Below are 1153433 nucleotides of genomic sequence, written 5' to 3' on the forward strand. Positions count from 1 at the left end.
AAGAGCATTTCTGACTAAGCGCTATAGCGAAAATATTGCTATGGGAAATTCTTCTGGCCCTCGCTCTTTCAGCATTTTGAAGATCAGCCTTTACCTGCTCCCAATCAGTAATATTAAAACCCCCTGCATGTAGAAACCAGGGACTAAACTCCAAAACCGTCTTAATGATCTCTTGTGCTGTCTCAACTTTAATACTTGTGCCTTTTTCTCCAAAAGAGCTAACAACTGGCCTGTCAACAGGCCCCTTAACATTAGAACAGAATTACTTGCACCCATAACCAATACACCCTGACCAGGAATCCCTACTTCCCAATCTCACAGATGGGTCTCCGACTGCAATTGCCGATGATCATCTCAGCGGTGCCTCCAATTCTGTGTTACACCCTCGGTACAGTTTGCGCACCACTGTACCGTTTGCGAGTCAGGCAAGGGCCTGGAGATTGAACTGCTGCACAAGGACCTCAGCCCAGGCAGGTGGAAAATTACCATACCAACAATGGACTCAATGCCCTTCAGCTAATCACCAGGTGGGACAGGAGGAGCACAGGAACAAACAGAATGCTTTGTCAGCTGACCAGAAACTGCCCTCAAGATGAACCCCACGAACAAGGGTACACCCAGGCCCTACATTTTATATGAAATTCTCAAATAAAGTAAATGTAAAAAGAGAAAATAAAATTTCAACAATAAAAAGGACTAATAAAACTATTGCTGTTGACATATTAAGATCCTGTTTCAAGAGAGAGGGGGGGAGAGAATATATTTGTCTCCTTGATTATTTGGTATTGTGCATTCTCAGGACATAATAGCATATAAAAAGAAAAAAATCCTGTATTTGCATATCATAGCACATTAAAAGAATAATTAATACTATCAATAACTATAGTTGTATAATAATTTAAGAATTTAAATTGTGAAGGAAATGATTCTTAATAAAAGTATTTTGTCTAAAATTCCTACCACAAAATACTCAGAAGTGCTGGTCTCTTTACTTACAAGTGGTACCCTTTATTTGAGGAAGAAAAGTACAAATGTGTGTTCCAGTTATTGAATATGACTAAAAATTAAAGAATATATTTCAACTCATTCTACGCAACTAGCATTCCATAGGTAATGTAGGCTGATATCAGACAAAAATTTATAAACTGAAGAATATCCCTCAAAAAATTCATGCCAAATTAAAATCAAAGGGCTTCATATTCAATTGTAAGAGTAAAACAAGAAAAAGTAAATTTAAACCTATGGAAGAAGGGGAGGAAAGACTGTAGGGGTGAGAGGGAATAGAGAACTTGGACCACTGAATCAAATAAGTAGGACTCATAGGGACTCACAGAGATTGAAGAAGCAAACACAGAGCCTTTATGGGTCAGCACCATGTCCTCTACATATATGTTATGGCTGTTTGCTTGGCATTATTATGGACCTCCTAACTGTAGGAGTAGGAGCAGGGCAGAGCTGTCACTATTTTGCCTGCTCTTAGGATTCTTCTTCATATTGGGTTGCCTTTTCCAGCCTCAATGTGAAGGTTTTTGCCTTTTCTTATTGTAACTTGTTTTGTCATGTTTGGTTGTTGTATCTTGGCGACCTGTTCCTTTCTAAAGGGATACAGAAGAGGAGTTAATCTAATGGATAAGGGAGGCAAGTTGGGGATACTGGAAGGGGTAGAACAAGGGGAAACTGTGGGTGAGATGAATTGTATGAAATAAGAATCTATTTTCAATAAAAAACAAAAAGGAGTACTAGACAGTAGAGGCTAACAAAAAGCCCAGTGCCGGGAAATGGGCTGTTTCTTTTGGAGTTCTTGGCCAGTGATGTCCTACAGGCATCCAAAAAGTATAGGTTACATTCCATAATTAATTGTTAAAATCCTATTCCTGTAGAAACTACATACCTGAGAAATCAAGCAGGTAATACCAAATTTACACTACCTTGTACCCCGTGAGCTACAATATTTACTGGACTGGAAGACATGCCCACTTGAGTAATAGTAACATAAATATCATGGGAGTAACCAAGCACTTTCTGATTTGATTTTAGTCCCATTTCATAAAATCATATATTTATGTTTTGTTGTGGGAACTCCTTTAGCCAATAGCCTTTAAGATACCAGAAAAAAAAGATACCTGTACACTTTGGGCATAGTCTCATGTACTATAACTGCAGACAAAAAGTGTGTGTGGCCCTCTTTTCTGTTGTATTCCGTTCCAGGTCCCAGCATACACAGAAGACTGCTGCTGGCGACACTTACTGTGAGTTTATCCCCACATAAACCTTTGCTATACTCCATTCCAGGCTATTGTGAAACTCTTTGGTACAGCTACAAAATGGAGTCCAGCATTGCCTGAGTCCATGTCACTGCTGGTCCCTGACATGACTCTCTTCATTTGCAACCTTTCACCTTTATCAGACCTGGGAAAGAACATACTACTTCTACTTTGGCAAATGGATAATCTGCTCCCATTTCATCCAATTTGTTGGATGAAAATTTCCTCTGAATATTTTGTTTGAATTTTTTAATTTTTCAGGTCAAATTTCAGAGATTCTTTGCTAAATTATTTCTCACATCTTGAATTTTTTCCATCATTTTATTTACCTCCGTATTTCTGTTTTTCTGGTCTTCATTCTAGCATTTGTTCATATCCTCTGCATTTTTTTTTTGAGACAGGGTTTCTCTGTAGCTTTGGAGACTATTCTGGAACTAGCCCTTGTAGACCAGGTTGGCTTTGAACTCACAGGGATCCACCTACCTCTGCCTCCCGAGTGCTGGGATTAAAGGCAAGTGCCACGACCGCCCGGCTCCATATCCTCTGCATTTTTAAAATCATGTTTGTTTCTTTGTATGCTTGTTTGTTTTTACAGATTTTTGTCTTGTATATAATTGTAATAACTTCATAGGTAACATTACTAGGGAAGTACTAATTTTTGGTGGAGATCTGTGATTTGGTTAGTCCTATTTGTGTATTTTTGACAAGACCTAGTCATCTAAAGTCACTGGTATTGTTTTGTGACACGGAAATCTTGTATTTTTGTTTTTGTTAAGTAGATGCTTGAAGGTATGTTTTCTGTTATCCCAACTTGCAGTGTAGACAGAATTTACTTGTACTGACCATCTGCTCCCAAATAACTGACACATAGGCTTAATGATGCTTATAAATTCTTGGCCAATAGTTCAAGCTTTTTACCAACTAACTCTTACATGTAACCCACATTTCTTACCTATTCTTCACCACATGGCTCTAGACTTGTTACCTCATTTTCTATATGTCCTGCTTCCTTAATGGCTAGCTAGTTTCTCTCCTGACTTCACTCTTCCTCCTCCTAGAGTCCTCTGTGTCTGAGTGTCCCACATATACTTCCTGCTCAACTACTGGAATGTCAGTTTTTTATTAACTAATGAGAGCAATATTCACAGTGTATAGAAGAATTAATTCACAGCATGTTGTGATCAACTGTATGTGGAATAATTGATGAGGTTGAAGCTGAGTTCTAAACATAGTCCCAGCTCATGGTGAACTAAGTGAGGTTTCTAAGTACAGGAGCAGACATGTTCTGTAAGATTAGAGGATTCTTATAACCAATACTGAGGAATTTGAGGGAGGTGCTCAGACAATACAGGATACAGATTGGGGTAAGATTGGTACTTCCAGGATGAAGTTGGTAATAAAATACAGGGATTTTCTGTCTAAAGAGAAGAACTAGGAGAGTGGGGGTAGAAGACAGGCACAGGAAATGAGAGAGCCTCATATGTTGCAGATGTAGGGAGGATTTGCTAGTATGGGTCTCTCTCATGAGAGGTGTGGTCATTGTGTCCAGTTGATGGTTGCAGTTGGTGTTGGGCATCTGGTGTCTGCTGTGAGAAGGGATCAACTGTGTGTAGCAAGAATAAATGGACTTGGCAGTGTTGCTGGAATTGAGTAGAGGGGCTTCTAGGTTCTCTTAGAGCCCTCCAGCAGGTGTTCATTGGTTTAGCAATGTGGCTTGGTCATTTCTGCCTGATGAGCATAAATGGAAAGGGGTGGAGAAAAATGTACACATTGCATACACAGTCCTTAGGCAGGTCAAAGGTTGTGAGGGATTAGTTTACTTAGCTTCGATAATTAAAATTTGTAGTGGTGAGAGTATATATTATGATGTTTGATATATAAAATATTGTGAAGTGATTATTGTAAAGTTATTCAATACATTTGTGAATATATGTAGCCATTATTTTCTCTCTGTAGTTAAAGCAATTAAAGTGTATTTTCTTGTTGTAATTTCTATAGTCATCAAGCTGTATAATAAATCTACAAAAGTCATTCATCTTATAATTGGAGGTTCACAAATTTTGGAACATACTTTTTCTTTGCTCCAAACCTCTCATGCTTTGGTAATCCTCATTCTATAGTATGATATTATGAGTTTTACTTTTTTAAGATTTTACATAACAATGAGCTTAATTGCAGTGTTATTTAAAATGATACCATCAATTTTTATCTATGTTGTTACAAATGATAATATTGCCTCTTCTTAATGGAGAAGCCACTTGTTCATTTCCTGATGCCCCATTATCTTTGACCCAAAATAATCACACAGAAACCGTATTAATTAAATCATTGCTTGGCCCATTAGCTTTAGCTTCTTATTAGCTAACTCTTACATTAATATAACCTATTTCTATTCATCTGTGTGTCAACACATGGCTTTGGCTTACTGGGTAAAGTTCACAGTGTCTATCTATGGCGGCTCCATGGCTTTTATCTGATTCCACCTTCCTCATCCCATGATAAAGGCCAAGTCAGTTCTTTCTTCATTAAGCAATAAAAGCAACACACAGACAGAAGGACTTCCCACACCATTTTCTATAATGTTTAGTATACACAGAGATATGCAACCATCATATATATATATATATATATATATATATATATATATATATATATATTACTCTATTAATTGATATTTAGGTTTTTATACATTCTTTGAGAGTTTCATACAATGTGTTTTTTTTATCATATTTATCCTCCCCCTCAAGTCTTCCTGAGGTCACCACTGTTGTGTACCTACTAAATTTTATATAATTTAAAAAATATTTTTCTAGATAAATTTGTGTTTCCCAAATATTCTTAGATATGTGATCTCCTCCTGGAACATAGCTGACTTATCAGAGGATACACTCTTAAAGAAAACTAAATTCCCCCCTGCTCACACCTAATAATTTCTAGGAGCTCCATGGTTTTGGTGGAATTATGTTCCCAGCTCTTTTCCCCTTGCTAGCATTTGGTATGGCTTAGGCTTGCAAATGTTTTAGTCATGCTGATTCAACAACTTTGAGTGCATATGTACAGCTTCCCTGCTGTACAGGAGATATTATTTCCTTCCAATCATTTACTGCCTTAGTCTTTTACACTGCTTCCTCTTCAGAAATGACCCCTGAGTCTTGGGAGCAGTTTTCAGGACATATGTTCCCTTTAGGCCTGAACATTCTGTAGTGTCTTATTCTCTGAAGCTTGAGCAGTTGTGGGTCGCTGTGTTTGTCATCACCTATTTTAAACAGAAGGTTCTCAGAAGAGTAATATATAATAATCTACGGATACAACAATAAGTTATTAAGAATCAGTTTAATACTACACCCATTTATCAGCATAATAGTTATAGGTTCTACCATAGTGTCTATGACCTTTCTAACTTTATGTTCTTAGCCTCATAATGCTTTCTGGTATGGGATCCATCATGTGTTTCAGTCCTTACATACAATCAGAAAATTGTTGGTCACTTCAGTGATGTTCATAACACTATTGCTAAAGTGGTCATATCTAGCCTGGCCAGTTATTATCACAAGGTTCATAGTTCAGTATGATTTAGATTCCTTTCTCTTCCATTAGCTTGCATAACAACTTCCTGCAGAATGAAGTTAGCCATTAGGGATTAATCTTCTAGGCCCATACCAGCTTGATCCGGCCATGTCTATGATTTGTTCATTTGATGTTTTCAGCAATAGGGTATTACCACAAAGTTCTGGAGAGTAAGCAAAAGCAATTGCATTAACCTGTTACTGTGTGGGGGACTATGGTACTTCACTACTCCAGAACTACAAAAGATGCATCTCATGCCTAAAATTGGGCAGTGAACTAAGGATTCACTTTTCTCTCCGTGATGTCCAATAAGGAATTTCTATTGGACATGTTTGTTTTTTTTGTATGATAGACATTTAAGCAGGTTCAATTAATAACTGAAGCAAATGTTTCAACTAGTACCCTAAATGTCTGGTAATATTGTTAGTTATAGACTTTCCTTTTCCTTCTAAATGAACCTCAAGTTTCAGTGATAATGGAAACAAAAAGTTATTTTCTTATGGTTCATGTGTAGTTATACTTGAGTGTTTATTTCTTTTTGTACTGATTGCCATTTCATAATTCTCACAGATGATACAAAACTCCCAAACTAAACCAACCAAGCAATCAAACAAAAAGCACATACAAAATATGTGTGTGTGTGTGTGTGTGTGTGTGTGTGTGTGTATGTTGGTCATCTACTTCTGAGCATGGGGCATCTGGGAAGTGTTTTTGATGTGCCCTGCATCATTTAATTGGGGAAAACTGATTTCTTTCCTCTCTTGGTGGGATCAATTGTAAATTCCTTCTTGGCTATGGGTGGTACTTTGTACCCACTTGTCTTCTTATGCTATAATTGTGTTTGGTTTGAACTTATGTAGCTCATGTGTGTGCCATTATACTCTTTGTTGGTTCACTTATTCAGCTGCTTTGTTGTCTCTGGAAGACACTGCTTTCTTAGAATCATTCACCACCTGTGGTTCTTACAATATTCTGATCTCCTCTTTCACATAGATGGTTTCATAAAGATATCCCATTTATGGCTGACTGCTTCAATGTTTCTTTTTCTCTCTTGGCACATTGTTCACTTGTGAGTCTCTGGGTCGGTTATCATCTATAGTAAAACCTACTCTAATGAGGGCTGAACAATGAACTGATTTCTGATGTGACAGTGCTTTGTTTTGTTTTTGTCAACTTTACAGAAGCTAGATTCATTTGAGAAGAGAGAATCTCAATAGAGAAAATGCCTCCATAATATCAATCTGTAGGAAAGTCTATGGGGGGTATTTTCATAATTTGTGCTTCATTTCTGTGATCCTAGTTTACTCTCAGTAGGAGGTAACACATCTGGTAATACTCAGTGTGGTAATAAAATAGTCTGACAATTATACTTCCATCATCAATGAAAGAAATTGTTTCTTTTCTCTTCAATCCTCAACAGGATCTGCTATTATTTATGTATTAATTCTGACTGAGGTAAGATACAATATTTTAAAAGTCTTTTTAGTTTGCTTTTTCTAATGCTTAAGGATATCAAATATATTTTTAAGTATGTGTATTACAGTTATTATTGTATGTTTTTGTTTTTATTTGATGGGTAAGGGTTATTACAAGATATCTTTAAGGCTTTTCTACAATATCATAGGCTATTTCCAAGACTACATGTTACCCTCTACAATGTGATTAAAAGGCTCTGATGCTGAAAACACCACTTGCTTATATCTTTGAACATTGACCTTACTGGTGCCTACCTAGAGGCACACCTACTGACTAGAGCTCATGGTTGTGGAAAGAACTATTCCACATCCAGAGAAGAAAAGTTATTTTCAATACCAGTAAGCTTCAAACCCTACAACCTACTAGAGTGTTATTCCTGTATTATATACTGGTACATTAGTGGCATAAATTCTAGAGGAGTGACCAACCACTGTTTTATTGTATTAAAGTCCTACTCTCTTAAATGCAGCCCATACCTATTATGGAAACCAGTTTGAAGGTTCTTCAAAAATCTATAAAATTGATCTCCCACAAAATCCATCTAAACTATTACTGGTTATACACCCAAAGAACTCTATATATTGCTAAAACGATATTTCATCATCAATGTTATTTGGACACTTTTCCTGAAGCCAAGTAAAACAGTCTATTAATCATAATTCCAGAGAAGCTAGACAACAAGGAGGACCCTAAGAGAGACATACATGGAACTAACCTACATGGAAAGTAGAAAAAGATAGTCTAGGTATCACTGATTAATGGATAATGGAAATATGGTACAATCAATAGAGTGTTGTTTAGTTGTTAAGAAAAATAAAATTTTCTGGTAAATGGATTAAGCTAGAAACAATCATTCTGAGTAAGGTAATCAAGATCCAGAAATATAAACATTTCACTATTTTCTTTTAGATTTGTATGTTAGACTTTAACATTAGATATAAGTGGTTCAATATGAATACCCATTAAGGTTAGGTGGCCAGTATGAGACCAAGAGAAAAGGGGGATCTTTCAATGAAAGAGAAATAGAATAAATACAATCCTATAAAGTGGAAACAAATCGGACTATTAAATGAGGAGGAGGATTGGAAAGCATGGTAATGGAGAGAATATGGGGAGGCACAACACACATTAAAGAACATTTAAAAAGCCATATTGGAAACCTACTACTGAAGAAACTTCCTTTTCACACACACTGTGTGTGTGTGTGTGTGTGTGTGTGTGTGTGTGTGTCAAAGGGACAGAAACAGAGTTACCATATGAGGGAGTAAATGCCCCAGGTTGATATCTTATGCTACCCAGTAAAATACTTGGTATCAGGAATAAGTTATATCTTGGTGAGTCATTGGACTTTTCTTTCACCATGTTACTTATGGTTTTTAAGTAGGCTGACAAGCAAACTGAGATGTTTATATTATTGATTTGTATCATTTTGCCAGAAAAAAAAAACACTGAAATTCTGCTGTTTACTGACATCACTGCTAAGTGTCTTCCATTTTATATTTTCTTAAAACATGTATGTATTTTTCCTTATATTAAAAAAAATCAGTATGAAGGACATGTGCTCAACTAGGCTCATAGCATCATTACTTGTCATAGCCAGAACCTGGAAACAACCAAAATAACCCTTGACCGAAGAATGGATAAGGAAAATGTGGTACATTTACACAATGGAGTACTACACATCAGAAAAAATTAAATACATCATGAATTTTGCAGAAAAATGGATGGAGCTAGAAAACATCATTTTGAATGAGGTAACCCAGACCAGAAAGACAATTATCACATGTACTCACTCATAAATGGTTTTAAACATAAGCAAAGAAAAACAGCCTACAAATCATAATCCCAGAGAACCTAGACAACAATGAGGACCGTAAGGAAGACATACATGAAACTAACCTACATGGAAAGTGGAAAAAAACAAGATCTTCTAAGTAAATTGGGAGCATGGGGACCGTGGGAGAGGGTTGAAGGGGAGGGGAGAGGCAGGAGAGGTAGAGAAAATGTAGAGCTCAATAAACATCAATTTAAAGAAAAGGATCAGTGCTTAATGTTGTTCTAGAAAATTGTAAGAGCCCTTATATCTGATTTCTAAATTGAAAGCTGTTGCTAGGGTGAAGCACTTCAACTAGGATTCAGAAAATTTGTTGTAATATCAGTTTTTTTTGTCATTCATATGAGATTTACCCAATGATGTAATCTCTAGGGACAAATGATTCTTTCTCTGAAAAAAATAGGAAAACATGAAAAAATATAAAAAATAAAGAAAACCATGTAGTCCATGTTTAAAATATGTTTTCATAAATTAACATACCATTAGTTACACATCTATTTACATAAATTTTGAGGTTAATATTTCATGTTCTACATAAAAAGAGAGGCAAATTAATTTGTATACAAATTGTCTTGGAAATAAAAATATGTAAGAATTATTACTACCTCAATATTTCAAGAACTATAACTCTACAGAATTACATATGAGATGTTTCTATAAATTGTTCCTGAAGATGAATGTATTAAATTATTTTATGATGTGTTCACTGTCATTTTATTTCCAATATATAATATTTTATCTAACATATGTAGAAGCATTTCATTCACATTTGCTAGTAAAATATGGATATGAATTTCTACCTTAGCAAGTATGTTTTGGCAACAGATGCATTTCAGAAAAGAAGAAACATTTACAATAGAAAAAGCATAAATTATATTTTCAGAAATATTTAATATTTTGGTTTGAAGAAATTAAGTCTACATACTTAAATATCAGAAACACTGGTACTCAATTGATACAACCCTTTTTTATATTTTTAAATCCTTGAAATGTCAAAATTTCATAAGAACTCCCCCATTTTGTTTTCATCCAAGGAATGTTCCAATCATTTAAATCTAGCAACTAGTTAATATTGAAAATGATAATTCACTGTCAGATTACTTTATAGTAGCCATCAATTTACTTATCTGACTGGATCATGACAGTAAAATTTGTGTACACTTATAAAGAGCAACAGTGTACTGATACAGGCATAAGTAACTATGGATTTGGCACTTTCAAAAATGGCCAAACAAAAAAAAAGTAGATGAAATCTATGGAAAAGTAGTTGTACTGGAAACTATCATCTGGATTTTATTCTGTATAAGAAAGCTCTTTCTTAATAATTATATAAGATTAAGAAAATAGAGTACCGAGATTATCATGAGAATTTATGAAAGCTACATTGTGATAAATTTCGTGCTTTTTAAAAGAAAGCTATTTCTTAGAAATAAATATATAAAATTAAAAACAAAGTCCTGGGATAATTGTGAGAAAATTAAAATAGAGATCTTGATCTGAAACTGCCAAAACTGTAATTCCCTACAATCTGCTATGGTTATTATGAGAAGAAAATATGATTGTGCATATGCCCACATATGTTTGCTTTCTGGTGTGTGGTGTCAATTGAATTTTTTGCTGCCATAGTTAATATGTTCAAGTTCTAATATCATTATAACTATATTCATAAGCATAAGTTTGTAATAATAATTAACTTTAAATTGATGCATAACAGTATGAGTATTAATCAGATGTGATGGGTGTCTTGATATGGATTTCTATCTGCATGAACTGAGGAAATGCCATGAAAGGAGGATAATGAAGATGCAGTCATTGGATAACCAATATAAACGCCCTCCCCCAAATTTGGTAATTTGAGCCTTATCTCAGACCTCTAGCCTTCAGAATGTTGAAAAACACAAATATATATTCTGTAGCAATTAATGGTATTTTTTATTGCAGTGGGAACTGCAAAAATATTGTATGATTTTAGAATGTTTATATTACTAAAGGAATAGGTATCATTGTACATAGCAGACATACATGACAATAGTCAATTTATGCTTTTGTTTCATTATTTCTGAATATATATTTACAAATATTTATATATATATATATATATATATGTGTGTGTGTGTGTGTGTGTGTTATATATATATTTGCAAATATATTCCACCTAAAAACATATTCTCATTCATGATAAATACAGTTGGTGGATTACAGTTTTAAAATGCATGGTAAAAAGAAGCATCAGTATACTTTCAGACAATAATAAACAAGCACAAAATTTGTACTAAAACAATTCAGTGATGGCTAAAGATATTGAATATATTTGAGAATGTTTATTGCCCTTTTATCTGTTATTTGAAAATCTCTGTTCAGAACCATGGTCAATTTTAATTGAGTTGTTCGGTTTCTGTTTTTGTATTTAGTTTTTGTGTATTATACATATTAACATTCTGTTAGACCTGGAAAATAATTTCTTCAATTATTTAGACTGCCTCTCTACTTAATTGACTATTTTATTGTACAAAAGCTTTTTTACTTTGTAAGGTCCCATTTGTAATTTGTCTTATTTCCTGAGTAGTCTGGGTTCTATTCACAAAGTCTTGTTTTTTCTTTATTGACATAATTGAGCTATAAATTTTTCTATTCTTTTCTCCCTGCCTCTCCCCTACCCTTTAATCCTCTTTCATGGTCCCTATGCTCCCAATTTACTCATGAGATCTTGTCTTTTTCTACTTCCCATGTAGATTAGATCCACATATGTCTCTCTTAGGGTCCTCATTGTAGTCTAGGTTCTCTGGGATTGTGAATTGCAGGTTGGCTTTCTTTGTTTTATGTATAAAAGAAATTTATGTGTGAGAACATATGATATTTGTCTTTCTGCATCTGGGTTACCTCACTCAATATGATATTTTCTAGATCTATCAATTTGTCTGCAAATTTTAAGGTGTCATTTTTTTTCTGCTGTGCAGTACTCCATTGTGTAAATATAACACATTTTCCTTATCCATTCTTTGGTCAAGGGTCATTTAGGTTGTTCCCATTTCTAGCTATAACAAACAATGCTTCTATGAACATAGTTGAGCACATACCCTTGTGGTTTGACTGCGTATCCTTTAGATATATACCAATATGTGGTATTACTGGGTCTTGTAGAAGGTTTTTCCCTAATTTTCTGAAAAATTGTCATATTGATATCCAAAGGGACTCTACCAGTTTGTGCTTATACCAGCAATACAGGAGTGTTCCCTTTACACCATATCCTCTGTAGCATAGGTTGGCATCAGTGTTTTGATATTTGCCATTCTTATAGGTATAAGATGGAAGCTCAGAGCTGCTTTGATTTGAATTTCTCTGATGGCTAAGAATGTTAAGCTTTTCATTGTCTTTCAGCCATTTTACATTCCTCTGTTTAGGTCTGTACTCCATTTTTTGATTATTTGTTCTTTGATGACCAATTTCTTGAGGGTTTTTTTTTTATGTATTTTGAGATCATCCCTCTATCCCATGTGGGGTTGGTGAAAATCTTTTCCCATTTTGTAGACTGCTGTCTTGTCTTGTTGACTGTGTCCTTTGCCTTACAGAAGATTCTCAGTTTCAGGAGGTCCCATTTAATAATTGTTTCTCTCTGTGCTACTGGAGTTCTATTTAGGAAGTGGTCTCCTGTGCCAATGTGTTCAAGTATACTTCCCACTTTCTCCTCTATGAGGTTCAGTGTGATTCGCTTTATGTTGAGGTCATTGATCCATTTGAACTTGAGTTTTGTGCATGGTGATAGATATGGACCTATTTTTATTCTTCTACATGTTGATATCCATGAGAGAACCATTTGTTGAATATGCTTTCTTTTTTCCATTTTATGGGAATTTTTTTGGCTTCTTTGTAAAAAATCGGGTGTTCGTAGTTGTGTGGAGTAATATATCTGGGTCTTCGATTCAGTTCCATTGGTCCTACTGTCTGTTTTTATGCAAATACTAGGCTGCTTTCAGTATTGTTGTTCTGTAATAGAGTTTGAAGTCAGGGATTGTGATGCTTTTAGAAGTGCCTTTATTGTAAAGGATTGTTTTTTTCTTTCCTTTTCTTTTCTTTTTTTTTATTATTAAAAATTTCTGCCTCCTCCCCACCTCCCTTTTCCCTCCTCCTCCTCCTCCCTCTCCCCTTCCCCTCCCTCTCCAATCCAAAGAGCAGTCAGTGTTCCCTGCCCTGTGGGCAGTCCAAGGTCCTCCCCACTCCATCCAGGTCTAGAAAGGTGTGCATCTAAACAGACTAGGCTCCCTCAAAGCCAGTACATCAATAGGATCAAAACCCAGTGCCATTGTTCTTGGCTTCGCAGTCAGCCCTCATTGACAGCCATGTTTAGAGAGTCTGGTTTGATCACATGTTCCATCAGTCCCAGTCCAACTGGCCTTGGTGAGCTTCCATTAGATCAGCCCCACTGTCTCAGTGGGTGGGCACACCCCTCACAGTCCTGACTTCCTTGCACATGTTCTCCCTCCTTCAGCTCCTCATTTGGGCCTTGGGAGCTCAGTCCAGTGCTCCAATGTAGGTCTCTGTCCCTATCTCCATCCATCGCCAGATGAACCCTCTATGGTGATATGCAAGATATTCATCAGTATGGCTATAGGAAAGGGCCATTTCAGGCACCTTCTCCTCAGCTGCCCAAGAAACTAGCTAAAGACATCTCCATGGATACCCGGGAACCCCTCTAGAGTCAAGTCTCTTGCCAACCCTAAAATGGCTCCCTTAATTAAGATGTCTTCTTCCCTGCTCCCATATCCACCCTCCCTTCATCCCAACAATCCCATTCCCCCAGGGTCTTCCCATCCTCCCCTCCTCACTTTTCTCTCCCCATCTCCCCTTACCCCCACCCCACACCCACCCCCAAGATCCCAATTTTTGCCTGGCAATCTAGTCTACTTCCAATATCCAGGAGGATAACTATATGTTTTTCTTTGGGTTCACCTTCTTATTTAGCTTCTCTAGGATCATCAATTATAGGCTCACTGACCTTTATTTATGTCTAGAATCCACTTATGAGTGAGTACATACCAAATTCATCTTTTTGGGTCTGGGTTACCTCACTCAGAATAGTGTTTTCTATTTCCATCCATTTGCATGCAAAGTTCAAAACAACTTTGAGATACCATCTTACATCTGTCAGAATGGCTAAAATCAAAAACGCTAATGATAGCCTTTGCTAGAGAGGATGTGGAGTAAGGGGTACACTCATCCACTGCTGGTGGGAATGCAAACTTGTGCAACCACTCTGGAAAGCAGTGTGGCGGTTTCTCAGGAAATTCAGGATCAGCCTACCCCAGGATCCAGCAATACCACTTTTGGGAATATACCCAAGAGATGCCCTATCATACTACAAAAGCATTTGTTCAACTATGTTCATAGCAGCATTATTTGTAATAGCCAGAACCTGGAAACAACCTAGATGCCCTTCAATGGAAGAATGGATGAAGAAAGTGTGGAATATATACACATTAGAGTACTACTAAGCTGTAAAAAACAATGACATCTTGAACTTTGCAGGATTGTTTTTTCTATCCTGGATTTTCTGCTTTTCCATATGAAGTTTGAGTACTTTTCATTCAAGGTTTGTAAAGAATTTTGATGGGCATTGCATTGAATCTGTAGATTGTTTTTGGTAAGCTTGCCTTTCTTACTATGTTAATTATACCTACCCAATATCATGAAAGACCTTTTTTTATTTTCTGATGTCTTCAATGTCTTTATTCGAAGATTGAAAAGTCTTGTCATACAGGTGTTATAGAAGCCTGCTTGTTGGTTTCCAGCTGCTCTGCCCCAAAATAACTACATGGAAACTGTATTAATTAAATCAATGCTTGGCCCTTTAGCCCTAGCTTCTTATTGGCTGTTACATCTTCATTTAACCCAGCTCCATTATTTTATATTTTACCATGAGGCTCATGGCCTACCAGCAAGGTTTCCACATATCTGTCTCTGGCAGCAACTTCATTCAGCTTAGTTTTCCCTGCCTAGCTAAGTTCTGCCCTGTGATAGGTCCAAAGCAGTTTCTTTATTCATTAATGGTAATCACAGGATACAAAGGAGAATCCCACATCATAGAGGTCTTCCACTAGTTTGGTTAGAGTTACCCTGAGTAATTTTATACTATTTGTAGATATGGTGAGGGTGATATTTCTCTGATTTTATTCTTAAACCTTTTATCATCTGTGTAAAGAAGGGCTACAGATGTTTTTGAGCTAATCTTGTATCCTGATACATTACTGAAAGTGTTTATGAGTTGTAGATGTTCATTGGTAGAATTTTTGGGTCACTTATGTAAATCATCATATCATCCACAAATAGTGAGTATTTGACTTCTTTTCCAATTTGTATCCCCTTGATCTCCTATTATTGTCTTATTGCTCTAGCTAAAACTGCAAGAACTGTATTGAATCAATATGGAGCGAATGGACATCATTATCTTTCTTTTTTATTTCAATGGGATTGTTTTGAGTTTCTCTCCATTTAGTTTGATGTTAGCTGTTGGCATGCTATATATTGCATTTATTATGTTTAGTTAAGTTCTTTGTATCCCTGCTTTCTCCACAACCTTTATTATGAAGAGATGTTATATTTTGTCAAAGACTTTTTCAGCATCTAATGAAATGATCATGTGTTCTGTTTTTTTTTTTTTTTTATTTTTCAGTTGGTTTATATGGTATGCTGCATTACATTGACAGATTTCCCTATGTTGAACCACGCCTGTACCTTTGACATGAAGCCAACATGGTCATGTTTGATGATTTTTCTGATGTGCTCTTGGTTTTGATTTGCCAGTATCTTACAGAATATGTTTGCATCAATGTTCATGAGAGAGATTGGTATGTAATTCTCTTTCTTAGTAATGTCTTTATATGGTTTGTATATCAGGGCAATTGCAGCCTTATAAAAAGAATTTGGTAGTGTTCCTTCTGTTTCTATTATGTGTAACAATTTGAAGAATATTGGTATTAGTTCTTCTTTGAAAGTCTTGCATAACTCTGAGCTGAAACCATCTGATTCTGGGCTTTTTGTGGTTGGGAAACTTTTGATGACTATTTCTATTTTTTTTTTTTAGCATTGATAGGTCTATGTAATTTACTTATCTGGTCTTGAGTTAACTTTGGTAGGTAATATTTATACAGAAAGTTTTCCATTTCCTTTCAGTTTTCTAATTTTGTGGAGTACAGGTTTTTGAAATACGACCAAATGATTCTCTGGATTTCCTTTGTGTCTGTTGTTATGCCTCCCTTTTCATTTCTGATTTTGTTAATTTAGATATTCTCTCTCTGCTTTTGGTTAGTTTGGATAAAGTTTTGTCGATTGTGTTGATTTTCTCAAAGAACCAACCCTTTGACTCATTGATTCTTTGTATTGTTTTCTTTGTTTTTATTTTGTTAATTCCAGCTGTCAATTTGATTAATTCCTGCTTTCTAGTTCTCCTGGGTGAGTTTGCTTGGTTTTGTTCTAGAGTTTTCAACTGTTCTGGTAATTCACTAGTGTGGGGTTTTTCCAGCTTCTTTTTTGTAGACATTTATTGCTATGAACTTTCCTCTTAACACTGCCTTCATTATGTCCCATAAATTTGTATATGTTGTGTGGTCATTTTCATTGAATTTTAGGAAGCCTTTAATTTCTCCCTTTATTTCTTCCTTGATGTATTGATGCTTCAGGTAAGCATTGTTTAACTTCCATGTGTTTGTGGGCTTTCTGAAATTAGTGTTGCTGTTGAATTCTAGTTTTGAGCCATGGTTATCTGATAAGATACATGGGGTTATTCCAAATTTTTGTACCTGTTGAGGTTTGCTTTGTTACCTGGTGCTAGCTTCTTTGAGCTTCCAGTTGCCAGGCTTCTTGAGCCTCCATATTCCCCTAGTCATTGCTAGGTTTCCTTATTCCCCTGGGAAAGGTGAGTGCACTATCTACCCATTCCGAAGCCCCATGACTTAGGATGCCCTTCTACAGCCTTGCAATGCAGGACCATCAAACACGATAGGGAGTCAAGTCAAGCAGGAACTCAGTTTATTACTGTGAGCATCAGCTTATATTGCTTAAGTGACCTGGTATGATATGGTGGTACCTCCATCCAATGAGAGGCATCCAAACCCTCATCTGACTGGAGGGGCTTCTACCTAATTTCTGCTGTCTCATCCTCACTCAAACTTGGAATAGGCTTTTTTCTGTCCTACAGACCTCAAAGTACTCAAGCTAGGCTTTTCTATGTCCTGTAGGCCTTGAGTTACAGGCCCTGAGACAATTTTGGCCCAACAACCTATTGTGTGGTCAATTTTTGAGAAGGTTCCTTGAGGTTCTGAGAAGAACATATATTTTTTTTTATGTTTGGACAGAATGTTCTATAGATGTCTGTTAAGTCCATTTGAGTCATAACATCTGTGATATCCCTTATTTCTCTGTTAATTTTGTTTGACTGCCCTGTCCTGTTGATGTGGGAGTCCCCTCTGTGTGCTGTGATTACCATTAATAAATAAAGAAACTGCTTCAGACCTATAGCAAGGCAAAACTTAGGTATGCAGGGAAAGCTAAGCAAAATGCTGAGAGAAATAAGGGAGGGGTCAGAGAGAAGCCATTGAGCCACCACAGGAGACATATGTGCTGAAATTTTGCTGGTAGGCCATGACCTCATGATGATGCACAGATTAATGGAAATGGGTTTAATTAAATTAAGAGTTAGACAATAAGAAGCTAGAGCTAATGGGCCAAGCAGTGATTTAATTGATACAGTTTCTGTGTGATTATTTTGGGTGTAAGATAGCCAGGCAGCCAGTGAGAATAGGGTATTGAAGTCTCCCACTATTAGTGTCTGGGGTTTAATGTGTTATTTAAGCTTTAGAAGTGTCTCTTTTACATATGAGGGTGCCCTTGTATTTGGGGCATAGATGTTCAGTATTGAGATTTCCTCTTGATGGATTTTTTCCTGTGACTAATATGAAATGTCCTTCTTTTTCTCTTTTGATTGACTTTAGTTTGAAGCCAGTTTTGTTAGATATTAGGATAGCTACATCAGCTTGTTTCTTAGGTCCATTTGTTTGAAAAATATTCCCTCAACCATTTACTCTGAAGTGATGTCTGTCTTTGAGGATGAAGTGTGTTTCTTGTATGCTTCAGAAGGATGGATTTTGTTTTCACATCCATTTGGTTAGCCTATGCCTTTTTATAGATGAATTGAGTCCATTTATATTAAGGGATATTAATGACCAGTGATTGCTATCTCCTGTTATTTTAGTTTTCATTGTTCTGATGCTATTGTGTGTATTTTTCCCTTTGCTGCTGTGAGATCATCTATTGCTTGTGTTTCTGTTGATGTAGCCAACTTCCTTGGCTTGGAGCTTTCCTTCTAGTACTTTGTGTAGGGCTGGGTTTGTGGCTAGGTCCTGGTTAAATCTGGCTCTCCCATGGCCTATTCACAAAGACTTACCTATACCTATGGATATATTTTATGATTTAGTCTTTACATTTTTCTCTAATAGTTTAAGAGCCTTAGATTTTAATTTAATGCCCTTGATACAATTTGTAGTTGTTGTTGTGTATAATCTGAGGTGTATACTTTCATTATTTTACATGTAGTTATGAAGTTCTACCATCACAATTTGTGGATGATTCTATTTTTTCTCCAGGCCATCATCAAGAAAACAAATGACAATGCGTGCTGACAAAAATATGGGGAAAAAGAATACTTATATACCATCAGAGGGAGTGACATCTGGTATATTACATTTGGTATATCTGGTATAGGTACATTAGAAATCAATGTAGAGGCTTCACAACAGAAATTGAGGTGCCATGAGATCCAGCTTTAATGATTCTGGTTATATACCTAGAGGACGTTATTCCTCATGACAGATATAACTACACAAAGTTCATTGCTATTCTACTTACAATAGCTAAGAGATGGGTCAGTAAGATCTCCATCAGCTTATAAATATAAACAAAAATCTAAATATTTACACATTAGAATTCTATTCAACACCAAAGAGAAACAAAATTTTAAAATTTCCAGGAAAATTGATGTAATTTGAAAATATAATATTGAATGAAACAACTTTGAATCATGATGACAAATACCATATCTTTCCTCACATATATAATTACTAGATTAAAATTTTTAGATTTCTTTATTCAAGTCAGAAGGAATATTTATAAAACAACAATTAAGAAATTATTCATGTGGTAAAGGTAGTAGTAGTAAGAATGATAGGGGTTGCATAAGAAAATATGTGCAATATCAGAGTAAAGAAAAATGCTAATGTTTAAAGAGTATAGAGATAGAATTATAGAAAAAGATGGGCATTGATAAGAGTGTCATCCAAAGAAGGATGTATGAAGAGGCCATATAGGAAAGTCTTTACAAACCAACTTAAAATATGATCTAAAGAAAACAAATGAAATTTGAGCAGATTTACTATGTACGGGTGAATAATGTTGACCAGAGAAGTTCTAAGTTTTCAAATCAAAAACCCAGTGCTAGAGTTATAAGTTTTCAAACCAAAATCCCAGTGCCAGATATGAGATGTCTTTCCCTCATAAGTTGCTGGCCATGGAGGTCCCATAAACTCCCAAAACATAGCGTATATTCTGTCTGTCCTTGATTGTTCACCAGACCTATAGAGTGTGTGCTGGAAAAAAGCACAACCATTTTAGAGACCAAACACAGAAAAATCAACCTAGAACTGAGCTTAAATATTTTTGACTAGGTTTACGGTATCAGAAATGCACTGCAACACATTCTGGAATATATCAAATGAAAAAAATGGGTTTTTGAGACAAGGTTTTACTGTGGTTTTGGAGTCTGTCCTGGAACTAGCTCTTGTAGACCAGAATGGCCTTGAACTCACAGAGATCCGCCTGCCTCTGCTTCCCCCAAGTGCTAGGATTAAAGTTTCTCCTTACTGTATATTACTTATGGTAATCTGAGAAGGTGCTATGAAAGTTGCTGAAGGATAAAAGTCATCAGCATTCTTACAGGGGTATAGACTATGTATAATACAATACTGACATTCCAGGAAAGATAGGTCCACTGCTACAATGGTGGCATGGTTGTTTTAGTGAAAACCAACGACTTACAATTTTTATTTGAGCTGGCTGGTAGTGGTGCATGCCTTTAATCCTAGCACTTGGGGGAAGCAGAGGCAGGTGGATCTCCATGAGTTCAAGGCCATTCTGGTCTACAAGAGCTAGTTCCAGGACAGACTCCAAAACTACAGTAAAACCTTGTCTCAAAAACACATTTTTTTTTTCATTTGATATATTCCAGAATGTGTTGGACTGCATTTCTGATACTGTAAACCTAGTCAAAAATATTTAACTAAGCAGCAGTTATATATGTAGTGATACTTCATTTATATGTACATTTTCTGTGAGTGTTATCAAAGTTTCTGTGAATTTGTATGTGTAGCAGTTTTCTTGTGTCTTGAGAATTCTGCAGGACTAAGTTCTGAGATTTTAAAGATAGATGCCACTCAAAATCCTTTCTCTGTTTACTGCTTGTGTTTCAAGATGTAATGCTCTCAACTTAACACACTAAATTAAATCTTGCCAGAGAGAAAGCACAGGTCAGGTAAAGCAAATTTTATTTCACGTATATGAAAGTATGTACAATCATTATGATAGAAATGTTTACATAATTAAGTGAAATAGCATGCCCTTAATTATCAGCCATTGTTGCCTTTGACATGAAAAACCGAAGATAGAAAGTTATCATATTTTTCCATACTTCTTTACCAAACTTTTGTAACTAAAATTATCATACCAAATCCATCCATTATTTGCATAAAATAGTTTAACATAATAGAAGTTTAGAAATTTACTTATAAACCGTCATTTCCCACCTTACATATTAAGCTCTGAATTGACTGTCATTGTCTTATTTTACTTAATTGAAAGGTAAAATGTGATACATGCGTGGCCAGAGGTTAAGTCTGATTACCTGTAAAGTAATGACTATCTTAGGTTTTTCTATCTCTGCTTCCCAAGTGTTGGGTATAAAGACATGCACTACCATGTCCTGCAAACATTTTAAATGGTGACTTTGAGGTGTTCCCATTTTTTCTCCCAGTGACAGATAATATTTCATTCTTTCATTGTTGAATTACACACACACACACACACACACACATATACATTTTATTCATTAATCTTTTCACCGTCACCTGGAGAGATTACTATGGGTACTGAATCGTGAGTAGTATGGTAGGACAATTGTACATTGACTTCATTTTAAAGAACATCTTCTGAAGTGTTATACCTGGATGTGATGGTAGAACAATTTTTACTATTAAGGAATCTCCATATTTTTAAAATATTAGAAAGACTAATTACAGTCTTGATAACAATCAACCTTTTCCCACATAACCACACCAACATTTGTGACTTTTCATTTGCTTTATTTTGTTTATAGCTGTACTGACAAGTATGAGATGGTATCTTGGCAAAGAATTGATTTTTTTCATCAGTGACAAAGGATGTTGAACATTTGTCTACATATTTATTGACCACCTGAGTTTACTCTATCAAAAGGAGGCTGTTTAGCTTATCATACCATATGCCAATTAGAATATATTTAAATTTATTTGAATTCTTCATATTTTGTAGTTATTAATCCTTTTTAAGTTGAATAGATGTCAAAGATTTTCTCCTAATGAATAGACTGTCTACCCATTCTGTAATTTATGTCCTTTGGTATGTAGAAATATTTATTTTGATGAATTTCACTAAAATTTTATCTATATGAACTGTTGTATTCATACTCAGGCAATCATTGCATATGCCAATATTGTGAGGTGCTTGCCTTATGTTCCCTCTTAGAAGTTTAATCTCTTTCTTACAGTAAGATCTGTGTCCATTTTGACTGAATATTAAGCAATGTAAGAGATACAGATACAGTTCAAATTTTCTACAAGTGCTTTTCCCAGTTTTCCAGGATCAGTCAGGGAAATCAGGTGCCAACAAATAGATTTTTACATGTTTTTGTTTTATAGATAATTATTCCACTGATATAAAAATTATTTTTCAGGTCAAATAAAAAATTTACCTGTTTCTTTTATCATTTTACTACTCTGACTTTTGAGTAGAGGACTATTGCTTGGCTTTATATTTATTATTTTCCTTCAAAATGCATATATTATACATTATATAAAACTACTTTTAGTAACTGTGCTATGATGTTCATTTGTCAGGTCCTTTCCATGAGGACATACCTTTGCTTGTTTAAATTGAACACTTGTATAAATACTTTTCACTTTGACATAGTTATGTTTGATAGCAGAGTACTACATTCCTGTATTCTATAACATAAGAAATATCTGTGATTTACCAAAGGATCTACTTACTGAACATCCTAACCTAATTAAGTTTTATAAGGCTGCCACTAAGTGGCAGTGCAACAACATTCTAATGCATGGTATTGGCACCTATCTTTGCAGTTCAGATATCATCTTTCCTTTAGAAGTCTCAAAGTTTTCTTTAACTATTAGTGCTAATAGGAAGCAAATGATATTTTTATTCTTAACTCATGTTAACTTTTGGTTTTAACTGCATTGAACAGCATGGAAATCATGCAATTAAAGTTCTACGCCAACTGCATACAGAAAAAGAACTAATATATATAGTTTGCCAACCTTATCAACATGAGCAAGAAAATGAAATATTTAATTTAAAACTGGCTTTTTCTTTGATTTAAAATCAGGTAACCATATTATTTCAGCTTTTAAAGCCCATATATGCCGCAGTCAAAAGGATGGTATGTTCTGTATTTAATCACATGGCAGAGCTTGGGGGCCTATGTTACTAAATGGAGTTTCTTTGCTAATGAATGACAAATCTGCTAGACAGTCTTCTCTTAGTATCAGAACTAACTTCAAAGATTGCATAATAGCCTGACTCTTCATTTTACATAGAAGGATATATCTTCTCAAAATACAGATTCTTAAAATATTTATGAGATTTACTGTTTCCTTAGCTTGTTTTTCACAAAGCTAAGACTAGAACTTAGCTGCTTTCATTCTCAATTCATATGTTTTTATAATTTTAATATTTGAAAATTAAGCTATGAGGGAAAATAACTTCATATTAAGAAAATACAATCAACTATCTGAGTTTGTACAGATAGCCACATATTTGGCAGACATGGTGAGTCTTAAATTTGTTTCTCCATTAGAATAATCAATGTTATGTAATAATAGGTAGAAAGATGCAATTTACCTGCCAAATTAAGTTTAATTTACTCTTAAGTAGTTCATAATGGAAGAGGTCGTCACCGAGTTTCAAAAAGGAATATTTGAAATGTGCTTAAATATTCCAATTATTATTAATGAAACTATAATTACTGTAAATTTAAATGTTGCTGGCCATGTTTCTATTAAAATAGGAATGATTCCTCCTTCTCAAAGCACACTGGATGTATATTCACACTCATATACAGTTGGATAATAGTATTTACATTTAGTCACATTATGGCTGCTGTCAACTTGTTCCAATTTTGTCTCAGGAAAAAATGTGTAGGGTGAGTTTTCAATTTTACTTTCTTAAAACCAGAGTAATCACAATAGATGTTTTAAATAGTAAATCATATTGTAATCTAGATGGTTTCAAACCTCCTTATGTAAATATTAGAAATAGGTATACCTTTACAAGATTGCTAAGGAAAAATAATAAAGAAGAACTTGTTGTTTATTAGTTGAAAGACAGAAATTTCAGTGAAGTGAAGCATGTGATTGCTCTTACAGTATACAGTTGTAATAACCATGTATCAAGAGGGAAAAAAATCACTTAAAAATCATAGTTTTGGTTTCCAATGTAATAATTACATAGATAACTTAATCTTTGAAAATGTAATGTATAATTATTTTAATGGTGGTAGTGTGCTATATATTACTCTGTAATAGGAGCAAGAGGGCTGCTTATCATCACAGCCGCCCTACTAGCTTACACCCAAAATAATCACATAGGAACTGTATTCATTTAAACACTGCCTGGCCCATTAGCTCTAACTTCTTATTGGCTAACTCTTATGTCTTGATTTAACACATTTCTATTAAACCTGTGTATTGCCACATGACTGGCTTACTGGCAAGATTCTAACTCCATGGTGTCTCCATGGCGGCTCTCTCACTCTGCTTTCTTTTTCCCAGTATTCAGTTCTGTCTCCCCAGGCCCAAAGCAGTTTCTTTATTAACCAATGAAAGCAAAAAAAAAGAGGGACCTCCTACACCATTACTCAAAGATTTGAAAGTTCACTATCCTCAGCTGCCCAAGGAACTAACTGGGGACCTCGTCTTGGGCACCTGGGAGCCACTCTAGGTTCAAGTCTCTTGCCAACCCTAAGGTGGCTCCCTTAACTAAGAATTGTGCTTCCGTGCTCCCCTATCCAACCTTCCTTTATCCCAATCCTCCTTTTCCCCCAAGTTCCCCCCATCCTCCCCTTCTCCCTTTTCTCTCCCCATCTCCCCTTACCCCCATCCCACCCCACCCTCAAGATCCCAATTTTGTCTACTTCCTATAGCCAAGAGGATAACTATATGTTTTTCCTTTGGTTCACCTTCTTACTTAGCTTCTTTAGGATCACCAATTGTAGACTCTGTGACCCTTATTTATGGCTAGAAGCCAATTATGAGTGAGTACATCCCATATTCATCTTTTTGGGTCTGGGTTACCTCACTCAGGATAGTGTTTTCTATTTCCATCCATTTGCAAAAAAAAAAAAAAGATTTGAAAGTTCAAAATTTTTAAAGTGTAAATAACCTTCTTTATCCCACCAGTGTTTATTTACCTGAAATCTGATTCATGTACTACATTAAGATCACCTTTCTTTACTTGAGTAGTAAACTGTTAATAGATAAAAAGCTATATAGCTTGCAAAAAAGTGATTGCCAACATATCATTATGAAAACAATTAATCTTGTATTAATGCTTTTTACATTATGGAGAATGTATTATATACTAAATAGAGGTTTTTTTTTAAAACCAATATCATACATTAGATTTACTGACAATAATGTGATTAAATAGAAAGACAATTATCACATGTATTCACTCATAAGTGAATTTTAAACATAAAGCAAAGAAAACCATCCCACAAATCACAATCCCAGAGAGCCTAGACAACAATAAGGGCCCTAAGAGAGAGATACATAGATTTAATCTACATGGGAAGTAGAAAAAGACAAGATCTCCTGAGTAAATTGGGAGCATGGGGACCTTGGGGGAGGGTGGAATGAGAGGTGAGAGGCAGGAAGGGGAGCAGAGAAAATGTAGAGCTCAATAAAAATCAATAAAAAATAGAATTTCATGTACACATGAAAATAATATGTCCTTAGCTATATCCAAGAATTAATAAAGTTATTATAAGATAGAATTTTCATGGCAGAAAAGTTCCCCATAGTTTTTTAGGTTGAAATTCTATTCTTATTCCTATCTACCCTTTAAATTCAACCTGGGTACTCATTCTTTTCTGTACTGCCTTTAATAACAGCTACTAACCAAAATATCTACTTAAAATTAGTTTTCATTAATTAAAAAAAGTTATATTACATATATAATCCTTTGATTTATAATGCTTATATTTCAATTTGTTTACAGCTGTATTTAATTAACAGCTTTTGTGTATGAAATATTCAAAGATATAAAAAATCTTTATCACAGAAATTACAAATAGATAATGATATTAATTGATCCACTTAGCTTAAAATTTTTTATCTACCTCATTACCATCCTAATATGGATCGAAACTCTCAAATAGCTACCTCTGTACATGAATTTTAACACATATTAATGAAGAATGATAAAACTACCTACATCATTGGGAGGATTATAGTTAGCAATACACATAACTACTGTAAAAGCACAGCAGATTAGGCCATCAATTTGTTTTAATAAAGAAAAATGTCTTCAGCACCAAGGTAGGAGTGCTACTCATATATATATATATATATATATATATATATATATATATATATATAGTCACTATACCTTTAAGAGGTCTTGAAATGATGATTATTCTTGTAGTTCATGGGTTTTGCAAATTGGTATTAGGACTATGAATTGTTTCCTGGTGGTGTCTTCAGCAATGGAGACTTTCTTTTTACCTCTGAGAGGGAACAAAAGATAACAAACAGTAATAGCTGAATGTTACTTGGATAATCTCTTAGACAGCCCTGACTCAAAACTCAAAAGGTGCTTTCAAATGCATGGTACTGTGGGTTTTCTTGTTAGTTTATGGCTCTTATAGCATTTTCAGCCTAAGTGACATAACCTCATCTCTAATTGGACAACAGCCTGCTCAACAGGTATGAAATAAGCATATCTAGTACTGAAAAACTAACCAACTAACCATGCTCATGAGGTCATGGGTCTTAGAGAACTTAACTACCACAAATTTATCAGGACAGCATAATTCCTGATTGTATCCTAAAGTTTATTTTTATTCCCACAGATAACTGTAGTACTCACTCCTCATCAAAGAAGCTTTTCTTTGCAACAGAGATGTTACAGAAAACCTCAACTGGTCAAATGCAGAGAACAAATAATCATGGGTGTCCACACCTAAATGGTATATTTACAGCACAAATCCTGAATCCAAGGTTTAGGGAATATCACAAAAGAGGAGACAAAAATTGGTAAGATCCAGAGAACCAGAAAAGTTGCTATGACATTATGTTTCCTAGAAATTACAGTGAAGCAATAACCATGATTCCCGACCCATATTGATGTCTAACAAGTCCTAAAAATGACAATCTCAATATTTACGCTAATATGGAAACTGGAAATATTGCTGAGTCCGACATCTAGACAAAGAACTATAAGCGACTAAAGAATTTTGAAAGTGGAAGACAGTATTTTCTCCAAGAACTCTCTAGTTAGTTATCCAATACCAAGTGCTATATGCAAGCAACAATTAACTGGCATATCAGGGTTAATTTATATATTTCTGTGTACCAGACACTGAGCTTCAGGATTTGAATTTCACTACTGGATTGTTTCGCTTTGCTTTGATTGTTTTTGATATTTGAGTTTTTTCTCTTTCTGAATAAGAAATTATATCGTCTTTTTTCTTAAATTGGCCTACAGTTAAGAGACTAAACATTTGAAGACATTTGGCTTCTAAAGTGTCAAAATTAGCCCGGGCAGTGGTGGTGCACACCTTTAATTCCAGCACTTGGGGGGCAGAGGCAGGCAATCTCTGTGAGTTTGAGGCCGGTTTCGTATACAAAAGCTAGTTCCAGGACAAGCCCCAAAAGCTACAGAGAAACCTTGTCTTGAAAAAAAATGTCAAAATTATTTAAAGACTGTAAGACTTTTAAAGTTGTGAGTGTCTTTATACTATAAAACTAATATGAAATTATGGAAATGCAGAATTGAAATCGTATTATTCAATAGTGGCATATTTGTGATATGAAGTGGTGAAGGAGTGGAGTGTCCAAGCTAGTATTAATTGTCAACATCTCACAGCCTAGATTCATCTGAATAGGAAAACTCAACTGATGATTTTCTAGATTAGATTGGCCTGTGAGCAAGTGGATTGCATTTCTTCAATGAAAGAGAATCCATTCTATTCCTTTATGCTGAGCATATTCTAGTTGTTCATGAACTAGAGAGAAAGCTACAAAGCAGTTTTCTATGATTTCTTCTTCAAGCTCCCCTTTGAGTTCCTGCTCTGGCTTCCCTCAATGGCAGAGTATAACCTGTAAAATACAATGAACTTTTTCCTCCCCTAAGTTCATTTTAGTCGTCTTTTTAAATCACAGAAATGTTTTTAAAAATGCTAGAATATAAATCTTACTTTTTCAAAGAAATGTGGTAATTTTACAGAAATACAGATCCACTAAATGGTGATCTTGTGCACAAATTCTCTAATTCAATAACATAACAAATGTTTCTTTGGATGTTAATCAGTATTCTACAAAGAAATAACTTCTAGGTCAGATATATTTGGAAATAATAGGATAATAAAAAATAAAAAATAGAATTTTTTATTATACCAATTCACAAAGACTTTACGTATTAATGTTAACTGAAATTTCTCAAGATGAAATAGCTTATAAAATGTATATTTCTGTATTACCCTGAAGGATAACTTCTTTTTCTTTTACTTACTTTAGGTGCTTATGATGTGAGCACATAAAATTTATTGATTGCTCTTTGATTTATCACCCCAATTGTTTGCTTTTTACAGACATTGAAATGATTTTATAACTATACATTGTATAAATATGTCAAGTTAGCATACCTCTTTAAGTCCTAAGGATGCATGAATATATCTCATTAAAAATGGTTCCATCTTTGTTTTCCAAATTAATTGTTGTCATTTTTGTAACTTTTATTGAAGTCTTCATAGAATGTATGCTGTATCTATATTCTCCTTTTTCAACTACTCAATGTTCCATTCTGCCTTCCCCCAGACACCCAAACTTGTGCTTCTCATATACCCCTGTATGTGTGGCCTTCTGTTGGAGCATGGTTGACATACCAGGGCCTTTTCTCTTAACCTTGATTATCCCTGTCCTAGAAAATTGTCAATAGTTCCCCAATTAGGGAGTGGAACTTCATGCCCACATTCCATCTCCTTGATGGGACTTTTTATCTGGCTTAAACTTCAACAGATAATGTTTTATGATGCTACAATCACTTTGAGTTCATATATTCAGCTAGCCTGCTATGTCAGGAATATAATTTTTCATTGGAATTGTCTACCATCTCCTGCTTGCTCTTGCAATCCTGTTGTCCTCTCTTCTGCAATGATCATTGAACTTATGGAGGAGATGGTTTGATGAAGATATACCAGTTAAAGATAAGCATTTTATAGCATCTTATTCTCTGAAATTGACCCGTTGTAAGTTTCTATGTTAATTGTGATCTACTAAAATCACAAATTTCTCTGAAGAGATTGAAAAGCAGATTAATATACAAGTATAATGAGGTTGAGCTGGTTTTATTCCATGTCAATTTGGCAAAATAACAGAGGTAGCTTCTATCCTAGGGCCTGTCTAGACATAGGTTCTTTGCCCAGAAGTTGTGAGAGGCTGGAGTTTCATCTTGTGCAGCTGGCTTAGACCTAGCCTGGGTGTGGTTGGTTTCTCCTATGATATTTATTCCACTATTATACCAGTGGTCATGCCTTGCAAATCTGGTCTTCTAGAATTCACAGCTGGTTAAGACTAATGATTACATTTCTTCTCTGGTAGTGTGCATAGCACTATGAACGCTGGTATACACAGATAAAGCTTTCAGGTGAGTAGCTTGATTTCTTCACATTTCAGGACTCAATTTGTTAGTATCTTCAGCAATAAGATCTTACTATCAATTTTTGGAAGGTAACCAAGATCAAGGGCAATAGCATATATTCTAGGTATCTATGGGATCTCACCAAGAAATAATAGTAAAAGAAGTAACCCATTTCTGGAATTAAGCTTACTAGATACTGCAGTATCTAGTAGAGACAGTCTCTCCACAAATAAAATCACTTCAATTTGACAATATATATATATATATATATATATATATATGTATATATGTGTGTATATATATATATATATATATATATATATATATATATATATACTATTTCATGTGGAGATCTACTACTGTTTATTACAATGACATTTTTGAAAAGTATTTAGTGATTCTACAATAATAAATTTCCACATGAGATTTTTGAAAAATATTTAGTGTTCTTTATACCTTTCCATATCACTATTTGCAACCCCTCCTCCCATGACAATTTAGCCATCCCTATTCCATTATGCCCAGTTAACTTTCCCTTTTTAAAATTACCACTTTCTATCTCTCCTCCAGAGAAAGCTCACTGTCTCCCATGGAACTTTACAAATTTTCAGACTTCCAGTGGCATTCCAAATAAAACACATATATCTGAACACTGAAATCTGAAACATCCACAAATGATAAAAAATGTATAATATTTGCCTTCCTGGCTTTTGTTTCCTCACTCAGAGTGAATGTTTCAAGTTCCATCCATTTGTGTACAAAATCTTGTAGTTTTCTTTTCCTGCATAATATACTACTTATAATTGTACCCAGAAATAAAGGGGTGGTTAAACAAAGACAAATCAATTATGATAATCTACCACACAAAAAGACTCAAGGACAGAAAACACATAATTTTCTCATTAGATGCAGGAAAGATCTCTGAAAAAGAAAGCCAATATCACCTCATCATAAAAAGACCCAGAAAATCAATAGCAACAGGAAACATACTTCCATTTAGTATAGATAATATCTAAAAAGTCCATAGCTAACACCTTGTTAAACATATTTTCACTAAAGTCAGAAACAAAGCAAAATGTCCATTCTTGGTTCTTCTCCTTTTCTGTTTAATAACGTACTTGAAGCCTTACAGTAGTGAGACAAATGAGAAACAGACAAATAGAAAAGGAAGGAGTCCAAGTATCCTTACTTACAAGAGATATAAATCTATACATAAAATAGTCTAATGACTCCATCAGAAAACCCCTACAGCTAATAAATACACTTAATACAATAGCAAGATAAAAAAATTAATACGCAGAATTTGGTAGCCTTCCAATATAAAATGACAATAATATTGAAAAATAAATCAGGGAACCGTACCATTCTCAACAGTTTCAACTGTGCCTATGTCTTGGAGTAAACGTAGCTCAGGAAGTAAAAGACTTGAGCATTAAAAATGTTACATCTATGGAAAAGTAAACTGAAGAAAATATAAGAAGAAAAGACCTCACATGTTTATGGATTGGTAAGATCAATATTGTTAAAATGTCCATGCTACCAAAATCTGTCTATAGATATGACATAATATCCATTTGAAATGATTTGTAGAAGCATACAGCTCACTTAATTTATACATAAGAGTATTGATTTGAAATGTGTCCTATTTATATTTCCTTTTCTACATATTCAGGGACAGAGAATGCCTAAAGAAAAATTATATGCATTAAAATTTTTATTTTTCTTCCATTGATTGTCCATAAGGTTACAGAATAATAATTAGGAAATCTCCCAGATATGAAAATTATTTAAGTACACTAAAGAAACCAGTCAACTGAACTATTTCTGTTCATAGGTTAACTGTTCTGATTGGGTTTCAGAAACTCTTTTCCAAAAAAATGTAAATTATAGAAAAAAGTCATCCAGGATGTGGTAGCAATTCTCTTGGTAATTAAATCTGATGGGATGAAATCACTATATTTTTCTCCAAGTTCACATTTTTGTAACCTGTTAAAAATCTTTGTTATAGGCAAAGTCTATGAGTGAATAGCAGCTGTTATAGTAAGTAAAATAATACTGATTCTAAAACTTAGTTGCTATGTGAAGATTAAAAATGATACTCACTCAAAATAGGATTTATTTCAGGAGTTATTATGGTTCTTTTCTTTGTGAATTTTTTTACTGAATATTAGGTCAGTTGGACAGAGCTGGAAAGCATACTGAGTGAGAAAACAGACTGAGAAAGACAAATATGACATGTTCTTACTCGTATATGAATCTTAGCATTGAAATTTGAGGTTTTCATACTTAATTTTGAGTACCCATAGAATCCAGAAAACTAGGAAAGGATTACTGATGCACGGGATAATAGAACACAGCACCATGCTAGGTGCTTTTGGGAGGTGATGAAAAGCAAATGTCTAGTGTCAAATGTTCTACTAATTAGGGTAACTTCCTCCCTTCTTTCTAACTTCCACTTTTTAGTGGAGAAGAAAACAGCTTTGACTGATAAATCCTTCAAATCACTATTGCTGTCTCTTTCTAGATTGGAAGTAATAGGCCAAAATCAACATCCAAAAAACACTGTAATAAATCCAAGTTGTCTCAAAGGAAGAGGAAACAACCTCTCTCACCATAATTTTCTTTCCATTCAGAAACAGACTGCACTATTTTGCTTTAATTAAGTATGCAAGAGAATATATTTTCTCATTTTAAATTTTATCCTTGTGTTATTTATCATTTATTTGCCACCCAACATCTGAAGTCAACAAATATTTACTAATTAGCCATAATTTTCCAAATTTTATTCAAATGACACTGTATATTAACAAAGCCTTCAAGAACTGGCTTATTGTGTTCAGTATAATATCTAGAATATAATTCCTATTGATTTTTTATAAGAGCTTCTTAATTAAATATCAAATATCATTTCTCAAAATAGATTAAATGAAATACCTCAATATATTTACTAATTTACTTATAAATTTTTTACAGCTGCATGCATGAGCATCACTCCCAAGTCCTCTGCCGCCAAATTCATACTCTCCAATTATTATTATTGTATGTATATACAATTGTTTTGAAATGCATCACATATTTTAAAGGTATTTTTTAGATTGAATAATAATAAGCCAATATTTTAGAAATAACAGAGCATTTAGAAAAGCATAAGGGTGCTTTCTAGTGGAAAAGCAAGTAAAGTCATGTAAATTCCAAAAGGATAGTTTGGATATTTGGAGGGTCTTGTGCTTTCAGTGAACTGCTAACTTTGTACAATTTGATATAACTTTAAAGATCTTATGAATGACATTGATTACTATCTCTTGGATATGTATTTTACCGATTACTAATACACCCAGAGAGTATGGAAGTCATCTAGAGTATTTCTTTGTCAACTCAAACATGTTTCCTTTTTTCTTATTCCTTTTTTTAAATTTATTTTTTAACATGATCTTTTCTCATGTTATATACCTATCCCAGTCTTACTCCCTCTCATCCTTCTGCTCTACCACTTTCCTCCCACCCTACCCTCCATTCACTCTCAGAAAGGGTAAGACTTGCCACAGGGAATCAAAAGTCTGACACATCACTTTGAGGCAGGATCAAGGCCCTCCCTGTTATATTTAGGGTGAGCAAAGTATCCCTCCCAAAAGAATGGACTCCAAAAAGCCAGTTCAAACACTTAGGGATAAATCCTGGTCCCTCTGTCAGTGGCCACTAAAACTGTCCCAGCCACACAAGTGTCATCCACATTCAGAGGGCCTAGTTTGATCCTATGCATGTTTCCCAACTATCAGTCCAGAGTGAATGAGTTCCCACTAGCTCAGGTCAGTTGTTTCTACAAGTATCCCCATCATGGTCTTGAACTCTCTGTTCATATTCTCACTCCTCCCTCTCTTGGACTGGTCTCCGGAAGGTCAGCCCAGTGCTTAGTTCTGATCTCTGCATCTGCTTCCATCAGTTGTTGGATGAAGGTTCTATGATGACAGTTAAGATAATCATTAATCTGATAACAGGGGAAGGCCAGTTCAGGCACCTTCTCCACTCATGTTTTGAGACTCACACTAGCTCCATAATTACTCCCTCAATCAAGATATCTATTTCCTTGTTCTCCCTCATTGTCATTACCCCAACTCAATCATCCTGTTCCTTCATGTTCTTCCCCTCCATCTCCTTCTCTCTTCCCTCTCCCTTTCCACCCTCCCTTCTTCCTCACTACACTCTCAGTTTTTTAAGGATATCTTGTGTATTTCCCATTCTCCAGGGTATCCCGTATCACATCTTCTTTACCCACTCATCCTCTGACGGCTGTGTCCAATTTCTCATTGTTATGAATAGAACAGTAATAAATATGTTTGAGTAAATATCTTTGCAGTAGGATAGTGTCCTTTTGGGAAATGCTCAAGAGCAGTACAGATGGATTTTGAGGTAGATCTATCCTCATATTTCTGAGGAAATGTCACACTGATTTTCATAGTATCTGAACAAGTTTGCACTCCCACCACCAATAGATGAGCATACTCCTTACTCCACACCCTGACCTTTATCATTTGTCACTTGTTTATCTTCTCAGTGTAAGATGAAATCTCAGAGTAATTTTTATTTGCATTTCCCAGATGACTAAGATGTTGAGCATTTCTTTAGGTGCTTCTTGGCCATCTCAATCCCTCTCTTCTTCTTCTTCTTCTTCTTCTTCTTCTTCTTCTTCTTCTTCTTCTTCTTCTTCTTCTTCTTCTTCTCTCTCTCTCTCTCTCTCTCTCTCTCTCTCTCTCTCTCTCTCTCTCTCTCTCTCTGTGTGTGTTTCTCTTTGGAATTTATGTTTGCATCTGTCCTCAATATATTATATTAACTGGGTTGTTTGTTTTCCTGATGCCCAACTTTTTGGGTTCGGTATATATTTTAGATACTAGTCCACTAACAGATATTCAGTTAGTAAAAGTATTTTTACATTCTCTAGCCTGCTGTTTCACCTGGATTATGACATTCTTTGCCATATAGAAGCTTTTCAGTTTCAGAATGTCCCATTTATCAAATGTTGTTCTTGGTATTTGTGGTACTGGTGTTCTTTTCAGAAAGACTTTCCCTGTAACAATGAATTCAAGACTATTTGCCACTTTCTTTTTCTATCACACTCAGTATATCTGCTCTGAAATTTAGGTCATTAATCAGCTTGATGTTTTTGTGCTGGCTGACAAGTGTATGTATTTGTACGTTTTTAAAAAAAATTATTAAAAATTTCCACCTCCTCCCCTCCTTCCATTTCCCTCCCCTTCCCCATACCGCCTTCCCCCTCCCTCTCCAGTCCAAAGAGCATTCAGAGTTCCCTGCCCTGTACGAAGTCCAAGGTCCCCCACTACTTCCATGTCAGGGAACGTGAGCATCCAAACAGACTAGGCTCCCACAAAGCCAGTACATGGTATAGGATCAAAATCCAGTGCCATTGTCCTTGCCTTCTCAGTCAGACCTCATTGACCACCACGTTCAGAGAGTCCAGTTTCATCACATGTTCCATCAGCCAGTCCAGCTGGCCTTAGTGAGCTCCCATTAGATCAGTCCCACCGTCTCAGTGGGTGGGCGCACCCCTCATGGTCGTGGTCCTGATTTCCCTGCTCATGTTCTCCCTCCTTCTGCTCCTCATTGGACCTTGGGAGCTCAGTCCAGTGCTCCAATGTGGGTCTCTGTCTCTATCTCCATCCATCACCAGATGAAGGTTCTATGGTGATATGCAAGATATTCATCAGTTTGGCTATAGGATAAGGCCATTTCATATGCCCTCTCCTCTGCTGTCCAAGGAACAAGCTGAAGACATCTCCTTGGGCACCTGGGAACCCCTCTTGTGTCAAGTCTCTTGCCAACTCTAAAATGGCTCCAGTAATTAAGATATATACTTCCCTGCTCCCATATCCACCCTTCCTCAATCCCAACCATCCCATTCCTCCAAGCTCTCCCCATCCTCCCCTTCTTACTTTTCTCTCCCCATCTCCGCTTACCCCTACCCTAACCCCACCCCCGAGCTCCCAATATGTGCCTGGCAATCGTGTCTACTGCCACTATGCAGGAGGATAACTATTTGTTTTTCTTCAGGTTCACCTTCTTATTTAGATTCTCTAGAATCACAAATTATAGGCTCAATGTCCTTTATTTATGGCTAGAATTCACTTATGAGTGAGGACATACCATATTCATCTTTTTGGGTCTGGGTTACCTCACTCAGGATAGTATTTTCTATTTTCATCCATTTGCATGCAAAATTCAAGATGTCATTGTTTTTTACCACAGAGTAGTACTCTAGTGCATATATATTCCACACTTTCTTTATCCATTCTTTGATTGAGGGGTAACTAGGTTGTTTCCAGATTCTGGCTATTACAAATAATGCTGCTATGAACATAGTTGAACAAATAATTTTGTAGAATGATAGGGATCTCTTGGGTATATTACCAAGAGTAGAATTGCTGGATCCTGGGGTAGGTTGATCCTGAATTTCCTGAGAAACAGCCACACTGATTTCCAAAATGGTTGCACAAGTTTGCATTCCCACCAGCAATGGATGAGTGTTCCCTTTAAACCACACTTTTTCCAGCAAAGGCTATCATAAGTTTTTGATTTTAGCCACTCTGATGGGTGTAAGATGGTATCTCAAAGTTGTTTTGATTTGCATTTCTCTGATGGCTAAGGAGGTTGAGCATGACCTTAAGTGTCTTTTGGCCATTCGAATTTCTTCTGTTGAGAATTCTCTGTTCAGTTCAGTGCCCCCATTTTTAATTGGGTAAATTAGGATTTTAAAGTCTAGTTTCTTGACTTCTTCATATATTTTGGAGATCAGACCTTTGCCTTTTGCAGGGTTGGTGAAGATCTTCTCCCAGTCAGTAGGTTGCCTTTTTGTCTTAGTGACAGTGTCCTTTGCTTTACAGAAGCTTCTCGGTTTTAGGAGGTCCCATTTATTCAATGGTGCCCTTAATGTCTGTGCTGCTGGGGTTATACGTAGGAAGTGGTCTGCTGTGCCCACTTGTTGTAGACTACATCCCACTTCCTTCCTCTTCTATCAGGTTCAGTGTGTTTTAGTTAATATTGAGGTCTTTAATCCATTTGGACTTGAGTTTTGTGCATGGTGATAGATATGGGTCTATTTTCATTCTTCTACAGGTTGATATCCACTTATGCCATCACAATTTGTTGAAGACGCTTTCTTTCTTCCATTGTATACTTTTAGCTCCTTTGTCGAAAATCAGGTGTTCATGGGTTTGTGGGTTAATATCCGGGTCTTCTATTCGATACCATTGGTCGACTTCTCTGTTTTTATGCCAATACCAAGCTGTTTTCAATACTGTAGCTCTGTAAAGAAGTTTGAAGTCAGGGATGGTAATGCCTCCAGAAGTTCCTTTATTGTATAAGATTATTTTGGCTATCCTGGGTTTTTTTGTTTTTCCATATAAAGTTCATTATTGTTCTCTCAAGGTCTGAGAAGAATTTTGTTGTGATTTTAATGGGGATTGCGTTGAATTTATAGATTGCCTTTGGTAGAATTGCCCTTTTTACTAGGTTGATCCTACCCATCCAAGAGCATGGGAGATCCTTCCATTTTCTGGTGTCCTCTTCAATTTCTTTCTTCAATGCCTTAAAGTTCATGTCAAATAGATATTTCACTTCCTTGGTTAGAGTTACCCAGGATAGCTAATTGTGACTATCGTAAAAGGTGAAGTTTCTCTGAATTTCCTCTCTGCGTCTCTATCCTTTGTGTATAGGAGGGCTACTGATTTTTTTTTTTTGAGTTGATCTTGTAACCTGCCACATCACTGAAGTTATTTACCAGCTATAGGAGTTCTTTGGTAGAGTTTTGTGTGTCACTAATGTACACTATCATATCATCTGCAAATAACGAAAGTTTGATTTCTTTTATTCTGATTCGAATCCTCTTGATCTCCTTACCTTGTCTTATTGCTATTGCTAGAACTTCAAGAACTATGTTGAAGAGATATGGTGAGAGTGGACAGCCATGTCTTGTTCCGGATTTTATTGGAATGGCTTTGAGTTTCTCTCCATTTAATTTGATATTAACTGTTGGCTTGCTATATATTGCTTTTATTTTATTTAGGTATGATCCATATATCCCTAACCTCTCCAAAACCTTTATCATAAAGGGGTGTTTAATTTTGTCGAATGCTTTTTCAGCATCTAATGAAATGATTATAGGTTTTTTTTTCTTTCAGTTTATTTATATGATGGATTACATTGATAGATTTTGGTATGTTGAACCAGAACTGCATCTCTGGGATGAAGCCTACTTGATAGTAATGGATTTTTTTCTGATGTGTTCTTGGATTCTGTTTGCCTGAATTTTATTGAGAATTTTTGCATCAATGTCCATGAGTGAGGTTGGTCTGTAATTCTCTTTCTTAGTTGCGTCTTTGTGTGGGTTTGGAATCAGGGTAACTGTAGCTTCATAAAAAGAGTTTGGCAATGACTCTTCTGATTCTATTATGTGAAACATATTAAGGAGTATAGGTATCAGTTCTTCTTGGAAGTTGTGATAAAATTCTGCATTAAAACCATCAGGTCCTGGGCTTTTTTTTTTTTTTTGAGGGGTTGGGAGGTTTTCTATGACAGCTTTTATTTCCTCAAGACTGATAGGTCTATTTAAATTGTTCAACTGGTCTTGATTTAATTTTGGTAAATGGTACTTATCTAAAAATAAGTCCGTTTCTTTTACATTTTCCAACTTTGTTGCATATAAGCTTTTGTAGTAAGATCTAATGATTCTCTGAATTTCCTCAGTGTCTGTTGTTCTGTCCCCTATTGCATTTATGATCTTGTTAATTTGCCTGTTTTCTCTCTACCTTTTGATTAGTTTAGATAAAGGTTTGTCAATCTTGCTGGCTTTCTCAAAGAACCAGCTCTTTGTTTCATTGATTCTTTGGATTGTTTTCTGTGTTTCTATTTTGTTTATTTCCGCCCTCAGTTTGATTATTTCCAGTCTTCTACTCCTCCTGGGTGAGTCTGCCTCTTTTTTTCTATAGATTTCAACTGTGCTGTTAAGTCTCATATGTGAGCTTTCTCCGTTTTTTTAATGTGGGCACTTAGTGCTATGAACTTTCCTCTTAGCACTGCATTCATAGTGTCCCATAGGTTTGGGTATGTTGTGTTGTTATTTTCATTGAATTTGAGGAAGATGTTAATTTTTTTCTTTATTTCTTCCCGGACCCAGGGGTAGTTCAGTAGTTGACTGTTAAGCTTCCAAGAATTTGTAGGCTTTCTGGGGGTAGAATTATTGTTAAATTCTAACTTTATTCCATGGTGATCCGATAAGACCCAGGGGGTTACTAATACTTTTTTGTATCTGTGGAAGTTTGCTTTGTTACCAAGTATATGGTCAATTTTCAAGAAGGTTCCATGAGCAGCAGAGAAGAAGGTATATTCTTTCCTATTTGGGTGGAATGTTCTCTAGATGTCTGTTAAGTCCATTTGATTCATTACCTCCATTAATTCTCTTATTTCTCTGTTAGGTTTCTTTTGAAATAGGAGTGGCAGGCTACTTTCCTGGCTAGCTTTATACCCGAAATAATTACATGGAAACTGTATTCTTTTAAACACTGCCTGGCCCATTAGTTCCAGCCTCTTATTGGCTAGCTCTTACATATTGATCTAACACATTTCTAATAATCGGTGTAACACCACAAGGTGGTAGCTTACCGGTAAGATCCTAACCTGCATCTGTGTCGGGTGGGAGAATCATGGCGACTGACTGACTCGGCTTCTTTCTCCCAGCATTCTGCTCTGTTTACTCCACCTACCTAATTTTCTTTCCTATCAAAGGCCAAGCAGTTTCTTATTAATTAACCAATGAAAGCAACAGATAGAAAGATGACCCTCCTCCATCAGGTTTCTGTCTGATTGACCTGTTCATTGGTGAGAGAGGCATGTGGAAGTCTCCTACTATTAGTGTGTGGGGTTTGATGACTGCCTTGAGTTCTAGTAACGTCTCTTTCACATAAGTGGGTGCTTTTATATTAGGGGCATAGATATTCAGGATTGAGACTTCATCCTGAAGGATTGTTCCTATTATGAGTATAAAGTGTCCATCTCTATCTCTTCTGATTGATTTTAGTTTGAAGTCAATTTTGGTAGAAATTAGAATGCTTGTTTCTTAGGTCCGTTTGATTGAAAAACCTTTTCACAACACTTTACTCTGAGTAGATGACTGTCTTTGTGGTTGAGGTGTGTTTCTTGTAAACAGCAGAGTGTTGATCCTGTTTTCATATCCAATCTCTTAGCCTGTGCCTTTTTCTAGGTGAATTGAGTCCATTGATATTAAGTGATGTTAATGACCAGTGGTTGTTAACTCCAGTAATTTCTTTTTTCCTTTTTGGTAGTAGAGTTATGTGTTTCCCTTCTTTGAGTTGTGCTGGTAAACAGTTGCTAGATGTCTGAGTTATTGTGGGCATTGTTGGATTCCTTGGTTTGTGATTTTCCTTCTATTACTTTCTGTAAGGCTGGACTTGTGGCTTCGTATTGTTTATATTTGTTTTTATCTTGGAATATTTTGTTTTCTCCATTTATAGTGAATGAAAGCTTCGCTGGTTATAGCAGTCTGGGCTTGCATCCATGGTCTCTTAGTTTCTGCAGCACATCTATCCAAGATCTTCTGGCTTTTATTGTTTCCAAAGAGAAGTCAGGTGTAAGTCTGATCGGTTTACCATTATAAGTTACTTGACCTTTTTCCTTCACAACTCTTAAGATTCTTTCTTTATTCTGTATGTTTTGTGTTTTGATTATTATATGGTGAGGGGATTTTTTTGATCCAGTCTATTAGGTGTTCTGTATGCTTCTTGAACCTTCATAGGAATATCCTTCTTTAGATTGGGAAAGTTTTCTTCAATAATTTTGTCGAATATATTTTCTGGGCCTTTGAGCTGTACTTCTCCTTCTTCTACCCCTATTATTCTTAGGGTTTGGTCTTTTTGTATCCCAGATTTCTTGGATGTTTTGAGATGAGAATTTGTGGGATTTGCTGTTTTCTTTGATCAGTGCGTTTATTTTCTCTATGGTATCTTCAGAATCTGAGATTCTTTTTTATATCTCTTGTATTTTGTTAGTTATGCTTGTTTCTGTAGTCTCTATTCGTTTGCCTAGATTTTCCATATCCAGCTGTCCCTCGGTTTGTGTTTTCTTCCTTGCCTCCATTTCAGTTTTCAAGTCTTGAACTGTTTCAATTATCTGTTTGATTGTTTTTCCTTTGTTTTCTAGGATATCATTTACGGATTTACTCAGTTCTTCAAACTTTTTGTTATTCTTCTCATCCATTTCTTTAACGGAGTTTTTCACCTCCTGTTTAAGGGCCTCTATAACTTTTATAAAGTCATTTTTTTTCTACTTCTTCTTGCGTAAGGTGTTCAAATCCTCCCGTTTTAAGTTCGCTGGGCTCTGGTGATTTCACGTTGTTTTTCAGATTGTTGGAGGAATTATTGCATTGGCTCCTGCCCATCTCTTCCTCCTAATGCTCCCCTATGGGTCTTCTTTTATAGGATCAGGTCTCCCTGCTGGCGAGGGAGCTTGCAAACGAAAGGCCTACCTTGCTGCGGGCAGGCTATTGAAACACTGGTACTCCCACCTGCCTGGTTGCACTCACGACTCGGTCCAGTGCCCAAACAGACTGAGCTGGGGGATGGTATGGGCCCCAAGAAGGGAGGCAGTAGGTAGGGGATTTCTGGATGCAAGCTGTGTGGGGAAGGAAGAGAGAGGCAGTATCTGGAGATAATAGCCCCTGCAGGAAGACTGGGAACTATAGGAGGATGACGAATGTCTGTGCTTTGTCTCCAGCTGCTGCTGAGGGTCAGGAACTCACTCACCCCCACTGATGTATTTTCTGGTAGCAAGATCAGATCTCCTTGCTGGCCAGGTAACTCACAAGCAAAAGCTCCAAAATATTTTTCTAGATTTATTCTTCTCTCATTCATTTTATCCTGAAACATTTTCCCTTCATTCCACTCCTCTCAATTCCCCTGCCTACCCCTTTCTTCCCCAGGTCCATTTCTCCATCTCCCTTTAGAAAGGTGCAGGCATCCCAAAGATACCAACCAAACACAGCATATCATGTTACAATATGACTAGCCACAAACCATATTTTTTAATCAATTCTATTGAGCTATATATTTTACTCTGTTCCCCTCCCTGCTTCTCCTCTCCCATTAAACTCACTCCCATGGTCCTCATGCTCCCAATTTACTCAGGAGATCTTGCCTTTTACTACTGCCCATGTAGATTAGGTCCATGTATGTCTCTCTTAGGGTCTTCATTGTAGTCCAGATTCTCTGAGATTGTAATTTGTAGGCTGGGTTTTTTTTGATTTATGTTTAAAAACCACTTATGAGTGAGAACATATGATAATTGTCTTTCTGGATCTGGGTGACATCACTTAATATGAAGTTTTCTAGTTCCATCCATTTGCCCACAAATTTCAGGATGTCATTATTTTTCTCTGCTGTGTTCTACAGAATGGGTAAAGATTTTGACCAACCCCACATCAGAAAGAGGTCTGTTTTCCAAAACATAAAAAGAACTCAAGAAACTAGTCATCAAAATAACAAATAACACAATTTAAAAAATGGAGTACAGACCTAAACAGAGAACTCTCAATGGAGGAATCTAAAATGGCTGAAAGACACGTAAGGAAATGCTCAACATCCTTAACCATCAGCAAAATTGAGAAAAAAAATAGAGATTCCATCTTATAACTTTCAGAATGGCAAAGATAAGAAACACAAGTGACAGTTTATACTGGAGAGGATATAGAACAAGGAGAACATTCCTCCATTGCTGGATGATATGGGAATGTCATATATCAATCTGTTGATTTCATTGGTTAAGTAATAAAGAAAACTGCTTGGCCTCATAGGTTAAAACATAGGTGGGAGGAGTAAACAGAACAGAATGCTGGGAGGAAGAGGAAGTGAGGTAAGACACCTCAGACAGACGCATGAAGCTCAGACCCAGGATGGACGTAGGCTAGAATCTTTCCGCGTAAGACTGATGCTGCACAGTTAATTAGAGATGGGTTGATCGGGTTATCAGAATTAGCCAGTAAGGGCTAGAGCTAATGGGCTGAGCAGTGTTTAAAAGAATACAGTGTCTGTGTAATTATTTCAGGGCATAAGCTAGCAGGCGGCCGGGGTGCTGGAGACGCAGCCCTGCCGCTCCTATTACAACAGCTGGAGGCAGTGTAAATGTGTCTATTCACTTTGGAAATCCATATGGTGTTTTTTAGAAAATTGTGAATCAATCTACCTCAAAACCCATCAGTACCATTTTTGGGTATATATCCAAAGGATGCTCATTATACCACAAGGACATGGGCTCAACTATGTTCACAGCAACCTTGTTTGTCCTGGCCAGAACCTGAAACAACCAAAGAATGGTTAAGAAAAATGTGGTACGTTTACATGATGGAGCACAAACCATCTTATCAAGACTAAACAAGACAACTCAGTAGGTGGAAAATGGTCCCAGGGCAGGAAAATTTTCAATTATAAACAAAATAGGGAAAACATTGTCATATGTTATTTTATGAATTTAAATTTATGTTTATAAATTTTATAGCATTTTAGTATGCTTAAATATTTTATTCTCATATTTATGGTTGACACAGTTTGCTTATTTTATAGTACACACTTATTTGCGTATCTATTAATTTGTGAGGTTATTTAATCTTTTGGTACATTGTTCAATTTCTTTCATCAGTGTTTTATAGTTTCAATTCTAAGATGTTTCACCTACTTGGTTATGTTTATTCCTAGGTATTTTATTTGCTAAGGATATGATAAATATGATTGCTTTCCTCATTTACTTCTCAGCATGTTTTTTATTGGCATTCATAAAAGCTATTCATATTTATTCTTAATTACGTATGTTTATATTTTGTTGAAAATACTAATCAGATTTGTAATATTTCTAATGCACTCCTTAATATTTCTTCCAATATTGGATCATGCCATCAGACTATGGGGATAATTTCATATTTTTCCTTTCCTATTGTATTCCATTTTCTTGTCTTAGTAATCTGGTTAAGACTGTAACAATTAACAATCCCAGACAACTTTGACAATAATGAGAATACTAAGAGAGATATTCATAGATCTAATCTACATGGGAAGTAGAAAAAGACAGGATCTCCTGAGTAAACTGGGAACATGGGGACCTTCAGACAAGGTTGAAGGGGAGGGGAGAGGCAGGGAGGGGAGCAGAGAAAAATGTAGAGCTCAATAAAAATCAATAAAAAAGACTGCAACAATTATATTAAATAATAATACTGAGAGTTGACACTTCTATATTATTCTTGATTTTAAAGAAAAAGAATAATTTTTTCTCATTTAGTGTAATGTATTTACAATATTGTCATATGTGTATTTCTATAATGATTTGCACCCTATCATTCTATTTTATTCAGTGATATTATCATTAATTGATGTCTAATTCTGACAAAATGTTTTCTACATCTATTAAGATGTTTATGTGGATTTCTGTTCTTGAATCTGTTTATGTGATGGAATTACATACACTGATTTGTAGTGAAGAATTGTGGGCAGGCCTGTTTTTCATCCTGCCCAGCTCCTGCAAAGCTAGCTTTATACCTGAAATAATTAAAAGAATCTGTATTCTTTTAAACACTGCCTGGCCCATTATCTCCAGTCTCTTATTGGCTAACTCTCATATCTTGATTAACCCATTTCTATTAATGTGTGTAGCACCATGAGGTGGTGGCTTACCAGGAAGATTCTAGCCTATGTCCGTCTTGGGTCAGAGCTTCATGACGTCTGCCTCACTTCCCTTCTTCCCAGCATTCTGTTCTGTCTTCTCCACCTATCTAAATCCTGCCCTACCAAAAAGCCAAAGCAGTTTCCTTATTAGCCAATGAAAGTAACAAATAGACAGACAGATGACCCTCCACCATCACTGATTATCATATATTGAGTTATCTTTTTATTCCATTAATGGAATCATCTTCAATATCAATTATGCTATTTTAAATATGCTGTTGACCCTCGTTTCTATTTGTTTTGCTTTCTGTGTATTGATTTATGAAGCCTAGTATGTAACTTTCTTTCAGTTGCTGTTGGGACCTTACATAGTATTGTTATTAAGATAATAATATCATCATATAATAGAATTTGGTAGCATTCCTTTTTTTCTATCTTATAGAAAAATTTTAGTACATTGATATTAGTACTTCTAGAAATTTCTTGTAGAACTCAGCAGTAACTATATCTGTTATTTGGCTCTCCTTTTCAATCTCTTCTTGCATTTCTGATCAAGTTATACTGATTTTATTAGTGTCACAATTTCTATTGCTGCAATGAAAGACCATGATCAAAAGGAAAGTTGAGGAAAAAGGGGGCTTATTTGGTTTAGACTCCATATTGCTGTTTAATATTGAAGGAAGTTAGGACAGAAACTCAAACAGGGCAGGAACCTAGAAGAAGGATCTGATGCCAAGGGCGTGCAAAGGTGCTAATTACTGACTTGATCCTCATAACTTGCTCTGCCTGCTTTCTTATAGAGCCCAGGGCCACCAGTCCAGGGATGGAATCACCCACAATGGACAGGGCACTCACATCAATCTCTAGTTAAGAAAATGACTTACAACTATATTATGTGAAGACATTTATTCTCTTTTTCTTCTTTTCTTTCCTCTCTTTCTCTTTTTTTAATTGTTTTATTTAATTTTTTATTGAGAAAAGGAAGAAACAAAAACAAGTTTCCACCTCCTCCCAGCCTCCCATTTCCCTCCCCCTCCTCCCACCCTTCTCCCCCTCCCCCCACTCCTCTCCCCCTCCCTCTCCAGTCCAAAGAGCAGTCAGGGTTCCCTGCCCTAGATCCTCCCCCCTCTGTCCATATCTAGGAAGGTGAACATCCAAACTGGCTAGGCTCCCACAAAGCCAGAACATGAAGTAGGATCAAAACCCCGTGCCATTGTCCTTGGCTTCTCATCAGCCCTCATTGTTCGCCGTCTTCAGAGAGTCCAGTTTTAACCTATGCTTTTTCAGTCACAGTCCAGCTGGCCTTGGTGAGCTCCCAATACATCAGCTCCACTGTTTCCGTGGGTGGGTGCACCCCTCGTGGTCCCGACTTCTTTGCTCTTGTTCTCCCTCCTTCTGCTCCTCATTGGGACCTTGGGAGCTCAGTCCAGTGCTCCAGTGTGGGTCTCTGTCTCTATCTCCATCCATCACCAGATGAAGGTTCTATGATTATATGCAAGATATTTGTCAGTATTGCTATAGGCTAGGGTCATTTCAGGTTCCCTATCCTCAGCTGCCCAAGGAACTAACTGGGGACCTCGGCTTGGGCTCCGGGGAGCCACTCTAGGTTCAAGTCTCTTGCCAACCCTAAGGTGGCTTTCTTAACTAAGAATTGTGCTTCTGTGCTCCCCTATCCAACCTTCCTTTATCCCAATCCTCCTTTTTCCCCTAGTTCCCCCCATCCTCCCCTTCTCCCTTTTCTCTCCCTGTCTCCCCTTACCCCCATCCCACCCCAGCCCCAAGATCCCAATTTTCTCCCCGGCAATTTTGTCTACTTCCCATAGCCAAGAGGATAACTATATGTTTTCCCTTGGGTTCACCTTCTTACTTAGCTTCTTTAGGTTCACCAATTGTAGATTCCATGACCCTTATTTATGGCTAGAAACCAATTATGAGTGAGTACATCCCATGTTCATCTTTTTGGTCTGGGTTACCTCACTCAGAATAGTGTTTTCTATTTCCATCCATTTGTATGCAAAATTCGAGAAGTCACTGTTTTTTACCGCAGCGTAGTACTCTAATGTGTAGATATTCCACACTTTCTTCATCCATTCTTCCATTGAGGGGCATCGAGGTTGTTTCCAGGTTCTGGCTATTACAAATAATACTGCTGTGAACATGGTTGAACAAATGCTCTTGTCAGATTGACATAAGACTATTCAGTACAGTTACACTGGTTCAATTTAAGTATGTCATGGTTTTAGATATTGCTTTATCCACCTTCTATCAATATATTTTTATAATATTCCATAAGGAACCCTTGGGGTATATTAATATTTGTAGTAATATTGTGCTTTCCACCTTTAATTTTTTACATGGGTATCTTATTTCTTTCTTTTTGTTAATGTGGTTACGTGCCTATCTGTTTGTGTTTTATTTTATTTTTTTGTGTTTTATTTTTATTTTATTTTTGAAATCATAATATAATTAGATCATATCTTCCTTCCTTTCCTCTATCCACACTCTCCTATGTAATCCTCTGTAGAATATTATTTTGCGTGTGTTACTTTTGTTTATGTTGTGCAACATTTGTGCTGTGATGTAAAGATGTGCTATTTCTGTTTATGGTGTATTTCTTTAACTCTGTGAAGCTGTGATTTCTTGCCTGTCTAAAACATCTGCTGGTCTAATAAAGAGATGAAAGGCTAATAGTGAAGCGATGGGAAGGATAGGTGTGGCAGGCAGTCAGAGAGTATAAATTGAGGGAGAAATGAGGAGAAAAGAGAGGAGCAAGAACAAGGAAAGGAGGAATAAGAGAAAAAGGAGAAGGGAAGGTGAGAGTACAAGGAGAGGAGGATGCCAGGGGCCAGTCACGAGACATGCAGCTAGCTATGAAGAAAAAGAGAAAGTAAGATATACTGAAGTAAGAAAAGGAAAAAAGCTGGAGACAAAATGAAGATGGGATAGTTTAAGATAAGAAAAGCTGGCTAGAAATAATCCAAGATAAGCCTGGGCATTTATAAGTAAGAATAAGCCTCAGTGTGTGATTGATTTGGGAGCTGGGTGGTAGCCCCCCCCCCAAGGAGGCAAAAAGTAAGAGCAAAGAGTCCAAGAATTCACAACATTTTGGCATACAAATGTGGGGCTAGAGTAAAAGAAAATTTAACAACACTCCTCCTTGCTCTTTGCTCTCCTTCAAATTCATGGAATCTTTTTTTTCATTAATTGTCATATATACATATTCATACACAAAACTGTTCAATCTGTACGTGTATTTCCTGGGTTGACAGTTTGCTATTGAATAATCAACTAGTATGCTCTTCCTGGGGAGAAGACTATTTCTCCTACTCTCAGCATTCCTTAGTTGCCTGTGTTTCTTTGTGTAGGATTGCGACATCACGGTACTCTCTGCCTACTTTAACATGTCTATTGTTATATTTGTTCAGCTCATGTACAGGCAGTCATGTTGGTGAAACTTTGTGGGTGTAGCTTATACAATTACTAGAGAGAAAGTATCACAAATGACTCTGATACCCTGGAACTTAAGTTTCTTCATCCATTTTGCTACAATAGTCCTAGATTCTTAACTCTTCTACAATAGTCCTAGATTCTTAGGTATGGAAGTTGCTTTTTAGAAGTATGTTTTGATATTTGTAGTAATATTTTTTTTACCTCTAAATTTCTAAATATGTCTCAACTGTCCTTATTTTGGTTGTTGGAACTAGGTGTTCATCAATTTTACTGTGTTTTCTTTGCTTTTATTTTTGTTTTGATTTTTAAATAAACAAGTTGTGACAAGTGTGGTTATGAACACATATAATCTCACATAGGAGGTAGAAACAAGAAGATAAGAAGATCAATGCCAGCTTTGAGTATAGCTTTGAGTGCATAGTGTATTTGAGGCCACCTTGGGCTACATAGTACCTTGTTCTAAATGTACCAACACACAAATAAAACTAGCCAGTTGGACTTCCAAGTAAGAAGATTGCTTAGGAGCTGAATCTACATAACTCAATGAAGAAGAAGAATCAGGACTAAAACATAGACATTATTCTTATAAGAGAAAAATTCAAGGAAACAGTAAAATAAATAAGCCAAGGTGAGACCTATGAAAGCTACCAAAGGAAATCCACAAAAATGGCTATAATCTGATAACTACCCAAATTAATAAAGTTAACCCACTATTTAAGTTGTGCTGTGTCAGCAGCAGCAGCTGGGATAGGTTTGCCATCTTCTGAGAAATGTGACCATATGAATAAATAAAAAACCAATCAAGTTGTAATGCCATCTCATAGTGCTATATGCATATAGTAGGTGGAAAGACACCCAGAATGGAGGGCTGGATGTGAAAACTGCAAAACAGCCCATTGCAGGAGCATAAACTTAGGTAACCAGAAGAATCCTAATGTGAATACTTAATAAATGCTCTACCTTAATGGATAGAAAATATAAATCTGAGGTCTAGTCAGGAAAAAAGCCTAGCAATTGAAGAAATTAAGAGCCTGTGCAAGGCTTCTCCAAGGGCTCAGGGATTTAGAGACAGATATCTCCAAGTAGAAGATATCCTTATCAGCATTCAGAGACACAGTTGGAACTGGCCGGCAGGAGAGCTGAGACCTGAGAATTTATGCAGAAACTGGCACTGCACACCATATTTCCTTCAAAAAGGAAGAAAATACCTAAATAACATGTGAATCTCTGAGGCTAGCAGCTGACCCTATCTCCCACTATCACAAGTCTTCAGAGTTTACTTCACAAAATATCCAAGAGTATGAGAAAAACCACAGTAATAAAAGGACAAGGAACAATGTTATAAGGTACAATGGGCCCTGGTCAAGAATTCATCGGTGCTTATGTCAGTGGGTCTGGATAGTTCTATGTAGCCATATTTTCTTTCCACTGATTGGGCTACCTGACAGCCAGTCATTCCCATTAATTGGGAATGCAGTAATGTTACTGGTATGTCGAACCTATCTGACAGTCTGTGTTTTCAGAAAATAAGTAATTTATCTCTGCTAAATTTTCCTTCTCTTTGTGTTGTTATTAGCAATGCCTCTATAAACAATTTTGCCCCCTGTTCTACCAATGCTTCTGCTATTGGATTTCATAATATATGGATGCCATTATATGATATGCACAATGCCACCTCTCATGAGGCTCCAGCCACTAAATGTTCACCCAGTCCTATAGTTTATAAATTTGTAGTACTAGCATTATGGCCAGAATGCATTACCAATACTCCCTATACTTTATACAATTCATTATGGTGGTGGGGAGTATTGGTAATGCAACAATTTCTCAAGAGTTTCATTTCCAAAATACAGCCCAATATGGGATAGTGCCTACCTTCACAGGGTGGAAGTCTAAATTTTGGGCCCTTGGCTGTGCAAGATTCTACCTTGTTTAATGACACAGCAAAATAAAATGCCACAAGTATCTTTAAAAGTATCTTACAGATAAAATAAAACCAAAGTAAGACTTTTCATACATCTGTCCGTATGTCAGGGCCATTTTGGTTTCTTTTAACTAACCACACCTTAAATGATTCTACTCGTAACTGCTCTCAAGTTTCATGTTATTTAAACAGCTGTTGGGCCAATGACACAGCCGCTGTTATACTTTATGTGCCAGGCCTGGTGTCCATGCCAGTAAACATCACCCACAATGATCAGCTGGTGCTGAGTCGCCTTCACCAAGACTTTGAAATCACTGCAGTTGTAGCGATCACTATTGTCACCTCTGTGGCCTCTGCTGCAGCAGCCAAAAATTGCCATCAGTCAGAGTGATGCTGTGGCTAGCACTGTCGATTCCCTAGCCAGACAGGTTGCCATTGCTGTAGAGACCCGAAATTCCCTTAATGTTTACCAGGACATTCTACAACTTAACTTACAGACTGCCCTTTTACAGTAACAGTTAGACTTTTTATGGGATTTACAAATGGCTAGTTGTTTTCCTTTTTTCCATCACATCTGTGTCACAACTGGGCCAGTCAAGAATCTTAGTACTACTCTCCTCCAGTTAAATTCCTATCTTAAGGGACCGTAAAACATGCAGTTTCTTAATTTTACTACATCCCTAGCTAGAGATATTCTCAAGATTACTATGAATTGTGTTCCTCCCACTACCATTGATTCTCTCACTAAGGGCATTCTTTATGGCCTAGGCTTGCTAAAGATCTGGTCTGGGCCTGTTGCCTTAGAAACTCTTGTACCTGGAGGGTCTCTATTTCTCTGCCTTTACAACAGGTGTCAGTGACAGCAACAACAGCAATTTAATATCACTACTAAATACTAATGCTTGCCTAATTAAGTGGGCTTCCTCTGAGAGCAGTATGGGTCAGCATGCTATGGAAAGTACAGTGATTCAAAGACATGCAAGACAGGATCCTTTTACAATCAACCTAAGACAGAGAACTTGTGTGTAAAGGCAAGTGTTCTGGTTGATGAGTAAGATGTAAATTTATCCTTCTACAACCTAAGACAAGCTTGTTCTAATTATATAGAAAAGTGGGTGCTATTGGGATCTGCAGACCCTCAGACCCTGAACTTTCTATGATCTTTTGCCTGCTGGAGTAAAAAACTTGTTTTTCTGTGCTTGTAGTTGTTCTGAGCACCGAATGTTTTGACCCTCATGAGTTTCTGAAAACAAGGAAGTGGTTTAGTAATATGATAGCTTGTGGGCATGCAGTGGAAATTTCTCAGAGCATGGCTACTAGTCAAGGAGAGTGCTATATAACCTGACTGTAAACAAATAAAATTGAAATTCTTGCTTCAAGAGTGAATCACATCTCTTGTGTGCTCTTTAATTCCCAGACCCTTGCTGGATTGCAGTTCCTGGTGGTGCAGACACCACAGATGTATAGCTTGATCTGCTTGTGGGACTCCTAACAGTGGAAACAGGAATTATCCCTAACACTTTGGCTGGCTTTTGGAAACCTATTCTTTATATTGAGTTGACTTGTCCAGGCTTAATACAAGGGGAGGTGCCTAGTCTTACTGCAACTTAATATGCCATGTTTTTTATATATATATATACATGAAAGACCAGCCTTTTTTGGAAAAAAATGGAGAAGCACTGGATAGGGTTGGCAGAAAAGAATAGGGGAGGGAATCGGAGGAGGGGAAGAAGGGTAAATGCGGTGATAAATTGAAAGGAAGAAAAGAAGAAGGGAAGGATGAAGGAAGGAAAGGAAGAAAGGAAGGAAGAAAAGAATATACATATGCAAACAGGGAACTAGAGATGATAATCCAAATATGATGTAGTTTTATTAGATCTAAGTTTAATAGTGTATTTTGAAAGTTTATTATACAGTCAGGCATATTAGCACATATATAACAAACCAGAATTTATGAAGTTGAGGTAAAAAGATTAGAATTTTTAAGCCAGCCAGAACTACATAACAAGGCCCTGCCGCAGTGAAATAAATCAAACTTTACTGAAGGTTGTCAGAATAATTAGTTCTTATTCATTATCAAAAGAAACAAGTTTCAAACACATAAACAGGTAAAATCAGTTTTCACTTTTTTTACTAGGGAAAACCTGTGCTGAATAAAGAGGTTCCCATGATGGAAACAAAAGGTTCTTAATCATCTAGTATTCTGAAAGATTTGGAATGGCCCTCCTTCAAAACACTTGGGTAGTGTTAATAGCATAAAAGATGCAAGGGGCCAAATTGCACTTTAAATCTTTTTTTGTCAAAAGAAAACATTGACTTCTTCTACTTATAAGACAGTTTTTAGAGTGATTACACATATATTTACACTTCATGGTAGAAATTCTGTGTAAATTATAATCATTTTAAAAATTCCTAATGTGAATTTCTATCACTATCCCAGTCTTTTTCATCTATACAAGACTAGAATTGCTTATTTTATCTTAAAAATATTCTGTAACGTTCATAAGTAATTCTCCAAAATGAAATACTATAATTCAATTTAGCACTTTCTCTAGCGAATTTTTTTTTTTTGATTTTTCGAGACAGGGTTTCTCTGTAGCTTTTGGTTCCTGTCCTGGAACTAGCTCTTGTAGACCAGGCTGGCCTCGAACTCACAGAGATCCGCCTGCCTCTGCCTCCCGAGTGCTGGGATTAAAGGCGTGCACCACCAACGCCCGGCTCTCTAGCGACTTTTAAGAGATATTTTACAAGTGGCTCTGATTTTGTCAAGGAATAAGATCCTATTGTGCACTTTTTTTTAAGATGGAACAGTTTTTTTATTTCTTTTTTTTTTCAGAGTTTCCAATTTCTTTTAATTGTCTTGTAAGATGTACATGCTTTTTTTTTTATTGAGAAAAGGAAAAAAAAAGTTTCCCCCTCCACCCAGCCTCCCATTTCCCTCCCCCTCCTCCCACCCTTTTCCCCCTCCCACCACTCCCCTCCCCCTCCCTCTCCAGTCCAAAGAGCACTCAGGGTTCCCTGCCCTGTGGAAAGTCCAAGGTCCTCCCCCCTCCATCCATGTCTAGGAAGGTGAACATCCAAACTGGCTAGGCTCCCACAAAGCCAGAACATGAAGTAGCCATTGTCCTTGGCTTCTCATCAACCCTCATTGTTCGCCATGTTCAGACAGTCCGGTTTTATCCCATGCTTTTTCAGTCATAGTCCAGCTGGCCTTGGTGAGCTCCCAGTAGATCAGCTCCACTGTCTCAGTGGGTTGGTGCACCCCTCGTGGTCCTGACTTCTTTGCTCATGTTCTCCCTCCTTATGCTCCTCATTGGGACCTTGGGAGCTCAGTCCAGTGCTCCAGTGTGGGTCTCTGTCTCTATCTCCATCCATCACCAGATGAAGGTTCTATGATTATATGCAAGATATTCGTCAGTATTGCTATAGGCTAGGGTCATTTCAGGTTCCCTATCCTCAGCTGCCCAAGGAACTAACTGGGGACCTTGGCTTGGGCTCCGCGGAGCCACTCTAGGTTCAAGTCTCTTGCCAACCCTAAGGTGGCTCCCTTAACTAAGAACTGTGCTTCCGTGCTCCCCTATCCAACCTTCCTTTATCCCAATTTTTTAATTGGATTATTTTGTATTTTGATGTCTACTTTCTCGAGTTCTTTATTATTTTGAAGATCAGCACTCTGTCAGAGGTGAGTTGATAAAGATCTTTTCCCATTCTGTAGGCAGTCATTTTGTCTATGTCCTTTGCCTTACAGAAGCTTCTCAGTTTCAGGTGATCCCATTTATTGATTGTTGCTCTCACTGTCTGATGGAGGAAGGTCATTGGTTAAAAAAATAAAGAAACTGCTTGGCTGGCCCTCATAGGTTAAAACATAGGTGGGAGGAGTAAACAGAACAGAATGCTGGGAGGAAGAGGAAGTGAGCTCAGACTCGACAGCTCTCCTCTTGGGGGCAGACGCCTCAGAGAGACGCCATGCTCCCAGCTCCTGGGAAGACAGACACGATTCAGCTCTGAACCAGGATGGATGTAGGCTAGAATCTTCCCGGTAAGCGCACCTTGGGGTGCAACACAGATGATTAGAAATGAGCTAAATTAATATGTGAGAATTAGCCTAGAAGAGGCTAGATAGATATGGGCCAAGCAGTGTTTAAATGAATACAGTTTGTGTGTTGTTATTTCGGGCATAAGCTAGCAGGCGGCCGGGGTGCTGGGGATGCAGCCCCACTGCTCTTATTACTACAACTGTCTGTGCTACTGGTGTTATATTTAGGAAAAGGTCTCCTCTACCAATGTGTTCAGGTTACTTCCTACTTTCTCTTCTATTATGTTCAATGTAACTCGATTTATGTCTAGGTTCTTTATCCACTTGGATTTGGGTTTTGTGCATGGCAATAGATATGTATTTATTTGCAGTCTTCTATATGTTGACATCCAGTTATGCCAGCACCATTTGTTAAAGATGTCTTCCTTTTTCCATTGTATAATTTTGGCTTCTTTGTCCAAAATCAGGTGTTCATAGGTGTGTGGATTAATGTCAGGGCCTTGATTCAATTACGTTGGTTTACATGTCTGTTTCATCCTGACACTAAACTGTTTTTATTACTATAGCTCTGTAGTAGAGTTTGAAGTCAGGGATGGTGATGCCTCTGGCAGTTCCTTCATTGTCCAGGATTGTTTTAGCTATTCATGATTTTTGTTTTTTCATATGATGTTGAGTATTGTTCCTTCATGGTCTGTGAAGAATTGTGTTGGGATTTTGATGGGAAATGCATTGAATCAGTAAACTGCTTTTGGTAAGATTACCATTTTTATTATGCTAATTTTATGGATCCAAGAGCATAGAAGACCTTTTCATTTTCTGATATCTTTCTCAATTTCTTTCTTTAGAGACTAAAATTTCTTGTCAGACAGGTGGTTCATTTGTTTGGTTAGAGTTACCCCAAGATATTTTGTATTTGTGGTATTATAAAGGGTGATTTCTTTCACAGTCCATTTATCCCTTGTGTATAGGAGGGCTACCGATTCTTTTTTCCTTTGAGTTAATCTTGTATCCCACCACATTACTGAAGGTGTTTTTCAGCTGTAGGCCTTCCCAGGTAGAGTTTTTGGTGTCACACATGTATGCTATCATATCATCTCTGGATAACAAAAGTTTGCCTTTTTCCTTTCTAATTTGTATCCCCATGATCTCCTTTTGTTGTCTTAATGCTCCAGGTAGAAGTTCCAGTACCATATTGAGTAGACAAGGAGGGAGTGGACAGCCTTGTCTTTTTCCTGATTTATGAAATCACTTTGAGTTTCTCACCATTTAATTTGATATTGGCTGTTGACTTCATTTAAATAGCTTGTTTTATGTTTAGTTATGTTCCTTGCATTCCTGGTCTCTCAAAGACCTTTATCATAAAGGGGTATTGGATTTTTTCAAAGGAATTTTCAGAATCTAATGAGATGTTCATGCATTTTTTTTCAGTTTCTTCATATGTTGGATTACATTGTCAGATTTTGGTATGTTGAACAAACCATTCATCTCTTAGATGAAGTCTACTTGAACACGGTGAATGATTTTAGTGTTGTGTTCTTGGATTTGCTTTGATAATATTTTATTGAGTATTTTTATATCAATATTTATGAGGGAGATTGCTCTGTAGTTCTCTTTTTTGTTGTATCTTTGTATGTTTGGGGTATCATGGTAACTATAGTCTGGTAAAAGGACTTTGGAAATGTTCCTTTTGTTTCTATTGTGTGGAACAATTTGAGGAGTATTTGAAGTAGTTTTTTCTTGAAATTCTGGTAGACTTCTGTGCTAAAATAATTTGGTCCTGGGCATTTTTTTGGTTTGAAGACTTTTAATGACTGTTTATATTTCCTTAAGGGTTATAGTTTATTTAAATTTTTTTATCTGGTTTTGATTTAGTTTTTGTATGTGGAACCTATCCATAAAATTGCTTTTTTAATAATTTTCCAATATTGTGAAGTATGGATTTTTGATATATGTTCCAATTATTCCCTGAATTTCCTAAATGTCTTTTATTATGTCCTCCTTTTCACTTCTGATTTGGTTAATTTGAAAATTCTGTCTGTCTTTTAGCTATTTGGATAGGGGTTTGACTATCTTGTTGATTTTCTTAAAGATCCAACTCTTTGTTTCCTTGATTCTTTCTATTATTTACTTTGTCTCTATTTTATTGACTTCAGCCCTCAATTTGATTATTTCCTGGCATCTACTCCTCCTGGGTGAGTTTGATTCTTTTCATGCTAGAGCTTTCAGGTATTCTGTTAATTCACTATTGGGGTATTTCTCCAACTTTTTTTATGTAGGTATTTAGTGCTATGAACTGTTCTCTTAGTACTGCTTTCCATAGTGTCCCATAAGCTTGTCTATGTTGTACATTCATTTTCCTTGAATTATAGGAGGTCTTTAATTTCTTTATTTTTTTCTTGAACCAGGGATGATGCAGTTGAGCATTATTCAGTTTCCACGGGTTGGTAACCTTTCTGTAATCTGTGTTGTAGTTGAATTCTAACTTTAAGTCATGGTGATCCGATAAGATACGTTTTTTTTTTTTTACCAAATATTTTGTATTTGTTAAGATTTGCTTTGTGAGAGAGTATGTGATTATTTATACAGAATGTTTCATGAAGTGCTGAGTAGAAGGTATATTCTTTTGTTTTTGGGTGCAATTTCCTGAAGCCCATTTGAGTCATAACATCTGTTAGTTAGTTTCCATGTATCTCTGTTAATTTTCTGTCTGGCAGACATGTCCATTGGTGAGAGTGGGATAGTGAAGTCTCCCACTATTAGTATGTGGTTTTGATGTGTGATTTAAGCTTTAGTAATGTTTCTTTTACAAATGTATGCCTTTTGTTGGGGCATACATGTTCAGATTTGAGACTTCATCTTGATAGATTTCTCCTGTGATAAGTGTGAAATATCATTTTTCATCTCTTTAAATTACCTTTAGTTTGGAGTTGTTTTGTTAGATATTTGGAAAGCTACACAAGCTTGCTTCTTATGCCCAATTGATTGGAAGCACTTTCCCCAACCCTTTACCCTGAAGAAATGTCTGTTTTTGAAGTTGAGGTGTGTTTTTTTTTATAAAGCATAAGGATGGATTCTTTTTTTAATCCATTCTGTTAGCCTATGTCTTTTTATAGGTGAGTTGAGTCTATTGATATTAAAGGATATTAATGACCAGGGATTGTTAATTCCTGGTTTTTGTTTTGTTTTCTTTTTTTTTTTTTTTGGTGATAATTTCCTTCTTAAGTGTCTCTATCATCTTTATAACATTATATAACATTTTTTGTAACTTTTTAAAAATTGATTTCTATTGAGCTCTATATTTTTCTCTGCTCCCCTCCATGGCTTTCCCCTCCCCTTAATCCTCTTCCATGGTCCCCATGCTCCCAATTTACTCAGGAGATCTTGTCTTTTTCTACTACCCATGTAGATTAGATCTATGTATGTCTCTCTTAGCATCCTCATTGTTGTCTAGATTCCCTGGGATTGTGATTTGTGGGATGGTTTTCTTTGCTTTATGTTTAAAAACAATCATGAGTGAGTACATTTGATAATTGTCTTACTGGGTCTGGGTTACCTCACTCAAAATAACGTTTTCTAGCTCCATCCATTTTCCTGCAAAATTCAAGATGTCATTATTTTCTCTGCTGTGTAGTACTCCGTTGTTTAAATATACCATTTTTTTATCCATTCTTTGATCGAAGGGCATTTAGGTTTTTTCCGGGTTCTGGCTATGACAAACAATGCTGCTATGAACATAGTTGAGCACATGTCCTTGTGACATGATTGAGCATCCTTTGGATATATACCCAAAAGTGGTATTACTGTGTCTTGAGGAGGTTGTTTCTTAATTTTCTGAGAAATCACCACACTGACTTCCAAAGGAGCTGTACTAGCTTACATTCCCACCAGCAATGCAGAAGTGTTCCCTTTACCTCACAACATCTCCAGCAGAAGTTGTCATCAGTGTTTTTGATCTTGGCCATTTTTACAGGTGTAATATGGAATCTCTTAGTTGTTTTGATTTGCATTTTTCTGATGATTACGGATGTTGAACATTTCCTTCTTTCAGCCATTTTAGATTCCTCTGTTGAGAGCTTTCTGTTTATATCTGTACTCCATTTTTTTTATTGGATTATTTGTTTTTTGATGACCACTTTCTTGAGTTTTTTGTATATTTTGGAGATCAGACCTTTGTCTGATGTGGGATTAGTGCAAAATTTTCCCATTCTGTAGGCTGTCATTTTGTTTTGTTGACCATGAACTCTGCTTTACAGAAACTTTTCAGTTTCAGGAGATCCCATTTATTAATTGTTTCTTAGTATTTGTGCTACCGTGGTTATATTTAGAAAGTGGTCTCCTGTGCCAATGCATTCAAATGTACTTTCCACTTTCTCTTCTGTGAGGTTCAGTGTGGCTGGCTTCATGTTGAAGTCATTGATCCATTTGGACTTGAGTTGTATGCATGATGATAGAGATGGATCTATTTTCATTCTCCTATATGTTGATATCCAGTTATGCCAGCACCATTTGTTAAATATGGTTTCTTTTTTCCACTTGATATATTTTTTTTTTGCTTCTTTGTCAAAAATCAGGGGTTTGAAGGTATGTGGATTACTATCCGGTCTTCAATTTAGTTCCATTGGTCCTCCTGTCGGTTTTTATGCTAATACCAGGCTGTTTTCAGTACTGTAGCTCTGTAGTAGAGTTTGAAGTCAGGGATTGTGGTGCTTTCAGAATTTTTTTTATTGTACAGGATTGTTTTGGCTATCCTGTTTTGTTGTTGTTGTTGTTGTTGTTGCTTTTTCTTTTTCCATATGATGTTGAGTACCATTCTTTTGAGGTCTGTGAAGAATTTTGCTGGGATTTTGACGGGCATTGCATTGAATCTGTTTATTTCTTTTTGTAAGATTGCCATTTTTACCATGTTAATTTTACCTACCCAAGAGCATGGGATATCTTTCCACTTTCTGGTGTTTTCTTCAATTTCTTTCTTCAAATATTTACAGTTCTTGTCATACAAGTCTTTCAGTTGTTTGGTTAGAATTACTCTGAGATATTTTATGCTGTTTGTCACTATTGTGAAAGGTGATGATTCTTTGATTTTTTCTCAGCCCTTTTATCATCTTTGTACAGGAGGGCTACTGATTTTTTTGAGTTAATCTTGTATCCTGCTACATTACTGAAAGTATTTATGAGTTGTAGAAGTTCCTTGGTAGAATTTTGGGATCGCTTATGTAAACTATCATATCATCAGCAAATAGAGTTTGACTTCTTTTTCTGATTTCTATCCCCGTGATCTCCTTTTGGTGTCTTATTGCTCTAGCTACAAGCTCAAGAACTATATTGAATAGATATGGAGAATGTGGACAACCTTGTCTTGTTCCTGATTTCAGTGGGATCTCTGTGAGTTTCTCTTCATTTATTTTGATGTTGGCTGTTGGCTTGCTGTATATTGCCTTTACTATATTTAGATATGTTCCTTGTATCCCTGCTCTCTCTAAGGCCATTATCATGAAGGGATGTTGTATTTTGTCAAAAGTTTTCTTGGCATCTAATGAGATGATCACGTGGTTTTTATTTTTCAGCTTGTTTATATGGTGGATTACATATGTTGAACCATCCCTGCATCTCTGGGATGAAGATGACTTGATCATTGTGGATGGTGGTTCTGACATGTTGTTGTATTTGAGTTGCTAGTATTTTATTTAGTATTTTTGCATCAATGTTCATGAGTGAAATTGGTCTGTAATTCTCCGTCTTAGTAATGCCTTTTTATGGTTTGGGTATTGGGGTAATTGTAGCATTATTTTTAGGTCATTTTTCCTCTGCTTCTTCTGGGTTGGGATGTTCAGGTCTTAATTTGTAGTCCACTAGTTTCTGTTGGTGCCATATTGCTCTTTAGGTTTTTGAATGTATTCTTGCAGTGGTGTCTTCCCATTTTTTGTCACCAATTGGTGCGGGCAGTCTTTGTCTCTTAGCCTTATAGTTGCAGTTAGTGTCTGTGTCTTAGGGATGTTATTTTTTAGAGCTATTAGTGCAGTTTCTGTCTGTATCTCTGTGTGTCACAGAGATCTTGGTGGATGGGTTTGGTCGTGGAGTGGGACTTATAGATTACAGCATCTGATGTTGGGTGGTGGAGCAGCCTGCCTGCAGGAGTCTTGCTTACTGTCTGACTACTATGGCTTAGATGGGTAGGGAAGGGGATGGGATTTTGGCCCTGAGCCATGGACCAAGCAACTGGGCTGTCCAGCAGGAAGTCATGGCACTTACCTCTTGGTCTGTTCTGTGTAGTAGCTATCTCTGTCTCGGGGAGCTATTGAGGTCATGGGGAATGGGTGAATTTGGGGGAAGAGTGCAACTTGTAGATTATAGTGTCTGATGTGGAGGTGATGGAGTAGCTTGCCTACAGAATTTTTGTCTGATGATCACCTAGTATGGCTAAGATCTATCAAGGAAAGATTTTGCCCTGATCTAGGGACTAGAGTCTGAGTTGCCAGCTAGGCAGCTGATCACTCAACCACTCAACTATTCATCTGTTCTATGTGGTCACTCAAATTTTTCTTGAAACCCCCCCCAAAAAGATTTTTTTTTTAAAGAAAAACTTTGTGGTACAGTAAATCCTTACAATTTGAATGTTCCTGACAAGCTTTGTTATTGCTGATTTTGTTAAAAAAGCATGTTAGTCAAGTTTTGTTAAGACACAGAGCTGAATCACTGTCCAAAAACATGACAATTTCCAAATACAAAAGATTGATAATTATTTCTGCAGGGGTTTAATGTTATTTGGTATGTACTGTACACTTTGGTACTATAATTTAATTTTTATATATGTTAACTCTCTTTTACTTTGGATTTCATAGAAGAAAATTAAACTAAAAGATTTTGTATTTTGCTCAGTTCTTAATATAATTGGAATGGTTTATTAGCTTGTATCCTATATGAAGTAGGAATCTGAGGCATTTTTTTTTAATGTAGGACATAAAATGTAGTAGCTTATAAGTAGTACATGCAGGTTCTGGAATTTCAGTTAAGGCTAAAATGGAACTTAACTTTCAAGCCATGGAAACATGTAAAATAAATTTACACCCATATTTCTAAGAGAAAGAACATATTTGAATAATTGTAAGGGAATGTTTCTCTTCTGCCTGCCATTTCCCAAATCCCTGGACCTGCTTCCCAAATTGCCACACAGAGACTTATATTAATACAAATGCTCAATCAATAGCTAGGGTTTGTTACTAGCTGTTATACTAAAATTAACCCATATTCCTATTTATTATTTGGCACATGACCCAGGACTTGCTAAGTTAATTTTTACATGTCCTACTTGTACATCAGCTGGCTAAAGTCTCTCTGATTCTGGCTTTTTTCCTTCCTAACTTTCTTTGTTTGGCCATCCCATCTATACTTCCTTCCTGGATACTGGCCAATCAGCATTTTATTAAAACAGTTCAAGTGACAAAATTTTATGGTGTACAAGAGGATTATTCCACAGCATTTACCCTGTTTAGTCTAATTAAAAAAGAAAGTTTTTAACTTTAACATAGTAAGATTTCATTTAACCAAAACAGTAATTAAGTATAAAGTTAAGTTCCAATATCCAATGTATTTGTATTTGGCAAAATTAGAGAAAATACTTTATTATATATCTTATCTTTTGATTCCTGTTTTGCACCTAATTTGTCTTTTATCTTAATTAAAGAAAACTATAACTGCCTACTTTTCAATCCATCAAAGACCTCAGAAGGGTGAACTGTTACCTAATGACAGGAACCTGAAGCTTCCTAGACAGGTATCCAAAGTTCTTTTGGAACATTGAGACATCCAACTCTGGTCTACAGGTCTAACATATCTGACAGAGTTTCATACGAAACAGGGAATTTAGAAGGATTGTCCTATCCTGTCTTGAAAAAGTTCAACAGTCGCCTTTCTTGCATCCTGCTAGTCCAGTTTTGATAGTAACTGTCAACAATTCAGATAAGGGCAGTTTCTTTGCCCACATGAATAGAATTTGACATAGAGGAAAAAAAACTCCATATGGAGATTTTTTGATGCCCATCATCCTCTTTGAAATAATTGGTACTTCAAGGAGCAGGCAGATATGTTTCAATGTCAAGAAAAGTCTAAGTTCTTAAAACATGTTAAATGCCACATTCTGCATGTCTTTGAAGTGTTTGATAATTGCCTATCTATCTGAAATGTATCTCTGTATGGTCTTGAAAACCTAACTACTGAATATAAGTTTTCTATTATAGATGATTATTAATCTGTATTTCTTTTTTAACTTTCTTTTTGTTTTATTGAGAAAAAACAATTTATGCCTCCTCCCAGCCTCCCACTCCTCCCCCCCCACTCCTCTCCCCGTCCCCCCCACTCCTCTCTCTCTCCCCCCACTCCTCTCCCCCTCCCTCTCCAGTCCAAAGAGCAGTCAGGGTTCCTTGCCCTGTGGAATGTCCAAAGTCCTCCCCCCTCCATCCTGGTCTAGGAAGGTGAACATTCAAACTGGCTAGGCTCCCACACAGCCAGAACATGAAGTAGGATCAAAACCCCATGCCATTGTCCTTGGCTTCTCATCAGCCCTCATTGTCCACCATATTCAGAGAGTCCGGTTTTATTCCCTGCTTTTTCAGTCTCAGTCCAGCTGGCCTTGGTGAGCTCCCAATAGATCAGCCCCACTGTGGTTAAGAGCATTGCCTGCTCTTCCAAAGGTCCTGAGTTCAATTCCCGGCAACCACATGGTGGCTCACAACCATCTGTAATGAGGTCTGGTGCCCTCTTGTGGCCTGCAGACATATATAATAATCTGTATTTCTTAATTATATATTGCATTTTAAATGAGCCACATAAACTTAATATCCTAAACAAAGTAGAAATATGCATACAATATAAAAAGCTAACTTTAAATTTGTGTCAATAAATCAAAATCCATAGTGATATGTTAAGAGACTGATAGTTTTTTAGTTAAATTTGATTCAATCATCTATTTTATTCTGTTTCTATATTCCTCCTTTTTCTTTCTAGGATTTAATTCCCAGATTTAATCTCTTTTGTTCAGCTTTTATCCTGACCATTTCCAATAACCCTTGTTACCAATCCCTGTAAATGGTGACAAACATTCATAATTTATTTTTGAAAACATGGGAATAGGTCTCTAGACTACTTCAGGTTGATTGGGGTGCTGGTAATCTTTGGGAGGCCCTGAGAAATCTGAGGATTATGTCCCTGAGTTCAGTATTCTGTGAGACTGGATCATTTCATCCCATCACCTAGAAGCTGTTTTGGATATAGAACTCAGAAGAAAGTGTAACATGGTTACTCTGGAATGTTGGTTTATCTGGGGCATCTGTTTTCATCTGAGATATTTTCAATGAATCTGATTTTTCTTAGCTCAGAATAAATCCACACCCTCTCATTTCCTGTGGGACAATGATCTTTTATCCTGTTACTTCCTTGTATTATTTTTAATAAAATGCTGATTGGCCAGTAGCCAAACAGGAAGTATAGGCGAGATGACCAGGCAGGAACTAGAGGCAGGGTAATGAGAACAGGAGAATTCTGAGAAGAGGATTCTGCAATCTGCAGTCATGATACAGACGCAGAGCAAGCAAGATGTGAATACCTCACTGACAAAGGTACCAAGCCACATGGCTAACACAGATAAGAATAATGGGCCAATTTAAGATGTAAAAATTAGTTAATAAGAAGCCTGAGCTAATGGGCCAATCAGTTAAAAAATAATGTAGACCTCTGTGTATTTCTTTGGGGCTGAATGGCTGTAGGACCAGGTGGGGTAGAAACCTCAGTCAACATGGGAATAAAAGCAAAACCTTTTTCCCAAAGTAGCATACTTATTGACTTAAATTTTGAATTCAAGATATTTTTAAAATATGTATGTTGGTTTAATCTAGAAGCTTCCATAATCCAAGGTGTTTTAGCAGCCAAAAATATTAAAGAAACCACAATAATATACATATTCCAGACTCTGTACATTTTCCAACTTTATGTGGCTTATTATAATTTTTATTTCTCTATTTTTTAAAAGACAATCATTACCCTTTTTATTTTCTCTCCCAAGCCTACATATATTTTTAAATACACTGTGACCCATGTAGAGGTCTCATTTGGTCTGAATCTGTTCTTACTGCATATCTCCATCTTTTGCTCACCATGTGAACCTTTAAACTGCTAAGTGGTGTGGCTAGGACCAAAGTGGCAGTTTTAGAAGCTGTCTTTACCCCATTCCTTGGGTCCTTGTGAGGCCAGTCTTATTGTGGAGGAAAGCTTGCAGTCAGCTCTCCAATTCTGGGAAGTCTCTGGTTCCACACTACCACTGTGCAGTGCCCCCCCTGCTGCTCATAAACCCAATTTAGGTGTTTAGCAGCAGGGTCTCTTAAAAGAACCATGCATTTTTTTGCCACTACTATTGAGACAGGAAGCCATTTCATAAGAATCCATGCCTCTGCTAGCAAACAGAGACTACCCAAGAAAAAACGATTACCAAGAAACTGCATTTCACTCTATTTTTGTGTGTTTATAGTCCCATTTTTAAACTTTCTCAGGTTTTATGTGAAAATTTTGGTCACATGTTGGAACACCATATGTAAATGGGCACGTTTTTCCACCTGCCCGTTCCCAAATACCCAGCAGCCATTTTTCATATTACCAAATGCTTGGCCTATAGCTCAGGCTTGTAACAAACTAAGTTTTACATTTAAATAAGCCCATATTTCTATTTATGCTTTCCCATGTGGTTCATGGTTTTTTACTCCAATTTTTACATATCCTTCTTGCCTGGCTGATGTCTCCTAATATCTGCTCTTCTTATTCCCTTCACCCTTAGTTTGGTCACCCTGCCTATACTTCCTGCCTGGCTACTTTAAATCAGCATTCTACTGAACCAATCTAAGTGACAAACCTTCACAGTGTATGAAAGAATTAATTCACAGCAAATAACATATGAGTTTAACCCTATAACTTTCTGGGAAAAGTCAAATTGGAAAAATAATAAAAAGGTGTTCAAGAGGAATTGAAAAGTAAATAAGGGTGAATAAATAGAACCTCAAAGAACTTTAAGGAAATAAAACTATCCTATATGATATTAAAATCATTTGATTAAAATAATTTTATATTTTCTCAGTTCGTACTGTGAGAGGTACATATAGAAAGAGGTTATGATGTAGAGAAAAACAATAACATAGTAGGTATTTGTCTTTTTGTTCAATTTTGCTTTGAATATTAAACTGTTTTAAAAATAAAAATGTATAAAGTTAGTAAGAGTAATAGGTACTTAAATGCAAACAACAGAATACTCTAATATAGTGTGTTTATATCATGGAAACATCTGGTTCTACTGGGCATTTTTACCTGTGGATTGCTATGAAGATGATTTCTTCTTTTGCTATACTGTCTAATTCATAATAGCAATGTTAGTTTAAATAGAGTTTTAATGACAAAATATAAACAAGGAAGTGTTACACAGCTAGAGTATGAGTTTCTGTTGAGAAGCCATATAGATTGTGGCTTACTTTAATGATTAAGAAAAACAAATGAGTCGCAGTAGCCCAGCTAGTTTAAATTCTTAATGTTGGGAGGTGTGTTCACAGGTTTCAGAGTATACAATCATTGAAACAATGCTGTGAAAATAACTTAAACTTAGATGATTTTGTTAAATACCTGAGGTTAAAATTAAAAAAAAAAGAACAATCTAAAGTTTTAAAAAGGCACATAGTTGAATGAAAAAAAATTTAAAGTCAGAGAGCAAGAACAAAGCAGTTCAATTATCATTAGCTGACATGCCTTTCTTGTTAGGATTTGTTGATGGCCAAAGGTGATGATTAATTCTTTATACCTATTTCTGCCTTCAATCTCCTGCTATAAGAAACTATTGTTGAGTGGGTATTTATCCTAAAGATTTAAAATAGACCTGACTGATTCTTTTTCATACATAATAGTTTAGGTTTGTGATTGCTTTAAGGTTCCTTATAAGATTACCTTTCAAGGTAAGTAACAATGTAAATGGCCCTTTCTTTGTAACTGCAAAATGCAGCCTGCCAGTAAAAGACCTGACTGAGAGGAACACCTTGCTTACTCACACCATTAATATATAACAAGTTACTTGGGTATGAATGTATGTGGGTTCTTGGAATAATTTGTTTTTTAACCTGTAATACATAAAATGTATAATCATGTAAGGAATATGGAAAACATGCTGCTTTATTGTTTTGTATTCATTGTAATCCTTCACTAGAAAAGCCAAATGTAACTGCATTGTAATTTTGATATTGCCTGAAAGATTTTGCTAGGGTATATAAGCTGTTAGGGTAAGAACAAAGATTTAAAATAGGCTAGAGGGAAAGTATGAAGAACAAGAGTGTTAAAATGAATAAGAAGCAGAACATTAAGAATGAGAGATTTAGAAAAACACCAAGACCAACCTCAGTGGAACTCTGAAACACAGCCAGCTGCTACACAGAGAGGACTAAGAGGTGAGTGACAACCCACCTGGCGGGACACCCCACTCACTCTCTAGACCATCCATTCTGGGGCAAAATCCCAGGTACCTCCCCACCTGCTTCAGCTTTTCTAACCAGCCAGCACGTAAGTTTCCTGCAAGTAGGCTACTCTAACAACCCCATTCCATAGATTGGACCCTGTGAGTTACAAGTCCCACTCCACATTCAAACCCTCCTATCCCCCATGACCTCGGAGGAATTCTGAAACTCAGGCTGTGAATACACAGAAAGGACCAAGAAGTGAGTGACCACCTACTCGGTGGGACACCCAACTTTCTAGTCTCTCCATACTGGGGCAAAATCCTTGGCCCCTCCCCCAACTGCCTCAGCTTCTCTAGCCAGCCAGCAGGAAATTTTCCTGCAGGTAGGCTGCTGCAATACCTCATTCCATCAATCATGCCCTGTAAGTTACAAGTCCCACTTCACACCCAAACTCTTATCCTCTGCAACCTCAGAAGAATTCTGAAACACAGGCTGCAAATAAACAGAGAAGACCAAGGGGTGAGTGACCACCCAACCTACGGTGCACCCTACTCTTTAGTCCCTCCATACTGGGGCAAAACCCCAGGCCCCTCTTCTACCTGCCTCAACTTCTCTATCCAGCCAACAAACAAACTTTCTCTAGGTAGGCAGCTCCAACACTAATTCACCATCAACTGGATCCTGCAACTACAAGTCTCATTCTACACCCAAACCCTCCTAGCCACTGCAACCTCTGAGGAACCCTGAAACACAAGCTGCAACTACATGGAGAGGACCAAGAGAGGAACTCTGAAGCACAAGTTGTGATGACACAGAGAGAACCAAGAGAGTGAACCAAGAGATCAGACGAAGGAAAAGGGCCAACGGAGTAGGACAAGAGAGACCACAGTGGCTCCCTGAGAAACAGACAGTAACAGTTCAGTGCAGACCAAGAATAGTTCCCAAAGACACAGACAACCACTGCAAGGATTGAAGCAGGAGCAATGAATCTACTGGCACCAGTTGGAAGAAGAGACTGGTAGGTGCCAATGCAAGAATTCATTCAATAATCTAAAAAGCAAAATGGTAACTCAAGAACTAAGTGGTCATACAACAGGAAGACTTGATCATCCTAACCCAGAAGAAGCAGAAGAAAATCATTTTAAACATAACTTTATGAGGATGATGGGGATCATTTTTTTTCAAATGAAAAATTCCCTTTACTATGGAGGAAAAGACTAAACAAAAAAATTGGGATAAATAAATATATCTCCAAAGAAACCCAAGGGGGAAAAAAACAATCAAAGAAGTGAAGCAAATATTTTAAGCCGTTCAGGACCTAAAAACTGAAATAGAGGCAATAAAGAAAACCAAAACCTAGAGAACTCTGGAAATGGAAAATCTGGGTTAAATGAATGGGAACTACAGAGGCAAGCATAACCAACAAAATACAAGAGATGGAATAGAGTATCTCGGGTGTTGAAGATACTACAGAGGAAATGGATTCATTTGTCAAGGAAAATATTAAATCCAATAAATTCTTAACACAAAATATCAGAACATCTGGGACACCATGAAAAGACAAACCTAAGAATAATAGCAACAGAAGAAAAAGAAGAATGTCAGATCAAAGGCACAGGAAATATATTTAAAAAAATCATAGCAGAAAACTTTCCCAACCTAAAGAACGATATCCCTATGAAGGTATAATAATCTTATAGAGGATGGAATAGACCAAACCAATAAAACATATTTCTCATCATGTAATAATCAAAATGCAAAACATATAGAATAAAGAAAGATCATTAAGAGCTGCAAAAGAAAAAGGTCAAGTAACATATGAAGGCAGACCTATCAGAATTACACCTGACTTCTCAATGGAAACCATGAAAGCCAAAAGGTCCTGGACAGATGTGTTACAGACATAAAGAGATCATGGATGCAAGCCCAGACTACAATACACAGCAAAGCTTTCACTCACCATTTATGGAGAAAACAAGATATTCCATGACAAAAATCAGATTTAAAGAATACATATCCACAAATCCAGCCTTACAGAAAGTACTAGAAAGAATTTTCCAACCCAAGGAAGCTTGCTACACCCACAAAAACACAGACAACAGATAACTTTACACCAGCAAACCCCAAATCAGGGAAATACACAAATACTACCACTAAAACATAACAGGAATTAACAACCACTGGTCATTAATATCTCTTAATATCAATGGACTCATTTTTACCTATAAAAAACATAGGCTAAGTGAATGGATACAAAAGAAGGATCCATTCTGCTGTTGTATACAAGAAACACACCTCAACTTAAAAAAAACAGACATTGCCTCAGAGTAAAGGGTTGCAAAAAAAAATTTCCAATCGAATGGACCTACGAAACAAGCAGGTTTATTTATCCTAATATCTAACAAAGTAGATTTCAAACTAAAATCAATCAGAAGAGATGGAAAACATCACTTTGTACTCATAACAGGAATAACCCATCAAGATGAAGTCTCAATTCTTAACATCTATGCCCCAGATGCAAGAGCACACACATATGCAAATAAAACATTACTAAAGCTTAAATCACACATCAAACCCAACACAGTAATAGTAGGAGATTCAACACAACATTCTCCCCAAAGGACAGATTAACTAGACAGAAACTTAACAGAGAAATAAGAGAACTAATAGATGTCATGATTCGAATAGACTTAAGAGATGTCTACAGAACATTCCACCCAAACCCAAAAGAATATACCTTCTTCTCAGCACCTCATGGAACCTTCTCTAAAATTAACCACGTACTTGGTAACAAAGAAAACCTCAACAGATATAAAAAATTGGAATAACCTCGTGTATCTTATCGGATCTCAGTGGTTTAAAGTTAGAATTTAACAACAACACTAATTTCAGAAAGCCTACAAACTTATGGAAATTGAGCAGTATTCACTTGAACCACCTCTGGGTCAAAGAAGAAATAAAGAAGAAAATTGAAGATATTCTAAAATTTAATGAAAATGAAGACACAATGTGCCCAAACCTATGGAACATTATGAAAGCAGTGCTAAGAGAAAATTTCATAGCACTAAAGTGCCTACATGAATAAAGTGAACAGAGAACTCTCAACAGAGGAATCTAAAATGGCTAAAAGACACTTAAGAAAATGCTCAACATCCTTAGTCATCAGAGAAATGCAAATCAAAACAACTATGAGATTCCATATTATACCTGTAATAATGGCCAAGATCAAAATCACTAATGACAACTTTTGCAGGAGAGGTTGTGGGGTAAAGGGAACACTTCTGCATTGCTAATGGGAATGCAAGATAGAACAGCCCCTTTGGATGTTAGTGTGGTGATTCCTCAAAAAATTAGGAAACAACTTTCTTCAAGACCCAGTAATACCACTTTCGGGCATATATCCAAAGGATGCTCAATCATACCACAAGGACATGTGCTCAACTATGTTTATAGCAGCATTCTTTGCCATGGTCAGAACCTGAAAAAAACTTAAATGCCTCTCAACCAAAGAATGAATAAGGAAAATGTGGTACATTTACACAATGGAGTACTATACAGCAGAAAAAAATGACATCTTGAATTTTTCAGGAAAATGGATGGAGCTAGAAAACATCCCATTTTGAGTGAGGTAACCCAGACCCAGAGAGACAATTATCACATGTACTCACTCATAAGTGTTTTTTAAACATAAAGCAAAGAAAACCAGCCCACAAATCATGATCCTAAAGAACCTGGACAACAATGAGGATCCTAAGAGAGACATATATAGATATAATCTACATGGGAAGTAGAAAAGGACAAGATCTCCTGAGGAAATTGGGAGCATGAAGACATTGGGAGAGGTTTGAAGGGGAGGGAAGAGGCATAGAGGGGAGCAGAGAAAAATGTAGAGCTCAATAAAAATCAATAAAAAATAAAAATAAATCAATAAAAAAGAAATAAAGTGGAGAAATCTCACACTAGTGACTTAAGAGCAATCCTGAAAGCTGTAGAACAAAAAGAAGCAGCCTCACTCAGGAGGAGTAGATGACAGAAAATAATTAAATTGAGTGCTGAAACCAATAAAACAGAAACAAAGAAAAAAACAAAAAGAATCAATGAAACAAGAGCTTTTTTTTGAGAAAATCAACAAAATAGACAATCCTTTATCCAAACTAAGCAAAAGGCAAAGAGAGAACATCTAAATTAAGAAATGAAAAGGGGGGACATTACAACAGACATACTACAAATCCCTGTAGTCCACAAAATTGGAAAATTTGAAAGAAATGGACAATTTTATGGATAGGTGCCACATACCAAAATTAAATCAAGACCAAGTAGCAAATTAAATAGACCTATAACATGCAAGGAAATAGAAGCAGTCATTAAAGGCTTCCCAACCAGAAAAAAAAGCGCCTAGGACTAGATGGTTTCAGTGTAGAATTCTACCAGAACTTCAAAGAAAAGCTAATACCTATACTCTTTAAAGTGTTCCACATAATAGAAACATAATGAACATTTCCAAATTCTTTTCATGAGGCTAGAGTTATCTTGATACTGAAACCACAAAAAGACTCAACCAAGAAAGAGAATTACAGACCAATCCCCCTCATGAAAATAGATGCAAAAATACTCAATAAAATACTGGCAAACCGAATCGAAGATTATCAAAAATATCATCCACCACGATCAAGTTGAGTTTATCCCAGAGATGCAGGGATGGTTCAACAAACAAAAATCTATCAATGTAATCTACCATATAAATAAGCTGAAGTAAACAACAACAACAACAACATATGATCATCTCATTAGATGCTAAAAAAAACATATGAGAAAACCAACATCCCTTCATGCAAAAGGTCTTGAAGGTTTCAGGGATATAAGGAACATATTTAAACATAATTAAAGCAATATACAGTAAGCTAACAGCCAACATCAAATTAAATGAAGAGAAACTCCCAGAGATTCCACTGAAATCAGGAACAAATCAGGTTGGCCACTCTCTCCATATCTATTCAACATAGTTCTTGAAATTGTCACTAAACAATAAGACAACAAAAGGAGACCAAGGGGATTCAAATTGGAAAGGAAGAAGTCAAAATTTCACTATTTGCAGATGATATGACCGTATACTTAAATGACCCCAAAAACTCTTCCATCGAAATCCTACAGCTGATAAATACCTTTAGTAATGTGGCAGGATATAAGATCAACTCAAAAACTTAGCAGCCCTCCTATATTCAAATTACAAGCTGAGTAAGAAATCAGAGAAACATCACACTTCATAATAGCCACAAATAATATAAAATATCTTGGGGTAACACCAACCAAAGAAGTAAAGACCTATTAGAGAAGAACTTTAAGTCTTTGACGAAAGAAGCTGAATATTGAGTGAGGTAACACAGACCCAGAAAGATGAACATGGTATGTGCTCACTCATAAGTGTATACTAGCTGCAAAGCAAAGAATATTGCATGTATAGTCCATGACGCTAGAGAAGCTAAGTAACGAGGTGAATCCTAAGAAAACATATATAGATCCACCTGGAAAGGAGAAATAGACAAGAATGACTGACAAAATTTGGAGTATGAGAGTGTGGGGAGAAGGGAGGGAAGAAGGGGAAGAAGAGGGAAGTTTGGGAGCAGGGAGGAAAACTTGAGGGAATGGGATACTCAAAATGGGGGAAGGACAAAGATGAGAGCAAGGAAAGAGATATTTTGATTGAAGGAGCCATTATGGGGCTAGCAAGAAACCTGGTACTAGAGAATATCCCCGGAATTCACAAGGATGACTCCAACTAAGACCCTAAGCAATAGAGGAGAGAGTGCCAGAACTGGCCTTGCCCTATAGTCAGACCCATGAATATCTTAAATGTCACCATAAAATCTTCATACAACAACTGATGGAAACAGGCAGAGACGTGCAGCAGAGCACCGAGCTGAGCCCTCAAAGTCTAGTTGAACAGTGGAAGGAGTGAGAATATGAGCAAAGAGGTCAGAACTATGATTGGGACACCTACTGAAACAGTTTATCTGAGCTAATGGGAGCTCATCAACTCCAGTCAGACAAGAAAGGAAGCAGCATAGGACCAAACTAGACCCTCTGGATGTTAGTTAGGTGAATGTGGATGTCAATTGTATGACGGGGGCAAACTGCAGGGCCACAAGCAGTGGCACCAGGATTTGTCCCTATTGCTTGTACTGGCCTTTTGCAAACCTATTTCCTTTGGATAGATACCTTGCTCAACCTAAATATAGTATGGAGGGCCTTGGACCTTCCCCAAAGCAATATGTCTTACCCTATCTGAGGAGTTGATGCGAGGTGGAGTGGGGGACTAGGTGGAGGGAATGGGAGTAGGAACTGGGATTGGTATGTAAAATAAAAAAGATAGTTTGTAGTAGGAGCTGACACTCCCACATCAATAGTTTGTTTTCTTTTTTAAAAAATAAAATATCCTCGTATTATAGTGGTGAAAAAATAAATCATAAAAATAGAAAAAGAAAAACACCAAGAATGAAATAGAAAGAACTCAAAGAGAAACATCAAGAATAAAGATAGAGTTAATGAAAACATGAAGAGTGAGAGAAGTGAATCATAAGAAAATATAAAGAATAGAGACTACAAAAGAAGAATAAAGAAAAGGTCTGAAGAAAGCTATCAAGAGAGTATATGAGTTTTTCCCTTAACCCCCTCAGAAATGTGTTAGTATATTCCCTCTCTGTTACTTCCCTTTGAGCCTTGCACTTTTGGAGGCTGATTACCCAGGCAGCAAAATTTAAATGAATCCCTAAGCAAAAGTTATTTGTTTTTCTACCTGTTTCCTTTATTATACATTGTATTTCCTTTATTATTTTTGTTACAACGAGGAAGAACCATCCCTTTGGCATCAAAATACCACTGTTTCATATCAGTGGTCTTGCAGATCAATTACAATATAAAAATATATAAAACTTATAATAACCTTCCAGTATTATATACACACATTAGTAGAAAATGGGGTAAATGAGTTGATACACAGTAAAGAAGGCTCACTGTATTTGAAAACAAATTCTTATTAGAAAACATGCATTGCATAGTATAATGATTCCTTCAAACTGATTTATATTCAAACAACTTTGTGTTTCACATAGAATTATTTTCATAAATTGACAAACAATGGAATGTACATTACTTTAAAATTATAAATGAAACAAGAAATGTACTTTGCTCATCTGTTTTCCTAATGCCATTTAGGTACAGTTTTATTTTCCTTTCCTTTCTGAATTCTTCTCCTTCTTGTCCATTTAGGTGGAGGGAGGCAAATAGACATACTGATGGAAGAACATTTCAGTTATTTAAAAATGATGAAGCTAGAAAAAAAATCATCCTGAGTGAAGTGTCCTAGACCCTAAATGACAAATATAGTATGTATTAGTTTATATGTGGATATTAGCTGTTAAATCAGTAATAAACCAGCTGCAATCCATAGAACTGCAGAGAGTAGGTATAGAGTAAGAGTCTAGAGGGCACAGATAGATCTTGCCAGGAAAAGGAAATAGAATATATATTTATGGGCAGACTGGGGACTGAAATGGGAGAACCAAGTGGGAAGGGGGAGGAAGTGGAAATACAGAGAGGGACCACTAAAAAAAGGGGGGCACTTAAAGGGCATTATGGAAACCTAATACAATAGAAACTTTTAAAATATATTCATATATGAAAATGATCTAAATGAAATCACCAAGTAATGGCAAAATCCTATCTGGCCATCTCTTGTAACCAAACAAAGCATCCAATGCAAGGATTCGATTGCATCTAATTCAGCTATTGACTTAAGGAGTCCCACACTAATCCACAAATAGCACATGCTATTGATAAGACTGTAAGATGTTCTCTACAAACTGATAGCAATGTCTCATTGCTGAAGCAATACATCTACAACTCATTCAATTAGGAGAGCTGGTGCCTACATAGTCGTTACCCATAGGTTCTAGTGTCTTTGCTACTCTACAAATTACCATAAGAGAAATGCTATCTCCAAGCCAGACAGAAACACTTTGGTCTACAATGTTTCCTGCAAGTATGGTAAAGCAATGGTGGTACAAAGGTTTTGGGAGTAACCAACCAACAACTGATTTGACTTCATGAGATGTAACCCATGCTTGGGACAGCCTGGAACCTGAGACTTAACAGCCTAGGGATTTAGGGTCTAAAAATGTAGTGATAAATTGACTCCTAATGTTATTCAGGTATACATATAGATCAGTTCCTTGCTATCTACCAGCAGAGAAGCTTCCTCCTGCATAAGCCTCACAAATATAGAGACCCACAGACAGACATTGCACCGAGAGTGATTGACCTTGGAACATTCAGTCCTGAATGAAATATCTCCAATAAAGGATTCCTATCAGAGATCAGAGAACACCTTGGAAGATGAGGCAGAAAGAGTTCAAAAGCTGGAGGGTATGCCTAATACCAAAAAAAGAAAAAAAAAAGAAAACCAACAATCCCCACCCCCGCAAAAAACCCAAGACTCTAAATCAACATGTATGCAAAGCTCTTCGAAATTAACAGAGATTTAAGCAGAAAGCACAGGGCCTCCTGGGATCTGCTCCAGACCTTCTCTGCCTATATTATGACTTTCAATTTAGTGCTTATATGTAATTCCTGAGTGTGCAAATGAGTGCTTCTCTGATTCTTGTGCCCTCTCATGGCCTCTATTCTTTGTGTCAGTTTGTCTTCTTTAAATGTGATGTAATAGTTTTTGTTTTATCTTATTTTATTTATTTTGTTCTATTATAATATTACCTCACAGAAGCCTGCTCTTTTCAATGAAAGACAAAAAAGGTATTAAGTTGGTATGGGCAGTCCCTGGGAGGAGGAGATATAAGGGAAACTGTACTCAGGATATATTATGTGAGAAAAGAATCTTTTTTCAATAAAAGAAAATATAAATGCTACCATAGGCTTTATAATGGTCACTAAACAGAGAATTTACTATAAAAAACAAACAAACAAAACCAAACTTGAAGAATAGAAAACATTTAGTTTCTTCGAGACAGACACATACACACACAAAAAAACTTAAATCACTTACAATTATTATTCCAAAAGGAAAAAATTAATTGTAAATAACTAGAAGTCAATTAAAGCTGAATTCTGCCAAGTCATGCTAATCTTTTATGTTTTGTTTCAGTTAACTGCCTCATTAATGATTTATAGATGTGTATACAGCTGTGGGAAATAACATTATCTAATGCACTCAGGAAATAATTGCATATGAGAAGAACTACGTAGCTCAAGGGAAAATGTCTGAAATTACTTATTGCCTTAACTTTAGCCATATTAAAATGCAAAACATTTAGAAATAGACACATATTTTGAGCTTACAATGTTGTCAATTTTTCAAAGAAAATTTTGTATTTTTCCATCATGTATTTGCATTCCTATCTAATGAACAACATTTGGAAGCATCAAGACTCATCTAAAAAGTAAAGAAACAATTTATTTATCATTTAATATCTCAATTCATAAATTTTATTTTTTGATATGTCTTTCATTTTTGAAAACAAATATTTTCACAGTAAATTAACATAAGCGAAATGTATAGTATTATTTCTTTCTTTCTTTTTTTTTTTTTTTGGTTTTTCAAGACAGGGTTTCTCTGTAGCTTTGGAGCCTGTCCTGGAACTAGCTCATGTAGACCAGGCTGGCCTCGAACTCACAGAGATCTGCCTGCCTCTGCCTTCCGAGTGCTGAGATTAAAGGCGTGCGCCACCACCGCCTGACATATAGTATTATTTCTACTATACTAGAATATGAACAATTCTAATATAAAATTTAGAGAATAATACCAGTTTTTTACAAGTTTGTGTTTAGTTCTGTAAACTACTATCACAACCTCACCATTTCCCTCCAGAAATAACTTCCAGTTCTCCTTTGATATCATGTCTTCTAATTCCCCATTCACTTTTCTTTAACTTTTTTGTTGACTTTAAGTATTTAATTGACATGTTATATTTTTATTTATCCTATGTGTCTTTTGTATCATGTGTCTTAATCCCATTCATTTCCCCATCCCTTTGAATCTTCCTTAAGCACCTGTACTCCACCCCAAAATAAAAATAAAATAGAGAAAAAAGGAAAAAAAGTTAAGAAAAAGGAAAAAAGTAAATCTCATAATGGAAGCTCCAGTGTGACTTAAGATCGCACTATAAACCCCTTCATCCATATATCTTTAGTTGCAAATGTTCATTACAAAGAGTTATTTGTCTGGTTCCAGGTCTCCGATTTCTATGATACTACCAATTTGGGGCCCTCACTAGGACTCTTCTTGGATATCCAGTTGTTTCCCTATGTTGTGAAGATCTCATAGCTTTGGACCTGTGGGTCAGGTTACTTCACATGCTCTAGCAGATTATAGATGGGGTGGATATTGGGGCAGGCCAAGACATAACTCTGGATTTGGGCCTGGGCATCTGTAGAGTTGTTCCACCAGCCACTTCTCTTCTGTCCTCACCAAAAGTTGAGCCCTTCAGCATTGCCGTGGCTATTTCACTTCTTGCAGCAATGAGCAAGGGGTGGACCCAGTTCTCCTGTTTTCGTGACTTCAAGGTCAGACCATACCTGTACCATTAGGGCCAGCTGTTGCCCAGGTGAGGTACAGTGGCCGCTCTCCTGATTACTAAAGTGAGTCAGAGGTAGTGACAACCCTCCCACACTTGTAAGCACAAGATCTGCTTCTCCACCAGTCTCAGACATTGATGGTTGATAGGAGAGGGGAGGACATCTCTCCATGCTACCACGTGTCAAACAATGGGATCAGCTCTCTTTTGCTCATTAGATCAGAGCTGGGTCTTCCTCACTTTCAAACACCAGGTAGCTCTTCTGTGCTGCCTATGTGAGGGACAGGGCCTATTTTCTTGGTGCTGCAGCTGATAAGGGGGGGGTCAACTCTCTTGTCTGTTGCAGGCAGTAACGTATTAGGGGTAAATGTGGGACTCTCTCACCTCCCATACTACACATTGCCAAATGATAGACACATATTTGGGACAGCTTTTCCATACTTATAAGTTTAGGGCTGGTTCACCCACATCTTTGCAACAAGATTGGTACTAATTTGTTGCTCAGGTGAGGTGCAGGGCCTGTTTTTCCCAATGTTGCATCTGGTGAGGGGCAGGGACAGCTCTCAAGCTCTTGTAACTCAGGTTCAGTTTTTACAGCTGCCTCAGTCATTGATAGACAGGGAACCAGGGAAGGAGGGCAATTCTCCCCTGCCCATGCCACAACAAGACAGATAAGTAATGAGAACAGTTCTTCCATGCTAACAATTGTGGGACCTTCTAACCAAAACCTGGACTAACAGAGGTAGCTCTATTCTGTTGCCCTGGAGAGGTACAGGGCCTGCTTTCCCATGCGTTGTAGCTGTCAGGGATAGCTGTCCAACACTAACTGATATTATGCATCATCAGTTTTACTTGGATGACTTTTACCTCTTATATTAATGTACATTTGAAAAATTAGATTCTTATTTTTGGCTTTATATGTATAAACTATACTTAAGATTTCATAGTTTAATAATTTTCTCAATGAAAATTCAGTGTTTGCTGATACTTAGTTTTCTGTAAATAGGGAAACAAAAGGTTAAATAACTAAAATAAATGAAAGGGAAATGAAGTAAAATAAAAATAATTGTACTGTCTTTTCATTTAATATACTGTTTTAAAATGTATATCTCAGAAAGCAGTTAAATGAAAAAATGGTAACTAGACATAAGAGTTGCAACAAATTAATGCAAGGCCCATTCTCTTCCTGTTATCACTTTTACTTTGTTCAGATTTACTTGGCATTAGGGTCACTTATAATTTATCCATAGCACTTTCTCATTGAAAGTGAGATACATACATGACTTTTAGGAAAAAAATGTAATAACTCATGAAATCAGGTAAAGATCATAGCTTAAAATGGGATTTTGTATTGTTTCAGTAGGGGTGAATCTTATTAAACCTTCAACATAAAACCAAATCAATGTGTGTTCAGTTTCACAGCAAAACCATGTCTCTCATTAAAATAAGATATATATTTAGAAATAACAGAAGCTGAGTGAGATGATCAATATTTCTTTTTCAAGTCTAATTTATATTATCACATCCTAGATCTTTTTCATCTGTTCACATTGTCATATTCGGTTATACAAAAATGAAGCATTATATAATATGAAATTTTAATACTATGATAGCAATACAGAACAAGGAACAAAATTAAATAATAATGAAAAATAAATATAAATGTTTCCAAAGAAGATACTATATTTCTTTTAGTCTGTAGCTTTAAATAAGATTTCTAACATTATTTATACATATGAAATATGCTCTGAGAAAAATCCTTTTATATAATTTTGTTTGATCAAGATTTGCATCATTTCTATGATAGTGAAATTCTCCAATAATGATAGTTTATACATCTTTAAAACAGTTCAGAAGATACTATTTACATTGATGCTTTCTTAACATCACTTTTCTCAGAAACAAATTATTATTTGTCTAATAATACAGCATTTGGACCACATAAAAGCACATAAATGATTACATTTTCAGTTTTTAGTGGAAGGGAAAAACAGCTAAACTCTATTTTTTTACCTTGTCATTCCTAATAAAAAGGAAAATTAAATTTTAAAAGGCAAAATTGATAAGAAAATACAGCAGGGATATTTAGCAAGTGGTATCAAGAACAGTAAAAAGACAAAACTTAGCAAAATTATTTTATTTTTTGAGTATGACTGTTTGCCTACATGTATGCATATGCACTATGTGTGCAGTGCCAGAAAATGTCAGAAGAAAGCACTGGGCCCCATGGAAATTTATAGATGGTTGTAAACTGCCATGTGGTTGTTAGGAATCAAGCCAGTGTCCTCTGCAAGAGCAGCAAGTGCTCTTAACCACGCAGACATCTTCGTAGCCCCAGGACAGAATAGTAAAGAAGCAGTGTGTTTCAATTTATGAACGATTGGTAAGGGAGTTAATGTTACCTATGGGGAACATGTAGAAAAGAAGACAGATCTGGCCTGGGTTGAGGTTTATGGCCTCAAAAGTGTAACCAAGCTAAAATAGATTTGCTATAGAAAACTATGTTCTGTGGCAATCAAAGCACAAATAACTACCAATATAAAGAACCAAGAAAGAAAAAAATACTAGAATTAAAGCATAATCCAAGAAGGACAATGTACATAATTGCTATGTAGGCTAAAATGGCAAAGGGTAAATAATTTTTTTTTACAAACCTAGTTGATGAGAGACAGAAATGAGATTTACTTGTGTTTACAATTAAGGGCCTGTACAATGTCATGAAATTAACAATTAAACTAGAAGAACAAGAATCAGAACACAGATAAAAATATAATGTTAGTAATGTGAAAATATGAAACAAAAAATAGGGATAATTACAGGGAATTAATATATAAAAGGCCAATTAATTTAAAAAATCACTACAGAAAGAAAAGATTATCTTCCATCTGAATAACTCATGTCTCCATACATGTGGTAAAACATTTTTATATACAATACACTACCTCAATGTTCCACTATGAAATGATATAGATTTGGGGGAAAGTTATATTGAATTAAGATATATCCCAAGTGAATAATCCCAAATTTTATATGTATGTATGCATATATGTGTGTGTGTGTGTGACACAAGAATTAATTAACAAAAATATAGAATCATGAAGGAAATAATTGTCTTAAGAATAGAATATATACAAAATATATTTTGAACATTTCCAAACTGCTTGGTGATGAAACTGGAAAATTAATGCCATTATAAGCTTGAGGAAAATCTACTAACAGAGTAGGACACCAATGCTGTATGTCTCAAAGTTGTGAAAACAACCACATATTGAGAGTTAGGGTAGCACCTCAGCTATGCTTAAAATGTACCTGTGTGTGAATAAGTACCCCTATAAAAGGTTAAAACAAACACCTTTGTAATGTATATATAGTATGAACTCGACAGATGAATAGAATGTTAAGAGCTGTGGAAGTAAATATTTATTTATTTAGATTTCATAAGATGAATGAACAATCCCCAGGGCCTAAAAAGAAAAGGCCCACAGGCTGAGATTATCACAAAGTATTTCAATGACAACTCCTAGTAGAGTTATGGGAATCAAGGCTACCACAGAGTGCCACCAATAGGGCTATGAGCTTTGGTGTCAGAGTCACTGTAGAGAAAATCTAGTTGAGATCTGTTTGAAGGAGGCATGAGAGCAGTACTAATCTTGACACTCTAGCACTACAAAGCCGTAAGCATGCAATGTTAGGTTGACAGAGTTGTAGATATATGACTACAATGCATAAGGCTTAAACAAATCAAAGATATTAGAGTAAGGTTCAATGAGGAATTTTTGATCCAGCTACAGTTCTGTGTATTCAGAAGTGGGACTTAATATTGAATAAGTTTATTTTTAATCCTTGAGACTCAGTATTTTCGGTCTTGTTGTGTTTAAGTCTCACATGGAAGCTATTTTCTTCTTTAAAAAAAACACTATCTAGTTTATACCTAACTAACTATTACATTTTAAAGAAATTTACCTTGTTTGATTTTTACAGGGTCGTGATACAAGAGAAATATATTTCAAAATGAATCATACCTTGAATATACCTTTATGTGTTTTAGGTAATGATTAAGTAACATTTTTGATTTAGAACTTAAAGTTGATAGTAGGATGAGTTGAACATTTGGGGTAATAGATCTGTAAAAAATATCTTCTTATGTGATAACAATATGTACTTTGTGTATCTAAAATTGCTATGAATATTTTTGTACCTTGCAATATTTATGATGAATCTTAAACATCAATGTGATATTTTTTCTATACTTGACTCTTTCTTCTTAGAAGATAGATTGATTACTCTCAAACTAATGTTTCAGTTTATGAATGAGGACTACAATGACTTATCTCTGTATTACTGTTTAATTGTACATATTTATTCAAAAACATATTTTAAGAAATTCCTACTTTTGTAATATATTTACATTATTTTCCTCCCTCTCCTACAAGTTCTGTTTTCCTAAATTCCTTTCATTCATCACTTCTTCTTAAATAATTATTATTCCACATACTTACATACCACTTATTCCATTTAGTGTTGCTCCTATGTACAGTTGTTTAAGGTGTATATGTGTTTATTCAGGTGGGTTTGAATAGTACATCAGTAGATTTATCCCTAAAGATGATTGATTCTCTTACTCTTAGCAGAAGCCATTAATTAACCACAGTTCTTTATCTAGGAGAAACATCCTGTGAGATTCCCCCATCAATATTGTCATTTAAATGATATGCTGTTGCTTTGCAGGTCTTGTTTAAATTATCATATTGTTGAAATTTTATGAATTTAATTTCCCTTCTGTGGTAATTTGAGTGAGAATGCCCCTCATTGGCTCAGATGGTGTGGGAGGTCCTTCTGTCTGTGTGTTACTTTTATTGGTTAATGAATAAAAAACTGTTTTGAGCCTCTGGCAAGGGCAGAACAGAACTATGCTGGAAAAGCTAGGCTGTATGCTGAGAGAAGAAAGGGTGGAGTCAGAGAGAGAGGCACCATGGAGCTACCAGAGTCAGACATGCCAAAATTTTGCTGGTAAGCCACTGCCACATGGCTATATACAGATTACTAGAAATGGGTTAAATTAAGATGTAAGAGTTAGTAAATAAGAAGATAGAGCAAATGAAACCAAACAATGATTTAGTTAATACACTTTCTGTGTGATTAATTCAGGTCTAAGCTAGCCAGGCAGCCAGGAACTAACAAGAAGCAGCCTCCCCCACTCAGATATTTGAATAATCAGTTTCAGTTGATGGAACTGTTGAAGAATATTCTCACTCCAAGAGTATATATACTAATTATATACATATATTAAGTAAAGAACATACATGTCTTTTTATGGCTTTTCAATCATTTTTGGTAAGTCTTACCATTTTCCCTTTTCCCTCTATATTATCATCTGATTCCCCCCAAGACAAAATACCTCCATTTTCCCATTTCATCATTGATGACATCTGTTTCCCACTATCCTGATTTCTAGACCTCTGTTTTACAACCTCTCTTGCTCTTTTGGTTTCTGTGGCTAATTTAGTTTATATATTCACATTTACAGACTCAGAGCAAGGATGCTCGAAGAAAAGAAGAAACAAAGCATTTGCCTTTTTGGCATTGTCTTACCTCACTCAATATAATATTTTCTAGCTATCTTAATTTGCCTGCAAATTTTATGATTTGCTTTTGCTTTACAGCTCACAAAAATTAGTTTGTCTGTATGTACCACATTTTCATTGTTCATCCATAAATTGAAGAGGATTTAGGTTTCCTCCATTTTCAAGTTATTATGAATAGAGCAGCAAAAGTCATGATTAAGTATCTAAAATAATTTGACAAGTCCTTTGGGCACATGCCAAGGAGTGGTACATCTATGTTATGTGGGAGACCAATAGTTAGTGTTTTGAGAAGTCTCATCATTAATTTCCAGATTGGATGCACCAGTTTGCAATCCCATCAAGAGTAAATGAGGCTTTTTATTTCCTTATATTACTAATAGCATTTGTTTTCAGGTATTCTCAATTTATTTTATTTCATTTGTTCATGTAAATGGTTTACACATGTATTACTTTTTTAATTTTTTAATTGATTTTTTAAATTTATTTTTGTTGATTATACATGTATTTATGTACCTGGTAATGAGAAATGACGGAAGAAAGTATTGGCTCCCATAAAACTGGAATTATAGACCGTTGTAAGCTACCATGTGGGTATTGGAGCTGGATCGATGTCCACTGCAAGATCAAACAGTGTTCTTAACCACTGAACAATCTAGCTAGCCCCTCAAATGTTTTCTTGATGCTAGTCATTATAACTATAATAAGATTAATCCTAATTGTAGTTCACAGCCAGGTACTGGTAGTGCACACTTTAATTCTAGCACCCAGGAGGCAAAAGCAGACTTATCTTTGTGAGTTCATCAATTGTCTGTGTTTTTGTTGGTGTAGCCAACTTCCTTGGGTTAGAGTTTTCCTTCTAGTATTTTGTGTATGGCTGGTTTTGTGGTTAAAGATATTGGTTAAATCTAGTTTTGTCATGGAATATCTTGTTTTGTCCTTCTATGGTGATTGAAAGTTTTGCTGGGTATAGTAGTCTGGGCTGGCATCCGTGGTCTCTTAATGTCTGCATAATGCTTGACCATGACCTTCTGGCTTTCATTGTCTCCAATGAGAAGTCCGGTGGACTTCTGATAGGTCTCCCTTTATATGTTACTTGGCCTTGTTTCTTTGCAGCTCTTAATATTCTTTCTTTTCTCTGTATGTTTAGTGTTTTGATTATTGTGTGGTGAGGACATTTTTTGGATCGAGTCTACTTGGATTTCTGTAAGCTTCTTGTATCTTCATATCTTCCTGGGGTTTTTGCTTTTCCATATGAAGTTGAGTATTGGCCTTTCGAGGTCTGTGAAGATTTTTGCTGGGATTTTGATGGGTATTGCATTGAATCCATAGATTGCTTTTGTTAAGATTACCACTATTACTATACTAATTCTACCTACCAAAGAGCATGGGAGAGCTTAGGACTTTCTGGTGTCTTCTTCAATTTCTTTCTTCAAAGATTTAAAGTTCTTGTCATACAAGTCTTCCACTTGTTTTGTTAGAGTTACTCCGAGAAATTTGAGACATCTCCAGTGACCGACACTGTGACTGCAGGGTGCTACATACATATAAGACATCGCCACCATTTCTTTCCTCTTCCTTCTCCTTTTTCTTCCCCCAACCCCGTTCCCTTCTTTCCTGAAGATTTTGCTAGAAGGAGGACTTCCCCTCTTGGAACCACTGTCCTCTGCTCATGGCCTTTGTGGGCCATGCCACACACAAACCTGACATAGAGACTATTCAGCCTGTCCCAGTGTCCTTGCTCTTTGCCTCTGGGCAGTGGCAGCCAGGCCAGATCCTCTGTGGAGCCTGGCATTCCTGAGCTGCCAGCTTCTTCAGCTCATAAGCACAGGCCTCTGATGCTCCTCAGTGGAACCACAGTGAGAGTGGGATTCCAGAGATGTTCCTGTCCCCTTTCAGGCAAGCCCTGCTTTGTCACACCATATTCTGATGCAGAGACCCACAGCTGGGGATTTTGGCTCCTGTATTCCCCTGTTCTGTGCTCAGTACAGCTGTGATCTAGGGTAAGCCAGAGGACTTTCTGTGAAGAATAGGGAAATTTTCAGGGGCATAGGAAATTGGCCTGTAACTTCACTGTGGCAGTGATGATTATATTTAGTAAAATTCTTCAAGTGATCACTTTAGAAGAATGCATTTTACATATCTATAAAACTGTGCAAAAATACATAATTTTAATAGGCTTTTATATAGATCACTTGGATATAAATTACAAATTTTAATCATTTTTCCTGTAAGCTTGAGTATGTGTGGTTAGAATAAGCATTTCAAGTTTACTTACATCTGTCTGGTGTAATAATTTTTTCTGCTTTAATGTTTATTTATTTTGGCTTTGGGGGAATGGTATTTCCTGGTACAGTTTTGAAAAGGGCTAAAGGAAGTTCTTACTGCCATATTCCTAGGATGTCCAGGAATTGTGCACTAGATATTTTGGAGGGGTTTCAGAAAATGCAGTATGACATTTTCATTAATGTCCCCCCCCCCCATTAGCATGGTGTTAGTGTGTAGTGAGGCATCAGGGTAGCATTTTTCAACCTGATGCATATCAGTGTGTGGCACACACACACACACACACACACACACATACACACACACACACACACACCCTGCATTAACTTGCCTCCTTGTTCCCCTCCTCCCTCGCTCTGTCCCCAGTCCCTGGGAAAGTCTGGGTCAAGCCTGCTGCTCTGATTATATTTGGCTGGAAAGTGACTATCGGTGCCTCCACAGGAAGTAAAGAGGGGCACTCTCTTGTGTGGTCTAGCTTTGGTCCAAATCTAAAACCTTAGAGTTCTCACTGGTGCCCTGGATGGGGGCTCTTGGAGATCAAATACATTTGGAAAATATTAGACAGGGTGACACAGAACTTCCAGTAAACTCTTCTCAAAGATTTGAGTTCAGGTTCATTAGGGGCCTTTAAAGGGTTGTGCCAGTCTTCACCCTGGGGTAGGGGGTTATCTTGTTGCCTTCGATTTCCCTTCTGTGCATGTGTGCGTATGTGCTTGTGTGCATGCTTGCATACACACATAATGCAGCAAACTGAGAGCTCAGAGGACAGTGTAGGGTCATGGAGTTGGAGTTGCTGAAGATGTGAGCTCTCCCATACCCTAGGTAGCTTTTAGGAACCAACCCAATCCATAAATTGGTCACTCTCTCAATCCATAAACTGGTCTTTTACTTTTTAAAGCATACATTTTACTGAGCCCACTTAGTGCTACCCATGAGTTTGTGGCTGTGGGGCCATCTACTTGAACAAGGACAACCTACTAGTAGCCACACGCCAAAGAAAAATGACTCTCCGTCCCCCAGTGGTCAGCCACCGCTAAGGCGTGTTGGATGACTCAGAGAATCTGGCACATCTGTTTGCCAGAGCCAGCTCCCTCACACACTGTCACTGCTGCTCATTGTCCCTGGGTCTCAGCCTAAGCCCCATCGATTACATGGTCTATGCTTGGGCTTTACTTGGGTGTGATACAGTTCCTGTTGTTCTAGATATGCCCGTGACTTCTTCGGCCACACCACCTCCACTTTTCATTCCCACCCAGACCCTTAGTCCACCGGTTACTCAGTGCCCACATCTTTCTGGGCATGTCAGCTTCTCAGAAGTAATCATGTGTTCTGAAGTATCCAGGAGATGGTCTTTGCATCACTAATTAGATTTTCCCTGTTCCCTCTCTCCTCTTCCTTATCAGAGTCTCTTGATTTCCTCCACGGATGCTCATCACATCAGGAGTTCACTTTGTTCTTTTAATTGATTCTATGTAGGTGTCTAGTTGTTTGTTTACACTTACTAATGAGGGTCTAAATCAGTTCCCGCAGCTCCCTAAGTGGAGGACTAATGGATGGGGTACCAACCTGGCCTTCTCTCTTCTTATACAGGCACAGTCCTAACAGATGAGGAAGGACCCCCACCTTCACGACCTCATGATTAGTTACCTCCAATTACTGTAAGTCAGTAGTTCTCTGATGGAGGAAGGTCATTGGTTAAGTAATAAAGAAACTGCTTGGCCTCATAGGTTAAAACATAGGTGAGAGGAGTAAACAGAACAGAATGCTGGGAGGAAGAGGAAATGAGGTAAGATGCCTCAGACAGACTCGATAGCTCTGCTCTCTGAGGCACACACGATAAAGCTCCGACCCTGTATGGACGTAGGCTAGAATCTTCCCAGTAAGCGCACCTTGGAGTGCTACACACATTATTAGAAATGGGCTAGTCCAGGTGCGAGAGTTAGCTGAGAAGAGGCTAGATATAATGGGCCAAGCAGTGTTTAAAAGAATACAGTGTCTGTGTAATTATTTCAGGGCATAAGCTAGCAGGCGGCCGGGGTGCTGGAGACGCAGCTACACCTCTCCTATTACAACAGTTCTCAGCCTTCCTAATGCTGTGACCCTGCAATACAGTCTCCCATGTTTTGGTGACTCCCAACCATAAAATTAATTTCATTGCTACTTCATAACTGTAATTTTGACACTGTTATGAATGTAAATATCTGATGTTTCCGAAGGTTGTAGATAAACCCCAAGAAAGCATCATTGACCTTTAAAGGGGTCGCAACCCACAGGTTGTTCTCAACATAACCATAAATGGATTAAACATTTCTCTTACTAACTCATGATAGAGATTCAATCTCAGCATGGGTCTTGGTAGGGAACAATAAGACCACAGCAATGCCTATGGAATTATATGTATGTGTTTTAAAAGTTTACCCAGGACCTGTAACAACATATTTTATAGTATCAGTGGAATTTGGTAGCAACCTCACACTAAGCATCGTTTTTTTAAAAAAAGAAAAAGATTTTTATTTTTATGTATACATGGTTCTACAGTACAGAAAAGGGCACCAGATCTTATTACAGATGGTTGTGAGCCACCATGTGGTTGCTGGGAATTGAACTCAGGACCTCTGGAAGAGTAGCCAGTGTTCTTTACCTCTGAGCCACCTCTCCAGCCACCACACTAAGCATCCTTAATCCCAGTGTCTTTCAGTCAGCACGGAGAAGGATGGTTTCTATTATAAGTGGCATTGGAGGACCATTGCTTTAAACTTCGAATGAAATTAGCCAAGGGTCAGGCCTTTCTCCTCGCCAAGAAGGAGACACAGCATCACCTCTGGAAGTTCTCATCTGAAAGGAGCTTGCAGATGACACCAAAGTGGAGAACTCTAACCTGGAGACAGTTGGTGCAGCTGACAGGTGATTACCATTTGCCCTGGAGTGGGAGGGAGACACTGCAGACAAAGCTCATTTGGAGCACCGCACTTGACATGGGGTGCTACAAGCAATAAGCGTGTAGCATTGAGCATATTTGCTCCTTGCATTAAAGCCTTCTATGTCTGGCACCTTTAGTTTGTACTTGTCCTAATATCAACATCATTTTCTAAGGCACACAGACACCAGCATCTTTGTCTATAATTTCCAAGATGCATGTACTTTTCCATTGCAAATCACCTGTGAACAAGAGCATTGTGAGCCTTTACCCCAATGCTGTACCAGCTATCATGGGATGCCTTGCCCAAACAGGAAGGACCTCAGAGCAGGACCACGAGGGAGCTTGGAGGCAAAGTTCAGAAGCCTCGGTCTGTGACACAGCAGCTGAGCATGTATCGGGAGTTCATCTTCTACTCACGCTATTCTTAAGGTTCCTGTTGAAGCTTCAGAGAAGTCCGTTCTGAAAGAGAAGAGGTTGACCTGAGAGTCTTTCAGGAAAGCTGCTCTTTTGTGGGTACTGATGTTCCCCCGTTTTAGAAAGTACCCGCACCTAGCTATAAGACTAGGTATGAAACCCACAGGGTGGGGAGAAAAATGAGCTTCTTCTCCTAAGGGTTGGGGCCTAACTGCTTCCTCTTTTAAATTCCCCTTAGTGATAAAATAATTTTCCCATTTACTTAAACCTAAAACCCAAGCTCTCCTGTCTCATTCCTCTCCCCAATCTCTCTTTCCATTCTTCTCCTTCAGGTACAATCCTTACACATCCATCCCTGTAATGTCTCAAGTTTATTTAGAACAAAAAGCTGTATTGTGGTGTGAACTTGTGCCACAGTGCACATCTGGAGATGAGAGGACAACTCTGTGCATCCCGTTCTCTCCCTCCACACTTACGTAGATGCTGGGGATTGAACTCAGGTTGCAAGACTTGCACAGAACGTGCCTTTACCCATTGTTCTCACTAGCACCCTATCTGTGATAACAGTTTAAGTATTATTGGGAGGCTCTGTCCAGGAATCACAGCAACTCGTGCCTTCTGCAGGTGTTACAGCTTAGAAAGAGAGTGCCCAGAGGTGCGTGTGGTGGGGGCACTGCCACAGCTGAGGTGGCTGAAAATGTCTCAAAGGGGTGCACAAACTGTGCCTTCTGTAAAGGCTTACTAGACTGGGGGCACAGGGAATTCTTTGCCTGCAGTTTATGTAAGGTAAAAGTGCCTTTGATGGGATCTGGGTTCAGGGCAGGGTTGGTTTCTTTGGCTGACTCTGGTTTCAACCTACCTTCCTACAAAAACCCACTAGGCCAAGTTTTTTAACTTTTGCCACCTCAGATTTTTTTCATCTTTTAAAATTGTTTTCATTGAGCTATATATTTTTATCTGCTCCTCTCCCTTCCTCCCCCTCCCCTTCTACCCTCTCCCATGGTCCCATGGTCCCAATTTACTCAGGAGATCTTGTCTTTTTTGACTTTCCATATAGATTAGGTCTTCATTGTTATTTAGGTTCTCTGGTGTTGTGAACTGCAGTCTGGTTTTTCTTTCTTTTATGTCTAAAAACCACTTATGAATGAGTGAATATTTTGTCTTTCTGGGTCTGGGTTACCTCACTCAATATAATGCTTTCTAGATCTATCCATTTGCCTAGGCTAAGATTCTTAAACCTCTGATCACCAAAAAACTTGGTCTGCCTTAAAATTCTCAGTTCATTTGCTTACGTGTAAGGTCTTCATGGGCACCTGCATCTCTGACTTTGTGCCTTGAAAACGTTTTCTGTTTGAACACCCAGATCTTTGGAAGCCATGTTGCCTAGTCCACATTTTTGCTACTGGATTTCCACTCCTTCCAGGACTCAAATCCACCACCCTTGGCCATTAGCATACCAGCTCTAGGAATCTCAGTGTCTTCTGCTTGCACTGTATATCCCTCTTCCAGTCTTTTGACTTGGACCTTTTCCCTTCCATTAAAAATTCCTTTGGAGTGAGCCAATCCCCTGCTTAGTTCTGAATGCATTTTCCTGAGGATCCTGTAAAAAAAAAAAAGACAGGACCAACCTGGCTCCTCTGTGAATTTACCACAAGCATCTGAGCCTCCCCATTATGGCTCTCATCCTTCCCAGTTAAAGAGGGGATTTATCAGGGGTAGAAGCAGAGGTAGGAAAATCTGGGTTCCTCTTTCAGATTCAGGAATCCATTAACCCTATACTATATTGAAGGGGCGGTGCATAATCACAGGGCCCTGAGATGACTCGTGTGGTTTCTAGATACACCCGTGGAAAAGTCTGGAAACACCTTCCAGGGAGGCCTTTTTCTTTTTGCTTCCTGATGAGCTATGTACATGGCACTCTCTTCCCGTGTAGCCCCCTTCAGGGACCAGAAGATCAGAATAGTGGGCACTTGCCTTGCTTCATGTTCTGCTTGAACAAAATTCCTTTGGTCTTCCCACAGGTCACAGGAAGTGTAGGAGAGAGAAAATCTAAAGTTTAATCCTTGGACATTCCTGGAAGTGAGAAAACAAACAGGCCTGGGTAAGTGAGACCAGCACTGAAAGACAATGTCTACTGTCATTACCTGCTATCACTTTACACTTTATAGGGCTCCTGTCTCCTCCTTTGCACACTGAAATAAACCAAAGGAAACAAAGAGCAAAAAAAATCTGGATGATTCTAGATGAATCTGTAAGTTGCACCTGGAGAGATCTGGCAGCTCAGAATCTCAGAACAGGGTTGTCAGGTTCAAAAGAAACAGTTGAGTTTCTAGTAGCTGCTGACAGTTGTGCTTCCTTTCCTACCCAGCCTTGCTGGGGGAAGAATTCATGCAGGGCTTTCTCCTGGGCACATAGAGAAGTGCTGTAACTGTTCATTTTGAGTGAGAGGCTAACAGTAAGGTAACAACATTGGGCCCAACTCTCTCTCGCCTCTAACATGTACTAAAAGAGTAAAAGAAAAATGTCTGTTTCCTTTTCCCATTATTGGGAAATGAAAAGAAGAGTGCTGATGTGAAGATGCTAATTATCATTAATTATTGCAGAAACATGGATACTGTGTTGCTGGAATCTTAGAAGAAACTTTGAATTTGGAAACTTTAGAATACTTTGGGAACCGTTAAGACTTTGGGGACTCCTTAAGCTACATGAATACATATTTTGCATGGTGTGATGCGCATGAGATGCTGGTATTCAGAAGCAGAATGCTACGGTTTACATGCAGAACATTCAACAGAGACTTAAGATTTGAGTGCTTATTGCCAGGCTTTGCCCTTTTCTGAGGGACGTAGAGACTTTAGGAGATGCCGACTAGTGGGTAGAAGTAGGCCACTATAAACGACACCAATATTTGACCTAGTTCACATGGACAGCCACTGAGTGTTAATATGGAAGTTGAGGATAGGTGGCATAAGGTCAACACAAAAAATTTTGACATCAGTATAGCACCTAAAGGATTGCATTCTACCAAAAGCATGGGTAGACAACCCTCTAAGGCACAGAGAAGAAGATATGGTATCCAATGACTTCAGAGCATCTCTGCGACATGCTATAAACTCAGATATGTCAAATCCCCTGAGCTATAGATGTTCTGACACAATGAATGCAGTTTGTGTTAGGATACCACATTTACATTGCTTCTCTTACACAGAAGAAAAGCATGTCACCGCCTCCCATCCAAACTACTGACATATCACCCATGATTAATCATGTCTGTTTGTGCTCCCATGTTCCCAATACAATTGTTTGTGGAAAATCTGGCCCTCATCCCAAGGATCCAGACCACTAACAGGAATGCATTACATTACCCTTAGAAGTGAGAGAGCTGATTCCAGAGAAGGCACAGTTGCATGGAAGAATGTTGACAACTCATCACTTTTATAGTCTGGAAAACAGTGCGGTGAGGACCACTGTAACAGTGGGAATGGCACATGAACTTAATGCCTTCTTCTCCTAAGGACAGGTGTGCTGTATACCAGGGGGATTCCAGTGTTCCCAACATAGCTGCGACTATGAAAATCCTTCTCATAGTCAACAGGGATCTGAGACAGGAATTCTGAAATGTGATTCCAGGGGTGTGCAATTGCACTCAGAGTTCACTCATCCCTCTAAATCCATTCACAGTGCCTTTTTCCCAACCTCTGTTTCTTGAACATTCCCACATAAAATCATGACAGAATTAAGGCAAATAGTGGATATTTTCAGAGAGTTTCATTGAAAACTATTTTTTCAGGATGAATAGAAGCAACATTAATGGAGCTGTGACCAGTGACCTCGCCATCAGAAGCAAAAACATTATGATTTCATTTGTAGGAATGGTGGCCAAGAATATTTCTGTCATGATTAATAAGGGTTCACTGGTTACAGTCTGATTCCATGGTATTTATTCTACACAGACTAGGTAAATCTTGAAGAATCAGGTTGAATGGCAAACTAAACTATTTTCTGGACACATTTTAAAAAATTTACTTAAGAGACGGTCTCACTGTGTATAGCTCTGGCTGGCTTGGAACTCACAGAGCTCTTTCAGCCACTGCCTTTGGATTGGAGACTTGGATCGGCAAAGATTTAGTTATGTGTATGTGAGGGTACCCTGGGAGGCCAGAAAAAAGTGTCAGATCCTTAGAAACTGGAGTCACAGTTGATTGTGAACAGATACGGATGCTGGGAATAGAATTTGAGGCTTCTGCGAGAGCAGTAAGCACTCTTAATTGTAAACTCCATCCTTCAGCTCCTTTTGCTGGTCATTCTTCTTCTTCCATAGCATCGCTCCTGCCCACCCTACTAATGTTTGATGAGGAGCAGAAGGGAAGTCTCCCTCCCCTTCAATTGTGTGAGCCATGGTTAGGGAGAGAGAGATGGGATGCCCTAGGGTCACAGGCTTCAGTGCTCGTGGTGGCTGCAGGTAGGACCATGCGAGGCCACAGAACTAAGCCAGGTATGCCAGGCTGCTCTGGGCTTTGTCGTACATTCTGGATATTTCCTAAAAGAATGCTGAGCAAGGAGTTTAGCTCTGTGGTTGAGCGCATGTCTAGAGTACTCAGGGTCTTGGGTTTGTTCCTCAGCAAGGCAAAACAGAACCACAAACCAGCCTCACTGCTGGATACACAAAGGAAAAGTCCAGACTTCAGCTGGCTTGGTATGGGCCTGTAATCCCAGCACTTGAGAAGCAGGAATAGTAGAGAGTTTGAAGTTCAGAGCCAGCCTGGTCTGCATACAGTTCCAGAACAGTCAAGACTACATAACAAGACCTTGTTTCAGAAAGGACAACAGAAAATGGATTTTATACCACCAAATACCAAAGAAAGGAAGCAAGATTCACAACAACCCAGGCAAAGGAATAACGTGCATCAGCCCAACAACCTCTGAGGGCTTTCCTTGCCTCAATACTTAGGTGAATCAGGGTAGAGGAAGTGAGGGTGTGCAAGGTTAGTAAGCTTGAGACAGGCCTGGCAGATTTTTAGCCTCAGGCCAGCAAAACTAGCAGTTCTAGGCAGCTTTGAAGTAGATCTTGGGGGAGTAGAGGCTGTCTCTTAGCAGGTCGGGCGGGTGCATTCCGGGATGGAGGAAGATCGTGAGGTTATGGGAAGGTTGTAACCCAGTGTGGGTCAACTTCAGGGGTGTGTGTGGGCTAAAGGGTTGGTCTGTCTTTGCGATAAGGTGCTTGGTTCAATGTGAGAAGGCATGATGGGTGTCGTGGTTTAGCAGATGTGGCTGCTGGTAGTGGACTGGGAGTAGGGGCGAGTGGGAGACAGACCTCCTGCCAGGTGCTGAACAGGGACATATGCAGGGGACACTCCCATGCTCTTGGTCAGCATCTGGCCCCTGCACACTTGGAGGCTCACAACTATCTGTGATGACATCTGGCGCCTTCTTCTGACATAAAGGTGTACATGCAAACAAATGAAGGTGTGTTTGGAGGGAGATGTCCCATGTTCATTTTCTCATTGGTGGGCGGTGAGTACTGACACTCAAGCCAGGCTCCGTTCCTGGTGTCAGCTTCCATTACCCCCTCCACCCCTTCCCCTCCAAGGAGACGACTCTGCCGGAAGGCCTTCTAGAACGTGGGTGAGAAAGTGTACTGTCAGGAGGACTTCCTGGTGAGTCTGCACTGTGTTGCTGGCCCAGCTGGGAGGGAGCAGGGGCGGGACCCTCCTTCGGACTCACATGCAGACCTGAGGCCAGCGACAGGGAGTGCCCCCTTGTCACGTGACATCCTGGATCCTGTGTTCCCTCTCAGTACTCCGGGTTCCAGCAAACTGCTGACAAGTGCAGCGTGTGCACACCTTATCATGGAGATGGTGAGAACCTCCCAGTGCCTGGAGTCCCCCATCCTCTGCTGCTCCAGACCATTGGTGGGGCCCTAAGCCATGGCCTCTGGGGGGCGGTGCTGTGCCTCCTGCCCATGCTAACCTTTTGGTGCTTCCCCCAGATCCTGCAGGCCCTTGGTAAGTCCTACTACTACCACCCTGGTTGCTTCATCTGCTCAGTATGTAACGAGTGTCTGGATGGCGTTCCCTTCACCGTGGACGTGGAGAACATCTACTGCGTTAGAGACTACCACACGTGAGTCTCCCTTGCTGAAGAAGCAGTGTGGGCCGCAGCATGGCCTCCCCAGCTCTCTTTCCTGCCTACCTCTGCCTCTTTGGTCCTGGCCTTTTTTTCTCTTTCTGCCCTCATGTTTTCTCTGCAGTTGGGGTAGGGACAGCTCTGATCTTGGTGACAGGAGCAGAAAGATGGGCCTCCTTATATTTTGGTGAGATACATCAGGAAAGAACCTGGAGGTGGTATCAATAACTATTATGTTTTCTGAATGTTTCCATATGTGTTCCAATTCATGGGCCTGGGGACGGTTCCAAGTGATGCCATAAGGGCAGGGCAGGGACATTTGTGATTCCTGGTCTCTCTTCTGGGCCCTTACCTGACTGTTCCCTGCCATTGGGCCTTTTCCTCCCAGGGAGAAAGCCCTGGTGCCACTTGGACAGATAGTTTGTTATGGTAGCTCCGGGCTTAGGCCTCAGAGCCTTGGGTCTCTGCTGCTGCTGCTGATTTTTGAGATTGGTGCCAGCATTTGTCCTTGGTACTCAGGGTGGAGCAGAGGTCTCCCTTAGGGATGGCTTCAGTCTGGACATCAGGGACTAGAGAATGCATAAGAGATGGCTGGAGGGAGCCTGAGGCTGTCCTGCAGGAGGAAGGAGGGAGGGAGGGCACAGATAAGAACTGTGTCAACCATTACTGCCAAGAAGGCAGAAGCTGCACCCCTGCGTGTCTACACAGGAGGCAGGCTATCTTAGAGCTGTTGTGGTAGCTCCACCCATGTCCCCTTGCCTCTAGCTTCTCACCTTCTCATGCCCACTTCCTTTATCCTTCCAGGGAGTTTGCTCCAAAATGTGCTTCCTGTGCCCACCCTATCCTCCCTGCCCAGGTAGGAACACTTAACCCAGAAGCAGAGGGTGCGTGACCCTGAGGCTTTGCCCGATCCTGCCTGCTTTGACTCAGGTCCTGGGCCATATGAGGAGTGGTCAAAGGTGGCCATGCTCTGCATTCCGCAGGGCTGAGGAGTATAGAGGACGTTCATGCAGGGGGTGGGGAAGGTGTACCCTGGATGCATTACAGAGAAGAGGTGGCCCTGATTCTCGTGACCCACTGTGGCACTCTGCTCCATTACTTGTAATGGGAGGGGCTGCTCACCCACCTCATTCAGTTCTGCAGTGGATGTTTGGTAGCCTAGGGCTAGAAGAGCAGATATGGAGGCCTTGGCCTGTGTAGCTCTCTGGGTCTTTCTGCCTGAACAATATCTATTGAAGTCAGCTTCCTGAGGAACATGGCTGGTAGTGGGAGTTCCTGCATGAGTCAACACCCATGTGACTTTCTTACTGTCACATGCCTATGTGTGACTCCAGTTGAGGAAGATGCCCAGGGCACATACACATTCCTCTTGGGCACGTGCTGAAGTACCCTGTCCTTGTCTGAAAGACATGTCTACTCAGGGTGGCACATTGTAGAGAGAGGTGCTTTAATGGACAGGACATAGTGCTTCAGGTCCAGGGAGCACACGTGTGAATCTGCCTCTTTTTCTAGGGCTGTGAAACAACCATTCATGTGATGTCCATGGACAGAGACTACCACGTGGAGAGTTACCACTGTGAGGTGAGCTCCTGCCTCACCCACCCTCCCCTGCAGACACTGTCACCCTCCACCCAGGATCCTCTCTCTGTAGCTTCTGCTCCATACTCCCCCAGTAGGCCTTTTCCTTTCTTCCCACCCATGCCCATTTTTCTTTCAGATAGTCTCATTTTCACTAAGTGGGTGTTGGTTTTAGTAGAATAGACAGGAATTTAGAATTGGCAATGTCCACATGAAGTAGTGTGTTGCTGTTGAAGGGAGTTGTCAGGACCTTGCAAAACTATGGAAGGTTTCCTGGGGTAGGCGACACCAGCCTAAACTTTGGAGGGTGATAGGAGAAAGGATGTGTATGTCAGAATTCTAGGGGAGGATGTGTATTCTGTCGCTTCATTTAGCAAATATAGGAAGTCACCAAATTACATAGAAAAGTTTATTTCAGTTTGGTTGTAGAGGTTTAATCCCATGATGGTTGGTTGACGCCATTGCTTTGGGCCTGTGGTGTTGCAGAGCTGCTCACCTCATAACTGGTAAAAGAACAAGAAAGAAGGTTTGGAGAGAACTTTGAGATGGCCCACTGTGTAAGGATACCTGCTGCTGAGTCTTAGGACCCACGTGGTGAAGGAGACAGCTGATTCTGCAAGTTGTCCTCATCTCCACAGGCATGCCATGGCACCCACTTCACATGAAAATAATAATGCAGCCAGCCTGGTCTACAGAGTGAGGTCTAGGCCATCCAGGGCTACACAGAGAAAGCCTGTCTTAAAACCAAAACAACAACAACAGCAACATCATCAGCAATAATAATAATACATGTATAAAAAAAGAGGTCAAGGTTCTGGCGTCCCCTTGACCAAAGAACCAAAGCCTCTTTGGCACTTCAGCCATCCCTTCCACAGACAAGGGACCAAGCTTCACCTCCCCCCCACACACACTTTGTTTGTGTGTTTTTTTTAAATATGGTCTTACTGTGTAGCCCTGTGTAGTAAGCTTTCTCGTTGGACTGTCTTGGACCACCAGCCTGCAAATAGAGACACAGACTTCTTAATAACGAAAGCTTGGCCTTTGGCTTAGGCTTTTCCCAATTAGCTCTAATAATTCAGATTAACCTGCTTTTATTAATCTACATTCTGCCATGTAGCTTTTACCTCTCTTCCATTCTGTGTATCTGGCTTGGTCTGTCTCTCATTAGCGTCTCTCTGCACCTAGATTCATCTTCCACTGACTCCCCAGAAATCCTGCCTGTCCTCCTGCCTAGCTGTTGGTCATTCGGTTCTCTATTAAACCAATAAGAAGACACCTAGGTGGGCTGGAGAGATGGCTCAGTGTTTAAGAGCACTGCTCCAGAGGACCTGGGTTCAATTCCCAGTACCCATATGACAGCTCACCACTATCACACCTTCAAAGAGACATACATGTAGGCAAAACACCAAAGCACATAAAATAAATCAAAAATAATGAAAAAGAAAGTGCCTTGGGAAAGATACATCTTCACAGTGTACAAAAAGATTATCCACAACATTTTCCCATTTTTTTTCTAAAATAAAGTTTTACTCTGTCTAACACAGTAAAACTATATATATTAAGAACAATTATCAGGCCAGGCAGTGGTTATGCACACCTATAATCCCAGCACTGGAGAGGCAGAAGCAAGTGGATTTCTGTGAGTTTGAGGCCAGCCTGGTCTACAAAAGCTAGTTCCAGGACAGGCACCAAAGCTACAGAGAAACATTGTCTCGAAACAAACAAACAAGAACAATTATCAGATAAGAATTAAAATTACAATGTTCAATCCATTTGTATTTGGCATATTCAGAGAAAATATTATCTGTCTTGATGAGTTCAAAGTTTTATACCTAAACCACTTTTTATCATAACATATTACCAACCTAAAATTTTTTTTAGACCTTAAAAGATTTTCTTAGATGAGCAACTTAAGCTTTTATGTCTCTCATCCTTCATAAACTTTACATCTCTTTTGCAAGTTTTTTTTAATGTGGTATAAAAGGCAGTATAACTTTTCTTCAACTCCCATCAGAGACCCAAGAGGGATAAAATAGTACCTGAGTAAGCAGGAAGTGCAGAGCAAACAACTTTCAAAACTATAGAAATGACAGAAACAGCTGACTGCCTGGACAGTCACCCAGGCTCCTCTGCAATGTTGGAACATCCATAATTGGTCTAAAGGCCCAGCATATCTGACAGAATTTTCTGTGGAGCAGGAATTTTGAAGGACTGTAATACCTTGTCTTGGCAAAGTTCGGCAGTCATCTTCTTTTGTGTCCTGTCCGTCCAATTTGGTCAGCATATTGTCAGCAGTCAAGGCAAGGGCTGTTTCTTCTCCAGTGGCTAACTTTGCCTCACACACACACACAAAAAAAAAAAAAAAAACTTATGGAGTTTCCTCAATGCCCATTGCCTTCTATGAAGTAGATAATGCTGCCAGGAGCAGATGTGTCTCACTGTCATAAAAAGGCTTATGTTATTAAAACATCTGGAATGTCATATTCTGGCCTCTGAAGTGTTTGACAATCATCTATGTATCTGAAATATCTCTTGGGCTGTGTGGTGGTGGTGCATGCTTTTAATCCCAGCACTTGGGAAACAGAGGCAGGTGGATCTCTGTGAGTTTGAGACCAGCCTGGTCTAAAAAGCAAGTTTCAGGACAGGTTCCAAAGCTGCACAGAGAAACCCTGTCTTGAAAAACAATAACAGCTGGGTGGTGGTGGCGTACACCTTTAATTTCAGCTCTCTGGAGGCAGAGGCAGGAGGATCTCTGTGAGTTCAAGGCCAGCCTGGTCTATAAGAGCTAGTTCCAGGGCAGGCAACAAAGTGACACAGAGAAACCCTCTCTTGAAGAAAAAAAAAACAAAAGAAAAACAACAACAAACAAAAAAATTATCTCTTGAAAACATATCTACATGACTATGAGTTTGATTGTTATAGATGATTAACTAGTAATCTACATTTTTAAAATTATCCTAAACAGTTTGTAATAATAGTTTAAAGGGCTAGAACTTTACATTTTAAAATGATCCGCAGTACAATACCTAAAACAACAGAAAATATATACAGTATGTTCTAACAAAAATAACTTTAAATTTGTATCAGTATACAAAGATGTATACCATTGTAAAATATTTAAGACAAGTAGTTGTGTTTTTTTTAGTTTAAAAGTAGATTCAATTAATTTACTGTTCTATTTTATCATTCCTATATCCTGCTCTTTTATTTTCAGAAAGAGATCCTTGAATCTAACCTGCTTTGTTTAGTTTTTCCCTGACTATGAAAAAGATATAACCTCTCCCCCAATGCAACATATTTCCTGATTTTCATTTTTAAGTTAAGACATTCTTAAAATATATATAGGTTGGTTTCATTTAGCGTTTTTTTTTTTTTGCTATAAACCAGTGTTTATCAGCAGTGTTATTTTTAGCTTATCAGTGTTCAAAGTCAACAAAGCAACATACAGTTTCCACGTGCCTTGTCTATTTTCCTCCTTATGTGGCTGTGTATGCAAACACACACACACACACACACACGTGCGCATCTATATATTTTTACTCTCTTTAAAAACTATTATTTTTAAACTATTTTATTTATATTTATTTATTTATTCATTTATTTATTTACTTATTATGTATATAGTGTTCTGGGTACCAGATCTCGTAGATTATGGTGTGAGCCATCATGTGGCTGCTGGGAATTGAACTCAGGACCTCTTTACCTGTGAGCGATCTCTCCAGCCCTAAACTATTTTCTATGACTGTCTATGCCCATTTTTTTTTTCTTTTTCTTTAGCATTTAAACACATCTTAAAGTATTTTGTACCTATTTAGAGTTTTTTTTTCTTTTGGACTAAACCTGGCTTTCCTAAACATCCACAGTGTTCTCTGACCAAGAGAACGAACGCCCCCATCTGTTTATTGAGAGCCCAGCCTCATGCTGGCAGGTAGCAGTGGGAGCCACGTTTACTACAGCAGCTCTGGGAAGTTGCTGAGCCCACTCTCCAGAATCCATGCAAGTGTCAGCCAATTGCTGTATGTGCTCCCGGGGAGTGCCAGGTGGCCACGGTTGAGGTGACGGTTGGCTGACATGACTTCTGTGTTCATGTGGTCATGACACATGTTACATGCCAAATATAACCGCTTCTTTTATTGTTTTATTAATAAATAAAGCTCAGGAGTCAGATATTAGGGTGTAAAGCTGATAGATCCACAGAGTGACGGGGGAAAGTGTCAGCTGACCCCTCCACCAGTGCAAAGTGTAGTAAGCTTTCTCATCGGACTTTCTTGGACCTCTAGCCCCCAAATAATGACACAGAGACTTCTTACTAATTATGAGAGCTTACCTTAGCTTAGCCTTTTCCCCAAATAGCTCTTATAACTTAGATGAACCTGCCTCTATTAATTTATGTTCTGCCATGTGGCTTTTTCCTTTGTTCCATCTGTATGTCCAACATGCTACGCCAGAGGCCTCGCTCTGGTGTCTATGCATGGCCAGTATTCATCTTCTCTCCTCAGAAATCCTGCCTATCTTCTCTTGCCTAGCTTTTGGTCATTAATTTCTTTATTAAACCAATCAGAAGACTCCTTGGCCAAGGCACATCTTCACAGTGTACAAAAAGATTATCCACAGCAGCTCTGGCTGTCCTAGAATTCGCTTTGTGTCTATACTGGGACACACGGTTAGAACTCTTGCTGAGCTAGATCTCCTGTCTTTGGAATTATTCTCATAGCCCAGGCTGTACTCAAGCCCAGTCTCCTACTAGGTTTAGTATGCTAAATGTGTTCAGAATTTTGTTCCCTTGTTTCTTTGAGACACGATCTTGCTATGTAGATCAGGATGGCCAGGACCTTGACTTTCTGCCTCTGCCTCTGGAATCCTGTGAATTATAGATATGGCTCCCGTACTTGGCTGTTGGCTGGTACTTTGTTGTTGTTGTTGAGTTTAAAGTTATATTTTTTTTGTGTGGGGGGTATTCATATCTCTGTGTGGAGTGCAGAGTTGGAAATGGAGTTAAGGGGAGTCTGTGGGAGTCTGGCTTGTTCTGTGGGTGCAGGGGTCTGAACTGTGGTCTCCATGGTCAAGCAGCAAGCTCTTAGCACTGAGCCTTCTCTAGCCCTGAGAAGGCAGGTGGTAGAGGCAGGTGGATCTCTGTGAGTTTGAGGCCAGCCTGGTCTACAGAGCAAGTTCCAGGACAGCTAGGGGTATAGAGAGACCCTGTCTCAAGCAACTAAAACTAGAAACAGCTGGGCAGTGGTGGCACATGCCTTTTATCCCAGCACTTGGGAGGCAGAGCCAGGCAGATCAGAGAAACCCCATCTCCAAAAACAACAACAACAACAAAATAAAACTACCAAACAACACCAAAAAGTCAGTGTAGCCTGTTAGGCCGAGCCCACATTTACTACCCATCCCTGTCCTTTTCCTGAGGCTGGCCTTAATTCCAAGTCCTTGGGTGTTTCTTTAAAGGTCCTCTGCCCGCCAGCATATCTACCCCAACCCCGATGTTTCTTTGGTGATGATGCCGTCTCCTGCTTACTGGGATTCAGGTTGTGTTTTATCTTCAGCAGGATTGCGGGCTCCAGCTGAGCGGGGAGGAAGGACTCCCCTGCTACCCCCTGGATAGGCATCTGCTCTGCTGCCTGGACAGGGCCTGCTCCCCTCGCTGGCTGTGCTTGTGACTGAGCTCTGAGAAGCAGCCACGCAGAGAGAAGGGTGACCCACCCACGCTCCTGTCTTCTCCCCTCCACCTAGCTGCTGTCTCTTCCACAGGGGCCGGACCCCCCGCGTCAAATAAGCGACTTCTATTTCTTCACCTTCCTTGCCTCAAGCCAATTCCCCTGCTGGGTTCCAGGACACCCACATCCTACAGCCTTGGGATAGGCCACCTTTCTCTGCCTGGCTTCAGCTCCCAGAGGCAGGGCTTGGAGGGCCTTGGTGCCATGGGGGAAGGGTGCCTTATTTGTGTGTGATCACAGCCAGGGCAGTGACACCTGGGAAACACCGGGTTTGGCCTTGATGAGTGTTTTCAGCCACAGGTGTCTCTGCCTCTCTGGATCCCAGCAGGGGTGGTGCCTTTCTAGCATCCTCAGCCTCAGAAGACCCTGAGCGAATCCCAGGCACAGAGAGTGAGCCCACCAGGGCTCCCTGCGACCCCGGGGAGCATCTGTGCACACTGTATCCGGCTCTACCACAAAACCATGTGATATGACTTAAATTAAGTTCGCCCCCCCCCCAGGATGTTTGCATTTTCTTTAAAAGAATATAGTTTTCTTCTAAAAACTTGGACCAAGTTGGTTGTTATCTTAGTCACAGCAGATTCGTGTACACCCACGGCCTGTACCATGTAGCTAGAGTCGCGGTGCTAAGGACATTTGTAGTTTTAACTGTTTTTCCGTGAATTCTAGAATATCGCCACATCTGCTTCAGATTTCAGTGTGGGGTGGAGTGTCAGAATCTTATGGAAAGGGACCCAGTGAGCTTCAGGCAGGGCAAATGTAAATTAGATTTTCTTTGGAGGGAGAGTACTTTCTGGGTACTGTGAAGTACTGGGAAGATTTTGAGGCTGGTTAATGAAGACATTGAACCTATGCTTGTGTGTGACCCTGGCCAGAATCCTTGGTTGTCAGTGCTGGGTGTGGCTTTGCTTTCGTTTTGTTAATTGTTTATTTCGAGTCAGGGTGTTCCTTTGTGGTAACCCAGGCTGGCTTTGAATCTTGGAGCACCCACAGAGCAGCCTCCTGAGGACCAGCATGAAATTACAAATGAACAGGAGTTCTGGGAAGTGGGCATTGGTCCCTTCCTGCTGAGTGCCATGGGTTTTTTTCCCCCAAGCCCAGCTCTCCAAGTACACCCAAAAAGGGAGTGGCCAGGGTCTCCTGAGTTTTAAATTCACATCCAGAACCTGGCTGGGGGTGAGCTGTGATGCAGGAACCAGGCAGCTGATGAGAAAGTACAAAGTTGAAGTGAAAAAAAGGGAAGTTCCCAGGGAAGCCATGGCAGGGACTTCCTGGATGATGGCTGTTGGGGTGTGGTGGCCATGGGATGGGGGGACCCACGTGCTTGAGGGTGCAGTGTTGCCAAGGCTGAAGGAAGAAGGTAAGCTCAGCAGGCCACAGGTTTCCTAGGCAGTCCCGGAGCTCACCTGGGGTCTAAGAGGAAAAGTAGTGATAGTGATGTCTGTCATACTGGAGAGCCAGTCTGGGGGACCACAGTCAGCTATGCTGTGGTCCAACCTGGGCCACAGGGAGATTAGACCATATCTGTTCTAGGTTACTTTATGTTGTCCCAACAGAGGCTTTCGGGTCATGCCTTTTTCTATGGTGAATGCTTTTATAAAGCAGCAGCTGGCACTACTTTGAGTGGTGACTTTACATGTTGTTTGTGCATGTAGGTATCACCACCTGTCCAGCTCCAACCATGACACATGAACCAGTAAATTCACAAAAGAACAAGGTAACCCAAAAACTTACTGAAGTAGACTCGGAACAGGTGGACCCATAGGTATAGTACAACCGTGTCAAGAATACAAAGACACAGCCTGCCAGGTTGCTCAGAGTGTAAGGATGTTTGCTGCCCAACCTGAGAACCCAAGCTCAGTCCCTGTACCTCACATGGTGGAAGGAGAGAAGCAATTCCTGCAAGCTATCCTATGGCCTCCACAGACATGCATGCCATGACACACGTGAACCAACACACATGCACAGAGACACACATTAAATAAATGTGGAAAAAGTGTTTTATCAAATACACAAGCCCAGCAGAGCATGTAACACCTTTCCTGAACCCTGTAAAAAGGACGCTAACCCTGTGGTGGCGGTGGTCTCACTGGTGTGCCATCTGATAAGCTGGCATGTGACAAGGAACCAGCAGTCAGTGGACTTCCAGCTGTCCCCAAGGACATTCAGCCAGTGGAATCCCTTGACCTGGCCCACTTCAACTGATTCCTGTTCATCCACCCATCTATCCATCTTTCGACCTATCCCTTCACTTCTAATGAATGCCCATGCCTCTGCTATCTGGGGCTGGCTCTTGGAGCCTCTGGGACCAAGCCCTTAACATCCTTCCTGCCAATCCAAACTGATGCCTAATCATTATTAACTCTCTGCCTCTTAATCTAATTGAGGTCTCATAAACTCTCTGAGTCTATAAGGTCATGAAGTCTATAAGAACTCTCCGGAAGTCTATAAGGTCATTTTGCAACCCACATATATGTACATATACAGATGTGTGTGTGTGTGTGTGTGTGTGTGTGTGTGTGTGTGTGTGTGTGTTTGTGTGTGCCTCTATGAACTCTAAAGTGTGAACTGAGAGCTAGTACTAGTATAAAGACTGGAATAGAACCTGTGGTTGCCAATCAAGAGGATGGAGCCAGGGTAAAGGTGCCAGCTGCCAGCTGCCAGGCTGAGCACCTAACTCCTTGAACCACATGGTGAGAAGAGAGCACCAATTCCCACTAGCTATCCTCTGACTTTAAGTGTTTGTGGGCTCCCTCTCCACAATAGCTACTGGAAAAATATCTCACTCCCAAGAGCCTAAGGTGACAGTGGCAGAAAGAGGCCACTGAAGACAAATTCTGCCCTGCAGATAGCCCAGGCGCTCCTGCTGGGTCCCCTTTGGGAAGGCCCATGTGATGGGTGTCTGGTCATAGCAGGAAAAAAGTTGTCCAAACTGAAATCTGAAAAAAGATTTCTGAGGGCCAGAGACGGGCGAGTCTCTGGAGATGGCAGCTGGGCCGGCTGGAGGTCGGAAAGCAGAAGCACACATTTGTCCCTTTCAGATCATTGCCACCAAAGAGCTATGCTCTTAGTCAAGGCTTTCCAGGGAAAGCCCCATCCCTAGCTCCCCTGGGGTTTCCGTCAGAATTCATAATTATTTTCTGCAGCTGTCTTCCAAGATGGCTCCTGTTAAACCTTAGTCTCCTCCATGTGGCCTCCTTTTGGGCCAAAGCTTCGGCTAAAAATAAAATGTACTCAACAACAAATACTTCAAGATTGACTTGCTTCCTGGGCATGCTGGGGAGCAGCTTGCACAGCCACGCACAGCGACATGCCATTGGTAATGAAGTATTAAATCCAATGACACTTGAGTACATGCACTCCTCCAGGCTGCTCTTCGTGTGTGAGACCTACCTACCGGCCTCTGATCATGAAGCATCTGCTCCCTGACAGCGAACACACAGATGCCCAGGCAGCTTGTGTCGTCCCTCCCAGACTAACCTCCCCAGACCAGAGGTCTCACTTTGGAGTCTACTGCTCTGATCAAACACCATGACTGGTTAGAACTTGGGGAGGACAGGGTTTCTTTGGCTTATGCATCCCAACCACAGTCCATTATGAAGAGAAGCCACGGCAGGACTCCAGGCTAGAACCTGGAAGCAGGAACTGAAGCAGAGGCCATGGAGGGATGCGGCTTATTGGCTTCTTCCCCATTGACTTTGCTCCTTTCTTATAAAGCCCAGGATCACCCACCTATGGGTGGCACCACCCTTCCCGGACTGAACCCCCCCCTCACCAATCATATTTTTTAAAATACCCCCACAGACTTGCCTACAGGTTGGTCTAAAGGAGGCAATCTTTTTTCAGTTGAGGTTCCCTCTCGCAGATAATCCTACTGTATTTCAAATTAACAAAGCAACCCTACCCTGATGGAGGTGGGTCTTTATCTATCCGTTGATTTCATTGGTTAATTAATAAAGAAACTGCTTGGCCCTGATAGGACAGAAAATTAGGTAGGCAGAGTAGACAAAACAGAATGCTGGGAGAAAGAAGCCAAGTCAGTCAGTCGCCATGATTCTCTCACTCCAGACAGACGCAGGTTAAGATCTTTCCTGGTAAGCCAGCTCGTAGTGCTACACAGAATATTAGAAATATTATCAATATGTAAGAGCTAGCCAATAAGAGGCTGGAACTAATGGGCCAGGCAGTGTTTAAAAGAATACAGTTTCTGTGTAATTATTTCGGGGCATAAGCTAGCTGGTGGCCAGGAGCCTGGCAGCAGGAACACGGCCCACAGCTCCTTACAACACTACCCAGCATGCCACAGTTCCCATACCACCTGCTTCCTGTGGGTCAGAATGACTAAAATCAAAAATACCAATGATAGCCTTTGCTGGAGAGGTTGTGGAGAAAGGGGTACACTCACCCATTGTCGGTGGGAATGCAAACTTGTGCAACTACTTTGGAAAGCAGTGTGGTGGTTTCTTAGGAAATTGGGAATCAACCTACCTCAGGATCAGCAATACCACTCTTGGGATTATACCTAAGAGATGTCCAATCATACTACCAAACATTTGTTCAACTATGTTCATAGCAGCATTATTTGTGATAGCCAGAACCTGGAAACAACCTAGATGCCCCTCAAATGAAGAATGGATAAAGAAAATGTGGAATATATACGCATTAGAGTACTACTCAGCGGTAATAAACAATGACATCTTGAATTTTGCAAATGAATGGAAATAGAAAACACTATTCTGAGTGAGATAACCCAGACACAAAAAGATGAATATGGTACATACTCAATCATTTGTGGACTCTAGCCATAAACCAAGGACATTAAGCCTATAGTTCACAAGCCTAGAGAAGCTAAATAACAAGGTGTACCCAAAGTAAAACATATATAGATCCTCTTGTAAATTGGAAGCAAACAAGATTGCTGGGCAAAAGTTGGGAACATGGGGATGGGGATGGGGTGGGCATGAGGTTTGGGGAAGGGGAGAGGGGGAGAGGGAAGGGAGAAGGGAAATAATGGTGGGAGCTTGAGGGAGTGGGAGGGTGGAGATGGAGGAAGGGTGGATATAGGAGCAGTGAAGAAGATATCTACATTAAGGGATCCATTTTTGGGTTCACAAGAGACTTGGCTCTAGAGGGGATCCCAGGTGTCCACGGGGATGTCCCCAGCTAGGTCCTTGAGCAGAAGAGGAGACATGCCTAAACTGTCTTTGCCCCACTATCACACTGGTGATTATCTCAAATATCACCATAGAATCTTTGTCAGGCGACTAATATAGATAGAGACAGAGACCCTCATCAGAGCAAGGGACTGAGCTCCCAAGGTCCGCAGATGGAGGGAGAAGATGAACAAAGAAGTCTGGACCACAAGGTATTGGTTCACCAACTGAGGCAAAGAGCCTGTTCTAATGGGGGCTCACCAAATCCAGCTGTACTGGGTCTTAAAGACCATGTGATTAAACTGGACTCTCTGATTGTGGCTGAGAATGGGGGCTGACTGAGAAGCCATTGATAAAGGCACTGGGACTTTTTTTACGGCATGTTCCAGCTTTTTGGGACACTATTCTATATGGATACATAGCTTCTTAGGCCTGTATGTAGTTGGGAGGGCCTTGGACTTCCCACAGGGCAGGGTTACCTGCCCTCTCTCAAGCAGGGAGGGGGAGGAAGAAGGGTGAGTGGGGAGCTGGAGTGGATTGGGAGGAGGGGAGGAAGTGTAAATATTTGAATAAAAAAATAAAAAAGAAGATAGAGCTAATGGGCCAAGCAGTTATTTAATTAATACAATTTTTGTGTGTTTATTTCTGGTCTAAATGGCCGGGAACCAACAAGCGGCTCTCTCCTCCTGCAATATTACATATTGTGGTTGTAAAATACAGAGAAATCAAGCTTTATGTTGGAACCTTCTTCACAGATAAATAGCTTTCATCATGACATAAAATGTATGCAATCTGCAGGGATGATGAAAGAATATGTGGTTTTATCTAGTTATGAAATCTACAACTTCAAGGCCAATCTGTTATGTAAGATATACTGATCTGTGAATCGTGGCATGGCAGGTAAAGGGGTAACAAATAAGTCTGAGTTTCAATTTGAGGACATTTCTATAGGAGGAAATACATGACTAGTACTTTAATCCTAATCAAATACCTGTGGCTGTGGAGGTCATTTCTTTTAGGTTGCAGCACACTATTATTGTTTTACTAAATTATATGTAACCAAAATGCATTCTAAATGCTTAAATTTATACCCATCAGAAAGTGATAAACTCAATCTTGCTCAGAGAAACTTCTTTCCACAGTGTACATTAGTAAATTTAGAGATACTTGCTTGCTCTAGGTATGAGAATAAATTGAGAATAGGATTAAGGGGAACATTTATACCATCTCCTTTAAGGTTCCTGAAATATCAAGTAATAGATATTAGAAAGAGAAGGATGAGGGACTGTTTCTGCACTTCAGAGCACTTGTGTGAGTGTTCTTCAGATTCAACTCCAGACCTTCAAATGACATCCCCCAACTGTTTGTAATTCCAATTCCTGAAGATCCAGCACCCAATTCTGACATCTGGCAATACCAGGCACACAAATATACATGCAAGTAAACACAGAACTGCCTGACTAACTAACTAAATAAATAAATAAATAAATAATAGAGAAAAAGTATGGTAAAAAGCTTTCAAATGTTATCCTCATGTACATATTGCAAACATGTTTTTACATTCACTTGAGTATCTCCCCTTTTCCTCAATCTATCCAGCATTTGGTAAACACTATTTTTTTTTTGTCTTTTTTATTTCTAAAACATCAAACTACCAAAATTCACTGGTGGATATGTCATAAAGAAACTGACTATTTTAATTAAAAATTAATGAATGTATGACATTTTTGCATTTCAGCAAGAAGAAAAGGTGTTTTCATGGTACACAGCTAACTTATCCGTCTTGCAAGTGAGTGTTTATGCAGCAAGATTTCCCCAAATGGCCAAATAATAATGATTTCTATCTTCATCTTCCAAATCTGCAAACCTGTAAAATAAAAGTAATTAACGAAAAATTTGATACTTATCACTAAATATAAACATTTAAAAGGAAGATCCTTTGAAATTTAATGTCAATGAACATTTAAGACAGAATGCTAAATGAAATAGCTAATTACAAATTTATAAATGTAATATAATTCTCCTCACATATGAAGACTTAAAATACTAAAACCCATTGAGAACGAAAGTAGAATAGTGGTATCCACAGGGTGCAGAAAATGATGAAGATTTATGTTGTCTGCTGGAAACTATGGGCCTGTAGGCAAGCAAGCGCTCTCATCTAAGAGAGGCTTCCTGACTCAGCTTTAGCTGCAAAACCCTGCAGCTCTTAAGAGGTCCTGCCACGAAACACTTAAATGGTGTTGATAAAAGCTGACTGAACGCTTGTTTGTTTTCAGCCGTAGCAGGAAAAAAGTTGTGCTATTTTAAAATGCCGGTTTTCTGGGCTGTCCTGCCAGGGCAAACTCTGACTCTTTCAAGCAGGCGGTCCTGACTATGGAGCTTTTGACTGTTGCTTAATACTGTTGAAGCTTGTTTTCTTGCAAGGACCTTGAAACGCCACAGAGTTGTGGCAGAAAAAATGGCTACAGCCTGTACCTCAGCCATGAGGCTGGAAAGCTAAGGAATGGGCTGGATCTAGCCAGCAAAGCCACGGCTTTAATCCCACCCATATTGCTCAGTAATTTAAAGGCTTGTGTGGTCAGAAAAAGAGAGATATACAGTAAAGAGAGATTCAAAGACAAAGAAAATTTCTAAATGGTTTACTGTGTGTTAAAAATATATGCAGGCTAAAAGTTGAAGTTCTTAAAGTAAAAAAAAAAGGAAGAGAGTTTTTGGGTGTGGTAGTACACACCTTTAATCCCAACTCTTGGGAGGCAGAGGGAGATTGACCTCTGTGACTTCAAGGTGTGGTAGCACACACCTTTAATCCCAATGCCTGGGAGGCAGAGACAGGTGGATCTCTGAGAATTCAATGACAGCCTGGTCTACAGAGTTATTCCAGGTCAAAGATACAGAGAACCTGTCTCAAAAAGCAAAAAATAAAAGTAAAAATAAACAAAATAGAGAATAAAATAAAGCGCACAAAGATGGAAAATACACAGAGAATTTTGATACTGTATGCTATTATGCTCTCTTTGAATTGTTTGAATGCTGAGGAAGGAGCAACAGCTGCCAAAAGATATTTGTTTATAAATGCTGCTGAACTAACCCAACATAGATATTTTGAAAATGCCTTGACTTTGAAATTTGGATCTAAGGACATGATGCTTTGGAAAGGAGTTTCTTATTTTGTTTTCACAGAGGGTGAGAGTCTGTGGATTGCTTCTATTCCAATTAGGTCTGATAGACCATGCCCTCCTGAAAGGTTGCTGTGAATGCCTTCAAAAAACTACTTCACTCAATTGACGAGTGAGATGACCCTGACACACAGGTTGTAACATGAAAGACATAATTAACGACGTCCCCATTCAGCAGGAAGCAGTTTGGAGAGAAATAACTACGTCCATATTCCCAAATATTGTTTATAAATGTTCTTTTACATTTAAAGGGGGGTATGATATAGGTATGAATAATTTACATTGATATGGATTTTGCGTTAGTGATTTAAATTTAAGGTCAGTTTTGTTATATGTATATGTGTTTCTGATCTTGATTAAGGTATTGTGATTGTGTGGTTCATTTAAAAATGTAATGTATATAGGTTGTTAATGGATAATCATTAATAATAGTCAAGTTTGTAGTCATATTAGATTTTCTAGATATATAGAGATATATTTCAGTTAGATCCGCATTCTTCATATCTTTCAAAGAGTATCGAATATGCTATTTAATGTTTTAATAACTTAGGACTTTTCATGACAATGAGACACTCTGCTCCTGGCAGCACCAATCTACTTCAAGAAAAAGATGGGCATCGAAGAGGATCCTTATGGAGTTTGATAGCCATTTGGGCAAGAAACTGCTCTTGTCTGGACTATTGTATAAACTGGACACAGAAAACCCGCAGAGAGGACTACTGAACTTGCTTAAAGGTGAGATGATCTTTCGGGGTTCCTGATTTATAAAAGAGTCTGTGAGACATTCTGCAGGACACAACAGATAGTGACTGAACTGCCTTTGAAATTTCCTGCTTCACCATTTAACATGAAAAATTAAAATATTCTGGAGTGAATAGTGGTGCTAATGATTATACAAAAATGTACATATGCCTACTGTCAATGAGCTTAAATATTTTAAATGGTGACTTTTTGCACTCATGTCAGTTCTTTAAATATTCCTTTTGTTAATATCACTGAATATGTTTTGCGTACATAATCTTCTTTTAATCTATCTGCTCTTACCAGTAATATGCTGAAATAAGCTCATATACAGTCTCAAGATCTGGTTATATAATAATCAGAGGACATGAGATAATTTTATAAAATCCAAAAATTGGTATTTGCCCTAAACCAAAGTTTTTATTGGATTACCTGATTAAGTCACACTTTTATTTTATTATCATTCTTTCCAATTATGCTATTTTCTAATTTTGTTTTTTGGAAACCCAGTTTCTCACTTTATTATTTATACTTCATCTCTGACTCATTCTCACTCTCTCTGCTCTCTCTGCTCTCTCTCTCTCTCTCTCTCTCTCTCTCTCTCTATATATATATATATATATATATATATATATATATATATACACAAATATATGTGTGTGTATATATAATATATATTTCACATGTATATGAATATTACAATTTTATCAAATACGTCACTATTTCACAAAAAGTTAAGCATTTCCAGCACTTTGGAAAATGTATTGTGTTGTTATTTTCACCATTTTATTACTAATTCATCACATTATTCTAAGACCCAATAAACAATATTGTTACAGAATATCTCAACCCTATATATAATTTGTGTTTATTAATATTTCCTATGATAATGCTGCACAAATGTCTTCACCAGACAAATCAGTCACTAAAATTAATTATATAGAGTCACTCAACTGTAGGTACATGGACTACCAATCAACATGTAATGTGTTACTAGTCTTCACTCCATGGCTAATATTGGTTTCAGATCTGCTACCTACCTCTCATCTCTTGTTCAAGAATCAGTCCTATGAAATTCATGATATGTTCTTTTTCATAGTTTTGGCATAAATTTAAGAAAACAAGTCCAACTATAAAAATATTTTAAGTTGGCTCTTGTGTCATATCTGATGATAACTTACTGAGATAATAAAGTCACACAGAAATTTTCACTATTAAGGAACATACATACAGTATGACAATCTAATATTAAAGAAAAAGTATATTGTGTAATCATGCAAGAGGGGAAAAGACTGGACATTTGGCAAGTGATAACATAAAATAAAACTTAGCCATTAAATTAATTTCTAAAAAAGGTGTTGGAATTGTAATTTCAGATAAATTTTTTGAAATGGTTGTAAAGATGAACAAAGAAACAAAGTCAGAGCTGATGGAGAAAATGTATTTACAGAAAAGTATTTTTTAATGCAAACTTATAGTATATATTTCCTAGTTTTAGAAAAATGGTAAAGACATTGTAAAGAAAGGATAGATTATTATGCAATAAAATAAATAAAAAAGTTTTGTTTTCAATTAGATATTTTTCTAAAATACATGAAATTATTATGGTAATGGAAATGATGGCTAATTATATAAAAACAATGTGAACATATTTTGTGTAAAAACAACCTGAGCTTAATAAACATTTAGTTTCTTCAATCTACATAATTCTATTCATGAAATATCTATAATTTCAGTCTATTGTTGAAGAAAATGACATAGGTGCTATGAAGTAGTAGAATATTTGTTTGAGTATAAGGTTCTGAATTTGATTTGACAAAAATGAATGTAACATCAAAAAAATCTCTCATCTGAGAGGCAGGGAACTAATGAAAATGCTAATTATTTTAAAATAACATGTTTTAAAATAGCTAGCTCACTGAGAAAAAAGTGCTTAATAGAGTCATGAGATGAATTTGTTTGCTTCATTAAAAGGTTACTTGAAGCATATGATCATGAATTTAAAATACATCCAATCTGTTTATAGAATGTTCAGCCATAAGTGAGCTATAGACTTAGCTGATGTTATCAGGTGTTCTCTAGATTTTATTAAAGTTAACCAAGTGAATTTTGTAAGAATAGATTGAAGATGTCAAACTATTTATATTTATATTGATAAATATAAACAATTCTGTGCTTTCATAAACACAAGCCATTAGCAACAGCTATATATAGTTGCATTATAAAACTGAAGAAAGGTCATGAAAATTTATATTTTTTCCTCACAAAATGTTAGGATTCTTACTTGTCCTAGGTCATGACCTCTCTGGGGATAGAAGCTTAACATAAACAGCCCACTTTTGACAATACTTTGAGTGACAAACTTCAAAAATAGTTTTTTTTCTCATTCTTAGTTAGGCTATGAGAGTCTTAAATAGTTATTTCACTCAATACATGAAAAATAACATATTACAGTGAGGAAAACTATCTAATCATAATCAGTGCATTCCCTGCAGTATTGACTAATTATATGAACTAAAAAGAAAAAATCTGAAATTTTTAAGATATTTAATTATTTTAATCATAACCAGTTTCCTTCTTCTCATCCAATTCCCCTCTGCCTCCTCCCTGCACCCCCATCTACTCCTCCTCAGTTTCTTAAAAAAAAAAAGAGCAGGTCTCCCATTGATCTGAACAAAACAAGGTATATCAAGCTGTAATAAGTAAAAGCACTTTTGTTTGTAAATTTTTAAAATTAATTACAAATAGCATTCCTGATAATCTGAAATTAAATGGTTAATAAATGTATATATTAAAAATAATTAAGTATATATGTAAGGGGGTTCCATAAGTATGATGCAATTTTGAAATAGGCATTTCTATTTCCATAGATAAAAGAAAAATGCATATTTAAGTAATAGAATCAATAATAAAATTTAGATAGAAATCATCTATTATAAAGTATAAAAAGAGTAATTTAAAACATAGAGGAAAAATTAATAAAACATGAAATATGTTTTGTTAATAGAGCTACATATCTCATTCTGAAGGCTTCATGATAATAAAAAACAAAAGCTTCCAAAAAGTGAATGGAAGAAAGAAAATAATATTAACAAATTAAATATTTTAGCTATCATTTACATGCATAGACATCAAAGAAAGGAATAGTAACTGATGAATTAAAAAGAGTATTAAGGAGAATAAATATAAACACCAAGTTTGTTTGCCTGGTAAAATCCCAGAAATACTAAAAAATTTCCCAAACACACATAAATTGTATAATATCTTTTGAAGATATAGGTGCAACTTTCTCACCCACACATTAAGAAATATTATAGCTGCATAATAAGTAAATGTAATTCAGAAAAGTTGAAATAGTTTTGGAGAAATACAATGTAAAATATAATAAAATCGTTCACCAAGCCAGTGTCTTAAATGAAGAATTATGATTATGCAGAAGGAAATATTATTCTATAAAGGCTTTCTTTTAATTGGTTTTATTTTTTATGATTCATTTATTTTACTTAATTTGTGTGAGAGTTTTGTGTGAACATGTATAAGTGTAATACATGTGTGTTTGGTATCTACAGAGGTCAGAAGATTGATTGGAGTCTCTGTAATTGAAGTTATGGATTATTGTGAGCCACCATGTGGGTGGTGAAAAACAAACACAGAATCAAATAATCTTAACACCTAAACACTCTCTCCCGCCCTGGTTTTATTGTTTTAAGTGAGGTTTTGTTAAATTATAAACAGGAGCACAATTATTTTCTGATACATTGTTTCTTTAGTAATTGTTATGCTTGAAGACAAAACATCATGATCTCTATCATATTTGCGGAGATTTGAATGAAAATGTCCTCCATTGACTCACATGCTTGATGCCTTGGTCCCTAGTTGAAGTTTCAGTTTGGTTAGGGTTAGGCCTTGCAGGATGAAGCATGTCACTGGGACAGGCAAGTTTCAAAAGCCATGAACCAGTGTCAATCTGTCAGCTTCCTGCTTGTGGTTCAAGAAGTGAGCGAGCGCTCAGCTTCCTGCTCCTGCTGCCACCTTCTCTTCACCATCATGGACTATAATCTCTGGAAGTGTAAGCCCAAATCAAATCTTATTTCTATAAGGCCTTGGTCATGGTGTGTTATCACAGCAATATAAATTTAACTAATATATTATTTAAGAAAAATAAATATTTTTATAACTAATATTTACTATTCATCTGGAAGTTGTAGCCAATGATAGAATAATAAAGATTCAGTAAGTGGATGTTTTCTAGAATGTTAACTTGTGTTTATATTGATGAAATTATTTTTAAAAAATCAAATATTTGAAGACTATGGAAATGTGCTGAGGTAAACTTAACCATGGTGAATGTTCTTTTTCTTTCCTTCATTCCCTGCAATCCTAACAGAATGTCAAGGGTTAGGAAGATCAATTTTCAGAGGTCACATTTGGAGAAGGACTTTTGCATTGTAGCATAATGGAAACTATAATTTGGCTATGTCACACAAAGGAGAAAAAATGAGATAGCACTCTCTCCTTTTTTTCTATAACCCACTGCTAAAATACTCACATCATTTATGATATTTGTGCTAATCACTTTCTATTCCTATGTACCCTATGTCTTATTCCTTAGTATCAAATAAACTTCAATGCAAATTTTGGAAGAGACATTTAGACTCCGACATTACTATACATTGAGAATTTCATATGTGAGTATTATATTTACATTATTTCCACAACTACTTCTCCCACCTCCAACTCCTTCTGTGCTCACTAATCTCAAGTTCATGATCTCTTCTTTTTTGATTGTTAGTGGAACATGGAGCTATTCATATATGTACACAAATCCACAACCTCTTGAATTAATTTAGAGGTGCTCCTATGTATATGTGTTTACATAATAGGTATTTTATTGCTATGGCTTGTTATCAATTTTCTTGATGTCTTCTTTTTATGAATGGTCATATATATATATATACATATATATATATATATATGGACAGACACACACACATATATATTCTTTCCAGGAGGGTAAGCATTGAGGAAATCTTAGATTGAGATTACAAGATTACATCATTCAGATGAGACACAATGGGAGTAAAACCAAAATGAAGAAATAAAAAAAAGAGGAAATTTTCTTGGTTTGTGGTCCCAGAATTGTGAATAGAGCATATACACAAATATTTGGGCTTACAGAGAAGAGAGAGAGGTAAGAGTAGAGGTAGTTATGGGATATGACATATTAGTAGACTTGTTCACACAATGATAGATTCTGAGGAGACTCATGATATACTATCAAGAAAAGGAGGGAACATGAATTTATGTGTACAGTGAGGTGTGGGTAGATCTGGGAGGAGTTAGGGAAGGAAGCAAATATGATTTAAATATATCATATAAAGTTCTCAAATAATTAAATGAGAAAGATAGTGCCTTAATCCATTAATATTTTCTGAGTTTAACGCCCCATGAAGCAACGTAGCTAATGGTGCGTCTCAAGGCAAAAGTCCAAGAAACTGTGAGGGATACTGATTAGAGCAAATCTCTGTTCTTGAAGACTTTACTACCAACAATTCCACCCCTTGATCTCCTTATGTTGTCATATTGCTATTGCTAGAACGTCAAGCTCTATGTTGAAGATATATGGAGAGAGTAGACAGCCTTGTCTTATTCCTGATTTTAGGGGAATTATTTTGAGTTTCTCTCCATTTAATCAAGGGGATTCAAATTGGTAAGGAAGAAGTCAAACTTTTGTTATTTGCAGATGATATGATAGTGTACATCAGTGACCCCAAAAACTCTACCAGAGAACTCCTACAGCTGATAAATACGTTCAGTGATGTGGCAGGATACAAGATCAACTCAAAAAAATCAGTAGCCTTCCTATACACAAAGGACAAAGAAGCAGAGAGGGAAATCAGAGAAACATCACCTTTCACTATAGCCATAATTAGTATAAAGTATCTTTGGGTAAAACTAACCAAAGAAGTGAAAGATCTGTTTGACAAGAACTTTAAGGCTTTGAAGAAAGAAATTGAAGAGGACACCAGAAAATGGAAGGATCTCCCATGCTCTTGGATGGGTAGGATCAACATAGTAAAAATGGCAATTCTACCAAAGGCAATCTATAGATTCAATGCAATCCCCATCAAAATCCCAACAAAATTCTTCACAGACCTTGAGAAAACAATAATCAACTTTATATGGAAAAACAAAAAACCCAGGATAGCCAAAACAATCCTATACAATAAAGGAACTACCAGAGGTGTTACCATCACAGACATCAAACACTATTACAGAGCTATAGTAATGAAAATAGTTTGGTATTGGCATAAAAACAGACATGTTGACCAAGAGAATCAAATTGAAGACCTGGATTTAATCCATAAACCTATGAACACCTTAATTTTGGAAAGAAGCTAAAATTACACAATGGAATAAAGAAAGCATCTTTAACAAATGGTGCTAGCATAACTCGATGTCAACCTGTAGAAGAATGAAAATAGGTCCATATCTATTATCATGCACAAAACTAAAGTCCAAATGGATTAAAGACCTCAATATAAGTCTGACCACAGTGAACCTGCTAGATGAGAAAGTGGGAAGTAGCATGCAATACATGGGCACAGGAGACCTCTTCCTACATATAACCCCAGTAGCACAGACAATAAGAGCAACAATGAATAAATGTGACCTCCTGAAACTGAGAAGCTTCTGTAAAGCAAAGGACAGAGTCATTAAGACAAATAGACAACCTCCTGAATGGGAGAAGATCTTCACCAACCCAGCATCAGACAAAGGTCTGATCTCCAAAATTTATAAAAAACTTGAGAAACTAGACATTAAAATTCTAAATAACTTAATTAAAAAATGGAGTACTAAACTGAACAAAGAATTCTCAACAAAAGAATTTCAAATGGCCATAAGATACTTAAGGACATTTTCAACTTCCTTAGCTATCAGGGAAATGCAAATCAAACTACTTTGAGATATCATCTTATACCTGTCAGAATGGCTAAAATCAAAAACATCAATGATAGTATATGCTTGAGAGGATGCGGAGTAATGAGAACACTCATCCATTGCTAGTGGGAATGCAAACTTGTCCAACCACATTGGAAATCAGTGTGGCAGTTATTTAGAATACTAGGAGTCAACCTAACTCAAGATCCAGCAATAGCACTCTTGGGAATATACCCAAAAGATGTTCAATCATATTACAAAAGCATTTATTCAACTATGTTCATAACAGCATTATTTGTAATAGCCAGAACCTGGAAACAGCCTAGATGCCCCTCAGGAAGAACAGATGAAGAAAGTGTGGCACATCTACAAATTAGAGTACTACTCAGCGGTAAAAAAACAATGACCTCTTGAATTTTACATGCAAAAGGATAGAAATAGAAAACACTATCCTGAGTGAGATAACCCAAAATGATGAATATGGTATGCACGTACTCATTAGTGGATTCTAGCCATAATCAAGTGACACTGAGTTTATAGTTTGTGAGCCTAGAGAAGCTAAGTAATAAGGTGAACATAAGAAAAACATATATAGATACTCCTGGAAACTGGAAGCAGACAAGATTGCCAGGCAAAAGTTGGGAGTGTGATGGTGGGGGTGAGGTAGGGAAAGGGGGGAGGATGAGAGAGAAGGGAGAAGGGGAGGGTTGGGGAGAGCTTGGGGAAGTGGGATTGTTGGGATGGAGGAAGGAAGGATATGAGAGCAGGGAAGGAGATATCTTAATTAAGGGTGCCATTTTGGAGTTGGCAAGAGATTTGTCTCTAGAGGGGTTCCCAGTAGGCCATGGGAATGTCCCATGCTAGGACAATGGGCAGTGGAGAAGAGGGTGCCTGGACTGCTCTTGTCCCATAGTCAGAGTGATGACTAACTTAAATATCACCATGAACTTTCGTCTCACGACAAATGGAGATAAAGACAGAGACCCACATGGGAGCACTTGACTGAGCTCACAAGGTCCAGTTGAAGTGCAGAAGGAGGGAGAATGTGAGGAAGGAAGTCAAGACCACAAGGGGTTGGTCCACCAACTGAGACAGGGTACCTGAGCTAATGGGAGATCACCAAATCCAGTTGGATTGGGACTGAAGGAGTATGGGATCAAACTGGACCCTCTGAATGTGGCTGACCATCAGGTTGGACTGAGAAGCCAATGATAATGGCACTGGGATTTGTCTCTACTACATGTACTGGCTTTTGGGAATCCTATTCTATTTGGATGCATAGCTTCCTAAACCTGGATGGAGGGGGGAGGGCCTTGGACTTCCCATAGGGCAAGGTACCCTTCCCTCTTTTAGGACTGGAGGGGAATGAGGGAGAGTGCGTGCGGGAGTGCAGGAGGAAAGTGGAAGAGGGTAGGAAGTGGAAATTTTGATTAGGATTATTTATAAAGTAATAAAAAATAATCTGCTGAAAAATGGAAAACAAATCATGAGCCAATGAATGAGTGAATAAATAAATGTTGCTTGGGAAAGAAGAAAATAAAGGGGAAAGAAAAAATAATTATCAGGTGAATGAGTAGACTATATGTTGTATTAGGACTGTCTAGCAATTCTCTTCCCATAGAAACATCATTTTAAGTAACAATCCATGCAAGAGGATCTTTATAAGAGTTAAGAAAATCAGGTATTGGGTCACCAAGTTCTTGCATAGTAGTAATAAAATGGCACATTATTGGCAACATAAAGGACGACATCCTATCTATATCACTTTTCCTCAATTCATTATCACAGTCAGGAAAGTTGACTTTTGCTTGAGAAAAGAAAGGAAAGTAGTCATACAACTATGCATCATCAACTTTGATTATATATATATATATATATATATATATATATATCACCAGGCAGGCCTTCAGGATTCCAGTCTTCAGATCAGGGCCTGCAGACTATGCTTCCAGTAGTATTCTGGTGCCAGATAGACTCCATAGTTCCAAACTTCAATTGTGTTTAGTACATGAAACTTCTATTCTTTATCACTACTGGGGTGAATTCAGTGGCCTCTAGCTAAAAAAAAAATGCCTCTTCAGTGAGCTTCTTCCAGTGACTGGGCATTGGAACTCTCACACTATTAAGTTAGCCATCAGATTCATGGCCGTTCCAGCATGAGGTAAGTTTTAAAGGCACCAGGCTTAAGATCTGCTTAAATGTTAGGGCAAGATCAACCCCTCCAGGCTTCAAGCTGGCTCTAAAAGTTGTTATGCATCTATATTAATTTCTGTTTTCTGTTGTGATAAAGCAACTTAGGGGAGAAACTATTTTAGGCAATAATTTCACGTTGTAACATGTCATGGTTGAGAAGTCAAAGCATCAGAGCCTTGAGGGAGTTGTCCTTGAGGGAGCTCCATAGTCAGGAAGAAAGAGGAACAAATGCATAAATGTTTGTGTTCAGTTCACTTTCTCTATGCTTATTCAGTTAAGGATGCCCTGGCTAGTAATTAGTACTACCCTTAATGGATGAATATTTGCACATCAACAAATATAATCAATATAATCCCACAAAGTTATGCCCACAAACTGGCCTGTTCTACATAATCCTTCTAATAATAATCTGTTCTACATAATACCTTCTTGCCAGGTAAATTTTTATTAGGTCAAGTTGATAATTAAAATTATTAAAACTCTACCCCTTGTCAACTTGGCATGCAAAAACATTTTAAAATGACAATCTACCCAAGATTCATGTGTTCCATAATGCAAAGTACAATGCAACTGAAAAGTCTCCAAAGCCTTTAAAAATTCCAATACTCTTAATTGTGATTACCTACAAAATCCAAACAAGTTATATACATTCAAGATATAATTGTGCAATATAAACATTCTTATTCCAAAAGAAGAGCTGAGGCTTAAAATAATCACATCTAAGCACAATTTACCAAGGAGGGGAATCACCAAAGAAAATAAACGAAAGAAAAAAGATATTACTAATCAGATGATGCTTACAGAGTTCTCAATACAATTTTAATCATTTCACCTTGGAGAAACAAACAACAACAAAAAACTAACACATAGAAAACATAGTACTGTCAAATTATGGTGTCAACCTGAGGTATAGCTAGCCTCCAGAGACCACAGTAATATCAGCTTCTGTGTGCTGATCCTGGAAAAACATTTTCTTAGTCCATTACTTTTGAGTAACAGAGATTTCCATCAACTTGGGGCTTTCTGCCTTTAAATGAATTCAAATCTGCACATGAGTGAAAAAACAGGAGTTGAAGTTCTCCCATCCCAACAGTCTCCATTTTGTTCCAGTACAGCATAGGATTTACTTCCAACGTGCCGATCCAATTAACAATAACTTTTGCTTTCTCAGAACCAGCTTGTATGAACTCCTATCCTTAAATTTGCTCTGTCAAGCAAACTAGCCCTTTTCTAAATTCAACTTTTTCCGGATACTCAAGGCTTGAGAAAAATGAAACCACATTCTTCACCAAAATATCACATAAATAGGCTCTAGCCTAATTCCTGACATAGTCTTGTTCCTCTCTGAAACCTCTTTAATTGGGTTTCCACCATTTACATTACTGTTAACAGTCTTATTATGCAATCTCCCCTTGAATGACCCATTAATCTCTACTTACAGTATATACCACCACAGTTTCCCCTCCCTTCTTCCGTCCTGTTCCCTCCGTCTCCCCCTCCTCTATCTCCCATCTACTCCTCCTCTTTCTCCATTCAGAAGCAGTAAAGTCTCCCATATGAGTCAACAAGTATGGTGTATCAACTTGAGGCAGGACCAAACTGCCCCCCTTGCCTCAAGGCTGGATAAGGAATCCCACTATAGGGAATAGGTTCCAGAGAGCTAGTTCACACATCAAAGTTCTGGTCCCACTTATAGAGACCCCACAAAAGACCAAGTACACAACTGTCTCCCACCTGAAGAGGACCTACTTTGATCCCATGCTGACTCTGGTGATTTAGGTCCAGAATCTGCAAGCTCCCACAAGCTCTGATCAGCTGTCTCTGTGAGTTTCCCCATCATGACCTTGACCCCGCTTATTCTTATAATCCCTCCTCCCTCTATTCAACTGGACTTCTGGAGGTTGGACCAGTGCTTGGGTGTGGATCTCTGCATCTTTTTCCATCAGTTCCTGGATGTAAACTCTCTGATGACATTAGGATAGTCACCAATGTGATTACAAGGGAAGGGAAGTTCCTGCAGCCTCTCCACTATTTCTAGGAGTCTTAGCTGGAGTCCTTATGGAATGACTTGTTCCTGGGAGTTTAATTGGTACCAGGTTTCTGTCTAACCCCATAATGGCTCTCTCTATCATGATATCTCTTTCATTATTCTTCCCCTTTGTCCCACTCCAACTCGACCATCCTGATCCCTAATGTTACTATCCACTCACTCCTTGCTCCGTACCTGCTTCCTCTAGTTTACCTAGATATCCAATCTATTTCCTCTTCCCATGAAGATCCATGCATCCCTCTTAGTATCCTCATTGTTACCTAAGGCATGTACTTGCTCAGAAATAGATATTAGATGTAAAGCAAAGAATAACTGGGCTATAATCCTCAGTGACATGAGCCTTTAAACTGCTATGCATCATGGCTAAGACCTCTGTTGTGGCTTTAGGAGCTGGCTCTAGCCATTTCATGAGTCCTTGAAAACTAAGCTTAAAGTTCGGGAATACTAGTTTTGACCTGCACTGTGGCAGGCATTTTTACTTTTGCTTTTTTGTTTGTTTCTGCTTAGTGTGAAAAATGATGTTTAAGTGCTCTGCTATACAGCAGGACTTCTTAAAAGGAGCTACATTCATTTTTTCCAGCATTCTCAGGCCCTAAGAAAATTTGAGCCTCTTGTTGAAATGCCAAATTGTAATAGTTTTTTTTTTCTCTTTGTGGACCTGCCTTCCAACTCCCAAATAAATATATGGAGAGTTATTATTTATAAATGCTTAGCCTCAGCTTGGCTTATTTCTAGCCAGCTTTTCTTAATTTAAATTATTCTGCCTACATTTGCCTCTGGTGTTTTACCTTTTCTATTCTATATATTATTCTTTCCTTCTTACTTCATGGCTGGTTGTGTGACTGGATGGCTGGCACCTAAAATCCTCCTCTCCTTTCCCTTTTCTCACTTCCTACCCTTCTTCTTTAGATTTATCCTCCTGTTTATTCTCTTTGAAGCCAGCCCAGTCACACATATTTCTGTCTCCTACCTCTCTATTGACGATTTAGCTGTTTATTAGACTAATCGGTATTTTTGACAGGCAAAAAACATAGCTTTACAGAGTTAAACAAATGCAAAATAAAATAATGCAACATATCTTTGCATCATTAAACAAATATTCCACAATATAAATGAACGTAATACATCTTAATCTAATATTTCACAACAATTTAGGCACTCAATAATTGGTTATGTCCACTTTTAAGTTCTGAATAGAACTGATGAATCTTTAAATTGCTCGTGGTATATACAAATTGTGTTAATTTAAGGCTTACTTATAAAGTATCTTTGAAAGGAACTGTGATAGTTCACATCAGTTGTGAAATTAATGTAAGTAGATAAAGAGGATGGCAAATGAGGAATTACTTCCATAACATTGGTTAGTGAGGCATTTCCTTAATTGGTAATTGATTTGTGAGTAGCCTCCAACATGGGAAGTACCATTACTGGTCACATGGGTTTGAGCTATATGTGAAAGATAGCTGAACAATCATGCAGTGCAAGCCAGTAAGCAGCATTTATCCATGACCACTTCTTCAGTTTATGATTTATGCTTCTACCTTGGTTTCTATAACTCATAGTCTAAAACATGTAAGCTAAATAAACCTTTCTTTTTTTCAAGTTTCTTGATACTCTGAGAGGATTGGGAAGAATATTAATGAAGTGTAGCCCCAGTTGCAGTAAAGATCCCAGGAATAAAGGGGTCATGGAGAATAGCTGACATTTGGCACAATGTGTCAGGATTGCAGTCTGTCAAGATAGGCAAGAATGACATTGCTGAAGGATCATATTCATATTCAGTTTGCAGTGGTGAATCCAAGATCCTGGAAATAAGAATGCCATGTACACTGGCGAGTTTTATGTCAACTTGACACAAGCTAGAGTTATCAAAGAGGAGAACACCTCACTTGAGAAAATGTATCTATAAGATATGGCTGTAGGTAAGCCTGTCAGGCATTTTCCTGGTTAGTAATTGATGGAATAGGGCCAAGATCTTTGTGGATGGTGCCACCTTTAGCACCAGTAGTCTTGGGTTCTATAAGAAAGCAGGGTGAGCAAGCCTTGGCAACAATCCAGTAAACACCACCCCTCTATGGTCTCTGCACTAGCTCCTGCCTCCAGATTCTAGCCCTGCTTAAGTTGATGTTATGATTTCTTTCGTTGATAGTCTGTGTTGTTGAACTGTAAGCCAAATAAATCCTTTTCTCTCCAACTTTCTTTTGGTGGTGTTTCATTATAGCCATAGTAACCCTAACTAGTACATCATCTAATGATTATGAAGGGGAGTTTCATGTATCAAAGGAAGCTGTCTGACCCTAGGAGACAAGCTGGGTATGCTATGTAATTGTTGTAGTCATTTGGAGCACAAAAGATTGGTAGAGAGCACCAGACACTGGGCAATGAACTACTTACTTACTGTTTGATTTTGGGTTTTGCTTATTTGATGGTAGTTGTACTCTAGTTATTCCCTCTTGGAGCAAGAATGTACATAATTTATTTTAAATTTTAGAGGATGTCATGGCTAAGAAACTTTGGAGTTTAAATGAGACATCAAATTTTAAAAATGTTGAAATTGTTCAGACAGTGTAATATTTAACGTAAGATATCTGAGGTAAACAGGAAAGAGAAGGTTATAATTTAAATTAATTTGTGTATCTAATTGGAGAAGTGATGGAATTTCATAGTTACAGTTGTTAAGTTGGCATTCTTGAGAAGAACAATCTCAACTGAGGAAATTGAGATTGTCTGTGATGTCGGTAGTGTGTTGTGAAGTATTATTTTTAAATGTATTATATTTATTTATGCTGTCGAATATTTATTTTACTGATGCAAAGATGTGCTGCATTTTTTAAATATTGCATTAGCTGAACTCTGTGAATCTGTGCTACTTTGCTATCTAAAACACCTGATTGGTCTAATAAAGAACTGAATGGCCAATAGCAAGGCAGGAGAAAGGGTACGTGGGTCTGGCAGGTAGAGAGAATAAATAGAAAGGGAAATCTGAGAGGAAAAAAGATCTAGAAGTGAGAAAAAAAGGAGGACTTGAGGGGCCAGACTCTCAACTACACAGTAAGGCACAGTGTAAGAATTAAAGAAAGGTATAGAGAATAGAGAAAGATAAAAGCCTAGAGACAAAAGACACATGAAATAATTTGGTTAAGAAAAGCTGACAAGAAATAAGCAAAGCTAAGACTGGGCATTTATAAGTAATGACAATTCTTAGTGTGTGATTTTTTGGGGGGAGGGAGGAGTTGTGTGGAGGGCCCCTGAAAGAGTAAAAGAGTAAAAAGATTTTAAAAACCAACAATACTGAGGAATTTTTTAAATTGCTAATTGATATAGGAGATCCCTGCACATAGTGGGTAGTATTGTCCCTGGTTAGGTGAGACTGGGCTATATAAGACAGGTAGCCAAAAAAGCCATCAAACCAGTGAAATAATAGTCTCTGCTATTCTCTTTAGTTTCTTCTCTCTCAAGCTATTCTTGTTCATTGCATTTATCCCAGCAACAGAAAGCAAACTAAAGCAAGAACAAGCCCAAAGAAATAGAGAAAAGGACTTGAGAACAAAAATGTGACATAAACAGGAACTCGGTTATAAAATGGTCTATAAAAACATATACAATCATAAATATTCAAACTTTAAAAGGACCAGATGTTTCATTGGGTAGAGATTCTTGCTGATAAGCCTAATAATGTGAGTTTAATCTCTAAGATCAACATTTTGGAAAGATAAAGTCAATTCATCCAAGTGATGTGACTTCTACACGTGTACACTGGAATGTACATGAAAGTGCATATACACACAAAGACATATATAAACAGACACAAATAAGTAAATAGGGGAAAAATTGAGAATGAAACTAATGTCAGAAATTTGCCTTCAAAAACTATGACATATTTTATTTCTTGTCTATATGTGCTTAAAATTTACAAAAAATTCAATGAATCCAAACTCGAAAACTATGTAGACTATGAATATATATATTCAAATGGGACAGATATTATAATATGTGGACCTCAGAAGTATATAGCTTAAAAAGAAAATGACGTTTAATTTGGAATTCACTATCAAGAAAAATTAATTCAAAGAATGAGGCAAGATAATTTTTCTCATAGGTATGAATCACTGAAATAATATAGAATGAGTATAATTGCATACGAAGAAATGTTTAAATTAGACTTCAGGGTGAGGTAATATGAAGGGAAAGGATGTGGAACTGGAAAAGAGAGGTTATGGGTGAAGCTGGGATAAGTGGAGGGAGGAAAAATTCTATGAGAGAACAACATATTTTGAGCAAAAAACATATATAAAGGGTCCTGTCCAAAGTTACCCTTCCTAAATGAATATAAAATATGTAATATTTTATAGATTTGAATACATGCATATAATACACACATAAAGAGTGTCAAGGTAAAATGTAATATTATGAACACACCAGAAAAAAGAAATTTGACCTTTTGTTTTTCTTATATTTTATCAGTTTTGAGAGCTTTTTTTTACAACATATTTTAACTAAATCAACATTCCCAACTCCTCTAAGTCTACACCCTTCCCTACATATATTCATCATTTAGGACTATTTTTGTTCCCAAATACTGCTGGATGTGTGATCTTCCACTGAAGAATGGCCAACTTAATTGGGACTACAATGTTAGACAATACTCTTTCTTCTCCCAGAAGCAAACAATGGTCAATTCCCATTATTCTAGGGGCAAGATTCTATACTCAATATTCTTCTTCATGCTTTGATTCATTCTGGATTCAGCTTTCACATGTTTTGTGCATTTTGACTCAACCATATGTGCAGTTGCCATGTTATATCTGCCCCCCAAATACACCAAAAGCAAAGCAAAACAGTTTCTTTGTAGTCTTCCACCAACATTCTTTGCAACCATCAGCAGTCCTCATTAAATAAAGAAGACAATGTGTTAAGAAACCATGTTCTGAGAATATTGTAGTAAAAAATGAAAAAAAAATTAAGTAAAATTTATAAATGAACTCCTCTGGAATAAATTTATTATAAAGTCGACCATTTTGTAAAGTAAAGGAACACAAATGGGCACATGATATTCTATGTGTCATTTTTTCTCATTTTTAAAATGAAGAAAGCAGACTACATTGATTCTGAAGTTTCAAAATCAACAGTCTCAAAATATCTCACCTAGATTCTTGACAATGGTACTTATATAAAAGAAAGAAAAATGAAGATGTTGCTAAAATGCTATGAAGAAGGAACAATCAGAGGGAAGAAAATAGATTGTCTTAGCTTTAATGGCAATGTAGCAATTTCTCCAGATAAACCACAAGAAAAGAAAAATATGACTGGTTTCAACAAACTACAGTATTATAAGCTCTATTTAATTCATTCTAGCAAGCATAATATATTTGATTTATCAATGGTTATTAAACAATATAATTAAATAATATAAGATTTCAAATTAAAATGTACATTTCTACTATTACCTGGGTAAGCTGAAGCTGTATATTCAGTGTCCAGTTGCTAGGTCAGGGACTTATAGCGTGGTGTTGTGCCAGGTTCTTTTCATCATTCAGCTTCTGCAACTTATCTTCATGAAGAATTAAGAACACCACTGGATACATTTTGACTTATTAATTAATTAGTTGTGTGTATCTTCATGTGTACATGTGCCAAAGGAATGTGTGTGACGGTCAGAGTCAGTTTTCCCTTTCCACCTTTTGATGTGGAAGAACAAAATTCATTTTATCAGGTTTGGCCACACAGCACCTTTACCTATTAAATTACCTTGATGACCCCATGATATAATATTAAGAGCACAAAATGCTGTGAGTTCTCTTGTATAAAAATCTCCCTTTCAAAGATAGGAAGATGACAGACTAATAAAGACAGCAGTCTGTAGCAACAAGAATTAAAGAGAAAATCTTATTGCAAGTAAACAAGACGCATATTTATTTAAATATCCTAATTTAAGACTTGTTTGGAAATTAAAACAATGCTTTAACACTGCTTCCACAGTAGCTGAAGGCATTTTCATATAACCTTATCTAATGGCTTATTTAATATAAAGCAACAACTATGCAGTACAATATGGAACATTTATATTAAAAATCCTGAAAAGATGACAACATAAAAAATAACAGTGTTTTCAAAAGAAATATTGAGGAATAGGTTAGGAGAAAACACAAAAAACATATCTTAAAACTCACAATTACTGACTTCTAAAAGTTATGAATGTATACTTTTCCTTAAGTTTTACCTGAATATAAAATAAAATTATGGCTTTTTGGTTTAGGAAATGAAGGGTTATTTACTTTGCTTATTTATTTTTTGAGAGCATCTCCTGTAGTACAGACTGGCCTCTTGAACTTCTTTCTCTGCTTCCCAGATGCTGGAATTACGGGCACATAATACAACACTCAGCCTTTACATTATGCATAATTTTGATCATACAAAAATATCACATATTTAAGTGTGGCAACATGTGTGTGGTTAAAACCCACTCAGATCAGATTTAATAAACAAGAAAGTAAAGATGAGGCTTAGTGATATATTAATAGTTATTATTGAAATTAAATTTGTTAATCTACTCATATGTGAACTACACATCAAAGATAGTAACTTTGGTTAAATGCTTAGAACAAGCTGGAGAGATGAAACTCAAATGTTAGGGTTCAAAAGGCATGCTGAACAGAATGACCTGAATGTTAAAGTTTTCACATTCTTCTAACTCTCTGAAATACTCTAAAGAATGTTAAATAAAAGGTGCGTTGAAAGACTGTAGTGGCATTTCAATAGTATTATAATAAATAAAGTTTCCCTGAAGATCTGAGAGTAAAACAGTCCCATTGGTCAGACTTATAGACCACGTTATGGTAACACTCACCTTTAATCCCAGTATTCACAATTACATGCACCGTTACTCTCAGTAGCCAGGTCACACACTTTTCATCTCAGTAGTCACACTAATTGCCATAGAAACTGGGTGGTGCATGCCTTTAATGACTATGATGTACATCTTTAATCCCAGCCCCAGAGAGGATTATAAAATGAGAGGAAACAGCTTTCAGCATGCAGTCTCCTTCTGAGATTCCAGGAGGCAGGACTGCCATTTCAGACTGAGGTCAAGGTAAGAGTCATTGGCTGGCTGTTTTGCTTTTTGGATCTTCAGTTTGAACCTCGATTTTTGACCCTGAGATTTTATTAATCATGCTTCAAAAAGACTTTTTTGGTTATTGACAAACATTTAGAATCCAAACTTTAAATTTTTTATTAATTAGTTATCAATACTACACAAAGATTGGGAACAATGCAGTACTCATTCTAAGGTTCAGAGAAAATATCAGAAGAGAGTGAATAAAGAATGTAAGAGCTAGGAGATAGGATAGATTACTGGGGATCATTGCCTTCTGGCTTTGATATGGCCTTGTTGTTCTTGAACATCTAGTGTGCAAAGCATCTGTGATTTTTCACAAGGCCAGACAGGAGCCATAATTATTACATCATAGATAGGTACCATAGGTTCCATCCCTTCCTGAATCACTGTAGGTAGGTAACAGTTGCTAGGGGAGAGAGAGACATTTTTAACTGGTACAGTTCTTTGCTTTTCATAATTGCTTCTCACCCTTGGGCCTGTAAGTAAACCTAGTGAAATTCATTGGGTTACCAAAAGGAAAAAAAGAACAGGGGCGGGAAGACATGAATATAGAAAGGATACTGCAATGATTGGGAAGAAGTATCAGTGGAATTTAAAGGAGAGCATAACTGAAGAGGTGAGTAGATTTTATGTTGTATATACAAATATCACAACAAATCCTTTTATGTTAAAATATATAAAGTGTTACAACACAAAAAATAAGGGAAAAGCATGTCACTAATCATTCGTTCTTAGATAAAAGTTATTCCTTTGGCAAGCATTCCATTGTAGATATTCATAGTAATACCAGGAATCTACATTTAAATAATTTTACTATTAGGAGAATTTGGGGGAAAATACCTGTACTATTAGTATCAGTTCAAATATAATAATTTTCTCTTTACTGAGGAAAAATTATCACTTATTTTCACATTTTAAATTAATTTTAGGGAGGCGGCCGGAACCCGGACGGTGGAGGCAGCTGGAATCCGGACGGTGGAGGTAGCCGGAGGATGCCCTCCACAGCAGGCGGGGACCGGCTGGGACCGGAGCAGCAGCAGAGGACACAGGCCGCAGGCGGCAGGAACCGTAGTGGCAGCAGAAGCAGGCTGCAGGGACCGCGCACAACACCCAGAGCAGATCGCCCCACTACAATTAAATCAAAGAGGTAGGCCTTTGATTGGGGAGATACCTGGCAAAGGAGGAGCCGGGTCCTATTCCTGAATACCCTTCTGAGGGGTGAGAGGGATCTTGGCACCCAGCAGGAACCAGGAAACAAAGCGAGGGCATTTTGTAAAAGGAGCCCCTGGCCAGCAGGGAAACCTGAACCAGTTTTAACAACCCCTTAGATAGCATTGATAGGAGGAGATGGGAAGGCGCCAAGGCAAGAATTCACCCAATAATCTGAAAAACACCATGAAAACACCAGAACCCAATGATCTTACAACAGAAGGTCTTCAACACCCTAACAAAGAAGAAGTGGAAAAAATTGATTTTATGAAATCAATAGAGTCCCTTAAACAACATGTGAAAAAAAGCCCTTATAGAAATGGATGAGAGGTATAACCAAAATTTTGAAGAAATGAGTAAATATGTACATAATAACCTGGGAAACCAAGAAAGAATGATCAAACAGGTAATAGAAACAGTTCAAGAATTGAAAACTAAAATGGAAGCAAGGAAGAAAACACAAAATGAGGACCCGGTGGATATGGAAAATCTAGGTCAATGAGCAGAGCCTACAGAAACAAGAATAATCAATAAAATACGAGAAATAGAAGAAAGAATCTCAGATTCTGAGGACACCATAGAGAAAATAAACGCTCTGATCAAAGAAAACTGCAAAGCCAACAAATTCTCATCACAAAACATTCAGGAATTATGGGACACAATAAAAAGATCAAACCTAAGAATAATAGGAATAGAAGAAGGAGAAGAGTCACAGCTCAAAGGCCCAGAAAATATTTTTAACAAAATTATGGAAGAAAACTTTCCCAACATAAAGAAAGATATTCCTTTGAATATTTGAGAAGCATACAGAACACCAAACAGACTGGATCAAAGAAAAACATCCCCTCGCCATATAATAATCAAAACACAAAATATACAGGTTAAAGAAAGAATACTAAGAGCTGCAAAGGAAAAAGGCCAAGTAACTTATAAAGGTAAACCGATCAGACTTACACCTGATTTCTCTATGGAAACAATGAAAGCCAGAAGGTCCTGGAGAGAAGTACTGCAGAAGCTAAGAGACCATGGATGCAAGCCCAGACTACTATACCCAGCCAAGCTTTCATTCACTATAAATGGAGAAAACAAGACATTCCAGGATAAGGACAAATTTAAACAATACATAGCCATGAATCCAGCCCTATAGAAAGTAATAGAAGGAAAATCGCAACCCAAGGAATCCAACATTGCCAACACTGCCTACAATAACTGAGGCATCTAGAAACCCTTCACTAGCACAACTCAAAGAAGGGAGACACACAAATTCTACTTCCAAAAACAATAAGAATATCCGGAGTAAACAACCACTGGTCATTAATATCACTTAATATTAATGGTCTCAATTCACCTATAAAAAGGCACAGGCTAAGAGATTGGATATGAAAACAGGATCCAACATTCTGCTCTGTGCAAGAAACATATCTCAACCACAAAGACAGGCATCTACTCAGAGTAAAGGGTTGGGAAAAGGTCTTTCAAGCAAATGGTCCTAAGAAAAAAGCAGGTGTGGCCGTATTAATTTCTAACAAAACTGACTTCAAACAAAAATCAATCAGAAGAGATCGAGATGGACACTTTATACTCATAACAGGAACAATTCATCAGGATGACGTCTCAATCCTGAATATTTATGCCCCTAATATAAAAGCACCCACTTATGTAAAAGAAATATTACTAAAATTCAAGGCAGACATCAAACCACACACACTAGTAGTAGGAGACTTCAATACACCTCTCTCAGCAATGGACAGGTCAATCAGACAGAAACCTAATAGAGAAGTAAGAGAACTACTGGAGGTAATGAAGCAAATGGACTTAACAGACATCTATAGAACATTCCACCCAAATAGGAAAGAATATACCTTCTTCTCTGCAGCTCATGGAACCTTCTCGAAAATTGACCACATACTCAGAAACAAAGGAAACCTCCACAGATATAAAAAAAATCACTGTCCACCTGTGTCTTATCAGATCACCACGGATTAAAGTTAGAATTCAACAACAATCCTACCTCCAGAAAGCCGACAAACTAATGGAAACTGAACAGTCAACTACTGAACCACACCTGGGTCAAGGAAGAAATCAAGAAAGAAATTAAAGTCTTCCTTGAATTTAATGAAAATAAAGGGACAACATACTCAAACCTATGGGTCACTATAAAAGCAGTGCTAAGAAGAAAGTTCATAGCACTAATTGCCCACTTAGAGAAAACAGAGAAAGCATACATCGGACACTTAACAGCACACCTGAAAGCTTTAGAAAAAAAGAAGCAGAGACGCCCAGGAGGAGTAGAAGACTGGAAATAATCAAACTGAGGGCGGAAATCAACAAAATAGAAACGCAGAAAACAGTCCAAAGAATCAATGAAACAAAAAGTTGGTTCTTGGAGAAAATCAACAAGATCGACAAACCTCTATCCAAACTAATTAAATGGCAGAGAGAGAATACGCAAATTAACAAGATCAGAAATGAAAAGGGAGACATAACCACAGACACAGAGGAAATTCAGAGACTCATTAGATCTTACTACAAAAGCCTGTATGCCAAAAAAAATAGAAAATGCAAAAGAAATGGACATTTTTTTAGATAAGTACCATATACCAAAGCTAAACCAAGACCAGGTGACTAATCTAAATAGACCTGTTAGTCACGAAGAACTATAAACCGTTATCAAAAATCTCCCTTCCAAAAAAAGCCCAGAACCAGATGGTTTCAATGCAGAATTCTACCAGAACTTCCAAGAAGACCTAATACTTATACTCCTTAATATATGTCACAATTTAGAAACAGAAGAGTCATTGCCAAATTCCTTTTATGAAGCTACAGTTACCCTGATACCACAAGCACACAAAAACCCAACCAAGAAAGAGAATTACAGGCCCATCTCACTCATGAATATCGACGCAAAAATTCTCAATAAAATACTGGCAAACCGAATCCAAGAACACATTAGAAAAATTATCCATCATGATCAAGTAGGCTTCATCCTAGAGATGCAGGGCTGGTTCAACCTATGAAAATCTATCAATGTAATCCACCATATAAATAAACTGAAAGAAAAAAACCATATGATCATTTCATTAGATGCTGAAAAAGCATTCTACAAAATTCAACACCCCTTTATGATAAAAGTCTTGGAGAGATTAGGGATACAAGGGTCATACCTAAATATAATAAAAGCTATTTACAGCAAGCCGACAGCTAACATTAAATTAAACGGAGAAAAACTCAAAGCCATCCTACTAAAATCAGGAACACGACAAGGATGTCCACTCTCTCCATACCTCTTCAATATAGTGCTTGAAGTGCTAGCAATAGCAATAAGACAACATAAGGGGATCAAGGGGATTCGTATCGGAAAAGAAAAAGTTAAGCTCTCGTTATTTGCAGATGATATGATAATATACATAAGCGACCCCAAAAACTCTACCAAAGAACTCCTACAGCTGTTAAATACCTTAAGTAATGTGGCAGGATACAAGATCAACTCCAAAAAAATCAGTGGCCTTCCTATACACTAAGGATAAGGAAACTGAGAGGGCAATTAGAAAAGCATCATCTTTCACGATATCCACAAATAGCATAAAATATCTTGAGGTAACTCTGACCAAGGATGTGAAAGATCTATTTGACAAGATCTTTAAGTCTTTGAAGAAAGAATTTCAAGAGGATACCAGAAAATGGAAGGATCTCCCTTGCTCCCGGATTGGGAGGATCAACATAGTAAAAATGGCAATTCTACCAAAAGCAATCTATAGATTCAATGCAATCCCCATCAAAATCCCATCAAAATTCTTCACAGATATGGAGAAGACAATAATCAACTTTATATGGAAAAACAAAAAACCCAGGATAGCCAAAACAATCTTATACAACAAAGGATCATCTGGAGGCAATACCATCCCTGACTTCAAACTCTACTACAGAGCTACAGTATTGAAAACAGCTTGGTATTGGCATAAAAACCGATAAGTCGACCAATGGAATTGAATAGAAGATCCTGACATTAACCCACAAACCTATGAACACCTGATTTTCGATAAAGGAGCTAAAAGTATACAATGGAAAAAAGAGAGCATCTTCAACAAATGGTGCTGGCAAAACTGGATGTCAACCTGCAGAAAAAATGAATATAGATCCATATCTATCACCATGCACAATACTCAAGTCCAAATGGATTAAAGACCTCAATATCAGTCTGAACACAATGAACCTGATATAAGAGAACCTGGGAAGTACTCTACAGCACATGGGCACAGGAGATCACTTCCTACGTATTATCCCAGCAGCACAGACATTAAGGACCTCATTGAATAAATGGGACCTCCTGAGACTGAGAAGCTTCTGTAAAGCAAAGGACACTGTCGCTAAGACACAAAGGCAACCCACTGACTGGGAGAAGATCTTCACCAATCCCGCAACTGACAAAGGTCTGATCTCCAAAATATATAAAGATCTCAAGAAACTAGACCGTAAAAGGCTAATCAACCCAATTATAAAATGGGGCACTGAGCTGGACAGAGAATTCTCAACAGAAGAAGTTCAAATGGCCAAAAGACACTTAAGGTCATGCTCAACCTCCTTAGCGATCAGGGAAATGCAAATCAAGACAACTTTAAGATACCATCTTACACCTGTCAGAATGGCTAAAATCAAAAACACCAATGATAGCCTTTGCTGGAGAGGTTGTGGAGAAAGAGGTACACTCATCTATTGCTGGTGGGAATGCAAACTTGTGCAACCACTTTGGAAAGAAGTGTGGCGGTTTCTAAGGAAATTCGGGATCAACTTACCCCTGGACCCAGCAATACCACTCTTGGGAATATACCCAAAAGAGGCCTCATCATACAACAAAAGTATATGCTCTACAATGTTCATAGCAGCATTGTTTGTAATAGCCAGAACCTGGAAACAACCTAGATGCTCTTCAATGGAAGAATGGATGAAGAAAGTATGGAATATATACATATTAGAGTACTACTCAGCAGTAAAAAACAAGGGCTTCTGGAATTTTGCATGCAAATGGATGGAAATAGAAAACACTATCCTGAGTGAGGTAAGCCAGACCCAAAAAGAGGAGCATGGGATGTACTCACTCATATTTGGTTTCTAGTCATAAACAAAGGACATTGAGCCTATAATTAGTGATCCTAGAGAAGCTAAATAAGGAGGAGAACCCAAAGGAAAACATATAGGCATCCTCCTGAATATTAACCTTCATCAGGCGATGAAAGGAGACAGAGACCCACATTGGAGCACCGGACATAAATCTCAAGGTCCAAATCAGGAGCAGAAGGAGAGAGAGCTCGAGCAAGAAACTCAGGACCGCAAGGGGTACACCCACACACTGAGACAATGGGGATGCTCTATTGGGGACTCACCAAGGCCAGCTGGCCTGGGTCTGAAAACGCCTGGTATAAAACCGGGCTCTCTGAACATAGTGGACAATGAGGACTACTGAGAACTCAAGAACAATGGCAATGAGTTTCTGATCCTACTGCACGTACTGGCTTTGTGGGAGCCTAGGCAGTTTGGATGCTCAACTTACTAGACCTGGATGGAGGTGGGGGTTCCTTGGACTTCCCACAGGGCAGGGGACCCTGATTGCTCTTCGGGCTGAGGGGGGGTGGGACTTTATTGGGGGAGGGGGAGAGAAATGGGAGGCGGTTGCGGGAAGAGACAGAAATCTTTAATAAATAAATAAATTTTAAAAAATTAATTTTAGTATTTACATTTATTTAAAGTTTAATTTAAAATGAGAAATCAAGAGCTGATTTGGGTTCAGTGATATGGCTTGGAGGATAATACTGTTTATGGCCAATCTTAATAGCCAGAATTTAATTCCTGGAATTCACAAGTTGGAGAGAGTGAAATAACTCCTGCAAGTTGTCTTCTCACTACTACATGAATAACATATCACAACATAACATATTCACATGTGAATTAAACCTAAATGGCGCATCTTCCTGGATTGTATGTGATGCATGAATAACTGTATCCCGTACTTTTATACTGAAGCAAATAAATCAGGTAAGGCAGATTACAAATCAGAAGAATTAAGTAATTTGGAACAAAGCCCTTATAATTCTGTCCAGAAGGCAGAATTATATGCTATTCTTATGGCACTAAGGGATTTTAAAGAACCTCTCAATACAGTTACCAATTCACAATATACAGAAAGAGTTGTCTTATAGATTGAAACTGCTGAATTTATACCAGATTATAAGAAAATGACTTCATTGTTCATCTAGGTGTAAGACATAATCAGAAATAGGCTTTGTCCTATATACATAACACACATCCAATCCCATACGGGTCTGACAGGTCCTCTAGCACAAGGTAACACAGAAATTGATTAAATATTGATTGGTATTGTGTTGCAGGCCTCTGAATTTCATTTAAAAAATCATGTGAATAGAGAAGGTTTAAAGAATGAGTTTTCTATTACATGGCAACAAGCTAAGGAGATTATAAAGAGGTGTTGTACTTGCTCTCTCTATAATCCAACACCGTTGCCTGCAGGGAGTAACCTTAAGGGTACTCAAAGGAATGAAATCTGGCAGATGGGTGTGATCCACTTTATGGAATTTTGTAAATTAAAATATGTACACCACACCATAGATATGTATTCAGGTTTTCAAGGGGCAACTGCCTTGAGCTCAGAAAAAACTGATTCAGTAATCACACATATTGGAAGTTATGGCCATCATGGGTATACCTGCACTTAATAATGACAGACCAAGGTCCAGCATACTTATCTAAGAAAATGAAATGGTTTTTTGCTTATAATATAAAGCAAATTACAGGTATAACAAATAATCCTACATGTCAGGCAGTTATAGAAAGGTCAAATCGTACTTTAAAGGATATGCTGAACAAACAGAAAGAGATGGAAAATACACCCAGAATAGATTGCATAATGCTTTATTAACCTTGAATTTTCTTAATGCTAATGAGAAAGGAACAACAGCAGCAGAGAAGCATTGGATAATGGAAAAAAGCTTCTGAATTGAGTCAACCAATGTATTTCAAGGATGTGTTGACCCCATAATAGAAACCAGGAGATGTGCTATGTTGGGGAAGGGGTTTCGCTCTTGTTTCCACAGAAGAAAAATTATGGATACCATCAAAATTAATAAAGATTTGCTTTGAAAAGGAGAAATCTATTGAAACAAAGAAATGACAGCTCATGCACAATGATGACAACCATACAGGTAGTAAGGAAAGACATATGGGATTGGGCCAGGGTTCTGCTCTTATCTTTGCAGAAAGATTACACGTCATCATAAATTTAAGAGACCCTGGATGTTTGAATGCTGACAGAAGGGAAAATAACTATCCACTAAAGATCATCTAGAAAACGGAATATGGATTATGTATAAAGGTACTAGCTATACTTATATTTACACACACAAACACACATATATTCAGCTGGTTTTGGAGTTGGACAATGGTTCTGTACTTCTATAAATCCAAGCATATTGTTAAAAGGAACATTCAGAGTTGCTGTCTCATATCAGGAGCCATATGGTATGGGACAGAAGGAAGACTTTGGGAAAAATTTTACTTTCTCCATGCTTATTTTGTCTATATCATATTCTTCATTGAATGTATGTTTATATGAATGATGTTTAAGTTTTCCACAATGAACAGTAGATTTTCCTACAGATCCTTTTCCTGCAGTAGTCTTTGATGTTTCCAGGAAGAAGATGGGGCTCCACAGCATCAACTCCACCTAGTTGAGATTACATCGTGATATAGACAGCACTACTATAAGATCACTGTTTTGGGGACCATAGCTGCTGAAATGGTCCACCTTCTCATGACCTTCTGGCCAGAACTCCAAATAAAAACAACAACAACCCCCGCCTATCGACTGCTCAGAAATTTTTTGCAACTATACTAGACAGTAATTTTGAAACATAACCATCAATTTACTTTTGCAGGATCCCATTAAGAGAACATCACCCCCATGACAGCAGTAAGCAATTCTAGAAGACGATGCCCCCATCCCCAAAAAAGTTTGTCCATAGGGTTGGGAACACTATTTAGGGCTTGCTGATTATTATTTGTACTAGATAGAGGGTTAGGGTGAAAACTATGTTTGTTCCAAAAAAGGGGGGATAGTAATAGTGGGTAATAGAGTGAATACTAGTGAGCTATTTTTATGGATAATTTACATTGCTATATTTTTTGTATATTATTATAAGCTCAAATTATATTTGTTAGTTTTGTTTACATTTCTACACTTACACGTTATTTTGTCACATTGTATATATGCATGTTTTTACCTTGTTTTAGGACATTTTGTATATTGATAAAACTTTTAATATATATTTTCATATTGCATTATATATTACTCCTACCTCAGATCAAGATACTTACAGATTGTTTACATTTTGAGGTCATTCTCCTCTTTTGTTGCACATTTGTTTACAGATTATTTAATATTCTTACATGAAGTTTTAGTCTTTAAGTTATACAGGTATTAATTATTATAGGTCAATAGTTGTTCATGTTTGTTGTACATACAGTCAGATCAATTAGGTTGTTTAGATACATAGAGATTGTATTCTGTCTAGATAGGTAATCTTCAACCACTTCAAAGATCTGTGGAACATGGTATTTAAAATAACTTAGAGTTGTGTTGACATGGGACATGATTGCTTCTGAAAGCACCAATCTGTTCCCAAGAGAATGTTGAGCACCGAAGACACTCCACTTGGAGCTTGCTTTCTTCTTGGCAAAACTGGTCTTTGGGCAAGGAACTGACAATGCCTCAACCACTGACAAATTACGTGATATCTGGAAATGGAAAAGAAGGACTGTCAAATCTTGCCAAGACAAGGTAAAACAGTTTTGAAAATTTTCCTCAGTCTGAAAATGATCTTTAAGTTATGCTAGGACTTATCCAAAGTTGGTTGCTTTGATGTTGAAAAATGAGACTTAGGTTGATTGATCAGGTAGCTAATTGTCTCTGTCATATATTTCTCACTTTTGAAGCTACTTGATTGTACTTGCTGTCTGCTCAAGTAATATTACCTCCCTTCTCAGGCCTTTGATTGGTTGATGGGGTTGAAGATTAGCTAGACATAGTTACTGTACTCTTATGATCTAGCCAAGCCCTTTCTTGTACAAGAAACATTTATTATTAAAACATTTAGCATATGTTCCTTGCTTAATAATACTGTTTATGCTGGTTGTAATTCTAGCTATAATTGATATCTGTTCGTAGTGTATATAGTTTTATATTGGGTTTGGAACTCTCTTACTTAAATAAAATTGGGAGGTGCTGTGGGAGCACATTTTGCTCCCTCAGCCAATAGACTTTAAGATACCAGCCCACTTGGGCATGGTCTCTTATACTGTAAAAAGCAGCGGTAAAAGTGTTCCCATTCTCTTGCTTTCGGCTCCTATTTCCAGTTGCTATACTCTATTCCTGTCACTCAGAGGACTGTTATCTAGAACAGTGATCTGTAAGTTTTCCCTTTAAATAAATAACCCTTTTATTATTCATAATTCTAAACTGGTGTGGGATTGTTTTGTGACTTACATCATCAGGTGCAGAAGATGGTTAAGTAATGGGAAGCTACTTGGCAAAGATGAAAATAAATATGGGAGAGATGGATGACTAAAAAAGCTGCAGGAGAAGATGATAGAGAATATGACTCAAACATAATGTGTTATATAAATCTTAGCCCATTAGTTATCTAAATGTTTATCCATGCTCACATTTTTTTTTCACCAAATCTTCTCTAGCACCTTTGGCACACACTGTTTATATCCTTGTTCTTTCCATATTTATTAGTTCACCCTCTCCATTGCTTAGGTTTATTCTTCTTTGATGCTCCTAGAACTTACTCCTACCATGCACGTATTGCTTTCAATTTTGATGTTCATTGTTTAATTATAAAACTATGTTTTAACCAACTCTTTGAAAAATCACCTTGTTATTTACACGAGTTGATGGGTTCCTTCACTGACAGCAAAGACAGTCTTAGAGCTGTACATGTAACACCCCACACTAGAATGCTGTGTGGAATGATTCAACACAAGTATAAAAACTTTTAATGTGAATAAGACATGGAAGGATAGAAGAAAATACTATCTGGATAGTAGGATGCTAGACACTTCTGTAAGGATATTATAATGTGGCATTTGATGTTCTAGTGGGATTTGAACAAGTTTCAAATTCCATTAAGAACTTGGCCTACTGCCAAGAATATATTTGTCCCCCTCATCTGCCACAGTATCATCTCTGTAAGAAAGCCTCACCTCACCTGTTCAAGCATAGCAGAACATTTTAACTGTTTTCATTTTATTATAAAAACATTTAAGATAAAAATATTTTATGCAGAAAAATATTAATCACAAATATGACTGATAAAGAAGGAAACACATATTCTACATTCCTTACACAAATTAATAAACAATAATTAATTTGGTGTCATTTATATTATTTCTATGTAATACATGACTCCTAAGTAGTCAGTGTACTTTATTTTGAGTAACTTACCAAAATTTTTTACACAATGTATATAAAATTTAAATAAAATCAATCCTTTATCTTATACTTATTTTGTACTAGCAAAAATTCTATTAGTGAGTGCGTTTTTCTATGTTATCCTCCAAACTTAGTGGTTTCTATTAAGAAAATGTTGATAAGCTGAAACCCTAGTTCCATTAGGCTCCTGAATATTAATCATGATAATTTGTAATATACCTGACCCGCATAATTTTTGTTTTAGTTTTCCTAAAATCTAGGTGTCTGATTAATTCTCAGGAGACTAGCTTATTTGGAAGCTGCAATAATATATGGGGATGAAAGTATAAATTTATTGATCATTTTACAATGAACATTTAGTAAAATGATAGTAGTTTTATTTCTGGGGCAACTTACCTCCCAGTTACCTCGGCTTTGGGTTATCTACAGGATTTGCAGTAACAGCTATGAATTCCTTCTTGTATAAGAGGACTTAAAACCAACTACTGGTTAGTGACCTTCTATCATAATACTCTTGCCTCATTGGATTTATCACACCAGGTGAGTCAATATAACTTGGAGGATTGACATCTGCTAAGACATTTAATGACTTTTTTCCACAATAATCTATATAGCACTTTCAGGAGCTAGCTATCATGGGAGAGAATTCTAGATCAGTACCAGTTTGATTTCTTCGTGTCCTTTGACCAGTGCATGTGGTGTCTTTAGCAAAAGAGTCATTATCAAGTCTGGTTTGTAAGCAATAGGAATGAAAATAGCCTTTATTGTTTGTACAACCTTTAATGTTCCCTTGAATGACAACTTGAAGGGGGGTGATATTTCACACCTAAAAGTGGACTTTTTGTTTGATAACCTATATTTTAGGAAGAACATTTACCCCTTTGCTAGGTAATGCATATTCAGTTAACTTTTTTACACATGCATATAATGTGTTTTGGTCAAATCCTCCCTCCTTTCCCTCTCCTCAAACTCCTTGCATGTTACCACTATCACTTTTATCTCTCAACACCATGCATAGTTTTAAAGCTAGTGAGTCTACTTAGTGATGCTAGTATGTATATAGGGTCATCCTCTAGATCATGTACAGATTTTATGGGGTGCCATTCCTGAAGCAAACTGAAACTCTTTTTTTTATATCCTACAGTTACCACTTGCCAATTGTTCTTCAGATACAGGTAGAATATCCTAAGCTCTTCCCCCATACACATTGAATGTTTGGTTGGCTTAGTCTAGTGAAGGTTTTCTGCATGCAGTCATAGCCTCTGTGAGTTTATGTATTAAAAAACAGTATAATGCCAAGAAAGCTATGTGCTATTCTGTTGTTTTTTGTTAGATGATGGGAAAACCATAGCCATAAACTACCTCTCATGTTTATCATCTTTCCAATCTTCTTCCAAAACATTTGAAAAAAGCCATATAAAAACCTATTTTATAAGCTTTCTAAAAGATATATATAAAAAGTTTCATTATGATTCCCCTATATGGAACAAAGGATGATGCCTCTCCAGCTACGATGATAAGCAGCCTAGTGATATATAACCATTGGCTCAATAGCACAAATGCTACTAGATTTAACCAAACACTTTCTGGCTGAATTTTAGGCCTGCTATTCAAGATAGAAACCCATTCTGCTACTGTTAACGGGAACAAGAACCTATGATTTAATTTATTATTCTGCTCAATAAACATAGGACCAAAGAGCCCCTAAATACATCTTTTTTTTCTTTTCATTTATTTATTAAAGATTTCTGTCTCTTCCCCGCCACCGCTCCCATTTCCTTCCCCCTCCCCCAATGAAGTCCCCCTCCCTTCTTCCCTTGTCAGCCCAAAGAGCAATCAGGATTCCCTGCCCTGTGGGAAGTCCAAGGACAACCCACCTCCATCCAGGTCTAGTAAGGTGAGCATCCAAACTGCCTAGGCTCCCTAAATACATCTTTACAACTATAGATGGGTGCAGTTTTCAACCTCATAAGTGAAACTTCCCTTTGAAATGAATACATATTTTAGGAGGTTTATAAAGTAGTCAGTTTCCACACAATTTTATGCCTTTTTCAACACTCAATATTATCAACCGTCCTTCCATCCCTTTCTATCTTAGCCTCCCATCATGTTCCACTTAAAAGTCTCAACATTATTTCTCTTTGCCTACATATAATCTCTGTTCTGCTCTCCCGATACATTTAACCCCTCTAATTGCCTCTTTCTAGTTTTCTTACTCTAAAATTAAACACATAAATCCACTTATGAGAGAGAATATTCCGTGTTTGTCTGAGTTTCAGTTTTCACACTTTTCCAGGCACGTCTATTTACTTCAAATTTCAGGATTTCATTTTTCATTACCTTGGAATAAAATTTCATTGTGTATATGTATACTCCATATTTATTACCAATTCATCAGTAACTATCCCATTTGTGTTTCAAGTTACAAGTGGACCAGTAGGTGTGGTCCAATTCTGGCTAATGAACTTGTTTTTCTTTTTATATTTTTTTCTATTTTCTATGTGTATATGTGGAGGGATGTAGTAAGCATTTGAAGGTCTAAGAAATACTTCCTGAAGTTAGTCTTCTCTTTCTATCTAAGGGATGTTTGAAATATGCAGCAAAGACCCTCACCTACTTAGATAATTTTTTCTGGCCTAGAGATAGTTGTAAATTTAAAACCCAACTTTTGTTTAATATTGAAATGTAATAATCATGTATGGTTGTGTACATGGTGATATATTAATAAATATGTAAAGCATATATAGACTAAGTCAGAGCAATTTTGCTAAGTCCGGCCATTTTTCTTTTTTGAAGAAGTATGTCACTTTTTAAGTTCTTTACCTTTGGAGCCTTCAAACCCTTCGAATTTGTAATAAAAGTGAAAGTATTTGTGAACCCTCACTCTTCCTACCATATTATAGGAAATAACAAATATTTTTTCTTAAATGATAGTGTCTAGTACCCTTTATAAATTGCCTCTATATCTCCTCAAGCCTTACTGGTTCTAGTAATCACCATCATATTTTAAGCACATATTGTATGTTCATTCATTAACTAAATGATTTTTTATTTAACTAGTTCTCATTATAGACATTTCCTTTTTATATAGGTTATCTTATCAATAAACCATGATGCTTTCCAATTTTTTCATATATTTATTCCTTTAATGTCTTTCACTTTAACAAATGTCCTGTCTAAACCTGTTAGTACAGTGAAATAAACTATTGTCATGTGAGAGGACCATTTTCTTCTTCCAGAATTTAGAGGAAATATTTTAAGGTTTTGATTACATTTTAGGATATTAGCAATAGTGTTTTCTATTTATGGAGTTTATTATTTTGAAATACATTTTGCATAGACCTAATTTGGTCTTTTTTGTTCCTGATTCTGCTTATGTGATGTTCTATACATTTGTATTTTAGAATTTGCATTATCTATATTGAGTTATCTTAGAATTCTTAAGTTTCAGTTGAAAATTGTTGATATTACAATTGATTTGTTAAAGTTGATTTGACTGTAATTTGTTGAGAATTTTTCAGCTATGCTTATCAATAATATTGGTCCCTAATTTTCTGTTTGGATTTTCAGAACTGTTATCTCTACAATTTGTGTGGATAGTTTGAAAAGGATTACATTATTTTTTTCCTATATCTGGTTGGAAAATTATACTGAAGACAAAATCCATAAAAAGAAAAGCTAATAGTTTATTATATCTATATCATATATTTTATGATATAGTAAGCTGACCTATGTAAGCAAACATTCTCTGAGTCCTGCATCTATTAGAAGAATCATTGAAACTTGGAAGCCAAATTTTAAGAAACAAATTTCTAAACATTGATTGCTATGAGTTGAAATTGTTTTGGAAATGGTAATACAAGGAAGAGTCTTTTCCTTAGGTCTCATATGCCCAAGTATAACAAGCAAATAGGAACACATTTATTATGGATCTCTTCCCAGAAAATCTCATCAAGTTGGGAAGATTAACTAAAATCATAGATGAGAAATTAGAGGCTGATCTATCATGCAGAGAGGCTACTACCATTATTCTGGTCAAGATAAACCACTGAATACCTATTCTAGTAGAATGACAAGACATCCTTAACTCACGAAACATTTGTCTTCTCATATTCACACAACTTTTGTTACTACCCCATCTTTTGATGACTAGAAACTCTAATTCATTTTTATAGATTGTGATTATATATGTTTCAAATTTCTGACCCTCCTTTTAGTCTCTTGCTTATATGATATTATATTCTTTGAATTTACTGTTTTATAGATTGCCCATAAAGTTATAATGAATTTCCTGAGTCAGCCTCCCAAATATTGAGATTATATCCACATATAAGTATATGAGAGTTCCTTCATGATTAAAAACACATACACATGAGTGTACATATAAATTGATTTTGCATTTCTGCATAACTAATTACTACAATTTTAGCTGCTTAGTAAAGCACATTATTATCTTATGTGAATCAGATGTCTATGCATGAACTATTTGGGGCCATTTTATTTGATCTGATTAGTAATCTTTGAGTTTTTGGAAAAAAAATTGTTGTTTTACCAAGTTATTGGAGCCCAATTCCAAGCTTCCTGGTTAATGGTAGTATTAAAGTTTTATAGTTACCGAGAATATTAGCACTTAGGGACACCTATTGTGCTCTCCCATATGACTTTCTCAAATTTGACATTGGTCTTCAAAGCATACAGAAAACATCTGCTGTTCCTTCTGTCTTTTATGGGCTCACCTGGCTAGGCCAGGCCTATTCACAATGATTTTTCATTTTATTTATTCAAAATCTACTCATTAGAGATCATTATAACACATTGTATTTGGTATAAAGTAGCTAAATTATTAAAATAACATTCCTTATTCATATTTTACCACAAGGTTAGAGGTAGGCATCCGGAGGTTTATCTTAAAATTCTTAAAATTCTGCATCAAAGAAAGTATTTGTTATTTGTTTGTGTGTGGGGGTGTGGGTGTCTGTGCATGTGCACATGTGTGTGTTTTCAGGAACTGATGTTTGGGGAATAGTCAAAGAATAGATTATGTTTACATTATTCTTTGCATATATTATAGGTTTTTGCCAGCTTGTTTGAGCTTTATTAGCACCAATTAATTTTTCAATCCAGTCACCAATTTTCCCCACACAGTGTTTTCACATTGGCACATGTTAATATTGCATAGTATAAAATTTGTGCAGAATGTTTGATACATTAATGCTCTGAAAGTATTAATCAGGAAAGGTTTACCTACAGTTATAATATTTTTTACATAATGATTCCCTTATATTCCTATTAGAAAATGCTATCTGTATATTACGGGACGAAAGCTCAGTTGTTACTGGCAAAACTCTGCATGACTAGGACATTGAATGTATCGGATAAAGAAATATGAAAAGCAGTTGTAAAACGATCGACATATGAACACATGTCACCCTCTTGATGTCTTTGGTGGTTATGATGATTAATAGCCTGTTGTAAAGTTCTCTTCCAAAGATTTGAGTTTGGACAGAGTAATATAGATCATTGAAAATTCATACAAAACTTGTTAATTGCCATTGATCAATAAACAGATATATCATCATAATTTTGGTTTGGTTTTCATCCTCTACTTTAATAAATGATGTGTGTTTAACTGGAAATTAAGGCATTTGAAAATACAAAAAGAAAGTACAATATCAGTTCAACTTTTACTTTACAAAACAATACAATAAAATGTTGTATGTGCAACATTTTATTATTTATATTGAAGGCAATGATGTGGTAAATAAAAGTATATATGGACTAGATATTTCAACTTGAATTTTTAAATTGTCATAGTAATAGTAAGATAACAGGAACTTTAAAATCTAGAGTTTCTCATATGATTCATTATATACACAATGATTGTAGCCTAATTTAAACAATTTTGTTCACAATTTTATAGCAGATGACCTTTAATTAGTGTGAAGATATTCTATCCATATTTCATTTGTTCACTTGTTGTTCTGGGCAGTAGACGTCTGCTGTGAAGCATAAAGGGATTTTTTGTCCTAATCCCTGTGATATGACATGATTAATGAGATAAAATTCCCATTTGGAGTTTCCTTCCAATCAATAGGCAGATGGGCAATAGTGGATGTCAAACAACAAGACAGCAGGAGATGCTTAAGCTCTTGTTTCTTTCATGAGTAAAAACATATTTTGAGAAATTTGATTTAAAGCTATAGTCAACATTTTCTGTACCATTTACTTAGATGCTTTTCCTCTTATTAAGTTTTGTGTCTCTGAACCATAACTATGTTAAACTTAATTTTTTAGTTTATATGTACCCATTTTTGCTGGAAAGAACAGTAAAGCAAAGAGGAGAATTTCCAATAATCTCTTTTGCTAATGATCGTATAGGTTTTAATATATTAGTGAAGTATGTAATGCATGCAATTCTTTATTATCTTCTTATATATCAAATGGACATTGGTAGGCTATAGCAGGTGTTCTTCTATTTGTAATATACATACAAATTAGGCCACACAATTTAGTTTGTGAAATTCTCTAGTATTGCTTCAAACTGCAAAACATGCAAGATGCAGATATATTTGAAAAACTCTTTATCACTTTTTATCTTACCCTTGACTTCATACGCCACAAATCTTTTTTCTTCTTGATGATATTTAATAAGTGACATAAAAAAAATCTGTGAGTCCTGTAAGTAAAAAGCAACTATAGTAAAAAAAAAAAAAAGTGCACAATTCTTCTTATTTCGGGATCCCTGGATTCTGTTGATGTCATGTTGCCTTTCAGGTTGTTGGAGGAATTGGTTTCTAGCCATAAATAAGGGTCACACAGTCTACAATTGGTGAACCTAAAGAAGCTAAATAAGAAGGTGAACCCAAGGAAAAACATATAGTTATCCTCTTGGCTATGGGAAGTAGACAAAATTGCCGGGGAGAAAAGTGGAATCTTGGGGGTGGGGTGGGATGGGGGTAAGGGAAGATGGGGAGAGAAAAGTGAGAAGGGGAGGATGGGGAGAACTTGGGGAAACAGGATGATTGGGATAAAGGAAGGCTGGATAGGGGAGCACGGAAGCACAATTCTTAGTTAAGGGAGCCACCTTAGGGTTGGCAAGAGACTTGAACTAGAGTGGCTCCCAGGAGCCCAAGGCAAGGTCCCCAGTTAGTTCCTTGGGCAGCTGAGGATAGGGAACCTGAAATGACCTTATCCTATAGCAATACTGACGAATATCTTGCATATCATCCTAGAACCTTCATCTGGCGATGGATGGAGATAGAGACAGAGACCCACACTGGAACAACAGACTAAGCTCCCAAGGTCCCAATGAGGAGCGGAAGGAGGGAGAAGATGAGCAAGGAATCAGGACCACGAGGGGTGCACCCACCCACTGAGACAGTGGGGCTGATCTATTGGGAGCTCACCAAGGCCAGCAAGACTATGACTGAAAAAGCATGGGATAAAACTGGACTCTCTGAACATGGCGAACAATGAGGGCTGATGAGAAGCCAAGGACAATGGCACTGGGTTTTGATCCTACTTCAAGTTCTGGCTTTGTGGGAGCCTAGCCAGTTTGGATGTTCACCTTCCTAGACTTGGACGGAGGGGGGGGGGACCTTGGACTTTCCACAGGGCAGGGAACCCTGACTGCTCTTTGGACTGGAGAGGGAGGGGGAGAGGAGTTGGGGGAGGGGAAGAAGTCTGGGAGGAGGGGGAGGGAAATGGGAGGCTGGGAGGAGGCAGAAACTTTTTTTTCCTTTTCTCAATAAAAAAAATGGGGTACAGAGCTCAACAGAAAATTCCTAGCAGAAGAATCTCAAATGGTTGAAAGATATTTAAGGAATTTGTCAACACCCATAATAATCAGAAAAATGTAAATCAAAATGACTCTGAGATACCATCTTATACCTATCAGAATGGCTAAGATCAAAAATACTGAAGACAGCTTATATTAGGGAGGATGCGGAGTCAGGAGAACCCACCTCCACTGCTAATGGGAGCACAAATGTGGCCAGTCACTTTGGAAATCAGTATGGCAGTTTCTCAGACATGTGGGAATAAATCTCCCTAAAGACCCAGCAATACTACTTTTTGGTTTATACCCAAATGATATTCCATACCATAAGGACATTTGCTCAACCATGTTCATAGCAGCATTTTTCACAATATGCAGAACCTGGAATCAACCTAGATGCCTCTCAACTGAAGAATTGATAAAGAAAATGTGATACATTTTACACAATGGAATAGTACTGAGCTGTAAAAACAAAACAAAACAATTACAACATGAAATTTGCAACAAATGGATGGAACTAGAAAAAACCATCCTGAGTAAGTTACCCAGACTCAGAAAGACAAATATGGTATGTACTCAATCATAACTGGATTTTAGATGTAAAGCAAAGGATAAGAAGAATACAATCCACAGATCCAGGAAAGCTAGGGAATAGAATTACCCTAAGAGGGACACAAGGATGACACTGTGAAGGGGTATTAGATGAGATCTCCTGGGTAAGCTGGGATCAAGGAGGCAGTAAAGGAGATGTGGAATGATAATATGAGGAAATGAGATGCTAAAAGGGGGACAAAGAGACAGAGAGGGAGAGCAATGAAAGAGAGATCTTGATAGAAAATGTCACTATAAGCGTAGGGAGAAATATGGTGCTAGGGAAATTCCCAAGAAACCAGAAGGATGACCCCAGATAAGGCTCCTCGCACTAGTGGTGAGGATGCCTGAACTGTTCTTCCTCTGTAATCAAATTGGTGATTATTCCAACTATCATCATAGAACCTTCATTCAGTAACTGATGGAACCAGGCACAGAGATCCATAACCAAGCACCAAGCCAAACCCCAGAAATCCAAAGAGAGGGAAGAAGGAATATATGAGCAAGGGAGGTCAAGTTCAAGATGGAGACATTGAAAGTGACAGCTCAACTAAGCTCATGGAAACTCATGAACAATATGTCAACAGCTGTAGATCCTCCATGGTACTTAACTATGCACTCTATATTTTGGAGACAGTGTTGAAACTTGGATTATCTGAAGGGTCCCTGGTAGTAGGACAAGGATCTATCCCTGGTGCACGAGCTAGTTTGTTGGAGCCCATTCCCTTCAGTGGGATGCCATGCCCAGCCTTAATACAGGGGAGGGGGAAGTGGTTTGGTTCTCCCAGTGGGAGCCCTTACCCATTGTAAAGAGGAAATTGGGGGTGTGCCTGGGTGGAAACGAGGTGGGTAGAAGGAGTGGTGGTAGGAAGAATTGTGGTTGGAATGTAAAATAAAGAAAAAAAACAAAAGGCTTATCTGTATAACCCTCTGTCCTGAAATGCCCAATTCCCTCTGTAGACCAGGCTGGCCTCGAACTCAGAAATCTGCCTGCCTCTGCTGTGATAATGAGATTAAAAGCATATGCTGCAACCATCTGGCAAGATTTGTATCTTAAGAAAATCTAACTGTTTATATAGTATATAGAAAATGCAAGAAAAAGATACATGTGGTTTGAATGAGAATGGTCCCTGTCCTTTCTATGTTAGAATCTTTTGTGCCCAGTTGGCAGAACTATTTAAGAGGAATCAGGATGTATGATCTTGTTGGAGGAAGTGCGTCCTTTTTGGTGAGGGTGTGTCATTGGAGGTTGACTCTGTGGTTACAAAAGCCTAGTCTCTCTCTCAGCCTACAACTTGCAAATCAGATGTGCTCAGCTACTGCTCCAGTACTATGACTGCCTATCTGCCACCATGCTTCTCACCATGGTGACCAGGGACTCATTCTCTGAAACTGAAAGCAAGTTTCTGATTAAATGCTTTGTTTTATAAGTTGTATTAGTCATGATTTTTTTTCAAAGCAATAGAACAGTAACTAAGAAAGACAATATTAGATACATATGAAATTCATTAACCTAAGCTAAGAAACAAAGTAATGAAATTGAGATGTAAAGTGTGACATCTGCATAGTTCAGGAACATAAAGTTCTTTGCTATATTTGAGTACTGACACAAAAAAGTTAACAGTGAAATGTGTATGTGTATGTGTGTGTGTGTGTTTTCACAAAGGTAACAAAAGAATTAATGGGATGCTGTTAGTCTTACTGTGAAGTGGTTTGTGCTAGGTGGTAATATTACAAAGACTGGTCTGGTTGAGGTCTGAGTGTTGTAAGTTGCCAAACAAATTTAAATTTCATTCAGAGTAAGATGGAAAAAGGTTTCTTGATTTGAGACAGATACATGATATGATCTGGCTTATATTTAAAAATATTATTTGGCAGACTTCTGCTGCCTATGTGCAGGCCACACCAGTCATAAAACAGTTGAGTGAACCACCTACCTGCAATACTTCCCTACTCCCTACATTCAGCTCTCAAAGACCCATTTCACTACCCTCCCACCATGCCCCACCACCTCCTGGCTACTGTGTCTTTTTCCCCAATGCAGGTAGACTTCTGCTGCCCAGGATTACATCATGCCTGTCAGAAGAAGAGGTTCAGAGTTTGGAAAACTTGTGCAGGTCAAGCAAACCAGAAAAACAGATAGGCAAACTCAGGCAGACTCCTACCTCCTTACTATCCAATTACTCATTATATTTATGCTTTCTAATTTAGCAGTAGCAATTCTCATTTTCACTTCAAACTTACACAGCAACCATAGTGATTCAATTTCTGAAAATCCAATCTAAAATCTAAGAAGTTATGTTTAAAATTAACTCCCTTGCTACTGCAGTAGCACTTGCTTACAGTCTCAGTTACTCAGGAAGCTAAGAAAGGAGAAGAGCTTCTGGCTTCACTTCCTCTACAATCATTCTCAGTACCAAAATTTATATTTGTATTAGTCATGAGCTTCCAAAGAATCAAAACAGGAAACTAATGCATTGTGAGCACATATGTGGAATTAATCAAGGCCCAGAGCTTCTGATCATGCTGTCAAGCTAACAATACCGGCAAGAATTTCCTTTGTAGTCTTAGTTCCAAAATTCATACTGAAACAGAACTCCTTCTTCTAGAGAAGTTCCCAGTATTTATAAGTGAAACAAGACATCAATATACACACACATACGCGCGCGCGCGCACACACACACACACACACACACACACACACACACACAGAGAGAGAGACAGAGAGAGAGAGAGAGAGAGAGAGAGAGAGAGAATTTGTATAGACCAGAAGTTGACATTGATGTCTTTATCAAGTGCTCTTTACCTTAACTTTTTTTTAGCAGAATTATATTTATTAATAAGTTAGAAAAGAAGTAGGAGTTGAGGGTAGGAAGGAAAGAATGGGAATAGACAGATCCTTCAAATGTAAATAATTGTGTGTCATTGATAGTTTTTATACTGTTGAGTGTAATTCTCCCATTAGCTTTACTGTGCCCCACCCAGGCATGAACTTTACTGAACTCTAAGGCCAATAGTATTTTTTATATTAGAATGAGCATAGGATTACGGTGATGCCTTGTTAGCAATCAGGTTTTCTTTGTTTAGGAGATGTGAACTCTAAGAATATGATGATGATACTGATGATGATGATAATGATGATGATGATGAAAGACAACATTTTGAGCGACAATACTTGAAATTCATATTAGTTTAACTGAAAGTCTTAAAATAGCATTTTTTTGTCCCACAAAGGATGGCAATCCTTTTTTTTTCTTTTATTTATTTATTAAGGATTTCTGCCTCCTCCCCGCATCCGCCTCCCATTTCCCTCCCCCTCCCCCGATCAAGTCACCCTCCCTCATCTGCTCGAAGAGCAATCAGGGTTCCCTGATCTGTGGGAAGCCCAAGGACCGCCCACCTCTATCCAGGTCTCCTAAGGTGAGCATCCAAACTGCCTAGGCTCCCACAAAGCCAGTACGTGCAGTAGGATCAAAAACCCACTGCGATTGTTCTTGAGTTCTCAGTATTCCTCATTGTCCTCTATGTTCAGCTAGTCCGGATTTATCCCATGCTTTTTCAGACCCAGGCCAGCTGGCCTTGGTGAGTTCCCGATAGAACATCCCCATTGTCTCAGTGTGTGGGTGTGCCCCTCGCGGTCCTGAGTTCCTTGCTTGTGCTCCGTCTCCTTCTGCTCCTGATTTGGACCTTGAGATTTCTATCCCGTGCTCCTCTGTCTCAGTCTCCTTTCATCGCCTGATGAAGGTTAATATTCATGAGGATGCCTATGTGTTTGTCTTTGGGTTCACCTTCTTACTTAGCTTCTCTAGGAACATGCATTATAAGCCCAATGTCCTTTATTTATGGCTAGAAACCAAATATGAGTGAGTACATCCCATGTTCCTCTTTTTGGGTCTGGCTTACCTCACTCAGGATAGTGTTTTCTATTTCCATCCATTTGTATGCAAAATTCAAGAAGTCCTTGTTTTTTACTGCTGAGTAATACTCTAATATGTATATATTCCATACTTTCTTCATCCATTCTTCCGTTGAAGGGCATCTAGGTAGTTTCCAGGTTCTGGCTATTACAAACAATGCTGCCATGAACATAGTTGAACATATATTTTGTTTTATGATAGGGCCTCTCGGGTATATTCCCAAGAGTGGCATCCCAGAGATGCAGGGCTGGTTCAACATATGAAAATCTATCATTGTAATCCACCATATAAATAAACTGAAAGAAAAAAATCATATGATCATTTCATTAGATGCTGAAAAAGCATTCGACAAAATTCAACACCCCTTTATGATAAAGGTCTTGGAGAGAATAGGGATACAAGGATCCTACCTAAATATAATAAAAGCTATTTACAGCAAGCCAACAGCTAACATTAAATTGAACGGAGAAAAACTCAAAGCCATCCTACTAAAATCAGGAACACGACAAGGATGTCCACTCTCTCCATACCTCTTCAATATAGTGCTTGAAGTTCTAGCAATAGCAATAAGACAACATAAGGAGATCAAGGGGATTTGTATTGGAAAGGAAGAAGTTAAGCTTTCGTTATTTGCAGATGATATGATAGTATACATAAGTGACCCCAAAAATTCTACCAAAGAACTCCTACAGCTGATAAACACCTTTAGTAATGTGGCAGGATACAAGATCAACTCCAAAAAATCAGTTGCCTTCCTTTACACTAAGGATAAGGAAGCAGAGAGGGAAATCAGAGAAGCATCACCTTTCACGATAGCCACAAATAGCATAAAATATCTTGGGGTAACCCTGACCAAGGAAGTGAAAGACCTATTCGACAAGAACTATAAGTCTTTGAAGAAAGAAATTGAAGAAGACACCAGAAAATTGAAGGACCTCCCTTGCTCTTGGATTGGGAGGATCAACATAGTAAAAATGGCAATCCTTTGAAAATGTGTTTTCTGCCTAGCTAAACTTCTGTTAGAAAGATATACTGCCAAAGAGTAAGATCTCTACCCTAAGCATATAATACCATCAAAGTGACCCATGTCAAAGTAGAACTAGGCTGTAGCAAGTTGTAGCCATGTTATCTTCAAGATAGATGAAGAGGGCGGTGGTGGCGCACGCCTTTAATCCCAGCACTCGGGAGGCAGAGGCAGGCAGATCTCTGTGAGTTCAAGGCCAGCCTGATCTACAAGAGCTAGTTCCAGGACAGGAACCAAAAGCTACAGAGAAACCCTGTCTCGAAAATCCAAGATATCTGAAGAGTTATGTGTTTGGTAACTTAAGAAGTATTTCTTGCAGTTCTTCTTTGAAAGTCTGGTAGATTTCTTCCATGAATTCATATGGATCTGGGATTTTTTTCAACCAGAAGGCTTTTATTGCTGTTCCAATCATCTTATTTCTAGTGTCTGTTTATATTGTTATATCTTCTAATCAAGAAGAAACTTAAGAAATGGAACAATTAGTAGATTTATTTTAACTTTTGAGACAGGGTCTCTTAATAGATCTGGAATTCACTAATTTAACTAAATTGGCTAGGCAGGATGCTCCAAGAATCTGCTTGTTTCCGCATTCCACATACCCAGAGTTGAGGTTACCATGGCAATCTTTTCACTCAGTTGCTAGGGACTCAGAATCTGATTATCATGGTTTGCCTACTCAACCATATCAATAGCCCTACAAAATTTACCAAAGATGAAAATATGTCCTTTTAAAATACATGATCCTAAGTTAAAATAGGCATAGTTAGTTAGGAAAGAGGGTAACAAATAAGACTAGCCATGTTTATTTTCCTGGATAAATATGAACAAATGTCTACTCACTACTAATAGGGTACCAATAATGGAACAAAGTATTGATTCCAATCAAATAAACTTGGTGAAGCCAAGAGTTTATTGGAATTTCATTACATGAGTTTGAGGAAGAGGTTACATATAGGAGCATGAGTAACTTAAACATGGCCATACATCAAAAGGTCCATCCCAGCAAGAATGTTGAATCACCAAACTTCATCTATAAAACTGCCTGAAAGTTGGATTGACACCTCTCTAGAAGACCTTACTGCTTGTATAAGCCTGGAGAAACACTTTTTGAGGCTAATAAGTTTCAGAAACCTGAAACTTGTTTTTTACTTACTCCCTGTGTCTTAGGAATATCCCTCAAGAATGGACTATCTCAATTAAGAGGAATTTCCTGCACAATGCCATTATTTAGTGACTTTGTCATTACATTTTAATAATACTTTAGTTCAATTAAGGTTTATACTTCATTTTGTTGTTTTTTTCTGGAATTTTTCATATTCGTGTCTCACCTGAACTAAAAATAACCAAAAAAATCTTTCCTGCTTTTCATTGTGTTTTGGCTTAAGATATCTTCTTAGAAACTGTTTCTGAAATCTCTAATAACATTTTATTTACATTATTAACCGTTAGTAATAATTTAAAGTTCAATATACATAATACATATCAGCACCTTTATAAAGCATTCTCTTACACTATTCTGTCAAGTGTGATGTCCAGTTCCTTGTTTGTTTGTTCATATGTTGGTGTTTTGAGACAGTTTCTCTATGTAGCCCTAGCTGTCCTGGAACTCACCCTGTAGAACAGGCTGGCATCAAACTTATAGAGATGCACCTGGCTTTGCCTTCCAATCCCCTGCTGGGGTTAAAAATGTATACCACCACCACTTAGCATTAACTATTTATTTGCATTTTCCCTTTTAAACTCTGTTTACTAAAACTCTGAGACAAAATTATGCTCCTTATTATCATGGTATAGAGTAAATTATGATACATTGTGATTACTCAAATTATTTTAAATAAAAATTGATACTTATTACAAATCTACTTCAATATAAATTATTTTCTGGTAAACTAAAAGAAGAGACAGAAAAATACTCACCTTTAATAAATTTACATGAAAGTTACTAATTCAACATACAGGACCAAATAAAAGTACATGATTATAATGAATTAGTTGTATTCTAATAAAAGGTAAGTTTTGGACTGTCTAGACAAGAAAAATCTATTGACATATCTACTAATCAGAAGTTAGATATATTCATATATAGTTATATATGTATGTTTATATGTATACATTATTTATTTATTGGAGTCTATATATTTCATCATCTGGACTGGCATTCTACATTATCATAATGAACAAATAAACAAGATAGTGCAGTTCTTTTGATGAAGTCTGATTAGTAACTGGAACATTTCAAAGCACAAAATACAGTTTCATGATTGTAGGTATGAGTGGAGCATTAGTATCTTGAACACCTGACTGTAGCCTAAGGAAATGGAGCCTTGAGGGTATAGCATTTATGAGAGTTAGTAGAAGAGGCCTTCTAAGGCAAAAAACAAAACTGTGACATATATAAATATTTTATTTACCATGTATACATCCTTTTTTACCTTTTTTCCTTATTCTAGGTCCTCCTTCCTCCTTTCAACACAATACTCAAAATTTTCCCATTTCTACCTCTGTAAGTGACCTATTACCATTACTCAAAGTATAAGCTGCACTTAGATAATAAAACCCTATAATAACAAAAGATTATTTTTCTTGGGCTGTATTTTGCCCATGTGCAAACATTGAATTCTAAATAATAATCCCATAACCTGAAATCACCTATAAAAGATACTGTGAATGCTTAAAATGCATACAATTAGAAACTAAAGGATACATTATCTTGTCAGCTTTCTTCTCATTTCAATTAGTAAATTGCTTATTTGTCAGCATATGGAAACACTGAAAACATACTTCACCTATACCATGTATTTAACTCAGGTTAAATCTGGTGTGAATAATTATGGGTGTAATTTTTGTCTTAGATTTTATATATTTTAATTCAGATATCTTAAAAGTTATAACATCATATTTTCTTTAGAAAGTGTTAAATACTTCCTCTATCGCATATACAGGAATATCTTGGTTAACGTGTCTAGATTTTTTGTCTGGGTGCAAAATTGAACTGGGTTGTTGGCAATAATTCTTCTCCAGAAATCTGCAAATCATCTTCAGGTACTATGAATGTCAGTCAGTGTGGGATGGATGGAGATTTCCAAAATATTCCAGCTCAAGTTTTTTCTGATTCATGTTCATAGCATGCAATGTCTTAAGTAATAGGGTTTTACCACCTAGTTCTGACATGCAAACAAAATTAGCTTTGGGATCTTCTGGGATCTCCATGGCCAGCTTCTCATGAGAGACCATCTCAGCCCTAGCACTAGGGTTTTCATTTTGAAATCATATCATTTCATGGAGGAATTTCTTCCACCTATGTATTCTTGTTTTAACAACCCATTTTTTTCCCAATTAGCCCTGCCATTTTATGATTTTAGGGGAGGTGTAAGTACCATTATACATTAGTGTCTCCAGTCTAAGTTTGCATATTAATGTTCCTGAAATGTGTTCCTCTGTCACTATCAATTGTACTTAGGTATCCATACATACCACTGAGTTGGGTAAGGTCCTTGATGGTAGCCTTATTTCTCTCTTGCAAGGAAAGGCCTGTTTAAGTCCTTTGACAAAATCTATACAGGAGCAAACATACTTAAAATCTTTCTAGATAGCAGGAACTATATATAATCCATATGTGAATTCCTTGTAGTGTATGCGTCTTTTGTACATGTCACATTTTAGTATCCATCTAACCATTCTGTTAATGGGCCAGGCCTCAAAGGACTAGACAGAATTGTGCATGAATAGAGTATCTTACTGGAATACTAGTAACTTTTTCTATTTTCTATCCATGCTAGTCCCCAGATTTTATTTGAATTCAGTGATCTGCTAGAAGTGTCACCTGGGGGCATCTGGCTTTCTCCTTTTTAAGGTTGTCAGTTTCATGATTTCCCACAGGACTCATACAGTTGTAAGCTGACACCTGAAAATTCACCTGTGGCTCGGGCTCCTGTTGAAACTTATGGTACATTTCTTTCTACAACTGTTACCCTGATGAGGTCTTCCCTCTTCTTCCCAATTTTTACTCTTCCATTGGGTCATCAACATAGTCAGACATTTACATACCACACAATTATCAGAACAGATCATCATGGTCTTATGCTAATACTAGCCATTCAGCTTTTAGTTGAACCCACTTTCAACTTCCTCCTTCCCTTTCTGGACACATAATGTTTGTGTTTATTTATGTCTTCACTACCACTCCTCCTTGTTTTAAGCCCTTGCTGGTACCATCCATATACCTGACATCAGTAAGAACTGGGTTTGTTCCTTCTAGAACTTGATAGGATGGCCAGTTATAGGAGGAACGTGGGGCTACTTGATGACTTGAAACAATACTGTCTCAGAACTGCTCGAATGTCATTGGTGATTGGGGTTTTTGACATTGCCTTCAGCTGCTGTAAGTATACATGCCACCTTTGTAGTATATGGCTTTTCAGCAACCTCCTAAGGCCTCTAATTCACCCTTTATGGAATATGCAGTTTTAATGTAAATTGGAGTATGTAATGGACTTCTCTTGTTTTGTTGTCATATGTAGTACAATTGCCATTCTAATGCTGTATGAGTGACTGCACCTTCCCATTACCAGGACGAAAACCCTTTTGGGAAATTTGCCAAAATCCCAGAGTCACAAACACAACCCACCAGCTTACTAGTGACTTATAGTAGGATGGGAAACCAGTAGATTTGGAGACATGGGTAATTAGCTTATTCTATAAGTATCTCATATTTCTGGAATGCTTCTTGAACCTTCCCACCCCAATACCATATATAGCATCTCTTTTAATCAAATTATACTGAAGCTTAATGACCTAGGTGAGGTGGGCTATGACAACTAACCAATATCCTAAAAGACTCAAAAACACCTGAAATTGTTTTGCACTGATGGTACAGGATGCTTCAAAATCTTTTCAATAGCCTTGTCGTGTATATCCTTCCCAACCACAGGACTCCCAAAATTTGCTTTAGTACTGGGGCCTTCTACATAATGGGGATTGATTTCTTATCAATGTTCCATCAGGTTCATTTGTAAGACTCCCAAATGGCTTTCAAAATCTGCAGAGCACTCCGACATTAGCATTACATCATCTATATATTGAAATCTCATTACAGAGCATACATAGGGTAATAAGATCAAATCCTAGGGCACCATTCCATGTTAAATGGTGGATCCATGGAGATTAACCTTCTTGAAGTACTCTGAAAATTTGATGTCATTCTGTGTCATGTGAATACAAATTAGTCTTGGGTAGTTAAGGGATACTGAAAACCATTGTCTATAAAAATCCATAGCCACATGGAACAACTCTATTACCTGCATCAACTGCTCAGATAAAAGAGGAATGTTGGAAACAGCTGCATGAATAGAAGAAACCAACTTTTTCAGCTACCTGTATGAACCCTTATTCTCCAGGTGCCATCTGGGTTCCTTATTTGCCCCACCATATTTTTGTGAATGGGTTTCAGGTTGAGTAGATGACAGTGATCATTTCTAGCTTTTAGGTAGTTTCTGTAATTTCATCTTGATTCCAGGAAGCCTACACTATTTGATATTTACTGTTCTTTGGGGGTAGGAAACTTTATGGCCTGCCAACTTACCCTCCCTTTACAGTTTCTTTTACCTTTCACACCCTAAGTTGACTTTTCTCCAAAAGTAATCAGGGTGTGTTTGAGTAAGGCATGTAACACCAAAACATTTTCTTATACAAACAAGGTACACACTGTATATTTCTGGGGATCATAATTGCCAACCCATATAATTAATTCAGTTTGAGTAACCCAAATGTTTTTCTCCATACCCATCTGCTACCACCCATTGGCCACAATGGTTACCTTGACTGTGGACCAAGTATTCTTCATAGTTGTGAGAAACCAGTATGCAAGGCCCTATCCCCCTTAAATGGACCCCATCTGTTGGCAACCTTTCCCACTCTATCAAAAAAGGAACTGGAGAGGCCTTCCTCTACAGCAAGTCTGGGTAGTAGGAATCACCTATACCTCCTGTTCCTCTTACGTTGGTGGTGAGTTGCAGGCCTGGCCTTATGGCTTCCAAAAGACTAACCAAAACAGTATTGGATTGCCCATCAATTTTGTCCCTAGAGACTTATGAGTAATAAAAAAATCAAGCCACATGCATGTGTGTGGTTGACATGGAAAGGACTTTTTGCTAGGTCACTTTCCTTCTGCCTCATTCAATCTTGGTTTCACATATTACACACCCAGTTTACATGCTGGTCTAGATGGGTAAAAGCCTCTCCTAACTTATACAGGTTTTGTCATACCATGGGTCCTAGCATTGCCTCCAATGCTCCATAATAGTCTTGTGGTCCTTACTGAATCAACTTCTTTCTTAGTTCTCCCATAAGCACAGTCTACTCTGGGCCTGAGAACTGAGCATCAGATATTGCTTGCCATATCCCCAGGTGCCCTAGGAGTTTCTGCCCTTCTATTGTTTTCCAGTTCTCAAAAATCATAGGTACCTCTCCTGAAGATAACCAGGTATTCCCCCTAATAATTCACATGAGCCAACCCATCAGTGACTAAGTCTCCATGTACTGGCTTAGATGTTAAAGCCTTTGTCTCAAGGAGGGATGGTTATATTGCTTCAGCTGATTCCATCTGTCCCACAAACTCACAAGTCAGGTTGCAAGGATCTCCTTTATTGTTTGTTTGAAAGTCTCGTTATTTGCAGATGATATGATAGTATACATAAGCGACCCCAAAAACTCTACCAAAGAACTCCTACAGTTCTATCTCTCGTATCTTAAATTAACTCATTTCTATTAATTTGTGTGTTGTCACGTGGCTGTAGTCCAGCCTCTGGTGTCTGTCTCCTGTGGTGGCTACATGGCTTCTCTTTGACTCCACCTACTCTCACCTCCTCTATCTGCTTGAAATCCCTGTCTATTATGAGTTTCAATGGGTCAAAGCAGCTGCTTTATTAACCAGTTGAATTCACAGCATACAGAGGGGATTCTCACATCAAAAAATGAGTAAATAGATATCTAAATTTTTTATTAACTAACATAAAGAAAACTAACAAAACATAAAAAGTAACTGTAACAACCTGACCCCTTTAAAAGCTATAAGTCATGTACCCCTTGAAAATATCTACAAATAAAGGAAATATTGTCACCATATTCCCTCTTGTAATGTGACAACATTGTGTAGTCAGAAAACATACTGGCCATTTCTCAAAAATGGAAGCCTGTCTTTTATGAAGAGAAAGAAGGAAAAGTGAATTTGAGGAAAGAGGAGATGTGGAAGCATGGGAAGAGAGGGAAGAGGGAAAACTGTTGTTGGGATGTAATATATGAAAGGAAAATAAATTAATTTTAAAAAGAAAAAATAAATTTCCTCCATAAGACCAGGCTGTAGGCAGGGAGAGGACCCAACCCTTGTGGGAGGTTCCATCCCTGGGCTGGGGGTCTCAGGTTCTATAAGAAAACAGGATGAGGAAACCAGGGTAAGTAAGCCAGTAAACACCACTCCTCCATGCCCTCTGTGTTTGCTCCTGCCTCCAGGTTTCTACCAGGTTTGAGTTCCTGTCCTGACTTCCTTTGCTGATGAGCTGTGATATGAAGTGTAAGCCAAATAAACCTGTTGCAGAATACAATACTTGTTTAACAAAGTAAAGTTGTATTATATTTGTTTATGTTGTAGAATAATTATTTAACTATTATTTATACTCATTTGTTTAACTATGTAAAGTTGTGTTGCTTTTGTTAGTGCTACATTTGTTTAACTATACAAAGATTTGTTGCTTTTTCACCTTGCCTACCTAAGAAACCCGATTGGTTTAATAATATCTGAACAGCTAATAGCTAGGTGGAGGATGGTTGGCAGGCAAAGAGAAAAGGAGCAGCCAGTCTTGGGCCAGACAGACAGACAGACAGGGGAAGAAGGAAAGCAGGATTGACAGTACATATATGAGGTAAATGAGCCTCATGGCAGCATATGTTTTAATAGAAATAGGTTAATTTAGGATACAAAAAAGCTAGTTAGCAGAAAGCCTAAGCTAAGGTCAGGCATTTATAATTAATAAAAAGTTTCTGTGTCATAATTTGCGGACTTGTATTCCAAGAAAGCCTGAAATATTTGGTGGCCAACATGGGGCCCAAATTTTCATATAGTGACATAGAAAGCTAAAAAAAATATGATTATGGCTCCTTTAGGAAATACTGCCATGTAGCAAAACATATGAACAGACAGCAGTTTTAGGAGAAACAATATGCTAAGTAAAACTGTCTGCCATAGTATAGGTACCAATGTCCTAGAGGTAGGGTCATTAAATGCAGATTATGGGTAAATGCAGCTCCCAGTTAATTACAGTTCTTGGCCTGTCCAAAGGTACATAAATCTTGGCTTGGAGCCAGCCACCAGCACAAAGTCACACAAAGTGTTTAAGGTTTGGCTCACAAGGTGAACAATAAAGCATGACCAAACCAAAATAATCTCTAAACAGATTATAGTGTGTTTTAAAATGTATGTAGGTGCTTAAGAAAGAAAAGAAAATGGGTATAGATCAACATAAAAAATAGTTCAAAACATAATTAACTCTTTAAAGAGAAAGTTGTAACTGGTGGTTTCCCTCCCTTTTGACAGTTCCCAAAAAACCGCTCTGAAGCTTAACATTGGTTACACACTGTTTGATCTATTTGCTCAAGCTTATCATTAACTTGCTCTTACAACTTAAATTAACCCATTTATTTTATTTTGTATTTTACCATGAGGCTCATGGCTTGTTACCTTTCATCTTGTCTCTCCAGTAGCTTTGGAGGTCTCTCAGACTTTTTGCTTGAATTTCCTGTCTGGCTCTATTCTGCCTGGCTATTGGCCAAATTAGCTTCATTATTAACCAAAGGTAATAAAGTACGTTTACTGCATACAGGGGGTATCCCACATCAGACAGTAAAGAAATATAAATGAAAAAGTAGTGTGATGATAAAAAAAATATACAGGGAGTCTGGATAACGCAGGATATTGTGGTGATTTTGAACTTTTTGAATGCTGATGAGTGAATGACAGATGTTGAGAGACATTGAATTAAACCAGATTAGATCTTTAGGGATGTCTTAACTTTAAAATGGAATTCAGAAAATGCATTGCATTGGGAAAGACGTTTTGATTTTGTTTTTACAAGAATTGAAGGGTTGTAAATTCCTGCAAGGAATTGATTAACAGACTTTTGATTTAATCAGGGAGACCTGCTCAACATTTTGACTACAAGCATAAGGAAGTAAATAATGAAAAAAAAAACAAGACAGGTGATATATAACAACAAATGTTACTAGTTTTCCTGCCCATATACACAAAAGGTAGGATGGGTGGATTTTGGACATTTTGTCAATTATGAACACTTGTTGATGTTTAGGATGGTTTATTCCAAATTCCCACAGTTCACTGTAATGTTGGAAACTAAGCAAGGAAGTAGGACTCAAGAATATCTTTATGAGAAAGAAGGATAATATGGAAATGGTAGGATAAAAGAGTAGATTATTGAATCTACTTTAAACTAAAAGCAACTATTGATCTCAAATATTTTACATTGGTATGAATTTTTGTATATTGATACAAATTCAATAATATTTTTGATAGATTATTGAGCCTACTTTCAACTAAAAAGGCAACTACTAGTCTCAAATAATTCACAATGGTATGGATTTTTGCATATTAATACAAGTTTAAGGTTATTTTTGTTATACTGTGTATATATTTCCATTCTTGTTTAAGGTATTTTACCTATGCAGTTCATTAATTAAGTAATGTATAATTAAGTTATACAGATTAGTAGTTAGTCATCTATAATGATCAAACTTATAGTCATATTAAGTATGTTTTCAAGGTTAAGCACAGATATATTAAGATCGATAAGTGGTCTTCACACATTTCAGAGACCTATGGAACATATTTAAGATGTTTAATAACCTAAGACTTTTCATGAAAGTAAGACTCATATGCTGCTAGCAGCCCCAATCTACTTTATAAAAGGACATTGGGCATTAAAGATCCTTCATATGGAGTTTGTTTTCACTTTGACAAAGCTAGCCATTTTGGAAAGTAACTGCCATTGCATCAACTGTTGACAGTATAGCATCCAATCTAGACAAGCAAGACACAATCTAAAAAGACTGCTGAATGTTGCCAGGAGAAGGTGGGAGGGTCCTTCAATATTCCTGCGTCCTTAAAAGGTCTACCAGATATGCTTGGCCTGTAAGCCAAAGATGGATGCCCCAATGTTGCAGAGGAAACTTGGGTGACTGTCTAAGAAGTCAGATGTGTCTGTCATTTCTATAGTTTTGGAACTGTCTTTCACTACACTTCCTATTTAATCAGGTAATATTATATCCTTTGGGATGTTTGATGGGGTTGAAGACTGGATAGTTATAGTTACAGTTTTCCTTAGATACGATAGGAAATAAATTAGGTACAAAACTTTAGACTCACCAAGATAGGGTAAATATGAAGGATTTTCTCTGAGTTTACCAAATACAAATGTATTGAATATTGTAAATGTAATTCTTACTTGATAATTGTTTGTATTGTATGTAGTTTTACTATGTTGAAGTTAAAACTTTTCCTTTTTATGATGGGGGAAGGTCATTGATTAATTAATAAAGAAACTGCTTGGCCCTGATAGGTTAAAACATAGGTGGGTGGAGTAAACAGAACAGAATGCTGGGAGGAAGAGGAAGTGAGCTCAGATGCCATTCTCCCCTCTCCCAGGCAGAGGCGATGAAGCAAGCCACCAGGTCAGACATGCTGAATCTTTCCCGGTAAGCGCACCCAGTGGTGCTACACAGATTATTAGAAATGGGCTAAATTAATAAGTGAGAATTAGCCTATAAGAGGCTAGATATAATGGGCCAGGGAGTGTTTAAAAGAATACAGTTTGTGTGTTGTTATTTTGGGGCATAAGCTAGCCAGGCAGCTGGGAGCTGGGTGGCAGAAAGCAGCCTGCAGCTCCTACAACATTTTTATTTAGACATAAAGGGAGAGATGTTGTGGAATATAATATTTGTTTAACTAAGATTTGTTACACTTTTGTGTTGCAGAATAATTATTTAGAAATGTAAAGGTGTGTTGTTTTTGTTTATGCTGCATTTGTTTAGCTATGTAAAGGGGTGTTGCTCTTTTGTCTGCTTAAGACATCTGATTAATTTTTTTAAAAAGCTGAATAATCAATAGCTAGGCAGAGGAAGGATATGAGAGCCTGTTGGGAAAAGAGAAAGGACCATAAGTTTGAGATCCAGTCAACTAAGGGTCATACAGACAGACAAAAAAGAAGGAGACTAGCAAGATGGGCAGTGTTTAGATGAGGTAAATGAGTCTTGGCACAGTACATATATTAACAGAAATGGGTTAAGTTTAAAAAGGCTAGTTAGAATCAAGCCTAAGCTAAGGCCAAGCAATCATATTTAATAATAAGTGTCTGTGTCATGATTTGTTAGCTGGCAGTCTAAGAAAGCATGCTATATAAACACTTTCCTCCTGAACTTTCTTTTGGCCATGGTGTTTCACTGAAACAATAAAAACCCTAACTAAGACACTTAAACTTCCATGATCAACCATTCCAAATGAATTTTCATGTGCCTAGTACTAGTAGAGTTGTGCAGATAGAATAAGGGTAATTCCTAGTATTTTCAATTTAAATTGTTACCCTGAGAAGAAATTTTTTTCTTCTAGAAAACTAAATTTAAATTCAGTCAGTAGCACTCCATTGTTACAGTGTGTCATTAGCCATGAAAAGACAGGTCACATTACAAAGTAATATATTGAACATTAAATTTCATGATGCATAATAACTGAGGATGGCAGTAGGTAGACTCATATCTTCTATGACATTCTATGACATGAAAATTGCTATAGTGCCGTAGGCCTCTACAAATGATAGTTTTAGACTGCAATCACTTTGTTTTCTACATTCATCACTGTGGGCTACTTCAAATAGGGAAGTATTTACCCTGTTTGAAAATTCCACCAAAAAGCATTTCTACTTCAATACTCCTTGGAATTCTTGAAATTGAATTGTTATTTATTGTTCAGAAATATTATAGCAACATGTTTTACATGGGAGCTATACAGAGACAATGTTTTGGTACTTATTAATTAATTTTAATGTCACAATTTGGAATTAGTGTCTGTTCTCATATACTCTTAACTTACTAAACTTGGCAGTATGTAGCAATTTAGCAATCAAAGCATTAGTTACACATTTCATTTGGTAAAACAAAGATAATTGAATTTCTTGGATTGTCAATATTTCTCAGAGGGAAGTTAATGCAAATTTATAAGCATATTTGTTCTGCAAATCTTATCTTTATTTTCCAGTAGGTTGACATCTAAAATTCATCTTTGAAAGGCCGATTAGAAATAAATGACATACATATCATACTTACTACAATTTTTGAAATGTGAAGCAGATTTGAGGAAAAAATAGGATGATAGTAGTTATTAAATGCAAACAAAATTTAAAATACTTGACTCAATGTTCTTTGTGAATGTTTGTTATCACAAAAGGCTAGCCTTTAGTATTTTCATAAGACAAGGTCTGCAAAGGATCAAATAAGGAGAGTTCACACATCAAGAGATTCTAATGGGCTTTGATTTGGACATTTAAAAATATTCTCTATTCTGATTCCTCCTGGTTTCCTACCTAGATCAAGTAACTCCAATAACACTTACCTTTATTTCTCTTTCACATCATTTCCTCCCTAAATCTAACAGTCATGAAAGTAAAATCACTGATATACTGGTATACTTAGACTTATTTTTGATAGCCCTCTTGAGGGGTACCGCAACTGCCACACCTGATGTACCCACTCATCTTAAGACTCCAGATCAGACACTGACTGAATTCTGTAATGGCCACAAGGTTCACTTCTTTACTGGAAAGAATGATGAAAAAGAAAAGGTAGAAATTAACTAGGTAGTGTAATTGCCCCAAAGAAAAGTGAACAGTTTCTATCTTGGCTAAAGGCCACAAGTATCCTTTTGGCAACATCTTTGACAGAGGTCAGAGAAATCAGAGGTACTTGAAAGTTCTCATTCCTGATATTATTCTTAAATGATTTACAGTTTTTTTACCTTAAGTGAGGAGGGGGCATTAGAATAGTAGTTTTGGTGATATTTTGTTTGTACTCTAACAAATAAAGATTATACAGAGATGAGAGTGTAGAGCTAGCCACTAGTTAACCATAGAGGCCAGCCAATCATGGCACACACATTTAATCCCAGTGCTTGGGTGAAGGAAATGAAATGATAAGGTTGAGTAGAAAAAGGAAGTTATAAGGCAGGGTGGAGACAGGAGTTTGGCCCCTTTTCAGCTGAAAAGTTGGCAAGGTAAGAAGTGATGTGGCTTGTTCCTTTGTACCTCTGAACTTTCAGCATTTACCCCAATATCGGACTCAGTTTTTTATTATTAAAACTTGTTGGGGACCAGCTTTGACAAAAATACCTTTCTTCTAGAGTGGAGGCTTGGGAATTTAGAAATATAGTAAAGAATACAAAGACTCCAATGAAAATAATAAAACGTAGAAACACATAGGATAGTATCAGGATGTAGTTTCAGTGAGTACTGAAAATTCGTCCATGTTTTATTTTCCAACACCTTAATGTACCCCCAATTTCAAAAAGTAGAGTAGAACAAAAGGACCGCATTAACATGCAAATTGAAAGTCATGGGTTATGTTCATTGCTCATGCCCTGTACTTATGCCCTAGACCAAACATTCTGTAGGCAAACCACTCCCTGGGTGGAATCCCAAGTTATTTCCATAAAGGGAACTAGAATTTAGTTGGATCCTTAGATTTTTGTTTTAGGTAGGAATCAACCCCTTCCCCCATTTCAGAAGCAAGAGGTCTGGCAACTAACTACGTCTGTCGATAATGGCCTTGAGAGAGCAGAACTCTGCTTTACAACTAAGTGGGAACTTTGTTTGAGTTAGGAGTGCAATAATCTTGAATGAACTAAAAACAAGTCCCAAACTCTCTGACCTGTGGCCTCTTTGGATCTCCACAATTCCTCTCTTTTTTATTAATTTTAATAAAGCCTCTGCTTCTGCAACATAACAGATGATTGCAGCTGCCTTGGGATGAACACTTCTCCATTTCCCAGTCTTACCCATCTTTGGAATGTGAATTCTAACTGTTGCAAGTCCACGTCATAGGTGCCTGGGGGAGGGAAAGGATCAAATCCCATCCTTGACTATGACCTCTGTAAACCAAGGGTTAGGGGAGAAAGTACTGGACTGTATCTTTGAGCCGTGTTTCTGTCAAGAGAATTCATTAGCAATGAGCTAATGGTAAACAAGCAATTAATACTTTGTGCTATGCATAATTCAATGGCTAATATAGCTCCTTATTAAAGTAATAGAAGATCACCAGGGTTGGAAATGCATACTTGTGAATTGTTCTAGAGGATTCACCTCTATCAAACTCTAAATTTGTCTTATCAAACATATAAGATTCAAGAATTCATTGCTAGTGTCAACCTTTTGTCAGACAATTTCTATACATTATCTAATCATTAACATATTTTTAATTGATTTTTATTGAGCTCTACATTTTTCTCTGTTCTCTCCCTGCCTTTGCCCTCCCCTTGAACCCTTCCCTAAAGTCCCCATGCTCCCAATTCACTCAGGAGATTTTGTCTTTTTCTACTTTCCATGTAGATTAGATCTATGTAAGTCTCTCTTAGGGTCCTCATTGTTGTCTAGATTGTCTGGGAATGTGATTTTTAGGCTGGGTTTTTTTTGTTTTATGTTTAGAAACCACATATGAGTGAGTACATGTGATAATTGTCTTTCTGGGTCTGGGTTATCTCACTCAAAATGATGTTTTCTAGCTCCATCCATTTTCCTGCAAAATTCAAGATGTCACTATTTTTTTCTGCTGTGTATTATTTCATTGTGTAAATATTCCACATTTTCCTTATCCATTCTTCAGTCGAGGGGGATTTAGGTTGTTTCCAGTTTCTGGCTATGACAAAAAAAACTGCTATAAACATAGTTGAGTACATGTCCTTGTGGCATGATTGAGCATCCTTTGGATATATACCGAAATGTGGTATTACTGGGTCTTGAGGAAGGTTGTTTCCTAATTTTCTGAGAAATCACCACCAGCAAGGCAGAAGTGTTCTGTTTATTCCACAACCTCTCCAGAATAAGTTGTCATCAGTGCTTTTTTTTATCTTCGCCATTCTTTTTATTTATTTATTAATTTATTAAAGATTTCTGTCTCTTCCCCACCACCGCCTCCCATCCCCTCCCCCTCCCCCAATCAAGTCCCCCTCCCTCATCAGCCCAAAGAGCAATCAGGGTTCCCTGCCCTGTGGAACGTCCAAGGACCACCCACCTCCATCCAGGTCTAGTAAGGTGAGCATCCAAACTGCCTAGGCTCCCACAAAGCCAATATGTGCAGTAGGATCAAAAACCCATTGCCATTGTTCTTGAGTTCTCAGTAGTCCTCATTGTCCGCTATGTTCAGTGAGTCCGGTTTTATCCCAGGCTTTTTCAGACCCAGGTCAGCTGGCCTTGGTGAGTTCCCGATAGAACATCCCCATTGTCTCAGTGTGTGGGTGCACCCCTCGCAGCCCTTGAGCTCCCGGCAACCCTTCGCAGTTTCTAGGGATGGGGGAACCTCAAACTGCGGGCTTTCAGGGCCTCGGTTTTTCCCTTCACTCGCATTCAATTCGGCTTGTCTCCTGCACTAAGCCTGTGCCTGAGACGGCTGGCCTTAGCCAGCCCCTCAACTCACCCATGCCTGGAGGCCCAGGGTCTCCAGTTATTCCTCTTTTTCTCTTTTCATTCCTTTTCTTCCTTCTTTTGTCGTAACTGCTGCTAAGGTGCAGCACGCCGCTACGGTGTGGCCTGATCTTGGCTGAATCCCTCCTGCCCAGGAATCCCTCTCCCGTTGGAGGTTTGAGTCAATTCAGCCAGGTTATAGCACCCCCCCCATGAAATCGGACACCTTTTCTTTCATTGTTATTCTTTTTTAAAAAATGCTGCATGATCCCCGCGGCAGTAAGCAGCAGAAATTATGTATGTAGGTCCTATTTGGTGGTAGCGGGCCATGTGGTAGCAGGCAGCGGGCCCTGGGAGCAGCCAGTCCCAGGCAGAGACGGCTGCTGGTCTCAGAGCAGTGGTGGTGGGCCATGTGGCAGCAGACAGTAGGCCCCAGGCAGAGACAGCTGCTGGTCCCTGAGCAATGGCTGGTCCCAGGCAGGGAGACACATGGCGGGCGGGCAGGCAGAAGACAGAAACATGGATAGACGCGACATGCAGGGTTAGCTTGAATGTTTATTCAGGGGGTTATGGAGGAAGAAGGGTGAAGGGGGGGACAGAGAGAGAGGGAGAGAGAGAGATAGAGGAGAAAGAGACAAAGAAGGGGGGAATCAGAGAAGTGGGGAGAGAGGCAGAAGTGAAGCTGCCTCTCCGAGAGGAAGATGGAAAAGAGAGCAAGCTCAGGCCAGAAGCTGAAGATCAGCCTGCCTCAGTGGATGGGGAGGGGAATGGGTGTGGCTTGTCTCTTAAAGGGACCAAAATCATAACATTCCCAGGTCTTCCTTATAATAAAAAGCACGCATGTCAAGGAAGCAGAAAAGGAAGGGCCCAAGATGGCAGCGGGCAGGTCAGAGGTAATGAAGGTGGGTGTGGCTTGTCCCTTAGTGACAGAAAAGCACAACACTGAGTTCCTTGCTTGTGCTCTTTCTCCGTCTGCTCCTGATTTGGACCTTGAGATTTATGTCCTGTGCTCCGATGTGGGTCTCTGTCTCTGTCTCCTTTCATCACCTGATGAAGGTTAATATTCAGGAGGATGCCTATATATTTTTCTTTGGGTTCTCCTTATTTAGCTTCTCTAGGATCACTAATTATAGGCTCAATGTCCTTTGTTTATGGCTAGAAACCAAATATGAGTGAGTACATCCCATGCTCCTCTTTTTGGGTCTGGCTTGCCACACTCAGGATAGTGTTTTCTATTTCCATCCATTTGCTTGCAAAATTCAAGAAGTCCCTGTTTTTTACTGCTGAGTAGTACTCTAATATATATATTCCATACTTTCTTCATCCATTCTTCCGTTGAAGGGCATCTACGTTGTTTCCAGGTTCTGGCTATTACAAACAATGCTGCTATGAACATAGTTGAGCATATACTTTTGTTGTATGATAGGGCATCTCTTGGGTATATTCCCAAGAGTGGTATTGCTGGGTCCAGGGTAGGTTGATGCCAAATTTCCCAAGAAACTGCCACACTACTTTCCAAAGTGGTTTATCTTGGCCATTCTTATGTAGAACTCTAAGACAACTCTGAAGCCACTTCTGACAACTCTGAGGCCATTTCTGAGGCCTCTCAGCCTTAGTGCTTTCCTCCCCTCCCCTGGGAAGCTAACAACTACACATGCATGTACTAGAATGTTGTAGACTCTCCATCTCCCTGTGTCCTTGTAGATATTCTCCAAATAGAGCTCCATTCCTAGAATTGGAACAAGATTGTCCACAGATGTCCACAGATGTTTTGACTCAGTCTAGGGAAAGGGGTCAATGTAACCCTCAGATGTTCCCTTTTACCTCACCTGATCTGTCAACTGCTTTCCAGCCCTGGTTCAGACCAATTATTGTTAGTAGTCCTTTGAATAAGCCAATCCTAATAGTTGAAAAACAACCCCTGAGTTTCTCCTCCCTTGTTTCTATGGCTTTTTACTTTAAAAGTAGCTGTTCCACTCATTCAGTGTCTTTTGTCTTCTGGAATGCTGAAGGACCCTGTCACTACAGAATTAAATCCTCTTGCTTTTGCATCAACTATGGTGTGAGAATGGTCTCTTGGGGCAACTCCTCCTCAGTAATTGGACTTTAGGGTCCAACACTTTACAGGTCTAATATGGAATCTCAGAGTTGTTTTGATTTGCATTTCTCTGATGACTAAGGATGTTGAACATTTCCTTAAGTGTCTTTCAGCCATTTTAAATTCCTCTGTTGAGAGTTCTCATTCTCTGTTCAGGTCTGTACTCCTTTTTTATTGGATTATTTGTTCTTTTGATGACCAATTTCTTGAGATCTTTGTATATTTTGGAAATCAGACCTCTGTCTTATGTGGGGTTAGTGAAGATATTTACCCATTCTGTAGGCTGTTTTTTTGTTTTGTTGACCATGTCCTTTGCTTCACAGAAGATTTTCAGTTTCAGGAGGTCCCAATTATTATTTGTTTCTCTCAGTGTCTGTGATGCTGGGCTTATGTTTAGGAAATTGTCTCATGTGCCAATGTGTTCAAGTGTACTTCCCACTTTCTCTTCTATAAAGATCAGTGTGGCTGGCTAAATGTTGACGTCTTTGATCCATTTGGACATGAGTTTTGTGCATGGTGGTAGATATCGGTCTATTTTCATTCTTCTACATGTTGATATCCAGTTATGACAGCACCATTTTTAAATATGCTTTCTTTTTTCCATTTTATATTTTTTTTGCTTCTTTGTTAAAAATCAGGAGTTCAAAGGTGTGTGGCTTAATATCTGGGCCTTGAATTGGTTCCATTGGTCTCCCAGTCTGTTCTTATGGCAATACCAGGCTGTTTTCAATACTGTAGCTCTGTAGTAGAGTTTGATGTCAGAGATTTTAATGCTTCCAGACGTTCTTTTATTGTACGGGATTGTTTTAGCTATCCTGTTTTTTTTTTTTTTTTTTTTTTTGCTTTTCCATATAAAGTTTTTTTTTTTTCCGTATAAAGTTGAGTACTGTCCTTTAAAGGTCTATGAAAAATTTTTGCTGAGATTTTGACGGGCATTGCATTGACTCTGTAGATTGCTTTTGGTAATATTGACATTTTTACTATGTTAATTCTACCTACCTACGAACATGTGAGATCTTTTCATTTGCTGGTGTCTTCTTCAATTTCTTTCCTTAAAGATTTAAAGTTCTTGTCATACAAGTCTTCCACTTGTTTGGTTAGAGTTACTCTGAGATATTTTATGATATTTGTGGCTACTGTGGCTATATGTTTCTCGGATTTCTTCCCCAGCCTTTTTATCATCTGTGTACAGGAGGGCTACTGATTTTTTTTAGTCAATCTTGTATCCTGCTACATTACTAAAAGTGTTTGTGAGTTCTAGAAGGTCCTTGGTAGAATTTTTGGGATCACTTATGTAAATTATCATATCATTAGCAAACAGTGGTGATGGAGGAAGGTCATTGGTTAAATTAAAAGAAACTGCTTGGTCCTCATTGGTCAGAAGATAGGTGGGAGGAGTAAACAGAACGGAATGTTGGGAAGAAGAGGAAGTGACCTCAGACTCCACAGCTCTCCTCTCGGGAGCAGATGCCTCAGAAAGACGCCATGCTTCCAGCTCCCGCGAAGATGCAGACGATGAAGCTCCGACCCAGGATGGACATAGGCTAGAATCTTCCCGGTAAGCGCACCTAGCTGTGCTACATAGAATATTAGAAATGGGCTTAGGTAATATTGTATTCTTCTGGGGTCTTTGATGGAGTTGAAGAATAGATAGATAGTTATAGTTTTCCATTGTTATGATAAAAGATAAAATAGTTATAAATGTTGTAACTGTAATTCTTGCTTGATAACTGTTTTTTATATGTAATTTTGCTATGTTAAAGTTAAAACCTTCCTTTTTTGTTTAAACAGAAAAAGGGGAAGTGATGTGGGAGTGTCATATATCAATCTGTTGATTTCATTGGTTAAGCAATAAAGAAACTGCTTGGCCCTGATAGGTCAAAACATAGGTGGGGGGAGTAAACAGAACAGAATGCTGGGAGGTAGAGGAAGTGAGCTCTGACTCTACAGCTCTGCTCTCTGGAGCAGATTCGCTATGCTCCCCTCTCCCGGACAGAGGTGATAGCTCTGCTCTCTGAGGCACACACGATGAAGCTCCGACCCAGGATGGATGTAGGCTAGAATCTTCACGGTAAGACCGGTGCTACACATTATTAGAAATGGGCTAAATTAATATGTGAGAATTAGCCTAGAAGAGGCTAGATAGAAATGGGCCAAGCAGTGTTTAAAAGAATACAGTGTCTGTGTAATTATTTCGAGGCATAAGCTAGCAGGTGCCCGGGGTGCTGGGGACACAGCCCTGCTGCTCCAATTACTACAACCAACTTAGAATGGAAAAAGATACTTGGGCCTTTAAACATTAGATCAACATCAATGGATGAATTTATCCTAAATACAATGAACATTGAGACATTTGACTATAATACTGAATCTTGGGTAGGATGAAACCATTTATAAAGAAATAAGGAGACATTAAAATGTCAAATGTCTTAATTGTGGTATAATGGGACATCTGAGAAGGAAATGCAGACAAGGAATTCCTAGGAATAATACCTCTTCTGGGAATGGCAAGAATAGGAGGACTCAGCCTTCAGATTTATGTAGAATGTGTGGCTATGGCCGACATTAGACCAATGAATGCACATCAACAAAAGACAGACAAGGCAACCCAATACCACTGAGAAAATACTTGAAGGGGGCTCTCGCAGGCCCCCAAGGCAAAAGTGGTCCAGTCACTCCCAGTCACTGTGAAGGACATGTCTCACCAGGAAAATTGACAAATCCAGAACTTTCTGTAAAAGACAATACATTTCTGGATGACGGAATAAACATGGAAGATAAATAAAAAATTCCAATATGAAACATATATTCTGGCAGACTGCTATAAATTATCAAAGACCGAAGCTAAGAGTGCATATAAATGACATTTTAATTATGGTTTGATAGACACAGATGCAGAGTTGAGTATCATTACTCCTGAATCTTGGCATCCAAATTAGTTTCTTCAAGAGGGAGATGTTCAATTACTAGGAGTTATAACCCTATCTCAAGTGAAAGAAAGCATGAGATGTGTTGAATGCATAAGGCCAGAAGGGCAGAGAGGAAGACTGAGGCTGTAGGTGGCTAAAACTCCAGTGAATTTATGGGGTTATGACCAATTGCAGCAATGGAATACCCAGATTAACATTTCTGCAGTCCCAGAAACTCATAATTCTGCGAAGGATATTGTAAGGTACTATACACAAAGGTCACCAGCCATTCACATTGTAAAAGAACACAGAGCAACTAGAAAACATTTAGAGGTAAAAACATCCCTACCTTTAAAATGGTTAACTGAGAAACCAATATGGGTTAAACAGTGGCTGTTAATAGAAGACAAACTGCAGGCTTTAGAGCAGCTGGCACAGAAGCAACTAGATGTTCACCATATTGAAGAATCAACCAGCCCTTGGTATTCTCCTGAATTTGTTGTTTAAAAAATCTGACTGCTCTTTGGACTGGAGAGGGAGAGGGAGGGGGAGTGGGGAGAGGGGTAGGGACATGGGAAGAGGTTGGAGGAGGGTCATCTGTCTATCTGTTGCTTTCATTGGTTAATTAATAAAAAAACTGTTTGGCCTGATATGTCAGAACATAGGTGGGTAGAGTAGACAGAACAGAATGCTGGGAAGAAGGGAAGTGAGGCAGACACTATGGAGCTAGCCGCCATGTCAGACATGCTGAATCTTTCCTGGTAAGCCACCACCTCATGGTGCTACACAGATTATTAGAAATGGGTTAATCATGATGTGAGAGTTAGCCAATAAGAGGCTAGAACTAACAGGCCAGGCAGTGTTTAAAAGAATACAGTTTGTGTGTTGTTATTTTGGATGTAAAGCTAACCATGAGGGAGCTGGGCGGGACGAAAAGCAGGCCTGCTCGTCTCATCACTACAGGAGGAGGGGAGGAGGTGGGAATTTTTAATAAAAAAAAAAGAAGAAGAAATCTGGTAAATGAAGAGTGGTGACAGATCTGAGAGCTGTCAACAAGGTAATTCAACCTATGGGCCCTCTACAATCTGGAATTCCTCTGCCTTCTCTATTACTAAAAGGATGGCATCATAGTTATTAATTTGAAAGATGGTTTCTTTACTATACCTTTATAAGAAAAGGACAGAGAAAAATTTGTCTTCACAGAGCATACTTATTCTTAAGCTAGTAGAAGATACCAGTGGACCATTCTTCCACAGGAAATGCTCAATAGACCTACCCTATGCCAATACTTGGTAAGCCAGCCATTGGAAATAACACATAAAAAATTTTCTACATCTATAAGTTACCATTACATGGGTGACATTTTGCTATCTGATTCAAACACAGAAACTTTAGAAATAATATTTGAAGAAATAAAGAAAGTTTTCCCAAAATGGAGATCACAAATTGCTCCTGAAAAAATACAGAGATGAGAGTCTGTCAAATACCTAGGTTATAAAATAAGTTTACAGAAAATTAGAACAGAAAAGGCACAAATTATGAGAGACTAATTGCGGATTCTAAATGACTTTCTAAGATTGTTAGGAGACGTTTCCAGTCTATGACCGACTGTTGGGATAACCCTTATCTAACAGTTCATTTAATCAAAATGATAGATGGTAACAAAGACTTAAATAGTCCCTGAAAATTAACGCCTGAAGCAGAAAAGGAATTGATAGTTGTTGAATAAAAATTACAAGAGGCACATGTGGATAGAGTGAATCCAAATTTTAATTGTATTTTAGTCATATTGCCTTCCAGAATTTGCCCCTACAGAAATTTTAATGCAAAGGGAAGATATTATCTTTGAATTTTTGACCATGTATACCAAGTAAAAAATTAAAACCTTATGTGGAAAAAGTCTCTGAATTAATTATAAAAGAAAATTAGAGACTTCATTAACTTGCAGGTATAGACCCAGCACAGATTATAGTGTCTTTTACTAATGATGAAATTTTTAAAAAAAATTATGGGAAAACAATGAACATTGGCAAACAGCTTGTGCTAATTTTTAAAGAGAGATTAATAGCAATTATCCCAAAAGTGGTAGAATTAACCTTATAAAGAGAACTTTTTGGATCCTTCACCACATTGTATGGGACACAGCAATAACTGGAGCCTGTACATTCTATACTGACACAAATAAATCAAGAAAGGCAGGCTACAAATGAGAAGATTTAAGTAAGGTGGAACAAAGCCTTTATAATTTTGTCCAAAAGGCAGAATTATATGCTATTCTCATGGTACTAAGGGACTTCAAAGAACCTATGATATAGTTACCAATTCACAATATGCAGAAAGATTTGTCTTGCATATTGAAACTACTGAATTTATACCAGATGATACAGAATTGACTTCATTATTCATATAGGTTCAAGATATAACCAGGAATAAGCTTTGTCCAATATACATAACAGACATCTGATCCCATATGGGTCTGCCAGGTCCTCTAGCACAGAGTAATGCAGAAATTGACTCATTACTAATTGGAATTGTGCTGCAGGCCTCAGAATTTCATAATAAACATCATGTCAATAGCAAAGGTTTTAAAAAAAAGTTTTCAGTTACATGGCGACAAGCTAAGGAGATTATAAAGAAATACCCTACTTGCTCTTTCTATAACCAAACACCACTACCTGCATGGAGTAACCCAAAGGCTACTCAAAAGAATGAAATCTGGCATATGGATGTGTTCTGCTTTGCAGAATTTGGAAAATTAAAATATGTAACCACACAACTGACACTTATTCACATTTTTAATGGGCAACTACTTTGAGCTCTGAAAAGGCTGATTCAGTAATCATGCGTTTATTAGACGTTATGCCATCATGGGTATACCTGCGCAAATAAAGACAGATAATGGTCCAGAATATGTCTCTAAGGAAAGTAAACAATTTTTGCTTATTATAATATAAAGCATATTACAGGTATACCACAGAATGCTACAGGTCAGGCAGTTATCGAGCCGGGCGGTGGTGGCGCACACCTTTAATCCCAGCACTCGGGAGGCAGAGGCAGGCGGATCTCTGTGAGTTCGAGGCCAGCCTGGTCTACAAAGGGATTTCCAGGACAGGCTCCAAAGCTACAGAGAAACTCTGTCTCAAAAAACCAAAAAAAAAAAAAAAAGAGCAAATCGAACTATAAAGGATATGTTAAATAAACAGAAATAAATGGAATATACCCCAAGAAATAGATTACATAATACTTTATTGACCTTGAATTTTTGTAATGCTAATGAGATAGGAACAATAGTAGAAGAGAGACATTGAATAATAGAAAAATCTTTTGAATTAAATCAGCCAGTGTATTTCAAGATTGTGTTGGTCTCACAATGGTAGCCTGGAGATATGCTATGTTGGGGTATGGGTATTGCTCTTGTTTGCACAGGATAAGAAAAGGTATTGATACAATCAAAATTAATAAAGATTCAGTTTGAGAAATTGAGGAAGAGACAGCTCATCCACAGAGGTGAAAACCAATCAGGTCATAAGGAAACCTCATAAAGGTTGCGGCAGGTTCAGGAAAATACTCATCTTCAAAAAGTCATGAGATCCTGGACATCTAGATACCTAAAGAGGAAAAGATAATTATCCCGATAGGATGACCAAGCAAAGAGAATTATTACTTGTGAGGACATGTAGTCTGAGCATAAGAGTCTCTGAATACTAAATAAAATATTTATCATGACTCACTTAAAAATCAAAGCTGGCTTTGGATTTGGACAATCGCTCTGTCCTTCTCTAAATCCAATCATGTTGGTAAAACAAAAATTCGGAAATTCTGTTTCATGTCAGGAGCCATGCATGGGACAGAAAGAAAAAACAATTCATAAAAAAATTACTTTTCTTCATACCTATTTTTGTCTCTATCATACCTTTTATTGGATATATATGTCTAAATAAATAATGTTTAAGTTCTCCACAATGAACAGTGAATTTTCCTGCAGTAATCTTTGAAGTTTCCAGGAAGAAGATGAGGCCCCACAACAACTCCACCTGGTTGATATGACATCATGATGCTGATCATGCTACTATAAGAACTGTTTTGGGTACCAGCTGCCCAAGATGGTTTCAACTTGGTTAGGTGAAATGGTGCACTTTTTTTTTTACAATGTTCTGGCCTGAACTCCAGATAGGAACCTCAGAAAATCCCTACTGAATACTCAAAGACTATTGCAATTATACCAGACATTAATCTTAGAACTTAACCATCACTTTACTTTCACAAGATCCCATAGAAAGAACAATACCCCCATGACAGCTGGAATTAATTGTAGAAGATAATGCCCCCTCTCCCAACAAAGTTTGTCCTCAGGGTTAGGGACATCATTTAATTGATTATAATTGTTATAGGTTTGGAGGTTGGGGGATATTATATAAACTCAGGGATCTCTTTCTAAAAAAGGAGGACATTGGATATGTATGGGATAATAGATTAGTTTAAGCTAATAATAATAATGAGTAATGGAGTGAATACTCATGAGCTATTATTGATAGGCAACTTATATTGGTATAGACACTTATATATTGATACAAAATTAAATTAAATTGAATATGTTTCTATTTTTGTCTACAATATGTTTATACATAGGCAAAGTTATTTTGTCATATTATATGCATGCATGCTTCTTCTTCTGCTTAAGACATTTTGTAAATTGATACAATTTTAGGATATATTTATTATATTGTAATATCTTTCTACCTCTGATCAAGATACTTATATATTGTTTACATTTTGAGGTCATTATCCTCATTTGTTGCACTGTTGTTTAAAGATTGTTTAATATTCTAATGTGAAATTTTAGTATTTAAGTTACAGAGGTTTTGAGAATTATAAGTCAATAGGCATCTATGTTTGTTATACTTACAGTTAGGCTCATCAGGTTCTATAGATACATAGAGATTGTATTCTGCATAGATAGGTAATCTTAAACCACTTAAAAGAGCTTTAGAATATGACATTTAAATAACTTAGGGTTCTGTTGAAGTGAGACCCAATTTCTCCACATAGCACCAATCTAATTTCAAGAGAATGTTGAGTACACGAAGACAGTCCATTTGGAGCTTGTTTTCTTCTCAACAAAACTGGCCTTTGGGCAAAGAACTTCCCATCCATAGACCACTGAAAGAATGCATGATGTCTAGACAGGACAAGCAGGATACAAGAAAAAAGACTGTCAAATATTGCCAAGACAGTGTAAGAAGGTACTGAAAAATTTCCTCCCTCTGCAAATGGTCTGTCAGTTACTCTAGGCCTTAGCCAAAGTGGGTTGCTCCAAAGTTGCAAATGAGACTTTGTGTGATTGCCCAGGTAGCTAGTTGTCTCTGTCATTTGTTGCACATTTTGGTGTAGGGATAAGTCCCGCCCCTTAGGAGGCGTGTTCGCTTCAGGCTAATGTTTGCCTATAAATTTGGTGAGCGTGCTCCCAGCCACTGCTTCTGCTTTCCTGGTCTCTGCGGGAACAGTGGTTCTGCAAGTCTATTTCTCCATTAAAGCTATATATATTTTTTTACAATCTGTCTGCATTTGTTTACGCTGTTACATTTTGGCGCCCAATGTGGGGCTCGAACCCACGACCCTGGGATTAAGAGTCCCATGCTCTACCGACTGAGCTAGCCGGGCGGTGGTGATGCACGCCTTTAATCCTAGCATTTGGGAAGCAGAGGCAGGTGGATCTCTGTGAGTTCGAGGCCGGCCAGGTGGTAGTGGCGCACGCCTTTAATCCCAGCACTCGGGAGGCAGAGGCAGGCGGATCTCTGTGAGTTCGAGGCCAGCCTGGTCTACAAGAACTAGTTCCAGGACAGGCTCCAAAAACACAGAGACCACCACTGGCAGGAACCTATCATTGCAGGTAAAAAATTTTCTTTTATAAATAAAATGTCTGAACACGTTACTATTCCAGAATTTAACAGTTTTTTTTTTAATTGTACGATGTGGGAGATTTAAAAGAGGTGTCTATCACCCCACATCTATGGATCCCTTCTGGGATTTGTAGTTTTCATTGCCACTAAATGGTTTGATAATAGAAATATGATAAAGTCTTTACAAGATGAATCCAGGATTCTTAAGGCAGAGATTGAACGCTTAAAAACAATTGAGAATGACAACAATCTTATCAAGAATCAGTTTGAAGTTCTCCAGGAAGAGAACAGATCTTTGTTTAACATGACTCGATCAAATGAGCAAAACTTAAAAAAGGTATAGGCTGATGTTAAGGAGAGATTCATTACTATGGAAGAGGGAACAGCTGATTTGGGTCGTAAGCTTCAGTCCCTTTCTGTAGGAACTGAAACATTAGTGGCTGATATTAAGGAGAAATTCATTACTATGGAAGAAGGAACAGCTGATTTGGATCCTAAGCTTCAGTCCCTTTCTTTAGGAAAGGAAACATTAACTGAGAAAATCAAAAATGCTAGAATTAACAGCTGAAGCAGAAAAGGAACTGACAATGATTGAGGAAAAATTACAACAGGCACATGTGGACAGGGTGAATCCAGAGCTCGATTGTATTCTCATCATACTACCATCAAAAATTTCTCCTACAGGAATTTTAATGCAGAGAGATGATATTATCTTGGAATGGAACTTTTTACTACATAAATCAAGTAAGATACTGAAAACTTATGTGGAAAAAGTCTCTGAGTTAATTATAAAAGGCAAGCTGAGACTTCGTCAACTAGCAGGCATAGACCCAGCAGAAATTATAGTGCCTTTCACTGCTGATGAACTAAAGAAATTATGGGAAGATAATGAACCATGGCAAAGAGCTTGTGCTAATTTTTTGGGAGACATTAATAAAAACTATCCAAAAAGCAAGAGGCTTAACTTCATAAAGAGAACTTCTTGGATTCTTCCTCGAATCGTCCGTGATGCTCCAATAACTGGAGGCTGTACATTCTATACTGATGCCAATAAATCAGGGAAGGCATTTTACAAATCAGAAGACTTGGGTAAGGTGGAACAAAGTCCTTATAATTCTGTCCAGAAGGGAGAATTATATGCCATTCTTATGGTGCTAAGGGATTTTAAAGAACCTATTAATACAGTCACTGATTCACAATACTCAGAAAGAGTTATTTTACATATTGAAACTGCTGAATTTATACCTAATGATACAGAACTAACCTCATTGTTTCCCCAGGTTCAAGATTTGATCAGGAACAGGCTTTGCCCTATGTACATAACACACATCCAATCCCATACGGGTCTGCCAGGTCCTCTAGCAGAAATTGATCAATTATTGATTGGTAGTGTGCTACAAGCCTCTGAATTTCATAAAAAACATCATGTTAATAGCAAAGGTTTGAAGAAAGAGTTTTCAATTACATGGCAACAAGCTAAGGAGATTGTAAAGAAATGCCCTACTTGCTCTTTCTATAACGGAACACCACTGCCTGCAGGGGCTAATCCAAAGGGCACCCAAAGGAATGAAATCTGGCAGATGGATGTGTTCCACTTTGCAGAATTTGGCAAATTAAAATATGTTCATCACACCATTGACACTTATTCAGGCTTTCAGTGATCAACTGCTTTAATTTTGGAAAATTTAAATTTAGAAGTCATGGCTATTATGGGTATACCTACACAAATAAAGATGGATAATGGTCCTGCTTATATCTCTATGAAAATGAAACGTTTTTTTTTTTGATTATTACAATATCAAGCATGTTACAGGTATACCAAACAATCCTACAGGTCGAGCAGTCATAGAAAGATAAAAGCGAACTATACAGGATATGTTGAACAAACAGAAAGTGGTAGAAGACACCCCCAGAAATAGGTTACATAATGCTTTGTTAACCTTGAATTTTCTCAATGCTAATGAGAAAGGAACAACTGCTGCTGAAAGTCATTGGATAATGGAAAAGTCTACTGAACTAAATCAACCAGTTTATTTCAAGGATGTGCTGACCTCACAATGGAAGCCAGGAGATGTGCTGCGTTGGAGAAGGGGTTTTGCTCTTGTCTCCACAGGTGAGGAAAAATTGTGGATACCGTCAAAATTAATAAAGGTTCGGTTTGAAGAAGAGAAGCCACTTGGAAAAGATAAATAACAATTCATTCACAAGGATGGTGAGCATACTGATGGTAAGAAATAAAGATAGGTTGGGGGCAGGGTTCTTTTCTTATCTCCACAGGAAAATACTCATCTTCAAAGTAATTAAAGGACCCTGAATATTTAATTACTGATGGATGGACACATTTTTGTAAATATTAATTATATATATATATGTCTTATTAAACATTTCTTTATAAATATGTAGAGCTGGTTTTGAAGTTGGACTCTGGCTCAGTCCCTCTCCAATTCCAAGCCTGTTAGTAAGAGAAAAAAACAGAGTTTCTGGAGTTTCTGTCTCATGTCAAGAGCCATGATATGGGACAGAAAGAAATATGAGTTTAGAAAACATCTTTGCTTTTCTTCATATCTATCATACTTTTCATTGAATATATCTATCATGCCTTTCATTGAATATATATATGTATGTCTATATATGTCTATATGATTAATGTTTAAGTTTTTCACAATGAACAATGAGTTTTTCCTGAAGTGACATTTGAAGTTTCCAGGAAGAAGATGGGGCCCCACAACAACAACTCTACCTGGTTGATATGACGTCATGATACTGATAGTGCTACTACAAGACCTGTTTTGGGTACCAGCTGCACAAGACGATCCCAACTTGCTTAGCTGAAATGGTGCACATCTCGTATAACATTCTGGCCAGACCTCCACAAAATACTCAGAGACTATTTGCAATTTTAAAAGATATTGATCCTTAAATTTCACCATCATTTTACTTTCACAGGATACCCCAGAAAGAAAGTCGCCCCCATGACAGCTGGAAGTAATTCTAGAGGACGATGTCCCCTCTCCCAGTAAAGTTTGCCCCTGGGTTTAGGGACATCATTTAGGGGTTGTGAGGTTGGGAGAGGAATTTTATAAGCTCAGGGATCATTTTGAAAAACAAAAGAGGAAATGATAGGATAATAGATTTATAATTGTTAGTTGCTGCATTTAGACAAATATATTGGTATCGATTCTTGTATATTGATACAAAGTGAAATTATATTGACTATTGTATGCATGCGTGTTTCTACCTCTGTTTAAAACATTTTTATGTATTAACACATATTGTATTGAGATATATACATATATATACATACATGTATATATATATATATATATATATATATTTACCATACTGCAATGTATATTTGTACAGTGTTTATATTTGGAGGTCATTATCCTCATTTGTTACACAGTTGTTTATTGTCTTAGCCTTTAAGTTAGATAGATATTGAGAATTATATAGATAAGTAGTCATCTAAGTTTGTCATTTATAATTAGACTAATCAGGTTCTTTAGATATATAGAGATTATACTCAGTATAGATAGATAATCTTCAACCTCTTCAAAGAGCTGTAGAAAATGGCCTTTAATCTAACTCAGAGTTTCATGATAGTGAGACATAATTGCTCCTGGCAACACCGCTCTATTCCCGAGAGAATGTTGAGCACCAAAGACACTCCACATGGAGCCTTTCTTTTTGGCAGAACTGGCCTTGAGGCAAAGAAATGCCCATACCTCAACCACTGACAGATATACAGAGCGTGCATCAATGGATAAAACAGGACTGTCATACCCTGCCAAGACAGGGTAAGATAGTTTTGAAAAGTTCCTTGCCTTTAATAATGGTATGTCAGTTATGTCAGGCCTTAGCCAAAGTTGGTTGACTCAACATTGCAAACGAGACTTTGGGTGATTGCCCAGGTAGTCAGTTGCCTCTTTCAATTGTTGCACATTTTGGATATATCTCATTTGTTAAGTAATATTTATTCCCTTCTCAGATCTTTGACTGAGTTGAAGATTATATAATTGTAGTTACTCTCTACATTATTTAGACTCCTTGAGACAGAATGTTTAGCAAAACTTTTGATTCTCAATATTGTTTGTTATATTTATTATTTGTTATTATTGTATATAGTTGTATTTGGTTTAGTTCTGTCTTCTTTAGACAAAAAGAGGAGGTGTAGGGATAAGTCCCACCCCTTAGGGGGTGTGTTCACCTCGGGCTAATGTTTGCCTATAAATTTGGCAAGCATGCTCCCAGCCACTGCTTCTGCTTTCCTGGTCTCTGTGGGAATGGTGGTTCTGTAAATCTATTTCTCCATTAAAGCTATATATATATTTTTACAATCTGTCTGCATTCGTTTATGCCGTTACATTTTGAAAGTTGTTTGATTGTTCTTCTTAAGTAATATTATTTCCCTTATTGGGTCTTCAATTGGGGCTAAAGACTAGATAGTTGTAGTTACTTTCTTCTCATGACTTGGCCTAGTTATTTATAATACAAGACATAAACTCCTTAGAATAGGATAATTATTAAAACATTTATCACATGTTTCTTGCTTGAATTATGCTGTTATAGTTTGAATTTTTATGCCTGATATTTGTTATTATTGTATATAATTTTATATTAGGCTTATAATTTTCTTATTTAAATAAAAGGGGGTGCTGCTGTAGGAATTCCTACCACCAGTAGACTTTAAGTTATCCGCCCATTATACTACAAATGCCAGTGTAATGCACACATCCGGCCTCTCTTATGGCTATGGGATTTGGTTGCTGTTCCCTGTTTGAGCAGAGGACTTTAATCTGTGAGTTTACCCCTAAATAAATAACCTTCTATTATACTCAATTCTGAACTAGTGTGGGTTTTCTTTTAAGCACCCATATTCAGGAATCTCCTATAGAAATATTAATGCAGAGGGAAGCTATTAACATGGTATAGAACATTTTATCACATAAATAGAGTAAAAAATTAAAAATTTATGTGGACGTAGTTGAACAAATATTCTTGTAGTGTGATTGAACATCTAAGAGTAGTATTGCTGGGTCCTGAGGTAGGTTGATTCCCAATTTTCTGAGAAATCACCATACTGATTTACAGAATGGTTGCACAAACTTGCATTTCCACCAGCAGTGGAATATTGCCCTTATTCTATATCCTTGACAGCATAAGTTATCATTGGAGTTTTTGATCTTAGTCTTTCTGACTGGTGTAAGATGATGTCTCAGAGTCATTTTGATTTGCACTTCTGTGACGGCTAAGGATGTTAAACATTTCCTCAAGTGTATTTTGGCCACTTGAGATTCTTCTGTTGAGAATTCTCTGTTTATTTCTGTACCACATTTTTAATGGATTATTTGGAATTTTGTTATCTAACTTCTTGAGTTCTTTATATATTTTGGAGATCAGTACTTTGTCTGATGTGGAGTTGGTGATAATCATTCCCTATTCAGTAGGCTGCCCTTTTGTCTTACTGACTATATCCTCTGCTTTACAGAAATTTCTCAGTTTCAAGAGGTCCCATTTATTTATTCTTGCTCTCAGTGTCTATACTATTGGTACTAATTACATTTAGGAAATAGTTTCCCATGTCCATGCATCAAGTACTATTTCCCACTTTCTCTTCAATCAGGTTCAGTATGTTCAGACTCATATTGAAGTTTTTAATCCATTTAGACTTTGTGCATGGGAATAGATATGGATCAATTTAAATTCTTCTACATGTTGACATTCAGTTATAGCAGCATTATTTGTAATAGCCAGAAACTGGAAACAGCATAGAAGCCCCTCAGTTGAAGAGTGGTAAAGAAAGTGTGGCACATTTAAACATTAGAGTACTACTCAGTGATAAAAACAATGACATCTTGAAATTTGCATGCAAATAGAACTAAAAAAAACATCCTGAGTGAGGTAACTCCTTCTGTACTTTCCCCCCCACTCCCATGATCCCAATTTTGTCAGAAGATCTTGGCCCAGACCCAGAAAGATGAACATGGTATGTACTCACTCATAAGTAGATAGTAGCTGTAAAGCCAAGGATATTGAAGCTATAGTTGATGATCCTAGAGAAGCTAAGTAAAAAGGTGAACCCCCCAAAAACATACATAGATCCACCTGGACAGGGGAAATAGACAAGATTTCCTGACAAACTTAGGAGCGTGGGGGCGGGGGAGAAGGGAGGATGGAAGGGGAAGAGGTAGGGAGATGGGGATGAGGATAGGCAAGAAGAGTTTGAGGAAATAGGATAGTCAAAATGGAGGAAAGAGAGAGATGAGAGCAAGGAAAGAGATATACTGATTGAGGGAGCCATTAAGGGGCTAGCAAGAAACCTGATCCTAAAGAAATTTCTAAGAATACACAAGGATAACTCCAGATATATCCCTAAGCAATAGAGGAGAGGGTGCTTTAACTGGTCTTGCCCTGTAGTCAGATTGATGCATATCTTAAAGGTCACCATAGAAACTTCATCCACTGGCTGACAGAAGTAGAGGCAGAGACCAGCAATAGAGCACTGGGCTGAGCTTCCAAAGTCCAGTTGAAAAGTAGAAGGAATGAGAATATGAGCAAAGAGGTCAAGACCATGATGGGGACACTCATTGAAACAATTTACTGAGCTAATGGGAGCTTACCAGCTCTAGCCATGCAGGAAAGAAACCAGCATAGGTCCAAACTAGATCTTCTGAATGTGACAATTTTATGACTGGAGCAGACCGCAGGACCAATGGCAGTGATACCAGGATTCATCCCTACTGCTTGTATTAGCTTTTTGGGAACATATTCTCTTTGGATGGAGTATGTAGGGCCTTGGACTTTCCCTAAGGCAATGTGAGAGTGGATGGGTGGTAGGTGCTAGATAGGGGAAATGGGAGGAGGAGAGGGAGTGGGAACTGGAATTGTATTAAAATAAGAAGATAATTTTTTTTAAAAAAAAGTAAATTCATTGTAACGTCCAAAAATATGTGGAAAAGGTCTCTGAGTTGATTCTAAAAGGAAAATTGAGACTTCATCATTTAGCAGGAAGGAACCAAGCAGAAATTGTAGTATCATTTATTAATGATGAAATTGACAAATTATGAGAATAAAGCACACCCTGGCAGAAAGCTTTCAGTAATTTTTCATGACAGATTAATAACAAATATCACAAAAGCAAGGGAATTCAATTTATAACGAGAACTAATTGGATTCTCCCTTTTATTGTATGAGGAACACCAATATCTGTAGACCCCCACATACTATACTGATGTAAATAAATTAAGAAAGGCAGGTTAAAAATAAGAAATTTTAAGTAGAGTGCTTAAAGTCCTTATTATTTTGTCCAAAAGTCCAAATTACATCTTATTCATATAGGACTAATGGATTTTATGGAACCTCTTAACATAGTTACTAATTCACAATATGTGGAAATAATTGTTTCCACATATTGTAACCATTGAAGTTATATTAGATGATATAGAATTGACTTTATTATTTATTTATTATTTATTCAATTAAAAGAAATAATCAGGAATAGGAGACAGACACACTGAAACTTTGCTGGTAGGCTGTGACCTCATGGTGATACACAGATTAATAGAGATAGGTTAAATTAAGATGTAAGAGTTTGCCAGAAATATGCTTACACTATTGGCCAAACAGTATTTCAAATAATATAGTTTCTATGTGATTATTTTGGGTCTGAGATACCAGACAGTTGGGAAATGAATTAGGAACCTACTACAACAAATTGGCACTCAATGTGGGTGACTAAGTCCAGTTAAAATCTGAGAGAGCTTGGAAAGTAGTTCTAGACAAAAAAAAAAAAAAAAACGAATATGATTAAGCATGGCTTCTTTTTTTTTTATCAGTGGTGGGTTCTGTTTGCTAGAGGCAAATGTGTCTCGTTTAAGAGAGACTTCCTGACTCAGATTTAGCTGCAAAAATCTGCAGCTCTTTTAAGAGACCCCACCACCAAACATTTAAGTGGTGTTGATGAATAGCCAATAGTATGCTTCTTGGGGTTGGCAGAGACCTTGAAACCCCATAGCATTGTGGTGCTAAACATTGCTCCAGCCAGTACCTCCACCATGAGTCTAGACTCTCAGAAAGCTAAGAAATGGGGTGGATCCAGCCATCAAAGTCACCGCTTTAATCCTAGCCATATCACTTAGCAAATTAAAGACTCATGTGATCAGAAAAAGAGAGATATACAGTAAAGATAGATTCAGATGAAGAAACTCTCTATATGGTTTACAGTGTGTTTAAAAAATATATGTAGGATTGGGAGAGAAAAAAGGATAAAGTCTTTAAAATAAAAAAGAAACAAAGAGAGTAGTTGGGTGTGGTGGCACACACCTTTAACCCCAACACTTGGGAGACAGAGGCAGACAGATTTCTGTGAGTTCAAAAACAACCTGGTCTACAGAGTGAGTACAAGGACAGCCAAAGACACACAGAGAAACCTAGTCTCCAAAAAACCAAAAATTAAAAAAAAAAAGAAAAAGAGTAGAGTTTAAAATAAAGCTGCATAAAGATGGAAAATTCACGAGAGTCTGGATACTCTATGTTACTGTGTAGTCTTTGAATTGTTTGAATGCTGAGGAAGGAGCAACAGATGCTAAAACATATTTTATTATAAATGCTGCTGGATTAATCCAACATATGTATTTTGAAAATGCCTTGATTTCAATATTTAAGTCCAAAGATATGTTATTTTAAAGAAGACGTTTTTTTGTTTCCAGAGGAAATGAGAAGTTGTCGATTCATTGTGAGTTAAGAAAAAATCAGGCTTAATCAAAGACTACCCCCTGAGATATCTCTGATAAGAGCAGATGGCCCAGATGTCTGAGTTCTACATTCAGAACAGCCTCAAGACTTCTGTCTGAGCTGATCCAGCCCTCACAGGATATTCCAGTCAGGACTTGAGCATAATTCAAAATTTTCTTTAGTTCCCCATAAGATTATCAGCAATCCCAATCAGCAGGAAGTAGCCTAGAGAACTATGCCCATATTACCAAAAAAGGGATTATGGATGTTTTTCTTTGTTTAGAGTGTTGGTTACAAGTTGTTATAGATAATAGTCAGGGGAAAAAAAGCTAAACAAAGAGATTAGATTCAGAGTTCTTGTTTTGAAAAAAATTGGGGGGTGGTGCTGTGGGACAATGATCTTGTACCCTTTAAAGATTTATCAGTTTTATTTTAATAAAACTCTGATTGGCCAGTAGCCAGGCATAAAATATAGGTGAGACAACAAGGCAGGAAGTATATGGGGCAACAAGAATATAAGTATTCTGGAAAGTGAAAAGGTTCAGGCTACAGACATCATCCACACACAGAGGAAGCAAGATGAGACTGCCTCGCTGATAAAAGGTACCAAGCTATGTGGCTAAAACAGACAAGAATTATGGGCTAATATGAATTATAATTGTCAATAAAAAGCCTGAGCCAATCAATTTCTTATTTATATAGACGTCTGTGGTACTGGATGGGACAGAAACCTTTCTCAACAAAATAGTCAGGCTTGTAGTCATGTTAGATTTTCTAGATATACAGAAATTTATTTCAGATGGATAGGCATTCTTCAAGCCTTTCAATGAATACAGAATATGGCATTTAAAATGTTTAAGAACTTAGGACTTTTCATGGCAGTGAGACACATCTGTTCCTAGCAGCACCAATTACTTCAAGAGGAAGATGGGCAACAAAGAGGCTCCATTTGCAGTTTGTTAGCCATTTTCACAAGCAACTGCTCTTGTCTAGACTGTTTGATGCTATGCTGTATGAACTGGGCATTCACAATGCTTTGTTAACTTTCAATTTTGTAAATGCTAATAAAAGCAGAACAACAGCTGTAAAGAGATATTGGATAATAGAAAAATCTATGGAACTAAATAAGCCTGTATATTTTATTTTTTTATTTATTATTTTTTTCTGATGGTTTCTCTTTATTTACTCGTGTTGAATTCCAGTTCTCCTTTTTCTTCACAGCTTTTAATAGACACAAAATCTATCAGGCGTTACATTTGAAAGTCATTCTTAAGTAAATGATAAAAACAGAGTCACCTTGACAACGCACATGAAATAAATCTAAATAACTTGTCACAGAGCAGGCAAGGAACATTTTTTTCCTTAGTCAACTCCCTAATTGGTGGGCTGTAACTTGCAGCTGCAAAGAAAGAACCAGTCATTTTTTATCTTATCTAGAGAGGTAGTCCCAATAAAGGATCTTTTTTTTTAATTTAATTTATTTATTTATTAAAGATTTCTGTCTCTTCCCCGCCACTGCCTCCCATATCCCTCCCCCTCCCCCAATCAACTCCCCCTCTCTCATCAGCCTGAAGGGCAGACCAGGTTCCCTGCCCTGTGGGAAGTCCAAGGACCTCCCACCTCCTATTGGTATATCACATTTCAAAATCTTCCAAAATGTTCATTTCTGCTACTGTCTACAAACATATAATTCAAATGGTCGTTTTGCAGTCCAGTGTAATTAAAGATTAAAGCTAGATTTGGAGTTGGAGTGTGACTCTCCCCTTCTCTAAACCCAGACATGCTTGTTAAAGCAAAATCTGAATCTCTGTGTCATCTCAGAAGAGCCTTCTGATCTGGGACAGAAGAAAAACCAAATTTAAGAGACTATTTTATTTCCACTAATACTGATTATTTTGACTCTTTAACAGCATTTTAAGGTATAAATATTATCTCAAAATTTATCAGATAATATATATATATATAATGTATTTAAACTTTTTGTCATGATATTATGATATTAGTGGTCATATAGAGTGCTAACTAATTCTAGAAAAATGCTTCATTTTGCTTCCTATACATGATTTCAGGTTTGAGTCTCTATCAGGAATTAGAAATTACTTTTTTTGTACTTGATGTACATAACAAAGTATAGTCCTTTACCTCTATGAGATCTGCTGTATATGACATTTTAAGTGTTACAGTTTTCTGCAGTGAACCAAGACTATGCCTAACAGTGGCTTTTGAAGTCTTCAAAAAAAGGATGGGGACCCACAACCTTGATTCCACTAAGACTTTGCTAAGACCACTAAGCTGACAAACATCACCTAAAGATCTGCTTTGGACTACAAACTTCTCACAATAATTTTGAGGTGGCTAGCTGAGATGACCAGCATCACAGATTATTCTAGCCAGGACTTGAGCCAAGCCCTGAACATTACATAAAGACTAGACAACAAATGATACAGCTAGCTCTCTCAGGACTTGACAACCCAAATTTTTCTTTTCATGATTCCCTGGAGCTGCCATCACCTCAAACAGCAGCAAGTAAATTTAAAAACATGATGCCCACATTCCCAAGAGATGGGGTGGCTAGTTTTTATCTTTAATTGGGTTATGGATATTTGCCATTGTTTAGAGGGGTCAGTTACAAGTTGTTATTGATAATGGTCAGGCAAAAAGTTAAACAAAGGAGAATAGATTCAGAGTTCTAAAAATGTTCAGAAAATCAGAACTTTAAGCATGGTAATCTGTAAGGATAATATTACAATTATCATCTTCAATTTTAAAACAAATATAAATTAGACAAAACACTATGGAGGTAGAGAAAATATGGTATATATATTTAGTTTATTTCTTAAATTCAAAGAGTACTTCTCCCAATATTTTAGCACTCCAAGGTATAGTTTTAACCATTTGAAAAATTTAGTTTTATGTCTCACCTTATTCCCTGTCAAAGATTAATTCAAATTGGAATGTGTTAAACAATTTCAATGTAAGTTTCATTGATTAGAATAAAGTATATTTGTATAATGTAAATTTTTTTATTTAAAGTGTTTACTTACACAAACAAGCAGAACTACCATTATACTCATAAAAATGTGTGCCTATACAAATATATGTGGTTTCAAGTTCCAACTATCAAACACAGAAATCTTGTCAATTAGAAAAATAACATCATTTTGAGTTCTCTATCTGACCCAAAAAATATGATAACCAATCAATCTTTGTGAATATGGGGTGTAATAATTTCTTCTTGATTTCAGTCTTCTAAGTTGTGGGAATAACTAATGTGTTGTTGTGTGACTATTTCAGGAACACTGATTTTCATGTTAGTAGGTGCAGAGAAGAGGAGTGAGGCTGTAAAGATTGGTTCAAGTGCTCTGAGACTCTGAGGACGAACTTACAGATCATAGGAAAGTTTATTTGGAGGAGAAAAGTTTAAGGTAGTATGCCATTCAACTTGTAGTATGGTTTTATTGGTGTTGGCTAGTGAAATTCACAGTGAAAATCAAAGGCACAGCAAGACATCATAATAGTTTGGAATATTTTCATTTTTTCAGATAAAGAACTAATAAATCATGTGTGTATATATATATATGTGTGTGTGTGTGTGTGTGTGTGTATTTTTAATGTATAAATACCACACACATATATATATTGCTTTATTTCAGATAGTTTTCACCTGAAAGTGAGTCTAAAAGAAGCTTTTGGAAATAGATATACAGAGATTTCCTGGTTCCTAGTTCTTCATTTATGGCATTTCTCTACTTCTTATTACAATCCTCTATCCTAGAAGTAGAATCATTAAACATACACATGCAGGAAGAGTAAATCTAGTGTAAGTCATTAACACAATTTAAAAGAAGTATATTGGCAATTTTATTTTATTTTAAATTTATTTATTTATTAAGGATTTCTGCCTCCTCCCCGCCACCGCCTCCCATGGCAATTTTAAACAAGTGAAATGGAAAAAGTGCTACAGTGTTATATTTTTGAACGTAACACTAAAGAAAGGCATACTAGCATCTTCATCCTTTCTAGATGTTGATTTTAATGTTTCTGCTATATTCTTCAATGACTGTAGTTCGCAATATGAAAATAAAAACTCAGTGATAACTGACAAAGTCAAAATGCTTTTATTTATACTTAAGTTTAGCAAGTACATTTTAAACAAAATTGTACTTTAACTTAACATACGGTAGAACAGAGAAACAATACATGTAAGTTTCTATTCTCTAAGACACTACTGTATTTTTTCTTTGAAGGACAAAAAGCCAAGCAGAAATTAGCATAAAAATGCATCAAATATAGTCAAGTTAACATTAGTCAGGGTTTAGTTCATGTTCTTAAATTGGTCAATCTAATGCACGGACAAAGTTTACATCACTGCTTTTAAAATATGCACATGTTCCTTCTTCCTTAATGTAACACAGAAATGATAATTCAGTAAACAAAACTTTCCTGATAAACATAAGTGAAATAACTCGATGATGAATATTTTCAGATATATACTGGAATCACAAGCATCTTCATTAATGTAAAGCCAGGAAGTTCAGGCTGAACACAACTGCTGTGCCATTTCTAAACAGTCATAGTTACCTCCTTTAAAGAAAAGAAAAAGTGTTAGTTCTTCTGTGGAATATTACTGAAACATAGGTATGAAAGTTCTAAAACATCTATCTTCAGGAATGTAAAATGCTTTGATGTAACAGGATTGATTTAATATTGGTAAAGTTTAACTTAACATCTCTTTATGTTAATACATCAGATTTCAAAGATCCATCAAGTAAACTTCATGCTACAGCTTCTTTTCTTTACATAGCATTGAAGACATGGAAAACTGATAAAGACTCTTTTCATAAACTAATTTATAATATAGATCCTATAGGGATCTATATTAGCTTTTCCTTTTGCACATAAAGTTACACTTGAAGCTCCTGTGCTTTACAAAACAGAAGGAAAGACATTACCTGGTTTGGCCCTAAAATAATTATAGCTTTGTACATTTCGAATTTTCTTTCATTCCCCATCTTAACTGTAAGACTATGTGTACCTTATAGAGACAAGTTCTTGATATCATTTGAACCTTAAGTGGTAAAATCAATATTCATTTAAATATTTGTAATATAGAGTCCATATCATCTGGTAGTTAGATATCATTTGATTGATATATGCAAAGTTTATTATTGAAAATGAAAAAGAAATTCTATTCTGCCTCTTTGGGCTTAAAATTGCTCTTTTGCATTGTAATGGCTTTTGACCTGCATGTTTAGCAACCTAAATAAATAGCCTTTGGTTACAAAAGAATGCATCTATAAATTAGCACAAATCCTGTGCTCAAGAAACACTTAAAATTACATCTTTTTAAAATCACATGTACCCTCTGTAGAAGGAAGCAAGCGTCACCACACTTGGCTGATACTGCCATTTGAAAATCATCTCATATTGGAAAAGATTTTAATTGTAAGGGGTAAAATATGGAAATCTCTAAAATATTTTTTCTGTGTATAAGTTTTCATGTTATTCAATGGGAAACATTTTACAACCAAAAATCAAGAAGATATAAGATAGCAAAATAAAATAATTGCATCTTATGTTAATAAGAAAATCTAGAGTGTTAGACTTCATTAGAAGGTAAATAGAAATTTGCCCAAGAAAGAAATGGAACTAACTTGAATGTTGCAGGGACTAGAAAATAAAACACCTATTCATAAAAATTGTTCTTTAATCTTTAATCTTAGAAAAGTGTTTAGGCTAGTCTTTTGGAGATAGATTCTGAGCACAGTAGTGAAATTCTTGTTTCTAGACTGTTCAAGCTGTGATAAAATTAGTTTCTCAGTTCTACAATCCACCTCATCCTCTGTACACACAGTCTCAATATTAATGGAAAGCTCATAAACATCCAGTCATTTTTACCAGGATTGGAATTTATACAATAATAAGACTTGAATCATGCAGTGCAAATTGTGAACATTATAAATTTTAAGCAAGATTAAAACAAACCATGTCATCTAAAGAGTTATATAAACACAGAAATGAATGGAAAAAACAATCACCATTGGTCTTTTGGAAAAATGCAGTTTTTGAAAAATCTTTCACCTTATTATGTTTAATTCTTATCTTCATTACAAGTGACAAACATATCTGTCAGTATCTTTCATTAAATGTGCCCACTTACAAAGAAAAGCCTATATGGAATAGTTTTCACATCAGCTTGCAAATCAGAAACACTAGACTACAAAGAAGACAATATTATTATGTAAATCGATTGGTTTAGCCAGAATGAAATAATTTGAGAGTCCAATAGTAAAACTTCTCCAAATTTAAGGATAGTAAGTTTTAAACAGTGTGACATATTCTATAATATTGAGACATCATCTACTACTTTTTTGAATATTCCAATACAGACTGACGAGAAGAAAGGAACAAGTATTGACCTGGTAATCAGCACTGCTCTTTGGAACAGTCTCAAAGTTTGCCACGTTTCAATTCAAAATGCATGTCAGCTATAATATGAGTGATTTATCATTTAGTAGTAGCTGTCAAAGTAAACTCCTAGATAAAACAAAAACATCTGGAAGCATAAACAGAAGAGACCTGCTGCTGAATTTTAATCCAAATTTGCCATGCTTACTTCATTAGAAATAGGCAACAGCTAATTAGTAGTTGACTGCTTCATGTTTTTAAGAGAGTTTACACTTGAACCTCAAACAGAGATGATCTTAGATTCATTCTATGTGTAAACATAATTATAGACTAAGAAAAGCAATCAAAATCCCTCCTCAGAGGAATGTTGGCTGCTTTGAAACTTGTAAGAAGGACACATACATTGGTACTTGGGGATAATTGGCAGTTAGTTTACTGCTTTAATATATATTCAATGGGTAAAATGAGGAATTACATGTATATACACATAGCAGTGCTTTAAGTAAAAATACAAGTTTGTGAAATCCTCCCCTTATTGTAGAAATGTGTCACTTGGATGGCACAGGAGGATGGTATGGTCTTCTCCATATAGGACCCTCTCTAATGATAGGTTGAATACCTCAAAATCCACATTTAGCTGTCCTAAATACAGTAAGTGTGACACTTCCTTCCCTCCTGTGTTATACATTTAAAGTTTATAGAAAGGAATAACTAACATAAGGCTTCATAAAGAGGGAAAACAAGTGGGAAATGCAAGTAAAAAAAGAAAAAGATTCATACCATTCACCTAAAATGGTTAAGAAGACACACTACTATATGTTTAACTGATCTAATTTGACAATAGTATTCAATTTTCAGTACCATTTGGTACATGTTCTTTGTCTATATGATGAAGAGATGATTCTGAATATTATACTTTTAGTCATTAATCATGGCTATTTAGATTATATATTTGATATTGCCAAAATATTTTACTTCATCCTTCATAAATAATTTCTAAGTTGGCATTACTTTTGATGCAGTTGGCTGAAACATTACAGATTGTATATAATTAGATCCTGGGTACATCACCAAAATCAAAATCTTTATAGCTTAGAAAATATTCTTCAGGATGTGAAATAACAACTACATCATATTGATATGGATTAATGTATTATTTTAAAAGTTATTTCAGTTTGTTGGTCATTCCAAAGGAAACTACATGTGTTACCACAAGAACTGAGTAACATAAATGAATAAAATCTCAGCTGGCAATTTACATGAGTAAAATTTTCATCATGACAGAATTTAGTTCTAGGGCAGATACTACACAATGAATAAGATTTTTACCTGTCTAGTAAGAACATTTGGTACTTGAGAAGTGTCATTAAATGTTTTTGATCACTTAAGTACTGATTATTAGATTCCTAGGAGGTGTAAAAATCGTAATAATTACAAATCACCAATTTGTGGCCTGGTCTTTAATAAGTAAATTTTTAAAAATATTTCAGGATATTTCCTGAGCAATGCAGGTCAAATGAACTATTTCTAAATCTCTTGAAAATGCTAGTTAATTACCGGATTATGCTTAGAACAGAGTATAAAGAGTGTAAATATTCATTATGTTAATGAGCTCATCATATTTGCCTTACTCCTTGGTTTTGTTTGTCATTTTTATTCTCAAAATTATTTCTGTTTTCTGTTGCTAGTATAATAAGGAATAATCAGTGTTTTGAATGAAAAGGGAAAAGAAAAGAATAAAGGAGGCTTATTTGGTATGCTGGGAATCATCTTTTATCATTGTCTTCCTTAAAGACAAGGGATGTGCTAGTAGCAAGGGAGTAAATAACTTGCTCCACCGCTCCACCATCATCAGTTCAAAGGAAAATGTAGGCATGTCATGATCTAGAAATTAAAGCTCTCTGTTATCTTAGAGAACAAATCAGGCACAATTTCTACTACGAAGTGAGCTCACAGGGCATAACAACAAATATTAATCATTTGTACCAATTAATCGTCTGCAAATATAGGTTCTATTAAATACCATATTGGAGAAATAGAAATCTATTTCATAATAAGCACAGCTCAAAGTAAGTATTTCTACATTTTATTTTCTCAATACATCTAGAAATAACATTTTATCCATCTTCAAAATTGTTCCACCTACTTAGCCTACCATAAACCTGCAGTGTGGATAAATGTGATAATGCTTGTGAAGCACTATGAGCTCATTTAAAGAAACTGGGCAAAGAAACTATGAAGCAATATGTTTGGTAATTTGATTGCCCCCTAAAAAGTTGGTTCAATCTTTAGTGAATTCTTCCTATGTCTTCAAGGTTCTATTCATCAATTATGAACAAATAGTAATTGAATGTTCCATATTTTAAAAGAATCAGAGTACAAATTCTAAAGAATCACAACACTAGATAAGCAGGTAACTGCTACAGCACCTATCCATGTCTTTGATCACTTGGAGTTCCGGCATCAGTGTTCAGGCTGCAAAGAAAAACAATAAGACCTGGTAAAAATGTCATTCCAACAAAGAATGCAAAATTTGCTACAAAATCAATTTATAGTATTTTATGTGATAGATATGCATATAAATTATTCAGCATTTGAATAATTATGTGTACAATCCATATTCTATTTTATCTTTATCTTTTAGTAGAAGCTTAATTTAAAAATAAAATTTATAAAATAATCAAAACTGTAATTTACAATAATTTTTAAAACTTAATTTTGTTCTCTGTGGGTGATATTAATAATATAAAAATGTTCTATTCTAAATGATAGTCCACAACTAAAACATACTCTACTACTTTATAACCTGTAGTGAAAGGCATGGTTAGCTTACTAAATAAGCATTTAGGAGGTTTTCTGCTTTCCTTCACTATTTAAAACACCTGTAAATATCCGTACCATTTTCTACTGTGGCAAAAAGTCTCTGAGAAAGGTTGCAGTATTCCTTTTAGATGACATTTCCTTCCCTGGCAGGATGCTTTCTTAAATGTAACTGCTCATGTTAAACGTTACAAAAGTGAGTGTCTGCAACGTTTTTAGAAGTTTATGTTTTGAGCAAAATGCATTTCTGACTTGTCCTACACAGCTCTGATGTTTGCTTTAAAGTATTTGCTTAGCACTTTCTGACTTATATAATGAAAAGACTCTCTAAGTACTAATAAGCTTCACCAGAGGAAAACTAGGTTATCAGATTTTCTTTTGTAGTGGCTACCTTATTTTGAAACTATTCAGATTATTTTTTAAATGAGTTCAAGTCCTAAGCCTAGTGTTTCTTTAAGTTGATGTATTATTGGTATATTTCTAAGTTTCAGATGAGAACTAAATTACTTGGTATCAGAAATACCACTGATGGGTCATGGCTCCCTAACCTAAATAAAAAGAAAGAAAAAATGTGGGGTTACTATCAACATAATTCTGTTTTAAGGTCATTTAATCCAAATGAATTATAAAATTAATTTGTATGAACCTCATTTCATTTGTAGAAAAAAATCTTAATATGTGTTATTGTCACTAAACAACAGTAGCCAAGTTATCTTGAACTGTAGTTAGTTTGTATAGATATAGCCCAACTTATTTGAGAGTATGAAAGTAGACCACAGCAAGTCAATTCAAATAAAAAAAATGCTGTAGGATCTGATTTATTCCATGTGTTTGGAGTAAAAGCACTTGACACCATATTTCCATATATATACATATATATGATTGTGTTTTAGGAACTTAACTTTTAAAACCAAATTTCTTAAAAATATTAATCACCTCACATTCTCATTTGTGAAAAAAAATGTTTTACTCAAACTTGAGATAAGATACAGTTCACCTTTTTCTCTGGAAATGATATGATACAGAATTTAAATATTTTTTCACTTTTAAAATAATTTCTCTTAAATTTTAAGCTTTTAATATAATTATGTCATTTCCCTATTTTATTTCTTTCTTCTAAACAATCCCTCAAAGTTATACCTTCTTGTGCTCATTCAAATTCATAGTCTCCTTTTTCAGTGTTTGCATTAATCATCTATTTATATACATATATATTTTTAAATATATAAATACTAATTGTTCAGTCCTGATAGTGTGTTTTATATGTATGTTTTCAAGTGTTCCTCTGACTTTGTGAAGTAATAATATACTATATACTTTCTCCATTTTAAAACTATAGTCCCTTGCATGATTTATCTTACACACAGTATATGAAAATTTTTCTGTCCTCACCGAGGGCAATGTACAGGGATCTGTGTGCTATAGCTACATAATAAAAAGCCCAATTTGACAGAATATTTTAAATGCTACTTATATGTCAAATAATTCTTCTCTACTCAAAGCTACATATGTAAGCCCAAATGCTTACTTCATGTATATTTAATAGAACATAGCAGTAATGACAATGTCTACTTGTCATTTGGTGTCAGAGTTTGAATCAGACATCTTGAAAGTCAAATGCAGAGAGGTAGAAAGACTTAATATTTGTATTAGTACTAGGTTGGGTAGATATTAACTGAGAAAACCTGGCTACTTTACCAGTGCTCTTTAAGCAACTTTATTTTACTTCCTACATGCATGTTTTAAAATGGCAATAAAAACATATATGATTAGGAAAGACTGGTAATTCTTGAATCTTATCAAGAAGTTTAAAAACACTTTAATTCTGCTTTCCAGCAGAGAAAGGGGAGGCTACTAAACTAGGTCAGGAGCCACTTGAAACATGCATGTCACTTGCTGAATGTCATACTCTTTTACAGTTCTCCTGTAGAGAGTAATTTTGAAATCCGATGCTCATTTTTTTTCTAGGACATTAATCTAAATAATCGATTATTTCACTTTCTATGACTATGTAAATCATAAAAGGTATAATGATTAAGTTTAATTTTAAATAGAAGACATAAGGAAGCATTTTAATATATTTAAAACTATAATTAATTTCGCTATTACTTTATTTGCCAAACTAATAGAAAAACATTAAGGAATTTTATTTGAAATAAATCAGAATATGGGCAAGAATGAAAAATTAAAGTAATGTAAAAAGATTAAACTATAACTTGTACAAATTTTCAAATGACAACATCAGATATCACTCATTGGAAAATTAAAATGCAATTAATAATGGGGTAACTGATTTTATCACTGTTTTAGGTTTTGCTTCACTCACTAAACAACTGTTCATAGTGTCTAAGATTCAAATCAAATCTAATTATTTTGATAATTTAAGAAAAATGAAAGTAGTCAAACATTTACTGAAAATTAAGTTAAGGAAGAAATACTTGTCAGGGAATTTATGTTCTGGAAAGTTATTTGAGGCATTGGAAAGATATTGTCTTGATAATTATTTACATTGATGACAAAAAGATTACAGCATTATTATAAGGTTGAATGTGAATGTTAATTTTCATATATTGAAAATATAAAATATAAGCTTAATGAAACAATGAGATGTGTATAAATTCTAAACTATATTTTATTTCAGTTTCCTTTCCAAAATATAATGTCATGTGACTATTATAAATGAGAAACAAGCTTGCTAGATCAAACAGATACAAATTTTATACTAAAACCCTGCAGTAAGGAAATCTCTGTACATAATTTCTCTTGACAGTGTAGACTGACTTTGATAATAAACAATCCTATTACTATTTCTGCTACTCTTCACAGATTTAAATAAAAATGTATAACATTTATATTTTTCTGCAACTAGTATCCTAGCATTTAAGCATTGAATTTGCAAATGTTTATTATTAAATTTGGTTTTAGGTAATCTTAACTATAGACTGAATAAAGCCAACAATGTGTTTCTATGAATAACTTAGTACTGGGGTACTACTAAATTTCCTAGCTAACTAGAAGACTACAGACATTGATTAATAGTGATGTAAAATGAGACCAATTAATTAGTCACAGGACCAGTGTTCATTCTCATTGTCTATAGCAATCTAACTAAGTTCTTTTGGGTTAGTTCCATACTTTTAAAATTAGCTAATCACAGATTTTTCAGCAACCACATAAGCATAATATTACTAGGGCAATTTAATGTCAGAATCTGATACAAAAGAGCATATTGGTACACATATACTATAATTTTATTTGTTCCACTACTCAAATTTTAAGGTATAAATTCCTTATTCAGAAATGAAAAAAAATGTTGGCACAGAAGCACTGTATAACCACGTGGCAGTTATATATCAATTCTAAAATTTGAAATTAATAAGAGGATGGTGGTATGACTAGAATTGTCTATGAAAACCTTATATATTTTGCTTATTAAGTTTCAAAAATGAAAACAGAAGTGAAACTTTTGTTCCAAGACTCTTTTTAACAGCTCTTCAGATGTGTATAGATTAAACACAAGGCAGGGTAAATTCCAGTTTTTTTAAAAAAATAGGGGCTGGAGACATTAGTAAGTGATTAAGAGCACTGCATGTTCTTCCAGTGAACCCAAGTACAGTCCCCAGAATTGAATTTTAGTAGTTCACAACTGTAGTTAACTCAGTCTCTGGAATATCTAAACCTTCTGGACTCTGCTGTCACCTACACTCATGTGTATATACACACACAGATATACACATACACACAGTTACAAAAGAATAAACATAAATCTTTAAAAACATTATGTGTTTGTAAACATGAGGCCTAAAATAGTAGTTACTAAAGAGAGAAGCTGAACAATTTTTCCTCTCTGGTAGTGAAAAAAGACCTGTTTATTAACAAACTACTATATAACTTGTGTAGACTCCAAATGCCAAGGACCAAAACAATATGTCTTGGTTTAAAACTCTCATTATCTTGCTATCACTGTAATTTCCTCTGTTGTATAAGAGAAATGTAGCTGAAATTAAAAGTGTGAAAGTCGTATATCTGTACAAAAGATTTCATAATATCAACATGATAATCACTGAAGTTGTTGGATCAGAACAAGTGATTTTGTTAACTCTGCAATGACACAGTGTAAGCTACCTATGACAACAAGGCCATAAATGAAGTAGTTCCGCATCCTTCTAAAGAAACATGACCTGTGTCATAGTAGAAGAGTTTTTCACAGCAGTGTGGCATGATATAATATGGGAGGCATGGCTGACCAAGGTGAAAATCCTGAATGCTTAAAATAATTAAAATGTATTCCTCCTGATGCTAAAAGCAGCAAAAGAAGCAACAGTAACAAAAGATTCAAGGCACTTATGAAACTAAAATAACATTCTTATTTGCTACTTTAGAGAAAGATACTCGGACTTTACAGGACTTTTGGTATAACCTTTCTTGATCTATGATGGCAGTTGCAGTGGTATTTCTGGTGATTTGAAGAAGAATTGCCATCAGAGTATCTTATATTTGAGTATTTAGTCACCAGGCACTGGAACTATTTGAAAGAATTAGGACGATTAGGAGGTGTGGCCTTGTTGGGGTATGTGTTGTCTTTTTGGAGGAAGTATGTTCACTTGGGCCGGGCTTTGAAGTTTCAAAAACACCAAACCAAGCCCAGGTGTTTCCCTCTCTCTCTCTCTCTCTCTGTGTGTGTGTCTCTCTCTCTCTGTGTCTCTCTCTCTCTCTCTGTCTCTCTCTCTCTCTCTCTGTCTCTGTCTCTCTCTCTCTGTCTGTCTCTGTCTGTCTCTCTCTGTCTCTGTCTCTGTCTCTCTCTCTCTGTAGCTCTAAGCTACTACTTTTTCATCATCTTCCTGTCTGCTGCCCTATATTTCCTGAATTATGATAATGGACTAGGCTTCTGAAACTAATCAAATCCTCAATTAAATGCTTTATTTTTAGAAGGGTTGCTTTGGTCATGGTATCTGTTCAGAGGATTGGAACACTGACTGAGATAGTAATACAGCACTCCTAATTTCAAAGAAAATATTTTATAGGAGTTCTTTAAGGTGACTCACATTTCTATAATCTCTTTAGTAGCTGGAGCGTTAAACCCCTCTATAAGAGAGTATATGTCCATTGTTTATAGACAGCATTAGAGAGATTGTGCACACCAACGCAGTAGAAGACATCACATGAAGGGAATTAATTGATGGGATTAAAGCAAGAAGCAGTTAGTAAAATTTCTAAAGAGATACTGAGAAGACACTGTGTTTGGGACTTATTAAAGACCTTTATTAGATAAATTCTTTGCTATTTTAAAAATCATACATGCATGATAAGAATTCATAAGAAATCTTTCTTGTCTTATCGTGTTTTATAGTCATACCATCAATTTTCTTACCATTGCACTAAATTGTGCAACCACAGTTCTACAATGAGGGGAATTTTTCTGGTAATTATCAGCATGTACCTTTAACCATTTGTAGGAATGGTTATATTTACTTATACTCTAAGTATATAAATAACAAACAGAAAATATAATAAGTTTCAGGAAAGATAAATACTGTTTAAGTTGAATTTGTGATTGGGTAAGAATATATATGATGCATATTTAGAAAAAAATACACATTTCTAAAAAGTTCATATTGAAGATATATTTTGATATATAATGTACAAGGTCTAAATATGTTGTAAGCAATGTTCTTTCAAGATGTAAAAGTTAAAATTGTACATTCCACTTTTTCTGTCAAATGTACTTTGCTTTTTAAGTTGTCATTGTCATCGTAGAGTACACTATTTAGGAGAAATCATAAATTTTGTATCATTCAGTGGTGAGTGCCTGTTCTGAAGAAAGTTCTAGGTTTCATGTTTTTGAGCTAAAACTACTTTGAAAAAATATAATAAGCTTATTTTTATCATAAAATTTTTAATTTTGGTAAATATTCTGAATTTAATATCTGTTAGTGGTGTTGGTCACAATCGAAAGGAAATTATTGAGAATTCCTTTGCATTAGAGACAAATATCAGAATAAAAATATTTTGCTGTTCAAACATCTTATACAATCCAATATGAAGTGAGCAAATGTGAAAATTATTCATAGGGACATCTCACTTAACAAACATCAGCCCTTAGCATATTCTGCTGTTTTCTTTTTATGCAAACTAATGAAGTGTCCAGCACAGACACAGTGGCCCACTATGCCCTTGCACATTCTTATGATCTCTTTTCTGAATTAATTTTTATTGCTTTATTTTATTACTAAAAAGTTCATATATACTACCTGCTTTTAACTAAAATTTAGTAGTTTCATATTATGTGTGTGTTTTTCTTATTATTATTAAGATGATAATGATATCATTGTTTTAAAATTTAAGAAACTTGCACCATCAACTCTACCAGTCACTCTTAACAATGAAATACGGTCATACAAAAGTTAACTAAAGTATAAACATGCAAAAGGAGAAGTCTCCCTGCGATCATAAAATGATGTTGTTTCCTGTTCAGCAGTTCATGTTACTGCTGTTCATGCTAATTAATTACAGGAACGGTTGCAGTAATGTGCAAACAGGGAATCTGAGAAACTGAGAGGGCTTTTAGGTCTCCAAGTGAAGTGAAGTCAATTTGGGCATGGGCAATCAAATATAATGAAATCACTTGTCAGTGCTAAGCTTGCAAAAACTGTGAAGTTTGACTGGGGAGTAAAAGGATTATAATTAGATTTCCAATAGGATAATAACTAAATGGCAGAATGCAGTAAAGAAAAAATATTACTTTGTTAGCTAATGGTACTGCTGTTCAGTTTTAGTTTTTATCAGCTCACTTGTACTTGTGCTAATTTAGTTTGCCTTTATCAGCAAAAATGCACCACACAAATGCCACTTAAAGGTCATTTGCAAAAATCATTGATCTGAAGGTACACTTAATGACACCTGGTATGTTTATTTTATGTGAAGTTGAGATTGACTGATAAGATGGTTGATATGCTGTCTTACAGGTCCCCAGCTGAGTTAGAAGATCTTGAATTGGACCACATTTGGTCATATGCTCCTCTCAAAAATTCAGCTCCTGAGACTGCGGACATAATCATCAAAGTGAGTACTTTACACATTGTTGAACACCTTGAAACCTTTAGGTGGAGGTATGATTACAGACTGCAGAAATACAAAATTCTAAATTCTGTTGACTGAGATTTTCTACGTGTGCTATCGTTTTTGTCAAACAACATTCAAAGTATTTTAGAAATAAAATAAGCTGATGAAACTTATAAAAGGTATAATTATCCTGAGTAGTTTGTCTTCATTCAAATTTATGTGGACACTACGGTAAAACCAGATATGATTTCTTTGCTTCTAACAATGGTTATACAATCTTTTTATCAAGTTCCCTTTATATCTTCTTAAGAAGATGTCATGGTGCAACTAATTGAATTTCAAAGAGAGAGCACTAGGTTAACGATAGATTTCTAACCAGCAGAGCTATCAACAATAGGAAGAGAAAGAACATCAATGAAGCCTGAGCTGTTTCCTGTGATGGAGATGTATTTTGGCAATGGCATTGCATTGGCATGAATGAATTGATTCTCACAAAGAGAGAAAGTGATCTTCCAACCTACAAAATTGAGTAGGGCAGGAATGTGAAAATATGTAAGCAGTTCAAGGCAAATAAAAAAGAAACTATAGCATACAAAAACCAAAACTATTAGCAAGACTAGAACATAATGGCTAAATTTACACTTCATGTTTTTTATGTAAAATATATGATGTATATTTAGAAAAAAATACATAGTTACAAAAAGTTCATATTGAACATATATTTAGTTATTATATAATATACAAGTACCTAATATGTTGTAAAAACTGTAAACAGGCATTAAAGAGTTTCTAAAGATTATTAATGAAAATAAAATTAATCTTTCAATTGTAAATACTTAAAATGATAGGCTAAATGATTAAGGATCTTATGCAATTATTACAGTTTACTTTGCTAACTATATTTTTGATTGATTCTGTTCATAATTTCAGGTATATATTCCTCTAAGAAAATTTTTTTTCTAACAAAGATTTTTGTTTTTGAAGATAGGATCTACCTATGTAGTGCTGGCTGCCCTGGGACTCACAATGGAGAGCAGCCTGGCCTGAAAGTCATAGATATTCACCTGCCTCTAATTCATGCATGCTAGAATTAAAGGTGTGTTCCACCATGCATGGTCTAAAATTCTCTGTTTGATATGTTGAAATTCTACTATAATTTTAACATAAGATATTCACTTTAGTTTTTCCTAAAGTAATAATGGGAATTTTATCATGTACAGTGCTTAAATGTGGGACTAAAAGATAAGAGAATGGATACTTTTCAACATTTTCACATATTTATTGTGAATGACATTTGATGTAGTTTAAAAGTCTATATTATATCTAATGAGTAATTATTAAATTACTATATTTTCTTATATATGTACAATGTTGATCACAGATACTAAGAAATTTTATTTTTTTATTTTTGAAATGATCAGTTTTCTTGTTTTAAAATAAACTACCACAATACTTACAATATTGCATCTGATTCTGCTATTTTTAATGAACTTAGTAAAAATATGTTTGGAAAAAAGTCAATATAAAATGTATGTTTCTTTAGACATAAATTAATATGAAAAAGCTATTTAATGAATATGGAATGAATTCATTTTTACTTATGTGACTACGTTGATCACACTTGAAAAACATAACTGTTGTTTGTTATGTGAAAATAAAATAAATTGATGAAAATTCAAAATCTACTTATCTCAGAGTAGGAAAAATGTTATTTCTGTCATCTAAAGGCATCATAAAAATAAAGAAACTATAATAAACAGGTCCACTTGTAGTGTTTACAAACACAAAAGCAGTGAAATATATGTCACATTTACATTATGCTTATGAAATGTTTCTTTTAGATGTAAATAACATCTAAATATGTATCCTGTCAGTAGTAAACCTGGGAGAACTTTGCTCACATTATATCTATGAAATTCCTAAGTAATTGCACTGTTAGGAGTTTTAAAGTCATATCATATGTTTTTCTCAAATGAAGATCATTGTAGATTGTTAATTAGGTCAGAGTATAAAGGATTATCTTTACTTTATCTGAATGAAATCTATTAACATAGAAAGTTTTGCCACCCTGCTTCCATGGAGCACACATTGCACACTTATAGTAAGGACAATGTTATTTATTGTACCTTGCATGGCAGCACTGTCATGAGGAGTCCCATTGTTTTCTATTTCAATATCTGGAATTCCCGTATCTGAAAGAATTGGCATTCAGGATTAAGGTACAATTCTTTGTTTTCTGTCTAAAAAGAAATTGCAGGAAGACAATATTTTGATACTATACATAACTATACATAACACAAGATTCTGAGCAGTATTATTTATTTCTGCAAACATTGTCTCTCTTATTTTTGTTATATATATATATATATATATATATATATATATATATATATATATATATATATTTGCTGCCTTCACATTCTGTCCTCCACATATACCCTTTCTTTGTTTCCTTCAAATTCAGTCTCCTTTTTCATTAATTATGATGTTGTTGTTGTATGTGAGTATATACATAGTTTTTGCTTTGTTTAGTTTTCCCCTTCCATTTCCTTTCTTTCTTTTGGCATTTCTATTGCTAATGCTAGGAAGGAAGTTTACATACTATAATTGAATTATGTAGTTAATAATGTATTTCCAAGTACATGGAAAAATATTTTTTTATCACTTGACAATCTAAAGATGTATTCTAGGAAAATAAATGTCTATATAAAAGGAGAAGCAAAGCCTCTAAAACTATTCAGATAGCACACTCTAATGACAAGACAACAAAAATTATGATAGATACAATTGACTAAATCAAAGCAATCCATTATTATAGTGTATTTCCCCTATGGAAGTTATGATAGTGAATGATATTGGCTTACGTTAAGTGCAAGTGAAACCAATATTCACATAGTGATTTGTAGTTTGATATGAGTGGATGAATAAATGTGTTATGATTGTGCTCAAATAATTTACAGATTCTAGTGATTATGCTGTAAAACGTTTATGTGGAGGAGGTTACTTGAAAATTTAATTCACATTGTGTCTGAATCAACTAAAGAAATCTTATGTGATTAACAAGAATCTTGACTCAAAACTGGAAAATTTTAAATTACCATCCCTTGATTCATGCACCACTTTACATCCCTTTAAGTAGAATCTTCAAGGATGCATTTAGAATTTCATTTCAAACTGATTCTCCTTGAGGACCTCATTATTGATACATTTGGCATTAAATCTCCACCTACATTTTTTTCTTCTACCTCCCAGAGAAAGGGTTATTTTGGTTTGTTTCATGACTTATAACGTGTGACCTAAAATTATATTTCTTGACAAAGCCATATTCTTCGTCTCTCTCTTAGTTCAGGTTTTCATTTGTGTGCCTTTCAAGTGAAAATCAGAAATTACCTTTCAACATCCTCAGACCACTGTCGCTAGCTGTAGCTTGTTTCAGTGCTTGCTCCACTTGCTCTCGGCGCTTTGATTCGAACTCCAAGGCTTCCTGAAGTTTCCTCTTAGCTTTTTTCTCCTTTTTCAGACGTTTTTGCATTGTATCTAAAATGTGGAAAAGTAGTTTACAAATGTGTGCTTAATGCAGTATTATTTCTGAGTTTCATAATACAAGTATACATTGGATATAGTTACAAGTACAAAATCAGAGAGCCATAAATATAGCAGCTAACATTCGATTAGCTTCTTTTGGTCCCAGTCTTCACCGGTGCATTTGGTGTTTTGTAGACTGTAGTTGAATAACACCACTTACTTATTGTTACTTTCACATTTCTAATATGTGTGCTATCTCGTACACATCCATCTATACAGTGTTGGCAATTTCCCTGGAGAATTATTGTTTAACGCCATACTACATCATTTAATACTATAACACATTTTATAATTCTCTGAAGAAATAAAATACTATTGTTAGTCATATTTCAAAATTCAAAAAAGTAAATATTTATGAATTATTGTTTTATTCTTTAAAACTGAAATGTTACCAATTAAAGAGACAAATGGCTATTCATTTAAATAATTATGTTTCTCTCCCTTGTTCCTTCCCTTCCTACACACAGACTCACAAACTCATATACATATTAGTGAGAATAACTTTCAGGAGTGACTATATGAGCAAGCTATAAACTGCATATGAAGCCTCTGGTAAGCAAGAAGGATCAAGAAGAGAGCACTAAGTTCCAGCTTAGTTCTCAGGCTTTTTATCTCAAAGAGAAACTTTATAGTCATAGTGTAAACATTAATTCTAATCTCTGAAAACTTACTATGATAGATCCTCAAACTGGATCATTGGTTTCCAAGAAGTGTTGGTTCACAATGAGATTCTAAGCAAATCAACCATCTTCCTATGCCATTTTAAAAGTACATTATAAAAGTAATGAATCTTACAACATTTAAAATGCTAAAAGAGTTTATATGTATATTATATTTTCAACTGAACCAAATGTTAGAATACGTTAGTATTTAGTTTTACTCATTTTACACATTAATGTGTTTTCAATAACTTGAAGAGAGTCAATTACTCAAATAATTTTTGTACACTTGAATTGAAAATTCAGCAATCTAACATGAAAAGTAAAATTTTTGAGACAATGACAGAAAATATTGTGTTTTTTGGATCTTATTAAAGATATCTGAGTATGTTTGAATATGAATTTATTTTGCTACTCTAATTGCATTCACATGATTATTAAAATGCAGCATTAACAAATTATTTCAATCAGAAAAGGTAGTCTATTAAAATCAGTGCTGAACTTATATTCCATAGTTAAAATAATTTTTAAGAAGATCCTATCTTTTGTTTCAGTGTAAAATTATTATTTCTTTTGTGGTGAGTAATAATATATAGTTTCTTGTATTTTCAAGAGGCTACATTTTAAACTACATAAATGAAAATGATTTATTTAAACCTATTATGTTAGCAATATTTTGTAATTATCAATCTACCAATATCTGTGAAAAGATAACACCTCTGCTGGGAAAATACTACAATCTCCACTGTATAGAAGGAAACTGTTTTTGAGATATGAAGGAATTTGTACTGGAATTTAAACCTACTAGCTGTTTTACAAAGTAGGACCACCATTTCAAAAGATGACTTCTCATGTCTGGTAGTATTTTTTTTCTTTGGCTCTTCAGAGAACACATAAACCTAGATAAGGAAAATTCATTTCTATTTTAATACATGGAATTATGAGTATTATAGACTTTCTTGGTAAATAATTGGAATGTGAAATATCCACATGAAATGTCTTTCTCCCACTTGTGTCTCCGTTTCCACAGTTCAACTCTACCACTCACTTTAGTGTTCTCTGGGAATGGTAAGAAACTGAAATTGGTGTTATATATTTTGCTACTCTTTTGTGTTTTATGGTAAATGTAAAGATTTGGGAATTATTTATAAAAGTTAATTTGAAAGTTTGTGTGGCATTCAAATAAACTATCCTAGTTTATGCACTTTGCTGTATACAACTTATACTTATAAAATTAATTCTATGTTGAATAATTAAGTATTCCTCTAATATCCTCTTTTTGTCTCCATATACTTCTGTTATGTTAGTTTAATCCTAATTAATACTGCTTGCACGAGATAAAGCTATTTGGAATATTTTCCTTGCTTTCAGTCTCACGTACATTTTAATCAGAGGATCAGAGAGTTTTCTGTGAGATTGTGTCTCCTAGTAATATCAAAAGCTACACCCTTAACATCTCATCAACTGACTGCCCAAAAGTGAGCTGAACAAGGACATTGGGCATGCCCAAAGTGAATGAGGAAAAACTCAGGAAGCTTCAAGTAAGTATGTAACTAAGAAAAGTTGGAAGTGTGAGAGGAAGTCTTACCCAAGGAAGAGCACATAAATTGGTTGTTCAGTGCCAACGAGTAACATGCAGATAGAACAGGGTATATTTAGGAATATATATGTATACACCTATACTTATATGTACACAATAACAATTAGGGAAAAATAAAGTCATGAATTAGAATGAAACTGTGGAGGGTTGGTTATAGGGGAGGCTTTAGAGAAATGTTGTAATTATATTAAATTCTCAATAATAAAATTGAAAAAGAATTACCCCATCTTTAGAGAGAACTATACAACAGAAATTAAACCAGATTTTTCCTTTGCATAACTTTTGATACATTCCATTGTTTTCAAGGTAAAAGTAAAGTTCATCATTTACACAGTTAAAACTCTTCATAATTTCACTCGTACTCCTATCTCTCTGCATCATTTCTCACCATGCAATTCATTAGAATCAACGGCACTCAAAAATCAAAGTGTATACTTTCGCTTGTGTATAAAGTTTTTTCTTTGTTTCCATCCCTATACTAATGAATACACAATGCTTCAAACTGAATGCTTGCATGCCCTTTTTATTTTTGAGTACTGATTCTTTAAGGCTCAGATTAAGGCATCAACTTCAAAAGATATTCTTTTAACAGTATACAATTTCAACAAGCTAAATTAATCTCTTTGATACCAAACAGATTTTGCACGATCACTCTTGTCACTTTGTTTTAGAATTGTCTGGCTGTGTTAGGCTTATACAATGTAAATTCTTCCAAGGGAGAGACTGAGTTTCATTTACTTTATAATTACAGAATACAGCACCCTGACTATGGAAGAGTAAATATTTTATACATAAGACCAGGTGACAATATCTATGCCTAGATATAATTTATCAGATTATGAGAATATCATAGCAATGTATGTTTTCAAATCTGTAACTAGTCTCAAATACAAATGTCGCTTATTATCTCTTAGAGAAAATCTTATTAGTATATGACTTAGTTACCGCTGTTTGTTAGGTATGTTATTCATTTTTAGCAATTATAAGCTATCCTAGGATATGTTTTTATAAGTAAGGAAATCAATTTCAATATAATATTCACCATTTAATTTAACTTGTTCGACTTACTTCTGCTTTGAAGCTCAACTGCAAGTTGTCTCTCCAGGTTTTCTCTAATTTCTCTTTCTCTGTAGAGTTCTATTCGAAGTTCCTTCTTTTCTTGCTGAATCTGCTTCTCCTGGATGCGAGCGTTATCCAAAGCCACTTTTAGTAGACCCTGTCATATACAGAAAATGGCATGCAGTTCATCTTATCTGTTTTAAAATCTCAAATAGGATATAATTTATGTAGGTGCTAATGTCTTCTATTACATTTATTTTGTTTATAGAAATATTGTTGACCTGAATGTTGGTCAACAGTGTCTCCACGGAGGATAGATTATCAGCAAAAATGAATGGTCCAGGGAATCCAGGGGACAATGCCTGTCCAGGAGCCAACTGGATCTTGTCCATGGGTGATTTCATCAGTGGAATTTGAGGTGGAACTTCTTCTGTAAGGATAAAATTAATGTCAGATGGTTCACAAACTGGCAATCCAAATATTTCACCAACTTATTTCTAATAGACATATATGTTGCGGGAGGTCCTCCCGCTCCTCCAACCTATAGCTGCTGAGATACCAGCCCATTGGGGCGTGGTCTCTCTCCCTTTAAAAAAGCGGCCACTTCCCTCTCCTCTCTCTCTTAACTTCCTGCTCCGCAGGCGACTAGACTCCCTTCCTGGTTGTGTAGAGGGCTGTTGTCTGGGACGGCGATCTGTAAGTTTTTTCCCCTTTAAATAAATACCACCCTATTAATCATAATTCCAAATTGGTGTGCCATTGTTTGTGACTTACGCCTTCACATATATAATGATTTTCTTTTTAAAACTAAATTATGAGTACTCAAATTATGTCATATCCATCAACTAGAGAACCAGATTGCTACCAACAGATGTATATGTTGATATCTATTTCTTTCAGCACTATGAATCTATCTATGAATACATTATCATTATTTTAAAGCCTTAATTGATGTGTAATTTGCAAGCAATAAAATTACTATATTTTAAATATAATTTTAATTTTTAGTAATTTTGTACAATTTTTTAAGCATGACAACAAATCCATTTTAAAACATCTCAATTTTTCCACAATATTCTTCACAAGTATTTGCAGACAGTCTCTATTTGCAGTCTGTTCCTTGGTAATGATTGTTCTACTCTGTCATTAAAGATTTCTCTTTTCTTGACATTTCACACAAATAGAATTATACAATATTTAGTATTTTTATTAAGGTAATTTTCCTTTAGCATCACATTTTTATATTTATACATGTGTAATGATTTTTACTTTTCAATGCTAGGTAAAAATTTGTTTACGTAAATATATCAACTTTTAAGAAGATATTATCTACTTGCTTGAAATTGGGCATTTTTCAGTGTTAATTCTATTTTTGAATATTATTTCCTGTAAGAAAACTGCAAATCCTATCTATTCTCACTTTTTATTTTTAAAGAATCTTCTTTTACATGTCCTGGGCACTTAACTGACATTATCTCTTAGTTTCAGATACTAAGACATTAATAGAATCTTAAATAAGGTATTTTAGAATTGTTTAAGACAGATATCTAGCAATAATAGAAATTTCTTTTTTCATGAGAGCCTAACAATTTGGCTATCAATATTAATTATGGTTAACAATTTCTTATATGACTTGCATGAACTATGTAGTGGTTTCCTCTATACTTGGGAATGGCAACTTTTTTATTTCAAGTAAATGTTCCCAGGGATATAACCTTGGGATTCAACAAAACTCAGTTACTAGTATTTTGGCATTAAAGTTTAGAAGAAGAATCATAAGAGCTCAGTTAATCTATGCATTGAAATTTCTGTATTTCAGTAATGAAATGAAGAAACTTTGAAAAATATGAATATCTTTGATTGTAAAAAAGTCTGCTAGTAAATATATTTGAAATAGATTCACTAAACAATAAAACAAACTAGTTATGAATTGAATCAGTCAACAACTCCACCACGCAACTTGGCCAACCATGGGAAGTCTTGCCTAGCTATAAAATATTTCGACTTAAGACTCCATATCCTCCATTTCGAAGCATCATTACTAGGGTCACCCTAATAGATTCCAGGAAATTTCCACTTCATGGTGTTTCTACACTGTCCCGAATTCCACCTGTCTTTCCTTGCACTCTCTTTCTATCTATGCCCACCATACCTGATACCTCCCATCCTATCCCCATATACCCCCAGTCCACCTGAAAAATCTCCATCAGTTGAGCCTGCATGAAGCCTTCAGCCCTATGTTCTAGTCTCTTTGGGATGGGAAGGTACTTTGCAGGATACAGAAGGAGAATCCTGGATACTAGCCCAGTCACAAATTATCGATCGGCAATCTGTCTTGACTACAGGATGAGCTGGGGCAATAGCGGTGCAGAATGTGTGGAAGCTAAACCATTTTTTGCTTTAACTAGAGGCTCATTTCATGAGAGGGAATCCATGCCCTATGCTGCCTGGATTGTTAAGAACTGAAGATTGCATAGACCATAGACTTAGGGTATAACCAAACAGAACTGGCAAAAATAAATAAATAATAAACTAAAAGTCAATAATTCCTAATGATATTCTGCTATACTCATACATCTGTAGATCTGTGCCTTTTCCAGTTGTCATCAGAGAGGCTTTCTCCAGCAGCAGAAGGGATCAGGTGCAGAGACACACAGTCAAAGGTGATGAAAGACACTAGGAGACCATAATCCACAAAATCACTAAGCAGGGCTCACATGGGCTCACAGAGTTTGAAGAGGCAAGCAAGCACAGGTGTGCATAGGTCTTCAACAGGTCCTCTGCATATATGTTATGACAGTTAGCTTTGTGTTTTGTGGAACTCATAAGAGTGGACGCAAGTGTGTCTAACTCTTTTGTTTGTTCTTCAGACTCTTTCTCCTGTCTGGTTACCTTGTCCGGTCTTGGTGTGAGGGATTTTGCTTTGTTTTGTTATATTTTCTTTTATGGTATTTAGTTGTCTCTTAGAGTCCTACTCTTTTCTCAAACAAACGGGAAGTTAAGTAGATCTGGGGCGAGGGGAGGTGGGGAGGAGCTGGGAAGAGTGGAGGCAGGGGAAACTGTGGTTGGGATGTATCGTATGAGAAAATAATCTATTAAAAAAAGTTACAAAAATGTTTCTCAAAATAAAGTAATGAAAGAATAACATTAATAAATTATAAAGTTTTCACTTATTTGAAATCTAATATAATAGCAAAGATTTTGATAAAATCCAAAGTAACCTATTAATATTTTTACCAAAAGTTATAACATTTATCTTTCCAGAGAGTGTTTTTTATTTAAAAAAAATTTTAAAAGGATCATTTTAATTATAGTTACATGATGCATGTTTTCTACAGCACCTTTTGTTTGTATTTCCATATGAATTATTAAAATTTCTGGGAGGTGGTAGCATATGCCTTTCATCCCAGCAGTTTGGAGGCAGATGCAAGCAGATCTCTGTGATGCTATTTTGGTCTACAAAGTGAGTTTCAGGACAGCCAGAACTGTTACACAGAGAAATCCTCTCTCAAAAAAAGAAAAATAAAAATAAAAACAAAGAAATAAATGGATAAAATTAACCCTAAGGTCTTTGTAGATTTTTAAGATAGGGCTTGCGTATGTAGTTCCAGAGGTTCTCCAGAGTCCCATCTTCCTGATTCAGATTCATGAGTCCTGAAGAGCTGTGACTGCAGGCATACACTACCATGTCCAAATAATCTAAACATCACATTGAATCTCAACCCCTCCCTCCTCTCTCTCTGTATTACTTTTCTCCTTTTCTCTCTTCTACCCCCTTCTTGTCTCCCAAATCCTTTGATGGTAGTTATGGAACTTGTAAACAATTATTCTTATTCAGGCAGTGATGAGCAAATTATTATGAATTATGTAATCTCCACTCACAAACATGTTACATTTGAAATAATTTCTGACAAAAATAAAATGCCTAAATCTTAAAACCCATCTCAGCAAGCATCATTAATGCATTTAACTAAACTGCAAAACTAGGTAAGAAATTTTCTTCATTTGTCTGTTTATCCATATATTTGTCTTCTTCACATGGGTACAGGAAGTGAGTGAAAGGAAGACTTCATAAATTTTCTCAGTATGTACAATAACTAGAGAATTTCTACATCTCTACATTGAAGATTATAAATCAAAGTCAAATTTATATACACCAGTTATTCTTTAAGAAGCAACTGCTGCACCCAGAGCTGATTCAGAGACAATATAATATTCCCTGAATAAATATTTTGTTAGTGACAGAGTTAACAATTAATGGATTTCTTGTCATATATCACTCAATGCAAACTGATAACTTCAGTAGTGAGAATCTGAGAGGCATTCTTTTTGAAAAGGAAAGCTATATATTCAACATGCATAAAACAAAATCATAAGTATGTTAAAAACTCACTAGACATCTTCTATTTGAAGATGAAAGAAATACCATTAAATTGGCTGAAAGGAAAATTGCTATTGATTATGAAGACAGGTTGCATGGTCTATAGTTTTTAATGTTACTGTGCAGTAGATTGAAGTTTCAAAATAGTATTACTCTTCTTTAAAGATATAGACACAGCTGAATTAGGTTCTGCTTGCTGCAGTGAAGATCAAATGCAAAAAGAATCATATTTCATCAGACCTAGTCAACTCCAGGAAAATAAATAGAAATATAAGAGGTATGCAGGCAATGATTCATTTTGATAATCTGGCCCAAGAGAGACACATAGAGACAGCACACAGATCTAAGCTTCTACCAAAAGCCAAATAGGACACAGAGGGTGGGAACTGGGTTGACAGTGTAGCAGAGGTCACATCGATTTTCAGCAGCAGTTTCCCCACAGATGAGATAACCCTGGACTCTATTTGGACCATTGTTCATATCCTACCTGTCCCACAAGCAATAAATTTTCTGGTCCAAGAAAAAAGGCAGTAAAGAAGAAGGATTCTACTTATGACTTCTTATGATTAAGTTTCTGGGCTAACCAAACATGCTTTACAGATCAAGGTCACATTGCATGTTAAGGTCTGTAATAGTCCAAATCTAGTAGAAGTATATTATGTTTTAGTGTACATGAGTGGAAACTGTCAAACTATTCTTTAGGATTTTTTCCCTGACTTCAATCGTGTGCTAAGAAAAATGACTAAGAGATGCATTGGAAGTTGATTTCAGTCATGCAATAGGCCTTGATAACTGAATGCCATCTATTTTTCTCTGTCTGAATAAATACACTGCTGTGTAGAAATGTACTAGATAAGCCTGTGTAAACCCAATTGACAATGAAATTAAAAATAGATAAGTGCTACAAACATAGATTGAAACTTAAGATCATCTCTCTGTAAGTCCTAGAAAGGGTTTTGTCGAATATTTTCATTTAAAAGGATTGCATGCAAAATGTTTAGATTAAAAAAAAAACTTCATCATCACTTATAAAAAGTGGTATAAAGTGAAAGTGTAAAGACAGAACAACAGCTTCTACCCAAGGACATGGGCAAACTCACCATTTATTGAAGCAAAGTGGGGGCAGCTTTTATTGAGCCTGTTTTTTGAACCTGCAATACTTTATAATAGCAGTTTGGAATCAACTTAGAGAACAAGCTGTTTATTTTATTTTTTTCTTTCAAGCCAAGATGAATAGAAGTAAAAGTTGAAAAGAAAGTTATGTATAGAATTAAAAGGATATATATGGCAAATGCTCCTAATAGAAATGTCCCTTTGAAATTTAAGTCAAGGCTGCTACAGCTGTTTTATATGACTGCTATGTTTATTCTCTGACTTTCATGGACTTAAGTGTTTCCTCTGGAAACTGACAATTGTGACACAGGAAAAAAAAAACCTGAACACAGCAGACTCACTGAACACTAGAAAAATGCAGGCACCAATAAATGCAGTTTTATTCCTTAACAAATAAATTATACTCCATTATTTGATTTGAGAGCTTTTCCCTAAATACAGCTGGCCCGTGGGACTCTCTTTTTTGATATCATTAGTGCTACAATCAGCACAAGCAAGACACCTGCTTCCCTTTTCCAAACTGAAGAACAATAACAGCAGCAAATGCTGAACTGCTTTGTAATGATGTGACCTGCATGAACATAAAGAAGCATTCATAGTCTCAGCTAAACAATAACTTCAAGTGCTGCCATTATGGAATGTGAAAAAGAAAAAAACTGATCTTCATATTGTTACATTTATTTATGTACAGTAAATAAAATGTTACAGAGAAATGGAAACAGAAATCCAGAGGCACAGGAAGGAAGGGCCAACAATCTGTGCAACAGAGATGTAACAAAATACAAACTAAGTATAATCCCTGTATGGTTTGGATCCTTAGTTTAGAAAATTGGCTTTCCAAACGAAGAATTATAATTAAATCCTCTTGCAAATAAAGCATCTTGTCAAGAACAGATACTATGCCTAATAAAAGTCTTGGAAAAATTATATTTAGTCCTTTTCATTAAGGAGCTAACATATATTTTGGAACGAATACAAACTATGTTACAGAATGAACAACTGAGCAGGAACAGTGCAGGATATATTGTTAACTGCCAATAGGAATGTTTAAAAAAGAGATCAGTAGCATTGAACAAATAAGAGAAATACCTATGTTTATTCTAATTGAAAAGTGTTCACACTGTCTCTCCTCAGAATTACATTCTACTGGAGATTAGGTGTGTGAAAACAATTCCTGATGCATATTGGTAAAACACTGGACTAAAGGATGGAAAACAGATTTCCTTAACATAAGGGCTGTGAGATGCACTGCAAAGTTTCTTTTGAAATAAGATTTTCAGATAACAAATTTTAATATGGATATGTCTAAAAATGTTTTATGAAACAACCTTTTACTAAAACCATGATTAGCCTTTTATGAATTCCTTCTTCATTTATTAAATGGTTTAAAACAGAACCATTCAGAGTCTTTAAAATAATAATCATTCTAATTTAATTGTTACAATTGCACAAATATTAAAATTTCAAATTGTACTTTATGGATATATACAGTAATTATGTGTTGGTTAATTTTTTTAAATGTAGTCCTAAATATTAACATATATTGCATGTTGACATAGGAAAGAGAGGACATACTGAAGAGGCAAAGACTGGGGGAAAATATTTCAGTGTTGAAAACTGTATGGCTTGAACCTTGCCTTATCATTTGAAAGATTCTGGGAAACTTATGTGTATGCCTCTGTTTCCTCAACGGTAATGTTAGGTAAATAGTGCAGACTGCCTATTATAATTGTTCTATGGGTAAATGAATTCCTACTTGTCAAGTTTTTGGCCAATGCTAGATTCTAAGTAAATAAAATCTAAATGCTTTTAAAAATAGATAATAGAATGATTAAATATTTCCAAAAGTGTTACAGGAGACGATAGTAATGTATTTGATCGCCTACAGATTTACAATTTCTCACATAGCCTATCTAGAAATAAATTTTCTAGACTGTAATTGTGTGAGATTGGCTTTGCTTCATCTTTCATGAAAGGTTGAGGGTACAGAGTTGATCCAGGGCCATTTTGCATCTTAGATGACATTTGGCAACAAGTGTGAAGACACATTAACTTGGAGACAAGGGAGTGAACATTAAGGAGATTGCTACTGTCATCTAGTGGTAAAGATCAAGAATACTGCAAAATGACCCATAAAGCACAGTGGATCACCCTTTTCCCTCTTCACACACACTATTGCAAACATGGTGTTACAAACAGAGTGGGGGAGTTGAATAGAACTCAAAGAGATAAAGAGGCTGTAATGGAATCCATTTCTTTACATGAAAATCAAAAAATAATAAATAAGAATAACAACACCAACCATCAATACTGGTTGAGAATATGTTCTAGATTTATACAGGGAAAACTCAATGAATGGGAATTAACTTCATCTTCTTTTCTTCCTCAAATATCTACTAGCATTTAATAAGCTTAATAAAAAAATTTCAAATTGATGACTTAACACTAACAAAGTCCTGTACAAAATATGTTTTTGAGTATGCATTTAAATTGTGGTGGTAGCCTTTATTCTTTGATCAACATCACCTTGCAAGTTAAAGGTATTATGTCCACTCTACTTAACATTCAAAACACTCTATCACTGTCCATTTAATATACTTCTCTTCCTGTACAGTTTGTTGTCACTTACTATACAATAAAATTCATCTCACCAAAATAATCTCTATGAGATCAGACCTCTTGCCAGTTTACTGCCAATGTTATTATTATTACTGTTATTATACTTTGACGACCATTGCCTCCCCTAGTTTGTAGATTAAAAATTATGCTGTATCCTTACAGTGACTAACTATGTTGAATGGTTATCTTAAAGCCATCAAGAGTTCAAGTCCACTTTAAAGGACAAGTTTGTACATGAATATATAATTTTATAAATGTTACACAGGTATGCGGTAAGAGGAAGGAAGAATGAATGGACATGGAATAATTCTGGTCTAGCCTCATCTTTTTAAAAAAAACAATTATTTTATAACTAAAGTGATAATTGGAGTTTTAAAAAAAAGCTTTCAAGGGTATCAGAATGTTTAGCATAAAGTTATTGAACTTGTGCTACATATTGCATTCTTTGAACAACAACCAAACAGAAAAAGAAGTAAAACATGTTTTTCTGACCCACAAATGTATTTTTTTATTGTCTCTTATATTATCTAGTATATTTCATAAACAAAAAACTTGACTAACTTGTTTTCAAATAGGTAATTTACAAAATGTAAAGTAGTCTCAAATAAAGACTACTATTTGGTCTGCAGTTTGAGAAAAGGCACACATTTTTTATATAACCAAGCAAGCAGAATGTTAAACATACATAAGGTCCTTTTCCAGAAAAAAAACCAGACTATCATGTGTAAAAGATTGCAAAGAAGAGACTATTTCATGAGCAAGGAAAAATAATACAAACACCTACATCATAAACTGGAAAATTTGAGAAAGAATTAGATTAAAGGTAAGATGTAAAAAGTCATTTTAAGAAATATATTTAGCCTAGGTTATGTGGATGATAAGTATTTTTATTATATATTATATAATATAGGTATATTATATTGTATTAGAATATTATTTTGGCATTTTGGCATATCTGTAAAATGAACTGAGGGCTGCAACATAGACTTGCTTTTAGCTTTACTGAGGTGAGGGTTCAATAATCTGTCTGCCTATAGAGGATGTAAAGCAGGTTTCCAATATTGCATCTCTACCAGGAGCTGTTTAGTCATTTCTTTAACTAGGGAAAATTTCCATTTTAATCTGTCACAAATTAAGAGGACCTTGTTTCTCCAACGCAGCATACAGATGTTGAGTTTAAAATCTTTGGGTTTTTTCCTTTCAGTGACTATATGTGTAGAGTGGCTCAGTGGAAGACACAAAGGAGTAGTAAGTTATAATCAAACATCTTACAGTAGTGGTTCTCGATCTTTATAGTGCATAAAAATACCATTGAGGTTTTTCAAAAGTTTATTCTTTAGACTATATGTATCTGATTTAATAAGTCTGGGGTTATTCCTGGAAAGATACATTTCTTATAAACATCAACTTGATATTAATGTATGAAAATCACAGTTTTACAAAATACTGAGCAGTAAAATGGACATATTTTCTTGGATATAACTCTACTACAGAGCTACAGTACTGAAAACAGCCTGGTATATGCATAAAACAGACAGGAGGATCAATGAAACATAATCGAAGACACAAATATCAATACGCACACCTACAAACACCTGATTTTTGACAAATAAGCAAAAAAAAATACAAAGTGGAAAAAAGAAAGCATATTCAACAAATGGTGCTGGCATACCTGGATATCAATATATAGAATGAAAATAGTGTCATATCTATCGCCATGCACAAAACTCAAGTCCAAATGAATCAAACACTTCAATATAAAGCCAATTGCACCAAACCTCATAGAAGAGAAAGTGGAAAGTACACTTGAATGCATTGGCACAGGAGACCACTTCCTAAATATAACTCCAGTAGCACAGACACTGAGAAAAATATTAACAAATGGGACTTCCCGAAACTGAAAATTTTCTGTAAAGCAAAGGACATGGTAAACAAGACAAAATGACAGTTTATAGAATGGGAAAAGATCTTTACCAACCCCACATTAGACAGAGGGCTGATCTCCAGAATATAAAAAGAACTCAAGAAAATGGCCATCAAGGGAACAAATCATCCAATTAAAAAATGGGGTGCATAGAAAAAAGGATCTCTCATGCTCTTGGATTGGGAGGATCAACATAGTAAAAATGGCAATTCTACCAAAAGCAATCTATAGATTCAATGCAATCACCATCAAAATACCAACAAAATTCTTCACAGACCTTGACAGAACAATAATCAACTTTATACGGAAAAACAAAAAACCCAGGATAGTGAAGGCGAAGGTGTGAGTCACAACAATTCCACACCAGTTTGGAATTATGATTAATAGAATGGTTATTTATTTAAAGGGGAAAAAACTTACAGATCACCGTCCCAGATAATAGCCCTCTGTGCAATCAGGAAGGGAGTCTAGTCGAAGGAAGCGGAGCAGGAAGTAAGAGAGGAGAGGGAAGTGGCCGCTTTTTTAAAGGGAGAGAGACCACGCCCCAATGGGCTGGTATCTCAGCGGCTATTGGCTGAATGAGTGGGAGGAGCTCCCACAACAGGATAACCAAAACAATCCTATACAATAAAAGTACTTCCGGAGGCATTACTATCCTGTCTTCAAACTCTATTACAGAGCTACAGTAATGAAAACAGCTTGGTACTGGAACAAAAACAGAGATGTTGACCAATGGGATTGAATCGAAGACCCAGATATTAATCCACAAACCTATGAACACCTCATTTTCGACAAAGGAGCCAAAATTATACAATGGAAGAAAGAAAGCATCTTTAACAAATGGTGCTGGCATCACTGGATGTCAACCTGTAGAAGAATGAAAATAGATCCATATCTATCACCTTGCACAAAACTCAAGTCCAAATGGATTAAGGACCTCAATATTAATCTGATCACACTGAACCTGACAGAAGAGAAAGTGGGAAGTAGTCTGCAACACATGGGCACAGGAGACCACTTCCTACGTAGAACCCCAATAGCACAGACAGAAGGAGCAACAATGAATAAATGGGACCTCCTGAAACTGAAAAGCTGCTGTAATGCAAAGGACGTTCTCACTAAGATAAAAAGGCAACCTACTGAATGGGAGAATATCTTCACCAACCCTGCATCAGACAAAGGGCTGATCTCCAAAATATATGAAGAACTCAAGAAACTAGGCATTAAAACTCTAATCAACCCAATTAAAAAATGGGGTAGTGAAGTGAACAGAGAATTCTCAACAGAAGAAGTTCAAATGGCCAAAAGACACTTAAGGTCATGCTCAACCTCCTTAGCCATCAGGGAAATGCAAATCAAAACAACTTTGAGATACCATCTTACACCTGTCAGAATAGCTAAAATCAAAAACACCATTGATAGCCTATGCTGGAGAGGATGTAGAGTAAGGGGAACACTCATCCATTTGCTGGTGGGAATGCAAACTTGTGCAACCACTTTGGAAATCAGTGTGGCCGTTTCACAGGTTTAAGAAGAATTTAGAAACAACTCATATTGTAAAACATTACTTATTATTGTTTTGTGACAGCGTGTTTTAAGACAAACTGTTGGCAAATCGAAGGCCTCACAAGATGCTATTTTTGTCTGGATACTGATGTTTGCTGTTCTACAGAATTAGTTCCAAATTCTGAGGAAGATACCTCCTTATCTGAACACAGGCATGTTTATAACCTTGTTCCATTTTCCTAGAAGTTATAGCCAATGAAAAAATTTTATTATTGCTATTTCACAGCTGCTGAAGACCTTCCAAAATTTGGAGTATATACAGACTATGAGTTTGGGACACAGTAGATTATTTATTTATTTTTTGCTTTTTATAAAAAATACGACATAAAGAAAAATATTAATGTTATTTCTTCCCACACTTTGATGGGTAGTTCTTTTTTTGAGGAATAACATTTATTTAAAGTGGCAGGTAAACTAATTATAAATACTAAGGATATGTGAAATAGTTCCTAGTTGATTCACTTAATTATAAAATTAACCAAAAGAATAAATTTTATATTAAAAAGTGAAACTGAGTATAATGAAACTCTCTGCAGAAATATATTCCATTTCCTGAACTAGTTTATAGTCATTTAGAAAATCAGCTAATTGCATAATATTTAAAGATATGTCATTTTGAGGATCATACTATACCTACATTTTATGTCATCTGTTAATGGTGATGTAAGTGAATCATTCTATGTTATTAATATTATTTTAAAGACTATCATAATTTCCATTAAAAGACACACAATTTATTTTTGATATCCTCTGGATGAAAATACCCATTATAAATAAGAGATATAAAATAGGAATAATTCTTTGTATCTATTCTAATAAAAAAGTGGTATTTAAACTCAATTGCATTTATAGTAATGACATCCTTTTGCTGGTTTGTGCATATGCATTGAAAATTGTATACCCTGTTTAGATGAGTAGTATCTTTTGTCAATAATGTTTGTATTTAAGTCTCTCCAAGGTGCATCTAAGGAGCCATAAAACTGGTAGGAAACATATTTCCTTATAGTATTTTAGTACTCTAGAACATTCAGTTGCAGAACAAAATGTTTCACCATGAACACCTTAAAATCTTTCTAAAAGCGATAACTTTCCACAGTAACAGTTTAAGCAATTTTTAGAATGAGAACAGTTTTTATATACCATTATTCATTAAAAAAAATCTTGAACTTTTGCAGGCGCTTAAAATTTTCTGTAAAGATTTAAGTACAATACAATCTATGTGCAATGACTATAATAATAAAATTTTTGAGGCAGGGTTTCATGTAGGCCAGGCTGGCCACAAATTCACTGTGAAGTACACAATCACCTTGAACCTGATCTTCCTTCTTCCACCTCCTAAAAATTGGAATAACAAGTAATGTACCACAATGCTCAACTTAGACACTGAGAAAGATAAAACTCAGGGCACCTTGTATGCTAGGCAAGATCTCTTCCAATTATGTTATGGCCTTAGGCCTTAACAACAAATAATCTTGCTACTACTGAATCATAAATATATGTATAAGTGGTACTGTGATGGTGTCTTGTATAAATTATTAATAAAAAATTCTTAAGTATTTGTGTTCACTCCCTTACCATTTAAGGTAGTATAAAATGGTCATTTGCATATATTTATTTATTCTAAAAAGTCATTTTATATATATATATATATATATATATTAGCAAACAATTTTACTCAGTAGACAGTGTTCAAAAACTTCATAACATTTTCCAATTACTGTTTAAAATAACAGTTACAATAATTAAGTAAAACTTCTAGCAGCTGCTTATGAAAAGACTTTTAAAAATTAGGTTACAAGTCTCTCAAAATATTTAAGTCTCTTTACCATTTGATAAACAGTAATTCTTAAATATATCTCTACTTAAGAAGGAATCCAATGTATAGCACATTCTTTTCATTTGGATATGTAAGACACATTACTTTGTAAAGTATAAGTACACCACATTGTTATTTTGAGCACTGGCATTAAACAAAGTACCTGATCTCAATGTCATCACATTTAAACAAATCAATAAATTCCAAAGAGCCTCTAGTTTTACCCATTTTGGAACTTTACATACTACAAAATTTTCAACTATTAAGTTTGACTCTCATTCACAAAACTTCTTCGTTTCTGCAGTCTTTGAAATAAATGTCTAAAACATAACTCAACTGTTTTGAAGATCTTAAATTAATGCTTCAGGGTTCTAAATTAATTCTTAATCCTTCTATATCAAATTATGTTCTAGATTAAACATTTTCACTACTTCTACACACAGCAACATACCATTCCCCCCTAAAATCCTGTACAGAATACAATATATACAGCATTTTGTATTATCTACTAACATATGTTTTATACATTATTACTTAACTCTTTTGTCCATAATTACTTTTCAGATGTTAATTACATGTCTCTCTAGACATTACACTGTATGAAGATAGAGACCATAATTTTTGCTTTTTTATGAATACTATTCTGCCCTCCATAGAAGATATTAAGTAAATATTTGTAATTTGCTTTCTAGATTACATAGAGTGGGAAGCCATACTAACATTTTAAAAGGCTACATCTGCCTACATATATATATATATATATATATATATATATATATATATATATATATATAAAGGCTTAGAATGCAAAACAATGGTAAGTAGGTCTTAGACTTCAAAATCTCCAAATGAGGCTATGGCCAAATCCATGGCCAATGAATGACCTTGCAGCTGGCACTATTTGCCAAGTCACGTGTACCTAATCTCTCCTTGAGAAAAGTGTGTGTGTGTGTGTGTGTGTGTGTGTGTGTGTGTGTGTGACTCACTTGAAAGCGTGTCCTTAAGCAATCCTTTATTTTGGAGTGAGCTAAAATATTATTCTTTAAGAGTCCATTTTCTGATGAAAGGGAAACTCCCACAAATCTACAAGGATGACTCCAGCTAAGACTCCAAGGAATAGTGAATACATAGCCTCAACTGGCTATCCTCAGTGATTACATTGGTGAATAACCCAATTGTCATCAGAGAGCCTTCATCCAGTAACTGATAAAAACAGATGCAAAGACCCACAGTCAAACATTGGGCTGAGCTCAGGCAATCCTGCTGAAGAGAGGAAGAATCGTAGAAGCCAAAGGGGTCAAGGACATCACAAGAAAAACCATAAAACAATTAACCTGGTGTTGTAGGAGATCTTTTGTTTGTTACTACAAATTGGCACTTCCACATGTGCTAGCTAAATCCACATGAAACCTGAGAAGGCTTGGAAAGGCATTCTAGACACTGAAAACCAAAGTTTAGATGGATTTTTTTTTTTTTTTGGATGGGCTATGTTTACTGGTGGCAGGCTGCAGATCCTTTAAGAAAGTTCTGATTCAGCGGTAGAAGAAAAAAAATTGTGGTTTTAAAAATGGTTTTCTGGGCACTGCTGCCAGCATGAACTCTGATTCTTTTGGGAGATCTGGGTATGGAGCATTTAAATGGGTTCTGTGAGCAGTGGTACAACTTGCTTAATGGCAACATAGACCTGTTTGTGCATAAAAATGGGGCAATGTACACGGCTCTCAGAGGCAGTGAACATGCCCCCACCATTCTGGACTTGGCATAGCCAGCATGCAGGGCCCTATTGTCCCTAGTCACGGCCACTCAGATTAAAAAAAAAGGCACTTCTGGTCAGAAAATAATTACAGATACACAATAAAGACAGATTCAGACAAAAAAGATTTCTAAATGTGTCACAGTTTTGTATAAATGTATGTAGGCTTGGGAGAGAAGAGAAAAGTATAGAAAGTAATAAAAAGAAATAATGAATTTTTAAAAAAAAATTAAAAAAGTTTTTAAAGAGACAGAGCACTAGCAGTCATAGACTAAAGAAATAAAGAAAAATAAGCCACATAAAGATGGAAAATACACATAGAGTTTGTATTATGTATATCATTGTGTTTTCTTTAAATTTTTTGACTGTGAAGGAGCTAATTACAGAGAGACACTTCATTGTATGGGCTGCTAAGCTAAACCAACATATTTATCTTAAAGGTTTTATTGACTTCAAAATCTGGGTCTAAGGATATGTTGCTTTGGAATAGAGGTTCTGCTTTTGTTTCCGTAAAGGATGAGAACCTGTGGAATCCTTCCAGACTAATGTGATTTGATGGACCAAGAGCCCCCAAAAGGTTGCCGTGGACACCCCCCAAAATTACTGTGCCCAACAAAAAGCAGGAAGCAGTTTGGAAAGAACTATACTCATATTCCTAAATATTTTCTATAAATGTTTGTTTATATTTAAGGGGGGATATGCTATAGAGATGGACACTTTGCATTGGTATGGATCATGGTCTATTGATACAAATTTAGGGTCAAATTTGTTCTATATGCATACACGTATATATCTTTGCTTTTGATTAAGGTGTTGTGTTTGTGCAGCTCATTCAAAAATGTAATGTATAATTAATAAATGTAGGTTAAAAGATAATCATCTATAATAGTCAAATGTATAGAATGCATAGTCATGTTAGTTAGGTTTTTCTAGATACATAGAAATATATTTCGTTTAGATTGGTATTTTTCAACTCTTTCAGAGACCTTCAGAATATGGCCTTTAAAATATTTTAAGAACTTAGGACTTTTCATTACTGTGAGACACATTTGCTCCTGGAAGCACTAATTACTTCAAGAGAAAGATGGGCATCAAAGAGGCTCCTTATGGAGTTTGTTAGCCATTTGGGCAAGCAACTGCTCTTGCCTGGACTGCTTGATGAACTGAACATGACAGACCCGTGAAGAAATGACTATATACTTGTCTAAAGGTGAGATGGTCTTTTGGGGTTCCTGCTGCATGAATGAGTCTGCCAGACATTCTGCAGGACATAGAAGAAAGTGACTGACAAACTGTCAATATAGGCGGAACTGTCTTTGAAATTTCGTGCTCTATGGAAAAGTCTTCTGGATAATATGGGCCTGTAGACTGAAGATGGATGCCCAAAGATGCAGAAGAACTTTGGGTGACTGTCCAGGCAGTAAGATGTCTCTGTCAATTTTAAAGTTTTGCAAGTTGCTTACAATGTACTTCCTGTTTACTTAGGTAATATTAAATCTTTCTGAAGTCATTGATGGAGTTGAAGAATAGATAATTATAGTTATAGCTTTCCTTAGTTATGATAAAAGATAAAGTAGATATAAATATTGCAACTGTAATTCTTGCTTGATAAGTGTTTTATTATATGTAGTTACTATGTTAAAGTTAAAACTTTCCTTTTTATTTAAACAGAAAGGGGGAAGTGATGTGGGATTTCCCTCTGTATACTGTGATTACCATTCATTAATAAAGAACTGCTTTGGGCCTATGGAAGGATATAGCAGAATTAGGTGGGGAAAGCTATGCTGAATGCTGGGATAAAGAGGACGGAGTCAAGAGATGTAGCCACCACCAGGAATAGATGAGCCAGAAACTTGCTGGGAAGCCACAGCCATGTGGCCATACACAGATTAATAGAAATGGGTTAAATTAAGATGTAAGAGTTAGCAACTTAGAAGCTAGTGCTAATGGGCCAAGTAGTGATTTAATTAATACAGTTTCTGTGTGGTTATTTTGGGGCTGAGCAGACAGGAACAAACAAAAGGCCACCTACATCAACTTGGCTTATAGGAACTCACAGAGTCTGAACCAACAACCAGGGAGCCTGCCTGTGACTGGCCTAGGCCCTCTACATGTATGGGACCTTTGTGCAGCTTAGTCTACTTATAGGACTCCTAACAGTGGGAGCAAGAACTATTCCTAAGATTCTGGCTAGCTCTTGAGATCCTCTTCCTCATACTGAATTGCCTTGCCCAGCCTTAATACAAGGGGAGGTGTTTAGTCTTACTGCAACTTGATATGCCATGCTTTGTTGATACCCTTTCTGATCAGAAACAGAGGATAGTGAATTGGTAGAGGGACAGAGAGGAGGTGGAGAGAAGAAATGGGAGGAGAATAGAGAGGGCAAACTCTGGTCAGGATGTGAAATAAATAATTGAAAAAAGTTCATTTCCTATGTATCTACCCTTAGCAACTACATACTAGATATGTCAAACTGAAGTATAAACTTATAGATTCAATTTATGTATGTTTTCCTATTATGAACAATGCATACAAGATAATCTTGAATAATCCACTTAAAGAAAAGACAACTCTTTTTTGAGCATGGTTTCATTTACTTGTTTTCACAGTACTGGGTAATTGAATGCTGGAGGATCATCAGTTTTAAGCAAGCATGCATGACATGAGTTTGAAGGCTGGCCTCTGAAAGCCTGTTTCAATAATACAAAATAAGGATGAATCACAGTAGTATCACACTGTGGATTGTACATACAAATGCATCTATGTATAAATTAAGTTACAAAGAAAACAAATCATCAATCTTACAAAGCTTATAGTTTAAGATTGAATTAATTGTGCAATTCAGTTTTAATGTCAAAATGCTGTGAGTTTGACTTCATGTGTTAAGCTCAAGCATGTATAAAATCTAAAAACACTTAATTATTTTTACCAAGCATTAGAGTAAATATGGATTTTTTCTTTGAAATACATTAAAGAATTTATATAAGACAGAAGTGTTAGATAAGATTAGCAGATTCAAGCATTCAGTTTTTGCTTTTCCTTACACCCTTTTATTATTGTCAATTTTTTATGATTTAGAAAATTTATGACATTTATTTCCTCTACCTTATGAAAAAACATAATTTGACTTCTTCGACATTATATATTACATGGATTAAAAAGATCTTCTGGTCACTACATAAAACAATGCATTTGCACATGAATGGATAGTAGTTTTCAGAATTTTATATTCGTTCAGTGTTGTTCATGTAGAAATATCTTTATCTTATAGAAAATTCACATAGAAGAAAAAGGATGAATCTGAATGTGGTTAAGTAAGATTAAATAGACATGATACAGAATTTTCACCTTTGGAAAATACAGTAATTTAAGCATTTAATTAAAGTAATTAAATCCAATAATATGTTTTTAAAATTGTATATAGCATGGTTGAAAAGACTGCACAGTCAGTAAAATGTCTACTTCCTAAATGTGAAGATACAAGTTCAAGTCCCTAGCAGACATATAAATGTCAGGCACAGCAATACCTCTCTGTAACTATAGTTCGGGGAGGTATTGAGAAGAGATTCCTTGACTGGCTTACCAGTCAAGCCAAACTGTTGATTTCAAGGTTTGGTGAAATACTCCATCTCAAAAAAAAAAAAGAAAGAAAGAAAGATTGAAAAAGTTATCTAATGCCAAACATTAGTTTCCATGCTCACATTCATAAATGCACACAAGTACTGACATGCACACACCATCCACATAAGTACATACATATACCACACACACAAACACACACACACACACACACACACACACACACACACACACACACTATGTTTAAATCAGTTCTATCGCTCTGATTTGGGTATACAGTGAATTATAAAATTCTCAAAGAATATAAAACACTTTTAAAAATTATTGATAACAAATGCAGTCTTCTGAGCTTCCACAGTTTTCAAGAGGTTGTTATAGCTTAAAATTAGAATTATATACCTTGATTAGCCATAAAAATAGAATACCATCTGAAGAGTCAATCATCTTTTAAAAACAACCTGTCATGAAATGCCCAAAGTTGTTAAACCTTCATGCCAGAGACAAAGGCAGTTCTCCGCTTTCATAAGAGAGATGAATAACAGCCAAAAATCTCACAGTAGTTATCATGCTTTTACATAATTAAAGCTACAGGGAAGCACTAAAATTTTACCACTTGAAATAGCAGTAACAAATTTGTTCTTGTTTTATGAACTATTAATCACAGTTATAACATATTTAGATTTATATGGTAAAATGATCTAAACTAACATAACAAGAATGAAGATTTATTATTTTTGGAAAAACAAAGTTAAAAAACAGATATGTCTGATTATTTCCCAAAAGATGAACAAATCTTGAAATACAAGCTACAAATGCAAAGGCAAATCAAAAGGGAAAAGTGAAATTATGAATTCATCCTAGAGCTGACCTGTGTTCTAAATCAAGTAAGTTCTGTATTCTTAGAGCCACATTAAAATTTAAGCAAAAAAAGATAACAATGTATGTTCCTCATGTACTTATAGATGCCTTCTCTGGAATATGAACACACGTGCTTTTCTTACTAAATAGTTAGATGTTTACATTCTAGAGCTATTGGTTTTTCCTCAGTTCTATAATTCAACCAAGGGTAGGTGAGGGGGCTTTCCAGCAATTACAGAGCAAAGGAAAGTTTACTACCATTTGAAATGTGTCCATCATCAACAAGAGAATGTAATTTGCCATGGATAAATGTCATGATTACAACTAATAGTTTACATGTCATTGTAGCTGAATATTTAAGACATACCACAATGTAACAGCACGTTAAATTCTAGAGTCAAGTGTCTTGCCAACTCTAAAATGGCTCCCTCAATTAAGATATCTTCTTCCCTGCTCCCATCCCAACCATCCCATTCCCCCAGCATCTCCCCATCCTCCCCTCCTCACTTTTCTGTCCCCATCTCCCCTCACCCCCCTCCCACCCCACCCCCAAGATTCCAATTTTTGCCTGGAAATCTAGTCTACTTCCAATATCCAGGAGTATAAGTATATGTTTTTCTTTGGGTTCACCTTCTTATTTAGTTTCTCTAGGATCACGCATTATAGGCTCACTGGCCTTTATTTATGTCTAGAATCCACTTATGAGTCAGTACATACCAAATTTATCTTTTTCGGTCTGGGTTACCTCACTCAAAATAGTGTTTTCTATTTCCATCCATTTGCATGCAAAGTTCAAGATGTCATTGTTTTTTATCGCTGAGTAGTACTCTAATGTGTATATATTCCACACTTTCTTCATCCATTCTTCCATTGAAGGGCATCTAGGTTGTTGCCAGGTTCTGGCTATTACAAATAATGCTGTGTTTTCAAATGTTTTAGTCTATGACAGAGATACAGGTTGGATCAACGGCAGCAACAACAAAAACCCCACACCATTGTTATGTTATCACATTGTATCATATGGACATTTCATGTATTTTTTTTACTATATAAACATTACATATTTTCTAGCCTTGATAGAGTGAACTGAATCTTTTAGATTTTACTCAAAGGTTTTATAACACAAACTTATATTTTCTGTTTAAGCCCTGAAGACTTTTGTCTCCCAGCACTAGATTTTAGTGGCATTGTTATATTTAGTTTTCTACTCCTCATTAAATGCAATGATGAAAGAAAATTGGTTTTGGAAGAAAATATTGTTTACTTCATTAGTCTTAAATTTGTTCACAGCTCCTGTTCATTAAATTTAAGACACCCACTCCAATAATCACAATGTCATATTAGGACAGGGCATATGAAATAGTAACATGAAAGTGTTTCTTTAAAGTGATTTATAAACCTTTGGTAGGCAGTACTGTGAATATTTGAAATCTCATGATTTCCTTTTCCTTTCATTAGAGAATCGGTAACAGTTTTCATCAGATCAATTTGGACATGGTGTTTCTATTTAGATCCTCATCCATCACTTAGAGTAATTAGTTTGGCTGCCTCCTTATTATGATGATAACCGTGACACTAGCTCTGACTGCTCATGGCTTGGTTCTTGCAGGTTGCAGATGCATTAGCTGTGATATAATCATGATCAAGCACTCAAGGCTTAATGGGAAGCATTTTACTTTTTAGGTCATCTGTGCATGTGCATCTCCATTGTCTTACTTAGCAATTTTAGGAACTTCTAGTACTGTTTTAGGTCCAATGTGCATATTGTGTTATTTCAATACTGTCATCATACTTTAAAATGCTTATGTGCCATTTTTTCAAGTTTGCTTTATTTCTCCAACCATTCCTCAGGAACATTTGGTAAGGGGAATGTTATGGAGCAGAAATGGTCTTGATTTGGTATTATGGATGAAAAGAGCAATATTTAAATTTCTTCTCTCTATAGATTCTTCTGTATATTCTGAGAGACCCTCCATATTCCTATTAATATTTGTATCTCTGATGTGATTACTAAATTTTGACGTAGAACCTAGTGTAATGCTTAAAAATTCATCATCTTAGTTATTTACATAGTTTTAGTTCATTCTCTAAATAATAAGTTAGAGAAGTATCTATAAAGTAGATATAGTATATAAATGGTTTGTATGAACAATGCTTTTGCCATTATTAGTATTTGCATTTCTATCATCAACATTCTGTTGTTCTCCAATTGTTCCTTTATGATTAAAATTTGTGAAATGTTTGCATATTAAAAATACATTCTTCTTGACCAAAACTTTCCATCTACTATGTCATTCTCTTTGCTACTTTTGTAGCCTAACATCTTGAAAGAGCTGTCTATAGCTGCTTAAATCTCTAGTGAACACTGCTCAGCAAACCTTTTGGCCCTTTCTTTCCAAATTACTCTTGTAAAAGTGGCTAAAGATAAATGATATAGTCATATTTAAGTCCCAATATTACTTACCTCTCAACATCCTCAAGTAGATCATGACTTCCTTCTTAAAATACTTGCTTTGTTTGAATTCTAGGACATCCCATTTTCTTAATTTTCTTTCTTCTTTATTTATTGTCCTTTTTGAACTTTTTTACAACTGTCCTTTCAGCTTTTAGAATGCATATAGGTTTAGTAATTGGGATTCCCCTTTCTCTTTAATGATATTTGCTGTGGGACAATGGTTTTACCCTGTAAACATTTGTTTCTTGTACTTGTTTAATAAAATGCTAATTGGCCGGTAACCTGGCAGGAAGTATAGGTTGGGTGACCATGCACAAGTAGAGGCAGGGCAATGATAACAGGAGAATTCTAGGAAGAGAGAGTCAGTCTGCCTTCCTTACTCAGACAGAGAGGAAGCCAGACACAGAGCAAGCAAGATGTGACTGCCTTGGCGAAAAAGATACTAAGCCACGTGGCTAACACAGACAAAATTTATGGGCTAATATAAGTTATAAGAGTTAATAAGAAGCCTGTGCTACTAGGCCAATTAGCTTATGATTAATGTAGGCCTTTGTGTATTTCTTTGGGACTGAATGGCTGCAGTGACCGGGTGGGACAGAAAACTCAGTTAACACATATCATTGATGCTTTTGTTCTTTCAAATCTTCAAGTACCGACAAGTCGTAATATTTTTCTGAAATCTGTATGTTCAATCAACACATTTCTACTAATTTCCAGAAAGTTTCCCTAATAGCTTCCTCAGTATTTTCAGTAGGATCTAGAACATGCCTCAGTATTTACATGGTCATCCCTTTTACCTGAACTTTCAGTACATACACATTTACAACATTCATTTAATAACTCAAATGCTTGCATATTTTTTTTCTATAATCATAAACAGTAGTTAAATTTTTGTTATTACTAAGTAATATTGCATTTTATTTATTTGAATAAGATATATATTAGATGGGAAGACACATTATACTTTTCTACATTATACATTCAGTTCCTTTGCATCACAATGACTTGAATCCATGTGTTTTGTTCTTATTCCTCTCATACCAAGCTTGAATTCTGAGTGGCATTTCTATATTCTTCTGTGGCATCCTTATAGATACTGTCCATCTATATTCATGGTAAAATAGGCATTATGGTCATTAAGGCTACTGAGCATAATCTGGCTACGCAATGGAATGTGGCAAGCACTGACAGCAGGAAGTAGTTTTGACAAGCTATTTATTACATAAATGAAAACTGGAAATTTCCTAAGTAACCCATTTAAATATGCCATTTCTGTTTTAGAAACAGGGCCCCCAAAATATTATAAAGGATTTTTTAAGTTACACATAATATACAAACATTACTACTAAGAATATAAATGTACAAAGTATCTATATTTATAATTTTTGTATGTCATTAAAACAATAATTAAGATATACTATGAAACAAACCAGTTTCTTAATATCAAAAATGATTTTCCCATATTTGTTGAAATGATTATCACCTAAGACAAGTATCAACATGCATTTCTATAATTTTTATAAGGTGAAATGACTGCTATAAACTCATTTTAAAGATCTTTTACCACAGATTTTCTCCTTTGGTATGCTTGTTCCTAGTAAAGCAGCCATGCAACATTCTCAGTTATCCTAAATTATATGTTGCATTACAGACTGAGTAGTTTCTCTCTACCAAACTCATAGGTTGAAGTATTAATCATCAATTGATAATTTAAAATGGATTTTCTAGAAAGGAAATAGGATAAGATGTAGAATCCCCATAATTGCACTTTACTTTTCTCTCTGTCTGTCTCTCTGTTTCCCTCCAAGCCCCTTATATTAGTGAAACAGAGAAAGTCAGATGTCTAGGTTCCAAAATGTGAAGTGAATTTAGGAAGTTTTATTTCATTTTACATGTATAGGAGGTTGGTCTGAACATATGTCTCTGAACCCCTTGCATGGTTATTGCCCATGGTGGCCAGAAGAGGGCACCGGATATTCTAGGAATGACATTACAGGTGGTTGTGACCTGGTGTGTGGGAAGTGCATCCAATGCTCCTAACTGTTGAAACATCTCTTCAGCACTACCTTAAGAAAGAATTTAATTGTGTGCCTCAATTATATAATCTGTAAAGTGAACATAAAATATAACTAGCTTATCAAGGTTGCTTTGAAATATAAAATAGTTAATATTTACAAAGCAAGTAGAGACATACTTGTTATGAGGTAAGATCTTACTAAATTATGATTGCTATGAATAATTTTTAAAATATTTTGGATATAATAATATATAAATGATAAAATCTAAACACAAGATGAGTATTTCTTTAGTAGAGGATCAATTTCATATGCAATTACATTTCATCTTTTCCATTGTGTTTTATAGCTATATAAACAGTACATAAATTAGTTTTTATATTTATTAATATTATATGGCATACATCAGTCATTAATCAAATGATACTTATTTTTAATGATCATTGCAAGTCTTTATAGCATTTGAAGACTGTACAACCCATTCCAGATACACCAACACACTCACTGCCTACATAATTTATCATATATTTTACCATTTTCTGATTCTCTTTTAAGACTTTATTGTTTATAAGTGAATTTTGTGTTTCCCAAAAGAAGAGCCTATTTACATCTTAATACTACCTAATAAATGCTTTTCAAGATGGTAGACTCACTATGATCATTTGTTCATTTTATTTTATTTCACTGACTTAATAATAAATAATAAGATGGATTTTAGGAGACTCATATGTATAAAGAAAAAAGACAACTGTCTCATGAGCTTATATTTATCATAGACAAAAACGCTCATGATTATGTGTGTGCCTATAAACATAAAAATGCACACACTTCAATATACCTGCTTCTTTCAATGAATTTGTATGAGATTGAAAGCCTCCCACCTAACATTTTTTCTGGAAATGTATTTTGCAACTCATTAGTGGGAAAGCACCATTTAAAAGATTCAAGTCACTATGCAGAAATTCCATTGATTGCCTTTATTGCTGGAATAACAATCCCCCCAAATATAATAACAAGTAATATGATCATTGCCTTTGGCAGCACCATTAAACTGGGCACTGAGCTACTTCAAATAGCTGTGAATGTTAAACATTAGTTCAGCCTTAAGCAGGCTGATTTTAACAACCAAATGTGCACTGCAGTCTATCTGAACATTAAAAGCACCTTTCAAACTTAATTTTACAGAAATGTTAATGAACAGAACAAACTATTGAAGGCAAAAAGAAAAGTAATTATTTCAACAGATGAAAGGAAGCAATAAATGAGGCTCACATTTTAAAAGGGCACTGTAAAGTATCTCTTTTGAAGGGAATGTTCTGAGCTTACAACACCACAAAGACATTTAAGCTGGTGTTTGTATAGGAATTATATTCATTCTCAAACACATACTTTTAGGAAGAAAATTAACATCTTTATAAACTTAAGGTTTAAGTAAATCTTCACGGGACTACTTGCTTTCAAAATGGATTTTATTTAATTTCAAAGTGCCTAGTGTAGTTAACCACTGTCGATTATGATGAGAAATAACGATAAATAATAGATATAAATGTGTATGACCACAAAGGGAAAAACCAATTACAAAAGCTTACACATCTAAAGTGTGTTGACTTGTGATGACCTGCTCATAAAGTTGCTATTTGTGAATTGTAGGCTCAATTACATTCATTGTTGATTTCCAATATGAACCAAGTACTGAAATATATATACTGAAACTTACAGTATACTGTAATTATTACTGTTATTTTGATATTACAGAATCAAGTTACAAATTCAAATGATAAAGGTGCCAAATAATCAATAATGAGAGTCTAAAGCAGGAGGATGACACATTCCTAGTCACCTCTGGCAGTGAGATTTTTCTTCGCACCCCCGATCCCATAATAAAATCATGACATTGAAAATACTTTGAGAAAATAGTTTCAGTGTAATAAAATGTCCCAAATTAGATTGGAAGTTACCCAAGCCTAAAGGAGATGTTCTATACATAAATGAAACAAGTCAGCATTTTGTCTTATTAAAACTTTTTTCCTCCAGTCTCTACATTTTACTTTTAAAATTTGATAAAGTATAAAAAGCAATGGAAAATTGGCAAACAAATGGGAAGTTTCCATCTTTAGGGCATTTATATCACTAAATAAATTTTAAATTCCTTTTTAAACAGGATGAGAAATTCTTTTGGGTCCTGCTAAGTTAACACTAAAGGAAAGAACATAATTGTTAAAGTACTATATTGTCTCCAGTAATATTAAAATAAAAACGAATTGAACTAACCCCAGCAGCAGTAGGTATCTGTATTTGAAAGAATCATTATAATAGTTAAAAAAATAATTAAAAGATAAATTTCTGGAAGAAGTTTAACTTTTCTCAGATTTTAATTTAGTGGACAGAATGATATGAATTTGAGTAGACCATGTATTTTCACACAGGCGTATGACAAAATGCTAAATGTCTAAGGACTTACTATGTATGTTATCTAAAACAATAGCACAAATATGACCACCATCCTGAATAAGGAAGATAATCTGTCTTAAATGGTTTAGAAATACTACAAATGTCTTTTGCTAATAATGTTGTGATTCCATGAAGGCAATCAGCTTAGGATTTCATTTCATACTGTATGTTTAGTGGAGCGATTTCAAAACCAAATTTTTCGCAATAGTAGAAGACATGTACACTGTCAAACTGTCATGTATCTGTCAATTAAAATGGTACAATAATAACACCGACAATGCCTTCTTCTTCCATTACTCCCATTCTTAAGTATTATATTGTATTGGTGTTACTCCCAGATGGATAGGAAATCAGCCATGACATATTTTAAGGAGTTAACAATTGCCATGTTTTATGAAATTATTAGTTATGTGTAATGATGATTAATAAATATTTTGCAGTATGTATTCATTACATGAATATGTCTATAGGGCTAGATTTAGGGAAAATAAAAAAAAAAAAACTCGGTCTATAAGCTCAGCCAAAGGTACTGATTTCTAACTTTTTGTTAGAAGGGGAATTGAAATGGCTTAAGACAGTTATTTGTTATGTTAATTAAGTCTTGAAGTGACTGTGTTTGTTTTGCTGTTAGGACTGATACTTCAATGGTCAGTGTCATAATAGCAATAGTTATCCAGTTACTAAATCAGTCTCCTGTAAGCACATTTCATTCATTATCTTATTTAGTTTTCATAGCAATCACAAAATAAATATAAGATAGGTATTATGAATACACCCCGCTCTCTGCACTCACTTTAGAAGGGGGAAATGGCCAAAACATCTTTGATCTCTTGATTCGTCTGCTTCTACCTATAAAATATGCTTTAAAGAAGTTAAATACTTTGCCCAAACCACACAATAAAACTCAGAAACAAACCCAGTTTTGTTTGACTTCAGATCCTGAGTTCTTAACAACAGTCTCCTAGTTTGTGTGACATCAGACTAATAAATCATTTTCAGTCATATTCTGGTAGATAATAAAGCTTCTAATTTTATGATTTGATACGAGAATTTTTAATGTGGTTTTCTAATAAGAATATATCTAAATTATGTGCATAAGGACATTAATAGATTTTAATAAGCCAGGAAAGAAATAAGTCAGGAATAAAAGAAAAAAAACAAACTTCATGTTTAGTTGAATTTATCAGTGTATACGTTTATTTCAAAACAGTATGAAATGCAGTCTTCCACAAAAGAAGCAGTGTCATGAGAAAACTTAAGCTTTTGGTTTTTGTAGACGCTGCATTTTCAATATCAGGGTGTCAGTCTTCATTCACTCTTTGACAAGGTTGTCAATCAAATAGCAATCTAGTTTTGTTAGACTTTAAACAAAGATCAAAGTGATGATACTGCTGAGTTAACATTATTGTCCCACTTAGACACTTTCATACTTTAACATCAATATTAACTTCAAGCTATTTTTTTTACAAAGCCAACAGAATAGTAGAAAATTTAGTATCTATGTGCTCACATAAACTGTAATATCTAGATCTATTTCAAGCATTTTTAAAACACTAGTTTAAATTTATATTTTCAAGTAATAATAGGGTAAAACATTTTGAGAGTCGATCATTAAATATTTTATACATTTGTTTAACAAGAAGGGGTATTGTAGTTAATGTGGGATATTATTAGTGTCATTATTACTGTTAGAACCATGGCTAAAAAAATAAATAAATAATATATTTTATTCAAGACATTAAGCAAATAAAATCAGCGTAAATACAACATTCATGGCTTTCTTATCAAGCTAACTTATAAGCAAAATGATGTGCAATTCATTGGTTCTATATCATCACAAACCTCACGTGACATTTCTTCGATATTCACCTCAAAACACTGAAATTTTTGTTCTGATTTCCCAAGTGTGATCTCCCAAATGTCATGAAAACATCACATTTATGAGAAAAATATGTAAAATATGGTAAATGAGGAGGCAGTGATGCAATCTAATAGGTTTTGTAAGAAATCATACACTGAGTGTTTTTGAAAAAGTTTCTCTGCATACTAGCTAGATTTACATGAATACTATAACTGAATGTGATATTATACTAAGAGTAACTGCACTGACTAAAAAGGACACATCTGCCAAGAAACTTGTTGCATTTTAATAGTTTCTTAAAAGGATATAAAAACATTTAAGAACTGAAAAGACAATGTTGGATTGGATTTTTCCTAGTACAGGCAACACATTCACAGAATGTTACCTTCCTATGGAAATAAAGGTATGTTCCAGAATTTATTCTTTTTGCCTGGTCAAGTGTTAGTAAAAGCTGGATATCTTAAAGTGAAATCATTGATAAATTTATAGTGTATTATTTATATTTTGAGAATTTTATTTTTATATACTATTGAAAAGTGTGAATTCAACATGGAGAAAAGCCAGAAATAAGTTTTATATTTTCAATTTACATGAGGGAAACAAAGGAAATACAAGTAAATCGTATAAAAATACTTTAGTTCTAATCACCCAAGTGTTCTCCGTGGATCTTCAGAAGATGTTCAGGAGCTCAGGGGCTCAAATTGAATATGGTTTAGCAGCTTGATTTTACAACTCTTCTCTGAGTACCACAGTTCCTTAGCAAAGAAGAGCTAAATACAATATTTTTGTTGTGAAACATATAGCTGCTTCTAGGAACATATAGGAACATCTGTGCATGAATGAAAATACAAGAAAGAAAAGTGGCTCAAATTTAGTCACTGAACATATGTGTTTTAGGGCTTTAAAATTCCTGATGACTTAACCAGGCTTTCTCCATATAAATGAGGGCAGACTACAGGGTCATTGCAATTATAATTTTCAGACATCAGAATAGCAGAGGAATCTCCAGGAGCTTCTGGTATCATTTTGCATGTCAAAGTCAATAAAAGCATCCTGTCATTAAAGTAATAAATATGACCTTTCAGGTGAAATGATTTCACCTCACACATTCTGATACCCTAACAATATGAGAATGCTTATGTCTTTGATTCCCAAATAATTATTAGACTAAACCCATGCTCCTAAAACGCAAAATATGATAGGGCAACAGTATAATATTCTAATTTATTTCAAGAAGCTAATAACAAAGCTCCCTCTTTTTAAAAACAGTTGGAAATATCCAAAATAATATGATTTTCAGATTTTTACCTTATCTCCCAATTCCATTTAATCATAAAGCTACTCAATCTTCAACTGCAACAATTCTTTAAGTTACAGTGAAAGGGTTCTGTATCCAATGTTTGCAATTTCACAAAGGAAATAGAGCTACAATTTTTTTGTAAAGTTGACATTAGTAGTCATAAAATTTTGCTGCATACAAGATATTGTGTTGATAATGTTGAGGTTCTTTAAAATAGTCATTATTTCCTTTTGAACCATTCAATGTGTTGAAAGAATTCATCCTTACTTTTCTCTGGAAACCATAAATTATCTCTTACTTAGGAATGTTATGCCATATGCTAATTTATAAAGAAGCTATTTTTTATGATACAAAGCCAATTTTTAATTATATGTATAAAGAAAATTTGAAAAAAGTCAACATAAGTAGAAAGTAAAGCGGTAAATTCTTTTGTTTGTGGTATGTACTATATGATTTTAAGAGAATCCTTTTTGACATTTCATTTTTTTCCATATAAAGCTGATTAATGTCTTCTCAAGATCTGTGAAGAATTTCGATGGGATTTTAATGGGGATTGCATTGAATCTATAAATTGCCCTTGGTAGAATTGCCATTTTTACTATGTTGATCCTCCCAATCCAAGAGCAAGGGAGATCCTTCCATTTTCTGATATCCTCCTCAATTTCTTTCTTCAAGGACTCAAAGTTCTTGTCAAATAGATCCTTCACATCCTTGGTTAGAGTTACCCCAAGATATTTTATGCTGTTTGTGGCTATCGTGAAAGGTGATGCTTCTCTGATTTCCCTCTCTGCTTCCTTATCCTTTGTGTATAGGAGGGCAACTGATTTTTTGGAATTGATCTTGTATCCTGCCATGCTACTAAAGGTGTTTATCAGCTGTAGGAGTTCTATGCTGGAGTTTTTGGGGTCGCTCATGTACACTATCATATCATCTGCAAATAATGAAAGTTTAACTTCTTCCTTTCCAATTCAAATCCCTTTGATCCCCTTATGTTGTCTTATTGCTATTGCTAAAACTTCAAGCACTATATTGAAAAGGTATGGAGAGAGTGGACAGCCTTGTCATGTTCCTGATTTTAGTGGGATGGCTTTGAGTTTCTCTCCATTTAATTTGATGTTAGCTGTCGGCTTGCTATAAATGGCTTTTATTATAGTTAGGTATGACCCTTGTATTCCTAATCTCTCTAAGACCTTTATCACAAAGGGATGTTGAATTTTGTCAAATGCTTTTTCAGCATCTAATAAAATGATCATATGTTTTTTTTCTTTCAGTTTATTTATATGGTGGTTTACATTGATAGATTTTCGTACGTTGAACCAGACCTGCATCCCTGGGATGAAGCCTACTTGATCATAATGGATAATTTTTCTAATGTGTTCTTGGATTCAGTTTGCCAGTATTTTATTTAGGATTTTCGCATCGATGTTCATGAGTGAGATTGGCCTGTAATTCTCTTTCTTGGTTGAGTCTTTGTGTGGTTTTGGTATCAGGGTAACTGTAGCTTCATAAAAGGAATTTGGCAATGACTTTTCTGTTTCTATATTGTGAAATACATTAAGGAGTATAGGTATTAGGTCTTCTTGGAAGTTCTGGTAGAATTTTGCAGTGAAACCATCTGGACCTGGGCTTTTTTTGGTAGGGAGGTTTTTTTTATAACAACTTCTAATTCTTTGCGACTAACAGGTCTATTTAGATTGTTCACCTTATCATTTTTTAAAAATGGAACATGCTTCCAAAACTTGACGTTTTGTGCAAACACAGACTTATCTTTACCCTTTCTTTTTCTGTCCCATAACCATCCAATGGATTCATACCACAAAAAGTCTGCTTGGCATATATTTCTATTAAGATTTACAATGTAAAATAGTAACCTTGAATATTAACTTATAGTTGAAACTTGAACTTTTCTGTCATTTTATTCATAAGACAATAAAGGATGGATTCTTTCAAATAATAAAAACAAAAAAAATACCACATTTTGCTGGGTGGTGCTTGAGTATGCGTTTAATCTCAGCTCTCAGGAAGCAGAGGCAGGTGAATCTCTGAGTTCAAGGCCAGCCTGTTCCACAGAGTAAGTTTTGGGAGATCCAGGACTATACAGAGAGACCCTGTCTTAAGGGAAAAAAGAACAGGCCTCCCAAGGATGTCAACAAACATGGCATATCAAGTTTTAATAAGACTATGGACAAACCCTCATATCATAGAAACGGCTGGACGTGGCAACCCAATATGATGTAAAGGGTCCCAAGCAGAGGCAAAAGAGTCAGAGACAGCCCTGCCCCCACTGTTAGGAGTCCCACAAGAACACCAACCTCCCCAACCTTGTAACATATGCAAAGGACCTAGCTTAGGTTCATACATGGTTTGTGATTGCCGCTTCAGTGTTTGTGAGCCTCTATGAATCTGCTTAGTTAATTCTGTGGTCTGTGTTCTTACGGTGTCCTCTCTTTAAAGAGGACCCACTATTTAATATTTTATAGGCATTTTGATTGCTAAATTCATTCGATGAAGAGAAAGATAACTTGGACCACCAAAATTGCCTGATAATTAAAATTTAAGAATAGCATTCATGGAGAGAAAAATAGCAAAAAAGGTCAAATTAAGAATTAGGATTGAGGACTGTAATTGGGGATAGAGGAAAGACATCAATATAGAAGAAGAGAGGGGGAATGTGGACAAATAATACCAAGAATGTTTAATAAAACTTCAAGGAATCATAGTATCATATATTTTACTAAAATTACATATAATAAATATAAGTATATGTATGTATATATACACATATGCATCTTAAATGAAGTTATGACACTTGAGTTTACATTGTTCCCCACAAAAGCCATAGACTATCTAACAAATCTCAGATACCAAGTGTGAGAAGCCTTGTTCAAGTTGATGATCAAGGTAATTCAAATGACTCTCAAAACAGTATAGACTGCTACTGCTGTCCTTGATTGTCTCACAGAGAATGAGGGTAACTCCCTATTTAAGATACTGAATGCTTAGGACACATAAATTGAAAGATATTGACTGCGTCTAATTCTAACATCTAACCTGGATCCTCTTTCCTAAAAATCATAATACTTTCAGGTTATAGTACTCTGTTTAGGGGTGAGTGAGGATATAAAATATACAGATGAGCTGCATCAGGATAAAGTGGAATTAGAAAGGCATTCATAGATGAGGAGGTGTAAAAAATTGGCTTAAATCCTATCAACAGAAGACCAACTCTTGAAAGAATGATCTCTATGAGAACAGGAAAAAAAGAAGTTGTAACCAATTCTCCTCATCCTTAGAACTTGCCCTCTTTTTTTCTCTTTTCACATGATTTCTTTATGTATCAGTCATGGGAGCCATAACACCACAATTCTTTACTTTAGAATCATATAGGTCTGGATGTTCCATCTACCACCTGACTTTGGGCAACCATTCAATCTTCCCAAGACTAATTCTTATCCACAAGAAAAAAGATAATAACAGTCTTTTATGATCAGAGTTGGTGATCAAATTCAGTCTGCATATATAAATCTCAACAAGGTGCTCAATGTCTAGCAAATAAAGTACTCTGTGTCTACTATGAATGCTACAGGAGAAGGAAACAATAACACTATCCATCTTTGATGCCTATGAGCTACAACAATGATGAGCATGGCAAGATTTTTATAAAGATGCAATATTAGGCAATGGTACTTTCCATATGTTGGCAGTAATGAAAAGCTGTCTCATTTGAAATAAGGACCACTCAATATGAGAGGAAAAACATGCCTGGTACTGTAAATCTAGTCAAGTTCTTGGAGGCAGTGAAAGCATGTATCTTAAAAGAGAACCTGGTATTTTCTCTTTGCTAGATCAGCATCCCTCATGAAAGAGTCCCTTTACAGCAAACAGAAATCATCACAGAAAACCACAGCCAGTCATCATTCAGATATCAACTGATAATGGAATGTCAAGTTCCAACAGATATATCTACAGCTCTACTCCTGTACCTACAACTCAAGGAACATCAAAGGAAATGGGTGGAAAGACTGTAAAAGTTAGAATATGAGGATATCTATTATGAGACTGTACCTCTTCGAAGTGACAGGGAAGCTCCACCCTTGATGCCTCAACAGTAATGCTATCTAAACAGGACACAAACAATAATACAAATAGACCTGCTATCCTGGGATGAGGAAATCTTCTGGGGTCCCACTTTTAGACAAAGAATTATAGGCAATTAATGAATGCTGAGAGAGAAAGAATTAGCCCTTTACGGGGACGGGTCCAGTAATAGACTATTCAATATAAGATAATTAACACCTAAGTCATATAGCACACAAGCCACACTAAATGGACTCAACAGGAGGTACCAATAGTAAAGCATCAATAATCAAGAAATATATACTATTTCTTAACTGTGTGTGTGTGTGTGTGTGTGTGTGTGTGTGCATCAGTAATAAAGTAAGGAGGTCATCAATCTAAGAAGAAATGAAGGAGTCACATAGGAAGGGTTCGAGGGAGGGGTTATGGGAGAGGTTGTGGGGAGAAATGGGCAAGGGGCAAAGTAATGTGGTTACATTTTAATTAAAAATTAAAACATAGTTAAAATAAGTGCATTACAATATAACTCAGTTCACAGTACCTTGAAGAAACATCCCTTAAAACACTTTCACACTATTTAAACAAGTAGACTATTTTTAAAGTTTTGTAATTTTATGTGTAGAGGTGTTTTGCATGCATGTATGTCTGTGCACCAAATGTGTGCTTGGTGACAATGGAGGGTAGTAGAGAGCAGCAGATACTCTGGAACCAGAGTTAGAAGTGGTTGTAAGCAGGTTTTTGGGTGCTGGGGATCAAACCCAGGTCATCTTGAAAAGTAGCCAGCACTGGAGCCATCTTTCCAATCACAACAAATAGATTCTAACAGTACCTTCACACCCATATTTCTACCAAGTACCCATTGCTGTTATCTTCTCCCCCTTTCTTAAAATTCCCCTTTCCTTCTCATTGTATCCTACTTTTCTGAGTCCTTTTCACACTCACACCAAGATATATAAAAATTAAAGGCATAGGATAAAAGGATCAACAAAGCCACATGTGTATAAAAATTTCCTAATGAAATCTATCACCTCATATCCCAATTTAAAAAGAGAAATAATGGACTTGAAAATAAACATATATCTCTCTCTATATATAAAACATACATACATATATAAGATTATTGCAGGTAAAAATAGAGAGGTTTGGAATTACTAAAATAAACTCATAAAATATTATTTTACCCAGTATTTTAGTATGAATACCGGGAAAACATAATCTAGTATGTGAATTTCAAAAACTGACATGATATCAAAAATAAACATGGATGTTTTTCAAATTAAAGACTGTCAAGAACAAAATAGTATTGTATAAAACATGATTAGTGCACAATTTTCTATGTAGATTGATGTAGAAAGAAAATATGACTTTGGAAGCACAGTAGTAAAGGTATCCGAATTGTCTTGAACCAGCTTTCAAGGGCTTACTCTTAGTATATTCCCATATGTATATTAAGTGACAGTTTGAAATTGGCAATGGAAAGAGAAATTAAAATAAAAAATTAAGCAAGTACTTCATAGAGATTTATGATTGTTTGGGGGGAGAAAAATCAGTTGATAAATATTATAAGGACACTAGTGTTCTTAAAAAATAAAGTGCAAGGTAAAAAAAAAAACTCAGATGTTGAGGAACTATACTAGAAAATTATATGATTGAGGAGACATCCAGCTAGAGCAAAAAGTTAAAAGGATAGAGTCTAAATAGGATTTCCAAGAGAAAAGTTACTTAGAGACAGAAGAGTTTTTAGGAAACAAATTTCAGAGTGAGCAGACTTGGAGAGGGAAGTGAAGAAACCAATCATTTAAATTAAAATTAAAATAATCATGAAGTAAGATAGAAGTACAAGGGATGCATGTCTATTCTAGTTTCTTTCTATTTTGATGAAACATGAACAAAGCAGTTTGAGGAGAAAATGGTTATTTGGCTGACACTCCTACCTCACAATCCATCACTGAGAGCAGTCAGGGCATGAACTCAAGCAGGAACTGAAGCAGAAATCACAGAGAAAAGCTGCTTACTGGCTCACTCTCTGGTCTATTCTTCATTTGTTTTCTTATACAAGCCCAGGCCACCTCCCTAGTGAGGGTACCACCCACAGTGGGTTTAGGCATCCTACCTCAATTATCAATCAAAACAATGCTTCAGCGACTAGACTGATCAAAGCAATTCTTCAATTGAGGTTGCTTCTTCCAAGGTGATTCTGAGTTGTGTCAAGCTGACAATAAGAACTAAGGAAGACAAAGCTATAGATCAATGAAAAAGTTTAAACAATAAAGTGCTAGTGATAAAACATTCCTTTTCAGGAAGCACTAATTGGGGAAGTTATAAACAAATGCTATGCTATGATCACAAAGCCTGCTTGGTTTATTTGCCGGTTTTGCTTTTTATATTTTTAGTACTGGAGTTTGAATCTAGGGTCTCTCATATGCTAGGTAAGTAAGTGCTTTCCCACTGAGCCATATGCCAAGCCTTCTTTTGACATTTTATTTTGACACATGATCTCACTACATTACTCCCCCAGCTGACATCTAATTAATTATGTAGCATAGGCAGATCCTGTTCTTATTGTCCATCTATTCTAGCATCCCTAGTAGCTGAGATTTTAGGTCTGTGTCACTGGGCCCAGCAAGCTCACATTCTCTTATATTCCTTTATATTCGGCTAGTATATAACATGTAATTGTTTATATCCTGGAAATAACTAATATGAATCAAGTGAAGTTTATAAAATGGATGATTCCAAACTGTGATTAATTTTATTTTAAGAAACAAATTACTTATAAAATATAAAATAATGAAAAAATGTTATCATAATGCTATATTCCATGCAATAGATATGGATGTCACCATAAATTGTTAGGAAACTTAAAGAAAATGATGCACCTGACAGTGCTTACACCACATATTCAGTATCATTTGTGCCCATGACCACTTGAAACTGTCCTTATAATTTGTATATATTAAAATGTTATTTTTTCCCTTAAATTGCACATGTAATGTTTGAATCAAAACAGCATGCATCTCAACATGTAACCCAGACTGGATTCAAAATCACTATCTTTCAGTCTGTGCTTTCTCAGTACATGGATTATAGGTGTGTCTTACTATGTTTCATTTGTTTTTTCCGTATATTTTTATTCCTTTCTTTTGAATGGAAGACACACTATTAGATACATTGATAAAGACAGAAGGTTATCAGATATAATGAAGATTTATTTATACTATGTATCTAAAATGCATACATATAATGTTTTCCTATAAACATCCTATATTTTCAAATGTAGAATTTTTTGAAAGTTGTGTTTTAAACTAGTTGACGTCTTCAGGAAGCATTCATTTATTAGGCTGCTAAGTGTTTTTCATGAAAAGAAGTGCACTCTGTCAAACAGAATATTGATGCTTAAATCCTGTCCAGACTAAAATAGCAAAGGAAGAAAACAAATTGATAGTGTTTCCAAAAGAGCCTGCCTGCTGTGTACAAATTGGATCAAAGAGCATGCTAGAGAAGTAGGACTTGCAACTGGCACTTTAGCTTCTCTCTTCAGGAGGTTTCTATTTCTACATTTTTCTCAGAAAGGTATTTTATTTTGGCCTTTCTCTCTGTATTGATCCTCTCTCTTCTGGTGATTTCAAGAAACATATTCAACTTAATAGAAGTCTAATAATATGTTTTTACAGAGGTATACCATTTGTTAAGTTAAAAAAATCCATCCATGGTAAGAGTTCTAAATTTATACTACAGTCAAACAACTTATAAGAAAGTATAGTATTTATACTTTATAAAAACCAATCAAGTTACATTAAAGAAAATTGTGGAACTTTTTTTTTCTATGTACTCTCTGAGTACAGCATGCACTTACTGGGAACAAGTGCATTCACTAAGTGCTGAAGTATTTCTGTACAAACATTTGTAACTCACAACATAAAAAGTTATCTTTTCCCAATCAAAAATAAATACAAAGCATTTTTGAGATGTAATAGTGCCTCATGTCATTTCTCATCTCTTCCCATAAACATCAAACATTCTGCTTCCACTTGCAAGCAATACCTTAGTTCAGACATGAGAGAAACAAAAATCTGAAAACATCAGCCTTTTTCTCTGTAAATAGTACTTTTCTTCATTATTCTTTATTTTCTTTTTATATCCCACTTACATATATGTTGGAACTTCTTGACCCATTCTAATTTATGCTTTTTTTGGTTCTAATTCTTGTTGATCTTGCACTATCAATTCTAAACATACTTTGAGCTTAGATAATTTATTTTGTATTCTAAATCCTAATTCACTATACCTTTTTATTTCTGTTCAATTGAGTATTTTATGTGCCCCTGAAGCCTTAAGTTACAAACCTTAGTTTGATTCTTGGAATTATATTTGGCACTTAAGAGACCAGTCTGAAAATTTTGATAACTCCCTCCATTATTCTTGCTTTTTCTTCCTTTTTTTTGTTTTTTCATTCATCCTTCTATCTATCTGATTGTTTTACTTGCTGTTTGAGACAAATCCACACATATACTACCCTTGCTTTGAAATCCATATGTACCATATAAAATTCATATCAAACTCTTGATCTATGTGTTCTTACCTTCTTAATTCTATGTTTTCTGTTATAGAATTTCTGAAATTTGCCATCATGTGAATCTAATCCTTGTTAGGTGTTCAGAAGTTTGAATTCTCTAAGCAACCCATATACTGTATAAAATAGTTCTGTATGTAAGGTACATAAAAGCCTAAATATGCAGTTTGTTGGTGTCTTGAATATCTTGTGGTTGTTGGAGTCCATTCTTGTTCAAAGATTCTTTTTTCTTGTGAAATGAAATCAATATAGGTAATATTTAATTTAACTGTGATCATGGCCAGTCCAAGATTTTAACATGGGCATACTTTTCTTTTGAAAAATGGAAAGACCGCACACATTCCTGTGTTGGTAGAATTAATGTTGTGAAGAAGACTATGCTACAGAAAGCTATTTAAAGATTCAATGCATTACCAATCAAAATACCCAGAACATTCTTCAAAGAAGTAAACAAAAAAAACCCCATAAATTTCATATGGAGCCAGAAATGGCCCTGGATTACCAAGGCCATCATGACCAGAAAGAACAATTATGGAAGGATTACCATCCTACCATTCAAGATATACTATACAGCAATATTAATAAAAAAAGTATCATACTATTAAGAAATGAACCTGTTGATCACTGGAACAAAGTTTAAGACCTAAGATGAGTACAAATAACTATAGCCATATGATATTTGGCAAATATGTCAAAAACATACATTGGACAAAGGACAGCATCTCCAACAAATGGTGAAAGGAAAACTGGATTGCCGCATGCAGAAGAAGAAAATTAGAACATCTCTATCACCATACACAAAACTTAACTCCAAGTGGAATGAAGACCTAAAGCTGAAACTTGAAATGATGAAACTGGTAAAAATAATAAAAAAATATCAAAAACAACAATAAAAAGCCAGTATCCTTCAAAATAAAGGTGTCAGAAATGACTTTCAAAGTGAGATTCCATTTGCCCTGAAATTAAGGCCAACAAAACTGACTTGAATAAAGAGGAAGGTCAGAGTAGGAGGTGATCTTGGCCAGCTATATATATCTGACTGAGGATTCGTATTCAAAATACAAAAAGTTTAGCTAAAAACCAGTTATAGGAACAAATGATCTCAAATTAAAATGGCCTGTGGATATGAACAGAGAGTTCTCAAGAGACATAAAAAGAGCTAAGAAACACAAATTTAAAAAAATAAAAACTTGAGATTTTATCTTGTATGGAGGAGGAGTTTCTAAAATCAACAAACAACCACCATCAAATGCTGGTGAGAATGTGTGGAAACAGGAATTTCCATTCATTGTCGGAAGGATAGGATACTGGGGCAACCACTATGGAAGTCAGTATGGAGAATCTTCCAAAAAGAAAAAGAAATCTACCATATGATCCTCTCATACTACTCCTTGATATATGTCCTAATTCATCAACCTATTCCACAGAAACTTGCTAAGTATTTTTAATTCTACTCTTTCCATAAAACCAGACAAACACTACATGGTCTCTCTCATCTATGGTTTATAGTTCCAAATCTTCAGATGTAGATATACAAATTAGAGCCAAAAAAGAAAGTGGAAAGTAAAAAGGGATGATGAGGGGGTGTTCCAGAGAGTGGAGTAACCACATTCAAAAAAATATGAGGGGATAAGTGGAAAAAATTAAAGGGGGTCCTTTACTGAGTAGGGATGAAGTAGGTAAATACAGAAGGAAAAGAAAGGATACAGAACACTAAGGATCTTTGATAAAGCCTTAAGTAAGTCTATTATTTTACATTTACCTAAAATTATATGTACATACATATAATAAAGATATATAATTATGTATACTATAAATAACTATATGCATATGCACACATACATATATTTTAATCTTAGAAGAAATTATGCCACTTTTATGCTACTTGGTTTGACAATGCTCCTTTTAGAAACATGTATCTTCTAGCAAAACCTCAATTACTAGGTATGAGAATTTTTTTTTCAATTTGTTCATCAGGGAAGTCCAAGAGACTCCCAAAACAATATAGTATATTAGTATTTCTTTTCATAGCAATCCAGAAGCTGAAGGTAAGTAATGCAGAGAACACTATGCACTTTGGACATAGAACTTAGAAGATTTGAGCTGGATCTAACCTGAAAGTTTCCTCTCTTGAGATCTAGTTTTCATAATATCTGATATTGCTATGCAATGTGCCAAGGGAGGGTATCACTTACAAAAGACAACAATGGCCGTTCTCGCAAGATATAGTAAAGGTGCAATAGTGGCACTCAAAGCTTAGCAGTAACCAGAAACTATCTAATTGGATTTGAGGCCCAATCAACAAACAGAAAATCATTACCTGTACCAGAAACCTAGTCACATACTTGGGACAAGTGAGAGCATATATTTTAGAAGGTCACATATCACTGCTACTTTACTAGATCTGCATAATCCCTTACTGCATTCATTCTAAATAATAATCCTCATATCCACAGGCAAGTGTCACTCTCAGATCTAATGTACTCTAAAGAGTACATTTTCTTTACAAGAGAGACCATTACAGAAAACAAAGCTGGCAAAACTGTTGAGAATAAATGATCATTAGGTGTCCAGCCCTAGTGGAAACATTTATAACACGACTCCTGTTCTTAAGGCTCAGAAAGAGTCAAGGAAGAGAGACTTGAAAAATTATAAAAGTCACAGAACCACAAAGTTTGATGTGAGGCTGTATTGCCTAGAAGACTGAAAAAGTACACACACATTTACCAACAATATAGTTGTTTAAACAAGACCTGAATTATGACAACAGCATCAAGTATGGTAGAGTGGTAAGGGAAAATCACATCAGGCCAACCCCCAAACAAAAAACTCTGGGCAAATAGTGACTGCTGAGAGGAGAATAAGTACCTCCAACTGGTTATTCTATGCTAAATGCTCAGCTCTGCAAATCATACATAAATAAACCACTAAGTGGACCAAGCATAAGGTCTTTTTATGCATATGTACATACAATAATAATCAACAAAAATACATATGAGTTTTTATGCACATATACATACAATAATAATCAACTAAAATACATATGAGAGTGAGTAAATATTCCTATAAATAGGAGAGTGAGTAAAGGGGAAAATATAAGAGGTTAAAGGAAGGAGACATGGTGTAGGTTGGAAGAAAAAATGGGAAGGGAAAAGAGGATGTAATTATATTTTAGTTTTCAGAAAATGTGTTGGTTTAGTCTGGGAGCCACATGTACTAATTTATGCAAAGTACATGGATTTAGTATTCTTGCTTTTGGGTCAAGGCTTTATCTCTTAATCTTCCTGCCACCAGGGCTGTATTTCCATTATTTCCATTCCATCATACCTTTCCTCCTATATTACTAAACATTTGACATCTTTGTTGACTGACAAAAAACAAATCCCTATTTGAAAAATATAATGATTTACTTTGGAATATTCTAAAATTGTCTGTGAGAATCCTGAGGAAAGGCACAATATCTTACATCATTATGCTCCCAGAACCTGAATATACAAGTCAAATAAACACAGCTTATTAAAATATTTATTATAATTCATAATAATCATCCAAGTTATTATCTTTTAAAAAATCATGTGAAAACTATACATTTATTTTAATTCTTATTTTATTATTCCCATATGAATTATTGATTTGTAGATTAAGCATTACTATATTATATTAGTTATATCATCTCTGATCTATTATCACATAGATTCTCTACTGATGGTAATCTAAACAATAAATGCATCTGTATTTTCATGCATAAAAATAACTTTAAATAGATTCCACTAATTTTCTTCTGGAACTTATATAGTTCTCATAAGAAATGAATTTATATTAAGTTAAAAATTAAAACTTAGAAACTTTTTCTTACAAGAACAAACATAAAATAGAATTTTAAGTTTAACATATACATGATTGATCATTTGTGATTCTATGACCTTAACAAAAACAAAAACATGAGAATAGAATGAAATTATAGAACTTGTCTAATACATATAACTATATTAATTATTCATTGGATGAAAAATGACCTTGAATAAATTTGCTAAACATTAACTATGGATAATTCTATGATGTCTATATTTCCAGATAGAAAAAAATGATAGTACAAGAAACATATGAAACTAGACTCATTATAAATATGTAAGAAAAGTGCCCAGTAAATAAGAATAATTAAACACAGTCAAAATATCAAAATTGATAAATATGTGAAATGATTATATATCATGACTAAAAGGTATTTTATCTAAGTAATGTAAAGTCAGTTCAAGGTATAAAGTAGTAAAAATGAATTGGGTGCATATAACTTAATTTTTATAGCGCAAACTCTCAAAGATCCCACAATAATATTGACAGAATTAATTGTAACTATAATTTTTGGCTGATACCTGTTTTGTTATATGTAATTTTATAATTCAAAAGTTAAAACCTTCCTTTTTATTTAGACAGAAAAGAAAAGATGATGTGGGATTCCCCTTTTTATGTTGCGAATATGTTTAATTATCCTTGATTAATAAAAAAAATTACTTTGGCCTATGGCAGGGTAGAAGATAGCCAGGTTGGAAGACATATATAGAGGGAGTAGGCAGAGTCAAGGAGATGCCAAGTAGCTGCTGAAGGAGAATGATGCCAGAACAGAACCTTACCCGGTAAGCTACAGCCTCATGCTGATGCATAGATTAATAGAAATGAGTTAATTAAAAATGTAAGAGTTAGATAATAAGAAGCCTGAGCTAATAGGTCATACAGTGTTGTAATTAATATAGTTTCTGTGTGATTATTTGGGTCTGGGCAGTCAGGAAATGAAAGAACAATCTCTGCCTACACAAAAAACAAATAAATTTAACACAGTTCTAAAATCAGTATGAACTCTCTGAACAGAGTAGCAAAAAAGTAATATCATTTACAATAGCATCAAAAAGAATTAAAAACTGAGAAATTGATCCAATGCAATAAAACATTTGGACATTGAAAGCTACAAAATTGATGAAAACTTAAACTCTTAAATAAGTGAAAAGATACCCTGTGTTAAGTGACTGGAAGGCTTAATGCTTTGATAATGCCCATATAACCTGCAAAGGTCTAGAGAGTCAATGAAACCTGCCTGCAAATTCTCATGGCAACTTTCTTAAAAAAAAAAAAAAAAGAAGTAAAAAAACCCACCATATTCACATACAACCACTAGGATATAAACAGCTAAGAGTAATACTGTGAAAAATATTGGAATATATTATCTTATATAATTTAAATCTAATAAAGGTACTACTACCATAGTAAATAACATATAGGTAAATGAAACTGAGTAGAGCACCAAGACAGTCATTGATAGGTAGATACTTAAGCAAGTGATCTTCAAAAGGATTTCATTATTCAATGGGAATTAAATATTCTTTCAATGGGAGGCATGACAAAACTGAATACCTACACACAAGAAAAGGACTCTTTTATGTATAAAAAAATTAGACTCAGGAGTCAAATATAAGGTCTATGAGTGTTCTTGAAGAAATATGGAGAAAATATCCATGATATCAGTCTTGGCAGAATTTCCCAGTATGACATCAAACATTTAATCAACAAACCAAAGATAGAGGAAATTACTAAAAACTGAAAAGTTTTTTAACAAATAAATAGCCAAGAAACAGAACTATGGAATAGGAGAATTTATGTTAAAAGCTTACAAAGCTCCAATTTTCAAAATATATTAGGTAAGGCAACTCAATAGAAAAATAAAACAAAGCAAAAATAAATTAAAAGTCAAGAAATCGAATAGAATTTCTGCAGAGAATATATAAATGACTAATGAATAAAATTATATTCTACATCACTAAACAAAAGTAAAAATCAAAAGTGAGCATATCATACCTACAAGAATATTTGCAATCAAAAAGTAGCAAATGTTAACAGGTCTTACTATTTGATTCAGGAATATATCACAGAAGCCCATGTTCAGAGTATTTGGAGCTCAGTTAGTGGCACAGTTCTGGGAGATTATAGAACTTTGAGGATACAGGGCCTAACTGGAAACCACAAGCATACAAGGCTGAATAAAACCCTAGTAAAGGCTATTCACTTATGGTTCTGGTCCCATCCTGTGCCTCCTAGTTGGTTGCCACTAGGTCAGTTGCTGACATAATATGGCAGACAGCCTGAAACCTTCTTCCTCTCTTGAATAATGGACTTCCATAATGGACTAAAATCTACTGGAACTCTGAGCTAAAATAATCCTTCCTCCCTTAAGCTGTTTCTATTAGGTATTTTGGTAATAGTGATGAGAAAAGCTACTGATGCAGAAATGACATAGAATAATCAAAAACTTTGTACACTGCTGGTGGGAATGTAAAGTTGTTAAGCCACTCTGAGGAACTGGTGTTTCACAAAATATTAAACATGGAATCTAGTATTTCTACATTTAATGCAAGCTTGAAAGAATAAAAGCAGGGAAATAGATTGGTATTTGTGTACCTTTGGTCATAGCTATATTAGTCAAAATGGACAAGACAAGGAAACTTTTGAAAAATGTCTACCAAGGGAAGAATGCATGAATAAAATATAGAGCACATAAATACAAATATAATTCATTTTAAATAAGTAAAGACACCCAGTCACATTCTACAACATATATGAACCTGGAAGAAAAGACATTTAATAAAATAAGCTAGACAGAGAATATAAGTATTTCATGCTTTTACCTACATGTGCAGTTTAAAGCATTAAAAATTATAGCATTAGAGAAAGTAGCTGATTTCATGAAATGGTGATATGATAAATGGGGAATTATAGTTTATTGAGTATAAAACTTTAGTTATATAAAAATTAAAAGTTCTATAAAGCTGCCATATACAATCATACAATATGAATAGATGTGCTAGTCTCAGAGACTTATTGGAAAAATAGGTCTCATTATTTTCTTACCATAAAATATAATAATTAAATTTGCTTGAAATGTTTTCAGTTAGTTCAGGATTTTAATAGATCCAACCAGAGAATCATCTCAATTGAATCAAAAAGTAATTGACCAAATCCAACACACTTGAATTAAATGAATATAAAACAAAGTAGATACAAAAGGAAACTGCCAACATTGTAAATAGAATCTTTTAAAAATCACTTTATAATTTAAGGTGTGAAAGAATGAAAGTTTTCCCTCAGAATGTTAGGAATAAAATAAAGATGGTAATTTCACTGCTTCACTTTATCAGTGAACTAGAAACCTCAGTCACAGAGAGCAATTAAAAAAGATAGCAATAGACAGATAAACTTGTCTATATTGTTACATACAGTGAGATATACATAAAAATCATGAGGACAATACAGCAAAGTAACTTCAAGTAATCTATAGATGACCACTGGGCATTTAATGTTTAAAAATATGAAGAAGACAAGATCAATATAGAAAATTAATATATTTCTATATAGTAACAGTGAACAATCTGAAATTTAAATTAACAAGTCATTCCATTTAGAGTTGGTTTAAAACTCATTTAATAGTTACAAATCAACTCCATTTATGTATAAAATGTGTGTTCTGAATCTAGAAAACACTACTAAAAGGAGATAAGGAGATCCTAAAGAGACATTTTATGTTCATGTATCACAATATATAATGTTAAGATGGAAAATTCTACCAAATTTGTTTCCAGTAACAGCATTATCCTCATCAAAATTTTAACAGGCCTTTGAGCAGAAGTTGGTACTGAAAGTGATTCTCGAATTCTCATGGAAATATATAGAACACAAAACAATCCTGGTTTAAAAATGGACTCGCATTTCCCAATTACAATCTTTCTTATAAAGATACAATGTTCAAAACATGCTAATACTAGCATAAGAATAGATATAGACCTTAGAATAGAATTCAGTCAAGAAATCAACCCTTATTTTGATGGTCAAGTGATTTTTTTGATAATAGTGCCAACTCAATTCAGTAGAGAAAATTGTTCAACAAATGGTACCGAGATAATTGGATATCTGAATGCAAAAGAATGAAACCAGTCGATTAGCCATCAGCAAATACAATAATTCGAAGAGGACCGTAAATCTAAGTGTAAGATCTAAAGTTAAAAGACTTAGAAAAAAGGGAATAATATATATTCTTGCATTGTATCTTGCAAAAGATTCTTTGATACTTCACCATAAGTGGTAACACAAAAGACAGAAATATTGATCTCTCCCAGCTTAAAATTTTTATCAAATAATATTGTGAAAGGTGAAAAAGTAATAGTTAATAAAGTGATGTGAGATATTTTAAAATTACATCTTAAAAGACTCTTATGATTTAGAACACACAAGTAAAATCTACAGCTGCAAAAACAAAATACAAACTTCCAAACTCACAAATAAATAAAAAATTTAGGCAGATATTTCTTCAAAGATATGTGGGTGAACCATAAGTACAAGAAAACATACTAAAACATCTTTATCAGGAAATTCAAGTCAAACATCCAATGAGATAAGCTCATATCCACAATCTGTTATTATTAAAATGACAGACAGTAGACAATAGTAAGAGTTCAGGAGAACAGCAAGAATTAAGAACATGTATAGACTTCAAATAAGGCAAAATATTGCAGATACTTTTGAAAACAATGTGACATTGTTCTAAGCAATTATCACATTGAGTTATAAGATCCATAAATTCAATTCCCAGTTGAATGTACAAGATAAAATAAAGCATAAGTCAAAAAATTCAACACTAAATATGATAGCTAAAATATGATGGATAGAGAAGCAAATATGGTATATCCATGCAATAGGTTAACATTCAGACAGTGCTAGTTTCAAAGAAGCACAGCATTTATACAGTAGCATGGTACAATGCTGATTGCTTTTAACCAAATTGATGCTGAGAACTTGGGAGCTGTGATCAGGATAGAATATATGGCAGAAGAATATATAAAATTGATTAACTAATTAAAATAAATAAAACACCAAAAAGAAATTGAACAAAAGGTACACTATAATGATTAATAAATCCTTTAAGCTTGGCCAGAAAGAAACAAGAAACATATATACAAATCATATATATGTATGTATGTATATATATATACATATACATATATATACATATATATATGGAGAGAGAGAAAAAAAAAGAGAATCTTGGGCTAAGTTGGGTGCAGTTGACTAAAAAATTAACACTATTAAAAATAAGTTTCGTTATAACAGAGAAATATTAAATATTCCTTGATGGCATCTCATAAAATAGGAAGGCCTCATCTATCAAAAGGTCAAATGTTTAAAACTGTGAAAATTTTAATCGTGAATATAGCTTGTACAGGCCAATTTGTAACAACAGCCCCAGAAATATTTTTGCCATGCTTAGCAGGATAGGAAATAAGCTACTGTAATCATATCCCATGGTGACCCAACTATTTCTATATCCAATGGCAGAACTCTACATTATTAACATGAAACTTGGTTTGCGGACATGCAGAATATAAGAATTGTAACTATGAGAAGTGTCTCTTTGTAAACTGAAAGAAAAATTAAGATGCCAGCCAATGTGTTTGCAGTGCACTAAGCTTTGAGTCTGAAGCCTAAGATTCAAGGTGGACTTAAGGTTCTAAAAAAAGAATAATCTACCAAAAAACTGCAAAGAGTATGTAAAAGCCACATAAGAGAGAAGCCAAGAAGGCTGCAATTAGCAAGCTCTAGGGATGACTATTCCAAGGTCTTTGGAGCTCACATCATTTTATCATGTTTCTAGGATACAGACATGGAGCTATAGGATTTAATCACTATATTGCTGAGTTTGGTCCAATTCACCAGTGCTGTTTTCCAATTATTCAGTTTTCTAATGGAGACTTTTGCCCCTTTTCATTGTATCTTAGAATTGTAGAACTTTCTTTTATTCTTTAGTCAGACTATGCTTTTTATTGAATATTAAATAAGGCTTTGATAGTGGACTACAAAATAAAGCTGAAACTTTAAGACTTTTGGAGTTTTGGGGGATGGACTAAATGCATTTTTGGCTTAGAGACGGACATTAGCCTCTGAGGGCAATAAGTAAAATGTAGTGGTTTAGAGCGTATGTGCCCTCTTAAAACTCATGTGTTAAATGCTTGCTACCTAACTGATATTATCAGTGGAAACTAACAGAAATTTTAAAAGGTAAAAGAAAATCAAGGTATGAGAAGCATACTTTTGAAGACAACCAAGAATCTTCATTCAGATTTCCCTCTGTCTATGCTTCCTGGACTCGATAAGGGGAGCACTTTACCACGTGTTCTTCATACAAATATTTGACCTATATATGGATCCAGGAGCAATATAAATAAGTGACCATGAACTTAAACCTCTTTTTGCCACAATACAAATTAAGTAATTAATTATGTCATGGTGTTTATTTCAATTATCATTGTCATGTCATTGCAAACTGACTCTAACACACTAAAATTCAGTGACACAATTCTGAGAAGAAAGAATTATTTATTAAATATGCATACAGGCTAATACAAAATTATAAGACCAGACATCTAAATTCCTACCATATGAAACTAAAATAAATTGGAATATCAAATCAAATCAAACAGAAAGAAAAAATAAGGATAAGTATAGAAATCAATGATTTTTTTAAATAAATACAAATCAAATGTACTTCTTTGAAAACAATCAATAAAATTTAAAAGCTTTTCTATATTGAGAAAACAAGAAAAAAAAACCTCCAACATCCAAACAGGAACATTACTAATGGTCCTTCATATACTAAGAGCATAGTGAGAATATTGGGAACACTATTAAAGCATGTAAAATATGAAAATTAATCTGAATATTTCTGTAATCAGTAAAAAATGAGTCTCCACTTTGAAAAGTTCCCTACAATAAAATATTTATACTTACACTGACATGTGAGTGTCATTTACTCTACTTTTATGCAATCTTGCCATGCTGGTAATTGTCATGGATCATAGGTGTTGCTGCTGGCTACGGACTGGATAAACAGCTTGCATAGAACCATAGAAGCTAGAACACAGTAAAGAGTCTTGCAAGTCAGATAGAGCTGGAGTTATTTGGGTCCTTTGTCCTAAACATCTGGTGTCTTCAGCAATAGGGGCCCAACTTCAACCCGTAAAAGGGAAATAATGGCTACATTGATAGTCTATATTGTTTTGGGAGTCATTTTGATTGCCCTAGCCAACACTTTGAATGAAGGTTTCTCATTCCAGGGATTTGGCTGGTCTATGGTTTCTGTGGGGGAGTATTGTCAGCCCAAGTAGCTTAACTTATTTTAACACACACACACACACACACACACACACACACTCACACACACACACGAATATATATTGTGTAAAAGTTAGGCAAATATAAAATAACTCCTTAAAACTTTAATAAACAACCATGGTGTTATTTGTTCCCTGTCATCTTTTCTCTGCTTCCTACTTCATATCACCTGTATCCTGCTATTCCCAACCCAAGACCACTTCTTTGGTCCCAACACTAGGCAAAGAATTATAGGCAAAAATTGACTGCTGGCCTCATCCAGGGATGATACTACTTATAAGTTTTTCTGAAGACATATACACATAAACAATAAAAATAGTCCCAACAGGTCATATTTATATATTTGTGCATACAAGCCATATATATATATATATATGTACATATATATAATAATCAAAATTATATATATATATATAATAAAAAAAATCTATGAACTTAAGAGTTGGTAAACATGTTAGGTTCAAGAGAAGGTCACTAGAAGGATCTTCAGGAATGAAAGGAAGGGAGAAAGCAATGTAAATCTATTTCAATTCAAAATTATTATTAAAATTAAAGATAAGAAAGCCATGACCCAAAGATTCCAAATGCAAACTTCCAAAAACAAATAGATTAAATTAAAAACCTATAAGCATAAAGGGTTTCAGTAAATAATTCTATCAATATGTTAAGAAAAAATTACAATTATATGTTTCCATACTGAAGCAGAAAATGGTACACATAAAATTTATTTTTGAAATGTGTCCCTTTATCTTCAAAATTTACTAAGAACTCAAGAAACTTGACATAAAAAGAACAAATAATCCAATAAAAATGGGGTACAGACCTAAACAGAGAACTCTCAATAGATGAATCTCAAATGGTTGAAAGACACCTAAGGAAATGCTCAAGATCCTTAGCCATCAGAGAAATGAAAGTGAAAACAATTATGAGATTCCATCTTACACCTGTCAGAAGGCAAAGATCAAAACACTGATGACAGTTTATGTGGGGTAAGGAAAATACTCTTCCATTGCTGCTGGGAGTGCAAATTTGTTCTTTGGAAATCAGTATTGCAATTTCTTAGAAAAGAATCTGCCTCAAGACCCAGAAATACCACTTTTGGGTATATACCCAAAGGAAGCTCAATTATACCAAAAGAACATGTGCTAAACTATGTTTATAGCACCATTATTTGTTATAGCCAGAACCTGGAAACAACCTAGATGTCCCTCAACCAAAGACTAGATAGGGAAAGTGTGGTACATTTACACAATGGAGTATTACACAGTGGTAAAAAAATAATGACATCTTAAAATTTTCAGACATGCTATAGCAAGAGATACACAGACAGATCTCAGTGGCTTACACTGCTACCCGATGCCATGGTAACATCCAGGCCAGAATTCCAGCAGAAAGCCACGGCCCTACTGCAGGTAGGATCTGTGTTCATATCCAAGGTTCCTCTTACCACTGAAGGTTGTGTGGATGCCCAAGATCTGGGACAATGTTAGTGTCTGAGGGCCATCCTCCCACGTGAGCCATGTCATTCCGAGTGGCCTGCATGGCTACCCGGGACAATGGTGTTACAAGTCATTAATACAAGCAAAAACAAACTAACACACAAAACCTAGGTTATGTCAAATTATTCTGTTTTACCATTTTAAGATTATAACTATGTTCTAAGTAAGAGAAGCTTATTTATGTATTGAGTCAAGGAAAATTTAACTTTGTAAAAAACATTAGTTAATAAAGAACAGCAAGTTGGGATAGGAGAAATCATGATCAGAATATCAACAAAAATATATAATAAAAACTAAAGACCAAGATGAGACATAATTTTCCTATTTTTTCACAAAATTTTTGTACATTTTTCAGCAGATTATTTTTATTATTTTACAAATAAAACCAATCAAAATTTTCACTTCCTCTCCTCCTCCCACTTCCCTTCTGCTCCCCAGCTCACTCTCCCCCTCCAGTCCTAAGAGAGGGCAGGTTACCCTGCCCTGTGGGAAGTTCAATGCCCTACCCACTCCATCCAGGCTGAGGAAGGTATGCATCCAAATAGAATAGGATCCCCAAAAGCCAGTACATGCAGTAGAGACAAATCCCAGTGCCATCATCATGGGCTTCTCAGTCTGCCCCAATTGTCAGCCACATTCAGAGGGTCCAGTTTGATCCCATTCTATTTTATACTTAGTAGTTCTAAACTAAAATAAACATAACATCCTGGACCTTGATTGCGTACCTCCCCTCTAAATATTTTTATATATAAGCAATATACATTTACAATATACCAATATTTCTGTCAAATATTCTCAATCTCAATAACCTCTGTACTATACCGATTCAATTAGAAAGTGGACAAAGTAAGAAACATTTAAAGAAAGTTAATAGATAGATAAGAGGTTCCATATTACTAATCTTCAGGGAAATGATATATGACATAAGAAATAACAGTAGAAATACTCATGAAGTTATTAAAAAACATTGTATTTAATCATGACAGTGCTCCACAAACTTACATGTAATAATTCCATAAAATAATAAAAGAATAAAAGTAAATCTGCAAGATTCTGAGAAAGACCTGTGAAACAAAGCTTACTAAGTTTCCTCAATTGAATACTGTGGTCCTAGTTTTCTTTACTGAGGGATCTTAGAGGTAAAAAGATGATGAAGTCACCATCAAAGGAACTGTGTGACACAAAGTCATAATAAATAGTTAACTTGGTTACTTTACTTAGCAAAATCTACAGAAAAATAAAATCAAACACTCAATTTCAATGACTCGTCAGTTTAGTTATACCATTTAATTCAAATAAAATTGTCAGTTTGGTAAGTCATTTTGGATGCAGTCTGAATGGACTTTACTGTCAGGAAATCCTAGAATGCATAAACTTTTACACGCTCACTTATTAAAATCCCATGCAAAAATTTATCATTTGAGACATGTATTATAATAGTAACAACAGTTTTGCCATGTGCAAAAAAAACAGTAGGTTATATGAAAAAAAATAGCATTTCTTCATTTTTTGAATTTTGGTAATAATGGTAGTATTTGCATTTTATAATTTCCAGAGCTATAAATCATCTTTAAAATCATTATGATATTATTCAAAGCAGATGTGAAAGCATATGTTTGCTACAGTTGTATAAACTGCTTACTTGTCATACTTAATAAATGATAAGAGTTACACAGTAACTTGTTCCCTTTCAATAACTGAAGCCTATTTGAGTAAAATACATTTTGCCTTACTATCTCAAGTACAATGGGTAGAAGTGGATAGGAAAAATCATTTTTTAAGGAAAACATTCCATTATAACTTGAATGTAGTTTAACATGCTAGCTACTGTCTACTAATGTCCTCATCAGTATATGACCAAACTTGCCATTTGAAAGCAATTGAAAAGGAAATACATTCAACTATGTGTTTTATGGAAAAAAAATGTAATGTGTGTATATCCTCATGTTCCAGCAGTGTTTAAAGTGTTCTGCCTTCCAAAATAAAATTGGTCTCAGGAACAAATTGTTGGATTATGAGTGAAGTTTTATTCTTAACTAGAATTTCATTACCTGCCTAAGAGTTTAAGCTCTAATATACCGAACCTGACTTGCTCCTTTCTGACAACTATTCCGCAATCAATCATATGCACAGTGCAGTCCCAAAGGGTATAGTCTTTCCGTGTCTGGCTAAGAAAATACTAAACATGTGGCAAGGAAACCAACCATGCATCAGTGAAATTACAATCATACACTTTACTAAATTACAGCTAAAATGCTCATCTAGGTAATAATGAAGCAAGTTAAGCCTCCAGAAGAAAGACGCAATTTTTCATTAATTATGCATCAAAGTGAATCTTGTGTCCTGAATAATATGGAAATTTTATTAGAGAAAGAAAATATATCCTTCTATAAAGTAAAAGTAGATCATTTAGTGAACTGATGCAAAAGTATAAGTTACTATCCAACTCAGTGTAGCAGCAATAATGCATAGCTTATAACAAATGATTATATATCCTCCTGTATTTTCATGTCTTTAGCTTTCAGTTCAAGGGAGAATCACTTGAAAATGTTCTACTCCCTATTCTTTACAAAGACATACTTTAAGTTATATGCTTCAGCAGATCATAAACCAGGTTGAGGGCATAACCATCTATACCCCAAAATAAGTACTCAATAAAGTATCTTGGTAAAGTTTAAATTGAAATGTCCAAATTTATATTTTTTAGAAAATGACAGTATTAATCTACTCTAACTTGACTACACAACAATGTGGCATTTACTGTATGTGGCATTTACTCATACATATATCAAATAAGCCAAAATCATTTTACCTTTATTATCCCTTTGGAATATTTTTATGGTTTGTCCATTATCTTGGTCAACAATAAGTTCTTCTCTATTGTTGGGTATCATAACTAAAAATGAAAAAGGGAACTGGGTATACTTTCATGCAAAATAGGCATAGAAATTCTCAGAAGCACATAAATAGCTAACATAATCCAACAATTTATATATATTTTAAATAGTCCTATAACAAAAGAAATATTTGGGTGATATCCAGGTATCTTGCAAATAAGTAAGATGATTAATCAAGTGGTTTTTAAAGTATCATTTACATTTAGTATTAGCACTGTTGGTAATACATACTATTTAAATCATGTATGTATTTTTTCTTTTAAAATGAATGCACAAATTAGTATTTAGCTCCATAACTAATGCTTTATTCAAAATATTTCAGGATATCTATAATTTTTATATTTATGCATTTATGTTTATTTATGGATTTATAGAAGAATTAATATACTATGAGATTAAAATAATTTTGCCTTTAACTTACTGTGAAATTTTTCCAAATATATTTTAAATTGACAGCAAAATATAATTTTCTGGCACTTATTGTGAGTCTTTGCAAAACACTTATACTCAAGGAAGCAGAACATACTAATTTGCAATTTATCATTTCATTCTATGTAGATATGTCATTGAAACATTACAGCTCTATAAATAAGATACAGTCACTTTACAGCTAAAATCTATTAAATGTTTCCATTCAATTGTAGATAACATTTCTATCATGCTTGGGCAGCTGTGAAATGTGCTTACAGTAACCAATCACTGTCATTTGAATTACATATACACTATTTTCCAATAATTTTCTAAGATATTAAGTTGCTTACAAAATATTTATTTTTACTTTGGAGTGTATGTTATACTTTCTCTTAGGCCATATGATTTAGTAAATATATTTACCTATGTGTTCAACTTTTATCCTGCACTCAATAATTGATTTTCTTTCTCCTTCAGAGATATAAATTATATAGATACCTTTCCCATTTTCTTTCAGTATCCTAGTACCAAATTATCTCAATAGCATAATATATGCTTTAGTTTCTTGATTTATTAAAATTATTCAGTTATAGCTTCTTCTCTTGCTTAGATTTCCTGTAACAATATTCCTCAAGTTAGTAACAACTAGTTAGTCTGTGTCCATAAACTAGAGGAAAGATTAAATACCTCTTTTTGTAATAAAAATTAGTTAACTAAAGACCAGGAACTTCAAGCATACTGGTCATTAGAATCTCCCAAGGAGATACTGAAAATAAAAACATGTTTCTTCTCAAGCTATGTTCAAGATCAAGTGAATTAAATTCATAGTGTACTGAAAAAAGTCCACAAGTGCTTATAATATAGATCTTTCTTTAAGACTCACTGAGCTAACTATTGACCTAGAAAGAAAGACAATATATAACACTGAAACACATAGATTTGGATGAAGTTCCATCAAGGAGAAATGATCTTTATCCTTTCATAGCACAGTTCTAGAATGGAACACATATCCTAATCTCTGAAATTCCTTTCCTCCTTCAAATTTTAGTGTTTTGAGAGATCCTAAAATAAGTACTACTATGAGCTATAGTAATCTAGAGGACATAAAACATTACCAAAGACAGGCTGTTGACAAAAAAGCAGAAATCATTTTCCTTCAAGGAAATATATACATTGGATACTGAATTGTGTAGACATTAAAGAGTTATGTCCATTTTAACAAACAAAAACAATCCATAATTATTTAAACTGAGAATTTATTATAGCTGATTGCTCCTGACAATAAAAATTTGTATAGATAAGTAAAATCACAGAGAATAAAATATTAAGCAAAGTAAAAAAGCAAAAACATATGTATCACCTTATATATTTCTCAGTCCTTTTACTTTATAAAGTGATGTTTTTCCCACAGAGTCAATGTTATATGATCTCACAATAATTCGGTGCAACAGGCAAGGAATTAAATATTTCCATATTATAGGCAAAAGAACAAATAATGTTTAAATGGTCTACCAAAACAAATTTAAAGATAGCTACTATAAAAGTCCTGTGGACAAATTCAAGTTTCACATAGTCCCTATCCCAATTAATCTATAAGATCTAAAACTTAAGAATCAAAAATGTAGAGGAAAACTATTCTTCAACATTATGGCATAGTGTATATTGATTTTCTTTTTAGCTATTTTTAAATGACTGTCTGAAGGATATCTTATCTCAAATATCACAGAGATGCTGTGCATGTTGTAACTGTAGAAGATGGTACATATCAACATATTCATCTGAGATTTATATTGTATCAAACAATCTCATGGTATTTATCAGTCCCATGAAATTGAGGGTCACAATAAAGGAAGGCCTTTCAGGGAAAACATATTCTGATATGTTCCACTATTGCCTGTATTACTTCAAAAGCCATTTATATGAAAGAAGTGCCAGTTCCTCCAGGATCTTCCTCTTGTCAGAGTTGTGGTGTATGAAATTGCCTGAAACACTGACTCCCAATTGCTTGTTTCCGGCCAAACACTCACCCATTCTCTCTGAATGATGATCCATCTGGGATGGAGAGCTGGACACACTGCTGCTTGGGTGGGAGGAAGTCTGACTCCCAGGGCAATGATTCTCTTCCAGAGAGGGAGCAGGAGAAGGACTTTCTGGGATCCGCTCCTGATACAAAATGAAACACAAAATAATTCAGTTCACATATTCACTGATATTATCCAGATGGTTTTGGCAATATCATTGGAAATATTCACCTCTCACTTATCCTGGAAGTGTACACAGAACAAGAAATGGACTTAAATACTTAAAACATATTTTTTGAGAAATTAATGCCATGTAATTAGAGTTAAATAACAGATGGTGGTGTTTTCTATTTCCATCCATTTGTATGCAAAATTCAAGATGTCATTGTTTTTTACCGCTGAGTAGTACTCTAATATGTATATATTCCACACTTTCTTCATCCGCTCTTCCATTGAAGGGCATCTAGGCTGTTTCCAGGTTCTGGCTATTACAAACAATGTTGCTATGAACATAGTTGAACAAATGCTTTTGTAATATGATAGGGCATCTCTTGGGTATATTCCCAAGAGTGGTATTGCTGGGTCCAGGGGTAGGTTGATCCCGAATTTCCCGAGAAATCACCACATTGATTTCCAAAGTGGTTGCACAAGTTTGCATTCCCACCAGCAATGGATGAGTGTACCCCTTCCTCCACAACCTCTCCAGCAAAGGCTATCATTGGTGTTTTTGATTTTAGCCATTCTGACATGTGTAAGATGGTATCTCAAAGTTGTTTTGATTTGCATTTCCCTGATTGCTAAGGAAGTTGAGCATGACCTTAAGTGTCTTTTGGCCATTTGAACTTCTTCTGTTGAGAATTCTCTGCCCCATTTTGTAATTGGGTTAATTAGCATTTTAAAGTCTAGTTTCTTGAGTTCTTTATATATTTTGGAGATCAGACCTTTGTTGCGGGATTGGTGAAGATCTTCTCCCAGTCAGTGGGTTGCCTTTTTGTCTTAGTGACAGTGTCCTTTGCTTTACAGAAACTTCTCAGTGAGGTAAGCCAGACCCCAAAAGATGAACATGGGATCTACTCACTCATAATTGGTTTCTAGCCAAAAAGGACATTGAGCCTATAATTCGTGATCCTAGAGAAGCTAAATAAGAAGGTGAACCCAAAGAAGAACATATAGTTATCCTCCTGGATATTGGAAGTAGACAAGATTGCAGGGCAAAAACTGGGAATTGGGGGTGGAGTGGGATGGGGGAAAGGGTAGATGGGAGAGAAAAATGAAAGGGGTAGCATGGGAAGAACTTGGGGGAATGGGATGGTTGGGATAAAGGAAGGGTAGATATGGGAGCAGGGAAGTATATATCTTAATTAAGGGAGCCAATTTTAGAGTTGGCAAGAGACTTGACCCTAGAGGGGTTCCCAGGTGTCCAGGGAGATGTCCCCAGCTAGTTCCTTGGGCAGCTGAGGAGAGGGAGCCTGAAATGGCCCTACGCTATAGTCATACTGATGAATATCTTGCATATCATCATAGAACCTTCATCTGGCGATGGAAGGAGATAGAGACAGAGATATACATTGCAGAACCGGACTGCGCTTCCATGGTCTAAATGAAGAGCAGAAGGAGGGAGAACATGAGCAAGGAAGTCAGGACCGCAAGGGGTGCACCCACACACGGAGACAATGGGGCTGATCTATTGGGAACTCACCAAGGCCAGCTGGACTGGGTCTAAAAAAGCGTGGGATAAAACCAGAGTCTCTGAACATGGTGGACAATGAGGGCTGCTGAGAAGCCAAGAACAATGGCACTGGGTTTTGATCCTACTGCACATACTGGCTTTGTGGGAGCCTAGGCTGTTTGGGTGCTCACCCTCCTAGACCTGGATGGAGGGGGGAGAACCTTGGACTTCCCACAGGGCAGGGAACCCTGACTGCTCTTGGGACTGGAGAGGGAGGGGAGAGGAGCAGGGGAGGGGGAGGGAAATGGGAGGCGGAGGCGGGGAGGAGGCAGAGATTTTTAATTAAAAAAAATAAATTAAAAAAAAAGAAAAAAAAGAAGGTGGTGAGTGGATCTAAGGAATGTAGGTTCAGTTTTCATCCTTAAAATTGCATAAATAGGAACATAGAGAAATACCTCAGTGTGTCAAATTATGATTAAGGACCTGAGATCAAATACAAAACTCCATATAAAAGAATCTGGCATGTCAACATGAATCATGCCAAGAATACCAAGGACAGAGACTGGAGGTCACTGATCAGTGAATTCTAATTTCAATGAGAGATTCTGACTAAGAAAAATTAGAAAAGAAAAAAGCAGTTGAGATACACATTCAATGCAATGTAAACATCTGGTATCAAAAGGAGTACATGTACAGGTGGGGAGAGAGAGAGAAGTCATAAATAATTGTAAATATAGGTATGGTGTGATAGTTATTTTTATCACAAATGTCTATACTGATAAAGATTCATGCCAAGGTCTGAAGAGTAACATTATTTCCAATTAAGTATCAATTACAAGTACATATCCCTAAGAACTCTGGAAAAAGTGCTACATGGTGCACCTGATACAACATGCGTAGCTGGTCTGAATGTGGGAATATTTGGAAACTATAGGCTTCAAGGTATCAGAATTAAGAGCTGACGTATGTTGATTTCTTTCAACAAAATATTTTAACAATCACAAACTGCAATACTGTGTTTTATAAACTGACAAAAGTGTCCACTAATGTCAATTCTTTAGTATTGCTTAGCTTTTCATGTTTTAAATAAAAAAATCTTAATAAAAACCAAATCATTTATAAGCTCTAATGGTATCTGGTATGACGTGTAGGATTCATTATTATAAAATTTTATAAAACACTGAGGCTATTTAATGTTTATGAATTTTATATTTTCAGTTCAATCTGAACACTAAGTTAATATGAATAATACAACAACTAAATTGTACTGTTTATGCACATATAGAATAAATATGATTCATCAATATACATGTAGATGTTCTATAAAGTACTTACTTCATCCATAATAAATTCCTTACACTACATACTCTAATTTTATATAATTACATCAACAAGATTCAAATCTTCATAATGTTAAGAAATAGATTATCAAGTTTGTGCTTGTTTATTTTCATATTGATATTGCATGACATCCCCAAAATTTCTAAACTCCTGAAGAAAAACTTTTTTAAATTAAGATAATGAAATGGCCATTAGAAGTTATTACTATATTAGTAGTAGTTAATATTTTACAATATCTGTCATTTCAGCAGGCATAATAATGCCACTTTCCTTTCAAAGATGTCTATGTTATTTCTCAATTGCCAGGAACCTGATTAAATATTATATATTATATTACATAGTCAAAGGGAGATTGCAGATATGACTGAGAATATTATGTTAGGCTTATCATGGCTGAAATGGGAGGGCTGATTGAGAAGCCATTGATAAGGAACCTTCATCTGGCAGTGGATGGAGATAGAGACAGAGACAAACATTAGAGCATTGGACTGAGCTCCCAAGGCCCAGATGAAGAGCAGAAGAAGGGAGAACATGAGCAAGAAAGTCAGGACCACAAGGGGTGAGTCCACCCAGTGAGATGGTGGGACTGATCTAATAGGAGCTCACCAAGGCCAACTGGACTGGGACTGAATGAGCATGTGATCAAATCAGACTCTCTGAATGTGGCCGACAATGAGTGCTGACTGAGAAGCCAATGATAATGACACTGGATTTTGATTCTACTGCATGTACTGGCTTTTTAGGAGCCTAGTCTGTTTGGATGCATACCTTGCTAGACCTGGATGGAGAGGGGGGGGCCTGGATTTTCCACAGGGCAGGGCACCCTGACTTCTCTGAGGACTGGAAAGCGAGGGGGAGGGGAAGTGGGGGGAGGGGGAGGGAAATGGGAGGATGGGAGGAGGTGGAAATTTATAATAAATAAATAAAAATTAAAAAGAAATAAAGTTGCATTTTAATTATTACTTAGCATTTAGGTAAAATTAAATAATTTTACTGAAATGAGTTGTAGATACTTAGTATACACCTAAATTATTTGCACTAAAAATATTGTAAATAGTACATTTTCAATACATTTCTCTAGTTTGTAAGTCTTAAAACAAGATTCTAAAATGTATAATATACAGCCAAATCTATAGCTTTACCAGTAAAACTTAGGCACAATCCAAAGAAATGTATAGAGCAAAACAGATAGAAACATTTACCAAAGAAAAACATTTCCATAGTTTAGAGGGATATATGGGGAAACTTAGAAGATCTATAGAGCTTTTAGACCACAAATTCTTACAGCATTGGAGAGACTGGAAGTTCATAAGACAAAAATTCAATCTTGCTTGTCATATTTGGTAATACATGTTTTCCACATAGTAGTTATGTATGAACACACACTTGTGCACACATCCATTAATGAAAACAATTTTGTATGTGAGGATTGAGAGATGTCTTAGTAATTAAGAGTACAGGCTGTCCCTCCAGAGGATGTGGAATGAATCCAGCACCCACATTATGGGTCACAACTGTTTATAACTCCAGTCACAGGGAGTCCAACAATCTCTTTGGGCCTCCATTGACACCAGGCATAGACATTATATACAGACATTCATACAGGAAAAACATCAATACACAAAAATAAAAATAAATAAAATATTAAAATAATAGTAACTGAATATGTGAGACCAAAATTTTGACTTTATTGTATTATAATATTAATAGTCTTAGGACAGAATATGCACTGAAAATACAAATAATTTATTGTCTTTTATCTCTAATATTGAAAATTTGCATAAATGTATATAATTTAATTATATCTATTTTCAATGGACATCGAAGTGAATAGACAAAAATAGAATATAGCAGCTGCTGTGAAAATTATAACTGAAGAAGCAACATCAGTGTGTTGTTATGTAAGGAAACACACACACAAACACACCATTATTATCCTACTATAATACTAGTGGAATGATTTTAATGGTTAATATTGTTGATTGTTTGGAAAAACAGGATAATCCAACTGACAATGAAAGATATTAAACTTCTTCAATGCTTTGTAAAAAATTACAACATCACGAATAAAAGAACACTGGAGAAGCATCCATACAAATACTGTAGTGAGAAAATACATAATGCTATATGAGGGATAATAAGGCTCAATATTGATGTGAGAGTCCCCTCTGTATGCTATGAATACATTTTATTACCATGGGTTATTAAAGAAGCTGTTTCATCTAATCACCTTAGAGTAAAGCGAGGCAGAAAATCTGAACAGAGATATAGAAAGTAGGCAGAATTAGAGCTATGCCATGGAGCTGCCCAAGAAGACAGTCACAGGAACTTTACCCAGTAATCCACAGCCTTGTGGTGATACACAGAATAATAGAAATGGGTTATTTTAAGATATAAGAGACAATAAGAATCCTGAGTTTATATGCCAAGCAGTGTTACAATTTATATAGCTTCTGTTTGATTATTTGTGTCCAGGTGGCCGGTGAAATGAACAAGCAGTCTCCACCTATAAAATGGCATGCCAATGAGGGGAAACTACATCCACATAAAAACTGAGAGAGCTTGGGAAGGAATTCTAGACATAAAAGAACAGAGTTAAGTACAGCTTCTTGGTAGTCACAATTTTTCAGATAGACTCTGCTGGCAGCAAGTAGAAGCATGGCTCCTTTAAGAGAAGTCTTTATGACTCAGTGGTAACGGCAAAAAATTGCATGACTTCTTTTAAGATCTGACATTCTGGTTCATGCTGGAAAAACAAACTGTCTCTTTCAGGAGGTCCTGCATTTAAATGGGGTCTGTGAGCAGTATTTTACAAACTGCTTAATGCATGACAAAGGCCTGCTGAGTCCCTGGAGCTGGGACAATGTGCACAGCTCACAGAGGTGGTAAACATGTCTCTACCATGTTGGTCAGGGCAGAACAAACATTGGTCCTAACCATGCCCACTTGACACTTTAAAAAAATTAGTGTTTCTTGTCAGAAAATGTTTACAGATATACAATAAAGGCAGATTCAGATAAAAAAAAGGTCTCTGAATGGGTCACAGTGTTTGATAAATGTACATAGGCTTGAGAGAAAGAAGAAAAAAAGTATAGACAGTTAAAAAATAAAATGAAGTCTTTAACGAGACAGTAAAAGTAATATAAAGTATACAAACAGACATAGATTAAAGGAGAAACAGTAATAATATAAAAGCCACATAAAGATGAAAAATACACATAGAGTCTGGATTATGTACACTATTGTGTGTTCTTTAAAGTTTTTGACTTCAGAGAGACATTTGATTGTGGGAACTACTAAGGTAAACCAACATATATTTTAAAGGTATCTTGACTTCAAAATTTAGGTCTAAGGATATAGTGCTTTGTAAATAAGAATCTGCTTTTGTTTCCATAGAAGATGAGAATCTGGAGATTCCTTTGAGGCTAATGTGGCTTGATGAACCGAGACACCCTGAAAGGATTCCACAAGCCCCCAAAATACTTCACCCAATAAAAATTAGGAAGCATCTTGGAGAATTCTATACCCAAATTCCCAAATATTGTTTATAAACATTTGTTTTCACTTGAAGGGTAATATGTTATAGAGATGAATACTTTGCATTGGTATAGATCTTGGTCTACTAATACAAATTTATGGTTGACTTTGGTACACTGTGTATATGTATTTCTGCTCTTGTTTAAGGTATTATGATTGTGCAACTCATTTAAAAGTGTAATGTATAATTAAAATTACAGATGAATAGTCATCTATAATGTAGTCATATTAGTTGGGTTCTCTAGATGTAGAGATATATTTCAGTTAGACAGACTTCAGCACTCCAAAGACTTACAGAATATGGCATTTAAAATGTTTTAAGAAGTTAGACTTCTCAACAATGAGACTTGTCTGCTTCTGGCCACAGAAATTACTTCAGAGATGTTGATGGGCACTGAAGAAACTCATTATGGAATTTGCCTTCAATGTTATAAGGCTAGTTATTTGAGCAAGAAACTGTTATTGCCTGGACTGCTTAATGGTATGCCGTATGACCTGGACATCCAAAATTCACAGAAAAAAATGACCGCTGAACTTGCCTAAAGGTGAGACAGTCTTTCAGGGTTCCTGTTTCACGAAAAAGTCTTCCAGACATTCTGCAGGATACAGATAAAAGTGACTGATAAACTGCCAATATAAACAGATCTGTCTTTAAGTTCCTATTCCATGGAAAAGTCTGCTGGATATTATGGGCCTTTAGGCTGCCCCAATGTTATAGAAGAACTTTGGGTGACTGTCCAGACAGAAAGATGTCTCTATCAATTCTGTAGATTTGGAAGTTGCATACAATGTACTTCCTGTTAACATAGGTAACATATCCTTCTGGTGTCTTTGATGGAGTTGAAGAATAGTTATTTATAATTATATTTTTCTTAGTTATGATAAAAGATAAAGTAGATAGAAAGGGGGAGCCTAGGCAGTTTGGATACTCACCTTACGAGACCTGGATAGAGGTGGGTGGTCCTTGGGCTTCCCACAGGTCAGGGAACCCTGATTGCTCTTTGAGCAGATGAGGGAGGGTGACTTGATCGGGGGAGGGGGAGGGAAATGGGAAGCAGTGGCGGGGAGGAGGCAGAAATCCTTAATAAATAAATAAATTTTTAAAAAAAGAAATATTATAACTAATTCTTACATGATACCTGTCTTGTTATATTTAATTTTACTATGTTAAAATTAAAACCTTCCTTTTATTTAGACAGAAAAGGAGAAATGATGTGGGATTCCCCTCTGTATGCTACGAATATGTTTTATTACCATTGGTTATTAAAGAAGCTGTTTTGCCCAATGGCTTAGTAGAGCCAGGCAGAAAACCCAAACAAAGATATAGAGAAAATGTAGGCAGAGTCAGAGCTATGCCATGCAGCTGCCAAAGGAGACAGTCGTCAGAACTTTACCTGGTAAACCACAGTCTCATGGTGATACACAGAATAATAGAAATGGGTTATTTTAGGATATAAAAGCAAGCCAGTAAGAAGCCTGAGCTAAATGCCTAACAGTGTTGTAATTAATATATGTTCTGTGTGATTATTCAGGTCTGGGTGGCTGTGAATGAAAGACCAGGCTCCGCTTATACAATATATTTAAAATTAGCATTTGTTAAGAAGTCTTCCACTTGATTTATAAACAGTTGGCAAAGTTTCTTTTCCATTTTAGGTGCTTTCTCTTTAATTGTTTGAAAGTTTTCTGTACAGATTTTTACATCTGTGAAATGCCATATATTGATTGTTTATCTTATGTCCTGCCAGAGTCCAATTCACAAAGTTCTTTTCTACGCCTCCTCTATTTTGAAGTATTCTCCCTAATTATTCTCTAAGAGGTTCACAGTATCAATTATTATGTTAAAGTTCTTGATATATTTGAAGTTGAGTGTTGTGCAGGATAAAAGACAAGGATCTAGTTTCATTGATCTGTATGTATACAAACCTCACAAGCTCAGAGATCAACAATGAACAGGGGGTAGAGAGAACATAAGAATCAGAACACAAGAAGATCTGTGAAATGTCATCTTTGTGTATGTTGCAGCCATTGCCAACACAAACTCACAGAAGCTTGCAGCTGCCTTCACTGGTTCAGCAGAAGACTGGTGCTGTAAACAATCAGTCATGAATCTGGCAGAAGGATCATGGTACAATATCCTGTCCTAATAACTATCGTTTACTGGGCAATCCTGAAAGAGGAGTCATTATCTTTAACTGTATACGCTTTGGTGAACCACTGTGCCCAGCTCTGATAGAAAGTTCCAAACCCAAAGTCGTACAGAGTACTTTGTATAAATTTAGTGAAGCCACAAAACAAACAAAAGAGAAATGAATTTGGTAAAGTGATTGGTAAGGAGTGAGGAGAAGGATAGTGGATGAGAGTGATTAGGGTGTTTTTTTTTTACATATGTATGAAGATGTCAAACAAAAAATTCAATTAGTAAAATACAGAGGGAAGTATAAGCCATCCCACTAACTAGATTTGAATATTGATAATAATATCTAAAATGTTAGGATATAACAATAACAACAGAAATAAAACTTGCCGAAAATAGTTTATGTTTTTTCCCCAAAATGTTTATTGGAAGGATATAATTTTGTCAAGGTTTTTTGTTTTGGCATTATGAACTTTTATTGATAGGTCTTACTTAAAGAAAATATCTCATGAGCAACTACAAATATCCTTGCATGGTTATAATTGTAAACATTTGTTAACATATAAGGAAAACAAATTTTAGACTTTCACTATTTATGTTTGTTGTGGAACAATTCTGTATTCTGTCTATTATGTTTTAAATAAATGCTGATTGGTCAGTAGCCAGGCAGGAAGTATAGGCAGGAAAACCAGAGAGGGAGTAGAGGTGGGGCAATGGGAACAGGAGAATTCTGGAAAGGAGGAACCCCATTCCTCCCAAGTCTGGTCCAGATACCAAAGAAGCAAGATGTGACCTGCCCTGTTGAAAAAGGTACTGAGTCATGTGGCTAACATAGATAAGAATAATGGGTTAATATAAATTATACGAGTTCATAAAAAGCCTGAGCTAATGGGCCAATCAGTTTATAACTTATGTAGACTCTCTGTGTGATTTCTTTGAGACAAACAGCTGTGAGAACTGGGCACGACAGAAACCCCAACAAGCAGGCCCTCATGTGGATAACTGCATCCACATAAAACCCGAGAGAGCTTTGGAAGTAATTCTAGACAGAAAAGAATAGAGCCTGGATGTCTGAGTTCTACATCCAGAACAGATTCAAGACTGCTGCCTGAGACGATCGAGACTCACAGTATATTCCAGTCAGGACTTGATCATAATTCTAAATTTTCTTTAGGTCCCCATAAGATTATCAGCACTTCCAACTAGCAGAAAGTAGCCTGGAATACTATGCCCACATTCCCAATAAATGGACTATGGATATTTTCCTTTGTTTAAACCAAAGGTGTGTGTGTGAGGAAAAGTGGTGTGAGACAATTCTGTTTTCTGTCAATTAAGTTTTAAATAAATGCTGACTGGCCAAGTAGCCAGGCAGGAAGTATAGGTGGGACAACCAGACAGGAAGTAGAGGTGGGGTAATGGGAACAGGAGAATTCTGTGAAGGAGGAAGTCCATTCCTCCCCAGTCCTGTCCAGACACCAAAGAAGCAGGATGTGACCTGCCCCATTGTAAAAGGTACTGAGCCATGTGGCTAACATAGATAAGAATAATGGGTGAATATAAGTTATGAGTTCATAAGAAGCCTGAGCTAATGGGCCAATCAGTTTATAACTTATGTAGACTCTCTGTGTGATTTCTTTGGGGCAAACAGCTGTGAGAACTGGGCAGAACAGAAACCCAAACAAGCAGACCCTCGTGTTACATATGTTTGCTATGTTAACTTTTCATTATGATATGTATATAAATATGGTTTTGTGGAGTGCTGTTCATCCCACAGGATATATTTTTTAAAATTGTTTTTTATAATTTTTAGGTGATTTCCAAAATCTGTAAGATATTCAAAGCTTAAGGGCAGGGAACCCTGACTGCTCTTTGGGCTGGAGAAGGAGGGGGAGAGGAGTGGGGGGAGGGGGAGAAGGGTGGGAGGAGGGGGAGGGAAATGGGAGGCTGGGAGGAGGCGGAAACTTTTTTTTCTTTTTCTCAATAAAAAATTTTAAAAAAAGAATATATTTCTCACAGAAGGAAAATTTTAACGGAGAGTGGGCAGAATCTCTAATGGCTCATCATCATGTATTCCAAGTATCAGTTCATGTCAGGTGTAAACAACTAAGGGAATTCTAAAGTAAAATGCTAGGAAAAAATGATGCAGCACAAAAGTATTTCAGCCATCACTTGTATCAATTGTATCTCCTATCTGTGCATTATCAAGGCATCTTCCCGTACACTGAGTCAACTCTTTCCTTTGTATCAAAGGTCTCACTTGGAGTCTTTCTTCTCTTCTACTTTCTTTTCACTCTCTGACTCTTCAAATAGTTTCCATATTTAGGGAGCTAGCTCAGCAGGGCCTCATTATCACAGAGCTAATTTGAACTCCCTTTCTCTTTAGAATCATCAGGTGTAAGAAATGGCAAGCCAGAACCTCCATCTTATTCTGTTATCCAATTTACCGTCCAAATCAGAGAATAAGTGGAGGATGCTAGTTTCATCCTGCACCCACCTGCTACTTTGTAATACTTCTGCAATAAATGACTCAATATTGGAAGACATGATATGTATAACAGGAACTTTGCAACTTCTGTAAAGACTTGCAAACAATCTCTTCTCATTTGAGCTATTCTCAAGGATTTCGATGATTCATTTTCTAATTCTTCAAGTATTTTCGGGATATCCTCACACTGATATTGTAGAGGCCATTCATCAAATAGACATACCACCCCATACCACATGGAAGAAGATGGTGTCGTGGGGATACTCCATCTCATGATGGTACAACCTCAGTTGTCTCTGTGCCCAGAGCAAAACTCCCACTGTAGCAAGAAGGTGCATTACCATATATCATAAGAGGATGATTGCCCACATGAATTACATCACCCCCACACAATACAGCCTCCAGGCAAGGGGCACAAGCCACACCTTCCAAGTTCATATTTCCTTACGTAATAATCTACATTGGGTGCCAATTTGTTATTTTAACTTTTCCCAGTATGATACAAACATCTATTCTCTGCAGATAGGGAACAGGTGACAAAACAAAGGGAAATTCCTCCAAAGTCCAGTGTAGTGAACCAATGAGATTACTGGGTTTTCTTACAGATAGTTGGAAAGGGGTTATTTACAGAAGTATGGGTGACCCTCAAACAGTTGCATCATTGCAACGTACCAACCCATAATGGATACTGACATCACAGAAGCTGTATCATACTATTATGAAACCTTCATTTAACCTTTTGCCTTATATGTACTCTAATATCTCTCATGATCATTTGTATCTGTGCTAAGTAAAAAGTTTTAACAGGCAAATGTTTGTGACATGTAGTTGTATTTTCTTTTACTAAAGAATGTCACTATCTCCATTATCATCATGATGGACCCTGCTACAAAAGTATTGCCTTGCTAATTAGTGCCCATGGCTGACTGGCCAATGTACTCACTAGTTCAACATGTCCTACCAGGCTTTACTCTATAGTAATACCCATATTGATATTGGGTAAGTTCAAAGAGTCACAAACAGCAAAAATATGCAAATATGTGAAAGGGATGATAAGGGAAGAAGGAACTAGTCAACATGAGAGGTAAATAAAAAGGGATAGTCTGAGAGTAATCAAAATGCAATATCCAAATATATGAATTTGTTTAAAAAATTTAATAAGAGTTACAAAGGAATAGTAAGAACTTTTCTAAAGCATTCGGAAAGTCAGATTTTTTTTATTGCAAATCACTTTAGAGAAGTCCAGTTCATATATCATTTTACAGTTAGGAGTGTTTAAAAAAATCTTTATGGAACTAGAAGGTTAATTTCCCCCAAATAATGATAGCTCTATGAACAATTTCTTCTTTGCAAGTAAACACAACCATTTTTCAGCCCTATAATCAGTATGCATCTATTTAGATACTTAACTGCAATGTGCTCTGGTTCATTAGGTGGCTACTGTTGTGTCTCAGTCTAGTTAAAATTTCACAGCAAGTTAAACTGTTTTATTACAAATGAGAATGCAAGTGATAATGCCCTTACCATTTGCCAAATACAGGGTTAACAGTACTTGCAACAAATCAATAAGGACATTTAAAAAGAAATTGTAATTCTAAAACCCAATCATTTTTACTCATTGATGACTTCATTTTATGTGTCATTTATGACTCATACAACCCTGTTCCTCTTTTTGTGTTTCATTCACATCCCATCAAAACCAGCTGTAGCTGCTGAAAAGCACTGCAGAACTGTCCAGATTCACAATAGCAAAGGAGAATTTCTGAAATCAGCATATGAACACACAATTAAATCCTTATTTTTCCTATAATTAGTAAAATTATCTTTAAACATAACTCCAATTCTAACAAGTATTTATATAGTCCAATGGTTAGAAATAAACAACGAGCCGGGCGGTGGTGGCGCACGCCTTTAATCCCAGCACTTGGACTTGGGAGGCAGAGGCAGGTGGATCTCTGTGAGTTCGAGACCAGCCTGGTCTACAAGAGCTAGTTCCAGGACAGGCTCCAAAAGCACAGAGAAACCCTGTCTCGGAAAACCAAAAAAAAAAAAAAAAACACAAAAAAAACAACGAAAGCACCACTATGAGAAATAACTTACCATTTCCTTATTTAGAGGTGAATCACAAATGGTTAAAGAAGACATACATCATCTTAAATAATTTTCAATTATATTGATTATTCAGACAGATAGTAGAAATTCTTAGAAGATTTAGTTTTTACAGGGTTTAACAAAGGAAGAATTTGTAAAATTTGCATGGTTAACATTAAAGTATCAATAATTTTATGAAGATCATGTACTTCATCTCCATATACTTTTACTTCTTTGAGTGTGGTAGTATACCCAGAATATTTCTGTCATTTGATTATATGCAAGTGCACATGTGATTCATTGCCTTTTAATTATGACTACCACATTTTGACATTTTTATTCTGATACTTTATTATATTGATTGTTTCAAGCATACAATGGAATAACGTAATGTATAACTTGCCTTTTTACTTTGATTTTGTTTGAGTTAATGTTAATCTACGAATGATTTTCTAAAGGATTAAATGGCATTTCACTATTTAGGAGTAGTGTTTGGACGTTTATCTGAATGCTAGTCATTCTATTCATGTATTTGTCCTGATATTTTATATGTGGTTGATATGATCTTTCTCTGTTTTCATCAACGTTCGACAGAAACAGAACAGCTTGAAACTTGACACGTTAAATAAAATAAAGAAGGGGAGATAAAAGGTTTGTTCATTGTTTCTGCTCACTTAGATTACTACTAATTCTAGGGTATAATTTGATATCTAGACAATTGATAGTTAAAGTAATAAAATCAGTATATTTTATTGATCTTCATAAATCCATGTTAACATTCAGAATACATCTCACAATCATAAATTATCTCCTTTATTTAAGTTTAATAAATGAGCATATCATTTTTGACAAACTTAGAAGAAAATAGCATAGGAGTCTATTGGGTAAAAATAGAAAAAAAGGGCCAATTGGTAATTGTGAATATCCCTATTCTAGGATTGGACTTATGAATATGTATGTATGTATATGTATTTAATAATTTATGAAACAATAACTCTTATCTTTTACCTCTGCAGGTGGCTTAGTAATCTACAACTAAGAAGCATACTTTAGATATTAGAGGATTTCATTTCTTAGTTTTGGAGTGATAATATCAATTCTAAATTGGAAAAGACAACATAATATTGTGCATCAGAAATAATGCCAGAATTGGAGTGTAGCTGGAACATACCATCATGAAAAATCTAAAATGTTCTGCATCTCTAAATGTGTAACTTATGTGAGGCTTGGATAAAGGGCCCTCTCACCTCTCCTGTGTGATCAACTTATCCCGGAAGAGGATGACAGATTAAGGGAATCAACTGCAATATCTATTCACGGCATATAAATGGGCTCAAGTTGCAGAATGCATATTCAGTGGAAAATGCATGCCTTCTAAATTATGTTGTGGACTTGGAACTCTGCCACCCACCCAAACAAATAAACAAAGACAAACAACTCTCCTCTTGGATACAGTGTATCTTTATCTCATGTCCTAAAAGATAGTAATAGCTTTGTTTTTGTATAGAACATTTGAAATAAGATTTAAGTAGTGATTTTCAGTAAAAAAAAAAATCACTAAAAACCCTGTGTTGACTAATTTTAATGCCAGATGTTCACATGCTAATGCCACTGCCTTATGACCATTTCCTATCAATTCATTAATTGCCAGCTGCTCGGCCAAACTAGAAACACAGCTAAGCAGATGATATTGGTAAACAGCCAGATAACTGCTTCCTACTTAAATTCCTTAGATTTATCAGAGAAAACTATGGCACAAAGACATTGCAAAGCTTCTGACAACTGCAGAAAATAATATAGAAGACACCAGGGTCTCAAACTGGTATGTACCTACATATGGGTCATGATTTTTGCCTTCAGAATTTTGCCACATATAGTAATATATAACACCTGCCAAGCTAATGATCATAATACAATTTCCAATTCATGTTATGGTTACATTACTTATTAGCTACAGATGCTAATAGCTAAGCTGACACTAAAAGGATCTGAGCCAGAAATAAAATGTACTATGTGTTTGGCATAGCAACATTTCCAAACTAGTTTCTGACAAAATAACAAGAACAGCTATGGCAATCATTTGATTGAAACTATTATCTTTTCCACTTGTGGAATTGAAGCATATATTGCCGATTATTTACACTGAAAACAATTGCCCAAGCTTAATAAACATTAAATTCTTAACCTTAATACAAATACTTTTTGAGTTGCTCACAACTCGTATTTCTGAGAGATGGAAGGCCAGTCGTTGTTATATGGCACACAGATACCTAACCTCAAAACAAAAGACTAAATAGCACAAATGAAAACATTTAATGATTATTTAAGGTAAATTAGCACTGATGTCAATTTTTTTTTATTTTTTGATTGACCTTTTCAAACATCTATATAATGAATTTTAGTAGTTTTTAACCCATGTTCTCTGGGAAAGGTGCAGATCTACTTTCATATTGGTATGTGCACCTTTGGACTGGGGAAATGGATCAACAGTTAAAAGCCTATACTTCTTTTTTAGAAGATCCAAGTTTTGGTCGAAGTTCCTAGATCAGATAGAATACAACTGCCTGTAACTCCAGTTTCTGCTCTTTTTAGGCAGCTGTCTGCATATACTTACACAGACAGACAGACAGACAGACAGACAGACAGACACACACACACACACAACTATAATGAAATCTTAAAAAGTATTGTGTGTATCCTTTTCTAGTTCCCAACTACATAGAACCCACTTATTTTTTAATCAAAGCACAAGCAACCACCAAGGTACGAGAGAAGGACCCATCAATGAAAATAAGCCTAATGGATGAGCAATTTGTAACCACATACTTACTAATAAGGGATCTCTCATAAGAACCTCTTCAAAGAGAAGTTATTCTCTTCTAGTCTAGTTATAGATCATATTAGTCATAACTATTTGATGTGGGAGGTCCTTCTGTCTATGTGTTGCTTTTATTGGTTAATGAATAAAGAAACTGCCTTGGCCTGTTGGTAGAGCAGAGCATAGGTGGGCAGGGAAAACTAATTGGCATGCTGGGAGAAAGGAGGCAGAGGCAGAGAGAAACACTATGGAGCCACCAGAGACAGATGCTGGGAATTTTACCCGGTAAGCCATTGCCATGTGGCAATACACAGATTAATAGAAATGGGATAAATTAAAATAAGAGTTAGCCAATAAAAAGCTATAGCTAATGGGCTAAGCAGTGATTTAATTAATACAGTTTCTGTGTGATTATTTTGGGGCTAAGCTAGCTGTGTAGCCAGTATCAACAAGCAAACTCCTTACAACAGCTATTACCATATGGCTTATAAAACATAATAAATTAACATTACCTAATACACACTAAACACTATATACCAAGCATTGTTTCAAGCATATTTACAAATTTCGTATCATTTAACATTATGTTAATGCTCCAAAGTAGGTATAGTTACCCTCTTCATTTTATTGCAAACTAAGATACAAGGAGATTGACTAATTTGACAAGAGTCACATGATAAAGATTGACAATAGCAATGTTCATATTCCCACAAATAGCTATTATGTTATACAGTCTTGTAAAAAACCTATTTATGATTAAGTCTTATTTAAAAGCAAAGTACAATGACTAAACTCCTAAATGGTATTAAAATATTCAAGTCAGGTTTTGGTCCTATATCTATTTTATTTTCATATTTTTTCAAGTTTTATGTAGCTCTTATCCCTGAGGTGAAACAGTCCATCCTGGAGTATTAAGGCTTTAAAGACTCATGAAAGAAAGAAAACTCATGAAGTTCCTAATGTAAGATTAGAAAAGCTCCTTCCAAAGGATACATAAGTAGTAATGACACTGTTGAGAACAGATTCTTTGATGAACTTGTCTGTTTGATAAATTGTGAAGGGGCTTCATAGTTAGAGCTTTCTTGAATTGTCACTAATGCTGTGGTATATATGTCAGTAACAAGACTGACTTTAAATCACCTGTGCTCCTAATAAGTAACTCCTCAAGTGCACTTCTATAAATCAACCCAATAAATGTAATGGTTCCTTAAGCAAGATTTTGCAGATAATTTGATAATTTATTTGGTTCTTTGTGGGTGACCACCCTATCTGAGATAAATAAACATTTTTTTTGCATCACCTGAGGAGGAACATCACACAACACAGATGGTGCCCAAAGACAACCTAACAGAACCAAAGATTAAATTTGCTAAGAATGGCTACATGCCAACCCCCAAAAAATAGGTGTTGGTGTATCCAACTGGTGGTGATCATTCTTAGGGGGTAGTGTCTCCCTGGACCATCTCAACATGTCTACCTTTCCCCACATGGTATAGGATAATGTGCTTCCTTGTTGCAATGGTTGCTGTATTCTCTGGCTTGATTAACCACATTAGAGGGCCATGTGGTCTTCAACGGAACCCCTAGATAACACCTTCTTCTTTATGATTGGAGTTATACACCTCCTTGTAGTATAGTTTAACACATTATTATTAGGAAGCCTTGAAAATGAACAGACTGATAATTAGAGAATATTCTGCAGTCCTTAAGAGTAGTACAAGTTAGACAAAATTTCAGGTAAACACTGCAGCAGTTTTGACTGTATGGCCACTGTACTGCATAATAAATAATGTGTGTAATTGGGGTTAATATTACAGCCTGCTGGCACTTACTCACTGTATTAGGAAGAGATTATAAAGGGGAAAAGTAATATGAGTAGCATACTAAAGTGTTAATCCTCAGGTCCTAAAACTTGAAACTTATAGGAAGAGTTGGATAGTAAATAAGGAGAGAGAAAAAGGTAAAAATGTTGGACAATTCTTCTCACATATGGCCTATGTAATAGAAGGAAGGGCAACCTATGTTTGAACATACAGAGGGGTGCCTTAATAATGGCACAGTAATACCAGGAGTGTTCCACATCTGAAGTGTTTAAATTGAGAAGAACTTTTAAATAGAAAATGAAAGAGTCTCTCATGAACTTGGATATAAAGGCAGACAAAATCAATCTGAGAAAAGAAAATAAATAATGAAAATACTCATTCCTCACTGAAGACAAAGGCTTCATAATCTAAGGCAATGCAAGGGGAAAAAGGTTTCTGAATGACTGGCTGATATGAGTCATTAGAAACATTTGATTTTTATTTTCTGAAAATTAGAGACTAGAAGACAAAGGAGATAGATTAAAATTATAAAAAGATCTGGACGTGAGGTTCCTGAGCCTCATGGGTATTTGTAAACAAGAGTTAAGAATTAAGTTAATTCAACAGGATACTTGGCACTATAAGTTTTAGTGGTTGTCTTGATCCCAATGATAGAATATCATCATCATCATCATCATCGTTATTATTATATTATTATTATTATTATTATTATTGGTGAGGCTTTGGTAAATATGAGTGATTTAGTCTTTTGTGAAATTTGGCACGATCAGGAAAAAGATAAGAAAATAGAAAGCCAAGCAACAAGGTTTGTCTGGATCTCTAGAAAGCAAATATGGCATGACCTGCACTGAGATGGATTTAAAGGAAATATTACCGAAAGAAAAATCTGTTCTTTTTAACTTAAGACTTTATATGTAAATAACAGTGCAAATTTAAAGGATTAACCTTGTCCCAGTAAGCTTTGTTCATCTTCCTACTTCAGAAAGATATATTGAAATTGTTCATTTAGTAGATGAATCTCTCAGAAATTTTGTCTAAGGAAGAGGTTCCAGTGAAAGTCACTGCAGAATTCCACACTCTGTCAGATCCAAGATTCCACCAGAGTGACAGTCACAGCAGGCAAGAGAATTAGCTCATTGTGTCTAGGCTCTGTGCCAAGTCAAGCAGCTTGAACAGGGCCCAATATGTTCATCAGGATTGGACATAGGCATCTAAAAGAGGCCCAAAGCAGCACCCCAGGATAAGGAAGCTGGATGGCTCACAAAAAATGATTTGAGATTATAGAAAGTTTAATATGATAAGAGCTGTCATTCATACTGCTATACCTAATATTGTTCTTTTAATGAACAATTCATACAAGTCATGGAATCTTTCTCATGATGTTTCATGCTGTATTAAACTATGTTGATGTGTTTGTTTAATATCTCCTTAGTTGCTGACCCCTGGTATCAACTGAAATCTAATTGGATTGGATGGTGGTCACCTTTCTTAAGGCTTGCCCATACCTCCTGTGAAAATTTTTATTTCATGGAAAGTAAAATTTTACCTTAAAGGTGTTACAGATTTGAAAAAGCATCTGGCCTAATAGTAGAAGCAGAAACAGAAACTTGAAGAGTTTGAGATAATATATTCCATGAGGGTGAGAAAAGGAACATGGAGAAGCCACCGTGCTTTGAAATTAAACTAGGGATGAATCACATCCTTAATAATAACTCTTATTTTGCTTGATGGATATAATACTAGACTGTGTTCTCAATATATACCTTTGCATCCATAAATCAGTACAGCTCCCAGTCCTTACCAGAGACATGTCTTCTTGAAGCAGATAGTGGTTAATATTGAGACTCAACACAACTGGTTAATGAACAGAAAATATGTGTATTTGGGATGCTTGGCCAAAATTTGACATATTTTACAAACATCACCACCAAAGACTCATGAAACATCATTGAATATGAGGCAGAAAGACTGAAAGTGCCAGAAGTTGGAAAAGTTGCTGAATAACAGTTGTCTTCTGGATATTGCAAGATTGTTGCCTCATGAACTCACAGCAGTGGTAGGTGCCTTCATAAGATGGAGAATATCAAAATTTCATCAAAGAGAGGAGAGTCTTTTGAAGGCCCAAAGCCTAGGTACAAAGATATTGGGAACTAATGGCTACTGGGGGAAGGAGAGACAGTTTTCTTTATGAATGTCATCTGTGGTAGGTTATCCATGCTTTAATAGCTAGTCCTACTCCCGTGCAAATACAAAGAACTAATAAGACTCAGTATATTTAAAAAAAAAGAGGACATGAAGTTGGAAGAGAATATGGTTGTCTTAGAGGAATTGGAGAAATAGAAGGTAGATATGCTCAATACACACTATATATGCATGAAATTCTAAAACACTTAAAATAATTATTTAAAAAACACTACTGGTCAAGGAAAGTTAATTAAGGTTATTATCACTGCTACGTTTTGAATTCATAACAGTTAGTATGTAAGTGACTCTTGCTCATGATAAAATATCCTTTGGATATAGAACATGGGGACATCAAGCTTCCTCCCTACTGGCTAACTTCCAAAGTACTGAGAGATTTCTTCAATGTTGTTCTTCTAGAATCATTGTCAATAGTTCTAATGCAAACTCTGTGCGATACACTGCTATAATGTCAAATAAGATGTGCCTGTTGGTATAACAATGGCTGGAACTTCATGAATTGTAAGAAACTTTAAGAAAATCTTTCTAAATAGATTCATAGTCCATTTCACACTACATAACTCTAGTCTTTCACTATAAGTTAGAACAAAAGCTTGTGAGTAGGGTAGTCAGTCATAGGTCCCTATGAAGAAAGAGCTGCTATTAAGTTACATATCTGTCAAATTTCCTTCTAGGCATTTGAATTTGCACCACAAAATTACTATTTCTATCAGCTTCAATCAGTTTTGGGGACCAAGTACTTTTACAGTGAGTGGTATACTGCAGACACCCTAAGAACATATGACTTGCTGTGACATGGCGGTTAATAGTGAGGAAGAAGGTATAGGTAGGATGCCCATGCAGAGAGCAGGAAGGTGGAGGAATTTGGGGCCAGGAAGTAAAAGAGATATCAGGGAGACACCAGGGCCCAGTCAGCCAGACACAGAAGAAGAAGGAAAGTAGGGGATACAAAATGAAAGAAAGGTAAAAATCCTCATAGCAAAATGTAGCTGACTAGAAACAGGTTCATTTACAAGAGCTAGCGGGACAAGCTGAAGCTAAGGTCGGCCAACATAATTAATAATAAGTTACTGTGTCTTTATTTACTAAATTATGTTTACTCTCTGTTCAAATTGACAATAACAAAGGCAATAATAATCAGCAAACTCTCCTTTCTGAACAATCACAAGGCTAACTGAAGTACACAGGTTGATATGTGCTTCTTTTTTAACCATTTATTTGTTCATTAATATGTTGAATGGTGCTTGTGTGTCTGTCTATGTGTCTGTGTGTGTGTGTGTGCGCGCGCGCGCATGCACGTGTGTGTCACAGAACATGCATAGAGGTCAGAAGAGAACTAAAGAGAGTTGGTTCTCTCCTTCCAACATGCAGGTTTTAGTCACTGAATTTAGGTAATCTGGTTTGGCATAAAAAAATCCAACTCACTTAGCCATCTTATTAGGCTACCAGTTTTGTTCTTAAATAGACTTACTGTTCATTTTTGAAAGATAACTGATGATTTTGAACTTTTTATCTACACTGGTTAATGCAGTTCAAGCTAATAAGCATTTCTGTAATGATTGAAATCTTGTTTGTTTTTACTTCCTAATATATTAGCCACAAATGAAATGTAGTTGTTGACTAATTAAACTGAGACTAATTGCAACTGAGGAATTTTGGAATTCATCATGATTAATTGAAATAGCAACATGGAGCAAGTGTCCACTATGTCAGTTATCTGAGATATAGTTGGAATATTCTGTGAAGCTAAAATTTATTAAAAATAATAAGCCCATAGAACTGAAGAAATCGATTCAGAACAATAAAAAAATTCTTTTCACAAGCCCAAGACTTCAAAACACATCTATAACTTCTTTTCCCTTTTGGGAGGAAGGAAACTTTTTCACACTGTGGTGGCCATATTTATATAAATTGAAGCAAATGGTTCAAATCCTATTGTATCCAACCATCTGAGGTCATTCTTTGTTAGAGGACTAGGTATAAATTAAATTCAGAATCAAATTGCATATTCCTTTTTGAAGATTTTACAAAATTTTAATATTATGTTTTCCTACAAATGGATAGGCAAACAGATTGGAAATGTTTGTTTCTGTTTAGCTTAAGGAACATTCAGGAATTAACCTAGAAGGGTTAGTTTGCAAAAGATTTCATATTTTTAAAGCTTTAAGACAAATGTGTTCTGTTGAAGCCTATTTTTCCAAAGTCAATGTTAAATATTTTGTCATTTTGTGATTTAATTGCTTTACTTTTAGAGAGCATGGAATCAATCATGATGAGAATATTTGTGTCATGGAAATTGACTTAAGTCAAGGTGTGTGTTTGTGTGTGTGTGTGTGTGTGTGTGTGTGTGTGTGTGTGGTCAGTAGAACAGGTTTTGCTCTTAAGAGATGGTTTCCAGGTGTGCCATTGAATAATAGCTCAAATATTAGAGCTAGAAACCTGAACTTGTAAATCAATGATAGGAATCAAGGCTCTCTTATTTGTATAAAATATTCAATGTAATTTGACTAAGCACATAGAACATTCATAATTAAGTACACTTAATGTCATGGTCAATTCAATTTTTGAGTATTCAAAAAGCCAAACATGCATTGTAACAAGATGAAAATAATGTATGTGTGTGTGTATATGTATATATGTATATATATGTATATATATATATTCTGGAAATCACACTTGTCTCTACCCCATAACATTCAATGCTCTATTTTTGAGATTATAAAATATTACAATATTTTTCCTTTCCCTTCATCCTTCCCAGAACTCTCATACACACTCATTGCTATCAAATTCATGGTTTCTCTTTTTATAAATTGTCACTACATTCATACGTGTATTCATTTTAAGAAACTTGAAAATTGGAGACAATTACAGCATATTAACTTATTATCAGTTTGTAAACATAGAGATAAGAATAAACTGAAAATTAATATATACAGTTTGGCAAATATTTTGTGAATTTTCATGAATTGAGTAAAATTAAGTTCACTGGCTTTTTGAAACTTATTCCCTCATTTTACATATCAAATGTTGATATTTATCTGTATTTTAAATTGATTCTATTAATTAATAAACCCAAAGGTTTTTATGAAGGAAGCCACTGATACATTACTGAAAATAAGGTAAATTTGTTATAAAGACGCCAAATTTCATACTTAAGACATTTATTTCCATATATTAAATGTTAATGTATATGATTATGTATAATTTGGACCAATGTTGAATTTAATTTAGACATTTTGTAAAACAATGAGGAACATTTATTTAAGGATATTTGGTTAAACTTCTAGCAGAATTTATTCTATGAATATAAATGAAGAAATGTGGCTTTATTCTAATAGTTTCTACATCCTCAAGTATTATTATAATAAAACTTTTCAATATGTATGCTTGCCCAATGCCCCCAACAATATAACAGATTGAACTTTAAGTGTGTGTTTCAAAAAACAAGTTCATTTTAAGCAATTTCTTTTAAAATAAAGATGAACGTTCAAAATGTACCTTCTTGTACTTTAGTATCATTTTACTAACTTTCTATATTTTAATAGCATTTCCTAACTTTTTGTGATGTTGTTTCTTATTAGTAGCTATACAGTTTCAAAATAATAGATGTTTATTCAATTGTTTTTAAGTAATGTATTTGGGCATTTTGTTTACAAAAGCAACTGTAATTCTCAGATAAAACTATGTGAAAAATTCAAACAAATAAGACAATCAACACATTCAGAGCTATATACAGTAAACAGACTTCCATTTGACTGAAATATATAAGACTTTATAAAAATGATCACTTTCCAAGTTGAAGTCCATCAACTGTAATGATTTCCTAACATTCTATCACCTCTTCTCCAAGTTTGATCTCATCTATGTCTCCTCTGAATTCCTCTATTTTATTTGGCTATTTTCATATATTATACATTAGTTTGTCTTAATAAAAGTTAACTTGAGAACTCATTTACCTCATATTTAGGCTGTGAATTCTTGTATGTCTGAAAGCATATCTTATCCCTTTCCTTTACTGATCAATATATTTGGGGTACAATATTTGTTAAATAAATGAAGAGAAGGAACTAACTAATGGGATTGACTGTTTGACTCATCTCTGAACATCCTGTAAACTCTTATATCATCTCCTCATCAAAAGAAAATACATATTGGAAGGTAAGGTTTATTTGCTATTTGAAATAGAAGATCAAAAGATGAGTCAAAATAATAAGAAACAGCAGTAATTATAACGTATGATTTGTTTCTCATTATGTAGTTACCGCAAAATTTTGAAAAATTATGACATGTGATTTTGACTGTTTAACAAAGTATTATAACTTCCTAATGTTTGTTGGGCTTTGTATTTTATGTATGCATGTATACATAGACATATACATATATAGTCTTCTTGCACAATTGTGTATGCATTTGTACATGTGCATGCACAGGTGTGCATTTGCCTGTGTAGAACAGGGCATGTGATCAATTGTCTTTCACCGTTTCTTTCCTCTTACACTCTATAACAGTGTCTCACAGAATAAGGTGCTCACTTATAGTCTAGAATGATTAGACACCATGCTCCTTAGATATGGCTATCTTTACCCTGTCAGAGCTTGGTTGACAAAGCTACATGACAATGGCTGGCTATTTTATGTGATGTTAGTTATCTGAACTAAGGTCTTCATGCTTGGTGGGGGGGGGGGTAGCACATTATCAACTGAGCCATTTACCCAGCCATACTGTATTGATTTTAACAAATATTTTTTTCATGTTATCTCTAGCTATCCAATGGATAGATACAAAATTACTGTGATTTTCACTTACAATTGAAGTAATACATTTAGGAGTGTGAAGTATTGTAATTCAGGTCATTCAATCAATCAGTAGCAAACTAGAATTGGGACCAAAGCCTGCCTGAATATAACTAAAGTACAGTGAAAAATACCTTACAATTTTTCTCAGATTTAAAAAAATGTACAGTGGTTTTGCATAGCCTCATCCCACAAATGAGAATGTGTATTATATAATCCTTCACCCTGTGTTTGCTTTGGCTGCACATCCTATACGCTGTGCATTTGATTTCAAAACACAAGACTTGAATAAAAGAGAGATCTGTGGCAGTAGAAAGAAAACAAACCCAAACAATAGCAAAACATGACAGGCCTATTAAAAAACCAAATTAAAAATCACTGCACAGTAGTGGATTCAATAATCTATGTGTTATAGCTGACAATTTAGTGGTACTGCTGATACTTATCAAAGCTTGTATATAATCAATACCTTTGCTTTCTTCAGAATAATGATTCCTACCTTTATAACAGAGGCACCAGCTCTGGAGAGTGGACTGTGAATCTGAGCTGCAGCAGCCATGTTGGCAATAGTATTGAGATGATTCATCTGATTCATTGCCATGGCAACTGATGCAGGAGGTAAGCTGACTGGAAGTAGGGGATGAGGCATCATCATAAATGGCAGATCCAGACCTAAAAGAGACAGTGTTCATTAAAGTTGTTACATTGTGACACTAAGGAGGTTTTCTAAAGCATCTTTATCCACTATTAGCATTTTATAGTTGTTTTAGTATACAGTAGTAACATTTTGTGCCATCAATTGTATCAGTAGGATTTTACAATGTTTAAAACATATAAAAAATCTCTCTATGTTCACATATTTCCTATTATTTCACTTCCTTTAACAGATTTATTAGGTGAGTTAATAAGGCAAGATACATATTACCCACGGTTCATATTATTAAAGAAAATAATGCTTTAAAAAAAGGAATGCTTATAATTGCAATTTGAAATCTTTGTTAATAAAGAATAAATATCATGCTAAAATAAAAAACTCCTTTCCATTTTAATAGTAAATGTCAATGCTTTTTAATATTAGCAGGATTTCAATGCTTTCTACTGTAAATTGAAATTATGTTCATATGTTTTAGATATCTTAAATAATAACTCAATATTATGAATTCTACTTTTGATAGTCATACATGTCATTAGGTAAAATGTTACAAACTAAAATAGTTGTTTATGGACTGCTTCTCATGTTGGCAGAGTTTAAAACCATCATTAAACAGATGCAAGATATAGTCAGACTAGCTATGTGGATGTTAGCATTTTACTTGCAAAAAAATGTATTTACAAATTGTTTTGCTACAGTACTCTTCCTATTTTGGATAAAGCTCAGAAAACAATATTGTTAACATATGTTCTAATATATGTTAACCTTTTAAAACAACTATAAGCTATGGATTATTATGGACAGAACTCATACTGATCCTACTTACTATAACAAAATACTAACATCTAGTTTTTCCTCTCTGACACCCCTTTTTTTTCTTCTCATTTCATAACAAAAAGGGAGCAAGAAAAAGTGTTTTCAGAAGACCCTGATATCTAATTTATCAAAATACTACTAGTGATAATACTATCATTCAAACATGTGATTTAGGAAGCCATTTCATCCCACTGTGTATACGTACATTTAACCTAAAATTTTAAAATTAAATGCAACTTAATTAGAGGCTATGAGCAAGAAGTGGTGAGTTATTTGAGGTCTCTCTTCTGAATCTGAGTCTAATGGTTGATTTCAACCTATTAGAAAGTACACTGAAAGCATACAGCAGCAAAACAACCAAATTTAGGCCCTTGCAATACTTAAATGAATATTGTAATTTTAAAGACTTCATAAATAATAAATACAGCTGGCACCCAGTATTTCTGTTGAAGACAGCCAGAAAATGCAGTTATTAGAGCTGCTCAAGGGCTAAAAGAAGCCTAGAAATCTAAATTATACTTAAAAGTCAAAAGAAAAGAAAAAAAAAAACAGATCGTTGTGACTATAAGATAAGAGACATTAACAGTTCCTAGCAGTATTGACTTACAACATTCAACATTTAAATATATGTTAGAAAGAATTTAGTAGATGAATATATCAGGTATAGAAGATTTTTCTTAGGATTATTATATTATCAGAGAAGTCTCAGCATTAAACTAACAACATTTACTTCAAAACGGCTTTGGTAAGATTAAGTCTTTATTTCAATTCATAATTACTTTCTAATATATTTCTAGTAATCTACAAGAATATTTGGAAGTTATTGTTTCTGCAATTCCTTTTTAAGCATTTTAATATAGATTTATATATAAACATTTATATAATTATGGATACAAAGTCAAATTACAATGATGTATTTAATGTGGACAACACACAATATATTCATTTCCTCAAATACTTATAATTCTGGAGAGTATTATGTTCAGTGAAATAAACTAAATATATAAAGATCACATGATCTCTCTTATATGTGGAAATTCTTAAAGTAGAATTTTACAATCAGTCACACAAAATTACTTGCCTATTTCTCCTTCCCAGGGGGATCTATATGTTTCTCTTAGGGTTCACCTTGTTACTTAGCTTATCTAGGGTTGTGGATATAGGGTCCTTATCCTTTCCTGTACAGCTAGTATCCACTTATGAGTGAGTATATACCGTGTTTACCTTTCTGGGTCTGGGACAAGCTCTTCTGACAAAATTGGGGTCACAGGGCTGGGGGGAAAATGAAGGCAGAATGAGAGAAGGAGCGGATAAGGTGACGGGGGAGAACTTGAGGGAATGAGATTGTCAAGATGGGAAAAGGACAGAGATGGAGAATAAGGAAAAAGATATCTTGATTGAGGGAGCCATTATGGGGCTAGTAAGAAACCTGGCACTAGAGAAATGCCCAGGAATCCACAAGGATGATCACAGATAAGATCCTAAGCAATAGTGGATAGGGTGCCTGAACTGGCCTTGCCCTGTCATCAGATTGATAACTATCTTAAATGTCATTGTAGAGTCTTCATCCAGCACCTGAGGAAACAGAGGAAGGGACCTACAGTGGAGCACTGGACTGAGCTCCCAAAGTCTAGTCGAAGAGAGGGATGAATGAGAATATGAGCAAAGAGGTCAAGACCATGATGGGGACATCTACTGAAACAGCTTACCTGAGCTGATGGGAGATCATTAACTCTGGCCAGACAGGGAAGGAACCAGCATATGACTAAACTAGACCCTCTGAATGTGGGTGACAGTTGTCTGGCTGGTACAGACTTCTGGGCCACTGGCAATGGAACCAGGATTTATTCCTACTGCTTGTACTGGCTTTTTGGAACCCATTCTCCCTGGATGGATAAATTGCTCAGTATAGATATAGAGAGCTTTGGTCCTTCCTCAAAGCAATGTGCCTTACCCTCTCTGAGGAGTGGATGAGGGGTAGGGTAGGGGGTAAATTCGAGGGAATGGGAGGAGGGAAGAAAGTGGGAACTGGGATTGGTATGTAACATGAAAAAAGACAGTTTAGGAAAAGAACAGACAGGAAAAATGAAAACCTTTTTACTCCAAAAAATATCTGAAGGGAAGTTAACATGATTGTCTCATTTTAAATCTTATCTAAAGAATTATAAAGTGAGGGGACAAATGACTTTTCATTAACAAGAAATATTTGCATATACATGTGTTTATATATTCTACTAATCATATATTTCAAGCTATCATGACAAAGTATTTAATAACATGATAATTAATTAGGATTCACCTTTATCCTAAAAACCTTTACCTAATATTCCATATAACAAGCATCAATAACCTTCAAAGACATTCTCCACAAATCCAAAATCACTTTAGAATTTGACTCCTGTTTATGTGCACAGTGCTTTAGTCACAAATTAAACTGTAGATTAAAAGCTGTCCTCAATGTCTTCCTTTATTATTGAAAAGCTTTAATATGCTTAAATTTATACTTCCCTTAAGAGTATAATAATCTTTTCTCATTTTCAAATGCTATCCGAGCATCACCCAGACACCATCTGGACACATTAAGAAATATGCTTACTTAAAGTTCAATCGACATGTAAACTAAATACAAACTGCAAACAGAATTTAACAGTCAATTAACAGTTTTAAAATACCATTCAACAAATATTTCAAATAACCACGAAGGATTTACAAGACACACTTTTAGATCCCGATCTGCAATAATTAATTATCAATTGACTGTAGTTCCTTGAACTCTAAGCTAATATTTACATTACAGGCCAGTTACAAGTGCAAAGCATATTTAAATATTGAATGATTTAAGGTAATCCTTTGCTAAAGCTAGAAACATTAAATTAAAATCCAATAGTATACAACACTATAGCAATGTGGTTCATTAAATTCATGGGCAAGATATGCATATATGGTAATAAAAATAAATCTGATTTAAAAATCATGAAAATGAATTTTCTCATTCCTGTTACCAAGGACATAATACAAGCTATAATAAGCATCATTTCTATTATACCTTAATATGCTAGCAACTACCACCATTTTTATTAAAAGACATGCATTACCTGCTCCTAGCCATGAAGGGTGTACATTTCAGTAAAACTTCAATGTCCTTCTAAATATGACATCAATTTGTCCCAAGTCATGTTTGCTTATTTCTGTAGAATCTATTTCTATAATGATATCAGACAGCATTCCCTTCAATAACAGTTACAATGTTTCTGGCTATTATTCCTACGTCATTTCAGTTATCCCTCCACTCCAATTTCTAGACTTCCAATGACTCCTTACTACCGCTAAAATAAAGGACACCTTCCATAAATTTGATTATTGCATTTCTTGTTTTGTGATTTCATTATGTTTTTGCATGTATTCTTCACTTTAGCCTCACGGTACAATTTGTATTTCTCTGAAGAAATGACTAACCATAATATTGCCCCACATAAATGAATTTCTCTGGAATTGTCTCTCTAACACAACACAACACAACACAACAGAAATTAATGACTTTTTACAACAAGCTTTGTGGTAGGTTTTATTATCCCGATTTTATACGAGGAACACATAACAATTTTTTAAAATGAGATTAATTCATTAAAAGATAATTTGCTTCTCTTAATGGTGAACACATGTTTGTTTTTCCAATGTAGAGCAGTCATACACACCACCAACCAAAAACAGACTAAACATATTATATTTATGTTTTTATGTATTTATGTTTTTATACACATATATAGAGAAGGGGAAAAGTGATGAATTCTATCTCAATTCAAAACATTAAAAGGCTACTTTAGAACAGTTTTAGGTTTATAGAAAAGATAAGCAAAACTTTGCTATACAGTACTCCTTTTTATGCTTACACAAATGGCTAAACTTAGCAGTATCTTACATTACTATATTATATTATTAATATCAGCTTGTCATTACTTATAAAATATTATTCATCAAATTCCACAGTTTATACTAGAATTCACTTTTTGAACTATATCTCACCAGATATTCAAACTGCATAATATCTTGTATCTATGGTTTTAATAACATACAAAATAAGTCCAATACATCAAGAAGTGTACTGTGCTTTCTCTTAAGCTTTCTATTGTACACAACCTCTGGTAACTACTGATCTTTGTTCTGTCTCTCTAGTTTTGCTTTTTTCCCAATGTCATATAGTCATGTTCATGCATTATTTAGTCTTTTTAGATGCTTCGTTTTTCACTTACAATTGTGCACATAAAGCTCAATCAAGTCTATTTAAGGAAAGCTAGGTCATGTAATTTTACTTATAGTATTCCAGAACATTCATCATCATAGTTGTTTCACACATTTACTTATTTCAGTATATCTTGGTTGGTTTCAATATTTAGTAATTATAAATAAATTTATCATAAGTTTTAAATATGTTGGTTTTTGTGTTCGTAGATGTTTCATATTGACTGGTACAAATATGAATAATTTTATTTGGTTTGTAAGATGTTCCAAAATGACATCTAAAGTTATTGTGCTGATTTCCATTCTCCAGTAATGAAGTCTTTTTGTTGTCTCATAATTCTGTAAGCAGGTTATGTTTTGGATTTTGCATATTCTAATGGTAGCATAAGAACATCACATTTTTACTTAGAAGTCTCTAATGACATATAACAAAAAACTACTTTCATAAGTTAATTTTGCACCTGTATAGTTTCTTAGATAAAGTTTCTTTTCAGGTCTCTGTCTATGTTTTAATTGTTTTTTAAATGTAGAGTTATGGAGTTTTGTATATATTCTATCAGTTTTTAGTATATATATATATATGGGAAGAGAATATCTCAACTCTATGGCTTTTCTTCACGATTCCCTTAATTGTGTTCAAGGGCAGTTATGTGTTTTATAAACCCCGATTGATCAAGTATTTTTATTTTAGTCATCATATCTTTGTTATTGTATCTAAAATATATTGCTCGATCCAAACACTCCTAATTTTTTTTGTTCTTTCGAGACAGGGTTTCTTTGTAGCTTTGGAGCCTGTTCTGAAACTAGCTTTTGTAGAACAGGCTGGTCTCGAACTCACAGAGATCCGTCTGCCTCTGCCTCCTGAGTGCTGGGATTAAAGGTGTGTGCCACTGCTGCCTGGCGACTCCTAAAAATTTGTGATTTTATATTCTTTTATTTTCATGGTTTTGGCATTTATGTTTATAACTGTGATCCATCCTGGGTTAGCTTTTGTAAAGATTGGATAGCCTTAGAGAGAATGATTTATTTTTGTATGGGGATTTCCACTTGTTCAGTGTCGTTTGCTAAAAGAACTACTCTTTGCATTACTTTGTTTCTTCCTTCAATAAATAATAACTGATGAAACTTATGTACATTTCTGAGTACTCTTCTATATTTCTGATCTATTTGCCAAATAAACCACAAGGAATGACAATCTCAGTTCACTGACTATTTTAGTCTTTTTATTTCATTGGCTAATTTTGACAACTGATTTTCATGTAAATAATTAAAATCAGTTTGTGAATATGCACAAAATAATTTACTTATATTTCATGATTATATTGAATCTGCACTTTAATTTAGGAAGAAATGACATTAAAATGCAATGTTTTGCTAACCGGTATTTTTACTTTTGTTTTTATATTTTCATTTTGTCTTAGTCATTTGATAGATATTCTATCAGAAGTCATTTTCTGCTATTGTTTGTACTTTAATTCCATTATGAATGATGAATTTTGTAACATTTTATTTATTTAAATTTGTTAATGTGGTTTTCTGGTCCATAATGTGTTAATTTTGATAATGTACCAAGCGAACTGAAGAGTATGTATTATTCTGTTATTGGATAAAGTAATTTAAAATGTCTATTACATTTACTTCTTTAATTGCTCTGCTTAGTTCAATTATGCCCTTCTTCTAGTGTGTCAATTACAGCTAGGTAGGTGATAAAGTCCCCAAGAGTAGATTCATCCATTTTCTTTACATATATAATAGTTTTTTCCCTCACATAATTTAATGCTGTTTTTTGGCAAGTACTTGATAAGTTATGTCATTATGAAGGAAACTGATGATTTTATATTTTGTTCATTCGAAGATGGCTTTTGGAAATTAATATACTTACTCCACCTCCTTTGTATTACCACAGAACTATAGTCATTATTCCTTCCCGTGTTATTACTAAATATATCTATATTAGTATTTTTAATGAGGTTCTTTAAGGAAACATTTATTATTTCTTTTTTTTTTCAAGACATGTTCTCTCTGTGTAGCCTTGGTTGTTCTGGAACTCTCTCTACAGAACACGCTGGCCTGGAACTCAAATAGATCCACCTGCCTCTGACTTGTAAGTGATGAGTTAAAGGTGTGCGTCAACACCACTCAGCTAGATGATGATGTCCCTAGTAATAGATTGGTTGGCATAGTATGGGGCCTGAAAGTTAATATTAATTATTTCTTTTATGACTCTTTATTATTTTCTTTGCTTTTTATAACCTTCTCTTGTGACTGCCATTAGTTTTGTTGTATTTTGTTCACTCAGTAGATGATTTCAAAGGAAGCAAATTCTCAATAAATGAAAGCAAAAAGCACTCGTGTCTGATACCATTAAAATAGATGAAGTAGTTCCTATCATTTAATTGGCCAATTTAAAACATTTCCATGAAAAGTGGTTATTAACCCAATTTAAGTACCTTCTACATCTATTTTAATTTGTTATTTTAATGTATTCCTAATTTCCTTTAACCCATCCTCCATTTTTGTTCCATTCTCTTGTTTTAATGGAACAATTTAGTCTCTCCTCTCCCTCTCATGTCAATTATAGTTAATTTTAGTATTTGGCTTAAGCTATTTTAAATTGAATGAATTTTGGGACATTTTGATATATAAGTTCCATATTTACAACATTTCTACTCCTGTTTCTTCCTTTTAAACTCTCCCATATCCCCCCATTTGTGCTCTCAAATCCATTATCTCTACCTCTTTAATTACACAATATACACACAAGCACACATCTATAAATATAGTCTGCTGAGTACATTTACTGTTACTCACATGTGGATGTGTTTATGGCCAACGGCTTGGGTTTGAATAAACTGTCAGGGGGCCCATTTATGGAGAGGTTTCCATGTAGATTTAGAACTCATTTAAATGTGGTTGAAAAAAACTTTACTACATAAATATATGGATAGTACAAGTGCCATATAAAAAGAATATTTTCAAGTCTTCTCTCCTAGTGTAATTGATTTCACTTATCTACAAGGAATAATCACAAAACTGGTTATTTTTTATGACCAGACTATTATGTTAAATTCAGAATAAGAAAAATATTGATGTTATTTTATTGATTTCAGAATGTTCCAGTTGTATCAATTTCCTTCTTTCTGAATTAGTCTACCCCAAATATCCTGAATGCCAGATCGGTGGCCATAGCTTTACATTCTTTCAGTTTCATTAGTGTTAGAGAACTATGATTTGTCCTTTCCTGAATTTTACAGTATAGCTTTCTTCTTCAAATACTTGACTAGATCATGGAATTTCATGTTTACATAGTTTCTACACAGTACTACATTGTATTTCTTAGCTTCTTTTCTATGAAAGGAAATATTTTCATTTCTTCCACTATTACCTTCTGGCGTTTCCTATGTCTTGATTTTCTGCAGTTTAAATTTTAAGCAGACTTGGAGATTTCTTTGATATTTTACATATTAGAACACTTTTATATACTGTGACATTTTTCCTTATTGTTCATTGATTTTAGGAAAAAAATCATTTGTCAGAGCATGGTTTATGAAGAAGCTGTGTGAGGAGAATTTTGAGAGCTTGTGAGATAACTCCAATTAAACAAGGAAACAAGAGGTCTTCTAAACTCTGTTCCTCTATAACATGGATTATTCTTTAAATGTACCTTTGTGCCCATCCCAATAGTAATAAATAGGAGTGGGTTTACTCTAGATTACCCATTATCTTATCCATTATTCTTAAGAAAGATATGGGAAGTCTGAACCACATGCTGCAAATGCATTAGCAAACCAAGAGGAGAGTGACCAGCCAGCCTGCTGGATACCCCACTCTCTAGGCCCTCAGTACCAGGGCAGTATTTCTTGCCCCTCCCCCACCTGCCTCAGCTTGAGTAGCCAGCCAGCAGGCAAGCTTCTTCCTGGTAGGCTGCTCCAACACCCCCCACCCCATCAATCAGACCATGTAAGCTACAAGGCTCACTCTGTCCCCAAATCCACCCATCCCCAGCGACCTCAGAGGAACTCTGAATCACAGGCTGCAACTGCACACAGCAGACTAAGATGTGAGTGATCAGCAAGCCAGCTGGGCATCCCAGTCTCTAGAGACTCAGTACCTGGGCAAAACCCCGGGGGTCCCTCTACCATCTGCCTCAGCTTCAATAGCTTCTTGCAGGTAGGCTACCCCAACACCTACCCCACAATCGATTGGACCCTGTAAACTACAAGGCCCAATCCACACCCAAACCTACCCACCCCCTGAGACCTTGGAGAAACTCTGAAGCACAGGCTTGAACTGCGTACTGCTGACCAAGAGAGGAACTCTGAACCACAGGCTAAAACTGCACAGAGAGACCTCAGTGGCTCCCTGAGACTCAGATAGCAACTGCACATAGTAGACTAAGAGTAGCTCTCTAAGACATGGATAGCAACTGCAAAGATTGGGCCAAGAGTCAAAGACACTGCCAGCCTCATATGAAGGAAGAGATAGGTAGGTGCCAATGTAAGAATTCCTCCAACAACCTAAAAAGCAACATGGCAACACCAGAACCCAGTGGTCATACAACAGGAAGACCTGATCATCCTAAACAAGAAAAAGCAGAGGAAAACTATCTTAAATATAGCTTTATGAAGATCATAGAGACTCTTAAAGAGAAAATGAGAAATTCCCTTAAAGAAATGGAGGAAAAGATAAACAAAAAACTAGAAGAAATCAATAAATCTCTTAAGGAAAATCAAAAGAAAACCAAGAAAAAACAATCAAATAGGTGAAGGAAACAGTTCAAATCATGAAAACTGAAATAAAGGCAATAAAGAAAACAGAAACCAAGGGAATTCTGGAAGTGGAAAATCTGAGTAAAGAAACAGGAACTACCAATGCAAACCTAATGAACAGAATATAAGAGATAAAGGAGAGAAACTCAAATGTTGAAGATACTATAGATGAAACTGATTCGTCAGTCAAAGAAAATGATAAATCCAACAAATTCTTAACACAAAGTATTCAGGAACTCTGGGACATCATGAAAAGACAAATCTAAGAATAATAGGGTAGAAGAAAGAGAACTCCAACTCAAAGGCACAGAAAATACATTCAACAAAATCACAGAAGAAAACTTTCCAAACCTAAAGAAAGATATGCCTATGAAGGCACAAGCAGCTTACAGAACACCAAATAGATTGAACCAAAAAAGTTTCCTCCCATATAATAATCAAAACATAAAACATACAGAATAAAAAAGGACTATTAAGAATTGCAAAGGAAAAAGGTCAAGTAACATATAAAGGTAGAACTATCAGAATTACACCTGACTTCTCAATGGAAAAGATGAAAGCCAAAAGGTCCTGGACAGATGTGCTGCAGATATTAAAAGGCCATGGATGCAAGCCATATTGTACCCAGCAAAGCTTTCAATCACCATCTATAGAGAAAACAAGCTATTCCATGACAAAAACAAATTCAAACAATACCTATTCACAGAAAGTGCTAGAAGGAAAATCTCCAACCTAAGAAGGCTAATTGCACCCGTAGAAACACAAGTAACAGTTAACCTCACACCAGAAACCCAAAGAAAGAAAACAGATAAACACTACCACCAAAAAATAGCAAGAATTAACAATCACTGGTCATTAATATTTCTTAATAACAATGGACTCAATTCACCTATAAAGAGACACAGGCTAACAGAATTGATATAAAAGTAGATGCATCCTTCTGCTTTATACAAGAAATGCAACTCAACTTTGAAAACAGGTATTACCTCAGAGTAAAGGCATGGGAAAAGATTTTCCAATCAAATGGACCCAATTTTTTTTTAAAAAAAGCCTGTGCAGCTATCCTAATTTCTAACAAAATAGTCTTCAAACTAAAATCAAACAGAAGAGATGAAGAAGAACACTTCATACTCATCACAAGAAAAATCCATCAAGAAAAAGTCTCAATCCTGAACATTTATGCCCCAAATACAAGAGCACACTCATAAGTAAAAGACACATTATTAAAGCTTAAATCACACATCAACACCCCCACACTAATAGACTTCAACACCCCACTATCCACAATGGACAGGTCAACCAGACAGAAATTTAGCATAGAAATAAGAAAAAAAAAACTCACACTAGCAATTTAACAGCATACTGGAAGCTCTAGAACGAAAAGAAGCAGGATGAATAGATGATAGGAAATAATCAAATTGAGGGCTGAAATCAGGAAAATAGAAACAAAGAATACAAAGAATCAATGAAACAAAGAGGCGATTTTTTAAGAAAAAAATCAACAAGATAGACAAACCCTTATCCAAACTAATCAAAAGGCAGACAAAGAACATGCAAATGATTATTACTCAGCAGTCAAAAACAAAGACTTCTTGAATTTTGCATACAAATGGATGGAAATAGAAAACACTATCCTGAGTGAGGTAAGCCAGACCCAAAAAGAGGAACATGGGATGTACTCACTCATATTTGGTTTCTAGACATAAATAAAGGACATTGAGCCTATAATTACAGATCCTAGAGAAGCAAAATAAGAAGGACAACCCAAAGAAAACCATATAGGCATCCTCCTGAATATTAACCTTCATCAGGCGATGAAAGGAGACAGAGACAGAGACCCATATTGGAGCACCGGACTGAAATCTCAAGGTCCAAATCAGGAGCAAAAGGAGAGAGAGCATGAGCAAGGAACTCAGGACTGCGAGGGGTGCACCCACACACTGAGACAATGGGGATGTTCTATCAGGAACTCACCAAGGCCAGCTGGCCTTGGTCTGAAAAAGCCTGGGATAAAACCGGACTCACTGAACATAGTGGACAGTGAGGACTACTGAGAACTCAAGAACAATGGCAATGGGATTTTGATCCTACTGTACATACTGGCTTTGTGGGAGCCTAGGCAGTTTGGATGCTCACCTTACTAGACCTGGATGGAGGTGGGTGGTCCTTGGACTTCCCACAGGGCAGGGAACCCTGATTGCTCTTTGGGCTGACAAGGGAGGGGGACTTGAGCGGGGGAGGGGGACGGAAATGGGAGGCGGTGGCAGGGAAGAGAGAGAAATCTTTAATAAATAAATAAATAAACAAACAAACAAACAAATAAATAAATAAATAAATAAATAAAAGAAATGAAAAGGAGGACATAACAATAGACAAAGAGGAGATCCAGAGAATCATCAGGTTATACTACAAAAACTTCTACTCCACAAAATTAGAAAATGTAAAAGAAATGGAAAATTTTCTGGATAGGTACCACATACCAAAATTAAATCAAGACCAGGTGAATAAATTAAATAGACCTATAACTGCAAGGAAATAGAAGCTGTCATCAAAAGCCTCTCAACCAAAAAAAGCCCAAGGCCTGATGGTGTTAGTGCAGAATTCTACCAAAACAGCAAAGAAGAGCTAATACCCCTCAAATTGTTCCACTGCTGTGGGACAATGATCTGTAACCTGTCACTGGTATTGTAATAAAACGCCAGGAAGGAAGCATAGGCAGGACATCCAGGCAGGAAGTAGAGGTGGGTCGACAAGAACAGGAGAATTCTGAGAAGAGGAAAGATTCAGTCTGCAGCTCTCACCCAGATGCAGAGGAAACATGGTGAACTGCCTCACTGGAAAAGGTACCAAGCCACGTGGCTAACACAGACAAGAATTATGAGCTAATATCAGTTATGAGTTAATAAGAATCCTGAGCTAATAGGCAAGCCAGTTTATGATTAATGTAGACCCCTGTATGTTTCTTTGGGGTTGAATGGTTGTGGGATCAGGCAAGACGAGGCAGGACCTGTTGGGACAGAAATATTGGTCAACATTCCACATAATAGAAACAGAAGAAACACTGCCAAAATCTTTCCATGAAGCTACAGTTACCCTGATTCTGAAACCACATAAAGATTCAACCAAGAAAGAGAATTGCAGACCAATCTTCCTCATGAATATTGATGCAAAATACTTGATAAAATACTGACACATAGAATTCAAGAACACAACAAAAAATCATCCAAAATGATCAAGTCAAACAACTCTGAGATATTATTATTATTATATAATATTATATATTATACCTGTCAGAATGGCTAAGACCAAAAATTCCAAGAATAGTTTATGCTGTAGAGGATGTGGGGTAAGAGGGTGACTCCTCCATTGCTGGTGGGAATCCAAACTTGTACAACTACTCTGGAAATCAGTGTGGTGGGTTCTCAGAAAATTGGGAATCAACCTACTCCAATACCTAGCAATACCCCTCTTGGGCATTTACCCAAAAGGTGCTCAACAATACTACAACAGCATTTGTTCATCTCTATTCACAGCAACATTATTTGTAATAGCAAGAACCTGGAAAAAAACCTAGATGACCCTCAACTGAAGAATGGATAAAGAAAATGTGACACATTTACACAATGGAGTATTATACAGTGGTAAAAAACCAATGACATCATGCAATTTGCATGCAAATGGATGGAACTAGAAGAAACCATCCTGAGTGATGTAATTCAGACCCAAAAATATAAGCATGGTAAATACCCACTCATAGGTGAATACTAGCTGTAAAGCAAAGAATAAGGAGCCTACAGTCCATGACCCCAGAGAAGATAAGTAACAAGGAGAACCCTAAGAGAAGCATCCATAGATCTCCTTAGAAAGGGAAAATAGACAAGATCTCTTGAGAAAATTGGGCGTGTAGGGGGAGAATGGAAGGCAGAAGGAGAGTAGGAGGAGAAAAGAGGAGGGGGAGGAGAACTAGAGGGACTGGGATGGTCAAGATGGAGAAAGAATAGAGATGGAGAACAAGGAAAGAGATATGTTGATTGAGGGAGCCATTATGGGGCTAACAAAAAACCTAGCACTAGAGAAATTCCCAGGAATCTACAAGGATAAAACCAGCTTTGAACCTAAGCAATAGTAGAGAGGGTGCCTGAACTGGCCTTGTCCTGTAGTCTGATGGATGACTGTCTTAAATGTCATCATAGAACCTTCATGTAGCAACTGATGGAAGGAGATGCAGAGAACTACAGTCGAACATTCGGCTGAGCTCCCCATGTCTAGTCGAAGAGACGGAGGAGTGAGAATATGAGCAGAGGTCAAGTCCATGATGGGGATACTCACTGAAACAGCCTACTTGATCTAAAGGAAAACTTCCAGCTCCAGCCTGACAGTGAGGATACCAGCATAGGAACAAACTTGGCCTTGTGAATGCAGGTAAAAGTTGTATGGCTGGGGCAGACTGTGGGTCCACTGGCAGTGAGACCAAGATTTATCCCTACTGCTTGTTCTGGCTTTTTTGAATCCATTATCCCTGGAGGGATACCTTGCTCAGCCTAGCTATATGTGGTAGACTTGGTTGACTCCCCAATGAAAGTCATATTCTCTCTGAGGAGTGCAATGTGGGGTTTAGGGGGGAAAAGTGGAGAAAGCAGGAGGAGGAGAGGGAGTGGGAAATGAATTTGGCATGTAAAATGAGAAAAGATAGTTTTTAGAATAAATTTAAAAAATAGTAATACATAAAAAAATGATGTGTCTAAGCATAATTTGTACTAGTGACTGTACACAGTCTTGACTCAAAGTGCCTTGCCCTTGACAGTGACTGTAGACAGCTGTAACTCAAGTGAACTTTTTGCTCATATGAATTTTCCTAACTCTCTAAACACTGTCAGAGTATAAATTTTCTGGTGCCCTGAATAAAGGTGGCTATTTCATGGACCTTATTCCACCTTATTTTTGGGCTGCATTCTCCCACGTTCATGCTTCCAATTAGAGTAATAATAATTACAGACAATTCAAATAGTTTTCCATTTTTGTTTCTGCTTACTTGTTTCTATATATTCCCAAATATAGAATACCACATATTTTGTAACTAGCCCATGCTTTTTTTTTTTAATTTGGGAATTTTTTTAAATCATAAAATAAAATTAAAAATATAAGATAGATCAAAACTAATGCATCACAATAGGATGAAACAAACAAACAGAAGGAAAGGATCCCTAGAAAATGCACTAGAAATAGTTACATATGCAGAGTTCCACGCTTTAATACTCTCTGGAAACTCATAAAAGCACGAAACTGGAAACCAGAATAAATGTGCAAAGGAAACTCTTTCTGCCTGCACATGGTTCCCTGAGCCCTGAAGGGAAGAAATTTGATGGAGATACCAGATAGGTATTCCAAGGTTTCTCATTTTCTGTATAATGTCGCAGGTGGGTCTGTGTTTGCTCCTACCTGCTATAGAAGGAAGCTTCTCTGATAATGGCTAAACAAAGCACTGATTTTTGAGTACAACAGATTGTCATTAGGAGTCATTTTATTGCTATGTATTTTGCTTGTTTGTTTAGACCAGTAGTATTTGTTTTACCCTAGGTCCCCAGGCTAGCTAATTTCAGATTTTTGGTTATTCAAGTAGTGTCAGGTATTGCTTCCATCTCATGGACTAGATCATAAGTAAAATCAGATATGGGGTGATGGTTAGTTACTTCCACAAGTTTTGTGCCACCCTGTCCTAGCATATGTTTCAGGCCACTCACCATTTTAAATTAAAAAAAATTGTGGACAGGTTGGTATTTATATTTCTCCTTTGGTAGAGTTCAGAGTACTTTCTTATACCAAAGATGCCAGCACATAGGATGAAGGCTTTCTGTAGGTACCAGCTCAATTTCATCATGTTCAATGAGTAGTATGAGTGCTGTCTTCAGTAGTAAGGATCTCTCATCAGTTTTTGGTGAGCAATTTATAGTCTTGGCAACAAACTGGATTGTTTTGGGTTTCTCATGAAAACATTTGGCCTACAACTCAATTAGATGCAACTCACACCCGGTCCTGGAAGTATTATTTGATGACAAGAGCTATCCACAGCTGTCTTCCCTGTGATTTGGCAATTTGATTTAGATCACTTTCATATATGTATGTATTTTAGGGAGCATCTACTATATTAGGTTTTCATAGCTCCTTTTAAATGGTCCTTAACTTGAGTTGTCTCTCCACAATTCCCTTCCTCATATCTTCTTCCCTTTTCATCCCCAGTTCATCCTCCCATTCCATCCCCCTCCCCACATTCCACTTGTAACTATTTATTTTATTTCCCTTTCCTAAGGAGATCTATCTGGGCCTTCTTCTATCCCACCTCTGCCCAAGTCCATTACTCTATATTTAACTTTTATTACTATATGTACTGTAGATCAATTACCATTGACTTAACAGCTAATATCCACATATAATCAAATATATATCATGACTGTCTTTCTGGGTTTGAGTTACCTCACAAGCAAAGATTTTTCTAGTTCTATTTATTTTTCAGTTTAATGATTTCACTGTTAAAAATGGGTAAGTATATTTCCACTGTGTAGTATATCACATTTTCTTTGTTCATTTATCTATTTTTCTGACAAGCAATTTGGTCAGGATAGTACACTTACGATTGCTTAGCAGGTGATTCTGCTGAAGTGGATTGAGGGTAGGCGCACTCCCAAGGCTGGGCTGGCCAGTCAGTGCTGCATGAGCAATTCCATGTTGAGGTCCAGGAGCAGCAAGTGGAGACTGTATCTTATCTTTATCCCAGGAGGATTCGCTTCCACCTAAAAACAATATTGAAATAAAAAATTTCAGTTGAAAGATTTTTCCTTGAAAACCTTTAAAATTTTTCATTGTAGACCTGCAATCAATTGTACTTCTTAGAAATTCTTTATTGATCTGCAAACTCACAATCCTAGTTCCAGACCCATGAAGGCCCACAAACAATTTTTGTAAGGGGCTACCTATCTTGGATAAGTTGCATTCCACGTTTCTCTTCTTCCCCATTTGCCATTTGCAAACACACAAGCCTAATTCCAAACCTATGGCCTACAAACCTCCCTTGGTGTGTGGCCACCTTTTCTGGGCAAGTAGCTTCTTTGTGTTGCCTTTGCTTTATCTAACCCACTGAAATGTGCAAACATACCAGCTTAGATCCAGACATATAGCCCTTAAATCTATTCATTTGTGCACCCTCTTTGAATGGCTCAGCTCATGCATCAGCTTATCCTAACTCAGCTCAGGTTTTTTTTCACATTTCTTGCACTGTCCCAGTCTAAGGAAGAGTAGATTACCATATCAGACACAAAAAAAGAAAGAAGTCCACATGACTGTCCAAATCAGAAGAAAACAACAAAAACCATAGCTTCAGTACAAAAAGCAAAAGCAGCAACAACAATAAAAAGCACAAATGACCAAAACAGCATGTCTCTCACAAAACCCACCAGGATCATGTCAGTGTTCTCTAATGGAAGCTACTTCAACAAATGCAGGAACACACAATATTTAAAGAATAATCATAAACTTATAAATGAATTCAAGAAATTTAATGAAGACATGAAGAAACACTTCACTGGGTGAGTTTCTGGCCCGCGGCGCCAGCCAGGGACAGGGATCTCGGGGGTCCCTTGGCCTCCTGTCTTTCTTGGGCTCTCTGCAGGACCTATATTCCCTGGGTACTGCCTCTTTCTTCCTGGCCCACCCAGCTTCCGTCCAGAGCCCTCCCCACTTGCCCCCCCCCCCCCCGCCCTCTTTTGGCGCATGGCATTGGGAGCTGGGTCCCAGTCCTCGGGGCGGCCGGGCAGGCTGCACTTCCTTTGTTTCGGTGGCCTGCCTGCACCAAGGAGGGTAGGCGCTTTGTATGCGAGCTGCCCAACCAGCACGGAGGCCTGATCTCTCGACCCCAGGAGAACCAGCGTTGGGGTGAGTTTCTGGCCCGCGGCGCCAGCCAGGGACAGGGATCTCGGGGGTCCCTTGGCCTTCTGTCTTTCTTGGGCTCTCTGCAGGACCTCTATTCCCTGGTTACTGCCTCTTTCTTCCTGGCCCACCCAGCTTCCGTCCAGAGCCCTCCCCACTTGGCCCCCCCCTGCCCTCTTTTGGCGCGTGGCATTGGGAGCTGGGTCCCAGTCCTCGGGGCGGCCGGGCGGGCTGCACTTCCTTTGTTTCGGTGGCCTGCCTGCACCAAGGAGGGTAGGCGCTTTGTATGCGAGCTGCCCAACCAGCACGGAGGCCTGATCTCTCGACCCCAGGAGAACCAGCGTTGGGGTGAGTTTCTGGCCCGCGGCGCCAGCCAGGGACAGGGATCTCGGGGGTCCCTTGGCCTTCTGTCTTTCTTGGGCTCTCTGCAGGACCTCTATTCCCTGGTTACTGCCTCTTTCTTCCTGGCCCACCCAGCTTACGTCCAGAGCCCTCCCCACTTGGCCCCCCCCTGCCCTCTTTTGGCGCGTGGCATTGGGAGCTGGGCCCCAGTCCTCGGGGCGGCCGGGCAGGCTGCACTTCCTTTGTTTCTGTGGCCTGCCTGCACCAAGGAGGGTAGGCGCTTTGTTTGCGAGCTGCCCAACCAGCACGGAGGCCTGATCTCTCGGCCCCAGGAGAACCAGCGTTGGGGTGAGTTTCTGGCCCGCAGCGCCAGCCAGGGACAGGGATCTCGGGGGTCCCTTGGCTTCCTGTCTTTCTTGGGCTCTCTGCAGGACCTCTATTCCCTGGGTACTGCCTCTTTCTTCCTGGCCCACCCAGCTTCCGTCCAGAGCCCCCCCCTAGCCCCCCCCCTCTTTTGCATCCAGGCGGGCTGCAGTTCCTTTGCTTCTGTGGCCTGCCTGCACCCAGCAGGGTAGGCGCTTTGTTTGCGAGCTGCCCAACCAGCACGGAGGCCTGATCTCTCGGCCCCAGGAGAACCAGCAGTGGGGAGAATCAGCATTGGGACGAGCCAGGGTTGGGCACGGAGACCTGATCCCTTGGTGCCAGGAGAGCCAACATTGGGGAGGCCGCGTTGGGTAGGCAAGGAGACCTGATCTGGTAAAAGAAGATCCATAAGGGAGTATTTGGAAGAAGAGATGGGCAGACGCCAAAGCAAGAATTCGCCCAACAAACTGAAAAGCAACATGAAGCCACCAGAAACCAGCGACCTCACAACGGAAGGACATGAACACCTTAATCAAGAAGGAGAAAAGATTGACTTCATGAAAGTTATTGACGCCCTTAAACAGCATGTAAAAAACGCCCTTATAGAAATGGATGAGAAATATAACAGAAAGTTTGAAGAATTGAATAAATCAGTGAATGATACCCTAGAAAACCAAGGAAAAACAATCAAACAGATAATGGAAACAGTTCAAGACTTGAAAACTGAAATAGAGGCAAAGAAGAAAACACAAACAGAGGGCCGGCTGGACATGGAAAATCTAGGTAAACGAATAAAGACTACAGAAACAAGCATAACCAGCAGAATACAAGAGATAGAAGAAAGACTCTCAGATTCTGAAGATACCATAGAGAAAATAAACACACTGATCAAAGAAAACAGCAAGTCCAACAAACTCTCATCACAAAACATTCAGGAAATATGGGACACAATAAAAAGACCAAACCTAAGAATAATAGGAGTAGAAGAAGGAGAAGAAGTGCAGCTCAATGGTCCAGAAAATATATTTAATAAAATTATAGAAGAAAACTTTCCCAACCTAAAGAAAGATATACCTATGAAGGTGCAAGAAGCATACAGAACACCAAATAGGCTGGATCAAAAAAAAACATCCCCTCGCCATATAATTATCAAAACACAAAGCATTCAGAATAAGGAAAAAATATTAAGAGCGGCAAAGGAAAAAGGCCAAATTACTTACAAAGGTAAACCTATCAGACTTACACCTGACTTTTCCATGGAAACCATGAAAGCCAGAAGGTCCTGGATAGATGTACTGCAGAAACTGAGAGACCATGGATGCAAGCCCAGATTACTATACCCAGCCAAGCTTTCGTTCACTATAAATGGAGAAAATAAAATTTTCCAGGATAAAAACAAATTCAAACAATATGCAGCCACAAATCCAGCCTTACAGAAAGTAATAGAAGGAAAATCACTAACCAAGGAGTCCAATAATGACCACAATAACTCAGGCATCTAGAAACCCTTCATCAACACAAACCAAAGAAGGGATACACACAAACTCTACGACTAAAAAAAAAATGACCGGAGTTAACAACCACTGGTCATTAATATCACTTAATGTCAATGGTCTCAACTCACCTATAAAAAGGCACAGGCTAAGAGATTGGATAAGAAAACAGGATCCAACATTCTGCTGTTTACAAGAAACACACCTCAACCACAAAGACAGGCACCTACTCAGAGTAAAGGGTTGGGAAAAGGCCTATCAAGCAAATGGACCTAAGAAACAAGCAGGTGTGGCCATACTAATCTCTAACAAAGTTGACTTCAAACTTAAATCAATCAGAAGAGATGGAGAGGGGCATTTTATATTCATAACAGGAACAGTTCATCAGGATGAAGTCTCAATCCTGAACATCTATGCCCCTAATATAAAAGCACCCACGTACATAAAAGAAACATTGCTAAAATTCAAGGCAGCCATCAAACCGCACACACTAATAGTAGGAGACTTCAACACTCCTCTCTCACCAATGGACAGGTCAATCAGACAGAAACCTAGCAGAGAAATAAGACAATTAATGGAGGTAATGAAACAAATGGACTTAACAGACATCTATAGAACATTCCACCCAAATAGGAAAGAATACACCTTCTTCTCTGCAGCTCATGGAACCTTCTCGAAAATTGACCACATAGTCGGTAACAAAGCAAACATCCACAGTTACAAAAAAGTATTACTAACCACCTGCGTCTTATCAGATCACCATGGATTAAAGTTAGAATTCAACAACAAGGCTACCCCCGGAAAGCCCACAAAGTCATGGAAACTGAACAGCCAACTACTGAACCATACCTGGATTAAGGAAGAAATAAAGAAAGAAATTAAAGTCTTCCTGGAATTCAATGAAAATAAAGAAACAACATACTCAAATTTATGGGACACTATGAAAGCAGTCCTAAGAGGAAAGTTCATAGCACTTAGTGCCCACTTAAAGAAAACAGAGAAAGCTCACATTGGAGACTTAACAGCCCACCTGAAAGCTCTAGAAAAAAAAGAAGCAGACTCACCTAGGAGGAGTAGGAGACTGGAAATAATCAAACTGAGGGCTGAAATCAATAAAATAGAAACACAGAGAACAATCCAAAGAATCAATGAAACAAAAAGCTGGTTCCTGGAGAAAATCAATAAGATTGACAAACCCCTATCCAAACTAATCAAACGGCAGAGAGAGAATTTGCAAATTAATAAGATCAGAAATGAAAAGGGGGACATAACCACAGACATAGAGGAAATTCAGAGAATCATTAGATCTTACTACAAAAGCCTATATGCCACAAAGCTGGAAAATGTAAAGGAAATGGATACTTTCTTAGATAAATATCATTTACCAAAGTTAAATCAGGACCAGGTGAACAATCTAAATAGACCTGTTAGTCGCGAAGAATTAGAAGAGGTTATCAAAAACCTCCCTACCAAAAAAAGCCCAGGACCAGATGGTTTCAACGCGGAATTCTACCAGAACTTCCAAGAAGACCTAATACCTATACTCCTTAATGTATTTCACAATATAGAAACAGAAGGATCATTACCAAATTCCTTTTATGAAGCTACAGTTACTCTGATACCAAAACCACACAAAGACTCAACCAGGAAAGAGAATTACAGGCCGATCTCACTCATGAATATCGATGCAAAAATCCTCAACAAAATACTGGCAAACCGAATCCAAGAACACATCCGAAAAATTATCCACTATGATCAAGTAGGCTTCATTCCTGAGATGCAGGGCTGGTTCAACATACGAAAATCTATCAATGTAATCCAGCATATAAATAAACTGAAAGAAAAAAACCATATGATCATTTCATTAGATGCTGAAAAAGCATTCGACAAAATTCAACATCCATTTATGTTAAAAGTCTTGGAGAGATTAGGGATACAAGGGTCATACCTAAATATAATAAAAGCTATATACAGCAAGCCGACAGCTAACATCAAATTAAACGGGGAGAAACTCAAAGCCATCCCGCTTAACTCAGGAACACGACAAGGCTGTCCACTTTCGCCATACCTCTTCAATATAGTGCTGGAAGTTCTAGCAATAGCAATAAGACAACATAATGGGATCAAAGGGATTCGAATTGGAAAGGAAGAAGTGAAACTTTCGTTATTCGCAGATGATATGATAGTGTACATAAGCGACCCCCAAAACTCCACCAAAGAACTTTTACAGCTGATAAACAGCTTTAGTCATGTGGCAGGATACAAGATCAACTCCAAAAAATCAGTCGCCCTCTTATACACAAAGGATATGGAAGCAGAGAGGGAAATCAGAGAAGCTTCTCCATTCACGATAGCCACAAACAGCATAAAATATCTTGGGGTAAACCTAACCAAAGAAGTGAAAGATCTATTTGACAAGAACTTTAAGGCATTGAAGAAAGAAATTGATGAGGATACCAAAAAATGGATGGACATCCCTTGCTCTTGGATTGGGAGGATCAACATAGTAAAAATGGCAATTCTACCTAAGGCAATTTATAGATTCAATGCAATCCGCATCAAGATCCCATCAAAATTCTTTACAGATCTGGAGAGGACAATAATCAACTTTATATGGAAAAACAAAAAACCCAGGATAGCCAAAACAATCCTATACAATAAAGGATCTTCTGGAGGCATTACCATCCCTGACTTCAAACTCTATTACAGAGCTACAGTAATGAAAACCTGGTGGTACTGGCATAAAAACAGAGAAGTCGACCAATGGAATCGTATAGAAGACCCGGATTTTACCCCACAAACCTATGAGCACCTCATTTTCGATAAAGGAGCTAAAAGTATACAATGGAAGAAAGAAAGCATCTTCAACAAATGGTGCTGGCACAACTGGATGTCAACCTGTAGAAGAATGAAAATAGACCCATATCTATCACCGTGCACAAAACTCAAGTCCAAATGGATTAAAGACCTCATTATCAGCCCGAAAACACTGAACCTGATAGAAGAGAAAGTGGGAAATACCCTACAACAGATGGGCACAGGTGATTGCTTCTTAGGTATAACCCCAGAAGCACAGGCATTAAGGGCAACATTGAATAAATGGGACCTACTAAAACTGAGAAGCTTCTGTAAAGCAAAGGACACTGTCATTAAGACACAAAGGGAACCTACTGACTGGGAGAAGATCTTCACCAACCCCGCAACAGACAAAGGTCTGATTTCCAAAATATATAGAGAACTCAAGAAACTAGACTTTAAAATGCTAATTAACCCAATTAAAAAATGGGGCACTGAACTGAACAGAGAATTCTCAACAGAAGAACTTCAAATGGCCAAAAGATACTTAAGGTTGTGCTCAATTTCCTTAGCAATCAGGGAAATGCAAATCAAAACAACTTTGAGATACCATCTTACACCTGTCAGAATGGCTAAAGTCAAAAACAACAAGGATAGCCTTTGCTGGAGAGGCTGTGGAGGAAGGGGTACCCTCATCCATTGCTGGTGGGAATGCAATCTTGTGCAACCACTGTGGAAGTCAGTGTTTCGGTTTCTCAGGAAATTCGGGATCAACCTACCCCTGGACCCAGCAATACCACTCTTGGGAATTTACCCAAGAGATGCTCTATCACATGTCAAAAGCATTTGTTCAACTATGTTCATAGCAGTATTATTTGTAATAGCCAGAACCTGGAAACAACCTAGATGCCCTTCAATGGAAGAATGGATGAAGAAAGTATGGAATATATACACACTAGAGTACTACGCTGCGGTAAAAAACAATGACTTCTCGAATTTTGCATGCAAATGGATGGAAATAGAAAACACTATCCTGAGTGAGGTATCCCAGACCCAAAAAGAAGAACATGGGATGTACTCACTCATAATTGGTTTCTAGCCATAAATAGGGGTCACAGAATCTACAATTGGCGAACCTAAAGAAGCTAAGTAAGAAGGTGAACACAAGGAAAAACATATCGTTATCCTCTTGGATAAGGGAAGTAGACAAAATTGCCGGGGAGAAAAGTGGGATCTTGGGGGTGGGGTGGGAAGGGGGTAAGGGGAGATGGGGAGAGAAAAGGTAGAAGGGAAGGAGGGGGGACTTGGGGAAATAGGAGGATCGGGATAAAGGAAGGTTGGATAGGGGAGCACGGAACCACAATCCTTAGTTAAGGGACCCACTTTAGGGTGGGCAGGAGAATTGACCCTAGAGGGGCTCCCAGGAGCCCAAGCTGAGGTCCCCAGTTAGTTCCTTGGGCAGCTGAGGATAGGGAACCTGAAATGACCCCATCCTAGCGCAATACTGACGAATATCTTGCATATCATCTTAGAACTTTCATCTGGCGAGGGATGGAGATAGAGACAGAGACCCACACTGGAGCACTGGACTGAGCTCCCAAGGTCCCAATGAGGAGCAGAAGGAGGGAGAACATGAGCAAAGAAGTCGGGACCACGAGGGGTGCACCCACCCACTGAGACAGTGGAGCTGATCTACTGGGAGCTCACCAAGGCCAGCTGGACTATTACCAAAAAAAGCATGGGATAAAACTGAACTCTCTGATCATGACGAACAATGATGGCTGATGAGACGCCAAGGACAATGGCATGCAGTTTTGATCCTACGCAATCTGCTGGCTTGGTGGGAGCCTAGCCAGTCTGGATGTTCACCTTCCTAGATATGGACGGAGGGGGGAGGACCTAGGACTTACCACAGGGCAGGGAACCCTGACTGCTCTTTGGACTGGAGAGAGAGGGGGAGAGGAGTGGGGGGAAGGGGAGAAGAGTGGGAGGAGGGGGAGAAGAGTGGGAGGAGAGGGAGAAGAGTGGGAGGAGGGGGAGGGAAAGGGGAGGCTGGGAGGAGGTGGAAATTTGTTTTTTTTTCTTTATTCTTCTTCTATCAATAAAAAAATGTTAACAAAAAAAAAAGAAACACTTCACTGAACTTCTGTAGCATAATAGTAAATGCTATAGTGGTGCTGAAGAAAACACAATTTCACACCTGAATGAGATAATGAAGATAAATCATAATTTAAATCTGAATTCAATAAAGAGACCAAAACAACTAAGGGAACACAACGCTGAATAGGAGATTGAATTGAAAAGCTTTATACCCTATTAGAAAATTCAGGAGAAATTTACAAATACAATGAAGGGAGTAAGTTTTCAGAACGAGAGGCAGACAGGATCTTCCACCACAACTCAAGAAGCTTTCTGAGTTGACAGTCACATGCAAAAAAAAAAAGTTTCTTCAAAGAGAGTCTCACTAGGTATTTTAACCATACTTTTTATAGGTCCTAATTCTAGGAGTAGCTGACCAACACAAAAGGAGCACAATGGTATTTTTGTAGAGTTTTTGTTTCATATTGCTTTGTTTGAGCATTTTTCCTTATGCTTGAATAATCTGATTTCTGGTTTTAGTATTTTTGTGGTGATATTATTGTGTATGAGTTTTTTTGTTTGTATATTTGTTTAAGAGAGATAAAGGTAAGTCATGGGAGGGTAAATGGGTGGAGAGTTTCTGGGAGGCGATGGGGAGGGGAAAAGCATTATCACAATTTATTTAGAAGAATGAAAATAGACCCATATCTATCACAATGCACAAATGTACAAATAGTAGATCCAAGTAGATTAAAGACCACAATTTGAATCCTAAAAAATAAAATTGCTAGAAGAAAAACATAGGCAGTACAGTAGGTGTAGGAAAGTACTTACTAAAAGGAATTCTTTTGCCAAGGAAATAAGGCCGACAACTAAAAATTAAAAATCTGTATAGCTAAGGAAATAATCCAGTCAAAAAGAACTCTATAGAATGGGAGAAAAACTGTCGGGTACAATCTTTTCCAGGTATATCTGACAGAGGAATAATATCTGAAATATATAAAGAATTCAAAATATAAAGAGTCAAATTATCAAACCAACCAATTAAAAAAAATGGGCTAGTAATCTTTTTTTAAAACAAAGTTTTCTCATTAGAAGAAATAAAAACCGATGTAAAGTACCTCAAAAAGTACTCATCATCCTTAAAATGGAGAACAATAGACAAACAAAAACCACAGTGTCACGAAAAAAAAGAATAGCATGTCAGTTTAATCCACGTGATTACCAAACCAACAGAGCCTATTGAATTAGCTTTTGTTTGTATCTCATTGTTTAAGGGTGAGCACCTAGGTCTGAGTATGGCATATACCACACAACACTCAGTTGATTCAAGCTGGATCTGAAGAGAAATATTCTTTCCTGTGGTCTATCTTCCAAGGTTTTAGAAAATTCTATGTGAACAAAAAGAGAGATGCAATTAACCAGTTTTTCTAAAACACTTCACCAAAACCTCTCTTTATTACAAATGAAGACCATCGCAGAAAGCCACAGTGGGACACAATGCAGAGATCAAAAGATCATGGGTAACAAGATACATTTGCATCACAAGTCCCACATCTTGAGCTCAGAAAACCTCAAAAAAGAGGAAGTCTAAAATATTTTAGGGGCCAGAAAGTCTCCTATGAAAGAGTCTGTCATAGAAAAGGTTGTTTGTGAGTTTTTAATATGTTCCATGGTTTGGGGTATTTAAACACTTAAGGGAAGACTAAACAATTCTCCATAATACTGGAGATCTGCTAACCACAGTGACGATCTCAAACATACCTTACATAATAATAAATAGATTTTGAAAGTACTTATATATTAAAAGCTTTAAAATAAATGCTACAGACTTAGATTTCAATCTTGGCATATCATTTGCTTATTTAAAAGCATGGATGTTATTTACACAAAAACATAATTAAAGGAACAATAGAATATAAAATACTTAAGAATCAACAGTATCATCCATTCTTCCATTGAAGGGCATCTAGGTTGTTTCCAGGTTCTGGCTATTACAAATAATGCTGCTATGAACATAGTTGAACAAATGCTTTTGTCATATGATAGGGCATCTCTTCGGTATATTCCCAAGAGTGGTATTGCTGGGTCCTGGGGTAGGTTGATCCTGAATTTCCTGAGAAACCACCATACTGCTTTCCAAAGTGGTTGCACAAGTTTGCATTCCCATCAGCAATGGATGAGTGTACCCCTTACTCTACAACCTCTCCAGCAAAGGCTGTCATTGGTGTTTTAGCCATTCTGACAGGTGTAAGATGGTATCTCAAAGATGTTTTGATTTGCATTTCCCTGATTGCTAAGGAGGTTGAGCATGACCTTAAGTGTCTTTTGGCCATTTGAACTTCTGTTGAGAATTCTCTGTTCAGTTCAGTGCCCCATTTTAATTGGATTAATTAGCATTTTAAATTCTAGTTTCTTGAGTTCTTCATATACTTTGGAGATCAGACCTTTGTCTGTTGCGGGGTTGGTGAAGATCTTCTCCCAGTCAGTAGGTTGCCTTTTTGAAGAAAGTGTGGAACATATACATATTAGAGTAATACTCAGCGGTAAATAAAAATAATTGACATTTTGAATTTTGCATGCAAATAGATGGAAATAGAAAACACTATCCTGAGTGAGGTAACCCAGACCCAAAAAGATGAACATGGGATGTACTCACTCATAATTGGTTTCTAGCCATAAATAAAGGACATTGAGCCTATATTTTGTGATCCTAGAGAAGCTAAATAAGAAGGTGAACCCAAAGGAAAACATATAGTTATCCTCCTGGATATTGGAAGTAGTAGACAAGATTGCCGGGCAAAAATTGGGAACTTGGGGGTGGAGTGGGATGGGAGTAAGGGGAAATGGGGAGAGAAAAGTGAGAAGGGGAGGGTGGGGAGAGCTTGGGGGAATGGGATATTTGGGATAAAGGAAGGGTAGATATGGGAGCAGGGAAGTATATATCTTAATTAAGCAGCCATCTTAGGTTTGGCAAGAGACTTGACTCTAGAGGGGCTCCCAGGTGTCCAGGGAGATGTCCCCAGTTAGTTCCTTGGACAGCTGAGGAGAGGGAACCTGAAATGGCCCTATCCTATACCCACACTGATGAATATCTTGCATATCACCATAGAACCTTCATCTGGCGATGGATGGAGATAGAGACAGAGACCCACATTGGAGCACCAGACTGAGCTCCTAAGGTCCAAATGAGGAGCAGAAGGAGGGAGAACATGAGCAAGGATGTCAGGATCGTGAGGGGTGCACCCACCCACTGAAACAGTGGGGCTGAACTATTGGTAGCTCACCAAGGCCAGCTGGACTGGGACTGAAAAAGCATGTGATCAAACCGGACTCTCTGAACATGGCGGACAATGAGGGCTGATGAGTAGCCAAGGACAATGGCACTGGGTTTTGATCCTACTGCATGTACTGGCTCTGTGGGAGCCTAGCCTGTTTGGATGCTCACCTTCCTAGACCTGGATGGAGGGGGGAGGTCCTAGGACTTCCCGCAGGGCAGGGAACCCTGAATGCTCTTGGGACTGTAGAGGGAGGGGGGAAAGGAGTGGGGGGATGATGGGGAGAGGAGTGGTGGGAGGGGGAGGGAAATGGGAGGCGGGGAGGAGGCAGAAATTTTTTTAATAATAATAAAAAAAAAATAAAAGAAGAGTTAAAAAACATTCAGAATTCAAAGGGAAAAAAAAGAATCAACAGTATCGATATTTTTAGGTTTATCTGTCCGGGTAGCAAATATTTTCATAGATAACAGGTATGTTTACACATAAAACATGCTGAGTAATATATGAAAGTATAGATTACAACTGGAATCTCTACATTCTACTTTGATCACCCATGCTAAAGAATGTATCAAGATGTATACTTACTGTACATCTCTAAATTGTCAGAGTCCTTAGTGCTCTAGCTATTTTGCCTGGCATTTAATATATTTTGAGAACAGAACCATTAGAAAAAAAATCTCAGAAAGCTATTCAAAACATTTTGAGGTTTCATGGGTATTTCTTCTTTAAAACCCAAACTTTTTTTCTTTTTTTCTTTCCTTCCTTCCTTCTATCTTTTATTCATTTTTTTCCTTTTTCCTTCCTTCCTTCCTTCCTTCCTTCCTTCCTTCCTTCCTTCCTTCCTTCCTTCCTTCCTTCCTTCCTTCTTTCCTTTCTATTTTATCTTTGTAAGTAAATTGCCTATTTCTATTTCTGAGACAAGACTATCAGTAGTTTAACTTCTGATCCACACTTAACACATATCTAGAATTTTTTTCTTTTGAGGGATCCTTTCAAACTTTTTGTGGCCAAAATAAATATCTGATCCAATTGCAACAGTTTGATTTCAGTTTGATTTCATCTCTGACATAATTATCTAAGACAAGAAAACATATTTTCATAATATGCATAAGCACAGAGGATTTTCTGGGTATGCATACATTAACAAAGTTTTTTAATCAAATGAGAAGCAAAAAAAGTATCTGATAGTTCACAACCAAGTATAAATATTCAGTTAACCTATTTTGAGGTTGTATATGATAGGGATTTGGTTTAATTTATTGCACTTGATTAATAAACCATAAATCATTCCTTTAATCATGTTGAGGTGTGATCTGCTCACTTAGGAGATTCAAAACTTCTGTGACTTCACCAATTGTTCTCTTTTTATCTAGATGTTTAATGCAGCACAGTTGCTATCTAAGAGCAGGGGAATAATTTATGGTTTGGTGAAATCACTTAATTTAGCATTCACAAATTTAAAATTCCAATTAAATCAATAGGAAATTGTTATGTGGTAATTTAGAGGGGTGGTATGGGAGGGTAATTCTTAATAAATCATGAAAATAATCAAACCACAACACTGAAGATTCTTTATAGTAAATTTGGGTCTATAAATTTTGATGTGGGAGTGTCATATATCAATCTATTGATTTCATTGGCTAAGTAATAAACAAACTGCTTGGGCTCATAGCTTAGAACATAGGTGGGTGGAGTAAACAGAACAGAATGCTGGGAGGAAGAGGAAGTGAGCTCAGAGATGCCATCCTCTCCTCTCCTGGGCAGACACACGCGATGAAGCTCCGACCCAGGATGGACATAGGCTAGAATCTTCCCGGTAAGCACACCTTGGGGTGCTACACACAGATGATTAGAAATGGGCTAAATTAATATGGGAGAATTAGCCTAGAAGAGAATGGGCCAAGCAGTGTTTAAAAGAATACAGTTTCCGTGTAATTATTTCGGGTAAAGCTAGCCGTGGGGGTGGCCGGGTGCCAGGGACACAGCCCCGCTGCCCTTATTTCAACAGATGGCACCCAGTCGTGATGGACTAAATCCACTTAAAAACCTGAGAAGGCTTAAAAATAAGGAAGAGAGAGTTTAACACAGATTTTTGCTGTTTGTTGGTGGCGTGCGCGGCTTCCTGGGGCTGTGCTGCCAGTGTGAACTCTGGCTTTAAAGCATTTCAAAGGCTTTTTAGGGGACTGGATGTTTCTGTTCCCGCTTGGGATCAGAAGGAAAGTGCTCTGAGACACTGTGGATGGATGGCTCAGCACTCCCCGCCTGCATCTGGGCAGCCGGCCGAATCAGGCTTAGGCAGGCGGAAGAGCATGGCGGATTCCAGCTCTGCGTGTCAGATTTGGCTGTAACTTGGATGAAAAGAATTTCTGTGCTGCATGCTCAGTCTCAGAATTAAAGTGCTGAGTGCCGCTCCTACCTGGCGGCCCCAGAACTAGCACAAAATGGTACGTCCTTCATTTTGAGATTTTCCTGACTCAGCAGCAGGAAAAAACTGGCTGTTTTAAAATGCTGGCTTTCTGGGCTGTGCCACCATTGCAATCTCTGTCTGGCTCCTGCGGGAGACAGAACTTTTGAATGGAGCATTTGGAGTAAAGTGCTACGATTTGTTTGATGGCAACTAGACTGCTGTGTGCCTAAAAGGGGGACATTGCATGCTGCAGCTCAGAGGCACAAGCAGCTCTGCCATGCTAGTGGTGCAATGTGCAAGGATCAGAGGCACAAGCGGCTCTGCCATGTTGGACTGGGCGGGGCCAGCAGGCAGTACCTGTTTTTGACCTAGGAATGTCACAGCTTAGATTCTTAAGGGCCTAGTGATTTAAAGGCGCAAATCAAAAGTGCTCCTGGATAGTAAAAAATTGCAGAATCACAATAGGACAGATTCAGACCACTAAATGAGTCATACTGTTTGATGAATGTACGTAGGCTTGGGAGAGAGAAGAAAAATAATATAGAGAATAAAGTTAATGGTTTTTTTTAAAGGTAAAGTCTTTAAAGAGACAGAGTACAGATAGTTAAGAGATTAAAAGAAAAAGAAAAATAAGACATGTAAAAATGGAAAATTCACAGAGAGTCTGGATTATGTACATTGTGTTTTCATTAAAATTTTTGACTGTGAAGGAGCTAATTACAGAGAGACATTTCATTATATGGATTGCCAAGTGTAACCAGAACAGATATCATGAGGGTATGACTTCAGAATTTGGGTCTAAGGATATGATGCTTTGGAGAGGGTCTTCTTTTGTTTTCACAGAGGACCAGACCCTGAGGATTGCGTCTATCCCGATATGGTATGATAGACCACAACCTCCCGAAAATTTTCTGTGAACACCCTCAAAAAATTACTTCACTCAACTGCCAACTGAGATAAACCTGGCACACAGGTTACACCCTAAACGATCTAATTAATGCCGCCCCCATTCAGCAAGAAGCAGTTTGGAGAGAAAAAACTGCGCCCATGTTCCCAAAATATTGTTTATAAACGTTCTTTTACATTTAAAGGGGGATATGATATAGGTATGAATAATTTGCATTCACATGGATTTTACTTTAGTGATATAAATTTAAGATCAATATTGTTTTATGTATATGTGTTTCTGATCTTGATTAAGGTACTGTGATTGTGTAGTTCATTTAAAAATGTAATGTATAATTAGAAATATAGATTGTTAATAGATAATCATAATAGTCAAGTTTGTAGTTATGTTAGTTAATATTTTCTAGATGTACATAGATATATTTTAAATAGGCATTCTTCATATCTTTCAAAACTTATAGAATATGGCATTTTAAATGTTTTAATAACTTAGGTTTTTTCATGACAATGAGACATGTCTGCTGCTGGCAGCACCAATCTACTTCAAGAAGAAGATGGGCATCGAAGAGGATCCTTATGGAGTTTGATAGCCATTTGGGCAAGAAACTGTTCTTGCCTGGACTATTGCATAAATTGGACACAGAGAACCCTCAGAGAGAGGACTGCTAAACTTGCCTAAAGGTGAGATGATCTTTCAAGGTTCCTGATTCATGAAAGAGTCTGCAAGATTCTTCAGGACAAGCAGATAGTGATGCCTTTGAAATTTTCTGCTTTGTGGAAATGTCTGCTGGAAACTATGGGCCTGTAGGCCGAAGATGTATGCCCCAATGGTACAGAGGAACTTTGGGTGACTGTCCAGGCAGCGAGATGTCTCTGTCATTTCTAGAGTTTGTAAGTTGCTTACTTCTTATTTGCTTAGGTAATATTGTATTCTTCTGGAGTCTTTGATGGAGTTAAGAATAGTTCTAGCTTTCCATTGTTATGATAAAAGATAACATAGATATAAATACTGTAACTGTAATTTTTACTTGATAACTGTTTTGTTATATGTTATTTTGCTATATTAAGGTTAAAGCCTTCCTTTTTTTGTTTAAACAGAAAAACGGGAAGTGACGTGGGAGTGTCATATATCAATCTGTTGATTTCATTGGCTAAGTAATAAACAAACTGCTTGGGCTCATTGCTTAGAACACAGGTGGGTGGAGTAAACAGAACAGAATGCTGGGAGGAAGAGGAAGTGAGCTCAGAGACGCCATCCTCTCCTCTCCTGGGCAGACACACGCGATGAAGCTCCAACCCAGGATGGACATAGGCTAGAATCTTCCCGGTAAGCACACCTTGGGGTGCTACACACAGATGATTAGAAATGGGCTAAATTAATATGGGAGAATTAGCCTAGAAGAGAATGGGCCAAGCAGTGTTTAAAAGAATACAGTTTCCGTGTAATTATTTCAGGTAAAGCTAGCCATGGGGGTGGCCGGGTGCCGGGGACGAAGCCCAACTGCCCTTATTTCAATAAAATTTGATTAATGCAAGAAAATGTCAACATTTGAAAGATCAATTATTAAGCAAAAATGTAACCATTCCATCTCATTAGCACTGTGTGCAAAATATGAATTCTCTTATAATTACAGAATTCTAATTTGTAAAATTGTGAACTAAACAGTGTCAAAAAAGATAACTTTAGAAGGCACTAAATTATAGCACTTGATATTAATATGGTATTGCAGTATGACAGCAGCAACACAGCAACTGTATGCCCAAGAAATGTCAATATTTATTTTGTGAATTAACAATAGTTTAGCCCACATCAAACATTAAGTAATGCATTAGATATTCAGCTTGGACCAGGCTGGCCTTGAACTCACAGAGATCCACCTACCTTGGTCTCCAGAGTGCTGGAATTAAAGGCATGCACCAACATGCCCCGCTCCTTAAGATATTCTAAATTTTATTAATATAATCTCTGCTGAGCCACTATATAGTCATTTCTTCATCCACATACCCATTTAATATTCATACCCATTTACTTAACCACTCAAATAACATGGGCAGGATTTCATACATATCAAAACATTATTTCACAGCTCTGAAAGTTTTGTCATGTTTGGTTTATCCAGCTACCTCTTTGGAGATGGCTGAACTTTTTCCTTTATAATGGAAATTTCATGCTTCTGTATCAGCTCACCCATGATACCATGCCAATCTGTGTTTTACTTTTTTTATGGAAGGACTGCAGTCAGAATGTAAATATTTTAGAACTCACCCTGGGCTTTCTTTTAACTTAACTTAGTTATACTTTTAAAGGAACTATTTACAAACAAAATGCCATTTGATATTTAGAACTTTAATATTTATTAATATGAAATTTATTATGATAAGCCATAGAGGACAAAATGATTAATGCACAAATACTTCAGTTGATTGAGTAATTCAATCATAACCTTACCAGTCACACAGCTACCATAAACTGAAAATTTAGTAAGATCCTACTTAGAAGAAATACACATCTTTAGAATCAGGCTAAATTATAAAGCAATGAACTGTAGGAACATAATTTGTAAAAGGAACTCACAAATTCTTATTGGATTAGATTAAACTTAAGTTTACAACTTTTAAATTTTCTTTTAAAATGTTAGAGTTCCCAGAAGGTCATAAATTGTGAAATAAATGAGCAGAAGGCTTTCAAAGCACAGAACCTTTTTAAACAGGTGCATAAGATTTTAGAAATGCATAGGATGTTTAACACTTATTTACAGTAATACTGTTAATCACAATTCCATATATGAATAACATGTAGATTCATCAAATTCAATCAAGTGTTGTACCTTTTCTGCTCCTGATATTTCCCAATACCTTGTAATTCCATTTAAAGATTTCAAGTTGACTTTTACATTTTATTTAATCATTCTCGGGAAGAGGGACCATACCACAGACAATTTTAGATGTTAAATAATAAGAAGAAGGGGTAAGTGTTCTCATTCATTGTAGGTGATAAGTATTGAATTCAAGTTTGGCAGTAAGTTGCTTTACGTGTTAAACAATCTTACTGGACCCAAAGTATATCCTTAAAAAATCTTAATAGTGTGTTTATCCACACATGTAAAGGTCAATATACATCTTTAAAAGGGCTTTAGTGGCCACCCTTCCCTGCCGTGTTTATTTTAAAATAATTTTTACATGCTAAGACATATCAATGGCTAAGTTGATTTTAACAACACCAAAAGTAGTATGTGAGAAATAGCATGTATATGCATTCTGCCTTGGCTTATTTTACTCCAATTACAAACATTTTGCCACAAACTTCTTTCATTAATTTCTGTGGATTCATAAAATTCACATACATAATTATATGTATGTACATATATTACATATGTATATATTCATATATATTTATTTGTTCATAGTCACCTTGATTAACTCTATTTTGCCAGTATTGTGAATAGTGTGAAAATAAACAGGGCTATGCAGGTATTCATTTGGTGTACTGGTTTCATTTAACATGTATATGTACCCAAAATATATCATATAGTAGATCTAATTTGAGGAGATTTGTATTCCATATGACTATTGTAACTTACATTACTTAAATAAGTAGTACTCCTCCTACTCCTGAACATCTCAACAATCTAATGCAAGAATGCTTTTGTAATCAACATGTGACAAGTAAATGTGAGTAATTATGTATTTTGAACAAATTTTTATAATTCTTTATCTGAATTTGCTTTCTATTTCTGTGACAAAAATTCTAAATCAAAGAAATGTAGGAGAAAAATGGTTAATTTGGCTTTACATATCCCAATTGCAGTCCATCATGAAAATAACTGACGGAAAGAAATCATGACAGGAATGTGAAGCTCAAAATTGAAGGTGAACCCATGAAAGAACATTAATTTACTGGCTTGTTTGCTTCCCATGGTTCACTCAACTTTCTTTTTGTACCATAGACGATGACCTGCCTGGGGAGACATTGCCCACATCAAGCATTAACCAAGAAAATGGCTCATATACTTATAGGCCAGTGTGAGGTAGGCATTTTCTCAATTGAGATTTCCTCTTTCTGTATGACTCTAATTTGCATCAAGTCAACAAAAAGCCTAACCAAAATTTTGCATGGAAAAAACCTTGACACAATCCAATTAAAATTAGAAATGTGAGAAGGATGTTCATGAACTGATTCATTTTCAATATAGAGCTTGAAGTGCTAGCTAGAACAGTAAGAGAATGAAATAAAGGTATACAAAAAGAAGAAAAAGTCAAATTATCCCTATTTATACATAATATGATATGCATGAGACCCAAAAATTCTACCACACAATTTCTAGAAATAATAAACAACCTCAGCAAAACAAAAAGATAAAATATCAATTTACATAAAATCACTAATTATAATCTCAAAAAATTTAAGCATTTTTAACACCTCAGGGTCCTTTTTTTCTGTTTTACCATTTTATTCTTGATATTTATTTTTTCATTCAAAAAAATTTACACTTCCTCCCCTCCTCCCATTCCCCTCTTGCTCCTCAACTCACCATCCTCCCTCCCCCTCCCTCCTAAGAGAGGGCAGGGAACCCTGCCCTGTGGGAAGTCCACCCCCTGCCACATCCAGTCCTAGGAAGCTTTGCATCCAAATAGACAAATAGACTAGGGTCCCCAAGGCCAGTACTTGCATTAGAAGCAAGTCCCAGTGCCTTTATCAATGGCTTCTCAGTCAGCCTCCATTTACAGCCACATTCAGAGAGTCAGAGAGTCCAGTTTGATCACATGCTCCCTTCAGGGCTTTTCTATATACCAACAACGAACACACTGACACAAGCCCTATTTATAATAGCCTCAAAAAGTAAAATAGTCAGGATTTAATCTAAACAAGGTAGTATTAAGTTCTCTACAATGAATATTTTAGTGATCTAAACAATGAGACTGACAAACACTACATAAAGGGACAGATCTACCATTTCACAGATTGCTAGAAGTAATATTGGGAAAATAAAAATTCTACCAAAAAATGAACAGATTCAATACAATAGTGGTCAAATTCTCCACGACATTCTCATGAAGACAGAAAATAAGTTTGTAAAACGATCTTATGGAGCTATAAAAAAAGAAACCACAGGTAGCCAAATACAATCATGAGGAAATGAATATTCTTGGAAGGAATACCATTTCATATATGAAGAATTATTGCTGAGCTCTCATATTAAAATATTAAATTAAACTAACTAGTACAAAACAGACCCAAATCTGAACACACAAAATTATAGTCATCTGATGTTTGATAAAAATGCCAAAATATACACTGGAAAAAAGTAACATCTTCAACAAATGATAGTTGCAAAACTGAATGCTCAAATGTGAAAGAATGAACTAGACACACATTTATCATCTTATACCAAAATAAACTCTAAATGGATCAAAAATTGAAAGTAAAACCAGAAACTCTGAAACATCTGGAAGAAAACAAAAGTAATACCCTACGATATATAGGTGTTGGAAAGGAGTTTCTAAATAGAACATCAATTTCCCAGGAATTAATGTTGATAGTTGACAAACGGGGCTTAAAAACTTAATGGCTTTTGTACAGCAAAGAAACAATGAGTCACATGAAAGCTAAAGGTGTAGGGCAAAAACCTTTGTGAGCTATGTGTCTGATAGAGGATTGGTATTCCAGTTATATAAATAGACTTAAGGACAGAAAATATATGATCACATTATTATGTACAGAAAAGGCCTTTGATTAAGCATATTTCATGACAAAAGACCCAGAGAGCCTAAAGATATGAGGGACATATTCAACATAATAAAAGCATTATGTAGAAAGCCCACAATTAGTATAAACCCAAACAGAAAAAAATAAAATAATTTGGCTAAGGTATTAGCTAAAATAAACAAGATAAGTGAAAATGAGGATAAAATAGGAAAGAAGTCTAAGTATCAAAGACTCCACCAGAAAACCATAGATGATAAACATGTTGAGCAAAGTAGCAGAATTTAAAACTAACATAAAGCAATCAGTAGCCTTCCTACAATCAACAACAAAGATACAAAGGAAGAAATCAGGGAAATGGCCCCTTTCAAAATAAGCTCAAAAGCAAAAAAAAAAAAAAAAAAAAAAAAAGAAACTTTAAATTTTTAAATTTTCAGGCAATTGGATGGAGCTAGAAAACATCATATTGAGTGAGGTAACCCAGAACCAGAAAGACAATTATCACATGTACTCATTCATAAGACATAAATCAAAGAAGACCAGCCTACAGCCTAAAGCTCACAATCCCAGAGAACCTAGACAACAATGAGAACACTAAGAGAGACATACATGGATCTAATCTACATGGGAAGTAGAAAAACACAAGATCTGAGTAAATTGGGAGTTTGGGAACTATGGGAGAGGGTTGAAGGGGAGGGGAGAGGAAAAAAGGAAGGGGAACAGAGAAAAAAATCAATTAAAAATATACATTGAAACAACCTGACTGAGGGAGTGAGAGACTTTACAAAAAAAATCATTAAGATATCCAAGAACAAAATTGATGGAGATATCAGAAAATGGAAGGGAATCTTATGTTTGTAGCATCCTGGGGTTAATTTTTGTTAAAATAATCATCCTATCAAGAGCAATCCACATAGTCAATACAATCTCCTTTAAAATTCCAACAAAATTCACCGGGCAGAGGTAGTGCAAATCTTTAATCCCAGCACTCAGAAGGCAGAGGCAGGTGGATCTCTGTGAGTTCGAGGCCAATCTGATCTACAAGAGCTAGTACCAGGACAGGCCCCAAAGCTACAGAGAAATGCTGTCTTGAAAAACCAAAAAATTAAATTAAATTCCTACAAAATTATTCACAGAAATTGAAAAATCCTAAATTTTATATAGACACACATACAAATAGAATAGTAGAAAACTTCTGATCAATGAAAGAACTGTTGGCAGTATTAGCATTCATGACTTTAAGTTATACTACAGAGTTAGACTAATAAGATCAACATAGCACTGGCATAAAGACAGACAGCTTCATCAATGGAATAGAACTGAGGACCTGGATATAAGTCCACATGCCTACAGGCACCTAAGTTTTGAGAAAGGAAAAAAGTATACACTAGAGAGAAGTCATTTTTGTTAACCAGCAGTCTTGGTCAAAATGGGAGAATACATGAAAAAAAATGAAATTAGAGCCTTGCCTCTCATCCTGCAGAAAACACAACATCAAATGGATCAAGTACCACGACATAAGACCTTATACTTCAAATCACACAATAGACATTAGAGGATATAACTGAACTCAATGGCACAGGAAAGAATTTTCTGAACAGTATCCTTACTAGGATATCCTTACACAGTCATTAAGAAAAACAGTTGAAAATTAACACAAACAGTTCTCTAATTTGACTTAAGACCCCCTCAAAAACAAGTGATATAATATAGAGTGGTCAGGTTGTATATATGTAAATATTTAGAAGTATATAGTAACTAATTATATATAATTATAGAAAAAGAGGCCATGGATTTGAAAGAGAGCAAGGAGGTTATGTATATGGGAGGATTTAGAGGGAGGAAAGGGAAAGGAGAAATGATATACTTGCATTATAATCTTTTTTTTAATTATTTATTAAAGATTTCTGCCTCCTCCCTGCCACCGCCTCCCATTTCCTTCCCCCTCCCCCGATCAAGTCCCCCTCCCTCATCAGCCCAAAGAGCAATCAGGGTTCTCTGACCTGTGGGAAGTCCTAGGACCACCCACCTCCATCCAGGTCTAGTAAGGTGAGCATCCAAACTGCCTAGGCTCCCACAAAGCCAGTACGTTCAGTAGGATCAAAAACCCACTGCCATTGTTCTTGAGTTTTCAGTAGTCCTCACTGTCCACTATGTTCAGTGATTCCGGTTTTATCCCATGCTTTTTCATACCCAGGCCAGCTGACCTTGGTGAGTTCCCAATAGATCATCCCCATTGTCTCAGTGTGTGGGTGTACCCCTTGCAGTCATGAGTTCCTTGCTCATGCTCTCTCTCCTTCTGCTCCTGATTTGGACCTTGAGATTTCAGTCCTGTGCTCCAATGTGGGTCTCTGTCTCTGATTCCTTTCATCGCCTGATGAAGGTTAATATTCAGGAGGATGCCTATATGTTTTTCTTTGGGTTCACCTTCTTATTTAGCTTCTCTAGGATCACGAATTATAGGCTCAATGTCCTTTATTTATGTCTAGAAACCAAATATGAGAGAGTACATCCCATGTTCCTCTTTTTGGGTCTGGCTTACCTCACTCAGGATAGTGTTTTCTATTTCCATCCATTTGTATGAAAAATTCAAGAAGTCCTTGTTTTTTATTGCTGAGTAGTACTCTAATATGTATATATTCCATACACTCTTCATCCATTCTTCCATTGAAGGACATCTAGGTTGTTTCCAGGTTCTGGCTATTACAAACAATGCTGCTATGAACATAGTTGAACAAATGCTTTTGTCATATGATAGGGCCTTTCTTGGGTATATTACCAAGAGTGGTATTGCTGGGTCCAGGGGTAGGTTGATCCTGAATTTCCTGAGAAACCACCACACTGCTTTCCAGAGTGGTTGCACAAGTTTGCATTCCCACCAGCAATGGTTGAGTGTATCCCTTTCTCCACAACCTCTCCAGCAAAGGCTATCATTGGTGTTTTTGATTTTAGCCATTCTGACAGGTGTAAGATGGTATCTTAAAGTTGTCTTGATTTGCATTTTCCTGATTGCTAAGGAAGTTGAGCATGACCTTAAGTGTCTTTTGGCCATTTGCACTTCTTCTGTTGAGAATTCTCTGTTCAGCTCAGTGCCCCATTTCATAATTGGGTTTATTAGCCTTTTACGGTTTAGTTTCTTGAGTTCTTTATATATTTTGGAGATCAGACCTTTGTCTGTTGCGGGGTTGGTGAAGATCTTCTCCCAGTCAGTGGGTTGCCTTTTTGTCTTAGTGACAGTGTCCTTTGCTTTACAGAAGCTTCTTAGTCTCAGGAGGTCCCATTTATTCAATGAGGCCCTTAATGTCTGTGCTGCCAGGGTTACTTGCATTATAATCTTAAAAAATAAATTTAAAATACAGCAAAATGTCCAAAGGAAAATTTTATTCGAATCATACTGATTTAGTACAACAAAAACTTAAACAAAAAGTAGTAAACTTGGATAACAAAAAAAAAAAAAAAAAAAAGAAAGAAAACCCTTCTGCCACAGTGTTACAGGTACACCATCATTCAAGTGAAGAAGTAGCTTCTTGAATGGTAAAAATGTTTCTCAGTTCCTTCTCTGACAGAGTAGCAACTTACTTATACAAAGAAGATAAAAATAAGAATCCTAAATGTCAAAAATGTACAACCCAAATTGTAAAAATGGGAAGGAAATAATAGAGAGTTCACAAAAATATAAAAATCAAATTGCTGAAGAATACATTTTAAAATGTTAAACATCCTTAGCAATTGGGGAAATGCAAGTCAAAACTGTTTTGAAATTTTATCTTACCTTAATCAAAATTGGTAAGTTTTTTTAATAATATTATCATGGGTGTGGACAAAAATGCTTATTCACTGTTGGTGGGAGCATACACAGGTTCAATTATTAAATCGGTGTGGACAATTCATCAAAAAGTTAGAAATAGATCTCCCTTATGATCCAACTATACAAGTCTAGGGCAAATATCCAAAGGATTCTATATTCACCAAGTAGATTGCTGCTCTATTCACATGCTTACAAAATCCAGTAAATAGGAATATACTAGATTTCCAAGAGCTGATGAATGGACAATTAAAAATATGGTACATATATACAATAGAATAGGATTCATATTTTTAAAAAAACAACAACTAACGTTTGGAAGTTAGTTTGAAAGGCAAATAGATGGACCTAGAAAAATTAATCCTGAGTAAATGTAAGCCAGCCCTATAAGGACAAATACCACATGTTTTCACTCATATGTAGACAATTGCTTTTACTCTTTAGACACGAGTGTTTCATTTAGAATAACCATAAAGACATTAAAACTAGTAAGTGTTCACTAGGTTGAAACTTCAAAGGATAAGTGAAATATAGAGATAAATGGGGGAAGCAAAATCAAGCCAAAGGGGGTATGGGATGAGAAGGCAAGGTAGAAGAAATCATAATAAGGAAGGTAATTAACACTAAAGACCGATTAAAAATCCATGTGGAAACCTACTAGTGTAAAACCTTCCTAAAATGTAGAGGTATACATACATAAGAAGGGTTATAAGGCACTTACTTTGTAATTGGGCAGGAGAGGGTGCATGCGCCACTATTAGATACCACAGGCTATCAAGTAAAAAGACAAATGCCAGGAGTGAATTACCTCTTTGGGAGTTGTTGGCTAGGAGGATCTTATAGAAGCCCAAAACATTACAAGCTGTTGCAATTTCTCTCAGTTGTACTCCAGAACTAGAATTTTTGCAAAGGATACCACCCATATATTTGAGCCATAAAACATGGAAAAATCAAGTTGATACTAATCTGAAAGCTTCATACAAACTGAAGAGCTACCATAGTGCTGGAAAGTGCTATGTACAATAAATACCTAAGGAGTAAAACTAAGTACTGATTTTTTAAATTATGCCCACCAGTGCAATAAAAATGAATATTATGGTAGGGAACATATAATTTATGGGATTCATGGTCCACACATGTTGTAATCTATATGGGATAGAACATTTGACTAGGTATGTTAGAATCCATAGGGGAGAATCTACTATTGTTATTTTGCTAAATGGACATCAGATTAAATCAATTTCTAAGGACTTATCTTTATATACACAGATTAGTTTATTTCTTAAGAAAAACTAGAGAAGCTTTTTTTCTAATAGGTTATGATTAACACAGACACATTACTGGACAATCAAAAAAATTAAGATATTTTAGAGTGCTCAGCACTAAAAGGAATACCTAAAATAATCCCCTCTTTTCTCAATTCTAGGTGATGATTGCAGAAGGAAAGTAAATATTTTAGGAGTCAGATGTGACAGATGACTATAATAAAATAGTGTTTTTCAAATACAAATGGATATTTTCACAGATGAACTCACAGCAGCAAGTACAATACCTGTGCAAATTGAACCATGATAAAATGAAAGCATGGGGAGTTGATGTAGGCACTGAATTCTGCAAATATAAGAGGAGTCGATGGGACATCATAGCTTCATGGAGAGGAAGAGTCACTTTTCCTTAAGGGTGTGATGTCTGGCAGTTCTGCCACGCTCCAGGGGTTAGCAGTGTACCCAGTAGTATTTTGGTAGTATAAACTGGACTTGATGTGTTAAAAATGTTGGTAAGGTGTAAAGGTAGGATCTGTGAGGAGTTAAGGGACTTGATATGATCAAAAATAAGTTGTAAGAAATTATCAATGAGGTAATAAAATATTATTTATGAATTAATTAAGCAAAAATACTGCCCAAAAGAAGTTTTTTAGAATCAAGTCAAAAAAATTGAAAATTCTATTGGATGAATAAGTTTGATCAAGGAACCAATAAGACCTCCTTGCCTACAAGTATACTTATGATTAAAAAATATGTATTCAGCCCAGGCTTGCTACAAAATATGTAATTGTTTCAGACATCTAAGACTTATGCTGATATACATTACTAAATAAATACAGAATACAAAGTCCCAGTGCATTTGTTTCTAAATTAAAATGCTGTAAAATTTAAATATACCCTGTGAACCATTTGAGGAACAATGACTAAAACTTTAACATTCAATTATTGAGTTTCAAAGATATAACATATAGAGGGTATGAAATCACATATAATAGAGACACAGTAATACAGTGACCTCCTAAATGACCAACTGAATGTTGAGACAGGGTTGGAAAGACTCTTCCTAGCAACTTGAATAATGTGATGATTTCCGTACTAGCAACTGAAAAAAATATGGTTTTTTTTTTGCTATTTTTAAAATGCAAATGAAAAACTTATTTTAATATTCTCATTTGACCCTCACAGACTTTACTTATTTACATATGTCCTCGAAAGGGTTTCCTGGAGCAGAATTACTTTTCAAATGCCATTTAATTCTATATAAACTATGCTATGAGACTAATAATGAACATTTCTATAATAGAACATAATTTTAAAAATTGAATCCTTTTCTTGATATTCTAAACATTGCAGGCTGAAAGATGCTTGAGAAGTAATAAAAGTTCAAAACAGTGGCAGTATTTTCTTATTTGAATTCAAGTTCCTTCCGTCATCTTTAAAAGCATGTGATCTTGTTCTCCCTCCTTCTGCTCCTCCTTGGGAGAACATGAGCAAAGAAGTCGGGACCACGAGGGGTGCTCCCACCCACTGAGACAGTGGAGCTGATCTACTGGGAGCTCACCAAAGCCAGCTGGACTGTTACCAAAAAAAGCATGGGATAAAACTGGATTCTCTGAACATGACGAACAATGAGGGCTGATGAGACGCCAAGGACAATGGCACGTGGTTTTGATCCAACGCAATGTACTGGCTTGGTGGGATCCTAGCCAGTTTGGATGTTCACCTTCCTAGATATGGACGGAGGGGGGGGACCTAGGACTTACCACAGGGCAGGGAACCCTGACTGCTCTTTGGACTGGAGAGGGAGGGGGAGAAAAGTGGGGGGAAAGGGAGAGGGGTGGGAGGAGGGGGAGAAGAATGGGAGGAGGGGGAGGGAAATGGGAGGCTGGAAGGAGGTGGAAATTTGTTTTCTTTTTCTTTCTTTTCTTTATTCTCCTTTTATCAATAAAAAAATTAAAAAAAAAAGAATATGGAATTTAAAAAAAAAGCATGTGATCTGTCTAAATAGCAAGCATATTATAGTCATTTTGCAGTAAATAATCATATAGTACCACATCTGTCTTTTTTCCTTTTGTTATAGTTCTGAAGTACTGAACATCAACTGCACAGAATACAAGCTTAAGATTTATTCTAAAGAGATATTTCCTAGAATTTATTTATTTATTTATTTTGGATTTTTCGAGACAGTGTTTCTCTGTAGTTTTTGGTTCCTGTCCTGGAACTAGCTCTTGTAGACCAGGCTGGCCTGGAACTCACAGAGATCCGCCTGCCTCTGCCTCCCGAGTGCTGGGATTTCCTAGAATTTATAAGTGGGGCCATATGTGTTTGTGATGTATATGTTAAAACTCAGATATATGAAATTTGGTATGTATATCTAAAATATAAAAGTTGACCCATAAAGACAAAACAAAGTATTATAGCACCTTTTTTTTTTTAATTTTAAGTAATAGAGTGACTGGTTGCCATTCAGTTCTACTGACAGTAATACCCAGCAGTCAAAGAGTTCTCTCTGGCCATCAGTAACATTGCCTTTCATTTAGACTTTGTAACTGTAATGCTTTTTAGTGCATAATAGACTAGTACAGTATTTCATTATTTTTCTATTAAATTTTCTCTTGAGAATAATATAGCACAGCCTTAAATAGAAGATATTAATCCATGCACAGAAGTTGAGGAAAAGAATATTAAAATGATATATTTGAGGTTTCACAAAGTTACCTTGAATTTTAAAATGTAAAATTAGATATTTATATCTCCAAATTTTTATTTTACTAGATTTATTATAGAGAAATATATCAATAACATAATTTAATAATTTATTACCTTGTTAATTTAATTAACTAGGCTATAATATTAAGCTAATGAGTTAGACTAAGTAGCAAAAAACAAGAATGTCCACATAATTCACCTTTTCGTCTTTCTGTCTCCTAAGGAGACCAATGCATGTATATCAATGTCATGCCTAAAACCATAATATTTTTGTGTTACTAACCTTTTAAATTTGGAGAAATTATTTCATGGAAAAACAAAGTGTTTTCCCAACAGCAAAATGAATTTTATTCAATAAAACCAAATAAAGCCATTTGAATTTTTATATTCACTATCAAGAATTAATTATTGTCCAGAATTAATTACTCTAACTTTTCTTGAGTTCCCCATCTATATACTTGTCTTTGAATAATGGTGTTAGAGTAGTATTATTTGATTGGTAGTTGATAAAAGGCTATAGTCTACAAAACAAAGTAGCACATAAAGTTTGATTAAAAAATAGAGCACATATATTTCACCAATTAAAACAGTAAAATCAAAAGTAAATAGAAGTACAGTAACAGGTCCAACGCTAGATGGTGGCATATATATATATATATGGTTCTTGGAAAGAGTATGAAATCTCTCTGAAGCTTATCATACACATATGAGGGCAAAAATGTTTGACTATTCTGCTATTATTGGAATAATGAAATAAGAGAGCATATAAAATATATATACCCACAACTAGAGAGGATAAGAGCCAAATACCTTCAAATATGAAATACAAACCAATATTCTCCAATTAATTCTAATGGTACATGAACAGGATTAATATTTTTAAAAAGTACTAAGAACATAATTTGATTGAGTTACTAGAGATGCCAGGAATTAAATAAATTCACATAAGACATTTTTTATTTGGTACTTTTATGTGCATGGCCATATGCATGTTAACATAGTGCACTTAAAGAAAATTATGTGATCAAGTGTGTTAAAGCACTGAAAGTTAAGAACTTCAGATATGACTTTACTGGGCTACTGCCAACAATTTTTCAATTGATTCAACAGATGTAATTATAGCTAAGCCTTGCCAAAGAATCAATATATGGTCATTAAATCAGCAGTTCCCAATCTGTCCATCAGTTGTCATACTTTAAAAAGTAGACCTGTCACAATGGAGGTGAAAGAGTCTACTGATAGTTATACAATAAAATGTTTGAGATGATGAAAATATGTAAACATTTTTTCAAAAATCCTATAAACTATACTAAAATGTCTCAGAAACAAATGTTTAAAAAGTCATTAAATTAAAATAAAGGATAGACTCTTGATAGTTAGGTTTGAGAACAGTTCATACTTACACATTGACCCAAATTACCTACATTCTGCTAACCTAGGCGTGAACAGTTTACACATTTCAATTAAGAAGTCTTAAAAGTAAGTTTGGAACAAAAGATAAAAAGTATTTTCCTGTACTGACTATGGATTTAATTCATACATAATCTCTTCATAAAATCAAGATAAGTTTATGATTGTTTCATAAAAAGAATCAATTTTCTTAAATTATTCTAAAATGTTAGCTAGGAAAGAACATTCGAAGTGTAACTTAGGTATGATTGTAGAAGATGAATAATGATATGAGATAGAGTTGCCCAGAAGCCCAAGAAGAAGAAGAGACTGGACCCTCGGATGCCAAGGGAACAGACAAATCCATGTTGTATCATTGAGCAAAAGCATCTAATAATGCAACTGAATTCAGCACTTAGAACATACACACAACCCACAAAGCAGAATTCTCTCTACTACACAAATGGCAAAATAGAAACCCACTAGCTTGCCCAAAATCATTATTTTTTCTTTTTTTTTCTTTTTAAAAAACTAACTTTTCTCACTTTACATACCAATCCCATTTCCCACACCCTCTCCTCCTCCCTTTTCCTCCGACTTTTCCCCCACCCCACCCTACCCCCATCCACTCCCCAAAGAGAGTAAGACTTCCCATGTGAAGTCAAAAAGTCTAGCACACTGCTTTGAGGCAGGATCAAGACCCTCCCACTGTATCTAGGCTGAGCAAGGTATCCATCCCTTCAAAGAGAATGGATGCCAAAATGCAGGTAGAAGCACTAGGGATAAATCCTGGTCTCACTGCCCCAGTCTGCCCCAGCCATACAACTGTCACCCACATTCAGAGAACCTAGGCTGGTCCTATGTTGGAATGTTCCCCTGCTGTCAGGCTGGAGCTGATGGACTCTCATTAGCTCAAGTAAGTTGTTTCAGTGGGTAGCCTCATCATCATGGTCTTGACCTCTTTGCTCATGTTCTCACTCATCCCACTCTTCAACTGGATTTTTGGAGCTCAGCCCAGTTGCTCTACTGTGGATCTCTGCTCCTGCATCTATCATTTGCTGGATGAAGGTTCTATGGTGACATTTAAGATAGTCATCAATCTGATGACAGGGCAAGGCCAGTTCAGGCACCCTATCCACTACTGCTTAGGGTCTTAGGTGGGGTCATTCTTGTGAATTCCTGGGAATTTCACTAGTGCCAGGTGTCTTGCTATCCCCACAATAGCTCCCTCAGTCAAGATAGTTTTTTCCTTGCTCTGCATCTCTGTCCTTCCCACATCCTAATCTATTCCATTCCTTCAAGTTCTCCTCCTCGCTACCCTTATTCCTACCTCCTCCCTTCTCCCTCCCCCCATGCTCCCAATCTTCTCATGAGATATTTTCTATTTCCCCTTTCCAGGATGATCTATATATGTTTCTCTTGGGGTTCTCCTTGTTACTTAGCTTCTCTAAAGTCATGGACTATAGGTCCTTTATCCTTTGCTTTATAGCTAGTGTCCAAATATGTGTGAGTACATACCATGCTCATCTTTCTGGGTCCAGATTACCTCTCACAGGATAATATTTTTTAGTTCCATCCATTTGCATCCAAATTTCAAGATGTCATTTTTTTTTACAGCTGAGTAGTACTCCATTGTGTAAATGTACTACATTTTCATTATTCATTCTTCAGTTGAGGGATATCTAGGTTGTTTCCACGTTCTGGCTATTACAAATAAAGGCAATCCTACCAAAAACAATCTAGTGATTCAATGCAATCCCCATCAAAATCCCAACACAATTCTTCACTGACCTTGAAAGAACAATACTCAATATCATATAGAAAAACAAAAACTCAGGATAGCCAAAACAATCCTGAATAATAAATGAACTTGCAGAGGTATCACCATCCCTGACATCAAGCTCTATTATAGAGTTACAGTAATGAAAACAGCTTGGTACTGACATAAAACCAGACAGAGTGACCAATGGAATTGAATCAAAGACAGATATTCATCCACACACCTATGAACACCTGATTTTTGACAAAGAATCTAAAATTATACAATGGTAAATGTGAAGCATCTTCAACAAATGGTGCTGGCATAACTGGATGTCAACATGTAGGAGAAAGAAAACAGATCCTTACATATCCCCATGCACAAAACTCAAGTCCACGTGGATTAAAGATATCACTATAAATCCTACCACACTGATACTGATAGAAGAGAAAGTGGGAAGTAGTCTTCAATGATGGGCACAGGAGACCACTTCCTAAATATAACTTCAATATCACAGACACTGAGAACATCAATAAATAAATGGGTACTGAGAAGCTTCTGTAAAGCAAAAAACACAGTCAGTAAGACAAAATGGCAGTCTACTGAATCGGAAAAGATCTTCACAAACCCCACATCAGACAGAGGACTGATCTCCAAAATATATAAAGAACTCAAGAAATTAGACATAAAAAATGTCAAATAATCTAATTAAGAAACAGGGTACAGATCTAAACAGCAAATTCTCAACAGAAGAATCTCAAAGGGCCAAAAGACAATTAAGGAAATGTTCAACATCCTTAGCCTTCAGGGAAATGCAAATCAAAATGACTCTGAGATACACCATATCAGAGATACACCAACCAGAATGGCTAAGATCACCAGTGTCAGCTTATGCTGGAGAGGATGCAGAGTAAGAGAATCACTTCTCAATTGCTGGAGGGAATCAAAACTTGAAAAACCACTTTGGAAATCAGTATGGTGGCTTTTTCAGAAAACTGGGAATCAAGACCCAGCAATACCACTATTGAGCATATACCCAAAGGATGCTCAATCATACTACAAGGACATTTGTTCAACTATGTTCATACCAAAATCATCCTTAACTTGATAATAAAATATACTAATGTGCTTTCTTTTTTATTTTTGAGTCTTTTTAAAGGTTGTTGTTGTTTATTTCACATATTGTTCTTAAGTAAACACAGCTGTTGACCATATTCTTCTAAAATTCAAATTAATATTAAACTTAAGTTATTTCTGCAAAATTATCAAATGTTTTAATCACCTAACATTTTATCACTGATATCTGATGAAATGATTTTAAACAAATAATTGTTCTGTCTTGTTCTCACAAAGAAAAGACCTACTATTTTTAAATGTTTTCAAGTTATGTTTTCTCAAAATATGTTTTCTTTTTCTATTTGGTTTGTTTTCTAATTTTGACATATTTCCAATTTGGCCATAGAAATAACAAATATTGCACAACTTGGCATTTTATTGAAGAGAAAAAAATTGATATATTTTCTTTAAGCACAGAAAACGTGTACCTTGCTCCAAATCAAATAGCCTACTGATTATCATAAAACACCATGATCTGAAAGATTCCATGCTATGGTATCATTGAGAATACATTATCTAAAAATGTATTAATCTTTGCACTGATAAGAACAGCTGCAACTTTGCATATTTTCTTTAACGTATGAGCTACCCTTTTACCATGTACCACCTTATCTTTAAAAAAAATTATTAACAGCTTGCCTCCTCATACCAATGCCCAGTAACAAATTCCAAATGTTTTGTCACATTTCTTGTGATCAACGCCATCTGCCAGAGGTGGCATTTCATGGCTGTTTACCCTGACTCCCTCCAAGAATTCATCTGCCACTATCTAATGCTGCCTGAATAAAAGGGATTAAGACTCTGATGCAACAGAGACTATTGATAATTTGGTATAATTGGGAAGAAATGAAGATAAATGAGGTTGAGGATGGAGAAGCAATTAGTTGAGCTGCCTGTACAGCTGTGTTCTCGGCCTAGCTCCCCTGGCCTTTTCTTCAGTGAGGTATGTGCAAATTAACCATAATGACAAATACACACTTCCCAAAGCTCTAGTACTTTGTAAAAGTTGAGAATTTACTTTTCATTTCTGATAACTGACTTCCTTGTTTGGTAAAGTGATTCCTTCCCCATACTTTCCTAAGAGTCCTTATGGCACAGGGCTGAAGCACCTGCTCTAATTCAGGGATAATTCTATGCTCCCCCCTCACTCCACAGTCCACTGGTATACTTTCAGTTAATGGCAGGTTACTGTTTGCAATATTAGTATCCTGATGAGCCAAAATCTCTTTTTACACTTAATTGTAGCTCAATGTCCAAGAAAGATGGGCAATGTTTTCATTCTTACATGATTAAAAGCAAAGAACCATTTCATTTAACTTTGTAAAGTGCAGTCTTTTATAGAGTTTGCAAAATTGATAGCATCAATTTTATAAACAAACTCTCACTTTTCTTTAAGATTGGTAAAATCAGAATTTTCAAGGAAAATGTACAAATTAATATTAAAGTTATGATTATTATTATTATACTTCCTTAAAGAAAATGACAAATCAGTGACTGTTCACTTATTACTATTTTTTCCTAGAGGCAAACTTAGTCTAAGATTACTTTTCTAACCATATGGATATCATGTTAGCACTTAAGATATTTTTAGGTTTAGTAACTCTATGGGCAGCTTTTCCTCTACTTAGCCATCTGCAAGCTGTTCAGACTATTGTTGTGTATAACAACAACAATTTCATTGTGTGCCTCACTTAATGCTTGTGAGTAAAGATAACAATATATTGATTAATTTAGAATATTTAACTGTTCTGTTGACTGAAGAAGGTCTTTGGTCACTCTATGAACATTGACATGCCAAAAGACAAATTATTTTTCCCAATATAAAATTAAAGTTTGAAACAAACAGTAAGCTAATTACAAATGCATATCAACTTAGTCAGACATGCCCACTAGGATGACTTTATGGTTACACTTTTATTTCTTGAAAATTAGTAAATTAACATTTTAATAGTATTTTAACTGAACTCTTCAATACGGTAGCCATGAGACATGTGTGGGTATTTAAATTTCAATTAAATCAAATTATGAATTCACTTTTCCAATTATACTAGCCACATTGCAATTGGTGTATAGACATATGTGGCCAGTGACTACTTTTTTGTATGGCAAAGAGAAACATTCCTGTCATCTTAGAATTTTCTGTTAGCATAATAAATCTGTATTTTAAAGCTTATTTCTCTATTATTACAAATTAGTAAACTTGAACTATGAGTAAACTATGAAATTAAGAATAGATAATGAAAAACTAAATTTTCCTTTAGCAAATAATTTAAAATTATTTTGATTTTCTCAGTAGGAAGGTAACAAGTTTCAGTTTTAAAGACTTCATGTAGTAAATAACTAAAAACAAACATGCATATGTTTAAGAAGGACAAACATATTATTCAGCAAAATTCCTGTAATTTTACCTATGATTACACTTAAATAAATCAGCAGCCAATGTATGGGGCATAGTAATATCAAGTAGTATGTCCTAGGTTATTGTTTGTATAAGGACATGACATAACTGTCAATTCAAAGGAATAATATACTACATTTTAAGGTATGATTTTAGAAATTATATAGTGAAAATATTGCGTATACACAGATACAAATGCACACTATTGAACTTAACAAATTAATTCTGTAGCTTAAATACTATTTTATTATATGAAGCAAAATCTCTAGAGAAAACAATTTTTCAATGAGATGGTACTTTAAAAACATTAATGTATGTTTTTAAGTTTTATATTTTTCAGTGATATCATGTCTCAGGATTTCTATAACAGTACAAGGCTTAATATATATCACACACAAATTTAGTAACTGGATATTTTGTAAATATATTCTTATACAAATTTATATATATTTAAATTTTTAAATTATAAATATTTATAAATCAAAACTTACAGCCAAGTTTTATTTTAAACATGTCAATATCATAAGTATGTAGTAGTATCAGACAGTGAGTAGTAGAATCATGAGATACTGGTAACTTGCCAATCCTCAAATGATGATTAACTTCTTCATTTTGTCTTCTGTTTCTTTTCATGTGTCTTGATGGAGTTGGACTGGTTAACTAAATAATGTCTTCTACTTCTGGCATTCCAGGGTTCTGCAAGTCAAATCTACACATAGTTTCTTAAAACAAGCAGTATAAACTCCTAATAAGATGGTAAATGCAAAATTGTGTAGTCTATTTACCTCTGACAGAGGCAGACAGATAGGAAATTAAATACAAATGTAAGAAATTATGAGCTTTGAACAATTTTTTTGTTTTTTAATTTTGTGCTGAATTATTAATGTTTATACTATGCTCTACAGTTTGTATATGTTGCATATTGTTTTCTTTTAAATATGTTGAATGTCAGATAAGAGAATTTATACACAATAGCCTCTGGCTGCCTCCTTTAGATCTACAAATTAGATCATTCCATGTTTGTAAGTATTATAGCAAAATGTAAGACAAGAATTATTGTAAGCAAAGACTGGTCTAAGAAAATAATTAATGTATCCAAATATGTTTTCCTGAGAGTAGAAAACTACCTTGAAATATCTGGTATTTCCTTTTAAAGTATAAATTCTGATTTTATGAGTTCTCAAATATAAGAAACAAAAGTGCAGAGTTGCAACTGATTTTTAATTAGTTCAATAAATCATTTTGTAAGCCAGAACATATAAAGACAGATACCTAAGAAATTTGTATTCACAATGATGTTACTTATCTACAAAAAAATTCAACAGCTTAGCAAGCCACAGTTTACAGTTCTATTCTTCTCTTCTGGCTATTGAACATAGCCAATTAGAGAATCAAAATCAGCTGTATGTACACAGTGGCAAAAATAAACTCAAGCTAGATCAAACTTGGCAGTGGAGCCTTAAGAGACTTCTTCGCTGGTAGAACATTTGAACATTAACTGTATCTCAACTTCTAATCACTGTATGCTACCTAGACACAGTGGCAATTCAAGTCCAACTAACTGTGACTTTCAAAACTTTTAAATGAAAGACTATGGTGATTTCTCTGCTCCCGTGTCTACCCTTTCTTTATCCCATCCTAATTAAGGGAGCCACCTTAGGGTTGGCAAGAGACTTGACTCTAGAGGGGCTTGCAGTGTCCAGGGAGATGTCCCCAGATAGTACCTTGGGCAACTGAGGAGAGGGAACCTGAAATGACCCTATCCTATAGCCATACTGATGAATATCTTGCATATCACCATAGAACCTTCATCTGGCGATGGATGGAGATAGAGACAGAGACCCACACTGGAGCAATGGACTGAGCTCCCAAGGTCCAAATGAGGAACAGTAGGAGGGAGAACATGAGCAAGGAAGTCAAGACCACGAGGCGGGCACCAACCCACTGAGACGGTGGGGTCGATCTATTGGGAGCTCACCAAGGCCAGCAGGACTGGGACTGAAAAAGCATGACATAAAACCAGACTCTCTGAATATGGTGGACAATGAAGGCTGATGAGAAGCCAAGGACAATGGCACTAGGTTTCGATCCTAATACATGGACTGGCTTTGTGGGAGCCTAGCCTGTTTGGATGCTCACCTTCCTAGACCTGGATGGAGGGGGGAGGACCTTGGACTTCCCGCAGGGCAGGGAATCTGAACTGCTCTTCATTCTTGAGAGGGAGGAGGAATGGAGTAGGGGGGAGGGGGAGAGGGAGAGGGGAGTGGGGGAGGGGGCGGAGGGAAATGGGAAATGGGGAGGAGGCGGAAATTTTTTTCAACAACTGAAAAAAATAAACAAAAAAAGAAAAAAAAGAGAGACTATGGTAATGTAGGGGCTAGACATTTCCTTTAGGAGAAAACTAAAGTAAATTAAACTAATAAAATTTAATTTAAAAGTAACTCCTGGTAGAAATTAATAAATGATGTCCTTTTTGTGTATAGGCAAAAATACACCAAAAATACATTTTGGAATTAGTAAAAAGTTATGAAATAGAAAGAAAAACTGAGAGTTTTAAAAAGTCTTTAGACCTCTATGAGCTATGTAGGGAAAAATCATTCATAGGTTCTGTTTCTATACTACTTTAGTGTGAAGGTTGATGAACTAGGATTACTTACATTGGTAGCAACTGACTATATTCTGGCTTATTATATACTCATTTTATACTCATACAGAAGTTATGAAATGCATAATTTTGTAACTATTCCAAATATGATTCATCTGTTAAACCACCAAGATAAACAATTCAAATAAAAACTAATATACATAAAGAATTTGGTTGTTAGCCTAGTCTTTAATGGCTGAGACATTTGAACTCCTAGGAATCCACAAGGATGACCCCAGCTAAGACTCTAAGCAATAGTGGAGACGGTGCCTAAACTGGCCTTCCCATGTAATCAGATTAGTGACTACCTTAATTGATATCATAGATCCTTTATCCAGTAACTGATTGAAGCATATGCAGAAATTCACAGTTAAGTACCAGGCCAAGCTTCAGGAATCCAGTTGAAGAGAGGGAGGAGCGATAATATGAACAAAGAGGTCAAGACAAGGATGGGGAAACCCACAGAAACAGCTGACATCAGACAGTGGGAGCTCACTGACTCTGGAATGACAGCTGGGGAACTGGCATAGGATTGAATGTGGGTGACAGTTGTGTGTCTTGGGCAGTGTGTGCAACCACTGGCAGTGGAATCATAATTTATCCCTAGTGCATGAACAGGTTTTTTGGAGCCCATTCCCTATGGAGGAATGTCTTGCTCAACCTAGATATGGGGGTAGAGCCTTGGTCCTGCCTCAAGTGATGAGACAGACTTTGTTGAACTCCCCAGGGAAGGCCTTACCCTTTCTGAGGAGTGGATGGGGGTGGGGTAGGTAGAAAATTGGGGAGCTGGAGGACAGGAGAGAGGAGGAACTGGGATAGGTATGAAAAAAAGATTGTTTAAAAAAATATAAAACTTTCCAGGACAGCCAGGGCTGTTACACAGAGAAAGCCTGTCTCAAAAGGCCAATAAAATAAAATAAAAAAGCAACCCCTCCAAAAAGAATTTGGATAGTGAAATATCTTATTAAAATATCTTGTCCCATAATGAATGCCAACAACTTTTCTAAGTGTCCCAAATTGGTACACTGCAATAAATAAATAAAATAAAAAACAAAGATAGTGATAAATCAGAATACAAGAGGCATTAAATTATTAGTCAGTTTATTAGCTATAATATCATCTATATCTTATTTCTTCATGTTATACATAAACAAGTGTTCATAAGTTACACACTTAGAGTATCAAAATATATTTCAGCTGGAAAGAATTTGACACTGCCGTTCTAAAAATAAAGAAAACCGAATTGAACGTCACACGGTTGAAAGTCAAAATCATACTATGCACTAGTAGATAAGTAATTTCTGATGAAAAATTTTCCTGGTCATCACTCAAAATGATAGGGAAGTTTTAGGCCTTCCCTGGGATGGACAAGAGGCTTGGAGGAAAATATAAACAATGAATCTGGATCAAATTCCGCAGGGATTATGAAGTTTTCCTCTATGAATAAAAACCCAATTTTATACTCTAAATATCAATATGAATATGAAATAAAATATAAATTATAATATCAAATATTCAACTTTAAAATTATAATACACATAATTTTGGGTACAAATACACATATAGTATTAATCAACATTTTTCATATGAGCTGATGGTGCTTCCTTCAAGAGTCAAAAACAAACTAACAAAACTCTAACACCAGGCATGAATAGCATTCTTTTAAGTTGTTGATCAGGGATGTCCAAAAGACTCCCAAAACTTGTGGCTTCCTAGGAATTCACAAGGATGACCCCAGCTAAGACCTAAACAATAGAGAAGAGGGTGCCCAAACTGGCCTTGCCCTGTAGTCAAATTGATGAATATCTTAAATGTCACCATAGAACCTTCATCCAGCTACTATGGAAACAGAGGCAGAGACCAACAGCGGAACACTGGGCTGAGCTTCCAAATTCCAGTAGAAGAGTGGGAAGAGTGAAACTATGAGCAAAGACTCAAGACCATGATGGGGACACCCACTGAAACAGTTGACCTATGCTAATGGGAGCTCACCAACTCCCCAGCTGGACAAGAAAGGAACTATCATGGGACCAACCTGGACCATCTGAATGTGGGTGACAATTGTATGGCTGGGGCAGACTGCAGGGCCACTGGCAGTGGCACCAAATTTTATCCCTACTGCTTGTACTGGCTTTGTGGGAACCCATTCTCTTTGGATGGAACCTTACTCAGCCTAGATATAGAGGGAAGGACCTTGGATCTTCCCCAAAGCAATGTACCTTACCCTCTCTGTGGAGTGGATGGGGATGTGCTAGGGGGAAGGTGGAGGGAATGGGAGGAGTGCAAGGAGTGGGAACTGGGATTGGTATGTAAAATGAAAAAAGATAGTTTGTTTTCTTAAAAAAAATAAAATAAAACACTAAAGAGAGGGGGAAACGACTCTCAAAACTGAGTGTTGTTAGTCCCTCATCAAGGAAACTTATCTTTGCAACAGATGGAGACCACTACAGAAAATTCACACTCAATTAAAATGTAGAGTTGTGGATTCCAGTTCAAAGGATATATCTATTCCAGCTCTTAAGGCTTAGGGAATATTGCAGAGGAGGAGGTAGAATGGTCGTAAAATGCATCAGATTATCAAGTTTGCTGTGAGATTATGTCTCTTAGCAATGTCAGCAGCTACACTCATAACATCTCAACCAGATGACTTCGTGAACATGAGCTGAACATGGACAATACCAATAGTCATGCTAAAATAGATTGGAATAAGAGAAAAAGACCTCAACTCCACACAGACAACAGACAACTAAAGAATACTGAGACAGAGAAATATAGTTTCCCCAAGGTTGTACAATATCAAATTGGCAGGCCTGACAACATACATAAAAGTAACATTATAGAGACTAAGAAGATTTTATTTATATATATATATATATATATATATATATATATATATATATATATATAAACGTGTATGTATAGAGAAGGCATGCAACAACAATTAATAGAAAAGAGGTCATGAATTTAAAAAATAGCAAGCAAGGATATATGAGAGAATTTGGAGTGAGGAAGAAAGAAAGGATGTAATTACAATATCAAAAAAAAGTCAAAATGTCACAGCACTGTTCTAATAAGGTTGCTTATTTGTTCCCAACTGCTCTGCCTTGAACGAACCATGCAGAAACTATATTATTTGCAATACGGTTTGGCCAATAGCTTAAGCATATTTCAGGCTAACTCTTATATCTTAATTTAACCCATTTCCTTTGATCAGTGTATCACCATGAGGCTGTGACTTACCGGCAAAGTTTCAGCATGCCTGTCTCTGGCAGTGGCTTATATTATTCCAGTTTCTTCTGGCTTTGTATCTCTTGTCCATGGCTTCTCCCTGACTCTGCCTCATTTCTCTCAGCATTCAATTTAGTTTTCCCCAATTAGCTCTACTCTACCATATCAGGACAAAGCCAGTTTCTTTATTAACCAATGGTATTCACAGCATACAGAGGGGAATCCTACGTCACAGCATAGTTTTCAAATTCATGGATTCTTTTTATATTAATTACTATTGCTTTCATATATTTATTTACATATAGATTTCTATATATAGCCCACAATTGACCAAGATATAGAAATAAGGTATTGAAAATAAAAGACTTCATAATTCTAAACCTTAAAGAGAATATATATTACATAAGGAACATATATTATATAACACATATGTGCATGCATGTACATGGGTGCGTGCACATGCACACACACACACACACACACACACACACACACACACACACACATATATGCACACACACATATATGTGTGTGAGTGTGTGTGTATATATCTCCACTCTCTTCCCAAGGCTCAGGGGATCATTGTACAAGAGGGGGTGGAAAGAGTGTAAGAGATATAGGTGGTGGATGACTATAAGAAAACTCTTTTCAGGATGCAGCAGGGTGGCTGCATATATGAACCTTCTGCAAATTGGTACTGCGTGCAAAAGACTCATAAAAGATCAAACAAGACCAAACTCTGGCATGGACAGTGTAAGTGCACACAAAGTACCAGTCATAAACAAGAAGTTATTGGTGATTTATAGGTGCTGAAATTCAGTCCTTCTGGGAAATGGAAAGTCAATTTTGTCATTTATTTTAATGTATGGTCTCTGGTCAGTGGAGCATTCTCCAGTGGAAGACCACATACTCTAGAAAATATAAGGAGCAAACACATGACCTTATGAGTGGAAAAAAGGAGGACACGCGGCTAGGAAATATGAGATGTATCTGGGAACAGTAAGGAAGAAGATAACTATGATGAAATACATTGCACAAAATTCTCAAAGATTTAACATACAATAAAAAAAACAAGATGAAAATAGACATCTTAATATACATTTAAATAAAACAGTTAGGTGCTACATATTTCTTTGGGTAATTTGAGCAATATAGCAAAAATGGCATGTCAATGCAGATCTTTATTTGTAATGTTATTTTAAATCACTAGGTTGAAAACAGCCCATATTCTTCTTTGTTACTATAAATTTAGGTCTAATTCCTTTTTAACCTACATTTCATTGTCATTAATTTATAGCAATTTAGGATTTTCATGTGATTAAATTCTACTAAGAAATAATATTTTCTGAGTGCTTAAACAAATGGATGGAGAGCACAATTATGTGTCCAATTGCTCATTATTTTACTTTGCCCAATATGTTTGCTATTATTTCTGAATGTTTCCTAATTTTAACTAAGTCTCTTTCATATACAATGCCAGGACTTTAGACAGATTTCAAATAGCATTGCATCAACCATAACTTCAGTTTTGAACTTGTAGTTTCTTGATTTGGCTTATGTTATTCCAGCTTCTTCTGGCTTTGTATCTCTTGTACATGTACCTATAATTACCTTCTTTTTTTATTCGCTGATATTTGTTACCAAAACTAGCAGTGGTATATCAAAATTTCGTACTCTTTCATGGTGTCAAGTGTTTAGAATATCTCCAAATAATGTTTGATCCCCTAAACTTTTTGTGACTACCTAATTTCTCTACTAATAGTCCCTTCATGGACACAGAGTTTACCATTCAAGTTCAAAGTAATCAGATTTATAAAAACTGTTGTGACTTACTTTACAGTACAATCATAGTAACATACAGAATACTTTTCCTAATTTCTAACGTAAAACTTTAGTTATATATTTGATTATCATAAATCTTTACCACTATGTATAATCTCCTATGAGATATTTAGAAAACAACACATTTTGAACTTAAAATTTTTTTTCTTTTAATATTTGTGCATTATCAAGACGGTAAAAATTGCAGTATGTTATGTAACACGGTAAATGAAATTACTGTCTGCATAGTACACAAAATGCAATGGCACACAACACAAATAGCATTCAACAAAATTCCAATGGTAAGTATTCTGTGCCAGTGCCAGATGCATCTGTGGACAATGACATACATCTGTATCATCTACATATTTATCATGATGATTTGATGAAAAACACTCTTCTAAACCAATTATTATCTGCAGGAATTTTTAAAAACTACCTTATGATTTTTAAATTATTAATGTCCTTCTAGCATTTCATAATGAATCAGCACTTAACTTAGTTCATTTTGTTAGTCCTTAATGCTAGGTAACTGGGAATACAAATATGAAAGGTGTTTATTAGAGGTAATGAAATACTCCACAATAAACATTTTGATATTTGAAATACACTGTAACAGGGAAGATAAATTACGATATGTGCCTTGTTTGAACTTTATGAAACAAAATATTAAAAATATTATTTTATTAGAAATAAGATTTTATTAATTTTACAAGGAAAAATAGAGAAATTACAGGGCCTTATTTTTCATTAAAAAGAATGCTGGTTATCACTGCAAATAAATAACCTATTCACTACCATCTAATTGAAATCCACCCTATGGACATTTCAAAGTAAACAGTCTCACAAACCAACAGTTGGACACATTTATAATCTAATTATATTGTGTTCTTACCCCTTATAATGTTAGTAAAATCTACTAACCTATGTATTGAAAAAAACATGTGGTCTCAATTTAATTCCTTCTCAATGAGTCATTTTTAAATGTAAGGATGCAGGCTTTGTAGTTAAAAGCATTGCATTTGACTATGTACTCATTTTCTTCTATAACCCCACCAATTACTGAAACATATTGGAAATCAAAGTAAAAACCAAATCTGAGATCCCAAGATAATAAGCAACAAATTTGGCCAAGTCTTCTGTCTACTAAGACCAGCCAAGTATGTTGCTTAGAAAAAAAAGGAATGCATTAAATACTAAATACTTGGCTGGAAAGTTGCTCCACATGCTGTTCTTCCAGAGTATCCAGGTTCAACACCCAGCACCTACATTGACTCTCACAGCTGTGTGTAACTCTATTTTCAAGAGCGTGGTGCTTTCTTCTAGCTTCTATCAGTACCAGGGTACATGATGCATAAACATATAGGCAGACAAAACATCTAGACACATTGTTAAAAAAAATAACTCTAAAATGAATACTGTTAAGTACATATTATCATAATATTCTCACAGGGACTGTCCAAACGTGCAAACATTAGTTCTATGATTAAGGTATCAACACATATGTTTGAAAAGAAGAGTAATACTTATCCATGAGATACATATATTCTTTAAATTCTAATTTTTGTTTGGCCCCTGGAGTCTATCAGTAGCCAAAGGAAAAATATTTGGGGCCTACAACGACTGCAAATCCTTATTCAGAAGAATTATTTGTGACAGTATCATTTATTAACAATGGAGAACATAGAAAACGATGTACTGAGCAGTTGTTGCATTTGGCTAGTCCACTCCTTAAACTCTTTGCTTGAACAGAAACTATTTATTTAAAAGACAGTATTAATTATTTTGTATAACCATACTAAGATGTTTTAATGATATGATCTCTGTCACATAATTAAATGTCTCTACGTAGTCTTTGCAATAATATTCAAAGATCATTATCAAAAAAGCAACAAAATTAAAATCCTTGTTTCCTAAAATTAAAAACAAAGTTCATGCTCTTTCTCTTACAATATATTTGAAGTAATACTAAAATATTTGGATTGGAAGTTCTTTTTTATTAGATCTTATTTTCTTTCTTTTAAAAATCAATTTCTTTGTTCTTTCCACACATCTCCTGTCAATAAAATGAAAAATGATATAGATTTAGGAGGATAGTGGTCTCAGTGTAGCATCTCTCATATTATTATTCCAGTATCATCTGTTACAAAGTAAGACCAATTCCCACATCTAATTACAAACAGGATTTCAGAGTCATTAAACAAAATACATTTCCATTAGTGCTGCTGTAAGAAGAGAGGAGGGAAATGAAGATTAGTTCATGCTGCACCTATATCTTTTAAGCTTTGAAGATTTATACCTCTGTACTCAGAGACTATAATTTTCAAAAGATCAGCAAAGTGATAGACATGTAAAAGTGTTCATTCTACATGGTTCAGATTCTGTTACTTGTGCTTTGTCATTCTTTCTGTTATGTTGCATTTAGTTCTTATATAAACATAACTGGAAACTTCAAAGTTCCTTTCTATTATTTGGTTGTGCTATACAAAATAATGCTTTTTATACTTCAAATTAAATTGGCACAACAAAACTTACATACAAAATATAGATAATTTGCAAATTGGTAGTTCTGACTCAGTGAGACAATGCTATATTTTTGTCATTCAAATGCACTGGTAGCTTTAGAATACAAGGAAGGTTGCAAACTAGATAAATCAGGTAAACTGGCTCATGTGGTATGTCTAAATGACTGATAAACATATATAGCCTTCAATGAATATGTGCATTCCTTTTTAACATTAATGCATTTGGTCAACAGCATACTCTGAAGTGTTGCTGAATGACCGAACTACAGAAATTCTCTTATGCTATAGTTTCTTCATTACTTATTATTCATATTTTGCTTATGTAATGTAAGATTAATGTAATCCAAAGAAAGTTTTAAAATTTCTACATACAGTACCTTAATCCATGTAACTCAAAGAAAAAAATCACTTGTCAACTGAAGAAAGGTAAATCGTGAATATAAATAAATATAATTCATCCTATAAGCAAAAGAGTGAGGTGGCTACTAAGTTAAGTTTTAACTACTTCATAAATTTTGTCATATTCAATATATTATATTAATTTAAGAAAATAGACCCATTTCTTTAATGTTTACCCTTCAGAAGCAAAAAAGTATCAATTAAGTGTTTCCTATTATAAATGTATTCAAATTTCTATAAACTTTGAGAATAAAATGAATAATTGACAATAAAATCATACAAGAATTGCTACTTCTTATTTATTTATAGGCAATCTCCAAAGCAAATGCTGAACTTTATCTTCATATTTACATATACCCCCTTATGAATTAGAGTAATAGGGATGACCACTGACCCTACACACAAAAGAACACTTTCTATACCATTAATTGTTCTTAAACATGTTCTACTAAAGTGGTATTTTACACATGGAAATATTTAAGTTAGGATATAGTACTACCACTGGAAAAAGTCTCATAGCTATGTTTGCTTGAGGTGGTTCTTGAACCCAGATCTCCTAACACCCATATCCTGTTTCCTGCTTCAACAACTTCCTGATTGAATTTGAAAGGTATTTCATGATATTTCTTTTCTCATCAATTCATCCTAGAAACTCTTGCTTCTTCTTTGAGGGAAGTACTTCTACCTAGTCCATTATCTATAATCAGTTATCTGTAATCAACATAAGTACTACATAAAGTTAAATGCATAATACCAGCTAAAAGAAGAACTAATCAGGAAGGCTCTATCAAAGGAAAAAAGAAATATGTGCATGATTATGACTGTAAGGATATTTATGAGGGTAAAATGCATTTGAACTCAAAGATATATGTGAGCTCTCTTTCGCCCTCTCTCACTCTGTGCATGTGTCCCCCTCTTTTCCTATCTTCATAAATATCATAAATACTACTTAAGTATATGAAATTGAATATTAATTTATCATTTTTAATTGAATTGATAAGTCTAATAAAAGGCATATCCCATGAAGAAATGAAAGGAGGCTGATAGAAAGGAAAAGAAGAATACATATTTGGAAAACTTCATATAACTATAAAAATATACCTTTAATAATTAATTTCATTATTAAACATGTATAATCAGATTTCAACTCCAAGTTGAGTATAATCTGTGATATACCATACACAAGAACTTAACAAAGGAAAGTTCAAACCTTTACATGTCAAATGACATTTGTTCTATAATTTTCTCTTTTTCATTATTTACGGTGGGTATCACAGAAGAATATTTTAAGTTTTCCTTTAAAGTTACTCTTAATTGGATTCAGTTCTTCAGCAATTAAACTTCTGTAACCCATTTCAGTAATAGAGATGACACCTGAAATCTAAATTTGTCATACTTATTCTAATTCCTATTGATTTGTCGATTGCCTTGTTATATGACTTTTTGCTCATTGTCCATAATATGAATTAAAATTCAGCAAAAGACTTTTTGCTAAGTTCTCTGGAAATTCATAAATGTAGTAATACTCAAAACATTTGGAGACATAAGTAGAGCATGGAGCACACTAGACTCAGACTCAATAGTCTAAAAAAAAATTACTTTGCCACATTTTGGCCTAAAATTTTATTGTCAAAATATGTTAAGAATGATATTGAATGTTTGTATCCCTTTGTTTCTTGTTTGATACTGTCTCACAGTAGCAACATGAAGGTATGAGGCAGTCATTTGACATGATGTAATAGAGATATGTTTCCCTCATGGATTCAATAGAATGTTTAAAAATATTTGCATATTAGTCCCTTGATTTTATGTCATATCAGTATCAAAAAACTTTCTATATTCAGAAATAATAGTATGCCTAACATAATACTGCCAAAAGATTCATTATGTTTGTTAAAGGCAGGATGGTTAAGAAAATACTTTGATGGTAGTTTAAATGTTTAAAGATAATATCGACTCCAAAACACTTCTGAAAAACATGTATAACACTAGCAAGAATGAAAATCAGTTTTTTCTCATCTTATTATCATTACACTAACACTAAAATAACAGCTTTGATATTTTTTTTTTTTAGAATAAAAGATCTACTGCGTTTGGCTTTCCGTACACTTGAAATTTAAAAGAGAAAACTGACAAATGCTGACCTCATAATACCTAACTATTCATGGTGGGCATGGAGCATGAGAGGTGACCATAGGAATTGGTGCCTACACATGTCTTTTCAACTAGAGCAGCATCCTCCTGCTTCTGCTAATTTTAGAAAAGAATGAATAATCTTTAAAAAAGCAAAACTTTTGTATGGGTCTCTTTTTCAGTGCTCTGTTCTCTTGTCTTGAGTTTTCCCCGGGGAACTCTATTCTCACCAGAATTATTCCTCATACATTCTTTCACACTAAGATATAAACATATGATAAGTTTGAAATTTATGTTACCCTGAGGATGGTCTAAATTATCTTTATATTTTCACTAAACTCATTAAAAGTAAGTTGGGAAAAACATAAAAAGTGAAAATTCCTAACGTCCATGAAATTATCTTATAGATAAGACAGCTCTGAGGAAATGCCTTATAGTACTGGATTACTAGATCCAACTCTGGTAAGAAACATGATATTTGAGAATCTGTATCTAATCAAATTTCCTTAGAATCTTAAGAGCCAAAACTTCAATACACTATGTTCCCCATAGCAAGTGCCATATTATATCTTTATAATTAATTTTCACACCAAGAGACAGTGGACTAGTGTCTCCTACAAAGATTATTCAATGGTTTTCTAAGAAAGCTAGTGATTTTTTTTACTAGTATACTAGGCCTATTTTTCTTCTTTAATGTACATCTTAGTGCATAATTAGTCTACTAATATAGATGAGGCAGAATTCACTAAGAGTACAACGAATTAATACTCAGATTGAGTTATGGCAAATAGATGTGTAATAGCTATCCTTTTATTGTTATATAACATGTCATTCACATAAAGTATATAGTTAAAATTCATACATATTATAAATATATGAAAATATCTAGTAAAACTGAATTTAAATTGCATCTTATTTTAGTAAAAATTAAGAGTCAAACCTCATTCTTCTTGGTAGGCCAAGAGACAATTATCCTAAAAAGATACAGTAACTCCTTTGAAGACTTTTTCTGAATTAACGCTTCAGTAAAAATACCTTCCTCTAATTCACTTCTCCAAGTGTCTCTATTCATACTGTTTCTTCAGGAAAAGAAAACTAACATAAGTTCTACCTCTCAACCCTTGTGGTCAAATACACATAACTTTGTTTGAGCCTTTCTACCCTTCTGTTCTTCCCTGTAAACAATCTTACTCCTTCCACCCCTTTTCATTATCAGTTAGGGGTTAGAAAGCCAGACTAACTTTAAAACGGTTTTATCTATATTTTACTGATTTGGTTGCCAATATTTTTAGGATTTAACACTTTTGTGATTTATTTGATAAGTTTACGAATATACTGTAAGTTTTATAGAAGTGAGAGGTCACATGTCTTCTCCCTACATCAATTCAGTTATCAAATTTCTTTAAAGTTACAGCCTTAATGATTCTTATTACTAGGGACATTGGTTTTGCTGCATATCAATATTAGTTTATACTTATACAAACCAACTATAATGTTAAAGTATCAAAAAATTTGCACAGCCAAATTCATAGTTTATAATATTTAGGAAATGCATGATGAATCTAAATCTTGAAATCAGTCTATGAATATATAATCCACAAAAGTCAATCAACAAACATTAGAATGGCATATCACTTCATAGAAGCTACTTGGTATTTTCTCTATGTAAGACAGAAACTTATTGTTTGGCCCAGAGATTCTGGGTATCTGCCTAAAAGAAATAAATACATGTGTTCTACATAAAATCATATACATGCACATAGATGTTAGTAGCAGCATTACTGACAATAGTCATGTTAAATGTGGTACTTTTATATAGCAGATTATTGCTTAAGAGAGGAACAGGTGAGAATTAAGATTTGATACATATTATAATAAGAATGAACTATTAAAAAACGTTATTCCAGTGAAAGAAAACATGCACTAGAGGTCCCATGTTAAAAGATTTCAGATACACAAAATATATAGAATAAACAAATTTACCAGTAAATGCAATGCAATGTAATGCTTAGGGAGAATATATCTGTAATTAAATCATAACAGATGTCTAATTCTGTAAACATACTAAAGACACTGACTCTAATTATCAAGGAATTGTAATTTATTCTATATGAATCATACCATAGTAAAATTCATAAAATTTTCTAGATGTCTGATACCTTTCACATATATTTTGAGGTACCCCTATTTATTAACTGCCATTCCAAGTCAATTCATATATAACATATTCCTAACAATAGTGCTGATGATACCCAACTATGAATGATACTAACAGAATAAGAATTTATAAAATATAACTATTTGTAAATTCCTTATATGTATGTCTGTCATAAAGAAGCCACTCAATATGGAAGAATGATGTTCACATATCCACCTAAAAGGCTTTTCCAAAGTAAATAGCAATAATCATGAATTATTAATATATCACAGCTATTATTTTAATTTGTTGACATATGCATACCCTTAGAGAACAAATACTCAAAAATTATGCTACAGATCCTAGGTTGTTAAACTGTGGATCATAACTCAATATGAGGTCAAGTAAGTGAATGCAGTGTTCACAAATTATTTGCTTACACTTAAGAGGTTTCTGCATGTACAACTTCCAAGAAATTAATTAAAATAAAATGTGTAGTTCAGGTAAGTTGTTTGTGGTAGCACTAACTTATGCTATATCACCTAACTTCACTGCAGCCTTTTTGTCATGTGGAATATATGAATGTTCCACTGTGTATGTTAGCATGCCAAGAAGTGTCAAAGAACAATGCCTAAAATATCTTAGCTAATATGATTCCAGTATATCATACACAGCTTAATTACAGTGTTTAACTGAAAATAAAGACAAATACAAACACGACTATTTAGTTACTTAAAAGAGTCAGTGTGCAATAATCACAAATAGTACAACTTTTACAAGACTAGTTCACAAAAGAAAACAAAAGAAAAATGAACATGAAAACATATTTTTAGGTAAGAGGGGAAGCTAACAGGAATGAAAGGTGATAGAAGTTCATGAGTATAAGACTAATCAGAGTGCATAATATACATCTAAGAAACCGTCCACCACACATGGGCAGAATAAATCAGTCTTAGTAAATTATAAAAATGAAAACAAAGTAGGAAGGAAAATGGAAGATATATTGTCAGGTGTGGCAGGTGCTGGATAGAGGGAGTATGTGTGGACATGACCAAGATATACTGTACACACATATATATGGACACACGTATATATGCATATACATGTATGCATATATATGTGTATACATGTATGCATGTGTATATATAGTATATGTGTATACAAACACATTGTACATATGTATATAGACATGTGTGTATGTATATACATACTGTATATAGGTACACTGTGTATACATATATAATGTTTATAATAGATAAATAAATAAAAATTAAATAAAATATACTTAATAAAACCTCATTAATTGTATTTTTGTTTGATACTACATCAAAACTTCCAACAAATTTAGAAATGGCTCTATACATATTTTTATTTTGTGCTATAATATTTTATGTAAAGCAAAATTCTTAGCATTGCAAAATATAAAAGCAAAACTGTAGCTCACTCTAAAAACACTAAAAATGCCCTGTCTTTTCACTAATAAATGTCCACCAAAAATGAGTTTATTCATGTGGAAACAAATGAGCAAATACATCTCAGTAAAATATAAATTTGATTTTGCAATTAAGTTATAAAATTAAATATATAATAGCAAATCTTCTTTAAATACATTTTTAAAAAATATTAATGGTAAACATTTGATTTGCATACCTTTTTATATACTTCTATACTTAGGGTTGCAAAAAATTTCTCAGTCAACAGAAATTGTCATGAATACTGCATTTACATCATTTATACCTCTCTTTCCCCGCTTTATCTCCTCCCTTTCCCACTCCTCCATCTCAAATGTGTGAATTCCCCAAAAAATTACAAAAAATTATGACCTTCTTTATATAAAAACAAAAGGGGGTTCCAATGAGAAAAGTTGCTCTGCAATTTGAAATTTCTAATAAGAAAATTGCTCTGCAATTTGTAATTTCTAATAAAAAATCATTTTGAACATTTTGTCAAGTGACAATTCATGGAATGTTTTGAAATGATCAAACAACCTGGTACTGACGTGGGAAGTTCTTCTGTATATTTGTTGCTTTTATTGGTTAATGAATAAAGAAGTTGCTTTGGCCTATGATAAGGCAGAGTAGAGCTAGACAGGAAAACTAAACTGAATTCTGGGTAAAAGAAGGCTTAGTAGTGGGAAGCCATGTATCTACCACAGGAGACAGATGCCTCCTCCTGGGGCTCTGAAACGTTGCCTTTAGGCCACAAACTTGTGATGATGCACAGATTAATGGAGATGGGTTAGTTTAAGATATAAGAGCTAGCAAGAAATACGCTTAAGCTATTGGCCAAACAGTATTGCAAATAATATAGTTTCTGTGTGATTATTTCGGGTCTGAGCAACCGTAAATGAACGAGCAGTTTCTAACAACACTGGTACTTACTATAAACTCTATTTATGAAGACAATCTACAATTATCATCAATATGATAACTGGATTACAATAATCTCCTGAGGGGGTTTAGAGAAAAAATTAAAATTGTCTACTATTTGTCTCAGTTTTAAGAAATTTTGCTTTAACTTTATTATACTCATCAAATTAAGTACATTTCAGAAAGACTAATATCATATTTTCTCTTATTGATGATCCCTATCTAGATTTCATATAAAAACATTAACACACACATACAACACAAACAAAAACACTCACACACACATCATGAAAGTAATAGTGAAACTGTCTAAGGAAATAAACAGAACTAATGGGAAGAAAGAAAGGCAGAAGGGGATTCAGAGAATACCTTTAAAGGACAATGATATGCTTGAATTAAAATGTCCCTAGGAAACATAGTACCATGTAAAGGGGATATGCATTTTTTTTTAAAAAAAAGAACTATTACTTACATTTTTTTTTCTCATCTGGCATTTTTCATCTTTTGAAAATTTAGTTTGAAAGGATAGCACAGGCATCCTGGACGGCACTAAAAACTCAATTTCCAAATGCCTTGAGGAGAATAGTATACTAGGTAAAATTCAGCCTGGCTTACTAAAGATCAAGTCCTGTCTGGCCAATCTAATCTCCCTTCTGTGACAGAATGACAGCTTGAGAAATAGAAGAGCAACATTAGATGCAATTTATGTTGACTTTATCAAGGTTTTTAGAACAGTCTAAACAATTGACTCATCAATAAACTGAAAATCAAGGCAAGTCACATACCTATAGAGAGTTCACAAAAATAAAAAATGGTGCATTCAAAGATGATCACAATAGATCAATGTCTATTTTGGCTGTGATGATAAAAATGAAGACTTTCTGAGTTATCCAGAACAGGATAAATATTTCTGTCAGTGTCCTGAACATTTGCAGAGGCAAATTTTATAAAACAACCTAAATATAAAACTTATGAGACTAAGTTCAGAATTGGGTGGCAGCACTATACATAATATCTTGTAAGAAATTAATAATATGGACTACCAGAACATCAGATTGAAAATAGTGTTCAATTATTAAGGAAAACCAAGAGAACTGAGAAAGGATCATTGATGTTAAAAAACAAAAGTAAAAAATGAAATTTATACTTAAAATGTTATCTATAAAATGTTACAGTTTAAATAAAGCAAAGAGAGGGTAACATGTTCAAAATAATAAAATAAAACTTTATTGAAACAACATACATACATGTTAAACATGCAGGGACACTTAAGACATAAATTGTAAGAATGCAGATTCTTACAAGGATTCTTTCTTCCCTTAAAAGTGTAGTTTTGCATTTTATAATAATATCCAGTAGGTGACAAAAGAAAAGTAAACAGTTGGGAAGAAATGGTGGAAAGTCTCCAGACTGGAAAAAATGTAAAGAAAGATGACATTAATGTCAATTAATCAGACTGATAAAAAGATGGTGTTTAGAATTTGCAAATCAATACTACTTTGAGATTCCATTTTACATCTGTCAGAATGACTAAGATTAATAACACAAGTGACAGCTCATTCTGGAGAAGATGTGGTGCAAGGAGAGCACTTCTCCATTGTTGGTGGGAGTGCAAACTAGTACAAGCCCCTATGGAAATCAATATGGTGGTTGTTCAGAAAATTGGGAATTGATCTACCTAAAAACACAGCTATACCAGTCTTGGGCATATACCCTAATGACCCTCCATCTTACAACAAGGATATATTCTCAACTATATACATAGCAGCTTTATTCAAAACAGCTAAAAAACTGGAAACAACATAGGCGCCCTCAACCAAAGAATAGATAAAAAAAAGTGGTACTTGTACATAATAAAATATTACTCAGCTCTTAAAAATATTAACATCATGAAATTTGCAAGTGAATGGATGTAACTTGAAAAAAACATCATTCCTGAGGCCACTCAGACTCAGAAAGACAAATATTACCTGTACTCACTTATAAGTGCATATTAGCTGTTAAGTAAAAGATAATCATGCTACAATTCACAGACCCAGAGAGGTTAGGTAACAAGGAGGGTTCTAGGTGGGGACTCATGAATCTCCCTGGGGAAGGGAAAAAGAATAGATTATGCAGGTCTATTGGGGAAACTGGAGATGGGAACAGGAATAATCTGGTGAGGGTTGGAAAGAGAGAGAGAGAGAGAGAGAGAGAGAGAGAGAGAGAGAGAGAGAGAGAGAGAGAGAGAGAGAGAGAGAGAGAGAAAATTCTGGGAAAGACAATTAGAATTAGGTGATATAGGAGGTGGGGACCAGAAAAAAATTAGTGTAATAAAAATCTCCTAGAACCTGTGAGAGTGAGTGACCCTAGTGAGGATTCCTAGTAATGCATGATATACAGCCTGAACTGGCCACCTTCTGTAATTAGGAAAGGCATTCAGTTTTAGATTAGGATGCCAACCCAGCCACAAAAACTTTGACTTACAACCTGTCCTGACTGCAAGATGTTTTGGGGGAATGACGGCTCACTGCTTGTGGAGTGCATCAATGACTGTTCTAAATTGAGGCCCATCACAAAAGTAAGCCCATATCAGACACTGCCTAGATGGCTAGGATCTGGAAGCTGGATGCCCTGAGACCTAGGGTAAAACCAAACATGACTGACAAAAAAAGTCATGAAATGATTCTGCTATGCTCATAGATACATGCCTAGCCCAATTGTTATCAGAACTGCTTCCTTTAGCAAATGTTGTGGGCAGATTCAGTGACCTACAGTCAAGCATTAGGTGGAACTCCAGTTACCCAACAGAAGAGCTGTAGAAAGGAGTGTAGGTCCTCTACATATATGTTATGATTATTTAGAGTCCGGAGTTTTTTTTTTGTTTGTTTGTTTGTTTTGGGTTTTTTTTTTTGTTTTTTGTTTTTTGTTTTTGGAATCCTAACAGTAGAAGTAATGTTATTCTTCTGCCTTCTCTTGGGTCCCTTTTGCTTCTACTTCATTCAGTCTTGATATGCAGGTTTGTACCTGGTATCATTGCACCTTATTTTGCCCTGTTCAGTAGATAGCAGAGGGAGGCCTGGATTTTTCTGAAGCTAAAAAGAAGGGCAATGTATCTCAGAGAGAGCAGAGTTGTGTGGGCTACTGTGAAAAGTAGAGCATGGGGAACAAAAAGTCAGGATGTATTGCATGAGAGAATAAATAAAAAGAAAGAATTAACTTTTATAAAAAATGAACCTTAAAACTACTTACACAGAAAGGAAGCCCCAATTTCCTATTGAGGTATTAAGAATAGGCATAATATTATACTAGCATAGAGATGTGTAAATAGTATGTTATTTTTTATATTCATAATTTGACCAGCCCTGGGTAGTTGCCTAGGTTTGCAGTACCAGGCAAGAATTTCCTCTAATTGTGTAATCCTAGAGAAGTACAATTACAAAGAAGATAAATGTAGCTCTTAGCCCTCATAAAAATGCTTCTTTTTATAAAAGATTGTAATTATTAAAGAGATCCATCACTAGTCAAAATGAAGAGAACAATTCACCCCCAATTGATACATAACCAATTGAATCATCTATAACACGACCCCTACATTTCATGTTTAAGGAACTTGAGGGTATTGGGCTCAGAAAATTGAAAGCTAGACTAGGACACCTGTAGGTACAAGACATCTTCTAAACAACATAGAGGGTTTATAATTTGAAAATATTAACAATACGATTGCCAAAAAGCACTTCATAATAAGATCAATTTACATGTCAATGCGGGTGGAGGAAATTTGACTAGGCTAAAGCATTCCTATAGAGATAGCTATAGTTAAATCATTACTACTAAAACAGGTAAAATCAATTTTTTGAGAACATGATTCCTGCTAAGTTAGCCAATCAAGTGGCCAGCCTTAAATATAGAGACAGACAGACAGACAGACAGACAGACAGACACACACACACACACACTTGCACACAGGCATAAATGCACTCATGCATGCATGCACACTCAGGGGGGCACATGGGCAAAACACTAAATGTGCGCAGTAGGGTGTATAAGCATAACAATACTTAAAGAAAAACAGTCATGAAATTGAGAAGGAATGTAGGAGAGTTGAGATGAGAAGGTTACTGGAGATGGAGAGAGAGAAATTCTCGAAACTTAAAAACATTAAATTAAAAAAAGAATAAACACTGTAACTTTCTCCAGCAGCAATATATGCCAACTTACATTGCTTTTAAAATAATATCAACTTATAAGAAATGTTTATAGAGGAGGAAAAGATAATAATTCCAAAAAAATCCTTCCATAAATAGTCATTTGGACTCATGGTAAAGTAAAAACAACTAGAATTCACGTGACTCTCTAGAAACCTCTTTTCCATATCTAATAAAATGTTTGAAAAACATAAAGAAAGAACACACTTATGGGATGTTCTAGTTAAGCACTGCAATATAATCATTTTTACATGATTCAACTTTTCTCCTAAAAACCTATACTTTATAAGATGTAGAATCTTCAACAACTGCTCCATGAAATTTAAACCTGTACAAAAATCAGAACAAGCAGGGACTTAGAGGATAAAGTTTTCTGTGCTCTTCATCTTAGATCCTTCAGAGGAAATCATGGTGTACAGACCTTCCCTCCAAAAGCAAGAGAGTTAAAAATAACTAGTAAATAGAAATAGAAGAAAGGTTTTCTTAGAGTCATTAAAAGACCCACTGCTGTATAACTAGACGTCTTATTTGATAGCTATAATTATGATCACTCAGGCATCTCTTTCCCACAAACACCACAGCCACAACCTTTAATGATTAATTGCAAAGCTCCAGGCGCAATAATACACAGACTAAGTTCCTAAAACAATAAAAGATAGGATTTCTCATTTGAAACCAACGAAACACAGATTGTTATTTATGCTGAAACCTTAATGCAGAGTCATGTTGCTGCTATTACAGAATCTATTAAATGCCATGAATCTTCCTGTCTCCACAAGATAAAATACTACATATTAAGAACCTTCAAGAATTATAGTTGCTGTTCCTTTTAAAGACTAATTTTATCAATTTTAATTCCCCTTCTTGCCTCTAGCTTTACAGAATTATTCAAAAGTGTTAACTAAACTAAGAAGGCATGTTACAGCTTCTAGAATGAGAATGTAAATATTTTTTTTCCCACAGTAATTAAAGTCTTTCAACTAACTGTAGACTGATGGAGGAAGGTCATTGGCTAATAAAGGAACTGCCTTGGCCCATTTTATTGGTTAGGACATAGGTAGGTGGAGTAAACAGAACAGAACGCTGGGAGGAAAAGGAAGTGAGCTCAGACTCGACAACTCTCCTCTCCAGAGCAGACGCCTCAGAGAGACGCCATGCTCCCAGCTCCTGGGCAGACACGCGATGAAGCTCCAACCCAGGATGGACATAGGCTAGAATCTTCCCGGTAAGACCAGTGCTCACAGATTATTAGAGATGGGTTGATCGGGATATCAGAATTAGCCAGTAAGGGCTAGAGTTAGAGGGCCAAGCGGTGATTAAATGAATACAGTTTGTGTGTTGTTATTTCGAGGCAAAAGCTAGCCGAGCAGGTGGCTGGGGTGTTGGGGACGCAGCCCCGCTGCCGCTCCTTATTACTACAAAGTAGACTGTATATATTTTATGTTTCTGTTCTTTACATTTTTGAATGAGTCAAAAGATTTAGAAATTTCTTAAAGTCATGGAATATGAACTCTGATATTGCCAAGGTGATTTGTATGAAAAGAAAAATTCAGAGTGTATGACCAAATTCAGAATGGGTAACCTCATACTATCTAGGAATATACTAATTTTCAATATACTATTCTGTGTTTAAATGTAGAAAAGATAATATTCCAAATCATATTTTGATAAAAATTATTATAATTAAATATAGTCCAGAAGTTACACAATTAAATGACAAGGGTCAATGAAATGTGGAGGTTACAAAATCAAAAGTATAAGCAATGGATGCTTTTCAGTCTGGATCGCTGAATATAAAAGCATGCAAATAGATTAATACTTATCAAGCTCCACAAAAATGAACTCCAAACGGTGGATTAAAGGCCTCAAAATAAAATTAGGTACACTGAGCCTGAGAGACGAGAAAGTGGAGAATAGCCTAGAATACATTGGTTTGGGAGACAGCTTCTTGAACAGAAAGAACACCAATAGCACAGGCACTAAGATCAACAATTAATAAACTAAGCAGTTTCTATAAATCAAATGACACCATCATTTGGACAAAGTAACAGGATACAGAATGGAAAAGATTTTTTTTACCAACTATACATCTGATAGAGGACTAATTTCTAAAATATAAAAAGAAACCAAATAATTGAAGATCAAGAAAACAAAGAATCCAATCCCCTTTTTAGGGGATGCAGGTCTAAACAGAGAAATCTCAGAAGAGAAAAAACATGAACATTTCAGAAGCACTCAAAAAAGTGTTCAACATCTTTAGTCATCAGGGAAATACAAGTAAAAACTTTGAGATTTCATTTTTCTCCTGCCAGAATGGATAATATCAATTAATCAAATGACAGCTCATGCTAACTAAGACATGGGGTAAGGAAAAGACTCATTTATTGCTAGTAGGAGTTCAAAGCTGTACAACACTATGGAAATTAGTGTTGTGGTTCCTCAGGAAAATGGGAATAGATCATCAAGATCCAGCTATAATACTCTTGGGCATACACCCAGTGAATATTTCAAACTACCATAGAGACACTTGCTCAAAAATATTCACTGTTCCTTTATTCATAATAGTTGAAACCTGGAATCCACCTAGATGTATGTCAACAGGTGAATCTATGATGAAAATATGATAATTTATGCAATAGGATATTACTCAGCTGTTTAAAAAATGCTATTCACAGGTAAATGGATGGAGGTAAAGAAAAAAATCACCCTGCGTTAGGGAACCCAAACCCAAAAGGACAAGTATCATTTATATTTTCTTATTTGTGGATGATGAAAGTTAATTCTTAAATATAAGTAAGTTACAACCTGTATAAAAGCAGTTTAGGTAAGGGACTAGTGGGGAAGGTGGGATCATCTTAGGAAGGGGAAATCGAATGAATAATTACAAATGGACAGTGTGGGGAGGGGACTGGCAGCAGGAAGATAAATAAGGAAGGGTGGAAAGAGGAGATTAAGGGACAGAATACAGGAAAGGACAACAAAACCTAAGGGTTATTTGGAGTGTCATAGGGAAACCTAATATACTAGAAGCTTTATAAAATATATACATATATAAAGGTGATCTAAATAAAATCATTGAAAAATAGAAGAGATATAGCACCCACTGGATACCTCTTATCACCAAATAAAACTTCCAGTATCAGGAATGAGGTGCATCTAATCCAGTTTTTGACCAAAGTGGCCTCATGGGAATACCCAAATAATGCATGCTGTTTCCTAGGCTATTGGATGTTCTAAACAAACTGATAGCATGGTCCTGGTTCTGAAGACACTACCTACAGGACTCATTGAACAAATAAATATCAATCCAGGTTCTACCAAGGGCCTTAAGCACTAAAGAATAGTGTTCATGGTCCTGGAATGTACAAAGCATGCTACCAAAAAAAAAACAAAACAAAAAAACAGCAAAAAAAAAGGTGAACATCCACCAATCTACAAAGTGTTCAATCTACATCATCATGCAAGATATGCTAGCACAATAGTGGTACATTGCTTGTGGGAATAAACAACCAATATATGCTTAGACTTAAGAATCAGTTCATGATATAGAACTTATCTCTGACACTTCTTGGTTGGCAAACAACTAGAGACTAGATAGAACAAGGACTGAAGGGAAAACCAAGTATTACAGTTCTTCTAAGAGAACATAGCAATAAATGACTTCTAACAACATTCTAATATGTTCATAGAACAGTATCTTGCTCAGCTACCATCATAGGAGCTTCCTCCTACAGTCAATTGGAATACAGAAACCCATAGCTAATATGGAGAAAGTGAGAGACCCTGAATGAGTTAACCTCTAAAGGAAATGACTCCATAAAATATCCCCCATCAGAGATCTGTATAGAAAAGGAGGCATGGAGATTGTAAGAGCCAAAAAGGTAGGAGTATACCCAAAAGAAGTGTAGGGCCCGGGTCTGCCCTTTTTCCTGGGGTGCATCTCCAGGAGAGTTTCTGGTCAGCTGACAAAGCATTCTGTTTGTTCCTATACTTCCCCTGCTCCACCTGGTGATGAGCTGTAGGGCATTGACTCTATTGTTGATATGGTAATTTCCCACCTGCCTGGGCGGAGGTCCTTTTGCAGCAGTTAGGTAGATAAGGACTTCCCCAAGTCTAAATAAACCTGCATTTGGCTGATCTCCTTTCGAATGACCCAGGTCTCTTTGTGTGTTCTTTCAATCTCCAGGCCCTTGCCAGACTTGCTTATGGTACAGTGGAGCGCGAACTGTACCAAGGGTGACCAAGGGTGTAGCACAGAATCGGGTGTTACAAAGAAGTTCTCTAAATGCCGCATAACTGAAACATGAATGAACTCACAGAGACCATGGTAGCATGTACAGGGCCAGCATAAGTCAGTACCAGGATGAACTTGAAATTATAGGAGGAGTAGAAACAAATCTCATTCATAAACTGAAAGCTATCTCCAACTGATAACTACTCATAAATGTAATAATTAGTTATCTCCAAAGGAGTCTCATCAAGTATACAAAGCATCCATAAGGACAATCCCCAAGAACAGCACTAGATAACCAACACAAAACAGACTCAATGGCATAGTTAGAGGTTGTTTGTTTCATAATGTTTTATCATGGCTTTCTTAATCATTACAGGACATTTGAGTATATATTATGGCTTCCAGTATTGTGTTTCTATGGTCTTCCTATTTGTACAAACATGTGTCTGTTTCTATGTGTGCTTCTTGTGCCTTTTCTTTAGATTTTTTTCTGTTTGGTTTTATTTTATTTTAATTTAGTATTATTATTCAAATGCCTGTTTTCTAAAAAGAGACAGAAAGTATGTGGTGGTGTGGGAGGTCCTTCTGTCTGTGTGTTGCTTTTCTTTGTTAATGAATAAAGGAACTGCCTTGTCTGTTGATATGGCAGAACTTAGGTAGGCAGGGAAGACAGAACTGAATTCTGGAAGAAGGAAGGTGGAGAGAGAGATGCCATGTATCTGCCACCAGAGGTGGACGTGCTGGAATTTTGCTGGTAGGCCATGACCTCATGGTGATACACATATTAATAGAAATATGTTAAATGAAGATGTAAGAATTAGTCAATAAGAATCTAGAGCTAATGGGCAAAGCCAGTGTTTTAAATAGTATAGTTTTTGTGTGATATTTTGGGTGTAAGCTAGCTGGGTAGCTGGGAAGAATAAGCGGCCTCTCCCCCTACAATGTGGATTTGGATGGGAGGGGAGGTGTGAGGATCTTGGAGAAGTTGGTGGCTATTGTATGAAAAAGGGATATTTTCTTTATATTTATTTTAAATAGAAACCACATGTCCCTCTCACCCCTCCTCCCTCTTTCTCACCTACTTCCCCACTTCCTATTCCCCATCTACTCTTGCAAAAGGATAAGGCTTCCTATAGGGAATCAAGAAAGCCTGGCATACTAAGTTTAGGCAGGACCAAGCTCCTCTCCCCTGCATTAAGGTTTACCAAGGCATCTTACCCTACGGAATGGGATTCAAAAAGCCAGCTAAAGCACTAGGAATAGATCCTGGCTCTACTATCAGGGACCCCTCAAATAGACCAAAGCTTCACAAAGGTTGCCCACATGCAGAGGGCCTAGTTCTGTCCAATATAGGCTCCACAGTTGTCAGTCCAGAGTCATTGAGATGCCACTAGCTTCAGAAAGCTGTCTCTGTGGGTTTCTCCATCATGATTTTGAACTCCCTTGCTCATATAGTCCATTCTCCTTCTCTTCAATTGGACTCCCAGAGCTCAGCCCAGTGCTTGGATATGGCTCTCTGTATGTGCTTTCATCAGTTACTAGATGAAGGCTTTATGATAACAATTAGGATTATAAGGGAATAATAGAGCAAGTAGAGTTAAACTGTGCTGGGGAATATAGAGGAGGATAAAAGAGGGAATATGGGGGAATGAATAACATTAAAAACCTTTCAAAACAGACACATGGAAATCTATGACATTAAAGTCTTCCAAATATATAGATCAAGATAAAGAAAAATATACACATATACATAAAAAGTTAGTGGAGTTATTCTATCATAGGGTAGCAATGACTATTAGATAATTATAAAACATGATGAAAACAGGCTGGTTCAAACCTAGATGCTTCATTTTCTTTTATAATGCTGGAAGATATCATATAGCTACTGAAGGAGAAAATAATCATCAATTATACCTATTAATGAAACCTGTGAGTTATAATAATTACTGGCTTGGCAAGACACACCTACTGGTGCAATAGTAGCATTAACATCATAAGAGTTACCAATCACAAAATCAGTGGATTTAATTATCACTCAAAAAGATGAAACCTGTAACTGGCACCATTATTAGTCTAATAACTTAAAGCTAGGCAAGTAATATGCTGGAAGAAATAACTACTATTATTCTGATAAATGAACAAAATATTTTATATAGACTCCAATGATTTAGTATAATACTTATAGACCAATGCATTTTAACACCAATCAAGAAGCTTTAATTTGCAGTAGATACTGAGTGTGGTTATTGGAACAGGTACAGCCCCCATAGACTTATATATTAGAATACTTTATCAACACTTGGTGGAACTATTTGAGAAGGATTAGGAGGTGTGGCATTGTTGGAGGAGGTGTGTCACTGGGGGCTTGTTTTGAAATTAAAATAATTCACCCAATTCTCAGTTTGCTCTCTTGGCCAGCTATTTGTGAAATAAGATGTGAGTCTTCAAATGTTCCTACTGTCATGTCTTTGATCAGCTATCATAAACTCTAACCCTCTGAAAGTGTAAACATGATTAAATGGTTCATTTATTAGTTGTGTTGGCCATGGTGTTTTTGTACAGTAATAGAAAAGCAACCAAGACAGTGATAAACACAGAGACACATAGTTGGTCAAGTTGAGAGATTAAGATACTAGAGAAACCTCCTGCCTAAAGTAACATGTATACCTCACCACTCCTCACAAGGCTAGAGATCAATACACAATACAGGGGGAGGGGGAATGAGAGCCAGAGACAGTGGATGATCTGCACAAATGAACTCACAGTGGTTGCAATCGCATGCAGAAAACCTTTACAAGCTGAAAACAAGAAATCACAGCATAGAGGGGGAAATTTAGCATACAATCCCACCCCCCGAAATGAAGCTATTGGCAATTGGTGGCTGATGGGAAAGGGAGAATCAATCTCTGGGAATTGGACCACAATTCAATGAAAGAAGACGCATCCAAGAATATGTGGGCATCACAAATTGGTCTAATGAGTAAAAAAAAAATAAGACACAAACCTAAGTGGGTAGGAAAAGAGGACTAGCACAGGAAAGAGTTGGGTCAGAGAGGTGAATATGATCAAAACCTGTTATTTGGCATCCTTAAAAAATGAGAATAATTTTATAGTTAAAATATGGTATTTTGTCCATCTTTTAAGTACAACTCTCACCCAACATATGAACATGACCTGAAGGCTCTGGGAACCAGTTTTTTGTAAACAACTACTCATGGAGATAGTGCATTCACCATAACAAATTTGAAACACCAATTTAAATGTTACATCTTTACTGGAATCTTTGTATGAGTGTATTAATCAAATAAATTTCTTCTTCTTTCTATATTTTTCATAGTACTTTATTTTCCTGCTTCCTTACTGCCATATACTTCAGATTAGAGTCACTTGTATACTGATTTGTCTTTTCTATACCTTCTATTTTAAACCATAATGAAATTCAGGGATTTTTAATTCCTCTTTTTAGAGACAAAAACATTGACCTTTCATTGCTAAAATATCATGCATTGTTAAGTCAATATCAAAACTATAATCTCAAAGAATTAATTAAATAAAAAGTATACTAGTGATACTTGTTTATGAAAAGCCTGTTATTTGCTAGGTGCTTCAAGTCATTAGAAATCTATGTATCAAAATACCAAATGACTATTAGCTTAATTTTTTATTACTAACTCTGACTTTATGCTATCAAGTAAAAGAAAATTTAGTGAATATTCCTTACATAACCCACATAGTGAATATTATTACTGAACTAAGTATATTTTGTTTGTCTGATAGTATCTAGTACATAAATAGTACTATAAATAGTAAATAAAATAAAAAATAAAAGCTTAATTATTCTCTAAGACCAAACTTTCCTTTGGGTTATATATTCCATTTCCCAGTTCTATTTAAACCATGAACATTCAGGAAGACCATGACCATAACTAGTAATTAGGCCATAAATTTTGCTGAGTCTGATCTCCCTTGTCAAGACCATGTACTATTTTTCGTCTTGGAAGGCACTAAAATAAACTAAAGTAGAAAAATGAGAAATCTGGCCTAGTCTTTGATCTCATTTCAAACCCTGAGATAGCAAACCTAAAGACATAAAAAACAAATTGGTCACTCAGAATAGAACAATATGTCACATAAAATTCTTAAAATAAATTTATATTTGTAATGTAAACTTTTAAAACTGTAATTTATTAATTTGTAGTTTATCAAGCATTTTAGTTATGCAGGTTATAAAAACTCAAAAACTTATTACTTGATATTTATTGTTTCAAATTCTTCCTTTATAACATTAAATTTCAAAAGTATTTTTTTCTTAAACTGATCACATTTAAGATAGTTTATGTCTGAATTTCAGCATGAACTTTTAGGCCCTAAAACACAGAAGCTCATAGCTCTTTCTTTATATCTTCATTTTAATATAATTTAGTATAATGACAAGATCAAGACAAAGTCTTTTTATAGCACGGTGTTGATGAGAAAACAAAATCCTAAAAAGATCAACTCTTTGGACTAAGTCAAATATAAGAGCAAACTTTAAGGCATATATTCAATAGTACTATGATTTGGGAAAATAAACTTTTCTATACTCCCACTTCTTTATTTTTAAATATTAGAACAACTTTCCTACTGTATTTTGATAAGAATTCTAAGACCCAGCATTCTAGATAATTTGAATGAATAAAATATGAATTTTCAAATTATTTCCTGTTAAACTGCAACAATGTTAAATAGAAGGAAAATACCACTTGCTGAAAGAAGTCTATAATTCACCAAGAAATTGAAAGTTTGTGAGAAAAATCAGACTTATTTTGCATACTATTATAATAAATCCTTTCCCACCTTGAGACAATTTTCCATTTCCCTTGAAAATTAAATCATAACATTCTGTTTATACCTGCGCTTCATTATTTTGAGTTTAAATGTAGAGTTGGCTTTGGAGCCCTAGTTCCTGGAACCAACACTGGTTGCCTCAATTGTTATTTTTCTCTAAACTAAATCTTAGTCATTAATTTTTTCATCTATTTATCAACATATGCTGATAGTTACCATCACATACTTTGAAGCTGTCAGAGTACTATATCATATGATAATGGCTAAGATACAGTTATCATAGGATAAATGATAAAAAAAACAAACATTATGAGATGAGAAGACATGTGACTATACAAGCATATCTCTCTCTCTCTCTCTCCCTCTCTCTCTCTCTCTCTCTCTCTCTCTCTCTCTCTCTCTCTCTCTTCTGTCTTTCCTTCTTTTCCAGCTCTCTGTTGTACTTCTTTTCAACTTGGCATGGTCAACAATTCTTTGAGTTCATCAGAACCACCTTTATTCAGCTAAGCAAATGGTTTTACAATTCTTAAAAAGACTGGTTCAAGAAACCTGGAGTATGGACTGTGACTTTAGTTTTTAGAATGAAAGAGCAAGAAGTGCGGTTTGCATCAGGAATAGGGCACAGATTTTAAGACAAGGAGGGCAACAACTAATATAAGAATTAGAACTAAATTGCATCACAGAAAAACAGTAGAAAGATGGCAGGCAGGATGGATAAAGGAGAAGAATGGAGTGTATTTAAGGTCAACCTGGGCTGTGTAGGGAAAGCTTGTCTCACAAACAGAAACAGAAATTTCTAAATGTTTATGAAATGTGAATCTGAGGTTATAATCTGCAATAGTTTTCTAGCTTGAGTATACGCATTACACTTAAGCTAAAGGTTCTTTCCAAACTATTTATAATCAAAGCACAGATAATATTCTTGGTTCACTGTTTCTCCTCTGTTACATTCTGTAATAAAAGAGTAAGTGTTGTCTTTTGGTAACTGCTGAAAGATTTCACCTGTGTTAGAATTAAGGTCATCTGGCTCTGACTCAGTCCCATTTTGGCTTCCATTTCCCTGAAGAGTATTCATCGCCATAAGCTTCATCTTCTGGAGCTTCATTGCCTCAGCCATTGCTGCAGCTGTTATACCTAAATCAGAACCATCAATTTAAAAATGGGAATTATTTCTTAATGACAGAAAAATATGTGCATAGTTATTTAACAAGAATATGCTGCATGATGCAAGCAGAAAAGTAAATCACAAGTAAGCAATGAAAAATAAATATTCAAAAATGCATTTTCAACTCATAATGACTTATAACAAAGAGCATGAAAATATAAAGAGATTAAAATATAGGTCTGATTTGTGATAAAAAATAACTAAATAGGTCAAATATTGCTATTATTAACTTGATTTTAAGTAAATAATTATTAACTACAAGAAGGGAAAGCAATCCAAGACTTAATATATATGTGTGCAAAAATGAAATTAAGAATATTTATGAACAAGACTCTTCACATATTTTTAATTTGTTGACACAATGAAAAGTTTCAATATTTATGTGCCTGTCTAATCAAATACCATCTGTATGCTGTGCAAAGTAATATCAGAGAACAGACTCTAAATGTACTACTATTAACCTGGTGAATAATCATGTCATAATAGTCTTAGAAGGAAATTGAGAAGGCCACTTGTTGGTTCCCGGCTGCCCAGCTAGCTTAGACCTGAAACAATCACAAAGAAACTGTATTATTTAAATCACTGTTTGGCCTACTAGCTCTAGACTTTTAATGGCTAACTCTTACATATAAACCCATCTCCATTAATCTGTGTATCGCCACGTGGCAGTGGTTTACCGACAAAGTTTTGTCATGTCTGACTCTGGCTTCTCTCTGACTCTGCCCTTTTTTCTTCCAGCATTCAGCTTAGCTTTCCCTGCCTAAGTTCTGCCTTGCTATAGGTCCAAAGCAGTTTCTTTATTAATGGTAATCACAGTACACGGAGGGGATATCATGTTCAATTTCTTCATTTAACAAAAAGAAAAGAATAAACCTTTATAGTTCAGTTTTATACATAAATATAGGTGACAAAGGACCACATTTCTTAGTGGAATGTACAGATATTAAAGTTCTAAAACAGCTCTAATGTAAATGAATGAAAACCATTAAGGGTAAGTTCCTTTTGCCACAGTCACTCATACATTGCTGATTCCTATTTTAGAGCTTCTTTCATTTGACTCAAAGTTTAGAGATATAACCTATATCTCCTATGCTCTTACTAGCTTATGATCTTCATTACAATAACATTATACTCATAAATCATGAAATCTTGTTGAGTCTCTAGAAAAGGTGGCATCCTCAAGTGTCAACTTAGTTTTTTTCAACAAGTTGTTTATAACAGGGTACATTTAATAAAAGAGAACACCCTTACATAGATTTTCTTTTTTTTTTTTTTGGTTTTTTTTTTTTTTTTTTTTTTTTGGTTTTTCGAGACAGGGTTTCTCTGTGGCTTTGGAGCCTGTCCTGGAACTCGCTCTTGGAGACCAGGCTGGTCTCTAACTCACAGAGATCCGCCTGCCTCTGCCTCCCGAGTGCTGGGATTAAAGGCGTGCGCCACCATCGCCCGGCCCATAACATAGATTTTCCCCAGTGTAGCCTTGAAGACAAAATTCAGATGAAGTAGTAACAAAGTTAATTTGAGAATAATAAATTTTACTTAGATATAAGAATTTCAGCATATATCAGATAACTAGAAAAGAAAATAATGAAAGAAAGATCATTTTAAAGGTGAAAGCGCTATAATTACAGTTAACTACACAGACATATTTCTTTGACGAACTTTGTTGTTTTAGACATGGATTCTCAGATCAGTTCTGTTACGGGGTTTCATATATGTATATGTAAAATTGTATATAGTAGGTGGACTATTGATCTGAAGAGAAAGTTCACAAAAGAAAATATAAAATGACTAAGAAATTTCTCAGAATATGTTCATCATCTTTAGCGATTAGGGAAATGCAAGCTCAAGCAACTTTGAGAATTCATGTTACCCTTATAAAACAGAAGTTCTAGCCAAAACAATCTTATACAACAAAGGAGCGTCTGGAGGCATTACCATCCCTGACTTCAAACTCTACTACAGAGCTACAGTATTGAAAACAGCTTGGTATTGGCATAAAAACAGAGAAGTCGACCAATGGAATCGAATAGAAGACCCTGACATTAACCCACAAACCTATGAACACCTGATTTTCGATAAAGGAGCTAAAAGTATACAATGGAAAAAAGAGAGCATCTTCAACAAATTGTGCTGGCAAAACTGGATGTCAACCTGTAGAAGAATGAAAATAGATCCATATCTATCACCATGCACAAAACTCAAGTCCAAATGGATTAAAGACCTCAATATCAGTCTGAACACACTGAACCTGATAGAAGAGAAAGTGGGAAGTACTCTACAACACATGGGCACAGGAGACCACTTCTTACGTATAACCCCAGCAGCACAGACATTAAGGACCTCATTGAATAAATGGGACCTCCTGAGACTGAGAAGCTTCTGTAAAGCAAAGGACACTGTCGCTAAGACACAAAGGCAACCCACCAACTGGGTGAAGATCTTCACCAACCCCGCAACTGACAAAGGTCTGATATCCAAAATATATAAAGAACTCAAGAAACTAGACCGTAAAAGGCTAATCAACCCAATTAGAAAATGGGGCATTGAGCTGAACAGAGAATTCTCAACAGAAGAAGTTCAAATGGCCAAAAGACACTTAAGGTCATGCTCAACTTCCTTAGTGATCAGGGAAATGCAAATCAAGACAACTTTAAGATACCATCTTACACCTGTCAGAATGGCTAAAATAAAAAACACCAATGATAGCCTTTGTTGGAGAGGTTGTGGAGAAAGGGGTACACTCATCCATTGCTGGTGGGAATGCAAACTTGTGCAACCACTTTGGAAGGCAGTATGGCGGTTTCTCAGGAAATTCGGGATCAACTTACCCCTGGACCCAGCAATACCACTCTTGGGAATTTACCCAAGAGAGGCCTTATCATACAACAAAAGTATATGCTCTACAATGTTCATAGCAGCATTGTTTGTGATAGCCAGAACCTGGAAACAACCTAGATGCCCTTCAATGGAAGAATGGATGAAGAAAGTATGGAATTTATACATATTAGAGTACTACTCAGCAATAAAAAACAAGGACTTCATGAATTTTGCATACAAATGGATGGAAATAGAAAACACTATCCTGAGTGAGGTAAGCCAGACCCAAAAAGAGGAACATGGGATGTACTCATTCATATTTGGTTTCTAGCCATAAACCAAGGACATTGAGCTTATAATTAGTGATCCTAGAGAAGCTAAATAAGGAGAACCCAAAGAAAAACATATAGGCATCCTCCTGAATATTAACCTTCAGCAAGCGATGAAAGGAGACAGAGACAGAGACCCAAATTGGAGCACAGGACTGAAATCTCAAGGTCCAAATCAGGAGCAGAGGGAGAGAGAGCACGAGCATGGAACTCAGGACCGCGAGGGGTGCACCCACACACTGAGACAATGGGGATGTTCTATTGGGAACTCAGCAAGGCCAGCTGGCCTGGGTCTGGAAAAGCCTGGGATAAAACCGGACTCTCTGAACATAGTGGACAATGAGGACTACTGAGAACTCAAGAACAATGGCAATGGGTTTCTGATCCTACTGCACGCACTGGCTTTGTGGGAGCCTAGGCAGTTTGGATGCTCACCATACTAGACCTGGATGGAGGTGGGGGTTCCTTGGACTTCCCACAGGACAGGGAACCCTGATTGCTTTTCGGGCTGGGGGGAGACTTAATTGGGGGAGGGGGAGGGAAATGGGAGGCGGTGGCGGGGAAGAGACAGAAATCTTTAATAATAAATTAATAAAAAAAACAAAACAGAAGTTCTTGGGTTTGTGGTAGCTACAAACTCAATCTTCATAAAATGTTGAAATTCTACTTACTTCCTAACTGAAAGCTCCCTTTTGCTTTTCCTTCTTTCCTTCTTTCCTTCCACCCTTTCTTCCTCCCACCCTTCACTTAATTAATTTATTTATTTATATCCCAACTTTATTTTCCTCTCCCTCCTCTCTTCCCACTAACCCCCAAACTCCCTTCTTCCCCCCCTCCATCTTTTTCTCCTCCGTTATTATTAAGAAATCATTAAGCCTCCCAAATATTAAAAGAGACTACTGGAAAGTGGGGAGGGGATTTCAGGGGAAAGGTAGAAACCTGGTAAAAGGAAAACTCCCAGGAATTTACAAGGATGACCCCAGTGATGACGCCAAGCAATAGGAATACAAGCCTTAAGGGGACATCTCCTGTGAGCAGGCAAGACTTCCTGTGAAGAGACTGGGACACTAACCAAACCATATAACATTGAACATATAGTCTATCTTGCCTCTGGGATGTGCTGGGATAAGGGTGGTACATAGATGTGAGAGTGACCAACCAATGACTATTCCAGTATCAGATCTATTCTGAGAGTGCAAGCCAACTTCTTAGACTGCCTAGAGCACCAAGGCCCAGAGTCTGGATGACCCAGAGACCTAGGAGAGAACCAAAGTTGACTGGAGAAAAAAAAAGTCAAGGTGATGGTAACTAATGATATTCTGCTGTAAACCTGCATTGGTTCCTAAACCAGTTGTCACCAGAGAGACTTCAACAACTGTTGGAAACAGATACAGAGACCCACAGCAAAGCATTAGGCCAAGTTCAGGTAATCCTGCTGAAGAGAGATAGGATGGATGGTAGAAGACCGAGGGGTCAATAATATTATAAGAAAACACACAATATCAACTAGCCTGGGCTCACAGAGATTGAACCAAAAACCTCAAAGCCTACTTACCTAGGCCCTATGAAAACCTGTGACAGATGTATTTCTTGGTCTTCTTGTGAGACTCCTAACAGTGGGAGCAGGAACTGTCTTTGACTACTTTTTTTGATTTTGAGATTTAGCTTTGATAATAAAAATAATACCAGAAGACACTGACCATATTGCTACCAAGGGAGTCCTATCCAGTTGTATGGCCTATTAACCACAACGGTGTCCTTCTTGGCAATATATTTCTAAAAGCATAATGGTTGTCATACATGAGCAATCTATCTACTTGGGCTTAAAGCCTGCTCAATGCATTGGAAATTTTAACCGGTACTGGAATATACCAAAGTATCCAGGACTAGTGAGATCTTGGATATTAGAAGAGATCCTTCTACCACTTTACTCAACCATAATTTGTAACTGCACTTTAAATATGTATCATTATACCTATAGATAAGTATAGCTCTAATCCTTCATCAAGCATATCTTTATATGAAGAAGATATGCTTACAGAAAAGCACAACTGGTCAATATTCATAGACCAACTCATCTCATACCCATTCCCCAGACTCAATAAATACATCTACAATACAACATCTGTACCTAATGCTCACGAACACAGTGCAAGAGAACGTGGAATGATTATAAAAGTCAGAGGCCAGGAAGTCAGTTCTGTGACATATATATCAAAAGACTATTGCTTTGCCCGACGACACATAGACTTCTGGTACATACAATCTTTCTGTATCTTCTAGTAAAAAAGCCCAGTGCTAGGAATGTGTTATGTCTCAAGACTGCTAGCCTGGAAGTCTTAGAGACATCCTAAAAGTAGTGTTTGGTGTCATTGTTCTTGGTTGCTCAAAAGAATTTATAGCAAGATCCTACTGCTGAAGGCATTACACATTTGAGACCTAGGAAGGTAAATCAAGCTCTTTCTGATCTAGAAGCTATGACTTTTGGCAAGCTTACATAGTTCCAGAGTTGCAATGTATTCTGCTGAGGGAAAACAGTAATCAACAGTCTTGCCCAGTTGTGAACCCTGGGGACTACAATATCGACAAGCCTGGCAAGACAATGGCCACAAACACAAAAGTGACCTGACTGCGATGAGGGAAAAATGATGATCTCTGAGTGAATTTATGGCACTCCTCACAAGAGGAAACTGCTTTCTGGTGATGTAAAACTAACCAGGAAGCCCTGGTAAGGAAGGTCATACATCTTAGAGGAAAATCTATTATTCTGATTTTGCTAAATGCATATATGTCCAAAGTGTTTCTAAATACATATCACTACAACCATATATTACCTTGGCTCTCATTCCTCATCAAAAAGGCTTATTTATGTAGAGGATAACAGAGAATATTGAAAATTACGATTAGTCAAAGTGAAAAAAAATAATTTTTGTTAAGTTCTCAGTTACAAATGGCATATATATATATATATATATATATATATACATACATAGATACATATATGCATATATCACACCCTATTCCCAGGTTTCGGGAACAGCAGACAGAAAAGAAAGACTAGTCATTCCAATTACTGATGAAATGATAATATGTGCATGTACAATAATCTATATCTTTATCTTTTGTAATTACAAACATTTATTGAATTTTTTTTCATTCTGAAAATAATACTTTGATATTTTATAAAAGTTCAGGAAAGTCCTTGGGATGTTGTTACTAAAATAGCTAGGACCTCAATCACTATATTGAATATATATGGAGAAAGTGGACAACCTTGTCTTTTTCCTGATTTCAGTGGGATTGCTGGGAGTTTCTATCCATTTAGTTTGATTTTGGCTGTTGGCTTGCTGTATATTGCCATTATTATGTTTAGGTATGTTCCTTGTGTCCCTGCTCTCTCCAAGACTATTTTTTTGACTAGTTGCTTTCTAAAGAGATACCAAGATGGTTTGGAATTAAATAAATGCGGAGAATGAGTAAGGGGAAATTATGATCAGAATATGTTGTATGAAAAATATCTTCAATATACAAAATGAAAAAAATCTGTTCTCCGAAGAAAACCTTAAATATCCAAATTATGTATTTTCCAAACAATTTTGTTCCTTTGACTGTGTCCCTTTTTCTGGCACTGATGACCCTATATGCAATTTTACTCTGCTACTAGAACTGTAAGAAATTTTATATCCATCATGGAATATATACCTTATAATATTTTCCTGTGTCTAGCTTTTTTAACCTTAGAATAACAACCTTGATATTTATCCACTGTCATAATAATATAACAAAATCATATTTTAAGTTGAGAAATATTCCAGAGTATATACTATTGATACAGAAAAATGTCTTTATGTGTTCATATCTTTATAAAAACATAAGTTGTATGTTTTGGATATCACAAGTAGTGAAATTAAAAAATAAGGTATTTGTGATACTGATTTTGAATTTCATACATGTATTAACTAATATATATGTATATATAATGGTGATTGTGTTTTTCTCAGTGTTATTGAGCTTTAAAACTTCTGCACACATTTAAGTCATTTGGATATTAACTTTTTTCTTGGATAATAGGTCTGAAATTATTTTCTTCCACTTCATCAGTTGTCCTCTTTCTGTTTAGACTGTTTTCTTTGTTGGTCAGATGCTTTTGAGTATGATGTAGTCACACTTGTCCATTTTGCTTTTGTTTCCTTTGCTTCTGTTGTCATTTTCAAAAAATCACTACCAAGGCAAATGTCAAAAAGATTTTTCCTATGCTTTCTTCTAGAAGTTGTGTAGTATCACATTATATGTTTTAAGTTTTCAATTCATTTAGCAAACATCTCATTTTCTCATTTCTGCTTGTTGATATCCAATTTTGCAAAGTTATTGAAGTGGGTTTAACTGACATATTTTATATTTTTCACACTTTATTCTTAACTAAAATTCAACATCTGAATGTGATAAAGTCTATATTCCCCTGAAGTATATGTGATCATACTTTAGGCTTAAAATGTCTGGGAATATTCTTCATGAGAAGTCCAATAAACACCTAAAATGGTCTATTAATCCTCCAATTTTATAAATAAAAATCTCTGAAACCTTGAGAGAAAGTTTGAGGTTGAGACTTAAGTTAGTAACCTGTCATTAGTTCAGGAAGTATTCCAATCTCCTGCTTTTTCAATTAACGCTTCCAGTACTGATACTGTATTCATGATCCTTATTTCAACTCAGAGAATTCTACAATTGATTTGTGTCATCAGAGTCACTGAACAGACGATGGGAATAAGTGTATCATATAATTTTCTCTGCTTTAATTTATTCATATTCATAAAGAATACATTAGACTGGATTATCTCAGGATGACCTTTTAAAACAATTATCCCCTTGACATTTTCTTTCTACTGTATGCATGTAGTTTCTTTGATTATTTTTATCCAAGTGCTTACCTAAATAAAAATTTCCTTGAAATATTTTCACTAGAAAAAGAATGCTCGATTTACAAATATACTAGATATATAGTCATTGAACTACAAGTTTAATGTCAGGGTATCTGTCACTTGTAGTAAAATGTAAAAACACAAAACTGCATTTGTTTTTGTTGTTGTTTTGGGAGACAGAAATCTTAAAGCTGGTTAGTTAGCATGATTTGAGTGATCTAGGAAGAGTTGGATAAGAAAAGAACATGATCAAAATATATTTAAAAAATGAAAAATTTAGAAAGGTAAAACATGTAAAAAACACAAAATAAACAAAACAACAAAGCCATATATATGAGTGCACAAAAGTGTTTTCTTCTTTTTTCTGTTTTTTCCCTTTTTTGACAGTGATGTTTGGTTCTATTCCTGTGTCTCTGGGCTGTCCACCCTCTTGTTCCTGGCCAACCACGCAGTGTCAGGCGTGGGCTCCCTCTTATGGCATGGGGCTAAATTTGGACCAGTCATTGGTTGACCACTCCCACAAGTTCTGTGCCACCATCACATCAGCACATCTTACAAGCAGGAGAAATTATAGGTTGAAGTTTTTGTGGTTGTGCTGATGTCCCAGTCCCACTGTTGTGAGCCTTGCTGGTTATACAAGATAACAAGTTCAGACTCTGTATCCTCTATTACTGGGAGAATTCTCTAGGGTTACTCATAAATTCCAGGAAGTTTCCACTGCACTATTGCTCCCCAAATGTCCCCCAGTTCTAACTGTCTTTCCCAGTAATCTCTTCCTCCATTACACAGTTGATTCCTCCTGTTCCCATCCCATCCAGCCCACAGTTCACTTACAAAATCTATTCTATTTCCACTTCCCAGAGAGATCTACTCTCTATCCTCCCAAAGCCCTGCATGTTGCTCAGCATCTCTAAGTCTGTGGATTGTAAAATTAGCCTTTAATGGCTAATATCCACATATAAGTTAGTACCATGGTTTTTTTCTTTCTGGATATGGGTGAAGATGATTTTTTTTCTAGTTCCATCCATTTGCCTGCAAATTTCATTGATGTCATTGTTTTTTTACAGCTGAGTAATACTCTATTGTGAAATTTACCACATTTTCTTTATCAATTTTTCAATTGAGGGACATCTAGACAATTTGCAGTTTCTGGATATTATAAATAAAGCTTCTCTGAACATACTGGTGTAAATGTCCTTGTGGTAGGATGAATGATCTTTAGAGTATATGCCTAAGAGTGGTACAGTTAGTTAGATATTGAGAGTTTTAAATTTCTAAGGAACTACCATATTGATTTCCATAGTGACTGCACAAGTTTGTATTCCCATCAGCAATGAAGGTATGTTCCTCTTCCTCCACATCCTCTCCAGCATGAGATGCCATTTGTGTTATTGAACTTGGCCTTTTGACTGGTGTAAGATTGAATCTCAGAGTTCCCAATAGAACATCCCCATTGTCTCAGTGTGTGGGTGCACCCCTCGCGGTCCTGAGTTCCATGCTCGTGCTCTCTCTCCTTCTGCTCCTGATTTGGACCTTGAGATTTCAGTCCTGTGCTCCAATTTGGGTCTCTGTCTCTGTCTCCTAAGGCCAGCTGGCCTGGGTCTGGAAAAGCCTGGGATAAAACCGGACTCTCTGAACATAGCGGACAGTGAGGACTACTGAGAACTCAAGAACAATGGCAATGGGTTTCTGATCCTACTGCAAGCACTGGCTTTGTGGGAGCCTAGGCAGTTTGGATGCTCAACTTACTAGACCTGGAAGGAGGTGGGGGTTCCTTGGACTTCCCACAGGACAGGGAACCCTGATTGCTTTTCGGGCTGGGGGGAGACTTAATTGGGGGAGGGGGAGGGAAATGGGAGGCGGTGGCGGGGAAGAGACAGAAATCTTTAATAAATAAATAAATTAAAAAAAAAGATTGAATCTCAGAGTCATTTTGGTTCATATTTCTCTGATGGTTAATCATGATGAACATTTCTTTAAGTGTATTTTGGCCATTTGAGATTCCTCTGTTGAGAATTCTCTGTTCAAATTGGAACTCTATTTTTTTCTTATAATGGAAACATTTAATTAAGAGAGCTTGATTACTATTTCATATGTTCAGGCCGTCGTCATCATGGTGAAGAACATGACAACAAGCAGGAAGATATGGTGCTGGAGGAGTAGCCAAGCCATATCTTGCAGGCAACAGGAAGTTGACTGAGTGTCACACTGAGCGAAGCTTAAACAAAAGAGACCTCAAAGTCCATGTCCATAGTGACACCCTTCCAAAAACAAGGATATACCTACTCCAACAAAGCCACAACTCTTAACAGTGCCACTCCCAATGGGAGCCAATTACATTCAAACTACCACTGTAATGTAAATCGTTTCTATATGTTCCTTTCACATGGTTTTAGTTTTGTCATGGTATTTTTTATTTCTTTTTATATTACTTTATAAATAATACCTATCAAAATTTCATTTCCTCCCCTCCTCCCATTTCCTTCCTGCTCCTCCATACACCCTCTCCCTCCAGTCCTGAGAGAGGGCAAGGTACCCTGCCCTGTGGGAAGTCCAAGGCCCTCCCCCCTCCGTCCAGGCTTAGGAAGGTATGAATACAATTAGAATAGGATCCCCAAAATGCATGCAGTAGAGACAAATCTCAGTGCCATTATTATTGACTGCTCAGTCTGCCCCAATTGTCAGCCACATTCAGAGGGTCCAGTTTGATCCCATGCTCGTTCAGTCCCAGTCCAGCTGGATTTGTTGAGCTCCCATTAGCTCAGGCACACTGTCTCAGTGGGAATACCAACCCCTCGAGGCCCTGACTTCCTTGCTCATATTCCCCGTCTCCCTCCTTCCGCTTTTCAACCGGACCTTGGGAGCTCAGTCCAGTGCTCTGATGTGGGTCTCTGTCTCTATCTCCATCTGTCAGATGAAGGTTCTATAGTGATATTCAAGATAGTCATCAGTATGACTACTGGACAAGGCCAGTTCAGATACCCTCTCCTCCACTGCCCAGGGTCCTCGCTGGGGTCATTCCCATAGACTCCTGGGAACCCCTCCAGATCCAAGCCTTTTGCCAAAATGGCTCCCTCAATTAAGAAATCTCCTTCCCTGCTCCCATATCCATCCTTCCTCCATCTCAACCATTCCACTCCCCCAAGCTCTCCCCAACCCTCCCATTCTCCCCTCTCTCTTCCCCTTTCTCCTACCCTCCATCCCACCCTCACTCCTATGCTCCAAATTTTTGCCTGGCCATCTTGTCTGCTTCCAATTTTCAGGAAGATCTATATATGTTTTTTCTTTAGGTCGGAACCTCATTTTAAATTGAACTGTTTGGTTTTTTGATGCCTAGTTTCTTGAATTCTTTATATATTTCAGATATGAGTACTCTGTCAGATGTGGAGTTAATGAAAATGTTTTTCTACCCTATAGGATGTCATTTGAAATGATTCTTAGTGATATCATACTCATATATCTGTGTCTAGTATAATCATCATCAGAGAGGCAACTGATGGTATCAGATGCAGATACCAATAGAGAAATACTAGGCTGAGCCAGGGGAACCCAAAAGAGGAGAGGGATGAAGGATTGTAGGAGCCAGAGGGGTGGAGAACACCAGGAGTATAACAGGAGAACATGGCTCACAAATTCAATTAAGCAGGGCTCACAGGGTCTGAAGTGACAATCAGGGACCCTTTATGGGTCTGAGATAGGTTTGCTGCATATACATTATGGTTGTGTAGCTTGATCTTCATGTGAGATTCCTAAGAGTTGGAGTGGAGGAGGGCTAACTTTTATCCTTTAGCCTGTGCTTAGAACGCTTTTACTCCTACTGTTGTCTCTTCCTGCCTTAATATGAGGGTTTGTGCTAGTTTTATTCTAATTTGTTATGCCATATTTGGTTGATATCCCTAAGAGGACTGACTACTGTTTTAATTTTTTTTATTTGTTTGTTTGTTTGTAAAAGGGAAATGGAGAACTAGATCTCGGGGAGGGGTGGAGAGTAAAGAAAGGGGGAAAGTATGGTCAGCATATAATGTATGAGATAAAAATAAAAAAAAATCATAGTGATTTGAAAAGAACCAAGGAAATATAAACTTCCTAATCAGTTATACTTTGACCATCAATTAAGATTAGTTTACAAGCTTTCACACCTAATCTATGAACAAGTAAATTATCTGAAGTTGATCCATGAATAATGAAATCTTCAAATGTACACTTAATTAAAGGAAATGGTGAGTCAGTTCATAGAAATATGTTTTATATTTGAAAACAATATTTAATTTGAAAACAATAATTAACAGTCAAGGTATTCTAATTAATAATGTATTTGCCAAAAGAAAAACAGTTTAGATCATCACATGATTTCAATCTACTTTTCAAGTTCTGTGTGATGACTTGTGTGTTATTTGCAAAGTTGCTTTGAGTAAACTATGGTGTACTAAAACACCTATGAAATTCTCTTTTAATAAATGATGAAGATATAAATCTTCTAGGCATATATTTTATTTAGGTTTATTTTTATGAGATGCTCCAAACTCTGTGTAGGAAAACAAAACAGAAACCCCACACCACTTGGACCTTAAAACATCAGAATACAGTAAATGGAAACCTGTAAGTATCAAAAAGCATAAACCATTACAGAAACACAAACTTTAAAAAATGTCAAAAACAAGTAATCTAAAAGCATTTGACTATGTATGAGTTATCCAAACCAATTTGATACATGAACAATACAATCCCTGCACTTAATGTTCAGGAAATATCATAGAATAGGAGATGGAAAGATTATAAGAGTCAGAGGATTGGTGGTGATGCTGTAAAATAGTATATTTCTGTGTGCCAGGGAAACTGCACCTATGAAATTTTAACAATATAATTGCCTAAAGAAAGCCTGTATCGTGATAGCAATACTTGACATGCAAGTGTAGATGGACAAAATCTTACAAAATCTCATCCTTAGATGAAGATGGACAGAAAGGAACAGTCTTCTCCAGTTAAGTGTCTTCTGCCATGTTACAAAATAGCAAGTTGTTGGTCATCCTAAACATATATACATATAAATAAAACTAAAGAATGTCAGCAGGATAGATATATGGATGCATAGACAGACAGACAGATTGATATAGTTTCTGTGTGTGGATGGAAAGATAGAGATAGATTTATCTATGTAAGAGCCGTAAAGCAAAGGTGGCTGTGAAATTCAGAGTGTGGGTGGAGGAAAGGAAGTAGAATGGAGGAGGGAAGAGAGAAAATAATGTAAATATAGTACTCATGTATGAAACTGTCAAAAATCAAGAGTAAAAATATACATAAGCAAGTAACTAAATAAATAAAATAGTCACTAAAAATAAACTAAGTGAAAAGAATGAAAGTGAAGAGAAGGCACTTGCAAGGGATTATAGATCAACATTGCAGTAAATCTTCTGGACACCATTCAGTTATAAACACAATACTGATTTTCAATATTGAGAAAAAACTTGACAAACTATAACCAGAGGTAGACTAAATAGTAGATATAACCAGATAAAACTTACATTTAACCTTGAAATGGCATTGGCAATAGATATCATATATGTATACAAATATATCACATATATGTATAAATACATAAAACTTTTGCAGACTTAGTTGATATGCAGATAGATATTAAGAAAGGATACAGTCAGTATGTATTCACATTCAACTTACCCTTCAAAGATGACAGATTAGACGATGTATAATAATACAGTGAATTTTAATTTCAGAATGGAGCCAGAAAGGAAAATGACAATTAATAAAGGTTGGCAAAGCATTGTAGAGTGCAACCAAAACATAGCTTAGAAGGCTGGCTGCAATTTTGAACAAATTACTGTGGCCTTAAATGCATAACAAAATTCCCAGTTGCTAAGCAACTATGTATTTACTTTGTACAGCTTTGTCCAAGCAAAATAATAAGGATGAAACAATATGAAAGTCTAAAATCTTCTCAAATACTCCTATTACATCTGCTCTTAAACACTTATAAGAAGCAATGTATCAATCCTATTTTTATAAGCATTTTAAATCTGTGTTGTATTGAATATTCATTCTACAAAATGTGCAAATGACTGTTTCTTTTTAAATAAACAATGTTTAGATTGGAAATAATGGTGTCCAAAGGCCAATGTAATCTGTACTAGGTTCATAAAGAGAAAACTGTATCCGACATTACCTAAACAAATATTTGCTCAAATTCTTTATACTCCATCACTGTATATGCATCATAGCCTCAGAAGTGACACTGGTCAAGGCATAGACACTGAGTTGTGGAATTTTAAAAAGCAACTATTATTGCAATTTGGGTTTTCATCCAGGTGCACTAGATCTCATTTATCTTCTTTGCTTTATTTAGTTTTTGTTTTTGTTTTTGTTATCATTATTGATTTTTCTTTTGACACTGGGTCTTATCCTGCAGTTTAGGCTAAACTGGAATCCCTATGAACTCAAAACAGTCGTCCTGCCTCAGCCTTTCAAGGGATGTGGTAACTGCTAGCTATTATTCCTGGCTTCTATGTTTCTTAGTGTAGAATATTTCAAAGCACCTTAAATGCAATATTTATCATCTTAGAATAGAATTGCTCTAAATACAGTAGCATTATAAGGAATCACAATTTGAAACGTATTACACTAATTAGACTTCTTACATGGATACAAAGTCAGTCAAACTCAACTTCTTGGATACTTTTGTTCCTTGTATTTGAATATTTTCTGAGTAACAATCATTTACACTTGTTACTTCCATTACCATGTTAAAATAAAAATATTCCAGATTTCTATACTTAATCCTTAAAAAATTATCAATTAATTTGTTGATAGCAATTAAAGGCTATTTTATTTTAAGAAAAATTGAACCATATTAACTTTTGAACAGCAGAATGAATACTTTTTATGGTATTATATACCTTCCAAGGCAATCCATTAGACATTCTTCTACAGATTTACAAGATGAAATAAATTTTTCTTTAAAAAGCAAGCATAGAAAAAACGCTATTTATTTCCTGCTAGAAATAGAATGAATTGAAAAATTAGCCTCAAATTAAAAATATGTCTTTAGTCTAAAATGAAAGAAGTTTTAGCTTCTATGTAGCAGCTAAAAAGAATTCAAATGTTCTTTGTGTTTGTCAAAAAGTATCAGACCACCACTATGAAAATAATTAAAATCAGTAATGATCCACATTCTAGAAAGGCAATTGGCTTCCTGAAGATTACTACCTCTTGTACATTTTAGGAAGCAGTCTTTCCTTAGCCATATCCAAAAAGTACCAGAGAATCAATCATGTAGTCAGTTCTCCATTTGCCAGAATACTTGCTCTCTAGCATGTTGGCTGCCCTGAAAAAAACTCCTACTACTTCAATATTTTGCTATTTTAATTCAACACTGTAACACTTTTTCTTTAAGTATTTATATTATACTTAAAACAGAAAATAGGAGATACAGAAAAGTTTAAGTACATGTCATGTACACCACACATATATTACATAGATGAAGTATAAATATGAATATGTGTTCTATACTCACATCAAATAATATGGTAATGCACAGACAGATATCTGAAATAGCCACATGATTAAACGCACATGAATTCTTTGGAAAAGTAAACAAGTATCATAAAAAATATTAATCTGGTCTTGAGTCTTTCATGAACATAAGAGCATTTTTCAAAGCCTATTTTAACCTGCCAATTAATTATAATGCCAATTCATTATATATTGTAACTTTTAAAATTTCTCTTACTTTAATAGCTATATATAAAAAATTAGACATTGCTACTTTGGTATTAAAATTGTCCACTAAGTTTCTATAAGCAGAAAAATAAGTCTTATAGAATTTGATTACTAAGTAGTATATATCATACCAGTATTTCTTTAAGCAGAGTTATCACTATTCTAAGAGTAGTAACATTTCTAGAAGAGTTGGAGTTTGGCACATTAGTAGCTATTGTCTCAAAAAATATGAAATCATAATCACTTTTTACTGCAATTTCTGTGGAAATTATCCACATCAATTAAGGCAAAAATATAACCTGTTTGAACTGTAGGCATCTAGTATTTCATTATTTCATATTAAAATGAATAGGTGCAAAGAGTATACTGATCTCTCCCCTTGATTCTCAAAAATGAGTAATGAAAATTAATTTACTCTTGAGAATAATAGAAAAATAGGAATAAAAATATAATTAGGCCAGATCATTAATAAACAAAAGAACCAGAATTCCCTCTCACGCACTTATATTCACATGCAGTAAGGGTACTCAGTAGAACTAGTGAAGACTACGTGATTTATAATGTCACACATTCTTTTGGCTCACCACAATTCTGTCATAGTCTTATTAACAATAAATTCAGAAAGAGATACAAACCATTTTTCTCTTGCAACCAATAGCTTCAGGTTGCTAAAGGGGCACAGTAACTCAAAGAGATCAAATGAAAGAAAGGCCATAAAGAAATTTATCTTTTTTTTTCCTAACTCTATTTTTTTAGTCTGAATTCCAAACATTTTAGTGATAATATATTTGACCTCAATACTGCCATAGCAAGAAATGAACAAACAATACACAACTGGGAGATGGATGAGGATGAAATGGCCTAACAAAATGAAAGAAACACTAAACATTTTTGATGTGGGAGTGTCATATATCAATCTGTTGATTTCATTGTTTAAGCAATAAAGAAACTGCTAGGCCCATTTGATAGGCCCACCCTTAGGTGGGTGGAGTAAACAGAAGGGAAGGCTGGGAGGAAGAGGAAGTGAGGTCAGACTCGACAGCTCTCCTCTCCAGAGCAGACGCCTTCAGAGAGACGCCATGCTACCTGCTCCAGGGAAGACGCACACCATGCCCCAGCTCCGACCCAGGATGGACTTAGGCTAGAATCTTCCCGGTAAGCGCACCTAGGGGCGCTACACAGATGATTAGAAATGGGCCAGAGCAGTGATGAAAAGAATACAGTATCTGTGTAATTATTTGGGGCATAAGCTAGCCGGAGCCGGGCGGCTGGGGTATTGGGGACACAACCCTGCCGCCGCCGCATCCTTATTACTACACATTTTGATGCTGATTAAGGAGTTCATTCTTTTGTGGATTTCCAAATTTCTGTAACTATTTCACATCAATTCATTTATGTCCAGAACCTATTTATTACAGGAAAACGTTATAATTAACCAAACATTGTTTTGTTAGTTTCTTTCATTTAATTTGTGCCCTCTGCCATTTTGTCTTGGGTCTTTGATGTTGTTTAAAGGACATGCTTTAAGAAAGATTATAGCAACTTGTTCAAACAGTGGACGTAAATAATGGGCTGTCCAGAGTCAAATGCATATTTTCAAGGTGAGCTATCCCATCACTCCTTCTGTTGAAGGTCCCAGTAATAAAAAGCATTTAGCTCAGTAGAATTATATTAAAAATTTATATTTAATATTTTTAAAATGTTGTATATCACAGATAACGTTAACATTTTCTAAAAGTATGTTTTCATTTTGTCTGGTTCATAGCAAAGTATAGGATTGCTAAAAATGCCACATAAAATAACAGTGATACACAAGATACATTTGGCTTTTTTGTTCCAATTGTGGCTACCAATAATTACACTCCAACATTATATTTCCAAAGCTGATTGTAAGCAGCTTTACTCAACATTGTTCTACTACCAGTACAAATAGGATATACAAGAGCAGTTTTATTCCAATGAACTACATTCTTCTCAACAAGGCTATTGGAAAACTTCTTTCTGAATAATCTTCTGTCTAATTTTTCTTCAGTATAGGTTGTGTGCTTTTATTAGCAGTGTTCTCACAAAGAAATGTTTTCACATTCCTTAAAGCTATCAAGCCCTTCTTGTAATCTACACAATGAATTTCTAAATTAGAATCTGGTATTTAAAAACGCCTCAAATCTGACTATGCCCATTTTTATGCAGAATTTCAACTCCTTTCCTCCACATATTCAGCACTCTAGCTAGTCTTAACCCTTTTGCCCACATGAACTTGGATTTATCTTTATATTTCTGTTGATTTGTCATTTTGCCCCAGAATATTTTAATCTCTAAGATGCATTTTTAGCCTAACCAGTCTTTAAAATATTACTTTAGATATTAAATTGAAATTTTGCTTTATTCTAACAACTAGAAATAATGTTTCATTATTTTGAATTTTTCTAGAGTACTCTATAAAGACATATGAATATTTATCACTCTTCTGATTTTTATTAAGATTATATTTATGCTTCACCTCAAAGAAAACAAAGTCTGCAATAACTACTATTGCATACTTACTGAAAGCTACTCAATTTTATGCTTTCAGGGTGATCTAGAATGCTTTTTTAGGGACAAAGCATTGTTGAAATAATAATAAATTACTATTCCATAAAACTAAATGTCTAAAAAGAAGACATAGAGTCCTACAATATTCAGACAGTAGACATACACATGGATAAAATGTATTTACAAATGTAATTTATTTTTTAATTTAATTATCATTTGTTGTTATATTTCCATTGTTTTTAATCAAACATGACCATTTCTTTATGCTCTATTTATTCAATTACATAAGGAGTAAAATGTATCACCTTTCCAAAGTTTATTACTGTTTTAAACAAAATTTCATTTTTAATATATAAGTTTAAAGAAGTATTTGCCCCACTAACCACAGAGTGGCTCTAACTGGTGAGAAGAAAATTGCATTACAAATGAGCAGCTACCTGTTATCAAATTACAAGGCATTTTCTTCAAAGACCTAAAGAGCTAGCAGACTGACCAGTTAACATGTTTCAACTGACCTACGGGGAATTTTTTTCTCCAGTTAATAGCATCTGAAGAATGCTTCCTTTGATTCTTGTCTCTGACACAAAAATGATTGTCCCATTTAACTACTCTTCTATCACATATATCAGAGAATCCTATTTACTCACACACTACTGGAACATTAAAACACAATAGAATGATTGTCTCTAGAAGAAAAATTTAAAGATAGAATTTTTTTTAACCCTGAAAGGGGGTTGAGATCAAAAGCTAACTTTAATAGATGCTTGACTAAGGTCATAGTCCTAGGAAATGGAACACTGAAGATGAAAGAAAAGAAATAGGTTTGGCTTTTGATCTCAGCCAAATCCATTTGGCATTGTTTAGCTTTTATATAATACTTCAGTTTTAGGTGATATTATGACTGAAATGAATTGGCTTTCTTCTTGAAGCCTTAATAGCTATGTATTACTTTGGCAGTTAGCAGTTTAGTAAAACAGTTCTCACTCTGTGATCTGCAAGTGCAATGTTAGTGGTAAACAGACTTTTTTAAAATTTCATTTCAACATCCCAATAAGATACTTTGGTATATTTACAAAAGTGTAAAGTGAAATATAAAATTAATTTAAAAATTAAATTCTATGAAATGTTTTTTCCACAGAAGACCAAGACTGGAGTCATTAATATTTATAATGCCAAAGGTCCCACTCTAACAGCCATTATTTGAATGCACATTTTTCATGAGCAAGCAGGTTTGATTGCTATGTTACAGTTTCCATGGGATGGAGCCAATGTATGGGAGAGAAAAAAATCTGCAATTGTATGTCAAGCATTTTTATATAAAAATGTACAAAATTCTGTGAAAATGCAAGTTCAGTTGTAACACTTTTAAAATTAGAAAAGTTAAAGTGGTATAGATTGAACAAATCACCCTTAAACTTTAAAATTCTGTTCCAAGTTCTGTTTTAAATATTAGAATTCTAGAACAGAGAAAAATGGTTAGTTCTGTGAATTGGTTAATTCACAAAACTGAAGCAAACATTTAGTGAGGTTTCTAAATCTATTATGCAGCATTTTTAAGATGTTTGAAAAGAATTATAATGTTAAATTTATGGAATGCTTGTCCCAAAATCAAATTTCTCCTGAAATTATGTTTTTTCCCTAAAGTTCAGATAATTACTATAAAAGATTAGGGTACCGTGTCTTATCTCTGAAGCACAAAGCCCAATTTAAATGAAAATGTAGAATCTCCAATTAATAAATTAGCAAATTTTTAAAAAGAAATAGAATAGTCAAAAACTATCATAAATATATCAATTTTATTAAAAAGATAGATCGATGGTTATTATGTCTGACTAGCCTCCAAAAAATAGGTTGTCAATCAAAATCATTAAACATTCTTTGCATTGAAAAATGACTGCAACTGTCATCATCCAGCAACGGATGGGATATGATACAAAGATGCACAACCAAACATTAGGCAGAGCCAGGGGAGCACCTACAGAAGACAGGGAGGGAGTATTATAAGAGCCAGAGGGGTTGAGGACACCAAGAGAGCATGGCCCACAAAATCCACTAACCAGGGCTCATTGGGCTCGCAGAGACTGAAGTGACAAACATGGACTCAATATAGCTCTGAGTTATGTTCTCTGCATACATGCTGTGGTTACTTAGCTTTGATTTCTTGATAGAATGCCAACAGTGGGAGTGAGGGTATCTCTAACTCTTTTACCTGTATTTGGGACCCTTTTCCTCCTACTGGGTTGCCTCATCCAATCTTGGTATGAGAGTTTGTGCATATCCTTATTGTAACATTATACCATTTTTTTAATATTCCTGGAAGGCTTGCTTTATTTTGGGAGGGTGAAGGAGAGGGTTTGGGGAAAAGGGAAAATGGAAAGTGGGTGCAGAAATGGGAGAAGTAGAGGGAGGGGAATCTGTGTGTGGTATGCAATGTATAAAAGAATAAAAATTTAAAAAGAAAAAAAGAATTTCTAAGAAACTTGCTAAATTATAATAGAAATCAGTAAGTTACCACACTCTTTACTACACTCTTTCATAACACTTGAGTTCACTAATAAAACACTAAACATAAGGAAATAATACATAGTTTTATTTTTATCAGCTTCCTTGATTCAATCTTGTCTTTATATCTTTATGTATGTTTGTGAAATCTTTACATATTTATGTGAATCCAGGTTATCTGAGGGCAAACTCTGGGTCTAACTTATTCATTCTTTATCAAACATGTAAATAAATGAATTGAGAGTACACACAAAAGAAAAAAGAAAGAAAAATGAAAGCTACCCAGAATTAGCAATCCCTTCAAATCTAGTTGTCTTTGAAAACCATAAATTAGGGTATCCTCTTTCTCTTTTTTCTCTTACTCTCTGTCCTTGTCAAGAGATTATTTAGCATCATTAGCTAGGCTGTCAAGGTTCCCACTTCTCAGTCCCCAAATCTAACCCTCATGAAGGCCTTTCCAGCTGGAAACAGGAGGCAGCGTTGAGAAACAAAGGAGAAAATGTATTAACTATTCTATGGAATAAATCAAAATTTAAATGTCCTGAGGATAGAAGGCTCAGAACAGAACACTTTTGAAACTCAAAGAATTTACAATATACTTGGCATTCCAGTTTCCAAGAGAAAACAAAGCAATATTTCAGGAGACTATTGAGGGTACTTTTCTGTCCTTCAAGATAAAAAGCTCTGTAAGGGGAAACATAAAATATAGAAAGATTAAAGATTTTATGAATCTTTTACATGATGGCAAGTGGAAAAAAAGCTAGAAAAGGCTGCTTATGAACTTGCTTAGAGCTAAGAAAAAAAGAAACAAACAAACAAAGATTGTCAATTTTGGGGAAAGGGTCCATTCCAATGCTGCAAGTTAACAGAACTAAGTGCAGCTAAGAGTCTCAGTAATTGCCTGGTTGTAGAGAAGACTCCATCATTTATTTTTATTTTATGTCTTTGTCCATTACACTTTAGAGATAGCAGCTTTCCACTAAGATTTAATGAACTGGAATAATTTTACCTTTGCTACCAAAGTCTGTATGTAGTTTAAGTAAAGTAGTTGGTTGCAGGAAGAGGAAAAGGCACCACACTTCAAGTTTGCTGTAATGTTTCCCAACAGATGTGATTTAAAAGTCCAGGAACTATATATATATATATATATATATATATATATATATATATATATGTATGTATGTATGTATGTATATATGAAAGCCAGAGTAAATTTTCATTGGTTTAATATATTTCTTAATTTTAAAATTAAGAAGTAAAATTTGTGATTAAAAATCAATTACTTAAATATACACACTAGATTTAATTTTTTTTATTTCTACCTCTACAGACTTAAAAAAGAAGACATAGTTTGCTCTCATTTAAATATACCAACTGAATTTTGACTTGTTTAAAATGAATTGATATTTTCACATTTCAACAAATGTAATTCAAAGCAATTTTAGCTTTACAGTATGTAGATAAATATGAACTAATACATTATATTTGTGTATGAAATTATCTTGCTTATAAAATTGTGAGCTAAGTCTACAATTTAATTCACATAGGATATTTTTCAATGACTCATCAAAATTTATATAACTAACAAATTCTATAAGTCCGTTCTCCAATAGGCAGAAAGTAACTGAAAGCCATCTTATCTCATAGATAATAAAAAGTGGGACAGAGAAAAATTAATTTTCTTGTCTCATTTATACCAATAAGATTGGTATTTAATTTAATGCAGAATTTAATGCAATGACTTTACTGTAAACTACAATATCAATGCATGAGTCAGTTTCAGAATATGCTAGCTTTAATTAAAATACACTGCTTGAAATTTTCATATAGGTGCCCTAGTGTCTATCAGGTGATGGTGTGTGTGAGGGAGATTAGCCCCTAACCACCTACAATAGGCACGAAAAGCTGTTCCCAGGGTAAGGGCATTAGAAGAGCTGACCCTGCCCTCATTGGCTGCAGCACTCAGAAGAGCAGGCCTGGCCTCTCCCAGGCAGCAAAATATAGTTGACCCTGTTGGACAGGGGTGCAGATGATCCAGCCCCAAGAATGTGTAAGTGAGATCTGGCCACACCCTTCATCTGCCATATTGTGCAGTGGGCAAGAAAGATAAGGTCTCCCCCTTCCCTCGCACCTGGCTGCCTGTGGCAGATGGGAGGGCTGGCCCTGGGGTCATGACAGTGGGAGAATCTGCACTGCACTTTAGGTGGGCAACTAAGTAGACTGATCCTTTTTTATCAGGGGTGCAGGAAAGGCTTCATGGAGGGCATGAGAGTAGGAGACCTGATCCCACCCATGTTTGTTAGACATGTAGCCGCATGGGTTAGGGAAAGATGCCCTCCCCAAATACTCCTTTCTACCTATGGTTGTCAGGAGAACTGGCCCCAGGATCAAGGAAGCAGTATAGCTGTCTCTCTCCACTGGCTGCAGCACAAGGAAGAACCGGCCCTGCACCTCACCTGGAGAACACAATAGAGCTGACCCTATTGGAAAGGGGCACAGGTGAACCAGTCCTGTGGACACGAAAGCAGGAGAATGGCACCTACCTCCTCCCTTTGTATACCATTTGGTGGGATGTGTGGGGGAAATATGCCCATGCCCCCTTGCCAACTGCAGCAGATGGAAAAATCAGCACCTCCGGAGCATGAGAATAAAAGGTTGGTCCTGCAACTCACCAACTGCAGTAATGGGAGAGCAGGCCATATACCTTATATGGCAAAACAGTAGAGTGTAGGTGGTGTGAGTACAGGAAAGCCAGACCTTAAGGCATGAGGGAAGGAGAATTGGCCTTGCTCCTTAATGCCTACTGCATTGATTGAGCTAGCTGGGGCAGGTCTGAAGAGTTCACCCTGGTGGTGATAAAGAGCGAAAGCTGGTGGGCTCACCGACCAAACTACCGTTCAGGCCCAGAAGCCGGGCTATGAGTTTGACCACCCCAATAAATAAACTAAGAGCTAGAAAAATTTCCCTAACTGATAAAGGTACTCACCAAAGCCAAGCATTGCGACCTGGGTTCAATGCTTGTGGTGTAAATATTAAAGAAGAGGAATAAACTTCTAAAAGTTGTCTTATGACTTCCCTAAGTCAGTCATGAGACATACACATGCACATATGATATACACATACACAAAAATCCAAATCAATATAATTTTAAATAAAATTAAAAAGTTGTGCTTTATGTTAAGAAATATGAAAATTAAAATATAATTTTAGTAGTTTCAGTCCCAAAAACAATGGGTACAATTGTATTAAACTGTAAAAAGAATGGATAAAATGCTTTGTACCTTTAAAAATCTGCTTCATCCACAAACTCTTAGATCATGTGAAGGGGATGGGCCTGCATATCCAAAGTTATGGGATCTCCATGACACAGGACAACAGAATATCCAGGAAGAATCCCATGAGGACCCATTATTGATAGGGTAGAAGAAGCCAGAGACCTTGAGCCAGATCAATGAATGAGCCATTACAAAAAAACACTTACAATTAAAGATGTATGGATTATGGGTATACTGTGTGATTTACCAGCCCCACTACAGCTTCCATGTTTCTTTTCTTTGTTGCTATTTCTTTTTGCTATACTTTTAAATTTGCTTTATTTTAGGACAGAGGGTGGAGGTGAGGTGATGGGGAAATGAGGAGGTTCAGAATGTATGATGTGAAATCCAGAAAGAAAACTAAAATAACAGGAACTAGCAATCACTGGCCACACTGTTCTTGAAGGGGACCTGAGTTCTATTCCCAGTAACTATATCCAGTAACTAGCAACTCTAGTTCAGGAAATCCATTGTCCTCATCTGACTTCTTTTCAACAAACATTCATATATTCATACACAGTTCATCATACAAACATAAAATTGAAAACAAAATAAATACTTTAAAAAGATTTGCAGAACAGTATCAAGTTCAAACTATGACAATTAACGTTAACATAATTATATCTTAATAGTGATTGATACTCACTTAACTATTTGAGTCAGTTTAAAATAAACTGTGAAATAAAATGTTTTTTTCTTTCTCACAGATCTGGTTTCACATTTGGCAAAATTCAGACATTTCTTGAAATAATTGTTATTCCTATCCCTCAGATTTTCTCTAAGCAAACTGACAAACTGTGTAATATAGTTAATTCATCTTTTATATTTGTACATGTGCGTAGTAATTTAACAATAATAGCAACATTAATTTATACCAAAAATGTATTCTGAACTTCTACTTCAAGAACTATAGGGGAGTTATATAGAATAACCTCAATAATATCTTGGGAATTAGAACAAAAGTATGAAAATGGAAGGATTTTCTCCATCTGCTATAACAGGCCATGTGACTGATTTATGCCACAGGTCCTGAATTATTGGTACTGATGCATATGTATTATATTTTATATGAGGTATCAAGAGATCACACCATCTGTTGAAAAGCCATCAATGATAGTACTTTATTCTAGTAAAAACCAGAATTCAAATAACTCAGTGATTCAAACATTTTTATGAAAAAAAAATATGAAGTTCTGCCAAGATGGTCAAAATAGAAAATTTGATATTATATTTCTAATACTCTCTGGCCAAATAAGGCAGTCACTGGACAGTTGGTGGTATATTTCTTTGAGATGTCATTGGCCTTTATGACCCCTAACGAGATGCTATATTGTCAATAACTTTTATTACAAGAAGATACTCATCTAAGAAGAAATGATATAATAAGAAAGTAAATATTGCATAAACGATGAACCAGAAAAGTGGCAGATGCAGTCGTCAGCCTAGAAGAGTGATAGGAAATATGCAGACAGACAAGAAAAAGAAACATGAAAAAAACAGTCCAGCATTAAGAGAAAACAATATGTTTAAACATACTGGAAAGTCTTTCATCTAAAAGGCAAACATGACTTTGTACCACAAATATATTACAGATTATTTAAAACAAAATAGAGAACCACAGAAAGGAAGAAACTTATCATTTTAAGTGACAAATTAGTTTAAAATATGTTCTAATAATTGAAGAGGCCGAAAAGTAAAATGCTTTTTATAACAAGCTACTCATTCCACTCCCTAGTCATATTAAAATGCACTTAACTTCAGAAAAACAAATATAGATGTATAACTACAGATAAAACATAATGACAAATTTAGAATATTTTGAAACATGAATTTCCTTCCTTGACTTGGTGATAAAGGTCTGTAATTCTAGCATTTCAGAGTCTGAGCCAGAAGGAACAGGAGTCCTAGGCCAGGTTGGTATATATAGAGAATCTATGGCTAGATTGTACTACAGAAGGACATCAAATAAATTAAGAGCTAGAAAATTTCCTTAACTAATAAAGGTACTCACCAAAGCCAAGCATTGCGACCTGAGTTCAATGCCTGTGGTGTACATAATGAAGAAGAGGAATAAACTTCTAAAAGTTGTCTTATAACTTCCATAAGTCATTTATGAGACTTACACATGCACATATGAACATACACAAAAACCAAATAAATATAATTTTAAATAAAATTAAAAAGTTGTGTTTTATGTTAAGAAATATGAAAAAATTAAAATTTTATAATTTTAGTAATTTCAGCCTCAAGAACAATGGGTACAATTGTATTCAATTGTAAAAGCAATGAATAAAATGCCTTGTACCTTTGAAAATAAACTATAAAAGTTCTGACATTGCTAAGGCACAGATTGACACAGGATGCTCTATCCCTGATTTTCTTCTATTTTTCTTAGTTATAGAAAATATAAATAGTGAACTTAAAATAATAAACTAATGCTCTTCTCCTAGGTGTATCTACACCAATTAGTTGTAAATTATTTCTATAAAGACCAAAGAGAACTGGATTGCTTCAAGACATTCTAAAAAACACAGGTAGTGGGAAATTTGGGCATTTCCTGTGATAAAGAAATTCTCTAGCTCACCCTCTGTAACTTGACAATAAGACCTTTGTGTTGGCCAGAATAAGAAAGGAAGTCTCTCATAGTCTCATGCATTTTCATACTTTGGCCCCAATTGGTGACAATTTGTGAAGGGGATTAGGAGGTGTGGTCCTCTAGGAGTAAATATGTCACTGGAGGCTGAAGCTGAGAGTTCAAATACTCACACCATTCTAGTTTTTTTTCTCTCTTTCCCTGCTTCCTGCTCTAGTCACAATGCCTTCCTGCTGCCTCAACCCTGAACTTAGGCACTCTCTAACATTCAGCCAAAAATAATTTCAATCTTGTGTAAATTGCCTTCATCATGTTTTATTTAATCACAGCAACAAAAAAGTACCTAATGAAAAAGTTAGTGTTATATACTGCATTATGGTTGTGAAGAACTGAGAAGACTGGGGATTTTTTTCTATTGTTTCGTTGGTTTTGGTTTTTTGGGGGGAGGGGTTAGGGAGCTAGTTGTAATACTGTGGAACTTCAGAACAGACAAACAATTGAAAACTGTAAACAGAGCTTAAGGAGCTTTCTATGTAAGAGCAGGGCAGTAGTGTTTTGAGCACAACTTTCACAGTTCTGGAAAATTCTATGCATGTTACAGGAAGACAAACTATCATAAATCTTATCCATCTGTAAACACTGTGAACTACAATAACAACTAGCCTGACAAGTCATGCCTACTGGGGCAATAGTAGCTTGAATGTTATGAGAGTAATCAACCACTTATGGATTCCATTTGAGTTCTGCTCCACAAGATGAAACTTGGAGCTCTCACATTCCTAAGGTTAGACAGGTCATAGCCTCTAGGAGAGAATGTACTATTATTATTCTGCTAAATGGATATAGTATTACTGTGACTTCTAATGATTTAACATTATTCCCATAGATTAATACCGTTCTCAAACCCCATCAGAGAAGCTTCTTTTTGCAGTAGACAGTGATTAAAAACTTATCAAAACAGAAAGAATAACGACTAAAAATATGTACATCCCTAAGTGGGGCATCTGTATCACATTTCCTCCTTCAACAATGCTCAAAAATCACTGGGGAGGAGAGTAGAAAAGATTCTAAGTAAAAGCCAGAAGAGGTAGACGACTACAAAGAAGAAAACAGTGTTTTGTAGACAAAGAAGGTATATGAATTCACAGTGGTTGTGACAGCTGGCACAACCCCTACATAAGCTCAGGTCACACAAAATCCAGTATTCCTACAAGGTACTTTTTGCTTTTTCTTTATTTTAACTTTACAAGTCCCTTGCATATATATTATGGTTTCTGGTTTTGTGTTTTTGTAGCCCACCTGCCCCTGAGGAGCTACTGGGAACTGTTAGCTGCTGAGAGAAAGAGTAGTAAGTGCATATTAGTCATGCTCCAGTAGGAGGCCACACATCCAAGAAAACATGGTCAGCACACATGGGACTGGATGGATTTTTTTAAACGCCCAAGGTTGCATGAGTAGGGAAAAGGGATAGATCTCAGAGGAACTGGGAAAGGGAAATAAGTATGAGCAAAAAGACAGAATAAGACATTTTCAAACACTTAACTAAAAAATGAAGTTGGGATGGGGAATGTTGGGGCACATGGACAAAATGGGAGTATTAGAGAAAATAAATGGGGGAAATATAATGATATGTCATAGATGATAATCAACTACACTGCATGAAATTTTCAAATAACTAATAAAATGGGAGAAATTTAAAAATAAGTCATTTAATAATTATTTCAAGAATAATAATTTTGAATTAAAAAAAACAGAAAAAGAAAGATTTTAAGAGTCAGAAGGAATGGAGAACACCAAAGAAACGAAACCTTCAAAAACACACAGGAACAACACACGTAAGAACTGAAAGAGACTGTGACATTATACAAAGGGCCTGCACAGAACTGCACCAGATGGAATCCTAGAGCTCAAAGGGGGAAGTAGACACACTCTCCATCCTTAAACCAGAAGCTAGCTCCAACTGATAACCACTCACAAAGGAGAAATAACTTTTCCCCAACAGTCATACTTACTATAGAAACTACTCTCAAGGCCAGGCCCCATGCCCAGTAGTACATGGCAGACACAAAACAAACTCAGTGTCATTTTTTAGGAGATTCTTATTCCTACAAGGTACTTTTTGCTTTTTCTTTATTTTAACTTTACAAGTCCTTTGCATATATATTATGGTTTCTGGTTTTGTGTTTTTGTAGGATTTCTATGTGTGCAAATGTCTTTGCCTCTGTATCTCTCTTTCCTGAACTTATTCTTGACTTTTCCTGTTATTTGGTTTATTTAATCCCATTCTCGTTTCTTTTCTTTTTTATCCAATTTTATTTTGTGGTTATTAAATTTTTCGGATGCCCGTTTGAATTCTAATGAGTAAGAGAATGAGGGAATGTGGATTTGCGTGGATGGAGAAATAGGAAGGATCTGAGAGGAGTTGGGGGAGAGAAAAACATAATCAAAATATATGGAAAAGCTGTTGTCAAAAATAATAAAGATTTCAAAGAAAACAAGAGAAATAAATGTTTTCCCAACAAGAGTGCTCTGAGACATAACTTTTATCTGATAATCAGAATCTCTGAATGTTAGTCCTTGATTTGCTGCTGTCTAAATTGTCTAAACTTGGACAAAGCCCAGTTTTTAACATGGCTTTGATGATCTGAAGAAAAATAAAAGCTAGTTGAAACCAGTGATCTCAATTTTATGTCTAGCTCTAACACATTTCATCCATTTGTGAGCATTTGATCACTCAACCACATTTCAAGTCTTCTAAAATAGCCAGGACTATCACAGCAATATGCCCGTCCCTGGTACCAACTTCTATCTTAGTTACTCTTCTATTGCTATAAAGAAACAGGACAGCCAAGGCAACTCCCAGAGGAAGAATTTAACAGAGGGCTTGCTCACAGATTTAGAGACTTAGTCTATGAACATCTTGGCAGGGAGCAGGAGAGCAGTCAAGCATGACACTGGATCAGTTTCTGAGAGCTCACATCTGATCCACAAGTTGTAGACAGACAGGGAGCAGGAAACTGGACCAGGCATGCCAGTGACACACTTTCTAAAACAAGGCCACACCTCCTAATCTTACCAGTGCACCTACTGGGTACCAAACATTCAAGTACATGAATCTATGGAGGCAACTCTCTTTCAAACCATCGTATGAAATGATTGCTTTTGTGTGTGTGTGTGTGTGTGTGTGTGTTTGTATTTCAAAAACTAAGGAATCATGGAGATTTTCTTATTACAAACTAAAAGTGTGAGGACTAAGCACTAGCACTACAGTAAATATTATGTATGTTTTAGAATAGAGATAAAAATATATAACTGCATATAACAAAAACCTATAAAATAGAAATAGCTAAAAATTAAAGTGCATTGATTTTATATTGTCAATATATCAAGTTGTAACAAATTTAGCAGATTAAATGAACACTAATTCATTATCTCATAGTTTCCTTAGCTGGGAAATCTGGGACAGATTTAGTGCACTACAATAAAGATAGAAGAGTCTTACTCATAGACAAAGGGGAGACTAGATTTTGAGATAATTTAGGTTAACATTTGAATTAAGTTTCATGTAACTACAGAACATTCAGTTTTATATTACAATATTATTTAGGCACTGAAATGAACAACATTCTACATTAATTTACTGATCTTGAATTGTACATTTAAAACTGGACAAAAATATTCACTTTTAGTTAAGTGTTACTTTATGACAATAATAACTGGATGCAGCTAGGGCAATGATTCAGCAAGTCAAGTGCTTGTGCAAGTGTGAGAACAAGAGTTTATATGCACAGATCCCATTTAGAATGTGCACCAGCATGACAGCCCACCTACAGATTCGCACATGGGAAGCAGGGCCAGTGAATCCCTAGAGCAAACTGGCTAATTAGAGTATCAAAATGGAGAGGGGATTTCCGTGATGCACTCTGCCTCAATATGTAAGGTGGAGAGTGATTGAGAAGGATATCTGGTGCCAAATTTAGGCCTTCACATATATATATGTGTGTGTGCGCGCACACACACACATACTTGCACATGGCATTGTGTTCCCACACACATGAAGACACACATACATACACACAAAAACACATACACAATACATCCATAGAGGAAAAATTAATATTTCAAAATAATAGCCAAACTACCTATCTGATGAAAGTAGAAAGTAGGAAAAACATATAAAACTGAGAGTCTATTACTGTCATCTTTATTCAGCACACATTTAAGCAGTCATGTTGGTGAGATTATGCATATAGCTTCTGATATTACTGGGACTAACAATATCACAGCTAACTCCCTGATCCTCTGGCTCTTACAAAATTTTCCTCCCTCCCTTCTGCAATGATCCCTGAGCATTAGGCATAGAAGTCAATTTATAGATGTATCTTTTGGTACTGGGCCCCTCAACTCAGCATTTTAATGATAAATGAAAACATGCCTACTTATATATTATTCCAAAAAGAAGAATACATTTCAACTCATTTTATGATGCCGTTATCCTTTTATCAAAACCATAAATACGGTAGGCACAGAAAAAAACATATTTTAGAAATCTAGATAAAAAATTCTAAACACAAAGCCAACTAACTCCAGAAACATAAAAAAAGATAGTAAACCATGACCAAATGAGATTAATCTCATAAATGTAAGAGTGAATTAATAACTAAAAGTTAATACAACACACCACTGAAATGAATATAAAAATCTACATTATCATCTCAATAGCAACAGAATATTTCAAAGAAAGAAAAAACCTCCATAAATAGTAAGCAAAATTGAGAAAGGTAGAGAACACGTAAAAAAAAATCACAGAGTTTTACAGTGGGAAATATTTGAATGCTTTCTCCTTAAAAATGAGGCAAGAAAAAAGACTTCACTCATTTTCTATTAAAATATGTAGTAGTCTATAACTACAGAAATTGTTCTAAGTAAAGTAAAATGAAATCAAATCAGAAAAGAAAAGGTAAAATGACATGATTTTGTTTTTGATAGATGACTTTAAGATGCTGAGGATGAAGCTTAATACCCAGGTCCAGTTCCTTGTACTATTTAAAAATTACAAAGAATATCCCAAGTAATCCAATTAATAAGATGCAGAGAGATATACACTGAAAATGTTAGACAATAAAGATATCAGCACAGAAATAATTTTACTATCTGTATAGCCTTCAAATATAAGAATATAAAATGTACGTAGAGAAACTATCCACTTACATTAGCATACAAAAGTCAAACACTTAGAAATACATTCAACAAACTAAGAGATAAACCTAATGTGATGTTGTAATCATTAAAACAAAATAATTAAAATACTAACAGTTCAATTTTAGAAATAAACAAAGGATGTAAATAAACCTCACTCAAAGAGAACAATACAAATGGTCAGAAAAAAATAAAAACATGTTTTATATTTTTAAATGTAAGCAGAATGCAAATCAAAAACATAATAGAAGATTACTGGAAATTTGAAGTTCATTATTTCGTTTTCAATAACAAGGAAAAACTTAGAGATCTTAAAAATTAAGATTTTATTTTAGGGTCATCAGCAAATTAAACTTACAAAGCGAGGTTCCACATTCAATATTGAAAATGCAAGTAACCTGAAAATGACAAATCATTGCTTAGTGGAGTATAAGCCTAAGACTAGAACCAAGTACTAAAAGCTACTATCTGCTTAAAAAATTTATAACTGACAAGTTGTTGAGTGCTCAATATGTAATTAGTTTGAAAGTTAAATTATTTAGGGTGAAAGAAAATAGTAGAACTCCCAAACTTTCAGAATTTTTGCCTTTAGGGAAACTAAAAGGGTCGCAATAAGAAAAATAAGAAAAAAATAACGATGTCATTGGTAAAGGAAAAAAGAAAAGAAAGTGCTGGAAAATATATTTTAACAAAGAGTATTAGGGAACACTACCAAGCAAAAGAAACTGCTACGGTCTAGTTTTTTTTTTTTTTCCTGTTGTGATACAGTATCACTGACCAAAATCAATTTGGGGAGGAAAGAATTTATTTCATTTCTTTACACTTCCAGGTACCAGTCCAATACTGAAATCAGGGTAAGAACTCAAGACAGAACCCGGGATGTAATAACCGAAACTGAGAATATAGAAAAATGGCTGCTTATTGTCTTGTATTCCATGGCTTGCTCAGTTTGCTTTCTTTTACTACCCAGTATCAATCGCCCAGTTGTGGGACTGCCCATAGTAAGATATTATATATTTATCAGGAAAAAGTCCCCCAGACATGTCTACAGGAGAATATCATACAGGCAATTCCTCAACAGGACTTTGTTTTTCTTTCCATGTGGCTCTAATTTGTCTCAAGTTGACAAAATTAATTAGCACAATGAACACCTTGTCAACATGACTTATAATTCCATCACTATTCAAGCATCCTTTCCTTTCTGGTTTATCCCTAAGACATCAGGTTAATATCAGTATCATAATATAAAACATATTCTAACTCATAGACATCACAAAATCTTTAAAATTTTCAACACTTTAGAAGTCCAAGGTCTCTATAAGTTATTGCAGAAACAAAACCAAATTAAATACTTTCTTTATCTAAGAAGGAAAAACCAGGACACAGACACAATCATGTCAATTCAAAACTCCAGTCCAAAAGTGAAAATAACTCAATGTCTGATGTCTAGGGCTCACAATCGCTTTGCCTTTGAAGGACTGGCACAGCTCCACTTCTCAAACTCTACCTGCCACAGTATGTACACCTTCTCTGCTCTGAACAGGCAAGCTCTACTCCATATCCGCTACTGTCTTTGGCAGTTATCCCGTGGTCCTGGCCTCTCCAATATTCTGTGGCTGTATTATCATGAGAAACTCCAGTGTTATAGTATGGTGACAAAATTCAGCTTTTCTCCATGAGTTTTTTGAATGTGAATTGCTATTTCAACTAAGAATGCACCTTCACCCCTGGCGTCGCACAATGCCAGACCTCAGCTGCCCTCCATGACTCATTTAAATATGTAGTTTTCATAGTGCCAAAATGATTATCACCTAGGAGATCCTAATATATAACCAAGCTTAGCTACTAGATAAAGATGTGGTCTTGTAATGCACCTCAGGACCATAAATTCTGTATGCTGACCCAGAGGGAATATTTTTTAGATTTTGGTTCAATAATACTTATCTCATCGTATTCACAGCTGACTTCTTAGCTTCAGCTTACCTACATCAATTGTCATGGTAAAAGAAATGTTTCATGACAGTGGTAGCAGTCTCTAAGAATGACAGCTAATTCTTCACCCCCAGATCACCTGAAAACACAGACTCTTAGCTCAAAGTGTCACGTGAATGGCCCTGATAGAGTCTTCGTTTTCTTCTTAAACTTCACATGCCATTTCTATTAAAATTCACATTGGCTAAGCTCATTTCATTAAGATCACCAAGGCCAGCTAGACTGGGACTGAAAATCAATGGGATAAAACCGGACTCTCTGAATATGGTGGACAATGAGGGCTGCTGAGAAGCCAAGGGCAATGGCACTGGATTTTGATCCTACTGCATGTACTGGCTTTGTGGGAGCCTAGTCTGTTTGGATGCTCACCTTCCTAGACCAAGGGAGGAGGACCTTGGACTTTCCACAGGGCAGGGAACCTTGAGTGCTCTTTGGACTGAAGAGGGAGGGGGAGGGCAGTGGGGCATGGGGAGTGGGGGGAAGGGGAGGGAAAAGGGAGGCGGGAAGGAGGCAGAAAGTTTTAATTAAAAAAAATTAACAAAAAAACCTAACATACCTCAGGGCAAGATTCCACCCAGCTAAATTTCCAAACCCAGGATAGCCAAAACAATTTCATGCAATAAAGGATCTTCTGGAGGCATTACCATCCCTGACTTCAAATTCTATTACAGAGCTACAGTAATGAAAAAAGTGTGGTACTGGCATAAAAACAGAGAAGTTGACCAATGGAATCGTATAGAAGACCCGGATTTTAACCCACAAACATATGAACGCCTCATTTTCAATAAAGGAGCTAAAAGTATACAATGGAAGAAAGAAAGCATCTTCAACAAATGGTGCTGGCACAAGTGGATGTCAACCTGTAGAAGAATGAAAATAGACCCATATCTATCACCACGCACAAAACTCAAGTCCAAATGGATTAAAGACCTCAATATCAGTCCGAACACACTGAACCTGATAGAAGAGAAAGTGGGAAGTACCCTACAACAGATGGGCACAGGAGATCGCTTCCTAGCAGCACAGACATTAAGGGCAACATTGAATAAATGGGACCTACTAAAACTGAGAAGCTTCTGTAAAGCAAAGGACACTGTCACTAAGACACAAAGGCAACCTACTGACTGGGAGAAGATCTTCACCAACCCCACAACAGACAAAGGTCTGATCTCCAAAACATATAGAGAACTCAAGAAACTAGACTTTAAAATGCTAATTAACCCAATTAAAACGGGGCACTGAACTGAACAGAGAACTTCTCAACAGAAGAAGTTCAAATGGCCAAAAGACACTTAAGGTCATGCTCAACCTCCTTAGCTATCAGGGAAATGCAAATCAAAACAACTTTGAGATATCATCTTACACCTGTCAGAATGGCTAAAATCAAAAACACCAATGATAGCCTTTGCTGGAGAGGTTGTGGAGGAAGGGGTACTCTCCATCCATTGCTGGTGGGAATGCAATCTTGTGCAACCACTTTGGAAAGCAGTGTGGTGGTTTCTCAGGAAATTCGGGATCAACCTACCCCTGGATCCAGCAATACCACTCTTGGGAATATACCCAAGAGATGCCCTATCGACAAAGCATTTGTTCAACTATGTTCATAGCAGCATTATTTGTAACAGCCAGAACCTTGAAACAACCTAGATGTCCTTCAATGGAAGAAAGGATGAAGAAAGTGTGAAATATATACACATTAGAGTACTACGCTGTGGTAAAAAACAATGTGAAAAGGAATTAAAGAAAAAGCTTAGATACAAAAAAAAATCATTGAGGAATCAATGACATTTCCAGCTACAAATTCCAAACATTTCCACAATTCTCCAAACACAACAGGGGCATATCTGTTGAGAACAACCATGGAAGTTTACAGTAGGTGACAACTAGTTTTTTAGAAGGTCAGGCCACTAGACAAATGATTCTCTGTTGGGGAGCTTGACTAGTAAAAACCCATGGGGTCACTGGCTATCAAAACCAGTGACTCCTGTCTACAATTTCTCTCATGTGCCACTTCATTTCTTTCCTAAGCACTGCATTTCTTCCACCAAGAACTGCCATGGGGATTTTCCTGCTGCTTGTATGTTTATCTCATGTATATGTTTCATCTATTGGGCACACATATAGCTGTGAATGGTCAAGAAGATGATTTCTGATTAATCTGTATATTTTTTGCTGACTACAAATAGTACTAAGATATCTTTCATTGTTGAGACTGACATAGGAAAGTGAGTTTTGTCAGTCCCAGAGACAGCTAATTTTAGACTTCAGAGCAGACTGGTTGCACTAGGAGATGAATATCTGATGGCCCCAGAGACAAATGCACAGTGTCACTTTCCCAGAGGTTTGTTTGTTGCTGTTTCAAGGTCAGAGCTTGAAACTAGTAGACATGACTTTCTCAGCAATTGACTTTTTGCACATAGTCCGAGCCTCAGTTTATATTATAGTCTCAGGGTTCAGCCAAGTACCTGTTTAATTTCTGTTTAAGAGTCCCAATCAACTTAGACTTATGAGCATGGCCAAACATTACTCACTGGCTGGTCAATGTGACCTACCTACCTTAAGAGAAAAACTGTGTGACTTCTTTTGGGTTATAAGAATGGGTTGGGCCCTGAAAATGTAACATACAACTGTTCAGAGTTTGGCTGTGAGTAGAATGGTATGTAGAGCTATGCACTAGAAGGCTGTTGTTGGAGAGAGAAATGTGAGAGAGGAAGAAGAAGCATGAAAGAGGTGTGATTTAATGAGAGAGAGAGAGAGAGAGAGAGAGAGAGAGAGAGAGAGAGAGAGAGAGAGAGAGAGAGAGAGAGGTTGAAGAAGTATATGTGTGAGAGAGAAAGAATGAGCAGTGTGAAAGAACTGCTGCTACACAGAGCAAGCATGTCTAAGTACTGTGCAAAGTGTTGTATGGGGAGATAGGCAAATAAGATGCACAGCTGTCGCTGTGCAGAGTTGCAACTGTGTGGAGGCAAGGAAGATGAAGCTGTATAGTAAAGAGATGTAGAAGACAAATGCTTGTCAAAGAAAGTTGTATAGGGATGTGAAATTAGATGTAACTGTGTATAGAGGTATAGTATCATGTAGGATAGAGATGTATGTGTCTAAAGAGAGATAGGTAGCGGTATGTAAAGAATGTTACTGTGTGGACACAGATTTTCAGAGAGGATTATTTAAGATGAAGTCAAAGAGAAAAGTTACCATCAGAAAGCATGTGTGTTTCCTTATTATTCACCTCAGATTAAAAAAGTATAACTCTCAGATAGATAAGAACTTGCTATTTGGAGACCTTCTTTTTGCTACCCTGCTGCTGACTTGAGGCCAATTAAGTGATACACATCTGTCACAGTGATAGCCCAATCTGATAGCCATTTCTGCCATAGTTTTCTTTCTCCTATTTGATATACCACTCAGTCATATACCCAAAAGATTCTACAAAAATAGTTGCTCATCCATGTTCACTGCTGTTTTATTCATGATAGCCAGAAATTAGAAACAGTCTAGATGTACATCAACTGATTAATAAAGAAAATTAATGAGTTGTTAAGAAAAATGAAATTCACAGGTAAATTGATGGAGTTAGAAATAAATCATTCCAAATGAAGTAACCCAAATACCATATGTTTTCTTAAACATGTGGATGCTATAAAGTATCTCAGGTAACTCTAACCAAACAAGTAGAAGACTTGTATGACAAGAACTTTAAATTTTTGAAGAAATTGAGAAGACACCAAAAAGTGGAAAGATCTCTCATGCTCTTGGTATGTAGAATTAAAATAGTAAAATGGTAATCTTACCAAAAGCAATATACAGATTCAATGCAATGCCCATCAAAATCCCAGCAAAATTCTTCACAGACCTCAAAAGAATGGTATGCAACTTCATAAGGAAAAGCAAAAAACCCAGGATAGCCAAAACAATCCTGTACAATAAAAAAAACTTCTGGAGGCATCACATTCCCTGACTTCACACTCTACTACAGAGCTACAGTGCTGAAAATGACCTGGTGTTGGCATAAAAACAGACTGGAAGATCAAAGGAACTGAATTGAAGACCCAGATATTAACCCACACACCTAAAAACACATGATTTTTGACAAAGAAGCAAAAAATATAAAATGAAAAAAGAAAGCATATTAAGCAAATGGTGCTGCCACAACTGGATATCAACAGGTAGAAGAATAAAAATAGTTCCATATCTATCACCATGAACAAAACTCAAGTCCAAATGGATAAAAGGCCTCAACATAAAGCCAGCCACACTGAACCTCATAGAAGAGAAAGCGGGAAGTACAGGAACACGCTGGCACAGGAGACTACTTCCTAAATATAAACCCAGTAGTACAGACACTGAGAGAAACAATTTATAAATGGGACCTCCTGAAACTGAAAAGCTTCTGTAAAGCAAAGGACATGGTCAACAAGACAAAACGGCAGACTACAGACTGGGAAAAAAATCTTCACCAACCCCACATCAGACAGAGGGCTGACCCGCCAAATATACAAAGAATTCAAGAAACTGGTCATCAAAAGAACAAATAATCCAATAAAAATGAAGTACAGAACTAAACAGAGAACTCTCAATAGAGGAATCTAAAATGGTTGAAAGACATTTAAGGAAAAGCTCTACATCCTTAGTCATCAAAGAAATGCAAATCAAAACAACTCTGAGATTCCATCTTACACCTGTAAGAATGGCCAAGATCAAAAACACTGATGACAACTTATGCTGGAGAGGTTGTGGGGTAAAAGGAACATTCCTGCATTCCTGGTGGCAGTGCAAGCCGGTACAGCCCCTTCAGATATTGGTATGGCAATTTCTCAGAAAATTAAGAAACATCCTTCCTCAAGACCCAGCAACACCACTTTTGGGCATATATCCAAAGGATGCTCAATTGTGCCACAAGGACATGTGCTCAACTATGTTCATAGCAGCATTGTTTATCATAGCCAGAACCTGGAAACAACCTAAATGCCCCTCAACCGAAGAATGGATAGGAAAATGTGGTACATTTACACAATGGAGTACTACACAGCAAAGAAAAAAGACAACTTGAAATTTGCAGGCAAATAGATGGAGCTAGAAAACATCATATTGAGTAAGGTAACCCAGATACAGAAAGACAATTATATGTATGCACTCATACGTGGTTTTTAAACATAAAACAATGAAAAACAGCCTACAAATAATAATCCCAGAGAACCTACATAACAATGAGGACCCTAAGAGAGACTTACATGGATCTATCTACATGGGAAGTAGTGAAAGACAAGATATATTGAGTAAATTGTGACCATGGGGACTATAGGAGAGGGTTGATAGGGAGAGGAGAGGCAAGGAGGGATGCAGAAAAAAAATGTATAGCTCAATCAAAATCAATGAAAAATATGTGGATGCTAGCCTTAAGCCTTTTATGTGCATGCTACAATCCATTGAACCACAGAATTTATGTATCTAGGAAGGGATTAGAGAGGAGAGAATAAAATTCCAAGGAAGAAGAAATAGATTATATTATGCTGGAGAGATGGAAGGGGGTGGACTAGAGTGAGAGGATTAAATGGAGAAGGTTATGAACAGAATGGTGAGAGGATATGGTGAGGGACAATGAACACTCAGAGACATCTGAGAGGCCATATGTAAACATATTATAGGAGGTTCCTCAAATATATACATTTATGAAAGGAATCTAAATGAAATCACCAAGTAATGCAGCTGTCAATGCCCCAAATAATCATATTATGTCACCATGTAAAACCTTTAGTGACAGAAATGGGTTACATCTTGTTGAGTCATTGCCTAAATGAGCCCCACAGAAATCACCAAACATCACAGACTATTGCCAAAATTAGTGGTTACTGTCCTCAACATGAAGACAAACCCCTATTTCTGAATACAGCACTAATATATGTCATCAAGCTGATGTATAACTAGAAGCTTCACCCCTACTGACTACCATTCTTGATACTGGAAAGAACTCTGTACACTACTGGTGAATAAAGGTAACCATCAGTATCACCCAGCAACAAACCTGTGACTTACTGCAGTGTGATCTCTCTGCAAGACATACTGGTGCAATAATGGCACTAATGTTCTGGAAGTAACAAACTACTTTCTAATTGGAATTAAGAGCCTACTTCATGAAATGGTACCTATGCTATGCTTGACACTCCAGGAGTAGTCAAGAACCTGAGACTAGCTAGTTCATGAACCTACACAAAAACGTAATACTATTATTCTGCTATTGGAGTATAGCAATAAAAAGACTCTTAATGACATACTGCTATACCCAGAGATTGGTACCTTGTTCAACACTCATGAGAGATTATCCTTTTAGTAGATGGGAATAAAGTCAGAGAACTCCAACTGCACAATGTGCTGAGAGTAAGAGACTTTGGAATACTCAGTCAGTTCCAAATATGTTGTATTCATCAAAGTCATACCCTGAAGACTCAGGAAGAGGAGATGGAAAGATCATAAGAAAAAGAGGTAATGGTTGACTCCATTGAAACACACTGTCTTTCAGACACAATAGTACTGATGCATTTATGAACTCACAGAGACTATGAAAGATCACAAAAAGCCTTCACAGGATCAGAACAGTTAGGGTCCCAGAACTGAAAGGGGTTATGGGCTCCCACCTCTAATCAAAAAGCTATCTGAAATTGATAAACACTGTCAAAGGAAAAACAAATTTTCTCTAATGAATTTCAACAGGTATATTAACCACACTCCAGGGCAGGCCTCATGATAACTAGTAGTTTTCCAGCACAAAACAAACTCAGCAGAATTTTTTAGACTTTAAATCTCATTTTGCTTTGTTTGGGAATCTTGTCTCATTGATATCCCGCTTCTTTATTCTGATTTCTGGTTTTTTGTGGGAGTTTGTATGTGTTTCTGTTTTATTTCTTTTGGTTTGGCTTTTTTTTAAGGGAGAGAAATATAATATTGGTACAGTAGAAAGGTGTGAAGAATCTATGAGAGGAAAAACATAATAAAGTACATTGTTTAACATTTCTTTCAAAAAAGTATCAAAATATGAATATATTGAAAGTACACAGTGTTCTTGTTCATGTGAATGTATATCCAACAGATTTTGGAAACATAAAAGATTTTTTTTAATTTTTATTTTTTCATCTATCTTGTATAGGGAAAACAGTGGTCAATAGCAACAGAAATAAGTACTCTTAACCTCATATAACCTGTTGTAAAATGTGATTTTATCTTATTTTGCAAATTCTAGCTGAAACAACTAGCTATTCCACAGTGAAATTCCATGCAGATTCTGTTTCACAATATAATGCCTTACTTTAAACGTTTCTATGAATATTCTTATATTCCTATTGTACTGTAATATGATTTTATTACACCTACTTCTACTCATGACTTCCTATATATAATGTAGATTTTTCTTTTTTACTGAAGTTTGCCCTGATGAACTATCATGTTATAAAGAATTTCTAGAAATTTCTGAAAAGATTAAGAGCACCTCACAAATTTCATTTGAAAATTGGGTAGAGAAATTTTCAAGGTTAAATGTTCTACCTTATGCCTCTTCTATTAAATGGCACACACAATCCAACTAAAACTCTGAACTAATCACTTGCCAACTGTTATTGAAATCATAGTCATTGTTTAGAGATTTTTTAAGCCCTTAAATTGCAGCTGAACATAATTAACAATTTGTTCCAATTCACGGTAGCTCAAAAGCAAGCCAGATCAATTTTTTGGTCATTAAAATTTGTAAGGAAAAAAATTGCTCTCAAGTGCCAAATCTATTATAGAAAGAGTTTAAAGTTGGCACCTATCTTTATAGGTTATATTTTTAAACTCTCTAAAATGGTGTTTATAATGGAAACAATTTTTTACACTAAAGTGTTCAACATGGCACATCAGTAAACCAATGACCCACATTTGCATAAAGGCTTCCATTAAAATTTTGCTTACCTGACTTGCATGTTGATACACTAACACATATGAAATATTAATCATAATATATCAGTGAACAAATATATCTGTAGTATTTTGTTACATTATTAAAGTTTTATTAACATGGGATTGATTGTACTTCTATTATCTACTAAAAAAGACATGATGGTAGAGAAAAAAAACAACATCCATCTCTATTACCTCCTTGATAACCTACAATAATCAATACCTTACATTCTTTCATATTTCAAAGTAAATTATTCTTTTAAAATTTTGACAACTAATACAATTCTAAGTATTTAGTTGATAGTTACAATAAGAAATGGTAAAAATGTCATATTCTAACTGAGTTAAAAGTAAATACCAGAAAGGAAACAGTGATTTGAATATTTGCTCAAAATTTGTCCTTTAAATATTTTTGCATCCTTTGGGAAGAATGAGCAATATTTTTACACTTACACATAAAATTTTACTTGTTGTGTTTCCCCCAAATAATGGACTCTCACAAAGTAACTATAATATAGGAAAATAAACTATAATTTTTCTTGCAGCTTTGAAAATGAGCAACAGTATAGATAACCATCGGATTTTAGTTTGTCTCTGCTCTGTAAAGCTCCAACATGTACAGTTTACTATATCACTACTTGATGTCTTTCTAACAAGAAAGACATGTTTGAGAAATGAATCTAAAATGTGCAAAAATACTGCTACAGAAAAAGAGCATAATAAAACATATTTCTTTACATAAGAAGAAAAGTCATTTAATCAAACATAATTTTTATTTTTCTATCTAAAATAGTGACTGCATTTTAAAAATGTACAGTGTATGTGAATATAGTTTTCAATGCCCACAAAGGGAAAATAAATATTTTGTACATAAAAAATAAGAGATGCTGCACATCAGAAGCAAATATCAAGTGGGTAGGAGAAGTTGCTCAGTGATTAAGGGTGCTTACCTGAACCCAAATGATGCCTCACAACCACCTGTAATTCTAATGTCAGGGGAACAATACATTCTTCTAATATACATGAGTCACATGAACATACAAAGCATATTAGCTGAAGGAAAAGAATTTCATTTTCTCGTGTTGTATTCATTTTTATTTCTATTTCAAAAATGTTTTATTCATTCTTTGATAATTTAGTAACCGTATAAAATACATTCTAGTTATTACATTTGGTTTTTTGAGATTATAATGTAATTCCATCAGTCACTCCCTCTCTTTCCTCCTTCCAAATCCTTCCACGGACCTCTCCTTCATTCCTTGAAACACGTGCTTTTAGCATTAACTGTTCTATCATAGAGTGGCTTTTTTCTTTGTTTGTTTTTTATCACATCTACCTCTTACTACATCCCTGAAACATCCTCACAGAACCACCAACAATTCTTGCTCTCCCTATTTTATGTTCTCTTTAATACTATATTTATACTATTTAAATGTGCTCTCCATTCCATCTTGTTTAGGATATGATCAATTGTGTCCTGGCTTTTAACTGTAAATATATTTTTTTAATTTAATTTTATTTTATTAACTTTTTTCATATTTTATACATATCAACCACAATTTCCCCTCCCTCCTTTCCTGCCTTTTTCCCTGACTCCAATCTACCCCTTCCCCATCCACTCTTCCTTCATCTCCATTCAGAAAGAAGCAGACCATCCTTGGGCTTGAACAGAGCCAGATTCATCTTTAAACACTTGAAAATTTCATAGAGCTGCCTAGTTCCCAAGATGTGTTGAGAGCCACACTGAGTAAAACTCGATACTTACCAACTCTCTGTGTGATATATAGGAATTTGCTATAGCACCATTTCCTTTTGTTACTCTCCAGTCTTCTCCTCCAGCTGAAATCACCAATTCCTAAATGTGAGACATTCCTAACTTTCACCTCTCTAATAAAAATACTTTTAGAACTTCCAGAAAGAAAATCTACCTAAAATTCCAACACCAGCCACTCTTATATATAAAGTGTTACTGGCTTCATACAATACAGAATCAAGTCTAAATTCAAATTTGGAAAGGACATTCTAGTTGCCAAACTGATATTACAATTTTTTTTAGTACACATTCCTCAACATACTGTGGCTTAGGAAACCATATATTTTTTTTTACGGTTATCTTCAATTCTATTTAGTAACTATACAAATAGTATCCATACTTCATACTCCCTATCACACTTTGGAGTACATAACAAAAAAGATCATTTAACTATAACTTGGCCAATTAAATAAAAGAGGTTAAAATAGTGCAATCATTAACATTTAACTACGATAGGTTATAATTTCATCTTCATTATTTTGGTTATTGTTTCTTCATCTGTAGAATAAGGATAATGCTGGTTCTTACTAATATTAAATTTTAGTGATGAAATTGGAAACAGGAAATTCAATGTGAAATGATTTTAAAACATATAAGTATTTTATGAATTGAAGACAATGTGTACAATAATACATATATGATAAAAACAAAAAGAGTATCATAAAGAATGTCGACCCTCAACAGAGGGCATATAGATAAGTAAAGAAACTGTCTGCAAAAGAAAAATGAGTCATCTTAATTTATCTTCAAGTTAATAAATAAGATTTGGATAGGCTATTTTAGCTAAAACATGAAAGTATTTGAATGATTGTTATGATAAGGAGTCTCAACTTCATACTTTAGAAGATATGCAATAAATAAGTTTTGTATCCATGCAGGTTTGTGTATCCGACTACATATTTGGTCAACTATAGCAAGGAAGGAAAAGCAAAGACATAGATTTGTACAAGGGAAGAGATGATAGCTGTTGGATGCAACATCTATCTTCCCTGAGCTTCTCCATATGAGGCCGATGAAATGCTTACTTGTCACTTGTCACACCTGTTTTCTAGAACTAGATAGGGCAATTAAATGCACTTTAAATCTAAACTGCATCTCTTGCTTGGGTAGCAATATACATAGCTGCTGCTGCTGCTGGAAGATCTCATATTATATCTTTAAGTGTGGGCATTTAACAGACAGCCTCATATTATTAAGATACTGCTGACTTTTATTGTCAATGTGGCCACAGGACAAAGCTAATAATTACTAGCACCAGAAGCAGCTTGTGGTTTTATATTACATTGAGGTAAATTACACTGGAATTAGAGTGGATTACTTTTATCAAATGGGGAATAAGCTGTTAATTAACTCCCCGCTGTAGCAATCTTTTTCTGAGCTTGCAACTGTTATTAGGTCTAGATTAAACTGTTGAATTAATTTCCCACTTACTTACTATTTCAAGAGTTTTTAATTTACCTGGCAGCAGTTTTAATGGGAAATTGTATTAGTGAGCATAAATTGTTTTGGGGAAGGGTAAACAGTTTGTGATAATGTTTATTAAGTCGTTTTGTTTGAGCAAAAATATAATTGCAGTTTTAATTAGTGCATGGTTGTTGAAGTATTAGGTTTGAGATTACATTACAGCTTTCTGAGAAAACAATCACTCAGGTAATCTCAGCATTTATAACTGATAGCAAACAGAAAAGCTATGTCAATACAGCACTGGCTTGGATGTTGTGCCATATTTAAGGAAAGAAAGTGGGAAAGCATGTAAGTGCTCCTCCGTCAACTTAGGTTTTTTGACTATTCTAAATATCACTGTCTGCCATGACAGGCAAGTTTTCGCAAAATACTTATGGAGATTGTTTTACATGATTAAATTTCAAGTAGTACAGATTCATTTAAAGTAATAAAAAGATGAAAATGGGAAGATTTTACTTATATAATTTATTTAGTTACTTGCTAAGAGTCATAATGTCAATGGACTACTCATATTATGATAACAATAATAAGATATCAATATATTATGATATCAATAATAAGATAATATGGTATTCATATTGTGTTATCAATAATAAGCATATACTACACATAACGAGTCTTTTACAGAGGTGAGCCAAAGGCTACTAGAGAGGTGAGAGATGGCAGCGAGCAATCCATCTTGAAGTTGGATTGAAGTACAAGGACTTAGAACTGAAATAATACAAAACAAGGAACTGTTTTGTATGAATATGAATTTCAAATATGAATGCTGAAATATGCATATATTCACAAATATACATGAAATATATATCTACACTAAGACAAACCTACTTGATTAAACCAGTATGAATAGAGTGGATGTGTGTGCATTATATAACCTTAAATAAACATTTTGTATATGAAATATAATAAATTTTTGTTAATACGTTTAAAAACATTGGTATTGTTTTTACTGTTCCATTGTAATATGAAAAGATTTTACTCTTCCAAATTTTCATAATCCACTTGAGAACCAAGAATTATGCATAATAATCACAAAACACACATACATACAAGGAACACTAAAGGACATTCAAAACACAGTATGTTCTACACACACATTATAATTATGAAATACATCATGAATTTGATAAAAGCACAGGAAGAGTTAGAGAGAGGAATGGTAGGGGAAGAAATTATGTAAATACAATTCTCATTTACAAAATTTTCCAAAAATCCTTTCATTAAAAAAAAAATCATCCGGAATTCCTTCTTACATAGCAACTGTCTTTTTAAAGGAAATATACAGACACATTGGCACAGAAAAATGTGGAATGGTGGACTAAAAATGAGCAGAAAATAAATTTTAAAAATTAACCATCCTGTTAGGGAGCAATATAATAAATATGATTACCTGCCCATCATCATGTGAGGAAAATAATAAAATAATATCTTCTTCCCAAATACTGAAACATAAGGAAAATTAAGGAAGTACATATTAAGGGAATGACTTTCATTCAGAATATAAATTTCAGGGTACTTGCACAGTATCTTGAAAATATATTTTCAAACTATACTCATATATTTTAATGGCTAATATTAGCTGTTTGTATGACTACATTCAGGGCCAGCCTGATAAATTTGGAAAACATTTTTTTCTGGGTATACCTGCGAAGATATTTACAGAATTGATTAGCATTATGATTAGTAGATGTAGAGTAAGGGGTACCCTCATCCAGTGCTGGTGGGAATGCAAACTTGTGCAACCACTTTGAAAATCAGTGTGGCGGTTTCCCAGGAAACTGGGAGTCAACCTACCTCAGGATCCAGCAAGTCCACTCTTGGGAATATACCCAAGAGATGCCCAATCATACTACAAAAGCATTTGTTCAACTATGTTCTTAACAGCACTATTTGTAATAGCCAGAACCTGGAAACAACCCAGGTGCCCCTCAATAGAAGAGTGGATAAAGAAGGTGTGACACATACACACATTATAGTTCTACTCAGCGGTAAAAAACAATGACATCTTGAATTTTGCATGCAAATGGATGGAAATAGAAAACACTCTCCTGAGTGAGGTAACCCAGACCCAAAAAGATGAATATGGTATGTACTCACTCATTAGTGGATTCTAGCCATAAACAAAGGGCATTGAGCCTATAATTCAGGATCCTAGAGAAGCTAAATAAGAAGGTGAACCCAAAGAAAAACATATTTACCCTCATAGATATTGGAAGTATACAAGATCGCCAGGCAAAAGTTGGGAGCAGGGGGTTGGGGGTGGGTTGGAGGGAAGGGGAGATGGGGAGAGAGAAGGGCGAAGGGGAGGATTGGGGAAAGCTTAGGGGAATGGGATGGTTGAGATGGAGGAAGAGTGGATATGGGAGCAGGGAAGAAGATATCTTAATTAAGGGAGCCATTTTAGGGTTGACAAGAGACTTGGCTCTAGAGCGGTTCCCAGGTGTCCAAGGAGATGCCCCCAGCTAGGCCCTTGGGCAGCAGAAGAGAGGGTGCCTGAACTGGCCTTCTCCCATAGCCACACTGAAGAATATCTTTCATATCACCATAGAACCTTCATCTGGCGATGGATGGAGATAGAGACAGAGACCCACATTGGAGCACTGGACTGAGCCCCCAAGGTCCAGATGAAGAGCAGAAGGAGCAAGAACATGAGAAAGTAAGTCAGGACAGCGAGGGGTGCGTCCACCCACTGAGACAGTGCTACTGATCTAATGGAGCTCACCAAGGCCAGGTGGACTGGGACTGAACGAGCATGTGATCAGAAAGGACTCCCTGAATGTGGCTGACAATGAGGGCTAACAGAGAAGCCAATGACAATGGCACTGGGTTTTTATTCTACAGCATGTACTTTTTTTTGCGGGGGGGGGGGAGCCTAGTCTGTTTGGATGCACACCTTCCTAGACCTGGATGGAGGGGGTAGGCCTTGGACTTCCCACAGGGCAGGGCACCCTGACTTCTCTTAGGACTTGAGGGGGAGGGGTAGTGGGAGGAGTGGGAGGGAAATTGGAGGAGGGGAGGAAGTGGAAATTTTTAATAAATAAATAAATTTTTAAAAACGAGGGTCCACCCTTACCAGTGGTGATGGACATGTAAGCTGATAAGGACTGAGAAGAGAGCAGAAAGTCAGCACACAGGTGAATTTGCTTCTGTGTAAGTTAGAAGATCCATTTTTTGCCTTCAGACATCCAAGTTATTTTGGATTTTTAGGCTTTTGTCTCTATTGTGGTTAGGCTTCATCCACATTCTGAGTTACAGTATCAGTTCCTATTCTTCAGATCCTGGGAATAAAACTGGGATTCCTGATTGCAGGCAGATTTTGTGCGATTTATTGATCATCACGCTTCTTTGAGTCAGTTCTCATAATAAATTCCCTATGGTTTTTACCTCTAACAATTGTAATGACTCTGACTCCCTAGGAAAGCTTAACTAATACAAATCTGTTATGTACTCTTATTTTCCCAGAAAATTTTAACTAGAGAATGTCATCTTCAGATGATGGGAAAAGTTTGTCCAATGAAGTTAAGCAACTTACAGCAATTCATGAAGGCAAATAGAATTGGTGGTTTTTCACTGGACATATGACTTCTCTGAAGTTTTGTTTACTATATCACAAAGATCTAATAGTATTGAGTAACACATCAGGCATAAATGACCTAACATCATTTTTGCCATATTTCAAGTACATGTTTCAGTTTCTATTATTATGATATGGCTAGGATAATATATTTTAAATTTTAAAATGTCTACTCTAACTCCAGGAAAGGTAACAATTTTCTTTCAAGGCCATAAATGAGAGTTAGTATCCCCTTCAGCATATTTCTGTATTGAGTGATTTTTTTTGTGTGTGTAAAGCAATAGTTATTGGCTTCTATCACTTTGTTCTTCTCCACTGCTAGACTATGGCTTTCTCTTGAAAACTGAAGCCACATGGTACTTGTGAACAACTTACCTTCTAAACTTTTGATAATTCTATTATTCAGACAAATATGGGCTTCCTAAACTTATAGAAAGAAATCCTTTAAATTGACAAATGCCTCTCTTTTTTAAAATTCATTATCACGTAAGGTATTTTAGGAGACTGAGACAAAATAGCTACTATACAAATCACAGTTTCTGTATTGGTTGGAAAATAATTCTAGTCGAATCTAATTTAGATATCATAGATACTATCGTTAAAGTGTATATTAAATTAGTAAACATATTGAGTTTAAAAACAGAAAATAAATGGTGCTTCACACAACATCAGCATTATTTTCTCTTGCATTGCATTAAAATCGAAAGAGATGGACATGTTAGCCACTGTCACTAGCTCTGAAAAGTTTACAATGCACTCTTCAAAATTCACATAAAAACATAAGAACATTCTATTGAAGTTTATTCAATTAATTTTAGTTTCTAATTTGCAATGTTTTTTACTATTCAAGCAAAGGGGAATGAGGATTAAAGAGTGTTTGAAGACATAATGTGCTGACACCCAGCACAATTTTACAGCTTTTTTAATACAGAAGTAATTTTAAAAATAATAGGTTTATAATAGTAAAAAAGCAAAATTAACAGTTTTTGCTAAATTACACTTTTATTACATAGATTCAATTACCATTTTTCTTCTCAGTGATACAAATTATGCTTTAAGTTTTACTACAATAAATTATAGGGTGGTAGAAATAAAAAGACTTTCTTCCAATTGTGGTTGTTTGCCCAACTGGTAGCATTTAGAATGTCACTGTGATTTGTTGTGGTAAATATTAAGAACATTAATTTCTGAAAACAGGTGTGAGCCTTGAAACTTATTTCATATATAGGAAAAGATATATCTTTGTATAAAATTCATTAATTTTTTTTACTTTTAATAAATATAAACTCTAAACTTATAAATAAAATCTTTCAGCATGCACGTGATTTGGGATAGCACTGCAGTTTTTAGAACTATGCTTCATTCTGACAGGTGTAAGATGGTATCTTAAAGTTGTCTTGATTTGCATTTCCCTGATCGCTAGGGAAGTTGAGCATGACCTTAAGTGTCTTTTGGCCATTTGAACTTCTTCTGTTGAGAATTCTCTGTTCAGCTCAGTGCCCCATTTTATAATTGGATTGATTAGCCTTTTACGGTCTAGTTTCTTGATTTCTTTATATATTTTGGAGATCAGACCTTTGTCAGTTGCGGGGTTGGTGAAAATCTTCTCCCAGTTGCCTTTTTGTCTTAGTGACAGTGTCCTTTGCTTTACAGAAGCTTCTCAGCCTCAGGAGGTCCCATTTATTCAATGATGCCCTTAGTGTCTGTGCTGCTGGGGTTATACGTAGGATGTACTCACTCATATTTGGTTTCTAGCCATAAATAAAAGACATTGGGCTTATAATGCATGTTCCTAGAGAAGCTAAGTAAGAAGGTGAACCCAAAGACAAACACATAGGCATCCTTATGAATATTAACCTTCATCAGGCGATGAAAGGAGACAGAGACGGAGGAGCAAGGGACAGAAATCTCAAGGTCCAAATCAGGAGCAGAAGGAGACGGAGCACGAGCAAGGAACTCAGGACCACAAGGGGCGCACCCACACACTGAGACAATGGGGATGTTCTATCGGGAACTCACCAAGGCCAGCTGGCCTGGGTCTGAAAAAGCATGGGATAAATCCGGACTAGCTAAACATAGAGGACAATGAGGACTACTGAGAACTCAGGAACAATCGCAGTGGATTTTTGATCCTACTGCACGTACTGGCTTTGGGGGAGCCTAGGCAGTTTGGATGCTCACCTTAGGAGACCTGGATAGAGGTGGGCGGTACTTGGGCTTCCAACAGGTCAGGGAACCCAGATTGCTCTTCGAGCAGATGAGGGAGGGTGACTTGATCGGGGGAGGGGGAGGGAAATGGGAGGCGGTTGCGGGGAGGAGGCAGAAATCCTTAATAAATAAATAAATTAAAAAAAAAGAACTATGCTTCAGTGCACATAAGATGTATGCCTCAGGTATGTGGATTTATTTCATGTTATTAACCACTTGAGATAGAAACAGTGAATGGATAATATTTTGAGATAATTAAATATATTTCACTTGTTAGGAAAAAACTCTAATGTCCACAAAATCATATTTCCATCATTTTATATGTGTTTCTATTCCATAATGAAACCTACACCACTAAGAAAGTAGTAACTGAGACAAAAACAAATAAATCCAAATTATTATAAGTGTAGTATCAACTACAGTATTTCTCATCATTCAAAGTACATATAATTTACATTTTCACCTAAAACATAAAATAATGTTAAAACAGGGCAAGTGAGACTAAAATATATTTCTTAGAGAATTTAAAAGGCTTATCAGAAAATCAAAATTACATTAAATTACATAAAAATCTAATTTAATCCTTTTTATAATGATATCATGATGGCATAACAAAGTGAGAAGATAAAAAATACTGTCAAAAAGTTACAACATAAACTAACTTCATAGCTTTCTCTGATTCAATTATCTCTCAATTTGTACTTTATAATCACCTGCGACTGATTTTAGAAAATACATGTTATTGCATGCTATATGTATTTCTATACAAATCTGTAGTAGTACTCTTCATTTGACACACTGTTTCTAATTTCAGTACATTCTTGTATAACAACTTTCTAATAAACTCAATTAAGCATGTAATGCCTAGGAATAAGATAGAAATCCTATTTCTAAAGAAGAAAACCTGTAATTAATATAATGCAGCTTTATGAAGGATGCTTGCTTTTGTTGTATGCAGAGTGATGATGGTGCTGGTGATGTTGCTGCTGCTACTGTGTTTTGTTGTACTTCATAAAAAAATAGTTGTATTAAGTTCTCACTAAAATATCCAAAGTCTCTAAATACTACAAAATACATTCAATTATTTCTAAAGTAGCCTCAGTAGAAATCAGAATACCATACACATATTTAGAGAACATTATTTGGCTGCAGAGGTAGTTCATTTTCATTCTCCCAGCTTGCACAGATTCTGTGCTCAATTTTTACCACACTAAGATTATTTTAAAAACTTATGCTGCTCAAATTGTTCTCCAGAGTTACTAAGGTGTCTACATTCCAGTACTCACATGTATGTTGTATCTACAACTATATATCAGCAAGAATCATTTTATTTGATAAACAGGATTAGTGGTTTGTAATTGATATTTAGTAAAATATATTATCCAAAGGTAATAATACTTAAGTAATTCAGAAATAGGAATCAGTAATTTACTATATTTGCCCTTATATTATTCTGTATAAAATCAATGATATCCAATTCATTTCACTGCTTGACTTACAAATCGATATTTTGAAATTTCCTACTTACTTTAAACCCACTAAACATTTTTAGTACTAAGATTTCCTACCTACTTATATTTACTAAATATCTAAATTGACTTGTTCATCTATTATTATGTGAATTTTATCTTTAAATTGAATTCTGTTTCAAAATTGTGACTGCTGCTTGATCCCTGATCATATATTACACTGTGTAATAACTGATATATGTATAATGTGTATATATGTGCATATATACATACAATAAAGTATACATCATAAAAAAGCAATAAACATTATTGATTTGGGAACATTTCTCTTTTTCTTTAGACTGAATTGTCACACAACTACCATGTGGAGGCTGTGAGTGTCTATTATAAAAATTGGATAAGGTTAGATTCACAATAGTTTTAGATCCTATATATGGGAAATCTTGATATAATTTTTTTTCTTATTAACTCTTTTTTTTTAATTTCTTTATTTATTAAAGATTTCTGTCTCTTCCCCGCCACCGCCTCCCATTTCCCTCCCCCTCCCCCAATTAAGTCCCCCCACTCCTCAGTCCGAAAAGCAATCAGGGTTCCCTGTCCTATGGGAAGTCCAAGGAACCCCTACCCCCTTATAATTTCAATCAAAACCTTTCTCAACCAAATTATAGTATATTTTATTCTATATGCAGCTATAGTCAAGTATATTATGCCTTTTGAAAATGAATTGCACTCCTATTTACAATTTTTAAATAGCCAAAATTTCTGTTTAAAGCAATTCAAAGTGTTTTGCATTTTAATATTTCCTTTGCAAAAAGGCACATCCTTACCTCCCTCATTAGTTGTGCTGCCTAGGGTGTTTTTCAATAATGTCACTGCCTAATACAGTGAAAAGAAATATATCATTAAATATGTTATATTGCTTTATATTATAATGATATGGAGAAAGAAAGGGGTACATGAAGTGCTAGTTTACAACTATTTTAGCTAAGGTGAAGATCAGTGGTTGGTCCAATGCTTTCAATTTCAGATGCAACTTAGCATTACAATTTCCTAAAGATAAGTATGTCTGAAATGAAAAAGACTGCTATGTAGTATACATCTCCATTTCTGAGTCAGAAAAGTATTGAGTTGAAATGTCTGCCATGCGGAATAATGGAAAAAGTCATTTTTACATGTGTTAAACAAAAAAAAAAAAAACATTCACCGATCACTTTGGGCACATTAAGGTTAGGTTGCTTTAGCAACTAAGGTGATTGTATACCTTAATCTCTCAAACAATATACACTGGAAGTAATAAAACATTAAACTTACAATGTATACTATAAGCATAAATAAAGAATTTTAAAAGAAAAATCCTAACACATAAAGTTTCTCCTAAAATTAAATTGATTAGGTTCAGGAAACAATTAGAGCCAGTATTGCTAGTTGTAAGATTCAAGTTTTCACACAACTAATATAAAACACACACATCATATTTTCCATTGAGCACTTATTTTAGCCATTCTCACAAGATAAAAAAAAACAATAAACAGGCTGCATTTAACTCGTCGTCAAAATATTTCGAAATAGAAAAGGAAATGCCAATAGAAACACAATTTACCTATCTGATAAAACAGTAAAATTGTTTTGTTACAGAAAAATGTATTTGTAGCCACCTGCATATAAGACATGGCATCTCATAGCATCCATCTGTAATGTAACTTAAAGGAGGGAAGCAAAGTTGTTACATGCAACATATCGACTAAAACTCACCCCCAGCTCAATAATTAGCAATGTTAGAAACCGTTAAAGAGACATTGTGACTACTATGTCCCCTGTAAATTCCATGAATTCAACTGACTGTTTCTACCCACTTTCTGAAGTTAGTCACAAAGAAATAGTCAATACCACAGGGCAAAAGCTGTGACCTATAACTCAGAATCAGCAAGATTCTATAAGTTACATACACTGTAACATTTCAGTGATGCCTTAAATTCTAATAGTTTCAAGCTGCCCTAAACTCCTAGAGCAATCAAAAATAATCTGTCATGGGACCAAGGGCTATGAACATCATGTCATAGCCACTCTGCTATTAGATTTATTGGAGGGTAAAGCATGTCATTTATGCCTCAACTCACAGGAGAAAAAAGCAATCCCGATGAAGTTAATCTAATAATAGACTGGAAAGCAATGATTACTGTTTCATGTACACTAGCTATTTGTAGCAGTGGTTGGCCTAATTCTGCTGGCCGCGCTTGTCAGAGCTAAGGGATTAACAAGTGTTTAGCTGAAAATCTATTGAGAAACATCAAGAAATGGTTTAATGAGGAACAAATCTTTTATTTATTGCTACTAAGGGGACACTCAAAGCACATTTCCCTCCTCCTCCCTTCCCGATTCATTTTGAGAGCTTGTTATAAGTCATATTTCCCATATAAAACTTACCTTTAGGCATTGAATTTAGCAACTCCATAATAACTATACCATTTTCTGTATTGTTCTCAGTAGTTTCTATCATAGTGTTCTTAGTGTTAATGCACTTACTGCAGAACCCAAACATTTGATGATGATATTTACCACTGACTATCTTGTCAAACGCTTTATTCTCTTTTTTACTCAGATAAAGTGCTGGTATACAGCTATAATCACAGCCTGACATTTAATCATGGAAATGTCTGGGAAGAATGATTTTTACCTCCTGTAAGGTCAACAATATTTCACTGGTACAACCTGATATAGATAAATCATAACATTGGAAAACATAAAAAAAAATAAAAGACTCTTCCTGAACTTGTCAATCAATAGAATTTTTATTGTTAACTTAAACTACAAAAATAGTCAATTATTCTACACATTAGTTAATTGTAACCTCCTTGAGTACAATTTGGGAGGGAGTGGTGCTCTTCCTCCCAAAGGCTCAGGGATAATTGTGGAAGAGGGTGTGGAAAGAGAGTAAGAAATAGGCTACTAGAGCACAGTGTCTTCTAGACACAGTAGGGCAGTTACACATACAAACACACAGCAGTTATAAAAGCCTGAACAAGAACTGTACAAACCCAAGCCTGACCAAATTCCAGCACAGAGACAGGAGATGGGAAAACAAAACAACCACAAGCCACGGAGCTATTAGCAACTGTTAGCTGCTGGGAAAAGGAGATAACCATTTTCTCTAAGAGTGTACCCAATGGTATGTCAACCAAACTTCAGTGGAAGATCACACAGAGTAAAGATTTTTCTTGATGGGTTTTAAAAAAGAAATACACAAGCTCGGCATAATAGCACATTGCCTTCAATTCTAGCACCTGATATGGGATTCCCCTCTGTATACTGTGAATATGTTTTATTGCCATTGGTTAATAAAGAAGCTTCTTTGACCTATGACAGGGCAGAATATAGCAAGGGGAGAAATCCAAGTAGAGATAGAAGAGGAAAGAAGGTAGAGTCAAACAGATGACATAAAGCTGGCCAAGAAGCAAGAGGTAACACACCACGAGTCTCGTGATAAAATATAAAATGATAGAAATACACTGACTTAAGATGTAAAAGCTAACTAGGAATATGCCTAAGACATTGGCCAAACAGCATTGTAATTGATATAGTTTTTTGTGATTGTTCAGGTCTGGGTGGCCAGAAAATAAAAGAAATCTCTGTTTACAAATAATGCCCAAATATTTGGCCAGAATTTCTACATAGAGCCTGAGATAGCTTTTAAAAAAAAAAGAAAAAGTAAAATCGATTCTAGACTGATAGGAGCAGAGGCAAGCATGGATTCTTGTTAGCAGCATTTTTTTCAAGTAGACTTTATTTGCTGGGGGCAAGCAGAGGTACAGTTTCTTTAAGAGATGCCGTCTTGCTTCATACTGGTAGCTCCACAGCTCTGGTCCTTTTGGGAGGTCCTGCTACAGAGCACTTAAATGTGGTTTATGAGCAGAGTGCTACAAGTTGCTTAATGGTGACATAGACTTGCTGCATTCCTGGACTGGGATTGTGGGCATGGCTCACGGAGCTGGCAGTGAACATACATCTGCTATAGGAGGAGGGCCCACTTGTTCGTCTCGGCCGCCCAGTTAGCTTAGCCCCGAAATAACCACACACAAACTGTATCAATTAATCACTGCTTTTCCCATTAGCTTTAGCTTCTTACTGGATAACTCTTACATCTTAATTTAATCCATTTCTCTTAATCTGTATATCATGACGAGGTCTTGACCTACCAGCAAAGTTTCAGCACATCTATCTCCAACGGTGGATCCATGGCATTTCCCTAACTCTGCTTTCTTCTTCCCAGAACTCAGTTCCATCTTCCCTGCCTACCTAAGTTCCGCCTTATCAACAGGCCAAGGCACTTTCTTCATTCATTAATGAAAGCAACACATAGACAGAAGGATTTCCTACAGCAATCTTCCATGTTGGCCTATGTGGAGGCAAAAAGCTAAGCCTCAGCCTTAGGCACACTGTTTAGCATTATAAGAAGCTCTTCTGGTCAGAAAGTGATTACAGATACACAATAACGACAGATTTAGACAAAAATAAACCTCTGTGTGTTTTTAAACCATAGTGTGTTTAAAAATTTTATGTAGGCTTAAGTAAAAAAAGAAATTGCTATAAGCATTTGTAGAAAGAAAAAAAACAAAGCCTTTAAAGAAACAGCAAAGTAATATTTAAAAAGCCACATAAAGATGGAAAATACACAGAGTCTAAATTATGTATATTAGTGTGTTTTCTCTGAATTTTCTGACTGCAGAGAGATATTTGATTCCGGAGGCTGCTAAGCTATATTAACATATACATTTTAAACATATCTTGCCTTCACAATCTGAGTCAAAGATATCTTACCTTGGAAAAGATGTTCTGCTTTTGTTTTCACAGAAGATGAGAACCTGTACATTTCTTCCAAGCTAATATGATTTAATAGAATAAGACCCCCTAAAAGGTATCTTTAAACCCTGAGAATATTTTGCCCAACAAATACCAGGAGGCAGTATTTGGGAAAACTACAACAAAATTCCCAAAATAGTTATTTATAAATGTTTATTTTCATTTTAAAATGGTTATTAGTGGTTAACGGTCAGAGTCTATCTCTTTCACACACACACACGTGTGTGTGTGTGCGTGTGTGTGTGTGTGTGTGTGTATGCACATACATATATCTCACAAGCACCTGAGAGGCAGAGGCAAGTGGATCTCTGTGAATCTGAGGCCAGCCTGGTCAACATAGTGCATTCCAGGACAGGCATACCTACATAGTGAGACCCTACCTTTAAAGCAACAATAAAAGACAGAAAATTGGGTAGAAAGAGAAGTGGCTTGGATATGGGAAAAGTGGGGATAAAGGATGAATATGACGAAAACACACTGTACAACATTCCAAATGAATGTATATGTGTATGATGTGTGTATGTAATTATTATATATATACATATATGTGTGTGTGTGTAGTAAATCTATATTTTACATTACTGGCATATCTTGTGAATAATTAATTGAAATAAAATTGGTTTGTTCATTAATATGTTCATTTACTTTCACAGTTTTCTTTTTAAACTTAATTTCTGTAAATAATATTTGTGGTCAAAGAATACATTAAGCATATTAGTTATGAACCCAGTAATACTTGTTATTTATAAATTACTAGATTTATGCTGATAATATAAATCACCTTCAACCATCAGTTTACTTAAAAATGATAATGATTTGACAGATATTGCTAAGAATTTTTAATACTTAAAAATATCTTCATAGAGCATATAATTTTGTATTTAGAGGCAACATTAATTATCATCTGAAGACTGCAACCATCAAAGATGGTTACAATCAAATTTATAAATATAAACATACAAGAACCAGAAAAATGAGTTTCATATTTGTTGATAGATGTAAACATTTAACATGGATTTTTGTTCCAAGTGTTCCTAAGAAATGCTTACTTATATCTGATATATAAGCTACATTATAGCTCATCTACTTTTAAATTATAATTTAATTTTATTACACTAGTATATGAAAATATATATATATATATATATATATAATTTAATTTCCATTCTATTTTTTAAAATATAAAAGAAAATCTATGTAGTACAAATTTTTACAAACTTTATCATACCACTAATAGTGGTATGATACACACAAATATTCTAAACTTTTGTATTTTTTCTGAAGTTCAAATTGTCAGTTATACTGGAATATTTGCATACTCAATAAGCAGAATGAGGTATATAATTGAAACTAACACAAATTCTTTGTGAAATATTTTATGATTCTTGGCCTAACTTTTTCTAATTCAACTGACAGCTAAAAGATGCTACCATGTATATAAAGATTCTATTGTACTCCTTAAATATCCACAAATATATGCTACAAACATAAACAGGAAATCAGTAGTCCAACTCTGCTGTAAAGCCTATGAATCAGAACAATGATCAGCCTGGAAAGATATCTGCAAGAGTACAATAGTGGCACTTATATCTCAGGGATAATCAATAGCAGTCTAATTAGACTAAAGCACACACAATAGGAAGAAATTCATACCAGGCATTATAAACAGATCTGTAGGTAGATATGTCATAAACTCTGGAGAACCTACAATTGCCTCTTTCCTAAACCCGCATCAGTTTTAGAGGCATTCTCAAAATGGGTCCTATATTCAGTGATCGATGTAATGCTTACTACACATCAAAATATTTATTTTTTGCAGCAGAGACAACTATAGTAAGAAACAACTTATCAAAATTTAGAGAATAACTGCCTGTGCATTGTCCAACACAATATATATATAATAAAAATAAGGCTAAGGGGGAAGTAAAAAGATTGTAAAGGATAGAGATTCATGACATCTGTTGATAGATCATGTTACCTTGAACCCATGAAAACACTAAAATAGAGTCACATAAACATGACCTGAAAAATTACAACACCAGCTGACATGCCAATGTTGATGTGAGAAACCACACAGAGCCCTACCCATAGATGAAGAGCTACAGACAATTAATGGCTGATGAGAAAGAGAGTGCCAGTTTTCCCCAAGGACATGTCCCATGATAGGCTTCGCAATCTTAAGTAGTCAGCCCTAAACACATACATATATATATATATATATATATATATATATATATATATATATATATATATACATATATATATATATACACTCAAATATATATATATGGGAAACATTGAATAGACTACGCAACTTTTATTTGTAAGCACACACACAATAATTATTAAAGAATAGGTCATGAATTTGAGAGAAACATGAATTTATGGAAAGAATGGAAGGAAGAAAGAGGAGAATAAATTATGTAAATTCAGAATTCAGGTATGATGAAGCTATCAAAAATTAATGATAAAATATTTAAGCACAAGTAGATAATCAGGTTGACTGTTTGAAACTAAACACATCACTAATTCATATACTTAAGTGAATTAGCTCAAATAAACATCATGTGAAAGATAATAAAACAAACTAATTTCACACTAAGTGAAGGCTTGACTTACAGAAAGTGGCATTTCTGATGGCCAAATGCATAGAATTAGTTTTCCTATGCCGTAATTTTACTGATTCACTTGAATGGCCAGAAGAGGACATTTTCTGCCTGATTTCAGTCTAATCAAGTCACCTGCTCAGCAAATGATAGGGCCAAGTTAATAGTACTCTACTGAGCACTGTGTGCAGGGAGTAACAACAGCCTCCTGAATGAATGTGAAGAACTACTGAGCGTTGGTGACAGCAGGAATTAACAATTCCTAATGTTTGATTGTCCTTTCCTTACCAGTTAGGATATAATGTCAATAGATTTACATTTCTTATGTCCTCAAGTTACCTCCCAGTTCAATTACTTCTAATAGTGTGCTCTCTACTTTTTCTAACAGATTTCAAAATTTATATGTAAAATATACACTAATTGTGTATCTTTCAAAATCGTATCATATATATGCATATATGCACAGAGAGCTATATATAGAAAGAGAGAGGGCTTCATTCTTAGTGTCAGGAGTGGGTGTTCATGCATTGCAGCAATTTAAGTATCATTTCTCCTAAAACTTAGATGAAATACTTTCATTCAAACACATATCGAGCAAAACAACACAGTAACAAAGGTCAAGACTGAAGTAAAGTGGCAAGAATAATTATTACTCACAAATTTGTATTTAAATACAAAAAGGAACTTTTTAAAATATATTTCTATGTATTGTCAAGATAGATTTTGTTAATAAAACTACTTTTACCCAAGAAAATGAACACTGTACGTATTTAGAAATTCATATATGTGTAGCATATATGGTGTATATGTCATATAAATATACATTATATATGCCACATTGACACATTATATATATATATATGTTGTTATATCTATGTATCATATAGTGGATATCTAGGAAATATTAATTGGGCAAAAAATAATTGTGTGTTCTAACAATTGTAACAAATGTAAGGATTTGACATGTTCTAATTTCTTAAGTCAAATAAGTACATATACTCTGTGTCACCAACGCACAATTTTTTTCTGCACTCTTCAGGTCCAGTGGTTCCAGGCAAACTATATTAGAAAGTGATAATCACACAAGTATAAATTACAGCAGGAATAATCATTAAAGAAAGTGAAATGTGTCTTGCCAACCCTAAAATGGTTCCTTTCCCCCAAGCTCTCCCAAATCCTACCCTTCACCCTTCTCTCTTCCCATCTCCCCTTCCCCCTACCCCACCCCCACTCCCCTGCTCCCAACTTTTGCCCGGCAATATTGTCTACTTCCAATATCCTGGAGGATAAATATATGTTTTTCTTTGGGTTCATCTTCTTATTTAGTTTCTCTAGGACCACGAACTATAGGCTCAATGTCCTTTGTTTATGGTTAGAATCCACTTATGCGTGAGTACACATCATATTCATCTTTTTGAGTCTGAGTTATCTCACTCAGTAAAGTGTTTTCTATTTCTATCCATTTGCATGCAAAATTCAAGATATCATTGTTTTTTACCACAGAGTAGAACTCTAAAGTGTATATGTAAATTGTGATGTTATATACACAATAAAAAAGTAAGTCCTCAAAATGAAAAATTTATTTTGCCCAATTTAATAAAATGAAGTAGGAATAGTTTTTTGATATATGACCTGTTTGATTATATTTCTTTCACAATTTACATTTTAGTCAGCTCTCATTTTTCATTCAAAAAATGCAATATGGCCGGGCAGTGGTGGCACACGCCTTTAATCCCAGCTCTTGGGAGGCAGAGGCAGGTGGATCTCTGTGAGTTCGAGACCAGTCTGGTCTACAAGAGCTAGTTCCAGGACAGGCTCCAAAACCACAGAGAAACCGTCTCGAAAACCAAAAAAAAAAAAAAAAAATGCAATATGTACATTTCTTTTTAATAATAAATGTCTCATTTCTAACTTAAATTGTAAATAAGCAACTAAGAAAAATTATGGATAAGCTTTTTGAGAATAGATTGAGTGTGGAAAGAAAATTTATTTACAAAAAAGGACTCAAAATCACTTTAAAACACTTGAATTTAATTACATTGTAAAGATAAAATGATGATGACATTATACTCTAGATTATTGGTGTTATTGAGTGAAGGGTGATTGAATTGCCAAGGTAAATCTAATCCTTTATTCATGTTTCAGGGACATGCTATTCTTTTTTCTAACTTATGTGTGTGATGAAGAAGCAAATAAGCAAAAAAATAGATAAAGAGTAAGAGTAAAATGTATACATTGGTAAGAGTTTCCAACCTATCTAACTCTGGGTAGAAGCCAAAGTCTCTTCTAAGATTGGGGAAGTTTTTTTTAATTTGCATCTTCTGGAAAATCACAAAAGAAGTGGCACACTTCCAATATAGAATGGCAAATAATAAGTATTGTCACTTCAAAGGGGAGGGATGGGGACTTCAAAGAAGGAATAGACCAAAGCAAAACCAAAAACAACAAATTCTAAATTTCCATATCTAGAAACATGCAGATAGGTCATGGTGGCATCACTTGGGTGTCAAAAATCTTGGGGAGCCCTGCCCTTTTTTCTGCTGCCTCTAGCACCTCTAATGTCTCTCTTTGGCTCACTCTTAGTGCCTATATTTTTCTTCAATCTATATCCATTATTTCTGGCATTTACCATCATGTGTTCTGCTTTGAAACTCCAGCTTCATCACCATAGTGTCATGCAATGGCCTCTCTTGGCCTAGTTGCAAGGAATCTTATCACCCATGAATTGTTGACCTCACACAGCTTTCTGGAACCATGACTTTGTGATCATGTAAAACTACACAGAGGATGCTGCCAAGTACTGCTGCCAGCTTAATGTGGCAAAAGTGTTGATAACTTCAGTGTGCCATGGTATCTAAAAATGCATCCTTTTGCAGTTGTTATCCTACTGGGCACACTTTCAATGACATTCTCAATTCTGGCTCCTTCCTTTCAAATGAATTTGCATTTTAACAAGTTGAATCCCCTGGTGGGTGGAGTCTTAACATAAGGCAATTTTCCTTGTTCCAATAGGGTAAATGAGGGTTCTACTTAAACGTTTTAATCTTTATAAAATTTACTTCGAGGTTTCTTCATCTGTCTTCACTTTAAACTTAGTCATGTGCCTTTCCCCATTAAACTGCATATTTCACATATTTCTGCTTTTTCTTGCAATAGACCTAACTACATGATAACAAGTAATGATCATGCCACCATCTGACTATGTGTTCTTTGTCTTTTGAGTCAAGATTCATGCAGCTTGGGGTGGCACTGAACTTATTATATGAGCAAGGAAGGGCACTAAGCAAACTCTGAAACCAAATTAGCCTATTACTTTTGAATCAGTCTCATTCAAAATTTAAGAACACAGAGTTCAGTCAGCTTCTTTCATAAAATGTAGCACAAATGGCCTCTAGCACAATTCTCAATACAATCATGAGCCTAACATACACAGCTTGCAATTTTCTTGTGGTTCTGGCCTTATGAGCTACAAAAGTGGTCTGTGCCTATATGGCGTCTCCAGTCCATGTTATAAATTCCTCAATGATTCTTTTACAAAGAAATTTAGAAGGCCTAATCTATATGGTTAAGGTTATCCCAACAATGATCCCACTTCTTGGTATCAAGATTCTGTAACAGTTACTTTTCATGACAATGTGACAAAGTACTAGACAGAAACAACTTAAGGATGAACTTGCTTTCTTTGTTTTTTATAAGTTTCAAACCCAGGACAAACAACTGAAGTGCCTATTTAACAGCTGTACCTGGATGTAAGATCTCCCAGAATCCCTCAGTTCCTGCCTGTTAGAGGATCTGGCTAGTATTTCCTGACCTCTACCCTAAACTCTGGAGCCTAGGAATTGGCCACCCCTTTCCCCAGAGTCTCTTCCCTATATAATCCAGACATTTAGGTTGCCTGTTCTCTTTGTACCTTTGGCCTCCTTGCTGTTCTTCCTCTCTTACTTCTCACTTCCACTCCCCCTCTCCCCAAATGGCCCACCTCAGGTTGGTCATGTCTGCTCTGGACTCTCCCACATGGCCCTGCCTCTGACTATGCTTTCCCATATATCTATAATAAATTTTCTCCTCCAACATACCTAGTTCTTTTCTTCCCTTTGCATTTTTTTTCATTCAGTTTTAAAGTTTGAGGGTAGAATCCATCTTGCCAGTAGGAACATAAGCCGGCTGGTTATATTGTTTATGCGGTCAGGTATATGAAAATGATGACTGCTAAGGCTTAGCATTCTCCCCACTTTAATTCAGTCTAGAGTACTAGTTTAGGGGATGATACCAACCACATTCAAGGTTTGTCTTTTCTCCTTCGTTGCACCTTTCCAAAAACACTCTTACACACAATAAGAGGTATGTCTTTAGAGTTTCTGGGTCCAGTTGAGCTGATCATAAAAATTAACTATCATGCTATTTTTATTAAATAAACCTCAAATAATTTAATATTTCCTTTCACAATAACTTTTAAATTAAAATCTTCCATTTACCAAATTAGGTGTACAAATATTAGGCCCAGGAACCTTTTATATCTGTCTATTACAGAGAAAGCTCACAGTTAACTAAGTTCTATTTCCTTTTTATGCTACCTTAGTTGATAACATACTATTTTATGCACATTTCCGTTTAATAATATGTTCAGTACTTTAAAAAAGGAATTATGATGTGTTAGAAAATGGGACATAAACCTAGGAGGAGTTCAGGCTTGTACTACCACGAGCACATTACGTGGGGAGAAAATAAAAACAACTCTCACTACAGTATAGTTGTAAAGAAACAGCATAGAGATCAAAACTTTGTGAGCAAACAGTCTAAAACTATCAAATAACATGCATTTTCCTCTAATTTCAAATTTCATCATAATAGAAAACCAACAACTTGTTAGGGCTTTAGTGAACACTAATTTGAAAGCAAGAGGAAATCTGCTTTGCACACCAATGTTCCTTATTTATAGGTTTAACCAAACACTGGAATCACTGCATTAGCACCCAGAGTTTTGCAACACACAGCTTTTTCACAGGTAAGCATTTGGTCATGAATATTTCAGTCCCTCAGCTCATAAGGACAAAAGTGAGAAATGATATTCATTATTAGATGGAAACTTTGTTTAGTCTTAACATTCCTGGATGCCAACAAGGCATCCCATCAGCGTTCATAAACATATGGGCTATTATTTCTCTAGCACAGTAGTTTCTGCTAATTTATTGCATTTTTATGTAGTGAAGACCCACATCTTTTTAGAGCCTGCCAAAAAAAGCAACAAAATATAGCCATCATTACGCTGAAAACTACAACATAAAGCAAATATTTATCTAATATGGAGCTTATAATTTTGAGACAAAGTGAAGCAGCTCTACACTAAAAAATAAATAACTCTTGCTGTGTTCCAACTGACAAACAGTTATCAATATAGCAATTTACTTTTCAGATTAGCCACCACAATTTGGAATTTACGAGAAATTATGAGTTTCTAAATGTGATCATATAAGAAATAAAGATACATGTCATCATTCTCCATAATTGACAATTTGTCTACCTTCTATGCATACAAAAGTTGATAAAAAATGGGTATGAATATGATAATGCCTCTCATATGGGTTATATGAAAAATACTTTATTACCATCATAGTTGTATTCTCTGTCAACAGGTTCCTTAATATTTGATGTCTTCTTTAGGGATATTCCTGGAATTTTATTGGTGGTCATTTGCCCACTATAGACAGGTAACTCTAAGTATTTGCAGGGCCCTCATGATTTCCTTCAATAATACAAAAAGGCAACGAGGAAATATTTAAAAACTACTTTTTTTAAAAAAAAAGTGATAGATAGATAACAACTAATCCATAGCAGAAAAAAAAAGGTGATTTAGATGAATTCTTAATAATTCTCCGGAAAATATATGTAATGATGGACCACTGAGATGGCTCAGCAGGGAAATGTTGAGGCCAAGCCTGGCTATTGACAATAATCCCAGGATAAGACAGGAGGGAAGGAGGGAGCTGATTCCCTTCAGCATATACACCTCGGCATGGGCAATACTTCCAGATGTAATTTTTAATGAAATAATACTGTGCTCAAGCACGATATTCAAAGACCTATTCTATTCAGTTTATTTTACCTAACCATAAAATTCATTGAAAACATTTTCAAGTAGAGAAAACTAAACTGCCTTATAACTGTCATTTTATCAGTATTAACAATTTTAATAAATTATTCATACTTTTTAAAACTTCTGAAATAAAATAAAGACAGATTCATTATGAAATCAGTTAATTATCATAAAATATTTGTACCATGGATATATTACTTTAAGTCAAACTTCATAAGGTTGTAATAATAGCAATAATACTGGCTGTCTTTTTCTAAGTAATACAACATGATAGTTATAGGTATAGTTTCATTTAGCATTTACAACAAATCTAGAAAACAAATTTTTGACATTGTTATTTCACATATGAGGAAAGTTATGAAGAAAAGGAAAAATCAATATGTTCAGTATCATGTACTGGGTTGTAAAACTGTTTTTCTACCTCATATATAAAAGTACTCCCACTTGTTGATGTAAAGTCTTTCAACACGTTACAATTGAATAACATGCAGTCAGAAAAGTCCCATGTCGATTTTAATTCCATTTCTTTTTTTTTAATTAATTAATTTATTTATTAACAATTTCCACCTCCTCCCATTTTCCTTTCACTCCCCCCACTCCCCCTCTCCCTCCTTCTCCAGTCCTAAGACCAGTCAGGGTTTCCTGCCCTGTTGGAAGTCCAAGGTCCTCCCTGCTCCATCCAGGTCTAGGAAGGTGAGCAACCAAACAGACTAGGCTCCCACAAAGCAAGTCCATACAGTAGAATCAAAGCCCAGTGCCATTGTCTTTAGCTTCTCAGTCAGCACTCATTGTCTGCCACATTCAGAGTCCAGTTTGATCACATGCTCCATCAGTCCCAGTCCAGCTGGCCTTGATGAGCTCCCATTAGATCAGTCCCACTGTCTCCATGGGTGGATGCACCTCTCAAGGTCCTGACTTCCTTGCTCATGTTCTCCCTCCTTCTGCTCCTTATTTGGACCTTCCATTTCATCATGGATTCTTGATGAAACTTTTACATTTAACGTTTTTTTTTCTTGGTCTCTGGTATTTCTTCAGTCAAATGTCAAGCTAAATAATCTTTTATAATTATCTATAAAAATTCCACGTGGTAATATTCACCAAAGTTTCTAAAGTCTTTAACGTGATATGCACATTTAAAGGCATGAGTGTCACAACCAATAGAAAGACAAACAGTCTCAAGCTTTATAATGAAAATGAAATGTTGATTTCCTCAAAGTACAGTTGTAAAACCCATTGTCACAGAGATTGCCCTGGCTAATCTTATTCACAAAACAAAAACATAAAATGTTGGAAAGAAACTTGTAGTGAGCAGGGGGGGGACCAGTAGATGGTAGGGGAAAATTAGAGAGGCTGGGAGAGTGAAAGCAGAATAAGTTGTGTATATGTATGAAACTGCCAAATAATAAGTTTAATTCTGGACGTTTTTAAAATTCAGATAAAGAAAAGATAACATCAAATGAAACATGACGAGTCAACAGTTACAGCTTCTGGAAGTTATTTTATCAACTTTCCTTACATTGAACACACTCTGATCTGCTAAGCTATACAAAAGAAATAAAGAAAAAGTATTTGAAAGTAAACATAAGATGACTTTTGTTATGAAATGGCAACCTGCTTTAATAAAATAATTGCATACTCAAGGCCTTATGGAAAGCAGAATTTGATAGTGAAGGTCTAAAATTACTGGCCGAAGAACTTTTAAGTGGCAAACCATTCAAGGTTCTGTAGAACGTGTTTTCATACATATGGTGAAATGTGAGAAGAAAAATTAATTTATACATAAAATTTTTAATTGAAAAGGAAAAAATAAAAAGAGGCCATAAGGTATGTGTCTTTGAATATTGTTTCTTGCCTTGCGTCCCTTTCTGCATCTCTGTTCCATGTTGAACAAGAAATGTATCCATTGTATTTCTACAATCTTTCAACCATCCACCATGATATTTTTCCTCAGCATACATTGGCCCAAAAACAATGAAGCAAAAAATTATGCACTAAAATCTCTAAAATCATAAAGCAAAATATACTCTTTTTTAATATTTTTTCCTCTCAGGTATTTTTGCCATAGCAACAAAAAAATACACTCTGTCTTTCTCAAGCAATCATATATAGGAAATCATTCACAATTTCAAATTTCCACCTAATTCAAAATGTTATTATGAATCGCTTTTTCATATATTATTGAAAATATATAAAAACCTGTTTCTCCTTTCTTGCCTTGACTTAAATTTAATGCTCAGCACTATTCTTTATAGTCCATTTCAATTGCATTTAATATACTTGTTTAAGTAACTATATGGAGCTGCACCTAAGGCACTGGGTTTTCTTTGATATAAATTCTTCTCTGTTAGTCCTTAAATTGCACTGCAGGTAATGTTGTGCCCAGATTATGACCCACAGTGAGACCACCAAAGAGGCCCAGACTGTAATAATCAAGATCTATTTAGCATAATGCAAACTAGTTCGGAACTCATCTCCAACTCCCATTACAGTGAGGTAGAGAGCAGTTGTAGCTCCTCTGTGGGGTAGGCTTTTAAAGGTGTAACTACAAAGAGGCCTTTTGAAGTTGCTTTGCCATGAGTCCAAGATCTTTTGCTCTTTCCCATCCTGCTAAGTCAGCTTTATCACCAGGTGGCTGGCTGGGCTGAGCTGAGTGTCCTTGTGCTTGGAATCTCCCAGGTCGGAGGGGGGTGGGGAAGGAAAGTGTTGTCTTTCTGAGAATGTGAGGCTAGTCTGTGTTTCTAATTTTAAAACATTCTGCTAGGAAATTCCTTTTTGTCCCTTTGAGAATTAGGAGTTTGGGTCTCATAGTAACACTACTAAACATAAAAACAAACCATCAATGATGGAATGACAATTGCTTTTCACATTATGCAAGGCTGTTTAGGTATCACATGATTTACATTTCCCTGTCTTGTCTAAAGGATACTGTCTCACAGCATGTGTCCCATACATATGACTACTATACAGCTGGTGGATATCATACCTCTATATGAAGAACTATGAGTTTCTAGGGCTACAAAGAGAGACATTAGGCTTTCTCCAGCCATAAGTCCCCTGATAGATTATTCTATCCAAATTGATTGGTCCTTAACACACACAAGAAACACTAGATAGACTTAGGACATTGTATGTACAGATATACATAACAATAAAAACTGAAGAGAAGGTCAAGAGACTGATAGGGAATAAGGGTGAGGACATGGGAGAAGTTGGAGTGGGAGAAATGGCTGGAAATAATAAATAAATAAATATAATCAATCACTGTTGAGGATCCATAATAAAGAGAAAGACATAAACCAGAGCTTAACTTCCATTTAAGTGTTTATACAAGCTATCCTGCACTGTCACCTATTACAATAATCATCAAAAATCAAATCAACCTTATTTGAGAATAAAGAACATGATCAGCAGTAATTAGCTGTATTGTTTCCAGGATTGCCTAGTCTGAAACAACAGATATTTGTTACTAATTGTAATCTGATTGTAATAAAAAAATTCCAGTATGACCCTGAGGATTCATAATTGAAATTTTCAAAGTCCATTTTTTTTCAAGAGATCATTCAAGGTATTTGAGCTTTGTAATATAAATCTATCTGGGCTTTGAAACTGCTACCTCATGTCTTAGGATTTCAGTTATTTAGGGAATGTTACTGAACTTCTTAAAAGGTCATTTTTTTTTTCACTCATTGCTTGCAAATACTAACAGTTTTCATCCTGGAAAGAGGTTACACTTCAGTGGTAGAATCTGTTTGAATCATCTGCAATGACCTGGGTTAGATCTTCAAAAACAGTCATAATAATTTATAATGCAAATCTCCCAATATGATTAAGAGTATTAAATAAGAATTTGAAACACTTCTTTTTAAATGTAAACCTAAGGGAAGAAACGTGTGTGTATGTGTGTGTGTGTGTGTGTGTGTGTGTGTTTGTGTTTGTGTGTGTGTGTGTGTTTTAAAATGAAACACAATGATGTGAGAATATTTATAAAGTTTTGCATAGATTATTGTTAATATGTTACCACATAACCATTATAATTTTCGCCATCCTCTAAAAAGTGTTTAATTTCCAAATCTTCCCTCACTGTACATCAGAAATCAGATGAGATTTTTATTCTATTTCTGTTTTATGAAGCGGTAAAAATATTTTCAAAAGACTAAAATTGTTATTTTAGGTTAAAATACTATACTACCCGTATAAAATGCACTAAGATATTAACAGACAAATTAAAAACTGAGAAAAACAACAAATATAAAAAATTTCTTACTATGAGTCAGGGATATTTAAGCCTATCACTGAGCAGAGAAATTAGAAACTCATGCTACTGTCAACATCCTACACTAAAACAAAAATTCACAATTAAAAGCAGAACATGATACTGTGAAACTACTAGATGGAAAAAGTAGCTAATACTATTGAATTCCTTCATGTAGTAAAGGACTTTCGAAACAGGACTTTGATACCTAAGTCACGAATACCAAAATTAATAAATGGGACCTTGTGAAAAAAAATGCTTCTGTATGCTCAAGGACACCATCATTCCAGTAAAGAGCCTATAGAATGTGGGGAAAAAACTATTAACTTCAGACATCTGTTAGTCTCTAGACTATACAAAAATTCAACAAAACAATCAACGTAATTAAAAAGGAGGCATGGAACTAAAAAAAAACAGAGTTTTTAAAGTTGAAATACAAATGACTTAATTTTTTAAAAAAAAATTCTTAGTCATCATGGAATTTTTATTTTGAGGATTTCATTTTACCTCCGTCAAAATGGGCAAAAGGAAAATGTGTGTATGTGTGTGTGTGAATGTTTATGTCTTAATGCATTTTTATATGGGTAGCAAAATATTTTAGCCTAAAATACTAATTTTCATGCTTTTGACTATATTTTTGCCTCTTCATGAGTGACTGACAGAAAAAAATCAGAGCTTATTTCTGATGTAGAGCAAGGGGAGATTTGATGATGTTGTAGATGATGATGAAGATTATAATGCTTATACCATAACATATTAACTATAATCTCTGTAATACTTAATAAACCTCATATAAATATAAGAATATTGTTGGCTTAGATGTGAGGAAAGGGGAACACTTATTGTTTGGGGACTTGCAAACTGGTTCAGACACAGTGGAAATTGGTATGGCTGTTCCTCATAGACTGAAAATAGGCTTATCATAGGTATTAGCTATATCATCTTTGGGAATAATCCCAAAACACTCTGTACATTATTATAGGAAAACCATGCCCATGGCTCATCACTCCCCAACTGGTCAGGGAGCAGGATCAGGTCTACTAGGCATGCACAAGTAGGAGAACATGGCAGATTCCTTCTATGGTACACAGAGACATTTCCAGGCCATGAAGTGTGCTGCATGGAAGATTTAGCTTTTACTCAAATAAAAGGGGTTTATGCGCTGCATGGTGCTTCCCAGAGTTGAGGTGGTGAGGATGGCTCCCACCGGGCAGTATCAGAGGCACTAGACATGCTTCCTCCATGTTGACTGGGGAGAGCCAACAGGTAGGGCCTTGTTGGCCCTAGCTATGCCCACTTAGCATTTTAAGAAGCAGTCCTGATCAGAAAATAATTACAGATACACAATAAAGACAGATTCAAATAAAAAAGACCTCTAAATGGGTCATAGTGTTGAATAAATGTACAAAGGCTTGGGAGAGAGAAGGAAGAGTATAGAGAGCTATAAAAAGGAGGAAATTGTTTAAAAAAATAAAACAAAGTCTTTAAAGAGACAGAATACAGTCATAGAATAAACAAGTAGAGATAATAAAATAAATATTAAACTTGTAGAAAAAGTAATAGAGTAAGGAAAATAAGCCACGTAAAGATGGAATATACACAAAAGTCTGGATTATGTATATTATTATGGGTTTTTTAAAATTTTTTGACAGTGAAGGAACTAAATAGAGAGAGACATTTCATTGTATGGGCTGCTAAGTTACAACATAAAGGTATCTTGACTCCAAAGGATTTTTTGCTTAGGAAAAGAGTTTCTTTTTTTATTTCCACAGAGGATAAGAACCTGTGGAATACTTCCAGACTAATGTGGTTTGGTAGACCAAGATCACCTTAAAGGTCTCCACCAAAATCCCCCAAAAGAAAATATTTCACTCAATAAAAAGCAGGAAGCAGTTTGGAGAGAAATATGTTCATATTCCAAAATACTATTTATATTTTTTTACATCTAAAGGGCAATAAGATATAGAGATGAATACTTTGCATTGGTATGGATCTTGGTTTATTGATACAAATTTAAGGTCAATTTTGTTATATGTACATTTCTGCTCGTGATTAAGGTGTTTTGTTTGTGCAGATTATTTAAAAATGTAATGTATAATTAAGAAATATAGGTTAATATATAGTCATCTATAATAGTCAAGCTTGTAGTCATGTTAGGTTTTCTAGATATATAGAGATATATTTCAGTTAGATAGGTATTATTCAAATCTTTCAAAGACCTTCAGAATATGGCTTTTAGGCATTTAGGACTTTTCATGACAGTGAGACACATATGCTCCTGGCAGCACCAATTACTTCAAGAAGATGATGGGCAGCAAAAAAGCACCTTATGGTGTTGGTTAGCCATTTGGGCAAGAAGCTGCTGTTTCCTGGACTGCTTGATGGTATGCTGTTTGAACTGGACGTGTGGAACCCACAGAGAAAAGACTGACGAAGTTACTTAAAGAAGGTAAAACAGTCCTTCAGGGTTTCTGCTTCATGAAAGAATCTGATAGACATTCTGCAGGACACAGAAGAAAGTGACTGAAAAACTGCCAAGATAGGCAGAACTGTCTTTGAAATTTCCTGCTTCATGAAAAAGTCTGCCAAATACTATGGGCCTGTAGACTGAAGATGGATGCCCCAATGGTACAAAAGAACTTTGGTTGGCTGTGCAAGCAGCAAGATGTCTTTGTCAATTCTAGTTTTGGAAGTTACTTACAATGTACTTGCTGTTTACTTAGGTAATATTATGTTCTTCTGGAGTCTTTGATGGAGTTGAAGAATAGATAGTTACAGTTTTCCTTAATTATGATAAGATAAAATATATATAAATATTGTAACTGTAATCTGTGCTTGATAACAGTTTTATGTAATTTTACTACGTTAAAGTTAAAACCTTCCTTTTTATTTAAACAGAAAAGGGGAGGTAATGTAGGATTATCCTCTGTATGCTGTGAATACCACTGGTTAATGAAGAAACTGTCTTAGTCCTGCACAAGGCAGAACTTAGGTAGGTAGGGTAAACTAAAGTTAATGTTGGGAGAAAAAAGGTGGAGTCAGAGAGAAGCCATGTAGCCCTGCCGGAGACAGACACTGGAACTTTACCAGGTAAGCCTCAGCCACTTGGTGATACACAGATAAATAGAAATGGGTTAAATTAATATGTAAAAGTTAGCCAATAAGAAACTAGAGGTAATGGATCAAGCTTTAATTAATACAGTTTCTGTGTGGTAATTTTGGGGCTGAGCAGCTAGAAATGAACAAGTGGCATTCTACAACAAGATGTCATACAACTGAATCATAGAAGGTTGAGAAATCTACCTGTACTCAACTGGAAGCTTCATCCTTACTGTCTAGAATTCATAGTTATGAAAGGTCTTATACATACTACTAGCAGAGAAAAATAATCGTCAGTCTAAACCCTGAAAGCTACAATAATGTCCTCTACAAAATATATTGATGCAATAGTGGTCTACAAAATATACTTATACAATAGTGGCACAAATTTTATGGAAGCAACCATTCATATTTGATTGTATTTAAGGCTCACCTCTAAATTTGGAACCGAAACCTGATACTCTAAATGAGGCCAAGAATGCAGGAAAGCTTCTATTTTTATTTTGTTAAATGGACATTATATTAATTAGTTATTGCTATTCCCAGAGATCAGTGCATAATTCAGTCCTTAGAAAAGTATTTTTGTGAGGCAACAATTAAAACAGAGACCCACAACTGGTACTGATACAAATTAGGATATTTCAGAATTTCAGCACTGAACCAGCAATCTATATCATATCTCTCTCCACAAAGCTCAAGAATCTAAGTGAAAGAAAAGACAGTAAAATGTTAAATATTATAGAAACAGAGATGGTACAAAGAATCTGACTTCAAGAAAGTTGTATTCCTGGAAAATCAAGGCAGATAGACACGTGAACTTCAAATGATTGAGGCAGTATGCATAAGACCACAAGCTTAAACAAGACAAAATCCCAACACAGATAAAGGGACATAGGCATGAACTTATAGCTAGAAAGTTACTAATAGTTCATTGCTGATAAGAGACAGAAAGTCTGTTTTCTTCAATGGTGGGGCACTTAGTATACTAAGCACATTCTAGGTCACTTCCTATGCCTAGGCCAACACAAATAGTTTTGATGAGTTTGAAAAAAAAGAAGGTAGCAAGAGCATAAAGTTTGGTAGGTAAGATGATGGGAGGGCATCTAAAGGGTCTAGTGGAGGGAATAATTATGAACAAAATATATATTGTATGAAGTTGCCAAAAATTAATATAATTACTATCTAAAAATTCAAAATTGGAAAATCCAGCTTTTTCTAGGCCATAGTTCTTTGCAAACACATAAGATACAAATAAAACTCAGTGAAATATGGGAAATTATTTAGTATTTATATAACATTTATCATAATTTATAATATTGCTTATTAAAAAGCCCCAAACAAATACATGTATTAAATATATCATAACATCACAAATACTGATTTGGTCTGTTTAGATTGTGTTTACCCTTTTTTTCTACTATTGAGAATAGTATGAGATGTATCTTTATGACTGCTTCTTAGCTTTCAAGTTTAATGGGTGTGATATTTTCACACATCATTAAAATTGAAAAATATTCATTCCAATAATGCAATCAGGCTAACTTGAAAATAAAAATGGCACCATACTATCAAAGCGAGTCATAATTATTCTGGCTTGAACTGAGTGTTGAATTCACCATTCTAGGCATGGTTCATTGTAGAATTAAAACCATGGAGATTGGGATGACTGCTGATGTTCAAAAGATATTTTGCCACAATATACGAACAAAGAAAACAAAACTAAACTAAATATTCAACCACCATTTCAATAGTGAATACTACAGAAATTCCATCAGAATCACTTTATTACTTCTTTGTAAGCTGTCAGTGTTAAGCTCTCTCAGGTCTGCTTCCACATCTGTCTTTTTTAAAGGCTTCATAATCTGTGGAGAAGGGAGTACTCATCTTTGAGGAAATTGAAAGTTACATAGATCAAGAAATGCAAAAGTAAGTTTAAGAAATTGGTGTTCCTTTTCCCTCTTGTACATCACAAATCTTATTTAGAAAAATGTGCTATTTGTATGACTGCTTTGTCAAGGGACTAAGATTTTGATGATATAAGAATAAGAGAAAATATATATAATGAGATAATATCAGTAGTTTAATTACATGAAACTAAAATGCAGTTTAACTTCATCATTCAAAGAAGACTAGGAAAAACGTCAAGGTGGAATTTGAGAAAACAATGACTCACAAAATAAATTGTAGTGTTTATTATGTTTTGTTATACTATTTTAATAGAGAACACATTGTTTAATAAATACATGTTCAATGGAATAAAAGCATATAGAACTGTATTTTTATATTTACCTACATCTATTTTGATAGCATATCTATATTTTTATGTTCACATAGGTATATTACTAAAAAGAATATATGTCACTACTTTAAAGAATATAGAACTTTAGTAATAAAATCTGCATGGAATTTGCACATAAACAGACATGTTGATGAATGGAATCAAGTTGAAGACTCAGACATAAATCAGCATGTTGCAGAATATTATTTTAAGGTGAGTTACATATGTTTATGCTGTGAAATGTTTTCTTAATGATGGAACATGTCTTGCTTTTGTTTGTTTCACTTGTTTTACTCTGTGAAGCTCTGATTCTTTGCCTGTCGAAAACACCTAATTGTCGAATAAAAAGCTGAATGGTCAATAGCAAGGGAGGAGAAAGGTTGGAGAGCTGGCAGGCCGAGAGTATAAATAGAAGGAGAAACAAGAAGGAAGGTATGAGCAATGAAGGAGCAAGGAGGGAAGGGACAAGATGGAAGAAGGGGAGGTGATCAGGGGCCAACCACCCAGCGACCCAGCCAGCCATGGACTAAGTGAACGTAAGATATAAAGAGGTAAGAAAAGAAAAAAGCCTATAGGCAAAAAGTAGCTAGGATAATTTAAGATAAACAAAACTGGCAAGAAACAATCCAAACTAAGACTTGGCATTTATAAAAAAGAATGGGACTCTGTCTGATTTATTTGGGAGCAGGGTGGTGGGCCCCCAAAAGAGGTAAAGAGCCAAAAGAGTAAAAATCAACCAACTACATTTCAGCATTCCAACATGGGGAGAGAGTTAAAGAAAATCCCAAAACACTTTGGTATACCAAAGCAGGGCCAAATTCTGTGTAGGGCCAGAGAAAGCTAGAAAAAAAAAAAAGATATGGCACCTTTAATAAACTTGGCTGTACGGCAGAGCACTTAAACAGCTGGACTGGGACTGAAAAAGCATGGCATAAAACCGGACTCTCTGAACATGGCGGACAATGAGGGCTGATGAGAAGCCAAGGACAATGGCACGGGGTTTTGATCCTACTTCATGTTCTGGCTTTGTGGGAGCCTAGCCTGTCTGGATGCTCACCATCATAGACCTGGATGGAGAGGGGAGGACCTTGGACTTCCCACATGGCAGGGAACCCTGACTGCTCTTTGGACTGGAGAGGGAGGGGGAGAGGAGTGGGGAGGGGGAAGGAAATGGGAGGCTGGGAGGAGGCGGAAATTTTTAATAAAAAAATAAATTAAAAAAAGAAAATAAAGTCTTTAAAGAGACAGTTAAAATTAATATAAAAGAAGAAAGACATGTGAAGTTGGTAAAAACACAGTGAGTCTGGATCCTGTATGCTATTGTGCTGATTTTGAATTTTTATTGTTGAAAAGCAAAGGACAGCTGCTAAAACACTTGAAATTCAATGAGAGACTGTTGAAATTAAGCAGCCTATTTTCTGTAGGTATTCCTTAACTTTTAAAAAGTCAAAAAGAGTATTTGTCAAATGGAAATCAAAAATATTTGGAGAAGTGGTTTTGCTTTTTATACCACAGGAAACAAGAGGCTGTGGATTAGTTCCAGTTTGATATGGATCTAGTTTGATCAAGGGAGACCTCCCAAAACTTGACAGGTGATATCTATCAACAAAAGTGACAGCTAGAATTCCCAGGACTTGGCTATTATCTCAAATTTTCTCAGGGACCCTAAAGATACTTTGTCCACAGACACCAGGAAGCAGTCTAGAGAAAACAATATCCACATTACCAAGAGCTGTATTGTGGGAGGCTTTTGTTTATTTGGTGAGTTATGGATGTTTGCTAAATATAAAAATATAGAATAAAAACAACTATTAATCTCAGATATTTGCATTATCATTGATTTTGGTATACAAAATTAAAGTTAAAATTAAAGTTAAAAAAATTAAAAATTTTGATACAAATTTAAAGTTACTTTTGTTTTACTGTATGTTTCTACTCTTGCTTGGGGTATTGTGCTTATACAGATAATTTAAAAATGCAATGTATAAATATGAAATTAGGTTAGTAGTTAATCTATCATAATCAACTTATTGTCACATTAGGTATATTTTTTAAGTTAAATAGACAGATTTTAGATAGATAAATGGTTTTCAAACACTTCAAAGAGCTACTGAATATGGCATTTAAAATGTTTTGTTAACCTAGTAATTATCATGACAATGAGACACATCTGCTCCTGGCAGTACTGATTTACTTCAGAGAAAATGATGGGCATCGAAGAAACTCCATAAGTTTGCTTTCATTGTGGCAAGGTTAGCCACTGGTCAAAGAAACTGCTTTTGCTTTGACTGCTTGACTTGATGCTATGCAGACTGGACATGTAGGATACATAGGAAAATGACTGCTGAATTGTACCAAAACAATACAGTCCTTCAAATTTCCTGCTTCACTAAAAAGTCTGCCAGATACACTAGACCTGTAGACTGAAGATGGATGCCCCAACACTGCTTAGAAACTTTGGGTAACTGTCCAGGTAGACAGATATCTGTCATTTCTAGAGACTTGGAAGTTGCTTGCAATGCACTTCCTGTTTACTTACATAATATTAATTCCTTCTGGGGTCTTGGATGGAACTGAAAACTAGATAGTTATAGTTGTGGTTTTCTCTAATTCTGAAATAAAGTAAGTTAGGATTTGGATTCCCTAAAATAAGTAATTTTCTCTGAATTTGTTAAATGCAAATGCACTGAAATAATTCTTACTTGTTAACTGTTTTTATTATGTATAACTTTACTATGTCAAAGTTAAAGTCTTACTTTTTATTTGGACAAATGAGGAATGTTGTAGAATATTATTTTAAGATGGATTTCATTTTTTTATTCTGTGGAACATTTGTTTAATTATGTAAAGATGTGCTACTTTTGTTTATGTTTCATTTGTTTAACTGTGAAGCTGCGATTATTTTCTTTCAAAGATTTATTTATTTATTTATTATGTATACAACATTCTGCCTCCATGTATGCCTACAGGCCAGAAAAGGGTACCAGATCTCATTACAGATGGTTGTGAGCCACCATGTGATTGCTGGGAACCGAACTCAGGACCTCTGGAAGAGCAGCCAGCACTCTTAACCACTGAGCCATCATTTCTCCATCCCAAAACTGTGATTCTTTAACTCTCTAAAACACCTGATGGTCTAATAAAGAGCTGAACAGGCAATAGCTAAGCAAGAGACAGGAGAGGTGGAGCTGACAGGTAGAGATAATAAATGGGGGTGGAATCTCAGAAGAAGTAGCAGAGAACAAGGAGAGGAGGACAATAGGGGCCAGTCACCCAACCACACAGCAAGCCACAGAAAAAGGAGTAAGAAAGCTATTCAGAAACAGAAAAATAAAAACCCAGAGGCAAAGATAGGATAATTTCAGAAAAGCTGTCTAGAAATAAGCCAAGCTAAGGACAGGCATTTATAAGTAATAATAAACCTCAGACTATTTATTTGGGAGTTGGGTGAAATGACCTCCCCAATGGAATAAAGAATAATAAAAAAAACAAACAAACATAAAAACCAAAAGATATATAAAGTGGAAGAAAACCAGTATGTTCAAAATTGGCCCTGGATGGCTGAATGTTGAAAAATACAAATATTTTCATACTCATCACCATCATCCTGCATAGAACTCAAGTCCTTGTGGACCAAAAACCTCAACATAAAGCCAGACACACTGAAAACAGGAAGTCACGTTGAACTCATCAGCACAGGAGACAACTCCCTAAGCAGAGAACTGATAGTGTAGGCACTAAGATCAACAATTAACATATAGGACCCCATCACACTGAAAAGCTTCTATAAGGCAAAAGATATTTTCAATATGATGAAATGGTAGCCTACAGAACTGGAAAAGATTTTCACAAACTCCACATCTGATAGAGGGTTAATATGCAAATATATATAAAAAACTCAAGAAACTAGACATCAACAAACCATATAATCCAATTAAAAATGGGGTACAGATCAAAACAGAGAATTCTCAACAGAGAAATCCCAAATGGCTGAGAAACAAATATTCTCCAGCCTTAGGCATCAAGAAAAGTAAAATTAAAATGACCCTGAGATTGCATTTTACACTTGAATGACTAAGTTCAAAAACACAAGCTCATGCTAAAGAAGCACACTCTTCCATAGCTGTTGGGAGTGCAAACTTGTACAGACATGTTGGAAACATTATGGAAGTTTCTCAGAAAAGTGGGAATCAATCTACCTCAAGACCCAGCTATCCCACTCCATCAGACCACAAGGACACTTGTTCAACTGTGTTCATTGCAGCTTTATTTGTAACATTCATGCAGGAGGAGGCCACTTGTTCTTCCTGGCCGCCCAGCTAGTTTAGACCCGAAATAATCACACAGAAACTGTATTAATTAAATCACTGCTTGGCCCATTAACTCTAACATTTTATTGGCTAACTCTTACATCTTAATTTAATCCATCTCCATTAATCTGTGCATTACCACAAGGTCGTGGACTACCAGCAAAGTTTCAGCATGTCTATCTTCAGAGGCGTATCCATGGCATCTATTAAATCCACATTCTTTCTCCCAGCATTCAGTACAGTGTTCCAAGCCTTCCTAAGTTCTGCCCTAACAGCAGGCCAAGGCAGTTTCTTTTTTTATTAACCAATAAAAGCAACACACAAACAGAAGGACCTCCCACACTACACTCAGAACGTGGAAATAACCTAGATGTCCCTCAACTGAAGAATGGATAAAGAAAATGGGATACACAATGGAGTAATACTCAGCTGTTAAAAAATAACTAAATGAAGTTTGCAGGCAAAGAGAACTAGAGAAAAAAGCCATCCTGATTGAGGTAACCCACATCCAGAAAGACAAGCATGGTATATCCTCACTTATAAGTGGATATTAGATATAAAGTAAAGGATAATCATGCTATAATCCACGGGCCCAGGGAATCTAAGTAACCAGGAGGGCTAGGATTGAGAGGTAGACAAATCTCCCTGGGAAGAGAAAATAGAACAGATTTTTACTGCGGACTCGTAGAAATGGGAATAGGAGAAATCAGGAGGTAGGGGATGGAGTAATTAAGGGAGAGTGTGGGGAAGGGGTTAGTGAAACTGGGCGGTGTGGGGGGGAGGTAATTGCACAGTAATGTGGAAATCTAGTCCAGTGGAAACTCCCAGAAATCTATGAGGTTAATCCTAGGAAAAACTCCTAGTAATGGAGGATATGGAGTCTGAACTGGCCATATTCTATAATCAACAAAGACTTCCAGTGGCGGGACTGGGACACCAACCTAGCCACAAAACTTTTGACATACAATCTACCCTTCCTATAAAATTTTCTGGGGCAACAGTGGCTCAGAACTTGTGGAATTAGGCCACCAGTGACTTGTCTTGATTGATGCTCACTCCAGGAGAGGGATCCTATGGCTGACACTGCCTGGATGGCCAAGAATCTGAAGCAGGATACCCCAGATACCTAGGGTAGAACCAAATACAATTTCTAATGATATTGTGCTATATTCCTTCTTATATCAGTGCCTAGTCCAATCATCATTAGAGAGGCTTTCTCCAGCAGCTGATGGGAACAAATAGAAACACCCCTGTCAAACATTAGGTGGAGCTCAGGGAACCCTGCAGAAGAGGGGTGATAAGAGGGGTCGAGGATATCAGGAAAACATGGCCCACAGAATCAACTAACCAGGTATCATAAGGGATCACAGAGACTGAAGCATAAATAAAGGAGCCTGCTTGAGTTTGTACTAGGTCCTCCGCATATATGTTATGGTTGTTTAGCTTGGAAATTTTATGGGACTTTAGCAGTTGGAGTTGGAGTGTCTCTTGACTCTTGTCTGCTCTTGAGATCCTTTTCCTCCTACTGTGATGCCTCATGCAGCATTGATATGAGAATTAGTTCCTAGTCTTATTGTATCTTGTTATGATGTGTCTGTTGACATCCCTGCTCTTTTCTGATGTGAAATGGAGGTGTAGTGGATCTGAAGGAGGATGGGAGGTGGTGGAGGCAACTGGGAAGAGAGAAGGGAAAGGAAGTTGTATTTGGGATGTATTATATGAGAGAAGAATAACTTAAAAAATAAAAAAAAGAATATTTCCTGTTAAAAAAGTAATAAAACAAACAATAAAATAATATAAAAAAGAATAGACCTCAGATTCTATATTCATGCACAAAGACCAATCTTCAGTAATTATATGTTGATAATTTTTAATAAATATTTTGCTAAAATGATTTTAGCTACCTAGTATTCTTCATTTTAAGTATATTTTGAAAAAGATCCTCTTTACACAGTGTAAGTCACTTTGTACCTCAAATTTCCCTCAAACTCATGGCAAAGTTTTCCCTCAGCCCCCCAAATGTGGAAATTGTAGGTGCATGTAAGAGTACCGAGCTATACTCCAAAGACTGTAATATGTCTATATACATTTTCTCTCACAGGCAAAAATTATTTTTATATATTCAATTTGGTAAATTAAATAGAACATTTTATTAGTAATAGACACCTCAGCAAAGTTAAAGTTTAAATTACTCAACTTTCTGGCTTGTGAAAAGTACAACCCAGAGGAAATAAGCACCCTTGAATATAAAAGAAAAGTACAAATCACAAAAAAATCACATATAATAGACAATATTATATCATATTATGTAAATAAGTAAATATAACAAATTTAATGGTACACTAAAAATATCAAGAAAACCACAAGCAAATAAGATGATGATTTGTGGAGCACAATCCTAATGGAAACAACTATAAAACATTACTGTACCCTAAGGTACAAGGAACATTGGAGTAGAGGGGACAGAAAGAATGGAAGAGCTAGAGTATCTGGGAGTTTCCTGTGAGACTGTATTTTCTAGCAATGTCAGAGGCTACACCTATAAAGTCTTACCAACATGGCTGCCTAGCACATGAGCTAAACAAGGGCATGAATTTGAAAGCGAGCAAGAAGGAGTTTATGGAAGAGTTTGAAGGGAGGAAAAAGAAAGGAGAAATGATGTAAATATAACATAATCTTAAAAATAAAATCAAAAATTAAAAATCAAATGAAAAATAAAGATCATCTGAATTTTTCAAAAATACTTTAAAATCAAATTTATAATATTTAAGCAAGGTAGATATGTTCAGACATTAATTTTTTTTTAGTGAAGTTGAAAGCTAATTCTCTAACAGTTACCTTTTCTAGGAGAAGCAAAAATGGTTTATATAATTAAAAATAACATATAATTCCAAAATTATTAGCATATGAACTTGTAAAACATTTCTTCTAACATTTGACTATAGAAGAAAAATATCCTTAGACATATGAGTAATTCATGCAAAATAAGAAAGAGTATCCCTCTGGAAGTCTGAAGATTCCTTCATCTTCCACTGAGCAGTATTTTCCTATTGGTCTGCTCTACAGAAGTTATATTTTGCCTTTCTAGATACAAACCGCTGATACTTTTGTCATCCCATTCTAAGCATAAGCCAAATAAAACAGAATTTTAGGAAGAAAAGACAATTTTCCAGTTTAACTTGGAGGCTCTGATATCACACAGAAGGAAATAATATATGCCAAAGAAAATTGGGGCTCTAGAATTTTAAACAGCTTGGGATTAAACACACTTCACTAAAGTGAAGTGCCTTTCACTTTATGGCCTGAATTTAAACTCACTAAGCCACATTTAACTTGAAAAATGAAGGCAATGTCCATAAGAATACTATAAAGATAAAATAAAGTGTATATGAAACATTTAGTATATGAATAGTGCCATAGGAACTTAATATGCATTAGATATTTACCCCAAATAGGTAAGTTACTAATAGTTATTAAACAGTGAATTATCTTCAAGGTGTTTTTTAATCATTTGTTCTTTCATTTCCATGTTGTCTAAAAATCTGAACTCAGACTAGATTATTTACATAGTATTGCTTTTAGGCATACTTAATATATTTTACTAGTCTAGATACAGATTATTTGTTGAGCATCAAGATATAGCTCAGAAAGTACTTTTTCATCTGTATGTGGCTAAATTTATAAGACACTGTTTATTAATATATGAACTTGTATATATTATACACATTGTATTATGTATTATACATAAGAATTTATATATTATATATAGTTATTAATTTTCCACTCCCAAATTTTTTCTTAACCAATGACACCATCATCCAACATATTGCCCAAATAATATTAATCATGTTATTCTACTAGCTCTACATGTACGTCCAATCATTATTAATCAACAAATTCTTATTAATAAATTACTTTGGAACATCTTTTCCAATGAACTGAATGTGACTTCATTCAGATGCTCAGTATATCTTTCTGGAAAGGCGATAACTCAACTGTTCATCCTTTCTGCCTTTAGTTTCATTTTTATCTACCTTACACAGCAATCGCTTTTTTTGGGAATTTTGAGACAGGGTTTCTCCATAGCTTTTTGGTTCCTGTCCTGGAACTAGCTAGATCTTGTAGACCAGGCTGGCCTCGAACTCACAGAGATCTGCCTGCCTCTGCCTCCCAAGTGCTGGGATTAAAGGCGTGCGCCACCACCGCCCGGCCAGCAATTGATTTTAAAATATTTACTTGTTTCTTTTAGAAATGATTCCTCTAATACATAAAATGTTTTAACGAAAAATAAAATGGTATACATTTAAACACATGAGACACTGAGACATAAGTGTAACGCCTGACCTCTTTGCACACTTTCATGTGAGCCACCAAAAAGAAAAGGGATAAAATAAAAAAGAAAAGAAAAAGAGTTCTGAAATATATTTAGAAATGTCTGGTCTATAAGAAAAGAGAAAACAACTTCATATGGTAAATAAAATGCAAGTTTCACCGTCATTTATTTCCTTCATTTTCTATTCAAAGCACATCAGTTATAAGCCTCCCACCTAAATTCTTTGCTTTACTCCCCTTCGTTTCATTTCTATTCCCCCTGTGAAAATAATCACTGTCTCATCTCTTCTGTGTTTCTTTATGTCTGGAGTACCATCCCCTGATTCTCCACATCTAACACTAACCCTCCAAAATACAGATCAAAAAAATCAGTCTTTCTGATCATTACCCAATTTATGAGAAAGGTTTATTTGCTTCTATCATTGTGATTTTTCCCACCTTATATCTAGTTGTATTATAGTATCTATCATGCTCTAATGTGTGTTATTATGTTACTATATCTTTTTTCTTTAATTCTAAGATGACCAAGCCACTACTCATAAATTTGTCCCTTTTCCTAAGGCATTAAAATCCAAAGTAAGTGGTTTATAAATTTGTGTTATTGATAGATGATAGATAAGAGACAGACAGATAGACAGGCAGACAGACAGACAGAAAGATAGATAATGTCTTTATTAAATGTTTTCCTGGTATAATAATTTTTTTTTTTTTGGTTTTTCGAGACAGGGTTTCTTTGTGGTTTTGGAGCCTGTCCTGGAACTAGCTCTTGTAGACCAGGCTGGTCTCGAACTCCCAGAGATCTGCCTGCCTCTGCCTCCCGAGTGCTGGGATTAAAGGCGTGCGCCACCACCGCCCGGCTCTGGTATAATAATTTTAAACATTTTTGATTAGATTAGAGAATGATTAAGCTAATTTTTCAAGTGTTTTGGATGCTCATGGGCACTTTTAGAATATCAAAAGAGTTCTATAATAATTAATAAAATTAGTTTTATCAGATTACTTCAGTGTTGTAAAATATTTTTCAGGGCAATGATCACCCACAGTATTATTACTAATATACTGTTGTTCTTTATGGAATGCATTTTCTTTCCACATTCTTTAGCTGTTATAGTAACTTTAATAATATATATAGACACCCACAACAGACAAAATGAATATTGGTGAGGTATATAAGGTAAGCATCTGACAGGAAGTTTCCTGATGATGTACATTTTTCAACCAACATCTTTTCTCCCAGCACACAATATACATATAGAAAGAGAATTCTTATAAGGAAATGACATTTAGAAAATCATATCCACTTACTTTGTGTCATTGAATTTTTTTTAAATCTTGTTTGCCTGAATACTCAAAATATTTAATAATTCCACCTCTAGTAGAGCGTGAAAAAGCTTTAAAAGACAGGGAAGTTACACCAATAATAGTTTCTTTCAAACTTTGGGCAGTAAGAAGAGACAAGACTGATCATCAGTTGGATCAAATTACCTGTTGGAGTGATAAGTCCTGGAGATAAAAGGCCTGGGACTGCATGGGGCAGAAGGCGGGCATTTTCTTGCAACACTCCCAGAGAACGCTTAGGGGGCCTGCCAGGTCTGGAACTGTTGGACAACAAAGATAAAACACAAAAATCATTACTTGATACATTTGCTTTCTAGATCTTATTTGTCAAGAATAAATAGAATCTTATACTAGAGACTATGTGCTGTCGTGGATTAATAAGAAAAACCAACATTTTACAATAAATTTTACCATGCAGTTACGGCTAATATTAAAGCCACCAAGGATTAATTTTCAGTTTAGCTTTCATTTGTAAGCCAGTACTTTGCAATACAAACCAGCTGTTGTAAAGATTTCCTAAATTACTTCTTGCCCTTAAAGCTATGTGATCCCTGGTATCAATATACACAACTAGGGCCTGAGACAGTGAGTCCCAGAATTCAGACTGTACAAGATTGTACAGTATAAATCTCTAATCAAGAAACGAGAGGAGAGGGGTGAAGAGTTGTGAGATGTAGACTAAAACATAATGCGTATTAGCATTTCTGCAACTGCTGGAAACCCATGAGGAACAAAGAAAACTCATTCCAAGTACATCATTTTATTTCTGCTTTCTTTGGATTCACTATAACTAAGAAAAATTGCTATGTATGTTGCCTTTTTCTCAAATCAAATATTTAGTCACACAATTTTGTTGGTCAATTGAAAATTTTGTGCAATGCATCGTATTCGGTGCTCTCCCACCTCTTCCCCTTCCATATCCACTCAACTTTGTGTCCTCTTTATTTTGAACCCATAAAGTCTCCTTTTTGCTGCCCATATAGTCTAGCTGAATCAAAACTTAAGCATTAACCTAAACTATTGCATTTACACATTCTTAATTCTAGTGCAAAAAGTTCAGATTATTTCAGAAGCTGTGGGTGTAGCTGAGTGATAGCAAGCCTGCTTTACATGCACATAGTCCTAAGTTCAATCATGAGTACAAAGGCACAGGGGAGAAAAATAAATTACAATTACTGAAATAAAATTAAAATTTGTATATCTGTTTTACCATCTCATTCCCTGATACAGTATAAGAAAATCATCATTTGGAGGGTGCCACAATTCGCAGACTATCAACCATAGAATATTTGTAAAAAGTCATTCTGAAGTTACTATACATCTTATTCTATTAAATGTATTAATTTCTGCTGTAGTGTTCCATGTCACAGTGTGAATAAGGAGGTCAAAGGACAACTTGTAGGAGTCACTTCTCTCCTTTTACCATGTGGATCCTGGAGATTGAACTCAGGTCCTTAGGTTTTGCAGCAAGTGGCTTTATTCACTGAATCATATCTAAAGTCCATAGTTTACATATTATTTTAATTGTGTCTAAAAGATTGTTGCTGCCTTTTAAAATAAATGCATTTCATAAAGGAGAATAAAGGACTTTTGACTAAAGACTACAATACTGTATGTTAAATAGGGTGAGCATTGAAAAGTATGAGGTTCAGACAGATGACATTCCCAAAATGACTTCTGATTCACAAAGAGATATAAGACAAACTACATTCTATCAATTTTGCGATAGTAAAGTGCTCCATCAATATAATACAAACTCTGCTTTTCAATAAGGACAACCACTAGCAACTTTACTCAGAGGTACTATTACCAAGCTCATTTTTTTTTTATAAATTGTGCTAGCATTATTTTCTGCCATTACACATCAATATTTTATATCATTCTAGCAAGAAAAATTGTTTTTCTCATTTAATGTTTCAATTTTATAAACTTTCTCTACTTTACTTTCTATTCAATTCTGGGTCACAATTTATTTTATTTAACTCAGTGTTGATGCCCTCTTCGCCCATCCCTATTTTATGCCTCCAAAAGGTGCTAAAAGGGAAACATAAATTTTACTTCAAATATCCTTTAGGGGCCCAGGATCAGAGAAAACATTTATCAAGATATATATAATATAATGAAGATAAATTACTTTTAAATAATAGTCACCAAATCTAAAATTTCTAAATGCTTTGTCTTGTACTAGGCAGAGCTCAAGTCTCCTATTTAAATTCAGCAGCTCACTCTGTACTTCCTCCATGTGTTTCAGCGCTTCTCCGGCCTCATAATCTCTCCTCACACTGTCAGCTGCAGAAGGATGAAGCCTGATACCCCATCAAATTCCATATGAGGAACCATATAACACCCAACCATTAACAAAAGACTTTGAAAGCCATCTAGTTTAACTAGTTTTGTGTGAGTGTGTGTGAATCCTCCTTATTAAAAATAATTCCTTTCAAATAAATAGATAGATACTAGAAGCCTCTTGTTTAATGGTTCCACTTTAATATCTAAAATTTGGATTGGTACTGGAGAATCCATAATTTATGTCACATCTAAAACACATGGATATAAATTCCATGGGACTATATTCTCCACCTTTGTATACTTCGAATATCTAATTTATATTAGTATAATTAATTGTGAGTCTTCCAAACAGGAGCCTGAGCTCCATGAAGGCATATGAATGTCTAGTAGTATGTATCAGTGAATCTTAAGCAATTCTTATGGTTTGTAGCATACAGGATGCCCAGGAAATAGTTAATTAGACCCATTAGTAGACAGGTGGTAAAAATCTATTTCATGGTTTCTATGGTTTCCAAATATTCATTAGATTGTTCTACTTAATAACATGAGCACAGAACTATTTCCATCATTTATCCATCAGATCATTATTTTGTTTTAGACCCTGTACTCTAATGCAATGATATAAGCTTCAGAACATGACCTACACAAATATGACTATAACGTTAAAGAAGAATATGTTAGCTGTCACTTTATTATGGTCCCAGTGATGTGAGACACTTAAAGAACTGATTAATGGCTACATATTTCTGCAGTCACAAACACACACACACACACACACATTTGTTCAGTAAACCAGTAAACAAATATGTACTAGGTATCTACTATCTAGCTGTCAGTGACACTGAGGTTAAAATATAAGCTTGAAAGGAAAGATTACTCGTTATGATTTTTCTATTGATATATTGTGAGAACAGTATATCTCACTTTCAAAAAATGTGCATTCTAGTGACATGAATATATGTTTCCACTATTATTCAAAATTTTATTGACTCTTAAATGAGGATGGTGATATGATATTTCTTTGTAAATATGTTGAAATGTGTCTGAACAAAAATCCCTCACAGATATCACTGGTTTTAATTTTTTGAAAGAGTTAAGCACCTGGAATAGATTAATTGGAATTAAGTTAGTGAAAATAATTTATAATTAGTAAATTTCTAAAAAATATAAAATAGAATTAATATTATTGTTAGTTTCAGACTAAAAATTCATATATAAAAAGACACTAATGGTTCTAAAATCCTAAATTTCCTTTCCAAGATAATTCAGAGAAAATGATGAAAGGCTGTGTAGAAATCTGTAAAAGCTGGAAAAGATCACACATTTTGATAGACGATTCTGTGAAGCTACTTATCTTTAAGAACTTTATTATCATCAGGCAGATATTTACATATTAATCAAGACAAATAAACACGTGGTGATTTAGCTAGTAAACTGTTATTTAGATGACAATTTAATCAGTATAGGTTGAAAGGTCCATCACTGAAGCATCCGGTTTCCACTAAAATATTGATTGCATTACTGATCTCAGTAATGCTTTATGTTACAAGGCACAAATAACCATGTAATTACTCTTTAATTGAATGATAATTGCTTCTTGGCAATTATTTGTTTCAGTTTAATTACAAGGTTATTTGTACTCTGTAAAATGAAACACCCCCTTTTAAAGTTCCTACACAAATAGCTCGGTTGGTATGTTACCCGCATGCACTATAAACAGAAGCTTCTAGGAAACATGCAAAATAACCCCAGAAAATAGACATATTTTTATAAATGATTTAACTAAACTATTAAGAGATTATGTTCAAGGGGATTAATGCTATACATAACAGTTAAAGATTACATAGATTTAAATTACTGCAGTCTCCTAATTTTATCAGAGTCCATATTTTTTTTATGAAATTTAACCAAATGGTTTTCTTCTTCCTTTGATGAAATTGTTTAGCAGAAATGAACTGGCAACCCAATAACCTGAGATTAAAGGGGGGAAATCACAGAAATAGTAATCACACTTCATATTTCTGTAACTGAACAAAATTTACATTCAACTTATAAACTTTGTAAAATTGACAGCTCTCGAAGAAAGTTCAATAAGTCTTCTAGTAACAATATGCCTTTCTGTGTTATATCTGTTTCCAGTTGCAATGTACATTGTAGAAAATACTTTCCCCCATTAAGATCATGAAATTTCCTTGTCACATTTTTTTATTTCATTCATCCATCCATTTATAAATCAATGAGTAAGCAACTGGGGAAAGTAAATTCTTTGTCCTAAATTTTAAAAACTATTTAATAAATTAATGATGCCATAAGCCTTTAAAATAAATTGTATAAGCAATAGTTATTTTCATAAAGAATCATGTTACATCATCTTTATCAGTAAAAAAAAAATTGTACTATTCCTTAAAAAGACAGAATTCTGAGACCAACTAAGAAAACAGTCAATGATATACTTACTAATAATTAAGCGTGTTTTTACTAGCAGCATGCAAGCCCACTGCAACTGAATTTCTTAAAGGGGAAGTATCAACAGAGGTGGAAGACTCACATCACTTTTTAGAATCATTGATATCTAAAATCCTTTCAGACAACACAATTGATGTCTAATATTTTGTCTTATATTAAATGTTTCGAAGCAGAAACTCACAATAACCTCAAAGGTGCTGTCCACCTTTTTATTAAATGATTTCCTATGTGTTTATTAAGCTAAACCAGGATCTTTTTACTGGATCACAACACAAAAATTTTTAATCGAATACTGGATTAATAATAATAATTTAGGTTTGACATTTATTACAATGCTTCAAAGATGCCAATGGTTATTAAACTCTACATGATGTTTTGTGTTCATAAAGAAAAACAAACTGACTGCTCAGCAACCTGAATGGATCTTTCCTGATTGATGACAAATGGATCAGTTCTCTTACCATTGTACTGGATTGTATTCCAGTCTATATCAAAGGCAGCACCAAACAATTCAGCAACTGAGAAAGTCATACATGCAAAAGGAGCATTTATTATTTATCATGAATGAAATGGTTCATGTTCTGAACCAGAAAGATGTCACTATGGTAACTTTAATAAAATAGTGCTTATGCTAAACTAGGCATCAAGCAGTTCTTGGTTCATGGTAACAATATGGGTCACTGTATCTCTGGGAGTTATTAATACAAGGGGGAAAAACAGCACTAGAGGAAGGGCAATTCAGATTTTATTACTATTAGAATTTACTACTATACCCTAAAGTTAAATGTGGATTTTTTTAATGGGTGGATATTTTTTAGTACTGGGAAAATTCTGAACATTATCTTTATCATAAAGATACTGATAAAAATCAAGGAATATATCCAGTTTCAATGACTAATGTATCAAGGTTCAGGAAGAAAAATCCACGTTTATGCATTTATCTTATAAGTGTAATGAAGTGACTTGTTTACAGCCACTATTTAATATAGGGAGGTTTCATCTGCTTGCTAATGTTAAATATTTATTTTTAGCCTAGCTGATGTCACTGATAACTCAAAAATTGGCTAAACACTTCATATAATGTATAACTATGGAGTTATTTTATACTCCATTTACCAGACTGCTCTCTATGTAAATGAAATATATTCTAGGCATGGTGTTAGCACCTTTCAAGGACATCACTGTCTGACATACATTTACTCAATTTTAATAAAAGTTTTAATATAATTAACAAAGGTTATATAGCATAAAAATGCTGTTCTCTGATGTGAATTATTTGCCGATACTTCTGATTCTGCTTAAGCAGCTCCTAATAACATAAGTAGAATCAGTGCAAACAATAGAATGTTTCAAAAATATAGAAACAATTACCCTAATGTATATAAAACAGTTTCAAAAAACCTAAAGGCATATAAAGGCATCATTGAGTATATCACTGTGAAAAAATATATAGCAAGAGTTTGAACATTCACACCATTCTCTACTTTTCTGTTGTGATGTATGCAAAATAAAAATGCTCTCAGTTACCAATACTGTAAACTTTTCCTTTAACTGTGAATCTCCAGTATTTGTAGTTTCCTGTTGTATGCATTTTCAGCATTCTAACTCATCTTCATTGTTACATCTGACATTCCAGGTCAAGTCTGCCCCTCTTCATGCTCTAGTTACTTGTACCAAGTTGCTTCATTGTTTTTGAATACAGTCTCAAACTGTTTCATGAACTGTCATAAAATATTTCTATCACCATGTTCTCTTCTGCTCTACAACATCTAATGTTTTTATTTTACTTCATATACAGTATAAATATCACCCCTGGCATTACAAATATGTGTTGGTATGTCAGCTGGAGTACTGGATTCACTCAATGTTAAGTCTACTACTTGATAAGAACTATTCTACTATGAAAATGCCATAGTATTTAGACAGTTGAGGCCATGGTCGGTAAACGTCTTTGCCTTGGGAAGGGCTCACTATAATCTGCTGTTCTGATTGCTATTTTAAGTTTTGTTTTTCATTTTATCTCTGTCTGTTAGCCTATATCAACATAGAGACCATATTTAATGGATATTCAAAAGAATGCTTTTAAAATGAACAATAAGTCTCTGCCACATCTGTGCACTGGTCTCCTCAGCAGTAAGAAAAAATGACTTCTTGAATTTTGCATACAAATGGACAGAAATAGAAAACACTATCCTGAGTGAGGTAAGCCAGACCCAAAAAGAGGAACATGGGATGTACTCACTCATATTTGGTTTCTAGCCATAAATAAAGGACATTGAGCCTATAACTCGTGATCCTAGAGAAGCTAAATAAGAAGGTGAACCCAAAGAAAAACATATAGGCATCCTCCTGAATATTAACCTTCATCAGGCGATGAAAGGAGACAGAGACCCACATTGGAGCACCAGACTGAAATCTCAAGTTGCAAATCAGGAGCAGAAGGAGAGAGAGCATGAGCAAGGAACTCAGGACCACGAGGGGTACACCCACACACTGAGACAATGGGGATGTTCTATCAGGAACTCACCAAGGCCAGCTGGCCCGGGTCTGAAAAAGCATGAGATTGTTGTAATATGAGTGGGGCTGCGTCCCCAGCACCCCGGCCGCCTGCTAGCTTATGCCCCGAAATAACAACACACAAATTGTATTCATTTAAACACTGCTTGGCCCTTTAGCTCTAGCCCTTACTGGCTAATTCTGATATCCCGATCAACCCATCTCTAATAATCTATGAGCACTGGTCTTAGTGAGCACTGGTCTTACCAGGAAGATTCTAGCCTACTTCCATCCTGGGTCGGAGCTTCATCGCGTGTGTCTGCCTGGGAGCAGAGCATGGCATCTCTGCTCCAGAGAGCAGAGCTGTCGAGTCTGAGCTCACTTCCTCTTCCTCCCAGCATTCTGTTCTGCTTACTCCTCCCACCTATGTTTTAACCTATGAGGCCAAGCAGTTTCTTTATTACTTAACCAATGACCTTCCTCCATCATGAGATAAAACCAGACTCTCTGAACATAGCGGACAATGAGGACTACTGAGAACTTAAGAACAATGGCAATGGGTTTTTGATCCTACTGCAAGTACTGGCTTTGTGGGAGCCTAGGCAGTTTGGATGCTCACCATACTAGACCTGGATGGAGGTGGGTGGTCCTTGGACTTCCCACAGGGCAGGGAACCCTGATTGCTCTTTGGACTGATGAGGGAGGGAGATTTGGCTGGGGGAGGGGGAGGGAAATGGGAGGTGGTGGCGGGGAGGAGGCATAAATCTTTAATAAATAAATAAAATAAAATAAATAAAATGAGCAATAAGGAGTCTATTAAAAATAATTAAATCATAGTCTTTCATATTGATCAAATAAAGTTTCCAGTAATTGTCAATCTCTGTAAAATCCCCTGATGATCTAGATATTTAACACTTCAAATCTGAAATTTAATCAAAGAAAGCAGGCAGCATAGTGTTAATGTCCAAACTAAGATGATCTTAGGAAGGTAGATTAGTTGATTGGGAAGGTGATCACAATTAACTTCCTTCTATGATGTGGGAGTGTCATATATCAATCTGTTGATTTCATTGTTTAAGCAATAAAGAAACTGCTAGGCCCATTTGATAGGCCCACCCTTAGGTGGGTGGAGTAAACAGAAGGGAAGGCTGGGAGGAAGAGGAAGTGAGGTCAGACTCCACAGCTCTCCTCTCGGGAGCAGACGCAAGAGAGACGCCATGCTACCTGCTCCAGGGAAGACGCACGCTATGAAGCTCCAACCCAGGATGGACTTAGGCTAGAATCTTCCCGGTAAGCGCACCTAGGGGCGCTACACAGATGATTAGAAATGGGCTAGTCCAGGTGTGAGAATTAGCCTAGAAGAGAATGGGCCAAGCAGTGTTTAAATGAATACAGTTTGTGTGTAATTATTTCGGGGCATAAGCTAGCCGAAGCCGAGCCGGGCAGGTGGCTGGGGTTTTGGGGGCGCAGCCCTGCCGCCGCCGCCCATATTACTACAAATGACGCCCAGACGTGTGGCTAACTAAACCCACTTAAAAAACCTGAGAAGGCTTAAAAATAAGGAAGAGAGCGTTTAACACAGATTTTTGCTGTTTGTTGGTGGCGTGCTCTAGAGAGATTTCCTGATTCAGCAACAGCAGCAGAAAAAAAGCTGCATTATTTTAAAGTGTGGCTTCCCGGGGCTGTGCCGCCAGTGCAAACTCTGGCTTTATGTTTGTGTTCCCGCTTGGGATGGGAAGGAGAGTGCTCTGAGACCCTGAAGATGACTCAGAGCTCCCCGCCTGCTCCTGGGCAGAAGGCAGAATCAGGCTTAGGCAGGCAGAAGAGCATGGCGGATTCCTGCCGCCATACAGAGACATGTTTTCAGACTGCGCAGTGCTCTGTGTGTCAGATTTGGACATAACTTGGATGAAAAGAATTTCTGTGCTGCGTGCTCAGTCTCAGAATTAAAGTGCTGAGTGCCGCTCCTACCTGGCGGCCCCAGAGCTAGCACAAAATGGTACGTCCTCCATTTTGAAATTTTCCTGACTCAGCAGCAGGAACAAACCTGTGTTGTTTTAAAATGCCGGCTTTCTGGGCCATCCTGCCAGGCCAAACTCTGACTGTTTGAGGCAGGAGGGCCGGCTACAGAGAGAGGACTTGAGTGTTGTCTGTTGTAGCTTGCTGGCTGGCAGGGACCTTGAAATGCTATAAACATGGCTACAGCCAGTACCTCAGCCAAGAGGCTGAAAAGCTAAGGAATGGACTGGATCTAGCTGGCAAAGCCACGCCTTTAGTCCTACTGATATTGCTCAGAAATTTAAAGGCTCTTGTGGTCAGAAAAAGAGAGATATACAGTAAAGAGAGCGTCAAAGACAAAGCAAAATTTTAAATGATTTACTGTGTGTTAAAAATATATGCAAGCTGAAAGTTGAAGTTCTTAAAGCAAAAAAACAAAAAAAGGAAGAGAGTTGTGTGTACACACCTTTAATCCCAGTGCCTAGAAGGCAGAGACGAACAGATCTCTGTGAGTTCAAGGTGTAGTAGCAAACACCTTTAATCCCAATGCCTGGGAGGCAGAGACAGGCGGATCTCTGAGAGTTCAAAGACAGCCTGGTCCACAGATATACGCTCAAAAAGCAAAAAGTTAATCTAGGAATGTCTCAGATTAGATTCTTAAGCGCCTAGTGATTTAAAGGCGTAAATCAAAAGTGCTCCTGGATAGTAAAAAATTGCAGATTCACAATAGGACAGATTCAGACCACTGAATGAGTCACACTGTTGGATGAATGTACGTTGGCTTGGGAGAGAGAAAAAAAAGAATATAGAGAATAAAGTTAATGGTTTTTTAAAAAAAAAAAGGTAAAGTCTTTAAAGAGACAGAATAAAGTAAAGTGATAGAGTAAAAATAAGCCGCGTAAAGATGAAAAATTCACAGAGAGTCTGGATTCTTTGTATTATTGTGTTTTCTTTAAAATTTTTGACTGTGAAGGAGCTAAGTACAGAGAGACATTTCATTATATGGGCTGCCCAGTGGAACCAGAACGGATATCATGAGGGTATGATTTCAGAATTTGGGTCTAAGGATATGATGCTTTGGAGAGAGTCTTCTTTTGTTTTCACAGAGGATGAGACTCTATGGATTTCTTCTATTCCGATTTGGTATGATGGACCACGTCCTCCTGAAGGGTTGCTGTGAACATCTTCAGAAAATTGCTTTGCTCAACTGCCAACTGAGATAAACCTGGCACACAGGTTACACCCTAAATAATCTGATTAACGACGCCCCCATTCAGCAGGAAGCAGTTTGGAGAGAAAAAACTGCGCCCATGTTCCCAAATATGGTTTATAAATGTTCTTTTACATTTAAAGGGGGATATGATATAGGTATGAATAATTTACATTAGTATAGATTTTGCTTTATTTATAGAGATTTAAGGTCAATTTTGTTATATGTATAAATGTTTCTGATGTAACTTTTACTTGATAACTGTTTTGTTATATGTAATTTTGCTATGTTAAGGTTAAAGCCTTCCTTTTTTTTGTTTAAACAGAAAAAGGGGAAGTGATGTGGGAGTGTCATATATCAATCTGTTGATTTCATTGTTTAAGCAATAAAGAAACTGCTAGGCCCATTTGATAGGCCCACCCTTAGGTGGGTGGAGTAAACAGAAGGGAAGGCTGGGAGGAAGAGGAAGTGAGGTCAGACTCCACAGCTCTCCTCTCGGGAGCAGACGCAAGAGAGACGCCATGCTACCTGCTCCAGGGAAGACGCACGCTATGAAGCTCCAACCCAGGATGGACTTAGGCTAGAATCTTCCCGGTAAGCGCACCTAGGGGCGCTACACAGATGATTAGAAATGGGCTAGTCCAGGTGTGAGAATTAGCCTAGAAGAGAATGGGCCAAGCAGTGTTTAAATGAATACAGTTTGTGTGTAATTATTTCGGGGCATAAGCTAGCCGGGCAGAGCCAGGTGGCTTGGGGTGTTGGGGGACACAGCCCTGCCGCCCATATTACTACACTTCTATTAATGTTATGACATATTGCTATACTCTTATATCAGTGCATCACTCAGCATTCATCAGAGAAACTTCTTGCAGTAGATAGTAACTGACACAGATATTCACAACTGAACAATGTCAGTGAGAGACATTGGAGCACTCTGTCCTAAATGAAATGTCTTCATACAGCTTCTCACTGAAGAGCTCAGGGATCTATGCAGAAGAATAGGCAGAAAGATTTTAAGAGCCAGAGAGAATGGATGAGTCAAAAAATCCAAAGTCTTTCAGAAACAAAAGTGTCACACACAAATGAATCCACACAGACTGTGGCAGCATGCACTGTGCTTGCAAAGTTTCAAGTCAGATAAAGTCCCAGCCCTGAGTTGGGGAAGTCAGCCAGGTCCCTTCCCATAACCATGAAGATATTTAAAATTGCTACCTTGAAAAACAGAAAATAACTTTTCTTCAAGAGAGAAGAGATATTAGGCACATCAACCATACACCAAAGCAGACCCCATGATCAGAAGTAGTCAGTTAACAAAAAATAGTCTCCAATTTTGCATGCTTTGTTTTGTTTTATTTTTGCTTATTATTGATACGTTTTATCTTTTTACATTGTTGTCATCACTGTTTATTTTGATTTGTTTTTCTTTTAGAGAAAGAACATAAAATTAGGTAAGGATGAGAGGAGAACCAAGGAGGAGTTTTGAGAGAGTAAAGATTATTGTCAAAATATATTATGGATAAAAGTTAAATATTAGCCATTGTCTTTAGTAGCTACCAAATAGGACCAATGAAATTTATACAAAGAAACAAATTAACATGTTCAATATAGATTGATAGATCATATAGTTCATAGAAACAGATACAAGATGACACAGATCTGTGCCCCGATACTATGAGATTTCTAAGTATTTGAAGCAAGTTTGTTTCTGATTTTTGTGTATATGTATACATATCTTTGAAGGCTAATTAACAAAGCCTAATTTGAATTGTGAAAACAATTATGTAGTATAGTTCAATGAGGAATGTATTGTTTCTTAAAGATATGTGTTGAAATAGAAGTGAAATGCCATGAGGTTACCTGAATCCATTGCTAATCACTGTGATTTAAGCAACTAAAACAAGTTATTTTTATTTTATTATTTCAGTGAATATGTTCAATACATAGAAATATAAGTAACTCCCGCGGGCCATCGCACAAAACAGCAATTCTACCAGCATCCACAAAGTATCCTCAAAACCCTAAAGATCATGTAGGAGGTTTTAATATCCAAGTGTAACATATGACCTAGGCAAGTTATTTAAAAAGTACTAAGTTGTTAGACCCACAATTTATGCCCCAGGCTTCCAAACCATAAATAGCCCCTTTCCTCAGAAAAAGCTTAACAACAGTCTTATTTAACCTTGACCTCATGAAACATCAGGGAATTATACTGTACACTTAGATCTTAGTAGGTACCATGTCTATTTGCTGACACAGGTTTAAAAATGTACCAACAAGTCACCCAGAAACTCAGCTACAGCATCCCTCAGCTGTGGTCTAAGCATAGTGCATCTCATAAAAATCGATAGGTATAGATCCATTCTGAACAAATGGGAAAGGACTGCTTGCCTCTATCCTACAACACAACACCAAGGGAACTTGTCTCAGCTCCATCTTTTCTCATATAAATAGTGCCATCCTGCTTGTATAGAAAGCTACCACGAGATGAACTTTGCAAAGTCATCTGGACTGGCTTGGACTCTATTCCATAGAAGATTCTGATTAGAACCTGTGACATCTCTAACCACTATTTGCTGCAGTTCTGGAGTTGAATCGTCTATTTTGAACAATTTGTAAAGCACGGGAGAGGCATTCTAGACTCTGCTCAACAACAGGTCTGGAAAGGACTTTTGATGTCAGGGTCAGTTTTTCTCAGCTACAGTATACAGAACTTCTCTGAATCTTGTCCACACTCTTGCCAATACTGATCCTACATAAAATCCTGATACATACCTAAAGTTAAGGTTTATCTCTTCCAAATACAGCCTGAGGAAAGTTCTAAAGTTCAAATCTTTATGAGAGAAACATTCATCTAAGAACCAGTGTCAGACTAACCAGCCATTGCCCCCAGAAGATTATAAACATCTCTTTATTCTGGTTCTGCCTCTATTTCCTGTAAAATGACAGTACGCCTGCCTAATAGACACCTAGAGTGATGGACTTTCATAAAATACCTATGGAGTCTTGCCCTCAATCATATTGTTGATTTTGAAACATGCCTCAAATAAACTACTACTTCCCTCAAATGCATGTGATACTATGATCTAGTGAACCAGGAAACCACTGTGGCTTTTCTATTTGTAACCAAAGAGATACACCTCAGATTGTCAGCCTCAGTGGTGGTCAAAACCACGTCGTGTGTATCAGTTTCTGCTCATCAAAGTCATGATATATAAAAAATAGAAACAACCCAGAGAACTATCCAGTGATCCAATCTTTGGCGTGTAGGAAAACACAATCACAAGCATACGAAGTAACTAGCCTACTGTAGAGAACTCCGAAACAGCACCTCACTAGAACACAAATCCTTCAAAAGAATCCAACTAGATGAAAGCAGAAACAGAGGACGTCATATTTTGGACATTAGATTACTTTAAAGAGGATATAATAATGTCTTTCTTTATTTCCAGTCAGTAGCACTTTTCAGAAATTATGAAACATAGAAGGTAGGATATACTTGAAAATATGCTATTCTTGGTATGCACTGGAACAATGGGATAGGTTTCTCAGCTTTAATCCCTCCTCTCCCCCACTTCTTTTTCCTCTCTCATTTTGACTATCTTGGGGATAACACCTCCCTGTCATGATGTTCTGCCTTGCTAAAACAAACTACCCTGTAATGTAATGTCTTAAACTATGAAACAACATGTATCTTTTAAGGTCTAAATTGTTTTTATCAAAAAAGATAGGTTCTTTTCAAGTGATTTTCCTTCATCACCTATCAACTCTCAATATCTCCTCTACTAAAGGTAGGACCTTGAGGGCTACTCCACAGTCCTTGGTAGGATTTTGACTGACATGATCTTATGCTGGTAACCATAGCTATCACGAATTGACTCTGGGAACATCCATGATAGTATGTTCCTTCTGTTCCATGGATGGCTACATGCCCATGAACTTTGTTAGATACAGGGACTCATTAATAACAATAAAAATAAAAGAAGACATGCAGATGTGAGGGAGATGAGACAGGTGGCATTAAGGGCAGTTGGATAAAGCAACTAGGGATAGATATGGTAAACATGCATGATAAAATCTATGAAATATGGTAATAATAAAAAATCTTTTAAAAACAGTTTAAATAAATAAATAAATAAATAAATAAATAAATAAAAGATAAAAAAAAAAAACAGTTTTAACCAGTACTCAGGAGGCAGAGTCAGAAACAAGGAGATCTGCAGGCAGATCTCTGCAAGTTCAAGGCCAGCCTGATCTACAAAGTGAGTTACAGGACTGCAGCCAGCACCATGACACAGAGAAACCCTATCGCAAGGGGGAAAATGGAAGAAAGAAAGGAATTTTAAAATGTTCACAGTACCCATCTGTAGTAATAGGGGCGGCGGCGGGGTTGCGTCCCCAAAACCCAAGCCGCCTGCCCGGCTTCGGCTAGCTTATGCCCCGAAATAATTACACGGACACTGTATTCTTTTAATCACTGCTTGGCCCTTAGCTCTAGCCCTTACTGGCTAATTCTGATATCCCAATCAACCCATCTCTAATAATCTGTGTCTGTGAGCACCAGTCTTACCGGGAAGATTCTAGGTCGGAGCTTCATTGCGTGTGTCTGCCTGGGAGCGGGGCATGGCGTCTCTGCCGAGGCGTCTGCTCCGGAGAGGAGAGCTGTCGAGTCTGACCTCACTTCCTCTTCCTCCCAGCGTTTTGTTCTGTTTACTCCACCCACCTAAGGGTGGGCCTATCCAATGGGCCTAGCAGTTTCTTTATTGCTTAGCCAATGAAATCAACAGATTGATATATGACACTCCCCCATCACCCATCATTATCAATGAAATCTCTATCGTACTATCAATGATAATATTAATGGAATTAAAGAAAGCAAACCAAAAATTCATGTGAAATCACAAAAAAGCAAAGCAATCTTGAGTCAAAAATATAAAACTGAGAGTGTCACATTAATTTATTTTAAAATGTATTGTGAGGCTATAGTATTCAAAGTAGCATTGGTATTTGCATAAATACGGACACTTTTACCAATGAACTACAATAGAAAGCTAAGAAATAAATACACATATTTATACCAACTGCTTTTCAACAAATATGCCAAAGACACACATGAGTATAAGAGTATAAGAGTTGGAAAAATTACTTCAAAAACATGCATCTGATAAAAAGAATATTATTTATATGGAACTCAAACAATAACAAGATGACAACTGAAATGGGTACAATTCTATGTAGAAACTTCTTAATGAAAATATAAAATTGAATAATAAGTATATTAAAGCATACTTATAATATTTAATAAATATATTAAATATATTGAATCATCAGAGGAAAAAAGTACAATTAGATATCAGCTCACTACTGCTGTAACCAGTATTATCCACAAGGGAAGGGATAAAGAGGGCTGGCAAGCATATTACATAAAAGGTCGCCCAAGTATGGAAAAAATAAGTTTATACAATTATAATGAAAAAATGTCCTAAGAATTTTAGAAAAATACAGTACTTCTTTGATTCTGCTGTCCCACTACTAAATATAGATCCAAACAAGTTGAATAATAGGTTATAGTCATCTGTATTGTCAGATTTAGTTCATTATTATTCAAAATAATTGTCTACTAGCCTAAGTGTTCACCAGCTAATGAATGAATGAAGAATATATATAATACACATATACCAGCCAGAAGTAAGTTTAAAATTCTCATTTGTGGCAATATGGACAAATTTGGGCAACATCAAGTGAAATAATTCGGAAATATACAAAGAAATCATTGAATAATCTCACTCACATTTGAAATCTAAGAAAGTCAGCTATGGCCGAAGCAGAATGCTGAGTTGTAACTAGAGTAAACTGGGATCGTTAGATGAGAGGAGAAGGACAAATATTGGTCACCGGATATATAATCACAGATATTTAGGAGGAATATTTTAAAAAATGTTACCTTTTCAGATAACAGTTATACTGTCAGGGAATACAAATAATACTACTGAAAATAGCTAATATGGCAGGTTTCACAATGTATATATTTTAATACAATTTCACAGTAAATGTATGAAATGGTGTGTTCTAGTCCCTCTTTTCCCCTTTCATTTTAAAGTCATATAAATTTGAACAGACTCAAATATGACAACTAAATTTGAAAACAGAATAGCTTGGGAAACTAAATGTAGAAAAACACACTTGCAAATTGGTTTTTCTTCTTAAATCATAACTTCTAAGAGAATGTACATTGCAACAGGTTCCTTTTGAAAATCTACATGAATTTACCTGCTTTAATGAGAAACTGATTGTGGTATGATTGAGTATCATCAACGGTTAAGTAGGACAAAATGTATTAACACAAAGAATTATGATAAACAGCCAATGTTAACAAAATCTTACGTAAAAATAACTTGTAAAATGAAATAAAATGGCCAACATGTGAGTATATTTGTGTCAGTTTTCTCAATTTAATGAGCTTGACACCTCCTATTGTACTATGTATGCATTTTCTTTGACAGTGTTTCTGTCAGAGTCACTTTTACTTGTTTTAGCTTTGCAAAGTCAATGATTGCATCACTTTCAGATAAGCAATTCTAAATCTCATTTTCCACTATTTGTTTTTCTAAATCAAACACATACACACAAAAATAAATAAACAAATTGAACAGCTAACAATTATCTTCCTATTTTCTCTTTCTAGCTTCCAGTGAACTAATATTAATAAACTATTCTGAAATATTTTTCTAAAAGCACAATATTTTATCTTCATATCTATAATTTGTGTGGGGGTGACATAAAATTTGAATATGTATTTTTCTTATTTAAGATTTTTTAAACATATTTAATGATGTGAATCACCTTTTCAAATGAGAATACTGTGGTTGCTATTGGTGATAATTTGATCCTATTGGTCCAACTAGCATCAAAACAATGCTGCTAAAAGGGCCATTTAATCTAAATACATAAAATTTGCTTTCAATGCAAAATTATCTTGAAATAAAATTAACTAATTCATACCTAAATTAACTTCAGTATTAAATCCTGGCACAGGCTCTTACATGGAAAGGGATACTTTTCTTGGCACATCACTGATTGCTAAACCAACAGTTCAGGCTAAGGAAAAAGGAATTCCCTGGCAAGTTGTAAAACCATCTTATGAGGAAATGAACGTGTGTGTGTGTGTGTGTGTGTGTGTGTGTGTGTGTGTGTGTGTGTGTGCGTATGTGTTTGTGTGTGTATGGGGGGGCTAAGCACACAAAAATACATTGTTTAAAACCGGAAATAATAAAAATTATTTGCACTATAGGGAAAAAGTTAAAAATAAATATTAAAATCATCTTCAAAAATGGACATGGGAGAATTATAGTTGTAAATGTGGATTATTTACACCTTACTTACTTTTTTAGTGTTAACTCACTTAGTTCTTTGCTCCTACATTGATATTATTGTAATAATTGTACTATGATAATTTTTGAAATAGGGTACACAGCATATACTTTCCTTCCCCTGAAAATTTTTCTTGAGATTTTTCAGTCAAGAAAAAAATGCTATTTTGGCACAGCAGGTCAAATAATAACAAATATAAATTTAAATAACACTCTGTAATGTGGGTCAATATAGAAATACATATTTACATCATGAACAAAGTTCAACCCACATGCACATAGTACACAACTGCAAACCCATTCTAAGAATTTAACATATGTTGAATGTGGTTTTCTTTAGAAGAGGAAATAAAATTCCCCAACTTCAAGACCATGAGAAATTTAAAGTTGTTAAGTGTTTTGACAATTGAACACCATCAAAAAGATGGACTGTGCAATGATTCCTCGACATCAGGAAAGGGCTTGCAATGACCTTCACAGTAACATTTTCCATATTCAAAACATTCTGGAACTTTCTGAATTTTTATAACACTTTCATCACTTCAGTCATAATTTTAATGTAGTTACTTCATCTCAGCATAACATTGAAGTGAGTAGTTTGCCATACCCTACTTATTTACAGCAATATATCAGTAGATTCTATCTACTTATAGAGAGAAGATTTTTTTATTTTTGATAGTGAAGAGATCTTTCTGTATAAGCATTGTTTATCGTGTAAGCAGTGTTTGGCTTTACCAAAATTATTGCATAAAGCAAACCTCAATAAGAAAAGGAAAGAAGAGAAGGAAAAGGGAGACATTGAGGAATGGAAGAGGGGATAAAAGAGAAAGATTTTTAAAACACTGAGCTTTTTTCAAGAATATTTAGTATCTACCATTCTATTTCAAGTAGTTTTGTGAATTCCCTTTTGGAGGTGGTTTTTGTTCCTTTAAAAAAGTATTTTATTTTATGTGTATGGATGTTTTGCCTGCATGCATGCCTGTGTACCACATGAATGCAGTGACCACAGAGGCCACAAGAAATGATCAGAACTCCTGTGACTGAAGTAACAAATGTTTGTGAGCTGCCATGTGGGTGCTGGGAATAAAACCTGGATCCTCTGGAAGAGCAGCCAGTATTTTTAACTGTTTAGCCATCTCTCCAGCCCCTGTTTCGGTGTTTTAGAAGTACAAATAAGAGCACAATTTAATGATTGTTAAGTACTTTCACCTGTGGCTTAAAAGACCAGAATGAACAGGTGGCAATGTTACTAATCAATACAACAGAAGAGAAGCACACTGAATATTTTCACAATCTAAATTTAGGAATGGAACATTTATTTTAAATTGTCAAGATGCAAAACATTAAAAACAATTTCTTTTGGTTTCATAGTTAGATGCTAGGGTTCTACTACACATACATTTTATTAGAAAAGCCTTAAATAAGTTCAGCTTGAAAAGTGAGGGACTAAAGTCAGTTGATCAGCAAGATAATTTCCAATTTAAATAGAGGTATATGAAAATTATTTATTTCAAATATGCTTCAGAGTAAAAGTCAGAAAGGAAAGAGTTTGATTTCTGGTAAATTCTTGCTCACAAGCTACTATACCCTTTATCTTACTGTCTTCCAAAATTTTAGTGGTTAAATTTAATCTAAACCATTCATTTACCCTTTGTATATAACATTTATGAGGTGCTTTTCAATGACTATTTGCACTAAAGAGTGCAAACTCTCTGACAGCTTCCTTTAAATTCTTGTGGTTAAATGAGCATTTCACAAAAACCCCTCTTCACATCTGCACATATTATAATTTACACATTAAAAACAATAGAGTTTCACCTTACCCCTCCTGCCAAGAACAATAACTTTGAATCTTTTTTTATCATTTCACAAAAAGGTAATTATAAATGTTAAAGTGGCAGGAAAGTTACTGTGGTGAGAAAGCATTCAAAATAGTGTTCCCCAAATGAATTCAGAAATACTAATAGAAGTGTGTATGTACATATATGTGTGTGTGTGTTATTTTTTTATTTTTTATTTATTTTTTGGTGAGAAGAAACACTTCAAGTAGAAAGATGACATATTCAACTAAAGCTGTCATAGATCTACTTCATTGTCCTAAGCACAACCAGCCTCCTTTTGTGCTAAATGGACAGGAAAGCTAACAAACAGTCATCATTGGTGCTTTTTTGGTAAAGAGCCAACGATGAATTAAATATGCAAAAGGTTACTTAGTGATTTTACTCTCCATAATTGAAGCTATCTAACAATTTAATAACTATATTTTCCCTGAAGATAAGTATGCTCATTTAATTCGTCTTTTGTTGCAAACTGAATGTGTATAGTCTAATCTTGGAGCCTCTTCCTCCACACTACAGGTGCTTCCCTTTTGCTAATTAAACATTAACATTGTGCAATTGTTGATGCTCTAAAATTGGTGGTTAATTACCTCTGACTAAGTGTACCACAGAAAGTCTAAGTTGTGTTCCAGATAAATTGAAATGAATACAAGATGTTTCCGTCCTCTGTCCTCTGAAACACTATGCTGGAAGACTATGATTTATTTTCCAAAAAGTCCTACCTAAATGGCATTGTATTTTATCATTTTATTCCTTGAAGGAGGGCAGATTGTGTGTTATGAGTAAACTATGATCATTTAGGAGATATGCTACATTACTTAGTACCTAAGGTCAAAATCAAAGGCATACAGATTTTGTCACAAACATGCTACATGTATGTTATGAAGTTTCTTCTTTTATGTTTTGACTATTTTTCCACTGAAACCTACTGATTAATGTGAAATTATACATGATCCTTTGAGTAAACACCTATAATTCAAATTAGCACTTCTAATATTTAAAAAATCATATATATATATATTATATGTACTATATATTCTTTATATTTGAGAAATATATTCATGCATACAATAAAATATGTTTGTTTCTATACCCTGTTTATCTTAACAACCTCACTATCCCCCAACATGCATCCATTCCAACTTCATAGCTTTGTTATTTTTGTTTGTTTTGTTTACTTTTTGGATAACTCACTAAGCCCAATTAGTGCTGCCCATATGTGGATGGGTGTGGGGCCATCTGGAAGAGAAGTTGTAAAGAAGGCATCTCAAGACAAGTATCTCAAACACTTGTAGTTTTGTTATTGTTATGTCATTTGCTGATCAAACCTTTCCTAGAGATAGTGCAGCCCTCACTATCTATCTCTACCTCTTGGCCTCTAAAATAGTTCCCTCCTTTGAACTGAGGTTTCCTCCTAGATAAACAAAGTCGACTGCTTGAGGTTCTGATTTTTAACAATGTTAAAATCCTTGTCTGCCCTCCCCATGTGTTGTATCTCAGTCTTCTCAATGTTTACTTTTATACCAAGATTTTCACTTATTTCCACCACTCTATTTACCATGGCCTGTAACTCATTTGGACTTTCAGCAAGTAGTGCTGTATTATTGGTGAAACACAAGTTATTGATTCAAACACCACCTATCTGCACACCTATCTCTCCTCATCCTCCGGGGCTGTTGTTATTATAAATTCCAAGAATGTATTAAAGAGTAGTGGTGATAGGATGCATCCCTGTAACACTCATACAATTGTCTTAAACTGATCACTTAGTTCTCTACAGATTTTGACTGATACAAAGGTATCTTTATAGGCCTTATTTAGTATTCTTATGATTTTCTCTGGGTATCTGTAGAACCTCATTGTTTCCCAAAGCCCTTTCCTCCAAATGCTATCAAATGCCTTCCTGAAGAATTTTAACATTGTAATAAAGAATCAGAACCACATGCAAACAGTCAACTTTGTCTATCTGAGAGGAAACATCAATTCAAAGGAGGGGACTATTTAAGATGTCAAGAGGCAGATAGAGATAGCAAAGGCTTCAATCCAGGCACTAGGAAAGGTTTGATCAGCAAGAGACATAATGACAACAAAATTACAAGTATGTGAGACACTTGTCTTGAGCTGCCTTCTTTACATCTCTGAAACCTAGACAATGAAACGCTCCTCAGTATCGCGGCTGAATGTGTTTGAGATGGCATGTCTTAGGAGAATTCTAGGCGTCACATGAAGAGATAGACTATGCAACAATGACATTAAGAAACATCTCCATCTACAAAAGGAAGTAAACTACAGGATACAGCAACAGTGCTTGAGATACTTTGACCATGTTCTGAGAATGATTGAAGGCAGATACCCAAAGATAGCACTGCCTGGAGGAGTGCAGAGTAAAGAGGAAGGCCCAAAAAGTGCTGGATAAATAGTATAAGGAAGACTGTGGAACCTTGGGTATGACAATAACACAAGCATCTAGGACTGCCAGGATAGGAACAACTGGAGAACCTCCATAAACAGGCTGTCCATGCATGCTTAAGCAATGCTGGGGCATGAATGAGTGAGTGAATGAATGAATGAATAAATGTGAGACCATCCATTGGAGCATGGGAAAGCTACTAGTGCCTATATCTTATCAAAAAAGTGATTTTTCACTTCATTAGCAACTATTCATTGCTAAAAGCTCCTCTGTAAGGGGAGGGGCCTAGAGACTCTCTATTTCATCTAAACTTGGATTTAGGCTATCTTCATTTTGTGGAGAAAATTACAGCTGCTCTGACTTCATAGGCCCATTACTCATGTCATAGCCAGAAGACAACATTTCACAGAACTTCTCCCCATCCTCTAGTTCTTTGATTTTTTGAACTCCTTACATGATGTTTCTTGAGATTTGACAAGAGTGGTATGGGATGTACTGCTGAAGGCAGTGCATTAGTCTCATATTCTCTTTACTTTAATTGGTTATGCATCATTTATGCTGTGAAATAGTAACATGCTTGCATCAGCTTTTATCTGCTTGTAACCACTAATTGCATGTATCACTTTCCAATGTAAATATTAAGAATTTCTTACTGGTGTCTTGAAATTAGCCAAGGGCAAACTTGGAAAATTTAAACTATGAAAACCAGTAGCTTTATATATCAGGGCTACACATCATCTCCATCCACTGTTAAATATTTACAATCATCTGCAAATCATTGGGTCATGTTTTCGAAAACAAATGTTTAGAGCTCACTACTTTCCGTTTTTAAATAATTGTAAATATTTTTTCTTGTTGTGGAGTGTTTGTTTAACTAGGCAAAGATGTGCTACTTTAATTCATGTTGCAGAATAATTATTTATAAACATGAGCTGCATTTGTTTAATGATGTAAAGGTATGTTATGTTTGTTTAACTGTGTAAAAATGTGATGCTGTTTCACATTGCCTGCCTGAGGTACCTGATCAATCTAATAAAAAGATGAATGGCCAATAGCTAGGCAGAGGAGAGGCAAATGAGGTTGGCAGACAGAGAGAAAAGGGAGCCAGCCAGCCAGCTCATCAGAGGCCAGTCACACAGACATGAAGGAAGCAGCAAAGTAGGACATACAGAAGGAAAGAAAAGTCAAATGCCCTGAAGCAAAATGTAGAGGAAGAGAAACGAATATTGAGTTATAAGGACTAAATGGGACAAGCATAAGATAAGGCCAAGCATTCATAACTAACAATTGTAGTAATATGAGCGACGGGGCTGCGTCCCCAACACCCCACCTGCCTGCCAGGCTAGCTTATGCTCCGAAATAATTACACGGACACTGTATTCTTTTAATCACTGCTTGGCCCTTTAGTTCTAGCCCTTACTGGCTAATTCTGATATCTCGATCAACCCATCTCTAATAATCTGTGAACACTGGTCTTACCAGGAAGATTCTAGCCTAAGTCCATCCTGGGTCGGAGCTGGGGCGTCTCTCTGAGGCGTCTGCTTCGGAGAGGAGAGCTGTGGAGTCTAAGCTCACTTCCTCTTCCTCCCAGCGTTTTGTTCTGTTTACTCCACCTACCTATGTTCTAACCAATGAGGACCAAGCAGTTTCTTTTTATTTAACCAATGACCTTCCTCCATCAAACAATAAGTTTCTGTGTCATGACTTGGGGGATGGTAGTCTGAGAGAGCCTGGTACAATTCTTGCAATTAAAAGTTATGGAGACATTATAAAGTATCTTACTTTAGTACAACCTAACTAAGGAAAATATTTATATAGCAAAATGTAGGAAATAACAGTTTCCCTAAACAATTAGGAGTTATAAAATGAGCATGCATTTTTGAGAGTATTATAACAAATTTAGAACTTGTATTATTATCTCTATATTTCAAAATTATCTAACCTCTCTGGACATTCATATTTGTTAGCCTGAAGATGATAGTCTAAATGATATATTTTTCTTATAGTTTAAATTTATGGGATTTTATAAATTTACAGTTATTTATTTATTAGAAGGCGTTGCCTGTGCCACATTGTGCAAGTCAGGAGAAAACTTATAGAAATGGATTCTAGTTTCATCATATGGGTCCCAAAGATTGAACTCTTTTCATAAAGCTTGGCTCCAAGTGACTTTGATGTGGGATTCCCCTCTGTATGTTGTGAACACTACTGGTTAATAAAGAAGCTGTTTTGGGCCCGTGATAAGGCAAAGTAGAGCTAGGCAGGAAAAACTGAACTGAATGCTGAGAGAAAGAAGGTGGAGTCAGAGAGAAGCCATGGAGCCACCGCCAGTGACGGGCATGCCAAAACTTTGCTGGTAAATCACAACCACGTGGCAATACACAGATTAATAGAAATGGGTTAAATTAAGATGTAAGAGTAAGAACTTAGCGCTAATGGGCCAAGCAGTGATTTAATTAATACAGTTTCTGTGTTGTTATTTTGGGGCTGAGCAGCGGGGCACACACAAGCAGATGCCAACATGTCTTTACATGCTGATCCACCTCTCAGGCCCATTACAGGATATTTTAGTAATACCATAGTGCTTTTAATGCCCTACATAAGGGTCAATTGTTCCTGTCTTTTGCATAGTAGGAGAGGTAACCAAATGAAATGGTTTATAAAGCATTCAATTGCACTTTGTCTCTTCATGGTCTTTCTCTAATTTACTTTCCAAATTATGGTGAATTTCAATTCTCTGAATGTTAAATATCCACAAATGTCAATGAATCCCATGCTAAACCATTCACATCCTACACAATTTAATTCTCCACCTCCACTGAAAATCGGCTATTTTGGATCCAAATTGTTTTTCAGCATCTAAGTAGAAATTTTCAGAAAAAAATAACTTCCTGTGTACATATTGTAATATTTTATAAGATCAGAACCTTTTTAAAATGTTTCATTTTTATGATTATTTTTGAGTTCATATGTTTATATGGATGTCTGTGTGCATATATGTTTGTGGCTGTGCATGTGTATGGGTGGCTGCATATACATGTGTGGGGTTGTGTCCATGAGTGTGTGTCAGAATTTAACCTCATGTGGCAACCACCATTTTTTGAGAAAGGGTATCTCACTGACATAGAATTTGTTACGTAAGTTACACTGTCTGGCTTGTAAGGCCCAAGAATCCTTCTGCATTAATTTCACTAATGTGATTACAAGCACTACAACCATCCCCAGATTTTGGATTTAGGTTCTGAGGTTCAAAGTCAGGTGCTAGGGTTGTCAAAAGTAAACATGTTTACCAACTGTGCTAATAAACCTTATGTCAGTATGACACAAGCTAGAACTATCTGAAAGGACGGATCTTCAATGAAGAAAATGCTTCTATAAAATCCAGCTGCAAGTCATTTTCTCAATGAAAGAGTGATTGATGGGGAAGGGATCAGCCAATTGTGGGAGGTTTCATCCTTGGGCTGATAGTCATGGGTTTTATAAGAAAGCACGTTGAGCAAGCCATGGGAAACAAGCCAGTAAGCATTTGCTCTCCATGGCCTCTGCATCATTTCCTGCCTCCAGATACCTACCCTGCTGGAAATGTTGTCCTGACTTCCTTTGGTGATAACAGCAATATGGAAGTGTAAGTCAAATAAGCCCTTTTATCCCCAGCTTGCCTTTTGGTCATGGCATTTTCGACAGAGCAATATAAATCCTAGGGCACCAACTATGACACCTCCCTAGCCCTTAGAGCTTATCATTCTTCAATGTTTCTAAGTATACAGAGTAAAAATAAAACAAAGAAACTAAACTACCAGTTCAATAACCAGACATAAATATATAAAATAAAATATATGAATAAAACTATAAAATACAATAATATAAAAAATGATATTAACTTTACTAGAAATAACAAAGACAGAACTTAATTTCCTTAAATATATCATAATCTAAGATAACACTTTTGTTTGATAGGAATAGTATTCAACAGGCAGATAAAGATTAAGTTCTACAGAGAAAATTATGGTATATGAGTAAAAAACACTTTAGTTAGTGAGGTGTGATTCCACAAAATATTTACTTCATCAAAAATCCAAACCTAAATTCAAAGGCAACTGCAAATCACTGCCACTTTCCCAACTAGGAATGAGTCTGAGGATGGTTCATAGCATGTATGTTCTCCATCAGAAAGAGTAAATGATGTGATATGAAGAAATAGGGCATATCTAAAACATGAATGTGTTGATGTCAAATATATAAATAGTCTTTTAAATTGTATATGTAGGATGCAAATGTAGTTGTTGTGCTATTACTCAACCATAACTTAAAACTACATTTCTGTCCCTACCCTTTACTCTTATGTGTTTATTTGGGACTAAATGACTGTGGGACCTAGTTGGACAGAAAACCCTGTCAACATGTATACATCTTAAATACTAGTGCACCATTCTAATGGATGACCATGGCTTTTAAGTCTCATATAATAAACACAAAACACACAAGGAAGCAAAGACAAATGTAGCTATTATTGTGTATTCTGACCTCAAAATGAATGAATCACAGTAGTTCTTAACAGGAAAAATATGAAATCATGTATGCTTTTCAGAAGATGTTGCAATTACAAATCCACTGCCCTATTATGAACTCTCAGAGATTGTGACAATATGCCCAGGGACTGCACAGATCCAAGACAGGTGGGGTCCTGAGCTGAAAGGGTAATGGACATAAGCCCCCACTCCTCACCCAGAATTTAACACCAATTATTAAGGACTTGCAAAGAAAAAGCTAGTTTTCTCTGACTGGATATACAAATCACACGTAAGCTCAGGGCTCATGACTCAATGGTCGTTTTTTAATTTTCCTTTCTCTCAAATGTCTTATTTGGATATTTTACTGTTTTTTGTTTTATACATTATGTATATTTTAGACAATTAAGGAGAGTTGGGGAAATAGTCTTCCGTAAGGAAGAAAATATTAGTTGGTTATTTAATACCAAATAGCTCTGAAAATGTACATACAATAATAATACACAGAACAGCAGGTTATAATTGGGAATATATGTATATACAAATACATTTATGCATTTAACAATAGTTAATAAAAAGACTTCAAATTTAAAAGAAAGCAAAAAGAAGTATATGGGACATTTAGAGGGAGGAAAAGGAAGAGAGAAATGTTTTTATTATACTATAGCTCAAAAAGAAAAAAATAGAAGAAAAAGTAATTCTGGGTCTATAAACACTGAGTAACTAGTTGTATTTTATACAATTGATTCAGAAAGAAAATCTTCTAATTTAAAAGAAATTCAAGAATGGTACTTATAATCAAATTGAAATTGCAAAGCTTCTATCTGGTAACTGACTTCTTGGCTTAAGCTCTATTTCGTGCAAATAAAATATCTTACATTTATTTTCCTGATGATTTCTTATATGCTTACACACAGCCACAAAAATTTCATTGTATTCTAAGTAGTCAGGAATCAACAATCACAGCCAAACCAAACAGATCCTGCACTCTCCATTTAGGTCACATTAGTAGATTGTATACATCTTTTGGATTTCTAAGTCACATGGCACCAAATACATCTTTAAGAATTATTATGAGACATTGGCTTTAGGACCTAATTTTAGACAGATCATTTATCAAAGCAATTAAGATTACTACTACTATCTGATTCCCCTTCTACAGTCTAAGTGAAGTCTAAGAACTAGATAAATGTTCAGCTCATAATCTTGACCTATCTACTGCATTGCTAACATAAAAGGTGCTACTTTATAGAGATTTTGAAAAAGAAAATACATAGTAATTATAAATTCTTATTTTAGTATAAGGCAGACAAAGATTGAACCCAATATCATTGCCAAATATATAAGATTTTATATTACTGAAGTCATTTAACTTCTAATAAACAAATTGAAAGTACTGATAGCTAAATTATAAAGGAAAATATGCAAATTCACATGCACACAGGTGTGAATGCTCATACACAATTATGAGAGTGAAAGTAAGAAATAAAAAGGGAAACATTATTACCTGGTATACCATCTTTAATAATGGTGATCAGTAAGACTGCAACAATTGTTAGCAATTTAAATAAGAACCATACTAAACTGAAAGTGTTCATTGTTTCAATTTTTCTTTCACTCATGTTTGGCTTAGTGCTTATCTTTTTATCTTCCTCATCAAATTTAACTCAAATTAATTTAAGCATTCTTCATTCTGCAGTATGAAAAACTTAGGTAAAAAAGACTTCTTCAAAAGAGTTTTAGAGGCAATTGTGCTATAGTAGAAAAAGTTTGGATCCATACACAACCTTTAGGAGATACATATTACTGGCAAGACTTCACCCAAGTATTAGAAAGCCATTTATCTCATTTATTTTTTCTTTATTTTAAAACAAAGAATGTGAAATAGAATGTGTCATTTAAAAAACTAAAAATTATATGGGTTGGTTTTGATATATAATAAAAACAACTTGGATGAATATTAAGCACATTATGAAATTTAAATCCAATATTTCACTTGTATGAGTTATGAAAATAACCAAAGAAATAATCACAAAGTAGAAAGGTGTTTTCTAATGACTGTGGACAAGAGGAAATAGAGGGTTGTTTAATAGGAATAAAGTTTCAATTATACAAACTAACTAAACTCTCAGGGTATCCTTACAACATTGTGTACATAATTAGCATAATGCCTATTTAAAAATTTATGTCAAGGGGTGGGGACATCAATTCCTTTGTAAACTTGAACATCTCCATTTGAATTCTCATTACCCACATAAAAAGCCCATCGTGTGCCTGCAACTCCAGGTTTGGGAGACAAAGGCAGATGGAAAATGGGACCTAGTCACAAAACCAAAACAGTAAGCTTCAGGTTCAAGGAATGTCATTGCCTTAAGGGACTATGTTTTATAAAGAAATCCAACAGACTCTTCAAATACAAGCACAGTGGTGGCCATACAGGCATGCAGCACACATTAAACACATACAACACACACACAAATAAAGATTCATGAGATTAAGTATTCTTACCACAATGAAATAAAGAAGTATGCAGAGTAGCTGGGGGCAGGGTATAGCTCAGTCTATAATCCCCATATAGAGGAACATGAAGTAAAATGAGTACAGTGATTTAGAGAATGCTCTGCACTACACATTGAGATCATGTTTCAAAATAAATAAATTTCATCAAAAACTGTGTGTGTACACTGTACATCAGTGATATATATATATATATAAGCTATATTTGCACATTTATACACACATGTGTGCATATATGCATGTGTGTACAGAGAGGAATAAAATGCAAAATAGATATTAGATGCCATTCAATACAACTACATCTAATTCATCAATACAATAAAAGCTAAAAGATATAAAATTACCATTTAAACTATCATCTGTAGTAAAGACTAAGACGTAGTTCTGTTGCTTATAGCTTTCTTCAAATTGCACCATGGAGACTGTTGTTTTTGTTTTCTGTTTCTTTAACATTGAGAGTATCCTTTCAACACTTACAAAGGCAACATTTTGAAAACTTTTTTTGCTGTATTCATGGCCAAAATACATTCGCAAAATATTTCCATGTGGTGATAGGTGGAAAGGAGAGAGACTTTCTGTGTAAAAATAAAGGGTGGAAACATTTTTAAAATGCTATGAAAACATTTGACTGCCTTAAGAGCCTAAAAGAAAACATTTATTTTGGCCACAGTGATTAAACATTTGCTTCCTTTGGAAATGCTTGCTGCCAAAATAAAGGTTAATAGCTTTTTCATACAGAAGCAAATATTTTGTTGAATCAAATGTTTTATATTTCTTTCTGTTATTTTAATATTAATTATAGTCAGTATTTCTAACATCATTGTGCATGGGTGATGACACGAAAAAGTATTAAGGACTCTTTGCACCTGAAAACTTCCATAAATAGCTAGATTTCCTGAGATAGTAAATGTACTACATCTACACACATCTAAGAAATTTAGCTCTTGTGTTAAGAAATGTTGTATACAATAGCTTTGTGCAATTAAACCATCTATATTAAAAGACATTATATACAAGAAATAGCAAGAAAAGATATTGACTGAAAAGTTTTCAGTCTATAAATAACCTAGTCTATAGTTTATTTTAATATGCAATTAATTAATCTAAAACATTATTTAGTATATGATATAAAAAACTCACTTTGCTTTAACTAGGACCTTATTTCTTACAGTTACATTAATTTTTATGTAGGTGTATCCTCTTTGAGCTAGTGGTCCACAAAGTCCTGTCACAGAAAATGATACTTATGAATCCATACATGCATCCATTGAAAGAAGCTGCCTACTTGTATAAGAGGTGAACGATAATCTCCTTTTTAAAATTTTGAAGCTAACAGTTCTAATGTTTGCAACATACTATCACTCAATACAGTGGTCACACACTGGGAAGCTAGTTTTAGCCTAAAAAATATGGGAAATTAAGACAAATTTTTTTTATCAGGAAGAGAAACTGGTAAACTATCTACCCCCACAGCAGAATTTCCTGTGAAGCTTTTCTTTAAAAAAAAAAAAATTACAACTTACGAGGTCTTACTCTAGATCTTCTGAATAAAAGAGGCAAGGATTAAGCCACAGTGAACTATATATTATTAGGTAGTAATCTAACCAGAACAAGGTATGAAGAAATCCAGATAACTCAAATGAGACTAAAATGTCTGTTTGATCTGATTCTACTTGAATAGAGTTAGTTTGTACTACACAGCACTGCATTTCTGAACACTGTTATCCACATACAGATTACCTGACTATCTCATTTCTATTTTTGAATGTTACCTACTGTACTGTTTCCAGGTTATAAAAGCAAAGAGGCTATACAGTTCTAAGATCTAAAGCAGACTGCAGTGTAAAGACCAGTAATAAAAGTTAATCTCTTGGCTTCATTGTGACATTCTATTAAATTATCTTGGGATGATTTTCTTTATGCAATGACATATATCACATTTTCCTTATAATAACTTCAAAACTGTCACAAAAGGTAAGTCAAAGATAACTATTATTAAGATTTTTTTCTAACATGGAAGAAATAATTAGAAACTGTCTCTACTCTGCAACATTCATTGTATAAACTTTTCTCAAATGAAAATGTGTAAACATAAAATATATTTCAAAATAAAAGAAAGTATATGCATTGACCCCCGAAAACAAGATCAGTGTTCATTCTCAAGTAGACTGTGACTGCCTGAATTTTTCTTAAATAAACATTAATGGCACAATAAATATGCTTGCTTTCCATAGAGTCTATTTTATAGAATTTTTTAGTCTATTTTCTTTTAAGGCTTAGTGATAAGTAAAAATTTGAAATAATTGTGAAGAAAAGGCTTAGACAATATTGCAAGTTTCATCAACAGAAAAATCTTTCCTCTGTCCACATGAATGTAGTTTGTTTTCAAACGTCAAAGTATAAACAAGGGTCACTTGACATTTAGAAGATAATAGAAGAAAGTACACTATTTGAAGAAAGCCGAAAACTAAGAGGAAAAGTAGTATAGAATAAAATGTAGCTGGTAAAGTGATATATTCTGTAATCTACATATATTTGTTTATTTCCTGGAATCTGATATATAGAAATTGTTTATATTTATGGAATACAACATATTGTTACTTTAAATGAGCTAACAGATACCTTATCTCACAAATGAAGAAACTTTCAAATATATAATTCAGTTTTATTAACTATAACCTTGATGTTCAAACCATTTTATGTATAAATATTTAATATTTATTATCTCATTTAATTAAGTACTGTCACTTGTTAATCAGTATTCTTATAAAGAATATCATAAAATATAATTACCTTACCAATAAGAAGACATTTATCATGTTTAGAATAAAATATCAACAGATATGAATAGGTAACATTAACAAATTTTAAAACTAACTTCTTTTAATGTTATACTTCATTTATATTTAGAAAGTAAATAACTATATGGGGCACAAATTGATGTTTCAATAATCTGTATACTGTCATGTGGGATTCTACTCTGTATTCTATCAATATGTCTTATTGTCATAGATTAATAAAGAAGTTGCTTTTGGCCAATGGCTTAACAGAATATAGACGGACTGGAAATGATAAAGAGAGTAGGTGGGGTCGAGGAGATACCATGTAGCCACCAAAGGAGACAGATGTGCCCCAGAACCTTGCCAGTAAACCACAAGCCATGTGGTAATACATAGAATAATAGATATGGGTTGATTCAAGATACAATAGTTAGTTCATAAGCTTAAGCTATTGGCCAAACAGAATTGTAATTAATATAATTTCTGTATGATTATTTCAGGTCTGGGCAGTCAAGAACAAAAAACAGCCACCACCTACAAAATGACACGGCAACATGAGGAAACTACATTCATATGAAAACTGAGAGAGTTTAAAAAGAAATTCTAGGCACAAAAGAACAGAGTTAGGCACGACTTCTTGGTAGCTGTATTTTTTTTTCAGATTTGCTATGTTTGCTCATAGCAAACAGAGGCACAATTCCTATAAGAAAAGGCTTCCTGACTCAGCTGTAGAAGGAAAAACTGTTCGGCTCCTTCAAAAAGACCTCCTAGTTTGTGCTATTTGCGCAAACAGCTCAGGCTTTACCTTGAGACCAAGAACTTGAATGCAGGTTATGAGAAGAGTGCTAAAACTCACTTAATGACAACATAGACTCACTATGTGCCTGAAAATAGGGCAATGTGCATGCTAGCAGAGCTGACACTGAATGGGTCTCCATCATGTTGGACTGGGCAGAGCCAAAAGGCAAAACAGCCTTAGTCCTAGCCATACCACTTAGCATTTTAAGAAGCAGTCCTGGTCAAAAATGGATTAGATATACACAGTTAAGACAGATTCAGATGAAAAAGACCTCTAAATGGGTCACAGTGTTGGATAAATGTATGTAGGTTTGGGAGAGAGAAGAAAAAGAATATAGACAGTTATTTTAAAAAGTAAACTATTTAAAAGAAATAAAACAAAGTCTTTAAAGAGACAGAGTTCAGATAGTCATAGATTAAAAAAGTAAAGAAAAAAAAGCATGTAATGATAGAAAATACACAGAGTCTGGATTATGTATATTATTGTGTTTTCTTTGAATTTTTTGACTGTGAATGAGCTAAGTACAGAGAGCTATTTCATCATATGGACTGCTGAACTAAACCAACATATATATTTTAAAGGTATTTTGAATTCAAAATTGGATCTAATGATTTGTTGCTTTGGAAAATAGATTCTTCTTTTGTTTTCACAGAGGATGAAAACCTGTGGATTCCTCCAGACTAATGTCATTTGATGGACCAAGACCACCCAAAAGCTCTCTGTGAACCCCCAAAATTACTTCACCCAACAAAAAGCTTGAAGCAATTTGGAGAGAACTATGCCCAAATTCCCAAATATTGTTTATAAATATTTGTTTACATTTAAAGGGGTATATATGCTATAGGGATTTGCATTGGTATCAATCTTGGTTTATTGATAAAATTTAAGGCCAATTTTGTTATATGTATATTTATGCTCTTGATTGAGGGTTTGTGAAGTTCATTTTAAAATGTAATGTATAATTAAGAAATACAGGTTAATAGATAATCATCTATAATAGTCAAGCTTGTAGTCATGTTAGTTAGGCTTTCTAGATTTACAGACATATATTTCAGATGGAGAGTTATTCTTCAAACCTTTCAAAGACTAACAGAATATGGCATTTAAAACATTAGCAACTAAGGACTTTTCATGACAATGAGGCATATCTGCTTCTAGCAGCACCGATTACTTCATAGAGGTTCATAGACATTGAAGAAACTCATTATGGAATTTGCCTTCCATGTGACAAGGCTAGCCACTTAGGCAAAAAACTCCTCTTGCCTGGACTACATGATAGTATGCTATATAAATTGGACATGCAGGACCCATAGGAAAATAACTGCTTAAGTTTCCTAAAGAAGGCAAGACAGTCCTTCAGGGTTCCTGCTTCACGAAAGAGTCTGCCAGACATTCTGCAGGACACAGAAGAAAGTGACTGACAAATTGACAATATGGGCTGAACTGTCTTTGAAATTTCCTGCTTCATGGAAAAATCTGCCAGATACAATGGGCCTGTAGGCTGAAGATTGGATGCCCCAATGTTACAGAAGAACTTTGGGTTACTGTCCATACTGTGAGATATGTCTGTCAAATCTAGAGGTTTTGAAGTAGCTTACAATGCATTTCCTCTTTTTTACTTAGGTAATATTATATCCTTCTGGGGTCTTTAATGGAGTTGAAGAATATAGTTATAACTATAGTTTTCCTTAACTGTGATAAAACATAAATATCGAAACTGTAATTCTTGGTTGATAACTATTTTGTTGTATGTAATCTTGCTATGTTAAAGTTAAAACTCTCCTTTTTAATTAGACAGAAAAGGGGAGGTGATGTGGGATTCCCCTCTGTATGCTATGAATATGTTTTATTGTCATTGGTTAATAAAGAATCTGCTTTCGGCCAATGGCTTAATAGAATAAAGTCAGGCTGGAAAAGATATAGAGAGAGTAGGCAGTGTCAGGCAGATGCCATGTAGATGATGAAGGAGAAAAACGTGCACCAGAATCTTGCCAGTAAACCATGAGCCTCATGGTAATACAGAGAATAATAGAAACGAGATAATTAAAGATGTGAGAGTTAGTTCATGAGAAGCTTAAGCTATTGGCCAAACAATATTGTGATTACTATAGTTTTTGTGAGTATTTTGTGTCTGGGTGGCCAGGAATGAACAAGAAGCCTCCACCTACAATATTGTAGAATGATGACCAAATGCAGGTTAATTATCAAAACTCTTTTCTCTAAATAATCATTTATTTTTTGGTGAGAATAATAAAATATTGCCATTATCCAATAATTGTCATGTTAACTTTAAAGATAATAAATTGTGTTCAGAGACATATAAAACCACTTACTCAAGTCAGAAAAAAGAATAAATAGACTATGGAACTAAGGTTAAAGCCCTAGGAATCTAAACCGAGGAGTAACAACCTCCTCACTATTTTATATTATCTCCAGTCACAGATTCAAAAAGCAGATAACACACTTGAGAACTAACAAACTTCCAAATGTAGGCACTGCAGTTCTCAATTGGAAACTTGACTCACAGAGTTTAAGTAATAAAGTTAGTATCACAATGTTAGTAAAATAACTCAAAATCATATCAACTTGATTCTGAATTTATATATTATTTTAATATGTAATATGGTCCCATTATGAAAATATTTTACATTACGTATTCCATGGAGAAAAGATTTTTGTTGGGGTATTTTCCTTTATATATGCAATTGACATGTGTTTTTATAATTATGATAGTATTTATTATGGTTATTAAATTAATTTTGAGAAAGTATTACTAAAATGGTTATAAAAGTTTATGATTTTTAAAATATGTAGAAAATGTTGAAACTAAAATATTTCAAATAGTTTTGAGTATATGAATAGCATCTACAAGAGGGCTATCATTAAAATAAATATAATAACACACCTTTATATTAATTTATGCTGCAAAAGAGTTCAATTCTGTAGCATTTAAAGTATATTTTTTGATAAATAGTAAATCAATTAGTCTGCAAGAGCTCCTCTCCACATTGAGCCCTCATGTCCAGAGTTTTGTAGGACTTACTGATTTCACCTTTGAGCCTATTAGAGTTTCTCCAATAGCATTTTATACACAAGGAAAGGAAAACTTCATTTACAAAAAGCATTATACATGCTTCCCCATATTGACAAGAAAATTGTATTAATAGACTGTTGTTTGAACAAAAATTTTCATAGCCAAAAGATTACATTTAAAGTACCTAGTCCAATGTTTCTAGATAAATGGAATTTGTATTCTGTTATCAAAGCTGGAGCAACCTGAGAGCTTATGTTTAACCAATTTCTATGTTTGTGCTTAAAAAAATCCAAAACAGATGCATCCTGATTTCAGTTCTTTTCATTTCCTTTGAAACTAATATTATATGTTAAAATTAGATGTCTATATATCCTGGCTTCTTCAGAGAAGAAATTAGGAAACTTAGTCCCACACTGATCCTGGAAAAACCTTTCATTGTTCCTTCCGTTTCAGGTCTCAGTTAAGGAAGGGCTTTGATTTCATTGTATAGCCCATTATTATAGGTTTTATAACTACTGCTGCTGCATGATTAAAGAGAAGGAAATATAGTGGTAGATTAACACCTACTATGGGTCAAACACAATGCTAGATTTACATCATCCTCCTATAATTCTCTAAATAATTTTTGAACTGGGTATTATTACACAGCTTTATACTGCAAAACTAAGCTTGAGAGAACTTAACTTTCTGAAAATTAGCCATGAGATCCAGGATTGTAGCCCTCATTTGTTTTACTCCATCAACTATTTAATCTTAATTTATTTAATGGGAGATAAATGATCTTATTTCATTTCTAACTAATAGAATAGAACCTCCTCAGAATGGAGAAAACAATTGCAACCATAACAAAATCAGTATAAACAAAAGAGTTAAGGAAGGGAATTTTGTATAGCCATCTCACTTGGAGAAATGCCCTGTATCTCTGTAATTTAGCAAACCAAAACAAAGCCAAGTCAGACAAGAGAGGAGCTAAGGACTTAACACTAGGAGTGATTTTTAAATAAACATGAAAGAAACATAGTAAGTGAATAACAAAATTCACATTTTAAAGTGTGATACATAAATAAGGGAATAAGTAAACTACCCGGAGTTTGTCCTATAGAACTACAAAAGTAGAAAAGGAACAGTAGATACATTAGAGACAAAACTATAAGGATGGAAATGAAATTGTCCTAAAACACAATAAGTCAGGAAACAGGCCATTAAACAAACTGAGGCTATGACAATAACATGTAGCTATTTTTTTTTCCTAAATAGAAATATTCCTTCTTAGAGGGTGGAGGGAGGAAAGTCCTTATAGACTCAGGAAGGACATTCAGTGAATACTGAAATCTGGATCCATCCTCATTTATTCTCCACATGCTTATATACTTCACTCTAAAAAGGAAAATGGGAAGCAACAGATTTCATTAACACGATATAAGGAATAGACTTGAATTCTCTGACCTTTGGTCCAAGTGAAACAGATTAACCTCTATAACCAAAATACTAATTGATATACCCTAGGTCAGAATCTCTTGTTTGTAGGCAGATCTGTTGCCAACAACTTTGAAAGAACAAAACTAAGCTCAAACTCTCTGGTCTCCAGTCAAGGTGGAACAGGCTCACATCTGTGGGCATCCACAGAACTCCTTGCACTGGGAAAGACATTAAAACAATCAAAGAAGGAATCTTAGTCTGACTTGTGATTCAATGAGGCATGGGAGCAAAAGAGATGGGTCTGAATACTGTAGTAGAAGTATACAAACTAAGCAATGTAACTACCCAACTGTCCTTAAAATAAAATGCTGCATATCCTGAGATAATATAAGGTGAATTAGTCCTTGATGGAATTTCTCATGGTAACCATCAGAAACACTTTATCTTCATTTATAATCCACATGAATATTAGGGACTAGAAGACAATGTAGGAAGGCTAGGCATCATTGATGAAAACAGACATTGAGGGGTAGTTAATGTTGGATGCCCAGTTCTGAGGATCATGTAGAGAAGTTGGTTCACAGGAGAGTTAAGAAAGAAGTTATTTACCAGGAGCCTAAATACCAGTATGCATTTTAATGACTTTGTTGAGCCCCATGAGGAGACACAGTATATGTGAGATAATGGAGTATTTGGTGAGTCTGACAAACATATAAATTAGGTTTGTAAGCCCTTGCCTTTTCCCACCTTACCAGCACAAATGCTGTTGACCCCTGACCCCACCCTGACATCCTTCCATGGCTCAGTGTAGGCCACACTGTTCAGTAAAAAAGGTAAATGACTTGCCTGCCCACTGAACTGCCCGAGACCCTAGATTCTGTTCCAAAAGATGCATTCCAGCCCTCAAGCCTTCCCATCTCATCAGCCTCCCCTTCACCAGTGCCCCCTACAACTCAAGAATATGCCACTTGTTAAGGTCCAGGTCATACAAGGCAGAAGAAGAGGTTCAGGCCATACCATTCAGAAGAACAGAGACCCCTGCTACAAAAGAGACCAAGCTAATCTATAGATGGCCAGCTCCCAACATGGACAAAGATATACTACTAGATTTAGAGGTCATGCTGGCCCCTAGAAATCCAGACCATAGAAACTAGAAGACCAGCCGGGTGGTGGTGGTGCACGCCTTTAATCCCAGCACTGGGGAGGCAGAGGCAAGTGGATCTCTGGGAGTTCGAGGCCAGCCTGGTCTATAAGAGCTAGTTCCAGGATGGGCACCAAACAAAGCTACAGAGAAACCCTGTCTCAAAAAACCAAAACAAAAAAAGAAAAGAAAAGAAGAACAAAGAAGAAACAGAAACCAATGAACAAACACCAATCCAACAAAGATAAACTTAGAAATCAGAACCTAAACCTAATCATCCCAATCCCAGATGCATAAATGACAGTGTAAGAGTACAATCAAGAACAGCCTGAGCAAACAGCCACCACTAACGTCCAACTATCTTACAGCTGACATGATTATTCCTACAGCAAATGATGAATATTCTAACACAGTCAAAGCAAAAGAAAACAACCTTAAAATCAACTTTCTCAATCTGAAGATCATAGAAGTTATTAAAGAAGAAATGAAAAACACCCTTAAAGCAATTGAAGACAAAAACAAAAATTGATAAATCCCTTGAAAACTGCCAGAAAGCCGAGAAAAAATAAAGAGGTGGAAAAAAAAAACTATTCAAGACCTGAAAATGGAACTAGAAGAAAAAAAAACTGACAGAATTCTGGAAAAGAAAAATGTGGGGAAAGGAAGAGGAACTACAGATACAAACATCACTAACATCATATAAGAGATATAAGAGAGAATCTCAGTAATTGAAGACACAACAGAAGAAATAGATTCATCAGTCAAAGAAAACGTTAAATCTAAACACAAAACACCCAGGAATACTGGAACACTGAATCATAAAGACAAAACCAAGGAATAATACAAATAGAAGAAGAAAATTCCCATCTGAAAGGCTCAGAAAATGTTTTCAACAAAATCATAGAATAAAATTTTCCTAACCTAAAGGAAGAGATGCCTAGGTCTAGGTAGTGATTTCTGTGTTTTCTTTCTTGGATAGGTGTTTTCTCCCTTGGTTTCTCTTTCCTCTCTGGTCTTCTGGCCTAAATGGCCAAGGGTTTTGGTGATGAGTGTATCTTCACATCCAGTAGAGTGTCCCCTCTGAGGTTTGGGTGGCTAGTGTTCCCCAGATCAGCCCTGACCTCTGGTAGAGCTGAAAACATGTCCAAAGTTTTAGACCAAGTTTTGGAGCCAAGGTAAGAGGGTGGAGTCTGAGATCCCTATATCTGGTCTGGCCTCTGGGTTCCCTAGAACCAGAGGCCTCCCCTTCCACCAATGGACAGTTCATCCAGAGAGAATCCAAACAGAGAAATAATGGAACAAACGTTATGACTCTAAAGGATCTAATATATATCAACAAAACACTTCATTCAAACATAAAAGAATATATCTTTCTCTCAGCACCTCATGGAACTTCTTAAAAATTGGCCATATACTCAGTCAAAAAAAAACAACTTTAAACAGATACAAGAAAATTAAAATAAGCCCCAGTATCTTATTAGATTGCAATAAATTAAAACAGGATTTCAACAACGGAAAAGACAGAAAGCCTAAAAATTTATGAAAAATAAACAACACTACTTAATTACCATTGGATCAAGAAAGAAATAAAGGCTTTATATAATTGATTTAAAATAAATGCACACCATAAACAAATATATGGGACACAATGAAAGTGGTGCTAAGAGGAAAGTTAATATCACTAAGTGCCTTCATGAAGAAATTAAAGTGATTTCATATGAGATAAAATATGAAAATCAACAAAACCACAAAAATGAAACATAGGATATTGACACCTCAGAAATTCAAAGACTCATTATGACTTAATTCAAAAACCTATACTCCACAAAATAAAAAATACAAAGAAACAGACAATTTTCTCAATAGATACCACTTATACAAGTTAAATCATATCAAATAAACTCTTTAAATAGACCTATAACTAACCCCTAAGAAAATAAAAGCAGTTATTAAAATTTTTCCAACCAAAAAAATAAACCCTGGGCAAGATGGTTTTAGCACAGATTTCTACCAGACCTTAAAAGAAGACGTACTACTAGTACTCCACAGATCATTCCACAAAGTATAAACATAAGGAACATTGCTAAATGCATTTTATAAGGCCATAGTTACATTGATACCCAAACCACATAAAGGCTCAGTTCAAAAGAGAATTACAGCAGTTTCCCTCATGAATATTCATCCAAAAAATACTCAAAAGTACTTGCAAACTGAATCCACAAACATATCCCAAAAGGTCATCCACCATGATCATATAGGCTTTATTGCAGAGATATAGAGATGGTTCAACATAAGAAAAATCTGACAATGTAAGCCTTCATACAAACAAACTGAAAGAAAAAGAAAACACATGGTCACCTCATTATATGTTAAAAAGGTTTTTGACAAAATCTAACATGCTATCATGATAAAAGTCTTGCAAAGATCAGGGATACCAAGGACATACCTAAACATAATAAAGGCAATATACTGCAAACTAATAGACAACATCAAATTAAATGGAGAGAAATATAAAGCAATTCCAGTAAAAGCAGTGACAAGATAAGGCTGTCAATTCTCAATATCTATTCAATATAGTACCTGAAGTTTTAATTAGAACAATAAGACAACTAAAGGAACCCAAAATAATACAAATTAGAAAGAAAGAAAGAAAGAAAGAAGTCAAAGTATTGCTATTTGCAGATGATACAGTAGTATATTAAACAACCCCAGAAATTCTACCAGGAACTCCTAAAGCTGTTAAATACCTTAAGTGATATGGATAGGTACAAAATTAACTCAAAAAGATCAGTAGATGGCCATCTCCTATAACCAGGCAAGACTTCCAGCAGAGGGACTGGGACACCATCCCAGCCATACAACCTTCAACCTACAATTTGTCTTGCCTACAAGATGTGCTAGGCTAAAGTGTTGCAGAGAGATGGTTCAGCAGTTGAAAGCACTGATTCTTCTTCCAGAGGTTCTGTGTTCAATTCCCAGCAACCACATGGTGGCTCACAACCATCTATAATGAAATCTGGTGTCCTATTTTGGGGTGCAAGAACACATGCAGGCAGAATACTGTATATGTAACAAATAAATAAATCTTAAAAAAAATAATGTGTTGCAGAAATTGTGGGAATGATCTAGCAATGACTGGTCCAGCTTGAGACTCAGGCCAAGAGAGAGTACACTCCTGACTGCTTGCAAACACAACTGACAAAAATTAATAGAAGCTAATAAAATAAATCCTATTAATATTCTGCTATACTCATAGATTGCTGCCTAGTCCAGTTGTCACCAGAGAGGCTTCACCCAGCAACTGACTGAAACAGATGCAGAGATCTACAGCTAAACATTAGAGGCTGAGCTCTAGGAATCTGGCAGAAGACAGAGAAAGGACTATAGGAATTGGAGGGGTCAAGCACACTACGAGAAAACCCACAGAAACAACTAACCTGGGCTTATATGTTCTCACAGAGACTGAACTGACAACTGGGAGCCTGCATTGAATTGACCTAGACCCTCTCTGAACATATGATACAGTTGGGTAGCTTGGTCTTCTGGTTGGGACTCCTAATAGTGGGTACATGGGCTGTCCCTGACTCTGTTGTCTGCTTTTGGGACCCTTTTCTCCTACTGGATTGCCTTGCCCAGCCTTAATAGCAAGAAAGTATCTAGTTTTTACACAACTTGGCATAGCATGGCTGATTGATATCTATAGGAAGGGGGCTTGCCCTTTGCTGAAGAGAAATTAAAGAAATCATGTATAGGGAAAGAGGGGAGGTGGGCTGGGGTGGGGTGTGGGACAATACTGGGAGAAGACCAGGGAAAACCTTAATCAGGATATACAAACAACAAAAAGTAAATAAATAAAAGTAATGAAAAATAATAAATGAATAAAAACAAATTTCCATGCATGGTTTAGGTTAAATTTCTTAAGAGGCTTTTGAGTGAGGTGATATTATTAGAAAACCCACTAACCCAGCTTTGTGCCCCCATTCCCTCTGTGTCCCTTCCTATTAGAACTTAGCAGGAGCTGAGGACAAACCCTTCCAATTGAGGTTTGTTCCTAGTCACGGAAAGTAGCTGAAGCTATGTACATGGCTAACTGTCTATAAAGCATTGAAACAAGAGATATCCAGCACTGTATCTATCTTAGTAACACTGAAGACAACTTCCTATTGTCTTCACTGTTACTCGGAAGATCTTTTGGATGACGCTCTCTGGAGTGGTGCAGAATCAAGCTTTTCAAAGGAGAAATGTATAAGTACAGCACTGAGGTATGGTGTGGAAATCTCCAAAGTCATGCAGGCCATAATGTGACTGGTGTCCTTTCAAACAACTGAACTCCCAGTAACTAAAACAATTTTCAAACCAAATAAAGTCCTATATGAATACCATCCATTCCTATAGACAGGTAATACATAAGTAAAACAAGGGGGGTGGGATCCAAATAGTAATGAGTAGCTATGGCAATAGGCATGAACACAGACAACATGTGGTTAGAGAAAAAGAATAATAGTGGAGTGTGGTTTGAAGTAACTCATGAGTCTGTGGCAATATGTACTAACAAATGCTCTGTATTTAGTGGCCTGGTTTTACAAATTCTATGTGAGAAATGAGGAACTAGAAGGTTCTGAGTTGCCTACTATGGAGACAACAGATGTGGAATGAAATATATAACATTATTCCATGGGAATCAGAACCCATGTAAGTTTTCCATAGTTCAATAAGTCCTCCTGGAAACTGAGAAGCAGATGTGATTGCGAAAATACAAACCATCTCTTTTCAGGAACCTTTGGCAGCTGCTTCTTGGGGATCATACAGAATCTACCTTTATAGGAACCATCATAGCCTGAAAAATAACTAACATAATCACAAAATACTCTAGTCGTTTGAACGTTGTCCAAGCACATGAGGCTTGGTTATGATCACAGATAACATAGATGGATTTTCTGATGGGACAACCTGTTCCAAGATGAATTTACATGTATTCTCCATAGAACCTATGCCTGTTCATGAGGGATGTAAATATGTCCTCACCTGTGTGGACACTGACACTGGCTCTTACAAGTATTTCCATGCAAATAAGCAAGAATTAAACCACTATCAAGTGTCTCACCCAATTCACTGTTATATATGGGCATTCACAGAAAATCAATTGTGTCAGATACACATATTCTACAATGAGGTTTAAGAGCAACTAAGTCCTAGGTAATTCCACCAACCTTATAATCCTGCTTGGGTTGTATTAATTAAAAGAAAGAATGGATTATTGTTAAAATAAGAAGAACAAACTTAAAAACAGAAAGTGTTATGTACAGGAAGAAAGGGAGACTCCCAGAAGTTGAAATGTTAATGAATAAAAATCTCACTGCCAGGGCTGAGCTACTCCTCTACAAAATATTGATCAGTATCAAAGATAGGTTACTATTGATGTGATAAAAAACCATTACCAAAATCAGCTTACAGAGAGAAAGGTTTACTTCCATTTACAACTTGTAGTACATCACCCAGAGAACTCGGGGAAGGAACTCAAGACAGAAACCTGGAGACAGGAGGCAGAAACTGAATCAGAGGCCATGGAGGAGTTCTCTCAATGGCTTGATTCCCCAGGCTTGATCAGCTTCATTATACAACTCAGGATCATCTGTTTAATGGTGGAAACATTCAGTGTGCTGAGCCCCTTCACATTAAATATTAATCAAGAAATCACCCCGCAGACTTAACTACAGAGAAATTTTCTGAAGACATTTTTTCTCAATCATGAATTCATTTTTCCTAGATTACCCAAGCTAATGCCATGTTGACAAAAAAAAATTAGCTAGCACATCCAAATAGGTCTTCAAGCCCAACAAATCATAAAGGTTATTGCCACTGCTGGTGGCTATAAAGCAGAACTGGATAGTAAGTCTCTGTGGATAAAAATACTGCATGGTTTGACTGTAAGTCAGCTTGAACTGGAAATTCCATCCATGTTGGATTTGCTAGTGTGCTAAGATGTCATGAAAGTTGTCATCAATAGTCCTCTTTGTCTGTGGTACATGAATGCTATAATAATAACATGCCAGGCAACATCTGCATACTTGTACAATAGTAGCTTGAATGTTATAAATGTACCCAACGAATTTCTAGTCAGACCGAATACCCACTCTATAGAAGAGAACTCACAACTGGTACTGTAAACCAGGGAAAAAGTCCTCCGGTGTTATGTTTTTTCAATAAATGTGATATGCATGTCAAACTACCTTGTAAACATTGTGTTTATTTCCATATATGTCTACTAATGTGAGCCCTAAAGATCATGGAAGGAAACTTCATATTTTGCAATGCAAAATGTTCTAAAGGTATTTATAAAAATATTTATGAAAGGTCAAGCTTAGGAGAGCTAAAGCTTATTATCAATCAGATCAATTAGGAAATAAAAGATTTTTGCTGTGTCATAGTGTCCCGTGTTAATCCATATATGGAAAAATAATCAGACATTGGCATCACCCCTTTCAAGGATCAAGGACCATCATGGAGGAAAGAGTGAAAGAAGTTAAGATCCAGACATTGGGGTAGAGTGTTGCGTAGCTATTTCATCTATACTTAAACTTTTCCTTCTGGAGGGAGCTGAGAGATTATTACAATACTCAGAAGGTAAAGTAAATTCTAAATTCATAAAGTTCAAGAAGTTCCTGAAACTTACAAGATTGATAAGTCATCAATGCACACTTATTATATAAGCTAATGATTTCTAAGACAGGAACCTCTCTGAACAGCTGAGAATAGTACAGCAAGCTCCAAGGATGAAGCTTCATGAAAGGTCACCCATGCTCAAGTGGAAATTACAGTGATTCTACAGTTTTTTAAGTCACCCATGCTTCTGTAAATAATATTAAATATACTAAGCATCAGAAGAACTGTTTCTTTGGCCTGCCATAAGTCTGCTATATTGGTACCACAGACCTCTATTAATTTCTTCCGAGGAAAGGTCACATAACAGACTGATACAACAGAGATGTATAACAGCAATATGGTGCAAGAGACAGGCACTTAACATGATACTTTTTAATGAATAACTTAGTTCTAATAACCCAGAAATTGACACATTTCAGTGTTTAGCTTAAAGTCACACAGCAAGTAGTGAGAGAATTAGGATGTGGATAAAGTGGATGAAGTATGAATTCTGAGTTCATGCAGTGAAAAACCAGAATAATTTATTACAGGAGAAACACATTCAAGAGAAGAGTCATATATAGTTATTTTGCTGCAGCTAATAATATTACCATCTTGACAGAAGAGAAAAAATATGGAGGAAAAACACAAATGGTAGACATAACTTATATAGTACTTTTTATATTTTCACTTATAGGAAATATGATATGCCATACGCTGTAGATAGGTTAAAAATATTTTAAAAGAATAGCCATATTCATAACATACTTCATGTAATCAATTAACATTCATTTACCTTAAAATTACTATAAAATTATAATATAAATTATATAATATATATATCAAATATATGGGATGATTAAGAAAGTGCCTGTAAACTTCAAATATTTTAAGTTGCAACTTTTTATTCTAACCTACACTTTACAAAATGTTTGTGATACCATAATACACATGAGAAAAATCTCCATATATTCACACCACACATCTCAGGGCAAAGCCTGGGGAATAATCTCTATCTCCAGGGACTATTTGAGTTCATAGCAAAGTAATAATTTGCTAAATGTATGCAGGATTAACATACTAACAATATGTACTATGAAATAGTTGGGGAATTGCCTTTATTTAATTTAACATACTAAAAGGTAGAGTAATTGCTAAAAAATGAAAAATGATACATGAAATGTAAGTAATCTCTTTTCAAACCACATATTTTTCCTATAGCCATCTATCATACATGACAACCTTCAACAATTGTAATTAAAGAGCATTGTTTTCATAATTAAACACAAATGTCTTTTTTCTTTAAATGCCTTTATTTTTCTACATAACAATGGCTAGTTTGTAGGAAAAAATGTGGATAATATGCCTAAAATTATGATTTAAAACTTCCCATGCTACTTTCTAAAGATAGAAGCCAAAGAGCCGAATAAGTCAGGGTGCCTTTGAAGATATTTAATTAAAATTTAATCCCACATTCTTAAAAGCTCACATAAATTAAGCTGTCATTCAGGAGATTTATGCATTCACATTTGCATATTACATACAATTCATCAATTACTTGTGTTTGAAAGCATTGCCTTTCCCAAGGTGCTGAACTTCCAATGGTGCCAGTAAGCACACTGCAGTACATAAAACGATAGTCAATGATACCTTGGAGACAACCATTTTCGTATGGTCTTTCCTTAGTACAACTATAAAATTCAAAGAATGCTTAGAAAATTATGACTGTGCTATGATAAACTCCATTTGGCTCACTCTGTTTGACAAAGATGAGAATTTTACTTAATAGTGCAACAAATACATAGGGATGTAGATTTAACAGTTATTTTTTAATTCATGACCTGTTCTGAAGTTATAATAAACACAAGAAGTTACTGATAAGCTACAAATTAACAAAGTCATTAAACTAAAAATGTTATCTGCAATTTTCCAAATTGACAGAAGGCATGGTATACTTAAGTTTAAACACATATACAAATGACAGTCTTCATGTGTAAATAGGCTATGGAAAATAAATGGAACTCAGCTTTATAAAGAAGATTAAGATCTATGTACATATACATATATAAAGTAACATTTCTACAAGCAAGCAGAAGCAGTGGCCCATTTTCCCCACATTACCCCGTTATCAATACTGTAAAGAGCGGTCACTTCAGTTATTACAAAGGAAAAGAAGTATGCTTATAAAAGACCCCATGTAGCAAAAACAATGCAGCAATTCAAATGAAATAATGAACTAAGATATTGCCTGATATCTCAACAATTACTAAAGTGTTTGGCACAAAATTACAAATCAGAAACTGATTGGAAAACAGTCCACTACGATCAAGGGCACTTATCCTTTAATATCCAGTACCTTTCTCTCTTTATAAAAATTTCTATTGTTCCTTTAATATTTTACATCCAGAAACTATACAAAATTTAGGAAAATGGAGACTTTAGACTTTAGTTCTGTGATATTATACTCTTTTTGCGCTTTGGGGGAAACCTGCCACCCAGCTCCCAAATAAGCCACCATGGAGTCTTATTCTTTCTTATAAATGCCTAACCTTAACTTGGCTTATTTCTTGTCAGTTTTTTTTTTTAAAAAAAACTTAAATTATCCCAACTACCTTTTGCCTCTGAGTTTTTCCTTTTCTTACTTCTGTGTATCTTACTTTCACTCGGCTGGCAGGGTAGTTAAGTGTCTAGTCCCTGGCATCCTCCTCTCCGCCTTCTCCTTTGCTCCTTTCTTGTTTCTCTTATTTATATTCGCTGCCTGCCAGCCCCACCTATTCTCTTTTGGTTTTAAATTTATTTATTTATTAAGGATTTCTGCCTCCTCCCAGCCACCGCCTCCCATTTCCCTCCCCCTCCCCCAGTCAAGTCCCTCTCCCTCATCAGCTCAAAAAGCAATCAGGGTTCCCTACCCTGTGGGGAGTCCAAGGACCGCCCATCTCCATCCAGGTCTAGTAAGGTGAGCATCCAAACTGCCTAGGCTCCCCCAAAGCCAGTACGTGCAGTAGGATCAAAAACCCATTGCCATTGTTCTTGAGTTCTCAGTAGTCCTCATTGTCTGCTATGTTCAGCAAGTCCGGTTTTATCCCAGGCTTTTTCAGACCCAGGCCAGCTGGCCTTGGTGAATTCCCACCTATTCTCATTCCTGCCTCTTTATTGGCCATTCAGCTCTTTATTAGACCATCAGGTGTTTACGACAGTTTCACAGAGTTAAACAAATGCAGCTTAAACGAAAGTAACACACCTTATAATAATATTACCCCAAATTTAGTCATTTCTTTTGTGTAGGATATATGTATATATATATATATGTGTGTGTGTATGTATGTATGTATGTATGTATGTGTGTACGTATGTATTTGTTCACATATATAAGAACAAGTAGGATAAAATGGGATAATTTCATGAACATATATTCTTCCACAAAGGAGTTATGTTCATTTTCTCTGTATCATTGTAATTATTTTAACATATATTTTATTATTTTTTTTAGAATTTCATATGTTAGTACTATTTTTACATCATTTCTACGTTATACTCCCCTTAATCTAATTCCTCTCATATTTCACTACTCACTTGCAGTTCTAACTCTACGTGAAGTGACAAAGGCAATTTAATGGCTCCTAAAAGGAGGCAATAAAATCTTCTCTGGACACCAGATTCGAGATGGGTTATCTAATCCAAAATAATCATTCTTAATTGTAAATACATACGAGAAAAATTAAATTGATACAGTAGGTTGTATTTATTTAGACATAGATTTATTGATAATAAATAAGAGACCAGGTATTCTTGTAACTTTAGTTAGTGTACTCCTAAACAGATCTGTAATCAAAATAGCTTTGAAAATTGGCTAATATTTAAAATGGGAAAATGCCAAGCATATCTCATACTCTGATGTAAAATTTGAACTTAATAATTAATTACCATTTTCCAATTAAACACATTTGTGTAGTATAAACTATGCATACAATGGACACATACACTCACGCATATTGAAATGCCACCAGATATTAAGAGCTAAACATTAGCAAAAAATATAGAGAGATTTTCTCTTTCCTCAGAAAATACGCATATCTTAGTTTTTCATGTCTATCACCTTCTTTAATTGATAAGATCATGATGTCCTAAAAACAGCCCTAAATTTTCTTAAAAAGCTTGATATAATGTGTTACTACCAAAACAGTAAGTATCCCACAATATCTGAACTAGAAAACATTTAAATGTGTGCAGTGATGGGGGGATACTGTTTAATCTTCTGTTCTCTGATCAAATATTGAGATGAATATTGGAGTTTGAGTGTGAACAAAAGTATCTCTTATGATTTAGAGTTCATTTAACATTGCTGGCAGAGAAACTGGTCCCACTGCATCCAAAGCCCCAGCATTCAATTTGCTTTTCAAGCCTTTAAATCCTCCACCTAAACACTTTTTAAGCTTACATGTGTTCTAATTATGACCAAGAGGATATTATAGTTATAAAACTGTTAGAAAATATAAACAGAAAATAATTATTATCAATAATAACTCAACTAACATCTAATTATATAAACTATGAGTTTATATAATTCAGAAGACTGGACAGTAATTAAATGAATACTATACATGAAGCTATGGGTAATTGATTACTATTAATCTTTGACATTGGAGGACATAGCACTTTTTCAGTTTCTAAAGTTATTTTTAGTTTGATTTAGTTGTTCATGACAACATGAACATATTATCTTATATGCCTGAGTTCAAAGCTCTGAAACGGGTACAATAGTAAGATGTGTCAATAGGATTATATTCTTTCTGGAAATTTGAGGAGACTATTTTCTTGTCTTCTCCATCTTCTGGAAGCTTCTTATTCCTTGATTCAGTCCAATTCCTCATATTCAATACAAGAAATCAAACCCGCACAACCTTTCCCTCAATTTCCATATCTCTTCTTTTGACTTCTTTTTGTCTCCCATAAGGACCCTTCTTATTATATGGGGCCTACCAATATAGCAGTGGAAATAGGTAGAAGATATTCCTAAAAATCCTTGATATTTCCAGTGTTGTATGCCTACTGAGGGCAATGAATAATGGAATAGCCCATACTCATACCTGCTTTCACTTTCTTTTTAATTAATAAATTAATTTTAATTGCCAAAAATTGTGACAGTTGAGTTGCTTGATTTCTATCACTGTAATAAACACCAAGACAAAATGCAACTTGGAAAGGAAAGGATTTATTACATTTTTGCTTCCAGGTAACCATCTATCACTGAGGGATGGCAGTGCAGGACCTCAGGGCAAGATCATGCAAGCAACAACTGTAACCCAACTCATAACGGTATGCTACTTTCTGGGCTTGCACTGCATGGGTTGCTCAGCTTGCTTTTTTATACCTCCCAGGACCACCTGCCAGGGGTGGCATCATTCACACTGAGTTGGCACTACCCTTAAAATTATAAATCAACAAAATGTACCACAGACTTCTTCAGGCCAATCTGATTAAGGTATTTTCTCAATTTAGGAACTGTCTTCCCCAGATAACTCTGCTTTTTGTGAAGTTGACATAAAAATTAGCCCCCTCCACACACACACACACACATACTGTATACAATGTGATATTGAAAAACATATAATTACAAAACAGTTAATTTTTATATAACTATAGTTACTACACATCACCTAATTGTCATTTTGTGGTGAGGATATTTAAATTCTAACCTCAAAGTGAATTTCAAAAATACCACACATTTTTATTAAATGTTATAAATAGATCTCCTATATTTATTCCCTTAACTAACTAAACATTCAAGTAAATACATCCCTAATAACTCTTTTATCCCTTCAGAAAGATTCATCTCTAATGTTAAATAACTTGAGAGAAGACTAGAGATCAGATAATAATTTTATGTTTACTATGTTAAAAATTCAAGTTTCTGGCTTTGACATTTTAAGTTTTATTATTAAATACTTACAAATAAAAAAGCATCATGTGCTGAAACTAACCAATGTCAACATCTATGCATTTCAATGGCTTTTAATACTAATAGAATAGACATTATTCTATTCACCTTGGATTTTTAATTTTCAACATCAAATATAATTTTATGCATTTGTCCACCACCAAACCCCCAAACATTCATGACTGAGGTATAAACTAATTAGACTTGTATCCTCTCTCATAACTGTGTGCACTACTTGCATTCAATTCTTCTTTTCTACATGTTATACTGCACCCATACATAAAAGTGTGTGTGTGTGTGTGTGTGTGTGTGTGTGATTATATATCATAGATGGACTGGACTTGGGATAAATAATACTAAATGAGGTCACACAATATCCAAAAGAAAAAAAGCAGTACGCTGTCCATTATATGAGAAACCCAGCTAGCTATGCTTTAAAAGGAAGGAAATACTTCCTTGATGAAGCAGCACAGTATAACTCATAGTAAAAATCATCTAAATTATGTTAATAAGTGAGAGTAAGAGAAATGAAAATAACATATTTGAAGTTATAACTGAATCTTCAAAGTTATTATTCTTTTAAACCTTAAATAAAGTTAAGAATTAAGATCTATTGTAGGGACTGAAGTGATGACTCAGCAATTAAGAGAGTCACTGCTCTTGCAGAGACTTAAATTCCTATCACCCACACTGGGTGGATCACAAACACTTGTAGTTCTAATCCCAGAGAATACAGAGCCCTCTTCTGGGCTCTTCAGGGACCTTCATACATATGGTGCAATAGAGGCACAAACATAATTAAAAATAATTAAACTTATTAAAAATTAAAAATTAAAAAAGAGCTATTGTTATACAGAAATAGAAGAACACAGGTGCTATGGAAGTAGAAATAGGAAAAATGGAGGGGGGGATTTACCGGAAGGGTAAGTATGTTTAAAAATTGATAGAGAAATCATATTTTTACTATTACTTTAAATTACATACAGATTGTGCTTGTGTCTGAAGTTATGCCATTTTGCTTACTATGCTCTCTCCAAAAGCCATAGAATATCTAAAAAAATTTCCAGTGCTAGGCATTTAAAACTTCCTGTTGAGTTGTCAGGTAAGGGATTCCAACAGACCCTCAAACAGTATTTCTGTTGCCCTTGGTTGCCTCCCAGAAAATGAAATCCTTCTTAATAAAGACACCACAAGCTTCAGACAGATGCTCTGGAAGAATAGATCTAGTTCTGAACGAGAAGCATCCCAGCTCTCTCACAGTGTCAGAAGGAACTTTGTAAGATGTAAGCTACTGAAGGAGAAAAACAATCTGTAGTCTTACCATGTTACAAGTGTTTGTGAACAACAATGACCAGAACGCTAAGATGCCCCTAAAAGTGTAATAGTGGCACTTAAATCCTGAAATTAACCAATACTCATTTACTTGGACTTATATCCTTCTCAATAGGAGGTAATCCCTACCAGGTACCATAAACTTAAGCCAGTAACTATGGATGATGGATTCTAGAAGAGAATCTACTAATGCTACTTCCTTAAAACAGTAAAATTCTCAGTTGCATTCTAAATATATACCACTTTACTCACAGATGAATGTAATTCCCAATCATCCTCAGGAAGATTCTTTTTACCGCAGCAGAGGAATCATTACAGAAATTCACTACTGGTCAAAATTTAGAAAACAATTAAAATGGGGTTCCAACAAAGTTAATACATTTACAATACAATCCCTAGAGCTAAGGCTCAGGAAATATCATGAAAGAAGGAGTATAAACATTATAATAAGGTACAGAAGACCAGGAGTCTGCTGTAAGATGTTTACTATATATGAAAGAGAAGTTGCACTCAATGAAATGTCAGCAATGTGGTGGCCAAAGCAGGACCCCAAAAAAGACAATACTAGTTGACATTCCAACTTGGATAAAGGAATTCTCACAAGGAACCCTTAGATGAATAGGTAGTTGATAACGTCTAAGAGAGGGAAAAATCAGTCTTCTCTAGGGATGAGTTCCCTGATAAGAATTCATCCCTAAACACATATAGGTGAAACTAAATGGACTCAGTCAGGTAGGTTCATAAATGGGTATGTTTTCATTTATGTAATAATAAAAAGAATTTGAGTAGTAAGGGGGAGACAGAAGCAGTAGGAGAAGAGAATGATGTAACTATAGTAATAATATATTAAACCCTCAAAAAATAAAATACAACCATGTTACTGACTATGAACACATTTTAAGAATATTATTTAGAAAAAAAGAATATTATATAGTATTATATTAGAAACACTGGGGTGAGTTTCTGACCCCGCGGCGGCAGCCCGAGACTGGGAACTCAGAAGTTCCTCAAACCCCTATCCTTCTTGGGCTCTCTGCAGGGCCTCTACTCCCTGCATACTGCCTCTTTCTTCCTATCCCACCCAGCTTGCATCCAGAACCTGCCACACTTCGCCCCCCCCCTGCCCTCTTTGGGCACATAACATCACCCAGCTCAGCCTGTCTGGGCGCTGGGTCCAAATCCTCAGGGCAACCAAGCGGGAAGGAGTTCCTTTGTTTCAATACCCTGCCTGCACCAAGCAAGGTAGGCGCTTTGTTTGCGAGCTACCCAACCAGCACAGAGACCTGATCTCTCGGTGCCAGGAGAGCCAACATTGGGGTGAGTTTCTGACCCCGCGGCGGCAGCCCGAGACTGGGAACTCAGAAGTTCCTCAAACCCCTATCCTTCTTGGGCTCTCTGCAGGGCCTCTACTCCCTGCATACTGCCTCTTTCTTCCTATCCCACCCAGCTTGCATCCAGAACCTGCCACACTTCGCCCCCCCCCCTGCCCTCTTTGGGCACATAACATCACCCAGTTCAGCCTGTCTGGGCACTGGGTCCGAATCCTCAGGGCAACCAAGCGGGCAGGAGTTCCTTTGTTTCAATGGCCTGACTGCACCAAGCAAGGTAGGCGCTTTGTTTACGATCTACCCAACCAGCACAGAGACCTGATCTCAGCCCCAGCATTGGGGAGAGCCATCATTGGGCACAGAGATCTGATCTCGGCACCAGAAGAGCAATCACTGGGGAGAGCCATCACTGGGAAAGTACTTCAGTGGCAAGGAGACCTGATCCTGTAAAAGAAGATCCGTAGGGGAGCATTCAGAGGAAGAGATGGGCAGGTGCCAATGCAAGAATTCACCCAACAATCTGAAAAGCAACATGAAGCCACCAGAAACCAGAAACCTCACAACATGTGGACATGAACACCTTAATGAAGAAGAAATAGAGAGGGCGGTAGTTCCTTTGTCTCCATAGCCTGCCTGCAGCAAGTAGGGTGGGCCCTTTGTTTGCAAGCTACCCAAGCAGCATGGAGTTTCAATCTGGGCACCAGGAGAGACATCATTGGGGTGAGGGAGTGCGGTGGCAGCCGGGAACAGGGAACTCAGACGTTCCTCATCCCTCCTACATTTCCTGGTCATCCTGCAGGGGCTATACTGCCCGATACCTCCTCTCTCTTCCTATCCCATCCAGCTTACATCCAGATCCCCCCACCCCTTGTCTCCCTCCCTCTCCTCTTTGACGGCATAGCACCTCCCAGCTCAGCCAGCTCGGGCGCTGGGACCCAACCCAAATCGGGAGGGCAAAGGGGAGGGCGGTAGTTCCTTTGTCTCCATAGCCTGCCTGGAGCAAGCAGGGTGGGCCCTTTGTTTGCGAGCTACCCAAGCAGCACAGAGATCCGATCTGGACACCAGGAGAAACATCACTGGGGAGTGACATCACTGGGAAGGTACATCAGTGGGCAAGAAGAACTAATCCTGTAAGAGAAGATCCATAGGGGAGCATTCGGAGGAAGAGATGGGCAGGCGCCAAGGCAACAATTCACCCAACAATCTGAAAAACAACATGAAACCACCAGAACCCAGCGACCTCACAACAGGAGGACATGAACACCTTAATCAAGAAGAAGTAGAGAAAACTGACTTTATGAAAGTGATAGAGCACCCTTAAACATCATATAAAAAACGCCCTTATAGAAATGAATGAGAAGTATAACAGAAAGTTTGAGGAATTGAGTAAATCAGTGAATGATACCCTAGGAAACCAAGGAAAACCAATCAAGCAGATAATGGAAACAGTTCATGACTTGAAAACTGAAATGGAGGCAAAGAAGAAAACACAAACAGAGGGCCGGTTGGACATGGAAAACTTAGGTAAACGAATAGAGACTACAGAAACAAGCATAGCCAGCAGAATACAAGAGATAGAAGAAAGAATCTCAGATTCTGAAGATAACATAGAAAAAATAAACGCACTGATCGAAGAAAACAGCAAGTCCAACAAACTCTCAACACAAAACATTCAGGAAATATGGGACACAATAACAAGACCAAACCTAAGAATAATTGGAGTAGAAAAAGGAGAAGTGCAGCTCAACGGTACAGAAAATATACTTAATATAATTATAGAAGAAAACTTTCCCAACCTGAAGAAAGATATACCTATGAAGGTTCAAGAAGAATACAGAACACCGAATAGGCTGGATCAAAAACAAAAAAAAAAAAATCCCCTCGCCATATAATAATCAAAACACAAAGCATACAGAATAAAGAAAGAATATTAAGAGCCACAAAGGAAAAAGGCCAAGTTACTTATAAAGGTAAACCTATCAGACTTACACCTGACTTCGCTATGGAAACCGTGAAAGCCAGAAGGTCCTGGATAGATGTACTGCAAAAAGTAAGAGACAATGGATGCAAGCCCAGACTACTGTACCCAGCCAAGCTTTCGTTCACTATAAATGGAGAAAAAAAATTTCCAGGATAAAAACAAATTTAAACAATACGTAGCCACAAATCCAGCCTTACAGAAAATAATAGAAGGAAAATCACTAACCAAGGAGTCCAACACTGACCACAATAATTCAGACATCTAGAGACCCTTCACCAACACAACTCAAATAAGGGAAACACACAAACCCTACGACTAAAAAAGTGACCGGAGTTAACAACCACTGGTCATTAATATCACTTAATGTCAATGGTCTCAACTCACCTATAAAAAGGCACAGGCTAAGAGATTGGATATGAAAACAGGATCCAACATTCTGCTGTTTACAAGAAACACACCTCAACCACAAAGACAGGCACCTACTCAGAGTAAAGGGCTGGGAAAAGGCTTATCAGGCAAATGGACCTAAGAAACAAGCAGGTGTGGCCATACTAATTTCTAACAAATTGACTTCAAACTTAAATCAATCAGAAGAGATGGAGAGGGACATTTTATGCTCACAACAGGAACACTTCATCAGGATTAAGTCTCAATCCTGAATATCTATGCCCCTAATATAAAAGCACCCACGTATGTAAAAGAAACATTACTAAAACTCAAGGCAGCCATCAAACCGCACACACTAATAGTAGGAGACTTCAACACTCCTCTCTCACCAATGGACAGGTAAATCAAACAGAAACCTAACAGAGAAATTAGAGAATTAATGGAGGTAATGAAACTAATGGACTTAACAGACATCTATAGATTATTCCACCCGAAGAGGAAAGAATATACCTTCTTCTCTGCAGCTCATGGAACCTTCTCGAAAATTGACCACATACTCGGTAGCAAAGCTAACTTACACAGTTACAAAAAAATATTAGTAACCACCTTTGTCTTATCAGATCACCATGGATTAAAGTTAGAATTCAACAACAATGCTAGCCCCAGAAAGCCTACAAACTCATGGAAACTGAACAGTCAACTACTGAACCATACCTGGATTAAGGAAGAAATAAAGAAAGAAATTAAAGTCTTCCTTGAATTCAATGAAAATAAAGAAACAACATACTCGAACTTATGGGACAGTATGAAATCAGTCCTAAGAGGAATGTTCATCGCATTTCTGATCTCCAAAATATATAGAGAACTCTGGAAACTAGACTTTAAAATGCTAATTAACCCAATTAAAAATGGGGCACTGAACTGAACAGAGAATTCTCAACAGAAGAAGTTCAAATGGCCAAAAGACACTTAACGTCATGCTCAACTTCTTTAGCAATCAGGGAAATGCAAATCAAAACAACTTTGAGATATCATCTTACACCTGTCAGAATGGCTAAAGTCAAAAACACCAATGATAGCCTTTGCTGGAAAGGCTGTGGAGGAAGGGGTACCCTCATCCATTGCTGGTGGGAATGCAATCTTGTGCAACCACTGTGGAAATCAGTGTTTCTGTTTCTCAGGAAATTCAGGATCAACCTAACCCTGGACCCAGCAATACCACTCTTGGGAATATACACAAGAGATGCCCTATCATATGACAAAAGCATTTGTTCAACTATGTTCATAGCAGTATTATTTGTAATAGCCAGAACCTGGAAACAACCTAGATGCCCTTCAATGGAAGAATGGATGAAGAAAGTATAGAATATATACACATTAGATTACTACTCAGGAGTAAAAAACAATGACTTCTCGAATTTTGCATGCAAATGGATGGAAATAGAAAACACTATCCTGAGTGAGGTATCCCAGACCCAAAAAGATGAACATGGGATGTACTCACTCATAATTGGTTTCTAGCCATAAATAAGGGTCACGGAGACTACAATTGGTGAACCTAAAGAAATTAAGTAAGAAGGTGAACCCAAGGAAAAACATATAGCTATCCTCTTGGCTATGGGAAGTAGACAAAATTGCCAAAGAGAAAATTGGGATCTTGGGGGTGGGGTGGGATGGGGGTAAGGGGTGATGGGGAGAGAAAAGTTAGAAGGGAAGGAGGGGGAGAACTTGGGGAAACAGGAGGATTGGGATTAAGGAAGGTTGGACAGGGGAGCACAGAAGCACAATTCTTAGTTAAGGGAGCCACTTTAGGGTTGGCAAGAGACTTGACCCTAGAGTGGCTCCCAGGAGCCCATGGCGATGTCCCCAGTTAGTCCCTTGGACAGCTGAGGATAGGCAACCTGAAATGACCCTATCCTATAGCAATACTGACGAATATCTTGCATATCATCATAGAACCTTCATCTGGTGATGGATGGAGATAGAGACAGAGACCCACACTGGAGCACTGGTCTGAGCTCCCAAGGTCCCAATGAGGAGCTGAAGGAGGGAGAACATGAGCAAGGAAGTCAGGACCACGAGGGGCGCACCCACCCACTGAGACAAGGGGGCTGATCTAGTGGGAGCTCACCAAGGCCAGGTGGACTGTGACTGAAAAATTGCATGGGATAAAACCGCACTCTCTGAACATGGCAAACAATGAGGGCTGATGAGAAGCCAAGGACAATGGCACGGGGTTTTGACCCTACTTCATGTTCTGGCTTTGTGGGAGCCTAGCCAGTTTGGTTGTTCACCTTCCTAGACATGGTAGGAGAGGGGCGGACCTTGGACTTTCCACAGGGCAGGGAACCCTGACTGCTCTTTGGACTGGAGAGGGAGGGGAAGAAGGGTGGGAGGAGGGGAAGGGAAATGGGAGGCTGGAAACTTTTTTTCCCTTTTCTCAATAATAAAAAAAAAGAAAGAAATGTATGGACTAAAGAAAAAATCTGTCAGGATATAAAATATTTTCACATGGTACTTTTTCTAGTCACGTAAGTGGAAATATAAGCATTTCTCTATTTTTATTTTATATTTTTTAGTATTAATTTCATAATTACTTTTTTAAAAAATTTATAATTTTAAATTAGGGAAAAAGATTATATTAATTTGAAGTATTAGGGCTTGCTGGTGTTTTAGTCTATTATTTTATTTATTTGAAAGGCTTAGATATAGCCAAGGGCTTTACAAGTGACTAGATAACAGCATTACAAAAATCTAATTTATCTTTGACATTTGTTGTATATTTTCCTAAAGTATAGAATTCTTCTATACCATATTAATTTTTAATTTATTTCAGATTTATAATTCATATCTACCTAACCTGCCCTAAAATTAACATATAATAAATAGTACCCATGTAAATTGTCTTTATAAATATGATGACATCATTATATGTCACAACTGACTTGCTGTTTCTACGATGGAAAAGACCTAGCCTAACAAGATAAATGTCCTGTCTTTTGTGAAACTCTATCATATATTACTTACACAGGAAAAGACATTGAAAATGACAAGATATATGTCAATCAAAATAAAGATTTTTAAAGAGTTTAAATAACTAGATTAATATCTACATTGTGCTAAAGAAGCATGATCTGTTTAATATTTTCTAAATTACAACTTTGAAGGAGGTCATAATTCTTGCCCCAGGCACACCTAAGCCTTTTATCACTTCTCTTTGCAACATTCTCAACATAAACACTCATCAATTTTGCTGTCTAGGACCCTGTTTCAATCAAAATAAGATCAACAGTACCACACAAGAATATCAATGATATCTCTAACTGACTGGGAGCATGTGTCACGAAAGAAAGAGGCACTATTTTAGGTGTTAAATTTCATTCTCAAGGTTAAAGGAAAATGCAACAACTAATGCTCTCCATTCAATTTAATTGGGCTAATATTACCGAATTACTAATGTTTACTATTTATAGCCAAGTATTGTAGATATAGAATTCATAAACATTACAGACACACTATATATAATATGTGTACATACACATTTCCTCATCAAAATAATCATTTAGAACGCAAACACACAGCAAGTTTCGAATTACTGTTTAATGACGTACTGATGAGCCATTTCATTTTCTATCTGTAAATATAAATTTCCCCCTCTGCTTTTGTGATATTCAATGGAGAACATTAAAATGTGTCTTCTTGTAACTACTAATCCTTATCACCTTATATATTTCCCTTTTCCTCTCCAAATCACACGGAATAAATTAAAGAGCAACTCTTAAGTTTCTAATGCATTAGTTAGAATAAAACTATAAGTGGCTTCTAGTTGTCGAACTTTTTTTATAGTGACGGGCAAAATTGTGTAAAGATACGATATACCATATGATCTATTCATATATTTTTACACTATAGAATTTTTAAATAATGTTAGTTAACATATGTGTTTATCTCACATACATTTTTGTGTTAAGAATACTTAATATCAATTGTGTTTGCAAGTCTTCTATGTATAATTCTTTCTATGTATAATTCTGGTGTCCTTTGAACAAAAATTATCTGTGTTCCTACTACTTACCTGCCACTAGAAACCACCTTTTATCCTCTGTTTCTAAAAGTGTAACTGTGCACATGATATGAAAGGGAAATTATGTGGTATTTGTCTTTCATTCTTGGCTTATTTCTTGTAACATACTACCCTCACAGTTAATAATAGTCATTCCTTCTTTGTAAGGCTGAATACTATTTTATTGTTCATATATATTATATATGTTCTACCAATTCATAAATATAAAATAGTTGAATTGTATGGTAGTTTCTATTTGAGAAATCTTCATAGTGTTTTCTATAATGTTTGTAAAAATAAACATTCTCACCATTTGAACACAAGGATTTAAAAATGCTCAGATCTATTCACTTTTACCAACAGAGCATTTGGGATCATCAAATGGAATAGTACTCTATAGATGTCTTCATGAAAATTAAAATGTGTTTATATTTTTAGAAAGAAGTTACAAAAATTTTGGGGGTATGTCCACTGTTTTTCAACTTATGTGAAAATGATAGAGTTCCTAACACCTTTAAAAAAAGGGAACAAGAATGAAATAAAAGAATGACATACAGAAAGTTAAAATAGAATAAAGGCAAATGGCAGCAAGTACATCAAGAAATAATAACAAATGATTATATGAATAAATGAAAACTAGCTTTCTCCACAGTAAGCATAATCAAAGACAGATTAGACGTGCCCAGGATAGAGGTTACAGGGTTTAGAACATTACTGCGCTGCTACTGTTCAGGCACCACACTAACACCAGTGGTGTTTATGTTTTACAGTATTTTACTTAGCTCTATTTTGCTTTTTTATTCAGTGTTTCCTAAATTAAAATATTGGCTGAAGTTATATCATTTACTCCTTTGTCTTCATCTGAAATTATAAGATTATTAGGTCCATGGTTCCAATTTTTGCCTGGCAATCTTGTCTCCTTCCAATATCCAGGAGGATAACTATGTTTTTCTTTGGGTTCACCTTCTTATTTAGCTTCTCTAGGATCACGGATTATAAGCTCACTGTCCTATATTTATGGCTAGAATCCACTTATGAGTGAGTACCTACCATATTCATCTTTTTGGGTCTGGGTTATCTCACTCAGATATTGTATTTATTATCTATCATATATAATTGTCATAAGAATTGCTTCAAAATAAAAATTTATACTTAAGTCCCTATAGTTTAATATCTTCTCAAATTTCATTTTAGTAATTTTCTAATTATGTAACTACACACTTGTAAATTAGATAGAATCTTTCTTAAACGACTAATAACTGTAATATGGCCAAATTGTGACACACTAGACATGCAATAAATAAAGGAATAAATAGAAAAATAAAATAAATAAGTAGACAAAAAATAAACAAACAAATAAAAGTGTGTGTCCCTGTGAAGATGCCTTTAGAAGTTTCTCATGTCATGTACTCCTCAAAGTTAGTAATAACTCCCCAGACAAACGTATTCATTTTGTAGTCTTTTCTAGGTAGTTATGATTTTCCCGTACAACTAACAAACATTTTCTACCCATAAGGTATCAAGACATTATTTAAAAACATTCCTTGTTAATAAATATATATAACCACTGGGATAGGAAGTAGTACCTGCTAAATACTAAGCATTATATACTTTTTTGTAGATTCTTTAAGTTCTTTGCTAATAAAAGTCAAGAGTACCATTTAGATGGATAATGTGTGCATAGGCAACCCTCCTCCAATGAAAATATTTTCTTCTCGGTAGGGAACCCTAGTTATACTCAAGTTTCATTTTGTATCTTTATTATTCATTGTCCATTCATCAACTGCATTGATTTCACTCTACACATTCTGTTTTAGGGCCAATTAATGCAAACATATAACAAAATATCAGCATCAAGGGGAGAATGTGTTCTCTACTAAACATAATATTCATTTTGTGCTAGAGTCAATGAAAGAGAATTTTTTTTTAATTTCAGGCTTTAGAATATACCAGTATTCTACTTTCCTGATACAGTTTTTGGATAGGTTATCATATTATTTCTTGCCCTTTTCCTATTATAATTGATTGTACATAATGTTTCCAAATAAATTCATACAGAATAAAGTTTTGCATACATTTGTGCACGATAACAGCTTTATTATGATATTTCTATGTTGATTCCTCCTAGAATATATGGATAAAGGCTCTTTTCAAGGTTTTACTAGTGGTTTCAGAAATAATTACAATTTTTTCAAAGAAAGCCTAAGTCTGTATTATTTTCCCATAGATGATAGAGAAAACTTATCCAATGAGTATGAACCAGAGCTTTGAAATGGTAAATGTCAAAAGTAAATTAGACCTCTGACGACATGAGCTCCAAGGAAAATCAAATACAATACTTCTTCTATGAATTTGTAATTGCATACCAGAAAGCAAAGAATAAGATAAACATTTTTTTCTGTTGGTTTTTCACTTTCACAGAAACTCCTCATATGCTTTTAGATGGTCACATTTTGCTGACATTTACAAACATTTCATGTTGATCTTACATGGGTCACATCAATCATCTATACAGTTTCAATGGCACTTTGTTAAATAAACTGTCATGAAAGATTTATAGAGAATTTGATAAAAGTAAAGAAGATGTAGTTTAGCTTTTAAAGATGCATTACCCTTTTTCTGAAGTGTAATATCACTTCTAAAACACCATTAAGCTTTTCTCGCAATGACTAAAGAAAGAAAAAACATCTTGTATTCTTCATGCTTTTATTTACATCTCATTTTTCTTCAAATATTAGAGTGGAGCACAGAAGGAGAATTTCTTCCAAGTTCAATTTGTTTTGGGTTGGATGGTTTCATATTGATCCCCTTTAAAAATAATTACACAAAATGTTACTACATTCAGAATTCAATCATGAAATACTAAATAATTCTTTAATGTATTTATGCCTAAAAGCACTTCACACATAATTTAGTCCTTGTATTTCTGGTGTGGGTGATTAAAAAAAAATTGCAGAAATTTTTCCTCACACATTACTTTGACTCTGTCAAAGTAGATCTGTTCTTCAAAGAATACACATTTGATTACACCACACACCAAATAGCATCTTTAGAAGTTTAAAGATGGAGAGAAGAAATACTAAATTAAGCTAACACTTAATCTTCTCCTTTGATAGCATTTACTAAATCTCTCTCTCCCCCTCCCTCCCTCCCTCCCCCCATGTGCATGATGTGTGTATCTGTCTGTACTGTATGTATGCCTATCTGTCTGTATGTTTGACTTCCTCTCCCCCTCTTCTCTCCCTTCTGTGTGGAGTATGGAGGCATGAGTGTGGGTGTGTATATGGTGTTCTGTCTGTCTGTCTGTCTGTCTGCCTGCTTGCCCCTCTCTCTCTCTCTCTCTCTCTCTCTCTCTCTCTCTCTCTCTCTCTCTCTCTCTCTCTCTCTCTCTCTGAGGGTGTGTGTGTGTGTGTGTGTGTGTGTGTGTGTGTGTGTGTGTGTGTATTGTTATGCATGTAGAAGTCAGAGGAAAAATTGCAGTAGTTGGTTCTCTCCCGCACCATGTGGTTTGTGGGGATTCGACTCAGATTTTCAGTCCTGACATGAATGTGTTTTATTTAGGCCTCTGTCTTTAGGAAAATAAAAATTATTTCTATCATGATTTAGTCAGGTAGTTAGGCTAAAGTTTTCAGTTTTGAAATGGTTTTAAATTTAAGTAATAAACTCTTCTTTTGCTATAAAACTAAAAAGTTGCTAGAAACTATATTACTAAAGAATGAGGAAGGAGAAAATTGAATATTGAAAATAACTCTTAAGGAACATTTTGGTTAAAGAAACACATTTTGATAATCTCTAGATAAGTTTATATAAATTATACAATAAGTAAAATTAATAAAGGGAACTTCATATTATGATTTTATAAAAATGTAAAAGAACTTAAACAAAAAATAATTTAATGATAGAAATAGTAAGCACAACACACAAAACTGAATAAATACTAACATATCAGAGTTGTTGACACTATTATTTTCAATTTTTGTCACATTAATCATTAGATTTAGTGGAGGATTCTGATTTCCTCAGATAAATAATATTTCAGTTATTATCTAAGAAATTGGCAATAACAATGAAGCAGCTAATACATTTACTTATCTTTAATCTTTATAAGCTAAGTGGATTTTCATCCTCCCTAATTTATCATACAAACTCAGATGTTAGTGAAATGGAATGGAAGCTCCATGAATTCAACTATGCAAGCAGTAAAAGCCATCAAAATGGTTCCCGGTACATAAGTTTCAAATTGTTTTTTTAAAATAATTATTCTGATAGAAAATAAAGCATTTGAAACAAAATTGCTTTCAAATATATTCAGTAGCTTGAGATTTGTCTTTGACCTTCTATAAACATCTCTGGCAAGCCACAACTCAAGATTCAAATGGATGTTTTTAATGTGTAAAGTATATTTTATAAAAAGGGAAAAGAAAAGATGATTATTTTCGTATCTGGAGTGAAAACAAAATGTTTTTTGTGAATAATTATATATAATTTCAAATTGGCTATTTACTATTAAAAACATTCTTCATGTTGATTTTAAGTATTTTAACCTCTTAAGCTATACCTAGCATATCTTAAGATACTTAAACCCTTCATCTTTAATAAATCTTTATAAATATTTCTATTTATACTATGCCTGGCCATTTCTATTATAAATTATACAATCTATTAAGTGTCCTTTTTATATAAATGGAGTATTCACTACAACCAAGATGCTAAGTTGTTTCATAACCATATCTTCACTAGCAGAAATCTTAAAATGACCCATATTATCTTCTAATGGACAGGTTTGTATTTTTTTTTAGCTTGCATCAAAAAGAGGCTTCATTTAAGACAAGTGTCTACGGTTGCTCCATTTCTTCAGTCCATTGTCTCCATTAGTACATTCTATCAGGCCCTGACACCAAGGTTGCAGCTTTATTTCCAGATTGTGTACTATCCTTTCTACATTTCTAAGAGGATCTTAATACCATCTTCTTTAAAAACCAAAATTCCTATTATGAATTTCAAATTTAGGAATCACTTTTTACTTAGAGCTCTTATGAATATTTGATGTTTCAAATGAAAATTTCTTATGTAAGTAGCAACACAAATATTTTCTGAAAACAATAAAAACTAAAGATTAATTTATATGTTTTGATGTCAAAAAGGCAAAAATAGCAAGGGAAGTCCATGAGTAACATATGTCTTTATGCACCTTGCCAATCCCGTTTCTCAAAACAGTTGAGAGTAGACTGAAATACAATCACTAAATGAAGTACTATATTTAAACTATGTCATTTTCGTGATTCACACTTCATAGATGCATTTATAAATAGTACTATTGACAAGCCCCATGTGAAATCAATCAAATATCAGTATAGAAATATCAATAGAAAAAATGTTGTTTGACTTTTCCTCACAAGACTAAACCTTAAGATGTGAACTTCTAAACTTAACTCTTGCTGTTCCCTCTGGATAAAATGCTTATTAAGTTGTTTGAGAACTTATTCAGGTTCAAATACCACCTTATTAGAGAGGCCTTCATTGACCATCCCAATTGAAAAAGTATCCCAAAGGCATTCTTATTTGGTTTAATATGTTTTTTCGTGAGAACATATCACATATATTTGCAATATCACCCCGACTGCCTATTAGTCTTAACTACTCATAATTAGTCATATAAGTCCCACAAAATATATTTAATGATTCTTCATGTTTTGGGACATAGATAGATCTACAGAGAGACAGATAGATAGACAGATTTACAATCTGTGGAGTCCATTTATCATTGACTGTATATATATATTTTTTTAGGGCTGACAACTTAGTATTAGATAATGAATTAGGAGGCTCATCTCTGGGGAAGAGTAATTATCCTTCTCTCTCAGCAGCTCTTCCTCTGCTCAGTAACTGTTAATATATTTGACATTTTGTCAAGGAGCTAACTTGTATAAGAAATATTTGTACTTTTTATCAAAGAGATTGAATTCTTTATACTAAAGTATATATGCATGTTCTTGATGCCTCAGCATTCTGAGTCCTATAATTGCTGGTTTGCAGGAAAATAACTATAGTTTTTTGGATTTGTGAACATATTTTCAGAGTGTTACCTTTAGTTTTTGACTTTATGAATTTTTTTCAAATTATTGGTAGATCTGTTAGTCTTATAAAATGGAGTTTAGCTTTCTTTCATATTTTCTATGGTTGCTCTAGTTAAGGTTCTAATTGTTTTATATACTTTCTAATATACACAGGGTGAATGAGACAAGAATGAAAACAAAAGCCATCCTACAAATATGGAAAATTTTTCACTAGAACATTGAGAAATGTAAACTAGATAATCTGAATCTCCCTGTTAAGTGTTCAAAGAAATAATAATACTACATTGAATCGTACTTAAACATACATACCAACTCTGGTGAGGCTTTTCTAGAAAATGATTAGGAAACAGAAACTTACAATTTCATGAATTCGAGTTAAAATTTGTTACTTCTCTAATGGTAGTCATGCATTAAAAGGACATTTACAACATATGATATTTCCATGTAAATAACAGAGCTACTGATAAGTCAACCATGCTCTAGTAGAAGGCCACACATCTAAGTACATACAGGCAGCACAAATTCCACTCGATGGGCATTTACAAAATAATTCAAATAAAAAGACACAAATCTGAAGGGGGTAGTGTGGGAGAAATTAGGGGGATTGGGTAAATATGTTCACCACATATTGTATGGAATTCTCAAGAATAAAACAAAATTTAAAATAGATAAATGAATACATACCAGGGAATTCCCCAGCCAACCCAGACTGCTGATAGATAATAGGTTGTTCTCCACAAATTGACAGCAAGGTCCCATTGCTGAAGATAACATCCACTCAACTCATTGAACATGGAGAGGTCAAGCTGGTGCCTACATAGAACTTTCACCCCTATGTTCTACTGTCTTTAGTACAGGAGGGTACTCTGAAGGTTACCAAAGGAGAAACATAAACACGAAACCAGCTAGAAACCCTTCGATCTAGAAAGATGTCCTGCCTGCAAAGTATGCTAAGGTAACTGTGGTATAAAGTTTGCAGGAGTGATCGATTAGATTTAAGCTTCTCTCCACAATATGGAACCCATACCTGAAACTGCTTGAGTGACCAAAATCCAGAGAATCATAGCCCAAAGACATATAGTAATACCAAATACTACTTTTCTTAAAGGAAAAAAAAAGTAATAAAATAAATGATTCCCAATTGTAGTCTACTGTACTCATAAATCCGTGCCTTAATCAGCTATCATCAGAGAATTTTTCTCCTGCAACAGATGGGAATAAATACAGAGACCTACAGTCAGACATTATGGAGAGAACAAGGGTACTTATAAAACTCAGCACTAAATTTGATATCTCTGTCAAATCCTTCCCCCTCAGAGGTCAGAGAACCTCTTGAAAAAGAAAGCAGAAAGAGTGTAAGAGCCAGAGGGATAAAGGACACCAAGAAAACAAAGACCTCTAAATCAACATGAGCATAGCTCATATGAACTCACAGAGACTGAGGCAGGAAACACAAGGGCCTTCACAGGCCTGAACTAAGTCCTCTACACTTATATTATGACTTTCAGTTCAGTGTTTTCATGGGACTCCTGGATGTGCAAATTAGTAGGTCTCATTCTTCTGCCATAGCTTGAGCTATTTTTCCTCTGTTGGTGTGCCTTGTCCAAGTTCAATGTGATGCTTTTATATTTTACTTTGTTATGTGTTTTCTTGTTATCTCTTAGAATCCCATTATTTTCTAATGAGAAAGAGAAAGGGAGTGGATCTGGATTGAGGGATGGTTGGGGGTAATTGTGATGAGTAGGTGAACAGAAATGTAATCAGAATATAGTGTATGAGAAAATAATCTATTTTCAATAAAAGAAAAAAATTAAATAAACAAAAAAGAAAACAGCAAAATTTTGAAACTAAACCAATATTGTTTCAAAAAAATCAGTAAATAAATGTCAAACACCAAAAGACAAAACGAAAGCCTGGGAAACAAACTTACTATGTTGAGATCTAACAGTTTGGTAAAGTCCAGGTCTATGAGAAACAACTGAGTCTAACTGCTCACCACCAGCCAACTACCTCTCTACAGTATAAGAACAAAATCCAGCCCCAGACAGCACGTTTTGTGGAATGGTATGTAGCATACCTCACAACTGACTTCTTATGATATTATGTACAATGGAAAAAAAATCCTCGGTGCTCATTTTTGTTCTTTCACATTCTGTCCCCAACATCTATACTAGTTCTTATCATAGCTGTTATCAAATAGCTGAAAGGTGTCTCCTTAAGGATATGAAAGTTTATTTAAACGCAGATTTCCAAGAGCATAAAGGATTCTAATGGGAGTTGCAATTGTGGCATGGATATCAGGAGGGTAATGCAGTTGGTTTCATGGTATTTGTAATCCATTTATCAAGCATTCAAGACTTCCTGCTAGGTCTCATCTCACAGGGCTCGTCACTGTCCCCAGTGGCACAACCTGCTGGAAACTCAGTATTAAAACATATGTGACAGTAGTGATAATCCACATCAAATTCACTTTATAGACCTTGCCACTTTAAGAATAATAATAAAAGTAACAATAAAACTTATGAAAATCTGACAATGTTGTTCTAGGTTCATTTCTGTTGCAGTGACAAAAATATTCTGATGACAAGCAATATAATCAGTTTATAGACTATCATTTTTAAGAAGTCAAAGCAGGAACTCAAGCAGCTCCATCACATCCAGAGCCAAAAACAGAGAAAAATATACACCAAACTTTCTTCTTTCTTTCTGTTTACACTTGGATAAGCTTATTTTCATATTTTTATGAGACTCCAAAATAAGTGAACCATGGGTCTCTGATTCCTTTGCTTTTTATCAGGATCTTTTCCTTTTGTTGGTTTACCTTGTCTAATTTCAATACTTTTTTTTTGTTTTTTCTTTTTATATTTTACTTTATTATGTTTTGAAGTTATCTCTTAGAAGCCTGTTCTTTGTACTACAGAGAGTCAGAAAAGGTATGGATCCAGATGGGAGGAGCGGTGAGCAATGGGGATAAACTTGGAGGGAAAACAATCATCAGAATATATTGTATGAGAAAAGACTCCATTTTAAATAATAAATAAATAAATAAATAAATAAATAAATAAATAAATAAATAAATTTTCTATATCACAGCCCAATGAATATTTGTTCTGCACTGCTGGGGAGTTCTTATAAAATGGATCACATTAAAATACTTGTAGCTAGCAAAAAGGTGCATCAAATTACTTTATAGATGAGTTGATTCCAATAAAGCAAATTTTGGAAAATGGTTTGGAGCTCAACATGATACTTCAGAAAACTTTATAACCCTTTCTTTGTCTTTGTGGAATGTGAAATCACCTCATCTGTGAAATAGAAATAATAATACCGATGGAGTCAATATGACAACTACAAGTCTGAAATAACTTTTGTGAGGTATTTGTGTATTGGCAGTTAGTAACCACAGCTCAATAGATAGAATTTATACGCTTTTATACCTTAGCTTTTTAATGTTCAACACAGTGACTTTATTTCTCTCCCTTCTTTATATCTAATCTATATGGTCTAGATACTTCTATATAATGTGACAAATAGCAACAATTTCTTGAAACTAAACGAGGAGGCATCTTCAAATGGAAGAAATTTTATATATAATAAGTTGGAGAGATGGCTCCGCAATTACGAGCACTCCATGCTTTTACAGATGACCAGGGATTTAGTTCTCAGCATACACATAGAAGCTACGTTTTTAAATTTTAATTTCATAAATAAATTTAAATAAAATTCATAAATGAGATTGTTTACAATAATAAAGCTCCAGGCTCGAGACAAGGCCAACCCGCCTTATACAAATTTCATTATGAAGCCCACAAGATGTCTGAACAAGTAAAGGCATTTTGTCACCAAACCTGACAATCAGAGTTCAGTCCCCTGGACACAAACGATGGAAGAACAGAACTAATTCTTACAAGTTGTCCTTTGATCTACATGAACATGTGAAAAGTAAATGTAATTACTTTTTAAAAGTAACAAAATTCATTCTATAAATTAGACATGACCTTTTAATTTTCTAATATATAGTATTGCATTTCACCAATACCCTAAAACAAAAATGTTTAAGATCAAAACTATCTGTTGTGAACATCAGGGGTATCTGAGTGTTCATCTAAAATTAAGATGAATAGCATTCCTTCAGCACTTAGCATTTCTGAACTTTCCTATTTTTATGAATGTATATTACAGCCTGTAGAAAGAATTCCATAATAGGATTAAGCAATGGTAGTAACCCTCTTTATTCAGAGAAGATTACTGTCACTCTGTGCCAGGGGAAATGGAGAACTCTAAGCTCATTTGATGCTATTAATTTAGTATTTTACTCTGCAATCTATTTTTAAAAGTGTCAGCACAAATTGAAGATGTAAATACACAAGAATTTTTCATGCCTATAAACATATAAAAAATTTAAAACCTGCTCATTTTATGGTTGCCGAGTGTTCCAAGATTACAAAACACTGGTTTGACATTTCAGCTGAGTTTGGGGAATTTATAGATTTTCTGAACACATGTTTATCTGACAACCAGAAGAAAGTACTAATAAACAGACATATTATTGTTAAAATGAATTTTCTCTGATCCTTAAAACAAATATTTCTTTTTTCACTGAGGCCATAAAAACTCATACTAAAAAGAAAAAGGTCATCATTGGCACTTCTTCACCAAAATCTTATATTACAAAATTTAACATAAATAGGCTAATAAGACCTATATTTACAAATCTAAATTAATGAATTTACAGAAGGGTAAAAAAACCAAATAGATGAAAATAAGAAATTATAAAATGAAAATAATCATTCCTATTTATGTTGCAAATTAGGCAAGTACTGTTGCCTTAAATAATGTAATATAATAATTCAGAACCATCAATTAAAGAGAATAAATAAATAACAGTTTGTGTTCCACCTCCATCAGAGGCCAGGCCAGATCTCTAAAAACCAGTATAATTCCAAATGCCCTTCCTTTTTCTCATCATCATGTCCCAGCCCACACCTCTGGTGGAAGACTTCTATCACATCAAAGTTCAGGCAAGCTCCCTAAAAACATTTTAAGAAATACCCCCCAAACACCACCCTGACACTGCCTACACCCACTCAGACTAATCCCAAGTCCCTGTCCTCTCCTTGTCACCTTGTCCTGAACCACACCTCTGGTGGAAGCTTCCTACTCCACCAGAGGCTAGGTCAGGATGCTGATCAACAGAGCACTGGTATGGATGTTGGTTTATAGATAGAAATTTAAGGTCAATTTTGATATATGTATGTATAAATATATATGAATATATATATATATATATATATATATATTACTGCCCTTGTTTAAGCTATTGTGTTTGTGCAGCTCATTTAAAAAATGTAATGTATAATTAAGAAATGGATGTTAATAGATAGTCGTCTATAATGATCAAGCTTGTAGTCATGTTAGTTAGGTTTTCTAGATATATAGAGAGATATTTCAGCTAGATAGATAATCAAAAACACTTTCAAATGCCTACAGAATATGCATTTAAAATGTTTTAATGACTTAGGACTTTTCATGACAATGAAACAATCTGCTCCTGGCAGCACCAATTACTTCAAGAGGAAGATGGGCATCAAAGAGTCTCCTTATGGAGTTTGTTAGCCATTTGGGCAATAAACTGCTCTTGCCTGGACTGCTTGATGTTATTCTGTATGAACTGGATATGCAGAACCCACAGAAAAATGACTGCTAAAGTTGCCTAAAGAAGGTGAGACCGTCCTTCAGGATTCGTGTTTCATGAAAGAGTCTGCCAGAAATTCTGCAGAACACAGAAGAAAGTGATTGACAAACTGCCAATACAGGTGGAACTGTCTTTTATATTTCCTGCTTCATGGAAAACTCTGCCAGATATTATGGACCTGTAGGCCGAAGATGGACGCTGAAATGTTACAAAAAAATTTGGGTGACTGTCCAGTTTCCAATGTTACAGAAGAATTTTGGGTGACTCTCAGGGCAGTGAGATGTTTCTGTCAATTCTAGAGTGGTGGAAGAGGTCCTTCTGTCTTTGTGTTGTATTCGCTGGTTAATAAAGAAACTTCTTTGAGCCTGTTGATAGGGCAGAACTTAGGTAGGTGGGGAAAACTAAATGGCATGCTGGAAGAAATGAGGCAGAGACAGAGAGAGATGTCATGGATCCACTAGAGACAGACACTGGGAATTTTATCTGGTAAACCACTGCTAGGTAGCAAAACACAGATTAATAGAAATGGGTTAAACTAAGATGTGAGAATTAGCCAATAAGAAGTTAGAGCTAATGGACCAAGCAGTGTTTAATTAATACAGTTTTTGTTTGGTCATTTTGGGGCTAAGCTATACAGGTAGCCAGAACGAACAAGCCACTCCCTAGAACAACACTAGAGTTTTGGAAGTTGCTTACAATGCAGTTCCTGTTTACTTAGGTAATATTATATCTTTCTGAAGTCTCTGATGGAGTTGAAGAGTGAATAGTTATAATTTTCCCAAGTGATGATAAAAGATAAAGTAGATATAAATATTGTAACTGTAATTCTTGCTTGATACTTGTTTTCTTATATGTAATTTATGTAAAGTAAAAACCTTCCTTTTTATTTGACCATAAAAAGGGAGATGATGTGGGAAGTCTTTCAGTCTATGTGTTGCTTTTATTTGTTAATGAATAAGAAGCTGCTTTGGCCTGTGATAGGGCAGAATAGAACTAGGTGAATAACCTAAAATGAATGCTGGGAAAAAGAAGATGAAATCGGTGGGATGTCATGTAGCCCCTGAAGGAAATAGATGCATCAGAACCTTGCCGGTAGGCCTTGACCTTGTGGTGATGCATTGATTAATAAAAATTGGTTGTTTAAAATGTAAGAGCTAGGTAGGAATATGCTAGAGTAATTGGCCAAGCAATGTTGCAATTAATATAGTTTTAGTGTGATTATTTTGGTTCTGGGAAGCCAGAAAATGAACAAGCAGCTTCCACCAACAGCCAGACCAGCATTGTAAACTTCAGAGACCAGGCCAACTCCCTGAAATGCAATCAGAATTCTTCTACCCCACTGCAGCCAAGCCAGGATCATGAACCTGGCCAAATCAGAGACCATATACAAAGCTAGAACCCCAGCCCCAAACCTGAGCACCAATCCACTGATGAACCAGAGGCCATCCAGATGTCCATCCAGGACAAGTGGAGATTCTATAATCAACCAAGGCCACAGCAGCCAGAAAACTAGAGAGAAAAAGAGAAATCAAGGAAATAAATCCCCGTCAAACAAAGACAAATACAGAAATTGGCATAGACCTACAATCACTACAAATTCAGATACTTGAATGTAAATGTAAGAACAAAAACAACGAAAGCCAGGGCAAACCCACCACTAGGACCCAGGCACTCCACTACAAATAGCCCTGAATAGTCCAACACAGCTAAAGGATAAGAGAACAACCTTAAAACCAATTTTATGATGATGGCAAAGGTCCTTAAAAAGGAAACGAATAAATTCCCTAAAGAAATCTAGGAAAAGCAGGTAAAAGTTCTGACTGCAGGATGTATCAGCACCAATTCCACGCACTGGATTCCATTTCCCCCAACACCCACTCCACTTCCTGTAGTGATGAGGGCCGGCCTGCTGGGGTTTCTGTCCTGCCTGGTACCTCACAGTCGGCAAGCCCCAAAGAAAATCACACAGAGATCTCCATAAGTTATAAAACTGACTGACCCATTAGCTCAGGCTACTTATTAGCTCTTGTAGCTTATGTTAACTCATTATTCTTATCTATGTTAGTCATGTGGCTCAGTACCTTTTTCAGCTGGCAGGTTACATCTTGCTTCTCGGTGGTCTGGGCAGGAGTGAGAGGAATGGGCTCCCTCCTTCCTAGCATTCTCCTGTTCTCAACGCCTCGCCTCTACTTCGTGTCTGGTTGACCCACCTATACTTCCTGCCTGGTCAATCATCATTTATTTAAAACATGATTGACAAAATACAGACAATTCTCCCGCACCACTTCCCTCTTTTTTTTTAAACAAAGGAAAATATTCATAGTCCATTTTGGGAATTGTCTGTATTCTGTCAATCAGGTATTTTCATAAAATGATGATTGGCCAGGCAGGAAGTATAGGTGGGTCAACCAGGTAGGAAGTAAAGGCAGGGCTTGAGAACAAGAGTATTCTAGGAAGAAGGAAGCTCTTCCCACAGTCCAGCCCAGAACACCAAAGAGGCAACATGTGACCTGCCCTGCTGAGAAAGGTACTGAGCCGTGTGGCTAGCATAGATAAGAATAATGTGTTAATATAAGCTACAAGAGCTAATAAGACGACTGAGCTAATGTGTCAATCAGTTTTATAACTTATGAAGATCTCTGTGTGATTTTCTTTGGGGCTTGCCGGTTGTGGAGTACTGGGCGGTACAGAAACCCCAACAAGCCAGCCCATAATGTTACAACTTCCCATTCCCATCTGAACTCACCATCCTCCCTATGGCCTTCCCAGAAAACTCTCTAGGCACAGGTGCAACCCATACCATTTGAATAAACAGGTGAGTGACTGACCTCTCAGCTGACCTGCCACAACCTCCAGACCCTATATTCTAGGGCACACCCCATGTCCTTCCCCCTTCAATCTCAGCACCAGCAAGGCAACTGAGCCCTGCCTTCAAGTATGGTGGAATTCTACTGCTCTGGAACAGTCTATATGAGCCAGCCAGCAGGTGATAAACCTGTCTGTAGGCTGCACCAACACTACCACCCTCTGAATTCTGTTTTCCCAAGACTCACTCTGCCACCCAACCCCACACACCTCCTCATCCTCCCTATTGCTATCCTTACCCTGCAATTCCTGTCAACTCCATAAGCAAAGGTACATCCCACAGCAGTCAGAAGAACAGGAGGATATGCTAAATCTAGGCACCCAAACCCCCACAAACCTCAGCTGAGACACACTACTGGACCTATAGACCTGCCAGACCCCAAAATCTTTCACCATTCATGCCAGAAGACAATAAAGAAAACAGAAAATAAAGGAACAAAATACCCACCCAACAAAGACAAACACAGGAATCAACACCCAGACCTAATTATCAAAAATTCAGATGCATAACTCCAATTTAAGAATATATTCAGTAACAGAAAGACAAATATGGCACCAAAAGAACCCAGAAATCCTGCAACATCAAGATGTGAATATTCTAAGAAAACTGAAGCAGAAGAAAATGACCCTAAATGACCTTTAGAATTAACATTATGAAATTGATAGTGACCCTTAAAAAGGAAACGGAAAATTCTCTTAAAGAAATTGAGGAAAAGACAAACAAAAAATTAAAAAATTGGAAGTAATCAATAAATCCCTTTTTTTCAGAAATCAAGCATACAAATTTATTTATTAACATTTTTTCATCAAGTAAAAACCATCAGCAAGGAAGCCTGAAAACCGAGGAAAGTATACTTCTATGTTAATCTAATGAATGACAATGAGAGGATGGTGGTATGACAGAATGATAAATTGTGAGAACGTGATAAGATCTATGTAATGGGAGGCGGGGAAGAGACAGAAATCTTTAATAAATAAATAAATCCCTTTTTTAAAAAAGCCAAGAACAAAATAAACACATGAAGGAAACAGTTCAAGACTTCAAAACTGAAATAGAAACAATAAAAAAACCCACACAAACCGGGGGAATTATGGAAGTGGAAAATCTGGGTAAATGAACAGGAACTACAGATGCAAGTATCACTAACAGAATACAAAAGATGAGAGAGAATATTATGCATTGAAGGCACAATAGAGGAAAATAAATTCATTCGTCAAAGAAAATGTTAAATCTGAACGATTCTTAACACAAAACATCCAGGAAATTTGGGAAACCTAAGAATAATAAGAACAGAATGAGAAAAATCCCAATTCAAAGGCATAGAAAATATATTCAAAGAACCACAGAAGAAAACTTTCTCAACCTAAAGAAGGACATTACTATGAAGGTGCAAGAATCTTACAGAATACCAAATAATCTGGACCAAAAGAAAAAGTACCCTCATCACATAATGATCAAAACACTAAATATATAGAATAAAGAATATTAGAAGGAAAAAAGCCAAGTATCATGTAAAGGCAGACCTATAAGAATTAATCCTAACTTCTCAATGGAGCTTCTAAAAGCCAGAAAACCTGGAACAAATGTTTTGTAGACACTAAGAGACCATGGATGTCAGATCAGACTACTACAGCAAGCAAAATTTTCAATCACCATCACCATCTATGGAGAAAACAAGATATTTTTTGCCAAAACAACATTTATAGAATACCTACCCACAAAGCCAGCCCTACAGAAAGTACTAGAAGGAAAACTTGAACTCAAGGAATTTATCTGTACTCACAGAGGCACAGGTATTAAGCAATTTCACACCAGCAAAACCCAAAGAAGGAAAGCACACACACACACCATACACATACCACACATACACATTACACACACACACACATGTATGCACAAACACTGCAAACTCTCACCACCAAAACCAAAAATATAATAGGAATTAACAATCACTTGTCATTACTATATCTTAATGACAATGGATTCAATTCAACAATAAAAAGACACAGGCTAACAGAAAGGATATTAAAATAAGATCCATTCTTCCACTGCATATAAGAAACACACCTCAACTTCAAAGACAGAAATTATCTCAGAGGAAAAGGTTAGAAAAAGATTTTTAAATCAAATGGACCTATGAATAAAGCTCATTTAGCTACCTTAATACTAACAAAATAGACTTCAACTAAAATTAAACAGAATACAAGGATTGGAACATTTCACATTCATCAAAGAAAAAACCCATCATGATCAAGTCTCAATTCTGAATCTATATGCACACACATTTGTAAATGAAACATTACTAAAGCTTAAATCACGTGCCACACACCATGTATTAATAATGGGAGACTTTATCACCCCACTATCACCAATAGATAGATCTCCTAGAGAGAAACCAAATAGAGAAATATGAGAACTAGCAGATATCATGACTCAAATGGACCAAACTGAAATCTACAGAATATTTCACCAAACACAAGAGAATGTTCCATCTTCTCAGCACCCCATGGAACCCTACTACGGGATAATGCTCTTGAACATTGTAAAGATTTGTCATCAGTATTAGTTTAATAAAAAATTGATTGGCCAGTAGCCAGGCAGAAAGAATAAGTGGGGCAACCAGAATAAGAGAATTCTGGGAAAAGGAAAGGCAGAGTGAGTGACCAGTCAGATGCAAAGGAAGATGAGAATGACTCACTAAAAAAGGGACCAATTCATGTGGCTAAACTAAGAAAAGAATTATGGGTTAATTTATGTTGTAATAGCTAGTTAATAATAAACCTGACCTAATAGGCCAAACAGTTTATAATTAGTATGAGCCTCTGTGTGGTTTTTTTGTGACTGAATGGCTGTGGGACTGTGTGGGACAGAAATTTCTGCCTAAAAAAGGCACCCAAACATTTGGCCAGAATTTCCACATAAAGCCTAAGAAAGCTTTAAAAAGGATTATAGACAGACAAGAACAGAGTCAAGTGCAGTTCTTGCTAACCATCTTTACTGTGGTAGGCTCTGTTTGCTGGTGTCAAGCAGAGGCAAGGCTCAGTTAAGAAAGGCTTCCGGACTCAGCACCAGTGGCAAAATCCTTGCAGCTCGTTTAAGAGGCCCTGCCACCAAACATTTAAATGGTGTTTGTGAACAGTCAGTATCAGGTTTCTTGGTGATGGCATGGATCTAGAAACTCCACAGAGTCATGACAATAAATGTGGTTCCCACGAGTACTTCCGCCATGAAGCTAGACTCCCAGAAAGCTAAAGAATGGCGCATAGCCAGTTGCCAAAGCTTCAGCTTTAATCCTAGCAATATCACTTAGCAGATTAAAGACTCATGTGGTCAGAAAAAAATAACAGTTTTAGATGAAAAAAAAGTTTGCAGCTCCCACCAGTACCTCTGCTATGAAGCTAGACTCTCAACTGGGCAGAGTGAGTTGTCAAAGATGCAACTTTAATCCTAGCCATATCGCTTATCAGACACATGTGGTCAGAAAATTAAGGACAACTTTATACAAAAAAAAACCCTCTAAATAGTTTATATTTGTTTAAAAATATACATAGGCTTTGTAGGGGGAAAAAGAATAGAGAAAATCCTTTAAAAAAATAGAGTAGTCAGATGTAGTGGCACAGGCCTTTAATCCCAGCACTTGAGATGCAGAGGCAGGCAGATCTATTTGAGTTCATAGCCAGCCTGGTCTACAGAATGAATTCCGTGACAGACAAAGATACAACACAGAGAAACCCTGTCTCAAGAAAGCAAAATTAAAAAATAAAAACAAAAGAAATAAAATTTTAAAAAGTCACAAAATGTTTAAAAAATACACAAAGTCTGAATACTATATGTTATTGTGTTGTTTTGGAATTGTTTGACTGCTGAGGAAGGAGCAATAGCTGCTAAAAGCTATTTGAGTATAAATGCTATTGAATTAATCTAACCTATATATTTTAAAAATGCCTTGACTTGAAGTCAAGTAAAAAGATGTGTTACTTTGGAGAAGAGGTTTTGTGTTTGTTTCCACAGGAAATAAGAGGCTGTGGATTCAATATAGGGCAATAAAAATAAGGTTTGATCAAGCCCCCCCCCCCTGAAATTCTTATAGGAGTGGATGGCCCAGATGGTCCAATGTTTTAGAGCACTCTATTGCAGTTTCCTCTGAGTTCTACATCCAGAACAGCCTCGAGACTGTTGACCTAGATGATACAGCCTCACAGAATACTCCAGTCAGGACTTGAACACAATGCTAAATTTTCTTTGAGTTCCCACAAGATTATCAGTATCCCCAATCATCAGGAAGAAGCCTAGATAACTGCCCACATTCTCAAAATATGGATTATAAATGTTTCTCTTTGTTTAGACTGTTGGTTACAAGTTGTTATGGATAATGGTAAGGAAAAAAGCTAAACAAAGTAGATTAGATTCAGAGTTCTTGCTATAAAAAGAAAAAATGTGGAAATGTTGTGGGATAATGCTCTTTAAAACTTTAAAGATTTAAAGTCACTCATACTAGTTTAATAACATGCTGATGGGCCAGTAGCCAGGCAGAAGCTATAGACAGGCTGTCAGACTAAGAATTCAGGGAAGATGAAAGGCAGAGAGTCAGTCACCAGCAAGACACAGAGGAAGCAAAATGAGAACATAACAGTGATAACAGGTACCAAGCCACATGACTAAACATAGAAAAAAAATTGAATATTTTGTGTGCTAAGAGCTAGTTAATAACAAGCATGAGCTTGTTATAATTAATATAAGCTTCTGTGTGTTTATTTGGGACTGAATGGCTGTGAGAATGGCAGGACAGAAACTTCTGTCTACAGGACCTTCTATAAAATTGACCACAAACTTGATGGCAAAGCAAATCTCAACAGACACACACACAAAAAAATGGAATGACCCCCAGTATCTTATCGGATCACCATGGGTTTAAGTTAGAGTTCAACAGCAACACAAGTTACAGAAATCCTATCAAACTCATGGAAATTGAACTATTCTCAACTGAATTACCAATGGGTCAAGGAATAAATAAATAACTTTCTAAAATTCAATGAAAATGAGTGAACAACATACCAAAATTTATAAGACACTATGAAAGAGGTAATAAGAGGAAAATTGACAACACTAAGTGTCTTCCTAAAGAATTTGGAAAAATCTCCTCCTAGCTAATTAACAGGACACTTGAAAGCTCTATAACAAAAGGAAGCAAACACATGCAAGATAGCAGAAAATAATCCAGTTGAGAGCTGAAATCAATAAAATAAAAACAGAACAGTATACAAAGAATCAATGAAAAAAAATTTTATTCTTTGAGAAAATCACCAAGATACACAAACCCTTAACCAAACTAACTAAAAGGCAGAAAGATAATAATATCCAAGTTAACAAAACCAGAAATAAAAAAATAGAGACATATCAGCAGACACTGAGGAAATCCAGAAAATCATTAGTTCATATTTCAAAATCCTTTACTCTACAAAATTAGAAAATATAAAAGAAATAGACAAATTTAAATCAAGATCAGATGAACAATTTAAATAGAACTATAACCCCTAAGGAAATAGAAGCAGTCATTTTCCATCCAAAAAAGGGGGGGTTGGATGGTTTCAACATAGAATTCAAAGAAGTATTAATACCAATCAATACTCCTCAAACTATTGCACACTCAAACTATCCCACAAAACAGAACAGAAAAAACATGGCCAAATGTATTTTATGAGTCTACAGTGACCTTAATACCCAAATCACACAAAGACTCAACCAAAAAAAAAGAAAATAGACCAATTTCTCTCATACACAAAATGCAAAAATACTCAATAAATTACTAGCAAAATGAATTGAAGAACACATCAAAGTGATCATCCATAAAAGATCAAGTAGGATTCACCCCAGAGATGCAGGGATGATTCACCATATGAAATTTTCTCAATGTAATCCGTCATATAAAGAAACTCAAAGAAAAAAAACATAATCATCTCATAGATTCTAAAAAAGCCTTTGACAAAATCCAACACCACTTCATGATAAAAGTCTTGGAGAGATCAGGGATACAAGGGACATTCCTAAACATAAAAAATAACACAGAGTAAGCCAATAGCAAACATCAAATTAAATGGAAAGGAACTCATATTACTTTAACTATGTAAAGACATGTAACATTTTTATGATGCATTTGTTTAACTAGTCAAAGATGTATTACATTTGTTGATGTTGCTTTTGTTTAATTATGTAAAGACATATTGTTGTTTTACCTTGTCTGCTTAAGGCACCTTATTGTTCTAATAAAAAACTGAATGGCCCATAGTTAGGCAGATAATATGATAGTGTACATAAGTGACCAAGAAAACTGTACCAGAGAACTCTTACAGCTGATAAACATCTTTAGCAAAGGGGCTGGATACAAGATTAACTAAAAAATAAAAATTAGTAGCCCTCCTATACACAAATGCCAAAAGGGCTGAGAAAGAAGCCAGAGAATCAACACCCTATACAACATCCACAGAATCAACTATCCCAGGCTCACAGGAGCTCACAGAGACTGAACTGAAAACCAGGGACCCTGGGTAGGACTGACCTAGGCCCTCTTGATATATGTTACAGTTGTGTAGCTTGGTCTACGTGTAAAACTTCTAACAGTAGAAGTCTATCTTTGTGTCTTTTGCTGTCGTTTGGGGCCCTATTCCTCATATTTGATTGCCTTGCCGAGCCTTAATACAAGGGCACAAGAAGGGTGTAAGTCTTACTGCAACTCGATATACCATGTTTTGTTAATATCCTTGGAAGACCTGACCTTTTATGAATACAAAATGGAAGAGGAATGGATGGGGGACAGAAGGAGGTGGGAGTATAAACTGGGAATAGGAGAGGGGAGAAAACTGTAGTCTGGAACTGTAAAATAATTAAATGAGTAAATATAAAACTGCTTATATTTTGCTTTTTATACCATTTTTGTATTAAATTATTATTGTTATTAAGCTTTGCTCATGTATTATAATGGACTATCTAAGGCACTCTATATATGGCACTCAAACTCATAAATAATTAAATTTCTGTCACTACATTGCTTACACTAATCATTGTAATAACAATCCATAGTTTACCTTTCATGTTCTCCATTCAATAAACCTCCTAAAAAGTTTAAATACATTTATTTTAAATTAGTAACCATTTATTATGCAAAACATATTTTTTTATGTTTTGTATAGTAATTACATCTATGTGAACACTACTTTCAAATGGACGAAATTTCTTCATTTCCCTATTTGCTTTTCTTTAACTTGCAAATGATAAGAAGATCACAGGGTTTGCAGGCTGACTGTCTAGATCCAGGTTCAGGTAGGAAATTGTGTTGAGGAAATATATAAAAAGTTATAGAGCAGGATACTGGCCACGTTCTGACTTCCCTCTATGTATATAAACATGAATTTAGAACACTCACAAGTGTGTGCACACACAAACGCAAGCACATTTGCACATATACATGCCTATGTTTGCATGCGACAACAACCTACCTGTTAAGACTTGCCCACTAGTGCAGTAGCGGGATGAGTATCATGTTCCCACCAATCTTTCTGTCTCTAACTAATTGAAGGCCCACTCTATAAGTTTTGAAATTTTTGAAAATTTTTCTTTTGAAAATTTTTTCTTTTATACAATCTATGATGTACGGGGGGAAATGGAAAATCTGAAAATGCATTATGTCTTAGGGAGCACCCTTGTTTTCTCTCACTTGGGTCAGGTGAAGAATTCAAACATTATGTTGGAAACATTATTCCTTTTCTGAAACAAATATTGAAGGCAGACTGACAAAAGTACAATTTTTCTTATTCTGCAAGAAATTATCTAGAAATGTGGCTGGTGCATACATCCATTTATATTTACCAACACTATTCACGCATGGTACATAGTATTCACAACATAAATTTTTCTAACAAATGTTCTTTTCAAACTTACTTTGACCATTAGATCATTTTCAAAACTTCTCTGTAGAGGCTGGGGAAATGGCTCAGCAAATAAGAGTACATAGTACTCTTGTACTATGAGATTCTGAGTTTAGATCCAAGCATCTTTTCTCAGGGATGAGCTGTTTTCCTGGTTATCCAATGCAGAATTTTCAGCCTTGGGTACCATATACACACAAACAAAAAAAATGATTCTGTGGGTTGTATTTATAGCATAGACAAATATTCATATATTTGTGTCACAGAAAAACAAAGAAAAAGAAGTAATCAACTTGAGAATAGGGGGGATATGAAGAGTTTGGGGGAGGGAAGCTGAGGGGCTGGAGCGAGGAAAGAGAGTGAAGAAAGTGACATAATTCCACTCAACTTAAAATGGTTTTGAAAAACAAAATAAAAACAACAATAAAAAAACCTGCTGATATGAGCTAGCGAAATGGATCAGCAAGTAAAAGTGCTCGTTGTAGAAGTGTGGATGCTTTACTTCAAATTTCTAGCATCTATAAAAAAATTTGGGTATGGCCAAGCATATGCCTATAATCTCAGAACTATAGGGGCTCAAGATAAGAGGATCCCAGGGTTTTCTGTCTCTCAGTCTAGTTCCAGACTCAATAAGAAAACTGTCTTGAAGGAATATGTGGACAGTCACAAAGTAGGACATTGGCTATCCTCCGGCTTCTCTGCATAAGATCATGAATTTAAAGCATACACACACACACACACACACACTCACGCTTGAGTTCACACATGCATGCAAACACACAGGCACATGTTTGCAAGCTTTTTTATGATAAAAAAAATCTTGGAATGATGATGTGGAATTCCCCTCTGTATGCTGTGAATACCAATGGTTAATAAAGAAAGTGGTTTGGAAGGATAAGGTAAATAAGCTGGGAAAACTAAACTGAATGGGGAGAGAAAGGAGGTGGAGTCAGAGAGAAGCCATGTAAAACCCCAATGGACACAGACACCAGAACTTTACCTGGTAAGCCACAGCCTCATGGCAATACACAGATTACAAGAAATGGGATATATTAAGATATAAGTGTTAGCCAATAAGAAGTAGAGCTAATGGGCCACGCAGTGTTTTAAATAATATAGTTTCTGTGTGATTATTTGGAGGCTGAGTAGCCAGGAACCAACAAGTAGGCTCCTTCAACAGAATAACACTAAACAACATCGACAAATCAACACTCAAAGCTGGTGTACTACTAAGTAGGAGACTCAGTACATCTGAGGTGAAGCAAAAAAGTCAGAACAAATGGAGTCCATAAAAACTCTGGAAGTCATTAGTGCTAGCCTTGTTCATATGTAAAGTCACCTCCACCTCCAGCAACAGATAAAATTAGTAATAATTCCAACAACTGCAATGTATAAAGTGCAGATAAGGGATGAAAAATATAAAGCTATTCGCATCATTAAATTTCATAGTCAAAATGATTGGTAGTTTATATCACAGCTGTAAATAATTTAAACTGAACAGGGAATAAACAAAGGATGAAATAGGTTTTGAAAAATTATTTCAGCTGATTCAAGACAACAACAACAAAAAAAGTAAGCACGAACTTGAATCTGAAGCCTTTGTTTTTGGAGATGTATTTTCCTTATTTCCTAGTATATTCTATATACAATTCTTTTTGGGTCTGTAGGAACTTCTAAAGCATCACTTTATTAGAAGAATGAAATATCATTTAGTGGCTCCAAACAGTAAGCTACATTTACATAGTAATATTTTCCTTCAATTTCTATTGACATTAATACAAGCATATTATTGGCATAAGCATAATTCTTGCAGCTATATGATACCTTATTGTCTTTAATCTCCAAGGGGATACTGCTTCATTTGTGTTCTCCATAAAACAGCAAAGTTACTTTATGGTTTCTATATCAATGATAAAAATATAATTATTTTGAAATGTATACTATTTAACAAACCAAGTTGTTTTTTTCTAGCATGACCAACTATAGCAAACAAGGAATGAGTACTTATTGCAGATGTTTAAAACTCCTCTCCTTTCAAAGAGTATCCCGAAAATTTTCCAAATCAGAATTATTTCATAATACTAGTAGATTTATCAAAGGAAGTTGATACAATAGTGTTATAATATAATTTTAGTTAATTTATAAACTAAGTATTTGAATCAAATAAAACTTCACCATCGAAAACTTGCTTTAGAATGATAACACCCAGCACTGGGAATTGGAATTTAAGAATTCAAAGTAAAGAAAATCCTTCTAAATACTCCACACTCAAAAGTAAACAAACAAACAAAAATAAATTTCATTTCTCTCCCTTTCTTTCTAGTATTTCATTTCTTTTTCTTTCTTTCTAGTATAAACCAACATTACAAAATGTTCAGGCATTTTGTGCTTTATTATAACTTCACTTTTTTATTTATATCATTTTATTTAAATCATTTCCCTCATCTGTAAAATCCTAACCATAGTCAAAAACATCACTTTCAAGAAGCCACTCAAATGTTAAGATTACAGTACAAACCCAAATAACCATGATAGTCTTGTTCCATCATTCTTAAGGGACTTTAGTTCCTAAGGCTGCATTAAAAATACAATGAGATAACATGAGTTAAAGCTGGCACTAAATTATGAAGCAGTGTACAACTGTGAGCTATTATTGTAAGCACTTAAAAATGCTTGTTGGGTACATAAATGAAAGCATTTACTTATAGCCATGAAATATTTTCTTTATCTGAAAGCTTCATAAGAAGTGTCACAAAGTTTGCCTTCATATTTTACCATTATTCTAAAAATCTAAATACAAGTATATATTGTAAAGTACTGTGTGCTTTTGTGCATAATAAGTAGAAATAAAAAGACCAGCCTAGAACAGAAAGATGTTTTATGATTGTATAAGTACATTAAAATTAGCCTTATACTATCAGTTTCTAAAGCTCCTACATAATATGTAATTATTTACATTTTCTTTGGGTTTTATTTATTATATAAAAGTCATTTAAAACCAGTTAAACGCAGCATTCAATACACTAATCTTTGAAATTTCTCAACATGTTCTGTGACTAAAGAATAAGTAGAATATGATCAAAACTATTAAAATGTGAAAGAACTTATAGGCACAAAACCTTTATTAATTCTTGTCTTAATGAAGCAAATAACTTTAAACACTTACGATTTCTTGTGTTCTTTCAAACTTACATAAATGTAAATGAGGCATGTTATTATTATTATTAACTTCTGACATTAAGCAATATACTTTAGGTGCTTGTGAATATGATTAAGGGTTACACAGAGGGTAAATTTTCTGTAACACAATTATAGCATAAAAATAAGCTGCTGAGAAATGTGACAGGTTCTGTTTTTTGCTCATGTAAATGTGTTCTGTTACAAAAAGAAAAATGCTCAGGCAAAAATACATGTACAATACTTGTGATTTTATCAGACAAAGCATAAATTCCATGGAATATTTAAAGGGAGGCCTCTGTAAAGATGCTAATTTATAACTGTGTAAAGAAAAGAAAGTGTGCACGTCTGTGTCTGTCACAAAAATTTATTAACAGTCTGCCTACTCATTTATGCATCACAAGACAATAAAGTCATCAGTAATGTTTATTTCTGGTCAAATGAAAACTATCTTATTCAGGGACCTAGAGTATAATAAAATATAGACACAGAGAAAATTCACTTGCTTATTGAATTGGCATATGGTACTGGCACTGTGCCTTTGCTGGCATGCCTTCCCATCATTGAGGTATATGTGATTGACTAGCCAGTTTCCTTTATTCCTTAGCAGGTTTTCTTCTCCATAGGAACCTTCAACCAAAAGGAAAAATCCCTTACTGGGGATATTCACTGCAAGTGAGTCTCCCATTCACTTAGCACTGAAATATCTCAAATCTCTAATTTCTAAAATGGCCTTCCAAGATAGTTTGATTTTGATTTTGCAGCTGAGAATACTGCGCTCATAGAGTATCAGACAGTGACCCCAGGTAAAAATAGCTCAAAGAAATAATATAATTCCTCTTATGCCAAAAACTGGGGCCATTCTCCTAGACATTCTACCTACTGAAGCTAGTAACCATTTGTGCTGTTTATGATAACCTGTCCACAATTCAAGAAACAGGAAATTGCCTATAAAAACAACCTACGTCATTCTACATAATTTCCATCCTTCATAATTTCCCTCTACAGTTACCCTTCCAGGAATTTCCATTTTGAGACATAATGGCTGAGAGTGAGAAAATAGTCTTCATAATGCTCACTCTTACTTAACAGATGAAAACATGTCTCTCTAAATTTAGTCAATAAATATGATTTGAAGGCATCCAGGCTTAACTTAAATAAAATATTCATTTATAATAGATGTATGCATACATGTACACAGATTAGATAGATAGATAGATAGATAGATAGATAGATAGATAGATAGATAGATAGATAGATAGACAGATAGAGATAGATAGAGAGATAGATAGATAGACAGACAGACACACTGACACAACAGATAGACAGAAAATCAGAACCTTTGCATGGTTTTATTTTAAAAAAACATATTGGGTGACTAAGATAGATGAAATTTAGTTAAATTCCTACAAAAATGTCCTTTACACACACTTAGTATGCAAAAGGTCCTTTGCACAAACTTACACAGTTACCTCTCTTATCATTCTTTGTTATTTTTTAATTTTATTTTTGAGATTCTAATTACAACTTTTCTTCCTTCCCTTAATTATCTCCAAACCCTTCCATACACCCCTCTTTACTCTCTACTCTCTTTCTAATTCACGGTCTCTCTTCACTAATTGCTATTAAACACACACGCACGCACACACACATATGCACCTATGTATGTATGTATGTATGTATGTATGTATGTATGTATTACTAAATGTAGCATTCCTAACACATCTCTTTGATTAGAGAAGATACTGTAATATCCCTCTGGCCAGAAAATATTAAATATCCACAAAGCACATTTTTTTTTCATAGGGAGTTCTGTGACAAGTACTCAGGTTACATGTTGCAATTGTTATTTAAATATTTAAGGAAATATGTTTAAAATATTCTACAAAGATCCAAAATTAAATATCAATACTAGAACAGGGGAAAAAGAGAGAACAAGGAAAGACTGTCAGAAAAACTTCCACAAATCTAGACCTCTATTGAAGATGATAATACGTATTAAAAATTGAAGTCATGATGATGACCCTGCACTGCTTAAAATTGAGATGATACAGAATATAAATGGAAAGGTTATTTATCTTTTCCTTATAGGAAGAATATCAAGGAAAATTAAATGAAGCAAAAGAAAGTAAATTACAGAGCTTAGCTTCTGTTAGAGATTTGTTTTCCCATGACTGATGCACACACAGCAAACGGTACCATAAGGAAAGTAGATAACCTTTACCAACTATATCTAATCATTGCTCCAAAAGGGAGTCCTGCACTGATTAAAAGAAAGATAATGTCCCAGCTCTGGGAATTCATGAGATCTAATCTGTTTTTAAGTCCCAGGTTTTTTATTTTCCATGACTGTTATTCTAGGTTATAAGACACAGGTGCTCAGGGCATATTGGCAATAAATCTAAACAAGAAAATGATCCCGTTGACTAACACTTGAAACAGTTTTCAAACGCCAGATAGCTCATGAAACCATTCTCACAACTTTGACAACAAACTGCATGATTAATATGGATGGACAGATGCAGAAAGTGTGGCAGAAAGATGGGTCGAACCATTAACTAAAGATCCCCAGAACCGAAAAGAACAAGGATATTGTGGAAGTTAGGAGAGTGGGGGTGTTCTTTGGGGGAAATGGAAAAGAGATTTTCCCTTGGGAAAGAAAGGGGAATGGTACAAGTATAATCAGGATTGGCTTACTAGCGCCAAAACATTTAGTTCACGATCTGAGATAAGAACTTCAAATTGACACTGGGAATTAATCTATAATGGGCCACCAAGATCATGGTGATGGAAGGCAGTTTACCAGGTTATAGCCAATTGTTTGAAAAGTTGTCACTAAAATATTAGTTTTTGTCAAATTCCCAGACTCACTGAAAAAGGACTGATTTACTTTCCGTGTTTTTGTGGAGGCCTGTGAAATTCCTGCTGCATTCAGAAGGAAAGGGAAACTATTAGAAAAGCAAGTGGTGGGTTCCAAACAGTAACAGATGCTATTTTCCAATTACAATGCACAAGATCGAAATATTAATTTATTATGCAACAATGTTTAATTTGAAAAACCTGTGCAACATTATTGAGCAAAGCATTAATTTTTAAAAAGAAGCTGTCATGATTATTTGGCATAAGCACTTTAATGATGTGACAAAACAGTTTATTGTCTGCTGTTGATATGCAAATTACATCATCCTATCCTGAGAAAAAACTACTGAATATGAACCCATGTGTGAAGGATTATTCCTTAGTAAAATCAGTACTTCATCAATATATCCCCAAATCTTTCACTTAGTGACATATTGCTGCATTACATAGTAGAAAGGTTATCGTTTGCTATCAAAGGAGCAAGTGAATAAACTAACAGTAACAAAAAGACGTCTCTGTCAAAACTTATAGATAAGAATGTCAAGCTATAGGTTATCAGCCCACTGAATTGACACTGTTCATACATCATAGCTGTTCAACACATTCTGTCAGCATTGTTTTTCAGTCAGGGGTTAAATAATGACCATGTTCTAAGAATGCCTCTGGAGCAATGCTTTATCCTACATACTGTTCACCTGTTTGCTTTAGAGGTAGTATCAGTTGCTTTTGCTTAGGTGCTGTTGTTGTTTGATGCTCTTATTGTTTGGACAGATGGTGGAATCTGTCAGTTTGAAAAAAGAACTAGGTCAACTTTGAAAAATAGCAGTTTTACTCTGCTCCTACATTTTCTATGTTCCTTTTGTATATCATTGTGTACTGCCACAATACCCATGCAGTATTCCAAATGTTTAATCATTAATAAATAATCTTCAGCAGTTGTCTTATACACTAAATATATGTAACCTGGAAAAGTTGATGGACTGTGTAACAGCTACACAAATAAGGTAGGTATTATTAATCTTTGTACGGTTAACTTGACAAAATATCTCTACTCAATAGATAGCTGTCTAAATTTTCTAGTCACATTTTTAGTACCAGAAATTAATGAATATCTCTAGAGTATTCTAGAAGGATACATAAAGTTAAACTTTTGAGGGACCTTAAATTAATATTGAATATGTATCTATTTAATATCAATTCCTGAAGTACTTTGAATCTTGTTTGACTTAATAGCATTTATTCATTATATCACATATTTGTTTTACATTTATGACTTGAACAACTAATGATATGAACAATATTGGATATAGGGAAAAATGAATTTATGACACTCTTGATCTAAAAGTTTATACCACAATTAGAGGAGCAAAATATATTGGAGGAGACTAGTGGTGGTTCAGGGACTAAACAATATTATCTAGAAAAGATGAACCCTAAAAAGAACAACTCTCAGATCTTTTATCTCCTCCATTTCTATTCAAGCCCTCATTCTCAAGTTTTATGATTTTATTTCTACATTACATTATTACATTGATTAAAATTTTCATTTAAAATCAAGTTAGTTTACATACACAAATTCTCTCATCTTGAACCATCTGCCATATTCCTAGATGATACCATTGTTACTACTTTGCCAAAGTAAACATTTATAAGATAATAATAACTCTATGAGAATGATCAGTGTTATTTACTAAATTTATATCTGCCTTTTCCCTCTGGCTTTAAGATAGGAAGGAAAACATGTCACTTCTTCCCATAGTACTTGAACCAAAGAATCAGCATAGTATTTATACATCTAGCTTCCTTATATGCTTTATAAACAAAGTAACCAATATCCCCTCCAATAAACAAAAGTACTAAGGTTCCACTAAGATTATCTAAAAACAAGAATTCAAGTCTATAATGTTAATTCATTTTCATCATGCTGTATCTCAATGTAGGCACAAATTGCTTGTTTCATTGTTACATTATTACCTGACTTACAATCTGGCAGGCTAAAATTTGCTACTTCAAGTTTCTATATTTAAGCAACAATATTGCAGGTGGCTAGTGATTATATTTAAATAAAATGTTTCATCCTAACAGGAACTCTAAAGTTTGCTTTATTAATTTTTATATTGAATTTGCTTCTCCATTTTCCTTCCAGATCTTCAAAATACTTCACATTAAAAAAGAAAATGGAGTAATCTATTTTTATATTTTAAAAATTCATATGTAAAACTACTTTTCTATTTATTCTGATGATTGGTGGATCCTCACCTACAAGATGAAATAGTTAAACCTTAAATAAAATCAGATAGGATATGCACTTGTTTAAATTCATGAATGTTGCTTACTTAATGTTTTTATATTTCTTTTACATTTTAGGAGATCTGTTAACATGTTTATTCAAATATTTTTAATAGTTCATAAAAATTATCTTTCACTATCAGTTAACAGCTGGAAAATATCTATTTTAAAAAAAAATACTTCTTTCATGAGGAAGGACTTCTTATAAAAATAAAACTTTTCTATTTACAATTAAATATATCTTAAATTATTCAAATTACTTAACACTTAATTTTAAATATCGCTCTGTTTTATTTCATAAAGTATAATTTATAATTGTCATAAGTATTAGGAACATTGATGCTGAATATAAATGAAAAAGCACATTAAATCTCTGAGTCAACAATCACAACTCTGTCCACTATTCTCCAATAGTAACAATCACAATGATTATCATTTGTTATAAGCTTATATTACTTAGGCTATACTTTAACAGATAAACATAGCCAATCACTGTTCTACCTTCAAAGAAGCTGCAATACAATGGAAATTATAAGGCAAATTCATTTGTATTAATAGCATTGTAAATAATCGGGACTATATAAATATTAAACATTGTAGGAATTCAGGAAAAGTAAGTGATCATCATTACTATGACTCATCAAAAAAGGTTTCATGGAAGACAAGGTGCATATACTGAAAGGTATAATTTCAAAAGTTGGGGACCTAAAAAGGAAAGTTACTCCATTGTTCCACAATAGGAATAATAACTGTTATTATAATAGCAGTAAGCCTTAAGTTAATGATATGCCCAACACCTGGATATGTGTTTGATATTCATTAAATAATTTAATTCTTAAACACCTCAACAGGCAAATAATTATAATTTCTCCGTGTTTCACTAAGACTAGGCATAAAAGATTTGTCCCCAGTCACAGAGCTAGCAAGTTCATCCAGACCGAACTCTATTTCTAGCTGATATAAGCATTAGTAAGTCAATGAAACAAAGTTTCTCATTGAAATAATCAAAATAAAGATTATTTCCCAAATTTCATTTTTTTCTGTTACTTCAATCTACCAAGTATGCAGAAATAATCTTTAACTCTTCTTTCATTATCTATATCAAATCAGTGGCCAACCTTATGCTATGAAAATTCCTACTTTGGGGCCCTCTTGAATTACTTCTTCCTCCAATACCATAACCATTAAGCAAAATTCCTAAACACTTTTCATCTTTTCTACCATAGCATTGGATACTGCCCAAAACCAAGCTATGTATTTCCTTAGGTAAGAGTTATTGGTTCTCAAACAACATTTTAGGAAATTTTAAGGGTAGAAATGTTATCATTAGTTTGTGGATGATGAGTATATTTCTGAGGATCAGGCGAAGAGACATATATCCCATACATAGAATACATTTATGAAATCCTGATCATAAAAGAAAAATAGAATTTTACAGATATGACAATGACAAAAATAAACAGTAAAATAGAAGGTGTGATTGGGGTGCCTTTGACAACGTGGATGATTTGGGTGGCACAGGATAGCACATCACCTTTCCCAATATTAGCATTACTGACATGTTAAGTTGAAAATTCTTTGTTTGGGGTTTGGAGTGCAGTGTTCATAGAATACAGGATGTTCTGCAGGACTCCGGACTGCCATTCATTAGATATGAGTAGCACCTCCACAACCAAGTATGACAAAGAGAAATGTTTCTAAACATTTCCAAACATACACTGGAAATGAAAATTATCTCCATATGAGAACCACTGGCATAGTACCTGAAATTTTTGTTAAAATATTTGTACTTCATTCTAAGAACAAGAAAGATAACCGTGTAAAGCAGCATGAAGGGGGACTAATGCAGTTAGCTAAGAACATAAGTAGAAAAGCAAACCAGTTTACAATGCAGTTCTAAATGCTGTTTCTGATATTCTGCATGGCTACTACTTCAGTGGAAACTGGATTTTTCCTTAATCATATGCCATAATTACTATTTCAGTGTAAACTGGATTTTTCCTTAATCATATGCCATAATTATTTACAACTCTCTCTTGGTTCACATTAAAATCGAGAGCAAATTTTTTTCTATCAATTATAATTTTACAAGTTCACTTGTGTTCATGATTCCAAAGTTCTATCTTCTGACTCATTATCCACTACAAATCACATTTTAATAATTATCTCCTTACAATAAACTGAATTAACTCTGAGACTTATATTGTCTATAATAAAATATGATTCTTAATTTAAAACACTAAATTTATTTTGGGTTGATTCATGTTTAGATTTGGTACCTCTGACAATTAATCATAAACTCCTGATAAATAAAACCACCTTTTCTATAATCTTATATATGTTCTGCATTACCATTTAAAATATTGATTGGGCCAAGAACTGTTGTCAGATTGATTGAATTAAAACTTGAGCATTATTCAATAAAAATGTATAATGCTTGTAACCTTCAACTAAGCAATTTTTCTACTACAAATCTACAATAGAAAAGGATAGGAAAATGAATACAAGACTGATTTTCAGAAACAATATCTTCTACACCAAAATGAGAAATTTATGTGTATGTCTATGTATGTATGTATGCTTATATGTATATACTAAAGATTATAATATTCAGTAAATGACATAAATAACAGAATCATGTATTCTCCCCTCAAGAAATTTGCAATTTAATGTGGTTTCTCTCCTATGTAGGGAAAAATTCAGAATCTGAATTAACTTATTATTTTCATATTAACTGAAGTAATTTATTATGTTCATGGGTAAACTCCATTTTTAAATTTTAATTAGGAACAAAAATTACAAACTCCATATATTCAGCTCTCCTAAAGCTGAGAAGGCTTGCCTGACCTTGCAACAATTATATAAGTAAAAATAATAAGAGAAGATCCTGTTTTGTGTCATGGGCTTCTATAATTGAAGGATATATGTATTACAGAATTTTCTCCTATAAAATCCTTGACATACAAAAGAAATAAGGTCTGAAAATGTTTTATATATTTGATGAAAAACATGTATAAACATGGATTAATTTTGATGTATATGTTTCCATTATATTCTTGGCTTTACATTTGACAACCTTGGTGTATTATATTCATTATCCCCAACTGCTGCTAATTCTACAACTCTATTAATTATTCCCATATTTCACTGGAAAGGGCTTTAAAATCTTAGCTAATATTTTCTTTCAGTCCCATCATTGGCTAAATAATCCAGGGCTCTTCCTAGATATAAGTATATCAAAGATTTCATTTTTATGAACTGTCATCAAACAATAAAGAAAGTTGATAATTTTACAATATTATAAGCAATCTGCAACAGACTATTGCAGATTAAAACTGATGCATAATCACTTCTAAGAAAAAGAAACATGTTATTCCTTGGCCTACCGAATATGCTAAAGTCATTCTAAAGTATTCAATTATACATTTAACCCAGATTAATAAAAAAAATATTAAAGTCAAATTAAAAAAAAATAGTTTAATTTGAATTGAAAGTAAGTCTCTTCTCCTTCCATCTATTAGGAAAGGTTATTACCAGATAATATACCTTTAAAAGGCTAACAGCTTACACTCCAGATTTATGAAAAGCAATAAGATTTGCTTCAAAGGTTAAGAAGCAGAGTCAAGCCTATCCATTTTCAGCTACCAGAGAATTTTTAATAAGACAGTTTTTCACTTTGTTGATTCTGAGATTGTCAACACCTCTGCCTTGTTTTCAATTAGATCTAACGGATTCAGATCTGACCAGATCTTCTTGTATGTCATGGTGGAAACATTTCAGAGGCACTCACAAGCAACTGATAAAAAAAAGTAACCAAGGGGTGCCAATGATGAAAGACTTTGTTGCCATGGTATCATCTCATAAATCATCAATTATTGTCTCTCATTATTAATGTGACAGCCACATACTGTCATAAAGAGATTTGCATTTTCATCTAGTTTTAAGAGTTTTTTGGGAGACATCATTTGCTTTGTAAAAAAAATGTCATGACAACCACTCAACACTTAAGCTTGTTATCAAGTAGCCAAGTGTTCATCTGCTCTTTGTCAGTCATTTCAGTAAACTAACCCCTTTTGCATTATTGACTAGTTTATTCTTGCAGTTAATAAAAATATTTCTAAGCATGGATATATAATGTGATAGACTAAACCCAACACAAGCAATGGAACTATTTTGGTTGCTATGGTAACCTAAACTGATCAATTTCCTGTCACTCTTTTTAATAGAGGCTCTCTCCTGTGGCCATAAATACTAATTACAAACGCAAGGCGTTTGCTAACATGTTCAGCTTACAGATTAAAGCAGTTCATGCTTAATTTATCATTTAAAATATCCTCTCACATTTGCAGTTTGGCACAGAATGAGTAATAACTTTATTTGTTTGCAACAGTTTCAACGTAATTTCACTAATTATTTTGCAGTGCTAGAATTTATTTGCTAAAGTTCATGAAACTCAGTAGACTTACGCAAAGTCTTAAATGTAATTTGCAGATTAAAGTTGTAAAGTTTGTTTAAAGCTCAATATATTGCTCATTTAAAAGAAATTGATTATATTCTCCATAGAAAAATAGCTACATTTCCCCAAAACTACATGAGTCTTGTTACAGCATCTATCCATATCAATTAAATAATAATCCTGTATATTTGAACAAAAGTAGAAGTAATACAGTAAAATCACATATATAATTATAAATTGGCAATCTAGGTTTTGAAAGAAAGTAGTTTTTTCAAAGAAAAAAATAATAAACCTACCCTGTAGACTGTCATAATACATATAACCTATTAAGCCTTCCTCCCTTCCCTGCCCACTACATATTCCTTACAATTATTAAAGTTTATTATAGTTCACTTTTGAGTGGAACATGGAAAGGGCAAGAGAGTGTCTTACTATTTCTTAGTGTAAATAAGAACACTATTAATGATTAAACTACCATTAGAGAATGTCTGATTAACTCTCCTTTGAAATACCAGGGCATCTTTATTCCACACTAAGTTTTGTTTAACTCAGACATTCTCTCTGATTTTTAGTGTTCATGAATTACCAGATGGACAAAATTAAGCATCATGATGGCTTTCACATTAAGAATAAAACCCTGAAACTGATCTTGCCCATTGTCCCACAAACTCGAAAGCTCAGAGTTGTCTTAATTGTTTTTGCAATTTCCAAAGCTGGATGGGTTCCTCCTAGATTTCAGATATTCACCTAGCATTGCTAGGAAGGCTGGAAACACATGAAATTCAAATATAGTAAACGTGCTCCAGTTGATTTTCTAAAAAAGAGAAGCTTGAACCTAATACCATTTGCTTCTGGCAGTACTTACTAAATACATCACTGAATGGCGATCTAGACAATATGGAAGATGTGAGGTCACACTACTCTTCTCATCAAAATACTTTGCTTAACAGGGTCTGCCATGCCACTCCTCTGGAAGATTCAGTTAGTCTTCAGTACTACAAAAGGGACCCCTCTTTAACCACTGTTAATCAATGCAAATTATACATCAAAAGAAAGTAGAGATCCTTTCGTGGGTCTCTTGTGGTTGCAGAAGAAGGAGCGACAAAGTGCATCTGACTGCTTCTCAGCCTAGCAGCTGCAGCCTCAGCACACCAGGACTCTGTGGGCCTTCTGACAGCCTGCATGCACAGGTGCGCCTCTTCTTCCAGCACTAGCTCCAGTGCACTTATTTCAAAGGAAAATCTGGTCAGCTTAAAGCAATTGAAAACTAATCAGAAGGCAGTCAGCCATTGAGTAGGCGCACAAGCCCAGCAAAACAAAAGCTAGAATGAAAAAGCCAGGGTACTTTTTGTATATAATACAGCCGGTTTGGCACTGTGTTTCCTCCTACCTTTTGACAAGTGGATAAACAATTTTAAAAGTAAATTAAAATTACCATAAACTACAGTACAATACTTGGAGAGAAATATGAAATAACAGAATAATATGTTCAATTTGCCAATAAGCATTTATTAATAATTAATATTAGCACCTCAAGTATAGACAAAATTTGCAAATGCACTGACTAGTAAAATAAAGACATGGTCACCCCATTCACAGTGGTTATAAAATTATCACTAAACATTTCCAAAGGATTTTCAAAAACTTTTGCAGTCACTGGTTTGGCTCTTCACAAAAACCCCAAAGAGTCAATATTAGGTCCCTATAGTTAATATTAGATCTATGGAGTGGAAACTTATAAGTGTTGAGTATCTTGTCTGTGGTTATAGGACCATTTCATGGCATAGCAAAGGATTGAACACAAGTTTACTAACTAGAAATTCATGACTATTACCACTATAAAAAGTATTTATAAAAATATTCTTTGAATATTAGCTTTCTGCAGTTCCTGTTATTTATTTGAAAGTAACTGAAAGAGTACATAAAATTGTCTCTTTTAAATCCATAAAATAATTATTTATTCACAGAAAAACATCAGTAGAAACGTGTATTTTTTTTGTACCAATTTCTTATTTTCCAAATGCATCTGACCCCCAGAATCTTCTCTGGAGGAGAAAAGCAATGAATCTATGATGAGTAGTGAATAATTAGCAATGTAACTATTGGAGTCAGTTTAGGGGAGCAAGTTGCAAGCAGTATGTGTGTGGCAGATTACTACACAGTGCAGTTTGAAACCTATGAAGACCACGTGTGTGCCTTTAAAAGTCTATGTGGTTTCCGGATACAATGAGGGATATGGAATTGACAACATTTCAATTACCTTCTTTCTTAACCACCTTCTATATTTACTCGGGATTGAGAAGATCAAAATTTGTCAAACGATATTTTGAAGAAACAGACTATTCTAAACATTCTAGTTTAAGAATTAAACAAGAAACTTCGTCGTGAGCATTTATTGAGGCAGGGCATCAAAGTCAATCTCAGAAGTTCTATGACAATACTAAAAATTGCATTTTATCTCTTTGATTTCCCTTTGTAAAGCATATAATCCCAAATCAATTAAAAGAAAAGTGGCTGGGTTTGGTGGCAAACACCTTTAATCTCAGCACTCCAGGAGGCAGAGACAGGTAAATCTCTGTGAGTTCAAGGCCTATCTGGTGTAGAAAAGCAAGTTACAGGGCAGTCAGGGTTACACAGGAGAAACCCTGTCTGAAAAAAGAAAGTAAAGCATCAGAAAGTCCATGATGTGGGATATACAAGAGTAGCTTACCAGAAGTGTACAGAACTGTCAAGGTCATCAAAAATAGGAGAAAATTAATTGCAATCAAAAGACATATAAGAAAACATCAACTAAATGTAATATGGTCTCTTACATCTTAGAATATGGGTACTAGGGAAATACTGAGGGAGTTTGAATAAAGTAGAAATGTAACAATAGCATCATAAAGTTGTTTTGATTTGCATTTCCCTGATCGCTAAGGAGGTTGAGCATGACCTTAAGTGTCTTTTGGCCATTTGAACTTTTTCTGTTGAGAATTCTCTGTTCAGTTCAGTGCCCCATTTTTTAATTGGGTTAATTAGCATTTTAAAGTCTAGTTTCTTGAGTTCTTTATATATTTTGGAGATCAGAACTTTGTCTGTTGCAGGATTGGTGAAGATCTTCTTCCAATCAGTAGGTTGCCTTTTTGTCTTAATGACAGTGTCTTTTGCTTTACAGAAGCTTCTCAGTTTTAGGAGGTCCTATTTATTCATTTCATTGTTGCTCTTATTGTCTGTGCTACTGGGGAGACAGTGGGGCTGATCTACTGGGAGCTCACCAGGGCCAGCTGGACTGGGACTGATGGAGCATGTGATCAAACCAGACTCTCTGAATGTGGCTGACAATGAGGGCTGACTGAGAAGCCAAGGACAATAGCACTGAAATTTGATTCTACTGCATGTACTGGCTTTGTGGGAGCCTAGTCTGTTTGGATGCTCACCTTCCTAGACCTGGATGGAGGGGGGAGGACCTTGGACTTCCCACAGGACAGGGAACCCTGACTGCTCTTTGGACTGGAGAGGGAGGGGGAGGGCGGAGGGGAAGGGACATGGGAGGAGGGGAGGAGGTGGAAATTTTTAATAAAAATAAATAAATACAAAAAACAATAGCATCATAAATTGATTAATTATTTCTAACGTATTAGCAATAAGGGAATGAGGATGGGAAGACTCAGTAAAATCCTTGAAAGCTTTCTATAAATTTATGACAAAATTGGATTTCAACAAAACAAGCTGGAATTATAGCTCCATGGTAAAGCTTATGGTTAGCATGCATGAAGCCATGTTTATACAGACACAAAGGCATACCCCTACAAACACACACACATACACACACACACATTATTCTGAGAAGCTCACTTTATTAATAAGTATTTTATCCATATTAATTGTTCTTTAATTTAGTACCCAAAATCACATGAAAAAAATTTTTTGAAGAGATAAAAATTGGACAAGCACAAATTAAAAAACTATTTACTTTTAGTAAATTTAAATTTAAAGTTATAAAGAATATCTAAGTGGAATATTTTAATAAAATTTCCTAAATTCCTTCATATACCGCTTTTTCTTTTATGACAGCGTCTTACCATATTGCCCAAGAGGGCCTAATACTCACTATGTAAAGCATGCTGGACTAGAACTAGTTGCAATCCTCCTATCTCAGCATCTTGAGTATTGGCTTTATAACTGAGCACCACCATAGCTGATACAACAATATTTTGCACACACCAGATGTTTTATTGACAAGTGTCTCATGATAAAAAATTCCAAAAATGTAATTTTTTAATACTTATAATGTTATATAAATCAATATATAACTGAGTGTGAACTTAAAATGAACATTGTAATTTAAGTTAAATTGTTTTTAAAGCAACACGAGAATTCAGACCTATTGGCCAATTGTTTTACAGTAAAATGCTGGTTAGCGAAAGCTAGATAACAAAAATCAAATTGCAAATGAAATGAGGATATCTAAATGAAAATAAAAAATAATTTTACTTATGTATTTAAATATAACAGCCATTATTATATTAATACTTTCAAAGGCTTAAGCTTCCCCAATTGTAAAACAAGGTTGATATTAACATGATTCAATATTATTGTTGTATTTATAATTCTGCATTTAAAAAAAACTGAAACATGGTACATATCAGATTATCTAGTATTTTGATTTGTGAATTATCAATAGCAGATCAGTAGCATGACTCTATTGATTGAAATACACATTTTTAACTTAACAGCTTTCTAAAGATCTTTAAATCTTTTACATTTTACTGCTGGTTCATTTTATACTTTCCTTCTTCCAAACAATTGAATGACTTAAAAACAATTAATCCCAAGTAACAATCTATAGTAACAGCATTATAGTTCAAAAGCACTGGAAAAGATTCATGGTGAATTCCTTGTGTTGAAAACTCAGTGTTAACAAAGACAGAAAACAAGACATGTCCTTGAGGCACTTCATGTTTATCTGCGGGACTTTAGGCCACGTTGCCATGGAACGTAATTCCTTCAAGGACTACAAACCAATGAACGGCTATTTTGGCATAATAGTCCCATTTCTTAACACTATTTCGCACCATTCATCAAGATGTATTACACACCATACCAATTTATGGACAATGTCCTGCCTTTCCAAATGCTTTCATACTTAGTCTTAGAATCAACTCCACTTTAGCAACTAATTAGTTACACTGACAAACTTTGAAGAATAGGGCTATACAATTTTAGAAAATGTCACCACTCTCTTTGTAAATTAATGATATGTTTCCCATTGCACAATAATAGGTGGTTATCAGCCTTTCCTCTTTATCCTGTCTTAGTCATTTAGTTAACGCTACCCTGCACCCTCCAGGAAATTCATGGTCTGTCACCTTACTCACTGGTGTCTAGATTTATGGATATTTTAGCAGTCTTTTCATTTTCACGTCACTAGGCAACTCTTCGGGGTTTGAACGAAAGAAAAATTTCACCTGAACATTCCGACAAGAATCCTGCTTCAAAATTCTATTCTCTTTCTACAATTTCAATTCTCTTCACTTTTAAAGACACATAGTCTGAGACCTAGTGTGCCTTTTCCCTTTGCATTGTTAACTGTACCACACAGAACACTACATTATTATGCTACACATGGCAAAGAAATTTTAGTATTCACAGGATTATGGTAATTAAGTCTTCTTTCACTTTAGGTGAGGTGACACTTGCTTGACTATAATGTCACTCCACTTAAAGTCTGTGTAAACAACATTATCTGAGTCACTCTGCATTACATTTCCAACTGTGAGCAAAATTACAAGGTCAAAGTGGACAAGAATGTAGGTAATCCCAAGGAAGCAACTTGTAAATGACTTCCTGAAGGTTCAGACTGGGTTTTTAATACTAGTAAAAAAGGTTTTGAATGCTAATATTAAAGTATCATTCACTCAATCCTATATGTAGCAAAGTAGGTATTTTTTAAGTCACTGTTAGAGACAGACGTGTCTTTGATTTTGAAGTTTTGTGGTAAAGAAGAGAATAAATGTCAAAGTTTTTTTAGTCTTACAAATGTGAATGCCATATGATGATTGCAGTTGGTTTTGTAAATAAAATCATCAATATTTCAAATCCAACACAATGAAATCTGGATTTTCTGTTTATTATAACAAATATGAGTAACCATTATATTTTTAAATGAATGTTTATTTTTCTTAATAGTCTCTACAACCTAGTTAAAAAACTTTTAAATGAATGAAATATTGAATATTGTCTGACGTATGGCTTTGAATCTCACTTCACAATTTTGAAATGTCATGATTTAATTGATCTATTGCTTATTTTAAAAGTTGGATAATATGCATAAGTCACCATGAATAGTAGAGGGAAGACCTGAGAAAAAATAGTCTGGATTCATCTGGAAAAGTTCTTGTTATTAAATTAGTTCAAGTGATATAACAAACAAAATAGTGCTTTTCAGAAAAGAATTTAACTGAAAACACAGGGTACTGATTAGTAAAAACAGTGTGAAAGTTCTTAAATCTGAGTCTTTCAGTCAGATGACAAAGAAGCCAAAGTGAGTAAAAACACTCAAGAGGATTCTCTGGGATTCTTGTCACGTTTGGACAATGAGGTCATTGAGAATCATATGCACTTTGTCCTACATTTCCAATTCTGGGGGTTTAAATAAAATCAATTTTAACTCTTTCTTTTTTGCTAGTTCAGCCTCTTACCATATAAGACAATTTTCAAATGGATATTTTTTTTTCCTAGCACACTGAATTTAGGAAGCCTTGATAGTTCTGCACTAATTCTCAGGGTAAGGATGCAGATTGTTCTAATCAACTCTTCCCAGAATGCAAAATGCAATTACTAGCTTATCTATGTATACAGAAATAGTGAATTAATTTACTGAGCATTCTACATGTGTTCTCTTAAAATCATTGTCAGATTCAAACATATTTGAGTAATCTTTTCAACAGTTGAAAACATGCAAGAAAGCAGAGTCATACCAAATGATAGTTAGCATGTCATTTTATTTCAGCTTTTATAATATAATGTTTCACAGAAGGAAAACCTGAAGATAGACTCAAGATGGTACAATACCACTGCCTTGGCCCTTAAATCACTCATATTTTAGCTCATATTTTCTCCACCATCCACAGAAGATTGTATATGCATAAATATCAATATTATTTTAAAATTCAAAGTAGTGACACATATAAACTCTAAAACAGTTTTGACTCCGATGAAGAATAGAAAAAAGGTTTATTGTTATATTATTAATGCTTAACAAATATGAATTTTTCAAAAATCTGAGCTCTCAATTAATATTTCTCATTTTCCTGTCCTATTTGAATGAACTGTGTTAAAATTATACTTCTTAATTTTACAAAATTAAAGTAATATCACAAAACCTGACTTCTGAATAGAGATACCATATTCTGTAGGTCATAAACGTGATTATATATGTTATATACCATTCTTTGTGCTTCAGTATTATCACTGGAAAATAACAATTATAGTATCACCTACGTCCAGAACTGATAGGATGAAGTGATGAACTCGCACAAGAAGAATGAATTACTTTCCAAACATTTGTTATGAATCGTCTTGTTTATATTAAAGGTGTTAAAACATTAGTTTACAGTTTTATTTAGTTAACTAACGGTTTATTTAAATATATTTAATTCCTAACATGCAGCATGTTATGTGTAGTCCATTGGTGTGATGCTTGATACAAATTTAGACAATCAATAATTAGTTGTATATTCTCCTATATGTTGACCATAACATCCAATAATTTCTTCTCTTTCATATGTGACTGTATTTTATCTTCACTTATTTAATCAACAAATGAGATTATGCTGTGCATTTCTGACTTTAAATTGTCCATTCTACCCTTCCTCTTTCTGCTTTGTAAAATTCTCATGAGAAGTGAAAATGTTAATTTACTATCTTGATTGGGGATGTTTGATGTAGACAATAAGTGCTGGAAAAGTAGATATACCAGTGGGCTCATTTGAGGATTTTGTCCTTCGTTTTGTCTTTTGATTTGTTTTGTTTTTCTAGAGCGATTGGAAGTTAATTGTTTCCTTTTAAAACAAATATGAGTTTGGATGACAAGTAATGCGAGAAGTAGACCGATGTTGAAAGCACCAGTGCACAGTAGGATCATGTGTTGAGGTCTAGGGCAGGACAGACAAACAAGCAAAGCCTCAGAGCAGTCAGTTCCCTTTAAATAAAATCTCAGAGGACTGACTGTTTTTTCTTTTTCAGTGCCAAGCAAGAGTTCAAATGAAGAGTTTTGTTGTGTTAATTACATGAATTTCTTTCATTTCTTAATTGTACCATTTGGAAAATAAGGCTACTTTACTAGATGGAATTGGGCATTTATTTAAAGGCAAGCCAATTTTCAATGAAACAGCATATGTTCTACTTTTGCCTGTCTTTCCATTAAAGAAAAACAAATGGGTTTCAAATAAAAGTCTTAATTATGTTAGGTGATGTAACAAAAGCTTAAATATTCTCATGTAGAAATGGTGATATTGAACTACTACATAGTACAAATGACTGACTAACATGAACGTAAGAAAGTTGTAACTTTATTTTAATTTACAAACCACTTGAAGGAAAACTTTATTGGCTATTTTCATGTAGTGAAAATCTCATTGCATAACTACCATTTTGAGTACCAAAATATGACAAACTCTTCACTTACATATTTATTTTACATCAATTTTTCATTATCAAGAGTTTGAGGTATGTATATAACTATGATTTCTTTAGTAAATGGAGTAATCAAAGACTTATCCTTAGAGAACAGTTGGCAAAACCCATGGAGTAACATCCTATATTGTTTTCTCTTTTTGATTCAACTTGTTAGCAGCTTTGAATAGTAGGAAAATTTCAAATAAAAGTATAGATACCTATCATCTCTTAAGAAGTAAAGCCTTAACAATGAAAGCCTGTATATAGTACTACCTGGTGGAATGCTGAGGAGAATAGTATCCACCACCATTGGTAGAACTGTATATTTTCTAGTTCACCCTAGACCTCATTATTCTCCAATGGTTATGGTTTTTCCCTTTTCTAGACCTGCCTCCAAAAGCCTTGGTTTCTCTGTACTTTATGTGACTGACTCAACACATTACACTTTCAAAAAACATTTCATAGTTTTTCTCAGAGTTCAGTACATGTAAAATTTTATCACAAATATGCAAAAAAATTCATTAACCCAAAAATGAGTTGGTATAGGTATAAAATATCATTAATTAAATTAAGAGAGATTGGCATAATTTGCATGCTTGTTTTTTTTACTGAGAAAATAAAAATGAAAATGATTAAGTTAAATCACAGTCATATACAGTAAGTACCTTCGAGAACCAAATCTAATTGTAAAACTCACTACATTTTGTTCAGTTGGAATTATTCATTTTCAATGTTTACATGATACTAGTCTGTTTTGCAATGATATCATAGTCGAATAGAAAGTTTGGCAATTAGGGAGGTACATTCACTGCTTCAGGTCATTTTGGTATTATTTTGTGTGCATTATATGTAAGGTTAATTTTTACTGTCAAAAAGTTCTAAATACTAGAAACATAAACAAAGTGATTTCCATTTTCCATATTCAAAATGTAGGGTACATCATACAGTGTGGTCTGCATCTCCCTCAATGTTTTATGTTTCTCTTACAGAATACATATTGAAAACATGAAGCCAACATGGAAGGAGGAAAAAATATCATCAGAAAAAGATGTTTCACTTGAGCGGAGCACATGGAAATAAAGATGGATCATCACTGCCAGGCAATATCAAAACACACTTTAGGATCATGGGCTGCCTTCCTTTGTCATTATTACTCTCTTCTACATTAAGAGTGTAGAACAGATGAGATTCAGGATAGCATGTGAGAGATGATTTCAACTTAGGTGAAATTTTCATAACAGTTTTATGAAATTTCAGATATGTCTTCTTTGAAATTAAATTTATTCTCAGAAGGGAAAGTATTTCAAGTACTTAAGGACTACTAAGCATGCAAACATAGTCCCATGCCTAACAGAACAATTCGGGTTATTTACTACTATTGCTGGAGAACACACAATAACCTGTGCTGCCCTGTAAAAGTGAATGTACCTTCCTAAGAATTCCACAGCCAAAAACTAGATAGACATTTCAATTATTTTCCAATTATTTTACACAAGTGACACAAGTTTTTATGTCACTGACTCTCACTCAATCTCCATGAACTTGTAGCTTTTCTCTAATTTCTCATTTTCAGTACCAAGAAGGGAATTGCTTCCTTTGTCTGCAAGCTCTCACTCTTCTGTGTGATCCCATGATCCAGTCCCAATTAATAAGTACAAATGATCACCATAGAAACCCCAATTAACATGACACTTCATATAAATAGATCAGTTCTAATTAGCCATTCAGGTTTCTTTTTTCTCTTATCACTAAAGATTAATCAAAATTGAGGGTTTGATGTCAAATTTTTTAAATAGTTTCCCTTTCCTATATTAGCAAGTATAACATAGAGAACAAAGTTATAGAAATTGGGCTGAATCTGTAAAGGCTCCAGGACATTCCCAGGGAGTTGACTTTTTAAAATAAATAAATAAATAAATACCTGTTAACAGCTTGTTTTCTTGTCATTTGCCTCTTCCTTCTAAAAGGAGAGTGTAGCAAAAAAATAAATAAAACTGGTTAATTGAGAGTTTTAGTTAGATAGCTTCATATTATTCAAAGCTATTATATTACATGAAAAAGAATCTTAAATTGCACATAAAATGTTGACAGGTGACACACAATGAAACACTAGACGGGAAGAGCACAAAGAAGGTAGTAAACCTGAACTGCTAATAGATAATGCTTTACATATATAGATAATGTTATTGCATTCCTGCTCTAATTCCCATAGAATATAAATAATGTGAAATGTCACTTGATTTAGGGCTTTCCTCTATTTGAAAGCAAGGGAATAAAGTTACGGATTTCTACTAAAGAAAATGGCTCCGGGTCATAAAAATTCCCCCCAAAAGATTCAGCAATATGTTTTTTTCCCTTTCTCTAAAGGGCTTTCCTTCCCATCCCATTGGGTATTCCAACATTTTTGGGGTGGGCTTATACTTTTTCTTATTTTTATATGGCCAACAAGAAAATGAAAGTAAGCCAAAATCAAGATTTTACTTATTTCCTAAACATGGAGCCATTAATAGTATCACTATCTATATACTTATTTCTGGAACAAGACTGAACTCTTTACCTCATACACACAAGGGTGGCATTCATGCACACACACACACACATATGTGCATGCGTACATACATACTCATATACACATTCATACAGATGAAACTAAACATGCAGAAATCAATAAAACTTATATACTGTTTCACTAAAAAAGCAAACCTTGCTTCCAGTTGCATATTAATCTCTACTGTTTTCCAAACCTTTAATATATAAGAAAAACTAAACTGATAGCTAAATAAGTCTATGAGGTACAATATCATTTTGTTGACATTCCCTGTCACCTGGGTATTCTGTCCCTTTGGCAGACAAGCTCTGCCCACCCACAATCCTCCCTCTTCTTCTTCCCACCAAGGTAAGCTGATCTCTCACTTTCTCTCCTCCCCCCCTCTCTCTCTTTCCAACCCTCTTCTGAAGAGGTAACTACTGCCTCTGGCATCCCCCACTTCTCTCCTCTCTCTCTCTCTCTCTCTCTCTCTCTCTCTCTCTCTCTCTCTCTCTCTCTCTCTCTCTCTCTCTCTCTCTCCCTCTCTCTCCCTCTCTCTCTCTCACAAACACACACACACACACTCACACATACTCCCTCTCTCCCTCTTCCTCTCTCCCTATCTATCTGTTCACTCCATTATCCCCTTACTCATTAAATAAACTCTATCCCCAAGTTCTCTCTGCATGGGCTATCTGTCTGTCTCCCACATGCCAGAGGACCTGTCAAGTTAGAGCTGCCATGAATCTTTCAGAAGGTATATAAGAACTTTTTAACCTTTTCAAGTATCATCTATATTGCACACTAAAAATCTTTGGTTGCACACAAGTAACTGTGGAAAGCTAGGAGTGGAAGACGTGCCCCTCCCCTGGGAATACCATATCAATTTGTTGTCCAGTACCAAATGGTCAGTCTTGAAAACATGCAAGTAGCATTATATGGAATCAATAGGTTTTGAAGGAGGGAGGGAATGGGTATATTGGAGGTTTGGTAAGAGAAAAGAGAAGAGAGAAATACAAACTCAAAAAAAAAAGAAACCATGTTTATGTTGCCACATTTTTGTTCTGATGACTGTGCTATTTAATACCTTCCAGTGTTTTGTTTCTTTTTATTTGTTTGTTTCTCCAAAACTACTTCCTTGTTTTAAAAATCTGTCAGAAGGTAAATAAAGATAGAAAGAAAGAATGAATGAATGAATGAATGACAAATGCAAACATGTATCTAAGGTTACAAGAGTGAGTGTGTAGGATAAATGAAAGGCTATGTAGCCTTTTTAATCTATTTTTCTATTCTATCACTTCACTGTCAGGGGAACCATTTGATTTTGTTCTACAGTTTACTCATCAATTTGTGAAGGGATATTCTCTTAAACAGAATAGACTAATAAGTACCAAATAAGGAGTACTGTACATTTCCTTAACCAAATATGCAAGCTATCACTTTTAGATTTGGACATTGTGGGAGGGCCACTTGTTGGTTCTCAGCTGCTTAGAACCAAACTAATCACACAGAAACCATATTATTTAAATCACTAGTTGGCCCATTAGCTCTAGCTTCTGATTGGCTCATTCTTACAGGTAAATTTAACCAATTTCTATTAATCTGTGTATCACCATGTGGCTGTGGCTTACCGGCTAAAGTTCCAGTGTTTGTCTCTGGCAGGGCTACATGGATTCTCCCTGGTTCTGTCTCCTTTCTCCCAGCATGCCGTTTAGCTTTCCCTGCCTACCCTATTCTGTCCTATCAACAGGCCAAGGCAGTTTCTTTATTCATTAATGGTAATCACAGCATAGAGAGGGAAATCCCACATCATTTGGGGGCTTTTCTGTGGAGAGCCGAAAATGTGAGCCTACCTTGTCTTAATGTCAGAGAGGTTGAGGTTAGTTTTCCTCTTTCAAAGCTGTTAACGTCAGGAGTTGCTACAAAACAAGATATCCTGACCTAGGATATGGTTACTTGAAGTTTTGGACATTAAAATAGCCCATAGAGATAGATCCACTTCACCCTAAGCAAAGCTCAGAGAATTCAAGCATACTTCTCCTATTGAAAGAGAAATAGAAGGTTTGATTTAGGGTGATTATTTTGGGTCTGGGCAGTCAGGAAATGAACAAGCGGTCTTCGCCAACATAAATTCACACACCTATGAACACCTGATTTTTGACATAGAAGCCAAGATTATACAATAGGAAAAAAAGCATCTTCAGCAAATGGTGCGGGCATAACTGGAGTTCAGGATGTAGAAGAATGAATATAGACTCCTATCACCCTGCACCAAACTTAAGCCCAGTTTTGATCAAAGACCTCAACATAAATCCAGTTACACTGAACGTGATAGAAAAGAAAGTGGGAACTAGCCTTGAATGCCTTGATACCGGAGAATACTTCCTGAATATAACATCAGTAGAAGAGACACTGAACTGACAATTAAAAAATGGGACAGCCTAAAACTGAAAAGCTTGTATAAGGCTAAGGACATTGTCAATAAGGCAAAAAGACAGCCTACTGAATGGGAAAAGATCTTCCTTCACAAACCCCACATAAGAGAGAGGAATGATCTCCAAAATATATAAAAAACTCAAAAACTAGACATCAAAATACCAAATAATCCAATTCAAAAATGGGGATAGAGACCTAAACAGAGAATTCTCAACAGACAAAACTCAAATGTTCAAAATACGCATAAAGAATTTTGTAGTCATCAGGGGAAAGTAAATCAAAATAACTTGGAGATACCACCTTACACCTGTTAGAATGGCTAAGATAAAAAAAAATCACTGATGAGAGCCTATGTTGGAGATGATGTAGAGTAAGGAGAACACTCCTACACTGCTGGTGGGAATACAAACTTGTACAGACACTTTTGGAAATCAATATGGCAGTTTCTCAGAAAATTGAACCAATCTACTTCAAGATCCAGCTACACCAATCCTGGAATATATTCAAGGGATGTTCCATCATACAACAAGGACACATGCTCAGTTATGTTCATAGCAGCATTATTCATAATAGTGAGAACCTACAAACAACTCAGATGCTCTTCAAACTAAGAATGCATAAGGAAAATGTATATTTACACATTTATATTATTCAGCTGTTAAAAAAAATGACCTCATGAAATTTTTAGGCAAATGGAGGGAATTTAAAATAATCATTCTGAGTGAGGTAACCCAGACCCAGAAAGACAAACATGGTATGTACTCATTGATTAGTGGATATTATTAGTAAACTAAAGGATAACCAACCTACAATCCACAGCTCCAGAGAGGCTAGATAACAGAAGGTCCAAAGAGGGATGTATGGATTTCCCTTGGTAGGAGAAATAGAAAAGATCTCCTACATAAATTGGGGGTGGGATGGGGGTAGGGAAGGTTGGAAACTTGAGGGAGCAGATTGATCAGGATGGGTAGAGGTGGTGGTTTGGTGATATGACAAAGGGCTAGAGAGAAGCCTCATGCCAGGGAAACTCCCAAGAATCCACAAGAATACCCCAGCGAAGACCCCAACCAATCAATAGTGGAGATAGTGCTGGAACTGGCAATGTACTATAATCTTTGTAGATTCTTAATATTAAAAATAATCAAAATGTTAAAACAATTGATTAAACATACGATGCTACTAATATTGCCATCTCAGTGTAGAATAATGTGTAATAAAAAGAAAATCACCTAGATTACTTGAAGATGTCCTGAAATATTTAATACCCCCTAATTCATCATATTTTACTGAAACTTTCGATTTTTTTGTACTCCTACATGTCTGAATTGAGCAATGAAATTAAAGTCATGAATAAAGTCCTGAAATCCACAAAAATTTATTTTCATGGTACAAATACGCATTTACTTATACTCTTTGGAAAGCTATACCAGGAAGGATATGATGATCCATGCCTGTGGTCATGGGTGCAGGCAACAGGATCAGAACTTCAAGAAGCTTTAGTTACTGTGAGTTCAGTGCTCTCCTACATGAAATCCTGACTCCAAAAAAACGCTTCCCAAACAAAATTCTTTTTATATACATAATATACACACACAAACACTTTACAAAATTAAAATTCCCTACCATTTAGCGGAGATAAAAATGTACATCTCCAACCATCATCATTGCTACACTTCATTAAGACAGTAATTATGAAACTCTAGAAGGCCAGCCAGAAAAAAAGGTAATAATAATGAACAGGATGCTTTTTGTTGCAATTGAGAACATTTTTACAATGTATCATATTGATGAATAATTTTTCATATGTTTATTCTTCCATGTTTGGGGTTTGGAATTCAAAGCTCAATAAAATTAAAGTCACCCATTGCTGTGAAATGGGTATTTATAATTGGACTGAGTTTCACAGAATTCTCAGAGAACTGAAATTCTCATTCTTGAAGCCTGATACTTAGACCACAGAATTGCATTTAATAATGCAGGAAAATAGCATATAAAGCCATTGATAAGATGAAAATGGAAAATATGAGTTTAGTTAAAAATGCAACCTTCCCCCTCACTAGAACCTGGGGTAGGAAATTGGAGAGAGGGATTCAGGGTAGAGTATAAGCAGGATGGGGAAAATATAACTAATACTAATATATAGACAGAGATATGTATATAAATATAGATAGATGACAAAAGATTGAATAGATAGACCGTCAGACAGAGAGACAGACAGACAGACAGACAGATAGACAGACAGGTGATATGAGGTAGCACACACAGAAGATTATGCCTTCCCAGAAGTCATGGGATGCCAAATAAAAAGCTTAGAGTGTGTAATACCTCCCTTTGTGCTGCTAATCACAGTTGTCCTGGAGACACTCCTTAAACAATAAAGGCTATTTACTGCCATTGCTCTTTGTTGCCCACCACCACTTGATGTTAGTTTCCTATCAATGAAGACACCATACATATTGGTCAGAGCACATGCAGAAACTCAGCTGATACTGAACAAAAAGCTTCCTCTGCCTACTAGCTTTCATAGTACTTAGAGGTATTATGTAGGTAACTGGTGTAAAAATACATCAACAATTATAATAGGCAGTAAACCCTATGAAGTACAATGATGGCTGGTATGGTGAGGTATGCTAAGAGGCACAATAGTGGCACCGATATTATGGGGATAATTAATCACTTACTGGTTGACTAAAAGCCTGTTCCACAGGAAAAAGCACTTACCTGATTCTGTAAGTATTTGGTTGAGGAATTCACAAGCCCCAGTAACAAACCTACTGCTATTTTCTGATAGAAAATAAATCACAAACTTCCTTCTAAAAAATTTAAAGCTCTGTATCCATGATTAGAAGAGCTCTCAAGCCTCATCAAAGAAACTTCTTTGATCTGTGAACAGTGGTTAATGACGAAACTTACAAGTCTGATAAAACTATAAAGAGGGTTACTACAGTACTCAGTCACAAATGGGGCATCTATATCACCTCCCTCCAAGGTGCAGGCCAACATTGCAGGGGAAATGAAAAAATTGTAAAAGTCAGAGGGCAGGAAGTACAGGAGCAAATGAGTGTCTTCTGAACATAACAGGAATGTGGCCCTCATAAGCTCACAGCTTCCTTTGTTACCTACACAAGACAGTCTACATTCTAGCATCGAAGGAGGACAAGTTCATTAGTCCGCATCCCTAACTGACGATCTGTGGAAAAATAGATGATAGTTTTGGAGGGAGGGAAAACAAGCATTTTTTTTAATGCTGTAGCCCCTGGTAAGATGACTATGCTCTAGTGGCTGGCCCCATGTCCATGAATATGTGGGAAATACAAAATAAACTCTATGAGCTACTTTAAAAAAGAGAACATGAGGTTGGATCTATGAATGAGCAGGCCACTCTGCACAGTGCCATCCATGGGCAGCTGGTGCTGGGATATACAGCAAAAACAAGAGCTGAGAAAACCAGCTGAGCAAATCAGTAAAAAGTGCTTCTCTGTGCTCCCTGTTTCAGTTCTATATCTACATTCCTGCTCCCAGTTCCTGCTTTAATATCCTTCAATGGAAGAATCAAATCTGCAAGCCAAACCAACTATTTCTACCCATGAGTTGTTTTGGTTGCTTTTTTAAAATCACATCAGCAGAGAAGCAAATCAGAACACCATAGAAAAAGAATTTTATGACATTCACAAAAGTCATAAAATTAAACTGAAGTAATAATTATACATTGAAATCACAATAAAAATATTCCATATGTTTTGAAAAAGGAGACAGTTATTAACTGACGATAAACAGATTTTGGAGGAACTACTTAAATCGGCAGCGTCTTATGATCTTTCAGTTCTGTACCTTGTGTTTATGACACAATATCTCAATTAGTGATTTAGAAAACAATATAGTAAATAAATAAAGTATAGATGAAGCAATTTTTTCCTGTACCAACCACCATTATTGATAGAAGACACATTTATTAGAAATATATATTAAAAATCTTTTTTGGAGATCAGATCATATTAATGTATTTCCATCCTTTGAAGCTTATAGAGGATTTTCTTCATTCTTGATTCATAACTTCATTCATGCACATCAAACTCTTGCTCTGTAGGAGCTAACTTAAAGCTATTCTGTTGTTTTAGATGTTTTTTAAACATTTGTAAAACATTGGGTACAAGTGCTGCTTTACTGACATTTAGTTAACCTTAAGGTGGATGATTTGATACCAAACTGAGACAATAGATAACTGGCCTTCTTTGTAAATGTTACAGTATCTATAGGAAGACTATAGGGCTAAACTTAACTTTGAATTTTATGATTAACATCAGATGTTGCCATGTAATAATCCTCAGAAACATTTGTCAAATGAAACTAATATTTTTGGCTTAGAGGAACATGTTAAACCAGTGGTTCTCAACCTTTCTAATGCTGTGACAGCTTTAATACAGTTCTTCAACAGGGCAGTGGTGGCGCACGCCTTTAACTCCAACACTCAGGGAGGCAGAGGCAGGCAGATCTCTGTGAGTTCGAGGCCAGTCTCATCTACAGAGTGAGTTCCAGGACAGCCAGAGATACACAGAGAAACCCCATCTCAAAAAAATACAGTTCTTCATGTTGTAGTGTCACCAAACCATAAAATTATTTAAATGCTACTTTATTACTGTAATTTTGCTATTGTTACAACCCCGATATGCAGGCTACCTGATATGTGACCCAAAGTGGTCATGACCCACAGGTTGAGATCCCTTGCTTTTGACTTATTTAAGATCACCACTACATAATATTCAAATTTATATTCATAAAACATGCTAAGTATCTATTTTTGCTACATAGTACTTGCATATCAGTTATTGTGATTCATAATTTGTATATCAGTCATGATGCTTTGCAAGAAGAGTGAATATTATTTGAAATCAAATTTTATCTAATATTTTAGGTCTAAATTCATTTAAAAGAATAATATATACTGATTATTGATGAACAAAAGAGATATTTCATTATAAATCATTTTCTCACATTTGGCTTATTTGTCTAATGAGGCTTAAGTTAGACATGAAAAGCTGATAGTTGTATAAGCAAAACTTGGCTAAGTAATTTCTAAGAGAATAAGTTCATTTGCCAATTAATCATTCTGGTAATCTTACGTGGGTTAGTCAAGCTTCAGATGAAGACAATCAAGCAGGGTCAGAGCAAAGGAATCTTGAACTGAAGATGTGCTTAATGTATTGCTTGGAGGCAGAGTAGGAATAAAGAGGATTACTGGTTTGAAAGTCTGTTAAATCCTTTATGCTCATCCCCTGACTTAATCCTTTACAAGGACCACACTACTATTTAAAGGTAAAGTAAAATGTATATTGCTTACCAATTAAAAGAATAGACACCAGTACCTTTTCAGAAACTAGATATAGCTAGTTTATAGTATACAATTTTCATATCTAAATAGTGTCATCTTCTTGGTTTATCATTTTACATTAAAAAAAAATCTGATCATTAGATAATGGAACTGTAACATTTTACATGTGTGAGTTTGAATAATCATTGAAATTTTTGTGGACTCTTTAGAGTCTTTTTTTCAATCTTTCTTTTCTATTTATTTTTTAAAACAATCTTTTCTCATTTTACATATTAATCCCATTTCCCATTCACTCCCTTCCTCCTATCTCCCCACCTTTTCTGCACCCCACCCCTATGCACTCCTCAGAGAGCTTAATGCTTCCCATGGAAAGACAACATAAAATTTTAGTGTGAAAGGCTTTTAAAGTGATCTGGTGGTCTTTTACTTCTAAATGAATGAGACTGAAATAATATTTATCTTGATTCTCTCTTTAGTAAACCGCAATTTTTAAGTTTTGAGGAGAATAAACTTCCTTAAAATTGAGGAAAAACTCTTCAAATATACTTATAATTGGTAACCCACAGTTTCCATACTGATTCCATAAAGACTTCTTGCTTTCACAGCTGTTTCTTGAGTCAGTATTTACTTTAGAAATAGTTACTGTGTTCACATGTCTACTGCTATGGACTATGAAGAATATAAATATTTTCAAACACAGTGTCTACTCTCAAGAATATTATAATCTAGAATGAGATAGAAACAAAGGTAGTAACTGTTACATGATTAGTTGGCATACAGTATACCCTCAAAGATATGTCATTAATATTGAATACACGAGGGAAATAAAAGAAATTCTTTAAGAATTTACTGACAAAGGTTATCATCTTTACCTAGAGTGGTCAATGAAACTTTGTTGGATAAGTGAAAGTTTGATTTGAATATTGAAATTTAAACTTTGAAAAACAAAGACTGGAAGAGAATAATGTTTTAGGTAGAAAAACTAACAGGATACAGAGAATGATTTGAAAGACTATGTGGTGGTGAGGAGATGGCTGATGAAGTTGTCTCAGGCAACTTAAGATAGAAGCAAAAAGAAAGAACAACTTCAATCAGAATTTGAAGTTAGCATTAAAATAACTGAAAACATACCATGGAAACAAAGTAAAGAATGGAACAAGGATAATTTTATGCATGTGATTTTATTTCCAAGAAATGCCATATTCTAAGTTCATGAAACCATGTTATAAATTTACTTTACCAACGTCCAACAATATTAAGAAGAAGGATGTTTAACAAGGCATAGAGCCATAAATAAAGGACATTGAGCCGATAATTCGTGATCCTAGAGAAGCTAAATAAGAAGGTGAACCCAAAGAAAAACATATAGGCATCCTCCTGAATATTAACCTTCATCAGGCGATGAAAGGAGACAGAGACAGAGACCCACATTGGAGCACCGGACAGAAATCTCAAGGTGCAAATCAGGAGCAAATGGAGAGAGAGCATGAGCAAGGAACTCAGAACCGCGAGGGGTGCACCCACACACTGAGACAATGGAGATGTTCTATCGGGAACTCACCAAGACCAGCTGGACTGGGTCTGAAAAAGCCTGGGATAAAACCAGACTCGCTGAACATAGCAGACAATGAGGACTACTGAGAACTCAAGAACAATGGCAATGGGTCTTTGATCCTACTGCACGTACTGGCTTTGGGGGAGCCTAGGCAGTTTGGATGCTCACCTTACTAGACCTGGATAGAGGTGGGTGGTCCTTGGACCTCCCACAGGGCAGGGAACCCTGATTGCTCTTTGGGCTGACGAGGGAGGGGGACTTGACCGTGGGAGGGGGAGGGAAATGGGAGGAGGTGGCGGGGAAGAGGCAGAGCTCTTTAATTAAATAATTAATAAAAAAATAAACCTTGAATTAGTATCTCAAAAGGGACAAATACGTAAAGAAGGAACGAAATACAAGTTGTTTCCTGTCTGTAGATCCCAGCATGCTTATTTGTAAAGCCAAGCTAGATAAACTGTCCTCTTTAACCACATAATACGTCAATTAACGTATTCATAAAATATCAGCAACTTACCTAAAATTTGTTACATCAACTTAAAATTCCTCTGGGAGGCCATTAACATTTGACAGGAGTTAACACTCCTGAGGCATATTCTTCTCCTTCTAATATATAAACAGTTACTGCAATATCTGCTAGTAATATTCAGCTAAGAGGCATATTCCTTCTATCTTTCAAAAAACACTAACCAAAACAACTCATATGTTTTTACATAACCAAGTAAATTGCAGGGCTTTATTCTCTTTGCATACAACAGAAATATGAGCTTGAAAATCTAAGAAAATCAAATTTTGTTTTGGCAGGTTTCTCCTCTTGTGAAATGTGTGTATCTCTTTCACAATATCTATATTGTAAGAAAAAAGATTGATATCCTCTCTCCATATGTACATTGAATTGGGTTCATACTATTATCAATGAGATGTTCATCAGACTTTACTCTTTAAAAGTTACAGAAACTCAGATTTCTATTTGGCTTTCATAGTTCATAACATGTAGTGTTGAGCTCAATGTAATCCTCCCTTTCAAATGCTACATTCAAGTTAAATATATATATGCATATATGTATATGTTATGTGAATATGTGTGTGATATATATTCCAATACAATATATTGTACCATATATAAAGTTAACACTTTGTATATGCATATATATGCTTATATACAATATCTTGACATAATAATTTACGTGGAATCGTTTATATGTTGGAATCTCATCATATGCCCTGTGGTTTTTTTTAAAAAGCACACATGTAGGCGAAAATAAGGCTAATTTTTTTTCAAACTACTATTGGTTTCACTTCTCTCCAAGGCAATTAGCTTTATTTTGAACTTTCTGGTTCAAATTTTGAAAAATTCTAATAAAGAAATACCAAGAATTAGAATAATTGCCTAGTGACAATTGCTGTCTTTTAACCATTTCAACCTCCTCAGACAAAAGTAAAATGACAAAATAATTCATGCAGTTTCATGTTTTAATATTTTCAATATTACCTTAACATGTGAATGTTTATTGGCTCTTATCATTTAAGTGCAAACAACAGAAAAACATGAGCCATAATTATTAAATATCTCCTCTTAATGTCTAGTACAAAAACACGCACACTTAAGTAAATATAGTGTAGTGAAAGATTGGCTAAAACAAACACTTCATGAGATGTGAAAGTTTCTGGGAATTACATGAGTAATTGCTGCACCATTTTACAATAATAAAATAAGTTTTAAAATCAATAAAATTTAAAATAATGTATTAATATTAACACTGGTCACTTTAAAAAAAAATAAGCACAAAGCCTTAATTCTATCTGCATACTCTCTGTTAGGTGGGTACTTTTTGTGCGCTTCTAGGGCACCTTTATAGGCTTATTGTAATCAATAGGCTGACATTCATTACAAAGAGCAAAACCAAAATACTAAAACACCCTGTAGATAACAAGATCAGTCCAAATATTATGGGCAGTATAAAAGTCTTTAGAAATTACGTGCTGAAAAGCAAGACTTTGAAGGAATCTTATTGATTTCAAAAAAAACTTTTAAAATGAAACCTTATTAGTTCCAGGTTCTCTCTTGAGGCTTAAATGAAATAAAATAGTATTTTATAATAATTCATTATTTTTAAGCTATAATGTGTAAAATTTCCTTCAATTTTATACATGTTCCAAATACATAAATACAACTTCGACTCAATAATTTGACTTGTACGTATATATTTTTCTAAAATTTTAAATTTAGTCTTACTTTGTTTGTATTATTCCCCACATATTGATACATGTTGTTTGACTATTATCAGATTTAAATTTGCAATATGCTAATTGAATACTAAAATTTCTTTACAGTGTTAAAAATTTGGGATTTGAAAATTTACTAAAGAATATTGTTTTCCTTCCATTTTTTCAATTTTTTGTTTTATGATATATCAAACATGTTATAAATAACTTTTGTTAGTTTAAAATTTTATGTTTGCTTTTATCACTTGATCCCAATCAAATGAGATGGAATTTCCTATTGGTTAGCATCAATAAATATTGTGTTCTAGTTTAGGTATCAACTTTCATATCTTAGTAAAATCATCATTACATTCACCATCAAGGCTCCAAACAAAATTTCCGGTACTACATGACTGTCCAGAAAGCTTATCCAAAGATTTAGATACAGCTTTTTTCAAGTTATTATTTAGTACTAAATGAGTAGATCTGAAGACTGATAGTAATTTCCTCTTGTCCTTCTATTTGTTTACACCACTACAGTTTTTCTCCTTTGTGGAAGTTTTTTATACAATTTTTTTGCATAGCTACCTCTTTCTCTTTATCAGTTACTTAACTTTATCACTTACTCCTGTAGATGACTTCTCAAATAATGTATAAGTATTTCTTTATTTCAAAAATAGCTCTGTGCATAACACTACCTCCAATGTACATCATTTTCACTCTAAATAGCACAAGCCATGAATTTTTCCTAAAGTTCCCCAAAAGTCACCATGTAATATTTTGGTGAAAATTTCTCGCATCATTTAATCTTTTAATTCAACCAAATTTTGAAAGAATTGCTTTTTAATTGAAAGAACAATAAAAAAATAAAAAGAACTTCTCTCCCTGTTCATGGTATGAATTTAAATCAGTGTTATTAGAGATAACTGTATTAATCTCCAGATTTGTCTTAGAGATCCGTCCTACTCATCACATTACGTCTTGCCTGTGTCTCTGTACCCTTACTACTTTCTTCGACTCCTTAGAATTGCATTATTTCTCTTCCACACAGTTTAAATTATAGCACTCTTCACACTGAAAATCAAGGGATTTCAGAGGGCCTCCTCATTTCTCCAAGGCAACTAGGCCTTCTTTTTTTTCTTGCCTATTGTTGCAATCCAATATGAGAGTCTTAGTCTTTTACTCTGCTTACTTGTGAGGCTGTTGGTCTTATAGTGATCACATCTTAAGGAATGTCTTTGTATCTGTGAATACCCTTCCTAAAAAAAAAAAAAATCGCATCAAGTGGCAATGAAAGACCACCCAGTTATTTCTGAAGGTGCATTTGTAGTAGGAAACAATACATTTTGGCTATGTTCACAAATTGCATGTCCTTATTACCTCACATTCCCCATTTACCCATCACAATCAGAGAAATGAAAACGAAAAAAATCAATAGCCATGACACACAAAATAGAACTTAAGTTCTTTAGATACAAATTAGAGAGCATTTAGTGAATAGAAAGAAGAAATTCAAAGGTGTTGAAAGCCTTGATTTTATTATTTAAATCATCCTTGCCTTTACAAAATTTTAATAGAAAAGAAATTTTTATCCTGTTCTAATAGTGTTTGGTGCTGAAACTAAAACAATTAATAAATAAAATAGAACAGGATAGAATCACCGCTGTAGCACAAGAACAATTACCATACATAAGAAAACCATCCTGTAAATTATATAACACTGCTAATCAAATAACTTTTCTGTTTCCTGAAATTTCTATGTGGTGTAGACTTTCCACGTGCCCAACACAATATGCAAATCAACATGTAAGTATCTATATATTCTCTCTAGAGAAACAAAAACCTATAAACAGACACTGTAATTTTTCTCAATTGTTTTTAAGAGGTAAATATAATTTCATTATTTGTTGTCAACATTATATTTTTAGCTTTAATTTGTTCACACTACATGATAAAAGGAAAATAAGAAACTAATAAAAGAAGTCATGTATACTTACACATAAGTAAAACATTTTGAAAATGTTTTATAATAAATATACAACTGTTCAAAGTCTAGATTCATGGGGATATTGTTCAGTGGAGGATGAACAATGTCCTAAGTTCAGTCATTAATTTAACCAAAAATATTAGGCTTATGAGACCTACCTCACTGCGTTGTTATATAACAAAATCAATATGATAATTTATGTAATCAAACAGCTTAATATTAATCATGAAATATTTTGTGAAAACAACCAAGATTATTGGTTAGGAAGAAAGGTTTCTTTGCCATACACTTGAAGTACGAAAAAAAAAACACCTTTTAAAAAATAACACGGCTTAAATTCACTTTCTGCTTCTAAATTATCTTTTTAAAAACTTAGTTTATGACCATCTGATTCCAAATAGAGCAAGTATATTTGAAACCAAAACTCACCAGGAGTATTTGGCTAACACAAAATTAACTCCATGTCTTTTACACACCTATTTAACTTGTTTGATATTTTTGTCTTGTTTTTTGCTTGTTTCATTTTTTTGAGTGGTTTCTCCTTTCTGTTTTTAGAGGGAAAGAACATGAAGTTGGGTGGTCAAGGAGGTGGGGGGCATCCGGGAAGAGTTGAGAAAAGAGAAAGACCATGGTCAAAATATACTGTATGAAAAAATTAAAAACTGCAAAAGTCTAAATACTGCACTCAATTATGAAAATCTTATTTTGAAGATAATCAAAGCGACTAGAATAACAGTAACTCTTTTGAAAGATATATCTTATAAAATAACAAGATTACTCTCTTCACTTATGAAACTACAGAAAAAGTATTGAGAATAATAGCAAAATAAACTGTATGAAAGTAGAGAAATTCCAAAATCATCAAGCATTAATTACATTTTAAACTTAAAATATTAAGTAATAGTCTCAATATTTCTCTCTGTCAACTTTAATCATAATAATCAAAAAGATAACAATAAAGCTGACCATGTTGAAGCGAGCACAAGTGATCTTGCCCTACAAATGTTCAGAAAAGATCTAGCCCCAACCCCTAATAACTCCTATGGTATTGTTGATGAGGGAAAGCTTCCCTCCCATCAACACCCACCCCTAATTACCCATGGTAAGGTGGCCCTGAGGTCATGAAAATAGGAGAGGTGGTCCTCACCCTCACTGGCAGCAACACTCAGAAGAGCAATCCCTGCACTTTACCCAGGCAACACTTTAGAGCTGAAGGTGGGCCTATCCTTAGGGTGTGAAAGCAGGAGAATCTTTCCCTCACCATGATACCACAAGCTAACTTGTGGTCAACTCTCCTGCTTTCACACCCTAAGGACAGGCCCACCTTCAGCTCTAAAGTGTTGCCTGGGTAAAGTGCAGGGTCTGCTCTTCTGAGTGCTGCTGACAGTGAGGGTCAGGACACACAGATTAATAGAAGTGGGTAAAATTAATATGTAACAGTTAGCCAATAAGAAGCTAGAGCTAATGGGCCAAGCAGTGATTTAATTAATATGGTTTCAGTTCTGGGTGGCTGGGACAAACAAGCAGTTTCCTGCTACAATGCTGCAGAGCTTACCCTGTCCCTGGTAGTGTCTATGAGGGAAACTGGCGGGCTGAACAACACAACTATCTCCCAGGCCCAGAAACAGAGGTATTAATCGGGTCACCCCAACATCCACCCCATCTATGAACGGCTGCATTATGTGAAGAAGCTGGACCTGCAGATACAAAGCTGCAGGATCTCCATGACACAGGACAATAACAGGAAATCCAAGAGGAGTCTCAGTGAGAGAAACTAGAGGTCTTGAACCAGACCAGTGACTCTTTGCAATGAATACTTGCAAGAAAAGATTCATAGACTGAAGTGTATACTGTGTGACTCACTGTTTCACACTACAGCTTCCTTTCTGAGACTTTTTTTTATATTGTCTGTTTTTATTTTTGGTTTAATTTGAGGAAAACAATCTTAAGTAAGTGACAAATATAAACTAAAAAAAAAAAACATCTCAAATGAATTTACTTAAATTGGCAGAAAACCCCTTCTGGTGAGTTCAATCCATATTTAACATTCCCTAGTCTTCCTGTTATTCTTCTATGTGACCATACAAGAATATAGAAAGCATATTTCCCAGGTCTACACTAGAAATGGCATTATAAAATACTAATTCTTTAGTATATAAATACTAAATATTTCAGACTGTGGATTTTTTAAGTTTGTAATACTGAAATGTATCTCCTATCCAGGGAAGCATTTCATGTGAAACAAATATTGTAATATTTTTCATGAACTTTGCATGTAGCCATAGAGCTTGCTTTAATAAATTTTCAGGTCTTATATTTTAATTATGATACTATCATTCATATTTAGGGAAACATAAAATGATCTCTACTATATAGAAATAACCCAAGAAGCTAATTGTATCCTTTTTAATAAAACACACACAAACACACCACATAACTATTCTATTCCATCTGTTCTCAAGTCGTCCATTTGACCAACAAAAAACAGACATTAACAGATTTCACTTTCCGCTGGTCATGCATGTTTAAGTGACACTGGATCATCATTGTAGAATCTGATTTAAATTTTTAATGAAAACCTCAGTAAAATTTTACAGGTTCATCATCTTATCAGAGCCCTTCAAGATCAGTTAATTTCTGTTAATTAGAAAATTATTAGAACATGTTAAATATAAGCAATAAGAAACCACCCTTCTTATACAAATTGATGTCAATGGGGGAGCAAGCATTTAGTAAGAGGTGAGAAGCTAGGGTATATTTTAGAGGAATTATAAGGAGGTGAAGGGGTAAAAATGATCAAAACATACTGTGTAAAAATTATCAAAGAATTATGAAAAATATAATACTGAAAAGCTAGGCTTCTATAGAAATTGCAAAAAAAAAAAAAAAAACTCAGTCTAAGAGCAGTTTGACTAATATCCCTGGAAGGCATGCTGCTTTCTGAAGGGAAACAGAGGAGCAGTGAATCTGGAGAGAGGGGAGGTGGGCGAGGTGGGAGAAGTGGAGGGAAAAGAAGCTGCAGTCCAGACTTATTGAAAAGAAGAAAAAAGATGACACACAGGGAGAAAAACCATCTTAAAAGCTCATCCATAGCATTCCTTCACTTGCAAAACTGAGACTAGACTTATTTTTTTTTACCAATCAAGAATTATCAAAGCTGAGTTTGGAGAAATGTTTTCATCTACTGTTTCACCCTTTCCACTAAACATTCACTGTAGATGAGATTTCACTTGTGCCTGCTTAGTAGCAGTTACAGGTAGCATAATAATATAATAATAGGGCTGAGAGGAGATAATCAGCTGTCAACAAAGTATGAATGCCCTCCTAACATTACTGCTGCCAAGATCTGGGGAGTGGGGGGTTAGGGTGGGGTGTATGTGTAAGCATATGGGAAGGCATAATTCGAAAAACACACTGTATCTCAACTAAATCTTCTTTGAATAATATTACAAAAAAAGGAGCAACATCTTTTTCTTAACCTAAAAGATGGAAATATTTCTAAAGAGACTCTTTACACTTAGAAAGGTTTATATTCAAGTATTAAATACACTATAAAGTATAAAGTCAGCTCAAATGTTAACTTACCCCTTGATCTTTCAATTCATAACAGTATAAAATTGTCATTATAAAATTGTTGTCAAATTGGAATGCAATTTTCACTCTATACAACTATAATTTTACAGGTTAACACCACTGTACCTTTGAAACAAAGGGCAAATTGTTTTCTTCTTAAAAGTATTTTTTAAAGAACACTATAGTATTGCAAAAGAAAAAACACTGACTTATTTAAGTTCAATCAGAAACATAACCTCTAAGTTTCAGAAACATTCTTATGTGTTGACGAATTGACTTGAGAGATAAGATTATTTACTGAACCCTAGTTTGATTACCAGCACCTACACTGAGTGGCTCACAATTGCATCTACCAGCTCCAAGGTGTCTGGTAACTTCTTCCTGGTCTTTGCAGGCTCTCACACACATGTGGTAGACACATACACAGAAACACGTAGATAAAAATATATAAACAAATACTATTGCTTTAATTTTGAGATTATAATACAATTATATCATTTCTCTATTCCCTTTTCTCCCTACAAATCCTCCATATACCCCTCTTCATTCTCTTTCAAATTAGTGTCTTCTTTTGTTATTAATTGTTATTATATGAATACATATGTATATTTCTTAATACAGTCTGCATAGCCTGTATAATGTTACACACACCACACACACACACACACAAACACACACACACACACACACATATATATATATATATATATATATATATGTATATATTGGTGATGGCCATTTGGTTTTGGATAACCAATTAGTTTGATCTTCCCTGGGAAGGATTATTTCTCCCACTCTCAGCTTTTCCTAGTTGGCTGTGGTTCATTTGTAGGGTTGAGGCCTTATGGGCTTCCCCCATCCATTTTTTGCATGTCTATTAGGATCATATTTGTTCATCTCTTGTGTTAGGCAGTCAAGTTGGTAATAGTTTATGGGTGTAGTTTCTGATAATATTAATAATCTTTGTTTTATTTTTAAGGAGCATTCTAAGAAGTGAAGTGTCTGAGCCAAAGGATTATCCCATGACTCTGGTATATATGAGGTAGCCTTTGACGAAGAAAAGCCAGTTGGTGGGATACCGACTTGTAAACATTTTTACTGCAGTGGATGCATGAGCTGCATTCCCTCTGGAAATGTTTCTGCTTTCATTATAATGGGTGGTCTTGTGCATGAATCCAGCTAAAGTGCCCTGTTCAATATATGTTTAAAAAACACTTGGGTATTAATAAAATTGAGTTGTCATCAAACTTATGCATCAACTCTTACTAACTATAGGCAAAATATGAAGAGATGAAGTAGAAACATATTAAATAGAAATCTTGTAGGGTTCGGGATTTTTTCCATTAGTATAGTGTTCAGAGAAATAAAAGAAAGCACACAAACATAAGTGTCTCAAAGTGTTTGATGCCTGTATAGAGAATAAAAACTGTCTTTGTCTTTGAATTCAAATGCTGAATTCAATAGCAACATTTATGTCTCTTTGAAAGGGGATGGTGAGTCTTTAATTATTAAACCAATCGTATTTAGCAGATGGTCAAAGAAAAGTACTTTTAAAAAGTTGCCCAGAGGGTTATATAAATGAACAAGCTAAAACAGCTGGCAGCTGGTGCATGAAATCAATAATGAGAAAATGAGTACTACTGTATCTTTGTTTTCATTGTCTAGTGTAAGATACTGAACACAAGAGAAAAGGTGAGAGAGAATCAGCTTACAAACTTCAGAATCAGGCTGAATAGATTATGTGGTAGCTAATTAGAATGAAAAGCACCTCCTGGAGTAAACGTGTGACTAAAGACAAAGATATTGTGTGTGTGTGTGTGTGTGTGTGTGTGTGTGTGTGTGTGTGTGTGCATAAAAGTATACACATGTGGGGTGAGGGCACAATATGGAGGTGATATTGTCTTTGCTGTTCTATTGTAGGGGACTCTATGATTATTTTATAGCCTAAGAAAATTTAAATTGAATTAAAACAGAAAAAAAACCCTTTGCAAAATATTCAACAATATTATCAACCAATGATAATGTGCATATTGATGGTTTCCTTCGCCATCAATTCTTATATTTTTAAGCAATTTTAAAAGCTAGAATTTCTTGAACAAGAAAAACATTAACATAGGAATGGCCTGTAAGCCCACCACTAAGGATACAAACACAGAAGAATTGAAATGAGTCAGAAGACAGCTGAGGCTACACTGTTAAGCCAGAAATGCATGGCAAGACTATTTTTAAAAAAGTTAAATTATGTAACCATATTAAGTCTCAAATGACTGGGGAATTGATAAAGAAAACGTGGAATAGAAAACCAATGGATGTATTTTCTCCCAGAAAAAAAAATGTAGTCATGTCATTTGCACTAAAATTGATGTGACTATAGATAACAGCCTTGAGTGAATTAAGACAGTCCCAGAAAGAAGAACATCATGCATTATCATGTGTTCTATTATGTGTGCTGTCTAGGTTCTGTAGACACATAAAATAATGAATGCACATATGACATTAAAGTAGAAGTAAAACTTTCTATGGGACCAAGAGAATTTGTTAAAAGGCAAGGGAACAAGAAAAGAAAGGCAAGGGAATGAGCTCAGCATACAATACATGTGCATACAAAACTTTACAAATAAAAAAACAAGGTCAACCAAGCATTGTAGAATCCCTCTGAAAGATAATAGTAATGATTTGACCAAATGAATGAATCCCCCAATTTTTGTAGTGATTTACACAATGATAATTCCTTATAGGAAGCTGTATTTTTGAATTTTTAAAACATCCTTCATAAAACATTATAACTGGATAGCAGTAAGCTTTTAAGTACTAAAAGCAAAATACAAAATGTAGCATAGGAAAAACATTCTCATTTTGCTAAGTTTACATTATGTTTGAAAAATGATACTAACAGTTATTTGAAAAGGAATAATAGACTTGATTCTCAAATGAAATAGTTTGTGTTCTGTGTGATTTTATGTGGTCAAAATTTTCCCACAAGATGCAGGAGCACAAAAACACCAACAAATATGTGTGTTGTACATTATATTATATAAATATTAATTAACCTTTAGCAAAGAAATGTAATTTTAGTGGAGGAGGAAATAATTTTTTAAACTTCATGAATTAAGCTTTCATTTACATAAACTAAAATAGAAAAAACAGATTTGGAGGAGCACACACTTCCAGCTTAAATCAGCTACTTCATTTTATTGGACTTTATCTTAAAAAGAAAGAAGTGCATGTTGTTCCTATTCACATGGACCTATATCTTAAAGCAAATGATATTCTCATTAGTAATTTATGAGAGTGAAATTAGTGAGTATGATTTCTGTCCTGAGAAATGGAAGTGATTCTTTCTGTGAGTATCAAGAATAGAGAAACACAACCAAATTTATATATTTTGCCAGTAAATATTTATTGTAACATACAGAGTTATGACCTTTATCCTACACAGACACAGTAGTAGAAATGGCATAAATTTGACCCCTTCCTATGATTTGGGAAGATTATTATGCAGTGTTCTAGCACTTGAGTGAATATATTTAACCAGTTCACCCACCCTGACGATAATACCTTGCCCAGTCTACACGGCCTATGGAGCACCTCTCTCTTTTCATTCCCACCAAAATTCCATCCCCTGCAACCTGACAATGACATAGAGTCCCACGAGCCTTCCATGGGTAGCACCATCCACACACATACGGACCCCAGCCCTGCCAACTGAGTTATTCATGCCTTCCATAAATAAATAGCATTGCCTACTTCCTGGCTCCCAAGTACCCCACCATCTGAGAATCTCTTAAGGTTCCCATGTACTGCTCATACTTAACACCACCACCTTCTGCAGAGACTCCCCAACCCCACCAACATGAAATCTTCTGTACCTTCCAGTCTTCTGATGATTTGTAACAATAACTAGTTCTAGGAAAGATTTACTCTTGTGCGATTTCAAAATATCAATAATAAATGTATGAAACTCACAGAGAATACAAATAAATGCTGAACTGGAGACTGAAAAACACAAAGAAAACAGCTGAATGAAATAAGAAAAGCAAATAGTTCAAGATATGAAAATATAATTTGATAGATAGAACTTCTAAAGCAAACCAAAATAAAACATAAAATAAAAAAATTCAGTAACCTAAAGGAAATAAAAAACAAACTCAAAGGAAAGCCTCAACAATCTAATGGATTAATTGAAAGAAACAATATCAGGAAGCCTTGAAGAAAGGCAGAAAAACTGTATCAATCAGGCAAAGAAAATGAGAAATCTTAAAAAAAAAATAGACAACAATAAGACCCCCCCCCAAAAAAAAAACCTGCATTAAGGGAACATGCAGAAACTCTGAGACAATTTAAAGAGACCAAACATACTAATAATAAAAGGAGGAGGAGGAGGAGGAGGAGGAGGAGGAGGAGGAGGAGGAGGAGGAGGAGGAGGAGGAGGAGGAGGAGGAGAAAGAGGAGGAGGAGAAAGAGGAGGAGAAAGAGGAGGAGAAAGAGGAGGAGAAAGAGGAGGAGAAAGAGGAGGAGAAAGAGGAGGAGGAACAGGAGAAGAAGAAGAAGAAGAAGAAGAAGAAGAAGAAGAAGAAGAAGAAGAAGAAGAAGAAGAAGAAGAAGAAGAAGAAGAAGAAGAAGAAGAAGAAGAAGAAGAAGAAGAAGAAGAAGAAGAAGAAGAAGAAGAAATAATAATAATATAATGTACGTCAAAACCACAGAAAATATTTTCAACAGTTTCATAGAAGAAAATTCCCCAATCTAAGGGAAGAGATGCCTATTAAAGTGCAAAAGGCATATTGAATAGCAAGGAGAGAGGAATAGAAGAGAAACTCCTCATTTAATATAACAATCAACACACTAGGTGTACAGAACAAAGAAAAAACATGGAAAACTTAAAGAGATAAAGATCAAAGAACATAGAAATGCAAGACTTTTAAATAAATAAAAGCTGATTTTTCAACTGAGATATTAAGTGACAGAGTGGCTTGAATGACATTGTACAAGTCTTGAATTACTATAGATGTTATCCTAGCAAAATTATCAGTCATAATTTTAAAAGAGAGAGAAAATTCCCCTATAAAGGTAGTTTTAGGGGACTTATGACCACCAAGCCAGCCTTATGCATGCTTTGTGCTGAAAAAAAGAATAAGTATATCCAAAAAGTGACGATGTTTCTCTTGTTTTAAAAAGAATGTTAGGTCAGTGATTAAACAAAGGAATATTAAGAAAACAAACTTCATGCAGTCAGCATATGGCAGAAATCAATTACATCTTTAAATAATTAAACATCAATGGTTTCATCAATCAAAGGACAGAGTGAATGAAAAATTCAGTATTGCTGCCTCTGAGAGATACACCTTATTGTGAAAGAATGGGCTAAGGTTTTCCGATTAAATGGATTCAGGAAACAAGGTGTTGCTAATGTTATAACCAATAAAGTCATTACATCTGGTTGGATTTCAACCTGAAAGTAATTACAAAAGATAAAGAAGGTCATTCCGTATTGATAAAGGTCATAAACTGTCAAGTAGACTTTGTCATCTTAAATACATGTACTAAATTTGAATATATACAACTTCTAAAGCAAACATGTCTAGACATAAAGCAATAGATTGATCCTATCACATTAGTAGTTCACAACTTCTGTACTTCATTTTCACCAATAAACAGATCATTCACGCAAAAAGTGAACAAATAAATAAAGAGCTAAACTGAATTATAAATCCACAGGATATAATAGATATCTAGAGAATATTCCATTTGAACTGCATCGCTCAAAAAATATAAGAATTTTGAAATAGTTCTTTGTATCTTATCTAATTGAAATGGGATAAAATTAGATATCAACATCAACAGAAGCTACAAGAAGTTTCACCAACAATGGAATTAAACAATGCGCTATTACATTATGCATATATTAAATAATTTAATTAAGTGCTATAAGGCATTACAAAAAAAATGGTATCCCAGTCCAAGCAAAGGAGAGAAATAATCAATACTTGAGCAGAAAATAATGAAATAAAAATGTAAAACTACAATGAATTAATGAAATGAAGAGATGATTCTTGGCTGAGCAGTGGTGGCACAAGCCTTAAATCCCAGCACTCAGGAAGCAGATGCTGGTGGATCTCTGAGTTTGAGGCCAGCCTGGTCTACAGAGTGAGTTCCAGGACAGCATTACTGCTGCACAGAGAAACCCTGTCCTTGCCCAGTCCCCCCCCCCAAAAGATGGGTAACCTTACCCATCTTTAAGCTTACTTCAGTAAAAATGGGTAAGCTTAAAAAACAAACAAATGATGGCAAATACTGAATGCAAAGGGGAACATCTACTCACTACTCACTGTTAGTGGAAGAAAAAAATTGATGATTCAGTCACTTACGAAGAACAGTTTGACATTTCCTCAAAAGCTAGACGTGTCTACTAAATTATCTACCCATACCACTCCTGGGCATATTCCCAAAGATCTCTACATCATACTACAGAGAAAATTGCCCATCCATATTCACTGGTGTATTAACAAATAGCCAGAAAATGGAAAGCACCTGAACATCTATCAACAGAAGAATAGATCATGAAAAAGTAGTACATTTGCAGAATGGAATATTATTCAACTTTTCAGAAATATGAAATAATTAATTTAAAATAACTATTTTCATATTTCAAATAAAAATTTAAATAATTTTCAAGGAAATGCATTGAGCTGCATTCTTAGTGAAGTAAGCTAGACCCAGAACAACAAATGCCCATATTCTTTATCATACGATTAAATTTGAATAACCTTACAAGTCAGGAAAGTAGACAGGATCCATAGGAAAAGGCCCTTCAAGAGTGAAGAGGTAGGGCACCATTGATATGAAGGAGTAATGTGAATAACGGGGTAAGAAAAGTTAATTGGGAAATAAGAAAGTAGATAGAGGAAGGGGGATGGGAAGAGCTGAAGAGCTGCAAAAATTTCATATAGAAATCTACTATTACAGAAGCTTCCTAAAAAATATACACACATAAAAAAGAGATTAAATGAATTCACCCTAGAACATATGGACAGTGCCTCTCCAAGACTGTACAGATTATCAAACGGAAAGCACAATGCCAAGGAATGGGTCACTCTCTTCGAGTTGTTGATCACTTATGTCCCCTCAACCCCAAACACTATCAAGTATTGCAATGACTCTATTGCTTAACATACCACATAGATGAATAAGGCAAACATCTTATGACTTAGTTTACTAAAGTGAAAATAGAAATACTACTACTAATAATAATGCATATTTTATAGAATCTATAGGACTACATTTTTAAAAGTTCAAAATATATTAAAAGCGCTTAAGCTAGAGCCTATACGATAATAAGAGATAAGTATTTTCATTAAGAATTTGACAAATCGAGTATCGTTACAATAATATAAAAATGAATTTGTTTCATTTGTCACATAGACATATGATAAACACTCTCTTAAGTAAAATTTCAAAAACTGTTAAATCTTGAATGGCAAGTTTCTTCATTCTGATTTCTTATAAAACTCAATATTCTATACAATAATTTTCTGATTGCTAAGTATAGTAACTGATATTTGAGAAAGACCAAATTTAAAGATATTCCTTGTTTTATGTTGTCATCTAATACAAGTTGAATACTATTCTTTTCAATTTAATCTTGAACTAATTATCAAAGAGGTAACATTTTGATGAAGATTAAGTCTATGGAATCTCACATGTCAATGTTTTCTCCCAATTATCTACTGCTCTTTGATCAGTATTGCAAAAGAGTGCTATATAAAGAACTGTCAATTTTGTTTGATGTAAGTGATCAAGAGCACTTTTTCTCTATGTTTAGACTTGTCCAGTAGTTACTAATGCTCATTGTTAGCTTTCAGTCTCTCATTATGACTCTCTTGCTTCCAATTCACACTAAACGACCACACTTGTTACTGTCAGGAGTGTGAAAAGGTCAACAAGGTCATTCCTTCCCAAAGACACACTGGAGAATTCAGACAATGATTGGGTATAAGCTTCTATTGCATCTTCCATGCCATATAATGGAGGTGGTCAATGACACAGGCTTTAGAAATTAACCAGCAGGACCATCCATTCTAAGAGTTCATGAGTTTTGAAATATGTACTCACCACATCTTTTTAAGCTTTGTTATATTTGGGAATTCAGGAAATAACATAAAAGGTCATCCTGAGCACAAATGCTTCAAAAATGATAAAATAAGTTCATAAAAAAATAAAATTTAAAACAGAAGTCTGCATCTAGAAGCATTAAATAATAGTACTTTATGGCTGAATTTTTTTTATAATAAATAAACCTTTATTATTTAAGTTTCATACAAAATAATCTAGCATGAACTATAAATAGTACCATAGCATTAATGTACCTACGTATGAAATACTCCAAAATCAGGAAAGAGAGAGCAATAAATTTCCCTCACACACTCCAAGATTAATTTATGTCTAAATTTTTAATAATCCAAATTATAATAACTTTTCTTTGCAAAGGAATTATTTTGTTATCGATTTATTATATTATCAATTTAGACACAAAATTATCAATAGAAAACAATAAACATAAATTTCTTAAAACTAGATTAAAGTTGTAGTAAGATAAAATATTGCATAGCACATATGCTTTTATTATAAAATATTTTCTTGTAATATAATATTATAAATTTGATAGCACAAAACTTATTTATTATATAATATTACATTGGTGGAAGTCTCTAACCCATCATATGGAATTTTTGTCCTTTCCTAAAGAAACACCAAATATGAAGAAATACTCTGAATTTAAATCTTTCTTGAAAAAATATTCAGTTCAATATAATTGGTACTATCTTAGTTCCATATTTATTACAAAACACCAATTTTATTCCCAGTGATTCAAGGAGGTTACTGGGAAGCTTATGGTAAATTTTCTCTAACAAAGTTTCAAGGTATTGGGGAGTAAATCTATACAAAAACAGTACTTTAAGAAATTCTATGGTAATTGCGCAGATTGACTGACTCACATTATGAAGGTGACTTCAATGGGAAAGATGGAACTGCAATTAAATCCATATTGTTTATTCTTAATGGATTAAAGTGAATCTTTATATACACATGTAAACAACTGATCTAATAATACATAACTTGAAGAATAGCTAATAGAGGCCAGAACAGTAATGATATTTACTCACAATTTTGAATTCTGGTATGTGGTATTTATCAACTATACACTGACAATTTTGGGAAAACAAGGTATTTTGGGGCCAGAGAGACAGTTCAGCCATTCAAAGTACTTGGTATGCAGGCACAATGACATGGATTTAGATCCTCAGAAACCATGCAAAAGACAGACCTAGTTGTGTTTTCCTATGGCAAAAGGAAGAAATGCCCAGAAACTTACGAGCCAGCTAGCATGAAGTAAGTGATATAGCGTAAATGACAAGAGATTCTCAGCTTCAAAGAATATGGAAGATGAGGAGCAACACCCAAGGTTGTTGGGTCTAACCTCCACATGGGCATACTGTGATATGTGTATATCTTCACACACACACATACACACACACACACACACACACACACACACACAGAGAGAGAGAGAGAGAGAGAGAGAGAGAGAGAGAGAGAGAGAGAGAGAGAGAGAACATAAATATATTTTAAGTGAAGAATTGTCAAAATGAAGCATTGCACTTTCCCCTGCCTCCTCTCCTCCTGGACTGCCCCCTCACCTCCCTCTGTTCCCATTCCCAATCCACTCATCCTCTATTTCTACTAAGTAAAATGAAATTCAATAGGTCAGGGTAGCAAGGTACTCTACAACATGCGATAAACGATCACTAAACATCTACATTGTTTTCTAGATACCAGATTTAGTGACTGCAATACCATAAGTACAAAACTCTATCAACAAATTAAAATGGAAACTTATTCCTTTTATTCCATCTACCACACAGCACCCTTATGAGCTTGCAAAACTGCAAGCAAGAGACCTACTTCTGCTTGCTCCTCCTCAGATTCAGAATTCAGTTTCACTCTTTATACTACTCAAGAAAATGTGATCCTTAACTTACATTGACTTTTAGGTTACACAATCATTACACAAGAACTTGTATATTGCTAAAATTCTTTTCAGGCTGAGAATTGTAATCCCAGATAAAAACAATTCAATTCTTGCTTTTGTTTAGTGTTGCTTTGTTTGTTTGCATATGTATCACTGTTAATGAAAGTAGCTTCCACTTATAAAAAGTAAGGCTATGGAATTGTAACACGTCTCCTCTCTTCTACAATTACACCTATCAAACACACACTGCAATTCAAGAGTTCATTTCACTAACAGTACATTCTTAATAATCTATGATTTTTTTTAAAATTGTGAATGAAATTATATATTTGACAGCATAACACCATGTTCAGCCAAGAGAAGTATTGACAGCTCCATAATAATGACATGTATGCACATTTTCCTGCTACTTATCCATGAATAAAAGTAAAATTAAGATAACAATCCTTCTGTAATAGTAATGTCAGAGTGGAAAGAGGCACTTGTCTGTGATTAGAAAGGCAAACTTTCACTTATGTCTTCATGGATTTACATTGCAATTTATTTAGAGAATTTGATATTCTAAGGCAAGAGGTAGCATAGAAGTTTCAGAATCTAGAACCTCTTGTCATATGTTCTTGAAGTAACTTGCATACTCTTTTAAGTTTGCTTATTTATTTATTTGTGTGTGTGAAGGCGTAAGTCACAAACAATGCTACACCAGTTTGGGATTATGATTAATAGGGTGGTATTTATTTAAAGGGGAAAAAACTTACAGATCACTGTCCCAGGCAACAGCCCTTTACACAACCAGCAAAGGAGTCTAGTAGCCAGCGGAGCAGGAAGTGAAGAGAGTGAGAAGAGGGAAGTGGCCGCTTTTTTAAAGGGAGAGAGACCACGCCCCAATGGGCTGGTATCTCAGCAGCTATAGGTTGGAGGAGCGGGAGGACCTCCCGCAACGTGTGTGTGTGTGTGTGTGTGTGCACACAAATGTGTTGGATGTGTGTCACAGCACACCTGAAGTGGTCAGAGTACAACTCGCTGAAGTCCATTCACTACTTCTATCATGTAAGTACCAAAGATCTAAGTTGGGTGGTCAGACTTGACAGCAATCCCTTTCGCATGCAGAGCTATTGCTCTGGCACACTTATAAAGCCAAGTTGACATCAAACAGTATTACTTTTTTTCGGTCATTGTTGCTGATGACTGCTGGTGTTTACTGACACAGATATCGACACTTCCTATAACTGTCTCAATTGTAGACATTTGTTAAACCTCTCATCCAGTGAAACATGACACCAAAACCTGCTTGTTTTGACATATGCAAACTTGATAGTGCAGTGTGCAGATTTTGAATATAGTTTCCAAATTCACATTCAATGCCAATGTTTTATTCTTTATAGCATAATTGGGTAGATTCGTAATTCTTCAGGAAAAATATATTTTGTTAGATATTCTCAGTGTATCATTAAATTTTGATTATGAAAGATATTTGTAAATTTTAAGTGTAAACATTACATATAATTGAAATAAACTTTTTGGACAGAAGTCATGTTCTCTGTAAATACCAAAATGTTGTATGAGACCTAAACCCACTTGGGGTGGATGAATTTAAATGATCTTTCTCCATTCACAACACTTCCACCTCAAGGGAAAGTGCTTTTCAGATCAGTATTTCTTCAATTCCTGTAAGTTCTCATCTAACAGGACTATATGTAGCTTTCTCCATTTTCCTGAGAAATAACTTGCAAACAGTTTTAGAATACTAGCCCCAAATAAAACTATCCTAAGAAAATTCCTAAAATATAGGACTCTCCTACCGTCTGCAATACACAAAACATCTGAACACTCAGACTGGTGTCAGCTGTGGTTTGTAGGAAATGAGTCATCATGAAATCTAACGGAACTCCACATCCCGCTGGCTGCTGAAAAGCTATCACCAAATCAAAGTCCCATAACGTAATCTAAAAAAAAAAAAAAAACGTTAGAAGCACTATTGTGCTAGAAGACTGTCTCCTCTACCTCTTCCTTTTCTGTAAATGAAATGCTCACAAACCCAGACAGCCTCCTGTTCAACCACAACCAAATTCAATGTTCACTAACATTCACAGAGAACAAGGTCAGAATATTTTTTAAGTAAGAAAAAAAAACTTTGATTAATGCTGAGAGCTGCACCATGTTTAGACAGGGTCATGACCCCAGGCATCCATTTAATCAAATTTCTCTGCTGCCTGTCCCTGTGGAGCCATCACAACAAGAAACTCTCTCAATGAAAAGTGGGGGAGGGGTAAGCATACTTCACATCTCACATTGTTTACACGCTGTTAAGTAATTATTTCACTCTTCCACCCCCACTGGCCATCAACAGACAAGTCACCTCCTTGGAGATTCTGAAAAGCCTATTCAGCTGTATATAGCTTATTTCGACCCCCCCCCCATAGTGAAGCTAACTGCTTAGCTTAAACACTTCTTTGTGATTACTAAAGAATACTCTGTCCATGCTAATGATCTTGCTAATTATAAGCGTGTTTATAATATAGATGCTCAGCTTCTCTTTATGTTTATCAACTATGCTACTGCAAAAATTTCTGCATAATTCTTTCACCACATCACAGCACTTTAATGCTCCAAGATGAATACCCCTCCCCATACAGATATACACACAAAAACCTGTTTTGTGAAGGAATTACAGCATTGTGGAGTAGTCAAACCAATTATCATTTTTCAGTAATTTGAAACAACACTCTGATCTTCAATGCAGCTCTTCTCAGGGGCAAAGAGCACCAATGAGGCATACAGATAAAAAGAATTATAGTTTGCCTTTATTAAATAACTCTATCAGCCAGAGTAATAGAGACAGATAAAATGGTAACCTACTCACCCAACCCTTCCTAATTGCTGTCCTAAGATGCAAGAAAGAAAACGGGAGCAAGAAAGAAAGATTTATTTCTAATTGCAGTTCAGAAATTAAAGGCAACTTGACAGGCAAATGTAGGCAGAATCTTTCCAAGTCCAATGGACAAAGCCTACCAAATGTTTAGTGCCTGAAAACAAAGCACAAGGGTCTGGTTTCAAATTCAAAGGCATTTTTCGCTCTGATTTTCTTTTCTCGAGTTCTGCTGAAGTAAACATATTTAGATGATTTTGTTCATCATTGGAAATAGAAAGTCTAAAATCGTTATTGTAGGAATTAAAACAACAACAAAACACGACACAAAAGCAACTCCACAAAGCTGCAAGAAGAGTATTTAAATGTATCTCATAATTCTTATTTGAAAAACTGATTTTTAAGTGAACAGTTTCACATATTTTGCCTTCATGATGTGGGAGTGATTTCTTATTAATAAAGAAACTGCCTAGACCCATTTGATAGGCCAACCCTTAGGTAGGCGGAGTAAACAGAATGGAATGCAGGGAGAAAGAAGCTGAGTCAAGAGAGTCGCCATGGTTCTCCCACTCCAGACAGACGCAGGTTAAGATCATTCCTGGTAAGCCAGCTTGTGGGCTACACAGATTAATAGAAATGGGTTAGATCAATATGTAAAAGCTAGCCAATAAGAAACTGAAACTAATGGGTCAGGCAGTGTTTAAAAGAATACAGTTTCCGTGTAATTATTTCGGGTAAAGCTAGCCGTTCAGGCGGCCGGGTGCGGGGACTCAGCCCGCCGCTCCTACTACTACACCTTCAATTTTGATTTTTTGGCTAATAGTTATCTCAATGAATTAAATTCTTCAAATCAAAGTTTTCCCCCGTGGAATGCAATTACAATAAGCTTACTACCCAGTTACTCATAAGCTCACGAGAGTATCATGCACGTTTTTATCCTAAGTATAATATGCAGCATACAACCTGAGCAGTGGTTTTACCCTGTTAGACCTTGTACAACATCCATTACTGAAAGGAAAGGCATACCCTAGCTTGATGGACACATAAAAATTAAAACAAAAATTGACATGCTGAGTGTGAATGAATTATTTTGTTTTCTCATATATCGTTATAATAAGTGATATTTCCAGTGAGGAAGAGAGAAGTAAAGAGCACGTGCTGAGAACTAAACTCACAGGGGAAAAAAAAACCCACAAGATAAGCTTTATTAGGATGGCAAATGGAAGTCAAATATCAGAGTGGGAAATATACACATGCAAAATGGAAGACAAAAACATTAAATGATAGTGATTTGTGATTTCAGCAAAAAAAGATGTGTTCCAAATATCCATTGTGATCATGAAAAGTTTAACATCAGAAAAATGAGAAATGAGATACATGAGATAAGTTATGGGCTGAGTCACAAAATGAAGATTTCAAAGATGAGTTATATCAGTTTTCAAGATTTTCTCTTTTCATCAAGAAAGAAGTTAAAAATGAATTATCATTTATGACTATTATACATACTGATAATTCTGAGAAAAATGAGACCATTGGAAAAGTTCCTGCACTTTTCCTGCATTTTTATTTCTCTGAATACTGTCATTCTATGGAAAGAATTTATGTTTAAAACTTTTTTTCTACTGTTTGATGTCATTACCTGGTAGAGAGCATTGATTTACCTGCAATTTGCCATCAAAAGGAAATACACATGAATCTTAATCTAATATGTCTTTTCCTTTGTCAGTTTCTCAGACTGCAGTGAAAGGCTGCATTGATATATAATGTGTCTGCTTGCAAAAACAAAAGCCAGGGATGGGAACAGACTAAAATCTATAATTAATTAGGAGCGTATTCCTATTTAAATTTCCCTGTCTATTCAATTTGAAGAACATTTGGAGACAATTTTATTGTATTGATATATCATTGGAAATGGAAAATATGTCTGGGCACCAATGCACATGACTGTGTTGGTAAGGACAGAATGCACAGCAGTCGGTTCTCTCCTCCCACCACATGGCTCCTGGGAATCAAATGTGGGTCCCCAAGCTTGGCAGCAGTCACGTTGACCTGCTGAGACATATTTTTAAATGCTCGTTGTTTCATCCTGACTATTGAAAGGGTACTGTGTAACACCCCGAGTAAAGAGAAAGTTACAAAAATCTCCAGGTTTCTTACCTGATTTGGAAATACTATGGGAAACTTTTATTTAAAACAACATAAAAAAATCATCCCAGGAGCTGGTGGGATGGCTTCATGGTTAAGAGAATTTGTTGCTCTTGCAGAGGACCTGGTTTCAATTCTCATCACTTATATAACCCTCTGTTCCAGGGGATCCAATGCCTTCTGGCCTCCGTGGACACTGGCATAAACATAGTGCACAGACACACATGAAGGCTAAATACGCAGGCAAATAAAACAAATAATAACTTTTAAAAATTAATTATTCTAAGGGTGCACTAGTAGCACTTATATTTTGGGCTTAATCAATAGCCATGTAACACTTCTTATGGCCCACTTGAAGGGCAAGAGTTCATTTCTGTTCCTAGAAATGTGGTCAACTACCAGTGTCTGGCGAATCCATGGAACCTAGAGGAGAAACTACTACTACTTCCTCTTACCTAAACCAGTAAAATGCCTAACTGCATTCTGAATGATAATACTTGTACCGACAGTTAAATGTAACTCTTACCCTTCATTAATGAATCTGCTTTTTGCAGCAGACAGATTAGATAAAGCCAAGACTAACTGAAGAGAACAACTGATGTGGGGGAAGGGGAACTTCAATTAATGAATGCACACCAAAACACCTACACCTAAGGCTCAGAGGACATGAGACAAAAATTCATAGCCTGGCATTGGAGGTACAAACCTTTAATCACATCACAGTGGAGGCAGAAGTAGGGGATCTCTAAATTCGAGGCCAGCCTGATCTATAGAGTGAGTTCCAAGACAACCAAAGCTACACAGAGAAACCTTGTCATTACAAACAAAACAAAAACAAACAGAAAAAAAAAACAGCAAAGAGCATGGGACAACGTAGAAGGGAGGATTGTAAGATGTCCATAGAAACAGGACATCTGTTTCAAGAGAGTATATTCTATATATGACAACTGCACCCATGAAATCTTAATGATATAGTTGCCTAAACAAGACTTAAATAATGATAGTACCAGTTGATGTGGTGTGGATGGGAGAAATCTCACATGGTCACACCACTAGATGAACAGCTACAGGAAATAATAGACTATGGAGAGAGGGAGAATCAACTTTCCCTGGGGTAAGTCCTCAGATAAGTTATCCAGGCCTAAGTAGTCATTCCTAAACAAATATGCATGCAAACATTAAATGAATCAGCAACTATATTTATAGATACACATACTGTGTGCATGTAACAAGATAATTAAAGAAGAAGACATCATGAATTTGAAAGAGAGTGGTAAGACATGAGAGGAGTTGGACAGAGGAACAGGTAAGGTAGAGCATTGGACTGAGCTCCCAAGGTCCAGCTGAAGGGCAGAAGAAGGGAGAAGACTAGCAAGAAAGTCAGGAACACTAGGGGTTGGTCCACCCACTGAGGCAGTGTGCCTCTTCTAATGGGAGCTCACCAAATCCAGCATCCAGCAGGACCTGGACTGAACGAGCATGCAATCAAACCTGACTCTGCTTGTGAGTGACAATGGGGGCTGACTGAGAAGCCATTGATAAAGGCAATGGGACTTGTTTTTACTGCATGTACTGGCTTTTTGGGACCCTAGTCAATTTGGATGTGCAGCTTCCTAGGCCTAGATTGGTGGGGGGGGGGGCTTGGACTTCCCACAGGGCAGGGTTCCCTGCCCTCTCTCAAGCAGGGAGGGGAAGGGAAGTGGGGGAATAGGGAAGCAGGAGGGGAAATGGGAGGAGGGGAGGAAGTGTAAATTTTTGAATAAAAAAATATAAATAAATAAGTAAATAAGAAGTCAACATACTACTCACATGTAGAATTCTCAAAAAAAATACAGTATAAAAAGAAAATTTTGCAATTTCTTCTCTCCATATTATAGTGGCATTTCATTTGTATTTTAATAAATAAAGTTTGCCTGAAGATCAGAAAAGTAAAACAGCTACACTGGCCAGCCTTACAGGCCAGGCAGCAAAAACCTTTAATCCCAGTAGCCACAGTGACACACACCTTTAATCCCAGAAGCCACAGTGACACACACCTTTAATCCCAGTAGCAACATTAGCATGCCATAAAAAACAGGTGGGAGTGGTGCACACCTTTAATCTCAGGGGATTATAAAATGAGAAAAGCCAGCTCTCAGTCTCAGTCTCACTCTGAGATTCCTGGACGCAGGATCACCATTTCGGACTGATATTGAGGTAAGAGCCAGTGGCTAACTCCTTTGCTTTTCTGGTCTTCACGTTGAACCCCAATATCTCTCTGTGAGTTTTTATTAATCATGCTACACCATGTACTTATTTATGCTTATTTATTTAAACATATGTTCTATTTGCCGCCACTTATCACAGAGTTTATTGCCTATGATGGCACGCAGTTTTTGAAAGATATTTGGTAAATGAATGAATGAGTGCATGACAGACAAATTGGTGGTTGTTTTCTTCGCGCTACTCACAGAAAATAATGGCATTTGAAATTGTTCTGTACACATTCAATCTGAAATATACCAATTTTCTAAAATGTTAAGAAGAGCAGAGACTTCGTATCTGTAGGAAGTGCCATTCATGTTGTATAGTGTGTAAATGAGTCTAAGAAACTTTTCAGAGGAACATCCTGACACACAAAAAAAGTCGAAAATCTTCACAAATAGACATTTTTACACAAACACTTTGAAGATATTTAATATGAAGTATTCAAATAACATAGATAGAAAATGTCAATCCAGGTGAAGAATAAAAAAGACAAGAAACATACAACTCAGAAAAACAAAATAATTTACCTAAAACTATATATAGTGAGTATCCAGTCAAGGATTAGGTCTGTATCTCCATATCCAAGGTTCTACAAATTAATAGCCTATAATACCCAAACTGCACATCTTTTTATAATAATACAACTTATCTAAATGCTATCTATGTCTTTATAACTAAACCTTTCCCCAGATCAGATCACCGTAGTATTATTACTTCCAAAGTTTGAAATGTAAAATTTTAATTTTTAAATGACAAAAATCTAAATATAAGTAGCAATTAACTTTCTTACAAGGCAATAATTTGTTTCTATAATGTTCTCAATATAAAATGATAAAGATGTAAATGAAATACTAATATAATAAAATTAAAATTATAAAATTAATTAGAAAGAAAAATTGATTAAAATGGATTCAAATTTATTGTTCATGTGACTAAAACGAACCCACATTTCAATAAACCTGACTTCCCAAACTTCAATCACAATTCTACAGTAGAATATGCAAAGACAATCAGATACTGCATTAATGGTAGCTTTGAGTTACTTAATGTGATATTACAATGATATTGAAAGATAATAATTAACATTTTCTGCCATTTCACTTATTTTTAACTTTTCTAGAAATGGCAGAATGTTCAGATATGAATGAGCTCACTGACATGTGCTTAGAATATAGATAGCTAATGTCCATGGACACAGGAACCATGTGCTTTACATAACAGTCATATAGCATTACTGATACTATAAGCATTAAGTAACCAATCTTTTCTTACAATTCCAGAGAAATGTTTAAATTTCCTTAAAATTTTCACATATACTGATAATAAGACCAGCACTATTTTTCCATTCTCCTAGTCTATATTTGTTTGCACTCAGATGTTTGAGGAACACAGCTCATCTCCACCACCATTCTTCATGTAATTTCACCTAGTAGAATTTACTACATTCCAAAACATCCATCTAGTAGTAATTTGAACCCTCTTGTACAGCAACACAAGAAGTTATAAATCAGTGTTCTTCCTAAAAAGAAACAATGCATCTTTTATAGCAGAAAGTTTTTTAATAAATAAAATGTGTGGAAGATTCATTCTAAAGAGTGTGTGACTGTGTGTGTGTGTGTGTGTGTTTACATATATTTGAAGGTACACTATATTTACTAAATAAAGGGATGCTAGTGAGATTTGTAGAAGCATAAAATCTCAAGATTATATTGGAATATAAAAGATTGTCTACCCTCTCATTGCCCAGGTGACATTATGTCCTTCATACATTAGATCACTAGACGCTTGACCTGTACTTGAAATATTTTGACTTGATCCTCAGTCAGTGTAACCCTATGCATAAGTCAGTCTGTTGAGAGTACAAAGTCTCAAACTAAGAAGTTGTATTTGACCAATATATATTTTCCTTTACTTTGTCAATTAAAAAAAAATGCTATACACTCATGCAGAAAACTATATGGTAAAAAAAAAAAGTAGAAGTCAAGGGAATTAGTCTGCTTTATAAGCATCCACAAATCTAGATTACAAATACGTCTGCTCTTCAAATGAAGAAGCATGAACCCAGAAATTAACATTGTGCACTGTCACAGGACAATTTGAGTGACAATAAAACAGGATTAAGGCCAAGTTTTTACCCAACGATATAGTACGTGCCAGCATGGCTTAGGCCACGGGTTATCTCCATTCCCTATGTACCCCAAAATGGAAAATCCTAAATTAAAATTCACATATTCTATTTTTTAATACAGAACTTCTTATAGTAATCTGTCATAAAATATACTTGACATAAAATATACATGGAAAAAAACACACAGAAAACCTCTAAGAGCAGATTACCTAAATTTTAATTACATCTCTGCAATTTAAGGAACACTATTTGCCTATTTCTTCATTTCAAAGTATCTCTCTCATATAATTATGAAGGTTGGATTGCTATCATATAAAATGCCCCCGCATAAAGATAAAAACATAACATAAAAACATAACAAAACAAAACATAAAAACAGTGTGAAAAACATAGGAAACTTTACCAAAAAAACACTGTTACTATTATTAATGTTATTGATTTCAAATTTGCAACTACACAATGAAGAAATAAAACAATGCAATCCTCGTAGTTGGTGTATGTAATATATATTAAACAAGATTTGTAGCCTTTTACATCCTACTTTCATGTTTTTCTTTTTAAACACTATATTATTACTGTTTTAACTCTAAAGAGGATTGAGCCAATTTTCTATCTTTGGCTATAAAAGAGCAAACATTTATAATTCTGTCGAAACCCAGGAGTTTTTATGTTCATTAAAGAGACGATATAAGGAGTTGCAATCACATATTAAAAGAACAGCCTCTCACCACGCATGCTTTCTTCAGAGGATGAAATTTGCAAAAGCATTAAATTAATTTCCTGTAAAAAAGCAGCAGCCATCTAAGCATTTTCTTCATAGGTTCTCTAAATAACATCAGTCCACCAAGTAAAAACCCATTGCTAGATCACTCCACACACAAATCTGTTATTAAACAAATCCTAAAGGATCTTGTTCATTCTTTAGATTACTTGGAGAATTTCACAACAGAATAGGGCATATACATAAGAGAACTATTTTATCGTTTTATACTGTTAAGAAATCAAAGACCATATATCTGTTTATATTGTTCTTGATATTAAAATCATATCTACGGCTATTTAGAAGCATTTACTAACATCTCTTACAAAATAAGTGTATCCATTCTATTAAACTATATGTGCAAAATATCTGACTATGTTCAATGTGCGTCTCATCTCCCTCAAAAGTAATGGTGAAAGAAAAGCAAAATAACATATAAAACTCTGACATATCCTTTTATTATTTTCTGTATACATTAAGAAAAGGTATATACTAAAAGACAAATTTTCTTAATTATAAAAAATGTGTCATGAAGTAAAGATGTTAACTACACATTAACACTAGGTCAGGTAGTAACTAATAATTCTTATTTAAGACCTTGTAAAGCAGCAGAAGGGAAGCTAGAAGGAAGAAAAGTAAGATAAAAAATTTGGATACCCTAGCCTCCCAAACATATAGAGAAATCTTTGGAAAAATTGTAAAAGCTTTTCTGTCTGTGCATTAACATAATGCAGATATACTGATAAGATAAAAATTCCAACCATGTAACAAAACTGCAGTTGACAACTTGTATATTATGCAATTATGACTGTCATTTTATTACTGTTATTAATTTATTAGTATAATTGCAATTTTTTTCAATGTCATAACGTGATAATAAAGGACTTGTCATTACTAAGTTAACCTCAGAACATCTCTGACCTCAAGGGAGGTAGTAGCACGCTTTCAGACCAAAATGAGCTGTCAGTTTCCACAACGACATTTTGATGACTATATTATCTTGTAATTAAATGTCTCAACAAACTTCTGCTTTTGATTGACAAGTAGTTAAGACTATCATTGACCACAAGGTACTTTCTTTATATTTCCAGTCTAATTTTCTTTATATTTCAAGAACAATTTTTAGCACTGAAGCATAAAGACAAGTTTTACAAAAATTAAAATGCTTTCAATGACATTTATTAACCTATATTTGACACATCTGTGACAAAGAAAATTCTGCTAAATTAATTGCATCTATTTCACAGTCCATTGTGTTACAGTAAAAATATTAACAAATTTTATGATGTTCTTTATTAACCTTCTAGAATGTATAGAATAATCCCATCTATACTCTATGCCATGTCTAATTTTCCATGCCTGAAATAATTGGAAGTTACAAATAACGGATGCTTACATATGTTTTATGATCATTATTCCACTTGCCATCATTGAACCCAACATGTTAGTTCAATATTGTAAGGGCAATATAGTTCACATATGACACATATATTGTATTTCTAATTTCCTATTCCTGTCTACAATAAAAGGGACACTAAAAGAATCCACTTCATACTACATCATGAATATTGGCATTGATACTTTCATTGTTTCAGTTTGAAAAAAATTGCTATCTGAGTCTAATATCTACTCAATTTTAATAAATGTTATATCACAAGAAACTAAATGAACAGACAACTAACAAAATATATTTTTATGTGCCATATTTTAAGATTCCTATAAGCTGTGTTGTCAAGTTTAAATATAAAGTCACTAAAAAGTTAAATTGTAATTACCCTGCTCTCTTTTAATTTGTTTATGATTATTGATGCTGGCAGAAGCTTTTTTAAATCAAAGATATTAATCTTGTAAAAGATATTTTTTAAACTATAGACTTCTCAGGATCAAAATAAAACTGAAATAATGTGAAAAATTCTATCAGAAAATTTAAAACTAAAACTATCACACTAAATTAAAGACACACTGTTTTACAGAAACAAAACAACTATTTTTTTGTTGTTTCACAATTTTTAAGAATTTTCAGTTTAAGGTATATTATATTTACAAATATACAAAATTACATACCTTAAAAAACACATTATGTTGTTGTTAAGAAAACTGAACTTTGGGGTCATTAAGATTACTCAGCAAGTTCAGGAGCTTTCTGTTGATCATAGGAACCTGAAATATTCCCAGCACTGGGGAGGCAGAGGCAGGAGGATCTCTGTGAGTTCGAGACCAGCCTGGTCTACAAGAGCTAGTTCCAGGACAGGCTCCAAAGCTACAGAGAAACCCTGTCTCGAAAAACAAAAACAAAAAACAAAAAAACAAAAAAAAAAGGAACCTGAAATATTCCCAAAATCCTCATGGTTGAATGAAAGAATTGAACCCCTTCCAAAGCTGTCCTCTGACCTTCACCACACACACACACACACACACACACACACACACCATAATAAGCAAAGATTTTCTGAATAGCTGACTTGCTTTAGTCGCATTCTCTAAAATACGCTAGTAGAACTGTAGAGTCAAGTGTCTCATTCAGTTATCTTGCTTCATTCTTCTATGATGCCTTCAGTGCTGTTTGTCTCTAAGGCTTCAAACACTTTGTATTCATTGAATATGGGTTCTTCTGTTTTTATTTATTTCATCAATTGTCACAACCATATCTACACTATATTCCTTCAGTACCTACATAGTTGAAATGTTAACATGATTTATAATGTAAAGTGTTAGCTCATTCTAAAACGATCCTTAGACAATGTTACAATTCAGGTTGAGGTGGGGGAGAATGGTGCCCTTAAATCTTTATGGCAAGTACATTCAGCCCAAGTAGTCAGTTTTATTGTCATTTCCATAAAGTTTTGGAATGGAGCCTGGACTGAAATTGCTTCTCATCTCGTTCAAAATTATGTCAGTCAGAAGGCAAAATGCAGTGGGATGCTTCCCAGCACAGTGTATGTTCATTCCATTTTGAAAAGTGCAGTGATTTACCAGTAATTTAACCTATAGACATCTGAAGGTTAGAAAGTACCTCTAAGGAGCTGTTGACCTTCAGCAACAGAAAGAACTGGAAAAACAGCTTCAGTCAATACATATCTGTCTTTGTGTTGGGAACATTACAACTCTGCAAGTAATGCCAACCCTGAAACTTCTTTCCCTGGATATATCCAAATGATGTTCCCTAAAGGAAAAATATGAATGAATATATATTTGGATACTAAGATCTAACTTACACATTCTGGTTATGTGGGATTCCCCTCTGTATGCTGTGAATACCATTGGTTAATAAAGGAACTGTCTTGGCCTGATAGGACAGAACTTAGGTAGGTGGTGAAAACGAAATTGAATGCTGGGAAAAAGAAAAGTGGAGTCAGAGAGAAGCCATGTAGCTCTGCTGGAGACAGATGCCAGAACTTCAGCCAGTAAGTCACAGCCACGTGGCACTATACAGATTGATAAAAATGGGTTAAATTAATATGTAAGAGTTAGCCAATAAGAAGCTAGTGATTTGGTTAATACAGTTTCCATGTGATTATTTCAGAGATCTGGGTGACCAAAAAACAAACAAGCGACCAAGCAGCTTCCTTCAACACGCTGGAAAGAGCAAAAGAATTCATTCTTAACATTAAAATTGATTTAAAAGGAACATGCATATTATTTTCTGGGATCTAGATTGCTTTAAATATTTGCCTCAATATAACCTCAATAGATCAGAATCCTAAAATTTAGGAGTGTTATATTTTCCTCATTTACTAGAAGTTGTTGATATAAAAAGCTAGGCTTGCTTTCTTGTGAGCTAACCCACTTTATTCTGTACAGCCTTGACACAATTGACCCTCTAAAAGTCATCTTGCCCTATATTGATTAAAATGATCTCACATCACACTTTGCTTATAAAAATCTAATTAGTGGCCTAACTTTTAAAAACTGCCTTTATGCACAGAAGTGGTGGTACATTCCTTTAATCCCAGCATTTGGGAGGCAGAGACAAGAGGATCTCTGAGTTTGAGGCCACCCTGATCTACACAATGAGTTCTAGGACAGCCAGGCCTACAGAGAGAAAACTGGTCTCAAACCCTTCCCCAGCAAGAAAGAGAGAGAGAGAGAGAGAGAGAGAGAGAGAGAGAGAGAGAGAGAGAGAGAACTGCTTCAAGTGGGACACATTTCTATTTACTGTCCATGAACTATACTTGTTAATAACCAATAGGAAAAATGTATATTTTCAGGGTGTTGAGAAGGATATCATTAAATACATACCAAATCAGGTGTCCTGAACAGACACTTGAAAGAGGTATTAAAACTGTAAAAATCAGTAAGGCATGGATATCCTAGAATTAGCTGAGCAGCCCACTAAATTAAAGTGGGATATTTCAGCCAAGAATATCTTATTTTTGTATAAACAATTAGGAAATCAATGTACAAGTTAATTAAAAGGTAAAGAAAAATAAAATCTAGAAGCAGATATGACCTACATTATTACTGGTAAAACGGAACACTTTTCTTCCTATAATTTATCCTTCTGAAATATATATATGGATAACTAGGGTGCTACAGGAAGTTCTATGAATGTTAACAGAAAGATGAATGCATAGTTGGTTTGGGGATTTTTTTTAAATAAGCAAAACCTTCTTATTGTCAAATAATTGGTTTGTTGAGTGGCATGGGGTCATTTGCATGTCTCACACTTGAATGTCATCTTTGTTACAAAGAGAGACAACCAAGTGGGAAGGAGGGGAAGTTCTTTTGTGGGCCTGTCAGCATTAAAAATCTTTAGACTTCCCTCCCCCTGGAAAAATGGTTACAATGCAGTCAACAGATACAACAGAAACCAAGAGAGCTTCAAACTAGCTGATATATTGATTGAAAACAAAAGAGGCCATTATCCCATTGTAAAATCTGGCAGTATTTACAATGTTAGAGAAAGATTTACTTTATTCAAATAAGGTTTTCAAATTTGTGGTGTAGAATCAAGTACACCTTTACAGAGACTCCTTCTTTCGACATATGTCACTCTTTTTAGCTTGGATGCTATGCTGGTTTATACAATTTAACAGAAGTCTAAAGTTAGTTGTTTTTTTGTTTCTCAGTGACACTGTTGTATGCCCCTTTCCCTGCATGAGAGAAAACTAGGTGTTTCTGTATTCCTTTTACTATCTAACCTAGCTGATCTACAATTCTTTTGGTAGCACACACAGTAATCTGCTTTGTCATAGTTATTTTGTCTTATTATTGCGGTGACTGTCGTTCACTTTAGATTCCTGTACACAGAAACTTTATGTGCTTCCATCAGTCCCAATACACTTTATCTGATCGAAATATTAGAACCCTGACTTTTTTCTTAGTTTTTTTTTAAACTTTTGTCTTCTGAATAAACAGCATATTTAGCATATTGGGCATTATTTTAAGAGGAAAAAAATGTAAAATGTCAATCTTTTTAAAAATCTATTTTAACAAGATCACGAAAAATGGAAGGCAGCACATTTCACTTAATGAATTAAAATCTGTTGCTTCTTGGGCTGGAGATTTGAAACTACATGATTAAATCAAATGAAATGTAGATTTCATTGCTGTATTATTATTTTTTTCACTTTCCCTCAAGGTTATGCTTCTCATTTCTCTAGTACATGAATAAACCCTATTCACCTTCCATGAATATTTTCTTAATTTTTCATTTTTAATAACAATATCTGCATTAAATAATTGTTGAGGTTTTGCCCTAAAGACAGCAAATGGATGGAATTAGAAAAAAAAAACAACCTGTGTGACGTAATCCAGACACAGAAAAACAAACACAGTATGTACTTACTCATAAATGGATATTAGACATAAAACAAAGGATAACCAGCCTACAGTCCACATCCCCAAATAAGACAGGAAAGAAGGAGAACCCTAAGAGAGACATACATGGATCCCCTGGGTATGAGCAAACAGACAAGATCTACTTAGTAAATTTGCAGCATGAGGGTAGGGGAGGAGGTTGGGTATGGGAGGACAAAGGGGAAGTGGGGAGAACATGAAGGATAAGGAAGATTGCATTGGGTAAAGCAGGGAGATACCTTGAAAGAGGGAGCCATTGTGGGACTAGCAAGAATCCACGCACTAGGGAAACTCCCAGGAAACCACAAGGATGAACCCAGCTAAGAATCTAAGCAACAGTGAAGGGGGTACCTAAGCTGCTCTTCCCCTGCAATCAGATTGATGACTACCTTAATTGTTATCATAGAACCTTTATCCAGTAACTAAGCAGATGCAAAGATCCACAGCGAAGTACTGGGCTGAATTTCTGGAGTCCACTCCATAGAGAGGGAAGAGCAATATTGTGAGAAAAGGTGCCAAGACCATGATGGGGCTACCCATGGAAACAGCTAACTTGAGCTAGTAGGAGCTGACTGACAGTGGACTGACAGCTGGGGAACCAGCATAAGACCAAACTAGTCCCTCTGAATGTGGGTGACATTTTGTGGGGTCATTAGCAGTGGAACCAGTATTTATCCCTAGCGCATGATTTCTGGTTCTTCGGAGCCCATTCCCTGTGGAGGGATGCACAGATACAGGGAGGAAGACATTGGTCCTCCCTCAAGTGATGTGACTTTGTTGACCCTCACTGAGCAGGGAGTGGGTTAGAGAGAAAGTGAGAGGAGGAGAAGGACAGGACAGAGAAGGAATGGGGATTGTTATGTAAAATAAGATTGTTTTAAAAAGAAAAGAAAACCTAAATGTAAATTTTCAAAGGAATAGAAATATTTAGATAGTATAACAAACAAATACTTCAAATAATCTAAGTTACTTTAAATACATGGAAGATATTTACAGTCAAAAATGAGTAATAAAGTCAATATTCTGTATTTTATTCAAAAGAGCCAAATTATACAATGTCAATAATTTTAGTAACTTGCAATCATATTCTATATGGTGGGTCAACAACATGCTTTATGTGCTTTTAATGTAAAATGTACTTTTTCATTACCTTATAATATAAGAACAGTTGATAATAGTGCAATATTGTAAATTTAAGTAACACAGCTAATGACATGCAGGTAATGAGAAACAAACCAGCAACCCAAGCAGGAAAATCTTTAAGAGTCTACACTATTTACTACTATAGGAGACTGTGTTCAAATTTTCAGACCATATATTGCAGAAAAACACTATGAAGATATATTACAGATAAAACCACACACTCTAATACTATCAACTGTCATTTTCTTTTACTTTTTTTTCAAATATTAGTTTGTAATGACCTTCAAATTCGTATATCTAATGTCTTCATCTCTGGATAAAGAAACTAAGATTCAATATGTTAATATCTAAAATAACGTTGTTGTTGATAAGAAAGTAAAATTGCATTTAATAGAGACTGAAGGAGAGTAAGAAAATGTTTGGAGAAAACAGCAAATGCTATATGCGTGAATGGAAATAGCCCAATGAGCTCCATTATGTGTGCTGATCTTTTGTTTGTGTTCTAACAAATAAAGTTTGCCTGAAGATCAGAGTATGGAGCTAGCCACACTAGTTAGCCATAGAGGCCCCACACTGGTGGCACACACCTTTAATCCTAGCACTCTGGAGAAAGAGTCCAGTTGGATATCTGTGAGTTCAAGGCCACCCTCAGCTACAGGAGAATGAATCAGTCTAAAAAAGAGACAGGACCAGGTGGTGGTGGCTCACACCTTTAATCTCAGTACCTGGGAGGTGGAGACAGGAAGGGATATGGCTGTGTAGAGAGAATATAAAGCAGGTAAAACAGGAGCTCAGCATTCAGTCTGAGGACTTGTAGAGACAGGATACCCAATTCAGTCTGAGAATTTCATGTAAGGAAGAACTAGTGGCTGGCTGTTCTGCTTCTCTGATCTTTCAGCTTTCACCCCCTAATATCTGACTCTGAATTTTTATTATAAAGACCAATTAGAATTCTCTCTAAAATTATGTGCATCATAACTTCTTGTAAAATAATGTATTAATAGTACAGTTTCACGTATTTATAGTATTATAAAGCACCCTTATTTCTACACAGTAAAGAAAGATTGAATATGAAAGTAAAATGTAGTAAACCAATTACAGGTGTGATTCAGTCACCACCAACATCAGTACCATATGGAAACTTGGGTTAGAAGCACAAATTCTCAGCCCTATCCTGAATCAGAAAGCTAATGGGTAGTATTCAGGAATCTGCATCTTAAGAATCTCTACAGGAATTCTGAAACACAGCAAAGCTTGAAATCCAGTAGTCGAAGATCTCTTTTTATCTAAACTCAAGTAACAATTTTTGACTACTTCATTTTTTAGCACAAATCTCTTGTCTTTTACATACAGGAAACATAGCCCTCATGTCCATTCCCAAACACATAAATCATATATTTAGATATGTATAATATCATACTTATGTCACAATGATAAATATTATCACACCTATAAACGCAACTAAAACTAATAAGTGATGATAGCTACATAGCACTTATACATATTAGCAATAGAGCTACCATTCTCCAGTGATGTATCCATTCTAACCTACATCCTTGCTGCACTTTAAAAAGAAATCTTTTTCTTTTTAAAGCTGCTCTTTCAGAGAGTGAAATGCCTTTCTTTTTCATCTCAGCATTTAAAAAATATACTTTAATAGGCACAACTTTGTTTATGAGATAAAAAATTAGAAAAAGATCGAGGACTCTAAGAGTGGTAAGTAAAGAAACAGAATCACAATTTTAATCAAACTTTAGTCTTTGTTATCTGCTTTCACAGTACATATAAGACTACTGAGTCAGTATTCAAAATTTCCTCCAATATAGTATTTCTATCTTATTACTCTCTTTCATTTTTAATTTTTAACATTGACTTGTTTTCTGTTCATGTGCATTCCACATGTATGCACACACATCTCATAGCACAGTATATATAGAGAAGTCAGAGAACCACCTGTGGGAGTTTCCTCTCTCTTTCCATGTGAGGAGCTGAGACAGATAGAACTAAAGCTTAGTGACAAGTCAATCTACCTGATAAGCCATCTTGCAGGACCTGGCTAATGAAAACAAAACATCTATGAACTAGAAATAATAAATAAGGTTTTCTGATTTTGATTATATTCACCTTTCAGCTGTACTCTGTGAGAACTGATCAGTAAATGATGAGAAATGGGCACAAATCTTTTAAAATACAAACTGTGGCAATAATCTTCTTGAAGGTTAATATGTGTTTAAGGTAAGTAAAGCTGTTTCTTTAAGAACAGACCTCCTTGGCCCTAGGAAAACCGGAAGAATCTTGTTTTACATTTCACTTGCCCCATAACAGTGTCACCTGTGTGCATGTGTTAATCAAAGAAAGCACTTCTACTGAAAACTTGAGAATACAGGGGCAGGTGACGTATCAGTGGTAGATTGTTTAACCCACATTTGGTTCAATAAGGAAGCTAGCTTTGTTAACTCATCCGAGAGAACTTTCCTAACATAAATGAATGTAAACATGCCAGCAAAAATGAGAAATTTAAGATAATGAATGTAGGTAATTTTTTCATTAAAAATACCCTGAAATTCAACATTTTTGACATTAAATACATTGTTTGTATTTATTAATTGTACATATATAGAATTCAATGTGGTATTTCCATACAGCATGTAATAATCAAATCCAACTTCCCCTTTGCACTAAATCAGTCTTACAAATTATAAATCTCATTTCTGCATTGTTTGTTTTTTCAACAAATTTGATAACCTTGCTCAAGCATAAAGACATCCTTCTAGATGTATGTATTGTTTTCAAGATTATAATATTTAAGCAAATATTTTAAACACATATTATATACTTAAATCACATTCACAAAACAAATTCTGCCTTGGTGACTAAAAAGCAAGAAAGAAAATTATTTCTATTTTTAAATACTCAACCATCTATGATGTCTTTATAAAATGACACTAAGTTGAATAGTCAGTTGCCTCCTGCATTTTATGTCCCAAAGATCTAAAAGAAATGGAAGGCTGGGGAGCAATGAAGGAAGAAAATAAAGCTTCTTTGATTCAAATCAAAAAGGCTATACTTAATTGTTCTGTTTTTCCCATGTCTTAAAAAGATCCCAGCTTGCAATTCTACCTGTTACAAACTCATTTGATTGGAACTCAGTGAGTTGTCATGGGTGAGAGTAGCAGGCTTTCAGATTCACACAGAGAATGAACAGCAAAGACAATGGCATCCTGCTGGCAACCTGAAAGAACCTAAAATTCTTATTCAACCACATGTGAGTTTATATAGCATTTTAGCAGCTTGAATTATCGAAAAAAGTTTACATTTTACTTATTAATTTTCACTTTTTTCCTTTTAAAATAACTTAATATTAAATTCAATAAAATTGAAGAAAACACAACCAACTGCCTGTAAAAGTCTTTTTATTGTTATCTTTTCAACCCGATTTGGTGACTACAATGTGAATATACACCCATACTGAATTGAACCCAAAGCATCTTCAAATTAGGATAATTAGGATAAAACACTCCTGCAAAGCCATATTACTCCACTATCTTTCTTTTATGCTGTTTTAGACAAGTAAGATAAAGTCCACTTGAAAAGCACTGGCTACTTAAGTGTTAAACATAAACAGCAAATTCACCTTTCTAAATTGCCCCATTTATTATCTTACTTCTCTTTCTGTAGTCAGGAGGACTGAAGTACACATTCATAGCTGCTTTCCTTTGGCAGGGTTCTTTTATTCCTGTCTCTTTTCCTTACATAATGTCCTGCAGCAGCTGCTCTATTATTATGATGCTTTTCTCCAGCTTTTTTTTTTCAGTGGTTTTGCTAGCTCAAATAATTAAAATGTACTTACTTTCCACTGCTTTGGCTGAAACCAGGAACGCTCTGTGTGCACATGTATGGGGGTGCGATGTGGGACAGGCTGCTGTGGAGGGGAGCTGAGTTGTTTGCTTCTTTTTGTTTTATTTCTGAACAGTGACATATTGATGTTTCAGATAATAAATCATCACAATTTGTTCATGCCCACAAGCAATGGTTTTAATCTTCATTTACGACTTGCAAAGTCCGTTTTGTTAGAAGCATTTGATAAAATACTCAATTACCATTTTTTACACTGTAGTTCAACTGCTGTGCTGATAAAAGGCTCCAGCTCAGAAGATAAACTGCAAATAATTCCTGAAGAACAAATGTCACAGGCAGTATTCAATGAAGGGGATTTTTTGAGCAGATTATTCTATCACCAATGTGACAGAGTGGTTCAATATTTATTTTGTTGAGAATTCCATTTAAATATTGCTTGACACCTGCTCCCTATAGTCACATACTCATCACATTGCAATTTCAAGGGGTTTAAAAGTGAGATGTGACTCTATGTCCAGCAACAAAAGAGAAACTCATATACAACCCCAGAAGAGACTATGTGGCTGATATATGCAAATTATTTAAATAAGTGATTCCGTTCTGTGGATTTTCACAGCAGAAAAAATACATAAACTTCAGCATCGCCTCTTGTCCCCATCATTCATGTATTTCATTTTGATACCTTTGCTGATATCTCACCAACAAATACATGCCTCTTAATTCATTAAAATGTCCATTTCTAGGTAATATACTGTTGAGTTTTCACTTGTCTTATGTACTTTAATTTCCCTCTGTTCGCGGATAACATTATTCATTGACTGAGAAGATACTTCACGTTGTAGAAAGCTAGAATGAGTTAAATTTTCTTAATGCTAATGGTCTTATTAGGTCTACCCTCATTTGCTCAAGTTGGAAGTTCCTATTAAGTGCTCAGCAAGAGAAAATAGCTACCGTTTCTTTTATGTGCTCCACAATACAAAGTACTCCATGAAACATTTTCCTCCCAGGAATTCCTCTCCATCCCCCACTCCCTAGTCAATCACTCTCAGCAATTTTAAATCCAAGGCCTTCTGGCCGTCCGTTTTAAAGTAAGATCATGTCTCTAGTTAGATCAAGATGTAATCCCTAATTTCCTTTTTGGAAAGCAGCAAAGTAGTGCGAAATGGAATGAAGAAACAAAGAGCTGAGAACCATTAGAAGAAGACGAACTAAAGGATTCACCCACAGAATTTTGTTTGCATTTACAATGTTTTAATGCTATGGCTTTATTTTCCACTAAATCCCCTTAGGATGTGATATCTTGTCTCAGGGATTTAATACATGTCATATATTTTCATATTACCTTAACTGGACAAAGGATTTTATATCCTTAGAAATCCTAAGGAAGTGTGGGATTTGAAAAAAAATGTAAAGATGTCTGAATATTTACTTACTAGTTCTTAACTCCTGGTCTAGAAGAACTTTATTGAAGTGCATGATAGCTCTGATATAAAGGACAGCTGGATTTGAACCCTTGACAAAGGGTAATGCAGACAACGAATCTAATCTAACCTGTCAGCAAAGTAAAGCAAGTAACAACAACAGAATTGTAGATGATGCCAAACGGACTGTCATTAAATAAGAGTTGAACTAATGTTGTCAACAGTAAAACTTGATTATCCTGTAGCAGAAGCTTCTCCATTCTTTTCTTCACGGACTATGCATTAATTCATTTTACCTTTCTATTACATTACCTCAATCCCTAAACAGGATAGGACATGAAATTAAGAGTAAGACTTTAAAGTCACAATTCTTTGAGTTCAAATACTTACAAATTGACTCTGAGGCTAATTCATAATTTGCATTCCCAAAATGTATATAAAAATACTTTATTAAGGAAGAAAGTATGATTTAAATGAGCATTTTGGAACATCTAAAAGGCTTTTAGCTAGGGACATGATTCAGTGGGTAAAAGTTCTAGATTCATAAGCAGAATAACCAGAACTTTAGCCCTACATCACATATAAAGATATTGGGAGTTGGCAAACATAAAAAATGAATCTAACGGTATTCTTTAAGACTTTCTTCTCTTGTCAATTTCCTTTGTTAGGGTTGTTATTTTACTTTATTTGATTTTTGTCATAATGGTAGTTTACTTCTTTATTTTGACTTTTGTTTTGTGGGGATTTTTAAATATGTGTGTTTCTTGGTTCTGTTTTTGTTGCCTTTACTGTTTTGTTTGTATCTGCCTATTTATTTGTTTTAAAGAGAGAAAATGTGTATAAAGTTGGGTGGATATTGAGGTATGAGGAGGCTGGAAGAAATTCAGGGAGGGGGAAACACAAAGAAAATTTTAAGAAAACATTTTTCAATTAAAGCAAATTACTGTCACATGTCAGTAATCCCAATACTACTGTGAGATAGGAGAGGGAGACACACAGAAACACAAACACAGAGTCCGGCTGCTCCCTGGATTATGTAGCACAACAAGAGAAACACCAAGAGATCCTACCTCTACAAGCTGGAAAACGGAACGAATCCTGAAAGCTGACATTGGACCTCGAACATGCGTATGTTTACAAACACCACACAGACACACACATGCACATATTCATAGACAAGCACATATACATTCAAACACACAGAGAGAGAATAAGTTTTTTTTAATTTTTTTTATTTTTCTATTTTTTTATTTTATTTTTTTAAATTTATTTATTTATTAAAGATTTCTGTCTCTTCCCCGCCACCGCCTCCCATTTCCCTCCTTCTCCCCCAATTGAGTCCCCCCCAGCCGGAAAAGCAATCAGGGTTCCCTGTCCTGTGGGAAGTCCACTTATTCTCTTAAAAATTATGGAAGAGAATAAGTTTTAAAAAAATAAATATTAAAGGATCTGATAGGGCTGAAGAGATGGCTCAATTGGCAAAGCTTTTGCTTTGCCAATTGAGGGCATGAGCTCCATCCTTAGAACCCACATTTCAAAAGGCCTTTCAAGTATTTCTCAGACATCTGATTATACTCAGTTGAGAATTCTTTGTTTAAATTTGTACTTCATTTTCTAAATTGGATTATTTGATTTGTTGATGTTTAGTTTCTTGAGTTCTTTATATATTTTGGAAATCAGCCCACTGTGAGATGTGGGATTGGTGAATAGCTTTCCCATTCAGTAGGCTACCATTTTGTCCTTTGTCTTATGCCTGAACTGGCCATCTCCCATAAGCCGGTAAGACTTCCAGTGGAGAAACTTGGACCCCAACCCAGTCACATAACCTTTGACCTACAATTTTTCCCTGCCTACAAGATACGCCAGGTAGAGCAGAAATTATACAAGTAGGTAACCAATGACAGGTCCAGCTTGATAACTAAAAGTGAGCCCAACCTCAATACCACCTGGAGGGACAGGATCCAGAGTTTGAAAAGCCCAGATGCCAATGATAGAACCAAATATGACTGGCAAAAAGACAATGATATTATTCCTATTGATATTCTGCTATACTCATAGATTATCACCTAGCCCAATTGTCATCAGAGAGGCTTCACCCAGCAACTGATGGAAACAGATGCAGAGACCCACAGCAGAACATTAGAAGGGCCTAGCAGAATCCTGTGAAAGAGTGGGAAAAGGATTATGGGAGTCAGAGAGACCAAGAGCATCAAACGAAAACCCACAGAACCAACTAACCTTGTCTGAAAGGGACTCACAAAAAGAGAACCGCCAAACAGAACTTGCATGAGACTGACCTAGGATCTCTGCACATATGTTACAGTTGTGTAACTTGGTCTTCTTGTGGAACTCCTAATAGTGGGAGCAGGGGCTGACTCTGACACTTTTAGGACCCTATTTCTCCAACGGGGGTTCCTTGTCCAGCATTAATAGGAGAGGAGGTGTCTAGTTATTGAAACGTGATATGCTATGTCTAGAGGAGAAGTGGATGAGTAGGTGAAAAATTGTGGGGGATGAGGAGAAAAGGAAAGGAGGGTAAACTGGGATTGGGCTGGGGGAAATTATTTAATTAATGAATATTTTTTTTAAATGGGTGGGTGTAATGTACTTGCAATCTCAGAACTTGGCAGGAAAAGACCAATGTCAGAGGCTCACTGACCAGGAGAATTAGATTATCTTGTTAATCAACTGCATATATGAAATTCTTAATTCAAAAAGATTGTGTAAAAGTTTTTTGAGCTGATAGAAATGTAGTAGCAGTTAGTTGATGGAATTTGCTTTAAATGTCTCAAATATTACCTAAAGTTTTATGTTCTCTTAGCAGTTTATTAGGAAATAACCTTCAGTGCATGGGCACAGTGGAACACTTCCTAAATACAACTCCAATAGCACAGACACTGAGAGCAACAATAAATAAATGGGACCTTCTGAAACTGAGAAGCTTCTGTAAGGCAAAGGACATAGTGAATAAGACAAATGGCAGCCAATTGAATGGGAAACGATCTTTACAAACACCACATCAGACAGAGGACTTATCTCCAAATATATGTAAAGAACTCAAGAAATTAAACATAAAATATAAAATAATCCAATTTAAAAATGGGGTAGAGATCTAAACAAAGAATTCTTAACAGAAGAATTTCAAATGGCTGAAAGACACTTAAGGAAATGTTCAACATCCTTAGCCATCAGGGAAATGCAAATCAAAATGAATCTGAGATACCATCTTACACCTATAGGAATGGCTAAGATCAAAACCACAAATAATAGCTTATGCTGGAGAGGATGCAGAGCAAGGGGTACACTCCTCCATTGCTGGTGGGAATGCAAACTTGTACAACCAATCTGGAAATCAGTATGGCGGTTTCTCAGATTTGGTGAGCTCCCATTAGATCAGTCCCACAGTCTCCATGGGTGGGCGCACCCCTCATGGTCCTGACTTCCTTGCTCATGTTCTCCCTCCTTCTGTTCTTCATCTGGGCCTTGGGAGTTCAGTCCAGTGCTCCAATGTGGGTCTCTGTCTCTCTCTCTATCCATCGCCAGAGAAGGTTCTTTGGTGATATGCAAGATATTCATCAATGTGGCTATGGGAGAAGGCAAGTTCAGGCGCCCTCTCCTCTGCTGCCCAAGGACCCAGCTGGGGAAATCCCCTTGGACACCTGGGAACCCCTCTAGAGCCAAGTCTCTTGCCAACCCTAAAATGGCTCCCTTAGTTAAGATATCTTCTTCCTAGCTCCCGTATCCACCCTTTCTCCATCTCAACCACCCCATTCCTCTGGACTGGGACTGAAGAGCATGTGATCAAACCAGACTCTGAATGTGACTGACAATGAGGGCAAACTGAGAAGCCAATAATGACACCGGGTTTTGATTCTACTGTATGTACTGGCGTTTTGGGAGCCTAGTCTGTTTGGATGAACACCTTCCTAGACCTGAATGGAGGGGGGAGGGCCTTGAACTTCCCACAGGGCAGGGTACCCTTACTTCTCTTAGGACTGGAGAGGGAAGAGGAGGGGGGAGGGGGAAGGGAAGATGAGAGGAGGTGGAAATTTTTAATAAATAAATAAAACGAAAAAAATAGATGAATAAAAAATAAAACCAAAAAAAAAAGAAAAAGAAAATTGGGAATCAACCTACCACAAGACCCAGCAATACCACTCTTGGGCATATACCCAAAAAATGCTCAACCATACTACAAGAACATTTGTTCAACTATGTTTATAGCAGCATTTATTGTTTGTAATAACCAGAACCTGGAAGCAACCTAGATGCCCCTCAACCCCCAAAAAAAATGGATAAACAAAACATAATACTTTTATACAATGAAGTACTACTTAGCAGTAAAAAACAATAACATCTTGAAATATGCATGGAAATGAATGGAACTAGAAAAAAAAACTTGTGTGGTAACCCAGACCCAGAGAGATGAGCATGGTATGTACCCACTCATAAGTGAATACCATCTGTAAAGCAAAGGATAAGGAGACTATAGTCCATGACCACAGAGAAGCTAAGTAACAAGGAGAACCCTAAGAGAAACACACATATATCCCTAGGAAGGGAAAATAGACAAGATATCCTGAGAATATTGAGAGCATGGGGATATGGGGAAGAAGGGAAGGCAGAAGGAGTGGAGAAGGGGAAAAGGAGAGCAGGTAGGAGAACTTGAGAGAATGGAATATTTGAGATGGGGGAAGGACAGACATGGAGAACAAGGAAAGAGATATCTTGATTGAGGGAGTCATTATAGGGTTAGCAAGAAATGTGGCACTAGAGAAATTGAAAGGAATCTACACGAATGCCTCCAGCTAAGCCTCTAAGCAATAGTGGAGAGGGTGCTCAAACTGGCTTTGCCCTGTAGTCAGATTGATGACTACCTTAAATGTCACCATAGAATCTACCCAAAGTACAGTCCAAGAGTGGGAGGAGTGAGCAAAGAGGTCAAAACCATAAACCAAAGCGGCATACCTGAACTAATGGAAGCCTTCCAACTCCAGCCTGAGAGTAGTGGAATCAACATAAGACCAAACTAGGCCCTCTGAATGTGAGTAACAGTTGTATGGCTGAGGCAGACTGTGGGGCCACTGGCAGCAAGACCAGGATTTATCCTTATTGTTTGTTCTGGCTTTTTGGAACCCATTCTCTCTGGAGGGATACCTCCTTCAGCCTTTGTTGACTCCCCATGGGAAGCTTTACCTGCTCTGAGGAGTGGACGGAGGTGGGATGGGGTGGGGAAGATGCAGGGAGTAGGAGGAGGGGAGGGAGTGGGAAATGGATTTGGCATGTAAAATGAGAAAAGGTAGATTTATTTTAAAATAAATTTTAAAAAACTTTCCCTCCCACAGAGTGTTAAGTCCGATCATACCACTAGTGTTTAAATAAAACATTTTCTTCAATGAAAAAAATTTTGGTATGATCCTCAACTTCAAGTCAGTCCAATTGAGCAAATATTTTAGTAGCAGGATACCACATGCAAGGCAATATGCTAGCTAGTTTATTTCTCTCCTCCAATCTCATGTCCAAATGTGATCTTTTTGAAGCTCTGACTATTGTTTTTCCCTTGCTTTTCAGAATATTAAACATCATGAATCAATCATTCTGTTACCAACTCTTTATTTTTCATTTCCACCCTCAAGATCCTGTGGCACAATACAGACATCATTACTTCTCTGCTAGCATAGTGATTCCTTTCGTCATGCCTGAAACAGCTACAATACAGAGATTAAATACAATCTATATCCACATAAATCATTGAATAAATGAATCATGAAATTAATATGTAAATTGTGTGTTTAACCTCTATTTATACAGCACTGTCTGTCACCATGTTGTAAATCTAAAACTAATTGCAAATTCACAACTCTGCAAAAAGAACAGCATGGTAAAAGCTTGACATATTTATTAACTAAATGTTGAACTACACTGAATAAGTAATTAACAGCCATGCCAGAACAGGGACAGAAAATTATATTTAAGCACAGATGTCACCTGTATGAAGCAGCTTAAACTACTTTAGATCAGATTCTTATATTAATCAAAGAACACTGCTATTTAATTTTGACAGACAAATCTGTTTCCATTTATTCATGATTTCATTAAACATTTCCTTTTTAAAGATGTTCATGACATAATGCACAAGCCCATTCAAAGTGTTCTCAAAAAGCTTCTCAACTCACTCATCACATTATAGACTGATAAACAAGAATAAAGCAAATCTCTGTGTATTTCAATGATATGCAGAAGAAAACTATTTAAATGTTTAATGGGTTATCTCATCAAACTATTCATGCCTACTAAAAATTTTCTATATATGTTATTCAAAGAACACAAGTTTGAACATAAAGATAATATGTAAATATATACATAGGAAAGTGTTAAGCAGAATAATAATATTCTTTCATATATACATATGTAGGTATAATTGCATCTAAAAGCACCGTCTCTACATTAACTGCTCTGCCTAAACCTGAGTTTCTACTAAAATGTTAGGTTTTTAATTGTTTAGTATATAACTTAACAATAGGAAATAATATTGAAATAGTTACAATTGATAACCAAGATTCTGATAGAAATCTTCACTCATCTCAACTGATATTGCACATGTAGAATAGAAATAAATCATAGCTCTTGAATTTTCTAACCTCTTCAATCTGGGTAACCACTACTATACAAAGTGCAAAATAAGACATTTTAAATTCATCTAAAGATAACTCTTTCCTGGAGTTTTACACTTCAATAAATGTGTGCTTTCTGTTTCTTTCTATCTGGTCATTTTATAACGGGTATATAAACTTTCAAAATTTTTAATCTGAAGAGTTAATTTTAAAAATCTGAAAGAAATTTTGGGTGTGTTAGTAATTCAAAAATGTGTGACCAATACTCATAATTCCTTCTCCTAGAAAATTTTGCACTCAGTATTTACGTCAGTAATAGACACCCATTCTCATGGACAGCTTATATCAAATTATTCAAAATCTAGTGCATGATTACCCTAATAACAAGTGTCACACATTCTTAAGGAAGCTAGCCAAATTAGCATATTGCATGTCTGTGAATGTTTCATAAATTTAAAAGCATCTGGACCCTCTCAGAACTGCATCCATATCAGCAGAATTTCTAAACAAACTATCTATAGTAAATTCCAAGATTCCAAGAATCCTGAATAGAAATCATGGGGACAAAGGAAAAGAAGAGGAACAGAAATCATGAATTAAAATCAGAACCTTAATAATTTATAGAGTTATTGTACATTGCAATGTGTTAGAGTATAGTAATAAGAATGGTTGTTTTGCTTTTTATTTCTTACATACCAAGAGTAAGAGAAGGACCAATATAAGTTGTCCCCCTTTACATGTGATAAGTCCATGAGAGCCAAAGGCAGGAGGAAAAAAATGTGGAAAAAAAGAGGAAGATGCTAAAGCAGGAAATACCTGGAAGCTCCAAATGTGGATAAATGGAATAAAACAAAGAATTTAGAACAGAGACTATGGAATAATCAGAGTCTTAAAACTTATCACTGTGATAAGAGAGATAATGATTAAAATGAAAATAATGATGCTAAATTTACATTATATACGCACATCACTACTATGGTTAAGCCTTTTATAAACATTTTGTATGAAGAAGCACTCGTGATCTGAATATTGTTTATAGCATTACCAAAATATTCATAATGTATAGTTAAACAAAAGAAAAACTAATAGAAATAAAACCTTCTAAAATAAATTATTTATAAAAAATAAAAATATATTTTCTTTTGATATTAATACATTAATGTTCATATTTGAGATCTGAAAGAATACAAGGGAATACCTCTGCATTGTTTGAGTGAGAATAATATGGATTTAGACTTAAGTTTAGATAATTTCTAAAAGGTTTCTTAATGTGTTTTACTTTTATAAGCCAAGTACTCTTTCCCAAACTCCTCCCGTCACAGACACACACAGACACTCACATGCGCGCGCGCACACACACACAATGAAATGAAACTACAGCTCAATTTGTAAGAATAAAATCTTTACCTTTCATTACCATTCTCAAAGATTTGTCTTGGGATAATTTTACACCTTATTTATTATCCCATAAAACCACAAAACTAAAACCACTATAAAAAGATAACAACTTGAAAAAAAAACAACAAAATGACTTAGCAAGATAAATGGCAATATTCATATTTGGAAGGTTTTGTTGTTGTTGTTTAGAATCTAGCATATAATAATGACTGTAACACCTCTGCAGCCTTGGATTATGTATAGATTCAAAGGACAAATAAATTTTTGAATTTGCTTTTTGCATTCAATCTGATGCATTATGCTGTTCTGTTAGTTGCATATATACTAAAAAAGTCAGCCTTATACATATATGTACTTCAAAAAGAAGTGTCCTCAATACCCACTGGAAGCATTTTAGGGGCCACTTAGGGTACCTTAAATGATATTTTGAGAATACTACCTTAAATCAATGCATTCTTTTGTGAGGTTTTTCCCTGTAATTGTATTATGGTGGAGAGTAGTAGCATCTCTCTCTTCAGGAAATAAGCTATGCTCTGCCTTCCTGTCAAAATAGAATTGGCAAAGAAACACCATGCTGCTCTTTGGGAAGTTAAAATTTGGCATTTAATTGCTGACAAGTATTTTGATAAATTAGATCAATTAGTATTTTCACTGATGTTCTAAAGATTCCCTACAAATGTATCTCTGTCAATATTGCATGCTTTTCATGACAAATTGCACATCCCGTTATATGCTATACTCTTTTCTCCAGGAAGTAAATTTCTATGTGAATGCTATCTTCCAGCAACAAATAATATAAAATAAAGGCTGGGATACTTAATAGTAAGAAAGATTTTACTGTTCATTCCACATCTGCTAATAATCTCCCCTGGGCCTTTATGCAGGTCATTTAATTGATCTGTGACTTAAGTGACGATGATACACTTGGAACCCTCCCAATATCATTAATTTAACATGGGTTCTTAGCTGGAATTTTTGCTTTTGAAATTAGGTATGCTTTCTTTTGTTATTTAGTATGTGATTCATTTGGTTATCTTCATGCCTCAAAAGGAAGTTTGCTAATATAATAATGCAATTCAATCAACTTTTCCTCATATTCTCATTTCACTGTTTTAAGTTAAGTATTGAATACATAGATTAACTCAGGATGATTTGGAGGGAGGTGAACATTTTTTAAAATATCTGTTAGACACAAAACATTGTGCTAGGTTCTCCTTACATGTCAGCTCACCTTGGAGATAAGAAGCATTTTTCTGAGCTTATTCATCATACCTATATTCAAAGACTGAGTTATGTCCCAAATCATAGCTTTACTTATATGGAATATATGGTTCTTCAGATACGGAAACCTGGTCTCTCCATGGCTTGCTACATACTCTAGTTCCCATAAACAAACATTAAGACAGTGCAATTTGTCTTTCATTGGAAATTCAAAATATGAATCTGGCAAAAAATAAAAATAAAAAGCTTTATGATACTAATTTAGAAAAAATAGGAACCAAGTTAAATCAAAAGAAGCAAAGAAATATCATAATCTGCCCATCCTATATTCGACGATAGGAAGAAGTTGCTAAAAGAAAGCATTTCTTTCACCTGATGGTTAAGCCAGAGATTGGCATTATCCTATCTGTCTGTTCCTGGCGAAGATTTATGTTGAGGAGATAAAACTTTCTCCTACTTTTTTGTTTTCATCCATTCCTTGTCTCAGCCGACATTTCATTCTGGAAAGGAGAAAGAGCTGCTCATCTCAGTGGCAGGAAAGAACAATCTTCGATTTATAACATGCAGGAGCCCATCACTGTGATAGAGCAATCTTTCCCCTAGACAACTCCCCATTACTGAAGCTGATGCCTCCTTGCCCTGATGTTGCTTCAGCACTGATCTGTCAGTCCCAACAGCAGGGCAAATGGCAACACCTGCCCCTATGGATATTTTTCATTTTTATCTCCAAAAAAAACTTGTTTTGTGGATTCTTTAAGCAAACTGCAAAACATATATCTAACAGGTTTTTTACAGGCTTCCTCCTTTATTACATAAGCATATATACATACCACATCCATGTGTGCTCATATATTACTATACCTTTCAGTGACATTTTATATACATGGCAGACTATCTTAGATTGCATTCTCTTGCTTTCCTTCCTCTTCTTAAAACTGTTTCTTTGGTACTGATGAAGCTACTAGAAAAGCATCATTTTTCAAATACTTTTAGGAATTCCGAAGCAGAGATGGCTTAATTACTGTTGGAAAGTCACCAAAATAAATGCAAAGCTGGTTTGTTACACAAGCCTTATTTGGCAGATCTGAATTCACTTGTAATGTTTAATTTTGAAATACAACATATAAACTTTTTTTGATATGAATTTTTGATTTCAAATGTTATTTAGTGATAAGCAGGGGAAGAGAGACAGAGAGAGAGAGAGAGAGAGAGAGAGAGAGAGAGAGAGAGAGAGAGAGAGAGAAAGAACAAGAGATGAAATTTTTCAAGTTGCTAGAAAATTAATAAATAAAAGAAAGGATGATTGATAAGTAATAATCTATAGGGAGCCAACAGCAATTATGGAGACTGTGTTTACCTTCTTTGGAAAAAAATAAGCATATTAAGAATATTAAATTCATATTGTTGCATTTCTTTGTAGGATGATCTATAACACATGCCCAAATTCATTGAAACATAAGATTGATATAGCCATTTCCTCTTGTTCTGAAATGTAGATACTGCAGTGAAAGTAAAACATATTCTAGTGAAAGCTGGTTGCCTTAAAAATGACTGACACCTCCAGCCCCATAGCAAGAGTGTCTTAGGATCTGATACCTTTTAATGCTGTAGCCCCTGCTTTGTAATAGTCATAAAACCCAGTTAAAATACAATAACTCTTATGAAAAGTTTCTGGGAAACATAGTAAGCATAGTGTCAAAGAACAAATAGGATGATATGCAGGTAGATTTGTGAATTCCTTTCTACAATCACTCAGCTAACATGAAGTAAACATGTAGACTCCAATCAGATCTCTGGGTGGCTTATACAGTACTTATGGACTTAGCTTATCTTTATCTTTCCCCTCTATCCCACAGCTATCAGGTTTTCAAAGATCCATCTGGTTCTTAAGTAAGACAAATGCAAATAAGAGTGTAAGTCAGAATAATTGCAGCAAGTAGCACAATTCAGTGAGTAGCATGTTTATACTAAGCTCCCTCAAGAAATTCTAAACTTGAGCCTTGAAAGTCTATTATTTACCTCTTCTGTCAAAATTGGTTTAGAATTCTGTATGCCAGAGCTAGTTAGATGTTACATTAAAATCCCACCTAATTTGGATAATAATTTTAAGAAATGATTGGATCCACACATTGACATGTAGAAATACAAGATAGATAGATAGATAGATGGATGGATGGATAGATAGATAGATAGATAGATAGATAGATAGATAGATAGATAGATAGATAGATAGGCAGATAATGACTTAAGCCATAGCACTGATAGATGAGAATTTAAAATTATACCTAGGAAAAAAAATAAGAAGCAAATGTAATGGAGGTACATTGTATGAATTCCCCCCAAAAAACAAAAAAAAAAAATAGGTTGGGGGAAAGAAAGAGAAATCATTCTCTTAAGAGGTAAAAAAATTGTCAATGAACGACAGAGAAAACTATGAAGAGGCTGAAACATTTCCTAATATAATGAACTAAGGACCTTTGGCTTTTCCATGAGATAGACCATTACAAAGATCTTGTTTAAATTATTTGCACAGTTTACACACAACTATGCCTTACACAAAATTTAAATACTCAAGGGAGATCTCGGCATACTGCGGCGCCCAGAAGTAAAGCAAATCAGTCTGTCTGGCCTGCGACATCTAGAAAGTTAGCAGTCATTATTCCTACAGGGAAATGTGCTTTGTCCAAACTAAAACCTCACTTTAGCTCCAGTAAGGTACTCAACTGATTTCAAAGTAGACCAAACTTTTTTTTTTTTTAGATCTTAGAAGTAAACCGAAAGCAGCGCAACTTTTATAATAAATGTTATGATCAATTCTGTGGTCTCAGGTGTTACTGCTTTATTTACCTTTAAGAGCAGCTGTAATAAGCCAGAAGGATCAATATTATAAGATCTTTATGCATTCGCTGTAAAATTATTATGGATTCACTGCATTATTGTATTGCAGAGTTTTATCAATGGTATTAACTTAGAAGCCAAATAAATGTTATTTCTACTATCTCTACCCTTGGAATTTCATGACGACCTACAAAGACAATCTGTAATAGAACTTAGAGAACCCAGACAGCATTCGAGAATTTATAATCCATTTAATGAAAATAATAAGATACATAAAAAGAACTGTGAAGTTCTATTAAGTATCATAAAATATGCAATATAAGTGCTTGTTTTTATAACTCAAATTAGTTTTATGTACATCCATATAATAATAAGGACAAATTATACAAAAGTAAAGTATTATTCTGATTGAGAAAGAAATCTTCATGTAATTGGTACATATTGATAATTGCCTTATTATACCACAGTAATTGACTGAGTTTCTGTATTTTTGGTTGTGGGCCTAGCCTTTAACAGCTGAGCTATTTCTCCAGCACAACTGAGTTCTCAAGTATACACAGCTACTATATATAAAATGGCTCCACAGGTGATAATTTTAATTAGTTTTCCTTTGAAAATATTCTACCTTCACAAGGACTTTAATTCTCTTGTCATAAATGGGAAGATCTGGTGGCAGAGAATTAATATTTTTTTTTCAGTTTTCTCTCAGAATAAGACAGCTGTTAACAGTGTCTTGAGCTGGCTGGTATTGACACATACTTGTATCCCCAGAAGTCAAGGGGCTGAAGTTGGAGGATCATGAGTTTGAGGCAATGATTGGACCCATAGTGAGAGTCTTCCTCAAAAATATCCATAGAATATATTTATTACAGAAACAATCACACAAAGGTTTTACATTTATCATATTATATTCTTTTATTCTCTATGAGAATCAAATTTTATTTTAAAGTCTCATCTATAGCAAAGTATATATTAGGAAAAGCACAAAACATTCTTAAATACAACTGTATTATCCATATATATTACAAGTTGATGAATGAATATTTCTATTTTATTTAATGATTTTGCCAGAAATTATATATGGCATGTATTCATTTGGGGCTCTGTTTTCTTTCTTCATCTTATAAGCTTTTGTGGCAATCCCTCTGTCTTGGGTAGGTAAAATCCTCATCATATATCGCATTTAAAAACTATTATACATTTCCAAACATTTTAATGCTTGTTTTTTGACAGAGAAAATAATATGGTTACTGTGAATTGATTTTCAAGAGACAAGACCATAATCACACAGGGAAATTTGAAACCCACCAAGCTAGTCTCGAATTCACAGGCACCATCTTGCCCCAGCTTCCCAAATTGTTGGGATCACAAGTATGTAGCACTCTTATTCCTTTATAAAGCGCCTATGTGCTACTTTTCTTTTCACTGCCTATTTTATTAATTTGAGTTTTCTTTCTCTTTCTTTTGGTAAATTAGACTAAAGGTTGATCAGTCTCTTAAATTTTTCAAAGAACCAACTCATTCCTTGTAATCTCTGTATTTTTTGTTGTTTGTGTCTAATTCGTTATTGTTGGCCCTGATCTTTTAATTTATATTTTTGAAAATTTCATACAATATTTTAACCATATTCTTTAACTCCCCCCGACTCTGCCTATATCCTCTCCCTTCCCTACCCACCTCACTACGTATTACTCCTTTCTTTCAAACAGAATAGGAAAAACAACAAAATCCCCACCCCCCCAAAAAAATCAAAACAGGCAACCTGAAGATATAAATAATACAAAACAATAAAAACCAAAAAGCATCCACGTATGCTCACACACACAAAAGAATTGAGTGTGTATGTGCTAATCAACTATTCCTGGGCATGAGACCTTCCCTGGAAAGTGGTTGATATACTAAGTGACAGTCAATTGGAGAAAACAGATTTTCCCTTTCCCAGCAAGTATCCATTTCAGCCCTAATTTTGATTATTCTTTCCCATTTAATCTTTTTTGAGTGTTATTTCTTCTTGTTTTGGCAAGGCTTTCTGGTGCATCATTAATTTATTAATACATATTTCCTGGATATAATAGGACAGTTGGAAATTTGAACTCACAGCATTTGTGACAGGATGCACAAGACACTCATTAGCTCAAACAATAAAATATCCCTACATGGATTGGAGTAGGAGGATGCAAAGTCCTAACCTTAGCTGAGGAGCTATTGGCAACTCATAGCTACTAGGAAAGAGACTCAGTTTTCTTTACAGGTGTGGTTTCTGATAGGTCCACCACTCTCCTGGACAGAATATCCAGGAATATCACAAGAATATTCAGACAAAACAAATTGAGATCTAGAGAGATGGCTGAGCAGTTAAGCGCATTTTGAGTGCTCTTCCAGAGGTCGTGAGTTCAATTCCCAGCAACAACATGGTGGCTCACAACTAACTGTAATTGGATCTGATTGCCTCTTCTGATGTAGAAACAGAGCACACATAAATATAAAATACATAAGTAAATACATATTACAAAAATATAATACAAATTGAACTCTTCATTTAAAAAAAAAGAAAGAACAATAGCACAAAGATTAGTGAATAGCAAGGTTTGTGTGAAACTTGGAGGAGGAGTAGGATGGAGGCTGAATATGATCAAAACACAGTATACAATTCTCGAAGAATAAAAAGATTATTTAAAAACACCAGTGTAGCTCTGTAGTTTTATTCTCTCATAATTTTGTTGTATACCTTGACTAAAGTAAAATGATGGATAAAACCAAGTGTCAGTAATTATATGGAAAAGTAGAACTTTGGTATTCTATTTTATGGAAAAAAAATATATTGAGGTATTTGGAAGAATCTTCTGAAGTGTGGAATATGAATACATACAGCAGTGCTATATTACACAATAATTACTGCATTTCCACCAATAGTAGTGAAGACATTCACACAAACACTCATAGATGCAGCTTTTAAAATAGTCCCAAAATTCATCACCAATAGAATGAAGCAATAAACTCTGATTTACGATAGAAATCTATGTAGCAATAAATAGAATGAACTATTTTTATATGTAAAAGCATTGATGAATCTCAAAAGCAAACTAAATGAAAAAGCCAGAGACAAAAGTAGGTATACTCTATCAGTCTACTTGTATTAAATAAACAAAGATATAGTGGTAAATGTCAGAATACAATTTTACTTCTGATGATATGCACAATGCTCTAATTCTTGACCTTAATAACAAGACAGGCACAGATGTGCTACCATTGTGAAAATTAATAAGGTTAGATACTTATAATTTATGCACTCCTCTGTGTGTGTATTTTTCCTAAAACAAACTGAAAAGAAAATGAATGGTATAATAAAGAAAATGAGTAAGTTACCTCAAAGCTAACACTAGAGATTATGATTGCTTTAGCTTGTCATTATCACCCATAGCCGTACATCAAGGATGGTGTAAACCGCAGTGAATAAGATTTGGCACTGTGAACTTACTGCTTCCTCTGTTAGGAGAGAAGTGGTACACCAGAAACAAAATAATGCAAATCCCTCTTTTTTACTTTGACCTTTAGTGTGCCTCATTTTAGCAGTCACCCCATTAATCCTCATAAATATACACACACTAAAGCCACCGTGTCAGTCTTACAATGATTTCCATTTTCGTCCTTCCAAAAAATGTGGATATTTTTACCTGAAAACACTTTTTATTGAATTGTGATATATTATTTAGTGATCTCACTCATCAACTAAACCCAAAACAGAAACTGTACAGCCAATATTGGAAAGAAAGGAACACATAAGAAAAACACCTTATTTTTTAAAGTAATTCCACATTCTTATGTTGCACTAGTAAAGACACATTTATTCACTATGTCTGGCAAATTATTATTATGTCTGTATTCCTCTTGAATCCAAGTACAGACATAATCTAAGAGAAGCAGTAGCAGTTTTATTACAGTAAATTTTATACAAATATCAAATTTTCATCATATGAAGTTGGTACCGTAGTAGGAGTTTAATGAACAAGCAATGACTTTTGCTTGAACATTATAAATATTTCTTACTATCATATGCCATTTTCAAAGTCTATGTTTAATAACCAGACAAAACCTGCTAATTTAGAATTTGCTTCTTTGTTATGAAACACTTGATTACTTCTTTGTGTGTCATGTATATAATACTATAAAATATTTGCAGAAATTCAAAAGGACAAACAAAGCTAAATTTAAAAGTTAACCAAGCCAGAAACGACAGTCTTAAATCAAGGACGTCATCCTTTTACTCTGGATTACTAGAAACATACTGTGAATGTTTCTCATGCAAAGAGAAACCTGATGACATTTAAGAAAGAAATCCTGCCAAATTGCAATAACAAAATACAAAAATTAGGTCAATGAGACTAAAAAAACTTAGTAGGAATAAGTACTTAAGAGTGAAAAATGATCCTTATTGTGTGAGCTCACTAAACATTTTGTAAACAGAATGATTATAACCAGAACGACCACAAGATGAGTTATTATGATTAAGCAAAATATGTATAACTCAGAATTAAGGTGTAAACTGGTTAAGTTTCACATTTTTATCCAAATTAGTTTAAATTAATCCAGGACCACAGAGAATCACAAGGTCACATCTCTGAGTATTAGTGACAATTAGAGAAAAATGAAAGAACGTGCTCCCTAAAGAAATGCCATCGAAGTTACTTTCTCCGGTTTTCACTAAATATCTACATATATCTCTTTAATAGGCATTATGATTTTTTAGAGGTGGTAGGAATGGACCCAAGAACATCAGACAGGCTAGACAAATGTTCTACCACTGAATTACTCATCGAGCTTCATTCATAGTTGTGAATTATAGAGGAAAAACTAAATTAAATTGTACTTTATTTGTTCAAGGACTGTTTTATTATTTTATTGAAAATAGATTCTTATCACAGACAATACATCCCAACCATGGTTTCCCCCTCACTCCTCTCCTCCTAGCTCCCACAATCTGCTCTCCTCTATATCCACTCCCAATCTATTTCCTCTTCAGAAAAGAGCAGGCCTCCAAAAGATGACAGCCAAACAGAAGAAAACGAGACACAATGAGATGGAGATACAATGGGAATGCAGAAGGCAATGCTATAAAAGAAAAAGGGTCCCAAGTGCAGGCCAAAGAGTCAGGGACACACCTGTTAGGAGTCCCACAAAACACAAGGCAATCAGTCATAACATAAGCAAGGGATCTAGTAAAGATCCATGAAAGCTCTTTATTTTCTACTTCATAGTTCATTTCTGTACTCATTTGTTTTTTTTAAGAAATAAACGATTTTATGTACAAACAGCACCAAGGATGTTTAATCCTCAAGGGATCCTATTATTTTATATTAACCTAAAATTATATACATGTAAGTATATTATGTGTGTGTATTTAAAAATGAAACTGTCACTTAAGCTAACAATGCTCCCCATAATATCCAATGTTTCCTAAAGCATCTAACAAATTCCCCAGTTCCAGACATGAAAAAACTTTGTTCAAATTGTTGGATAGGGTAGTCCAAGTGACTTCCAAAACAATATAGACAATTGTTATTGCCCTTGACTCCTTTCAGAGATTAAAGATAAGTCATTGCACACTTAGGACACAGGACTCAGAAGAGCTGAGCTAGATTTAACATTAAAGCATCCTTTAGATCATCTGGATTTCACAGTACCAGAAAGAATTATGTAATTTGACAAGGGAGAAAAGTAATCAATGGCTATATGTAGCTGTGATATTAGCGTACTATAGAATGACCAATATGGCAATATAAACACAATGGTGCAACAGTAACATGCTCATAATTGGGCAGTAGTCCACAGATGTGTAATTGAACATAGTGTCCACTCAATGGAAGGGAAATCATGCCTGGTACTAGAAACTTAGCATACTCCCCAAGGATAGTAGGTCACGGATCTTAAAAGAGATCCATCACTTTACTAAACCAGCATAATTCATTACTACAATCTAAAGCTTACCCTTGTACACACAGATAAGGATAACTGTCAGATGACATAAAAGAAACTTTTCTTTACAGCAAACAGCGTTATAGAAAACCACAGCAGATCAAAATGAAAAAAAAAAATCAATGGGTTAGATGTAGCACAGCCCCAACAGAGAGACATCTACAACACAACTCCTCCCCCTAAGACTCAAAGAACATTATTAAAGAGGGAAGATTTTAAGAGGCAGAGGTCCAGAAAGTCATCTGGGAGATCATTTTTCCTAGAGATGGCAGAGAAGTTTTGTTCATATACCATATCATGACTAGCTAAATAAAATTTAAACAATGATAATATCAATAAACATGGTAGCATGGAAAAAGGACATTCTATAGGGTCACACTCCTAGACAAAGAACTACAGGAACCTAAAGAACCACAACAATGGGGATAGGAGGTGACTCCTCTGGCTCTTTTGCCTACATTTGGAGCTCTTTTCCTCCTATTGGGGTGCCATATCCAGCTGTGATATAAGGGTTTGTGCCTAGTCTTAGTTGATCTTGTTTCTTGTAATATGTCCAGTGGAAATCCCTGGAAGGCCTGCTCTTTTTCTTTTCTTTCCTTTTTTTTTAAGGGAAATGAGAAGAATTGATTTGGGGGAGAGAGGAGATTGGGAAAGGAACAGGGAAGAGTGGAAGAAGGGCAAACTGTGTTTGGAATGTAATGTATGAAAAAAGAATGGGGTGGGAGAAGGGGAGGGAGAAAACTGGGGTGGGTATGTAAAATGAAAAGGAAATATTTTAATAAAAAAAAGTCTAGTAAGGTGAACATCCAAACAGCCTAGGCTCCCACAAAGCCAGTACATGCAGTAGGATCAAAACCCAGTGCCATTGTTCTTGACTTCTCAGCAGTCCTCATTGTCCACTATGTTCAGCGAGTCCGGTTTTATCCCAGGCTTTTTCAGACCCAGTCCAGCTGGCCTTGGTGAGTTCCCGAAAGAACATCCCCATTGTCTCAGTGTGTGGGTGCACCCCTCGCGGTCCTAAGTTCCTTGCTCGTGCTTTCTCCCCTTCTGTTCCTGATTTGGATGTTCACCTTACTAGACCTGGAAGGAGATGAGAGGTCCTTGGACTTCCCACAGGGCAGGGAACCAGGTCTGCTCTTCAGGCTGATGAGAGAGGGGGAGTTGATTGGGAGAGGGGGAGGGATATGGGAGGCAGTGGCAGGGAAGAGACAGAAATCTTTAATAAATAAATAAATACAAAAAAACAAAAATAAATAAAAATAAAATGTTACACAATCACAACTAAATAAAAGAGTCTTTCAAGTTAAAAAAAAAGTTTAAAAATTATGTTGGATGCTTTACATCCCAAACTAGAGGAATAAATAACTACAATAAAAATTAATGACAATTTCTCATAAGTTCATAAAAGCATTTTTATATAGTTAACATTAAAAGTACTTTCCCACAAACAATATAATGCATACAGACATATGAGAAGCACTTATTATACATATGCAAAATTTTTGACTATTTGGCTCTTCTTTCTTATGTGTCTACTTCTATGAAAAAAATAAAGAGTTATGAAAGTACCTGTGATTCTGTAAGAAAATTTAGGATTCCTTTTGCTGGCATTTTTCTCTTTCAAAAATTGCTATACCTGAGAAATGTACAAAGGTAATGTGAGTCCAGACTAAAGCTTTAATCTCAAGTCACTTCCATGAAAGAAGGTTAGATCAGAGAGTATAATTTGTCCTTATCATACAGCTCATCTCCTCTGTTGACAAAAGAAATCCTCATGTTAGTTTTTCTTGGACAAATGTGACCCCATACTGATATGACACTTTATTTTTTCAGCTGTGTAACACGACCATAAAACCAGGGGATTGTTTAAGCTACATATCAGTCCATGAAATTTTTGCAATGATGGATACAAGCCTGCAGTAATTTAACAGTCAAATTTTTGTTCATTGCAAAATACATATAGGAATACATTTTATTGAATTACAAGGCCTATCTTTTATATGTTTCATGCATTCAGAATTCCCTTCATCTTTGTAGCGTTCTCATCAAAATTTTTGAACAGTTTTAAAAGAAAAATTAGTTATGACTTCTATAGTCCTTTGTCTTATATCCATCATTAATAACTGTTTTTATTAAGATTATTTCTTTCACTTCCACATGACATTTTCTCCAGATTGAGAAAAAGATGTATTTTCTTTCATCAATTAGAATATTCATCAGATAAAAATAATACGAGAATCAGAATCGTTGGCATACATGTTTAGTACCTGCTAGCTGTATAATTTTGTACCATCACTTTGGATTTACACCCTTCATTTAGCTATCATGATATTCAGCATACTGGCTTTAAATATCCTCTACACAAAAAGAGACAGTATAGCTATTGTACCTTCAAATAAAAGCAATAAAACGCTTTACTTGATCTCCTTCATACTCTTTAATTCATCCATCTTCTTATTTCATTTCAACTACCCAGAACAATTTCCCCAGCTATCACCCCAGAATGACAGCCTAAGAGCACTGTTTGTTTTTGTTGTTGTTGTTGTTACCCAGAGTTCTACCACCCTTTATCTCCTTCTCATAAGTTATCGCAAAAACTGGCTAGTTTATAGTTAGATACTTATTTTTCATCTAACGAGAATCCTTGTGAACTAAGGGATAAATTCAGCAGATAAAATTCAAGGGCTTCAAAGTAATATCCACTTAGAAAAATTTTGCAGCATAATTTGTAAACTGAAATCAGTATATGTAAAAATAAAGTAAGGGAAAAAATCTCTTTGGTAAATTCTAAACTAGGCAATTTCTGGGCTGGAGTTGAAATAAAAGCACTAATTCGATATTTTTCCAAAATTCCCAATTTCTAGTGGTGCCACTGTGTCTTTTACCATTTTGAATTTAAAAAAGTACAGTAATAAATAAAAATGAGTAAGTTGTCATCAGTGTTTTTTATCTTGGCTGTTCTTATAGGTGTAAGATGGAATATCAGAGTTGTTTTGATTTGCATTTCTCTGATGACTAAGGATGCTGAACATTTCCATAAGTGTCTTTCAGACATTTTAGATTCCTCTGTTGAGAGGTCTCTGTTTCGGTCTGAACTCCATTTTTATTGGATTATTTGTTCTTTTGATAAAAAATTTCTTGAGTTCTCGACCAAAGAATGGATAAGGAAAATGTGGTACCTTTACACAATGGAGTACTACCCAGCTGAAAAAAAAATAACAACAACTTGAATGTTGCAGGCAAATGGATAGAGCCAGAAAACATCATTTTGAGTGAGGTAACCCAGAGCCATAAAGATAATTATCCCATGTACTAACTCATAGGTGGTTTTTAAACATAAAGCAAAGAAAACTAGCCCACAAATCACAATCACAGAGAACCTAGACAACAATGAGGACCCTAAGAGAGACATACATAGATCTAATCTACATGGGAAGTAGAAAAAGGCAAGATCTCCTGAGTAAATTGGAGCATGGGGACCTTGGGAGAGGGTTGAAGGGGAGGGGAGAGGCAGTGAGGGGAGCAGAGAAAAAATGTAGAGCTCAATAATAAATAAATAAATGAAATTGTGATGGAACTGGAACCCAGAATATAATTTCACTAAACTTCTCAAGGCATGTGATTAGCGTATCTGGATGCAAAATAACTCTCATTTTAAAACTGTGGTTGGTATGTAAATTAAATAAAAATTTAATAAAAAGATGTTCATGAATTTTAAGAGTGTGCATAAAAATATTTTGAATCAAGAACGCTCAAACTAAAGAAATAGGAAACAAATTATTTTGACTGAATAAAAAGAAAAACTCCATCTCTGTCAGAATTACTGCCCTCTTGAAGATTACTGCTGTAGGTAGAAACAGTGTCTAAGTAGTTAGGTGGTAATGGACCAAAAATATTTTGGAAATAACATAGCATCATTGTTAAATAAGAACATTATTTGCAATGCCAATACGAAAAGAAATTCGTAGGCATCTTTGAAAGAACACACATTTCTTATTAATATATATGGAGTGGTTTTATATTAAACTCATCACTGCAGATGTATGAGTAACAGAAAGATGAACCGGTCGAAAATCTTGCCTTCTCCACATGGAATGCCTCTATTTTGTAGACATTTTATAAATTTTATTTCCTAATATTGCTTTCCGTGAAATATTACAAAGTTCTAATTTTTAAAAGCCATGTATAACCTCCATTAAAAAGAGGGAGAACACGAGCAAGGAAGTCAGAACCACGAGGGGTGCACCCACCCGCTGAGAGGGTGGGGCTGATCTAAGGGGAGCTCACCAAGGCCAGCTGGACTGAGACTGAAAAAGCATGGGATAAAACCGGACTCTCTGAACATGGCGGGCAATGAGGGCTGATGAGAAGCCAAGGACAATGGCACTGGGTTTTGACCCTACTGCATGTACTGGCTTTGTGGGAGCCTAGCCTGTTTGGATGCTCACCTTCCTAGACCTGGATGGAGGGGGGGGGGGAACCTTGGACTTCCCTCAGGGCAGGGAACCCTGACTGCCTTTGGACTGGAGAGGGAGGAGGAGGGGAGTGGGGAGTGGAGAGAGGGGAGTGGGGAGTGGGGGAGGGGAGGGAAAAGGGAGGCGGGGAGGAGGTGGAAATTTTTAATAAAAAAAAGGGGGGGGAATTAGAATGGTTATTTTAGTCTGAAATTTCGATGTAAACTGGAACATATATAAGCACTGTTAAAATTCAGTGTGGAAGGTGATTAAGATACAGAAAAATATGCATCATAAATTATATATGTGCATATATATATGCATCAGAATTCTCAGTCAGTAATCTAGTAATGCAGTCACAATAGATAAATAAATCCCCAGGATACTGATCAGTAATTTTGGTTTTTAGAACAGTTAAATAAAGCTTTTCAAATGTATATGTTCTTCACCAAATTCTTAAAATTGCCTTCACTTCTATATAAATGTGAACATCTATGCCATGTCCTTTAAGTGAAAAAAAATGAATAACTTAGAAACATTTCTGAATGACAGCTTTCCTTCCTCCAGGAAAGAGCAAAGATCAGATCAATAGCCCAAACACAAAACAGAAACAGCATTCCAAACCCTGAAATGAGCCCAGCAGAGAAAACTCTGCTACTAGAATTTCAAAGAGAACTCTTTTGATAAATGAAGATCCACCATTCGGTGTCATTAAGACATACAAGCTACATGGCAATATACTGCTTTCAAGGCCTTACTTCTCAAAATGTGAAAATGTGAACATCAGTCTGACATTCAATACTTTAGAATATGTACACAAAAGACAATAAATAACTACAACTTCAGCAGTCAAATGAACATGAAAGGGCTATTCCTCCAAGGTCTATATGTCCCTTTGGCAGAGAGAGAAACTGTGATATCCCTTATGGTTTGCACCTTCCTTGAAAACAAAAGTTGTCAGGAAAATCTATGAGCTGGTGGCAAACTCCTCATTATAAAGACATCTCCCAATTCTATTTTCTATTATAAGAAAAAAAATTTACTTTATCTAACATCAAATAGATGAGAGAAAATAAAAAGGATTCTATCTATTATATATACATACAAAAGTAACATACATTTATTTAATATACATAATTATGTAAGGTTAATGTTAAGCCTGGATTTCAAAGTTTTCCTGAGCTAAAAGATTGAAATTCATTCATTACTGGGATATCAAATTCTTACAGGAGAAAAAGTTTTCCTAAAAATACAGAAAGAGACAGAAATCAAAATCTATAGGTTAAAAGAACTTTTCCTTTGATATTTGACATAATAAAGAACAAAAAATATTTGATGTTCATGGTGTGCTCATGCTTCAATCCTATGTGTTCCGGTAGAAAATTTCACAATGCAGTATCTTGTGATTGAGTGGTATTTAAGTATTACTGAATTTTTAGTTTTATTACTATCTTGCCCATGAGCTACATTTCAAACAATAATGTGCACTTGAGGGCACACCCACCACTTCATAAGCAGAAGCTGTAGGGATGTGGCCTATAATTTTTTTCTGGCAAGTTTATATTGCATCATAACCCAACATCTGTACCATCTTCTCTGTACATTGCCCCAAATGTTACCTTTTCTACTTTTCATCATTCATTTGGGAGAATTTTCTCTTCCTGTTTGTCATTTTCAACTCTAATCCTTCTAATTGGCCTCCTTTCAGACAGGATTGTTACAATTTCCCTTTTATTCATTGATGCCAGCTTCCATACATTTCCCCCTTCTCCAGTACTCTCCTGGTTGGTAGATGGTGTTTCCCTTGAGTCAGCTCTACTGGTTAGACAATCAGATTTTGTCTGATTGACTAGCAATGTGTTCGCTTTAACTTTCTAACACCATTCAAATTGAATCTTCCTTTTAAGGATCTTTAGCAACCACAGTTGTGCCAGCAGAACACTACCTATGCTACCGTCACTATACTTCTAAATGCCTAATTATCTAAACAACGCCATCTAGGAACAAGTACATGACCTAGAAAGCTCGATATCTATGCTCAGCATGGTTATTTTGCACCCAGTTTCTAAAAGGATCTACTCACAGCCTATCTTGACCATCTCCTTATACTGGTCACTCAGGTCAATTAGTCCATGTGGTACTGTCTAGCTAGATCTTGCTAATTCTGGATTTTAAAAATGCTCTGTTAATATTTCTGAAAATTCATAACTTTATGAATCATACTTTTGTTTAGAATTTTTCCATTACATCAGGCTATCAAAATATAAATCAATAGTTTCCAGAGTTTCAAATCTTGAAAATACTTCAGAAAACACATTTTGACATTGTTTAATCAAAATCAATCTGTGGGGGGTTGAAATAAAATGGCGCACAAAGGAAATGGCACTATTAAGAAGTGAGGCCTTGTTGAAAGAAGTATGTCAGTATGGGGGTGAACTTTGAGGACTCATATAGGTTCAAGCCACATTCAGTGAGACAGGTCACTTCCTGTTGCCTGCAGATTAAGATGTAGAACTCTCAGCTCCTTCTCCAGCACCATGTCTGCCTGTATGCCACCATGTCCCACCATGATGATAGTGGACTAAAACCTCTGAAACTGTAAACCACCCCCAATTAAATGTTTTCCTTTATAAGAGTTGTTGTGGTCATGGTCTCTTCACAGCAATAAAAACCCTAGGATACTAACATACAAAAATTGATATCATTAAAAGTTTATTGGACTGAATTGTGTACATCCAAAATTAATGTCAATCCTTTAGCTTTCCTGTGAGAATATATTTGGAAATATCACATTTAAAAAGGTAATTAAATATGGTCATAAGGATAATGCTCTAATGAATGTGGTCAATGCCTACATAAGCAAGGGAGACTACAGATCTCCACTCTCTTTCAGGAGTACAGGAACTGGACACAGGAGGAGATAAAAAAGAAAAAAGGGAGATAGAAATGATGTAAGGATAATACTAATATATGAAATTTTCAAAAAATGAAAAAATGAGTGAAAAGTATAAATAAAAATGAAACTGTCATATGATACAGTTGTCTCAGTTAGGGTTTTCATTGCCATGAAGACACCATGATCACAACAACTCTTATGAAGGAAAATATTTAATTGAGGTGGCAGCTTACAATTTCATAGGTTCAGTTTATCATCATGGTGGGGGTGCGCACCGTGCAGGCAAACATGCTGCTGGAGCTGAGTGTCCTACATCTTTCAGGCAACAGGAAGTTGACTAAGACACTGGGTAGTATTCTGAGCATATGAAATATCAAAGGCCACCCAACACTGACACACTTCTCCAACAAAGCCATATCCACTCCAACACAGTAGCCTCAGTTCCTAATAATACCACTCCCTATGAGGTTATGGGGGACAACTACATTCAAACTACCACAGTAGCTCACACCTCTCTGTTTATAGTGAGAAGTGCTGAATAATCATTTTGAAGAGTTATATGTATATAGAAGAATTATTTACATTCACCTAACCATAGAAATAATCAATGGATTAACCAATAAGAAAAACGTGGAACACACACTACATACAATAGAATAACATTCAGACAAAAGTTCTGTCATATATCAAAAAAAAAAGAGAAAATTTGAAGACATCATGTTAAGTAAAATAAGTCAACCACAGAAGAAGAACAAGGTACATTTCCATTTCTGTGATGGCCTAGTGCAACTCACACAAGTAGTGAACGAAATGTTAGCTGGGAAGATCTGAGGAGAAAGGGAAATAAAAAGTTTGTCGATGGGCTGTGCTTGGTTGCACAAGATGAGTAAGAGATTTGCTGTACAACACAGTGCCTATAGTACCAACCAAATGCATGATAGACTTAAATATTTCTTAAGGGTGATTTCTAGTTAATTTTTCAAATATACAGAAAATAAAAAAAGAAAATGTGGACGTTATTGACATCTTTATGATTGTGATGATGGTTTCATGTGTGGATGCACATTTTCAGATATTTCTAATTTTATGCAAATATGTGTACAGATTATTTAGGAATAAATATACTTAACTAAAACTGTTACTTATGCACATGCATAAATATATGCACTTCATCACTTTAACTGTTTTAATTGTAATTTTACATAAATTTATGATACATTCACACATATATTTTGTAAGAAAAACTTACAAAGCAAAACTAAAATTCAGTACAATACTAAACTCTCATTAAATTTTTTATTTTATTATAACATCATTCTAAGGTACACAAATTCTACATGTTTTAATTTTGTGGTAAAATACAGTGTTTTCATAATTTATGATACAATTTCATAAATATTTGTATTTAAAAACAGTTTATTATCAAGTTCTATGACCTTAAAGTGACATAATCCAAAAAGGAAAAGGAAAAATAAACACTACTTACATAGAAATACCTTAGGGACTTAGGGATTATTACCCCTCCTCTCCCTTTCCTACAAAATGTTCCATTTAAAAACAAAACATGAAGACAGGCTTAGCATTTTAAATGCATCAACTTACAGTTTTTGTATACTTTGTTTTTTTAAAAAAATAAATGTGATATGTAGTAGTTTTGTTATAGTTCTGGTTATTGATAAAATCACATGTTGAAAGCAAAAGAAATAAAAACCAGGCATTATAATTCTATTACTATGCATTTGATGGATATTCAAATTAACTTGTAAAATATATCACAATATTAAAGAAGAGCTGAGAACAGCTTAATTCTGTCTGTATTTCGTTAAATACACTTTTATCACATTACTATATATGAAAAAGTCCCAGACTAGTAGAACTGCAGAACTGTTTCCCCTTAAATACAAATATTGGCTATAATTAATAAGTAGAATTTTAGCCACAGTGTATAAAATTAAAATAATATAAAATATAAACCTCAATTGTCCTCATTCACTTATTTTATAAACTGTGCATATTAGGAAAACCAAAACTGAGAGAGCAGTAGAAGACCTTAAGAACATCAAAATTTCACAAGTAACTTGTAGTTTGTAACCCACTAAATTGTGATTTATTAGCTATTTATGCTCTATGCAGCTGTATACACCACTTGAATCATCAACCCACAAACAATAACTGGAAAGTCTTAACAATGCAATAAACATGATACTGCTGATAAGTTACTTAAGAATGAACTAATACAATATAATTATCCTGTCACCAATGACAGGAAAAGTCTCTCGGGTGATCAATCTAAGATGAATATTTTCAAAATTAGTGAGGAAATTCTTACATAATTTTACTTATTTTGAGGATAGCATTTGAATAGAAATTGTCAAATACAATTTAAAATATTAATATAAAATGGGAAGTATTTGTTGATAAGCTCCATTTTAATAAATTATCAAAGAGTTACACACAACTGAGTTGATACAGAAATGATTTTAAAGTATCATAACTTGATACATATTTCTTGGCTTTTTTATTTTACACATTATCATAGCTGTAACACATAGCATCACATTCATTACTTTTCTTATGACACCTGAGGCAATCACTAACTTTTATTTTGTTTTTGTTTTGTTTTTTAATTTTACCCATCTATAAAGTGAAGGGAAATATAAAGATATCCAAATAGATTATGAAAACAGGAAACAGAGAGGTAACATGTAACAGCCATACCTGGGAAGGTAAAATGTAAGGAACTATCATACATGATGAGCCAACATAACCGCAACACCTAACAAGACATATGTAATAGGAATGCTTTCATGGACTTATAATTGTTCTCTATAGTCACTCTGCTAGCAATTTATAATTGTTTATTATGCTTTCTTGATGACCTTTTCTTCATCTATGTCATTTTATCTAGTTTTATCTAATTTTTGACATGCTTCTTTTTCTAAAGGACTAGTATTTTTAAGACTCTTTATCTCGCAAGGATTTCTATATAATAATTGGCTGTTTTCTTATGCTTTCTCTGTCCTTCTTGAATTCAGGCTCATCTAATTCACAGCCATATTTGATTGCTGACTTAAATATTTAGCCATTTTGCCTGTGTCCTGATATGAAACATTTGCATACTCTCCAAATAATTTCACCTCTCATTCTCTAAATATGACTGGTTACAGTTACCACTGTAAATATTTATACTGATACATGGCAGTTTCTGTAGTTTTCTTTTTCAAAACTTTTTTCCCCTTATTCCTTTTTTTTAGGTTAGTACACAAATGAGTGAATTTCATCATGGACTTTTCACACTCATGTGTCACTGTACTTTACTCTGTCATTCGTCTCCCCACTGCCCTCTGGGCCTCCAAATCCTCTCCAGCAGATTCCCTTTCTTCCACCAGTTGGTCTTCCACTTCTGCTATCTTATCCCATGTATTCACTTGTGCTCCCTACTACCTATCTACCTTCAAATACTTGCCTTCTCTCTTCTGACTCTCTTTCTTGTTTTATAACCTACATACACACAGAAAAACACACACACACACTTAAGTTTTTAAAACTGAGCTCCACATATAATAGAAAATATAATATTCTTCTTATTAGTAATGAATTTAAAGCTTAATTATTATTCCTCTAGGAAATAGCCATTTAGTTTAAATCTTCTGATTCTAATATTTGATTAAAAGTAGAAGAGTAATAATTTATAAAATATCATTGTTCCAAACAAGATATTTATAATAAATGATATGACAGTTTAGTTGTTATCTTTATTTAATTATTATCACTTTGTTCATTCTACTCATTTTTTTGTTTCTTTCACTGTTGAATTATTCAAAGCCAAAATTTTACATTTAAAACTATGCTGAGTTTAATACTTCCTATATGTTTATTTTACTATTGTTACTTTACACTGTATATCTATTGCTACTCATTTTACTAAGCCTGTCGCTTTTCAGTCATTTCAATTTTTCCAAATAATTTTTGAAAAGCCCTTGAAGCAGTGTATGTTTAATGAAGCATTAATTCCAATCAATACTATAAATAAAGCCACCAACCAATAATCAGAAAACCATTTACCTTTCTCCAAAAGTTAGAATCATTGTCTATATTTATCATACCATGCTCTCTCCACACAAAATTAAGTGGTCATAATCTTTCCTTTTATGCTATTATAGATAGGAATCAAATTTCTGATGAACAATACATTTAAATGTGTTTTATCTAGTAAAAGGTTTTTCTATTACTTACAAAAATTGTCTACTGCTAAACTAGCATACTTAATTTACAGTTTTCATAAATATATAATAATTCATAGTCATTTAGAAAACAAAAAAATGTGTGCATTAGTTACAAGGACTTTTAGCTTTTTATGCAATGCATATTAATCATGTTCTTTCCCCTCACTCAACTCCTCTTCTCCTCCCTATACATCTACTTCATGTTATTTCACTCTTGAATAAAAAAAGAAAAAAACACATCCAAAACAAAACAAACACAATAAAAACACAGAGTCAGGGGCTGGAGAGATGACTCAGCAGTTAAGAGCACTGGCTGCTCTTCCAGAGAACCAGGTTTCAATCCCTAGTGGTGTGGGAAGTCCTTCTCTCTATGTATTGTTTTTATTGGTTAATGAACAAATAATTAAGGAATAATAAATAAATAAATATCTGTTTTGGCTAGTGGCTTAGCAAAATAGAGCTAGGCGAGAAAATTAAACTGAATGCTGGGAAAAAAGAAGGCAGAGTCAGGGAGAAGCAATGGAGCAGCCAGAGGAGAAAGACGCAAGCCACCAGCCAGAAACTTGCAGGGAGGCCATGAGCCTTGTGAAAAAATAAAAATTAATAGAAATGGGTTAAATTAAGATGTAAGAGCTAGCCAATAAGAAGCTAGAGCTAATAGACCAAGCAGTGATTTAATTAATACAGTTTCTGTGTGGTTATTTCGAGTCTGGGCAGTCAGGAACAAACAGTTTCCTACAACACCCCAGCACCTACATAGCAGTTCACAAATGTCTGGAACTCCACTGGCAGGGTATCTGGCATTCTCACATAGACATATATGAAGGTGAAACACCAATGCATGCAAAATAAAAAGAAATTCTTAAAACTGGAGTCATTTTGTGTCGGCTAACTACTCCTGGGCATGTGACCTGCTATGAAGTGTGATTGATACACAAAGTGATAGTTCATAGGAGAAAACTGAACTTCCTTTTTCAAGCAGCTATCTATTGAAAATAATTGTAGAATGCATGTGCATATATAGTGATATCATAAAACTGTTAATAAAATTTCCAAAGAGAAGAATTATTTTTTAATTAGTAATGGGACATTTATAATAAGCATTTTGGAATCTAACATATGGAAATGGCCTTTTTGTAAGAACTAGGAGCAGAGAGTTTGTGATAATATTTTATTTGTGTTATAACAAATGAAGCTTGCCTGAGCATCAGAGTGTGGAGTGAGCCACTAGTTAGCCATAGAGGTCAGGTAGTAGTGGTACATACCTTTAATCCCAGCACCTGGGAGGCAGAGACAGACTGATCTCTGTGAATTCAAGGCCACCCTGGGCTGTACGATCTAGTCTAAAAGAGTAACTGACCAAAGTGTGGTGGCTTAATCCCAGTAGTTGAAAGTCACATACTTTTAATCCCAGCACTAGGGAGGTAGAGGCAGGAGGAGACATGCGCTCAGAGGATTCTTCTGAGGACTCATGGAGACAGGATCTTGCCCCCTTCGTTCTAAGGATTTCATAGAGGTAAAAAGTCTCTCTGGTGGCTGACTCCTTTCCTTTTCTGATCTTTCAGCACTTACCCTGATATCTGACTCCAGGATTTAATTACTAAAACCAATTAGAATTCACGCTACAAGAATTCTCAACAGAAGAATCTCAAATGGCCAAAAGACATTTAAGGAATTGTTCAACATCGCTAGTCATCATGGAAATGCAGGAATTGCTCAACATCCCTAGTCATCATGGAAATGCAAATCAAAGCGACTCTGAGATTCCATCCTGTTACAATGGTTAAGATGAAAACACTGATGATGGCCTATGTTGGAGAGGATGTGGAGTAAGGGGAACACTCCTCCACTGCTGGTGGGAGTACAAACTTGTACAGCCACTTTGGAAATCAGTATGGTGGTTTCTCAGTTAACTGATAATCCACCTCAAGACCAAGCATTACAACTCCTGGGCATACATCCAAAGGACACACCAGCCTACCACAAGGCTACTTTCTCACCCACGTTCAAAGCAGCATTATTTGAAACAGCCAGAAGCTGGAAACAAACTAGATGCCCCTCAACTGAAGAATGGATAAAGAAAATATAGTCCACTTACACAGTGACAACATGAAATTTGCAGGCAAATGGATGGAACTAGAAGAAAAACATTCTGTGTGAGGCAACCCAGAACCAGAAAGGCAAACACAGTGTGTACTCTATGCACTCATATGTGGATACTAGATGTAATGCAAAGGATAACCAGACTACAATCCAGAGCTCCAAAGAAACTAGGTAACAAGGAGGACCCTCAGAATGACAAGCATGGATAGCCCTGGGAAGTAGAAATAGATATCCTGGATAAATGGGGGGAGGGGAGTAGAGGAGAGAGAATGAGCGAATGAGAACATGAAGGAATAGTATGATCAAATTGGGGGGTGGGATGGAGTAGGATTGAAGAGATATCTTGATAGAGGAAGCCATTATAGGGTTAGGGAGAAAGCTGGTGCTAGGGAAATTCCCAGGAATCTGTAAGAATGATCCCAGCTAAGAAAGAACCCTAGCAATAGTGGAGAGGGTGCCTGACTGGTCTTCCTCTGTAATCTGATTGGTGACTACCCTGTCATCATATAACATTCATCCAGGAACTTATTGAAGCAGGTGCAGAGATCCACAGCCAAACACCAGACCAAACTCCAGGAGTCCAGCTGAAGAGCAGGAAGAAGGATTATATAGGCAAGGGGTGGTCAAGATCATGACAGGGAAACCCACAGAAACAGCTGACTTGAGCTCGTGGGAGCTCACAAACTCTAAACTGAAAGCTGGGGAGCCTGCATAGGACAGAACTAGGCACCCTACATGTGAGCGACTATTGCTTAGCAAGATCTGTTCTGGGGAACCCTGGCAGTGGAACTAGGATCTATATAGCTGGCTGGTGCATGGGCTGGCTTTTTGGAGTCCATTCCTTATGGTCAGATGCCTTGCTCAGCCTTGATGTGGGGAAGAGGGGCTTGGTCCTGCCTCAATTTGATGTGCCAAAGTTTTTTGACTCCCCATGGGAGTCATTACATTTTGGGAAGAGTGGATGGGGTGGATTGGACGGAGGTGAGAGGAAAGCGGGAGGAGGAGAGGGAACTGTGGTTGGCATATAAAATGTAAGAAAACGATAAAAAATAATGAGGATTCTGCATTTCCCTTTGTCATTATCACAAATAGAACTTTCTTTGCCAGTTCTTACAGACATAAGAATATAACTCTTATGACTTCACCCTCGGCAACCACTTACCATGTTATTCAGTTAATTAGTATAAAGTACAAGTGTTTATATCATCAATAATCAATGTAATTATAATCAAAGTAGAATGAGTGACTGACAGGCAAAAGTCAATGGAAAGATTGCATTTTTGCATCATGGCCTGTTTACAGTTTTTTTCCTTAGTATCTGCACACATTATTTATTCAAAAAGAATATCAATCTTACAAAAATACTACTATATTTTGCAATCTAATGTAGCATACTTATTAATTTTATATGCCTAGCTCTGGCTAGAATACCTGAAAATGAATTATCTCTTGCACTATCTTTTAAAAATGATACCCATTTCAATCTTACTGTTTTTACTTGTTAAAGAAATCTTTCCCAGGGATACTATTTATGAAATTAATTAATTCTCGATTAAATATTTTAAATAACTGATAAATGATAGATTTAATTACAGTCTTTATCAGACCTATTTATCGTGGAGATATATATCAGACTCATCTTATTTTCTCCCAAGCATGGAGAGGGAAAATGTCTTAAATAAGAGCAATGCGATTCTGTCTGCTCTATAAAGTGATGTTATGAAAGTATGAATAAGAGAAGGGAAAAGAGAAAGTATTTCAATTTCTCTAAGATGCTTATATACTTCCATCACCAGCATGTCTTGGTTATCAGAGTGCTAATCATTTAAAAAACAAAACAACTACATGTTGAATAAAATAGGCATGAGATAAAATATGTAAAAATGTTAAAAGACTTTCCTCTCCTCTAATTAGGTAAAGTCTATAATCATTTTCTGTTTAACCAATATGTCCTTCGATGTGAATCCTGTGAATGTGGCTGTAAAAAAAATATTTCAGCAATGTTTAATCTTATGCACACAGTAAGAACTTATACAAATGTTTAATTCAATGAAATGTATCATTCACTGTAAGAATAATTACTCTCAATGAAAAGTATAGTAAAATGGTGTCCTTCCAAATATACCACATTTACATCACAATATTTTGACAAAGTTCTCTCAAAAAAGACTAAAGTAACTCAGGTTATAATAGTGTAGTGTATTTCAATTTTAATAAAATAATATAATTCCCCATTCTTACCACAAAAATAATTTAATAAAGTTATAGCCTTATTGAAGCTTCAATATACACACATTGTAAGTCATAAATATATGCAATTATAATTTGTAAATCAGATGAAAGAGAAAACAAAAATCCAGAACTTAATTTTAGAGAAGAGAAGATAATGTCTCAAATTAAGTAAGCCGTCAACTATTCTGAACAGCTAAGAAAAGTAATGAATATTTTGAGTTTTAAAAGTCTAATGCTTGGTCTTAATAACTTTGTATATAAAAAAGATAAAGACAACATGGCAGCATAATCAGCTGAATACGAATGAATGTGTTTATGGTTAAATATTAAATTGTCTGAACTTCACTATATTTCTTATTCCATGGAAATAAGAAGTTACTTCTGAATAGTTTTATAGAGAGTTTTATAGAAAGTATTTCTGTGCTAGTATTTGTCTTTTAAATACACCATAGAAAGCTCTCATTTATCCACCTTTATTTGACCAACAAACCTGTTTCATTCTCCTTCTATTATATAAAAATGAAAATATTAATTAGTGTGCCTCATGTCAATCTGTTATCACCAAAACTTAATGAATCAATATTCTGAAGGTCAAATAATGTTTCATAGGTAAAAAGTAATCAACTAAAAATACTGAATGTTCGACAATTCAAACTTGATATAAAGATCAATCTGAGATTAATAAAAGGGTTCACTAGAGATCGCTAATAATAAGTATGGTATGCAAATTTTCGGAATGTTTAACTAGAAGCAACGAGATTAACAATTCAGAATACCACATGGAGAACAGCTAGATCGCTATTGAAACATGTTAAAAGTGTGTTGGATGCTGGCAGAAAACAGAAACTAGGCAAAGAGAAAAAAGGGGGGAAAGTATGTTTTAAAACTGTTGAAAGAAAAATCTGAGTAAATATTTCAAATTGAATCAAATGAAAGCATAAGGTTTTAAAATATGAATCACAGAGATATTATACACAAATTTGAAAGTATACATGTTTATTCTGTGTGCAGCTAAAATATGCAACTATAAACTCTGAATTAAAGAAGAAAATTCAAAGTTCAGTGTGGAAAATATGAAGTAACTGCTAGTGAAGGAAATAAAATACTAAAAAAAATAGGCATTGTTTTAGGGGTTTGTGGTTCATGTTTGACAAGGTAATGGTTTAATAATGAACTCCCCGAGACAGTGAATTGAAAAAGGGAAATAAAAAAAGGACAGATTTTTGTTTTGACTTATGTATGGAACACAATGGACCCCAGCAGATGATCAAGAAAGTAAAAGAAAAACAGAAAATTGCATTGGCACAGAAAGTAAAGAGTCTCAATTTTTCAAAGGCTATAGGAAATTCCAGGGGGAGCAGAAATAAAACCAGCTATTCTTCACTAATTTCTTGATATTATAATGAAAAATAATCCAAGTTGGAGGAGACGGAATGCCGCCACCATTGAATATATTAGAAAACTGAATCAAACAAAGCTGGCAATGGTGACACCTGTCTTCAATCACAACACAAGTGGTATGGGTGGGGATATAGAGGAAATGGATTCAAAAGTTGACATCATAGGAAAACAATGAAAGAAGACAAAAGAGGGAGGGACAGAGAGATGGGCTAAGAAAATGGAAAGAAAAAAGGGGAAATGGGAGAAGTAGAGAGGAATGGGAAAGGAAAGATGAGGGAAGGAAGTGGGAAAGAAAACAAGAAAAGCAAATTATTAAAAAAAATATCCAATGGATGAAGAAAGTGTGGAATATATACATATTAGAGTACTACTCAGTGGTAAAAATTTGCATGCAAATGGATGAAAATAGAAAACACTATCCTGAGTGAGGTAACCCAGACCCAAAAAGATGAACATGGGATGTATTCATTCATAATTGGTTTCTAGCCATAAACAAAGGACATTGGGCCTATAATTTGTGATCCTAGAGAAAGTAAACAGGAAGGTGGACCCAAAGAAAATCATATAGTTATCCTCCTGGATATTAACCTTCATCTGGCGATGGATGGAGATAGAGACAGAGACCCACATTGGAGTACCGGACTGAGCTCCCAAGGACCAAATGAGGAGCAGAAGGAGGGAGAATATGAGCAAGGAAGTCAGAACCACGAGGGGTTCACCCACCCACTGAGACAGTGGGGCTCATCTATTGGGAGCTCACCAAGGCCAGCTGGACTGGGACTGAAAAAGCATAGCATAAAACCGGACTCTCTGAACATGGCAGACAATGAGGGCTGATGAGCAGCCAAGGACAATGGCACTGGGTTTTGATCCTACTGCATGTACTGACTTGGTGGGAGCCTAGCCTCTTTGGATGCTCACCTTCCTAGACCTGGATGGAGGGGGGAGGACCTTGGACTGCCCACAGGGCAGGGAACCCTGACTGCTCTTTGTGATGGAGAGGGAGGGGGAGGGGAGTGGTGGGTAGGGAGTGGAGGGTGGGGAGTGGTGGGAGGGGGGAGGGAGGTGGGGAGGAGACGGGAATTTTTAATAAAAAAGAAAAAAGAAACACTCATAGTGCTGGTAGGAGTGGGAACTCTTACAACCACAATGAAAATCAGTGTGGCGGTTCATCAGGAAGATGGGAATCAATATAAGTCATTTACATGTATGATATCAAGCTACAATCTGCAGATAGAGCCACAGACGTATATATCGAGTAAGGGACTAAAGGGAACAAATAGAACTCATTAGAAATGGGAAATAGAATAGACAAGATATTGTTCAGGGGAGTTTGAAGGAGAAGCTTGAAGGAGGGAAGTGAGGTTCATAGGAGATAATATATGGGGAAGGAAAGCTAACACTAAGTGACATTTGAGGAAGAAAAGTATAAGAGCCTGAGGGATAGAGGACACCAAGAAAACAAACCCCACTATATCAACATGAGCAAAGCTCATATGAACTCACAGAGACTGAAACAGCATGCACAGGGCCTGCATGACTCTGCACCAAGTCTCTGTGTATATTATGGCGGGCAGTTTAATGTTTTTTATGGAATTCCGGAGTGTGTAAACAACTGGGTCTTTCATTCTTGTGCCTTTTCTTGGAATCTTTCATTTCAGTTTATTTGTGTTGTCCAACTTTGATGTGATAGTTTTGTTTAATTTTATTATATTTTATGTATAATAATATATTTATAATATATAATTATATAATATATTATATATAATTATATTATATTTTTGAATGAATGAATGAACAAATACCTAGCCTCTAGGGTAAAGATTAACTGAACTGTCATTTATACCTGCTCAAAGAGGAAATTTCAACTCTCTCCAATGGAGTGATACTGAGTATATCAATCACTGTAGGGCAGGCCTCATGTTCAGCAGTAGTTGACCAACATATAATGGACTCCACAGAGTTTTTGTACGCTTTTATTTGGATATAGTTAATTGCTTTGTTTTTCTTTTTTATGTGTTAATTTATTTTTATGTTTTGGAGAATTTTGTTGTTGTATTGTGCTTTTTAAAGTGGGGAAGAGGAGGGGAAAAGGATCTGAAAGAACATGGGGCCAGGAATAAGATGGTAAAAGTAATTATTAAAATACTTTAAAAGAAAATCATTCAGAATGTGATTGTTAAATGTATGCTGTAACAAACACTGCAATTCAAGTGTCTCTTCAACCTACAGATTTCCTTTCATTTCAATAAATATCCATCATTGGTATTACTGGAGTACACACTAGATCCAATTCTAAAGCTTTGAGAAAGCTCCATACTATTCTCTATAATGGCTCTGCTAATTTAAATTCTCACTCATAGTGGTCAAGGTTTCTCTTCTATTCACACACCAAAACCTATCATTAGTCTTTATTTATACCAGCCATTCTTAGTAGGAGGAGATATTTGGTTTGAATTGAAGTAATCATATTGAGATTGTTTCAACATACCTATTGGACATTTGTATATCTTCTTCTGAGAAACATTGACTAAGGCTTATTGTCCAGGTTTTTTTAACTTGGTTGATAACTATTGTTATTATTTGTTGTTGAATTTTGTAGTTCCTTATGCGTTTGGAATACCAACTACATTTTAGATGTATACATTGCAAATATTTTCTCCCATTATATGGGAATATTCTTTAATTCAGTAACTATTCATTAACCTGTAACTGTTTATGTGTTTATGTATTAATAAATAACTAAATGTATTTTAAAACACTAAAATTCATATGAGCAAATGTGTTATTGTAAAATCCTTTTATCTATATAAGTAGTTTCTATAAATAAAATCTTATTATTTATCAAACATAATATTGTAGACATATTTTTAAAGCAAGTGTTATCATTTTTAAAAATTGTATTTACTTATTCCATGTGTGATGTACATATATGTACTTTTTCACACTTGTGCCTGTTGTTTGTGTGATTGTGTGTGTGTATACACGTATATTGTAGGTCATTTGTACACTTTATGATTGTTGTGATTGGTGTAATAAAAAGCTGACTGTCTATTAGCTAAGCAAGAAGTAGTTGGGGGACTTCCAGGAACAGAGAGGACTGGGGAAGAAGTAAGGTGGAGTCACTAGCCAGACGCAGAGGAAGCTGGATGGGCAGTGCAGAGAAAAGACAGCCAAGCCATGTAAAAGAACACAGACTAAAAGATATTGGTTGATTTAACTTATAAGAATTAATTAGGAGCATGCCTAAGCTAAGGCCAAGTTTTCATAATGAATAAGTCTCAGTGATGTTATTTGAGAGCTAGCTGACAGGACAGAGAAAGACTAATTGTGTTGTGTCTGTCTGTGTGTCTGTGCACAAGTGCATGCACACACGTGTGTGCATATGGGCATGTGTGTGCATAGGAAAGCCAGACATCTACATCACATAACTCCCTTTATCACTTTCCACCTGTGTTTTTGACACACGGTTTCTCTCTGAATCTGGAGCTCACCAATTTGGCAAGAACACTTTGTCAGTGAATTTCAGGGATCTTCTCATCTCTCCCTACCCCATTATTTGAAGCACACTGCATTATTATTCTTCCTGGATTTTATATACTATGGTTCAAACACAGGTTTTCAGGCATGTGTGGCAAGTGCAAAAAATACTTCATTTGGGTTCCTTCATCTCACTACAGGAAAGAGAATTTCTATGTATAAGACTATTACTATTTTTTTTTGTAAAAGTCAGGCATCAAGTCAGTTGGGAGCATTAGATTATATCTTTTTATAATAAGTTTTCCTTTTTAATCTCTATAGGAATAAGTAATGGAAGCAAATAAAACACTGTTAGGAGATTGGACTGTGGGTTTATTTGTACAATAAATAGGCCAAATTCCTTAACAGAGGTACTGGTTGGGGGTCTGCTACGTAGAAGTTTTGATATGAAAATTAATTTTACCATAATCTATCAAGGAATGTGACTGAGATTAGCAAAATACAAATATTACAACTGCGATGGACTGCTGCTTTCTACTGGATTAAAAATATATTTGACATTTTTTTATTGGAACGTAAGCTATCCAAGGTTATTAAGATGAGAAGTAAAACTTCTAGTTAACAGGACTATGTAAGAGTCTACACATAGCTTATATTTGTAAAACAACAGGGGAAAATGCGAGAAAGGAAAAGATGTTTCCCCACTAAAAGTATAAAACCATAAAAAGCAAATAATTGTTGTTATCTGTTGAGTATAAGCTCCAAATTAAAACTCCAATTAAAAATCATAAATCAACTAGTTTAATGCATCAAAAATGTCATAGTTTATAAAATATATACCAGGTACATCTTGTAATATTATGATTTAAGATAATTAAATTTTCAGTTCACTATAAAACACATTTGTTAAATTATTTTGTCATCTAAACTCATGATACCAGGTAATAAAATAAAGCTACAAATACAATAATCACCTATTATACGCATACAATGCAAAAAAATTGCATTTTTTATGTTTTTTAGACTTCTGGATTGTATAATTTTGCAGAAAACATTACGGTCCTCACAAAGAAAGCAAAGCGTCATTGCATATTAGCTCTTTTTTTAATTTATTTTATTATTATTATGTTCATGGGTGTGAGGGTCAGATGCCCTGGAACTGGGGTTACAGACAGTTGTGAGCTGCCATGTGGGTGCTGGGAATTGAACTCAGAACCTCTGGAAGAGCAAGCAGTGCTCTTAACTGCTGAGCCATCTCTCCAGCCCGCCAATTAGCTCTTTTAAAACAAAAACAAAAATAAGAAAGAATTGCAAGAAGGCATAAGAATTGCAAAAGGAAATCCGTTAACCATTTCAAAACTGACTGGACCGCTGATTTTGGCCAATCAAACAAACAGCAGGTCAGTGCAGGTTAATGCCATCCAATGCAGTCACACCTTTTTTCAGAACTTTTGAAGTCCAGATGTTTTTTTACTTTAGTGTCTTTTTAATAGCTTGTAAACATAAACTGTATCTATAAACTGAACAGGGTCAATGTTTTCTGCCATCAACTCTTAACAGGGCGCACACACAGACAATAGAGTGGTTCCCACAGAAGTCTAAATCACTTGTGCCAACAGCCAACTGAAATAAAATAGGCAACTGCTAATTCATAATTCTCTTTTGAATATGTGTTGCAATTAAAGTCTAATTTTATTTTTTAAAAATCCAAGGACTTGCCTTACCAACTCTACTCAGCCAAGATAAAAGCTATAGTAATGGGATTGCAAATATTCAAAATTACCATTTTGTTAACTTGAGGCAAATTCCTGAACTTAAGAAAAAGGAGTTACACAATAAATATAAATGAATGCAAATGAATGCTGTTCTTTTGACACTGTGTTCTTTTATTTAAATGTTCTGTATCATTCATAAAAACGAGAAAGGCTAGTCATCATCAGAACTGTGTCTGAGCCATAAAGTCCCCTATGACTCCCAATTCATATAACCCAAATTGGCTACAACTTAATGAAGCAGCTATGTTAAACAGCCCAAGTTTCCATCCAGTTCTGCCCCAACACTTCATACTGCTCATGAAAGGAAACTAATAAAAGACACATCTAGTCAGAGAATTAAGACTTGCTTAAGAGGAAAAATATAACCTATACTTAGGAGTACAAATCAGCATTAATTTGTAAGCAGAAAACAACCAGAGCAGCACACTTTTTACTGTGTGCAAGAATGTAGCTTCAACTTCAACAATGTCTCTCAAATGACTTCATTGTATTCTAAGGAAAGATAAAATACTTTTTGTTTGAGTATTTCTTTTAAAAGCTCCTTTTTAAGGATTCATCAGAAGAGGAAAGCTCCAAGGTCACCTGTCAATAACAGAACAAACCCTCAGTAAATCACAGTGCTTCACAAATAAATTCCTCATCAGTAATTAAAACCAGGCCTCTCTGGCCCTGGGTTATCAGCTCATCAAATTCATTGCTCATCTAGAATAACAGATCCACATCTGTAGTCATTACAGCACGCCAGATAAATCAATCCTCTCAATGATGCTTTGAGCCATCTCTGCTCCCTTTTAACCAGCCCGATATTTATTTCCCCCTGACACTTCTGACATTCTATTTACTGTAGGCAAATGGAACTCATACGGCACCTTGTAATGGCTTTACCAAATCCCATTGTGGGGCATATCTTAGAAGACTGATAGTTGCAATAAACAAGGTTTTATGGTGTAAGTGTGAGCTTCCAACTTTTTCCCCTAGAATTTGACTTCTGCAGTGAAGGTTTATTACACTTGATTGCAGGTTGAATACTAGTAGCCACTTAAAGCTTTCCCAATTAAGTCAGGGAAAATAAAATCTTTTGAGCTGATGTCAAGATTTCTTGTCTTTCTTTTATTTACTTTTAACTCATTTCACTACCAGTGAATTGTTATATGTTTATAGAACCCAAATCTTATAAGAACAAAAATGTACTGGTAATACATTCTTTTGATTTTTGAGATGTTTTCTTTCATGTTAAAATGTTGCAAATTATACTTATGGTAACATGTGTATGTTAATAGAAAAGTCTATGCATTCAAAACTTGGAATGGTTTTGTCAGTAAGGTTCCTGCCTTGCAAGCACAAGAACCTGAATCAAGCACAGAACTCATGTAGAAATGCCAGGCAAAGTGAGCGAGCAAGAGAGACAGAGACAAAGACGATGATTTCTATGGCTCACTGGTCAATTACTCTAACTTAATTGTTGAGCTCAGGCCAATAACAGACCCTATATTAAAGAATGTAAACAACATTCCTAAAGTTAATGCCTTCAGTTGTCCTTCAGCTTTTACATGCGTGTACAGGTACATGAACACACACTCTGGCACATGGGAGGTGGTTAAAGTTCATGTATTTGAATACAAAATACCTGTTGTTACCATTTAAGAATATATGATTGAAGAAAAATGTTAATGGAGGGCTGGAGAGATGGTTCACTGGAGAAACATCTGCCACCCAAGCCCAGGGACCTGCTTTCAAACCCCCAGGACCTACATAAACACGGGCACAGTAGCATGCATCTGTAATCCCAACATTCCTATAGCAAAACAGGAGACAGAAATGGAAGATTCCCTGGAAGAGACAGAAATGGAAGATTCCCTGGAAGAGACAGAAATGGAAGATTCCCTGGAAGCTCAGAGCCAAACTGTCTGGTGCTTGGAGATGCAAACAACAAAGATATACTCTCTCATACTAGGTAGAAGCAAGGACTGGCCCCAGAGGTTATCTTCCAAGTTCCATACATGTACCACTACATGCACACACCAGTACTTAATACTCGATTGTGCATACACACACCTATAGGCACAAACTCAGATACCACACATATATATTATACAATGATTTTAAGATATAAAGAGCAATCATGAAGTTTAACAAAATTGGCATGACTAGAGCTTTCATGTTCATGATGAAGTGATATTGTGAAGAAAAATGAAACTAGCAGCTTTAAAGACTGTATTACTCAACTCAGTCAGTAATATTTTGGATGGCTCTGTGCAGTGTTCTCCACCAAGCTGTACTACCTACCTATCATGGGAACAATTGTGTGGGTTCAAGGGGAATTTGTTGTAGAATATTATTTTATGATGTGTTACATTTATTTGTTTATGATATGGAACATTTGTTTTAATGATGCAAATATGTGTTGCACCTTTTATGCTGCATTTGTTTAACTCTGTGAAGCTGTGTTACTTTGCCTGTCTAAAACACCTGATTGGTCTAATAAGGATCTGAAGAAATGGGCAGAAGAGAAAGATGGGCAGGGTTGGCAGGCAGAGAAAATAAATAGGAGGAGAAAAAGAGCAACTGGAGCAAGAAAAGAATGGGCCAACAACTTAGCTACATAACCAAAAATGTAGTAAGAAAGAAAGAAAAGTTATACAGAAATAGAAGAAGGTAAAATCCCAGAGCCAAAAGATAGATGAGATGATTTAAGTCAACAGGAGCTGGCTAGAAACAATCCAAGATAAGGCTGGGCATTTATAAGACAGAATAAGACTCCATGTTGATTTATTTGGGAGCTTGGTGGCAGATCCCCAAAACAGCCAAAAGGGTAAAACAACTATCAACATTTTGGTGTTCCAACATGGTGCTGAAGTAAAAAAAAAATCCAATAACAGGGATTTATTAAAGTCATGTCAAAATTTTAGTGGAGCTTACTTACTTCTGGCATATATTGAGTTTATTATCTTATGGCACAATAACATTTGGATCAAACACTGTCAACTTCCTTTGTTTTCCTTTTCTTCTTCATAAGCACAAAGCTAAGTCACACAATACATTGTGAATGCTGAAATCATCTTAGCATCCCTTTAAACATGGCAACAGTCTTTTCCTTAATGAAAATTCATTATCACTCTATCATTCTTGTAGACTGTATCATTCTTGTATTCTTGTGTCATTCTCTCAGAGGCCAAAGTTTTAATGAATTGGATTTTGAAATAATAGCCTAAAGTACTGAGTTGGTGCTCCATGATACCCAAGGAGTAGAGTTCCTGCTCCTTTCTCCAAGCCTCCTGTCACACAGTCAGGAAAAGAGAGAGAAAAAACCCCACACATTCCATGTTGAAAGTTTAGGATGCTTGTGTATTCATTATAGGTATGGAAATTATTCATGGGTTTTCTGAGAACTCCATGGTGGAGTAAAAACAATAAGAACATTCTGAACAAGATAGATGCTCCTATGAGAGATATACTAGATCAGAGAAAGTCTGATGTTTAAAAATCAGCTTTACTTTCGCCTTCACTTAGCAATCCAGATGATTGCGTAGTAAAATCCAATTTTGTTGACCCCTTTCATTTAAAAAAAGTGCAATCCAAGAAGAAAACACACTTGATATATTGAGTGAGGTAACACAAACACAGAAAGACAATTATCATATGTACTCACTCATAGGTGGTTTTTAAATATAAAGCAAAGAAAGCCAGCCTACAAACCACAATCCCAGAAAACTTAGACAACAATGCGGACACTAAGAGAGACATACATAGATCTAACCTACATGGGAAGTAGAAAGTAGAAAAAGACAAGATCTCCTGAATGAATTGGGAGCATGGGGACCTTGGGGGAGGTTTGAAGGGGGAAGGGGAGAAGCAGAGAGGGGAGCAGAGAAAAATGTAGAGCTCAATAAATATCAATAAAAAAAAACTGAAAAAAATTTTCTTCCTGGTAGACTAGGTGAGATCACCAAGTATTTGTACATGCTGTGAAAGCTATCCTTTATCAGTGTATCAGAGAATCTTTCATCCAAAACATATTTCCCAGTCCAAAATAAACGAATCTTCTCATCTTTATACAGCAGTCACACACCTACTTATATGAGTAAGCACCCAGAGCTTCTCTCCCGGGAAGTAGGAGAACAAGGCATATAAATGATATAACTGCACACTACAGAAAAGAAGAAACTGGCCACAAATACGTCAATCATAATAGAGTAATGCTAATAATCATTATGGTCCTGTATATTTGAGACTCTCAAAAAATGGAAAGTTAAGCTTCATAACACACTGTATGAGGTAGTTAAATATTATTACATTTTACAGAAGGTAAATTCAAGAACAATAGGTATGAAGTTGGATGTTAACAGTCAAATAGGAAGTTTATGATGAAATTGACAATATAATTCATGAACCCTGATCTTCAATTCTTAACACAAGCAATTTTGCCAGTTTTAATGATCATGCCATGATAATAAACAGGCATTTTATAATATATTTCCTGGTAGCTGGTCAAATATCTATACAAATACACTGCTTGACCAGGAATTTTATAAATACCAACCCACATGTAGATTCAAATAAAAACAAATACCATACTTTCACAACCCAACAAAAGTACTCTAAACATTTTAAAGTACCTATTAATAAGCAAAAAAGCATGATGAAATACTCATATGTAGTATAAGATAAATATGTAGTATAAGTATAAGAATATGATCTTTTTATCCTAAAAGGAAGTGTCCTGGCTAGGAGGATTATCTTTTTATCATAAATGTCTTTACCACATTTAAAAGAGACTAAGAAAGTCCTCTGCCTTTTCTCATGACAACTTGACACTGGAAGAATTCTGGGAGTGGGAACCTCAATTGAAAAAATGGCCACAGTGGATTATCCTGAAGATAGGCCTGTGGTGCATTTTCTCAGTTGTTGACTGTTGTGGGAGGGCCAGGATCACTGTGAATAGTGTAACCACTGGGTTGGGAGTCCTGGTGTTATAAGAAAACAGACTGAGAAAGCCATGAGCGGCAAGCCAGGAAACAGCATTCCTGCATGGCCTGTGTTTCTATTCCCATCTTCAGGTACCTGCCTTTCTTCAGTTCCTGCCATGGCATCCTTCAGTGATGAAATATGACTCCCGAGTTGTACAGTAAAATAACCCCACTCCTCTCCTAGTTGTTTTTGGTCCCAGTATTTCATCACAATAATAAAATAAACCTTAACTAAGGCACATTTTCGTACCAAATCATATTTTTCTGACAGACCTGACTATGCTTTGGGAAAGCTTGTATAAGGATTCTGGAAATTTGGGATAGAAAAACCACTGTGGAGCTCCCAAGATCCAGCTGAAGAGTGGAAGGAGTGAGAGTATGAACAAGGAATTCAAGACCATGAGGGGGTCATCCACTGAGACAGTTTGCTTGAGCTAATGGGAGCTCACCAACTCCAACTGGACTGAGAGTGCACGAGCATGGGAACAACCATGCCCCTCTGAAGGGGGTTGACGTCTGTGGCAGACTGAGGGGCCACTGATAGTGACACTGAAATGTGTCTCTACTGCAGATACCAGCTTCATGGGATCCTATTCTCTTTGGATGTAAACCTTGCTCAACCAAGATGTAGTAGGGAGGGCCTTGGACTTTCCACAGGGTGGGGTGCATGGCACTCCCTTAGGGTTGGAGGGGTGGGAGGAGGATCTGTGGAGGAAGAGGGAGGGGAGTGGGAAGAGGGGAGGGAGTGGGAATTTGGATTGGTATTTTTCTTAAGTAACAATAAAAAAGAAAGAAGGAATAAATAAATAAACAAACAAACAAACAAGAAAACTCACTGTGTTCAGAGCTTAATGAGTTGTTGTGGGAACTTAAGAGGATAACAATGAGAACTGTCCAGCCGATGGAGGTCTGGCTTGTAAGATTTCAGAGGGATGGAAGGACACTAGCAGACATTTAAGAGGTAATTTATGAATCTGATTCTGGTCAGCTGGGACTGAATTATCAACTGGGATTAAGAGGAGACTAGCACCACTGAGGTGAAGCCTTTGCTTTACTGGGACATTGAAGCTGCTTGGGTAGAGCTGAGAAATTAGAAGTGATTACCAAGAGACTAGAATTATTGAGGATAACTGAGGATCTTATACCTGGGAGAATTTGCTCAGGGGCAGGACACAAAAGCTGCAGTCTAGGGAGGCCAAAGCTCCATCTCATGCTGGCAGCCAGACTTGATAATTTATAAGAGTCACCTAGGTGGTATTGGTTTTGGAGATATGAATTGGTTATAGAGAGCAACTGAGGTTTGGCACTGTGTGGCAGGGCTTCCGTCCATAGAGGCCACTGGTGAATGTATACCTGCACATGGAACAGAAGGCCAGAAAGTTGAGGCTTGGCCCAGGTGATAGAGTCAGAGTCTCTGAACAGAGCTCAGGAGAGGCTATGGGTGAAAGCATGGCACAGAAGCAGAAGGAGTTGCCAGCATTTTGGAGATAACATTATCAGGCAGTAGGTGGGGAATAGATCTATCCTGAGCCTATGAGACAAGCAGTGTGTGCTGAGGGAGATTTAACTGGAGAAATGGAGCCCTTTGAAGCCCAGAGGGTTATGAGTGGATCCCAGATGCCAAGCACTGGACATTTTACAATTTTTAACTTTTGTTTTATTTTGATTTGATTATAACTGTATTCTGCTTTTTCCTTAAGAATGAGAAGGTGTGTAATTTAAATTTTATTTTACAGGAACATGGGTTGAGAGATTTTTGAACTTTAAAGTGACGTGGAAGTTTCCAAGATACTCTGGATATCTTAGAGATTTTTAGATAGTTTAGAGGATGGAAATTTTAAAGAGAATGAATATGCAAAGTGTTTGAATTTTTAAATGTTGGAAATTTTAAATTTTGCAAGGTATTTTATATTGTGCTATTAGTATTAAAATGAAGTCTTACGGTTAGCAAAAAAGAAAAGCTATGATTAAACAGTGATTTCTCTATGTGTCAAGACAGCAAGGGGTAAATTGTGCTGGCTAGTTTTATGTCAACTGGATACAAGATAAATTAGGAAGAGGGAACATCAATTGAGAAAGTGCCCCAACTAGATTGGTCTGTGTGCTAGATTGTGGTGTATTTCCCCAGCTTACTATGGGAAATTCCATCGCTGGTGCTATCAGAAAGTAGACCAAGAAAACCACAAGAAACAAGCAACTAAGCAGAACTCTTCTTATGTCTTCTGCATCATTTCCTGCCTTCAGGTTCCTGCCTCAATTTCTGGCCCTGACTTTTTTCATAGTGTGACCTGAGAATTGTAGGTGAAATAAATCCTTTCCTCCTCAAGTTGCTTTTGGCTGAGGCATTTTGTCACAGCAATAGAAAACCTAAGTAAGACAAGAAGACATACTGAAATGCTTCACCTCGGGTGTGTGTGTGTGTGTGTGTGTGTGTGTGTGTGTGTGTGTGTGTGTGTATTTCTTTAGCCTGAAGCAAAAACAATAAGTTATAGGGTTTCTACAAAAAATGAAGAGAAAAATTACTTTGTATGAAAAGAGAAAAATCTTAAACAGGTATTATGTCAGAGAAAATAGGTAGGTCAAAATTTTTGTCTAAAAGCTACATGTCTTGCAACATAATTTTTTTCCTTTCAAAGTCTGTAAGAAAATCATTAAGGGAACAATTTGGTTATTTTAGGTCACATATTTACCTTCTATATACTCCTTGTCTTACTTAACAAAAAACAAATATCCTTTTTCATTATATTTACAGAGTCACACAATAGTTTTACTGGCAAATACTAAATTTTGATATTGACTTGAAGTATCAAGATTCATTACAGTCACCTGTCATGATCACATGGGTAACAAAACCCTAAGAATCCATTTTTCAGTATTCACATATTATAGAATATGCCTAGCCAATGCTGCAGCAAAACCAAATTTGTTAATATAAAACTTATAGATGGAATGCATCCACTAGAAAGATTCTGGCATGAGTACTAAAGTAGTATGACACAAAGAATTACACAAAGGATAAGTGCATTATAAAAGCCAAGCAACCAGATTATAATGGATCTGTGTTTTAAACTATGTGAAAATACTATCTTCTTGGCAAAGAAACAGAAGTATAGATAAGAAACACTGTGAAGTTAAGCATGTGGGTGCATACTTCAAGTCCCAGCTATTGGCTCTAATTCTCATCTGCACAGAGGCCTAAGTGCTGGGCTCCAAGAACACAACCTAATCAACAAGGGGAAACCCAGCACAAAAAGTACTATAAACTGAAAGGGAGATTCCCAAGGGCTAGATTAACAAAGAAATCTACTGAATTCAGTATTCTAGACTGAACATAAAATTTCTCTCATTTTTAAATAAAAGGAGAAATCTTGTAAAACCCTCAAAATCATTTTCTATGGGGAATGCTTGAAGACATATACTTTATAGAAATAGGACACAATTTTACCCACTATGTAGCACTGGATAACTCAATTTATTTTCTTCAGTCTCAACTTTCTTACCTACAAAATAGGTATCATTTTAAGAATCCAATAAAATAAAGCATGTGGAGATATTTTCTAAGTCTATTTTATAATTTTACATACTGTAATCTCTCATTGTTTTCAGGTGTGCTAGGCAGACAACCACTCCACATTAATAGTATTGTGCCTTGCTTTAACTTGAAAATGTTTGGGGGTTTTATTTTCTTTTAAACTTAACTACATAGGGATAAAATATAGGACAGAAGTTACACAGTTTCAAGGCCCCTGATTCAACCCCCAACCCTAGCAAACAGTAACAAAAATATGAAATTTTCTATGAGTTAAACAATATAATAAGCCTCTGGATGTCACTTTGCCATTTTTCAATATTTCAAGCAATTTAAACAACTCATTCTAAAGGCATTATTCTTGGGCTCCTCTAGAGAAGTATATTTAGTATAAAATGTACTTAAAGCAATTATTTGATTTCAAAAAGACACCCTTCAAAAGGAATTAAGGAGAACAAAAACAGATTGAGCACTTGATTTTACTCATGAAATTTGAAAAAAACTTCACTTCTACAAGTTGACAGTTAAATAGTATTTCTCAGATGCTGAGGACAGAGGAGGGAGGAAAATGTAGGGAAATGCTTGCGGACTGAGGCCCAGTGCTGTGTACACTCTTTTTGTACACTATGAATATGTTCTACTCTCATTGGCTAATAAAGAGCTGATTTGCCTATAGCTGGAGGTTAAGTGGGAAATTCAGACTAAGAGGATGCTGAGAGGAAAGAAGAGCAGAGTCAGAGGAGTCACCAGCCAGATGGAGAATGAGTCAGACACATAAAATGGGATCGAGGTAAAAACCCACAAGGCTTGGGAAAGCACATAGATTAATAGAAACGTGTTAAGTTATAAGAACTAGTTAGTAACAAGCCTGAGCTGTTTGTTGAGCATTTATACGTAATTTTAAATCTCCGTGTTGGTTATTTGGGAACAGGAGATCGGGACAGGAAAATTCTGCCTACAGTCCAGTACTTGGTTTCTGCTAAAAGAAAGAAGTTTTGCTACACTATTGCATGATAGAATCAACATAAATAATAATACATTGCCAATTTCAGAAAGCTACAACAAAGGTTTATATTTAGAAAGTATCGTTGCGGAAAAAAATGAATTCAACAGAGACATTTGCAGTATCTGTTGCAGAGATGCTTCTAGGTTTCTAGGTTCTTAAAATGAAACAGTGAACACAGCAAGTGTCAACCCTACCTTTTTGGATCTTATGTTTGCTGAAATGTATACATTTGACTTTACGCATGAACTTCATGCTTGACTAAACTTATAGTTAAATAAAATTACAAAACCCGGCATCTGCAATGATAATCACCACAATGAAACCACTGCTTGATATTTGTGAGCCTGGGAACTGGGGTCAGCCTTTAGAACCTGGACCATCCTCGTCCACAATCCCATTACAACATTTTAGACACTTACGTCTATTTTAAATTAGCCCTCTCCCTGACTTTCTTCCTCTCTGACACTCCAAACTGGCTTAAAAAACATGTAATGACTTTAAGTTGTTATCTGCTGAAGAATAATTTGAATAGATTGTTAAAAAAAAGTGCCCACTTCCAGATCTGAGGAATCAAAATCAGAAGATTAAGGCAATTCCGGACAAAAAGACTTACCATCTGTCATTCTTAAAAGAGTTATATCACTTTTTCAAACACCAGTGTCTTCCACTACAATATGGGTGTACTATTTTCTCTCAATTTCAGAGAGCTTTAGAAAATAATTACCCAAGGTAATTAAACTGTTGTGCAAATAGAATTTACTAATTAAGACTCTAAATCTGTTTCCCAGTTTCTATGTTAAAAGAATAACTTCATTTATTCAAATGATAACAAGTCTTCTTAAATAGCGCAAACCTATTCTCTACTGTCCTCAATAACAAAAAAATAAAAAGAAACTGTACCAAAAAAATGCTATGCCTTTGCTTGAAAAATAAAATTGTTTTCTTCCCCTTGAGAAGGTAAAATCATCTCACAGTGAATTTGTCACTCTTAAAACATACTGAAGTATCAAACAGGAGAACCAAAATAAAGTCTTTTTAATGATAATAATATGAATATATTTCACTAGTGAAGAGCTTTAATCAATCCAATTAGACAAACCTTAATGACTTCCTACTATGCACAAGGTACTGGGAACACTAAAAAGTTCATTTCTTTACCTCTCCCTCTTAAATTATTCATCCAATCACTAAATTATGTCAATACCACTTCAAAACAAACTTGTCTTCATTTTATTGACATTGCCGAGTCCAAACATTTTTCTCAGAGCATCATGGTAGCCTTCTAGATGTTTCCACAGTCTCTAGTCTTCTTTTTCTTCCAATATATCTCCTGAGAATATTTTCTCCAGGGGCTTTTCTAAATAGTCACCATCCCACATCTAACTTATATCACAATAACAGCAACTTAATAGTCTCTTTAGAACATGAAACATACATACATGCATGTGTGCGTTCTCTAGGCTCCTTATTCCTGTACAGAATTCCCTGCCATCCTAACTTTAGTTCAAAAACAGATTCTAAAGTTATCACATCTGGGAAACGATCAAGATCATTATCTTCCTCCTCTGCTTTCCCATGACACTTTCTGTATTGTTTCTATGTCTCCTATATTGACTACTTGTCATATTGCTGTGACAAAACACCCTGAGAAAAGCAACTTAAGAAAGAAAAGGTTAATTTAGGGTGCTTGTTTAAATGTATAATCCTTCATGGTGGAGCAGTCCTTGTGGAAGCAGTAGCCTGAGGCAGCTGGTCACACAGTATCAGTAGACAGAAAGCAGAGAGTGGTGGAAGTTGCTACTCAGTTAGCTTTTTTAATGCAGTCCAAGATCCTGGCTCAGTGAATGTCGGTTCCCACAATTAGGGTGGATCTCCCCACTTCAATTAACATAATGGACATAATCATCCTCATAGGCATGCCCAAACTAGCTTAATCTAAATAATCCCTCATAGGCATGGGCAAGCCTAGAAGCTTGTCTCCTAGGTGATTATAGATCCTGTCAAGGTGACAGTCAGGATTAATCATCATAGAATTTAATCGTTGTACCATTCAATTTCCTACTGCCATATCAGAAAGTATACACTCTTGAAAGTATTGAGACCATTTGGTTTCTGATACTGGGTTTGGCTATATAGTCCTGCCTAACCAGGAATTCACTAGACAAAATGGTCTTGAACCATTGGCATGTTCCTACTTCTGTCCCCAAAGAGTTGGTCCTAATCGTTTTCTTTTCATGTAGCTGTCTCAGGACCTACCATCTCATTATACTTAGGAAGTATAAAATAGGATAATACAGTAAGATACAGTTTTTTAAAAAATCTTATTTTACACCCCAATCCCAGTTCCCTCTCCCTCCTGTCCTCCCACTTCCCCCAGCTTCTCTTCACCCCACCCCCAATCCACACCTCAGAGAGGGTGATGCCTCCCATGGGGAGTCAACAAAGACTGACACATCACTTGTAGTGGGACTAAGTCCCTCACCCCTGTATCTAGACTGAGTGAGGTATCCCTCCATAGGGAATATGCTCCAAAGTATCAGTTCAGGCAATAAGGATAAATACTGGTTTCACTGCTAGTGGTCCCACAAACTGTCCAAGCCACACAGCTGTCACCCATATTCAGAGGGCCTAGTTTGGTCTTATGCTGGTTCCCCAGCTGTCAGTCCCAGGTCAGTGAGGTCCCAAAAGCTCGAGTCAACTGTTTATTTGGGTATCCCCATCACCGTCTTGGCTCCTTTGCTCATAGTATCACTCCTCCCTCTCTATGACTGAACTCCACGAGTTTGGCCCAGTGTTTAGCTGTGAATCTCTCCATCTGCTTCCATCAGTTACTGCATGAAGGTTCTTTGATGACGATTAAGGTAGTTATCAATCTGAATACAGGGGAAGGGCAATTTAGGTACCCTCTCCACTATTGCTTAGATTCTTAGCTGGGGTCATCCTTGTGGTTTCCTGGAGAATTTCCCTAGTGCTTGGTTTCTGGCTAATCTCGCAATGGCTTTCTCTTTCAATGGCCTGCTCTTTTCCTTGCTCTCCATCTCTGTTCTATATCCAGCTGGATCTTCCTGATCTGTCATGTTCTCCTCTCTGTTCCCCTTCTCCAATCTCCAGTTTTCTATCAAATAGCATATAGCCTAGTGACAAGAGAAATAAAATATTATACTAATGTTTTGAAAACATTGTCACATTTTAATTTGATTTTTCAACTAATCAGGAAAACATGCAAAGTGGTAGTAACATTTTATAGATAAAAAGAGCGAAAAAATAACAATGACTTATCCTACGTCACACAGAAAATTTGATGGAAAATAACCAAATAATAATTTTAAGTTAACTGGGTTTCAAAGAGACCACGAACAAATAAAATAAATAATACACAACATACACAAATAAAATAAAAGATGATCTAATAAAGTAAAATATTACTAAGTTAGATATATGTATATATATATCATTTATTAATATATAGTTTCTTATTTCTAGTCAATAAATTCTTCTTGTTGAAAAATAGTTTAACATTAAAATATTCAAAGTATATAGGAATGAACACCAAAGTTATGTAACTGATTTTAGCTGAATCAATAAAATGGCATTTGTTACACTTTTCTACTTACTTAATCCTGTGAATTTCCTCGCAAAGGATTTACAAATGTTTTTTAAAAGATGCATGATATGCCTACATATGAGTATTAGTGTGGATCAAATTCTATATGGCTTTGATAACTCTGCAAGAGAGAGCTCAGTAATGATTTGTTTCCTTCAGTCCAAATAGCTCGGTTGGAGTGGCCTTCTTTGTTTTTTACATCATACAGAATTTTAAATATTTCTTTTCAACATGACAATTTAAAAAGGATTTTCAAATTATATGCATGACCAGTAGGTCATAGAGATGTCATCACAATGTTGTACACAGAGGCTTACAAAAATTTGCAAAATTTACAATATATTTTCTTAAACACATTTTTACTTTAGAAAAAAGATACAGACATCTTTGTAAGTGATATGACCACATCTCTTTTAAAAAGTTTCATTCCAAAAATGAATGGAGCCTGCAATTATCTACACATATAAACTGTTTGACAGATGCTCTTGTTTCTAGAACTTGAAGGGGATAATGGCAAAATCCTATGAGATTCTCTGTGCCTGTATCTAAGGTACTAAAGAGGGTGAAGCAGTAGGATCTTTTGAGCCCAGGAGTTTCAGGCAAGTCTGAACAATATAATGAGACCTGACATTTCAAAATAGTGAGAATAATTACTATTCAATTGAGACATCCATATTTTTGTTTGAACTAATTATGGTTTTACTCCATGAGAAAGGTCAAGAATTAAGCCAAAGTTGTAACAGTCTATATTCAGAATTGATAAAAGTATATTTGACTAACACATATACTTAATCTTGACTTGCTAAACTATTACTGGAACATTCTAAGCACAAACTAGCTGCCAGTAATATTCAAAAAAGTATAAACTAAATGTCCTCTAGCAAGAAAGTTTTTAAGAAAGGCTTAACATAATTGATGATTTAAAAGGAGGCGAATAATACAACCCAATTAGACTCATAATGTCTGAGCCTATAGAGCAAATGTTTTCTCATGTAGAATACTGTCCTTTAAAGGGTTGTACTTCACAGATGTATCACCATTCAAACAACTTTTTAATCTTTAAAAAGGCAAATAGCATCTCACAAATTTTGATATAAATATAAAGAGTTTAATCCAACTCTCACCTAAGAGAATAATTGAAGGCAGATGAACTTTTGTGTATAGTGATTAAGAGAAATCTACATAGACTTAAATTACAATCATTGAGGGGTGCATCCATCTACTGAGACAGTGGGGCTCATCTATTGGGAGCTCACCAAGGCCAGTTGGACTGGGACTGAAAAAGCATGTGATCAAACAGGACACTCTGAACATGGCGGACAATGAAGGCTGGTGAGAAGCCAAGGACAATGGCACTGGGTTTTGATCCTACTGCATGAACTGGCTTTGTGGGAGCCTAGCCTGTTTGCATGCTCACCTTCCTAGAACTGGATGGAGGAGGGAGGACCTTGGACTTCCCACAGGGCAGGGAACCCTGACTGCTCTTTGGACTGGAGAGGGAGGGGGAAAGGAGTGGGGGGGAGGGGGAGAAGGGAGGAGGGGGAGGAGGGAGAGGGAAATGGGAGGCGGGGAGGAGGTGGAAATTTTTTCAATAAAAAATAAATTTAAAAAAAGATTTATTTATCTTATGTATATGGGTATTTTCCCCACATGCACAGATATATGCACCACATGCATGCCTACTACGATAGAACCCCAGGAACTAAAGTTACAGATAGTTGTGAGCTGCCATGTGGGTGCTATAAATTAAACCTAGATCCTCTGGAGGATCAGCCAGTATTCTTTACTGAAGTGCCATCTCTCCAGACACTCACTTTAAATTTTTAAATAAAAACAAGAATATTGGTTTTTTTCTCTTGTTTAATATACCATTATTTTTAGAAATTATTGGTAAGTAGACTTCCCGGTAAGCCACCACCTCGTGGTGCTACATAGGTTACTAAATATGGGTTAAAGCAAGATGTGAGAATTAGCCAATAAGAGGCTGAAACTAATGGGCCAGGCAGTGTTCAAATGAATACAATTTGTGTGTTGTTATTTCAGGTGTAAAGCTAGCCAGGTGGGATGAAAAGCAGGCCTGCCCACAGCTCCTCATTACAGATTTTTAAAAAATCAGAACAAAATTTCTAAGCTAGAGGGTACCACACTGCAAAAAGAAAAGAAAGAAAGAAGGAAGGAAGGAAGGAAGGAAGGAAGGAAGGAAGGAAGGAAGGAAGGAAGGAAGGAAGGAAGGAAGGAACGAAGGAACGAAGGAAGGAACAAAGGAAGGAAGGAAGGAAGATATCAAAATTGTTATGGACAATATACACACACAAATACACACACATATATTTATACTGACATGAAAGGCAAGGAAGCTGTGAATCATCACACTGTCTCAAGTTCAAGGAAAATATAGAGATGCCTTCCTTCTTTAAACTTCTGTAGCATATCTTAAATTTTTGTCCTTTTAGAATTACATGCTCTGTTTTCTCACATGTGAAATTGTTAGGTTTTCTTGAAGGTAGAAAACAGGAAGACATTTATTTCTTGGGAGTCCTATTCAGCTAACAGGACATATATTGAAAAGTTAGAAATGGTTTTTAACACTGTATCTGATCATCCCAGTGATAAAATCACTCTAAATACTCAATGCCCATGAAATTGAAACACCATGAAAGAAGAGCTCTTTAACTTATAAATAGTATCATGGTTAAGAATGGGGCTATTCAAGGCCCAGAAAGATGGCTCAGCAGGTAGGGCACTTGCTTGCAGACCTAAAGACCAAATTTTGATTCCTGGGTCTCACAAGATGGAAAGGAAAAAAAAAAAACAATTCTCAAGCACTGTCCCCTGACTCCAAAATTGTGCCATAGTACACATGCACCTACACTCACTCACAGATACGCATGTGTGTGTGCATTTGCACATACACACACTCAATTTAAAAACAATATAATGATTATGAGCATAGCAAGATATGCCCATTGGAACAATAGTGGCACAAATTTCATGGAATAAAGCAATGACTCTTGGATGAGATTTGAGGCTTACTACAACAGGTGGGAACTCATGCCTGGTCCTGGAAATGTGGATGAAAGCGTGAGTTGGGAAGTTTACTGCTTTAATCTTACTAAATTATATACAGTTAAAGTGCCTTCTAGGTACTCATATATGTTAGTGCTACTCTCGGCATCATCAGAGATGCTTCTTTCTAAGTTCAGTTGTAGATAATGTAAAAGTTCATAAACAGTCAAAGGGCAGCGAATAAAGGACAGTGGAGTGCTTGTCCCTAAAGAGGTTCTCTATAATCCCTCCAAGGCTCAGGACCCCTGAAGATGAGTGGAGAGGAAAAATGGAAGAGTCAGAAGCTATGAAAGTTAGCTACAGAAAGATGTCTTCTGGACATGACATGGCTGTTACACTCACGAACCCACTGAAGCTGTGACTATGCATACAAGACCCTCACAAAATTGGGCTTGCCACCATTCCATTAATAGAATGGATAAGGACACAAGAGGCCCATTCATTTTATCAACTATACAGATGAAATACCTAAAAGACATGAGGCGACATAAAATTTTGCAAACTCATGTTCTTTCTATTAGGTAGGCTACCTAATAAGTAGAATAACTACCTTCATTACTTGTATACTACATCGTGATTAGTTATCCCTGGAATACAGGCCATTAGTTCTCTGTAAACTGTGATAATAACTCAAATATAAGGTTCTGTTATGTTTTTAATCTCCTGTTCTTACTTTATCGTTTCCCTCACAATTATCACTGTGCTTGATATTATATGTCTTAAAACTTTCTCTTTCTCATAGGGGAATTTGTAATTTAGATACATCCTAATACTTTCATAGTCTTACATTGGAAGAAAAATTTTATAAATGTGTCTCTCATAATCCATCCAAATTATATAACAAGTTATATCTTTAATTTAATTTTTATATAATTAAAATTTTTCAATTATTTTACATATCAACCACAGTTTCCCCTCCCTGCTCTTCTCCCATTCCTCACCTCTACTTCCATCTACTCCCCCCCTCCCTATCCACTCCTTCTCAGTCTCCATTCAGAAAAGGAAGGCCTCCCGTGGGCTTGAGCAAAGCAAGGCACATCAAATTGAGGTAAGACTGAGATCCTCCCCCTGCAAAAAGGCTGGGTGAGGTAATGCAGCATGGTGAACAGGTTCCTGAAAGCCAGCTAGGAGCCCGGGACAGGTCTTGATCTCACTGCTAGGAGCCTTACAAACAGATAAAGCTACACAACTCCATGCAAGCTCCCTATCTGTTAGCTCCCATGAGCTCAGGTCAGCTGTCTCCGTGGGTTCCCCCCCCATCATGACCTTGACCCCCCCTGGTTCAAACAATCCCTCCTCCATTATTTTCACGGGACACCTGTAGCTCAGCCCAGTGCTTGGCTGTGGATCTCTGCATCTGCTTCCATCAGTTACTGGACAAAGGCTCTTTGGTGACTGTAGTTATCAATCCGATTACAGTAGATGGCCAGTTCAGGCACACTATCCACTACTGCTAGGAGTCTTAGCTGGGGTCATCCTTGTGGATTACTGGGAGTTTTCCTGGCACCATGTTTCTCCCTAACCCCAAATGTACCCCATCAAGACATCTCTGTCATTCTCCCCCTTCTTACTGTTCCCAACCCGCCTCCCATGCCCAGCCAACCCAACCCATGCAAGTTACTATCCTCACATCACTTAACCCCTGCCTGCCAGTTTACCCAGGAGAGCTCTTCTATTTCTCCTTCACAGGGAAATCATGCATTCATTTTTGGGACTTCTTTGTTATCTAGCCTCTCTGGGGCTGTGGATGGTAGGTTGGTTATCCTGTACTCTACTCCTAATATTTACTTATGAGTGAATCCATAACATATTTGTCTTTCTGGGTCTGGGTTACCTTACTCAGGATTATTTTTTTCTGGTTCCACCCATTTGTCTGCAAATTTCATGAGATCACTTTTTTTTACAGTTGCGTAATACTCCATTGTGTAAACATACCACATTTTCTTTATCTATTCTTTGTTTGAGGGGCATCTAGGTTGTTTCCACATTTTTGGCTATTATGATGCTGCTACAAACCATAGTTGAGCAAGGGTCCTTGTGGTATGATTGAAAATCCTTTGGGTATATTCCCAAGATTGATATCTGGGTACAAGCTGTGCTGTTAGCTACTAATAAAAAGTGATTCTGCTGGGCAGTGGTGGCTCATGCCTTTAATCCCAGCACTCAGGAGGCAGAGTCAAGCAGATCTTTATGAATTCTGGACCAGCCTGATCTACAGAGCAAGTTCCAAGACAACCAGTGCTACATAGTGAGGCTCCTCTCAAAAAAGAAAAAAGAAAGAAAGGAAGGAAGGAAGGAAGGAAGGAAGGAAGGAAGGAAGGAAGGAAGGAAGGAAGGAAGGAAGGAAGGAAGGAAGGAAGGAAGGAAGGAAGAGGTTCTCAATCAACTAAAACATCCACATTACATGATAACATCTACAAGTAGGGATTGCATATGAACCCTTTCTGTGCATTGTAATAGTGGTGCATGTCATGCCAAGTATTGCGGAAGAATTTTCTTCTAATTTCATCAATTATAAGATGCAGGTAGCTGAGATCTCTGACCATGTTTTACAGTATACAGTTAAACATCTCACTCTGCTTATGCAATTTTATTGTTAACCTGTATAACTGTAACACTTCATTAACTCCCAGTAATCCACAAGGATGACTCCAGCTAAGACTTCTAGCAGTAGTGGATAGTGTGCCTGTTAATAAGCTAATTCAGGGCCACCAGATGGATTACATGACAATAAAGTGATATAAAAAACACAGTATCCAATGCATAGCATGCTCAATGTAAAATTTATAGTAAATAAATCCCTTTTCTTTTCCACCATTGCAGTTTATTTTAGATGAGTCATTATTCTTCCGAAATGAGGTTCTGGTGGTGGTAGTGGTTGTGGTGGTGATGTAATCTATGTGTGTGTTTGTGTGTCCGTGTGTGTGTCTGTAGTGTGTATGTGGTGTGTGTGTGTGTGTATAAAGGAGAAAAGTGATAAAAATCTATATGTATCATTAGAAGAAATGGTAATTGGCTTAGATATTCTATGCCTTTGTAGCTTCACCTGGTGTATATACCAGCATTTGTGGTGAGTCTCATTACTGCTTTCCTTGATATGCTTCTCTTGCTATATTATGAGAAACCTGGTCTCTCATTGTCCTTAGAGTCACAGCAAATTGCATAATTAAATCCTATGCAGAAGAGATGTAAGACTTTTTCCAGTTTATAGCCCACTATAAACATCATAGTTAACATTCAACAGCCTGAATTATTTTTTAAGGGATTGTTATTACCAGTCTTCAAAACATGATTTTATCATTTAAAAGTCAATAGGCAAGAGAAAGGGAAAAATGGAAGGTTCAATGATTCTGTTTTCCCCATGAAGTGCATTCTCTCTTTTTTTTTTTTGGAGATTTTATACATAATTTTAGTAGAAACATGACTTGCCAAAATAAACTTTAGTGGATACATGAATTGCCAAGGTGACAATTGTTGTCCTGACTTATAATCAAAGTTTTGACAGGCATTTGCCACCTCTCTGAAAATATGCTCATATATACAATGCTCAAACTGTGATTTCTATTCTTACCAACACAAAATATAATAGTTGATTGAAATTTTATGTTCATAATTCAAATATCCTTTCCTGGAGCCTGAATCCATGATGTTTTAATTTACAGATTTTTGCTTAATACATTGTGTTGGTTAGCAAAGAATAACAATTCCTGTTTTCACTGACAAGCTATTATTATGGATAATTAAATTAATTTCTATGAGCTTTGAGTCTATCCACTATAATAAGGGACTGGCAATACTTATTTTGGCCAGGGGTGGCGATTAAGACAGGGTTTCTCTGTGTATCTCTGGCTGTCCTGGAACTCATTCTGTAGACCATGCTGGCCTCGAACTCACAGATATTTGCTTGCCTGAGTGCTGGAATTAAAAGCATGCACCACTATTGTCTGGCAATGCTTAACTTTTAATGTAGCTATAGGGATCAAAATAAATAAAGTAAATTGCAATCATACTATCTGGATCACATATGCTGAACAAAATACACTTTAAAGATTTTAATTTCATTATAGTAATAACTTGAATGCATACAGTTACACCATATGGATGCATTTAATACATTATGTTTTGACAATAACTGCTTGTATGATTAGAAGGTTATTGAACATTTATTTAGTGACTATACATAGAACATCTATAAAAGAAGCCTAGATAATGCTCTAGAGTTAATAAATGTCACTCTAGATACTTTAATGGAGTTGGATAAATGAATAAGCTTCTAAGGTCCTTGTAGAGAAGACAGAAATTAATTGCTCAGTGAACTGGTATCAACTAAGGGAACGATTCTAGAGAACGTAGCATGTCCAAAGGCAAAGCATGTATTGGGAGAATAATCAAACCCTTTAGCAAACTAAAAACCATGTTCTTCTTATGCTTCTGCCTCTTGACTAATTACCTAGAAATTACAGCCCTAGGTTAGACACTGTCCTCTCTCGTTAGGATTTTCTACCATTACACTGAATAAATAAATGGAGAATAGGAAAGAAAAATCACAGAGCTGATAGAAGCACTAAAGAAAGCTATTGATTTTGCTTCCATACAGTCTGAAGAAACTGGAGTTGCCAACACAGGTAGGGTTTGATAGAGGCATATAGCCCTTTTAGCCATAAGTCATTTATCCCGGTTGAACATATATCAAGTTTCAATATATGTACAGCAATTTGAAGTTTTTCAGAAGATCACACACTATTCCCAATCGGTAGATATGAAGAAAAAATAAGACATTAAAACCTTGATCTTGTATATTTCATTTTCTTCTGAGTCATAAAAACCCCAGCATTGTAGCTTAGAATTGTAAGAAAGTAAGATCATAATTCTGGCTATGATGAGACAACAAATACTAAACATTTCTGGGTTGTCTTCAATTCTCAGAGAATATATGCTTGCTGCGTAGAGGATGCCTCAAGCCCATTTGATAGGTGAACAGCTTAGTTTCTACAACTCTCATTCTATCCTTTGAATGAAGAAAAATACTGGTACTTTAGGTTCAAGTTTTTCCTCAATGTTTCTGATGACAGGCATAAAGTACTTACTTGTTCCATACGGTGGTTTAAAATCTGTTCTCATAATTATAGCATTCTATAAAAATTCTCTAAGAACAGGAGAGATGTGGAAAGCACTTGAGAGTGTGACTCCAACACAGGAGATCTGGGAACTCCCACAGCCAAGTAAAACAAATATTCTTAAATTATTTATATAACTAGTAAAAAGCATTAATTTTACTATAATAAGATAAACAGAAATTTGTTCCATTCCATGTACAAATGTCATGTGAAAAACTCATTAAAAGCCAGGGATTATAAAATCAAATACTCCTATTTGCAAATACTGAAATTATTCTTTGTTGACTCCTTCAATAACAAAGGAATGTATGTTTAACTTAGACTAAAAAAAATACAGCAATTTCCCTGAGCATAAACTCAGTTCCCCAAAATTGAATGTATTAACAGGGGTTTAGTCATTTTCAGTATGTTTTTGATCATATAATACAGTAATGTTATGTTTTTGTTGGGAAAAATTTAACAGTTTCCAAAAGAAAAGGAGAGAGCAGTACAGTAAAATATCAGAACCCAAAATTTACATTCACAAATTAACTTAGACCTACTGAATGATGTACAATATTAAGGCTATGTTCTACCAATTTAAAAATAAATAAATATGCAGGAATGCCAAATCATCAGGAAAACATTTAAAAGCAGTCCAACTTAAAATTTCAATAAATTAAAATCACTGGCTTCAATTGTCCAAACAAACAACTTGTTCATTTTTCTTCCATCAAAAGCAGCTAAACTGCAGTTTTATGCCTTCTCTTAACAAGCAAAGATGGTTAATGCATGTGGAAATCCAGTAAGACCTGGTACACTACAATAGAAAGCAGGGGCTAGGAGTGATCAGTGACAAGGACAATGAATGCAGGGAAATAACCTAAACATTAAGTAGCACCAGAAGTCTGGGTTTGAGTCGGGGGGTGGTATTATATTTGGGATAGATTACTTGAGCATTTGTCTTCAAATGGTTGAGAAAATTCTCTGCATTATATAGAGCAAATACTCTGAAGATGACTGAAAAACATTTAAAGCTCAGCATTGCAATTAATAAAAGACAAACATTATGGTCTCTGTCTTATAAATCTAAATATAAGAAGGGTTTTTAAGGATATTCTATATTACCTATGAAAAATGTAATTATATAGCCATTATTTTTATATTGTTATAATAATCATATCCAATCACAAATTTTGGCATAGGTTATAAGAAATATTATTGCTTATAGTTATATCCACTTATCATTACTATTTAAAATAAATAATGTCTATATTACATGGACTGATGTGTTAACAAATACATATGACTATCATGCAGAAAGTTCTTAGGTTTCATTTTGTTTGTTTGCAACAGTGTCTTGCTATGTTATCCAGGCTGGCCTAGAACTCATTATATTGCCCAAATAAGCACCAAATTCATGGCAATCCTTCTGTCTCAGGCTTTCCAATGCTGAGATTGCAAGCATACTTCATCATAACTAATGCTAGAAAGGCTTTACAATTATTTCCAGAGGCAAACATACAGAATCATAGTTAGATGTTTCTAAACTGAGGTTTATAAATAAATATTTAGTTTTCAAAGGAGAATTATGCTCATTGTAGACTTGTATCCAGACTTTTGTCAAGATTTCTGGGGTAAAAAATTGTTGCTTTCATATAAAGAAGGATCTGAAAACCTTAGTTTACATTATAATGGTGCTTTTCAATTCTTCAATGTTTGTAGATTATCCTACATGGATGGAAATCACAAGACAGCATCTTACTAGATATGTTGTTAAAAATCCTTACTGATGATTTAAAGTTAATCTCAAAAAAGATGTCATCAAAAATTGAGAATTATTTTCTTTACTGCTGACAGAGCCAACAACATGTCAGGTACACAGAATGTATGTATTGTTTTCCCTTTTCTTTTACAGGAAATACACAGGTTCCTCCACTGCTTATTACTCTACATTCAGTGGTTGCACTGTCAGTTCCCATTCCCTGTTTCCTGCATTTGTCCCTCTCTTGATTCAAAACCATCCCTTTAACACATCATTCCTAATTAGATGATTAGTGCTTGGAAGGGCAGGAGATAAGTCATTTGCATAATTTAATCATAAAAAGAAGTTAAAGATACAGATTTTGCTGTTCGTTTGTACAATTATCTTCTTCAGCCTGGGGGGCTGAGATATTAATGTGATTAAACAGTATTTCTGCAAACAGGCAACTGTGTGTCCTCTATTAAAGCAAGGCTGGAGGCAAATGAAAAATTAATTTTAGAAGACAATCAATTTTATTCTACATGACTGTAATAAATAACAGCCCATCTGCAGACAACTCATTAAGCCTTGGGAGGGTACATGTGTCACAAACTCTAAATGACACACAAGGCTGAATTTTCCACCAAAATAGAACTAGTAATAAATGGCTTACCAACTGCCATATCAGCCTAAGAAGTCAGCACAGAGGAATTTCTTAGAAACTGAAGTGTGTACAATGTCAGTCACAGTAACCCAGTTAATTGAGACCTCATTACAAAAGTTGCTAGAAACTGCTTCATCTTATCCTGAAATTTTCTCTCATTTGTGCTCAGAAAGTGTGTGTACACGTTTATTAATATGAACACCACTTCAGTAATGGCAAGGACTCACATTTGCAAAGCTTTTTTATGTGCTAAGAACTTGATATACACTATCTCAATTAATGTTAGAAATCCTGGGAGTTCTGTGAATAACATTTTCCATATTCTTCAATGAAAACTAAAAGAAGATGAGAGTGTCCACATGACCTGTATAATAATTACCTGGACTTCCATTATTCAAGAGGAACTGTCAGTCAGAATCAGAATAACATACTCTTAAAGTAAAGCAATAAATCTTTCTAAAATAGAACATTTCCCAAAGTAAATATATGCAATTATAAGAACTCACAGTTACACTGAGAAAACAAGAAACAGAAAACATTTCTATTACTTACAATCACATACTATGTTTGGCACTGTGAGCGATAAAAAACACCACATCAGAATGTTTTCAAGTGGAGGAATTTACAAAATACTGCTACTTTGGGGAGCAAGAAACAGAAACACCTACCTTAAAACTTAAACATTTGTGTGTGCGCACACATACAAGTATATGACAAACATCCTGCAAATCAGAGTTTAGAAAGATCACTGAATACGAGAGAATTACTCCAGCGGAGGTAATTCTTTAGATAGCTATTTAAACATTGCTCTTTCAACAAGACCTTGAATGGGGTAATTATTCTTGGGAAGGAATCTCAACCTCATTGTTTTCTGATATCAATTTCCTTGAAAAGTTTATATTATATCATTGCACTTCCATTCAGTTTCTTTAATTTTATTTTTGAGATTATAATATAATCACATCATTTCCTCCTTCCCTTTCCTCTTTTCAAACCTTTTCATATGCCCCTTGCACTTTGTCAAATTCATGGCTTCTTTTTTTATTAATAGCTATTACATGCATACACACATACAAAACACAAACACACATGTCCCTAAATACATCCTGCTCAGTCTGTGTAATTGTACTCATCTGTATGTTTTAAGGGATGACCTTTCGTACTGGACAACCAATTTGTGTGTTCTAAGACTGTCCCTCCCTCACATTCTCAGCATCCCTTCGTTACCTGTAGTTCTTTATGTAGAATCAAGCCTCCTAGGGTTTTCTGTATCCACTTTGGCATGTCTATTGGTGCCACCCTACCAATGATTCATGTTGAAGAAAATCTTCCCATCAGATTTGAAATATTAGAGATGTATAAGGACGTGTTTCTCTACTTTACTTTTGTGCAACAGATATTAGGGTTCAAGTATCTAAAATAGTCTATGATGTTTTGAACTGCTCTTCCTGACTGAGATAGCCCAGTTTTTAGTGTGTACATATGCCCCTTTTCAGTGCTAAATAAAGAGGGGAAACGATTTTTTTAATCAATCCAACAGAGCTAAAATAAAATAATAACAATGGAATTGCATTTTTGCCTTTAAACAGGAGTCTTAATAGCAGATGTTACTACATCTGGCTTCCCTTGTTATTCTCCAGCTGCAGAAATTAAAACTCACTCAGAATCCGTTACAGAATCTAATGGGAGTTTGCAAATGCTGACCAAACCCTTCTTCCCAACTACTCTATTAGGATATCAGGTGATGACTGGGTAAGCCACACCAGAGCAAATTTGTTTCCTAGGTAATTAGCAAGGAATTAAGATTGAGGTCACAAACTTCTTAGCTTTTCTCAGCAATGATTTCACATGAGAACCTGACTGAAAGCTTAACTGTTTCCTCATCATCAAACCTCCAAGGTCGCTGAGCCCCTGGAAGTACACTAGGAGTCCTTTTGAGAAGTAATAACTAGAGCAAGGGCTTCTTAAGTAACTTCCATGAGAGGTTAATAATGCATGAGTCAGAAAACAGCAGGTGTTAAATATATATTGATTTGGCTTCTGCCACTTTGAATGCATTATGAACTATCCATAGGTAAGGAATGGTGACTACTTCATAGGTATACACTGTGCTAGATTTGTATAGTATTTTGCTTAAAAAATAATGATATAATAAATGAAAGTATTAATTTACTCTTCATGAAGAGATGGCACACTAATAGCTTCAATAAATACACACCATGGAACCAATAATATTCTTGATATAGAAACAATTTATAATAAAACTTGTTGTAGCTTCCATTGTCAGATAATATTAACATTACATAATGGAAGCCAAACACTATATCAGTGACTTAGAAAATGTTACATTTCAGAATATTCTACAAATACAGCTTATCTAAAGCATGGCACATTTGTGGCAAATTGTAGATTATTTGTTTCAATATCCAAACCTTTATGATGTAGTGAATATGGCTTGCTTTTAAAACTTTTCAATAAATGTGAATTACAAGACTTTTGGATTCCAAGAACTTGAAGAACTTAGCAAATAGGAGTAATGTTAACAAAACAATCCCTGATAGCACAACTATACATAGTAGAAATCTATAACAATAGATATTGACTTCTTTTTTAATCCTTAGCTATTCTAGAAAAATGTAAATGTAGACACTACTGAGCATCACACCTGTATTTGCACTTCTTGGCATCCTCTCCACCAGGAATCCTGCCATCTTACTTCAGGCACTCAAGCCATGGCCATACCCTCCACACTGGAACTATCATGACTGCACCTGGTGTCTCTAGCTCTGTGGTCATTGCTGTCTGTATTTCACTCCTTTCCGTATTCCAAGGCTGAAAACACTTTGAACTTTTCCATTTGCACTCCCATTCTTTCACTGTCTCTCATCTTGCTATCCAACAACTTACAATACATTTTCATTTGTTGTAATTATCTATTACAAAAATACTCAATTCTCTTGCCTCTTTTACTTTGTTATGAAACTGCCTTGATGACAAAATGACAGTTCTTATAAAATCTGATTAGCTAATGACTGCATCAGTATTCAGGCAGTTCTACGTGGTGAAATAAAAACACAAAACCTCATTGATCTTTTAAATTTATGACCACAAAGATCAATGGACATGTAATGATGCCTGCCTTTTTTCAGTACTGTATTTACCCCGAAGGCTATTTCAAATTTTCCCTGTAAATCCTTCTTTCCATTACCTTCTTTCCACACCTCTTTTTCAATCCTTATTTTCAAATAATGAACTATTTCCACTTCACTAAAACAAACAAAATAATTTCCTTGAAGCCACAATAACTTACTAACTTAAATCTCTATCCACATTTCTAGCTTCCCCACGTATGAACATAGACTTACTGATCTGGTTTCCACCTAGTGATAAAGTCTCTATTTGTTCCCACTTCCTACCTAATCTCTGACTATAGAATGTCACTAGCAATACTCCCCCCTTGCCTACCATATCATTTTGCGTTGGTTTATTTCTACTGGGTTATTATTATTCATAACAGCAAATGCAGTTATGTCTTCCAACGGAATAAAAAAATCTTAAAAAGTTCTTGACCCATTCGCTTCTATACTTATCATCATGCTCTTTCAATCTGATTTTTTAAAATCACTCCTTCACTCCTGCCTTAAATGTATTGCCACTTGCTGAGATCTCTCTCTCTCTCTCTCTCTCTCTCTCTCTCTCTCTCTCTCACACACACACACACACACACACACACACACACACACAAAACCACATCCCACTTGAACTCTATTCTCAACCTAGCCACCAGAGTGACAATTTAAAAACTATAAATAAATAAATAAATAAATAAATAAATAAATAAATAAATAAAAACTTAAGTCTTATATTCTTTCTTAAAACCTGGCAATGTAATCTTTCCCCCATTATGTAAATTCCTGGTGAACGTTAAAGACCTCCAAATGCCTCAAAGGGACACGTGTAAGCAAACTCCATCATTATCATCATGTTCTGTTTCCCAGTTCTATTCCCTCACTCCACCTATAACCATACTAGCATCCTCATGTTCTTCAAATACACTGGAAATGCTGCTGTTTTAGGTCTTTGGGTCAAAATGTTTCCTCAACCTTTGGCATTCATTCCCTGAAATTCTTTCATGCTAACACCCTTCCCCTTCAAGCCTGTAAACAAGTCTCACATTCTCAACACGAGCTACAAATCCATGTTACTTAAAATTTCAAATGACCCCAACCCCCTTTTCTGGCTCTGATTTTATCCATAGTACTTACTACCTTCTAACATGCAATGTAATCTGCTTTCATGTGGTGCACTCCATTTGTTTATTTTTAAAACATGTACAAAAGGAAGAATGCCTAACAGAAGGGAGACCTCATACCTATTTGGTAAAGAAGGATGGGAAGAAAAGAGGAAGGGAGTGAAGGAGGGGAGAAAGAGGAAGGGGGTTCTGCTTTCATCTCTTTTTCTATGCAAAACACTAACCAAAAGCAACTTAGGCTTATATATCCAGGTTACAGCCTATCATTGATGAAATTCAGAGCAAGAACTGAAGCAGGAAATTGAATTCGAAACAATGGAAGTGTTCTGACGACTTGCTTACTATCTAGCTAATACCTTTCTTATACAGCCCAGGTCTACCCGCCTAGGAATAGTACCACCTGCAGCAGAATGGGCCCTCCTACATCAGTCTTCAGTCAAGACAGCTCCCCAAGACAGGGACTTATCTAGGCAATACCTCAATCTAAGCTCCATCTAATATGACTCTATACCATGTCAAATTGAAAGATAGAGGTAACTAGGACAGAGAATAATCTCTGTATATTTGCATGTATTGTATTTACAGTAGGATTGAAACCTCTCTGAAGGCACTTACACATCACAGAATGACATTTAAACAGAAGAGATAATTGTTGTGATTCATAAATCCTTTCAATATTAGGTTTTGATTAATTATTGCAAGTTCTGCACACTTTCTTGGCTATTGTTCCTTCCTATTTTAAATTTAGAATACTTTTTGTTGATTCTCCAAACTTTCTATGCATGCATAAGTAAATAAGTCTTGCCAGACATGGTGATGCATGGTTTTAATTCCAATACTTAGGAGACAGAGACAGGGTGATCTCTATGTATTCGAGACCACCACAATTTATATGGAAAATCCCAGGTCGACCCAGGCTACATAATGAGATTCTGTCTCAAGAAAGAGAGGGAGAAAAAAGGACAGAAGAGGGAGGAAGAGGAGAAGGGAAGGAAGGAAGGAAGGAAGGAAGGAAGGAAGGAAGGAAGGAAGGAAGGAAGGAAGGAAAAGGAAGGAAGGAAGGAAAAGGAAGGAAGGAAGGAAGGAAAAGGAAGGAAGGAAGGAAGGAAGGAAGGAAGGAAGGAAGGAAGGAAGGAAGGAAGGAAGGAAGGAAAAGGAAGGAAGGAAAGAAGGAAGGAAAAGGAAGGAAGGAAAAGGAAGGAAGGAAAAGGAAGGAAGGAAGGAAAAGGAAGGAAGGAAGGAAGGAAGGAAGGAAGGAAGGAAGGAAGGAAGGAAGGAAGGAAGGAAGACTCTCTATCCAAATGAGTTTTGTTACTCTATTTATAAAAATAATTAAATGGTGTTGTTTCTATAAGGGCAAGCACCTTAAAGATATTCTATTGAAGTTTTTGAGTAGTATTTCTCCTAGTTTATCTCCACTTGTCAGCACTAGAGATTTCATAAATGCCTAACTACCTAGAATAATTCACAACTACCTAATCTTATTTGCTCAAGTCCATCATTGCAGGCAGCATAGAGAGTACACTGTACCATAGCAGGCACAAAAGAAGGTTTGGGTTCTCAAATTACCTCTCTTTACTAGACGGTGTGCCCTTAAGCAATTCATTTTACTTACTTACATTTCCATTTTCTAACCTAAATTTGAGATCAAATTATCTATTTCATAGAATTATAGTAATGATTAAGTGCAAATATGGATCAGTTTTGCAGCCTATGAACTTCTGCATGGATATATTATTATTCCATAGTAGCATTGAAAGATTTATTACTGTCATGGATAATGCTGATTAGCATTGAGTGGGAGAAGTCTAAATGACTCAAAATGTTAACCAAACACATCTTGTTAGCTAAATTTTGCTAGTAATACCTCTCTAGTAATTTTAAACTGTCAGATATATTTCCAGACTAAAAGTGTGTTTTCATATTAAAACTTTACTATTAAGGAAAGAAATGATTTAAAAAAGCAACCTTGACATTTTTACTTCAAGTTTTAATGCTATATAATCTTGAATGCAGTAATTAAAATTACTTCCTAAAATACAAACCTATTCACCATCAGATTCAATATAAATTTCACACATATACCCAAAACCAAATTTTAACCCTTTGTAGAAACTTCATACTAAACATGTGTTTCAAAAATGTACTATTGCCAGACTCCAGGAGTTCGACCCAGGGCTTACCTGTGGAACTTTGTATCTACTTTCATCAGTTGCTGAATGAAGGTTCTGTGATAACAATTAAGGTAGTCATCAATCTTATTTCTGGGGGAAGGGCAGTTAAGGTACCCTCTCCATTATTGCTTAGATTCTTAGTTAGAGTCATCCTTGTGGGCTTCCTGGGAATTTCTCTATTGCCTGGTTTCTTACTAACCCCTATCAGTCATAGAGAAGAAGGAGCAATATTATGAGCAAAGGGGCCAAGACCATGATGGGGAAACCCACAGAAACAGCTGACCCGAGCAAGTGGGAGTTCACTGACCTCGAACTGACAGCTGGGAAACCAGCATAAGACTGAAGCGTCTAAATGTGGGTGTCAGTTGTGTGGATTGGGAAGTTTGTTGGGCCACTACCAGTGCAACTAGTATTTATCCCTAGTGCATGAACTGGTTCTTTGGAGCCCATTCACTATGGAGGGATACCTTGCTCAGCCTTGATACAGGGGGAGGGCCTTGGTCCTTTCTCAAGAGATGTGACAGACATTGTTGACTCCCCATGGGAGGCTTCACTATCTCTATGGAGTGGATGGGGTGTGTGGTAAGGAAAAGGTGGACAAGCCAGAGGACAGGAGGGAAAGGGAACTGGGACTGGTATGCAAAATAAGATTGTTTTTAAAAATGTACTATTGCAAGCTATACTCAAGCTAATAGTAGCAAGATAACTTCTCAAAGATGCATTCATCAATACTATATAATTTCTTTAAAGTAACATTTTCGACAATGTTAAGTTGTCTTGTTTTGTCTTTTTTTGTTTGTTTGTTTATGGTGTTTGTTTCTTTATGACAAGATCTCATTATGTAGACCTGGCTGGCCAGGAATTCTCTTTTGTAGCCCAAGTTGGTTTTGAACTCACAGAGATCTGCTTGCCTCTGCCTCCCTAACTCAGGATGAAAGGTGTGAGACAGTCACCACACATGGCACAAGTATAGGAGGCTTTAGTAACAGCGTTCATATCAATGTTCTATTCAGTTCTTTGCCACCATTTGGCTTCAGGTTTGATAATAATATTTGAATAATTTGCCACTAGCATTTTTAGATTCATTCACAGTTGCTATTTTTATGCCTACACTTCTAGTACATTAACTTGCTTCAGCTCACCACTAGAATAAAATTACCACTTAAAAAGATATCCAGAGGCAGTATATAGTTAGGTATTAAAGCACTTGTTCAGTATGTGTAAGACCCTGGGATTGATCCCTAGCATGAGAGATTCATTCAAAAATTCTGTGAAAAAGTCTCCACCAATACATTCTACACTGCCTACATCCTAGTTTATCCTAGTTTTGCATGAGAGATATTGAATAAAGTTTTCTATGCACTTATGTTTTAATAGCTTCATTCCTTCCCCATGCCCAAATAAAGCTATGACAGTAATAGCATGAAACAAAACAAATACAGTATGCCTCTCTTTAAGATCACGAAACCAATTGGAATAAGAATGTTGCACTCTACTGCTTCTTTTTAATATGTTTATATCAAATACTTATATATTTTTCTCACTAATATAAAAAAGACCTAAACAGAGGAGTTTCATTATTATATTTACATTTTGAAACCAACAGTATTCTTAGAAATTTAAAAAAAAATCCAAAGAATGAAACAAAACGAAATCACCAAACTGAATGCACAGCAGAGCAGTCATTTGTTCAAAAGAACTGCAAAAAAAAATAGAACTGCAGACCGTGACAGAGTGGTATTACAGAAACAAACAAACTCACAAAAAGAAGAATGCTCCTAAAATAATAATAAAAAAGTAAGTCCTTAGTGTTGCAAGAGCAAATCTAAAACAACTACAAATGTGAGAGTGTAGCTATATCAAATGAACATACAGTAATTAAACTCTGAAAGAGTTATTATTCTCTTCAGAGGTCACAATGTCAAAATAATTGCTCTTGCTGAGACGTGATCAACATCATGATCGTTTTGTTTCTTTCCTGAACTACAATTTGAGAATGAATTATTCCGTCCATAAAGCAGGAATACTTCCTAATACTCTAATTTGGAACTATAAGCATGAATTGTCCTTTAATCTGTAAGTCATAATTCCTCTGGTGGCTTCAAGTGTTTGTTTTATAAATAGAAGATTGTCATTTAGGGTCTGTAAGCTCAGGGCATCATGTTAAATTAACAACTGGCTCCATGAAATTTGCCAAATTTATGACATGCTACTAGCATATTATGAGTACTAACATAGCTCTTTCCACAGCCAAAATAAGAGTAATTTCAGCAAAAATATACTAAGTTAGTGACCCAATCCATATTTGTTAGCTGCAATACATATGCTGTAGTTGTTTAAGTAATTGTTTCTGATCAACCATTGTTACACTACAGGACTTGTAGTGTTTTGTTATTTTAGCTGTGATACATATTCTGTATGTGTGTATATATATATAGCTATAGAGATTAATACTTTGCATTGGTATGGGTCTTGGTTTATTGATACAAATTTAAGATCAATTTTGTTATGTGTATATTTCTGCTCTTGATTAAGGCATTGTGTTTGTGCAGCTCATTTAAAAAATGTAATGTATAATTTAAAACTACAGATAGTTAACAAGTAGTCATCTATAATGGTCAAGCTTGCAGTCATGTTACTTTGGTTTTCTAGATGTACAGAGATATATTTCAGATGGATAGTTATTAAGACTAACAGAATATGGCATTTAAAATGTTAAAGAACTTGGGACTTTTCATAACAATGAGACTCATCTGCTCCTGGCAGCACCAATTACTTCAAAAGGAAAATGGGCATCGAAGAGGCTGCTTATGGAGTTTGTTAAACAATCCATTTGGACACAAAACTGCTCTTGCCTGGACTGCTTGATGTTATGCTGTATGAACGGGACATGCAGGACCCGCAGTGATGGAGGAAGGTCATTGGCTAATAAAGGAACTGCCTTGGCCCATTTTATTGGTTAGAACATAGGTAGGTGGAGTAAACAGAACATAATGCTGGGAGGAAGAGGAAGTGAGCTCAGACTCCACAGCTCTCCTCTCGGGAGCAGACGCCTCAGAGAGACGCCATGCTCCCCGCTCCCGGGAAGATGCACACAATGAAGCTCCAACCCAGGATGGACATAGACTAGAATCTTCCCGGTAAGACCGGTGCTACACAGATGATAAGAAAATGGGCTAGTCCAGGTGCGAGAGTTAGCCTAGAAGAGGCTAGATAGAAATGGGCCAAGCAGTGTTTAAATGAATACAGTTTGTGTGTTGTTATTTCTGGCATAAGCTAGCCAAGCAGGCAGCTGGGGTGCTGGGGATGCAGCCCCGCCGCTCTTATTACTACACCACAGAAAAATGACTGCTGAACTTGCCTACAGGTGAGACAGTCCGTCAGGGTTCCTGCTTCATGAAAGAACTGTCACACATTTTGCAGGACACAGAAGAAAGCAACTGATGACCTTGCCAGTACAAGGCATAAGAGATCTTTAAATTTCCTGCTTCATGGAAATATCTGACAGATACTATGGGCCAGTAGGCTGAAGATGGGAGCCTACAATGTTACAGAAGAACTTCAGGTAACTGTCCAGGCAGCAAGACGTCTCTGTCAATTCTCGAGTTTTGGAAGTTGCTCATAATGTACTTCCTGTTAACTTAGGTAATATTATATCCTTCGGGAGTCTTTAATGGAGTTGAAGAATAGATAGTTATAGTTTTTCTTAGTTGTGATAAAAGATAAAGTAGATATAAATATTGTAAGTATAATTCTTGCTTGATAACTGTTTTGTATATTTAATTTTACTATGTTAAATTTAAAGTCTTTCTTTTTATTTAGACAAAAAAGGAACTCACCAAGGCCAGCTGGACTGGGTCTGAAAAAGCATGGGATAAAACCAAACTCGCTGAACATAGTGAATAATGAGGACTGCTGAGAACTCAAGAACAATGGCACTGGGTTTTGATCCTACTGCATGAACTGGCTTTGTGGGAGCCTAGGCTGTTTGGATGTTCACCTTACTAGTCCTGGAAGGAGGTGGGTGGTCCTTGGACTTCCCACAGGGCAGGGAACCAGGTCTGCTCTTCAGGCTGATGAGAGAGGGGGAGTTGATTGGGGGAGGGGGAGGAATATGGGAGGCGGTGGCGGGGAAGAGACAGAATCTTTAATAAATAAATAAATAAACTGTAAAATAAAAAAAAGAAAAGAAAAGGAAAGGTGATATGAGGTTTCCCTCTACATGCTATGAATATAGCTGAAAGTTAATTATGTAATAAGAAAATTCAACTCAGTTTATCTGTAAACAAAAAAACAAGACTATCCATTTCATAAATAGCCTTGTACCTGACTGAGAAGCCATTGATAAAGGCACTGGGACTTGTTTTTACGGCATGTTCTGGCTTTTGGGACTCTAGTCTATATGAATGCCCAGCTCCCTAGGCCTGGATGTACGGGGGGGGGGGGGGGGGGCTTGGACTTCCCACAGGGCAAGGTACCCTGCCCTCTCTCAAGCAGGGTGGGAGAGGGAGGAGGGGATGTGGGGGAACGGGAGGGGATTGGGAGGAGGAAAGGAAGTGTAAATAATTGAATGGAAAAATAAAAAATAAATAAACAGCCTTGCACATAATAGGTACTTACTAAATATATGCTGAAATGAATAACCAAATTAACTTAATAAGAAAACATCATGTGCTATAGATGTTATGTGTTCAAACTTTGTGCTCTAATTGGCTTATAAACTGAAACCAAAAACTAGTGTACTATGCATAAACTGTACTATGCAGTAAACTTTTTCTATGAATGAACTTCCTTTATGTCTTCCTCAAATTAAAACCTAGCAAGTACTCATAAATTTTTCCTCAAAATAAATTTAGAAGTTTAGTAGATTACAGGCTATTTTCAACATGGCAAGCTTCCCATTAACATCAATGTGTGTAGTGTGTGTGTGTGTGTGTGTGTGTGTGTGTGTGTGTGTGTGTATACTGGGAATAAATGTGTTATCCAAAGTTACTTATGTTTAAGGGTGAATGTCTTCTTAATAAACACAAAAACCTTTTATCATTTCAGATTAATTTTTGAAATAAATTCTTGCACAGGACAACACGCCAAAAAATAAAACTCTGAGCTAGAATATTCGACTAATTTAAAACTCATAACAGAAATAAAATGAAGCTTCTTCACATGGAAGCAAAACGTTCATCTATAATTACATATTTAATATCTCCCACTATTTTAGCTTGATCTCCTAGTATTATTCTAAAGAGTGCAAAACATCCTAGTGTTTACTAATAATACATGACTCAGATATGGCTATGAAAATTTGGGATTACTTGACAAGTGTTAGTACAAAACATTTATAATCTCAAATATTGTTTAAGTTAGTAACTATGATGAGAGATAATGTGATTATATACATGTGATAAATATAAAAATGAGTACATAATACATCCACAAAAATAGTAGCTCTTATATGCCTTGATATCATATGGTATATAATTCATAATTACTAAACACACAGCATAGTAAATCTGATCAATAATTCAGGATCAAAATGAATGATAAAGCATTTCTGTCTCATTTATTTAAAACACAAAACTTAAATAACTAATTTTACAAATGCCTTCAATAAGTCAAAAAAGATAGTCCTTCCTTGAAGTCTGACATATGTCTTCAAATGAATTTTTAGGGGACAACAACTGGGTAGAACTAAATTTCTTAATACTGAACTTAATGGAAATTGTATCAAAGTCAAGTTTCCCTAATATTGATACTGTTATATAGAAGAAAGTTTCAGTGTTTGTATGTATATACTTTCATAAGGATAGTCATCTAACATACATACAAAATAACAACTTATGGGTAGCTATGTTAAGCTTTCTTATGAATAATCTAATAGGGCATTAAACTCCACTATCTTTGGCCCACAGTATAGCTCAGGGTAGAGTACTTGCCTAGCAAGTATAAGGCTCTAGGGTCACTCTCCAGTAACACTGGGGAAAAAAACTGACTTATAATTCTTAGAATAGGGATTGTGTTGGCTTCATTTATATACCGCACTACTGAAGGCCAAAAAGAGATGATGATACAGTTTTACCCAATGACTGTGGAGTTGTTTTAATGACTTTATTTTAGTGCAACAGAGTATCACACAACTGATAGAGAATATAAATAATGCATTAGTGGTATAATAATTTAAATTTCTCCAAATACTGTTTGTTATGACAATACTATGCTATTTAGACAAATGTGGGAAACAGAATTCTACCAAAATATCTGAAAGCTCTGAATCTAACATATTGCTGTAAGCTATAATGGTTATAACTGTTAATCCAATACACCTTTTATACAAACCCATAAACACATGAGTGGAAAAATAGCACAGATGTTCATCTCTAATGCAATTTCCATTCAATTTCCTAAGTGCGGTCCCTGTGTGCAAACTAGCTTAACGTTATGTTTAGCTTGCAAATTCTTTTAATAAATAATGAATGCAATAAAACTAGAAGATCAATGGCAAGCTGAGAAATCATATAAAAAAAGCCTTTTGTGTTCAGGCTGTTGCCCATTTCAAACTTTAATCCAGAGACAGATCAATATTACTTCTTTTTTTTTCTTTTTAACCCATCACATAAATAGCACATAGACCAAATGTAACTTAAATGCTGTTACCAGTTGCCAGAAACCTGATAAGATCATAGGACACAGATGCAATTGAATGTTCAATACCTTAACATACACACTGCACTATATAGTAAGCAATAAATTGGTATAGAAATGAAAAAGGTCATACAGAAATAAAACCACTGTGTCATTATTTTTGAAACTTTCCAATGCTATTTATTTTCCAGTAGTGCAATTAAAAACTTTTCAACAGAGTTTTCACTAATATATTAAATAATCACAATGGCCAAAAGAGTACATAGATAGAAATAATTTCAACCTCAAGGTTCCTATGTAAAAAGAATTTTTAATTTTCAAAACTAATTTTAATTGATAGAATACATTATTCCTTTAATTAGGTAATGGGGAAGATACTTCATGTAAATTTGAGTTAGAATATTACTGAGACTTCAAATTAATTGGGGAAAATGAATCATATTTCTTAGTATACTTATGCTTCCATTAGAGAAGGAAAGATGGACTCTTGTCTTATCAAATCATTTAGACAAGCATTTGCTGTTTGAAAAGAGGGACCCAAGTCAATACCACATGTGCTGCACTAATGTACCAGTCTAAAGAACTAAATAATTTTATGGCATTAGTCTTCTTCCATTTATTAATTCTTGCCTATTTAGAACATTAGAACACTTCCCCTGGGCTTTCAGTAAAAGAAAACATTAAGAAGTCATAATTTATATCAGAACATAATTCATGTCAAAGAATCTAATTCAGCGTATTAAGCTGATACCTTTGTATGTGTATTTATGAGAGTTTTACGGCATGATTACAAATGATTTTACACTGGACTTAAAATTTCAGGGTTATGTCTTACAACTGCACACTTCGTGTAACTATAAGTAGCAGTTATGTTAAGAACAGAAATGAATTTAAATAATTTTGTAAAAACAATAAATACGTATATGATTATATTTATTCCACAAATGTGGATGTGATGTCTAATATATACAAAGTATTAGGATTAGTGATGTTTTATGATTAATATTACTGAAGTGAAATCATGATTCCTTAGACTTTATTGTATGTAAAGAATTCAGTTACTCTTTAAATATGCTATATTCAATTTTATATAAAATAATTTATGTTGAACCTTGTATCCTCAGTCTTGGTATAATAATTTCACCAATTATAATATATAAGTTTAGCATTAAAAAAGAAAGAGATGAGACATCACAGTAAAGACATGCACAGGTTTTAAACAAAGTTTTAAGAACCGAGATAACTATTCGGTTAAGTTCATAACTTTCTTTTCATACTTGACTATAGCACAAAAGCCACATTTGAACCTCTGAAATCACTACCTGAAGAGAAAGTTTTGGAAAGATTGGTTATCTGAACCTTATCATTTCACATTGTTTCTTGATGTCCTAGTCAAATTAACAATACACTGGTGTTTAAAGAATGTTATAAATTTCTATAAAGAGAATCTCCTTCTAAAAACCTATTCATTATATATGCTGATGATGAAGTTCCAGGTGTTGCACATGCTAGTCAGGTGACAGACCATCAAGCCACACCCCCAGCCTTAAATGTTGCTGTCTTAAAATATATATTCTTTGCAAAATTAAACAAATCAATGATGGAATTTCCTTTGAAATTTTTTTCATTTTCAAATATCTGATACTAATTTAAAAGTTGATCTCCTACAATATTGTCTCATCCATGTTTCATGTCAGTTGACACTGTTATTTTTCTCTGAAAATCAATATAATGAGACAAGAGGTTAAATGTGAAAGGAAGGAAGTTATGATGTTTAGTGAAGGGAAGTAACTTCAATATAATTATATGAATGTCCTCTAGGTGTATGCATATGCTCTTCTCTAGTCTAAGATATTAAACTACAGAGGTCACACTTATGGTTAAAAATGTTTTATGGTTCACAAAAATCATAATATAAATACATTATATATGCTAAGATGTAATAAAATTTTCTAAGGTTTTTTTCAGGCTCACAAAGTGAGGAAATGATTAATACACAATAAATAGACTGAAGGGGTTCCAAATCCCTTGGTAAAACTATATTGCAGCTGCATTAAGCCAACAAAAAGCTTATTAGTAAGGCTTTAAAAACTAACACCCTTCTATAATCAATTTGTATAGAGTATTATTCTACTTACAATGAAATTTTCAATGTGTTCCAATAATATATTACTAATTCTCGTTTTTTGTTTCATGATTAAATATTAATGGACCAGCATTATGAAGCATCTACTCTCTATTTAGGTTTCTAATATATTGTTTTGCCATTTTAAAAATGGTTAAAAAATAGTATGAAAATTAAAAATCCTTTTCAGAAAAATCTTATGACTGCTTTGATATTTTACTCTGATTTCTAAATAAAATAATATAAATGTAGTTGTTCTAGCAGAAAATGAAAAAAAGGGATGCCGCCACTTTAAAAGCTTCAATCTCTTTGACATTGCTGGCAGTGTATGGGAACATTAATGCATCTGTCATGATAACAAGCTAAGAATAACATCTAGACATCAAACCGAGCAGAGAATCCATCTGAAGTGATTCATTCAGATCTGTCTCATTGATTTATTAAACACAGGGCAACATCTGCAGCCTCACAGAGCCGCTTGGTGAAATTAATGCAAGATCAATTCAAATGGAAAAAAGTGTAAAAGAGATAAATCAAAACACAATTTGCATGCAGTCCCACAATCAGGCTTATTGGGTGCAAATGTTCAATTTCCCTTCCAAAGCAAATGTGTTTAAATGTTGTTTTATCTTTGTAGAATTGTGTGATCTGAAGTGACAGTGAAGAGTTTTGCAGGTTGAGCTGGTGAAACGGAAAAAAAGAGGACGAAAAAAATGCTACTAGAGACCTTTTGAATATGCAACAAGAATATCATTAATACCTAATTGTTTTGCTTTCAGGATGACTTTTAGCCATAAACACAATATAGTCAATTTTAGATCAACTAGGTTGGTTTAAGCACATTTGAAATACATGAAAGGGAAAATTCCAAATAGCATTTATCTTTGGAAACACTCTCTATATTGCCAGCTGAAAAGTATTGTGATTAGGAATCATCACAATTATACTCATCTACAAGAAGCATTTTTAAGGCACCCAAACAAAATAAGATTACTTAAAATAGCATTAAATAATTCAAACTTCATGACTTCTTCAAATAGCAGGAATTTTTTACATAAAAAGATATAAAAGACAATCACATTCTAATTACCTATTGACATTCATGTACTGTGTGTGCATTGAGAATAATATGACATATAAAGCTCCAAATATGTACTACTCTATCACGTGCCTCACCTACGATGTACATATGTGAGGTAAACATGAACAGTCAGTCAGTAACTAGAGTACCTAGCTATTTTTTTAAAAAGTAGGAAGAAATGTACATTTAAAATGAAGATAAACATTAAAGTTTTATACATTGACATATGACTGCAATGCTATAATTATAATATTAACAGCATTCTCTTAATACAAGACTAAAGATTGCTGTTATGTGGCTGATTTTAAGAGACAATGACTACCTCATCTCCACTCTATGAAATAAGAGACATGCATTCATTACCCAGATTCATTTCTATAACAGTTTCATTATCTATGAAAATAGCTGTAATACTAAGTACCAGCCCAGAAAAGTTACACAAGCTCTTTAAAAACTTGATGAAGCTGAATTTTATTGTCAATGCAAAACAACAGTCAACTATGTTAATCTGTATGGATTGTGAACGCTAACGGATGCATCGAGATTTAATGCAAAGTCAAATTCGTTGAGTGCTTACAATAACCATCTTTCTAGTATTTGAAAACAGTTTAAATATCATAATTGTCATTAAATTCACACTAAGTTACTCCAACATCAAAACCCCACGTGTTCTGTGTATATACTGTCAAGTAAAATCTAAGTGAACCATTGGGAATTTCAATTGTAAAGACAAATTTGTTTGAATAATGTCAAATAATGTCTCCAAATAATTATAGTAAGGTTTTCTTAATCATACACTCTTGTTTTTTACAATCATTTATTTACCTATACTTGTGACTGAATAACAGTTAATTAATTGTTCCCCCAAATGAAACAAAATGCTGATCCTGAAATCTGACAATGTTACTTTTATGTAGGCAAGTAGGGTAAAAGGAGATATCACTAGAATATATTGGTCTATTTGCATATTTAGTAAGAGCAATTTGTCATTCAGTATATGACTGCTCGTATACTAGGAAGAATGCAGTAAGGAAGATCCAGTACACAAAGAGTAGAGATTTTACACATAGGCTATCTGAATTTGCCATCTCTGCCATAAAAATTCCAAGTTTTCTTGTAAAGCAATGAAACAAAAATGTCTTCAAAATCTTAAAAGAAGATATTTTTGCATAATTGGGGATCTCTGAATCATCATTTTCTTAAAAATTGTCAGAATAATGTCTTCATTACTAAGTTTCAAGTAAAAGAACAGAAAGAGAAATGTTGTACAGCCCTTTTCAAAGGCATCAGTGCAATGATAAAAAGCTCATCTTACCTAATAGAAAAATAAATGATCACGAGTTTTGTTGCACTATTCTCTAGCAGTTAAAGTGCACATAATTTCACAACTTCTTTTCTGAGAAGACAACTTTGAGTGTTTCAACAACTGACTAAAATAAATGATACTAATAGAGTTCTTATCATGAGTACTATTAAAAATGGTTATATATACATATAGATATTGATCACTCATATTTCTTCAGTGTGGATTGCACTGAACCATATCAAAAAGCAACTTCAACGCAATACATTAGAGTTTCTGAAAATTAGAAATTTGAAATGATCAATTTTATATGAGATAACATAGAGAAGAGTACAAATTAAAACATTCTAGTCAGGAAACATACTCGTCACCACGTATTTGACAAAGAAGAAGAAGTATGCTTATTATTCGGGAAAAAAAATGCCAAAAGTATCATTACAATAATAGGCCTTCGACAGAATCTTACGAAATTATATCCATCAGAATGTGTTTACACTCAACTGAATGTATACTTTTTCCCCTGTACTCTCCTCCCCTTCACCTTTAGCTAGAAGAGGTAAGTCATGAATCCTGAGGAAGAATCCTCTTTAGGCAAGTCTCCATTGGGAACATCACTCATCTTCCTGGGTATGTTTATTTGATCTCCCCTCCTTATGACAGAATTCTGCTCTTTTACTGCATTTCTTTTCTCTTAATGACCTGTGTCTCACGGTCTTTATGCTATTATTCTGAACCTAGTGCCTATTTATACCCCTTAGTTTTCTTTTTACTGAATTAAAGTCACAGAAATATTTTAGACCTGAACACTAACTTCAGATTGTATTTAAAGTAATAGATCATATAAACAATGACATCTACAGTCATGAAGCCTTTCTCATAAGCATCAAATTTTGCAAATTTATTAACACATTTATGAGGGTATTTGCATCAGTAAAATTTGCTCATGTTATTTTATCATTAATTAGATTCATTACAGTAATTGTACTTTTCTCTATCAAAAATTATAATGTATTTGTTATATGTATTTCTGTCTGGTTGTTTTCCTCACCTTCTTTGTGTATTGTATACATAAAATATTTTTCATAATTTTCACAATTGTAGATTCTAATGCTTGCAAGACAATTATTCAAAACATATTATAAAATGTAACAGAATGCACAAAGCATTGTCACAAATTATTTCCTCATATTTAATACTTTCCTATAATTGTTTTATATGAAATCAAGTAAAACTGTTGGATATGAAAATTATAAGGAATAAAGCTTAATCAGATGAAAACAGTAACCTAAAACATATTATAGCAGAGTCCCAAAACAGTATAAAATTACCTATCTCAGAATACTAAGTAATTTATCATTTTTCTCTTTGGTATCTCTCAATTTAAGAAAAGTTTTTATTCATGAAAACAATCAAAATCACAATAAAATGATAACCTGTTTACTTTTAGAGTGAAACCCATAAATATTTTTCAAAAATGAATGAAAGAATCAATTATTCACAAAGGAAAATAATACCTGTATAAAGTTTTGCACTTTAGGAATAAACATTTGGGGGAGGGGAAGGGAGTCTAAGACAAGGAAAGGAGGAAGCAGAGAGATGGTGAAGGAGAAAGATGAAAATGGCTTTTCCTGTCTGCAGTTATTTGTCATGAGTGTGTCTGAATATCCGTAAAGGAATCACATGGCTTCCATCAGAACTTCTAGTAGCTCACTGAGTTTGTCTATTAGTAATATTCTTTGCAGTCAAAATAAAAGTTTTCGATTTTTTATAAAATATTTCTATTTTAAAACCATGAAGGAGGTTTTCACCCTTTGAGTTTTAAAGCCATTAAGAAAATGTTCATCTTTGGAGTGCTTCACCCTATACCTTATGAAAAGTTCATCTATAAGCCAGGTTTGTATGCCTCACATGCGAATCAGGTAGGAACTTCCATATGAACTGGTTTCTGTTCGGTTGCTTGCACACAGAAGATCATTGCTCAAAAGAACAAGAAAGGATTCTCTTATAAGTTCTGTAGCACTGTTATTTATTGTACTAGTAAGCAACAGTTTGCCTATGCATTGCCAGTACATTTCCGCTAAAGACAGCAATTTGGATTTTACAACTGACATGACAATGTAGTTGCAGTTTCAGTCCACAGACCCAGAAATGTAATCATTTAAAGTCATAGACCTCAGCAGAAGTTCTTTATAAAATGATAAACTATGTTACTGCTTTACAGCAAAGCTCTTTGCCCCCTTTTCCATCCATGAATTGCGATTTCTCCATTTGTATATTAATCTCATATGTCAAATGATTACTTTCTTGAGATATTGCCAGACAAGAAATGGAATAAACATTGAGAAGCCTAAATTATATTTTTGAATGTCAAATTTCTCAAAGTAGTTTCTTTTTCTTTTCATTCCCCTAAGTGGCTTCGGAGTGCAAATGAACATTTAGTCTCCAATATACTTCTAAACTGTGATGTGGAGGGGATATACTTATGACCTGAGAAGCTATCTACTACTGGTTAAACAATCCTCTCTTAGGAGAAATGGGATTCTTCCAACTGGTTTGTCTGCGGTGGAGGCGCTGGTAGATTCTCTCAAAAAGAAAAAATTTTTAAAAAAGCCTACTAACTTCAGCACCAAGCTTCTGCCTAGTCTTAGCCCCAGTTTTTCATGCCCCACATTAACCTCTGCAGGTGGCCCAAAAGGGAGGATTCCAGGAAAATGGCATCTGTTCTAGCCGTTTTGTAAAAAATAAGACTCATCTACTTTTCCGTGCACCAGGGAGCTTTGCACAGCGGGCGTGAGCATATGTCCTTACTAGAGGCACCTCTACAAGACAGCGCGTGTCACAGGCACACACACACACACACACACACACACACACACCTCCACCATCACAGCACACGCATCCCATACACTTTCACAACAAACATACAGGATGGGGATCAAATCACCCTCTGGGATGGATTCTCGACTTCCGTTCCCCTGCAGCCCCTAAACGCTGTTTTCTCAGTTGCCAGCTTAGGAGCCCAGGTTACAGCTCAGCTAGCCCCCAATCACAACCACAACCTCAACCCCAAGAAAGCCCTTAGTGTCCGTGTTCAGCAGAAAAACTGTCCGACCCGTATGGCCACAAAAGAGCAGGAAAGAACATCAAATAAAGAAAATAACTACCACAAGCAGCCAAAAAAGCCATGCAAGACATAAGCGAAAGACTGTAAAGTTTCAGTGGAGGATTGCAGCTGAAGTTTGTGCGGGACTCTTTCAGACTGGAGTCCTACCACTGAGCGCAGCCTAGAAAGGACTGCCAACTAACGAGCCCTTCTAATCCTCTCTACCCCGCCGAGAACAGTGCGAAGAAGCAGGACTTAGACTCTATAGACAAAGTTAGATGAGAGTGATAAGACATGCAGAAGAGGGTAAGAAGCGAGAGAGTCAAGAAATGATTGTCTCACCTGGCATTTGTGCAATCGGTGAACAAAGTTTCGAAGTCTTTTCTGGTGATGAGTTTGCAGCGGTTCACCCCTGGCTGAATGGCCCCCAGCCCACGAAGGATTCGAACTTGCTCCACGGTACACACCACAGGGGATATGTCCAGTCTCTTCAGTTTAGTGTACACCGTGTGCAACCCTCCCACCAGGTGCTTGAGGAAAAGATCAAAGACTTGCGGAAGGCAGATCAGTTCCTGGCCGTCCATCAGGAATGAAGCCACCTTCACTCCGTGCATGTCGACCATCCGGCACTCGTTACTGTTGGTGTTGCTGCTGCCACCGCTGCCACCACCGATCCCGCCACCCCCGACACTGCCACTGTGATTATTGGCCATGAAACTGTTGATCAGATTAGGGGCTAGACGCGGGGGCTCCCCTGGAGACGAATACAGAGGTTCAGCGCGGAATAAACCCCCCGGGACGCCGGCGCTGCTGGAAGTTGCAGAGATCACCGGAGGTGCAGAGACAGCCATGGTCACTCTGTCTGGAGCCTAGCTCTTTGGGCCCTCGCTTACTCGCCCTGACTCCTCTAGGTCCCCTCGCACTCACTCACTGACTCTCTATATCTTTCCCAGGCACGTTCCCACTCTCAGAACAGTTTGTAAGTCAGAAGCAGGCTGGCTGCGGCTCCAGCTCATCCACCACCCTACACACACAGTGAGCTGCCTCGACCCGCGGCGGCCCTAGAGCCCACCCCCACCACACCCCCTCCCGAGACTGGCAGCGCCCCCCAGCCAATGGGCCCCACCCCCTCAGCGCCCGCGTGCGCCGAATGGCTGCCGCCAGCGAGGGGTGGAGACTCCCCAGCCAGCCCCTGCCTACCTGAGGCCGTGCGGGCTTTCAGTAAATGGAAGTGGAGCACGAGAAGGGGGCGGTGTAGGACCTTCGCCAACCGCCTGGCCTTCTGAGCAGAGTCCGATTGTCATGCACAGGTCTCGGAGGAAACTAGGTTTCCAAGCTGTCTTCTCCCAAGTAGAGAATTAGTGGGGGGTCACAAGCGGGACTAGAATGTGTTTCCTTCACCCCACACCTCCAGCCATCCCGCACCGAGTTTGGTGGAGGAAAGTGACTTAGCTCTAATTCCTTGAGCACATTTCTCCCGAAATCAGCGGGGCGCAGAGGTGCCTCCACTGAAGATCCAGGAGAAAGAGTTCAGTGAGTTCACAAGTGAACAACTCAGCCTTTCTCCTAGGCACCTCGCTCACTTGCTGTGATTTCGTCCTCATCCGCCGCCCACAGGTCCGCTTCCCAGACTTCTCCAACTCCTTTCCTTTAAGAGTTGCTGGGCGCGACTTTGCTGCTACTCAGGGGCATTCAGGAAGCGCGGTGGGGGGCCTCAGCGGCAGATGGGAAGATTGTTTTACAGCTTCCGCCACTGTCCTGAAACAGACAAGGGTTTTGTTTTGTTTTGTTTTGTGTGTCCGTGAGGGGGCGGGGAGGAGGGGGAGCGCTTATATGAGTGTGTGTGTGTGTGTGTGTGTGTGTGTGTGTGTGTGTGTGTGTGTGTGTGTCTGTGTCTGTGTCTGTGTGTGTGTCTGTGTGTGCGCGTGTGCGCGCGCGCGCCCATACAGGCATGCGCTCTTGTACCCTAGTCTTGAAAGCATCTTGCTCTAAAGTTACCTAATGACTCAAAACCTTACATAGTTTATAGGGACAGTTGTTAACACTCTGGAACATGGCTTTTTTTTTCTCCCTCAAAAACAGGATCAGAAGACCAGTGAGTGGCCCTGGCATTCCAAAGACTCTATATCTTAAATGGTAGCTCAGGGTTCTTCCTCTACCTATCAAATGCTCTGCACTTAACAACTAGAACACACAGGAAATAAAATGCCTGAGTAGGGTACGGTTGCCTGAAGAAAAGCATTATTATTTCCACACAACAGATCACAGTTAAGACACCTTATCCTAGTTGTTTAAATTCCTTGTCAAGGTTTGATTGAACTACCGAGTATTCATTTCACTATCCTTTCCTGGAAAAGCTGGTAGATACTGTGTTGAATTCAGGCTTCATTTCTTTACAAAAGTTACCACCAACATAGCTACATAACTTTTCTGATTCTCTTTCAGAACATAAATAATTTTAGAAACTTGATGAGTTTTATTAGTGCTAGTTGTACTTACCAGTATCTAAGACGGGGAGTAGGAATGTTCCTTTTCCTCACTTCCTAAGTCAAAAATGCCCTAAGTAAGAGATTTTGTCTCTATCTACAAGCTTGTATTACAAATGTTCTTTTGAATCTCTTCATAGTGTCTTATTTCAAATTGAATGAGGTCAAAATGTGAAGAAGTAGTGATGATAGTGCCTTTTGGAATACAGGAATAAGCAACTCTAACAACAGATTGGCATGAAATTGTTTTTGCTCACTTGCTACAGTCTTGGAAGAAAAATGAGAAGATATGAGGCATTGAGAAGATAGAGCAGAGCAAAAAAGGTTTCCACAACAAAAACAGTATAACATCACTGACATATTTGTTAGTGTTTATTAATTGTTACTTTTTAAAAGAAATGTAAAATCTGTGCAAGAGATGTTTTGACAGAATATCTCTTAACGATGTAGTGAAACAACTTACCTCTGGTTATATTGCAGTAAAAATTTCCAGGAGAGTAAATGTGATACAAAGTTTGATTTGAAAAAACTCTAATTATACTGGTGATCAGGACAAGCAGCTCCCTGTTATACTGCTGCAACTGCATTAGGAAGACTTTTATAGTCAATGGGAATGTTCAGCAACAGGACATTATAGGGATGTTTGATTATTTCATAATTAAGCAGTTATTAAATATAGAATGAAAAACTGGAACAAGTTGTAATCATTGCTTTTGTATTAGAAAACAAATACATTTTGATGTTCAAAGAGAGCTTGGAAGAATTAAAAGTCATATATTTTCATGTAATAGGTTTGTAGCAATGTTTTGTAGCCAGAAATTAATGCTAATTGGACAGTGATCATTGAAGGATTGGCAGTTCTTGCAAGCCTTAAATGGACAAAATACTCTTGGTTTCATTACTTGTATGTCTTTCCATTTCAGTCCTGTAGAAAATAAACATGGTCGTTTCAAGTCATGATTGTAACTTAAAAAACAGCTCGATCCAGACTCCAGATGATGTGCCTCTGCGTTTCTTGATGCTTTGATGGCTTTATTTCTGTTACTACTATCTATGCTTTGAGACTGAGATAGTCGGATTCCACATACAGAGTTTCATTTTATTCTCTTTTGATGTTACTACTTTCAATAAACAACATATTTCTAAATAAGCCTGAGTTTCTACAAAACCTGAAGAAGTCTTACATATCAACACCTTGTAAGTTGGGAAATAAATGAAGAAGTATAAAATCTTAAGGGCTATAGTAAACAGAGTACCTTTGGGAGACGATATGAGCTACATGAACAATAAGGAAATATTCAAGGTTTGTGAATTCATACCAGATAGAAGCTAGCCACTGAAGTAAATATGAATAAAATTAATTCAGGCAGATAGCATTTCTTATAAGTGAGAGTTCTAGATGGCACTACTTCTAGTACAATGAATTTAATTATTTAATGTCCTAAAACAGAACAGCTACTGCTTCTTTACCTTAATTTGAAATTCACATTTTATTATAATTCATATTCAATTAGGAGGGGATACTTATTTGTAAACATTAGCAAAATGTACCACTTTTTTGGCATAGCCTATGAAATGAAGATACCGCAATAAATATAAATTTTAAAAGATGTATTTATCTTTACATGTTTGTCTGCCTATATGTGCACCACCATATGCAGACCTGGTACCCACAGAGGCCAGAAGAGGGCATTAAAGTCCCCTAAAACAAGACTTAAAGACAGTTTTAAGCTGCCATGTGGCTTCTGGAAATCAAGCTTGTGTCCTTTGCAAATCCTCCTAACTGCTGATCTGTTCTCCAGCTCTATGTTTTTATTTATTACATGTTATTTCTTTAGTGTGTATTCAGAGTCAGTTCTTTCTTTCTGCCTTGTCAGTCTGAGATCCAGCTCAAGTCCTCAGGCTCAACAAGTGCCTTAACCTTAACATATGTGCAGTATATTTTGATCATATCCACCCCCCACTACACTATTCAACTCCTCCCAGACCACCACCACCACATCCCCCTGCCAACTCATGTCGTCTTTTTTAACTCCACTTACTACTACCCCAATTTACGTGTGGATACAGGGATGTACACTGAAGAATGAAGACCAGACCTGTATTCCATATAAGAATTTTACACATACACACACACACACACGTGCTAGCTTGAATAGAACTGGAAAATATCCGGGACTATTTGAAGGGGCACACATTTAAGCACATCCCAAGGAAATGATACTACTATTTGAAACCCACAGAGATATCCTGTGGGTGTTCCCCACAGACACAATCTATTCCCAAGACACTGGCTGCAAAATGATCATCTATACTGTGCTCCTTTTCCACTTTCAGTTACAAGGTTATATTGAAGATGAATTCTAAGGAAGGTTAAAGTGGAAGAGATGGGACATTAGGACAAGAAAAGAATTTGTTAGGTCTGGAGATTTTGCTCAAAAGTTAAGAGCAGTGGTTGTTCTTCCAGAGGACCTAATTCCCAGCATCCGCATGGCAACTCACAGCTATCTTCGACTCCAGTTCCAAGGGATCCGAAATCCTCATGCAGACATACATGCAGGCAAAGCACAAATGCACATTTAAAAAAATAAGTAAATAATTTTTAAAATAAAAGAATTTGTCAAAATCAAGAGAATTAACAACTAAAAATGAGAGGATTAAAGGAAAAATGATTGTTTTCTAACTGAAATACAAAAACATCTTTTAAATTACTCACAAAATACAGGTCTTATGTTTTGTTGATATTTATGGGAGACCTGCTTTTTCTTAAGCAGAATCAGAGGAGCAGTTTGGGGCGTGGGAACAGAGAGGGGTTAGGAGGAGGTACAGGTAGGAGAGGAGGGAGGGGAAATTGCAGTCAGGTTGTAAAATAAATAAATTTATAAAAATACAGATCTTTTCTATCCTTTAGTACTACCCTGTCTAGGCATAATAGACAGTGGAATATAGGGTATCATACGTTAAAGAATTTAATTAAAATTTATTCTTTAAAACGAAATTTCATTTATACTTCATGATGTACTTCCCCCTTAGAACTATTCAGATTGGAACCATTTGAACTTCATCTGGAATCCTACTAATACTAGATATGGTTTCATTTGCTGACTCCCTGTAGAATTCACAGGAGCATCTGCTCCAACCTTTATAAACCACAGTTCCTTCTGTTCTCATCAGTTTCTGCCTTGCACTGCTGTATGCTTTTACCACAAAGGAAGGCTCCCTTCTCTCTTCTGAAATACTTTTTATTCTTTGTGTCTCTGATCTACTTAGACTGTGTCCCTCAGAAAATAGAAAACTTCCTCCACTGCCTTCCTTTACATATTTGACCCCTTTGTATCCCTCAGGCCACGAATCAATTTCATTCCCTAGTCCAGTCTCTTCAGCATCAGCAATGTATCCCTCTCTGCTTATTTTTACTCCTTTTATTATTAAAATAAATCACAAGACTTTGAATGAAAGAAAACAAAAACAGTCTCTAAACCTTAAGCAATAATTCTCAGTGTTGTCCCCAAGCTCCTGGCATTAGCAGCAGCTGGGTACTTGACAGAAATATACACTGTTTTCCCATAATAAAGACCCGCTAAGATAGACTCTCTAGACGATGAGGTCTAGAAATTTGAGTTTTAACAAAATCTAGAGATGACTCTGATGATGGCAAAACATTGAGATCCATTTGTTCTCATGCAGATTCTTCAAACGTTTTGAAAATCTCAGCTCCTTAAAATTGTTTCCCTTTTTACTACACTTTTGATCTTACCCTTTTGCAATTTAATTCTTAATAGCACACAGCTGAAATTACTATACCAGACATGATCACTGTCCTGCTAAACACTAATCCAAATTTGTCTTTCTAAATCTTCATCCTTTAATATTCTGCATTTTTCTATACTATATATGTTAATATTATTATTTCTTTTATTTTTCTGAGATTATACCATAATTATATTATTTTTCCCTTCCCTTTTCTCCCTCCATACCATTCCATATACCTAATTTTGTGGTCTTTCAATAGTGATCATTCTTAAAACCCTATCTCTTGGCTTTCTGACCTTGCAATTACCAAATATTTCTCTTTTATACACATTTTCCACTTTCACTGAAAATGTAAAGCTCCTGATGGATAATTACTGATAATAATTTCACCAATTGTCTATAGCTTCAACACTACCAACCTAATGGATTTCCCCAAATGTCGTCTCTGGCTTTCTCAAAATTCTCCTATAAAATCAAATGTCTCCATGACTGGAGAGCTCTTACTGCTCTGTTAGAGGACTGAAGTTAATTCTCAGCACTCATAAAAGCCTGCAGCGCCACTTACTGCTTATCTGATGCCCTCTTATGACAGCTGTGGGCACCTCCACTTATTTGCACGTGGTAGTTTGAATGTAATTGGTCCCCATAAACTCATAGGAGATGGCACTTTTAGGAGGTGTGGCTTTATTGGAGTGGGTATAGCATTGTTAGATGAAGTGTGTTACAATGGGGGCAGGCTTTGACGTATCTTTTGCTCAAATTTCACTCAATGTGACATTCAGACAATTTCCTGTCACCTGCAAGATATAGAACTCTCAGCTACTTCTCCAGCACCATGTCTATCTGCATGCTGCCATGCCCGCCTTGCTCCCAGCCATGATGGTAATAGACTGAACCTCTTAACTGTAAGCTGCCACCTCAATTAAATGTTTTCCTTTATAAAAGTTAATGTGGTCATGGTGTCTCTTCACAGAAATCGAGATCCTAACTAAGACAGAAGTTGGTATCAAGGAGTGTGATACTCTTTGATAGGCCTGACCATGCTTTTGTTTGGAGGAATTTGGACTTTAGTACTATGGGTTAGGAAAGCAGTGGAATTGTGTAAGCACTGCTTAATGGACCATACTAGTAGGAGCATGAAATACAATGGTTTTGACAGTGATTTGAACTGTGGGAATTAAGAGGTTTCAGAGGAGAAGAACGTTGGTATGTTACCTAGAGATCTTTCATGTGATATTTGGTGAAGACTGTGGCTATTTTTTGCCCTTGTCCAAAGAGTCTGCCTAAGCATAAAGTGAAGAGTTTGGGATTAATTTCATTGACAGAGGAAATCTCAAAACAGCCTAGTATAGACTCTATGCTGTGGTTATTAGTGTTTACTCTAATAAAGACTTATAATGAAAAGGAGCAAGCTGAACAAATAAAAATACAAATGTACAGACTTAGAAAAGGGGCACCAGGAAATGAAATAGAGCAAATCCTATGTATAAGGAGATAAACAGATTAAGAAATGGAATAAAGGGAATGGTGACCTCAGGAAAAGAGCCCACCTAGCTAAATGTCCAACTTCTTAAAAGTAACTAAAGAAAAGCAGAGGTTGGCAAATTTCTGAGTTTGAAGACAGCCTTGTCTACAGAGCAAGTTTCAGGAAAGCCAAGCTTAGGCAGTGAAGGGAAGAAAGCTCATTAATATGTAATTAAATGAGGAGGCCATGTTACAGCCCCAGAAAGCAGCAGATCTTGGTAGCTTTGGCCACACGGTTCTGGATTTAAAGTTAAGTATAGAAGGAAGGGGTTATAGAATTTGCCTCCACATCTAAGGAAAGCCACGGAAGCCAGGCATGTGTCAGGGGTGTCTCTAAATGAAAGCCTAGAAAGGCCATTGCATGAAGCTGTGAAATTGAAGCCTGGATTGACTTGGCATACCCATGATGTTAGAGATGCCAGAGTTGTGGGATACCTGCCAAGGAGAGATGCTAACAGGGAATGGAACAAGCCCAAGAGAAAAAAGTGTGTTGCAGTCAACAAAGCTGAACAGAGCTGGAGATAGGAAGAGAGTTTTGACATCAGACTTGGAGATGCAGAGTTTGGAGTTCACCCAGCTGGTTGTGGTCTTGCTTTGGTCCCATATTTCCTCACTATGCTTCCTTCTTTATGTTTTGAAACGGTAATGATTATCCTGTGCCATTACATATTGGAAGTATGTGATCTGTTTTTTGACTTTGATTTTTACAGGGGATTACAGTTAAGAGATTACATGAATCTCAGAAGAGACTTAGAACTTTGGTCTTTTAAACATTGATAAACTATGGGGATTTTTGAAGTTGGACTAATTGCATTGTGATATTGTTAAAAGCTTATGGGAGCCAGGGAGTGGAATGTGGTAGTTTGAATGTAATTGGCCCCCATACGATCATAGAGAGTGACACTATTAGGAGGTGTGGCATTGTTGCAGTGGGTATGGCCTCGTTAGAGGAAGTCTGTCACTATGCCTATATACTTTGATATTTCCTATGCTCAAGATGCTGCACAGTGTCTCCATTGACTTTCTTTGCCTACTAGATGTAGAACTCTGTTACCTCTCCAGCACCATGTTGGCCTGCTTGCCACCATCTTCCACCATGATGATAATGGACTGAACCTCTGAACTCTAAGCCACCACCCGAATTCAGTACTTTCTTTTATAAGAGTTACCATGGTTATGGTGCCTCTTGACAGCAATAGAAACCCTAACACATAGACAGTACACATATCCATACATATTTAAAAAAAATAAAATAAATTTAAAAAAATATGTGAAAAGAATACAATGTCTCCAATAGTGTGTGCTATGGTCATCTCAAATTCAAGCTACCCAGAATTGAATGAACTATTCTAGCCCCTGTTAATCTGGTCTTTGTTTTTCATTTCTGATATCTACCTATCTGTCTAATCAAGTTTGCCTCAAATTTGTGATTCTCTTGCCTTCACCTCCTTAGCAGTAAGACGGCAGGTGTAAGATAAATTAACTTCATTTATCTTTTTGTCATATGGATGTGTGTGTGGTGTACATGCATATGTGTTCAAATGTGTAATGGTGCACATGTGTATAGGGGTAAGTGTGAATGGGTGTGCATGTGAAGGCCCAAGGCTAACATAGCATGCCATCCTTAATTGCTGCCCATACTATATATGGAGAGAGGCTCTCTCAGTTGAACCCAGAGATCTACATTTCAGACAGTCAATCTAACCAGCTTGCTCAGACGATCCTGGTCTCTATCTCCCAAGCACTAAGATTATAAGAGGGCCACCATACTCACTTATTTAAGTGGATGCTGGAGATCCAAACCCTGATCTTCAATCTTATACAAGTGCTTTGACCCACTCTGCCATCTCCACAATCCCATTAACTTCTTTTCCAATAGTGTAAAAGCTTTCTCCATGCAACTAGCTACCACAAACGGGTACTAGAGAGAATTCTTTGATTTCTCTCTACCCATTATATACTTCATCAATCAGTCACTCAAAAGTTTTCCACACCTTCCCATTTTAAATGTTAAAAACTTCACCGATCTGATCTGTCATGCTTTTGTATCATCATAGTAATTATCTCTCTCAATCTTGTTACTTCCAGTGCTTCCTTTTCTACTTTTGCAAAGGATATAAGATTAATTTATTTCTCCATTTTTCTACATTTCTGCAGGTGGAGGCTGCTTGTTCATTCCCAGCTGCCCAAACCACGAAATAATCACTCAGAAATTATATTATTTACAATACTGTTTGGCCAATAGCTTAGGCATATTTCTGGATTACTCTTATACCTTAAATTAACCCATCTCCTTTAATCTGTGTATTGCCACGTAGATGGGGCTTACTGGCAAGGTTCCATCCAGCATCTCCCTCTGGCAGGGCTACATGCATTCTCACTGACTCTGCCTTCTTTCTCCCAGCATTCAGTTTAGTTTTCCCCACATAGCTCTAGTCTGCCCTATCAGAGGCCAAAGTTGTTTCTTTATTCACTAACCAATAAAAGCAACACATAGACAGAAGGACTTCCCACACCACATTTTTTTCTTATATTTTTTCTAGACAAGATCTCCCAATACTGGTCAGGTGATTTGAGCTTCTATTTCCCCCTGCCACAGTCTCCCAGACATTAGGATTATAGACCCACGCGACTATTCCAGATGACACTATTTGTTAATGAAATTTTGCTATGCTCTTTTTTAAAATCTTCATTATTAGTCCATTTGAATATCAGTTAAATGTCTAATTCTTTAGGATTATGCTACATCTTTGATTTATCTCTTCATCATTTCCTCAGATAGTGACACGTTGCTTGAACACAAATAAATGGGTATCACATTTCATGATACTTAAATTCCTTACAGTGTTTTCAACCTGGTGCTAATCTTCAGATCTACCATCTTTCTATATAGAGTGCACACTTCTTCTCTGTTTACTCAAAGCATAGTCATGCAATAAAACTAAATTCCGATGCAGTGCCATGAAATAGGATCTCATTCTTTTTATTCCTAGCCAGAAATGGGATCTCTTTTTTTCTGAACGTTTATGGTAATTGTGCCTTTCTTAAAACACGTGGAACTTAGAGCCTTAGGTCATGACCTAGAATTAGGTTAAACAAGATTAGGTATCATATTTATTAATCAGTACGATATTTCAAGGGCCAACTATTGGGCTTGGGTTATAGTTGCTGTTCATACACATTTCTTAAAAGAGTGAATAGGTTAATATTATACAATGAATACTAATGTGCTTTATAGTATGGTTTTTAGAAATTTACAGTTTGTGGAAATGTTACATAAATTACATCTTTTGTTATTTTTTTCCTAACAGCAAATGCTAACATCATATACTTTCAGTAATAGAATAATTTAATTGATGTGTTACTTTTTAAATATAATGCTTCCACACACTTGATGCTGTATACATGTACTTTGGTATAAATATAACTTTTACATAAACTAGGAAATAAAAAACACTGTATGGCTCTTTTAATTAGAAAATTTATTTTATTGTGGTGGTCTGGAACCAAGCTTGCATATCTACCAAGTTTGCATATATGTGCTTGTAGGCTATATAAATGATTGTTACTGCTAATTCTGAAACAAAGTCTATGAATTTAACATATATTACAGATTTAATTTTTATGATTAAGAGGATGATTGATTTGTTATTGGTATTTGGTGGATTTTTTAGTGGTAACTACACTTTCAGATTATTTTTTTAAGCAAATTCTACTTTATTCACAAAATAAAATACCATAGAGCAATACAAATAAAACAACTATGTGAAAATGCCATAAATGATTTCCATAAGATTTTCCTACGCAAATTGTGTTACATCTTCTTTTTTTATTGAAAAAAAAATTCGGCCCCCTCCCAGCCTTCCATTTCCCTCCCCCTCCCCACTTTCCGATTATTAAAGAATTATTTCAATATTTTTTACCCAAGCGGCCTTTTCTCAAGTGGTTATTTTAAGCATGGTGTGATTATATAGCACTCTTCCTGCCATCCAGTTTCACTTCCTGTAGTCTCAGCTACCCACAGTCAATTGGTATCCAAAAATATTAATGGAAAATTTCAGATATACCCAATTCATGAGTATTAAATTGCTTGTTATTCTCAGTAAGCTGATGACATCTCCTGCCACTCTGCTCCAATCTATGTGATCCCACACAGGATCTGAATCATCTCTTTGTTTAGTGCATCTAGGCTGCTTGCTATGCTAGTAGCCCATTCGTCACTGAACAGTCATCTTGCTTATCATACTGACTGCCAAAATATTGCAATTCTTCTGTTCAAATAACCCTTACTTTCCTTAATAACAGACCCAAAGTGCAAGCACAATGATACTGGCAAATTAGATATACCAAAGATAAAACCTAAAGTGCTTCCCTTAAGAGAAAAGGTGGAAATTCTTAATGAAGAAAAAAGATGTCGGCTGATGTAGTTAATATGTACAGTACAGTATTTTAAGTTAGAGAAACAAAAACAAATACCACATTCATATGGTTTTTGGTATGGTACTTTGTTCTATTTTATTATTGCGGTCATTCATCTGTTACTGAGCATAACTTATAAATTTACATGTGTATGTGCAAATAATATCATAATGTAGTATTATATTGTGCCATCCATGTTTCAAAACCCAATCAGGATGTTACACTGTATCACTATGAATAAAGGAAATTTACCAGGTTTCACTGGACTTTTTCCATGAGCCCTATGGAATTTATTTGTTATATCCCTGCAATAAATCTGCTGTAAGCTTATAATGATTTTTACTTTTGTCAAAGAAAAATATTTTATTGGTTAACTGATAAATTTTTAATAAAATATATTTAAATCTGTTTGAATGTTTTTAATTTTCTATTTTACATGTTTTATATAAGGGTATGTATAGCACAATTAATTAAAACCCATATGTATTAAAATACAAACAAAACACCATGACAAGTACCTTAACTGAAAGTGTGTCAGTGAGATAATTATTTGAAATCATCGCTGAGATATGTTTAGGTGCACAAACCAAAGGGAAATTTATATTTACCTTTTGTAAAATACCATGCTTTGATATGAGAGAAGAGAGAAAGATTATAGAACTTTTCTATGATTAGGTGAGACAAAGGTACTTTTATCAAATTGAAAGAATGCATCAATGAAGATGGAGATACTCCCAATAGATCAAAGTAGTCATTGCATTTCTTTTCTTCTGCAATAGGAAACAACAAAGACAAGTTCACACATGAATGGAGAATGAATCAAAAAGAATAACTAAACTATTTTTTTCTAAAGTAATGTAAATAGTTCTGGGATCTATGCCTTTTAGCTGATCTTGCTAGCAGGCTAAGTGAATTATATTAAAATGAAAAATCTTGTAATAACCTTACTTTACTAACTAGCCTTTATTGAGGGTTTGTACCTTTGTGCATGTGTTAAAATTTTTATATTAAGCCTCTTATTTTGTCTTCATGACATTGTTGTGAACTGATTCCATTATTATGCTTTTTTCTCAGACAGTTTATAGTGATTACCTTTTACACAATCGCTCAATTTTAAATTAGATGAACTACAGCCATACTACAAACATATCTTAAGACATCCATGTTAACCATTCCAATATACTTACTTCACTTCAAAAAAAGTGTTCTGTAGTAAATTCTAAAATATGTTTAAGTCCAGATGTGTTAAAAATAGAAAAAAATTGTGTTAATAAATGAAGCCTTAAAGAGATATTCCCTATCTGCAGTCTAGGGTTTATCTTTAATTTTAAGCCATTGTTAACTCATTCTACATATTGTGGCACAAGACATTAATTACAGGCTCAAGCTTTTTTTGAAATATTAGCATAACAACTTTAAGCACTCTCATTTTAATCTGTAAATTATGAAAAGAAGATAGTACAAAACCATATCTGCACATTTAAAACTACTGAGAAACTTTTGAAATTCAAAACCTGCCTTTCATTTACCAATGAAGAGGAATACTTTATGAAAATGAACACAAACCCAAGCTATCTCATTGCTGCATGATCAGTACTAGTACATTTTGTTTCTTTACAGTTCATTGCAGTATTTATGGGTCACGGAAATCTCTTCACTACTACAGGATTCTTTCAGGTCAGATTTAGCTATTTTTGTCTTAGAAAGCAGTCTAGCAGAGTGTTTCTAGGAGGTAAATCTGCAACCAGACTTCAAGGATCCAAAGCCTGCTTCTACCATTTACTACATGAGTCCTCTTGAACAAAATACTTAACGACGTTGTGCCTCAGTTTCCTGATCTGCAATCTTACAAAATTGTGTCTTGTTCACAGAGTTCTGCCAGATTGTGTAAGATTGATATAGAGTAGTGCCTTCCATAGGGTTGCTGTTATTTTTGTTAAATATTATATATTTGTAGAGATTACATTTCAAATTTTTACTGTTTATAAATTGTGTCTTTCCCAGATGGAAATATAAGCGACAATGAGAAGAAGAAAAAAAAACCTGCAAGAAGAGGAATACTGAGAGGTTGTAAAAGAAAAGGAGAATGGACAGGAGACAGAGTGAGAAAGCAGATTTTGGGAATCAGGATGGGGCAGGCCATTCAAGAAGCAGCCTGGGTCCAACAATCACATTCCTACATCTGGGATGAGGTAAGAAACCAGGATCTAAGCAAAAGAATCTGACAACATAGGTCAGAACACAAATAGGATCACTGCTGAAAGATCAGCACAAAAATCTCGGTGGGATATTTGCCTTAAGGAAATAACTCTTAGAGGTAATATGTAGCACAATTAATAAAAACCCAGAGTCAAAAATTGGGATTCAACCTGAAGATCAGAAAAGCAAAACAGCCAGCCACTGACTTTTTCCTCTATCTCAGTCTGAAATGGTGATCTGCCTCCAGGAATCTCAGAATAAGACTGTGTGAGAGCTGTCTCCTCCCGTTTTATATTCCTCTCTAGTGCTGGGATTAAAGGTGTGTATCACTACTGCCTGGTCTCTATGGCAAGCTAGTATGGCTACAGGAATTAAAGGTATGCGTCAGTGCTGCCTGGTCTGTAAGACCAGCCTGTGTGGCTGTTTTACTTTTCTGATCTTCAGGCAATCTTTAGTTATTAAAATGCAAATGAAATATCACTATAGTGATACCTGAAGGGCCTTGAGCATTTGAACAGAGCTAGACACAGAGAAACTTTTATGATTTTTTAAAAATGCTGGGAGGTCCCCGGCAGCAGTAGGCAGGCAGTGAGCTCTGGGAGCAGCCAGTCCCAAGGCAGAGACAGCTGCGGGTCCCTGCAAGATCCCCAGCAGGCCATGTGGCAGCAGGCAGCGGGCTCTGGGAGCAGCCAGTCCCAGACAGAGGCGGCTGCTGGTTCCTGAGCAGTGGCTAGTTCCCCGGCTGGCCGGTCCCAGTGAGGCGAGCAGATGTGAGCAGGTGGCAGGTTGAAGGGACATAGGCAGACACATCATACAGAATATAATTGAATATTTATTACTTAGGGGGGAGAGAGGGGGTGGGAAGAAGGAGAAGAGAAAGGAGAGAGACAGAGAAAAGCCCGAGAGAGAAGATACACACCTGTGCCAAGAGGGGACAGACAGACTCTAAGATGGCTGGAGGAGGGCAGGGGTCGCTGGGAGTGGGCGTGGCTTGTCTCTTAAAGAAACAAAAACCATAACATTGCCAGCTCTTTTTTATAATAAAAAGCAGGAGATTAGACACCACAGTTTGACGGAATTGGGGCGGCGGAATCTCAAAACTGCTTTGGGTTTATTTGTGGGTGTTGTCTTTGCGGGGGGAACCTGATAAGGCCAGATGCTGGTCACATCCTGGCATAGCTGGTCTCTTTGTTCCCGACTGGTGTCTGTGGCATGGAAATGTCTGGTGTCTCTTATCCTGTTTAAGGTATTGTCAGAACAAAGAACAAAGTCAAATTAAGGGGAAAAAATTTTTAGGACCAAGGAATTGAGGGGGATGTATCTGACCTGTTTAAGGTGGATCCTTTCAGCTCCCTGGAACTCACAAGAATTCCTTGGGTTTGTAAAAACAGAAGTTTTAGACACATAATGACTGTGGCACATTTTTGTACAATGAAAAGTATTTTTTAAGACTATGGAAGGCAGCATAAGAGAGAAATTTGATCTGAACCTCTCAGCTATCAACACATAATGACTGTGACATATTTTTACAATGAAAAGTATTTTTTGAGACTATAGAAGGCAGCATAAGAGAGAAAGTTGATTTGGAATTTGTTTGGTGAGGTAACCTGGCAAAACCTCTCAGCTATCAGACTGTATCAGAGATCTTTGAGAAGGATAAGATTTTATTTGAGTTACTGATTAAAAAATTACAAAGGCACACAGAGCTACTCTTTTTTGGGTCCTCCATGGTTGCTGAATGTTGCACTTGACGTTTGCTGTTTAGCACTGGGCCTGTCAGGCTCCAGAAGGCCCTGTTGGCTAATAAATCTGTAGGAAGACAGGCCTACCTTGACCTGAGCAGCTAGGCTGTCAATTCCAGTGATTCTGTTCACGTCTGGAGGTCTTTAATTTAGATGAAAGGCAGTTTTGCCCAATGGTCAGCACTCGGCAGTTGAAGCGAACTGCAGATGGATGTTGTTCTGTGTGCCCATTTGTCTTCTGTCTTCTTTGGAGGAAGCAGAGAGCTGCTGCTAGGACCCAACCTGTCTCTTTTTGTTATGAAAAGATTTTAATAATTAAATATTTAAATATCACATCTCCCAGATCTCTGAACAGTTGAGGGCTGCTTATTAAGTATAGTTGCAGTATAGAATCTGCCTGGAAGTTTGGGTCTGAGCTTGACTGCACTGGCTCTTAACAGGTAAGATTTATACTTGTAAAAAGACAGAAAGAAGAAAAAAACTGCTTGCAATATAAGGTTAATGGCAGAACTGACAATAGTAGAGAACAGCTTAATATATTTTAAATGAGGGTTGGATTAAATATAAGGCATTTTTGTAAGAGACTTAAAAGTACATACCAGTTTAAAACATGAGACTTATGATTTTGTAGTCTGAAATGAGATGTAATGAACAATTATTATACACAGAAAGAGAGAACAGGAATTGGGCAACGTGAATGCTTTTGAAGGGCCCTGTCAAAGGCATGCCTCTGTGCAAAACACATGTAACAGAGTTAGCATGAGGATTTTAGTGAAAACCAGGGGACAAGGCAGGGTATCCTTAAGTAAAAATGGGAGAGCTTGGTCACCTGACCTGGCTCTTAGCCAAGATGGTGGCAAAGTCACCTATGTAATAAAGTTAACACTGGGGAATCCGGCAGGTAATACCTCAGTAAAGATGGCGGAATTTGGTCACCTGACTTGGACCTCACTCAAGATGGTGATAAAGTCACCTGACCCCAGTCAAAATGGCGGCAGCCACGTGTTATCTGAAAAAGTTACAATTTTTGAGCTGTAAGGATTTTAAGCTTAATGAGAGGGACCTAAAGGCGTGATCTGCCCTGTTGCTGAGCCACCATGCTACAACACAAGCTGCAGAGGGGAGCAAAAGGCTGGAACTGAAAAAAAAAAACTGCACCATGCCATGGCTGGAATTTTAAAAAAAGCTGGGGAGCCGGTTGCTATCCAGAGCCAAAATCGTGAAAACCTGTGAAACAGCAGCACCCAAGGCTGTAACAGAATGTCTTCTGGAAATAGGTGGGGTGGAAATCAGCGCAAACACCCAGGACGTGTGGACAAGGACCACGAGTAGGGTATTATGGCCTAGCTAGATCTGGTAGGCTGATCCAGAAACCAGACAGGCAGGGGCCGCTCTGAACAGCAGTTACTACGAGAGAAGAAAAAAAAAAGAGAAGATATGAAAAAAAAGACATAAAGAAACTGAGGGACCCCGGGTCCATAGTCAAATCCATTGTACAGGGAGTGTGCAGTGCTAATGTGTGGGAGGATCGACCCCGATGTCAGTCCAAACACAATTCTGCTAAAGGGGAGCAACCGTAGCAGAACGGGGAGGGGGGCACTCACCCATTGAAGCTGGGAAGCTGGTGGTGGGAGTGAAAAAAGAACCCAGTTCAGGATCCTGACCCTGGCAGAGGAGTTTTAGGCAGGAGCGCCTATCTGAATCGCACAGCACCAATTTTTAAAATGCTGCAAGATCCCTGGCAGGCCTGCAGAGCAGCTAGTCCCAGGCAGAGACAGCTGCCGGAGCCCGGAGAGGTTGCAAGTTCTCCAGCGAGGCAGGCAGGTGTGAGCATGGGGCGGGTAGAAGGGACATGGGCAGACACATCATACAGAGTAGAATTAAATATTTACTACTTAAAGAAGGGGAGGAAAGAAAGGAGAGAGAGAGGGGTGGGGGGAAAAGAGGAGAGAAAGGAGAGAGACAGATAAGGGCCAAAGAGAGAGACATGGGCACACGCCAAGAGGGACAGTCAGAATCTAAGATGGCAGGAGGAGGGCAGGGGTCGCCGGGAGTGGACGTGGCTTGTCTCTTAAAGAGATGAAAACCATAACAGAAGCACTGTTAACCACCTCCTTGTGTACAATCAATCAGCACTAAAGAGAAGAAAAGAGATTCCCTCTTCTTAAAAGGACAAGATGGAAGCAGAAAAGGAAGTAAATCCTAACACTTTCTTTCCAACAAAGAATGACCATTGGACAGTCTTCTGTGTGTGCCATTTATCATGGATATAAAAGGCATAGTGTGTTTAAATCAGTGTGCCAGAGTAATTTCTTCAGTTTTGTGCATATAAAGTTTTTTTAATATTTATTTAGTATATATTTAATTGCTTATTATAGTTTTTTCTTTTTTTCTTTTTTAAAAAGAAAACAAACTACATTTTTTATATATACCAATCCAATTTCCCACTCCCTCCCCTCCTAACATTCCCACCACATACCCTCCCACCCCAACTCCATCCACTCCTCAGAGATGGTAATACACATTGATTTGGGGGTGGTCCAAGGCCCTGCTTAATATATCTAGGCTGAGCAAAGTATCATCCAAAGAGAATAGGTTCAAAAAAACCCAGTACAAGCAGTAGGGATAAATCCTGGTGCCAGTGCCAGTGACCCCTCAAACTTCCCCAGCAGCCATGAAGCTGTCAACCACATTCAGAGGGCCAAGTTTGGTCCTATGCTTGTTCCTTCCCAGTTCAGCTGGAGTTGGTGAGCTCCCATTATCTCAGGTATCCTGTTTCAGTGAGTGTATCCATCATGATCTTGACCTCTTTGCTCATATTCTCATTTTTTCCACTCTTCAACCTGACTTTGGGTGCTCTGATGTGGGTCTCTGCCTCTGTTTTCATCAGTTGCGGGATGAAAGTTCTATAGTGATATTTAAGATATTCATCAGTGTGACTACAGGGCAAGTCAAGATCTGCCACCCTCTCCTCTATTGCTTAGGGACTTAGCTGGGCTCATCCTAGTGGTTTCCTGAGAAATTCTCTAGAGCCAGGTTTCTTGCTAACCCGATAATGGTTACCTCAATCAAGATATCTCTTTCCTTGCTCTCATCACTGTCCTCCCTCCTTCTCGACCACCCCATTCCCTCAAGTTCTCCTCAAACCTCCCCATCTCCCCTCCTCTTCCTCTTCCACCTGTAGTATGAGCTGCGGTCAGGCCTGCTTTTCATCCCACCCGGCTTCCACATGGTTAGCTTTGCACCCAAAATAACAACACAGAAACTGTATTCTTTTAAACACTGCCTGGCCCATTAGCTCTAGCCTCTTCTTGGCTAACTCTCATATCTTGCTTAACCCATATTTAGTAATCTGTGTAGCACCACGGTCTTACCAGGAAGATTCTAGTGTACGTCCATCTTGAGCTGGAGCTCCATCACGTCTGCCCTGGAGAGGAGAGGCATGGCATCTGTCTGAGGCATCTTACCTCACTGCCTCTTCCTCCCAGCATTCTGTTCTGTTTACTCCACCCACATATGTTCTAATTTATCAGGCCAAGCAGTTCCTTTATTAATTAACCAATGAAAGCAACAGATTGATACGACACTCCCATATTATCCACCCTCCCTTTCTCCCCCACCCCTACGCTCCCAAATTTGTCTGCCTATCTTGTCTATTTTATGTTTATTGTAGGGTTCACCTTATTACTTAGCTTCTCTAGGATCATGAACTATAGGTTCAATATCCTCTGTTTATATTTAGTATCCACTTATGAGTAAATACATACCATATTAATCTTTTTGGGTCTGGGTTACATCACTCAGGATAGTGTTTTCTAATTCCAACCATTTGCATGTAAAATTCAAGATGTCATTGTATTTTACCATGGAGTAGCACTCTAATGTGTTAATGTGCCACATTTTTTTATCCATTCATCGGTTGAGAGGCATCTAGGTTGTTTCCAGGTTTTGGCTGTTAAAAATAATGCTGCTATGAACATAGTTGAACAAATATCATTGTAGTATGATTGAGCATCTTTCGTATATATGCCCAAGAGTGGTATTGCTGGATCCTAAGGTAGGTTGATTCCCAATTTTCTGAAAAAACGGAAGTTCCTTTATTATACAGGATTGTTTTTGGCTATCCTGGGTTTTTTGTTTTTCCATATGAAGTTGATTATCTTTTTCAAGGTCTGTGAAGAATTGTGTTGGGATTACATTGAACTATAGATTGCTTTAGGTAGGATGTTTTCTTTGACCAATGAGTCTCTTTCCCCTATAGTATCTTCAACACCTGAGAGTCTTTCTTCTATCTCTTGTATTCTGTTGGTTATACTTGTTTCTATAGTTCCTGTTTGTTTACCCAGATTTTCCATATCCAGAATTCCCTCAGTTTGTGTTTTCTTTATTACCTCTATTTAAGTTTTCAAGTCTTCAACTGTTTGCTTTACGTGTTTGATTGTTTTTTCTTGGTTTTCTTGGGTTTCTTTGAAGAATTCATTAATTTCTTCCAATTTTTTGCTTGTTTTTTCCTCCATTTCTTTAAGGGAGACTTTCCATTTCCTCTTTAAAGGTCTCCATCATTTTTATAAAGCTATGTTTAAAGTCATTTTCTTCTGTTTCTTCTGTGTTAGGATGATCAAGTCTTCCTGTTGTGTGACCACTGGGTTCTGGTGTTACCATATTGTATTTTAGGTTTTTGGATGAATTCTTGCATTGGGGCCTACCCATGTCTTCTTTTAAATGAGGCTAGCAGTGTCATTGCACCTTTGTCCAATCCTTGCAGTAGCTGGCTGAGTGTTTGGAAATTTTTCTTGGTCTGCTCTGTACTGTCAATGTCTGTGTCTCAGAAAGCCTCTGAGGTCTCTCTGAGGCTGTTCTCTTGATCTTCTCTCCTGGTTGGCTCCCGTGGTCTTCTCTCTTGGTCCCCTCAGTGTTGTAGCAAGCTCTTGATCCCCTCAGTATTGTAGCAAGCTCTTAAGTCGCCTCAGTATTGGAGCAAGCTGTGTTTTCATAGTTCCACCAAGATTGCAGGAGGATAGGCGAGTTTGGGGACAGGGTGATGCTAGTAGCTTGGAGGGTCAGGTGGATGGGGTTGGGTTTGGAGGATGCCTATCTGCAGGAAGGTCTCCTGCTGGCTGGCTAGAAAAGCCTAGTGAGTTGAGACGACTTTTTTTTTTTTTTGTCTTGGCTTCAGAGGTTAATACATTAGCATTATAATAGGAAGAATGACAGCATTCAAGCAGGCACGTTGGCGGAGAAGTGAATGAGCATTCTCTATCCAGATCTGCAGCAGCAGGAGGAGGAGAGACAGAGACAGAGAGAGACTGGGCTTGTCATGGGAGTTTGAAACCTAAAACCACACGTAGTGACACCCTTTCCTCAACTAGGCCACCTATTTATTTTAGTTTTGAGATATAATATGATTACTTCATTTCTTCCTCCACTTCCTCCCTCCAAACCCTCCCATATACTCCTCCTTGCTCTCTTTTAATTTCATGGCCTCTTTTTTCATTAATTGTTATTACATACAGAAACTTCTTTGTCATAGACAAAGACCATTACAGAAAATGACAACTAATCAAAACACAGAATTGTGAAGGTCAGTCTCAACTGATACATCTACATAACATCCCCCACATCAAAGGCTCAGGAATGAGTGCAGAAGAGGAGACTGGAAAGATAGTAAGAGCCAGAAGAATGTTGAATTTGCTGTGAGACTGTCTCCTAGAAATGTTGGAAGCTACATCCACAAAGTCTTTAATAGCTTCGTAGGTATACACATGAATTCAGTCCTTCTAACTCTGAATACCTAGGATTGAAAGTTTCTCCAAAATGACTTCCGTTAAAGAAACTGAAGAACTTTGATCTCACAATCAAAGAAGAATCCATGTATTTCATTTCTTGCCTACTGTAATTCCATGTTCATGACCTTGAGGAATACCAGAAGACATAATGGGAAGCACTACCAATACACACAGCATAAAATATATATACTGCTTGAGTTTTGCTTCATAACAAATTGGAAAAATAATTCCCCAGGAAAATATTCCATGAAAAGAAACACTACATAGATCCTGCGTAGTGTAGTTACCTGTTTATTAACTCATCCTAATCTAAATCTGAGCACGAGTTCTAGTTGGTATAAGACATTAAGACCTAGAGTCAGATATTAGGGGGGAAAGCAGAACCATCACAGAAGCAAAGCAGCTAAGAAACTAGAGAGTTCTTACCTCTATCAAGGCTCAGACCAAACGGTGATCCTCTCTCTAGGAATCCTCAGACTGACTGCAGATTGCAGTGCTCTCCACCGACTCTCAGATCACAAAGAAATCCTATCTCCTCCTGCATACCTCTCCACCCAGCCATATCTCTCCTGTCTCTACCGTCCTAGTACTGGGATTATAGGTGTGTGACTCCTGGGTGCTGGGAGCACCTTTATGTGAGTTCCATTTCTCTTTAGATAGATTCAGTCTTATATAGCCCAGGGTGGCCTTGAGTGCTAGGATTAAAGGTGTGTGCTACCAATCCAAGGCTTCTAGTGGCTTAGCTCTGCAGTCTGATCTTCAGGCAAACTTTATTTATTGAAATACAAATAAAATATCATTTATTATTTGACTACTTAGTTTTGTTTTTCAGACCTAACACTCAAGCTTAGCATTTTATATAACCAAGCACTCTATCCCTGAGCTAAAGCCTTAAGCCATTTGTTCAGGTTTGTTACTGAGTAGGAAGCCTTAAAGTCTGTCTGAGTTCTAGGATAATGCTGACTTAGCAAACATAGCAGAGTAAATTTATTGTATAAATTTACACTTACACAGTAGTTTTCACTGTCCCTGTTCACTAGTTCTTCACTCAATAGTGTCCATGAGAATGTGACATACACAAACTATATTACATTTTGGGGGGAAGTTCTGTATGTATGTATACTTCTGTGGATAATGATTTATAACAGGTTATTTATATGTGGTAAAGCCAATAGAAATAAGGTGGCATAAGATTATTAAAACAATTGAAACTTGATTCTTGTATTTCAAGTGAGTATATAGTTCTCCTCTTTCATTATACCAAGGAAAATGTAGATTTCTTCCTTGTTTATACTTAGAGCCAACCCACTGTTCATTATTAAAAGAGATTGTGCAAAGAATCTCTGTCCAGAACTAAAAAGAAAACTATGGATTTTCCTGTATGGTAAAACCAATTTGATAATAGTGTTTTATCCAGTTTAATGGAAACCTTCAACATAGGAGAAGTAACTTTTTACATTGTTAGAAAGGAATAAACTCATAGCTATACATAATGACCTACATTGAACAGAGTGCTTTGATTTTTAAAATACATGTATATGCCCCAAATCAATCACTACGCAAGAGCCTATTGGATGTTTGAAAGATTATCTAGAATAGCTATGCCAAGGAATAGAATTTGTTTCCTTTAAAACAGCCTTCTTCTGAATATTTGACTTATTCCAGCATGCACTTCAATTAGGCTAAATGGGATATCATATCATAATAGAATCACTGTTCTCCTATAATCACATTCATGCCAGTCAAACTGTTATACTCAGATATCCTACAAGCCTACATTTATTCTCGTTTTTTGGAGGTGTTGAAATATTTTTTTTATTGATTTTTATTTAGCTCTACATTTTTTTCCTGCTCCCCTCCCTACATTTCCCCTCCCCGTTCAACCCTTCCCCAAGGTCCCCATGCTCCCAATTTACTCAGGAGATCTTGTTTTTTTCTACTTCCCATGTAGATTAGATCTATGTAAGTCTCTCTTAATTGTCTCATTGCTGTCTAAATTCTCTGGGATTGTGGTTTGTAGGCTGGTTTCTTTGCTTTATGTTTAAAGACCACCTATGAGTGAGTGCATGTACTAAATGTCTTTCTGTATCTGGGTTATCTCACTCAAAATGGTGTTTTCTAGCTCCATCTGTTTTCCTGCAGAACTCAAGTTGTCGTTATTTTTTTCTGCTGTGTAGTACTCCATTGTGTAAATGTACCACATTTTCCTTATCTATTCTTCAGCTAATGGGCATGTTGGTTGTTTCCAGGTTCTGGCTATGACAAATAATGCTGCTATGAACATAGTTGAGCACATGTCATTGTGGCACGATTGAGCATCCTTTGGATATATACTCCAAAGTGGTATTACTAGGTCTTGAAGAAGGTTGTTTCCTAATTTTCTGAGAAATTGCCATACTGACATCCAAAGGGGTTGTACCAGCTTGCATTCCCACCAGCAATGTGGAAGAGTTCCCTTTTCCCCACAACCTCTCCAGCATAAGTTATCATCAGTGTTTTTGATCTTGGCCATTGTTACAGGTGTAAGGTGGAATCTCAGAGTTGTCTTGATTTGCATTTCTCTGATGACTAAGGAACCTACATTCATTCTTAAGTCATTGACTATGCTGTTTCTCCTCCTCTAATCATCTTTCTACAGTCCTATCCCTTTCACTTTGCTTGTATTTCTTTCTCTTTCTCAGTTTATAAAACCTTTCTTGCAGAATTTTTAGTATGACGTAATTTTTTGATGGCTGCTATAAGCAAACATATAACTACCTTCCCTAGAAACCTAGACAATACATTTTCATTATTAAAATATTATCTGTTTTCATCTGGAAGAGAGTTGAGATTTTCAGCAGCAAATATCTGTTGTATTCCCACTATGTGTAAGACATTTTATGAGACGTTATTTAGTGTGTCTGATGAGTGCTGTACAGTGTGAATTTCTGGATGACAAGAACCACTGACCATTTGGAAGATGAATATTTAAATTAATAAAATCTTGGGGTATATCAGTGCACAACTGGAAGGCCAGTACTCAGGAGGCTATGGCAGGATATTCCAAGGAGAAGGTCATCTTGGCTTGATCCTGTCTTAAAAAAATTTAATTAAGTAATACAGTTTTTCTCAGGAGCTCATATTTCTTAGGCAAACTTTTAAAAGAGATTTCAACCTTAGTCATCAGGGAAATGCAAATCAAAAGTCTCTGAGATATGGTTTTACACCTGTCAATAAGGCTAATATCAAAAACAGTGATGACAGCCTATGTTGGAAAGGATGTGAAGCAAGGGGAACACTCCTCAACTGCTAGTGGGAGTGCAAACTTGTAGAGCCACTTTGGAAATCAATATGGCTGTTTTTCAGAAAATTGGGAATCAATCTACATCAAGATCCAGCACTGGGAGCGCACAGACACTTGAACGACACCTGGGGAGCCTACATGGTACCCAGCTAGGTCTCTGCATGTTGGTGACAATTTTGTAGCCTGGTTTATTTGTGGAACCTCTGGCAGTGGAAGCAGGATCTATCTCTGGTGCATGAGGAGGCTTTTTGAAACCCATTCCATATGGTGGCGTGCCTTTCTCAGTCTTGATGGGGGTAAGGGACTTGGTCCTGCCACAACTGAATATTCCAGGACTTGTTGACTCCCCATGAGAGGACTTACCCTTTCTGAGGAGTGGATCAGGGTGGGTTGGGGGAAGGTAGGAGGAGGACAGGAAGGGGAATTGTGTTTGTTATTTAAAATGAATAAAAATAAATAAACAGCAAAATATACTTCAAACTATAAATAAATAAATAGTACTCTAAAACTATTTAATATAAATATTGAAAACATATTATATTTCAGTTTGGATCAATACTTATCAGTTAAACAGTTTTGTTTGTTTTTAAAGAAAACTGATAGATTCAAATGTCTGCATATGAACAGAAAAAGCATTCCCCTATTCTGCATAATTAAATGTTTTATTTTAATGTGTGTATAATGTAAAATCAATAAATAATAATTACCACTCATGGTAATTGAATGTTTTTGTAATTTAATTGTCAGCCATGATAAATAATCAGTACACTTATACTGCACTAAATTAATTAGTATGTCATTTCTATTACATACATCAGCAGTGTAGTAATGCTGTGACATCTGTTCTTAATGTTTTAAAGATAAAATATCCCTTATTCAGTAAAAAAGGAGTTGCTAGAGATATGTTCAGTGATTGGAAAGCGTAGTGCTATCTTCAAAGTAATCCTTATAATAAAGTATTATATTAATGCTTAATAATAAGAGTATTGATTGGGCATTATTTTCTACAACAAATACATTTAGCTCACAGTCAATTTTCAGTAACAATATTAAGGTAAAAATCCTTTCTTTCTCCACAAATACATTAGAGAAATCTTAGGTTGCTTCTTTCCATCAATAGGCTACTCATTAGATACTGTAGTGACTAAAGAAGAAAAATATGCTTAGCAAATAAAAATCCAAGGTACTATATTTAGGACATGAATATTGTTCACTGCTGATCTGAAATATATTAGTTAATATGCCTGGTTTACAGAAGACAGTCCTGAGAAATAGCTGTGAGCCTTTCAGCTTACCTTCTAATACATCTCAGTATGTTAAGCAAAGAGCTGTGGTTTTACTTAAGTCTCCAACCTTTGTCTCCAAGTTCACAGTGAAGTCTGACAAGAATAAAACAGCAGCAATTGCCCAAAGCAATTCCTTTTTAAAAGAAAAATGTAAAGCTCTGCTCTGCACAAAATACTTTCTCCTTTTCAGAACCTCCATCAGGTGTCTTCTTGTTCTGTAATAGGTAATTGGCCGTTGGCTTTCTTTTTTTAAAATGGATTTTTATTGAACTCCACATTTTTCTCTGCTCCCCTCCCATCCAACCCTCCCCCAAGGACCCCATGCTCCCAATATACTCAGGATATCTTGTCTTTTTCTACTTCCCATGTAGATTAGATCTATGTATGTCTTTCTTAGGACCCTCATTGTTGTCTAAGTTCTCTGGGATAAGGAAATTGTGGTATATTTACACAATGGAGTGCTACACAGCAGAAAAAATAATGACATTTTGAATTTTGCAGGCAAATGGATGGAACTAGAAAACATCATTTTTGAGTGAGGTAACCCAGAGACAGAAAGACAAGTATCACATGTTCTCACTCATAAGTGGTTTTTTAAACAAGCCCACAAATCACAATCTCAGGCCTTTGGCTTTCTAACTAAAGAATCAGGCCCTCTCTCTCTCTCTCTCTCTCTCTCTCTCTCTCTCTCTCTCTCTCTCTCTCTCTCTCTCTCTCTCTCTCTCTCTCCTTCTATGTAACTGTTTACACCGTTCAGATTGCTTGGTTTTAATGCAATTTTATGACCATTGAATAGGAAATTTGAATGTGGTAACAGCAAATGCTTCACTGATGACGGATAATCTATGGACTAAAATGTATTTTAATGTAATCTGGTGATTATATCTTCCTTCATTATTGACTTCTGAAGTGATTTGTTTTAAACATAAATTATGCTACTTTTTAAAACTTTTCAGTTTATGTCCTTTATTTGGCAAAATTATACTTATCTATGTTGTCTAGAAGATTTTTTTCATATGAAGTATGCCTCAAGGTTCACTCATTTTCAGTTAAGAAAATATTTTTTAATTAACTTATCCAATTTCTTCACTTACAGTATAAAGTCTATTTTGAGCTTCACATATCAGAACAGAAAAAATGTCAAGTTGAAGATGTGACCTGATTTTGTATTAAAAATAGGTGTCATTGCTCCCCATTAACTAAAGATCATTATTAATAATGGTTCTTAAATAATTCTGCTTGAAATTCAAATACTGACTTTATAAATCTGGGGAATAAACCAAAACAAAAATGAACAAAAATGTCTCATGTTTCATAAAGTGTCTCACCTTTTCCCAGTTTTTCATTTTTTAATTAAAATATAATTACATCATTTTCTCCCTTTCATTTTCCCCTTTCAACCTCTCCCATACATCCCTTTGCTCGCTCTCTCTCTCTCTCTCTCTCTCTCTCTCTCTCTCTCTCTCTCTCTCTTTCTCTTGCTTTAATCACTGTGACACACACACACACAGAACTTGTTTATTCCATATAATATTACTTTTATATGTATGATTTCAGGGCTTGATCACTGGGTATTGGATACCCAACTAAGACAAGCTCTCCTGAGTAAATTGGGAGTGTGGGGGGTCATGAAAGAGGAGGAGGACAAAGTGGGGGGAGGACAGAGAAAAATGTATAGTGCAATTAAAATAATAAAAAGAAAGCAAAAAAACCACACGCAAATGCACACTAGATCACATGTTCCATCATAGACATGTGTTTCATTTAGCATAACCAGTTAATTTTAAATCAACAAGAACCCTCATTTTACTACTTTCTTGCAAGTGACCTATCCTGGAGTTACCACTATCTAGTGACATGTATTTAATCATTCTACTTTTCAAAACCAGTTGCATACAATTTTGAAAAGTAAAAGAATGTAGAAATCAGAAGATAAAATATTAGAAAGAATCAGTCTAAAATATCTGTCAGGCCATCATTGAGTATAACTTAAAATTTTCTGATTTCAAAAAATTAGTTTTTCCAAATTTCTTGCATGTTAAGATTTTATTTATTGATTAAAATACAAACAATGCAGATTGTGTATTCTTTTGTATTTTAAACCTACTGAAACTCTATGCTAAAATAATATTTCTTTCTACCGACTTATCAAATTGTTTCCAGTAATAGTTTTCTATTTATTAAATGTGCTGCCATCTGCAGCTCTTATCTTGAGAAGTTTCTGTGTATGTAGGTTCCTGAGATGCTGTCATTAAAGATTTCCTTGCATTCGTGACTACATAAATATTGTGCTGATGGAATAATGTTAACATTTGCTCCAATATTTTAGAATTCTTTCATAAATAAGATACTCAACCAGTTACTACTCTCACTTTGTCTGTCTGTCTGGGGAGGAGTGTGGGTGTGTGTGTGTTAACCAAACTCTGTAGGAACTATAAGGTGTTTATTATTTTTTAGCAGTCAACTGCCATTATATTTCAGAGTCACACAAATATGAACTTCTGTGTGAAAAATTACCTTTGTTTAAACTAAGCGACAGAAATTAGAAAATTTTAGTATAGTTTTTTTTTAAAAAATCAAATGCAGCCTCACTGACAACAAAAGGGAACATCCATAGAAATGTTTAAATTTGGTTTTGTTTTATTAAAAAAAAACCTACTATTTGGTAACATACACTACTCATTTGAAATTATCTAAGAGCTAGAGATGTACATCAATAGTAAGATGTTTGCCTAGCCTAGCACGTGTGAAGTCCTCGATTCACTCCTAGTACTGTCAAAAATATCAACTGTTTTGTAATTTAGAAATACAATGAGTTCTATATCATGCTTAGATTTAGTTCAGTTCTCCCACAGGGACACTATGAAAATGGTGAGCATGCCAAACAGGCAGTTTAATCGCCCATCTAGTTGAAGAAGGGCTGGAGTGCTTAAGCTAGTTCTTTTGTGTCTGCCAGTAAGTGTAATCTTTAAATAAGAATGGTAGGTTCTGGGTCTCTAGGTTAGCAACCACTTTTCACTCCCAGAGTCACTGGAACCAAAGCTCAGTAATCTGTGTCTTGTAAAAAGTTATAGAGGTCACATTAAAATGTGGGCCAAACAACAGTTTCTCTATCTGGGCTAGAGAGGAAAACAAATCTAAGAGTAGATTTCTGAGTAGTGTCTTAGTGCTGTTATTTATATTATACTTAAATCCAGCTGATGACTTGGAATTAGACATCTATTGATTGATTTGACTATATGATCTGTGGTTAGATTATGTTTTAAACAGCTTCTAATATATATATATATATTATATTATATATATAATTATAAAATACTGGATCAGTTATGCAATTATGCCCTTATTCAAGAAGTATAAAGTCAAATTTGTTCATGCCATATAAAATGTTTAAAGTAATATAAATACTTTTAGTTTTTGATCATATTCCTCATTCTCTTATTCATTATTTTTATCTGGAAATAGAATCTAAGTTAAAAAATAGTTAAGTACCTGTGACATACCACCAGTGTAATACTGGGTACAACTACTTAAATTTTAAAATATGAAAAATTATGAACTTAATAAATATTTTTTAAAATATAAAAATTTTATGATAGAAGTATTTTTAAAAAAACATTAATTTTTAATGTAACCAATATGCCTCAAACTCTAGTATGCTTCCTTAACTTGATTTCTTGTGCCTATTTCTTCATCTGTATTATCAGATTGAGGAATGGAGTCAGTAATAGAATCCTTTGTTTAGTAGGTACTAGTCTCTGAGTTAAATTTGCACACACACACACACACACACACTCTTAGGTTTACCAACTTAAACAAATCATTTGTTTGGGGATATTTAAAAGTCATCAATGAGAATTTTATAATAGAAAATTAAAGGAGCATTAATTAAATAAACGAGTCTTTTCTCAAAATCTCAAGTAAAGATGTTCAATTCTGAGACAGATATTTCGCTTTCTATTTAACATACATTTCTGTATTGATCAACATTTTTTATTTAAGATCATTCTGTAGGGAAGAAGGCTACGGTAATCCATTAGATGGAAACCTCTCACGTGGGAACCCTGGAGAGGGAAATGATGTGGCTTCTTAGAGAGGCAGTGAAACTCTACATTATTGTGTCCTATGTCATCACAAGATTGAGAGACAGTAATAAAAATTAGAAATGATTTAAGGCAAAGACAAAAATTTAAAATAAGTGATCAGAAGCAATTAAATTCAGAGAAAATGTAATAAACGTATTTGCTGTGAGCCTAATAAATCAATACATATTAAAATTGAAAGAAGTTCTCAAAAATGGAATTCCCAATATATAAATAAAAAGAATTTGTAAATTCAGAGGATGGTGGTGCATACAATTAATTCCATCATTTAGAGGCTGAAGCAAGAGGGTTGCAAACTGCAACCTAAGATAGTCAATGAAACCCCCATCTGAATGACTGACTGAATGAATAATAAACAAATAAATAATCTGTAAGTAAAAAAAAATGGAGAATAAATTTAAACACAATGTGGTCAAATAAGGAATGCATGGATGAGTTTAAATTAAAAAAGGAGTCTAACAAAGGATGAAAAAATAAACATTATAAAGATAAGTTTTTAGTGGCACAGATACACATATCTATACACCAAAAGAAAGAAGGATGCCAAGGAAGTGTTGAGAACTATGAAATTAAAAGAAAAAAACCAAACCACATAAAGTGCCTTTGAAAACTACACACATAGAGCAAGCCACCCCAGGTTTGTTGAGTACCTGTTGTGATGGTAATTTCCTGAACTGGCTCCCCTGTCCTTTTCATATTTTTGCTGATTTACTCTTTGGTGAGAACATATCCTCCAATCCCTTTCTGAATAATAAATAAAAGATACTTTTAAATGAATGAGAAAACAAATATTTAAGGAAGGTCTCTGATATAAGAAAATCAGAGGCCATTGACTTTCTGTATATTGCCTTTATTATGTTTAAGTTATGTTCTTTGTATCCTTGGTCTCTCCAAGACCTTTATCATGAAGGGATGTTGTATTTTGTCAAAAGCTTTTTTGGCATCTAATAAGATGATCATGTGGTTTTTATTTTTTCAGTTTGTTTATATGATGGATTACATATGTTGAACCATCCCTGTATCTCTGGGATGAAGCCAACTTAATTATAGTGACAACAATGCAGACCCTAAGAGAGACAAACATAGATCTAATCTACATAGGAAATAGAAAAAGACAAGATCTCCTGAGTAAATTGCAAGTATGGGGATCTTGAGAGAAGGCTGAAGGTGGAGGGGGGCAGGAAAAGGAGCAGAGAAAATGTAGAGCTCAATAAAAATCAAGGGAAAAAAAGAAAACTAGAGGCCAGATTAAACATAACAATTTCAGAGCAAAAAGAAAAATAATGCTAGGTATTAAACTTTGAAAATTTGCTGAGCAGTGATAGTGCGTGCTTTTAATCCCAGCACTCGGGAGGCAGAGGCAGGCAGATCTCCGTGAGTTTGAGGCCAGCCTGGTCTATAAGAGGACAGGCCAGGCTCCAAAGTTTCAGAGAAACCCTGTCTTAAAAAACAAAAAAAAAAAACCTTTGAAAATTAATACATAATATGCTGAGAAAATAACATGTTTAAAACAATGACAATACTTGGAAAATAGCTAGAAGAGCACAAAACAAGTGTCCTGGAAATTTAAACATAATGTAATAGAGAATAAGTTCTACATTCTCTTACTAACTATACCACACTGGAGGACATACACTCATGTTCTCAAGGTTTAATGTAGCCTCGAATTAACCTGCAGATTGCAGAATGTGTAGGATGGATTGTACACAAATGATTAATTTCCCCCCTCGAAACTCCACTAAAATTATAGAAAAGAATGTGAAAAATCTTCCTTGTATCAAATAGCAAATGTAAAAATTAAAAAGTGGAAAAACAATGACAAATCAATGTCCAGTCAATAACCTTCAAAAAGGACTGCTACTATTAAGGAAGATTGAAAGGAAGCAGCCAACTTATTTTAAGGCAGAGAAAAGTTTCACTTCACACTGCTTTACTAAAACACAGTCATTTCATTTTTGCTTAAGCTTCTTGACATCGCTTCTGTGCTCTTTGTATCCCATGAATATGGCTTATAGAAGGATAAATTTCATTATTCTTTGGGTGGTAAGCTGAACAGATTCCCAAATGTCAGCACTAAGACCTCATTAAAACCAACCACAAATTTAGTGAAGTCTAGTTTATTGATCATTTATTTTCAGCTACAATCTTTTGAGTTTTGCAAGAGTACATGAATGTTACTTATCCCAAATTATCACAAAAATATTTCCCCTAATTATATTCTATCAGATTTGTTGTTTTCACTTTCTCAAACACATATTTTCATGCACTTAGAACTAAAGATCTTTGGCTTTTGATTTTTTTTTTCATTTTTGATGTCTGAGTGTTTTCTCTGCATGTACTTTTTATACAATATGTGAAAGCCTGGTATCAGAGGAGTTAGAAGAGGGTGTCAGATCTCCTGGGACTGGAGTTACAGACAATTGTGAGATTGCATGTGAATGCTAGAAGCTAAACTCAGGTCCTCAGCAAGAACAACAAATACTCTAACCACTAATGCCTTAACCACTTTTTCTAGGCCTGGAGAACTGGTTCCTTTTGGTAGTATTATAATAAATGTCTTTGGGGATAGGTATAAAATGGTGCATTTTGGGGTAAAACAGTTTTCCACCTTTCCATTGTGGACATAATTTACATATGTGGATCTGCTTCCAATTTCTGTATTACTCTACATTAATCTACTTTTCAGTTCCTCTGTCAATACTACTGTATCCTTGTCAATATATGTTATTTTGAAATCTTGATATACGATAATTCAGTTTCATTATTCTCTACAAAGATGTTTTTGGGGTGTGGGAAGTTCTTCTCTATATGTGTTGCTTTTATTGGTTAATTAATAAAGAATCTACCTTGGCCTGTGATAGGGTAGAGCTAGGTGGGGAAAACTGAACTGAATGCTTGGAGAAAGAAGACGGAGTCAGAAAGACGTCATGGAGCTGCCAGAGGAAAAAGATGCAAATTGCCAGTGGAAACCTTGCCAGTAGGCCATGAGCCTCATGGTAAAATATAAAATAATAGAAATGAGCTAATTTAATATGTAAGAGCTTGCTAGGAATATGCTAGGGTCATTGGCCAAGCAGTGTTTTAAATAATATTGTTTCTGTGTGATTATTTCGGGTCTGAGTGGCTGGGAACAAACAAGTGACCTCCAATATACAACAATCCTCTTACAAATAATAAAGTCCTTTATTATTTGTAAAAATAATTTTCAAATTAATTTATCATAATATATAAAATGTGATTGAACTATTGCCAAATAAACCAAAATGTAGCAAATAGTACATGACTGATACATTTAAAAGATTGTCTCTTTTAGTTTCTGAACATGGCACATCGATTAATCAGAATTTCTTAATTTTTCTCAGTAATATTTTATGGCTTTATGCAGGGTCTTTCATATCTCTTGTTAGATTTTGGTTCTTTTGCTTGTTTGGCATTTTTATAAATCGCATATTTTTATCAAACACAATATGGATGAAGTTTTATATGTTAAGCTTTTATTCAGAAAGCATACTAAATACATTTATCATTTTTAATACACATGTACACATTTTTAGTTTGTTTCCACACATAACAACGTCAAATGCTACTATAGTTTGAAGACAGTTTCTCACCTATTGATTCATGTGCTAAAACTTTGCTGCCCATTGTAGAACCTTTAATAGGTAGGGCTTAAGACAAGATTATGAATACCAATAAAACATTCTTGCTAATAATTAATCAATTTTTCTATTTCATGGGTCAGTTCCTGAGAGAGTACTTTATAAAGAGACTAAGATTGGTCTTTGAGTGTCTTTTGATTCTGACATGCTATGTGATTACATACAGTCATGCATCACTTTTGATATGGGAAGGAAGATATTTTAAGATACTAAACATAAGAATCTATATGATATTGGACTTTCAACTTTATAAACTGTAAGTAAGCCTCTTTCTTTGTAAGGGATGTAGGTACAGTTTTTTGCAGCAACAGGAAATAAAGTAATATATGTGTGTCATAAAAATAAGTTTTCACTTCCAACACTTCTTTCTGTAATTTCTATTCATTTTTATTAACTCTTCTGAGAATTTTTTTTATTTTTCTATTCAATTATTTATACTTCTTTCCCTACTCCCAATCCCTTCCTGCTCCCCCTCTTCTGAGAATTTCATACAATGTATTTTATAAGCATTCCATCCCCCAGCTCCACTCATGTCCATCCCCCTTTCCCTACCCACCCAAATTCGAGTTCTGATTACTTTAAAACACCCAGTCAGGCCATGGAACTCAGACGCTCCTCATTCCCCCTATATTTCCTGGCCTTCCCGCAGGGCCAATAACACCCCCCCCAAACTGCCTCTCTCTTCCTATCCCAACAGCTTGCATCCAGAACCCTCCCCCCTTCTGCCTCCCTTCCCTCTTTGGGCACATAACTTCTCTCAGCTCAGCCTGTCTGGGCGCTGGGACCAAATCCTTTGGGCAACCAGGCAGGCGGAGAACCTTTGTTTCAATAGCCTGCCTGCAAAAGCAAGGTAGGTGCTTTGTTTACAAGCTACCCAAGCAGCAAGGAGATCTGATCTCGGCACCAGGAAAGCCATCACTGGGAGATACCCAAGCAGCAAGGAGATCTGATCTTGGCACCAGGAAAGACATCACTGGAGCACCAGCAGAGCCATCTCTGGGAGCTACCCAAGCAGCAAGGAGATCTGATCTTGGCACCAGGAAAGACATCACTGGAGCACCAGGAGAGCCATCACTGGGGAGTGCCATCACTGGGAAGATACTTCAGTAGGCAGGAGACCTGATCCTGTAAAAGAAGATCCATAGGGGAGCATTCAGAGGAAGAGATGGGCAGGCTCCAAAGCAGGAATTCACCCAACAATCTCAAAAACAACATGAAACCACCAGAACCCAGAGACCTCACAACATGTGGACATGAACACCTTAATCAAGATGAAGTATAAAAAATTGACTTTATGAAAGTAATTGACACCCTTAAACAGCATGTAAATAATGCCCTTAGAGAAATGGATGAGAAGTATAACAGAAAGATTGAAGAATTGAATAAATCAGTGAATAATACCCTTGGAAACCAAGGAAAAACAATCAAACAGATAATGGAAACAGCTCAAGACTTGAAAACTGAAATGGAGGCAAAGAAGAAAACACAAACAGAGGGCCGGCTGGACATGGAAAATCTAGGTAAAAGAATAGAGACTACAGAAACAAGCATAACCAACAGAATACAAGAGATAGAAGAAAGAACCTCAGATTCTGAAGATACCATAGAGAAAATAAACACACTGATCAAAAAAAGCAGCAAGTCCAACAAACTCTCATCACAAAACATTCAGGAAATCTGGGACACAATAAAAAGACCAAACCTAAGAATTATAGGAGTAGAAGAAGGAGAAGTGCAGCTCAACAGTCCAGAAAATATATTTAATAAAATTATAGAAGAAAACTTTCCCAACTTAAAGAAAGATATACCTATGAAGATTCAAGAAGCATACAGAACACCGAATAGGCTGGATAAAAAAAAATCCACTCGCCATATAATAATCAAAACACAAAACATACAGAATAAAGAAAGAATATTAAGAACTGCTAAGGAAAAAGGCCAAGTTACTTATAAAGGTAAACCTATCAGACTTACACCTGACTTCACTATGGAAACCATGAAAGCCAGAAGGTCCTGGATAGATATACTGCACAAACTAAGAGACCATGGATGCAAGCCCAGACTACTATACCCAGCCAAGCTTTCGTTCGCTATAAATGGCGAAAACAAAATTTTCCAAGATAAAAACAAATTTAAACAATACGTAGCCACAAATCCAGCCTTACAGAAAGTAATAGAAGGAAAATCACTAACCAAGGAGTCCAACACTGACCACAATAACTCAGACATCTTGAGACCCTCTACCAGCACAACTCAAAGAAGGGAAACACACAAACTCTACTACTAAAAAAGTGAACGGAGGTAACAACCACTGGTCATTAATATCACTTAATGTCAATGGTCTCAACTCACTTATAAAAAGGCACAGGCTAAGAGATTGGATACGAAAACAGGATCCAACATTCTGCTGTTTACAAGAAACACACCTCAACCACAAAGACAGGCACCTACTCAGAGTAAAGGGCTGGGAAAAGGCTTATCAAGCAAATGGACCTAAGAAACAAGCAGGTGTGGCCATACTAATCTCTAACAAAGTTGATTTCAAACTGAAATCAATCAGAAGAGATGGAGAGGGACATTTTATACTCACAACGGGAACAATTCATCAGGATGAAGTCTCAATTATGAATATCTATGCCCCTAATATAAAAGCACCCACTTACGTAAAAGAAACATTACTAAAACTCAAGGCAGCCATCAAACTGCACACACTAATAGTAGAAGACTTCAACACTCCTCTCTCACCAATGGCCAGGTCAATCAGACAGAAACCTAACAGAGAAATAAGAGAATTAATGGAGGTAATGAATCAAATGGACTTAAAAGACATCTATAGAATATTCCACCCAAATAGGAAAGAATATACCTTCTTCTCTGCAGCTACTGGAACCTTCTCGAAAATTGACCACATACTCGGTAACAAAGCAAACTTCCACAGTTACAAAAAAATATTAGTAACCACCTGTGTCTTATCAGATCACAATGGATTAAAGTTAGAATTCAACAAAATTGCTACCCCCAGAAAGCCTACAAACTCATGGAAACTGAACAGTCAACTACTGAACCATACCTGGATCAAGGAAGAAATAAAGAGAGAAATTAAAGTCTTCCTTCAATTCAATGAAAATAAAGAAACAACATACTCAAACTTAAGGGACACTATGAAAGCAGTCCTAAGAGGAAAGTTCATAGCACTAAGTGCCCACTTAAATATAACAGAGAAAGCACACATTGGAGACTTAACAGCCCACATGAAAGCTCTAGAAAAAAAAGCAGACTCACCTAGCAGGAGTAGAAGACTGGAAATAATCAAACTGAGGGCTGAAATCAACAAAATAGAAACACAGAAAACAATCCAAAGAATCAATGAAACAAAAAGCTGGTTCCTGGAGAAAATCAACAAGATTGATAATCCCTATACAAACTAATCAAATGGCAGAGAGAGAATATGCAAATTAATAAGATCAGAAATGAAAAGGGGGACATAACCACAGACACAGAGGAAATTCAGAGAATCATTAGATCTTACTACAAAAGCCTGTATGCCACAAAACTGGAAAATGTAAAAGAAATGGACACTTTTTTAGATAAATAACATTTACCAAAGTTAAACCAGTACTCGGTGAACAATCTAAATAGACCTGTCAGTCGCAAAGAATTAGAAGCTGTTATCAAAAACCTCCCTACCAAAAAAAGCCCAGGACCAGATGGTTTCAATGTGGAATTCTACCAGAACTTCCATGAAGACCTAATACCTATACTCCTTAATGTGTTTCAAAATATAGAAACAGAAGAGTCATTGCCAAATTCCTTTTATGAAGCTACAGTTATTCTGATACCAAAACCACACAAAGACTCAACCAAGAAAGAGAATTACAGGCCAATCTCACTCATGAACATTGACGCAAAAATCATCAACAAAATACTGGCAAACCGAATCCAAGAACACATTAGAAAAATTATCCATTATGATCAAGTAGGCTTCATCCCAGAGATGCAAGGCTAGTTCAACATACGAAAATCTATCAATGTAATCCATCATATAAATAAACTGAAAGAAAAAAACCATATGATCATTTCATTAGGTGCTGAAAAAGCATTTGACAAAATTCAACATCCCTTTATGATAAAAGTCTTGGAGAGATTAGGGATACAAGGATCATACCTAAATATAATAAAAGCTATTTACAGCAAGCCAACAGCTAACATCAAATTAAACGGAGAGAAACTCAAAGCCATCCCACTAAAATCAGGATCACGACAAGGCTGTCCACTCTCTCCATACCTCTTCAATATAGTGCTTGAAGTTTTAGCAATAGCAATAAGACAATATAAGTGGATCAAGGGGATTCGAATTGGAAAGGAAGAAGTTAAACTTTAGTTATTTGTAGATGATATGATAGTGTACATAAGTGACCCCAAAAACTCCAACAAAGAACTCCTACAGCTGATAAACAGCTTTAGTAATGTGGCCGGATACAAGATCAACTCCAAAAAATCAGTCGTAACAAAGTATATGGAAGCAGAGAGGGAAATCAGAGAATCATCACCTTTCACGATAGCCACAAACAGCATAAAATATCTTGGGGTAACTCTAACCAAGGAAGTGAAAGATCTAATTGACAAGAACTTTAAGGCATTGAAGAAAGAAATTGAAGAGGATACCAGAAAATGGAAGTATCTCCCTTGCTCTTGGAATGGGAGTATCAACATAGTAAAAATGGCAATTCTACCAAAGGCAATTTATAGATTCAATGCAATCCCCATCAAGGTCCCATCAAAATTCTTCACAGATATTGAGAGGACAATAATCAACTTTATATGGAAAAAAAAAACCAGGATAGCCAAAACAATCCATACAATAATGGAACTTCTGAAGCATTACCATCCCTGACTTCAAACTCTATCACAGTGTTACAGTAAAGAAAACAGCATGATACTGGCATAAAAACAGAGAAGTCGACCAATGGAATCGTATAGAAGACCCGGATTTTAACCCGCAAACCTATGAACACCTCATTTTCGGTAAAGGAGCTAAAAGTATACAATGGAAGAAAGAAAGCATCTTCAACAAATGGTTCTGGCACAACTGAATGTCAACCTGTAGAAGAATGAAAATAGACCCATATCTATCACCATGCACAAAACTCAAGTCCAAATGGATCAAAGACCTCAATATCAATCTGAACATACTGAACCTGATAGAAGAGAAAGTGGGAAGTACCCTACAACATATGGTCACAGGCTATCGCTTCCTACATATAACCCCAGCGGCACAGACATTAAGGGCTACATTGAAAAATTGGGACATACTGAAACTGAGAAGCTTCTGTAAAGCAAAGGACACTGTCACTAAGACAAAAAGGCAACCTAATGACTGGGAGAAGATCTTCGCCAACCCAGCAACAGACAAAGGTCTGATCACCAAAATATATAAAGAACTCAAGAAACTAGACTTTAAAATGCTAATTAACCCATTTAAAAAATGGGGCACTGAACTGAAAAGAGAATTCTCAACAGAAGAAATTCAAATGGCCAAAAGACACTTAAGGTCATGCTCAACCTCCTTAGCGATCAGAGAAATGCAAATCAAAACAACTTTGAGATACCATCTTACACCTGTCAGAATGGCTAAAATCAAAAACACCAATGATAGCCTTTGCTGGAGAGGTTGTGGAGGAAGGGGTACCCTCATCCATTGCTGGTGGGAATGCAAACTTGTGCAACCACTTTGGAAATCAGTGTTTCGGTTTCTCAGGAAATTCGGGATCAACCTACCTTTGGACTCAGCAATACCACTCCTGTGAATATACCCAAGAGATGCCCTATCATATGTCAAAAGCATTTGTTCAACTATGTTCATAGCAGCATTATTTGTAATAGCCAGAAACTGGAAACAACCTAGATGTCCTTCAATGGAAGAATCGATTAACAAAGTGTGGAATATATACACATTAGAGTACTATGCTGCGGCAAAAACAATGACTTCTCGAATTTTGCATGCAAATGGATGGAAATAGAAAACACTATCCTGAGTGAGGTAACCCAGACCCAAAAAGATGAACATGGGATGTACTCACTCATAATTGGTTTCTAGCCATAAATAAAGGTCACTGAGTCTGTAATTTGTGATCCTAGAGAAGCTAAATAAGAAGGTGAAACCAAAGAGAAACATATAGTTATCCGCCTGGCTATCGGAAGTAGACTAGATTGCCGGGCAAAAAACTGGGATCTTGGGGGTTGGGCGGGATGTGGGTAAGGGGAGAGGGGGAGAGAAAAGTGAGAAGGTGAGGATGGGGGGAATTTGGGGAAATGAGATGATTGGGATATAGGAGGGTTGGATAGGGGAGCAGGGAAGCACAAATCTTAGTTAAGGGAGCCACCCTAGTGTTGGCAAGAGTCTCGAACCTAGAGTGGCTCCCAGGTGCCCCGGGCGATGTTCCCAGTTTGTTCCTTGGGCAGCTGAGGATAGGGAACCTGAAATGACCCTATCCTATAGCAATACTGATGAATATCTTGCATATCACCATGGAACCTTCATCTGGCGATGGATGGAAATAGAGACACAGACCTACACTGGAGCACCAGACTGAGCTCCCAAGGTCCCAGTGAGGAGCAGAAAGAGGGAGAACATGAGCAAGGAATCAGGACCACGAGGGGTGCACCCACCCACTGAGACAGTGGGGCTGATCTATTGGGAGCTCACCAAGGCCAGCTGGTCTGTGACTGAAAAAGCAAGGGATAAAACTGGACTCTCTGAACATGGCGGACAATGAAGGCTGATGAGAAGTCACGGACAATGGCATGGGATTTTGATCCTACTTCATGTTCTGGCTTTGTGGGAGCCTAGCCAGTATGGATGTTCACCTTCCTAGACCTGGATGGAGCGGGGAGGACCTTGGATTTTCCACGGGGCAGGGAACCTTGACTGCTCTTTGAACTGGAGAAGGAGGAGGAGAAAAGTGGTTTGTGGGGGAGAGGGGCGGGAGGAGGAGGAGGGAAATGGGAGGATCGGAGGAGTCGGAAATTTTTTTCTTTTCAATAAAAAAATAATTAATTAATTAAAAATATCACCTAGTACAGTTTGGACCAAACATACTCATAGGTTTGTAGCCATCCATTAGAGTGCAGTTAACCTACTAGGGATCAAACCTTTAAAAGCTTGAATCCCCCACCCCAATAGTTGTCAATAACTCATTACCTATTACTTTGAGTTTGTGACTACCTCCCCTCTCTATGCTGGTATTTTCTCAGGCTAGAACTTATGCAGGTTGTATACATGCTGTCATGACCTCATGAGTTCCTTGTGTGACAGCCCTGTTGTGTATGCAAAACACCATTTTTATAGTCATCCGTTAACTCTGGCTCTCATAATCATTCTACCCTCTCTTCCACAATGATCCCTGAGGTGTTTCTTAATTATGTGGCTGATCTTTTTATAGTTTTTGAAGGCACCTCCACACAATTTTCTATTGTGAATGCATTAATTTGCGCTCCCAGCACTAAGTGTGCCAATTTCTCACATTCATACCAGAATTTATTGCCATGTGTGTGGTAGAACATTTCCTGAATGAAATACTATCCATCTGTTAAGGAAAATGAAAACATGATATCTGTAGACAAATGTATGAAACTGTAAACTTTCGTTCTGAATGAGGTAATTAAGAACCAGAAAGACAAATGTTGCATGTTTTCTTTCATTTGTTTGGTGTTTTCTTTGAATAATTATGTAAATGTATTCCCAACTGAAATATGTATAGAGATCAGGAAATTACTAAGGGGCCATACAAAAGGGTCTTTCTAGAGAAAGGAAATAGAACACAGTGTTTTAAAGGGATAATGAATAATAATAGTACAGTAAATGTTGAAATGCGTAGGGGATGGAGCACAAGGTAGAATCGGGAATATGGGGAGGAACAGGTAACACTAAATACCTTTCCAAAAAGTCATATGGAATTTTAGTGCTATAGAGACATCCTAAAATATATACACATATAAAATAGTTAGAGGTGTTCCACTATAATTGGGAGAAAATGACCATAGAAGACACTACTCACTAAGAAATTAAAAGACTAGTGTCAAGAATGTGTTACTTGTTTTAAAGTTGTACCACATTTTCATTATCTATTCATTTCCTTTCATATTCTACTCATCACATCTTATTATCTATTCATCAATTTATTAATATCCAAACTGTTTTTTATTTCATGCTTGTAGTGAATTGAGCAGCAATAGACACAGATGAGCAAGTATCTCCATAATAAGATATAAAGTCATTTGAGCATTTGCTGAAGAAAGGTGAAACAGAATTATGTGGCTGATCTATATAGCTTTTGGCAGCTGAGCTTCTGTTGCTGTGGTAAAACACCATGACAAAGAAGTCTTAAAGAAGAAAATGCTTTACCTTGACTTATGGTTCCAGAGGAGTTGAATACACAATGGTGTGGATACCATGGCAGTATCAAGAGGAAGCTGGGAACTCACCTTTGCAACTGAAAGTACAAAACAGAAAGAGCAAACTGGAAATGGCAAGAGGCTTTTCATATCAAAGTCGGTCTCTTAAGTCCATTTGCTTCATTACTTCCAGTAGTTCTCTTACTTCTCTATTAGGTTTCTGTCTGATTGACCTGTCCATTGCTGAGAGAGGTGTATTGAAGTCTCCTACTACTAGTGTGTGTGGTTTGATGTCTGCGTTGAGTTTTAGTAATATTTCTTTTACATATGTGGGTGCTTTTATATTAGGGGCATAAATATTCAGGATTGAGACGTCATCCTGACAAATTGTTCCTGTTATGAGTATAAAGTGTCCATCTCGATCTCTTCTGATTGATTTTAGTTTGAAGTCAGTCTTGCTAGAAATTAATATGGCCACACCTGCTTTTTTCTTAGGACCATTTGCTTGAAAGACCTTTTCCCAGCCCTTTACTCTGAGTAGATGCCTGTCTTTGTGGTTGAGATGTGTTTCTTGCAAACAGCAGAATGTTGGATCCTGTTTTCGTATCCAATCTCTTAGCCTGTGCCTTTTTACAGGTGAATTGAGACCATTAATATTAAGTGATATTAATGACCAGTGGTTGTTTACGCCGGAAATTGTGCTGGCAAAACTGGATGTCAACCTGTAGAAGAATGAAAATAGATCCATATCTATCACCATGAACAAAACTCAAGTCCAAATGGATTAAAGACCTCAATATCAGTCCGAACACACTGAACTGGATAGAAGAGAAAGTGGGAAGTACTCTACAACACATGGGCACAGGAGACCACTTCTTACGTATAACCCCAGCAGCACAGACATTAAGGACCTCATTGAATAAATGGGACCTCCTGAGACTGAGAAGCTTCTGTAAAGCAAAGGACACTGTCGCTAAGACACAAAGGCAACCCACTAACTGGGAGAAGATCTTCACCAACCCCGCAACTGATGAAGGTCTGATCACCAAAATACATAAAGAACTCAAAAAACTAGACCGTAAAAGGCTAATCAACCCAAGTATAAAATGGGGCATTGAGCTGAACAGAGAATTCTCAACAGAAGAACTTCAAATGGCCAAAAGACACTTAAGGTCATGCTCAACTTCCTTAGCTATCAGGGAAATGCAAATCAAGACAACTTTAAGATACCATCTTACACCTGTCAGAATGGCTAAAATAAAAAACACCAATGATAGCCTTTGTTGGAGAGGTTGTGGAGAAAGGGGTACACTCATCCATTGCTGGTGGGAATGCAAACTTGTGCAACCACTTTGGAAAGCAGTATGGCGGTTTCTCAGGAAATTCGGGATCAACTTACCCCTGGACCCAGCAATACCACTCTTGGGAATATACCCAAGAGAGGCCTTATCATACAACAAAAGTATATGCTCTACGATGTTCATAGCAGCATTGTTTGTGATAGCCAGAACCTGGAAACAACCTAGATGCCCTTCAATGGAAGAATGGATGAAGAAAGTATGGAATTTATACATATTAGAGTACTACTCAGCAGTAAAAAACAAGGACTTCTTGAATTTTGCATGCAAATGGATGGAAATAGAAAACACTATCCTGAGTGAGGTAAGCCAGACCCAAAAAGAGGAACATGGGATGTACTCACTCATATTTGGTTTCTAGCCATAAACCAAGGACACTGAGCCTATAATTAGTCATCCTAGAGAAGCTAAATAGGGAGAACCCAAAGAAAAACATATAGGCATCCTCCTGAATATTAACATTCAGCAAGCGATGAAAGGAGACAGAGACAGAGACCCACATTGGAGCACAGGACTGAAATCTCAAGGTCCAAATCAGGAGCAGAAGGAGAGAGAGCACGAGCAAGGAACTCAGGACCCCGAGGGGTGCACCCACACACTGAGACAATGGGGATGTTCTACTGGGAACTCACCAAGACCAGCTGGCCTGGGTCTGGAAAAGCCTGGGATAAAACAGGACTCTCTGAACATAGTGGACAATGAGGACTACTGAGAACTCAAGAACAATGGCAATGGGTTTCTGATCCTCCTGCATGCACTGGCTTTGTGGGAGCCTAGGCAGTTTGGATGCTCAACTTACTAGACCTGGATGGAGGTGGGGGTTCCTTGGACTTCCCACAGGACAGGGAACCCTGATTGTTTTTCGGGCTGGGGGGGGACTTAATTGGGGGAGGGGAGGGAAATGGAAGGCGGTGGCGGGGAAGAGACAGAAATCTTTAATAAATAAATATATTTAAAAAAAAGTCGGTCTCCAATGACTTATGCCCTCTAGCAAGGCAGAACTACCTAACTATCCTGAAACACCACGAACAACTAGGTACAAATTATTCAAATGCCTGAGCCTAGAGAGTACATTTCTCTTTCAAACCACCACAGTCAGCAAACATCAAATGACTTAACCTCTTAATGGCCCCACCATCTCATAACCCCAACACATTGGAGAATAAAATTTCAACAAATGAATCCTTGGTAAGCAAACTTCATCCAAACAATAGCACTATTGTGCTCATTAGTTTCATATTTTGCAATATAAACCTGGAGATTGCCGGACGGTGGTGGCGCACGCCTTTAATCCCAGCACTCGGGAGGCAGAGGCAAGCGGATCTCTGTGAGTTCGAGGCCAGCCTGGTCTACAAGAGCTAGTTCCAGGACAGGATCCAAAAGCTACGGGGAAACCCTGTCTCGAAAATTAAAAAAAAAAAAAGGTAATAAAAAAGCTGACTATTGTCATTTTCTCTATAATTGCAAAACATGATTTCTTTTTAACTTCAACTTGAATATGCCCTCTTAATTTTTTTTAGCCTTTATTGGGTTCTAAATGCATATTGTCCCTCAATTCTTTCACAGTTAATATATTTTAACTTCTGCACAGTAGTTGTACAGGATTACAAGCTACAAGGTGATATTGTAGTAAATCTACAATAGGTAATTATCATATTGGGGTAATTAGTGTAACACTTCCTTCAATTGTTCATCATTTCTTTGCATTAGAAATATTGAGAAATTCTTTTTTGCTAGTTATTTTGTAGCATACAATTAATTGTCACCACTTAAATGTTTGCCTTTTATATCTTCTTGTAAGGATGTAAGGAAATTTGGTGAGTTTCTTTTTATTGCAGGAATTTGAAGACTAATAATATATTTTAGCATATTTAATTAGTTATAACACATTCTTTAAAAGCATAGATAATAGTAAGAATAAAATAAATAACAAAGAGATTTGTTTAACTACAAAAATAATGCTATACATCTTCATTTGCCACAGCAAACAATCCTACAAATATTTGCCCATACCTATGTTTCGAAGTTACGGAAAATCATATTGGGGTGAGTAAAATAAGACATAGCCATCTTATTTCAAATTTAATAATTATTGGAATAGCCTCATATGTATTAACCACATAGCCCAAGTACAAATTTGCTAGTTGGCAGTCCTTTCAGATGAACTCTTATCAGTAATAACTGTTTATCAATGCAGACTCTCAGTAGAGGAGAAGCAATAGCTAACTCGTGTGAAAGAATTATCTATTCTATCTGGCAAAAGAAATACAAGCTCAGGAAGTTTCATTCTGCAAAGGGATGTGAAATTCCTCCTGACACAACAAGAGCAGCAAGTAAACTTCGTAGAGAGAGAAAGGTCTTGAGATAAGAAGCAATTTCCCTATCAAATCACACCAATAAAAGTCACTGAAATTTTGGTAATCTGATTGGAAGAGTTTGGGTGCCTTTAGTGCATTGCAATTTGACAACAATGCTAAAGAAAACAAAGCATGTTTATTTAATTCAAAATTATTATAAAAGTTTGCTAACTGTTCATTGAATCATGTTAAAGAGCCTTTGAGAAAAGAAAATAATTTGCAAGTTTTTGTTTTTCTCTACCAATCCCAAGTTTTCAAAATGAAAGGAGCCTTCATAGTATATTTGGAATTCCTTTCTCAAACTCCTACAGAAATTGGATTCTCTAAATATACTTAGATGGAAGGGCCTAGAGATAGAGGTTGGGGAGGAATGAACTAAGACAGTGTCTTCAGGACAGGACAGAATCATTGCACTTCTGATCTCACGATAACTGTGGTTGCTTGCACAGTACCTGTACAAGTGAATCAACATTCCAACATGGGGGGTGGAGTCAAAAAAATGCCCCCAATTAAAAAAAAACAGAGTTTGTTAAGGACATAACATGTTGACCATGGTAGGTAGATTGATCATGCTTCAGTGGGTGGCTCCACACACGTAAGTATCTATGCAACATAAATAGGGTTATGCGAGTTGTTAATAAAACAATGGTCAGATATGTTCAGCTGTACAATATTATCACTTATATCTTAAGGCTAACAGCTGCCAACATGGGAATTTGTGCCTGGTACTGTAAAGCTAGCCTAACATTTGTGTGTGGTATTGGACCCTACAGGAGAACATATTACTGCCTGTTTCTTAAATGAGGATGATTCTCAATTACATTCTAAATACCTGTGTTTAAACTCACAGTTGTTTACAAGTTGATGTATTTTATTTTCTTCTATTGAAAACGTATACTTTTCATATAATATATTCGGATTATGGTTTTCCCCTCCCTCTGCTCTTCCCAGTTCTTCACCACCTCACCTACCACCCAGATCTACCACCTTTCTGTCTCTCATTAGAAATCAGTTGCTAGACAGTAATGGCACATACCTTTAATCCCAGCACTCAGGAAGGCTGAGGCAGGCTGATCTCTGTGAGTTTGAGGCCAGCCTGGTCTAAAAGAGCTAGTTCCAGGACAGGGCCCAAAGCTACAAAGAAACTCTGTCTTGAAAAACCAAAAACCAAAAAACAATAAAACAAAAACAAAAAACAAAAGAAAGAAAGGAAGAAATAAAAGTAAGAAAACTTAGATAACAGTCATCTAAGGGATAACAATAAGATAAAACATAATAAGAAAAAACAAAAATGAACATAACAGAAGAGGAAAAGAAGAATCCAAGCAAACAGAAGGAATAGAGCCCAAGAGAAAGCACAAGTAACAGACACAAATACTCATTTGTGTTTACACTCTGGAACCCATAGAAACACAAAACCAGAACCCATAATAATGCGCAAAGGATGTGCACGATAAGAGAAGAAAAATTAAAATAATTTAAAAATAAAAAGTAAAATTTGTTAAAGGCCCTGATTTAACATTAGGAGAAAGAAACCTCCAAATAAGCCATTTGGAGTGCCATTGAGTGTGTTTTCTATTGGCTAGCTACAGTTGGGCATGCAGCATACCCTTAAGAGCCTTTGTCCCTCAGTAAGACTTCCTTGGGGAAAACTAAATATTCATTTGTAAGAGGTTTTCAATTGGAGATAGCTTATGGGTAGTGGGTGGGGGACATGTGTTCACTTCTCCTTTTAGCTTTAAGACCCATCTGGTGCAGATCATGCAGGGCCCTGTGTATGCTTCCTCAGTCTCCGTGAGTTCATATGCTCATCTGCCCCCTTCAATATAGAAGACTTTGCTTTCTTGGTGTCCCCCAATCCTCTGGCTCTCTGTGCCTCCTGTTCCATGGTGTTGTCCCCTGAGCTCTGAGGTGGGAATTTGATGAGGACATCACATCCAAAGTTGAGTGTTCCAAGGTCTCTCACACTCTGCATAATGTCTGACTGTGGGTTTCTATATTTGTTCCCATTTCCTGCAGGGAGAAGCAAGGCACTGGTCTACGAGTACAGCTGAATACCATTAGGGTCATTTAATTGCTACATTTCCTTTGTATAACTGTAGTATTTGGTTTTACCCTAGGTCCCTGGGCTCTCTAGTCTCAGATCTTGGTCACCCAAAAACCATCTGGTTATGGCTCCATTTTGTTCAGTGGGCTTTAAGTCAAATCTGACATTGATAGATTATTTCAATAAGCTTTGTGCTGCTGTTGTACTAGCAGGACACCATTGTCAGAAGGTTTGTGTCTGGGTTGGTGTTTATGTTTCTCTTTTAATAGAGTACAGAGTACCCTCCTATACCAAAGATGTTGAAACATAAAGGTGAAGGCTCTATATAGACAACAGCTCAACTTCTTCATGTTCATGAGTTGTGTTGGTGTAGTCTTTAGCAATGGGGTTTGCTGTCAATTTGTAGAGAGTAACCTAGGCTTGAGAAAACCTAGGCTTGGCAACAGCCTAGGTTGTTTTGAGGTGCCATGGGACCCCTTTGGCCAACAACTTAATTAAATATAACCCATTCCCCAGTCTTTTGGCAATTTCACTTAGATCACCTTCATACATGTTTATGCTTTAGAAAGCTTCTACTGTATTAGGTTTCCATACTATCCCCCTAAAAGGACCTTCAGTTTTGCTTCCTCATCCCATGTACCCTCCTATGTCCCCTTCTCCCTTTCCCTATAAGATCCAACCATTCTAGCTCCTTGCCTCATCCATCAATAGCTATGTATTGTATTTCCCTTTCCTAAGGAGAGGAACCAATTCCCCCTAGTCCCTTATGCTGTAAATAACCTCTGTGGTTATATGGATTGTAGCTTTCTCATCATTGACTTAACTGCTAATATCTACATATAAGTGAATACATGCCATATTTGTCTTTCTGGGTCTGGGTTACCTTAATCATGATGATTTTTTTCTAGTTCCATCTACTTACCTTCAAATTTCATGATTTTATTTTTTTAATGGTTGAATAATAGCCTATTGTATAAATATACCTAATTTTCTTTATCCATTCATCTACTGTGGGACTTCTAGGGTTTTTTTCAGTTTATGGATACTATGAATAAAGCAGCAATGAACATGATTAAGCTAAGCAGATGTCTCTGTGGTATGATATAACATCCTTTGAGTATATACACAATGTCTGCTGGAGTTAGGGGTTGAGAATATGGAATGAGTGCCAGGAAGTTTAGAGCAAGAGTTCTGTATGATCTACTGGAAGTAGAGGCAGAGAGGAAGGGGAGGCTGCAGCAAGTGGTCTGTTGCAGAACTAACTGTGAGGCTGCTTTCAAACTGGACTCATGAGGAGGAAAAAAAGCCAAAGATCTGAAGTTGACCTTCCTGATTCCCTGGCCATCATGGCCTGCAGGTTGCCAGGGAATCCAGGTTGAGATAGATCAAGCTATGATTTACTGGCTTTTATAGTTGCTGATGAAAAGTTTGTGGTAATTCTGATACTTCTGCCTTTTTATATGAATTGTGATTTTTCTCATTCTGCTTTTAGGATTATTCTTTAACTTTGTAGTTTTGACATCCAAATCATAATATACTTTGGAGAATGTCTTCTATGGCCATGTCTCTTGGAGTAATAAAATTTTCAATAAAATAGAACACATAATATTAAACAGGGTCACACAATCTCAGAAAATAAAATTATGGACATTCTCTCATACATGAAATCTAGATAGTAATATTTGTATAGGTGTAAACAAGTGTACATATGGGAACTATATAACACGAAGAGACTACAACAAGAAAGGCTAAATACTATGGGATGAGAAAAGACTGAAAACAGAAATGGACATGAGTTATGAAAGAAAATACAAAGCTAAATTTTTACAGTTCTAATTCTTTGGTGGATTTTTTGCTTGTTGTTTTAGCGGTGTATTGTGTAAATTTAATGTGAAACAAGTTCAGTTTCAAATGCCTATTCTAACTGTATAAAAGTTGTTTTAGTTATATAGGCATTGGTTCTGGTTAATTTTAGTATGCATGTTTTTATTTATTTGAAAAGTTTTTTAAAATATTTATTATGTGTACAGTGTTTTACCTGTTTGTATGCCTGCCTGCACATGAGAAGAAGGAGCCAGATCTCATTATAGATAGTTGTGAGCCATCATGTGGGTGTTGGGAATTGAACTTAGAACCTCTGGAAGAGCAACCAGTGCTCTTAACCTCTGAGCCATCTCTCTAGTCCCTGAAAAAGTTTTTTACATTATATTAAGAAAATACAAATGCCACTACAAAATATTGGCTAAATGAAAACAACACGTAAAAGGCATAAAGGAATACATATATGCCCTGATGTAATAATAGTGGGGGGCTTTAATACTTTACATTCAAATTTATGTATATCTTCCTAACAAAAAATAATAATAAAGAAACTTCAGAGATAAGATATACTAGTGATATATTGGCCATATATATATATATATATATATATATATATATATATATATGGAGAGAGAGAGAGAGAGAGAGAGAGAGAGAGAGAGAGAGAGAGAGAGAGAGAGACTATTTCACCCAACAGACAGAAAACACACATTTTTCTCAGCAGTACATGGAACCATCTCCAAAACTTATCACATCACACAGCACAAGTCAAGTTTCAATAAATACAAAAAGGGGAAGTAATTCGTTATGCTCTATCAGACAACAATGAAACAAAACTAGAAACCAACAATAAGAGAGACTACAGAAACTAAAAAATAATGGGAGACTAAACAACACATTTCAATGCACATTTGATTACCAAGAAATCAAAGAGAATATATAAAAATGCCCAGAGTTACATGATAATGAAAACACATCCTGTAAGAATTTCTGGGATGTGACTAAGGCAGGCAGTGTAAAGAAGAAAGTTTACAGAGTATTTCTTTTTAGGAGCTATCATTCCCTTTTCCCTTCTCAAGCTCCCTGAACTGGGTAGAAAGATCCTATTGTATTAATAGGAGAAGTCAGAAATGTTTCATTTTTATCTTTTCTGCTTGTATGATATTCTTCCTCAGGATGGCCTACAAAATTTAGGATTTTTATTCACAGTTAGGTTCAATTATATATTCAAACTGAAATTAAAGTGCACTAACATACATCTAAAGCTACAATGTCCTACTTTATGAGTTACTGTCTAAGCATTTTAAGTATTACAAAAAGGCTACAGTAAGCTTTAACTCATATTCTAGTAATATAATTTGTTGTGTTTTTAAAAACTCTATGTATGATTTTGTTTTTCTTCATCTCGGTTTCAGCAATTGAGATTTACTTTATTATAGTTTGAATCACTATGCAAATATTCTTTCATAAGTTTCAAGAGCAGTCTGAAATCATACATTGTATGTACTCATACTTTCTAGTCTGTCACTTTGTGAAGAAGTATGATGTGGGATTACCCTCCATACGCTGTGAATACGTTTTATTATCATTGGTTAATAAAGAAGCTACTTTGGCCTATGGCAGGGCAGAATACAGCCAGATTAGAAAAGATATATAAAGAGAGTAAGTAGAGTCAAGGAGATACTATGTAGAAAGATGCCTCTGGAATCTTACTGGTGGACCACAGCCTTGTGTTGATACACATATTAATAGATATGGATTAATTGAAGTCAGGACCACGAAGGGTGCGCCCACCCACTGAGACCGTGGGGCTGATCTAATGGGAGCTCACCAAAGCAAGCTGGACTGGGACTGATGGAGCATGTGATCAAACCGGACACTTGTGTATTGGACAAGGAGGGATGACTGAGAAGCCAAGGATAGTGGCACTGGGTTTTGATCCTACTGCATTTACTGGCTTTATGGGAGCCTAGTCTTTGTGGGATGCTCAGCTTTCTAGACCTGGATGGAGCGGGGAGGACCTTGGACTTCCCACAGGGCAGGGAACCCTGACTGCTCTTTGGACTGGAGAGGAAGGGGAAGGAGAATGGGGGGAGAGGGAGGGAAATGGGAGAAGGGGAGGAGGTGGAAATTTTTAAGTAAAAATAAATAAATAAAAACGATGAAACAAATATTAGCTTCCGCTAACATGCTGGGAAAAAAAAGATGTAAGAGTTAGTTAACGAGAAGCCCAAGCTAATAGGTGAAACAGTGCTGTAACTAATACAGTTTCTGTGTGATTATTTAGATCTGGGCAGCTGGCAAACAAAAGCAGAGCCTCTGTTTACAGAAGTAACATTTCCATATACTTTAGGATCAATCAAATCTCAATATACCACGTTTATGTCTGTAAGCAGATACTTTTCCTAGAAAAAATAATGAAACACGTAACTGGAGAGATATCTCTGTTGTTAAGGGCCTCATTTATTGGCCACACTCTCCCAAGTTCTATTGCTAACTAGAGCAGTAAACAGTGTGGATCTGATATCCTCTTTTGACCTTTGCAGGTAGCAGGCAATGAATGTTGTATATACATACATGTAGTCAAAATACTTACAGACTTGAAATAAAATAAATAAATCTAAAACTATATTTTTTACTGGTGAAACCTTTTTGACACAAAATAGCTGCCCTGATTTTATATTATATTTAAATAGCAACTAGTGTAGGTTTATCTATCTATCTATCTATCTATCTATCTATCTATCTATCTATCTATCTATTTATTTATTATATACAGTGTTCTGCCTGCCTCTATGCCTACAGGCCAGAAAAGGGCACCAGATCTTATTGCACATGATTGTGAGCCACAATGTGCTTGCTGGGAATTGAATTCAGGGCCTCTGGAAGAGCAGCCAGTGAGTGCTCTTAACCTCTGAGCCATCTCTCCCGCCCTAGCGTAGGTTTTTTTTTTTTAATTGAAAAGGATGATAATACAGTCTTTGAATAGTTCAAGGCTAAACAATTTCTGAAAGAAAAGCATGACAGTAAAGAATTAAAGAAATACTAAATTAATTTACACTACATTACAAGTGAGTCAGTAAAGCTTCCAAAATTATTATTGTGATGACAATAATCAAGCTAAAATACATTTAACTTATTTATTTTCTTTACTAATAAAAAGAGCACATTTCTCTTCCTAATAGTAATATGATCATTATAAAGCAGGTATTCTTGCTGACTTTCTTCTAAATGCCTTTGTCAAAATGAAGAATGTAATAGTCATTCATTCTGTGTCAAAATTTTCAGTAGACACTTTGATTTCTGTGGTATACTCAGAATAATATCTGTGTGGTGTATTATCCTTCGAACTACTGGAATAAAGCTTATACTGTAGTCTAAGACATACTTTATTAATATTTTAACCTATTACAATAGGCTGACTTTGGGTTTTGACACATTAATCATTGCATAAAAACAGATTAACTCTTCAAAGATTCTCAGACAAAACTCTGATGCTTGTTACCTTCTAGATTTTGTCTACAGCTTAATAACAAAATAAAGTCTTCTACCAAGCTGATTATGAAAGACAGATTTAATCTATTAAACAAAATAGTGCAAGTATGAAATATAAAAATAAAATATTAAATTATAAAAATGTATTTAGTTACCAGACCATGGTGTCACACAAATTTAATTGATCTTAATAATAAAAACCCGGAGTCAGATATTAGGGGGAGAAAATTGAAAGATCAGAAAAGTTCTTACCTCTATAAAGTTCTCGGACTGAATGGGGTATTCTGTCTCTACAAGTCCTCAGACTGAATGCCATTTCTACAAAACGTTAGACTGAATCTTTAACTCCTGTCTCGTCTTGCCTTATAGTCCTCTCTCTGTCCAGCCATATCACTTCCTGTCTTCACATCCCTAGAGCTGGGATTAAAGATGTGAGACACCACCCCCCCTGACTCAGTTTATCTTTGAGATTGGATCAATCTAGTGTAACCAGGGAGGCCTTGAACTCACAGAAATTTGTCTGCCTCTGCCTCCATAGTCTAGGGCTTAAAAGTACGTGCTACCTCTGCCTGTCCTCTATGGCTAGCTCTACACTCTGAATGAGGCAAGGTTTATTTGCTAAAGCACAAACAAAACATCACCACACCATCACTCTTGATGATGTGGAAATAGACTTGATATGCAAAAAATTGAGACAATAATTCAAATAGGGAAAATTGTTGCATTCTATTAAAGAGTTAAAAAGCTCTTCTCCAAACTATAAAAAAGAGAAAAAAGTACTTGTTTTCCTAGGTAAATGGGAATTATTAGGAGAGAATCCAGAATAATGAGCTTTGCCTTGCTTTTTGTTATAGAAAGCAGAAACACAAATGCCTGGAACAAAAAAAAAAAAACTTTTTCTGTCAACTGCATTCTGTTCAGGAAGAGTACATCCATATGAAAATATGACCTTTATAAAGCTGCCAAGTTTAGGAAAATCTAAGGTGAGCTTTCAAGGAAGTGCTAAAAGCAGCTTTAACTTACACCCCCAGTTTTAAAATCATTTGAAAACAATCTCAGAGAGAATACTTATGACATGTTCTTCTGATTATTCCCCTCTCTGTATGACTTCCTCTGTCTCAATTTAGACACTACATAAATACATTGTTTCTGAAAGAACTGAAAACATGAAATTTAACCTGTAACTTATGTTTCTCATCATTCTAGGTATTAAAATTTTATATTTGTTCTTTTATCCCTTGTGAATGTGGAGTGTCTTCCTCAACAAATCTGAGACCTCATTTCATGTGATATCTTTATGGTCATTTGTTTATGGATTCCCTTTAAAATGTCCAGGTTAAAATATTGCATAAGGGAGGCATCAAACCCTTAAACTCTTTTAGTATTATGATGAAACATATAGTAAAATTCCTAAACTAATTTTTCCAGTTTCAAAATATTGGACACTGTCAAACTTTTAATTATGGTTATTTTTATTTTTCAGGGTTATAAGAGGACTATAATTTAACAATTTCATTCAATTTCCCCAATTTTGTAGAAAAGAAAAGGCAAAGTTTCAAATTAGTTCTCTGCTATGCTCTTTCGTACAGATTTCAGAACAGCAAAAATATATTGTGTGTGGTTTCAGTCAATTTAAGGGGACTACTCAGAGTTAGTTTAACAGTAGTAATCAGAAATTTGGTATATCTGTTTATAAAGAGCTATAAAACAATATTTAAATGTATGTAAATTTTCAGGGCTGGTAATTTGGTAATTATGTATATAGGAATACATATGAATGTATATGTACATATACGAATTACATCTATATATGTGTAATACGTATGTAACAACAAATTAATGAAAAAAGAGGGCATGAATTGAAAGAGAGTCAGGAAGGACATATGGAAGGAATTGGAATGAGGTAAGAGAGGAGGGAAATTATGCAATCATACTATATCTCAAAAATAATATTTTTTAAAAATCCCCTTTAGAGGGGCATAGTGAGTAATATAAATGACTAAAACTATTTTATATAAGAAAATATGTCTTGAAACAAGATGAAATTCTGATCTCCCATTTTTCTACTTTTGATTTACAACAATACATTTCTCCCCACTCACTTACTAAAGGAAATCTAACTGTGTGAGTAAACAAGAAACATAAACTGACAGTTAGGTTCAAACGTGCCTATGTGCAAGATATGGCCATGTTTTCTCAGGGTATAACTTTTAATTTTAAGGGAATATCAAAATTGTTAGGTTATCTAGACACTGGCATCAGAGTAAACTTTTATTCATATGAATATGGAGGATAGGAAGACAAGGGCATTGGTACCTCTAGGGAGAAAACAATAATGAATTTAATATAGTCCATGGGAATAATTAATGCAGTACCTCAAAAAAAGATAATGGCAGAGAAAACATTTCTAATCATATTTTACTCTAGTTTCACAGAGACCAAGGAACATATTCATTGAATTCTATTTATGGATTTTGTTTAAGTGTCTATCTAAATATAGATTTTATTTATTTATTTATTAAAAATTTCCAACTCCTCCCCTCCTCTCATTTCCCTCCCACTACACCCTCCCCCTCCTGCTCCAGTCCTAAGAGCAGTCAGAGTTTCCTGCCCTGTGGGAAGTCCAAGGTCCTCCCCACTCCATCCAGTTCTAGGAAGGTGAGCATCCAAACAGACTAGGCTTCCACAAGGCCATTCCATACAATAGAATCAAAACCCAGTGCCATTGTCCTTGGCTTTTCAGTCAGCCCTCATTGTCAGCCACATACAGAGAGTGCAGTTTGATCACATGCTCCATCAGTCCCAGTCCAGCTGGCCTTGGTGAGCTCCCATTAGATCAGTACCGCAGTCTCAGTGTTGCAATCCTGACTTCCTTGCTCATGTTCTCCCTCCTTCTGCTCCTCATTTGGACCTTGGGAGCTCAGTCCAGTGCTCCAATGCGGGTCTCTGTATCTATCTCCATCCATCGCCAGATGAAGGTTCTATGGTGATATGCAAGATATTCATCAGTGTGGTTATAGGATAGGGCCAGTTCAGGCACCCTCTCCTCTGCTGCCCATGGAACTAATTGGGGAAGTCCCCTTGGACAACTGGGAACCCCTCTAGAGCCAAGACTCTAGCCATACCTGAAATGGCTCCCTTGGTTAGGATAATTTCTTCCCTGCTCCCATATCCACCCTTCCTCCATCTCAATTATCCCATTCCACCAAGCTCTCCCCATTCTTCCCTTTCTCCCTTTTCTCTCCCCATCTCCCCTTCCCCCCAATCCACCCCCACTCCCCTGCTCTCAACTTTTGCCCGGCGATCTTGTCAACTTCCAATATCCAGGAGGATAACTATATGTTTTTCTTTGGGTTCACCTTCTTATTTAGCTTCTCTAGGATCACGAACTATAGGCTCAATGTCCTTTGTTTATGGCTAGAATCCGCTTATGAGTGAGTACATACCATATTCCTATTTTTGGTTCTGGGTTATCTCACTTAGTAAAGTGTTTTCTATTTTCATCTATTTGAATACAATGTTCAAGATGTCAGTGTTTTTTACTGCTGAGTAGAACTCTAAAGTATATATGTGCCACACTTTCTTTATCAATTCTTCTATTGAGGGACAACTAGGTTGTTTCCAGGTTCTGGCTATTACAAATAGTGCTGCTATGAACATAGTTGAACAAATATTTTGTAGTACAATTGGGCATCTCTTGGGTATATTCTCAAGAGTGGTATTGCTGGATCCTGAGGTAGGTTGACTCCCAGTTTCCTGAGAAACCGCCACACTGATTTCCAAAGTGGTTGCACAAGTTTGCAGTCCCACCAGCAATGGATGAGTGTTCCCTTTACTCCACAACCTCTCCAGGATAGACTATCATTGGTGTTTTTGATTTTAGCCATTCTGACAGGGGTAAGATGGTATCTCAAAGTTGTTTTGGTTTACATTTCCCTCATCACTAAGGAGGTTGAGCATGACCTTAAGAGTCTTTTGGCCATTTGAACTTCTTCTGTTGAGAATATCTGCTCAGTTCAGTACCCCATTTTTTAATTGGGTTAATTAAGTTTTAATATCTAGTTTCTTGAGTTCTTTATATATTTTGGAGATCAGACCTTTGTCTGATGCGGGGTTGGTGAAGATCTCTCATTCACTAGGTTGCCTTTTTGTCTTAATGACAGTGTCCTTTGCATTACCGAAGCTTCTCAGTTTCAGGAGGTCCCATTTATTCATTGTTGCTCTTATTGTCTGTGCTATTGGGGTTATATGTAGGAAGTGGTCTCCTGTGCCCATGTGTTGCAGACTAATTCCCACTTTCTCTTCTATCAGGTTCAGTGTGTTCAGATTTATATTGAGGTATTTAATCCATTTTGATTTGAGTTTTGTGCATGGTGATAGATATAGATTTATTTTCGTTCTTCTAAACGTTGAAATCCAGTTATGCCAGCACCATTTGTTAAAGATGCTTTCTTTCTTCCATTGTATAATTTTAGCTTCTTTGTTGAAAATCAGGTGTTCATAAGTTTGTGGGTTAATATCCAGGTCTTCTATTCGATTCCATTGGTCAACATCCCTGTTTTTATGCCAATACCAAGCTTTTTTCATTACTGTAGTTCTATAATAGAGTTTGAAGTCAGGTATTTTTTATAAAGAAAATGTTTAATTAGGGTGGCTTGATTATAGTTTCAGATGTTCAGTCCATTATCATCATGATGGGGATCATGGTGGCTAGCAGGCAGACCTGGTGCTGGAGCTGAAGAGTGCTGCATCTTACAGGCACCAGAAAACAACTGAGACACTGGATGGTATCCTGATCAGAGGAGACCTCAAATCCCACTGGCACAGTGACACCCTTTTTTCAAATAAGGGCATACCTACTCTATCAAAGTCACATCTCCTGTAGTGTTCCTCTATATGAGATTGTGGAGGTCAATTATACTCAAACTTCTACATTCCACTCCCTGGTCCACATAAGCTTGTAAAAAATATCATTATGCAAACTTCATTTAGTCTAATTTCAAAAGTCTCCATAGTTTTTCACAGACTTAACAATGTTTTAAAGTCCAAATTCAAAGTCTCTTCTGCTATCCATGCAATATCTTTCTCTTTTGACTGTGTATTTTAATTTCATTTTACATTTCAATCTGATGTAGGAGCTGCAGGCCTGCTTTTCGTCCCAACTGGCTCCCGCACAGCTAGCTTTACACCAGAAATAACAATATACAAACTGTATTCATTTAAACACTGCTTGGCCCACTAGCTCTAGCCCTTACTGGCTAATTCTGATATCCTGATCAACCCATCTCTAGTAAACTGTGTAGCACCGGTATTACCGGGAAAGATTCAGCATGTCTGACCTGGTGGCTTGGTTCATCGTGTCTGCCCGGGAGAGGGGAGCATGGCCTCTGAGCTCACTTCCTCTTCCTCCCAGCATTCTGTTCTGTTTACTCCTCCCACCTATGTTTTAACCTATGAGGCCAAGCAATTTCTTTATTACTTAACCAATGACCTTTCTCCATCATTTCAACCATAGTTTTCCCATCCACACCTCTCCTGTCCTATCTTGGGTCCCTCCCAGACCACTCCCATCCACTCTCCTAACTGGTGGGCTACTATGGGAAGTCAACAAAGTCTGGTACAGTGAGTTTGGGCAGGACCATGCCCTTTCCTCGCATTAAAGTTGAGTATGGCATCCCACCACAGGGAATAGGCTCACAAGTTGGGTCATGCATCAGGGATAGATCCTTGTCCTACTGCCAGGATCGCTCAGGCAGTCTAGGCTATACCACTGTCTCCCACATATGGTGGGCCTAGTTCTGCCCTATCCTGGTGGGAGTGCAAACTTGTACAGCCACTTGGAAACCAGTATGGTAGTTTCTCAGAAAATTGGGAATCCATTTACCTCAAGCCCCAGCTATACTACTCCTGGGCATATACTGAAAGGATACTCAATCATACCACAAGGATACTTACTCAATAATGTTCATAGCAGCATTATTCATAATAGCCAGAACCTGGAAACAACATAGATGCCCCTCAACCAAAGAATGGATAAACAAAACTCAGCGGTAAAAAAACATGACAAGATGAAATTTGCATGCAAATAGATGGAACTAGAAAAAATCATCCTGAGTGAGATAACTCTGACTCAGAAAGATAAACACAGTATGAATTCAATCATAATTGGACACAAAATATACTTTTTTAAGAATAAGGAATTTTTATGAGTTATTAGATACTACCTCATTTGTATAGATATAATACCTTTACTTTGCTAATGTTGATAAATGCATATGATTTTTAGAGAAGAATGTAGACGTATAAAGACATGAAAAACACATATTGTCTAGATGACTTGTCCTTAGGGTTTTAGGACAATGAGATATCATAGTTGCACAAATGTTATAAGAGTAGCTAACTGCTTTTTGGTTGGGAATAAGACCTAGTCCATGAAATGGAATTTGTACCTGACACTGGTAAGGTGAACAAGAACTTGAAACTATATAATTCTGGGCCCAGGAAAAAATTTGAATACTACTATTCTGATAAAATAACTTATCTATGAAATAACTCCTAATGACATACTGCTATAGCCATAAATTAGGCCATCACTCAACACCCATTGGAGAAGCTTCTTCTTGCAGTAGATTGCAATAAACACAGAGACCCACACTGGACAAAGTGCAGAGAGTGAAAGACTTTGGAGCACTTGGTTGTAAATGGGACATCTCTATCAAACTCCTATTCCCAAGTCTCAGAGATTTATGTGGAAGAGAAGCCAAAAGGATTTTAAGACCGAGGGATTATGGATGACTCCAAAGAAACAGTATTTCCAGAGCCAACAGGCCAGTTGTGCACACAGATTCACAGAGGCTGTGACATCATGCCCAAGACCTGCATGGTCAAGCCAGATGGGGTCCCTTCACTGAGGGGTGTAGTGCATCCCTTCACTGAAGGTCATTTGCAAGTAATACTATATGGCAAAGGGAAAATTAATTTTCCCTAATGAAGTGTCACAATCCAGGGCAGACCCCCATGACCAGGAATACTTGGCCAATACAAAACAATCTATTCTCTCTCTCTCTCTCTCTCTCTCTCTCTCTCTCTCTCTCTCTCTCTCTCTCTCTCCTCTCCCTCCCTCCCTTCCTCCCTCCCTCTTGACCTCATGTTACATTTTGATTTATTTTGACTAGTTTTCTTATTAGTCTGTCTGTTTTTTGGTTTGTTTGGTTTTTGCTGTTTTTCCTTAAAAGGAGGATAGGGAGGTGGGATGTGGAAGGAGGTTAGTGAGGGGAAAAATACACTTAAATATTTATTTTATAAAAAATGCAATAGAAGGCCCTGTTTAGGTGCTGAGGAGTTCCATCTGGACCGGTAAGTGTGTGCTATCCAGGGGCGGATTGTCCCGGAAGAGAGCACAAACCCCCCTCCCCCAGCTCCTTCTGCAGGGCTGTCTTTCTTAAGCACGACCCAGCCCCCCAGCATCCCCCCCCAACTCTGCCCTGATGTATGCTAGGACCAGTGCTCAAGAACAGTTTTAAGCTTAAGGCTACCCACCCAGAGCAGTGAGTGCCTGCCTACCGGGCAGGCTTCAAGGTCCCCTGTAAGGGAGCCTGGGCACCTTCAGCCTGTGCTCCAGGGTTGCCTGTGCTCTCCTGGTTCTCGACCTACCTGCCCCGTTCTGTTCTTCCTTTTGTCCCCAGATCATTGGGCTACCAGGCGGCCCTGTTTAGGTGCTGAGGAGTTCCATCTGGACCGGTGAGTGTGTGCTATCCAGGAGCAGATTGTCCCGGAAGAGAGCACAAACCCCCCTTCCCCAGCTCTTTCTGCATGGCTGTCTTTCTTACACATGACCCCCCCCCCCAAGCCTGCGTTTTTTGCTAGGTCCTTTACTCAGGAACAGTTTTCTGCTCCTACACTAAGGCTACCCACCCAGAGCGGTGAGTGCCTGCCTACCTGGCAGGCCTTAAGGACCCCCCCCCCAAAGGGAGCATGCACATCTTCAGCTTTTGCGGCAGGGTGTCCTGTGTTCTACTCGTCCCCGCCTTGCCCCCCAAGTTCTCCCTTTTGTCCGCGGGTCATTGGACTACCAGGCGTCCATGTTTTGGTGCTGAAGAGTTCCATCTGGATGGACGGTTCCTGCTTCTACACTGAAGAGATACACCCAGAGAGTCAGTCACAGCAAAGACTGGACCAAGACACCAGGCCTCTCCTGGCTCCATTTGAAGGAAGAGATGGGAAGGCGCAAATGCAAGAATTCCTCTAACAACCTGAAAGGCAACATGACATCACCAGAATCCAGGGATCCCGAAATAAGAAGAATTGTACACCTTACTCCAGAAGAATTAGAAGAAATCGACTCAAAAGTGAATTATATGAAAATAATAGAAGACCTTAAACAAGAGGTAAAAAACTGCCATAAACAATTAGAGATTACAAACAAAAATGTAGAGGAAATGAATAAATCGCTCAAAGATACCCAAGAAAACCAAGAGAAACAAGAAAACACAATCAAACAGGTAAAGGAAGCGATTCAAAACTTGAAGAATGAAATGAAAGTAATGAAGAAAACACAAACCGAGGGAAGGATGGAGATGGAAAATCTGGGTAAACGAACAGGAACTACAGAGACAAGTACTACCAACAGATTACAAGAGATAGAAGAATGTCAGACACTGAAGATACCATAGAGAAAATAAACACACTGATCAAAGAAAACAGCAAAACCAACAAATTCTCATCACAAAACATCAGGAAATCTGGGACACAATAAAAAGACCAAACCTAAGAATAATTGGGATAGAAGAAGGAGAAGAAGTACAGCTCAACGGTCCAGAAAATATATTTAATACAATTATAGAAGAAAACTTCCCAACCTAAAGAAAGATATTCCTTTAAAGGTTCAAAAAGTACACAGAACACCAAATAGACTGGACCCCCCCCAAAAAAAATCTCCTTGCCATATAATAATCAAAACACAAAACATAGAGAATAAAGAAAGAATATTAAGAGCTGCAAAGGAAAAAGGCCAAGTTACTTATAAAGGTAAACATGTCAGACTTACACCCGACTTCTCTTTGGAAACCAGGAAAGAGAGAAGGTCCTGGATAGATGTACTACAGAAACTAAGAGACCATGGATGCAAGCCCAGACTACTATATCCAGCCAAGCTTTCATTCACTATAAATGGAGAAAACAAAATTTTCCAGGATAAAAACAAATTTAAACAATACATAGCCACAAACCCAGGCTTAAAGAAAGTAATAGAAGGAAATTCACAAACCAAGGAGTCCAACAATGACCACAATAACTCAAACATCTAGAGACCCTTCACCAGCACAACTCAAAGAAGGGAAACATACAAACTCTACTACTAAAAAAGTGACCGGAGTTAACAACCACTGGTCATTATCACTTAATGTCAATGGACTCAACTCACCTATAAAAAGGCACAGGCTAAGAGATTGGATACAAAAACAGGATCCAACATTCTGCTGTTTTCAAGAAACACACCTTAACCACAAAGACAAGCACCTACTCAGAGTAAAGGGCTGGGAAAAAGCTTATCAAGCAAATGGACCTAAGAAACAAGCAGGTGTGGCCATACTAATTTCTAACAAAGTTGACTTCAAACTTAAATCAATCAGAAGAGAAGATGGAGAGGGACATTTTATACTCATAACAGGAACAATTCATCAGGATGAAGTCTCAATCCTGAATATCTATGCCCTTAATATAAAAGCACCCATGTACGTATAAGAAACATTACTAAAACTCAAGGCTGCACACACTAATAGTAGGAGACTTCAACACTCCTCTCTCACCAATGGCCAGGTCAATCAGACAGAAACCTAACAGAGAAATAAGAGAATTAATGGAGGTAAAGAAGCAAATGGACTTAACAGACATCTATAGAACATTCCACCCAAATAGGAAAGAATATACCTTCTTCTCTGCAGCTACTGGAAGCTTCTCGAAAATTGACCACATACTCGGCAACAAAGCAAACTTACACAGTTACAAAAAAATATTCGTAACCACCTGCGTCTTATCGGATCACCATGGATTAAAGTTCCCCCAGAAAGACTACAAACTCATGGAAACTGAACAGTCAACTACTGAACCACACCTGGATTAAGGAAGAAATAAAGAAAGAAATTAAAGTCTTCCTTGAATTCAATGAAAATAAAGAAACAACATACTCAAACTTAAGGGACACTATGAAAGCAGTCCTAAGAGGAAAGTTCATAGCACTAAGTGCCCACTTAAAGAAATCAGAGAAAGCACACATTGGAGACTAAACAGCCCACCTGAAAACTCTAGAAAAAAAAAACAGACTCACCTAGCAGAAGTAGAAGACTGGAAATAATCAATCTGAGGGCTGAAATCAACAAAATAGAAACACAGAAAACAATCCAAAGAATCAATGAAACAAAAAGCTGGTTCCTGGAGAAAATCAACAAGATTGATAAACCCCTATCCAAACTAATCAAACGGCAGAGAGATAATATGCAAATTAATAGGATCAGAAACGAAAAGGAGGACATAACCACAGACACAGAGGAAATTCAGAGAATCGTTAGATCTTACTACAAAAGCCTGTATGCCACAAAACTAGAAAATTTAAAAGAAATGTACACTTTTTTAGATAAATAACATTTACCAAAGTTAAACCAGGACCAGGTGAACAATCTAAATAGACCTGTTTGTCACAAAGAATTAGAAGCTGTTATCAAAAACCTCCCTACCAAAAAAAGCCAGGACCAGATGGTTTCAATGCAAAATTCTACCAAAACTTCCAAGAAGACCTAATACCTATACTCCTTAATGTATTTCACAATATAGAAACAGAAGAAACATTGCCAAATTCCTTTTATGAAGCTACAGTTACTCTGATACAAAAACCGTGCAAAGACTCAACTAAAAAAGAGAATTAAAGGCCAATCTCACTCATGAACATGGACGCAAAAATCCTCAACAAAATACTGGCAAACCGAATCCAGGAACACATTAGAAAAATTATCCATTATGATCAAGTAGGCTTCATCCCAGAGATGCACTGCTGGTTTAACATACGAAAATCTATCAATGTAATCCATCATATAAATAAACTGAAAGAAAAAACCATATGATCATTTCATTAGGTGCTGAAAAAGCATTTGACAAAATTCAACATCCCTTTATGATAAAAGTCTTGGAGAGATTAGGGACACAAGGGTCATACCTAAATATAATAAAAGCTATTTACAGCAAACCGACAGCTAACATCAAACTAAATGGAGAGAAACTCAAAGCCATCCCATTAAAATCAGGAACACAATAAGGCTGTCCACTCTCTCCATACCTCTTCAATAAAGTACTTGAAGTTTTAGCAATAGCAATAAGACAACATAAGGGGATCAAGGGGAATCGAATTGGAAAGGAAGAAGTTAAACTTTCATTATTTGTAGATGATATGATAGTGTACATAAGTGACCCCAAAAACTCCACCAAAGAACTCCTACAGCTGATAAACACCTTTAGTAATGTGGCCGGATACAAGATCAACTACAAAAAATCAGTCGCCCTCCTATACACAAAGGATATGGAAGCAGAGAGGGAAATCAGAGAATCATCACCTTTCACAATAGCCACAAACATCATAAAATATCTTGGGGTAACTCTAACCAGGGAACTGAAAGATCTATTTGACAAGAACTTTAATGCATTGAAGAAAGAAATTGAAGTAGATACCCGAAAACGGAAGTATCTCCCTTGCTCTTGGATTGGGAGGATCAACATAGTAAAAGTGGCAATTCTACCAAAGGCAATGTATAGATTCAATGCAATCCTCATCAAGGTCCCATCAAAATTCTTCACAGATCTTGAGAGGACAATAATCAACTTTATATGGAAAAACAAAAAACCCAGGATAGCCAAAACAATCCCATACAATAATGGAACTTCTGGAGGCATTAGCATCCCTGACTTCAAATTCTATTACAGAACTATAGTAATGAAAACAGTGTGGTATCTGTATAAAAACAGAGAAGTTGACCAATGGAATCGTATAGAAGACCCGGATTTTAACCCACAAAACTATGAACAGATCATTTTCGATAAAGGAGCTAAAAGTATACAATGGAAGAAAGAAAGCATCTTCAACAAATGTTGCTGGCATAACTTTATGTCAACCTGTAGAAGAATGAAAATAGACCCAAATCTATCACCATGCACAAAACTCAAGTCCAAATGGATCAAAGACCTCAATATCAGTCTGAACACACTGAACCTGATAGAAGAGAAAGTGGGAAATACCCTACAACATATGGGCACAGGCTATCGCTTCCTAGGTATAACCCCAGCAACACAGACATTAAGGGCAACATTGAATAAATGGGACCTACTGAAACTGAGAAGCTTCTGTAAATCAAAGGACACTGTCACTAAGACAAAAAGGCAACCTACTCACTGGGAGAAGATCTTCACCAACCCCGCAACAGACAAAGGTCTGATCTCCAAAATATATAAAGAACTCTGGAAACTAGACTTTAAAATGCTAATTAACCCAATTACAAAATGGGGCACTGAACTGAACAGAGAATTCTCAACAGAAGAAGTTGAAATGGCCAAAAGACACTTAAGGTCGAGCTCAATTTCCTTAGCAATCAGGGAAATGCAAATCAAAACAACTTTGAGATATCATCTTACACCTCTCAGAATGGCTAAAATAAAAAACAACATTGATAGCCTTTGCTGGAGAGGTTGTGTAGGAAGGGGTACCCTCATCCATTGCGGGTGGGAATGCAAACTTGTGCAACCACTTTGGAAATCAGTGTGGCGGTTTCTCAGGAAATTCGGGAGCAACCTACCCCTGGTCCCAGCAATCCCACTCTTGGGAATATACCCAAGAGATTCCCGATCATATGACATAAGCATTTCTTCAACTATGTTCATAGCAGTATTATTTGTAATAGCCAGAACCTGGAAACAACCTAGATGCCCTTCAATGGAAGAATGGATGAAGAAAGTATGGAATATATACACATTAGGGTACTACTCAGCGGTAAAAAACAATGACTTCATGAATTTTGCATGCAAATGGATGGAAATAGAAAACACTATCCTGAGTGAGGTATCCCAGACCCAAAAAGATGAACATGGGATGTACTCACTCATAATTGGGTTCTAGCCATAAATAAAGGTCAGTGAGTCTATAATTTGATATCCTAAAGAAGCTAAATAAGAAGGTGAACCGAAAGAAAAACATATAGCTATCCTTCTGGTTATGGGAAGTAGACAAGATTGCAGGGCAAAAAATTGGGATATTGGGGGTGGAGTGGGAGGGGGTAAGGGGAGATGGGGAGAGAAATTGAGAAGGGGAGGATGGGGGGAACTTGGGAAAACGGGATGATTGGGATAAAGGAAGGTTGGATAGGGGAGCAGGGAAGCACATAACTTAATTAAGGAAGCACAATTCTTAGGGTTGGCAAGAGACTTGAACCTAGAGTGGCTCCCAGGTGCCCACGGCAATGTCCCCAGTTAGTTCCTGGAGCAGTTGAGGATAGGCAACCTGAAATGACCTTATCCTATAGCCATATGATGAATATCTTGCACATCACCATAGAACCTTCATCTGGCGATGGATGGAGATAGAGACAGAGACCCACACTGGAGCACTGGACTGAGCTCCCAATGTCCCAATGAAAAGCAGAAGGAGGGAGAACATCAGCAAGGAATTCAGGACCACAAGGGGTGCACCTACCCACTGAGACAGTGGAGCTGATCTATTGGGAGCTCACCAAGGCCAGCTGGTCTGTGACTGAAAAAGCATGGGATATAACCGGACTCTCTGAATATGGCAGACAATGAGGGCTGCTGAGATCCAAGGACAATGGCACTGGGTTTTGATCCTACTTCATGTTCTGGCTTTGTGGGAGCCTAGCCAGTTTGGATGTTCACCTTCCTAGACCAGGATGTGGGGGGGAGACTTTGGACTTTCCACAGGGTAGGGAACCCTGACTGTTCTTCAGACTGGTGAGGGAGGGGGGAGGAGTGGGGGAGAGAGAGAGGAGTGGGCGGAGGGGGAGGGAAATGGGAGGCTGGGAGGAGGCGGGAATTTATTTTTCAGTAAAAAAAAATATAATAAAAAAAAGAAAAAAATGCAATTGGAAGAAATAAATAAAATGTTTTGGAAATCCACAATGGATGACCCCATTAAGACTTCTAGTAATAGTGGAGAGGGTGCCTGAACCGGCCATCTATAGTAATGAGATTGGTGACTACGTCAATTGTCATCAGAGAGCATTTATCCTGTGACTGATGGAAGAAAATGCAGAGATCCACAGCCAGTACTGGGCCGAGCTCTTGGAGTCCTGTTGAAGAGAGTAAGAGCCAAGGGTGTCAAGGTCACAAAGGAGGAACCTACAGAGACAGCTTACTTGAGCTCCTAGGAGCTCACAGACTCTGAACTAACAGCTAGTGAGCCTGCACGGACCTAGGCCTTCTCGATGTGGGAGACAGTTGTTTAGCTTGGTCTGTTGTGGAGTTCCCAACAGTGGGATTAGGATTTGTCACTGCTGCTTAATCTGGCTTTTGAGAACTTAGTCCCCATGCTGGGTTACCCTTTCCATCCTTGATGCAGGAGAAAGAACTTGGTCCTGCCTCAACTTGATGTACCATGCTTGTTGACTCTCATGGGAAACATGTCCCTTTCTGAATGGAGATAGAGGAGGATGGACATGGGGATAGACAGGAGGTGACTGTGGAGGGGGAGGAGAGGAGGGAGAGGTAACTGCAATCGGAATGTAAAATAAATTAAAAAAGTAATTGATAAAAAAAGTCCTGGAACCAAATGAAAATGAAAACATGATGTGTAAACCATTTTTCCCTGGGTATGTGTAGCAATCACTCTTCATCAAAAAAAAGCCTCTCTTTACAACAAATGGAGGCCATCCCAGAAAACAAGTGGACAAATGCAGAGATTAACAGATTGGGGTGGGCAGACCCAATGGATACATCTCCACCACACTTCCTGCATCTGTGGCTTGGAGAACATAACAGAAGAGGGGGCATAAAGATTGTAAGAGCCATAACATCAGGAAGCCTGCTGTGAAACAGTCTCAGAGAATTGCTGGAAACAAGACTGGGATCTTGGCAATATCAATAGACATGCAAACACAGAAGGGGGGAATCTCGCGGAATCACAACCCTGAAGCAAGCATGGCAGTCAACTGATGACTACCAAAGAGGGATAGTAACTGCCAGAGATGAACCTTCAACTGGGTGAACAATACAAAGTAGTCAGCCTGGAAATCATATACACACAAAGTAAAAGGCTTTAAACTACATAAAATTAATTACTAGAAAAATAAAAATAAAACACCCGAGAGTTTTCATATGTTTTAATCATATTTTTGTTTTATTCAGGTATATAAAGCAAAGTTATATATACTGTGTATATGTATCAAAACATTATGTTTTGCCAATTAAATACATTTTTTGAGTCTTAAGAATGAACCTATAGCCAAACACATGTTGGCAAGTTTACTTTTAGTCTATCTTTGATCAATATTTCCTGTTAACATTTATGGATAAACATTGAAGGTGTTATGTTACCTGGTGTAAGCACAGTAGAAAATGAAACACTCTGCATGATTTCATTTTTGTCTGTAATGTAAAAAAACCTCAGTTTATCCTGCCAAGTATATCAGAAGAATATAGCATATATGTAAGCAGAAATTATGAATATTGAGTCCAGAAAAGTTAATGTTAAATTATAAAGCTTTAAAAATCCCCAAGTTAATGTTAAATTTGCACAGTATATAAATTCAGAAATGCGAGGTTATCAGTACTTTAAAGAAAATAAATTACATGTAACTTTTAAATGTCAACAAAATAGAAAATATAACCCAATAAATACTGAAGTGGCCATCTATTTTGTTGATGAAGCATCATTAGTTTTATAGCATCACTAGTTTTATAGCCAAATATACTATAATATTTTTGTTATAACTTCTGTTCTTAATTTACAAGCTCCAGAGACATACATGATCACTTGATTCTTACTATCAAGAACTTCACCTTTCCACAATGAATATGGAACCAGAAGAAGATGGGTACCTGGCTTACACTGAACTACTGAGACTTTTCTGAGATAAATTTTTTTTCTGAGATAAATTTTAAAAGGCAAGTGTTTTAGTGTTTAGATTTCTATTGCTGTGATAAAAACAATGACCAAAAACAAGGTGGGGAAGAAGGCATTTCTCTTGTTTACCCATCTGAATCACAGTCCATCATGATGGAAAATCAGGGCAGGAACCCAAGGTAGGAAACTTGAGGCAAAAACTGAAGCAGAAGCTGCGGAGGAATACTTCCTACTGGCTTGTTCCTTGTGCCTTGATCACCTTGATTTTTCATACTGTCAGGACATCCTGCCCAGGAGGAGCACTGCCCCTCATGAGCTTAGCCAGCTCGGCCTACACACATTAATCATTAGTCTAGAAAGTACCCTACAGACTTGCCTTCAGATTTCATGAAGGCATTTTCTCAGTTGAGGTACCTCTTCCTAAATAACTCTGGTTTGTGTCAAGTTGACAAAACACACACACACACACACACACACACACACACACACACATACACGACAGCAAGTGATCTTTACTGGAAGGTAATTTGCCTGAGTCAAGAGAGTTATGCCACTGCATTTAACTTCCCAGTAGAAAGAAAAATTCTAGAGCTACTGAGGGCTGCCCCATTCTGAAAAAAAAATTAGTGACATAATAAATGCAGAGCTAAATATATAAAAATATATAATGTAAACTCTACAAGCATTGTTTGAGTCACAGTCCTTAACATTTATTTACAGAAGGCAATAAACTCTCTTTTAAGGAGTTTGATTTTCTTATATTTTTGGTTGTTAGCCTAGCTTTTCATGACTGAATCATTTCTCCAGCCCAAGAGTTTGATTTTCTCCCTGAGAAGATGAATTATCAATAAGTTTGTGAAGATTAATAAATTGCAAGCTTTGTGTACTTGTATCTTACCCTAGTCACCGTAGTGTTCTGAAAGAAGGAACCTGGAAAACTTCAAAGGCATCTAAATATTTAGAACAAAGTAGAATGCTTGCACAGAACAAGCTGAACATCTCAGCTGACAGAATTAGGAGATAAACGACACTAGAGGCAAGTAAAAACTACTTCTCTGTGTTGGGGGAATGTGGGAAGCAATGTACATCATGTTCTCCTCTTTGAAAGGCAAATCATCTGAAACAATTTAAACTGGCTAAGAAATCCTCTTAGTAAATAATGGGGGATATTTTCGTGAACTTAAAAAATTATCTAAGAAACTTACGCTTACTTTTTGGAATCCATCATTATACTTAGAAGTTGTATTTTGTGTTTTATTTTTATTTGCGTGTGTGCATGTGCATATATGTGCATGTTGTTCTATGAGTGTGTGCACTTGGGTATGAGAGTGCAGAGGATTGTAAGTACCTGTGTACACGTGAAGATCAGATTACAGCTTCACTTGTCATTCTCCAGGTGTCTTCTACCTTTCGTTTGAAACAGGATCTCTTCTTAGCCTAGAACTTAACCACAAAGTTAAGCAAGGTTAGCAAGGTTCTGGCCATTCACCCTATTCAGCTTCCCATCTCACCACCGCTGTAATTATAGGTGCTTACTACTACCACACTTGTCCTTTGTCTGGGCTCTTGGCATCTGTATTCAGGTTTTTATGTTTGAAAGGCAGGTGCTTTGAGGGGATACAAATTAGAAAAGATGAAGGCCAAATATCTTTATTTATAGATCATGTGATAGTGTACAAAAGTGACCCCCAAAATTCTACCAAGATTTCTACAGCTTATAAACACTTGCAGTGAAGTGGCTGGATGCGAGATTAGTTAGGAAGGGAGAGGAGCAGAGAAAAATGTATAGCTCAATAAAATTGAGTCAAGTCAATCCCCATTAAAATTCCAATGAAATTCTTTGAAGACCTTGAAATGACAATTCTCAACTTCATGTCAACAAACTTCAGCAAAAAAATCCATGATGGCTAAAACAACCCAGAAAACAAACAAATAAGCAAAAATAAAACTCTCCAACTTTTGGAAGTAGCACCATCCCTGATTTCAAGTTGTACTAGATAGCTGTAGCAATAAAACCCACTTGGTATTGCCATAAAAACAAAGATTGATTAATGGAATTCAATCAAAGACCTAGGAGTAATTCTACACACCTATGTGATGTGGGATTCCCTCTGTATAATGTAAATATGATTTATTCACATTAATTAAGAAAGAAGCTGTTTTGGCCTATAACAGGGCAGAATATAGCTAGGTTGGAAAGCCAAACCGAATACAAGGAGAAAGATGGTGGAATCTGAGAGATGTCAGAAGTCACTGAAGAAGCAAGAGGTGAGGTAACAAGCCACAAGTCTCATAGTAAAATACAGAATAATAGAAATGGGGTAGAAATACTTTAAAAGTCGAGTATTCTCCTATAGTCATTTTCCTCTCTCCTGAATATGCACACATGCTGATGGTACAGCTAGGGAAACAGGGAAGGTGAGACTTATATACACTGAATTATTTTGTCATTAAATTCTGTGAAATAAGTAATGTTCTTATTCTTATATTTTCATAAATGTTTAATAAATGGAAAACTTACAAGGAAAACAAATCAAAATGATATGCTTTATATGGTTGAAATTGAAGTCCAATACAGAAAATTTTGCACCAACTATTTCACTTACTTTTATAAACAATTATCCTTTAAAACTAGACACTATTGTACCATTTGAAAATACTACCTATAGCCTCTATGTTAGAAGAGAACTACTTTATATTTTCTTCACATGGTGTCACCTCATTCTTAGTGTAAACATTTAACTAAACAGAAATCCAATGCTTTAAGTATATCAAGAAAAGCACTAGATATCCAGAATACGTAGAATTCATATTTTATATTATAAAAACATTCATGCAAAGAAATAAGTTTAGATTTGTCCTCATTAAGCCACAGCCACATAGGCCTTTTCTTCTACTCTTCAAATATATCTCTATCTTAATGACTTACTGTTTTTGAAGATTTATCCCAGTTCTTTTTTTTTTCTTTTTTTTATTGAGAAAAGGAAAAAAAAACTAGTTTCCGCCTCCTCCCAGCCTCCCATTTCCCTCCCCCTCCTCCCACCCTTCTCCCTGTCCTCCCACCCTACCCCCCTCCCCCCACTCTTCTCCCCCTCCCTCTCCAGACCAAAGAGCAGTCAGGGTTCCCTGCCCTGTGGTAAGTCCTAGGTCCTCCCCCCTCCGTCCATATCTAGGAAAGTGAACATCCAAACTGGCTAGGCTCCCACAAAGCCAGCACATTGCATAGGATTAAAACCCCGTGCCATTGTCCTTGGCTTCTCATCAGCCCTCATTGTTCGCCATGTTCAGAGAGTCCAGCCCTATCCCAAGCTTTTTCAGTCACAGTCCAGCTGGCCTTGGTGAGCTCCCAATAGATCAGCTCCACTGTTTCAGTGGGTGGGTGCACCCCTCGCTGTCCCGACTTCTCTGCTCATGTTCTCCCTCCTTCTGCTCCTCATTGGGACCTTGGGAGCTCAGTCCAGTGCTCCAGTGTGGGTCTCTGTCTCTATCTCCATCCATCACCAGATGAAGGTTCTATGGTTATATGCAAGATATTCATAAGTATTGCTATAGGATAGGGTCATTTCAGGTTCCCTATCCTCAGCTGCCCAAGGAACTAACTGGGGACATCGCCTTGGGCTCCTGGGAGCCACTCTAGGTTCAAGTCTCTTACCAACCCCAGGGTGGCTCCCTTAACTAAAAATTGTGCTTCCCTGCTCCTCTATCCAACCTCCCTTTATCCCAATCATCCTTTTTCCCCAAGTTTCCCCCATCCTCCCCATCTCACTTTTCTCTCCCCTTCTCCCCTTACCCCCATTCCACCCCACCCCCAAGATCCCAATTTTCTCCCCGGCAATTTTGTCTACTTCCCATAGCCAAGAGGATAACTATATGTTTTTCCTTGGGTTCACCTTTTTACTCAGCTTCTTTATGTTCACCAAATGTAGCCCTCGCGACCCTTATTTATGGCTAGAAACCAATTATGAGTGAGTACATCCCATGTTCATCTTTTTGGGTCTGGGTTACCTCACTCAGGATAGTGTTTTCTATTTCCATCCATTTGCATGCAAAATTCGAGAAGTCATTGTTTTTTACCGCCGCGTAGTACTCTAATGTGTATATATTCCATACTTTCTTTATCCATTCTTCCATTGAAGGGCATCTAGGTTGTTTCCAGGTTCTGGCTATTACAAATAATACTGCTATGAACATAGTTGAACAAATGCTCTTGTCATATGATAGGGCATCTCCTGGGTATATTCCCAGGAGTGGTATTGCTGGGTCCAGGGGTAGGTTGATCCCGAATTTCCTGAGAAACCGAAACACTGATTTCCAAAGTGGTTGCACAAGATTGCATTCCCACAGCAGTGGATGACGGTACCCCGTCCTCCACAGCCTCTCCAGCAAAGGCTATCCTTGGTGTTTTTTCTTTTAGCCATTCTGACAGGTGTAAGATGGTATCTCAAAGTTGTTTTGATTTGCATTTCCCTGATCGCTAAGGAGGTTGAGAATGACCTTAAGTGTCTTTTAGCCATTTGTACTTCTTCTGTTGAGAATTCTCTTTTCAGTTCAGTGCCCCATTTTTTAATTGGGTTAATTAGCATTTTAAAGTCTAGTTTCGAGAGTTCTCTATATATTTTGGAGATCAGACCTTTGTCTGTTGCGGGGTTGGTGAAGATCTTCTCCCAGTGAGTAGGTTGCCTTTTTGTCTTAGTGACAATGTCCTTTGATTTACAGAAGCTTCTCAGTTTTAGTAGGTCCCATTTACTCAATGTTGCCCTTAATGTCTGTGCTGCTGTGGTTACACATAGGAAACTATCTCCTATGCACATCTGTTGTAGGGTACTTCCCACTTTCTCTTCTATCAGGTTCAATATGTTCTGACTGATATTGAGGTCTTTAATCCATTTGGACTTGAGTTTTGTGCATTGAAACCATCTGGTCCTGGGCTTTTTTTGTTAGGGAGGTTTTTGATAACTGCTTCTACTTCTTCGCGACTAACAGGTCTATTTAGATTGTTCACCTGGTCCTGGTTTAACTTTGGTATATGGTATTTATCTAAAAAGTGTCCATTTCTTTTACATTTTCCAATTTTGTGGCATCTAGGCTTTTGTAGTAAGATCTAATGATTCTCTGAATTTCCTCTGCGTCTGTGGTTATGTCCACCTTTTCATTTCTGATCTTATTAATTTGCATATTTTCTCTCTGCCATTTGATTAGTTTAAATAGGGATTATCAATCTTGTTGATTTTCTCCAGGAACCAGCTTTTTGTTTCATTGATTCTTTGGATTGTTTTCTGTGTTTCTATTTTGTTGATTTCAGCCCTCAGATTGATTATTTCCAGTCTTCTACTCCTGCTAGGTGAGTCTGCTTTTTTTCTCTAGAGCTTTCATGTGGGCTGATAAGTCTCCAATGTGAGCTCTCTCTGTTTTCTTTAAGTGGGCACTTAGTGCTATGAACTTTTCTCTTAGGACTGCATTTCATAGTGTCCCTTAAGTTTGAGTATGTTGTTTCTTTATTTTCATTGAATTCCAGTAAGTCTTTAATTTCTTTCTTTATTTCTTCCTTAATCCAGGTATGGTTCAGTAGTTGACTGTTTAGTTTCCATGAGTTTGTAGGCTTTCTGGGGGTATCATTGTTATTGAATTCTAACTTTAATCCATGGTGATCTGATAAGACACAGGTGGTTATGAATATTTTTTTGTAACTGTGTAAATTTGCTTTGTTACTGAGTATGTGGTCAATTTTAGAAAAGGTTCCAGTAGCTGCAGAGAAGAAGGTATATTCTTTCCTATTTGGGTGGAATGTTCTATAGATGTCTGTTAAGTCCATTTGCTTCTTTACCTCCATTAATTCTCTTATTTCCCTGGTAGGTTTCTGTCTGATTGACCTGTCTATTGGTGAGAGAGGAGTGTTGAAGTCTCCTACTATTAGTGTGTGCAGCCTTGAGTTTTAGTAATGTTTCTTATACGTACATGGGTGCTTTTATATTAGGGGCATAGATATTCAGGATTGAGACTTCATCCTGATGAATTGTTCCTGTTATGAGTATAAAATGTCCCTCTCCATCTCTTCTGATTGATTTAAGTTTGAAGTCAACTTTGTTAGAAATTAGTATGGCCACACCTGCTTGTTTCTTAGGTCCATTTGCTAGATAAGCTTTTTCCCATCCCTTTACTCTGAGTAGGTGCCTGTCTTTGTGGTTAAGGTGTGTTTCTTGAAAACAGCAGAATGTTGGATCCTGTTTTCGTATCCAATCTCTTAGCCTGTGCCTTTTTATAGGTGAGTTGAGACCATTGACATTAAGTGATAATGACCAGTGGTTGTTAACTCCGGTCACTTTTTTAGTAGTACAGTTTGTGTGTTTCCCTTCTTTGAGTTGTGCTGGTAGAGGGTCTCTAGATGTTTGAGTTATTGTGGTCATTGTTGGACTCCTTGGTTTGTGATTTTCCTTCTATTACTTTCTTTAAGGCTGGGTTTGTGGCTATGTATTGTTTAAATTTGTTTTTATCCTGGAAATTTTGTTTTCTCCATTTATAGTGAACGAAAGCTTGGCTGGGTATAGTAGTCTGGGCTTGCATCCATGGTCTCTTAGTTTCTGCAGTACATCTATCCAGGACCTTCTGGCTTTCATGGTTTCCATGGAGAAGTCAGGTGTATGTCTGATAGGTTTACCTCTATAAGTGACTTGGCCTTTTTCCTTTGCAGCTCTTAAAATTCTTTCCTTATTCTGTATGCTTTGTGTTTTGATTATTATATGGCGAGTGGATGTTTTTATTTTTTTTTTGATCCAGCCTATTCGGTGTTCTGTATGCTTCTTGAACCTTCATAGGTATATCTTTCATCAGGTTGGGAAAGTTTTCTTCTATAATTTTATTAAATATATTTTCTGGACTATTGAGCTGTACTTCTTCTCCTTCTTCTACTCCAATTATTCTTAGGTTTGGTCTTTTTATTGTGTTCCATATTTCCTGAATGTTTTGTGATGAGAATTTGTTGGTTTTGCTGTTTTCTTTGATCAGTGTGTTTATTTTCTCTATGGTATCTTCAGTATCTGAGATTCTTTCTTCTAACTCTTGTATTCTGTTGGTTATGCTTCTTTCTGTAGACTCTGTTTGTTTACTTAAATTTTCCATGTCCAGCCGGCCCTCTGTTTGTGTTTTCTTCTTTGCCTCCATTTCAGTTTTCAAGTCTTGAACTTTTTTCAATATCTGTTTGATTGTTTTTCCTTGGTTTTCTAGGGCATCATTCACTGATTTATTCAATTCTTCAAACTTTCTGGTATATTTCTCATCCATTTCTATAAGGGCGTTTTTTACATGCTGTTTAAGGGCATCAATCACTTTCATGAAGTCAATCTTTTCTACTTCTTTTTGATTAAGGTGTTCATGTCTTCCCGTTGTGAGGTCGTTGGTTTCTGGTGGCTTCATGTTGCTTTTCAGCTTGTTGGGTGAATTCTTGCATTGGTGTCTGCCCGTCTCTTCTTCCAAATGCTCCCTTATGGATCTTCTTTTACAGGATCAGGTCTCCTTGCCTACTGATGTACCTTCTCAGTGCTGGCTCTCCTGGTGCCGAGATCAGATCTCTGTGCCCAATGCTGGCTCTCCCCAATGCTGGCTCTCCTGGCACCCAGATCAGGTCTCCGTGCTGGTTGGGTAGCTCGTAAACAAAGCACCTACTCCGCTTGGTGCAGGCAGACTATAGAAACAAAGGAACTCCCGCCTGCTTGGGTGCCCTGAGGATTCCGATCCAGTGCCCAGACAGGCTGGGCTAGGTGATGTTATGTGTCGAAAGAGAACAGTGGGGCCGAAGTGGGGAGGGTTCTGGATGCAAGCTGGGTGGGATAGTAAGAAAGAGGCAGCATGCAGGGAGCAGAGGCCCTGCAGAGAGCCCAAGAAGGATAGGGGGTCGAGGAACCTCTGAGTTCCCCATCCCAGGCTGGTGCTGCGGGGTCAGAAACTCACCCCAATTTTGGCTCTCCTGGCGCCAAGAGATCAGGTCTCCATGCTGTTTGGGTAGCTCGCAAACAAAGCGCCTACCTTGCTTGGCGCAGGCAGGCTATAGAAACAAAGGAACTCCGGCCTGCCTGGGTGCCCGGAGGATTCCGACCCAGTGCCCAGACAGGCTGGGCTCTTATCCCAGTTCTTTAAGCAAAAGAGTGAACCTCATCCTTTGTATGTTTATGACATCTTGTCTATCCTTTTGTTATAGGTATTTATTGTGTTTGATATTATGAATTATTTGCCAGCTTAATGGTGCATAATTTGCCAGCATTCAGAAGGCAGAAGCAAGGGAATTACAAATTTAAGACCCACCTGGGTTAAAGAGTGTGATGATTAGTTTTCTTGGTTGTCAGTAGGACTAGATATGAAATCACTTAAATGCAAACTTCTAAAAAAAAACCCTATAAGGTATTTTCTTGATTACTTTATTTAAAATGGGATTACCCACCCTAAATGTGGGTAGCACTTTCTGATATTTGCTCAGATAGAATGAAATACAAAGAAAAGGTTTTTGATTTTTGCCTACGTGCCTTTGTGTCTCACTGATATTTCATCTACCCTGTTGCTGCTACCATGGCTATGATTCATTTCTGTCATTGGATCACAGCTTCTTTCACCCTTTCATGTGAACTGAAGATGAGCACCTCTCCAGGCATTCTCCATGTCTTCAGTGACAGTCTGGGTTTGCTGAGGCATCCAGACTCATGATTAAGTGCTCATGTGTACTTAACCTCTACAGTCTGAAGACAGCTATCACTGGACTACTCAGACTGTAGCATGCAAGACAATCTCATAAATCCCCTTTAAATAAATATTCATTATTTAATTCTACTTCTCTAGAGAACTTTGACTAATGCACATAGAAAAGCACAGGTGGAAAGCAAATGACAAGCCAACTAAACAAAATAAAATATATTTCTTTCTTTTAGAAAAATACATTAATTTCTTATTCATAAATATACAGTGTGCTGGTATCTTATGAATAGTAATTCTTACTCTATGTAGGCTTTATGTTTATCAACTTTCCATTCATATTTCATGTATATAACCAAAGAAGCAAGATAGACACAACTTTTAAAGGATAACGTCAGAGATAAAACACTGCAGCAGCAACAAAGAAAAACTCAAAACTTTCTTTGACCAAAACCTTTGCATATTAGTTTAAATACTTGTTTCAAAAACTAGTCTTTAAGAGAATGAAAATCTGTAATACAATGAGATGTTGTTTCACACCACGACGATCGCCAGAATTAAAACATCAGGTATGAGAAATTGGAACCCTTACACAATTCTTGTGAGACAGATAAATGGTAAAAATCACTTAATAGAAAATTCTGGAAGTTTCTTGCCAACCCTTAATGAAGATATCTTCTTCCCTGCTCCTATATCAGCCCTTCCCCCATCTCCACCCTCCCACTCCCCCAAGCTTTCTCCAGTTTTTCCTTTCTCCCTTCTCTCTGCCCCTCTCCCCTTCCCCCATCCCTATTTTCACCCCTACCCCCCATGCTCCCAACTTTTGCCCAGAAATCTTGTTTGCTTCCAATTTCCAGGATATATATGTTTTTCTTTGGGTTCACCTTGATATTTGGCTTCTCTAGGCTTGTGAACTATAGGATTAATGTCTTTTGTTTATGACTAGAGTCCACTTATGAGTAAGTACATGACATATTTATCTTTTTGGGTCTGGGTTATCTCACTCAGGATAGTGTTTTCTATTTCCATCCATTTGTATACAAATTATAAGATGTCATTATTTTTTACCACTGAATAGTACTATAATGTGTATATATTCCACACTTTCTTTATCCATTCTTCCATTGAAGGGCATCTAGGTTGTTTCCAGGTTCTGGCTATTACAAATAGTGCTGCTATGAACATAGTTGAACAAATGCTTTTGTAGTATAATTGGGCATCTCTTGGGTATATTCCCAAGAGTGAAATTGCTGGATCCTGAGGTAGGTTGACTCCCAGTTTCCTGAGAAACCGCCACACTGATTTCCAAAGTAGTTGCACAAGTTTGCATTCCCATCAGCAATGGATGAGTGTTCCCCTTACTCCACAACCTCTCCAGCATAAGCTATCATTTGTGTTTTTGATTTTAGCCATTCTGACAGGTGTAAAATGGTATCTCAAAGTTATTTTGATTTGCATTTCTCTGATTGCTAAGGAGGTTGTCAAGAGACTTAACTCTAGAGGGGATCCCAGGTGTCCACGGGGATGTCCCCAGCTAGGTCCTTAAGCAGCAGAGCAGAGGGTGTCTGAACTGGCCTTGCCCCACTATCACACTGCAGCATAGAATCTTCGTCTGGGACAGAAACCCTCATAAGAGCAACAGACTGAGCTCCCAAGGTCCAGTTGAAGAGCAGAAGGAGGGAGAAGATGAGCAAGGAAGTCTGGACTGTGAGGGGTTGGTCCACCCACTGAGACAGTGTGCCTGTTCTAATGGGAGCTCACCAAATCCAGCTGGACCAGAACTGAATGAGCTTGCATTCAAACCAGACTCTCTGAATGTGGCTGACAATGGGGGCTGACTGAGAAGCCGTTGATAAAGGCACTGGGACTTGTTTCTACTGCACGTGATGGCTTTTTGAGACCCTAGTCTATTTGGATGCAAAGCTTCCTAGGCCTGGGTGTAGGGGGAGGGTGCGTTGGACTTCCCACAGGGCAGGATTCCTTGCCCTCTCTTAATGAGGGAGGGGGAGGGAGGAGGGGTAGTGGGGGAGCAGGAGGGGAATGGGAGGAGGGGAGGAATTGTAAATTTTTGAATGGAAAAATAAATTAAATAAAATAAAGTTTTTCAAGCCATTAAACACATTCAACACATAACTATTCACTTTATACAACAATAATGAAAATAGGCCCATTGAAAAGACTTTTTCACAAATTTTATAGTTGTTTTATTCTTAATAGCCACAGATGAAACACTTCAAAGTCCGCTAACTGATGGGTGAATAAACAAGCTGTGGCGTGTCGACACAATGGCATAATGGCTGAACATTAAATTCATTATGCTAACATAAAAGAAGCCAATAGAAAATGACCAGGAGAAAAAGCCTATACAGATAAAAAGTAAACTAGTAATTATCTGAGGCTGAGGGACACTGACAGAAGAAAGGGTTATAGATAAAGAATACACTTTCTAAAAATGGTGTCAGTGGTGTCACTAATATATTAAAAACCATTGAGTTATTTATTTAAATGAGTAATCTGTATGTTTTCTTTGAGCTTTCAAAGTAAAAATAGAGTATTTGGAGCTGGAGTATATTTTCAGTTCTAATTCAGTCAGTGCTCCCCAGAAGAATCTAGTGTAGCATTATAATTGCATTAGACATATTTATGTATATAGTGTCCCCCCTTCAGTTGTGCAACCTCTGTGTCAACTTCCACTCACGATGGCTCTATTATTGTTGGACAATGCTTCTATTTTAACTCCACTCCTTCAGTGATGAGATGGCCTAAGCTATCCTATCATGCCTGGGCAACAGAGATTGGTCTATATTTGGATACTTGGCCTAAGTTAATGTCCTGAATATTTTTTTCATTTGTATGATTAGGTCCATTATCTATCCTTTTGATTCTATAATGCATTTGTCTTTTTGCTAAATCCCTAAATTATGGAACCACGGATAAAGAATAAAGGAGAGGAAGAAAAAGAGGCAAGCTTATTTATTGCCATAGTTCTTTCCGTGCATAATTGCTATGAATTGGCTGTTCCATAATTCTGGAGTCAGGTGGCCATCTCCATTTTCTCCATGTGGCTTCCCTGTCTGGGAGCAAATAATTTTTTAAACATTTTACTCTGTCTTTGATCAGGATGATAATGTTGCCCCTCTTTCCTTCATTATGACTGTACAGTTCTTCATTGTTTTCCTTCAATCTTGCCAACAAATTGCAGAGATTAAAAAAAAAGAGAGAATGTGATTTTAAACTGTGTGTGTGTGTGGTCGTGTGTGTGTTCGCATCCTGGAGTGCATGTGGAAGTCAGGAATAACTTTTGGAGCTGGGGTCTGAAAATCAAACCAAGATTTTCAGGCTTGTGTGACAAATGTTTTGGCTTTTGCTTTTTGCTTTTTTCCTTTTGAGCCATTTCTCTGTTCTCACACATGTGATTTTCTACGGCAAGGTTAGCGTAAAAAATGAAAAAAAAAAAGGATGCTTTTTGTCAGAGAAAACAATTTGAACAAAGACCTGGAGACATGGAGACATACAAGCATTCAGCAACTAGTGAACAGACCACCTTTGCTGAACCATACTGTAAAGGTAGGGAAGTAGCAAAACTAGATAAAGCTGGAAATTTGAAAGTAAAATTTACTAAAATACTTTAGAGGGCTTGAGGGGCCTAATTTCTTTTGCATAAAATAATTCTCTCAATGAGGTAGCATGATTCAAGTACCATTTTAAAAGGGGTTCTAGTGCTTGGTTTTTGGAATTTATGTGTTGCTAAATAGAAGTCATCTAAAAACTTAGTGCTATAAAATTATGCACATTTATTATATGAACATTTCTGTGAGGAACTATATCGTAATTTAGTTGTATTGCTAACAATTCCACTAGAGGCAGCTCTATTGGCAAGAGGTCTTAAATCTATGCTTCCCCTGGATAGACAATCTGGTCCCATGGAGATCTTCATAAAGTTGTTTTTGCATTCTCATGTAACTGAGAATTGGCTTTTCTAAGAGTAAGTGATCCTGAGAGGAATTAGGTGGTGAAAACTGTAATACCATGGATGACCTGTTTTCTACAGTCACATTCTGCCATTTCCACAAAGTCCTGTTTGAAGAATAGTCATTCCGGGTTGATGTGTTATAGTGGAATATGTAAGAGCATCAATCCCATGATATGCAGACCAGGGAATCATCTTGGAAGCTGGCTGCCATTGTATCTACATGTTTATTTGATAAAAAAATTGTAATTCAGATATTGTAAAAGGGCAGTAAGGATCGTGACTGAAGTTTCCATTAATGTATTTCCATGGCTTTATAATGTTGTATGCACTGGATACTTCTATAGTACTTTTTACAGTAGCATTTTCATTCTTTTTCTGAAAAACAAAGGAAACTGCTTATTTGTCTTTATACTCTAATATTATTTTGATACCATTGTTTGTAGAGTTTTGAACGGTAGATTAAATTATATTTAGTTGTTATAGTTGAACCATTATATAATGTGATATTAGTATGGTGCAAATATATCATTTTAAAATCCAAACCAAATATTAATAATTAGAGAGACTGGAGAAAATTTAATTGTAAATTAAATGTTTAGTAAGCATGAGGTCCCGGGTTTGATTTCCAGTATCATGGAATATCACAAAATTATGGAGTACTTCCATATGTTTGAGATTTTTTACTTCCTGAAACCAAATAGAGAAAACTTACACGTTTTATACTTTGAGGATAACACGTAAGGAAATAATTTATTGAACAATGAAATGCAAATTAATAATGTTTATATTTAATCTTTGCAATGTGTATTAACTATATTTAGGGAATTCTGATTAATTGGAAGTTAATTTGATAAAATATTAAGAACTTTGCATTTGGATCACTGAATATTCAGATTAATTATGTTGGTATGCATTTCTCTTTGCTTCTAATGCCAAGGATCTATTGGCAAAATGAATGCCTATTTTGTGGTCTGTTATGCAGAAAACATTTAATCTAGTGTTTGATGTACTCTGTTAAACATTCCTTATTAAATGTGCTTATTCATCCATGCAGAATCGGGTATGCTGCTTTCTGTTAATATGACATTATAATTAAATAGCTAAAATAAGAACAGCGAGCTTTTTAGCAAAAGTTCATGAAATTCCCACAAAATTATTCATAGTTTTCTGTTTTGTTTGCTTTGCGAGGACCATGAAAATGCAAAATGTGTTCCAAATACTTCTGTATTGAACAAGATGACAAATACAATAGTACAAGTTATCATTTTGCTACTAAAACTGGCACTTAAAACATATTTCTTGTATGGTGTAATGATTGCTTCTGTGACATTGATTACCTTATAAAAACAGGAAGGTACATGCGTTTGAAGAATGATGTTCATAAACAGAAAATAGCTAATTGTTAAGTATTTTTATATATTTGAAATGAAAAGATTGAAGCTGATTCAAACTACACAAACTTTGTAAATTTTGAAATCCTTCTTTAGTAGACTGTATTTTCTCTAGTTTTAACTATGTTCTGTTATTCAGCACATTTGTCTTTGAAGATTTTTATCACCACCACAAACAGTAGCTTCATAGAAGAAAGATTTCAATTCAAGAAAGTCAGGACATTAGTTCTGCATTAACTATAATTTCCTTTTTAAATATGTAACTTGCAATACTGTGTTGTGTAAGCTTTTTGTAACACTAGTGATTATTGTTTATAGTATTATGAGATGCACATTACTACATACTACTTTTTTTTTAGCGAGTTTTCTTAAAGACCTCAAAGTGACAGTGATTCATCTGACACTGATGATTTTGCTTATGTGGAAAGAAGTGTTTTGTTAGTTTCACAGTTTTAATATGGTGACAATGGGCTTCTGTGGTGGTGGGTTTAATAGATGTGTGCATATGTTAGGAAAACTATGTGAATGTTTGATTATAAACTCTACTAATGCTGTTATCTGTGAAAAGTATGCTGCTGTGGGAGCACATTCTGCTCCTTTAGCCAATAGCCTTTAAGATACCAGCCCACTGGGGTGTGGTCTCTTATACTTTTAAAAGCAGCCAGAACTGTGCTTCCAGCTCCCATTCCAGCCGCTATACTCTCTGTTTCCTGTTTGCAATGAGAGGACTGTTGTTTGGGACGGTGATCTGAAAGTTTTCCCCATCAAAATAAGTAGTCTTTTTTATTATCCATAACCCTTAACTAATGTGGGATTGTTTTGCGGTTTTATCTGGTGCCCAGCATTTTTTAGAACCCCTGGCTCTATTGCTGGCTCCCCAGATTATGCCTGGCTCCTTCCTTAGCAGGCCTACAATGCACTTCCTGCTTACTTAGGTAATACTATACCCTTCTGGAGTCTTTGATGGAGTTGAAGAATAGATAGCTATAATTATAGTTTTTCTTAGTTATGATAAAAGATAAAGTAGATATAAATATTGTAACTATAATTCTTTCTTGATACCTATTTTGTATATGTAATGTTACTATGTTAAAGTTAAAGCCTTCCTTTTTATTTAAAAAGAAAAAGGAAGATGATATAGGAAATCCTTCTGTCTATGTGTTGCTTTTATTGGTTAATGAATAAAGAAACTGGCTTGGCCAGATAGGGCAGAGTAGAACTAGGTGGGGAAAACTAAACTGAATGCTGAGACAAAGAAGGCAAAGTCAGAAAGAAGTCCTGTAGCCCCACTGGAGGCAGACGTCGGAATTTTACCCAGCAAGCCACAGCCTCATGGCGATACACAGATTAATGGAAATGGGTTAAATTAAGATGTAAGAGTCAGCCAATAAGAAGCTAGAGCTAATGGGACAAGCAGTGATTTAATTAATACAGATACTGTGTGTGGTGTTTATTTCATGACTGAGCAGCCAGGAACAACCAAGCAGCCTCTTACAACATGCTTGCAGTATATATGTATTTCTATTTGACTTTCATTTTTTCTTAATTGAGAATTTTATATTGCATACACTATGTTTCAATTGAATCCACTCCCAGTTCTTTACTTCCAATTTTCCCCTATCCTCATATTCTCAACTGTCTGTTCTCTATTTCTTTCTCTCCTTCTCTCTCCCTCTCTCTGATTCTTTCATAAACCTACTGAATGCTCTTCATTCTACCTTTATGTGCATGGGAGTTGTACTTTCCACTGGAGCATGGGTAACCTCTTAGTGGGCACATATCTAAAGATTCCCCTTCCTCAGAAGCCATCAGTTGTCAACAGATTCTCAACCAGAAGTAGTACTTCATGAGTACTTCTTTGTCCATGCTTGTGTTTTGGCTTGTTTGATCTAGTGCATGTAGTCATATGAGCATGCAGTGCCTATCATATCAAGCAAATAATGTTTAACTGTTGATGTCTACTACTTATGCCCCTAACCATCCCTTTCTTCTGCAATGATTGAACTTTGGGCGCAGGACTGCTGCACAAACTTTTCTTTAGAGTTTAAGGTTCCATAGATTTATTTTCTGTACACTGATCTGTTGGCAGAGGTTGTTCATTCATTCCAGGCTGCCTAGACCTGAAAAAAGAGAAACTGTATTATTTGCAATACAGTTTGACCAATAGCTTAAGTGTATTCATGCTAGCTTTTACATCTTAAATTAACCCATTTCTATTATTTTGTGCATCACCATGAGGTTGAGGCCTATGGCAAGGTTCCAGCATCTGTCTCCTCCAGCAGCTACATGGCATCTCTCTGATTCCACCTCTTTTCTGCCAGCATTCAGTTTAGTTTTCCCACCTAGATCTATTCTGCCCCCACGCAGGCAAAAGCAGCTTCTTTATTCATTAACCAAAAAAGCAACACACATACAGAATTGAACCCCACATCACCTTCCCTTTTGTGTCTAGATAAAAAGGAAGGTTTTACCTTTTTTTTTTTATTTTCGAGACAGGGTTTCTCCATAGCTTTTTTGATTCCTGTCCTGGAACTAGCTCTTGTAGATCAGTCTGGCCTCAAACTCACAGAGATGCACCTACCTCTGCCTCCTGAGTGCTGGGATTAAAGGTGTGGGCCACCACCGCCAGGCAGGTTTTAACTTTAATACAGTAAAGTTACATATAACAAAACAAGTATCAAACAAAAAATAGTTACAATATTCATATATATTTTATCATTTCATAACAAAAATTATAATTATAGCTATTTGATTTTAACTCCACCAACGACCACAGGATATAATATTACCTAAGTTAACAGGAAGTACATTATAAACAACTTTCAAAACTCCAGAATTGACAGAGACATCTCTCTACCTGGACAGTCACCCAAAGTTCTTCTGTACTGTTTCAGTAACCATCTTTAGCTTACAGGCCCATAGTATCTGACAGACTTTCCCATGAAGCAGGGAATTTGAAGAACTTTTATGCTTTGTACTGGCAAAGTTTATCAGTTGCTTTTTCCTGTGCCATGGAAAATGTCTGACAGTTCTCTCATAAAGCAGGAACCTTGAAGTACAGTCTCACCTTTTTTTTTTTTGGTAACTGTAGCAGTCATTTTTCTGTGAGTCCCGTATATCCCATTCATAGAGCATAACATGAAGCAATCCAGGCAAGAGCTATTTCTTTCCCAAATGACTAACTCCATATGGAGTCTCTTCAATGCCCATTGCCCTCTTTTTTAAATTTTTATTTATTTTTTGTTTTCTTTTTGAGTTGTTGAAAAAAATTCTGCCTCCTCCCCATTTCCCATTTCCCTCGCCCTCCTCGCACACATCGCCCCCTCCCCACACTCCCCTACCCCTTCCCCCCCACTCCATTCCCCCTCCCTCTCGAGAATGAAGAAGCAGTCCAGATTTCCTGCCCTGCAGGAAGTCCAAGGTCCTCCCACTTCTATCCAGGACCAGGAAGGTGAGCATGCAAACAGGCTAGGCTCCCACAAACCTAGTGCCATTGTTCTTGGCTTCTCATCAGCCTTCATTGTCTGCCACGTTAAGAAAGTCTGGTTTCATCCCATGGTTATTCAGTCTCAGTCCAGCTGGCTTTGGTGAGCTCCCAATAGATTAGTTCCACTGTCTCAGTGGGTGGGTGCATCCCTCGTGGTTCTGACTTCCTTGCTCATGTTCTCCCTCCTTCTGCTCCTCATTTGGATCTTAAGAGCTCAGTCCAGTGCTCCAATTTGGGTCTCTGTCTCTATCTCCATCCATCGCCATATGAAGGTTCTAAGGTGATATGCAAGATATTCATCAGTATGGCTATAGGATAGGGTCATTTCAGGTTCCCTCTCCTCAGTTGCTCAAGGTACTAGCTGGGGACATCTCCCTGGACACCTGTGAGCCCCTCTAGAGTCAAGTCTCTTGCCAACCCAAAGATGGCTCCCTTAATTAGAATATATATTTCTCTGCTCCTGTGTCCACCCTTCCTTTAACCCAACCACCCCATTTCCCCAATCTCCCCTCATTCTCCCCTTCTCACGTTTCTCACCCCATTTCCCCTTAGCCCCATGCCACCTCACTCCCAATATCCCAGGTTTTGCTTGACAATCTTGTCTACTTCCCATATCAAGGCAGATGACTATATGTTTTTCTTTGGGTTCACCTTCTTATTTAGCTTCTCTAGGGTCACAAATTATATGTTCAATGTCCTTTATTTATGGCTAGAAACCAATTATGAGTGAGTACATCCCATGTGCATCTTTTTGGGACTGGGATACCTCGCTCAGGATAGTGTTTTCTATTTCCATCCATTTGCATGCAAAATTCATGAAGTCATTGTTTTTTACGGCTGAGTAGTACTCTAATATGTATATATTCCAGACTTTCTTCATCCACTATTCCATTGAAGGGCATCTAGGTTGTTTCCAGGTACTGGCTATTACAAATAATGCTGCTATGAACATAGTTGAACAAATGGTTTTGTCATATGATAGAGCATCTATTGGGTATATTCTCAAGAGTGGTATTACTGGATCTAGGGGTAGGTTGATCCCGAATTTCCTGAGAAATCGCCACACTGATTTCCAAAGTAGTTGCACAAGTTTGTATTCCCACCAGCGATGGATGAGTGTGCCCCTTACTCCACAACCTCTCCAGCAAAGGCTATCATTGGTGTTTTTGATTTTAGCCATTCTGACAGGTGTAGGATAGTATCTCAAAGATGTTTTAATTTGCATTTCCCTGATCACCAAGAAGGATGAGCATGACATTAAGTGTCTTTTGGCCATTTGAACTTCTTCTGTTGAGAATTCTCTTTTCAGTTCAGTGCCGCATTTTTAATTGGGTTAATTAGCATTTTAAAGTCTAGTTTCTTGAGTTCTTTATATATTTTGGAGATCAGACCTTTGTCTGATTCTGGGTTGGTGAAGATCTTCTCCCAGTAAGTGGGTTGCCTTTTTGTCTTAGTGACAGTGTCCTTTGCTTTACAGAAGCTTCTCAGTTTCAGTATATCCCATTTATTCAATGTTGTCCTTAATGTCTGTGCTGCTGGGGATATACGTAGGAAGTGATCTTCTGTGCCCATATGTTGTAGAGTACTTTCCACTTTCTCTTCTATCAGGTTCAGTGTGTGCAGCCTGATTTTGAGGTCTTTGATCCATTAGGACTTGAGTTTTGTGCATGGCGATAGACATGGATCTATTTTCATTCTTCTACAGGTTGACATCCAGTTATGCCAGCACCATTTGTTGAAGATGCTTTCTTTCTTCCATTGAATTCTTTTAGCTCTTTTATCAAAACTCAGGTGTTCATAGGTTTGTGGGTTAAAATCTAGGTCTTCTACTCTATTCCACTGATCGACTTCTCTGTTTTTATGCCAATACCTAGCGGTTTTTAATACTGAAGCTTTGTAATAGAGTTTGAAGTCAGGAATGGTAATGCCTCCAGAAGTTCCTTTATTGTATAAGATTGTTTTGGCTATCCTGGGTTTTTTGTTTTTCCATATAAAGTTGATTATTGTCCTCTCAATATCTGTGAAGAATTTTGATGGTACCTTGATGGGGATTGCATTGAATCTATAAATTGCCTTTGGTAGAATTGCCATTTTTACTATGTTGATCCTCCCAATCCAAGAGCAAGGGAGATACTTCCATTTTCTGGTATCCAATTTCTTTCTTCAATTCCTTAAAGTTCTTGTCAATTAGATCTTTCACTTCATTGGTTAGAGTTACCCCCAAGATATTTTATGCTGTTTGTGGCTGTTGTGAAAGGTGATGATTCTCTGATTTCCCTCTCTGCTTCCATATCCTTTGTGTATAGGAGGGCAACTGATTTTTTGGAGTTGATCTTGTATCCTGCCACATTACTAAAGCTGTTTATCAGCTGTAAAAGTTCTTTGGTGGAGTTTTGGGGGTCGCTTATGTACACTATCATATCATCTGCGAATAACGAAAGTTTAACTTCTTCCTTTTCAATTTGAATCCCCTTGATCCCCTTATGTTGTCTTATTGCTATTGCTAAAACTTCAAGCACAATATTGAAGATGTATGGAGAGAGTGGACAGCCTTGTCGTGTTCCTGATTTTAGTGGGATGGCTTTGGGTTTCTCTCCGTTTAGTTTGATGTTAGCTGCCGGCTTGCTGTAAATAGCTTTTATTATATTTAGGTATGACCCTTTTATCCCTAATCTCTCCAAGACTTTTATCATAAAGGGATGTAGAATTTTGTCAAATGCTTTTCAGCATCTAATTAAACGATCATATGTTTTTTTTTTCTTTCAGTTTATTTATATGATGGATTACATTGATAGATTTTCGTATGTTGAACTAGCCTTGAATCTCTGGGATGAAGCCTACTTGATCATAATGGATAATTTTTCTGATGTGTTCCTGGATTCGGTTTGCCAGTATTTTGTTGAGGATTTTTGCGTTGATGTTCATGAGTGAGATTGGCCTGTAATTCTCTTTTTTGGTTGAGTTTTTGTGTGGTTTTGGTATCAGAGTAACTGTAGCTTCATAAAAGGAATTTGGCAATGACTCTTCTGTTTCTATATTGTGAAATACATTAAGGAGTATAGGTATTAGGTCTTCTTGGAAGTTCTGGTAGAATTCTGCATTGAAACCATCTGGTCCTGGGCTTTTTTTTGTAGGGAGGTTTTTGATAACAGCTTCTAATTCTTTGTGACTAACGGGTCTATTTAGATTGTTCACCTGGTCCTGGTTTACCTTTTGTATATGGTATTTTAGATATTTTGTATATCTAAAAAAACTGTTCATTTCTTTTACATTTTCCAGTTTTGTGGCATACAGGCTTTTGTAGTAAGATCTAATGATTCTCCGAATTTCCTCTGTGTCTGTGGCTATGTCCCCTTTTTCATTTCTGACTTTATTAATTTACATATTTTCTCTCTGCCGTTTGATTAGTTTGGATACGGGTTTATCAATCTTGTTGATTTTCTCCAAGAACCAACTTTTTGTTTCATTGATTCTTTGGATTGTTTTCTATGCTTCTATTTTGTTGATTTCTGCCCTTAGTTTGATTATTTCCAGTCTTCTACTCCTCCTAGGTGAGTCTGCTTCCTTTTTTTCTAGAGCATTCAGGTGTGTAGTTAAGTCTCCAATGTGTGCTTTCTCCTTTTTCTTTAAGTGGGCACTTTGTGCTATGAACTTTCTTCTTAGTACTGCTTTCATAGTGTTCCATAAGTTTGAGTATGTTGAGTCTTTATTTTCATTGAATTCAAGAAAGACTTTAAATCTTTATTTCTTCCTTCATCTATGTGTGGTTCAGTAGTTGACTGTCCAGTTTCCATGAGTTCGTAGGCTTTCTAGGGGTAGCATTGTTGTTGATTCCTAACTTTAATCCATGGTGATCCGATAAGACACAGGAGATTACGAATAATTTTTTGTAACTGTGTAAATTTGCTTTGTTAACGAGTATGTGGTCAATTTTTGAGAAGGTTCCATGAGCTGCAGAAAAGAAGGTATATTCTTTCCTATTTGGGTGCAATGATCTATAGGTGTCTGTTAAGTGAATTTGATTCATTACCTCCCTTAATCTTCTTATTTCTCTGGTAGTTTTCTGTCTGATTGACCTGTCCATTGGTGAGAGAGGAGTGTTGAAGTCTCCTACTATTAGTGTGTGCGGTTTGATGACTGCCTTGAGTTTTAGTAATGTTTCTTTTACATAAGTGGGTGCTTTTATATTAGGGGCATAGATATTCAGGATTGAGACTTCATCCTTAATATTTGCTCCTGTTATGAGTTTAAAATGTACCTCTCCATCTCTTCTGATTGAGTTTAGTTTGAAGTCAACTTTGTTAGAAATTAGTATGGCCACACCTGTTTGTTTCTTAGGTCCATTTGCTTGATAAACCTTCTCCCACCCCTTTACTCTGAGTAGATGTCTGTCTTTGTGGTTGAGGTGTGTTTCTTGTAAACAGCAGAATGTTGGATCCTGTTTTCGTATCCAATCTCTTAGCCTGTGCCTCCTTATAGGTGAGTTGAGTCCATTGATATTAAGTGATATTAATGACCAGTGGTTGTTAACTCCGGTCATTTTTTTCTTTTCTTTTCTTTTCTTTTTTTTGGTAGTAGAGTTTGTGTGTTTCCCTTCTTCGAGTTGTGCTGGTGAAAAGTCCTTAGATGTCTGAGTTATTGTGGGCATTGTTGGACTTCTTGAGTTGCGATTTTTCTTCTATTATTTTCTGTAAGGCTGGATTTGTGGCTACGTATTGTTTAAATTTGTTTTTATCCTCGAAAATTTTGTTTTCTCCATTTAGAGTGAATGAAAGCTTGGCTGGTTATAGTAGTCTGGACTTGCATCCATGGTGTCTCAGTTTCTGCAGTACATCTATCCAGGACTTTCTGGCTTTCATGGTTTCCATAGAGAAGTCATGTGTAAGTCTGATAGGTTCCTGTTCCTGAGCAAAGGACCTTGCAGACCAAGCAGGTTGGGGGTGGGAGGTTGTGTGTAAGAAAGATAGCCCTGCAGAAGGAGCTGGAGGAGGGGTGTTTGTGCTCTCTTCTGGGACAATCCACCCCTGGATAGCACACACTCACCCGTCCAGATGGAGCTCCTCAGTACCTACCCCATTGTCCTCCTGAAGTAGATTGGTGCTGCCAGGCACAGATGTGTCTCATTGTCATGAAACGTCCTAAGTTTTTAAAACATTTTTAAATACCACATTCTGTAAGTCTTTGAAATGTTTGAAGTATATCTATCCATGTGAAATATATCTCTATACATCTAGAAAACCTAGCTAACATGACTATAAGTAGACTATTATGGATGACTATCTTTTAACCTATATTTCTTAATTATACATTACATTTTTAAATGAATTGCACAAACACAATACCTTAAACAAGAGCAGAAATACATATAATAAAATTGACTTTCAAGTTGTATCAATACACCAAGAATGCAAAGTTTTTCATTTCTATAGCATATCCCCCTTTAAATGTAAACAAACATTTATAAACCATATTTAAAAATTTTGTCTGTGAATTAATCACTACGTACTACAAAAAGAAGTTTCTCTGGTGACGGTTGGGAAATGTGTCAATTTAGAATTTCAGGGGCAGTTTAATACTATGACATTGAGAAGAATAATGATCTTGGGTTCTCCCCTAAGGCCTATGCCACATACTTCATTTATAGGACATGAAGAAATGAAGCTTATACTGATTTAATAGCTTTATTTATAGTGAGTAAATTTCACAGTGCAAAAGGGTTCTATTTATGCTACCAGAGGAAAACATTTTGCAAAACAATTAAACAATAACAAAAAAAACCCAGAAAAAGCCTGCTGTGAACCTCTTAGCTACAATAATGTCTGTTCTGGCAAGATATGGCCACTGGTGCAATGGTGGTATGAATGTTATGGGAGTAACCAACCTCTTTCTGATTGTATTTAGGTGCTGGTTCACAAGATGGAACTCATGCCTGGTATAGTCAACTATGCCTCTAACTCTTGCAATATTTTTTTAAATAGAAATCTGGTATGACTGTTTAATATGGTTTAGGAGTAGAAGAAAAATATGTGCTCAGGATGATTCTTGATGTTTTGATTTAAGTTAGTAGGAATTATAGGATGACGAGACAGTTTGCAAATGCAGTTGGAATATTTTGGAGCTCAGTACTGGATATACTTAGAAGAGATACTAAGTAAGGAGTTAAATGTGGTAATAGAGTTGAGAAGAAAGATCCTAGAGAAAAGCCTATTCAATTACTGATTTGTAGATAGTCTATTCATAGTGGAATATACTTTTAAACACACAAAAAAGTAAGGAATTATTGTTTTTCAACTCAGAAAAACTTTATATATAAAATTTGAATCATGGTGATTTAATAGGCACTCATTTCTTAGATAGTAATTCATTGTGCTGTGATTTATCAAAATATTTGAGCTCTCAAAAATAGATGTCCTTGAAACAATAGCCAGTTATTTATTTGTTTTGTTCTATGCCATTTCCTGACATTGTCAACTTCAGTAATATTTATTTGAATAAAATGTAAACAATGTTTTAAGAATAAAAGACACTTTAGCATTTTTTTCTTAATAAGGTTTATATTTTTAATACAGTGATTTTTTTTCATGTATGGTATCTTTATTGCATGTATACATGAAAACATGATATGATTAGGAAAATGCAACTAAACTGGTTGGTAATAGTATCTTCATGAAGACCATACTTTCTATCTTCAGGGAAAAAAAACAACTAAATATGGGGCAAGACAGAATGGAAAGTCAGCAGACCTCCTGAAGACAAGAGTTTTTTTGCTTATTATTTGTTCTTATCTCAGCATTTATAATACATACACTATAATGTATACACTATAATACATTAACTCATTAGAAGATTCAGTTTTAAGTAATAAATATGTAAATGACATCTATAGCTACACTGTGATTGTTAGAAAATTTTCTGAAATAATGGAAAGTTACTCATATTTAGAGGAATTCTATATAATTTACAAATACTATGCGCATACATGAATGTATACACATATATCTCCCAAGGAAAATTCAATGGTGTTATTTGTATTCTATCTTTTAGTGGTTTTAGAAAGTTTTCTGTATTTACTTTGACTGTTTTAATTTTTATTTCCATTGACATATCAGGCACCTCACATAAAACATTTATTTTAGTTCTGATAGTAATCAAAACTTTCTTGTCATAGCAAGGCAAATGTTGTAGTGATTCACTGAATAATACATTATATTTAAGGAATCTATTTTTCAAGAGACACATATTCCTCAGTGGATTATGCCACAAGAGAACACTATACTATAATGATATAATCCATGCATAAAACTTAGAAAAATGCCGGGCGGTGGTGGTGCACGCCTTTAATCCCAGCACTCAGGAGGCAGAGGCAGGCGGATCTCTGTGAGTTCGAGACCAGCCTGGTCTACAAGAGCTAGTTCCAGGACAGGCTCCAAAACCACAGAGAAACCCTGTCTCGAAAAACCAAAAAAAAAAAACAACAACAACAGCAACAAAAAAAACCCTTAGAAAACTATAATATTGATAATGGTTGTACCAAATGTAACAAAATGCAGAAAATATCTAGCAATATCCACTTTAAACCAGTTCTCATGGAACTTTTAAAATTAAGAAATGAATGATATGTCTTAAAAAGTAAAGGTACTTAACTGTTGCAGGGAGATATAAATGTGAAAATGACTCAGTCTTTGTCTATAGAGTACTCAGATCTGCTAAACAAGTCAGGATTAAATTCAGGAAATAGTTGTTGAATTCCTACTGTTGAAACAAGTTTTGGTTCAGTGTCCTGAGGAACATGACTTAATCCCTGTCATACAAGGCTTTCTATATATATATATATATATTACTGTATATCTGGGTGTGCATTTTGTTTGTATGTGTGGGGATATGAGTAGCTTATAGGAGGCCACATCCATGAAATTTTAGTGCAATGTAACAGGATATGATAAATTGGTAATACCTTGTATGGAAGTAGCACAACATTGAGAAGAAATAAAAGCAAGATAAAATAGAAGCTGGCCTAAAAGTTTTTTTTTTAAAGGTATTTGTAAAAATAGCTTGCTGGTTGTAAACTTGTATTATCAGTACTTGAATAGCTGAGCATGCTAGTCTGAACTATCCTGCATTAATGGGACCTTCTCTCAAATATATCACTTTAGGTTCTAATTGCTTTGCTTCCAAAGTTGTTTTTGATTTTATTTTATTATGATTATTTTTAAAAAGTTTGTTCGTGTATTGTGTACATTACCTATCTGCATGTCTGTGCATCGTGTGTACCTGGTAGGCCGGAAGAGGGCATCAGAAATCCTTGGACCTGGAGTTACAGGTGTTTTGTGAGTTGCCATGTTGATAACAGGACTAGAACTGGGTCCTTCAGCAGAATACTAAGCTAGTACTCTTAACTATCAAGCCTATATCTCTAGCTTCCCTTTTATTTTATTATTTTTTAACAGTACACAAACTTATGCATATTCATGTGGAATCAGGTGGTGTTTTGAAACATTAGTTAATGTTTGAATAAGGTTAAGTATATTTCCTTCTAGATAATAAATGTAAGTGTAACCTGGACATTGAAAAGATCTTTTCTTGTGGAGGGAAAAGCTAATGTGAGTAGGTCATAGAGACTAAGAAAACAAACTCTAGAGGACCGTACACACCTGAGACAGTACACAGTATAAAGGATTGTCACACAACTGCATCTTGCATTCCTGAGATTAAAATGTACTTTCCTTAATCCAATGCATCCCTCCCTTCTCTTTTACTATTTTCCGACATGGAAGCATTTTAAATTATGTAGAGTGGGAGGAGACAGACCTTGAAAATACTCAGGAGAGCTCTGCTAACTACTTAGTATAGACAGCCTTAATCTTGTTTATCAAATATGACCACTTCTATATAAAGTTTATTTTACTTTAATCATTTTTCAATCAGCTTCATAGAAGAAAGTGATATGGGTTCTTCTTATTTTGGTTGGGAATCAGATTCTGAAGCAAAAGATTTATTCAGTATTGACTATTCTTTATTATTCTTTCCCACCTTTTCCCTGCCTCATTTTGAAATTACTGTTGGTTGCTAGGTGGCTGTTTGGACTGACTAGAGAGTACAGGAGGAATTCCATTCTGTGGAAACTAGGCAACGGGACTTTTGTTTGTTTGGTTCTTTATTCACTGGAAAGACAGAGACGAAAAGGGCACAGAATATAGTTGGACACTGTTGTTATGAAGTGAAAGTTGATGCCTCAGGTTTCAAAAATACAAATATAGACACGCCAGAGGAACGAGCTTTCCTGGCGTGAATGAAAATCTCCTATGTTTAGAATGAGGCCCTTTGAATTTCACTCTTCCCTGAGAGTCTCTGAACAATTTTTGCTTGGCAATTGTTAAGGGGTATACAAGACTTTCCTCATTCATTCTTGTTTGAAGACTTGAATATTTACATTTCTTTTCCATATTAAACCTCCATGATAAATAAGGCATTTCGCTGAAGCCTGTAAAATGAATAGTGCTTTTATCATTCTCATTAACATTTCAAATACTAAGCCTTAGTCGCCTACTTGGACTCTTCACCAAAGAACTACACTACCCAGAAGGCACTGTTTTTCCTTCCGCCTTCTACGGAGAGACTGCTTAAGGATGTAGAGCCACAAACTACAGTCACATGACGTTTCCTGTCAAGATGGCGGATAATCTCCCTTCGGATTTTGATGTGATCGTAATAGGGACGGGTATGTGTGGCCCTGGTTTTTCCTAGACAAAATTTAGGAAATAATTCTTGCCTTTTAGTTTCTCTGTCAGCGGCGAATGTTGGCGAGAAACAGCGGGGGTCGAGCCTGGGAGAGAGGTCGGAAAGGAAGTGAGGTAGTCTGGAGTCAGCGCGGGACTTGGCAGCTCCAGGGAGGGGCTTGGACCCGCGGTGTTTTGTGCCATTTGAGTAGGGGTCGATCTGGTCGATGGCGATTGTTGAGGTTGGTCGCTGCGGTGATTCCTGTTAATTTCCTTAGAGGAGGGTGGGTTTGTAGTGTCACGAGAATGGAGGGTTGAGATTTTATCAGTGGAGGTGCCGTTGGCATAGCATATTTGCTTCCTACCCTCCGTGTTCATTTGAAGGTTATATTCCCCATCGTTTTCTGTCGCCATTTCATATGACTTTTCCCATATACTTTCATGAGTCTAAGACACGTTGTAGCTCAGATGCAGCTTAATTTGCAGTTTTGTGAGAAGGAGGCTCAGTTGTTACCCCTGTGCATTTTTACCTAGGGAAAGGAAATGGACTCTTTTTGTTGTGTTGAGTAGCCTAAGGGCTCCCCACCGCAGGTAGCCATTATTTTTGTATTAGGGGGTTTAAAGCATCCTTGTTTATGATGCAGAAAGGAAGCATATTGTTTTCGTTCACCCACCTACACATCACAACTAGGTGTGCTCAGAATGAGTGCCAGTGCTCCATCCCGTGTCTGACCTTTGCTTCTCCTTGTTTTTCCAACATTAGTTTTCCAGCTTTTGGGTGGAGCCAGAAATCCTCTTCAGCTTCTAGTTAACTAGTTAATCCTACAACACCTGGCAGCAATTAACATTTCTTAACTGTAAGGGATATACTTTGCATGGGATAAAAGATAGTTGAGTGGATTTTCCTACCGTCTGTAGAATGTGGTAGGCAGCAGAAGCTTTGGAGAATGGGATTCTGTCCATTGTGTTAATGAATTCAGTTTGCTCTGTTCCCCAAAAGTAAAAATAGCCATATTTCCAGGTTTACAGTAAAAACAAAAGCAACTCTTTTTCAAATGCTTATCATTTTCTAATCAAAAAATTCCAAAAATAACTTTGCGAGAATGTTATTCTCTTCAGTACACAGAAGAGGAGAAGCAGCCTTTAAGTCTAACTTGCCAAAGTCACAAAGCCAGTGCTATTCAAGAAATGGAATCACTTGATTTTTACTCTGAAAATTGTACTATGTTAGCAGAAACAACTGAGAAAACAATCTAGAGCATGCAATGGGAGAGGCAGACACTCAGCATTTCAGTTTCCACACTGTTGAATATAAGGAGAGTAAATCAAATAGCCTTTAAAGGCCTTATCTGAGCACAGATTCTCAGAACAGTGGGGCCGTATTTATTCCCAAACTGAAGATAACTACTGCTGTAGCTAACCTGGTGGTAGCTGCAATGAACAGATGTTGGATGCGAGCTTGAAAGATCCAGTAGACCATTCATTCACTTTTGCAGTCTGCTCTAAAACATCCATTTTGGAGGAAGGTGTGTTTTAAAATTATACTTGAATGAATTCTATTTGATTTGGGTGATGTGTGTTAACTTTTATTAAATGTTTTAATTCTTTTACATACATTAAAATTGGAAACATTTGGTGAAGGTCATTTTTCAAATAAAAAGATTTTGACATTTTCAATCATTACTTTTAATTGAACTGATTTTTAAAGCGTTTTGATTTCTCTCTCTAATATTTTGCTGAAGTAGGCTTCAAATGTGTTGGCTTTATTAAATTAATATGTAGATAAATTATAGGAAAGGCAGTGTTTAATAATTCAGTTCTCTTAACAAAGGCAGAATGAAGCATGCCATTATCAGAAACAAGTAAAGAACTAGACTGAGTTGTAGTTCCCTTTTAGAAGTTTCTAGGTAAAATGGCACCAAGAAGACAATTGCTTCATCAAAAAGAATCATCCAAAATCCATCCACCTTAAATAATTTGTATTTTTACTTTTTGCGTGATGTGGTTTAAAGCTTTCCTTTAAAGTCATATTTTCAAGATATGCGAAAATAATACCAGAATACCCAAAGACAGAAAATTAAGATGAGGAGAAAGATAAAATAGACCCAAGAAGGAAAACCAATTGGAATCTCAATGGGGAGGGAAAAAAAGGACAGAACTAGATGATTAGAATGTGATCTTTGGCTTGGGATACACTATTGTCATTTCAGAATAGTTTGGCATTTAATAGTAATTTTAGGAGTAAGATTGTGGGGTGTGGAAAAGTTATCATTGGGTGCAGGTTAAACATTATCCCAGTAACAAATTGTCACTGGAAGTGACTTTTCTGGTAACTTGTATGATCTCCAGCAAAGCCAAAAAGTCACAAGTATGGAAGGAATCTAAGATATAAAGGTTACATGATAATGTTGACATATGCCATCCATAGGAGCATACTTTAGCTCCTCACTTGGAAAATATCCTTATTTTAGAAGGAATTCTAGCATGCTTAGAATGTAGTATAACCACATCATTTGGAAGCAGAGACTGTTATCGCCCTTAAGAAATATGCAGAGACTGTTATCGCCCTTAAGAAATATGTTTGGCTGGTGCTATTAGGTATACAGCTGACTGAAAATTCGTAGCTCCGTAAGAAAGGGGTGGCATAATGGCTTGACTTTTTTATTGTAAACGCACAATCAACCACTCAATTTTCACGAGACTCAACTCCTATCAAGAACCTACTCCCTTGGTGCTTGTATTATTTACTGCGTTGCCATTTCTTAGAAACTTTTTGGACATCCTCAGAGTTATAGTTCTACAGTTTTTCCTATAATCATGGAAATTTTTCATACCGGGGATTCTTTATGCTTTCAGAACACCATGTAGGAATTCAGTCTTCATGCTATTCCTTCTTAAGTACACTGCCTTATCTTTGCCAAAAGTACCTCTTCTAAGAGACTCTGTAGCTTATTTAATTTCTTAGTTTTTTTTGAAGCTCTTTTCTCTTTACCTCCCTCCTTCCCTCTCTCCTTCCCTGCAGTCTTGTGCTGCCCTTTTAGGCAGGGCTTTTGCACTGGAAGTACTCTACTGAGCCCCAGCCCCACTCAGGTCATTTTTAAGGCTGTTTTTTAAAAGCTGTGTAGCTAAAGTTTCTCTAAGGTGAAGATTTACCATTGTGTGTATGTACATGGCCCTGTGTTCTCTGTAGCCTCTTAAAGAGGTTGAATTTGTGTTCTATATATTGTACTGATGAAAACATTTTTTAAAGGTAAGTTGCTTTTTTTTTTTCAGGAATTTTAGCTGCTTTTTTAGGAATGTTCATGTAGATAGCACAGTCCTATTCTTGATGTTTCAGAATGCATCATTGAGGTAGTTAACTTTGACTGGCAGCTCATTCAAGGATTTTAATGTTTCTGATAGCAGTAGTGTACTATTTCTAAACCTTGGTGAATAATAATGCTGCAGGAAGTGGTGTAAAAATTGATATTTGTCAAACAGTACTTACGCTCAGCACAAGTGATTTCTCACATTTACATACCATTTAATATTCTTCTTAGGATGTCTGTGTGTGCTTCTGTTATCATAGTGTGCATATATTCCTTCCCTAATTTCTCCAAACATCCTTATCCCTATCGTTGAGAATGTTTTTGTATGTGTCTGTGTGATTTATTTTACATCCCAACTATAGTTTTTCCTCCCTCATCTCCTCCCAGTCTCTCCCCCTGCCTCCTCCCTACACCCCCTAATCCACCCCTCTTCTGTTTCTGTTCAGGAAAAGGCCATGGTTATCAGCCAAATATAGCATATCAAATTGCAGTAAGACTAAGGCCCTTCCCATGTATTAAGGTTGGGCAAGGCAACCCAGTGTGAGGAATGCAGTCCCAAATGTCAGCAAAAGAGTGAAAGTCTCTGCTTCTGCTGTTAGGAGCTCCATCCACAAGAAGACCAAGCTATAGCTGTAACATATTTGCAGAGGTCTAGGTGAGTCCTATGCAGGCTCACTGGTTGTCGTTTTTTTCTCTGTGAGCCCAGGTTAATTGATTCTGTGGTTTTTCTTTTGGTATCCTTGACCCCTGTAACTCCTACAATCCCCACCCCTGTTTTCCTTAGGATTCCCTGAACTCTGGCTGATGTTTGGCTGTTAGTCTCTCTGCATCTGTTTCTATCAGTTGCCTCTTTGATGACAATTGAGGTAGGCACCAAAAGTGACTTTGCTTTTTTAATTGCAAGTTGTTGCTACTTTCCCGTAGTTCATGAAATGATGAACTTAAATGAGAAGAGTATATAATATAATAAAAGATAAATGTATTCTCTTTATACACACAATTTTTTTATTGATTTTATTGAGCTCTACATTTTTCTCTGCTCCCCTCCCTGCTTCTCCCCTCCCCTTCAACCCTCTCCCATGGTCCACATGCTCCCAATTTACTCAGGAGATCTTGTCTTTTACTACTTCCCATGTAGGCTAAATCCATGTATGTCTCTCTTAGTGTCCTCATTGTTGTCTAGGTTTTCTGGGATTGTGATTTGTGGCCTGGTTTTCTTTGCTTTATGTTTAAAAACCAAGTATGAGTGAGTACATATGATAACCTCACTCAATATGATGTTTTCTAGCTCCATCCATTTGCCTGCAAATTTCAAGATGCCGTCATTCTTTTCTGCTGTGTAGTACTCCATTGTGTAAATGTACCACATTTTTCTTATCCATTCTTTGGTCGAGGGGCATTTAGGTTGTTTCCAGGTTCTGGATACAATAAACAATGCTGCTATGAACATAGTTGAGCACATGCCCTTGTGGCACAATTGAGCATCCTTTGGGTATATACCCAAAAGTGGTATTGCTGTGTCTTGATTTTCTGAGAAATTGCCATACTGATATCCAAAGGGGCTGTACCAACTTGCACTCCCAGCAATGCAGGAGTGTTCCCTTTACCCCACAACCTCTCCAGCATAAGTTGTCATCAGTGTTTTTGATCTTGGCCATTCTTACAGGTGTAAGATGGAATCTCAGAGTTGTTTTGATTTGCATTTCTCTGGTGACTAAGGATGTTGAACATTTTCTTAAGTGTCTTTCAGCCATTTTAGATTCCTCTGTTGAGAGTTCTCTATTTAGGTCTGTACGCCATTTTTTTATTGGATTATTTGTTCTTTTGATGAACAATTTCTTGAGTTCTTTGTGTATTCGGAGATCAGACCTCTATTTGACATGAGGTTGGTGAAGATCTTTTCCCATTTTGTAGGCTATCGTTTTGTTGACTGTGCTTTACAGAAGAAGCTTTTCAGTTTCAGGAGGTCCTATTTACTAATTGTTTCTCTCAGTGTCTGTGTTGCTGGGGTTATATATAGGAAGTGGCCTCCTGTGCCAATGTGTTCAAGATACACACAAAATAAAACATTTAGCAACTTAATAGTAAATAAAATTGAAAGTAGTCTTAGAAAGACCCTTTAGACCGTCTATATATTTTGTTCACTTTTACATTCAAATGTCTCATTTGTGCAGTATAATGAGGGGATTGGTAATGGCTCTAATGGCTGTGGAATCAGCTAAATTTAATTGGAATCCCAAATGTGCTTCTTGTGTCACCTTAGGCACATTCCTTCTTAAGTTGAACCATATTTCTAAATGGCGTGAGTTCCACCAAGCCATGTTAAGTATTGAAGAAATAGTTCTGATGAAATGTTTAAAAATGTAACTAATTTATGGTCCAAAAAGCCGTACTGTGGTGCTTTTATTATCATTACTGTTTGGCCTTGAATGAGTTCAAGGAAGAGCTCATGAATTTCACAGTGTCCTGGATGGATGCTATTGTAAGGTTTATTAGCTTCCTCTTCCCATTGGCTGCTTACTTGGTTGGAAAGATAATTATTTATATATTGCTGCTTTTTAAAAAAATCAGATTTCTTATCTGGTAGTTTTCAGATATTCCTTCTTTTCTTGAATTTGGTTCACCAGTTTGCATTGTTTTGACGAGATCTATCAATTCATTTTAGTTGGGAGCATAATGTGAAGTGCTTTTCCACTGCTTAGAAATGCTGTAGGAGATAAAGAAAGCCTATAGGTCTAGCAGTTTTGTGAACTATTTTGAACTTCTCGGTGCTTTATCTTTTCTAAGGAAAATCATGTCTTAATACTTAACAAAGTACGGGGGAGTTATTTAATTCTGAGGCCTCTCTGAGCTGCCTTCCTTCTCTGTGCATCATAACGTTGAACCAGTCCCTCAGAGAGAGCCGCATCTGTTACCAGAGTTCCCTGGGCAGCTCCATTGTCATCTCCCAGGCCGCTTGTCATTCTCTCATTTTCTCCAGTGTTCTCATGATGTTTGCAATAACTCACGCTACAGCAATTAAAATCAAATGTGGTTGCTCAACCTCGCATTCTCATGTTTAACATAAAATCCCAATGCACAGAAACAATTATAATTCCATATAATTGACCTGTTACTCATACTAAATCATCTGCCATTCAGTTTCAGTGTGAACTGAAAAGTTAGGCCGTGCCTGTTATGTGTGTAAATCCTAAAAGTTCCTGTCTGTTCCCGCTGTATAATCCATAGTATAGAATGATTTGGAGTTTGGGATTTAGTTGTGACTAGTAAAATTGGGATACTTTTCTAAAGATTTGCTTTTTGTTTTTCTAATAATTTAAAGGGTAGTATATAAAGAAAATAATTTGCCATAGATAGTGATTTACTTGAGCATGATTATATGAGTTAGCATGTTTTTATATTGAGGCAGATAGGGAAAACAAACAAACAAAAGGCAACAAAAATCCCCAAACAAACAAAAAACCAAACCCCTCAAACAGGTTACAGATAGTTGAGGAGACAGGCAACTTGTCTAGCACAGTGCCTAATTGATTCATCTCATCCTGGATGGTACCAAGAGCTTAGGCTGGTTTGATTTTCTAGTATCTACTTTTGCATCTCACAAGTGTTTTTTATTACTATCTTAACTACACCAATTTAATATAATGTTTGCTTTCTTACTGTTACTCTCTCTGGGGTAAATATTATCTCACTTCAAGTAAGTGCAAAACCATAGATTTAGCCAACTTTGACCCAGATTGGATAAGTTACACAAGTCTTTGTCAACTGAAGTTAAGATCCTGAATTGAGCTTGTTGAATTTTTCCAAGTGAAAAAGAGCATCATATACTCTGAAGATTAGATCGCTGTGCTCTAGGTGTGTGGGTGGCAGGTTTTTTTTTTTTTTTTTACTGATGCCAACAATAGCTTCATTTCTGGTCCTTAATTATTGACAACACTATGACATTGGGTCAGTTTGCAAACCTTTACATGAAGGCAAACAGGATGACCTAGTTAGGTTTGTCCCTGAAATCAAAACAAAGCAAGACAAATGAAATAATCAGACACTAAATCAGTGGGATCAGACACTTTAGTCATGTTTTAAGTATCAATTTGTTTCAGTTAAATTTCATTCATTCCAAGCTATGTAATTGCATAATTATGATGTGAGTACGAGAATGATCCAGTATTCATCTTCTTTCAGCGTTGGCATTCATGTCTTATTTTTCATTACTGTCAAATGGTTTTGCGACCATTGCAGCAAAAGGTAAAACTTGGTGTTCTTGGAAGAGAAGAGCAATGAATGATGCATGCAGGGAGACACTGGCTCTCTGGGTTTCTTTTACTAAGAAAAAAAGAACAAATTTATTTTACAGTTTGGTATATTTAAAGGGCAGAACTCGGTTACTAGGAGTGTCAGGGCTTATCTAGAGCTTTAGAGGTCATAAGGGCTGAGAGTTAGTGAATAGATTTCTCCACAAAGGCCCACCTGAAGGCATTTTTCTTCTGGATATCAGATTGTCCTATAGTTTTTTGCAGAGACTTGTGCATACCCATAAGGAGGATTGTGTGGTTGCCCTTGAATTTAGGTTTGCCCTTGATGAAAGCTGTGCAGGCCATCTGTATAGTAACAAACTTGATGCACAAATAATATTACTTGTTAGAATTTGCATTTTATGATAAATAAGGTTGATTATTTATGTAATTTGGCCACCTACATTTCCTTTTTTTGAATTACCATGACATATTAATGAGGTCATTACTTTTCTTATAAATATGTACTAATTCATTCATTAACATTTTAACTTTTATCATATGTATTAAATTACTATTGTTATTTTGATCAGCATATCCTTGTATAACTCATGTTTATTAGCATGCCTATCACTTTAAACTTTTACTATCTCTTTATTATTCATATATTTGAAATCATTTTGAATTATTACTAAATACTTAATGTGGTATATTCATTATGAAGTACCATAGAGCTTACTCTTTTTAATGACCAAACTCTTTCTATTCTTTTTAACTTCTTTCCCCAGTTTCTGTTATATCATAGTTCTCTTAACTTCTGTAATATTAAGTTTTGTGGATTCCTTAAAGATCAGATGGTATTTGTGTTTCAGTGTTGTTTCAATTCACATACCGTGTTATTGCAAACGACAATATTTTATTCTTGTAAATTTATTTTATGTGTGAGTATTTTGCTTATCTGTATGTATGTGCACCATATGCTCAAGGAGATCAGGGAGGGCACTGAATCCTCTAGAACTGGAGTAATGGACTGCTGTGAATTACCATGTAATTGCTGGGAATTAATATGGGTTCTGTGGAAGAACAAGTGATCTTAACCATTGAGCCATCTCTCCAGCCCCCGATTTCATTCTTCACAAGTCAGACATTCTAGTTTCCATCTCTTGGGCGTTGTGAATAGTATTGCAGTTGAATGTTCTTGTCAGGTGGATGGTAGCAATAGTACTGCAATTGGATGTACTTGAGGTGGATGGTGGTGCAAACCTTTAATCCTAGCACTTGAGAGGCAGAGGCAGATGGATGAGGTCTCTATAGTGAATTCCAGGACAGCCAGGGCTACACAGAGAAACCCTGTTCTGATAAACCAAAACAAACAAACAAACAAATAAATAAGTATACTTGTCTCTTTGACATGATGATTGATTTCCTTTTGGTATATACCCAGTAATGGGAAGGCTAGAAATATAGTCGTTCTAATTTTAGTGTCTTGAAAAACCTTTATACTTTTTTTTTGCAATGACTATACAGATTTAAATTCTTACTAACAGTGTATAGTATTTTTATCTATATTCTCCTTGTCAGTTTTTTTTGTCTTATTGGTGATTGGAATAAAGTTATAACTCATTCTTTTTAATTTGCATTTCCTCATTGAGAAGATTCTCATGTATGAGCTGCCTGTTTGTCTTAAGAAATATCTAATCTGTTTTTAGCCACTTTTTAAATTGGTTCATTTATTTTTGCTGTTAAGTTCAATTCCTTGTGTATGCTGTACATTAACATAACTGTTAAGTTTATAGTTTGCAAATATTTTCTCCTGTCCTATTAGTTGTGTTGTATGCCTTTAGTAATTTTTTCCCCAGTGATGACCATTGATCCCATGCCTTCATATATGCTATGCAAACACTCTCAAAGTTTGATTGTGTCTTTTGTTGTGTATAAGTTGATAGGATCCCGTTTTTCAGTTTCTGGTTTTGTTGTTAGCACAGTTGGGGTCATTTCCAAAACATTCTTTACCCAACCAGTCAACTCTTGTGAGTGTTTTCCATGCTTGCTTTTGCAAGACTCACAGATTTGAGTCTTTCAGGTGTCTTTAACTCGCCTTGGGTTGATAGCAGTAAGTAGTGAGAGATGAAGGGTTTGCTTTTACTCTTTTGCACACTGGTCCTGTTTTCCCAGCAGAATGTACTGAGAAGACTGCCCTTTCCCTGCTGTGTGCTCTTGGTGCCCTTGTCACACAAATCAGTTAGCTCTAAATGTAGACGGCGGTTGCACTTTTGTTCCATTTGGTTCTCTAGTTTTGCTTTTGCTAACATCATGCTGTCTTTAGCAAATTATTGTTAGTTATCGAATGGTTTGTAATTTTAAAGTCAGGTAGAACTTTGTTTTATTTATTTATTTATTTTTGCTTTATTAGGTTTTGGATATTTGAGGTCTTTCATGATTGTGTTTCAAATCCTGTGAAAAATACTGATATTTTGATAGTGATTGCAGTGAATCTGTAGATAGCTTTGTGTAGTATTTAATAAGGTTATATTTCTTCTAATCTATAAACATAAACATGTGATATCTATCTTTTCTGCTGGCTTTCTCTCTCCCCCCTCTGTAACTCTGACTGGACTAAAACTCACTTTGTAGATCAGGCTGGGCCTTCAACACAGGGAGGTCTGCCTGTCTCTGTTCCTGCCTCCCAAGTGTGAGAATTAAAGTTGTTTGCCAACGCCCATCATCTTTCCAACGCCCCTCATCTTTCCAACGCCCATCATCTTTCCGTGCCCTCTTTTTGATAACATCAGCAGTTTCTTTTGCTGTTTATTTTATGATTTTCATAGCGCTCTTTCACCTCTTTTTCATTTGCTCTTTAGGGAGATTGACATTTTGTTTGTGTGTGTTCTTATTGGCTATTCATTTCTAAGTGGGCCTTCTAGTTTTATGGTGATGTTTTATGTGCAAATGTATAAATTTTACATTTCTTTATTCCTTGGTGTGTTATTTTTGTAGGTATTGTAACTAGAATTGTTCCAAGTTCTTTTTCAGATAATTCACTATTAGCGTCTAGAAATACCAAGTGATACTTGTTTGCTGTTTCTGTGTCTCAAGTTTTTTTGAGTTGTTCCTTGGTGAGTGACGACGACTTTATAGTTTTCTATGTAAAGGAAATTGTCTGTCATCAAGGACAGTTTGATTTTCTTTCATTTTGAACTTAGATGCCTTTTGTCTTTTTCTTGCTCCTTTGCTTGGTTACCACTTACAGTACAGCACTTTGTTGAACAAAACTGGTGAAAGGAAGAATCCTGGTCTAGTTCTAAGTCTTGGGAGAGCTTATAATGTGCTAAGTTATGTTCCTTCTGTATGTACTAATTTGCTTGGTAGTTTTCTTCATGAAGGGTTTTTGAATTCTCTCCAGTGTGCCTTCTGTATTTGTTTAAATAATTGCCCTTTTGTTGTTTGTCATATTAATGTGGTCAATCATGTTTAGTGATTTACATATGTTTAGCTGTCTTTGCTTGTAGAGTTCAGTCTTACTGTGTCCCTGAATTTGGCTTCATAGGAATTTTGTATCTGTGTTCTTTAGGGATATTGGCATTTTATTGTCATATTCGATTTCTAAGTTTGCTTTTCATTTTTATGATGATGTCCTATGTGGAGATATATAAATCTTACATTTCTAGATTACCAAATCTTCTTATGTGGTTTCTGGCCTTTTCCAATATGCAAAGAAAACCTTTCCTACTTTCAAACAGTAGGTAAATAATATTTCGATTTATTATTCTTAAAAAGGTAGTATAAAAATTGTTAATGCAGAAAAGCTAATTTTAATTATACAAAATTTTATCATTTCATGTTTTTTATGTTTTAAATAATTAATTATTTGCAATGATAGCAATAAAAACTGGAATTTGCATTTTCTAGACAAGCATAGGCTGGTAGTTAGGTGGGTGTGGTGGTTTAAACTTCTAATCCTAGTGCTTGGTTGGCTGAGGCAAGAGGATTACCATGAGTTCAGTGCCATGATAGGCTCTAAGGTGAGACCTTTTCTTAGAAAAAAAAAATGAAATTGCCTTTAGGTTACATATATGTGGTATATGTAAAACATGGGTTTTTTGTTTAGATTTGGCCTTTGAATTCAGTTATTTTATATATATGTGTGTGTGTGTGAGTGTGTGTGTGTGTGTTTGTGTGTGTGTATATGGCTATGTTCCCAAATCTGGAAAAAAAAGTCATCCCAGAACTTAAACACTGCTTTTCTCTAAGCACTTTGGATAAGGGGTGCTCAAACAGTTAACCTTGAAAACATACATACAGGGGGGTTGGAGGGAGGAAAGGGAAGGAAGAAGTTTTGTAATTATAATCTCAAAAATAGAAAATGGGTTTCATGGTAAAATTTCAGATAAAAGGGAATGTGTTTTTATAACAATCTTTGAATGGGCACTCAAATGCATTTATCATCTATCATAGACTCAGTTTTATTATGGAAAATTATAAAAATGATGCAGTATAAAATACATCCCCAGGTATAAAATTTCCACTCTTACCATTACTAATTACTCATAGCCACTTCTGTATTCTCTACTTTCTCCTATTTCACCATCCAACTCCAGATTAGATTTTCTCTATAAGTACAGTTTCAAAGTGTATCTGAAACATGAAGGCTCTCCTTACAAGCACAGTACTGTCGTCCCATACACTTTCATCATCAGGTTTTTTCATTCATTTTCTTTGCTTGTGTACTATTTCTAGCTTAGTTTTCATTTCTGAAATGAGTTGTGAAAAACTTCCTTCTTAAGTGCTTTCAGTCTGTTTTAGGATTTCTGTTGTGGTAAAACACCAGTACCAAAGCAATTTGGTGGGGAAAGGACTGCTTTCTACTTATAACAACTCACAGATCACAGTCCGTCACTGAGGCAAGTCGGGACCAGAACTCAAGGCAGGAACTGATGTAGAGACCCTCGAAGAGTGCTGCTCACTGGCTTACTCATCCTGCCTTGTTCAGCCTAAATTCTTAAACAACACCAGGCCAGCTGCCTAAGTATCACCCATACTGTGCTGGGTAGGCCTTTCCACATCAGTCATTTGTCAAGAAAATGCCCCACAGACTTGCCTATAGGGCCACTCTATGGAAGCATTTTCTCATTTGAGTTCCTTCTACCCAGGTGAGTCTAGTTTGTGTAAAGTTGATAAAAACAAAAAACACCCAGGAAACAAGCCTTCAAATATTCCTACTCCCAATTCACTTGCATTTGAACTTCTCTTATTTTGATTTTTATGACAGATTTGTGATGATTTTCTTAAATTCTCTTAGCTTATTTTAGCACATCTAGGTTAAAATTTCCATTGAACTTGTGAGGTTGCTTTTGACATGTTTTTTGACTGTTTGGAGTGCTATTTTGCTGTAATTTATTTTTCTTAATGTGCCTTAAGTAGAATTCATCCAAAGTTTTTTATTTTTTTTAATTTTTTTTTTTTTAGGTGAAATGACCTTTTTTTGTGTTTTTAATAAGGAGAATAGGCCAGTGTAGCTTTTCGAACATTACTGTTCCAGATCTTTCTCTTCCGTTTTTTTTTAAGTGAACAAGCATATACTGGGATCTGAGATCTAGTGACTGTTCCTCAGCCAGTTTTTCTCTCCTGTTCATTGTCCCATATGTTTATCAGTTTTGATGAATTTGGAAGATGTTCATACTAGCCACTTCTTTCTTTTAATCTAGCATTTTTTATTCATTGGGAAATTCCTACATGCATATGGTGTATTTTATCATACTCCCTATGTCCCTCTACAATTCCTCTCTGGTTACCCTCACCCCCCCCACACACACACGGTGTATTTTTTATCATACTCCCCATGTCTCTCTACAATTCCTCTCTGGTTACCTCCACCCCGTACACACACACACACACACACACACACACACACACACACACACACACGATGTATTTTTTATCATACTCCCCATGTCTCTCTACAATTCCTCTCTGGTTACCTCCACCCCGTACACACACACACACACACACACACACACACACACACACACACACACGATGTATTTTTTATCATACTCCCCACGTCTCTCTACAATTCCTCTCTGGTTACCTCCACCCCATACAAACATACACAGTGTATTTTTTAATATATTCCCCACATCTTTCTACAATTCCTCTCTAGTTACCCTCACTCCATACACACACACACACACCCTCACCCCATACACACACACACACGAGAGAGAGAGAGAGAGAGAGGTTCCCCAGGCACTGTTTCTAGGCCAAATTTACAATGCCCAGGCATAAGTTTTCTTCTATGGGGTGGGCCTTAAAGTAAATCAGGTAGTGGTTGGCTATCTCCAATAACATTCATACCACTGTTGGCACCTGTTGCAAACCTTCTCATACCTGTCATTATTGTAGCTCACAGAGTTCATAGCTTTGTAAGAGTGTTGACATCTTTTCTCTCCCAACAGACTGCATAGCACCTTCTGGTACTATGAAAAATAGCCATCAAGGAACAGTGTCACTGTGATTTCTCTTGAGTCCTATATGAAAATGTGTTGTATCTTCAGTAATAAGGTCTTAACACCAAATTCTATTAGCAAATCAAGAGCAGTGACAATAGCTTGCATGGCTTTGAGGGGTGGTCTCTAGGATTCTCCCCTGACCAACAACTTGAAGGAGGTATTCTATGCCTAGTATTGGACTCTTGATTTGACAATGTATGGCTTCTGGGAGTAACATTTTCCACATGGCTTTTCAAACTTCTTAGTGTTTGTTTTACTTTCCCTTACCTCCTCTCATCTCGCTTCCCACTTATACCTTGCCCCCTAGCATACAATGCAGAAGAATTTGATTTGCCAGTTTCTCAGGATTCTAACCCCTTCCCGTACACCATTTCTTTTGACTCGTCCACATTAAGACCTAGTATCTTCTGCTTTTTTCCCACATTCTCAGAATATTCTGCCAACCTTCCAGCCAGTAATAAGACATTTAGGGGTGTTCTAGCTCTCAAGGTAATGATACATTTGCTTTACCCTCATTTTCGTCTGTCTGTTGGCTGTTTGAATTGACCTACTCATATTTTGAGATTTATGATAGTGTACAGTCAGGTTTTGTTGTAGATGTTGTCCCCTAGGAATTGATAGTTTGAGGGTCTTCAGGGAGATTCACCAACTCTTCTGCTCCTGTGCATCTCCAAGAATTTAATTTTATTTTTCATTTCAAATCATTTGTTTAAGAATGTTGACCGATTTACCATTACCAATCATGGGTTTTTTTTAAGACTGAAATTAACCTTTGCATCATTTATATGCTAAGCCTTTCATTTTATCTAATAAGAATACTTAATGGGTAAGGAAGCTGGATTGCAGAGAGGAAATGGCACTAACTTACCCAATGTCAAAGCTATTAAATAGAACAATCGCAGTGGGTTTTTGATCCAACTGCACGTACTGGCTTTGGGGGAAGCCTAGGCAGTTTGGATGCTCACCTTAGGAGACCTGGATAGAGGTGGGCAGTCCTTGGGCTTCCCACAGGGCAGGGAACCCTGATTGCTCTTCGAGCAGATGAGGGAGGGGGACTTGATCGGGGGAGGGGAAGGGAAATGGGAGTTGCGGGGAGGAGGCAGAAATCCTTAATAAATAAATAAATTTTTAAAAAAAGAAAAGGTGAAAGTAAAAGGGAAATCATACAAAGTCATCATTCTAGATTTACCGGCAGAGGAAGACATCCTCGGTTAACCGCAAGCCTAGCTCCCTTAGACACAACAATGTAAGTACACTTTTGGGTGCGCAGTTTGAAGGGAGTCTTAAACCTTGGAGCATCTCCTGAGAGGAAATGCGCATGTATGAGCCCTAGGCTCAACCCACAGTACCACCAAAAACCGGGAAAAGGAAGGGAAAGAAGGGAAGGAGGGGAAGGTAGTAAGCTCCTCTACCTTTCCCTCGCCCTACATGCACCAGGTAGCGTGTGCAGAAGCATAACCCTGTTACCCCTGCCATGGGGAAAGCTGCTCTGAAACACAGGGAGAACCCCACAGAGTGGTGGCACTGTGCAGAGAGCCGAGAGCCGAAGCCGACAAAGGAACCTGGCTTCTAATAGAGGAGATATGGGGATGTGTGCTCAGAGAGCGGGGTAGACAATAAATGCTGAGGCCACTGGATTTTTAAATAAAAAAACAAACATGAAAAAAAAAGAAGCCTGAAAAGAACAAGATACTTCTGATGCTTGGTTCAGCACTCCGAGTCCTGGCGATGTTCTCCTAGGACCTTACATTATATGAAACTTGCATTGCTACTTTAATACGTGGCAGATTTTCCCAAAAATTTATACATATAAATACAAAATTTTACAAAGAAGATACCCACTAGATTTTAAACATCATTTCAAAAAATGTTGCTCGATATTATGTAAGTAATTAATGTGAGTCGTATTTTCTCTGTTTTTGTGATTCTCTAGGTTGTTTCCCTGGCACTCTACTGTTTTAATTTAAAGTATCCACTAAAAATAGTCTGAATTTGAAACTTAAATTAGGACTAAACAAAATGACATGAGTCTTGGTTGAAACTGAGTTTCTGCTTAATTCCATGTCTTCTCTTTTGAGTGTCTATAACCTCTGTAGTATGTAGTCTTACCTTTGCATTGCCTTCTAATCATTGCTGTACCTAAAGTTGCTTCTGTTTCGTTTATGACCATGCAGCTGTCTACATAGTGTTGTGTAAGTGGGAAAGTAAAAGCCATGGCTCACTCAAAGCTTGTTGTAGTCACAAGTTTCTTCTTGCCAGTCATTCTGTTTCTTTTCTTAAAAAAAAAAAAGAACTTGTTCTTCATAAAAGCAGTCACAGTAAATTTTCTAGTTCAATGTAATTTTCTTTCCATTCTGGTCTTCACTAGTTATAAATAACACATGAAATGACTTTCAAGGTAGAAAGCAGGAATCCATTTTGAAATGTTCCATAAAATAAAGAATGATTTATAGTTTCATATGATTTGGGCTGAAAGCACTCGGGCTTTGCCGAGTCATCAAAGTCCTGTCAGGGGAATCTATTATTTATTGTTTGATTCACTAGGAGTGGTGTAAGTCCTTTATTTATGCTTATCTTATATAAGTGTAGTGTTAGGAAAAATCAGTCACTCACAAAATATACCTTAAAGAATATATCATGAAGAACTAACCTAAATATTATAGTTATAAATGATGAAGTTCAGCATCGATGATATGGATTACAGATGATTTTTAACAGCAAACAATTAATTTTCTCTTTCTTTTAAGATATTTAAGATAATATTCTTTAAAATATTCATTTCATCATTTTGTGGCCCTAGCGTTAATATTATGTCTTCATCTGATTATTAAACATCTTTATCTTAACAGGTCTTAAAAATTGCAGAAAGATAGGACTGTTCATGATAGTGTGTGATCATATTACAATCCATAAGCTCCTCCTATATATTTTTAGCTGACAGTTTTGTAGTGGAATGTCAACTGAGAATGTCTGATGGCCAATGCTCCAAATTCTCCATTATAACTTAAGAAAAGTCATTTTCTTACCTTATACTTATCTGTGTTTAGTAATTGTTCAGTCAAATTGTTCTTATATGAGAATTATACATATTTCCTATAACTGAATGGCATGACAGATTCTTTGGGACATCCTTACTAATCATATTTAATGCTAAATATTTAAATTATATCAGATGCTTTAGAAGCTTCTGTAGAATACATAAAATGATTTACTTTTCTGAATAAAACAAACTTACACAATAACTAAAAACCAATCTACAAGTGCCATATATTATACATATTTAAATTTTTTAAATTTTATATATGTACTATATTTATATAATTCTGTTTTCCTTCACTCTTTCTAAAACTCATAACTTTTTTACTTTAATTATTCTTGCTACATATGGTATGCGTTTATGTGTGTGTGTGTATAAGGAAATTAAGATAAAAATGCAACTTGATGAAACAATTTAGTGTTGCTCTAATGTATATAATTTTTAGGACTGACCTTTTGGTATCATATAATCTGTCAGGGACTCATCCCTAGGGAAGACTGATTTTCTCCTTCTCAGTGGTCATTCACTAACTGTAGCTCTTATCTAGGAGTGGCCCTTGAGAGATTCCTCAAATCCACTTCAGGATGTCAACTTGTCAATTAGTGTTTCATTGTACAAGTATTCTGTAAGGGACCATATTGTTGAAATTTTGGGGGTACAATTTTCATATCCTATATAGTTTTCTTACAGCACACATCTTACCCCAGCCCCAGTCCTCTGGCTCTAAGAATTGTCCTGACCACTCTTCAGTATTTCCTGAGTTTTAGATGTAAGTAATTGCTGCAGAAGCATCAGTTGAGGGTGGAAATCCCAGTAATTTGTTTTCTGCATTTTGGGCAGTTGTGATTTTCTGTACTTGTCTCTATCTGCTGCTAAAAGAATCTTCTTTGTGTGGGATGGGTGGGTGAGAGTTACACTTATCCGTGGCTATAAAGATAAGTATTTAGAATGTGGTTGTAAAGTATACTGGCTTAGGAAGTGACAGTAGTAGGTTCTCCTCTAAGTTTCATGGCTTCCCTAATCATAGGTAGTTGGCTAGGTTTACAGTACTGGGTATCAAGTCCCTCCTGTTCAGTATGACTTAATTCTAATTAGACAGCCATTGGTTATGCACAAAATAGAAGTACCAATATTGCATCTTTAGGGATAACTTGCTATGCTGATCTTTGTTCTGGTTCATAAGTATCACAGCTGACAGGGAATACTGATTGGTTTTCATCTTTGGCAGGTTGCATAGTACTTTACAGTACTATGAGAGATGATCCTTAGGGAGAAGGCTTTCAAGTAAAATCTAACTTGATTCTTCCAAGCCCTGTGACCAAAGTGTGTGCTGTCTACAGTAGTAGAGACTTTTAGGAGGCAACCAGTGGTAACGACAATTACATATATTGTTTTTTGGGGGGTCTCTTATATGCCTCTGACTTACAGCTTGAAAGGAGGTTTATTGTGTTTGGTACTGTTATCCTTTCCCCTTCCCCCCTCCCAGCTAAAGTCTACCCTACTTTCTCCATTTCCCACCCTGTAGTACTTGTGTGCTACTCTTTCCCTCTCTAGAGCTCCTTTTCTTCCTTATCCCCACGTCCCCTTTTATTTTCATGGTTTCAGTATTACTCCAAGCTAAGATTCTGAACTAGGAACCACAAATGAGAGAACATGTCATCATATGTCTTTCTGAGTGCAGGTTATTTCACTCAGTATAGCTTTTCTTAATTCATTCATTTATCTGCAAATTTCATGATTTTATTTTTCTTTGCACCATTGTGTGTTTGTACCACATTTTCATTATTCACTCATCAGTTTGAAGACATTTAAGTTGCTCATATTTCTACATAGAGGATTCATGATATAAATTCCTTTTTAGATAAAAAGCTTTCTTTAGTGTATATGAATATACTGAAGGCCCAGAAAAGTATGAGTATCATTACCATTTTGGAAAATATTTGCCTGAAATAGTTTCAGATGTATATCATTAACTCAGGTATTATGAATTTTCTTTATCATTGCAGGGACAAGGTTGTACTAGTGTAAGATTGGAAGATGGGAAAAAATCTTGGAAGAGGTGTGGAAAGTGTATGAATATCATAATATTTTTATGAAAATTTTTAAATAAAAATAAATTAATGAATACCACGCCCATTTACCATTGATTTATCTTTAAAGAGGTAACAACTCAAAAAAATCTTTAAAATTCATTTTCCAAGCAGTCTGTGTAGTAAGAGACTACTTGTTTGTTCCCAGCTGCTCAGCCTGGAAATAATCACACAGAAACTGTATTAATTAAATCACTTCTTGGCCTATTAGCTCTAGCTTCTTATTGACTAGCTATTACATCTTAAATTAACCCATTTCTATTATTTTATACTTTACTACGAGGGTCATGGTTTACCAGCAAGGTTCTGGCATGTCTGTCTCCCGTGGGGCTACATGATGTCTTGCTACTCTGCCTTCTTTCTTCTAGCATTCAGTTTAGTTTCCTCGCCTAGCTCTACTCTGCCCTATCACAGAGCAATACAGCTTCTTTATTCATTAACCAATAAAAGCAACACATATACAGAACTTCCCACACCATTTCCCTTTTTCTGTTTAAATAAAAAAGAAAGTTTTAACGTTAACATAATAAAATTACATATAACAAAGCTATCTATTCTTCAATTCTATCAAAGACCCCAGAAGAATATAGTATTACCTAAGTTAACAGGAAGTACATCATAGGCAACATCCAGAACTCTAGAAATGACAGAGATATCTCGCTGCCTGGACAGTCACCCAAAGTTCTTCTGTATTGTTGGAGCGTCCATCTTTAGCCTACAGGCCCATAGTGTTCAGCAGACTTTTCCATGAAGCAGGAAGTTTCAAAGATAGTTCCACCTATGTTTTATTGTGTATCTGAAACCCTTTTCTGTCCAGGAGCAATTCTAGATTGTGTTACTAGGACTAAGGCTGCTTTGCCCTTTGACTCCATCCAATCCACATGGCAGAGCTCTGTTCACTGCCTCTACAAGCCTTGAACACTGCCCCAGTTAAGGTATACAGTGTGTCTATGTTGTACCATTAAGTAGTTTGTAATACACTGCTCACAAGCCTTATTTAAATGCTTGACCTCCTGAAAAAAGTTTGTGCTGTCAGCACGAACCAGGAAGCTGCCATTTTGAAACCATGCTTTTTTTTCTAACACTGAATCAGGAAAATGTCTCTTAAAGGAGCCACGACCTTAAGCTGTGTTTAACTCTGTTTTTCATGTCTAGAATTCCTTTCCAAGCTTTCTCAGGTTGTATGTGGATTTAGCTAGCACACATTTGGAGTGTCAGTTTGTTGTAGGAGGTCACTTGTTCGTTCCCAGCTGCCAGGAACTATATTATTTGCAATACTGTTTGCCAAATAGCTCAAACGTATTACTAGCTAGCCCTTACATCTAGAATTAACCCATTTCCATTATTTTATATTTGACCATGAGGCTTGTGGCCTACTGGCTTGTGTGTTTCTTGCCTGGTGTCTTTCTCCCAGCACTTAGTTTAGTTTCCTCACCCAGCTCTACTCTGCCCTATCACAGGCCAAAACAGCTTCTTTATTCATTAACCAATAAAAGCAACACATAAAGAAGGACTTCTCACACCAAGTCTGCATCCTGACACTATAGTGCCAGTATATATTGTCTTCACATTTGGAAGAATGGAGTGAAGAAGGATCAACAGAATGTTTTTGTCCTTTCTGTTTGAACTCTCCTGTGAGTTTGAAATAACCATGATAAGAATGTTGAACACATCTTTGTTCTTTTTTTAAAAAAATTAAATAGAATATTCTCTTTAGATGAATGTATGGCTCAATGATAGAAAACTTGCCTGGCATTGAAAAGGGCCTTCTTTATATCCAGTCAGTAAAAGAAAAAAAGGATTCTCCTAATCTTTGAATATTTTTAAGTATTACAGTGACAAAAAGTTTACATTTTGAGATAATTTAATGTGTCTGAGGACAGAATTAATTACATTTATTTATAGTCTCTGCTCAAAAGTTTATTTTTATCTTACTGACATGTAAACACTCGCTTGGAAAACAAACCATTCTGGGTCATAAAACCACCCAGCAGCTCCAGGCGTAGCTGGCATTCTTTGAATGGGCGAAACTCCTTCACATAGAGGAAGGTTCACTTCTCATTCTTGAGTCTTGGGTATAGAGCTCTGTAAGCAGTATTATGGCCCTGAATGCTGAAAAGTCCATATCTGTAATTTCAACCAGCATCTTAACCACATCAGTGTGCCAGACTGCCTGCTGTCCAGATAGTTAAACTACTTTTCCAAGAATGTAGGTGTGTCTAGCTTTAACTCAAAGGTCTTATAGTAAACTAACAAAGTGATACTGGTAGGTGCTGAATACTGCACCTACAATACAATACCATAGACTTTTTCAAAAAACTGTGTGAATTTTGTTTTCCTATGGCACAAAACAATAGTACCTGGCTTCTTATAAGAGCTACAGTCACTGTCTAAATCTTCATTTTGGAATAAGCCTAATGAACAAAAAAGTAGACCCAACTATTCCATATACTTCCAATGCTGATGAAGTGTTCATCCCCTTTGCCATGGTATTAGGTCCTGTTCAGCTGCAAAGGCAATGTGTTCTGGAACTATATTCTCAGGCTGCAGACTGCTTCAAAATGAACCCTAAAAATGCTTTTGAAGATTAATAGTGGTAAGCTAGTGATAGCTATTTTAAACCCTCAGAGAGCTAATCTTAACTCAAGAAATAGAGGAGGAGAATATTTCCACATAGCAGGATTGCTGTATAAGGTGTGTCATCTCATTTTGTTCCCGTTCTTCCACAGACCCAGTAAGGTACATTATTGCGCCATTTTAACAGTGAGCACACTGCACTTGTGGATTTGTACTCACACGTTTCTTGGAGCTTCCAGTAGAACATCGGGTGATTTGTCCTTGGTCCAACATTAGACATTAGCCAGGTCTTTGAGGATACAGCAAACCTAAACTTACTCCTTAAAAAGTAAAGGAGAGGAGAGCAACAAAGGTGGCTCCTGAGTAGTTGGGGTGACCTCTTTCACTTAGCATAATGTTTTTGAGAGTCATCTGGTTTGTAGCATAGGTCTCCTTCTAAGACATCTGACTTTTTTCCCTAGGGAGATCTTACAAATGATTAAAACCTATATGTGTTCTAGATAAAAACTCATAAGGATGTGTGAATTTCTGTAATGATTCAGTATCATTTTTCTAAGTGTTAGAAGAGATTTTATTACAAAATTAAAGTTTTTAAGTGGTATTAGGGTTGAACACAGACATATACACATAGTTCAATATTCTAAAAAAACAAAAGAGAGAGAGAATACCAAAAGGGCTGGTGAGGTAGCTGCATGGGTAAGGATGCTTGCTGTTAAGCCTGGCAAACTGAGTTTGATTTTCAGGATCCACAAAGTTGGAAGGAGAGAACTGCCTCCTGCAAGTTGTTCTCTGACCTTCACATATGCATCATGACACATTTCCCCCCACTCCCTATTTTAAAACAAGTAGGCATTTTATTAAATGATTGAGAACAAAGGTTTAATTTGTTACTTTTCCTGTATAAGTTTTTTTTTAACGTAAAACCCCCGTTTAATGAAAATTTATTCTCTGCTGTGACTAGGGGCATCTTATTTATATATTTGCTTATTTATTTATTTACTTTAATTCATATGAACATTTTGCCTGTATGCATGCTGTCTACCACCTGTATGCCCTGTGCCTGAGAAGGTCAGAAGAGAATATCAGATCACTTGGAACTGGAGTTAGGTGGTAGTGAGCTGCCATGTGCCTTCCGGGAACTGAACCTGAGTCCTCTACAAGAGCCAGTGCCCTTAACCACGGAGCTATCTCTTCAGCCCTGGAGTCTTTTTAAAAACTAATTCTCACTGAAACACTGAAATCCTTTTCAAATTCCCTGCTCCCTCAAAGAATGACATTCAGACTTCTTAACTGGCTCCAACTACTCGTTTTTTAAAAACTTGTTGTATTGTAGTAAAAATATTTAAAATTATAACTACCCTCTTAACTTTTTTCTTTGCTGTGTCCTTTCCTCAGAAACTATTTATTGACTGGGTAGGACAAAAAATTTAACCTTAGCCACAAAGACATTACTAACTATATTCATAGCTTGTTATTTTAATAATTCTAAGCATGAAGATAATGGACCTTTGGCATTTACCATTGGAACAGCTTGCCTATTGATTTCACAAACTTGTGGTGATATCTGGATGGAAGTATTATAGAAAATTGCAAATAATAGTTATTTGGGTTTTATGTAGTTTGGATTCAGATCATATTCCACATTGAAAACCATTTTTAGCTTTGTGTTGTCAGCAGAGACTTGACTTCTGACTGTTGATTTCAGGCATAGAAATTACCACATACATATCTTTCTACCCGAAGGAATAGCTAATTTGGGTAAAATAGAGGAGAGTGATACTGTCTGCAATTGCTGTTGGCATTTGGTACAAAGACATATATGGTTGTGGTATTTAATGAAAGTTTGGCACTTCTAAACTCTGTTTCTCAGGAATGCTAAGATATTTCTCTTCTATGTTGTATCTTTGTGTTTAGGAACATTTATGAACATATATATAGATGCATATACATATAAAATATCAGCTACTTTAAAAAAGGCTACTAATTCTAAAGAGTGCAATGAAGGGATATATGGAAGGCTTTGGAGGACGGAAAGGGAAGGGGGAATGATTCAATTTTTAATATCTGAAAAATAAATAATTAGGAAAGTATTCACACCATAGTCTTCTAATAACTAAATTCTATGAAGTAGGTGATGAATATTGCCATCGATAGAGGGAAAAGGAGGTGTTACGGGAGGTCCTCCCACTCCTCCAGCCTATTGCCGCTGAGATACCAGCCCCTTGGGGCGTGGTCTCTCTCCCTTTAAAAAAGCGGCCACTTCCCTCTCCTCGCTCTCTTCACTTCCTGCTCCGCCGGTGACTTGACTTCCTTCCTGGTTACGCAGAGGGCTGAAAGTGATCTGTAAGTTTTTCCCCTTTAAATAAATATCACCCTATTAATCATAATCCCAAATTGGCATTGTTTGTGACTTACGCCTTCATTTGGCGCCCAACGTTTGGTTTTAGAACCTCTCCCGGCTCGCAGCCGCGAGTTCGGCTTGGCGGCCGGAAGTTCGGCTTGGCGACCGCAAGTTCGGCTTGGCGGGCGCTTGTTCAGCTTGGCGGGAGCAGTTGCTTCCTCAGCCGCTGCCTGTGGATTTAAACTCCACAGGCCCGCGAAGTCTCTGCCCGCGTGATTTGCTCTTTTCTGAGTCGTTTTCAGATCTCCCTTGCAAGCACAGCTCTTAAGTGGCGCGAACCAGAGCACGTGGTTGCTGAAAGCTGCAACCCCTCAGGGTGACTCTGTCACGTGGAGGCATAAACGGCTTCCAGGTTGCTCTTCCCTACCCCTGGATTCTGGTTTCTGGTTCCATCTCTGGAATTGATTTAATTACATTTACTTTGTTGAGCAACTTACATTTTCCAGTTTTTAACAAATACTAGGCGGACTCTGAAACAGGACCGTGTTTTCGTCGAGACTTGGCAACAGCGCCACCTGCTGGATAATAGGTAATATGGCAGTTCTCGTTTCCAACGCGAATTTTACTGTTCTGGTTACCAATACAATGGGTTATATCATGCAAGGTTTATATGACTATGGGGATAACTTAATTTACTGGTTACTAGGTTTCAGTATTTTTTTGCATATTCTATCATTTAGGAAGATCATGGCACTCCTAAGAACCATACAATCTTTACTAGAAACTCATGCAGGTCAGGAGATTAAGGATTCAAAAGAGACAATAATAAAAAGACTTGAAATGATTGAAGAAATGATTGGAGCTGGTGAACAGAGTAATAAGGCACAAGGACAGAATACAATGCCAATACCAGCTATTAGAACTGGCTTACCAAAGGTTTTAGCAGCATACCCTATACTTAATTCTGACAAAGCGTCAACTTCTAAAGGCTCAAAGGGAGTCAGAGAAGCTAGATGGACGCCAATAGCAATGAATGATCTAAAAGAAATTAAGCAAGCTATTGTTAATTTTGGCTTGCACTCTGCATACGTAAAGGAAATGATAAGGACTTGGGCTTCTAATGCTAGAGCTACCCCCCATGATTTCCATCAGTTAGTGTCTGCAGTTTTAGATAATGGACCTTCCTTGATGTTTGGAATTTATTTCAGAGAAGAATCCAAACATATGGAACAGCAAGGAAGAGCAAAAGGTATTGAGGTTTCCCAAGATCAAATTCTTGGTGCAGGAGAATATGCTGATCCACAGGTCCAAGCTCTTTATGATGATGAAGTACTGTGTCTATGTCACCAAGCAGCTTTAAATGCTTGGAATAGGATACAAGATCCAGCAAAAAGGGTTGAATCATATACCAGAATTAGGCAGGGACAGAGAGAACCCTTTATTGACTTTTTGCAAAGATTAATTAAGGCTCTGGACATAGGGGTAACAGACCCAGAAGCTAGACGAATACTTCTTGAATCTCTAGCTTTTGAGAATGCAAATATAGAATGCAAAAAGATAATTGGGCCTTTAAAGTCTAGATCAGCACCTATGGATGAATGGATTCAGCATACGATGAATGTTGAGACGTTTAGCTATAACGATGAATCTTGGGTAGGAGAAGCGATTTCCACAGCAATGAGGAGACATCAAACTGCCAGGTGTTTTAATTGTGGTAAATTAGGACATCTGAAAAGGGATTGCAGGCACAGAATTTCTAGGAACATTATCTCCTCTGGGAATGACAAAGATAGGAGACCTAGGCCTTCAGGTATATGTAGGAGATGCGGTAAAGGCCGACATTGGTCCAATGAATGCAGGTCAACAACAGACAAACAAGGCAACCCGATACCGTCGGGAAACTCCTTGAGGGGCCTCTCGCAGGCCCCCAAGCCAACAGTGGCCCAGTCATTCCCAGTCACAGTGGAGAACGTGCCTCACCAAGAAAATTAAAAGCTCCAATTTCTGCTGTAAAAAGTAATACTGGTCTAAATGATGAAATCCATGTGGAGGATGAGTCAAAAAACCCAGTTGGACAGAGTAAACGTATATTTTGGCAGACTTCTATTAATGATCAAAGACCAAAGCTAAGAGTCTGTATAAATGGCACTTTTATTGAAGGCTTATTAGACACAGGTGCGGATGTAAGTATCATTACCCCAGAATCTTGGCATCCGAATTGGCCTCTTCAAGAGGTAGATGTTCAGTTCCTGGGAATTGGAACCCTATCTCGTGTAAAACAAAGCACAAGATGGGTTGAATGCATAGGGCCCGAAGGGCAAATAGGAAGACTAAGGCCATATATAGCCAATATTGCCATAAATTTATGGGGCCGTGACCTGCTACAGCAATGGAATACCCAGATTAACATTCCTGTAGTTCCAGGAACTCATAATTCTGGGAAGTATATGATGAGGTATTATGGAAAAAGGTCACTAGCCATTCAGGCTGTACAAGAACATACAGCAAATACCAAACCTTTAGAGGTACCAACAGCCCTACCTTTAAAATGGCTAACTGAGAAGCCAATATGGATCAAACAGTGGCCTCTAGCTGAAGATAAACTACAGGCATTGGAACAGCTGGTGCAGGAGCAACTAGATGCTCACCACATTGAAGAATCAACCAGCCCTTGGAATTCTCCTGTGTTTGTTGTAAAAAAGAAATCTGGTAAATGGAGAATGGTGACAGATCTAAGAGCTGTCAACAAAGTAATTCAACCTATGGGCTCACTACAATCTGGAATTCCTTTGCCTTCTCTGTTACCAAAAGGATGGCCTCTTATAGTTATTGATTTGAAAGATTGTTTTTTCACTATACCGTTACAAGAAAAGGATAGAGAAAAATTTGCCTTCACAGTGCCTACTTATAATAATTCTCAGCCCAATAGGAGATATCAATGGACTGTCCTCCCACAGGGTATGCTCAATAGTCCTACACTGTGCCAATATTTTGTAAGTAAGCCATTGGAAATAATTCGTAAACAATTCCCCAAGTCCATTATTTATCATTACATGGATGACATCTTGTTATCTGATTCAAATAAAGATACTTTAGAAAGGATGTTTGAAGAAGTAAAGAAAGTCTTGCCTAGGTGGGGATTACAAATTGCCCCTGAAAAGATTCAAAGAGGAAACTCTATTAATTACCTAGGTTACAGAATAGGGTTAGAGAAAATTAAAACGCAAAAGGCACAAATTAGGAGAGACCGCTTAAAGACTCTTAATGACTTCCAAAGATTGTTAGGAGACATTTCCAGTCTACGACCAGCTGTTGGGATAACACCTGATCTAATAGTTCATTTAAATAAAACCTTAGATGGTGATAAAGATTTGAATAGTCCAAGAGAACTGACAGCTGAAGCAGAAAAGGAACTGACAATGATTGAGGAAAAATTACAGGAGGCACATGTGGATAGGGTGAACCCAAATCTTAGCTGCATCCTAGTCATATTGCCTTCCAGAATTTCTCCTACAGGGATTCTAATGCAGAGGGAAGATATTATTTTAGAGTGGATATTTATACCTAATAAACCAAGTAAAAAATTAAAAACTTATGTGGAAAAAGTCTCTGAATTAATTATAAAAGGTAAGCTGAGACTTCGTCAACTAGCAGGTATAGACCCAGCAGAAATTATAGTGCCTTTTACTACTGAAGAAATAAAAAAGTTATGGGAAGACAATGAACCGTGGCAAAGAGCTTGTGCTAATTTTTTGGGAGAAATTAATAGCAACTATCCCAAAAGTGGTAGACTTAACCTCATAAAAAGAACTTCTTGGATTCTTCCTAGAATTGTACGTGATGCTCCAATAACTGGAGCCCGTACGTTCTATACTGATGCAAATAAATCAGGGAAAGCAGGTTACAAGTCAGATGAATTGAGTAAGGTGGAACAAAGCCCTTATAATTCTGTCCAGAAGGCAGAATTATATGCCATTCTTATGGTGCTAAGGGATTTTAAAGAACCTCTTAATATAGTTACAGATTCACAATATGCAGAAAGAGTTATCTTGCATATTGAAACCGCTGAATTTATACCAGATGGCACAGAGTTGACTTCATTGTTTATCCAGGTACAAGACATAATCAGGAACAGGCTTTGTCCGATGTACATAACACACATCCGTTCCCATACAGGTCTGCCTGGTCCTCTAGCCCAAGGCAATGCTGAGATTGATCAATTATTGATTGGAAGTGTGTTGCAGGCCTCAGAATTTCATAAGAAGCATCATGTCAATAGTAAAGGCCTAAAGAAAGAATTTTCCATTACTTGGCAACAAGCTAAGGACATTATAAAGAGATGTCCTACTTGTTCTTTCTATAATCAAACACCGTTGCCTGCAGGGAGTAACCCAAAAGGCACTAAGAGAAATGAAATCTGGCAGATGGATGTGTTCCACTTTATGGAATTTGGTAAATTAAAATATGTACACCACACCATAGACACGTATTCAGGTTTTCAATGGGCTACTGCCCTGAGCTCAGAAAAGGCTGATTCAGTAATCACACATTTATTGGAAGTTATGGCCATCATGGGTATACCTGCACAAATAAAGACAGACAATGGTCCAGCATATGTATCTAAGAAAATGAAACGCTTTTTTGATTATTATAATATAAAACACATTACAGGTATACCAAATAATCCTACAGGTCAGGCAGTTATAGAAAGATCAAATCGTACTATAAAGGATATGCTGAACAAACAGAAAGGGACCGAAAATACCCCCAGAAATAGATTACATAATGCTTTATTAACCTTGAATTTTCTTAACGCTAATGAGAAAGGAACGACAGCAGCAGAAAGACATTGGATAATGGAAAAGTCTGCTGAACTAAATCAACCGATTTATTTCAAAGATGTGCTGACCTCTCAGTGGAAGCCAGGAGATGTGCTACGTTGGGGAAGGGGTTTTGCTCTTGTTTCCACAGGAGAAGAAAAATTGTGGATACCATCAAAATTAATAAAGTTTCGATTTGAAGAGGAGAAACCTCTTGGAAAGGAGAAATGACAACTTATCCACAATGATGATATTCATACAGGTGGTAAGAAAAACATATAGAATGGGGGCAGGGTTCTGTTCTTATCTCCACAGGAAAACACTCATCTTTGAGAAATTCAAGGGACCCTGGATGTTTGGATACTGACAGATGGAAAAATACCTGCCCGATAGGAAATATCAAGAAAACTGAATGGGTTGTGTAAGTAATATTAAACCATATTTCTAAATTTATAAAGCTGGTTTTGAAGTTGGACTCTGGCTCAGTCTCTCTCCAATTCCAAGCCTGTTAGTAAGAGAAAAACCCAGAGTTTCTGGAGTTTCTGTCTCATGTCAAGAGCCATGATGTGGGACAGAAAGAAATATGAGTTTAGAAAACATCTTTGCTTTTCTTCATATCTATCATACTTTTCATTGAATATATCTATCATGTCTTTCATTGAATATATATATATATATGTCTATATGATTAATGCTTAAGTTTTTCATAATGAACAATGAGTTTTTCCTGAAGTGACATTTGAAGTTTCCAGGAAGAAGATGGGGCCCCATAACAACAACTCCACCTGGTTGATATGACGTCAGATACTGATAGCGCTACAACAAGACCTGCTTTGGGTACCAGCTGCACAAGACAGTTCCAACTTGGTTAGCTGAAATGGTGCACATCTTGTACAACATTCTGGCCAGACCTCCACAAAATACTCAGAGACTATTTGCAATTTTAAAAGACATTGATCTTGAAATTTAACCATCATTTTACTTTCACAGGATCCCCCAGAAAGAACGTCGCCCCTATGACAGCTGGAAGTAATTTTAGAGGACGACGTCCCCTCTCCCAGTAAAGTTTGCCCTTGGGTTTAGGGACATCATTTAGGGGTTGATTATAATTAGTATACGATTGAGGGTTGGGGGAGGAATTTTATAAGCTCAGGGGTCATTTTGAAAAAAAAAAAAAGAGGGATGATGGGATAATAGATTTGTAATTGTGAGTTACTGTTTTTAGACAAATATATTGGTATAGATTCTTGTATATTGATACAAAGTTAAATTATATTGACTATTGTATGCATGCATTTTTCTACCTTGTTTAAAACATTTTTATGTATTGACATATATTGTATTGTATATATTTACCATATTGCTGTGTACATTTCTACCTCTGATTAAGATACTTATATAATGTTTGTGTATTGATATATATTTACCTACTGCAACGTATATTTGTACATTGTTTATATTTGGAGGTCATTGTCCTCATTTGTTTCACAGTTGTTTATTGTCTTAATCTTTAAGTTAGATAGATATTGAGAATTATATAGACTAATAGTCATCTAAGTTTGTCATTTATAATTAGACTAATCAGGTTCTTTAGATATATAGAGATTATACTCAGTATAGATAGATAATCTTCAACTTCTTCAAAGAGCTGTAGAAAATGGCCTTTAATCTAACTCAGAGTTTTGTGGTAGTGAGACACAATTGCTCCTGGCAACACTACTCTATTCCCGAGAGAATGTTGAGCACCAAAGACACTCCACCTGGAGCCTTTCTTTTTAGCAGAACTGGCCTTGGGGCAAAGAAATGCCCGTACCTCAACCACCGACAAAGATACAGAGCATGCATCAATGGATAAAACAGGACTGTCTTATCCTGCCAAGACAGGGTAAGATAGTTTTGAAAAGTTGCTTGCCTTTGAAAATGGTGTGTCAGTTATGTTAGGCCTTAGCCAAAGTTGGTTGCTTCAACGCTGCTAATGTGACTTTGGGTGATTGCCTAGGTAGCTAGTTGTCTCTGTGATTTGTTGCATGTTTTGGAAGTTGTTTTATTGAACTTCCTAATTAACCAAGTAACATTATTTCCCTTCTCAGATCTTTGATGGGGTTGAAGACTATATAGATGTAGTTACCTTTCTCTCATGACTTGGCCAAGTTATTTATTATACAAGACCTAAGCTAGTTAGAATAGGATATTTGTACTTATTGTATATAATTTCATAGTAGGTTTAGAACTCTCTTATTTAAACAAAAGGGGGAGGTGTTACGGGAGGTCCTCCCACTCCTCCAGCCTATTGCCGCTGAGATACCAGCCCCTTGGGGCGTGGTCTCTCTCCCTTTAAAAAAGCGGCCACTTCCCTCTCCTCGCTCTCTTCACTTCCTGCTCCGCCGGTGACTTGACTTCCTTCCTGGTTACGCAGAGGGCTGAAAGTGATCTGTAAGTTTTTCCCCTTTAAATAAATATCACCCTATTAATCATAATCCCAAATTGGCATTGTTTGTGACTTACGCCTTCAAGGAGGCACAGAATGTCTGACTTGTCTAAACTCCAGTTCTCAATGATTAAGACGTACTCATTTTATTGAGTTACCTGTATTGTCCTTAAATCCTATCCTGCAAATTATGTCAAGCTAATGAATTACTGGTGTTACAACATTCCTTTACATTTGGCTTGTTTCCTCACTTAGATGGCTTTGCCCATGATGATAACATAATTATATGTGTTAACATGGTACAAAGCATAAAACTCTATGTATGTGCCATTTTCCTGCCATTATTTTATAGAAAACTTTTAAACATAATCCTATTTTTAATGTTTCTTTGCTTATCAGCTTTTTAGAGTACATTGATTAGATTTCTTTAGCAAGGAAAGTTACTTAGGTATAGCAAAAAGTTCAGATCTTCATGAGGCACATTAGAATAATAGTTTGAACTGAAGAACATAGTAGTGAAGCTATTTGAGACTCCCATTTCTCTCTTATCTTTCTTCTACAGTTATAGCCAAAACTTTATGATGGCCTGGGTCCAATAATTGATATTTGATGGTTACATTCTGTATATTTGGATACAACTTCTTTTTTTTTTTAGACATTATATACCCACAAAGTGCTCAATACTGGAAAATAATTCTTCATGAAGACTGGCTTTTGTGTTTAATGTGGTTTTTAGCTGAAGACTGACTATGTCAATTGCTTCTGTGTGGATTACTTTAAGACAACTTTTTAATTTTATTTTATTTGTGTGTGTGTGTGTGTGGTCAGAGGATAGCCTTGTGGAATTGGTTTTCTTTTTCCACAGTGTGTACTCTGGAGGTCAAACTCAGGTTGCCAGGCTTGGCAGCAGGCACATTTACCCACTGAGCCATCTCCCTAGCATCATATTACATTCTTTATTCAGGAAAGTTAACCTTTCCCTTTTTTTGGTAACCCTTGATTCTTAGTGAGTACTTTAAATAAATGTTCATCAAACAATGCAAAACAACCAGGATTTTTCATGGTCATGGCGGTGCTTGTTCTATAGGTTTGTACTAAACTTTCAAAATATGCTTTGTCTGCATGACTGATAATATAGGACACAATGGCCTCTATTGAAATGGTAGCTCTTACGATAAAAATTTTGGAAGAGTCTTGAACTTATAACATAAGACATTTTAGTAATGTAGTAGAAAATCTGGTCTTTATTGTAACATAATTGAGCTTGGTAGTTAAAATTTTTATTCATACTGTTAGTAGTAGTTTATATTTCCTTTTATGATAATAAGCTTTGCTGTGACATTTGATTTCAAAGCACTAATATTTTCTTTCCAATCTGTTACAGTGACCAGTAAGCAGGATATTTAGCTTACATAATTTTTAAACATAAAATAATGTATTCCATTCTCACTTAGAGGTTTTGTGGCTTTGGAATTAGATCTGAGCTGAAATTTCAACTCTGGAGCTTTTTATTAGCAGTAAATTTCCATCCTTGAGCAGCAGTTTCTTTGTTGTCTGCAGGTGCAGATTCTTATCTCTCAGTGCCTTTGCGAGGATCAGATAAGTTTGTGTTCTAACCTGCTTCCTAAGGAACAAAGACCCATTTTTAAAAACAGTTGACTATTTATGACAATTTACATATGAAAAGCTGAGGACTTATTAAAATGTATATCTTCTACCTAAAACAACGCAGTATTAGTTTTGTATGTTCAAGAAACATCTATCATATAAGCTTTACAATTTTGAAAATTATAAATTTTCTTTAGTGAAAATATTTTTCGTTAAAATATTTTATGCAGCAATAGTATGAATTGAAATTTCTATGAAATACATATATACCTACATTCTAAATGATATAGGTGTGTGTTTTTATAGGTTTGCCTGAATCCATCATTGCGGCTGCATGTTCAAGAAGTGGCCAGAGGGTTCTGCATGTTGATTCGTAAGTTTTAACCCTGGTAGCATTTAACACACATATATGTCTATATATTTATGTACATGCTTGTATATATGTATCATGTGAAATTTCATAACATAGAAAAGCACTGAAATTTTAATTCTTAACCAGTAATTTGTCAAATACTAAATACTATATTTTCATTTTCTTTATATATTTTATTATATAAGATTTCTTATTATATTCTTTGAAATATTATATTATATTCTTTGAAATTTTATTCTTTGTTGTTCTTAAAGAGTAAACAAAATGCATCTTTTTAAAAATTATTTTTCTTATGCATGAGCTTGATCTTAAGTAATTGTTTTACAGGCTTGAAAACCCCTTGTGTGCTTTTTCTTGTATAAATATTTGTGTGTGTCTCTTTTTTTAAAAAATATTTTTATGGTTTATTTAATGTGCATTGGTGTGAAGGTGTCAGATCCCCCTGCAACTGGATCTTCAGACAGTTGTGAGCTGCCATGTGGGTGCTGGGAATTGAACCCAGATCCTTTGAAAGAGCAGTCGGTGCTCTTAACCACTGAGCCATCTCTCCAGCCCCTGTGTGTGTCTCTTGTCTGTAAGAATATGCCACATTTATTTGGGATTGTATTTTAGTCTTCATGTTTTATTCTAAAATTTAGCCAGTAGATTTGAATTTATGTTTTTATTAAAGGATATCGAAAATCAAACTTAAAATTCTTAAGAAAAATGTCTAGAATAATTTTCTCTTAAATGCATTAATAAAAAAGAAGTACAAGGAAAACTACTTGGTGGCTACCTTAAATCTCAGTTCCCATGTTTCTTGAAAGCAGATCTTAAGTGTGCCTGCCACCTATATGATTATTCATTTTCACTCAGAAGAGAAAGAATAAGTAGACTTTCTGTCTTCTTGTAGATAATAATTGTTCCGGAGTGCTATTAAACAAAGTATCACTAGGTCTGTAGTGGAAGGCCTTTGTCCCTTTGTTCATAGTGTAAAATGTAGCGCTCATTAATTTATACTTAACACTTCATAAGCTGAGTTATTTTTAGGTAATCTCACATGAAGTACTATGGTTCATCTTTGCATTTTCATATACGCATGTATGTCATTATATCATAATTCATTTACCGCTTCCTTCCTTGCCCCCCCCCCCCCGTGCTCGTCTTACTTCCCATCAGTGACCCCTTTCTGTGTTCATGTCACATGTCACAGCTATTTTCTTTATCTTCTCTGAGGCTCCTTGCTAGAGCATTTCCTTTCCTCTTAGGATTTCCTTTTTAGTTTTGTGATGTTCCGTCTTCTCTGTATCTCTTTCTCCACAACTATCTTTTTTCTAAAATTGTGTGCTGGTTAGTTTGTGTCAACTTGACCCCCACAGAGGACAATTATTGAGAAAGAAGGAGCATCAATTGAGAAAATGCCCTTATCAGATTGTCGTGTGTAGGCAAGTTTGCTAGGCATTTTCTTGATTAATAATTGAAGGGATAGCTCATGGTGGGTGGGGACACACCTGAGCAGGTGGTCCTGAGTTGTACAATAAGGAGGCTGAACAAGCCAGTAAACAGCTCTCCTCCATCGTCTCTGCTTCAGCTCCTGCTGCTGGGTTCCTGCCCTGACTGACTTCCTTCATCATGGCCAGTACACTGTAAGATTATAGAAAGTAAACTAAATCAAATTGCTTTGTCTGTTTTGGATTGTTTCTGCTTTCATGTGAAATTTTGTATTTTTTAAATACATTCTTCAGAATGTAATTGAGACTTCCATGTGAAATGTATTGAATTTTTGTTTCATTTTTTAGTGATATAGCTAATTTTACAATATGAAATTTTGCCATTCCATGTGTGTGGGAGGTCTTTTCATCTTCCTCAATTTTGTTTTTCTTTTAAAAATGTATATTTGTCAAGGCAACAATAGGATATCAAAGATGAATCCTAGAGAGGGCTCAGTGTCAATACTGTAGCAGAAGCCAGAGACCGTAGGCCAGATCAATGACATTGTAGTGAAGACTTAACAAGGAAAGGTGTATGGACTAAAGGGTATTTATACTGTGGGACTCACTGGGCCACACTACAGCTTCCATGCTGAGATTTTTTTAATTAGTTTTTTTGTTGTTGTTGTCTTTGGTAGTTTTGGTTTTACTTTTAAATCTTTTTTTTTTTTTTTTTTGTGGGAAGGTTGCATAGGCAGAGGGCGGAAGTGAGGGACCAGGGAGATGAGTAGGATCAGGATGCATAATGCGAAATCTGCAAAGACTCAATAAGAAGTGAAAAATGTGTATTTATTTTAATTCTTTGAGACAAGGTCTCATAGCAAAAGTTGACCCAGGATGATCTTGAACTTCTGATTCTCCTCACTCTACTTGCTGAGAGCTGGGATTAGCAGACATAAGCCATCTGGCACCCAGTTTTAAATTTTAGTTTTCAGTGTTTACCATTTTGGTAATCCTTTTCCTCTGTTTAAAAGTCATATTCCTAAGGATTTTATTCTTTTGTGAAGCTATTGCGAGTGAAGTGTTTTTTGCTACAAGTCTGTTACTGTGATATGGGTGATGGCTTTCTTATGTTGATTTTATGTCCTATTTTACTATAACCATTCATTGGCTCTGAGAGTTTTTGCTGAAGGTTTTGGATCTTTTAAATATTGGGTCATATTGTATGAAGTAGGGAGTAATTTGGCATTTTCCTATTTTGCATCCACTTTATTTCATTCTCTTGTTGAAATCTATACTGATAAGAGTAGAGAGGAGGTGCACCATTTTCTCCTTCCCGGTTTTAGAGTAAATGCCATGTTTCCACTTAGCATACTGTTGATTTTAGGTTTCTTTTATGTTGAGATATGTTCCCTGTAGTTATAGTTTTCTAAAGGCTTTCATCATGAAGGGATGTTTACATTTGGCAAAGCTCTATTCTCAGTTCACTGATAGCTCTCCTGTGGTTTCTGGCCTTAAGTCTGCTTTATATATGCATTTATTGATTTGTCTATGTTGATTCAATTTTGCATCCCTCGGATGAAACAGCTTGATCATAGCATAATAAATTCTAATTTGTTGGTTTTAATTTTGCTTTACATGTATTTTATTGAGATTTCTAAACATCTTAGTTTATTAGTGGAATTGGGCTGTAGTTTCTTTCTTTATAATACAAATTTGATACTATCCCCTCTTCTATTTCATTCAACTTTGTTGAGCATTAATATAACTTCTTTGTATTAGTCCATGTTCCCTAAACCAGCAGAATGGATAAGACGAATATATGTATATTGAAAGGGGATTTACTAGATTGGCTTATGGGATATAGTCCATGTAATTTAGCAGTGGTTGCCTCGCTCTAAAGATCCAGAATCTGCTAGTTGTTTAGTCCATGAGTCTGGATGTCTCAGCAGTTTCCTTCTGGAACTGGAGCCCTAGAGGATTTCTGGAGAGTTCACATATTCCACATTGGAATCCCAAAGAATATTATTGGGTGTAAAATTAGTCGAGAAATGTCACATCAACAGGGTGAATCAAGCTGCCAGCTAGAGTGATGACGAATGGGCAAAAAGCAAAAGTTTCCTTTTTCTATGTCTTGTTATTTGGGCCGACATCAGATGGTTTCACCCAGATTTAGGATGGGTTCCCCGCTTCAAATAATCTCCCACAGGAATACCCAGCACCTAGTGGTTTAGGTAATTCCAGATGCAGTCAAACTGACAATCAAGATTATTGTTCACATTCTTCCTTAAAGAACCCATCTAGTCTTGGCTTTTTTTTTATGGGGGTCAGAAGGCCCTCTTCTGTCTTCTGGAAGTACCTGTTTTCATGTGCACATACCCCATCTCCAAGCACATATAATTAAAAAAATAAAATAAGTATTTAAAAGATAACTTGAGTGTTTATAATCTATGTTGTATATTAAGTGGATTTATAGCATATATCTATATATTATCATAAATAATTTGTTTGGCTTTATGTAACGACTTTATTTTCAATCCTATGCTTTTAAATATTTCTAGGCTTTAATTTTACTAAGGAAACGTATTTACCTAAATAATGTTATTTTAAGGATAAGAACTGATAATACCACTATTGCATATTTGTCGGTTTCTAGATTTCTTTGTCTCACTAATAGGATTTAGTTTTATTGACTTCAAAGGAATTGTTTATAATTGTGGTAATGCTAAAGTATTAATGTGTTTATTATATTTTCTGTGCATGAGTATATGTGTGCCCAGTATACATTTCACCATATCCATATGCTAGTTTTTGTAATATGATACATTGTTTAGTGTGTTCTATCCAGTGACTTTACAGCATTATGTTTTATGATAGGAGAACAAATGCATGAGTGAACAACACATAAAGTAAAGTGAGTTGATGTGGGGTCCACGTCATAACACTGTTGTACCATCCCTACGATGTATTGACTGTGAGTTGTTTTTTACATTTCTATGTAATGACTGATGGATGTTGGTGGTGCATGTCTTTAATCCCAGCGCTTGGGACACAGAGACAGGTAGATCTCTGTGAGTTTGAGGCCAACTTGGTCTACACAGAGAATTCCAGGGCTACACAGAGAAATCCTGTCTCAAAAACCAAATATATATAGTGATATTATGTTATTGTGGAACACTGATAGTGACAGAACAATGAAAAGGGCAGCTTTTTAAATAGGTAAATAAATATTTGACCCAAACTACACAACTGAATGAGATCATTTGGGAACATATAAGGAAAGTTGATTCTGGTTGATGTCTTGGAAGTAATTCAAGTCTATTTGTCATTTCAGAGTTGAGCTTCAATCTCCATTGTATGATGGAGATTATCAGGATTTCTGACACTTTTCCACCTTTAAGAAAGAGTTAATGTTTTCTTCCAGAGCTTTCTAAGGCCAGTAGAGATTTTTAATAGTCATAGTGCGGAGCTACTTACATTCATTCTTCCTCTGCTGGTGAATGAGCATCCTTCCTTCTCAATGTAGTTATTAATATGTGTTGTACCACTGTGAGAAAGCATCTCTGCTTTGTCAAGGATTGTAACTTTTCAAGAAATGAATGCATATAAGTAACTAGCTATAAGACCAACTGAATCCATGTAATTTTTCTAGTCCTTGAAAACCATGAGGTGAACCCTTCATTTTTGTCATTGAACATTGAATAAGGGATATGGATTTTAAACATCTTAAAATTTATAATTACACCATGAATGAGAAATCAGAGTTACTACAAAATAAAATGGAGTGTCAGTTAGATTTGGCTATTGGAGTTGAATGGAGGTTGTTGTGGTAATTCCTATTGGCTTTCATCTTGGATATAAGACACTATAGATAGCTTTGAGAGCTAGCTTCATTTTCTGACTTAATCCTTTAATGGAAAGCTATGGATTTATTAGTAGAGGCAGGTTTTGTTGCTTAAAAAGTTTCACTTCATTGAATCACCTCAGAAATTGCATTTATAATTTTCTGTCAAATCAATTTTGTATATATTTTTCTTCCCTGGAAATAAATTGTCCATAAGCAGAGTTAAGTGAAATGATGCCTTCTCTAATGAAAGCTCAAAAATACTCTAGGTGTTCAGTGATTATTCACTCATAAAAGGAAACCAATATTGATTCAGCCACTACTCCTACTGTGAAGTTCCTTTTTAGTATCTTTTTAGTGGAAATTAAGCTTAGGTTGTCTGTTTTTGTGCTCCTACCTCTAACGTGGAAACTATCTTCTGTTGATAACCGCAGACAAAGGAAAAATTAGTTTCTTCAACAGAGTCTCACTGGGTATACAAACACACTAAGGACAGATCCCATGCCCAGCTGTCGATGGTCAACACAATTGAACTCAATGGTACTTTTAGAATCGTTTTTCCCCCTCCTTACAAGTCATAAACATATACATTATGCTTTCTGATTTTTGTGTCTGTGGGATTTCTGTGTATATAAATGTGTGTGTGTGTGTTTTTTCCTGTGCTCATTCCTTGACTTTTTTCTCTGTTCATTTGTTTATTTTCTCCTATGTGCGTTTGTTTGTTTTCATTTTATTTTTGTTTTTGTTGATTTGCTTTTACTTTGAAGTGACTACTGTTCTTGCCAGTTGCTTAGGAGTTTAAAGAATATCAATCAGCTTCTCAACCGAAAGGTGACTGACCTACAGTGTAAACAGCAAATCTTTTAACTCATTTCTGTTGCAGCATGCTGTGATTAAAGAGAAGTCACCCCCAATAGGCTCAGGTCTCCAGTTGGTGGCGCTGTTTGGGGAAGGTTATAGACCCTTAATGAGGTGGAACCTTGTTGGAGGCGGTTTGTCTCAGGAGTAGGCTTTGAGGACTTATAGATTCACTCTACTGCCTCCTCTTCTGCTCTGCTCTCTGCTTCCTCTATGCAAATGAAGCATTGTCTTTTTTCCTTCTGTTCTTGTTGCCATGCCTCCCCTGCCATTACAGATTTTATCCCTCTGCAACTTCTGGAACTGTAATCCAAAATAAATCCTTTCTCTTTTGAGTTGCTTTTGTTCATAGTTTTTTATTACAGCAACAGAAAGGTACTTAATACAGTCCAGTTTCTTCCATTAATGAAAAAGATTTGATTTGCCTTACTATGATAAGGAGGGGCAAGAAGGGGCCCAAGGTAAGAAGGGGAAGGCATCATCAAGTAGAGGATAGGAAAACTAGGAGAGGAAGAAAACACATAATTTTTGTTGTTGTTGTTGTTTGTTTTGATTTTTGAAGACAGGGCTTTTCTGTGTAACCGTGGCTGGCCTTGAACTCAGAAATTTGCCTGCTTCTGCCCCCTGAGTACTGGGATCAAAGGCAGGCACCACTGCCACTTGTCAGCACACAATCTTTTGAAGTGCAATTTCTGTTCTCAGCTGCGGCCATCTTAAGTTTTCTGGTTTTTATTCTTCATATCATCTGTAAATCCACCAATGTTTGACTGACACTGAACTGTGTTAGTTGATAGCAAAAGAGCTCTTGAGATTGTTATGTATCATTCTGTGTTCATTTTTTTGTAAATAGGAAAATGTAGTGATCATGATAACTATGTGGCAGATAGTATATATTCTTAAGTTTCTCTTGGTCTTATTGAAGTAAGCATTCATGCAATCTATTTATAGGACATTGTGACACTGTGACACACAGTTCTTTGGATGATTTTATGGTAGAGAACTGGAGGCTGCACAGAAAAGGTGGTGATGGATTTGAGAATTCTGAATTATTTGGCCAGTACCATTATTAGTTTTGTGATGGACTACAATTTTGGCATTGTATAGGCAATCTACATCACAAGTAAAAGAAACAGGGAGGCATTTGGTTCAGTCAGGCATATGAGGTCGTGGCTGGTGCATAGGGAGAAGGGATAAGATTATAGGGTTAACACAGATTGGTACCTACCCCACTTGTCCCTAGAGGCTACATCCAGGCAAACACTAGGCCAAGCTCAGAGCATCCTGCTGAAGAGAGGGAGGAAGGATTGTAGAAGCCAGAGGAATCTAAGACATCACAAGGAAACCCACAAAATCAACTAACCTGGGCTCATAGGGGCTGACAGACTCTGAATCAACAGTCAGGGAGCCTGCATGAAGTCGACCTTGGCACTTTACATATATGTAATAGTTGTGTATCTTGGTCTACTTGCAGGACTCCTAACAGTGGGGCCAGCGGCTGTCCCTAACAGTTTGCCTGGCTTTTTGGACCCCTTTGCTCATACTGGGTTTTCTGCCCAGTCTGAATACAATGTGAGGTACTTATTCTTACTGCAATTTGATGTGCCATGTTTTGTTAATGCTCACGGGAAGCCTGCCCCTTTCTGAATAGAAAAGGAGGAAGAGTGGATTGAAGGGGAATACAGAGGGGTGGTTGGGAAGAGAATGGGAGGAGAGAAGGTGATCAGGATGTAAAATAAAACAAATTTAATTAACAAAAAGTTTATAAAGTTGATGTGGTATTATGATTTTGTACTTAGTTCTGGAAGTATTAATAAGTCATCAGACAGCTTTAAGCCTGAGAAAGATATACTGAGATATACTGTGGTTTCTCAACCAGATCACGGTGCTATTAATGTTGAGGTTGTATTGAAAATGGAAGAAGCTGGAGATAGGAAAACCTTCGGTGAGACTAATGTAATAAGACAGACTTAATGGGTAGTGAATACCTGAAGTAAGACAACAGAGGGAGGTGGGACAGAACAGACGAGGTCTGACAAACTAATTACAGTTGACACTTGAAATATTAGGGAAGTTCAAGATTTTTTTTTAGCAAAGATAACTATAATAGTACCATTTGTTTTGCTGGGTTTTTTTTTTTTGGTTTTGTTTGGTTGTTTCTTCTTGAGATGAGGAAAGAAAGAAGACTTGGTTGGGACTAAATGATTAATAATAGTTTTTGTCCTTTGGTTATATAGAACTGAAGTTCATCTTTACTGTTTGATGATGGGAGATGTCCAATAAGCTGATAGGTGTCTAATAAACTGATGACACATGGTCCGCATTTTCATATCTGAGTTTTGAGGATCCCACATTGTAATACCAATTGATGAGTCATCAGTAGAGGAGTGATAAATGACTTAATCTGTGGGGACAAATGAGGTCACTTGGGAAAATAAAAGGTGAAGATAAGTTTGTTATGGATTCATAGGTCTGCCTTGTTACCTTGGACTCACATAGAATAACTAATGACTGCAAACATAGGAAAATCTCTCACTAAATCTAATGACTAGAAAAATCACCTGGTTATTGCTTTCTACAAGATTTACCCGATAGTTAAAGGACCCCCCTGTAACATAACAGGACTCATTTAGTAACATTGTAACATGTCATACATGATAAATGCCTACAATTTTTGTTACTTAAAAAGCTACAATGAAGGAAGGGTCTGGTCATCTTTTCTAGTATTAGAATTATATCTTCAGATTCTGCCATAGAAGCCCAATCGTATCGTCTAAGATTGTAGGGGATAATGGAAGGACCACAGCTTTCTTGCTAAACAAAACTTTTGTAAGGATTAGTCAAATATGTTTTCTATGTCCTAGAATTATGGCCTATTGTTTGTTCACAAGATGATAGTGGTGTGTCATGACTGTAGTAGTCCAACAGAATGAAGTGGAACTGACTGTTTTTTGATGAGCTTGAAAACTGCCTGCTGCACTAAGGAAGCAGGTTTGATCCATTGTTTAATTTAAATGGCATATTGTACTCATTTCTAAGTGGTAAAACCAATACTAGTAGATATGACAAGAATTATTTTCCTTTTCTACATATTCATTCAGAATTTGAGAGATCCAGTGAGATTTCAAGTCCTAGAAATGAACAATCCCTCCAGTTCTGGCATTGGAATAGACAAAAGTCTTGAGGTTATTTTACTGTTTTTATTAAGCAAAGTGAAACAAAAATAGACTATACCATCTGGAGATTTTAAAATAATGCCATTGCTTTTACTTATAAGTCACTCTAGGATTTACTTACGCTTGTAATTTTAAACTTGAGAAACCCATAGGTTATAGTAGGTAATATTTAGGAAGCAGGGGTTAGGCTTTGGGTTTGTTATGCCTGGGCTCATGTTCCAACTTTACTATTTCTTAGCTGAGTAAATTAGACAAGGTACATAAAGCTTAAATGAAAAAGTGATTATAAAATGCCAAGTTCAGTGCAGATTGTTTTCCTTTCCCTTAATGTGAATTCAGCTAATATTTCTCAAAATGTGTTCTGTTAAACCTCTTTCCTTCAAGATCCCCATTCAGAAATGTGCTCATTGGTCAGCTGAAGTTGTGAAAATGCCATATAGTACCGTATTCTCTGTTGAAAAGCCCCAGCAGTCATTGTAATAGTTAATGGGTTTGAGAAGTCATGACACTAGAAAACCATTTCTTCTTAACTCTTTGAAGCCTGGAGCCTAATGTTTCCCATTATGCTTTCTCCCCTTGGGACAACTATTCACCATCAATCCATGTTTTCATTTTGGAGAACGAGAATTTAGGCTCAGAGGCAAGGTCCATCACAGTATGCAGGTGTCTTTATTGAACCACAGCTACCATTAGGACTAGTTAATGCTTTCTAGTCTAAAAATTGCAAGTTTGTGTACTGGTATGAACAGGATTAACATTTTGGAGAACCGAGTTTGAACATTGGTTCTGTCATTCGGAACTGGGCTGCCTTGACTAGTACCAAGTCTCATTGGGCTCACCTATAACATGACACACTTTGTGTCTTTCTCATGAAAATGCTGGAAATCAAAGAGACAATACTTCTGAGAACAAACTTGGAAAGATAAAATGCCGGCAAAGGAAAATGCTATTAGTCTTGTTCTAGGAAAAGGAATTGTAAGATATTGGGACATAGAGAAGTATTATTAAAGTTTAGCTGGGTCGGTTCTCTTTTTCACTGAGCAGTTTTTTTTTTTGACCTTATTGCCTATCTTTTTGAATGCATTTTCAGCTGTGGGTTTCATAAGTAAAATGATTCCCAGATGAATGTGCTTGCATGTCAGTAGCTCTGTCTTTTGTCAGTGTTTGGGGACTTGCTTAAATAAGCTATTTCACAATATTGTATATAATATATAGCATCTTGTATCTGTCCCTGCTGCTGAATAGTCAGTAAAGAATTATAATTATGATGCCAAATAGAAAAGAAAGTGGGCTTATTATAGACTCTAACGTATTTAATGCTCTTCCTCTCTATTTGTTCTATATTTTCTGTTTGATAAAATTAAGGAAAGTAATATAAACACTATGGAAAATCTAAGAAATTTAGAATCAATGTGTCAATAGCATGTCATTTATTGATTTGTGCTAATTGATACAATTGTTGACGTCATTTCCTTATTTTATCTGGAAAAACTTAGATGGCATTTGGAGTAGGTTATAGAAAACTATAGAAAACTTAAAGCCATATTTTGTAAAGTTTTAAGATCAACATTTTACATAGTATAATAAGTGGGGATCATCTTAAAATGAAAGAAAAATGCCTCATTAGAATCTTTTTTGTGTATTTTTTCTAAAGACTTTAAGACACTTAATTATCATGGGACATTAGAGGGTTTAGATTCTAGTTTTATGTTTCCTGCTTTCTATTGTAGCTATTTATTTTATGATTTTCCAGAGACTCTAGTTTCAAGGAAGTCTTTTTCATCACTGGGAACTGTTCCTGACAGCAGAAATGTACTTCATTTTCCACGATAAAATCATAAAATGCTTCTTCCTCAACTTGTTGTAGAGAGGCAGTGACGACACAAATCTGGCAGGCAGCATGCTATGCCATCTCCCCCTTGCTTTTCTCACAGTCTCACTTTGTCTTTAAATCATGGTTCCAAGGTTTAAAAATCAAAACTAGTAACCTAGTTTTCTTTTCCCCTGTAGAATCAGTTTTAAACATAATAGAAAACATTTTATAAATTAGATTTAAATGTCACAGTTCTAAAGCAATACCTTTAAAGGTAAAACAAAATGTTCTGTGGCTTTAATTTCTGTCATATCTATTGTAGTTTATTCCACGGATTATTCTGGAAAATCATATTGATTTTTTTTCTATTTCTCTTGATATTGATACCTAGTATCTTTATTTAAGGGATGCCATAAAGCATATTTAAAGTCATAAAGTTATCAGAATGAGTTTATTTAGAATCTTCTAGTTTCATAGTGAGTTTGCTAATAGTTGTCTTGCCATCTTTTGTCAGAAAGACCACAGTAATGAAAACCATGTTTCACCTTTTACATACATAATTGGATGAGATCACCAGATGCTGATGTTAGGAACAAATCAACAGGAAAAGTAGAAAATGGGAATTGCATGGAAAAATACTAGGACCAATTAGCTCTGTCAAAAACCATATGACCAAGTGTAGGGGAGAAAAATAGGTTTTGACCAGGAACTGACCTCAAGGCACTTAATAATGGAAACACCAGAATGCCCTTCTTACGGTTTTCTTAAGCTTTTCAAAATTAGGTGAAAATACCTTGGAACTTGACATATTATGGTCAGTATTCAAAAAACTTAGATTACTTCTGTTTTTCCTGCATTTTATGTTGATAGTTTTCAAGTGTACACAAAACCTGAAAAAAAAAAAAGACCATTCAGTGAACAGCCATGATTTAACTGCCTAGGTCCTATAGTTGTCATTTGGATGTAGCTGCTGTATACCATGTACTCATTCTGTGGATCCATGAATCTTTCCGCCTTACTGGTTAGTACACCTCAGTAATTTCTGTCACTCAGGCTTTTAGCATAAACTTTATTAGTGAGCACTTAATATTTGCTTTTTTCAAAGACAAATATATATTGTGAAATGTACAGATTTTAAGTATATCATTTAAATATGTTCTTAAAATTGCATATACTTATATAATTAAGAACTTACCACTTTCACTCTGAGGCAACCACTCTTATGATTTTTTTTTTAGTCATTGATTAGTTTGTTCTTGAATGTCACATTAATAGAATTATACAATGTATACTCTTTGTGGCTAAGGCTTTCATTCAGAATAAAAATTTTGAGATCGATCTATGTTGTTGTTTGTGGCAGTATTTTATTCTTTTACATTACTAAAAAGTATATAATCCTGTGGGTATAGCATAGCTTGTTTACACATTTTCATGTTAATGATATTATCGCTTTGGGCCATTTAATGTGATGAAATTTTTTTTTTTGGAAAACACCTTTTTTTTCATCTGTGATCACTTAGAAATATAATTGCTGGTCATTGCATAATTGTATTGTTTTTTTTTGTTTGGTTTTTTAGGAAGCTACCATGTATTTTTGAAAGTTTATTAACTTTTGCACACCATTCCATCAGTACTTAGTGTGGTGACTTTTTACTATTCTGATTGATCCATACTAGAACTCATCCTGGTGATTTGAGACTGAGTTTCCTTATTATCACTGAAGAAAAACTCTTATATCAGAGAAAGTTGCCTTTGAGATCTGAGAATAGCCATTTGCTTATATTTACTATCTTCTCTTATGTCAGCAAACCATGCTTTGCACTTTGGAACACTTGGGACTCATATATTGGAAAATGATATGAGTTTAAAGGTCAAGGATAGTGTAGGTTATAAGTGACTTGATTTTTATGTTCTTTGTATTTCATTGTTACAGACGAAGCTACTATGGAGGAAACTGGGCCAGTTTCAGCTTTTCAGGACTGCTGTCCTGGCTAAAGGAATACCAGGTAAAGTTCTTAGCTGATATTGCAAGTCACTAGGTGGTGTCTCCTGTCATATGGTGTCCATACATTGAGGAGATGGTTTTCTCTGTCATATGAGATAGATAGCTTGACAAAAATACACACAATTACATATTTAGCTAATGTTTTATATATTTAAGGGAACATTTTTCTGAGAAGCATTCACAGACATTTTACGAGACATGGTAAATTATCACCTATATTGGTTGGTCTTTGTATTACTATATAAAATCTAAAGCAATGTTATTCACTTATTTGGAGAAAAAAAACTTAATTTGGAATATTTTCTGGCTTGTGTGTTTACTTCTGTCACAGGACAGAAGCACTTAAAGGAAAAAGAAAGAGAAAAAATTTGAGGTTCAGAAAGTTTTTTCTGTGGTAGCTTCATGTTACTACAACTGTTGAGTATCCATCATCATAAAGAAGAGTTTCAGAGGTACTGGTAGTGTGGTGTGGAGATTTAGTCATGCTATGTAGGTTAACATTTTTTGTAAGACACATTTAATATAGATGGGTATATGTGGCTTGAGATGTAACTTATACCAAGTATATCTTACATGAAATCAGACCCTGCTGTCTCTCAAATTAGCTGAGACGGTTAGGAATAGAGTATGATAATATTCCAGGAATCTATTCAGTTAGCTAAAAAATATTTCATACTTAAAACATTCCATTACTTTATTACGCATGGTACTTACTTTCATTTATTTAATGGACTGTTGTAGCAGCATTAACTCTGCTCATTATAAAAACATGGGTGATAAAACTGCGGTGATATTATAGTTTAAATACCACTTCACAAAATTGAGTGTGGCCCACTGGACAACATACAGAGAGTGAGAGATTTTGAAATACTCATCCCTAAAAGTAATGTTTATACCATATCATAGCCCATCCCTCAAAACTCAGGGATCTGTCTATGCAGAAGATGGAACAGAAGACTTTTATGAGCCAGAGGAGGTAGATGACTTCAAGGAAACAGCATTTTCCAGGCACAACATGGCCTCATAGACACATGTATACCAAAGCTAGCTCTTAATAGATTTTATGTAATAGTTTTCCTCTGCCTCCTTTGAAGTTGGCACACTGAGTCAATTCAGTTACTCTAAAGCATTGAATTTTGTTGTGATAAAAATAAAAATATGATTTTAAGGCAAGATACTTTTTTTTTTTGGAAATTTTAAGTTCAGATCTTTCAACTTAGTTAAAGCTCTTTTTCTGTGTTTTGTTTAGGAAAACAGTGATGTTGTGACTGAAAATTCCAGCTGGCAAGCACAGATTCTTGAGAATGAGGAAGCTATCCTTCTTAGTAGCAAGGACAAAACAATTCAACATGTAGAAGTATTTTGTTATGCCAGGTATGAAAATTATTTATGTAGCAATTTGTAAGATAATAGCCTTTCCCCCTTTTTATACTTCTTCAGGAAAATTGAGTACCAAGGAGATTGCTATAGTAAAATCGATACACTGGCTTACCCTCTTTTTTAGCTGTGACTTTCAGTGTTCTCTATTTTTGAAATAATAATAATAACTCCTAACAATGCCATACATTTCATTTTATCTTTGTAAAAATCCTATGTTACAGTAGGACTGTGCTGGTAAGTTTGTCAACTTCACACAAGCAATAGTCATCTGGGGAAGGGTAATGTCAATGAGAAAATGGCACTAGATTTGTAGGCCAGTCTGTAGGGGCATATTGGTAATTGATTGATATAGGAGGACCCACCTCACTGTGAAGAATACCACCCTTTGTCATTTGGTCCTGGGTAGTATATGAAAGCAGGGTGACAGCTCAAGACATGTCTCAGAGTACTTGCTACTCTTGCAGAAGACCCAGGTTGTATTCCTAGCAACCACATGGCGGCATGCTACGACCCATAACTCCAGTTCTAGGAGCTCAGATGCCTTCTTCTTACCTCCTTGGACACCAGGCACACATGTGGTGTACATGCATACATGCAGACAAAATACTCAAAAACATAAAATAAATAGTTTTTAAGGAAAAGCAAAGATTGTAGACAAAAGGCATTCTTTATACACTACTATATACGTGTGATCTAGCCACTATGGAAGTCAGTATGGATACTTTTCAAATAAACTAGCAATAAATTTTTCATTGTAAATTTAGGTTTGTTTTCTTGATGTACAAAATTGTTTGAGTTTGTTGTGTGTACTAGTCACTAACCCTCTGTCAGAAATAGAGCTGGCAAAGGCTGTCTTCTCTTCTATGGACCGATTCTTCATTTGATTGACAGTTTCCTCTGATGTACACAGTCTTTTTAGCTTTGTACATTCCTATTACCCTTCTGAGGGTCTGCTGTCTCTTACCCTATTGGCTTATGAGGTGGAACAGTTGGAATAGCCCTTTTATTTTTACTTGTTTTGAATGTTTGGCACTGGATCTTTCTATGTTGCTTAGGCTAGGCTAGCCTCTAGCTCCTGTCTTTGCTCATGTCTCATCCTCCCAGAGTGATGAGCTTACAGCTGTGTACCCTTCCCTGTGTTTATGCAATGCTGGGGATCAAACTCACTGCTTTGTTCAAGCTATGCATTCTACCAATTGAGCAACATCCCCATTCCTGTTTTTTCATTTTAGAGTGAATTTCACTGATGGCTGATTTTGTATATCATTTCCTGTACTTATTTGTCATTCATATGTCTTTTGGGTGAACTGTCTGGTGATTGATGCCTTTTACAAGTTTTTAAATAGAATTCCTTTTTTTCTTTTTGGTTGCAGAATTCTTTTTCAAGTATTTGTTCTTTGTTAACTGTTTAGTTTAAAAATACTTTCCCCTGAATTGTAACTTGTGTTCTCATTCTTTCTAAACAGGATATTTTGTAGAGCAGGTTTTGCAAATTTTAACGAGCTGCCATGTATTCATTTTTCTCTCTGTATATTCTGTTTTTGGCATTGAGTCTGAGATCTCTTTACTTGGATGTACTTCCAGAAGCTTTCATTTCATTGAAAAGTGTTTCCTATAGATAAATATTGTACATTTTAGTTCATGACCCACTTTGAATATTTTTTGGTATGTGGTATGAGGATTAGGTATATATTCTCTCCCCACTCCCCAACCTCAAAACATCATTTGCTTCAACATCAGACTCTAGGGATTATGAAGATTATTTTGTCAGAGTTTTATCCTGAGTTCTGCCTCTTTGAACCTACTAATGCTTTTGCTGTTCAAAGGTTTTACCTTTAAGTTATCTTCTGCAGTTAAACAACTGATTATTGAAAGGGAAAAAAAAAAGTACCTGCAGTTGTTGGTAATTATTTTAGTAGCCGTTGCTATAGCTCTCCTTAATATATTGTATTACATTTGATTTTTTTTTATTCTGTGCTGAAGCCATGCACATGATTTGTTAGAAGTGGATAAACTGAAGTTCAGTGAGAGGCAGTTAAGACAGGAAATGATATCGCTGGGCATAGAGAGGAAGTGATAAGGCAGGAGGAGACAGGAACTCAGTCTCTTTTTGGTCTGAGAAGTTGAGTAGGTAAGGTGACTGTGGTTTTGCTCCTTTGTCTCTGATTTCTCAGCATTTTCCCCATTGTCTGACTCTGGGCTTTTATTATTAAGACCAGTTAGAACTCGTGCAACATACCTTTATTTTTCAATTTTGTTTTTGTTTTTGTGAGAGAGGACCTTGCTATACTGCCCAGCCTTGAGCTTTGAATTCATGCTGCCATATGGTATTCCAGTATCCTTAATTTGTTGTGATTGTAGTCTATATACTCGGGAATATTTCTTAGTTTATATGGGGGAACTAAAGTAACCATTTTTTTCTAGCTTTAATTCTTATACAGATTAGGAGAAAGCAGACAGCATTATTTATTTCCACATGGGTCACACAAATGCAAATAGTTCTTAGATGAAAATTTATTGCATGTTAATTTCATAATCATGTTTTTTTCTTTAGTAAGAAAATAATGTTTTAAATTAATTTTGTCTCTGGGTTTGTATGTTTATATAAGTGTATGCTCACATGCATGTGTGTGGAAGTCAGAAACACTTACTGGATTCAGTTCTCTCCTTTATACCATGTGTTTATTACCTTGGGATCAAACTCAAGTTGTCAGAATTGATTGAAGACAAATATCTTTGCTCACTGAGCCTAGGAAGAAGAAATCTTATTGGTCTAAACGTAAGTCAACTACCTATGTTCCTTTTCTCCATTTTTGAATATTAATGACTAATAGTTCCCCAATTTTGATATAAAGTTAAACTGGAAGGAAAATGTGCTTCTCAAATTCAAATGAAGCAAATTTTTAGTGGATTGATATATCACAAAATAAGATTTTATTGTGACAGGAATCTGAAATTGCATTTCTTCATTTTGAACGCCACAAACATAAACAGTATACTTCTTGAACAATATTAACTATGGCATTAGTCCGTAAAAAAGAATGAAATAGAAAAATCAATGTAGTATATGCTGCATTTTTCAGTTTAGAGGAAGTTGTTTATTATTGTTTATAATAAGTGTGTTTTAGGCTGTGAAGGCATGCCAGGTAAAAGTTGTTGGAACAAGTAGGCAGATAGGAGTATATCAGGTAGTTGTCAGAGGATTTGTAGCCTGTTTAGCTTATGCATGTTGGAGTACTAAGAAATGATAAAGGTGAACTTCTAGCTTTACATCCAGGGTTTCTAGATGGTTGCCAGCTAGATGGTAGTCATGATTCCAGACAAGTTTATGGAAGAGTTTGGATTGTCTGATTTCTGTAATTTTTTTAAGTAATCATTGAATATTTATTTTAGGAATAAACATATGAAAAGCAGCACAATATACTATGCAAACATAATATACTATGCAAATCAGAAGTGAATGGCCTTAGAGCAAAGTACATATCAAATAAAAGAACACAATTTCTACCGTGTGCTATATTGAGGAAGAAAGTGTGCAAAAGGAGAAACGCAGTTAACTGTAGTCATGATTTTATTTAGGGTGTGAACAACCTTCCTAAATAAAGATACAGAGACTTATTATTTATTATGAATTCTCAGCCTTAGCTTAGGCTTGTTTGACTAGCTCTTTTAACTTAATTTATCCTGTTCCTATTCACCTTTATTTTGCCTTGGGACATTTTATCTTTCTTTCATTTTGTATGTCCTACTTTCCTGCTTCCACCTTGTCTGTCTGTCTGGCCCCTGGCACTTCCCTGTCATCTCCTTTTCTTTCTCTAAAGGCTAAAAACTCTTCCTAATGTTTACTCTCCCTGCCTGGAAGTTCTACCTTGCTATTGGCTATTCAGCTTTTTATTAGACCAATCAAGTGCCTTAGGAAGGCAAGTTAAACAGCAACACATCTTTATATAATAAGCAAATGCAACACATCTATTCAGAATTAAATATTTCACAACATAAAACATGCAATACATATTTACATGCTTAAATATTCTGCAACATGTACAAGTGTACCACATCTTTACATAGTTAAATGTGAATCATTTTTACATATTTAAATAATCTGCAGTAGTACCCTGTTTTAGAATAATATTTTAAGGTTTGTTACTTTAGATTATGCTGTGGAACAATTGTTTTAATGATGTAAAATGTGTTGTTTTTATTTATGTTATATTTGTTTAACTCTGTGAAGCTGTGATTCCTTGTCTGTCTAAAACATCTGATGGTCTGCTAAAGAGATGAACAGCCAATAGCAAAGCAGGAGAAAACATAGGTGGGACTGGCAGGTAGAGAGGATAAATTGTAGATGAGAGCTGCTGTCAGGCCTGTTTTTCGTCCTGCCTGGCTCCCGCATGGTTAGCTTTACACCCTAAATAACAACACACAAACTGTATTCATATAATCACTGCCTGGCCCATTATATCTAGCCTCTTCTTGGCTAACTCTCATATCTTGCTTAACCCATTTCTAATAATCTGTGTAGCACCACAAGGTGGTGTCTTACAGTGAAAGATTCAGCATGTCTAACCTGGTGGCAGGCTCCATGATGTCTGACCTCACTTCCCTTCTTCCCCGCATTCTATTCTGTCTACTCCACCCGCCTATGTTCTGACCTATCAGGCCAACCAGTTTCTTTATTAATTAAATAATGAAAGCAACAGATAGACATATGACCTTCCCACATCAATAAATAGAATGAGAAATCTGGGAGAAGAAGAAGCAAGAAAGAGAAAAAGGAGAGATGGTTCTAGGGGCCAGCCACCCAGCCAGAAATAGAATAAGGGTGAAAGTAAGGTATACTGAAGTAAGAAAAGGAAAAACAGCCCTAAGGAAAAGGGTAGATAGGATAATTTAAGTTAAGAAAAGCTGGCAGGCTTTGAACTCGTGATCCTCCTGTCTTTCCCTCCTTCAGCAAATCATGCACACTCATACTACAAGGACGTTTGCTCAGCTGTGTTCATAGCAACATTATTTGTAATAGCCAGAACCTGGAAAGAATCTAGGTGCCCCTCAACTGAAGAATGGGTAAAGAAAATGCAGTACGTTTACACGATGGAGAACTACTCAGCGGTAAAAAACAATGACATCTTGAAAATTGCATATAAATGAATGGTACTGGAAAAAAAAACTATCCTGAGTGAGGTAACGCAGACCCAGATAGACAAACATATGTACTCACTCATAAGTGGGTATTAGACATAAAGCAAAGTATAACCAGCCTATAATCCATGATCCCAGAGAAGCTAGTTAATAAAAGAGAACTCTAAGAGAGATATACAAGGATACCCCTGGGAAGGGGAAACAAACAAGATTCCCTGAGAAAATTGGGAGGGGGAGGGAAGGTTGGAGGGGAGAGAGAGGGAGAAGGGACAGGAGGAGGAGAACATGAGGACACAGGATGCTAAAGAAGGGGGAAAGTCAGAGAGGGAGAGAAAGGAAAGAGATATTTTGATTGAGGGAACCATTAAGTGGCTAGTAAGAATCATGGCACTAGGGATATTACCAGGAATTCATAAGGATGATCTCAGATAAGACTCTAAGCAACAGTGGAGAGGATGCCTAAATTGGCCTTCCTCTAATCAGATTGATGACTACCTTAATTGTCATCATAGAACCTTCATCCAGGAACTGATGGAAGCAGATGCAAAGATCCGCAGTGGAGCACTGGGCCAAGCTTATGGGGGCCCAGTCCAGGAGAGGGAGGAACCATGATATGAGCAGGGGGTGGTCAGGACCATGATAGTGATACCCACAGAAATGGCTGATTTGAGCTAGTGAGAGCTCACTGACTCCGGACTGATAGTCAGGGAAACTGCAAGGGATCAAGCTAGGTCCATTGAATATGGGGAACAATTGTGAGGCTTGTATGGTCTGTGGGGCCACTGGCAATGGGACCAGGATTTATCCCTAGTGCTTGACCTGGCATGTTTTGGAGCAAGTACTCTTTGGATGGATACCTTGCTCAGCCTAGATAACGGGGGGGGGGGGTCTGTGGGCCCAACTTGAAGTGATATGTCAGTCTTTATTTACTCCCCATGGGGTTCTTGCCCTTTCTGGGGACTGGATGGGGGGGGTGAGGTGGGGGAATGGTTGCGGCGGAAGGAGAGGAGGGAGTGGGAACAAGAATGACTGTGGAATGGGAAAGGAGTGTATTAAAAAATGGAAAAAAAAAGAAAAGAAAAGCTGCCTAAAAAGAAGTCAAGCTAAGGCTGGGCATTTATAAGTAATAATAAGCCTCCATGTATTTGGGACCTGGGTTGCAGCCATCCCCCCCCCCAAAAAAAATTAAAAGACTAAAGAACCAAAAGAAAAAAAAAAACATCAAAATTTTTCTCCTTTTTCTAAATAAAAAAAAAGTTTTAGCTTTACCATAGTAAGATAAGAGCAATTATTGAGTAAGAATTACATTTACAATATCTAGTCCATTTGTATTTGGCAGATTCAGAGAAAATACTCCATTTATCCATCCTATTTTTGTGAGTCCAAAGTTGTGTGCCTATTTTACTTTCTATCCTAACTTGTATTACCAATCCAAAATTGTCTTAGACCTCAAAAGCATTTTCTTATATAAACAATTAAAACTTTTATGTTTCTCAGCCTCGTAAACTATACATCTCTAATGTAAATTTCTTTTCTGAATTTGATAACAAAGAAAACTATTTCTTCTTCAACTCCCATCAGAGAACTGAGAATGAGTTAACATTACCTGAGTAAACAGGAATTATAGAGTAAGCATCTTTCAAAACTAATAGAAATGACAGAAAGAGCTGGCTGCCTGGACAGTCACTCAAGGTTCCTCTGCAAGGTTGGGGCATCCATCTTTGGTCTACAGGCCAAGAATATCTGACAGTCTTTTCTGTGAAACAGATATTTTTGATGGACTGTCCCACCTTGTCTTGGCCAATTCAGCAGGCAGTTAGATAGTATTTTTGTTTTGTATCTTGTTGGTCCAGTTTGGACAGCATACTGTCAGCAGTTGAGGCATGGGTAGTTTTTTTGCTCAAATTTCTAGCATCGCCACAAAGAAGTATATGTCTTATGGAGGTTCTTTAATGTCCATCATCCATTTAGGAAGTAGATTGGTGCTGCCAGGAGCAGACATGTCTCACTATCATAAATAGCGTTGGTGGTTAAACATCTTAAATGCCATATTATGTAGGTCTCTGAAGCATTGGAATATTACTTACCTAAAATGTATCTGTTTAACCTTGGAAACATAACTAACATGACTACAAGTTTGATTGTTATAGATAACTACTAACCTGCATTTGTAATTATCCTAAACAGTTGTAATAATAGCTTTCAAGAAATATACCTTTATATTACATTTTTAAATGAGCTGCATTAAGTACAGTACCTTACATAGGAGTAGAAATATATATAGCATATTACAAAAATAACCTTAAATTTATTTCAAAATACAGAAATGCAGACCAATGTAAAACATTTGTTATAAAGCTGTTTCTTTAATCATGTATTCCTACATCCCCATTAAATGATGACAAACATCCATAACCCACAAAATGAACAAAAACCACCCACTCCACCTTTTGGAAATGTGGATGTTTTGTTCTATTGACTGCTTCCTGTTGTTTGTGGATGACTGCATCCCCAGGGTACCCTAAGAAAATTGAGATAATAGTCAAGTTCTAAAAACACTAGCTATAACATTTGTTGTTTCGTCTCTGTGTAATGAGAAAGTACAATGATTATCTGAAGTCCTGGATAGAATAGACTGTGAGGGTAGACCATCTCAACTAGTAGCCTTGAAGTTGTTCTGAACACAGAATTGTAAAGAAACTGTAGTAGAGGCACACAGAAAGGCTGTGATCGCCTGGGCCACCCGTTTTCATTGGTGTATGGTCTCCTTACTCTGAAAACACTCAGATTTTCAAAGGTAATATTTTTATTTGTATTAATACAAGTATGGACTGTGCATTGTACACAAACTAGTCAACGATTTTTTTGTTTTATATTTGAGCAGGTTAAAGATATCTGTCAACTTTATAAGTTTGACTGTATAACCAAACCTCTGTCCATGCCATATGAAAGTCATGAGGACTCTGTATCCAACAAGATTTATCACCAGTCTCAGAGGTGTCCCCTTGTCAAGGGATCAGCATATGTGCCACTTGTCTTGTGGTATTTCTGGGTTTATTTCTTTATGTCTGTAGCAAAGATTTTCAGGTAGTTTCCCCCAATCAAATATGATCTGTATTAATTTTGAAGGAATCCACAGCCTTTCATATTCTATGAAAACAAAAGCATAACTTCTCCCCCAACCCAACACATTTTCTGAATTCTATTTTAAACTTAAGACATGACTAAAGTATCTAGGCTGGTTTAATTCAGAAATTCCTTTTACAAACTCATATCTTTGGGCAGCTGTCTTTCCCTCATCAGCGTTCAAAAATTCAAAGTCAACAAAGCACCATACAGAATCTAGACTCCCTATATATTTCCCTGTATATCATTACATGACTAACTTTTTAAATATTACTTTGCTCTTTTTTTAAAAAAGTATTTTTCAACTATTTTTCCCTATGACTGTCTATTCCCCCCTTTTTAAAGCACCTATGTACACTGTCACCTGTTTGAAGGTATTCCCTTCTTGATCTGTTTTATTGTCCATCTATAGCTCTCTCTGACTTAGTGAGCTAAATCTTAAGCTGCTAAGTAGCATCTAAGCCCTCTGCAGCTGTGGCATTTGGCTCCACTCCCTCCCTGAATGAGTGGATTCTGGGAGAACTGAGCTCTAGGAAGTTGATACCTGTAGGTGTAGACTGCTCTTTCGTTCCTGGCTACCCAGACCCAAATAATCACACAGAAACTATGTCAATTACAGCACCACTTGGCCAATTAGCTTAGGCTTCTTATAAACTAACTCTTACTTCTTAAATTAACTCATTTATATTAATATAAGCATATTAATAGAAACATTCATAGCATACAGAGGGGAATTCCACATCAGAGACCCACACTGTTTCAGGCATTTTACTTAGCTTGCTGTTTCCACTTAATGTGTTGACTTCTCAAATGCTCTGCATAGCAATGTCTCTTAAATGAGCCATTTCATTTTTTTTCAGTTTTTTTGGGCCCTAGGTGGAAATTTGTTCACCATGTTGGATGCTATTTATAGTTGGAATTTTCTTTGGGCCACCAACCAGTTTCCCAAATATAAACATAAAGACTTATTATTATGAATGCTTGTCCTTAGTTTAGGCTTGTCTCTCTAGCTCTTTTAACTTAATTTAAGCTGTTTCTAATTCTCAATGTTTTGCTTTGGGGGCTTTTTACCTTTCTTTCATTCTGTATGTCCTACTTTCTTGCTTCTTCCTTGTCTGTCTGTCTGTGACTTGTCATCTCCCTTTCCTCTGTTTTTTTCTCTAGAGCCTAAATTTCTACTACTACTTGTTCTTCCTGCCAAGAAGTTCTTCTTATACCTCCTCTCTTGCTATTGACCATTTTGCTTCTTATTAGATCAATCACATGTCTTAGGCAGACAAGGTAAAACAACAACACATCTTTATAAAATTAAAGAATTGCAACATGTCTATATAGTCGAATATAACAAACAAATGCAAAACATCTTTAAACAATTAAATATTCTGCAACATAAACAAAAATAAACACATCCTTGCATAGTCATACAAATATTCTGCTACTGTGAATACTTGTGCTGAATAAAATAGTCAGCTGATTGACAGGTTTTATTTTATCCATATAAAGGAGTACAAATTATTAATATTGCAAATTCATTTGGAAGTGCTCTTTGGTTGTTACCACTAATTGATAAGTGATATCCAAGTTCTTTAAGTTACAGATAAATTTTGACAATTAGTTTTTTTTTTAAAAAAGGTGCATTTATACAAAGCAGTAGACATTTTTGGTTTGGATAAATTATTCTAAAAGTACAATCCATGTATAATTGCCTTTGAGATTCATATTTTAAGTGATAATTGACTTAATTTGTGAAATCTATTTGATAGTAAATATTTTTACAGTTAAGAGCTTCTTTTGAGGGCTTATAATTCACCAACATCTTATATCTTGCAGATCCATTTTCATGGTTTTCAAATACATTTGAGTTACTAAAATTGAACTGTTATTCTTAATTTTCTTTGGCAGAGGAATAACTTTTATGAAAAGGCTGCTTACATACAAACCATAATGTAAGGTTTTAAATTCATGGAAATATCATCCTTTTGGTTAAAAGAATTTGCTTACAGAATAATTATGTGGAGATTTAGGAGTTTCTAGCGTCTTCATCACTTTTTTAGATATGAGCCTAACACTTGGCAGAACTCCAAAAATACTTTGGTTTTTTTTTAATGAAAAATGGGAATAATAGTATGTTCATATGCTTCTATTTCTTGGAGAGCTAGGAACTTCACCAACTTGTGCTGCTGAAAACATTGAAATTTATTAATTTGTCAAAGTAGGACAGATTTCTAAAAAAAAAATCTCTTGCACATTCCCCACTACCTCAGATTTATTAACCTTTGATTACACTTATAATGAAATGTTTTGACTTTCAGCTTCCAGCTTTTCAGCTGTCCAGCATTGTCTAATGGATTTTATTACTACGTAAAACCTCATTTTACTTAATATACAAGATAGCTGCTGAAAAAAATCAGTTGCTATGCTCAATTTTCATGCTATTCTCATCACAGTTTGTAATAAAAGAAGTTGCCATATTCAATCTTATCTCTGTAGTGTAATTAATTATCCTGTCACTACTTAGTTTAATCTTTACGCATGGAACTTCTGCTCAAAGTTGTCATCTTATGTTTTATCAATTTTCAAAATAAAAGAAAATACATATGAACATTACTGTGGAAAAAACGAGTCACATTTCATATCATAGCTTTTAATTTATAAAAGACTTAATTTTAAGCCTTATTCATGTATATGGATATGTGGGTATATGCCACATGCATATAGGTTCTTTTGGAAGAGGGTCCTCTGGAACTAAAATTATGGCAGTTTAAAGTTCCTCAACATGGCATTGAAGCCCTGGTTTTTCTGCAATAGAAGTGTGCTGGTTAGTTTTCACCAGCTATGCAAAAACCAGTGTCACCTAGTGAAAGGTAGCAACATTGGGGAATTGACTGTAGATTGGCTTATGGTCATGCCTGTGGAACATTTTCTTAATTGTAAATTGATGTAGAATGAAGGACCCAGCCCACCGTAGGCAGTACAGTCCTTATTCAGGTGGTCCAGAACTAGTTAAGAAAGGTAGCTGAGGCCAGAGGGAAAAAGCCCGCAATAACTTATAGTAACAAAATTCAGTTCCTTCAAGGTCTCTGTTTCAGCTCCTATCTCCAGATTCCTGTTTTGATTTCTTGTATTGGCTTCCAGCCATGATAGACTGTAACGTCTAAGGCAAATAGATACTTTCCAGATTATCGTTGATCAATGTTTTATCATAAAAACAGAAGTTAAAATAGGAAACTTTTGGGTATATACTCAAAGGATGCTCAATCATACCATAAAGTCATGTGCTCACTATGTTCATAACAGCATTATTTGTCATAGCCAGAACCTGGAAACAACCTAAATCCCACCCACTGAGATGGTGGGGCTGATCTAATGGGAGCTCACCAAGGCCAGCTGGACTGGGACTGATGGAGCATATGATCAAACTGGACTCTCTGAACGTGGCTGACAATGGAGCCAAGGACAATGGCACTGGGTTTTGATTCTACTCCATGTACTGGCTTTGTGGGAGCCTAGTCTGTCTGTTTGCTTGTTCACCTTCCTAGACCTGGATGGAGTGGGGAGGACCTTGGACTTCCCACAGGGCAGGGAACCCTGACTACTCTTTGGACTGGAGGGGGAGGGGAGTGGGGCCAGGGAAAGGGACATGTGAGGAGGTGGAAATTTTTAATAATAATAAAAAAAAGAATAGATTAAAATCTACTAAGCATTTTTATCTAAACAGAAAATAATGAACAATGAAACCCTAATGGGGAATTAGACTTAATCATTGACTTATGATGGGTGTCTGTTCCCAGAGAAGCATAATCATATATTTACTTGTTTTTGTAAATTTTGTTCTTTTTGTGAAAAACTATTAAATATGATTATTAAGAGCTAACAAGTTAGATCCATCAGGAATCAAATTTTCTTATTGTATAGTCAAACATAGTAAAAAAATTAAATTATATAGTACTATTTTTAAAAAAAGAATGGAATAAAAGAAAATGTGGTACATTTACAGAAGGGAGTACTACTTAGTGGTTAAAAAACAATCCTGACATTTTGAAATTTGTGGGCAAATGGATAGATCTAGAAAACATCATATTGAGTGAGGTAACCCAGACCCAGAAAGACAAATATGTACTCTCTTATAAGTGGCTTTCAGACATAAAGCAAAGAAAAAAATCACAACCCCAGAGAACCTAGACAACAAAGAGGACTCTAAGAGAGACATACATGGATTTAATCTACATGGGAAGTAGAAAAAGACAAGATCTCTTGAGTACTTTGGGAGCATGGAGATCATGGGAGGGTGTAGAAGATCAGGGAGGAAGGGAGGAGAATGAAGAAAATTATATAGCTCAATAAAAACAATTTTAAAAAATCAGAAAAAAACATTTTAAATGCCACATTCTATAGGTCTTTGAAATGTAGAATATCTGAAATGTATCTTTGTATATCTCGAAAACTAACATGACTATAAGCTTGACTATTATAGATGACTTATTTTATTTTTGTAAATCTGTATTTCTTAATTATATATTACATATTTAATTGGGATACATAAAGTATAACAAACTTAATCTTAAATTTACATAAATAAACTAAAATCCATGCCATTGTAAAATGTTGAGATTAACAGTTTTGGGGGGTTAAATTAGACTCAATAATTTATCCTTTTCTCCATCATTTCTATTCCATATCCCCCTTTGTTCTTTAGAAAGAGATTGACTATGACCAATAACAATTTATAACCAATCCCTTATATAAAAACAAACATTTATAAACAGTGTTTTGGGAATTTGGGCTTAGATCTCTAGACTACTTTCTGCTGACTGTGGGTTCTAGTAATCTTTGAGGAACCCTGAAAAAATTTAGAATTATGGTTAAGTCCTGACTGGAGTATTTTGTGGCAGCATCCTTGACACTGTTCTGAATGTAGAAGTCAGAGGAAACTGCAACAGAGGCACTCTGAAACGTTGGATCATCTGGACTATCAATTTCCTTTGGCGATCTAACATCGGAGGGAGGGTCTTCTTTAATCAAGCCATATTAACCTGGAAGGAATCCATAGCTTCTCATCTTCTGTAGAAACAAAAACAGAACCTCTTTTCCAAAGCCACATATCCTTAGACCCAAATTTTGCAGTCAAGATACCTTTACAATATATAGGTTGTTTTAACTTGTAGCCCCCACAATCAAATATCTCTCAGCAGTTAGCTCATTAACAGTCAAAAATTCAAATTCCAAAGATGTCCATTAAGTTCTACTTATAGCATTGAACTGTTTTACTAGTTCAAAGTGCCACAGTCTACCGTATTCCTCCAAAATTGACATGGTCAGGCTTGTTCACAGCAATAGTCTGGTTCTGGTACCAACTTCTTGATTCCTTGCTTTTTTTTTTTTTTACTATTGTGATAAAATATCATGACCAAGGCAATTTCCAGAAGAAAGAGTTTACCTGAGCTTATGGTTCCAGAGACATAAGAATCTCTTATGGCAAGGAAGAGTGGTAGCAAACAGTGACATGGTGGTTGGTGCAGAGTGCTGAGAGCTCCGTCTTGTAAACTACACACATGGAGCAGAGCAAACAAACTGGAAGTGGACTCTGGAAACTCACCCTCAGTGAAATGCTTCTTCCAGTAAGGCCGCTCCTCCCAAACTTCCCAGACTCTGCCACCAATTGTGGACCAAGTGTTTAAACACCTGAGTCTGTGAGGAATATTTATCATTCAAATCACTACACTTAGAAATAGATGTGCTTCAGGATTGTTTTCTTTTGTTAATTGTAGCATATTAACATAGACTTTATTAAGTGAACATCCCTTGTCCAAATTGTTCCAAAGTTTAAAATCTTTTGATTACTAACATGATTCTCAAAAGGTTTTGCATTTAGTAGCATTTACTGTTTGAGGATGTAGCCTAGGCATGATAATGTACTGAAAAGTCAAAGGGCATTTAGAAAGATATTGATAAATACATGCATGATAAACTGCATCTATGCATTATAGTACATGGAGAAACTGATGAATATAGTTGTTTTTGGAATTTAAAATTTTGTAGACTACATAGATTATTAATATGTGATTATATTTGGGACTGCTGCAATTTTGATATTATGAGGATAGGACAAATAGCCCATAGGACAAAACATGATAAGGGACAAAATATGGAGACTCAAGTTGATTAACTGAGTGGTAGAGATGCCATGTTTGAAAGCAGTTAAATTAGTATAGAGGGAAGATATTTATTTTATAAAGAGAAAGACTTTGAGGGAGGTAGGATTTAGGCTTGATAGTGGAAGGGCTACTGTTAGGTCTTAAACATTCAGTTAGCAGTTACTTACTTAACAGACATTAAGTACAGGGAGTTGGGACCAGGTATTGAACAATAAGGCAGCTCAGAGAGAAGAGTTAATTTTCTGGAATAGGAATTGACAATGTAGGCTAGCTAAATGTAAGTCTGTACTATCAAGGTATCAGTAGACTAAAAATTCTTATTCTAGTAATAATTTTGGAAATGAAGCTTTCAGTGGAATAATAAATATTAATAGTAAATAGGAAACAATGTTGAAAGTTTGTTGTAGATACCACAAAATAATAGGAAAACTGACGTGGCATACTTCCACCACTTGACTGAGGTACTCTGTCACACTACCAAGTCCATAGAGAACTTAAATGTTAATCTTCTGACAGATGCCATTAGTGAGCAGTTGCTCTGCTCCAGGTACAATGTTGGATTCTTTGCATGCAATATGTCAGTTTAGTTTCAGACCAAATTTGATAGTGGGTCCTGTTATTCCTGTATAGTGTAGGACTAGAGAAGAGAAATACATACATTCAGAATATTAATCAGTTGGGTTTATAGCTCTATCTGTTGTTGATGATTTTACTGTGTTTGTTTGCTTTTAAAATATGATTCTTTTGTCTGCCTTAAATTCTCAAAAATGCTCATGTTCATGATCTCTAATATCTTAAATTTCAAGCTTCATATTGAAACTTTAACAGTATGTACCAGAACTTAAGACAAAAGAATAGAGGTGTAAAACTTGCTATGAAAAGTTGAAAGCAATAAGAAAAATGTAGCAGCTTAGAAATGTCAGAAGCATGATATTGATTATTATTATTATAATTTCTTATCAGTCAGGATTTGCATAAAGATGTTGAGGAAGCTGGTGCACTGCAGAAAAATCACCCTTTTGTGACATCCGCGGACTCCGTAGAGGCTGCAGAGGCTGCTTGCCTGCCTACTGCAGATGCATCATTAAACACTAGGAGCTGTGAAACACTAGCAGAACAAACTCAAAGCAGTGAGCCAGAGAGTTCACTAGCAGTAAATGATGCTGAAGCAGCAGGAGAAAAAGAAAATCATAGTGATGATAAAGCTACAGAAGAAGAGCCAAGTGAAAATGTGCCTAAAGTACAAGACACCACAGAGCCACCAAAGAAAAATAGAATTACTTACTCACAGATTATTAAAGAAGGCAGAAGATTTAATATTGATTTAGTATCAAAAGTAAGTACTTATTTTATACATCTTAATGTAGAACAATAATAACTTTCAATTGATTGAAAATAACATCTAGAACTCTTAAGTGTACTTTTCTTCATTTTAGTTTCTGAATTATCAAGAGTTTGCTTTATATAAAGATAGTAAACAAAATTTTATAATTTAGTAACAAAATAGGTTAAAATACATTAAAATGATAGTATTAATATACTTAACTGTACTTTTAAACTATACTAAATATTTTTGAACATGAAGAATGCTTTGTATAGGGGCAGGTAGTTCATCCTAATATTCTAATTCATGGGCACTATGAATTCCATCAGAAGAAAAATTCTATTCAGTTTGTGTTAAAATCTCATGTTCTTTGCAATAAATTTTATATAAATGCCCCTAGCCCCTATAAAATTTAGCCTCAATATAAATATTCAGAATAAACAAATGCATTTTTGAAAACCATATGGTCAGGTTTGAAGACACTGGGGCATACCTCTCTGCTGGTGACAAAGGATGTGAAAAATGCTCTTGTCTTTGCTGGTGTTTCCGTAATTAGCTCTAACGTTAGCTCCTTGTAATTTCTGATGTGGTTTCTGGATCATGGGAGGCTTCAATACTGCATTGGGTTCATAAGAAGCAAGGCTGATTTTGTTCAAATTAATAATTAAATATCCAGTCAAGCTTGCCATAAAGGATGTGATAAGAGAAAAGGAAGGAGCAATTCATGCATCTCACATTTTGCTGAGGAAATCTGGTATGCCTGTTTGCTTTGAACTTAGTGTGTGGAAATATGAATATTTCCCTACATAAAATATTATACTATTCAGAATAGTAGATAAATAAATTTTCATTACATAATTTTTCCAATTAAAAACTATTCTAAGTAAGCTTATTTATCTCAGTTATGAAGCCAATGTGCCAAATAGAGAAAAAGTGTTTAATAGTGATTCTGATTATTTGAGTGTAATTACAACGTTGTTTCATATCTCATCAATGTGAAATTGCCATGGTAGATTACTTAGGGGGCATTGAAAAAAAGACTTATGATTAAATATGGTACATATATTTTTTCCATGTTTCAGAAACTTATGTCTAAGATAATTTTAGTTGAAATTTGTTTTTATTCTTCAGTAGAAACTGAAATTCACTTGTTTCAAGTTTTATTTGATTTAATAAGAATGAGTTTTGGTCTATATAAATATTAATTTATATAATTTGCATCTCGTGATGGAGTGTTGCATTAAAAATAATTATTTTTTAATGAACTGAAATACCACTTTATTTTATAGTTAAGACTTGTTATTTTAAAAATAATGTAAAGTGTATCAGTTTTGTAGTGTGCTAGGAATGAGTTAATTAAATAACATGGCATATTTATTTAGTCAGAGTATTTGGATTAATGCTTAAAAATGCCACTAACTTTGGTTGGCATAATGCTTACCTAATATTTATAGTTTACAAAATTGTACATAATTTATATTGATTTTCAGATTATCTTCCTAGGTGCTCAAATTATTGAAATTAAAATTTTGAACTGTCACATTTCTTTGTATAGTCAAACATTTTATTTAATTTTTCTCTAGTTATTATGGAAGTACCCTTTATCTTTAATTTTTTCAGTTATAGAATATAAATATAATGATCATAGGAAGTAGCCAAATATATATTTATACATGATTGAATTTCAAACATGACTGATAATACTGTATAAAGTTTTATTGTTTTCCTCCGTGGTATTAATTATGAGGTAAGGCAAAAGATTAGGTCAATGCTTCACACACATATCAATAGTAAAATTGTTCACTTCTTGAAATGGTCATATTATATAGATTTTGAGGGGCCTAGAAATTGACTCTGTTATGGAAATTTATCACAAATCCATGTGATGCCATTTTGTTTGTTTTTATTGACTTGTCTATATTGTTAGCATGGGGTGCTCCACTGTACTCATCTTATTATAACCACTGGCTCTATTTCCTGAAGTATCATATCATTCAGATGACAAAGATATTTCAGAAGGAAATACAGTGTTCTGTTGGTGTACTATGTGCAGTGTGACCTTGTTAGCAGACCCGAGATTTCATAACTGAACACATGAACATTTCTGTAATGAAATTCATGGATGTTCATATACAGACAAGACTAGAAGAACCATTTAAGAGTTCAGGCTTTACTGGCAGAACAAGTTATAGAGAAAGCTTTATATTATATAATTTTTTGGTTTCAATTTCAATAATGAACTGGGAACATTTAATGAATTATTTGTATAATACTTTTACATTTAAAAAACATGTAACTTCAATTCTAGCAGGTGTGTGTGTGTGTGTGTGTGTGTGTGTGTGTGTGTGTGTGTGTGTGGTAGTTGCTGTTTTCCATTATTTTGCCTTTGATGGTATCCTCTCAAACACTTTCTACCTGCAGCTTCTCTATTCTCGGGGATTACTAATTGATCTTCTAATCAAATCAAATGTTAGTCGATATGCAGAGTTTAAAAATATTACGAGGATTCTTGCATTTCGAGACGGAATTGTGGAACAGGTACTGTACCGCTCAACTGTGTCAGCCAAGTTACTATTACTCATTTAGAAAAAGAACAAAGGACTGTATCTGTTTTCCTAGTAAGGTAGTTATTTCCATCTTTGCATGGTTGTTTATAAATGTAAATACAAAATTTGCTTCATTAAATTTCCTGTGATATTTTTGAACATTTGTTCTCCAGGTTGATTGAATGTTGAGGAATGCTAGTTTCAGGCAGCAGTACTATATTTGAATTGTCATTTGTTCCCTATTATGGGTGACATGTCATTGGCCTTTTAATTGCACGAAGAACAACTTGGCAGAATTAAGTAACAGAGCTCTCAAGTTAATTAGCTCTGTAGTTAACAGAGATGCTATTAGAGCTGATGAAAAGTGACAGGAAGCAGCCAGAATGGAATGGAAATGATAACCTTGTAATGTGGAAAGGAATACAAAGTATAATGTGGAATATTTGTGCGATTAGCAGGCATTTTCAAATCATCTTTAATTTCAAATCTTTTCAGGTTCCCTGTTCTAGAGCAGATGTCTTCAATAGCAAACAACTTACTATGGTAGAAAAACGAATGTTAATGAAATTTCTAACATTTTGTATGGAATATGAAGAACATCCTGATGAATACAAAGGTATTGCTTTTCATTAACTTGGGTTTTCTAATTATTTGTGATTTTAATTTTAATATGCTTCCTCAATTTGGTAAACAATTGATTATTCTCAAATGTACTCTAATTCTACTATATCCAGTTAGTTAGCCATAGCAACATGGTACTATTTAAATTCAATAAAAAATGCTGAAAAGTTCATTCATTCAATCATGCTAGCCATATTTCAGTTTGTGTCTAGTGAGTATAATGCAGATATTTTCAACATTGCCAGAATGCCATGCCAGACTCCCATTTCTATTCTTTGTAAATTAAATACCCCGGTTAGCTGATTACTTAATCTGTGTGTGTATGACTCTAGGAATTGAGCATAGGACATTGCTTATGTGATAAGACCTATTAACTGATTGTTGATATATCACATTCTTTTTTGTTATTTTATCGTTATTATTATCAATAATAAATTTGTGTAGATGTCATTTTTTAAGACTACGTTCACTTGAAATATTGAGCCATTCATTTTGATTTACATAAATGATATGTATTGTATAGTGGAAACCTCTAGATTTAGAGAAGCTATGGTTTCCAATTAATATTGTATAATTGCAAACTTAAGGGCAGTTACTTTAGTTCGTTGAAAATTCATTTCATTGTTTTAGTGTCAGCTGCTTTTCAAGTACATGTGAGCTGGAAAATTGTGCAAAATTAAAATATTTTGTTGACGCCCCGGGCGGTGGTGGCGCACGCCTTTAATCCCAGCACTCGGGAGGCAGAGGCAGGCGGATCTCTGTGAGTTCGAGACCAGCCTGGTCTACAGAGCTAGCTCCAGGACAGGCTCCAAAACCCACAGAGAAACCCTGTCTCGAAAAACCAAAAAAAAAATATTTTGTTGATAATTCACTGATAAAATTACACTGAGATTTGCATCATTGATTTGTTTTGACACAATTGTGAAGACCTAATTCTTGGTAGTAAAGCCTCAATAAATACCAGGTAGTTCTTTCCAGTGCTTAAACTAAGAGTCTCTCAGTCAGTTAATTTCTGTTATTTTTATTGACTTATATTATTTCCCTAAAGTAATGTCCTTTGTTGCATGATTATTTCCTTCCAGTAGTAAAGCATTTACTTGTTTTCCGTTATGTAATGAAAGGATTAGGTTTATAGGGGTTCCTTATTATTTGAAGTGTGATTGTCAGCATTTTGGGTTCCAGGAGCCAGAAAGAAATTAGTTTCATTATTTTTTAGTAAAAGTTTTTATTCTAGGTTTGAATGCAAAATATATATTTAAGAAAAGTAAAATGCAAAGTGTAGCAGAAATGACATTTTTATTAATGCATTTTATCAGTTCATTATATTTTATCTTGCTTAATATTTTCACATGTGTTGACATTATTCTATAGTTTAAATGCTAATGAATTGAGGATATTGCCACCCACCATAATTCATTGAGTTATTTAATGTCTTCCTAGTTTTTTATATCAATAAAATACTAAATAAAGATTTATCATTTAAATTTTAAAAACTGTGCCATCAAATCATTTAGGATAATGAGGTTGTTTCCATATTTTGTTCTTAAGACCAATAGTCCAAAATGTAGTGATAATGACCACTTGTATGCTGTTTGAAGTCTCTAACAGATTTGGCTATATTAATGTGTGATGTTTTTAAATAGAAATTAAATTTGGTTTTAATTTATAAAATTTCATCTTTCTTTTCATAGCATATGAGGAAACAACATTTTCTGAATATTTAAAAACTCAAAAATTAACCCCCAACCTGCAGTATTTTGTCCTGCATTCAATTGCTATGACATCAGAGACAACAAGCCATACTGTAGATGGTCTCAAAGCTACCAAAAACTTTCTTCACTGTCTTGGGCGGTACGGCAATACTCCATTTCTGTTTCCTTTATATGGCCAAGGAGAACTCCCTCAGTGTTTTTGCAGGTAAGTTAAGATTTCTGTCTTTTGGGGCTGGAGAGATGGCTCAGAGGTTAAGGCCATTTCCTGCTCTTCCAAAGGTCCTGAGTTCAATTCCCAGCAACCACATGGTGGCTCACAACCATCTGTAATGGGGCCTGGTGCCCTCTTCTGGTCTGCTAGCATACACACAAACAGAATATTGTATTCATAATAAATAAATAAATAAATATTAAAAAAAGATTTCTGTCTTTTAAAAGAATTGTATGAATAACATGAAAATTAACCAAAGCTGAGCTTGGTGGTACATCCCTGTATGCTTAGCATGTGGGGTGTAACAGCAGGACTGTTAGGAATTAAAGGCCACTCTTTTTTTATTTTTTTTAGAAAGAATATAAACTATCTTTTTTCATTTTCCATACCAATCCAGTTCCCACTTCCTCCCCTCCTCCCATTCTCTTCTACCTACCCCCTCACTCTATCCCCCATCCCCTTCTCAGAGCCGGTAAGGCACATTGCTTTGAGAAAGGTCCAAGGCCCACCCTACTATATCTAGTCTGAGCAAGGTATCTATCCTAAGAGAATAGGATCCCAGAAAGCCAGTACAAGCAGTAGGGATGAATCCTGGTGCCACTGGCCCCTCAATCTGCCCCAGCCATGCAACTGTCAACTACATTCAGAGTAACTAGTTTGGTCCTATGCTTGTTCTTTCCCAGTCCAGCTGGAGTTGGTGAGCTCCCATCAGCTCAGGTAAACTCTTTCGGTGGGTGTCCGCATCATGGTCTGGACCTCTTTGTTGCTCATATTGTCAGTCCTCCCACTCTTCAGCTGGACTTTGGGAGCTCAGTTGCTGGATGAAGGTTCTATGGTGATATTTAACATATTCATCAGTCTGACAACAGGGCAAGGCCAGTTTGGGCACCTTCTCCTCTATTGCTTAGGGTCTTAGCTGGGGTCGTCCTTGTGGATTCTTGGGTATTTCTCTAGTGCCAGGTTTCTTGCTAGCCCCATAATGGTTCCCTTATTCAAAATACCTCTTTCCTTGATCTCATCTCTGGCCTTCCTACATTTCCACTATCCCATTACCTCAAGTTCTACCCCCTCCCTTCTCTCCTAGTCTTCCCCTTCTGCCCTCCCTATTCTACCCACCCCTATGTTCCCAATTTTGTCAAGTGATCTTGTCTATTTCCCCTTTCCAGGTAGCTCTATGTATGTTTTTCTTAGGGTTCACGTTTTACTTAACTTCTCTATGATCATGAACTATAGGCTCAATATCCTTTGCTTTATAGCTAGTATCCACTTAGGAGTGAATACATACCATGTTCATCTTTCTGGGTCTGGGTTACCTCACTCAGGATGTTTTTTTCTAATCCCATCCATTTGCATGCAAATTTCAAGATGTCATTTTTTCTTACTGCTGAGTAGTACTCTAATGTGTAACTGGACCACACTTTCTTTATCCATTCTTCCATTGAGGGGTATCTATGTTGTTTTCAGCTTCTGGATATTACAAATAATGCTGCTATGAACATAGCTGAACAAATGTGTTTGTAGTATGATTGAGCATCTTTGCATATATGCCCAAGAGTGGTATTGCTGGGTCCTGAGGTAGGTTGATTCCCAATTTTCTGAGAAGCTGCCATACTGATTTCCAAAGTGCTTGTACAAGTTTATATTCCCACAAGCAATGGATGAGTGTTCCCTTTACTCCACATCCCCTCCAGCATAGGCTATCATTGGTGTTTTTGATCTTAGCCATTCTGATGGTATCTCAGAGGCATTTTGATTTGCATTTCCCTGATGGCTAAGGATGTTGAACATTTCCTTAAGTGTCTTTTGGCCATTTGAAATTCTTCTGTTGAGAATTCTCTGTTTAGTTCTGTACCACATTTTTAATGGGTTATTTGGAATTTTGATGTCTAATTTCTTCATTTCTTTATATATTTTGGAGATCAGACTTCTGTCTGATGTGGGGTTGGTGAAAACCTTTTCTCCTGCAGTAGACTGCCTTTTTGTCTTATTGACTGTGTCCTTTGCTTTATAGAAGCTTCTCAGTTTCAGGAGGTCCCATTTATTTATTGTTGCTCTCAGTGTCTGTGCTACTGGTATTATATTTAGGAAGTGGTCCCCTGTGCCCATGCATTGAAGGCCACTTCTCACTTTCTCTTCTGTCAGGTTCAGTGTGGTCAGATTTATATTGAAATCCTTAATGTATTTGGACTTGAGTTTTATGCATAGGGATAGATATGAATCTATTTTCATTCTTCTACCAGCACCATTTGTTGAAGATGCTTTTTTTTACATTGTATATTTTTAGCTTCTTTGTCAAAAATCAGGTGTTCATAGGTGTGTGGATTAATATTCGGGTCTTTGATTCAATTCCATTGATCAATGTCTCTGTTTTTATGCCAATACCAAGCTGTTTTCATTACTGTAGCTCTATAATACAGCTTGATGTCAGGAATGGTGATGCCTCTGGAAGTTTTTACAGTATTGTTTTGGCTATGATAGTTTTTTTTCTCATATGAAGTTGAATATTGTTCTTTTCAAGGTCTGTGAAGAATTGTGTTGGGATTTTGATGGGGATTGCATTGAATCTATAGATTGCTTTAGCAGGATTTCCATTTTTCCTATGTTGATCCTACCTATCCAAGAGCATGGGAGATCTTTGCATTTTCTGGTATCTTCTTCAATTTCTCTCTTCAAAGTCTTAAAGTTCTTTTCAAAAAAGACTTTCACTTCTTTGTTTATTGTTACCCCAATAATTTTGTTATTTGTGGCTATTGTGAAATGTGTTATTTTTCTGATTTCTTTCTCAACTTCTTTATCATTTATATATTAGAAGGGTTGCTGATTTTTTTTTTTTGAGTTGATCTTGTATTCTGCCACATTACTGAAGGTATTTATCAGCGGTAGAAGTCTTCTAGTAAGAGTTTTTGGGGTCACTTATGTATATTGTCTTATCATCTGCAAATAATGAAAGCTTGACTTATTCCTTTCCAGTTTGAATCCCCTTTATTTCCTTTTGTTGTCTTATTGCTTATAGTCAAAACTCAAGAGCTATGTTGAATAGACATGGACAGAGTGGACAGCTTTGTCCTAGTCCTGATTTTTAGTGGGATCGCTTTCAGTTTCTTTTAGTTTAATTTGATTTTGGCTGATGGCTTGCTGTATTGTTGTACATTGCTTTTTATTATGTTTAGATATGTTGCTAGTACCCCTGTTCTCTCTAAGACCTTTATCATGAAGGGGTGTTGGATTTTGTCAAATGCTTTTTCAGTATCTAATGAAATGATCATATTTTTTTTCAGTTTATTTATAATAGTAGATTACCTTGATAGGTTTTCATATGTTGAACCATCCTTGCATCTCTGAGATGAAGCTGACTTGATCCTAGTGGATGATTTTTTGATGTGTTCTTGGATTCGGTTTGCAAGTATTTTATTGAGTATTTTTGCATCTATGTTCATGAGTGAGATTGGTCTGTAATTCTCTTTCTTGGTTGAGTTTTTGTGTGGTTTTAGTATCAGTGTAACTGAAGCTTCATGAAAAGAATTTGGCAATGTTTCTTCCGTTTCTATTATGTGGAACACTTTGAGGAGTTTAGGTAGTAGCTTTTCTTTGAAGTTCTGGTAGAATTCTGAACTGAAACCATCTGACCCTGGGCCCTTTTTGCTTGGGAAGCTTTTGATGAGTGCTTCTGTTTCCTTGCAGGTTATAGGTATGTTTATATTGTCCACCTAGTCTTGATTTAATTTTGGTGTGTGTTACCTATCCAGAAAATTGTTCATTTTTTTTTTACATTTTCCAATTTTTTGGAGTACAGGGTTTTGTAGTATGAGCTAATGATTCTCTGGATATCCTCAGTGTCTGTTATTATGTCTCCCTTTGATTTCCGATTTTATTAATTTGGTTTTTTTCATTCTGCCTTTTGATTAGTTTGGGTAAGGCTTTGTCTATCTTGTTGATTTTCTCAAGAACCATCTCTTTGTCTCGTTGATTCTTTGTATTGTTTTCTTTGTTTCTGTTTTATTGATTTCAGCCCTCAATTTGATTATTTCCTGTCATCTACTCCTTCTTGGTGAGTCTGCTTCTTTTTGTTCTAGACCTCTCAGGCATGCTGTTAGGTCACTAATGTGAGCTTTCTCCATTTTGCTATGAACTTCTCTCTCAGCAATGCTTTCATAGTGTCCCACAGGTTTGGGTACGTTGTGCATTCATTTTTGTTGAATTCTAGGATGTCTTTAATTTCTTTCTTTATTTCTTCCTTGACCCAGAGTGGTTCAATCGAGCACGGTTTAATTTCCACGTGTTTGTGGGCTTTGTGAAATTAGTGTTTTTGTTGAGTCCTAATTTTAAAACATGGTGATCCAATAAGATACAAGGGGTTACTCCAATTTTTTTGTATCTGTGGAGGTTTGCTTTGTTACCAAGTATGGGGTCAGTTTTAGAGAAGGTTCCATGAGGTGCTGAAAAGAAGGTATGTTCTTTTGTGTTTGGGTGGAATGTTTTGTGGATATCTTTTAAGTCAATTTGAGTCATGACATCTGTTAGTTCTCTTATTGATCTGTTAAATTTCTCTTGTTGACCTGTCCGTTGTGGAGAGTGGGGTGTTGTAGTTTCCTGCTATTAGTGTGTGGGGTTTTATATGCTTTTATTATTATTATTTAAGCTTTATATGCAATTTTTCTTTTACATATGTGGGTAAACTTTTATTTGGCACATTGATGTTCATGACTGAGATTTCATCTTGATGGATTTTTCCTGTTATGATTATAAAGTATACTTTTCCTCATCTTTTGATTGATTTTAGTTTGGAGTCAATTTTGTTAGATATTAGGAGAGCTACACCTGCTTGTTTCTTAAATCATTTGATTGGAAATTTTTTTCCTAACCCTTTACTCTGAGGTAATGTCTGTCTTTGAGGTTGAGGTGTGTTTCTTGTATACAGCAGAAAGATGAATCCTGCTTTTGTATCCATTCTCTTAGCCTGTGTCTTTTTATAGGTGAAATGAGTCCTTTACAGATGAAATGAGTCCTATGATATTAAGAGATATTAATGACCAGTGATTGTTAATTCCTTGTTCTTTTTTAGAAGGGGTTGAGTGATACTGTGTGTGTTTCCCTTCTTTTGGTTTTCGTGGTGTGAGGTTAGCTTTTACCTGTATTTTTGTGGGTGTAGTTAGCTTCCTTGGGTTGGAGTTTTCCTTCTAGTACTTTCTGTAAGGCTGGATTAATGGATAGATATTATTTAAATCTGGTTTTGTCATGGAATATCTTGCTTTTTCCATCAATAGTGATTGAAAGCTTTGCTAGGTATAGTAATCTGGGCCTGCATCTGTGGTCTCTTACTGTCTGCAGCACATCTGTCCAAGACCTTCTGGCTTTCATGGTTTCCATTGAAAAGTTGAGTGTAATTCTAATAGGTCTACCTATATATATTACTTGACCTTTTTCCTTTGCCCCTCTTAGTATTTATTTAGTTCTGTATGTTTTGCATTTTGATTATTATATGGCAAGTGGATCCAGTCTATTTGGTGTTCTGTACGCTCCTTGTACCTTCATAGGGACAACCTCCTTTAGTTTGGGAAACTTTTCTTCTATGATTTTGTTGAATATATTTTCTGCGCTTAAGGCCACTCTTGACTATATAGCACATTGAGGCCAGGCATAGTTATAGAAGTTCCTATGTCAAAATAAATTCATTCTATTTTTATAGGAAGTTTCATGTTTATTGGTTGCATCTAAATGATATATTCAGTTTGGCATGTTTTTGAACCTTATAAAATATTATAAATTGCTATTGTCATCCAACAATATTACGATGTATATATGAAAAGAATTTGCTGCAAGCTGCTGGGGTCCCAAAAGCAGCCAGTCCTAAGCAGTGGTGCACGAGACCACTCAACAAGAAGGTGGCTGGTCCCCAGCCAGCGGTCCCCAGTGAGCCATGCTGCGGATCCCCGAGTAACTTGCTGCTGGATCCCCGGCAGGCAGGGGGCAGCAGGTTCCTAGAGCAGCAAGTCCCAGGCAGAGCTGGAGCAGGAGACCACGGGGCAGGTCTCCAAAGGTCACCAGCCATGCAGGCGGCGGGCAGGCAAGGGGCATACCATGCAGAGTGAAGTTAGACATTTATTAGGTGGGTTATGGATGGCAGGGGAAAAGGGGAGGAGAGGAAAGAGAGAGAGGAGAGAGAAGAGAGACAGAGAAGGGGGTAAGGGGAGAAGTGGGTAGAGAGGCAGAAGCTGCCTCTTCGAGAGGGACGGGAAGAAAAGGACCAAGGCAGGAAACTGAAGATCAGCCTGTCTCACAGGATGGGGAAAGGAGTGGGTGTGGCTTGTCTCTTAAACAGAACAATCATTACACTATATACATTTTTATTTTTTATATTTATATTTTATTCATATTTATTCTATTATATTTTATATAATTTTCATTATTAGATAGGTCAGTTGTGAATGTACCATAAACTACCTTTTCAAACTACTTTTTGATGTTTTTCTATTAACATCCTATGTATGTGCCTTCGTTAGGGTTTCTGTTGGTATGATTAAACACCATGACCAAAACAACTTGGGGAGGGAAGGGGTATATTTGACTTACACTTCCATATCATTGTTCATCATCAAAGGAAGTCAGGATAGGAGCTCAAACCGAGCAGGAACCTGGAAGTAGGAGCTGATGGAGGGGTGATGCTTACAAGCTTGCCCTCAGTGGCTTACTCAGCCTGCTTGCTGTAGAACCCAGGACCACCAACCCAGGAATGGCACCACCCACAAAGTGATGGGCCCTCCCGTATTGCTCACTAATTAAATGGTTACAGCTGAATATTATAGCAGCCTTTTCTCAATTGAGGCTCCTTTCTTTCAGATAAACTCTGTAATTTTTGTGTCAAATTGGCAAAAGAATAGCCAGCACAGTATGTCTTTTATGTGGTCAAGACTTTCTTTAGGAGTTAGAAAGATGGAGCTGTAGATAAAGAATGCTTGCTATGCGAGCGTGAGGATCTGAGGTCGCATCCTCAGAACCCACATGAAAAGCCTGTAACTCTAGGGCTCTGTGGAAGAAGTCTGAGACCAGAGGATCGCTGCCACAATCCTAGCTTCAAGTTTAGTGAGAAAACCTGGCTTAATTTTTCTAAGACAGCATGAATAAGATACTTTATGGAAGGAAGCATTTATTTGGGCTTACATTTCCAGAGGGGTGGGAGTCCTATCATGGTGGGGAACCATAGCAGCAAGTATGGTGGCTGGAACAGGAAGCTCATCTCACACCTTCATTTGCAAGCAGGAAGCAAAGTGAACTTAATGTGCGAGGAGACTAAACACTCAAATCCCACTTGTAGTACTATACTGCCCCCCGCAAGGCTGTACCAGCTAAACCTCCCCAAACAACTCCAGCAGATATTGAGGGATGTTCTCATTCAAACCACTATGTCCTGTTGGAATAAGGTGAAATGTGATGGAGCAGAACACTCAGGCATGCACAGGCACACACATATACTCATGTAAGCATGTGTAAGGGCTGTCATTAGGATACATACCTAAGAATGAGTTTTTTAATAATTTATTATGTATGAATGCTTTGCCTACAGTATATATGTGCATCACATGTGTGCCTGGTGTCCACAGAGGCCAGAAGAGAATGTAGGATCCACTGTAACTAAAGTTACAGATGCTTGTGTGCTGATATGTGGTAGCTGAGAATCAAACATGGGTCCTCTGCAAGAGTAGCCAGTGCTCTTAACCAGTGAGTCATCTCCAGCTACGAATGGGTTATTCTTTAGGCATAGCATGTGTGTTTTATATTTTACTATCATAATATTATTTCACTAGTTGCTGTCCTTTTCTTCATGATTTATAGGATTTTAAGTGTATTCTGATTATTGATCATAGCTAAAATTTTATGCTTTTTCTGTTTGTGTGTCACAAGTAAATTGTTAAGTTAATATACTTAGATTCAGGAAGCTATGTTATATTACCAGTCATAATATAACATAGTAGTTAAGAATATGAGTTTTGTAGATATACTGCTTCTGTTTAAGTCAAAGTGTCTCTGTATACTGCCATTGTAACCTTGGAGAAGTTTTATAACTCTATTAGATTTCTGCAAATTAAGTTTGCTGTTTGAGTTGTCTCAGTTGAATCTTTGTTTATTAATTTTTGTTCTTTACTGTCTCTATGGCTTTGCTTGTAGGCGACTTAATTTAGTTCTTTTGTATTCTTCCTTTCATTTCCCAGTTATTAGGCTGAAACTTGAAACTTGTTTGATGTAATAGTTAGTGGAACTGATCCCTCCTTGAAATCAGATCTCTAACCCCCAAAGTCTAAATCTTGGTAACCTGTGTGTGTGTGGTTAACTTGAAACCATTCCAATACCATTATTGATTAACACATTTTATGGATAGTTATTGTAATATTACTGCTACACACAATTTCTTGGAGAGACAAACTGCTTTTGTGATGTTTTCTACCATTAGAATTTTAAGTGGACATGTGTAACATCTGAGTTTGCTGACTGTAAAATGCAATCGCAGTAAGACAGTATGGACCACATTTATTTTTGAGTTGTTTACTTTTCTCTCCACAGTGAATGGTACCATATATAGTTTCCTTGTCTGAGTGTGTAAAACTTTGATTAATATTAACTTTTCATGATACTGTAGTTTTTAAAGCTCCACAATGTACATCTATTATTTTATCATGGTAAATGATAAAATACAATATTGTCTGTGTGTTTTATGTTTTGAAAAGTCAACTATATTAGTTTTCTTGTTTGTGTGTGTGAAAAATATGTAGCTCAGGCTAACCTCAAACTCACCATTCTCCTGCTTTAGCTTCTGACTCACTCAGATTACATAAGTATGTCACACCACACTCAGCTTATCGTTTTATCTAATAAAAACTTCTAAATTATGTGCATATGCAGGAGTTATTTTTTATGTTACTAGTTTTTATGTATTTTGTTATCAATTCTAATTTTTCATTTCTATTAAGGTTTATTCGTTGAATTTACAGTTATTAAGGTATTTAAGAATAACTAACTTAGACATTTTTTCTCTTAGTATTAAATTTAATTGTATTATGAAGACAAATATTTTGGGGATACTGATGTTTTAAGGTTTGTGACTTAGTATAATCATCAGATTTTATAATTTCTATTTTCTCAAAAACATTCATACAATTGAAAGGTACATTATTATCTGAGAATTGTTTTCAGAGTTCAATAAATCAAACTTAAGTTGTAATTTTCAAATTTATTGTAATTTAATTTTCAAATAAAATTTTCTTTTATTGAATTTTTTCCTGTTGGTTTACCAATACTTGAGATTTTTTAAATCTCCATTTTGATATTGGATTTTCCCTGTAATTTCATCCAAGCTTACTTTACATTTGTTGTGTCATTTATTAAAAGCATAGAAATTTGTCAACATCCCGTAATAACTTTAATATTTTAATTATCTGCTGATTTTTGTTGTCCTTATTTTTTTCTTCAAACGTCTGTTTCGCCTGATAGTTGAATAAGTTTTGAGTACTTATTTACGTGCCATATCTTTGTGTCCTTTTCTTTTCAGTGTTTTGGAGTCTGTGATTGGACTCTATTAGCATAGTTGTGCTTGTGTTTAGTACTTGTGCTGAGCTCAGCTGAGTCCTACTAGCTGCAGTCTGTTTCTTTCCTCTCCTTTGCAACCTTTCCCCCTAGAATTTCTGTATCAGAAAATAACTATATCTGTTGGCTTGCTTTAACCTTTTGATTGAATGGAACTCACAAATGAATTTAGGTTGACAGCTCCTTTCATTATTTTTAATGTTTATTCTGTTACATATATCTCATTTTTTGCTCTTAAAAAGTTTGAAGTCAGTCTAATTTGTGGTTTCTTTGTAAGTTGCATCTCTTTTCTTTGAAATGTTTTTTTTTAAGATAGTGTTTTCAGTGTCCTACATTTTTACTACACTGTCTTCTTATACAATATTTGTTGGGATTTTTTCATGTTATGAGTGTCTGTGTATGCTTTTTTTTCTTTTTTTTATTGATAAAAGGAGAATAAAGAAAAGACAAAAAAAAACAAATTTCCACCTCCTCCCAGCCTCCCATTTCCCTCCCCCTCCTCCCACTCTTCTCTCCCTCCTCCCACCCCTCTCCCCTTCCCCCCACTCCTCTCCCCCTCCCTCTCCAGTCCAATCTGTGTATGCTTTAGTATAGGTATATCCTCCAATTTGTGTGCAGACTCTCAGAGGTTAGAATTTTACATTCTTGTTCTGTTTAATATGTACTTCCATATGGTCTATTAGTGTCATGTGTTAATTCTGCTGATACACATCAGTGTCTTATTTCCTCTTGCATTGCTTTCCTTGGATCTGGTCACTCAGAATTTTATGTAGTTTATATTTCTGGAGTTATTTGCTTTTATCAACACGTCACTACAAACTTAAGGTCTTATAGTTACTTTCCAGGACCTTCACTTATTTCTGGAACTCAGTATACATCTCCACTGTAGTGATACTGGCACAAAGCGTTTGAACACATAATTGTTTGAAGTGTTTATTGCTCAAAGCTGTAATTTTAGCCCTAGTTTTTTATCGTGTTCCAGTGGGTGTTTCAGGGGATGCGATATTTATCATGGGCACTTGCTTTCCTTCAGTCTTAGGAGTGCAGTAAGAATTGTTTTGCGTAAAATTAGATTTTTTTTCCAGTGTAAACTGATTGTTCTATTATTATAGTATACATTACAAAGTATCAATGGAAATGTGTATTTTCACGTTTTTATTTCCTAATAAGAATAAGATTATAAGAATGTAAGTGACCAATTTCTGAATATTATAGATCACTTTCTTCCTCCTAAATAGGGAACAAAGTAAAGATAATGGAGGACTTTTGGGTCCTTAGAGCCATGGCTCATCCTATTAATTGAAATTAAGTAGGGACTTTTGATCCTCCTGCATCTGCCTCTGCATCATATCCTACTGGTGTGTACCACCCAGATTATATTTAGGTATACATGTGTATGTATACCTAAGTATAAATATAATCTATAAATAATACATAAATATGTATGTATACACACATATTCATGTGCATCTAACAGTTAGTAAAAAAAAATGAGGCTATGAATTTGATGGAGATCGGGGAAGGGTGTATAGGACAGTTTGGAGGGAGGAAAGGGAAGGGAAAAATATAATTAAACTATAATCTCAAAAACACAGAAAAATTGTTTTAAAGAACCTAAGTAGGGTGCTTTATCTTATTTTTCTTACTCCTTCATGTATAATTGCCGTTTCTTGTGGGTTTTTTTTTTCAGCAAATATGGTGTATTTTTCTCTATTGCCACATTCATACCTACCAAACTAGGTAAAGAACAGGGAAAGAATAAAAAATTCCTTGTGAAGTTATCTACAGCACACTGACATTTATTAATACGTTATACAGACGGAATGCAGCAACCAAGCATCATGTTGCACAGTTGCAATCCTCTCACCATGAGTTTGAGGCCAACGTGTGCTATCCAGTGAGGCCCTACCTAAAACTAATCATGTAAAAAGCAGTAGTCTTTTTCTAAAAACCATTGAAATTCTTAATTTCCCAAATCTGAAATTTGTGAGTGTAGACATGATGCTACAAGTGGAGAAGAGCACATGTTACCTGGTACTTCATAGCCTAAACACCCATGCATCAAACATATTGTATTAACTTACCTTCATGTTTTGTTTATTAGGTATATATTAAATACAAATTAACTACTATTTGAATTTGGGTCTCATCACTATGATACGTTGTCACCTTTTGTATATTAAAATATTCCAAATTATGAAAATATTTCAGAATGAGACTTTTGTATATTATTTCTTTTTTTTTTAATTTTTTTTATTGATAAAAGGAGGATAAAGAAAAGAAAAAAAAAACAAATTTCCACCTCCTCCCACCAGCCTCCCATTTCCCTCCCCCTCCTCCCACTCTTCTCCCCCTCCTCCCACCCCTCTCCCCTTCCCCCCACTCCTCTCCCCCTCCCTTTCCAGTCCAAAGAGCTGTCAGGTTTCCCTGCCCTGTGGTAAGTCCTAGGTCCTCCCCGCTCCGTCCATGTCTAGGAAGGTGAACATCCAGACTGGCTAGGCTCCCACCAAGCCAGCACATTGCTTAGGATCAAAACCGCGTGCCATTGTCCTTGGCGTCTCATCAGCCCTCATTGTTCGCCATGTTCCGAGAGTCCAGTTTTATCCCATGCTTTTTCTGGTAACAGTCCAGCTGGCCTTGGTGAGCTCCCAGTAGATCATCTCCACTGTCTCAGTGGGTGGGTGCACTCCTCGTGGTCCCGACATCTTTGCTCATGTTCTCACTCCTTCTGCTCCTCATTGGGACCTTGGGAGCTCAGTCCAGTGCTCCAGTGTGGGTCTCTGTCTCTATCTCCATCCATCGCCAGATGCAAGTTCTAGGATGATATGCAATATATTCGTCAGTATTGCTCTAGGGTAGGGTCATTTCAGGTTCCCTATCCTCAGCTGCCCAGGGAACTAACTGGGGACCTCAGCTTGGGCACCTGGGAGCCCCTATAGGGTCAAGTCTCCTGCCCACCCTAAAGTGGGTCCCTTAACTAAGAAATGTGGTTCCGTGCTCCCCTATCCAACCTTCCTTTATCCCGATCCTCCTGTTTCCCCAAGTCCCCCCTCCTTCCCTTCTTCCTTTTCTCTCCCCATCTCCCCTAACCCCCATCCCACCCCACCCCCAAGATCCCACTTTTCTCCCCGGCAATTTTGTCTATTTCCCTTATCCAAGAGGCCAACTATATGTTTTTCCTTGGGTTCACCTTCTTACTTAGCTTCTTTAGATTCGCCTATTGTAGACTCCGTGAACCCTATTTATGGCTAGAAACCAATTATGAGTGAGTACATCCCATGTTCATCTTTTTGGGCCTGGGATACCTCACTCAGGATAGTGTTTTCTATTTCCATCCATTTGCATGCAAAATTCGAGAAGTCATTGTTTTTTACCGCAGCTTAGTACTCTAGTGTGTATATATTCCATACTTTCTTCATCCATTCTTCCATTGAAGGGCATCTAGGTTGTTTCCAGGTTCTGGCTATTACAAATAATACTGCTATGAACATAGTTGAACAAATGCTTTTGACATGTGATAGAGCATCTCTTGGGTAAATTCCCAAGAGTGGTATTGCTGGGTCCAGGGGTAGGTTGATCCCGAATTTCCGGAGAAACCGAAACACTGACTTCCACAGTGGTTGCACAAGATTGCATTCCCACCAGCAATGGATGAGGGTACCCCTTCCTCCACAGCCTCTCCAGCAAAGGCTATCCTTGGTGTTTTTGACTTTAGCCAATCTTACAGGTGTAAGATGATATCTCAGAGGTGTTTTGATTTGCATTTCCCTGATCGCTAAGGAGGTTGAGCATGACCTTAAGTGTCTTTTGGCCATTTGAACTTCTTCTGTTAAGAATTCTCTGTTGAGTTCAGCGCCCCATTTTTTAATTGGGTTAATTAGCATTTTAAAGTCTAGTTTCTTGAGTTCTCTATATATTTTGGAGATCAGACCTTTGTCTGTTGCGGGGTTGGTGAAGATCTTCTCCCAGTCAGTAGGTTGCCTTTGTGTCTTAGTGACAGTGTCCTTTGCTTTACAGAAGTTTCTCAGTTTTAGTAGGTCCCATTTATTCAATGTTGCCCTTAATGTCTGTGCTTCTGGGGTTATACCTAAGAAGCGATCACCTGTGCCCATCTGTTGTAGGGTATTGCCCACTTTCTCTTCTATCAGGTTCAGTGTGTTCAGAATGATATCGAGGTCTTTGATCCATTTGGACTTGAGTTTTGTGCGTGGTGATAGATATGGGTCTATTTTCATTCTTCTACAGGTTGACATCCAGTTGTGCCAGCACCATTTGTTGAAGATGCTTTCTTTCTTCCAATGTAAACTTTTAGCTCCTTTATCGAAAATGAGGTGTTCATAGGTTTGTGGGATAAAGTCCGGGTCTTCTATACGATTCCATTGGTCGACTTCTCTGTTTTTATGCCAGTACCACCCTGTTTTCATTACTGTAGCTCGGTAATAGAGTTTGAAGTCAGGGATGGTAATGCCTCCAGAAGATCCTTTATTGTATAGGATTGTTTTGGCTATCCTGGGTTTTTTGTTTTTCCATATAAAGTTGATTATTGTCCTCTCCAGATCTGTGAAGAATTTTGATGGGATCTTGATGCGGATTGCATTGAATCTATAAATTGCCTTTGGTAGAATTGCCATTTTTACTATGTTGATCCTCCCAATCCAAGAGCAAGGGATGTCCATCCATTTTTTGGTATCCTCTTCAATTTCTTTCTTCAATGCCTTAAAGTTCTTGTCAAATAGATCTTTCACTTCCTTGGTTAGATTTACCCCAAGATATTTAATGCTGTTTGTGGCTATCGTGAATGGAGAAGCTTCTCTGATTTCCCTCTCTGCTTCCATATCCTTTGAGTATAGGAGGGCGACTGATTTTTTGGAGTTGATCTTGTATCCTGCCACATTACTAAAGCTGTTTATCAGCTGTAAAAGTTCTTTGGTGGAATTTTGGGGGTCGCTTATGTACACTATCATATCATCTGCGAATAACGAAAGTTTAACTTCTTCATTTCCAATTCGAATCCCCTTGATCCCATTATGCTGTCTTATTGCTATTGCTAGAACTTCCAGCACTATATTGAAGAGGTATGGCGAAAGTGGGCAGCCTTGTCGTGTTCCTGAGTTAAGCGGGATGGCTTTGAGTTTCTCTCCGTTTAATTTGATGTTAGCTGTCGGCTTGCTGTATATAGCTTTTATTATATTTAGGTATGACCCTTGTATCCCTAATCTCTCCAAGACTTTTAACATAAATGGATGTTGAATTTTGTCAAATGCTTTTTCAGCATCTAATGAAATGATCATATGGTTTTTTTCTTTCAGTTTATTTATATGATGGATTACATTGATAGATTTTCGTATGTTGAACCAGCCCTGCATCTCAGGAATGAAGCCTACTTGATCATAATGGATAATTTTTCGGATGTGTTCTTGGATTCGGTTTGCCAGTATTTTGTTGAGGATTTTTGCGTCGATATTCATGAGTGAGATCGGCCTGTAATTCTCTTTCCTGGTTGAGTCTTTGTGTGGTTTTGGTATCAGAGTAACTGTAGCTTCATAAAAGGAATTTGGTAATGACCCTTCTGTTTCTATATTGTGGAATACATTGAGGAGTATAGGTATTAGGTCTTCTTGGAAGTTCTGGTAGAATTCCGCATTGAAACCATCTGGCCCTGGGCTTTTTTTGGTAGGGAGGTTTTTGATAACAGCTTCTAGTTCTTCGCGACTGACAGGTCTGTTTAGCTTGTTCACCTGGTCCTGATTTAATTTTGGTAAATCGTATTTATCTAAAAAAGTGTCCATTTCTTTTACATTTTCCAGTTTAGTGGCATACAAGCTTTTGTAGTAAGATCTAATGACTCTCTGAATTTCCTCTGTGTTTGTGGTTATGTCCCCCTTTTCATTTCTGATCTTATTAATTTGCAAATTTTCTCTCTGCCGTTTGATTAGTTTGGATAGGGGTTTGTCAATCTTGTTGATTTTTTCCAGGAACCAGCTTCTTGATTCATTGATTCTTTGGATTGTTTTTTGTGTTTCTATTTTGTTGATTTCAGCCCTCAGTTTGATTATTTCCAGTCTTCTACTCCTTCTAGGTGAGTCTGCTTCTTTTTTTTCTAGAGCTTTCAGATGGGCTGTTAAGTCTCCAATATGTGCTTTCTCTGTTTTCTTTAAGTGGGCACTTAGTGCTATGAACTTTCCTCTTAGCACTGCGTTCATAGTGTCCCATAAGTTCGAGTATGTTGTTTCTTTATTTTCATTGAATTCAAGGAAGACTTTAATTTCTTTCTTTATTTCCTCCTTAATCCAGGTATGGTTCAGTAGTTGACTGTTCAGTTTCCATGAGTTTGTAGGCTTTCTGGGGGTAGCATTGTTGTTGAATTCTAACTTTAATCCATGGTGGTCTGATAAGACACAGGTGGTTAGTAATATTTTTTTGTAGCTGTGTAAGTTAGCTTTGTTACCAAGTATGTGGTCAATTTTCGAGAAGGTTCCATGAGCTGCAGAGAAAAAGGTATATTCTTTCCTATTTGGGTGGAATATTCTATAGATGTCTGTTAAGTCCATTTGCTTCATTACCTCCATTAATTCTCTAATTTCTCTGTTAGGTTTCTGTCTGATTGACCTGTCCATTGGTGAAAGAGGAGTGTTGAAGTCTCCTACTATTAGTGTGTGTGGTTTGATGGCTGCCTTGAATTTTAGCAATGTTTCTTTTACATACATGGGTGCTTTTATATTAGGGGCATAGATATTCAGGATTGAGATTTCTTTCTGATGAATTTTTCCTGTTTTGAGTATAAAATGTCCCTCTCCATCTCTTTTGATTGATTTAAGTTTGAAGTCAACTTTGTTAGAAATTAGTATGGCCAAACCTGCTTGTTTCTTAGGTCCATTTGCTTGATAAACCTTTTCCCAGCCCTTTACTCTGAGTAGGTGCCTGTCTTTGTGGTTGAGGTGTGTTTCTTGTAGACAGCAGAATGTTGGATCCTGTTTTCGTATCCAGTCTCTTAGCCTGTGCCTTTTTATAGGTGAGTTGAGTCCATTGACATTAAGTGATATTAATGACCAGTGGTTGTTAACGGTCACTTTTTAAGTAGTAGGGTTTGTGTGTATCCCTTCTTTGAGTTGCGCTGGTGAAGGGTCTCTAGATGTCTGAGTTATTGAGGTCTTTGTTGGACTCCTTGGTTAGTGATTTTCCTTCTATTATTTTCTGTAAGGCTGGATTTGTGGCTACGTATTGCTTAAATTTGTTTTTATCCTGGAAAATTTTGTTTTCTCCATTTATGGTGAACGAAAGCTTGGCTGGATATAGTAGTCTGGGCTTGCATCCATGGTCTCTTAGTTTTTGCAGTACATCTATCCAGGACCTTCTGGCTTTCATGGTTTCCATAGAGAAGTCAGGTGTAAGTCTGATAGGTTTACCTTTATAAGTAACTTGGCCTTTTTCCTTTGCGGCTCTTAATATTCTTTCTTTATTCTGTATATTTTGTGTTTTGATTATTACATGGCGAGGGGATGTTTTTTTTTGATCCAGCCTATTTGGGGTTCTGTATGCCTCTTGAACCTTCATAGGTACATCCTTCTTCAGGTTGGGAAAGTTTTCTTCTATAATTTTGTTAAGTATATTTTCTGGACCGTTGAGCTGCACTTCTTCTCCTTCTTCTACTCCAATTATTCTTAGGTTTGGTCTTTTTATTGTGTCCCATATTTCCTGAATGTTTTGTGATGAGAGTTTGTTGGACTTGCTGTTTTCTTTGATCAGTGCGTTTATTTTCTCTATGTTTCCTCAGACTCTGAGATTCTTTCTTCTATCTCTTGTATTCTGCTGGTTATGCTTGTTTCTGTAGTCTCTATTCGTTTACCTAGATTTTCCATGTCCAGCCGGCCCTCTGTTTGTGTTTTCTTCTTTGCCTCTATTCCAGTTTTCAAGTCTTGAACTGTTTCCATTATCTGCTTGATTGTTTTTCCTTGCTTTCCTAGGGTATCATTCACTGATTTACTCATTTCCTCGAACTTTCTGTTATACTTCTCATCCATTTCTATAAGGGCGTTTTTTATATGCTGTTTAAGGGTGTCAATCCCTGTCATGAAGTCAGTTTTTTCTCCTTCTTCTTGATTAAGGTGTTCATGTCCTCCTGTTGTGAGGTCGCTGGCTTCTGGTGGTTTCTTGTTGTTTTTCAGATTGTTGGGTGAATTCTTGCATTGGCGTCTCCCCATCTCTTCCTTCCAATATTCTCCTATGGATCTTCTTTTACAGGATCAGGTCTTCTTGCCAACTGATGTACCTTCCAAGTGATGTCACTCCCCCGTAATGTTTCTCCTGGAGTCCAGTTCCGATCTCCTTGCTGCTTGGTCAGCTCGCAAACAAAGGCCCACCCTGCTTGCTGCAGGCAGGTTATGGAGACAAAGGAGCTACCACCTTCCCCTTTGCACTCACCTTCGGGTTCAGTCCCAGTGCCCAGGCAGGCTGAGCATGGAGGCACTCTGCCCCAAGAAGGGAGGGATGGAGGGAGACAGGGGGTAGGGGGATCTGGATGTAAGCTGGATGGGATAGGAAGAGAGAGGAGGTACCGGGCAGTGTAGCCCTGTAGGTTGATCAGGAAGTGTAGGCGGGCTGTTCCCGGGTGCCGCAGCACTCACTCACCACAATGATGTCTCACTAGGTGCCCTGATCGAAACTCCGTGCTGCTTGGTTCGCTCGCAGACAAAGGGCCCACCCTGCTTGCTGCAGGCGGGCTATGGGGACAAAGAAGCCCCCGAGCTCCCCTTTACCCTACGCTTGGGGTTAGGACCCAGCGCCCAAGCAGTGTATATTATTTCTTAAACAAGAACAATTTCTCCTAAGTTGGTGGTTAATTACTCTTTGTTTGTTGTTCCTTGTTTTTTTTTCTTTTTAATCATTCTTCTCTCATACAGTACATCGTAACTGCAGCATCCTCTCCCTCCACTCTGCTCCTCCCAGTCCTGCTCTACCCCCCCTCTCCCCCAGATCCACTCCTCCTTTGTTTGCCTTCAGAAAAGAGCAAGTTTTCCAGTTATATCAACCAAATATGGCATACCAAGATACTAGACACATCTCCTCATAGTAAGGCTGGATGAGGCAACCCAGGAGGAAAAAAAGGGTCTCAAGTGCAGGGAAAAGAGTCAGAGACAATACCTCTCCCACTGTTAGTGTCCCCCAAATACCTGGAGTTAATCCATCATAGCATATGTGCAGAGAAACTAGTGCAGATCCATGCAGGCTCCCTGATTGCTGCTTCAGTCTCTTTGAGCCCCTGTGAACCCTGCTTAGTTGATTCTGTGGGCTGTGTTCTCCTGGTGTCCTTGATCCTCAGGCTCCTACAATACTTACTATAGTTTCCCAAACTCCATTTAATGTTTAGCTGTGGGTGTCTGCTTCTGATCCAATCAGCTGCTGGAGGAAGCCTCTCTGATGACAGTTGGGCTAGGCACAGATCTATGATTTTTGTTAGGAATCATTTCATTGACATTTTAAGGCTAAACTACTATCAAACTTCCTTTTTATTCTTTTACTGAGCTTGCATCAGTATTGTCCCTGTGGTTCAAATTTGATGTTACAAAAATTGTGCTTGATCTTCAACTTCGAATATTTTCAAGGAATGGTACAATGAATGTATGTATATTAAAAACAACAAACAAATCATTCCCTGTAATACTTGAAATATTATATTATACATTTAACTAGTTCTTTAGTAATTAACACTACTTTGAGCTCTTGGTATATTTTATATACTGGTACTGAATTAGTAAAAAAAATGCTTTACTTTGCTTAGGGATATGATTTTTTTAAGTTTTTAATGAATTTACTGCATAATTCACTGTAATTTCATGTAAATATTGATCTGTTTATATCCTAAACTACTAACACTACCACTGTCTATACATCATAGCCTACACTTTTTATCACCAGGTTATCAGACTAAGGTGTCACCTGTTCTGTGATTTCTAACCACCATTCTGTATTCTGTTTTAATATAAGTCTCTTAAGCATTTCTCACAGCCAGTTACAGCGTGTTCTCATCAAGGCTACTGTTATAAATGGTGTGTATGCATATTTATGTGAAGGATTCAAAGACATTTGTAAGTCATATCCTTGCATCCTAAATGAATTCTGTGTAAGCAGTATAACATTTTAACTACTAGAGATAACTTCCATGAATAATGCCTTTTGAGGCTTTTATCATTTTAAATAGGTAGATTTTTTTTAGCAAAGAAAATGAAGCTTATTTATTTTGCTACCTAGTAGACATTAATATGTCAGGGTATATAATTGGGACCATATTGGAAGGAAAGTCATTGAAACCTATGTATTTTCTAGTCTAGCAAGTCTTACAATTTTCTTTACTATGTTTCAGTTGGTTAGTATATTATTTTCTGGCACATTGTACAGACTATGTGTCCAGTATATAGATGTTTTAAAAACAGTTTATTTTTCAAACAAGTTCTTTTCTGCCCCTTACTTTAGGAATTTATTGCTGCTATCTGTGTAGTTGATGACATAATAAATTTTAGAACTACTTTCTAGTTCAGAATTGATTTTATATAGTGGCATGTTTTTATAATCTGAGAAATGGAGCAGCACAGTGTGAGCAAACCAAATTTAATTTTTTTATTCATCCACTGTGCACATGTGTGTGGATGTGTGCTCAAGCATGTGCACACCATACAAATCACACGGTGTGTATGTAGATGGTAAAGACTAATTTGCAAGTATTGTGTCTTTCCTTCCATTGTGCAGTTCCGGGGTTCAATCAAATTCATGTGCATTGTGCTTGGCAGCAGGTGGCTTTACCTGTTGAGCCCTCTCACAAGAATGAGCAAACAGATTTTGTATATTTTATAAGTAGAAAGGGACTGCCCAGAGAGTTTTGTGTAAGGGAAAAATGGAAAAAAGGGAGTATTTCACACTTGGCTCAGTAATTTATTCCTTTGTGATTTAATGGCCTGTATTTGATCTCATTTTATCCTTCCAGTGTGGAAAACTATTTAAAATGAACAATGAGAATGTTTCAGTTCTATCATACGTGTATAAACACACATGTGTGTATATGTGTTTTTATAACCATGAACACTCAAATAATCACCATCAAACTTTTTTTAACTGAGTGTTCAGACTCAGTGTCTCCCTGCATGTTATTTGTGAAAAATCAAATAATTGCAATATAATATGTAAGGAAAGACCTCTATTATTGTAGATCTCAAGTTTATCTCTAAATTATTAAATTTTAAAACAGAGCATGAGCGAGACCCAAATGTACAAAATATGTAAAGGTATGTATGCATCTTTAACGACATTTATTCAAGATTATTGGAGCAACAGGAATGGAAAGGAAAGGAAGTATCCTTCATTGGATGCATTCAATTAGTGATTTCAGAATTCTATCCCAAATGGGGCATGCAGATGCTGCTTTGATTTGATGGTAACCATTGGTTTAGATTTTTAATATAGACTAAAATATTTGGTATTGGTGTGCCATTTGGTTTTGAAAGCCTTTAGTTAAGAATTCAGCATTAGGCGATCAGGAGATGTCTTCTTTAATGTTTTGTGAGTTGCTTTTGGACATATCATAGTAGAAAGTTCCTTTCAGGCTAAAGAAATTCATTTATTCCATTTTTTAATAATCAGGACTTTTTTTCTACAGGGAGTTTTTAGAATCATAAAAGGCATTTGTTAATTTGGATAAATATATCTGAAAATGGTGGGAAGTCTTAAATGACCAGATATTGAAATTTTTTGAAACACACACACACACACACACACACACACACACATACACACAATATATAATACATACACATATACACAAATACATATAATTGCATAAGAAGTCAGAAAGAATGAAATATGGGTTTTTGGTGTCTGCCTCACAATAAGCTTTTTATTTTTGCCCTTTAACAGCAATCCCCTTAATCTCTTTTCATACAAAGGCCAGACTATAATTCTGGGAAAACTGACCTGGGGAAATGTTCATAGAAGTTGTTTTGACTAGCTGTCTGATATTGCAAATGAAGATAATCAAAATAAAAGGATACTGAGGTTAGAATACAAATTTCCTAATATTCATTTTTTGTGGCTCTTAAAGTATGCAATAGGCCAAATAACTTTTCATGAAAAAAGGGAGATATGACAAAGCTTCCTAATCTACAGTATATTAATCATTGGAATTTGTACATATGAAATATTATACTGTGGGGTTTTTTATATATAACAGAGCCATAGTTTCTTCAGATTTTCACAGGTAGCTAAGATTTAAAGGAATTTAGCTATTGCTATGAATTTTCATTATTTAATATTTGTTAAGAGATCATGAAAGCAAGGAGTCCCAAGGAGTGAATTGTAAGGGTGCTTCAGGGTTCTATAAGATATATGCTGTGTGTCGGGACGCTAATGTACTTCTTCCAGTTGGATACAGATGGCTACTTATGCCCTAGTCATGTGCTCAAGAAGTAACTGTAGGGAACAAGGCTGAGAGAGACTCATGAGATCAAAAGATGGTACTGCTATTTTCTTGGTCTGTATATTTGAGCAAGTACCTAGTATCTTGCTGTTTCTCTTCTTTTGGAAAATAATAATGCCATCTGTTTTACAGCTTGTATTACAATGGTTAATTTCTAGAAAGTTCTTACAATACTGTATACTTTATAGAAATATTAGCTGCTCTTACTATTGTTGTTATTGTGATTATTAATGGTCACTGTCGCTGTATTTATAGAATGCCACAGTGAATATGAGGCAGAGTTAGAAAGTCAGATTTAGCTATAAAAATCAGTAGTAAAGATTTTTTCGCCAAAGGTTAAATATTAGTAAGTAGTTTGGGTTTTGTAGGCTGTATGATCTCCTTCAGAAACTGTACTAGAAAATAGTACAGGCATGCCTCTCAATCCAGATTATGCCTAGTATTTATCAACCATTCACTAATTATGAACAAGTAGAAGCTAGGCTGATTTTTATATATAACCTTGGAAACTTTATGCAAATGAATTATTATGGTAGTATTCCTCAAGTATTCAGAAATTAACATACAAAAATTACTGACCTCATCTACTGAGTTTTAGATTTGTAGAACTGGTGTTGGTCATGACAGTTTGCATTTCTATCCAATTCCTGGGTGTTACTGTTCTTGCTGACCCAGGAAACACTGCGATCAGTGGAATTGTTGTCTGATTATAATTATATAATTATTAATTATAATGAAGAAAAATTATTAGATTAAGGTAAATAAAAATGAACAAAAATGAAGAAACATTTGGCTTCATATCTGTCTATTTGATTCAATAATGAATTTTTAGGGCATTCTATATGTAGTTAAAAATTATGTAGCATAGACCTTTATATCAATACAAGAAGTATATGATTTAATTGAATAAGCATACCTATGAGCCAATTAGAGAGTAAGTACGCTTACCCAGGTTCTAAAATGCTCGGTGTAGATGTGAAAGTCATCGGTACTAGGCAATGGTTTGGAGAAACTTAAGATCTGGCATGCACTTCATGTAGATTGGCTGCACTTGATGAAGTTATAAGCGTTCAGACTGTTGCTCATTATCCATTTTTAAGAAAAGAAACCAAAAAAATAAAAAAAAGACAAAACAGATACAAAGACCTAAAAAAAAAAAAGAAAAGAAACCAAAATATTAGACTGCTCTAAGACCTCTCATTGGTCTGAACCTGCTTGTGATGTGCATTTAAGTCAGATACATATTTTTAACGTGTGTCGTAGAACAGTTTTTCAGTTTCACAGTTAAAGATATTGATGCCAGTATGATCTTTTCTGTTTGGAGAAGGGCTGTCCTTTGTATTGCAGAGGATTTAACAGAATCCTTGAGCTCTACCCACTGAATACCACTATGTTTCCCCACTAACTTGTAGCAGACAAAATCCATTAATAAACTCTTGACATTGTTGGATGTTGCACTTCAGTTTAGGGTGCAATAAATTTTGTAGTATCACAATAGTACAACAAAGTGAGCACTCTGCTTAACAAACGCTACACTAGTCACATATTGAAAGCATGAGACTAAAAATTTCTATCCATTCTTCAAATCTTTTTGTACTGTTTTGATTTTATAATCTGTAGCAATGTAAAGTTTCCTTTAGGAATAGAAGAATCTCGCATACCTTAGCATTTCAATCAATAGAACAATTCACGTAGGATATTTGACAGTGTTCTTTTTGACATGTAGGGGATTCTAAATACCTATTAAACTATGAATTATTCAGCGATACCAGATCTTCATATTTAGGGGGAAATCCTAGAGGTCCAAAGTAACACACACCTATAATTTCAAAAAGAAATACAAGCTCCATTCTCTGTCCTTGAATTCCACTTATATTATAAACTATTAAGTTGAATGAATATTTTCTCACCTATTCTATGATTTTTATAGACAACCATGTATAAATGGGTGTACACACATAAATATTATTTTATACACATATACTTTAAATTTTTAAATAACAAAATAAGCTAGTATATGGATGTACATATCACAATTTAATCATCTCTTTATGTTGGTACTAAACCTTTATGTAACAGACATAATTTCATTTGTAAAACCTTTAAAAAAACCAAGAGCAAAAACATTATTTTTTTATTTTATTTTTATTTTTTATTAAAAAAAAATTTCTGCCTCATCCCAACCTCCCATTTCCCCTCCCCCTCCTTGCGCCCTTCTCTCCCTCCCCCCACTCCTCTCCCCCTCCCTCTCCAGTCCAAAGAGCAGTCAGGGTTCCCTGCCCTGTGGAAAGTCCAAGGTCCTCCCCCCTCCATCCAGGTCTAGGAAGGTGAACATCCAAACTGGCTAGGCTCCCACAAAGCCAGAACATGAAGTAGGATCAAAACCCCATACTATTGTCCTTGGCTTCTCAGCAGCCCTCATTGTCTGCCATGTTCAGAGAGTCTGGTTTTATCTCATGCTTTTTCAGTCACAGTCCAGATGGCCTTTGTGATCGCCCAATAGATCAGCCCCACTGTCTCAGTGGGTGGGTGCACCCCTCATGGTCCTGACTTCCTTGCTCATGTTCTCCCTCCTTCTGCTCCTCATTGGAACCTTGGGAGCTCAGTCCAGTGCTCCAGTGTGGGTCTCTGTCTCTATCTCCATCCATCACCAGATGAAGGTTCTATGGTGATATGCAAGATATTCATCAGTATGGCTATAGGATAGGGTCATTTCAGGTTCCCTATCCTCAGCTGCCCAAGGAACTAACTGGGGACATTGTCGTGGGCACCTGGGAGCCACTCTAGGTTCAAGTCTCTTGCCAACCCTAAGGTGGCTCCCTTAACTAAGAATTGTGCTTCCGTGCTCCCCTATCCAACCTTCCTTTATCCCAATCATCCTGTTTCCCCAAGTTCTCCCCATCCTCCCCTTCTCACTTTTCTCTCCCCGTCTCCCCTTACCCCCATCCCACCCCACCCCCAAGATCCCAATTTTTTGCCCAGCAATCTTGTCTACTTGCCATATCCAGGAGGATAACTATATGTTTTTCTTTGGGTTCATCTTCTTATTTAGCTTCTTTAGGATCACAAATTATAGACTCTGACCTTTATTTATGGCTAGAAACCAATTATGAGTGAGTACATCCCATGTTCATCTTTTTGGGTCTGGGTTACCTCACTCAGGATAGTGTTTTCTATTTCCATCCATTTGCATGCAAAATTCGAGAAGTCATTGTTTTTTACTGCCGCGTAGTACTCTAATGTGTATATATTCCACACTTTCTTCATCCATTCTTCCATTGAAGGACATCTAGGTTGTTTCCAGGTTCTGGCTATTACAAATAATACTGCTATGAACATAGTTGAACAAATGCTTTTGTCATATGATAGGTCATCTCTTGGGTATATTCCCAGGAGTGGTATTGCTGGGTCCAGGGGTAGGTTGCTCCCGAATTTCCTGAGAAACTGCCACACTGATTTCCAAAGTGGTTGCACAAGTTTGCATTCCCACCCGCAATGGATGAGGGTACCCCTTCTTCCACAACCTCTCCAGCAAAGGCAATCATTGGTGTTTTTGATTTTAGCCATTCTGACAGGTGTAAGATGGTATCTCAAAGTTGTTTTGATTTGCATTTCCCTGATCGCTAAGGAGGTTGAGCATGACCTTAAGTGTCTTTTGGCCATTTGAACTTCTTCTGTTAAGAATTCTCTGTTCAGTTCAGTGCCCCATTTTTAATTGGGTTAATTAGCATTTTAAAGTCTAGTTTCTTGAGTTCTTTATATATTTTGGAGATCAGACCTTTGTATGTTGCGGGGTTGGTGAAGATCTTCTCCCAGTCAGTCGGTTGCCTTTTTGTCTTAGTGACAGTGTCCTTTGCTTTACAGAAGCTTCTCAGTCTCAGGAGGTCCCATTTATTCAATCTTGCCCTTAATGTCTGTGTTGCTGGGGTTATACCTAGGAAGCGATAGCCTGTGCCCATTTGTGGTAGGGTACTTCCCACTTTCTCTTCTATCAGGTTCAGTGTGTTCAGAATGATATTGAGGTCTTTGATCCATTTGGACTTGAGTTTTGTGCATGGTGATAGATATGGATCTATTTTCATTCTTGTACAGGTTGACATCCAGTTGTGCCAGCACCATTTGTTGAAGATGCTTTCTTTCTTCCATTGAATACTTTTAGCTCCTTTATCGAAAATGAGGTCTTCATAGGTTTGTGGCTTAAAAACCGGGTCTTCTATTCGATTCCATTGGTCGACTTCTCTGTTTTTATGCCAGTACCACGCTGTTTTCATTACTGTAGCTCTGTAATAGAGTTTGAAGTCAGGGATGGTAATGCCTCCAGAAGTTCCTTTATTGTATAAGATTGTTTTGGCTATCCTGGGTTTTTTTGTTTTTCCATATAAAGTTGATTATTGTCCTCTCCAGATCTGTGAAGAATTTTGATGGGACCTTGATGGGGATTGCATTGAATCTATAAATTGCCTTTGGTAGAATTGCCATTTTTACTATGTTGATCCTCCCAATCCAAGAGCAAGGGAGATCCTTCCATTTTCTGGTATCCTCTTCAATTTCTTTCTTCAATGCCTTAAAGTTCTTGTCAAATAGATCTTTCACTTCATTGATTAGAATTATCCCAAGATATTTTATGCTGTTTGTGGCTATCGTGAAAGGTGATGCTTCTCTGATTTCCCTCTCTGCTTCCATATCCTTTGTGTATAAGAGGGCGACTGATTTTTTGGAGTCGATCTTGTATCCTGCCACATTACTAAAAGTGTTTATCAGCTGTAGGAGTTCTTTGGTGGAGTTTTTGGGGTCACTTATGTACACTATTTTATCATCTGCAAATAACGAAAGTTTCACTTCTTCCTTTCCAATTTGAATCCCCTTGATCCCCTTATGTTGTCTTATTCCTATTGCTTAGAATTTGAATGCTCTGGTTGTAGCTACATGGTTGTTCTTATACATGGTTTGGGGTTCTATTACCAGCACTACAAAAAAATAAATAAGCAGGAAAGAATCAAATCCATTCCATTTTTGGTTTTTATGACATTTGTTTTTGCTATGTAGCTCAGACTTGATTTGAACTTACTATGTAGACAAAGTTGACCTCAAACTCATAGTGCTTCTTCTACTGGAGTCTGTCAAGGGCTGGGATCGTAATCATGTACTATAATGCCTGAATTTTGTAACTACTTATCAATATTACTTTGAACATTTTTGCATATTTTCTCCTGAATCTCTTCAGTCTATAAATCTAAAAAATATGTATATGATTGTAATTCTAATACACTTTTGTATTTGACTTACAGTTATATTACAAACTTAAATCTATCATTTAAAAAGCAAGTCTCAGTTTAAAATAAAAATAGTGAAAACTTGGATAGAAGAGGGATTTACCAAATTCCTTAACAGTGACTTCAAATCCAGTCTTTCATCATTCACTTAGATTTCAGAAATTTGGGATACTTTGGAATTGCATACCTCATTTTATCCAAATAATATATGTAACTGCATTTGTTCCCCAAAAGAAGTTAACCAATTCTCCGTGTACCTGAAAAGTCTCTATGATAGCCAGTCTGCACCACGTGCCAATGATATACACTGCTGATATACACTTAGTTGTGAACTATTCTCATTAAATTACAAGAGTGATGTGGAATAGATAAATAAAAAATGGAAAGTTGAGGAGCTGTATTTCAAGAATTAGTATAGACTCTAGAATTCTGGTATATACAATAAACACAGGGATACACCTAATTTTCAGAATCAATTCTGTATTATTTAAAGGAGCTTTCTAGTTTTTAGTTTGTATTTCCATAGAAGTTGTGTAGGATAAGCATGGTCATGTTTGTATAATTGTTTGTGTGTTTCTCCTCTTCAGGAGAGAATGTTGTGTGGGATAAACAGCAGGGTGGTGAGGTGATCCATCATTTTGAAACCTGTTCTGTAGTGATGGATGGATAGATTGGTAAAGTAACTCAATAATCTTCATTCTTTTTCCAGGTTATTCACAGATCAGTGAGCATTGTCGTTAATAAAGCAATGGAATGCTTTGTATTCTTGCATACATTACTCCTCACATTTTGACAGGGAAAGAATGAATGTGAATAACCTCTTGCTAATATTTAAGTGTATAGTGTGGAGGATTCATTGTAACTGTATAGAGTTTATTAGAACTTTATTGACTAAGTAACACAGTTTGAGTTTCTATTTAGAAATAGCCTACTTCAGTTCTCATTCAAGTAATAGGATATCCTAATACGTAGGTATGAAAACTTGTCCAAGACCATTTTCTCCTTATGTTACATACATACATTACAAATCTTAATGTACTTTCAGTAATGTGTATTAGGATGAAATATAACTGGGTCCTTATTAGATAAGGCTGATATTTTAAAGAAGGTCGGTGTTTGAGCCTGAAATTTTAGTGTTATTGAAGTAGACTGTAATGTATTAATGTGGAAATTTTTAAAGAAATATTCAAAGGCAACTTATACCATCTCTTTGGAATAACTGTTTCTCTTCCTAAGGTGATAGAAATAGTACGTAAAGTATGATAATTTTTACTGTAAATTTAATGTTGTCATTCTGAATTAAACAAAATACAAATAAAACAAGAAGCCAAACAAAGGCAGACTCTAAATTGAGTTCTCTCTTTTTCATGTTATTTGTAATTAGTTATTGCTGAACGTTTCTTTTAAATTTGCAGTACCTTAGTTGTCCTACTTATATTATGGAAAATGTAATAATATTATCTTATCTCCAACTCTTGGATATTTTTACAATGTTATAGGCAAGTAAAAATGTATATGGTTGTTTTACCTGCATGTATGTCTGCACTATGTGTTTGCCTGTTGCCCATGGAATCCATGGAGAGGGCCTTGAATCTCCTAGAACTGGAGTTACAGACAGTTGTGACCTGTCATGTGAATATTGGGAATTGAACTCTAGTCCTTTTGAAGGGCAGGCAGCCAGTGTTCTTAATGAATGGACTATCTCCTCAGCCCATCCTTGGATACTTAAAGTCTCAAATGTAATGACATAAAAGAACATATATTCTCTATTATCTAAAGTGATAGAGAATATTATTATACCAAAGTTGTATGACTTTATAGTCTTGGTACTCAAAGTGAATGTTTGGGTGAGTACTGAACAATTAGTTTGTATATTGTAGACTTTTTTTCAGGTTATATAAATTGGATCTAGCATTAGAGTTCAATAATTTAATTAACCTAATTTTTTTATCTGTTGCTTACTATGTAAAACTTAAGTCATCTTTGTCTCTCTGTACTTCCTACTACAAATTTATGCCCTATAGTTTTTATTGTTTTTAAATTTTTAAATTTTGCTCATATATCATTACATAGAACTTTGTTTGATACTGTTGTTAGACAAAACTTTTCCTGAGGGACACAACACACATGTTTCCTTACCTCAGATTACGATCCCACAGTAAACCAAAGTGCAGACACCACATAAGTTCAGTTTGGTGAACCAATGAGTTTTATTGAGGTCACTTATGGGAGTATGAATGTGGGGTTATAGGAGCAGAAATGACTCCGAAACAGCTGCATCACAAAGGTAAACCCCAGCATGTGTAACAGCTGGGATCTTGGAGCACACTGCACAGCCTGCATTCCAAGTTACTCTGGCATAAACCTCTCCCAGGCATCTCAGCTGGTCTCTGATTTATTCTAGGCAGTTGTTTTGGTCTTAGAGTTGTCTTTGTGGATTTTTTTTTTCATTTGAGTCTTCTTTGTAGCTTGACTTCTCTGAGAGCGAGTTTCGCTGTTGTGGTTGTTTTACTCTTACTTATGAATGCCTATCCTTAACTAGGCTTGTTTCTAGCCAGCTTTTCTAACTTAAATTATCCCATCTATCTTTTGCATCTGGACTTTTATCTTTCTCTATTACTATATACCTATCTTTACTTCTTTCTCCATGTCTTGCTGTGTAGCTAAGTGGCTGGCCCCTGAGTCCTTCTCTCGTTCTCTCATTGTTCCTCCTTTCTTCTCCTATTTATACTCTGCCCAACAAAACACACCTTAAAATATTACCCAACATTTTCCCATTTTTCCTTTCTAAACAAGACTGAAAAGTTTTAACTTTAACATAGTAAGACTGTATACAGTAAGAACCATTATCAAGTAAAGATTACATTCACAGTGTACGGAATTCCATTTCATCTGCATCTGGCAAATTCAAAGAAAATACTCCGTAATCTATCCTGTCTTAATGAATCTAAAGTTTTATACCTAATTTTCTCTCTGTCATAACTAAGGAAAACTGCAACTACAACTATCTAGCCTTCAACTCCATCCAAGACCCCAGAAAGATAGAATATTATTTAAGTAAACAAAAATGTACATTTCAAACACCTTCCAAAAACTCTAAAAATGACTGAGACATCTGACTGCCTGGACATCTCAGCTTTTGTTTACTCTAGCAGGGAGGGACCTAGTAAGTCTTGTTCATTTCAGGGACTTCCTGAAGCTATTTTGAATTGTTTACCTACTTAAGGAACTTCTGCTTCTAATGGAATGTTTTCATCTCTGAGGAAACTGTTACACAATGTGTATATAGTATGGACATAGTAAATTAAATATTTTAATTATTTTTGAAATTGTAAAAAACAATAAGCACTGTACTACAGAAACTATTTTTTTTGACTAAATAGATAAATGAAACCTGGCTTGAGACTGAGATAGTTGATGTAAAATTTGGGCCCATCTTTATTTTTTAAAACCATCTCACTTACCACAAATTAGGCAGAAGGTTCACACTAGTCTGGTAATGATGAAATAGAGTAAAAACTTGATCTGGTCCAGGAAGATAGTTCAGTAGTAGACTGATTTCCATGCAGCCACTAGTCTCTGTGTTTTATTCACAGAACCCACATGAAAAAGCTATTTGTAGGGTTGGAGAGAGCTTAGTTTATAACTACCTGTCAGGCAGACATGAGAACCCAAGTTCAGTTCCTTTCAGTTCAGTGCCTCTGTGAATGTGACTAATATAGAGGGGCAGAAATAGGTGGATCACCAGAGTTCCTTGGCAGTTCATTCTGGCCAATGGGAGTCAGTGGGAGGCTCTACCTCAAGAACTGAGTAACAACACCCAAGGTTGACTTCTGGCCTCCACTTCCAGGCAAGTGTAAGTGGTCCCACACATGCACAAAATCCCAAAATACTTTTATATCACAAAATCTGTCTGATTTGAATTTTGCCAATTTATCATTTATTCACAAGTGTTTAAATATTTTTGTTTTGTACTCTGTATGTAAACAGTTTGCTAAAAAAAAAAAAATGAATGACACGTATAGGGAAGCGTATACTATTTTACTTCCTTAAGGAATCAGAGTAGTTTGAACTACTTCTAAGTGACTGCTGTATCTTGAGTTATGTTCTGTGGGGTAACACAAGACACACGAGGATTTTGTAATGTTCATCTATACTAATATTTAACAGAAATTAGAATTCATCTACTGATGCACATTCAGCTGTAAACACCCATACCTTTCAAGCCTCTGCACTGCCATTTGTAGGGTAGTTTTGCTGTTGTTTTAAACAACAGTGTGACTGTTTTAAACTAAGTTTACAGAATTATGAAGTATTCTTTCTTTAACCTACAGTAATAGTAATCTTATATGCGTATACCCATAAACTTAAGGTACATTTAGAGGAAATTAACTCAAAAATAACCTCATTTGTCTAGTGAATGACTGACTTTGATTTTATGTTTTAAACTATATACTTCACAGAACTGTTAAAAGGATTAAGGAAACAGATATTTGCAAAGATATTAGTGCCTAACATGTAAATTAACAACATTCAAGCCACTGTTACTTCAAATACTCTCCAAGTTATGTTATGGTGATAATGTGTGAATTTTGTTTAGGTGTAATAGAAAGGCCGGAAGTGCCTAATGTCTACAAGGCCAACATTCTAACTACAGTATTTCTGTCCTTCATGATATTTCAAAATGAACATTTAAAGTCATACTTCAGTACCCCTAAAACATGCTCAGATCAGAGCTGCTGTTGTCTTCTATATTCTTATAGTACTTCTCCCTCTCTCTAAAAGGAACTCTTTGCTTGCCACGTTTGTGAACTTAGACTTCATTCTTTCCTGCCCTGTGGTAGTGTATGTGTCATGTTGTACTTATTTTCTAGTAAATATATGTAAAAATAAATATTAGTTTTATTTGCCAAAAGCAGAAGTAAAGACGTATTTACTGTATTTTTGGACATAACTGTCATGGTGTATGAAACCAGCAAACCATGGCAAAGCCTATATAATACAGACCAATCAAGTGTAACCTCTTTTTTTATTTTTTACTTCAAATGATAATATGTTGACTATCTCTAATATAGTGTTTATTTTATAGTAAGTCTAATAACAACAAAAATAGACAGAAATCTTGTTTTATTTTTGAAATGTTTACTAGAGTAGAAAGTTATTTTTCTTGGGCACGTAAATTTGGAACTATTGTTTTCTTTTTTGGCATCAATTAATTCACTGAAACCGGCTGATATTCAGAGCCAGTGGAAGTAAAGCAAATGCTTGTGCTTTTCAGTTGCAGCTCTCTCATGCAAATGCTCTTACTCACAAACAAGTGTGCTAAGAAAATCGTTATGACCATTGCATTTGAAAAGTTCTCTTAGATGGTAAGATTAAAAGGTAATAATCCACCAGCCTCAACAGGTTAAATTTCAGCTTCTAAGGAATACCCAGTCTGTGAAACTTATGAAAGAATTTTAATCTATGGATATGAGCCTAAGTTTGCATGCATGTGAACCTAATTGCATGATGCCATTTTGGTGTGTCAAAAGACGCCTTACTTATCTCTCAGAAATCAGGCAAACAAGATAGTCAGAAGCTGAATGAAAGCTGGTTGAGTAGCTGTGAAGTTATCTTTCTGGCACAGTTCCTTCTTGACTGGGTTGTACAGTGAGTAGCTTTCAACCCATCTCTCTCCCAACACACATTTCTATGATTCATTCCCAGACATGTACCCAGAGAGCTTTTATGGCTTTTAGCACAGATAAGAAAACCTGGGGGCTCTTCATAGGTCCCACTGTTATTCCACTGTATTTTGCCTACAGGAAACATGGTTCTCACTACTTCTTGGAGTACCGAGCCTGAAGTTTTTAAACCATTAGTCACGTAGAGGTGATAATTTACTATTGATCTTGTTAGATACAAATTGTATTGTTTAACAGCTGAAATGTATGTTTCCTTCTACTTCAATGAAAAATAAAAACATAATTTTAGATCTTATGTTAGGAAATAAAGGGGGAAGCTGATAGTTCTACAAATAACTTGATAAAATCGATGTGAGGACAATCTAGTTGTGACATCAATCACCAGGATTGATTTTGCTGATCTGGTTGGCTGGTTAGGTGTGTTCTCTTTCTGGCTTACCACTACATCCCCATCCTTCCCCGAGGTGTGCATTCAGTGGAACAGGACCACCCTTCTTCCATTACAGAGGAGGACTAGTCTTCAATCAAGTGTATAGGAGTAGCTTCATTTCCTTCCTACAACTTCTAAACAGGCTCTCAAGTTACTTTATAAAGATTTGAGTGTCCTATTAGGGAAAACGTTAAAATAGGTAATTAATTTGTGCTGCAACAAAACATTTGACTAAAAGCAACTTGGGGGTGAAGGGGTTTATTTGGCTTACATTTCCATGTCACAGTCCATCATTGAAGGGAGTCAGTGCAGGAATTCAAGGGAGGAACCCAGAGTCAGGAATTGAAGCAGAGACTGTGGAGCACTTCATACTGTAGCTTCCTTTCCATGGCTTACTCAGCCAGCTTTGTTATATACAACCTCGGACCACCAGCCCAGCAGTGGCATCGCCCACAGTAGGCTAGGCCCTGCCTCATCAGTCTTTAATCAAGGAAATTCCCTACAGACTTGCATTCAATCTGATGGAGGCATTTTCTCAATTGAGACTCCTTCTTACTAGATAACTCTAGTTGGTGTCAAATTGTCAGAAAAATAACTAGCATAGAACTTGCCTTAAAGAAATGGTGAATGTATTCTCTCCCTCTCTGCTTCCCACCATCTTTCTCTTTCTTTCTGGCTTTTCTTTGACCACAAACTGACTCTAAATCTGTTGAAAATATGGACTTTATTAGTAAGAGTGTGGTTAGTTAGTTCATTGTTTTCCACCACCACTACATTTGCAATAGTCGTAGATGATTTCTGTGGCCTGTGAATTCCCACCAACACCACCACCACCAAATCAATTAGGAGCAACTGACTATAAATACAGGATCCTTGCTTTATCACATGCAAGTTTAGAAAAACTGGACTCTCTGAACATGGCGAACAATGAGGGCTGATGAGAAGCCAAGGACAATGGCACGGGGTTTTGATCCTACGCAATGTGCTGGCTTTGTGGGAGCCTAGCCAGTTTGGATGTTCACCTTCCTAGATATGGACAGAGGGGGGAGGACCTAGGACTTACCACAGGGCAGGGAACTCTGACTGCTCTTTGGACTGGAGAGGGAGGGGGAGAGGAGTGAGAGGAGGGGGAGAAGGGTGGGAGGAGGGGGAGAAGGGTGGGAGGAGGGGGAGAAGGGTGGGAGGAGGGGGAGGGAAATGGGAGGCTGGGAGGAGGTGGAAACTTGTTTTTTTTTTCTTCCTTTTCTCAATAAAAAAAAAATTTAACTTGCCAAATAAATTCTCCAGTGTTTTGGTAGATGTTCATGTTTATGATAAACTAACTGATGAAAGGAGATTTTGGAGGTGGTGAAGAATGTTGGGAGAGATGTGAAATAATTGGAGTGAATGTTCTATGAGAAAAATGAGGGATTTTTTTTTTCATGCAGTGATTGTTGGGAAGGACATATGGTAGGTGGTAGAGGGAAATGGGTATGCAAGCCTACTCAGGAAGGTAGGTAACATTTGAGTGTGGTGCCAGAGTATGATGGAACAACATGAGCTTTAAAGGTTATGGGAAGAGCATTCTAAATGCCAAGTACCATTAGGTATTTAGCTGGAATGCAGAATCTTTTCGTATATATAAAAGGGAAGGCGATCATAGTGGGGCAAAGCAGTTAAACACAAATATAGTATGTGGTAGAAGCCCAATTGATTGAGGATGCATGAAAGTTATTGCTGCCTACTTCTTTGTAGTATCTTTGTACCTCTATAATTTATTATAATCAAACTTTCAGTCTTTCGAAATGTTATTTCCTGAGTTTGAAGATTGCTTTTTACTTCTGTGGGAAAATATGCATCATTTAATTTGCTTTATTGGTTTGATGCGGTTATATGATTCATCAGCTTTGATGATAGGACCTCAAGCTGAAGGGCTGAGGAACTTTAAAAAATAATAAAATGAAGCATTAAATCTAGGACACAGAATGTTCTGTGTGTAAAAATAGATTAAATAAGAATAATGTATTAATATGAGCTCTGACCATTTTTCCTCTGATCTCTCTCCAACCTCTCGGGGCCCTGTGCCCATTATTTATCTTATGGAGCATAGAGAGTTTCTTTCTGCGTCTAGATCTGGTTAAGGCAATGGTCGTCTACTGTTCTTTTTTCATGGACATAACCCCACATATATAATTTTAGAAGTGAAAACATTCTTTTACATTTTATAATGTGTGTTTAGGGACTTTTTAAATATCCTTTTATAAATTAAAATATTCTTTTTAATTTTTAAAACATTAGTAGAGTTGGGTTTTGTAATTTTAGTATTAGTATAAATAAATGTAATATTTCCAGTTTTGAAATTAAAGTATTAGATGAAGGAACACTTTGTATTGCATTGGATTTGCATTCTGTATGTTATATCCACACAGTACAACAGATGAGTAACCCTGAAGCCTATCTTCTTTCTTGTTACATTAGTTTTTAATTAAAGAAAACAACTAGTTGGAGGCAGTTACTTTCTGTGAAATGTAATGAAGATTTATTTTGGAAGTGACCTTCACTTTACTAGCTGAAGCAGTAATCAGCAGAATTAATAGAATAATCAAATTATATACAAACTCATAAATCATCTTGAATAGTGCTGTCAAAAGTTCAGCTATTAATGGGTCCTATTGTTTTGCGGCTGTATTAAAAAATTACAACTCCTGATTCTTACCTTGATAGGAATTAAAATTGCTTTTTTAAAGGCTATGTATGATGAGGGCTACCAGCCAATTTTTTTTTCATGACTCTTAATTGATCTATAATACTATTTGATGTCACCAGGGCAAAGTTGAAATTCAGTCCATGGTTGGTATGCAGTTTCAGTAATATCGGAATCACTGTTGGAACTGTACTCGACTAATTAGAGTTATATTTTCTTAACTGTCTGCTCTTTGGGGTTAATAGCATCAAAGAGTTCGGGTATACTACAAATATACACAATTATCTGAAAAATATATTTTATGGATATTATGTTGGTTTGTGGATTTTCTTTGAGCTTGTAATTATAAAGGCAATTTAATAACTGGAACAAACAATCTCTGTCAATAGTTTCAGTTTTTCATCTTTTTCAGAGACAATTTCCATGTTCTTAACTTTCATAAAAATGGAGGACGTGAGAAACTCTTGAGCCTAAGCTGTGTGTTTTTCCTATATAGTAACAGTAGGTGTTGGCTACCCTTGTCATACAGCTGATTATACTGAAAAATTAGCCCTAGCAATATTTTCGTGCAGTCAGGCATTACATTCTATCAGAGTCTATTAAAATAAAGTGAATTTACTTTTGAAAAAATTCCAAGGCTTGTGAAATTAGAAGACAAATTGTCATTTCTAAGTTTATATGTGATGTGATTATTGTAAATGCTTGAAAATGGCGTTTTGTCTTTTTAATGCAAAGTTTTACAAAAGAAAACCATACCCACAAATGAGGAAATTTGTGCTCTGTTGTCATTAGTCAGATCTATATATTCCTGTCAGAGAAGTGATCATTGCTTTGCTTCCAGTATTTTAATTTCTCTGTGCTCATTTGAGAACTATAAAACTTCGATGAAATATAAGGATTATTTTCATATTACCTGGTAAATAACTAAAAAAAAATCACTTTAAAATGTTTTTGAAATATGTGAGCATTCTAAATAAGATGGATTCATAATGAAGTTTAAACTTTGATTAATCACTATCTTATACATTGATTTTTTTTTAAAAAAATATAAATGAATGCTATAACCCTGAATCATAGACATTCCCTAAAGCCTTTTATTGTTAGAACAGAATGGAAATGGAAAAAAACCTATTGATGCATTTTTAATTGTTTTTGGCATTTCAGAGCATAAAATACATTTTTCTCTTTCTATATCTTTTATGTTTTTTTTTAATCTATCATGTGTGTGTCGGGGGCTGTGTGGGGGAAGAAGTCCACATCTGATGTCTTCCTGAATCACTGTTCACCTTATTTGCTGAGACAAATCTCTTCCCAAACATGAAGCTAGTAGGTTTCCTACCCAGAAAACTATCAGGACCTGTATATTGCACAGCTCTGAAGTTACAGCTGCATGCCACTATGCCTGGCTTTTATGCAGTTGCTGGGAATCTAGACTTTGGTCCTTGTGCTTATACAGAAAATATGTTACCCACTGGACCATCTTCCCATCCCTAAGTCTTCTAAAGGTGGTTAAGTGGATATACACTCAGAATTTTACCAGTTCTGCTCGTGTGTGTGTGTGTGTGTTTCTGGTGCCTGAAGCCTTCTGTTAGCACTCATATTTTAGATTTTAATGAACAGCCTCCTGAATATCATCTAGTATGGAATATTCATGACACCATGAGTGAAATATCAAAATGAAAACTTAGCAGATAGCAGAAACAAAGGAAATGCAATCTGGTAGATCATAGTAAGAAATTAAATGGGCTAGAAGAAGATTTCGAGGAATGGAAAAGTTTGTGGTGAACTGTAGAACATGTGTTCATAACTCAGCAGCTACTGCGTGTGTGATCATAGGTCTTGATTGAAGTTTCATCACTCCCAGATTAGCTTGATGTTCCTCTTGTTTAAAGGAGCCACAGATCCATTTTTTTTAACTGTTATAACAAGTAATGCAGAACTACAGGCAGGGTAGTTCTTCCGGTCTGCCACTTGGCAACTCCTCACCCTAGGAAAGCAACAGTTTTTGCTTATGTATTTAAGAAGATGGTATCTTTCAATAGAGTAAGTTTTAAATACTTATTTCTTTACATGTACATGAGTGCCTGAATATATCTTTGTACTCCTCATGTGTGCCCAGTGCCTGTGTAGGTCAGAAGAGGGACTGGAGTTACAGACTGTTGTGAAGTACTGTGTTGATGCTTAGAATAAAACAAGGATCCTTGGTGAGAGCAGCTAATACTCTTAACCACTGAACCATCTTCTTGGGTCTTCAACCATCTCTGATTATTAGAAACCATCTGCATTTTTCTAGTTCCATCCATTTGCCTGAAAATTTCATGATGCCACTGCCCCCCCCAACTAAATAATAGTACTCCGTTGTGTAAATGTATCATATTTTCTTCATCCATTCTTCTGTTGAGAGGCATCTAGTTTGTTTGCAGGTTCTGGCTATTATGAATAATGCTGCTATGAACATAGTTGAACAAGCGTCCTTGTAGCATGATTGAGCATCCTTTGGGTATGTACTCAAGAGTGGTAATGCTGGGATGGGGGTTGAATTGGGGAGAGGTGAAGAGGAAATCCAGAGGAGGAGAGGGAGGGGAAACTGTGGTTGGTATGTAAAATGAATAAAAGCAAGCAAACAAAAAACATCAGCTTGTTAGGTAAGCAAATTAATCTTTTGTCTTTGAAAGGTTTGCTTATACTTAAACCCTGTAACTTCTCAAGGCCAGTCTGATTTACAAAGCAAGGAGCAAGGACAGCCAGGACTGTTACAAAGAGAAACCCTATCTCAGAAAACCAAAAACCAAAACAAGAACAACAGCAATAACAACAAAAAATAAACCTCTGTAACTTCTCTAATGAATGCATGATTACTTCCTTGTTGTGTCTGGACTGGATAGTTTCATCTTTAATATTCCTCTAATTGTTACATGCACAGCATTTTTATCATGCTTATCAGAAGGTTAAATCTATGAATTTCTCTTTCATTCTTATTCTTAAGCTAACACAGTTCAAAAACGGTGGCCAGTTAGTATCTGATTGACTTGATTTCAGCCAAATGTCCAACTCTAGGTGAACAGCAGCTGAATTGTACTTTCAGTCCCTGACTAGGACCATTCTAGACTGTACTAAGAAGGCCTGAAGGTTGTAGCCAGGAGTTGCCTATCACAGCTGGGCACCCTTTGTTTTTATTTGACCACACAACTTCATATATGCTAACACAGGATGCAAAGTGGAAACCCTGTATCTGAGATCACAGACGACTGGGTCCTGATGTGCTTTTTCAGCCATTACAGTTTAATATGGTAACACTATCCTGAACTCCTGTTTGGAGTGGGGGCAGTTAAGAGGAAATGAATTGACATGTGGAGTGGAAAAGGTGTACAGGGTATATAGTTTCAAGAAATAGCCCAGGAGTGACAAAGCAGTAAGGCAAACTATTAATTGAGCGTGAGAGTTAATTTTGTAATAAATAGCAGAAAGTTAAAGTTCTTGAATATAGAATACACAGGAAGAAAGAACGTGGGTTTTGTGAGAGAATTATACCTTAACATTCTAAAAGTTCTTTGACAAGGGTAAATATGGTGTGAACAAGGGGGAGCTGGTGAACATTCGAGTTTTCAAAAAGCCTTTGATAACATTTTATATCAAAGACTGCTTTAAAAAATAAATGTTCTCTCACCATGGGGTTGGGGATAATGTTTAGTCATGCATACAGATCTGGTTTAAACACAGGAAGGAAGGAAGAGGGTGGTTTAAATGAGCTCTTACTTGCATGGTGAGATTTTTATAGTAGGCTTACCAAGAAACAGTGTTTAGTTTTCTTGTTTTGTTTTTTAATCATGAAATATTTTTCTAAATGATAGGGGAGTCAGCATAGTAACTTCCCCTTCACTAGCTATCTGCGTTGCAGTTTACAGTTGACATTTAGAAATTTATCAGACAGTGGTCTTGCTGCACAATATTCAGAATAGTGAAAGGGACCTAGGAGTCAGTGTATATAGGTCAGAAGATGGTGGTTGTAGTCATTCACTTTAATTTTTTATTGAATTTGTTTTTATGGGGAATTTAAAGTTAGCATACAAAGTAATGGTTTGTTATGGCATTTTAAGAAAAATATAACATTGTATGTTGTACACTTATTTACCTCTCTCTCCCACTGCCTTCCTTCCTGCCCTCTGTTGCTGCTCCACTTCCTCTCCCCCATAGGTCCCCTTCTGCTTTCATGTAACATAGATTCCCCGGCCCTGTCTTTTCCTTCCCAACATTGATAGCTCTTCCTCTGCTCCCAGAGCCCCCTTTTACTTTCATGTCCTGCACATGCATGCACAATGTTAAGTTTATGTTCTTCATCTGGCTAACTTCACTTAACAAAATGATCTCAAGCACCACCCATTTTCCTGCCGTCATTAAGAAAACAAATAACAAACAATGCCTGGGAGGATGTAGGAAAGAAGTATCAATATGCATTGCTGGTGGGAATGTAAACATTCAAGGACTGTGGAAGTCAATATGGAGGTTCCTTAGAAACTGAAAATAAGAGAGACCATATAGCAATTACTGTCTTCTGAGAAAGAGATGACCAGTTTGCCATAGGATGTGCCCCCTCATTGGCTAACCAATACAAAGTAGTCATCTGTGAACTCCTATGCATACAACTAACACTAAATAGTCTCAGTAGGCAGTGTGTGTGCATGCATGCATGTAACAATAGAGAAAACTATCATAAATTAGAATACACACATCACAGTAATAAAGAAGAGATAATAAATTTGGGAGGGGCTTGGAGGGTGGAAGATAAGGGAGGAGTCAGAGACGGGATTTGATGTTAATGCAGTGTTCATGTATGAAATTCTCAACAAAATTTAAAAGACAATCTACAACCTGATACTAGAACTATCACACAACTCTACCATTCTTGGGCATTACTTGAAAGACTCTTGACGCTAAAATATCACAGAAATAACTATATATTCATGCTTTTGTTGCACTACCCACAATAGGCAATAAATAGGATAGACTTAGATAACAACAGATAAGCAGATAATAAATGTGGTGCTTATCCATAAGGGAATTTTCGTATAGTTCAGATTAGTCTTGTTTCTGCACTCACAAATACCTATATAATACTACTGGACATCACCAATTAAAGAGACAAGCATATTCTTGTCATTGTTTAGACTAGGTTTCTTTTTGTCTATGTATTGTGAAATTTGGATCTTCAGTGTGAGGTAGAAAAATGGAAGAAAAAAAAAGATTCACACAAGGGTTACTCAAACCAGAAATCAGAAATGGGTATGTCATCTACGTTGCTGAGCAAGAGGCAGAGAGAGAAGATGAATCAGAGGAAATTGGATAGTCAATGGAATTGTTTCTATATAATTGATTTTAAAAGATCATTAAAATAATTCTATTAATTAGATCTGTTACCATAGTCATAGTGTTTTGACTATTTAGAGCGTTCTTGAAATTAGATTTTAAGACTAGTTCAGAAACCCGGATGCTTTCCATTCCTAGTACTCTTGGTATCACTGTGATAAGATGGATTTATGAGCTTGGTTGGGCCTGATGGTTAGAGCCCTTGTGCAAACATGTGAACTGTAGATCTGTAGTCTAGCTTGTGATGGAAGCATACAAATTGACCCCCAATGTTTTGAAAGGCTTTATTTTTTAAGGCTTGAATGATGACTAGTGTTCTATAATTTATGCTAAGTTATTCTGAACCCCTGGTGCAGTTATTAATACAGATCTGTTTCTGTCATCCAGTACATAGTTGTATTGTGACTTTCCTAGAGAAGGTTAAATTTAAGGACAGCTGGAAAAGCTTGGGAAAAAGTGAATATATCATCTACAGTGTGGCACCAAGAACAGAAGAGGCAAGATATATGGCTAAGATGTATAAAATAAAGGCAGTTTCTGGGAGTGAGCTTTCTGAAGGCTATGCATTCTTTTTGGGCAACTTTTTCCTAAGTTATGCATTATGATTATGCCTTCTAAGAGTGACAGCCGTGCCTAGCCTGATTTCCTCGGGGTTAAAGTCTGCATGAGAAGCCCAACACTGCATTCAGATACATGTGCCTGATAATTTCTTAGGTTACCAAGAGTGCTGTGTCCTTCCTAGTCCATGATAGCTTCTTCAAGGAACACAAACTGATCTGTGTATCCCCATCTGGAAATGAATATGTATAGTGTTAAGTAGTGATGTTGATGAAAAGCTAAGAGATAGTGCCCAACTAACTAGTAATCACACACCCCCGGGGAGAGAGAAAAAGAGTATCCGGGATACTTCTTCAAAGCATTGCTCTTGAAGGAAGACAGTTGGACTTGAAAAGGTGCATTTGATTACTATATGTTTCAAAGGGAAACACTAAACTTAGAACTTTATGAATTTTCTTGAATTGTTCTTGGGGAATCTATATTCCATATCCAGTTCTTCAGCAGTTGTGTCTTAAATCTGGCCCCAATCTTTTCTTCTTTGTCTGCATTGTTACTACTGTGCTTTAGGTCCCCATCATCACTCACCATAATGAAACCATTATATTTTATTGGGGTTACTTCTATAAACATCAATGATGGTTAGTCTGTAGAAACATGAATAAATTTCGGGTGGCTCCACCAAAGAAGAAAAAAATTCCCCAGCTTCGACTTTGCATTATCAGATCCCTTACTTTCTTTGTGATATCACTTTATTTGATATTTGTAGAGCTATAGTCATTTTTCTTTCTTCAAATACACTGAGCCATTTTATACGTCAAGTACTGGAATTGGCCATTTATTCTGCTTGGAATATTCTTCCTCCACATCTTTACATGGTCACATTCTTCTGTTTACTTGGTTCGTTGCTCAAATATCAGTCCGGTCTGTCTTATACTCTGGCTTGAAAATCACATTAACGTTAAACTGTTCCATTGCTTTTGGGAAAATTACAGTCTTTATGTTTCATTGTCTATTGTTACACTAGAAAAGTTATATGCTATCAGCAACAGCCTTTGTCTTCATTGTTGTGTCTCAACAGACTAGGACTGTACCTACTGGACAGTAGGCCTAATTCCATAAATATTTGGGAATGAAGGGCTAAATGTCAGTGCACATTGTGATTAGCACACACAGTTCTCATGGACCTGGCACATATTTCTTTGGGGAAGATGATTTCATTCACCAGGTACCTATGTTGTTTAAACTCTAGTAGAAGAAAATACAGATCATGAACACCCAGGCAGATTACTACACACTTTCATCAGTCTAGGCCACCAATTACTTATAAGGAATGAAATCTGTAAACTTAGGCTCTGCTTCAGGAAATGGTAGCTAACAAGTTGCAATATAGCGAACACTTCATCTCACATGCTTTGACTCCTTTATCTCAGTAAACAATTCTGTGTGATAAGTTGTGATAAGTATTATCCCCATTTTATCATCTCAAGAACTGGAAGATAGTTATAGAACTATTAGTGAGGGAAACAAAAAGGAAGTAGGCCCATGGCTGATGTACACATTGGCTCCATCAGAAACTGATCTCTACAACTAGCATATTATGACTACAGTTGGACACTTGATTGCTAATGAGCTGAAAGTTTTGATGTTGATTATTGCTGGTCAATCCAGCTGCTTTCAGGTACTGTCACTGTAATCGGTATTATGAGTGGCCTGTCATTTTCACTATAATAGGTCACTGTGGATAGAACACACATTTGCATGTTTGTCATTGGTCACATCATTATTTATTTTTATGTCATTTTTGATCCCACTGATAGAATCAGGAATGGACAATAAAAGATGGGGCCTGGCTTAGGATTGTTATAGACAATTTTTTTCTTGAAGATACATTTGATTCTGAGGCAGTGAGAGGTCTAAAGCTGGTTTGGATGCAAGTAGCTTGAATATTAGATGCAGTCTTAAGGAGAAAGGCTGCTGTGACTCACATCATACCCAGTGTTACCTTCCCAGAAGGTAGACCCACTGCAACCAAAAATGTAGCATTCACTTTTGACACCTAATGTCCTTCCCTCTTCTCCCAGCTGCCAGGATACTAAAGGCTAGGAAAGGGGGGAAATACAAGAATCACAGTGTTATTGATAAACATAGTGTTATAGTACTCACTGTATATGGGCTATATAGTACTCACTGTAGTAGTATAAATATGTATTGTAAGTCTAGAACTCATAAATATGCCTTGTGATATATAATATATAGTGAGAATTAATTATGGTGTGTGAATATAAGAAGCACCGAGACTTTCTGCTGCCCGCCAGCACATGTGTGTACTTAAGTACATAAAATAAACACACATCCTTGTGGTTCTCTCTACACTTGCTTCTCGGAGCACATGAACGAGGTGAACATGATAGAAAGCTCAGTGTGCTGCTTTAAATATAGTGCTCTGATGCTCTGATACATGTTTATCTATGCATGTAGTTACTAAAAATATTGTCAAGATTTGCAGATGCAATAGCTAAATTATATATCATGATATTTAGCAGACATATTTAGTGGAACTGTTGTTTTATCACTTCACTGTGTATTCGGGGTGTAGCTAAAGTACAAGTGATCAATGTTTAGGTTTTTCTCTTCTAACTTTTTTGAAAATGATATAATTGTTCAACTACATTTTAGTCTTTTTAGAGGAGCAAAAATATCTGATATTTATAATATGTCTGTGGATTTTCCTATAGTTCCTCAATACCAAATTACTTATTATTATAATTCTTATCATACTTACTGTACTACAAAAAATAGGTATAGCAGAGCCACACATTCCTTCAGGCCCCACAATGCTGCTGAGTTGCAGAAGGCTGCTTGTTCATTTCCCGGCCGCCCAGGCTCCCGAAATATCCACACAGAAAATGTATTAATGAAATCACTGCTTGGCCAATAACTATAGCATCTTCCTAGCAAGCTCTTACATATTAAATTAACCCATTTGTAGTATTTTTTAAATTTATTTATTTATTAAAGATTTCTGTCTCTTCCCCGCCGCCGCCTCCCATTTCCCTCCCCCTCCCCCAATCAAGTCCCCCTCCCTCGTCAGCCCAAGAACAATCAGGGTTCCCTGCCCTGTGGGAAGTCCAAGGACCACCCACCTCCATCCAGGTCTAGTAAGGTGAGCATCCAAATTGCCTAGGCTCCCACAAAGCCAGTACGTGCAGTAGGATCAAAAACCCATTGCCATTGTTCTTGAGTTCTCAGTAGTCCTCATTGTCCGCTATGTTCAGCAATTCCGGTTTTATCCCAGGCTTTTTCAGACCCAGGCCAGCTGGTTTTGGTGAGTTCCCAGTAGAACATCCCCATTGTCTCAGTGTGTGGGTGCACCCCTCGCGGTCCTGAGTTCCTTGCTCATGCTCCGTCTCATTCTGCTCCTGATTTGGACCTTGAGATTTCTGTCCTGTGCTCCAATGTGGGTCTCTGTCTCTGTCTCCTTTCATTGCCTGATGAAGGTTAATATTCAGGAGGATGCCTATATGTTTTTCTTTGGGTTCTCCTTCTTATTTAGCTTCTCTAGGATCACGAATTATAGGCTCAATGTCCTTTATTTATGGCTAGAAACCAAATATGAGTGAGTACATCCCATGTTCCTCTTTTTGGGTCTGGCTTACCTCACTCAGGATAGTGTTTTCTATTTCCATCCATTTGTATGCAAAATTCAAGAAGTCCTTGTATTTTACTGCTGAGTAGTACTCTAATATGTATATATTCCATACTTTCTTTATCCATTCTTCCATTGAAGGGCATCTAGGTTGTTTCCAGGTACTGGCTATTACAAACAATGCTGCTATGAACATAGTTGAGCATATACTTTTGTTGTATGATAGGGCATCTCTTGGGTATATTCCCAAGAGTGGTATTGCTGGGTCCAGGGGTAGGTTGATCCCGAATTTCCTGAGAAACCGCCACACTGCTTTCCAAAGTGGTTGCACAAGTTTGCATTCCCACCAGCAATGGATGAGGGTACCCCCTTCTCTACAACCTCTCCAGCAAAGGCTATCATTGGTGTTTTTGATTTTAGCCATTCTGACAGGTGTAAGATGGTATCTTAAAGTTGTCTTGATTTGCATTTCCCTGATAGCTAAGGAAGTTGAGCATGACCTTAAGTGTCTTTTGGCCATTTGAACTTCTTCTGTTGAGAGTTCTCTGTTCAGCCTCATTTTATAATTGGGTTAATTAGCATTTTAAAGTCTAGTTTCTTGAGTGCTTTATATATTTTGGAGATCAGACCTTTGTCTGTTGCAGGGTTGGTGAAGATCTTCTCCCAGTCAGTGGGTTGCCTTTTTGTCTTAGTGACAGTGTCTTTTGCTTTACAGAAGCTTTTCAGTCTCAGGAGGTCCCATTTATTCAATGAGGCCCTTAATGTCTGTGCTGCTGGGGTTATACGGAGGAAGTGGTCTCCTGTGCCCACGTGTTGTAGAGTACTTCCCACTTTCTCTTCTATCAGGTTCAGTGTGTTCGGACTATTATTGAGGTCTTTAATCCACTTGGACTTGAGTTTTGTGTATGGTGATAGATATGGATCTATTTTCATTCCTCTACAGATTGACATCCAGTTTTGCCAGCACAATTTGTTGAAGATGCTCTCTTTTTTCCATTGTATACTTTTAGCTCCTTTATCAAAAATCAGGTGTTCCTAGGTTTGTGGGTTAAAGTCAGGGTCTTCTATATGATTCCATTGGTCGACTTCTCTGTTTTTATGCCAATACCAAGCTGTTTTCAATAATGTAGCTCTGTAATAGAGTTTGAAGTCAGGGATGGTAATGCCTCCAGAAGTTCCTTTATTGTATAAGATTGTTTTGGCTATCCTGGGTTTTTTTGTTTTTCCATAAAAAGCTGATTATTATCTTCTCCAGATCTGTGAAGAATTTTGATGGGATTTTGATGGGGATTGCATTGAATCTATAGATTGCTTTTGGTAGAATTGCCTTATATTTTACCACGAAGCTTTTGGCCTACTGGCAAGGTTCTAGCTGAGAGCTAGCATCTTTCTTCTCTGGCAGCAACATGGCGTCTCTTTACTCCACCTTTCTCCGAGCATTCAGTATAGTTTTCCTCTCCTAGTTCTACTTTGCTCTATCAACAGGCCAGGCCAGTTTCTTTATTATTTATGCAACAAAAGCAGCACATATACAGAAGGACTTTCTATATCACTGCTGTAAAACTGAAGTCTTGGATATTGTCTCCTTTGGTTAACTTAATTGTTCAGCATTAACACATTAACCCTTGCAACACTAGGTTACCATTTCATGCACTAAAGCCTAACTTATTAAGCCATATTACCTATTAATATACCCCATTTGGAGTATTCTCTTTTTATTCACAGTATTTTTTTTTAAATTTCTGCTTGACCAATGCACTTTATAATGTTTTAATATGAATTATGAAGTATTCATTATTTTCTAGAAAGTTTAAAGTCAAGCATTTCTACTGTAATTATAATTGTACTATATACAGTTGAAGTTCTATACTATAAGTTTAGCATGTATTGAAATAAAAACATCTTTTCAGGAGGAATAATAGTGAATACATCTTGGGACTACATTTTATAACAATCTTTGCAAGCACACAGGGGTAGGACAACTTTAGGAGTAAATTTGGCCGTCTAACTCCAGCTTTTCTCCATACTGACAGAAACAATAGGCTAACAGAGAAATCTCTGGAATCATCTCATTTCAGTCTCTTTCTCAGCGTTGCCATTTATTAAATGACCCTGAGCAAATCTCTTGACATCTCTTTGTGTATCCATGTCTGTCTCTCTGTTTATCTTTCTCTCTTTCTGTGTGTGTGTGTGCGTGTGCATGTGCATGTGTGTAGTTCCAAATTTGTAAAACTCTGTCTCGTGGGATGATTATAGCATGTATCATGCTCATACATGTAGTATATATGGCATGTAGAAAGCATTCAATAATGGCCATTATTCCTTCTTTTTTGATATTACAGGTTTTGTGCCCCAGTAATCTGAATGTAGCATAGTTGTTTCTTCACGTGTCCTTCCCCAGATGCCACGATCACAGTTACTATTTAAGTTTTGAATATACGTCTCAAGAACACACTGTTGAGCTTCCTACCCACCTTTACCAAGTTTCCTCTGTTGCTAATTGTCATACCACCCAGCAATCAAACAAACAAAAAAACCACTGAAGGCAAAATACGGAAATGAGTCACAAAGAGTAGTTGATGGATGTCCTTATTTTGCCCGACACAAACTACTGAGTTTCATGATAGGAGCAAAAGATACATAAGACAAATAGATGTGTGAGAGAGAATAAATACCGCCCTTGTAAACTATATGTGTTTTCCCTTCCCAGCAGACAAGCCCAAAGAGCAGCAGTATGAAAATTGTAAACTTTCATGATTTATAGTCTCAGATATTTGTAGTAGATGTTATTCTTTGCAAGACCACTAAATACTTACGTTCTCATTTAAAATTCGGAGAGATTTTGGTTGGATGGTCATGACCGTGTGTAGCCATTAAACTTCTTTGTAAAACTCCATGCCACTCACATTATTTGGTCATCTGGGCCTTTACCTTCTTTACATGTTTTTTTTCTATAGTGTGTACAGCAATGGTTGTTAGATCATATCATGTTCAAAATCAGGTAATTTTTGATGAATTATAGAGGCCTCATGTAACTCAGATTTTGTAAAGGTTTCTTTTCAGAAGGATACTAGATAATATATGCAAAATAATATCATATTTCATACAGAAATATAAAAGAGGTCTTTGTAAAAATCATATTTCATTAAGTACATTTAGCAATCTTTTGATAATGTGGTAATATTCTGTGACATGTTTCATAACATTTTTACTTTATACAACTTTAATTTAGTCAGAATTTTTTTTTTCAAAATTAAGACGCAGCCGGGCGATGGTGGTGCACGCCTTTAATCCCAGCACTCGGGAGGCAGAGGCAGGTGGATCTCTGTGAGTTCGAGACCAGCCTGGTCTACAAGAGCTAGTTCCAGGACAGGCTCCAAAAGCCACAGAGAAACCCTGTTTCGAAAAAGCAAAAAAAAAAAAAAAATTAAGACACATACCCTCTTGAAGAATTGATGCTACTTTACCTTTTCTCTATTGCTGTGAGCATGCGGGGATGGGAGAGGAGTGAACATGAGAATGTGGCCTAGTGTGAGATGAAAACTTCTATAGGTCACGTGGTGCCAGTTTACCTTTCACTACTTCTGAGTAGATAAGAAACACTGTTGCAACCACACTCACAATGTAAATGTATCCCCCAAACAAATGAGAGCATTTATTGGGGGCTTTACATTTCATTTAGCTTATTTGTGTGAAGTAGACCAGTGATGTTTTATGCGAACTCTTCTGTTATCAGCAGGAAATTGACAGCGAAGATTACGGTAGTCACCTTAGTCATGATTTCTTGTATGTCATTACTCTCTTGCCAAAAGCAGAAGGCTGAATACCACATGGCAAATGCAACTACAGAGTCCAGTCAGGAAATTATTTTTTCTAAGTCTCATTAGACTCTGTTGATTGCGATGTCTTAACATCTGATAGATTATGAAATACATTCTCAATATAGACTAAAATAAAGACATCAGTGTACTCACTTGGTCTTGTCAAATCTCAAAATTTAGGCAGATTTACTTTAATTACTTTTTAAAGATTTTAATTACTTTTTAAGAATTTGCACATTTATTTTTTATTTATTCATATGTATGTATGCCTTCATGAATTTATGTTCAGCATGAGCATATAGGTTCCCAGGGAGGCCAGAAGAGGTCGTCAGATCGCTTGATACTGAAGTTATAGATGTTTGTGAGCCTCCTGATATAGGTTCTAAGAACTAACCCTCTGCAGGAGCAGTAAAGAAATTCAAGGTTTTTAGGGCAGAACACTGAGGGATTCCAAATGTATAGTTTCTAGCATGTTTCCTCACTGAAGAATCAGAGCTTTATTCCTCTCCAATGCAAATATATGACCTGCATGTATAACCAGGCACAAAAACTCACTTGGGCATCAGTATTCGCCTTTTTCTAATTGTTGCTTTAGTGTAACTTCACTAGAAGCTGAGGTCAGTGCCCAGTCCTGGAGTTTAGTTGTTTGTCAAATAGCCAAAGCTCTTGTCCCTACTCAAACTGTTGATCTGGCCACCCCCATCCTAAAATTATCTGATTCACCCCACCTTTGCCCTAAATTGATTTCTTAAAGCTGTCTGTTGAACCAGTGTCTCTGGGCAAACAACAACACTCCTTTCAGGCATGACATTTAGAGGGCATAGAGATCACCTCCCGGAAGCTCAGGACAATGGCTAGATCTTAGATCTTCTTTGGTTAAATGAAACTTCTTTATTGTGTATATAAATGCGCATTTATTTTTTAATTCTGCTCTAGATATTTTTGATTTCATGTTGGTATATAAAAAGACCATATTAAAATGAACATATGATATATTAGTAATTCTGTATTTTGTATATTTTATAACTTTTTTACGATATTATTTTGTTTTTTCTTCAAAAGAACCCTATGTGAATAAAGCTGGTGAGGGAAATTAAATATAGTGGAGCTGATTATCCTGTTTCCATGGTCACACAGCTAGTATGTGGCATAGTTGGCATATGAACTCAGGCAGTCAAAATTCTTCCTTAACCGCAATGCCTAAAATGTGTAGAGGAAGAAAGAAAAAGTTGCCTACATCTTCTTCCATACGTATAACAGGGATTACCTAAAATATCTACATAGCAATAGGTTTTGCTGCTCTAAAAATGTATGCATTTTGAGATTACTGTAACAAAGTGTTATTCAAGACTTAGTAACTACTAATGTATTTGTACATCTCTTTTTGTATCTGTGGCTTGCCTTTTTTTTTTAAAAAAGAACTTTGTCAACATGTTTAAATGGTTAAATTTATTCTATTTTCTCAGTTTAATGATGAGTTTTGTGTTTTGTTGAGAACTCTCTTTCCTGACTCCATATCTTCCTGTGTTCTCTTTTAGCTTTGCTTTTCCACCTTATGCCTGTTCTCTTCCTGAAACTGATTTTGAATACAGTACGAATCAGAGATCGTTCTTCTGATAAATGTAACTTGCTATCCTCAAATCTCTTGGTCATGACCCATTCTTTACCTTGGTTCATATTGCTGCTTCTTTTTATAAACATATATATATATATATTTCTCTTAATTTCCTTTTTTTTTCTCTTCATTTCCTATTTCTGCACTAACTGACTCAGTAGGATAAAACAACACAAATTTATTATCTTGCATTCCTGAAGGTCAGCAGTCTGAAAGGGACCCGCAGGGCTGCATTCCTTCTTAGGGCACGAAGGAAGGCTCTGTTCCTTTCCTTTTCTAGTTTAAAAAGGCCACCTGCATTCTTTGGCATGGGGCCACCTCATACAAACAGCTTCCCTCTGACCCCCGTGCTCATCTGCACATCTTTATATCTGACTTTAACCTTCCTGCTTCTTTGAAGAACACTCTAATTGTGGTGTGCTCACCAGGATAATCTGATAGCAGAAACCTTAGTGCATTGTACTTGTAAAGTCCTTCATGATGGCAGTGTACCATGTCTATATATCTCTGAGATTAGGGTGTGGACATCTGCTGGTAGACAAATCAGCCTACTGTAGTCACCTTTCTGATATTCCATTGTTCTCTTTCACAGTTTAATCCTTTTTATGCATACCTATAACCTCTACCTAATATTTCTATGTGAATAAGGTGTTATGGGTTTAAGCCTGCTGTTAAATTGTGTCTGCTAATTCTCACTTGTGGCTTGATGTGTTTCTTTTTGTACTGGATAATTTCAAGTTTTAAAATCATCATTGTGAGATTCTAACCTATGGAAGTCTCATGCGGCCCTAGTTGAAGTCCAGGGTTATCTTTTACCTAGAGCCACTTTTCTTGATATTTCCTTGATAAGGGGTGTTTTGCATCGTTTAATGGTGTAATCTTTTCAAATTTCCAATGTTAGAGAGGAGGAAACCTTGGTTATGAGTAGAGAAGTCTATGTTTCGTCTGCTCAAGCTTCAAGACAAATCAGCATTCTGCTTACCTACACACCCATCCACTCACCCCTGCAACTCTAGTAATGAGTGTGTTTCTTTTCTACATCATTTTACTGAAGTATATCCCTTAAATAATGAAATATCATGAAAGATGATTTCCTTTTCTTCTTAGGTCTTCAGGCTTGTTCTCCCTATGTGGGTGTTGAATCGCTATTGCATAGCTGGATGGCACAGCAAACTCCTTCCCGCTTCTGCTGCATGTTAACTCATGCCATAGTCTATGTTTTCAGTGCCTAGTTATTGTCTTGGCTTCTGGAGATTTTGCTTACCTCTATGGTAAGTGATTTCTTCAGAAGTTCCCTGAAGTCACTTTGTTCCATCTTTCATTATCCTTCTCTGCTGTTGTTGTTTGTTGTAGTTGTGGTTCATCTTACATCACCTCTGGAGGGTATTTATGCTTATATGTACCTTAGAAACTGCAGGAGCTGACTTTAGGGGGAAATTTAACTCTTGCTTAGTGACACTTTTGGCCAGATCATAATTTTAGATCAATATTATATTATTATTATTAATCATGATCACTTTGTTGCATAAAGAAATTGTTAATATTATGTCTGAGAATTTTTTAAATGAGTAATGAAAAATATATATTATTGGATTTCTTTTCTATAATCCCAGTTGCTATGTATAAGATAACTAAATGTTGTTCCCTTAATTTTCAACTCAGTTATCTTAATTCTCATTTTTCTATTCTCTTTCTAGAATGTGTGCTGTATTTGGTGGAATCTATTGTCTTCGCCATTCTGTACAGTGCCTTGTAGTGGACAAAGAATCCAGAAAGTAAGAATGCCATACATAACCTTCCTATATGTGTACATTAGACAAGGGTGAAAAACAGAAGTTGCTTTTTAAAAAGTGATTCTTGAATGATCCTCCTTGGTATTAATAACATATCAACCTTGATTAAAAGTAATTTGTGTTTAGGTCTTCCAGAACAAGGAAAGTGAGTTCAGAATATAGAAACTAAATTAATTTCCCTGCAATATGACTGTAGCTCCTGATCATTCAAGCTTGGAAGACAAATCATTTCAGCTGCCTGGGGTAGGTGATGAGTGATGTTAGTTTTCCTTGTGGCCTTACCTCCTCTAATTGATTTTCATCAGATGACAACAAAGCCCTCTGTTATTGCATTTTTAAAAATGGAGCTCACCTAAAGACTCATCAGATTAATCTCTGCTGATAATGCATGTCACTTCAAGAGAAAAGACTTTAATGAGTTTTTAGGTAGATTGTTGTCATAAACTATGCTGCCCTGTTATCTGAGGATAAATTCTTTTACAACAGAATCAGGCCTACAAGCTGGTAAAGGATTAAAGGACGAATTTCCCTGCTTTCTTACACTAGCTGAGTACCATCTATTTACCTCTATTTTGTATTTTAATTATTTTCTCTAGGGTTTATTATTGATTACTAGTATATACTTTTGTCTGAGTTAAGTTCAGTAAAACACAATCATATAATTTATAAGTTTTACCTTGAAACAGAAATAGGTCAATTGGATAAAGTTTTAAGAGCTATTGAAACTGCTGTTTCTCTTCGTTCTTAGATGTTCCCAAGTATCTATTGACTGTGTTTCATAGATGACTATTTTAGGAATGTATTAAGAATAGTGTTGTTGAAATTATCAAGTGCCATAATATTTGTAACTAGATTCTTAAACAGTTTGTTTCTTTACGCAGTAATTGGGTATAGTCCAAATAGAATAAATTTTGGCCATTAATTTCTCATAGGTGAATTACAGTGTTATAAGTAGTTATTTTAGCTAAGATTTAATGCTAGAAATAAATAATACCTAGTAAATTTGCAGTTCTGTAGTATAAAAATTGACATGTGATTTAAGTTCTTATAAAGTATCTTTAGCAACAGAACAGAATCATACTATGTAAGTGAAAGAAGTGATAAAATATATAAAAGACTATTTCTAAAGGCTTAGGATACTCAGATTTTGGCTTATGAAGTTCATATGAGTGATTGTCCTGTAAGTTCGTAAAGGAGGGCTTGTCTGTATGTCTCCCAGTTTGTTTTTCCTTTTACAGTCATTTTGAAACAAGAATGCTTTCCTGTGACAGAAAGCAGATAATAAATTGCTTGTTTGGTGTTTATTTGCTTCAATCATTTTTATACTTTTTGGGTACCATTCCAGTACCACATGTTGGTCTCAGTCACATAAAATTTTGCATGGCTCATATTTCTTGATGATTTCTCTTTCTTTCTTTCTTTCTTTCTTTCTTTCTTTCTTTCTTTTTTTCTTTCTTTCTTTCTTTCTTTCTCGTTTCCAGCACCCCGGCCACCTGGCTAGCTTATGCCCCGAAATATAACACACAAACTGTATTCATTTAAACACTGCTTGGCCCATTTCTATCTAGCCTCTTCTAGGCTAACTCTCGCACCTGGACTAGCCCATTTCTAATAATCTTTGTAGCCCACGAGGTGGCTTACCAGGGAGATTCTAGCCTACATCCATCCTGGGTCGGAGCTTCATCGCGTGTGTCTGCCTAGGAGCTGGGCATGGCGTCTCTTCTGAGGCGTCTGCTCCCGAGAGGAGAGCTGTCGAGTCTGAGCTCACTTCCTCTTCCTCCCAGCATTCTGTTCTGTTTTCTCCACCCACCTGTGTTCTAACCTATGAGGGCCAGCCAAGCAGTTTCTTTATTTTTTTAACCAATGACCTTCCTCCATCACTTTCTTTCTTTTTTTCATATTTCTTGATGACCTTCCTTCCTTCCTTCCTTCCTTCCTTCCTTCCTTCCTTCCTTCCTTCCTTCCTTCCTTCCTTTCCTTGTTTCTCTCTTTCTTTCTTGAAAAGGGTATGCTAGTACAGTAATAGCATTTGTTGAAATAAAGGCTACATTTACCTTACATATGATTTACATTTTTATGAAATATTCTGAATAAAGGATCTATTTTTATGAACTTATCCAGCTTCTAATTGGAACAGATAGGTGAAGAATAAAGGTCTTAGAAACCATAAGAACCTCCATACTGGTAATTTTAAAAGTATAAAGTGACAAAGAAAATTGAATTGAGTAAATATTCTTGTAGAGTCCAGTCAAAATAAAGTTTCTGTTGTGTTGGTTTGTTTGGTGTTTTGAGACAGGTTCTTACTGTGTACCTCAGGATGACAGGTGTTTGTCACCTAATATAATTAATTATAAATTGTTCTTAGATGACACTGAGAAACAGTGATCATCTCTGTAAGCTAAATTTAAAGATTTAGGCAAGAGTACTCTGTTCTGTGCTGAGTTTGTGGATCCTAGATCTTAATTTATTATAAGGCTGTGATAGATGAATTTGGCCAGATATACTGACACTATGAACTTAAGGTAGTAGGCAGCTTACTTCTAGTTTAAAATCTTTTGTATTATCATACTGTTCTGGAGTTCCATATTGATTAACAACACCTAAGATATGCAAAGGTCTGTTAATTCTGCTTTTGAATTGTGTTAATAATGTGAATGGCAGCTAGTTCTGTTTTGGACCAATTCTTTTATCTGTAAGATAGTTTAGAAGGATTCAGCAATAACCATTGAGTCTTCTGCCAGATTTGACCCGGTGCTTTGATTATGTTAAATGATATTGGAATGTATTTAGCTGGCTCTTCCTTAACATTTAGAAATAAGTGATCTTAAAATGTTCCATGTGCTTAAATGTGGGCCAGTAGTCACATTATAAACAATTTGCACAATTTATATCTAATTTATAAACCAATGGTACAGTGTCTGTTTTGGGCTGTGTTAATATTGCTTAAGGTCCAGTTTAACAATGAACATAGTTTTCTTATCTATTGTGGGTGTTGGTTGCTTCCTTGGTTTTAGTTTTTTGAGAAGAGGTTTCTTTGTGTAGCCCTGGCTGTCCTTGAATTTGCTCTGTAGACCTGGTTGGCCTTGAACTCAAAGAGATCTGCCTGTCTCTGCCTCCCAAGTGTTGAGATTAAAGACATGCCATCACTGCCCTGTTCTATCCTCTTTTGTTTTCTTTTTTTTAACTTTTTTAAAGATACGACCTGTAATTCTCTTACTGAACTGTTTATTTCTTCCAAGCTTTAACAGTTTATCCCATAATAATAGTATAATTTTTAATCTTGGCTTGAAGTGCTGTAATTCCTGTTACCTTACCATATGAGTCATTTAAGTGATCTATAAAGTTCTTTCTTAAGAAACATATAAAAATAAAAGCATGTAGTATTTTAAAATTGGAAATTTATACATCTAATAACAATGACCAGGTTTATGTAATTATAAAAAGCTAATTTAAGTTCAAGTTGGTTTTAGGCTAATGTATCTTTCCCAACCACTGTTCTCATTTAAGCTGTACTATTTTAGAGAAAGGTCAGTAGTAGGAGATACATTGTGAAGATCTAAAAGTACAGGATAATTTTGTTTCAAATCCTAATCTTATAGTTGAGTATATTCAATCATCATTTCTTTTTAAGGACTCTATGGTGACTTAGAAACTTATTTGCATTTGTATTCTTTTAGTTTGCCTCTCTTACTAGATGGCACACTTGACATTGCTTCTCCCTCTTAGTGTAATTACAACTTGCCTGGGCTCAGAGTCCTGAAATCTCAGACACTAAGTCAGACCTCTATGCTAGTCCGCGAGTCTGGTCGCCTTTTACAGTTACTTGATAGATTCTCTGTAGGAAATGCAAGATCTCACTATAATATCTTTATAAATAAGGCATGTCTATCACTCATTATCCTCAGTAACCATCTAATAAGTTAATGAATGAGGCTTAGACTGACTTTAGCTTTGTGTGTGTGCTATGTTTCTCACCTTCTGTTTAAAAGCGTTGACAGAAACATGAATATAAATGACCACAGCATTGAGGCTGATATCATGTTTACACATTAATGTAGGAAATAAACTTTGAGAGGCACATATTATAATATATGAAATATGTAACCAACTTCATTCCTATTTTTGCCTAGAGCTTGATTTTTTTTTATTTTTGCTTCATTTGTTGTGCCTGTGTTGTGCATTGCCTAGACTCTGCATACTATGTCACCCAGTAGTTCTGCTTATTAAGTCTTCCCCCCCCCCCCAAATTCTAACACTCTACTGTGGCAAGGACGCTTTAAAAGAAATCCCACGCTAGCTCAGAACTGAGAAATAATAGATGGTTATTTATTTAGGGGTAAACTCACAAATCAGAATTCTTCTGCTTGAACGGAGAACAGAGATCAAATCCAACAATCCAGCAATCTGAAAGAGTAGCCAGCAAAAAGGAGAAAGGGGCAAAAGCAGGCTCTGCATCCACATATATGGTCTAAGAGGCCACGCCCCAGTAGGTGGTAACCACAAGCTGTAAGACTTCCTACAGCACTCTAACCTCTGTTTTGTTTGTTTGTTTTTCTTTTGAAACACTGAATGCTTTTCTTGAACAGCTTTCTTTTCCTTTCTAGTTGTGCTGACTAGGTACAATTCAGATAAATTGTGTTTGGCTCCTTAGCGGTACCGTATTAAACATTTGAGTATGGTAGTTATGACTTTGGACTAGTGGTCTATAAAATAGTCTATGTGTTCATCTTCTATGTATACTTCAGCTGTTCGGCTTACTAAGATTGCTGTTAGGATATTAGAAATATTTTTTCTGTTTAACTTCCCTGATTTGGATATTAATAATAGTTTGTTAGGCTGAACATAAGATTCCATCATTTGTACTATTACTGAAGTTCTGATTGTTGGGTGTCCCTTTTGTAAAATAGTAACAATTATATTCTAGATGCTTGCCCTTTACCAACCCCCATGCTAGTTGCTCTGTTGTGATGCGATAATAAAGGAAATAAAATATAGACCCTGTGTCTGTGTATTAGGACTTAAGGGAACAGTGCAACCTTCAATGTCACATTAACTGTATTTGAGTTCTGACATTGCTATTTCCAAGCTGTGTGAAATTAAGCAGGATGTTTAACTCCTCTATGCCCCAGTGTTATTATAAAAAAAAAAATAGAGTGGCCGACAAACCATATCTTGTAGGGTTCTTGTAATATTGGCAGAGCAGATAAACCTCATAAAACCATTGATTACACATTCAAGTAGTTCATTATACATTAGTAACATACATAATTGGAAACCTTGTCATGCCCTTAAAAAAGAAGGCCTATTGTATTCTACCCTTTGCCAAAAAACTGTGGCTTATTAGCTATACTTTTCAATAGTGTAAGTAACTTTTGGCAGTGATTTGAAAGAAGGGATGTAATGAAAAGATACTTTGTCTCCAGAATCACAGTTGCTTACTTTTAATGTTCATAAGCACAGAATACTTCCATCATCTAGCCATTCCTCCATTCATGAAAATATTAGTTGTTTTTGATGTACTGGGCACTGGGAATACAGACGAGAACAATGCAGTCAGGATTTTTGTTTCTACATAGTCCACTGGAAGATGTTATAAAACAATTAATGTAGCCAGGTATCTTAAGCATTTTTGGTGTACAGATCTTGCCCTCTGCTCTGTGAAGAGGAAATGTAAAGAGCCTCTATGAGTTTTGGTCATCTCTGGATAAACATAAAGCCTTATAGGAGATATCTGACCAATGCCTAAGGCTCATTTCTTTTTCCTTCTTTGTTTCCCACCTTCTTGACAGGTAACACTGACGTGATTGTAAGTTTCTTGCCTGAGACCTTCTTGTACTTGTTAGCTTAACTCTGTTCCTGTATAAACATTGTAAATCAGTTTCCCTAAACTACATTCCCTGATACTCTGCCTATCCATTCAAAGCTGAGTTAGATACCTTTCTTAGTACTCTGTAATGCCCTTTCTTCACCTTTTTTTGGGGGCGGGGTTGTTTTGTTTTGTTTTCAGACAGCACTTTTCTGTGTACTCCTGGCTGTCCTGGAATTCACTTTGTAGACCAGGCTGGCTCAAACATACAGAAATCTTCCTGCCTCTGCTTCCACAGTACTGGGATTAAAGGCATGTACCACCACTTCGTAGCTTCATTCCTTACCTTTTATGGCTGAGCAGAACTATTATTTTAAAATTGCCTGTGTCTGCATCTTCACTATTACCTTCTGGAACAGTACTGGCACAGCCATATTTTTATGTTGAATAAGTGAGGTATCAGCTTCATAGCAGTCCACTGCCTTGTTAAATGCTACAGGAGCCCAAGGCAGTGTCCGTGATGTGGGAGAGGAGAGGCTAATTATAAGAAATATTTTAAGGTGGAAGATAAATAATATAGTAGTAGATTAGATATGAAGAGAGATTTGGGTGGGAAAGTTCTAAGTGTAGGTCATAGCCTTGTTTGATAGATTACAAGGAAGGAAAGTAGATGTGGATCTGTGTTAAAGCCAGTTTGGAGCATGCCATGCTGGATGTAAAAGGGAAGTTGGTAATAATAACTTCATTGTGTACTTGAAATTTGATAAGAACAGATTTTAAGCATCTTTACTCCCCAGTGGCAATTGTGGGTGGTAATTGGATGTGTTAATTTGATTCTTTTATTCATTACACAGTGTATGCATATGTCAAATTGTCACATTGCATTCCTAAGATATATTTAGTTTTTATTTGCCAATTACATATTCTTAAGAGAATAAGTAGCCTCTGTCAAGAAAAGAAATTAGTACATAATTAGAAAGATCGATACACATCTCATGAAAAGGTCAGAGCACCAACTGAAAACCCAATCCTGTTAATGAGTTGAAATGACTGTAGTAGATGTTTACCCTGGAAATATCATTGTGAAACATTTTGGAGCAGTTCTCTGAAAGATGTAAAATTGGAATTGGCCTTTAAGAGAACTCACAAGATCTGTCCCATAGGAAGATTTGTTTCCATCAATGATTAAGAATCTTATCATTTCCTTAACTAATATTTTCCTTTTTCATTATTTAATTTCTGATTTCTATACTGTGTTATTGCCTGGGCTTTTAATTCTGAAGATCAAAGGGGTTGCATATCTATTCGTACTATTATTTTCTCTTCTTGATTGAGTTCCAGATGTTTCATTTTAAACGTGCTGTGTTTTTTTCTCCCTTATTGTCATTTTGCTACTTTTCCTCTTGTATCATTGAACCAAGAACTGAATAAGAGTTGTGGTTTGTTGATTTAGAAAGCCTTGCCCACGAAATGTTCTGTCTAGCTTCAGTGATTCTTATGATCGGCTTGGTCATTGTGTCCCTGTAACTAGGAACTCCTATCATGTTCCTTCTCAATTTACTATTTATGAGGCTCAGCAAGGCCCTCTGCTAAGTCCGAAATGCTGTTAATCTTTAATGGCTTCCTTAGGTTTATGTGGGAGGAGTAAGCAGGAGGGTATTTTAATGTGTCTGGCAGCACTGTTTCATTTTGCTGTTTTCCATTAAGCGAATGTCATCTAATTTTTATATTAATCTTTATAATACAAAGATTAAGAATAGGTCCCACATCAATATCTGCTCTTCATTGTTCTCCCAATTAGGCTGCATATATGGCAATAAGTCAAGTATCTGAGGGAAAACAAATCTTAGCACTTGCTTAACTCGTCTTGGTTTGCACAGCTTTGCTTAGGGCTATTGCCTCAATACTTGAGAGTAAGAATGAGACTAACAGGTGAGTCATGTTGTTACCATCTACCAGACTAAGACTGGGCATATTTACTAGTCTCCTCACTCTGTACGGATGTGGGTAATTTCTCTCTATCTGTAGCGCTTGACAGTTCTCACTTACGTGCAACATAAAGATGCAGCAGTAGCCGAGGCTTCGCTTTGATTCTTTCTTGGGACTTGGAAGCTTATCAGAATCTCCAGGGGTACTTATTATTTGAAAAAGTCCCCCAGGTGTGATTCTGATTTGTTTCCTTCTCCTGCTCCTCCTCCTCCTTTGGAAATCACTGTTTCATCAGAAGCTTCTGCATAAACAGGCACATTAATTAGCATCTTACCCTTCTGCAGAGTTGAGCTTCCTTGTTTCCATATCACATTATTTCTTCTCTGGGTTATCTGCATTAATTCTTTCTAACACTGGAACACCTGAAAACAGTGTCTGCCAGTCACCAAAGGATCCCTTATTAGTCTTAGGAGGCCACAAAAGAGGAAAGACTTTGTAATCTTGAGGGCTAGGTTTATTTTTGGGATTGCTCATTTGTTTGTTTGTTTGTTTGCTCAGTTGTTTGATAATAGGTGTCCTTTAAAAAGGCACTGAGGTTGCAGATTTATATGGAAAGCACTTTTTTTCTCAGTTTCGATCCAACATTTTATGGTAAAGGGTTTCAAACCCTTTAACAACATTGAATTTGAAGTGACCACCTCTTCTGTCTTGCTTTCAGTTTCTGCAGTGAACATTGCAGTATACTTGTTTATTCACGCATCTTCAGTTAGTCACCTCTTGGGCCATCTATTGATTCGTCTTTTCTGCATTCCACAGTAAATTGCAGATGTCAGTAAAATTCATCCTAGCCATTTCAGTATGGACATCATGTTCCCCATCGTCCTTTTAAATATAATTACAGTTATGCCCCATTCTTAAACACTCCGTAGTTGAGTTTACATAGCACTTTATACTCCCTTTTATTTGCCTGCCTGTATTATTCCTTCTTCAATTTCTGTAGCTTCTTAGTTAAAAGTAAAGCATGTTTGCCAGTGGTTGTAGGACAATTATAATCATTATATCATGACAATTCAGCAGATGTCTCTTCTCCACTCCTTCAAGTACTTTGATCTTTAAATTTTTTATGAATGCTTCAAAGCAGGAGCTTAAAAAACAAACTTATCTTTCTACTTTTTAAAAGTTACCTTGGCCAGTATTTGGTGTAAGTAAGTCTTTTGTACTAATTTAATGAAATACTTTATACATAATGTGAGCTCTTAGTTTAAGGAAATGAAAGAGAATTGAAGTATAGGCAAGATTTGGAAGTCATTTCAATATTCATACAACAGATTTATGTTAAAATATGCTTAATTATTTATAAGTATTACATAACATCACTATATATAATATCCTAATTTGACAGCAGTGGTATGCCATTTATTCAACAATATCAGCAGAATACAAACTTATTTCCTTTTTGCATTGGTCTTGGATGCTGGTCATTTTATTTTAATATATACCTATAAGCGATCCTTTATTTGACTTGTTTAGAGCAATGGAGGATGCTTTAATTTATAGCAGAATGTTTTAAATATGATATAAGTGTGAGGACCAGCATATAAGTGTATTTCTAATAAAAAATTCTTGTACCAAAAGAAGCTGTGACAAAAGCAAATTGATATTTCCATAATAAAAAGATATAGCAAACATATAGTCATTTGCATATAGTTCCTGAAATATTGCATAGTGGCTTTGTCAGTGCTGGTAAGTCCGTTTCAAGGATGTCGCTCTTAGTCCATTAGTTTGGATAATGAGCCCTATAAAGTACATTTATAACTTGTGGCACTGCAAGGAGATGGATTCTAATTTTCATCCTTTTATCTAGACACATTGAAAGAAGGTCAATGGAGGGTTCTATATGATTCATTGTCCCAACACATATCAGATGACAGAGACCTGATAATGTCCGTGCATAAGTGTTTTCCTTATTTGGAAACAGCACTTGAAAGAAATCTTTCCATGATTATCCTTTGAAGTAAAGTGGAAACAGATATTAAAAGAGGCTCTATCCTTTTTTTCTGTTTAAAACATTATCAAACGCATGACCAGATAGCTATTCTTGAACAAAAGAGAAAGCAACACTTAACAGAAAAATAAAAAAGCCTTCAGTGGCCTTTGCAGGCTGTGAATGATACAAGATATTTAATCAGCTTTCCTTTCCCTCTTAGAACTGTTAAAGGTGGAAAAAAAGAAAACTGATTTTTTTTTTCTAAACAAAGGAATGACTTCTATGTTTCTAAATGTGAGGAAAGCTTGGAATTTTGCAATAATACTTTGCTGGCCTCACACTTACAGACTAATGACAATAAAAATAAATATTTAAGAAACAGTTTATGTGCATTTATAGTTTAAAGATGTGAGAATAACAGCCAGAATATATCTCTAGTTCATTGTCAGAAAATACAGAGTAGTTGGCAATTTTTTAAAGGTTCACAAGGTTTCAAATTCAAAATCATCAGTTCATGATTTCATTTTGTCAATTGCTTAATCATTAATATAAACTTTTCTTCTATGCTTATCTTCTTTATAGATGTAAAGCAATGATAGATCAATTTGGTCAAAGAATAATTTCTAAACATTTCGTTATTGAAGACAGTTACCTTTCTGAAAACACATGTTCCCGTGTACAGTACAGGTAAGGTGCCCTCCACCCACTACACGAAAGAAGGAAGCATTTCTGGGTGTGTAGTTATGTTGACTCTTCTCATTATTCTGTTTTCAAGTAGCATGCAGAGGTATAGCGAACCGAAGGTATAACTTGATTTCTTACCCTTCTTCCTTACTTGGTTCTGTTTTGAGGGGAGCCTAGCAAAGTTGCTTCTCCTTTGCGTCAGCTGCAGTTTGTCTGTAGGTCATACATCCTTCTTTCGTGAGCCAAGAAAAGATTAAAGCAGAACTTGACTGGGTTTTGACACTTTTATTCTTACTTAAATCTTTGAAGCATGCCTTCTGCTGGTTACATAACAAAAAATGAAACTTACCCATAGAATGCGAATCACAGCTTTCCTCTTTTGTGCATTGCAGGCAGATATCCAGGGCAGTCCTGATAACAGATGGATCTGTACTAAAAACGGAGTCAGATCAACAGGTGATTCAGTCCTCTTTTTTTCTTTTTTAGAATAAAAGATGTGTTTGTTTAAGAGAAATATATGTACATGGTGATCTTATTACTACAATAAACTAATTAGCATGTCTATCTTTACAGAAAATTTTTATGGGAAGAATAGTGAAAATCCATTCTTACCAGGTTTTCAGTTTATAATATAGTATTAGTAACAGTAGCCCCTATACTGTATATTAAAATCTCTAAAACTGAACTTTCATTTAATAGTTGCCAAAGAAGTGCCTTTTCCTCAGCAGCCAGAGAGTAGTGGCCTCCTAGGAGAGATTGATAACTGTGATAGCATGGCTGCTTTCAAATACCACATAGCCTAGGGGTACAGAAACAGACAAATAGGAAGCACAGTTCAGTGCAACAAGGATTGGCATGGTATAGTTTAAGGAAATTATATAGCAATTCATGTTTCACTCATCACATTGGTCTGGCATTGTTGGCTGATGTGTCTGGATTTCCCATTAAACCAACTGTAAGCTTAGTGAATACATTGGAGAGTGGCAGAGAGGCAGAACCATGAAGAGAGCAGATAGAGGCGGTTCTTTGAAGAAGCTGAACTGGAAAGTAGAAGATGGGAATTGGCCTCTGAAGAGGGATATGGAAGAGGAGGGCTTTCTTTTCAAGGGTTCTTAAGGATTTTAGCTATTTGAATGGAGTCAGCAGAGGAGTTGAGATACCCAGGCAAGAAAGAATGTAACTGATAAGTTGAAGTCCATCCAAAAGTCAGAGAGAAACCAGACTAAGCGTTGCCCTTAGAAATGTGAGGCATGTTAAAATCAGAAGGTGAAAATAGAACTATTTTTTTTTTGTAAGTTTGGGAGTTGATGTTCCGTTCTTTACATTACAAAGCGAAGTCTTCTCCCGAGTATGAGACTTACAAACAAGTCAGACCTGAAAGAAAGATGTATGATAATCACTTTATGGCATTCCTTGTTCTGTGTGCATTTTCTTGTGCAGATTCAATGGTCCAGTCAAATCTGAAGTTTATAGACTTACATGATCATGAATATGCCCCAGTCAGTCTTTCTATCTCTTTTAATCATTTCTTCTCATTTTGTCAGTTCATAGAGTTGGCCCTCTATTTCTTCAGACTTTTATCATTTCTCTTCTGCCCTCTTCCTCCAGGGCTTTCCACAGGACCACAAAGGAAAATCTCTTTCCTGCTTCTGGCTATTAATTGTATCCATTTCTCTCTTTTTTTTTAATGCAATCTTTTCTCATTCTACATAGCTGTCCCCATTCCCACTTCCTCCCCTCCTTCCATCCTACCCCACCCCCCACCCCCCATCCACTCCTCAGAAAGGATAAGGCTTCCCACAGGGAGTCAACAAAGTCTGACAAATCACTTTGAGGCAGGAACAAGGCCCTTCTCCACTATATCTAAGCTGAGCAAGGCATCCCTCCAAAGAGAATGTTTTCCTAGATGCCAGTTTAAGTACTACGGATAAATCCTGGTCCCACTGCCATTGGTGCCACAAACTGCCCAAGCCTCACAACTGTCCCCCACATTCAGTGGGCGTAGTTTGGTCCTGTGTAGGTTTCCCCCCAATCAGTCTTGAGTCAGTGAGCTCCCATTAACTCAGGTCAGCTATTTCTGTGGATATCCCCATCATGGTCTTGACCCCTTTGCTCATACTGTCACCTCTCCCTCTATTGGACTGGTCTCAGGTAGCTCGGCCCAGTGCTTCGCTGCGGATCTTTGTATCTGTTTTCACCAGTTGCTGGATGAAGGTTCTATGATAACAATTAAGGTAGTGATCAGTCTGATAACAGGGGAAAACCAGTTTAGGCATTCTCTCCAATGTTACTTCCTGTCTTAGCTCAGGTCATCCTTATGGAATCCTAGGAATTTCCCTAGTGCCGAGTTTCTCTCTAGTCCGTTAATGGCTCCCTCAATCAAGATAGCTCTTTCCTTTCTCTCCCCCTCTGTCCTTCCTCTTTCGTGAACATCCTGTTCCCTCATGTTCTGCCCCACTCCTCTGATCCCCTCGCCCTCCACTTTACTTCTCCCACCCACGCCCAATCTTCTCAGGATATATTGTCTGTTTCCCCTTCCACGGGGGATCCATGTATGTCTCTCTTAAGGTTCTCCTCACCAAGGGCCACTTGAGAAAGTTACACAACCAAGCAGATTGACCTTACCACATAGTTGTGGTATCAGCCTCATGCAGCTGGATGCTGTTAATGTACAAATTCCTCCACTTGCTTTTGATTGCTTCTTCATTCACCCCAATGACTAGTAACAGTCTTCACTTTCTAACTCACTCTGTTCATCTTCTTGTTTCTCTGGGTAAAATAAAATACCTGCTTTGCACAAAAGAATTCGAATTTCTACCCGACCGTTCACAATATATGTACACCATCTCAAAGGTGATTAAGGGGTCTATGTCTTCCTTGTTCATGGGCAACCTCCCTCACAGGTGCCTTTGATCTATGCATGAATAATTACCTAAAATCAATCTTGCATGCACACATACAGACACAGTAACTGAAAGTTTAACATTAAAAACAAATAAAACAGCCCAGTCTCTTGACTCTGTCTCTGTCTCTCCTGAGTACCCAGCCTCTCCCTTCTTTTTAATAGTGTGTTCTATACACTATACTTGCTGCTTCCAGTTCCTGAACTCCTAGTCATTTCTAAACCGCAACCTTGCTCCTGTCCATACACGTCTACCACAATTTCTGTTACTGAATGCAGTAAAAACCATGATATTTAGGGTCAGAGGACATTTTTTTATTATTTTACACTAGGCCTTTCCTGGTAGCTTTTGACAAGTTTTTCCCTCTCTATCTCTTGACCTTTGACTTCCAAATCCTGACTTTTGTTCTCTGCCTCCTTGAAGCTCATTTTTCTTTTTCTTCTGTTCTTAAATATCAAACTTTTCCCCTTCATCCAACTGTATTATCCGCCCTGCATACTCAAACCACCATGGCATGTACGCAAGTCCATGGTCTCAACTCCATGTAAATGCTGGAGGCCGCCTCTTGAAGGCATGGGGTTCCAGGTCCCCATGCCGAAGTTCGACTGTGACTATCAAGAGATAGGCACTTAAAGCAGAAGTCACTAGCTTCTGCCCTCATTCTAGTTTTCTTATAGGGCTCACTGCCTCCGAGAACAGAACTGACATTTCTCTAGCTACACAGATGTTCTTCTCTCTGACATTTCTCAACCTTTGGGTCTTGTCCTGTTCTTCATAAAAGTTGTCTCCGTTCCTTCCTTTGTTTGCAGTCTCTGCCTTCTAACTTGTCACCCTGTTTCACACCTGTCTTCTCAGATCCCTCCTTCACATGGCAGACAGAGTTACAGTCCTTTATTTTTCCTTCAGCCTCTTCTTCCCTTGTTCTTTCCCTGCCTCTCTTCCCACCTCTCTTTAGATCTTCATTTTGAATTGCAAGTAGAACTAAGAAGATTAGAGGGTAGGGAAAGAAACAGGTGGACAGTTCACGCATATTCCCTGGTGATGTTAGAGAGTTAGGAACTTCTTGTTAAAGAGGGAATTTAAAATCTCTGAAATACTTAAAGAGTCAACGTCTCAGAGTTCAGGTGATGGAGGTGCGCCAGTAGGACAATACTGATTGTATCTCAGTAATAAATTATGAGAATTGCAAGAACCAAAAGAAATTTTTCCACGTTAGTAGAGTCACATTTTCAATTATGGTCATATTTTTAGTCATCATTTCATTATTTCACGGTATTCAGTATTTTGGTTTCTTGCTCTCTTTGATGCTAAAATATATTTTCTAACCTTAATAGCAGCAAAGGGAGTTAAGAGGAACATGGAGAACTGTTTTTGAAACATCATAAGCCCCCAAATAGATGACAAATAGGGTAGTCATTGCTATCAAGCCCAATTCCTGTTGAAGGAGCTGCAGGCAGGCCCTCTTCCTGCTACCCAGCTCCCGGCCGCCTGGCTAGCTTATGCCCCAAAATAATGAAACACAAACTGTATTCATATAAACACTGCTTGGCCCATTTCTATTAATGTGTGTAGCACCACAAGGTGTGCTTACCAGGAAGATTCTAGCCTATGTCCATCTGGGTCGGAGCTTCATCACGTCTGCCCCAGAGAGGAGAGGAAAAAGCATCTGTCTGAGGCGTCTTAATTCTCTTCCTCTTCCTCCCAGCATTCTGTTCTGTTTGCTCCACCCACCTAAGGGCTGGCCTATCAAATGGGCCAAGGCAGTTTCTTTATTAACCAATGACATTCCTCCATCATTTCCCCTTTTTCTGTTTAAACAAAAAAAAAGGAAGGCTTTAACTTTAACATAGCAAAATTACATATAACAAAACTGTTATAAAGCAAGAATTACAGTTACAATATTTACATCTACTTTATCTTTTATCATAACAAAGGAAAACAACTATAACTATTCTTAACTCCATCAAAGACTCCAGAAGGATATAATATTACCTAAGTAAATGAGAAGTAAGCAACTTAAAAACTCTAGAAATCACAGAGACACCTCGCTGCCTGGACAGTCACCCAAAGTTCCTCTGTACCGTTGGGGCATCCATCTTCGGCCTACAGGCCCATAGTTTCCAGCAGACATTTCCATGAAGCAGGAAATTTCAAAGGCAGTTCAGTCACTATCTGCTGTGTCCTGCAGAATGTCTCACAGACTCTTTCATGAATCAGGAACCCCGAAAAATCATCTCACCTTTAGGCAAGTTCAGCAGTCCTCTCTCTGTGGGTTCTTTATGTCCAGTTTATGCAACAGTTCAGGCAAGAGCAGTTTCTTGCCCAAATGGCTAACCAACTCCATAAGGTGCCTCTTTGATACCCATCTTCTTCTTGAAGTAGATTGGTGCTGCCAGGAGCAGATATGTCTCATTGTCATGAAAAACCCTAAGTTATTAAAACATTAAATGCCATATTCTGTAGTCTTTGAAAGATATGAAGAATGCCTATCTTACTGAAATATTTCTCTAAAAATCTAACTAACATGGCTACAAGCTTGACTATTATAGATGAATATCTATTAACAACCTATATACATTACATTTTTACATGAACTACACAATCACAATACCTTAATATCAGAAATACATATAACAAGATTGACCTTAAATATATATATCAATAAAGCCAAATCCATACCAATGCAAATTATTCATATCTCTACCATATCCCCCTTTAAATGTAAAAGAACATTTATAAACGATATTTGGGAATATGGGCACAGTTTTTTCTCTCCAAACTGCTTCCTGCTGAATGGGGGTGCTGTTATTTAGGTCTTTCATGGTATAACCTGTGTGCTAGATTCATCTTAGTTAGCAGTTGAGTGAAGTAATTTTTTGAAGGTGTTCACAGCAACCATTCAGGAGGGCGTGGTCTATCATACCATACTGGGATAGAAGCAATCCACAGGGTCTCATTCTCTGTGAAAACAAAAGAAGAAACTCTTCCAAAGTATCATATCCTTAGATCCAAATTCTGAAGTCAAGGTATTTTCAAAATATCTATCTTGGATTAGTTCAGCAGCATTTATAAACAAATATCTTTTAGCAGCTGTTGCTCCTTCCTCAGCATTCAAACAATTCAGAGAGCATAATAGCATACAGTATCAAGATTCTCTGTGTATTTTCCATCTTTGTGTGGCTTTATTTTAACCTCTATTTCGTTTACTTTTACTTTTATTTTTTGAGATAGGTTCTCTGTATATCTTTGTCCTGGAATAACTCTGTAGACCAGGCTGTCCTTGAACTCTCAGAGATCCTTCTGTCTCTGCCTCCCAGGCATTGGGATTAAAGGCGTATGCTACCACACCTTGAAGTCACAGAGGTCAATCTCCCTCTGCCTCCCAAGTGTTGGGATTAAAGGTGTGTACCACCACACCCAACTGCTCTCTATTTTTTTCTTTTTTACTTTTAAGAACTTTAACTTTTAGCCTGCATATATTCTTAACACACTGTAAACCATTTAGAGATTTTCTTCGTTTTTGAATCTCTCTTCACTGTATATCTCTCTCTTTTTCTGACCACATGAGCCTTTAAATTACTGAGCAATATGGGTAGGATTAAAGCCATGGCTTTGGCGGCTGGATTTAGCCCATTCCTTAGCTTTCCAGCCTCATGGTAGAGGTACTGGCTGTAGCCATTTTTATTGCCACAACTCTATGGCGTTTCAAGGTCCTTGCCAGCAAGCAAGCTGCAGCACTCTGCTCACAGACCACACTCATTTGGACTGCCTGAAAGAGTTGGAGTCTGTCCTGGCAAGACGGCCCAGAAAGCCGGCATTTTAAAACGGCACAACTTTTTTCTTGCTATGGCTAAAAACAAACAAGCATGCAGTCAGCTTTTATCAACACCATTTAAGTGTCTTGTAGCAGGACCTCTTAAGAGCTGTAGGGTTTTACAGCTAAAACTGAGTCAGGAAGCCTCTCTTAGATGAGAGCGGTTGCTTGCGTCTAGCAAGCAGAGCAGACCCAAGAAATTGTTGCTACCAATAAAACATGCTTTATTATTTCCCAAGCTTTCTCGAGCTTTGTGTGGATTCAGTTATCCATGTCTGCCAAACCAAATGTTGGGCGCCATTCTGTTGAAGGAGCTGCGGGCTATGTTCCTGCCACCCTGCTCGTGGCCACCTGGCTAGCTTATGCCCCAAAATAACGACACATAAACTGTATTCATATAAACACTGCTTGGCCCATTTCTATTAATGTGTGTAGCACCACGAGGTACGCTTAACAGGAAGATTCTAGCCTATGTCTATCCTGGGTTGGAGCTTCATCACGTCTGGCCCAGAGAGGAGAGGAAATAGCGTCTGTCTAAGGCGTCTTACCTCACTTTCTCTTCCTCCCAGCATTCTGTTCTGTTTACTCCACCCAACTAAGGGCTGGCCTATTAAATGGGCCAAGGCAGTTTCTTTATTAACCAATGACCTTCCTCCATCAAATTTCTATTTTTTAAAAAAAATGTGTTCTAGTTGCTTCCTCTTTGCATTTCTTGTCAGAATGCAAGCACAGCACATGCAGGGAAAAGGGAAAATGGAGCTTTCTCTTTCACTAGCATTTCCTTTAAGAGGATATATTTTCTTCAGATTGTAGATTTGGCTGAAGAATAACACTGAAACCAGCTTTATAGAGAAACGTTGATCCGATAGTCATGTAAAGCTTTTAAAATATGACCCATATAACATATCAATACTAGACCACTTATTATTATAATCTGATTTCTAGGAAGAGAGTGCTTATATTTTAACAGTAATATAATTGCATTCCTTTGACTAGTATGTGATGTGCGATGAATGGAATTGGTATTAAGATTTGAAATATTCAGTTGATGAGAACAATATAAACATGAATAATAATGAGGAAATTGGATAGTGAGACCTGTGTTGCATGATTTACATTTTATTCCTAAATGAAATCATTATAAGCAAAATGTTTTCAAATCTCAAAGAATATTTGGGAATTGTGAAGTTAGCACTCTAAAGATAGAAAAATAAAAAGACCTAACAGTTTTTTCTGTTACTTGTTCTGGTCTTCAGGTCTCCATTATGACAGTGCCAGCAGAAGAACCAGGAAGTTTTGCTGTTCGGGTCATTGAGTTATGCTCTTCAACGATGACATGCATGAAAGGCACATGTAAGCACAGGACTATTTCTCTCTCTCTCTAAATTCTCCCGTTAATACTTTTTACTGATCTGTAAGACTGAAATGCATATTAGATAATATACTGTTTTGGTAATTTATACATTGTACAATGTATTATTTAATGTTGGTAAAGGTCTTTACAGAAAGTTCTGTCATCTGCAAGAAGTCACTTTTTTTCCAATGTGGACACCTTTTATTACCTTGTCTAGATTGTTCTAGTTGGTACTTCTTACAATAGAATGAATAGAAGCAATGAATATGGATTTACCTATCTCTTTAAAAATTTGCCTCTCCCCCTTTTATCATACTAGGAAATGAACATACAGCCTCATGTATTTCAGGTGATCTAGAACTAAGGCACAACTTCAGCCTTTAAGTGTTCATTGTTGAATTTAACACAGACAATTTCTTTGCCTATTTGCAGAAAATGAACATCAAGAGTGATAACAGCATGAAATAATAGAACCTGCCATTAATCCTAATAGTGATATTTTTTCGGTGCTAATGTTTACCCAGTGCCCTAGGTTGAAGTGGGTTTCCCTTCTCTGTTTCACTTCCTTTAGGTAGGTGCAAGTTCAAGTTTCTAGAAACATAGAAAAGCAGCACCACCTCCTAGGAAGCAAGTGTTCAATACACAGAACTTTGGCAAACACTTCACGTCCAAACTAAAACAATACATAATTCAGTTAACCCTCTGGGATATTTATTTCTAGATCACTGAGATGTAGAAACATTTTACATAATCATCACATTTGACTCTTTTTTCCTTTGTTATATTTCAAGAAATACACAGAGGGAAAATGTGACATTTGTCTTTCTGTGTTACCTCACTCAATATAATCTTTCCTAGTTCCATCCATTTATATGCAAAGTTCATGCTTTCATTTTTCTTTTCATTTGAATAGTATTTCATAGTGTATATGTACCACACTTTTATTCTCAGTTGAAGGACATTTAGGTTTTTTTGCATTTTCTAGAATAGAAACAGCAATGAACTTGGTTAAGCAAGTATCTCCAGCGTAGTATGTAGCATCCTGTAGACATATGTAAAGAAGTGTTATTGGTGGATCACGTGATTTTATTTGTAGCCTTTTGGGGCATCTACATATTGATTTGTACAGCAGCTGCACCGCTTTCCAATCCCACCGGCAGTGAACAAGAGTTTCTTTTTCCTGCATCCCTTCTTCATATGTTTTCAGTTGCTCTCTTGATCTTTGCTATTCATACCATGGTGAGACAAAAATCTCAAAGCTGTTTTGATTTGCATCTTTCTAATTGCTATGGACAGTGAACATTTTCTGAGATATTTCTTAGTCATTTTTTTCTTCTTTTGAAAACACTGTCTAGGTGCAAAGCCCAACTCTGGGATTTGAGTTCTTTATATTCTGGATATTAATTGTCTGCCAGATAAAGAGTTGGCAAAGATTCTCTCCCAGTTTGTGAGCTCCAGAATGTTTATAAAGCATGTAATAGTATGTCTGTGAATAACAAAGTATTGTTGTATATAGTAAATGTCAAATGCTGTTGATACGTTACAAATACATTGGATTATGGAGTCTATGCGTAACGAAACATTATACATTTTAATTTTAAAAAATCATATGTTTTTTTTCTTCCCTGGCTCCTTACAAATAAATCCCACATCCCTGCCCATCCAACTTCATATTCTTTCTCTCCTTTTCGTTTTTGGTTTTTCGAGACAGGGTTTCTCTGTGGCTTTGGAGCCTGTCCTGGAACTAGCTCTGTAGACCAGCCTGGTCTCGAACTCACAGAGATCCGCCAGCCTCTGCCTCCCGAGTGCTGGGATTAAAGGCGTGTGCCACCATCGCCTGGCCTCTTTCTCTCCTTTTAACAGCAACACAAAAAAACCCACGGTAAATAAAAAAAAATAATAATAAAAAACAATGACTAATAATAAAAAAAAATCTCAAATAATATAAAAAGAAAAAGTCCGTTTTCTATTGACCAGCTACTCTTGGGCATAGTGCCTGCCCTTAAGTGAGGTTGCTAAACCCAGTTAGACTCTATTGGAGAAAACTTATTCCCCTTTCCTATAAGGTATTAATTGCAGATAGCTTCTTAGTTAGGGGTGGAACTTAGAATCCATTTCCCCTTCTTAGTGCTGGAATTTTTGTCTAGCTTGAATATATGCAGGTCTCTGTGTGCTCCCAAAGTCTATGTGAATTCATATGTACATCATTCCTATTATATCTGAAAGACACTGTTTCCTAGGAGTCATCCATCACTTCTGACGTCTACCCTGTCTTCTCTTCTACATAGATCCCTTAGCCTTACAGAGAAGGATTTGATGAAGACCTCCCATTTAGGACTGAGTATTCCAAAGTCCCTCACTTTCTGTGCATTTTCTAGTTGTGGGTCTCTTACTAACCATCTACTTCAATAAGAAGATTCTCAGATAAGGGTTGAAGTATATGCCGATATATGGGTATATCAGGATGCTACTATGAGTTATTTTATTGTTATGTTTCTTTCAGAGAATAATGGTAATAGATTTTCCCCCAGCACCATAACCAGTTTAGTTTCAGATTCTTTGTCTCTTTAACAGTGTCTGGTATGGTTTCCATTTCATGAAGTGGATCTCAAATCCAATCAAAAAGTTGTTGCTCTTTCTCCTAACATTTGTGCCACTATAGCATTAGTACATTTTGTAGTCAGCTCTCTTTTGTAGAGCACAGGGTTTGTAGATGGGTAATTACTTTTCTCTTCTGGTATTCTACGCAGTACCTTCTAGCATGAAGAAACTAGACATCAACAAAATTCAATTCAAAAATTAGGTACAGATCTAAACAGAGAATTTTCAATGGAAGAATCATAAATGGTCAAGAAACACCTAAAGAAATTTTCAACATCCTTAGCTATCAGGGAAATGCAAATTAAAACAACTCTAAGATTCCATCTTACATATGTTGGAATGACTAAGATCCAAAACAAAATTTACGGCTCATGCTGGAGAGGATATGGAGCAAGAGGAATACAATTGCTGTTGGGAGTGCAAACGTGTAAAGCCATTTTGGAAATCAGTATGGTGGCTTCTCAGAAAAATGAGTCTGTCTACCTCAAGACCCAGCTATACTATTCCTGAGCATATACCCAAAGATTGTTCTACCATACCACATGGACACATGCTCAGCTATGTTCATAGCAGCTTTATTCATAATAAACAGAAGCTAGAAACAAACTAGATGTCCATCAACTGAAGAATGGATAAAGAAAATGTGATACATTTACACAATGGAGTATTACTCAGCTATTAAAAACAATAACATGATGGAATTTGCAGGCAAATGGGTGGAACTAGAAAAGGTCATCCTGAATGAGGTAACCCAGATCCAGAAAGACAAACATCCACTCATAGGTGGATAGGTATTGGCCATAAACGATAACCATGTAGTCCACAGACCCAAAGAAGCCATAAACATGAATGGCTCAAGAGGGGACATATTAATCTAAGTGCAAAGGGGTATAGAGTAGACATTGGTTTAGATTTTTAATCTGTTATGTCTTGTCTCTTCACTAGAAGTTTCTGCTATCTAAAGTTTTATTTATTTAAAGTGTTTAGTTTATCTGTAGATGTGTGTGTGTGTGTGTGTGTGTGTGTGTGTAGTGTGTAGTGCTAGGAATGCATATGCTAAACAGTTGATCTAACCTTGTAGACCTTGGGAAATTCTAAGTCTTCCTTAATTATCTTAAATGATTTTGAAAGAAATCAAGTGGCAGGAGCCTCCAGGATTTGCATGTAGGGAAGAAGCAACTAGTCACATAGACATTTTCAATAATGTATGAAAACATTTTAAACAAACTGGCCAAGATCTTTTTGATTCAGAAGCCCTTCCTTTCTTACTTGTTTCTACCTTGATAAAATTCTCTGGTCTTTGCTGTAACTTAATCATTTCATATCAATATAATAGCAGCAGTGTGTACAAATACACTAGCTGGTTTTCCCTTGTTTCTAGCCTGAAAGAGGTACTCTTGAGTTCATTAATGATACTTTGCCTTATCACAGAGAAAAGGAAGCTCTTGATCATTTTTCAATCTGTTTTTCATTCATTATGCAGAATGTGTTATTTTATAAGTTAATAGTGAGACTTAAAGTTTATTATAATACGTAGCAAAATTTAAGAAAGATACCATATTTGTCATTTCCTTACTTTGTGACTTAATTAGAATTTTGCTTCTGCCTTTCCTTATGCTTTGAGCCTCTTCACAGACTTTCAGGAGCCATTTTAACTCAGACATTGAAAGTCTTTAATAGCACATTTTCCTGTTGCTCCCTAATTTAAGAGTCATTGATGTCATATTTAGTTTCAAATTGTTCTGTTCTTCATCTGTCTTCTAAAATAGAATTGTCTGATAATATCACAAAAGACTTCCATGTCCTATTCCTGTTGCCTTCATTTTCATTTTGTCTTTTTCTATTTCAAGTCAGGAAAAAAAACTGGCAAATAAGCCATGTTTTTATTTTGTGTGTCCAAACCTGCTCCTACTTCATTTATTTTTCTCATTTGATGTTCCCTGATGATAAACATAATACTTTATTCAGAATGTTACACTAGCTTTTAAACTACTGCTCTGTCTCTTTTGAGGACTTTATTTTTTTCCTGAAACTTTGAATAAAGCACATTGTGGACACAATAAAACATGTTCTTAAAATCTGCATAATTATCTCCTCACAGTCTTATTCAGAAACAATTTAATCCTTTCTCTCGTCAAGCAGAGAGAAATGGTAAACTACTATGTGATACGGTAAGATCCCACATTTTGGATTCTCCTCTGGATTTCTCGTATTTGTTCTAATTATGATGAACTGCAAATGATAATTCAGGTTGCTTGTGTTGTATAGATATCAACAAGTAAAATAACATTCAAGAATAATTCTCCATCTGTAGATTTATGTGTTTTTAGGCACTTAACTATAAATGGATTTTGAAGTGACTTGTTTTCCCTGTGCACAATTACTTAAGAGTAATAGAAAAATCCTAGCTGATCACATTGTATATATTATATAATCACCTTGCCAAATATATGGAGCTGAGCACATGTACTTGTCCTAAAAATCAGGCTGAAATGCTGGAATCCTAAGTGAAATTCATCATTCTTTCTATTGGAGGAATCACTTGACAAATGTTGGCAAGCACTGTAACTAATGCAGTTATACCTGAGTAAATCAAATGTAGTCCAAATATATTCCAGTGGGGCTGACTGTATCCATTCCTCAGAGGAAACGAAATGAAATTTATAGAAAGTAAATTATGTGAACTTTGGTGATTTAAGGTGAGGTTGTTAAAGAAATACATTTTAAATATTTCAGATATTACCCAAGAGCAAATTAACTTTTTTTCTGAGATGTACTTTATAAATAATTATGATTTTATCATAAAGAGAGGCAAAGAATTAAGGGTTGAAAGATACTGAGATGTTAAAAGTGTTTCACGTTAGCTTGTTCTTGTAGCATATGCTTGATAAAAACTTACACTTTTCAGAAAGAAGCTGAGAATTATTTACTAAAGGTATCTTTTTGTACTTTCATGGTAGTCTTTACTGTTTTAAAATTTTGGCAACTAATAATTATATATGTTAATAAAATGTGACATTATGATCTATATACATTGTCAAATAGTACAGCTGAAATGATTGTCATGTCTATCACTGCCCTGATATGTTCCCCCTGTGGTAAGAATATTGAAAAATCTGTTGTTCAGGCAGTTAACTGTGGTGACCCTAATGTAACCTGATCACTAAACTTACCATTTTTGTACAACCAAAACCTCACACACTTTGACCATTGTCTTTTTTTCCTCTCTTCCTACCCTTGGTGATGAGTTTTCTAGTTTTTATAGTATTGATTTTTAAAAGTGTGTGTGTATGTGTAATTGGGGAGAGAATATATGTATATATATGTGTATATATATATATATATATACACATATATATATACACAGACACATATGTTACTGACCACAATTTATTCTTGTTTTACATGTATTGCAATAGCATTGTATCCCTTAAGTGTATAATATTATTATGTATTAATTAAATAATTAATTAATTAATATTATTATGTACTTGCAATGAAGATGGAGACCAGTACTTCTTAAGATGCTCATATGCAAAGCCATGCTGAAGGAGATGGAAATGCCAACTATCTTCTTATGATCATTGCACATTATACACATGTTTTATTGTGTTATTACACTATTCCATATAATACATAAAATTTAACTTTTATAGAACAAGCCTATAGAGACTTGTCGCCTAAGGAAACTAGAGATCGGGTCCTTCAAAATAAAAGTGTTTTCAATATCTTCTTAAATTAATTTTCAGTACCTTAGAAGCAACTCCCATAGGATAAGGTTGACTACTGCTTAGAAATGTCATTTGTGGATACACACTCTTCCAATCCTTCATTATTTATTCAACACACCCTACTATGCAGTGATCTCCTCGGGTAGAGCCAAAACTTTTTTACCAATCTTCAGTTACCTTTTTAACATATATCTCACATTTACTTGCTATGCTGTTATAATTTACAGATATCAGAATCATTCATTATTATTATCCATTGTAATTCAGCAGTGCCCTTGAAGGCTACTGAGGTGTTGAGGCCTATTTGCTCCTATGCTAAATGACCCTGTGTCATGCTTTTGTCACTTCTTGTGTCTACATTTTATATGTCTTCCTTTGTTCTCCTTGTCAGGCTGCTCTCCTGCACCTGGCAGAATGTGCTCTCTGGCAGCACAAGGTACTGAAAGAAAAAGAAAACAAAACCAAAACCTAACATTTAGAAGTCAAAATTCTCTCAACACAGTCAGAAATAACTGTTCACCAAACTTGTTCTGTATCACTGATTTATCTCCCAAGATACCTTATTAACCAGACTTAATCTACAGATGGTCAGAAACCAAAATAAGTAAGCTTGCCTATAATACCTGTAATATTAGCATAAATAAGTCCTTAGTGACGGATTGGGTAGTAAGTTTTTTGTTTAAAATATTAGGAAAATAAAACAGGTACACTCCCAGTTTTTTGACTGTTGAGAAACATCCCTTTGGATAAAAGCAACATTACTGTACTTGCAATTAAGATGGAGACCAGTACTTCTTAAGGTGCTCATTTCTTCTAGTAATACAGTCCTTTTCTTGGCAACCCTGGATTAGGTAAATTATTATAGAAATTGTTACAGATTTAAAAGTCTTTACATCAACTCAAAGTCGTGTTCTCTTGGTTAATTTGGTTTTGTGCCACTGGGACTGTTAAGAATTTGGCATTATTGTGTTTTGTAAAGCCAAACAAATCGTATTATTTCCTAAATGAAGTTTTTTTTTCTAAAATCATTTATGAATGAGCAATCATCATCTCTGCAACCTTTCCGTTTGACATTCAAGTTCATGTTTTTTTATAGTTATTCATATGCTATGCAGTTAGAAATCTTTTCCTATACATAATAATCAGGTAGTAACAGCTGTTTTATTCTGGGATTTTATGTTACAGGAAGTTATTTATCTGTGAGATGACTATAGATTTGTGAATATCATATATAATAATGAATAATCTAAAGTTTCATGAAGGTTCTTGTTTATATATTTCTTTCTGGTTTTCAACCCTACTAGGAAAAAGGTTACATACCATTAATGAAACAAGTTTAGATAATCTTAAACAATTTTCAGTATCTTCTTCCATTTTGTTGCTTGAAAATGTGATATTTCCAATTGTCCTTATTAGTATTGTTACAAAGCACAGATTTTATTTTCTAAGTATGCTGAAATTTTTTCCTCTTGATCTCAGGTTAACAATCTGGAGCGGTGTTTTTTAAGCTTAAATTTTTCCGTGAAAGTGGAAGTTGAGTCAAGTTTTATTTATTTATTTATTTATTAAAGATTTCTGCCTCCTCCCCGCCACCGCCTCCCATTTCCCTTCCCCTCCCCCAAACAAGTCTCCTTCCCTCATCAGCCCGAAGAGCAATCAGGGTTCCCTGCCCTGTGGGAAGTCCAAGGACCACCCACCTCCATCCAGGTCTAGTAAGGTGAGCATCCAAACTGCCTAGGCTCCCACAAAGCCAGTACGTGCAATAGGATCAAAACCAAATCAGGAGCAGAAGGAGAGATAGCACGAGCAAGGAACTCAGGACCGCGAGCGGTGCACCCACACACTGAGACAATGGGGATGTTCTATCGGGAACTCACCAAGGCCAGCTGGCCTGGGTCTGAAAAAGCATGGGATAAAACCGGACTTGCTGAACATAGCAGACAATGAAGACTACTGAGAACTCAAGAACAATGACACTGAGTCAAGTTTTTCAAAGTTGGTTTATAAAACCAAATTGTGTGACATGTGCCAAACTCATTTCCCCATTTGGCAGTATAAAGAAAACGTTTTTTCTGACCCTTTCACTTTTATGGGCACATCCAGGCATTCTTATTTGTGCTATTTTGCATAAATTACAGTTGGCTTTTATAAATCTATATGAAGGATAAGTTATGAGCCACATCAACCCCTATACATATACATTACATTTTTTTGGTGATACAACAAAACATACTTTGTTGACTAGCCTGTATTTCAAAATTTCTTTAAAACCTTTGGAACAGATTTGTGTTTTTGTATTCAGTGAATACTTTTAGTGTGTCTGACTTCAGAACATTGAGGAACAGACTTCTTACCTTTTTTAACAGCCATTTGCTTATTCTTATTTTATATTCAGACTTTAATGCTGTAAATTTTTGGTTTGCACTTTTATTATCACTAAAATTTTATAGTTTAGAGAATTGGCTTTATAAGACTTTAGCAGTGATAGTACAGATGACCTAATACCACACCTGGTTAATCATGAGGACACCAAGGCCTGAGAGAAAAACTGCATTAGCATTACAGATAGAGAAAGCAGAAGAAACATGAAAAAACAGGACTGTACCATCGTGCTGTACTGTCTCACCCAGCTACCAGATATTAGACTTGTCATTTTTGTATGTCCTCCTGTATGTATTTCAATGTATTTCTGAGTGGAAATCTTCTGTCTTTCTAAACAGTATCTTGTGAGAGATATTAGTGTTCCAAAGCAAGTTTTCTAAACAGTTATTTCTGACTTTGTGCTGAGAGAATTTAGACTTCTAAATGCTAGGTTTCTTTTTTTTCCTTTCTATTTTCAATGATAATGACTGTGATTAGTAACTGGATTTGCAAAGGCTATCATTACATACTGGTAATTAAATATTACTTTTATATATGATTTCTTAATGCCAATATAAGTCTTTTGATATCATAGGAATGGTAATCAACAATATATTGAGTTATCTTTTTAGCCCAATAAGCCTTTAAGCAGTTGCTCAATAAAGTGAAGAGAATGTAGTTTGTAAATTTTACAGTTAGGATTTGCATTTTATTTTAATCAGTTATCAAACACAGTATGTTCTCACTCATAAGTGAATGTTAGATGTAAAGTAAAGGATAACCAGGCTACAATCCACAGCCCCAGAGAAGCTAGGTAACAAAGAAGACCCTAAGAGTGGACAAGCACAGATTACCCTAGGGAGGGGAAATATATGAATTCCCCTGGGTAAACGGAAGGTTAGCGGGAGGAGAGGAGAGGGGAAGAGGGATAAGAACATGAGAGAACAGGATGGTAGAGTTTGGAGGACGGACAGAGAGGGAGAGCAATTAAAGAGGTAATTTAATAGAGGGAGCCATTATGGGGAAGGGAGAAACCAGGGGCTAGGGAAACACGGAGGAATCCACAAGGATGACCCTAGCTAAGATTCCTAACAATAGTGGAGCAGACAGGGTGCTTGAATGGGTCTTCCCTGTAATCAGATTGGTGACTAACTCCTAGTTGTCATTATAGAACCTATATCCAGTAACTGATGGAAGCAGATACAGAGACTCACAGCCAAGCATGGGCCCATCTCTTAGAGTCCATTTGAAGAGAAGGAGGAAGGATTATACTAGCAAGCAGGGGTCAAGATCATGATAGGGAAACCCATAGAGACAGCTGATCTGAGCTAGTAGGAGCTCATGGACTCTGGACTGGGGAGCCTGCATGGGACTGAACTAGGCACTCTGAATGTGGTAGACAATTGTGTGTGTGGCTTGGTCTTTTTGGGGACCCTGGCATTGGGACCAGGATTTATCCCTGGTGCATTAGCTGGGTGTTTGAAAACCATTTCCTATGGTGAGTTACCATGCTCAACCTTGACACTGGGAGTAGGGTGAGAGGCTTGGTCCTGCCTTAACTTGATAGTGCAGGCTTTGTTGATTGGCCATGGGAGGCCTTATGTTTTCTGAGGAGTGCATGGGAGGTAGAGGGGAGGCAAGGGAGGGGGAAATGTGGTTAGTATGTAAAATGAATTTTAAAAAGAAAAAGAATTTCTCATAATGCCTGTGGGAAATGTTGCAACTAGTGTTGCATATTTCATAATAAAAGTTGTCGGTAGATGCTAATTAAATATAATACTTTTAGGAAATTATTTTCTCTGCCTGATCTAATTTATAGACTTGTTCACATTTATTGAGTGAGATAATTCCCTGAAGAAAAAATAAACTTTTGGAATGAAAGTACATGTCTTATAGCGAATAAGAGAAATATGACAATATGCTGTACAGGTTGGCTTCGAATTTGTATTATACTTTTAAGGCAGTCACATATTTTTGATCATGTATCTTTTGAACACAGCTGTGTTGACAACCACAGTTTTTCCTAAGAAAGCTCAAATAAATGCATATACTATTATTTCTAACATTACAAACAATTATTTGTAGTAGCAAAACTATAATATCCCTTGTAAATATATTCAGTGGAATCTAGTAATCATATATTATAATAGGAAATCCTGTAGAATAGAACTTTTTTTTGACATAAACTCTCAGGTGTGTGTGTGTATATATATGTGTGTGTATATATATATATATATATATATGTGTGTGTGTGTGTGTGTGTGTGTATTTATATGCATATAAATGTACATATGTATGTACAAAATATAGGGATTCAAACCCAACATTCCACTTGTCATGCAAATAACAAAATTTATATTTGCATGATGTTGTAAACATATTTTTCTTTTTTTTCTTTTCTCTTTTTTTGAATTACTTTTTCTTTTTTTATTTATTAAAAAATTTAAAAGTTCCACCTCCTCCCATTTCCCTCCCCTTCCCCTCACCCCCCCCATCCCTCTCCAGTCCAAAGAGCAGTCAGGGTTCCCTGCCCTGTGGGAATCAAAGGTACTCCCCGCTCCATCCAGGTCTAGGAAGATGACCATCCAAACACACTAGGCTCCAACAAAGGCAGTACATGCAGTAGGATCAAAACCCAGTGCCATTGTCCTTGGCTTCTCAGTCAGCCCTCATTGACCGCCATGTTCAGAGAGTCCAGTTTGGTCACATGCTCCATCAGTCCCAGTCCAGCTGGCCTTGGTGAGCTCCCATTAGATCAGCCCCACTGTCTCAGTGGGTGGGTGCACCCCTCGCGGTCCTAATTTCCCTGCTCATGTTCTCCCTCCTTCTGCTCCTCATTTGGACCATGGGTGCTCAGTCCAGTGCTGCAATGTGGGTCTCTTTCTCTATCTCCATCCACCGCCAGATGAAGGTTCTATGGTGATATGCAAGATATTCATCAGTTTGGCTATAGGATAGGGCCAGTTCATGCTCCCTCTCCCCAGCTGTCCAAGAAACTAGCTGGGGACATCTCCGTGGACCCCTGGGAACCCCTCTAGAGTCAAGTCTTTTGCCAACCCTAAAATGGCTCCCTTAATTAAGATATATACTTCGCTGCAAACATATCCACCATTCCTCCATCCCAATCATCCCATTCCCCCAAGCTCTCCCCTTCTCACTTTTCTCTCCCCATCTCCCCTTACCCTCACCCCACCCCCGAGCTCCCAATATTTGCCTGGCAATCTTATCTACTTCCATTATCCAGGACGATAACTATATGTTTTTCTTCAGGTTCACCTTCTTATTTAGCTTCTCTAGGATTACGAATTATAGGCTCAATGCCCTTTATTTATGGCTAGAATCCAGTTATGAGTGAGTACATACCATATTCATCTTTTTGGGTCTGGGTTACCTCATTCAGGATAGTGTTTTCTATTTCTATCCATTTTCATGCAAAATTCAAGATGTCATTGTTTTTACCGCTTAGTAGTACTCTAGTGCGTATATATTCCACACTTTCTTTATCCATTCTTCCATTGAAGGGCATCTAGGTTGTTTCTAGGTTCTGGCTATTACAAATAATGCTGCTATGAACATGGTTGAACAGATGCTTTTGTAGTATGATAGGGCATCTCTTTGGTATATTCCCAAGAGTGGTATTGCTGGATCCTGGGGTAGGTTGATCCCGAATTTCCTGAGAAACCGCCACACTGATTTCCAAAGTGGTTGCACAAGTTTGCATTCCCACCAGCAATGGATGAGTGTTCCCCTTACTCCACATCCTCTCCAGCAAAGGCTATCATTGGTGTTTTTTAATTTTAGCCATTCTGACAGGGGTAAGATAGTATCTCAAAGTTGTTTTGATTTGCATTTCCCTGATTGCTAAGGAAGTTGAGCATGACCTTAAGTGTCTTTTGGCCATTTGAACTTCTTCTGTTGAGAATTCAATGTTCAGTTCAGTTCCCCGTTTTTAATTGGGTTAATTAGCATTTTAAAGTCTATTTTCTTGAGTTCTTTATATAGTTTGGAGATCAGACCTTTGTCTGTTGCGGGGTTGGTGAAGATCTTCTCCCAGTCAGTAGGTTGCCTTTTGGTCTTGGTCCTAATGACAGTGTACTTTGCTTTACAGAATCTTCTCAGTTTTAGGAGGTCCCATTTATTCAATGTTGCCCTTATTTTCTGTGCTACTGGGGTTATACGTAGGAAGTGGTCTCCTGTGCCCATATGTTGTAGACTAGTTCCCACTTTCTCTTCTATCAGGTTCAGTGTGTTCAGATTGATATTGAGGTCTTTAATCCATTTGGACTTGAGTTTTGTGCATGGTGATACATATGGATCAATTTTCATTCTTCTAGAGGTTGACAGCCAGTTCTGCCAGCGCCATTTGTTGAAGATGCTTTCTTTCTTCCATTGTATACTTTTAGTTCCTTTATCGAAAATGAGATGTTCATAGGTTTGTGGGTTAAAATCCGAGTCTTCTATTCGATTCCATTGGTCGACTTCTCTGTTTTTATGCCAATACCAAGCTGTTTTCAATATTGTAGCTCTGTAATAAAGTTTGAAGTCAGGGATGGTAATGCCTCCAGAAGATCCTTTATTGTATACGATTGTTTTGGCTATCCTGGGTTTTTTGTTTTTCCATATAAAGTTAATTATTGTCCTCTCAAGGTCTGTGAAAAATTTTGTTGGGATTTTAATGGAAATTGTGGTGAATTTATAGATTGCCTTTGTTAGAATTGCTATTTTTACTATGTTGATCCTACCCATCCAAAAGCATGGGAAATCCTTCCATTTTCTGGTGTCCTCTTCAATTTCTTTCTTCAATGCCTTAAAGTTCTTGTCAAATAGATCTTTCACTTCCTTGGTTAGAGTTACCCCAAGATACTTTATGCTGTTTGTGGCTATTGTAAAAGGTGAAGTTTCTCTGGATTCCCTTTCTGCTTCTCTATCCTTTGTGTATAGGAAGGCTACTGATTTTTTTGAGTTGATCTTGTATCCTGCCACTTCACTGAAGTTATTTATCAGCTGTAGAAGTTTTTTGGTAGATGTTTGGGGTCACTAATGTACACTATCATATCATCTTCAAATAACGAAAGTTTGACTTATTCCTTTCCAATTCGAATCCCCTTGATCTCCTATAGTTAGAACTTCAAGCACTATCTTGAAGAGATATGCTGAAAGTGGACAACCTTGTCTTGTTCCTGATTTTAGTGGAATGTCTTTGAGTTTTTCTCCATTTAATTTGATATTAGCTGTTGGCTTGCTATATATTGCTTTTATTATATTTAGGTATGGTCCTTGTATCCCTAACCTCTCCAAAACCTTTATCATAAAAGGGGTTTTTGAATTTTGTCAAATGCTTTTTCCGCATCTAATGAAACGATCATATGGTTTTTTTCTTTCAGTTTATTTATATGGTGGATTACATTGAAAGACTTTTGTATGTTGAACTAACTCTGCATCTCAGGGATGAAGCCTATTTGATTGTAATGGATAATTTTTTTAATGTGTTCTTGGATGCTGTTTGTGAGAATTTTATTGAGAATTTTTGCATCAATGTTCATGAATGAGATTGGTCTGTAAGTCTCTTTCTTGATTGGGTCTTTGTGTAGTTTTGGAATCAGGGTAACTGTAGCTTCATAAAAAGAGTTGGACAGTGACTCTTCTGATTCTGTTATGTGAAACACATTAGGAGTATAGGTATCAGCTCTTCTTGGAAGTTCTGAAAAAATTCAGCATTAAAACCATCAGGTCCTGGGCTTCTTTTGATTGGGAGGTTTTTTTTTTTTATATAACAGCTTCTATTTCCTCACAAGTATTTAAATTGTTCACCTGGTCTTGATTTAATTTTGGTAAATGGTACTTATCTAAAAACAAGTCCATTTCTTATATTTTCCAACTTTGTGGCATATAAGCTTTTGTAGTAAGATCTAATGATTCTCTGAATTTCCTCAGTGTCTGTTGTTATGTCCCCCTTTTCATTTCTGATCTTGTTAATTTGCATGTTCTCTCTCTGCCTTTTGATTAGTTTGGATAAAGGTTTGTCAATCTTGTTGACGTTCTCAAAGAACCAGCTCTTTGATTCATTGATTCTTTGGCTTGTTTTCTGTGTTTCCATTTTGTTGATTTCAGCCCTCAATTTGATTATTTCCAGTCTTCTACTCCTTCTGGGTGAGTCTGCTTCTTTTTTTTTCTAGAGCTTTCAGCTATGCTGTTAAGTCTCCAATGTGGGCTTTCTCCGTTCTTTTAATGTGGACACGTAGAGCTATGAACTTTCCTCTTAGCACTACTTTCATAGTGTCCCATAGGTTTGGGTATGTTGTGTCTTTATTTTCATTGAATTCCGGGAAGACTTTAATTTCTTTCTTTATCTCTTCCGTGACCCAGGGGTGGTTCAGTAGTTGACTATTCAACTTCCAATAGTTTGTAGGCTTTCTGTGGGTTGAATTATTTTTAAATTCTAACTTTGTTCAATGGTAATCCGATAAGACACAGGTGGATACTAATATTTTTTTTTTATCTGTGGAAATTTGCTTAGTTACCAAGTATATGGTAAATTTTCAATAAGGTTCCATGAGATGCTGAGAAAAGGGTATATCTTTCCTATTTGGGTGGAATGTTCTGTTCTCTAGATGTCTGTTAAGTCCATTTGATTCATTACCTCCATTGATTCTCTTATTTCTCTATTAGGTTTCTGTCTGATTGACCTGTCCATTGGTGAGAGAGGAGTGTTGAAGTCTCCTACTATTAGTGTGTGGGGTTTGATATCTGCCTTGAGTTCTAGTAATGTGTCTTTCACATAAGTCGGTGCTTTTATATTAGGGGCATAGATATTCAGGATTGAGACTTCATCCTGATGGATTGTTCCTGTTATGGGTATAAAGTGTCCATCTCCATCTCTTCTGATTGATTTAAGTTTGAAGTCAACTTTGTTAGAAATTAGTATGGTCACACCTGCTTGTTTCTTAGGTCCATTTGCTTGATAAGCCTTTTCCCAGCCCTTTACTCTGAATAGATGTCTGTCTTTGTGGTTGACGTGTGTTTCTTGTAAACAGCAGATTGTTGGATCCTGTTTTCATATCCAATCTCTTAGCCTGTGCCTTTTTATAGGTGAATTGAGTCCATTGATATTAAGTGATATTAATGACCAGTGGTTGTTAACTCTGGTTATTATTTTTTTTCCTTTTTTGGTGGTAGTTTATGTGTTTCCCTTCTTTGAGTTGTGCTGCTGAAGGGTCGCTAGATTTCTGAGTTATTGTGGGTATTGTTGGATTCCTTGGTTTGTGAATTTCCTTCTATTACTTTCTGTAAGGCTGGATTTGTGGCTACGTATTGTTTAAATTCGTTTTTATCCTGGAAAATTTTGTTTTCTCCATTTATAGTGAATGAAAGCTTGGCTGAGTATAGTGGTCTGGGCTTGCATCCATGGTCTCTTAGTTTCTGCAGCACATCTATCCAAGACCTTCTGGCTCTCATGGTTTCCATAGAGAAGTCAGGTGTAAGTCTGATTGGTTTACCAGTATAAGTTACTTGACATTTTTCCTTTGCAGCTCTTAATATTCTTTCTTTATTCTGTATGCTTTGTGTTTTGATTATTATGTGGCGAGGGGATTTTTTTTTGATCCAGTCTATTAGGTGTTCTGTATGCTTCTTGAACCTTCATACATCTTTCTTTAGGTTGGGAAAGTTTTCTTCTATAATTTTGTTGAGTATATTTTCTGGACCTTTGAGCTGTAATTCTTCTCCTTCTTCTATCCCTATTATTCTTAGGTTTGGTCTTTTTATTGTGTCCCAGATTTCCTGAATGATTTGTGATGAGAATTTGTTGGATTTGCTATTTGATCAGTGCATTTATTTTCTCTATGGTATCTTCATCAGCTGAGATGCTTTCTTCTATCTCTTGTATTCTGCTGGTTATGCTTGTTTCTGTAGTCTCTGTTCATTTACCTAGATTTTTCATATCTAGCCGGCCCTCGGTTTGTGTTTTCTTCATTACCTCCATTTCAGTTTTCAAGTCTTGAACTGTTTCCATTATCTCTTTGATTGTTTTTTCTTGGTTTCCTAGGGTATCTTTTACGGATTTACTCATATCTTCAAACTTTTTGTTATTCTTCTCCTCCATTTTGTTAAGGGAGTTTTTCATATCCTGTTTAAGGCAGTCTATCACTTTCATAATGTCAATTTTTTCTACTTCTTCTGTATTAGGGTATTCAGGTCTTCCTGTTGTATGTTCGCTAGGTTCTGGTATTACCATGTTGTTTTTCAGATTGTTGGAGGAATTCTTGCATTGGCACATGCCCATCTCTTCCTTCTAATGCTCTCAGGTGGATCTTCTGGTACAGGATCAGGGCCCCTTGCTGTCCAGGGACCTTGCAGACAGAAGGCCTAGTTTGGTGCCTTCAAGCTTAGTGAAACAAAGGAACTCCTGCCCAGTTGTACTCATCACCAGGTCCTGGCCCAAATACAGGCTGAGCTGGGGGGTGGTGTCTTATGTCCCCAGAGAAGGTAAGGGGTGCCTGTGCAGAAGCTGGGATGGGATAGGAAGAGAGAGGCAGTAGCTGGGGAGAGAAGCCCCTGCAGAATGACCAGAAAGATTAGGGGGTTGAGGAATGTCAGCTCTCCATTTCTGGGGCAGAATGGGGCTTCTGCCACCAGTCCGGAACACACTCACCCCTCCGTTGGATCTTCTGGTACAGGATCAGGACCCCTTGCTGGCCAGAGACCTAGCAGACAAAAGCTAGAATAGAACTTTTGAAAATCTCACAGAACTGTAAACTTTGAACATTGGGATACCATCAATGCATGATGATTTTGTGAGATAAACAGAAAAGTAAATGTGATTGAAAAGCATCACATGGTGAAGTGGAGGAAAGTAGGATCGAACTTCTATGTAGTGACTTCCATATACTTAGCATAACTTAGAAAATGTTTTGTATTATAATGTGCACTACTGACTGTAATGACTATCTGTGTTTTCTACAGAGGTCGACAGTCACACTCTATCTTCTCATGACAGTAGAGAGGACAGATGTTCCACAGGCACATACGTGGTACTCATCAAGCAGAGTCCCAGTTTTTCCTTTTACCGGCTTTGAGATATCTGCTCCACTCTTAACCTTCCACCTCTTTTCTCCATTAGAATGATAATGTTGTATGTGCCAAATAAAATAGTGTTTATAACATGCATGCACAGACAATTCTAGGATTTTTTAAATTTACTTAAGAATTTTTTTAATGCATCTTATAATTTTATGAGCAATTCTTGGGCAGATTTAATTTGAGGGTGGTGAGATCTCTTAGAACTTTCTGTGTTTGTGTCATGGTATATGAATTTCCTGCATTTCACATAAGAAGTCAGTCAGATTGTACTCATACGCATATGTGTGTATGAGGGGGATTGGTGTGTACATGACTCTTCAACGATGGCAGTAATTAATACGAGCTCATGACAAGGACATTTCATTAGCAACAAGTGTGTTTATTAAACACTGACTAAGTAAAAGTTTTGTTTGAGAAATAGAGAAAAGTGATTTTTAAAGTTTGGTCCCGCAAAGGATCCATGAGGTATAAAGATTGATATAGTTCAATTTCAAAAATAATCCTAATTTAAAATAACACTTAATAATCTCTAATACAAAGAACTCCAAAGTGGAATCAGAGAAATTTAAAATTATTAAAGTAAACTGTAATATGACTTTCTTTGGTAAACCAGGAGGGCAACAAAGTTTGATATTTTGATCACATGTATAAAAGTTCCCCAGGGCTTGGGATAGGGTTCTTTGCATAAAGTGCTTGTGTAAGATGAGAACTTGAATTAGGATCCCCAGCACCCATTTGAAAACCCCTCACTCCTGCAGTCTCAGTGCTAAGAAGCAGAGACAGATGGACCCCTGGGGTCTACTGGCAAGCCATTCTAGCTGAAACCCAGAGCCCCCAGGACCAGTGAAAGACACTGTCTCAGAAAATAAGGTCCTACTGAGGAGTACATCACAGTGTCAGCCTCTGATCTCAACACATCACCCTCACAGGAAAGCTCACCTGCTCCTGACACACATATACATCACACATTCTCTGTCAGACACACACATATACACACAGTTCCCCATTTCATTCACCAATATTTTCCATCATTTGAACAGGAGATTGATTTTATTATGTATTAATTATACAAAGGAACAGATTTTATTATAACGTTTGCATACATTCATGAAATGTGCTCTGATCATAGTCACATACACCTGGTAACCTTTCTAGGGTTCCTCTCTCCCTTTCCTTTTTACATCCTAAGTACTCCCACTTTTGTGTTCACGCACCTTCTCCCAAAATTATACACTTATCAAAAAAGGGGAAATACTTGTCTTTTGGGTCTGATTTATTTTGTTTGGCACAATAATATCAAATTCCATCCAGTTTCATATAGACCACATGATTTGGTTCTTCTTTATGGCTAGTTAAAACTCTGGTGTGGATATATGCTACACTTTCTATATCTATGGAATGAATTTAAATGTAAGAGTCCTATTTTGATTTGGGCTTTCATAAAATTTGAAATATCTTTACAGGGTTGTTCAAAATGCTACTATTGTAAAACTCTTAGAAGAGAGATGTATATCCCTTTTTAGTGGTATATTTGGAAAAGAATTTCTTGGTACTTTCTCTTCTCTGTTATATTGTTATATTGTTTTTTGCTGATATTTTATCCCACTATACACACAGTCTATCTTTCAGTACATAAGACTTTCTCGTTGTAGAAAATTTGTTTAACTGTGCAAAGATGTGTTGCTGTTTTTTACCTGATTTGTAAAAGGCACCTTATTGTTCTAATAAAAGCTAAACAGCCAATAGTAAGGGAAGAGCTATAGGTGGAACTTCTAGGCAGGGAGAATAAGTAGGAGGAGGAATTTAGGATGAGGTGGTGTCAAGGGAGAAGAGAAAAGAAAAGGAGACAGTGGGTAGATTGGCCAGATAGACAAACATGGAAGATGCAGCAAAGTCAGACTTACAGAATAAAGAAAGTTAAAAAGCCCTGAGACAAACCGTAGATGAACAAAAACAGCTTAACTTTAAAAAGCTAGTGGGGCAAAGACTAAGCTAAAGCAAAGCATTCATAAGTAATAATAAGTCCCCATGAGAAGCTGATTGGAGGCCCAAAGAAAATGCCAACTACACTTTCTCTTTGGACATATACCTTAAGAAGTTCTGTCAGTCCTTGCACATGATAGTATATTCTCAAACCTAAACATTATCCAGGTCTAGGTGGTGTGAGTAATTTAGAATTCCTCAAAATATTATATAGTCTTTTGACTCCCATTTTATGGACTTTGAAGTATTTTATGATTCAAACTAATTCAGCAGTGTTTCCTCAAAAAGGTTTTATGAAATCTCTGAAATGATAGATGATTTGTTGTTAACTTATCAACCAAGTGTGAATAATGGATTCTTCTTGTTGCTAATAAATATACTTTGCTCGCTCTCACCACCCGTGTGTGTTTGTGTGTGTGTGTGTGTGTGTGTGTGTGTGTGTGTGTGTAAGAGAGAGAGTGAGACATGTGCGTGCATATACAAATGATTTCATAAGCTCCCCTACTTTATGTTTTGCAAAATTAACTTTAGCTGTTACTTACCTTAGGGTGTTAGTGTGATTTTTTTTCTTTTAACTATCATTCATATACATTTAATTTTTTGTATGACATGATATATTGGTTTTACCTGTACCCTCATTATTAGATTGTAAATTCATTGAACAGAGGATCCCTGATTTGTTCAATCACTACTGCCCATGATACTTAGTACTTTGAATATGAATAAAACAGTTACGATAAGCAGGTAGTCAAGATGGTTTTGTGGTTTTTTTTTCAGATTTGGTGCATTTGACTTGTGTGTCTTCTAAAACAGCAAGAGAAGATTTAGAACCAGTAGTACAGAAATTGTTTACTCCATATACAGAAATGGAAGCAGGTAAGAAAATAGGACAGTTGTGGTGGACAGTTAATGTAACATGATATTCCCCTTAGATATCTCAGGAACTGAACTGAGCCTGAATTAAAGTTCAGTATTTTAATTTTTTTATTCAGCAATTACTCCCACATATTTACTAAGGATTTTGAACATAGTCATTGCACAAAGAAAAGATGTGCAGTCTTTATTGTTAAGGGAAAGTACTCAAATGTATAGACAAAAACCCCATAATTATCAAATGCACATTTATATGCATACATACTCACATGCCTGAGAAAGGGGAAGTACTGTTGGGAAATTTATTAATTAATTTTGGTAGTATTACAGGCACTTTTTCATAGCTATATTTCTTTTGCAGGATTTTTATGAAAAATATATAGTTCTTTATAAAATGTTTATTTAACTTTCAAAAGATTAAAATATTAATTGGCAAGTATATAAGTCCTGACTATAATTATCTTTAAAGTGCTATATGCCAAATACTTAGCTCTACAAATTGTATCTGTTTCTGACTCATAGTTAAAGAATACATTTCCACTTTGAACTTTTTAAATTACCCCACACATAGTACGGTACAGCTAGTAGCTCTGAGTGGAAAAAATATTGCATATATAATATGTGAGTGATCAAAAATATAGTGTGATAACTCTTCTTCATGTGTGTGAAGTAAAGGTCATTTTCATTAAAGCATTTTTGTGTTCTCTAGATCCCTTTCACTGTCTTCCCTTCTTACATTGAAGTTTTCTTTAAATGATACATTTATTCAGCCAGCCATTTGTTTTTATTCCTAGTGTTTATGCATTTCGGTCTCCTGTGTGTTGACTACTTTCTTAATGCAGAGATGATACAGAGTGAGATATAAACATTTACATATAAGACACAGTGTTCTGTTTATACCTGCTAATGTCATTTCTTTTTGAAACCCCCAGTTGTATAAATTCTTTCAATCTGAAAAACTTCATTTGAGTTTAAATTTAGTCTACTTACATATATTTTTCATTTGAATGTATTGTATGAATGTTTGAGTTACTGTTAAAATTTTGATTTCTAACTTATAATATATACAACCATATTCCTCAACCTAATGTAGAGTCTTCAGGCTTTAATTGCATCTGTATCTTGCTCATAACCAAGATTATCATTTTCAGTGTCTTCGTTATAATTGCAGTTTATCACTGTGCCACATAATACACTTAACATATCATTATTCCTCACTTTTTAACTACATTTAATTTTCTGGTTTACAAAATCAAGCTGGCGGAAATTGCATGTTGGCTAACTAGCATCCACTAGCCATTTTAGATTTTTAAGATTAACCTTAATGGTTCAAGTGATCCCGGTTTGAAATGATGTATTGTTTGGAACCCGAGGGAAATTCTTTAGCAAGAACTATGCCAGAGGGGTCCTCAGGTGCACCGAGGCACTGCAGAGCTAGTTTGCACTGACACATAGGCCTTTTTATCATCAGGATGAGGTAGTGGTCATATTTTAATTAAAATGTCAGAACAAATACTGTTGGAGTTATTGAAAATGAATCACCAGATAAAGTGAGCACTGGGCCATGGCAGGTCAAAGAGGCAAAGTCACCTGCAGAAGAGAACTCAATTCATTTTCCTGCCTAAATGAGGGAGAAGCAACTTTGTGAGCAATGTGAACTTTTCATACATTAAAACACATACTTCTCTTGCAGAAGCTTGTATGTCTACAGGCTTTTCTTGTCTTTTGGTTATTCAGCAATCATCTGAAACTTTGTGGTTTAGAGCATTGTCAGTAGTTTTGCTGAAACATGTAGCAGCAGAAGAATGCTGTGTGGCCTTGTTTGTTTCTCCATGGAGTTCAACATTCTCCATGGTGTTGTGCATTCTGAACCTTTATGAAAATTAGCCTCGTCTCCTTACAGGAAAGTTCGTTTCCTACAAAGGATGGTGTTCTCTTTACCACTATAAGACTGATTGACAGTGTGTGTTTGGGGGTGGCGGGCGGATTGTGGTAAGGTTCTGAAGACAGTATTTTATCTTTCTTACCTTTCAGGTTCATGAATAGCAGCCAGAAGTCTTCAGACTGTCCTCTCCAAAGAAATCATTGTACTCTTACCCACCCACCAGGCTCCTTTAAGCACATCAAATATCTCTAAATCTTTGTCTATGTTTTAGTCTAAAGAAATATCAGATGATTTATGCTTAATGAGCCTCATTCTATAGATTAAAAAATCAGGTCATTTCTTACAATTCATTTTCTTGTGTAGGGTCTAGGTTATCCTTGTAAACATTGAGAGGTGATAAACTGAGTGCTATGCAGGTCTCACTGACAGAACTGTACTGATTTCTTATTTTATGCAGAAATAGAAGATTTTTCAATACAAGGTAAAGCCAGAATTTTGTTAGTACAGTATGTATAAATGTCTAGAATCTCGTATTATAATAGCATCATCTTCTTTTTAATTTTTTTGCCCTCCAATCTGCCTGGTTTGTCGAGTTGCCTCATTTATTGTAATCATTTCTATCTCTAAGAGCAATGCTTCCTAAAAACAAATTCCCTTCACAGATGAGTGTGAATTTGGTGGCTTGTAAGGATATTAACTGTACCAGGAAAGCAAATGCCATATCTTAATTTCTGGTTTTTATTTCACTTTTATATTCCAGGGCTTATGCAGCTTAGCTAAATGATTTTACTTGTTTCCTGCCCATGGCATGTACCTAGAAACATATCTTGCTTTTATTTGGTTTGCCTTCACTGCTTTTCTTTTCCCTCTTTATTCAGTACATACACTTGTTTAATTACCACAAAATCTTATTCTCTATCACCTGTTACCTCCTTAGTCTAGCATGTCATCTAATTGATCTGATTGAAATGAGCTATTATTTAGCAGCTTTAGTAGTTTTAACTATTATTTGCTTCAGAGTGTATATTGTTTTTCCAGCTCTCTCTCTCTCTCTCTCTCTCTCTCTCTCTCTCTCTCTCTCTCTCTCTCTCTCTCTCTCTCTCTCTCTCTCCTCTCCCTCTCTCTCTCTGTCTCTCTCTCTACCTCCAGCTGACCTCCAAGAAAGATGAAGCAATTACATGTCTCTTTGAAGGTTCTAAGGTCAAAGCTTGATGGCTCCCTTGTATCCAGACCATTGATCTTCAGACTATGTCAATTTTCACTTTCAACAGAGTTGCTTGTTAAAGCCTTAACCTTTGTGAAATCTCTTTCCTAAAATCTGTTGAACTATTCATTTCAGCTGTCTTGTATTGAATGAAAGCTGTCCTCAAAGGCGGAGAACACTTATGAACTAGAAGATAGGCTCACCTAATATTTACCTAGATATGACCTGGGTCCTACTAAAGACCTTCCACACCTTAGCTCATTTTCCTGCTGTGGTGTTTGATGCCATTACACATAGATGGCATTTCCCCGCAGTGTTTGATACATGATGCAGAGGTTGTGTTTTTAAATAAATTCTCACAGTTTAGTGAAGCTAAACTCACTAGTCAGTTTAATAAAACTCACATGAAATTAACTATGAAATATCGGTTTTTTACAGCTTTTGTTAATAAGTAGTTTTTGCTGTGTAATGTGTCTCTGCATGAATTAGTGGTCCCTCAGACTCAGATCTTAGCATCAGTACGAGATTCATTTCCTTGGGGCTGGAGAGAAGAATCAGTGGTTAAGAATTTCTGCTCTTCCTAAGAACCTGGCTTCAATTTCTAGTACCCACATGGCAGCTCACAACTGTCTCCGGTTCCTGAGGGATTTTTATGCCCTATTCTAGCTTCTGCATGCAAGTGGTGCAGAGCCAAAATCCATTCAAACCACTACCTACCCACATAAAATAGATAATTATGAAAAATTGAAGACTCCTTATAAGAGCACTTCTTTCATTCAGTTCCTTATCTTTTCACCCTAATAATTATGAATTATTCAGGGCAAATAAGAAAAAATGGCATATTTGCTCTTCCTACAGAAGACGTATTTGAAATTATATAAAATTTATTTATTCTGGGGCCTAGGGCATTCTTATTAATTGAATGATATATTTAGCTAAAATTGTTCTACATTGTTTACTAATTCAATAAGAACAGTAATTGAATAATTACAACTTTAACATTTTCTTGATGATTCACACAGTGTCTCACAGAGTTTCACTACTGTCATAAACATTCCTTATTAGCATTATGCAGACTTTTGACTTTTTGGCAGAGTTGGGCTAGAGAAAACTATAATCGATACATGTGATAACAGCAGTATTTTCTGTCTTCAACCAAAGAAATTTTAATTATAACATTTTAAAAGAAAAGAGGCAGAGGAATGATCATTACTATAATAAGAAATGAGCTGTAGGAATTGAGATTAGCAAGATTGAACCTTTCTATAAACACTTTATATTTTCATTATGGAGAATATTACCAGAATGCATTCATAAATTATTTAGTGAATGGCTTTTGTGTGCCAGGCCCGGTATTAGAAGAAAACGTTAAATACAGGGGAATCAGAACTAAGTCTACTCCATCTGTATGTCCCCAGATCTTATGTCATTGCCTGACATGCATAATGGATGCCTGCTGCTCAGAGAGAACTTGTACTCACAATGACATTTGACCTAGTGGCCTCATTTTTTTGCAAATTCCTTTTGTTGTTTGCCATTAATTTTGTGATCCAGTAACATAAAGCATTAGAGTGAGAGTTAGTATATATCATTTTAAATTCTGTATGTGTTATTTTAAGTAGTATTTTTAAAGCTATTATTCATATGCCATAAAATTTTCACATTTCAGGTGAAGCTCCGAGTTTTAAAAGCTATAGTCATAGAACTGTCTAAACAGCAGTAGAAACAACTGTAAAACACTTCTGATTCTGCCCTCTGCCAAAAAATTTTCATATCCATAAATAGCCACCTGACCTTTGTCCCCAACCCCCCTCCCTGACCTCTAAAGTACCCATTAATTCCTATCTCTATTTGCTATGCTTTTGTTTATTCTGAATAATATCAGTTTATATGATTGTCATCTTATATGTATATACTATTAAGTTACTATATAGCATTAAGTTGTTTTTCTGTCTGAAACATGATTTATGTTATCTTCACTTAGGGGAGATAAATTAAGGGTGGCTATGATTGTAAGAACTTTAATATTTTGTTGCATCCATCCATTCATTCATTTTTGTGTGCATCTGTAGGCACTGGTCAGAGAACAATTCAGGAATTGTTCTCTCCTTCCGTCATGTGAGTCCCACACATGATGGCACACCAGTCTTCAGGCATAGTAACCAGGGTCTTAACCTGCTGGGCCATCTTGCTAACCTTTGAGAATAATTTCTAAAATCTACCTTGTTCTGGACTGAAAAGCTTTCATTGTGTGAAATGCCATATTTCACCTTAGACTTTGTGTTTTCACATTCAGTAATTGCTTATTTATAAAAAATATCTTATTTACTATAAAGTCTAATCATGGCTTTGTTGGTATTTGGCCATATAGTATAATAAATTATGATTTTCAATTTGATAAAATTTATTTTTACTTCCAGAAAATGAACATATTGAAAAGCCAAGGATTCTATGGGCACTGTATTTCAATATGAGAGATTCATCAGATATCAGCAGAGATTGTTATAATGATTTACCATCCAACGTTTATGTGTGCTCTGGCCCAGACTGTGATCTAGGAAATGATAATGCAGTCAAACAGGTACGGCATGGCATTTCTTAATTTTGTATTAAAAAATTGATATACTGGGATAAGTGAGTGGTTTTTATCCTCCTGGGTAGAGGGGAAAGAAAGTAGTAAAACATCTTTCTTTATCATTTAATAATCATTGGCTTTTTGTCTGTGAACTACATTGCTACCTTAAATACTCTATCAACTGTTTTACCTCCTTAAATTGAATAAGGAATTATAAAGGCTTATTTATGAGAACTACTTTGAGAATAAATAATGAAAATTTTAGAAATATATATTACTAAAATGAATTTGAAATGCCAATATTCTTAAATATTGCTTCTAATAATCATTGGATTATTGGTGCATATTTAGAAAAAAATGTTGTTCTCCAGCAGCCTAAGCCATTTCCGGGAAGGTTAGAACAAGCAAAGTATGTAAGATTTTCTTTTTCTTTTTGTTTTTTTTTCTTTTTCATGACAGGGTTTCTCTATGTAGCTTTGCAACCTGTCCTGGAACTCACTCTGTAGAACAGGGTGGCCTCAAACTCACAGAAATCCACCTGCCTCTGCCTCCTGAGTTTTGGGATTAAAGGTGTGCGCCACCAACGCCCGACATATGTAAGATAATTTTACAGTGGTCTCATGCATTTCTTAATCTTGGAGAGAATGAGTAATGTAATTTTACGTAATGAACATAACACCATTAATGTTTTGACTCAAGCCAGTGCCCCCAAAGCTGCTGTTGTAGTTGCCAAAAAGTATGTTAAATCCATGTGGACTATTCTAGGTAGAACGGTGAAGAAGGGCACACTTATTTTATATGCCAAAGGTACACTCTGATTCCAGTAAGCAGAAGATTCTTAGGACATATTTTAAAACCCCCTTTTTTACCTTGATAGGAAGAAAAGAAGAGAAGGCATGCTTTGAGGCAAATGTGGAAACTTTTGTCAGGTCCTTTTGGCACTTTCATCTTTTAATCAACAAGTCAATAATTTAATGATTTTTAGTAAATTTTGTTCTTCGCAATTCCATGTATGTACATTGTGTGTTCTAAATACTCATTTACCCATTCCTATTTCCTTGCCAACCATATCAGTAATCTCCCCCTACACACACACACACACTCACACACACACACACACAGAGAGAGAGAGAGACAGACAGACAGACAGACACCCTACAAATCTCTTTCCCTGTTTACCAGCTTTGGTTTTGTTTAATGCCTCCATACAGTTTAATTAAGGCCAAGTATGTAACCGTAACTTCAAAACTAACCCTGAGGAACTGAACTAATTAGTATGCAATGGGTTACTCTGCCTCCCCAGTTCTAGAATCTATTGGTTACCAAAATATATGCAGTAAGTGTAGATCACCTTCAGTCCCATTTCCTTCTGTACCTGGCAGTTATGAGGGTCCAGCTTCTGTGAACACAGCTGTTATGAATTCATGGTTGCCATGGCTATATCTTTCTTACTTAAAAGATGGTATTTCATGTCTTCTTTCCACCCCCTTGTCGGCAGTCTCCTGAGTTTTATGGAATGTGTGTATGTGGGTGGGGGTGACTATAAAACCACAGAAGACATGAATTCAATTATATTCTCACCAGTTGCAGCGATCTTTTAGTACCAAGTAGTTTTATTGAATCCTTAAAATACCCTTTCGTCACAGCAATAATGCTATGAACAGTGATGCAGCCTTTTGCTATAATTTTATAATTCATCATTAGAGCCTAATATTGGTCTTTGAAAATTATGCTAGACCCTGAGCAGTGTCACACAAACAGGGAATTACATCTCGTACCCATAGCTTAAGATTTGCATTTATGTCTTAAGCTAATAATGTTGTTTTTACTTAGTGACCCATTTTTCTTGAAAGAAGAAAATTTTCAAAAACCCTTTATCTAATTAACTTAGGTTAGGCTGGTATTTTTTCTGAGTAAACAAAACATTGTTTAAACCAAAATAAAATTTTAAAGTAAAGATTTATAATACAAGTGCTTTTATATATATACTGTATACTAGAAGATTACAGTTAAAAGGCAATTTTTCAACACAGTAATTTGCTTCACAGAAAGGTAACTTTCATGGGTTATATGAAATATAATGAAGAAAACAGCATTAATGTTTAAATACTCACTAACATGTTATATCTTATATCCACTTGAGGAAAAGTATGCTTTCTTTAAAGAGCATCAGTAATATTTATACATTGCCAATTTATTTGGATAAATTAAGCTCTAATTCCAGTATATCATCATGTGATTATATGAGTTACCTATTGCCAACTTCTGTTTTCTAATTAAGGAAAGTATTCATGAAAGCTCTCAGAATATTATCTTGGCTTTGCCTATATAAATTACACAGGCTCCTGCAGCGTTGTAATATATTTCTTTTTCATCTAAAATTCTACATTTTAGCTTTTGGAAATTTTGTTCCTTTCTTTACTTCATATTGCAAAGAGATTGAATATGTGGATCTGACTCTCTTGTATGCATATGTGACAGCTTATGATTCTAAGATGCACTGATGACTTACTAATAATACTTCTGGATCTGACTTTAGAAGCCTCCAGTTCAGTATGCGTAGATCTTAAGTGTTCTAACTACAAATATCCAAAATGATATCTGTGGTTGGTTTTATTTTTAAGTAACATAAAAAGTATTTGGAATCATTATGGCATTTTCAAACAAAACTTGATTGTTGTCACTCTGAGTTTGAGCCTTTTTCCTTAATATACTTTCCAAATTCAAGTGAAAGCATGTTTTATTTCATTTGATTTTGGTAACCATTGTACTATGTATGCCAAGATGTCACTATACATACACACTCACACACACACACACACACACACACACACACACACACACACACACACATATATATATCCAACTAAATGGTTAAATTTTTTAAGTATATACATAGGAAATGTTCTGTTTCAAAATATGTGTACACTTGAAGCCTACCTAAAAATCAAATTACTTTCAAATCCATATTAAATTAAAACAAATGGCTATGTGGGGTAAAGGTGCTTGCCATAAAAGCCTGACAACCAGAGCTCAAATCCCATAACCCAAGGTAGATGGAGAAAACCAATTCTGGGAAGTTGTCTTCTGGCCTCTACATGTGTACAGTGGCACATGTATACACACACACACACACACACACACACACACACACACACACACACAATAAAAATAAATAGTTCAAATCAACTTTAAATGTTTCTATGATTCTGTCATTACCCTTCCACCAAACTCCCAGGATAGTGAATGTCAATATTTAGGTTGTTCAGCCTGTGTCCTCCTCATTGCAACTTCTCAGCTCTGCCATTAAAGAGAAAACGCAGATATAGATAGTAGGTAAACTAATGAGAATTTTGTTCCAATAAATCTTTATTTAAAAAAAAATCAAGAGGTAGTCTGGGTTGGACCCTTGGGCCATAGATGGTCAAGTTTTGACCAAACAGATACAGCAAGAGATAGTCTGGGTTGGACCTTACGGCCATAGATGATCAACTTTTGGCCAAATAGATGACCTTGCGTATGTATTACAAAAAAGAGAGAAGCAGTATAGGAAATCAGTATGTTCTTTAACACCTTAAAATGACTCTTCTTCACCAGTTGCCAAAAATAAAAGCCCCCTATCATGATACAAAGCTTTAACTAACAGTAAAGTGGATTATTGCAACTTGCCACATCTATTATATTTATTATTAGTATCATGTTTGCTTTTTTTATTCTCTTACCTTGTCCTACTAAACTCAACCACATGTACTGGTTAAAACGTAATTACATAAATTTTTAAAGATGTGATTTTTTTATATAATGCCACAAATGCACATACATTTGAAGCTGATGTTCAAAAATTAATTTGTTCTTTCATCCTTGTCTAGGCAGAAACACTTTTCCAGCAAATCTGCCCAAATGAGGACTTCTGTCCAGCCCCACCAAATCCTGAAGATATTGTCTTTGATGGAGACAGTTCCCAACAAGAAGCATCAGAATCCACTGTTATATCAGAGACCAACTCAGAGACTCCCAAGGGAAATACAGACCTGGGATACCCAGAGGAGCCCTCTAAGTAGTGGATATGCATTAGACTTACTATCCTAATTTGAGAATTCTTCTTGGCTTCATAGTCCTCATGGATGGAGTATATGAAAACTTAGAAAGCAACAACCAATAGGCAAAATTACAAGACGAAATGAGTCCTAGAAATCTAAAGGGCAATTTTCTTCAAAGAAAGCATTTCTGGGAAAATAAAACACTTATAAAGCACATTGACTTGCCTATTTGAAGATAACAAACCTGTGAGATTAGCATTCCTGGGAATGTAGCTATGATGTTAAAGGGATCCTATGCATTGTAAGTAATTATGTGGTGTTCACATAAATTTGCCACATCTGGAGAATCAGTTCTCATACTTATTTTGTTTATTTGAATTATATTTTCATTCTGGGTATGATATAACAGATAAGAGCATATGTAAATACAATAGAGTAAAGCTAAACTATCATAATCTGGCCAGAAGCCTATATTTGGAGTAAAAGTTGGTTTTATTTTATATGTTAAAAACTGAAAATGTTAATACTAAGGTGTTTAGATGATTTGCTAATCATGATTTGTTAGTAAGTAGTGACTTTGGTATAATATTATACACACTGGCTAAAGTTTAAAGATGAAACGTAAGAATGGAAGCATACATTTGGATAAGATCAGTGATCCTTCATGATTCTACTAAGTCAGAGTAACGGAAGCACTAACCTTGTTCACAGAACTAATTTGGTCATGGCTATGCTACTTAAAATATTGGGCAGCTTGTTTAACTTCTTCAGTTTCTGCAGATCTAAAGTGGACTACTGTGCCTAGTGTGTCAGAATAGTTATGAAGGGAAAATGTAGCACCATCCTTAGAGTGGCTCCTCTGGAAACACACTGTTTGGAACTTTCCCATTGGTTGACCTGTGGGTAAATATCAAACCAGCCTCACGATCACAGTGTTACATGTATTGCGCTAATTTTTTAAAATGCAGCCTGGTGGTGGTGGCACACACCTTTAATCCCAGGACTCTTGAGGCAGAGTGATTGTGAGGATCTCTGTGAGTTTGAGGCCAGCCTGGTCTACAAAAACTAGTTTCAGGACAGCTAGGACTGTTACACAGAGAAACCCTGTCTCAAAAAACCAAAAAAGAAAAGAAAAGAAATTAAAATGCAAGTCTGTTTCCTAAACTCATTAGTAACAAGTGGATTGGTAGTTTTTAAAGTCTTAGAAATATTTTATAAATTCATATTCCTCTTCTGGCAACTAAATATAAGATGATGGAAAACTAAACAGAATCTGACAGTTAATATACTGTAATACACTCTTTACATGCAAACATGAGGGCTATACAATGGCAGCAAACTTATTTGCAATGCCTCTATTTAAATTTCTCTGAGCTCTGATGGTCTACTTTCTTTGAGCAATAGTTTCGACCTAGAACTGCCTGTAAATAAATAAACAATAAATAAACCCAGTTTCCTGTCAGGGAGCCATGGCTCCAGTGAAAAGCACAGAGTTCTTCATGTGCAGCTGGTTCCTGGCCTGGCCAGGTTTCAGAGAAGATCTCAAAGGAAGCTCCCAGCAGAGAGTCTTGATAAACAGAAAAATCCAAGGACTGTTGCTCTTGCTGACCCCTTCAGATTGAATTGGATTGAGAAAAACAGGGAAAGCGTCCCAGACTCCCAGACTGCTCTTCTCAGGCTGCCTGCACTCCCGCTCTACAGCCCTCTCCTCTGTAGTACCCCTTCCCTTTTGTAATGCCACACAAATCAGGGACAGATTCACATTATGACCTACTTTGTCACAAAGCTTCAGCTCTTCAGTCAGCTGTTGTTTCCTGAAGCCCAACCAGGGCATGCACTAAATGCCAAGTACATACCTGTACTGCACCAGGTATTGGTCCTGCCTCTCCATGCCAGCAATAGAAAAGTTTCTCTTAGACGAGAGTATTAAGTTGGAATACAATCACAGTAAGGTTGCACCAATAAAAATGTTCTACTTTGTTATAATATCTAGAGTTAAGGATTCCTAAATGCAGCATGCACATTTATCTAAGGAGACAGTTAGGCTCTTAGATAGGCTAAGAGTAAATAGAAACCTCTAGACACTGCAGCTGTGTAAATTGTTGAGCAACTGTGTTATGCTTTCATGGCCTAGCTCATACTGTATCTTTTTCCATTCCTTTGATGACATCAAAACCAATTGCTCTTCCTGGCCATTTACTAAATATATTGTTGAAATGCTTAAAGCTCCTTAAATACCATGAAACTTTTTTAAAATTGTGGACAATTCTGCCGATTTCCTGTCACCTCAGAATGCAATACGAAACATTTTAAGAGCTTTTTCTTGTTTTCTTAATTACTGCAAGGAAATACTTGATTTTACTGTTTGAAGTTCCAAACAATACCAACAACAAACATTAAGATAGTGTTGTAAAACCGTAGATCTAAAGTCATATGAAGAAAATTGTTGTTTTACATAATGCAGATGTTTCAGTAATTTCAAATTTGAAAGTTACTGTAATCAAAGAATTTATACTTGTATGTTCAAAATATTTAAATATGCATGCCTGTTTCTTAGTAACCAAAAATCCTATCATTAATTTAAGTGATTGATATCAGATCCAATAACTAATCCTACGTTGCTTTTGTATATTTTTTCTAATTGGTGTGCCTGCCCAAGAAAACATAAATAATAGATGTCACTTTCTATTTTTCTATAGTAAAATGGCCACCACATCATGGGTAACTTATAGAATAGTGAAAATTTCTAAAATAATATCAATTATAAAGTTGATTGTTGACAATTATTAATTTCTGACAAGATTGTTTCTAGATTGTTTCTGTCTTCAATTTTGTTTTCTAGTTCCTAAATAGTAGCAATCATTTAAAGAAATTTAAACCATTTTCTTGCAAATTACTTATACACTGTTATTGGTATTAAATAATTTGTCTTTTGCTCAGTAAACTTTCTTATATGTATTTGAAAAAGCATGAATATATAATTGCATACTGTAACAGGGAGTTTTCAGAGGAAATAAAGACTTTCAATGCCTTTCCACTGTAATGGCCTATTCTTCATGCTTGAATTTTGTATATAGGGTTAGAGATGAACCTCAGTGGTAGAGACTTTGTTTAGCAAAGTCTACCTACTAGAACTTTTAGGAGTAGATAGCCTGTTCTATTGCACTTCCACTCCTCATCCAAGGTTCCCTTAGCTTATAGTCAACTCTGCATGTGTTTGATTATAACTTAATAAGGATTCTTTAATAGGAGACTGACTTAATGTATATTGATTGGTATAAAATACTAACCCAAAAACAACTTTTAAAAATATATAAGTGTTGGATGGTGGTTGCACACCACTTTAATTCCAGCACTCAGGAGGCAGAGGCAGGTGGATCTCTGAGTTTGAGGACATCCTGGTCCACAGAGTGAGTTCCAGGACAGCTGGGGCTGCACAGAGAAACATTGTCTCAAAAAACATGTGTGCGTGTGTATGCCAATAACTGAAAGTTTGTCTTGGATCTGGGTTACTTTTCTGCTCTTATACTGCTATTAAATGATTGTCAGCTATGTGTTTTGTTTAATTTGCAGGCATCTACCTACCCACAGTGGTAAATTAGTATGACAGACTACCAAACTGAGTGGCTTTAGTTTACTTAACAAAATATTCTAGATACCAATATTAATGTCACTATCAAAAAAGTCGATAGTAGTTTATCCTGAGATCACTGTTACGGAGGCTGTGAGGCATACATAAGCTATGGCTTTACAGTACGTTGATCACCTACAGCCTGCTTTCACATCTTAGAAGATCCAAAATGGTTTTTCATATTTGGTGATGAAAACTGGAAATACTTGATTCTCTTACAGCTTATTTGCAGTAGGAAAAATTATTGCTTCTGTTCTTTGTATGCAGAAATAATTCATTAAGCTATGGTTTTACTTGAACGAAATAATCAAAGATTACTGATATTTTCTGTCAATTCCAAGTAGTTCATGAAGCTCCTCAGAACATATCGAAAAGCTAATCTAACCAGAACTCTTGCAAAACTAGCAATTTTATCTGTGAGATTATTAATAAATCAACTCTTTGAAAGCTAAGGTTGATTGAATTTTTAAACAAGTGGCTGTGTATCCTTCAATCACCTTGTTGCTCATAGAGAATTAAGACTCTTTTAAGAAATCCTGTGATATGTTTGAATTCTCTTTAATTATAGCTGTTTAGGACACCAAGCAGTTTAACAGTGGGCTTTCCGAGTCACATTTTGAAGGCCATGTTCTTCCCATTAATGCAGTTTTGCTATGAACTCCAGTGAGAAATTCCTCCTCTGTGAGCTGCTGTGTCTCCTCTCTCTGGTGATGAGGATTCAGGATTCAATTTGATAGGCCATCAGTCATTAGAACTTGAATCCTAGGAGACTGTAGAGTCTTTTTGCCGATCTCTCTAAGATTTATTCTGGTAATTCCTATCAGTGCTAATAGGACTGGCTCCTGTAGATCTTCTTTCTATAAAGTGGACAATCGAACACTAAAAGAAACTGTCACGGATCAAGAAGTAGCACCGAGTAGCTCTACTCTGGATTTTCCTATGTGGTGGGAAAGCGTCAGTGTCAGCAGATTGTTGATAGAACCTGAAAGGCTCTTGATTTTCTATTTCCGTTTTAATACATAATAGAAACTTCCTCTTCTAAGAACTACCAATATAAGTTTCTCTCATACAAGAGAAAACTTTTTTCGATTTTGTTTATTGGTTGGTTATTGCTTGTTTGTTTTTGTTGTTTTAAGCAGTATCTCACAACATATCTCTAGATGGTCTAGAACTTACTATTTACACAAGATTGGCCTCAAACTCACAGATCACCTGCCTCTGCCTCTTCAGTGCTGGGATTAAAGGTGTGCACTACCACATCTGGCAAGAGTAAACGCTCAAATTAATTTTTTGAGACGTTCATACATGAGTACTATATGTCACTTCTGATTCCTCCTAATCCTATGTCTCTGTCCACTCTCGAAATCAGGACATCTTTAATTATTGTTACATATACACACCCCACAACTTACTGAGCCCATTTAGTGTTGCTTATATGTGCTAGCTTGGACCACTTGGGACTGCCTAACCTATCAGAAAGCTCATGCCCGCAGAAAACCAATAAATGCCTTCTCATCACTCATTGATAGCCTGTAGCTCTCTATGTAGGAGTGGAACCTTGTGAAATTTACACATTCAGTGTTGGCATGTCAACATAAAGATTGGCACAAGAGTGCGGACACATGGGAAAGTTGGAGGGAGGGGTCACTGCTCTCTAGAAGTGGTGGGACCTGGAGAGAATGGAGTTGATAAATGGGGTGGGCCAAAGTCTTCTGCACCACTTTTATTCAGAGCATCAGACAATTTATACACTGAGCATAAAGAGAAAACTCATGAATAATGTTCTCGTGGGTTCAAGTTGTGTACAGTTGCAAGGACAAGCCACACATGGCACAAACATGTTTTCCTATAGAGGCATATAAAGGGTAGTTTAAACATTAAATAGACCAGCAAGCAATAATGAGTAATCTGAAGTATAACACACTCCTGGTCGCTTAACGTGGAAGGAGCAAAAAAACAGTCTAAGAACAATTCCATGTTTTGAAGACCTTATAGTGTTCTCACAAGACTCTATTCCTGAACCATGTTCCAACAGGGACCAAGTGGTAGACAGATATGGTCAAAATGTACTGTTTAAATCTATGGAATTTTCAAAGAATTAAAAATTGTTCTGGAAATGTTGAACAATTTTTTTTTTAATTTTTTATTGAGAAAAAGAGGGAAAAAAAAGTTTCCCCCTCCTCCCACCCTTCTCCCCCTCCCCCAACTCCTCTCCCTGTCCCTCTCCAGTCCAAACAGCAGTCAGGGTTCCCTGCCCTGTGGAAAGTCCAAGGTCCTTCCCGCTTCGTCCATGTCTAGGAAGGTGAACATCCAAACTGGCTAGGCTCCCACAAAGCCAGAACATGAAGTAGAATCAAAACCCCTTGCCATTGTCCTTGGTTTCTCATCAGCCCTCATTGTTCGCCATGTTCAGAGAGTCCAGTTTTATCCCATGCTTTTTCAGTCACAGTCCAGCTGGCCTTGGTGAGCTCCCAATAGATCAGCCTCACTGTCTCAGTGGGTGGGTGCACCCCTCATGGTCCTGACTTCCTTGCTCATGTTCTCCCTCCTGCTCCTCCTCATTGGGACCTTGGGAACTGAGTCCAGTGCTCCAGTGTGGGTCTCTGTCTCTATCTCCATCCATCACCAGATGAAGGTTCTATGGTGATATGCAAGATATTCGTCAGTATTACTATAGGATAGGGTCATTTCAGGTTCCCTATCCTCAGCTGCACAAGAAACTAACTGGGGGCATCGCCTTGTGCTCCTGAGAGCCACTCTATGTTCAAGTTTCTTGCCAACCCTAAGGTGGCTCCCTTAAATAAGAATTGTGCTTCTCTGCTCCCCTATCCAACCTTCCTTTATCCCAATCATCCTGTTTCCCCAAGTTCCCCCCATTCTCCCCTTCTCGCTTTTCTTTCCACATCTCCGCTTACTCCCATCCCACCCACCCCCAAGATCCCAATTTTTTCCCAGGCAATTTTGTCTACTTCCCATATCCAGGAGGATAACTATATGTTTTTCTTTGGGGTCACATTCTTATTTAGCTTCTTTAGGATCACCAATTATAGACTCCGTGACCTTTATTTATGGCTAGAAACCAATTATGAGGGAGTACATCCCATGTTCATCTTTTTGGGTCTGGGTTACCTCACTCAGGATAGTGTTTTCTATTTCCATCCATTTGCATGCAAAATTCAAGAAGTCCTTGTATTTTACTGCTGAGTAGTACTCTAGTGTGTATATATTCCAGACTTTCTTCATCCATTCTTCCATTGAAGGGCATCTAGGTTGTTTCCAGGTTCTGGCTATTACAAATAATGCTGCTATGAACATAGTTGAACAAATGCTTTTGTCATATGATAGGGCATCTCTTGGGTATATTCCCAAGAGTGGTATTGCTGGGTCCAGGGTTAGGTTGATCCCGAATTTCCTGAGAAACCGCCACACTGATTTCCAAAGTGGTTGCATAAGTTTGCATTCCCACGTGCAATGGATGAGGGTACCCCTTCCTCCACAACCTCTCCAGCAAAGGCTATCATTGGTGTTTTTGATTTTAGCCATTCTGACAGGTGTAAGATGATATCTCAAAGTTGTTTTGATTTGCATTTCCCTGATCGCTAAGGAGGTTGAGCATGACCTTAAGTGTCTTTTGGCCATTTGAATTTCTTCTGTTGAGAATTCTCTGTTCAGTTCAATGCCCCATTTTTTTAATTGGGTTAATTAGCATTTTAAAGTCTAGTTTCTTCAATTCTTTATATATTTTGGAGATCAGACCTTTGTCAGTTGTGGGGTTGGTGAAGATCTTCTCCCAGTCAGTAGGTTGCCTTTTTGTCTTAGTGACAGTGTCCTTTGCTTTACAGAAGCTTCTCAGTGTTAGTAGCTCCCATTTATTCAATGTTGTCCTTAATGTCTGTGCTGCTGGGGTTATATATAAGAAGCAATCTCCTGTGCCTATCTGTTGTAGGGTACCTCCCAATTTCTCTTCTATCAGGTTCAGTGTGTTCGGACTGATATTAAGGACTTTGATATTTTTGGACTTGAGTTTTGTGCATGCTGATAGATATGGGTCTATTTTCATTCCTCTACAGGTTGACATCCAGTTGTGCCAGCACCATTTGTTGAAGATGCTTTCTTTCTTCCATTGTATACTTTTAGCTCCTTTGTCGAAAATCAGCTGTTCATAGGTTTGTGGGTTAAAATTCGGGTCTTCTATATGATTCCATTGGTCGATTTCTCTGTTTTTATGCCAGTACCACCCTGTTTTCATTACTGTAGCTCTGTAATAGAGTTTGAAGTCAGGGATGGTAATGCCTAGAGACAATCCTTTATTGTATAGGATTGTTTTGACTATCCTGGGTTTTTTGTTTTTCCATATAAAGTTGATTATTGTCCTCTCAAGATCTGTGAAGAATTTTGATGGGACCTTGATGGGTATTGCATTGAATCTATAAATTGCCTTTGGTAGATTTGCCATTTTTACTATGTTGATGCTACCAATCAAAGAGCAAGGGAGGTCCTTCCATTTTCTGGTATCCTCTTCAATTTCTTTCTTCAAAGACTTAAAGTTCTTGTCAAATAGATCTTTCACTTCCTTGGTCAGAGTTACCCCAAGATATTTTATGCTGTTTGTGGCTATCGTGAAAGGTGAAGCTTCTCTGATTCCTCTCTCTGCTTTCATATCATTTCTGTATAAGAAGGTTACTGATTTTTTTTGGAGTTGATATTGTATCCTGCCACATTACTAAAGCTGTTTATCAGCTGTAAAAGTTCTTTGGTGGAGTTTTTAGGGTCGCTTATGTACACTATCATATCATCTGCAAATAACGAAAGTTTAACTTCTTCCTTTCCAATTTGAATCCCCTTTATCCACTTATGTTGTCTTATTGCTATTGCTAGAACTTCAAGCACTATATTGAAGAGGTATGGAGAGGGTGGACAGCCTTGTCGTGTTCCCGATTTTAGTGGGATGGCTTTTGAGTTTCTCTCCATTTAATTTGATGTTAGCTGTCGGCTTGCTTTAAATAGCTTTTTATTATATTTAGGTATGACCCTTGTATCCCTAATCTCTCCAAGACCATTATCATAATGGGATGTTGAATTTTCTCAAATGCTTTTTCAGCATCTAATGAAATGATCATATGTTTTTTTTTCTTTCAGTTTATTTATATGGTGGATTACATTGATAGATTTTCGTATGTTGAACCAGTCCTGCATCTCTGGGATGAAGCCTACTTGATCATAGTGGATAATTTTTCTAATGTGTTCTTGTATTCGGTTTGCCAGTATTTTGTTGAGGATTTTTGCACCGATGTTCATGAGTGAGATTGGCCTGTAATTCTCTTTCTTGGTGGAGTCTTTGTTTGGTTTTGGTATCAGAGTAACTGTAGCTTCATAAAAGGAATCTGGTAATGACTCTTCTGTTTCTATATTGTGAAATACATTAAGGAGTATAGGTATTAGGTCTTCTTGGAAGTTCTGGTAGAATTCTACTTTGAAACCATCTGGTCCAGAGCTTTTTTTTGGTACTGAGGTTTTTGATAACAGCTTCTAATTCTTTGCGACTAACAGGTCTATTTAGATTGTTCACCTAGTCCTGGTTTAACTTTGGTATATGGTATTTATCTTAAAAAGTGTCCATTTCTTTTACATTTTCCAATTTTGTGGTATACAGGCTTTTGTAATGAGATCTAATGATTCTCTGAATTTCCTCTGTGTCTGTGGTTATGTCCCCCTTTTCATTTTTGATCTTATTAATTTGCATATTCTCTCTCTGCCGTTTGATTAGTTTGGATAGGGGTTTATCAATCTTCTTGATTTTCTCCAGGAACCAGCTTTTTGTTTCATTGATTCTTTGGATTGTTTTCTGTGTTTCTATTTTGTTGATTTCAGCCCTCAGTTTGATTATTTCCAGTCTTCTACTCCTCCTAGGTGAGTCTGCTTCTTTTTTTTCTAGAGCTTTCAGGTGGGCTGTTAAGTCTCCAATGTGTGCTTTCTCTGTTATCTTTAAGTGGGCACTTAGTGCTATGAACTTTCCTCTCAGGACTGATTTCATAGTTGTCCCATAAGTTTGAGTATGTTGTTTCTTTATTTTCATTGAATTCCAGGAAGACTTTAATTTCTTTCTTAATTTCTTCCTTAATCCAGGTGTGGTTCAGTAGTTGACTGTTCAGTTTCCATGAGTTTGTAGGCTTTCTGGGGGTAGCATTGTTGTTGAATTCTAACTTTAATCCATGGTGATCTGATAAGACACAGGTGGTTACTAATATATTTTTGTAACTGTGGAAGTTTGCTTTGTTACCGAGTATGTGGTCAATTTTCGAGAAGGTTCCATGAGCTGCAGAGAAGAAGGTATATTCTTTCCTATTTGGGTGGAATATTCTCTAGATGTCTGTGAAGTCCATTTGATTCATTACCTCCATTAATTCTCTAATTTCTCTGTTAGGTTTCTGTCTGATTGACCTGTCCATTGGTGAGAGAGGAGTGTTGAAGTCTCCTACTATTATTGTGTGCAGTTTGATGGCTGCCTTGAGTTTTAGTAATGTTTCTTATACCTACATGGGTGCGTTTATATTAGGGGCATAGATATTCAGGATTGAGACTTCATCCTGATGAATTGTTCCTGTTATGAGTATAAAATGTCCCTCTCCATCTCTTCTGATTGATTTAAGTTTGAAGTCAACTTTGTTAGAAATTAGTATGGCCACACCTACTTGTTTCTTAGGTCCATTTGCTTGATAAGCCTTTTCCCATCCCTTTACTCTGAGTAGGTGCCTGTCTTTGTGGTTGAGGTGTGTTTCTTATAAACAGCAGATTATTGGATCCTGTTTTCTTATCCACTCTCTTAGCCTGTGCCTGTTTATAGGTGAGTTGAGCCCAGTGGTTGTTAACTCCGGTCACTTTTTTAGTAGTAGAGTTTGTGTGTTTTCCCTTCTTTGAGTTGCACTGGTGACGAGTCTCTAGATATCTGAGTTATTGTGGTCAGTGTTGGACTCCTTGGTTAGTGATTTTCCTTCTATTACTTTCTGTAAGGCTGGATTTGTGGCTACGTATTTTTTAAATTTGTTTTTATCCTGGAAAATTTTGTTTTCTCCATTTATAGTGAATGAAAGCTTGGCTGGGTATAGTAGTCTGGGCTTGCATCCATGGTCTCTTAGTTTGTGCAGTACATCTATCCAGGACCTTCTTGCTTTCATGGTTTCCAAAGAGAAGTCAGGTGTAAGTCTGATAGGTTTACCTTTATAAGTAACTTGGCCTTTTTCCTTAGCAGCTCTTAATATTCTTTCTTTATTCTGTATGTTTTGTGTTTTGATTATTATATGGCGAGGGGATGTTGGTTTTTTTTTTTTTTGATCCAGCCTATTCGGTGTTCTGTATGCTTCTTGAACCTTCATAAGTACATCTTTCTTTAGGTTGGGAAAGTTTTCTTCTATAATTTTATTAAATATATTTTCTGGACCGTTGAGCTGCACTTCTTCTCCTTCTTCTACTCCAATTAATCTTAGGTTTGGTCTTTTTATTGTGTCCCAGATTTCCTGAATGTTTTGTGATGAGAGTTTGTTGGACTTGCTGTTTTCTTTGATCAGTGCATTTATTTTCTCTATGTTATCTTCAGAATCTGAGATTCTTTCTTCTATCTCTTGTATTCTGCTGATTATGCTTGTTTCTGTAGTCTCTACTCGTTTACCTAGATTTTTCATGTCCAGCCGGCCCTCCGTTTGTGTTTTCTTTTTTGCCTCCATTTCAGTTTTCAAGTCTTGAACTGTTTCCATTATCTGTTTGATTGTTTTTCCTTGGTTTCCAAGGGTATCATTCACTTATTTATTCAATTCTTCAAACTTTCTGTTATACTTCTTATCTATTTCTATAAGGGATTTTTTTACATGCTGTTTAAGGGTGTCAATCAGTTTCATAAAGTCAATTTTTTCTACTTCTTCTTGATTAAGGTATCCCTGTCCTCCTGTTGTGAGGTCGCTGGGTTCTGTGGGTTTCATGTTGTTTTTCAGATTGTTGGGTGAATTCTTGCATTGGTGCCTGCCCATCTCTTCCTCTGAATGCTTCCCTATGGATCTTCTTTTACAAGATCAGGTCTCCTTGCCTACTGATGTATCTTCCCAGTGATGGCACTCCCCAGTGATGGCTCTCCTGGTGCTAGAGTGAAGTCTCTCCTGGTGCCGAGATCAGATCTCCGTGCTGGTTGGGTAGCTCATAAACAAAGCGCCTACCTTGCTTGCTGCAGGCAGGGTATTGAAACAAAGGAGCTCCCGTCCACTATGTTGCCCTTGGGATTCGGCCACAGTGGCCCGAAGAGGGAAGGAAGGCAGAAGGGGGGAGGGTTCTAGATGCAAGCTGGGTGGGATAGGAAGAGAGAGGCAGTATGCTGGGAGTATAGGCCCAGCAGGAAGCCCAGGATGTATAGGGAGGATGAGGAAAGTCTGAGTTCCCTGTCCCGGGCTGCTGCCACGGTCCAAAACTCATCCCAATGATGGCTCTCCTGGTGCCGAGATCAGATCTCTGTGGTGGTTGGGTAACTCGTAAACAAAGTGCCTACCTTGCTTGCTGCAGGCAGGCTATTGAAACAAATATTTCTACTGGAAGGAAAATATAGTGCATACAAGCCCGATAAGTTAGGCTTGTTTGTCCTGGTGACGGTGGGCTTTGTTCTCCTGCTTGCTTATAGTCTGTCCCTTTGCCTGTTTTGTTTGTTTGTTTTTTCAACTACTTCAAGTTGAATTTATAATATTAAAATGATGAATTGAAGAATGTTTTACAGAAACTTAAAACAAATTTTGAATAAAATATTAAAATACCAAAGAAAAAAAGAAACAAAGGAGCTCCCACCCGCTAGGTTGCCCTCGGGATTCGGCCCCAGTGCCCCAAATAGGGAAGGAAGGCAGAAGGGGGGAGGGTTCTGGATGCAAGCTGGGTGGGATAGGAAGAGAGAGGCAGTATGCTGGGAGTATAGGCTCAGCAAGAAGCCTAGGAAGTATAGGGAGGATGAGGAAAGTCTGAGTTCCCTGTCCCCAATGTTGAACAATTTAAACTCATATATAGTAGTAGTACTATCTCTTGGTAGTCAAGGCAAGCTATACTAGCTGGGAGGATGGGGGGGGGTTGGAGACCTAAAGGACGTTTTAAGACAAGAGTGGTGAGTATGTAGAGGAAAGCCACTCACACATCAGTATATAAAATGGTTATACCTTTTAATATGAAGAATAGTTCATTAGTACCTGTCAGAACATATAAGTCCAGCATTTCCAATTCTCATAGATGGTTTCCCTAGCTTACAGAAAGTTCTATATGTGTATGTTGTAAAGCCACATAATTGAAGATGTAGTATGGGTCTTAGAGATTATAGAACATTATATATATAGTAATGTCTAGAAAAGCTGCCTGAGTAAGCCTGTATCAGAAATGAAGAAAGGAATATCCTCTGGAAATGTATACTATATGAATGTTAAATATGTAGTTACAGTTATAATTGAGGGTGATAAATAAAGCAATGAGTGAGGAGTTGCCTTTGTTGTCTTCAGTAGTAAGAGCCCTAGTAGTAAGAGCAAGGAGATACATATACAAATAAAATGTTGAAAGAAAAAAATGGCAAAACCTTTGTTCAAAACCCTATCTCAAATACCCTGTATTAGAAGGCCAAAGATAATAAAGTCTGAGTTTCTATTCTAAAACATGCTCTCATTAACTCATAGCAACTGTGGTTTCCTGCACACGATCAAGCCAGTCTAGTATGCACAGGGAATGAGCTAATTAGTATTGGAGGACTAACTGAGGAGCTGTTGAAAGCTGATGGCTTCTGAGGAGGGAAAGACATTGTTTTAATGGTATGGGTCTTGGTAGGCCAACCAGATGCAAGTAGATGGCTCCATTCCCATGAGTATATGGACAACACACATCAGAACTGGTAGATTATTGAGAAAAAAGTAGGACATAAAGTTAGGAGAGAGTAAGGGCAAAGTGGGTGGAACTGGGAATAGTTTAGTGTTTTCAGGCAGGGTTTCTCTATCTGTTTTGGAACTCTCACTGGAGAACAGTCTGGCCTCAGATTCAGAGATCTGCCAGCCTCTGCCTCCAAAATTCTAGAATTACAGGCATGTGCCATCACCACCCCTGGGAGTGCTCACTCTTCTGTAGATAACAGTGAAAAGAAACAAACAGGACAAAAGGAAATACAATGTATACAGTTTGAGGGAAAAAATAACTCCAGGAAATTTAATGTTGGAGCCCTGGTTTGAACTCTAAGATATAGAGGAAATGATAAGGAGGGAATGGTTCCCTCAGGGCAATGTGCTAGAAACTAAGCTTCCAACTTGTCAAAACCAAACAAACAAACAAAGGCCTAAGGGATTATCTGTTCAGAAAAACAAAAACAAACAAGTCATATGCAAATGTAATTCAAGGAGGGGGACCAGGCTCCCTAATAAGAAGGAAGCTGACCTTGGCAGCCTCAGTAGCTTGGCAAGAACAGTCTGGCCTTAGACTCCTGAAGAACACAGGAGTGAAGGGCTTTTGGATCTTTCTCTGAGGTGAAAGAAATCTGCGAAGGCCAAGATTGGTGGTCATTGTGTGAAACTGTGCAAGTGAAGCCTGGATTGTGTTGGAGACAAAAAGATGTTGGAGATGCCAGAGCTGTGGGATATCTCCCACGGAGAGAGTGGCACAAAGGGAGTGGAAGGAGTCAAGATAGATAAGTGTGTTGTAGTCCAGGAAGCTAGAAGGTAAAAGCCAGCACAAAACTATAGGATTTGGAGTTTGCCCTTTGGATTTCCATTCTGATTTGGTCCAATATTTCTTCACTATGTCCCCAATCTTCTCTTTTGGAATGGTAATATATATTCTGTGCCATGTTGGAATTATTTTTTTAACGGGGAGTTACACTTAAGCCATTGTCTTGAGTCTCAGAAGAGAAGAGACCTTATACTTTTAAATAGTCTTGAGACTGTGAAAGACTATAGGGATATTTGAAGGCGGACTGAATGCATTTTGCATTGTAACATGGCTACAACCCTGTGGAGCTCAAGGAGTGACTTGTGGTAGTTTGAATGAGAATGGGCCATAGCTCATTTGTTTTAATACTTATTCCCCAGTTAGTGAAACTGTTTAGGAAGGAACTGTTTAGAAGGTTGGCCTTGTTGAATAAAATGTGTCACTGGGAGTGAGCTTTGGGGTTTTAAAAGCCCAGGCCATTCCCAACCAGTACTCTCTTTGCTTTGTGGTTGTGGATCAGGACTCTCAGCTACTGCTCTGGCACCGTGCCTGCTTGACTGCTGCCATGATCCCTGCCATGATAGCTATGAGCTTTCCGTCTGAAGCTATAAAACCCCAAAACTTTTTCTTTATAATTTACTTTGATCATGGTATCTCTTCACAGGAACAGGAAAGTAACTAAAACAGACATATAGAGTAAATTTCCTAACATACTGTCTGTCAGTTGGTAGGAATCCAGTATATATTGACTTTAATTGACTAAGATAGACTTATTAAACTTTTAAATTCCACATAGCAAACTTGCCATTGGGAAATTTGATGCCATTTGGTATCCCCAAATAATTATCAAAATAAAGCAATGAACTAAAATCATCACTGAAATGAGGCTGTTACTGAAGGTAAGAGAAGTTTTAATTGAAAATGTTCCCAAATGACAACACCAAACACTTTTAAAAATCAGAAATGGTAGGATAAATAAGAAACAATCTTTGTCTTCAAAGAGCTAGGCAATCTGTTGGACACAGACCTGTAAAAGTAAGCAATGATACCACTAACTTTGTGGTCTATATATAAAGACAATAATGTGACCTGGCATTTTACAGGCATATTGGTTACCCTATACTTTTTGACATGTGTTTTCTTAAACATTGAGTTTGGGTGTTGTTTAGAATAAAATATCTGTTCTTGTCAGAATAGCTTCAATTTCATATTCACTCTGTATCTTGTAGTTTGTTCCTCTATATTAACAGAAAATCAGTAAACTTTTATCCTCTGAAAAATAGTACTATGAAAAAAGAATATAAAGCTTTGTTTACTTTCTTGGAATAAGAAAGACAAATATGTACAAGCTATGAAATAAAGTCCAATTAAAATTTCAATAAATTTTTAAAAAATGAAATAGGATTCTGCTTGAAGAAAATAAAAGTACTGCTGGAAAAGTCCTTGAGTATTCTCATATGCTCAGTACCCTTTCATTGCCTAAGTAGAAAAAAAAACTTGTTTTCTCTAAGTTACAAGGCACATTTGGTAGTGTTTCAAAATATTGTGCATTTTGAAGGCAGTTTGTTTATTAAGTAATTATAATAAAGAATGTTTTGTTAAATAAAATAATAGTATAAATAAACTAGTAAACACAGTTCATTCAATCTATGCTCTAATTTGAAAACTTATTAGATAATTATAATGTGCAAAGAATAAATCCAGGATACTATATATTTCCAGCTAGGAAACTTCTACTTGTTCTCTTTCCTGTATCTATCATGGACTTTGGACTGGTAGGCTTTTAGCAGATGACAGCCTCTTAAAATTGATCTTTGGCAAAAGTGCTTCCGAATTCCAACCGAGGTTTTCAGCATGAACCTAAGTTAAATTGGGTTAAGGGGTCAAGAGCAGTACATTACAAATGGGCCTCGTTCTGCTTTAACATGCTGAGAAGTAGATAAGATATGCTTGCTGAAATGGGAGTTTTGATTTCTGGACATTCTCAATCTGAGAACAGGGGAGAGGTCAGAGGAAATAGCTAACAAAAATAAATGAGGCCAATAAGAAATGCCCCACAAGCAAAGCAATGTCTTCAGAGTAGAAAGTTTGTGCATTGTTTTAAAAATCTGGGTTTAACTTTTTACAAGCAGTTTTATGACGTATTAAGGCTAATATTTAATAGCTAACAAGCTAACACACTGCACACAGTAGAGGCACCTTCTATTTTTATATAGTCAAGGATGCAGATAATTATAGTCCTGTTTTCAGCGATAAGGAAACTGAGGCACAATTTTCTATGTTACATGTTAAAACAAACTTTAGACTGAGGTAATCTTGCTTCAAATTCAGGGAAGTTAGAAATAATCTAAAAAAAAATCTAAAGGCATATTGATGAGAACCTTTTCATTCTTTCTCCTGTCACCTTGTATTGTCTCCATCATTTGTCAGTAGTTAAGTGGTTTAAACTAAAAGGGAAAACAGCATAGAAATGCTTAGTTTTGATGTAAATCTGCCTCACTTCTTTGGAGCACCGTATACCGGACAGATTTCATGAGCTCAATTTCCATAGAATGTTTTGCTCAACAACTCTAAAGTAGAAATACCATGATAAACCATCTATAATTTTTCCATGGCAGAGTTTTCTTATTTGACTTCCATTAAATGAAAGTAACATATTTCAGATTTAGAAACTTCCATTTAATAATGTAGGCTTTTGGAAGAGCAGTTGATAGGCAAAAATTTCACTAGTACAGAAAAATGAATAGGCAACACCATCAGATAAATGAATGCTTTCTCTATTATTTCAACAAACTCAAACGAGTCCCATCCTAGCACACAGTCTTACCCAAGAAAACCAAGCCTTAACAGGAAAACTGGATTTATCAGGCCCAAGTTGTTAGCTAAGGAGGCTGCATTATATCCAGGAAGGGAGAGGCCTCATATTCTTCTTCACTTAATGCAAGAGTTATAGCCATATTCATGTCTTGAAAGATACAAGAAAGTAAGCAAAATAATGAAATCTGAGCTAAGTGGCTTTACTTCAATCTAATTGCTGGTATCAAAACAAGCGCATGAAGATCATATTTTCCAAATGGCTCTATAAACTGTAATCCTATACGGCGTGACAATAGGATAAAATCAATGGCAGCATTGTATCCTTGAAAGTATATAATCTCTATATGCAATCCAAATTATTTATCCTGCTTGATTTAATTATTTAAGCTGTTTGATAACACTCAGTGCAAACAGTCCCTTCTGACATCGTCTGAGAATACCTCAGATCAGGTACCTAAATGCCAGAACAGTGATAAATGTTCGCCTTTTTCTGACATATATAACAGCACTGATTCAGCATTGCAAAAAAAAATGTTGTATAACAGAGGAAAGAGTGAGTGTTAATATGCTATAAATATGTGCTGAAAAAATGATGAGGACAGATGCAAACAATGTTATGTATGGAAATCAAATATAACTGTAATGATATGTAATGGAACAGCAAATGTTTTCCAGACCAAGTACCACTTCCATCACAACCGTTTTTCTGATTTTGTAAATGCCACTTTCATTGACCCACAGAAGCATTGCTTTGTTTGACTTTTAATAAAAGCAGAGGTAATTAAAGTATAACAGAAAATGACATTTTATTGAAATACGTTTTACTTCTGTGTAAGATTTGCAGTAGAATGGAAACTACTACCTTATTTAATTAGGTCCAAATGATAATGCCATTGTATTCTTACTTGGCACTGTAAGATTTTTTTTATTACTAAGTGATGAAAAATACCATCTTGTTTTAGCAATAAAATTATTCTATGAAATTCAGGTTTAACTCTGTCAAAAATTATTTTGTGAGCTTATGAATGGGACAGAAATGCTTACAATAAATTCTAGTTAATCTTACATTTTTCTATGAATGGAAACATGCAAAAATGATCTTTGTTGTGGGAGGTCCTTCTGCTCCTCCAGCCTATAGCCGCTGAGATACCAGCCCATTGGGGCGTGGTCTCTCTCCCTTTAAAAAAGCGGCTACTTCCTTTCTAGCTCTCTTCGCTTCCTGCTCCGTTTCCGGCGACTAGACTCCTTCCTGATTGTGCAGAGGGCTGTTGTCTGGGACGGTTATCTGTAAGTTTTTTCCCCTTTAAATAAATACCACCCTATTAATCGTAATTCCAAACTGGTGTGGCATTTTTTGTGACTTACATCTTCAGATCCTATCCCAGACATAATTAAATGTCTTTCTAGACAGTTGTGGCTATAAGGTGGGGAGTGAAGGGAAGTAAAGAGAAGCATGCAAACATAAATGAGTAAGTGTTGAGAACTAAGTACACTGGTGCAATCACCATTAACTTACCACCAAAAAAAGGTCCTTTCTGGATCACTAGCTGAAGAAGACCTTTCCAGGTTATTGGAGTAGAGAAACGAAGTCTTGCCTTTTAGAAAAGGAAACAATACAATGAGAAAAATAGTTTCCGCTCCTGGGATATTCTAAGCAGGGTATTTGGAATAATCTGAGGAACTAGATTATATTATAGAATATAGATGAAGTTGTAGCAAGATACAGGAAGATATCCTGAAGCTCTGCAATAGCCAGAGGAGATTACATAAACCAGCAAAGCTTTAAGAACTGTGAGAGAAATGGAGCTCTAGCAGTGGTGCACAATGATGGCGAAACTAAAGCAAACGTGCTCCTTAAAGTACGATTTTAAAAAGAGTACGGTTTCGATTAAAATGGAGAATTTTAACTTTGATATATCATTATCTATAAACATTACTTGTTATAGTTTAAATTTTATTATGTTCTTCATAAATTTGTATTGCGGTCTAGGAAAATGAGATACAGTATGGTTGTTGATACGAAAGCCATTCTGAGAACTGCATATAGGCTCATGTGATTCAGGAGCAAGGTGTTGGTGTTGATACAACAGAGAGTGCTTCCTCAGTGGCACAATGTGTTACTATTATGTTGGTTCTAGATGGGGAATAATAATCATGACTTCAGTGAAATCAGAGAAATGCAAAGTGAATGTGATGGTGCCTGCCTCTTACTCTAGAACTCAGCAGGTTGAGGGTGGTGAATTCAGTGCTACCCTGGTTTCATAGGTAGACCATTTTCTGTGTGCGTGTTTGTGTGTGTGTGTATGTATGTGTAAGAAAGTCTGAAGTACCTTCAAACTTCTATTTTTTCTCTTGTTGACTCTAAATCTAAGCTTATATTATTTTTATATTTATCAATAGAAGAACTTTTTACTCAAGTTCCAGTAAAACTCCTAGAAATTTCTTTAATGACTTTTTGAGCCATTTGTTTATTCCCAAACTGCACATTTTGGCAAAGGGGTAAAAATCTAAATCATCTTACCATGCCAGTGGTCAAACATAGAACTTTGTGGGTATGAGGTTCAAAAACCATAGACACAACTATGTTTGACAGACAGGACTATGGCAGAAACAATAGAGTAACAATGTTTCCAAATTTGTAACATCATAAAGAAATGTATGACAAAACCCTCCAAAAATGACTTCACTCAATTATGTAAATATCCTTGATACAACATGGCTAGGGTTTTTAGTCATTTTCATTATATACATATATAGTATGTGTGCATGTGTGTGTATAAAATATACATGTGTATGCACTCAATGTGTAAGAGCATGTGCCTGCTATATCATGCACATGGAAGTCAAAGTACTACCTCTGGTGTTATGCTTGCCTTATACCATATTGGAGTAGGGGAATCTTACTTCTGATTTGTTTCTATGGTGCATACTCCAAACTACCTGACTTATAAGCTTCAAGGCCATTCTGCTGTTTCCATCTCTTATTTCACTGAAGGAATTTTGAGATTACAGACATGTACCACCCTGTCAGGAACATACATGGGTGGATTCTAGGGTTCCAAACTTAAGTCATCAGGCTTGATTAACAAGGGATTTATCAGCTGATCCAGCTACTTAACCCCAAATAGTGTGTTTAATTCTTTTTTTAAAGTTTTTTATTTTTATATTATTATTACAAATTTTCACCTCCCCCCTCCTCCCATTTCCCTCCCCCTTCCCCCCATTCCCCCTCCTCCCCCTCTCCAATCCAAAGAGCAGTCAGGGTTCCCTGCCCTGTAGAAAGTCCAAGGTCCTTCCCCCTCCATCCAGGTCTAGGAAGGTGAGGATCCAAACAGACTAGGTTCCCACCAAGCCAGTACGTGCAGTAGGATCAAGACCCATTGCCATTGTCTTTGGCTTCTTAGTCAGCCCTCCTTGTCAGCCAAATTCAGAGAGTCCAGTTTGATCACATGCTCCATCCGTCCCAGTCCAGCTGGCCTTGAAGAGTTTTCATTAGATCAGCACCACCAACACAGTGGGTGGGCGACCCCTCGTGGTCCTTACTTCCTTGCTCATGTTCTCTCTCCTCTGCTCCTCATTTGGGCCTTGGGAGCTCAGTCCAGTGCTCCAGTGTGGGTCTCTGTCTCTATCTCCATCCATCGGCAGATGAAGGTTCTATGGTGATATGCAAGATATTCATCGGTGTGGCTATAGAATAGGGCCAGTTCAGGCGCCCTCTCCTCAGCTGTTCAAGGAACAAGCTGGGGACATCTCCTTGGACACCTGGGAACCCCTCGAGAGTCCAGTCTCTTGCCAACCCTAAAATGGCTCCCTTAATTAAGATATATACTTCCCTGCTCCCATATCCACTCTTCCTCCATTCCAACCGTCCGATTCCCCCAAGATCTCTCCCCATGCTCCCCTTCTCACTTTTCTCTCCCCATCTCCCCTTAGCCCCACCCCACCCCTACCCAAAAGCTCTCAATTTTTGCCTGGCAATCTTGTCTACTTCCAATATCAAGGAGGATAACTACATGTTTTTCCTTGGGTTCACCTTCCTATTTAGCCTCTCTAGGATCATGAATTATAGGCTCAATGTTCTTTATTTATGGCTCGAATCCACTAATGAGTGAGTAAATACCATGTTCATCTTTTTGGGTCTGGGTTACCTCACTCAGGATAATGTTTTCTATTTCCATCCATCTGCATACAAAATTCAAGATGTCATTGTTTTTTACCGCTGAGTAGTACTCTAATGCGTATATATTCCACACTTTCTTTATCCATTTTTCCACTGAGGGGCATCTAGGTTGTTTCCAGGTTCTGGCTATTACAAATAATGCTGCTGTGAACATAGTTGAACAAGTGCTTTTGTAGTATGATTGGTATCTCTTGGCTATATTCCCAGGAGTGGTATTGCTGGATCCTGGGGTAGGTTGATCCCTAATTTCCTAAGAAACCGCCACACTGCTTTCCAAAGTGGTTGCATAAGTTTGCATTCCCACCAGCAATGCATGAGTGTTCCCCTTACACCATATCCTCTCCAGCAAAGGCTATCATTGGTGTTTTTGATTTTAGCCATTCTGACAGGTGTAAGATGATATCTCAAAGTTGTTTTGATTTGCATTTCCCTGATCGGTAAGGAGGTTGAGCATGACCTTAAGTGTCTTTTGGCCATTTGAAGTTCTTCTGTTGAGAATTCTCTGTTCAGTTCAGTGCCCCATTTTTTTAATTTGGTTAATTAACATTTTAAAGTCTAGTTTCTTGAGTTCTTTGTATATTTTGGAGATCAGACCTTTGTCTGTTGCTGGGTTGGTGAAGATCTTCTCCCAGTCAATAGGTTGCTTTTTTGTCTTAGTGACAGTGTCCTTTGCTTTACAGAAGCTTCTCAGTTTCAGTATGTCCCTTTTATTCAATGTTGCCCTTAATGTCTGTGCTGCTGGGGTTATATGTAGGAAGCGGTCTCCTGTGCCCATCTGTTGTAGAGTACTTCCCACTTTCTCTTCTATCAGGCTCAGTGTGTCCAGATTGATATTGAGGTCTTTAATCCATTTGGACTTGAGTTTTTGTGCATGGTGATAGATATGGATCTATTTTCATTCTTCTACAGGTTGACATCCAGTTGTGCCAGCACCATTTGTTGAAGATGCTTTCTTTCTTCCATTGTATACTTTTAGCTCCTTTGTCGAAAATCAGGTTTTCATAGGTTTGTGGGTTAATATCCAGGTCTTCTATTCAATTCCATTGGTCAACTTCTCTGTTTTTATGCCAGTACCAAGCTGTTTTCATTACTGTACTCTGTAATAAAGTTTGAAGTCATGGATGGTAATGCCTCCAGAAGTTCCTTTATTGTATAAGATTGTTTTGGCTATCCTGGGTTTTTTGTTTTTCCATATAAAGTTGATTATTGTTTTCTCAATGTCTGTGAAGAATTTTGTTGGGATTTTCATGGGGATTGCGCTGAATTTATAGATTGCCTTTGGTAGAATTGCCATTTTTACTATGTTGATCCTACCAATCCAAGAGCATGGAAGGTCTTTCCATTTTCTGGTGTCCTCTTCAATTTCTTTCATCAATGCCTTAAATTTCTAGTCAATTAGATCTTTCACTTCCTTGGTTAGAGTTACCCCAAGATACTTTATGTTATTTGTGGCAATCGTAAAAGGTGAAGTTTCTCTGGATTCCCTTTCTGCTTCTCTATCCTTTGTGTATAGGAGGGCTACTGACTTTTTTGAGTTGATCTTGTATTCTGCCACTTCACTGAAGTTATTTATCAGCTGTAGAAGTTCTTTAGTAGAGGTATGGGGGTCACATTAGTGTACATTATACACTATCATATCATCTGCAAATAATGAAAGTTTGACTTCTTCCTTTCCGATTCAAATCCCTTTGATTTCCTTATGTTGTTTTATTGCTATTGCTAGAACATCAAGAATTATGTTGAAGAGATATGGTGAGAGTGGTCATCCTTCTCTTGTTCCTGATTTTAGTGGAATGGCTTTGAGTTTCTCTCCATTTAATTTGATATTAGCTGTTGGCTTGCTATATATTGCTTTTATTATATTTAGGTATGACCCTTGTATCCCTAACCTCTCCAATACCTTTATCATAAAGGGGTGTTGAATTTTGTCAAATGCTTTTTCAGCATTTAATGAAACGATCATATGGTTTTTTTTCTTTCAGTTTATTTATATGATGGATTACATTGATAGATTTTCCTATGTTGAACCAGCCCTGTATCTCTGGGATGAAGCCTACTTGATTATAATGGATAATTTTTTAATGTGTTCTTGGATTCTGTTTGCCAGAATTTTATTGAGAATTTTTGCATTGATCTTCATGAAGGAGATTGGTCTGTAAGTCTCTTTCTTGGTTGGGTCTTTGTGTGGTTTTAGAATCAGGGTGACTGTAGCTTGGTAAAAAGAGTTTGGCAATGACTCTTCTGATTCTTCTGGTTTTTTTCCAATTCTCCCTTGGATTACTTGCATCAGAATTATTTGATGATGCTTGTTTAAAATGTAGTTTCCTGTACTCCAAATTTATTGAATCAGAATCTGAGGTGCTGGTCAGGAGTCTGTGCTTTGTTAAGGAATCTTATTGATTCTTTAATACACTAATGGAACTGATCCCTGGCTATTTGTTATTTAGATACCCTCAATGATAATGCTGGAGAACTTACTGTGATTGAATTTGTAATTAGGTATTTACATCCAGTCAAATCTGCTGTTGGTGCTAAAATAATATGTGCTGTTTACTACTCTGTTAGTTCAGAGTAGTAAAGTGAGAACCCTAAAAAGAAAATGGAAAAATCCCAAATTCAAGTTATTTTTATTTTTAAAATTAGTAACCAATTTATACTGTAATCAAAAGGATAGCAGACATTCTCTGCCTTACTCTACGACTATTAAAATGGCACAGTATTGAGAATTTAGGGGATTCTACTGTTTTTGTTTTTAAGACAGGGTCTCACTATGTCAAACTGGCTGGCATGGAACTTGTACAACTATCAAATTGTTTTTCATAAGTCCAATCATCATTTCAGAGATCTGACAGCAAGGAAAGGTAAAACAAAACTATAAAAGTATTTATGCATGAGAAGGTGATTCTCAGGGAAGAGCAATAAATAGCATAATGTTCTGGCTTCTCAAAGATTCACACTGTATTAGTAGTTAGCTAGTTATGCCAGCATGGGAAGAAAATCATACAATGACTACTACCACAGGCAGGAAAATCATACCATGACTGGCAGAGAAAGATTACTAGATGTGATGTAGAAGATGGATAAAATAGAAAATATGGTAGGATATGAACAGGACTACAGTCAACAGAAAAGCAAAACAGCAGTTGACATTTCACAGGAACACCCGGTATAACAGAGAACTATAACAAAAATATTCACGGCTGACCTGAAGGCTATGTAAATGTAGTTAGATTCCTTAAAGGGACTAGTGTCTGGAGGGAAAGAATGGCCTAAATTTGTATAAATACACAAAACTATGCACAAATGCCTCACTGACTAAAGTTGTTTGAGCACAACCTTTGATCATTCACTGATCTTTAAACTGTATAAACACAGAGTGACTCCTACGATGCTAGTCTAGAAAGCAAAACTAAGAATTGAATGAAATGAGCCAAGCCAGCAGAGGCCACCCAGTATGGGGAATACAATCTACAGATTAATTCCAGGAAAGTCACTAAGAGATGAAATAAGCAAAAATACCACCATCAACGACCTTCAGGAGAAAAACTTTAAAAATCCACAATATATTTCATAAAATATGCAATTTTTAAAAGCTTCAAGATATGAAAAGAATGAGTGATACAAACTCAGTTAAGAAAAAAAGAAAAAAATAAAGCAAGGCAAACTGCCTCTGAGTGATCCTAGCTCTTGATTTTACCAAACTGGGAATGTGGAAGTAGATATTAAAATAGAAAATAGTATTGTTTAAGAAATTAAAGAAAAATAAGAAAACATTGATCTGTAAGTATTGAATTTTAATGAAGAAAATAATTTACTATGGTCCAATAGATGTCCCCACACCTTTGTATATGTAGACAGCATTAGTTGAATTTAATTATTTTTAATAATTAAATAAAAATGGGTTATTTTTTTTAAAAGAGGACATGAAGTTGGGAGGTGAACATGGAGCTGATCTAGAAAAATTTAGATGGTAGAGATAGAGAGTAAATATTATCAAAATACTTTGTGCCCATGTATGAATTTCTCAAAGAATGACTATTAAATGTACTTTAATGATACTTTACAATTGAAGGTACAATAACTACAATGAAGACTTCATTATATTTATCCAGTACTATATTTGAAAATGTGTAATGGTCAGTGTACTTGAAGATTGTTTGAAATCATCTAATCTAAAGAAGAAAAGATTGTATATCAATTATCAGAGCATCAGTGACCTATAGGACAGGATCAAACATACCAAGATTTCTCTAACAAATACTCAAGAAATAGAAGAAAGAAAATACAGGACTGAACAAATAATTTGTAAAGTAATGGATAAAATATTTCTAATTTTGGGGAAAACAATCTATAGATCAATATATACAAAAGGATCCAAATCTAGCCACATCACACTCAAACTTTAGACAGGAAAAACCTGAAATTCTTGAAATTAGCAAGATATAAATCTACTTTGAGTATAGAAGAACTCCAATATGATTCTCTTATTGATGATATCATACTTACTTGTGAAATAATTTATCCTTACTCTTTAATATCAAGACAAAAGACACTGATAGAAGGTATCACCCCTTTTATTTATTATCTCCTGACAGTGCACAGTAAGGCTGGCAAAAGAAGCACGAGCATCCAAATTTGGCACTAAGCAATTTTAACTGTAGATATGTTCTGTAAGTAGTCTACAAGAAAAGCTTATTAAACTAAAGCAAATACAGAAAAGTCTTGGAATACAAGATTAAGATCCAGTTATACTTCCATATATGACCAACTAATGATAATCATCAAAAAATGAAATTAATATTATTATTTGATTCATTCTACATCCAAAAAATAAAGTACTTAGTACTATTATGTAAAGTATTAAATTTATTCTTGGAAAACAAAAACACTTTTACCAAAAAGTTTAAGATTTATTTATTTATTATTTTTTATCTTTTTAAATTTTTTTATTGAAAACAGATTCTTCTCTCATACAGTATATCCCAACCATAGTTTCCCCTCCCTCTACATGTTGTTCCAGTGTACTCCATCCCCTCTGACTCCTACAGTCTTTCCCCACCTCTTTCTCAGAGTTCCCCAATCTTCGAGAGGAAGGACCAGACGGAGATTTCCAATTTGTAATCTCTCACCATATAGTGTTTAGTTGTGGGTTTCTGCACCTGCTCCAATTTACTACTGAGGAAGCCTTTCTGATGACAAATAGACACAGCATCATTTATGAGTATAGCAGAATATTGTTAGCAAACATTTTATTATTATTATTATTATTTTTTTGCCAGACATGTTTAGTTCTACCCTAGGTCTCTGACCTACTCAGTCTCTGGTTCCTAGCGATCCAGGCAGTGTAGATCATGGTCACTCTTTTATGGCATGGGTCTCAAGTTTGGGCCTCCAAACATTGGTTGGCCACTCCCACAAGTTCTGTGCCACCATTGCCCCAGCGCATCTTGTAGGGAGGACAGATTGTAGGTGCAGGGAAACTGAAGATTTAAATAAGCAAACAATCAATGTTCATGACTTAGAAAACTCAATATGTAGCACAAATTCTTATTGGCCTTAGTAAAAAGCCAGTGTCAGATATTAGGGTGTGAAAACTGAGAGATAAGAGAAGCAGAGCAGTCAGCCACTAGAAAGATTTTTTACCTATACTGAATCCTCAGACTAAAAGGGCAATCCTGTCTCTACCAATCTTCAGACTGCATGCTCAGACTGCACCTCAGGCTTCATCTGAGCTCCTGTCTCCTCTTGCCTTACATTCCTCTCTCTTTCAAGCCATATCACTTCCTGGCTCCAGCTCCCTACTACTGGGATTAAAGGCCTGGGACTTCCAAGTACTGGGATTAAAAGGTGTGAGCCACCACCGGTTGGCTTCTAGTGCTTAGTTTTGCACTCTGATCTTCAGGAAAACTTTATTTGTTAAAACACAAACAAAATATCATTACATGAATATTGTAAAGATCTTACAATATTATTAAGCACAATTCCCATAAAGATCTCAGTAGGCTTTAAAAAAGAAATTATACTGACTTAGGAAAGATTCTGCTCTAAGACCCATGATCCCATTAGCTACTGATAGACGACTATGTAAGTCCAATTAAATAGCTGTTGGTTACCTTCAAAATAACAGTAGAACTACTTCACCATTGCAGCTATCTTTCTGAGCCTATGTACTACAATGGCCAGGATAAAAAGATACCCTAAAGAAGCAACACTGGCACTCATATCTGAGCAGTAGCCAATAGTTGTCTATTTTGACTTATAGCCCATTCAACAAGAGGGAAATCATTCCTGGTACTGGACATCTAACCAACTCCCTAGAGATAACGACTGCATGGATTTAGAGAAAAAAATACTATCGCCATTTTATTAAACCAGCATAATTCATAATTACATTATAAATCTTTATCCTTATACCAACAGATAAATGTAACTTTCACCCCTCACCAAAAAAGCTTCTTTTGTAGCAGATGGAGATCATTTCAAAAATCTTCAACTTATCAAAATGCAAAGAATTGACTGTAGGGTGCCCAGCTTCAACTGATACTTCTTATAGACAATCCCTACTTCTCAGAGTCAAGAAACATTGCATAAAAAGGGGTAGAAAGATTCTAAGACCCAGAGGACCAGGAAGTCTACAACAAAGATTGTGTCTTCCACATATGGTGTGGAAGCTGCACCCAGAAAATCTCAACAATATAACTACTTGAACAAGACAACAGTGGCAATGCCCATTTACATGCCAAGAAATCTCATGGGGCCCCACCTGTAGATGAAGAGCTCCAGGCAATGACTGCTGATAAACGGAGGATTAGTTTTCCCCAGTGGAATTCCCACAATTGATTATCTAATACTAAAGTGGCCAGCTGTAAAATATATACATAAGAGCAACAAGAAATGGTCTCGGCAGATTGTATTAATACATTAAAGTGTGTGTGTGTGTGTGTGTGTGTGTGTGTGTGTGTGTGTGTGTGTGTGTGTTAAAGAGGGCATGGATTTGAGAGGGGCTTGGTAGGGCTCTGGAGGAGATTAGAGGGGATGGTATAAATAGAGTGCACATATACAAACTTTTAAAAATTAATTAAATATTGAACAAATATTAAACAAAACTGATAATTTGACCCTAAAATTTATGTGAAAATGCAAAGGGTCAAGGCCCAAAATACCAGATTTGTCTCATTTGTATACTCAACTTCAAAATGTACATAGACCTGTAGTAGTGAGGACAGTATATAGAAGGCCTAGTGATGGCGCTCTAGATCAGCTGGACACAAGTCAGTATAGACATAAACCCTTAAAACAAGGAAAAGATGGTTTTTATCAGCTATCACTGATTATATTCAAAATAAACACATAATCTTGACTTATGTGTATCATATTTAAAATTAATGTAGTGTGTTACCCAAACTAATAACCAAAATTATAAAGCTTTTTTCATATTGATATCGAAATTAGATTTTTGAGAGGGTGACTAAAGACATTCAGTGCCATTTTTAAAAATCAAAAATATATGCCATCAGTTTGACAGTCAAATTCCATTGTCCACCTGCAATTCATTTGTCATACTTCCTTATTGTGAAGTCATTTTTTCCTTTCCCCTTTCATACTCTATGCCTTGGAAGGAAGTTATTTAGCATAATCTAACAGAGTTATGGAATGAAGATGTATATTTCATGTCTTTCATAATTAGTATGTAAATTATTTCAAATTCTTATTCAAGAATTATTTGTCTAATTCCCGTTTACTTTTATTCAGGGATTTACTACATCAATAGGATTTATATATAATTATTTTAAACTTTGGTTAAAATCCTATATTACTTTAATGTTTCAATTGTTCTTGCTTAAGTCATTACTAATGCAAATTTGGATTCTGTATCCCTCTAATGTGCTTTCTCATTGGGTTATTTACTTATTGTATGTGTGAGAGAGAGGGGTGGGAGAGATTAATGTCTTCACTTTCTGAATTAATTATCTTGTATATTCTCTATTCCAGTTCAGGAATCAGCTATCCCTTCAAGAAGAGTTGATTGTTTGATTATTTTTATAAGAAACCTACTTCTGGGTACTAGATATGCTCATTGATATAGAGATCTCATTGTTCATGGCTATTTTTAGATGGCAGAGAATAGAAATAGATTATCAAATAATAATCCCTGTATACCTATACATCTTTAAATGCTTATGTATGTATTTGTTTGTGTATGTATTTACTAAGCCTAGTATGGGTTGGTAATGAGTCAAATTCAGTACCATATGATGCATGCAATTCTTTTATCATTGCTTAATTGTAACTTCTTTTTTTAAAATTTATTTATTTATTAAGGATTTCTGCCTCCTCCCCACAACCGCTTCCCATTTCCCTCCCCCTCCCCCGATCAAGTCCCCCTCCCTCATCTGCTCGAAGAGCAATCAGGAGAGATGACTCAGCCATTAAAGGCTAGGCTCACAACCAAAAATATAATTGTAACTTCTTAAATGGTGCTAAATCTGACTTGATTCCCACTTCAACAACCATTTATTTATTTAGTTCAATCCATGTAGGCATGTACGGCACTTTTAGAATTGTTACCTATTTTTATTTTTACCCTTTACTTCCACTTTTAATTTTCAGTTCAGCAATAGGACATCAACAAATTCCTAGGTACCATGACATAAATTCACTTGGTAATAAGCATTAACACTATGTTCTTATGTCCTTAACATACTGTTAAGACACCTAAGAGAAAAGAAGACACACAATTGTTTTAAATATTTTCCCTTTTGTGTGTTTTCTGTATATTATTTAAATTATTTTAAATATGCACAGTATAAAATTTACCTTTTAAATCATTTTAGGTACTTAAGTCAGTGGCATTAAATTGTATTCATGATGATATTGTGAAAATATCATCAAAAACCATGCCCTGGACTTTTCTCCACTCCAAACCTTGTAGCCATAAGCAATTGCTAGCTGCTAGGAGAGGGGTAGACAGTATTCTCTGAGAATGTAGCCCTGGTAATTTCATTATTCTCAAGTGGAAAATCACACATCTGAGAATATTTGGGCAACACAACTTGATTAGTCAAAAAAAAAAAAAGAATGCTAGGCTGTGGTGGTACATGCCTTTAATCCCAGCACTTGGGAAGCAGAGGCAGGCGGATCTCTGGGAGTTCGAGGCCAGCCTGGTCTACAAGAGCTAGTTCCTGGACGGGCACCAAAGCTACAGAGAAACCCTGTCTCGAAAAACCAAAAAAAAAAAATTCTACTTAATGAAGATTTTCCCCTGTGTTGTTTTAATGACTTTTACAGCTTATGTCTTGTATTTAAGTCACTTCATATTTTATAAGTAAAAGAAAATGTCATGTGATTACATATACAGCATATTGCTTAAACATAATCTTTAGTAATTACTTAACAGTGCCATATTTATTTATATATTCATTTGCTTATACACTTCTGATTTTTACCGAATTTTGCATTTATTTATGCAATAGCTTGCTTATTTCTACAATATTTTCCTTATCTAGGGAAGTAGACAAAATTGCCGGGGAGAAAAGTGGGATCTTGGGGGTAGGGTGCGATGGGGGTAAGGGGAGATGGGGAGAGAAAAGGTAGAAGGGAAGGAGGGGGGACTTGGGGAAACAGGAGGATCGGGATAAAGGAAGGTTGGATAGGGGAGCACGGAAGCACAATTCTTAGTTAAGGGACCCACTTTAGGGTGGGCAGGAGACTTGACCCTAGAGGGGCTCCCAGGTGCCCAAGCTGAGGTCCCCAGTTAGTTCCTTGGGCAGCTGAGGATAGGGAACCTGAAATGACCCTATCCTAGAGCAATACTGACAAATATCTTGCATATCATCCTAGAACTTTCATCTGGCGATGGATGGAGATAGAGACAGAGACCCACACTGGAGCACTGGACTGAGCTCCCAAGGTCCCAATGAGGAGCAGAAGGAGGGAGAACATGAGCAAAGAAGTCGGGACCACGAGGGGTGCACCCACCCACTGAGACAGTGGAGCTGATCTACTGGGAGCTCACCAAGGCCAGCTGGACTGTTACCCAAAAAGCATGGGATAAAACTGGACTCTCTGAACATGGCGAACAATGAGGGCTGCTGAGATCCAAGGACAATGGCACGCAGTTTTGATCCTATGCAATGTGCTGGCTTGGTGGGAGCCTAGCCAGTTTGGATGTTCACCTTCCTAGATATGGACGGAGGGGGGAGGACCTAGGACTTACCACAGGGCAGGGAACCCTGACTGCTCTTTGGACTGGAGAGGGAGGGGGAGAGGAGTGGGGGGAAGGGGAGAGGGGTGGGAGGAGGGGGAGAAGAGTGGGAGGAGGGGGAGAAGAGTGGGAGGAGGGGGAGGGAAATGGGAGGCTGGGAGGAGGTGGAAATTTGTTTTTTTCTCTTTTCTTTATTCTCCTTTTATCAATAATGAAAAAAAAAAGAAAAAAAATATTTTTCTTTAGTTACCAAATACTATTCAAGTAGTTCCATAAAAGATTATTTCCTTTAGTTAACAGGGAATTATATTTATAGAATATTGCCTTCTTGGTGTATTCTATTTATTCCAGATATTATTATTACTAATTATCCAAATATATAAGATATTGATCATTTCCACAAGTAAAATTTATGATTATGAATACATTTATAATAATCATTTTCAGTAAAATAAATATTAAAGCTGATGCTTTACTTGCCACATCCCCCACAAGAACCATAGACTGATAATAACCCAGTACAGGCATGAAAAACCTTTCAAATGGTTGATCAGAACTCCCAAAACACTGTAGATGATCGATCAGTGTAGCCCCTGGTTACCCCTATCGTTGGCCACCATGCACTTAATATAAAGGATTCAGGGGAGTGAAGCTAGACCTAAACTGAAATCTCCATCCTGCAGTATAGCTTCCATGATGCCAGAAAGTGCTATGCAAGCTCTCAGGGCTGGGGAACAATTAATTGTCCTACTCAGCTGCAGCACTTTTGTATCACAATAAGTGCTACTCATGTTGGTAGTAACAAACAGCTGCCTAATTGGATGCAAACACCACTCAACAGTAGGAAAATGACACCTAGTATTGGAAGCCTAGCCAACTTTCAAGAGCAAGTGAGTTTATGCATTTACTACTTAGAAAAGAATGTACTACTGCCACTTTGCTAGACCAGCATAATCCCTAACTACATTCTAAATCTTTTGCTGATAACCACAGATTAGTGTAACTGCCAACCCTCATCAAAGAAACTTCTCTTTACAGCTAATGGAGACCATTGCAGAAAGCCATAACTGGACATAATACAGAGGTCATGTCCAGCCCCAGTGGATACATCTGCATTACAGCTCCTGCATCTATGGCTTAGGGAATATCATGGAAGAGAAGGTAGAAAGAGCCAGAATATCAGAATGTATCCTGTGAAATTTTGTCCAAGAAATGGGTGCATAAATAAGACCAGAGAAATGGCAATATTAATGGACATGTTTAGGTGACATGTGGAGAAATTTTACAGGGTTTTTCCCTTAGACAAAGAATTATAAGTAACTATTGACTGCTGGAAAAAGGATAATTAGCCTCTCCCAGGGATGAACCCCTTTATGAGTAGGCCAATGCAGAATGAATAGCCTTGACATCATCTACACACAAACAGCAGAAATGAACTCAGCAGTTTGTATCTATTGTATTTGTCAATTATATACAAATACAATATAGTATAATATAATATGTAAAATATGTAATGAATATATATACATATATTCAAAGAAAAAGAAATTGTCAGTTTGAGAGTGGGGAGGGTACAGGAAGGATTGAGGGAGGGTACCTGTGAAGGACTGGAAAGAGGGGAGGAACTGCAGAAAGTAAAATCATTCTATTTTAACTAAAAATATATAAAGATGAATTTATTAAAATTAATAATGACTGGAGAGATATCTCTGAACAAAAGAACTTGTCTCAAAAACCTTATGATCTGAGTTTGATTCCTATAAACCATGGTGGAAGGAGAGACTCAACTCCTGAAAACGTTGCCTCTGCCCCCAGACATATCTCATGCATTAACAAATACAATACACACAATAATATACAAATGAATACAAATAAAATATGTATATAATAATAAAGAAATAAATATATAAATAAAAATTTAAATAGTTTTAAACCATAGTTAAATAACCAAATAATAGTATGAGAGATGCTATAATGAAAACAAGACTTTCCAGAAAAAGTTCCTATAACCAGGAAACACTGTTGCTATTATCTCTTTACCAATTATCTCTATATATCTAATTATATGTATATATGTCTATGACACATATTTACTGGCTTACTTTTATTTTAGATGAGACCACAGTTTTCATGTGTACTTTCCTAATGATAAACTGCCAAAACAGATATGTGATTGCATAGTAATATGAAAATGATAGTGTGTAATTTATATTTACCACAATACTGCCATTTGGATAGTGATAATGCTCTTCCACTTATTTGGGTGGAAAAAGATTAGTTACTCAATCATCAAAATATAGGTGATTCAAAATGCCAATTAAGGCCAACAAGATGGGTAAGGGTATTCTCTGCCTAGCCAGGCAACCTGAGTTCATTTACCAGGACCCACATTGTGAAAGGAGACAACCAGTTCCCACAAGTTGTCATCTTACCTCTGCATGTGTGTTGTGTCTTTTGTAGCAAACACACACAACACACACACACACGAATAAATGTAATAAAGTATTTTTAAAGCCAAATATAATAGTCAGAGAAGAGAGAAAGAATATGAACAATATGTGACTTTCTTAATCAGAGGTCATATATCTTGGGGATACTAAATAGATGGCAATAAATAATGTCTTGTGTATACTAATAATGAAAAGCACAGATTCTATCTAGCTGAACAATTCCTTTTCATCAGTTAACGCTTGAAGGAAGGTGGGGTTTTTGGTCTTCCTCATTTAGGAATGAAGTTCTGTAGTTGATAGGATCCCTAGCTTTGCAAGCATTGATAATTACCCACATTCCATTATGAAATCACCTGAGTTTAAATAATCATTATATAATTCAATATTTTAAAATGCAAAACACTGTGTGAGAGACAAAATATACCTGTGGGATGGGGACAGTTTATGAGATTCCATTTTGCCACATTTAGAAAAGAACAAATCTCTAAATATTCAGAATGCAATAATGCAATTAACTTTGGTTTCATAGACTTTTTGAAAACATAAATCTTCAACCAATTGACTATAACAGAAGAAATCAGCTTCATATTTCAGCTAAAAATGTATAACACATTTGGTTTTCCACCTTAAATATAGTTTGCTTATTACTTAATTTATTATTTATTTATTTATTTATTTATTTATTTATTTATGATTTCTGTCTCCTCCCCGTCACCGCCTCCCATTTCCCTCCCCCAATCAACTCCCCCTCCCTCATCAGCCCAAAGAGCAGTCAGGGTTCCCGGCCCTGTGGGGAGTCCAAGGACCTCCCACCTCCTTCCAGGTCTAGTAAGGTGAACATCCAAACAGCCTAGGCTCCCACGAAGCCAGTACGTGCAGTAGGATCAAAACCCAGTGCCATTGTTCTTGACTTCTCAGCAGTCCTCATTGTCCGCTATGTTCAGCGAGTCCGGTTTTATCCCAGGCTTTTTCAGACCCAGTCCAGCTGGCCTTGGTGAGTTCCCGATAGAACATCTCAATTGTCTCAGTGTGTGGGTGCACGCATCGCGGTCCTGAGTTCCTTGCTCGTGCTCTCTCTCCTTCTGCTCCTGATTTGGACCATGAGGTTTCAGTCCGATGCTCCAGTGTGGGACTCTGTCTCTGTCTCCTTTCATCGCCTGATGAAGACTAATATCCAGGAGGGTGACTATATGTTTTTACCTAGTTTGGTTTTCCAAACCATCTTGTTTGGATTTTACCAGCTATATTTTAAAGAATAAGTTTTGTATTATACTTGCAATTTTTCATCATTTGTCAATTGTAGTGGTAATTTTATAATGCAATATTATATAATCCTACAATGTATTGGAAATCCCAATAAACAGTTTTATTTTACTAGAACTGTGGAATGTCTAACCTGTCATTTTCTCAAATTTCAGGTTAGCAAATGGTAAATATAATAGCTTTAGCATAGATTTTTTAAAAATAATTTTATTGTATCTTATGTGTATATGTATTTTGTCTACAAGTATCTCTGTGCTCCACTTGTCTGCTTGGTGCCTACTGCTGCCAGAAGAGGGTGCTGACAGTCTTTGGATCTGGAGTTACGGACAGTTGTAAACCACCATGTGGGTGTTGAGAATTGAATCCAGGTCCTCTGAAAAAGGAGCTAGTGCTCTTAACAGCCCCCAGTACACATTTTCAAATAATTAGAAACATTGCTTTGAAAATATTTTATATTGTTTAGATATATATTTAATTAAAATTTCTTAAAAAAAGAAAAAAATTCTTTTCTTTCTATAAAGTGACTTAGAATGCCATGTCAGAATATTATCAAACCCAGGAACATGGAAATTCATTAAACACGTCTTTGCAATTTATTTTTATGTTTTATATACTACTATATAGATGTCTTAACTCTTGTTGTATAATTTACTATGCTGTCTTAATATGAGTTTTCTTTTTTAATAATTTATTTAACTTTATTTTATGTGCGTTGCTGTGAAGGTATCAGATACCCTGGAACTGGAGTTACAGACAGTTGTGAGCTGCCCTGTGTGTAATGGGAATTGAACCCTGGTCCTCTGGAAGAGCAGTCAATGCTCTCAACTGCTGAGCCATCTCTCTAGCCCAACCCAAGTTTTCTTTCTCTTTTTTTGACATTTAGTTATTATTATTATTATTATTATTATTATTATTATTATTATTATTATTATTATTATTGTTTAGACAGGGTTTCTTTGTGTAGCCTTGGCAGTCCTGGAACTCACTCTGTAGACCAGACTGGCCTCAAACTCACAGAGATCCACCTGCCTCTGCCTCCTGAGTACTGGGGTTAAAAGTATGTGCCACCACCACCCGGCAACATCTGGCCTCTTAATGACCAACAAATTATTCACTAATTCTTTATATAAAGAAAATTTACATATCGCCATAAGTTAATGAAATTGTTACTGCTTTAAATCTAAAAAATATAAATAAAATCATGACTAAATGGGTAATTTTCCCACTAATTCTTCAAAGTAACCAGACATTCATTATATTGAACTGAAAAGATATGCACTTCATAGTCTTAATATAATTTACAGTTGATAATTTCTTCTTTGCATATGATAAAGCATATAAGCATCTAATTACCGATTGTGGGAGCAGCCCACAGTACAGAAAATTCAGGGAAGCAGGGAGATGGTCATAAGTCTAAGTAAAGGCTACTAACAATTTTGTGACTTGATGTAAGGCTTATGGTGCAGAAAGATCACTCAGATATTTGTAATATTTATTTTAATTAATCTGTATATAGTCTTAGTTATATAATTGTTGATTCTATTTTATGGGACAAGCTTTGTGTCTTTGTTCGTTGTAAGCAGGTTTGGTGCTTTATGAAAGCATGCGAGAGTATCTTCAACTCACTTCACTTTTTAAGACAGCCGTTTCGGAAAAGTCATTCCAGTGCATGTGTCAAAATCTTATAGAGTTTGTCATTGAACTTCAACCTGCAATATCTGAAATTGCTTCATGTCTATTAGGTTGATGGATTTTTTTAGGATTTATAAGTAATTTAAGGTTTCTTTGCACTCTCTTCACTACCAGATTTAGAAGCTCAAGGCTACACACCTAGCCAGGGATCAGCATCAATTTCTCACTTTTTTCTCTTGTGATTTCTCACCTGATAACATTGACTTTGCAAACTGAACTCTTTTACCTTTTCTTTCAGGGTTGTCGTTTCAATAAAAACATTTTATGTTTTTCATCAACCATGCTTTATGTTTTTAGACGGTGTATTTCTTGAATATTCAGGAAAGAATTTCCTACATCACGAAGTTTCCTACTGCTGAACAATTCTCTTTTCTTTTTGACATTTGTAATGGGGTTTTAAAACAAAGGACAATTTTCATTCCTAGTACTGCTGTGGGATTATATGGCATACAGACAACAGATACACATCTGCCTTAATGAATCGAGATGTGACTGTGGAAATTTACATCTTTCTTTGTTTGCTCCAAATAAATAAGCCAATATAAAGGTTGCTTTCTCATTCTTAACCAACCAACAGCTGTTCCAGCAGTAGTTGGCACGAACTGGTATCCTTGCTGACATTTTTAGAGGCATAGCCAAAGGGTAAATGAACCTACAATTTAGCATAGACTATTTCCATCACAGGTGTGCCTACAAAAGAAGTTCAGGATCATTTGAGAGGATTTGTATAGGAAACACAACACAGCTGCTGAGACTTGCTAGTCCTGGGAAAAGGCTCTTCTCTATTCAAAACAGTCAATTTGATCATTTTTTAAGAGTCATAATCTATACTGAATGAACAGCAGCTCCTTTTAGAAAGAATAAAATAATAATAAAATTAATAGAATATAGTGTAATATAAAATGAGCTTGTGCTACTACTACAAACCAGAAAAGCTATTTAACTGCCGTGAGGTGAATTACCATGCAATACCTTTACTGGGAATATGAATGGAGCAATTCATGTGTAAAGATACCTTTAAAACATGAAGCTCTCTTGTGAAAGGAATATCATTTTTAAAGCATAACCAGGAAGGATTTTTCAATGATGAGTCTTTTTCTCAGAGTAATGTTGCATACAAACCGAAGATTGCCTCTTCTATTGAATTGTATAATGAAAAATCAATCAGTTTAATGGTTGACAAACTTTGACATTCCAATAAAAATGTTGCTGGTATTTTCATAAAGACCTGTAGGCAAAACGAGATTTCATGACTTTAATTTATGCAACAACAAATGTCTGCCAAAACATTTTACAAATGACTGTATAATGAGGCAATAATAACCAAAAGAATCAAGAGAAAGAAACAGAGGCTAAAATTCATCAGAATTTGCAGATTATAGAATGTAACATCAAAACTGATCAGGGTTTTAAAAAAACAAAAACAAGACAAACAAATAAATACTTCTCCTACTCTCATGTCAGTTGATTTTGTTTTGGAACAGATTTTTAGAAATAATTTGCTATATTGCCTGGCTGTTTACACCTCACCCCCAAAATAATTTATGATTTATGTGCATTCTTCATTTATTCTTGGTTATCCTGCATCTTAGATGAGTTCATGTAGGACTGTCAGTATCACTCGTCTCATATAAAACCTATTGCTTTGATACTGACAGTATGACCAACCATGGTATATAGTTTATGGGTAGTTTTAATTAGACTTTTTAAATTTTATTCCAGAGCTTCATGAAGCCTAAGAATATTTACAAGGGAGAAACTATACAGGTCTCAATGGATCTGAGTTCGGGAAATATACAAGGAGAGTGGTGGAAAAGAAACACTTGGCTGATTGTTTTTATTATGCAATTCGGTAAAAGAGGGGGTATTTACCTTGTAGAAAATGTACAAACTGACTAGGGGCCAGTTAATTGATGATATAACACTTAAATAATGGAAGTGAAATTAAAGTAAACTAAAGTAGTATGATTTAATTCAAGCTCTGGGAGGTAATTTATTGAATGTTAATGTGTGAGTGGAGAAGGTAAAAGAGAGAAAGACATCTTTAAGGGAGCCATAAGCCCCTTATGCTGTAAACAGCATATACTCTAGTCACAAGATTTGGAATAATTCAGCTGAAACTAACTTGGAAGCCTCCTCCCTGAGGACAGATCTTGCAATACATGAAGGTGCTATATAAGCTTCCAATGGGTAAAAATAAGTGATAGTCCTTCCCAACTGTAAAACCTGAGAACAACAGTCAACCTGGAAATGGTACAACAGACTTTTATATTGGGAATAATCACAGATCTAATTGCACATACATCTCACTCATGAGGAGGGAATTCATTTCTGGTACCATAAACCTAGCCACCCATCCATAGTTGAAAAGGCCACAGACTCTGGAGGAGAATCTAGTACTATCATTTTCCTAATACAGTCTCTAACTGTACTCTAAATAGCCTTATCCCCACAGGTAAGTATATATCTCACCTATCTTCAAAGAAACATCTTTTGCAACAATTACAGACTATTATAGAAATTCACAAATTGCCAAAATGCAGGAAAGAGGTGACCATGGGCTGCCCAAACCCAACTGATACTTGTACAATCCAATACCTTCACCCAAAGACTCATGCAATACAGTGGTAGAGGGCGTGGAAAGATTTTAATAACCATGCCTGAAAAAGATACTATTATATGATTCCAGTTTTATGACAGGTCTATGAAAATTAAATTCTCAGAGGCAAAAATACAATTACGACTTTCCAGGCCTTAGTGAGGTGGAATCTATTTGTTACAAAACAAGCTTCATTGATGAGGGATGAGATAAGTACTTACCTGTGGGGATAGGCTCAGTATTTAGAGTACAGTTGGATATTATATTTATTATATTAGATTAGGAAAGTGGTAATAGTAGATCTTCCTCCAGGGTCTTTGAAATATTCAGCTTTGGGTGGTTTCATAGGTTTATGGTACCATGCATGAATTCTCCCTATTGAGAGAGATGCAAGTACAATCATAGTTTTAGTTACTAATGAAAACCTTCTGAATGTATTCATTTTTACTCCCACCAGCAATGAATAAAGTTCCCTTTATCTCAACACCCACTCCAGATTTATTGCCAGATTTATGGATAATAGCCATTCTGACAAGGGTGAGATAGTATGCAAAGTCAGTTTGAATTTGCATGTCCCTGATGACAATGGAAGTTGAGCATTTAAAAAATACAATCCATTTGTGTTTCTTTAGGAAGATGTCTGTTCATTTATTACTCCCACTTGTTGATTGGTAGAGATTTTATTGGTGATTATTTTTAAGTTCTTAATAAATTTTGCATATTAGTGTTCAGAGCTATGGCTGGCAAATATTTTCTTAGGCATATGACCACAGAGCTTCATAGCCCACATAGAGACACTTGGACATTCATGTTTATTGTTTATTGTTGTTAATTCATGTTTATTGTTGTTAATAGGAAATGTAATTAATTCAAATGCCTAACTGAAAAGTGGCTAAAGAAAATGTGATACATACATACAATGGAATTGTAGTTAGCTGTAAATAAAATGATATTTTTTTTTAGAAAAAAATGGATAGAATTGGAAAATATAATAATAGATGACCGAAATTTAGAAAGACAAAAAGCCATTTTCTATTTCATATGTGAATCCTAGACTGTAGAGAGAAAGTGTGTGTGTGTGTGTGTGTGTGTGTGTGTGTGTGTGTAAGCATGCGTGTGTGTGTAAATGGGCATAGATGTGGGTAGACTGTGTGTGTGTGTGTAAATGGGTATAGATGTGGGAAAAGTCTGTGTGTGTGTGTGTGTGTATGTATGTATGTATGTACGCGCACATGAATGAGCTTGAATGTGGTTGTTGTAATAGGAGCGGCGGGGCTGCGTCCGTGGCACCCCGGCCGCCTGGCTAGCTTATGCCCAGAAATAACAACACACAAACTGTATTCTTTTAAACACTGCTTGGCCCATTATATCTAGCCTCTTCTCGGCTAACTCTCGCACATGGACTAATCCATTTCTAATAATCTGTGTAGCCCACGAGGTGGTTTACTAGGGAGATTCTAGCCTACATCCATCCTGGGTTGAAGCTTCATTGCATGTGCCCGGGAGAGGGAAGCATGGCATCTCTGTCTGAGGCGTCTTACCTCACTTCCTCTTCCTCCCAGCATTCTGTTCTGTTTACTCCACCCACCTATGTTCTAAGCTATGAGGCCAAGCAGTTTGTTTATTACTTAACCAATGAAATCAACAGATTGATATATGACACTTCCACATCAGTGGGTAAACCATAAAGGAAACCAGGAGAGGGTAAAAATTAGATGCTAAGAAAAGGTAGATGGGGAACTAAAAAACAAGAGCCATGACAGAGAAGAGACACAAGAGAGGTCACAAGGGTGGGGACAGGAGGCATGGAAGTGAGAGAGATGAGAGGGGTGAAAAGAATCTACTGAAACACACTTCGTTAAAAATGAATGTGAACAAAAAATAAACAAACAAAAAATGAAAGTAAATAAATCGATTCTTACTTTCATGATATCAGGAAAAATTATTCTCAGATAAAGAGAAATATAAATTATTGAAAAGGTAAATTTTGTGTTATGTAAATTTTGCCACAATAATTTCAAAGGAAAATTTATTTCAATTAAAAATAAATATATAATGATCATAGTTGATAAGTTGCTAGAGATAATGAGGTTAGCAAGATTCAGCCATGAGATAACTGGTTAAGAGATGGCACCTGTGAATCTACACTTCATGTTTCTTTAATGAAGTATAGGAAGATGAAGGCAACTCTAAGCGGTTAGGTGTTCTAGGGCAGCATGACTTTCTGGAGGAAACACTAGAAGTTCTTGTGATATTTGCTTTTACTAGATCATGATTGTCAAATAAGGACAGTAGGAAAAATTATGTCCTTTATGGGGATTTTATTTTCACCAAAATAAATTTTAATAATATCTCTTCTACTTAACATCTGTGTAGTGCCATGAGTATATTTTTTTCCTTTCTTGACTTTAAAAAAAATATTAACAAATATTAATTCACACACTACTGAATACATTCAGACATTTACATACATGCCTACATTGTACACAAATCATAGGCATACACCTACGATCTAACCCCTCACCCCTTCTAATCTGCTAAAACATAGCTTCTGAATTGCAATATTTCAGCAGTAAGATCTATCTGAAGACACTGTGTGAATCAGTGACTACATAGTGAAATGCTATGACCTCAACTGCTGCAAGTATTCTTGTGTCAGGCCTTCTCTTTTATACAAGAATTTCAATAGTGTGAAAGAACTGGAGACTATGAAATAAAAACCACAGGGAATTGGAAATAATTTTCTCAAAATTTTGATTTGTCCCATTTTGATTTTTTCACATAATTAATGGATAAGGAATCCTCTAGAGAAAGTTTAGAAGATACTAAGTAATGTAAAGTTAAAGGCCTGTGATTTAATTTAATTGAAGATTCTATTATGGGAAATAGTGTTTATTGATATTAACTACATTACATCTGAGTAGGCATTAAATATTTCTTTATTAAAGACCGAGATTTCATGTGTGAAAAGTATAAATTTTAAATAAACACATTATAATTGACACATGGTCTTAAATCCTAGTAATAACAATAGCTATTGTTTTGGTGAGTTTTAGCTTTTTAAAAACCTACATGAAAACATTTAAATAAAAATTAGGCCAATTCCCTATACTGCTTGTGGTGATTTCAAAGAGAAATGTCCCTTATATGTGTATGTATTTGCACACTTGACTCCCGTTTGAAAGGTAATTAAACCTTCGGGAGGTGGAGCTCTGCTAGAGGATGTATGTCACAGTGATTTACTTTGGATTCGGTTTTGATGGAAATGTGACAAGCCAGTTTCCTGTTCCTTACACTATTTTTTTCCTGAATGTCACCAGGCCTTCCCTGCCATGATGGTCCCTATCCTAGTGGAACTGTGAGCTAAAATAAACCCTCTCTTTTCTAATTTGCTTTTGGTCAGGATATTTAATCACAGTAACAAAAATGTAACTAATAAACTGAAATAAACTTGAATTATTTTTATTTGGCACAAATTTTAAGAATTTCTCATTCCAATAAATAGTAGGTTATATTATTTGAAAGTGTATGGGATCAGTCCCCAACAGCCAGGCAGCAGGTGTGAGACCTGCCTACAGGCTGCATTACCACTAACACCCACTGAATTCTTTTCCACAATCATGATCCCTATGGCCAGTCTTCCTCTGAAACTCCAGCAAACTCCATAGGCACAGGCAAATTTCCTACTAGTTTGAAGAACAGGTGAGTGACTGGCATCTCAGCCAAACTGCCCCAACCTTCAGACCCTATGCCCCAGTTCACATTCCTTAATTCTCCCAATCCCATCTTACCATCAGCAAGGCACCTGGGCCCTGTCCCCAATTCTGGTGAAACTCCACTGCTAAGTTGCAGTCCCCAGCAGGCGGCCAGCAGGTGAGAGATCTGACTGCAGGTTGAACTGCCATCTCTGTCACCCACTGGATTCTATTCTCCCAAGAACCAATTCGTTGCCCAGCCTCACCTACTTCATCATTTTCCCTGTGGTCAGCCCTCCCCTACAACTTCAGCAGGCTCCATAGGCACAGGCACAATCCACACTAGTTAGAAAAACAGACTAACAGACTTCATAGGCACAGGTATAGCCCACACCAATCTGAAAACAAGAGGATACACTGGATCTCAGCACTCAAACCCCCATAAACCTCAGCTGAGATAACCTTCCCTCAGCCCTTTAGGTCAGAAGATAATAATGGAAACAGATAATAAAGGGGAAAAACACCCATCCAATAAAGATAAAACAGGAATCAACACCAATACATAAAACCATCCCAAACCCAGATGCACAAATTCCAGTGTAAGGATATATTCAACAACTGAAAGTGCAATATGGTACCACCAGAACCCACTGATCCTACAACATCAAGACATGACCATTCTAACACAGCTGAAGCACAAGAAAATGACCCCAAAACAGCTTTATGAAGATGATAGAGGCTCTTAAAGAGAAAATAAAAAAAATCCATAAAGAAATTAAGAATAAAGTTTTAAAAAATTAGAAAAAAATAAATCTCCTAAAGAAACCAAAGAGAAAACAAATGGAACAGGTGAAGGAAATAGTTCAAGACTTGATAATTCAAATAGAAGCAATAAGGAAAACACAAACCAAGTGAATTCTGAAATCGGGGAAACTACAGATGCAATCATCACCAAGAGAATACAGGACATAGAAGAAAGAATACCGAGTGTTTAAGAAAATATTAAGTTCAAAAAACCCTAACACAAAGCAGCCACAAAATCTGCGACACCAAGAAAAGACCAAATCAAAGAATAATAGGGATATAAGAAGGAAGAGAACACAAGCTCAAAGGCACAGAAAATATACTCAACAAAATCATAGAAGAAAACATTCCCAACTTTGATGTGGGATGTCCTTCTGTATATGTGTTGCTTTTATTGGTTGATGAATAAAGCTGTTTGGGCCAATGGCTTAGCGAGTAAATTCAGACTGGAAGAGATATATACAGAGAGTAAGCAGAGTCAGGGAGATGCCACATAGCTGCTGAAGGAGACAGATGCTGCATCCTTCCCAGTAAGCCACAGCCTTGCGCCAATACATAGATTAATAGAAATGGATTAATTTAAGGCATAAGAGTTACTTAATAAGAATCCTGAGCTAATAGTCTGAGCAGTGTTGTAATTGAAATAGTTTCTGTGTGATTATTTGGTTCTGAGCAGTTGGGAAACGAATGAGCAGTCTCCTTACATCAAAACCTAAAGAAGAAAATGCCTATAAAGGTACAAGAAACTTACAGAAAAACAAATAGATTGGACCAGAAAAGAAAGGCCCCTTACCACACAATAAAGTACTTAAACATACAGAATGAAGAAAGAATATTAAGAGCACAAAGGAAAAAAGCCATGAAACATATAAAAGCAGACCTATCAGTATTACACCTGACTTTGCATTGGAGATTTTAAAAGTCAGAGAAGGCCCTGGACAGATGTTTTGCAGATACTAAGAAACCATAGGTTTCAGCCCAGACTGCTATATCCAACAAAGCTTTCAATCACCGTAGGTAGAGAAAACATGATATTCCATGACAAAATGAGATTTAAACAATACCTTTCAACAAATCCAACCTTACAGAATGTACTAGAAGCAAAACTCCAACCCAAAGATGTTAGATACACCTATGAAAACATAGGGAATCGATAATCACACACGTTGGGCGCCAACTGAAGGCGTAAGTCACAAACAATGCCACACCAGTTTGGAATTATGATTAATAAGAGAGAGGAGAGGGAAGTGGCCGCTTTTTTAAAGGGAGAGAGACCACGCCCCAATGGGCTGGTATCTCAGCGGCTATAGGCTGGAGGAGGGGGAGGACCTCCCGCAACACAAAGATGTTAGCTACACCTATGAAAACATAGGGAATCGATAATCACACACTAGAAAAACCCAAAGAAGGGACACACAGACACACACACACCACCACTACCACCACCTCCAAAGCCAAAAAATTACAGTTATTGAAATCACTTGTCAATCTACTGAGTGAATTGGGAGTGTGGAGGGAGGGGAGATGGGGGGAAGAGATATGGGGGTAGAAGAGAAGGGGGAGGACAGAGAGGAAGAGGAAGAAAAGAGATACTTTGATAGAGGGAGCCATTATGGGATTAGCAAGAAACTTGGCACTAGGGAAATTCCCAAGAACCCACAAGGACGACCCCAGCTGAGAATCTAAACAATAGTAGAGAGGGTGCCTTATCTTCCCTTCCCCTGTAATCAGATTGATAACTACCTTAATTGTCATTATAGAACCTACATCCAGTAACGGATGGAAACAGATGTAGAAAGCCATAGTTAAGCACTGGGTGAAGCTTCTGGAGTCCAGTTGTAGAGAAGAAAGAGTAATAATATGAACAAAGTGACCAAGATCATGATGGGGATACCCACAGAAACAGCTGACCCATGCAAGTAGGAGCTTGCTGACTCTGGACTAACAGCTAGGGAACCTACATATGACCAAACTAGGCCCTCTGAATGTGGGTGACAGTTGTGTGGTTTGGGCAGTTTGTGGGGCCACTAGCATTGGAACCAGCATTTATCCCTAGTGCATGAACTGGTTTTTTGGAGCCCATTCCCTATAGAGGGATATATTTCTCAGCCTAGATATAGTGGGGAAGGCCTTGGTTTTGCCTCAACTGATGTGACAGACTTTGTTGAGTCCCCATGTGAGGCCTTACCCTTTTTGAGAAGTGGATGGGGGTAGGGTGGGGGAAGGTCGGGGAGCAGGAAGAAAGGAGGGACAAGAAACTGAGATTGGTATGTAAAATAGATTGTATATAAAAATTTAAAAAGAGGAAAAAATAAAAAAGAGAAAAGAAAATCACTAGTCACTAATATCTTATTATCAATGTTCACAATTCACCAATAAAAGAGACACAGGCTAATAGAATGGGTAGGAAAACAGTATCTATCCTTCTGCTGCATACAAGAAACACACATCAACTTCAAATACAGACATTACCTCAGAGTAAAGGGTAGGGAAAAGATTTTCCAATAAAAATGGACCTAAGAAGAAAGTCAGTGTAGCTATACTAATATATAAAAATATACTATACTTCAAGATAAAATTAATCAAAAGAGATGGAGAAAGACATTTCATACTGATAAAAGGAAAAATCCATCAAGAACAAGTCTCAATTTTAAACATCTATGCCCCAAATACAAGGGCACTCATATTTTTAAAATAAATATTACTAAAGGTTAAATAACATATTGACCATCACACGCTGATAGTGGGAGACTTCAATAACCAACTATTACCAATATACAGGTAATACAGACAAAATATAAACAGAACTGCTGGAGCAAGCAGATGTTATGACTTAAATGGACTTAAGAGACATCTACAGAACATTTCACCCAAACACAAAAGAATATACCTTCTCAGCACTGCATAGAACCATCTCTAAAATGGACTATATACATTGTGACAAAGAAAATATCAACAGATATAAAAAATAAGATAACACCCTGTATTTTATCACATCACTATGGCTTAAAGTTGGAGTTCAACAACAACACAAACTACAGAAAGCTTACAAACTCATAAAAACAATAACTCTCAACTGAATTATCACTGGGTCAAGGAAGAAATAAAGAAATTAAAGACTTTTTAGAATTCAATGGAAATAAATGTATACCCAAACATATGGAACACTGTGAAATCAGTGCTAGGATGAAAGTTAATAGTAATAAGTGTCAATATAAAAAAATTGGAGAAAGCTCACACTAGTGACTTAACAGTACACCTGAAAGGTCTAGGATGAAAGGAAGTAAACTCACCCAGGAGAAGTAGAACGCAGGAAATAATCAAACTCAGGGCTGAAATCAATAAAATAGAAACTAAGAGAATAAAACAAAGAATCAATGGGAAAAAGAGTTGGTTCTTTGAAAAATCAACAAAATAGAAAAACCCTTTCCCAAACTAACTAAAAGACACAGAGAGAATATCCCAACTATCAAAATCAGAAACAAAAAGGGGGATGTAACAACAGACATTGAGGAAATACAGAATACCATTACGTCAAACTTCAAAACATGTATTCCACAAAATTTGCAAAATCTAAAAGATATGGAAATTTTTCTTGATAGATACCATATGCCAAATTAAATCAAGACCAGATAAACAATTAAAATAGACCTATATTCCCTAAAGAAATAGAAGCAAACATTAAAATTCTCTCAATCAAAAGAAAAAAAATTCTAGTTCCAGATAGTTTCAGCACAGTATTCTACCAGAATTTCAAAGAGCTAGTACCAATACTCCTCAAATTGTTGCACACAATAGAAACAGAAGGAACATTGCCAAACTTTTTTTTTAATTTATTTTTTCCATTCAAAAAATTCCAGTTCCTCCCCTCCTCCAATTCCCCTCCCACTCCCCAACTTACCCTCCTCCCTCCCCTTCTAGTCTTAAGAGAGGGCAGGGTACCCTGCCCTGTGGGAAGTTCAAGGCCCTCCCCCTTCCATCCAGGCCTAGGAAGGTGTGCATCCAAACAGACTAGGGTCCCCCCCCAAAAAAATAGTACATGCAGTAGAAAAAAGTCCCAGTGCCATTATCAATGGCTTCTCAGTCAGCTGCCATTGTCAGCCACATTCAGAGTCCAGTTTGATCACATGCTCATTCAGTCCCAGTCCAGGTGGATTTGGTGAGCTCCCATTAGATCAGGCACACTGTCTCAGTGGGTGGACCAACCCCTCGCAGTCCTGACTTCCTCGCAGTCCTGACTTCCTTTCTCGTGTTCTCCCTCCTTCTGCTCTTCAACTGGACCTTGGGAGCTCAGTCCAGTGCTCTGATATGGGTCTCTGTCTCTATTTCCATCCATTGCTGGACAAAGGTTCTATGGTTCTTTTTGAGATATTCATCAGCATGACTATGGGACAAGGCCAGTTCAGGCACCCTCTCCTCTGCTGTCTCCTAGCTGGGGACATCATCGTGGACACCTGGGATCCCCTCTAGAGCCAAGTCTCTTGCTAACCCTAAAATGGCTCCCTTAATTAAGATATCATGATCCCTGCTCCTATATCCGCCCTTCCTCCATCTCAACCGTCCAACTCCCACAAGCTCTACCCAAGCCTTCCCTTTTCCCTTCTCTCTCCCCCTCTCCCCTTCCCCCTACCTAACCCTCACTACCATCCCCATGCTCCCAACTTTTGCCTGGCGAACTTGTCTGTTTCCAATATCCAGGAGGATCTATATATGTTTTTCTTTGGGTTCACCTTATTGTTTGGTTTCTCTAAGCTTGTGAACTATAGCCTCAATGTCTTTGTTTATGGCTAGAGTCCACTAATGAGTGAGTACATAGCATATTCATCTTTTTAAGTCTGAGTTATCTCACTCAGGATAGTGTTTTCTATTTCCATCCATTTGCATGCAAAATTCAAGATGCCATTGTTTTTTACTGCTGAGTAGTACTCTAATATCCATTCTTCCATTGAGGGGCATCTAGGTTGTTTCCAAGTTCTGGCTATTACAAATATTGCTGCTATGAACATAGTTGATCAAATGCTTTTGTAGCATTTGGGTATCTCTTGGGTATATTCCCAAGAGTGGTATTGCTGGATCTTGAGGTAGGTTGACTCCCAATTTCCTGAGAAACCACCACACTGATTTCCAAAGTGGTTGCACAAGTTTGCATTCCTACCAGCAATGGATGGGTGTTCCCCTTACTCCACATCATCTCCAGCATAGGTTATCATTGGTGTTTTTGATTTTAGCCATTCTGACAGGTGTAAGATGGTATCTCAAAGTTGTTTTGATTTGCATTTCCCTAATCACCGAGGAAGTTGAACATGACCTTAAGTATCTTTTGGCCATTTGAACTTCTTCTGTTGAGAATTCTCTGTTCAGTTCAGTACCCCATTTTTTAATTGGGTTATTTAGAATTTTAATGTCTAGTTTCTTGAGTTGTTTATATATTTTGGAGATCAGACCTTTGTCTGTTGTGGGATTGGTGAAGATCTTCTCCCAGTCAGTAGGTTGCCTTTTTGTGTCCTTTGCTTTACAGAATCTTCTCAGTTTCATGAGGTCCCATTTATTCATTGTTGCTCTCATTGTCTGTGCTATTGGGGTTATATGTAGGAAGTGGTCTCCTGTGCCCATGTGTTGCAGTCTCCTTCTCACTTTCTCTTCTATCAGGTTCAGTGTGGTCAGATTTATATTGAGGTCTTTAATCCATTTGCACTCGAGTTTTGGGCATTGTGATAGATATGGATCTATTTTCATTCTTCTACAGGTTGACATCCAGTTATGCCAGCACAATTTGTTGAAAATGCTTTCTTTCTTCCATTGTATATGTTTAGCTCCTTTGTCGAAAATCAGGTGTTCATAATTTTGTGGGTTAATATCCTGGTTTTCAATTTAATTCCATTGGTTGATGTCTCTGTTTTTATGCCAATACCAAGCTGTTTTCATTACTGTAGCTCTCTAATAGAGTTTGAAGGCAGGGATGGTAATGCCTCCGGAAGTACCTTTATTGTACAGGATTGTTTTGGCTATCTTGGGTTTTTTGTTTTTCTATATAAAGTCGATTATTGTTCTCTCAAGGTCTGTGAAGAATTTTGTTGGAATTTTGATGGGGATTGCATTGAATTTATGGATTGCCTTTGGTAGAATTGCCATTTTTACTATGTTGATCCTACCAATCCAAGAGCTACTTGTTTGGTTAAAGTAGCCATCTTGTGGTGACTTTAACCAAACAAGTGAAAGTCTTTTATACCAAGAATTTTAAGACTTTAAAGAAAGAAACTGGCAAAAATATCAGAAAATAGAAAGTTCTTCCATGCACATGGATTGGTTGGATTAATATAGTAATACGAGCAGTCTTATCAAAAGCAATCTACAGATTCGATGCAATCCCCATAAAAATTCCAATGAAATTCTTCACAGACCTTGAGAGAACAATACTCAACTACATATGGAAAAAACCATGATAGATAGCTAAAACAATCCTGTAAAATATAGGAGCTTTCAGCGGTATCACCATCCCTAACTTCAAGCTCTACTATAGCTACAGTAATAAAAACACTATGGTATTGGCATCAGACAGGTGGATCAATGAAATCACAATGAAGACCCTCATGTAAATCAACATACCTATGAACACCTGATTTTTTTATTTTTATGTATTTACTTTTATTTTTTTAAATGAGACCTCTGAAAACTGCTGATGCAAAATTTAGAGTCATTATTGTCTCTGTTTTTACAAGTGGGACTAACATTCTTTTTTCTTTTCCTATTTTTTTTATTTTTTTAAAAAGCAAACAAACTATCTTTTTTTCATTTTATATACCAATTCCAGTTCCCACTTCCTCTTCTCCTCCCATTCCCTCCACCTTTCCCCCATTCACTCCTCAGAGAGTGTAAGACACATTGCTTTGAGGAAGGACCAAGGCCCTCCCTATTGTTTCTAAGCTGAACAAGGCTCCATCCAAAGAGAATGGGTTCCAACAAGCCAGTACAAACAGTAGGGATAAATCTTGGTGCCACTGCCAGTGGCCCCACAGTCTACACCCGCCATACAACTGTCACCCACTTTCAGAGGGACTAGTTTGGTTCTATGCTGGTTCCTTCCTGTCCGACTGCAATTGGTGAGCTCCCATTAGCTCAGATAAACTGTTTCAGTGGGTGAACCCATCATGGTCTTGACCTCTTTGCTCATGTTCTCACTCCTCCCACTATTCAACTAGACTTTGGGAGCTCAGTCCAGTGCTCCCATATGGGTCTTTGCCTCTGTTTCCATCATTTGATGGATGGAGGTTCTATAGTGACATTTAAGATATTCATCAATCTGACTAAAAGGCAAGGCCAGTTTGGGCAACCTTTCCACTATTGCTTAGGGTCTTAGCTGGGGTCATCCTTGTGGATTCCTGGGAATTTCTCTATTGCCAGGTTTCTTGCTAGCCCCATAATAGCTCCCTCAATAAAATATCTCTTTCCCTGCTCTCCATCTCTGTCATTCTGCCATCTCAAGTATCTCTTTCCCTCAAGTTCCCCTCTCACTCCATTTCCCCTCCTCCCTGTCTGCCCTCCCTTCTCTTCCTACCCCCATGCTCCCAGTTTTCTCAGGAGATCTTGTCTATTTTCCTTTCCCAGGGGGATTTATATGTGCTATTCTTAGGGATCACCTTGCTACTTAGGTTCTCTAGAGTTATGAACTGTAGGCTTGTTATCTTTTGCTTTACAGCTAGTATACCCTTATGAGTGAGTACATGCCATGTTTCTGGGTCTGAGTTACCTCACTCAGGATGTTTTTTTTTAGTTCCATCCATTTGTATGCAAATTTCATGATGTCATTGTTTTTATCTCTGAGTAGTACTCCATTGGAACACTCGATTTTTTGACAAAAAAAAAAAACCCCAAAATCATATGAGGGAAAAATAAAGCATTTCAATAAGTGGTGCTGACATAACTGGATATCAGCATGTAGGAGAGTGCAAATAGATTCCTATCTCATCCCACCTTATATTCCTCTCTAGTGCTGGGATTAAAGGTGTGCACCACCGCTGCCTGGCCTCTATGAGTAACTAGTTATGGCTGCTGGGATTAAGGGTGTGTGCCACAGCTGCCTGGCCTGTATGACTGACTACTGTGGCTGTTTTATGTTCTAATCTTCAAGTAAGCCTTATTTATGAAAATACAAATAAAGTATCATTACAACCTCCTGAAATTGAAAACTTCTGTAAGGCAAAGGATGCTGTCAATAAGACAGCTTAGAGAATGTGAAAAGATCTTTACCAACCCCATATCTGGCAGAGGGCTGATCTCCAAAATATTTAAAGAATGTAAGAAATAAGATATAAAATGCCACATAACCTAATTAAAAATGGGGTACAGATTTAAATAGAGAATTCTCAACCAAAGAATATCAACTGGCCAATATATACTTTAAAAAATGTTCATCATCCATAGCCATCAGGAAAATGTATATCAAAATGACTCTGAGATACCACCTTACACCTGTCAGAATGGCTAAGATAAAAAACACTAATGACAGTTCATGCTGGAGAGGATGTGGAGTAAGGGGAGCACTCCTCCACTGCTGGTGGGTGAGTGCAAACATGTACAGCTACTTTGGAAATCAATATGACAGTTTCTTAGAAAACTGGCAATCAATCCTACTTCAAGAGCCAGCTATATCACTCTTGGGCATATACCCAAAGGATGCTCAATCATACTACAGGGACACTTGCTCAAATATGTTTGTAGCCAGTTTATTTGTAATAGCCAGATCCTGGAAACAACCTAGATGCCCCTCATCCAAAGAATGGATAAAGAAAATGTACATTTACACAATGGCATATTACTCAGCTATAAAAAGCAATGAAATTTGCAGCCAAATAGATGGAACTAAAAAAAAAACATCCTGAGTTAGGTATCACAGGATTAGAAAGACAAACATGGTATTTACTCACTCATAAGTGGATATAATGTGTAAAGGAAATGATAACCAGGCTACCTGCAATCCACAGTCCCAAAGAGGGTAGGTAATAAGAGGGGCCGAAAGAGGCAAGCATGGATTTCCTTGGGGAAGGGGAAATAGAAGATATGTCTTGGGGAAACTGGGGGCAGGCTCAGGCATGGTGGGGAGATGAGAACATGAGGGATCACATTGGGTGGGTTTTGGGTGGGACAGAGGGAGAGAATAATAAAAGAGATGTCTTGGTGGGGTGGGCATTTCAGGGTTAGCTAGAAAATTTGGTGCCAGGGAAATTCTTAGGAATCTACAAGGATGACCCCAGCTAAGACTCCTGGCAATAGTGGAGAGGGTGTCTGAACTGGCCTTCTTCTGTAATTAGATTGGAGAATACCCTAATTGTCATCAGAGAGCCTTTAACCAGCAACATGCACACACACACACACACACACACACACACACACACACACACACACACGAAAAGATAAGAAGATGAGGAGTATCACTGAGATGCTTGGATTTAATGAGGAATGATTTAGAATTCACCACCTAGAGGTTTTTTTTTTTTAAGTTTTTTGACTTGTGCAGTTATAGCCTCGTCCGTCCTCATAGGAATAAATAACATCTCTTATATAAATTAGTGTATAAAATATATGTGAATTACTCAGAAGAGTGTGAAGGACATATTTAAATTCTTATTGACATACTTTAATATTTAAATTGTTCTCAGGTAAAAGTTTTAGAAACTACTGTATCAAAGTAATCTTAGAAATTTGAGTGAGGTTCCTTCCTAACTCCGAGTTATGGTAACAAAAGTGATGTCTAATGGATTAGTTTAGATAAGTACAAATTTAACAAAAAGAGAATTTTATGGGACAGCTGTGGAAGAGAGAATTAGGCTAAACTTTATCCATGGTACTTATAAACTTAAAGGTTCTGATTTATCAGTTCTTAAATGATGCAGGAAAAATACCAGTGAAGTGATACGAATGGTTTTGCAGTAGTTCTACCCCCTAGTTGAGATAGGTGCTCTATTATTCTAGTTGAATGGAAATAGAAATGGAAACCAGGGACTTGGTTACAATTTTAGAGGCTTAGTCTATTGTCATCATACTAGAGACCATCATGGCACACAGACAGTCATGGTGCTGAAGAAGTTTTGAAACATCAGAGTCCATCCCCAGTGATACACTTCCTCCAACAAGAGCATATTTCCTAATCCTTCAAATTGTATAAAACAGTTTTACTCCCTGGTGATTAAGCATTCAAATATATGAACCAATGGAGGTCATTCTTATTCAAGCCATCATACCATGTAAACTTTCCTATGTTAGCCATACTTCAATGAATAACCCTCTATCCACAGTCAAACACCCCCCCACACACACTAAACTCAGTGACCCACATCCAAAAAGCATCATGAAAGTAGGTGAAACTTGTTGAGGAAACAAAGAGGTCAGCAGGAATGAGAGGGAGATAAGATAGGGAAATGGGGATGTTTCTGAAAAAAAAGTATATACAGATATAAAATCAAAGAATAAAAAATAATATACTGATTAATAGATTTAATTATGCTAGCACACATTAAAGATGATTTTAGTTGAAAATTTGTAATTTATATTTTGTTTTGTATGCCATCATTTTTGATGAGCACTTCAAGATCTTTGAAGCACTGTCAATACTGAGTTTCTAAACTTGAATAGCAATTTCAACTTAGCAAAGATATTGCCCATTACCCTCGCCTCTTCCAAAGCTACATTTAGTCTAAAGAAATGATATTTCCAGATTGTAGCATTATCAAAGTATCAAAATAACCATTTTTTTTGGTTTATTGTCTATCAATTCTCTGCTCTGAGTTCCTAAGCTTCCAAAATCTAAGTGTATGTTTACGTCAAATAATTTTAATCTGCCTTACATTTTAAAAGCACATATTCAAACATAAAACACAATTGTCCTTTCTCTCTCAAATTTGATTTCAGTGGTACTCTCTTACTAGACCTGTAATTCCATAAAAGTACTGAAGTCCCTTGTGTCCTGGGAAGTGACATTGCATAGCATTGAGATGCTGCATGTAGTTTGGACAAGAAAAAAAGAAATGCTTTTCACTGAACTCCAATATTGCTTCAGATCACTGGAGGAATGCCTGTTTTTCATATAATGTATATTGACTTTGCTGACATTTCTATGACACTCTTATAATTCATTTATCCTGTGTCATATTTTTGGTATTTCCCAGTATCTTATTTGACTTCTCATTGATTAAATACTCTCTATCTCGCCTCCTATTAAGAAAAAGAAATGCTAACTTCATAGAGACCATATAGGCTTGTTTGAAAGTTCTGGCATTAAAAGTGCAGTTATATTGATACCTTTGGTGGTTATTTCTGGGAAAAGCATCTTCTTTGACTGAAAATGGCTTTAGGAAGAGAAAGGTCATGAAGAGGAGAGTTTGCTAAATTGATCTGCTGATCAATGAGATAAAAAATGTGATAAAAAGCTGATCCTCTATTTCAAATGCAACTTTACTAGTGAAAAAAATATTTGATATGACCACCTCAGTAACAATCAATGACCTTTTATTCCTAATCAAAATGACACACGCGCAGGTTAACATACCTGAACACACACACACATACACACATGCATATAACACACACACACACACACACACACACACACACACACACACACGATGTTTGGGGATGTTTCTCAGGTAATAAGAATCCTTGTCTAAGGATTCAGTGAACTTGCTGGCCGCCATTGTAACTGAAATAGTGAACTACAGGTTCAGTGAGAGACTCCATTCCAAAAAATACTGTCAGTGGATGGACTGGAGAGTTGATCCACTGGCTTCAGGCACTTGTCAAAAAGCCTAATGACCTGAGTATGGGCCACAGACGTACAAAGTAGAATGAGAGAACCAAGTTCCACAAGTTATTCTTTGGCTTCTGCATGTTCATTGTGAACTGTGGTGCACATGCCCTCCCACCACAAACCTGAGTATTGAGGCACATGCCTGTAATCACACTTGAGGGGTAAAAGCAGGATAATCAGAGCTTCAAAGTTATCCTGCACTATATAGTAAATTCAAGACTAGCCTTGGCTAATATGACTGTCTCTCAACAAACAAACAAAGAAATACTTAATTTTGGAACATATTTCTAAATAGGTTATGTATACATGTTATATATTATTCAAAATGAAGTGTCTCTTTCACATGGATCTTTCATTCAGATTCTTTCTTCAGTGGCAACTGTGATATAGTCTTCATGTATTTCCTGAGATATTCCATATATAATTCTTTCATTCAAACTATGAGAATATATAGTGAATTACTTCTTAAACTAACATAGAGGGTCATTGAGTATTGGTAGGGATCTATACAAGTTTTTGGCTGCATGGGAATCCATTAAATGTATAGATCAGGTCATGAACCAGTCCTACTAAAGCTGGATAGCTTAGCCTTATTTAAATCAGTCTTACTAGTCCCTGAGGATTTTTTCTATTCTTTTCTACCTAACTTTAAAAGTACTCAGGGCTTTCTTGCAATTCTGTGTGTGCTCAAAATTCTATACATCTTGTCACAAATTGCCCATCATCGGAAGGAATATCCTCCCTATCATCATTTTACAATTACCATTCATAGCACAGCATCTGCCACAAAGTTATCTATAAATATTGGATTTAATACCTCTGACTGGTTATATTAGTTTGTTATACCAGAAGGAAAACAGTATGGTTAATGAAATCATATCAACTAGCAACACATACATAATATATCTTATTGTAATCTTGCTGGATTAAAAATCAGAAATGAATCTCCAAAAATTTAAATCATGTTAACCACATTTGTAAACAAGATTCTTAAAAATAATGAGTTTTCTCTTGATTTTGGCCAGATCTGTTTCACTTTATCATATACACTTTAAAAAGATTGCTTAAATCTATATCACATTAATCTGTTATTATTTCATTAATTGAAATAATGAATTGAAACAAATGATCTCATGTTGCCACCTTAGATAGTGTTATCTTTTCATTTATAAAATAGCAGTACCAGAGTACTTCAGCACCTCTGAAAGGAGGTATTTTAATTTTATACATTAGCAATCACACTGACCTCATCCTAGTCTCAGTCCTGGTTTTATACATGAACTAAACTTAGAACTAACAAAAAGCTTTGATCTTCTCTAAGATCTGGGGAAATGACTCTCAACCTGTGTGTATATCAGAACCACTGGGGGGCTTGTTAACACTCATATCCTTGCACTCTGACTGAAGTTGCTTTTTTTCTTTTTAAGTTTTCAAAATGTTCAACACTTTATTATCAAAGGTTTTTTCTTTCTTAATAGAGTATGCTTCTATTTTTCAGTCCTTTGAAGTATATCTGTCATTTTTCACATTACTATAGGCAGGATCAAACTTGCTAAAGTTAGCTAAACAAACTTCAAGACAAAGTTGACTGGAAAATAGTTGTGTATTTGTTTAGGACCTTTTTCACGGTATGCAGAACTTCCTGAAGGTGGAGGGTGAGTGTCTTAGAGTTTTGACTGCTGCAACAAAACACTATGACCAAAAGGCAAGTTGGGGAGGAAAGGATTTATTTGGCTTACATTTCAGCTTTGTTATTCTTCACTGAGCGAAGTCAGGATAAGAACACAAACAAGGCATGATCCTGGAGGCAGGAGCAGATCTAGAAGCCATAGAGGGGAGCTACTTACTGGCTTGCTTCCCACAGCTTGCTCAGTTAGCTCTCTCATATAACCTAGGACTACCATCCCAGGGATGGCACCACCCATCATGGGCTGGGGCTCTCTGTTACTAATCACTGATTGAGAAAATGCCTCACAGCTGGATCTCGTGGAGGCCTTCCTTTAACTGAGGCTCCTTCCTCTGATGATTCTAGATTGTGTCAAGTTGACACACAAAACCAGCCAGCACAGTGAGAATTGGCAAGGTGCTCCTTTACACAGAAGGAGCATTTGCCATGTAAACAGGAAGCATTTGTAAACAGATGGATCAGAAGCCAGTAACTGTTATAGGCCATACTTATTGAGGAGAAGTTTACAAGAGTTATGGTGACTTGGTTTGTTAATTGCATCCTCAGTAAGGAGCAGGCATTCAGTCCCTGTCTTTTGGGGGCTTGGGGCAGGAATTTGGACCTCGTGAAGAATGCACTAATGCAACCAGTAGGTACACAGCTTGGGTTATCAGGTAACTATGCTTTCCACAACAAATTATCTAAGTGAAATATTTGTAATCAGTGTACCTTCTTACTAATATTTCAAGCTGCATTACTATAAGATGTTTTAAACAATGCATTATCATTAAACACTTTATTAAGTTCTGTCACTTACTATCTGATCTTAAAAAAAAAACCAATGAAAGTTCCTGGTACTCAACTTTACTCTTGGTAAAATATGAGTGAGAATAAGTACCATACCTGTTTTAATTAGGATCTCATTGCTGTAGACAGACACCATGACCACAGCAACTCATATAAAGGAAAACATGTAATTGGGGCTAGCTTACAGTGTTAGTTCCCATCATCATGATGGGAAACATGGGGACATTCAGGCAGATATGGCACTGGAGAGGTAGCTGAGTGTTCGTCATCTGGATCCACAGGTAGCAGAAAGAGACAGTGAGCCACTAGACTTGGCTTGAACTTCTGTAACCATAAAGCCAACCCTCCAGTGACATACTTCCTCCAACAAGGCCACACCTCTTCCAACAAGGCCATGCCTCCAAAAATGCTCCTCCCCATGAGTCTATCAAGCCCATTTTCTTTTCTTTCTTTTTTATAAATTTTTCTTGAGCTCTACATTTCTCTCTGCTCCCCTCCCTGTCTCTCCCCTCTCCCCTCTCCCCTTTAACACTCCCCCAAGGTCCTTATGCTCCCAATTTTCTCAGGAGATCCTGTCTTTCTCTATGTCCCATGTAGATTAGATCTATGTAAGTCTCTCATTGTTGTTTAGTTCTCTGGGATTGTGGTTTGTAGGCTGGTTTTCTTTGCTTTATGTTTAAAAACCACCTATGAGTGAGTACATGTGATAATTGTCTTTCTGGGTCTGGGTTACCTCACTCAAAACAATGTTTTTTAGCTCCATCCATTTTCCTGCAAAATCAAGATGTCGTTATAGTTTTTTTGCTGTGTAGTACTCCGTTGTGTAGATATACCACATTTTCCTTATCCATTCTTCAGTTGAGGGGCATTTAGGTTGTTTCCAGGTTCTGGCTATGACAAACAATGATGCCATGAACAAAGTTGAGCATATGTCCTTGTGGCACGATTGAGCATCCTTTGGAAGCATCTTGAGGAAAGTTGTTTACTAATTGTTAAGTTGGGAGCATAGGCTTCAGCCCCTCGCATCTATCCCAGCCCCCAGGCCTGAGAGTTATATTGATCTGGACTCTAAATCCCAGCAGGCCAGGTCCCACAGAGTATTTAACTGAACTCCCAAGAGAAGAACATGTGGTCTCTTTTCCTTCCTTCCAGTGGTCGAGTTTGTGGCCTTTGGTTTCCTCTAGGGGCCACCCAAGAGCGCAGAACTCTCATTAAACCTGGATATTTCTTAATTTGGCTTCTTTTGATTTGGCTTAAATGGGATTTTGTGTCAGCGGAGAGCTCGCATTAGGAAAATATTACTAACATCTTGTAGGTTCCCACTGAGCTAGGGCAGGCCCATTCCATGAGGCAGGCCGTGTGTTGAAAACTCCCTAGTCTGCAATCTGAGTTCTCCATGCCACATTTAAATCAGCTTCTAAATAGACCTGTTAGTCACGAATAAATAGAAGCTGTTATCAAAAACCTCCCTAACAAAAAAAGCCCAGGACCAGATGGTTTCAATGCGGAATTCTGTAAAGAACTTCCAAGAAGACCTAATACCTATACTCCTTAATGTATTTCACAATATAGAAACAGAAGAGTCATTGCTAAATTCCTTTTATGAAGCTACAGTTACTCTGATACAAAAACCACACAAAGACTCCAGCAAGAAAGAGAATTACAAGCCAATCTCACTCATGAACATCGATGCAAAAATCCTCAATAAAATACTGGCAAACCGAATCTAAGAAAACATTAGAAAAATTATCCATTATGATCAAGTAGGCTTCATCCCAGATATGCAGGGCTGGTTCAACATACGAAAATCTATCAATGTAATCCATCATATAAATAAACTGAAAGAAAAAAAACATATGATCATTTCGTTAGATGCTGAAAAAGCATTTGACAAAATTCAACATCCCTTTGTGATAAAAGTCTTGGAGAGATTAGGGTTACAAGGGTCATACCTAAATATAATAAAAGCTATTTAAAGCAAGCTGACAGCTAACATCAAATTAAATGGAGAGAAACTCAAAGCCATCCCACTAAACTCAGGAACACTACAAGGCTGTCCACTCTCTCCATACCTCTTCAATATAGTGCTTGAAGTTTTAGCAATAGCAATAAGACAACATAAGGGGATCAAATGGATTAAAATTGGACAGTAGTTAAACTTTTGTTATTTGCAGATAATATGATAGTGTTCAAAAGTGACCCCAAAAACTCCACCAAAGAACTCCTACAGCTGATAAACACCTTTAGTAATGTGGCCAGATACAAGATCAACTCTAAAAAATCAGTTGCCCTCCTATACACAAAGGATATGGAAACAGAGAGGGAAATCAGAGAAACATCACCTTTCATGATAGATACAGACAGCATAAAATATCTTGGGGTAACTCTAACCAAGGAAGTGAAAGATCTATTTGACAAGAACTTTAAGACATTGAAGAAAGAAATTGAAGAGGATACCAAAAAATGGAAGGATCTCCCTTTCTCTTGGATTGGTAGCATCAACATAGTAAAAATGGCAAATCTACCAAAGGCAATTTATAAATTCAATGCAATACCCATCAAAGTACCATCAAAATTCTTCACAGATCTTGAGAGGACAATGATCAACTTTATATTGAAAAACAAAAAACCCAGGGTAGCCAAAACAATCTTATACAATAAAGGAACTTCTGGCGGCATTACCATCCCTGATTTCGATCTCTATTATAGAGCTACAGTAATGAAAATAGCGTGTTATTGGCATAAAAGTAGAGAAGTCGACAAATGGAATCGTATAGGAGACCCAGATTTTAACCCACAAACCTATGAACACCTCATTTTCGATAAATGAGTAAAAGTATAAAATGGAAGAAAGAAAGCATCTTCAACAAATGGTGCTGGCACAACTGGATGTCAACCTGTAGAAGAATGAAAATAGACCCATATCTATCACCATGCACAAAACTCAAGTCCAAATGGATTAAAGACCTCACTATCAGTCAGAACACACTGAACCTGATAGAAGAGAAAGTGGGAAGTACCCTAAAACAGATGGGCACAGGAGATCGCTTCATATGTGTAACCCCAGCAGCACAGACATTAAGGGCAACATTGAATAAATAGGACCTACTAAAACTGAGAAGCTTCTGTAAAGCAAAGGACACTGTCACTAAGACAAAAAGGCAACCTACTGACTGGGAGAAGATCTTCACCAACCCCACAACAGACAAAGGTCTGATCTCCAAAATATATAGAGAACTCAAGAAACTAGATTTTAAAATGCTAATTAACCCAATTAAAAAATGAGGCACTGAACTGAACAGATACTTCTCAACAGAAGAACTTCAAATGGCCAAAAGACACTTAAGGTCATGCTCAAACTCCATAGCGATCAGGGAAATGCAAATCAAAACAACTTTGAGATATCATCTTACACCTGTCAGAATGGCTAAAATCAAAAACACCAATGATAGCCTTCGCTGGAGAGGTTGTAGAGAAAGGGGTACCCTCATCCATTGCTGGTGGGAATGCAAACTTGTGCAACCACTTTGGAAATCAGTGTGGCGGTTTCTCAGGAAATTCGGGATTAAGCTACCCCTGGACCCAGCAATGCCACTCTTGGGGATATACCCAAGAGATGCCCGATCATATGACAAGGGCATTTGTTCAACTATGTTCATAGCAGCATTATTTGTAATAGCCAGAACCTGGAAACAACCTAGATGTCCTTCAATGGAAGAATGGATGAAGAAAGTGTGGAATATATACACATTAGAGTACTACTCAGCGGTAAAAAACAATGACTTCTCAAATTTTGCATGCAAATGGATGGAAATAGAAAACACTATCCTGAGTGAGGTTACCCAGACCCAAAAAGATGAAAATGGGATGTACTCACTCATAATTTGTTTCTAGCCATAAATAAAGGACATTGTGTCTATGATTTGTGATCCTAAAGAAGCTAAATAAGAAGGTGACCCCAAAGAAAAACATATAGTTATCCTCCTGGATATGGGAAGTAGACAAGATTGCTGGGCAAAAAAATTGTGATCTTGGGGGTGGGTGGGATGGGAGTAAGTGGAGATGGGGAGAGAAAAGTGAGAAGGGGAGGATGGGAGGAACTTGGGGAAATGGGATGGTTGGGATAAAGGAAGGGTAGATATGGGATCAGGGAAGCATATATCTTAATTAAGGGAGCCATCTTAGGGTTGGCAAGAGACTTGAACCTAGAGGGGCTCCCAGTTGCCCAGGACAACGTCCCTAGTTAGTTCCTTGGGCAGCTGAGGATAGGGAATCTGAAATGGCCCTATCTGATAGCAATACTGATGAATATCTTGCATATCACCATAGAACCTCCATCTGGCGATGGATGGAGATAGTGACAGAGACCCACATTGGAGCACTGGAATGAGCTCCCAAGGTCCCAATGAGGAGCAGAAGGAGGGAGAACATGAGCAAGGAAGTCAGGACCACGAGGGGTGCACCCACCCACTGAGACAGTGGGGCTGATCTATTGGGAGCTCACCAAGGCCAGCTGGACTGGGACTGAAAAAGCATGGGATAAAACTGGACTCTCTGAACATGGTGGACAATGAGGGCTGATGAGAAGCCAAGGACAATGGCACTGGGCTTTGATCCTACTTCATGTTCTGGCTTTGTGGGAGCCTAGCCAGTTTGGATGCTCACCTTCCTAGACCTGGATGGAGGGGGGAGGACCTTGGACTTTCTACATGGCAGGGAACCCTGACTACTCTTCAGACTGGAGAGGGAGGGGGAGAGGAGTGGTGGGAGGGGGAGAGGAGTGGGAGTAGGGGGAGGGAAATGGGAGGCTGGGAGGAGGTGGAATTTTTTTCAATAAGAATTAAAAAAAAGAATTTAGTAGATACTTCTACCCCCTCCCCCCCAAAAAAAGAAAGAAAGAAATGTATTTTTTAAGACTATGGAAGGCAGCATAAGAAAGAAAGTTGCTTTGAAATTTATTTGGTGAGGTAACCTGGCAAAACCTCTCAGGTATCATAATGTATCAGAGATATTTGAGAAGGATAAGATTTTATTTGAGTTACTGATTAAAACATGACAGAGAACTTACTTGGTTGGCACCCAGAGCTACTATTTTTTGGGTCCTCCATGGTCACTGAAGGTTGCACTTGACCTTTGCTGTTTAGCACAGGGCCTGTCAGGCTCCAGAAGATCCTGTGGGCTGAGAAATCTGTAGGAAGACAGGCCTACCTTGACCTGAGAAGCTAGGTTGTCGATTCCAGTGATTTTGTCCATGTCTGAAAATCTTTAGTTTAGATGAAAGGCAGTTTTTCCCAATGGTCAGTGCTCAGCAGTTGAAGTGAACTGCAGATGGACGTTGTTTGGTGCCCATTTGTCTTCTGTCTTCTTTGGACAAAGCAGAGACCTGCTGCTAGGAGTCAACCTATCTCTTTTTTGTTATGAACAGTTTTTAAATATTTAAATATCACATTCCTGATGTGGGAATGTCATATATTAATCTGTTGATTTCATTGGTTAAGCAATAAAGAAACTGCTTGGCCCTGATAGGTTAAAACATAGGTGGGAGGAGTAAACAGAACAGAATGCTGGGAGGAAGAGGAAGTGAGCTCAGAGAGACACCATGCTTCCCTCTCCCGGGCAGACGTGAGAGCTCTGCTCTCTGAGGCACATGTGATGAAGCTCCGACCCAGGATGGACGTAGGCTAGAATCTTTCCCAGTAAGACTGATGCTACACAGATTATTAGAGATGGGCTGATCAGGATATGAGAATTAGCCTGTAAGGGTTAGAGTTAATGGGCCAAGCAGTGTTTAAAAGAATACAGTATCCATGTAATTATTTCGGGGCATAAGCTAGCAGGTGGCCGGGGTGCTGGGGACACAGCCCTGCCACTCATATTACAACAGAATGGCACCCAGATGTGTGGCCAACTGAATCCACTGAAAGCCTGAGAAAGCTTGGGAAAGAGTAAAGCATGTTTTCTTGGTAGCAGCGATTTCTCGGGTCTGCTCTGCTTGCTAGAAGCAAGCAAGCGCTCTCATCTAAGAGAGGCTTCCTGACTGAGATTCAGCTGCAAAACTCTGCAGCTCTTAAGAGGTCCTGCCATGAAACATTTAAATGGTGTTGATAAAAGCCGACTGAATGCTTGTTTGTTTTCAGCAGTAGCAGGAAAAAACTTCTGTTGTTTTAAAATGCCAGCTTTCTGGGCCGTCCCGCCAGGGCAAACTCTTAACTGTTTGAGGCAGGAGGGCCAGCTACAGAGAGAGGACTTGAGTGTTGTCTGTTGCAGCTTGTTTGATGGCAAGGACCTTGAAACACTGTAGACTTGTGGCACTGAATGCAGCTCTGGCTGGTACCTCAGCCACAAGGTTGGAATGGCAGAAAGCTAAGGAATGGGCTACATCTAGCCAGCAAAGCCACGGCTTTAGTCCTACTGAGATTGCTTGGTAAATTAAAGACTCATGTGGTCAGAAAAACTGAGAGAGATACAGTAAAGAGAGCATCAAAGACAAAGAAAATTTTTAAATGTTTTACAGTGTGTTAAAAATATATGCAAGCTAAAAGTTAAAAGTAAAAAAGGAAGAAAGAGGGTAGTTGGGTGTGGTAGTACACACCTTTAATCCCAACACTTGGGAGGCAGAGGGAGATTGACCTCTGTGACTTTAAGGTATGGTAGCACATGCCTTTAATCCCAGTGCCTAGAAGGCAGAGACAAACAGATCTCTTTGAGTTCAAGGTGTAGTAGCGTACACCTTTAATCCCAATGCCTGGGAGGCAGAGACAGGTGGATCTCTGAGAGTTCAAGGACAGCCTGGTCTAAAGAGTTATTCTAGGTCAAAGATATACGCTCAAAAAGCAAAAAGTTAAAAGTAAAAATAAATGAAATAGAGGTGCTTCTCCATTCACATGCTGACAGCTGTCTCCCTGCCCCCACACCATTAGGACCCTACTGCCCCTAAACCTACCCTGCTCTCCCCAGGGGACAGAGTACTCCTCAAACAGTTAACTCCTAGGTCTCTCAAACCTTGATGGACAGGACCTCACACAGTAATCCTCACCACACCTTCAGTTGCCAAGTTCTTGGGACACCTGTGCTCGTACCATCTCTCCAGGCTCAAGAGGGCTTCTACGTAAGACACTTGGTCTATCCAGAAGACAGGACCTTCCACCCTCCAATTTTCCAGGATGCCACAATGAAGGGCCTACCTGCTCCTCATTCTGGCACACTCATCTTTGGTGATAACATTTTTTCCTAGACACCTGCCTTCTCACCTCCCCCAAGGAACAGATGCCTGCCATCTCTGGGATGACAGTACATGGGATACCTCTCTAGCCACACCTCTCACTGAATGAGGACACCTAGCACTCCCTTTCCCCATGTTACCTCGTGCCTACAGGAAGTAGCCAGATTTGAGTCTATGCTCTTTTTTCTAAAAGAGAGCCTAAAAGTTTGTTATAATTATCACATCAATTTTCTGTCACCCCTATATCCAAAGAGTCTAGAAGGTTAAGTTGGGATTGTAGGCCCCAGTTTCTCGCATCTATTCCAGCCCCCAGGCCTGCGAGTTATATTGGTCTGGACTCCAAATCCCAGCAGGACAACTCCCACAGAGTATTTAAATGAACTCCCAAGAGAGGAACACATGGTCTCTTTTCCTACCTCCTGGTGGTCCGTTTGTGGCCTCTGGTTTCCCCTTGGGGCACCCTGAGAATGCAGAACTCCCCTTAAACCTGAATATTTCTTAACTTGGCTTGTTTTGACTTGGCTTGATTGGGATTTTGCATTGGCAGAGAGCTCACGTTAGAAAAATATTCCTAACACTAATTTTCTGAGAAATCGTCACACTGACATCCAAAGGGGCTGTACCAGTCAAGTCCGTTTTCATTCAGAACACGACACTACCTCTTTAAACAAACTTATAAGGATCAAATGATAGTATCAAAGATAAGTAATCACAGCATTCTGTACTTGCAGCCATCTAATCTGTGTTAAGAGGCGAGGAAAGCAGGAAGGCTAATTGCAGATTCTCAACTCTCCCTCAGCTCCTCCAAACCCACCCCCAGCTCATTCCCAACTGGGTAGCAGACCATCTGCTGTGGCCTCACCTTCCTATCTAGCCCATCTCCAGTGGATCACACAAATCTTTCTCTTCAAGATTCCCTCCCCTAGCTTATTGCTTTATCCCACATCCCCTAACCAAAACAGAATTCCCTGGCAATCTACAGACAACTCCAGACAGGAAAGCAGGTGGGGTAACTGCAGACCTTCACCTCTCTCTTCCAAATTCAAGTCCCCACTCTCATTCCAAGCAAAGTAGCAGACTCCTTGTGGCAGCCTCCCCCCACCATTTCCAGTGAAACACACAGATCTCCCCCTCCTAACTTCCCTTTCCCCACTCATTTCTTTATCCCAACCCTCACCTCAAGCAGACAGTCCTTAAGAACCTGCAGTGAACTCTGCTAATGGAAACAGGAAGCAGGTAGACTAATTGCTAATTTTAACTTCTCCTTCAGCTCCTTTGAATCCAATCCCAGACACATCTCCTGCTCTGTAGCACACCACCTGCTGTGGACTCCCCTTCCTTTCTGATCCCATCTCCAGTGAATCCCACAGATCTTCCCCTTCAAACCACACCCCCAACACACACACACACTGATTGCTTTATTCATGCTCCAAAGTCTGGGAGACACTGTGTGGGAAACCTTAGGCCACTCAAACCTTGATGGACAGGACCTCACACGGTAATCCTCACCACACCCTCGGTTGCCAAGCTCTTGGGACACCTGTACTCATACCATCTCTCCAGGCTCAAGAGGGCACCTACTTAAGACACTTAAGACCAACTAAGCAGATAGGCTAACTACAAATCTTCACCACTTTCTCCGCTTCTCCAAGTCCAATCCGCAGTCTCATCTCCAGCTCTGCTGGGACCTCTCCTCCCTCTCTGCCCTAAAAGCTCTAGAACAAAAAGAAGAAAACACACTCAAATGGAAAAGGCAGAAAACAATAAGGGAACTCAGGGCTGAAGCCAATAAAAAAGAAACAAACAAAAATCAGGATGACTCAATAAAGCAGAGCTGTTTTTTGAGAAAGTCAATAGGATTTACAAACCATTCTCCAAATTAAATAAAAAGGTAGAGAATGGCCAAATTAACAAAATTGGAAACAAAACAGGACCTATAACAGCAGACACCAAGGAAATCCAGAGAGTAACAAGAATATACTTTAAAAACACATACTCCACTAAATTGGAAAGTCTAAAAGAAATGGATAATTTTCTTGATACAGGTCAACTATGAAACTTAAATAAAGATCAAATTATCAATTTAAACAGACCTATAACCTATAATGAAATAAAAACAGTTATTAAATGTAACAGGAGATTTCTTGTTCTGCCTGGCACAGCTGCTTTTAAAATAACCACTCAGAGGCTTAATATTAATTATATACTGTTTGAGCTATTAGCTCAGGCTTATTATTAACTATCTCTTACAACTTAAATTAATCCATTTCTATTAGTTTATATTTTACCACGAGGTTTTGCTTGTTACCTCACATTTTGCTGCTCTGGCAGTTGCTTTCGTCTCCCTTGACTCCACCTTCTTTCTCCCTGTCTTCAGTTTGGCTTTTCCACCTAACATATTCTGCCCTGTCATGGGCCAAAGCAGCTTCTTTATTTACCAATGGTAATAAAACATATTCACAGCATACAGAGGGACATCTTACATCAATTAAAAATCTCTGAACCAAAAAGAAAGAAAGAAGACAGGGCCAGATGATCTTAGCATACAATTCTACCAGAGACTTTGAAAGAAGAATTAATGACAATACCCCTAAAATTATTTCACACAAATAGAAACAGAAGGAACATTTCTCAATTTGTTTTATGAGGCTACAATTACCTCGATACCCAAATCACATAAAGACACAAATAGAGAATTACAGATCAGTTTCACTCAAAAATACTCAATAAAATACTGGCAAACTGAATCCAAGAATACACAAAAAATAATCTACCATGACCAAGTAGACTTCATCTCAGAAATTCAAGGATGGTCTAACATACAAAATTATATCAATGTAAGCCACCATATAACAATAAGACAACTGAAGGAGATCAAGGGGATACAAGTAGAAAAGGAAGAAGTCAAAATATGGTTATTTGCAGATGATATGATAGTATACACAAAAATTCCACAGAAAAATTCCTACAGCAGATAAAACATATTAAGCAGAGCAGGTGGATGCAAAATTAACTCACAAAAATTGAGTTTCCCTGTCTGAGAAAGAAACCAGGGAAGCAAAATAGTTCACAGTAGCTTTGAAAAATATAAAATATCTTAGGGTATCTCTAACCAAGCAAATGAAAGACTCATATGATAGACAACTTTAAGACAATGAAGAAAGAAACTAAAGAATATATCAGAAGATGAAAAGATCTTTCATTCTCATGGATCATTAGAATTAATAGTAAAAATGGCCAAAAGCAATCTATAGATTCAAGGCAATCCCCATTAAAATTCCAATGCAATTTTTCGCAGACATAGGCAGAAAAATTTTCAGTCTCACATGGAAACACACACACACACAACATTTGCTAAAAACAACCCTGAATAATAAAAGAACTACTGGGAGGATGATGATCTGTAATATCAAATTGTGCTGCAGAGCTATCTTAATAAAAACAGTATAGCATTGGCACAAAAAACAGACATATTTTTCAATGGAATGGAACTGAAGACTCAGACACACATTTATGTATATCTGCTTTTTTTAAAATAAGGAAGCCAAAACATACACAATGGGAGAAAGAAAGCATCTTCAATAAATGATTCTTGTCAAACTGTATGTTTGTAAATAGAAGAATCCAGACAGATTCATGCTTATCATTTTGCATAAAACTCAACTTCAAATGAATCAAAAACTTCAACATAAAACTAGTTCCCAAGACCTGATTGAAATAAAAGTGGGTATTTTTTTTAACATACTGACACAGGAATTCTGAACAGAATACTCAAATCCCAGGCACTAAGATGAACAATTAATGAATGGAACCTCATGAAATGGAAAGGATTCTGGAAGTCAAAGGATGCTGTCATTCAGACAAAGCTACAGCCTAAGAAGGGGAAAATATTTTTACCATATACAGTGGTGTACTTCCTGAAATATATACTAGGGCAATGCTTGTGTAAATAACACAAAGCTTGTGGAAGTAACCAATCAATAACTTGTTTGATTTAAGTCAAGAGATGGAACCCATACCAACATTTCTTAGGTGATCAATAACTTGAGATGAGATACCCTGGTGACCTAGGGAAAACCAAATAATATTGGTCTTAAAAAGTGATAAAAATGATTCCTAACAATATTCTGCAGTACTCATAAATCCATGTGTTATTCAGCTATCATCAAAGAAGCTTTCTTCGGTAGCAAATGGGTGCAAATATAGAGACCCACACCCAGACATTATGCAAAGAAAGACCTTGGAACACACAGGTCTAACTGGGATGCTTACATCAAATGCTTTCCCTAAAAGCTTAGGGAACCCCTTGGGAAAGGAGGCAGATAGGGTATAAGACCCAGAGGAGATGGAGCACACCAAGAGAGCAAGGCCCTCTAACTCAATTGAGGAAAACTCACATGAATTCAGAGACTGAGGCAACAATCACAGGGCCTACACGCATCTGCATTGGGTCCTCAGTGTATATATTATAGTTTTCACTTTAGAGTTTGTGAACAAGTATGTCTATGGTTCTTGTGTCTGTTCTTGGAGTCTTTTCCTTCTGTTTGTTTGCCTTGTCCAACTTTGATGTCATAGATTTTCTTTTATCTTACTATGCTTTATTTTGCTATATTAAAAAAAAGACACTGAGAGCAATAATACATAAATGGGACCTCCTGACCAAGAAGCTTCTGTAAAGCAAAGAACACAGTCCACAAGTCAAAAAGGCACCCTACTTAATGGGAAAAGATCTTTACCCACTCCACATCATACAGAAGACTGATCTCTAAAATATATAAATAACTCAAGAAATTAGACATCAAAATTCTAAATAACTCAATTAAAAACTGGGGTACTGAACTAAAGAGAATTCTTAACAGAAGAATCTCAAATGGCCAAAAGACACTTAAGGAAATGTTCAACATCTTTAGCCATCAGGGAAATGCAAATCAAAACACCTCTGAGATACCATCTTACACCTGTCAGAATGGCTAAGATCAAAAACACCAATGATAGATTATGCTGGAGAGGATGTAGAGTAAGGAAAATACTCATCCATTGCTGGTGGGAATGCAAACTTGTACAACCACTTTAGAAATCAGTATGGCGATTACTTGGAAAATTGGGAATCAACCTACTGCAGCATCCAGCAATACCACTCTTGGGCATATATCCAAAAGATGCTCAATCATACTAAAAAGACATTTGTTTAACTATTTTCACAGCAGCATTATTTATAATAGCCAGAACCTGGAAACAACCTAGATGCCCCTCAACCAAAGAATGAATAAAGAAAATGTGGCACATTTACACAATAGAGTACTACTCAGTAGTAAATTAAAAATCAATGACATCTTGAATTTTGCATGCAAATCGATGGAACTAGAAAACACCATCCTGAGTGAGGTAACTCAGACCCAAAAAGAAGAATATTGTACGTACTCACTCATAAGTGGATACTAGCCATAAATGAAGGATATGGAGCCTATAGTTCATGATCCTAGAAAAGCTAAGTAACAAGGTGAACCATAAGGAAATCATATATAGATCCACCTGGAAAGTCAAACTAGACAAGATCACATGACAAAATTTGGAATATAGGGCTGGGTGTAGAAGGGATGGTGGAAGGGGAAGAGGAGGGGAAAAGGGAGGGGCAAGGATTACTTGAAGGAACAGGATTGTAGTCATAGGAGTGGCGGGGCTGTGTCCCCAGCACCCCGGCCGCCTGGCTAGCTTATGCCCCGAAATAACAACACACAAATTGTATTCATTTAAACACTGCTTGGCCCAATAGCTCTAGCCCTTACTGGCTAATTCTGATATCCCGATCAACCCATCTCTAATAAAGTGTGTAGCACAGGTCTTACCAGGAAGAATTCAGCATGTCTGACCTGGCGGCTTGCTCCATCATGTCTGCTTCAGAGAGCAGAGCTATCGCATCTGCCCCGGGAGAGGGGAGCATGGCGTCTCTGAGCTCACTTCCTCTTCCTCCCAGCATTCTGTTCTGTTTACTCTTCCCACCAATGTTTTAACCTATGAGGGCCAGCCAAGCAGTTTCTTTATTTTTTAACCAAAGACCTTCCTCCATCACAGGATAGTCAAGATGGAGGAAGGACAGAGATGAGAGCAAGGAAAGAGCTATCATGATTGAGGGGACCATTATGGGGTTAGCAAGAAACCTGGCACTAGAGAAATTCCCAGGAATCTACAAGGATGACCCCAGATAAGCCCCTAAGCAACAGAGGAGAGGATGCCCAACCTGGCCTTGCCCTGTAGTCAGACTGATGAATCTCTTAAATATCACCACAGAACCTTCATTCAACAACAGATGGACACAGAGTCAGAGACCCACGTTGGAGTACTGAACTGAGCTCCCAAAATCCAGTTAAGTGTAGGAGGAATGAGAATATGAGCAAAAAGGTCAAGACCATGAAGGGAACACTGACAGAAACAGTCTACCTGAGCTAATGGGAGCTCACCAACACCATATGGACTGGGAAGGAACAAGCATAGGACCAAGCTAGTCCCTCTGGATGTAACAGAAAGTTACATGGCTGCGATAGACTGAGGGGCCACTGGTTTTGGCACCAGGATTTTTCCCTACTGCTTGTCTATCTATAGTAGGAAAGGCCTTGGACCTTCCCCAAACAATGGGCCTCTTATCCTCTCTGAAGAAAGGATGGGGTGGGGGGTATGTAGAGGAAATGGGAGGAGGGGGGAGTGGAAACTTAGAATGCTATATATAATGAAAACAGTTTGTTTTCTTTTTAAAAAAATAAAAAATGAATAAATGAATGAATGAATGAATGAATGAATGAAAAATTAGCTACTAGGGTAAAGGTTAACAACTGAACTGTTATTTTTACCTGCTGGGAAAGAGAAAGCCAGTTTCCACCAATTGAGCGATAATGGGCATATTCAGGACACTCTCATATAAACCCAATGTTCAGGAGTAGTTGACCAACATATAATTGGACTCCACAAGTTTTTTTTTGTGTGTGTCTATTTATTTGCTTATAGTTTGGTTTTTTGATTTGTTTCTTTATTTGCTTTTGTATGTGGTTTTATTTTGTTTCCTTGGTTTGTGGGAGGTTTTTTTTATGTATTGGGATTTTGTTTGTTTTTTGAAAAAGAATTTAAAGTTGCGTAGGTATGGAGGGGAAGAGGAAATATGATCAAAATATATTTAAATTTTAAAATTGTTTTAAATAGTATGAATAAAATAATAATAACAAAAGAAAATATGACATATATAGCTATCATTTACCTGCAAATAATAAAATCTTTTTACTTGAAGCAAAATGGATGGAATTAGTGTTATTATAATAAAATAAGCTCAACACTGGAATGTAGGTACTGTATACATTATCTCACATGTGGAGACTAAAGCTGTTTAACTGAAAGTAGAAGAGTGGAGAGACAGACAGCATGGGGAAGAGTAAGAAATGCATGCTTAAATATGACCAGTGACCCTTGCCAACTTTTTGTGTATCACTGCTCCTCTATGTGTTCCAAGCCTTTTCAGCAATGTATGAAGTCAATGAATGAGCTTTTAAACTTGTTTAAGAAATGAATTTTGAGAAGATACATTTCTTCTCTATCTTGTGATGATTCCTTTTCTTAGTGTTTTTGTTACCAAAAAAATGAGCTAATGAGCATCTATTGGGAATAGTGTGATGATTTTTTCTATGTACATTTGTAATATGATTCAACTAAGGATTCCAACATCTCCAGATAACATCAACTTTTTTGTATAGTGTGATGAATATATATATATATATATATATATATATATATATATATATATATATATACACACACACACATTGTAATATGATTCAGATAAGGTTTCTAACATCTCCACATTCCATCAACTTTTTTGGCACAATATATGTGAAAAATGCTCAACATTGCTGATCCTTGGAAAACATAAGTAAAAACAAAGAGGTATCACCTCACTCTAGTAAAATTGTTTGTGATATTTAATGTTAATTGTCACCTTCTAAGACTCTGGAATCACTAAAGAGACAATCACCTCCACACACACCAGAGAGAGATTACTTAGCTACTTATCTTTTGCTCATGTCTTTGGATGATTACATTGATTAAGTTACTTGATGTGTGAAGTGCCACCAAAAGTAGGCAGCAGCATTCCTTAGGTGTGGGTCCTGGACTATATATCTAGCAAAAGCAGGAACCTAGGTGAGCACAAACATTCTTGTTTCTCTACTTCTTGATTGTGGAGACTATGTGAGCACATGTTTCAAATTCGTTGCAGTGATGTATGGTAGTTTTCAATTATGAGCTAAAATAAGCCCTTTCTGTTTTGACATGCTTTTATTAGGGTATTTCATACAGCAACGGGAAAAGAACCTAAACAATGGGTATTATCAGAATAATAAAAAGCAAAGTCTTTGGGATGACATGGATACAAAGGATCCACTACTCATATCATTTTTTCTTAAAGACTTATAAGTATACATGGACACAAATGCACACACACACACACACACACACACACACACACACACACGGTATACACTCATTCCATTCTACTCCCATCCTGATTTCTTACCCTTCCCCTCTCATTGATCCTGTTTGTTCATCCTAGACAATTTCACTCCCACTGTCATTTAATATATACATACATGATTTTAGTGACTACATAAAATCAAGGAACCACAAATGAAAGCAAACACACAATATTTACCTTCCTGGTATGACCTTAGTATACTTTATATGATTGTCCAATAAGGCTTTTACATGTGTTTAGTTTTGTCTAAGTCATCCCACCAACCTGCCCCTACCCTTAATTCTTCAACCTCAATAACCATCTCTTACACATGTGCATAAAATTCTAAAGAGTAAACAAAATTATAGCTAAAGTTTTGTCTTGACATCCCATCTCTGCATGTACTTTTGTAAATGTCACAAATTATGGGAGACACTAATTGGCTAATTTGTCACTATAGGAGGTATTCCTAGTAAGCTACATTATTATTGAATATATATGAAGGTGAACATAATCTGTCTTTAAGGAAGAAGATACACGTATTTGAAAAGAAGTCCACATCATTCATTATATAAATAACATTTCAGCTGCATGTCCCTAAACTGCCCCATATTTCTACATCTAGAAATACTAGATCAGGATACTTATGTTGTCCATTATTTTTAATATTTACAATTTGTTTGTGATGAGAACATGAAGGTTCTCTCTTCTGATCATTTTGACTTAAAATATACCATATTTTAAGTATAATACCCATCTATTTAGTATACCAGAAATTATTCTTTCTATTTGATAGAAACTATTTATCCATTAACCAATCTCTTTTCACTCCACTAAAGTCTGCCAACTCTAGTTTCAGCCTCTAGCAACCACTGTTCTGCCATCTACCACAAATTTGTTTTAATAGTCACCAATCTATGGCTTCATATGCCTGTTTAAAGTTTCTTTGTTGATAACCACATCTTCACTAAGATGCCACTCACCCATGTGGGGGAGTGTGGGCCATAAGTAAAACCAGGCTGTGGTGTTAAGTCAACATTAGTAGAAATATACAGTTAACATGAGGGTACATACAGGAACACAAGAAGCTAGATATAAAATATAAGTATCTCTTTCATAGGATACTGATTCTCTCTTTTACCCCTATTTTATCTGCCATGTACCCTCCCTCTCACAAACAGGAGTCTCTTTTTAAGAATCACCCCTTCTAGGTCTCCAAGCTTAATTTTCCCTGGCTCTATCAAAGGGAGAAGGTGCATGCTCACTCTATGTTCTTAGTTTCTTTCCCAAGTTGATTGACAGTGGTAATATTGACTTTGTTCAATTGACCTATCCCCTTGGTCCAAGCAAAGCAATAAAAATAGTCACCTTAAATAATATTATGTGCAAGACATAGACAGGCAAGATCTGGATATGCAACACTAAACAATCCAATTCTTTTCTGGCATTTTCTTTGTTATTAGATCAAGAAAATATCAGGGCTGAACAGCCTTCACTCGGCGGGGGGGGGGGATCGCATCATGTTTTCCTGTATTTTATTAGCAAATAACTATTTAAGAAAAGAGACCCCATTCCCTAAGGAAAAAGAATTCTCATATGCAGTTGTGGCTAAATCTATATTTAGAAAATAAACTAAACCTTTACAAGACAGCAATCTCCTTAAAAAATTCACCGTATAAAGCACAATAGCCACCTGAAGGGTCTGCTTTTGATTTTATTTTATAGTCCATAGCTTTCTTGAGAAAAATAAAAAAATTTTACATGCTGTGACTGAAATCATTCAACAAAGGGATCTCCATCCCAGAACAAAGAACAATTCCAATTTTCTGAATGAGCTCCACCTTCCTCAAGAATATGAAAAATATTTATGTTCAGCCAAATTAGTTGGACCTCAACCAAAAGTTCATCAAAAGCCAATAATACGATTCATGCTGTATGATTACTAGGAATGCAGTAAATGTGATTGAAACTGAAATTAGAAATAAAGAATGCTCCAACCATCAATGAAAGGGTTAATCATGTAGTACACTTGTATGATCCCCAATATTTTAGGCAGTGCCTTTAATAGAAATCTAGAAAAAAATTGTTATGCTAGTTGTCTAGTTTAGAGACCATAGTCAGAAACTTCCAGGCTAAGAGGATGTACAAGAATGTCATTATGACTTATGAATCCCTCTGTGTGAATGTACAGAAGGTTTTTAAAGATTTAATATGTACATTGGTCTGAAGAAATGTGTTATGTGAAATATGACATAATAGACCTCAATTTTAGATGATTTGGACTGTTTAGGATGAGGTGACTGGGGTTCACCCTAGATTTCAGGATACTTTACTATTAAATGCACATAGTTGAGAAGATGTGGTAAAATTTAAGATTTTTCTTCCAGTTCAAGAGTACATCTTCAAATGGCTTCAAAGTTTCAGTAATCTTCAGGGACTAAAAACAAAAGTAATTATGGAAGTGACTTAGATGTCTTTTTCATATAATAGAATTTGTAAGATCATTGAAAGAGGAATAAAAATAAATGCTTGAGGTTAATTTTTGACTTTGAAAAATGAAATTGATTTTTTTATAAATGCTGAAATTAGATTGTTGAATTATTAACTGATTGACTCAAGGTCATTAGATGAAAGTCACAATTCCATTAGTGAGCTGGGAGACCTGCATATTCATAAACATTCACAAAAGTCTAATTCCTGCTCTTTGGATCCCATATTGACATTTACTGATTTGCAGTATTTTTTAATTTCATCCTGACTTCATTGGGAAAGTGAATGATACCAGAAAAATAAACTGCAAATTTCCTTTTATTCATCTACTTATTCTTATATATTCTTATTATAACTTATTTAAGCAATGGAACTGTACCATTAAAAGCTAGATTTCAGCACTAAGGTGGTTATGATGAATGCATTTCAGGGTAGGTGTATGACATACAAATCAATACTATCATATTACTCCTACCCATTAATTATCACATACTATGGAATGATGCTTGCTGTGGTTTAAATCCATGATATTTTTTAATGCTTGATTGTGGTGTTATTTTGAGGTATATAGGCTGGGACAAGACTAATGGAGGTAGCTTGACCTTGACAAGTGCCCCTTTTTCTAGTATTCTGCCATGTAAATAAACTGTCACCATACTCCTTCACTCTCATAGTACAAAATACTCCAATGTTTCCTCCCATGCTGTGAGAGACTATGGCTCCCTAAAACCCTAAGCCAAGAAAAGTTATCTCCTCCTTTTTAAGCCTTTTGAGAATGATTAGGTTTAGGTAGAGTCAGAAGACTTGAAACCAAATGATTGAATCCTGGTTCTTTTATTGCTTCTTTCAGGTATTTTGTGAAAAGAATAAAGAAAACGTTATTGACTACATAATTGGGTGTAGCATTGATTACATTCTTTGAAGAATGCCCCCAGAAACTTTGGATTTTGTAAGGTCAAAATATCCTCAGGCAGATATTGTCTGAGGTTTTCTGTCCTGCCTGGTTCCCATAACTGTTAATTCCCAAAGAATGACACAGAAGTCTACATTAGTTATAAACTGATTGGCCTAGTAGTTCAGAATTCTTCTTTTTTTTAATTAAATATTTATTTATTTAGTATACAATATTCTGTCTATGTGCATGCCTGCAGGCCAGAAGAGGGCACCAGACCTCATTCCGGATGGTTGTGATCCACCATGTGGTTGCCGGGAACTGAACTCAGGACCTTTGAAAGAGCAGGCAATGCTCTTAACCACTGAGCCACCTCTCCAGCCCCTAACTCAGACTTCTTCTTAACTCTTAGAACTTATATTAGGGTCATTTCAGGTTCCCTATCCTCAGCTGCCCAAGGAATTAACTGGGGACCTCGGCTTGGGCACCTGGGAGCCCCTGTAGGGTCAGGTCTCTTGCCAACCCTAAGGTGGCTCCCTTAACTAAGAATTGTGCTTCCGTTCTCCCCATCCAACCTTCCTTTATCCCAATCCTCCTTTTTCCCCAAGTTCCCCCTTCCTCCCCTTCTCCCTTTTCTCTCCCCATCTCCCCTTACCCCCATCCCAACCCACCCCCAAGATCCCAATTTTCTCCCCGGCAACTTTGTCTACTTCCCATAGCCAAGAGGATAACTATATGTTTTTCCTTTGGTTCACCTTCTTACTTAGCTTCTTTAGGATCACCAATTGTAGGCTCCGTGTACCTTATTTATGGCTAGAAACCAATTATGAGTGAGTACATTCCATATTCATCTTTTTGGGTCTGGGTTACCTCACTCAGGATAGGATTTTCTATTTCCATCCATTTGCATGTAAAATTCGAGAAGTCATTGTTTTTTACCGCAGCATAGTACTCTAATGTGTAGATATTCCACACTTTCTGACGAATATCTTGCATATCATCATAGAACCTTCATCTGGTGATGGATGGAGATAGAGACAGAGACCCACACTGGAGCACTGGACTGAGCTCCCAAGGTCCCAATGAGGAGCAGAAGGAGGGAGAACAAGAGCAAAGAAGTCGGGACCACGAGGGGTGCACCCACCCACTGAGACAGTGGAGCTGATCTATTGGGAGCTCACCAAGGCCAGCTGGACTGTGACTGAAAAAGCATGGGATAAAACTGGACTCTCTGAACATGGCGAACAATGAGAGCTGATGAGACGCCAAGGACAATGGCAAGGGGTTTTGATCCTACTTCATGTTCTGGCTTTGTGGGAGCCTAGCCAGTTTGGATGTTCACCTTCCTAGATATGGACGGAGGGGGGAGGACCTAGGACTTACCACAGGGCAGGGAACCCTGACTGCTCTTTGGACTGGAGAGGGAGGGGGAAAGGAGTGGGGGGAGGGGGAGAAGGGTGGGAGGAGGGGGAGAAGGGTGGGAGGAGGGTGAGGGAAATGGGAGGCTGGGAGGAGTTGGAAACTTGTTTTTTCTTTCTCATTTTCTCAATAAAAAAAGATTTAAAAAAAAGAAATAACAAAAAAAAGAACTTATATTAGCCCATTATGCTTGTCTTTGTTAGCTACGCGGCTCGGTACCTTATTTGGTGAGGCAGTCACATCTTGCTTCTTCTGTGTCTGGGTCATGACTGTAGAATGGGACTTCTTCCCAGAATTCTCCTGTTCTCATTGTACTGCCTATACTTCCTGCCTGGCTACTGGCCAATCAGAGTTTTATTAAAATACAATCGACAGGATACAAACCATTATCCCACAGCAGGCAGAAGGTAAGTATGGAAGAATTTCCATTGGAAATGCCATAGTAGCAAAAACTAATGGAAGGGAAGAAATATGATTCACTGGCCAATGACTGGCAGATAGGTTTTTTTTTCTTTAACTCTACTAGTGTTTGCCATAGAAATGGCAGAAATGGTTGCTACTTTATAATGCAATCTATAATGTAGTTAGTACCTTGCACATGTGGATAAAACAATTTGTGAAATCAACTCTTTTTTAATTACTTATTAATTATTTTCTCTATTTAGGCTCTTTATTTGAGAACAAGGAGGAAGAGAGAAATCTGTAGCTCCTTACGACTATGAATGCGTCATTTTGAAACAGAGGTCACTATTTTTACAGTATGACATTACCCAATATTTGGATCATTATTTCCTTTTTTGTTTTTTGTCTTTTTTATTGATTTTTATTGAGCTGTACATTTTCTCTGCTCCCCTCCCTGCTTTTCCCCTTCCCTCCTACCCTCCCCCAAAATACCCATGTTCCCAATTTACTCAGGAGATCTTGTCTTTTTCTATTTCCCACGTAGAATAGATCTATGTATGTCTCTCTTGGGGTCCTCATTGTTGTCTAAGTTCTCTGGGATTGTGTTTTGTGGGCTGGTTTTCTTTGCTTTATGTTTAAACACCACTTATGAGTGAGAACATGTGATAACAGTTTTCCTGGGTCTGCGTTACCTCACTCAAAATGATGTTTTCTAGCTCCATCCATTTTCCTGAAGAGTTTAAGATGTCATTATATTTTTCTGTTGTGTAGCACTCTATTGTGTAAATGTACCACATTTTTCTTATCCATTCTTTGGTTGAGGAGCATTTAGGTTGTTTTCAGGTTCTGGTTATGACAAACAATGCTGCTATGAACATAGTTGAGCACATGTCTTCGTGGCACAATTCAGCATCCTTTGGATATATACACAAAAGTAGTATTACTGGGTCTTGAGAAAGATTGTTTCCTAATTTTCTGAGAAATCACCACACTAACATCAAAGAGGTGCTGTACCAGCTTGCATTCCCACCAGCAATGCAGGAGTGTTCCCTTTTCTCCACAACTTCTCCAAGTATAAGTTGTCATCAGTGTTTTTGATCTTAGCCATTCTTGCAGGTGTAAGATAGTATCTAACAGTTGTTTTGATTTGCATTTCTCTGATGACTAAGGATTCTGAACATTTCCTTAAATGTCTTTCAGCCATTTTAGATTCTTCTGTTGATAGTTCTCTGTTCAGGTCTTTACTCCATTTTTTATTGGGTTATTTGTTCTTTTGATGAGCAATTTCTTAATTTCTTTGTATATTTTGGAGATCAAACCTCTGTCTAATGTGGGGTTAGTGAAGATCTTTTCCCATTCTGTAGATTGTTGTTTTGTCTTGTTGACCATGTCCTTTGCTTTACAGAAACTTTTCAGTTTTAAGAGGTTTCATTTATTAATTTTTTCTCTAAGTGTCTGTGCTGCTTGTGTTATATTTAGGAAGTGGTCTCCTGTGCCAATGTGTTCAAGTGTACTTCCCACTTTCTCTTCTGTAAGGTTCAGTGTGGCTGGCTTTATGTTGAGGTCTTTGATCCATTTGGACTTGAGTTTTGTGCATGGTGATAGATATGGGTCTATTTTCATTTTTGTACATGTTGATATCCAGTTATGCCAGCACCATTTATTAAATATGCTTTCTTTTTTCCATTTGATATTTTTTGCTTCTTTGTAAAAAATCAGGTGTTCGAAGGTGTGTGGATTAATATCAGAGTCTTTGAATCGGTTCCAATGATCCTCCTGTCTATTCTTATGCCAATACCAGGCTGTTTTCAGTACTGTAGCTCTGTAGTAGAGTTTGAAGTCAGGGATTGTGTTGCTTCCAGACATTCTTTTATTTGTAGTTTTGGCTATCTTGGATTTTTTTTCTTTCCCATATGTAGTTGAGTACCATTCTTTTGAGGTCTGTGAAGAATTTTGCTGGGATTTTGCTGGGCATTGCATTGAATATGTAGATAGCTTTTGGTAAGATTGCCAATTTTACTATGTTAATTCTACTGACCCAAGAGCATAGGAGATCTTTCCGCTTTCTGGTGTCTTCTTCAATTCTTTCTTTAAAGATTTAAAGTTCTTGTGGTACAAGTTTTCCACTTGTTTGGCTAGATATTTACTCTGAGATATTTTATGCTATTTGTGGCTATTGTGAAGGGTGATGTTTCTCTGATTTTTATCATCTGTGTACAGGAGGACTACTGATTTTTTTGAGTTAATCCTGTATCCTGCTACATTACAGAAAGTGTTTATGAGTTGTAGAAGTTCATTGGTAGAATTTTTGGGGTCACTTATGTAAACTATCATGTCATCAGCAAATAGTGAGAGTTTGGCTTCTTTTCTGATTTGTATCCTCTTGATCTCCTTTTGGTGTCTAATTGCTTTGGCTAGGACCTCAAGTATTATATTGAATAGATAGGGAGAGAGTGGACAACCATGTTTTGTTCCTGATTTCAGTGGGATCAATGGGAGTTTGACTCCATTTAGTTTGATGTTGGCTGTTCACTTGCTGTATGTTGCCTTTATTATATTTAGGTATTTCCCTTGTATCCCTTCTCTCTCTAAGAAGGGATATTGTATTTTGTCGAAAGCGTTTTCGGCATCTAATGAGATGATCATGTGGTTTTGATTTTTCAGTTTGTTTATATGGTAGATTATGTTGACAGATTTTCTTATGTTGAACCATCCCTACATCTCTGGGATGAAGCTGACTTGATCATGGTGGATGATGGTTCTTATGTGTTCTTGGATTCAATTTGCCAGTATTTTATTTAGTATTTCTGCATCAATGTTCATGAGTGAGATTGGTCTGTAATTCTCTTTTGTAGTAATGTCTTTCTGTGGTTTGGTATCAGGGTAATTGTAGCCTCATAAAAAGAGTTTGTCAATGTTCTTTCTGTTTCTATTGTGTGGAATAATTTGAGGAGTATTGGTATTAGTTCTTTGAAAGTCTTGTAGAATTCTGAGCTGAAACCATCTGGTCCTGAGATTTTTTTTGGGAGACTTTTGATGACTGTTTCTATTTCTTTAGCAGTTATAGGTCTTTTTAATTTGCCTATCTGGTCTTGATTTAATTTTGACAGTGATATTTGTCCAGAAAGTTGTCCATTTCCTTTAATTTTCCAATTTTGTGGAGTACATGTTTTTGAAACTGATGATTTTCCATATTTCATCCATGTCTGCTTTTATGACCCCTTTTCATTTCTGATTTTGTTAGTTTGGATATCCTCTCTCTCTGCCTTTTGGTTAGTTTGGATAAAGTTTTGTCTATTTTGTTGATATTCTCAAAGAAGCAACTATTTGTCTCATTGATTCTTTGTATTGTTTTCTTTCTTTCTATTTTGTTGATTTCAGCTCTCAATTTGATTATTTCCCGCTATCTAGTTCTCTTGGGTGTGTTTGCTTCTTTTTTTTTTCTAAAGTTTTCAAATATTCTGTTAATTCACTAGTGTGGGATTTTTCCAGTTTCCTTATGTAGGTATTTAGTGCTATGAACTTTCCTCTTAACATTGCTTTCATTGTGTCTCTTAAATTTGGGTATGTTGTGTGGTCATTTTCATTGAATTTTAGGAAGTCTTTAATTTCTTCCTTTATTTCTTTTTTGACCCATTGATGATTCAGGTGAGCACTGTTAATTCCCATGTATTTGTAGGCTTTCTGGAATTAGTATTGCTGTTGATATCTAGTCTTAGACCATGGTGATCTGATCAGATACATGGGGTTATTCCATTTTTTTGTGTATTTGTTGAAGTTTTTTGTTACCAATTATGTGGCCAATTTTTGAGAAGGTTCCCTGAGGTGCTGAGAAGAAAGTATATTCTTTTCTGTTTGGATGGAATATTCTATAGATTTCTATTAAGTCCATTTGAGTCATCACATCTGTTAGTTCTCTTATTTCTCTGTTCATTTTTGTCTGACTGACCTGTCCAGTGGTGAGAGTGGGGTGTTGAAGTCTCCCACTATCAGTGAAAGCGACTCTTAGTTAGAATTGGTGATACTAGATTGGATATACATGTTCATCTATATGTTCCAAAACGTCTATGAAATTTCTTTGATTTGCAGTGGATAGTTGAAATTTACTCTATCTTAGGAGAATGAAACATGTATTACAAACTTCCCAACTAAAAAAAAAAGGGGGTCAACCTGAAAACATGTATAAATAACATTACATCAGTCAGTGAAAAAAAGAGATCATAAATTTGCAAGAGAGCAAGGAGGGGTATATTTCAGCATTTGAAAGGAAGAAAGGAGAATATGTAATTATACTGTAATCTTAAAAATTAAAAAATGATTTTAAAAAATTTAAAGGTCAAAATACTTGAGAACCCTAATAAACATTAAATGAAAATTAATACTAATATTATTTGAATTTCCTTTAAAATTGAATAGAGAGAATATTATATAATTCAATATACAAGTTGTTACCTTGATAACAAAGATACCACAAGAAAATATAATTAGAGCCCATATCCATGGCAAGCATAGATACAATGACCCTTCAAATATACTAGAAAACTCTATTTGACAGCATATTAGCTGGATTTAGCACTATGATTAAATGGAATTTATACCTAAAATACAAGGATGTTTGATATACACAAATAAATAAATGCAATGCAATATATTAACAGATAAAAATTGCCAGATCATATCAAAAGTTCCATAGAAGTATTAAACCCAAGTTAGCAGTCTTTTATGATAGAAAATGCAAACAAATTTGACATGAGAAGAATTGTAATTTGAAAAAATATTCCTTTCATTGGCTTAGATCATGATTTAAATTATGTAATTTCCCCCTTCTCTAAGCATTTGCAAATACAAAAATATAACCTGCTCTGTGTATATAATGCCGCGTGTACATTTGTTCTCAGGGCTGGGTCAGTTGACCAAATTATTATTATACAGACACAAAGTAGGTCATTGTCCAAAGCTCTGGAAATGTTTCCCAAAGAATTCATGTTCAATAATAGATATTACTGGATGCACATCTAGAAATGTTTTATGACTTGGTAACACTTTATAATCCATAAAACTTAAGGCTTGGGACATCTCTTATGACATTAAAAAGATCTTATTCATGTATCATATGTTCTTATATATTAAATATTTTAATTGAAAATATTTACGGCCAGGTGCTGTGCATCTATGTATGCCTTGTGGTAGCAATCTGATGAATTGTAGAACAGTTGTGTGTATTTATATACATACACACACATTCACTCTTTTTCTCTTTGTGTCTCTCTGTCTTTGTTTCTTCTTCCTTCTCTATCTTTTATCTTTCTCTTTACATATAGGCACACACACACACATACACACACATATACATATGCAAGCCACATTGTGGTGTCTTCTCCAAAACATTAGAAAATTTTACTATGTATTAACTCTTAAGTAAGTGCTGCTTTTTGATTGCTAGAGTTATGGCTCTTTTTATAACAATGTCCATGCTTTAATGAGTTTGCATAGCTGAAAGGACTTTTACCATTAAGATTTCTGAGGTGTATTTTATTATCCAATTTTTTCTCTCACATCAGTTCCAGATAGTATTGATTTATTAATACTAATCATAATCCTTGTTTCACAGATAAGAAAACTGAAGCATAATAAGGTTAAGAGACTTGGCAAATGATATTCCACACCAGATGTGAACCAATGGATGTATATGCTTTAAAATATCTACTGGATGCAAACAAGTTTACATGTGACTTAATTTGTTAGACATTTTATATTTTATGAAGAATGTTTGACAATGCTCTCAGTAAATCATCTATAGCACTGACATTGTCTTATCTTTGCTCGTTTTTACATTTCCAATGACCAACATTCCTTCCAAGCACCTGATGAAGCTCAGTGCAGGCTGCATAATCACTCAAAATAGAAAGGTATATAATATATGCAAAACAACAACAAAAACAAATGGTACTCCCAGAAACCATAGCAAAATGGGATAGTATTTTGCCCTAGAATATCTTTAATGTCATAAAAAATTAGCTTGCACTTTATCTGAAGACTCTGTGTTTGGGAGAGAAGCTGTTTACAATTTTAAGTTTTATATTAATCTTTTTACATTTTGAAATTATAATTTAATTTCATCATTTCCCCATACTCTTTACATTCCATGTATTGCCATTGTTCTGTGAGAATCATGACCTCTTTTTAATTTTTAATTAACTCTTGTGACATATATACTATATATTAATAAATGCACAAAATACAACCTGTTTAATTCATATATTGTTTGGATAAAATAAACATATGATTTAACAATCCCTCTATTTCATTTACATTCAGAAAACATGAAATCGGTATTCACAAGACCAAAAACACCTGCTAACTTCCAAGGCGCTTGTAGTATAACCATAAAAAAAAAATCTATGTTTGCAGGTCCTTAGATTCCGTGACTGTTCCTTAGAGTATGGTCAAAACCCTCTGAACTTATTTGTTTCCCTACATTTCACTGCCCACAATACAGAAATTAATATATTTGAACTGAGCAATATGAAAGCAGAGTGAACCATATAGCAAATTTTCTGAGCCAATATGAACAAAAGAATTCAGACAAAATGTTATTTGTAATTGTCACATATTCAGTAGAAGATATTGCTCAAGAGAACAGCCTTTGTAGAAATGGTTTTAATCATCAACTACATAAAACTGATCTTTTAATCTTGTAATTGATAATTAAAACCCAAGCAGAATATTTGAGGTGAGTGCTATTTTATCCAACTTGTTCAGTGTAAAAGAGGTGAGATTTTAAATGGTCATATAGCTTATTTGAATAAAGTTGATGACACTTTTGATTTGCTTTAGACACTTTTGTGAAAAACGAAATTTGGAAGTCTCACACTCTGGAGATTTGGTGTGTGTGTGTGTGTGTGTGTGTGTGTGTGTATGTACGTGCATGTGTGTATGTGCTGGGAGTGACTCACTGTCTGAATATGATGCTTGGTGTTTGTATATGTGACCCCAAGAAGGAGTTAGAAGTTAGTCTGTAACTGTATATATATTTAATACTGGCATGTTTATCCACATATTCTTCTATCTGTGTTTTTTCTTCACATCTCCAATTCTAAGAATTAAGACAAGTAATTATCTTTCTAATCATAATTTTATCTTAATATCACTTTTCTCTTTTATAGGAGATCTCATAGTCCAATGTTTTGTGCACAGAAATAGCTTAATAGAGTTTCTATTTGCTGTTGAATCAACTGTCAAGCTTTTCAAAAGATACTGCATTCAAAGAACACACACACACACACACACACACACACACACACACACACACATATATATATATATATATATATATATATTACTTGTGTAGGCTGAATGGGCTAAAGGAGATAGTGTGGGAGGAAAGAAATAATGAATATTAAGAGGTCTAGTAGCAGTATGGCAGAGCAGACAGCACCTCTCTCTTGAAGTTCACATCTTGGTTCTGCCAATTAATAAAAATAAAACTTTAAGAAATTCAATTTTTAATGTGATAAATGAAACATATGTTTTCCATGATAGCTCTCAATATTGTAACAGCAAATATGGAGGTATTACAACAACATTTGAGAAGCAACATATTGATAGATAATGACCTTTGATACTAACTACTATGTAACCCTGGACAACGTACTCCTAGCTGTTTTCTTAAACACTGAAATTGCTAACTAGTACCATGTTCACTAAAACCAGAGGTTCTGAAATCAGACTATGTTCTTGAATCCTACTTTCATCCAAGTGCTTAGGGGAGTTCCTCAATATCTCTGAGCCTATATCTTCACCTGGAAAAGTAGAGATTATAACAATCTCTATTTCACAGTAGTTTGAAAGACAAGAGAACGCAATATTTGGTATGTGGCAACCATTCAATATATAAACTATTGTACATGTTAATGAACATTAGTAAGCATCCAATTTCAAGAATTTTCTTTTCTCACTCTTACATTCAACCTAATGTAAAGGAGAGGAAAGCCACGAAAAAAGTTGCCAAAAATAAACTTGACGCTCTTCACATTCACTTACTGTAATTTCACTTGGTTGTTTTCCTGATCACCTTACTGTCATTTGAACATAAAAAACAGACTGTATGTAAGAAGGCCAATATCACTGTATGCTGCCTCTTCTCCGGAAGACAGGTTGCTTACTCAGCAGCAAATTGGAAACTGCTTCTTGTGCCTCAGTATTTGTGTCAGCAGCAAAATTGAATATATTCCTTGTCACCCAGACTGCTGTCAGCCGGGGAGGGGGGAAAGTAGGGGACATAATTTCAGCACTAACACAAGGATCAGGATGATTTACCTATCTGTTCTGCTTCACTTTCATCTCAGCTCTCCGAGATTCATTCATCAAGATTTTATTTACACACACATATCTCATTTTTACACCGTTGCTCTCCCCACTGCCAGATGGCTCTGTTGTGTGCATCCTGTTCATCAAGGAGAATGAGAAAGAGACACAGGCACAGAATATTGGCACTTAGGTAGGGCTCCAACAAACAATGGGTCAGATTAAAGTAAATGTTTGCCCTCCTTTGAAAAAATACTAGGCAGTGATTAAACAAATGAGTAAATGATTAAAATTAGAAACTGGAAGAAAGATGAGTCTAATTCTCTTGTTCCTATCATGCTACAAAGTTCAGTACAGTATACTGTGTACTTAAAATATCTTGGGCTTGGAGCTCCTATCACTTCCAAAGATAAGTAATTTTGCAGTCTAATCTATCCCTAAAATAGATCATTCTTCTTAACATTCAGTTTTACAAAAGAAAACAGTATACTTAGTCTGAATATATCTATTTTATTGTTTCGTCATAATGAATTTACTTTAAAAAAATAGTTCTATTAGAAAGGCCATTTGGAAGAGGTTAAGATCTCAGAACTCTGAATTAGAATTTCAAGTCTTTCACTTGCCAGTTGGGAAGACATCAATAAATATCTTAACTTTTAATGCTTCATTTTGTTCATTTGTAACTGTTAAACAACGATAAGAAAAGAAATATAACATATATTGAAGTAATTTATTGTTCAACTTTAAGGCTAATTTAGAAATAGTTCCCACAAGCAGAGTGCTGAACATAAGCTCTAAACGAAGGTTAGTTATTATTATGCTAAAGTCAGAATTTGAGTTGGCTAAGGAAATGTTTTCTTTCTTACATTTTTCAGTTTCTGTGAGATCTTCTACTTTATTACTTAAGGTTCTCTAAAGAAAAGTATCCAATATGGTGAATATATATTTCACATAGGGGTTTATTTGATTGACTTACATGATATGTGCTTGGTAGTCTAATGATGGCTGTCTGCATATATGCTGGAGAGAAGGAGGACCTTATAACTGTTCAGTTCATGAGGCTAGATGTCACAGCATTCCCAACCTGGCACCAGACGCTTGGAGGATTCATGCAGATCCTCTGATGTTTAGTCCTCATCAGAAGGCTAAATATGCTGGGTTCTGGTGTTAACAAAGGATTTCAGTGGCAGCAAACACATCAATGGGGTAGATGTACTCACCAACAAAATGCAAAGTTGGGTGCTTTGTGACCTTTTTCTGAGGAGATGATAACAAACATCTATTAATCCCAGTATGATATCAGCAAAGAGAAAAATAAAACGACTCCAAATAAGTTTAGCCTGGTGGAACTGTGATTTTAACTAAGACTGCTTACAGGAATATAGGTGAGAGGTTAATTACAAGAACATGGACAACTTAACAGGCAGCTGCACAACTGAGGGGAAAAATGTCTGTCCCCAAGCACCTGGTAACTCTCTATATCTATCTTTGGTGGCGATGAGGGTTTGTGAGGTCCTTCCCCTGAAATTGTTAACTGTCTATAGATCGTGGAAGAGTGTAAGGACTCATGAGCCCTTTCTCCTGATAATCTTTAACTGCCCACAAATCTTTGGGAGAGTAGAAGGAGCCTTGTGACTCTTTCTAATAATGAAAAGTTAACAGAACCATTCTTGTGTAGGTTTCCTTCAGGTAACCACAGTTGCTAACAACTAAAGAGGACCTGTTTGATCCACAAGACAGTCTTCCACAACAGCAGGCAAGCAAGCAGGACTGCTTCTTTCTAAAGCCTCTTCCATCTGAATCACACCTGGAAACCATGATTCACTCTGGGGGTTGTCTTTGTCCATTAGTTAATCCTTCCTGAACATGTCCTTAAGGATCAATTTAGAAATGTTTCTCTTAGTTGAATCCAGATCCAATCGAGTTGACAAGTTTAAACATCACATATAATCTATGGGGTCATTAGCTTTCAAAGTACACACAGACATTTTTGCCCAGAGGAGAAAGAGTACACAAAGGAGCACCATGGCAACAAAATCATTTGGATTTTTAAATATATGTTTCATTCTTTTTGAATAGACGGTATTATAAAATACTTATTTTTAATTATGTGTATGCTTGTGTGTATGTCTTTGTGTATATATGTTTTGTGACACCATTACTGAGGAAATGTGAACAAATGTTGGTGTTCCCTACCCCAGATAGGAACCAATGACAGATCAAAGTAAGGAGACAACGAAAGTCCAGTGTAGTGGACTATTTGTATTGTGGTTACTTATAGGAATATGGGTGAGAGATTACTTATAACAGCAGAAATGACTCAATGACAGCTGCATCACCATAAGGCCACATCAACATGTATGACAACTCATGAAAGTTGGAAGCCTGGAGCACACTGTAAAATCTAGCGGCAACTCAAGTTGGAGAGAGTGTCCTTCTCAAGTAGATGAGTTAATCTGGACTTCTTCCAGACAGTGTGGCTGATTTTTCCTTCTCCTAGGCAACTTTATTGATCTGCCTCTTCCAGGCAAACTCAGTTTATCTAGAGTAGCTCTCATTTACTGCTTGGCTCTCACTTACTACTTATACAAGCTTGAGAAGCAAGGGGCCTAGTGAATCTGGTCAGGTTCAGGGGTTTCCTGATGCTTTAAGTTGTTTATTTCCTTTCCTTTTTTTATTTTTATTGCTTTAAAAATAATACCTTTCAAAATTTCCACCTCTTTTCCTCCCCCCTCTCCCCTCCCCCTCTCCCTCCAGTCCTAAGAGAGGGCAGGGTAACCTGCCTTGTGGGAAGTCCAAGGCCCTCCCCCCTCCATCCAGGCCTAGGATGGTGTGCATCCAAACAGAGTAGGCTCCCACAAAGCCAGTACATGCAGTAGAGACAAATCCCAGTGCCATTACCATTAGCTTCTCAGTCAGCCCCCACTGTTAGTCACATTCAGAGAGTCCGGTTTGATCACATTTGCTTGTTCAGTCCCAGTCCAGCTGGCTTTGGTGAGCTCCCATTAGATCAGGATCAGTGGGTGGACCAACCCCACGTGGTCCTGACTACCTTGCTCATCTTCTCCCCCCTTCTGCTCTTCAACTGGACCTTGGGAGCTCAGTTCAGTGCTCTGATGTGGGTCTCTGTCTCTATCTCCATCTATCGCCAAACAAAGGTTCTATGGTGATATTCAAGATATTCATCAGTGTGACTATGGGACAAGGCCAGTTCAGGTACCCTCTCCTCTACTGCCCAAGGACCTAGCTGGGGACATCCCCGTGGACACCTGGGAACCCCTCTAGAGCCTTATCTGAAATAGTTTCCATGTAGGATAGAACTTCCTCTGACAAGATCCTGTTGTTTTCATGTTATTTGTAACACCTTATGCCTTAACACCTGCCCTTCAAGGTGGAAGGTTTTAAACTTGCATAAATTGTTACAAAAATTTGAATGCAGGCGCTTTTGGAGGTAAAAGATATCAGATCCCCCAGAGAGGGGATTGCAGGTGGTTGCAAGCCACCAATGGTGTGGGTGCTGGTTCCTCTTAACCACGGAACTATTTCTCTAGACCCTAGATAGTATTTTTAAAGTAAAGGCATTTTTCAATTGCAAAAGCAAAGCCACATAAGAATAAAATTGTTTGGTTTGTTTATATATTTGTTTCAAAATTTTATTTTGAAGTTTACTCTGATGTCTAAATATTTTTAATAGTTAAAGAATATGACTTCACATCAAAAAAGATCTACCATGATGAAATGAAGTAGGCTTCATCCCAAAGATGCAGGTATGATTCAACATATGAAAATCTGTCAATGTAATCCACCAAATAAACAAACTTAAAGAAAACAAAACACATGATCATCTCATGAGATGTTGAAAACACCTTTCACAAAATTTAACACTCTTTTATGACAAAGCTCTTGGAGAGATTGGGGATACAATTGATATATCTATATATATTAAAGGCAATAGACAGCATGCCGATACCCAACATCAAATTAAATGGAGAGAAAATTAAAGCAATTCCAGTAAAATCAAGAACAAGATAAGGCTGTCCATTCTCTCCATATCTATGCCATATAGTACTTGAAGTACTAGCTGAAAAACTAATGGAGATCAAAAGGAGACAAATTTGAAAGGAAGAAGTCAAAACAATTATTCACAAATGATTTGATAGTAAACATTAGTGGCCACTAAAATTTACTAGGGAACTATTACAGCTGATAAACACCTTTAATGAAATGGCTGGATACAAGATTAACTAAAGAAAAAATCAGTAGCTCTATATATACAAACAATAAATTGTAGCACGATTATTAAAAACTGAGCTGAGAAAGAAATCAGGGAAACAAAAACCTTCACAACAGCCACAAATAATATAAAATACCTTGAGGTAACTCTAATAAAGCAAGTGAAAGGCTTATATGATAAAAAGTTAAGTTCTCTGAAGAAAGAAATTGGAGAAGATATTAGAAAATGGAAAGATCTACCATGCTCATGTAGGTAGGACTCATGTAGGTAGGTTCATGTTCGGTAGGACTAACAAACTAACATGGCCATCTTACCAAAGTAATCAGCAGATTCAATACAATCCCAATTAAAAATCTAACACAATTCTCTGAATATCTTGAAAGAACAATACTCAACTTCATATGGAAAAGCCCCCCCCCAAAAAAATCCAGAATAGCTAAAACAATCCTGTACAATAAAAGAACTTCCAGGGTATCACCATCCCTGATTTCAAGCTTTACTACAGAGTTATAGTAATAAAAACTGCATAGTAATTGGTATAAAACAGATAGCTGGATCAATGGAGTTGAAACAAAGACCCAGACATAAGTCCACACACCTATGGACACCTGATTTTTGACAAAAAAACCAAACTTATACAACAGAACAAAGAAAGCATCTTCCACAAATAGTCATGTTATAACTGGATAACAGTATGTAGAATGAAATAGATCCATATCTATCACCATATCTATCTATCTGCACAAGACTCATGGTCAAGTGAATCAAAGACCTCAATGTAAATTCAGATACAGTGAACCTGATAAAAGAGAAAAAAATGGGAAACAGCCTTGAATGCACTGGCATAGTAGACAACTTCCTGAATACAACATCAGTAGTGAAGGCACTAAGATTGGCAGTTAATAAATGGGACTTAATGAAACTGAAAAGCTTCTGTAAGATAAAGGACACCGTTATTAGGATAAATGGAAGCGTACAGAATGGGAAAACATCTTAACAACCCCACACCAATTAGAGGGCTGGTTTCCAAAATGTATAATGAACTCAATAAACTAGACACCAACAAACCAAATAATCCAATTTAAAAATGGGTTATAGATATAAACAGAGAATTTGCAAGAGATGAATCTCAATTTCCCAGGAAGAACTTGATGAAATGTTCAATATCCTTAGCTACCACAGAGATGCAAATCAAAATGATACTGAGATTCCATTTTACATCTGTCAGGGTGGATAAGAGACAAAAAGACAAGTGACTGCTCATGTTGGTGAGGATGTGGAACAAGGGAATCACTCTTCCATTGCTGGTAGAAGTGCAAATTTGTACAGCCACTTTGGAAAACAGTATGGCAGGTTATTTTTTCAAACATTGGGAATCAATTTACCCCAAGATCCAGCCATACCACTCTTGGGCATATACCTAAAGGATGCTCAATCATACCACAAGGACACATTCTCAACCATGTTTATAGCAACTTTATTTGTAATTGCAGAAATTGGAAACAATCTAGATGTCCATCAACTGAAGAATGGCTAAAGAAAATGCTGTACATTTACACAATATACTTTACTTGACTGTTAAAAACAATGACATCATAAAGTTTACAGGCAAATGTATGGAACTAGAAAAAAATCACCTTGAGTGAGGCAACCCAGACCTAGAAAGAAAAACATGATATGTACTCACTTATAAGTGGATATCAAGTTTAAAGTCATGGATAACTATGCTACAAATCTACAAACCCAGAAAGGCTAAGTAATACGGAGGACTGAAGGAGAGTTCTCGGATCTCTCTGGGAAGGGTAAATAGAAGAGATTTTGTGGGCCGACTGGGGGGTCTGTGGGGATGGGAATATGAGGGATCAGTTTGGGGGCATGGAGGAAGCGAGTAATGAATGAAAGAACTGGACACGGAATATTTTAGGTTCAGATAGAAACCTGGTGCAAGGAAAACTCCCAAGGATCTACAAGGATGACCCCAGGTAAACTCCTAGCAATAGCAGATATGTAGCTTAAACTGGACATCTCCTATGACCAGACAACATTCCCAGTTGATGTATGGGGACACCAACCCAGCCATATAACCTTCGACCTATAGTGTGTCCTGACTGTGGGATATGTTGGGGCAGAGAGTGGCCAATCAATGACTTGTCCAGCCTGAGACCCATGCTATGAAAAAGAGCCACACCTGGAGGGCCAGGACCCAGAGTTTAGGTAGCTCAGAGACCTAGGATAGAACCAAACATGACTGGAGAAAAAAAGTCAATGTAATGATGCCTAATGATATTCTGCTATACTCATAGAGTGGTGCATAGACCAATTTTCATTAGAGAGGTTTCATTTAGTAACTGATGAAAACAGATGCAAATACCCAAGTCAAAAACTAAGCCAAATTCAGGGAACACTAGTAAAGAGAGGAAGGAAGGATTGTAGGAGCCAGAGGGATCAAGGACACCCCAAGAAAATTCACAGAATCAACTAATCTGGGCTTATAGGGGTTCACAGAATCTGAACCAGGGAGTGTCCATGGGACTGAAGTAGTCTCTTTATATAAGACAGCTAAATAGCTTGATCTTCTTGTGGGACTCCTAGTAGTAAAAGCAGGACTGTCTCTGACTCTTTTGCTGGCTTTTGGAACGCTATTCCTTATACTGGGTTGCCTTGTCTAGCTGTAATTCAAGGGGAAGTGATTAGTCTTACTGCAACTTGACATGCTATGCTTTATTGATATCCAACAAAGACCTTCCCATTTCTCAATAGAGACAGAAGAGAGGTAGATGGGGGCAGAGTGGAGTTGGGGGGGGGACTACTGGAGAAAGAGGAGGGATGAGAAACTCCAGACAAGATGTAAAGCAAATAAATATAGAAGAGAAACTTAAAAAATTGTGGTTCCTAGACCAGCAGCAGCAACATCTGTTGGAAAGTTGTTAGAAATACAAGCCTTAACAATAATTACTGACCAGAACTGTCAATTCAGAATTCTTTTTAAACCAATCCTCCAGGTTATACAGCTTCATCTTCAAATAAGAAATATAGCATCATATAATGCTAATATAGACTAATATAGATTTAGGACACCTGCATAATGAACCCAATTTCCCCACTTAAAATGAACCCAAACGTGGCCAATGACATTGCTTAATGGATAAAGGTGCTTGTTGTCAAGACTGATGACCTAATTTTAAATTTTAAATTATATGAATTAAGGAGAAGATGGACTACCACAACTTACCCTCTCACCTCCACATGTGGATATTATGGCATGCACAAATGTACACACACACACACACACACACACACACACACACACGAAATGTTTTAAGAAATGAACCAAAACTGATCAATGAGGAGGAAACAATCAAGAGAGCAGATAAATTGGATCTTCTGATCCTTGGGATACTGAAACAAAGTGCCAAAGACCAAATGGCTTAAGAGAAATCTCTTTTCTCAGATACGGAGAGAGGAAATGTCTCAGATCAACTTTCTACTAAGCTTTAGTGTCTCTTGAGATCTGGCATCTTGGCTCAAACAGAACTGTTTTGTTCTCATGTGTCCTTTCATTAGAGAGAAAACACGAATTCTCCCACACTTCTTTGTAGGACACTGGTCCTGTCAGATTGAGTCCGCACTTAATTTATGTGGCTAATTATTCCACAAAGTCTATCTCCAGATATAGTAACCTTGGAAGTTTAGATTTTTTATAAAAATTTTGGGCTGAGGGGGGGGTCACAATTTTTCAGTCCACAATGATTTATTAACCAATCATTTGCTCAGCCTCTGTTTGTGTCTCACTCTGTTGAATTTTTTACATCAGTGGGGACTGAATGTAAGGCGTTTCAAATACTATGCAAGCAAGCACTCTCTAAGTGATTTAAAACTCCAGCTTTATTTTCACTTTCATTTTTTTGAAACAAAATTTCCCCTTGTAGCCCTGGCTGTCCTGGAACTCTCTGTGTAGACCAGGCTGGTCTTGAACTCAGAGACACACCTTCATTTACCTCCCATTATGCTGAGATCTATTTCTACTTTGAAAATTTTATGACAGGATCTCACTAAACTGTCTGGATTGACCACGAACTTCTCCTGCAGCCTAGGCAGACCTCAAACGTAAAATTCTTCTGACTAAGCCCCCAAAAGTAGCTGGGATTATAGATATAGACATATATATACATACATATATATATATACATATATATATATATATATATATATATATATATATATATATATATTTGGATTGGCTGAGTCTGGTTAAGAGGTTCCTATATACATCTGGATTGACTTAGTCTGTTGTAAGAGGTTCCTATATACATCTGGATTGACTGAGTCTGTTGCAAGATGAAATGAAAATTAGATCAGTGGGTGCCCAAATGAAGCTCCACAGACTATATACTAGAAAAGCTGCAAGTCTATAAAGACCTCAGGTCCAAAATGGAAGAAGAGTAGTAGAATTATAACTTGAAGTACCTTAAAACATTGGTCTAAAGACATTTAAATATTTTATTAGTCTTTTGCCAATTATACATAGTAATGCATTTCATTATTTTTCATATATGTATGCCATGGTTCTTTGCCACATTGCCTTCTGTTACCCTCTCTTGTCCCTTCCCCACTCTTGAATATTTCCTTCTTTCTTACATGATTTTTCTTTTATGTCTATGTAGTGTGTGTGTGTGTGTGTGTGTGTGTGTGTGTGTGCATGCAGGCAAATTTCATTAGGGTTGACTACAGAATCATGAGTGAGGACCTGTTTACCAAAGCAATGGTACCTTAAATAGTGGCTACAACACAAAATAAGATGTCTCTCCCTCCCCCATCGATCACTATGTGCATATAAATCTTCATAGAGGAATGGATCCTCAGGTTCCCCCACCCACACCCACACATTCCATGAGAAGATGTTGACAGTTCCGATCTTGTACAGACACTGTGCAGGTGTGATGTGAGCTTAGGAGTGCAGCAACCATATTATGCCCAGAACTCAGACACACGTTTCCATTCCTTTCCTTTCTCCAGCTACTACATTTATTCTACCACTCTTTCCATGATGTTCCTTGAAGCGTGAAGGGGGTGATTTAGATGTCCCATTTATGTTTGTACATTAGTCACTTATTCTCAGCACTTTTCCCACTTATGAGCCCCTGCAATTACTGCTGGCCACTGCAAAAACAGCTTCTCTGACCAAAGGTGAGAGCAGCACTAATCTATGAGCATAACTGTAGAGATTTCAAAGGCGATTTGATGGGCACATCATGTCCACTTAGCAAAAGAGCAGAAGTAGCTTCGTCTTCAGGCCCTGTGACCTCACTAGCCATGGAGTTTTGACCAGGGTTAGAGCAGCAGATGCAAATTCTTCCTGTGTAAGGGGAAGTAAGTTACATTTGTTACTAGATTTTCCTTTTAGAGTCACTTTGAAACAAATATTTTTGAAAATAAATTCATTCTTAAAAATAAATGGAAAAAAGTGTACAAAGAACTCCTATGTACTCCTTATTGTAATGTCTCTTGTTTTTCATTTGTTCTTTCTCACATATAGGCACAGAAAAAGACAGCGTTTTAGACAATTTAGTGAAAAGTCATATAAATTGCAGTCCTAAGAATATGACACAATGCTTTTATAATAACGTATCTTTCACATTCAGCTCCTTTCATTTGACCCAATGTGTTCTTTATAGAATGTCACACTCCAACTGAGAATCTAGTTGAGGCTTGGTGCAATGTATGTTGGCATATCTCATTAAGTTCCTTTATGCTAAAGCAACTCTACATTGTCTTCCTGTCTCTTGATCAAAATGTTGAATAAATTATCTAACGTATTATTGCTGTTTCTTTTCACCATTGTAATTAACAAGTACTTGCTGGCGAGTCACTTTGAGACCAGGTGAATTTGATGATCCTCATTGTAATTTACTTCAAGAACAAGATTTTACTGGTGATTCTTAAATTAACATGTCTTTGCTATTATAATTTTAAACTGCATGGATTTCAATTATGCTGCTTCCTGCATACAGATCAACACTGTTTTAATCAGTAGCCCTTCTTCCATGTTTGCTTACAGATGTTCTATTACTGCTAGTGGGGGCTCATGAATTTTATTATTAAGTTTTGATGATTTATGTATCTTGGTGTTCATATCAGAGTTTTCCAGTGGAATATGTGTCATCTTACCATGCACCCAATAAGAACTTTAAAGAATTGTGGTTGAGGTATTTGAAAGATAGTCTGTCATTATTTTGTGTCTGCCTTCTTCTTGCCCTTAAATGTGCCACTTCTCCAAATATCCCAGAGAAACTACATTTAGGTGTTGTTCTTCTTACTGTAGTTATTGTTGTATGTTTTGGGAAGGCTGTTATTGTATTGTCATTCTGTTTTTCTCCATAATTTTATTTTTCAATGATATTTGAGAAAGAATGATTCTTTTCAACCGATTGGAAAGGCAAGCTAAGTTTTAGTTGATCAAATCTGTCTTCTTACTGCATTACAAATACTTGAATTGTTGCTATTGCTAATCTGTGTGTTGTAAAATGAGTAAATGTATAGCACTGCATATATTTACATAATCTATATTATATACATAATATATATTAGCATATGCAGTGCAATAATAAAGTGCATAAATTAACACATTTCATATGTCTTTCTGTTTGTATCAGATGGGTTTCATATCCTTGGAAAGAGACACATTGATAAAAGCAAAAAAGAGTGTAATTTCCAATGTTTAAGAATATCTTTTCATTGAAACACTTTTGTAAATAAATAACTTAGACGTTTTGTGGTTACTTCCTAAGGCTCGCGGAATATTGTGTGTTGAATATTGGAAGAGAAAGACTTGTTACAACCAAAGACCTAGACAAGTAAAAGCTCTGTGTGAAACCATTTTGTTGTAGCAGACCCTTTTTCCTGGAGCAATCTAATAGGAAGTGAGGACAGGAGTGCATCACTTATGGGACGGCAGAGCAACTGTGATTTTGTTGATGAAGTGCTCTAACCACAACATTTCTGGCTCTAAGAATAGTCCATAGTAACAATAACTATCTTTTCTGAAGCTACGAGGAGCTAAGAAAATGAATATGAGCTCATTCCCACATAGAGATGAGGAAGTTCCATTTCTAGGGCATCATTTTTCTCTGTACAAGAGGAGAATAGCCAGGCAATTCAGAAAGCAATGAAAAGGGGAGGTTTGAAAGTTGCATGCACACTGACATGTGTTCTGGCTTCAGCCAGCCCTCTAATCTTTGGGAGGAGTTCAGTGACATTCACAGGAAATTAAAATTTGAAAGAATGAATTTAGTTCTATAGCAGGGAATATGCTCCAGTCAAAACAGACTATTGCCATCTGATTGAAAATATCATTATTAATTTCAATTTCTTGGTTCATGACTTCTTGTGGAAAACAATGTAAAATGAAATTCATGAAATACAACATTTGGTGGTTTTGTTTTGTTTTGTTTTGTTTTTTTTTTTTTTAGTTTGGAGCTATAAAAACCCAGCAATATCTATCAGAGCAACTTGAATAGTAGGAATTCAGGCGGTGTGAACAAAAAGTACGTTTTAGTTAGTATGTCACTTGTGGCAGTTCACTTACTGAGAGGATTAGACTAATCATGGGAATCTACTAGCTGCTTCCCTGCTCTTCTGCATAATGGATAGTCCCTATTAATTTCCAGAATAAGTAAATTAATCTTTCATTTCAGACCAGCAGATTTTTTGCTTTCATCATTGTCTTCCCTGAAAGAGTAGTTAAGCAACCACATGCTAGCAAAAATTAGCCTGAAGAATCAGCATAGTAGGAAACAAGTTCTTGTGAGAGGATTTATGGGGCAACTACTACATTATAGTCACATTCCATAACCCTTGCGTGTTTTCAGTCCTTACAGCACTTATTCCTCGGTCTCTCAGGTTCCCCACACTTAGAAAGGCCAGAAATGTACTCCACTTCCTCCTAAAGTCAGATTCTCCTGATACCTACTTGGGACTTCATCATCTTAATGTTTGTCATTTTTCTAATTACACATTTAACTGAAATACCCACCTCGAGAGGTTGTCTTTTACTGTATTTCTAGCCCATAAATCCATTGGCACTGATGTGGTTCAGGTGATTGCTAATCTATCAAGGATTATCTTCCATGTTTAAATACTGATTTTACATCCATGCACTCCTGCACCCACGCAGAAATCTCTTGTGCTTACACACACTTGTTTCATATCTTACCTGATGGAAGAATGAAAGATTATTTCAAAAACTCACAAAAGGATAAACCATGTTGCATAGATTACAGAGTGATGTTGGAGTGTTGCCACTACAAAGAAATTCTATTTCCCAAGAGGTTTACAGGGGAATCTTAGTAATGTTTCAGAGCAAGATCCTTTGTTACTTTTCACTTATCTACTTCTCGTCATCATCTAAGTAAAGAATGAGTTTATCATGATTCAACAATGACGTTAAACTTGATATCTGTTCAATGTTAAAGAAAGGATGTTATATCTTAAGAATATGAATATGTCTGAAGAATATGAAGGATGAAACTCTACTCTCTCAAAGGATAATAGGGAGCCATTGTTACTGCACAGTAAATCTGATTTTGTCAGTTATATTTGGGTACCTAGCATCCCCTGCTGGATCTGAGCAGTACTCAAGTCAAGAAATTTTGGGTGTTGGGGTGAATGGCACCTAGACACCCACTAATGGCTATAAAATTAACTTATTACTCATATAGTAAAAATAAAATATGAACCCCTCAAACACAAAAGTATGTGTATGATCCAGAATAAAACAATAACACACGGAACTTTGTTTATTGAATGTGGTTAGTGTGTGTAGCCAAGGTAAGAAGTAAATTTGCTAGTATCAAGGAACAGAAGGAGTATGTCCCATTCTCTCTCTCTCTCTCTCTCTCCTCTCTCCCCCTCTCTCCTCTCATTCTCTCCCTCTCCCTCCCCCACCACACAAATAAGGTTTTTATTTACTTATTTATTAAAAATTTCCACCTCCTCCCCTCCTTCCATTCCCCCCACTTCCCCCACTCTCTGACCCCCTCCCTATCCAGTCCTAAGAGAAGTCAGGGTGCCCTGCCCTGTGGGAAGTCCAAGGCCCTCCCCCTCCATCCAGGTCTAGGAAGGTGTACATCCAAACAAAATAGGCTCCCAAAAAGTAGAATCAAATCACATGCAGTAGAATCAAAACCCAAAGAAGGCTTAAGGACTTGGAAGCTCTCATTGATCAAAAAAGTAAAACTGTAGTTTTTTAATTTATCACAATTGATCTTCACAGGTAACTCATGCCTAAAGGTTTCTATTTGGAATTGGAATTTGCTTTTACATTCTTAATCCCTAAGTAACACACTATTGTTAATATTATGTTTAAATCAATATTGAATCAAATACTTTCAGAAAGAATATGACAACTGAGAATATAAGACAGTGCAGTCTCAGAGTAAATGTTGAAATACTCTATGAAGGTTTTTGACTAATTATATTTTTAACTGACTTTCTTGTTTGAGTAGTAGATTTAACATTTTTGATTGACTTTTATAGCTATATTTTGTTGTAGGGTAAGGAGAATACTATGGACATCTCCCTCTGTTTTTAGGGTATTTAGTAATATAGGTCAAAAGCAAATGTTTAGATAACATGATTTCATTAAATGAATATTAAATAATAAAAATAATAAATTCAATAAAAATTCAGGATACAAAAATTGACACACAAAATTCTATTACATTTCTATTCAGTACTAAAGTATAATCTGAAAAAGATTAAGAGTACAATTTTATTTACAATGATACTTAATGGAGTAAACAGAATAAAATGCTTAATAATAAATTTAACCAAGAGGCACAAATTTATTCAGCTATAAAATGATGAATAAAGAATAAAGCTGTAAATAAGTAAAAAATATGACTCCTTCCTCAAGGATTTTCAGATTTAATATTGTTAAAATGCTCATACTGCCTGTATTAATCTAGGTTATATAAAGAACTGTGTGTGTATATATATGCACGTGCATATGCATATATATTTATATATATATTTATTATGAGGAATTGACTTGAATGTTTTTAGGGCTTACAGAACCAACGTTTTCAGTAAGCAAGCTGAATACCCAGGAGAACCAATGACAAAAGTCTACAAACCAGGACCGTTGGAAGTACAGTAATATGAGTCTGGAAGACTCACGATACAGTAGAGTCAGAATGTCTCTGAGAGCAGGAAAAACTGACACACCAGCTTGAAGGCAGCTGGGGAAGAGAAGTTCCATCTCAGGCTCCACTTGATGTGGCTCACCAACATTAGTATGATCAGGCCACGTTATGCAGTCTTCATATTCAAATGCTCATCCAGAAACGCTGTCACTGACACTCAGAAGAATGTTTCAAAAAATTGTCTGTGTATTCTGTAACTCAAACAAGATAACATATAATACTAACCATCAAACTAACCAAAATAATCCAAAGGCCCAATGCAAGACAATAAAATGCCATTGATTTTTAAAGAAACACAAAAAGCCCAAAATTCATGTAGAATTTTAAGGAACTTCAGAGACTCAGAACAATATTGAAAAAAGAATAAACTCAGAGTATACACATTTTCTGATTTCAGACCTTTGGAAAAATATAGAAAGAAACAGTGTAGTTTTGACAATAAACAGACACATAGACCACTGGACTCTATTCATATAATCAAATGATTTTTGGAAATGGTATAAAAATCTCTTAATTGAGAAGGGTAATGTTTTCAATAAATAGATTCAAAAAAACTGGGTATTATGTAAAAAGAATAAATTTGTATCTCTGTCGTATAATAAAAATAACTAAAAATGGATTAAAGACCTAAAAATAAAATATAATAGTTGTACTCTTAGAAGAAAACACAGCTAAAATTTCATGAAATTGATTTTAGGAATAATTCTTTTTGGATCTAACAACAAAAGCAAAAACTCAATAAATGCGATTCAAAATATTATAACTAAAATGTGTTTAATACATATAACTCCACTAGCACTGTAGCTAATTAGTAGAGTTTTGCTGAAAATCATCAGTTTTGGACCTGATATGGCATAAATGACTGGGAACACAGGAATTCTGCTACCTACATCATGGGAGTGGATTTTATTAGAATACAAAAATATCAAAATTCAAAATTTAAGTTACATTCTATGCATATTGTTTCTCCATCATCATGAAGGAAAAATAAAAATCAGATCAATACATCCTTTTGTATGTATGTATGTTAGAAATAATGTACATTTTAGAGGATGCAGGATGTACAGAAATTCTAACCTCTGTAGGAATGTAAAATAGTACAGCTGTTACGGAAAACATTGCAGCAGTTTCTCCAAAACTATTATACATACAACTCCTATGTAATCCAGCATTCTACTTCTTGTAATGCGCTAAAAATAATTCAAAGGAACTCTTGAAGTTCATGTTCTGTACATTATTGTTCACAATAGCCAAGAAATGGAAGTAAAGTAACTCAAATGTTCACTGATGGACAAGCAAATAAAGAGAATGCAGTATACAGGTGCAATGGGATAGGATTCAAGTGCAACAGGAAAGGAAACCCTGTAACACGTTAGAACTCAGTTAATCTCAAAAAATTGCACTGAGCAATATTAAAAAAATACAAAAGGAAAAATGCTGTGTTAATGTACCTATATGAGTTATCTAAAGTAGAAACAGAGACTTGAAGGGCTAGAGAAATGAATGACTCCGCAGTTGAGAGCATTTGCTGCTCCTCTAGAGGACTCACCTTTGGTGCTCAGCACCCACATCAGATAGCGCGTAACGACTTGTAATTTCAGCTTCAGGGATCCCAACAACAACTTCTGGCCTTCAGGGACACAGTACTCATGTGTGCAAAATTTCTACACAGTCATACATACTGATATACCCATAATGCCAAATAAAATAAATATTAAAAACAGAAAGGAAAGGAGACTGGGATGGTGAGTGCCAGTGGGAATAAAGGGAGAAAATGAAGGTTTGTTGGTCAGAGAGAACAGAGAGTTTTGGATTTTTCAGGATAATAGACGCCTGGAGACAATTGAATTGCAATGAAAATATGAAAAAATAACTTTTACTCTAAAATGATTAAAATAGTAAATTTTATGTTGTGTTGTTTTTTTTTACCACTATTAAACTATAGAACGATGGTTGTAGCGTCACCCATTTGCTTCGGGGGTTGAAATAGGAGAATCATTTGAGTGCAGTGCTCTAAAGGCCCACCTGGGTAACACAGAAAGTCTCCTTTCCCCTAGAAAACTAGTACCAATACTAAAGAAACTTATTCTGTGAAGATTTATTACTGAATTAGAAGAGAGGAAGTGACCATGTCAGGAACCCAGAACTAACTGGCACAGCATGGATATTATGGTGAAGAAAGATATGATGTCTTTTGGGGCAGAAAGGGGAGGTAAAATTACAAAGCTATGAAGCTTTCCTTTTAGCTTTATTGTTCCTAGATAAAAGAGAATTAATGGATTTCTAAAATGATTATTTAGGTATAGGTACAGCCCGTACTTTTGCGGAAATAGATTAAGTGTTTTAAAGAGGAGGATCACAATAGAATGTAATAATAACTGAACATTTGGGGATGATTGTATGGCAATAGAATGAGCAAAGATATTTTTGATAAAAGTTTCTCTCAGCTAGGCTTGCAGTAAGGGGAGAGAGCAGGGATAGCAAATCACCACGGAAACCCCAGTTAATTTGGGTAGGAGCTGTGAGCTGTAAATTTTCAGTGCAAGATAAAAGGAGTGGAGCATTTTAAGATCCATTTTCAGAGGGTTTTGAAAATGGTAAGATTTTTAGAAGCAAGGTGATAACATAGGTAAGGTCAATCACTATGGAGGCTCAAGTATGAGTGAAAAGGATTTGGTCTATTTGTCACATGTATACATAAAGGCTACAGGGTTAATTTTCTATCCTGCTACTTTGTTGTATGTACTTTTCAGCTGTGACTATCCAAAGGTCTTTTACATGTATACTGTCCTATCACCTGTAAATAAAGACACTTTGACCTTTTCTTTTCCAATTTGTATCCCCTTGAACTCCTTAGGTTGTCTTACTGCTCTAGCTAAGATTTAAAGTACTAAATTAAACACGGATGGCAAGAGTGGAATTACTGTATTGTTCCTGATTTTAGAGGAAATTCTTTTTTTTTCTCCATTTATGGTGATATTAGCTGTGGGTGTCCTGTATATTGTTTATTTTTCTGTAGAGGTATGTCCTCTGCATCTCTGGACTCTTAGCCTTCAGCAATACACATGGTCATACGTTTTGCTTGGAAGAAATAGTGAACAGATGTGTGATTATTTACTGATTCATGGACTGCAGCCAATGTATTGGCTGGATAATCAGGAACTTGGAAAAAGAATGATTGAAAAATTGGTGAGAAAGTCACTTAGAGAAGAACTGTGTGGATAGATAATCTTTGAATGGGCAAATGATGTGATAATGTTTGTGCCCCATTTAAATTAAATTAAATTGCTCATCAAAAGGCAATTTCAGCAGAGAAGCAGTTCAATAACCACGTAAATAGGATGATCTGTACCACGGATAGTCAGCTTCTTTTCCCTGTCATTCCTGCCATTGTCCAATGTGTTCATGAGCAAAGTGGCCATGGTGGCAGAAATAGAGTTTATGCACGGGGTTGAAAACATAAACTTCCACCATGTAGTGACGGGTAAGACCTTTAGTCCCAGCACTTGGGAAACCAAAGGGGAAAAAAGAAAAAGAAAAGAAAACATGGGCTTCCATTCACCAAGGCCGATCTGGTTGCAACTGTTGCTGAATGCTAGATCAGCCAGCAACAGAGACCAAAACTGAGTCTTAGATATGGAATTATTCCCTGGGGTGACCAGCCAGAAACCTTCTTCCTTAATGGAAGAGGCAATACTTTGTACTCATTGGAATAGGATATTCTGGTTATAGATTTGTTTTTGCTTTTGAGTAAAAAGAATGCTTTTGCCAAAACTACTATGTATGGATTTACAGAATGTCTTTCCATCATCATGGTATTCAACACAGCATTGCTTCTGACTAAGGAACTCACTTCACAACCAGAAAATACACTGGTGTTACTCTGTTCCCCAAAATTCTGAAGCATCTGGCTTGATAGACTGGTAAAGGGGCCTTTGGAAGATACAGTTACATTGTCAATTAGATGACAGTAGCCTGGAGGGTTGCGACAGGGCTGTCCAGTATATGGTCTATACTTTGAATTGGCATCTAATATATGTTATTGTTTCTCTCATAGTCAGGAACCATGGGTTCAGGAATCAAAGCGGGGAAAAGGGAATGATTCCACTCACTATCATTCCTACTAACCCACTAGGAAAAATTTTGCCTCCTGTTTCCATGACATTACATTTTGCTGGCCTAGAAATTTTGGTTCCAAAAGAGGGAGTTCTCCTGCCAGGAGACACAACATTCCGTTGAACTGGAAGGTCAGTTCACTGGCTACTTTGATACCTATAAGTCAATAGGCTAGCAATGTTAGGAGGGATACTTGATCCAGACTACCGGGGAGAGGGTGGGATTGGATTGTTTCTCTACCATGGAAGTAAAGAAGATTATGTCTGGATTACAGGTGATATTTTAGGGTGTCTCTTGGCGTTAAGATGGCTTAAGACTTGTCAATGGGAAATGACAACAACCCAGTCTAATCAGGATGACAGGAGGCCTAGACCAGTGGCTTTTAATTTGAGTGTTGCACACCCTTGGGGTTGAAGGACTTTTTTACAGGGGTCACCTAAGACCATTGAAAAACATATATTTATGTTATGATTCATAACAGTAACAAAATTACAGTTATGAAGTAGCAAAGAAAATAATTTTATGGTTGCGGCATTACCACAGCATGAAGAAGTGTATTAAAGAGTTGCAGCATAAAATTGGGAAATCAGCCTAGATCCTTTAGGGATGAAGGTATGGATCATTTCTCTAGGAAAAGAACAAAGATCCCCTGAGGTATTTGCTGAGGGTGGAGGAAATACAGAACCAGTAGTAGAGGAAGGTACTTAGCTAAGCTAGCTAAGAACATGTAACTAGTTGAAGAAACAATATGGGGTAGTTATATTAGGTTTAATTGTGACCTGACTATTGTTTTTATTTGTATATAAAGTAAGACATGAGGAAATATAATTGTGTTTCACATTGACAAAGGTTAAATATGTGATGGCTAGTCTTAATTTTCAGCTTGAATATATCTGGAATTCACATCTGTGAGGAATCATTTGACATGAAAGAACCACTATAAATCTGAGGCACGCCTCCAGGTGGCAGATTACATAAAAGGAAATGGAAGAAGGAAGCTTTTCCTTTGTGCCTGCTGGTCCTTACTCCAGCTGGCAAGTTTCCCTATCCTGTTACTGAGTCATTCCTTAACTGATATTGTAACCAGACCAAAATCCAGTAGTCTGGTAGGCTGAACAACTACCAATTCTTGGACTTTCCATTGAAAGAAAAGCCCTGTTGGACTAGCTGGAAGACAGCCTACATAAGCCACTCTAAGAAATCCCCCTTTAATATGGATTCCTTCTATCAATCTAGTACCGTTAGAGAATCCTGACTAATAGTGTTTCCATGATTACATGTATACTCTTGAATCATGTTTTATTGAAAATCCTTAATTTTTTTTTAATCAACAACCTGGGATTAAGTCCTTGATTCATTGCCTACCATATCATCTTTTTTTTTCATTAAAAAGAGAAAACAGTTAAACTTCAGACCTGGCAAAATACTTGTAAATCACATTTCTGACAAGTTGCATACAAAAATGTATACAGACATCTTAAAACTTGGCACTAAGAAACAAGTTACTCCATCACAAAATGGATCAAAGAGCTGAAAAATATAGCCAATCTTGGCAGATTGCAAGTAAACCTATGAAAAGATATTCAACATGTCTATTACAAAATCCAATGAAGGCAGCAATGAGATACCATTAGAGATCCATTATGTGGTCTAAAAGCAAACAAACTTCAGAAAAAGCCGTATTTGAAAACACTCTGGAAATTCCCTAAAAACCTAAGCACAAGTGTTCATAGATGGCTACTCATGATATTTATAAAACATAAACAGCTGAAATGGCCAGCAATAACCACATACTGCAATATTACTCAGCAATAATAAGGAATGAATGATGATAAAAACAAATACCAGGATAAAAGTCAAAACAAATATACTGAATTAAGACACCAAATAAAAGGACTATAAATATACTATTTCATTTATATAAAACTATATAAAGTCAAAACTGATCTACAGTGACAGAATGAAAATCAGTGCTTACATTGTAAAAATAGAAAAGCATAACAGAAAGGTACAATTACAGAGGGACAGGAAACACTAGGGGTTATTTATTAACTGCATCGTGACTCTATTTTTATTAAAGGTTAACTATCTGTTCTGGTTGGCTTTTGTCAGCTTGACAGAAACCCACAGATATATGGAAAGAGTAAACCACAATTGAACGTGGAACTTGTGACTATAGAAAGTCTGTGGAACATTTTCTTAATTAATGATTGATGCTGGAAGGCCCAGCTCATTGTGGGCCTGTTGAACTGGACTGTAGTAAGTCCATGGAACATTTTCTTAGTTAAGGACTGATGTAGGAGGGTCCAGCTCATTGTGGTCAATATCATTCCTGGCCTAATATTCAGGGCTCATATAAGAAAGCTGAGGAAACTATGAGGAGTAAGTCAGTAGGCAGTGTTCCTCCCTGGTTTCTGCTTCAGTTCCTCCCTCCAAGTTTCTCCCTTGAGTTTCTGTTATGACTTCCCTTTTAAGCTGTAAGATGACATAAATTCTTTCCACCTCAAATTGGTTTTGATCATGACATTTTATCACAGCAGTAGAAAGCAAAATAAGACATTATTTCAAACCAACAAAATTTTATATTTAAATATTTAGTTATTAAATGATAATTATCTCATTCCTTAGTAAAGCTGGCAAAAATAAGTTGTTCAAAATAAATAAAGTACATGAAGATGTTTCTTATCATAGAAACACAATCTATCTACTTGAATGGCTACATTGGAAGACTCAATGCTAAGCACCAAATCAGATGCATGCAGAGCCACTTTGCTTTTGAAAATAAAAGTTTTGGGAAAAGGTATGGTTGTAGCTTACAAAATGGAACAGAGAATCCTAGAAATTACCTAACTAAGTACAAACCTACACACACACACATACACACACACATACACACACACACACACACAAGTATGGTGATATTCATCTTGGAATTATCTTGCATAGTCCATACTTGTACGTAATGCAAATGCCCATTAACTGGTGATAAGATATTCAGCTATATGCATTCTGTGGTTCATAGGCTTCATATGTGGGTAGAATTGCTGGTTGCATCTCTCCTTTGGAAGATTGCATACTGCTTTCTGGTACCATGAATGATTGAAAACTCAAGGATCAGTCTTTCAGGCCAGTTCCAATACAGCAGCCTATGGCCCATGTGTATGAGTGCTATGAACTTACCTTCTGTCTGGAGACAACCAAGGGCAAGAATAATAGCCTGAAATGTTTTGAGAGTCTCTTGGACAACCTGATTAATTCAAAAGAGTCTTCTCAAGTCTGGTTTTGGGATTTTTCATCACATGGTCTTTATATACTGACTTAGGTGTGTTATACATATTTTTAGGTAGCTAATAGTATGATTCCTTATGACTTTTCAGACAGCCTTCTTCTTATTTTACCTGCCTCCTTCCTTCTTCTGTATTTATCTCCCTCCTGCTCCATAAATAGAGTACCTCACTTTTTCTATTTCCCTCATCAGGAAAATAGGAATTTCCTTGTGCCCTGATATTATTATCTCTCTCGCTCTTTCCTGGACCGCCATCCCTGGCAACAGTCTTTCCTTTCACTTTCCTTGTTTTCACAGTCATTCCAGGATATACTCACATCTGAAGTTTTGGATCTAGGAGCCTCAGATGAGAGAACATGGGGATTCTTTCTGAGTCTGTGCTACCTCTCTCAACATGATCTTTTCTAATCCCATCCATTTACCTGCAAATTTCATGATTTCATTTTTCTTTGCAAACAAATAATAGTTCAGTGTATATACCACATTTTCAGTATCCACTCATCACTTGAAGGACATTTAGGTTTTCATTTCCTTGCTGTTGTAAATAGAGCAGCAATGAACAAGGCTGAGATAGTGTCTGCAAAGGAGGATTGAGTCTTTGAGCATATGCCAATAGTGGGTCATCTGATAGATTTATTTTTAATGTATTTTTTAGAATTTCATACGTGAATACTGCAGTTACATCATTTCCTTCCATCTCCTTCCCACTCCGATTTCTCCTGTGTCCCCCATTTTCTATCAAGTTCATGACATTTTCTTCTTTATTATTCTCTCTCTCTCTCTCTCTCTCTCTCTCTCTCTCTCTCTCTCTCTCTCTCTCTCTGTTATATAAGTACAACCTTGTGAATTCATTTAGCATTGCTCATATATACATACATTTAGTGATACACTCTTGTGGTGAATAACTTATAAGGGTGCTCATCCTTGGAGAAGACTTAATCTCTCTAGCACAGCAGCTACTAATGGCCCATAACTCTTCATTTAATAGAGGGTCCTGGTGAGATTTCTCCCATCTACATTGGCATATAAACTGGTATTGTTAGTGTAAAGGTCTTGTTAGGTGAACATATTGGTGGTATTTCATGGGTACAGCATCCTTGATAAATGTTCATTCACTTTTTTTTGTCTTTGTTCCATTGCCTTCTCCTTAGCAGTGAACATGAGCTCAAATTTTCCCAGGCCTTACCATAAAGTATGGACACAAAACAAAGTGTCATAGACAAGCCATCTTGAAGGTAATAGGAGATAAACCTGAACATAATACATTGTAATAAACTTCTGAAATTATCAAAAGGAATAATTATATACATTCAGAATGCTCAAATATTGTTATCATGTTATATAAACCATTGCCCTCCGCCTGAACTGGCCCTATCCTATACCGACACTGATGAATATCTTGCATATCACCATAGATCCTTCATCTGGCGATGGATGGAGATAGAGACAGAGACCTACATTGGAGCACTGGACTCAACTCCCAAGGTCCAAGTGAGGATCAGAAGGAGGGAGAACATGAGCAAGGAAGTCAGGACTGCAAGGGGTACACCTACCCACTGAGACAGTGGGGCTGATCTAATGGGAGCTCACCAGCTGGAGTGGAACTGAAAGAGCATGTGATTAAACCGGACTCTCTGAAGATGAAAATGAGGGCTGACTGAGAAGCCAAGGACAATGGCACTGGGTTTTGATTCTACTGCATGGACTGGCTTTGTGGGAGCCTAGTCTGTTTGGATCCTCACCTTCCTAGACTTGGATGAAGGGGGGAGGACCTTGGACTTCCCACAGGGCAGGGAACCCTGACTGCTCTTTGGACTGGAGAGGAAGGGGAAGGGGGAGTGAGGTGAGAGGGAGGGAAATGGGAGGAGGTGGAAATTTTTAATAAAAATAAAAATAAATAAAATGCATCTAAACCGTACTTTGCTTAATAAAGCCCTGCTTTTAAAATTCATTGAAAAAACCTATAATCATCCTAACTAGAGAATTGTTATTTCCTTTAAACTAAATATACAGAGTTGTTATTTACTTTGCACATCACAATCTAATACAGGTTCTATAAATGATGTCAGAGAGCTAGGGTTTCTGAAGGATCCTTTGGGCCTCATGCCATGCCTGATGCTAACTGCATGTCATATCACTTTAAGCAGTGTTCTAAGAAAGGAGTGGAAGCTCAAGGCCAGCATAGGATTGCCTGAATAAGAAGAAAGTTGATAGAAAAAATGTAAACATGAATGAATCTTGGATAGCTCCCCAGAAACAGTGAATCTAAGATGGGGACCATGAGTTACAGTTCCTGTTGTAATGACAGAGAGGTTATCAGAAGAGGTGAAATTCTGTCTTCATAGAGTGCATGATGTGTCGTTATGCTTTTGTGTGATGACTAATTTTATGTCAGCTTGACATTAACTAGAGTTATCTGAGATGAGAGAACCATCAATTGAGAAAATGTCTACATAATATCCTACTGTAGGACATTTTCTTAATCAGTGATGGATGGGGAGGGGCAACTTGATTTGTACTACCCCTGGGCTGCCGGTCTTGGGTTCTATATGAAGCACACCTAGCAAGCTGGTAAGCAGCATTCCTTCAAGACCTCTCATCAGCTTTAGCCTCAAGGTCCCTGCCCTGCTTGAGTTTCTGTCCTGACTTCCTTCAGTGGTGGATTATGATGTGGAAATGTAATTCAAATAAACCCTTTCTTTCAAGCTTTTGGTTGTAGTAGGAGCTGCGGGCCTCATTCCTGCCACCCGGCTTTTGGCCACCTGGCTAGCTTATGCCCGGAAATAATTACACGGAAACTGTATTCATATAAACACTGCTTGGCCACGAGGTGCGCTTACCAGGAAGATTCTAGCCTACTTCCATCCTGGGTCGGAGCTTCATCGAGTCTGCTCTGGAGAGGAGAGGCATGGCGTCTGAGCTCACTTCCTCTTCCTCGCAGCATTCTGTTCTGTTTACTCCACCCACCTATGTTCTAACCTATCAGGCCAAGCAGTTTCTTTATTAATTAACCAATGACCTTTCTCCATCATTTGGTCATGGTATTCATAGCAACAATTGTAACCCTAACTAGGACACTTGTGTGATTAATTTCTCTTTTTTCTAAAGTTGGTAGCATACAACCCAATCTGAAGGGGAAAGGTATCTATAGATTAAAATGTCACCCCAATAACCATATTTATTATATGAACCGTTCATAGAATGGTTTCAGTGACACATGACTAATAATTACATGGATGGAAACCAAATATCCAGTCGCTATGGACACTCAGTTTTCTAAAACCACACAAATATAATGCTGAGGTCACTTGTCTTGTACTATGTACTACAACTGAACAATTTTATTGCTCTTGTATTAAATAATTCTGAATGTCTCCTAAAAAGAAATAAATAAACAAAGCATTGCCCTCTTTAATATGAAGAATAAAGAAGTCCAATAATATCTACATTAATATTGTAAGAGATAGGCAATGTAAAATGATATAAAATTAGATATTAAAAATTGCAAATGTAAAGGGAGTTGGAATAAGAGTTAATTGTTCTCTTGGTATGTTAATCTTTGTTTGTTGCTGTTCTCATTGTTACAGCCAAGCTAAATTATTAGTATTTAAAATAGCCTGTGATAATCAAAGAATTTTGTGCACTTCATTGTTACCACAAATCGAAGCTCTACAATTAAAGAAAACAAACATAAAGGAAAGAAAAATGTACTTAGAGAATAAATCATTTAACCACATTGGAAAATGTTAAGTGAGGGAGAAACACAGTAGGAGGAGCAACAACAAATGAAAACATGTGGCAAATTGGCTGAGGTTAATGTTTTCTGTCAGTAATTACCTTGGCTGAAAAAGGATTGAATTTTCAAATTGACAACCAGAATGACTTGAAAATAATATTCAACTGGATGTTCCTTAGAAGAAATATAAACAGAAGGAAAGTAAAGGGATGAAGTAAGATACTTCATTTAATTAGAATTCCCCTAAATAGTAGTAACCATGTTTACATACAAAAAATTAGATTTGAAAAAGATATATTGAGGTACTTTATATGGCTAATAAACATTTTAATCCAGTAAGAGCAACAACTTTGCTAAATATGAAACCAATATCAAAGTGACCAAATATATACAGAAAATAATATACAAAAAGGAGAAATGAACTTCAGAATAACAGTATTTAGGAGTTTTATCACTTTCAGCAAGGGACAGATCATCCACATAAAATATCAGCAAATAAATTACAAATCTGTGTTGTAATATGGAGTGGCGGCGGGGCTGCATCCCCAACACCCCAGCCGCCGGCTCGGCTAGCTTTTGCCCCAAAATAATTACACGGACACTGTATTCATTTAAACACTGCTTGGCTCATCTACCTAGCATCTTCTAGGCTAACTCTCCCACCTGGACTAGCCCATTTCTTATCATCTGTGTAGCACCGGTCTTACCGGGAAGATTCTAGCCTAAGTCCATCCTGGGTCGGAGCTTCATAGCGTGCGTCTTCCCTGGAGCAGGTAGCATGGCGTCTCTCCTGCGTCTGCTCCGGAGAGGAGAGCTGTGGAGTCTGACCTCACTTCCTCTTCCTCCCAGCGTTTTGTTCTGTTTACTCCTCCCACCTATCTCCTAACCAATGAGAGCCAAGCAGCTTCTTTTAATTTAACCAATGACCTTCCTCCATCAAATCTGGACCCTGACCCACATTTACATCTACAAAACAGTCTATGCGATTACTGCTAAATACATGTTTTCCTCATCAATATACATATATAACATTATATCACACACACACACACACACACACACACACACACACACTGGAATCAAATGTGTGTACCACTATGCATAGCTTGTGTTTCTATTTTAAGTAACTTCAATTTATTTTTAGTTTTTCATCATTCGTCCTAGATTCATAGGCTTTTAAAAAGTAATCTCCTTATTATATATGTACTTATATAGTTACAAAGATCATCTTATGTATTTCTAGTTTGATTTTAGTACAATTCAAAATATAACAAAATGACTTCAAGTTTAAAAGTGTGTTGGATTATCCTTATACACACAGATAAGTTCAGCTAATACACCTCCTCAAAGAAATCTCTCTTTGCGAGAGTCAGAGACAGTACAGAAAACCACAACTGGTCAAAATTCACAGAACAACTGACTCTATTGTGCTCAGGTTCAGTGCATATATCTACACTACAACTCAAGCACCTAAAGATTGGGAATAATCTTGGAATCAGCGGGCTGGAAAGATTGTTAGAAAAGGGGAAGCGTCACACAAGATACCCTAAGAATATGGCTGTCTAAACAAGATGTGAACAAAGATAACACCTTATTCATGCTAAAAATTCAAGGAAGAAATCTTATAGGCCCTGACGCAAAACTACTGAAAACTAATGACCAATAGAAAATGAGATTATTTGTAGGGACAGCAGGGTCCAAGCAATGATGGGCAGTAAATAAAGGTAGGTAGTGATAAAATAGCCATAAATCAGTATATATAAGCATGGAATTGTATTGCCCAGTGATGAGCACTCTGATTGTTTATTCAAGACCAAGCAGTCAGCGCTAGAAACATATACAGGCAACACTGGGACTTAAAGGTTGTATTTATATGTTTATTCGTTTAAATGTCTATGTAACAGCGGTGTTTAAAGAAGACAGGATGAATTGGAGGATGAGTTGGACATGGGAGGGGATAGGAGGAGGGTAAATTATGTAATTGCATTTTAATTAAATTTATATATTCATTGTATTAATTGGTGCTATACTTTGAACATGTTCACCTTTCCTAAAAAGCAAATTTACAGTGTAATTATGAGAGTATGGCATTGGTGCAAAGGTAAAAATTGCACAGAAAAGAGAGTTCTTAAACAAACACAGTACCCTAAATGATGACAAATACATACTACAATGTAGTGGGGTAAAAGATTATTTTCTTCAATCAATGTTGCTTGATTAATTGAATACCCACTAGGAAAAACCTAAGCCACAACCATGTAGCTCATATTAGAGAAATTCATTGAGAATTGATCACAAGCCTAATTTAAATAAATCTAACAGAAACCTATATAAGTATGAGACATGGCAGGCAAATTGCGTTAAATGTGACAGAAATGAATTAAACATGGTCAGGAAATATAGCTCAATAGTGATGCACTTATCTAGCATGCGTTCAGCCCTGAGATTAATTCGGAGAATACCAAAAGCAAATGAATTAGCCGTAAACAAAAAATTAATTCATTGGAATTTATTAGCATGAAAACCTTTTGACAAACCATGCCATTCTGACAGTATATGGACAACAAAAGAGTGGAAAATATTTGTAGTACATAATATCTCATAAAAGACTAACATTCATCTCAGCATTTTATTAGATTATTTACAAAAACCAATAAGCATATAGAACAATGTGCTGGCTAGACTTTTGGTCGATTTGATATAAACTAGAGACATTTGAGAAGAAGCAACCTCAACTGAGAAATTACCTGCATATGACTGGCCTTTACGCAACCCGGTGGGGCATTTTCTTGATTAATGATTAATGTGAGAGAGTCCAGTCCATTGTGAGTGATGCCCCCCCCGGGCAGGTGGTTGTGGGATGTATAAGAAAACAAATTGAGCAATCCATGAAGTCGGTAAGCAGTATTCCTCCATAGCCTCTATTTCAGTCACTGCCTCCAGGTTCCTGACTCAAGCTTTCTGCCTTGGGTCCCTTCCCTGACTCCCATTAGTAATGGAATTTAACCTGAGAATTACAAGCTGAAGAAAACACCTTCTTTGCGAAGTTGCTGTTGGCCATGGTATCTTTTTACAGCAATGAGAACCATAATAAAGGCACATATCATATTTTTTATATAATTTATTTTATTTATTTTAAAAAAGAAAACAAACTATCTTTTTGTTCATTTTACATTCTAATCTCAGTTCCCACTCCCTCCTCTACTCCCATTCCTTCTACCTATGTCCCCACCCCACCCCATCCACTCTTCAGAGAGGGTAAGGCACATTGTTTGGGGGATGGTTCAAGGCCCGCTCTACTATATCTAGGCTGAGCATGGCATCCATCCAAAGAGAATGGGTTCCCAAAAAGCCAGTACAAGCAGTAGAAATAAATCCTGGTCCCACTGCAAGTGGCCACACAGTCTGACCCAGTCATACAACTGTCACCCACATTCAGAGGGTCTAGTTTGGTCCTATTCTGGTCCCTTCGCTGTCCGGCTAGAGTTGGTGAGCTCCCACTAGCTCAGGAAAGCTGTTTCAGTGGGTGTCCCCATCATGGTCTTGACCTCTTTGCTCTCATTCTCACTCCTCCCACTCTTCAACGCCCAGTGCTCCTCTGCAGGTCTCTGCCTCTGTTTTTATCAGTGGCTGGATGAAGGTTCTATGGTTACGTTTAAGATATTCATCAGTGTGACTTCAGGGCAAGGCCAGTTCAGGCACCCTCTCTTCTATTGCTTAGGGTCTTAGCTAGGGTCATCCTTGTGGATTCCTGAGAATTTTTCTAGTGCCAGGTTTCTTGCTAGCCCCATAATGGCTTCCTAAATCAAAATATCTCTTTCCTTGCTCTCATCTCTGTCCTTCCTCCATTTAATTTTGAAAAAATGGGCTGAAGATTTAAACTGATTGTTCTTGAATTTCTAAATGACCACCAAGACTTTGAAAATGTTCTCAATATCATCAAGAGCTAGAAAAATACAATTTAGCAACATGTATTTAATCTATGTATTCATTATGATGAAGGTTACACAAATTTACAGATGTGAGTAGATGGAGAGCAGTATACCCTCATACACACAACTGGAGGCAAAACTGGTAAAGCCTGAGCAAGCTTCACAAACTTGCCCCAATGCTAATTTCTTGGGTTTGCTAGTGCTGCAAAGGTATTACCACTGAGGGGAATCTGGATGAAGTATACACATAACTGTCTATATTTATTTTTAAAGAGTTCCTTGTGAGTCTATAACTGCTTAAAATATAAAATGTGTTTTTAAATAATTGCAATGGAAAAGAACTACACGCCAACAAGAATTAGTAACATGAATGATATTCATAAACTGAATGTTTAGAATGAGTGACAATCTGACATTTTCTTACATTGAGACAGAGACTATAAGTTTTTATGATCACTTTGGAAAACTGCATTAATGCTAATTAAAAACTTGACATATATTCTTCATAAGTACATATGTGTATTATTTATTTTTTCTGTTGTTTTGACAAAATAGCAAATAAGAACAATTTAAAGAAATGAAGGGATACTTTTGGATCCTGAATTGAAGAGATCCAGTAGTCCCTCATAGTGGGGAATACATGTCAGTGTGAGTAAGAGTGGTTGTTCACACTGCCTACATCCACAATGGAGAACTGAGAGAGGTGAATGGTGGTACTCAGCTGAGTTACTCCTTCTATCTCACTTCCCTTTTTTTTGGATACAGGATGCTAGTCCATGGGATGACCACTTTTTTTCCAGTTAAATCCCATGCCCTGTCCATACCCTCATAGTCATGCCCTGAAGTGCAGATGATTGCAAATCTAGGAAGGTTGACAAAGATTAACCATCACAATATAAAAATAAAATACAACACAAGTTCAACAAAGGACTTACATAATTATTTTTATTAAAACCATATTAATGATACCCTAAGCTATAACTTAGAAAATTTAACAACATTTTAATAAATGAATAAATTGTGGCATATGCAGAAAATGAACTACTATATAATAGGAAAATAATGAGCAATTGCTACACATAGTAAAAGAGATGACTCTGATATAATGACTTAAAGAAGCTAGAGGCAAAAGAATTTAAAAGTCCAGCAATACACTACAGAACTTTCAGTTCTCCTATGTGAAGTTCAATGATACAAAATAGGCAGTAGAAATGAGAAGAAAGGTTACATTAGAAGGAAATTGTTTATTAGGAAATACATGCAAGTCTCTGTATATTAAGAATCCTCTATCGATTTAAAGAGGTGATTGTTACAGTTATATTTAACTTTAATATTTAGTCACTTTATTCAGGAGGTTACACCTCAATTCTAAATGTAAAATAATTAACCAATAAGCAAAAAAATGGTCTTGGAGGAAAAATTTTCAATATATATATGGCTGGTAGAAGGTATTCCTGGAGAATATATAAATTATCAAAAACAACAATAAAAAACAAGCTATACAGTTTTTAAAATAAAGAATTATTTCAACATTTCGAAAGATATGCTCAGAACCTTGTAGTTTCTTTGCATATTAACACAAGTGATCAGGAACTATCCTGATCATTAAAATCACATCTGCCTCTGCTGATGTGAGTCCCAGCAACACAAGGTACCACCTCCATGTCTAACTAAGAACTCACAAGTAGAAAACACTATCAGGACATTAAAAAGGTAGACTAAGCCAGGCAGTGGTGGTGCACACCTTTAATCCCAGCACTTGGGAGGCAGAGGCAGACAGATCTCTGTGAGTTCGAGGCCAACCTGGTCTACAAGAGCTAGTTCCAGGACAGGCTCCAAAGCTACATAAAGAAACCCTGTCTCAAAAAACAAAAACAAAAACATTAGACTAATTCAAAGCAATAATGTTATAAATGTATGCAAAACGTTTCTCTTTCAGCAATTAAAAATATTATCAGTCACATAGAGATTCTGTTATCATACAGCGAAAAGAATAAAAGTTAGTGACTGTTACCCACAGCAAAGAGAAATCTCTCCCTGGTAGATAATGTGTATTAGCTTACAGTACCTGGAGCAATTTCTCTCTAATGTCTATTTCTTTTATGGATCTTAAAAGTTCTTTTTTAAAATAGGACAAATCTACTTTATATAATCAAAAAGACTTTCAGAAGCAATTTGTTGAAATTGAAAACCAACATTTTCTATAACAAAGAAGTTTATAAAAAGATTTCAGACTGGAATTAAAAGAAATTTCAGAAGTGGAATATATATGAAATTCATAAATGAAAATTTAAGTTTCAGAATGCAATAAAATGTTTATGTCTACCAATAACATTTTTTAGGCTCAAAGAATCCTTACTAGTGTCAAAACTAGCATAACATCCAACATGTTCAAGAAAAGCTACTCAGTGACAGACCATCTTATACCCAATAAAATTGGTAAAACAAAACCTCCCTGTCTTATGAATGCATGCAATTTTATCTGCCAGTTTAAAGATAAATAAAATACAAAGTAAAAAAAATAGATTTTCAAAAGACAGGCAGTACCAAATGAGAAACTAGGTGTCTAATAAATGGCTGATAAGATTGTAAAGTTAATCTTTATTGGTAGAATTAGCATAGTAAAAATGACAATGCAATCCCCATCAAAATCCCAACACAATTATTCACAGACCTCAAAAGAACAATACTCAACTTCATGTGGATAAACCAAAAAAAAATACAGGATAGCTAAAACAATTCTGTACAATAAAGAATTTCTAGAGCTATGACCATCCCTGACTTCAAATTCTACTATAGAGCTATAAAATGAAAAGTTTAGTATTGACATAAAAACAGACTAGTGGATCAATGGAATTGAATTGAAGACCTTAAGAAAAACTCACACACCTATGAACACCTGATTTCTGACAAAGAAGCCAAAATCATACAATGGAACAAAGAAAGCATCTTCAACAAATGGTACTTGCCTAACTGGATGACATCATGTAGAAAAATGCAAATAGATCCTTATCTATCTTCTTACACAAAACTCAAGTCCAAGTAGATCAAAGATCTCAAAATAAATCCAGTTATACTGAAACCGATAGAAGAGAAACTGGGAAGTAGTTCTTGTAATGTACAAGAGATCACTTTCTTAATATAGCACCAGTAGCACAAATACTGACATTGACAATTAATAAATAGGACCTCTTGAAACTATCAATAAGACAAAATAGCAGCCTACAGAATGGGAAAAGATTTTCACCAACCCCACATCTGGCAAAGGACTGATCTCCAAAATACATTTAAAAAAAACCCAAGAAACTACACATCAAAATACTAAATAATCCCTTTTAAAAATGGGGCATAGACTTAAACAGAGAATTCTCAACAGACGAATCTCGAATGGCCAAGATATACCTAAAGAAGTGTTCAATATCCTTAGCTATCAGGGAAATACAAATCAAAACGATTCTAAGATACTTAATCTTACACCTGTCAGAATGGCCAAGATAAAAATCGCTAATAAAAGCCTATGTTGGAGAGGACGTGGAGTAAGGAAAACACTTTTCCTTTGGTGGTGGAAATGTAAACTTCTACAGTCAGTTTGGAAATCAATATGGCAGTTTCTCAGAAAATTGGCAATCAGTCTATCTCAAAACCCAGTGATACCACTCTTGGTCATATACTCAAATGATGCTCAACCATGCCACAAGGACACTTGCTCAACTTTGTTCATAGTAGCATTATTCATAATAGTCAGAACCTAGAAAAACCTAGATGACCCTCAACTAAAGATGGATAAATAAAATGTATTATATCTAAACAATGGAGTATTATTCAGTTGAAAAAAATAATGACATCATGAAATTTGCAGGCAAATTGATGGAACTAGGAAAAAATCATCCTGAGTGAGGTAGTCCAGACTCAGAAGACAAACACAATATGTACTCACTCATGTTAGATGTAAAACAAAGGACAACCTGGCAATGCCCAGCCCCAGAGAAGCTAGGTAACAAGGAGGACCCTAAGAGGAATGCATGGATCTCCCTGGGAAGAGAAAATAAATGAGACGTCCTGGGTAAACTGGGGGCAAGGAGGTATAGAGCAGGGGATGGGGATATGGAAACATGAGGGATCAAGATGGTCGAGTTGGGAGCAGGAAGAAGGGGGGAGTAATGGAAGAGATATATTGATAGAGGGGGTCATTATGGGGGTTAGGGTGAAACCTGAAAACTCCCGGGAATCCATAAGGATGACCCCAGCTAAGACTCCTAGCAATATTGGAGAAGTTGCCTGAACTGGCTTTCCTCTGTAATCAGACTGGTGAATACGCTGTCATCATAGAGCTTTCTTCCAGTAACAGATGGAAGCAGATACAGGGATTCACAGTCAAGAACTGGGTCGAGTTCCAGGAGTCCAGCTGAAGACAGGGTGGAGGAATTATAAAGCAAGGGGGGGGATCCAAGATCATGATGGAGAAACACACAAAGACAGCTGACCTGGTTTGTGGGCGCTCACGGATTCTGAACGGACAACTAAGGAGCCAGCATGGGACCAACATAGGCCCTTTGCATCTGGGCGACAGTTTTGTAGATTAGTCTTTTGTTGGGTCCCTAGCAGTGGGACTAGGACCTGTACCTGAAGTAAGAGCTGGCTCTTTAGAACCTATTCCCTATGTAGGATGCCTTGTTCAGGCTTGATGCAGGGAGAAGGAGTTTGCTTCTGCCTCAACTTGATATGCTATGCTTTGTCAAGTCCCATGGGAGGCCTTACCCCATCGGAATGGAGACAAAGAAGGAGTGGGCTGGTGGGTAGAAGGAAAGAGGGGGAAGGAAGTAGGGGGAGAGAAGGAGGGGAAACTGTGGTCGCTGTGTAAAATAAATTTAAAAACGAAGAATAAGAAAAAGATTGTGAAGTTATAAGATTTCCAAAAACCCACAATTCTTTTTGTTTATTTACAGAAAGTGTAACCTGAGTTACTAACTCAGGACAAAAGAAATCATACGTCTACAAAAGACTCTTACAGGATTGTTCTGAGTAGTTTTAGTCATTATTTTCCAAGCTAGAAGTAACCTAAATACAAATCACAGAACTGTAGATGTAATATAATTGTACATTACTGAGCTCCACTGATAATCTTTTTATGTTTACAGTAGACTGTGAATAGTTGTAAAGGATCAACTTATGGGAGGAATAGTTTGTTTAGGTTCAGATTTATAGGGGCATAAGGCAACATAATCAGAGCAACTCATAGGATGAACATCAGGAGTGTATTGCAGCTGGTTTCATGGCATCTGCAATCCCCCATTCCTCCAAGCTCCCAAGACTTCCTGCTAGGTCTCATCTCAAAAGGTTCTACCCTGTCCCTTAATGGCACAGCCTGCTGGGAACCAAGTATTCAAACATACGTGACAGTGGACATTCCACATCAACTTCATTTCCTAGACCCTTGATGCTTTATCAATAGTAGTAATAAAGGCAAGAGTAAAACAGACAGACAAATACTATCAATGTTGTTCTAGTTTCATCTCTGTTGCTGTGATCAAATATTCAGACAAGTAATATAGTCAGTTTGCAGCCCATGATTTCTGGGAAGTTGAGGCAGCAACTTAAGCAGCTACGCCACATCCATAGCTAAGAACAGAGCAAAGTATGAATGTACAAATGCACCCCATACTGTCTTCTTGTTTTCTGCTTATGCTCAGCTAACTTGTTTTACTTGTAGACAGCCCTGGGCCCAGCCCATAGCATAGAGTCTCTTACATTCATGGTGGGTTTACTAATCTCAGTTAAAAATCATAGCTATGTCCACAGGAGAATATGATCTAGATAAGTGTTTATTTAGAATCCATTTTTAGTTTAACAGTGGCTTCATCAGGGTGATCATAAAACTAACCAGTATAAAGTTTAAATTGTTGTGAACATAAAAGGATTATCTGTGGAGCCCAGTAATGTAATTCCTTCCTATTCTTTAAAAATCTCACTTAAGGGTAGAGAGGAGGAGTGTTAGGGAGGAGATAGTATAATAGAGGTTATATTAAGAGAGAAATGGGAAAAGGGGGACTTTAACTGGGCAATAAGGACAGAATTCAGTACAGAAAGGGAGAACGGAAGTGGGATAAATAATGTTTGAAAAAGCATACGGTATCATATTTGATACCTACCTAACATTATATACAATGCATATCTGTACAAATACAGTTTAAATAAAGTTATGCCATTTGAACTGACAATGCTTCCCCAAGAGTAATATACTAACAAAACTCCAGTACAGGCATAAGAAAAATCATTCTGAGTTGTTGATCAAGGGAGCCCAAGAGACTCTCGAAACAATATAGGCTATTGTGGCTTTCCTTGGTTCCCTCCCAGAATTTGAAAGTAAGTTCTATCACTGAAGAAAACATACAGCTCAGACACAGGACTTAGAAGAACTGGGCTAGGTCTGAAGCAGAAGGCTTCTCTCTCTCTTTGAGGATTAGCTTTCATAATACTAGAATGTGTGGCACAACTTAGCAATGAAAGAAAACTTCCAAAAATTTTACCCAATTTTGACACTGATGAGTCACAATAGTGATCAGTGTGTCATTATAGCCTTAAAAGTCCAGTAGTGGCACTTATATCTTGCAGTCAATCAATAGTTGTCTAATTGGAACTAAGACCTGCTCCATAGAAAAGAATTCCTGTAAGATATGAGAAACCTAGCAAACTACCCATGGCAAGTGAGGTTATGTAATGTAAAGCAGAATCTACCACTGCCACTTTAAAGCACTGCAATTTCCAACTGCATTTGAAATCTTTGTAATGATATTTCATTTGTATTTCAATACATAAAGCTTGCTTGAAACAGCCACACTGATCATCCTTACAGACCAGGCAGTGGTGACACACACCTTTAATCCCAGTAGCCACACTAGTTTTCCATAGAAACTGAGATGTTGTGGGGCATGCCTTTAATCCCAGCACTAGAGATGAATATAATACCGGACGAGACAGATCTCACACACAGTCCCAATCTGAGATTCCTGGAGGCAGGATTGCCATTTCTGGACTGAGGTAGAGGTAAGAGCCAATGGCTGGCTATTTTGCTTTTCTGAACTTCAGGTTGAACCCCAATTTCTGTCTCTGGGTTTTTATTAATTGTACTACAAATCTTTATCTTTATACTCACAGATGAATATACTTCTCATGTCTTATTAGAGGAATTCCTTTTGTATTAGGTGGAGACCATTACCAAAAGCCACAACTGGCCTAAATACAGAGAACAACTGACTGTGGGGTGTCCAGCCCCAATTTACACAAGACCTCGATTACCTAAGGCTCAAGGAGCATTGCAGAAGAGGAGATGGAAAAAATTGTAAGAGCAAGAACACCAAGATATCTATTAAGAGATTGTGGTGTTTAGATTCAACAGGGAGGGAGGCTGCATCCACGAAATCTCAACAATATGGCTGCTTATACAAGACCTGAACAATGATACCACCATTTGGCATGCAAATGTGGATGTAAAGAAACCCTACAGTGCACCATCCCCTGATGAAGAGCTACAGGCTGATGTTGGATATCCTTCTGTATGCTGTGAAAATATGTTGCTTTTATCACTTGATAAATAAAGCTGCTTTGGCCTGTAGCTAGGCAGGAAAGCCAAACTGAATACAGGGAGAAAGAAGGTGGAATCTGGGAGATGGTAGCAACTGCCAGGGAAGCAAGATGTGAGGTAACAAGCCATGAGCCTCATGTCAAAATATAGAATAATATAAATGAGTTAATTTAAGTTGTAAGGGTTAGTTAATAATAAACGTGAGTTAATAGGCTAAACAGTTTGTAATTAATATTCAGTTTTAGAATGGTTATTTGGGAGCTGGCTGGTGATGGGGGAGTGTCATATATCAATCTGTTGATTTCATTGGTTAAGCAATAAAGAAACTGCCAGGCCCATTTGATAGGCCCACCCTTAGGTGGGTGGAGTAAACAGAATGGAAGGCTGGGAGAAAGAAGCTGAGTCAGAGAGTCACCATGATTTTCCCACTCCAGGCAGATGCAGGTTAAGATCATTCCTGGTAAGCCAGCTCGTGGGCTACAGCAGATTATTAGAAATGGGCTAGTCCAGGTGCGAGAGCTAGCCTAGAAGAGGCTAGATAGAAATGGGCCAAGCGGTGTTTAAAAGAATACAGTTTCCGTGTAATTATTTCGAGTAAAGCTAGCCGTGGGGGCGGCCGGGTGCCGGGGACGCAGCCCCACTGCTCCTATTTTCAACAGGCTGGCAGGAGAGAAACCTCCAGTTACAACAGGGAATTAAAACTGCTAAGAAAAGGAGAACTATTCTCTCCCAAAAATGAACCTCCTAAAATTCAACCCCAAGTTGTCAGCCCCAAAAGTATACATTCAAGCATCACTAAAAAGACACATCAGGTATATTTATTTACTTATATAATATGTGCGTGTGTGCAGGTACCAGTAATTGATGAATAGAGCTTATGAACTTGAAAGGAAGCAGAATGAGGACATGGGAAGGGTTGGAGGGTGGAGAAGCAGCCACAAATTGACCATAGAACTACTATGCTCAGAAGTCATATTATATAAAAGAAGCATGTCAAAATCAAATCTATTTTATATACCAATAATGAACATGTGAGCACAAAATTTTACTATAATTATTCATAAAATTAAATAACTAGATTATAGGTAAGCTGATATATACAGAACTTAATAGCTAAAAACTACATAATATTAACTAATGAAATCTAAATATGAAAAATAACTCACCCTAGAAATAGCAACTAAGAAAAATTTTTGTTTGGAAATCTAGTGTGTGTGTGTTTGGGGTAAACTAGGATATAACTGCCAATATTTGGGTCTTAATCAAGAAAACCCCATGTCTACTGTGGGGGTCTTCTTTTCCCTCTCCACCTGTTGCCTGTCAGTCCATCAGGACAAAGGGGACAGAGTGGTGACAGAAAGCTTTGTATATGAACTGTGAGCATGAATGGAGACAGCCCTCTAGGAGACCACTTTCAGTGAAAAAACTCAACTTTATCCCAAAGTATAAGGAATATATAAGATTGGGAAGCCTGGGGACAAGCTCTAATTTGCATTATGTGGCATGCTCCTATCACAGGGCTTTATACGTGAGAGTAGGGTCCTGTAGCAGAGCTCCTAGCACAGGTCTTTGCATGAATCTGTGCCAAGAGCCAAGCTAAAGAAAAATTGGGCATCTGACTGAGAGAAAGCTTTCAGATAAGGTTATTCTTCCAAACCTAGGGACATTCTCCAATTAAGGGCAGGGAGAGGGAGGAAGTTCTGTTGGAGGGAGGGAATCTCAACGTTGTAGAACTATTAAGATAAGCTGCCAGGCCGTGGGAGACTGCAACCTCTACCAGTCAATAAAAACCTTCTAACAGTCCAACGTATGAATTACTGAATTACAGCATAATGCTTGTGTTGTCTTTAGTCAATAAATTGGTCGAAAACTGTTGTTTCTGCAATCGAAAAATTATAGTTACAAGGTACTGTAATTTGAATATGATGTCGCTTCAAGCATTCATGAAATTTGATTTTCAGTGTGACAATCTTAAAAAGCTATTGAGTCATGAGAATATACCCTTATGATAGAATTAATATAATTTTCTTACTATTTAATTACTACTCAATATAATGAATTTTTACTCTTGTAGCACTGGGTTACTCTGATGGCAGAATGTTATGGTGTTATGCAGTTCATTTTTTTTCTGTCTGTATACATCTGCCTGCAATTCTGTCTTTCTGTCATGTTAGAATTCAACATGAGGTCAATGCCAGATGTGGTGACCTTATCTTGAACATCTAGCCTCTAGAGCCATGAAATAATATTTTTCTCTTAAACTTTGCTTAGTTTCAAATATTCTCTTTTGCATTTGAAAAAGATTAAAATACAAGTAGCAAAATGCTTATGATGAATATCTTCATTTCCGTGTGCATATCTTCTTTGATACATTGAATCAATTTGTTTTTTCTTTGTCTTGCACACTGGACATACTGTCATTAATATTAACAAGGGTGACCACAGCTATTATGACAGCTACATGTGTATCTACTTCATAATGACAATGGGATTGTCCTCCATAAAATTACTGCTTATGACAGAAAATTATGCCAGAGCCATAGACAAAATTATCTCATAAGGGATTCTAATTTATTTTAAAACCTATTATCTATTGCCACAATTTACTAATGGTTTGAATTGTTTTAATTGACTTGTTATGAAAGAAGTTATTATTTCTTCATGATTACTAAATAAGTTTGCTATAATCAATGCTTTTATAAAGGTTCAGAGCAATGGCATAGACTTTAATTATTAAAGAAAAGAGCAAAACAATTTCTAGACCACAGTGTAAAAAAATTAAAGGATTCATAAAATTCATACATAAGAAATATCATTTCACTTTTGAATAAAGGCTTTCCCTTTAAAATCTTTGGAAATAATGGGGCAGGGAAATATACAGTTGGGACTCTTCCAGTATTGTATTTTGTCACGTCAATGGAAGAGATTAAAATACTAAAATATGATTTTATTAGATTATTTTAAAATAAATGATATAAAGGATAGTGTGATTTTTTTGAACTTCCAGTTTTACTTCCAGCAAGAAAGATTTAGTTAACTTTGAATATTTTATCAATAATTAGGTAAAAATTTGTATTTATTTTTTTAATCAACGTGACCAGTAAAGAATTATAGCAGGTATCCCCACAGTGTCAGAAAGAGTGTCTCCTAGTAAGTTTATGTAAATGATTTGTGCTTTGATATCTAAATATATGAAAATGTGTTGGTTATATGGTAGGCTATATAGACATAGGCTATTGCATGTTGCATATTAATTATGAGAGCAAAATAATATAATACAGGGTCATTAGAACTAGAAGAAATCATTAGAACTAGGTAATTTATAGTAAGATGAAAGGATGGAGATTCCACATTTGGAGGATCCATTTGAGCAAATATTTCTTCAGGTTTCTTTTTTTGAGTGGTTATTAGAAGGAATTTTTCTTATCACATGAAATATGATGTTTCTTTAAATACATATACATTACATATTGACTAAATCTAACTGACTAGCATGCACATTACTTAACAGTTATTTTTTATATGAGCACTTATCCAGTATCAGCATTTTCTAAGAATACACTATACTATTTTTAACTATACTCATGTGTGGTAAAAGATTGCTTGTTTTTATCTTCTCTAGATAATAAAAGTGAATTTCATTTGACCAGCATCTCCCCTAGGACTCCACAGTTCCAAATGGCTTGCTCAGATCTCTCTAGTATTGTTCGGTTTTTAAGGCTCATGAACTATTTTGGATTCTAGTGGAGTGTAAATGAGAGATATTACAATGAATACCTCCAGGTTTTAGATTGTGTGTATTAGCCTTATGCTATTCAGTGGTAAGGAATTATAAGGTCCAACAATGAAACATCCTGAAAATATCATAAGTAATATGTATTTTTCTTCACTAAGTTACTGTAGAAAGAGCTAACAAAATCTTACACAAGTCAAGAAAAATTGGGCCTGTCCACTTTTTGCCCCAGCAATAGAAGTAATCTTGAAAAGTGAAGGTTTGGAGCCTCCTTGATGGATCACTTGGCAGGACACAAATATTAAACTGGTGAGTTCAAATTCTCAAAATATATCATCTCTATTTTCAACGTTAATAATCCATGTCTCTAAGCTTTCCCATGATAGTATATAACAAACCAACTTAACAAAAGTTGGTTTAGGATTTCACTTTCAATTTTATCTAACAGCTTTGCAGTGTCCTTTCAAACGACAAGGAGCACGTTTAAATAAGTAGAGAAAGGCAGGAAAATATATTTCTTTCACCTTTCATGCAGTCTGAAACTCCATCCTATATATGATGTTTATACCAAAATGGAGGAAATGGCTCATTCTTTCTTAGCTTTAGAAAAGCTATTGTGCTTAAGAACTGAGAGCATAATTGATATTCACAAATGGATATTGTGTGAAAAGAACAGGAGATAACTGTTAGGTAGGACTTTGCTCATAATCATCTCCAGTTCAAATATGTGAAAATCAAGGTGTTTCTAGTTTATTCAGTCCTTTATTCACTTCAACATAAAACATTTAACAGCATTATGACATGGTGGAGAGAGTGTATATACTTCATTACTCTAAATGGAACTTTTATTTGAAAATTAGGGACATTTTGCTATTTGTGCTTTCTGTAAATGGTAGACTAATTCTCCCTTTAATTTAGACAGTTTGGTCATAAAAAACAGAACTTGATTCAACCTAGATTGAACAGACTATTTGAATACTGAGCAGTCAAATGTAGGGATAAGTCCTGCCCCTTAGGGGGCGTGTTCGCCTCGGGCTAATGTTTGCCTATAAATTTGGTGAGTGTGCTCCCAGCCACTGCTTCTGCTTTCCTGGTCTCCGCGGGAAACGGTGGTTCTATAAGTCTATTTCTCCATTAAAGCAGTATATATATATATTTTTACAACCTGTCTGCATTCGTTTATGCCGTTACAGTCAAAGTCTTGGGTTTGAATAAATTTAGAAATACAAAAATTTCCAGGAATTTCTTAGAATATATATATATATATATATATATATATATATATATATATATATATATATATATATAAATTTAGCTGGCCAGTGGTGGTGCACACCTTTAATCCCAGCACTTGTGAGGTAGAGACAGGTGGATCTCTGTGAGATTGAGGCCAACCTGGTCTACAAAGTGAGTTCCAGGAGTTCCATGGCTGTTACACAGAGAAATCCTGTCTCAAAATACTATATATATATATATGTATGTATGTATGTGTATACATATATATAACTTAGATTTATATATATATATATATATAATTTAGTAGACTATGCAGAAATGTAAAATTGTCAGTAATTTAGTAAACTTATTACATAATGGTATAATTTAACATCAATATAGTTAGCAAATGCAAAATGATGTTTGCAGCTCTTTCTTTCAATACCAACTAAGCATAGCTTTTTTTATTTCTGCCCCTAGGGCTCTGTCTTTCTTTTAGGTAAAATTCTTCTTTGAAGTTACACGTTTATTGTTCCTTTTCAAAACTGACTAAGCATTAGTTCAGTGAAGATGAAGATACATGAATATAAAACAGGCAAAGACCCAAGACAAGATAAAAAATAAAGTAAATTTCTTAAAAGCTTTATAGAGAAAGGCCTGCTTCACATACACTTCTGTATTCAAAAAGAACTACCTGTTCCATACAAATGACATACAGTAATGTTAAAATATAATTGTAAATAACAAAAGTATTTGAAATGTATATGGCATTTCTTTTTAAATGGTGCCCTCTTAATAACCTTCAAGTACCTTCACAAATAAACTACTCAATTTATATAATGCTTCCATTTTCACCTCTCATAACTAATTTATTGTTTCTCAAAACTAATATGTTGATTAATATGACAAAAATATTTGTATTTACTATTCAAAAGAGTGCCAGCAATCTTATTAGTCAGTCAGCTTTAAAAATGTAGCTTATAACAGATCACCAACTACAGCCTCCATTCTCTTTTGCCCACATCTCCTGTGAACCCCATGGATCATCCCTTTCTGTGGTGTTTTGAAATAAAATATTACCCAAACGGAGAGGCACTATTAGGAGGTGTGGCCTTTTGGGGGTAGGTGTGGTCTTAAAGAAGAAAGTGTGTCATGGGGGTGGGTTTTAAGGTTTCTTTTTCTCAAGCTTTCCTCTGTGTGATAATCAGTCGACCTCATGATTTTGTTTAGAGTAATATAGACTTTGGTGCTTTGGGGGTAGAAAAGCAGTAGAATGCCGTAAGCACTGCTTAATGGGGCATACTAGTAGAAGCATGAAAGACAATGGTGTTGATAATGTTTTGAAATGTCAGGAGCTGGCTTAAGAGTTTTCAGAGAAGTATGTTGCCTAGAAATCATTTTTTTAAATATATATTTTGGGAGAAGGAAGTGGCTGCCCTTTGCCCTTGAAAAGTCTGCTTGGGGATAAAGTGAAGAGTTTTGGATTAATTCCATTGACAGAAAAAAACTCTAAATAGCAGAGTATAAACTATGTTATTTGGAAATTAGTGGTAACTCTAATGAAGTATATAATGAAAGGAGCAAGCTGAGGAAGGAAAAATATTTGAGGAGAAAAGGCATCAAAAATTGGATTGGAGTTAAACCTTCTATTCAAGGAGACAAATGGAAATGAAAGATATGGAGTGGTGACCTCAGGCGATTGTGGCACATACCTTTAATCCTGGCACTCCCAAAGCAGAGGCAGACAGAGGCAAGCAGATCTTTGTGAGTTCAAGGCCAGCCTGGTCTACAGAGAAAGATTCAGGACAGCTAAACTTAGACAGGGAAAGTGAGAAAGCTGGTCAAAATGTAATTAAACAAGGAGGCTATGTTCCAGCCCCAGTAAACAGCAGAATGTGGCAACTTTGGCCATGTGGTTCTGGCCTTAGAGTTAGGGGCAGAAGAAAGGAGTTAAGATTCTGTTGTTCTGGTTAGCTGAAACTGAAGAATCAGTTTTGATTAACAAGACACCAGAACTACTAAAGCAAAATTTTGCTTTGCTGGGCTACTTGATGCTGGTCAGCTGGAGCTAAGAAATTAGCAGTGATTAATAAGAGATGAGTGTCAGTTAGGTAAACTATTCTGGGAAGTGCTTCCTGTGAACACAGAGGCTGTGTTCCAGAGGCAGCCAAGACTGTATGTCATGCCAGCAGCCGGACAAGGTAATGAATGTATAAGCATCACCCAGATGGTACTGACTTTGAAGGCATAAAGGGGGCATGGAGAGCAACTAAGGTCTGGAAATGTGAGAAGCTAGGAAAGGCCTGTGTTGAAGTCACAGCCTCAGTGGCAGTTGAAGGCCCAGGACTGAAGGGGTCATGTAAAGAAGTTGAGGCTTAGTTCCATGAGGAGAACCTATTGGAGGCTACTGGTAAAAGTGCAGCCCAGTTGCAGCAGAAGACTAGAGTGTTTAGGAGATGCTAATACCATGGGGAAACCACCAAGGAAAGCAATAGCAGTGGAATGGAGCCACCTGGAGCCTAGAAGATGAGCTGTGTGTACTGCAGAGGGCAGAACTAGAGAAATGACCCTTTGGAGGAGTCCAGAAAATTGTGAGTGGATTCCAGATATTGGACAGATGTAATTTTTATTTTTTCCAGATGTAATTTTTTAATTACCTAAGATGCTAGAAATGCCAGAGTCATGGGAAACCTGTTGAAGTGAGCTGCTACCAGGAAGTGGAACCAGCACAAGGGGAAAAAGTATGTTGTAGTCAAAGCTGAAAAAAATTGTGTAGCTTAAAGGAAAGAGATATCTTGATTGAGGAAGCCATTAGGGAGTTAGCAAGAATCCCGGCTCTAGAAAAATGCCCAAGAACCCACACGGATGACCCCAGATAAAACCATAAGCAATAGAAGAGAGGGTGTCTTAACTGGCCTTACCCTGTAGTCAGAATAATGATTATCATAAATATCACCATAGAACCTTCATCCAACAACAGATGGGAACAGAGGCAATGACCCACGTTGGAGCACTGGACTGAGCTCCCAAGATCCAGTTGAAGAGTGGAAGGAGTCAGAGTATGAGCAAGGAATTCAAGACCATGTGGGGGTCATCGAGACAGTTTGCTTGAGCTAATGGTAGCTCACCAACTCCAACTGGACTGGGAGTGAATGAGCATGGAAACAACCAAGCCCCTCTGAAGAGGGTTGACAGTTGGAGCAGACTGTGGGGCCACTAATAGTGACACTGGGATTTTTCTCTACTGCATGTACCGGCTTCTTGGGATCCTATTCCCTATGGATGTAAACCTTGCTTAACCTAGATGTAGTAGGGAGGGCCTGGGACTTTCCACAGGGTGGGATGCATGGCTCTCTCTTAGGATTGGAGGGAGTGAGGTGGGAGAGTCTGTGGAGGGAGAGGTTGGAGAGTGGGAGGAGAGGAGGGAGTGGGAATTTGGGGGAAAAAGTTTAAATAAATAAAAAGTAATTGTGTAGCTTAAATTCTAATTGGTCTTACTAATAAAAACCCAGAGTCACATATTGGGGTAAAAGATGAAAGATCAGAGAAGTAAAGGAGCCTGTCACTAGAGAGACCTTTCATAGCTACCAGATCCTCAGACCAAAGTGGGCATGATCCTGTCTCCCTGAATCCTCAGACTGAATGCTGCCTCTAGGAAACCTCAGACTGAATGCTGAATCCTGCCTCCTCCCACCTTATATTCCTCTCTCCACCCAGTTATATAATATTCCATCTCCACCTCTCTAGTTCTGGGATTAAAGGTGTGTGTCACCACTGCTTGGCTCTATTTCTCTTTTAGACTATTTCAATCTCATGTAGCCCAGAGTGGCCTTGAACTCACAGAAATCCATCTGCCTCTGCCTCCTGAGTATTGGTATTAAAAGTGTGTGCCAACACTGCTTGATCTCTATTGTTCACTAGTGGCTAGCTCTGCACTATGATCTTTAGGCAAGCTTTACTTGTTTTAGCAAAAGCAAAATATCACCACAGAATTGGAGATGTGATATCAGACATAGAGATGCAAAGTTTGGAGTTTGCCCAGCTGGTTTTTATTCTTGCTTTGGTCCAGTATTACCTCATTATGCTCCCTTCTCTGTTGGAATGGATATATATCCTGTGTCATTATTTCTTGAAAGTACATGATCTGCTTTTTTAAAATTTTCATTTTTTTTTTACAGGTGATTACTGTTAAGAAATTATCATGTATCACAGAAGAGACTTCAGACTTTGAAGCAAGTTTGAGACTGTTATAGACTCTGGTATCTGTTAAAGTTGGGCTGATGGGAGATGTCCTTCTGTATATGCATTGCTTTTATTGGTTGATGAATAAAGCTGCTTCAGCCAATGGCTTAGCAGAGTAAAGTCATATGGGAAATCTGAACAGAGCTATATAGAGGGAGTAGGTAGAGTCAAGAAGACACCATGTACCTGCCCAAAAAACAAAATATGAGGTAACAAACCACGAGCCTTGTGGTAAAATATAAAAGAATAGAAGTGGGTTAATTTAAGATATAAGAGTTAGCTAGGAATATTCCTGAGCTGTTAGCCAAACAGTGTTGTAATTAATATAGTTTTTGTATGATTATTCAGGTCTGGGTGGCCAGGAAATGAAAGCACAGACTCTGTTTACAAAATGACACCTGATGTTTGCCAACATACATTCACATAAAACCTAAGAAAGCATAAAAAAGGGCTTCTAGACCCACAAAAATGGGAGTCAATTGGAACTTTTTGTTGGCCCTTTTTTTCCAGATAAACTCTGTTTGCTGGCAGAGATAAGAGGTGTGGCTCCTTTAAGAAAAGGCTTCCTGACTCAGCATTAGCAGCAAAACTGCACAGCTTCTTTAAGAAACTGCTTCCTCTGTCTCCTTTCATCGCCTGATGAAGGTTAATATTCAGGAGGATGCCTGTATGTTTTTCTTTGGGTTCTCCTTATTTAGCTTCTCTAGGATCACTAATTATAGGCTCAATGTCCTTTATTTATGGCTAGAAACCAAATATGAGTGAGTACATCTCATGTTCCTCTTTTTGGGTCTGGCTTACCTCACTCAGGATAGTGCTTTCTATTTCCATCCATTTGTATGCAAAATTCAAGAAGTCCTTGTTTTAATACGATGAAAGGAGACAGAGACCCACATTGGAGTACCGGACAGAAATCTCAAGGTCCAAATCAGGAGCAGAAGGAGAGAGAGCACGAGCAAGGAACTCAGGACCATGAGGGGTGCACCCACACACTGAGACAATGGGGATGTTCTACTGGGAACTCACCAAGGCCAGCTGGTCCGGGTCTGAAAAACCCTGGGATAAAACCGGTCTCGCTGAACATAATGGACAATGAGGACTACTGAGAATTCAAGAACAATGGCAATGGGTTTTTGATCCTACTGCACGTACTGGCTTTGTGGGCACCTAGGCAGTTTGGATGCTCACCTTACTAGAACTGGATGGAGGTGGGCGGTCCTTGAACTTCCCACAGGGCAGGGAACTCTGATTGCTCTTTGGGCTGATGAGGGAGGGGGACTTTTTTGGGGAAGGGGAGGGAAATGGGAGGCGGTGGCGGGGAAGAGACAGAAATCTTTAATAAATAAATAAAATAATAATAATAAAAAAGAAACTGCTTCCTGGTTCATACTGTTTGCACGAATTGCTCTGGCTCTTTTGGGAGGTCCTGCTTCAGAGCACTTGAATGGGGTTTGTGGGAAAAGTGCTGCAAGTTATTTGATAGCAGCATGGGCCAACTGTTTTCTAGAGTTGGGAGGGTAAACATGGCTCCCAGAGTTGGTGGTAAACAGACCTCTGCCACATTTGAAAGCTGAGCAGGGTAGAAGCAACAGGCAAAACTGCTCTGGTCCTAACCACACCTGCTTAAAAATTTAAAATAGTGATCAAAAAAAGGATTATAGATATGCAATAAAGACAGATCCAGACAAAAATAAACCCCTGAATGGATCACAGTGTGTTTGAAAAATCTATGTAGGCTTAGAAAAAATAGAAAAACAATGGGTATAGGCAAAAAATGGGTATATAAGAAATAGTTTCAAAAAATAAGATAAAGTCTTTAAAGAGACAATAAAAGTATTATAAAATAAACCACATAAGATAAAATATAAACAGAGACTCTAGATTATGTGTATTATTGTGTTTTCTTTGTGTTTTTTGACTGTTAATGAATTAACTGCTGAAAAATATTTGATTCTGGGGGCTGCTAAGCTAAACCAACATATATATTTTAAAGATATCTTGATGTCAAAATTTGAGTATAAGGATATGAACTTTCGAAAAAAGATTCTGATTTGTTTCCACAAAAGATGAGAACCTGTGGGCTCCTTCCAGGCTAATGTGGTTTGATGGAAAAAGATCCCCAAAAGGTTTCCATGAACCCTAAAAATGCTTCCACCAACAATCAGCAGGAAGTAGTTTGGAGAAAACAATTTCCAAGTTCCCAAAATGATTGTTTATTTGCAGATGATATGATAGTGTACATAAGTGACCCCAAAAACTCTACCAAAGAACTCCTACAGCTGATAAACACCTTTAGTAATATGGCAGGATACAAGATCAACTCCAAAAAATTAGTTGCCCTCCTATACACAAAGGATAAAGAAGCAGAGAGGGAAATCAGAAAAGCATAACTTTTCATGATTGCCACAAACAGCATAAAATATCTTGGGGTAACTCTAACCAAGGAAGTGAAAGATCTATTTGACAAGTACTTTAAGTCTTTGAAGAAAGAAATTGAAGAGGACACCAGAAAATGAAAGGATCTCTCATGCTCTTGGATTGGTAGCATCAACATAGTAAAAATGGCAATTCTACCAAAGGCAATGCATAAATTCAATGCAATCCCCATTAAAATCCCAACAAAATTCTTCACAGACCTTGAGAGAACAATAATCAACTTTTATGGAAAAACAAAAAACCCAGGATAGCCAAAACAATCCTGTACAATAAAAGTACTTCTGGAGGCATTACCATCCCTGACTTCAAACTCTATTACAGAGCTACAGTAATGAAAACAGCTTGGTATTGACATAAATGCAGAGATGTTGACCAATGGAATCAAATCAAAGAACGAGATATTAACCCACAAACTTACGACCACCTGATTTTTGACAAAGAAGCTAAAATTATACAATGGAAGAAAGAAAGCATCTTTAACAAATGGTGCTGACATAACTGGATGTCAACCTGTAGAAGAATAAAAATAGATCCGTATATATCACCATGCACAAAACTCAAGTCCAAATGGATTAAAGAACTCAGTATCAATCTGACCACACTGAACCTGATAGAAGAGAAAGTGGGAAGTAGTCTGCAACACATGGGCATGGGAGACCACTTCCTACATAGAACCTCAGTAGCACAGACAATAAGAGCAACAATGAATAAATGGGACCTCCTGAAACTGAGAGGCTTCTGTAATGCAAAGGACATTGTCATTAAGACAAAAAGGCAACCTACGGACTGGGAGAAGATCTTCACCAACCCTGCATCAGAGATAGGTCTGATCTTCAAAATATATAAAGAACTCAAGAAACTGACATTAAAAGTCTAACTAACCCAATTAAAAATGGGGTACTGAAATGAACAGAGAATTCTCAACAGAAGAAGTTCAAATGGTCAAAAGACACTTAAGGTCATGTTCAACCTCCTTATCGATCAGGGAAATGCAAATCAAAACAACCTTAAGATACCACCTTACACCTGTCAGAATGGCTAAAATCAAAAACACCAATGATAGCCTTTGCTGGAGAGGTTATGGAATAAGGGGAACACTCATCCATTGTTGGTGGGAATGCAAACTCGTACAACCACTTTGGAAATCAGTGTGGCAGTTTCTCAGGAAACTGGGAGTCAACCTACCTCAGGATCCAGCAATACCACTCTTGGGAATATACCCAAGAGATGCCTAATTATACTACAAAAGCATTTGTTTAACTATGTTCATAGCAGCACTATTTGTAATAGCCCGAACCTGGAAACAACCTAGTTGCCCCTCAATAGAAGAATGGATAAAGAAGGTATGGCACATATATATGTTATAATTCTACTCAGTGGTAAAAAACAATGACATATTGAATTTTGCATGCAAATGGATAGAAATAGAAAACACTTTACTGAGTGAGATAACCCAGATCCAAAAGATGAATATGGTATATACTCACTCATAAGTGTATTCTAGCCATAAACAAAAGATATTGAGCCTATAGTTCATGATCCTAGAGCAGCGAAATAAGAAGGTGAACCCAAAGAAATACATATAGTTATCCTCCTGGATATGGGAAGTAGACAAGATCGCCGGGCAAAAGTTGGGAGCATGGGAGTGGGTTGGGGGGAAGGGGAGATGGGGAGAGAGAAGGGAGAAGAGGAGGATTGGGGAGAGCTTGGGGAAATGGGATAATTGAGATGGAGGAAGGGTGGATATGGGAGCAGAGAAGAAGATATCTTAACTAAGGAGCCATTTTAGGTTTGGCTAGAGTCTTGTCCCTAGAGGGCTTCCCAGGTGTCCAAGGGGATTTCCCCAACTAGGTCCATGGGCAGCAGAGGAAGGGGTGCCTGAACTGGCCTTCTCCCATAGACACACTGATGAATATCTTGCATATCACCATAGAACCTTCATCTGGTGAGGGATGGAGATAGAGACAGAGTCCCACATTGGAGCACTGGGCTGAGCTCCCAAAGCCCAGATGAAGAGCAGAAGAGAGGAGAACATGAGCAAGGAAGTCAGGACCGTGAGGGGTGCGTCCACCCATGGAGATGGTGGGACTGACCTAATGGGAGCTCACCAAGGCCAGCTGGTCTGGGTCTGAATGAACATGTGTTCAAACCAGACTCTCTGAATGTTGCTGACAATGAGAGCAGACTGAGAAGCCAACGGTAATGAAACTGGATTTTGATTCTACTGCATGCACTGGCTTTTTGGGAGCCTAGTTTGTTTGGATGTACACCTTCCTAGGATGGAGGGGTGGCCTTGGACTTCCCACAGGGCAGAGTACCCTGACTTCTCTTAGTACTGGAGAGCGGGGAGGGAGGGGGGGAGTGGGAGGGAAATGGCAGGATGGGAGGAGGTGGAAATTTTAAATAAATAAATAAATAATAAAAGAAAAAAAAAGAACTTAGACTTTTCTCAACAGTGAGACATGTCTGCTTCAGGCAGCACCATTCTGCTTCAAGAGGGTGACAGGCATTGAAAAGTCTCCTTATTGAGTTTGCTGGCCATTTGGGCAAGAAATTGCTCTTAGTTAGATTGCTTAATGGTATCCTATATGAACTAGACATGCAGGACCCACAGAAAAGTGACTGCTAAACTTCTCAAAAGACAGGATGGTCCCCCAACAAAGAAACTGATAGACATTCTGCAGGATGCAGAAGAAAGCAACTGAGGAACATTGCTAGTACAAGGCAGAACAGATCTTCAAATTTCCTGCTTCACTGAAAAGCCTGCTAAATGCTGTGTACCTATAAGTTGAATATGGGTGCCCCAGCATTACAGAAGAACTTTGCATGACTGTTCAGGCAATGAGATGCCTCTGTCAATTCTAGAGTTTTTGAAGTTGCTTATAATGCATTTCCTGTTTACTTAGGTCATATTATATCCTTCTGGGGTCTTTGATGGAGTTGAACTCAAATAGTTAAAGTTTTCCTTAGTTATAATAAAAGATAAATTAGATATGAAACTTTATACTCACAAAGATAAGTTAGATGATAGAATGGTTTTTAATATTTACCTAATATAAATAGACTTAATATGTAACTATAATTCTTGATTAATTACTGTTTTATTATATGCAATTTTACTATGTGTATATGTAAATTTACTATTTACTATCTTAAATTTAAAACCTTCCTTTTTATTTAGACAGAAAAGGGGAGATGATGTGGTATGCCATGTACATGTGTTGCTTTTATTGGTTGATAAATAAAGCTGTTTCAGCCAATGGCTTAACAGAGTAAAGGCAGGTAGGAAATCAGAATAGAGGTATATAGAAAGAGTAAATGGAGTCAGGCAGATGCCATGTATCCACCCAAGAAGCAAGATATGAAATAACAAATCACAAGCCTCATGGTAAAATACAAAATAATAGAAATGGGTTAATTTAAGAAATATGCCTGAGCCATTGGCCAAACAGAGTTGTATTAATATAGTTTTGTGTGATTATTTACATCTAGATTTTTGGGAAATGAAATGACAGTATCTCTTTACATTGGGATGAATAAGTTTTTGTATTTAATATGGTTATAAACCCTTGGAGTCCAGAAAGTGAAAAGTGGTGGTTTGAAAGTAAATAGCCCCCAAATGGAGTTGCACTTTTAGGTGGTGTGGTCTTGGAGGAAGTGTGTCACTGTGGGGGCAGGCTTTGAGGTTTCTTTTTCTCAAGCTTTCTTCTGTGTGATAGTGAGTTGACTTCCTGTTGCCTGCAAGATGTAGGATACTCCAGCTCTTTCTCTAGCACCATGCCTGCCTGTATGCCATCATGCTCCCTGCCATGATGGACTGAAACTCTGAACTATAAGCAAGCCACCACAATTAAATGTTTCCTTTATAAGAGATGCTATGGTCATAGTGTCTCTTTATAGCAATAAAAACCCTAAGACACCCTCTAAGCTCCCTCCCCCCACTTATCACTGTATCTCAGGCCCCAATTCCAGCAAACACCACCTGCTAAACCACAGACCACACCTTCCAGTAAACCAGACAGGCTGACTGAAGACCTTGTCCTCTCTGTCTTTTCATCCAGATCCAATCTCCCAGGTTCATATCCAGCTCTGCAGCATAATGCCCATGGTAGCCTTCCCAGTTTACCTGCTTTCGTCTCCTGTGGGTCCCACAGATCTTTCCCTTTTAACTTTCCCCCTCCCAACTTATTGTTTTGTCCAAAATTCTAACTCTAGGAGTCAACCACTACTAACCCAAGGACTGCTCCTCCCAAAGCAACAAGTAGACAGAGGACATACCCACACCTCTCCTAGTGCTTCTGAGATCCTATCTCTCAGTCTCATCCCCAGCTCTGTAGCAGGAAACCTGCTGTTGTATCCCTTTTCTCTCTGACCCCATCCACAATGGATTACAAATACCTTATATTCCTATGTTCCTTTCCCAAACTCATCCCAGTTACCCAGCCTCCAATACCAGCAGGCATGATCTGGGAACACACGACCAAAACAGCCAGAAACAGAGGCAACACACATTCATACATCTTCCAAAAATCGAGAGAGGAAACAGAAACTAATGAACACAATACCCAATCAACAAAAACAAACAAAAATTAGCACCCAGACTATAATAATCACAAACCCAGATGCTTATATACCAAGATGCCAGCATAAATACATAATCACAAATAGCCAGGGTAATGTGTCTCCACTAGAACAGAGCAACTTCCTAGTAAATGACTACTGGGCCAAAGTAGGAATAAATACAGAAATCAAAGAAATCCTAGAATTCAATGAGAGTGAGTAATACAATATACCCTAATATATGGGACATGAAGAAAGCAATGCTAAAAAGAAAGTTCATAGCACTAAATGCCTGCATGAAAAAAGTTGGAGAGGTCTTATACTAGCAACTTAAGAGCACACCCCAAAACTGTAGAATGAAATGAAGTAAGCACAACTAAAGGGGGTAGACTGCAAAAAATAATGAACTGAAAGCTGAAACCAATAAAATAGAAACAAAGAGAACAATATAAAGAATCAGTAAAACAAAGAGTTGGTTCTTTGAGAAAATCAACAAGATAGACAAACCCTTACCCAAACTAAATAAATGTCAGAGAGAGAATATCCAAATTAAGAAAATCAGAAATAAAAAGGGGCATGAACAACAGACACTGAGGAAATACAAAGATCATAAGAATATATTTAAAAACTCATATTCCATCAAAGTGGAAAATTTAAAAAAATACATAATTTTCTCAATAGGTACCACTTACTGAAGTTAAATCAAGATCAGAAAAACAGTTTAAATAAGCTTATAATACTTAGCAAAATGGAAACAGTTATTAAAAGCCTACCAACCAAAGAAAAAGCCCATAGCCAGTTGGCTATAGTGCAGAATTATACCAGATTTCTAAAGAATAGTTATCACTTATACTCCTCAAATTATTTCACAAAATAGAAACAGAAAAAAAAACTTTGCTCAATTTGTTTTATGAAGCCACATTTACACTGATATCCAAAATGTATGAAGACTCAATGTAATGGTCTGGTCTGAAACTTTAAGAGACAAGCCATTCCCACGCTCCACGGCCCCCTCACACCAGGCAAGCTGATCTTCAGCTTCCAACCTAAGTCCCTTCTTTTTCTGCCTCCCTCTCAAAGAGGCAGCTTCTGTCTCTCTCTTTCCCCACTTCCCCCTCCTCTCTCTCTGCTCTTCTCCCTTTTCCCCTTCCCTTTCATAACCCACTAAATAAATATCCAACCTCACTTTGCATGGTGTGTCTATCCATCTGTCTCTTGCCTGCTGTATGGATCCCTGCCCAAGACCAGCTGCCTTCAGAGACCTGCAGCATGGTCTTGTGGTGTGCCCTTACTTCTGTCTCTCCTTGTGGGACTGGCTGCCCAGTTGAAGGCTCTCATCCACCATGTGAGTCCCTGCCTGGGAGTTACTGCCACTTTTGGCTCACTGTAGCCACTTGGGGAACTGTGCTGTCCCTGCCTGGGACAGGCTGCTCTCAGGACCTGCTGCTCACTGCCTGCTACTGCTTGGAGACCTGCTGTGTGGTCTCATGTCCCGTGGCCCACTTGCTGCCGCTCAGGGACCTCCAGAGTTTCTGCCACTAAGCCCCTCAGGACCTAAATCTGCATGGTATGCCTATCCATTTGTCTCTTGCCCACCACATGGCTCCCTGCCAGGGACCAGCTGCTTTTGGAGACCTGTGGCATGGTCTGGTGGCATGCCTATCCATTTGTCTCTCCCTGCCTGGGACTTGCTGCCCCTTGTGGCCCACTGCAGCCACATGGGGAACTGCATTGTCCCTGTCTGGGACTGGCTGCTCTCAGGACCCACTGCCCACTGCTGCAGCTTGGGGACCTGCAGCAATTTTATTTTTACCATTACACTCAACAAAGAAAGAGAATTACAGATCAATTTCAATTATGAACATAAATGCATAAATACCCAATAAATAAATACTTGCTAGCTGAATCAAAGAACAAATCAACAAGATCATCCACCATGATCAAGCAGGCTTCATCCCAGAGATGCATGGATGGTTCAATAAACATACAGAAATCAACAATTATAATATACCCTATGCGAAAACTAAAAGACAAAACCACATGATCATCTCATTAGATACAGAAAAGGCCTTTGACAAAATCCAACTCCCCTTCATGAGAAAAGTCCTAAAGAGATTAGGGATATAAGGGCATATATATATATATATATATATATATATATATATATATATATATGTAATTTACAGCAATTCTGTTACCAAAATCATTCTAAATAGAAAGACATTCAAAGCAATTTCATTAAAATTAGGAATAAGAGTGTAAGGGAATGTGAGTGTTACAGCTCTGGAGTTGCAAATATATCTTGGCTTATGAGGAAGCCAGGCTATATTTAAAGTCACAATAGGACAGGTCTGGAGGGGCAAAGCTGCAATAGGTCAGCTCAGCCCTGGAGCAAAGATGTCCTGACTTATCAGGAAGCTGGGCTCCCTAGAGCTCCAATGAAGGCTGGAACCTGTCAGGGAACAGCTTTGACAAACTACTAGTTATCAGGGTAGGAACATGGGGACTAGAAAAATAGTAAAGAGAACAAAGACATGGGTGAAAATAATAAAACAGAAAACACAGGATAGTACCATGAGGGAGTTCCAGTGAATACTGAAATCCACCTGTGTTTAATTTTCTATACACTTTTATACCCCAATACAAGAGGGGAAAGAAGACAAAAGACTGCTTTAACATGATACAAAACACAACTAGAACAGTTATTTACTTCAATACTTTGAGACATCAAGTCATTAACATTTTGTTGTTTAGGCAGTGAGCCCACCCTAGACCAAGTATCCTGTCAGTCACTCCCAAGGTCAAACCTATTTCAAAATAAAAAGCAGAAGTATGCTTGAATATCCTGACCATTGTTCAGGGTGTTGTGGATATACCTATACAGGCTATTTTAATGTCAAAAAGACCAAGTAACCACACCCTAGGTCAGGATGTGAAACCACACTTGTCAACAACTTTGAACAAGTTAAAACTCTCTGACCTTCAGACAAAATGGAAATAGGCTCACATTTATGGGCCTCCACAGGAGCCAAAATAAGACAGCTCAGTCCTGGAGAGCCCCTATAGCTGAGTTCTGCTTAGTTCCCTTATGGGAACCCCCTAGAAGAGCTATCCAGTTCTTCTCCGGCTCAACACTTCTTTTGCTAACACTCTGATAAAGGGGAAGCCTATGCAGAAATGTAGCAATCTCCTCTGGCTCCAGAGAAAAGTCGTTACTTTTTCTGCTCATTCTTGCTCATCCTCCCTTAGGGAATGTCGCAGGAAGATTCTTCTGTTTTTCTCTTTTGCTCAGCCTTGCTCAACACACCCCTAAGGGAGTGTCTCAGCAAGGTTTTTCAGCTCAGTCCCCTAAGGGGCATCCCAGCTAGGTTCTTCTGTTCTGTGCTGGTAAATGGAGATCATCACCCAAGACTCTTTTGAGAAAGAGATTTATTTGGGAGTCCAGGAGAGTGGCTGCCTTTTCGAGGAGGGAGAGGTTGTAAAAGACAGCCTCTAACCAAACAGACAAAGAGGTTTATATAGGGCTTCTTAGGGGTAGAGTTTTCCCAGGGAGAAGAGGGAGTGGTTAGTTCTCCTTGCTCAGGGATTTGTTAGTTTAGGTGGTCAGGGGCAGAGATGGCTCTAATTTCATGGCCAATCTGTGTTTCTTTCACTGGTCCTTTTTAACCTTTTGACTCAAATCTTAGGGCCAGGGCATATTTCTTTTACTGGCTCTGATTCTAGGAACAAAGTGTGTTTCTTTGGCATTGGTTTCACAGTTGGGGCATGTTTCTTTAGTCCTAGGTTCAGGGATAAAGATGTTTATTTCCATAGCTCAGGTCTCAGATTCAAGGTATGTTTCTTTCACTGCCTCTGGGTTCAGAGTCAGGGTGGTCGGTGATTGGTTTCCTGCCCAGGGATCAGTTCTTTCAGTTGCTCAGTTGGTTAGTTGGTCAGGGGCAGAAATGGCTCTTATCTCAAGAACAAACTGTGTTTCTTTCACTGTTCCTTTTATCCTTTTGACTCTAATCTTAGGACCTGGGCATATTTCTTTCACTGGCTCTGATTCTAGAACAATGTGTGTTTCTTTGGCACTGGATTCAGGGCCAGGGCATGTTTCTTTGATACTGGGTTCAGCGCTAAGGGTGTTTCTTTCTTTGGCTCAGGTTTCAGATCCAGAGTATATTTCTTTCACTGGTTCTGAGTTCAGAGTCAGAGTGCTCAGGGATTGGTTGGTTTCCTACTTCAGTGGGCTGTTTACCCTACAAAGATGGGGTTGTTCACTCTCTCCATATCTATTCAATATAATACTTGAAGTGTTAACTAGAAAAATAAGACAACCAAAGGATATCAAGGGGATTAAGAATTGGAACGGAAAATGTTAAAGTAACTTTATTTGCAGATGATATGATAGTACACATAAGTAATGCTAAAGACTCCACTGGGAAAGTTCTACATCTGATATATACCTTTAGCAAAGTAACTGGATACAAGGTTAACTTAAAATAGTTAGCCCTTCTATATACACAGGTCAAATGGACTGAGAAAGAAATCAGGAAACAACATCTTTCACAATATCCTTGAATCATATAAAATATCTTGGGGTAATTCTAACAAAGAAAATGAAAATCTTATATGATAAAACTTTGTCTCTGAAGAAAGAAATTGAAGAAGATATCAGAAGATGCAAAGATCTTGCATGCTAATGGATCAGTAGGATTAACATAGTAAAATGGCCACCCTATAGAATGGAATTCAATAAAATTCCCCCATCAAAATCTCAATATGATTCTTAGAGAACTGTAAAGGACAATTTTCAACATCATAAAGAAAGAAAACCCACAAAACCTCATGATTGCTGAAAAAAAAAATCCTGAAGAATAAAAGAACTGCGGAAGATCTCACCATCCCTGATTTCAACTTGTATTATAGAGCTACAGAAATAAAAAGTATGGTATTGGCACAAAATCAGACATGTTCATCAATGGAATTGAATTGATTACCCAGACATAAATCCAAACACATATGGATACCTGATTTTCAATAAAGAAGCCAGGAATACACACTAATAAAAAGACTGCACCTTCAACAAATGGCACTGATCAGAATGGTTCGGTACATATAGAAGAATACAAATGGATCCATACTTATCACCCTGTATAACACACAAGTCCAAATGGATCAAAGACCCCAATATAAAAACAGATACACTGAACCTGATAGAAGAAAAAGTAGGAAACTTCCTTGAACATATTGACACAGTAGACAGCTTTCTGAACAGAACACCAATAGGACAGACACATGAAATTAACAAGAATTAATAAATGGGACCTTGTAAAACTGATGAGCTTTTATAAAGCAAAGGATAACACCAATCAGACAGAGTGGCAGTCCACAGAATGGAAATTATTTTTTTACCAACTCCACATATAATTAATAGAGCACTAACATGTAAAATATATAAAGGACTCAAGAAAATAGATATAAAAACCCCAAAATATCAAACTGAAAAATGGGGTACAGATATAAACAAATAATTCTCAATAGAGGAATCTCAAATGACTGAGAAACACTTTAAGAAATGTTCAACATCCTTAGCCATAAACAAAATGCAAATCAAAATACCTCTGAGATTCTACTTTATACTTGTCAGAATGGCTAAGAAGAAAAACACAATTTACAGCTCATGCTGGTGAGGACGTGATGGCTCAGCCATTAAAAATGCTAGGCTCACAACCAAAAATATAAGAGTATGTAGAACAAACGGAATACTCAACTGATTTGGGATTCCCCCCTGTATGCTGTAGATGTCATTGGTTAATAAAGAAACTGCTTGGGCCTATGACGGGGTAGAATAGAGCGAGGTGGGAAACCTAAACTGAATGCTGGGAGCAATAAGACAGAATCAGTAAGATGTCATGTAGCGATAGGAGGAGACAAAAGCTGAAACCTTGCTGGTAGGCCATGACCTCATTGTGATGCACAGATTAATAGAGATAGGTTGATTTAAGATGTAAGGGTGAGCTAGAAATATGCATAAGCTAATAGCCCAAACAATTGTGATTAATATAGTTCCTGAGTGATTAGATAGGGAAGCTGGGAAATAAATGAGCATCCTTTGACTTCAGATTGGCACTCCAATGTGTGCCAGCTAAAGCCAAAGGAAACCCAAGAGAGCTTGGAAAGGAATTCTAGACACAAAAAACAAAGTTTAGCTATATTTTTTTCAGGTGGCATTTGTTTACTGGCACAAGCGGGGGGGGGGGCATGGCTCTTTTAAGAGAGGTCTTCCTGAGTCAGCATTAGCAGCAAGAGAAACCACATGGTTAAGAAACAGTGGCTTCCTGGTTCGTGCTGCCAGCATGAACGAACTCTGGCTCTTTCAGGAGGTCAAGCATTTGAATGGGATTTGTGAGCAGTGTGTTACAAACTGCTTAATGGCACAACAGAGACCCACTGCATATCTGGAACTGTGGTGGTGTGCACAACTCTCAGCGAGGTGATAAATATGCCTCTGCCATGTTTAACTGGACAGAGTCAAAAGGCAAAGCAGCCTTGGTTCTAGCCATGCCCACTTAGCATTAAAAAAAAGTGCTCCTTGTCAAAAAATAATTACAGATACACACAATAAAGACAAGTACAGATGGTACAGACCTCTAAATGGGTCATGGTGTTGGATAAATGTACATAGGCTTGGGAGAAAGAAGAATAAGAATATAGACAGTTATAAAAGGAAGTAAATAGCTTTAAAAAACAAAGTCTTTAAAGAAGCAGAGTACAGTCATAGATTAAGGGAATAATGAAAAATGAACCACATAAAGATGGAATATACACATAAAGTCTGGATCATGTATATTATTGTGTTTTCTTTGAATTTCTGGCTGTGTATAGGCTAAGTACAGAGAGACATTTCACTGTACAGGCTGCTAAACTAAACGACATAAAATTTAAAGGTGTCTTGACTTCAAAATTTGAGTATAAGGATATGTTATTTTGGAAAAGATGTTCTGTTTTTGTTTCCACAGAGAATGAGAACCTGTGGATTCCTTCCAGACGAATGAGGTTTGATGAATCAAATTCCCCCAAAAGTTTTTGAACTCCCCTCCCCCCCAAATTACTTTGCCTGATGGAGGAGAGTCATCTGTCTATGTGTTACTTTCATTGGTTAATTAATAAAGAAACTGCTTGGCCTGATAGGTCAGAACATAGATGGGTGGAATAGACAGAACAAAATGCTGGGAAGAAGGGAAGTCAGTAGCCATACCACTCCTCTCTGAGACAGACGCAGGTTAAGATCTTTCCTGGTAAGCCACCACCTCGTTGGTACTATACAGATTACTAAATATGGGTTAAAGCAAGATGTGAGAATTAGCCAATAAGAGGCTGAAACTAATGGGCCAGGCAGTGTTTAAAAGAATACAATTTGTGTGTTGTTATTTCGGGTGTAAAGCTAGCTATGCAGGGAGCTGGGTGGGAACGCAGCCCACTGCTCCTATCACATTTGCCCAACAAAATGCAGGAAGCAGTTTGGAGAGAACTATGTCCAAATTCCCTAAATGATTATTTATAAATATTTGTTTACATTTAAAGGAGGATATGTTATAGAGAGAAATGCTTTGCATTGGTATGGATCTTGTTTTTTTATACAAATTTAAGGTATATATATGATATCTATTCTTCAAATCTTTCTGAGACCTTCAGAATATGGCATTTAAAATGTTTTAAGAACTTAGGACTTTTCTTGACAATGAAACACATCTGTTCCTGGCAGCACCAATAACTTCAAGAGGAAGATGGGCATTGAAGAGGTTCCTTATAGAGTTTGTTAGCCATTTGGGCAAGAAATTGCTCTTGCCAGGACTGATTAATGTTATGCTGTATGAACTTGACATGCAGGATCTACAGAAAAATGACTTCTGGACTTTCCTAAAGGTGAGACAATCCTTATGGGTTCCTGCTTCATGAAAGAATCTGCAAAACATTCTGTAAGACACAGAAGAAAGCATCTGGTGAACTTTGCCAATACAAGGCATAGGAGATCTTCAAATTTCCTACTTCCTGGAAAATTCTGCTGGATACTATGGGCCTCTAGGCTGAAGGTGTGTACCCAATGTTACAAAAGAATTTTGAGCGAGATGTAAGCTGCCTACAATGCACTTCCTGTTAACTTAGGTAATATATCCTTCTGGAGTCTTTGATGGAATTGAACAATAGAGAATTATAATTATTGTTTTCCTTAGTTATGATAAAAGATAAAGTAAATATAAATATTGTAATTGTAATTCTTGCTTGATACCCATTTTGTTATATGTAATTTCACTATGTTAAAGTTTAAACCTTCCTTTTTATTTAGACAAAAAAGGGAAGTGATATGGGATTTCCCTCTGTATGCTGTGAATGCCATTTGTTAATAAAGAAACTTCTTGGGCCTATGCCAGGGCAGAGTATAGTGATGCAGAAAAACTAAATTAATGCTGAGAGAAAGAAGGAAGAATCATTGAGTCACCATGTAGCCACAGGAGGAGACAGAAGCTGGAAACTTACCGGTAGGACATGACCTCATGGTGATACATAGATTAATAGAGATGGTTTGATTTAAGATGTAAGAGTGAGCTAGAAATATGCATAAGCTAATAGACCAAGTAGTGTTGTAATTAATATAGTTTCTGAGTAATTATTTTGGGTGGCTAGGAAGTGAATGAGGAGCCTCCAACTATACTCAAGCATCACTGGTAGGAGTGAAAATATGTACAGTTACTTTGGAAATCAATGTAGCAGTTTCTCAGAAAATTGGGAACCAATCTACTTCAAGAATTAGTTATACCACTTTTGGGCATACACACAAAGGATGCTCCATACCACAAAGACATTTGCTCAAATATGCTCAAATATGTTTATAGCAACTTTATTTGTAATAGCCAGAACCTGGAACAACCTAGATGTCCTCAACAGAAGATTGAATAAATAAAATGTAGTATATTACCCAACAGATTAATATTCAGCTATTAAAAACAATGACATCATGAATATACAGACAAATGTATGGAACTTGAAAAGAATCTTCCTGAGTGAAGTAACCCAACCCAGAAAGATAAATATGGGATATATTCACTTATAAGTAGGTGGTAGCCATTAATAAGTGATAACCAAGCTGCAGTCCATATAATCAGCAAGATTAGGTAAAAAGGAAAGCCCTGGGAGGCATTGATATCCTGGGGAATGGAAAATAGAAGAGATATTATGGGTGGACTAGGGTTAGGTGAGGATGGGTGTCGGAGGTATCAGGTGGAGGGAATGAGTTAGGCAAGAGATTATGACCAGTGATAGCTGGATTTGGGGGGCATTTTGAGAGTGGTGTGGGAACCTAGTGCTGTAGAAACATCCTGTCATCTATGAAGTTCATAGTAATGCACTAGGAATGAGTGCAATATTGTCTCAACTGGCTATCTCATATTCCCATGTAAGTATTCCATTGGTGGGAGTGTGTTGCATTCAATTGAGTTGTTGACCAAGAGGGTCACATTGAAATTCACACACAACTCAGCACATGCTAAGACAAATGGTTACTCTCTGCAAACTGACAGCAGTGCCCTATTCCTGAGGACACCATCTATACAACTCATTAAACACGGAGAAGTTAAGTTGGTGCGTACATGGATCCTTCACCTTTACATTCTAGTCTCTTCATTTAGGGAAGGTACTCTGCAGGCTACTGAAAGAGAAATGTTAACACCAACTCAGTTACAATATTTTAACCTAAAATCTATCCTGCCTACAAAATATGTTGGGGCAATGGTGGCACAGAACTAGTAGTATACTACTAATAGTAGCACAGAGTAGTCTATCAATGTCTGATTTGACTTAAGGCCCACTGCGTGAAAAGGGACCCATGCTTAACAGTACTTGTGTGAGCAAGAACCAGGGATGAAATAGCCCAGAGGCCTAGGGTAAAACCAAACACTCCTGCTCTAAAAATCAATAAAATAATTCTTAATAATATTTGATCATATTCATGGATCAGTGCCTTATTCAGTCATCACCAGAGAGACTTCCTCTGGTAGTATATGGGAACAGATACAGAGACCCACAGCCAGACATTATGAGAGGAGAGTGTCTAACTTGGAGGTCTACATCAAATCCCTCTCCTTAAAACTCAGGGAATTTTTCAGAAGAGGAGATGGAAAGATTGTCAGAGCCAGAGGGTATGGAGAACACCAGGAGAATTATGCCTTCTGAATGAACTAAGGAAAGCTCATATACACTTACAGAGACTGGAGAAGCAAGTACAGGGCCTACACTGGGTCTACACCATGCCCTCTGCATATACTATAGATATTAGCTTAGTATGTTTTAAGAATTCTAGACTGAACATAGGAAGATATCTCAGTCTTTTGCCTGTTCTTGGAACTTTCCCTCCTGTTGGGTTTCTGTATCCAACTTCAATACGATAATTTTTGCTTCTTTATATTTTTGTCATATTTGGTTGTTATCTAGTAGAAGTCTGTTCTTTTCTAGTGAGAGAAATAAAGGGAGTGGATAAAGAGAGAAGGAGAGGTGGGGAGGAAATGGGAGTAAAAGGAGGAGGAGAAAGTAAAATCTGTAGTAGAGTTTGAAGTCAGGGATTGTGATGCCTCCAGAAGTTCTTTTATTGTACAGGATTGTTTTGGCTATCCTGGGTTTTTTGCTTTTCCATATGAAGTTGAATACCATTCTATCAAGGTCTGTGAAGAATTTTCCTGGGATTTTGATAGGTATTGCATTGAGTCTATAGATTGCTTTTGGTAAGATTGCCATTTTTACTACGTTAATTCTACCTACGCAAGACCATGGGAGATCTTTTCACTTTCTGGTGTCTTCTTCAATTTCTTTCTTCAAAGATTTAAAGTTCTTGTCATGCAAGTCTTCCACTTGTTTGGTTAGAGTTACGCTGAGATATTTTATGTTGTTTGTGGCTATTGTGAAGGGTGATTTCTTTTTTATTTCTTTCCCAGCCCTTTTATCATCTATTTTATACAGGAGGGCTGCTGATTTTTTTGTGCGTTAATCTTGTATCCTGCTACATTACTGAAAGTGTTTATGAGTTGTAGAAGTTCCTTGATAAAATTTTGGGGATTGCTTATGTAAACTATTACATCATCAGCAAACAGTGAAAGTTTGACTTCTTTTTCAATTTTTATCCCTTTGATCTTTTGGTGTCTTATTGCTCTAGCTAGGACCTCAAGAACTATATTGAATAGATATGGAGAGTGGACAAGTTTGTCTTGTTCCTGATTTCAGTGGGATCACTGGGAGTTTCTCTCCATCTAGTTTGATGTTGGATGTTGGCTTGCTGTGTATTGCCTTTATTATGTTTAGGTATGTTCCCTATATCCCTGATCTCTCCAAGACCTTTATCATGAAGGGATGTTGTATTGTGTCAAAAGCTTTTTTGGCATCTGATAAGATGATCATATAGCTTTTATTATTTTTCAGTTTGTTTATATGGTGGATTACGTTGACAGATTTTGGTATGTTGAACCATCCCTACATCTCTAGGATGAAGTCGACTTGATCATGGTGTATGATGGATCTGATGTGTTCTTGGATTTGATTTGCCAGTGTGTTATTTAGTATTTTTGCATTAATGTTCATGAGTGAGATTGCCTTGACATAAAGCCAGCCACACTGAACCTTATAGAAGAGAGAGTGGAAAGTACATTTCAATGCATTGGCACAGGAGACCACTTCCTAAATATAACCCTGGAAGTACAGACACTGAGAGAAACAATTAATAAATGGAACCTCTTAAAACTGAAAAGCTTCTGTAAAGCAAAGGACATAGTCAACAAGCCAAATGACAGCCTACAGAATGGGAAAAGGTCTGTACTAATGCAACATAAGACAGAGGTCTGATCTCCAAAATATACAAAAAACTCAAGAAATTGGTCATCAAAAGAACAAATATCCAATAAAAATGGAGTATAGACCTAAACACAGAACTCTCAATAGAGGAATATAAAATGGCTTAAAGACACTTAAAGAAATATTCAACATTCTTAGTTATCAGAGAAATGAAAATCAAAACAGCTATGAGAGTCCATCTTACACTTGTAAGAATGGCCAAGATCAAAAACACCGATGGCAACTTATGCTGGAGAGGTTGTGGGGAAAAGGGAACACTTTTGCATTGCTGGTGGGAATGCAAGCTGGCACAACCCCTTTGGATGTCAGTATGGCGATTTCTCAGAAAATTAGGAAACAACCTTCCTCAAGACCCAGTAATACCACTTGTGGGTATATATCCAAAGGATGCTCAATTGTGCCACAAAAGCATGTGCTCAGCAATGTTCATAGCAACGCTGTTTGTCATAGCCAGAAACTGGAAACCACCTAAATGCCCTTCGACCAAAGAATGGATAAGGAAAATTTATACAATGGAGTACTATACAGCAGGAAAAATAACTACATCTTGAATTTTGTAGGCAAATGGATGGAGCTAGAAAACATTATTTTGAGTGAGGTAACCCAGACCCAGAAAGACAATTATCACAAGTACTCACTCGTAAGTGGTTATAAATACAAAGCAAAGAAAACCAGCCTACAAATTACAATCCCAGAGAACCTAAACTACAATGAGGACGCTAAGAGAGACATACATCTAATATACATGCGAAGTAGAAAAAGACGAGCTTTCATGAGTAAATTGGGAGCATGGGGACCTTGGAAGAGGGTTGAAGGGGAGAGGAGAGGGAGGGATGGGAGCAGAGAAAAGTATGGAGCTTAATAAAAACTAGAAAAAAAGAGTTAGTTCATAAAAAGCTTAAGCTATTGGCCAAACAGTATTGCAATTAGTATAGTTTCTGTGTGAGTATTTTGGGTCTGGGTGGCCGGGAATGAATAAGAAGCCTCTGCCTACAATATTGTAGATTGATGACCAAAAGCAGGCTAATAATTATCAAAACTCTCATCTCTAAATAATCATTTATTTTTTGGTGATAATAATAAAATAATACCATTATCCAATTATTGCCATGTTAACTTTAAGATAAGTAAATTGTGTTCAGAGATGTATAAAACCACTTACTCAAGTCAGAAAAGAGAATAAATAAACTGTGGAACTAAGGTGGGTGTTGGGGATGGAACTTACACCTGAACAAGGGACATGATAATAAATTTAATGGTATGTTACAACATGCACCTATGAATGAAAGATCCTTGTTTTGAATTAATAGTTTTAAATAGTATAAGATTAGTGAATTAGTCTTCAATTATAGCCATTATAGACCACAATAAAGATTCATTTTTGAAATACCTTTCATATAAATTACATCCAAGAGCAATTAGGGTTCAGCAATGTAAAGCAGAACCTAGTGAGGTGGCTTAGCAGTTAATATATACTGTTTTTATAGAATATCTGAGCTCAGTTATCAGCACCCATATCAGGTGGCTTGCAACTGAATGTAACTTTAGCTCCAGGGGTAAGATGCCTCTACCCTATACAGACACCTACAGTTGCATGTATATACCCACACAGACATATGCACATACACATAATTAAAAATAAGATGCTGTTCTGTTTCTTCCTCCAGATCATTGGTGCATTGGTCCATGAGACAGAGGAAAAAGGGTTCAGACAGCTGTGGATATGACAGAGCCAACTCTCTGAAGACAGCTTCAGTGAATCTGCTCAACTTTATTCCAGAGTGTAAGGAATAGACAGGATTGGGGAACCTGGAGACACACCCTAATTTGCATTAAATGGCACACTCCTATGCTTCATATGTGGCAGCAGCATCTGTTCAAGGTTCCCAGTATAAGTCTTAGTTTCCATGTGTGCAGCAGGGCAGGCTTCAGTAGGAAACTGGGACAAGGGTCATGCTAGAGATAAATCAGGCATCCAGGATTAGAGACAGCTTTCAGATAAGGTCAGGCCCAGGGACATTCTCCAGCTAAGGGTAGGTAGAGAACAGGAAATCTTGCTGGGGGTAGGGTGCGGGGAGGGAGCTTTCCTGCCCTTAAGCTTTAGAAAAAGCTGCCAGGCCATGATATACTGTGACCTCTGACCAGCAAGGCCTTCCAACAATAAAATAAATATTGTTTTAAAAATGATGTAAAAAACGAACATCTTATAGTTCTAATCAATTATGTGGTGCAGACAGACCAAACAACTACAAGATACTCCAACGAATAAGGGTTTCTGGGAGCAAAGTTTAAACTCATCAAGAACAGGAGGACTCCAGAGTTCTTGGCATATAAACATCATCATCTTTTCTTTATATATGCAGGTTAGATGAATACAGTTTTTAACAGTTTAACAAGTGATCACACACACATTACATCAATTGGTTGTTTCTATAAAAATCTCTTTACAGGTTGACATGTGTACAGAAGTAACTTTTTCATAAATTATTTTCAAATAAACTATGAGATATCCAGAGTCTCAGAAACAGCCCATTCATTGATAGAATTATTTTTATCTGATATTCTTAAATTTATGCAGTTTTCTCCTCTACTATATGATGTGCCTTCATTTATTCCTTCTTTTTTTTAAAAGATAACTATACTATTGTTTTTTGTGTGTATGCAGATGCTATAAATAGAGACCAGAGTACAAGTATCTTTGGGGAGTCGATTTTCTTATTTTATCTTGTGAGTTCCAGGTATTGAACACAAGATCATCAGGCTTGGCAGCAAGCACATTTATCTACTGTTCAATCTCACATGCCTTGTTCATTCTTTCTTCTTGTTACAGAACACATGTCTATTTTTCTAATTACTTTAAGACTACAAAATTAATTGTTGTGATGCCTAATCTTGGTTGTAACCTTGACTACATCTGAAAACAACTAAAACTCAAGCAGCTTTTCATGCCTGTGAGAGATTTTCTTGACTAAATCATTTGAGGCTGGAAGAACCAGCCTTAAACTGGGTCACACCTTCTGATGGAAGCCCACAGGAAAGGACGTGGAAGAGGGATGCTTTTTCTGCTTGCCTGCTTGCCCTCCCTCTCACCAGCAAGTTCATTTAGCCTTTTACTGAAGAAGCTACTTCTTCAGAATTTCAAAGTAAACTGAAACCAGGCGAGACCGCCAGTCTTGTGGAACAAAGCACTATGGATTCTTGACCTTTTCTTGAGAGACGATCATTCTTAGTCAGACCACAGTCTGTAGTCTGTGAACCATTCTAATAAAAATCCCCTTTAATATATTCTCATTTTAAAAGTTAGAATACACTGGATTTAAAGAAAAAACAATTTAGCAGGGTAGTGGTAGCACACGCCTTTAGTCCCAACACTTGGGAGACAGAGGCAGGCAGATATCCGTGAATTCAAGGCCAGCCTGGTCTACAAGAGCTAGTTCCAGGACAGGCTCCAAAGCTACAGAGAAACTCTGTCTCAAAAAAACCAAAATCCAAAAACCAAAACCAGTTTATTACCAAAAGGGAATCTTATTTGTGAGCCACAAAAGGGGAGCAAGGAGCGTTGCTCAAAAGGGTAAAGTGTGAAATAAGCTTGAATGGATAAAGGAGAATCAACAGTTTCCTAAATCAATATGATTCAAAATTGATGGTATCAATATAAGGAAATTTGCTAAGCAAAGTTTGGAAGTATTAAAGTTGGCTATATTTTTAGTAGCACTGCTGACAACTAGTCATCAGTTGTTGAGAAGTTCACATTTTGGTAAGTAAACTGAAATGTAAAAAATAAGTATCAATGAGAAAGTTAAACATTAAAATCAGTGTTCATAAGGTCATAGTCCTGTAGGAATATAGGATACAAAAACTTAACCTACATAAGATATGGTGAAGGACCAACCCCACAACTGACAAAGGTCTGATCTCCAAAATATATAAAGAACTCAAGAAACTCGACCATAAAAGGCTAATCTACCCAATTATAAAATGGGGCACTGAGCTGAACAGAGAATTCTCAACAGAAGAATTTCAAATGGCCAAAAGACACTTAAGGTCATGCTCAACTTCTTTAGTGATCAGTGAAATGCAAATCAAAACAACTTTAAGATATCATCTTACACCTGTCACAATGGCTAAAATAAAAAACACCAATGATAGCCTTTGCTGGAATGGTTGTGGAGAAAGGGGTACACTCATCCAGTGCATCCAATGCAAACTTGTGCAACCACTTTGGAAAGCAGTGTGGTGGTTTCTCAGGAAATTCGGGATCAACCTACCCCTGGACCCAGCAATACCACTCTTGGGAATATACCCAAGAGAGGCCTTATCATACAACAAAAGTATATGCTCTACTATGTTCATAGCAGCATTGCTTGTAATAGCCAGAACCTGGAAACAACCTAGCCTTTCAATGGAAGAATGGATGAAGAAAGTATGGAATAGATACATATTAGAGTACTACTCAGCAGTACTTTGTGAATTTTGCATGCAAATGGATGGAAATAGAAAACACTATCCTGAGTGAGGCAAGCCAGACCCAAAAAGAGGAACATGGGATGTACTCACTCATATTTGGTTTCTAGCCATAAATAAAGGACATTGAGCCTATAATTCATGATCCTAGAGAAGCTAAATAAGGAGAACCCAAAGAAAAACATATAGGCATCCTCCTGAATATTAACCTTCATCAGGCGATGAAAGGAGACTGAGACAGAGACCCACATTCGAGCACCGGACAGAAATCTCAAGGTCCAAATCAGGAGCAGAAGGAGAGAGAGCATGAGCAAGGATCTCAGGACCACGAGGGGTGCACCCACACACTGAGACAAAGGGGATGTTCTATCAGGAACTCACCAAGGCCAGCTGGCCTGGGTCTGAAAAACCCTGGGATAAAACCGGACTTGCTGAACATAGCAGACAATGAGGACTACTGAGAACTCAAGAACAATGGCAATGTTTTTTTTTTTTTTTTTTTTTTTTTTTTTTTTTTTTTTTTTTTTTTTTTGGTTTTTCGAGACAGGGTTTCTCTTGTGGTTTTGGAGCCTGTCCTGGAACTAGCTCTTGTAGACCAGGCTGGTCTCGAACTCACAGAGTTCCGCCTGTCTCTGCCTCCTGAGTGCTGGGATTAAAGGCGTGCACCACCACCGCCCGGCTAATGGGTTTTTGATCCTACTGCACGTACTGGCTTTGGGGGAGCCTAGGCAGTTTGGATGCTCACCTTACTAGACCTGGATGGAGGTGGGTGGTCCTTGGACTTCCCACAGGGCAGGGAACTCAGATTGCTCTTTGGTCTGACTAGGGAGGGGGATTCGGTTGGGGGAGGGGAGGTAAATGGGAGGCAGTGGCGGGAAAGAGACAGAAATCTTTAATAAATAAATGAATTAAAAAATAAAACACAAATAAAAAAAAGATATGGTGAAGGAGTGGACCTGAACACTTGAGACAGGTGCCCTAGGTCTTAAGGAGGGTTAGAATCATCGAGGTCATTCAAAATAAGGGGTAGGAAAAGGAGTAGATGGGAAACATTTGGCATAGTGTTCAGAAATAACATGGAGTGGGCATGGAATTATTCTTGGGTCAGTGTTGCTGGAGTAAAAAGTGGGAGGATGAACAGACAGGCAGGGGACAGATAATGAAGGTCTGGAAACTAGACTATGAAGTTCAGTGTATTGACATTAGGATTATCTCAGACATAAGTGTGCCAAGACACAAGCCAAACACAATGCATCTTTCTGAGACAGCAATTTGAGCTTCATGGTATATAATTTAAGATTTAATTTCTATATTAAAACAAGCACATATTATTCAGGATTGAAAACTGATACTGGACAAGTTTAAAGCACAGAACTTTAAAGGAATTTCAAACTTATAGTACTCAAGACCATTATTATTATTTTCTTAAGGATATTTGTGGGGAATCTATGCTTTCTTGCATTAAATTACAAGAAAAATGTAGAAGCACAGCTATAAAGTATGGGCAGCCTTTGAAGTGCTTAAAGTAGCACAATAGCAAGGTGATGTTGCATTCTGTATTTAGATTATATAGAAGATATATTTTGGAGCACAGTAAAGTGAGACAAGACAATTGGTTACAAAGCTATTATAGCAGAAGTAATGAGGAGCTAATCTAAAGGATGATGGCACAATAGAGAAGCAGGAATGGAGAGAAGAAGGATTTGGTAGGTAACATTTGCAAAATTAAGTAATAAACTAGTGGAAGCAAACAGAGGAGAAATCTGGAAAATGCTCCCAATTTTGCCTTGGGTACCTGGCAAGAACAGGTAGATGAGTTGAAGTTGTCAATTCAAAAATGTTATAAGCATGTCATGTTGGATATATATGTGAGCTGACACATGAGATAATTAGGTCGACAGTTTGTCTCCCTTGACTTGTTAATAGACAGGGACTGAGCTCCTTTACTTTTTCTATAGAATCTATAGGTGGTCAGGCTGATGCCTGTACATAATTTAATTCCCTAACCCTAAAATGTTGTTTACCTACTTCTGTTTTACATATTTGTTATGCCATTATTAGAGAAACATTATCACAGTATAGTGTCAAGGTGCTCACCATATACATGCATGCATACATACATACACACAGATGTGTGTTTTGTGTGCATATATATATATATATATAGCGATATATAGGTGAATAAAACTAAATATACGTATAAAACTTAGAAACATTAGCAGGGTGGAGATAGATTCTTGCTATCAAGCACTCACAGGTGGTCATTAAACCCAGGGAAGCTTATAAGGTAGACTAAAAACAAGTCTATAAATGACAGTTGTGGTATTTTGTTGCATAAATATTACACTAGATAATAAGTATACTAATAGGCAATATTTTAAAAGCACTTGTTATGTGTCAGACATTGTTGCAAGTACTTTGCTTTGGTTAACAGACTTTATCTTAACAAAAATCTGAGGAAGTAGCAGGCACTTTTTGTTAACCTCTTTCAAAGGAGCGCAGGACTGAGTAACAAATCACATGGTGCTCATCTGCATTTCAAGACCTGGTAAACTGTCAAATCGCCCAGCTCACTCTGCTATGCCTGCACTTGCCTAACAATCTCTGGTCATGTTTAGATTTGCCTGCCGGTAAAGAGTGGCTTGGATAGATGAATGACTGTGCTCTATTTGCGAAATGTAGCTATCATAGAAAAATGAGGCAATGTTCTTCGTTATAAGTCAGTCTTTGCTGAGGTGGATGAAAGTAAGCCATTTTGGAAGCCCAGGACATTTTTTAAAAGTGCAGTCAGTGACTGAGATGTTGTTTCATCTTTCCGTATATGGAACACACTGAATACCCTGATTTTGCTCACTAGGGAAGAAAGAACTGAGACTTTGATCCAGTAAATAATACTAATTGTCTGACATATGGCATTACTGGAAATAGTGCATTTAGAGTCAACTATGTGTGTTGACAAAGAGCAAACCCAGTGTTTGCAGTTTGCATTTGCTTTCTCATGTGTGTCAACCATTCCTACTTCTCAACTGCATGTGCCATTGTACCTATCCGAGCAGAAAGCCAGGAGGCAAGGTCAGGGGAAGGTAAACAACTGAAAGACTGAAACTCACAGTGTCCTTGCTGGGGAGGTTTGAACAGGATAACTTTATTTTAACAAAGTAATAGAATCCTTTGCCATTTCTATTATACATTCTTCATTTTTTTAATTAGTCAAATATCAAGGACAATGGTATCAATAGTAAAACTCTAAAATTACGAAGAAAATTAAAAATTATATTCAATATGATCTTTGGTTTTTATGAATATTGACAGCTAACATACTTGCACTCCCTGAACCATAATTTCCTCATTTACAAAATCAGGATAACAATAGGTGATTAAAGAAAATTATTTATGCATATAGGCATTTAGCACACGATGCCTAAAAACATGCCAGGCAGTAAAAGCGAATGTTCTCAGAGTCCCTGCAAGTCTGTTTACCCACATGTAACTGTGTTCTTAAAGCTTTGCTCTGAAAATCTAAATCTCACAGTTAAGCGTTCCATTTTGAGGTCTTGGAGCTATTCAGAGCAAAATGTGCAGGATGTATTTAATCTTACTACATCTTTAGCATGCTATGTAGTCAGGCCTGGTAAAACTCATACTGTTACCCATATAATCTTGTCATATCAGTGCTTATTATTTTATATGGGGTCTTGTTAATGACATTATCCTGTATTAAAACTACTATGTAATGAAGATTCCAATTTTCAGGTCCCCTTGATTCAGGCCTGCCTTATACTGCCATCTCCTGGAAATGCCTGGTCTTGAAAAATGTTTGATTTATTTAGGTTATCTATGGCTGTTAAGAGATTCTAAATGCGATTTCTACTTTTATAAATGCACTTTATTTTAGATTAATCATGAGTAACTATTATGCAATAAACACATACATTTTACTAGAGTGTCTCAGCACTTCATTAAAAAGACATTGCAAAGAGCATAGCAAAGAGTATTAGTGGTTTTGCCTTAAAACAGGTATGAGTGAAATAAGCATAATTTTACATATTATCATACCTAACACACCACATGAGTCTCATAATTTCCTTAGATCACAGGGAAAACTTTGTTTTTATTACTGCACAAAATAATGGGCTTTATTGTGCTTTTTTTACAATTGTATTTCTCTCATAGTTACCATTATAACTCCTTTATTGTCATACAAGTCTTTCACTTACTTGGGTACAGTTAATCCAAGATATTTTATCTTCTTTGAGGTTTTTGTAGAGGGTGTTGTTCCTGTGATTTCTTTGTCAGTCAGTTTGTCGTTTGTATATAGGACTACTGACTTTGTGAGTTCAATTTTTTTTTTCATCCAGGATCTGCTGAGTTCCCTGGGAATGGAAGCAGAGAGTGAAGAAAAGCGACAACCGGCAGTCTGCTACAGAGATGGGGATGAGACTGGGGGATATGATACCCAGGAGAAAAGGAAGATTGAAGATCTGAAGCTGGCCTACAAGTTTGCTGGCCTACTTGCTTTACTGGCAGGTTTGCCTATAGGGTTTCCAAACAAAGCTTGCTTAGATTGGGGGCTGGTATAACAGGATATGTGTGGAGGAAGGCTGGGGAAGAAGATCTGCTGGAAAAGCAGAGGCTGCAGCATGTGGTCTTCTACAGAGCTGGGGATAAGACTGTGGGGGATTGATTTGTAGGAGAGGAGGGATAGGGCCAAGTCCTGCAATTAGGTTACCTACTTCTCCCCTCCAGAATAGCCTACAGGTTCCAGGGAATGCCTGCAAGAGTTGGGGGCTGGAATGCAGCCATAAGTGGGGAGAAGGAAGTATGGAAAGAAAGATCTGTGTGCGCCACCAGAAATGAGGGAGGCTGGTGGGGGGGGGGCAGCTGTAACAGGTATAGCAGGTAGTCTGCTACAAAGCTGAGGATAAGACCAGGGGATTGGACTTGAAGAAGCAGAGTTAGATTTGAAGATTTGCAGTTATCCTACTGACTTCATTGACCAGTGCAAATTCTTTTTTTCCTTTTTTTATAATTTCTTTTATTTTGTGTTTTTTTCTTTTTTAATTGAGTTATAAATTTTTCTCCTCTCTTATCCTTTCTTCTAGCCTCCCCTTTTACCCTCTCACATGGTCCCCATGCTCCCAGTTTACTCAGGATATTTTGTCTTCTTCTACTTCCCATGTAGATTAGGTCCATATATGTTTCTCCCAGGGTCCTTTTTGTTGTCTAGGTTTCCTGGGATTGTGAATTGTAGGCTTTTTTTTTCTTTATGTCTAAAATGATGTGGGAAGGTCATTTGTCAATCTGTTGATTTCATTGGTTAATAAAGAAACTGCCTTGGCCCATTTGATAGGCCAGCCTTTAGGTGGGTGGAGTAGACAATACAGAATGCTGGGAAGAAGGGAAGTGAGGTCAGATGCCATGGAGCTAGACGCCATGCCTCTTCTCTCTGGTCAGATACTATGGAGCAAGCGGCCAGGTCAGACAAGCTGAATCTTTCCTGGTAAGACGCCGCCTCATGGTGCTACACAGATTACTAAATATGGGTTAAGCAAGATATGAGAGTTAGCCAAGAAGAGGATAGATATAATGGGCCAGGCAGTGTTTAAATGAATAGAGTTTGTGTGTTGTTATTTCGGGGTGTAAGGTAGCCAGGTGGCCGGGAGCTGGGTGGCAGGAACGCAGCCTGCTGCTCCATCTACACTTAAAGGCACTTATGAGTGAGTACATATGATATTTGTCTTTCTGGGTCTGGGTTACCTCACTTAATATGATGTTTTCTAGATCCATCTATTTGCATGCAAATTTCAAGATGCCATTTTTTTTCTGTTGTGTAGTACTCCCATTGTGTAAATGTACCACATTTTCTTTATCCATTCTTCACTCTAGGGGCATTTAAGTTGTTTCCAAGTTCTGGCTAAGACAAAAAAGCTGCTATGAACATAGTTGAGCACATGTCCTTGTGGTATGATTGAGCATCCTTTGGATATATATCCAAAAGTGGTATTGCTAGGTCTTAAGGTAGGTTGTTCCCTAATTTTCTGAAAATTGCCATACTGAAATCCAAAGCAGCTGTACCAGATTGCACTCCCATCAGCAACGGAGGAGAGTTCCCTTTACCCCATATCCTCTCCAGCATATGTTGTCATCAGTGTTTTTGATCTTGGCCATTCTTACAGGTGTAAGATGGAATCACAGAGTTGTTTTGATTTGCCTTTCTCTCATGGCTAAGGATGTTGAGTACTTTCTTAAACATCTTTCAGCCATTTTAGATACCTCTGTTGGGATTTCTCTGCTTAGGTCTCTATACCATTTTTTATTAAATTATTTGTTCTTTTGATGACTAATTTCTTAAGTTCTTTGTATATTTTAGATATCAGCCCTCTGTCAGATGTGGGGTTGGCGAAGATCTTTACCCATTCTGTAGGCCGCTGTTTTGTCTTGTTCACCATGTCCTTCACTTTCTCAGTTTCATGAGGTCCCATTTATTGTTTTTCTCAGTGTCTGTGCTACTGGGGTTGTATTTAGGAAGTGATATCCTGTGCCAATGCATTCAAGTGTACTTCCCACTTTTATTCTATGAGTTTCAGTGTGGCTGGCTTTATGTTGAGGTCTTTGATCCATTTGGACTTGAGTTTTGTGCATGATAGATACAGATCTATTTTCATTCTTCTACATGCCGACATCCAGTTAAGCCAGCACAATTTGTTGGCTATGTTTTCTTTTCTCCATTTTATTTTATTTTTGCTTCTTTGTCAAAGAACACCTTCAGTTATGTAGCAGGATACAAGATTAACTTGAAAAAATCAGTAGCCTTCCCTTACACAGATGATAAATGGGCTGAGAAAGAAATCATAGGAACATCAACCTTCACAATAGCCACAAATAACATAAAGTATCTTGGAATAACTCTAACCTAACAAGTGGAAGACCTGAATAGTAAGAACTTTAAATCTTTGAAGAAATAAATTGAAGAAGACACCAGAAAATGAAAAGATCTTCCATGCTCTTGGGTAGGTAGAATTAACATAGCAGAAAATGGTAATCTTACCAAAAACAATCTACTGATTCAATGCAATGCCCATCAAAATCCCAGCAAAATTCTTCACAGACCTCAAATGAACAATACTCAACTTCATATGGAAAAACAAAAATCCCAGGATAGCCAAAACAATCCTGTACAATAAAGGAACATCTGGGGGCATCAGAATCCCTGACTTTAGACCAGTACAAATTCTTTTTTTTAAAAAAAAAAAGATTGATTTATTGATTTATTTATGTGTTTGTTTATTTATTTGTTTATTTTGAATACAGTGTTCTGCATGCCTGTATGCCAGAAGAGGGCACCCGATCTCATTATAGGTACCTGGGAGGCACCATGTGGTTGGTGGGAATTGAACTCATGACCTCTGTAAGAATAGCTAGTGCTTTTAACCTTGGAGCCATCTCTTCTGCCCCCAGTACAAATTCTTATAAAATACAGAACCCTATTCCTGGTGATGGTACTTCTTATAGTGGGCTGAGCATCCTTCATTAATAAAAAATGCACCCCAACAGATATGCCCACAAACAAATCTGCTCAAGGCACCTAACTCTTCAGTTGAAGCTCTCTTTTTTCAGGTTACTGCAGGTTACATCAGGTTGACAATAAGAATTAACTAGGAAAGTCACTGATGCTATACATTTGTGCATAAAACTTTTAAATATTTATTTTCTTGATGACTTTAGCAGCAGAAATATCCCTGCTCCCAACATAAAATCTTAACATGACAAAAGCTGCAAGAAAGAATGACTGAATTAAGGGACTGGTTTTTTTTTTCTTCTATGTTCCTGTTCCAGGAAATGCCATTAACCTTCTACCTCATGTGTCAGCATTTCCTACTTGTGTAGCAATTGTTTAGGTTGGCTTTTTGTCACAGTTTTTTTTTCTCATTTTCTGAATTTTTTTTTCTGATTGAGAATGTTTAAAATCATAAATCTCACTGAGACTCATGGAAGATAAAAAGTTTGCATAGAAACATCATTTGGCATGAATTTGTAAGTATGCCAAGAGGATACTTTGGAGAAAGGGAACAGATGTGTCAAAGGCGCAGAAACGAGAGTCTAGATTGGTTGTTCAGACAGTGGAGAGGAAGTGGTATAAGTAAAGGAGAACGTAGTTAAGAGGAGGTTTCAAAGATATGACACATGGAGGAGGTAACTAACAACTGCATTCTATGCAGAAGATAAGGTGAGGGAGAAGAAGGAAGAGAGACGGGAGTAATGAAGGGAGGAGAAGAAAAATAGGGAAGCATGAAGGGAGAGCAGACAAGGACAATAGGGATGAGAGGGAGGGATGAGGGAAAGAGAGAGGGGAAGAAAGGCAGAAGGAGGGGTAGAAGGAAAGAGGAGATAGAGATGGAGAATAGACACAAAGACACACAGAGAAAATATGGTGTGAAGAGTCAGAAAAAGTCTTTTAAAGGAATTTTTAGTCTGCAATAAAAATAACAGAATTGCCAAACTGGTGAGATGACTCAGAGGATAAAAACACCTGCGGTAGGTCTGCAGACCAGAGTTGGATTCCCTAAGCTCCTAAGTGGAAAGAGGGAATCAAGTTCTGCAAGTTCTCCTTCTGCCCCTACATAAACTCAGTCCAGCCCTGCCTTGACACACACATATAAACGCATGTAAAAAGCAATATAATTGCCACAATAAAAATACAGTGTACAAAAAATTGAATAAAAAAATGTAAAAAAAGCAGGAACTTAAGGCTTTATAAAATATTCAGGGGTTTTACAATTACTTAAGACATGTTTTTATATATTATTACTACAAATTTCCACCTCCTCCCCTCCTCCCATTTCCATTCCCCATCCCCCACTTCCCCTCCCCCTCCCTCTCCAGTCCAAAGAGCAGTCAGGATTCCCTGCCCTGTGGGAAGGCCAAGGTCCTCCCCTCTCTATCCAGGTCTAGTAAGGTGAACATCCAAACAGACTAGGCTCCCACAAAGCCAGAACATGAAGTAGGATCAAAACCCAGTGCCATCGTCCTTGGCTTCTCAGTCAGCACTCATTTTCTGCCACATTCAGAGAGTTCGGTTTGATCACATGCTGACATATTATTTTGAAGACATAATTATATTTATCCAGGTACAGCTATTTAATTGTAAGATGAACATTTAAGTCTAGAAATGAGACGAGAGTATGCATGAGGCATAAATTTGAGGATCGCAAGAAGACCTGAAACTAGGTAAGTTTTACAAGACAACAAATATAGACAGAAAAGAAGAGTTCGACGAGCATACCTTAGTATTTTGCAAGAGTCAGAGATTAATGTTACAAACAAGAGAAACTAGAAAATCAAGGATGATCCCAATGGAAGGGACTACCCTGGAATTCACAGAAAGGAAGGCTTCTTGTGCCCAAATATGACTTAATAGATGCTTTAGAGACTGTGGATTTGTCAGGAAAATTGATAACTGAAAATTCCTAATTAGTTTTAGCAGTATGGCAGTTTTTGAGAAGAGCTGTTTTGTGGATGGGTAGGAAAAAAAAGTTTCATTGATGGTTTTGAAAGGGATTTGAGTAGAAGAAATGGAAACTGTGAGGACAGACAATTTATTCAAGGATATTTTTCTATAAAAGGAAGCAGAGAACTGAGAACAATTCCTTTAAAACTTGACATGCACGCCAAAACTAAAACGCTGGAATAATTCAGCTGTTTAAATATTCTGTTCTTTTATCTGGGTTGTAAGTCCTCACTGGAGAAAATCAGCCATGTTCATTGTATCCATTTTATATCCATATCCTTTAACGTTAGCTGGGTCTCCAAAGCCTCAAGGGATATTTCCTATACATCTTAACAACTCTTTCTACTACCATGAAATTTTGATTATTTCCTCACTAATTTCCCCAAATTCAGATTAATCACTCTCACTTAATCTTCATAAGTAATCAACACCAGATATTAATTGAACCACCGTAGCTCACTGTCACCTTCTTAATATTTTCGTTCACTCCAGTTTTTCTTCTGAACTCTGAGAATAGCCTACCTATTTTCATTCTGTCTGCTCTATATGTACCCCACTACTGCTATAGTGGGTTTCTGAAAACACAGAAGTCATCATGTCATTTAGTTTGAATAACTCAGTGGCCACTCATCACCATTAGGAGTTCAAACTAGTTCAACATGCCTTCATGTTTTGACACATTTTGTTCACTAATTTGCTTATCTCAAAATATTTCCTAGAGGTCTACTTTGTTTAAGGATGTTCTGACTTTGGGAATCTCACTCTGTATTATTCTGCAATAGTTGTCATCCCATTCAGTGGGAATGCGTGACTTCAGAAATAGCATACATCTTCAAAGCTCCTAGCTTCTCTCCGCCAAAATAACACTCTTATTTTTTCAGGCTCTAGCTTCCTCCTTTAAAATCCAGCTAAAAGTCACATATTCAGTAACACCTCCCTCAGTTAATTCCCCTTTTCTGCTTCTATGTTTCCGTATTGTAAAGTGTGTACTACAGTGCTCTGAAGAAAAAAAAATACTTTAACTGCTTCCTTCTTTAAAACTGTGAGCTGTGAGAAAGAAATCAGGGAAATAGCACCCTACACAGGATCCTCACATAATATAAAATACCTTGGGAATAACTCTACCCAAGCAACTGAAAGATTGTATAATAAAAACTTTAAAACATTGAAGGAAGAAATTCAAGAAAGTATCAGAAGATGAAAAAAAATCCCTAATATAGTAAAATGGCCATCATACCAAAAGCATTCTACAGATTCAATGCAATCCCAACCACAATTCCAGCACAATCCTTTACAGAATTGAGAGTAATATTGTCAGATTTTACAGAAGCACGCACACACACACACACACACACACACACACACACACACACACAGAGAGAGAGAGAGAGAGAGAGAGAGAGAGAGAGAGAGAGAGAGAGAGAGAGAAACCAGGATAGTAAAACAATCCTGAGAGAAACTAGGATAGTAAAACAACCCTGAATGATAAAAGATCTACTGAGAGTATTATCAAACCTCTTCTTAAATTTTACTACAGGCCTATAGTAATAAAAAACAGTATGGTATTGACACAAATGATTTTGATATCAATCAGCAATAAAATTGAAGACACAGAAAAAAGTTCATACACCTATGGACACCTGAGTTTTCATAAAGAAACCAGGAATATACACTGGAAAAAGATAATATCTTTAACAAATGGTGCTGATCAAACTGAATAAGTTCATGAAGAACAATTCAAACCTATCCATGTTTACCACCCTGCACAACACTCAACTCCATATGGTTCAAAGACCTCAACATAAGCCATATACACTGAAATAATAGAAGAGAAAGAGGGAATTGTCTTAAACTCATTGGCACAGGAAAAGGCTTTCTAAACAGAACACCAATATAATAGACATTAAGAACAATAATTAATAAATGGGACCTCATGAAACTGAAAAGCTTCTGTAAGGCAAAGAACGTCATCATTTGGACTTGCATAGCCACCATGAAAGTTAATGTGGTAGTTTATCAGAAAGAGAGAAATTGATCTACCTCAAGATCCAGTTATACCATTCTTGGATATATACACAAAGCATGTGTCTTTGTACTATAAACAGACTTGCTCAACTATGTACATTGGTGATTTAGTCATAATAGCCAGAAATTAGAAACTGTACTAAAAAACAAAGAGCAAAAAAAAAAAAAAATGAGCCTGACGGTGGTGGCACATGCCTTTAATCACAGCACTTGGGAGTCAAAGGTAGGCTGTAAGTTTGAGACCAGCCTGGTCTACAAGAGCTAGATTCAGGACAGGCCTTAAAGTTACAGAGAAATCATGTCTCAAAAAGAAAAAAGAAACAACCTCAATATCCATCAATGCATGAATTGATAAAGAAAAATGTGGTCTTTTTTTACACAATTGAATATTACTAAGCCAATAAAAATAAAATCATGAAAAACATAGGTAAATGGATGGAACTAGATAAAACCATCTTGAATGAGATAATTTATATACAGAAAGACAAATATAATATAAAGGCGAATGTTAACTGCTAAGTCAATGATAAACAAGCTATAATCCATAGAACCACAGAGGTCAGGTAGAGAGCAAGGGGCTAGCAGAGAGAAACCGATCTACCTAAGAAGTGAAAACAGAATATTTATGGATGGATGTGAGGGGCATTGGCTGAGAAGGGAGGATCAAATGGGGGCAGGGAAGGAATATGGGGAAGGATAGCCAAAACTTAGGACCATTTGGAGGATCATATAAAAACATAATACAGTAGAAGCTTTGTATAATATATAAAAAATGAAGACAATCTAAATGAATTTGCCAAATAACAGGGGAGATATACCCCCAACTTAACATCTCTCATTACTAAATGAAGCTTTGAATACTGGGAGTGAGTGCAACAATCAAGTTCTTGGCTGAAGAATTCCCTTTGAAACCCCCAAACAATCCAGGACATTGCCAATTCTGTTTTTAGCTCTCTAAAGGCTGACAATAAGGCTCTACTATTGGAGACACCACCCACATAACTCATTGAACACAGAAAAGTCAAGTTGGTACCTATCTAAAGCCTTCACCCCTCCAGCCTGTACTCATGGTACTGGAAGGTGCTCTGCATGCTTCCAAAGGAGAAGGGTAAACATCAAGCCAATTACAAATCTTTCAGTCTATAGATTGACCTGCCTGCTAGATACACTGGTGCACCAGTGACACGAAGTTTGTGGGAGTAACCAACAGAGATGTGATTTAAGACCCACTCAATGAGCTAAAACACATACCCAGTGCTGCTTGGGTAGGCCAGGACCCTAGGGAAAAAACCAAATGTTGTGCTAAAGGAACATAGCAATAAAATGACTCCTAATGATGTTCTGTTGTGTTCATAGATTCATGCCTTGCTCAGCCATCATCAGAAAAGCTTCCTCTGCAGCAAATGGGAACAAATACAAAGCCCAACAGCCAGACCATATGCAGAGTGAGAGACCTTGGAACCTCAACCCTAACCAGGATGCCTCCATCAGATTCTTTCCCTTATGTTTCAGGAAACTCTGGAAAAATCAGAAAGAATGTAAGAGCCAGAGGCAATCAAGGACACCAAGGAATCAAGACCTTCTAGACACCCATAGGACTGGCACATATATGAACTCACAGAGATGGAGGCAGCATGCTCAGGTCCTGCATTGGTCTGTCTCCATTATGTGGGGTCCTAGAGCCATTAGGAAAAGTGAACACATGCTCTCCATCTGGAATCCAGAAGCTGTATCCAATTGGTAGCCACTTGCACATGAGAATTTGTTTTTTTCCAAGGCAGTCTCACTGGGAAAACAACTAGCGCAGACCACATGCCCAGCAGTAGACGGCCAGCATAAAATGAACCCAGTGGCATAACTGGCAGTTCTTTATTTAACAATGTTAAATTGTTTTCCTTACATGTTCTCTGCATATATATTATGCCTCCTACGTTTGGATTCTTTTGGGATTCCTTTGTGTACAAACATGTGTGTCTCAGCATCTATGCACATTTCTTGTGAGTTTTCTTTGGCTCTTTTTCTTATTTGGTTTAGTCATATTCTGATTTGTTTGTTTTTATCTTTTCTACTATTATTCCTTATATTCCTATTCATTTTATACTAGAGACAAAAAGAGTGTAGAACTGGATAGGACAGAGGTGGGGAGAAATGGGAAGGAGAAAAAGGAGGAGAAGCCTCAATCAGAATGTATTGTTTGAAAACAAATCTTTTTACAATAAGAGAAAAAAATATTTGAGCTACATCATTTTCCCTTTTATTCTTTACTGCCAACCCTAGCATCTAACATATAATAGGTATTATATAAGTGTTGAAAAGCATGCATAAATAGGGAATTTTAATATATTTTGCTTAATCCTGTGACAGAAATGTCACTTATGTAATTCTAGAGAATGTTTTGAACCCTCATGTTTTTTCCCTCTACATTTTTTTCTTTGATTAAAATATAATTACAGAATCCTCCCTCTCTCCCCTCCCTATCTTTCTTATTAAACTCCATGTAACTGATTTTGGATCTTCATTATATTAGGTTATAAAAGTGTAGCCTTATGAATAGCAATACCACCATTCTAAAAAGTAAGTGGAAGTAGGTGCTGGCTCTACCAAGTAAAACTTGTGCTAGGTTGCAATGAGAATGCTCTTAAAAGGCCCATAAGACAGAAGAGAGGTCTCAGGAAAACCTACCCTGTTAGCTTCTTGATCTTTGGCCACTCACAATAGTCAGAAATAAATTTCTATTCTTTAAGCCAGTCAGTGTGTGGAATAAATGATCTAATTGCTTCTTATTGTAACAAAATAAACACTATCATGCTTATGGAACGTGGTGCTGGCTGGAGTGGTCTGGCAAACTTAAAGGATGAAATAGGAAGGCAAAGCTGCGAGGATGAGAGGACTGAACCTGAGAATTCCAAAAGTGTGCTTGATGCTGTAGGAAAAGGTGATCAAAGAGAGATTCCTCATAACACTGATCAAAAGACTTGTAAGACAAATGTGTGTTTAATGTTTACTTGTAAAGTGCTCTCTTCATATCAGTTTAAAATGTCTGTCTGGTTCCAAATTTCAAGCATAGTGTTTGGATTTATTATACAACGATCTTGGAACAAAATAGCGGGGAAGGAACAGAATTACTTGGCTAAATATGTGTCAGACACAAATGCAGAGCAACAGAGGCCCACAGCCAGCTGTGTTGGTGAGATCATATTCTCCTTTAGAGCCACAAATGACAGGGACTGCTCCACAATACACAGTACAGAATTTGTGACAGAACTGAGTAAATGTCAAAGTGTTAGTAAGGTATTATCAGCTGATATATTTCTCACTATGTTCAACATCCATTTCAGAAAATATTGTGCTTATGTTTATTGGTCATTTTATTGGCAAAGTAGATGTGTTTCAAGATAAAATAAATATTTCAGCATGGTTTTCTTAATCCTCAGATCATTCTTGCAGAGCTGCAAATACTCTAGTGTTTAGAAATAAAAAAAATGTTTATTATATATAAAACAATAAGGCACAGAGAGAGGCCTGGAAAGAGCAGAGTGTAACCTGAATAAAAAACATCTTGTGGAATTTAAGGAAAAAAGCAGAAGCCATTTTTACTGACTTGACAATTTGGGAATTACCAAAATCACTGAAATGAAGATTTGCCCATCCATATGTCTCCAGACTTTCTCTGTTGGCAATAGCATACTTCCACACCATGGGGGAATCAACAGGAATGTGCCATTTCTTGATTTGGCAGAACTTGAAGCGCAATCAAATATTAATTAAAATTAGTCATAGCATCAGACTCTTTGATGTTTAGCAGCCAGGAAAGCATTCCAAATTTACAGACTGAAGGTTTATAAAATATTTCAGAATTCTCTAACTTTCTCTCGAATTCTTTCTACTAAGAAGGCATTGCATTGTCTCCCAAGATGAATGACAGTCTAGGATTTCAGACATGGTTTTACTAGCATTGCCTTTGGGAATCATTACCAGCACACCCAGAATCCCAGTACAAGCCAGTACAGGTAATGAATCCTCCACAATAGCCTAAGTTCTATTTGAGCAGTCACATGGATGTCACTCAACACATTTACAATTTCCAAGGCTCTGCCTCTCCCCACCCCCATTGCAACAGTGGAGGAAGTCCTTCTAGCTATTCCAAACTCAAGTTTTATTACAGAATAGAAAATTATTATGAGCACCTCCAACACTGATGAGAGAGGTGTTTCTTAACTGAGTCATTCCTCCCTGAAGGGGTGAAGTAAATTCTATTTCTTTATGCTTACTTTTGAAAATTATTTCAGGACTGCTGAAGGCAGCAGAAAGACCACTTGCACTTGGGGAACTCATACTTCCCCAGTACTTAGATTTTTCATTTGACCAAAATCAGCTCTCTAGCAGACCTCTAGTTAAATAGCATAATTGGCTGATTGCAGATATTGTAGCTGACACAAGTTTCCAGTAGGCATTAGGGATAGACTTCTACACTAAAATATTGTTTGCAAAATGTCCATTCAAAATGAACTCTATAATAGTAAGTAGTAAGTTTTAAAGATGCTTAGAATCTTATGATGGAAATATGCTCAAGATATACATGAAAAAGAACATAAAGCAATATATTGTATTTTGTAAAAATAAATGTCTAAGTATACTTAAGTGTACATCAAAACCTGTAAATATACCAAAGCTTTCTTGATTAATGACTTTCTTTTTACGTATCCATTGCTTGCAAGTTCTCCACTTACAGTAATAAATATGGACTATAAATGTAAGAACACAATAGTAATATTATCAAAAAAGAGAGACTCATCCATTCAAAATATTTATTGAGGACATATAGTATTCCTCCCCACTTTACAAGGCTGCCTTTTAACAGCTCAGTAGGAGAGGGCTGTGAAGAAAATCACTTTACATATATTGTGTCAGTCTCTAGAAGGAACTTTTTGGAATAGCGTTTTGAAGTAAACATTCATAATTAAGTGTACAGGATGAAGCCAAATCTGAACAATGAAAGCACTGTGCCAGGAATTTGGTATGCTTTATTTCATGTAATATGGATTGTTATGTTTTTGATTTAACATCTATTATTATTTTACAGGTTAGGAAAAGTTAAGTGAGATTTTAGCAACATATTTGAGGTTATACAACTAGCATGTAGTCAAAATTATGGCTCCAACTCAGGACTACCTTACTCCTATATTTTCTTCTTTACCAAAACATATCCAGAGAAAGTTTATATACACTAAGAGTATAAAAAGTAAAATAAAATGTTAGTAGTGATTTTAGTAAGAAAAGTCCCATACACTTATACATTTGAATACTTGGTTCCCATTTGGTAGAAGTGGTTTGGAAGGGGTAGGAGGTGTGGCCTTATTGGAAGATTTGTGTCACTGGGGACAGGCTCTGAGGCTTCAAAACCCTGTGCCATTCCCAGTTAGTTTTCTTTCCTTGTGCTTTTGTCTCAGGATGTGGTGTTCTCAGCTACTTCTGTGGAGCCATGTTTGTCTATTGCTTCCCTGCCCTGATCTTCAAGAACTCTAACTCTCTGGAACTGTAAACCCCAAATGAACTCTTTCTTTTATAAGTTTCCTTAATCATAATGTCTTATCACAGCTATAGAACATTAACTAAGAAGCTAGTCATTATATACATTGCATATATCATTAAATTTTACCCTTGCCATAAACCTATGAGGGTATAGTGTCTCATGTATAACACCTCAGTACTCAGAAAAATGATGGAGGAATACTACTATGATTTTGAGATCAAAATGAACTATACAGCGAGATAGATAAGAACAAAAGGCAAAAAGAGAGGATACACTACAGTGTCCCCCATCCCTCTTCTCTCTCTCTCTCCCCCCACACCAGGTGATTATACAATGCTAAGATGACTTTATTAGTCTGTTTCTTCTATAAACACTCATGCACTCAAAATGTTTTATATGCATATGCTGCTGTGGCCTTCCATTGTTCACACATCCTCAGGCTTTCTCCAGAATATTACAAGTAATTAAGAAACCATTCAAAGTATACCAGAATATGTATATGGATTATCATAAATACCCATTTTTTTGTTTTTTGAGACAAGGTTTCTCTGCAAAACAGTCGTTGCTATCCTGGAACTCACTCTATAGGCCACGCTGTCTTGAACTCACAGAGCTCTGCCTGCCTCTGCCTCCTGAGTGTTGGGTTTAAAGATATATGTCACCACCTCCGGGCCACAAATACCCATTTTTAGACAAGGACTTTGAGCACCAGCATATTTCATCATCCATGATGAATGTGTCCCAGGACTAATTCTACATGGATATCATGGGATAAATGAATAAACAAAATATTATGAAAAATTGCTTATACATATTATCTTATTGACCCCTCACAACAACAATCAAATGAGGCACTTTTATTATTTCTATTCTACAGTTGGGGAAACTGAGGTTGAAGAGACTATCAAGTAACATATCAATGGTTATATTTTGACTTGCTTTCTGTTGCTAGGATAAATACCATGATCAAAAATTACTTGGGGAATCTATCGTGCACTGAATAAGAATGATCCCTGTGAGCTCATATATTTGCGTGCTTGCTCACCAGGGAGTGGCACTATTTGAAGGAATTAGAAGGATTAGAAAGTATGGCCTTGTTGTCAGAAGTGTGTCACTGGGGAGGGGCTTTGAGTTTTCAAAGGCCCATACTAGTCTCTCTCTCTCTCTCTCTCTCTCTCTCTCTCTCTCTCTCTCTCTCTCTCTCTCTCTCTCTCTCTCTCTCTCCCTCCCTATAGATTAGGATGTAGATCTCAGTCCTCTAGTGCCACCATGCTTCCTGTCTTGACAATAAAGGACTATTGTAGGCAAGTCTGCAATTAAATGTGTTTTTTTTCTCATGAGAGTTTCCTTGATTATGGTGTCTCTTGGCAGCAATAGAGCATTGACAAAGGCAGGAAGAGGAGGGTTATTTGATCTTATAGACTACAGTCCATTACTGTTAAAGCAGAAACTACAGTGAACCTCTGCTTAATGGTTTGCTTTTTCTTGTTTAATCAGTTGGCTTTCTCATACAAACCAGGCCAACCTGAAGAGAATTATACTGCCTGCAGTAGACTGGGCCATCCTACATCAATTATCAGTCAAAAAAACACTCCACAGACATGGCCACATGTCAATCTGATGAAGCCATTTCTTCACATAAGGTTACTCTTCCCAGGTGTATCAAACTGAAACAAAAGATTAGCCATCACAAATTATATCACCAGTAAGTGCTACGTACAGTCAGAAATCAATCTCTGCCATTTTTATTGTAAAATCATGAATAAAATCGAAGAGAGTATGAAAAGTAATGGTGACTAAGTGAATGGGATAAAGTCAGATTGTATGAGCTAAAATATTTTCTTTGTACTTACAAGCTGTGTGATCATGAGGAAGTGTCTATATCATCTCTGGGCCTTTTCTATGATATGAATTTGATGGTAGATATTAACAGGTTGACATAGGTAAATATCTGAGAACAATGCTTGACAATAGAAGGTGCTGAATTATAATACACTATGCTGAGATGTGATAAGCCAGAAACAAAGAAACACCACGCATATTGTCAATCATATATGAAAAATAAAATGATGATTTTATAGAAATAAAGTATGATAGCTATCATTAGATAGAGAGGAGTAAGAGGGATAATAGTAGGTACCAAACATGCATATAAGGATAAGTTATAATGCTCTATAATTCAATAGACTAATTACAACTTATATCACTTAATATATATATATCACCAATAAGACTGCCCAAACATGAAGTAATCAAAGATGGCACCAATGTACATGACAAGGGAATAGGAAAAGCCCACGGAGCCTCAACCTCACAAAGAACTACACGTAATTAAGGAATGCTGAGAGCAAGAGCTCCCCAGGAAGAGCACACCAACTGCTTATCCAATACCAAATGGTTAGCACTGAAAACATATATACACACAAATAATACTATATAGACTGAACAGTATATATATGCGTGCAATAATAATTAATGAAAAGAGAGGGCATGAATTTTAAGGAGAACAGAAAGGGATATATGGGAGGGTTTAAAGGGAGGAAATGGAAGGGAGAAATTATGTAATTTTATCATAATCTCAAAATTAATAAAAAGAAATAGGGAAATTAGAAGCTTTCTAATGCACACAAATAATGAATACTTAAGGAATGTCTGTGTTAATTACTATGATATGATCACTACACAATGCTCATAAGTATGGAATTCTCATATTGTAATCCACAGTGCATACAATTATCATGTGCAATTAGAAAGTCAATTTAAAAGTCTTGGAAGAAGGCTCAGTAAATAACTACTGGTTTTGGAAATATAAGGATCTGAGTTCAGATTTCCAGATCCTATGTAAAAGCCAGACATGATGCAACATCAGTAACTCCAGAAACGGGACAGAATGCATGGGGATCTTAAGGATTCACTGGTAGGCCAGTCTAGACAAACTGGTGAGCTTCAGGTTCAGGGTGAGACCCTGCCACAAAAACAATGTGAGCAGGATGGAAGAGGATACTGGACATCAACCTTACAAGCAAGTGGCTCCAAATACACATTCACTCATGTATGTGCCACACACAAAATTCAAAAACTAAGCCATAAAATGAAGGTTAATTTACCAATGAAACTGAAAGAAACTAAACATGTTCAAACAAAAATTAGAAACATTGAAAGTAATAACAAATACAGAGTTTTATAACTTCATATTGCAGCATATTCTTCTACCAGAAATAATCTGATTCTAAAGCAAAAAACTTAACGGAATAAAAAATATGATAGTGAAAATAATCATGTTTTATTCTTACAAAACAATCTGAGAGTTTGTTGGTCAGTAATTCCTTCACTCCCTCCCCACACTGCAATCTGAGAAGTAAGTATATATTTTTAAGAAGCTGTAAAGAAAAACTGAACACGTTAAAAACAAAGTTAATACAACTTAAGCATCAATTCTTTTCAAAATCAAGAAACCCATTTTGAACTTTTGCTACAAAATTTACTAGAGAGAAGTGGTTGCCAATCCTTAATTCTATCCATAATTATAACTTGTCACTTGTGAGACTTTTAAGGTTTTTGGCTGTCACTGTTAACCTGTGTAGGACAAGCAAGAGAAGTCAGAAGTTGTTATATTCAATAGTACTGTAGACATGAAGAACCTCTGGAATTTCTCATTCATTCATCTGGTCAAATATGAAGGTAGACACATTTACTTTGAAATATATATATATTTGGAGGTAGTCTAATTTTATTCTATGCTCCCCTCTAAAGAAAAATCAACTAATTTTATTTTTGGGGCTCTTAGAAATATTTTAATGATTTTTATATGAATTTAATGTATAAATTTTTGCCCTATTAAAATGCTCCTGACTCTAATCCCTGATTTTAGCCACCAGATAACTCAATAAAAATACCATGTAAACATATCCATTTAAAATGCCATTTGCTCCTGACCACAGCCCTGATTTTAGCCACCCCCTAACCTGACACAAATATCATGTAAACATACCAATTATAGTCTGAAAATGGAGGAACAGGATAGTGATATTTTTTTTTGTTAGAGAGACTTTAGTTCTTGTACTTTAAAAAGTAGTGTTTGGCTTTTGTCACTAATAGCCTTTGTTTCAGGATAAATGTTCTTTTGATAAATATTTGGTCAATGTTAAAGTTTGGGGAAACACTGCTCACAGATCCAAGTGTATTACCAGTGGGATAAAACTGGTGCTGCACATAATATAATTACTGCATGGTTAATCTAGATCACTTCCCAAGTCCAAGTAGCATGGTCAGTATTTGCCGCAGAGTTGGATATATTTATAATTTATATAGATCCATGCAAATGAGTGTATAACAGTTGTACTAAGCATATTAAATGAAATGCTTCAAAGGTTAGAATGAGCTTTGAGAAAGCATCTAGTTCACCTTCTAGGTCTTACTGGGATTATAGCAAAATTATCTCACAAAGCTAAAGAGATTTTTTTTTTAAATCTCTAATGAGAAGCCCCAGACACTTGGTGATATGTTCCAACCTCATTTCTTATGCAAATAGCTCAGACCTAATGGAAACAAGGTTACCATAGTAAATAATTTTCATTTCCATCACTTTTTGAAGTAAGTGAGTAAGACAACAAATCCACCAATAAGCGATGTCCAGATGTTAACCATATGCACATCAAAATGTAAAACATTCTAAAACACAGAACAATCTACAGAAATCATGAGGGCTATGTGGGAATTGTCTACATTTATAATGTTTAACAATGTATCCTTTGTCTTAGAAAATGGTCTTGTTTTTCTAACTAGAACGGAATTCCTATGTATTATTGCAACACAATGCAGATTTCCCTAGAAGAATATCTGTCCTATCGACACAAGTCTCAATTCATTGAGAAAGAGAGTTTGAAAGACATTTCTCAATTTTTTATTTTAAAATTATTATTCATTTTACATACCAAACCACATTTCTCCCTCCCTCCCCTCCTTCTGCTTCTCCAACCCTCCCAACCTATCTGTCATCTACTCCTCCAGAAGATCAAGGCCTATCATGAGGCATCAACAAAATTTAGCACATTAAATTGAGGCAGGACCAAGCCACTCACCCCTGCATCAAGGCTGAGCAAGGCATCCAAACCGAGGGAATGGGCTCTAAAAAGCCAGTTCATGTATCAGGGATAGATCCTGGTCCCACTATCAGTGACAACTAAAACAGACAAAGCCAAACAACTGTCACCACACATACAGAGGGTCTAGTTCAGTCCCAAGCAGCCGTCCCAGCTGTCAGTCTAGAGTCCATGAGCCACCACTAGCACAGGTAAGCTGAGTCTGTATTTCCCCATCATGATCTTGACACGCCCTGCTCATACAATCCCTCCTCCCTCTCTTCCACTGGACTCAAGGAGCTCAGCATAGTGCTTGCCTGTGAATCTCTGCATCTGCTTCCATCACTTACTGGATGAAGGTTCTACAATAACAATTAAGGTAGTCACCAATCTGATTACAGGGAAAAGCCAGTTAGGCACACTCTCCACTATTGCTAGGAATGTTAGCTGTGGTCATCCTTGTGGATTCCTGGAAATTAGTTTCTCCCTAAAGTCATAATGGCTCCCTCTATTAAGATATCTCTTTTATTTCTCTCACACTCTATCCCTCTAACTTAACTATCCTATTCCCTCACGCTCTCCTCTACCACCCCATTCCCTCGACAGCCTCCCACCCTATTACCTCTACCACTACAACCCACAGTTTACCTAAGATATCTGATGTATTTCCTCTTCCCAGGGCGATCCATATATCCTCTTAGGGTCCTCCTTGTTTCACAGTTGCTCTGGAGCTCTGGATTATAGTCTGGTTATCCTTTGGTTTACATCCACTTATGAGTGCTACATACCATGTTTGTTTCTCTGGGTTTAGGTTATCTCATTCAGGATGCTTTCTTTCTAGTTCCATCCACTTGCCTGCAAATTTTATAATGGCATTGTTATTTACACTTGTGTAATACTCCATTGTGTCAATGCACCACATTTTCTTTATCCATTCCATATTGGAGGGGCATCTAGGTTGTTTCCAGGTTCTAGTTATTATGAATAATGCTGCTATGAACATAGTTGAGCAGGCATACTTGTGATATGATTGAGCATTCTTTGGGTATATGCCCAAAAGTGGTAATGCTGGTCTTGAGGTAGATTGATTCCGAATTTTCTGAGAAATCACTATACTGATTTCCATTGTGGCTGTGTGTAGTAGGAAGGCAGCTTGTTTGTTCCTGGATGCTCAGCCCTGAAATAACCACACAGACAGAACTATATCAATTAAATCACTGCTTGACCCATTAGTTCTAGCTTCTTATTGGCTAACTCTTACATCTTAATTTAACCTATTTCTATTAATCCGTGTATTGCCATGTGGTTATGGCTTACTGGCAAGGTTCTGGCATGCCTGTTCCAGGCTATGGTTACATGGCTTCTCTTCGACTTCACCTTCTTTCTCCCAGTATTCGGTTTAGTTTTCCCCACCTAATTCTAGTCTGCCTTATCAGGCCAAGCCAGTTTCTTTATGTGTGGTTTAATGTCAAGGTCTTCAATTAGATTCCATTGGTCCACTTTATCTGATTTTATTCCAATACCAAGCTGTTTTTATTACTATAGTTATATATAAATATTGAAGTCAGGGATGGTGATGCCTCCAGAAAATCCTTTATTGTACAGGATTGTTTCAGCTATCTTAGGTTTTTTGTTTATCCATATGAAGGTGAGCATTGTTCTTTCAAGGTCTGTGAAGAATTTTGCTGGGATTTTGATAGGCATTGCATTAAACTGGTTTTGTTAATATTGCCATTTTTATTATGTTGATCCTAGCTATCCAAGGACATGGAAGATCTTTTCATTTTCCGATATCTTCTTCAATATTTTCTTCAAAGACTTAAAGTTCTTGTCAAGCAGCTCTTTTATTTGTTTTGTTAGAGTTACCCCCAAGATATTTTATATTATTTGTGGATATTGTGAATGGCGGAGTGGGACTTAAAGATTTCAAGGTCCAATGAGGGGTGGCAGTGGAGAGGCCACCCTGATGACTAGTTAGCAGGGCTGTGATGTATTGGGGAGGGGCATATGGTATGGTCCAGGGCCTGTGACCTAGAGACTGTGCTGTCTAGCTGGGAGAATCACCTCTTGGTCCAATTGGTGCAGGCAGTGTCTCTGTCTCCAGGAGCTGCTAAGGCCTTGGGGGAAGGAGATACTTCTCTTTTTTCATATTTTGATTAAAAATTTATTTTTTATTTTACATAATAACCCCAGTTCTTCTTCCCTCCCCCTTCTCCCACCTTTTTCACTTTTCCCTTTTGCATCCCCCATTCACTCCTCAGAGGGGTAAGGCCTTCCTTGGGGAGTCAACAAGGTCTGGCATACCAACTTGAGGAAGGACTAACACCCGACCTTCCTATATCGAGGCTAAGCAAGGCATCCCACCATAGGGAATGGGCTCTAAAAAGCCAGTTCATACACCTGGGATAGGTCCTGGTGCCATTGTCAGGTCCCCCTCCAACAGATCAAGCCACATGACTGCCACCAACATTCAGAGGGCCTACTTCGGTCCCATGCAGGCTCCCCAGCAGTCCGTAGTCAGCGCCCACTAACTTGGGTCAGTTGTCTCTGTTTTTCCCAATCACGATCTTGACCCTCCCCTTGTTCATATGATCCTTCCACCCTTTCTTCAACTAAACTCCAGGAGCTCAGATCAGTGTTTGTCTGTGGGTCACTGCATCTGCTTCCATCAGTTACTGGGTGTAGGATCTATGATGGCAACTAGGGTAGTCATTAATCTGATTAAAGCGGAAGGCCCTTTCAGACACCCTCTCTACTATTTTTAGGAGTATTAACTGGGGTCATCCTTAGGTATTCCTGAGAATTTCTCTAACACCAAGTTTCTCACTAACCCCATAATAGCTCCCTCTATCAAGATATCACTTTCAAAAAAAACCACTTTCATTGCTCTCCCCCTCCATCCCTCCCCTAACTTGGTCTTCTTGATCCTTCATGTTCTCATCTCCCATATTCTCCTTC

General features: G+C 36.3%; 2 protein-coding genes and 1 pseudogene across 2 annotated transcripts; 2 read left to right on the forward strand and 1 right to left on the reverse strand.

Moving 5' to 3' along the window:
- The first annotated feature begins 345 nt into the window (after nucleotides 1-345).
- On the forward strand, nucleotides 346-101151 carry LOC142840368 (Wilms tumor protein 1-interacting protein-like; annotated as a pseudogene).
- A 91901-nt stretch (nucleotides 101152-193052) lies between these two features.
- Dach2 (dachshund family transcription factor 2) lies at nucleotides 193053-704799 on the reverse strand. The gene is made up of 14 exons (XM_075956831.1): nucleotides 704105-704799; nucleotides 568717-568755; nucleotides 462998-463110; nucleotides 377137-377268; nucleotides 310531-310689; nucleotides 293925-294097; nucleotides 268536-268671; nucleotides 266013-266096; nucleotides 212434-212582; nucleotides 212162-212309; nucleotides 208640-208786; nucleotides 207376-207441; nucleotides 197797-197842; nucleotides 193053-193543 (listed from the first exon to the last, which is right to left on the reverse strand). Exons 1-13 carry the CDS (start codon nucleotides 704611-704613, stop codon nucleotides 197838-197840), a joined length of 1860 nt encoding a protein of 619 aa, XP_075812946.1. The 5' UTR covers nucleotides 704614-704799; the 3' UTR covers nucleotides 193053-193543; nucleotides 197797-197837.
- A 95957-nt stretch (nucleotides 704800-800756) lies between these two features.
- Chm (CHM Rab escort protein) lies at nucleotides 800757-974224 on the forward strand. The gene is made up of 15 exons (XM_075957406.1): nucleotides 800757-800827; nucleotides 834082-834148; nucleotides 847179-847251; nucleotides 848500-848624; nucleotides 864014-864386; nucleotides 866796-866912; nucleotides 867416-867536; nucleotides 869233-869458; nucleotides 922278-922355; nucleotides 932678-932782; nucleotides 933172-933235; nucleotides 940753-940849; nucleotides 961382-961480; nucleotides 966987-967147; nucleotides 971011-974224. The coding sequence occupies exons 1-15, from the start codon at nucleotides 800761-800763 to the stop codon at nucleotides 971200-971202; spliced, it is 1965 nt and encodes a 654-aa protein (XP_075813521.1). The 5' UTR covers nucleotides 800757-800760; the 3' UTR covers nucleotides 971203-974224.
- Nucleotides 974225-1153433: the final 179209 nt, after the last annotated feature.

The sequence above is a fragment of the Microtus pennsylvanicus genome, chromosome X (genome assembly GCF_037038515.1).
Source record: "Microtus pennsylvanicus isolate mMicPen1 chromosome X, mMicPen1.hap1, whole genome shotgun sequence".
Lineage (NCBI taxonomy): Eukaryota > Metazoa > Chordata > Mammalia > Rodentia > Cricetidae > Microtus > Microtus pennsylvanicus.

Coding starts and splice junctions, on each gene's coding strand:
- Dach2 (XM_075956831.1), bottom strand. CDS start 704,613: ATGGCTGTCTCTGCACCTCCGGTGATCTCTGCAACTTCCAGCAGCGCC. Junction 294,098..310,530: donor GAATCACCTGCTAAGCAATC/GTAAGTGTACTA, acceptor TGTCTCTTTTAG/GTCTGGATCTGCCATTTATG. Junction 212,583..266,012: donor ATTCCAAAGGGATAATAAAG/GTAAAATGATTT, acceptor TTATCCTTACAG/AAGAAGTTCCACCTCAAATT.
- Chm (XM_075957406.1), top strand. CDS start 800,761: ATGACGTTTCCTGTCAAGATGGCGGATAATCTCCCTTCGGATTTTGAT. Junction 864,387..866,795: donor ATATTGATTTAGTATCAAAA/GTAAGTACTTAT, acceptor TTCTACCTGCAG/CTTCTCTATTCTCGGGGATT. Junction 922,356..932,677: donor GTGGACAAAGAATCCAGAAA/GTAAGAATGCCA, acceptor TCTTCTTTATAG/ATGTAAAGCAATGATAGATC.